The sequence below is a fragment of the Sus scrofa genome, chromosome 13 (assembly GCF_000003025.6).
Source record: "Sus scrofa isolate TJ Tabasco breed Duroc chromosome 13, Sscrofa11.1, whole genome shotgun sequence".
NCBI lineage: Eukaryota > Metazoa > Chordata > Mammalia > Artiodactyla > Suidae > Sus > Sus scrofa.
Window position 1 is genome coordinate 185,131,468 of NC_010455.5, and position 1,153,433 is coordinate 186,284,900.

Sequence of the window (1,153,433 nt, forward strand, 5' to 3'; positions counted from 1 at the left end):
TAGATAAATTCCCTTTATTTGTTCTAATTTTCAATCAGCTTGGGACAGGAAGTTTTTATCCTATTTTGAAATATGAAATATTGAAATAGAATTGTCTCTCGAAGTATATGTCTCATTTCCTCAGTTTCAGGGAATTTCTGATTGGAATTTCAAGATAGGATTTGCATCCAATTTCTAGAAGTTTGCCTTTTTCATAGTCTATAGGATTATTTATATTTTATTATTTTGGAAAAGGAAACAAGAAACCCAATTGCTTTAACTTTTACAAACAATAAAAATATGTGAGTCAGCATCTTTTGGCACAAAGGATTCTCCCTTTACTGAAACCTTTAGAGACATTTAAATTTATCACAAGGAAATAATATGTTTAATAAAAGATGAAGAAATAGGATATTTCCACTGTAAACTTGCAAATGTTTACAACAAAGTTAGGTTTTATTTATGTTCTAGAATGCAAAGCCATCCAAAGAAACACTCATTTTCTCTCTTCCTATATTTATCCTAATAAGACAGAAATAATAAGAAAAGTATAGAATACACTTATTGAGGGTATTTAATTAATTATTTCAAAAGAACTTTAAGAGTCTAGAATTGTAGCATTTTCTAACCACAATGCCCTTCTTTTGTTTGTTTATTTGTTTCACAAGCTAGGATGGGTATTGTTCTGTGTATTCATTAACTTAGGACATTTTATTATCTTGACTTAATAGAAATACAATCTGTCTGACCATGACTTGAGAACCACACATTAAGCTTCTGCTTTTATTTTGAAGTGATTTAGAAATTGATGGTATAATTTGAGGACTGAGCCTTAGATTCGCCAACCTAGGGTTGTCAAATTCCTTCTTTCTGGGATTCCACAAAAAAAAAAATCACTGTAATAGAAATGTTTCTGATGTCGCTTCTGAAGGAACCCACTCACATGTGTATGCTATTCAGTTACAGATCTGAATTTATTTTTCCAATTAGTAAAATCTCTCTCTCTTTCTCCCCTTACCTCACTCCCTCTCTCTCAGTCCCCTAATCCCTAATCCTGTTTTTTTTTTTTGGTTTTTTTTTTTTTTTCCCTTTTTTTTTTTCTTTATACTGACACACCTGTGGCATGGTGACATGGAAGTTCTCAGGCTAGGGGTTGAATCAGAGCTGCAGCTTACATTATAGCCATGGCAACACCGAATCTGAGCCATATCTGTGGGGTACTCTTTAGCTTTAGGCAACACTGGATCCTTAACCCACTGAGAGGCCAGGGATCAAACTTGCATCCTTACAGAGACTATGTGGGGTTCTTTAACCACTGAGCCACAATGGGAACTCCCCCACTGCTGTTTTCAAAATTATCTCTGCTTGTTCTTATTTTCCAATGTGGCATAAAATTCTGCGTTTAAAGTATGTGGACTACTCAGGGAAGATTTTGTTTGAATCCTGTTTCTCCAAGTAATTAGATAAGTATTCTTGAATAAGATCTGAACCTTTGTTTTTTCCATCAATAAAAGCAAGATACAGAATGTGACCTATAAGAGTATTTTGAGGGAGAGATGTCAAGAGTTTTTAGTATACTGTCCCTAGCATGTTGCCTAAAAATGAACAGTTCTTAACATTCATCCCTTACCTCTCTGTCTTATACTTCAACTATTTAAATTTTATCTCCTTTATCCCCTATATGTTATATAGTGTGAAAATTGTAATGAAATATAAAATATGTAACAGTGGATATTTTTTAAAAATTGGACAGTTGTTCTCTGGTAAAGTTTTTACATTCAGAGACTTAGTAACTAGGATTGTTCTGGGATGAACCATGGAGCTGTCAGTTAATTTCAGGAGCAGCAATTTAAGCCTATTAGCTGTGAAATACTCTTTAACCCTTTAGAACAGCACTTGGAAATTGAAGATCAGATTGTTGCTAGAACATGATTTTCCTGATTTTGTACAAGATGGAAACTGATATAAGACGAAGTCAAAGGATTCCACTACCTTCATTTTATCCTAGTAGGGTGTAGACAGCTGTGTGAAAAACTAGACAGATAAAGAATAAGAAGTCAATGGAAATAGCCTTCAAAGTAACAGGAAAATGCCTCAGTCAAATATAAATTTTAAAAGTGAGCAAAAGAGAGTCAAATACGAGGTCCTGGAGGAAATAAATTTGCTATCAACAACTTCTACCCTGTATTTTATACATGAACATACTGATGACTGGGGTGTTTAAATCATTTGCACAGGGTAATGATAGTAGATAATATCATAGTTAGATCTATAACTCAATTCTCTTAAGATGTTGTCTTTTTTCTTTGCTATCCCATCATGACGTTAACAGCAAAAGTCACTAAGCCATCCAATTATTGCCTTTAGTGCTAAAACTAGAGAACCCAAGTCTAAGAAATATGGACTGAAATGATGCTACATCAACTATTTCTCAATGTATGTTCCAAGTGACATCAAATCCTATGAGAGCTTTAATAAAAAACAGTGACAACACCTTTCCCAGCTAAAAGGTTTAGAAAACAGAAGTTATCTTTGACAAGATTTTCTCCTTGGCAAAATTTTGATCAAGATCTTCAAAGATTTCTTTTAGACTAGGCTCCTCTTTGGGCTTCTGTGTCTTTCCTTATAGATTCCAGTTCTAGCAAGAATCCTGCTGTCAATTTAACAAGAATTTCCACCTTCAGGATCTGATCAGATTTCTCATCCCTCACCCTTGGCATCTGATTACCCTGGCTTATTTTTAGCAAAATTCCTGGTAAATCAATATAGCCAGAATCCCTCCTGATCCCTAAAGTTTCCTCTTAGTAAGCTTTCCATCCACTGACCCACAATCTGCTTCTTGAGGACAAATTCCCACTTTCTTATGCTGTATTGGGAATGGAAACTAGTTCAATGCTGAGGTTGCTTTCCCCTATTGCAATAGTTTTTTCTGAGTAACATTTGCTTTGACCGCATTAACATATATCCTGTGGTTTTCTTTGACATCCCTCTTCATCCTTTGCATCTATTTTAAGGAACTAGAGATATTCTGAAGTAAATAATACCATTCAAATTGGTCTCATCCAGTGGTCATTATAATGAACAAATTTTTATTTATTTTAATGCAAAAAATAATGAACCTATTGTATTACAAAACACTCTTTGGGTAATGCTGCTCTACGCAAATTTTTAATGATCTGTGGTGGTGAAACAAGAGCTCAGATTCAGAAAAATTTACTATTTCTCCGATGTCTAATCCTGATGTCCTTAAAACATTTAGACTTTTCCTTGAACCCATAAATTGGAGGATTAAGGCCCTAGACTTTTAATTTTTATTTACGCAAATACTTTTATTGCAAACATTCATACAATTGATTATGAATAATATACACCATCTTGAAATCATTTAACAAGTCAACCTGAAAGCACTTGTAAGGTGATTTATATATTATATTTAGAAACAACATATGAAAACAAGTCTTTGAGGACTTGCAAATGTGTAGAACCTTCAGGTCAGCCCATAAAACTAATCCTCACTGATTTTAAAAATGTATTTTCCATTTGAACCATTAATATTTAAAGTTTATTTTCATGTGTCACACTTTATCTGAATATTTTTAACTGTCTCTGAGATGACGGTGTAATAATTTAACATCTCTCAAACATGGGCCCTCTAGTGCAGTGATGGTGCTCTTACCTCTGGGTTAACTGTATTTTGTGCAGTGGAATGAATTGCAGATTTCATGCTTAAGAGCTTTTGCACAGCAAAGGAAACCATTTTAAAAAAACAAAAACAAAAAGACAATCTATAGAATGGAAGAAAATAGTTTCAAACTATGTAACCAACAAGGACTTAAACTCCAAAGTACACAAATAATTCACACAACTCAACAGCCAAAAAAAAAAAAAAAAGACATAAGACCTAAATAGACTTTTCTTCAAAGAAGACATATGGATGGCCAACAGGCACATGAACAAATGCTCAACATCACTAATTATCACAGAAATGCAAATCAAAACTGCAGTGAGGTACCACCACCACCACTCAGAATGGCCATCATTAATAAATCTACAAATAACTAATGCTGGACAGGGTGTAGAGAAAAGGGAACCCTCCCACACTGTTGGTGGGAATGTAAATTGGCACAACCACTATGGAAACAGTATGGAGGTACCTCAGAAAACTAAATATAGAGCTACCATATGATCTGGCAATCCCTCTCCTGGGCATATATCCAGACAAGCTTCTATTGAAAAAGATATCTTCACTCATGTTCATTGTAGCACTATTCACAACAGCTGAGACATGGAAACAATCTAAATGTCTAATGGCAGATGAATGGATTAAGAAGATGTGGTACATATATACAATTGAATACTACTCAGCCATAAAAAGAACAAAATAATGCCATTTGCAGAAACATGGATGGAACTAAAGACTCATACTAAGTGAAATAAGTCAGGAAGAGAAAGGCAAACACCATATGATATCACTTATATCTGAAATCTAATATATGGCACAAATGAACCTAACTTCAGAAAAGAAACACAGTCATAGACATGAAGAACAGACTTGTGGTTGCCAATAGGGAAGGGGAGGGAGTGGGATGGACTGGGAGTTTGGGGTTAGTAGATGCAAACTATTGCCTTTGGAATGGGTAAGCAATGAGATCCTGCTGTATAGCACAGGGAAATATATCTAGTCACTTGTGATGGAATATGATGGAGGAAATATGAAAAAAAGAATGTATATAAATATATAACTGGGTTGCTTAGCTGTAGAGCAGAAATTGACAGCGCATTGCAAATCAACTGTAATAAAATTTTAAAAAATCTGGGCAAGGGTGTTCAAGTCATTGCTTAGTCAGTCATCAGTTAATTCCTTGGAGTCTCAGTTTTCTCACTGGTTAAGGTTTTACTTGAATCACTACATAATGAATTTCAAAGCAGGCTAAAAATGTAAATTTTTTTTCTAGATCCCCAAATATTCTACAAACTAAGTTGGCATTTTCATTATAGTTCTGTATTTACATGACCTGCTGCCTGTCCTGTGAATATCTTGAGAGAAGATAAGTTCCAACTATTTTGAGTACCACATATCCCACATTTAATTGCCAGAATCTAAAAGGTTACTAAAAATACTAACAAAAATGAGTTGGAAATGAAATAAGGAGAGTGGCTAAACTGTACTTCACAAGACATCCATGCTAGAAAGGAAGTATATCCCATTAAATTTGTATCTCTACCTAGAACTCAGCAAAATGATATCTATTGGAATATACTCAATGCATTCAAGCTGAGCTGAGCTACAGAAGGAAAACAAACAAGCTTGGCAAACAATGTGACATTAGCAATTTTCATGACCGTCTTTTCTTTCTGATATTTTGCACATTCTCTTTTTAAGCTCAGGTCATCTATTTTTTTTTTTTCATTTTTACAAGTCTAGTCAAAGGTGCTAATAAACATTTATAGAAATTAACATGAGTACAAGTATAAGAATTTGTGTAGAGGGTGCAGGGTTATTTTTGAGAACACATATTAAGGATCTTATCACTTCCTGGGTGTCATAAAATTATCCATGAGTGTTTATCTCCTCTCCATGTGGATAGTTTTATTAAACACAAAAAATATATATATCCTTATCTTGGGAAAAAATATAGTTGCCCAGATATGCTTTGTCCAGTATGGTAGCCACTAGTTACACGTGGTTATTTAAATTTTAAGCTTTGAAAATTAAGTGAAATGTAAAAACAAGTTCCTTGCTGCCCTGGCTACATTTTCAAATATTTAATAGCTGCTTGTGGCTAGTGTCTATGGTACTGGCACCAATTATAGAACATTTATATTATTGCAGGAAGTTCTGATAGACAGAACTGGTCTAGTTTTTTTTAAGAAAGAGGTATATAAACATGCAATGTATATCATTTTCATTCAGTTTTCATGTGACAAAACTGTAACAGTCTCATACAGATTCTTAGTTTTTAAAATCTTAGTCACTTAAATTTCTACTCTTTTAGTGGTACTTTACATTGTGCATTGTGCTTAAAAAAAAGTGAAAAAAAGTAGGAGATATTTATATTACTACATGTAAAATCATAGACTCCATTGTTCTCTAAGTGCATGAAATACAGTATAAATGGATTACCAACAGTATTTTCTAAAAACTGAGATTGATAGTTTACATAAAAAATGCCTAGAGGCATGATTAATAAAATGCCATCACTTAAGAATTATTTTATCTTTTTGAATTTTAAAGGAATCAAACAACTACAAAAACTCATGAAAATAATATTACATATATGGCCAGTTAAATGTCAAATATCCATTCTTTAAAAAAGACAGTTTTTTTTTTCTGTGCTTCACTGTATTTTCATAATATTCATGCATTAAACTTAGAAAAGCAAAACGATGTAAGTTAATTTGAAAGGATTATGTAATATTCTCCCTACAGTTTTTCCTTTTGCCACCATTTCCTCCTTATGGAATCAAAGAATAAAGATATTTTAATTCATTAGTTTTAGCATTTCTCTACAACTCTTCAATTATTGAACTGCTTCAAGTAGCATGATAATCGTCAAAGTAAATACATTTCCATACTCAGAAATTCTTTCTTCAAAACCCCAGACACTGAAGTTGCACAGCGATTTCAATGTGGCTTCTCATTGCTTCATTCATGATGATTTCAGCACTATTTTTTATTAATATGCCTAATATGCTAAGACGAATAGGCAACTTTTTCTTGAGATTCGAGATGATGATATGCTGTCAGCTCTTCTCACTTAGGTGAATAGCAAAGGGTACGAAAAACAGCATAATGACGACTTCCTTGCATAAAGAAAGGAATAAAGATTGTTTCCTTGCACAAGCAAGTATGTGCATGCACAGACAATACATGCTCAAGCAATTTTTCTTTTTATTTTAATATGTTATGACCTTGAAGAATTTAAAATTATCTACTCCTTCTTTGTCAGAGGCTTGATTGTCCTAGTCTTTCACAAGGACTAGATAACATTTAAGTCACTACATTGATGCTGTCTAACATAGTCTTGAAAAATCTTTAAAAGTTGGTGACCTTAATCCTTAAATAAATTCCTGACTTTAGACACAAAGTTGTTTCAAATGAACACTGTTTACATTGTTGAGTATTCTGCCTTTCACATCACTGGTATCTAACTTTCTACAATTGGAACTAATATGGGTCCTTGATACATCACCCTTGTCACTTCCATCCATACTGAGGTTTTTCTTATCTTGTTATCATTTGTCTTCATTCTTCAAGACAGTTCTTTATCCAAGTAGCTGTCTTCCACATCTCTCCATAACGGCTGACCTTGTAGATTTAGTTATCTATCTGGTCATTGAGGGAAAGAGTTGTACTGTAGGAAAATTATGTCCCCAATTTTCTCTGACAACTGTATTATTTTATCAAGCCAAATACCATCAGGTTTGTCAGGTGAGGCTGTCTTACTGCGATCCAAGCTGATTTTCTTTAAACAACTCATCACGCTCTGAAAGCCCTGTTTTCTCAACTCTGATCAGCTTTTTCTCTTATTTTCAGTGTATCTGAATTTATTCTGACAGAAAATAAAAACTTTCATTTCCTTTCTAGTGAAAATTCTAGATTTGTCTCCAATAATATATTTCTTATATCCCTCTAATTTTTGTTGTAATAAATTCTGTTATGACTTTAAAGTGTTTCAGAGTTGGAAAAGCATTTTAATGTTTATTATCTTATTTAAATTTACACTTTTTATATAGGTTGTAAGATAACAGTAAAGGAGGCCTTCAGTCACTTTTGTTAAAAGATAATTTCAGAAAAAGGTGGAATAATCTTCAGATTAAAATATATAAAAATGAGCAATTTAATGAAGGGCCCAGGCAATGTTAGGTTTGGTTCAAAAGAGAATACAAAATGTAGACATATTTATAGATCAGGGATAAATAATGTACATGGAAGCAAAGTTGGGTTTTTCCACCAGGTGGGAAAGAAAAGAAAGTCGATTAAAATTAAATGGAAAGGCTGGAACTTGCATGTTAATCCATTACCTATAAATTATAGTTGTATAGTACTCAAGGATAAAAAAAAGGACTAGAATCTAATAACTCAGGAGTATAGACAATGCATAGTTTTCCAATGGAGTTCAAAATTTTTTCTATCGTTTTCACAAATTAAATAGTAATGCCTGATAATAATATCAAGTTGAACACACATAGGTGTTACTTAAAAAAACTGCTAATACGTTATAAAATAAATTTTATCCTGTTTTATGCCACATCAGATATTAATTAGCCTGTATTCTTTACTGATTTTGGTTTTTCATTAAGAGAAGTCAGACTAACAAAGGGACTCTAGGAAATGCTCAAGGGAGGAACTTTCTAAATGATAGGCTTTGGAATTTTGATGTGACCTAACTGATATTAAGGGTGGAATTCATGAGAATTGATTCTTTCAGCTTATAGGACATCCCAGTGGAGCCTGGGGCAGCCAGGGATGATGGGTTTATTGATGCTAATCACACCTAATCTCATTTGAGTCTTAAAGAATGGTCCCTAAGGAGCAAGATCTGAGGTTGCACTTCTCCAGACCCTGAAGACAATACAAACTGTAGGAAAATCCAAAACCTGATGTTCTGTGTAGCTGTGGCTAAGAGAAGGCTCAATCCTGGCATCTTTTTAAGCAGCCAGTTGCAGCATTTGACTTTATCCTTTACAACCAAGAGCTTTGGGGAGATCTTGGGGTCCACACGCCCAGATATCACAGCATGTAACTGAGGGTACAGAGAGCAAGAATACAGGATGAGGTAGGAATTCAGCAGGGATAAAACCAGTGGTGACCTCAAATCTGCACCTTGATATATGGAATGCTTTATTTGCAACTATTATACTTTTAGGTGGTATACAATTCAGCCTGATGATAATTTGTTTAATATATTGTGCATAATGTTTCTTATTAATTTCAAATTCTTGGCTTATCAAAGTTTGATCTGACTTCAAAACAATTCACCTTATATAAAACTTTTAACATGTCCTTAGTATAGAAGAGAAAAGGAAAAGCTATAGATTGTGTAAATATAACTAACTTTTTTGTATTGTTCAAAAAAATTTATTGTCAACGAGGATTAAATCACTCCACTAATTCGTGTTCACTTGACATGAGCTATTAGATCTCATTCTTGGACTGATTTCAATATTGACATTCACCTGTTGTGAAAATCACCTACTAAATTTATTATTACACACTATGGAATTGTAGCGAAGAATACAGAGCAAAGAATCTTTTTCTTTTCTTTTCTTCTTACAGCTGCACCTGTGCAGCTCTGATTGGGTACCCAGGCTAGGTACCCAATCAGAGCTGCTCCTGCAGCTTACACCACAGCCATGGCAACACCAGATCAGAGCTGCATCTGAGACCCATGCCACAGCTTGTGGCAACATGAGATCCTTAACACAGTGAGCTAGACCAGGGATGGAACCAACATCGTCAAAGAGACAAAACTCTGGGTCCTTAACCCATTGAGCCACAACAGGAACTCCAGTCCATAGAATCTTGCTTCCACAATTTAATATATATGTGACTCTAGGAAAAACATTTAATATTTGTAATACTTAAATTCATCATCTATAAACAGGAATTAATACAGTACTTGCTTTAAAGATTTATTAGGACAATTGAATTAATTGAATGAGTAGTCCACATAAAGCACAAAAAGTGCCATGAAGTTAAAAAAACTTATTTTCTCTATAAATAAAGTATCATTTCATTTGCTTGTTTCCTAAATCTAGGCAGTTTCAAGCACTTTACAGAGAAGTTGACATTTTTAACATCCTTATGAAAGGGCACTGTTTAATCTCTGTGTTGATACCACTTTGTTATATTTATACAAATAGTTGATATGCATTTGACAATTTTTTTTGTCTTTTTGCCTTTTTTAGGGCCACTCCCGCGGCATATGGAGGTTCCCAGGCTAGGAGTCAGTCGGAGCTGTTGCTGCCAGCCTATGCCAGAGACACAGCAACGCAGGATCCGAGCCGCATCTGCAACCCACATCACAGCCCACGGCAACGCCGGATCTTCAACCCACTGAGCAAGGCCAGGGGTCGAACCCGCAACCTCACAGTTTCTAGTTAGATTCATTAACCACTGCGCCATGACAGGAACTCCGCATTTGACAAAATTAAGATTCAAAAATCTTTCAGCAGTTATCTGATAATCATAGATGTGCAGTACACTCACTACGGTAAAAAAAAAAAAAAAAAAAGAAAGAAAGAAAGAAAGAAAGAAAGAAAGAAAGAAAGAAAGAAAGAAAGAAAGAAAGAAAGAAAGAAAGAAAGAAAAGATATCATGGAATAAAACACCAAAATGTTTCCTAAAAATAAAAAAATGGAATGATGGAATAATCAATTCCTATTGCTACCAAGGTTTTATGAACAGGGAATTGACACATTTTTGAAATCCTGTCACTTCTAGTCTTTTAAAACTGTGGTTGGAAAGCATAAATTCTTCATGCCAAAACAATAATGGATACTGAACCCTCTGAATCACTTAAGAAGGATCCAAGCTAATTCTTATCTTCCATTCTTTTTTATAAGGTGAGTGGGGACCTGCTTGCCTGTCAAGCAAAGAATGTTTTCGGAAGGGCACTTGCCTTAGCATCTCCCTTTGATGCACTGAAGGATCCCCAAGTTCTTGGCCAAAGGCTAGAACAGAAAAGGATGTTACACAATGTTTCCCAGTATGAAATCATCTTCCAAATAAATGATTAAATGCCTGGGTGTCACAACTGATTAATTTTTAATGGTATATCTGAGCTCTGTGATGATCTGAATGAAAGTATAATATGTCCTAGAGATCCCACAGGCATGGGACCTCTGAGATCTACGTAGAGTTAATGAACAGAGGATGACTGCGGGTTTACAGAGACACCCGCCACAGCAAATAAGATTTGGTACCCAGTGTAATACTGAATCCTTTACAGATATAATTCAGTATGGCATGTTTCCCATTAGACCTGGATGCACATTTTTTAGAAAGTAGACTTTAGCATCAATAAACCTAACAGTCTTTAAATTTGTAATCCCGTTTTCCATATGAAACTCAGAGACTTTCTCACTCAGCAGAGAAATACACTTTTGCATAATCCTTTTATATTGGTTGACTTTTACTGCAAATGTTTTCATTTCTGTCATTAAAATTTTCATTATTCTATGCTGCACCATTTTGTTTTCAAATTTTATTTTTTAAAGAATCTTAACTGCTCTTAAAATAGTCTGAGTCTTTTTTTTTTTTTTTTTTGGGGGGGGGAGGTCTTTTCTAGGGCCGCTCCAACGCGGCATATGGAGGTTCCCAGGCTAGGGATCTAATCGGAGCCGTAGCCACCAGCCTACACCAGAGCCACAGCAATGTGGGATCCGAACCGCGTCTGCAACCTACACCACACCTCACGGCATTGCTGGATCCTTAACCCACTGAGCAAGGCCAGGGATGGAACCGGCAACCTCATGGTTCCTAGTCGGATTCGTTAACCACTGAGCCACGATGGGAACTCCAGTCTGAATCATTATTAAAAATTTTGACCTGCCTTCACTTATATACTGCTGCTTTTCAGATTTAATCTGTTTTCTAGATGGCAGTCATAACTCACACCACATACTTAATTCTTAATAAATTAATTCTTCTTAATATTTTCATCTTTGCTTTATTTTTGCAATCCACATGATCTTTTCTCTTTTCAGCAAATTCTCTACATTTTTGTTCTATGATTTTCTATGTGCTTTTGGTAAAGTTTAATTTTTTTGTATTCTTAATTTTGCTATTAATTTATATTTTAATCCAAGTATATCACAAAGGATTATGACCTCATATATTTGAATCTCCTCCACAATTTTTTTCTTCTAGAGTCTGTGCAACATAAAAACAAACTAAATTTCTTTATCTATGTGAGGAGACATTTAAAAAACATGTATAATTATCCCCCATGTTTGTTTGTAAACCAAAGAAGTTAGAACTCTCAGTGTGCGGGCTGTAATCGTCAAAAGATAAATTATATTAAGAAAATATACAAGCTTTAGATTTAAATTTATCCATTGGTACAGAAATTTTATAAGTAAAGATGATGATAGTAAACTCAAATTTGTTAAACTTTAATGTTTTATATATTTTTATCATTCTTTTTGATGTTCTCTAAACTCATGACTTTTTTTTGGATACGCATTTTTCAATTATGTCAAATGCCCACATGTCATCAGCTTCAGTCACTGGATTGTATGATGGAAAGCCTCAAAAGAAACCCCACAGATGCGACATATTTATGTTTGGGCCCATCGTTTGTTTCAAAGTGGAAAACATTTTAACTGGAAGCACATCAGATTCATTCACTAGTACTGGAAAATGTCTTACTTTAATATTAGCTAATAATTCTAAACAGATCTATGGCTGAGAGCACCTGGAGATTTGATGTGGATTCAAATATCATTTGAACACATAGCCTATATATTATATAATATATAACATACATTTTAGACATTATATAATATATAGTATTACTGTATGTAATACATAAAACAAAAATACTAATAATTATTCCAGGCTGTATTTGAGATACCTTCATCATCTTTTATAGTTTTGTTTCTTTATGTAATTTTTTTCCTACTAAATTAGAGTAGACATATAGTGAGGCATGGAAAGTATTTTTAAAATATTTCATGAAGCTTTCTTGTTGGGGTAGGTGGGACAAAAAGTGATTTTTAGGGGGAGGAAAAAGGATAAAAAAATGGCTTTATTGGTTTCCTAGGCAAAGGAAGCCATACGAGGCCAATGCCCTAAAGACTAAAAAGTGATTGAAGAAGGTTGTAATGTTGTTGGAAAATATTTTAGGAACATGCAAGTGAACGTGCATATGTGTATGTATATGTGTCTGAAATATTAAATGTGGTATAAAATTCATAATGTTTACAAAATTCAAAACAGTTGTTAAAATCACTTCATTTTATAAGATATAAATTACTAATAGTTAAATTATGCTAGGTTAGGGAGTTCCCATTGAAGCACAGTGGAAATGAATCCAACTAGTATCCATGAGGATTCAGGCTCCATCCCTGGCCTTGCTCAGTGGGTGGGGGATCTGGTGTTGCCTTGAGCTATGGTGTAGGTCGCAGACACAGCCTGGAAGTGGTGTTGCTGTGGCTGTGGTGTAGGCTAGCAGCTGTACCTGCGATTCGACCCCTAACCTGGGAACTTCCATATGCCAAGGGTGTGGCCCTAAAAAGAAAAAAAAAAAAAAAGGCTACATTATTTCTTCAATTGTAAATGCAAGGCTAAATTAAATTAAAAATAAAGATTTTTACATTATTCATCACTTTGGATTATCCATGTCCTGGTTGCACTCCATATTCCATTTCTTCTGCTAAGTAAAATTTTACTGAATATTTTACTGAATACTATTTTGGAGTCATTGTTTATCAGTCAAAACAATTGAAAAGAAATGCAATCTCTTACATGGAAAATTAAATTAGCTATTTTTTGACAAACTCTTTTATGTGAGTATACTGGAAAGCATAATAAAACTCACAAAATAAAGAGAGAAAGAAAACTCTTAGTGTCTATATCATGATTTCCCCTTACTAACATATTTGTTAATTCTGTGTTAATGAAAGCCTCCAAATGAGCTGTTATTCACTAACACCGAAGAAGGTGGCTAAAGTTTTCCAAGGTGGAAAAAAATGTTTTTAAAGAATTTTTTGGAAAGCGAGGCCTCTCCAGTTCAGGCATAAATAGTTCTAGAATTTTCATTCTGAAAGTAAACGCAGCAACTCAGGTCCTCAAGGACTGCAGTGGCTCACACAATCAGCAGTCACTAAATGATCTTGCTTCCCCTAATATTTTGCTGCCCGTGGAAACCACCTGCTCTGTCTGAATGATCGAGAGAACAGGAGCAGAGGAAACTCCTAGCACAACCTATGCAGAGGGAATTGGATATCCAGCTCCCTTCCATGTAATTGAATGTCCTGTCTCTAAATCAGTATGTAGCAGATGCACCACCTGAATGTCACGAAGACACAGAAATGCCTCTTTGCTTGGAGTTTGTCACACCTTTCGAAAAACAGTTGGAATGGACAAATAATTTTTCCATAGGATTTTTTAAATAGAGTATTATCAAATTCATTTTCAAATTATGATTATGTTCAAAACCGATTATTTGAAGTAAGCAGCTCTTTTCCCAAGTATGTACAATGGTTAATCTGAGGAAGCTAATGCATTTTAAAAATTAAAGATATACTTTTGTTCCTGCTGTCTTGTATCTGAGTTATGGTGAATAAGTATGAGTTTTTTCAGTATATTAAAACTAATATCAGTGATTTTCTGTATTTATTGCATACCCACTATGTGCCTAGAATTTTTTCCAGCTAATATTCAATGTTTTTCACTTTGGTTATATATTCAACACTCTTGGTGCTTAAAGGACATATTTATTCATCGAGTATTTAAACTAAGACATCTGCTGCCAACAGAAACTAGTAATCCTCTTTAACAATTCTATGACATATGTTTTTGAGCATTCCACTGAATATTTTTATGGATGTAGTTCTAAATCTCAAATAAGTTATCAGAAAATGCTTATGAATTTAGATTGGATATATTGGGAAAGGTGCTCTAAGCTGAAAAGGAGTGCTCAGATGCCAAACTGGCCATGTGCTATCTGTGCTAAAAATAAAAGCAGAACTAGGACCAAGTATGTCATTGTGGCTTCTGGATCTGAAGTCACACGTGAGGGCTTTTCTTTCCTACTCAAAGGGAGTGGAGTACAAAGGGAAGCACGTTTGATGCACTCCTGATTTTGGCTTTTGCTTAAAAAAAAAAAATTCAGTGTAAGAAACAGAAACTTCAGAATGTAGGTAAGACTGTTGTATGTGAAACACAGAGTAATGTAAGGAGAGAGGTCAGGGGAGGGGCGGGATATGACAGGTGGACTGTAGTCAGAGATACAAAATACAAACCCAGGATTTAATATTAAATGTATTTTTCAGACTATAAGTAGATTTAACATCTCTACTAAATTACAAAGGCATTTGCTCCCTATTCCTTTACTACCAAGGAAAAACAAAAATACGTGAAAGACTTTGGGGACAGTTCGCTCCATCCCCAAAAGTCTTTAATATACATTTCGGAACTGATTATATCTTCTTTGGTACATCACTGATTTCAATGTAATACCTCTAAGTATCTATCTATCCATCCATCATCTATTTTGGTAAAAGTTCAATACCATACACTGGAGGAAAAAAAATATGAAGGTGAAAATTTACTTCGAATATAACTTCAATATTACTTTGGAGAAAATTTATAAAGATATCTCGTATTTACTTGGGGGCTACTAATAAATATAGTATACTAAGTGTTTCATATAGATTACTCACTACATTCTGGTGATATTTTAATGAGATGCATATCATTTTCAGAACTTTACAAACGTGGAAACTAAGAATAAAAGGATCTAAGAAATGGGATCAGCCAACCCCCTGCAAGAACCCTACAGCCTAAAAACACCAGAGCAAGCTCTGCATGACCAAGTGAAATCTGCTACCATCGTGGTGTGGACCTCCCAGTCCTGTCTGCCCTCAGGAAGCCCTCCTTTGCTTCAAAGAAACACTGTTAGCCACATCAACACTCCAGAAAAGCCACACTGCCTCAAAAAAGACTGACCAACAACGCCAGCCCTCAGGAAATATTCCACGGCAGTGACAAGGCAAACACTGCCCGATAACGGAGAGTACAACTCCCTCGGGAGAAAGAAAACAACAAGCAAGATGAAGAAGCTGAGAAACCACCCCCAGTCAAACCAACAGGAGAACTCACCTAAAACAGTCAACAATGAAACAGATCTCTGCAGTCTGACAGACCTGGAGTTCAAAAGAGAAATACTGAAAATACTGAAGGAATTAAGAGAAGTAATGCAGATACCCTCAAAAAGGAACTAGAAAATATAAGGAGGAGCCAAGAAAAACTAGAACATTCATTTGCAGAGATGCAAACTGAACTAGGGGCAGTAAAAACCAGAATGAATAATGCAGAAGAACGAATCAGTGATATGCAAGATAGAATAATGGAAATCACCCAATCCGGTCAACAGACAGAAAACTGAATCAAAAAACTGGAAAGCAATATAAGAGACCTATGGGATAATATAAAACGGGCCAATCTACGCATAATAGGAATTCCAGAAGGAGTAGAAAAAGATAAGGGGATGGAAAATATATTTGAAGAAATTATTGCTGGAAACTTCCCAAATCTAAAGGATATTGGGTTCAAGACACAAGAAGCACAGAGGGCCCCAAACAAACTGAACCCAAACAGACCCACACCAAGACACATCATAATAAAAATGGCAAAAGTTAGTGATAAAGAGAGGATCCTAAAGGCAGCAAGAGAAAAGCAGAATGTTACCTACAAGGGAATCCCCATAAGAATATCAGCTGATTTCTCTACAGAAACACTACAGGCCAGGAGGGAATGGCAAGATTTAAAGTGCTAAAAGGAAAAAATATGCAACCTAGAATACGCTATCCAGCAAGAATATCATTTCAAATAGAAGGGGAAATAAAAATTTTTCCCAACAAACAAAAACTTAAAGAATACAGCAACACAAAACCCAGGTTAAAGGAAATATTGAAAGGGCTTCTCTAAACCAAAAAGAAAGGAAGAAAAGGGAAGAAAAAAGAAAAGAGAAAAAAAAAAAAAAAAGAAGAAGAAGAGGAAGAACTAGGACTGAGGAAACCGCAATCAGAGAGCAGTCACTCAAATAAGCCAGCATACAGATTTAATCATGAACATGCTTCAAACAAAATAAAATTAAAGAGAAAAAAATAAAAAAGAGTCATCAAAACCATAAAATGTGGGCAAGGGATGTTAGGAAGTAAATAACCCTTTTTGTTTGTTTGTATGTTTCTCTTCTTAATTTTAATATAGTAATGAAGTGTTTGAACTTACAGGACCATCAGGCTAAACACACAATTATGGGAAGGGGTTAGCATACTTAAAAAACAGGGCAACCACAAGCCAAAACCAAATATTGCATTTGCAAAAAAAAAAAAAAAAAAAAAAATACACTCAAGCAGATAATAACAGGAGACCATCCAATCAAAAAAAAAAAAAAAAAAAAAAAAAAAAAAGAAAGGAAGAATGGAGAACCATAGAATCAACTGGAACACGAGGTTCAAATGGCAATAAATAATCATCTATCAATTATCACCTTAAATGTCAATGGACTGAATGCCCCAATCAAAAGACACAGAGTGGCTGAGTGGATAAAAAGGCAAAAACCTTCAATATGCTGCCTACAAGAAACTCACCTTAGGACAAAAGATACATATAGGTTGAAAGTGAAAGGGTGGGGAAAAATATTTCACGTCAATAGACATGACAGAAAAGCAGGAGTCGCAACGCTCATATCAGACAAAATAGACTTTAAAACAAAAGACATAAAGAAAGACAAAGAAGGACACTATTTAATGATTAAGGGATCCATCCAAGGAGAGGATGTTACTATCATCAACATATATGCCCCAAATATAGGAGCACCCAGATACATACAACAAATATTAACAGACATAAAGGGAGATAATGATGAGAATACAATCATAGTAGGAACCTAAATACCCTCCTCACATCAATGGACAGATCCTCTAGACAGAAAACCAATAAAGCAACAGAGATCCTAAAGGAAACAATAGAAAAGTTAGACTTAATTGATATCTTCAGGACACTACATCCAAAAAAAGCAGGATACACATTCTTCTCAAATGCTCATGGAACATTCTCAAGAATCGACCACATGTTGGGACACAAAGCGAATCTCAATAAATTTAGGAGCGTAGAAATTATCTCAAGTATCTTCTCTGACCACAATGCCATGAAATTAGAAACCAACCATGGGAAAAGGAAAGAGAAAAAACCTCCTACATGGAGACTAAACAACATGCTACTAAAAAACCAATGGGTCAATGAGGAAATCAAAAAGGAAGTTAAAAACTACCTTGAAACAAATGATAATGAAGACACAAGCTCTCAAAATCTATGGGATGCTGCGAAAGCAGTGCTCAGAGGGAAATTTATAGCAATCCAGGCCTTTCTCAAAAAAGAAGAAAGATCCCAAATTGACAACTTAACCCTCCACCTAAACGAATTAGAAAAAGAAGAACAAAAAAGTCCTAAAGTTAGCAGAAGGAAGGAAATGATAAAGATCAAAGAAGAAATCAATAAAATAGAGACTCAAAAAACAATAGAGAAAATTAATAAAACCAAGAGCTGGTTCTTTGAAAAGGTGAACAAAATTGACAAACCCCTGGCCAGACTCACTAAAAAGAGGAGAGAAAGAACCCAAATAACCAAAATTATAAATGAAAAAGGAGAAATCACAATGGATACAGCAGAAATACAAAAAACCGTAAGAGAATACTATGAACAACTATACGGCAACAAGTTTGACAATCTGGAAGAAATGGACAATTTTCTAGAATCTTACAGCCTGCCAAAACTGAATCAAGTAGAAACAGACCAACTGAACAGACCAATCACTAGAAATGAAATTGAAGAGGTCATAAAATCACTCCCTACAAATAAAAGTCCAGGACCAGATGGCTTCACAGGTGAATTCTATCAAACATATAAAGAGGAATTGGTGCCCATCCTCCTGAAACTCTTTCAAAAGGTTGAAGAAGAAGGAATACTCCCAAAGACATTCTATGATGCCACCATCACCCTCATTCCAAAACCAGGCAGAGATACCACCAAAAAAGAAAACTATCGGCCAATATCATTGATGAATATAGATGCAAAAATTCTCAACAAAATCTTAGCCAACCGAATCCAACAACATATCAAAAAAATTATACACCATGACCAGGTTGGGTTCATCCCAGGTTCACAAGGATGATTCAACATATGCAAATCAATCAGCATCATACACCACATTAACAAAAAAAAAATCAAAAATCATATGATCATCTCAACAGACGCAGAAAAAGCATTTGACAAAGTTCAACATCCATTCATGATCAAGACCCTCGCCAAAGTGGGTATAGAGGGAACATTCCTGAATATAATCAAAGCCATTTGTGACAAACCCACAGCAAATATAATCCTCAATGGGGAAAAACTGAAAGCCTTCTCACTCAAATCTGGAACAAGACAGGGATGCGCACTCTCACCACTGCTCTTCAACATAGTTTTGGAAGTCCTAGCCACAGCAATTAGACAAACAAAAGAAATAAAAGGCATCCATATAGGAAGAGAAGAGATCAAACTGTCGCTATATGCAGATGACATGATACTATACGTAGAAAACCCTAAGGACTCACCCCCAAAACTACTTGAACTGATTATTAATTCAGCAAAGTAGCAGGATATAAGATTAACTTTCAGAAGTCAGTTGCATTTCTGTATACCAGCAATGAAATATTAGAAAAGGAATACAAAAATACGATACCTTTTAAAATTGCACCTCACAAAATCAAATACCTCAGAAAACACCTGACCAAGGAGGTAAAGGACCTACCTATATGCCGAGAACTATAAAACTTTAATCAAAGAAATCAAAGAAGATGTAAAGAAATGGAAAGATATTCCATGTTCCTGGATTGGGAAAATCAATATTGTGAAAATGGCCATACTACCCAAAGCAATCTACAGATTCAATGCAATCCCTATCAAATTACCCATGACATTTTTCACAGAACTAGAACAAACAATCCAAACATTTATATGGAACAACAAAAGACCCAGAATCGCCAAAGCAATCCTGAGGAACAAAAACCAAGCAGGAGGCATAACTCTCCCAGACTTCAAGAAATACTACAAAGCCACAGTCATCAAAACAGTGTGGTACTAGTATCAAAACAGACAGACAGACCAATGGAACAGAATAGAGAACCCAGAAATAAACCCTGACACCTATGGTCAATTAATCTTTGACAAGGGAGGCAAGAACATAAAATGGGAAAAAGAAAGTCTATTCAGCAAGCATTGCTGGGAAACCTGGACAGCTGCATGCAAAGCAATGAAACTAGAACACACCCTCACACCATGCACAAAAATAAACTCCAAATGGCTGAAAGACTTAAATATACGACAGGACACCATCAAACTCCTAGAAGAAAACATAGGCAAAACACTCTCTGACATCAACCTCATGAATATTTTCTCAGGTCAGTCTCCCAAAGCAATAGAAATTAGAGCAAAAATAAACCCATGGGACCTCATCAAACTGAAAAGCTTTTGCACAGCAAAGGAAACCAAAAAGAAAACAAAAAGACAACTTACAGAATGGGAGAAAATAGTTTCAAATGATGCAACTGACAAGGGCTTAATCTCTAGAATATATAAACAACTTATACAACCCAACAGCCAAAAAGCCAATCAATCAATGGAAAAATGGTCAAAAGACCCGAACTGACATTTCTCCAAAGAAGATATACAGATGGCCAGCAACCACATGAGAAAATGCTCAACATTGCTGATTATAAGAGAAATGCAAATCAAAACTCCCATGAGATACCACCTCACACCAGTCAGAATGGCCATCATTCATAAGTCCACAAATAACAAGTGCTGGAGGGACTGTGGAGAAAAGGGAACCCTCCTGCACTGCTGGTGGGAATGTAAACTTGTACAGCCACTATGGAGAACAGTTTGGAGATGCCTTAGAAATCTATACATAGACCTTCCATATGACCCCACAATCCCACTCTTGGGCATCTATCCGGACAACACTCTACTTAAAAGAGACACATGCACCCGCATGTTCATTGCAGCACTATTCACAATAGCCAGGACATGGAAACAACCCAAATGTCCATCAACAGAGGATTGGATTCAGAAGATGTGGTATATATACACAATGGAATACTACTCAGCCATAAAAAAGGATGACATAATGCCATTTGCAGCAACATGGATGGAACTAGAGAATCTCATACTGAGTGAAATGAGTCAGAAAGACAAAGACAAATACCATATGATATCACTTATAACTGGAATCTAATATCCAGCACAAATGAACATCTCCTCAGAAAAGAAAATCATGGACTTGGAGAAGAGACTTGTGGCTGCCTGATGGGCGGGGTAGGGAGTGGGAGGGATCGGGAGCTTGGGCTTATCAGACACAACCTAGAATAGATTTACAAAGAGATCCTGCTGAATAGCTTTGAGAACTTTATCTAGATACTCATGTTGCAACAGAAGAAAGGGTGGGGGAAAAAATGTAATTGTAATGTATACATGTAAGGATAACCTGACCCCCTTGCTGTACAGTGGGAAAATAAAAAAAAATATTAAAAAAAAAATAAATGGGATGAAGATCACATGGTTAAGAGTAAGTGGTGCCAGGATATATGATGATCTCTTTTTGTTTACAAATATCATCCCACTTGCCATTAGCCTAATAAAACTTCAAAGTTTTTGTATATTGCTGTAGCTCCTTAGTAAAAAAAAAAAAAAAGAAAAAAAAAAAAAGCCAGGCTGATTTTTATTTTGAAATTACACCTGCAGATATTTCCAAAATGAATAATTCTGAGAAGGCCATACAGATTTTTTTATATACACTAGCCATACTGATAGTGAGTGTACAAATTTTGGTGACAAAGTATTGCTCCTTCCAGGTGGACACATATTTGTCCAAAATAAAATTTCAAGTTCAGTCAAGAAGTAACATCTTCATGCAGAGATCCTTTCCTCCTATCTGATAATGGCTTAATCAGTTTTAAAATGTGACCTTTAGAGAAATGAAAATATTCCTTAGATTGCAAACACACTGATTTAATTTGCTATCCAGTGCAACAGCTGATATATATTCCTTTTATTCCAGGAGCTTCTTTATTTTATTGTATTTTTTTGTCTTTTCTAGAGCCCCACCCATGGCATATGGAGGTTCCCAGGCTAGGGATCTAATCAGAGCTGTAGCTGCCAGCCTACACCAGAGCCACACACTGTGGGATCCGAGCCGTGTCTGAGACCTAAACTACAGCTCATGGCAACGCCAGATCGTTAACCCACTGAGCAAGGGCAGGGACCGAACCCGAAACCTCATGGTTCCTAGTCGGATCCGTTAACCACTGAGCCACGACGGGAACTCCCCAGAAGCTTCTTTTCAGAGAGGAAGGACTGGTGTTACTGAGGAAGGTAAAGTAGAAAAAAACTCACCACATTACAAGGGGAAAACTGTGCAGTAAAAGGAGGATCTCAGTAATTAAGATACATTGTATCAGGGACAGAAATACCAGAAGGGAAAGTGGGTGAAATCAGAGATATGCGTTATAATTACTATGAAATTGATGTGTGGGAGTTCCTGGTGTCCTGGCAGTTAAGGATTCCGTGTTGTCACTGCTGTGGCTCTGGAACTTCTGCATGCTGCAGGCATGGCCAAAAAAATAAAATAAAGTAAATTGATTTTTGAAAGGTATTTTCAAACAATATACAATCACTCACAAAATATTTTTTAAATGAAGATTTAACAACAGTGATTAAAAGTTAAGAATGGAATGACCATTTTCAAAAAAGATTCTGAGAATTTCATGACTAGAATTTTTTTTCCTACACTGCTATGAAAAACACTGTCCATTTGTTCTGACAGAATACATCAAAAAAGCAAAACAAACACATAAAAAATAAACATTCGTGACAAATAGAATATTATTTTCATATGATGTGGCATTAGAATTATTTTAAATGGAATCAATAAACAGTTTTGAGAAGCTGTAAGAGGAAATTTAGCAATTATTTCTGCTGTTCAAAGACTGAAGGTAGCCCGCAAACATCAATCCAAACACAGGCTCTCCCTGTCTTTTGCTTGGTGTGCTTGTTTCAAAGAGCCTCTGTATCACTAAATTATGAGTATGATGAAATATTGCAATCTCTATTTTGTTATTGCCAAAGGCTCCGAGAAAAAGTGAATCGCCTTAGCGTTAGATATTGTTTTTTTTTGTTTGTTTGTTTGTTTTTAATGTACTCTTTTCAAGGGAAAAAATAAAGTCTGAGGAGTGAGGAGGCAGAAGTGGAAGACTCTTAAGAGCAGTTTCATCACCTATAAAGCAGTAAAGCAAAATGTTAGATTATGAATACTACACGTCTGTATGGTCTTACAGCTGCAGTGGGGAGATAGACCATGCATTCCAACCACACTAAACTTCAAATCCTAAAGGATTTTACATTACCCCTCACCTCACATCTCATTTTCTGGCTCTAGATTTCAACTTGTTTAAAATTTGCTCCTACTATTTTTCATTCTGTTAGAAATATTCAAAGTAGTTTAAAAAAACTGTTATTATTAAATGGTGACTATGTTGCAGTAATTTTTTAAATATATGAACCTCAATAAGTTAAGCTATTTGTTTTTCTTCTATTCTTAGGTGTGTTGAGTTAACTCTGAATATTAAATCTACTGCTTCTAAATAGGATGACAAATGATGTCACTTCAGCTCCTGCGAAAAGGGTTAGGTAACTTGGGCTCCCTCTGGTGTCTGCCTAGTCCCTTTTGCAGTAGCTAAAAGATTAAAAAAAGAAAAAAAAAAAAATCAAACCTTTAACATATCAATTTCTTTAATAAAAACTATCACAAAAATAGCAAGAATAACTTACATTTTATATAGCCTTCCATAAGATTTGAGAACAACTTTTAAATTAACTTGAAATGAGAAAATGGTCATTCTTATGATAGACATTTAATATTAAGACGGTTGTTTGCTGGAAACGAGATCATAAGACAAATACAATTTTGGAATGATCCTTAGAAATGTTGCCATTCAGTCTCTAAACTCTGCAGAAATATGTTATTGTTAAAAGAGTGCCAAAATTATTACTTAATAGTTAAGCTCATTAATGTTACTATCAATTGTATTAAATCAAAACTATTTGTACATAAAAAAAATCACACTATGTTGAACCATATTTGTGCCCCCCAAAGCCTACATTTAAGTATAAAGAAAATTTCAAGAAACTAAAAAATTCACAAGTTTTACAGGTTTTATAAACTTTGTAAAATGCTGTTATGTGATATAAGGAAGGTAATAAAGAAAATAGGTGACAGATCATAATTACATGCAAGACAGTCTATTTCCTGATATTTTACTTTGATTTCTTCATTAGCTCTGTGGGGTGAATGAGTACACTTAAATCTACTGACTCTGTTATATTAATGCTGTGGAATCAGTTATGAACATCTCAACAAGATTTGATAATCCAGGTCTTAGACACGGAAATACATTTTGCTCAATATTTATTTTTAAAAATTTTTGAAATTAAAATATGTACATAGGGAGTTCGTGGTGTGGCTCAGCAGTTACAAACCCAACTAGTGCTCATGAGAACTTGGGTTTGATCCCTGGCCTCACTCAGTAGGTTAAGGATCTGGCATTGCAATGAAGCTGTAGCATAGGTTGCAGATGCAGCTCGGATTCCGCATTGCTATAGCTGTGGTACCGTCAGTTGCAGCTCTGATTTGATCCCTAGCATGGGAACTTCCATATGTCACAGGTACAGCCCTAAAAAGCAAAAAAAAAGAAGTATCTAATCAGACTCCTGGTAGTAGATTATGAAGTTGCATCCCTTTCATTGTTTCCATAAAAACATACTCCCATACATTTAATCTTTAAGAAATGTTCAAAATCTTAATTTACCAGTTACACAGTGCTAGGACTTTCTGCTCCATTTGTATGTAGTATGTAATTATAAACACATATTTAATATAATTCATGTATTTATAGGATTATATATTTATATATAATAAGGTACCCTTATATAAGCAATTTTCCTACAAATTATACATAAAAATTATATGTAATATAAAAGTATCCACTAATTTTTCTTATATGTGATTATTGCCCATGCAGTGCTATTTTGAAAGTAAATAATTACAGCTGGAAAAAAATACAGAAAACAATGTATAATTTTCTGAATTCAAATATAATTTTCTAGTATTAAATATAACGCTCTTGTAAGAATCAGATCATCATTACTTACATGATAACCCAACCCCAAAGTAGAAAGTAAATAAAAGATAAAGATTAAAAAAAAAAACAGAAAGCACTGATTGAATGATGACTGTCTAGAGTTTAGCTAAGCTACTCCATGATACTGCTGTCTTGGTATTAATTTTGTTTTGCCAAGCGTCTTGCAGTGACCTTAAATTGACACTAGCCACTCATCCAAGCTCCTGTACTAGACAACAGCCTGCAGTCAGAGGCAAAGTTTTAGTTAATATGATATTGATAGGATATCAAGTTTAAGTTGATATAACATGATATAAAGGTTAAGTTAATATATCATGTGATATAATATGATGAGTTGATATAACCTCTTAACAAGCCCTCGTGATTAGCCATCTCCCCTGCCTCCCAGGACCATCTCCAAATATACTCCTGAGATAAGACACAGTATAATTTACCCCAACCCTGCCCTTTTGGCCTGAAATTTACCAGTCTGGTTCTGGGGGGAAACCACGAAGCACTCATGGACCCTAATAAAAGATATGAGTTTCACATATAAATGCATGCCTTCTACTAATATTTTGGAATTACATCACACGATGTTGGATAACTCACTTGGTTGCCATATTAAAAGTGTTAAACATATACAAAAACAGTTTCCTATAATAGAAATGATTCACAAATCCTCTAATTAAGGTTAAAGGAAATTTGTAATTTAAAAAAAGGTACAATCTGAGCTTATGCCAATTCTTGTAAAATGTAATATTCCTGGCCAAGACAGAAATTAAAAGCACCTTAGGGAAAAAAAAGGGGGGGGGTCCTTATTGTAGTTCTCTGCTGCCTTTTGGAAAACCTGCTTTAAAAAAAAGAAAAAAACACAAGAGCACTGTCTTTTCTTCTTTTGAGAGAATGTAATTATCTATGAAAAGAATACAAGTTTTCTTAGTAAAACATGTTTGCTTCTTAGGTCAACGAGCAAGAAAATCATCTCCAGATCTCTTAGTGGGAAGAATAAGTGAGTCCAACATCTCCTTTCCTAGGACTCCAGCCACCATCTCTCTCTAGGAATAGAAGCACATATTGAACAAAGAGGAGCTCTTTTTAGCTTCAGGAGGAAATCTGAGGTGCTCCACTTGACAGGGAGATTATACTGAGAGATTTGAAAAAAAAGAGAGATTTGGAAAGAGAGAGAGCCTAGCTGGTGAAGCAATCCTTTTTAAAAGCCTAGCTCTAAAAGTTTTACCCTTTTATGGTAAAAAGAATCTTCTTTGTTAGAGCTGCAAATTCTAATCTCGAATTTGCACACGTTCTTTGGCTCACTTGAAGTCTGAAGCTACAGTAAACAACTTTATGTACCTGGACTCAATTTTTTCATGTTTTTAAACTAGAGTATTTACATAGGGCATTGGGGTCTCAGGGAAGGGGAAGGAAGGGAAAGTAATTTACTCATCTTTCATGGACCACAGATAAATAATTTTTAATTTTCCTCTAGGTTACCATGCTGAATAACCAGAGGAAAGACAAGCGTGAAAGAGAACAACGTAACAATACTTCGCCCACATCCAGATGTGAGAGACAGGAATATGAATACAGAAATAGGTTTCCCTGACTATTAGCAAGAAACCACCATTTGGGCAGAAGTCAAAGGTGCTTCTCATGCTCTAGGCCATCTAGATTTTGACATAAATATAGCACTTATTTTTTACTTCTCTGAAAAAAACCATAAATTATGAATTTGAAATATACTATATTTAATTGATGTAAATAACTTATTTTTGTATTTTTTAATTTTTCTGCATTTTCTTAGGGCCACACCCATGGCATATGGAGGTTCCCAGGCTAGGGCTCCATTAGAACTATAGCTGCCGGCTTACACCACAGCCACAGCAACACAGGATCTGAGCCACATCTGCGACCTACACCACAGCTCAAGGCAATACCGAATCCTTAATCCACTGAGCGAGGCATGGATTGAACCATAACCCCATGGTGACTAGTTGGATTCATTTCCACTGCACCACAATGGGGAATCCAATTGTATGTATTATTTTTAGTAACTGTCATTATAATATTACTTCATGTTTCTAGTTTAATTTTTATTTTGTAATTCTATTCAGCCACAAACTAACTGCTTTTTATCAGGTATAAACACATTTCAAGGTAGAAGTAAGAATTTTAATATAAACTCTGTTGATGCATTTCCTCTAAGTTCAAGAAGAGAAAAAGTGCAAAATAAAGACAAAATAATGTTTGTTAAGTTTAATAAATCCTCTGGTATTAATACTCAATGGCATGTTCATTTAGAGGAAGATATGTATAACTCCATGGATATAGTAATAGAGGCCATGATTCAGGCACTGCTAACTATTTATTTTTATTTTGAAGTTACGTAAGAAAAGGTCCAGCAGTTGTGTAAGGCAAATGAGTGGTAAACCGTAATGCATTTTTATTTCTAAGTAGATAAACCCTCATCTCCACACAATCCTAAAAAGTCATATATGATCCCAAACTATAAAATCATGTTCAATTGTTTATTCTAAAGTGTTACCTATAATCTAGCAATCAGCACAGAAAATAACACAAAAGGAATGGCTTTCAGTGTGTATGATCATCAAGGTTTTAAAATGATATTATTTCATTTCTATCATGGTATTATTGAAAAATGAAGAAAAGATATATTGGCCATTATAATATTACAGAATAGACCAAAATACTCAGAGACAGACATGGTGAAATGCTGTTTTTTGTTTTTGTTTTTGTTTTTTTTGTTGTTTTTTTTTTTTTATTTTCCCACTGTACAGCAAGGGGGTCAGGTTATCCTTACATGTATACATTGCAGTTACAGTTTTTCCCCCACCCTTTCTTCTGTTGCAACATGAGTATTTAGACATAGTTCTCAATGCTACTCAGCAGGATCTCCTTGTAAATCTATTCTAGGTTGTGTCTGATAAGCCCAAGCTCCAGATCCCTCCCACTCCCTCCCCCGCCCATCAAGCAACCACAAGTCTCTTCTCCAAGTCCATGATTTTCTTTTCTGAGGAGATGTTCATTTGTGCTGGATATTAGATTCCAGTTATAAGTGATATCATATGGCATTTGTCTTTGTCTTTCTGGCTCATTTCCCTCAGGATGAGATTCTCTAGTTCCATCCATGTTGCTGCAAATGGCATTATGTCATTCTTTTTTATGGCTGAGTAGTATTCCATTGTGTATATATACCACCTCTTCCAAATCCAATCCTCTGTTGATGGACATTTGGGTTGTTTCCATGTCCTGGCTATTGTGAATAGTGCTGCAATGAACATGCGGGTGCATGTGTCTCTTTTAAGTAGAGCTTTGTCCGGATAGATACCCAAGAGTGGGATTGCAGGGTCATATGGAAGTTCTATGTATAGATTTCTAAGGTATCTCCAAACTGTTCTCCATAGTGGCTGTACAAGTTTACATTCCCACCAGCAGTGCAGGAGGGTTCCCTTTTCTCCACAGCCCCTCCAGCAATTGTTATTTGTGGATTTATTAATGATGGCCATTCTGACTGGTGTGAGGTGGTATCTCATGGTAGTTTTGATTTGCATGAAATGCTGTTTTTAGTGCATCCAATGATGCTATCTATCATCCTGATATTTCATATATCAGAGGAATGGGTCTAGAGAACTAAATCAATTAGGAGCTTGGATGGGCAATCAAAATCCCATTGGGAAGAATGGAGGATAGAAACTGCCTCAAACAAGTGTTCAAAAAAGCAAGGAAAAAAAAAATAGGTACATGGAAGTCACAACAAAATACCAGATTTTCTAACACACAATAGAATGGTATCCAGTAACTAATAGCACCATTCCATTAATTTCCACAGTTAACAGTGATGCACTCTGAGGAATATGGAATGACTGGGCAATGGAGACCTGCAGAAGAGCACAGAGAAGTCTACCCAGTATTCTGTAATAATCTATGAGGAAAAGAATCTGAGAGAGAATGGATATGTGTATATGTATATATGACTGGGTCACTTTGTTGTACAGCGGAAATTATCAGAGCCTTGTGAATTAACTATACTTCAGTAAAACTTAAAAAAAATGATGATGTAGGAGTTCCTGTTCTGGCACAGCAGAAACAAATCAGACTAATATCCATGAGGGTATGGGTTTGATCCCTGGCCTTGCTGGGTGAGTCAAGGATGCTGCATTGCCATGAGCTGTGGTGTGGATCACAGACCACAGCTTGGATCCAGCTTTGCTACAGCTGTGGTGTAGGACGGTAGCTACAGCTCTGATCTGACCTCTAGCCTGGGAACATCCATATGCTTCAGGTGGGGCCCTAAAAAGGCAAAAACAAACACACACACACAAGAAAAAAAACCCAGTGATGTAGCAGTATTTGTTTGATCTATCTCCTACCTCACTAAATATACATGTGGACAGAGATGAGCAATGTATAAAATATCACTTTATTTATTTATTTATTTTTGTCTTTTTGTCTTTCTAGGGCTGCACCACAGCATATTGAGCTTCCCAGGCTAGGGGTCCAATTGAAGCTGTAGCCACCAGCCTACACCACAGCCATAGCAATGCAGGATCCAAGCCAAATCTGCAACTTACACCACAACTCATAGCAAGGCCAGATCCCCAATCCACTGAGTGAGGCTAGGGATTGAACCCACATCCTCTTGGATGCTACTCGGGTTCGTTAACCACTGAACCATGATGGGAACTCCTAAAATATCACTTTAAGCACAGAGCTTTCTTTTTATGCTGGAGACAGAAATGTTTCTTTCTTTTTTTTTTTTTTTTTTTTTTTTTTTTGGTTTGGGTGAGGGTAGCATAGTGAAAAAGGCACAACTTAATTTATGCATGACTCCGAGTATGCCACTTAATATGTCTGGGCTTCAGTTTCAAGCTCACAGGCTTGGATCAGTTCTGCTGAAAGGGCTTGCAGCTTTAGAATCCTATGATCCTAGGGCATGCTCTTTATGTACTCGCATCAGCTGTGTGGTATAAAAGGCCAGCTCATGGCCCACGGATTGCCTGAAGGGCTGCATCTGCTTCCTAAACATCTATGCCAGCCTTTTCAGAGAACACACCAAAACAGTATGGCTCCTGGACCATGCTTTTTCCCTATTCTGTTTGCATTTCATTCATTCAGAGTTCACTGCTTTATTCTTGTCTACCACAAAAATGCACTCTGGAGACAAGCGGCATATTCCTGTAGGACACGGTGACCCCCAAGTATAGCCCATTCTTGCCTAAGCTAGAATTTTTTCCAATAATTCCTAGAGATTAAAAAAAAAAAAAAAAAAAAAAAAATCAGTGCAGGGAGTTCCCATTGTGGCTCAGTGGGTTAAGGACCCAGTGTAAACTCCATGAGGATTCAGATTCAATCCCTGGCCTTGCTCAATGGGTTAAGGATCCTGCATTTTCACAAGCCGCTGCTTAGTTTGCAGATGCAGCTCAGATCTATTGTTGCCATTGCTGTGGCACAGGCCAGCAGCTGCAGCTCCCATTTGACCCCTAGGCTGGGAAATTCCATATGCCACAGATGTGGCTCTAAAAAGAAAAAAAGGAAGAAAAATAACTGCATAAAGACATATTTTGCTATTATTAAATTGATTTCGGTGGATAACTATTCAACACAGTGAAAATCCAACGGAGTACCAGGTGCTGTTGGGACACAAAGCCTGTCACATTCCCCACCCAGTGGGCATAATTATGATCCAAATTAGACAGGTAAATCAAGCCAACACAAAAATAGACAGCTTTCCCAAACACAGCGGTCATCTAGGAGAATGAATCAAGCCTGAAGGTGGTACTATGTAGTAGCAGCACAGCTTCTGCTACTTTATTATCAGGACAAATTTCTCCTGAATGCAACTGCTTTTTAAAGATATTAGAACTAAAATAGTACCAATAATACATTCTGTGGCCATATTCAAGATTTCTTTACTAACTGAAAAAAAAAGTGGTACATGCTGGCATAATTTATGTTAGTGCCTCTTTAATTGTGTTTCCTAGTATTCACAAGGAAGCATTCTGTTTGGATAATTACTCATCTTCATGAAGATCAGTAATTTGGCTCATGAACACTTCAGAAAATTACTCAAAACGTTGCAAGAAGAGAATTTCCTACAAACACTCAGACCTACAGAGTATAAATAAGTGCTTCTTTCATCCTTCTTCCACCAGAATATTTTAAGAAACTCTTCTAAGCATTTTTATGCCTTTAAGTTGTTCATAAGAGCTTCTTTCTTGGTGAAGAAGGAGCCAGTTATTTTACTTTTTTTATGTGTACAATTTATCATGCCATACACTAAAAAAATTATAAATGTTATAACTTTGGGGCAATGAAATGCATGCTAAGATACTTATAAGTGATAAATAAATCCAAAAAGAACAAAATAAGAGCATTCAGAGTTCCGGTCATGGTGCAGGGGAAACAAATCCTACTAGGAACCATGAGGTTGTGGTTTCAATCCCTGGCCTCACTCATTGGGTTAAGGATCCTGCGTTGCTGTGACCTGTGTTATAGGTTGCAGACGTGGCTCGGATCTGGCATTGCTGTGGCTGTGGTGTAGCGCTGTGGCTTTGGTGTAGGCCAGCAGCTGTAGCTCAGATTAGACCCCTAGCCTGGGAACCTCCATACGCCACGGGTGCGGCCCTAAAAAGCAAATAAAATAAAATAAAAAATAAAATAAAAGCATTAAATGTCATCTTTCTATATATAAGGATATACTGCCATTAATACTTATTTAACAGTACTTTGGGTATTATCATTTATTTGTACATTCTTTTAATTCTTTCTAACTTACGACAACCAATTGTTGTGCCCGTGAAAGAATAGAGACCACTCCAACTGAGAAGAAATAAATTAGGAGTCTTGATTACTGGCCAGCGTCACACTCTGCCTAAAAGCGGCTTGAGTGTGAAGCCCCAAACAAAGAAACGGCGTATGTTTATAAAGGCAAACTTACATTCAGGTTGGGAGGGGGTGCGCATGCATAAGTAGGGGTGCAAAAAACAAACTGGTGGTTAAAATACTTTAAATCTTAACGAGTGAGAGTGTTTAGGTTTACAATAATGACTTATAGTAAGATTCATATCTTCTAACTTTAAGCAAGCAGCTTATGTCAGCACTAGGGAGGCAATTAGATGGGTAACCTTGTAGCATCTGCAGTTCCCCTTATCAGCTAACTTTGTTCTTCTAAGAAAAGGGGGCTGTGGCCGGAGACTTAGGTACGGGGCTGATTGCTTTACACCGGCTCTGTGGAATGTCAACAAGGCCCAGGCTTATGTCCTTCACAATAAGAGAAAAGTTTCTAAAATTGTGAATTTTACATAATTGGTTATGAAGTTACACATTGTATATACTTGTTTCAAAACTTGATAACTATCTGGGATCAACAGACTAGTATTGTGAACCTTTTAATATTAAGTTATCCATTTAAAATGTTAATTTAATTGACAGTTTTCTCATTTAGGTCATCTAAGAATATCAAAATTGTAAACTGTAGGGAAGTTTTTTCTAATTTTTCCCTTTTCCCTTTTAAAAACATCTTTGTTTCCCTAAGCCTTTAGTAAGTGGCTTTTTAAGTGCATTCATTATATGTAAAAGAGATGTTTTAAAGCGATTGACTTACCTGTGTTTGCAGTCAAGGATGCTTGTTCCAAAACACAGCTCTACTTGGAGGACCCAGGACTCTGTGACCTTATCCAGTTGCTAGAGCTCTTTGTCCTTGTGTTTCACATCTAAAACATGGGAATAACAATGTGTTTCATCAAATTCTCTGAAAAATAAATTGGATGATATGTACAAAGGACTTAGTACATAGCTTGCATTAGCTGTTAGAAATGTACCAAGTTGCTAATGAGCGTTGTTGGAGGAGGTCATCAAGAAGACAATACCGCTGGCTGACCCTGGAGCTGTAACCTGGGCAACTGAAGCCCCTCACCCCTCCTGACCTGGGAATGTACCTCAGTCCTCTGAGTTTACAGTGGGAGCCGTTTTGAAGGAATCAGCCTTGAGAGAGGAAGGTCTTGTTGAGACCATCTGTACTGTACTCCTGACCAAACCCAGTTACTGCCACTAAATGAACTTTTTAGGACTCTAGCTAGCTGGTGGAAACAGCTACTCCTCTGGCAGTTGCCCAAGGAAAAGTAAGTTTTCTTGTAAGTTTCATACGTAAGTTACTTTGCTTGTTAAACCTGGCATTTACCAGTCTGGACTGGTCTGCTACTTTCTTCAGACAATTGTCTCTTCTTATCTTCCGTGTATAGGCACTGGTTTCAGATCTCCTTAGATATGGCATATGCTTTATATTATATGATAAAACATGATTACATTTAACAGATATTTTCCATCAATAAATTTTCACCCCATATTGTTTTTATTTATTATATAATAGCCATCAAGGTAAGAGCCTAGTCATTTCCATTATGGGCTACAATAATTTAATTTTTCTTTTTTTTGTCTTTTTGCCTTTTCTAGGGCTCATGGTTCCTAGTCATATTTGTTAACCACAACGCCACGATGGGAACTCCTAATTTTTCTTTACAATAGACATCCAGTAAGCATCTACAACCAAGAAAGTAATTCCAGGAGTTTCCATCATGGCTCAGCAGTAACAAACCAGACTAGTATCCATGTGGATGTGGATTTGAAAGCCCTAGCTCAGGGGGTAAAGGATCCAGCATTGCTCTGAGCTGTGGTGTAAGTCACAGACATGGCTCAGATCCAGAGTTGCAGCTCTGATTCCACCCTTGGCCTAGGAACGTCCATATGCATGGCCCTAAAAAAAAAAAAGAAAGGAAAAGTAATTGCATATGTTACAAAAAACACAGAAAAAAAATAAATCTATTATAGAAAATTGGTAATATAATGCTTTCTGACTACCTAACTACATTAAATCTGACTCACTTATTTTTCTCTCTTTGCCTTATGCTTAAAGAGTTGATTAGAGCCAATTACTTGTTATTTATTGAGTGTCTATTTTGTTGATAAGACACATTTAGAAAAAATATATAAACTAGTTATTGGGAATTTTAGCCAATAAGCTGTCAGCCTGTGTTGATTTGGCTTGGTTTTGCACTTTTAAATCAGTTTTTGGCATTCTAGCTATAGTCACTTTGGTAATTAGAGATGAAAGCTGAATTAAGAAGATAGAAATCTATTAATATATAATAATGGCATTAGAGTCACCAATAAATAAAACCGCTCCTCTGAAATCATTCGAATAGAATTCAACTTTTAAAAAAATACCTTAACAGGCAATACTCTCACATTTCATTTAGGAAATAAATTATAGAATTATATTATGTAGTGATTAGGAAATTGATCTTGCATTTTTCCATTTTTAAGCATTCTGTAGCACCAGAACTATTACTCCAGATTCAGGTTGTAATTTTGGTCTTTTAGCTCACTGAAATAGGGCAGGTCATTTAATCTTTCTCAGCATCATTTTTTTTTTTTAATTTGCAAATATAGAGAGTAAGACTCGTATAGTTATATCTAAAACCTCTCATTCCTTTGACTATTGACTATGAATTATTGATGATGATGGACAGAGAACAAAATGTTTACTACTGGATATTTGATTTTAGGTACAAGGAGACCCAGGCTTAAGGGGCTAATAAGTAATTATGATTACTATGATTTTTGATTTCAAGAAAGAAAAAAGTTTTCCTGCAAATCTAACAAATAATATCTTCAAGTAAACAGAGTTAAGACAGAAACGTGAATTAGACAAACTTTGGCCTTTCTGATATTAAGTGAACTTAATGTTACTAGACTTAGGTGTTAATATGATACTTTCTTGAGTTACCACCTGTAATTAGAGGATGATATACTTAATGGTTAACTTTTCTGAACGTTGATTTTATTTCTTGTATGAAAATTATTTGTGTGTGTGTGTGTGTGTGTTTAGGGCTGCACCCGCTGCATGAGAGGTTCCAAGGGCAGGGGTCGAATCGGAGCTGTAGCCTCCAGCCTACACCACAGCCACAGCAATGCAGGATCCAAGCCACATCTGTAACCTACACCACAGCTCATGGCAATGCTGGATCCTTAACCCACTGAGAAAGGACAGGGATCGAACCCGCAACCTCATGGTTCCCAGTTGCATTCGTTAACCACTGCGCCAGGACGGGAACTCCAATACTCTATTTCAAAGATAAGTTAAAAACAGATCCTTAAAGTATTTAAGACAATGCTGCTTTAACTCTGATGAATTAAGTAGCTATACAATTCATTTCAGAATTACTCCCAGCTCTTCAGTGCTAGTTAGCAACATTACTAGGTTCACAATTCTGGGAGATGGTCTCAATGTTTACTTATTAGTGTTATTATGGAAACAGCTACAAGAGCAAGGGAGGGATCCAGTCCTAAATTGGTATAGGATGCAGGCAGAGGGCATTTGTCATGGGAGTAGGCATGAGGTCATTGTGAAATATCAGAAAACATCATCTGAAGTAGTTAGAAAGGTATGGGGTCAATATTGAAGCTGAGAAAGACAGTGCAAAACTGGCCTGCAAGTCTAACCTGCTGAAAGGAAATGGGTAACCAAGATATAAAGCCGAAAAACAGGGCACAGTGGATTAAGGATCCAACTGTAGAGGCTCGATCTCTACAGAGGGGCAGGTTTGATCCTTGTCCCTGTGCAGTGCTTAAGGAATCAGGAGTCAGCTGCAGCTCAGATTCAGTCCTTGACTGGGAACTTCCATATGTTGCAGGTTCAGCCATTAAAAGAAATAATAATGGGGTGGAGAAGCCAAGGAAGACAGAAATAATAAGGAAGACATTGAAGTTTAGGTGAATTTGGAAAAAATCCCATGGCTGGGTCAGAGATAGTCATGCATGCCCTCATTCTGACCTACCTGGGTACATTTTTGGTTTTGATTTTTTTTTTTTGGCCAACCTATAGAGGTCCCAGGCAAGGGATCAGATTCTAGCCCCTGTTGTGACCTATGCTGCAGCTGCATCAAGGCTGGATCTTTTAACCCACTGTGCCTGTGCTGGGCCAGGGATCAAACCTGTGTCCTGGAGCTACAGAGCTACTGCAGATCCCACTTTAACAGGAACTCTAAAACCTGGGTACATTTTTTTTTTTCCCTTAGGGCTTCACCATGGCATATGGAAATTCCCAGGCTAGAGGTCGAATTGGAGCTATAGCTCCAGGCCACAGCCACAGCCATAGCAACGTGGGGTCCAAGCCAAGTCTGTGACCTACATGACAGCTCACAGCAACGCTAGATCCCCGACCTAATGAGTGAGGCCGTGGATAGAACGTGCATCCTCATGGATAATAGTTGGATTCGTTTCCGCTGCTCCACAACAGGAACTCATTTTTAATGAGGACAGGATGGCTATAATTGCTGAAATTTCTTGCCTACAAGTCAGTATGGATAACATATCCTCTGTTTTATTAATTAGATAATAAAATATTAAGTATATTGAGACAGGGCACATATTATTTAATAGTAAAACACTATTTAAGCAACAATTCCTTGTAGAAAAATAGCATTTCTCCAAAAGATGATTTAAATAAATATTAATTTCTGGATTGATCTTAAAAGTGGATTTCAGTTAAAAGGCAAATAATATAAGAAACACTTATTTTCATTGTCCTTCCCTTAAGTTATCAGCCCTCTTCTGTGTTTTTAATTTTACACGTCATTCAACAGATATTTATTCAATCCTCATTATCCTTCAGGTGCTGTTGTAGGCATTGGAAATTTAGCAATGACGAAAATAAAGTATTTCCTCATCCTTTATATACACAGGTATGTCTCTTATTAGTCCTTCTGTAAATCTACCCAGGTTTTTATTCTTTCTTGGTGTTTTTTTTTTTTTCTTATTTATGAACTTTTGCTCAATGATTTAAAAGTTGAAGTAAAATACACTGATGAAATTAATTTAGCACTTTGGACATAGAGCAGTTTGCTGAATGGGTCTTAGTGTTTTATAAGCAGCCATTTGAGGAGACTGTTAAGAATTTCTGCAATTTTTGAGTTTGAATCAGTCATGCTTTTGTTCTTGGAAGGATTTGCCTGATAAGTCCATTTAATATGGAGATATGAGGCATATATTCACCCATTTTTTTTTCTGAGTTATCTTTGCCCTAATGAAGTCCTCTGTGTGTATCAGTTTGCACCTTAAATGTTAGACATCAGTTTGAACCATAAATTGTGTGTATGATTAGCAAGGCTATATCTTTCTAGATATACAACTTTTTTATTTAATGAAGATAGACTTACCGGCTTTAAAACAACAGCTGGTTCTTAAGGTTTGTCTTGTCTATCTCTTTCCCCAAACCATGCCATTCCCAAACACTTATTTATAAAGAGATATGTGATAGTTTGTCAGAGCAATGGGACCGGGGAGACTGATCTTCTCATAGGTTGTTCTACTTGTAGGTTTACACTTTATAAATACACTTTAGAGCTCTCTTGTGGTGCAGCAGGTTAAGGATCTGGCATCGTCACTATAGCAGCTTGGGTCACTGCTCTGGCATGGGTTTTGATCCCTGGCCCAGGAACCTCCGCATGCCACAGGGGCTGCCAAAAATATATACAGTAAAGGACATGGAAGTTCACTGGTCTTACATTTTTCATTTTGTCTGTTATCATTTAAATTGAGAAAACACACTTTAGAAAATTAATTTTCATGTCAGCATTGCCTTTTCTGGCCTGCAAGAGATCACACCATATACTTAGTAGTGTCAGATCTTATTCTGGAAGATGAGTGCAATTAAAAATACTTCTGAGAGGAATTCCTGTTTTGTGGCTCAGTGGTAATGAACCCAACTGGTATCCATGAGGATTCGGATTCAAACTCTGGCCTCACTTAGTGGGTTGGGGATCCAGCGTTGCTGCGAACTGTGGTATAGTTCGCAGAGGTGGCTCGGATCTGGCCTTGCTATGGCTGTGGCATAGGCCAGCAGCTGCAGCTAGCCTGGGAACTTCCATGTACTGTGGGTGTGGCCCCAAAAAGAAAAGAAAAAAAATATTTCTGAGAAAAATGGGGCAGTCTTTGCTTTTGAGAAGCAAACAAACTGCTCCTTTTCTAAGGACCTAGGGAGTGGTTCCTAGTCTTACAATGAGAAAAATAATTTAACACAGAATTTCTCCACCTGACATTCTGGATAAGTATTCACTGGGGAGAGCAGGCTGTGCAAAGTAGGAAGCTGAGTGGCATCTCTGCCCTCTCCTCACTGGAGGTCAGCAGCACCATCCTCCCAGTCATGGCAATCAAACCATGTCTCCAGACACGGTCTAATATTTTTTTTGGGGGGGACAAATTAGTCTTCAGCAGTGAATGACTGGATTTGAGAAATGCTTCTTGGGAAGGTCACTGGTACCTAAAAATTATGACACTTAGCTAGGAAATCCATTAAGAGGACTCTATGTTGAGGAGAAGGAGAAGTACCCAAGGTCTCTAAGTAAACTGGTATCTATATTTTCAGAGATTTCCTTTTTTAGAACAGTTTTAGTTTGACACCAAAATTGAGAGGAAGAGGTAAAGAGATTTTCCATACACCCCTGCCCCCATACATGCATAGTCTGTATAAATATTACTCATCAGAATGGCTCTTTTTTAGGAAGGGTGATCCTGCATTGACACGTCGTAATCACCAAAGTCCATAATTTACCTAAGGATTCACTCTTGAAGGTGTACTGTTAGTAGGTTAGACAAATGTATAATGACATATCTCCATCATTATAATATAATATAACATTGTTTCACTGCCCCCCAAATCTTCCTTCTTCACCTATCCATGGGTAGTCATTTATGAGATGGCAAAGAGTTAACCTTCAGGGAGTAGAACAGAGATGAGGTTGGAATGACAAGCACGTACTTGATCTGGTGTGAAACATGCCAGCTTTCCTCAGGTATCCTTAGATATCCCTAGTAGCAAATGCATTGGGATACTAAGACTACTGTTTATTTGTGTGGATATAGTGTGGAAATAAAAGGCAAAGTTTGATGCTGGTGAACTAGAGCAATTCAGAACATTTGGTCACTTACCATGGTTTTTCAACATCTTAATAAATATAATGACAATTTCTGGATCCTAGAGTAGAAGTATAGGCTTAAAAAGACCAAAGATATTAAGAAGCAAAACTATTTCAGTAAACCTAACATTTCACAAATATCAATACACACATTTTCTAGAGTCTGGCATTTCAGTTGAAGATGATTAAAGGAAAAAACCACAGAATAGGAACTCTCAGGAAATTCACACACAACATATAAAATAAAAATTCAATGCTAATGTGAGTGAAATGTTTTTATGTCTTCTGATTACAGGCTAAATTATACATTTTTTTTAAAAAATTAGGCATTTATGAACAATTTATGAATTCAGTACCTACAAATGGTCGTATTTTTAAACCACGTGTTTAACTTCTACTAGCCTAAGGATGCAATTTACAATATGTTCAAAGCTTTATGGACAAAGATATTCATATTGCAGTATTATTCATAACAATAAAAATTACATAAAATCACTTAGTATCTTAGCGTAGAAAAATGTTAAGTGTATTAGGGAGCGATCCATGTAATCACATAGTATTAAATTTATATTTTTAAATATTAGTGACAGAGTAAAATATTATTTTCCAATATAAAACAAGATAAATATGTTGAGTAGTATTATCTCAAACCATAGTAAGGAAAAAAATGTATGTGAAATATTGGAGAAAATATGCCAAAATATTCAAGGGATAGTCTCTGTCTGGTTGATAGAGTTTAGGTATTTCTATTCTTTTATTATTAGAATACAGGAATTTGAGAATAATAAATTATTTATAATAATATATGTATAGATATTTGGTTTCATGTAGCCATTTCAATACTGTTTAGATATACCAGCTGTTTAATAACTATTTTTCAGGTCAATTTTTTTCCGTAGATGTCAAGTTCCTTGGTTTTAGGAAGGTCGTCAAATCCAGTAACAGGTATTAAATGCATACTTATTTAAACATGAGGACTAATTTTAAAAAGTGGCAGGAAAAAATGTTTATTTTCCTTTAACTGAGTGAGGAGTATCTCATGCAAATGTGAACTATACAAGCTTTTTTAACCTAGGTAATGTACCTTCCAGAAATGACTGTGTAATATTCAATAATGTGTACTAGTTGATTATTAGACAAAATTGTTATGGTTTGTGGATATATGAGGGAAGCTCATTGTTACCACAAGTTTGCATATTAGTCATAGAATTGCTTGTCTAGTATGGAAATTAATAGTAACATAACTCTATTAAGGAAAGAAACAAATGATCTTATGTAATAAGGGATTTTTTAAATTTAATTACTGATTGTATTGTTCTGAAAAAATGCATTTCCTTAACATTTCCTCCCAAACCTGTACTTCTATGGGATCACTTGTCAGATAGGAAGGATGTGCTATTATCTAGTATGTAATAACTCCCTCCATATGATAGGATTTGTGTGGACATCACCTTGGTCAATACTATCCATGGACAAAAACATGATTTCTGAGTGCTGTGATCAATATTTGAGCAAACTGCACTTCACATCACGGTCCTTGTCATATCAAATAAGTTCATTGCTGGCCACTGCTTGACTCCTTTTTCTCATCTCATATTGTCCAAAATGTATTCTTAAAGTTGTGTCAATCACTGTTTAGTCAATGTGTTACAGGTTCGTTACCTTTTCTGCTCTGGCCATCCTACTTGCCAGCGAAGTCTTGGTGAAGAAAAATTAGTATCCTTTACAGTTAAGAAAATATTATTTCAGGCAAGTGGCAAATTATAGGCAGTTATTGCCTAATTTCAGAGCGAAGTGAGCAGTTATTTGCCCAGAGGGAACATGAAGTAGCCATGAAGGAAAATGACCCCATGTATCTTGAAAGAAATTAAAAAGTAAGAATCTGTGACAATTAGGGTGCTTCAGTACCGTAAATCTCTCTCTTCTGTTTCTTAATTTCTAGTAAAATGGCTAAGCAAGTAAAGCATTTACAAAGGAAGTTGTTAGAATCTAAATTCTACCACTAAGGCAGCTACTGTCAGATGCTCACAAATAGGCTGGTAAAACGTCTAAAGTGTTGTATCAAGAAAGTTGAAATTATTTTCAAAGACATGATCATTAGAGAGAGTGGCATTAATGGCGAAGGAAAGGCAGTAGTTGGATCATCTATTTATAGCGGTTTCAGGCTATCTGCCTATATATGCAGTGGATATTTTTCTTCCTTTGTGGTAATAAAAAAAGTCAAAACAGGCAATTTTCTAGACAAGTAAATGAATAGGTATAATGATTGGTGACATTTTAAAAAATATAAATGAACACATAGACTATCCTATTCCCTAATAGTCTGGTCTTAACACACAGGAATTCTGTCAAGAGAGACTAAACACAAAATAACATTGGAAATACAAAAAAATAAAAATAATGCTTAACTCCTGCCAACCACACACCATTCATGCCCGAGATGTATGTGTGGATTAGATACCCGCATGCTTTTTGCAAGAACGTTCTGCAGATGGGAGAGGCAGAATCTCTCTGAGAAGATAATTTCCACACATAATGCTCCTTATCGTTTTCCATCTCTCTGCTACTCCTTCATGTTCATTTTATTGATCCTTTTAAAACAAATTTATCTGCTTTCATTTAGCCATGCATCCAGTCCTGTTGGTGTTTCCTGCTACTCAGCTTTTCATAGATTCCTGGGTTCTATTCAACTTTCTTTTCTTTTTATAAATGAAAAACACTAAAGCTCCAACTAAGCCTTTGAAACACTTCCTCAGGTAGATGGAAATGATGATCAGTTGTCTTAAATGTAAATTATGAATTGCCTGTTACATGAGGGAGGATGCATTTTCTATATCTCTTTTATTCCATCCAGTGCACATGGCTTAGTTAGGTTCAGAGATTTGGCACACATTTGTTAATAGGACTCAGCGTCTGCACAACAGGAGGGAATGTGCTTTTGAAGTGGGGAGGGGAACTATGGCAAAGGCATTCTGTCTACATGGTGTCCTTATACCATCAATGTGCTGTGAAATGGAATTGACCAAGGCAAATGTCAGGCTTTGGATGGGGAAAGAATGTGCTTCTGATGGAGCCTTGGAGAGGCATGTCTACCTTTGGCTAAGAAGCAGTTTAGGAAAGTGGAGAAGGCTTTCTCTGAATATGTGCCACCCTGCTATTGAGACCTCAAAGCAAGATAAACTTAGGATAACTGGGAAACCTCTGTTGCTCACCTCCCCATGGGTTATAACTTGCAATCTGGCCGTAACCTCGGGAAAAGAGACATTTATTCTGGCTCTTCTTGAGTATGTACATTTAGACTTCTGTTCTCCGAGGAGGTAAATAGTAGCTCCTTTTTCTTTTTTGGGGGGGGGGGCAAAACCCCTTTTCCAACCCCATTCAGTCTTTATATTTTACACTCTGTACTTCTTTCAAATGTGACTTCTCTCTGTTCTCCACACAAGCTGTGTGCTTTCACGCCTCCAGGCTTTGCTTAAGCTCCTCGGTGCTTTGCCCACGTCTCTACCTATCTAATTTCTCCATTTTCTTTAAAGCTTCCTGAAGCCTTTCTTAATCCCCTGTTCAGAAATGATCCTTTCCTCTTCTGTCACTAGAGCAGTTTGTTTTCACTTTTCCTAGGACATTTTTACAACCTGATTGATAACATCAAATATATTATATTTATGCCTGATCTCTTCAACAATACTATCAGCAATTGGAAGGCAGGATCTGTAGCTGTAGCATCTTTGTATAGTCTTTGTATATACTTAAGTGAGAAGGCTCCGAGTTCCCAGTCGTGGCTCAGTGGTTAATGAACCCGACTGGGAACCATGAGGTTGTGGGTTTGATCCATGGTCTTGCTCAGTGGGTTAAGGATCCAACGTTGCTGTGAGCTGTGGTGTAGGCCGGCAGCTACAGCTCTGATTGGATCCCTAGCCTGGGAACCTTCATATGCAGCCAGTGCGGCCCTAAAAAGAAAGACAAAAAAAGTGCCAATGCTTTGTTCCTTTATTGTTTCCATACACTTGGGTTCTCTCCTTCTCTCTCTCACACACACACAAACACACACACACACACACACACACAGCGTGTACACAGTCTTATGATAGAAACCTCTTACCTGATAGACTCCTGCTACCCTTATTTCTCCTCCGATCCTACTGTAAGAAGAGTTAATGTCAAAATTACCTCAGAGGGAATGGGTCAAATTGTCCTCTGGCATAGTTCAACCCTTTGCTGAGATAAAAGTAATTTGATAAAGAGGAAAATCCAATTGCCAAGATTACCAGACTCTGTGGGGGGGGGGCGCATGTGAGATAGGCATTTGGCCACTCTTGGTGTCACGCTGAAAAAAAATGAAAACTTTGTGGTGAAAAGGCTATTTGGCATAGGTAGTATCTTTTTGACAGCTTTGTGATTTTGTGTGTGTGTAGCATTTTTTTGATTCCCTGGAGAAATGAAGAATTGGTGGAATAGAGGACTCATCTGCCTTTCACACGTGTAAATGTACTCTTTCCGTCCCCCCCCCCCCCCGCCCCGCCTCAGTCCTTGCAAAGAGCTGACTGTGAACTTACTCAGATACCCTTGGCACTTCCCAGCATGAGGAGAAAGTGTGGGCAGGGAGACTTGGCAAAACAGCTCCCTAAATATATTGTCCTAAATATGCCACTAGCTCATCAACGTGGAAGAAGTTCTCAAGCTGTGGGATGTTGAGAGGCGCAGGGGTTAGAGCATTCAGCCGAGGTCTGTGTGGCCAACAGTCTTTGCCCCTCCTCCACTCCCCGCAGTAACCCCAATCACTGGATGCCAAGGAAGTGAATCTTCTGTGTGAAGACTGTGTTAAAGTGTTCCGCCTGGGGAAAACCAATTGTGGGCGATAATCTCTCTTATCTTATGTTAGCTTATTTTCCCTCTTACCCCTTGCCTTCTCTGAAGCAAGGAAACCTCCATTTCAGCATCCTGAGGGGAGAGAGTGAGAGCTGGATTCTGATCTCTACACTCTTTCTAATCCCTTCTATGTCCGTGTCCTCGCTGATAAAGAAATAGCCAAGGGCCTTGCTGGGTCAGGGGTGAGGCTGCTGGGCACCGTAAGGGACCAGAAGGAATGTAGGGACAAAAAGGATCCATTGTCAGTTCCAGCTGGCTGCTCTGACCCTGGGAGACCTACAAGGGCCCTGGGGTAGGGTATTCTGCCTCTTGCTTGCTTTGCCGCAGGTCTGACATCAAAATGATACACCTTTTCCTGTCTTTCCAGAAGAAAGGAGGATGTATCCCAACCTTCAGAGGAGGAGGGTTAGTTCTGGATGCTTGCCACGGCCCCATCATTCGATTTAGGAGCGGGCACATGCCTGTGTGTATATGGGCGGAGGTGTCCTGGAGAAAGCCCCTCGCAACTCATCTTTGCACACTTCAACGACCTCCTGCATCTCAACCTTCGTGGGGAGCGCTGTGCGCTCCGGACCTAGGGCAGAGCCCTCTAAGTGTGTCTGTCTCTCGAGACTTTGGACTTTTCCAAGGACGCAGTAAATGCTGACAGCCGACTTTAACGCAGCCCCTTTAACATCTCGTGCCCTTCCCAGTCTCTTTTCCTTCGGGTATTTGTTGTTAACATCAGTGGGTAAGAAACACCGTGCACACCTTTTCGCCTTCCCTCTAGAGCCCGAGGAGACAGGCGGTGTATACACTAAAGGACGGCTGCTTTCCCTCTGCCACGGCAGGGTGGAAAGCGTGGGAAGCGGGCAGCCTCCTGAAGATTTGAGCGAATGGGAGCGCCTGGGAGAAGGAGAATCTCTCCACCCCATCCCACGCCCGTGGAGGAATGAGAGCTGCCGAATACATGGCCCGCCCCCAGATGTCCCGCTCGGGCTAAACCCAGAAGCGCTTGGAGCGCGGGGGCCCGCGACCGCCTGCAGCATCAGCACCATTTCCAGCAGTTCCGCTTCCGCGAACTGGCCGCTGCCTGAGAACCAGGCTGCACTCCCTTCTCCGCCCGGGGTTCTCCGTCAACGTGCAGATCGCCGTCAGACTGAGCGTGTGGCCGCCACTTGCGGACGTGCTCGTGCTGGCGGAATCTCCCCAGCCCCTCTAGCTGAAGGCATCGGGAACCGAACTCTCGTCTCCGAGCTCGACTGCGGACGAATCCTGGGGCAGCGCGCCTTCCGACAAGCGGCCGTCGTGCGGCGCGGAGGGATACGCCTCGGCCGTGCCTCCCCTCCCCTCCCCGCGCCCGCGCCTCCGCCCCCGTCTCCCTCCCCGCCCGGCTCTGCTGCCGCCGCGGCGGCCGCTGATGCTGCTGCTGCCGCCGCCGCCGCCGCCGCCGCTGCCTGGATATAGTGCGGCAAGGAGCGGAGCTTGCAGTCACTTTGCAAGGAGGAGCGCGCGGGCTGCGGGCGGCTGGGGCACCCCAGCAACGGCGGCGGCTCTAGCAGAGGCGGCCGTGACAGCGAAAGGTTCTCTCTCCGGGGCTGGACTTAATAACTTTGGAACTGTCCACCAGTGTCACGTCCTGAACATGAGCCTCCTCCTCTCCTTCTACCTGCTCGGGTTGCTTGTCAGTAGCGGGCAAGGTAGGAGTGTGGTGCTTTATTGCATTTACTTTCCCTCCCCCTTCTACCCAACCGAGAGAGGCAGAGGAGGCACAAGAAGACTTAAATGACATAACTAAAGTTATAGTTATTGTTGTTGTTATTGTTATTTCCCCTCTTTATTTTAGCTGCCGCTAAAAATTCTATCTGTTCTGTGGAGACCCTTAAGAGAAAAATACAGAATGGGAGACGGGCATCATTGAGCAGGAGATCGAGGCAAATTGCATCTTTTTCTGGGATCTTGGCTTTCTCTGATTTTCGTTATCAAAAATTGGATGAGTATGTTGATGTATGTTAACAGTTAAATATCTGAGGTTGCGGAAGGAAAGGGAAGCAGCAAAAACTATCAGCATTAAACTCGTTTGTGAAATGTCTCTGTTGTGTGCAAGAAATTTAGACTTTTTTTTTTTCCTTTTTCTTTCCCAAGACCCCAATTCCTGAGTGAAGTGAACGATGATGGCTTATTTCTGTTGAGAACTAAGAGGGGCCATGGATGTTGTGTGTAAGAAGGCAAATGGATAAAACTAGGGATGTGTTGCAGTCATTCATTTTCAGCCCCCCCGCCCTGTTAATATAGCAAGATTGAACATTTTTATAACATCAGATTGTAATTATACCTGTAGGCATGTTTTAGCTTGTGAAGAACTAGTGGGATTTTTTTTCCCTTAAGAAAAAAAGAAAAAATGAATAGCTTACGAGAATAACCTGAGAGAAAATTTGGGAAAGGTACCTCTGTTTACCTTTATAGAGATAAATGTGAATTTATCTTGCTTTATTTAGTTTACACTCACAGAAAATATATTGATAATAAATGGAGGCATTTTCAACTGTCCAGACAAGTTTGGACATTTAATTGGAGACAGAAAATGCTAAAACATGTATTGTTGGAAGTCTTCAAAGAAAAATAATATAGCAGTAATTTTTGTGATGTGTGATATTCGCAGAGAATCTTATATTATTAGTGTGGCATGAAATTGTTTTTTGAAAAAATGAATTACAGCACAAGTTAAAATATTTCCCCTATATTCAATTCTAAGCTTTTAGCCTCTTCTATGTTCCTCATTTGGTCCAGCAGGGGGTGGTAGAGCTCCATTTTTAGCCCAGAAATGGTGGTTGTGCTCTTCCACACTCACTAGGTCCTTCTATCATTCTTCAGCAGGGCTTGACATTTTGGATGTGAATCCTTCCTTTCTCTGCCCTTCTCCTCCCTAAAGCTATAGTGTTAGTGGGTGAAGACACACGATTGGATGCAGATTTTATGTTCAGTAATCAGAATGCAAACACTGGATGTTGCTATAGTTTGTGAAGTGTCTTGCTAAGATGCTCCTCATTTTTCCTTACTAACATAGAGTATGCAAAATTTTAGTCATAGCAAAATTGCAGATGTGTTTCTCTGAAGCTAATATTGCCCCAGCCAGTTAGCTGAATCATTATTATATCAAAGATCAACATACACTTTATGCCCTGCAGATATGCTGCTTTAATTTTTGGAGAGCTGCTGATTGTTTAACTGTTCATTTATAACATAGAGAGGTATTTCTGAATACTGAGAAGCAGAACCTGAAGACTGCAGTTAAAATATCACTGCAATTAACCAAGTGTAGAAAGTGTGGAGTAAGATGGGGGCACATTAGGAAGGAAGTTTATGCAGATTTAGGATTACATTGTGACTGGTTTGGAGAAGAAAAATGTCTTAGTTGTGGAGTCTGTGAATTTACCATTGTGGGCATTAAGTGTGTTGGAATTTGGGAGATACAAGGGAAGTCTAGGAACGTTGAAATAGTACATACAAATACATACAGTTGGAGTTTGTATATGTAACACGTCCCTGGAACTGCGATTCACATCATTTATAATTCAGGATGCGGGGTGGTTATAAAAAGGGGCTCTAAGACTGAAGCATGCCTGAAGGGGAGCCCATATTCACTGTAATGAAACAGGGAAGGAGGGGAGCATCGTTCTAAAGATCTATCTAGCAGAATTTAAAAATGCATGGCACTCACAGAGCAGAGATGCATAGCAGAGAGCCCTAGCTTTTGTGAAACAGAGCATGTGGTATTTCTGTGCCGTGTGTCCTAATGAAGTCAGATGCTTGGAAACAGCAATCCTGATCCTGGGGTCCAATTCCTCTCAGCCAGTGTTTTGTTCTCCAATTAAGGATGCAGCAGCAAATATCAGAAGCACCACTGGGAGCAGTTTGAAAAAAATGCATCTAGTGTAACTCATAATTTTGTTTATTCTTTTATAAATGGGGCCATGGAAAAGCCACCAATCAGTGATCCCTGGGCTTGCCTTAGAAATACTAAAATCCCAGCTTGCTGATTTATGTTTCCAACAATATACTTGCAGGGGATTTTATGAAGCATGATTGAAGCTATTGCTTTGGAAAGTGGTGTGCAGTTAGACTGGGGAAAGGCAACGATGATGTATTCCCTTTTAAGTAGTCAAAACGTTTTGAACTGCAGCAGTTGAACAGGAGGAAATGACGGAAGTGAAAAACTGACTACCTTAAGTGGATGCCAATACCATAATTAGGTAACAAGGCCTAATAGTTCTAGTTCTAACTTTCAACACAACGTTATTGTTCTACTGTAGCGAGAGCCTTTTTTTTTTTTTTTAATTGTAGCAGAAAAGCTCCTTTAAAAGCCTCTCATTTCCACTGCAAGATTCATATCTAATGAAGTGAGGTTGGGATTTAATTGTCAGGGAGTCTGAATTGAATTGTCAGTGGAACAGAGATTCCATAACTCTAACTTTTGCAATTATCTTTCCTTTGTATTTAAAACTTGGTCACAGCCTCTTCATTGTCAATCTCAAGTGGTAACTTGAGTCTGTGATTCACAGGACATGTGCTGTTTGAATCTGTGTAAATTTAGATTCCCAAATTGTAGTAAGTATGGGTGGCTTTCCTGAATCTTTTTTAATTTTTAAAATAGTTTTCTTCTTCTTATACAAATTACCTAAGTGTGATTCATAAACATCTATTACTCAGTGTTCACATACATAAATTAGAAGCATTGTTGTACGAAAATATAAAGCCAGAAGAGAGCTATTCATCTCTCTTATAATCCAGTACAAGATACATACATAGAACACTCACCTAAGCCAAAATCATGGGGAGAGGAGGGATGAATTGCCCAGTTAATTAGTTAAGCTCACAGGCATCTGCATATGATTACTCTTTCTGGGAAAGTGCTAGTAAGATATGGTTTGTAGAGAAGTGTATCTGTAAAAATAAAGCACAGGTGCATGGGTATCTGCTAACTTCAGGTCTACCGGGAGGTCTCCACAAACCTATCTTCTGGGTAGAGTGTTAAGCAGACACAGCCTCTCTTATCTTCTTGGCTCTAATTCTTTGATGTCAGCCTCTTTTTTGGTAAGGTTTCTAATTGAATCAACTCCATATTCATTTGCACTTAGAGAGGATAGGCTATGTAAATTAATATCGTTATTGTTCATGAATAACCAAAGGGTTTCTTTCCACTGCTTTATGTCAAAGGGATTACGCAGAGCCTTTGGTCTAGTTTGTAAAGCTGATTGGGAGTTCATAGAACAAGAAGGGAAGTTGGGTCCTGAGTGTTCCTGGAATCTTTTCAATGACACAGGGCTAATGGTCTGTCAGAGGTAACGCCCTATTAAAGAAGCGATTTGTGGAACAAAAGAACCTCGGGCTGACCAAGAAGAAATTCTCAACTTCATATTGTCCTGTAAATAAAATGGATTTTTTTTTTTTTCAAACAGGGATCTAATTTGTAATGAGACTGAGAAATGAGCTGCAGAGATTGAGGCTAGTAACTGAGCTGAACAGTCTCATTTGTTTTTTGCTTGTTTCCTTGTAAGGGAGCAATGAGAATGGAAATAGGGTGGTCAGTCCAGAAGACCCTGGAACTCCTCTTGCTGCTTTCTCTGGCTTTGACATGTGGGAAATGATTTTAATTCATTTATTTTCAGGGTCCTCTCTCACAGCAGCGAACTTTCAAGAGCATGAATAAAGTGCTCCATAAGTTGTAGAGCTAGTCTGACTTGCTTTTTTTTTTTTTGATCTAAAATAAAATTAATCCTCTAGGATTGGGTGTATGCAAAATTAATTTAGCAATTTATAATTTTAATATTCTGAATAAAAAGAATGTCTTTGTTTTTCAATGATTATTGATCTAGATTCTAAATTTCTTGTGCCCTTTTTACTATCCCAATTATATTGAAGCTAGGGCTATTTAAAAGATTATAAATTTGTTTTAATTTTCCAAACTGTGTGATATGAGAACACTTTAAGATGCAACCAGTGCTTTTATGCTTTTATGAAATGTAATATTCCTGCGCTTCAGAGAGCCAAGGTATCTTTAATTGTTCAGCAAATAAAAGTGGTTCTGTATGGCACTCTTTTAAATATTTTAATACCTTCTAGCTATTTACAATTATAATAATATTGCTGAACTCCAATAGCTATCAACATACTTCCTAGTTTCACTTATTCATTTGTGCCACTAACAATTCATCAAACATTATGAGAGATATTAGAAAGCTATGATGTAAGGAAATAAACTTGCCTGACTTTAAACAGTTAAGAGGCGAATGAGACAATTTTGAGAGTATTTATAAGCATATCAATCAGCAAATGATCCTTTGAAGAATTTCAGGGCAATTAATGAAAGTTTTCTGGGCAGAAATGGAGAAAAAACACTGGATTTGGAATCAGAAGACTTATGAAAAGTCTTTTTGACTTTGAAGAAGTAACTTCATCTCACAGAACCATTATTTATTTGAGAATCTGATAGAAAAATATCTGGCTAGTTAGCTTTGCTGTGCTGCTTGAGCAACTGTCATAAGAAGCATGGGTGGGCATCTTATAAAATGTCAGCCCTACTATACACACATTGTTTATATTTCTGTATAATATACATACATACATATATGTATATAAATCTGTCTATGGTTTAAAAACATTATTTTTTTAAAAATATCATAAGCTGCTCAGTGATTAGAAAAAGGTATTGAGTGGGCAGAGCTAAATTCATTGATGAGAATGGCTCATTCATCAAACATGCATTACATACAGTGTCTCAGACATCTTATTAGGCAGCATTCATCTGAATGATTATAAAAGCTGTGTGATGAACAACCTTAGGGGGCGCTAACATAGTCATCCTGGTAGAACACATATTTATTTTCACAGTTTTCCAGCAGAGGGCAGTAAATCGTCTTGAGGAATGTGTCTTTTTTTTGTATCCCAAATCTCTTCCATTGGTCAACACCAGGCTGTTATTATTCACCAGGAGGATTAGGATGGCATTCAATTAGGATAAGTGACATACTAAAGGTCAAAGAGAAAAGTAAGTGGGTTAATAACTAGAGCTCTGGTCTCTAAACTCTTAATTCAAACTTCTGCATAGATAAAATAAATTAATTAAAAGTTCTTCAGTTCAAAGTAATTACTTAAATTCTGTGCCATTTTGTCAGTAAATCAAATAACAATTACTTGTTGAGGCCATACAATGACTATAACCTCAGCATCTTATAACAGTACAAACCTCTTGTTCAAAGTGCTTTCAACCACCTATAGCTAAAGATCATCAAGAATCCAAGAGAATACTTATTTTATGAATGAACAGATTTAGAGGAACTATCTGATTTTCCTGTATCAATTATAGTTAGTAGTTATCTGGAATTAGGATTCGATTTTCCCACTTCTAGTTCAATGCCTGTATTTTTAAATGTCTTTAATTTGTATTTGTTTGAAAATTTGTGAGTGGAAAGGGAGTAGTGGTGTATAGAATTCAAGGTTTATAGTTGCGAAGACAAAACATATAGGTTCAAAAAGCCAAAGCAGCATATGAGAAATCAATAAACTGCTCAACTAAATGTTGCAAAATTACAATGGACACCATATAATTAATTACAAATTAAATGGCTTCAATAGTCCTTACAAATTCAGCACCTAGAGAGAGCTAAAACTTGTTCAGTGTTCATTACTTACCTGGCTTTACATGTACTAACTAGCATAATACAGACAAAAATCCTCTAATTATCATCGTATTGTATTCCCTTTTTACACTCGAGGTCCGTGAGTCATAGAAGTTTAAGGAACTAAGATTGCACAGATAGGAAACAAAGATTTGAACTCAAGACATGTACAAAGAGTTGCCTCTTTCTTGCCAAAACTCAGCCTCTGGACACTGGCACTGAATTGAATCATGGAGACAGAGTTTGAGGTAAAATAGAAAAGAGTAGCTTTATTGCTTTGCCAGGCAAAGGGGGCCACTGCAGACTAGTGCCCTCAAAACTTTGTGTCCTATCCTGGAGCAGGTATCGGGGAGCCTTATGGTGTTCAAAGGGTGGGGCTTGATCAGCTCATGGACATTCTTCTGATTGCTGGGTGGGGAGGTAATTGGGAACCAGCATCATCAAACTTCTGGTTCCAACCTGTCTGGGGTCTGCATGCTTAGGGGCAGCATACAGTTGACTTATTAGAACCTGTGGAGGCTTCAGCACCTGTAAAACAGCTCCAAGGACATATACTTTTATCTGTAGTCCTTGAAGAAGAACTAAAAGTCTTTGACTTTGTTGAATAGCTAAACTGTTATTATTTTGTGTTGCTTGACTGCTTTTTTTCTTTCTTTCTGCATTTTCTCACTTCTCTGATTAAATTGATTCTTTGACTAAAGTTTTTCTACAAAGAGGCAGACAGAGGAAATGGGTTGAGGGTCTATTCTGGGAAGGCCTCATCGTTACCAGGATATCACCTTGTCACTTATGAAGCAGAGGGGACATTGGCATGGTGAGACTAAGCAGGGAAAATAATACAAGGAGAAAAAAAAGTAGGGGAACCAAGTTGTAGGGAAGGAGACGAATGTTCAGAGGACAGAAATAATCCAGTTTAATTTTTTTAAGGGTTTGGAAAGGTGAGTTATGGGACTTAATTACGGGAAGTATTTGTGGGACTGGGAGGCAGTCAGGCCTTGAGGCCAAGCTGAGTTTGACTCTTGTGAAGATCTGTGGGGGCCATTGTTTGGACAGAAAAATAACATGATTAAAATTTTCAATTGTCTTTATGTCTACTGGCCACATGTCAGTGGACCAGAGGAAAATGAAAAAGGAGTGAATGGACATGACATGTTTCTGTGGAAGAATTAATGGATTTAAATGACACATTCAATCCGGGAAATTGGGAGGAAGGTGGCATCTGAAGTTTTAAGTCTGTTTGACAGAAAGAATGGTTCTATCTTATCAGAAATAGGAAAGCAAGTAAAGAAAATTGCTGATATTAAATTAGAGGTTTTTTTTTTTTTTTTGCTTCTTTGTAATTTTTAAAATTGTATGGTAAGTTCAGGAATTCATGGAACGCTTAGATAGAAATGTCAGTGTTAAATCGGGAAATACAGACTGCTGATCTTTGTCACTTCTTCAGACTTTTCTCTCCTTTCATTGACTTCTATCTTTATTCCTCTCTTCCATCACTGCTTGTACTCTAATATTATTTAGTATGCCTGGAATTTTGGATAAAATCTCACAAGCATCTAAGTCAAATTTGCTTTTCTTGTATATTCTTAATTCATTTTCCCTGTCTTTAGCCATATTTTTATTATTATTGTTAAACAAAACAACATGTGACAAAATAAAAGAAAAAGAAACCCAAGAAACTAAAGAAAGAAATTTTGATATTAATATGTAGAGCTGAATTCTATTCTATTAGTGTCCAAAAGAAATAATATACTCTATACTAGGGAGCTACAGCTGGTCATTTTCACTCATTATCTCATTTAATCCTGATAAAACCACTTTTGATAGATGATGTTTTGAAATTGGAAGTGTCTGATTTGCCTAGAGCTATTAAGTATGTTCTGTTTGCTAACACCAAATTTACAGCCAAGAGCATAAAATGCTTTTAAGGTAAAATTTAGCCTTTTCTGCTTCAGTGTGTGTTTCATGCATATTAACTCATACACAATTGGTAAATGGGGGATGCTGTAGAAATTGTGTTGATCCATATGATTTTTTCAGGTCGTTCATTTTTAAGTGACCAAGAGCAAACTTTCTCACAATTGCAGAGGAAGCCTTGGCCATCCTTGAAGATATTAAGAAAAAATTTGAAAAATATGAAATATGCAACTCTTAGTTTGTGTATTGAGTTTAAGTATCATTTTGATTTCCCCTACATTATATATCTGGTGACACTAAGTGTGCATTTGGAGAAACTGGAAAATCATTTTCCCCTGTATGAAAAAAATGTGTTTGTTTACTTGTTTGTTGTCTTTTTTGTAAACGACTATACCCTGGATCATACTTTTCATTTTAAAGCGAATGTCCTTCAGGCTTGCATCTTGAAAGAAGATACAAAAGCTAGATACAGTACTACTAGAGATTTGACTCTGCTGGGATTTTAATTAAGATAGTTACCGGTTTTGTTAGTGACTTGTTTTAAATTTCTGTAGGTTTCAAATGTTCTGACCTCTGATCCTGTCTTTTTCCATAAGCCTTGATATTTTTTACTGTGCAGTTTTGCAGACACCAGCATTTTTCAAGGATGCAAATATGGTGTTATAGCAGAAACACATGTCACTGCTTGTAAAGGAAACTAATGTAATATGACTAATACCTATATTATAATATAAAAGAATAGGTCCCAATTTAAGAAAATAAGCACATTGTACTTTGTTTTAAGTATTAATGAGAAACCTTGTGGACAATTTTTCTGTTATTCTAACTTATCCATTCTCAACCAGTTTTATAGTGATTTTAATAGAGATGTTCTGATTATACTTATATTTATTGTCCTACTTAATTTCTCTCTGATTATTATATTTTACTGATCATGGATGTTCAATATTGCCTGAGTAGAGAAGTTGCACTTTTATATTATAGCATTAACTGTGGGCATTTATGAGAGAAATGTTATACACAGATTATGTGAAGGTTAAAATGTATAACATGAGGAATGTGCCATAAATTTTATCAAAATACTGATCTGTGATATTTACTTGTTTCTGATTTAACTTTATTTACTTAGGTAAACTACTTCTAGCTTTCCAAAACCAACTGAAACTAAACACATTTTCAGTCTTGTTTACTTCTTTATCATCTTTTTTTCATAGAACAACTGGCTTCACACTTCCTATTCTAGATTTTATACTAATACTTCCTACCAAGTTAAACGTTTTAATTATCAAAGAGTTAGAGTTATGTTATTAAATTTAATATTTCAAAATCTATATAAGAACACACTCAGACACAGTAACTGATGAGAACTTTTGTGGTCAACTTTAACTTGCTTATTTGAAGTCCCACAGTTATCCTGAAAGGTAAATACTATTCCTGATTTAGAAAAATATGCAAATGAACCTCAAAGAGGTAAAATTAGTTACCCATGAAGAATGATTTAAAATATGGTAAGACCAGGGCTTGCTGTAAATATTTTACCCTAAATACAGAACATTTTCCTGTTGTAATATCTCTGTTTTTGCCTAAAGTATGCTTCACTGATACCTATGAAGCAGTTCTCAAAAATCCCTTCTTAATACAGTACATATTTTATACCACTGTGCTCTTTAAAGTTACTTTTGGACTATGTTTATGGGACATATGAAGTTAATTTTAATTAGAAGTTTATTTTTCAATTGACTTATTTGTTAGTTCCTGACTTAGAACTGTTAAGACTTCTGCCTTTTATTTATTTGCACAATCCTATTCTCTCAGCCCCATTGCTTGTTACTGTGCATGCTGCTCTTACACCATTCCTGGAATTCCCAGACTTGGTCCCTGTGTGTGTTTTACATATTTCCTGTAAATTGCCTGTGACTTACTAGTCAATGTGCAAGGCACGCTGAATTCTGCATGCCAGACTTTGCTATATTCTACTGTCACCTTCCATGTGAACTCCCTGAAAGCAAGAATACCCTTCTATGCTGGCTCTCCATAAATTAGAGAGTTGTAAATTCATGTGTTTTCCTGGAACATAATAGATGCTTAGCAAATATATGCTGAGTTAATATTTAAATATTACCCAGAAGAGAAACAACATGAGATTTATATTTATATATATATTTAAATATTACCCAGAAATATATATATATTTAAATATTACCCAGAAGTAAAACAACTTGATATAAATATATATATATTTTTTTTCCTTGATTTCAGATAATGATTTGGTTTGTTGGGAAGTATTAATGTTCTGGTATTTATATCATTGCCATGAGCGTGATAGGCTTTTAATAAATACATGAGCACCAATAAAATAATCAAGTTACAGTGATTATTTAATTCAGGAAGAACAGGAAAGATGGTCTGCCTTATCCCTGATCTTATCTCCTGTACTGAAAATTAATTAGACTGGGAGTAAAACAGACTTAAATCTTGCTGTAAGATTTGTTCTTCTGCAGCTTTATCTGAGGCATAGGACATAGTTATCTAGTTGGAGTTTCAGAGTCTTCAGTATATTGAAATAAATGTGGGAGATATAATATGTTGATAATGATATAATTAAATAGATTAGATATTGTCAATAGTAAATGTCTGATATGTCAATAGAGCAGGTATTTAAGTCCTGAAAACTAGAGATAATCCCCTGGGGTTAATTAAAAGTTGATTATTCAATCAATGATATTGGAAGCCGATTCTAAATTGTTTGTGTGGAAAGACAAGTAAGAGAAGAGTTATTTTTACCTAATTGTTTCATAAGCACTTGGATTTTTTTAAAATCTTTTTTTAATGAAATTCTGGTAGCCATGTTTTTTCATGATTTTATGATGTTCTCTAGGTATGACTTCAGTGATAAAAGTGCTTCAATTAATGGGACAATACATTTTCCGATACTCCAAAATGTCTTTATCACCTACTTATTTGTCTGTCTACCATTTATCCACTAATGTTACCATTATTGTGTAAGCCTGGAACTTGAAACACAGTTTGCAATTAAAGTTATTACTACTGCTTCCAATTCAACTATTTTTACTTCCCTTTCCCCCTCAAACTACATGATTTATAATCGCCTTAATTTGTTATCTACATGAAACATTTTATTTCAAAACCCACACAGAAGCCCCATGCTAATGCATTTTACCTTTATGGGGATTGCATGTGGTCTGCAATTTAGGAAGAAAACTCAGCATAGGTTATTAAATGATATTATCCTATCTTCTATGCTTTCCTGAAAACTTGCACAACCATATTCAAACCGAATATGAAATATTCAACTTTAGTATTCTCATGATATTAAGATAAAACTTAATACAGAATTCTGAGAAATTATGAACTACCCTAAGTTGCTAATATATTTTCTCTTTCAAGTCCCTGTTTTATTTCTCTTTTAATGAAACATTTTATTAAAAATACCCTTCTTCCTGCACTGTACATTAATAAACGGTTTGCTTGGTAAATGGTGACTTCTTTAAGTAGAATATGTCTCCTACTTGCTGGGAAAATCAAAGGATTTAATTTATAGGCTACAGTGGAGACAAGACTTTATTCAGTAGTGAACTTTCACTTGTCTCTTCCCGTTTGGCTGCCTCTAACTCCTATACCAGTTGAAAAGTCTCAGTATCTCAGGCTGTGTATATGGATGTGGATATGTGATGGGAGAGGAGAAGTTGTTCTAAGAAGTAAGGTGTCGGGAGTTCCCGTCGTGGCGCAGTGGTTAAGGAATCCGACTAGGAACCATGAGGTTGAGGGTTCGGTCCCTGCCCTTGCTCAGTGGGTTAACGATCCGGCGTTGCCGTGAGCTGTGGTGTAGATTGCAGACGTGGCTCGGATCCCTCGTTGCTGTGGCTGTGGTGTAGGCCGGTGGCTACAGCTCCGATTAGAATCCTAGCCTGGGAACCTCCATATGCCGCAGGAGCGGCCCAAGAAATAGCAAAAAGACAAAAAGAAAAAAAAAAAAAGAAGAAGAAGAAGTAAGGTGTCTTTTACTGATTGTGACTCTAGAATATATTCTAACTGAGCAGAAGCGAATGCAAGGGCCTTTGACTGAGAAAGGAAGTAAACACTCCTGGTACAGGTTAATCGCTGTTTTGTTTCAAGAAGGATAATTCATCAGCTGAAAGGGAATAGGGAAGTGTGTGGTGGGGTCAGACTTTGAAGAGCTGGGATAAAGTCTGACATAGTTATATACATATAATGGGAGAAGGAGATACGCAACAAAACATGGTAACTTTCTTTCCTCAGCAGTGCTATTTGTTAAGTATTTGATGAATTAACTGAGGAAGGAAGTGTCAGAGATAACCATATGCAGACAATAGTTACCGTGGTAGGGACAGATTTTAATCAATAATATACTATATTGGGAAGAGTGTATTGTTATATTCAATAGGATAAAGAGCCTAATGTGAACTGAACTCACCTTTTTTGTACAGAGGTGACTGGGAATTTTTGTGTAGAGAATGAGAGTGTAGGGAGGGGGTGAGTGGCAGCTCCAGAGGGGGAGGGATATAAAAAATTGTGAGAGCCAAAAAAGAGGCGGATTGGTGCCACTGCATCCCATCTGGGTTTGTTAACTGGTTCTTAGAAAACTGAGGCTTCCATCCTCCCAGGGGGGCTAGGAGACAGGGGTCCTATCTCCAGGTACTGGCTGGAACAAATAGTAAATTCTCTTTGGTAGTCATGTTTTCTCAGGTAGGCACTTTAAGGGGGATGAGAGACATCCTTAGGATGTGACCTTGAGTTGTGGTTGCCAAGGTGAAGGGGAAGGGAGTGGGATGGACTGGGGATCTGGGGTTAATAGATGCAAACTAGTGCATTTGGAATGGATAAGCAATGAGATCCTGCTGTATAGCACTGGGAACTGGATCTGGTCACTTGTGATGGAGCATGATGGAGGATAATGTGAGAAAAAGAATGTGTGTATGTGTGTGTGTGTGAGAGAGAGAGAGAGAGACTGGGTCACTTTGCTGTATAGTAGAAAATTGACAGAACACTATAAGCCATCATAATGGAAAATAAAAATCATTATAAAAATCATGATAGTGTTTTGATCAAATCATTAGGTTGGGGTCTCGTTGAGAAGAGGGCTCAGTGGAGCCTGGCTAGAGTTTGGTCAAGGAGAGAATCTTTCTCAGAAGAAGATGAGTCAGTCACCCTGCAGGGTAGTTTCATATGAGTTGCCTTGTTTTCACATTTGCACTATATCTAAGAGTTCTGAATGAATTTCATAACAGAGAAGTAGTATTTAATAAGTACAGGATTTCAAATTCAAATTCAGTTAATATTTGTTCCTAAAACTTTACTCATTCCGCTGAATGAAGCCGGGTTCTTTTTAAGTAGTGAAGAATTGCTGAAGGGAGAAAGAAAGCATTAGGTGTAGCTCTAGTTTCAGCTACATTCTTTCTGGCCATTTCTTTTGAATGGTTAAACTCTAAGTAAGTAACCACCAATCAGTAAATGAGTCAATCTTTCACTGACATAAAAGATTAATGGGCATGGAGAATCAACAGGATTTAGAATATTGGGGTCTGGGTGGTAGCAAGGTGGGGCAGTTCTATTGTTCGGGTTAGTATAATTCATTAAGGATTGTATGACATTAATATTTAAATATCAGCTGTATTTTTTAAATGGCTTCTCTTATTGTGAAACACTGTAATTATTAATAATTGAGTAAGTCATCAATTTGTGGTTGACTTATTGAGTACTTTCATAATGAAATTATAAGAGTTTAGGATGCTTTTAGAGGCAAAGAAGAAGAACGCATTAAAAATGTCTTAAAAATAAACACCTATTAAACCATAAAAAGAGCTATCTGGAAGTAAGTTTGGATTTCATGTTTCTCCTCCATTTTGGCTTTTCCCCTATGATTTCCTTGAAGAAACATCACTGCAACAGCTTTAGGCATCACATTCTTAGACATTGAAATCTGAACTTAGGAAAACAAAATAAACACTCATTTGAGAGGCCTTGTTTTAATAGTAAAAAAAAAATCCCCCCATGTCATTTGGCAGATTTCCTTCAATTCTCATTGGCTAACATTCTTTCATGTGAAATTCCCTAAACCAATCAGTGGTGAGAATGACACATTCCTGGTTTCCCTTGGCTAATCAACTCCTTTTTGTTGCTGAGGGGAGATCTGAAGAATGAGGGAGGGACATAGTGTATGGTAGTTAGTCAAATGTGTCTGCCATGGGGTTGTTGAAAAGTATTTTTTTCCTATTTTTTTTATTAAAGTATAGTTGATTTACAATGTTGTGTCTGCTGTACAGTAAAGTGACCCACACTTTAAACATACACACACACACACATTCTTTCTCTTATATTATCTTCCATCATGTTCTATCCCAAGAGATTAGATATAGTTCCCTGTGCTATACAATAGGATCTAATTGCTTATCCATTCTAAATGTAATAGTTTTCATCTGCTAGCCTGAAAGGGCCCTTTTTGATAAGGAATACAAACAGTATTAAAAGTCAGTATCTAGCACTTACAGTGTTCCATGTTTCTGTGCTTTGTGTGTGTGATCTAATTTAATTTTTCAGACTTTCTTAAGAGGTTGATTTTGTTTAGAGAAGGAGAGTTGCCAAGGGAGAGAGAGAGGGAGGAGTGGGTTGGACTGGGAGTCTGGGGTAAATAGATGTAAACGATTGCATTTGGAGTGTAAGAGCAATGAGCTCCCGCTGTATAGCACAGAGAACTATATCCAGTCACTAGTGATGGAACAGGATGGAGGATAATGTGAGAAAAAGAATGTGTATATATATACACAGATGGGTCACCTTGCTGTACAGTAGAAATTGACAGAATATTGTAAATAGACTATAATGTAAAAAATAAGTATCATAAAAATATATAGAGAAGGGGATGTGAGTAGATTTTTTTTTTTTTTTTTTTTTTTTTTTTTTGTCTTTTTGCTATTTCTTGGGCCGCTCCTGCGGCATATGGAGGTTCCCCGGCTAGGGGTCTAATCAGAGCTGTAGCCACCAGCCTACCCCAGAGCCACAGCAACGCAGGATCCGAGCCGCGCCTGCAACCTACACCACAGCTCACGGCAACGCCGGATCGTTAACCCACTGAGCAAGGGCAGGGACCGAACCCTCAACCTCATGGTTCCTAGTCGGATTCCTTAACCACTGCGCCACGACGGGAACTCTTTTTTTTTTTTTTTTTTTTTTGAGTAGATTTTGAAGTGTTTAAAGGACCCTTGTCAAACTCACAAAGCAGCTCACTGGCAAAGTTGGCATTGGAACCCAGGCTGGCTGGCAAGAGAGTAATCTTTTCTTACCAGGTTACCATACAAGGAAACTTAACATTGGTCATCCTTTTACGGAATTGTTAAATTTAAAGAATCTCAAAAAGAATGGATGTGTGTATATGTATAACTGAATCTCTTTGTTGTACAGTAGAAATTATCAGAAGTATAGTTGTAGATCAACTGTTTCAATAAAACTTAAAAAAAAATCTTTGCCTACTCTATAATTACTATTTCTTATGTAGCCATTCTTTTTTTTAATCTATACCAGGTACTCTCATCAAAACAGTGTTATACAGCTGTAAGGAGTGTGTGTGTGTGTGTGTGTGTGTGTGTGTGTGTGTGTGTACACACATATACATATATATATATAAAATTTTTGGAAAAGCATCCCATTATTTTATGCTGTGTCAAAATGTTTGCTATATTTCTTTCATTACTTTCATCATTGCTGAAATTCACAGATCTTTTAAACGATTTTTTCTTTGTTTTGTTTTTTTTTTTTTGCCTCAAAGGAGAAAATGTACTCTATGATAAAATATTGGACTTATTATTCACACTTTGTATAACTGAAGACTAATTAGCCACTATTTAATTTCTCAAGATTGCAAAGCAATATCTGTTGTCTTTCTGTTTCACAAAGTGAACAGCTAAACGGCTCTCTCACCTTATTTTTTTTTTTAAGAAAAGCAAACTCCCAGCACACGAGTATTCATAATTTATGATGTTTTTCATCAAAACATATTCCCTGAATATAGATAAAATTGGCATGGGAGCCCAGGGACTGTGATTGAAATGCATGCACAGACTTGAATGCTTCATTTTCATTTTCCCCAATTTGTAATAGAAGAGAGGATGGCCGCTAAGTTTCTAACAGCGTTATAACATCGCACAACTAAGTTAAAACATTTCATGTTACAAAACTGCTGGAAAAACAGCCTGCCTATGTTTGTAATACCACAGTAAGGATTAGATCATAAAATTGTAGCTACAAATTCTCTTGTATCTCAGTGGTTGATTGCTATGTCCCTTTTGAGGATTACTAAGTAGATAATCTGCTCTATTTTGATGACAGAACAAATTCATTTGTGTAAAAAGCTTTTGTTAGATATGTTGATAATGTTTTTCATATAAAGCATATGCATATTTGCACGTATTCAAGACAACTGAGCTCCCTTATTTGTAGTAGAGTAATAGTGTTCAAATTAGATGGTTTCCATTATTTTTATCATCGGCTGGCTTGTGGTTTTATGGAAATAAAAAGTATTTTGAGAGGAGCTTTCCTTTTTCTATAAATGATATTGAATGGCCTTGTTTTTAAAGATCTCTTTGACTTTTTTTTATTCCTTATGGTTTGGTTTGACACCAGTCAAAACTGTTTCTAGAGTGTTCAGAATTCACATCATGTGGCTGGCTGGTTGTTAAGTGTTCTAGCTGAATAGTTGGCTACTAAATGGATTCATGACAGCACATGGCAGTTCCAGGCATTGAGGCCAGGGGCTGCTGAGTGCTGGGGTGAAACTCTTTCCCTTGCACAAGTTCCTAGTGATTTCCTGTGAGGAAATTTGGATCCTGCGGTCCAAGTGGTGTCGTCAAGGAATAACCGAACATCTTTGTTTTATTTCCAACTCTGTTCCACACTCAGTGAAGCCCAGATCTCCACTTATAACTAAATATCTAAATATCTTTACATCCCCTTTGACTTCAGAGCAAATTTTTTCAATAGTTTTATTTGCAAAAATTTCTATTTTGGTGTGGGCATGCAAACACTTTGAACCTTTAAAATATGCTTCTGTGCTAGAGGCTGTATGATGGTTAAGAGCAGAGTCTGAAATCTGGCCGATTTGCATCTAAATCCTGCTCACCCACTTGTTTGATGAGCCATTGCTCATCTGGATCTTGAGCAAGTGATTAATTTCTCCATTCCTTAATATTCTCACCTGTAAAAGGGGGATAGCAGTGCTGCTCTTATAGTAACTGTTCACTTAATATTAGCTGTCATCATTAATATTGCGGTAGAGCTGATTTATAATTACAGAGTTTTGATAATTTATTAACTAAAGCTTCTTTGAAAAGTTTCCAAATGGAATTTAGCTTTATGAAAAACAATGCTCTGGTAAGGTGTGAGAATATTTATTTTGAGGTAGTTATTACTTTTGGAAAGCTGCATTGTCACATTGCCATTGATTACATTCTGTTAAGTTTTCCTACATTTTGCTTAGAGCACATGGCAGTTGGAAAGTCTGGCGTTTTAGGATGTGATGGTATTCGGGATTTGTGCTCTTCTTTCTGTTTGCCATCTTGAGTCAAGGCTTCAGAGCTGAGGCAGAATGAGGAATTAAGAGTAATTACTCAGTTTGAATCCTGAATCAGGTATAAATTCAGTCTCCCTCTCTGGGGTGTCCTCCATTCTTAAAGACTCCCCTCTCCTTCTCCCAACTCTACTCAGACTCTTGTTTGGGTTTAGGTTTCACCTTAAGTCCTTGTTGTTTTCCTCCATTCTTGTCAAGTTCTTGTTTCCACCTGGACTTTTCACAGTGTCTGTACTCTCAGCATTGCTATGGCCCATTTCCACAGTGTCATCAATGCATAGTGCTTCCCACACTACTGAATAAGTTTCCACCAAAGCTCTCACTGGCTCCAGTTATGCTCAGAGGATTAGCAGTTCCTCTTTCATGGGCTGACTGGTGATGTTCCCAATTTATAGCCCATGTTGCCAAGTTTCCTAGTTTAAGCTTTTAGTTCTGTAGCAAACTCTTCAAGGACCAAGGTGGTTCAGTGACGATTTATTCTTCTTTAATATCTATGTCATAATTATGGAATTGTAGGAGTACTTGTTAAATCACTACTATGTTGCAGTGGTCAGTGAAGACTTGGGGGACTGATATGACTTGGGTCCTTTGTGGTCAACTAGACTTTTTCTTTTAATTCAAATAGTTTATTTTTATTTATTTTTATTTTTTTCTTTATATAATAATTTTAATTTTTTCCCATTATAGTTGGTTTACAGCATTCTGTCAATTTTCTACTATACAGCATGGTGACCCAGTTACACATACATGTACACGTTCTTTTTTCTCACATTATCATGCTCCATCATAAGTGACCAGACGTAGTTCCCAGTGCAACACAGCAGGATCTCATAGCTAATCCATTCCAAAGGCAATAGTCTGCATCTTTTAACCCCAAGCTACCCATCCATCCCATTCCCTCCCCCTCCCCTTGGCATCACAGGTCTATTCTCCAAGTCCATGATTTTCTTTTCTGTGGAAAGATTCATTTGTGCCATATATTAGATTCCAGATATAAGTGATATCATACAGTATTTGTCTTTCTCTTTCTGACTTACTTCACTCGGTTGTGAGAGTCTCTAGTTCCATCCCTGCTGCTGCAAATGGCATTCTTTTGTTCTTTTTTATGGCTGAGTTGTATTCCATTGTGTATATATAACACATCTTCCTAATCCAATCATCTGTCAATGGATATTTGGGTTGATTCCATGTCTTGGCTATTGTGAATAGTGCTGCAATGAACATGTGGGTGCATGTGTTTTTTTCAAGGAAAGGTTTTTCCGGATATACCCCCAAGAGTGGGATTGCTGGGTCATATGGTACTTCTATGTATAGTTTTCTAAGGTACCTCCATACTGTCCTCCATAGTGGCTGTACCAGCTTACCTTTCTGCCAACAGTGCAGGAGGGTTCCCTTTTCTCCACACCCCCTCCAGCACTTTTTATTTGTCGACTTATTAATGATGGCCATTCTGACTGGTATTAAGTGGTATCTCATGGTAGTTTTGATTTGCATTTCTCTAATAATCACGGATGTTGAGCATTTTTTCATGTGCTTGTTGGCCATCTATATATCTTTCTTGGAGAAATGTCTATTCAGGTCTTTTGCCCATTTTTCCATTGGGTTGTTGGCTTTTTTGCTGTTGAGTTGTATAAGTTGTTTATATATTCTAGAGATTAAGCCCTTGTCGGTTGCATCATTTGAAACTATCTTCTCCCATTCTGTAAGTTGTCTTTTTGTTTTCTTTTTGGTTTCCTTTGCTGTGCAAAAGCTTGCTTGTTTGATTAGGTCCCATCAGTTTATTTTTGCTCTTATTTCTGTTGCTTGGGAGACTGACCTAAGAAAATATTTGTAAGATTGATGTCAGAGAATGTTTTGCCTATGTTCTCTTCCAGGAGTTTGATGGTTTTCTTGTCTTATATTTAAGTCTTTAAGCATTTTGAGTTTATTTTTGTTCATGGTGTGAAGGTGTGTTCTAGTTTCATTGATTTGCATGCAGCTGTCCAGGTTTCCCAGCAATACTTGCTGAAAACACTCTTTTTTCCATTTTATGTTCTTGCTTCCTTGTCAAAGATGAGTTGACCATAGGTGTCTGGGTTTATTTCTGGGTTCTTTATCCTGTTCCGTTGGTCTGTATGTCTGTTTTGGTACCAGTACCACACTCTCTTGATGACTGTGGCTTTTTAAAATTGCCTGAAGTCTGGGAGAGTTATGCCTCTTTGTTCGTTTTTGTTCCTCAGAATTGCTTTGGCAATTTTGTGGTTCCATATAAAATTTTGGATTGTTTGTTCTAGTTCTGTGAAAAATGTTCTGGGTAATCTGATAGAGATTGCATTGAATCTGCAGATTGCTTTGGGTAATATAGCCATTTTTACAATATTAATTTTTCCAACCCAGAAGCATGGAATATCTTTCCATTTTTTACGTCTTCTTTAATTTCCTTGTTTAATGTTTTATAGTTCTCAACATATATGTCCTTTACCTCCTTATTTGGGTGTATTCCCGGGTATTTGATTTTTGGGGGGTGCAATTTTAAAAGGTTTTGTATATTTGTATTCCTTTTCTAATATTTTGTTATTAGTATACAGAAATTCGACTGATTTCTGAATATTAATCTTGCATCTTCCTACTTTGCTGAATTTGTTGATCAGTTCAAGTAGTTTTTGGGTTGAGTCCTTAGGGTTTTCTATATATAGAATCATGTCATCTGCATATACTGACAGTTTTTCCTCTTTTCTTCTTATTTGGATGCCTTTGATTTCTTTTGTTTGTTTGATTGCCTGTGGCTAGGACTTCCAATACTATGGTGAATAACAGTGGTGAGGGTGGGCATCCTTGTCTTGTTCCAGATTTTAGTGGGGAGGCTATCAGATTTTCTCCATTGAGTATTATATTTGCTGTTGGTTTGTCATAAATGGCTTTAATTATGTTAAGGTATGGTCCCTCTATACCCACGTTGGTAAGAGTTTTGATTATGAATGGATATTGGACATTGTCAAATGTTTTTTCTGCATCTATTGAGATCATTGTGTGTTTTTTGACTTTTCTTTTCTTTTGTTAATGTGGTGTATGAGATTGATTGATTTGCATATGTTGAACCATCCTTGTGCACCTGGGATGAATCCCACCTGGTCTTCAGTGTATGATCTTTTTTATATGTTGTTGGATTCAGTTGGCTAAAATGTTGTTGACAATTTTTGTGTCTAAATTCATCAAAAAGATATTGGCCAATAGTTTTCTTTTTCAGTGGTATCTTTGGTTTTGGAATTAGGGTGATGGTGGCATCATAGAATGACTTTGGGAGTGTCCTTCTTCTTCTACCTTTTAAAAAGGTTTAAGGAGGATGGGTATAATTTCCTTTTTGTATGTTTAGTGGTATTCGAGAACTTTTGCTTCTTACTAGAGTCTGTCATTCTGATGTTCCTTCCATGCTTGTAGACAGTGCTCTCAAAGCTGTCTGTAGTGGTGGTAGTAGAGATTATGGTGGTCAGATGACAGGGCAAGATGCCCAACCGCCTTCTATGACTTCTAGGTCCTGCCAAGAACTATAACACAAAGAAGGAAAAGGGACCCCTCTATGAGATACTTAAGAATCTCCTGTTTTTATCCTTTCCAACAACTGGATGAATTTTCTCCTTTTTTGAAAATGAGAAACTATTCTTATAGCAGGTTCATCCTTTTTTCATTTTCCCTTAGTGATCATTTCTTATAAAGTCGTTGCTCTAAGTCACTAGTTAATATTTAAATATGTAGTTGTTATGAGAATTCTCCTTTTTTTCAAAGAGACTGAATTTTGACTATAAAATTTTAGGCATTCCAGACTATCCATTCTGCCATGCTCTATTTAAAAGTGCTGTTTGAAAAATCACAGCTGATGATGACTTTTGGATTCTCAACTCTTGCCATCCAGGCAAACAGTGGATGACTGGCTCAGCTCACTGGGTGGAAACTGACACACAGCAAGGTTTAGAGATCTGCAAGGTGATAAGGACTAAATGAGCAGACATATAAGAAAGAAATGGAAATACTCGTGAAAGAGGAGAAAAAATTGGGGTAGATAGTGATTACTATGTTTAAAACAAAGAACGATTGATTTGATACCCCACTTGAAATTCCAGACTAATTTTTAGAGGTAGCCTGCTAGACCCTTCACAAGCTGTCATTTTAAAATTCTCTCTGCTTAGTTGATCATATAAGATGAAGCTCAAACTCTATTTTTGAAATCTTTGTGTCTTTTTCCCCTGTAGCTTTAATGAGGTATCTTGACACAGACTATTATTTGAAACCTTTCATAATTACCCCAAATCATCTTTCTTGGTCTGGTATAAACCATCAGAATTTGGGTTAGTACTGCTTATTTTGACATGTAATCTCAAATAGTCCTGGGTTATTTTTAGTGTTTTAATTTCATCAATCTTGTCTTTTAAATCAGATTCTAATTAAAAAAATGTTTTATGGTATGTGGTGCTCATAGAGGTTGTTCAGTAAACAGTTACTGAAAAAAAAATGATGCTCTGATGTTGCTAAATGTATTTAGAATAGAAGCAGAATTTAAACCCAATGAAAGGAATTTGAGTTAAAAAAATAGATAAATATCTGGCTATGGGGGCTATTATAAAAAAGCTAATTATACTTATAAAAGTTATAGAATATTTACTCTTAAAATCTTGAAAATGAACATATACCTTCATCTGATTAGAACAGTTTTGGTGAAAATATAAACTAAATTATCAGATTTGCCTTCAACTTTGAAAATATATATCTAAAAATAAATTAAACTGTGTTTTTCTTTACTTTTCTTAGCTCAATAGTTTATTGGCAACTTAGTAAGGAATATTTACATTTCACCTTGTCAATAATCTTTCTTCAGAATTTTCAGATAAGATAGCAAAAAAAGGTAATAGTAAAAATCCCAGAAGTTGGTCCTTGCATATATAGGTTAGTTATATACATGTCCTGCCTACTTAAATTCATCCAGTTTTTCCTGACTCTAAATGCTCTGTAGCAAAATCAATTTCCGTTACAAAACTATGGACTGACTTTTCAAATGGCACTATCCAGATAAATGCTATTTGATTTATTTTGTTACTAAACTATTATATTAGTTGATAAATTAGCTTACCGCAGTTAATTTATTCTGAGAATTTTGTGTCTAAAAAATACTCTATTATATATATATATAATACAGTTTAAAACAATAGCAAAACTTAGCATCCTCTCTTTTAAATAGTGCATTTGTGTTCATGTGATATTATAGAGTATGAATACTTTATGAGTAATCCTTTATTGATTAATTTTAATGTTTCACCTGATGAAACAAATCCTACAACTCTCATCGATTATCAGTTTAACTAAAATAGCAATAACGGAAGTATATAAAAGTTAAAATAGAGGTCAACCATCATAAAATGTCTGTAATTTAAAATAAAATATAATTTCCTTTAGAAGGGGTTAAGATTTTTAGTCTGCAAATGTGAAAATTTATTTGTAATCATACTATGAAAGATATATATGTGTAGCAGTACCCTTAAAAATCTAAATAAGAATATGTAAGACAGAAAAGATAATGATATAAAAATCTAAACTAGCTATGTTTCTCCTTTTAAAGTTATATTTACTTCAGAGTTTACTGGATATAAGGAAAAAAGGGAAGATGGGATATATAATTTTTATTATCAAATGTGGAAACTATACTCTTCATTCAGAAGGAAGATTAAAATTAATTTATTTTGTGGCATTTCACATCACATTATGTTAAACAGCTTTAATAGGTGACGGCTTTCTCACTAGTTTTAGGAAAGATCCAGAACTTTTTTTGATAGGACTATTTCTTTCTTTCTTTCTTTCTTTTTTTTTTTTTTTTTTTTTTTTTGGTCTTTTTGCCATTTTTTGGGCCGCTTTGGTGGCATATGGAGGTTCCCAGGCTAGGGGTCTAATTGGAGCTGTAGCCGCTGGTCTACGCCAGGGCCACAGCAACACGGGATCCAAGCCACGTCTGCGACCTACACCACAACTCACGGCAAGGCCGGATCCTTAACCCACTGAGCAAGGCCAGGGATTGAACTCACAACCTCATGGTTCCTAGTCGGATTCATTAACCACTGAGCCACAACGGGAACTCCTTGATAGGTCTATTTCTTATAGCCATTTTTGGAAAGAGCCTGGTGCAAAGCATATTGTATTAATCTATAATATCATTTACATATATGTACATACACAAAAAAAAGAGATAAGTAATTTTTTTAGTGTTCATGATTTAGTGTATATATTTTAGATGGTTCAGTGACATATTTTACATTAAAACAAAATGTTAAAACATCATTTAAAAGTGTTGAATAAAAAAGAAAAATGCACAAAGTATCCTTGAAAATTTGGGCTTCCGTTTCATTCACTCATCCCTATTTGTCAAATCCTTGCTTTGTGCAGCCATTGAACCCCCTGAGTAATAAAATGATATAAACCCTAGATCATTTTCTCAAGGGATTTACCATCTACTATCAGCAGTAATACACTTACTCCCAAAGCAATATTACAAAGAATACGTGATATTTCCATATAAGTGATAAAATGTGATATCAGCCTGTGAATGCAAGTTGATTATATGGGTGTGCACGAAGTTCTGAGAATTCAATTGAAACAACACATTGAAAATGAAGCTCTGACTCAGGAAGAGCTAGAAAATCTACCAGTTTTGTTCACCATCTACAATATAACAGTTCCTTTATGATACCATGACTGCTGGGGTCAGACTCACACGCTTTTCCCCTGGAGCAAAGAAGGTGGTAGGGTTTTGTGTGATCCAAGAATCCCTTTAAAAAAAAAAAAGAAGAAGAACTTGGAATATATCTTTATAATCAAGATCCTAATTTAGAAAAAAGTCCCTTAAAATGATAAGTTGACTTGTTCAGTTATTCACAGCTAGCAAGTAACATGGCTTGGTCTAAATCAACTTTTTTGAAGTAGAAAAATCTTAAATAGTTCATGTTGGGGATGTAGTTTTGTGTTGGGTCAGAATTTCATGTGCTTTGAAAATTATTTTAAATCTGCCACATATTCTCTCCAATATTTTATCCAAATATCCATTATAGTTTTTTATTCCAAAGGGAAAGTATTAAAAAATTAGAGTAGAACTGTTTTAGTATGTTCTCTCTCTCCAGGAGTGACAATACATTTTATATCAGAGAGGATATTTCCGAGAAACTGAATGTGCCACTGTTTTTTTAATAATTTGTGATTGATTGAAGGAATTCTGTTGCTGTCTTCTTAAACACCGAACTCACTGTTATAAAGAAAAGGGTCTTTATTGCATCTGAAGTATGTATATTTTACTTGCAATCAAACTGATATGTTTTATTCTCCAGGAATTTGCTCTACAGTATGAATGTTTATTTTCCTATAAAGTGGGGCCATTTAAAAAAAGCAAAATAATAGAAATAACCTCCACACTTCCAGGACAAAGCATGCAGTGTTGATAGGTTGAAAGTAATGCACTGGGTATCCTGGAGGTATGAACTGTTATAAACCAGAATGAAAGCATGGGTCCAGGGGAACTGATTTGCAAAGTATATCCACAAGTGTATGCAAAGTCTTGGCCAAGAGTGTTGAGCAAGTTAATAACACCTTTGGGCAAATGAGGTGAAGATAAAGTTGAGTAAGTTGAAAGATTTTTTTTTTTTTTTTTTGAAGTTGTAGGTAATAGCAGCAGACAGCGAATAAGGAATTTTCTATCTAGAGTCATTTAAAAGATTGAAGTCCAGAAATCAGTTTGATGGGAGTACTGAGAAATTGGAAAGTGTTGGTCTAACAGTGGACTTATCCCAGAAGGATGGTGAGGGTGGTGAAGAGAGGAACTAACGTGATACTTAGAAGTGAGCAAGGTTCAGAGCGATTATTTTCTAACATTGTATTAAAGGTAAATGGAAGAAGAGTAATCTGGAGATAGCTAGGGTTTGTTTGAGAAAAGGAGGAGATCAGAGAAGAAGGTGTACAGGCATTTTAAAGTGTGAGATTAAATGCTCAGAATGGAAAAATCTCTTGAAATCTCAGAAAATCCAAGATCAGGGCACTATCAGATTCAGTGTCTGATGAAAACGTGCTTCCTGGTTCATAGACAGCTGTCTTCTTGGTGTGTCCTCATTGTTAGGGTCTAGGAAGCTCACTGGACCCTCTTTTATTAGGGACTAATCCCCTTAAGGAGGGCTGCACCCTCATGATCTAATCACCCTCAAAGTCTCACTTCCTGATGTTATCATATGGAGGATTAGGATTTTAACAAAAGAATTTAAGAGGGGAGGTCCAAGCATTCATTCTATGGCAATGTTTAGTCATGACAACTTTCGTATTTCTTAAGTTCTAATTTTTTTTTTTTTTTTTTTTTTTTTTTTTTTTGTTGTTGTTGTTGTTGCTATTTCTTGGGCCGCTCCCGCGGCATATGGAGGTTCCCAGGCTAGGGGTCCAATCGGAGCTGTAGCCGCCGGCCTACGCCAGAGCCACAGCAACGCGGGATCCGAGCCGCGTCTGCAACCTACGCCACAGCTCACGGCAACGCCGGATCGTTAACTCACTGAGCAAGGGCAGGGACCGAACCCGCGACCTCATGGTTCCTAGACGGATTCGTTAACCACTGCGCCACGACGGGAACTCCAAGTTCTAATTTTTGAAATGACCACAGGAAGCCTAGGGGAAGTATAGTTTATACTTCCCATTTTTAGATAAGGTGAGGGCACTTAAGTATTTACTTATTTTAAGACATCTTTGGAGAATCAATTGTTAACCAGTTATTTTGATAAGCCCTGTGCTATAAATCAGGTTCACATAGATAAACAATACTTCATCTTTTCCCTCAATGAACTTTGTGTCTTTGCTGGAGAAAACACTTAAGCAGACTCTTATAATAAAATACTGTAATTATAGCCAAACCTTATGATGGCCTTTTCTCCGGATTGTATTTATTTCTTAAGTTTTAGAGTGAACAAAGTCTTTGGCAAAATATTTCTTATTCTCACTGGCTTTTTGATTGCTTTACAATTTTGACATTTTTCACATGTATTGAATTCGTCATTCTGGCTCTCATTAGAAATGATGCAAATCTCCCAATTCCAATCACCTTGTTATTGAACAAATAACATTAAAATCATAATCCAGTTCAAAAATTTATTTTGTGTGAGACGTATTTACTTATCAGATTCTTTAATGAGGCCCAACCAGCTCTTTTGAGTGAAAACTAAACTCAGTGATTCACATTTCCCAGGCAGACCTTCAATCTAAATGATTTTGAGTCATATTTGAGGTCACTTTGTTGTTGCCATTGTACTTAATCTTCCCAGCATCTCATCGTTATTGCCAGAAAACTTTGGTGTGCAGCCTGCATGTAATCAGGGACAGACAACTGCAGCATAGACTACCTTAACTGAATTAAAATGAGGCAGTGCAATGCAATATGCAGACTTATGCATGACAGTCATACTCAACTTTACACAAAATGCCCAAATAGTCTTCTATATTTTGTGGTACAAATACATAACATATGCATGACATATCTGTACTTATCCTGTTGTACATAAATGAATGTTTTTGTATGTCTACCTAACTGTATTTAATATTCTGTTGAAGTGTAGGGAAACAAAACAAGTGTGTGTGTGTATGTGAGTGTGTGTGTGGAGAGGGTGGGGGGGGTGATGTTTAAGGTTACAATAAAATTTTTTAAATTATATAATATACCATAAGAGCTATATAATCCATATTTTTCATACATATGAGTGTTTAAAATTAGTCTCAGTATTAACATTCAGTTAGCATGAAATGAATTTCTGAGAGTATTCATTTGAATCAAAATATAGCTGTTGTTTGATTATCTTGAAGCGTGGACTTAGAACTACAGTGAAATAAGTAAAACGAAGCTTCTGTATAAAGGTTATATTCTAATCTATAAATTCAAATCTATACCCTTTCATGTAAAAAACATTTTTTTCATTAACAAAGGTGTGCTTTTACACACATATTTACAGTTTTCATTTTTCTTCTGTTTGACTTCCTACATTGCCCAAATTTTAATTGTTGTATTTTTCAAATGAAATGGTGACAGTGGTCAAAGTCTACTTTGATTTCACAAAATTTAATGCAATTCAGAGAACAATAGATTCTTTCTGATGTAAAATTCGTAGTTGTCATGTTGCTAGTGTGCTGTTTGTGACCAGAATGCAAAGTAGTTTTAATCCATACATCCTTTTTTCTGTGCTGGGATGCCTGCCAAAACTATGTCTGCGATTAACTTTTGAGGTTGTCAGCTCAAAACAAATGTAGGGGCAGAAGAATATAGGACAGTGGATTTGTATTTAATGCATTTTTAACAATAGTGCTAGCTTTCAGAATTAGAAAACAAATAATTATCTTCCTCAACTAAAACTTCCTGGCATCATGTTTGCGGTTTTAAACTGTCCTGTTTTTAATTGAAATCCTCAATAAATTTCATGTAAAACTGATGGTATTTTTTTAAAATCTGTTAGATGTTATGTTACATAATTATTCATGGTATTAGAATATGTAAAATGCTCCAGTTTTTAGCAGGAGGTAAAATTCAGCAACATTTACGAGCACTTGTTAACTGATTTCCCTTAATTCTTTGGATGATTAGTTAAAACAACTTTCGGATTGAAAATAGAATTAAAATCAATCATTGACTTTGTCTCTCTGGGTTTCAATATCTTCACCTATGTAATTTCAGTATACCTTGGTTCCTGCTTTGAGGTATTCAAATGAATATGCATGAATAAGAATGGAAGGTAAGAAAATTCACACTTGATGAGCACCACCAACTCTGTCCTACAAGCACCAGTTGTGTTAGACATTTTGAATGAAACCTAGTAGAAAATCTATGAAGGCTTTCGTTTCATATAAATCACCCATTAAGAAATTTACTCTCAGAGAAGGTAAATCATTTGACCAGGACTGTCCAATTGATGAGTGAAGAATCTGGAATTTAGAAACCATGATTTTCTACTTTTAAAATCCTTGTTCATAGGACTGCGCATAAACTTGACTCTTTGTACCAATGACTTCAACTCTCATGTCCTACCACCCTCATGATCATGGAGGCAAGGGTGTGAGTGATATTGAATATCTGGAAGAAAGTCCATGAAAATATTATCAAGTTTTTTGAACATTTACTATCCCAGACACTGTGCTAAGCATTCGGCATATATTATCTTGCTTGAGCCCAAGCATAACTTTATAAGGTAAATACTGTTATTCTGAGCCATGTTACAGATGATGAAAGCAATGCTCAGAAACTTTACCTCACTTTTCTAAGTTTCAGGACAAAGCAGCCTGACTTCAAAGGGCCTATCTTTGACCACTACTGTGTTATTATTCTATTGCTGCTGTAACAAATTAGTATAAAATTAGTGACATAAAAGATACTAGTTTATTATATCACTGTTCTAGAAGTTAGGAGTCTCACTGGGCTGAAATCAGGATGTTGATGGGGTGTGTTCTTTTTTTTAAAGAAATTTATTGGAGTATAGTTGACTTACAATGTTGTATTAGTTTCACGTGTACAATGTGAATCATTTATACATATACATATATCTGTCATTTTTTCTCATGTAGGTTATTATAGAATATTGAGTAGATTTCTTTGTGCTATACTGCAGGTCCTTGTTATTATCTATTTTATATGCAGTAGTATGTATGTGTTAATCCTATCCTCCTGAGTTATCTTTCCCCTCTACCTTTCCCCTCTAGTAACCATAAATTTGGTTTTAAAATCTATGAATTTTTTTTTTAATAAATAAGTTCTTTTATTTTTTTTTAGATTCCACATATAAGTGATGTCATATGATATTTGTCTTACTTCACATAGTGTGATAATCTCTAAATCCATCCATGTTGCTGCAAATGGCATTATTTTGTTCTTTTTTCAATTTTTTTTTTTTTTTTATGGCTGAGTACTGTCCCATTTTATGCATGTGTCACATCTTCTTTCTTGAGGGTCTAACTGAGAGTCCTTTCCCAGTTCCTAAAGGTCATCTACAGTTTCTTGGCTCACAGCTCTTCCTTCATCCTCAAAGCCAGCAGTGTGGGGTTTTCAATTATCTCTCTCTCTGTCATCTCATCTTCTATCACATCTCCATCTGAATCTGTCTACCTTTTCTCATCTTCTTCTATCACATCTCCATCTGAATCTGTCTACCTTTTCTCATCTTCTTCTATCACATCTCCATCTGAATCTGTCTACCTTTTCTTTATAAGGGCCCTTGCCATTGTAATGAGCCCGCAAAGCTCTCTCCTCATCTTAAGATTCTTGATCACTTCTGCAAAGTCTCCTTTGCCATGTCAAGGAACATTCACAGGTTCTGGGATTAAGATGTGGACATGTTCCAGGGGTGTCATTCTTTCTACCACAAGTATATTCCACCAACCAACTCTTGGCAATGCATTTTCTTTCAGCACGTGCGCTATTGAAAGAGATAAGTTGATGAATGTTTTATTCTTCTTTGTGAGGAACTCAAAAGGGATGATTCGTTATTAATTGCTTAGTCAGACAAATGGTAGTATGTTCAAACTCAGCAACTAACATTGTTTACAAGTTAAATAATACGGAAGTAAATTGATGTAGTGGACTTTAAAAGCTGTATAAATTGTATGACAAGGAACTCATCACAATATTTTTAATTTATATTAATACATTTATGAATTTGACAGTCTAAGAAGATAATGACCAAGATTAAAGTGGATAAAGTCTTTTTTTCAATGTTTCATGGAATGAAAAACACCTACATTAAGTAATATTTAACTGCCTAACTTATTCTTTGTAATTTTTTTTCAATCTGTGTTCCTATTTGATTCCACATTAATCTTGGAGGTAATAGAACTGATGCTTTTAAAACAGCTTGATAAACATAATTCTCTTTTTTAAGGCCTGGTAACTAAGATGTATCATTGATTTTGCAATTTTTTCTACCATTTTAAAATTTGAATTTGCCATTTGATGTTGAGTCAATTCATAACCTGCTGTAATAATTTTTAGAGATTGGCTAGTGTATTAATCCTCATAAACAAAATGTCATCCATGAGATGTGGGGAGTTTTGGTAAATTCCCTAAAGTCATACAACTGATTAGTAATAGAACCTGGCCTGCTTCCTGGGTCATGGGACTCCTGCTCCAAAGGAACTGTGTCTGGGTCCACAAAAGTATTGATGAGTTTGTGCCTCATAACCAATAACCATTCATTTACCTTATGAAAAATGTAGCATTGTATCTCGGACTAGTCTATTGTTTGAAGAACGCCAAGGCACATGTGGTTTGACAGACTTCAATATCGAAGAGATATTTTTAAGCTTAACAGAGATTGTCCCTCAGCGTCTTTGATGTGATATTGATGTGCTAGTGAACATACTAGGAAAAATACCTATCTTCTTTGAGTAAAATTTTAAAATTATTTCTTAAAAATCCAGTTCAATTCTGAATAACTCCATAGTTTTCCTGAGGAAGTGATTTCCGCATAGTAGCACCATGCTATAGTCAGTGATTATAGAAAAGAAAATAAAGCTACAGGGGTTAAAATAGTTTATTTATCATTTAGTAAATAAATGAAATTACAAGTTATGTTTACCTAAGCACAATATGTAAAATAGCTATTTTAAAGTTTTTAAGTTTTCCGTGAGATTTCCTTTGCCATGTGGGCTTTTCAGTCCCTATGCGTCCTTTTTTCAAAGAAAGCACTGGCATTTGTCTATAAATTATAGAGTGGCTATACATTAACACTAGAAAATGTATTGTAATTGCCCGAAACACCATCAGCAAATAATCCTAATGTCTATGTTAGCTCGGTTTGAAAAGAAAAATATGTGTTGACATACAGCAAATCAAAATAAGTGTCTCAGTGTTTTCCCATCTACATTCTTCATTTTGCTTTAATTCTAAAACATGGATTCATTCTCAGTGGTTTTTAAGGAAAATAATTATAGTGCGTTATGAATCTATAACAAACTGCTGTTTTGCGGAAGTGTTCAAGTACTAATTTACTCAAACAATAGACTAGCCAGAGACATAATGCTACCTTTTTCATAAGGTAAATTAATGGGTATTGGTTATGAGGCACAAACTTACCAGTACTTTTGTGTGACCTGAATCTCTTTTTCATAAAATGTATTTATAAATTTATGCAAACACCTTGGCGAAATGCTATTGGGTTTTGTTTCTGGTAGTAAGTCGAATTTCAAAGAGCACATCATTTCTGGTTTTTACACAAAATTCATATTGTTTTCACATTGTGTTCATGGACATGGGGTGATAAAGTGTTCAGTGACTGACTATTGCTGAAATCATGGTGTCTAAAAATGTTTGCTTTTCTTAGATAGGGAATGATATTGATTATAAAACATATTTTTCAGTGGTTGTCCTTTTTTTTTTTTCCTATCCTTTTGTATGTCGTTATTCTCCTAAAAGCTACTAATCCAGTTAAGGGTTTCCAAGAAGACGAAAGATTCTATGGATGTTATTTAAACTCTTCAATATGAGCGATACTGAATGATTTATAACTGATTATTAACTTAAAGTTGTTTCTATTTGATGTAATTCTTAAGAATGCAAGGCATTTATTGTATTTATAGGCTCTATATTAGACTACATGTTTAGTAAGTGACTACAGATAAGCAGTAATTTGCTTATTTTAAGCCTAAGACTAATTGTTAGGGTTCTATGCTTGCCATAAATGAAAGCATAATGTAACATTATGGAGATATTCCTGGAATTCAGATTTTGATAATTAAAATATCCAAAGCCTAAAAGTGGGATGGGTGGAGAAAAATAATTTTGGTTTGAATGGACTGATTCATTTTGACATATATTTCCTTTATACACCATATGTTTAAAGTTGATATTTTATATTTACTTGATTAAAATTGGAAACTATGGAGTAGAAGGATTCAATTTTTTTATAAATTTGATAGTGTGATAGCAGACATTTTCTGTTTCGGAGAGAATGCCCCTTTTAATTACATATTAATGCAGATAATATCATTTGCTTTGAAATATCTTATTAAATTACCTCTTCTGCTTCATCTGCTCAAGAGATTTTGAAAAATGGCAGAAAAATATATTGAAGATGTTCTCTTTTCTAGCCTTTATTTGTAGTTTACTCTGAGTGGCTTCAAACCTGTATCCACATGGATACTAGTTGGATTCATTTCTGCTGAGTGACGACAGAAACTCCCTCCTGCTGCTAGTTTTAAATTACCAATAGCCATGATCCAAATCTGAACATGTTTTAATGACTGGCAGTATTGATTCTTATTGAGATACAGAGATTAAGAAACAAATTACTAGACCTACTAAGAATGGTTTTGTCATATCTCCCCCAAAGAATATATTTAAATCTATAGAAATACTGTTTAGCTTAAACTTTCATATACAAAAGAAAAATCCATTGTTAATTAGCTATTTAATTGGTTTGATTCTCCAAAAGATATAAAAACTATAAATGATTCTTTGCTAAAAACCCAAATCCTGATTTTCTACTGTCACTCTGGAAATTTACTGATTTATTTCATCCCATTTTGACTGTCAACTGAATGCACAGTCAGTCTTCATGCTCTGCAGGTTTCAATTAGGATGGCTCCGCATAGGGAAAACTCCAAGGCAGAACCTCTTTCTTCTACCAGAAGACGTTCTTTCAATATACTTCATCTTGGAATGGAAATGGGACCATTCACCTTTGCAACCACACCACCCAGGGGTGCAGTTTTTGGTCAGAGAAACTAAGTCCTATAACTATGAAGTTTGTTCATCCCATTAATAATCTCCATAGATAAATACATATCCTTCACTTATCCTTTACAGTTTCCGACACTTCAGTTAATTAAGAAAGTAAAGGTGCATTAATATAAATTTGTTCTTTGACAATAGTGGATTAATAAGGGCTGTCTTTTTCAGAGGGAACAGCAAATCTTGTCAAAAAATAATGAAACTCGAGGGGGAAAAAGCAGGGCTATATTCAAATGTATGCATGTTTTAAATTAATATTTTAATAATCATTTTGATTTTTGATGTGTGAAAACATTAAAAATTAAAATGAGAACATTTTCTCAGCAATCCCATAAACTTGCTGCTTTGGACGTATGCAAATCACTGACGTTGCCAGAGGGTCACTTCTGTGATTCTCTCTCAAGTGCAGCACTAAAAACGTTAGGATTGCTTGTTGATATCTAATCCTCAGTTAACATCATAAATCAGCGCTTGTCAGATCAGGGAAGCATATTAACTAGAGTTATTATATTTCAAAACAGTTAGGAGTATTTTTTATTCTGACAGCTTCCTAGAGAGGGGACTCTGTGATGAGTGTCTGCAGATATTTCACACCGGTAAGGAGGCTACACATTGCCAGTTATTACTGTTAAGGGCAACCTTAGTGCGACATCGTAATTCTCTTGCAGTCCTGCATTTTAATTCTTGTCACACCACAATGTTATTTACTCCCTTTACCAAGCCAACAGCTGCCAGCCAAGTACATTTTTATAGACTTATAGAATTTAAGGAAGGGCGAGGGGGGGCTATGCAGGATATCTTATCTGAATCTTTATTTTCCTGGTGAAGATACTGATGCCTTTTTATCACAGGGGACTTACTATGCTCTGGCCCAGAGAAAGTGTTTAACTTGCTGATTTAAAATCATACAACTGATTTGTTTTACTCTGACATCCTGTTCATTCATTCTCCCTGTCTCTTTGTCTCTCTTTCTGTCTCGATGCACTGTGTTAGCTTCACACACACACAAATTTACTTTTCCGGTCTCAATGTATTGTTTTGCTTTAAACCAATGGAAGCATCTACTGTGGAAGTACTGCATGATTCTGCAGTATCTCACAAAGATAATGTAATTTTTTCAGGCTAAAAAAACCCCATAAAGATAAGAAACATGACATTTTCAATTGAAAATGGGTTTTCTGATAGGCTTACATTTACAAAGGGCCATAAGAGTAATAGAGAACCAATGAAGACCACAAAACAATGTTCTTTTTCTATAAGAATATTATAAAACTGTAACAGCCAAGAATAAGATGAGGCTTTTGGAAAATGTTGACAACAATAAAAAATAACACGGGGAAACCTTTGTGTAATGTGAAAACATGCTCTTACCCATGAATTTGGTAAATCTTTGAAAAAAAATAAACAACTCTATGGTTTGCTAATATCAAAGAGAAGGTGGGTCCATAATTCTTTTTCAATTCTATGAGAATAATTTTCAGATGAGACAGTTCAGGAGCACCGAAAGTAGAGTTAGTAAGGAGTCTTTAGGAAAATAACATTCTCTTCTAAGTAGTTTTCATCTTCCTTATTCCAAGTAGATTATATCACAAAGTACTACCTGAACCTAGGTAAGGACATTTCAGTATAAAATCTTTGAAGTGGCAAAAACAGATTGGTGTTGCTGTAAATATGTCAACTTTTAAGTTTTTCACAAAGTACATCCAGCATAGTATAGATATAGATTTGTGAACTTGACTGATCTTGAGAAAGGCTTCAGAATATATTAGAGAGTATACGTGTGTGTGTGTGTGTGTGTGTGTGTGTGTGTGTGTGTACTAATAAACACATAAGATGCAAGAGGACAAAGAAGTGATTGTTCAAATCTTGCTAAAATTTGTGGCTACTCATTGGAATAATCCATAGGGAAATTCAATAAACCTGGTATATCTGAATTTGAGCTCAGCATTTATTAGACACATTATGGGTAATGTGGAGGAATGTGTACAGGATAACAGGTTAAATGATTATATTAACTTTTACCAGTTTTACTAACAGTTCTACATTTTTCTTAAATAATACCACATACAAAAGGTAAAGATTATGCTACCTAAATAGAATTAAGAATATAAAATTTAGAGGGTTTCTAAAGATTGTTTGGTCTGACTGTACATAAATAGATTGCTGTGTGGATTAAAGAAATGTACATCTTTCCTCACTTTCTGGGGCAAGCAATTTATATTTCTAGGAATTGATCTAACAGAGAGGTAAGAGTCATTTTTCTAAAGTTAGAAAAGTGTTAATATGCAAAAATCTCAGGGATTCTTCTTTTCATGTATCTTAAATTCTTTGAGCTTGAATTTTCCATCTATAAATGAGGAATGTGCCAACTAAAAAATGAAGTGTGAATTACTCTGTTCATACCCTTCATTTCCCATAGCAACTGTTATACAAGGTTGATGTTAGGCATCTGAAATGGACTAGTGGTTCTAAAATAATGAAGAACAGAGTTGGCTAGGTAAACAAAAATGCAGGATTTAATAGAAATCTTATTTTCTGAAAGAGATGTCCTTGATCAGGAGGTTAAAATAACAACACACTTTTTTTAGAGGACACATTACTATATTTTATCTCTTTGAATGTGTTATTAAGATGTCCAGAGAAACAAAATACAATGCTTGAAATCCCAACATCAATGTCTATTTTCAATTTTATGGTAGCTTGTACTGTCAACATAATTTACCCATCATTTGGGCTTATTAAATCATTAGACTAAGACATGGGAGATGTTCTTTTTTGTTAAAAGATACTTGAGACACATTAAAAATTTTAAGAGTTGCATAGACATTGGTTTAAACAGGGCAGCAGCCAAAGCAAGAGTGGTTGGGAGCACTGCTAACCTAATAGGAACTAAAGGAGGGTTTTTTTGGTAGAGAAGATGCAGAAGCAAAGCAAGGAAATTATTTGATTGGCCATAGCTTGAACAGTTGCCTTCTTTGGGAAAGCCCTGTTGGCTGGTGTGATTGGTTGGTCTTATATTTCCTTTTCTGGGATTTGGGTTCATTGATTCTGGCTTTGGTTTTGGCTTGCTGAGCAGGCTACAAAACATGAGAGTTAACTTCAGTCTGCTGGCCTTCTTGTTTAATTATTTTAACAGTTAAAAAACACATCCATTTGGAACTAATTTATAAATGTGAACTGTAGCCGTGTAAACATTTGTATATAACAGTATAGACAGATGTAAGGGATCTTAAATTATTCCTTTCCCTGCTCCATGCACTCTGCAGAGGACTATGTTTAATCCCACGCTGTTATCACAAACAGTAATTGGGTCTGTATAGGAGATGTAGTTCCATGGTTAAGAACCGGAGCTCTGGACAATAAAGCTAATATAGAATTCTAGTAACATAGGGTAGAATCAAATCAAAGATGAATAATCATCTGTGAAATAAGGATAATTACAATATCTATCCCATGGGATATTTTCCACAGTTAATTGAGATAATATAGATAAATTGGATAGCACCATATCTGATACTTAGGTTTTCTACATCATATATAGTTATATCTCATGATACTATTCTATATGTCTGTCTTCTATAGGAAACTGAACTCCCTGGTGAGGAAAACGTCCTTGCATGTCTTTATACACTTTGGTGCTATCCTAATGTCTAGGGAATAGCGGAGGATTACTGTTTTGATTGTCGTTATATACATAGTTTATCTTTTTATTTTTTTTTAATCTTTTTATAGGCACACCCATGGCATATGGAAGTTCCCAGGCTAGGGGTTGAATCAGAGCTGTAGATGCTGGCCTTTGTCACAGCAACACCAGATCTGAGCCACGTCTACAACCTATACCACAGCTCACAGCAATGCCGGGTTCTTAACCCACAGAGTGAGGCCAGAGATGGAACCGGCACCCTCATGGATACTTGTCAGATTTGTTTCCACAGAGTCACTGACGGGAACTCCCATTATATACTAAATTTTAAAAGAGTTTTCTTGAATTTAGATGGCCTCTTTATAGGTGTTTATAATGCAATTGTAGTCTCTTTTCACAAATCCAAACATTAAATCTTGGATTTTCTCAAGGGAATTATATATAATTAATTATGCATTACATATATATAGATATAGATATATAGATTATATGTGAGAAAGCATATACATGATTGCACATATAAATACAAAAATATAATTATAAATTATGTATATATGATTAAATGGAGAAAATATATAAATAAATTTTCTCCTAAAGCAGCTTTTAAAATAACTTCTTATTCCTGTGAACCCTTATTAGCATACTGCCATTTGTTATTGCATAGATTTTTTTCTTAGCAACTATTTCTGCTTCATCTCCTGGTGTAGATTTTCTTTCTAGCACCTAAAAGTGCTTGTAGCTCATTTCTCAGTTGCATGTCTGCATTGACATTGCAGTTCAGGGAAACTTTATTTTTATTGATTTTTTTTTCCAGTTTGATTACAGGCAATATCTACAAGGGCATAAGCAAAGTAAAGATACTAAACTGTACAAGGAAGAATATATGAGGGAAAACTACAAGCAAAAAACAATAATTACACTTCTAAGAAAAATTAATAATTAGTTTGTTAGAGTGAAAACTTTTTCTCTAAGTGCTATTTATTTAGTGATTTTCCTCTTCCTAATTTATGCATCTGCTTTATTTTATGAAAGTAATCTGTAAAAGAATAAAGTTAGTATATGCTGCTAGCACATATTACAACTTCCTAAATACTATTTGAAAAGAAAAATATCTGCCTAAATTTATATAGACACATTATGAAACAACTTAAAGCCTTTCTTAGAAATGGTTTGTGATATGTGATTCTGTAGAGGTTAGAGAAGGTATGCAACTAATAATGAAATAGATTAGTTAGGTTTGCTTTAAATGATAATGGTTATATACTTTAAAATGCACTAAAGACATTTCAGTTTTTACTGGTGTATTGAAGACAATTCCTGTAATTCTTCAGTGATTTTTTTGACGTGATTAAGTGAATTTTGGCTAAATACATAGTTTTTGAAGTAATAATTATTGAAAAATAGAAAAATATGCTTGAAAACAGAATTAGTTTTGCTAATGTGTTGCCATTTGATTCTAAGTATTCATTAACCAGGAGGTGGCTAATGAGCAGATGTTTAATGAGCAACAAAAATGAGTAGACAGGATTGTTTGCTTGTTTATTTCATACTGACTAAAGGTATAGATGTGGTTGATGAGACAAAACAACTAAAAAGTATCTAATTTGATGGGACTTAATGGAAATACGTTATAATAATAGAATTGAATATGGTGAGGAAGCTTACATTAAATATTTTAGAAAAAAATTGTAATTTTGGAGTTCCCTCTGTGGTGCAGTGTATTAAGAATCTGACTATAGCAGCTCGGGTCACTGCAAAGTTGTGAATTTAATCCCTAGCTTGATGCAGTGAATTAAAGGATCTGGCATTGCCACCGTTGTGGCGTAGGTTGCAGCTACAGCTGGAATTGAATCCCTGGCCTGAGAACTTCCATGGGCCTCCAGTGTGGCCATAAAAAAATATATTTATACAAATGTAGAGATAAATCAGTGTGATAGACAAATAGCAGCAATAAAGTTATTGAAACAAATGCCATTAATATATTTAATATATTTTGCAATTTTTAATCCTCATTTGTACCTCATTACCATACTAATGGCTATTTTGCTGCTCATGTACTACTAGGTTAGGAAATTTTGTGGCTTTTTGTTTTGGTTTTCAATTTCTCTATAATCATGAATTCTTCCATCTTGGGTTCAATTTTACTGACCTGAGATTTCTTCTATACTGTACATCTCTCATGATCACAAAACATTAGACAATTTATATATATCTTTAATAATAAAACATTTGGAAATATTTTGAATGAGTTTGCTTTATATTAAGGGGGAAATGGCAGTTTTCAAATGCCTTTTCCATTTGAAAGTACTGTTTCTTCACTTTCTTTTTTTGACCTGTTGTTTAAAACTAATTTTCAGATAAGAGAATTCTTATATTTTGGTCTAAGTGAAAATTTTCAAAGAAGAAAGGTGTTTGGCTTCTACCTTAATAAAAGTTTTTACAAGTCCTCTTGTGCAAATGTATTCCATTTATGGGCTCTTAAGCACTACATTTTATTAATTATATGTTTTAATTTTACTTATTTCTCTGTGATTTTCACCAAAGTAGAAATCACAGCTTTTTTTCTGAATTTTACCTTACGTGAGCTAGTGAAATCAGATAGTTATCCTTTACCCCCCACCCCCCACATCTAAATACAGAACCCATATTGGGAGTAATGGAGTTGAATTAATCATAGTTTATTCCATAATTTATCTCTACAGTCATTGAGGAAATTGTACTGTATTGGGCTTATATTTTCCTTTATCTTTACATTTATATGCTGTTGCAGCTAAACTGTACAGATTAAATAGCCTATAATGATCGAATTTGAACGTAATTTTTCATGTCCATAAAATAGCACTACATTAGGCTTCTAATTACATGTTTGATTCTTTTTAATGGATTCCTAATTGATGGCAAAGACCCTTATGAATTGCCTAATAAAAAGAGCATGAGAATTGGAATCACCCACTGAGTGTCAGACCCACTTCTTTCTCTGCAGGTTATCATAAGGAATTTGTATGCTAAGGTTTTCATTTACTATTATTATTACTGTTACATAGATTAGTATATTTGTGGGCTTCTGAAAATGCACATAGTATGCAAGCAGAAATTTTATCATTGCGGTAGGGACATTTGAAGACAACGCGCTCCATCCACACAGTAATCCTACAGTGTGCCTCTGTTAAAGTAGCTGATCAAATGGCCACTAATTAGAACTTGTGAAATTTGGAAGTTCACATTAAGTATTCTAAAATGCAAAGGTGGCTTTATTCCTCGTGAATCCATTTTAATATGATCTACTCCTTAATTTGTATTTCACAAAAACTCTCCCAATTTATAAGAGATTTTAAAAAGTGAAAGGCATAAATTCCCTTAAGTATACACTGGAGAAACAATCATTTTAAAATCTATTTAGTGTAATTATAACAAAACTTCCTTTTAGCAGGAGTTAAGTCCAAGATTATATACCACTCATATGACATTTTTTGTTTGTTTTTTGTTTTGTTTTGTTTTTTTTAATTGGGGGGGGGTAAAGACATTATGAGTGTTGACAGAACTCTCATGTCTCAAGACCACCATTTTGGCCAAAACAAAGCTGATGCATTGGGTTCCATATTTCTTGCTGTTTTCTACATTGACCTCTTTTGATTCCTTATTTTTTTCTCAGCATTATGTAATGCCAACTCCATTTAGTATTGTTCTTCAGTTTTGAATGTATAACATTTTTGTTTGTCCTACCAGAATTAAAAATGTCAGAAGTCAGAAACTATGTCTTATTTGTTTTTGGATTTCCCAAAAGTCCCATCATTAGTTTAGCAAAGGGCCTGAACTTTTTGTGTTAGGGTTATTACCTTTTAGTCTCTTGGTCTGGGAAATGCAAAGGAATTTAGTGCCTAAATCTCTGTGTGACTGTGAGAGTTAAATGAATTAATGCTCCAAAGTCAGTTCTTGGCACTTACAGACATAAGAAGGCAAACTATTGTTAGTTATCATAAGTAGTCTTTTCCTGAGGTTTAGGAAACTTGATAGAGGTATAAAAATTAATTTATCTATGAAGATTGTTCAATATTTCCTTGGTAACATTTTGACAGTTTCTTTTCATGAAGATACTTTAAACTTGCCACTTTTAGACCAAGGAGCCTGGTTACTTGGTGTCCATTGTGATGTATGGCACAGATGAAAAGGGCATCTGTAGAGGCTTCAGAGAGGGCTGTTAATCACACATTTCAGTCTCTTCAGGAATCGCTTTAGTTCTAGATGGTCTCATGCATCTCAGAAAAATTCTAAAGCACCCTTCTAACTCCTGAGCTCCCTATGGGTTGGCTGAGGGTGTCATTGGATCTCTTGCGGTTCAGTTTCTCTGTCTTCCCAGTCCTACATCTTTCCATCCCCTTTCAAAGCATTGGGATCCTAAGAGTACTGCATAATAAATACCCTACATGCTAAATCACCTCAGAGGCTGTTTCCAGGAAACCCAGCCTGGGAGACTAATACACCCCTGTAGCTTTTCATATAGTGGGTGTTTGATAAATGGATATCATATTGAGCTGAAGAATGAACTAGAAGAACTCCATCTGACAATCCAAATTATTTGCAACTCAGGTTTCCTAGGCTGTATTAAGATGGGGATAAAATTCGTCATAATAGGTGTTTTGGCTCAGCATTATCGCTTTGGCACGGAGGCCATTGCTGTTGCGTGAAGGAGCAGGCAGAATGTTTCTGTAATTGCGTAACATTTGCTATTTCACACCTTCCGAGTTGTACACTCCTGTTCTTCCAAGCCAACTTTATGGATTCTCACAGCAGTGTGGGACTATCCTTACCTCGGTTACTGCAGAACAATTGCTAACTGGTTTCCAGTTTTGCTGCTCTCCATGGCTAAGGTCTCTAGGTAAAAGAAGTAGCAGCTCAGCTAATCAACTTGGAAGCAGTTGATTTGTCCATCACTATTACTGCTGATACCAGTTTAAATTCTCCAATGGAAGGACAGACTGTTTCAGCCATGATCTGAGTAAATCTGTAACTGGGGACTCAACTGCATGATGCCTTTTTCTTCAATGCATTCCAGAGATTTTAGCATAGGTTCTGTTTCAAGTGTGACTTGTAGCACATGGTAAAGATTCTATGGGGCTTATGATGGACAAGAGTGTAAGGCATTGTCCAAACACTGAGCATTGAAAATCATCCCTTCCCTTAAATCCAGAAACTCCATCTTCCTTAGAATGAATTCTTTCTCCAGAAGACTCTCAGTCCCTTAGGCATATAGACCTCTGGTGGCCCACACTGTAATCCTGCCAACCAGACAAGTTCAGACAGGTTAGAAACCTTATAAGGAACTCAGTTTAGGCTCCAGCTGGGTTTGCATTATAACTCTTGGCTTTTTAAGGAAATTTAGAGAAAATAAAGAGTTCATAAGCCTGAAAATAGTCAATTCTAAGGTTTTATTGTGTGTGCCTTTGTTTGTATTTTGACATGCTTTATTATTCTCATTACCACTTAAGGATTTGTATATATAATTTATTTTATGAAGAGCAGACTACTATTTACTAATAGTAGTAAAAATAGGATTTTTGTGTGTCTGCGTTCTATTGGGAAGGTGTTGGGAACCAATTATATTAATTCTATAAAATTAACAAATTATATTTATAGACTTCTTTAAAGTTTAAAAATTTATTTCTGAGTACTTATAGGATGACTATACATTTAAATGTTGAAAGGGAAAATGGGTTTGCAATTTAAAAGTTGAAGATAGGTATGGGAGTATGGTTGGTAACTTTTACTCATTCTTTCTTATTCTTCATTTCCAATAATATTTTATCTTGAAAATTTCCATGTATTTTATTACATGAATGTGGCATATTATTTTGTACTTATTTATATTAAAATACTTGCCTTTTTGTTAAAATTCTGATGAAACTCATCCATGAAGCATATGGACAAGATAGCATTTTAAATAGTTAACTTTTATTAATTTTAATTTTTTATATATTTTTACCTACTTAAATTTTCAGAAGCCTAGAGATCAACCTTGTAGATGACATTTATTTTCAAAAAATCTATTGTTTTTTCTAACTTCAATTTTTGTTATTTATTTGCGTGTTATATTATTTTATGAAATGTATTAATTTCCATATATATGCTTATGTTCCTTTATATCATTCCCGTGCTGTACATTTGTCTCTATTTTCATCATAAATATATTAATTTAAAAAATACCTAGCTTTTATTATTTAAAATTTTTATTGAAGAATAGTTGAGTTCCCATTGTAGATCGGCAGTAATGAACCCAACTAGTATCCATGAGGATATGGGTCTGATCCTTGGCCTCTCTCAGTGGGTTAAGGATCTGGCGTTGTCGTGAGCTGTGGTATAGGTCACAGATGCAGCTTGGATCTAGCATTGCTGTGGCTGCGGCATAGGCCAGCAGCTATAACTCCAATTTGACCCCATATGCTGCAGGTGTGGCCCTAAAAAAAAAAAAAAAAAAAAAGTAGATTTACAAAATTACACTATTTCAGGTATGGAATATGGTAATTCAATATTTTTATTGAATAATACATTTAAAGTCTTTATAAAGTAATGGCTATATTTATCCCCTTTCTATCTTTTTGTGATTTTGTTTTCTGTTTAATTTTTTCATAGTCCTCTCTTAAATTTGTTTAAATTTATTTCATTCCTCACTATCTTGTTATAAATGTTTATGAGTGTGTATATACACATATATGTATTCCTTTTTAATTATAAAACTTTTACTCTTGAAAATTCTTCTGAGTAAAATTATAGTTCTTCCCATGGGTCAGAACTATTCCTTTTTTTCACCTCTGTATTTTTGTATAATTTGATATCTTAGTTTTGATTTCCATGTAGGTTTAGAAAATGATTCCTGGAAATACCAGTTACTCAGCTTAACCAAATATCTAGAATGAAACTTTATATTTTCAATGGTTAGACCGAACAATTAGAAACTTAATTTTGATAAAATAAACACTATAAAGCACAGATTATTCCTACCTGGTCAAACGTCATTGCAGAACCTTTTACCATTTTGTGACATTGCAAATATGAATTAAAAATTTTGGGGTAATATACTAGGAGTCTAAGCATAAATACATAGTCATTGTTGAGTATACTTTCGTCAGCATTGCAATACTCTACAAGATGTATGGTATTCAGAGAGACAGTTTGCTTTAAAAATTTATTTCAACATGTTCACTTTAATTTGAAAATCCTACTAATAATTTAATCCTTTAGTCTAACTTTATAGATTAAATGGTTAAGGTTATAACTTTGATTCAATACATGAAGATATACTATGCGTACACTAGCTCACGGAGTTTATAATAAAATTTAGAGTCATGGTTTATAATCATAGACAGTACCTTTAAAGATATACTGCCAAGGAGTAATTGTCTAAATATTGGTATTACACACATCATATTGAAAGAAAATGCGTGTTAATACCTCAGATGTTCATTAATTATTTTAATGAATTAAGTATTAGACAATTTAACAGTTACACCTGCAAGTATGTGCATAAATGAAATAAATATTGATGCTAAGTTTCAAAATATGGGAGAAAGTACTGTTTCCAGGTTAGTTTATAGCTGGTGACTCTTATGGTAGTAATTTCAAAAGCAAATAAATTGGTTCCAAAAGAATCATATTCAGCTCTGCTCTAAATTGTTAGGAGAGAAAATTAATTGAAAAATTGACTTCATATATTTTTGTAACAATTAATACACCTCAGCCTGTTAAATTTATATTCTGAATGCTTTTCCTGAAGAGAACTGTGAGTGTGAGAAAAGCATGAAAAAAACCTAAAAGGTGAACCTTTAACTTCTCACATACATCTCTGCTAGTCCTGAGGAAATAACCCATGATATTGTTTCTTCCTCATAAATCTTTACTGTTAAACACTTCTCTTATAATGAAATTTCTTAAATGCAGAAATGAAATTTTTGCTTACGTCCTTAAGTGAGGACCATTTTATTTATTTTGATATTTACAGGAAAGAATGTATGTCACAAATACTTTACAGAAAATAATATATAATATTAGCTGGAGGAATGAAGTACGTGTATGGTATTTCTTTATCTAACATCTCTTAATTTTTGGACAACCAGTCTTTGCTTGTTGAGTATTGGTATATATTTGATATTGCTGGATAAACTGAGAAAGGAGGTAAAAACAGAGAAGCTGGTAAAATCAGTTAAATGACCTTCAGAGCGCTAGGCATTGATGATGTGATCATCCTTTGAAATCATTTGCCTCTGTGTGTGTGTGTGTGTGTGTGTGTGTGTGTGTGTGTGTATGATTATACCCATCAAACTACTTGGAAGGATAGTTTAAGAACAACTTTACCATCTGCCTCGATTGGGCAAGATAGTATCCAGTCATGAACAGGAAACCACATTGATGATTTCCTTTGCTAAAAATAATGATAGTTTTAATATATTAATAAGACACTTTTTAGATAGAGGGTAATGGAGAATCTGAAACACTTTGAGAGCAGTTCTGTCTGACCACTGTTCTCTTAGTCTGTGCTCATTTATTTGAGGTGTAATGAACTCCCAGAAGCATGTACAGTTCCTTAGTGATATATGAGTACAAAAGCATATCACATCTCAGAACAAAATGGAAAGCACTGGGGGAAGTGCTGGTAGAGGTTAATGGTTAGGAGAAGGCCCAGGAGCACCACACGCGGGACTAGACGAATAACCTCATCCCTCTGTAGCTATTATTTACACTTACTAAGCCTTGATCTCCTCATTTGTAAAATCATAACAATCATGGGGGCTAATTCACAGACTTGATGTAAGAATTGAAAGAGAAAATCCCTGGTAGTCCAATGCCTGGTACCTCCCAGTCTAGATAATAAATGGCTTGGGTCACCATTGTTATCACATTTACATATATAGTACACATTTCCATGGGACTAAAATCCATTAAGATGAATAAAGATAAAATAGTGTACCCGTCCTTCTTTTTTAAAAAACACCTGTTCTTAAAGTATCTCATTTTAGCAATAGCTTGCTATCCAATAAACTGTTTTCTCTCTGGGGATAGAAATTCTAGCTTAAGTGTTTTCTTTGCACGGAATCAACTATTGTCTGTGCACATAGTAACAAGTCATTTGAGAACAAAAGCCAATGTGCATTTGTATATTAGAAATGGTGCAGAGTATTGACGGGATTCATTTTAAGAACTAAACATGGACTCAGATTGTCATGTTTATTCATGAAACTTTTCAGTCATATACACCTTGATTAACAACCTGTGTGGAATATCATTTTGAGCAAAAATGGCAAGAATATTGTGGAATTCCAATGGAAATTAATGAGAGAATCTATTTTATTTGCCTTTTCTTTTTTCTCTTTTTTTCCCCCTATGGTGTAATTTTTATTTTACGTATGTTTAATTATGTATCCCATTCTTCTAGCTCATTTATCGAGTTGAAAAAATTCCTCAAGAGACATACTAAAATAAATGGATAATTGCCAGTGGAGGGCCAAGAGACAAAGAAATGTGTTGTTTTTTCACCAAAGACCTATTGTTATGTCTCCTAAAGGAAAAAAAAAAAAATCATCTGAAAGACAAGGAAGGGGTCAGTCCAGGTTACTTAATTTACTGAATCCTTACTGAAACTCTGAATGTAGTTGCAATTTAAACATTTTAAAAATGAGAACAGGAGTTCCCATCATGGCTAAGTGGTTAGCGAATCTGACTAGGAACCATGAGGTTGCGGGTTAGATCCCTGGCCTTGCCCAGTGGGTTAAGGATCTGGCGTTGCCGTGGTGTAGATTGCAGACACAGCTCGGATCCCGAATTGCTGTGGCTCTGGTAGGCCGGTGAAAACAGTTCCAATTAGACCCCTAGCCTGGGAACCTCCATTTGCCGTGGGTGCAGCTCTAGAAGAGACAAAATAAATAAATAAAAATAAATAAATCAAGAATAAACAGAGGCAGATAAATATATCATAATGAAAAGGTCAAGGGGAACCTGTGGATTTGGAAAGGATATCCTTCAATAGTTAGAGCTGAAATCACGTAGGAGAAAAGCAATGAAACTGTTAACTCTTTGTACTATTTCTTTCTCCCCCGTCTATTTTTGGGGCATTATATTACCTCTTTAATAATATATTGGAATGAATATTTTTTATGCATTAACCCAACTGCTGTTTAAAAATACCTTTTTAATGAGAATATATTCAAAGAGCAAAATTTATAATATTAAACTTTAGCTTATCGTATTGAAGGGGAGATCCAGGTGTCTAAATTCAGATTTAAAAGCATACTTCTAGAAGGAGTTAAAATGCTTCCTTTGTAAACACTGCAAATATTGCCTTTTAAACCTGATGAAACTATTATAAAGAATTCACAGCAGCAATTACATGAAAGTTGGAAGATTATCAGGAAGGAGAGAAAGTGATTGCAACAAGTACATTGAAACTACTGAGATGTAATAAAGAGATACAATTATTTTTCAATGAATGAGCCAGTTATATATTCTGCTTTCACAGCCTGAAATTATTTAACCATATAAGGCAAGTTGATGTTAAGATATCATGTATATAACTATTATTCTCAAGATTTCCAGGCTTCAGAGGAGTAACCCCCTGCTTTTATTGCCCAGTGTCTGTCTGAACACTTATGTTCTGCAAGTATAAGAGATTTCCATCAGGTTACATCCTTATACATTCTACAAATCCTTCCTGACTCTGGCTTGTCATCTCTCAACTGGTCTTTCCTATAATTTATACTCAAACATAACTGATCTTCCTGGGAACTTCTCCATGTAATTGAAACTCTCATATTTCACCAAAGCATTTTTAAAATAGTCAGTTTTAAAAGATACTTCATAAGGTCTGGAAAAAAATAATGATTATCTAACATTAATTATCATTGATTATCTAAAACTTGGTATCAGTTGCCTCTGCTCCTAGAGGCTTCAGGACCGGAGTCCTTTAATAGCCATTTCTCTCCTCAGATGCTCTCCTTCTTTATCAGATACCCCTCAGATGTTAACCTTTCCTTCCCAAGACCAGAAGGTCCAATTCCCAAGTCTTTCAGACACTCAGCCCTGGGGATAAAGAGCATGATATTCCTGCAGAGAATTTCTTGCTCCCAATCAAAATGACTTCTATGTAATTGGACATACTGCTTAACACTTCATCAAGAATCACCTGCACCGATGATCAGTAATGCTAGGAACTCTTGTGGATTGGTAGCATATACTTACCAAAAAGAATGTACAAAAAAATAGCTCTTACACTAAAAAACAAATGGGAAAAAAAAGGTTAAATAGCAGTTTATTCCCACTTCTCAGTAATTTTTCAAAAATACCGAGACAGTGGCTGAGTTCATGTGTGTGTGTACGCATGTGTGTTGTGTGATGTTATTTCGTTGTAGTCATGGATACCTAAGAGCATTTTTCACATTTACTATGATGGGATCACCTGAAATACACATCTGCTTTATAATATAACAACCAATACTTTATTGTCAATTTATGTTAAAGGCATCACCAAACGTTTGCTAATACACTCAAAGAAAAATAAAAAGGTCATACAGTGAATTGCTACAGAGTCAGAAGTATGTTATGTCAAGGATAAGATTTACAGGGATTTTGAAATACTTTGGTTAATCATACATTCAGGTATTTGTGGAAATAGCCTTACATTTAAATTCATACAGAAATTTTTTTCTCTTTTTCATTTCAGTTGTACATTGACCCATTGGGTCATGTTTTCCATGGGCCTAACAAAGAAAAAATATGTTTTTTTGTCCCCTCAGAGTCCACTTTTTCAGTATGTGAAAATAGTTTTTTACTCTTCAGTGCATTTCTTATTGCGGCCAAACAAATATAGTTGTCTCCACATTTATTTGCATTACACAGTTCTCAGACTTTTCTAGTGCCCTGTTAGAAGGGCCATCTATGGTCTTCAGTTTTCAATAGCTGCTTAAAACATGATACTTAGAACTGAGTTTAATATTTGTGGGTAGGAGTTTTTCTCTCTCCCTTCCTAAGATATGGACATTATTTCTTTTAAAGTAACTTTAGTTTTCCTTAGCAGTTTCATTTACTATGTCACATGTTTGATTTTTTTTTAATCTTTGAAATTAAATCCCTCCGTCTAGTATACATCATCTTCTTTGCATTTTTGTATTTTTGTCTAATGTATATTATTTTAAATATAAAATAAATATTGATGATGGGAGGGAAAACGCCAGGTTTAAACCAGGGAAAGATTCTTCCTTATACTGTGTCACTTGATCGTAAGAGAGTATTTAAAGAGAAGATATGAAGCTAAATAAGTCAGAGATTTGGGGGCATTAATGGGAAATGGTATTGGATGAAGACAGTGCAGGCAGAGAGAGAGTGTTTCACAATTTCAGAGGACATGATTTTAAACCACAATGGGATATCACTTCATATTTGTCAGGATGGCTATATTTTTTTAAAAAAAGATAATGATCTTTGGCAATGATGTGCAGAAATTGTAAGCCTTGTACACTGTTGGTGAGGATGAAAACTGTGCTGCTGCTATGGAAAACTATATGGAGGTTGCTCAAAAAATTAAATATGAAACCACCATTTGACCTAGCAATCTCACTTCTGGGTATTTATCCAAAAGACTTGCTATTAGGATCTCAAAAAGATATTAGCATTCACATATTCATTGTAGCATTATTCCCAAGATGTGGAAGCATCCTTAATGTCCCTTAACAGATGAATGGATAAAAAAGTGGTATATACATAAAATGGAATATTATCCACCCCTAAGGAAGCAAATGCTGTACAGTGAGTCAACAAGGATGAATTTGAAGGACCTTATGAAGTAAGCCAGTCACAGAAAGACAAATACTGTCATTCCAATTATATAAAGTATCTAAAATAGTCACATTCATAGAGTCAGAAAACAGAATGATAGTTCCAGGAGCGGAGGGTGGAGGGAAATGGGGAGTGGTTACTAATCACGGAGCATGAGGTTTCATTTATAGCTAATGAATTAAGTTTTAGAGATCTAATGTACAATACTGTACCTATAGTAAACAACACTGTATTGTAGACACAAACATTTTAAGAGGTTAGATATCATGTTCAGTGTTCTTAAAACAGTAAAATGAAAATTTTTAAAAGATTAATTTCAATGAAATGAGTGTTTTTTTCTAGACTCTATCCGTTAACGTTGTATACACCGGATGTTTTATAAATAGGAATGATGGGCTAAATTGCACTATTTAGGGACCATGTTAACCTAAGAACCTTTTCATATTTAGAATACAAAAGCCTGTTGTGTGTATTAATGTAGCCTTTATCTTTTACAGAGAATTTCTCTTAGAAGCCACATTTTATCGACAAGTTGAAAATGGTTCTGCACAGTGTGCTCTTTGATTTTAAATCAATATGTAGTCTCAGTCTCTAAAATAGTGGTTCTCAATGGTGATGTTTTATTCCATAGAAGATATTTGGGAGTGTCTGGGATATTTTTGGTTGTCACAACTATTCATGAGTGTGGGGGTGCTACACTCAGGGGGTAGAGACCAAGGATGCTGTTAACCTTCCTACATCACAACACCATGGCCATCAGTGGAGAATTATCTAGTACAGATTGTCAGTAGGACCTAAGCTGAGAAATTCTGCTGTAGAAGTAAAAAGGTTGTAATGGCTGAACAATTATTTTTATAATTGTTCTGATGTGAAAATACCCAACTACATGGATTCTGTACAATTAAAATTGTGTGAAATATGCCATTCACATGTCTGAATCAATCTAATCAGATTATCAATTATAGAATTAATTAAGTATAAGGTGAGGGTTGTGTTTGTACATGTTTGACATACGTTTGTAAATGAAGGCTACTGTGTATATGCTAGTAACAGTGGATTTATTCTATTGCTACTAAAGTTAACGTAATTTCTTATGTGTAGTACCCAGTTTAATATAGTGATATTTTGACACATTTCAACTTACTGTGTTATTGAAAAACAATACATCAGTGAAAGTAATCACCGATAGTTGAACCATCTTAATACCCATTCTAGCATTCAGTGATACGTAAATATGTTTATAAATGCATAATAATATCTGTATATTTTTGCCTGTGTTTTCGTAGTCTAAATTCTCAAGATTTTGGGATATTTTCTTTAAAACATATTTTATTTGATGAAAGAATTGTTAGTTGATATATATTTGTCCCTTTTAATTTTTTTATACAAATATTTAAATATATTCTTAAGCAATCAAGTTTAGGCATCAAAGAGTTATCAGAAATAAGAGTTTTAAGTCATATGGGGACATTAATACTATTACATGCTAATTAAAATTGTCTGTCATGACAAGGCATAAATCTGTCATACCATATTAAGCAGAAGTAGAAAAATGACAAAATTGAGATACTGATATATGTCTCTTTTTCAATAATCATGGCCTTATTGGGTATATATATGCATATGTATATATGTATATTATACATGTTTATATATGTGTGTTTATATCTATATATAACTGTATCTTTCTATCTATCTATCTACTTACTGGCAAGGAGAAGAAGGTTTTTTGCCTTTTTTCTTTTTTTGGTATATTTTAATGTGACAAGTTGGAACATCACAGCAAGTAGAGCAGAAGTAGTAGGTGATGAGGAACTGAATGGAGATGTCCATGAATGGAGAGCAAATTATACAGGACTGAAGTAAATAGATTTCTCATACATGCCGTATGCATGAAACCAGAAGTGCTAGAGGGGAAGGTAAGAATCCAAGGGAAGATGGGCCCCCAATTAAGTGTGTATATAGAGGATCTTCTCAGCTGGGATATTTCTCTTTCCACTGGGCGGACAGGAGTAAGGATCACACCAGCTTTGAAAAGATGTGAAGGTTCAGAGTCGCTATTAGAGCAAAGAAGCCGGCTGTAGACATCAGTTGGAATGCTAAAGAGTTCACCTGAATAGTACCAATCTACATAATCTGCAGGCACTTTGATATTTCTATTCTAAAAGAGAGTTAAAGGCCATATTAAATATTAAACAGTCTCTTTCAAAGTGTTCTTGAAAATATTGTTGAGGTGTCATTTCAAGTTATTGCTGAAGCTTGAGTTGGTTATTAGCTGGCTGCTGTTAACAACCACGGTTATAGATACTGAACACATTATTTTTTCTATTGTAAGGTGTGCTTTTACTTTTTTCCTACTTTAAAGATAAGGAACAAGACCACTTAGATTTAGAGGCATTTTATACTATACACTTGATAAGCATACATGATCGCTTTCTTGTATGAAAGGAGAGAGAGCGAGCTCTACATTAAAAAAGTGAACCTCTCAATAGATAATCTGAATGGAACATTTAATTCATTCATTCAGTGATGAGTTGGAGTTTAAGGCAGATGTTACCGCTTATTCTTGAATCATAAAATCTATTCTTTTAACTTCAATTTATTTTGAAATATGTACTGTGGCGTAGTAATAGAAATCAAATAGTTATTGAGATTCACTGGATGTCTAAAATGTAAATTTGGTTGGACATATGGTTGTGGCTTAAAGGTCATCTATTTACAGGGTTTGGACTGCTATTATTTAATTATATTAATTCCTCTGCTATTAAATATTAATGATGAATTTTTAAAATAATCATTATTTAAAGTGTTCTGATATTCTATTTTTGTCATATCACAGAAATATTACCAGTACTGTAATGCAACAATAGTATGCATTATGTATGTTATATTGGAAAGAAGGCACAACAGAATGGGTAGGGTAGAAGAAATTTTACAAAACATAGGTTGTCTGGGCACCTGTAATCCAGATAACAGTCCAGTTCTTCTGACTTAAATGATAAAGTGAAGTATCACTCCTCTGTTTACTTGGTTATTAGAAGTGGTTATGTGTAAAGTTATAGCATTTAATTTGGAAGAAGAAGGGCTTTAAGTGAATAAACTGTCTTAAAGGAGAAAAATATTTTGTTTTTACTTTCAGCGTATAGATAAGTGTCAACAAAGATGAAGGGTAGTAGTTGGGTCGACACAAAATGAGCTCCACCTGCAAAAAGCTGATTAATGGCAGCAACTCAAAGTATTTTGTTTGCTTTTTAGATCTTTCCTTTAAGTATACAGACATGGTCATCTCCATGCAGAACATCCTAGTCGCGGAACATATATTTTAACCACACTAATAAAATCATAAAAATATAACATTTGAATAGTAAATCACAACTTAAGCACACTTTTGTTATCCTGCTACAGTATATGCCCAGCAAATGTCAGTATCTGCTAAACACCGTGTCTTAGGCAATCAGGGGAATAGTCCACCTGTTCTTTCAGGATTCAGTAACTAAGGAAGAAGAAAAAGGAGACAAGTAAATACCTAAACGATTAGAACACTGTGGTGAATAGGAACAGTGATTATATTTTTCTTAGTTTATTTACGTGGAAATTGAGATTTGAGAAACTGGCTCCCATCTAGGTTGTTAGGCTCATAAAAAGTAGAATTGGCATTCAAAACTCTTTCGTTTCTGGATTTCCTGTTGTGGCACAGTGGAAACGAATCCGACTAGGAACCATGAGGTTGTGGGTTTGATCCCTGGCCTCACTCAGTGGGTTAAAGGAGCTGGTGTTGCCCTAAGCTGTGGTGTAGGTTGCAGACACGGCTCGGATCTGATATTGCTGTGGCTCTGGCATAGGCTGCCAGCAACAGCTCCAATTAGACCCCTAGCCTGGGAAACTCCACATGCCGTGGGTGCAGCCCTAAAAAAAAAAAGACAAAAAGACCGAAAAATAAACCCTCCCCAAACCCCAAAAACTCTTTCATTTCTGATTGCACAGCCAGTATCTTTTAGAGCTTTCATAGTATTTAAACATATGTAAATATATTTTAACATATTTTACCCAAGGAAGTGATATTTATTTTATAAGTATTATATAGGCCTATCAATTGAGAACAATTTTTTTTGAAATTCTTTGATAATGCTCTCATTTACTTTTCTCTAACATTAACTTGCAGTATCTTTAAAATGCATTGTTAATTAATTTACTTAGAACATTTTTCTTGATTGTTCTGCACATTCTGATAGATGGTCTGTAAAGTTATGTGATGTCTTGTAATGCAGCAGGATCTGTCGCTATCCCAACACTACTCTAGATTGATTTATATCTTCCAGTTTCATATGTTGAGGTCCTAACCACCAGTACCTCAGGATTTGACTTGATTTGGAGATAAGATGTTTACAGAGGTAATTAGGTAAAAATGAGGTTGTTAGAGTGGGCTCAATCCAATGTGAACGGTGTCCTTATAAAAGGGAGGAATTTAGAGACAGACTGGCACACAAGAAGAAAGCCACGTGGAGATGAAGGTAGAGATGGAGGATTTGGCAGCAGCCAATGGATGCCAAAGATGACGACAGCTAGCAGCCCACTGGAAGCTCGGGAACACACATGGAACAGACTCTCCCTTATAGCCCTGAAAAGAACCCAACCCTCCTGACACCTTGATCTCAGACTTCTAGCCTCCAGAACTAGGAGACAAGTTTTTGTTGTTCATGTCATCACATTTGTGGTATTGCAGAAAGACAGCCCTAGCAAACTAATGCATTAACTGTTAAGTGTTTTAAAATGCAAAAATGTATTGTTTGTTTTCAATTTTATACTGATAAAGAGGTCAATTATAGCTTGCCTCCAAAAGAAAACCCTCACATCTGTGACAGAAAATAATCATTTAATATAATCCTTTTTCCAAATAAATCTTCATAAATTTCTCAGCATTTTAAAAATGTGTTCTGTTAAACAATGAGAAAGATGATCATAAATAAAATACATGTGAAGAAATACATATGAACAAAGTAAGACATTGGTATGGGTTCTCAAAGTATGAAGCATTTGTATATCCAGAATTTTTGCAGTGAACATTAATCTTATATTTAATGTAATGAAACCTACACTGAAAAAAAGCTCCAAAAGGAAACATGAACAAAACTTAAAATAAAGAATTATAGTGCTTTTTTCTTAGTCCAAAGTTCACTTTGCTATTTTCTTTTATCTCGTGCCGGCAAAACCAGTACTGTAGTAGAGGTAGGTAGATTTAAAATCTGGAAATCAGTGTTGAATCTTACACTTGCTCCTCAAGTCAGAAATCTACTTATTTTTAGTCTTAGCACCATAGAAATAAAGTTTTAAAAATGTATACAAACTTAAGTATCATAGGAAAGAATAAAGCCCCCAGTTAAAAGAATACCTACCTTAATGTTCGTGAGATACTTTAAAGAAAAGGGAAAATACCTCTAAGAAACAAACATAAATCAAATCTCATTTAGTAAAATATGTGTTTGGTAAACAAATATCAATGGTTTTCATAGTATTTATTAGTGGCTTAATATTAAATTAGTATTAAGATTCTAATTAATATATACTTGTTTCTTTTTCTTTAGGTTTATTAAAAGCTTCATTTGAAGCACGTTGCTAAATTTGAGGGATAAAATAATAAAAAAGTAAGAGGCTTTTTACATCAGTGGAATTACCTGTTTGTTTATAGTCATGGGATATTTGCACAAATGATTGTATTTTGATGTCAGCCAGGAAGAAAGCAAAATGAAAGGGAATCAAGAGAGATGAAACAGGGGTAAATAATGTGGAGGGGTTTGGACATCCAGGAAGTGATATGTTCTCTGAGACCTGAAGGATGCTAGGAGATTGCTGGCAAAGAATTTGAGGGGACACAAATCTTAGTAGAAGGAATAGCACTGATGCAGGCCCCAAGTTCTGAAATTTTAGTACCTGCTGGAAATAAAATAATGTCAGTGTGATTACGGCATCACGAATGTGGAGTCTGGGAGGCTGGAGACACAGATGGGGTAAGACTGAACCTGCCCCTAAAGGGCATGTTAACAATTGGGAAGTTAATCGAGTACATAACCTTGAATTCTTAGTCTAATCACCAGGGTAATACAAGGAGATCCAGGAGTTTCCGTCGTGGCTCAGTGGTTAATAAATCCGACTAGGAACCATGAGGTTGCAGGTACGATCCCTGGCCTTGCTCAGTGGGTTAAGGATCTGGCATTACCATGAGCTGTGGTGTAGGTTGCAGACACGGTTCGGATCCCGCGTTGCTGTGGCCTGGTGTAGGCCGGCGGCTACACCTCCGATTAGACCCCTAGCCTGGGAACCTCCATATGCCCTGGGGAGCGGCCCTAGAAATGGCAAAAAGACAAAAATAAAATAAAATAAAAAGACAAAAAAAAAAAAAAAAAAAAAAAAGAGGAGATCCAGGCCAGATGTCTTGAAGAACAGTGGTAATCTTTATTCTGGATACTCTAAAAGACTGGCCCAGGATTTTATGGAATGTGCTACACAGAAAGCTTCTTGGATATCCTTTCTCCAAAGTTTCTCAATCACAGCACTCATTAAGAATTGCACTTATTTTACTTGATTGATGTGTTGATGCCACCCTCCCCCATCATAGTGTATTTTCATTTATTTCTTTTTTCTCCACCTGCCTCCCAGCTGTAAGTGACATCAACCATACCAGTCATTCTAGGAATTACTGTGGGTTCAGAATTGTCTGAGAAGCACAGTTTTCTGTCACTTTGATTGCTAGTTTCCTAGAAATTCTAACCAAGAGTTTCTGGTAATAACATCCTGCATTGGGTTCCACAAAACTGAGAAACATTAATCTCAGGTCTCCAGACATGGCTTTTAGCTTATTGGAACTTTGTGTAGTGGTGGGGCTCTTAGTGTATTTTCCCATATGTTAAACTAGACATCAGATCAGATAAGAATTTGGTCAGTGGATTCCTAATTACTCTACTGTCACCTCTTTTCTAGGGTGAAGTCTCACTTCCAAATAGAAAATCATAGAAATTGTAGCCCAACAGTGCTTCTGTTCCCTGAGTTCTGTTTAATGCAAATATTAACTTGAAAACCCCAAGTCATATTACCCTTGCTTTTTTTCAGTATAATCAGATGAACACCAGGCTTAAAGGATTCAAGGTTTACCGTTTCCATTTATATCTGATTGATCACAAAAGCCTTCTAAAAAGAAAAAAACCACAAATATTTTAACCAAAGTCCATAGTCAAAACATCATAAGCCTGATGGCATTGCATAAACTTTTAATTCTCATCATTTTTGAATAAGTGACTCTTCTTTACAGTGTTTCTACTCATGTAAACATCCCTTGTTATTAAAAATGATGGCTTGAAAGGTTGTTCCTATAATCAGTATACAGCAGGGTTTTCAGATTCCCAAATCACTAAGGATGGCTATTACTTGGCAATTCAGGATTCATACTTCAAAATCTATTGAGTTCTACTTATAATTCAAGGTCACAAAAGTGCTTGGTAATTTTATGGAAATGTTTACTAAGACTAATATATTTATTTAGCCATCTGAAAAATAGTTTATATATAGGGGTCACATGGCAATAAATTGGAGCAAATTAGACAAAGGAGTGTTCTCTTTCATTTCTAAGATAATTTTAATTCACTAACTCTTAGCTAGATTAATGCTACTAATAAAAATTAAGCGCTCCCCAATGCATGGCATGTGTACCAAATGACCTCATTAAATAGGTATATGGAGAACAGATGCCTCCACGACCTGCCTCCAGATTTACTGAGCAGGGAGTGTCCTTGTTTCAGTGTCCCTATGATCAGTGAATGAATTTCAGATTAGGGACACAAGGACGATATTACCTCATGGGATATTCTCTATGCAGTTACGCAAAATTCAAAATGTTAAAAAAGATTCGTTTTTTGTCTGATGAGTTTATCCTCTTCTTTATAAGTCAATAAATGCTTGTTTTTATAATCAAATTTCAACCTCTGATTATGTTATTTTCATTAGGATACACTTTACTGGAAAAGGGGTTTCTTTTTTTAGGTTCATTTTTGTAAATATTAGCACACTACATGACTCCGACTTGATTTATTCCATATGTAGTACTCATGACTTGGAAGACATTTTTCCCCCATAACATGTATGTGTTTTTAAGGTATCTAATTAAAAAAATTATTTGTTTATTGTTGCTGTTGTTGTTGCCTCTACTGTTGTTATTGACAGCATAGCTTTCTGTCAGCTAGGAAATAACGTAGCTGCTAAACCATTGTTTGATCTTTTGTCATGCTACTGAAGGTGCCTCTGTAGACAGAAAAATTCAATGAAGGTGGAAAGTAAACTATAAAATTAACTTTTAATGGTGTGTTTTATATTGTTGACTTTCCTATTCTGAGTCTTTTCCTTAAAATTACTTAGGAATTTAGCATGATTTAGAATCAGTTACATTTTAAAAATATTCAGTTGAAAGCTATAACAAATGGATGAAAAGGAAGGTAAAATTTGATAAATATTTAATGTACTCACTGCATTGTTGGGTGGTCTTAATATTTCTATGGAATCTCAGATTTGTATTGATTAGAAGTTCTCATTTGATCTAATCACTTTGAGAGAACTACGATATACGTGTAGCGTGTATTATAGATACCTTGTCTATTGAGACGTTATGTTAATGCTATCTAAATGTTTCCTTGAAAGTGGAAATCTTTAAAAAAATGTGTGCATTCAGTTAAGTAGGTTTATACACATTTTGAATATAAATTATCAAGAAAGGAGTTATCTGCACAAATTATTACATTTTATAATATATTTATTACATAAAGAATCATTTAAATATGGAACCTTACTGGGCAGTATGTATTTTACTAAGCAATATGAATATAAAACTTAATTATCAGATGTAATTATCTACCTTTAAAGCTGGCATGAGCGGGAAAATAATATTTAAAGTGCAACACAGAAAAATACTTTTATAGGAACAGAGAAACTCTTGATAAGCATATATCATAAGGGAAATGTGCACCATATTTACATATAAATATGAAAACTAAGTAAATGAATATTATAAGCTTTATATCATGTTTCTGACATGGACATTCGAATGATGGAGATTATTTTGAGAATGAGGATTTTCCAATACTATTTCACTCAAGTCTCAAAATGTATAGAAAATTTTAGGAAAATCCAAACCCTGATTTCATTCAAAAATTAAAATCCAAAACATTCTGTAATACTCCTTTTCATCATAATACCTTTCTGCAGGATACTTTTTTTCTATTTATTTTTCATGGTTCAGATATTTTAACCTACTTAAAGTAGGGTTGTTGTTTTTTTAAGTGTTACTGTTATCAATTGCCTTTTATTTTACTTGTTTCCTCTTTTTTAAATTGAATTACTGTTGCTTTGCAATGTTGTGTTAGTTTCTGGTGTAGAGCAAAGTGACTCAATTATACATATATGTGTGTGCATGTGTGTATTCTTTTTTCAGATTCTTAAAGATTATTACAAAATACTGAGTGTTTAGTCCCTGGTCCTTGTTGGTCATCTGTTTTATTTTTAGTAGTGTGTACATGTCAACCCCAAGTTCCTAAGTTATGCCTCCCCACCTTTCTGCTTGGTAACCATAAGGCTCTTTTTTCTGTCTCTGAGTTGATATCTGTTTTGTAAATAAGTTCAGTTGTGTCATTTTTTTAGATTCCACAAATAAGCAATATCATATGATATTTTTCTTTGGCTTATTTCACTTAGTATGATAATCTCTTGGTCCATCCATGTTGCTGCAAATGGCATTATTTCTTTCCTTTTATGGCTGAGTAATATTCCTTTAATATAATATGTACTACATCTTCCTTATTCATTCATCTGTCAATGGGCATTTAGTTTGCTCCCATGTCTTGGCTATTGTAAATAGTGCTGCAGTGAACTTTGAGGTGCAGTATTTGTTCAAATTTAAGTTTTCTCCAGACATATGCCCTGGAGTGGGATTTCTGGAACATATGGTAACTCTATTTTAGTTTTTTAAGGAACCTCCATACTGGTCTCTGTTGTGGCTGCACCAATTTGCATTCCCACCAACAGTGTAGGAGAGTTAAGATGGAAGAGTAGAAGGACCCTGAGCTCACTGCTGCTCACAGGCCACTTGTCAAATGCCAGTAAACCCTTTGTTTAAATCTCACCTTATTTTCCTACTGACATTAATTATATAAAATATCTTAAATTACTTGGAAGTAAAAAAAACAGACATCTGTAAGTTACTTGAGAAAATGATCATGATATAGGAGAAAAACAAGTGAAATTACTATATCTGCAAAATCTGTTTTGATAGACACAAAATTAGTATATGTATTTGTATTTGTTTTGTTTGCGTTTGTATGATCATGGGAATTATGGACTGTAACACGTCAGCTTGTTAATATTGGTTATAATAGGGTGCTAGGATTATGTATATTGGGTTGAAGAACTGTGTCATGTTGTAGGTACATAGGGGACAGATTAATTTCTTGTCTTTGAAAATATGGTATATTGGTGAAAATCATGTTCTGAAAAAAAAAAAAAAAACCTTCTAACTGAAGAACTTGATTTTCATGTATATGCTATCTTCCTCTAACTTTTCAGGATACAAACTTCTATAAAAATCTGCACAGGGAGTACCCATGGTGGCTCAGTGGGTTAAAAATCTAACTAGTATCCACTAGGATGCGGGTTCAATCCCTGTACTTTCTCAGTGGGTTAAAGGATCTGGCATTGTTGCAATGTGAGGCATAGGTCACAGATGTGGCTTGGATTTGGTGTTGCTATGGCTGTAGTGTAGGCTGCAGCCACAGCTCTGATTCAATCCTTAGCCTGGGAACTTCCGTATGCCTCAGGTGTGGCCCTAAAAAAAAAAAGAAAAAATATGTACACATATTCAGACTTCCCCTTCCCCATGGTAAAGAAAAAAAAAGTAGATTCTTAGTATAAATTTCTTGGCTAAATCCTAGGAAGAAGAAAATGTGTATTTCCATCATCCACACACTGTGCTTTACTTCCAAGATGGTTAAAGTGGGGTAAGAATTGTCATCAGGAGTTTACATAGGCAATATGTAAAGACATCTCTAAAAGTCATTGATTTGTTTCCCTTTGTTCAAGTAGAAGTTGATCTGTGATAACCTTCCCAAGGGGTCAACAACTATCTGAATTTTAAGGTCAATATGAGTAAATTCGACAACCTTTTCAATGACGTGTCCTCTTGTGTTGGCAATAGTAACTTTACTTTCCTTAATATGCATTATTAATTGAAGAATGAGATGTATAAATTATAATGGTACTTATATATAAATACCTAGATAAGTACTGATTTACCTTATTAATTTAAGTCCTTAACTTTAAGTAATGATGAAAATAATGTAGAAAAGGTTTTGCTGACACATTTCAAGAAATACACGAAAAATTTATATTTGACCTTTAGTGAAATCATGTTATGATATGTCCCAATATTAGAACATTTTATTTTATTAATGCCACACAGGGATGTTTTTATTAGGAAAACACTAAAAATTGTAAATCATCACAGACTTGGTTTGGACCAAGAACCTTAATATTTTGGTGAAGAAATAGGTGGAGAGGACATGAAAGGAAATATTTAGAATTTATAAGATCAATTTTTCCCTCTTGGGAGATGAGAATTGTGAATTCGTGATTGATTCTAAAGCACCTACTTCTCAAAAAATAAAGGAATATGATTGGTTGTAACAAATATGATTTATTTTTACAAATACCTTTATAGTTGATCCTGACAAAGGTAATCAATATGACTGCTTTCTTCTATTCAGTTAAAGGAGGTGATCAAAATAGGGCATTATGCAAAAGCAAGTAAACATGTGTATTATGTCATAATTATTTTTATGACATATGCTGGAAAATATATGCTCAGTTACATGTTGAATGAAAGGATCAGTGGTGCTGAGCTAGAATGGATGAAGAAACACCCAGGCAAATACATGAGATTGATTGATTGATTGATTTTCACTGTATCAATTTAAATGACCTTCGTTGTAAATGCTCATTCCTTTCAGCTATTTCATCCAGAAGCAGAACCCCTCCTATAAAATATTTATAGGATTGAAAATATTGTAATAGGTTTTGTGTACCAAATTTTTAAGTACAAATGTAAATATACATAGGAGTTGAACTAGTCCTAAAAATAAAGATGTTGGAAAAGTGGAAAGGGATTGAGTGGATTTAGTTATGATTTAAAGCTCAGTATTAGAAACTATTTTGAATATTTGACACATTTCACCTTGATATAATGGATATTGATTTGTTGCTTTTTTTATTTGGCAATCATGGTGCAGAGCAGAGTACTCAAAGGTGTAGATGCAATGAGGAAAAGGACATAGCTCATAGTTCACATCATAAAGGTACATAAACCAGAAGAAAATATACATGACCAAATAAAGATTAAGTCGTTATTTACTTTCAAAACAACAGAAGTGTCCTGTAATAGTCATGATATTTCATTTAATTTAATGAACAAATAACTTAGTTTTATTGCAGTCCTCTTTTGTGTCATCTGGGTAATTGGGGCTGCAAAACTTCTTAAAGTTTTGGTATTTAATTGTGTGAAGTAACTTAGCTTTATATATTTCTAAAACATTCATTTTCACACCATCATTCCTTTCATTGCTAGTTTAAACATGTAGTTATAATAAAAGTTAAAAGCACTATCATATTTTTGTGACCAAATACCAGCCCCAAATCACTCCACTAAATGGATACTTGTCATTTCAAAGGTGGGTGCACTTTTATCTGACTTTTTAAAAATTAGTTTCAGGTGATGACATACTCTAAATTGCATATGGTTAAAACACAGTTGCAACAACCTTAACTATGGAGAATGTTCAGAAACTCATTAAAACCCAGGAAAGTTTCTCACACTTTGAGTGATGTATCTCCCATGGAACAATTTCATCTGAAACCAGTTGAATTCACTCATTCACATCTAAGATAAGTTGGAGTGATTTATTACTACTTACTGATGTGTCTTTTAATTGTGAATTGTGTCAGATCACTTTCTGGGAACAAAGAGAATATACATTATAGATGCATAAAATATTTATTTAACCTTGACAATTATCAAAAGACGCTTATGGTTAAAGATCCTCTAGCTGTCAACATTATCTCCTTTCTTAAACACTTACCAGAGTAAAAGTTGCAAACCTAAAAGGGGTTTTAGTCTCTTCCTCCTCATAAAGAGAATGTTTCCTTTCTTAGTCTAGCTATAGTATAATGATTCCTCTTAGCGACAGGAATTTTTTTTACCTGTATACCCACTCGAACACTTCTCTACATATGCATCTTTTCAACAGTGTTTTAAGGAATTCTAGAAATTAAATATAAGAAACAAAAATTTGGAATTAGGTAAATCCCACATTTCTGCCTACTCTTGAAGGCAGGGAACTGATAGGTGAAAAGATAAGTGCTTCAGGAGTAGATAAAGAAGAAAATTTGGATCAAATTTTATTTTTCCTATTTTGAGCTCCTCTCTGTGACTACCTGTAGAATTTTCTGATCCCTATGGACCTTCTCTGCTATCCTAAGATGGAGTTGACCACTCTCTGTATTTATGGTATCCTGTACCTTCCTTATCTTTTTCATGTTGCTGTTAAAACACATTGTCCTGCAGTTACCTTTTTCACATACATTGTGAATTCTGGCCATTGCGTGTGGTGGGTAGGAGGGGGGTGAGTGTATGTGTTTGTGTGTGTGTGTGTGTGTGTGTGTGTGTGTGTGTGTGTGTGTATGAAGTGGCATAAAAAGATTCTTTTGGATATTAAAAATATCACAAAAGCACCACTGCCAAAGTGAACAGTAGAGTTGTTTTTCTGCTATAAGAAAATATGATGGCATTTAATTTCATGGAAACTGGGAGAATTAAAAAAAATCAAATCCCAAGCACATTCAAATATCAAATGTCAAACAATGAAAGAGAAAAAGAAAAACAGAGTTATAAAAATTTGGGGGAGAAAAATACTAAAAGTTACTTGATATGTATTCCTCTACATGAAAATGAGCTAGGAAAAGCATCCATTGGTTCATGAGATAGTTATCCAGGCTAAAAGAGAATTATTTTACCTCTTTATATGTGTTAGAGTCTAGTTACTCCTACAATCTTATTAATTTCAGTACCATTCCCCAAATCCTGAGTTTTAATTGTCTGAAAAAATAGCCATCCTATTGATAATTCATATCAATAATAATAATGAACAATAAAATGTCCTATTCTGAGAACAATACATATAGTCACATAAAATTCTGGTGAGAATAGGAGATATAAGCGAGTACAATGTTAAAGAACAAAGCAAAAATTTTTCCAGAAAAAAATTTCAAAGTACTATGAAATTGAATGGATAAATAAATATTAGAGACAGTAACTACTGAAGGATTAGTAGGCAGCAGTGATATATAGAGATAGGGATAAAGCAGTGGGATTTGGGACAGTAAAGTGGGTACAAAAAATGAGAAAATGTAATTATGTAGTGAATAGTTAAAGATGAATGGAGAAATACGTCCATATTTTGGTCTAAAATGTTGCAGTAATAAATATGGTCTTCATGTTGTATATAAAGAAGCCATTAAATATTTTTAAATTGTTGAATATTCATTACTACTAATTTAGGTTGCATAAAATTGACTTATATCATATTTATTTTACTATTCTGGCTTTTTATTTGGGTTTAGTAAATAAACTATTACATTGGGCGTAGATAAGCAATGAGGTCCTGCTGTGTGGCATAGGGAACTATATCTAATCACTATTGATGGAACATGATGGAAGATAATAGGGGTCACTTTGCTATATAGCAGAAATTGACAGAACATTGTAAATCTGCTATAGTAAAAAATTAAAGAAATATATATACTGCTTTTTATTTAATTTTAATAACTGTAAGACTATAGGTGCTTCTTAGATTTTATTTATGACCTTTTTATTATGGCAAATGTACCTAATATAAAATTTACCATTTTAACAATTTTTACTTGTATAGTTCAATGGCCTTATTCATTGGGCAATCACCATTTATCTCCAGAACTTTTTTTATCTTATCAAACTGAAATTATTTCTACATCAATCACTAACTTCCAGTTCTCTCCTGCCCCTGACCCCTGGCAACCATTGCTGTATCTTCTGTCTCTGAATTTGACTATTGTATGTACCTTATATAAGTGGAATCAGACAATATCTGTCCTTTGTGACTGGCTTATTTCCCTTCGCTCAATGTCTTCCAAGTTCATGTTGTAGCCCATGTCAGAATTCTCTTCATTTTTTTAAGACTAATATTTCAGGAGTTCCCATCGTGGCTCAGTGGTTAATGAAGCCAACTCATACCCATGAGGATGCAAGTTCAATCCCTGGCCTCGCTCAGTGGGTTAAGGAACCAGTGCTGCCATGGGCTGTGGTGTAAGTCGCAGACAATGCTTGGATCCTGCATTGCTGTGGCTGTGGCGTAGGCTGAAGGCTACAGCTTCTATTCGACCCGTAGTCTGGGAGCCTCCATGTGCCTCAAGTGCAGCCTTAAAAAGACAAAAAAAGACTAATATTTCATTGAATGTATGTTCAAATTTTATTTATAAATTCGTCTGTTGATGGATTTATTTTAAAATTTTATTCATCAAGACTTCCCTTTTAAATTACGCAAGGTTTTCATTTCTACCGCTTTTTAACCATTGTAACTGTAAAGGTGTTCATGTCATTAAACTTTATAGTTGATAATATACTATTATAAATCCATAGCTAAAAGGGAATTGAAAATAGTCTAAGACAGAGATGGCAATATTTAATCAGGTATTTTTTGCTTTTGTATATTTCTTGGAGATGGTCATTTATAAAGTCATAAGATGACTATAAAGTTGTAAAGTTTTATATTTGACATCATGTTATAGTATGTTACGTCCTGTATGTTGTTCCTCAGTTATAATGCATATCTCAGTATATCATGCAAAATCAGGATAAATATTATGCAGTGACCCAGCATTTCCATATGACTCTGTCCATGTCATCTCGTGTACCACTAACAGATAGTGACTGTGATTTTCACTGCACCTTCAGTATACCTGAGATGAAGTAATTAATGGGTTCATATTTGGGAACTTTCACAAATTTCACATTGTCCGGTCCAGTTCTGAAAATCATCCTGCAACAGTTCTCTCCTCCTCTGGCATAATGAAGTAGTGCATTATTTTGTTGGAACCACTCCAGATGACCTTCCCCTAGCTTGTCAAGTGCAGACATTTATAGGTCATTTAATATGATCATTAAGTCAAATATGTGCCTATATTTCTGGTCTGTGTGATCATGATGTATGTCATGCAGATTCATCTCTCACTTTATAGGAAAGGGATTTGAATCTCCTGATTGAGGATTTAAATGACTTGCTGAGTGTCAAAACTTTTGTGAGAGCCAGGACTAGAAATAAGATGTCCTGATTCTCTACCCCAACACTTTCGCATTACAGTGTTCTTGGTAGTTTCTAATGTATTACATTTATTACAAGTTTATTTCCTTAGCCTTGGTTTGATAAAACTACACTTCCATAGTTGTGTGTTGAAATTGTCACTATTAAAACCACGTTTAATACCTTATCTCCTTAGAAAAAAATCTCCAAGTATGCCATATTCCTGTCCAAGGTGTGATATATAAAGAAATGGAATTATATTAATTAACCAATTTGATTATAGAAAGATGCAATATATTATTTAAGCTATTGTAATGTATTTAAAATAAACTTAAGTGGATTCATATGATAAATGATAAATACAGTGATACTTTGAAGATGTGCTTTAATATTCAGTATCAGAAGGCTGATTTAATCTACATTATAATTAGTCAGATTTAATTTTAGAATCCAGGTCATTCAGAGAAACTACTAGAGTCATGTCTGTGTTGATGTTTTATGTGTAGATATTAACTTGTGTGTGAAACTCAATTTTCTTTTTAACAGTTGCTAACAGAGCTGCATTCTCTTACCTGAGTCAGGCTTCAGTGCCTGTATTAGGGACAGAGTCATTGTATGCTGAGGTGTGCTCTGAGAGATATTTAAAAGGTCAATTTCAGAAATGTTTGTTGAGATGGATATATTAGGGAACCCAGTAGCCGATGGATGGTATTCAGTTAATATAAGTGAATACTCATCAGGATTACATGGATAGGTTTAAAGCCTACGAGACACAATCATTTTGTATTAGCCATGATCACAAGAAAGTGAAAAAAAGCAAGGACTTATTCAAAGACAGATACTATTAATTCATAATCAGGTCTAAGTGCAGCTCCTTTGTATCCACCTGTGTTTGTTAATGCATAGATGAAATCAGGGGCTTAAAGATAACCCTGACTTCGCTACAGAGTAGAGAAATTTTAGTGGATGTTCATGGCAGTTCCTTGAATCTTCAGCATCCTATTCAAGTAAACTTCTAATTTGTCCTGAAGTCACAATAATTGGTCATATTTTAAATATTTGTTGACTGTATTTTAGTGGCATATTCAATCTTTAAATTCCATTTGAACCTGATTCAATACAGATATATAAAATGAAAAAAACTTGGTTTTGTTTTTTAAAAAAATGCAAACCTTCTGTAAAGAGAAACTGAGAACTTTTGTTTAAAAAAATGAAAAACTTTGTTGTTTACGATAATATAGTTTAATAACGTGATCACTAAGATTAGCATTTTCAAAAGAAATCTGATAAAAGTATAGCTTTTATTACAAGGGAAATGAATTGAAAACATTCTTCTATAGTGCTTTTATGGGATTTTTTAAAAGCTGACTTTGCATTTAATGTAGCACATAATGAAACTTGGACCCTTATAATTTACTAAAAAAATAAACTTAAACAAAAAGGATGTCTTTAGAGTCTGTTCTATTTGAATGCTTTGCTAAGTAATTATTTCAGGCTTATACTTGCAAAAAATTGTTAGAAAATTAGAGTCATTTAAAATTTTTTTTACTGTTTTCTTTTGTGCACATTTCGCTTTGTCTAGTTTTCTCTTTTAAAGATCTTTATAGCTCTGTCAGTTAAGTTTGAGACTTGTCATTCCCTCTTCCTTCCTTTGTTTCTTCCCTAACTATCATTTGTTTTAAAACTGGGTCAGTCTACTTTGATTTCATTTCCTTCCTTTTGGAAGATTATATTGAGTCCAAAATAAAGCTCCCCGACATTCGGTATTGCATATAATTCGCAAAATACAGTTCTTAGAGTTCTCACAGCAAAGTATATGTGTATGAAAAGCTGTATAGGTTTCTACTTGGTTATTTTTCTCTTGTCCAATGAAAAAAAACATAATTCTGCTCAAACTAGCCCTTTTTCCTGGAGCAAAATGAAAAGAATCCCATAAGGCAGCTTTCGTCCTTCGTCTGGCAGGGGCGGCTCAGAGAATTGAAAAACACTTTTTTTTTTCTATCTATCTTCCTTCCTTCCTTCCTTCCTTCCTTCCTTCCTTCCTTCCTTCCTTCCTTCCTTCCTTCCTTCCTTCCTTTCTTTCTTTCTTTCTTTCTTTCTTTCTTTCTTTCTTTCTTTCTTTCTTTCTTTCTTTCTAACAGACTGAGTACATTGACATAGAATGTGAGGTGATTGAAACCTTGGCCAAATTGCTGAGGTTGATTTCTTTCTATTATCAGAGATTGTTTATCAGTGAAAAGGAGACAGTCTGTTGAGTAGGGAGGTCAGGAAAATAAGATGGTGAATCATTTTCCACTGTATATAAGATTTGTTCTTTGTGGCAAGTTATTTAAATTCTCTTAGCTTCAGATTTTTATTTAGGAAAAAGGAGGATAACATTTGTTTTTCAAGAAAACTTTATGACAAGATATTTTGGATGAAGTGCTATTCATTGATTAGTGATGCTAGCTAGCATTTGCAACCCAGGTGATGATAATTGAAGGTAACATATGTAGCATCAGAATGACTGTTTTACTCTATCCCAGTATCCCCACATTAGATGATTAAACCTAGAAAAGAAAACATCCTTTCTTCTCTTGTAGATACTGGATTTGGATTGTTTTGTTTTGTTTTCTTTTTTTTTCCTTTTTGGCCTCAACCAAGGTATGTGGAAGTCCCTGAGCCAGGCATTGAACTCACGCCATAGCAGTGACCTGAGCCACAACAGTGACAATGCTGGGTCTTTCTATTTAAATTTTTTTTCTATTTCTTAATAGGTTAGATCCTCAATTCCCTTTGAAAGATAAATAAAAGATTATTGATAAAGAATTATCCATAGGCCATTGCACAAAAATAAAAACCAAAAATTCTTATTTCTCCATCTTCTTTCTCAATTTCGTATTCATGAGGCTCAAGGTGTAAATGATGATATACTAAAAAGTAACCCAGAACATTTACTTTCATATTTTAAATTCAAAATTTGTAAGTAAAAATTAAGAGAGGTACAGAATAAAAATTATATTTCTCCTATAAATATAAGAGGAAATAAAATAGTTCAAACATGTAAAAAAGCAGTAACTCAAAATATTAAGATGAATTTGAGATGAACTTTCACTGATTCCATTGCAAAGGAGTTACAGTTGTATTTTAAATAGTTTGTGAAAAAACCGACCATAGGTAAATATTTTATGGCACACTTTTGTTCATTTACTAGAATACCGTTTTACTCACTTGATTTAGTGAGAAAATTGTAATATGACTTTCATGGGCTCAGTTGCACCTATCCCTTTAAAATAAGGTATTGATAAGGTATGACAGTAAATGTTCATTTAGAGACTCCTCTAATCAAATTTTGGTTTTCTGAGTTCCCTGGCTAAGGTTATCCTGGTTAAGAATTCATTGTCACTGCTGTGGTTTGGGTTTGATCCCTGGCCTGGGAACTCCTGCATGCCACAGGCTGTGTCACGGCTTCAATCTCTGCCCTGGGAACCTCCGCATGCTGTAGGTGTTGCCAAAAAATATGTGGATCACCATCTGACCATTGAAACGTGGCACTTAATGTGTTGTGTCACAGAATAAGTAATCTTGCTACCTTGATGGCAATTAAATTTATTTTGAAAAGTTGCTAGCTTGCTGAAAGTCAGGTTTTATAAAGACTGTTAAAAGTGATACTAAATATTATTGCTATTTTTGCCCTTATAACCCCGGCTATTATACCTAATGGTATTACAACTAATAATAGCTAAAGTGCTTTATATTTTCCATGTACTGTAGGGAGTACTTTTAGATCTTATCTGAGTCTTTGATGTCAACTGAAGGCTTTACCAGATTAATTTGTTATGGTCATCCTTATGTCACGTGTGTCATTGTAGTAGAATTACAGCTTTTCCACACCTTGCTGTATATTAGAGTTGTATTAGATACCTTAGATTTTCACAAATTCACCAAGTTTCTTAAGTTTTTGAGCCTTTGCACCTTTGTACCTTCCACTTCTCTGAACCTCTGTGCAATTTGAGGATTGAGGGCAAATATCTAAACCTCCTGTCGAAATCTCTAGAAACTTGCCTAGCCTCTTCTGATAATCTAAGTTGGAGGGCTACTGTTTATCCTTTACAAATCTTTTCCTTCTACCAAAGCATTTGACAAAACAAAGTATCTCTTAATTTGGTACTCTTATGGCTTGTTTATTTGTTGAGGTCAAGAATTTCCATTATAATTAGTAGTAGTCAGTGTAGCAGTAGCAGAAGTAGTTGTAAAAATAACACTAGCAGTTGTAGTAGTACTAATAGTATAGCATTTGTATTCACAGCTCGTTAGTATAGCACTTGGAACTCAGTGCATGCCTGGCATTTGAATGGATAAATGAATGAATGAATGAATGAATAAAGTAATACCTTTGTATATTTATCATCTTTATTTTATAGAAAACCGAAGTTTAGATAGTTGAAAGTATTTCTCCACAGACATGTACACTGAGCTTGGAATTAACCCCAGTGAACACTGAGGTTCCTCTTATTTTTTTATTTAATTGAATTTTTTTATTAAGACAATTGTAGATTCACATGTAATATCAGTGAGGGTTTTCCAGAGAAGAGAAACCAATCGAAGATATGCATATAGATAGGCAGATAGATGAGAGATAGATAGATAGATAGGCAGAGAGGTAGATACATCCAGAAAGAGGTTTATTGTAAGCTGTTGGCTCACACAGTTTTGAGGCTGGAAAATCTCATGAACTGGGTACCGCCACCTGGAAACCTATGAAAACCAGTTGTATAATTTAAAATCCAGAGAGCTGGGGAGCCAATGGTGTTGATTCTAGTCCAAGTCGAAGAGCTAAGACCAGGAACCTGGGGGCAGAAGGAAATTGATGTCTCAGGCCAAACTGTAGAGAGTAAATCAAGCCTTTTTCTGCTCTCCTCCTATTCAGACACTGGAAGGATTGGGTGGTGCCCACCCTCACTGAGGAGGGGCCATTTGCTTTACTCAGTCCACCAATTCAAATGCTAATCTCCTCTAGAAACATCCTCGAAGACACACCTAGAAATAGTGTTTAACCAGCCATCTAGGCATCCCATAACCCATTCAAGTAAGACACATAAAATTAACCATCACTCATGTAGTTATAAGAAATTATTCAGAGAAATTCCTTGTACCCTTTACCTAGTTTCCCCCAGTGGTAAGATTTTGCAAAATTGTGGTAAAATAGCATTGTATGATATTGACATGGACACATTTATCTTTGTCAGATTTCTCCTATTTTTACTTTTGTCTCATTTGTGTTCATGTGTGTGTATTTGGGGTATCAATACTATACAGTTTTATTTCCTGATTAGGTTCCTGTATCAATCACCACAATTAGGACACTGAATAATAGTTCCATCACCAGGAGAATCCCTCATATTGACCTTTCATAACCAGGCCTACTTCCCTCCCTCCTCCCCTCAGTCCTACTTCCTGGCAGTCAGTAATCTGTCCTCCATTTCTAACATTTTATTACTCCAAAACTGCTATATAGGAGTTCCCACTTTGGTACAGTGTGTTAAGATTCTGGCTGCAGTGGCTAGGGTTGCTGCAGAGGCACGGGTTAGATCCTCAGTCCAGCAGAGTGAGTTAAAGGATCTGGCATTGCTACAGCTGCTGTGTAGGTCACAGCTATCACTCAGATTCAGTCCCTGGCCCAGAAACTTCCGTGGGTACAGCCATAAAACAAACAAAAAACTGCTGTATAAGTGAAATTATATACCATGTAATCTTTTAAATTTCTTCCAACTTAAAATATTGCAGTAACGCAATAAAGTAGTAGTAATAATAACATTATTAATAATAATAATTCACTTTCATTTGTGCATATCATACATATCATTCATTAGGAGACTCACATTTGGACACTTCCTTTCCCTGTCATGAAGGCAGGGTCTATGCCATTCTCTCCTGGTTCTGCTGTTTTCGGCTGTCTTTTCAGCACTGTTTATGTAGTTAGCACTCAATAATATTTGCCTAAATCAATAAATACATTACTTTTTGTATTTAAAATTATGGAGCTCCCTGGCCTCGCTCAGTGGGTTGAGGATCCAGCATTGCTGTGAGCTGTTGTGTAGGTCCCAGATGCAGCTTGGATCCAGTGCTGCTGTGCTGTGGTGTAGGCCTGCAGCTGCAGTTGCATTTCAGCTCCTAGCCTGGGAACCTCCATATGTCGTAGGTAAGGCCCTAAAAAAAAAAGAGAGAAAAAAAAAGTATAGAGCTCTATGCTCTGGATTTATAGTGAAAAAAAGTACCCTTTTTATGTTTGATAACCATCACTCATGTAAATAAAATATTTTTATATTGTGTTGCAATAGTTGGTCATTGTGCTGGTATGACTTCACAGGTGCTTGAGAAATTTATGCACCCTCCTCCTATTTCCACTTCTACTACTCAGTTACTGTCTTCTATCAATGGTTGAAATTCTTCTATTATTATAATAGATTCTGAAAGCCTAAAGGTGAGTTTCTCTATTTAAAATATATTGGGTTAAGTTAAGCCTATAAAATACATGTGCTATGTAATTTTTTAGTCAGCCATTTTGCTTGTTCTAACTGGAGGTCTTTTATTTACAAGGAATAGAGTCTCTTAATTTAACTTCATGCAAAAAGGGGTTTCTTGAATGACCACAAGTTTTCAGGAACCTGGGTTAAAGAGCTTACTAAAGGGCACTTTCAGATGTGGTCACTCTTTCCTTCCACCCTCTGTATGGACTTTCTCCCAAGCTTATGTTGGCTTCTCATTTGCCAGTTTCAGCCCGTATTCTATCTGGTTTCCATCTGCTTCACCTCTTCTACTTCTAACTGGGCTTATAAACAGGATGCTGGCCAATCACTAGATAGGATCTTTTCTCATCAGATTTTCACCACCACATGAGAATCATGGCTGGAGAGTTGGGATCCTCTGATGCACAACACAGATGTGCTTTTTCTGCTAAGGTGTGGGCGAGGATGTATTTCTAATGGTAGGATGGTAGGAACCTGAAGGAGGCTCTGAGGATTCCTAGCGTGATGAATAAAGGTTAGTTTCTAATTTTTTATGGCCATTTTCTTGTACGTTAGAGGCAGCTCATTGATTTAAATCTGGGAACAGATCTCTTAGTGTACACACTTCATTGTTGAAATTCATGTATCATGAAGTTTATGAAAACTATATGAAATAGGAAGTTCTCCAGTGGCCTACTGGGTTAAGGATCCAGCATTGTTGCTGCTGTGGCTCTGGTAACTCTTGTGGCACAGGTTCAATCCCTGGCCCCAGAACTTCCACATGTTGAGGGTATGGCTAAAAAGGAAAAAAAAAAAATTAATTAAAAAGTAAAAGTAACTCTGATTTCAAAAATACATATAAATATAAAATCTTCAGATTTAATTTAATGTGGCTAGGTTTATTTGAAGGAAAATATTAAGGGGGGTTAAATATTCTTTTGCAGAATGACCTCCTTATAGGAAAACACTGAAGCCTTTTTTATATGACCCAAAGATAAAAATGTGAGGACGAATTCTTTAAATGAAATAAAATGTTGTTTGTAGTCAATCAACATGTTTACTGTATAAATGAAATAAGAAGCGAATGAAGATATGGACATTGAAGTGACGCATGGTTTTACTGGTATTGCAGTATCAGAGGATGCTCTTCCATGACCATGGCATGTGAAAGAGAATATCAAAACATAATAAAAGAGGACTTCAGTGATAGAGAGGGAAAACAAAAGAAACATTTGCCGAAGCATGTTTCCTCTTTTGATTCAAAAACTCATTTTGCAGATATGAAGGTCTATTAAATCAGTAGATAAATACAATTACTCACTTTATATTCTACTTGTAAGGAAATGTATAGTCGGCAGAATTGCATGCACACAGTAGACAGATGTTCAAAATATATGCTTTATCTTATAAAGTCAGAGCAAGTTTATCTCCTCTCCCTACACCATTTAATTTGTGTATAAAACAGGATTGGCTACATAATGTTAATTTTGAGGTGCTGCAAGGAAAAGGACCATCAAAGAGCAATGAGGGTACTTCAGTGTAGCAAAATGTCACCACCTTAGAAACTATGTCATTGTACAAGTTGAAAGATTTTCAATAACAAGATGTGTAATAGTGGTTGTGGTGGTGCTTAAACGTGAGTCCTAAATAAAATGGACAGTTAATTTAACTAGAATATGTGAACAGAGCAGTTTTATTTGTGTTAAAACTTAACAGTTTATGTCTCAACAATTTCCCACTTCAAGTGTGTTCATGAGAGTGTATAATTTTCTTCCTATATTTAATCCTTAATAATTGAATTCAGGGTGTTGGTGTCTTATTTTATTTTTTTTCAGTTTAAATTATTTTTTTTCACATACAGAAGTAGTCCATCCTTTTAATAATGGCACTTACCATTTTGTGGACATAATGGTAACACTGTAACATGTCTTCCTTGAAAGATGACAAGAATTACCTGAGACTTTAGGTTGTCTCTAAGATTTAGTTCTGCCTTATTGCTTTTCTCCTTAAATCTTTTGCTGATAATTGCTCACATTGGAAAGGAAATTGCTGGTTTGAAAAGAATCAAAGCCTACTTTCCATATTCCATTGAGGGTTTATGTTGGATATCTTTCATTTGCCCTTTCAGATCCCCTCTGCTCTACTCTGCACTCCGCTTTTGTTCCAGAAGCTGACACATACTTTAGTCAGTTGGGAATCAGCGAGTGAGAAACTCTGGAGGTCTGATTATTTATTCCCCTGGCTTTTTCCTTGAGGCTGTATCCTGCCCTGATGCCACTGTTTCCAAAACTGTACCCCATAACCTCTCCTTCCATGGGTCCCTTGTTCCAACTGATGAAAACAGTTCAGCCCTGGTCCCTGAACTCTCCTTTGTGGTCCCCCTTTGCCTCACCCACAACTTTGTAATTAATCTCTTTGTAAATAAGGTGTTATCTTAATTTGAGTGTACCATCTGTATCTTCTGGGAACCACGGGGAGACACAGATTGTGCAGAGTGCAGACAGAACTGGGAATCTAGTTGGGAGGAGATGGTGAGATTATTACAAAAGGAGTACGAATTTGGATTCTGCCCTTAGAGTTCAGAGGAGAGGCATCAGTTTAGCTTTGGTTTTGACCTTTGCAAGGCTGAAATAACCTGCTTTGGCATCATTTCTGGCAAATCTGACCTTTTGTGTGATCAATAGTTGTGTGGTTACAGAGCTCAATCTTACTATATCAGAAATTAGTCATGTCATTAAATGTATTCTTACTATCTGAGTGTCACTTTTCAAATTTATGTAAGCGCTCTAAATTTATCTTGTAATAAATATCTCATTTGTTTTTTATGTTGAAATCTTGTAGAGTGATGTGGAACTGTAATGGTATTATAACAAGAATATGACACTATATTAAATAATAATGAAGTGCTTTTACATTATATGTGAAATTAATAGCTTTCGAATAGTTAAATTAGCAATCAATATAAATATTAAAAAAGTACGTTACCCAGATCACTTTAAGGGAAGCATTACATTCTTTTCAAGCCTCGGAAGTGTCAATAAAATTTTAAATAATGCAAAGCCAGAATAATATATATGAGATTATGCCAAAATTATTATTCATATTGAATCACTTAGTGTATTAATATCCATGATTTTAAGTGAGTTCACCTTCAAAGATTATTCTTTGAATACAGATTTTCTTTCTGTAAATAAAAAGTTTTGTCAGAATTCTTCACATTTTGAGAATGAATTAAAAACAGAATATCAATGTCGTTACCTCAAACTTTCACGAGAGGAAAACTCTTAATCAAATACAACAACCTCCATGATCAATTATGTTGTATGTAGGTGAATTTTGGTTAGTCCTATATCCCAGAGGTTCATTTTATGATTAGATTTTTCTTGAGTATCAGCTTTGAGGATATTTTTAATTGAGATTGAGTATCAGCTTTGAGGATATTTTTAGTTGAGATTTAATTAGTATCTGGTCAGTTTAAGGTGTACAATGTGCTGATTTGATGCATTTATAAACTGCAATATGATGATCACCGTGGTGTTAGTTGACACCTCTAGTCTATCGAAGAATTATCATTACTTTTTTCATGATGAGAACACTTATGATCTAATCTCTTAGAAACTTTGATTATAATATAATGTTGTGGACTTTAGTCACTACACTGCATTTGATCTCCAGGGCTTATTTATAATTTTAACAATCAGTGTTTGACAAAATTGTTTATTGAACACATTGTTAACAGCCAGAGACTTTCATTTATAGTGGTTTTTAGGCTTCAGGGATCATAAGTTTAGCTAGCCATATAATGATAGTCTTTGTGAGTTTTTGCTTTATTTTGCTTTTCAGCAAAAACCAGCCATTGCAAATCCTTTTTTTTTCCAAGGATTTTATTTATTTATTTTGGCCACACCTGTAGCACATGAAGTTCCCTGACCAGGGATCCATTCAGTGCTGCCTTGCAGCCTATGCCACAGCTTCAGCAATGCTGGATCCTTAACCCACTGTGCCACAGCAGGAACTCCAATACAAAGATTTTATAATTAGAGAAATTATGTTTTGTAAGAAAATACAATCTTTATTTGAAAATACGATTTAAAAATTACTCTAATAGAAGTATTTGGGAACAAATACTATTAGTAATGAAACCTCCCTTTTAAAATAATTTTGTTTGCTAAGAAACTTTCCGTACTAGAATTTTGCTATTCTCAAAGTTATGATGCAATTTAGAGTATAACTGCTTATTTTGGCCAGAAAACTTCTATGAGTTTTTTCTCTCCCTAAAGCATCTATCCCATCTGCTGGCTATTAGTGGCAATCAAACCCGTAATAAAGAATCACATTAAAAACCACCACATTTTTTCTGCTAGTTCCCTGAGTTGCTCTCTCTACAGATATTAATGCAGCAGGGCTGAATATTTCTGTAAACATCAATTTCTAACTGAAGCTAGAGGCCTCTGCCAGAAAGAATTGGTCTGAAACTGGAATTTAAGCATGGATGCCTATGACATCTAAAACAACTCTTTTCTACTTTCTTGTCTTTTTTTCCCCTGTGTTTATGTCCTTTAGTTATTGTGCCCTTATCCCTCCCCATCCCACCCTCTCCTGAGACCTATCACTGTTTTTTGCATAGTGTGTTTAAGATAGACCATGTATTTCTGAAAGCCCACTTACTATATTTGAATGGTAAAACATGATGACATTTCTTCTTTTGGATTTGTATGTAATCCCCTGTGTGCATTAAATTGCAACTCCTAGTTTAAAAATGTCTATCCTATTTACATATTTCAATCAAGAGACCATCTTTTGAAATAGAATAAACACAAGCCAGTAAAGGTCAATGCAATAAAAACAACATAAGCAACAACAATGAACTGGCAGAGGTGTGAAGATTGGAGGAAGGGGTGTAAATTGCTCCTGCTCCCCTAGCACTTTTCTGCTCAAGATCTCATCTGAGCACCTGCAGCCTCAGCAGCCACTGGAAGTTTGTCTGAAATGCAGAATCTCAGGTCATACTCCAAATCTACACAATTAGAATTTGCCATTCATTCGCAACTTCCTATGTGATATGTATACACATTAAAGGTTCAGAAGCACTGCTTTTCTTTTTTTATTTCTGTCTTCCCATCTATTCTCCAATCACTTGAATTTTTTGTTTCTTATTTAACTTTTTTTTTTTTTAATATATTTTCTGGAGCAACAATACCAACTGAAAATACCATTAGGTCTGGGAGGCTATCAGTTTGCAAACTATTCTAAAATATGTAGCCAGTGAATCTGGCAGCCTTAATCTTGTATTTTTCAGGAAACAGTGATATCTAAATATCTAAGCAGAACTACTCATGGTTAAAAAAAAAGTCAATTCTTATCATCAGTAAATATGCCCAGCCTGATTTAGTTCTTAATAAATGCCCCTAGTTCACTTTACGTATACTTCTGCCTGCTCTCTCCACTCCACCCCACTGTGTTATTTTTATGCAGCAGCTACAGTGACCCTTTCAGAGCCAAGCTATCAGTGTTTCCAAGGGCTCCTGTATTACTTAGGAATAAAAGCCAGCACCTTGCAAGTTTTTGAAAGGCTCCAGTTTCTCTCTTTAAAATTTATGTCCAGTTCTTATTGCTTTAACCAGCTAGAAAATGTCTTATGTTCTCAACTCAAATATGTGCATGGCTTCTTCTTCCTCTTCCCCAGGGCCAACCCAAATGTCATTTTTGCCATCAGGACTTCTCTGATGAAAACTGGAAGAAATCAGTAGGCCTGTTTCCTGTCTCTCATCACTAAAGTCTTAGTTCTGTGAAAGAAGGCACGTTTGGTCTTTTGTTCAAACTGTATCCCCAACCTGAGTAAAATACTTGGCAGATATATAGTAGGTCCTTAATAGTAGGTATGGCATGAATGGATTCATCATCGCTTAAAAGTTATGTGACACTACTGACTCATCTGGACGCTTTTGGCTTGTTTGGCAGTAGCATAAAATTGAGGGTGATTTTGTATATATGTGTGTATAATATAAGCTATAACTTATGAGTAGAGTCTTTTTTATTCTATAGGTTTTCAGATATACCATATATCTGTGGGCTATTTACTGCTCTGCCATCCTGAACATTTTACACCTATGTTACCTTACTTCCAAACGTGTCGGTAGTACCTTTCATCAAACATCTACTTGAATAAAATTATCTTAAATTGTGAATGCTAACCATTAATTATCAACAGCTATTCTAAACTAAATAATTGAACTGTACCTTATTTGATTTGAACATTGTATATCAACTATAATAATTTTTAAAAAAGAAAGCAAGAAATACAATTTAAAATAAACTAGAACAAGTTCTCCTTGTGCCTCAGTGGGTTAAGAACCCAATATAGTGTCCATGAGGATGTGGGTTAGATCCCTGCCCTCACTCAGTGGGTTATGAATCCAGTATTTACATGGCTGTGACATAGGCCTGCATCTGAGCTCCATTTGGACCCCTAGCCCTGGAACTTCCATATGCCGCAGGTGTGGCTATAAAAAGAACAAGAAAAAGAAAGAAAATGGAAAATCTCATACAGTATATTGTAAAAATTTCAGTTATCCTTAGGAAAGGACTTTTTTCCTAAATCAAAATGGCAATGCAAATGATTTTATATAACTGCTTCTTGAAACATTTTACTGAGAATAATAAATATGATTCCAAGTACTGCTCAGTTATCATTTTAAGAAAGAGATTTGAAGCTGTGTTTTTCCTCAAGAGCACTAGTTAGCCTCACAATTATCTGACACTGAAAAATCTTATTCTCGATGAATGTCTTAAAATAGAGAATGCAACTCATTACCATAATTAAGTCTCAGTGTTCAAGAATTTTTTTTTTTAAAAGAACCTTTACTGTTTTTTTTTTCTTTTCATAAAATGTTGTGAATAGATACACAGGAATATCTTAAAAATTAATATTCATTTATGTACTCTCCATTAATTAGAGAATTGGTTTTAGATACATAAATTGGTTTTTAATACATGAAAGAGGGCCTAACAAACTAGATGCTCAGTAAATATTTGGTAATTAATAAATGAATAAACTAAAATTGAATTTATCTTAGACATATTGGTTTGTGAATAAAATAAGTTCACTGATAGGTGAGGAGCCTGCCTGCAATGATAAGGGATGTTGATGCTTTCTATATAAAATGGAGTAGATAGTTGGTTAGGATGTCTCTTGACTAAAAGTTAACTAAAATGTACTCTTCAGAGCATTGTTAAATATTGCCATTGTTGTATACACACACACACACACACACACAAATATGACAGGGAGGAAAATTCTGGATTATCACTTGATGTACTTTAGTACATTAGGAAATGTAGTACTTAGGAAATTTCATAGGTTTTTTTTTTCTTAATGATAACTTCTTTTGAGTTGAATTTCAATTTAAATATTAGACACAATTTACATATCTATTTTACCCTTACATACTACAAAATATTTGATTAAACGTAGCATTTACTGAACTAACCATTTAATTAATTTTACCTTTCAATTTTAATAGAAATATCAATTAGTATGTATAGTTAAATATATTTTACAAATAATGACAACTCACAATAGCTGCCCACTTTGACACTAAAAGCATAACATTTCTCAGAATACTAACAGAGACATTAGGTTATCTTGGAATACTAATAGAGACATTAGGTCAAATGAACATCAGCCAGTTGACATAATATTTCTTTTATAAGTTAAAAAAAAATGAGGACAAGGGAATAATATAAATTGGGATAAGAATTTGAATTCCTTGATTTTTCGCCCAAGACTTGTATGTACATATTGTTTATAATTTATAATTATAATTTACATATTGTTGACATTCTTCTTTAAATTTATTGAACTGATACTTAACAGTGTATCATATAAATTTATAATTACATATTGTTGACATACTGATTCAAATTTATAATTTATAATTACATATTTATAATTACATGTAAATATATTTATAATTTATAATTACATATAATTTATAATTACATATTGTTGAAATGCTGCTTCAGATTTTATTGAACTGATACTTAAAAGTGTATCATATAAAATGATTATTTATATCCTTTATAAATATGTGGTTTTATTTAATATTTTTACAAAATGTTGAAACAAAAATAATGGTATTAGTTACCAGTATTCCACAGAATTTTTGTAGCAATGAGTGGAATATCAATGACTTTATATCACCTGTAGCTTTCATAACTTTTTAATAACTTTTCATAAGATTACAAGGCCCAGAGATATCAGGAATTATAGGAATTAAATCGAGGACAATTGGTCGTATCCAAGAAAAGGAATCAGTAGGGATAATTAATTGGGTCAAGGTTTAAATGGAGTGTTGTTTGAGTTCAGGCATAGGGTACAAATGAAAAGTAGGCTAAGATCCTCCCAACTGTCTCCTGATAGCATTTTGTCTCTTCACTCTCTCTTCCTCTGCAATAGCATATCTTTCTTTGGGGAACTGGCCCTCTACCTTCCCTAGTTGGGGATCTAAGTGACAGATGCTTTTGGACATTGTTAATGATTCCAGAAATGGGCATGTGCTATAAACTCATACAGTCATTGCTGAAGATATTTCCAAGTGGAGAGGACCCTGTACCTCTTGGATCATGGACTCATAAGGCTGTGAATGTGAAAGGCTCTGGAGATGACCTTTCAAGAGAAACAAACAAAAAGTATAATAAAATTCCTGATAGCATTCAGATTTCTGCCCCATTAATGCACAGTTTCACTCTTTCTTTCCTATGATGAGGTTACATGAGCCAATAATTCTTGTTTAGGATAAACAAGGTATAGTCTTCAATTCTCAGCCAGTCTTCTGACTAATGCATGTTCTGTGGCAAGAAAATATTTTACAAATGCTGTTTGAGGCCAGATTGTACATTAGGATGGGCTGTACTGAAACCACAGTTTAAGATACTGAGGAAACAGGAAACAAACATAATATAGGAAATTGAAATTTAAGGCCGAAAGGATGCTAGAAAGCATCAAGTTTAGTATCCACTATCAGGTATAATGAAACAAAAATGCCCACAGTATTTTATTTTCAATAAATCATGTCCCAGCTCATTCAGTTAATGAATCATCATATTAAGTTTCAGATCTGGAATCCCAACTTTTCAGAGGAAGTGGCTTCTTTCAGAACTCTCTCTTGGTTTAGCAGGACCTTGGAAGAAGATTAAAAGGAGACAGACATGATTGAAATTTGTCCTCTACTTAGGTCTTAATCCATCAAGGTTTTTAATGCTTATCTTTTGAACAGATCTAGTTTAGCTTCTAACCATGATTTAGGAATTGGTTGTTTAACATTTTGGTTCAATATGTGCCTCTTTCCTTCTAGGCTAGCAGTCAAACTCTCTTATTAATATTCTTTCCCCTTTGGCAGTGATATAGGCTGCATTTATGGATCTTTCTCTGAATCAGAAGGTATCCCAATGGTCGTGACTTTAGGGCCACCCCAAGGATGTGGAGGGAAAGGAAACCTGGGCAAATATTTTGCAGTGTCCTTGTCTATATGGATAATTTGAGTCACCCAAAATCAGCTCATCAGGGCAATTCTGGTGGACCAGTCTTTCACAATTTCACAAAAGAATCTCAACACTGGCCAGTGAGAGTGAGGAGCTCATTAAGCCATCCTCCTGAAGCCTTTCCTAATTCTGGGTGCCTAGAAGATCCCAGAGGCACATGTTTCAGAGATCTTCAGGGCATAAGACCAACCCCTTCCAACAGGTTGGAAGAGAGCATCATAATACAGAAAAAAATGTGTGAATGAGACTCACATTGAGTCTTGATCTTAGCTCAGGGGAGCTCATCCAAATGCATTCCTGGCTCTTCCCAGTCTTAGGAAACAAGGGAGAACTTGGAAAATTTCCAATAAGGCACTAGCAATCTTAGGGTCCTTGGGGTGCAGAACTTTTCAGGGGCCCCACTTTCACTATGGGGGAGGTATGCTTGGCTTGCTTGTCCCTTTTCTTTGGCTCCAATTGTGGTTGTTAATCAGATGGCTTTTTCTGAGTCAGAACTCATTATAATCCCATCCCCAAACCTCCCATCTTCTAATATTTTGTCTGTGAATAGCACTGTCATTTGTCCATTGCCCTAACAGGGATCTTGAAATCATCTCCTATTCATGTCCCCACCTAAACACAATCTATTGACAAATCATGCAGATTTGACCATTTGAATAAAATTATTTTGGATGTCCTCCACCACTTTTTGTCTTCACAACCTCCATCATGGATCAAGATATCATGCTGTAATCACATGATAATTATTCTCATTCATTCTAGTCCCTCTTCTAGAAAGAGCATCCTTTTAAAATTGGGCTTATGATTGTACCACCTTTTTGTTGCTTAGAATTAATTTAGTGACTTATTAATTTGGGGGTGAAATATAAACACTGTGATGGCAGTGATAATTCCTTTATTTTGATCTGCTTCTCCATGGCCTCATCTTTATCTCAACTCTCCACACAGCAGTACCTTCCTCTGTGACTGATGTTGGTCTCTAGGCTCACAATTGCTGTCTTTATTTCAGTTCTTTGTGATTTCACCATTTTCACTTTGCCTAGAATGTTCTTACCTTCCCTCTTTACATCTCCATTTTATTTGCAGTATAATTTCCTTAAGGAGACCTTTCTCTCAAGGACATTTCTCTAATTGGGTCAGAGACTTCTCTAAACTCTCATTCCATCCTGTACTTTTCCTTTGTGTCTCTATTTTCAGAGGTATGTTTACATTCCCGCTTATGTTTGTCAACTCTGAGAGCAGGATTCAGTGCCTCCTTTTTCCACATATACTTGACCCCTAGCATCGTGCCTGGCTGTGTAAGTTGACTAATGAAAAAAAATCACAACTTAAAAATTGAAATTTATTGAAAGATAACAATGAAATTGAAATATTCATTGTGAAACACATATGCAAATATACATTTGAAGGTAATTTATAGAGAAATTGAATGCTTTAAAAGCATGCAGACAACAAAGAAAATAAATCATCAACCAGATTGTTGGAAAAGAAATTGTATTCAGGAAGAATATGGAAATGGTATGCCTAAAAAGGCATTCAGGATGAGTAATATAAAGATAATTCTAAACCTAGGGCATATTTTGTTACCTGAAAGATAAAGAACATGCTCTGTCATTAAGTATAACTCTTCTAAATAAACTACTATTTAGAATTTCAAGTGTATTTTAAGAAATTGAGACTTGTATGGATAAAATAACATTTTAAGTTTTTTTACAAATTTCACTTATTTCAGAGTTTCTAAATATGGTGTCAGCATGAATGGATGTAGTTTTTTGTTTGGAACTTTAAAAATCATGCATATTACGGGGTAGATTTCTGCAAGAATACTAGGTATGGCATTATTTAAATGCTTATGTATAGATTTTACTGAACATGTTTAAAGACAATTCTCAAAGGGTGGATTAACTATAAAGACTTAAGAAAATTCATATTAAACACTTCTAATTGGCAAAATTTCCACAGGGACATTAATCTTAATCAGTGAATAATGAAGAATATTGGTACATATTAGAGGAATAATTGTTGACTTCTAAAAGAGTTTAAAGTTTCTCTGAGCACTGATATTCACTATTAAAAAGGAATTACTTCATTAGCTTTCTCTATATAGATTTATTAATTAATGGTTGATTAGTTAAATGCAATAACTTTCTTGAAGTAGTGCTATCGTCTTACATGTCTTGAAAAATATAAAGTTACTTCAATTCAGGTTATGTCTGTATTTCATTTTACATTATTATTATTATTGCTTTTTAGGGCTATACTTGTGGCATATGGAAGTTCCCAGGCTAGGGGTCAAATCAGAGCTGTAGCTGCTGACCTACACCACAGCCACAACTTTGGCAACACAGGATCCGAGCTACGTCTGAGACCTACACCACAGCTTGTAGCAACATGAGATTCTTAACCCACCAAGCAAGGCCAGGGTTGGAACCCACATCCTCATGGATATTAGTCGGGTTCGTTACTGCTGAGCCACAATGGGAATGTATTTTTAAAAGTAAAATATATACCAGTTCTAAAATGAAAGTGCAATTTCATTGTTAATAATTATACGTGTATGTCCCAATTTAATCTTTTCATTTGGAGGGGATACATTTTTGGTGTGCAAATCATGAGTGGCCCATTAGTCACAGTAAAAAAAGTGAATGAATACATAAATACATAAGACTGTTGCTCAATTGAAACATTAGTGTAACTAATTATTGATTATGTTGTAAATAAAATATTCTAAATATCTTTCAAAATCATGTATTTATCTGTTTCACAGCTAACTTCAACATTTAAAAAAATAAGAGGAGTAAATTTTGAAATATATGGATAAAGAGTTATGTTCAAAAACTAAACACAGAATTAAAAGTAGAGTGAAGCTAAATAAGTTTTTAAGGAAGAACGGCTGATAAGAAACTTTTCAAATATGCCTGTTTCTACAAAGAATGTATATAGTGTGTGCTTTTGAAAATATAAATAAAATAAATGTTATAAAGAAAAATATCAGTAAATAGGAAAACATTAAATACTTGAGTATTAAAGAAAATCATGTTAGGTTTTATTCTTTGTCTCAGATTTCATGCCAGTTTCAGCTTTCCTATAGTATCTTTCAGAGAGGTGTGATTTATTTAGCTTTACTTTGATTTAGAACAGTATCTGATGTATAGTGGAAATCATTAAGGGTTGACTGTTGAATAATACACTTTTCCATCAGAAATTCACAGATATACTTTTGTAAATAAATGGGAAGTGAGAGACAGAGAGAAGAAACTAATGAGGCAGATATGCAAAGGCAATAGGAACAGAACGTCTGTTTATGAGAAAGAGAAAAAAACCTTAACTATCCGTTGGGAATATCCCTGGGAGCTCTTCATTTCCCCTTGCACTTTGTCTTTGTCATACGGAAAACTCCTTACCTATTACTGTTAATTTTATTTAATACCTTCGAAAACAAGGCCACAAATTCTTTTCAACAAGGGTGCTTGCCAAGTTCCGATTCTATTCATCTCAGAATAAAGACGGTGACTTTAAATGTTTTAATTTACTTCTTATATTCCCAAGTGCTTAATGTGAATTTCTTTTTACCTTTTTCCCGAATCCAAAAGTAATGATCTTTTAAAGTACATTTATGCAGCCCTCATTTTGCTTGGTAGTGCAGGATCTTAAAAATGACAGCACATGCTGAAACTATGCAAGTAAGTCAATGGAAAACGTAGGATTGTTCTGTGACGTCTTAGTCAAATCACTGAACATCCCTTATCCTTGATCATAAGTGTGTAAAGATGTCAAATGGTAAAACATATTTATTTACTACACTGCAGTTTAACGCTTTAGGCAGATTGAAAATTAAAGTGATCTTTCTTTGGTAAAATACTTACCCAGAGTTGTTTAAGCAGTACTTGCCTTCTTGTATAATTTATGGTTAATATCATAAGAAAGCATCTTTTCTATCTCTTGGCAGATTGTCCTATTTCTTTCAAAGTTTGAATCAGTGCTTGACATTTTGTTCTTTGCTCTTTCAATATTATGAAATACCTCCAAGAGATTTTGTAAAATAAGTTTTTGTTGACATATTTCCTCTGGAATATCTTCATTCTTGTCATAAACAATTTCTTCATATGTGCTAATTTTTACCCAAACTGAGTTATTTTAGCTTTATATTTGGAGCCTCTTAAAGGGTGGCAGAGTCAACATTCTCAAGTCAGTTATTTCTTCTTTAACCCTTTGACTTGAATTTCACTTCTCAGCATTATCACTTTTAATGTCTTCCGTTAACCTGCATTTTTGTTATCTGTGTTTGTTAAACATCACGGAATTTATCACTGAGAGGCAGAGAGATGATATAATCATTGGTGTTACTCTTACTGCATAAACTAAACAGATTCCCAGTGACCAATCATTAAAAGACTATGAAAGAACTAATATTTCTGGCCACTCAGTGGTCATGATATACTTATGTTATTTACACAGTAACTTACATACATGCAAACTAGCACCCAAGTATGTACTTATGCAACAGCCAATATATCACAGTAGCAGTACACCCTGGACCATGGAGTTGGGGGTTGATATTATTTAATTAGCCATAGGTGACCAAATGCATACACCTTGTAACTGTGCAAAGACTACTTGCAGTGTATTTGGTGTGAATATTGATTATTTTATTATTTGTGTGGACACATATATAAAATTATCCATTTTTTTTAGCAATGAGATATCACTTGCAACCTCTTATATGGTTAATATTTTAAATATAGACCTTCTGTGTTTTAAATGACATGTAGATTTCAATAGATGGGCCTATTTATATTGTACTAACTTGGACCCAAAATATGTATCAGTTGAGTAAACAGAAAAAAAGTCTATCTGGCTGTTTCAAGCCAGCCACAATCACTGGCTGCCTTTTCAGGTCCAGAAACCGTGTTATACCAGAACTTTCATTGTTTACCAGACCTCTGGAGTTGAACCATCTAACCAAAGAACAAGGAAGCAATTAAAAAGTCAAATAAAGCATTTGAATTGATAATCATGAATATAACCATGAATTGGATGGAGATTGTCACAGCAGATTTATAATACCCTTTTTCCCAGATAGAAAGCTCAGCCCTGCTTTCACTTGATCGCTTAGTGGACTTGGACCAGGAACTAGAATTAGAGAAAGTGAGTACATATTCCCATTGACTAGAGCCCTTGAGAGGCACTATGCCTAATACGTGAAAGCACATATTCTAAAACAGTGCCTTCCAATATGGTAGCTGTTAGCTGCATATGGTTATTGAGCACTCGAATGTGGTTAGTCCAAATTAGGATCTGTTGTAGGTGTAAAACACATGCTGAATTTGGAAGACTGCAATGAAAATAATGTAAAAATTCCTTAGTAATGTTCGAATTGCTCTTATGTCAAAATGGTGCTGTTTGAATATATTGGTTTAAACAAAATATTAAAAGAAATTTCACCTGTTTCTTTTTACTTTTTCCAGTGTGGCTACAAAAAACTTAAGATTATGTCATGTGACCCACATCATGTTATTAGGCAGCACTGCTTCAGATCTGTAACTCCTAGGCGCAAATCCCAGTTCCAAAATGCACTGGGGTGACACTGGATCTGTCACTTAAAACCTCTGTTCCTCAGCTTCTGATCTGGCAGATGGAGAAAATAAGAGTAAAGGTAAATTTAAATAAGTTAGTAAGTATTAAACACTTAGATATTTGCCTGACATTTAGTTCAGCACTTTGTTAGTTATTATTGTTGTGTTGATTGATATAGGAAATACCTTAAACATATTCTATCTCTTGAACTCTTTTGCGTTTTTGTTTTCTTACAGTCAGGATCATTTATTCTTTCCAGACATGTTGCTGTATAATTAGTTCAGATTACTCTTTCTTTACATCAGCCAAATGAAGGCATGTTTTCCTAGGAATCCACATAGGACTGTTGACAGAGTTGAAACACAGCCCAGTTTCATCACCAACATATTTATATTTCATCATGAACATATTTACATACTGTATCTTTTTAGTTTACTTTTATAAGTGGCTAATTATATCCATTGTGTATGTCTTTGTGTGCTGTTTTAATTATTATTACTTTCTTTACTTTGGGAGGCTTTTTCTCACATTTTGGCAAAAAAATAGGAGCTGTTTTCTTAGCTAATAGATGATTAAACTATTGTATTGTTTTTAATTGATTTAGATGTAATAGAAAAGTAAATGATAATATGTGGATATTTAAATGGAATTTAATATATAATTATTAAGGTTTAATACAAGTATGTGTATCTGTATTCCCATTATGGTGCCAATTAACTACAGGTGTTCTATAAACCATAGAGTTTTATAGGTTATATGGATATAGGTTTATTGACTGATCAATTTTACTTTTAGATATGTATTTTAAAATATTTTAGTATGGAAATTATTTCTAAATATAATTGGATTAACTAGACTTCTGTGTAAATAAAAGAAAAATTAGGAGTTCCCATCGTGGCGCAGTGGTTAACGAATTCGACTAGAAACCATGAGGTTGCGGGTTCGGTCCCTGCCCTTGCTCAGTGGGTTGACGATCCGGTGTTGCCCGTGAGCTGTGGTGTAGGTTGCAGACGCGGCTCGGATCCCGCGTTGCTGTGGCTCTGGCATAGGCCAGTGGCTTCAGCTCCGATTCGACCCCTAGCCTGGGAACCTCCATATGCCGTGGGAACGGCCCAAGAAATAGCAAAAAAAAAAAAAGACAAAAATAAATAAATAAGTAAATAAAATTAATTATAAAAAAAAGAAAAATTACATTCATTTGTGCTTTATGTTAGTACTTCTTGATTATTAAGATATCTTGAGGAAACAAGTCTTTTAGATAGCTGTAATATAACTTTATATTTTTTCATCATAAGTGATGGGCCATATATCCATTTTTCTGTCTTTCCTTTGTTAAATGAGCAATACTCCTGCAAGTAGAATAATCATTATCCAAAATATCTATTCCTCAAAATATGGGCTTCTAATTATGTGATTCTAGTGTTTCTCTATCCTTTATTTTTCCCAATATCTGGTTTATAATTTAGTCATGGCAATATATTATTCCTAGTTAATCACATTCATCTTTCATCATGATCAATGAGAACATGAGAATTTGATAGAGTTTTTACCTCTGTTATGAATTTCTTTTTCAATGTGAAATATTTATATCTTGGTGTTATTGCTTTCTTTTGTAAATATATCTTCCTATTCTAGCTCATTCTACTTCCTATTCGATAGTTATTTGATTTATCTATTAATATCAGATGAGAAATTTCATCTATAGCTTTCTTAAAGTTTAACTATACTTTCTGAATTGAATTTGAATGTATTTTTCAGTGATAACTTCAAAGTATTGTAATAGGTTTGTTAAGCATGACCTCTCCTGACTGAATTCATGTTGGCTATAATTAATCAGATTATACTTTACCAAGTATGCATTTGCCATGCTCCCTAAATACGTTTCCATGAGTATAATTCTACAGCAGATGTTAACCTTTGTCACTCTTGATTCCTCTTCTGTTGTTCATCTTATAGTACATTCTTTCATTTAAATACCTAATCAATGAACTAATAATACTCATTAAATAGAATAGATTATTTATTCTAGTTGAATTTACTAGTTATTATAACTGGATATCCTGAAAGAATTTAATCTTAACTATACCCTAAACTCTAAATTCTTATAATCAGTAAGTATGTGAGAAATACTTATTATAAAATATAGTGTATTTCAAGTTTTATAAGGCCATTTTATAATTTTTTGACTTTCCTTTTGCTTTTAACCATAAGTACAAAAGAAATGAAAATCTCTGTAGTAAGATTTACCCAGATAGAGAAGTATTATAATCAGTCCCAGGAAGAAGATATTTTATTACTCTACTGTGCATTGAGATCTGAAAGTAATGGTGAATTTTCAGACATGCCTAATTCTAAAAGTAAGGGAAGTAATTTAAGATATTTATCATCTGCTAGACAGATGGCACTATGACAGATGCAATTAATCTTTAATATTGTTATAGATTATTTTTATTTGGCTTCTCAACATGGAAACAGTTAAGAGCACATAGAACAATATAACTTTTCTTGGTAATTTTAAACAATATACAAAGTATTTTTACTGCTTAAAACTATTATCTTTATACAGGTGCAAATGATGGAATATAGCCAATATATGGTCTTAAAATTTTTAAAAAGCCTACAAAATATTTGTGACATTAAGTTTATTTGTAAAATGAGAATTCTTATTGTCATTTTAATTTTATTTCATAAAGATTTAATTACCAAGATATTATCTAATTAAATGTTATATTTTAAATGTAAGCTAAAGAGAAATTCTTGATGAAAATGGTATTTATAGTCTCAGAATGTTCCTTTATATCCCTGAGCGTTATGAACTCTGGAATTTTTCTTATTTCACATATATTTACAGGGGGCAGTAAGTACTTTATCAGTCAAATGCAATATTAAACATTATTCAATAGATAGTTTTAATAAATAAAAATGGAATACAGTTTTCTTAATTGGAATCACAACAGTATTATGTTTTTCTGAGGCCAACATAAATCTTCTTGTATATGACATTGGCCTCACATAAACACACTCCAAACAAAATTCAAGTAATAATGGTTACATTATAATGTATATAAGTTTATACTCATTATTTCTACATTTATTGTAATTGTAACATTTTAAAAATTGATTTATTCAAATAACAAAGATAAAATAAATATTAAGCGAATTCTTAATGTTTCGTTCATACTATGGCAAAATGCAATGAAAAGACTGAGTTCAGGGAGTATAATATCTTTCAGCCATGCAAACATAAATTATTATGAATGTAGCAAAAATAGCTTGATATTTATATTATAGACCTTTAAATTTATAAAATAGAAGGTGCACATTGCATCAAGTAGTAATAAACTATCTTTGTTAGTTTCATATGAATAAAATTTTTCCTAAGCATTTTCATTTTGATATTTTGGGTTTTGTAGTTTTTTCGGCTTTTGCAATATTGAAGTCAGCTTTTGTAAATCTATTATTTTTAAAGATGTGCATTGATACAATTATTATGTAAATGCAAGTTTGAAGATATGTAATGTCATAATTTCAATAATATCACTATATTTTTAAACTATTGAGGCTTTTTAGCTTTTTCCTATATCTATCTTCATAATAGAACTGTTTGGTAATATGATGCATTTTTTGTGTATCTTTATAGAACAACTCTTATTGTTCTTAGAATATTTTATTAAAAGTACTCAAATGGATTCCAGAACAAAAGGAGCACCATCTATTTTTTACCATGTTACCATATGTTAGGTATTGCACTAAACACTTTAAATCTATTAGCACATTTATTGCTCATATTAGCTCTATCAGGGAGGTATTATCGTCCCATTTCATAGACATGTAAACTGAGACTCAGTGGATTGGACTGAGGAATTAGTTCCATTTAATTCCAAAGCAGAAATATTGTGTGCGACATGCACAGAGATATCAAGGAATGCACAGGTAACTTTCTCTGAATGTTCACTAACTATACTTGATTGGGATGTAAAGATCAACAGAAAGGAACATCTTTGCCATTCGCATCAGTAGTGAAAGCTTTTTTTTAATTGTGTTGCTCAGAGGCTAAAGTGTAACTCATCTAGGGCACTGATTTTAAGCAACCAATAATGAGAGGCTGTTGAAGGGATAATTTCCTGCCTGAAATGGCCAGTCCTTGGATGATCTAGGGGGTGGGGTTTGGGGAAATTCCTTAAGGAACTCTTAGACTCTAATTGGGGAACCCAAGCCAGGTGAGGTGACCACCAGAGGATTCATTTGTTCACTCGGTGTCAATAGATAAGTGTTGATGAGCTGCTATTTTTTAGACAACTTGTTAGGTAGTACCTGTTATTCTGAGAGCCATTGTTGAGGGTGGGGAGGGAACTGAAGCAAACAGTGAGTAAGAAAGAAGTCACCACACTCCAGGGTCAGTAATCAGAATCCTACTGCGTAGAAAAGGTAGATCCTGGCTGATGCCTTGAATGGTGGTAAATTATATATTTTGCTTTTAGTGATCCTTAGTTTGGGGTAACCTGGCACAGCCAAGCTACATTCATGGTATTAAGTGAAAACAATGAGGTGTGCCCTAAGAGAAACATGAAGGTTGCTAGATTGAGATTGTTTTCAAGTGCCAGAAGCGATCCTGGCAGTGCTTCCCCTCTTCTGTTTTTTCCATGAACCAACATTTGTAATAGCCCTCAAAGTTCAGCCAGCCACCCTGCCATACCATCTTTACTTTTATACATCTGGCTACCTTAGTCATGACACCTTTGCTTATCCTGCCACTTTTTTCCTCTTCTTTCCTCCCTTCCCCCTTTCCTTCTCTCCCTCCTCTCTTTCTTTCTTAAAAAAAAAAAAGTTTCTCTAGCCCCTAGCCACCTATATTCCAACTTCATCCTTTTGCTGTGGCTGTGACTTGCTTCTAGCATTCTGTGACTTGTAGCATGCTGTGCCTTCTGACAGCTAGCACAGATTAAGGAATTAAGCAATGCTTTATTATTTGATTTTTTTTTCCTTCCTTCCTTCCTTATACTTTCCTCTTTCTGTCATTTCTTCTTTCCTCCATTTTACCCTTTGAGCCTTTCTCATATCAAAACTGATCAATGGTTTTTGCCTCAGGGTTGGGCATCCACATCCAGATACAAAGAACAAAATAGTAAATGGTTAGCTTTCAAGTGTAAAAAAAGAATTTTTTAAAATTCATGGCGGAGACCGCATTTGAAAAGATTTTTTGAGTTATAAGGCCGTGCTTCTTAGAAAGGAAAAGTTTGTGTGTTTTATGTTTGATCAACAAAAAGAGAAGCCCCAAAGAAATCTAGACATTGAGTCAGGGAGAAAACACAGAGATCAGGAGTTTGCAGAATGTATTCACTGAAGAGCAGAAAGTATAATGGAGCTGTAGGTGTGGCAGCAGCAGCAGCAGCAGCAGCAAGGATAGATGTCTGTGACCTTCCAAGAGGTAAGACAAGGCATTTCTCAGTGGCTGCCAGCACTGAGTGACAAATCCAGAAGAAGGAGGTGTTTACCGCCAAAACCAGGATGCCATGTAGAAAAAGGAGGAGGAACATTCTGTATCAAACACAAGAACCTGGAGGTGACTGGGTTAACCTGTGTTTACCTCTATTAAGTTTGCTGTTCTCAGGCAGAATGGAATCTCACAAAAGAGAATATGTCTAGTTAATAGAAATTATTTTTCCAATTCTCAACTTTAGTTCCCCCGAGTATGGACTTTTGATATGCTTGGCCTTTCATTCTGCTTACACAGCCCTCTTTTCCGTTTCCTTGTTGGGTTTCTTGGCTTATGACTTCTCCCAGTACCTCTGCTCCTGTCCTCCTCCTCACTTATGCAAGGCCTGCACATTTTATACATGCAAATTCTTGGGAGCACATTTCTTTGAGGAATCTCTCTGCCTCTTCATCTGTCTTAATGTATCAGACATCTTTCCCTAGGAGCCAATTAGCTGGTCCCTTAGATTCTATGATTTTGATCTGTGACACTGACTTACTGACCTTGCCCTAAATATTCCTAATAGTAACCTTCAATGAAATCTGAATCACATGGTGGAATGTGAGGGCATGCTATGTGTATAATGTACAATACAGTCATTTTTTGAAGAAATAACAGAATAATGATAGTTATCTAATACGCATATATAGTATTTACCTTTAAAAATAACGTTTTCACACACATCTCATTTTAACCTTAGAATTATGAAGATAAACAGTGTTAGTTAGTTTTCCCTAAAATAGAACATACAGAAGAAAACATAGCAATAAGCTGTACAGATAATAGACAATAAGTATATGTTGATTGAACATGGGAAAATGTGTATGAAAAATGTAACAAACACATAATCCTATCTAATTATAAAATAGAAACTGTGCCTTATTTCCTTTGTGTTTTTCATTCTGTGATTACCATTACTTAGATACCACTTTTTTATTTTTGGAAGCATAAGCAATGCACACTACCCTACGTCTGTTGAAACATACATGTTCTCAGAAAAATCTAGATGAACTCAATGTAATTCCTGGTTTTCTAACTCTAGAGTAAGATTGCCCATGTATGAAAGCCATCTTCATTGTTTACCAGCTCTTTGACTCTAGGAAAGCTGCTTCCGCTCTCCATGCCTCGGTTTCTTAATCTGAAAAATGATGATAAAGTATATTATTTATAGTATTGTGAAGATTAAACAGGTAACATGAAACCCCTAGTAAGCATATAATTTAAGGTTTTTATGATTATTCTTGTTACAGATATTTACAATTTTACAAATGTCCTTTATTTCCAATCTGTAAATATGACTAAAATATGATGCTATTTTGGGGCAGGTCAAAGTTATCTATGGCGCACTAGTTAATGTTGACATGTAATATATTTCAATGTAATCATTTTCAAAAAAGTCAGAGTAGTGTTTTCTGAATTTTGATGTAACTAGAAGAATAAAAACAGCAGGAAATGAAGAATGAATTTAGTTTCTTACACAAATAATTGACTTAACGAAAGGGGAAATTTAAGATCCTTAGTTTTGTAATCACGTGTTTATTTCTGAGTTTACTGATACCATGGCTTCCACACTTTGAGAATTCTCTGTGGTATTAATAACCAAATATTTCTAGCTCTCATCTCTTTTGAATATGTGTGAGGGTTGTATTTGCTGGCCTTGGAAGGTAAGCCTGGCGTGTGACACATTTTGATCAATGAAATGTGAGGAGTGACAATTGCCTCCCTTTTTTACTTGCACTGCTTTGATTGTGGAAGCACTGGTCAAGGGGAACTTTCCACCATCCTGAGTCTCAGCGTGACTATGATGAGAGCGCCCTCTGCTGCCCTTCATTGGACAGGAAGCAAAAGCGAAACAAACCCTTGTGTTAGACTATGACACTCTGGGGTTGTAAGTAACTAAACTTGACTAGATCATCCTGACTGTCACAATATTTACTTAGAATTTGAATTGTTGTTTACATTTATTTTTACTTTTAAAATTATAAAAAAATAATGTATTAGAACACTTTTCATTAGATACACAATTTGCCTAAATTTTCAATTTAAAAGAACTTGACAATTTAATCTGATTTAATTTTTTAATTTCTCAAACTATAGTTAGTACTTCTCAGGCAGTAGTTTGTCTATGTCATGTCTCCAGTGCAGTACAGTAAGCTTTAAACAGAGCAGCCATGTTCAGGGGAGGTGAATTGGTCATTTAATAAGATTCTTTGGTACTTAGCTAATGACTTGTGAGTATGAAGCAAAACAATTAAAATATAAATTGATGAAATTCAGGAACATTTGTCAAGTGTCAAGCATGTATAAAGAACTGTGATAAATCTTTAAGGGAAAAATAAATGAAAACTCTTGAAATGAAATATTCATATGATTTTCTAACTTAGTGATGCTGCTTTACAAGATCTCCAATAGAAACTATCACTAATGAATTGTGAAACAGTTTGAAAAGGGCTTTCTGTGAATCAGCCTGTCTTTGGTTTGGGTATTTATTGAAAATGAGAAAATTAAAGAAAGAAAAAGAGGGAAAGGTTAAAAAGAGAAAGGGAAAGAATTGCACCATTCTATGTTGTTATTTTCCTGAAAGGTATTGATTAAGGAAAATTTAAAAATCTCATATATGGTTACATAATATATCCAAATGTCTTTTGTGATTTTTCACTATTCTATATAATTTCTGTCATAAATAATTTTAAGTCCCATCATCCAAGGAATGCATTCTTGTCTAGTCTTTTTATCAAAGGATTCATTCTTGTGAACCAACAAGGCATAGACCCAGACCAAAGAGAGCTTTCATCGTTAAGAAAGTGACGCTAGCTTACAGTCTCCTAGGAAACTCAAAAATTCAGCAGCTGTAGAAAGTCCAAGTTTTACAAAACAGCTATTATTGGGGGTAAAATCTTCCAAGGAACCATCACTCCTTACAATCTCACCTTATTTTAAAATTTAGTCTAAGAAATACTTGCACAGTATTTATGATTAGCCATTTTTTTACAAGAATAAAAAAAAATGAACAAAACCCAGATTTGGAGACTTTCCTTTGTCTGATCTGTGTGGAACTGCAAACAAACTCAGGAAACTTAATAAAAGGCTGATTCTTTGAAGGGAATGGTCATCAAACAAACACGGGAAAAAAATACAAATCCAGTAAACACAAAGAGAATAATAAGACAGTATAATAGCAATGTATGTGTATGTATCATACACAGTATAATAGCAATTTATGTGTATATATTATACACAGTATAATAGCAAGGTATGTGTATATATATATATATATATATATCCCAAAGAAATATGTATACACATATATATGTGTATATATATATATATCCCAAAGAAATATGTATGTCAAAGTATAAAATATGAAAATTAACAGTACATGAAATAATCACTTTCTCTCCATGAAATTAAGAGGTTGAGCTAAATGAGCTTCAAAATTTCTATCAAGAGAAAAATAATTCTATGTTACTTTTATACATTTGTCTAGCACACTCAGTTTGTTGGTTATGTCCTCTTTTAGATGCTAAGAGCAGCACACAATGGAACAGTGCTTGTAGAAATGTGTACCTGTGTCTCATGTTACCATGCTGTTGTAGAAGATGAATGTGCATTTTGCTTTCCTGGGAAAATTTAAGGTTTTTTTTAAATTAAATGAAGACTGCCTAATGTTAAGTCATTTTATTTTTGTGCATTAATGACTCCTTCATTATTAATAGATCTTGATGGGAAACAAGCTCAGTTTAAGAATAAAAAGTTAAATTTTAGAACTGTTCCCCTGACAGGAAAAATAGCAGCTGAGGAAATGAACATGCTTGCGGAATTTTTAGCATGTTGACCCATGCTTGCTAAAATGCAGTAAAACAACAAAGAGGAATGTCTTTGACATCCAGCAACTCTAAGTCAAAAATTGTTTTCAGTATTCTTTCTGGGACTTTGGGAAAGTTAATTAACTTCTCTGAAACTCAGTTTATTTATGTGAAACATACAGATATGATAAACCTCAGAAGGATTTAGGAAAGGTTTTTTGTTTTTTTTTTTTTAAAGCAGATGCTATCTTAAGTTTTCAGTAAATATTATCATCCATTCTCCCCATTTACATAGAGACTTAAGTAAGTCCTTTTCAAGCAGTAATTATAATGTGACATGTACAAACATATCTATTAGGTAGTTAATATTTTATGTATATCTGAATCTCAAATGCAAAATAAATAAGATGGAAAAATAAAAACAAGGAAACTATTTGACTTCATGTTACATGAAAAGATTTCGTATCATCTGTTTTTCTCATAGTGTGTGTGTGTGTGTACATAGATGTACTTTTATATATAAGAGGGTATGTATATATGCTTTTATAGAAATCCTTACTTTTTACCAACCATTTCTTTTAGACAGTAGTGCTCTCCTGAAACATATGTTCTAGTGAAGAAGAGATAATTAGAAGCTAATAAGTAAACAAAATTAGAGTGGTGAAAATATTTTTCAAGGAGGTTGCATTGGCACTAAGAACTGAGTGACACATTACAATCGACCATGCTATGTATGACCTGGGGAAAATTGTTTCAGGCAAAAGAACAGATAATTCCCAGTTCCTAAGAACAGACGGCGGTTGGGATACGTAGGGATAGAAAGAAGGTTCTGTGACTCTAATATAGTTAGCAAGGGGTGCTAACAAACCTCCATTGGGACTGTAATTTTCCCTGCTTGTGTCATCTGTTCCCCCATCATACAGGGATTGGCTCGTCTATTAGAATATGGCATGATTAAGGGTATATTACTTCTGAGATTAAGTTATAAAAGATGCTGTGACTTCTTTCTTGGTCACTGTTTTTTTCTTTCTCTTGGATCCTTTGTTCTGGGGGTAATAACTATTTTATGAGCAGCCAGAGGAGATGCTCATGTGGAGAGGAAGTAAAGACACCTACCAAAAACCATGTGAGGGAACTTTGAGTAGGCTCTCTACCCCCAAACCTCTTCTGAGATTGCAACCCTAGCCAACAGCTTGACTGAAACTTTATTAAAGACCCTGAGCTGGAGCTTCTTAGCCAAACTCCTCCCAGATTCCAACCTTCAGAAATAGAGTGAAATAAAAACTGTCTATTGTCTTTTGAGCCCACCTTTGAAAAATCAACTATACCCCACTTTAAAGTCAACAAGAATATAGAAAATTTGAAGGAAAAAAAAAGATCCCATGTTTGGGGATACTTTTTGATTAGCAATAAATAATGAATATACAAAATGAGAGTGGTTAGAAATAAAGTGATGCAATGTAGGACCTCACAGAGTTTGAAATTTGTCTGTTATTAAACAAACTTAAGTTACTGAGCGATTTGAAATTTTGAAATATATACACAAAGTGATTTGACTTTGCTCTAAATAAATAGTGACTCTTGGGAAACAGGAGTTTGGAAGTCCATACAATTTAATCAGGATGTTGAGATAATAGGAATAATCCAGTAATCAATGTGCATGAGACAGTGATTAGATTAGAACAGAAAAGACAGAGACAAGTAGAGCTACGTGCTCTACGGAAGGAGATAGAACAGGCAAGAAAGTCTAAATTTGGGGAATACCCTCAATATACATGAGTACTTAAAATCAATGAGAAGAATAAAAGTCAAATAACTAATGAATTAACAAATGACCAAAACACATCTAAAGAGACACTCAATCTCGTCACTGGTGGCAAAAGAAAAAAAAAATTCAAGAGTAATGACATATTTTTTTCATACTACAGATTTAAAAAGACCAATGAAACTCTTCATTGGCAAGACTGGAAAACTATCTACTCTCATTTATTGTAGCTATCAGTCTAAATTGGTATCAACTCCCTGGAGCTAGTCTTTGAAGTCCATACACTTTGTTCCAGGGATTCCACTTCTAGGAATTTATACCAAAGAAATATTTGCATTATTAGTGAACACTCATTGTTCATTGCAAAGTTATTTATATTGGTGAAAATTTGGAATTTATAGAGTCTCCATGTTATATGTCATGGATCATATTTATGGTATAATGAGTGAAAGGTTTCAACATGTTGTGTGTATTATGAATTCATGTATGTAAAACTATATGCATCCATGCCATATTCTCATGGCGGGGGTGTGTGTATGTGTATGTGTGAGCAAGTGTGAAAGAGAGAATTGGGGGGGAACCGTTTGGAAGGATGTTTAGCAATTACAAATAGTTCTAAATAGTGGATTTGGAAATGATTTTTATTTTCTTCAGTTTTTTTGCTTTTAGAACACACTTTTATGATAGCAGGTTAAGATGTGTTTTTAATAGGCATTATATTTTCAGAGAAATTTTAGGTTCACAGCAAAATTGAGCAGAAGGCGCCAAGGTTTCCCATATTCAGTATCCCTTGTCTCCACAATATACCGTCCTTCATTATCAACATCCCTCATCAGCATGGTGCACTAGTTCCAACTGAACCTACTACACTGAATTATCACCCAAAGTCGATTACCTTAGGAGTTCACTCTTGATTTTGTACATTCTGTGAGTTTGGAAAAATATGTAGTGACGTGTATCCACCGTAATAGTATCATACAAATCCTCTCTGCTCTATATACTCTTCTTTCCCTCCCCACTAAGCACTGGCAACCACCAAACTTTTTCTGGTCTCCATAGTTTTGCCTTTCCCAGAATATCATATTGTGGAATCATACAGTATGTAACCTCTTCAGATTGCCTTCTTTCACTTAAGAACATGTATTAAAGTTTCCTCTATGACTTTTCTTTACTTGTTAGCTCTCTTCTTTTTAGCACTGAATAATACTCCACATGCTGGATGTGCAATAGTTCATCCATTCACCAGATGAAGGACATGTTAGTTGCTTTCAAGTTTTGGTAATTATATGTAAAGCTACTGTAAATATTCTCATGCAACTTTTTGTGTGGTCACATGTTTTAAACTTCGTTGTATGAATATCAGGGATTTAATTGCTAGACCAAATGGTAAGAGTAAGTTTAATTCTTTAAAAAAATCCAAAATATCTTCCAAATTGGCTATACCCTGGAGTTCCCGTCGTGGCTCAGTGGCTAATGAATCCAACTAGGAACCATGAGGTTGCAGGTTCGATCCCTGGCCTTGCTCAGTGGGTTAAGGATCTGGCGTTGCTGTGGCTCTGGTGTAGGCTGGCAGCTACAGCTCCGATTCCACCCCTAGCCTGGGAACCTCCATATGCCACGGGAGCGGCCCAAGAAATGGCAAAAAGACAAAAAAAAAAAAAAAAAAAAAAGACAAAAAAAGTCTCCAAATTGGCTATACCCTTCTGCAATGCCACAAGCAATGAATTCCTATTGCTCCTTATTCATTCTCTCTAGCACTTGGTGTTGTCAATGTTTTGGATTTTGACCATTTTAATAGGTGTGTAGCAGTATCTCCTTGTTTTAATTTGCATTTCCCTGGAGACCTATAAGGTGGAGAACTTTTTATATGCTCATTTTCCATCTGCATATTTTCTTTGATGAGGCATTTGTTAAGGTGTTTGTCCCACATTTTAGTTGCGCTATTCACTTTCTTATTGAGTTTTAAGAGTTCAGTTAACAATCTTTTATCACATGTGTCTTTTGCAAATTATTTCTCTCAACCTCTGACTTTTCTGTTCATTCTTTTGACACTGGCTTCTGCAGAAAAGTTTTAATTTTAGCGAAGTCCATTTATCACTTCTTTCTTCTTTGATGGATTAAGCCTTTGGTCTGACATATTATTTTTAAAATAAAAAAATCCACAATGATTAAAAAATGTAAAAATTGAAAGAAAAAACTGAAGAAATATTTAACAATGTTACCTATATCATGATTTCCTATTATAATAAGTAACTACAAAGTAACTGTAATTTCAGTAAGTAGTGCTGGGAAATCTGGATAGAAACATGTAAAAGAATGAAATTAGGATACTTACTAACACCATATACAAAAATAAACTAAAAATGGATTAAATACCTAAATGTAAGACTGGATACTATAAAACTCTTAGAGTAAAACACAGACTGAACACTGTCTGACATAAACCACAGCAATATCTTCTCGGATCCTGCTCCTAGAATAAGGACAATAAAAGCAAAAATAAACAAATGGGACCTAATTAAACTTAAAAGTTTTCTGCAGTGAAGGAAACCCTACACAAAACAAGAAGAAAACCCACAGAATGAGAGAAAATATTTGCAAATGAAATGACTAACAAGGGATTAATCTCCAGAATTTATACATACCTTTTACAGCTCAATACCAAAAATACCAAGAAAAAAAAAAAAAATGGGCAGAAGAACTACATAGACAATTCTCCAAGGAAAACAAATAGATGGCCAAAAAACACATGAAAAGATGTTCTATATCACTAATTATATGAGAAATGCAAATCGAAACTACTGTAAGTACCACTTTATACCAGCTAGAATGGTTATCATCAAAAAGTCTACAAACAATAGATGGTGGGAAGGGTGTGGGGAAAAGGAACCCTATTACACTTTTGGTAGGAATGTAAAATGGTACAACCACTATGAAAAACAGTATGGAGATTCCTCAAAAAACTAAAAATAGAATAACCATTTGATCCAGCAATCCTACTCCTAGTCATCTATCCAGAGAAAACCATGACTTGAAAAGATTCATGTACCCCACTGTTCTTTGCAACACTATATACAATAGCCAAGACATGGAAACAACCTAAATGTCCATCGACAGAGAAGTAGATAAAGAAGATGTGGTACATATACACGATTTTACTCAGCCATAAAAATGAATGAAATAATGGCATTTGCAGCAACATGGGTGAACCTAGAAATTATCATGCTAAGTGAAGGTGGTCAGACAGCGAAACACCAATGTCATATGCTATCACTTATATGTGGAATCTAAAAAAAAGGATAAAATGAACTTCTTTGCAAAACAGAAACTGACTCACAGACTTTGAAAAACTTGTGGTTTCCAAAGGAGACCAGTTGGGGACTGAGAAGGATGGCCTGGGGGTTAGGGATGGAAATGCTATAAAATTGGGTTGTAATGATTGTAGTACAACTATAAATGTAATAAAATTCACGGAGTTAAAAAAAGTAACTGTATTGCACTAGCTATTTTATAGAAATATATTCCTCGTAATGATAATTTTGGATACTTAGTACTCTATTTCTGTTTACTTTTTTAGGTCTTTAGAAAACTTTCTTTCCTTTTATTGGTTTTAATTAGAACAGAAAAAATATAATAAGAATAATAAGAAAATAAGTAAAACAGGATTGACCATTAAAATAAAATATCAGGACATAGACAAAAGAATAATTATTTACTACAGATTTTTGTAGATATCAAATTCCCTGGTTTTCAAGTATATCATGGGCTTTTCACAAATATTCCATAGCAATTGCTAAAACGATGTTTTTGTTATGAGTCAATCTTTGCAAGGTAATTTTGTTGGATTAAAAACTCTTTCTCAAAAATTATTCTCACATTGAATTTTAGTTTATTCAAGCTCTGAGGTAGTATTTCTTACTATTAGTAAGAAAATCTTATCCATTAAAATACTGCTTTATAATTTTGGCTTTAGAAAGTTACTCAGGAAAAAATCTAATATTGGGAAGACATTTCTGCTCTCCATATTTATTTTATAGTAATCTATCTTGTTTAGGGGTTGTTGGAGGTCTTAAAATACCTGGCAAAAACAGTCCTATAATAGTGTATTACTTTTGTAGTTAGTAGTCTTATTTGTGCTTTGTTCACATGGGGTGTTTCTTTCTTTTTATCCTTACCACAATATGGCATAACTTTGATTAAAGGTTTTCACTTGAAAAATAAGACAGCTGAGGCTCAGAAATGTTAAATGACTTCTCCAGCATTAAAATCTAGTAACTAATGGAGCAAGAAAAAAAATCCAGAACCAACAATGAAATACTGTCTTTCAAAAGGGTATCAGATTTTTTTTTTTAATCATCCTAGGCTTGTATACTTATTTAAATCATTTCCAAAGTATCCCATTTGATTTCTTGGTTGAATAGGGACAGAAAATCCTGTCTTAAAGGGGCTTTCTACCCAAGTTTCTCAACCTACCTATTTCTCCCTATGTAATAATTATGTCAGTTGCCATATTTTCTATTTAGTTTTTGTTTTGCATCCATTTATTTCATTAGCTCAGTGTTAAAATAATTTTATAAAAGTCCCAATATATTGTATTTGCTTCATGTAAGCATTTAAGGCAGGACTGTATTCCTAAAGGAGGTTACAAAGGTGATTGGGGATATAAGGCACTTTACAGAAAATGCTGAGCAGAAAGACATATAAACTCTTAATCGAGTGCATTCATTATTGACATTTTGGTTCTTATCTCTTCTGAACTACCCAGTGGATATGATGTGAACTGACTTTGCTTCAACCTTGGTGTCTTTGCTAAGATTTAAATATATATTCATTGCAGTAAGAATTGTATATTTCTCTTCTTTAATCTGGTCACTTCAGAGGCTTATTCATTATGTACCACTTAGATATTATCTAGTATTGTTTTACTGTTCATTCATATTTTTAACAAACATTTGAATGCTTCCACTATGCATTATAGGGATGTATAATACCTAAATTGTACATAGTGAGTGGAAATATATGTTCACTAAATAAAGCACCTGCAGACTATGAATAAGCATGTAGCCTATTTGTCTTGTTTGTTTTGCTCATTGTTTTTGTGCATTATTCACAAAACACAGATTTATGTTTGAAATGCCAAATTGTTCAAATCATTCATAATCAAAAGCTTTTAAAATGTAATTTGGCTCATAAATTCTTGATTTTTTCAATGAACGCTATTAAAATATACTGTGTGCAAGCTTTAAGTTTCACTTAGGAATTCTGCAAAGTGAGGGCTTATTTTCAGACAACTGAATTACTTTCCCAGTTTAATTTCTCTTGTAAAACTTGAAAAACAGCAATCTAGAATACATTTGGCCATCAATGGCACTTTTAATTTTGAAGCTATACTGAAGCTGTCACACTGCCATCCAAATGGCTGTCAAAAATGAGTATGCTAATTGAAAAGCTCTGGCTAAGAAATTAAGTGTTGCAGTTTTTAGCAAGCAGAGATAAGAACTGTATAAAAAACATGAATTATAAGGTGACTTGAATTATCAAGTTGTAAGAATGGGCTAAAATTTGAAAGTCATACAGTAGACAGATTTTTCAGTTTCTAATTTGTTGTAAAGATGGCATAGAATTTGAAATAAGGACGTTTCTACCTGGATCTAAAATTTGTTACTGGCATAGCCCTTGAATTTTATTGTTTTCAGTTGGATTTGGAAAACTATCTAGTACACAAAATATTAAATTTCAGAAATTTTCAGTCAAACTCAGAAACTATATACTTTTGTTATCTAAATCAGATCACACATCAGCAAATACAGGATACATCAGTGTTATTAACAACTCTCAGATATCACCAAAAGTTGTGATAAGAACTGAGTGTCTTTGGCTATGGCTAGTTTTATTTGTAGTATATATTTCTGGTAACTAGATGATTGTGAAAATAACATATATGCAAAGGTTGTTTAGTTGCTAGGCTTACTGCCTATAAAAAGAATAATGCTGAGAGTTCCTGTTGTGTCTCAGAGGAAATGAAGTAGCATCCGTGAGTAGTATCCATGAAGATGCAGGTTTTTTAATCCCTGGCCTCTCTCAGTGGGTCTGGGATCTGACGTTGCCGTGAGATGTGGTGTAGGTCATAGATGCGGCATAGATCTGGCATTGCTGTGTCTTTGACCCTAGCCTGGGAACTTCCATACACTGCAAGTACGGCCCTAAAAATATAAAAAGACAAAAAAAAAAAAAAAGATAAAAATGCTTTTGCAATGGCTGGAATGTGTATTTAGATTTAATCAGAAAGAAAACATCTTGCCTTTAAATGGTTTTATAAGGATAAGCCTGATGTAGGATTATTCTACTGTTTATGATTAATGATTTAAATGGACAGTTAAATATGGTTCTAGTCTTGGAAACTCTTGAAAAAAGCAAGTCAAATGTTGGACAAGCATTGACATGCATTGATATATATATACACACACACATATAAATGTTATAAACATACATATATAAACATACATTATTAACAGATATTTGTAATTTAGAAGTTGCTAAATTAATGAATTAATTTTCATAGGATAAAAGTGAACTTTTTCCTACACAGAGGCAAATTATAGTAACTATTTTCTATCACTATTTCCAACGCTCTGTTCCATGTCCTTTTACTTTATTTTAGTGTTAGTTGAAATAGAATGATTAAGTTCAGTGAAAATACTTCTTCCACTGAATTATAGTTCATCTCATTTTTCACATTACTATAAGACTCAAACTTCTAAATATCTTACTTGAACTTCATGATAAATATATAGTCAATATTTTGATTCAACCATGTTATTATGTTTGTTTGCTATTTCTATTAACTTTTTGGGGACAGGGGAATTAATCTTTTTATTCTCCAACTGTTAACACAGTATTTAGCATGTGGTGGCATCTTGCTTAATATTCAAAGAGAAAAAACCTTAAACATCAAAGGCCAGTCAGGTTAGGTAAAGGAGAAATATAATATATATGTCCTGTCTAAAATTCAAATTAAGTGTGAAATAAACACACAATCACTCTGTGAAGTCAGGTATAATGAAAAATAATTTTCACTATGTTTTGCAAGTTGTGGTATGTCATATAAACACACCAAATTATTATGAATCTGGACTTTTCATGAAAGTATCAGAGAATGCCTTCTGAGAGGTATTTTTTGAAAATATTCTATCCTAAGATTTTATTAAGACATTTATTTGGAGACAGTGTTTTTCTACTACAAACTGTCATTGAACACTTTCCTTTGTGACTGATTACTTGCTCTATTGTTTATAGATGGAGCAAACTTCGTCCCTTAAACTAGTAGCCTCAGTTCCTATTTGAACACATACCACAGATATTCCAACAGTCACAGAACCGATGAGATTACCAAAGAGTTAGAAGAAAAAAATGTCTAAGTATAGTATATATTTAATAACAACAGCTGAATAAAGGGATATTTTGAAATACTACACAAAATTAAAATCACATGCAAATATTTGTTATTTCAGGAAACACTCTGTGTACTGTTCTTTCTGTAAAAGGCAACAAAATTAATTCTTCATAGAATACTGTTCCAGGCAAAGGATTATTCCCCAAACAAAAGAGTATGCTTAGTTTCATCTGAAAAAAGAAATTGTAATATGCATCATTTTTTCCTTCCTAGTGAATCTTTTTATATTTTGAAGTTCAAATCTAAATTAAATAATAAGTTGCTATGACTGTTTTTGCAAGTGTTTATTATTCTATTTTATTTTTCTTTTCATACATAACTGCTCTTTTAAAATACAAATCCATATTTCCATAGAGAAATCAGGACTAGATTGTGCACTGAGAATTAAAAGCACAGAGATGTTATTTAAAGCTATGGGTTTGGAGGTGATGCACTAGAGAAAGAAGTGGATGGCAGAAGTGGATCCCAGGCTAAATGTCAGAACATCCAAGGATTTGGAGGTCTGGAAGATGAGGATAATTTCACAAGGAGACTAAAGACTGAGATGGAGACACAAGAGAGGGTTGCTATAAAAGCCAAGAGCAAAAAGTGATTTTGGAGGGAAAATTTTGGAATTCCTGGATGGTTCGACAGGTTAAGGATCCAACATTGTCACTGCTATGGCTCAGGCCACTGCTATGGTGCAAGTTTAATCCCTGGCCCAGGAACTTCCACATCTTTTGCATGTCAAGGGCCTGGGGGGAAAAAAAAAAAGGAAGGAGAAATTAATTATTGGTTATGTTATAGATCAGTGTGGATCAGATCCCAAGCAGGAATATCCACTCACTGGAACAAGAAAACCAAAGTAGGTGGTTACAGAAATTAATGCAGAAGCCACGGACTTAGTGGATGGGGAAAGTGAAAGTTTTCTTCTGATTTTACTGTTTCTTTTTACAATATTAGAGGCCCATTCATCTGAAGATTGCAAGGAGATGGGAAGAGTTGCTTGAGTTCTGAGGAAGGTGTGGAGAAATCCATTCTGTTAGAAGACTTGGAGTTAAGGAGGTTCTCTGTCATCTCATTAGCCTGTGCATTTTCCAGAGCAAAACCTGAGCCTTGTAATCATTGGGTACAAAGTGGGATAGATGTCTTCTGGCTTAGTCAGTTAATGTGTATTTGTGAATTATTGAACTTTAATGAATCACATATTGTGCATTCAAGCCTGTTTTATTAATGTTTTAAATAGTTCAACAAAATTTTAGTTTAGTGGACATTCCATTATCATTTGATTTACCATAATACCATGTCATACAAAAAATTTTTTTTTAACTTTGTTAAAGCTAAATACTGCATTTTTAACATTTGAAGTTTCTTTGGCTTTTTTTGAGACATAATATTATGTAATGATTCCTTGTGTTTTATTTTTACATTGCCACACTTTTTCCCTTACTATCTTTATTTTCCTTTCTTTTTGCCCTAATGTATCTTTTGCTTTTTTTCCCCCTACATTTTGTTCTGTGTTTTTATATTTAGATTTTGTTTTGATTGTGGAGAATGAAGAAGCAGCTTGAGAAAAGTGACAGTTTCTTTGAAGGTCTGACCCATCCTTCTCATTTTTTCTCTTACTCAGTTGTTTCTATTACAGCTTCTAGCAGTAGTGTTCATTTCTTGTTTGAAATAAAATTGAACTATAACAGGCAGCCAGGGTGTACTTTAAATACATCTCAAAGGGAATTGAGATGTCTTAGTTGCTTCTCATACGTCAATGCCTGCAGTGCCTGATCTCTGGCAGTTATTTTTGTGACACTGATTGCCAGATGATATGGGTCCTGATAACTCCATGTAAGAAATGTATGAAGAGAAAACTTTATCAGTCTGTCACATCAGACCTTATCACCCACAAGCAAGTGGTCAAGCTAAACAAATAGCGAAGATCATAAAGAATGCCCCAAAGCAAATTATTATAGGAGATTGGCCAGAAAGATTGAACAGGTTGCCCAGGATTCATCTTTATCTCTAGAATCAATAAGAGGGTTTAGTAAAAATCTGTCTTCAGGCTTCTTTAAACTGCTTAGGCTGAGACTAGGCTTCACAGGATTAGCAAGAATTCAGTGTATTCTGTTTCTTTCCTACATGTGGTCCTGAACATGGGACACGTGTTGCTTCCCTGCACATGACCATTTTTCCACAAAACTTCTTTGCTAAAAGTTAGCAGAAGGTATTGGGGCTTTTAGAATTGAAGAGCTATACCAGTGGTTCTCCAAGTGAGAATATCCTCTAGATCCATGGGCTAAAACTTTCAGGGGATCTGTGAGTCAGGGAAGCTGTTTTTATGTAATGCTAAGACAGTAATTGGACCTTTTCAAGGTGTCGATTTTTGCACCAGTGGTGCAAAGCAGTGATGGGTAAAACCGGTGCCCCTTCGCAGAAATCCAACAGTGGCATGAGATGGTGCTGGGGATCACTTAGTTCTTCTCTGTCACATAATCTCAGGGAGAAGAAAGCCAATTTCATTAAAGAAGGTCCTTCAAGAAGCAGTAAAATACAGTGTTGTTTTGCATTTCAACACTTGACTACTCATCTTTTCAATATTCAGTATGACAAAGCTGAAACTGCATACAAAGCATTTCTGCTGCAAAGATATAATAATTATCTTGAGGAAGAAGGGTTGATTATTTGAGTTGGGGACAAAACTAGCTTTTTGGTTTTTAATATAGAACATTATTCCTACTTGGAAAATTACTGATATAATAATAATATTCAGATTCGGATCTTTAAGCAGACTCATTTTTTTTCCCAAAATGCACAAAGTACATGTCACTTCAAGGAAACTGCTGACAGTATTTTTATAATTTATGCAATTTGTGTTTTTAATCAATTGATCCAAAATAGTGAGAATTATACTGCACTATAAATATTTGAAGTGAATTTTTTTCTCCAATTATTAATCTAAGATCTTGGAACTTAATGCCTCTTTTACTTTGATTGAACTTCTGTCAATTCAATATTAGTGCTGGTTTTTACTATGGACAATAATATTATTAGATAGTCTTCATTTCAATTTATATGTCCTCAACTTCATACTGAGTGCCTTATTTTAGAGTTGAGATAGTATAAAGCTACCACATAATTCTCTGAGTTCACCATTTACTTATAATCACTCAGATAAGTTAGAGAACTTTACTAAGATTTTTTTAGCCCTCATTTCTCTTCCTCTTTGAATCTGTGCTTCTGTAATATATTCTAAGTATGTAGTCCATAAATATCTATAAACCAAAAGAGCTCCCAGTTTATATTCCATAATATTTATTAGAGAAATGAAAAATACTTTAAGTATGCCTTTTAGATTATACTTTATTCCCCAAGATCCTTATTCTCCACACAGGTTTTGGGAGAAGAGTGTGGCAAGTTTCCCTAGAGAATCTCCAGGCATATACAAACTGAAAGTAACAGAAAACATCTGGTCTCTTCTTCTTCTTTGGGTATTATTTTTTAAAAGTTCTCTATTCTGTATAAAACCTCATTCTTTAAACAGGATGTTGGCTATTATAAGCAATATATTATTTTACTACATGGTATGTTTAAAAATATCATTTGTAAATTGCAGTTGGCTTTGCATGGCTGTGTTTCTAAAATTGTTTGGGAATACAAGTATAATCATGTGCTAATGGATCTCTTGGGATATAACCCTTAGTTTACAAGGGTCGGTGTTAATGCTCTGTTGTAGGAACAGGTTAGTAACAAAAGTGGAGGTACCATGTGTGCCTGAAGCTGATTCTTAAATCTAGAAAGCATGGCAGAAGATGCAGCTTAGCCTATCTTAATGATGCCAACAAAACTGAAAAGTGATTTACCAAAAGCTGTCCTAATGAACCACAGAGTAGTGGCTTCTTAGGGGGAGGGTGGAACACTGTCAGACCAAACCTGAAGGCTTTCCAGGGCCTCCTCTCCTTCAACCAGAATACCCCAATACCTACTTTATGTATTTTGTCTGTTGTTTTCATCTGGAGACCAAACTATCTTGCAGGAAAAAATGTGAAAAAAAACTGTAAGGAAGTCTGAATTAATGAATACTCAGTCACCATGTGGCACCCTTATTGATTGTTTACTGTAAACTAGAGACCTGGGGTACAAATTCTTTAGGAATTACTTCACATTTATTTTCATTTCCTCTCTCCACGTAAATCTTCACTGCATCTCTCTTAGACGTGAGAGTATTAGGTTCGTTCTGGTCCGAATGGCCAGTGGTTAAAACTTCTATTCTCAGAAGTAACTAAGATCTGTACCAGCTTCTATGCGTAGGGCATGTAATGTCCCTGAATTAAATAATTCTGATGACAGAGTATTTTAAGATCTTCCCTAACATGACTTTTCCCAGATCACCTTTATCGTGGGTTCAAGAGTTCAACCATTTCCGACTTGGATGCAGCAATTCTAGGTATCATTTACAGACAATGGTCTGAGGGAAGAAATAATGGATTTCTTGCATTTTTTTTTACCTGAGTATCAATTCATCAATTTTCAGATGCTCCCAGCAAATATCTTAGTTGTCAGAAATGAGTCATATGCTCTGTATGAACGCAATGTCATCATGGCTTGGATGAATCATCTGGGGAACCCACTGACTTAGACAAGTATTGTATTAAAGGGAAGATAACTGTTTTCTTCACATTATTAGATTGTGTGAGAGATTATATATATATATGATGTGATATATTTATACACATATATTTGATATGTATACATAGCAAATGATCACTAGATGGGGCTGGTGAAGTTGTTCAGACAAACTTCATTTAATTCAGGCTTCATTCAGTTTCTTTTAACATTAAGAACCTTAAAAAATAAAATTAAAAAGAGAATTCCCATTGTGGCTCAGCAGTACCGAAACGGATGAGTATCCATGAGGGCGGGGATTTGATCCCTGGCCTTGCTCAGTGGGTTAAGGATCCGGCAATGCCATGAGTTGTAGTGTAGGTTGCACACATGGTTCAGATCTGTCATTGCTGTGGCTGTGGTGTGGGGCAGCAGGTATAGCTCCAATTCAACCCCCTAACCTGGGAACTTCCATATTCTGTGGATGTGGCCCTAAAAAGACAAACAACAACAACAAAAAAAAACTTTGCGATGTTGAGCCTACTTATCTGAGACACTCCTATTATGTGTCTATCCAACTTATCCTTCACTAGTCTTCTCAGATCATTTCTTCAAGGAATCTTGAAGAATCTTCCTAGATTTTCCTAACTGCTTCAAGTCCCTCTGTATGTTTTATTCTGTCACTTTTGGACCAATAGGGCAATTGTTGATTTGATGCCTTTCACATTTACGGGTCTATAAATTTTGCTTAGGGCCATGTCAGTTTAGTTCACTGTCTTTAGCACCTGTTTGACCCATTAGCATAGTGAGTGCTCAAGAAATAATACTTGTTCATTGATTGACTCAACAAATACATGAATAAATGAATCAATCACAGAAATAATTGAAAATTGCAAGGCAGTAGTCTTTGAAGGAAAAGTGAAAACTACCATTTACTGGTACTGTTTGTACACACTGTGCTCTATCATAACTTGATTCAGTCTGTGAAGACTTACTGAGGGTTAATGAAATTGGTCATTAGTCTTCCAAGAATGTGTCATATTTTGTGAGTATGCTTTGTGAGTCCTCATTTGTAAACCCATATTTATATGTGTTTCCATGATTAATGGTGGTTTTCCTCACTTGATTTCAAGTTCTAAGAAGATAAAACCTGTTATTCATTTAATTGACCGTTAAAATAAGGATATGGTTCAGCGTTAGGCACATCCAAAAACTAATTCCAATTCTGTTTTATGATTGGAATCATGAATAGATGAATGACATTATGTTGTATAGTATTCATGCATTTTTATTTCACTGATAGAAATAGAAATGACTGCATTTTTTTTTTAAGAGTAACTTTTCAAACTTAATGGAAAAAAATCTCTCAGAAATGCTCCACTGGAGAAAAATCCCCAGTTTTCTTTTGTTGAAGTGTGTACTTGTGAAAGTACCTACCAAGACTTTGAACAACAAATAAGCCAAAAAGTTCTTATGGTGATGCTGTTTGATACTCTGGGATGTTTTTCAAAATGAGGATCCATCACCTTCCTTCCACTTGCTCAATACCCTTGATTGGTGAAATGGATCACTCTTTCAGCGAGAATGGCGTTCAAATCATCATTGTATACACCTGACTATCTCTTCTAACACAGTATTTGTTACAACCACCAAGACATAATGGAGGGAAAAATAGGATTCAGTCTCACAATAAGTTGAAACCCAAGTGCCTGAAATGGTACAAGAATGGGAGAGGTCATCCTGTCTTCTTACAGAGTGGGTGATCTGAACCAAGTCTCGAAGGCTCAGCCAGTTCAGACAAGCTAAGGGGAAGGGGTGAGGGATATTGTATGTGGAACAAGGTCAATGAGGAAGAATACTCCCTTTTCTATTACTGTGTACAATCGGAACGGATCAGCAGCCATGCTCATTCGTGTAAAGGCTGGAACAAAGGCTTTTGCTTTATTTTTTCTTTATCTTTCTTGCCATCTTTCTTTTATTCATTCCCTCATCTCTTCATTCATCTTATTTCTTCTCTTTTTCTTCTTCCATCTCATCCTTCTCCTTCCCTTCCCCGCATTTTCACCGATTCATATCCTTTCTCCATCTACACCCCAACATCCAATCTCTTTTGCATCAGTGGGTTTAAGACGTTTGAGATAGCTCACTGGCACTTTCTCCACCCTTCCTAACTTCTAATATAAAGAAGTAAGAGTCCCTCCTCAATGCTTCTCTAAGACAGTATTGGCAAGAACACAATCATGTTTGTGGTGAAGATTCTACATTTTACGTCCATGCCTAGCTTTTTGGACACACAGGCACTAATGTAAGGTTGCTGTAGTCACTCTCATTTTTTTTTTTTCTATTTTGTTTCATGTTATGGTTTCTGTGTTTGTTTCCTTGTTTGTCATTTTATTTCATTGTGCGTACACTGGGGATTATTTTTTAGAAAGTTCAACTGTAATTTTTCATTTGGAAGATCATGGTATTGCATTTGAACTTCAGTCAGAGCAAGATAATTGGACATTATCCTTCAGTTCCAATTCTTTTTATATGTTCTCCTTAGCATAATGATTACTTCACAGTAATATTATAGCTCTTTCCTTACTTTAATTAATGTCACATCTCAATTCTTAGTGCTTGTGTTCAGCCCCAGGGTACTAATTTCATATCTTGTTTCTTAAATTAGCTGACTATAAGCTCAGATTTCTGGTGGTTATGATAGTCATACAGCCATTTTGTGCCTCCATCAATAAGAAGAAATTAGTGTTTTAATGAAGGATTTTCTGCTATTCTATTAGGTATTCGATTTTAAAAGAACTGTGGTATTGTTTCCTGGCCTTAAGTTGCATATTAAGCAATAATTGCTAAGCAGCTAATATATTTTTGATATTGCTAGAATCATTCATAGATTATAAAATGGTAGAAAATACACCAAAAACTAATCAGATGGGTTTTAAAATAACAGTTCTATTTTATTACTGTCCCGTTTAATAAGCCAATATAGAAAATAATGCAAGTTTCTTAGAAGCCTCAAGGAGATTTGTTTGTGCACTCAGTTTTTTCTTTCATAGTAATATCTATGAATCAAAGAAAAAGACTTTCCCTAGAGACATCTTATTAACACTATATCTAAACTTTTAGAAAGCATAAATAACTCTAAATGTAGCTTATGAATATATACATAATAATGTTTATATTTACTTCATTGAGAATTTTGGATCTCAAAACATTAATAGAGTTGGTTATTGAAAAGAAGTATTCCTGTGTTCAAGAACAATCTTTTTACTTTGACTTAACTTTTTGCAAAATCCCATTGTGACCTTAATCTGCTTTGGTCCCTAAGCACTGAGTTTTCTCTGTTACCTCAGTGTTTGATTTGTTGCCCAGTTAGTAGTGATGATTATTTTGGAGCTCCCTCATTGTTCTGATAGTTGCTTTAATATACTATCTTAAAGTTTTCTTTATGGGTTTGAAAAATGGGAGATACTTTCTTAGATGTCATCATTTTATTAGTGGGGGGATAATAATGCATTTTCTAAATACATGCATTTTGTTGAGATCAATAGCATTATCAATGCTTTGTAAGGATAATGACACAGATAAATTTAAGAATTCCTAGGATTTTATTTAAAATGGGAAGATGGAGGAGTTCCCATTGTGGCACAGCAGAAACACATCAAACTAGGAACCATGAGGTTGCAGGTTTGATGCCTGGCCTCACGCAGTGGGTTAAGGATCCACCGTTGCCATGAGCTGTGGCATAGGCCAGCAGCTGTGGCTCTGTTTAGACCCCTAGCCTGGGAACCTCCATATGCCATGGGTGTGGCTCTAAAAAGCAAAAAAAAAAAAAAAACAAAAAACAAAAAAAAAACAAACAAAAAAAACAATTACTAAAATGAGAAGATGGAAAAGAAAATGATGTCACTTGAATCTTGGCCATAATTATATGCTATATTCATTAAAAATTCAAAAATATTCAATGAAGAAGAAAATAATATTAATATGATGATAGAAAATGAATTTATGCAGTGGAATTCTGTGCAAGTGTGTATATGTGTGTGTGTCTGTGTGTATTTCCCTAGGACATGGTTTTAAGATGATATAGGAAGCATATGTAAGGGTAGGTGGCCTGTGATGTTGTGTATTTAGAATCAATGGAGGCTTCCTATTCAGAGTCCCTGCAATAACAAGGAGTGAGTTCTCCAAGATGGGGAAAAGTCCAGGTTGATCCAACATGAAGAGGAAACATAATGGCATTTTTAAGGCAATGAAAGTTTTAAAAGAAATTGATTATTCATATATATAAAGCATTTTACTGAGCTTCTATTTTTTCTTTTATATGCCTGATGGATTTCTCTGTAGTTCATTAATATTTCATGTGATCATTATTATGATATTATTTTTAATATTTCAGAAATTCCTCTGAAATATGGAAGTTTCTTCTTATAAAAGTATAACTGACTACATTCTGACAGTGTTAATTTCAACATCTCATGAGTGAACATCATAGATTCTTCCTCCTTTTCTCTGACCTGCACCCTTTTTTGTCTTTAAGCCCTTTATCAAGAATTATTCTTTAAATTTCCTTTAAGATAACACTATAAACTTCTGAGTACATTAATTGATATTAAGGAAAGGTTGGATGAAATTAGTAGTCCCACTTGATAGTTACTATTTGATATAAACACCAAATAATGGAAGAATTTTTTTGTTTCATAATTTTCCATTTGGTTGTATATATTATCACTAAATTTTTTAATAACTTTGAGTTGGGCTGTAATTATGAATAGTAAAGTTATGAGCATTTAATCTTCTATCTGTATTAAGAAATTTAATGTATCCAGATATTATCAAGGATACAAAGCACATTTGTTACCCATCTTTTATGTTCAGGGCTCTTAGTTAAAGAAAAGAGAATCCACTCTAACCAGTTTAAACAGAAAAAAAGAAAGATTTATCATGGATTATAGCTTGCTCACTGAAGTGTTTGGAGGGCTGATGGAAAAGGCTATATATAGGATGAGCCTTCAGGAATGCCTGCCAGAATCATCCTGTTCAAGTGACCCACCAATGGGTCTGCTGCCACTGTCATGATGAGAGTACATGATAAATCAGGAAGCTAATACCCAGCTTCAGGCCACAGATCCACATAGCTTCAGAAGAAGTGATGAGACACGTTGAAGGGAAAAAGATGGCTCATTGAACTGAATCCAAAAAATTATTCTACCTTTTCCAAAGAACAACTGTGAAATGTAAGGTCGTGGGCTGTAAAAAAGGAATAAACAGTACATTCTGATGAGGAATTGGCTGCCTGGAGTTTTAGAAGGAACTAAAATCAATTAATATTTTTAATGGAAATCTGGTAATGCTTAGAAGCTATGAAGTTATATACCAGAAGCATCAAACACTGTTAGGCTAGGAAAAGAAATTAGAGTCTATATTTTAGTCAGAGAAATTTTGTCCTCTGATTGTCCATGCATAATTTAATAAAAGTTTAATGCATGATGATGCATTTTATAATTAATTAACTTCTTAACATAATCTGATAAGATGATAATATGGAATTACACATAGTTCCATAAGGAAGAAAAAAAAAGACCCAGGTACTTTACATACTATATAAAGCCTGAGTTTCCTGAGACATGCAATCTAGAAACCGAATTTTAGTAACAGGCAGAAGGAAAATAGAGTTGAATACTTTTTCCCTCAATGCATTTCTCCTTGTATAAGTTGTGAATGTCCACAAGAATGCTAGGCAAAAAGCTATCCCAGTAATTACTGGAATACAACTGTTAACTTCTCACAATTTTGTAGATTGGCTGAGTGGTTTTGATCTGAGCCCCCAGTGGCTAATCTGGGCTGGGCTTGCCCAGGAATTTGTAGCTTAGTCAATAGGTTGACTGGAAGGTGGCTGGATCTTTATGTGAAGGAGTTGAAAATTTATGTCCACACAAAAACCTGCACGCATACATTTATAATAGATGTATTCACAGTTACCATTACTTGAAAGCAATCAAAATGTCCTTCAATGCTTAAGTGAGTAAATGGATAAAGTGTGACACATAGAGATAATAGAGTATTATTCAGCTTTAAAAAGGAAATGCACTGTCCTGCTATAAAAGTTATAAAGGGACTGTAAATGCATAACTGAGAGAATGCAATCTGCAAAGGCTACATACTGTATGAGTCCAAGTATATGACATTAAGGAAAAAGCAAGTTTTAATGCAGTAAAGATCAGTGGTTGACAGAGGTTGGAGTTCCCACCGTGGCATGGTGGGCTAAGAATCTGACCGCAATGGCTCGAGTCGCTGTGGAGGGGCAGGTTTAATCCCTGGCCCAGTGCGGTGGGTTAAAGGATCTGTCATTGCCACACCTGATGCACAAGTCATAGCTGCAGCTCAGATTCAGTCTTTGTCCCAGAAACTTCCATATGCCATCGGTACAACCATTAAAAATAAATAAGTAGTTGACAGAGGTTAGGAGGGAAGGGAGAATGAATAGGTGGAACACAGAGGAATTTTAGGGCAGTGAAACTGTTCTGTGTGATACTATGATGGTGGATATATGTCATTACATATCTGTTCTAACCCCAATTATGTATGACATGAAGAGTGAACCCTGAAGCAAACTAGAGACTTTGAATTGTAATGATGTGTCAATGTAGGTTCATTGATTTTTAGCAAGTATAGCACTCTGATGAAGGATGTCCATAACGGGGGAGTTATTGTATGTGTAGGGTTTGAGAATATATGAGATATCTCTCTATTCTGTCTGCTATTGCTTTGAACCTAAAATTGCTTTTAAAAATGTCTATTTGAAAAATAAATCATTTTTTCTCCTTTAACACATATTTTATTTCTCTTCCTCCTGTCTTCTCTCTAAATCCTACACTCCATGATCTGGTTAATAAATTTAACATGCATCCTATTGTAGAAGATGTTACAAAGTTTGACTAAACTTCATATTCAATTAATTTTCAGATTTAATGGAAATAAATAATAGAAGGGGACTTAATCCAATACCTCACTCCTTTCTTCACCGGTGTATCAAATTTACCCAACCCAATATCCTGTGTAAAGCTTTCACTTGAGCATATATTCTGTTTATGCCAGAGAATCCCTAAGCTGCTCGTAATGTTGTAATACTTATTTAACATGCTTTTGAAACTGGCTATATCCAATTATGTTTCCTAATAAGAATATTCCATTAGTTTCATTATAAAGGGTGTTTTTCTTAGCAAAACATAATAAAATAATTGCTTTTGACAGAGTTTAGTGAGGGAATTTTGAGTGGGATAAATGCTAAGAAGAATTGGGGCAGGACTTGAGTTCCATTTTTGGTGCTATCATGGGATGTTAAAACTATTTGTATAGAAAAATTTTATCTGAATTAAAATAACCTAGTGAAGGTATATTAGTATAGTTCCCTTCCCAGATTGTTTAAAATGTTAAATACATTAGTTAAGTTTATTCAGTAATCTAAGTAAACAAATAGATTAGTTTCTTCAGTAGGGCTAAACATACATATACACACATGCACACACATATATGCAAGTACTTTAAATAAAATGGATGAGGTGTTTTTCCCTATTCTTTGATGTATATGTTTACTTTCTGTCACAGTAATACAATAACTAAAACATCAACATATTTGTAAATATCTTCAATACCAATTCACATGCATGCTCCTGCGAGAGGTGTGTGTGTGTGTGTGTGTGTGTGTGTGTTTTGTGGTTGTGTGTATGTATAATTTACGGAAAATCATGTGTTTGGTATATTTGTTGAAGCACAAATAATACAACCTTACAAGTAAAGTGAAATTCCGGTGACAGCTTCCATGGAAAGAGGAGCTCTTCTTAATATGCAAAGCAATATAAATATTATAAACCTTATAAAATTAATGCTCTCATAATAGAAATAGTAGTAATTAGGTATCAATTTGCTTAGTAGTAATGTTGAAAAACGAACAAAAATATATTTTTTCATTCTCAAGGTTACTTTTTAAACTAACATGTATTTTATTTTTTAATGTAGATATAAATTTATTTATTTATTTATTTTAAATTATTTCCCCAATACACTTTTTTTTCCCTACTCTACAGCATGGTGACCCAGTTACACATACATGTACACATTCTATTTTCTCACATTATCATGCTCCATCAGAAATGACTAGACATAGTTCGCAGGGCTACATGTATTTTAAACAGTCCTTGTCATTGCTAGTTAAAAGAACATTTTAAACATAAATACAAATGCTTCATCATAGTAGTGATTTTGCCTTCTAGAAATAAAAAAAATACATAAAACAACATCTACATTTTACTCTTTGAAGTATTTTTATAATAATATATTTCAAAAATAATTGATTATACTTTATTGCATTATAATTTTATCATTATTAAAAGGTAATTAGAACCAGTCACAATATATTAACTTTATAATTTAACATGATTTTTATTTAGTTTTCTATATTAAGCGCAAGTATAAAATGTATGTTTTAATGTGTAATATATATAGAGAGAAATAAGTTTTAGTAAACAGATATCTTCAAACAGAAGATAAATGCTAAAATGAAACATTTGCAAGTATAGTCAGTAATTTGTGTTTTTATTTAATCATATTTAAATGGAAATATGTTAATAATATCTACATCTCTCTAAACATTTATTTTATGTGCTAAACTGTCGAACTTCCACTAGAGAGCACACGATGATATTCACACCTGGAGATGTGGCTGGCACCCAGCTCACTAATGGGATGGGTATTTTGTGATGACAAGTGTGGGATATTTGCCACTCCATCTTACTATTTATCATCGTCTCTTCAATGAAAAACAGGAACCGGGAGGGAAGTAGGCTGACCACCCTTCATATTACATCTGGGATATGAGCTTCAGAGATGGTGAAATCAGAGAGAAAATACACTGTGTATGGTTGACTGTGGTTAATATGGGTTGCTTATTTGTGGTTGCTTGTTTGTGCTGGTCAAAGAAGAAATACAAAATGAATTAGATTTCTTCTTCTTCTTTTTTTTTTTTTTTAATGTATCAAGGACAAGGCCACGAGAGTAAGATAAATCCTCTCTTTAGTTCAGAATTAAAATGCATGTGTACCTGGTATTAACAGGAAATTTATCTAAGTGTTACACACATCACCTTGCCTTCCAATTTAGCATCTGATGAGGAACTTCATCAGAATACAAATGGAGAGACAGTAATTGATACTGCAAACTTTCATATAACATGTACTGAAAAGATCAAGATTCCTTAATTGTTTATTAAGGCAAATGAAAAATTAAGATTGAAGGAAAATCAAAATTGAGCATTCTAAATCTTACCATATATAAAAATTGGAATTTATAAGAAATCCTTTAGAAACAGCAAACGTAGTGCATTACAATAATTTATATATCCTTTATAAACATCATTTGAGCTGATTCTGAATTAAATATAAAATAAAATTTAAGCTTAAAATACAAATATTTGGACTTTGTGAGGCAAAAAATAAAGATGAGTTGATGGAGTTCCCATTGTGGCTCAGCAGTAATGAACCTGACTAGTTTTCCTGAGGACATGGCCTTTCATGATCCCTGGCCTTGCTCAGTGGGTTAAACATGTGGTGTTGTCATGAGCTGTGGTGTAGGTCACAGCTGTGGCTTAGATCTGGTGTTGCATGGCTCTGGTGTAGGCCAGCAGCTACAGCTCCTATTCGACCCCTAGCCTGGGAACTTCCATGTGCTGTGGATGCAGTCCTAAAAAGACAAAAAAAAAAAAAAAAGTTGAAAAGTATATCTCAAGGAAAAATGTGGTTTGACATAACAAGATAATAATGAAATCAAAAACCAGTAGCTAAATTAAATCTACTTTTAAAGTTTTAAAGTAGTAAAGAACATCGTTATTGCTGTGCAAAAGCAAATCAGAATTGTATCAGAAATAACACAAGCGGTAAGAAAATTTTAGAAGGATTAGAGAAATGTTAGTAGCTGTTACATGTGCAAGACCAAAGTAAAGTAATCAAAGAAAAAATAATTGGTAGGAAAGATTTTAAAACAAATGTAACAAAGACCACAAACAAGTAACATATTAAAATGTAAAATGTTTTTAAAGCACTGATTGAATAACAATCATAAATTTTCTAGGTAAAGAAATTAACGTATATTAGTTTATGTATGCATGTTTAAGGAAATTTATTGTCATGTAAATATTTATATATTAATTTTAACAATCTCAAAATTAGCAGAATGAAAATAAATTAGCTTAGTTACTATACAGATTTTTTTCTTATCAAATGCCATATTAATTTAATTAGAGCAAAGAAGAAAGTAGGAATAATGATTTAACTAGTCCATCCAAATTTGAAGCTGCTTATACTCTGTAGGCAGTAGAAAGTAAAGTATAAGAAGTGATTTTAAGTTCGATTAATTCATTGTATGATGAATACATGTAATTTTATAAGAATCCAATGTGCCACTTCTAGTGGTAGTGATGTTGGGACATGCAAGGATTTTTACTTAGAAAATGCCATCATTACACAAGGATAAATGAGATTTTGCCTCAGATATTACTTGAAGAAACATCATTTTATTTAAATAGGACCGTGAAACCAATACCCTTAGAAGAATAAATAAGTCATGCTAGGTAGGGAGCTCTCTTCTTGTTCTTTTGCATATGCATACTTATAAGAACTTTAAGGAAGAATCAGAAAATAAAGAATAAAGTAAAAAAAAAAGATGGTTAATATGGTCCAAATACACAGTATTTTTAATTTTATTTTTTATAGTTGATTCACAGTGCTGAGTCAATTTCTGCTGCACAGCTTAATGACCCAGTCATGTATATATTTACATTGTTTTTCTCATGCTGTATTCCATCATATTCTATCCCAAGAGACTGGATATAGTTCCCTGTGCTGTGCCATAGGACCTTATTGCTTATCATTCTTAGTGTAATAATTTGCATCTACCAACCCCAAACACCCCACTTCATCTTCCCTCCCCCTTGGCAACCACAAGTCTCTTCTCTATGTTCACAGAGAACATCTATATTGTAGATAGATTCACTTGTTCCATACTTTAGATTCCACATATGAGTGATATCATATGGTATTTGTCTTTATCTTTCTGACTTATATTTTAAACAAGAAAATGTATATGAAATATCTTTTGGATTGTTTCTTATAATTTAGTGCTCCTTGGAATAATGCTGACGTTATAATTTGTCATTATTTAGCACCTTGTTAACTCAAGGCTTTGTACTGTTGGAAATCATGCAAAAGTTATCCTGTTCATTTTCAACAGGATTTTATTAAAAATGCTTAATAAAATATTTACTGAATGCTTCTTATGTTAAATGATTTTAGTCAATATTAGCAGCCCTCTAAAATGTGAATAAAGTATAAGTTTATGTGCCTTGGTGCCCCAAACTATTATTTGGTTGTATAATTGTCTCTTTTTAAATTTTCATCAATATAAAAGCCTCAATATAATGTATAAAAAAGAAGTATATGTAATTATATTTATAATTATAACTAATCCCAATTGTTTATTGATAATCTGCAGGGGATAATCCATAGAGATAAATTAATATGGTATATTAATTTGACATTTTAAGATATCATTGCCATTGAATATCATCATTATCTGAGGAAATACTTTAATTTTATTTGCTTACTATGTGCTGTAACTTTGCTTGCATGTGAATCACCAAATTGCTGTGGTATTTTTAAAAATATTACCTTATTAAATCAAAACCAGTTGAAAATGTGTTTTTTAAAGGCTTTACTTTTATAGAGCAGTTTCAGATTCATAGCAAAATTGAGAGGAAAAATTTAACAAAGTACAGAGATTTCTCATATCCCCTTTACCCCCATATGTGCATAGCCTCCCCCATTATCAACATCACTTATCAGACTGGTACATTTGTTACAATAGATGGACTTTCATTGATACAACATTTTCACCCAAAGATTGTAGTTTATTTTAGGGTTCTCGCTTGATGTTGCACATTCTGTGGGCTTGAACAAATGCGTAATGACATATCTTACGGTTATAATATCACACAGAGTAATTACACCACTGATCTTTTATTCTCTCCATATTTTTGCCTTTTCCAGAATGTGATATAGTTAGAATTGTACAGTATATAGGCTTTTCAGGTTGCCTTCTTTCACTTAGTAATATGTATTTTAGGTTCCTCCACATATTTTCATGGCTTGATAGCTCATTTCTTTTCAATGTTAAAAAATATTCTGTTGTCTGAATGTAACATTTTATTTATCTAATCACCTACTGAAGGGCATCTTGGTTGATTTCAAGTTAGAGCAATTAAAAAGCTGCTATGGATATTAGAGTGCAGGTTTTTGTGTGGATGTAAGATGTCAACTCCTTTGGATAATTATCAAGGAGCACGACTGCTGGATCTTTTGGTAATAGTATGTTTGGTATTATAAGAAACTACTAAACTTTCTTCCAAAGTAGTTATACTGTTTTTCATTCTCACCAGCAGTGTATGAAAAGTTCAGCTGGACTCTCTTCTTGCTAGTATCCCATGTTGTCAGTATTCTTGACTTTGGCCATTCTAATAGGTGTGTGTTGGTATTTCATTATCATATTAATTTGAATTTCCCTTATGACGTGTGTTGAGGAACATCTTTTCATATGCTTATCTGTCATCTGTGTATCTCTTAAGGTCTTTGGCCCATTTTTCAGTTGGGTTGTTTACATATTGTTGAATTTTAAGAGTTCTTTCTATGTTTTGGAACATAGTCCTAAGTTAATTGTTTCTTTGCAAGTAATTTCTCCCTGCATGTGGTTTGTCTTCTCATTCTTTTGACAGTTTCAGGCAGTGCAGTTGTTTTTTATTTTAATATTTTAATGAGATCTAGCTTGTGTGTTTTTCCTTTCTTAGATCGTGTTGTTGATGTTGTATCTAAAAAGGCACCACCATACTTAAGGTTATACAGGTTTTCTGCTATGTTACGTTTTCAGGATTTTGTAGTTTCGCATTTTACCTTTAGGTCTATGATCCATTGCCAGTTAATTTTTTAAAGGTATGTATCTATTTTTTTGGAGGGGCGAGTTGATATCCAGTTGTTTCAGCACCATTTGTTGAAAAGACTATCTTTGCTCCATAGTACTACCTTTGCTTCTGTGTCAAAGAATAGTCATCCCTACTTATGTGAATCTATTTCTAGGTTCTCTATGCTGTGTCAATGAGCTACTTATTTCTTCTTTTGCCAGTTCCACACTGAATGGATTATTGTGTCGTTATAGTAACCCCTTTTTTTTTTTTTTGTCTTTTTGCCATTTCTTGGGCCACTCCCGTGGCACATGGAGGTTCCCAGGCTATGGGTCTAATCGGAGCTGTAGCCACCGGCCCTACGCCTGAGCCACAGCAACGCGGGATCCGAGCTGCGTCTGCAACCTACACCACAACTCACGGCAACGCCGGCTCCTTAACCCACTGAGCAAGGGCAGGGATTGAACCCACAACCTCATGGTTCCTAGTCGGATTCGTTAACCACTGCGCCACGACGGGAACTCCTATAGTAACCCTTAAAGTAGGGTAGCATCAATCCTCCAACTTTGTCTTTCTCTTTTGAAATTGTACTGGCTATTCTGGGTCTCTTAATTCTCCATATAAACTGCAAAGTCAGTTTGTTGATATCCACATTATAACCTGCTGGGAGATTGATTGGAATTGCATTGAAACTATAAATCAGGTTGAGAACTCACATTTTAACAGCATAGAATCTTCCTATCCATGAACATGAAATATTTCTCCAGTTATTTAGTTATTCTTTGATTTAATTTATCATAATATTGTAGTTTTCCTCATATAGATTTTGTACATTTTTAATAGATTTGTACCTAAGTATTTTTGGTAAAATTGGTATCATATTTTTAATTTAAAATTCCAGTTGTTCATTGTTGACATATGGGAAAGCAGTTGACATTTGTATTCTAACCTGTGTCCTTCAACCTTACTGCCATAGCTTGGGTTGGTTAGAGCAGGGTTTTTTCCTTTGTTTTCGCTGATTTTTTTACATTTTCTACATGGATAATTATGTTATACAAGAGCAAATATATCTTGCTGTAATTTTTTCCTTCGTATTACAATGTTTCCTTAAACTCAGCTCACTCCAGGCACCAGCTTATTGCTTTCTCCTCTAGTGTTTATCCCCCTAGACAGAGAAACACATGTTTTGTCTCACTTCCAAGTCTGATCAAGGCCTTTCAAAAAGCAAGTCTTGCCACATGCTAAAACCCTGTCTTGGGAACAGCTGTATTTCATATTCCCTATGTGTACACAAGCACAGACTCCATTAATTGTTGGCCTCAAACATAGAAGCAAGATCTACTCTCCACCCCTATACCAGTATACCTTGACCTAGACACCCCACTTCTCTCCAGTCCACTTTGGTTTGATACTAGAAAAACAAAGCAAATCAAACAAAGGAAAAACCCCAAACAGGGGCCTTAGAACAAGACAGATGTGTTTGACCTATCTTTTCTACACCTCATTTTCATTATATGTAAATTGAAGATGATGATGATAATCGTAATCCCCAAATCTTAAGCTCTGTCTTCTGTTTAGTGTCTTCATTTGCCTAAAACGTGGCAGCAATCAATTTTTTAAAATCTGTTTATAGCAGTTGACTTGGTGCCTTCTTCACCATTTTGTAAATTGCATGAGAATAAGGATTGCATATTTTTCATGTCATCACCACCTAGATTTTCAGCAATGTTATAAACAGCAGGTGACCTGTCCACATGACCATTAGACTCCACCAGATAATTGATTTAGTAGTGACATAGACATATTAAATATTGGTAAACTTTTGATAATGTTTTAGTTTCAACATTTTGATATATTGAAAAATATTCTCAATAACTAAAGCACAATTTTATAACTAAGCATTTTAATGCCAAAAAGATGTTTCATGTTTCAGTGTTTGGCCATTGATTTGACATTGTAGTGATTGACCTAAGGTACATTAAATAACTTGGCATTTCCACTGCAGTCATTGTAGTAATTTTTTGGTCTTACTTATTCATTACTTTGTATGTGATAGGATATTTTCCCAATAAAGAATAGTTATATAACATGATGAGTTAGATTGTGGCTTTCTCCAGAACCTATGACAATTACCTTCTTTGGAAAAAGTTCTTTGCATATTTTTTTAATTTTCTGAGGCTGCCATGACAAAATATCACAGATTGGATGACTAAGAAGTTTATCTTCCCCTAGTTCTGCAGGCTAGAAATCCAAGATCAAGATACCATCCGTTGTGGTCTCTTCTGAGGTCATTCTTTTTGGTTTGATGATGAGAAGGCTTGTACCTTCTTTCATGAGGTTTTTCCTCTGTGCATGCACATCCCTGGTGTTTCTTTGTGTATACAGATTTCCTCTTCTTATAAGGGTATCAGTTAGGTTGTATCAGGATCCAATCTCATGGTCTTGTTTTACCTTCCTGTTTAAAGTTCCTATTTCCAAATGTAGTTACTTTCGGAGGTACCAAGGATTAGGCCTTCGACATAGGAATTTTGCAGGGACATATGGAGATTACCTGTGTGGGTCCTAAATCCAATGACACATGGATTTACTGTCCTTTTAGGAAATAAATAGAGAGGGAATTAAGACCCACAGAAAAGAAAGAGGCAGTAGACCACAGGGGCAGTTTGGAGTGGCGTAGCCACAAATCAAAGAATGCAAACAACCATCACAAGCTGGAAGAATCAAGGAATACATTTTACTGTAGAGTCTTAGAGGGAGTATGGTCCTGCCAAGTTTCAGATTTCTAGTCTTAAGAACTGTGAGAGAATACATTTCTGTTGTTTTAAGCCACCAAGTTGTTGGTAATTCATTATGGCAGCCTCAGAAAACTACTATAGATTAGTTAATTGTCTCTAGTTCTTGGCACCTGATCCTGAAGATCTAGAATGATTTTTCATAAACACCCTTGAGCCATTTAGTTTTGTCTGTAGAATATAAGAAGGAAATTAATATATAAGATAATGTGGTTTTATACACACACACACACATAATTGGAACAATCAATAAATGTTTTTATTTCATTTTCTGTTTACATTTGTTGTAGGATATATAGTCAAGTGGTTATATTAATTCCTATTTTTAGAATTTCAAGATATCAGACAAAATAAGAGGTTATTTTGAAAATATATATACAGAAAAGATGAATACACTATAAATTTACAAAGAGTTGTCAATAACACATAGATGCCTATATTGGAACAGCAAAATATTTAAAATGCCAAAGACATACGTGACTATTTGTTACTATGTGTGAAAACTACTAGGTACCCTTTTTTGTTAAACAGTTTGCTCAGATTGGTAATTATTAAAATTTAGTTATCTAACACAAATAAATCTAAAATTATATACAATCCCTATGTTATAAAGATTTGCTTTGTTGGAGATATACTGGTAACTTCCCCTATTAGAAAGTATTTCAGTGAACAATTTACTTACTGATGAAAATGGTATCTCTAAGAATTTAGGATCAGAAACAGTAATGATGGCTTCTAAGTTTTATCTAGAATTTCTATCTAGGGTACTTCCCTATGCCTAGAATAAGTCATCAGATTACTATTTAGAAAGTGATACAATGCTAAAGTCCACTTTTAAATCATTAGAATTAGTATAATATAATGGCTTTGTATTAATTTCAAAAGTCATAGGATAAGTATAAGAAAAAATATTTTGGGAGTTCCCATCGTGGCGCAGTGGTTAACGAATCCGACTAGGAACCATGAGGTCGCAGGTTCGATCCCTGCCCTTGCTCAGTGGGTTAACGATCCAGCGTTGCCGTGAGCTGTGGTGTAGGTTGCAGACGCGGCTCGGATCCAGCGTTGCTGTGGCTCTGGCGAAGGCCGGGGGCTGCAGCTCCAATTCGACCCCTAGCCTGGGAACCTCCATATGCCGCAGGAGCGGCCCAAAGAAATAGCAAAAAAAGAAAAAATATTTTGAAAAGTATGCAGTACTGAAAATTTAAACACAGTTTTGTGGGATATAAAGACAAATTATTGCTCACCCTTGGGCATTAAAGCTAAAAGTTTCTACTTCAGTAATGTTGGCTGGAGCATCTGAAAACTCGCATTTGGACCTCTGGGCACAGCAGACACTTCCAGTAAGCCATACTTTCAGTAAATAGTTCTTAGTGAAAATAAAACTGTTTTACAAAAATATGGTAATACTCATTCCACCATTAGTGTTATTTATCCTTTGGGACATCAGTAAATTATCCTACTTATGTTCACAAGCGAAGTATAACTTTGAAAATATAGAATAAAAATCACATGAGGTTGTCAGATTTTTCTTCAGTCTAAGTCTCATCAACGACTTTCTCTTAGTAGGATCTCTAGGATCTGGAATCTTATCCTCTGATTTACAGCTGTTATTTTACTCAGAGGAGCTCAGTAAGAGATTACATTATTCTCTAACATTCTTTTTTTTCCCTCCCTCTCACTTTTGTTCAAACTGCTGTGTAGAAAATCTTGGAAAAAATCACTTGATCTATTTTTCATTATCTTTAACAAGTTACAATCCTGAATTCACATATTGCTTTTCAAAAATGATCCCTAATGCAATTTTAAGGAGTCAACTTAGTTTGTTAATAATAATCTGTGCATATTGCTGGGCGGCTGGGCTTCGGAGGGTGCTCTGGGAAGGTTTATATCGAACAGCAAGAAAAGAGAGAAACTGATGTCTTAATTTAACCCTGCTCTGACATGTGCTTTGCCATGAAGGCCTCTATAGCTATCAAAATGAACTATGCACCTATAGCACCGGAGGCAGCAGATTCTTTCCATGGAGGGAGAGATTGTATCTTAAACAAGAAATATCTTCCCATATTTATACATTTTTGCAACTTTGTTTTTTTTTTTTCTGAAAAATTGGAATTTCAGAACTTAGGTAAAAATATTTTTCAGGCTTTATTACTAGATCTGTAGCGTGGCTACAAGTATGTGTACATAAAGATGGTATGGTAGGGAGTTCCCGTCGTGGCGCAGTGGTTAAAGAATCTGACTAGGAACCATGAGGTTGCGGGTTCGGTCCCTGCCCTTGCTCAGTGGGTTAACGATCCGGCGTTGCCGTGAGCTGTGGTGTAGGTTGCAGACGCGGCTCGGATCCCACGTTGCTGTGGCTCTGGCGTAGGCCAGTGGCTACAGCTCCGATTAGACCCTTAGCCTGGGAACCTCCATATGCCGCGGGAGCGGCCCAAAGAAATAGCAAAAAGACAAAAAGACAAAAAAAAAAAAAAAAAAAAAAAGATGGTATGGTAGAGTTGAACACTATCTTCTGTTTCCTGTAAATGTTTCTTCCACAGGGGGCGCAGGCATTCTGGTGTCTCTTTTCATGGCATTAGCAGCTGTTAGTGATCTTTGCCTAGATGCATTAATTCACCAGCAGTTAAAAATGGTACTATCTTGGAGTTCCCATTGTGGTTCAGTGGAAACGAATACGACCAGCATCCATGAGGATGCAGATTTAATCCCTGGCCTTGCTCAGTGGGTCAGGAATCCGGCATTGCTGTGAGCTGTAGTGTAAGTCACAGATGTGACTCACAGGGAAAGAAAAGAAAAAAATAAGGTACTATCTTAGTTCCATCATTCTTTCCTTACTTATTAGAAGTTTTTAAAGTAAAAGCATCCCCTCATCATCTTCATAGTTGCCACTGGTATCAAAAGGACAGGATAAATGCTTGATTCTTTTTCATCAATTACTGGTTTTCAAAATAAAGTTTCACTTCCCTGAATCTTCATCAATGACTAATTAATAATTTTATATAAACATCATTATTAACTCAGATATACATTAGTTGGATGGATTTCAACACACTCAAGTTATTCTTGCTCAAACGTTTTCAACTCTTACTTATCAGAGCCTCTTCAGTTTTACTAAGTCCTTTTAGCACAGCCCCAGGAGTCACTGGCAGTTTTCAGGTTTTCTGGCATATTATTATTCCAGGCTTAAGCATTGCTCTTCTGCCACAGACCAGAATCAAATCATTTCTCTCAAGGTAACTAATTACTTTTAGTAGCAAATTGTGTCTACATAGCATAATCTGGGTGCTAGTTATGCTTACTACTATTGCACTGAACCCTTTTTTCTATATAACATAGATGAAATACATCAAGAGGTGTTGTGAATTTTCTAATTTAGATTCAAACCCTGTTAAGGGTTTTTGCGTTATCTGTTCATTTTACATCTTTATTTATTTTTTTCTGATTTTCGACAACATTAGGAATCACTGACTTAGATTAACATTTGCTTTACTCCACAGTGCACACGAAAACAGTCTTAGATAGCAATATAAAATATTCTGTGTGGGTGTTTGGGTCAAAATTCCAGGTAAAGAAAATTGTGTATAGTATAGATAGATGTGTAGCATTGTATGTGTACATATGCATACATTTATAACACTTTTCTCCACTTTTTTCATTTATATGAGTATCAAATCATGGCTATATACCAGAGCCTTCATTATGCTTTTGTAGAGCTGTGATTATTCATCACGATCGTCATTGGGAGAATTTTGGACTTTCAAGTTTTTTTTTTAATTTTTTTTGGGGGGGGAAGAGGGGGTTCCCACACCTAATCACATAGAATGCTGCAATCATTTGCTTAGTTTTCAAAAATACTACTTTAAAAATATTTTTCCAGTGTATATTTTAGATATATTCCTAGATGTTATATTGCTGTGCCAGAGGGTGAATGATTAACAAAGTTTATCATATCTGCCAAATTACTATTCACAATGATTGTATCATATTTTCATCACACCAGCCAAAGTATGAAGGTTAATATTTAGCTGCTCCCCATTTAGCTAAATATGTTGCTAAATTTGGCTTTTTGCCAATGTGAGAGGTGAAAAAATGGTGTTTCAGGTTTTGGATTCTTTCCATTTCTTTTTCTATGAAATATGTGTTTGTTCTCTTATTTTCCATGGTCTTTATTTGGGATATTAATCCTTGGATATTTTAAGTTGAGGATTTTTTTTTTTTCAGTTTGACATTTGTCTCTTTCTTGGTGTTTTTCTTTTGTCATGAAACTTTTTCAATGTAATCAAATTTATCTAACACTTTTCTTCTTGCTTCTGGATTTTTGAATTATAGCTTAAAAATATTTTTCCTATCCCACTTTTAGAAAAGGAAACCAAGTTTTCTTCTCTTTTGCATATTGTTTTACCTTTTTATATTTAAGTCTCTAGTCATTTTGGGATTTATCCTCATGTAGCATGTGATGAACAGATACAATTTTATCTCTTTTCTAGGGTCTCCAGTTATCCTAACCACTTATTTAAAAATACATTTTTCCTTACTTTTCTAATATTCCATTTTTCTCTTTTGGCCCCTTAGTTTTTTTCATCTATTCTTTCACTCAAAACACATTTTTAATTGTTTAAAATGTTTGATGCCTTATAACTCTTCCTCTTTTTTGCTCATTTTGTTTTTCCTCAGGATATTTTGGCTAATTATTACTTGTACGTTTTCTTCCAAATGAACATTTTAATCATATTCTCATGCTTTAAGTAATAAAAAATAATCGTGATTTTACTGGCATTTCTATAAATATTTAAATGAGCTTATAGAGAAGCAACATCTTTATGAGTTGACGTCTTTCTTACCAAGAACATGCTATTTGTTTACTAATTCTCTATGTCTCTTCGTGTCTTTCTATGGTCGCTTTTTAATAATTTAAAATTGTTTTGTTATAAACCAGCATTATGCAGTTGAAAAGCAAAACAAATCAAAGTCAAAAAATTTGAAAAGGCATTTAAAATAATGTTTGAAAATGATATATTTGTGTTCCCTTCGTGGTGCAGTGGAAATGAATCTGACTAGGAAACATGAAGTTTCAGGTTCAATCTCTGGCCTCGCCCAGTGGGTTAAGGATCTGGCATTGCTGTGAGCTGTGGTGCAGGCTGGCAGCTGCAGCTCTAGTTCAACCACTAGCCTGGGTACCTCCGTGTGCTGGAGGTGCAGCCCCCCCCAAAATAAAAATGATATATTAATAAATAAATTCAAGACCTATACACGGCAAACCAAAGAACATTGATGAGAGAAATCAAGTATGATCCAAATGCATGGAGACACACACCCTGATCATGGTTGGAAGACAGAACAGGTGGCATTTCTTCCCAAAGTGATCTGTATCCCATTAAATCCCAATTTTCATTCATATACTTTTTAATTTAGGATTTCCATGCATGACACATCTTTGAACTTCTTTTGTCCCAGCATAGTGTAATGCAAGAAAAATCTTCCCCTGGTTAGATCAAACACCCCTGCTTCTAAATGCCCAACAAATGCCTAACACGTGCCTCCATCCTTTCTTCTTCCCTCTTTTTACATTCGTAGATTTAACTATAGACAAAAGAACCAAGACTAGCAAATCTAAGGCCTCTTGATTGATGAATTGATTAATCAATAAATAGAAAAACACAGGCAACATTAGTGGAATTTATCTTTAAAAAGTCAAGGATTGGAGTTCGCATTGTGGCTCAGTGGTAATTGAATCTGACTAGTATCCACGAGGATGCAGGTTTGATAAGGATCCAGTGACCTACACTGTGAGCTGTGGTGTAGGTCACCAATGTGGCTTTGATCCCACGTTGCTGTGGCTGTGGTGTAGGCCAGCAGCTGTAGCTTCACTTAGACCCCTAGCCTGGGAACCTCCATATGCTGCAGGTGTGACCATAAAAACAACAAGAAAAGCCAAGGGTCTTCATGCATATGAAAACCTAACCAATGTATGATAAGTTAAGGAATGATTGCTGAGGAGTGAATAACTTTATTGTCATTGATAAGAATATCCATCAAGCAATATTACTTTCTACGAGAATGAAATCCTAGCAGAGAATTCAAGGTGATAGCAAATGCACTTTGATACATCAGTCATTTTCGCTTTTTGATTACTCCACCAAATTTTTCCAAGTTTCTTCATCATTGAAAAACAATAAATCTTTTGATAATGAAGATGTGAAAGCAGAATGAAGTCTTTGAAGCTCATGCTAATATGAATTGCAAATTATTTTTACAATGGCTTCATTCAATATAACAAGAGAAACAACAATGGAAGTTTTTAATTGTATTTATTTGCTTTTGTTTTAGTATTTTCACCATCTTGACCATTACTTAGATATTTTTAAATTGAATAGTTAATATGAAATGAAATATAAATTATCAATTTACAGAAATTTATATGTACAATTACAATGATGAAAACAATTTTTATGAGCTTTTTTCCATGTAACAATGCAGTGCATTTTCTGCAGTATTGATGAAAACTGTTAGATGCTCATGACAAATGACCATGCATAATGATTTTGTTATGTAATATAATTTTAGTCTTGTTATTCTCTAGTTGTTTAGGGTAGTTGATAAATCTCTATGCTACAAACAAAGCAAACCAGAAAAGGGGTAAGAGGATTATTGCAAAAGGGAAGTATGGATAGTAAAATATGACTAATATAAGAGAAGTGATAAATTAAAGATTTCTCCGTAAGAGGTTTATGATCTCCAATATTCCTGGAGCTATTCAAGACACATAAGATTAAGAGATGAATAAGTAGGTTTTTTTTTAACCTAAGAATTTCATAGTTTAATAGGAAAGATAGGCAATGACTCAGGTGAAGTGTTACGTGTTTAACAATAGCAGTGTTCATAAGGAGTTTGTTCAAGTAGTGAGTGAAGAATGTGGTTATATTTGCCTGAGGGAAGCAAAACCAGTAAGTCTTCACAGAGGAGCTGGCTTGTAGACAGTGAAGATGGCAGTATCTTTAAATAGCAGTTGGGTCTGGAAATGTTTGCAAAGGCACTTTTTTTTCTACAGTTTTTGACAGTAATAATGAATAAACTGAAAATATGAGTTGAATAATTTCTATCACTGTATACTATTATAAAATTATTTTTAGATGCAGGAATTAGAATGTTATTATTTAAAACATTCATAATACTTTCACTGAATAAAATAGTTTTAATATTATTCTCCATTATTTTAGAAAGATAAGCTATATCTGCAGGTGATATCACAGCCTTACTTTACCTTTAGTTTATACTCAAGGTGGTTGTTTTGGTTTGCACTGACAAATGTTCTAAAAAGCTAATAGTCTCTCTGACAGGGATAGGATCTGATTCTTTTGTATAGATGTTTCAGTCTTCTTTGGTGATCCTAAGTACCCCATGTATATTGAAATTACTTAAAGAGTTTGTGTTTAAATACTACAACCACGAAAGTAGAGATTTTTTCTGTTTTCTGTATTGTTGGACAGAAACACTGTACATCATGGTTTGGCAAGAAGGCAGATTACCAAATAGCTTTCACTGGGAGATGCTTCTCTTTGCTTTGCTTTCTATTCAGATAGATGCTCTGGAAAAAATTCATTTCTGCTGTAAGCAGAGGATATTGTTTAAAATGGATATTTTTAACAAATTTAAAAGAAAGTAAATACGCAATATTTAATATGAAAAACTGTCTTTTTTGCCTTTTGGAATCTTTAAAAGTAAAAAATTCTGGCCTGCAGTTTTCTTAGTGGGAAGCTTTTTTGGTAACTGCAGTGAGAAGTATTCACATGTGCTTAAGTTGTCATAGTTATTAATAGTTCTGAGAATTTTCTTTACACTTCCCAGTATGTTCAGTTGATGTCTGAATCTTTGCATACAAGTGGCTTGAATTTATTTACTAATCTGCAAATAGTTAATGGAGTAGAGATAAAGGACCTGTGATTCTAAGTTATATAGCTTGTATAGTATTTACTATTTGTATTTATTTTACTAATAATGGATGAATAGCTAGCTATCCTTTCTTGTCTCAAATATGTATCCAGTTCTCACAGTAATATTTATTGAAAATATCTCTTTATGGATTTAACATCAAAGAGCCATTGTAGAAATCAGTTGACCATATATATGTGTGGTTATCTCTGGTCTCTATTATTTTTCGTTGATCTATATTTATATTACCATTATTCCAACACCAAACTGTCCATTTTCTATGTATTTATATAAATTCTTGAAATTAGTCAGTGCATATTGTCTTTGTTCTGTTTTCAAAATTGTTTTGGTTATTTTAGATCTCCCTTTTTCATATAAATTTGGAAATTTATTGGGAATTTAAAAAATGTGTGTAGGGAATTTGGGGAGGATTGCATTGAACGTATAGATCAACAATCTCTATTTATTTAGGTATTCTTTAATTCACCTAAGAAATTGTTCCCACTTTTTTGATATTCATGTCTCACATATGTTAATGTGAAACAAATATACTGCCAGATATTTCTCTATTAAAGATGAGATTATTCAGGAGTATCAAAGAATTGCAATTTGGGATGCGCAACCATGGCAAGCATAGTGTGAGTCCCCAGTGTCAAGTGAGAGAGAGGAGTTTTATAGAGAAGAAAAGGAAGTTCAGAGGGCAATAAAAACAACAAAGAGGACATGGCTTCTCATTGGCAGAGTCACTGCCTGGAACCAAGAGAAGTCTTCAGAGCTCTGCCTTCTGGTGTCCCAACTCTATCTGAGGTTTCTGTTTATTAAATTTTTACATATGTATTTTTTTTAACTTCTCCCTAAATACCTCATGTTTTTATTTTACCATAAAGGGTATTGTTTGTATACCAAAGGTCTATTCTTTACTGATACATAGACTTTTTTTTTTTTTTTGTATATTGACCTAAGCTCTTCAAACATATTTACTTATTCATTTTCATAGTTTTTATAGTTTCTATAAAATGGTTACAAATCATCTGTGAATTAGTTTTATTTCTTACTAATCTGTATAGTTTTCTCTTTGTGTTCTTCCCTGTTCCACTGCTCAGTAATGGTAATGCCAGAACAGTGTTGAATAGAAGTGGTGAGAATAGACATCCGTGTTCGTCCCTGATTTTATGGAGAAAGTGTTTAGGCTTTTACCATTAGCTGTAATGTTACATGTAGGTATTTTATAGATGTCCTCTGTTAGATTGTGGAAGTGTTCTTTTCTTCTTAGTTTGATGAGGTATTTTATCATTAATGAATGTTGAATTGTATCAAAATCTTTTTTGGCATCTACACAAATGATCATTTTCTCCTTTATTCTATGAATGTGTTTTATTTCCATTCTTGAGATAAATTTTACTTGGTCATGGTATATTATTCTCTTTAGTACATTGTTGTGTTTGACTTGTTAATGTTTTCTTTTTGATTGGCATGTCCACATTCATGACACTTCTATTGTTTTCTAGTATTATCTTTTTCTGCATTTGATATGAGTAACACTTTTTTATAAATTAATTGTGAAGTATTCTCTGTGTGTGTGTTTCCTGAAAGAGTTTATATGAATTCAATATTATTTCTTTCTTAAATAGTGGATAAAATTTATCGGCAAAGTCATCTTGATCTGGACCTTCCTTTGTGGGAAGTTTTGTTTTGTTGTTTAATACTGACAATATTCTCTGTATTATACAATATACTTGTAAATGTGGGGAGACTTTTAAAGTATTTGTATTTCTTTAGTAGTTACAAGTTTATTTAATTGATATTATTCTTGTGCCAATTTTGGTAGGCATACTCTTTCAAGGAACTAGGATAATTAAGTTTACGTCTTTATTTTCTAATATTATCACTTAAGCCAAATTTATTAAAAAAATTCTGCATCTGATAAATTTTGCTGTTCATTAACTCAAATATTTTCTAATTTTTTCTGATATATGGGTTATTTTGAGGTGGTTATTTAACTTTAAAATATTTAGAATATAAAAATATCTTTTTATTCATTTCTAATTTCATAACCTTATTTTTAGAGAATATACTTTTGATGATTTACTTATATTAAACTAAGATTTATTTTATGACCTAGAATGTCATATAGCTTAGAGAATATTCAATATGTACCTTAAAAGATATATTTAATGATGATTGTTTATAGAGTGCTGTTAATGTTTATTATATCAGCTTTATTAATAATGTCATTCACATCTTCCAAATCTTTTCCTATTTCGGTCTCCTTGTTTAAATTACTCAAAAAAGAAATGTTGAAATCTTTAATAATTGTGGATTTGTTCCTTTCAGTTCTGTCAGGCGTTTCCTTTCAGTTCTTCATTTTGTTGAAGCTCTGTTATGAGCGGCATACGCGAAAAGAATCTATATGTCCCTCCTGTGACATTACCCTTTTATTATATTGTAGCAACCTTGTACTAAACTTGGTTTTGCCTGATACTAACACAACCTTTCCTGCCATCTTCTAATTAATTGTTTTGTTTAGAAGAAAGTTGGTTACTTTTTCATTAGTCTCTTACCCTAAACACACACCCCATTTTTTTTTTTTTTTTTTTTGGCTAAATTCTTCACAAATAAGTGTTTCTTTGTCTAAAAATGATATATAAACAGCCTACTTGTCACTCTGGGGATCTCATTTCTATGAGACCTCTAGGTATTAAATTGTTTTTTTCCCTCATGTCAGTGTGTCTTGGGTCAATTTAATTATTAGACCAGCCAAAAGAACTCAAGCAGGAAGAGGGTAGAAGCTTCTTCTCCTCGACACATATTTTTGAATGTGTATTTCCACCATTTTCTTGTTTGTACTTTTTTCCTGAAGCAATATCACTGGTACTTTTATATTTGTTCCCTCATGCATAAAGTAATCTTTTTTACTTTAGCTGTTCTTATGGTCTTATCTTTATCATTTATTTTCAGCAATATTGTTACGATGTACCTCTGTGTAGTTTTTGAATGTATGTCCTACTTAGAGTTTGCGGAACTTTTTGAATTAGTTGAATTGTATAAAATTTGAAAAAAAAGAAAAGTACTATTTCAAATGTGCTGTGACCCCTTTTCTGGAACTTTAACTTCATGTATATTGGACTTCTTGATATTAACCCACAGAACACTTATACTTTATTTATTTATTTATTTTCTGTAATTCAGTTTAAATAATCTCTATTGCCATATCTTCCGTCTTGTTAATCTTTTTATTGTGTATTTTTCTGTAGTTTCTAATCTGATGTTAAGCTCACCCAGTGGATATTTAATTTTATATATTTTGCTTAGAGCTCTAAAGTTCCATTTGATTTCTTGATTTATTTTCCTATGATTCCAGTTATCTCTCTCTTTTTTTTTTCATTTTCATCTATTTTATTTTATTTTCCCACTGTACAGCAAGGGGATCAAGTTATCCTTACATGTATGCATTACAATTACATTTTTTTCCCCACCCTTTGTTCTGTTGCAACATGAATATCTAGACAAAGTTCTCAATGCTACTCAGCAGGATCTCCTTGTAAATCTATTCTAAGTTGCTTCTGATAAGCCCAAGCTCCCGATTCCTCCCACTCCCTCCCCCGCCCATCAGGCAGCCACAAGTCTCTTCTCCAAGTCTAAGATTTTCTTTTCTGTGGAGATGTTCATTTGTGCTGGATATTAGATTCCAGTTATAAGTGATATCATATGGTATTTGTCTTTGTCTTTCTGGCTCATTTCACTCAGTATGAGATTCTCTAGTTCCATCCATGTTGCTGCAAATGGCATTATGTCATTCTCTTTTATGGCTGAGTAGCATTCCATTGTGTATATATACCACATCTTCCGAATCCAATCCTCTGTTGATGGACATTTGGGTTGTTTTCACGTCCTGGCTATTGTGAATAGTGCTGCAATGAACATGCGGGTGCATGTGTCTCTTTTAAGTAGAGCTTTGTCCGGATAGATGCCCAAGAGTGGGATTGCAGGGTCATATGGAAGGTCTATGTATAGATTTCTAAGGTATCTCCAAACTGTTCTCCATAGTGGCTGTACCAGTTTACATTCCCACCAACAGTGCAGAAGAACTATAAAACTTTAATCAAAGAAATCAAAGAAGATGTAAAGAAATGGAAAGATATTACATGTTCCTGGATTGGAGAAATCAGTATTGTAAAAATGGCCATACTACCCAAAGCAATCTATCTATCAAATTACCCATGACATTTTTCACAGAACTGGAACAAACAATCCACAAATTTATATGGAACAACAAAAGACCCAGAATCACCAAAGCAATCCTGAGAGACAAAAACCAAGCAAGTGGCATAACTCTCCCAGACTTCAAGAAATACTACAAAGCCACAGTCATCAAAACAGTGTGGTACTGGTATCAAAACAGACAGACAGACCAATGGAACAGAATAGAGAACCCGGAAATACACCCAGTTATCTCTTTATTGCAGTTTATATTTCCCTTTAAATCCTTGAACATGTCTGCTAATTCCATTTTATTTGTCATTTGTATCTATTTTTATTGGTATATTTTTCTCCTGATTATGGGTCCATGATTCTTCCTTATTCTACTCTTCTTTTGTTGTCATTTTCATGGTCCTTGTGAATATCACATTGTTGAATTTCTAAATGTTAGTGTTTCTCTCTAAAGAAGATGGTGTTTTTTTGATGATAAGTAATTTATTTGAGGATTAAATTGATCTGTGTAAGCCCTATTTTAAAGAATTTTGGGGAGGGGATGTTGAGAGAGCAGGACTTTAGAACTAGCATAGCTCAACTTCAAAGTCTTGGCCTTTTCGAAGTCCCTACCAAACGCCCCATTTACTCAACGCATAACTCTATGCTGCCCCCCATTCGAACCTGGAAATCTCTCAGCTTTGTAAATTGTTGTTTTTAGGCTTAGCATTCCCTAGTGGTTGTTCTTTTCCTCTGAAAAATTAACTTAGTGTTTAATAAATGACTCAAACTGGCTTATGTAGTTTTCTAGAGTTCTTTATCTGTATAGCTTCCTCCTCACCAAAACTCTTACACAGATTTTAGCCAGCCTAACTCCTCTGAGCTTGACTTTGTCTCCATAGGTCATAGAAACCATTGTACTCTGCCCATACCCACTGTACTGGTGCCTAATAGATGCCTTCAGGCAGAAAATCAGAGTGATCTTAAGTCTCATCGAATTATTTCTCATTTCTCAAGGATAAATATTCTATATTGCCTGTTGCAAATTGAAAAGAATGTGTTTAAAAATATGGTTTTCTGTTTTTAAGTTATTAGATGAGAGGGCTTGTCTGGAGCCAATTATACCACCATGGCCAACAATGAAAAGTCTAATTTTTTTTTCTTTTTAACAGCATATTTCTTATTGGAAGCCTTTACAAAACCTTATTCTTTCAATCTGGAACACAATTCCCTTGTCGTTTTGTGTAACTCCTTCAGGTTTTAGTTTAAATGTCATTTTAATTGTTTTTTTCCTAGGGAGTCCCTGATATCTGCATGCCCATATATCCGTTATATTTGCTGCTGTAGTATTCTGAGCTTTCTCCATCTGTGCCTATACTATACTATCATGTTTATTTGCCATTGACTTGTTTATATGCATAATTGTTGAGTATGCTCAAAGTATTGTAATGGAAAGGTATGGAATATTTATCCCTAGAAATGTGAATAATTCAATTCAAGTTTAGAGGAAAAAGAAATCAATTTCAACTGAGAAGAAAACATCATGACCTTTATAAGGCATGCCTGTATGTGTGCAATATAGAATGGGAGGGAGACACATGCCTATAATAGGCATAAGGGACCCCATGAACAAAGGCACATAAATTTGAACATTTGAAAACATAGAAGTGAATATTAATATAATTTGGGGCTAAACATGAAGGATATTAAATAACACTATGATATTTCAAAAAAATATATTTAACTCATCAAAAATTTACCAGCAAGATACTGACAGGTTCTGATATTTCTGATAGTAGTGCAGATGGAGAAGAGGCAAGCTCAGTGAGAAGTTGGTCCAGTAGTGAGGTCAGGATACAGTGTTCAAAGAAATGGGAGGGAGTGAGGGAGGTGGAATGTTCAAAGTATATTCTCGGTTTTTATTTTGCTTTCCTGCATATCTGGATATGCTTTTAACTGAGATATAAACAACACAATGCAACAAAAGTTGGGGAAGAGGTTAAATAATTTTTAGCATGTTAAGTTTGGATATGCCAGCTTCCAGTTTGAGTAAATATGTCTTATTGCCGATTGGATTTGGGTTCTCCAGCTAAAAAAATATAGGGTATGGAACCAAAAGGTATGTAACAGTGTAAAGAAGCAATTATTCAATTTAACATGAGGGATTATATAAATCAAATGACTAATTTTACCTAGCATATCTATTATCTATCCGTCTAATACAGATAGTAAATATATATAATAGATATGTTATTGAACATAATTTTTATGCACTTTGACAACAATGCTATATATAATGTTATTTGATGATTTGCACAAACTGACTTTTAAAGATGTTTCTTGGGGAAATTGAATATCAATGGTGTTTTACATGATATGAAAGAGTATTTCAATGTAATTAGATATATGGCATAACTGGTTCCACTAGAAAAGACATATGTGTCAGTAGGTGATACATAATGAATTTATAGATCAAATTGTATAATATCTGAGATTTGCTTTAAAATACTATAGCATAAATCAATCAGGGAGGAAGATACAACAAAATTGGAAGATGAATGATTATTCTTGAAGTCACATTTTTTACCTTTGTTTATGCTTAACAATTTCTATGATATTAAAAATTTAAGTGTGCAATTTAAAGTAAAATTCTTGATTAAAAGTTAGATTTTGGAGAAATATATATATGTAGATGTACATACATGTATATATGTAGGTGTATGTGTGTGTGTGTATGATTCTTTTAGCTGTAAATTGTATAAAATTCCTGTAGGATGGAATATATAATTAGAAGACCAAAAACAGACATCTTGGAGCCAACAGTAATTTTTGTAGTTGGAAATAGATTATATATTAGATATAGAAGCCATACAAACTTCTGGAAATATATGGTGTGTGTGTGGGGGCTTTCATGATGATAATGAAAATAAAAATAATGAGGAAAGGAAATGTGCAGGATGCACCATTGTATTGGTAAAATCCATAGAACTGGGAATAGTTTTGAGTTTATAGAGTTAAGAGAGGGGAACAAATCAACTTTGAAATCAAGGTTTTATCAACCAAAATAGCAAACAGAAAGTGAAGGTAGCCTTAGGAGCAAATATGATGGATGTGATCTAATTGTAAGATAGTACATTAAAGAAAAGGAGCTTCAGAATTTATGATTTGTACCCTCAGAACAGTGAGTGACACCCATTATCTCTTCAACATGCTCTGCTTTTTGAGTCTGCTTAATACCAGTATTGCAGTGTTTTGACTTGAATATATTTAAAAATTGTATTCATTTAAATTTTGACATTTTAATAGCAACTCGTTAAAAGGTTAAAATTATTTGTTTGTCTGTGTCTTATGGATATTTTGTACTTTCTTTTCCCTTAAAAATATTATAAGGGCAGTCTAGTCTTGTGTTAGTTAACATAAATTATTCATCACATCAGTATGATTATCATACTGCATATTACTCTATTTTAAACTTCTTATTAAATAAATGATTCACTAATTATATGATGAAATCTGGGGGTTTGCTTTGGCTTTAATGTATGATATGAGATCCTTTTTTGAAATAAGATCTTTAAGTCAATAAAATTTTAGTAGAAATTATTGTAATACACAAAATATGCTGAACAATTGCAGATCATTTAAACAAAAGTTTTATGGTTACAACACAATTTAATTTAATATTCTTCCCAAATTAAGTCAGGAATTGATTCTATCTTTTACAAACATGGGGACATTTTTTTGTATAAGATTTTAATCCCAAGTAAAGATGCATGACCTACCAAGAAAGCTTTGATAAATACCCTTTAAAATATTAATTAGTTTAGTTTAATTTAATACGTGAAGTCACCATCTTAAACCCCCATTTCTGTCTGTAAAGAAGGTCCTTCTTGCTGGAGCTTGTAGTAATCGGTACGTTCTGCTTCTTGACTTCGACTTAATATCTGGAGACTTCAGTCCATACTCTGTCTCCTTAGATCTTCTCAGGCATTCATACACAAGAGTATCAAAATAAAAACAGACTTGCCACTACAGTCTGCTGGTTCTATATTATTTCTGTCTCTTATTATAAAGAATGAAGCATTTTTCTTCTGTTAAACACAGAAACAAACCAAAATAAGGTAAATTTCAAAACAGTATTTGAGTTCCATAGAGTAATTTTTTTTTCTTTTTTCTTTTCGTCTTTTTAGAGCCAAATCCATGGCATATGGAGGGTCCCAGCTTAGGGGTCAAATCGGAGTTGTAGCAGCCAGCCCACACCACAGCCACAGCAATGTGGGCTCTGAGCTGTGTCTGCAACCTGTGCCACAGCTCATGGCAACATCAGATCCTTAACACACTGAGTGAGGCCAGGGATTGAATCTATATCCTCATGAATACTAGTTAAGTTTGTTAACGGCTGAGCCACAATGGGAACTCCACACGCAAATATCTTCGATATTTGAATATATGAAAGGAATGTATTCATCAAGAACAACAATATTTTTAAATTAAGTTATTTTGTAATGAATATTTACAATCCAGAACAATCCATATTTGGTCTGGATATGTGGAGTATCTATGATGATACAAATGTAATAAAGCTAGTCAAGAACTGCTTAATAATCCTATGAAAGTGATTCTAGATCATTTAATGATGGAAATCTTTGCCTATAATAAAAACTAAGTCACAACTATGGAGTCAGCTGTTGTTATATAGATACATAGGTACATAAATTTAGGTATAAATATTGATAAGGCTATAGTTATAGATAAATTTTGTATTATCTAGATGATATTCATTCACTGGTATTTTCCAGAAACTGAGAAAATGAAGTAAGAATAACGGAACATTTACAAAGGAGAGAAACATTTCTTCCAGAAACCCCAACCATAACTGTATACCAAGCTATAAATATGATGCAGTTATAATTTATCTCCTGACAAAGATACTGGAGAAAATCTGATGTCAAGTTGGCTAAGAAAACTGCATCTGCTCTAATAAGGACTTCATTCATTGTCTAAACTCCACCTCTGACTTCACTCATAGTGGCCTAATATCTCTTGTTTGTATTGAAATTCAAATTATTACTGGTATTCCAAATTTCTACTCCCTCAGTTGTTGAATTTACTACAGAGGAGCCGATGTATCCCAACGTTTTTTAAAAACTTTTCTCTAATGGACTCTAATATGCCTGCCATGTGTTCTTTGTTCCCATGGAATGTCTTCAGTGTTCACCTGTGGACTCATGGCTGTATCTTTCATTCAATTAATGTGTTACTCACTGCTGCATTAATAGAAAGAAATTGTATCTTGCCCTGAATTTTGGCAAGGAGAGTAATTCACTGCTTGAATCCGTGCTGAAATTAGCATCCACTCTGGTAGGAAATATGAACACCTTGTTGTGTCTATGCAATCCCACTGACCATATTTCCCTGGCTGCCTCGTTGTAGGTTTTAATCTTAACTACATTTTACACTCAGTGTTATGGATGTCGGTAGTTTTAAGAATTGGTGAAAATGCCACTTTTTTTACCTTCACAAATTCTTTTGGACACGGGAGAGTCCTGAAAGTCTTTAGGATACCATGTAGGTTTATGATTGTTAAAGCAATTATATGTTTAAAAATTTAGAAAGTAATCACATTATCACCAATGTGTACTTTCATCATATTTGCACATTGTTAAGTAAATGAAGGGAGAGAACTAACTGCATTGCACTTTATGATGTGTGCCCTGTTATAAAATCTCGAGAGTGAAAACTTCCTTTATATGGAATCATCTGCGTTTTTAAAAAGGATCTTCATAAAACATGCAAAGAACAGCTGCCTGTACTTGCAGCTGCAAGACAGAAATATTTGAGTACACAGTTTCTATTTGTACCAAACCAGGTGAAGGACCCATTCTAGGAAAAACTATGAAGTCTGTGAAGTTTTGTTGTCATTCTTATTCCTTGATTTTGAACATCTTTTTAGCAACTTCTTTATCCAACTGCAGAAACATAGAACTTTGATGTGTTCCTCATTCTCTCTGACAAAGAAGATACTTGTATTTAATAGAAGGGAGACATTTAGAAGAAAGTTCTGGACTCTGAACTTAGGTTGATCGAGAGTTGAATCTCACCTTTAAAACTTATGAGCCATTGGAGTTCCCATTGTGGCTCAGTGGTTAACAAATCTGACTAGGAACCATGAGGTTGTGGGTTCGATCCCTGGCTTTGCTCAGTAGGTTAAGGATCCGTCGTTGCCATGAGCTGTGCTGTAGGTTGCAGACGCGGCTGGGATCCCGTGTTGCTGTGGCTCTGGCATAGGCCGGCGGCTACAGCTCCGATTGGACCCCTAGCATGGGAACCTCTATATGCCCTACATGCGGCCCTGGAAAAGACAACAAAATAAAACAAAACAAGAAAATACAACGTATTAGCCATCGAATCTTTGGAAAATTAACCTCAGTGATTTCTCATACATTAGTTTTGCTTAAAAAATAAACAAAGAAAAAGAAACTAACTGTTGAACTATGTTAGGCATAAGCATAAAATACAGGTAAGCCTACCTTCTTGGCTTATAAGAATTAAAATAATAATGCATTTAGAACAATCGATAAAATATATGGAATACATTGTATGCTGAATATAATTTGGATTTTCTTGTCTTTTGTGTTAATCTAAAATTAATTATATTTTAAAGCTCATTCACATCATTTTACATACACACTCAAAGCAAATATGTGTGCATATTGTGTCTGCATGTTGTATACATTTCTTATAATATCCTACTTAATTTTTACAATGCAAATATTTTATCATAAAGTAACATATATATACCATAATATTGACTCTAACGTTGGAGTTGAACTGGATGATTGAATGAGCTACATATTTAGGAGAAGAAAGAGCTTCTAAAGGCAGGCATTTATTGTTATTGAAGTAAGGAACAATTGAGAAAAGTCATTTTATGCTTATCATGTTCCCAAATATATTGTGCCTTCATATACCCTAGTTATACTACTGAGATTTTGCTTCACCATTTCTTATTAAGTTCCTTAACTATATGCATGGTGTAAATTTTCTATCAGATTAAATTGTTATTGTATTTTATTTAATTTTTACAATGTATTTGGTATCATCATGTGAAAGAAAAAAAAAAAAAAGACAGTGTATAAAAGTTAAAAATAAGCCTAGAGAGACAATAGCTTTTACTTAGTAATATCACTGATCCATCTACCTCCATAAATATAATTTCTTTTTTTTTTCTTTTATTTTCCCACTGTACAGCAAGGGGGTCAGGTTATCCTTACATTTTTTTAAATATAATTTCTATATAGCAAAAAATATATAAATACGTAAATCTATGGTTCTTATAGGCAAGATTTTTTTTTTTTTTTTTTTTTTTTGTCTTTTTGCTATTTCTTGGGCCGCTCCCGTGGCATATGGAGGTTCCCAGGCTAGAGGTCGAATCGGAGCTGTAGCCACCGGCCTACGCCAGAGCCACAGCAATGCGGAATCCCAGCCGCGTCTGCAATCTACACTACAGCTCAAGGCAACGCCAGATCCTTAACCTACTGAGCAAGGGCAGGGACCGAACCCACAACCTCATGGTTCCCAGTCGGATTCGTTAACCACTGCGCCACGACGGGAACTCCCTTATAGGCAAGATTTTACAAAATTTAGTTTCTGCTAAGTACTTTGTTATATAATGGCTGAAGTGTATTTCATGACTGATTAAATCATTGGCGATGGGACTGAATTCAATATTCACCCTCCCTCCCGTGAAGGCTGGCCTGGCTCAAAGCCCTCATCTTCTATTCACATGGTTGGTCTTTTTGACATCATCAGCCCCCATCCTGCACGTCTAGGGGCTTATCAGTGAACAATTTGTTAACATAAACTATCAGGTATGATCCAAGGAACTCATAAATAGTAAATACACCCTATTAATTGTGAAATAACAAGGAGTTACGATCCCAGTAACCACGGATGAGGCTAGTCAAATGTTTTATTATACAACATCTACCATTTGTATCATATATGAGATCAAAGCTGTATGTATGAGAATATGTATATGTGTGTATGGAGTGCTTGGGCACGGTTTAGACAGTTTTGGAATAAATTCGTGAGATATCATGATGTTCTATCATGAGTTAAAAATATTTCATTTCTCATTTGCTTCTCATTCACATTCTCCATTATATCTCTCAAAAATGAAGGAGATTTTGGCAGAAGGAATTCTATGACTATAAACACATTGTCTCACTGAAATTATGATAATGTATTTAGAGATACTTATTACATTATTCATATTTGCATCTTCAGATGCACCTTATACCACTTTAAGAAAACTCTATTATCCCACGTCCAATTCAGAAATAAATTCAGAAAAATGATTTATTCCACACAAATATTCATCTGTAACACATTTGAAATGTTATCATATTTTAACAAAATACAATTCTAGGACATGATTTCAGAATTATTACATATAATGAATGACAACTCTACACCTAAATTAAGAAGAATATTCCTCCTGCAAAATAGAAAAATAAAATGGGTCATGTGTCTTAAAAATATACATAAAACATAGAGATAAATGTTTGCTGATTCACCGGATTGTAAATTTTTATGAGCGGTTATGCTTAAAACTTTGTTTAAATACCAGTTTGGAAAATTAGTAGCATAAAATATCACAATTTACATATGACTATAGGCAGTTAAGGGGACTGGAATATATTTAGATCAGCAGGAACTCTGTATGAAATAGAAAGGTCCTCTCAAGTTCATATAATTTTGTCTCTTCACATTTGGTAAAAATGCCCCAATTTTGCATTACTCTATTCCAGTCTTACATTTGACATATGTACTTAAGTGATTATGGGCATAAAAAGCAGAAAAAAATTCTTGGTAATGATTGGCATGTACCAAGATACAGATGAAAGCCTGTAAAAATCCTGTCGGATTACCCAAAACCCAAGGAACCAAGTAATCATTATTCCTAAATGTTACCAGCATCAACACTGATTGGAAATATATCCTTTATTTGTTAAGAAACCAGGTTGACGTTTAATCTGTCAAAGAGTATCATGAATAAGTAGTTTAAGTTTGTCGCTTGGAAGAAATTTGGCAGTTCCTGTGAGGAGATTAAACTGCTTTTATGAATAGATAAAAAAGGGAAGTCCCAGTTGCTTACTCCGTCCTTGTGCTTAAAATAATGAAGTGTCCAATTAGCATTTTCTTTCATCCCCTTTCCTAAATAGTAATGTTGAAGCAAAAAGAGGCATTTATGTAATCATATATTTCTGTCCTTGAGGTATGGCATTGAATTTAATGATGTAAGACTGGGAAATAAACTCAGCCATTCCCCTGAAGAAGCTTACACTCCAATAAAAAATAAAGATAAATGCATTATTTTCAGTGGTGACAGCCAAAACCGAGGTCAGTGATTACCTGTAGGAGCGAGCATGATTGAAATACTTCAAAGGCAGCTTACTATAGAGTGGAAACTGGAGAGGGATATGAAGGGAGAAAGAATAAAGCTTCTTCATTGTTACAAATGCAGCCCATCTATCTGGCTCTCTTTACTATGCTGAATGTTTTGGGTTAATCAGCACTCTTCTCTCTTAAAGAAATTTTATCATGAGAAATGATACCTTAAGGTTTGAATGTCTTTCTCACAAACATACAATTCTCAAAAATATAACACACACATTCCACCTCAATGGCCTCACATATCATTAGTTTGCTTTTTTCTTTGCTTAGAATATTACTTATTCGTATATTCAAAACAATTCAAGTCATGCTCTATTTTCCTCTGTTGATACGTGTGTTTCTTTGTATAATATACATGTATTAAGTACTAGTATTTTTTTATAGGATCTATAGAGTTACCAACATGACATGTCAATAATAACTTCATTTTTGGTTTGTTAAGGGTCAGGAATGCTTATAAGGACTTAAATGGATCATCTAATCGTTTAACCTATAGAGGAATTAATACCATTACTACCACTTTATGAGATAAACTGAGGCCAAATAAATTTAGGTAAATAAAAGATTTCATACTTAATAAGTAGTAGGACTGAGATATGAACCTGACGTTCTGCTCCCAGCATTTTGTGATCTAGCTCTTCATTCTTGCAGTGGGACCAGATGGGGTCATGATGATCCCCGTGTTCTCCCGGTCCGATCTCCCTGGAATTGGACCAGTGAATAAACACAATAATTATTCCTGGAATAGCTGCAGGTGTACTCAAAGTTCAGCCTATACCCCATAATCCAGAGAAGTCTCTGTTTATGTTTAAGCAGCAGTGGACAGTTACCACCAGGTGGCACCAAATACAATCAGAAAGGGATAATCTTGCATCCCCGAGTCTCCAGGCCAGTTCAGCCTTATCATTTTTACAATCCTCCAGTTTACCATATTGGGATTTTTTTGAACTTCACATGTTATGATGGAGTATTGTATATTTTGATTTGAAATTGAACACTTGAAGGAGAATATTAACATTTTATGGATGACTACAAAGTTCTAGGGAAAACGATATTTGGCTTTTTGAAACAGAATCTGGGAGTTGCAAGGAAGTTTAATAGCTGTAATTCTAAATACATGGAATGATTAAATTCCCCTTACAATAAGCCCTGTGAAAACAAAGTAGAGATATTTTGTGGACCTCGCTAATGAGGGACACAAACCTTCAAAGACCACGTATCCATCTTTGGTCAGATGACAGAAAGTGCTTTTTAAAAATTAAGCCAAAATCTATATTTTTATAATTAAAAAAATATTTTCTAGTTCTAACTTGACAGGGTATTGTAAGATCAAATAAGGCCATTCTAATCCAACTTTTCTTCAGATATTTAAATAAAATATATGCTCTTTTAGAGTTATTTCCCAAGCTAATTTATCACAATTCCTTTGCTTTGTATTCATGCTTATATTTATTAATAAATATAGTTTTTGAAGAAATATTAATTGTTCCTTACACCTGGAACTATGTGAGATGTGAGGTATTAAATGTTGAGTCAAACAGACAAAACCCTGCCATTGTGTCCTTCCACTGTAATGGGGGGAACAGACAGTCCCAGATAAATAAACATTGTGATTATAGACTATGTTAAATCCTCGAAGTGCAAGAGAGAAAGATTTGAGATAGTAGTAGTTAAAGTAAAATCACTAAGTCTTTGTCATGTGACAGGCATTATTTTAAGTACTTTTTATGCACCATTTTATTTGATTCTTATAACAACCTCCTAGCTAGAGTGTGTTTCCCTTCAGTTACCCTCAGGCCTGATAATTCACTAGATGGACTCGGAGGGATCAGAAAAGCTGTTTTATTTGTGTTACAGTCCATTATAGTGAAAAGATATAGATAGAAGTTGGAAATGGGGAATGGTGCATTGGACAATGTCCAGGAGAAGCCAGGCGTAAGTTTCAAAATATCTCTTCTCATTGTCACATGGGGCAAACTTAATTCTTCCAGCAAGGGTGTGTGGCAGCACCTGCAAAGTGCTACTAATGTCGGAAGTTCATCCAAGCCTTGGTGTCCAGAAAGTTAACTGGGGCCACTCCGATAGGCATGCAGAACCCTCATACTGACCTCAGCTACTCAGACTCCAGACTCTTCCAAGAGCAAACACAGACATTCAGCATAAATCACATGCTTTGTCTAAACTGGTACCCCATGACTTAAGGCCTCAGATGTACTAAAACCCTCTTTCCAGGAAGATTATTCCAAAAGATAGATGGTTATCATTCAAGAATCAGTCATGCTCTTTCTCTGGAGTCTGAAGGGTTAGAATAACCTAGGCCTGTTGTAATAAAATTTTACATGTATGTACACCATCCCGGCCCTGGTTTAGGCTCTCTTACAGTAAAACAATCAAATTTTTCTAAGCATCTATGTTTAGTATTGTGTTTATATTTCCTTCGCACACAGAAAAATCAGTCCAAATTACAGAATATATTTGCTATGATTTCCCAACAGAACCATGTATATTATGGATAAGTATCATTAAGATTGGCCATGATTCAGTTGTTTCTGGGTTCCAAGTTAGTGGGGGAACAAAGCCAGTCACTCTGTCTTAGTCACAGGCAGGAGTTGAAATTTAAGAAATAGTCAGGGCCAGATTATGTGTAGCTTTCTAAATTTTTATGAGTAAGAAATTATAGAATGATGTGATGATATTTACTTTTCACAAAGAATACAACACTTTCTAAGTGTTAGATTATGGTTGGAAAGAAGAGACTATGCATGAAAGTAGGTATCATTATTCTGGGTAGGATAACAGTTACTACTGCAATAAGATGTGACTTTGAGTTAAATTTTGGAAGTAAAATTCAGAGCACATGGAGATGCTGGAGATATATCAGTGAAAAATCAAGCATGGAAAACTCTGTCCTTACAGCTTTTATATTCTATTTGTGAGACTGACAATAAATATAACAGGCAAGCAAATTATATATTATAGATGCAAGTAATGTGGAAATATAGCAGGGTAAAAGATATTAGGAGTTGAGGATAAGAAAGAGGTACTAAATTAACCTAAGTAGTCAGTGTACTCTCATTGAAAAAAATAGCTTTGGAGACACATAACTTGATCTTCTTTTAGTGATGTGTTTCAATGATCTTGTTAGTTTTTTTGTTTGTTTGTTTGTTTTGTTTTGTTTTGTCTTTTTGCCATTTCTTGGGCCGCTCCCGCAGCATATGGAGGTTCCCAGGCTAGGGGTCGAATCAGAGCCATAGCTGTTGGCCTACGCCAGAGCCACAGCAACGCGGGATCCAAGCCGTGTCTGCAACCTACACCACAGCTCACGGCAACGCCAGATCCTTAACCCACTGAGCAAGGCCAGGGATCGAACCGGCAACCTCATGGTTCCTAGTCGGATTTGTTAACCACTGCACCACGACGGGAACTCCGTTAGTTTTTTTTAAGTATCAAAATCCATACAACAAAGTCATTTTTTGTTGCTTTCCCTTAATGCTTTATTTTTTTCCAAGCAGTTGTTTATCCTTCACCGTACTACATCTCTTTCTCAGTGTTGTTTGGTGAAATAGAATCTTTCTGGTTATTTAAAATATTCATACTTGATTTCTATCTCATAAAATCGTATCCATACCTGTGTGAAATAATATTTACAACCTTTGTCATAACCTGTGAAGTACTCTGCTCTAATTATTGTTTTATTTTTCACTAGCATTCTAAGTTTTACTGTTCTTTTTTCTTCTTTCATATTCTTTTTTCATACCCAACTAATATCTACAGAAAGATTTTCATTTGGAGAGGGTGGGATATGGTGGGAAAGGAGACTTATGGATGGGATGAATGGAATTTAAGTGAATATTCTTTGCTAGTTTCCAGAGAGGCCTGCTAATTTTACCTACAACAGCCATAGTATTCTCTCTCTCTCTCATACTCTCCTCTATAAATCTGTTGTGCTTTATAACTGGATTATTTTTAAAAAACACCTTTAAGCGTGATTAAATATAGATTTTGAATTGGAGAAAAGGCATATCCCAAAGGATATAGGATTTAATTTCACATGACACATGAATCTTTGTTTTAAGTTCAATAATTTAAAAGAAAGATACAGCATTTTAAATATATGATCCTTAAAAATCTTATGAGCTTCCACTTTTGAAAACTAGAAAAAGAACAGATTAATCAAAAGTAAGCAGATGAAGAGAAATAATAAAAAAATAGATAAAAAATCAAGGAGATTAAAAGCAGAAAATCAATAGAGATGAGTAAGACCAAAAGCTGTGTTTTTTTTAAATCAAAAAAATTGATAAGCCTGTAGTCTAGCTGAGAAAAAAGAGAGAAAGCACAAATTAGTAAGAAATGAAAGAGTGATCCTCACTGTGAGATCCCACAGACATTAAAAAGGTAATAAAATAATACTATGAACAATTCTATAATCACAAGTTTAAAAGATGAAATGGACAAATTGCTTGAAAGACACAGTCTTTCCAAACTCACATAAGAAGAAATAGACAAACTGAATAGGCATGTATCTAGTGAAGACATTGAATCAATATTTAATAAAGTTATAGAACAGAAAGCACCAGGCCTAGATTAGTTCACTGGTGAATTCTAGCAAACATTTAAGGAAGCAAATATACGACTTCTCAACAATCTCCTCCAGAATATGGAATCTTAGGCAGTGCCTACTAACTCATACTATCGGTCCCATATTATTAAAACCAAAGTAATTGTAAGAAAATAAATTACAAACTAGTATATTTTGCTAATATAGATGTAAAAAATTCTCAAAAAAATACTAGCAAGTTGAATCCAACAATGTATAAGCAGACTTATATACCATGATTGATTGGTAGTTATCCTAGATATTCAAAATTTATTCAGGATTTTAAAATAAATCCCATCACTGTTGAAGTTGAAGATAGAAAAGAGTTAAATAAATGGAGATATTCTAGATTCATGAGTGGTAAGATTCAATTTTATCAAGATGCCATTTCTTCCCAGGTTGATCTGGAAGCGCCAACTAACTGCAGAAAAAGAACAAAGCTTGAGGACTGACACAACCCAACTTCTAATACTTACCGTAAAGCTACAGTAATCAAACAGTTTGGTATTGGTAGAAGGAGACACAAATAGACCGGTGGAGCAGAATAAAGAGACCAGAAATAGACCCACATGAATAGAGTCAGCTGTTCTTAGACATAGGAGCATGAGCAGTACAATTGAACAAATAGAGCCTTTCTCACAAATGTTGTAACAGCAACCAGACATCAGTATGCACAGATACATGCCCACAGAAAATGAATCTAGGCACAGACCTTATACCTTTCTAAAAATTAAAGCAAATGAATCATAGTCTTAAATGTGTAATGGAAAATGCAAAACTATAAAACTCCTAGAAGATAAAATAGAAAAAAAGCCTATATGACTTTGGGTATGACAATGCAATTTTAGATTCAATACCAAAGCACAATTCTTGAAGGAAAGAATTAATAAACTAAAATTCATTAAAATTTTAAGTTTTGATTTATGAACTACACCGTCAAAGAAATGAGAAGACAAGGAACAGATTGGGAGAATATATTTGCAAAGGACACAATTGGCAAAGGACTGTTATCCAAAATACCCAAAGAACTCTTAAAACTCAGTAATAAGAAAATGAGCAACCTGATTAAAAAAAAAAAAAAATGGACAGAGGACATAGAAAGAAACCTCACCAAAGAAGATATACAGATGCAAAGATATTCAACCTCATGTGTCATTAGGAAATTGCAAATTAAAAAAAAAAAAATGAGATACTACAATTCACCTATTACAGAGGCCAAATCCAAAATACTGACAAACACCAGATGCCGGCGAGGATGAGGAGCAACTGGAATTCTCATTTACATTCATTGCTGGTGGAAATACAGGATGGTACAGACACTTTGGAAGTCGGTTTGGCAGCTTTTTGCAAAACTAAACATAGCCTTGCCATATGATCCAGATATCACATTCCTTGATGCTTAGCCAAATGAATTGAAATTTATGTTCACACAGAAAATTGCACATGGGTTTTTATAGCAGCTTTATTCATGATTGCCCATTAGAAGCAACCAGTGTCCTTCAGTAGATGAATAGATGAGTAAAATGTCATACCTCCAGACAGTGGAATATAATTCAGTGCTAAAAATAAGTGAACTGTAAAACCATGGAAAGACATGGAAGAAATGCTAAATGTGAGTGAAAGAAAGAAATCTGAAAAGGCTAAATACTGTAATTATGCCAGTTTCATGATACTCTGGAAAAAAGAAAACTATGGATATTTTAGGAAAATCTGTGGTTTCCAGGGGTTAAGGGAAGAGGGGAAAAATAGGCATATCACTGAGAATTTTTAGGACACTTCAGTGAAATTATTCCATATAGTATTATAATGGTGGGTGCCTATCATTTGTCATTCACCAAGACATTGTCATTCACCAAAAGTGAATGCTAATGTAAACTGTGGACATTGTATGATGATGTGTCTATGTAGGTTCATTGATACAAACATATTCTGTGTTGGAAGATGTTGACTAACATCAGGGGAGGTTGTATGTGTTTCAGAACAAGGGTTATAAGGGAACTCCCCATACTTTCCACTCATTTTTGCTGTGAACCTAAAATTGTTCTAAAATAAAGTTTATGTGTTTAAAAATCTTATGAGATCAGTTTCATCCTTCTTTCTTTTAATTTAAGAGCAAATGGACACATATTTCAGCTTTAATCTTTGATATTATAATAGATTACATGGTCAATTAGATAAGGGTGTGGTAATACATTTATAATGTGACACTTTCAGCCCCTGGTGATTAATTACCATGCATTAAACATTGGCTGAGAAAGCACACTTAGTAATGATCATGGGATTATTACTGTTTGGAAGGGATTCTAAACTGGAGGAAGACAAAGACTCTAGTATGTTCTCTTAGGGGACTATTTCAAATTACAAATGCCCGTGCTGCCATGCCTGGTAAGTGGTGAGGCATTAGTAATAGTAAAATAGCAATAAAAATCAAACCGTAGTGAGCACACTGTGTAGCAGACACTGGTGCTAAGAGATATCATATTATCATATTAATAATCGTACTTTATCCACCAGTATTCCTGTTTGGTAGGGTATATTTTATCCCATTTTGGCATTAAGGAAATTGTGAGACACTCAGGGGTAAATTGCTCAAATCACACAGATAGAAATTGTTGGAAGTGGTCTTATTTCCGGAGAGCTGCCTTGTACCATGTTGTCTCCCACCTTCTGTTGCCTCTTATGATCACTCTTGACTTTTACTTGACTCACATCTTGAGTCTTAAAAGGGAATGTTTAATTGTACCATATTATAGGTCAGTAGCCATCTGAGAAGACTGATATGTAAAGAGGAACAAAACAAAACAAGGAATATCTCAGAAATATTTTCTATAGAGTTGATTGAATTAAACATGAGATAAACTATTTTACCTGAGAATGCTAATGTGGGTTGAAAGAAAGTTCAATCAGCACAATACTATTTTGATGGCTGTAGAATAAATGAGATTGTCCTAATTAGTGTACCAGTAGGTTTATACACTGTATTTCTATGTTTCAAGAAATTCTACTCATGTTTTAAAAAGCCTGATCGTTATAAGCAAGAGGATCGAATTTATGTCTTTTTATTCGCCAGTAATCTTAATAAACCAGCATAGCAAACACAGAATGTGGGTTTTTCACATTTTTATTTATTTTTTGGTTCACCAAATATAGATGATTTTTTCGCCCTAGCATAGTGCCCTATTTAAACTTTTTAGCAAGCTTGCATTTGTTTCCAATTGTTTTTGGACAGAATAGTGACAAAGTCATCAGTTTGGTAAATGAGGGAAAAATACAACAGATTTCCACATGCTGGAGCCTCAAGCTAAAGTTAAAAAAAATTATTAGACACCAAAAGACCCTTACTTAAGACTATCATAATAGTTTGCGATGTCTTAGAAATTGCTAAATAATAAAATCATTTTTTTCTTAGATATATATTTGTCATTTTGATCTAACCTGATTTTAATCTTTAGGAGAAATTTTTAAATAAATTGTTTTTAACTTTTTATTTCTAGTAATACCTTAATTGTCAGCATGGAAAATTCTCCCATAAAAAGGTACAAATAAAACCATTTCTTCTTAATATATATTTCCAGTGTTCATTCCATATTGCACACTTGTAGTTATATATAAATATATAATCAGTTTGTTGCCATTTATAATGTTTGGCATAATTATATAGGAGAAGAAAGTGTAATGGTTTAAAAGTATTTCAACATTTAAGTAGGCAAAGTATTTCCTCTCACTAACTAAATGACACTGTCAGTTTCATCTAAAGCTGCAGGCAATTCATTAATACTTTAGCAGGTGAATATGTGACAGTTAAAATATTTATCTAACTAAAAACTGAAGACATAAACTGTTTCAAACATGCTATTGGCAGAGATTTTTCTTAAAATTCACAGTCATTTGAAATCTCTTTTTTCATATATATATCTCATAGATTATTTTCCAAATGCATAGTTTGGAGAAGAAATAAAGAAATAGTCAAAATGAAATATATTTGCTTAATTCTGTTCTATTTGATCCTTGCTGCCTTCGATTTTTACCCTGTAATATTATTTATGAGACTCAATAATAGTGCACTTGACTAATGGTTACAGTGTAAAATGTATCTTCACTTTGCTTTCTTGCATGGGGATTTGAAAGTGCCGAGTAAGGTAAATAATTAATGTAGCACAAATGCCTGGAGCAGAGAGGGTCTTCAAAAGTTGTACAAATTATTTACAAAAATGATGCCATTTTTTGCATTTATTAACATACAAGAAAATTTCTCTCTTGATGTAGAAATATATCCCAGAGGAGAAATGTTTATACTCAGGTGCTAATTGTTTGCTATTCAGTGGAAAGAAAGTGGACAAAGTTCAATGAATTAAATATGACAATGTAATGTAGAGTTATACAGTAGCAACAAGGAGTAGCAACGAAGCAGGGTAACACTAACTTTCTCAGAAATGTATTAACAGAACCCATTTTCTTTCAATTTGCAAGGTTGTCAATGGCAATGAGCACGGTATTCATGGTATAGATGTGTGCCATGGCAGTGAGGTCAGAAATAATGCATTCTATAGATCTTTATGTAGTGAATATTGAGGGAATCAGTAGAGAGTGACCTGAAGAATATTACTGTGAACCATGCTGAGTTGGTTTTATTTGTTTCTTCAGGTTTCCTTAGAGGAATATATGGCCAAAGACAATGCCATGAAACTTTTGTAAGAAGCCAAGGCCATTTGACACAAATACATTAATATCCTTCCTGGAATATTTAATCCTTTATCTTTCTGCATCCTTATAATAGTGATTAGAAGAAATAAATACCACAGATACCTTTCAAATTATCTTTCATAAATTTCATTTTTATCAATCCAACTTCTGATGAAAATTATTTGTAATTTTATTGAAGTATAGTTGATTTACAATGTGGTTATGTTTCATTTGTATAGCAAAATGAATCATTCATACATATAAATATATCCATTCTTTTTTCCCATATGGGTTATTAAAAACTATTCAGTAGATTTTCCTGTGCTATGCAATATGTTCTCATAATCATCTATTTTATATAGCAGTGTGTATACGTTATCCCCACTCTCCCAATTCTTCCCTCCCCCTGATGGTTTCACCTATGGTAACCATAAGATTGGTTTTGAAATCTGTGAATTTGTAACTGCTTTTTAAATAAGTTCCTTTGTATGATTTTATTACATTCCACATAGCAGTGATAACATACGATATTTGTTCTCAGACTTCTTTCACTTAGTATGATACTCTCTAGGTCCAGGTTGCTGCAGATGGCATTATTTCATTCTTTTGTCTGTTAAGTGTTATATTCTTTAACAAGCCTAGATCATAAGGATACTTGTAGTTGATAAGTACCATATCTTTAGGCTTTAAAAGTCACCACACCTAGGGTTGACATATAATTTTGAAAATTAGAGGTTACAAGAAAGCTTATCCTTAAAGAGCCAGCCATCCACCCCCTGTATACAGTCTGTTCTGTCATTAGATTGCCAGATACAGCAAATGAAAATACTGAATGACTAATTAAATTTGATTTTCAGATAAACAATGAATATTCTCATACTATAGGTATCTCCTATGTAATATTTGGGACATAGTTATACTTTAAAAAATCAGTTTTTATCTAAAAGTTAAGTTTATCTGTGTGTTCTATATTTAACCTGGCAGCCCTATATTGGAGACATCTAGAGGCAGACAAGAATGGCCATCATTTATGCTACATGATCAGTACTGTCTAAGAGATAATGAACTTCCTACAAGACTATATTTCTGGAAGGAAACAAGCATGGATTTCATTTTTTACTTAATTTATTAAAGCATTTATTGAGTGTTTCTTGGATGTAAAGGATTCTGTATGATTCTTGGCAATGAAAAATAGAATATTGAATTTAGGGAGAGAACAGTTTAGCTAAGAGAGAGATAATAAACAAAATATATCAATAAAATAATTATGTGGAGAAATATGTTATGAAATAAATAAAACAGTAATGCATGAGAAAGGAAGGCTATCTTTAAACAGAGCAGCCAGGAAAGGGCTAGCTGAGGAGGCTGTCTTTTCACTGAGGCCTAAAGATTAAGAATGACCTAAATTAGTCATACCAAAACTTGATACAAGAAATACTAGGGAGAAGTTCCCATCATGGCACAGTGGTACCAAATCTGACTGGCCTTGCTCATTGGGTTTAAGATCCGGCATTGCTATGGCTGTGGTGTAGGCTGGCAGCTACAGCTCAGAAGACCCCTAGCCTGGGACCTTCCATAGTGGTAGTTCTATACATAGTGGTGTTCTAAATCCAGAAAAGACAATGTGGAATGTAAAGGAAATTTATTTCTGGAATGTAGTGAAAAGTTTTATAGAAAAATTAAAATAGGTACTTGCAAGATGTAATAAGAACTGGGATGCTTTTTTCCTTTACCTTTCTTTTTCTTTTTCTTTTCTTTCCTTTTCCTTTTTTCTTTCCTTGCCTTACCTTGCCTTTTCTATACTTGCTTTACAATGTTGTGCCAATTTCTGCTGTACAACAAAGTGACTAAATTATACATATATATATATACATCCTTTTTAAATACATTTTTCCATCATGGTCTATCCCAGGAGATTAGATGTAGTTCCCTGTGCTATGCAGTAGGACATTGTTGTTTATCCATCCTAAATGTAATAGTTTGCATCTACTAACCCCAAATTCTTTTTACCCCATTTCAAAAGCCATTGGATGGCTTAAAGCAGAAAAATAACACTTGGTTTATATTTACAAATGTCTTTGAGTAACACAGGGAGAATAAATCCGAGAGGAAAGAATAGAAACTGGGAGACAGTTTCAGATGCAGATGTAGACATACAAGTGTGGATTAGAGGGAGGTGATGGCAGACCTGAGAAACCAGAGTGGTAGTAATGAAGATGGCAAGAAATAGAGGAATTTAAAGTTTGCTTTGGGAGTAGCAATGAGGGAATGAAGGACCTGTTAAAGGCTTAGGTGTTGTAACTAACAGAAAATGAAAATAAAGTATAAGTCAGCAGTAATGAACTCAGATTTGGCTGCTTAATACCCAAAAGCCAAAACTCAAGAGACAGGTGTTGATAGAAAGGAAAGCTACTTTAATCAGAAGCCTGGCAAACTGGAGAGAAGGTGGACTCGTGTCCCAAAACCAACTCCAAAGATTCTGCTCAGCCCATGACAAATTTTAAAGGGAAATCTAGGAAGTAATCTAGTTAATCATTGAGGTGGGAAGTTAGGTACTATGTCATCTTCCATTGCTTGCAGGCTGGCTCACTCCTCATGATCTTCCTTCAGATGTTATCTTGCCTGTGTGGTCTGCCTGCAGGATTGATAAAGGGGACTGCTCAGGGTAGAGAGTCATGCTTTAACTAAATTCTTCATTCTTACTTCTTTTTAAATAGGAAAAGAATCCACAGGTTAAGTAAGGTATTTTGTGCATGTAGTAGAGCATAAGTCAGGAGTTAGGTTAAATGCTACCAAGTGGTCTCATTTTTTATAATTAAGGTTTGAGAGGACCAGAAATATGCAAGCAGGAATGGGGCAAAGAGCTGCTTACATCAGCACTCTAGCTAGGAATAGTAACAGTGTTTACTCAGAAAGGAAAAGTGCTTGGAAAGAAGAGGTTTGTGAAGTGCTGTGGTGTTGTAATAGGCATCCCAATTATTATTATTTTTTTTCCCACTGTACAGCAAGGGGATCAAGTTATCCTTACATGTATACATTACAATTACATTTTTTTCCCCACCCTTTCTTCTGCTGCAACATGACTGTCTGGACATAGTTCTCAATGCTATTCAGCAGATCTCCTTGTAAATCTATTCTAAATTGTGTCTGATAAGCCCAAGCTCCCGATTCCTCCCACTCCCTCCCCCTCCCATCAGACAGCCACAAGTCTTTTCTCCAAGTCCATGATTTTCTTTTCTGAGGAGATGTTCATTTGTGCTGGATATTAGATTCCAGTTATAAGTGATATCATATGGTATTTGTCTTTGTCTTTCTGGCTCATTTCGCTCAGTATGAGATTCTCTAGTTCCATCCATGTTGCTGCAAATGGCATGATGTCGTTCTTTTTTATGGCTGAGTAGTATTCCATTGTGTATATATACCACCTCTTCCGAATCCAATCCTCTGTAGATGGACATTTGGGTTGTTTTCACATCCTGGCTATTGTGAATAGTGCTGCAGTGAACATGCGGGTGCACGTGTCTCTTTTAAGTAGAGTTTTGTCCGGATAGATGCCCAAGAGTGGGATTGCAGGGTCATATGGAAGTTCTATGTATAGATTTCTAAGGTATCTCCAAACTGTTCTCCATAGTGGCTGTACCAGTTTACATTCCCACCAGCAGTGCAGGAGGGTTCCCTTTTCTCCACACCCCTTCCAGCACTTGTTATTTGTGGATTTATTAATGATGGCCATTCTGACTGGTGTGAGGTGGTATCTCATGGTAGTTTTGATTTGCATTTCTCTTCTAATCAGCGATGTTGAGCATTTTTTCATGTGTTTGTTGGCCATCTGTATATCTTCCTTGGAGAAATGTCTATTCAGGTCTTTCGCCCATTTTTCCATTGATTGATTGGCTTTTTTGCTGTTGGGTTGTATAAGTTGTTTATATATTCTAGAGATTAAGCCCTTGTCGGTTGCATCATTTGAAACTATCTTCTCCCAATCTGTAAGTTGTCTTTTTGTTTTCTTTTTGGTTTCCTTTGCTGTGCAAAAGCTTTTCAGTTTGGTTAGGTCCCATGGGTTTATTTTTGCTCTAATTTCTATTGCTTTGGGAGACTGACCTGAGAAAATATTCATGAGGTTGATGTCAGAGAGTGTTTTGCCTATGTTTTCTTCTAGGAGTTTGATGGTGTCCTGTCGTATATTTAAGTCTTTCAGCCATTTGGAGTTTATTTTTGTGCATGGTGTGAGGGTGTGTTCTAGTTTCATTGCTTTGCATGCAGCTGTCCAGGTTTCCCGGCAATGCTTGCTGAATAGACTTTCTTTTTCCCATTTTATGTTCTTGCCTCCCTCGTCAAAGATTGATTGACCATAGGTGTCAGGGTTTATTTCTGGGTTCTCTATTCTGTTCCATTGGTCTCTATTCTGTTCCATTGGTCTCCAATTATTTTTTGATTCATTCCTAGAATGGAATAGCCCAACGTTTCCACTTGACAAAGTAATGCATTTTACTTACTTAACTTTTTTGTTTTTATCTCTTATCTCCTAGAAGACTAATTTCTTATAAAAAGTTTGGTTTAAAACAGAAATATATAAAACTTAACTTCCCCTTAAATTTCAGTAGCATGCAACATGTTTAGACAGTACCCAACATTCTAAGAAAAGAGCATTAAAGTAACTGTGAACACATTTAGGAAAGCCTAGTTTTCTCACGTAAGAGATAACATCTGTGAATTATTTGATTTTGAAGAACTGGGCTGTTTGTGTTACTCTATTCCCTTTTTTTCTTATCATTTCACTAGAGCTCTTAGATCAGATTAATCATACTTTATGTCTTTATTGATGACTCCAGTGGCATTTCCAGTTTATTTGACTAAAAGTTATCATCAGAATAATTCAGAGAAACTTCTGTAACCATAAATATTGAGAAATGAGAGTGTCATTTCAAACATATATCTGTAGTTGAAATATCCTTCTAATGATGATGAATAACCATAATTGAATTTCATTATTAACCATCTGTCTTTCACATCCATTTGCTAATCTGATTTTCTAATAAATTCGTGAGAGATATCAATCTGGTCTTTAGAAAAATCGAATCTGGACTTTTTCTATGAAAATATAAATGGATACTTAATCCATTTTGATAATGGTTACATAGTGTTAAAAGATAAACTGAAATATATTAAAAATTTTAAGGATTAATTTGAGCAAAACTCCATTTGAATTGGGCAGCATCCAATCTAGTAGAAAGAAAGGAGCTCGGAGTTCTGAGGGGCTGTACAAAGTGAAAGATTTGTATAGGCAGAAAAGAGCAGAAACAGGAAATTATACTAAGCAAAAAAGTAAGTTGGTTATTGCAAGGTTACTTTAGGGGATGGAGGGAATCTATAAGACAAGTTACTTAACTAGTATTAATCAGGTAATTCCTGGTTTAAAATTACATTTCTGGGAGAGTCAAACTGCAGTTAAGATATTTGGTAATGTAGGGTTTAGCATAAACAACTCAGCTTGTGGCCTGTTGTCTTTTGTTAAACAATATAAAATTTTAAAATGACCAAAAATATAAGCAAACCTGTTTAGAGGAGGAAAATAATAATATATTTAAGATAGTTGTGAGAGATGTTTTTCAATTGAAAATTAAATGTCATTTTTTCAGAATTTTACTAACCGTGAAGAATGTTTGAAATTTTACATATAATGTATGTATTTATGAACTTTGTGATAATTTCTTTGCTAAATGAAAATATTAGATAATTTATCTTTTAGGTTTCATAAAATCATGAAATTATAGTAAACCACGGTTTTTGCTAAAACAGGCAGATTACCATTTTGTATTTTTCTTTGCATAATCAACTTCTATCTGTACTAGATAATTACTGTACTAGATATTTTGACTCAAGATTATAGAGCTGTTTGTTGATGGAATAATAAAAAGGTCAACAAAGAAGCCATAACAAATCTTAGCAATTAAAATCTTCTCAACATCTTCATCTATTACAACCAAAAATTACATGTAAATGGAATATCTAATCTGTGTTCTGTCATTGCCCATTTACTTAACATATTTCTAGTTATTGGCACAACTGTAATGTATTCTAGTAAGACAATGCTGACCGCATTAAGAGAGACAGACAGATGTAGAGAGCGATGGATTGGTTACATATTATAGGACTTATGATGAAAATTATCTTGTAAACAACTTTCTTTTTCTTTTCCCTTTTTTATCTTTAGCTTTATTAAGCATTAAGCCCTGTATATTTTTCCTTTGTATGCCTATAGCTACTTTTAAATATCAGTTATATGTTTGCTTAAAGGTTTCATCCATCATATATCTGATTCAAAACCTGTATTTATTCATGATGTCTAGGAATAACTTTATAGAATATTTAGAAATTTATTATTATATCCTTCAATGGATTTTCATAGACAGTTTTAAAAATATTTATTAATTAGGGTTACTAAATACCTTAAAATGCTTATTAGCATTTCACATGAGCAATAAATAATAACAATGATAGTAAGTGAATTGTGGAGTTTTTTATGTCATTTTTTATAGCAGTTATCTACCGTGTATATTAAATACGTATGTAAAGCCAATGAAATGAAAGGAAACCATATATTACTGTTTTTATGAAGAACGTATTTGGTGTAACATGTATTAACATAGCATATATTGATATAGCATATTAACCTGTATTCTTTTCTTTTTTCTTTCTCTTTCTCTCTCTTTATCCCTTTCTCTCTCTCTGTTTTTTTTTTTTCTCTCTCTCTTGCCTACCCATCCTCCTTTTCTTCCTTACTCTTTTCCTCGCTTCTTTCCTTTCTCCCTCCCTCCCTTTATTTCCTTCCTTTCAACAATGAAATGGGACATTTTCCCCTCAATGAAATGAATAATACTCCATCTTCCTTGTCGTTTTGATCATCACCGCTTTTGCCATGGGATAATATTACTGATAGGTAAGTTCGTAATTTAAAAACAGAAATTTTTCTTGATAATACCTGGCATACATTTGGGGAAAGCATGTTTTATGTGTTTATATTATATTTTGATAGATTAGAAATTGAGCTCTAACAATTTTAAGTCGTTGTTATGAACTTAATAGTTTAAGTTAAAAATCAATATTTTGATCTTATTAATTTGAACATAAGGATATTAGCAAATAAATTACATAATAAATTCATTTTATTGCTGCCTTCTTGTGCTGATAAATGATTCACATGAAGTTTTCTTTGCCAAAGCAAGTAATTATTTCTGGATGATTATTCCACCTTTTTTTTAATTTCTGGTGGAACAATTATAACCCTGAATGTGGTTAATGCCCCTGGATTTTTTTTTTTTTTTTTTTGAAAAAGTGAAACCAGGAATGTGGACAGATGGGATGCAGGAGGGCTAGTTCAGTTTATGGCAAGAGTCAAATATAGTAAACATTGTTTCCTTTTTACTTTAAAGATTTATATTTATTAAGTTAATTTATGTTTGTTCCATCATTCCCTATACAACTTCAACTCATATAATTTTATAAGTTTAGCAAGTTTAGCAAAACTTTAATTTTCTGATTTTTTGTTAGAGAGACATTGTCTATGAAAGAACTTTAACACATGATAATATTATATGAGCATGCATAGTTTAAAACAGTCACTGGGGCTTAAAAATATGGATGAGACATGTTTGCTGACCTCATACTCCAGGATTTCCAAGTGTGTATTTTTAAAGTGTGTTATGATTTGTAATTTACGTCTACCTGCATTATATCATGTAATTGCTTAAACTCTTAATCTGGACTTATGTAATTATTAGACAGTAGGAGAGTTCACTTAAAAAGAATAATATTTTAATCATATTGTTTCAAATAATGTATTTATAATATTTTAAATTTTCTTTATAAAGTTTTAGCTGTTGTCATTACCTGTGAAATAGCCTTCTTATGCTTAGAGCACAGGCTTAAGGAGAATAGACATTTTGGCTAAGGATCTGTGTCAGATATTTGCATAGAGCAGGATGAGAATTTGTCACCAAGGTAGTGTGTATATCATAAATATGTACTAGCAGTCTTGGAATTGGTGAGAGCAGACTCAGAGGTGAGGCACCACAATATTTGAACATCGTTCAATCTTGAGGGGCTCACGTGTGACTTGATGAGTGCTTCTCAAGGCTGCCTCTGAATTCTTATGAAATCTTTTAATGAAAGTATGGTTTGAAATGTCTTTTATAGAAACAGTCATTAACAGCTTTAACTTGATGTTTGTACATGGCTTCTTGCAAAATATGCTAACTACAGTTGCTGATTGCACTATTAAATTAATGTTTTCTGATAGTTTACCTGATATATTTCTTAGATTGTTATTTGAAAGCAGTGCAAAATCATGTACACCTGAAGAAGATTGGATGTGTCATGTAAATTCCTCTTTTCCTCCTTTCATGAATACCTTTGCCTTAAGAATTATTTTTTTTAGCAGGACAATCCTAATGAGAAATTTTAGTGAATTCAAAATGACATTCTCCCAACATGCTGTGGGTGTGAATTGTAATTAATCCCAACAGCTGTTGTCTTCTTTTATGTGTGACATTTGTCAAAAAGCCATCCTTATGGTTTCAGCTTATTATGGTGTATCTTGACTATATTATTAAAACCAGAATGTGTGTTTACTTCACTTTAGAAATAAGTAACTCTCGTTATTATACATGTCATTTTCATGAAGAATGTGTAATTGTTTTATACCCAGTCTGGCTTTGCAGTTGTAGGACATTATGGACTAAACGCCAGTATAAACTTCCATGTCAGACCTATCCCCAGAAAGCAGCAAATTACTGACTAGAGAGGGAACCATTCATCTGTTGTTTCAGCTATCTATTCATGTATTAAAATAAGACAAAAATTTCATAGCTAGTAAGAAAAACAGATTATTATTCATCATAAGTCTTTTGACTGATTGGCAGTCCTTCTCTTTCATTGTCAAAATGGGGCATGAGGAAACCTACAAGGTCCCAAATATTTCACTTAAATGCTTGACTGTTGGTACCACTGCTGAGAGATCAGCTGGAGCTTTGGGAAGGGACTTTATTTGTCCTCCATGTTGGCTTTCCCTCATCACTACTTGAGCTTCCTCTCAGTGTGATGGCTGGGTTCTACTAAGGAATAATCCAATGGGTAATGAAAAAAGCTGTGCACTTCTTAATACGCAGACCTCGAAGTTGCACAGTGTCACTCTTGACACATTAAATTTTTTGAAAGGTTTGTGAGATGAAATCGTGGTAAGAAAGATTTGCTTCCCCTTGACTATGAATAAATGAATACAATTTATTTATTGAACAAATTTCATTACTTGCTTGCTGAATTGAAAATCTTGTAGGTGTTGAATATTTAAGATGTATTTTTGCTCATTCATTTACTCATTTTCTTCCCTTGTCTTACCAAAGATTAACATGTTTTTGGAGCTTGTGATAAAAACACTCCAAAATAATGTCACAAACAGCAATACAAAGAAGGGAGCCATTATCCTAGGAAACAGAAAGCATGTCTCTTAGAGAAATTTATACATGGCTCAAGTCTCAAACTGTAGCAAAGCTGTGGATAACTCAGGAACACTTTCTTATTCTGATGTTATCTTCTCTGACGACCTGCTAAAACTTTAAATATGTCTTATCTCCTTCCGTAATTTTTTACACCATGTTTATCATCGTAAGACAGATTATATATACATTTATCAACGTGCTGTATTTATACACCAGTAGACGTAATCACTGTGACAATAGGAGATTTTATTAATTTTATTAAAATTCGTAACTGTATTCCCAGCACCTAGAATAGCTACTGATATGTAGTAGTCATGTATAGAAATCTTTTTGAATGAATGAGTGCAGCATTACTGAGGAAATGACAACTCAGCATGAATATTAATAAATATTTATTTGACAACTACATCTTAACTGGTATTGATATATACCTTCCCATGTTGGTTCTTTTAGAGGATTATTTAGTAACTTTATGACAAGTTGAGGTTCCCAACAACAATGGGAGATTTATATTAGTTTGTACTTTGACGCATCTCAATAAATAACAAGCGTCTTTAACATGATGTCTTTGAATGGTTTAAAAGCGTTTTAACATTTGATTAAGATTTAGTGTAATAATTATTTTCATAGTAAGCCCAGAACACATATTTTCAGATGACATAAATCCCCATAGTTTTACTCTGGTTTTGGATTGTAGACACAGTAGCTTCAATTTGGATATTCCTCCCCATTATATCAGTCATTGATGTGTTTCATGATCCTAAATAATATCTATAAATTGTGTTATGTGTCTGTTTTAAAATATTCATTAGTGCTTTGCTCATGTTGAATTGGCTTTGATGAAATTTATATTAGAGATCTTCACCAATCCAATTTTATTTTAGCTGTTCAATTTAGAATATTACTTCACACACAATTGCTATCATACTCCTAATGTGCTGGAAAGCCAGTATCTTTGTAAAAACATACTTATGATTTTGATAGAGATTGGCACTTGACAACTTGACAGGCTGGGGCAGTATTATTCCTATTAAGATGTATGTATGCCTTGTCCAAATCACTTTAGTCACTTGCTCAAAGTGTTTTACAGAACATTTGCTCTTCTGTGAAATAAAGGAAACAGTCTAGATGAAATAGATGACTTTTAAAATCATCTTTAAAATCAAATTTTAAAAATGTACTTTTATGGTATTTACATTAAATAGTGCAATATATAATTCATCCACCCAGCATTAACTGTGCATATATCCCATGATACACTCCGTGCTAACAATAGGACTATTAGATAGTAGTTCTTAAGAAGTTACTATATCTTAGGCACAGTGCTGTTACTTTATATATATTATTTTATGCTCCCTGTACTCCAGCCTTATGAGACAGGCACTAATTTATAATATCCAATTGCAGGGACCCCAAGGTTAAATAATTTGCCTGGGTCATGTAACTGATAAATAATGAAGCCAGGATGAAAATTCTTATGGCTTGTCTTCAGAAGTTAGTCTCCTACTCACTGTGTTGTGCTGCCTCCCACGTAACTGTCAGTAACAGAGCCACTGAAGTTATTGTCTATCAGAGAGAAAAACAAACATCTCTCTTTACCATGAAGTAACTTTTATGGGAAGGGTAAGTAGAGGATGCCATGAGGTGAACACACATTGGAACAGCCAGCTAAAGGAGCTTAGGTAAGAAAGAAATCCAGAAAACATGGTGAGAATAGACCTTATATTTTTACCATAATATTCCACAACTTGGGCCATGGCAAGACTTTGAAAGGGAAGACACTAAACAGATGTGACATCTAAGGAAAAGCTGAAAAGTTTGAAGTGTGGGATCTGGAGGATTCTTTTTTGAGAATTTTATGTGGATCAAATGTGGATGAGCTGAGAGTCCTTATTCTAGGCCCTGTCATATTCTTATTTTTTATATATAATAATTTTAATTTTTTTCCACTATAGGTGGTTTACAGTGTTCTGTCAATTATCTACTGTACAGCATGGTGACCCGGTCACACATACATGTATACATTCTTTTTCCTTACATTATCATGCTCCATCATAAGTGACCAGACATAGTTCCTAGTGCTATACAGCAGGATCTCATTACTAATCCATTCCAATAGCAATATTCTTAATCTGTTGTATCTAACACTTTACTGACTAAGAAGTCTGAGGTGTCAAAGTCCAGTTTACCATAATGAGACTAAATTGGAAAAGTAACAAGAGTAAAAACCAAAGTAAATCCTATGAACTCTGCAATCTCACATTTTCATTTATTTATTTATTTATTTAATTTTATTGGAATGTGGTTGATTTACAATGTTTTGTTAGTTTTAAGTGTAGAGCAAAGTGAATCAGTTTTATATATCCAAAAAAATATATATAATCCATATTTTTCAAATTCTTTTCCCATCTAGGTTATTACAGAATATTGAGTAGATTTCCCTGTGCTCTACAGTAGGTCCTTGTATGTAGAGTAGTATATATATGTTAATCCCAACCTACTAATGTATCCTTCCCTCCCACAATTTCCCTTTGGTAACCATACATTTGATTTCAAAAACTTTGAGTCTGTTTTGTAAAGAAGGTCTTTGGCATCAATTTTTTAGATTCCACAAATAGGTGACATCATATTATATTTGTTTTTCTCTGTCCAACTTACTTCACTTAGTATGATAACCTCAAGGTTCATTCATGTTGCTGCAGATGGCATTATTTCACTCTTCTTTTTAATTTATGACTGAGTAATATTCCATTCTGTGTATGTACCAAATCTTCTTTATCCATTCCTCTGTGGATGACTATTTAGATGGCTTCTGTGTCTTGGCTATTGTAAATAGAGTTGCAGTGGACAATTAGACGGCTTCTGTACCTTGACTATTGTAAATAGTGCTGCAGTGAACACTGGGGTGCATATATCTTTTCAAGTTATTGTTTTCTGTAGATATATGCCCAGAAGTGGGATTTCTGGATCACATAATAGTTCTATACTTAGTTTTTAAGGAACCTCTTTTTCCATATTTAGGAACCACATTTTCCATAGGGGTTGCACCAGTTTACATTCCCACCAACAGTATAGGAGGGTTCCATTTTTTCCACACCCTCTCCAGCATTTATTGTTTGTAGGAACTTTGATGATGGGTGTGAGGTGGAACCTCACTGTAGTTTTGATTTTCACTTCTCTAAAAATTAGTGATGTTGAGCATTTTTTTTCCTTGTGTTTTTGGCCTATCTGTCTGTCTTCTTTGGAGAAATGTCTATTTAGGTCTTCTGACTATTTTTGATTGGGTTGCTTGTTTTTTTAAGATGAAGCTGCATAAGATGTTTGCATATTTTGGAGATTAATTCCTTGTTGGTCACTTTGTTTGCAAAGATTTTGTTCCATTCTATGGACTGTCTTTTTGTTTTGTTTATCATTTCCTTTACTGTGCAAAAACTTTTCAGCTTAATTAGGTCCCATTTGTTGATTTTTGTTTTTATTTTTGTTACTCTAGGAGATAGATCAAAGAAGATATTGTTGCAGTTTATGTCAGTGTTCTGCTTATGTTTTTCCCTACAAGTTTTATAGTATCTGGCATAATGTTTAGGTCTTTAATCCCTTTTGAATTTATTTTGGTGTATGGTATTAAAGAATGTTCTAGTTTCATTCTTTTACATGTAGCTGTCAAGTTTTCCCAGTACCACATACTGAAGATATTGTCTTTTCTTCATTGCATAGTCTTGTGTCTTTTGTCATAGATTTACTAACTCATCAAGAAAAAAACAGACAGGGCTCAAATAATAAAATTAGAAATGAAAAAGAAGAAATTACAACAGACACCACAGAAATACAAAGGATCATTAGACTATCACATTTTCATTTTAATGATGCAAAAATTATTAGACATAAAATTGAATACTAATCACTAAATTTAAAATTTATAATCATATTAAGAATTTGCCACATATTAATTAGCTAAGATATTAAAATATGAGAAAGGAGAAAAATATTCAATGTCCAATATATACATAACCATAAAAATACTATAAAGAAAGGTGCGTCAGTATTTTCTTTTCAGTGCTCTGGAAGGATTTTGCTATCATTGGGCAATTATTGTCTCTTTTATTTACAATACTTTTAAGAGAGATAATTTAGTTTATTGGGGTAGCCCTGCTGGCAGGAACATACAGTCAAGGTTAGAGATTTGGGGAGAAAAGAATGAAACCAGGAAATGAGTTTCTATCTATGAGATATGGGAAATCATAATAGCTTTGTGTATCAAAGGAATGCTTTAAATTTGAATTTGTTAAAAAAAAAGAAAAGAACAACAAAGAAGTTGCTTTTATACTAACTTGAAAGAGTACCTAGTTATTCTCTGCTTTTACTGGAGGGTAGATCTTGGCACTTGAAAGGGTGACAGCATTCAAACTGGTTCTCAAATGGGCTGCTTCTTCAAATCACTGCAGGAATGCTTTAAAAACTGAACTTTCCTGTGAACAAAACTAGTTAGGGTGATTGTTTCTTACCAAACTTTTAGAACTAGGCAGAGAATAAGGTTTATGATCTATATCTTTTCCCATACATATATGGGGCATGAAGAGAAGTGGAAAACAGTTAAGTAGATGGTTAAGTTTCTGAGTAAGTAAGTGGATAGGTAAATATTCTACTAACTATGGAACCACTTTCTGTAGCAGACTTTGTTTCCTTTTTCTTTTTTTATTGAGGTATAATTGACATACAACAGTATATTAGTTTCAAGGGTAGAACATAACCATTCAAGATTTGTATATATCGTGAAATGATTAACACAGTAAGTCTAATTAACATCCTTAACCATACATAGTTACAGACAGTTTTTTTTTCTTGTTATGAGAACTTTTAAGATTTACTCTCTTAGAAACTTTCAAATATGTAATACAGTACAAGTATACCTTGGTACTATTTCAGGTTTGGCTCCAGACCATCTCAATAAAATGGATATTGCAATAAAGCAAAGCCAAACAAAACAAAACAGAACTGACGTCTGGGGCGCCTCCTTAAGATTAAGATTTAATTGGTCCTGGATGCAGACATGGGCATGAATGTATTTTTTACAAGTTCCCAGGTTGTTCTAATGCACAACCATTGCGGATAATAAATAATCCAGGGCTCTGTAACAACATACATCTAGGATGATTATGTTTGGAAAGAGTTAATATTGAAATAACAGCATCCCTGTCACGTCCCGATATTTTGCCAAATTTTCATTCTAGAAATACCTAGAGTGTTGATATTTAAAGAACTTTTTTCCTTTTCCCAAGGTACTTCTAATAAAATGAATCAATATTAAAAAGCCTAGGCTGTTTCTAGGAAGAGCAAATGAAATGTATTCTTTGGAAAACCTCACCAAATACTGTCATTTAGCACTTTTATAGCCTATTTTTACAAAAGGAGCTTATGATTTGCAGCAAGAGGGATAACTGTAAATAGACTACACTTACGGATTCATTTTTCAGAGGTGATAAAGGAGTCAGTACTAATTTAGTCAGTGTGGGCCAATGACACCATATTCTCAGTAGTAACATGCATAGGCAAAAGAATAATGCCTTTTCCAGAAATGTGATTCCCTGGAGCAAGTTAAAATGACAGCTTGAACTTCTACATTTGTGAAGCCTAACACTTAAACACTTACTTATACCAATATGCACCATCACTGTTTTGGTTTTAGGTTTATGCATATAACTCAGTAAGAATGCCTACCTAATATTCACATAGTAACCTCCATTCTTGACCAATTTGCCCCTTATATTAAATTGCAAGCATATCTTTTTGATTCTTAAAATTACTTTCTTCATTCCAGAATTTTTTCTACTTATAGAAAATCACATTTTCCTTTATATTCACTAACTCTTCATGGGAATGTGATTGTCAACCTTTATCATCTTATTTTCTCCTTAAAAGTTTGCCATACAGACAATTTGTTTGGCCTTATGTTCCAAGTCTTTACTTGTGTTGTACAATTATCCAATTTTTCTATTCTTACGTAAATATTGACAATAGAAATGAAAATGATATGTTCATAGCGCCACTATTCCAATTAGCACCAAGCTGGAAACTATGTTATCTACCAATTAGTATTTTTTTATTATTATTATTTGTTTTTATTATTATTAAATGGAAAAGAGCACTGTGGTATATTCACAATATAATTATAGCAATGAGATATAAAGATCTAGAGTCACAGGTGTAATATGGGTGAGTTTTCTACATATCCTATTGAGGAAAAGGAATGAGACAAAATAAAAAGTACATAATACACGATTATATTAATAAACAGTGAAAATACAACCAAAACTAAGATGTTATTTTAGAAGATCAGATCATGGTGGTCTCGGCAGTTTGCAATGATAGCGACTACCAGACAATACAAGAGGTCATCCTGGGGCACATCTATCATTGTCTTCCTTGACCTAGACTAGATATTTTCATTTGTGGAAATTCGTAAAGACATAGCTTTACAATGCATGTGTTTTTATCCATACCTATTATACTTTAATCAAATGTTAAAAAATCCAAAATTATACCAAATGTAATGGATAACTTATTTTCTTATTTTCCCTTTTTGCATTTTCTTAAAAATAATTGAGAATACACACAAAAAGGTGGAATCTGTAATTACCATGAGGGCAAAGTATATTTCTGGATGTTTTAAAACATCAATATTTTTATAAGTTAAAAAGCAACTACTCTCATTTTTTTTTTTATATTTGTGATATTTGAACTAATACTCTAATGGTCAATGGGAGTTTTAGCCATTTAGGTGTACTAGCAGGAGACTAAGATTTATTCTAGGTCTACAGTTATCCTGCCATTTCTTTCTGATAGGTTCCTTAAACTTTGCAGCTTATGTATCTTGTGTGTGTGTGTGTGTGTGTGTGTGTGTGTGTGTGTGTGTGTGTGGTTGGTAAATAGGAATACTTACTTGTTGGAATTGGTTATGAATTATGGAAAATAAGTTTTCTTTGAGAAAATATAGTGCTTATTTTTATTTCAATTTCAGTATCTTAGTAACTAATTCAGGTAGTTTGTACATTATGTAATCAAGAAATTATAAAAAGGAGTAAATGGAAATTAAGATTATTACAATCTTAAAACTCTTAGTATGAGAAAAATAAATGTGTTCCTGATTTTTAAATTCAGTCTTATTATCACTGTCCTTTAAAAGGGTAAATCATGCTAATTAATTCAAGTAGTAGAGTTATTACTTGCTTTTCATGCATCACAGAATTGCCCATTTGTTATTTATATATCTTGTCTAGAGAATTACCCAGAAATAGCTAATCCTAGCAAAACATATTGTCTTTATAAAGAGACATGTGACAGCCTTATAAAGGCATAGTGCCATTTAAATGTAATTTTTTTAAAAAAAATTGACAATTGAAGAGGTTCTTATGCATGGTAATTATGCACATAAATAATATTATGATTAGAAACTTCTGGTTTTAGCAACTTTCCTGGAAATTCAACTATTCCTATTGTCTCAAATATAAAATATGTCTTGTATTATTATTATTCCCAATATATTTTCAGGATTTCAGAGCATAACATTCTTAGGAAAATGTTTGTGTATGCATGTGTGTGTGACTGAGTTAAATGACAATTTCAAAATAAAATTTTAATATCATTAAAATATTTACATTTAAGATGCATGTAATTTATTTGAAACATTTATGACTTTTTGGTAATTGTTTTAAGTCATCATAATGAAAAGACAGTTGAGCTCCATCAATTCACCTTCTCATATTGCCTTATCTTATTTTCACTCATTCTTTTTCCATTTACCTGCTGTGCAAGAAATCCTTATATTTTGTATTTAATACTTATTGTAAAATGATGAGATTTGTTCTAGCTCTTACTCCTAAAATTGTCTCTAACAGATCGTCTACTTTAAGAAGAACTTTTACAATAATTTTGACAAAAGTTTATAGCTATTTAATGTTTTTAATATACTGGCAATATGTTTTTATAAGCAAAATTTTATGGACCCTATTTGAATATGATTTCTTCAGTATTAACCCCCTTCACTCTGAAACAGATCTGGTTACATAAGTAGGTGTGATAGGGTGGGAGGGACATGGTTTGTTATTAATAGCTGTAGAAATGAGGAAACATTGTTATTAGGCATTGTTAAACTTTAGTTATTATATAGTGTGTGTTTGTGTTTGTTAACACTGATTAAATGTTTGTAAAAGTCTACTAATGCTGCCCTTTTTAAGGACAGTCATGCAAGTCTATGGCCATACACCCTTTATATGCCTAATTTTATCTAATCTTCAAAGCTAAGCAGGGTTGGGCCTGGTTAGTACTTGGATGGGAGGACAGCTACATGAAACACTAGTAACATGTTCTATGAGGTTAAAAAATACATTTTTCTATATGTTCATCATTTTTTATTGTATTGCCTCAAATGTATTGGTTTTAGAGAAACTTTGAGGAGTATGCAAAATGAGTTATTATTAGTCCCACTGTAAAGTGAAGTGCATTAAAACCAAGTAGGGGAGTTTCCTGGCAGCTTAGTGGTATAGGATTCAGTATCATCACTGCTGTGGCTCTGGTTGGATCCCTGGCCTAGGAATTTGCAAATGCTGTTGGTGTGGCCAAATAAAGAAATATAAAATAAAACTCAAATGGGAGGATAAGTGACTTTCCAAGGGTCACAAGTGTAATAATTGTTTAAATAATGACCAGAATTTATGTCTTCTAATTTTTTTGTGTGTGTTTCCTGGTCTGATTAACTTGAAATTTGTGCCCAGATTGGCCAGGAGTTTATAGCACATGATGGCTATTAAAAATGTCAAGATTATGTTTGAATTTAGTACAATCCAACAAAATAAAAAGATAATAAAATTCTGAATTTTATGACACAGTATTTCACAATCTCAGGAATAACTTCAAATTTATAAATTAAAAACCACATAAAACCATGATATCTAACACTGCTAATATTTAAGAAACTATTCAGTTAGTGGAAATAATTCATTTCTCCTGTCTTTCATCTATACAAATCCTATAAATGTGAACTTCAAGAAATTACATTGCAAGGAGTTCCTGCTGTGGCTCAGCAGGATGATAAGAACCCAAAATAGTATCTGTGAGGATGTGGGTTCTGTCCCTGGCATCCCTCAGTGGGTTAAGGATGCTGCATTGCCAAAAGCTGAGGTATTGGTCACAGGTGCAGCTCAGATCCAACATTAGACCCCTAACCTGGGAACTTCCATATGCCGCAGGTACAGCAGTAAAAAGAAAAAAATAAAAAAAATTACATTGATGGTAAGAATTTTGAATATACTTTCATTTCTAATATAACATTATAATGTGAAAAAAGGATAACTTCTTGGAAAAAATATTGACATATGAATAGATGCTATACTTATTATTTCCTGTGTTTTGCATCCCTTCTTATATAAAATATTATCTTTGTGGTAATAGTTATGAATAAGGCTTATGATCTAGTGTATCTTTGTGAAGTAAGTCCAAAAAAAGGACAGAAATGTAATTTTCTTTAAAATGCCTGCCCAGAACAGAAATGTAGGTGAGATGACATTTTCATCCTAAATCTATAAATTGATTCATTTGGGTTTAAAAACTGATAAAAATTAAAATTCAGAAAGGAAAACAATTGTTATATCTCTTTTTCACATATAAATGTATACACCTATGACTATGTATTCATAATTGATTTAAGAGAACTCTATTTCATTTTGCCAGGTAACTGCATTTTAATACTATACTTAAGTAGTCATGCTGTATCTTTATAATATTTATTGCCCTGAGGAGACAAGATTTCCAACCTATATTGTACTCATCTGACAAAAAAAAAAAAAAAAAGGAACTTCTTTATCTACTGATTTTTGCAAACATCCATTTCCAGTAATATGTAGCCTATGGGTCATAGAAGGCTTTGAAAGGAGAAACCATCATTTATGCTCTCTTTTCTCTACTTTTTTGAAACAATGCTATGTTAAAGTGTTAAATAAATTATTTTGAGCCAAATATAACTATTATCTGACATAAACCAAGAAAATTGAAGGTCATGACAAAAGCGGCTCTAGTTACTAAAGTTTTTATTCCTTCCTTGGGATTATGCCATATGAGTTGGTGTAATTGCAGTGCCTTGGGGATTCATTAAATCTGACTCTCTTGTGAATGAGCACATTAGTGAGGTAACACCTCAAATTATCACGAGACTAGAAATCTACAGGGGAGATCCTGTTAGCAAGGTCAGAAGGGTAGTATTTCTGAACTTCTAGACCTCAAAGTTTATAAAAATGTATTTCTAGGCTATTTCATCATAACTTTAAACACATCTGATGCATGTAATTTTCACTATTATTAAGAATAAGGTACTTTTGCAAAAATGTAATTCATTTAGTTAACTAGTTTTGAGTGTCTTACAGGGTTAAAATGAAGTGATTATAACTTTACACAGCGTGGTTACAAGTGATTTAAGTTGCTTTCCCTCTTTTCTTCCTTTCTTCCTTTCTTTCTTCTTTCTTTTCAAATTTTCACATCATATGTTTGAAGTAGTTCAAGTCTCTTCCTCATAAAGAAGCACAAGTAAGGGACTTGAAAGTGAGCGCTAAACTTTCAATAGTAAAAAAAGCAAAACATGAAGGAAATATCTCTTCAAATATTGGCTAGTCTAGCTGTTAATATACAATAATTAGTTGTGGGTCTTAGAAATTTCAGTAGTGTATGGAAATCAGAACAAAGTTTGGAGATATTTATTCTTTATATTCAAAATAGTGCAAAGGTATAATTACTACTCATTTAAGTTCTTTAACAAATTTATTTTAAAATATGAAATATGTTATTTCATATAAGATTAAGCTTTTTCTACAACTGGGTATAGTTTATTTTAAAAAGGCAATCCAGCATTCTCATTTCATTGTGTCTGTCTCTAAAGGAAGCTTTTATTTTAAAGAAGCACGCTCTAATTCCCATTAGAGATGCCCCACTACTAATCTAATCAGGTAAAAGTTCGGATTAAAACAATTGTTTCACAAACAATTTCTAAATAGCCCTTGGATTTTCATTGTGAAGCAGTATCCACATTTAAGTAATTTGCCAATGGCAAAAGTAAATAAAGCCAGCGAATTGTAGGAAAGGGCAGACCTGATGATGCCATGTCTTATGGGGACCCGTGGGTCACAAGAGATACATGACAGCTGATGAAAGATTCCATCCAGCAGTGTATGGTTTTCTCCATTTGAAAAACAGCGTATAAAGAGCTAGATATGTCCCTTGTGCCATAGTTAAAAAAAAAAAAAAAAACTACCTTCAAACTACAGAACCATTTTGTCAAGTGCAATTTTATGTAGAGTCCCATGGTATACAAAGTATAAAAAGAAGGCTATTTAAACTGGGGCAGGTGTCTTGGAAGCTAGCCCGGAAACTTAAGAGTACCTCCAGGGATCCCAAGTATTTTGCAGAACACGTGCATTTTAGATTATACAGTGTTAGAACCAATACAACTTGAGCATTTATCTAGCCCCACTCCGTTACTGTATAAATGATATTTTACATTTTGGCAGGTTTGGGGGTTTGCTTTTAATCCCCCACGAAGCAGTCAGACCTATGTCTTCTTAACCAAAATCAAGGGTATTAAAACCACCTAGTTCTTAAAGGTTTGCTCAATTAGTCCCTATTTGAGTAGCATTTACTTTTAAGGGGAGTTTTAAATATGTGATAAAAATAAGAATAAATTGGGCCATCTCTTAAGAAGTAGCTTTGAAGTTAATAATGACTGAAAACATAAAACTTCTGTACTTTTGAGATAAGATTTAAAATTTGTGAAAATGTCGGTGTCAAGGCTGAGTATTAGATGTTGAAGTTTCCAGATTTGACTGAAGCCTTAAGATTTAGGGATGTCATAAACCAAAGTTAAGTAGGATTTGCATTTTCAAAACAATTATTTTAAACCCAGTTCCTTTTCAATTACTCTTGAATCCTTGCCCACTAGATGATATAAAAGTGATGAATCATTCAATGTTGTGGTGGAAGGGTATTTTCAAAGTAAATTTCCTTGGAGAAAACTGCTAGGAATTCACTCCTCTGTGAGCCAAAGCAAGGAGGTGGGCTGACATCCTGTCTTCTCTGATCAGCCTTTGCCTGAACCACGTTGGAGATGTACTCCCTGCAGTCAGAGGAACAAGTGAAATAGTGTCTGCCTACTTCCTGACTAGTCTACAGGCAGAAGGATGGGCAAGTTGGTTTTTTTTGGAGATGGAACAAAGGAAGTGGCTGCTAAAATGCAGTCATTCTTGATGCAAGCTATTATGTTTAGAATGGATAAGCAATGAGGTCCTGCTACGCAGCACAGGGAACAGTATCCAGTCTCTTCGGATGGATCATGATGGAGGATAATATAAGGAAAAGAATGTTTATATGTGTGTAACTGGGTCACTGTACTGTGCAGCAGAAATTGACACAGCCCTATAGATCATCTGTATTCTAATAAAAAATAAAATTTAAAAAATGTAGTGATTCTCAATTTCCAGAATTATCCAAAAGAATAATATCCACATACCCAGCATGCGTATGTGTTAATACTGACCAGATTTGGGTAATGCAGAAGACATGCACTGGGGAAAAGAAGGATTGATTTAGATTCTATTCAACTGAGCAATGAAAACTCACCAGACAGAAGCTAGAATGAGACTGTTGGATTCTCTGATATTAACTGAGTGGGCACCAGATGGAAAATGTACTGAAACTGAGAAGAGGTCTCCAAATAACTACAAGAGTGTGCTGTGAACAAATGTATTAGCTTGAAATATCTCCCCAGTTCCAGAAAGCACAGGACTGTCTTCAGAGACTATCAATCAAATGAAAGCATGGTTTACTTCTCATATCTACCCACCTATCTCCAAACCTCAAGGTTTAATCCAGGGACAAGAGAAGCAATTTCCTCCCTAAACAAATATGAAATGAGTCCATGGGAGAAAAATTAATTTTCTCTTATGATAGCGCCTGAATCCTGCTTCTTCATTATTCTGGTTATTTATATACAAATTTACCATTGATACTAACAAAACATTTGGGAGTAGAATTAAGTCTACATTCTTAGTTAACTTTATAAAGCTTCATGACTTTCTTCTACTGCCTAACTTCGGTGTGTGTGTGTCTTGGGACAGCTTAGAGCAGGAAGTTAAGAAGCCAGACTCTAACTCGAGACTGATTGGGATCCAGTTGTAGCTCTACTACTTACCAAAGCTGTGACTCTCTGGTGACTTATTTAACTTCTTGTTGATTAGTGTATTCATCTGTAAAATATATCTAACAGTAGTACTTACCTGAGGTGGGGGGGGCATTTAAGGAATAAATGAACAATTCTCAATACATTTGAATTTCCATAAAATTATTTATCATTCCTAATATTGTTATAAATGATAGTTCTGGTAAACTGGTTCTTATTACTGACAATGTTAGATCAAAGGTCATGCATATTTATAAATTTATTAGAAACTATCAAACTGTGCTCTAAAAACCCATTTACAAACAAGTCTCTAGATTTAAAAGAAAAAGCTACATATAAATGGAAGCCATGTGAAGGGAAATGTCAAGAGGTCCCTTTAACAATGAACTATAGTTTATAGAGAGTCAGCTGCTTTGAAAGTTATTTAGGAGAAATATACAGAACAGGTGGACTGTATGACCTGTTTGCCCTGTGAAAACTGGTATTTGAAATGACCCGATTCTCAACCTGAGAATTTTCAAAGTGACAAATTATGCTCATTTGGCTTGTAATGATGTTCTAATTACAGGTATAAGACCAATGATGGATTTCCTTAACTTCTTTACTGAAAGTTCTCTAATCCTGTTTTGACCTTTTCATATTCAAGCATGTAGAATTGTTTTCAGAAACAACTAAAAGTTTTATAGTGATATATTTAAATATATATTTCTTTTTTTTAGGATAAGCTTACATGTTTTACTTTGAATCAATCCTTTTAGTATGCTTCAGCCCTCATAGTACGCTCTTTATTTATTTAAACAAATGTACGATGAAAGCAGTTTTAAGAATTACCTAATTTCCTTGGTTTCGGTAGGATTTAGAAGCTCTGCATCAGGGCTTCTTTAGATGCACCTGTGTAAAGGATATTGGCATTTGTTTGTTTTCGTTATTTTAACATTTCTTATCTTAATAAGTAATTAAGTAATTCTCAAAATGTGTTGTGTGCATAAAACCAGGCACTGGAGATACAAATGTAAACAAATAGATCAGCAGGGTGTTCATGATGCTTACAACCTAGTTTGGGGACAGACCATCTACAGTCTTATACTTGAGACCTGTGGGCATTTAGAAGACACAGATTAGTTCACCTGGGGAAAGATGAATAGATGACTGATTGAGAAGAGAAGAAACAATGAGACTGAGAGAGAGAGAAACAAGTGAAATGGGATGGAAATCATGAGCTTTTTCTAAGACAGTGTAGCAGAGACTGTTTCCAAGAGGAAGTAGAGCTAATGGGTATAGAAAGGCACTGATATGTCGTGTATGTTGTAGAAACATGAAGGTTCTTGAAAAACTTGACAGATCCTGTTCATTACAATGAAGGAGGTTGAACCCAAATTGAATAGGATTTAGGAGTGAATCAAAAAAGAAAAATGGAAACTATGTTTGTTTTCTATGTCTGTGAGTCTGTTTCTGCTTTGTATCTAGATTCTTTTGTATTGTTTTTTATTTGCCACATATAATTGATATTATATAATCTTTGACTGACTTCTCTTAGTATGATAATCTCTCTAGGTTTGACTTGGCTTCAAATGGCAATGTTTTACTCTTTTTTTATAACTAATATCCCATATTTTTAAACCATTCATCTGTTTCTGGGCACTTGGGTTGTTCACATGTCTTGGCTATTGTAAATTGATCTGTAGTGAACATTGGAGTGCATGTATCTTTTCAAATTATAGTTTTCTCTGAAATGCGCCCAGAAGTGGATTGTAGGATCATATGTTAGCTCTATTTTCAGTTTTTTATTTTTTTTACTTTTTATTTATTTATTTTCTTTCTTTTTTTATTACTCAAATGAATTTATCACATCTGTAGTTGTATAATGATCATAACAATCTGATTTCACAGGATTTTCAGTTTTTTAAAGGAAATTTCATATTGTTCTCCACAGAATGTGGCTATACTGATTTACATTCCCACCAAAAGTATAGGAGGGTCCCCATTTCTCTACATCTTCTCCAGCATTTATTGTTTGTAGTTTTGATGATGGCCATTCTTATCAGTGTGAGATTGTACCTCATTGTGGCTTTGAGTTATGTTTCTGTAATAGTTAGTGATATTTAGCATCTTTTCATGTGCCTGTTGGTTATCTGTATGTCTTCTTTGTCGAAATGTCTATTTAGGTCTTCTGCCCATTTTGTGTGTGTGTGTGTGTGTGTGTGTGTCTTTTTAGGGCCACACCTGCGACGTATGGAAGTTCCCAGGCTAGGGGTTGAATTGAAGCTGTAGCTGCTGGCCTACACCACAGCCACAGCAACGCAAGATCTGAGCCACATCTGCAACCTACACCACAGCTCAGGGTAACGCTGGATTCCTGACCCATTGAGGGAGGCCAGGGATTGAACCTGTGTCCTCATGGATACTAGTTGGGATCATTATTGCTGAGCCACATGGGAACTCCCTTTGCCCATTTTTTGATCAAGTTTTTTATTTTCATTATTTTGCTATTGAGTTGTAGGATCTGTAAATTTCTGATAGTAACCTCTTGTTGGTTGAATCATTTGTAAATATTTTTTCCCATTCTGTAGGTTTTCTTTTTTAAGAAGGGAAGAAGAGAGGGATAAATTAGTATATAATATTAGCAGATATAAACTACTATACATAAAATAGATAAGTAGTAAGGATTTGCTGTATAGCACAGGAAACTATAATAAATAACTTGTAATGACCTATAATGGAAAGTAATCTGAAATATGTATAACTGAATCACGTTTCTGTACACCTGAAACTAACACAATATTGTCAAAAGATTGTAATTCAGTCAAGTGAGAGAGAGACATGGAGACAGTACATAAACCTACAAAAGTTTAGAAGACAGACGATATTAGAGCATGACAGAATGACACACAGAGGGATGAAATTACAGTTCAGGTGAGAAACCCCCATCATAAACAAGATACAGTTCTAGAATGGGAGGCGTACATAATGAAATAGCAGGTTTATATTAACAATAAAAATCTAATGAGAAGACTTGAAGTGGAAGAGTCCTCAAGAGCCAGAGCATCATCCTCAAGACTTTACGGGACATTTGGTTCTGTCCAGAATGTCCATGAGACTTTTTGTCTATAAGACATTTGATCCATGCCAAACATGTCTGTAAGCATATTTTGGCCATTCCACATGGTTTTGGAAAGGAATGAAAATCTAGGGCCTTTTGACATGGACAAAATATCTTCATGGACATTTCAGACAGGACCAAATGGTCCTGCAAATATCAAGGATGTTTTTGCATGGACCAGATATCTTATAGGGATTTTAGATAGACCAACTGTTTGCTAACTGCCTTAAAATTGTATCTGTACATCTTTTTTTTTTTCTTTTTATTGCCATGCCCATGGCATATGGAAATTCCCAGACAAGCGGTCAAATCAGAACTGCTGCTGTGGCCTGCACCACAGCTCATGGAAACTTGGGTCCCAAGCCCACTGAGCAAAGGCAGGGATCAAACCCACATCCTCACAAAGACAGTGTTAGGTGCCTAACTCACTGAGCCAAAGTAGAAACTCAGTGTATATATATATATATCGTAATGTTATGGGGCTAGTAGAGTAATGGACTAGACCAAGGTCATAGCTTTAAGGAATATACAATAAATGTTTTACATACTTATAAATAGGGATTATTTCTGTTTCTACTTCAGAAGAGTTTGTCTATTTAAAATATATAGTTTTGTATTAAATAGATATTGCCTTAAACTTAACTTCCTTTTCTTGATTACAAAAGGTAACTAAAATATTAATGCTATCCCCATCTCTCTCTTTCATTCTAGTCCATCCTAACAGAACTAGCTCTGTATCATTTATGACCAGGTTAGTCTGGGTCCATAATGATCACTTAAGTTTCAATTAGGAGTTCCCTTGTGGCTCAGCAAGTTAAGGATCTGAGATTGTCATTGCTGAAGCTTGGGTTATTGTTGTGGTATGGAACAGATCCCTGATCTGGGAACTACTACATACTGTGGGCATGACCAAAAAGAAAAAAAATCAATTAAATAAATGAATGGATTTTAGATAAATGAGTGACATTTTATTATGTCTTCCTTTCTTTATTATTTATAATAAGTTTTTCTGTAAAATCTAACCTAGCCTGTTTGAGCCATACTAAGAAGAAAAAGATAAAGCTTTTCTTTATTCACAACTGGCAGAATAATTAAGTAAGGTACAGTCTGTTCTGGGGATAACTATGGCCATGAAAATGAAGACAAAATAAGAAACTTCAAAGGGAGGCCTAAAATAAGTAGAAAAAATGACTATACTATTTATTTTCGTGACAATATCATAGTTCTATTTAGAAGTCCAGTATACTGAAATTCTTGAGTTATTATTTAAAATTTAAAGAAAAATAGAGTTTTCTCAATTAAATTGGAATTGAATTTAAAATGTCTTTATTTTTCCTAGTAATCATTTTGCAGTACATTATGTTACATATGAAGAAATACAGGTTTCTCTTTCAAATGAGAAGATCACAATTTTATAAAAACCTATTAAAAGAGAGATGATAATAATATATGACAACAAAAACAGCCCAAATTTAATTGCATCATTTGAGACAGTTTAGCATTATATAAATTTGTCCTATAAAAAGTCTAATTCTTACCTTCATGAATAACTCTAATTTATTTTTTATTAAAACCATAATTTTAATTAGAATATGGTTTTATTGTACATACCATATTGTTTGTTATTCTTGGCTAGAGTGACTTGGATGTGTGTGTATGGCCTTTATACATATGGTGCCATTTATAATCAGAGCTTTTAGGTTCTGATGATATACAAGGACTTGACTTAATCTCTTTACATCTATTAATTATTCATAATGAGTGGGTTTATTTCTCAATTTGGAGATAAAGCTGAGATAGAGAGACAAAGAGTTTAATTAACTTGTCCAAAGTAATTTAGATAATGAGTGGCAAACTCGGTATCATTCTAACTACTCTATTGTATAAGCCTATGTTTCTCCAGAGCGCAAGAGCCATAGTAAATCTTACTGGAAGTTATGGAGTTGAGAATTTACAAGGCTAAAATAAGAAATACAAGCTTATATACAATAGATTTCAATGTTATAGAAGGTTAATAATTAACTAGAACTGAACTCCATGTTGAAGATAAGAAAACTGAGACTCAATAAAAGGGATGATAATAAAAGGGAAAGAGATGATATTGCAAGTTTAGGGTGAGGGGATATGTTTTACAGCAACCACTTGGATAATGAAGAAATGGAAAACATCGGCAAATGATCTGCATTTTTATTGCCATATTTCAGTAAGAAAACAAATGAAAATAAAGAAACTACTTGTAGAATGTATATGTGATATATAGGAATGATAACACTTAACTTAGTGTCCTAAAGCATAGAATAAAAGAAAAATAATAAAAATGAATTAAAAAATATTCCATATGTATGTCTTTAAATGAAATTGTTCTACAGAAAAGGTTTCAGGTGGAGTTCCTATTGTGGCTCAGCGGTAACAAACCCAACTAGTATCCATGAGGACATGTGTTTGATCCCTGGCCCCACTCAGTGGGTTAAGGATTTGGCATTGCTGTGACTGTGGTGTAAGCTGGCAACTGCAGCTGTGATTCAGTCCTAGCCTGGGAACTTCCATATGCCATGGGTGTGGACCTAAAAAGACCCAAAAAAAAAAAAAAAAAAAATTCCTGGAAAAAAAGAGAAAAGGTTTCAATTAATTTATCTTTTTCTTAAAGGTCCATACAGAACTGCATGCAAAAGATCTTAACATATTCAGTTAAAAAAAACAAAGCCAAAAGGAAAAAGTAGACTAATTAGGTGACTATGCATATTTTCTTTTCAAAATACCTGTATTTTTCTTCTATTATGGCATGGGACGCTGTAGTAAATCATCTCAAAGGCATGGAATTATAAAAGTTAACATTAATAGAGCATCATTAGCAGGAACTAGATTTTTATAGATGACATAAAAAAGATCTAGAATCAACCTTGAAGGCACTTTGTGTTTCATAAAAAAATGATAAAAATTATTCTCATGTGTATTTGATCAACTAACTCTTCAACATGTATTTTTACCGTATGTGCGGTGTTGCAGATATTATTGCTATAACGGCAATACCAATTGAAAGTGTGATGGTGAAATACTACAGACTCCAGTAATATTTTCTCAGTTTTATACCACCAGATATGCCAAACCTATGAAGGAAGTGAATGTGAAATACAACTGCATAAGCTAAATTTACCTTCTATACTTAGGGTAGGGTTGAAGAGACTTTAAATTTTGATAGGATTGATTAATATCTAAGTTCAACATATTAAAATAATTTGACTTCTAAAATACCTGTTTAACATTCCCAAATAATCTTAAACTAGATGAGAATGTGAAGATTTTGTGAACCCGGTCAGTCTAGATTCTAACCAAACACATTGTGGCTTGAGTCAGGTCATGTTGTGTGATGAATGTGAAGAAACAACACTCAGATGCCCCTCAAGAAAGACCTGGTGCTCCTGCTTCTAGGGATTTGGTCAGGAGACAGGTGTCAGCTGTCAGCCCTCTGAGAGATTGCCTCAACTGCAGAGAGTCTCCTTACTTACTCAAGGACAGCCTGCATCTAATAACTGATTGGGATGGGAATAAGAAGGCTAAGCTTTCCAGCCTTCTACAAGCTAACTCTGATGGACCATTTCACTTCCATAGCTCCCTCTGAGGATTACTGAACTCATTGGGTCTTTGTTCTGCTTGCAGTTGATGTTTTTTCCCTCCACCTGAACCTGTATCCCTTATATCCCTTCCAAAGAGGTTGCTGCCTAAGCACTAAATATCTCTTGGAGTCTGCTTCACAGAGAATCCAAGTTATGATATCAGAAGTAGGGAGCTTGACAAATTTACCATCTAGGCCCTGGGGTCATGAGATCAAACTCGATAGGACTTGTTTCAGTCTGTTTAGGCTGCTATAACAAAATGCCACAGACTGGATGACTTACACAGCAGAAAGTCATTGCTTATAGTTATGGAAGCTGGAAGTCCAAGGTCAGGGTGACAGCACAGTGATATGAACAGACTAACATGGCAGGAGGGCAGGGGGCTCTGTGGGATCATGTTTACAAAGTATAAATTCATTCATGAGGGTTTCAGCCTCATAACCTAATCACCTCCCCAAAGTCTCACCATCTAACTCCATCAGATTGGGCACTAGAATTTCAATATATGCATTTTTGGGGAGCACAAATATTCAGTCCATAGCAGGAGAAAAGTGGGTGTCTTAATGAGTGGATCAATCTAAGTAGCAAATAATAGTGTGGCAGTGCTACTCTAGGGATGAAAAAGTGGCCAGCACAAGCCTCCTCTAAACAAATCAAATTCAATCAAAATAAAATGTGGTGAGACAAACTAAATATGTTTTAGAATCAAAAAGGAATTCTAATTTTTTTTTTTTGCCAAATCTTCAAATATAAAGCCATGTGTGGCAGAGGAAGGGGACTAGAAATCAAGCAATACTCAGGGCTTTCAAAACTTAAACTCTGATTAAAATATTATATTTTCTAACTTAAGTATGACCATACCAAGTCTAATGTAAATTATTTCTGCACTTTTCCACAGTGAGGAAACACATTTGCCAATTTCCTTCCAACTCCATGACAAAGCAGTTATCAGTATAGAAATGACTGTGGTCAATAGGAAACTCAAAGTAGCTTTAGCTGAGAAATTTTCCAGGAAAATGCTGAGGGGAAAATAAAAGCTCTCTTGAACTCACTTAACTTGGAACTAAAATACCAGTCAGTACGGTGAAGTGGAAAGCATTGCATAATCTGTGACAAAAGATGGGGTCCAAAGGTTGTCTTCACACTTCCTATGACTAGGATATAACTGGTACTTTCCATGCCATGGTCTTGTGCTCTGTTAAATGATGTTAACAGTAATACTTGCCACTTCTCCTGGTTTATATAATTCTTGTGAGGACTATGGGATGTAATATATAAGAAAAATTTTTATCGGTTATGTTTGTAACTTCTCATCTACCCAGAGAAATCTATTTAAAATTTTAATTATATATATCCCTTTGGGAGTCTGTTTTATTAATTTTCATTTTGGTTTATTCAAACTATTTGCATTTTAATAAATGAAAGTTAGGATAAGTTTATCTTTTTCATTTACTTTGATTTAGAATAACCATGCAGAATAGAAAAACATTTTTTTCCATTTGGCCAGAATATATTTTACTAGAAAGAAAACTATATCAAAAATGCATTGAATTAGCACCTTCATAACATGAAGAGGGAATGACCTTATAGAGGATGAATTAAAATGCTTTGAAAGTTGTGAGGAAACCTGCTGATTCACTTAATAAAATTAAATGTTGGGTATCCAAGGCTAGCAATGGAGGAAAAAATAATTTTTACCTCTCTGACTCTTGTCCTCAAGATTAACTTTCTTATCAAAGTCTGTTAATAATATCTACTGGTCTAGGGATATAGGAGCAGGAAAATGCATTATGTTCTTCAAGGTTCCTGCCCAATATAGGTATAAAACTTGCCTGTGCTTCTCGCTATATTAAAATACAATGTACCCAAAATCAACAGCACAGAGCTTGGCACAAAATAGATACCTGATACATAATTTCTTAGTGAATGTAAATGTCACAGACCAGAATGGAGCATTAAAAAGTGTTTTTGTTATCACCTCAGGATAAAACAAAAGAAATGCAAACATAAATAGAAAATTAACATTCTACCTCTAACCTTGAGCTGTGTGACTTCACTCAGAATATAGAGTTAACCAGCTGTGGATGAGCTTATTCATGACCTCAATAGAGAATAAGATAATAAAATAAAATTGCAAGAAATGCATATATACTACCACATAGAGATTTTTTTCCATATAATAGAATAAAGTATGTTTGTAAAAGCGTTATCAACTGGTTTCGTTTTATAAAATTGTCTAAAATTCCTATAAAATGATTATGTATGTGATCTTATGTCGTATGTCTCCTAGTAGACAAAAGACTTTAAGTGAGAGCCTGGAAGCTCTTATTTTGAATACCACATGCATTTATACAGTAACTTATACACTCTAACAAATGACCACTGAAAGAGAAAATCAAACCAGGATGATTCAGTTATTCATATCTTACTGGTGTATATATTAACTCAGTTTATTTCCCTGCTGCTACGTCAAGACTGCCCTCCAAACACTGCGGGGTTTGCAACAGAAAATGTCTCAATTTTTTATTTTACTTTTTTAACCTTCATGTAGGCAAACCTAAAAAGAAAGGGAAAAGAGGTACAAACCAAGGCAAAATTGAAACTAGTCTAACTTAGCTGACAGATCCACTATCCCCATGAAATCCTGACTTGACCCCTAGTTACAGTGCCATGAAAAGATGAATAGAAAATGTCCTGTGAAAAAGCATGCTGTACTGTGGATAATAATGAAATGACCTTATATTGAAGTCAACACTTACTTCATATCAGGAAACACTGCATAATTGTTCTCAGAAGTGGCATGAATCATGTAGCCAATCAACCCTCTAGAGTAGATTCTGAGAATTCCGCATAAGACAACACCATACCAGTAAGAACATCGAAATCTTCATTGTCTTTCATTAGTAGTTTTTGTGGCTATTGTGTTTTAAAGCCCTAAGAGATTAAAAACAAAACAAAACAAGATGGTGGCTAGATAAAGCTGTCAGGTATAATTTATAAAGCCCTGTAACTTCCTAGTCACTATGGAACAGGGACTCAAATGCATAGGAAATGCAGTTGACGTTTTTAAAATGTATTTTCTGTTTAACTTATAATGCTGTCTTCAATTTATCAGGTCATGATTTAGATAAATTAGTGACAAGACTAAATTTTTTTCTAATTAGTGTGTCCTTCACATCTTTGAACCTCAATACTTTCAACAACACTGGTTTCATCTCTGAGGAATGATATCAGTCTTTTAAGTGTGTGCGTGCATGTGTGTGTGTGTGTGTGTGTGTGTGTTATACTCGCCTAACCTCGGACTGTAATATCTTGGGTGCAGTAATAATTGTCTATAGGTAACTTTTTCTCTACCTGTATCAGATTGTCTAGTAATGAGTAAATGATTTAAGAATACATATTTATTATTTTAATGTGCACTTTCACCTTCTAAGCAGTTTTTTGGAATAACATAATGAATATGGAATAAAATGACAGAGACCTTACTGATACTTGCTTATACTATAAGGTGAAGAAAACCCCATCTCCATAGTAAAACAATTTTCCCATTTTTCATGCCATTTCTTTAACATGTATTTATAGTTCATCTTATGAGTTGATATTAAGAGATGTGAAAAGTAACGCTATGGATGTGATTATTGCTCCTGGTTCCAAGGAACTTGTTTTGGGGCTCAGTGAAATTGTTGATCAGTACCTAAAGACAAGACCCTTCCCAGCTTAATGATCTTGAGTGATGCTGTTCCCATTCCCTTTGTCTTGAATGATGCTGATTCTATCGTCTTTTCTTAAGAAACACCTCTTAATGACATAGGTGTGATCCCCAGTGATTAGTGGGTGAAGGACGGAATTATAGAACAGGACACTTATAAAACTAAGAATTCTAGCTCGGGTAATCTAATACACCTCAGTAATAATAAATGACCACATACCATTTTCTGACAGTAAAAATTCAATAGTGGTATCTTTCTACATTCAATTAATGCGAAGAAAAGCAACATTCAGGAGAAAGAGACAAGCTGGAAGACGCAGGAGTTTCAATATCTACTTAATGGATATCCGTGATCCTTAAGCTGCATACAATTATTGTCAGTTTACATTTTTAAAAATTCTTTCTAGAAATTACAATGAAGTAGTTGGTGTAAAGCAATTGTTCCCAACCCTGGATGCACATTTTAATCCCTTATGTACCTGACTTCAGATTGTCTGTTTCCATTGGTTGAGAGCAGCAGATCTCCATCAGTTTGAGAAAGATAGCTTTCTAAAATGTACATTTTCCCACCGTTTTATGAGAGTACGTTGGATTTAATTGTTTGCTTCTTTGATCATCATTATGCAAAGTACACACTTTACCACTGAACTACACCCCCTTGCTGGTCATTATAAAATGCCAGTGGGGTACAAGAACACCAATTATTTTATGGATTGAACTCTAACTTAAATATAACTGGAATTTTGAGACTCTTATTTTATATCGAATATTATATTTATTTACCTATTTTATTTTATATATATATATAAATACATATTTGTATAATGTAGCATTGTATTATACATATATTTATAGTTCCTACTTATATTTTATTTAAGATATAATTTTGAGACAGGTTATCAGACTCTCAAGTAAGTTATTGACAGAAAATTTTAAAATAAAGAAAATTGAAAAGATTAAGCACTCCTGTGTAAAGGTAATTTGATTTTTAAATTAATTGGCTTCTTAAAGATAGAGTCTTTTGTTTTGTTTTGTCTTATCTTTGTTTTCTTGTCTCTTCTTCATTAATAACTAGCTCTGGATCTGCTTATTTGTTTATTTACTTGTTCATGCATATTTCACCTAAGAATCTGAAAAAAATAACCTCTATATAATTTTTTGAAATCTCAGAAGAGCCAACTGCACAAACTTTTCACACATGGATTTAGTGACATGTATTTTGCCAGTCTCAAATTCTTTTAGGGTATCATTTCATACATAAAGTACTGACCATAGAGTAAGTTTTTGTTTCAAATTGACTGTAAACCTTCCCAGTCATGTGCTTTGCTATAGGGTACAAATTTTGTCTTAGTTATTCCAGAACTCACAGGTGTAGAGCACTTTTAGCACATGGGAGATGTGCAATTGATATTTGATGAATGAAGGAATAAAACACTTGAAGTGGTACTGTTTTTGGCATGGAAAGCCTGGGTTAAGTAATGGTGTGAAATTTCCACAGGTAACTACTGCTAAGCATAACTCTCAGAATTTAAGACAAATAGAATTTAAGGGTCTTATTGATTACTTCTGCATATATGTTGTTATTGAGAAATTGGTTATCGTTCTATCACTTTGATTAAGAATTGGTCAGTTTATAAATATAGAGGCTTATTGATAAATTAGCCCACTAAGCATTTATTTTGAGTTCTTCCTTTGGACTATACCAATTTAAAGTCAATTTACTCATACTTTTTAATTTTGTTTGTGTTTATTCTTCTTAATCCAAAAGAAGATTTTGATAGTATCACAAATTTTTTTCCATGCTTTAACACTAAAAGTCGTTCATTCATTCAATAAATGTCTATAAGTATCAGCAAGTATCTCCTGATATACTTGGTTACTTTAATTTCTCATTGCTACCTATACTCCATCTTCTGTTTTGAAATGGGTGTATTTATTGGGTCAGAACTGTCATAAGTGAGTCTACTCTTGTTTTCCTTGATTCTTACGATAATAGCTTTAAGCTCTGACGTTGGCATCTACTATTACTAACATTAAAGTATGCCAGGTATTTACAGAGGGCCATGCCAGCATAATGAAAATATAAAGTGGATATTTATGGTGCCCCAAAGAGTTGCTGCTGAAATTATTTTTATGGACATATTTTATCTTTGAGATGTCCAGTAGCTTTGTTATATTTCATAATAAACACATACTCTATAACCTTGTGCTACCTAATTTATATAAATCAATTAAGACAAAGATATTTATTTGGAGGCTAGTTTTCTTCATTTTTTTCTCTTTAAAACAGCATTTTCAAACCTAGGATAATTTTTATGGCTCAAAAGAAGGCCACACTGGCAAACACATCTGGATTGTAGCCAATACTCTGATAAAAACTTATCTACCCTTGGTAGTAAGGTTAAAATGGACCCCTTAGGTTCTGCCATGAATATTAGTGTAGACCAAAATTAAACTGTCCACTTTATTTGAAATAACCTTTGTCAAACTGGTAATACTTCTGAACTCTAACATACAGGAAAACATTTTAGAAAAATTGGCTTGTTGCCAGTTTATTCATAGCATTGCATATAGCCATCTGGCAGATATTTTTCTTAATTGCTTTTTGGGGTGTCATGCACAGCAAGGCACTGCTATAGCTCCCTGACTACAATTTCTACATTAATATGTAACTTGTTCTCTGATAATAGCTACTTCCACATTCCATCTTTTTTTATCCCCTTTGTTTAATTTTGACTGTCCTTTTCATAGGCATATGTATCATTTTTTGTAAGACGTGAGATATTTGAAGGCAGTTCCTACAAAAATTACATACTTATAGGTATACATATACATGTGTGTATATTCCTGTGTGTATATATATGTATGATATATGCACACACATACGCTAAAAATTACGATGGGCAAACATTTATTTATTTTTCACTTAAGCTACCATTAATTATGTGAATTTTATAATATTTTTCTTGCTGAAAAATGAATATATTTTAATATTAAAACCGAATATGAGTTTTTTTTCTGTATATACCTTTAGACTTTAAATTATAATTTTCTTATAAATCTGTATTCAGAGATTTACAACTGAGCATTGTAAATACCATGTCAGAATTAACTGCAGGCCTTTAAAATTACATTTTAATTTATATTAGTGCTTGGACCTCACTGCAGACCTGTGAATCAGAATATGTTGGAATATCATCTACACATGTGATTTCTTTTAATTTTCTCAGATTGTTCTGATATGCCTTAACTTTCTTGAAACCTACTGCTTTTTATGCAAGTTGTAAATATGTGCATTTTTTTAATCTTGTTTTAAGTTTAGATACTTTTGCATAAATAATAATGTGATAAGACCTACACTTTTTAAAAATTTAATAGAAAAAAATGAAATGTAATCAACACTATAATTACCTGTATTTATATTTTTAACTACTCAGAAGGAATTTCCAGGGTCCTTAGTTTTTATAGAAAGTTTGAAATTTTGTGTAACTTTAAGAGTACTCTTAGCCACTGATCCAATTTCATGTTGTTACCAAAAAGTAGATTCTTGTCTTATCATGGAAAGAATTCAGGGAGGAGCCGTGGAGGTCACGAAAACAAAGTGGGGATTTATTAAGTGACAGTAAACTTACAGGTGGATAGTGGGCAGGCTCAGATGAGTGCCTGCCCTGAGATTTTTGGCAAGCTGGTTATGTGAGGTGTGACAATGGTTGGGCAGAATATTCACTGAGGAGGGAGGAGATTTGAGTTCTGTTTCTCAATTTTCATCCCAGCTTCGCCTTCCTGAGGGGAGGAGGGATTTTTGTCCTTATTTAGTCTTGATCAGAAGTATCATGGTATTGGTTCATGATGAGTACTTATTATTGCAAGACTAATTTTTATCGTAATGAGGGCATAATGAGCAAAAGGTTACATTCCATTCAGATGCCAGAGATTCCCACCTTTCTCTGCCTCTAGGCCTGTCACCACAAGAAGTATGGCTGCTTGTCAGCCCAAAGGTTCCTCCTTTTTTTGTTTGCCCAAGGACCCCCATTGTTCACAAGACATATGGTTCCTGCCACCTGGCCCATGCCGTCTCTTTTCTCTTCTCACATCTAGCTATCTGCCTGCTTTAATAATGTCACCTAAAATACTTACTATGCTTTCTTTGACATGATAGATAACTAACAACTATTGATCGAATGAATGACTGTCTCAAAGAGATGATCTAGAATGACAGTTATATTTCACCTTTTAAATGATGTTTTAAATTGTGAGATTTTCTGCTCTGGCACAGAGGATTAAGGATCTGATTGTAACACCTCAGGTCTCTGCAGAGGTGCAGGTTCAATCCCTGACCTGGCTCATAGAGTTAAGGATCCAGCGTTCCTGCACCTGTGGCATAGATTGAAGCTGTTGCTCAGATTCAATCAGGAACTCCCATATGCCCTGATGTACCCCCCCCAATTTTTTATCCATGTAATTCTATATCATAGTTGTAAATTCTTATCTATGTATGAATAAAATCAATTTTATATCTTAGTAGGATATATTTTTCATAATATAAAGTTGACTTAGGTCTTGGAAACTTCTGTTGTTACTAAGCTCTTCAGTCAACAACTAGTTAAATTATAGTTATACAATGGAACAATATAAACAGCAGCCCACCTTGTGGTTGATTCACCTAATTATTCTATTCTAATTATGTTCCACAATGCTGCTATAAACTTACAGACAGACCCCTAAAGTATGATAAAATATCACATAAGCCTACTAAATTTGAACATTTAATGACATCAGAAATGCTATCTTCAGTAAACTTTTATGGCACAAAAATATTTTTAATAATCCGTTTCTAAAATACCGATTTTATAAATGACTTCATGTTATAGGAGTTGTTATATGCTTCTGCAACGTAAATATCATGCTTAATCACTTTTTTGATTTGGTCATAATTTGGAATTTGAGTTATTTAAAATTTATATCTGAGCTTCTCAGCACATAGATTGGAATAATATAATCATTTTTGAAACAATTATTAAATGAAAGGATAAAAGCACTGATACATTCAGTTGGAACCCATTGGACTAATATATAGAGTACTTCTTGGTTTACATTTATAGTTTAACATTTATAGCTAACACGTATTCATTATAGGTATTAAGTAATTTATATTAAAATTATGAGGGATTAATTTGTACATGGATGAGGAGAATATACAAGGTATTTATCTCTGTCGAAATAAGCCAAAATCATGTTAATAGACATCTCCCAGAATTTAAAAATTACCTTTAGAACACTGGGAAAAATGATGGGCCCTGTGATGGTTATTGATTATTAAAACAAGATAGGGGAGTTCCTGTCGTGGCTCAACAGAAACGAAGCTGAGTAGTATTGATGAGGACACAGGTTCAATCCCTGGCCTCACTAAGTGGGTTAAGGATCAGGCATTGCCATGAGCTGTGGTGTAGGTTGCAGACGTGGCTTGGATCTGGCATTGCTGTGACTGTGGTGTAGGTCAGCGGCTACAGCTCTGATACAACCCCTAGCCTGGGAACCTGTGTATGCTGTGGATGCGGCCCTAAAAAGATAAATAAATAAATAAATAAATAAATAAATAAATAAATAAATAAATAAATAAATAAAACAATATAGGGTCATTTAATACCAAATAAATTTCAATAATGTTATAGTATACTTAATGAAGCAAACTTGGTTTTAGCACTTTGACAAAGAAAAATTCTAGGATAATTGACTCTTCTTATGAGTCAAAGAAACCTGCAGGATGGTAGCAAGTACCCTGAGATCACTGTGAGCAGTGATTTAACTGCGTATTATATTACCACTGGTATTTGAATTTCATCCTATTTTGGTTTTCCTTGCATTTAATTTATAGACTCTCAAGTTAACATTGGTGTATTTTTAAGTACTGTAGTTTACTAACAAGGGACCTTGAAAGTATTTCCTTTATAGTCCTACTACATTATACTATCTAAACTCCAGATACAGACCCTGCAGTCATTAGGGTGAAGCGGTTAATTTTGCTCAGAGGAGTGTGGGAAAGTTTTGCCAAGATGCTGCCATTTGAGCTTCACCTTAGAAAATGAGCACATGTATATTAGGCAATGACAAGGCAAGGGAAAGGGTAATGACATCTAAAAAGGGAAAACAAACAAACAACAAACCAAAAACCAGCTTACTTCATGAAGCAGTGATAGAAATATAGGTAATTGTTAAGAATCTTTTGTGCTAATTAAGATGATTTAGATTTTATTATGCAGTCAGTAGGAATACAACAAAAGCAGAGTAAACGCAAACCAAACTTTAATAATTCAGTTGTGTACATACTGACTTTTGTAAATTACATCATGTCTTACAGAATATCAGAACCCCTATACGTTGAGGAACCCCTTGGAAGTGGAATGTAAATATTTTTGTAATGAAAGTAAATCACCCTATGAATTTTTTAAAAATAAAATCTGGGAAACAACTGGTATATATATCATATATCCATACTTGTTTGCATGTATGTATCATGTAGAATATTGTTGTATGTGAATAATATTGTTCACAAGTAAGTCAGATTATATGAGAATGTAATTTTCCTATTTATCTGGGAATGCTTCAGCAAAGTTGAGCTTTAATTTACAAAGTAGGAAGGAATGTGTTCAGGATGAATTTTGGCACTCAAGAAGTAGCAGAGTGTTATCTATTCCGGGGGTTTATCTATGTTTTGCCCAGTTTTCCTATGACGAGGCTCTAGGACAGTAGTTCAGAGATAGAACTACAATGCTGGTGAAAATTAAAGCCATTCTGTTGAATCTGTCATGCCAAGCAGGGTATCAGGGCTGGGGTTCTAGCACAAAGGAATGAAACCAGAACCAGTAATGTGAACTAGATTGTCAAGTAGGGCTTGCCCATAGGGAACTCAATAAAAAACCTGTTAATTAGAGCAGGACACAAAGTCATTAGGAATCCACAAATAACTCTAACCTGCAGTGTTCACTTGAGTGGCAGATTATGTAGGCTTATTCACTTTCCAGATTCCTATTCCAAAATCAAGGATAGCATGAGAATTTGCCAGCTGATAGGAGATTAAGGGCAGAAAGCTAATCCTATTAGTACAAGAAGACCCTCCCCAAATGATAAAAGATCAAACAACTCATGTGCATAGAAATTGGATGAAGGAAGAATTATTACAGTTAAAGTGCATATCATTAAGGAGATACACAGATTTAGTCTCTTCTTTTTCATATACTTTGCCAAGAAAAATTAAACCGAAAACCATAATACATCCAGTTAGTTGTACTATTTAATATGTTCCTTAAGAAAGACATGACTGCCATTTTTCCAAGTAAAATACCGTAAAACTGTGCCTCTGAATTATGAAATAACTCTATTTAATACATTATTAATCTTTCATGATAGCGAACTTGAATTACCAAATTGATGGAAATGCTGTGTTAGATCATAAGCTGACTTGAAGTTAATTACAATTAGTTGCTAGAAAGAATTTCCTGAGGTGTATTGAAAATATAATAAGCCATAAATATTTCCAAGGTACAAACTGGAGTAGAAGAGTATTTACAGTATGGAATGTAACACTGGACAGTGGCATGCGACCTTGAATCAGCTGAAAAGGAATAAAGTAGAACTTACTAAAGAAACATTTTAATTATCACTTCAAATCATTTCAATGTCTTTAGACTAATAAAATACAATCTGTACTAGGCAGCAGGGGAGGATAGAATTGACATCTCTGCTGTAATATTAATACCAATTAAAAGACTGCAATATTAAGAGCCCAGTCATGTAGAGGTCTATGAAATATCATTTTTTTTATTCCTAGTCCATTTTTTAATTAGGATGACCTCTAGTAAAATACTTAGCATCTTTTTTAAACTTTTTTTTATAAAAAGCATGTAAATTTCAGCTTTTTAAAAAATAGGTGCGTTTAACAATAGATCATATTTTGATGTAAAATAATATGAATGCTTTAAAAGTGGTGCTGCCTGCAGGGAGATTTTTATGGAAGAGGCCTTAAGGAAAAAAAAAAAAATCTTGAAATAGTCACGCTTTGTACTTACTTAGCTTATGGGCAAAGATAAACATAAAACAATAAGTGACTATTCAGGTTCTTAAAATTCCCAACATAGATTGCATCATTTTATCTCATGCCCAATAAATTTTATATTCAACTAAAATTATCTACTTACATTTTTTTGTCTTTTTTTTTTTTTTCAGGGCCACAACCCCACTGCATATGGAAGTTCCCAGGCTAGGGGTCGAATCGGAGCTACAGCTGCTGGCCTACACCATAGCCACAGCAACGCCAGATCCAAAGAGCATCTGGGACCCAAACCACAGCTCACTGCAACGCCAGATCCTTAATGCATTGAATGAGGCTAGGGATCGAACTTATGTTTTCATGAATGCTAGTCAGATTTGTTTCCACTGAGCCTTGATGGAAACTCCTCTGCTAACATTCATAAACATGTTTTCTTTCACTGTTGTGCATGTTTATTGAGGCAAATCCTGCTGAAATTAGACTATATGATATTTTACTCTTAAAAGCAGGAGCTGAACAATTTGTTTAAAAAGCCGTATTGATACACTGATGACTTGTCTATGTTGTGATTTAATATAAAAACATCTGACTCTCTGAAGTATTCTGATGTGGTACTTCTATGTGATTGCTTTATTGACACCTTGACGTTTCCTCTCTCAGTACCCGATTAGGAGGTACATTTGAGAACATGAAATGATAATGGGCAAGCATTAGGAATTGATTCCCATAATGGATTTGGCTTGGATTGTAAAGCATGGTGATATATCAGGTGATGGGGAAACTGGTCTTTGTCACGTGAAGCAGGCAGCCAGACATGGAAATGGTCCCATTTATAGATGTATGAGGTCATGGCAGAGGTTTTGTCTTTTTGTTCTGTTTTGTTGTAACCTGTTATCGTAAAAGCTCTGGATGTCTGTTCTGTGTTGAAAAAAATCAGTGAATGTGTATATATCACACAGGAGTTGAAACAGTGAGGGCTGAAGGGATCCCTTCGCTGGAAGATGGAGGAGAAGGAGCAGTGGCAGACGTAAGAGGCCAGCAGTACTCAAACAAAATAGGGCTTGCCACACTTCTGCTCCCTCATCATCCCTACCTCAAAAAAAGCAGTATTATATTATGGCAGAAAGGTGGAAGTAGAGAATCCTGAGAAACCATCCTCACAGAGACTGTGCCACAATGGGAGCTCCTGTAAAGTAGAATATTAAATGCTGTTTTTGAATGATATGGGGGGGTGGGTTTCAGCACCATATTTTCCCGAAACGTGCACTTAAAAGCTGATGGGTAATTTCATCCAAGATGCATGAAAACTTCTTATTTAACAATAGCACATCTGATTTCTTGAAAAGCATTTTTACTATTAAAAATCAGATTTTGTTACATTCAATAGGAATTGTGATAAATCACTTAGGAACAAGTTTCATTTAATCCTATAATAACTGTAGGTGAGTTTATATATATTAAGGACCACAATTTGAATCCAGTGCAAATCTGCCTGACCTAGAGTCCTTGGCACCTCGGCATCTATTAATGTTTTTCAGGAAATAGCTTTGATTTAGGTACCTTAATCCAGTTACATTCTTTGTTACCACTTAGTGTATTAGGAAGGAATATTTGTTTTGTTTTTAGCTATGGGCACTAACTAGGTAAAGAGGGGGAAATATACTGAAATATCTCATAGAATCCATATTACAGAAAGGGAAGGGCACATATTTTCAGAAAGAGTCCCTGGGTCCAAGAACAAAGTGTTGTTCATTTCTTTTCTACTGCTTCTTTCCTTATGTCTCCTTCATTGTCTCTCTAAAAATGGACTTCCTTTGCTCTTTCCACATAGTAGAATTACAACTGGAAAGATGCTGGTCTGGCTAGATTATAAGCCCCTGAGCATGGAGATCGTTAAGTTCTCTTCCCTTCTCAGTCTCCATTCCTTATACCAAATACTGGTGAAGATTCACGGAAACTAGAGCAACTGTACATAGTTGGTGGGAATATACCAATGATACAGCCATTCTCAAAATTAGTTTGGAGTATCTAAATAAATGGAACATGCAGTTACCCATGTGGCCCAACAGTTTCACTCTTGGGCATATATTCCAGAGAAATAAAAAGTTATATTCATATAAAACGTGTACCAGCATGTCCATAACAGCTTTATTTGTAATGGCCAATAACTGGAATCAGCTCAGCTATCTTTCAACAGGTGAATAGTTAAATAAGCTCTGTAACATACATGCTGTGGAATACTCCTTAGTAATAAAAAAGGAATGACTCAACTTGCAACAATTTGGATGAATTTTAAGAACTTGTGCAGAATGAAAAAAGCCAATCAAAAAAAAAATATCCTATGCTGTATAATGCCATTGATCTAAATTTTTTGCAATGGCAACATTTAGAAATGGAGAACAGACCATTGGTCATCAGAGTTAGGGAAGTTGTTGGGAGCAAGTGAGAGGAAAGTGTGTTTGAGCATAAAAGTCTCTTGCCTTTATGACAGATTCTTGTGTTGGAAGCACTCAGTGTTGTTATCCTGGTGTAGTGGTGGATATGTACATTTATACAGATGACTAAATTATAGTGAGCTTAATAAACACACATGCACAAATGAGTGTAAGCTAAATTGAGGAAGTCTGAATAAGACAGGTGGTTCATAGCAATGAAAATATCGTTATTGTAATAATTTTTAAACATGTTACATTGGGGAAAATTAAGCAATGCGTACATGGTATATCTGTGTATTACTTCCTACATTTTCATGTGGATCTTCAATAATCTCAATTAAAATCTCAACTTAAAAATGTAGATAACGAAACTGTCCCATGAATGAATAAACGGATAAATAAGTTTAAAATTTCTAGCTGCATGTTGATCTATCTTGCCTTCTTTTTAACTTGCTTATTCATGACTTTAGACTCCCTGTGTACTTTCATACATATAGCAAATAGAAAAACAAGCGTTCTTCTAATGTCAATGGCATGGGTTTAGTATATCTAACACATAACTTTCATACTAAATTTAAGTTGCCAATTACTGACAAAAGGTTAAACTAGAATTTTAACTACTTTAAAGCTAAAGTCACAATTTTTTGTAAACGCTTCCCTGACTTCAACTGATTAATAAATAAGATTTTAATACTGTTACCTCATTTAAAATATTGTATATACTACATGATCTCTTATGCAATATAGTAGGAAGCCATATTGCTCAATCTCTGAATACTGCATGCCTTATCAGGAACATTTAAGAGAAAAACATTGAGGCAATGTTATTAGCAACATCTTGACGTTGCTCACATGATGGAATATTTATACCTTTTACCTAAGAAGAGTCTTGTTCTTCTGTCTAAGGTTCTCCATGGGCTCATTTCCATTTGAAAAACATCCTGTGAAGCTTCAGGTTTCATATAAGCATGATGTTACATTATCACATCAGTGAACATATTTAACATAAACTGAAAACATAAAATAACAAGTTGAATTCTATGTAATCAAAGAGTGCATATTAAAGTGATAAAGTGAATGTAAAGTCATAAAGTTGAACTCTCTGCAGTCAGAGTGCATATTAAAGTGATATCCTTTATTTAAAAAATACCTAATGTAAACATACGCACAATACTGAGAGTGATTGCTTGAAGGACATTTCAGATATTCAGCAAATAAACCTCTTGATCAGTTCAGATCAACAAAACCGAATAATTAGCAATGACATTTTGAAAGCTGCCACTAAATACACATATGACCCTGAAATCTTTATGATTCATTTTTGAGGACAATATCTAAAAAAAAAGTTTCCACTAAAATTCTAAATGTTTGTTTTATTTTCCTTGCTTCTGTGAATGAATTTTACTTACACTAAAGATGCGTAGGAAAGGAAGATCATGGTGCCATGTGGGTGGTTTCCTTTGTGCTTTCCACTTATTTTTATGTACCTTTCCAATTTTTGAGAATTACAGTCTTTCCAAGTAAAGCATTTCATGAAAAATGTTTGTAGCATCCAGATTGTTGAAATAAGTATGGTAATTGACCATACTTTGCATTTTTTAGTAATTTCACTATTTCGGAGTATCCACCTCCAATTTTCTTTCTGTGATAGTTCATATCTGTTAAACAGTTATAAATTATGCAACATGTTGTATAAGGTTTATTTTTAATATGGATACTGGGATGACTGGTTATTTAACTACAATGTCTTAAAATTTGAGCTGCTTCTCTCCAGTGCAAAGGATTATTTTTAACTCCTGAGAAATTCCTAAGGAATATAATTATTTGAGAAAATGCAAGATATGCTATTGGGTTAAGGCATTCTGAGAAAAGAGAAATACTTACAATCAGGTTTTAGACCTTGACATATATTTGGATATGAGGATGAAAAGGGATCAACAAAATAATGACTGCCTCAAATAAAGAAAACAAACTTGTAAAGAGAAGAAAAAAATGAAATTAGGATTGGCTTATTGGAGGGGCTTAAACTCTGATATAATTAATTTTACCTTGAAGTAGCATTAAAAGAAACTCTTGGCACGAAGAGTAAATGCAATTCTCTAAACATGCTGATTTCAGAAGTCTTTTGAATACATTTAAACATAAAAAACATTTAAACATGAAAAACTGGTACTGAAGTTTTACTGATCATTGCATTCAATGATGATCAAAGCCCAAACAAACAATCAAACAAACCCAAAAAGTTGGATGATGGGGAGATGGTGGGTTGATAGGGGTGTTTGATAGAAACAGCCTCAAAAGTTAAGGATATACCAAAATAAACCTCATACATCTACTGAAGTTATATGCTTAGTATTCTTTATATGTTCATTTGTTCATTTTTCTACAAAGAGTAATGCATGCTGTATCAAGAACTTCCAAAATAAAATGATTTTGGCAGTGTCATATGGAATAGAGCCATAGAGATGCACTCACATTAAAGCAATATCACTCTAAGGAGGTATTTCAAGAACACACATAAAGATTACTTTTTAAAGCAGACAGTTCATTAAATAAAGTTAGTGTTTCTTAAATATTGCTCTAATAAATTAATATAATATATAGAGAGCAAGAGTTGTCAGATGTTTGAACTAAATTCCTGCCTCTTTTCACTTGTTCACCTGGATGGGAAGAAATTAAAATAGTTTTGCAAGAAGAGAACTAAAATTCAAACTATGTTGAGATAGAAGACTAATAAAATAATTCCTTTGGTAACATAAACAGATACTGTCCATTTCCCAGGCCAAACAACTTTAACTTGCAAATGTAATGGAGACAGTCAAGAAATATGTAGTGGATTTTGACTGTGTGCCAGGCACTGTGCTAAGCATCAGGAAAATATCAGGTGGTCAAAAAGGCAGACATTTCATTATCAGGTAGTAGGCATTTATAACACCTGGGAAAGAAAAAAAAAATAGCAGAAACACAAACTGAATAAATGGTATATGTGGGGGAATGTGGTGGATAAAAAACAGAGCATATGTAAATACTACTAGATTCCGAGAGGTCATAATTTATCACTGTTTTTCTTCCCCTGTTAGTTACTAACAAACTGAAAATAGGAACAGAATTAAGCAGATGGAGAAAAAAAAAAAAGCAAAAAACTTTAGTTCTATTACTGCTAAAACTCGTTTGGAGGACATGACCTCTACATGTGACCACAATCTGGCTTCCTAACACTTGTTCTCTGAGATAAACTTATTTATCCCAAGCTATAGGCTTGCCCTGGTAGGATTTCTGTAGGATTTGAAAACACAGCAGAATGTACTATTCTTCCCAGCTAGAGGTTTAGCCACACTTGCCCAGTTCCTTATCACTAGCTTATCAGTTTTATCCTGCCTGTCCTGTCTCGGTGAGGGTGTATGAGGGGGTTGAGAAGAAAGTTAAGCTGATCTTTTCAAGACATAACTTTTCTGAGGACTGGAATGGGAGTTCCTTTTCTCTGGAAATGTGAACAGGGTTGCTTTAGGCTTCTCTCTGCGAGGTACATCTAGGAAAAACGTGGATAACATGGGCCAGAGATACATGAGCCAAATTAGAAAAGAAATAAATTTGAAGGTATTCAGCAAGGACTTACTGGTCGAAGAGGCACTTCAAAAACCTTGGCTTAAGTTTGATCCATGAATGCAAGATAAACGATCATCTCAACAAGCAGAAATTCCCCAAATAATTAAAACTGTCACTTCAAAGAAGAATCATCAGTGTGACAATGGAAGATGTAAGAGGGTGTCCATAGTACAGGGTAAATGCTGAGGTTGCCCAGTGGTTTTCTTCTGGATAGAAAATACAGCATCTGCTGTCACAGGGTGGAGAATGTAAATACAGACAGACAAGAGTTAAAGGGGTGGAGAAGGATCTATCTGATACCCAGTGACCATAATAATAATGTAACCTGCCACCAGGATATTGAAAGCCCCATACAAGCAGCAGTTGGAGGAAAGTCAATGCTGAGGTAAATTATGTACAGTGGTCTAAGTCTGTGTACAAGCCCTAGAGCACAAAGTCTGAACACAGGAGTGTGGAAAACAACCATTTGGCTTTGGAGCATAAAAATAAAGATCCCCAACTGTGTCTATGCTACTGATGACAAATGAGTATTTAGGTGTACATTTTTATTTCTCTGATTTATTTTATCATTTCCCTGTTGCAGAAGCGAGTTTGTGAGGCACTGTAAAAATGAAAATAAAATCTTAAAATAAAATCTTAGCAGTATGTAGGAAGTCATATTTTCCTACAAATGGGAGGAAACATTCTAAAAATAATCCCCCAAGATGCCCATCTTATGGTTATTCATTCAAACCCAAGTCTATGTACTACTTGGAAGAGATTTTGTAGATGAAAGTAAGAATATGTATCAGCTGATCTTAAACAGGAAGATTATCCTGGATCTAATGTAATCATATCAACCTTTAAAAGCAGAAGACGATGGAAGTGTTGGTTAGAAAGATGCAACATGAAAAAAGAGACAGGAGTTCCCATCGTGGCTCAGTGGTTAACAAATCTGACTAGGAACCATGAGGTTGTGGGTTTGATCCCTGGCCTCGCTCAGTGTATTGGGGAATCTGTCATTACCATGTGTGAGCTGTGGTGCAGGTTTGCAAATGTGGCTCAGATCTCGCGTTGCCGTGGCTCTGGCATAGGCTGGCAGCTACAGCTCCGATTGGACCCCTATCCTGGGAACCTCCATATGCTGCAGGTGTGACCCTAGAAAAGACAAAAAGACGGAAAAAAAAAAAGAGAGAGAGAGAAACAGAGAAGAGATAGTGCAAAAGATGTCAGAGATTCAAGCATGAAGAGATTCAGCCATGTTTCCTGGCATGGAAGATGGAAGAAAGGAACTAAAGGCAAGGAACGCAGGCTTCCTCCAGAAGATGACAACAACCCTAGCCTTAAAGCCAGAGAGAAAATGGAAAACTCGGTTCTATAACCACATGGAACTGAATTCCATAAACAACCCTAGAATCTCAGAAAGGGCTGCTGCCTTGCTCATATCTTGACCTTGGATTCATGCAGAAAATCAGCTCTTGAATGTTTTGCTAATACTTCTGAAGCACAGAAAATGTGCGGTACTAAATGGGTGGTCATTTAATGTGCCCTTAAATTGGTGGTCATTTGTTATAGCTGCAATAGAAACTTAATACATTGCACAAATACATTTAGAATATTCTCTTATGTGGGACCTATGTGTGCTTATAAGCATGGCCAGTGTGCTGAACCAAGACAAATCCATGTACAGAAATTTAAATAGTAATAATTAGAGAATTATTCCTTATTTTAGAGGTCTGCAGCAAAGTACACTTTCAGAAAGCCCTTTTGGGGTTCTAGTTCATTGCTGTTTAGATTTTCAGATTGTGGATTTCCTCTTTGAAAGGATATTCAAGGGCTAGTTTTTGTATGTAAATCAACTGAATATGTGACTCCATCCTAGTCTGCAGGGTAGACTGGCTCAGGTGTGTGACCTCACTCACTGTTTAATTTGTGTTTAGAAGAAGGGTGCAAAGCTATCCTAATACTACCTAAAATATATAGTATGGTTTTGAAAGTAAAGATGTTTCCAGGGATTTAACAATTGAAAATTCAAAACAACAGTGGATGACATTAAGAATCATGTTGTGTGTTATTTCTGTGAACGAAGTTATAATTTGCTCTCCTTTCCCAAACATACACCAGCATGTCAGTATTTCAGATTATGGGCAAATTTTGGAAGCATTAGACTCATTGATATGTAAAGAAAGCTGAGAGGAAGATCTTTACAGGAAAACCATTGCGTTTGATACCACATGCCATAAGCTTTTAAAGAGGGGCGTTGAGGGGGACCTTTGAAGATTCTGTTATTAACTACCAGTTATAATTTCTGAGCCACTGAGGATCAAAAATTATAAGTGGCTCACCCAAGATCAGCATCATGAAGATTTCTTTTTGATGTTTTTGCCACTGTAATAGTCATTAAATTGGTCTACACACTATCTTAAAAAGAGGGAATAACAACATTTGCATGGATGGCTCATAAGCAAAAATATGTCTATTTGCAAATACTAGCTGTGATGATGATGATTTTTATGTAGTAGCTTGTAAATAGAATGCCCCTTAACAAATATGTGTAGGTTTTAATTCTATAACTTTGTCCTGCTGGAAATCAAGAGAAATGACTCCTGTAAAGGACACAGAGTCTTCTACTTTTTCTTCTGCACTAGGAGGTAGCAGAGGACAGTTTTTCATTGGGCAACATGGGTTGCACACTGGAAAGTGAACGGTTAAGTTAATGGTTGTATTGGGCAGACAAATGACACCCTCTTCCCCCCACGGAGATATCTCTGTCCCTGGAACTTGTGAATATGTTACGTTACATGGCAAAGGGGAAATAAAATTGCAGATGGAATTAAGGTTGCTGATCAGCTGACCTTAAAATAGACCAATTACCCTTGATGATAATTGGAAGGGCCTAATATAATCACCAGGAACCTTAAAATAGTCAGAGGGAGAAGTGCCCACGGAAGAAATGCAGGGAGAGATGCAGGTTGCCAGCTTTCAAGATGGGAGAAGACCTCTAGAAAGTGGGAAAGGCAAGGAAATGGATTCTCCCCAGAACTTTCATAAAGAAACAAAGTCCTACTGACACCTTACTTTTAGCCCAGGAAGACCTGTGTTTGAATTCTGACTTACCAACAGTAAATTTTTCTTGCTTAAAACCACCAAGCTTGTGATAATTTCTTATGGTAGCAAATAGAAAGCTAATATAGAAATGAATTGTTTCGTGTTATTAATTTGGCCCTACTCAATTTAAAGCATTTACTTTCTGAAGTCCCTTCAAACAATTTTATTTCCTATCATATCACTTCAACCTTTCTTTGATTCTATTCAGTTCTACCTCCCCAATCTATTTCCAATCAGTGATCCTTTGAAACCACTTCCTTGTGCCTCTCAAAATATATTGTGCACAGGAGTTGCCATCTCATCATGTTAAAATGTAGGTGCTGACACGGTCCAGGGTGATGCCTTCAGTTATGCATTTGTAACAAGCTGTCGGTCCACAGATAATTTTTTTGTTTCTCTGAATCATTGAGTCTGCCAATTGAGTCTTACAATTATCTCTCATATTTTTAAAGAACTGGATTCTCTCTACCTCCCTGTGTGTGTGTGTGTGTGTGTGTGTGTGTGTGTGTGTGTGTGTGTGTGTAATACTAATGTTCAAAGCTTAAAATTGGAAGATTCTTATTTAAGCTAGAAACACTCCCATTTTGAGAAGAAAAAAAATGTATTTTGAGATGTTAAGTAAATTGTCAGTTTTAGGTTGCTTATGGAAATCTCCAAAGCATTGTTCTACAAAGTACCAACAGTAGTAAGAGGAAGTGTGGTGGGGGGGGATACTTTTCTGAATTGTTTATAAAACAAACTTTTGATAACTGGTGATTGGTCTTTCGAGATATGTCCTGAAACGTGAAATTTCTCTTGGATTGTTCCTTTTTAATTGATGTGCTCACCAGAATTCAGTGCAGATTACAATTGAATGTGTTTGCTATAATGACTAAGTGCAAAGATCACCACTTCCCTTTGAAAGTCAGCATTCATCTTCACACATAGTCATTATATCTAAGAAGAGCTATAGTTAGATGGTGGTGAAAGAAACAGTAACTTCCCAGTGATTCCAAGAAATGATCTAAATAGACCAGTGTGCATCACACCATGGTTTCTGATCATCAAAGTGTCTTTTAAAAATCAATGTTTAAGCCTCCTCCCAGGCCAACTAAAGTGGACTCTCTGCTGGTAGGCTTAAAGCATTGATAATTTTTTAAAAGTTCTCCATGTAATCCTAGCACTCTGTCATGTCAAGGTTGAGGTTTGTTGGTCTAGAACTGCACTAACCACCAGCCACATGTGAATATTGAGCATTTGACATATGCGTAGTTAGAATTGAGATGTTCCGTAAATGTAAAAACACACCAAGTTACAAAGGCTTAATGTGGAAACACATTTAAAACAGTTCCTTTGCAATTTTACATTGATTACATATTGAAACGATAATAATTTGAATATATTGGGTCAAATAAAATATGTTCTTAAAACTATTTCTTTTTAAAAAATGTATTAATGTAGCTACTAGAAATTTTAAAATAATGTATATGGCTCACAGCTGTGGCTTGCCTAGTATTTCTATTCAGCACTTGTCTAGAAACTCATGTACTCTAATTTGTTAACTCACAGATCACTTCTCTTTCTGCTGGTACTTCACATTTCCTCTTAATGTATTTCAAATTGCTAGATGCTCAAACCATCCTCCTGCTATTTTAGTAGAGATTGAATAAAGTAAGCCAGCTATTACACACATATCCAGGCTTTTCTTTATAGAACTTCTTGTTTCTTTTCCTAAATTAATATATGAGCTCTAAAAATGATAAAAACATTATTTATTGGTTAAGATCATGAGAGTTTCATTGAATATCTGAGTATGATCTATAGAAATATCCTACAGAGGAATTTTCCAATGAAAAAACACTGATTACTAAGTATGGGTGAAATAAAATTGGAAAAATATAACCTGTTTTCTTTTGGAAAATTATTATAGCTTCATGTCTTCAGGAGGAATATGGTGACCTGGGATTATTTATATGTAACTACATGTGTTTTGTCCATTCTCCTCATTTTTGGCTTTCAATTCTTCTCTATTCTTAATTCCATTCATATTTGTAGAAGATTGGAAGAATATTAAGCTTTTAAGACTGTATTTTATCAGTGAGCTGGACAAATTGTATTCTTCCTCTACTGGAAGGAATTCCCCCCCAACCAATCCCCTTTCATTTTAGGAGAAAAAAACCAAAGAAAATATTATATACTCTTTAATTTGCTTTCTCACTTTTTCCACACTATTTCTTTGGGGGATACAATGCTTATTTATCCATGTGAAGCCTGGCTGTTTTCATTACTTCTATTTTTCATTACTTCTTTTCTTTCAGAAAAGTGATTATTTTTCAACTGGTACTTGAAACACTGGAGGTTTTTAATGTATGTATCTGGGGTTCCCACTGTGGCTCAACAGTAATGAATGCAACTAGTATCCCTGAGGTCACAGGTTTGATCCCTGCCCTCGCTCAGATCATTAAAGGATCTGTTGTTACTGTGAGCTATGATGTAGGTCATAGACACAGCTTGGATCCCATGTTGCTGTGTAGGCTGGCAGCTATAGCTTCAATTTGACCTCCTAGCCAGGTGTGGTCCTAAAATGACACACATATATATATATATTTTTTTTTTTCTACTGAGAACCAAAATTGTGAACATCTTAGGTACATACACACACATATACACATATTGTGTTAGTCATGGTTCCACAGACAGAATCAATAGGATGTATGTGTGTATAAATAAAAGAGATTTATTTTAAGGAATTAGCGCATATGATTATAGAGGCTGAAATCTGAAATTTATATGACAGGTTCTCAAGCTGGAAATTCAGACAAGGTTTCTTTTTTTTTTTTTGTCTTTTTGCCATTTCTTGGGCCGCTCCTGTGGCATATGGAGGTTCCCAGGCTAGGGGTCAAATCAGAGCTGTAGCCACTGGCCTATGCCAGAGCCGCAGCAACACGGGATCCAAGCCACATCTGCAACCTACACCACAGCTCATGGCAATCCTGGATCCTTAACCCACTGAGCAAGGCCAGGAATCGAACCCACAACCTCATGGTTCCAAGTTAGATTCATTAACCACTGAGCCATGATGGGAACTCCCAGACAAGATTTCTGTGTTATGGTCTTCAGGCAGAATTCTATCTTTTCAGAGAACTTCAGTTTTTACTCTTAAACCTCAACTGACTGGATGAGGCCCACCCACATCATGAAAGGTAATCTCCTTTACTTAAATCAACTAATTGTAAATTTTAATTAAATCTGAAAATTACCTTCACAGAAACATCAAGACTAGTGTCTTATCAAACAACTGGCACCAAAGCCTAGCCAAGTGTGCGTGTGGGGGTGGGTGGGTGTGTATATATATATATATATACAACTTTATGTATGCACTTGGAGAAGACATAATTCTATTCTCCCATTCTCTAAATCATTGAGCTAGTGTGATAATGAAATTAAACTCAATTATATTAACATATATTTTGGTAAATTAATACATGCTTTGGAAACAAACCTATTACAAATTTAATATTATTGGAGAATTATTGGTAAAAATCATATTTTTGGTAATTTATCAGTTAGGCAGTATAGAATAAAGAGAGATTCTAAAAAATATGTCACTTTGATATACTCCACAGTGTACATAAAGAAATCATAGTCCAGGTGAGAGGCACCCTCTCAGCTTAGAGGAGAATCACATAGTACAATTTCAGCTCACTAAACAAGTCTAAAACTTCTTGTCTCCTCATTTAAACATTTTGATTATAACATATAGTGTTCAGTGGACTATATAATACATTTATTTTTGATATAGTGTTACTATAGTTATCAACTAACTCTTCATATATTTGGTCTCCTATTAATATATTTAGTGTATTTGATTTTCAACTTTGTGTTGTTCTTTTATTACATTGGGGTGTTTCTACTCACTTTAGTTTTCTTATGTGTAACACTTTGACTTCACTAAAGTATGATTTTGTAGTAGTGAATCAGTTAATATGTATATATGAATAATTACATAATTTAATCCGCTAACACATTAAATTTCTTTATGTCCTGCTAATGCCTATTAGAATACATCATGAAACCCTTTTCATTAACACCAATTGCACAAAAACTAATTGAGTGAATACAGTACTAGGAAAATATAGTGAACTAATTGGTATGCAAATGATAAGCAAAATGAAGCTAAAATATTTTTAAATGGAAAAGCTTCAAAAATTTTTGAATCAAAACTTCATGTTAAACACATGCAGCCAGAATCCCATGCATTTTCAATATCATCATAAAGAAAAGTATGTTTTTAAGTTTCTGGACACTCTGAATATCTCTTTCTTATTCTTTTTGACCAAAATCTATTGACATTTAGCAATAAACTCTTTTTCCTCAATTGATTTGTGATGTCATTGCTGCAATAGTGAGGCAAGAAAAAAAGAAACGTGCTTGGCAAATGTGAATTTAAGTCCTTCTGGCAGTCAGTAACAATGACTTAATCTCTCAGACTTCCGGAAGGCTAATCTATAAAACAGGGAAAATAGTTCATTTTCCACATGGCTGTAATTAAAGACAATGACTTTATAATTGTTTTTATGTAATAAATAATCATTATTGTCAATACTAACACATATATGTGACGTGTTTGTATCCTATTGTTGATGTAATAAATACATTCATGCAGGTATACAAATGTATGTACATACATACATGTCTTTCTCTCAGATTATTAGTTTGAAGACTATTCCGTATATCCTGATGCCTAGTGATAACTGTGCCTAGTGATTCATAAGTTATCTCAATATATAAAACAACTCAGTGAGGTAGGTATTATTCGCCTCATTATTAATAAATTCACCGATGTTCAAAGCTGCTAAGCAACTCTAATTTCTTTAAATGTAGTCAGAATTCATATGCCAGACTGTCTGAATATAAAGCCTGCACTGCAGCATCCCACAGTACTTTTTCACATGACAGCTGTCTTTTCCTCTTCAATATGGCATTTGCTTCTACTATGCTACTGACATTATTCATTTAAATATTGCCAACATCTGAATATCACCAAATCCAAGTTATTTTTGTCTTTTTTTATCTTATTCTGGAATCCCTACTTCATTTTAAACATTCTGTGATCCTATATCCCCTTGGTTTCCCTCCCCCCTCCCCCCCGCCAATTTCATCATTTTGTAGTGTGTGTGATAGAATGGGAATGAATTATAGACATAGACCTGGATTAGAATCTTGTAATATTGGGCAAATAACCTCCTTCTGAACCATGTTTTCTCATCAGTGAATAATTATAGCCCCTCTCTTTCAGGGCTGTTACGAAGGTTAAATGGATAATGGATTTGTAAAGCACCCTGGTGTAGTTCATATCACCCTTCAAAATTCAGTTGCATTACCTTATTAATTTCTTTTTGAAATTGTGGCCACAGATGTGTGTTTTTTTCTGAAGTTCTGCCACTAAATCCATTTCTCCTTCCACGTTATTTCGGCTGTACATTTAATCCATACTAAATATTTTTGATGGAGTTCCCATTGTGGCACAGCGGAAATGAATCCGACTAGGAACCATGAGGTTGTGGGTTCGATCCCTGGCCTCACTCAGTGGGTTAAGGATCAGGCATTGCCATGAGCTGTGGTGTAGGCGCAGACACAGCTAGTGTCTGACATTGCTGTGGCTCTGGGGTAGGCCAGGGGCAACAGTTCCAATTAGATCCCTAGCCTGGGAACCTCCATATGCAGTGGGTTTGGCCCTAAAAAAACAATTTTTTTTTTGATGACCCATAACTATTTTGTTTTTATTCTCTAGGTACTCTTCTCCCTTCCTCACAGCTGCTGACTATTGTGTTCGTCTCTGCTCAGTTTCCTTCATTTTATGTCAACTCTAGACTCTGTTCTCAAAATTTCTTCTTAATGCATACGCCTTTTTTTCCTTTCTTTCTTTTTTTTTTTTTTTTTTTTTTTTTGTCTTTTTAGGGCCACACCCCCAGCATATGGAGGTTCTCAGGCTAGGAGTCCAATCTGAGCTGTAGCTGCAGGCCTACACCATAGCCACAGCAACATGGGATCCGAGCCATGTCTGCGACCTACACAACAGCTCACTGCAACACCAGATCCTTAACCCGCTGAGCAAGGCCAGGGATCAAACCCAAATCCTCATGGGTGATAGTTGGGTTCATTAACTGCTGACCCACAACAGGAACTCATATGTGCCTTATCTTAACACATAATTTCCAAAATGGTCAATGACTATTCCTTGCTATATGAAAAATCCTATAATTAACTATTAAGATGTTAGATTTATTTGAGAATCCTTCTGAAACTTATCTTCCAAGTAAACATTGTCTATTCTGTCTACTCTTGATATCAAACTCATTCTTCAAAGACTAAATAAATTTCTTCCTATAATTAAATTTATCGGTGATCCTTCTAGAGAGATTCTGTCTTCCATCATACATTTTATTTTTACATACTCTATTGGTAACTTTTCTAGAACTTATCTTAATTTTCCTTTCATCTTACAAACATGTATATATGCATTAACTATGTGTAATCTTAGTTCCTCTGCTATTCACTAAACTGCCTTAATTAGACCTTACTTGTATTTAATCACCTTTATGTAACCTAACCCACTGTTTATGATTATTATATAAATATGTAAAATTAGTCAGCAAATTTCTAAAATCATAAAAATACCTGAGCAGTAAAGACAGATTGAGTAACATTTACTAGTTCAAAAAATTCTTATTGTTCTTATTTTTTTTTCATTTTAGGTCAATGAAAACCATTAGGCATGATCAATATTGCACTTTTAAATGCAGTGATCATCAAACTATATTCTTTAAAAGAATATACTTATTTTCTCTGTCAACAAAGCTCACCATTTTAAGATATATAAAAGGAAATGGTGAAGAACTGGAGAGGAAAATATTGTCCTTCTCTTTCTCAAACCAAGTGTACTTGTCTTCAGATCAGTAATAGCCAGCCTGGAGAATGCTGGTATTAGATTTTTGTGAGCCATGCAGTACCGCTAAAGAATTTATAAAACAGGAAAACATAAAGCTTGAATTAATGTGCCATGTGGTGTTATATGATATACAGCAAATTTTGTCAGTGCCTTGGAAACGGTATTGCTTTGAAAGCTGCTTTCAGAGTAGAGTTTGAATGAGGCATTATGTTTGAAAGAGAAAATTGTTTTATTAATAAGATTCAGAAACCAATGCTTTATCTCAAAACACTGCCAAACTAAATACAATGTAAATAGAGATAAAGTGACAAGCTTAAGGAGAATGAAGCATGATCTAGAAAGAGAAAATAAAGCAGAAAAAGCATTTGCAATCATCACATTTCAAACAAAATTGGAGAGATCTGAAATATAATCCATAAGAATGAGAAAACAATCACTGAAACAGTGCATGACAGGGCCGGAGATGTGGGAAGTTCAGAGCTCTCTAGAACATTTAGTATCATAGTGGAGCTCTTTAAGTGCTTTCCTAGGAAGCCACTGACACTGAGTTCTCAGTTCAGCCACGTAAATGTGCAGCAATTGGAGAGTCAGCACAGAGTCAGACAAGACCCCCCCACCACCATGGGTGTCATCAAATACCGCAAAGCCTTACGACTTGAGGGTTTTACACATTTGTACTCGTCTATGAATAGAAAATGAATTTCTCCTAAAGAGAAAAGCATTCCAACTTATTCTAACTTGCAGAGATTGTCTCCTTCCTCTCTACATCAGATTTCACTGTATTTCCCTTGTGCTTAAGATAGTTTATTTGTACCTGCATATACAGGATATTTAAAGATAATCTAAGCAGACCATAAGCACATATTTAGATACTATTCTTTTATATAGAGTTCACATTTTTCAAATAGATGTCCTTCACCAAAGAAATATTTTAAATAATTTATTGTACAAATACTTGTGATATTTGAAGAAACACATATAAATATGTGCTAAATGTGTTTCAGAGATAATATATAACTTTAGCCATAGATTCTTCACTTTATATTTTAAACTTTAATTAAATCCAAAAGATAAAAATTTAAAGAAGTTTAGTATTTACACAGAAACAGCATTAGGATAAATCCCAATTTTAATATGTGATTAGTAGGGCAAAGACTGAACCTGTGCAGATGCCCTTATCTTGGGAAGCTTCTTAAAAAATTAATAGATTTTAATCCTATATATGAAATATTGTCAATAATATCATTTATTCAAGATATTTAAAGTGATTAAAACTGATGATTAATTAGAAAAGTTCCTTGCACATTATCTTTAAATTAAAATGATGAAAATTATCAACTACAATAGAAATATAAGAAGAACTCCGTTTCATTCTGAATTATAGTGGTATCAATGAAAGGCCAGCTCCTTTACACAGCAGGTCGAATAATTTTAAAAATTCTGGAAAGTACTTAGCATAATCTAGCATGTACTACCTACTTTGAAGGTGATGAAATTCACTTATAAGAAAGTTTATAGACTCACTCAAGCTCACATTATTAAAGTCATAGTTGGCCTTTTTCACCTTAGTGTATTAATTAAAATGATTTTAGCAATCTGTTACAGGTGTTAAAATATATAGGCATATTATAACACTAACGTTAGCTATAAGTCCATTTATTTTCTTTAAAATCCCTTTTCACAATATATTCTGTTTATTTTTTAAATCTTTACCATTAAACTTCATCTAAAATTAGAATTATAAAATATACAGGAAATGAAAATTGAATTGAACCTCAATGTTGTTAGTTTCCAATAACAATATTCCAATGTCGATTTCTAATAAGATCAAAACACTTAATAATTTATAAAGATATTTATCTACTGTGACCATAGTGACGTTTAAAGTACCTTGAGTCTAGGATTTCAGAATAGGCAACACACAGAGAAACTGAGAAACAGGCATCCATCAGATATGTTAATATTCATTGCCTCAGACTTAATTCTGACTAAATACAATTCCAAATTACACTTAGAAATTCCTGATGTATTTCTGACTGTAAAGTGTGAAAGATAAAAGAGCATGAGAATTATAGGACAGGTAGTTTTGCTGCACTAAATGCTACAAAGATTACTGTACATATCCCAGAAATAAAGATATATAAAGTTCCATTCTACCTTGAGAATAGCCAGAAGGAAATGTCGTGATGAAATTAACTGAATTTGCCTAAGACCATTGGGAGCTATCCATTTTTATAATTGAAAAATAAAAGCCTGCTCAAAAAAATATATATACATGCATATATATGTATGTGTGTATATATATATATATATGAAAATAATAAACAATAGTGTTTGGAACTCTGCAAAATATAGTGCAATTATTTTAGAAATAGCAATCTTATAATTCAGCAATTAAATTACACTTTTTTGTCAGATAGACTTGGACATTTTGATATGAATTTACAGATTCCAGAACGTTCTTCATCCATTTCAATGATATTTCTTAAGGCTAGCCTTATACTTTCCATCCAGTATAAGCTATCTCATGGTATCTTTATTTTCTAGCCTCAAATTTTTATAACATTTCCAAGTAATAACACAACCATGCTAGCCAGCCAGTGTCTGAAAGAGCTTTCTGCTTGGCTGCCAGTTGTATAAGTCGTGTCCTTACAACTCATCTTGGCAAGGGAAAGCCAGCAGGATGTAAAATCCAGACCTTCTTGTGCTCCCAAACTTAGGACCTGGTTCAGGGCCACATCAGCTAGTAAGATTGAGCAACTCTTTGTATTTTCACTTCCAAGAAGTTGAACCTATTTAAATTTTGTAAACCTTGAGTGATAGCTGCTGTTTTTGGATATGGTCACTTAACAATATTTACAAAGTGCAAAATTTACCTAATGGAATTTTGAGGGTATAGGGAGTTGATCTAACTAAGATAGTCTCTTTTATTGTCCTCTTATCATTTTTACCTCTCTACCAAAAAAATCAGAAGACCACTAGTTAAAATTACATGTGGTCATTATTTTATTCAACAGGTTTTCATTTAGGGCATATTACGCTGGATATATCTTGGTGAAAAACAGATAAAATACTTGTACTCATGGAGCATCTATTATGCTTAGAATAGTGAAAGGATGAGGATAAGCCAGTAAGTTGTACAATATGTGAAAAGCTGGTATGGTTATTGAAATAAAAGGGTCATTGAAAATTAAGCAAAATGGAGTGTGCTAGAGTGAGAGTCACCAAAGGAGATAAAGGGATGACTAGTCTTGCTACTGGACTGAGAGTAGTGCTTTGATCTTCATTCTAGTAAATAGTGGAGCCATTGACAAATTTTGATCAGATATATGATGAGATCTAACATGTTTTAAAGTGATCAATTTTAAATAAATATTTTTGCTGCTGTATTGATTGAATTTCTACTTTTAAATGACCCAACTTGCTTCTTTATTAAAAAGGAATCAAAGATTCAAATAAGAAAACCAATTAGGATATTATGGCAAATTCCCAGGAGTGAGAGAGAATTGGCTTATAAGCGTATGATAGCAGTGGACATGTTATGAAGTGGTCAGTTTCTAAATATCATTTCAAGGTAAACTCATTGGAATTTTATGATACTTTACATGTCCTTTGGGAAAGAAATAGAGGAATAAAGATCATGAAAATTATCAAACTATGTATTTCTCAAATAATTTCCCTAACCCTTATGGGACCAATACATATTTCACCATTCCATATACTCCATTCTACCACAATTTGTGCTGTCCATTTGTCCTGCTCCATTAGTTTATTGTAAAGAAAAAAAGAAACAAATGAAAAAGGAAGTACCAGATAACATGACCATAGAATGGCTATTATTTAGTGAATATTTTGAAAGATAATCAGCCTTGTCATGATCAGAGAAGTGCAGCTTACAACAGAGACATCATTTCAAGAGTTTATATATATATAGAAATGAGTATAAACCTGCAGTCAATGTGTTAGCCAGATCTGTTCTCCCATTTCAAGACTCATCTGGGTTGGGAATCTACTTCTAAGCTCACTCAAGTGTTGGTAAGTCTTTAAAGAAAGAGTCACTCTCACACGATTTGGATGGGAGTGCAAAACAGCAAAAGCAATTTGATTAGAAAAAAAAATTGAGTGTACCTTGTAAGGATGGAGTTGCACATTTACTTGAACCCAACAAATCTTCCCTTTGGAAAAAAATAAACACTACTGCATGTATTCTATTGCACATGCTCTCAAGGAAAGAGGAACGAGAATGTGCATCACATAATACTTTGTAATAGCCAAAAAAAAAAAAAAATGAGTAACACTGATACTTATCAAGAAGTGAGTCAGTACATTGTTTTACTCATACAGTAGAATTTCATTATTTATCTATTGCCGCCATGTAACAAATAACTTCAAATTCAGCAACTTAAGACAACACATATTTAACCATCTTACCGTTTGTGTGGGTCAGGAATGTGGGCATAATTTAGCCTAGTCCTCTGCCTCAGTCATTCAAAAGACTGCAGTCAAGGTGTTACCAGATCTGTTCTCTAATCTTAAGACTCACCTGGGGTAGGATCTGCTTCTAAGCTCAATCAAGTATTTGTTGACAAGATTCAGTTCCTCCTGAGCAGTTGGGCTAAGATCCTTTGATCCTCACCAGCTGTTGGTCAGAGGCGTCTCACACTTTCTTGTCACATGGGCTTCTTCATAAAGCATTTACAACATGACAGTTGGCTATGAATCTATAGGCAAGCTATTAAGGTTGGTAAAAGAGTTCAGCTAGATCTCTTAATATTTATTTCAAATACAGAAAGCATAGTTACTATACAGCCAAAAAAATTTTTTTAAGAAAGAAATTGTAATCTCAAATCAGAAGATATCCTTTGAAATAGTAAATATGAGATTTAGAAACACAAATGTGCAAGTGCTAAATAGAGATGTGTAAAACATAATTGGAGCCCCTAAGATTGGAATAGTAGAAAAATATATTCATTGAGATAAAGTTACTGTAACATAATGAAGAATTATTTCTTAAAATAATTTATCAATTCTGTGCAATTCCAAACAATTCAAAAATATTCTTCAATGAATATGAATTTCTGAACCTGAAATTCATTTGAAACTATAAACCTCAAGCACAGCAAAGATAATTTTAGAAAATAAAACAAAGTCAGGGACTTTCCCTAGTAGGTATTAAGACTGATTAATAGCTGTAGTAATTTGGTGTGCCATTCTAAATTAGGAGTAAATAATTCAGTTAATAGTTCCAAGAAAATTGGCTTTCTGAATGGAAAAACGAATGGTGTATTCCTGCCCCATATGATGCTTTAAAATGAAAAATCTGAGAGCAAGGCTTAAGATGGTGGAATAGAAGGACTGGAGCTCAACTTCTCTCCTAAAAACAATAAAATTCACAACTAAAAGCTGAGCAGTCTCCCCCCAAATGGACCAGAAACCTTAAAAAAGATACCCTAGTCCAGAAGAAAAAGAGGAGGCCACATCAAGAGGTAGGAGGGGCAATTTCACGATATAAACAACCCCATACCTCCCAGGTGGGAAACTCCACAGACTGAAAACTAACTGGCTCACAATGAGGAGATACTTAGCCTCCAGGAAAAAGACTTTAGATTGTTGAAGCTGAAGATGATGCAAGACATTGGAAATAAACTGGAGGCAAAGATGGATAACTTACAGGAAACACTGACCAAAGAGATACAAGATATAAAACTTAAACAAGGAGAGATGCAAAATACAATAACTGAAATAAAAAATTCACTAGAGGCAGATAACAGAATACAGGAGGCAGAAGAACGAATAAGCAAGGTGGAGGACAGATTAATGGAAATTATGGATGCAGAACAGAAAAGAGAAAAAAGATTGAAAACAAATGAAGAGAGTCTCAGAGAACTCTGGGACAACGTGAAACGCACCAACATCCGTATTATAGGGGTGCCAGAAGGAGAAGAGAGAGAGAAGGGGACAGAAAAATATTCCAAGAGGTAATAGCCGAAAACTTCCCTTACATGGGAAAGGAACCACTCACTCAAATCCAGGAAGCACAAGGAGTACCATATGAAATAAACCCAAGGAGGAATACACTGAGACACATATTAATCAAACTAACCAAGATTAAAGACAAAGAGAAAATCTTGAAAGCAGCTAGGGAAAAGAAACAAGTAACATACAAGGGAACCCCAATAAGGTTATCGGCAGATTTTTCAGTAGAACCTCTGCAGGCCAGAAGGGAGTGGCATGATATATACTTAACGTGATGAAAGGAAAAAACCTCCAACCAAAATTAATCTACCCAGCAAGGCTCTCATTCAGATTTGAAGGAGAAATCAAAACCTTCACAGATAAGCAAAAGTTGAGAGAATTCAGCAATACTAAACCAGCCTTACAACAAATATGAAAGGAACTTCTCTAGGCAAAAAAAAAAGACAGCAATAGGAAACAAAAATTCCACAAATAACAAGGCTCACCAGTAAAGGTATATATACAGTAAAGACACGAAATCATCCATGCACAATTATACCATCAAAATCAGAAATCATGAGAAGAGGTGGGTACAAATGCAGGACACTGGAGATGAACTTGCAATTAAGAGAACAACAACTTAAAACAATCTCATATACATATAGACTCATATCAAAACTTCAGAATAACTGCAAGCCAAAAATCTACAATTGATACACAAACAAGGAATCTCTGGAGAAGAAATATATCTCATAGTAAATAAGTGCATAATCCACCATGAAGGGAGTCATTTGACATCATTCTTGGAAGGCTGAAGTCTTCTTACATCTGATTCTGATTTCTTCTCCATCAAAGCATTTATGATAATTATAATTAAATAATGCAACTGTACAATTAAATAATACAGTTCTACCATTATATTATTAATAACCATTTCTCTCCATGGTACAATATAAGGTCTGTAATGTCTTGTTTATAACATCACCTAGAATGGTGTAATGCCTATATTGAAGAATCAATTAGATGTGACAAATTGTGAGGACATATTTATATAGTTACACTGGTTTTTAACCAATTTATGCATTTTATATTTTACTTATTTTCAGAGGGTGTATTATTTCTGTTATTCTTACCAGTTAAGTTATTCTTTTTATTATGCTATATAAAATATTTAATGGTATATAAGGCTTTCTTCTTTATAAATTTTAGTTGCATAATATACACAATTTTAATATAATGCTAATTTTTAAAGAAAAATTGAAATGTAATAGATAATACTAAATAGTAAAGATGAAAGCCGTACAAAATGGGATAAAGCATAGAATAAATTTCCTATTTGTCTCAGCATATTTTCCATTCCACTTCTCCAGAGGGAGACACTTAATCTGTTTCTTAAGATCCATGATATAATAATCTGTCTGCATGTAATTGTTTAAATATATGTATTTTATTCTGTAAAAAATAAAATTCTGTGATAATCTATGTGGGAAAAGAATATGAAAGAGAATGCATGTGTGTACATATATAACTGAATCTCTTTGTTGTACAGCAGACATTATCACAACCTTGTAAATCAACTATACTTCAATAAATCTTTTTTAAAAATGAAATAAAATAAATAAAAAGGAAAAATGAGGGATCTAAACAAATAAAATAAAATGAAAAATCTTCCCCAACAAATCAAATAAATAATGTGGATAGGAAAACTATAAAACTTAGAAAAATATATTATTTCTTTATATTTAGGTAAGAGAAAGATAACCAAGCTAAAACAATACAACCAAAGACTTACTAAATTAGATTTCCTAAGTTATAAAACTTATAATATTAAGGAAACTATAATAATTAAGAGTAAAGATGAATCATTTGCAAGGCGAGGATACATTGAAATGTTACTGATTAAGGACTGATAGAGTATATAAAAGCCACAAGTTAGTAACAAATGTAAAAAAATAATCTAATACAAAATTTTCAACTGAATTCAAAAGAGAATTCACTAGAAAAAGAAAACTAAATGAACAATTATTTTATCACCAGTAATGAAGCAAATGTACATTTTGACAATGATACTATTTTACACTAAGGAGACTGGCAAAAACATGTGAGTCTAATAGCATCCAATGCAGGAGGAAATGTCATAAAACAGGAATGGTGAGACATGACCAATATTAGTAAAAAGCCCTGCAATTTATTAAACCTAGAAAATTGACGATTCACATTTCCAATACCTCAACATTTCCTGGTTGATGTCTACTCTGCGGAAACTCTTGGATATATAGATTTTTGTTGATTGTAATTGCACTGCTTTTAATAGCAACAAAATGATATTAAATTAAGTATCCTTCAGGTAGGGAATAGGTAAATTATTGTGGTTTATTCCCATGAGGCAATACTATTTACCATTGAAAATGACTGAAGCATATCTTCATGAATCATGATATAAAGATTTCAGAATATGTGTGTGCAGTATTAGTGTGTGTGTTGTGAAAAGGCTTAGGTTAATTACAATGGTGTATTTTTACTTCTTTGATCACATTTTTTACAACTTGCTGTCCATAAATCATATTGAACCTGCTTAGAGGAATTAGTGTGATATTTGAGGGGATTTTAAAATGCAATTTAAACATATACTTTAATGCATTCTCAAATTCATTATTATTTTACTATCTTAATAACCTATGTTTGATTAGCTAGGTTGGTTACTATAAATCATCCTAATAATTTAAACTTATAGACACATTTTCAATGTAACTAATGATTTTGTTCATGTCAAAATTATGCCAGATATACCATTGGGTAATAGATAACAAACTATAAAAGTGTTTTAAGAAGCTATCCTTGGAGTTCCCACTGTGGCTCAGCGGGTTTATACCCAACATAGTCTCTGTGAGTATCTGGGTTCGACCGCTGGCCTCACTCAATGGACTAAGGAACTGGCATTGCCATACATGTTGCTGATCTTGACTAGATCAGGTGTTGCTGTGTCTGTGGCATAGGCCCTGGCTGTAGCTCCAATTCAAACTCCTATGTGTCACAGGTGGGGTCAAAAAAAAAAAAAAAAGAAAGAAGAAGCTATCCTTTTCACCAAAAAACATTGACTGCCTGACATTTTAGGCTTGAGAATACTAATATATACTTTTCTATTATATTTTTTTGTTCTATGGATATTTCTAAGTACTTTGCATTTATAAATTTATTTAACCCTCATAAAGCCCTGTGCCACAGCTCCTACAGATGAAAAAACGCTTAAGAGTGTCAAGGACACATAGCTGTGAAGTGGTACATCTAGCACTTGCACTCTTATAGTCTGTCTTCAGAGAAAAACTCTTACCTCATTTAATCTGCATATGAATCTCTTTGTTTATGTTATATATGAACTATTTCAGTAAATAGTGAATGCTTTCCTCTATCAGTCATTGTTCTTGTGCTGGGGATATGAAAGTGGTAAGTATTTTTAATGCCCTCCAAATAATAAAGTATCTCAGATGTTTTTATAAATCAAGGTATTTAAACTTAGCTGAATAATCACATGGTTGGGTTTTTGGAAATCCTATCAAATTGTGTATAACAACAACAAAAAGTGACATATCTTGTATTATCGAGCATAAAATATATGCCAGGGAACTGTTCTAAAATCGTTATCTCTATTAATTTAATTGAAACACATACATATACACAAGTATGACATAATTTTTATCTCCATTTATTAGTTAATTTGTCTAAGTGCTATGAAGTTCCAGATTTGAGTGAATAAATTGGGCTCTATTTGTAATCATCACATGTCATTATTTGCAAAATAACAATGATAATAATATATTATATTTCAGTTTTTTCTTATTAAGGTATAATTAATAACAAAAGAATATCCATTATGATTATGTCATCTATATATCTTTTAAAAGAGGTTTTAAAACAATTTCTCTCTCTCTTTCTGTTATTTATTCCCATTGTTTGATTCTACTAGTCCATGAAATCCAAGCCTGAGACCTAAAAATATCAAAGCACCACCAAATCACAATGTGCTTTGATCCTAAAATTAGTAATATTTCTTCTTTCCTATCTATTCCTTCCTTTCCCACTCTCACCTCATCTCACTCTTAAAAATTCCCAAGTTCATCTTATTCATCCTTGCATAATTTATTTGTGTGGCCAATAAGGTGTTTAGCCATAATATACCTTTAAGAATTATGCCAACCATGAGTTGTGTTATCCTCCAAAATGTCCCTGGTGATATTATAACCAGAAAATTGGAAAATCATAACTTTAATGAAATCTTTTGTTTTGGGGTTGTAATTTGAGTATAAATAGTACATTTAATGTACTTAGCTGTTGGTTCAGTGACATTCCTGATAAGACCTTATGAAGAGCAGAACCATGGACAGGGCCCGCATCCTCACTTTATGTACATAATTGTAGGTGAATGGAATATTTCATTACATCAAAAGAAATGAAAGATATGTGCAGTAATTATTTGTGTGATTATAAGAAATGTTGGAGACATTACTCCAATGTGTTCTGGATGTTAAAATTTTGACATACTCACAAAATTGGCAAGCAATTAAGAATAATGGCAAGAGTAGTGATTGAAAATTAATCACTGCTAAAAACCTAGAAGTAGTGTATTGATTTGCACTAAGAAACATTTAAAAGTACAATGCCAAAAGTACCTGGCTGCCTAACTTTTGAAGCAATTGAGCTGATTTAGTAGATGAGGGGGCAGTAAATTTAACAGAACTTTTCATAAAACAGAGATGTTCATGGAACATCCAAAATATTGCCTAATAAATTGAACTACTTTAGAATTTATAGGACAGTTCTCCCTTTTATAATTTAATGGGCAAAGTTCTGACAAAAAACTTACAGGGATATATGTATCATTATCATCTACTTCCTGCGAAAACAGTATGAGATACGGACTTTTGGAGAAAGTAGCAGACTATAAAATTCATTATAAGTGCAAAAGACTTGGATTATTTTAACTGCAATGTTATACTACAGCATGAATCCATATTATGAACTATTGCTAATTAGTAACTATCTACTTCACTTTATTTACAGATAGTTTTCAAGGCTTAACCATTGTTAGAAATCATTATAGGGACAACAAAATTTAGAGGAATATTTGTTTAACATATCGTGTTTCTGAAAACATCTCATTTATATGAGATTGTATATCTCATATACAATCGTTTTGCTTGATTTGTGGAGCTATCATGAGATAATATTACTTACTGATATTATTGGTTCATACTGTTTCAAACCAAAAAGATCTTGTCTTTATGTCTTTTCTATCTAGTAGAGGGTAAAGATTTACAAACAAACAAAAACACCTGATATCTGTCTAAGTGTCTAACTTTATTGGAAGAGTATATAAGCACTATTTTCATAAAAATTTTAAATGCATGTGTATGTATATGCCTACCTAAATGGCATAAACTGAATGTAGTCATCACTGTTCTTGTGGTCATTATGAAAACCAACTAAGTTCATTTCTTCTTTTAAACTTGACTGTGTTTCCCTCAGGACTCTCAGTTTTTTTAGCTTTTCACTGAGGAATATTGCTTTGCGTACCTACATCATTCTTATTATAAGCTTAATTTAAGAGATAATTGTAAGCTATTTCTCCCCACTCACCTTGCACTAGTGTGTAATTTCTGTGTTGCTACTTGATTCATACAGAGGTTTACAAGGAGTTTTTAAATGCTGAGGGTACTAGATTCCAATCATCCAAGTAATACTAGTGTTACTTAAATGTAAACCAGCCGTGTATATTTGAAATGTTTATTACATTCACATTATGTGACATAAATGTGAGAAAATAATTAATGAAAAGAAAACGTATGCAGATGTCATCACTGGAAAACAAGCTGAGATTAATGACTTAAGAACGATAAATGTATTCATTATAAAATTAATGTTAACAATCTAATTATAAAGTCTCTGAACTAAATACTTTTGTATCCCTGTTAAGAGAATCAGTAGGTAATTATTGCTGAGCATGAACTCTACAGAAATATTTGAATATTGCCTGAGTTGCCACTTGGTGGCAGTCATGTGTTGGTATCAGAAGGGCAGTTTTTTTGTTTTTTGTTTTGTTTCTGGTGAATGGGGTTTAGATTATTTATAAATAGTCAATGACCTTAGGCAAATGAAACTTGTTATGGGGAAAACATATCTATTGACAGGACTAATTATTGCTATATATGTAAGTACATATAATATGCATATTTTCTCCCAGCTTTAAGGAGGTATAATTGACGAAATTGTAAGATATTTAAAGTATACAAAGTGAGGACTTCCCGTCGTGGCTCAGTGGTTAACGAATCCGACTAGGAACCATGAGGTTGTGGGTTCGATCCCTGGCCTTGCTCAGTGGGTTAAGGATCCGGCGTTGTGTGGGCTGTGGTGTAGGTTGCAGACATGGCTTGGATCCCATGTTGCTGTGGCTCTGGTGTAGGCTGGCGGCTACAGTTCCGATTAGACCCCTAGCCTGAGAACCTCCATATGCCACAGGAGCAGCCCTAGAAAAGGCAAAAGGACAAAATAAATAAATAAATAAATAAAGTGTACAAACTGGTTATTTAGGTATACATTGTGAAAGGATTCTCTCCATTGAGTTAATTATCACCTCACATATTACCTTTTTGGGGAGAATATTTAAATTCTACTATCTTAACAAATTTCAAGAATATATTGAGTGTTAGCAAATATAGGCATTTATTATACATGAGATCTTCAGATTTTATTTATCTTAAAACTGAAAGTTTGTAGCTTTTACCAATCCCTCCCTATTTCTCCTATCTCTGGCCATTAACAACTACCATTCTGCTGATTCTATTTATGGTTACACATATAAATGCGATCACATAGTATTTGTCTTTTTCTGCCTGGTTTATTTCATTTAGCACAATGCACTCCAGGTTCATCTGTGTTGTAACAAATGACAGGCTTTCCTTCTCTTTAAAGGCTGAATAGTATTCCATTATGTATATATAGATATACACACAAGTATATATGTATTTTAATCTATATTGCACATTCTTCTTTTTCCATTTATCAATCCAGGGACACTTAGGTTGTTTCCATAACTTGGCTATTACAAATAATACTTCTACAAACAAGGAACTGCAGATATCTCTTTGAAATAATTATTTCATTTCCTTTTGGTATATGCCCAGAAGTGGAATTGCTGGATCATGTTACAGTTTTATTTTTAATCTCTTGAGGAACTTTTATTTTATTTTTTTATTTTTTGTCTTTTTTTTTTTTTTTTTTTTTTTTTGCTATTTCTTGGGCCGCTCCCGCGGCATATGGAGGTTCCCAGGCTAGGGGTCTAAACGAAGCTGTAGCCACTGGCCCTATGCCAGAGCCACAGCAATGCGGGATCCGAGCTGCATCTGCAACCTACACCACAGCTCACGGCAACGCCGGATCCTTAACCCACTGAGCAAGGGCAGGGATTGAACCCGCAACCTCATGGTTCCTAGTCGGATTCGTTAACCACTGCACCACGACAGGAACTCCTCTTGAGGAACTTTTATACTGTTTTCCATAGTGGCTATACAATTTACATCCCCACCAACAATATACACGTGTTTTCCACATCCTCACCAACATTTGTTATCTCTTATCTTTTTGATAATAGACATCTTTACAGATGGTGGTGATATTACATTTTGGTGTGATATGCATTTTTCTGGTGATTAGTGATGCTGAGAACTGTTTCATGTATTTGTTGGCCATATGTATGTCTTTGGAAAAATGCACATTTAGGTCTTTTGCCCACTTTTAATTGGATTATTAGTTCTGTGTGTGTGTGTGTGTGTGTGTGTGTATGTGTGTGTGTCTTTGCTAGTAAGTTGTATAAGATCCTTGTATATTTTGGGTATTAACCTTTTATCAGATATGTGGTTTAAAAATATTTACTCCCATGTCACAAGCTGAAGTTTTTTAATACAATGTTAGCATTATATTTAAAACAGATTTTAAAAGATTTTAGCTTTTAAAATCATTCATTAATGTTTGTTTCAATTTTACATATGATCCTTTTCATCATTAACGCTACAGCCAAGTTATTTATGTGCTGTAATTCAACTTAGACTTAAAACACTCAAGAAAGCTTTGGTATCTATGATGATATAATTGTTTCATGTATGTTAGTTCTTGGAGACCTGGAAACTTCCGTACTCTTAGGATTCCTGGAATTTCTTTGAAAATTCTTATATACCTACTTTTCTAATTAGGTTCAAAGACTTATTTAGGTGATAATCCTAAAATATTAACCAGTTTTGTTTTCTGGGAACTTTTTTTTTTTCCCTGGTTTCAGTTAAGTGTGAGAAGTAGTTGGTTTTTCCTGTGACTTCCTTCTAGACTTAGTTTTGATTTTAATCCCTTCTCCCTTATCATCTGTGCAGTCTCTATGACATATTGCTCAGTCAGGAAGAAAGCTGACTTTCATTACTATGGAAATTTTCTACCACTAGCTCCAATAACAAAAGGTGTTCTACCATTCTTCTATTTCCCATAAAATTCCAGTTTACATTCCTTTTCAGTTTAATATCATTCAAACCTGAGTTCCCAGGATATGGGTTCAGAATTTTTGTTAGTTAAAAATACCTTCTTTCTTATCTCCTTGGAATCAGTTTAAACTATTTTAACATGTTATATTCTTTCTTCATAGACATTTTAATCAAATTAATTCCTGAAATGATCAATTCATATAGGGTTACTAAAGTATTTATATTGTCTGGATAAAAATCAGCACATTAAGGTTTGGTTTTGGTTTGTTTGGTATTTATTTATTTATTTATTTATTGCTATCAGGGCACTGATATCAAGTGCACTTACACTGAAATTGGAATTGTTTTAATGTACTTTGTGCATGCAAAGGAAGTTTTGACATCATCAGCCAAGATAACAAGAATAAAATGTAGCACCACAAAAAACAATAGGTTTTACTTTTATCATGAAATTAGTAACTTGAGTCATGATACATATTCTCTTTGCTATGTGGGAATAGCTACTGAAAATAAGTTACTGGGGTTTTTTTTGATATTCAATAATAGAAGTTAAATCTGGTGATCATACTGAATATCATCATCAATATACATACCCACTTTCTAAAATATGGTATGATTTCTACATAGGATAGTGAAAAGTCTAAGCTATATCTAATAGCACACACATAGGTTCATAATTTTTACATACACTTTGAAAAAATATTAGAAATTCTGATTACATTATGTGTACGTTTATCATTGTAGAACATTATGTGTTCACTACTTCATTTTAAATTTAAAGTTTTGATGTTAATTATGTTCAACTGACATAGAGCCCTTAGTTATGAAAAGGAGTATTACATAATTTTATAAAATAGTCATGAAGGTATTACTAATATTAGCCCAAAGCAACCTTAATATTGGGAAAATTAACAATCACCAGTTGAGTAAAATGTATATTGGGCATTCCTAGAAAATTATCTGTGCATTTCTTAACATTCTACTGTATAGCAGAAAAACACCTTGCCCGGTAATTACAAGGAAGAGTGCAGGAATAAGGGAAGACCCCTTCCCTCAGGAAACTTGCAACCTAGGAGTTCCCATTATTGCTCAGCCGATCAAGAACCCTACACAGTGTCTGCGAGGATGCGGGTTTGATCTCTGGCCTTGCTCAGTGGGTTAAGGATCTGGCACTGCCACAAGCCACAAGCTGCAGTGTGGTTGCAGATGCTGCTCAGATCTGGTGTTGCTGTGGCTTTTGCTGGCCTGGAAACTTCCATATGCCCCAGGTGCAATCTTAAAATTTAAAGAGTGAATTAAAAAAATTCCAATTAAACGTGGATTGAGTAAAGAGTTTTTCAGTTTATTTGATAAATAAAACTATAGATGCAGTTTTGAATAGTGATCCATATGTCACAGGTGTGGCCCTAAAAAGGAAAAAAAAAACCTCAAAAAAAATCCTTGCAGTCTAACAGGGAAAACAAGCATAAAAAATGGGCTAAAAAGTGTAATGATAGGAAAAACAACAAGACACTATGTGAATACCTAATGGAAGTAGCAAACTTAGTTTGGAGGCAGGGAAGACTGCAAGAAAAAAATAATATGCAGAGACATCTTTTTTAAATGGGCATATGCATATGAAAGAAATTTAAATTTGAATTTGAATGAACTCTTTTTCTTAGGAAGTTTGAAGTATTGATTTTTCCCCCCCAAGGGGAACTTTTTCTGTTAAAACACTGTGTGAAGATGCTGACTTTCAATTTTAGAATAACTCTGTTCAGTGATGACATTTCTCATTTACACATTACCCATGGTGTGAACTATATGTGCACTTGTTTTCTGCAACATTAATGACCTCTTAGCCCAAGCTTTCCCTAATGGTTAATGAGTGTCTGGAGAAGTAGGAGCTTTTAAGCAGAGTTAAGAACCCTTGATCTTAAAGATCACTACCTTACAGGAAATGTCTGACCAAGAGGTCTTTTTGCTGTTATTGTGCTGAGAATTTAAATGAATGATAAATAAATAAACAGTTGAGCAGATTATTTTCCAATTCAAATAGATATTCAGCATTAAGTTAACTGCAGTTAATGGTATTTCAGTTCCATATTTTACTTCTATAATATCTACATTTATAATGACATAACATCCTCTTTAATATCTTCCAATTTTAAAAGTGAAGCATTATAGCAAAACAGTCTTTAGGTCGTTTCCACATACCCATCTGGTATCAAAATAAGACATCAAATCCAATTATTGAATCATCTTTAGTCTTAAATAATCTTATGACAAGTATACACAGGGAAAAAAAGAAGTATTGAAATACTTTGATAGCAGAGATAAAAATAGCTTTTTTATACCAATTTAAATATTTATTTTACTTAATACAATATGTTTCTGCATTTTATATTTTAGGTTCTGATGAGTAAGAAATACCTGGGATTGAAATATTCCAGAAGTTTTCAAGGAAATTAAATCCATAATTTAGTTTATTTCTTCTCTGATTGAATAATATTTAAAGTATATATTATTTTATATATAAATTAAATTGATGAGTATTGAAAAATAACATCAGTACATGCACCTAGGTCACTTTATTATTTCTAAAAGTGCTATTACATTAAATTTATTGATCATGAAACTCTCTAGAGAGATCTAAAATTATAAAATTTAAAGGAGTAAGTCTAGTGGTCAATACACTCTTTTATTTTTTTATTTTTACAGGATAACACTTTTGGAATATGGAAGTTCCCAGACTAAGACTCAAATCTGAGCTGCAGCAGCTGGACTACACCACAGCTCAAAGCAACACCTAATCCTTAACTCACTGTGTGAGGTCAGGGATCAAACCCACATCCTCATGGATACAAGTCATGTCCTTACCACTGAGCCACAACAGAGACTCTCCAATATGCCCTTTATAGCTAATGAAACAGAAAATTCAAATAAATCGGTTATGTAATGAATAGAATTGACTCACCTATTAAGTATAGCGATGTGATTGAGTGTAGATATAGCTTTAATCCAGTAGCTCAAACTCAGAAGAAAATTTACCCTTCCATCTGCCCACAGTTATTTTGCTTAGTTCATTTCTACTCTATATTCGGAACTCAGCTCAAAGGTACATACCACCGAAGACTATCCATCACCAAATTTTATCCTTACAAGACTAGATCTAGTACCCTTGTTATGTGTTCTCATAGCAGCCTCCATTGTTTTTTAAATTATGTTTGTTAGTAATAATAATGTACTTATTGTGAGGGTTTATAATTATTTTCTTGCTTGAGATATCATAGGCATGCAATCTGCACTTACTGAGTTAATGAACATTTAAATGAAATCAAGCATCTATCACTATGCTTAACACATAAGTGATCATGAACATAAATACTCTGTTACTTTCTCTTGGACTTTAGTGTTTCTTTGCATCTTCTCTGATGAAACTCTGTCCTTCTTCATAAAACGTCCCTGATTGTCCACACAAAAAAAAGTCTTCTCTGTGTTTGAACCTGGAAAAATATTGACAGAACAATGTAAATCAACTATAATAAATTGAAAAACAATTGCTAAGATTTAGTTGGAATTTACTGAAAATAAAGATATATCCCCTTCCCCTAACCCCCAGCCAAAAAAAAAAAAAAAAGGAAAACAATGAAAGAAACCTGGAAAGATATTTCTCTTTCTATTGGCATTGGTCATAGTCATATATAGTCTAGCTATTTGTGCACGTGTGTTGTATTCTCTGCCGAATCATTTAATTCAAAGAGCGTGAACTGTGTCCTCTGTCAGTTTTGCATGATGGCAAATACATGGCTATCAACAAATGTATTTGAATTAGTAAATGTATTAAATGAATTAATAAATACATAAATACAGCAAATAAATACATTATTGGAAGGTTTAAATTTTTCACTATTAATATTTCTTTGTAAATATGAAAGAGATTTGGGCAGTTGGCACTCTACAAAGTCATAATCAAATTTGTACAAATTAAACAATATAAAGAAGTGCTTGCTTTAAAAAAAAAATTATCCTCTAAAAGAATAAATCAATTTTTGTTACATAATGGTATCCTCATATCCACATGTAAATAAAATGGAGTTAGATGAGCTCAATTCTCATATTATTCCTAGTATTTCATGCAAAGATAGGTATTAGGCAACTTCATAAGTTCTCTTTTCCAAGAGATTGAATCTCAATAAAATCAGTAGATATGTAAGATCTAAAAATGAAGGTTTGGGTAGATAATAGATGCAAAACAAGTGGTTACTAAACCTAATAAGATACAAGAAAATGATTCTCTATGTTTTGACAGTGGTCCTTTATAAAAATATATTTTGTAGAAGATTTTTAATATCTAAAAATATGTGTCATTATTAATAGGTAAAAGTATTGATTTTAATAAATGAGAGAAAACTATTTTCAAAATAATTTATATCTTTTCACTTAATAGTTTTACCTTCACTTATGAAACTTGGGAATTTAATTATAACTTAAAGCATAATTTTATCTGCGTACTGTGGTCAGGAAGGTAGTTACTGATAGAAACTATTGAAAGATAAATTTTTTCTACTTTTGTAGGCATTTTCAAATTAAAATCTATTAAACTGGGTAACTTTGGATTTAATCTTATGTCACGGTAGTATTTATAAAACTGTTCAGTATTCCTTCAGTTACAGTGTATCAGATGACCTAAAGTGCATAATAGCAGACTCTCAGGTTCAAATAATATCCACAGGTATCACTCCATTTCTGCATCTGTTTGTGTGTGTGTGTGTTTGCATTTTACAAATCAAATGTGGAGCCTTTCATGTTTTCCGTATAAACCGTAATATTGGAACTACAACAGAATCTTTAATGTAGGTACTTTGTCAGATTTGCAGCTTTAGGATAGAAAATTAGAGTTAAACAAACAATCCTATTTTGACACAATTTCTCTGTCATATTTATCCATATTCAGTGATTCTGCCTTTCTTTTTTGTTTGGTTTGGTTTGGTTTGATTTCCTTAAGGCCAACCCTGTTATTATGAGGGTTATGCTCATCATTTATGCTTCTATCCCTGGTTTCTCTGCTTTCTGAGTCATTAATTACTGATTGGTATTTAATCTTATTCCTGGAGGCACATGGTTGCTATTTTCAGGAGAATGACGAGAAATAATAGAGCTGTAATGGGCATGATACCTAATTCCATAATCCTTTCATCAGCCAGGCATCCCATTTCATACAGAATTTAACCCTGCAGAGAGCCCTGAGGGATCAGCTCATACTGTCACTATGGTTTTGATTTTTTTAAAGTTTCATATTATTTTATCTTCTGAAGAAAAGTTCTATTTTCTATAATAAACTATGGTGATAGGTAAGGTGGAACATAAAACTCAGCATTGGAGTTCCTGTCGCAGCTCAGTGGAAATGAATCTGACTAGCGTCCATGAGGACACAAGTTCAATCCCTGGCCTCACAAAGTGGGTAAAGGATCATATTTAGTGTTGTTTGGAAGCTTTAGACAGTATTAAATGCTGAAGTACAGATACTAAGAGAATAGAATAGGGCCTTTGAAAAACCTTTCATCTCTTTAAAATAGTTTGAAATATTTATTCAATGCATTTTAATCCTTAAAACTAAAAACCACATCACCATAATAAATTTACAAAATGGTTATCAATTTCCTTCATTTGTTTAACAGTTTGCCATAAAAATTCATCGAGACAAAATGTTAAGAAAACCATTTGGATTTAAATCATTATTTTTTCTTCAAAATTATACTTAAGTTCATTTTTTCTTAGCCAAGAAGTATTCTTTTGACATCTTTCACTAGAAATTTTGCAAATTACCTTTTAATTATGGATTAAAATTTACTTTTGAATGTAAATATTATAAAAGAAGACTACATATGAGAAGATAATACATATATGAAAATAAGGGAGTTCCCATCGTGGCTCAGTGGTTAACAAACCTGACTGGCATCCATGAGGATATGGGTTCCATCCCTGGCCTTGCTCAGTGGGTTAAGTGTTCAGTGTTGCCATGAGCTGTGGTGTAGGTCACAGATGCAGCTTGGATCCCACTTCGTTGTTGCTGTGGAGTAGGCCAGCAGCTGCGGCTCGGATTCAACTCCTAGCCTGGGAACCTCCATATTCCACGGATGTAGCCCTAAAAAGACAAAAAAAAAAAAAAAAAAGAAAAAAGAAAAAAAGAAAGAAAAAAAAAAAGGCAGAGAAAATAAGAAAGCAGATCAAGGAGTTCCCTGGTGGTTCAGTGGGTTAAGGACCCAGCATCATCACTGCTGCAGCTCAGGTTACTGCTGTAGTTGGGTTTGATCCTGAAAAGAAAAAAAAAAAGCAGGTCAAGGTGAAATCATAAAAACATTTTAAAATATTTATAATCAGAAACATTTTCGTTTTGAGTTGTAGAGTTAATTTTAGAAGGAAATTTTTGTTTTTAATTAAATGAAATATGGGCATTTCACTATTTTTTCTCCTCAACATAAGCATTTGTTAACTCATGCTCACATCAAAGCACTTTTAAAGAGGGTAAAAACATGTAAAATTTGAACCTTTAGTCATTTGAGTACAAACATTAGGGCAATATTCTTTCTTGTAACAAGAGTTGTAATGACATAGCCATTTTCCCCTGACATAATCAACTGGAAGTTCAGAGAGTTGTTTACCTCAATTTCCTAGGGTTACAAAGTGGCAGATCTTCAGATATGTATTACAATACTGATAAAGGCTTCAATGGCATGGCGTAATCTTCTCAGAGCAATTCCCCTTGGTGAGTCATTACAGCAGATAATGGAAGCATTTGTAATCTCTAGATACAATTGGGCTAAATGAAATTAGATTCCCAATTTCCTTCATATGAGAATATTTCCTAATGTTGTCAGCATTTATTGACCAATAAACTGGGGGGGTTGACATTGTACAAAAGAGAGATACATAGAGCTTTCTCATTTCCTTTAGCTTTGCCTCGAGAATGTTTGTTCTTCAAATTAAACATTTGTGCAAACTGTAAATTCAGATGTTGGGCAAGCCCAATGCTAAAAGGGTTGCTGAGGATTTTTTCCCTGAGGCATTTGTAAACCATTTTCAAAAAAAAAAAAAAAATTAAAATCTTTCTGTACAAAAAGGAAGAGAGTGCACACCACCACAGCCATCTTCAAGGCGATGCTATTCCAAGAAGACATCTGGAGCAGAAAATTTTAAGAGGGGAAAAATGTGGTTGAGGAGGAAAACAGTAGGCAAACAGTCTGTTACTCATAATCCAGGGTATTATGCTTTGCAACCAGCTGGTGTTCATAAAAATTATGTCCCGTTGGAAGTTCCCAATGTGGCTCAGTGGAAACTAATCCAACTAGTAACCATGAGGTTGCAGATTCAATCCCTGGCCTCTCTCAGTGGGTTAAGGATCTGGCGTTGCCAGGAGCTGTTGTGAGCTGTCGTGTAGGTCACAGGCAAGGCTCAGGGCCTGCATTGCTGTGGCTGTGGCATAGGCTGGCGGCTGTAGCTTTATTTTGACCTCTAGCCTGGGAACCTCCATATGCCACGAGTGTGGCCCTAAAAAGCAAAAAAATTAAAAAAAATTAAAACACTTATCTCCCTTTGAAGAAATTACTGATATTCTTGGTAACAATCATTGTTGTGATTGTTCAGTGTTAGGGTGGTATGAGCAAAATGCAAAGCTTTCTGTTTTTAAGCATTGAATTTGCTGATATCACACAGATCATCTAATTTAATTTAAATACATTTTATGGGATAATATTTTAAAGATTAAAGTTGTAGATATTTTTAAATCATATACATGTATGATTTAAAATATATATACTTTTAAATCATTTGTATATATACACACACATGTATATGTGCTAATTACATTAGGCAAACTTACGTCTTTTTCCTTCCAAAGAGCAATTGTCTTAAGAAAAATCTATAGCTATTTTTCCCTCTTTCTGTCTGTCACACGGACACAAACAGCAACACACAAAAATGATACTATCACCTAAAAAATGATACCATAGCCTACATTCTGTTTCTTCTACAAGATACCATGTTTGAGCCAAATATATATTTTTAATGTTGCAAAATGCCTCTACTGAAGAAGGGTTAAAAGCAAAATTAAAATTAAAGCTGTTTTAAAAGGGACTACATCAAGAGCCTGACAGATTTATTTCAGCCATTTATGAATTGTAAACTATTCCCATTGGTGGTAGCATACATATGTAAAAAGTAACGTTCAAAAGTTTAACTGTCGTCTCCCAAGAGTTTAGGAATTTTTAACTGCTAAAATGATATTAGCCTAAAAAATATAATAAATTAATTTGCTAAAATATTCTCTAAAAAGTAAAACCTTGTCTTCTGCATGAATTCCTCCCCCAAAAGATTTTTATAGTATGCTATTGCATATCCAGCCATTGCAAAGGCTATCTTATTATCTTATTTTTCTTCTTTGCCTGAGAGCCAGACTGATGTGGTGGAAAGTACTTTATTTGGATTCTGTGTCAGGTTCTGTCACTAATTATCTAAATCACTGGGGTAATTCCCTAACTTATTTGCATAACAATGTATTCTTCTAGAAAATTGTGCTATTTATAACAATATATAAATTTATATCTATATATCTACCATTTCATATTTTCCCACCTCAATCCTGTGACATATCAGGAAATCCTCTTATCACTAAGGATCAGCTAATCCAGTAAAATATCATGACTTGTTAAGGGTTTATAGTGAATTGGGGCAAGTTATCTATCTTCAATGTCTCAGTTCTCATCTGAAAAGACGGGAATAATTGTATTTACTCAACCATGTTGTGAGGATGAGTTGAGTTAATATTTATAAAATTTTTATAACAGCCCTTGGCACAAATAAGTACCAAATAAATATCACAATTATTATTATTGCTACTGAATGCAAGCCCACATGCCTCACACAGTGAGGCCAAACAATACTAAAATGTTCGAGTTGAGAGCAGGAAAAGGAATATTGCAGGGCTGTACAAGGAGAGGGGTGGCTCATTCCTTAAAAACCTGAATTCCTCAAAGGATTTCAACAAAGGCCTTTTATGGGAAAGGTGAAGGAGGGGTGTGGTCAGTTGTTGCAAACTTCCTGCTGTTGGATCCTTTGTTCTTATTGCTGTCCGTGTAGGTCACAGTAAGGTCACAATGTTCCTGTAAACCTCCTTCAAAACAAATGTTATTCTCTGTTCTGCAATGGAGAATGTTGCAGAACAGAGAATAAATGTTGCTCTCTTTTCATCCCAGGGAGCCAGCATAAAGTGGCCTTTAAAGGAGAAGGAGGAACCATGAGGGTCAACCTTTGAGATCCCTCCTTAGGCAACGTACTGGTTAACTACTTCCCAGAAGTCACCATATTGATGCCCAACTTAGTGTGGACACTGGATGGGCATAGCACATGACAGGCCAGAACCCCTGGATTCAGATTATTCTCCTGCCTCAACCTCCGGAGTAGCTGGGACTACAGGGCAGGCCACCCCTCAGGCTCCAGCAGCAGAGAGCGAGGCTATGCAAATGGAAGCTGCCAATTTCCAGCCTTCCTCTCTCCACCCATCTACCTGCCACCTGAGGCCAGAGGGTCTGGAGGTTATGATTCACTCGATCCTCTCTGAATTCTGTCCCGAGAACCACTGCGGGCTGAGTGGGACCTCTAAGCGTCCCATGCTAAAAGTCACATGCTGACAGCTGTGCACTAGCAGCCATGCCCACCCTTATTAAATTATCATTTTTGTTATAAATGGCATTATTACTAGTATTATCATGATATAGTCAAATTTGCTGGGACTTGATCTCTTATATAACTGTATGATGGCAATGTGATGAAAACAAACTATAATAAAGGATATAGAAGTATTTTGATAACCACAATACCCTCTGTATTATAGTATTCTTAATCAATTCTAACTACATTTTGCAGTATTATGTGTCTCAAAAAACTTCAGTTAAAAAGAAAATGTCACCTGACTTTTAAAATGTCAGAAAGACAATGGTAACAACAAAAAATGACTTTTAAAAACTATATTGTGCTTTTGGAAATTATTTACAAAACAATTTATAAAATAGTCATAGGTTCTTCATGGCATTCCTGTGAGAGAAGACCTTAACTACAACTTTTGAAACAATGATAAAAAGTATTGTGCGGTTATTGTCACTGTTTATAGATGTTGGTCTTGTTTACTTAAACTATTAAGTTCTCCTATGAAGTGTAGAGCATATAGATGTGTCTTTTCATAGTTTGTAAATTACAGAATTAAAATGCATATATGCTAATTAATTTGGCCAAGTTCATGGAAGATGTGTGAGAGAGTTCAAGCTGAAACCCAGATTTATTCAGTCCAAGTTGCCTGTGCTTTACCCCACTGCACTAGGGCAGATGGTGGGTAGGCCTCTAAGGACAAGCTGTCTGGGAAATCTTGCCAGCTCCAATCATGTGAAGCGTGTGCCAGGTTGCAGAGCGTTTATTCCAGGTAATTTAAGGAACTGAAATAGAGGCTCTGATTTAATTTTTCAAACATAAACTATGTTTTGGTAGAAAAACTTACCTACTTTTTAGCATCCTGTTGATTAATATCTGCTTAGTGTGTGTTGTATTTGTGATCAACAAAGTTTGGCCCTGAGGGTTCAAAAACTTGACTTCATGACTTGGTTAGCATGTACATTAATTGATGTAGGAAGGAAGAATAAAAACTATTGCTAACTGTAAAACTAAAGTTCATCTAGGTATCTAGGTTGAAAACTTGAAGGCTAATATCATCAATTAAGATTCAGAAATTATTAAAATAATAGATCTCAGAAAAAGACTGTAGAAATTCATTCATTCACTCAGTCATTATACTACAACTGTTGTATACACATTGAATTCTGGAACTATATTGGGTGGTGGGAATCTAGAGACAAATTGTAAGAAGTGTATATTGATGAGTATATTGCTTGTCAAAGTATATTGCTTTGTTATTAATATTTAAGTAAGGGTTAAGCCTTTTGAAATCATCACCAAGGGAAAGATATATATATATATATATATATATATATATATATATATATATATATGAAGTATGTGATACTTCCCTAATTTCAGAGAAGAATAAGAGTAGCAGAAGAAATGATTGAAAACAAAATATATAGAAAGATAATTTTCTCTGTGTAGTTTTAATCCTCTTATTTAAATAAGTAAATAAATAAGGGAATAATATCAGATGAATTATCAGCTAAGATATTATAAATACCTAACTTATTACTTCATACACAGAAGTATATCTTCAAATACAGAGATAAAGCAGGGAATCTTAACAGAGATACAGAAAACCCATAAAACAGTTGCTTCCAAGATTTTAAAAACCAAAGGAAAAAAAATCTAATATCAGTGCAGGCCATGGTTTCATGAAACTCAGTATCCCAGAGGTTTAATATTTCTATTAATAAGGAGCAAAAGCTAAAGAACTACAGGAAGAAATAATTTAGAATGCATAGATATGTTCCAGGCCATCTGAGAAATACAGTTACACTTTAAAAAAATCATAAAATACTATTAATTCTTTGTAGGGGAAATATTATAGCTCATAAAGTTTAGAAGAGGTTCAAGTACTACTGATTGAAATGTGTTTGGTGCTGTATTATCCTTTTTTGAATTTTAAGAAGTACAGACATGCTTGAGCTAACCAATTTATGAAAATTTATTTCCCTGTTAAGGTAATTCTTCAAAGCTATTCTCCGTATTATGGTTGGCTAGCTTTGGCTTTGGTCCTGACACCTGGTCCTGACATTAATGGTCGCAGTGGTGCAGTCATAGGACCATCTAACTCAAGAAATACCTGAGACCATTTTTTTTAAGAAGTCTAGGCCCATTTGCCAGCCCTCAGATGCTGATTAGAGGATAGAAATATAAATAGCTGGCAAAAGACATTGCTTGTTCCCTAGAACGTAATAAAGCACAAGCATGTGTTTGGCAGGCTAGTAACAGAAGCATAGAGAAGAAGGGATAGTTTCTATTCAAAGTAAATAAGAGTTTACCATGTAAACAAAAGAGCATCAAGAAAGATACAGAGCAATGGTGGTACTAGTGAACCACCTGGGGAATCATTTTTAATGTATATATATACCCTCCCCAATTTCTGTCCTAGATGTTCTGAAATGAGACCTCAGTGCTGGTATATTTCAGAGAACAGAATTGTAGTTGCCAAGAAGGAGCAGGGAAGGAGTTGGATGGACTGGGAGTTACGGCTTAGTAGATGCAAACTGTTAAATTTAGAATGGATTAGCAATGAGGTCTACTGTAGAGCACAGGGAACCATATCCAGCCTCTTGAGATAGACCATGATGGAAGATAGTGTAAGAAAAAGAATGTATATCTGTGTGTGTGTGTATGTGTGTGTGTGTGTGTGTGTAAACTTTGCTGTACAACAGAAATTAGCACAACATTATAAATCTACTATACTTTAATATTTAAAAAAAGAATTTAGAGGCCACAGAATAACCTATTTTCTGCACTTTTAAAGGCTTTGGCTAGTCAATCAAAAAAATAAATAAATTCCTTTCAATATGAAAAGAACTTTTTATTTCTACTGGTAAGGAAATAAAAATGTTTTGAAAGGAATAGAAATACCAAAAAACATTGTGATTGGAAATATTTGGTTAATTTACATTGACAAATTGAAGTTAGAAAAATACACAATTTGTGCATATTCTAGTACCCCGCCGTAAACTCTCAAGCACTTTGCTGCTTTTACTTCTATGAAGAAGATGGGATTTTGTTATGAGCCATAAGAATTTTTGAGGGGAAAATATCTGAAGAAGAATATATATATTCATATATATATATGTATGACTGGGTCATTTTGCTGTACAATAGAAATTGACAGAATACTGTAAATCAACTATAATGGAAAAAATCATAAAATTAAAAAAAAATAAAATTTTGTTTTGAGTTCAATTACATATAACCTCTATATGAAATTCCAAAATTATATATAAATGTCACAAAAAAGGACATGCTCTATCACAGGATTTCATTATGATTATCTGTTTACTTTATTAATTACTTCTCTTTTGTATTTAATCCATGACAAGTAACATGTCTCTCAGTGACAGGCAGAGCCAGAAGAAGTCAAAATTCTTCAGTCACCATCTCAAATAAATTGAAAATACCAAGTATCTAAGGAAGGTACAGCTTGCAAAGACAATGACCTAGAGATGGAAAGAGTGTTGAGAAACATCTTAGACCACGTCTTAGCATGTCTATCCACTTTTCTATGTGCCAGCAATACCGTTCATCACCACCACATTCCATGGACATGCATGTCTCTCTGCTTTGATACTTTTTCCCTCCCTGTATCACCCATTCTTCATTCAGAGATCAAATATTAAAACCATATGACCCCTTCTCCGTATATTGCACTCCCCACTTTCATGGCCAAGATAATTGACTAACTCCTTTGTGCTTCCATGAACTTTCACAGTTTTTATCACACTTTGTTTATTTAAGAGTGATGGCATATATGTTAAGTGTCTGAACCTTCTTGTTTTTGTTATATTTTTGTAAGTTATTTGAGAACATGAATGCATCCTTTCCTTTGACATAATTGTATGTTTTTCTTTGTTGTTGGGTGTACGTGAGAATTTACTTCATCACCCAGAGAGACATATAAATGGCATAAAGCTCCAGTGGCCAAATATACCATCTCTTTAGTACAATTATTAGGAAGAGACATGAAAATAATATGGGTCAACTTACTTTTTCCCTTTGTCCCAAATGACCAGAAGTTCCCTCTTTAAACATGTGCCTAGATGTTTCACTTCACCACTTGCCCAAAATTAGGTTGCAAATATCAGAGATCATAGATTATTTATTTTATAGTTTTATTTCTCAGCTATTTTTCCTATGAAACCCTCAGTTGCATTCTTCCTTTCTCAGCTATTTTTCCTATGAAACCCTCAGTTGCATTCTTCCTTTCTCTTTTCAGGAAAGAGAGGGTGAGAGAGAGGAAGGCAGAGAGAGAGGAAGGCAGAGAGAGAGTAAGTTAAGGGGAATAGTAGGTGAGAGATAGTAAGATGGACAGAGAAGTAAAAGGTGATAGTTCTTGATACATAAGAAAGGAATGACTTCAAGTAGGTAGAGGGTAGGAGTAGATGATAGAGGTGAGGTAGAGGTGAGGCCTTTAAAACATACCTATACGTGTTTTTTTTGATATTCCAGTGACAGAGCCTCATTCTCTTTTTGAGTGGCTTGTACTTAATGACTCACTTATAGCAAACAAGATAGAGCTGAAAAGACAGTGTGTTTGTTTGAAAACTGGCGGCAGAAGGTGCTTAGACTTCCTCCTAACTTGCTCTTTCTGGGGGGAACTAGTTGCCACAACATTGGGGCACATAAGCAGCCTATGAAGGGCCTCATGTAATCAGTTCTTGCCTCCAGCCATGTAAGTAAATGCTCTTGGAGGTGACTTATCCAGGGTGACATCCTGAATACAACCTCATGAAAGATCTTGGCCAACATGACCCTGTAATCTTGAACCCAGAAACTGTTAGATAAACATCTGTGGTTTTAAGCTATTATGTTTGGTTTCTTTGATATGGAACAATAGCTAATACAGTAGGAGAGAGATAAATTGATGGATAATAGGTAAGTATGGTAGAAATAAAGATACAGCTTTGCAAATAGAAAGATACATTATTATAGAAGTATGCTTATAAATTTATAAATATATGTCATGATAGAACTGTAGCTATCTTTTTATACAAATTAGCTGTACTACAGGTGTAATTTTTTGCTAATAACCAATTTCATACACATCTGCAAGATTTTTCCTATTCTCACCTATTTTGTACTTCCTAACCCTATCTGGATTTTCACAATAATTAAACCAAATTAAAAGAAACAGAATGAATAAAAAGAATTAGTACAATGTAATTTCCTTATTCCATATTTGGTTCAATTTTTTTAATTTTAAAAATAAATTTTTTAAAACTTTTGGATGACTGGAAATATCACAGTATTTTTAACAGCTTGTACATTTAGTTATACCACCATTTTCAACCACGTGAGCCACTCTGCCTAATATTAGCATTTCTGTGACTGAATCATTCAGTCCCTCTATTTTATCATTCCCACTACATTCAGACGCTACAGCGTTTGTTAATGCCATTGATTTAAACATGAAATATGTGCATTAAAATTTTATATACTTGAAAGCTGTATGTCTTGACTACTATCTTTTTTTTTTTTTTTTTCCCACTGTACAGCAAGGGGTCAGGTTATCCTTACATGTATACATTACAATTGACTACTATCTTTTTTTTTTATTATTATTATTTAGGTTTTATTTTATTTTATTTTATTTTGCAATAGTTTGACTTTATTTATTTATTTATTTATTTTTTATTTTCCCACTGTACAGCAAGGGGGTCAGGTTATCCTTACATGTATACATTGCAATTACAGTTTTTCCCCCACCCTTTCTTCTGTTGCAACATGAGTATCTAGACATAGTTCTCAATGCTATTCAGCAGGATCTCCTTGTAAATCTATTCTAGGTTGTGTCTGATAAGCCCAAGCTCCCGATCCCTCCCACTCCCTCCCCCTCCCATCAGGCAACCGCAAGTCTCTTCTCCAAGTCCATGATTTTCTTTTCTAAGGAGATGTTCATTTGTGCTGGATATTAGATTCCAGTTATAAGTGATATCATATGGTATTTGCCTTTGTCTTTCTGGCTCATTTCACTCAGGATGAGATTCTCTAGTTCCATCCATGTTGCTGCAAATGGCATTATGTCATCCTTTTTTATGGCTGAGTAGTATTCCATTGTGTATATATACCACCTCTTCCGAATCCAATCATCTGTTGATGGACATTTGGATTGTTTCCATGTCCTGGCTATTGTGAATAGTGCTGCAATGAACATGCGGGTGCATGTGTCTCTTTTAAGTAGAGCTTTGTCCGGATAGATGCCCAAGTGTGGGATTGCAGGGTCATATGGAAGTTCTATGTATAGATTTCTAAGGTATCTCCAAACTTGACTACTATCTTTTTGAGTGCAATGAATGCAGACTTTATTCTTGGCTAGACTCTAAGACCGTGAAGCTAGTATATGACTAGTCTTTGAATAATGGGTCAGCTTTCCAGTGCGCTGTCACTATAGCAGAGTTCAATATGTTAAAGTATGTTAATTAAACAGAGAGACTTCAGTTGGTTGTTCAACTCTTTTAGAGAAATCCATTGCAGACAAGAAGAATATTCAAAATGAATCTTCTAATTTAATTTGAAAGTTAAAATCCATTTCATTCTGGAACATCTGCATTTCACTAACTGAGCTTTTGATGAATGAAAATCTATCTAGGTATTCCTAAAATAATTGCTGTGAAAGTGAACTATAACTACCCTGTAATTTATGATGAATTATTTTTTATCCCCTGAGGAACTCTGTGTTGAATGAAATGAGTAACCATATAATCATATTGTTTATCATAACCAATGCTTGCTCCATGTAGTTTCATACTGCCGTGTAATTACAGTATTAAAGTATAAAGTAGGATAAATGCAAATTCATTCATATTCACACCTGCTTTTCTTCAATTGTCCAGTTCAATTTTATTAACTTCAAGAAGAATTTTTTGCTACAAATGCTCATTACTGCACAATAGTTCCCCCCCTTTTTTTTCTTTTTCTTTTTTGTTACTATTAGTTTAAACTGCCTTTAAATTCCCAGAGTTGTGGGAGGAAAGGATAGACAGAGGGATGACAGAATGGGATAAAGAGAAGGAAAAGGCATGTGTGTATAAGAGAAAAGGGAGGGACATCTTAAGTTTTTGTGAATGCAACTGAATAGAAATTATTATTCCCTCATGTCTGTATGGATTTCCCTGAGGTAAAGAAAGGCATTATTATTTCCATTTTAGAGTATAAATCCTTAGGAGGTGAGAATCTAATTTACTTTCTAATCCATATGTAGTTCTTCCCTGAGCTTTTTGACTTCTAAATCTCATAAAACAGCAATCTTTCTTTTGACTAAGGGGATATGTAATGGTAGCCAAAATAATGATCTCTAAGTCATTTTTCCTTCTGCCCATTTAATGCATTAGTTGTTAATATCCCTTTACACTTAAAGAATATTATTTTGGTTTGAGTAACTTTACTTTTCCCTTTTATAATCTTTCATTGCTCTTTTAAAGGTTTCCTGATTCACAGGACAAATTGTCATGCTTAAGAGTCCTTGCTCACTTATGAATGTATAGCATCTGCTATGATTATGAAAGCTTTGCTCTTAAATTAGAAATATAAGATTTTGATTAAACTTGTACTTCTACTTGGGGGAGAAAAATGTTTTAGATACTAAAATAAATGTCTAGAGGTGGGATCAAGATGGTGAAGGAGAAAGACATGAAGCTATGAAGCTTACCTTCTTACACAAACACATCAAAAAAAAAAAAAAAACTACATGTAGAATGATTTGCACAGAACATCTACTGAATGCTGGAAGCTGGCAGACAACCTTAAATTTCCAAAAATGGCAAGAAACCCTCCACATAACTGGATTAAAAAAAAAGAGAGAGAGGGAGAGAAAGGAATCAGGATGAGACCAACAATCCTGTGAGGGAGCTGTGAAAGAGGAAAGGAACCCATGCCCTGGGAAGCCACCTAACTGACAGGGAGGTCAGCTGAGATGGAGGGACCAGAAAGCTTCAGAGAACAGAAGAGCAGCTGGATGAGGAGGGTATAGCAGAGAGAGCTGCACAGACCATCGGCACCACCTCCCAGCACACCAAAGCCCCAGACACTCGGAAGGGAGCTGGGTGCTGAGACTCAGGCTCCAGAAAATAAGAAAAATATATGCAATATGAAGCAGCTCAGTTTCATTCCCAGTTAAAAGAATATGAGAATTCACGAAAGAGCAAACAATGAAACAGACCTCTGCAGTCTAACAGACACAGAGTTCAAAAAGGATATAGTGAACATACCAAAGGAAGTAAGGGTGAATGTGAAAGAATTAAGAGTGGAAATGAACATTAATGCAGATTACCAGAACTAGAAAATATAAGGAGGAGCCAAGAAAAATTAGATAATTCATTTACGGAGTTGCAAACTGAGTTTAAGGAACTGAAGAAAACAATGAATAATGCAGGGGAAGAAATTAGTGACTTGGAAGATAGAATGATGTAAATAACCCAATCAGGACAGCAGACAGAATAACAAATGGAAAAAACATGAAAGCGATATGAGATCTATGGGATAATATAAAGTGGGCCAATCTACACATAATATAGATTCCAGAAGGAGGAAAAAAAAGAAAGAAAGAAACGGGGATTAAAGTATATTTGAAGAAATTATGGCTGAAAACATTTCAAATCTACAAGAAGCAGATATCAAGATACAGGAAGCATGGAAGACCCCAATCAAGTTGAACCTAAACAGGCCCACACCAAGACATATTATAATAAAAATGGCAAAAGGTAAGGAGAAAATTCTAAAGGCAACAAGAGAAAAATAAATAATTAATTATAAGGGAACCCCCATAAGGCTATCAGCTGATTTCTCTGCAAAAACACTACAGGCCAGAAGAGAGTGGCAAGATATATTCAAAGTTCTAAAAGGAAAACATTTGCAGCCTAGAATAATCTACCCAGCAAAATATCATTTGAAATAGGAGAAATAGAGTATTTCTCCAACAAACGAAATAATGAAAGGGATCTTCTAAATAAAAAAATTAAAAAGAAATAGAGTGTAGATAATCACAATTGGAAAGTAATCATTTAAAATAAGCCAGTATAGAGAACTAAAAGGAATACACACACACACACACACACACGCACACACACACACATACATAGTAAAAGCAATGATAAACACAAGGAACAGCAAAAGGGTAAACATGAGGATTTTAAAAAAGAGCATCAAAATTATAAAATGTAGGGAACAAAAGTAAGAAAATCTAGACTCTTTTTTTAATAGTGTGTTTCAGTCTATATGATTATCAGGCTCAATCAAGCAGATATAAGAAGGAGTTGACATACTTGAAAACAGGTCAACCACAAATGAAAACAAACAATACAGTCACAAAAACTAAAAAGAAGACAAAAATACAAAATAAAAAGAAATCATCCAACCAAAAAAAAAAACCAAAAAAAACAAAGGAGAAACATAGAATTAACTGGGAAAAAATGGCTTAAAATGGAAATAAATACATAATTGTCAGTAATTACCTTAAATGCCAATGGATGAATGCCTCAATCAAAAGACATTGAGTGGAAGCCTGGATAAAAAAACAAGAGCCTACAATATGATGGGTATAAGAGACTCACCTTAGGGCAAAGGACACATATATAAATTGAAAGTGAGGGAATAGAAAAAGTTACTTCATGCAAATGGAACAGACAGGAAAGCAGGAGTTGCAATATCATATCAGAAAAAATAGATTAAAACGAAGGCCGTAGAGAAAGACAAAGAAGGACACTATTTTATGATAAAAGGATCACTTCAAGAAAAGTATATTACACCAGTCAATATATATGCCCTTAATATAGGAGCACTCAGATACATACAACAAATATTAACAGACATAAAAGGAGAAATTGATGGGAATACAATAATAGTAGGAGACTTTAACACCCCACTCACATCAATGGACAGATTCTCTAGGCGGAAAATCAGTAAGGCAACAGAGATCCTAAATGACACAATAGAAAAGTTAGACTCCATTGATATCTTCAGGACATTACATCCAAAAAAATCATAATACACATTCTTTTCAAGTGCACATGGAACATTATCAAGGATTGACCACATATTGGGGCACAAGATTAACCTCAACAAATTTAAGAATATAGAAATTATATCAAGTATCTTCTCTGACCACAATGGCATGAAATTAGAAATCAACCATAGGAAAAGAAATGAGAAAAAACTAACTACATGGAGACTAAACAACATGCTACTAAAAAACCAATGGGTCAAAGAGGAAATCAAAATGCAAATTAAAAAATATCTTGAGACAAATGATAATGAAAACACAACCATTCAAAATCTATGGGATGCTGCAAGAGTAGTGCTTGCAGGGAAGTTCATAGCAATACAGGCCTTCCACAAAAAGGAAGAAAAAACTCAGATCGACAACTTAACCCACCACCAAAAAGAATTAGAAAAAGAAGAACCAAAAAACCCCTAAAGTCAGCAGAAGGAAGGAAGTCATAAAGATCAGAGAAGAAATCAATAAAATAGAGATTGAAAAAAATCAGTAAAACCAAGAGCTGGTTCTTTGAAGAGATAAACAGAATTGACAAACCTCTGACCAGACTCACCAAGAAAAGGAGAGAAAAAACCAAATAAAGAAAATTAAAAAATGAAAAAGGAAAACTCTCAACAGATGCTGCAGAATATACAGAAAATCATAAGAGAATACAATGAACAATTATATGCCAACAAATTTGACAATCTAGAAGAAATAGACAACTTTCTAGAGACATACAAGCCACCAAAACTGAATCAAGAAGAAATAGATCAATAGAACATACTGATAACTAGAAAGAAATTGAATATGTAATAAAAACACTCCCTACAGACAAAAGTCCAGGACCAGAGGGCTTCGCAGTGAAATTCTACCAATCATACAAAGAAGAGCTTATATCCATCCTTCTTGAACTTCTCCCAAAAGTTGAAAAGGAAGGAACACTCCTAAAGACATTCTATGACCCCACCATCACCCTAATACCAAAACAAAAGATACCACCAAAAAAGAAAATGATAGGCCAATATCTTTGATGAATATAGATGCAAAAAGCCTCAACAAATTTTAGCCAGCTGAACCCAACAACATATAAAAAAGATCATACACCACAAGGATCACAAGTGGAATTTATCCCAGGTTCGCAAGGATAATTCAACATACGCAAATCAATCAATGTCATACACCACATTAACAAGAAAAGTCAAAAACCTCATTATCATCTCAATTGATGCAGAAAAAGCATTTAACAAAATCCAACATCCATTCATGATAAAAACATAGGTACAAAATAGGTACAGAGGGAATATACCTTAACATAATAAAAGCTATGACAAACCCACAGCCAGTATAATACTCAATAGAGGAAAAGCTAAAAGCCTTTGTATAGGTACAAAATAGGTACAGAGGGAATATACCTTAACATAATAAAAGCTATGACAAACCCACAGCCAGTATAATACTCAATAGAGGAAAGCTAAAAGACTTCCCGCTAAAATCTGGAAGAAGACAAGGATGTCCACTCTCACCACTTTTATTCAACATAGTATTTGAAGTCCTAGACACAGCACTCAGACAAATGCAAGAAATAAATGATACCTGCACTGGAAGAGAAGTAGTGAAATTGTCACTCTGTGCAGATGACATTGTCACTCTGTGAAGATGACATTGATATATATTGATATATAGAAAACCCTAAGGATTCTATACAAAAACTACTTGATCAATGAATTCAGCAGATTAGCAGGATACAAGATTAACATTCAGAAATTTGTTGCATTTCTGTATACTAACAATGAAATATTAGAGAAGGAATTTAAAAATTCAATACCTTTTAAAATCACCCCTCCCCAAAAAAATAAATACCTAGGAATAAACCTGACCAAGGAGGTGACAGAAATATACTGAGAACTATAAAACATTAATCAAGGAAATTAAAGAGGATGCAAAGAAATCAAAGGATTTTCCATGCTCCTGGATTGGAAGAATTAATATTTTTAAAATGCACATACTACCCAAAGCAATCTACAGATTCAATGCAATTCCTATCAAATTACCCATGGTGTTTTTCACAGAACTAGAACAAATAATCCAAAAATTTATATGGAACCATAAAAGACTCAGAATTGCTAAAGCAATCCTGAGTGGGGGGAATAAAGCTGGAGGCATAACTCTCCCAGACTTCAGACAATATTATAGAGCTGCAGTAATCAAGACAGTTGGTACTTGTACAAAAACAGACATACAGACCAATGGAATGAAATAGAGAACCCAGGAATAAACCCAGGCACCTATGGTCAATTAATCTTTGACAAAGGAGGCAAGAATATAAAATGGGAAATAGTCTCTTCAGCAAGTGGTGCTGGGAAAATTGGACAGCCACATATAAATCAATGAAACTAGAATATACCATACATGAATATAAACTCAAAATGACTTAAAGACTTAAACATAAGACAAGACACCATAAAACTCCTAGAAAAGAATATAGGCAAAACAGTCTCTGACATCAACCATACACAAGTTTTCTTAGGTCAGTCTCACAAAGCAATAGGAATAAAAACAAAAATAAATCAATAGGACCTAGTCAAATTTACAAGCTTTTGCACAGCAAAGGAAGCCATAAAAAGAAAACAAAGCAAAAAGAGAACCTGCAAAATGGGAGAAAATAGTTTCAAACGATGCAAACAGCAAGGGCTTTATCTCCAAAATATACAAACAACTCATACAACTCAATATCCAAAAAAAAGAAAGAAAGAAAAAGAAAAATGGGCAGAACCCTGAATAGACATTTCTCCCAAGAAGACATAGGATGGGCAATAGGCTCATGAAAGAATGCTCAACATCACTAATTATTACAGAAATTCAAATCAAAACTGCAATGATGTACCACCTCACACCGGTCAAAATGGCATCAATAGTAGGTCTACAGATGACAAATGCTAGAGAGGGTGTGGAGAATTGTTGGTGGGAATGTGATTTGCTTCAACCACTGTGGAAAACAGAATGGAAGTACCTCAGAAAATTAAATAAAGACCTACCTTATGATCCAGCAGTCCCACTCCTGGGCGCATATCCGGACAAAACCTTCATTTAGAAGGATACATGCACCCATACGTTCATTCCAACACTATTCACAATAGCCAAGACGCTGAAACAACCTAAATGTCTATCTACAGATGAATGGATTAAGAAGATGTCGTACATATACGCAATGGAATACTACTCAGCCATAAAAAGAAAAAAATAATGCCATTTAAAGCAACATGGATGGAACTAGAGACTCTCACATTAAGTGAAGTAAGTCAGAAAGAGAAAGACAAATACCATATGACATCACATATCTGGAATCTAATATATGGCACAAATGAACCTTTCCTCAGAAAAGAAACTCATGGACATAGAGAATAGACTTGTGGCTGCCAAGGGGGAGGGGTGAGGGAGTGGGATGGATTGGGAGTTTGGGGTTAGTAGATGCAAACTATAGCATTTGGAGTGGATGAGCGATGAGATCCTGCTGCATAGCACAGGGAACTATATCTAATCACTTGTGATGGAACATGGTAGAAGATTATGTGAGAAAAAGAATATAAATATATGTATAACTCAGTTTGCTGTATAGCAGAAATTGACAGAACATCAATTTCTAATAATTGATTAGAAAGTATTCATAATCAAGTATAATAAAAAATAAAAATATAATATATTAAAAATAAATAAAATAAGGGAGTCCCCATTGTGGCGCAGCAGAAATGAATCCAGCTAGGACCATGAGGTTGTGTGTTTGATCTCTGGCCTCGCTCGTAAGGATCTGGCATTGCCATGAGCTGTGGTGTAGGTCGCAGATGCGGCTCGGATCTGGCATTGCTGTGGCTGTGGCCTAGGCCAGCAGCTACAGCTCCGATTAGACCCTTACCCTGGGAACCTCCATGTGCCGCAGGAGCAGCCTTAAAAAGACAAAAAAGACAAAAATAAATAAATTAATTAATTAAATTAAATAAATGCTCTAGATATCTACTGGGTTGGTTGAATGTGTGAATAGATATGTATCTAGAAGTTTAGATAAGGGCCATTTCAGAGAAAGCCTTTATTTTCTCACCATCTTCTAACTCCCTTTATCTTTCCCAATTACATGGTAAAGAATGGTAATAATAATAATGATGATGCAAACTGATAGTATTACCTAGGAGGTAACTGTTTTAAAATGCAGATTATTTTCTATACCTGGGGACAATTTTTCTTCAATAACCCAATGCTCCAACCTTTTCAGCTGGGATTTTACAAGAGAATTAAGTTTCATAGAACATTATTTGAGTAATTCTCTCAATTACTATGCTGTGTAGTTAATACCATTCTTGATGAATAAATGAGAAGTTAATACATTGCATGCAGTGCCTTAGGGTATGAGCTTAATTCTCCCTAGAACTATGTTTCAGAAGAGCTGCTCTACTCCCAAGATAATGAAAAAGTACCTGCCTTCCCCACCTCCCTTCTTATTTGTCCAACCAAAGCAAATAATTAGAACACCTCATTAATGGGAGTTCCCATCATAGCTCAGCAGTAACAAATGCAGCTGGTATCCATGAGGATGCAGGTTCCATCTCTGGCCTCTCTCAGTGGATTAAAGATCCAGGGTGTTGTTATGAGCTGTGGTGTAAGTCACAAACGTGGCTTGGATCTCGAGTTGCTGTGGCTGTGGTGTAGTCTGGCAGCTACAACTCTGATTTGACCCCTAGCCTGAGAACTTCCATATGCCACCACATTAAGAACTCTATCTTCAATTTTAAAATAAATATTTTTCACGCTTCTGATATTTGAATGTGCCTTACAGTCAATATGAACATTCAGTAAAGTAGTATTCTCGTTTCTTGATTAATTTTTACTAAGATGATATACTGTCTTACAAAAATGTTTTAGTAGAATCAAGAAAATTGAGTACTTTGGCAACTCATCAATGCCCCCTTACAGACTTAACCCCCCCATTCTTAAGGACTATCATAGAGTGTCCTTGAAAGAAATATGAATTTTTTTCTGTGGTTATAAATTATAACAGTTGTTCAAATTTAAATTGGGTGAGATAGTCATAATTGATATTTTTTTCTTCTATTAAATTCTTTAAGTCTATGATTTCTCCTACTGCATTGGACTACAGAATAAAGTGACATTGAATTTAACCATATATATTTATTGGTTGTAAGAGTTAGTGGATTAATATTACATGGTTTTATACCTAGTGTATCATGGGTCTCTGTGGTCTGGCCTTTGAATGATTTTAAGAACCAGTACTCTAAGGCCCTCTTTTGTGCTGGTTGATAATGTGCAGTAATAGGATCAGATAGACTAATTTGTGCCTAAGTGATAGCTAATATATCTTCCTCCCAGGTAGTATTTAACTTGATTAAAATGGACAGGTCAACATAAGGCATTTCAAGTGGGAATTTCAAGCACCATTGAAAGTTAATTGGGCAAGACAAAGCTTATAAGGAATAAGGTATACTTGGAGTTGCCAAAAGTCTAAATGGATGCTAGGAAAAATTATCTTTTCATCAAACTTGATATAAGCACTTTGGTTCTGATCAGTGCAGGCTGCCTAGAGAATTCTTTGCTTTACCTTGGAGTTTTACTGCCATTGCTTATTAGCAAACTGGGGGAAAAATTCAGTTGACTTTGTATATAGCATGACACCATAGGCTATATATTTTAAAGGTTTGTATTTAATGGAAACAATGATTTAAAAATGTAAAATAATGTTCAATCTTTTTCTTTTTTATATTTTTCCAACAAAAAGAAATAAGCAAACATATTATCAAAATATAAAACACTTGGGTCAGCAAGTTTGATATTTATACAGACCCTGGCAGGTAACTACAGTAGTGAAGAAAAAGAGAGACCCTCTGCAAACATGAATGCGAATGACTCCTCAGAAAACGTTCTAATTCAGTTTTTAAAATAATGGCCATGCTATATCCATAGAGTACCAGTTTATACTGAGCAAACAATAAACTACTGATATTTGCAGCAAAAAAAAAGAAAGAAAAGAAAAAGGAAAAGAAAATTTCAACCCCAGATTTTTATTATTTTGGGAATATGTTAAGTATATTAAATTTCATCCACCATAATTGTAGGGATTATCTTATATGCTATGTGAGTAACTAATAAAATCCCTTTCTGGTCAGGCTATATTTCATTCACAAAAAAATTTTCATAGATTTTTTTCTCAGTTGTCCTAGTAATACATGATTATAATTGGTTATTATTTATGAAATAATACATTCTTCATGAGAGCAGAACTAGATTAAACTAGGTGCATGATTCCTTTTAACACCTGACTCAGATATTCTATCTCATGGAAAATAATTTATTCAGTGTGATTTTTTTTTTTTGTTTTCATTATGTCATTTAAAAAAGTTAAGTGCTCTTTTTCTAATATACACTAGCTAGAAATATTCTTAACAATATAATTTTGTCTACTGCTGACTCTATCTTGGCTTTACCAGCTATCCAAATATGTTCTTTAGAGAAAACAAAGCAGAACAGAAAACTTATAGAAGATGCCAGAACAAACACAAGATAGCCACACAGGAAAATCCTTCAAAAATGACATCAAAATAAAACAAAGGAAGAGTGACATGAATAATCGCTTAAGTATGCAATTTCAATATCAAGCAATTAAACAAATTTCCATTCCCATACACTCTAATTGTATTCATAAACACTTGTGAAATTAAACTGGATAAACTAGTGGCCAAAATTAATTAAAGTGAAAATGAAGTCATCTTCTGTCAAACTCCCAAAACTTTTTCGTTTTTCTCTCCTTCCCAACCCCCCTCTCCTCTCTTTTCCCTCCTTATCTCTGTTGGAATATTATTTTCGTGACACGTGGCCAGGTCCAAGACTTCCACCTAAGCTCACACATGTTTATTGATACTCAGCCTATTGATGGCATTAGAAACATTGCCAGTCTGGCTCTAAACTGTCAAATCTCCCAGTTCCAAATTCCACTTGAAAACGGACTTTTTCCTACTCTTCCTTGCATTCTTGATTGTGTTTTTTCCATGTCCTAAAGGTATTTTTCCCTTCTCTCCAATGCTCATTGCTGAATAACTAGATTATTGGACTCCTTCGAAAGTTATTCCATAGTACTATCAGTATTGTTACCCTCTTTATACTATTTTCTACTTTGATTAGGCACTTATCTTACGATTATTTTTTTTTTTTTGCCATCTCCTCCTAAGTTTTTTCTTAAATATCAGTATCGGTAAGTATGTCTCATGTTCTCAGCTAAATTAGATTAAGCATTATCCTATCTTTTTAAATAACTTATTTTTGTTATCAGACAGAATGTCCAGAAACATTGAGTAGTAAAGAATCTATTTGTGGTATTGTTTTACAAAGGTTCCTAGTGGAGTGTAAATTTTTCATTCTGTGATGGTATCCTCTACTTATGAATGATGAGATTGGTGAACTAATGCCAGTTACGTAATTCACATTCAAGCTGGTTAACTTTTGTAATCCTAACAGTACCTAGGACAATTTAGTCTTTACATGGTAAGTCCTCAATAAATAAATTTAATATAATCGTCCTAAAATCAAACAGTCTTTAAAAAACTTCTGTGTTTTTACAGCAGAAAATTATTCAAAATTAAGGAGTTCCCTTATGGCACAGTGGGTTAAGGATCTGGCATTGTCATTGCAGCAGCTCAAGTCACTGCTATGGCAAAGGTTTGACTCCTTAACCAGGGAACTTCTACATAATTTCTATATACCACAGGCACATTCAAAAATAAAGAAAGAAAAATAAAAGAAAAACTTAAAACTAGTACATTTTTGAACTTATACATATTCGGGAATCAGTTTAAACACTGGGGTTCCGGGCCATTGGCTGAGACTTATGAGACAGTTATTAGTGATTATGAACTCAAGCTTTAACATCAGACCTCAGAGAGCTATCTTGGTTATCATCTGAAGATGTCAGAAATTTCAAAACAGGTATTATACAATCCAATACCTTTGCAGAATGCCCGAGTCTTAGAGTGAAAAAGAAGAATATAAAGATTAGCCACACCAAAAATTGTTGATCAGACGCAAGTACCAAAACAAGGGTTCAGCTGTAAGAGTTGTGAAACCAAAGCAGTCTAAATTTTCATTTCATATTATTTATTTGTGTTTATTTTTGCTGTTAGCTAGGAAGTCTTGTTCAAGTCTGATGCCAAGATCTAAACCCCCATCACTTGTAACTCTGCCTCAAGAATCTAGGCCAATTGCCTGATGTAATTGAAGCTGTCATTTGTGGCTTGGATTTTTATTTACCAGCTAGGTCATAGATGTTGATGATCAGAAAATGGCATGTTGACCAATATCCTTTTCCTAATGTTCCTTACTTTGGAGGATCTTTTGGAAAGAGTTTGGTTTTAAAGACTATGCCATAACCAGTCATCTGGACTATAACCCTCTTACCATGCCAATTGCTGAAGTTTGCCCTTTTCTACTATATACTATACTTCACGTCTTTAGTTGTTGAGTCTAAGTTTGGAGTTTAGAGCAAGATATCTATAAGGCAGGATAAACATGCATAAGTGTGTGCAGGGGTGTTGGAATGAGAGGACCCCTTCCAGGATTTCAGTGGACTTAGGGTTATCGATCTTCCATCTGTGATAAGGTTGGCTTTGTATATGTGCTATGAAAAGAGACGGATGTTATTCCCAACATTTGTGCCTTCACCCTTACCCTTGGTAGGAGCTAGCATACATATTAGGAGTTTCAAGAATGTTTTTACATCCAAAGTTTGGTTGCAAGTCAAATATTAGATAGAATAAACTCCACGCTATCAGAATGAAATCAACAACATGGAGAGGACATGTGGCTTATTTTGGAGGGTTAGGGTTAGAGGGTATCCTACAGTAATTTTAAGGTTGAGATGGTAACATCTTCTTATGCCTTTTGGAACTGGACTTGGTCTTAGCACTGGTATCAGACTATCAGATGCATTCCTATACTGCAACATGGTATAGCTTCTCAGTAGCTCCCAGGACTCCTTGTGAAGTATGCCCTAATTATTGAAGAGACGGAACCACAGTGTCTGGGGTTGCTCTTTATTAAAGACTTGTCCTCCCAATATCTAAAGCTGGCTGTTTTAATCAAGCAGGGATTCACTATGATATGAACCTTCTAAGCCATCTTCACTTACTTCCGCACCTTTAGCACTGTGGCCAGGAGGAAGTAATCTGATGCTAACATTATATTGTATCCTTCAGCTGATGGTGGGTCAGCTTATTGGATAGGATACCTTTTTGAAGCATTTGACTCTAAACATTCTGTCAAGGTATTTCTACTTTCTTTCTTTTTATACTGGGCATATAGCTGGTTCCCATAAATGCTTGCTGTGCCCATTATATTTGGCATAGGCTGAGCTCTGCCCTGCCTATTCCAGGCTGTAGAATGAAGCCTAAATATTCTAGGATGCCAGACTCCTTCAGCAGTTGTCTTTCCCTCAGAATATGGAAAAATGTGCTCTTAAACAAAGCCTTTGGTTGTGACTGACAGGGTAGCTAAGGAAGCACTAAGGTAACTGCTTGTTTAATGTAGGGATGCAGCCCTATCTATGCCTATGTTTGAAGCCAAATTTTCAATAATGTAGGTTCACTGGGCTGGGGTATGTCAGTGTTGGCCGCTATAACAAAATTACCATATATTGGATGGCTTGAACAGCAAATGTTTATTCCACACCATTGTGTAGGCCCAAAGTCCAAGATCAGGATGTCAGCATGGTCGGGTCTGATGAGCACAAACTACCAGACTGAAAACTTCCTGCCATTTATTGTATCTTCATGTGACAGAAAAAAAAGGGAAAAGAGCCCTTTGGGATCTATTTTATAAGGTCACTAATCTCTGTAAGGGTTCCACTCTTATGACCTAATACCTACCAAAAGCTCAACTTCCTACTACCACCATATTGGGAATCAGAATTTTAATACCTAAATATTGGCTGGGGAAGGGTGGGCATATATTCAGTCCATTGCCAAATAGACAAATATGGGGGCAGAAGTAATATTTTCAATTACTAGAATACCGTAGATATAACCGGGGACTAGACTAGTTCCTTTCCTGGCATATAGAGCTAAATTATTTTACCTGGATTGTGCAAAATTGGTGATGAACTGCTTTTATTGTCTTGCAAACACAATGAACTGTTGGATACCCTTGATGATTGGAGAGTCACCCACATTTGGACACTGAGATAGAATCCTTTCTTCATTTGTTGATAATATAGACACATCTATACAATCACAGGCCTTTCTTAAGGAGGGCCATAGTTCCAAATGCAGAGACCAGAGGCTAGCACAGATCCAAAATAAAGAAAAAAAGTATAATATTTCAAGTATATGTAATTACTCAGACTAGAGATTTGATATTAACTTGTTAAAAAAAAAAATCTAGAGGAAGTCATTTCTGTGTTTTGGAAGTACCTGCCATTACATCGAGAGGAGATATGAATACCCTGGAAATCCAATTTCATGAAACATTACAGAAAGGGTAGTGACCTTGAATGGTGTGTACTCATTAACACTAGAAAAGGAACAGTCCTCTTTTCTTTGCCAAGGCTAATCTTTGAAGAGGTCATTGTGCCTTCCCTCTTTTGGCCTTTCTGAATTGAACCTGCAACTATTCGTCTTTTTAATCAAGCTGCTAAAGGGAATGGAACTCTGCCATGATTTAGAATGTCCAGTCCTAGGAGTCGTTATTATAAGCATTCTGTATGTAAGAAGAGAACTTTGCACTCTTCCAGTATTACAGATCAACAAGTCATGAAAAAAAAAGAAACCGCTTGCTTTGGATTGCAATTAAACTGTGCAAACTTTGGCTTGTAAAACTAAGTGATAGATTAGGTTGGAATACAACCAAATTTCTCTGGAGGTTCGCAATAAAAGCTAGTCACTGGAGTAGTCACAGAACTGACAGCCAAGTACTCCCTTCTGCCAGTTAAGTGGAGAGTGAGGTAAACTGTTTACATGATTTTATCCCCTATTCTGTGTGGGCTTCTGAAACTTCAGGAACCTTGGAAACCAGAGAATATGCCCTGTGGAATCCACATGGTGCATGGTGTATTTATAGCAGATTGTTGGCCATCTGAGACTGTAAGGAGCCCAGAAATCTAGTGATGTCATATACACTTTTAACAAACCAAATAGTATGGTACAGAAAATTAAATCAAGAATCCAGGAACTGGAGATGTAACAGAAAGAACATGTAGCTCTTGCTTTTTATGAGCCCCCTACACTCACACATGTGTGGTGGGGAGAAGGAAGCCACTTATGTAAACTTCCAGTTATTTGGAAGGAGGTGGCATAGAAATATGAATCTTTCTCTGGCTTTTGATTTGGCTGCATGTTTGGGGCTCTGGTCAGTTTCCTACTCCTTGCACTGGTGTCTAAAGCAACTAATGGGTGGGTTTTAAAAGCACAATCATAAGGCATTTTCACATAATCGAATTATGTTGACAAGCAACTTAGGTAGTGAAAGTTGAACATTATTTATGAGTTATAGAATGTGTATTTCTTACTGTTAACATTCTATTTAAATATATATATTCAGTATATACTAATAGTGATCTTTCTTCACTTCTGATAAGGTGCTAAGCTAGGTCATAAAATATCAAAAAGAAAGATGTGTATCATTCACACAACTAACTAACTCTGTTGCTTGAGATGTAGTAGATTTGAATGAAGAGGATTAATAAATAGCGAAGGTGTTATTTTGGTTTTGATGTCTACCACAGAACTCACTGACACAGTAATGATCATCTTTCTTTGCAATCAACCAGCCAGTCAAATAGCATGTATTCTGTTTCATTCCTTTCTTTCATTATTTACTTGATATTTAAGTACAATTGTCTATTCTAGGAAATCTTTAAAACATATTAGCAAAATAAGTATCCTGTCCTTCCTGGGAACAGGAGTAAAGAATGGATTTGCATCTTTTTTTATTTGGAAAATTTAGTTTTAAATATAGTGATCTAAAAAAATTGTTGACAACTCATGTATTCATTCATTATTTTAGAAATGTAATAGACACCTGCAATAGTCCATGTGGGTTAATAAATTGAGTAAGGAATTGTTCTTTCTCAGCACAAATCATGTTCTAATTAGAGATGTGACTACATAAACAAGTAATTACCTTGCATACTTGGTAAATTAGAGCAGTATGCTCAAGGAGGAATGGATGCAAAGAAAGGGAAAGAAAGGAAAACAGCCTAATTCTGGAAGATCAAAGAGAAGGTAGGGAATAGTGGCTTGTCAGCTTACCATGTTGGAGAAGAAGGGCTGTGTGAAACAAGGTTTGAGATTACTTGTGTATAGATTACTGGTGTATAAATAACAGCTCTCCAGGGGGACCAGTTTGAGAAGGAGTCATACTTTATGTGACAGAATATAGTTTGACAGAAATGAATCACTTTGATATAACTTTTCTTAGCATTGATTTAGAAATTTGGATAGTTCAAGTGTATATTTATTATATTATAATAAGCTTTATCTAGTCCACAATTTTCTATAAATAGTGACTGAGGCAATAGCCTTTTTTTATGAAAATAAAACTTGAAAAATTTCACTGTTTCTTACCTCTCACCAGGGATATAGATTATGATCAAAATGAGCACGAGAAATTATTGTTTCGTTTGTCTAAAGCCTATTATACAAACTTCCCAGGTAGAGTTAGAAATTTCAGCACGTATGTCAGCATCATTGAGGGGAGGGTAATATTGTCTGAATGTTTGCCTCCCCCCCCAAAAAAATTCGCATGTTAGAATCCTAATACCCCTTTTGATGGGGTTAGAGAGTAGAGTCTTTGGGTCCCAACTGGGTACCAAAAAACCCCCCAAAAAACAAAAAAGCTCATAAAGGAGTTCCCATTGTGGTGCAGCAGAAACGAATCTGACTAGGAACCATGAAGTTGCGGGTTTGATCCCTAGCTTCACTTAAGGATCCGGTGTTGCCATCAGCTGTGGTGTAGGTCGCAGACGTGGCTCAGATCTGGAGTTGCTGTGGCTCTGGTGTAGGCCAGCAGCTGTAGCAACCTCCATATGCTTCAGGTACAGCCCTAAGAAGACAAAAGACAAAAAAAGGTCATTAAGACCTTTAGGTTATGAGAATGGAGCTCTCATGAGAATGACAGATCAGTGCCCTTATAAAAGGGACCTCAGGAATTCCTGTTGTGGTACAGTGGAAACAAATCCAACTAGTATCCATGAGGATGCGAGTTCGATCCCTGGCCTCACTCAGTGTGTAGGGGATCCAGCATTGCCATGAGCTGTATTGCAGGTTGCAGACGCAGCTCGGATCCAGTATTGCTCTGGTTGTGGTGTGGGCTAGAAGCTGTAGCTCTGATTTTACCCCTAGCCTGGAAACTTCCATATGCCACTTGTGTGGCCCTAAAAAAACAAACAAAAAAGAAAAATAAAAGAGCTCTCTCACTCTTTCTGCCATATAAAGATACAATAGGAGGTAGGCCATCTGTAGCCTGAGAGAGGGCCTTCACCTTATCGGACCATGCTGTTGTTCATGACCTTGGACTTTCAGGCTCCAGAACTAGGAAATAAATACTTGTTGTTTAGAAGCCACACAATTTATGGTATTTTATTTTAGCAGCCCACATGGACTAAGACAGAAGTGAACGACTTTTGCTTAAATATATTCCAGTTAAATTTGGGTTGAGTAGAGTTTTTCAGTTTATTTGATAATAAAACTATAAATACAGTTTTGAAAGGCAAACTTAACTCAGTGGTGTACTCAACATAGAGCTGTTCTTTTAAGTAAAAAACAGAGATAACAAATTTGTCTTTATGAGTACCTCTAGAGCTAATTCAGAAGAGGGATTACAATTACAATGGTTAATATTTACTATGTATTTACTTTGTATCGGACATTCATGTAACAAATGCTTCACACTTAATCCTCACAAATATAATGGAGCTACTATTATTATTATACCCCCATTATATATAAGAAAGTACCTGAGACAGAACCTTGGTTTATTCCAGTATATTAATTTATCACAGTAATTTATTATAGTAATAATTTATTACAGTAATTAATTACAGTTAATTCAATAATCTTTCAGGTAAGTTCTTAGTCTTTAATAATACCTTCCCCAGATAGCATCCATGTGTCTCATGGGAAAGGAAAGCAAACTTGTAGCTATCGTGGGGGGCTCTGACATACATGCTCATCCTCTGATACTCGTTTCAGCCACAATTCTTTTGTCTGGGGTTTTGTTTGGTTTTTTGGCAGTGTCTTTAGAGAAACTGCTAGTGACTCAGTGGTTTGTACTCTTCTCTTGGTCAGGAACAAGGGGGTCTCTCATGCGGCCTCAGCTCCATCTTCCTTGATGATGACTCTTCAGAGTTAACCTACATTTTTTGTCCTAGTCCTGGATTGACCTCTCAGCAAGGAGCCCCCACAGCAAACCTAATGGCTGTAGCTACATTTTGCTGATGAGTCATGTATGTGTCCAGGCATTACAACTCCCCACACCTCACAAGAATCAGGGACAATGGGGCAACAATAACTCTGGGTCTCTCGTACTGTGCCACATTGATTTTTTTTCTTTGCTACCTTTTTTCTTTGCTGCCTTAGGTTGATGCATCATCTTTACCTATAGAGTTGCTTGCCCATGTTCAGACAGAGGGCACATGTAATTGTGAGGTCTAATTTATCCAATTTTAGCCTTCCTTTCAACCTGTGGAAAACCTCTCACTCTATCATTAAATGAGTGAATAACTCAATTAATAAATAAACCATTGCATATATCTTTGAATCATAGATGTCAATGTTATTCTTATAATCATTTTTACCAAAAGCTACTGAATCTTAAAAAAAATGTGGTTCATTCCTTGAAATATTCTTCCAAACTAGGAACCCATGCTGCATAACTATGCATCCAGGCAACTCCATAATTTTCATCTCTCTTCTGATTTGCTCAGCAACATGGGAGGAGGAGTAGTTTATCTGCTGTCTTCCTATCTATGATTCCCCAAGTCAACTTTTCCTCCATTCTGAAGAGGTACCCACTCTACTCCATCATTCAAATCCTTCAAAAAAAAGTACTAAGAGTTTTGGAGATCTAAAGTTTGTTCAAACTCGGGATTAATAGTCTAAGCGTAGATCCACTTCTGCATTGTCATGAGGGCTTCAGAAACAGATAAACATTCTGGTCCTTTTTCTTATCTATAACCTGAGATTGCTGTACCAGAAGTCCAATAGACACCTTCAGGGTATAGCAATAGAAGATTCTAAGATGCCTAAAATGCTTTTACTTGGTGGGAGGGAAGCCTCTCTACATTTAACCATCAAAACTAATTTTCCTTTTTAAATTTTTCTGGCATTCCATCCATATTTTAATGAATGCATTTGAATAAATAATTTGTAAAATATGCTTTCTTTTAGTAATACTTAATATTACACATAAATGCACCTGGCCATAATATAAAGTTATCCACTAATTGACTTGGAAGCCTAAGAAATAGAACTGCTGTTGGCTTTTTAAAACATATAAATTTCATTAAAGTGGGAATTTTTCAACCTAGTGAAATATTTTTCCTGTAGTTACATAAGAGCAAACTTTGTATATGTGTTCAAGCAAACCTGTGATTTCATTCCTGGTTATTTGAGTGAATAACTAAATAAATAAATCTTTGCATATATCTTTGAATCCTAAATGTCAACATTATTCCTATAATCATTTTTACCAAAAGCTACTGAATCTTAAAAAAAATATGGTTCATGCCTTGAAATATTCTTTCAAAATTGTTTTTATTTTAAAGGAGTATTCCAATGAAATATTTTGGACTCTATTACATAATGTGCTCATGTTATAGAAGTTTTATAATTTGCACTGAGAGGAGGAAATTAGTAATTACTAAGGGTGACATATGTTGTTGGTTTCTCACTTTAGTGCTTCTACTTTAAAACATTTTTCTTCCTAAAGCTGGGGATGATGTGTTTCTTCTTTTCTGCACTATTACATAGTAGCATTTGCAATAGGCTGATTCGTTTCACATTTTCTGACAATGTATGCTGGTAAGCAATATAAGTGTTGAATAGCTAGCTATAATACCATTCAGGAAAGAAAGGAAGGCAAAGCATTCTGGCTGAACTGTTGTATGACAGATGTTTGAGTTCTGATTTGTCAAGCTTATAAATAAGGTTTAGGTTGGCCTTAGTCTGGAGAGAAACTCCACATGTTTGGAGTAGTCAAACCCCTTATACAGGCATCCAGAGACTTAGGAATTAAGCGCAATGCAAACACTCTCCCTTAATTTAATTTATCACTGCATAGTTTTGGGAGTGATTCAAAATTCACATGATGTTCTATGCTGGTTTCATCAGGCAGCTAATAACTTACATGTCTAAGTGGTGTCTGTTGAAATAAACTTGGATTGGATATAAAACATGGACTTCACTGCCACTTCACAATATTTTAGTTTTAATTAAGTGTCACACTCAAAATAAGTGATGAGTGAGCTGTTCCTGGTTTTCTAATGGACACCAGGCTCCACTGCTATGTGAGCCAGATTGCTTCACTCATCATTCAGAGGACATTCTCCAGCCTGATTGACATAAGGGAATTTTTTCTACTCTTATTTACTTTCAGTGAATTAATGAAAATGATTGACTTTAAAATATGAGGCAGATGGTCTTATTGCTTCCTGTTTTGTAAATATTCAAATACTGTGTATAATTATTCTGCTTTTATTAATAAACAATTTTGCTGAGCATTTCTATGCAATAGAAATTATTTAAATTAGTTTTGAGTTTCAAGTTCTACATTTTCTTCTTCAATTCATGGCATGTTATTTAATGTCAAACAATACATTTAAGAACAAAAATCATTTGTCTGCTTTCAAAACAAAATTATAGGCATTCCTGTCATGGCTCAGAGGAGACAAATCTGACTAGCATCCATGAGGATGCAAGTTCGATCCCTGGCCTTGCTCAGTGGGTTAAGGATCCAGCGTTGCCATGAGCTTCAGTCTAGGTTGCAGACTCGGCTCAGATCTGGCATTGCTGTGGCTGTGGTGTGGGCTGGCAGCTGCAGCTTTGATTCAACCTCTAGCCTGGGAACCTCCATATGCCACAAGTGCAGCCCTTAAAAGACAAAAAACAGGAGTTCCCGTCATGGCGCAGTGGTTAACGAATCCGACTAAGAACCATGAGGTTGCGGGTTCAGTCCCTGCCCTTGCTCAGTGGGTTAACGATCCAGCATTGCCGTGAGCTGTGCTGGAGGTTGCAGACGCGGCTCGGATCCCGCGTTGCTGTGGCTCTGGTGGAGGCTGGTGGCTACGGCTCCGATTAGACCCCTAGCCTGGGAATCTCCATATGCTGCAGGAGCGGCCCAAGAAATAGCAAAAAGACAAAAAAAAAAAAGGCAAAAAACAAACAAAATTATATTCAAATCAGCATGCTTCATAACCATTTCCTCTCCTTTCACTCATTTTGATTTATTAGTAAACCCAGGATTTTAGGTGCTTGATATGTGGGAGCATCTCAATGTGTAAGTGATTGATTTCTACCCATTGCTGTGGTTGAGTGACAGGTGATGGAGTAATGATCAGAAACTATATTGTCCCAACATTACGGTCTTCTCAAGCTCGTCATTTATTGACCTTTCCTTCTAAAACTTTTCACCTTCACTTTTAGTTTCCTCTTCTTTTTTTAACCTTATTTGCCCTTTATTTTCACTCACATGGCCTCTTTTGAATATCAGTTTTTGCATACCAATCATTTGGATGACATTATTATATATTTTATGTTCACATGTGAAATGCATATTTGAATTTCAAACACACACACAATTACTGAACAATCCATTGTAGCAAAAATTTTTACCCAGAAGTCACTTAATATGTTACTAATTTAATTTATTCTAATTTTTATAAATTTTGCACGATACACATTCTCAAAAATAGAATAGTCTACAGAGAATAAAACTGAGTTAAAAGTGCTTTTTATTAGCTGCAACCAACTGAAGCATTCATGGAGTGATATGAATGAGAAATTTTTCTCTCTCTTTTTTTTTTTTTGTTTGAGTTTACTATGGTATCACTTCATTTATATACACATATTTTAGCATGCACTCTCTTCCAGACCCTCTTCTGGGTGGACCAACTAAGATGGATAAGATATGCTCCCTTTTTCCAAGAGTATATATGTTATGGACCTTCCAAATTGGTGCTCAACAGGGTTTTTCCACCTGGTGTTGCTGGCAACAAAGCCAGTAGAAGAAAACAAAGTTTGGTTCAGAAGCAAAAGAGAGCCTTCTTCTCTGATCAGAGAACAGAGAGGCTGACAGTCCTGCCCTAAGAGGCATGCTGCATGCTCTCCCTGAATGGCTGTGGGTGGGGCTGCTTTATAGGACTTTCTGGGGAATATAGGGGGGTGTTTAATGGCTGATGCAGCTATACCACTCCGTCTCCAGGACACAGTACCATGTGCAGCTTCTCTGCACAGGCCCTGCCATCTTGGCTTGAGTATTCTGAATGGTGCTTCTGCACAGGGTCCCAAACTGAGGTGTCTATACAGCCATTTTACTGGAGGAATTCTGGTCTGAAGGGCTGAATTTGAGGCCTCTGCACGTGGCCCTTGTGAGCAAGGAAAACTAGACTAAGCCCAAAGGAAAGGTCAGACTTTATTTTTACTACCCAGATTCTCTTTTTATTCCCTTGGAATTGTTAATGGGCTCTGCTGATGAAAATTGCTGTCTCTGTCTTTTGTCCTGCTCCTCCTTCTTGTTTTCTGTCACTGCGTCCTCCTGATTCCAGGCATTGTCATAACCCCAGGCAGAGGAACAGACCTTCCCCCAGCTGCCTTTAGAGGCATTCGATGGTCATCAGGCCTCAACCCTAGCTGTTTCAATGCCTGAATGACCACCATGTGTCTAACCTTTTGGAGACGAAGGACACCAGATAATTTAGAATATGTGGCCCAAAAGTTAGCAAAAGTAATGGTCACATGTCAGTTTTTTCTAAAAAAGCAGATACCTAAGTCTTTTGTCCATAGGGAAGTATGCCCTGGTTGGAGGCTTACTGCCTCCCTGGTCATATTCTGCTTATTTTTAAGAAGAAAAGCTTCAAGTCAGAGAGATGGTCAGAGGAGTAGTCAAAGGCATCCATTGCCCCAGGCTGGCTTTCTGGAGTTTGGGGCTCGGAGACTGCTTCCTTCAATATTGATGTGCCCACAGAGCGATCTCCTACAACTTCAGGGAAGAATGAGTATTTAGGGTCACCAGGTGGGGTACTCTCTCTTCTGAGAGAGCTGATCCTGCAATGGCTGGCTTCTAGGTGCACTCAATCTCCTGGCAGGTAGGGGTTAGGTCAGTGGTTTCAGACAGCACCTGGTCACCGTATTCCTTGAGAGCCTTCATGGTCTCTCATAGCTGGAGGGCACATTTGAGTCGTTCCATTTCAAGGGCGCTAAGGCGTCCCTATTCTGGGGCCTGGGGAATGGGTCTACCATACCTAAGTTCAGATGCACTTAACTTTATCTCTTAGACCTAATCCCATATGGAACAGAGCAATTGAGAGTAAATTAATCCAATTTTCTCAAGTTTCCTGGCATAGCCTGGCTAAGATTTGTTTTAAGGTCTCATTGGATCTCTCTACTTTCTTCAATGACTGGGGTCCCCAGGCTGAGCACAAGATCTATTTTATGCCCAAGGAACTTTTCCCTTTTGTCACGTGAGACATGAGTGCTGGGCTGTTACTACTTTGTAGGGATCCTGGGAACGCAAACCTGGGGATTGCCTCTTTTAATAAACTCTAGCCACTCCGACGGCTGTTTCAGTTCTTATGGGGAATGCTTCTGTCCACCTTGAAAACGTGTTCACTAGCACCAAGAGATACCCGGAAAGTTGCCCAGTGTCCTCTACATGGCGGTGGAATCAGTCTGCCACTCTTCCCTAGGATATGTCTCTGTTCTGAATGAGACTTATCTGGGGGCTCTTGGACGGATCTGGTTTTGCGGGTGTTCACTGTGCTGCTGGGGCATCTCTCAACTATCCAGCTGCTTATACTTTTCATTCCAGGAGTTACCTTGCTCAATTGTATCAAGCTTCCCTCCCAGGGTGAGTTCCAGCCTCCCTGATGTCTTGACAAGTTGCACTTTGAGAAAAGAAATATTGTCCGCGTTAATTTACTAGGCACCCAAAGCCTCCTAGATCTTCTACTGAAGCCACATTTCTAGACTTTGTCTAATTCTTCTTTTCTATAGACTAGGGGGTGATTGGATGGATCTGGCTTCTTCGGTATGAGGAGTAGTTGCCAAGTTACCTTAGGCCACATTTTGGCAATTGTGTTCCCTTTGTACTTTCCTTTTATTACCTCTGTGTTCCCTTTTTTATGACCCTTGCAGTGAGTCACTCCCATGATTTTGGGAAGCTGCCCTGTTTCTAGGAGTCCCAGTATGTTTAAGCTGTGTTTCACCTGTGTTATTTTCTTTTTTTTTTTTTTTGTCTTTTGTCTTTTTGTTGTTGTTGTTGTTGTTGTTGTTGTTGCTACTTCTTTGGGCCGCTCCCACGGCATATGGAGGTTCCCAGGCTAGGGGTCGAATCGGAGCCACAGCCACCGGCCCACGCCAGAGCCACAGCAACGCGGGATCCGAGCCGCGTCTGCAACCTACACCACAGCTCACGGCAACGCCGGATCCTTAACCCACTGAGCAAGGGCAGGGACTGAACCCGCAACCTCATGGTTCCTAGTTGGATTCGTTAACCACTGCGCCACGACGGGAACTCCCACCTGTGTTATTTTCTGTGGTAACTATAATTCCTTGGTTCCAAATAGCCCCGTGTGTATGTAAGATGGCATACTCATGTCTGTATAGACATTTAAGACTTCCCTTGCCTCAAGCTTTAAGGCATTGGAGTGCCCATCATGGGTCAGCAGTAATGAAACCGACTAGTATCCATGAAGATGTGGGTTTGATTCCTGGCCTTGCTCATTGGGTTAAGGATCCGGCATTGCCATGAGCAGACATGGCTCGGATCCTGCCTGTAGCTCCAACTTGACCCCTAGCTTGGGAACCTCCATATGCCACGGGTGCTGCCCTAAAAAGACAAAACAAACAAACAAAAAATCTTTAAGGCTTGAGTAAGGGCTATAAGCTCTACCTTTGGGGCAGAAGTCCCTGGGGTAGGCTTTGTGCCTCCATGAAGTGGGTCTGGGAGGTTACTGTGTGTCCTCCCAGCCTTTTCTTTCTCTGGTAAAACTGCTCTTGTCTGTGAACCATACCTCTTCAGTATTTGGGAGAGGATCCCTTCCTAGGTTAGGGTAATTGGAATAGGTCCTTTCTATGATTTCATGCCCCATTTGTGTGAGTAGCAAGGTGGCAAGATTTAGCATGTGACATGTTCTTACTGTGACTACTACTGGGTTATCTAACAGCATAGCTTGAACTTGAATCAAACTTCTATGGGATAGCCATTTTGTTCCCTTAGAATTTACTAAAGCCTCCTGATATGGAGTCCATATAGTAACTGGCTGAACAAAGTTTAACTTTTCTTCCCCTTTAGCAGGCTTGTAGTAGTTCCTACTGCCTGCAGGTAAGGAGGCCATCCCTTAGCAGTTTGATCTAATTGTTTGGAGAAATAAGCAGCTCCCCATTTAGGGAGTTCTGGTTACCCCCAGAGCAAGTAATCTTCTCTCATGTATATAAAGGTCAAATAGTTTAGCTAAATCTGGAAAGGACAGGGCAGGGACTTGAAACCTACACCACAGCTGCTGCAATGCCATATCCTTCAACCCACTGTGCCGGGCTGGGGCTCAAATCCGTGCCTCTGTAGTGATCTAAGCCTGCTGCAGTCAGATTCCTAACTCACTGTGCCACAGCAGGACTCCCCCTTTTTTTTTAATTCTTGAAGGCCCCTTCACATTGTGAATTCCATTCAAAAGGATGATCATCCTTATTTTCTTTTTTTTTCAATCTGTTTATTATTATTATTTTAAATAGTTATTCCCCAATACAATTTTTTTTCTGCTATACAACATGGTGACCCAGTTACACATACATGTACACATTCTATTTTTGCACATTATCATGCTCCATCATAAGTGACTAGACATAGTTCCAAATGCTACACAGCAGGATCTCATTGCCAATCCATTCCAAAGGCAATAGTTTGTATCTATTAACCCCAAGCTCCCCAACCACCCCACTCCCTCCCTCTCCCCCTTTGCAACCACAAGTCTATTCTGCAAGCCCATGATTTTCTTTTCTGTGGAAAACTCCATTTGTGCCTTATATTAGATTGCATATTTAAGTGATATCATATAGTATCTGTCTTTCTCTTTCTGACTTACTTCACTCAGTATGAGAGTCTCTAGTTCCATCCAAGTTGCTGCAAATGGCATTATTTCATTCTTTTTTATAGCTGAGTAGTATTCATGTAGTATTGTGTATATATATCACATCTTCCTAATTCAATCATCTATTGATGAACATTTGGGTTGTTTCCATGTCTTAGCTATTGTGAATAATGTTGCAATGAACGTATGGGTACATGTGTCTTTTTTAAGGAAAGTTTTGTCTGGATATATGCCCAAGAATGGAATTGCTGGGTCATACAGTAGTTCTATGTATAGATTTCTAAGGTATCTCCATACTGATCTCCATAGTGGTTGTACCAGCTTACATTTCCAACAACAGTGCAGGAGGGTTCCCTTTTCTCCACACCCTCTCCAGCGTTTGTTGTTTGTGGACAGATTAGTGATGGCCATGCTGACAGGTGTGAGGTGGTATATCATGGTAGTTTTGATTTGCATTTCTCTAATAATCAGTGGTGTTGAGCATTTTTTCATGTGCTTGTTGGCCATCTGTATATCTTCCTTGGAGAAATGTCTATTCAGGTCTTTTGCCCATTTTTCCATTGAGTTGTTGGCTTTTTTGCTATTGAGTTGTATAAGTTGCTTATATATTCTAGGGATTAAGCCCTTGTCCATTGCATCGTTTGAAACTATTTTCTTCCATTCTGTAAGTTGTCTTTTTGGTTTCCTTTGCTGTGCAAAAGCTTGTCAGTTTGATTAGGTCCTATTGGTTTATTTTTGCTCATATTTCTGTTGCTTTGGGAGACTGACCTGAGAAAACGATCATAAGGTTATGTTGGAGAATGTTTTGCATATGTTCTCTTTCAGGAGTTTGATGGTGTCTTGTCTTTAAGTCTTTAAGCCATTTTGAGTTTATTTTAGTGCATATTGTGGTGGTGTGCTCCAGTTTCATTGCTTTGCATGCAGCTGTCCAGGTTTCCCAGCAATGCTTGCTGAAATGACTGTTTTTATCCCATTTTATGTTCTTGCCTCCTTTGTCAAAGATTAATTGACCATACATATCTGGGTTTATTTCTGGGTTCTCTATTCTGTTCCATTGATCTGTATGTCTGTTTTGGTACCAGTACCACACTGTCTTGATGACTGTGGCTTTGTAAGATTGCTTGAAATCTGCAAGATTTATGCCTCCTGCTTGGTTTTTGTTCCTCAGAATTGTTTTGGCAATTCTGGGTCTTTTGTGGTTCCATATACATTTTTTGATTGTTTGTTCTAGTTCTGTGAAAAATGTTCTGGGTAATTTGATAGGGATTGCATTGAATCTGTAGATAGCTTTGGATAGTATGGCCATTTTTATAATATTAATTTTTCCAACCCAGGAGCATGGAATATCTTTCCATTTCTTTACATCTCCTTTAATTTCCTTGATTAATGTTTTATAGTTCTCGGCATGTAAATCCTTTACCTCCTTGGTCAGGTGTATTCCCAGGTATTTGGTTTTTTGGGGTGCAATTTTAAAAGGTTTTGTATATTCGTATTTCTTTTCTAATATTTCATTGTTAGTATACAGAAATGCGACTGATTTATGAATGCTAATCTTATATCCTGCTACTTTGCTGAACTTGTTGATCAGTTCAAGTAGTTCTTGGGTTGTGTCCTTAGGGTATTCTAAATATAGTATGTCTTCTGCATACAGTGACAATTTTACCTCTTCTCTTCCTATTTGGATGCCTTTTATTTCTTTTGTTTGTCTGATTGCTGTGGCTAGGACTTCCAGTACTATGTTCAATAACAGAGGTGAGAGTAGATATCCTTGTCTTGTTCCAGATTTTGGCTGGAAGGCTTTCAGCTTTTCTCCATTGAGTATTATATTTGCTGTGGGTTTGTCATGAATGGTTTTGGTTATGTTAAGGTATGTTCCCTCTATACCCACTTTGGTAAGAGTTGATCATGAATGGATGTTGGACTTTGTCAAATGCTTTTTCTGCATCTATTGAGATGATCGTGTGGTTTTTGACTTTTCTTTTGTTAATGTGGTACATGACGTTGATTGATTTGCATGTGTTGAACCATCCTTGTGCACCTCGGATGAATCCCACCTTGTCGTGGTGTATGATCTTTTTTATATGTTGTTGGGTTCAACTGACTAAAATTTTTTTGAGAATTTTTGCATCTAAATTCATCAAAGTTATTGGCCTATAGTTTTCTTTTTTGGTGGTGTCTTTGGTTTTGAATTAGAGTGATGGTGGCATCATAGAATGTCTTTGGGAGTGTTTCTTCTTCTTCAACCTTTGGAAAAAGTTTAAGGAGATTGGGTATAAGTTCCTCTTTGTATGTTTGTTAGAAGTCACCTGTAAAGCCATCTGGTCTTGGACTTTTATTTGTAGGGAGTGTTTTTTATGACATATTAAATTTCATTTCAAGTGATCAGTCTGTTCAGTTGATCTACTTCTTCTTGATTCAGTTTTGGCAGGCTGTAAGTCTCTAGAAAGTTGTCCATTTCTTCCAGGTTGTCAAATTTGTTGGCATAGAAATGTTCCTAGTATTCTCTCATGTTTTTTTGTATTTCTGTAGTATCCGTTGTGACTTCTTTTTCATTTCTGATTTTGTTTATTTGGGTTTTTTCTCTCCTCTTCTTGGTGAGTCCAGCCAGAGGTTTGTCAATTTTGTTTACCTTTTCAAAGAACCAGCTCTTGGTTTTATTGATTTCTTCTCTTGTTTTTTCAATCTCTATTTTATTGATTTCCTCTTTGATCTTTATGATTTCCTTCTTTCTGCTGACTTTAGGTTTTTTTTGTTCTTCTTTTTCTAATTCATTTAGGCGGTGGGTTAAGTTATTGATTTGAGATTTTTCTTCTTTTTTGAGGAAGGCCTGTATTGCTATGAATTTCCCTCTGAGCACTGCTTTTGTGGCATCCCATAGATTTTGAGTGGTTGTGTCTTCATTATCATTTGTCTTGAGGTATTTTTTAATTTCCTCCTTGATTCCCCTTTCACCCATTGTTTTTTTTAGTAGCATGTTGTTTAGTCTCCATGTAGTAAGTTTTTTCTCATTTTTTTTTTTTCCTTTGGTTGATTTCTAGTTTCATACCATTGTGGTCAGAGAAGATTCTTGAAATAATTTCTGTATTCTTAAATTTGTTGAGGTTAGCTTTGTGCCCCAGTATGTGATCAATTCTTGAGAATGTTCCATGTGTACTTGAAAAGAATGTATATTCTGATTTTTTTGGATGTAATGTCCTGAAAATGTTAAGTCTAACTTTTCTATTGTGTCCTTTACGATCTCTGTTGCCTTATTGATTTTCTGTCTAGAGGATCTGTCCATTGATGTGAGTGGGGTGTCAAAGTCTCCTACTATGATTGTATTCCCATTGATTGCTCCTTTTATGTCTGTTAGTATTTGTTATAGGTATCTGGGTGCTCCTATATTAGGGGCGTATGTATTCACGATTATAATATCCTCTTCTTCAATGGATCCTTTTATCATTAAATAGTGTCCTTCTTTGTCTTTCTTTGTGGGCTTTCTTTTAAAGTCTATTTTGTTTGATATGAGTATTGCAGCTCCTGTTTTCTTGTCTTGTCCATTGGCATGAAATATCTTTTCTCATCCCCTCACTTTCAATCTATATGTGTCCTCTGCTCTAAGGTGAGTTTCTTGTAGGCAGCAGATTGAAGGTTTTTGCTTTTTTTATCCAAGCTTCTACTCTGTGACTTTTGATTGGAGCATTTAGTCCATTGACATTTAAGGTAATTATTGATAGATATGTATTTATTGCCATTTTAAACCTTGTTTTCCAGTTGATTCTATGTTTCTCTTTTCTTCTTTTCTTTTTTGGGTTGGATGGTTTCCATTTATTTTAGGCTTGAGTACTTTTCTTTTCACTTTTTGTGACTGTAACGTTTGGTTTTGATTTGTGGTTGCCTATTTTTTAAGCACGTTAAGCCCTTCCTATATCTGCTTTCTTTTGCCTGATAGTCATATAGGTTCAGACATTGTATGATTTTGATGCTTTTTTTTTTTTAACATCTTCATGTTTAGATCTGTATGCTGGCTTATTTAAGTGATTACTTTCTAGTTGTGGTTTCCTCCATCCTAATTCTTTTTTTTTCTCTTTTTCTCTCTCTCTCTCTCTTTTTTTTTCTTTTTTTAATTTAGAGAAGCCCTTTCAGTATTTCTTTTAGAATGGGTTTAGTATTGCTGTACTCTTTTAGCTTTTGTTTGTTGGAGAAATTCTTTATTTCCTCTTCTATTTTAAATGATATTCTTGCTGATAGAGTATTCTGGGTTGCAGATTTTTTTCCTTTCAGCACTTTAAATATATCTTGCCACTCCCTTCTGGCCTGTAGTGTTTCTGTAGAGAAATCAGCTGATAGCCTTATGCGGGGGGTTCCCTTATAATTAATGCTTTGCTTTTTTCTTGCTGCCTTTAGAATCCTCTCTTTATCTTTAACTTTTTCCATTTTATTGTAATATTTTTTGGTGTGGGCCTGTTTGGGTTCAGCTTGTTTGGGGCCCTCTGTGCCTCCTGTATCTTGATATCAGTAGATTTAGATTTGGAAAATTTTCAGCCATAATTTCTTCAAATATATTTTCAATTCCATTTTCTTCTTCTTTTCCTTCTGGAATTCCTATTATGCATTGATTGGCCTGCTTTATATTATCTCATAGTTCTCTTATATTGCTTTCATGTTTTTTCATTTGGTTTTCTGTCTGCTGTCCTGATTGGGTTATTTCCATTATTTTATCTTCTCCATCACTAATTTGTTCTTCTGCATTATTCATTCTGCTCTTTATTGTGTTAAGCTCAGTTTGTATCTCTGCAAATGAATTTTCTAGTTTTTCTTGGCTCCTCCTATATTTTCTAGTTCCTTTCTAAATGAATCTGCATTACTGTTGATATCCTCTCTTAATTCCTTCAGTATTTTCAATTCCTCCCTTTTGAACTCAATGTCTATCAGACTACAGAGGTTTGTTTCATTGTTGTCTGCTTTAGGTGAATTCTCCTGTTCCTTTAACTGGAAATGGTTTCTGTGCTTCTTCATCTTGCTTGTGTTTTTCTTTTTCTGTGAGTTCAGGAAAGCCAAACTGTGGTCTTGTAAAGCTACTTCTATGCAATAATACCCCTTTGCATTTTTTGGGTGGATTACTATTTATTTTTGGTGTGAGAGTTTGAATATTTGCTGTCTATTTCTTCAGTGTGAGCAGGCTGTTTTTCCCAGGATGCTCAGTGTGTTTTCAGGGAGTAGGAGGCAATGGGTGGGGCCAGCAGTCTTTGCCTGGTATTGGGCTCTCAACAGCAGCAAGGACCTGTAGGAAGGTAGCACAGGCTACTCCTAGTTGCAGGGCCCTGGTAAGTGGTAATAAGCTCTAGGCAGATCTTCAAGGTGACCAGAGCATTTGGCAGTAGCAAGAGCAGGGTGCGTGAGTTCCCAGGGGACTGAGAGCAACAACAGCTTGTGTTTGATTGCAGTGCCCGCCTCTGAGGTGATTGGAACTGCAGGTGGTGCCTGTGCAGGGACCCCTATTGGGAGCAGGCCATGACCATCTCTAGAGTCAGAGATAACTGTGTTGGTTTGCCCCTACCACCTGTAGACCATGCATGAAGCAACCCGTCTCACTTAGCCCATATATGAGGTGTTGTAAAGGGTGCTCCTAGTTGCAGGATCCTGGGAAGTGACAGAGATCAGGCATGTGGGTACTTCCTGGAACGTTTGGCAGTGGCAACAGCAGGGCAGGTGTGTTCCTGGGGGTGTGAGAGCACCAACAGTTGGTGTTCGGTCACAATGCTGTGGTTCCCTTTAGGTGAATGGGGCTGGAAGTGATTTTTATTCAGCTATCTCCAATGGCAGTGGGCCACACCCACCTCTGGAATCAGGGATACCTGTGGCAGTTTGTCCTGCCCCCTCCAGACCACGCAAGAAGCACCCTGTCCCACTTAGCCCACGCAGGAAGTTCTGCACCAGTTGCTCCTAGTTGTAGGGTCTTGGGAATGGACAGTGACCGAGTGTCTGGAGGTCACCCAGAGCGTTTGGCTGTGGCAGCTGCAGGATGGGTGTGTTCCCTCCGGAGTGAGAGCAACAGTGTATGGTGCTTTGTTGCAATGCCCTCCTTTTTTTCTTTTTTAGCAACCCCTGAGGTATCAATGGAGGAGCCCGATGGTGGAGCCCACTCACAGGCCCCCAGTGGTGGCAAGCCACACCTCCCTCTGGTCTCTGAGATGACTGCCGCAGTCTGTCCCTGCCACCTGTAGATCGTGCAAGAGACACCACATCACACTTAGCCCCCTTATGCCCTTGGCCCACACGATAGGTGCCTGGCCACCAGTAGCCTGCACAAGAAGCACCTAATCTCCCTTCTCGCTGCCTGTAGCCTCCGCAGAGCTGCACCACCCTCTAAGCCTGCAGGCGTGCATGTGCTCCAGCACAGGGAGTTTCCTATGGTGGCTGCCCCTCCTCCTCTCCCCTCCCCAGCAATGGCTCCTTGCCTCTCCTACCAGTCCGGACCTTCTCCCGGGTTTGGGTACCCTCTGCTGTGGTGTTCCCCTCCTTAGCCCGTGGCGAACTGCTCCTTAGACTCTCATGCCATCCCCATTCTCTCCCTGGGATTGACCTCTGGAACCTGAGTCTTAGCGCCCAGCCCCCGCCCAAGCATCTCTGGCTGTGGTGTCCAGGCCAATGGTTCAGATGATCTGTGCAGTTCTCACTTTGCTTTGCTGTTCTCAGTCCAGCTGCTTCATTTTTTCATCGACTTCCAGGTCCCGCCAACTCAGCCAATCTTTCATCAATTAGGTGGCTTCCCAGGAGGTGGGTTCCTTTTCTCCTTCATAGCTGCCTCTCGGGAATGCTAGTCCTGTCCTGATTCCTTTTCTCTCTCTCTTTTTTTCTTTTGTTCTAACCAGTTATGTCAAGAGTTTCTTGCCCTTTATGGAGGTTTAAGTTCTTCTGCCAGCATTCAGTCAATGTTCTGCATGAGTAGTATTACATGTAGATGTGTTTTTTAGATGTGTTTGTGGGAGAAGGAGTGTGTGACCTTTTACTCCTCTGCCATCTTGTTCCACCTCCCTCATCCTTATTTTCAACTTTTCATATAGCGGCCTAGCTATTAGATCATAGTTAGGGATCCAGATGCAGCAAAACTGGCCATCCCCAGGGAGTACATAAGCTGTATTCTACTTTAGGAGGGATAAGGCTGCAATATCTTCTTTCCTTTCCTGGTATAGATTTCTCTGAGCTTCTGTGAGAATGAAGCCTAGGTGAGTCACCCTAGTGTGTGGTATTTGGTCTTGTTCTTGGGCACCTTAAATCCTTTATCAGCCCAGTGGTTCAGAGCAGACTGTTCAGCAATATTGTTTTTGTTGCACGTTTGGCCACTCAAAAACAAACAAAAATTCTTTTCTCTCTGGAGTTAATGCAATATAGAAGAAAACATCTGTTAAATCTAATATAGAATGACAGGTCCTGGTGGACAGTAGAGTGACAAGCAGGATGTAGTGCAGGATTAGGGACTACTTAACATATATTTCAAGTGGTGACAATGGTGGCTTATTGATTGTCCTGAGGTCTTGTACCACCCAGTATTCCCCATTGAGTTTTTATGGGGAGAATGGGAGTATTACAGGATGATTGGTATGGTCCAATAAGGCCCTGGTCAATTAGGCCCTGTAGAACAGGGCAATGCCCAACATGGCCTGTCAATGGATAGTGTACTGTTTTCTACTGGGCCATGTATCTCCAGGTTTTAGATGGACTATCACAGGACAGGTTCCTAAAGTTCATCCCACCTGTCTCTGGGCCCAGACCTCATGATTTATATGTAGGAGATAAAATGAAATACAACCTCAGGATTCCATTCCTTTCCAGTGACTCATGGCCAGTGGTAGTATAGATCTAGAGGTATTCCCTGAGGCTCTCTAGGAATGCCGAAGAATTTTCTCTTGGCTTCTGATTTCCTCTTTCTTATTACAGTTGACAGATTTTTCTTCCTGCTGCCTAGATTCTGTTTAGGATCATATTTTTGTAATTGGTCAGTCTTTGTCTTCTACCACCTTCTTTATTATTTCAGTGGTCCCACTTGGGTTCATTGTCTGCAACTGCTTAATTTCCTGGTCTGAAAACAGCATGATCTGCATTGTTTCTACTCCCTTTTTCTACTTCCTCTTGGGCTTTTGAAAGATCATAGCCTTTTCTTCCCTCACTGGGAGTACATTGAGGAGGCTCTGGATCTCAGTCCAGGTAGGGTCCTAGGTCTGAAAGATTGCTTTAATCAGATTGAGGAACCCTTTGGATCTTCCCTCAGCCCCTTACTATGACTCTTCTAGTTATACAGATCAGAAATGGTCAGTAGGACCTGTACCTCGATGAGCCCTCCTTCTCCATCTGGGACCTGCTGGAATGGAGTATTCCCATTATATATATAAGGGGGTATTTTCTGGTAGGTTGTTGGACCCTGGCTGGTAATTAGTCCTGCTTCATGTACTTACTTGACTGGGTTCTAGGAGAGAGGGGTTAGTCTGGACAGGACCCCTTGGGCTGTGGCCAAAATCAGTAGGTATTGTGGAAGGGGTTATGAAAGGAGCAGTAGTAGGAGGGCTAGGGAGGAGATCCAGAAAGCCCTTAGGTGTGAGTCAAAGACTGGTAAAAGGCTTAGTCTCCCATGCTCTTATCAGTGAAGGCAAGCCCACATCTCTTTCAAAAGCCTGCATTCTGATTTAAGACTGTAAAAAAAACCCAAAAAACTAGATATAGATGCAAACTATTGCATTTGGAATGGATATGCAATGAGCTCCTGCTATATGGCACTGGGAACTATGTCTAGTCACTTGTGATGGAGCATGATGGAGAATAATGTGTAGAAAAGAATGAATATATGTATGTGTGTCTGGATCCCTTTGCTGTACAGTAGAAAATTGACAGACACTATAAATCAACTATAATGGAAAAAATAAAAATAATTAAAAAGAAAAACTAGACACAGGGCATTTCATCCTATTTATCATATCTCTGGCATAGCAAATCCACTTGTAAAATGATGTGGTTATTTAGAGATCCATTGATGGGCCAACTTTCCTCATCTCTGAGCAGGTATTTGGGCCAGGCTGTATTAAATAGAAAGATTAAATGTTTTGGGGTCAGATGATACCTGACAAACTTCCAGTTCTGCTGGATATGCCATAATAGGCTCTTCTTCAGAATGGTGGATATGTGGTTCCCTATTCCCTGGATGGTAGTTGGAAACAAATCCAAAATAGAACAGTTGGAGTGATTAGTAGGCACTCACACACTGCAAGACTTAATCCAAATAAGATTTCCAGTTTGGGAAATTTTGAACCAGAACTAAGCTCTTAATGAATTCCTCAAAGGACCAAACAGGGGGCACCCTAGTGCCATGGACTCCTCCTTGAATTTCTAACAGCCTGTGCTTGACATAGTTAGACCTTTATCAGTCAGAATATCCCACCACAGTTTAGATGGACCATTTCAGGGCAATCGCAGCTTAGCCACTCTAGTTACTTACCCCCTTGGTGTGTTAAGGGAGCCTCAGCCAAAACCTCAGCCAGGTTCTCACTGGAACCTGAGCAAGTCTGGAGCCTGGTGGGTGAGTGAAAGCATAAGGGCCACAGTAAGACCCACCTTGGTTGCCAAAAATGTGTTACCAACCCCCTCCACAAACCTCCAATGAGTCAGTTCCAACAAGAATCCTTCTTCTTGGTGTTGCTTGTGCCAGTAGAAGAGACCAAGTTCAGTTCAGAAGCAAAGGAAAGTTTCATTCTTTGATCAAAGTATCAAAGAGAGGCATGAGTTTGTGCTCTCGAGCACACACTCTCTCCAAAAGGCCATTGATAGGACTGCTTTATAGGATTCTTAGCTGGGGAGGAAATAGAGTTCTTGACTGTTGGGTTCAGTTGTGTTGTTCAGGACACTACAGATTTTTGGGTGCAGCATTTCTGCACAGGGTCAGCCAAACTGAAGTGTAAACTGCAGCAATTTCACACTAAGAATTCTGGCCAGGTGTAAGACCTCTGCACAGTGTACCCTATGAGCAGGTGAAACTAGACTAAGCAAAAAGGAAAAAAAAATAGAAAAAAAAAGATGTTATTGAATATATTCTGCATAAAACAATGGTCCACAAAGAGAAAATAGCATTATATATGTTTTCAGTAGAAGATATAAAGAATTCCAAGAAAATAAAATAGACATTACTGAGAAACACAAATATTTAAAGCATTTGTGGAAAAAGAGACTGAACTGAAAAGACCAAAATAGAAGTATAGAGAGTTATTTTGTGGAGCAGTGGGTTAAGGATCTGGCATTGTCACTGCAGCAACTTGAGTGGCTTCTGTGGTACAGGTTCAGTCTCTGGCCTGAGAACTTCCATATGCCATGGGCATGGCCAAAAAAAAAATAGAAACACAGTAATTAGAAAAATGAAATGAGAATAAATACGTAGGAGGTCAACAGTGTGATAAAGAACAGAAAAATCCCAGTATCTCATACTTCATTAAATTAAATAATAAAGAAAGCTGAGGAGTTCCCATGGTGACTCAGCAGTAACAAACCCAACTAGTATCTGTGAGGATGCAGGTTTGATCCCTGGCCTCGCTCAGTGAGTTAGGGATCTGGCATTGCCATGAGCTGTGGTGTAGGTCGCAGACGTGGCTGGGATCCCACATTGCTGTGGCTGTGGTGTAGGCAACATTCAACCTCTATCCTGAGAACTTCCATATGCTGCAGGTACAGCCCTAAAAAGAAAAAAAAAATGTTGGGGGACCTGGAGTGTATTTTTTTTCTTTTTCCTTTTTTTTGGAATAGTAATGTAATAAAGAAAAGTAGAATTACCAAAGTAGTAATTTGATAAACAAGAAGGGGAAGGATGATTTTTCTTTTCATATTATTTGGTTGTTTTGTTTTCTTTCTTGATTGTTTCATTTATTATTATTTGATTTGTTTTAGAATAGAAGCTGTTGTGTTTATAGATTGACAGAAAGGGGTCAAAAGAAAGAGAACATTAGGAGGTAGACCAGTTGTTCTTAAAAGGACCCAGGTGATCTAGCAACTGAGACACTTATTTTCCTAACTTAGAATGGGAAAACTGAAGAAGATTGAGTTCAAATAAATAAAGCTAAAAATTGAAAAGGAATTACACTAAAAAATTAACTTTTTCTTTTTAAACTTAGGTGAAACAATTTATTTAAAAAATAGTTTTGATCAAATGTTCACAGCCATCAGAATTCCTAAAATATTTGATGATGGAGTGTTTATCTCTTAAATGTTTGAAAAGTTAAGAATCCTCTCAAACATTGTAGAAATTAAAAAATCAATTATTGTTTTAATATTTAACTTGAAAATTTAATAGTAAAAATGAATAATCAAGTAAATCACATACACAATTCTCATACACAGTTTAAGAATTTATTTTCAATGAAAAAACTCAGGAAATCATATTCATTTAATTTAATCAGTAATTTTTAAGGATCTTCTATGAGTAAGACTTCTTGAGAGTTTTTATAATTATTATGTATCTCAGTTCTCTTCACTCCCTTAATGTGGACACCAAAGGAAGAAATTGCTTGCTTGAAAATATTGCAAGTTGTCATACCAAGATAAATCAATGTCTTAAGTTATCTGTTCATTTATGTTGGAATTTTAAGTGAACCCAACTCTGCTTTTTGTCATGCATGTAGTATACTAATTGAGTTGTCAGCTTTAAAATTTCTGCAGGTGATAAACTGGCCATTTTAAATGCCACTGTTAAATGTTGTATCAAATTGCAACAGGCTTTCTTGGTCCCCTGGTGGAATTTAGAAATGCCAATGACTTCATTATATTTATATTCTTGCAAATTAAGGAAGTCCCCATTGAATATATATGCTTTTTAATCTGTATGCTTACTTAAATTATAAATATTAATTTAAGCCTTGTTATGATAGCAGTTATCTTTGTTAAAATGCTGTCTGTGTTCTATCTTAAGAAGTAATTTGCATGTATGGTATAAATTATGGCCCCATATTTTTCCTTCCATTAGCAGTTCTCCTAAAGTTCTTTTTTATGTTGATGATGTTTCACTGATAAAGAAAATTCTAACATCTTCAACTTTTTACGATTTTCCGTAATGTTCTAATTGATCCAGAGATAGCTCCTATTTTGAATTGTCTTGTTCCATCTATTCTCACCTTTCCATATTCTTTGCCACCAGCCAACCCAGATACTCACCATAGCATACCCTAAAGCCCTTTCCCCCTAAATTTAATTTGTCAGTCATTCTATATTCTGCCTAATCTTTGCTAAATGCCAATTTTGTCATTTTAGTTTCTACTTAAAATAATTGGACAAAAATTTAAATCCAAAAATGTTACTGTGGTTTTGAGATCCTCCAGTGTATTTTCAAAACTATTTCTCCAATGATATTACCAATATTCGACATGAGATCTTTATTTATTTATTTATTTGTCTTTTTAAGGCCGCACCCTCTGCATATGGAGGTTCCCAGGCTAGGGGTCAAATCGGAGCTGTAGTTGCTAGCCTACAACATAGCCACAGCAACACAGAATCTGAGATACGTCTGCGACTGACACCACAGCTCACGGCCAGGGATCGAACCCTCATCCTTATGGATCCTAGTCAGATTTGTTAACCACTGAGCCATGAAGGGAACTCCAAGATGATCCTCATCTTTATTGATCTACTAATCATTCCCTGAATGGTCCTTCAATATTTTTGCCTTGCCTGGAAAGCCCACTAACATATATTCCTTACCTTAAGTATCTTCCCTCTCTCCTTTTATTGCAATATCTATCCCAAATTTGTTTTCTTTTCTTTCAAGATTTATTACCCTCTGTACCACCTTCATGGTCATAAATTTCATAATGGTCATTATTGATATACATCATCTTGTTTTATCATTCATTTTTTATGTAGGACTGTTGCCTCACCAAATAAATTAGAAATACTTTGACATTGGGAACTAGAACTTATTATTTTTATATACCATAGCATTGGGAAGAGTGATTTGCAAAACACGTATATTCAATAAATGCTTACCGATTTTTGTAAACATTTTATTTTTCCAGCTCTACATTTTAAGATTGCTACTACATGTATTTCTTTGAGACTAGTTCAGAAATGACATAGATTTATCATGGCTCCACTTTTCATTCTGCAGGTTTAAAATATTCTCTTACTTTGAATGAGAATCTCTTGTGAAGATATTTGCATTATTGACTATCCAACCCCAATTCTAATGCAAAAATTTATTTATTTATTATTTAATTTATTATTTATTTATTTATTTAATTTATTTATTGGCTTTAAGTAATGTCATCAATTAATCAATAATGTTGCTAATGTCAAGTGAATCAATCTATGTAACATTGTACCTTTGTCAAGTTCCTTCAAAGTTATTATATCTCTTCCAAACACCTGAGGAGTGTAAAAAAATCAAATTTATATTTCTCAGCATTAGTGAATGCTGTTTTATTTTTCAAATTCCATCCAATCCTAAGTAGAAATTTTATTAGAAGCATTTAATATCTTTTTTCCCTAAATGACATAAAAGTCCTCATATCACTATCCACTTTCATTTTTGTGCCTAAATTGAAACATTAGAAATGAAAGGGAGATTAACTGGATAGATATAAATATATCAGTCTGTCTAGCTTCTCTGACCACAACTTTGGAATTAGGAAACTATTTAATTTTCTTCTGACATTTGGATCCAAAATGTGTCCTTTGGAGGTGGTCACAGGTCAAGAATGACCATAAGAAACACTTAATGTTAAATCACTAGAGGAATGATTAAAGCATGACCTTAAATTTTGGTTCTTTAAGTTTTTCCTAATATGCACATGTTCTAATGTATCATAGGGGTCAAATTAAAACAAATTGAGCCTTGGGGGAATGTATTAAACTAGAGAATTATGCTTTTTCTTTTTATTATATACTTTTAATCCCTGATTTATATAGCCATGTGCCCAGTCACCAAAATGTCCATAAAATTATGGTCTTGATTAATGGGTGAATTGATAGTTTGTACTGAATAAAAAATTAACCAAGTATTTTAATATAAATTAAGTAATTAATTTCAAGCTTAATTTCATTTTATTACAATGAATGTAAGTTATTTATTACACCCATCAGCAAATCCGTGTAAAATTTTTCAGAACTTTATTTGACTTTGAAAGTACCTATATCTTTCACGTTTGCCTTTTCTATAAACTCCAAAGGTCAAAGGTGGGACTTAAGTAATAATTGGCAGATGTTTCTCAAAATATCTGATATCCTTAAATTCAATTTAAGCCAATAAAGTAATTCCAAAATTTTGTATTGTCAGTGTTGCCAATATTCTGTACCCAGTGTACAGTAAACTCTTGGTAAGTGTTTGATTACTACTCTGTCATGTATTTATATATTATCACTTTAGAAGAAACAAATGAGGGTGATGAGCTTTCACTTCCAGAAATGTACATTAAATATAGTAGGGAAGTGAATATCATTATAAACAACATATATATCATTTGTTTAGTGAGTGTCTCTGGATCAAAAATACTAAAATGAGGAACTGACAAGTTTTTCTGGATAAATATTTTCTTCCAGTCTCATGTTTTTGATTTCACATTTTATTTCCTGTATCTTGCCAACATGGATAGATACTTTACATTCTTAGTCTAATTCCATTTTTTGAAAGGGCGTGAGTCTGTTTCTCCTCTAGGTTATTTCAACTGATTCTTGGTCACGGTGTCTTATTTCAGCATGTGTTTTATAATGTTGGAATGTGAGTTGAGGTTAAAGAGAGGTTCCTTTATGTAAATCTTGGGAAGTCTGGGCAAACTAACTATGTAGCTCTTCTGAAGGGATTTTATGTTTGCATCTGCCGCTTAGCTGTGGGCCCTACATATGAAACTTTTTTTATTTTAGGGCCACACCTGTAACATATGGAAGTTCTCAGGCTAGGTGCTGAATCAGAACTATAGCGGCCACAGCCACAGCAATGTGGGATCCTAGCCTTGTCTGCAGCCTACACCACACTTCATGGCAACATCAGATCCTTAACCTACTGGAGCAGGGCCAGGGATTGAACCTGAGTTCTCATCGATACTTGCTGGGTTTGTTACCACTGGACACAGGAGAACTCCGAAACTGTTTTTTATACTTAATTTACAGATTGTGGTTTCCCAAAGAAAATGTATTTACAATTAATATCCCAAACCTGGATTTGGCAGAACCATGGTTAATTTGTTTAAGGAGAAACATTTTTCCCTTCCACAGGCCAGGAGCAACAATTCTCATTGTTGTTGGGCTGCTTTATTCTATTCCCTTCTTATATTAGGGTGAATCTTCTTCTGATCCAGTGTTATGTGGTCTTTCATTCCACCCCCTCTTCCAGCCAAGCTTGGATCCATTCTTTGAATTTGTGAGCCTTTTAGTTACTAGCATCCACAAATTCCCCATATAGACTTAGACTCTAGTTTTAAGGTTTTTCTGTTTTTGTTTGTTTGTTTTATTTTTTCCCTTGAGGCACCATTCCTTTCCTGAAAGATTAGAGATGCATTTCTGGGAGAATAGGATGGCAGGACAGGTTTTTGGGGAGTGGTCACACCATCTTGTCCACCATCTTATTAGAAATATAAATCTTTAATTTATGTTAAAACCTAATTTTAATTATCTTATGAAATTTAAGGATATTCAGCTGTTTTATTTCAAATTTGACAACAAACGTTTTGAACTTCCTCTCTGTCTTGTTGTTATTGCCCCGGTTATTTCACTTATTTTATCTTGAGAAAATAAATGCACATTCACCTTTCCTTAAGCACTGTTCCCTCTCTTCCCTGTGCATCTCTCCTTTCATGGAAGTATTTTAACAGGTAGTCAAAATGTGAACATATTTTTAATTGTTGTAATAATAGAATAGGACTTACTCTTTTTTAAGCAAGTTTCCAAATTTTGAACAAAAATTTTCTTTAGCTATTGCCCAATCTGGTAGCACACATAAGGCCTAGCCTATGAATATGAAACAGCTGCCTGAGTATGAATTTGCTCATTCTCTTAGCTTAAAATTTCAACATAGCTTGAATAAGTCTTTTATTTGGTCTAGTTATAAAGTGCATTATATAATAGATATGATATTATTAGATTGTACTTTACAAAACTTTGATTTCACAGGTAATTAAACCACAAGGGGGTAAATACTGTTTAGATCATGTGGTATAGACACCATGTATTAAAATCTTAGCATTCATGTTTAAAACTGTCATTAATTTTACTTAAATATGTTTTTCAGCTCTTCTTCAAGTGACAATTTCACTTAGCAAAGTAGAGCTTAGTGTGGGTGAATCTAAATTCTTCACATGTACAGGTATGTATTCCTACAAATATTTTCAGATAACTCATTTCATGCTTTAATTAGGAATATAATATGTCAGCTAAATTTAAGTAGTCAAAAAGTCAATTCTCTAAAAATAAAATTGTATTGGGTTTATGATAATTAGAACATTGTTAATAAATATGTTTTACATCAAACACTGTGGATTATATTTCTGTTACTTTCAAGTTACTAATTTTGACTGCCAAACTAGATCATTCATTTGGAAAATAACTTATCAAATATAATGTATGCAAGTAACTTTTAAATTAATTTAAACATTATTTCTCTCTAAATAGTAATATTAAGATGAATGTAAATATTATAACTGAACCATTTTTATAAATATGCAATGAATAAATTAGACATGGCATACCACATTATAGTTATACTTGAAAAAATTTTAGGACAAAGAAAATCAAATATATTCTCATGAAAAATTATTTAAATAGATATTTAATCAGAAAATGTTTTGCAAGATTTTGGTGATTAGTATCAGAAATATTATATATCATAAAGCCGTGGGAAATTATATAAACTTTATGTAGTTTATTCATACACATGTAGAATTCTTTCAGAAGATATTAACAACTTAAGTATCAAGTTGTTATTCAAAATATTCTGAAACTCACATATGAGCACATCTACTTCTATTAGGTATCATTGTGTTTATTTTTATGCATACAAGCCTTCGTATCTAAAGTTTTAAAAAGTATTCTTTCAGTGCCAAAATTGTTTTTTAATATATTTAAAATTGTTTCCATTCTTGATTGTACTTAAGCAATTCCAAACCATATTAAACAGGCATTTCTGACCTAAAACTCATTATAAAAGTTTTCTTGAGAATGGCATGCTTATTTAAATTATTATTAAAATTAATAGAAATAGAAGCTATAATAACATATCTGAAAAGCATATCAGAGTTTGCCTTCTGAAAGGTCTGAATTGATAGGTATATTGATACTTGGTTTTGTATATTGGCAAATGGAAAAGCCAAGAGTAGGAGAACAATTGGTTCAATGTAATGTATTATGTCAGCACAGCTTTGGCCTAAGAATATAGGTCATTGTTTCTAAATCTAATCCATATGTTATATGCACAAATGCTCAAATGTATACACAGCTCAATCTATTTATATAATCACAGAATAATGGAATAGTTTAAAAATGATATTAAAAATAAAAAGACATTGTAATATTTTCTTGGATTTACATATCTTTATGATATATATTATATGATATAATTGACTCTGTATGTAGTCCATAAGGTCAAATTAAGACATAATTTAAAAGTATGAACTCATTCAGTGCTGAATTTTCTCTTAAAAATAATTATTTTTCCTTTTATGTAAATACATATAGGGAATTCCCATTGTGGCACAGCAGAAATGAATCCAGCTAGTGCCCATGAGGATGTGGGTTCGATCCTTTTCCTCACTAAGTGCGTCAGGGATCCGGTGTTGCTGTGAGCTGTGCTGGAGGTTGAAGATACAGCTTGGATCAGGAGTTGCTGTACCTGTGGGATATACAGGCAGCTGTAGCTCCGATTCTTCCCTAGCCTGGGAACTTCCATATGCCCCGGGTGCAGTCCTAAAAAGCAATAAATAAATAAATAAATAAATAAATACCTATCACCAACAATTGACATGGCCTTATTTAAGTTAAATATAGTACTAAAATAAAATTCTAAAAATAAAGATGTGGGAAATCTATGCAAAAATGGTTGCAGGTATTTTTCTATTACAATGGTGCCTATGCTGATAGGATTCTAAAGTTTCCTGGACATAGACATCGAAAACGCAAAAAAAATAAGTGTGTCTTAAAATTAAGCTAGAAGGTAGTCAAGTTACCCACCTGGGATCTTGGATGCTTTAATCAATAGAAATTTTGAGAGGCCAGAAGAGGAATTCAGGCAATGCTTTATTTGGAACTCATGCAGCAGCATGAGTGAGTGCAAGCTGGAATAGGTGCCCTCGTTCACTTCCTGAGGGGCGAGTTGATCCCTTTGATGTGTTGGGGGTAGGGGGCAGATCCGTGGGTCAGGCCAGAAGGGTGACTTATGTTGTCCGTCCCACCACTTTGGTGGTGCTACTATATGCAAGGATCATGCATAGTACCCTGCTAGTGCTCCTAGAACCTCAGAAATGGCAGTTGGGTTTTGGCCTTTTTGTATCTTGTTGTTCATAATTTGCCCAAAAATGCACATGCATACAGTTATCCTTAGTCCCTTATAGTTTTTTGTATTCTGTTGCTCAAGGAGACTTTTGTTCAGGTGCAAGCACTGCAGGAAATTGTCACAGGTCCCAGCTCCCAGCCTATCTTAGTCAAAACCCCACAGAACTAAACAAGAATGTGTCATGTATAGTAAATAAATTTTTATACTATATTTTCAAGAAAATTAATTTACCGCTATTTATTAATTTATCCAATAGCTCAGTCTTATCAGTAAAATGACATGGAAAGTTTTATTGGAAATTGTTATTCGTTAGAATTGCCAGGAAAAAAAAAGAGAATTATGACTGCTCTATGAAAATCCAGAATAAACTGTCCATAGTGAAATTTTATTCCATATCATTAAGAATGAAAATGTCCATAATATTTCACAGAATATCCTATATAATATAAACTGTGGTTTTATATTGCTCAAATTTGAAGTCATGCACATTAAAATTTTTCTTTTGTGACTTCTTGATGGAGGAGGGAATTAAAACAAATAACTCCCCCAAATGAGTTACCCTGTCACAACTATGGTTTTATAGTTCTGTTCAGAAAGTCAGAAGATAACATAACTGAATCCACTTAAGATTTAACTGAACTTATTTCATACTTCTAATTTGAGATAGGAAGGAAGACAGTTTGTTCCTAAAGCCATCTATGGGGGAAAAAAAAAATGAGAAGGGACTATTTTCTTCAAAAAGGATTTGAAGATTTACTTAACTTTATGTATTTTCCTCCAATACTTTTGAGTCAATAGTGTATGCTGCTTCCACAAATTATCTCTCAAATAATCAGGTGAAATACATCCTTTTGGTAACTAAAAGCACACACAGGAAACTTGAGCTTTTACGAAGAGGATAATAACCTAGATTCTGAACTGGAACACTTAAATAAATGTTTACCTTGTAATGATTTGGTTGTAATTGCCTAGCACTATAAGTATCATTTCAATGTATTCTAATTATCATATGATTAAATAGTTAACACTGTTTTAGATTAAAATGATGAAACTACTCATTTTGGTTGAGAAAAGAGATTAGCTCCATTAAAAAAAAAAAAAAAAAAAAAAAATAGTCGGAGTTCCCGTCGTGGCACAGTGGTTAACGAATCCGACTAGGAACCATGAGGTTGCGGGTTCGGTCCCTTTCCTTGCTCAGTGGGTTAACGATCCGGTGTTGCCGTGAGCTGTGGTGTAGGTTGCAGACGCGGCTCGGATCCTGCGTTGCTGTGGCTCTGGCGTAGGCTGGTGGCTACAGCTCCGATTCGACCTCTAGCCTGGGAACCTCCATATGCCGCGGGAGCGGCCCAAACAAATAGCAAAAAGACCAAAAAAAAAAAAAAGTAATTGGCCTTATATATACAAGTTTAACAACTCAGGAAATTAATTCAGGTTTTTGTATTAGCAAAAACTAAAGTTTATTTTGTGAAAAATTTACATTTTTATGAGCTCTGCTGTATCAGGCAAGAAAGTGCTATCTCCTGACCCTAGCAAAAGGAGTTGAGCAGGTGAAATCATGTCAGCAATAGTGTTTCTGTTTAGATATGTCTGTTAAGTGGAATTTATGTTGGACACAGTTACCAGGGCACTCTGAATTCCTCAGTGTAGTAATAATCCATAGATTACCTTGGTAAAGTTTAAACTATCCTAGTTTAAATACCATACTGGAAATTTCCTATGAGTTTTGCTCACTCAAACAAGGCTGAATCCTCAATGTTGGATAAATAAGAGTGAACATGTGTGGAAGCATTTGTGTTTACTTTCAATTTTGTAAGATTTTCAGATTTCCAGTCTTCTGTTTACATTTTTTTCTAAATTGTTAACAATCTTACATAATAGTAAATGGCAATGTCAAAACAAACACTGGAAACATATTTTCAAACATTTCTTCCCATGCAGCAATTGGTGAACCTGAGAGTATAGATTGGTATAATCCTCAAGGAGAGAAGATAATTTCAACACAGAGGGTAGCAGTGCAAAAGGAAGGTATTAGGTCAAGATTAACCATCTACAACGCAAATATAGAAGATGCAGGGATATATCGTTGTCAAGCAACAGATGCCAAAGGACAGACACAAGAAGCGACAGTTGTTTTGGAAATATACCGTAAGTCGTGTACTTATAAGTTGTATTGATTGAAATTGTACATTTTTCTAAAAAATTCAAACAAATTAAAATATATTTAACAATAAAAACTAACATTCATTAAGACTGTACTAGACAATGTGCTAAAACCTTTACAGATATCAGCTTACTTTTATTTTCCATAGTGCATCTCTAAAATGAAATAATAGGTCATGACAGACTATAAATATATGGATGGTGCCAATTATGTTGGTTAACTAATACAGATAAAAATGTTTTAATTTTTTGAGGCCATGCAGAAACTATTAAGTAGAAAACAATAGTTCGTTTGATGATATAAAATTTGGGGAGTACTTTTTTCACTCTAAGGTAAAGGTCATGATTAGAACAAATCAAATTACATATGTGATAGCAATGACCAGTACAGAATGAAAATTGGGGAAGGATCCGTGAATAGTATTTAGACAGAGAAAAAGCTGAAAACTCATGTAGTGAAGAATAATATATATCCAGATTCTTCACCTCCAGACATTTGCAGTAACAAGGCTTTCTACACATACACTTTATTTTATGACTTGAGATTGATTGCTTCCTTCATGTCTTTCCCCTTCTTTTTAGGAATTGTTAATTTGTTTAGGAACACTGAAGTTCATTGACTCCCTGGGTTTGAAACCAGACTCTATCACTTACTCCTGTGGCCTTGAGCAATTGTGTAACTCTCTGTCTACAGTTTCCTCATCTGTAAAATGGGTATAATAATAGTACCCACATCATACATAGAGCTGCTTTGAGGACTACATTAATTCATACATAAAGTGCTTGGAATGGTGTCTTTCAATTAATTAGTGGTAGTTAGCATTCCTACTATTTAAAAGTTATGAAAAGTTTTAGAATACTGTCTCATAAGACATTTCTTCCTTATAGCTTTGTTTTTGTTATTTTAGAAGTGGGATGGGGGTAAAGGCAAAAATATAGCAAGACTTCCTCTTCAATGACCAGAACAATTTGTTGGAAAATTGTTGCTCTCATTTTTCCTAATTTGACCTATTTTTCCCTCATTAGTTGCTAAGATGCTCAAGGAAAGAGATTGTACTTATTTATATGACTATCTACTGTAGCAAAAAATTTAACTTAATGGTAATTTCATAGACATAGTATCTGGAAAGCTGTTTCATTTGAAATGATACAAAGGAAGACCCCTGGTGTTTTATTTGTGAAGGTGAACATTTTTTTTCTCTTAACAAGAACAATGAAATACTTTAAAAAAAATTTCTCAAGTATAAATATCCATGTTCATGCATTCATTCAGTACACATATTGGATGCTCACTATGTGACAGATGATATTCTAATTCCTAGAGATTCATCAGTGACTGAAAAAGAAAATGTCACTGGCTACTTGGTGCCAATATTTTAGTTGGTAGAGACATACAAAAAGTGAGCTGAAAGTAATGCATAAATGCTAGATACATATGACATAGGATTCTATAGGAAAGGGATTAAGTAGTTTAGAGGTATAGGGAGATGGTTATTTTCTATGTGGAGGTTGGGCAGAAATTGGAAGGAATTTAAAATTATGCAAATACCCCATAAGGAGAATGAATCTGGAGTGCTCAAGGAACTGCCCAGAGTAGAGACTAGGAGGAAGGAGAAAAAAATTGTATTAGAATATTGGGGCAGACTCCAGTTCAGATAGAATCTGGTATGGCATTATAAGGATTCTGGATTATATTCTCAGCGAGGTGAGCATTTATCAGGTAGGGGAATTCGATGAATTAGATGACCTGGTTTAAGGTTTTAAAGGACGTAGATTTACCTAATTATTTTATCATGGCATCTATAAGCACAGATTCTGAAATATGTTATTGGGAGAAGTAAGCAATAATACCTCTATGGTTTGTTTTACTTTCTTGATACAGAAAAACTCACTTTCAGAGAAGTGGTGTCTCCTCAAGAATTCAAACAAGGAGAGAATGCAGAAGTGGTTTGCCGAGTCAGCAGTTCACCTGCACCTGTCGTCAGCTGGTTGTATCATAATGAGGAAGTCACCGCTATTTCCGACAGTTAGTATTTTGGTAACTCTCTAAGTTATATGTTCTAACAATATTGCAATTTTTAAAAAGACTCAATCTACCTGGGCAAATATAGCAATTGGATTTTTTGACCTGAAGTGTCAAAAAACTGTCTTGAGAACCTCAAACTACAAACCAGGGGTTGGCAAACTGTGGCCTCAGGGTAAATTCAGCCGTTCCACTGTTTTTGTAAGGTGTTATGAGCCTACACCTAAACCTGTTCATTATGTATCACTTATGGCTGCTTTGGGAACAAAGTTGAGCAGCTGTGACACAAATGGTTTGGCCTACAAAGCCTACAGTCACTACTTAGATATTTACAGAAGAAGCTTGCTGAATCCTGTTCTAGTCAAGAGAAAACTGTATACTAATAGTTCAAGGATACTGAATAAATAAAGGAATCAATTCTGATCCTTTGAAATCCTGCATATTATAATTCAAACATGATCCCATGGGCTCACTATATGTAAACTTGAAATAATACCTATATGAATCCTGTTTATTATTCTAGCACTCATCTTTCAAAGACATCTATATGTTCTAAATATTATGGTAAGATGCATATGGATAAGAGAGAGAAAAGCATATTCATTCCAACTGTCTTCATGATTTTGATTCAGACTGAGCTAAAATTCCAGAATAATATGACATTTGGAATTGAATGCATAATTTGCTTACATTATGCTACTTCACCATTGTGAATTGGGAGCATTTTCAATTTAGAATATTTCATTGCACCTGCATTGCAGAGAGGTACAAAATAATTGAATCTTTTAAAATACTTTCTATATTGGATGATTTTTTTGTGTTTCTAGGAGATGAAACTTCTATAACATAAAAGAAAGAGTTTCTATTTTTAAATATGTACAAAGTATCATGATTGTGTTTAATAGCCATTTTTTAATTTTGAGAGAATTTCTCTGGACTTGGCATTTTCAGTGCTTGTCATTCATTGACTAAAACTCTTTTCTATAATAATAAATTAATGATACACTATACTTTATTTACTCTTATTTTATTTTTGGATAACTGATTTTAATTTTACTAATAAATTGCATGAGTAAATGGTAGTCTGCTTTCTTCCTTTCAGTAATGAAGAAAAGGCTACTACTTTTATAGTAGTTTAAATGACAATGTCTCAAATGTTTTCAAAAGGTTACTAATATTAGGCTTCAAGTGTACATCTGGTTTATTGTAAACCTTAATTGCAAGGTTTGGGAGTAAGTTATATTTTAAAAGAGACACATAGAAAAAAAGGCCTCAAAGCAAAGATTCATGGTCCAGTGGAGTGCTGAAGGAGGAGTGATGCTTCTATGCTACAATTTACACATTTTCCCTCAGTATTTCAAAATGAGATGGTGTGAAACTGGCTCTACTCATTTCCTTGGCCCTGAAGCTTTGAAAAAGTTTTCTCACTGCTCTGTACCCAATTCAGATTCTTCATCTGTAAATAACAAATTATCATCTGCATTTTAAAAGAGGGTTTGTGTTTTAAATAAGACAGGCCTATAATAATTGTGTATTAAGTGAATGAATACAATACTATGTTTTAGAGTCTCAGCATTTCCTTTTCTTATTCCTTCTTACTGAGCTTTCAATTTTTTGGATCAGTTAAACATAGAAACAACACTGAATTGCATGGCAGATGAAATAGACATTTTTAAAAGGACATAAAATTTGGTTTTGCTTTGGGATATGAAGGATGCAGGTTGGACAAACTTTTGTGCAGAAGGACAAGCTTTTCTGACCTTTAATATTTGAGAAAATTGCCATGTACTTCATTATTAAACAATTGGTGCATTCATAATGGATTTATAAGAAGTAATATTCTCCAAGTGATTATAACTTATATGATTCTCTTATTAAAACTAATGAAATAAGATTAGGTTTATAACCATGAAAAGAACATGTAAGGGGATTTAGAATAATACAGAGTGTCTAGGTAACTTTCTAAAGCCTTAATGGGGCACAGAAGTAAAGTTTAGAGGCTCCATATGAAACAAAGAACGTTTGGATATGACTGTCTTATTAGTCATGCTTTTGGTAGCAGCTGTGTGACAGATATTCAGAATTAATATTCCAACATACTACTTGAAGTGGAGGTTTTCCGTGTTGTTTGTTGAAAGGAGATTCGTATGTTAAAAAATCCAAGTATTTGAGGAGTAAAGGTGACACTTTTATTATAAAAATTGACTATCCTGACTGTTAAGCCCTGATGGAGGGATATGCTATTGCAGATGCCTGTTCAACCTCAGCCATGGAGAGAGGAACTAGGAAGGTGGGAATAATATATACACTCCATGGATGATGGATAAGAACCTACTGTGTAGCACAAGAATTACTACTCAATGTTTTTAATAATCTATATGGAAAAAAGAATGGATATATTTATATGTATAACTTATCCACTTTTCATTACACCTGAAACTAATAAAACATTGCAAGTCAACTATACTCCGAAAAAAAATAAAAAAAGGAAGTTATCTCAAAAAATCCCTAAATGCAGGAGTTCCTGCCATGGCTCAGGAGTAACAAACCTGACTAGTGTCCATGAGGATGCAGGTTTGATCCCTGGCCTCGCTCAGTGGATTAAGGGTCTGATATGGCCATGAGCTGTGCTGTAGGTCACAGATGTGACTCGAATCCCACGTTGCTATGGCTGTGATGTAGGCTGGCGGCTGCAGCTCCTATTTGACTCATGGCTTTGGAACTTCTATATGCTGCAAGTTATGGAACTGCATAACGGCCCAAAAAAAGCAAAAGCAAAAACAAACAACCAAAAAAACTCCCTAAATGCATTGAGCTTTTTCTAATGAACTACGCTTTCTGCGTCAAAAATCTATGGTTAAAATCATCTTGCTCAATAAAAAATGTTATGAAATATACTTCCAGTATAAAAATTCATTCAACAGTTATTGAACATCTAGTATATTTTATCTAGTGTGCTAGATGGTGGTGATTCATGGTTAAAGTGATAAACAAGTCCACTGCCTTCAAAATATTAATAATCTAGTGGGAACAATCAATACATAAATCAGTGAAAACAAGGTATTTTGAGGTCTGTGATAAGCAAAGTGCAGTGGTAGGGGGTGATTAAGAAAGAACATCTGTACTAATTAAGACAAAGGAGAGTGTTCACATGTCTGCTGATAGAGGAAAGTGACCTTTAAACATGAAAAGGGATTAGCTAGCTAGAGAGTGGTAGAGACATTTCAAGAGGAGAGAATACCATATGCAATGGCTCAGAAGCAAAATAATTTATTACCTTCCAGAAATTGAAATAAGTTTATTATCACTAGATTATAGGTAAAACTAGACTACTTATGATAACAGATAAACATATCTAGGATTTGGAAATAAAGGACTAATAGTAAAGGAATCTGGAAAAGAAGGTTGAGCCAAGTCAGCATGGCCTAGACATCTCTGTTGCATTTAGAATCTAGCCAAGGTGATGTCACTAAATGGTTTTAATTAAGGTAGTGACATGATCTAATACGTATCAAAAAAGATATAAATGCTTCAGTGAGGAGAGTGAATTGGATGGGAGTCGAGCAGTGAGAACAGTTTGAATCCTAATGAAGTAATTGCTGAGGGAAACGGAGATTTTGGACTAAGAATGATAAAGGGAGAAGTGATAGGGTATGGGTTTGATTGGATATGAGGGCTAAGGGAGATGGGGAAGTCAAAGATGACTCAAGAAGTTTGCCTTGAACAAATCATTCAATGTAAAGACCTGTGAGGGCAGAACTAGAGAGTACCATAGACATTTCAGGTGGAGATAGTGAGCTAAATTTTAAACATGTTGAGATTGGAGTATTTAAAACTCTTCCTAAGTACGTACATCTGGTTTACTCTTAAACAATTCCAGAATCACAGGAATCATTTGGTGTGAAGAAAAATTAAGAATCATCAAAATATGGATTGAAAATATAGGAGTAGATGAGGCAAACCATTCAGTGGCTGTGGAATAAGAAGAAAAAGGGATTTAGAAAAATTCCCTCTTAAAGAAGCTTAAAGCAGAAACCTTGTTGGGTATCATCTGATTGCATTTATTTTTCTTACAGCAATAATGAAAATTTGGATGTCTATAAATCTGAAATAGATTATCTCTAAGAGTTAAATAGTTCTTGTATTTATATTTATGTGGATTAATTGAAGTAGTGCTTTCTTCAAATATTTTTGTAAACATTAATAATGCTTTTTGGATTGATAGTTTGCTAACATCATTTCATGGACTTTACCCATATACTTAGAGTTTTAGAATTATAGTTAAAGGATGACAATAATTTGTTAAGTTGGAAAATGCAATATTACTAAGACTTAGGTATGATTTATTGCATCCTTCTCTAAATTTGAACTTTTATTTCTACAGTTGACCTATAAGCAACACAAAGTTTGGAGTGTTGAACTTGTCAAGCAGGCAAAAATTCAAGCATAATTTATAGTTGGTCCTCCTTATCCAAGGTTCCTCCTTATCTGTAGTCCAGTTCTGCATCCTAGGATTCAATCACTTGTAGATTCTATAGCACCATATTTATTAGTGAAAAAAATTCCTGTGTAAGTGGATCTGCACAGTTCACACCCATCTTGTTCAAGAGTCCACTGTAATTGCTTCTCATTCTAATTTCTAACAACACACTTGAATGAATTATTTTCACTTGTTTTGAAATACCTTGCATTTTTAGGAGTTCTGAGTTGTGAGTTATACTTTAAAATTTCTTGAAGATTGTCTTTTTTTTCTCTCCAGTCTCTTCTTTGGTGAGAAAATTTACCAAATTTACCAGGGGAAAGCATCTGCATAAATATTTTTGTATCTCTTCATGGGGTGAACCTAAAGAGGAAGTAAATATTTGGGGAAATTTTATACCTCCTGGGCTGCAAATTATGTATCTGTAGCTTTATAATCAGTATTTTCTCTCTGAGGTAGCCTCAGAATCTAGACATTTTCATCCCTTATAACAATCTTAGACAACCAATAACCACATGCTTACCTGTTTTAACGACCTTCTATGGTCTGATAACTTCAGTATTTGTATGTATGTATGTGTGTATTAATTTTCTATTTTTGGATGCCCCGTGGCATATGGAAATTCTCCTGCTAAGGATCAAATCCAAGCCAGAGTTGTGTGTGACCTAAGTCACAGCTGCAGCAATACCAGATCCTAACTCACTGTGACACAGTGGGAATTCCTGTGTATGTGTTTAAAACCAAAATTTCTACTTTGATTTAAGAAATTGCTATGACAAATGAACACCAAATATGGATGGCTGAAGGTGATAGCAAAGCAATGTATTTCTTTTTTTTTCTTTTTTTTTTTTTTTTTCTCATTTTGTATGAGCAATGTATTTCTCATTCCTGCAAAATCCAGTTGGGTGGTGCGGGTAGAGGCAGGATTCTATCCCTGCATCCATTTAGTGATCCATATTGAGGGAGGCTGGACCATTTTCCCATGAGGACTCTGTGTTTGTCCTTACCTCTCTATTAAGCCAGAGGAGAGGGGAAAATTAGTGAATATTGGAGTAGTTCCAGACAGTAGCCTTTAACGGTAGATATCCAGAAGTAGGTACCTTCAATTCAAAAGGTTTAAGGGGTCAAGAATGTGTTTCTCTTATTCTTCAGTGTATCCAAATATAGTACCTAGCAAATAGATGATGTTCAATGATATCTATGGATGAATTAATTAATGATATTTAGGATATTGCATTTATGACATGTTTCAAAAGAGTACTGGATGTAAGAGCATTCTTTACTTAATAAGGAAGGAAAAGGTCTTAACATTGCAACACAATTGTAATGATTAAAAACTAAGGGCATACATTATGGAAAATATCATCACGCTGAGATGCTGCTTAGGCTAGCCAGACTGTTTTAAACAATCAGCTAATGCATGCCCTATAACAGCTCATTTTTGTGTATATGGATGTGCATACACTCACACATAAAATAAAACCTTGAAATAAAATTAATGAAGTCTAAACTATTCTTTCCTAATGTGGATTATCTTGCATACTGAAAAAAAATCTTTCAAATATATTTGAGATATGACCAATTTCTATGTCCTCTATGTGACTCGAATATCATATTGTTTAGTGCTTCCTCGGGTTATGAGCAATTATTAATTTAATTATTGTGTGAAGAAGGATATTCAATTAATTTTCTAACCCTTTTCCATACCCAAGTCACTACATATTTGCAGTCAGTATGTCTTCATGTCTGTAATATCTCATCCCTCAGCTTTGTTCTTTTGCGTATCATTTCTGCATTCAAAGTACCAAGGGGAAAATAATAGCCTAACTATTTTATGTGGAAATAAAGTCTTGAATGTATTTTTGAAAAAAGATGTAACACGGCAGTGTGGAGTAGAAAAATTGAAGTCATGAAATTACATTTTACTTTCAAATTTGAATTTGTTTGTTGATGAAAAGTTTGATAGTGTCAGACAAGTGCCATATTTTAACTCATAGCAATTTAGAGCACGCTGGACCCTGCTTTCAATTACTGATATCATTTCCTTCTCTTTGCTTACTTTCCAGATCGGTTTGCTATGTTAGCCAACAATAATCTGCAGATTCTCAACATCAATAAAAGTGATGAAGGTATATACAGGTGTGAAGGAAGAGTAGAGGCTAGAGGAGAAATTGACTTCCGTGATATCATCGTTATTGTCAATGGTAAGCAGAGAATAATTTATACATATTGTTGCATCTCAGCCATATTTTTATTAAAAGGGCAACCATGTAAACTCAGCATTCAAAACTTCTCTAATAAGCCTCCTCTATACCTAGAGGAAATCTCACCTCTTCAACAGCATCAGTTACATTGTATTTCAGCCTCAAGGGCAGTTTCGCTGACTTATTTAACCTAGTCATCCTCTTTTAAAAAGAGTCTATAGAGGAGAAGTTGCCCTTTGCTGGCTTTGTAGTTGTTGAAAGAATGCCAAATAAAACATGACAGACCTAGAAATTATCATGCTAGAAGTGGACCTAGAAATTATCATGCTAGAAGTCAGCCATACAATGAGACACCATCATCAAATGCTTTCACTGACATGTGGAATCTGAAAAAAGGACAGACTGAACTTCTTTGCAGAACAGATGCTGACTCACAGACATTGAAAAACTTTTGGTCTCCGGAGGAGACAGTTTGGGGAGTGGGGGGATGTGCTTGGGTTGTGGGATGGAAATCCTGTGAAATTGGATTGTGATGATCATTATACAACTACAGATGTGAGAAATTCATTGAATAATAATAATAAAAAAGAACAGTACTCGTAAAAAAAGATACTAGATTTTACTTTTAAATTACATGAACTACTTGCTTAATCTAACAGTTTTTGCAGGTTTTCCCAAATTTAATAATTGAATATATTGCTATCATTTGGATCCAATTCGTGGATGCTAACACTAAGCTTATGACCTCAAGATGACATCTCTTTCTGCAAACTTGGATCCTTTTATGATATTTCCTGCCTGGATTAATATGATATTCTATGAGGCCATAAGATAAATTAAGCATATCCAAGTTATCTATACTTTGGTAATCTATTGTATTACTGAAATGACCTTTTTTTTTTTTTTTTTTTTTTTGTCTTTTTTGCTATTTAGGGCCGCACTCCAGCACATGTAGGTTCTCAGGCTAGGGGTCAAATAGGAGCTACAGCTGCTGGCCTATACCACAGCCACAGCAATGCAGGACCCAAGCGATCTCTGCAACCTATATCATAGCTCACAGCAACGCAGGATCCTTAACCCACTGAGCAAGGCCAGGATCGAACCCGCAACCTCATGGTTCCTAGTCGGATTTGTTTCCGCTGTGCCAAAACAGGAACTCTGACCATTGTGTTTCCTTTTTTTTTTTTTCTCTTTTGTATTTTAAAGGGCCTTACCCAACACACCCAAGGCATGTGGAGGTTCACCCAAGGCATGTGGAGGTTCACAGGCTAGTCTAATTGGAGCCACAGCAGCTAGCCTGTGCCACAGCAAGGTGGGATCTGAGCCATGTTTGCAACCTACACCACGGCTCATGGCAGTGCCAGATCCTTAACCCACTGAGCAAGCACAGGGATTGAACCCACGTCCTCATAGATACTAGCAGGGTTTGTTAACCACTGAGCCACGATGGTAACTCCGCATTTTATTTCTTTACATCTATCAAATATACTCATTTTCTCTGTCATACTCTCCATAAGAATGCTGTCCTTTCCAATTGTTTTCTTGTATTTTTCTTGAATAGCTATGAGTTGTTTACTCTCAATCTCACAATTCCAATTTTCTATCCACCAAGGCTTTCAAACTTTGAAATTGTCAATGTGTCCCATTATCTTCAAGACAAAATCAAAACCACTTTTTTATGGCATGGGATGACTTGTGTGATCACCAGCCATCTTCTCCAAGCATTCAGCCATGAGTAACCCATGCTGCAGCCATATGGAAACCTAGTAGTAATACTGTACAGATGTACTTTCTTTCTGTTTTAAAATAAGTTAGAAATAACTATAATCACAGGATTCTTTAAGCAGAATGTAACTTTTTTTTTCTTTTTGGATTAAGCAAAATATGAATTTAAATAGAAAGCTGTGCATTTTCTATGCGCTAGGGCTGGGGCAGGGAAAAAAATCAGTATCTTTTTCCATATCTTGAGCCCCTCCCACCAGGAGCAATGGCTGCAGTTTCTTGAAGAGACTGAAGAGCAGCACAAGGAACATCATATAGATCAAGAATTATTTGATTTTTCCTTTCCTGGAGCAGAGTTAGTTTAACCACAAAGTCCATGCAGAAAGAGAATATTAAATCACTGAGAATTTTTTTCTCTCCTTGTTTAAGTCAATAATTAATTGGTTTTTGTGGAAAATATAATGGAACAGAGCAGTATAAACTAGGCAGGCTGGTAGAAATTGCACTTGTTCATGGGGGAAGAAGCCAAACTGTCAGGTCTTCTGAGAGAAGATTTTTCAGAGAATTTCTTCTGTGTGCAGAGTCTGGTATTTACTAACAGTTCCATAGTCAGTGGAGATTTTTTTCCTTCAAGACAAGAGGAATGCTTTAGTGCATGAAGAATAGGTGCAATTATGGACACAAGTACTATGTATCTATATCTAGATAGCTGTATCTATTTTCCTATCTATAGCTATAGACAACTCTAATATCTTTCTCTAATATATAAAATAAATAAAGGTAACTTACAGTGGCTATTTAGTTTCTTAGTTATTATCAATTGTCCATGTTGTTTTGTTTCCAAAAGAATTTAAGGTAGGAAATATATGCGCATTTTATCATGGGCAAGGCCTTGTGCTCAGTATGCTGTTATGAAAATGGGAGTATAATATTTCTTAACACATGTAAAGTTTTTTTTAAAAAAGAAAGAAATTTATACCAAGTAGTATATAGATATATACACTTACTATATGTTATATGTATGTATGTAAAATTATGCATATATTTGGAAAACATTAAAAACATTCATTTGAGTCTGATATTATAAAGGAAATGCCATCTGGCAGATGTAGAATATTAAGCTTTTATTATCCATCCTTCTTTTGTAATTTCTACTCTAATACATTTGTAGCATGTTCTAATCTACTTCCACACTGGATCATCTATGAGTGTTTAAATGTGATTACATTTACTTCCAAGGAAGGATTATTTGGGTATGAATGTGCTCAATTAACGAAGTTTGAATCTACAAGTCCATCATGGTCTGCATTCACACTAAAATATTTACTTCCATATTTATACTTACTATTTCAAGGTTCTTAAGGGGCTAAACACTGGAATGTGTTCTTTTATGCAACTCGTAACCATCAAGTATTTAATGCCCTGTTGTGACTGAAGCTAACTGGCCTTCCTCAAAGCAAAGAAGCCTCTTTCCACTTCCCACTTTTCCTCCAAATGTACATCCTAAGCAACTACACATCCTACTCTGACCTTCTTTACTTGAACACTGCTTTATCTCCAGTTCAGCTTATTAGTCACATTTCCCTGATATGGTCACAAACTCTCACACCTTAGCATTGCTAACCAATTTTCTTCAAAATAGCAGTGTTCGCAAAATCAACCATTGATTTATTCCCCTTCTGGATGATGCAGTTGGACCCTGTCAAGGGGATGCATTGACTAATGCCACCAGACACCTGTGCTTTTTTTCTCACATTTTGGCTTTACTTTGGTCAGAAAAATCATTCTGCTACAGCCTTATTGACTCTTGCCCTGCTTACCAGCACTTTTTAAGTCTTGAACTCTCTCTAAAAGTAGCCTTTGTTATTTCTCTCTTACAAAACCTCTTGAAGATGGCTTAATGAAAACTCTGAGGTTGTAAAAGTTGACCTTAATTTTAAAAAATAAAATAATTTTATAACAAAATAAAATCACTGCTTTTATTCACATGATCTTATTTTTCTTTAAGTACAATATTTAACTTATATACTTTTCTTCCCCTTTTTATAGTGCACCCCTCTCTCTTATTTGCTACTACTCTTTAGTCTTACTAATGTGGACTTTATCTTGGACCTCTTTCAACTCCTTCCACCTCAAAGTGTATTGAAGTCCCAATCAAATATTCCAGTCAACTGTTTCTTCACATTCTCTGTTTTCTTGCCAAATCCCGGCTCTGAAAGAAGCTATTCTCCTTTGTCTATTGTTTGCTTTTTGAAGCTTTTCCCTCACATTTCCTTTCTTCCAATACATAGTCTATTTTTTCAGCAATTACTTGAAAGATATCCTTGTTAGTTTCCTCTATAGCATCAGTGATACTAAATGTTAAGGATCTCTTTTTCTTAACTCCCTCTATGACTTTCCTTCGATATTTCTCAATGCCTTGTATAATTTTTACACAAATATCTATCTCCACCCCCCTTAACGGGTTATGCATCACTGCTCATTACCACTTGGAATGCAGTGTTTCCAGTGGGAGGATTATGTATCCCCACCAATTGGAGATGTGATTTCCTCTGGCCATTGGCATATAAGAAAACATAATATATACTATGGGTGAAATCAAGCTTCAAGAAGAATCACATGTTACTTCTCTTGTGCTTTGCTGCTGCCATGAAGCCTGTATGATCCTAAGACAGACTTCTTTCCCTTGAGCATCAGGGCGATGACACGTGGACCAGAGTCTCAGTTGATCTGCAGGTGCAAACACATACCATAAATAAGAAGTAAAACCCTTTTTTAAGCCCTGAAATTTTTTTTTTCTTTTTGTCTTTGTCTTTTTAGGGCCATACCTGCGGCATATGGAGGTTCCCAGTCTAGGGGTCGAATAGGAGCTATTGCTGCGGGCTACGCCAGAGCCACAGAAACGCTGGATTCAAGCCATGTCTGTGACCTACCCCACAGCTCATGGCAACGCCAGATCCTTAACCCACTGAGCGAGGCCAGGGATCAAACCCGCAACCTCAAGGCTCTTAGTCGGATTCGTGTCTGCTGTGCCACAGTGGGAACTCCTAAGCCTTGAAATTTTAGGGTCATTTATTATCACAGAAAAGAAGACAAATGCCAGAACAGTGGCTTTTTCCTTCTTAAGCAATTTAAATACTGTCTGACTTAGGAGTATGTCTGAAATTACTTCCACGACTGTGCCTCAGACATCTTAGAATTCCACTTTCCTCTGATGGTGATCATTTCTTATAGAGTTTTTCTTACCGTCTCAGTATATTGGGAATTCAATTAAAGATTTTTGACAGAGTTTCAATATTATTTTGTATCACACTTATATATTTATTCAATAAGTAGGTGAGAAGTGCTGGCTGTATTTTTCACACTATGTTATGCTCAGAATACTAACAGGCCTAATAGAGCACTCTTTCCCTCAAAGGACTTATAGTTTTATCTCAAGCAACTTACAATAATCAACTTTACTAAAATCCCTTATTGTTTATGGAATAGCTGAGTACAAAAGCATGTAATTAATAAGGGTGATTTTTATAGATATTCATAGTCTATTTTATAATAAAAAGGAGCACCTAATGTGGCTGAAGAAGAGACTTGGTATTTGGGATAAATCTATTGATTAAAAAGTATGATTTGTAGAATAAAGAAAAGGGAAATATATTGCAGACAGAGAGATGGAACAGCATCTGCAGAAGCAAAAAGAGTTTAGGATATGAAAAAAGATCCAGTAATTTAACTCCTACTGGAATATGATATTTTCAGAGGGAGCAATGGTTGTATTTGTTGGTTTAGGAATTACATGAGATGCAGCTGCAAAGCAGGAGGGGCTGGCTCATGGAGAACTATGGACTTATTTCTGGGAGACAAAGACGAGCTATCATTGAGGAGCATGGTACCTAGAGAGAGAAGGATAGAAGCAAGGAGTGGAAACAAGTTCAAGTCAGAGATAAATAAGGCCACTGCTAATAGGCAAAGAAATGAAGAAGAAGGTATATAATCAGGTAGTGTTTGAAAGAAAGCCATGATGTTTACAAGTGTGTCACAGAGGCAAAAGCAATCAGGGATTAATTTCTAATGTGGGTTCTAGGCTTCCAGTATGGTAAATGCAAGTAAAAGTGACCAATAAGAAGGGAACTGAAATGTATCTGGCAAATTGGGCAATTCTGAGGGTACGAGAGGCATTAGGGTGAACAATATCATTTGCATGGCCTAGGTAACACCTAGAGTGCAATGACTTAAAGAATAAATGTCCATATACATTCAGTGAAGAAGAAAGGTATTGTAGGCACAGCACTTATTACCTCAGCTTGTGGAAAACGTTATAAAGTTGAGTTAAGGACTAGAGGAAATAACTGGCACATTAGTACATTTGTAAGGAAACGTTAACTTGGACATAAAGAGGATGTCGATGTGTATTTAGTGCGTGACTGGGTAGAACATGGAGGTCAAAATGGAATAAAAAAAAAAAAAAAAAAAAAAAAAAAAAAAAAAAAAAAAAAAAAAAAAAAAAAAAAAAAAAAAAATGTTTTATGCTGAACCTGGAAAAAATGAGTCAAAATGGATGAGGATGTGGGTTAATTTACAGGTATGTCTGACTGATAATTCGAAAGAATTATTGCCACACAACTTCAATATTCAATTTCCAATCACTGTCTTCTCTCAACTACCAATATTGAGGTACTTCAGATATTTCTCCAGTATTTTTCCACATATTTATATGTGTTTCTACTGGTTGTTTACTGGTTCTTCAGCTAAGTCTTCCAAATGCCTAAACTTTTATTTTCATTAACCTCTCAGTGGCTGCCTTTCTTTTATTATTATATCTTATTTCATTTTTATTATATATTTTTTGAATTTGCTGGCCACCTTTTTCCATACATTTTGAACTCCTTTTGTCAGATATCCTACAAACATACACACATACCCACATACACATTTATACACAAATTATGAGTATGTTCTTTAAAACATTAAAGATGAAAATTACTTCTCTTGTTTTAAGGCATACCTAGCCTCCCACCATCAGGTTCTTAGCCCTTTCTTAAATAAAATGCTCACCAAAACTACTCAGAAAGTGATGAAAGACCTGAAAATAACTTAAATTTAAAATATAGCCAACAGAGGGTTATTTTTATAAAATGTTCTTTTAAGGTGTAATGATTCATAATTTTCTGAATCTTTTGTAAATTCGTGAAGAATGATTTGCTAACTGCTGGTTCAAACTTGGGATAATGGAAGCAGGAACAATTGAGAGTGAATGAAAAACACATAGTAGTATAATTTTAAAGCAATTGTGTCCTTAGTCTTCCTTTGAACATTAAAATCAACAGTGATGACAATGACCAGAGACATTTGTGCAAGTAGTTATCTGAATGTATAGTGCACTTTGTTACTGCAGTGACCCTCAGGCAGTGATTTTGTATTCCTAACTATTTCTAGCTATTTCTTAAAGTTAAGAAAATTAGGAAAAATATTTTCGTAAAAAATGAAAAGTCAGAATTTTTCTCCTTAACTTTTATGAAATATTATATGATGCAAAACATAGCTAAAAGCATAAAAGACATAAAATTAGCTTCTTGAATATCAATAACATAATTGAATCAACCATGCAGAGATATAGTTTAAGTCAGTTTGGTTACAGCAAATTATGAGGGAATTTGTAATTTACTACACAATGAATTGTAATTTACTACTACCCTTTCACTGAAGGGTCAATAAGTAAGCATTTATTAACCACATTTTCTAATTTTATTAAATATTTTTTCTTCTGAATTATCCCATTAGATTTTAAAGATTAGCAGTCTGGGAATATAAGGAATACACACACACACACACACACACACACACACACACACACATACATATATATATATATCAGAATATAAAGAATATATATATTATATATATATTCTCCTTAATACTTATGCAACCATTATTTTGGCAATTTTCCAGTAATAGAAAATTAGATAGATTGATGGATCACCTGCAAAGATCTAGGCACACCTTTGTCTTTCTCAACATAATTAATTGGTGTAAATAATTAATATAGTTTGTTACCTTTTCTTCAACATGTATTTCTCTTCTACCCAGAAATTCCTAAGTATACTTAAAGGGGAATATTGCCATATTTTAAAGGCTATAGAGATGTATGTTTTTATTTTATAACATATTATTTTCAAATTCTGATTTTAAAAGGAGACACAATTTTCTCATTGTTTGAATCAGAGCCCCAGTCTGAATTTATCTGTCTCCTAGATTGCACTCCCCTCTTGGTCATATAGGTACCGTTCTTTGTATTAATGCAAATACATTTTTAAATACAATATAATTTTTTTCTTTATGTAGACATAGTCAGTTTACTAGGATGAAAGAGTGAAAATTTGCTATCTAAACTGTCCTCTCTGTCTCTGTCTTTGTCTTTTAACCTGACTGATTTCCAGTTGCCTAAAAGACTTTTTAGTTCAAGCATCATTTCTATCAAGCCGTTTCAATTTCACCTGCCTTATTACATGAGGTCCCCTCCTCCATGATATTTCGTAACTCTGGTTTCATCTCTATAAAATTCTCTCAAGTTCAGATGTTGAAAATGACTCACCAGATTCCACGGAGTATGCTCACGTACAGGTTTTATTTTAAAGAAAAATATATGGTGTAGCAAGAGTAAAGGAAGGCAAGCATGCATCAGGCTGTCAAGAGAAAATACTATGTGCAAGATTTCCAAGGGCCTTTCCCACACAAGACTGTTGCTGGGTCTTCCGCTTGAACCACCAAGGTCTGAGTGAGGAATCTCAAAGAGGCTCTCAGTAATTAAGAGCTTATGTTATCTTAAGTAATCAAAGCAGGTTTCACAAATTGGTTAATGCAGATGCAAACTATCAGCACAGAAAACGCCTGGGAGATTGCTAGGGGGAGTTTCTGGTTCATCATAAATTCCAAAGTCTTTATCTTGGCTGAAAGTTTTTGACAGACATCCAAGAATCCCCAGAGATATTTTAGAACTTTTCTAGCAGAGCTATAAAACATCTCCATCTATAAAACATCTATAGATCTATAGAGCTATAAAATATTTCCATCTGTCTGTGCCCCTTTCACACTGACTTGAAATTATACATCGATGTGTGAAATTATCTCACAGGCTAGACCATTAATGATTCAAGAACAAAGGTAATATTGTATAGACTCAAGGAATATCTTAGTTTTGTATATAGAAGACAGTCTATGACTTTTGGAATGATTTCTTCAGTTTTTAATAAAACAAAACCAAACAAAACAAAGCCACCAAATTGCTTTCCAAAATGGTTGTATTATTTTACATTTCCATTCAGTGTATAGGGATTCCACTTGCTCCACATCCTTATTAAGGCCTTGATATGGTCAGACATTTATGTTTAGACTTCTAATAAAGGCTTAGGGGGTTCAACGGAAGATTAATTTCCATTTCTCTAATGGCTATGGATGCTGAGCATCTTTTCAAATCCTTGTTTACTATTTTATCTTCTTTTTTTTGGCTAAGTCTTTTTTCAATCTCTTTTTTTTTTAACTGACTCCTTATTATTGAGATTTTGAAATTACATATTTTTATGTACAATTTTATATACAATTCCTTCATCATATAGGTGCTTTGGAAATATTTTCACCCAATTTGTGACTTGTCTTTTCATTATTTTCACACTGATTTTTAAGGAGCAAAATTTATTTTGATGAAGTCCAATTTTCTTTATCCTTCCCTCCCTTCCTCTTCCTTCCTTTCCTTTCCCTTCCTTCCTTCCCTCCTTCTTTCAATCATGCTAGTGTATGTAAAATCTAAAGAATCATTGTCTAACCTACATGTGGTTGGCCCGCCTTATCTGCAGATGTGAAACCTGTTGATAGGGAGGGGTGGCCTGTATTTGCTGTACTGCAGAAGTCATTTTATGTAAGGGACTTAATCATCCTTGGATTTTGGTTGTCTTGTGGTGTGGTATGTGCTCCTGGAACCACTGCCCTCCCCCAACCCCCATGATGCACATAAGGAGGGACGACTATACAGTAAGATTTTCCTAATCTTTTAGAAGTTTTATAATTTTCGGCTTTACATTTATACCCATGAGCCCTTTAGATTTATGCATCGTTGGTTGAAAGACTATACTTTATTAGCTGATTTGCCTTTGTATGATTCAAAATAAATTAATAATATACGTATTTCAGGACTTTATTCAGTTCCACCGATCTGGTTGTCCATACCAATATCAAACTGTCTTGATTTCTGTAGCTTTATAATAAATTGGAATAAAATATTTTGTTAAGTCATCCAGCTTCGCCCTTCTTTTTATAAAAGGGTAGTCTCGTAATAAAATATTCTATGGTCTTTTCATTTCCATATTAACTTTAGAGCCAAGCTATCAGTTTTCACATACATACTTGTGTGCCTGCTCACACATACACAGCCATAATTCCATGAAGAGTAGGTCTATATTTTGGTATTCTTTAGTTTCTGTCATCAGAATACTGAAGACTTGTGAGGAACCATAAATCTTTCTTCAAATTTATTTCTAAAAATTGTATTTGTATATGTATTTTGACGTTATTGTAAACCACATTATTTTTAAATTTTAATTTCTAATTTTTGTGGCTTGTTTTTCACAGTCTTTGTATATTTACATTATATTCTGAAACATGAAATTTACTTATTAGTTATGGTAGCTTATGTTATTAGAGTCTGTGGGATTCTCTACATACATAATAGTGTTACCAGTGAATTAGACAGTTTTACTTCTTCCTTTTTAATCTAGATGTCTGCCTTTTTTCCACTCCCTGCCTTACTATACTGACTAGAAGATCCAGTAAAATGTTGAATAAATGTGATGCTAGTGACCATCCTTGCCTTGACCCTAATCTTTGGGGAGGCAAATATTTATTCTTTTAATCATGTATGTTATTTTCTGTAGGCTTTTTGGAGATGTTCTTTATTGGGGACTTTATCAAATAGTCTTTTCCTAGATTATTAAAGAAATCTTAAGAATCAATTTTGGATTTTTTGAATACTTCAAATCTGCTGAGATTATAATGTGATTTACCTTTGTTAATCAATTGATTTATTGGAATATATTATCTAATTGTTTAATGTTAACCAACCTTTTATTCCTATTTGGCTATGATGTCTTACTCTTTAATATATTGTTGGATTTAATTTCCTAAAATTTTGAGAAATTTTGCATCTGTGTATTGGTCTGCAGCTTTTTTCTTTTATTTTGCCTTTGTCTGATATTGGTATCTAAGTGTTAATGCCCACATTGAATGAGATGAACATAACTCCCTTTTTTTATATTGGGAAATGTAGTGCTTAGTTTTGATTTTTTTTTTAATATTTAGTAGAATTCTTCATTATAACTCTGAGTCTAGAGTGTACATTGTGGGAAGATATTAAAGGACTTTTTTAATAGTCTTTAAATAGATGGCAGAAAGTCATCTATTTTTTACATGAAATTGCGAGTTTAAAACTTGAAATTAATATGTACATTTCATCTGTGTTGCTGACTTTGTTGGCATAAAATTATTTGCAGCATTTCCTTCTAATCCTGCTAATAGCTTGGAATGTGTAGTCATGTTGATTTTCTCACTTCCAGTTTGAGTAATGTGTATTCCTCCTGTCTCTGTTTCTCTCACTCTCACTCTCTCATCTCCCACTCTAACTCTCTTGCCCTCTTGGTCTATTAGGTTTTTGCTGTCCTTTACTCCCTATTTTCTGATCAGTATGGCCAGAGTTTTATCATTTATATTGGTCTTTCAAAGAAACAGATTTGTTGTCATTATTTATTTTATCAGAGTATAGTTGATTTACAGTGTTGTGTCAATTTCTGATGTTCAGTATAGCGACCCAGTCACTATGTGTGTCTGTCTATCTAGCCATTCTTTGTCTCATATTATCTTACACCATGGTCTATCTCAAGAGACTGGATATAGTTACCTGCACCATACAGTAGGGCCTCATTGCTTATTCTTTCTAAATATAATAGTTTGTACCTACCAACCCCAAAATCCCTATCCATCCCATTCCTTCCCCATCTCCTTGGCAACTGCAAATCTTTTTTCTATGTCTGTGAGCCTGTTTCTGTTTTGTAGATAGATTCATTTGTGCCATATTTTAGATTCCACATGTAATATCATATGGTACTTGCCTTTCTCTTTCTGACTTACTGCACTTAATTCGAGAGTTTCCAGTTGTGTCCATGTTGCTACAAATGGCATTATTTTGTCCTTTTTATGGCTGAGTAGTATTCCATTGTATATATGTACCACATCTTATTCCATTCAGCTGTCAATGGACATTTACATTGTTTCCATGTCTTGGCTATTGTGAATAGTGCTGCTATAAACAGAGGGGTGCATGAATCTTTTTCAATGAAAGTTTTATCCAGATATATGACCAGGAGTGGAATTGCTAGGTCTATATTTAGTTTTCTGAGGTACCTACATACTGTTTTCCATAGTGGTTGTACCAATTTACACTCCAACCAAGAGCGTAGGAAGGTGCCCTTTTCTCCACATCCTTTCCAGCATTTATCATTTGTAGACTTGTTAATGATGGTCATTCTGACTGGTGTGAAATGGTTCCTCATTGTATTTTTGATTCGCATTTCTCTAATAATTAGTAATGTTGAGCATTTTTTCATGTGCCTCCTGGCAATCTGCATGTCTTCTTTGGAAAAATATTAGGAAATCCACATGTCTTCTTTGGAAAAATATATTAAAAGAATTATATACCATGATCAAATGGGATTCATCCCAAGGATGCAAGGATTCTTCAGTGTCTGCAAATCCATCAGTGTGATACACCACATCAACAAACTGAAAAATTAAAACCATATGATCATCTCAATAGATGCCAAAAAAGCTTTTAACAAAATTCAACACCCATTTCTTTTTTTTTTTTTTTTTTTTTTTTTTTGTCTTTTTGCTATTTCTTGAGCCGCTCCCGTGGCATATGGAGGTTCCCAGGCTAGGGGTCGAATCGGAGCTGTACCCACTAGCCTAGGTCAGAGCCACAGCAATGCGGGATCCGAGCCGCATCTGCAACCTACACCACAGCTCACGGCAACACCGGATCGTTAACCCATTGAGCAAGGGCAGGGACCGAACCCGCAACCTCATGGTTCCTAGTCGGATTCGTTAACCACTGTGCCACGACGGGAACTCCAAACACCCATTTCTGATAAAAATTCTCCAAAAAGTCAGCATAGAGGGAATCTACCTCATATAATAAAAGCCATATATGACAAACCCACAACTAACATCATTTTTTTTTTTTTTGGTCTTTTTAGGGCTGCACCAGTAGCATATGGAAGTTCCCAGGCAATGGGTTGAATCCGAGCTGTAGCTGCTGGCCTCTGCCACAGCCACAGGAACACTGGATCCAAGCAGCATCTGCAACCTATACTATAGCTCACAGCAATGCTGATCCTTAACCCACTGTGCCAGGCCAGGTACCAAACCTGCATCCTCATGGATACTGGTTGGGTTCATTACCACTGAGCCATGAGGGGAACTCCTAACCCAGCTTTCTTTAAGTAGGTATTTGCATGGTATATATTTCACCTCCATTTTAACTTAACCTAATTGTTTCTCAAGGACAGTGTATCATTGGGTATTTTTGTTTTTATATATTAATTCTAACAGTTCGTACCTTTTTATTGGAATGTTCACGCAATTTACATTAAATAACTTATTGGTTTAGTTGGATTTACATTTTGCTATTTGTTTCCTGTTTTTTCTTATTGGTTTGTTGTTCTCTTTTTCTTCTATTTCTGCCTTACTTAGATTTGAGAGGTTTTTTGTTTGTTTGTTTGTTTTATTGTCTTTTCAGGGCTGCTCTCACAGCATATAGATGTTCCTAGGGTCGAAATGGAGCTGCAGTTTCTGGCCTTCACCATAGCCACTACAACATGGGATCTAAACTGAGTTTGCCATCTACACCACAGCTCATAACCAGGCCAGATTCTTAACCCACTGAGTGAGGCCAGGGATCAAATCCATATCCTCATGGATACTAGTTGGGTTCATTAACCACTGAGCCACAACAGGAACTCTGAGAGTATTTTTAATAAAACAATTGATTTTCCATTTTAGCGCATTAATTAAATTCATTGTTAGATTATTTTAGTAGTTGATTTTCACAATCATATTTCAAGTGATTATACTATTTCACATATTGAATAACAATACTCTATTCCATTCTTTGTGCTGTTGTCATCAAATATTTTATTTCCATATAAATTATAAGCCCTGCATTAGTTTTCCATTTTTATTGTAATAAATTACCACAAATTTGATGGCTTGAAACAACACAAATATATTATTTCCCAGTTTCTATAGGTCAGAAATCTAAGTAGTCTCAGCTGGAATCTGCTCAGGGTATTATAAAAATATAATAATGTTATAATTAATTTTATAATTTTTAGAAAATCAAGGTATTGGCGAGATTGTGTTCCTTGCTGTAGGCTCTGGGGAAGAAGTTCTTCTAATATAACTTAGGTTATTGGAAGAACTCTTCCTCTTCCACTGTAGAATGAGAGTCCTGTTTCCTTGCTGGTTATCATGTGGATGAGTGGATGAGCCTGCACTTAGCTTTCAGAGGCCTCTGGACTTCTTCTTTCAACAACAGTGCCTTAAATTCTTCTCAGTCTTTGAATATTTCTGACTTTTCCCTCTGCTGCATTTCCTGACTTCTTAAGTTGGAGTTGCCTGTTTTTAAGGGCTCACTGATTGCATTATACAGAATACTTTTCCATTTCACTGTCTATGATCTTAATTACATCTGCAAATTCCCCTTTGCTATGCAACTTAATGTGTTCATAGATGGCTGTGCTGAGGGCCTTGACATCCTTGCAGTGGATGGGGGCATTATTTTCTTTACCATATCTTCACACTGTATGGTTTTTTTTTTTTGTTTGTTTTTCTGCTTTAAATTGTCAATTAGCTCTTGATATGACTTAATTAGTAAAGAAAACAAGGCTTTTGTAACTATCCACATGGTATTTCCATGGCTCTTCATTTCTTTTGTATATCCAGATTTCCACCTGGTATTGGTTCCCAAATGACTGAATAACTTCCTTTAGCATTTCTTACAGTGCAGATCTTCTGGGGATGACAAACCTCACCTACTATAGTCTGAGAAAGTCTTTGTTTCTCCTTCATATTTGAAATGAATGTTTGCTAACTATAGAATTCTAAGTTGACAATTTTTTTTCTTTCAGTCCCTTAAAAATCCTGAGCCATTATTTTTTGCCCTGAATTATTTCAGGTGAAAAGTCTATTCTCATTCTTAAAATGTGCTCTATACATAAAGTGTACCACTCACTTTGTCCTCCCAGATTCTTCAGTATTCTTTATAACTTGTTTTAAGCAATTTGGATACATATACCTTGGTGTAATTTTCTTCATTATTCTCGTACTTGGATTTTGTTGGCAAACTCAAATTATAATTTTCACCAAATTTCATATTGTTTCAGTTGTTAGTTCTTCAAATATTGTTTTCTGCCATACATTCCTTTAGGACTCCATTTTCACATATATGAAGCCACTTGAACCTATTCCACGTTCTCCGATATTATTTTCTCTTAGTTTTTTTTTTTTTTTTCAACTTGTATTAATTTTTGGATAGTCTCTGTTCACTAACCTTTTGTCTTCTGCAATGTTTAATCTACTATTAATTTTAGCTCATGTATTTCTGATTTCTAACACCGTATTTTTAATATGCACAAATTTTGTTTTTAAAATATATTCTAAGTCTCTAAACATGATAATTTTTTCTATAAATTTTTAAACATATGGAATGCAGTTATAATAACTACTTGAAAGCTTTTGTCTTATTCTATCATCCATGTCATTTCTGGGTCAGTTTTGGTTGATTGTATCGCCCCACAATTATGTTTCACATTTCCTGCTTCTTTGCATAGTTAGTAATTTTAAATTGGATGCCAGATGTTGGATCTTAACATCTTTAATGTACTGAATATTTTTGTATTCCTTTAAATATTTTAGATCTTTGTCCAGGAATCCAGATAAGTTATTCGGAAATAGTTTAATTCTTTCAGTTAATGCCTTTACGGTTTGTTAGCTGGGATCAAAATAGTCCAGAGCTTATTTTACTTCACTTATGAGATAGAATCTTTTGGAATACTATATAATATGCATTATGAGTTTTTAAAATGATCGTTATTATGGATCATGGGAATAGAAAATGTCCTTTGCTCCATCTGAACATTAGAAAATATTTCCTCTAATTTGGGTAGTTCTTACCCTGGCTTCAATAATTTCCTCTCTTGGACACACTCATCTGTACTCATGTGGCCCTCAAGGGAACTCACTGCAGATTTCAGGAAGTCCTCATTGTGCACCCTTGTACTGTCTGGCACTCTACCCTGTGAATTACAACCACCTTTGCTTCCCTGGACTATCAGTCCTGCCTCCTCAACTCAGGGAGACTTTTAGAAATTAACTGGGCTTTTGCTCCCTATACAATGGTTTAGAAACCTTTCATATTTCAGGGATCACTGTTGATTTATTTCATTGACCTATTGATAATATCTTGAAAACTGTTCCTTTATACAATGTGTCTGACTTTTTAGTTGTTTTAGGTGGTAGGATAAATCAAGTAGCTATTTCTATTTCTTGCATGAAATTATTGTTATATATATATCATGTAGTAAACAATATTACAATAGTATTCTGAGGTTTTGAATAATTTATTATGCTAATATGTTTTGATTAATGTGATGTTGCTTACTTATACTCAAATCCTGACCCCAAAATATTTCCGACTATCATTCTATACCAAATTTAAATAATTTCTGATCTTTGTAATACATTTATGTCTAAATTTTTCTTTATGCCTATTTTGCCCACACATTTTGTTTTGCAATTAAATTCATTTATTTTTTATCAATTAATTAATCACATTCCAGTATTGACACTGGGTTATTGACAGCAGGGTATTACAAGGTTACCTTGAAAGAACTAAAGCAATGAACTAAAATATGGCCAATGTCCTAGGTGTCTTAGAAACATCAATATAGACTCAGTGGAATCTGCAATTCATGGTAGATAAAAACAGGCATCAAGAAGCAAAAGGATTTTCAAAATACATGGCTCAGATCAGAGCAGTGAGTTAAAGGCAGTAAATTTGATGAACTGAAGTAGAAAAAGACATTTTTTGAACATGAATCAAGACTCCCTCAGATAGGGAAATTTTGGAGATTTTTCTGCCTTAGAACTATGAGCATCTGACATCACTAGGAATTGTGCACTGTTTTAGTGTATCAGCTGAATGAATCTGATGCATAGCTATTATAAAACAATATAATTTTTTTGAATAAACTTCATAGGATATATATTTTGAGTTTGAATAAGTTTATTTTTAAATTAGCATACAGTAAAAGCCACTTTTAAAAATTTTACTAGACAGTTCTATGAATTTCCTATAACCACTACTGTAATCAGTATACAGAATTGTTTCATAACGCTGGAATATTCTTTTATGTTTTTCCTTTATAGTCCATCTTCCTGAAACCTCTATGTCATTAACAACCACCACTCCTTTTCCTGCCACTATAGTTTTGTCTTTTCAAGAATGTCTTATAGATGGAATCATCTAACATGTAACATTTTGAGAATGTCTTAATATAAATTTTGGAAAATTTGACCATTTATGTTAATTCGACAAGTACATGAATAGAGTATATCTCTCCATTTATGTATGTGTTCTTTTATTAAACTTCTTCAACTGGCTTTTTGTAGTTTTCAGCATTCAAATACCATATGTGATTTTTGTTTGATTAATATTTATCATTATCATTTTGGAGCTATTGATATTTTTTAAAAAATTTGGTTTGGAAGTTCCCGTTGTGGCTCAGTGGTTAACGAATCCAACTGGGAACCGTGAGGTTTGAGGTTCGATCCCTGGCCTCACTCAGTGGGTTAAGGATCCGGCATTGCTATGAGCTGTGGTGTGGGTTGCAGACGCGGCTCCGATCTCCGGTTACTGTGGCTCTGGCAGAGACTGGTGGCTATAGCTCCCATTGGATGCCTAGCCTGGGAACCTCCATATACCACGGGTGTGGCCCTAGAAAAGCCAAAAAAAAAAGTTTTGGTTTAATTTGTTTTTTGCAAGTATGTATATAGAAATATGATTTTTCTTATATCCTGTGACTATGTTGCATACATTTTTATAGGTCATCTTTGTAGATTCTTGTGTTTTCAATGAAGAAAACAATACATCTACAAATTGTATCATATTTATTTCTTCTTTTCCAGTTGTATGCTGTTTAGTCATATGTCTTGCTTAGTACTATGTGGCCTTCTAGTGTGATGCTAAATAGAAGTGTTTAGTGGGGCCTTCCTTACTTGTTCGCAGTGTTAGAAATAAAGTATTCATTCTTTTACCTGAATTTTGCCTGTTAGCTAGAAGATTTTGACAAGATATCTTTTATCAAGTTAAAGAAGTCTTTTGCTAAGAATTTTATCTTAATGGATGTTGAGTTTTGTCAAATGCTTATTAAGCATCAATTCACATTATTGAATAATTTTTCTTCTTTAAATTGTTAATAAGTTGGATTATATTAATTGATCTTTCAGTATTGTGCCAGTTTTACAATTCACAGAATAATCCTCACTTGATGGTAATATTTTTTTGAAATATGTATTGCTGGATTTTATTTTCTAAATTTTCATTGAATATATTTATGCTTATTTAAATGAGAGATACTAGTTTGTAGTTTTCTTCTTCTGTACAGTCTATGACCAGTTAAGTAATCATTGTAATGCTGGGACCATAAACTAAGTCAAGATATATTCCCTCTTTGCATTTTTTAAAGAGATTGTTTAGAAATTATATTTTTTCTTTTTAGTGAAGTTCACTAGATAAACCATCTGGTTCTAGAGATTTTTTTTTTCTGAAAGCTTTTAAGGACATATTCCTTTAACAGTTACAAAACTATTTGAGTTACTTGTTTCATATTGAGTCACTTTCAATGGTTTGTGATTTTTAAGGAATTGTTCCATCTCTTCAACAATTGTCGAATTTGTATGTCACTTTGTATTATTCTTTTTAAAAAATCCTTTCACCGTATGTGGAATCTGCAGTGAAATCCCTTCTTGATTCGTGATATTGGCAATCTGTTATCTCTTTTTATACTGGTGAGTTTTGCTAGATTTTATTAATTATATTGATCTTTTGAAAAAAAAAATCTTTGTTGGTTTCTCTGAATTTTTGGTTTGTTTCTGTTGTTTTGTTTTGGTTTGTTTTTGTTTTGTTTTCTGTTTTCTATTTCATTGATATATGTTCATATTTGTAGTATTTTTTCCTTCTGCTTGATAAGGATTTGGGTTTATTATACTCTTTTTCTAGTTTCTCACCTTTGAGGTCACAATGAGTAATTGTGAATCCATCTGATTCTTGTTTCCACTCTGTCAGTTTTTGTTCTGTATGTTTTGAAGCTTCTTTGTGAGGTGAATGTATATGTAAGATTATCATTTTCTTTTTGGGTAAATTGATTCTTGATCATTATGTAATGCTCCCCTTTATGTCTTGTAATTTTATTTGCTCTGAAATCTTTCTTTGATATTAACATAGCCAATCCAGCTTTCTTTGGATTAGTGTTTGCATGGTGTATATTTATCCATTTATTTTATTTTTAAGCTTTTTTTTCTTTTTCTTTTTAGGGCCCCACCTGAAGCATATGGAAGTCCCCAGGCTAGGGGGTTGAACCAGAGCTGCAGCTTCCAGCCTATGCCACAGTTACAGCAATGCCAGATCCAAGCAACATCTTTGGCCTACCGCAGCTTGCAGCAACCCAGATTCTTAACCCATTAAGTGAAGCCAGGAATCGAACCTGCATCCTCATGGATACTAGTCAGATTCTTAACTACTTAGCCACAACAGGAACTCCCCATTCTTTTATTTTTAATCTATCTATATTTTTTATATGTTAAGTAGCTTTCTTGTAGAGAACATATAGTTGAAATAGTTATTTTTATTCATTCTGAGAGTATACATGTTTTTAATTCATGAGATTAGACCATTTACACTAAATTTAGATCACCAATTTTTGTTTTGATTTGTTTTCACTTTGTTCTATTTTCTATCCTTCTATTTCCCTTTCTTGCCTTCTTCTGGGATAGATGAATATATTTTTTTGGTGTTCTATTTTACCTACTGTGTTTCTGACTGTACAGTTGTCTGCATTTTTTAAGATTGTGAATATGATGTGCCTATTTAAATTAGGACTGGTATTTTACCATTTTCATTAGACTGTAGAAACTGTAGCACCATATAGCCCCTAATATCCTTCTCGTTTTGATGTCTTAGTTGTCTTCTATGTTATATGTCTACAGTTATTGAAAACCCCATAGGCAGTGTTAAATATGTTATGTCAATTATTAAATATATTTTAAAGAACTCAAAAGGAGAATAGTCTATTATATTTACCCAGATACTTAACATTTCTCTTGCTCTTTCTTTGTCCCTAAAGTTTGATGTTTTTTCTGATAAAATTTCTCTCTTGCGTGAGTTTCTCCTTTGAAGAGATTCCTTTAGCAATTCTTTTACATCAGGTTTACTTGCTGAAATTGTATTATTTTTTCTTTATCTGAGAATGATAAGGTCTTTACCTTCATTTCTGAATGATATTTTTGCTGACCATAGAGCTTTATTTTGACATATCTTTTTGTGGCACTTCAAAAATACTATTTCACCTCCCTTTGGCCGCCATGGTTTCTGATAAGAAATCCACAGTTATTTGAATTATTGTTCTCCCACAAATAACACACATTTAGCAGTTTGATTATGATAGGCCTGCAACACGAGCTTCTTTGTGTTTATCCCATTTGGGTTTCAAAACTATAAATGGTTTTGAATCTGCAGTTTGCCAGTTTGGGAAGTTGTCAGATACTAATTCTATAGACACAACGATAAGTGTATAGGTATGTTTATGATGGTTATTCTCCTTTCCTTCCTAGTTTTTTTTTTTTTTTTTTTTTTTTTTGGTCTTTTTGTTCTTTAGGGCTGCAGCCACATAATATGGAGGTTTCCAGGCTAGGGGTCCAATCAGAGCTGTAGTCGCCTGCCTATGCTATGGCCACACAACGCTGGATCCAAGCTGTGTCTGTGACCTGCACCACAGCTCATGGAAATACCAGATCCTTAACTTACTGAGCGAGGCCAGGGATCGAATCTTCATCCTCACGGATTTTAGTCAGGTTTGCTAACAGCTGAGCCATAACGGGAACTCCTTCCTGCCTAGATATGATGATATTTTGATATTGTCTCACTGATAAAACTCTGTTAATTTTTTTATTTAATATTTTCTCCTTCTGTTTTAAACATTGAACAATTCTTCTTGGTAATTCTTCAAGTTCAGAAATTCCTCTGTCATATCCATTCAGCACATCCAGTAATCTCTTTGTTATTATAAAGTTAGTCCTAATATTTAGTCATTTATTTTTAATACATTGCAGTATTTTACAAAGATTATATTTCCATTTATTTCAAAAAGGATCTCTCTTATTCTTTAGAAAATGTTTAAAATAGTTGCTTGAAAATAATTTTTAGATAAAAAATATATCAACATATCACTGACATTTAACATTAACATAAGATTTTCCTAGTTCCTTATAGACCAAATATTTTTAGATTATATCTTGGATTTTGAATATTATGTTATGAGATTCTGAGTTTTATTTCAGTCCTTTGGAGAATGGTGATATTATTTTCAAAGGTAATCAATTTATTTACATTCAGGCCACTTATTTTGACCAGCCTTCTGTGTTTTGTAGATTAAAAATCAGTTTCACTTTCAAAGCTTTTGCAGTAATTTTCACATCTGACTCACATGTGAATTAGTGGCCGTAACAGGACCTGTGTAATAGGCTATCTCTTAGTTCAATTCTTTAAGTCTTAGAACTGTTTAAGATTATATCTGCAGCTTAGGGCTGAGCTCAGTATTTCATAAATAACTTGATGTGGTTCCTTTTCCAATCTCTTCCTACTTTTTGCTCTCTCACCTAATTGCCTGTTGTTCTTTGAGTCTTCACTTTTTAGTCTTCTAATCAGAAAGCTACGGTTTAATCCCCTCTCTGCCACACATATGACCTCATTCAGGGTCAACTAGCCAGAGGAAAGAAAAGGGGAAAAGCAGTAGGTTCTTGCTTTCTCTCTTGGGATCATAACACTTTCAAATAAACAAGAAGATTTTGCTCCCTCTCAGACACTTGCAAGCCTCCCACCTCCACCCCAATTATCATGGCCAGATAAACTCCTTCCTGCTTCTTTCACCTGAGCTAGATGACAAGACATCTCTTGGACCCCTTTCAGGGCATGTTGATTTCTACTTCTGTTTTTGAGCTGCCTTCAGTCCAGGGGGTTCTGAAGAAAAAAAAAGTTTTCTGATAGATTGTCTCCTAGTATTTCAAATTCTGATATTCTTCTTTTGTTAATGATTTTTATTTTTTCCATTATAGTTGTATTACAGTGTTCTGTCAATTTCTACTGTATGGCAAAGTGACTCCCCCACACATACACATGTACATTCTTTATATATATATATACATTCTTTTTCTCACATTATCCTTCGTCATGTTCCATCATAAGTGACTAGATATAATTCACTGTTTTTCCTACTATCAATATGCCTGCTACTATTTCTATTTCAGAATCCTCAAACCAATTATCCATATATTTTGCCTAAGTGTTATAGACAAACGTGTGACAGAGGCAAGAAACGAGGTTACTCCAGTTTACCCAGAGCTAAAACTCTGTAATATTGTCTTTATACTTGTTGACATGTATGAAATCAGAGGTTTGTTTCTCATTTTTTAACTCTAAAGAATTAATAGAGACATTAACTGAAAAGATGTGTAGCAGCTCATTTTTGATTATTACTCTATCACTCCAGAATGACTTTAGCTCACTTTGTAGGATAAGCTCAGTCTATTTATTGACTTTGACAGTAGTGTATTTAAGATAAAATATATCTAATTTAATTGATGGGGCAAAATTAAAAGATTTATAGGGAAAAAAAAAGAGACTGCAACTCTTCTTCCTTTTTGCTGTCACAGACGATCTAACAAAACATTATTATGTTGTCTTTCAAAAGGCATAATTCTCTAGTAATGTTCTGAAACTTTCATATTGTTAATCACAAGATGTGCTCTGCAAAAGGATAAAAATGGTTGACTCTAAAGTGAAATTTTCCCTCAAGATGTCTAAAAGCTTCAGAATTTTTTGACTTAATGGATCTTCCATACTGGCCTTTTATTTAATGTTGGCCTTTTACTTAATGATTTATCTCTTACTGGAGAAACAAAAGAAAATGAAAGCAATGTTTTCCATGCTTTCAACCTGTAATTTTTTACCTGAATTTTCTTAAAGAAGATTTTATTTGGGAATTATTTTTCTTGTAAGCATTCAGCTATAAATTAACTTCTATGAAAATGATTAATTTTAGTTTTCATTGCTTTATTTTCTTATTTGCTCATTTATTTATTTATTTTTTATAAAAATAATCCACTGTTGAAATAGAGGATTGCATAATTACCACCAAGGGCAATTTGGAATATCTAACTTAGTCTTCTTCAATCAAAATTATATATTTACCCTTGACATATCAGTTTCCATGATAATTGATTGTAGCATTGAATGCAGTAAAGATTGTCATAAATAACTATTTGACCATACATATGGGTGACCAATAGTTTATGTACAGGGCAGATGTCTGTGTAATTTGAACAAGAGTAGACATTTTCTACATAGTGACATGAATATATTCCTTACATGTATCATTAACTTGAGAATAAAAGTATGAAGGATATGGTTTGTAAAAAGAAGGAAACATAAAAAATGTGTGTTAATACTTTCATAAAGAAATAGAAGTAATTAATAAAGTGATTTATGAAGAAAAGGGTTAGGTCAAGAATTCTATTTCTATTTCACTGCACTTTTTAAGCTGTGATCTAGTTTAAAAGTCAAATGAAAAGAACACAAACATCAGATTTATTTGGTAAAAACTTGAAAAATAAAGAAAAACATTATGGCAAGAATGGAGCAAAATTTCAATTAATACTTTCTCATTCTTTTGTACTTATTGTTCACTGAAAGTAATATTTACTTGCCTGAATTTCTCAGGTCTTTTGTATTATGGTTCACTAAGAATTGAACTTGAAATGGCAATAGAAATTTTTCCCTTGAATGTTTTGAAAGCAACATAATAGGCCAGTTTGATCCTCACTGTTTTATAATCTGATGGTATCAAACAAAACTCTGCTTTCCTCAGATGGATATGATTTTAAAATTCAATGCTTATCAGATAATAGTAATCATGTTACCACTTTATTAGGAACAAATATGTGGAAAATGCCTACCAATTTGTTATTAATTCTTAATCAAGTACATAAAAAATATTGATTAAATTCTGTAGCAAGGCAGTGATACTAAGTAGGCTAACACTCAAGATTAGAAAAAGACTAATCATATTTACATGAAAAGAACTAATTATATGCATTTAGTTTACTTTAACCAATGAGCTATACTTTCTCTCAAAATGTAATTATATGGGAGTTCCTGTTCCTTGGCTAGGCAGAAACAAATCTGACTAGCATCCATGAGGACTCAGATTCGACCCTGGGCCTCACTCAGTGGGTTAAGCATTCAGCATTGTTGTGAGCTGTGGCATAGGTCACAGAAGCAGCTTGGATCTCGAGTTGCTGTGGCTGTGGCACAGGCAGCAGCTACAGCTGATTCAACCCCTAGCCTGGAAACCTCCCTATGCTGCTGGTGCGAGCCTAACGTATAAAAGACCAAAAAGAATAAATTATACAATTAATTTGTTTTTATGTCAATCATTTGATATCTTGCATGTGTTAAATTTTATGTGTTTTGAGTTCCAAAAAAAAACTATTCCTATTAAATAGTACTTTAAATTGACCAGCTCCATAAATGTGGAATGAAAGATTAATGCAAGTAACCAGAACAAATATTAATGAAAATTGAGGGAGGTTAGATGATGTAATAGTCTATGCAGCAGCAGTAAAGAGCTGCATAAATAAATGAAGAAAAAATGTACATGTGAAATCATTGATGCCTGATATGACCATTGGAAATAGAAAAACATCAAAATCATGATGGGAATTCATTTTTCATAATTTAAATATATTTTTGTATAAGCAGTGTCTATGTGATATTAGAACACCAATCTTTTTCAAAATGATATTATAAGCAATTGAGTATGTGAAAAATTGCTGAAGAGATAAGTCACAAAACAAAGATACTTACTTCCTTGTCAAAGGAGGAGTCTTAGAATTATTTTGAAAATACTGCAGTTTTCTAGCATCCTTGTATTATATGAATCAACTTTGCAAATGTGGTTTCCCAGTTGTTTAGTTCCCTCTTCATGTTTATATGCAAGGGAAATAGTAATAACTTCATTGATAAAGGTATGGAAAGAATTGAGGAAATAAACTAAGTTTATTGTTGTCCATATATACTTAGAATAACACTATAGAATGTTAAAGCAACAAGGTACTTTTGTGTTAACCTGGTTCATTTAAGTCTCTTGGCCAAGGACTGAGATATCTTACACTTTTTTCCTTTTTTAATCCTTCAATTTCGTGGTGAAATATTCATAACATAAAATTAACCACTTTAACAATTTTTTGGGCTTTGTTTTGTTTTTTTTTGTTTTTTTTTTAGGGCCACACCCAGGGCATATGGAGGTTTCCAGGCTAGGGGTCCAGTCAGAGCTCCAGCTTCTGGCCTAGGCCACAGCCACAGCCACACCAGATCCAAGCCTCATTGCAACCTACACCACAGCTTATGGCAATGCCAGATCCTTAACCTACTGAGCAAGACCAGGGATTGAACCCTCAACCTCATGGTTCCTACTTGGATTTGTTTCCTCTGTACCATGACGGGAACTCCCACTGTAACCATTTTAAGTGTACAGTTATGTGGTATTATATACTCTTACAACGTGCAACATTCACCACCACCTATCTCCTTAACTCTTTTAATCTTGCAAAACTGAAACACTATACACATTTGACAATAACTTCCATTCCTCTCTCCCTCCATTCTCTAGCAACCACCATTCCACTTTTTGTATCTATGATTTTGACTTCTCTAAGTGCATAAAAAACGGAATTATAGAGCATTCGTCTTTATGTAGCTGATTTATTTCACTTAGCATAGTGTCTTCAAGTTTCATTCATGTTGTAGCATATGTCAGAATTTTCCTTCTTTTTAAAGGCCGAATAATATTCCAGTTTATGGGCACATGAAAAATTGTGCTTATCTATTCATTAATCTATGGACATTTGAGTTTCTTCCACTTTTTAAATATTATGAATAATGCTGCCATGAACATGGATGTACAAATAGCTCTGAGACTTTGCTTGCAATTCTTTTAGCTATATACCCATAAGTGAAATTGCTGAATCACATGACAATTGTGTTTTTAAGTTTTTGAGAAACTACCATACTGTTTTCCATATTCCATTCTACCAACAATTCAAAAATTCCAATTTCTACATATCCGCACTAACATTTGCTATTTTATTATTAGTTTTTAAATGGTAGTCTTTTTAGTAGATGTGAGGTGGTATTTCATTGTAGTTTTCACTTGCAGTTCTCCAAGGATGATGTTGAGCATCTTTTATATGCTTATTGTCCATTTGTGCATCTACTTTAGAGAAATGTATACTTGAATCCTCTTGCTCATTTTTTAATTGAGTTGGTATTTTTTGTTGTTGAGTTTTAGGAGTTCTCATATTCTGGATATTAATCCATTATAAGATATGCAATTTATAAATATCTCCACCATACTGTGTGTTGCCTTTATTACTCTATTTTCACTTTTTTTTTTTTTTGCCTAAAACTTTGTATCATATTCAAGAAAGCTTTGCCAGATCCAGTATCCTGAAGCTCTTGCCCTGTATTTTTTTTTTCAAAGTGTTTTGTAGTTTTTAGATCTGATACCTTTTAAATTCATTTTTGTATATGGTGTTAGATAATGGTCCTACTTTCTTTTGCTTGTGGATTTCTAGTATTCCCAGAACCGTTTGTTGAAAAGACTTTTTTTCCCACATGCAATAATCTTGGCACCCTTGTCAAAAAACATTTGACAATACATATGAGTATTTATTTCTGGCATTTTTATTTATTTTATTCATCTATTATATCTTATTGATCTATATATCTGTCTTTATGTCAATACCACATTGTTTTGATCACTGTAGCTTTGTAATAAGTTCTAAAATCAGAAAGTCTAAGTCCTCCAGCTTTATACTTCTTTAAAAGATTGCTTTGACTAATTGAAGTCTCTTGAGATTTCATATGAAATTTAGAATGTTTTTTTCTATTTTCTCAAAAAATAACATTCAATTTGGATATGGATTGCACTGAATTTATAGATAACGTTGGGTAGTATTAACATCTTAATACTATTAAATCTTCCAATCAGTGAACATGGGATATATTTGTATGCTTTATGTCTTTAATTTCTTTCAGCAGTGTTTTTTAGTTTTCACTGTACAAGTTTAGCTTCCTTGGTTAATTCCCAAGTATATTATTCTTTTGGATGCTATTGTAAATGGAATTTTTTTGTATATTAAATTTCAGACTGCTCATTATAAATGTGTAGAAATGCAGTTAATTTTGTGTGGTTTAATCTTTTACTTTACTGAATTCATTTTTTATAATCTGCTTTACTGAAATAATTTTTATTTCTAAATTTTTTTTGTGGAATCCTCAGGTTTTTCTACATACAAGATTATATCATCTGTAAACAGATATAATTTTACTTCTTCCTTTCCAACATGGTTGTCTTTAATAGAATTTCTAGGACCATGTTGAGTAGAAATGATAAAGTGGGTATCATCTCCTTGTTCCCAATCTTAGAGGAAACACATTCAGGTTTTCAGCATTATCATGGTTTATTGTGGCCTTTTCATATATAGCTTTTACTATGTAGATATAATTTCGTTCTAATCCTATTTTTTTTAGTATTTTACATGCAAAGTATTGAATGTTGTCAAATACTTTTTCTGCATTGAGATTATCATAATTTTTCTTCTTTTTTCCCTCATTCTGTTAATGTGAGATATTACATTAGTTGATTTTTACATATTGAACTATCTTGGATTCCAGGATTAAATCCTTTTGATCATGCTGTAAAATCATTTTAATGTACTGCTGAATTCAGTTTGCTTATATTTTTGAAGGGTTTTTGTATCAATGTTTATAAAAGATACTGCTTGTAGTTTTATTTTTTGTGGTATCTTTTTTTCTGGTTTTGTCATCAGAATAATGCTGGCCTAAATAGAATGGCTTAGGGAGTATGTTCTCTTTAATTTTTGAAAAAGTTTGAGAAGGATTGGCATTAGTTCTTCTTTAAATGTTTGTTAGAATTCACAAATTAAGCCATTAGGTCTAGGGCTTTAATTTGTCAATTTTTGATTACTGATTCAGTCACCTTACTAGTTACATGTCTACTCTGAATTTTAATTTCTTCATGAATCATTTTTGATATGTTTTATGTTTCTAGGAATTTGTCCATTTCTTCTAGGGTATCCAATTATTAATAGTGTCTTCTTATAATCCTTTTTTTTAATTCCTTCAGAATTTTAAATAATATTATATTCATTTGTGATTTTAATAATTTGACTTTTCTCTTTTTTAATTTTAGTCTATCTAGCTAAATTCCGTCAATTGTGCTGAACTTTTTAATATACCATTTTTTTGTTTCATTATTATTATTATTATTATTTTTGTCTTTTTGCCTTTTCTAGGGCGCTTCCCGCAGCATATGGAGGTTCCCAGGCTAGGGGTCGAATCAGAGCTGTAGCCGCTGGCCTACGTCATAGCCACAGCAACACAGGATCCAAGCCATGTCTGTGACCTACACCACAGCTCACAGCAATGCCGGATCCTTAACCCACTGAGCAAGGCCAGGGATTGAACCTGCAACCTCGTGGTTCCTAGTCGGATTTGTTAACCACTGCACCACGATGGGAACTCCTGATTCATTACTTTTTTTTTTTGGTCTATTCTCATTTTTTTAAAAAATTGTTCTAATAGTTTAACTTCCTTCCGCTAGCTTTGATTGAGTTTACTCTTTAATTCTAGTTCCTTAGATTAAGTTTAATTTGTGGCATAATATATAGACTATCCTGGAAAATGTCTATATGCACTTGAAAAGAATGTGTTTCGGTAGAGTGTTCTAAAACTCGGGGTATTGTGTTATATGAGGCCTCTGTTTCCTTACTTATCTTCTATCTGCTCATTCAATCCATTATCAAGACTTCAGTATCTCCAATTGTAATTAGAACCATATCTTTCTTCAGTTCTGTCAATTTTTGCTTCATATATTTTTGGTCTATTTTTAAGAGCAGAACTGTTTAAAATTATATTTTTGTGATGTATTGAAACATTTATTAATATATAATGCTTTTTTTCCTCTTGTAAATTTTTTGTTTTAAAGTCTGTTTTGCCTACTTGTACAGTCACTCTTTTTTGGTTATTATAGCTTTCTTTTTAATTTTCAATCTATTTGCTTCTTTGTATCTACAGTGAGTCTCCTGCAAATAGGATATAAATTTGTCATGTATTTTTAGCCATTCTGTCAATCTCTTGTCTATTTATTGGAAAGTTTAATCTATTTAAAATAATTTTTTATAAGGAAGGACTTCTATCATTTCACTGTTTTCTAAATTTCTTACAGATTTTTTTGTCTCATTTTGTATATCACTATTCTTTTAGTTTAGTAGATTTTTTTATAATGAAACTTTAAAACTATTTTTCATTTCCTTTTTATGTCTATTCAATATCTGTTTTCCTTGTGTATATTGGTGGTACTGCACTTAACATCCTAAAGTTATAACAGTCTAATTTGAATTTATATCAGCTTAATTGTAATAGCATACATTTCATCTTGCAGGACTCCCTTGAGCATTTCTTGCAGAGTAGGTCTAGTGGTAACAAATTCCCTCAGCTTTTACTTATCTGGAATATCTTAATTTCTCACTCACTGTTTAAAGGCAATTTTTCTAGGATATAAGTTTCTTGGTTGAAAAGTTTTTGTTTTTCGTTTCTTTTTTTCTTTTAGCACTTTGAATATATTGACCTACTGCAATCTGTCCTCCAAAGTTTTTGATGCAACATCTGCTGATGATTATTGAGGATTCCTTGTATGTGCTGAATCATTCCTCTCTTGCTGCTTTCCAAGATTTTCTCTCTGCCTTTGGCTTTGAAAGTTTTCCCTTAATGTGTCTTGGCCCCATCCTCTTGGAATTCATATTATTTGTAGTTTTTTTAGTTTCTTGGGTGTTTATATTTGTGGATACAATTTTCAACCATAATTTATTCAGCTATGCACTCTATCCCTTTCTTTTTCACTTTTCTTCTGGGACTCCCACTATGTGAGTATTGGCCATCTTGATTGCATCCCACTGGTCTCTTAGGCTGTATTCATTTTTCTTGAATCTTTTGTCTCTCTGATCCTCATATTCAAGCATTTTCATTGCCTTATTTTGTGCTCAGTATTCTTCTGCTTGCTCAAATCTGCCTGTGAATCCCTATAATGAATTCTTTATTTCAGTTTTTGTACTTGTAAGTTCCAGTATTTCTTTTTGTCTTCTTTTTAGGTTTTCTAAATCTTTATAAATATTTACATTTTCTTCACACATTGTTTCCTTGAGTTTCTTCACTTCTTCTTTTGGTTCTTTGAACATCTTTAAGATAATTGTTTTAAAGTCTTTATCTAGCATATCTTTCCTAAGGTCTTTTTGAGGAACAGTTTCTGTTGATTTATTATTTTTTTCTTTTGAATGGGCCATACTCAATATTTTTTGTGTACCTTGTGACTTTTTGCTAAAAATTGGGCATTTGAACCTATTAAGTGGTTACTATGGAAATCAGATTTGCAATCCTAGGTTTTATTGCTATTGATTATTATTACTTTCTTTTATTGTAGTCTATCTCTGTGCCAAAGATCAATCTGAGGTGTAAACTTAAGTTATCCTCAGGTATTTTCTAAACCTGCACCTTTCTCTGCACATGCATGGTCACTTTCTAATATGTACAGTACATGTATTTTTTTTTTTAGGGCCACACCTGTGGTGAATGGAGGCTAGGGGTCCAATTGGAACTGCAGTTGCAGACTTACACTACAGCCACAGCAACACCAGATCTGAGATGCATTTGCAACCTACTCCACAGATTGCAGCAACACTGTGTCCTTAACCCACTGAGCAAGGTCAGGGATCAAAACCACCTCTCATGGACTCTAAGTCAGGTTCTTAACCTGCTGAGTCACAGTAGGAACTCATATGCTGTTGTTTTTTGAATATCCTGACCTTTAATGTCTGGCTCCCAAAATGGTGAAAAGAGAAAAATGAAAGTAGCAGCCTTTTAAAGCCCCTGGATCTCACAATTGAGGGGGTACAACATCAGTGGTACTATCTCTTCACCTGTACCCCTGTGATCAAAAACATCAATGCACAGATCCTTGATATCAGTATGACAAAGTCCTTTTTGCCTGTCCTGGCTTTCTGTGTGCAACCTACCCCAGTAATATGTGCATACCTGCCTGCCTCAGATGGGGAGGTGGATCGGTAGTTGCTACTGCACTAACAGGTGAAATTGACCACTATGAATCACAATTTATTGTCCATGTCTTTTCCTGGAAGTTTCAAGGATTCAATAGATTCCATAGTTCTAAGATAATTACTTGAGACAGGTTCTACCAGTGCAATTGTTGTGTAGGTATGGAGACAGATGCCTGGTGCTTCCTATTCTGCTGTCTCCTCTAAGTCCTCTCTCATGTGAATGTCTGTTATACAACCTTAAAAGTGAAAACAAGGGAAAGGTAAATGTGAATATATATGATGATTTATATTTAGGCCAGATCTGAATATGAATTACAGAAGAGTTGCTTTTCTAACATTAGTAGAGTGGATTTTGTTATCCTTATCTTGAATAAATTTGGAGAGATTGTTGGTATGGTTAACCAGAACCATACAAGTAATTCATGGTTTGTTCCATGTTCTTTATCCACCAAGAAATATTTCAAGAGAACAGGTAGAGGAAAAGACTGCATGATACAGAAGATACATAGAATTGCTGCATGCCACTATTGGTGAAGGAGAATTAAGATTTTAAATTAGTGATGTCTTTGGTGCCTAAACAGCCAATGAGGGAAATTATAACTTGAAGATGAACAAAAGCCACCATGTAAACTTCTTGAAGCAAAAGTGTGAAAACCAAAACCTACCAGAAAGCATTAACTACTTAACATATATAGAATATGAATCTTGGTACAATGAATAAAACTAGATGTTTCTGATATAGTCAATGCCAAAAAAATAGCATTTTAAGAAGTTAAAAGAGTAGAAGTTTTTCTTGCAAAAGAAAAATACATTTGAATAAAATAATTTAATAGCTTTTAACCATGGCTAACAAACTGAACATCTCGACATCTGAACTAGTGAAAACCTCTGCAGATTTTGATACTATTATTCTGTAGAATAGTTCTGGAATTACTCTTCAAAGTGTACCTCAAAGTAATCTACATATACAATATAAATATTTTTCTGCTAATCTACACTACAGATAAGATCATATATATCTTTAGTAGAGTTAACATCATAAAATGGATATTAAGCTTCATAGCTTAAGAATACTATTTTTATTATATCCAGATCTGGCTGGACTCACTACTGTGGTACAGATTTGATCTCTGATCCAGGAACTTCTGCCAAAAAAAACCCTCTTTATTGTTATAATAAAAATAGTATTCTTAAGATACATTTATAAATAATAAAAGAAAAAGCAATACATGTCATTTAAAATATTTTATTCCATAATTATAAGAGAAGGAAAATAGGATACAGAAAGTCAAGTTTCAATGACGTAAAATGCAGAGGTAATATCTGAAAGAAAAAACCCTGATGTCATACTAGTAATTATTATTTTACTTTGCAGATAACATATCAGGTCCTGTGCCTTTTGTCTAAATTCATAAAGGCAGAAACTTTATTGTGCTTAATTAATAAAACACATATCAGTTCCTGCCCCACCATCAATTGCAATAATGCGGCATTAATGCTGACCTGAATACTATTGTAGAGATATTTAATTGTAATCACACTTTAAAGTGCTGGTCTGGTCATGTTGTTTAGGGTATGTTAAAATCAAATATATTAAATAATTAATTGTATGAATATTGTTTTGTGCGATTCAAAATAATAAAATTGTACATTAAATAAAAATGTATTCTTTACTTTGAAACCTAGCTTCTGTTATGGATAGCATTGATTTGTTTATGCAAACAGTACATTTAAGTAACAGTTTCAACATGCTGAAAGAAAAAGTGCAGCATATACAGTTTTTGCAATGTAATTAGTTACAAATTGGGGAAGCCTAATTTTAAAATTGAATTGTTCATGAAAATCTATTGCATACTCTCAATTAAGCAGTTTCTCTTCATAAAATGTTCTGTAGTTGTTTGAAGAAATTAAATGTAGTTAATCAGAAAGAGCATTTTGGTTCGACACTTAATTTGAAAGCCCTGTCTTGAAGCAGTGAGTGATTACTTATAGAATTACATACAGCAATGAGAACTTAAATAGGAAATCCGCTTATGCTCCAAGTGGATCTCAGTATTGATTTAAGTCAGGGTGGTATTGTCTGTCTTTTTGTCAGAAATAGTTCATAAAGTATGTGTATATGTAAATATAAATGCACATATTGGATCCGTCGTGCGCAGTGGTTGACGAATCGACTAGAACATGAGTTGAGGTTCGTCCTGCCTTGCTCAGTGGTTAACGATCGCGTTGCATGAGCTTGATGTAGGTTGAGATGGCTCGGATCCTGCTTGCTGTGTCTGCATAGGTGCTACAGCTCGATTCAACCTAGCTGGAACTCATATGCCGGAGCGCCAAAATAGCAACAACAACAAAAAAAAAAAAAAAAAAAATGCACATATTTGCTAAAATATATAACTTATCATTTAGTTTAGTTTAATAGATTAAAAAAGTAAAATGACATTTATAGTAAATAATTGAATCATACAATAGAAGGCTGATCTATAATTTTAAAGTCGTTTTACTATGGAGTCAAATCAGTCCTAGATACAAGCATAGAAATTAACTATCAAGAGTTAAAGCTTAGCGTTAAAAAAAAAAAAGGTAAAATAACGTCTCAATGGTATTGATGAAATGGTTTTCGTCTCAGTTTCATCTATATTCGCCTGTTTTTCAGTGCCGCCAGCCATCACGATGCCTCAGAAATCCTTTAATGCCACAGCAGAGAGAGGAGAAGAGATGACATTTTTCTGCAGGGCCTCTGGCTCTCCTGAGCCCAGCATCTCCTGGTACAGGTAGGTTTCACACCTTCATCCCTCTGGCTTGTGTCCATGTTTAAGCTTCTGGAGAAATATTTACAATCTTATTATTTTGTCCAGAAGGAAACATTGTTTTTGAACTGCAGTGAAAAATGATGATACTTCTGTTTTCAGTTCAGTTAGTTAAATTAAATTTTTAAAGAGAGTTACAGAGTGATCGATCACAAATCAAAGCCTGCACACAGAGCCATGGTCATTCTGTCTAAAAAAAACATGTTGCTGGCCAAAATGGGTCCTGGGCCCAAACATTTTATTGTTACTGCTAGAGACTCTCTAGAAGTGGAAACTGTGGTGTGGATGAACCACCATTGTACATGTGCACAGCTATATTTTATTAAATATAATTTATATTTTATTATTTATGTACCATATTATTAAGAAAAAACTAATTGTTGAGTTAAATTCCAGTAAATCTAATGTTATATAAAAAGTTCAAAGAAATCAGTTCTCGGTTCTAAATCTATCATTTTATAGTTTACTTTTATATATTTTTTTGAGTTTTTAAATGCCATTCGATTGGTATTAACATCAAACAGGTATCAAAATATTCCATTCTTTTAAGCTGTGGCTCACACTGTTAAAAGGGAGACAAAGAATGTTTAAAAATGGACAATCTTTAAAATATGTATTAGTTTTCAGGTTGCTTAAGCAAAGCTACAAATATTTATAGAATCATTTTCATAACTTCATAAATCATATAGTATAAGGATAATAACAAGAAAACAGTTAAAAAATATATATTCAATTTGGCAAATGTGTAACTGACAGCATTAACAGCCTGAACCTAGCCAGAACACAGATTGGGATGTAAACCCACTGCTGGGACTCGAACCTGGTCAAAACCCAGACTGGGACTTGAACCCAAGTGCCGGAACTTGACCGCGTACAAAATCCAGCTTGAGACTTAAACCCACTTGCCGGGACTCAAACCCAGCCTAAACCTGATAGGGACTTGAAGCCACGTTTTAAATTAGCACTCACCCAATGTCTGGCCTTACTGATGTTCAGGTTCTTTATGCCTCTGCGCAGAAGGAATTCAGAGAGAGACAAGGTGATAGGCAAGAAATAAATTTATTACATTAGGAGTCTTGTTAGAGATGCAAGCAGGCAGGCAAGGAAGCTCTGCCTCTAGGATCAGGTGGGCTACAGTTTTATCCTTCAAAGGGAGTGGAGGTTGGAAAAGCCTGCCTCTTCCTTTCTGGTAGTAGCAGTTCCTCCTTGGTTTCCCAAAAGGTGTGTATTCAAATCAGCAGAAGGGCAAACTCTTACCCTAGGTCTGAATTCAGGCCAAATCCCATCCCCCACCCAATGACCTGAGGCAATTCTCACACTTGCACTTGTCAAGCAAGCCTGCCTTGTTCTGATGGCTTTTTTGAGCAATTTATTTACTTATGGTGATCTCCCAGTATCCCCTAAGTTTCTCTCATTATCTGTGGTTATTTATTAGGACTTCTAAATCTAACTGTGCCTACTCCATCCCTATCAAATGTGTCCATAATAAGGATTAGGTTTTTAGAAATGGATTTAAGGAAAATAATTGAAATTCAAAACTGCTTTTTATTACTTTCTGAGCATTTACTGATGTTATCTTTGAGTTTCAAATCTTGACTTATCCATTTAGCATAGCAGGTAGCAATAAACAAGATATTTCTTCAGACAGATTTTTTTCTTAGAAGTTCTTTGAAGACAATAATTCCTTTTTGATACATGTTGACTGAAAAAAAATCCACAGCCTGAAAGTGGAGACTTAAGTTATATTTGGGGTGAAATTAGGACTTAAGCCTGGGAGACCTCATCTGAGGCAGCCCCAATAAACTTCTCCAAGGCAGTAAGGGAAGAGCTAGGATATATAGGAGTTTTTGCAACAAAGGGCAGGAAGCAGGAAGAAAAGAGGGCTGGGCTCACTGAAATCATTCTTTTTATATGCACATCAGCTATAGGGGCCAGTATCCTGAGTATTCAGAGGCTGCAGGACTCACTGGCTCTCACTCTTGGAGGTGACTGCATTTACAGATGACCTTGACATTTTTTATCCTTAACTACAGACCAGGTTGAAATACCACCCAAGGAGGAAAATGCGGAATATCAGGATATGGTAAAGGTGAGGGGGAGGTGCATACAACACACACACATCTTACAAAAGTTTGTTCCTGATCTCCTGAAGGTTACTACCAGTCACAAGGAGCAGACATCACCATGAAGGATTTTAGTGTTTTTCTAGATATGAGGAGATGCAAGAATTGGGCATATAAAATCTCCTCCTAAAAATATCTGATCATCTGAAGCCCTGTTCCAGTTTTCCCAGAGCAGAGAGTGTCTCACTCCTGGTTTCCACCCTGAGCTGCATTCAGGGGGTGCCAAGAGTTTGTAGCTGCATTGGCTCATGTTTTACTCCATGTAGTGGCTGATGGCAAGTGCCAAACTTCAGTTCACATACACTATTGGTATTTTTAAAGGGATTATGCCTCAAGCATTAACGTATTCATCCAGATAATTATCATGTATCTCAGAGACTTCTGGCTTCTACTGTGTATCCTTAACAGTCAGTATTAGATCTAATCACATCACAAAATAAAGCTCCTCGATCTTTCATTACAATGCACAGATATTGTTCTGGAATCTTATTCTCATCATTTTATCTTTCCAGAGAGAATGGCTTTCAGTTTAGAATTCTTTCCTTAAAGTTTAATATTTGTTCAAAATTCTTATATGTCAGTGAAAGTATAATTATCATACAGACTAGAATAACTCAGATTTGTATGCTAATATAACTGAGTAATTTAAATACATAATTTTGCACCTCCCTTTTTTCATATAGAATTAGTTTCATCCTTTGTATGGAATAAAATAATGATTAGTCTAGTCGCTGGATATATAATATATAATGTGGGAGATTGGGAGTATATAATATTGACCTTGATAGAGATAAAACTGATATTATTACAAGGAAGTTTTTATTCTGACATATTTACTTGTAGATGTAGGCATGTTATCTTTGTGAAAAAAAATTCCAATAAGTATTAGGGCAGCAGCTCAAAGAGAAAGATCCAGACACTACCCATTGCATAGAAGTAATATCTCCAAGGGTTATGAGAGAAGCCAATAAAGAAGATGAAGACCAAACATTGAGAAAAAAATAAGAAATAGTCACAAAGAGAGCCAGGAGCACTTGCTGACATGGAAACAAAAATGGAAGTAAAAGCAGAAAGAGCCAAAAACCAGTCTAAGGTTAATTTGTCTTCCTTACTGAAGAAGTATTCTTATAAGGAAGTAATTTAATGCCTCGTGTTTTAGGATGTCTTTCTACTCTGGATGGTAGGGGTACAAATTATTCCTGGTCTTTTGTGAGTTCCTGGGATTGCTGTGCTTCATCTTTTCCAATGGTTCTTTCCTTAGTTTGGGAAAGCCTTACTGGTGTACAATTGCCGATTAGTACTCAATTAAAGATGGGTTGGAAAACCTCCGCAAATCTCTGTAATTCTTTTTCTTGTGCCTTCTTCTCACATTGTCTTATATGCAAATGTTAGCCACTTTAAATTTCCCCAACCAAGAATTCTGACTTCCAACACAGATCACTACCTGGTTCTGTTTGGGTTCTTCCTCTTAGAGCCTCAGCCTGATAACTGTCTTCACGTAGTGAGCAGTGGTGGTCCTCAGATATTACTGTGCCACCTGTTGACCATCGATTGAGAACTGTTATTTAACCTGTGTCCAGTGTTTGTGCTGTTTAAAGTGAGAGGTCAAAAGTGGATTTATTCTCCCTTTTATAATTGCTTATAATCAAAGTACAGATTGAGCAAAAATGTGTTTTCCTCAAAATAGTGGCAATATTTCAACACAGCTCAAATATTATCCTTGTCTCTAAAGTGAAAACAACTTTCAAGTCTATTTTACTGTTCATGCATTAAGTTTTATTGAGCTAATAAAAGTACACTTTTAATTGGGATATAGCCTTGTCTATCAATAACAATAGCCATGAAATGATTGACCATTACAGGTCAAAAAGTTGAGTATGATCTGCTCCTGAGCTATGAAGTTAGATTTTTAACTGTTTTCTTCTTCAGGAATGGCAAATCCATTGAAGAAAATGAAAAGTACGTATTGAAAGGGAGCAATACAGAACTCACTGTCAGGAACATAATCAATAGTGATGCAGGCCCTTATGTATGCAGAGCCACAAATAAGGCAGGAGAAGATGAAAAGCAGGCACTTCTCCAAGTCTTTGGTAAGTATTATAGCATAGTAGTTAAAACCATGAGGTCTAGAGCGAGGTCTGAATGAAATTCTGCTGTCACTTATATGAGCTGTTTAAATTTCCAAACTTAAATCTCATTTTTCTCATGTCTTAAATGTTTTAAAATTGAAGCTACAAGATAGAATTATTTTCATAATTACATAAAATTATACATGCAATTTTTTGTAAAATATTTGAGGCTGCTAGAATATTCATTTAAATTACACATACTGGTTTCTATTATATATATACATATTAATATGTATGAATAATTATATATGAGCTTATCTTCATAAATCTTTAAATGACATATGTTGGGGTCAGTTTTACTTTTAATATTCTTCAAAAAGAGTTTATCTATGAGGCTATGATTAGGAAACTTTGACCTTTAACCATAATTAAATATTCCCTTTTCATTTTATTAAAAGAAAATATTATATACATATCTTCCATATTTACCAAAAGCCATTATTGCCTTCTTTGGGGAACTTACAGAGAAAAGAAAAACTAGTTTTGTGTTTTTTTTTAATTATTGATTTAGCTTCCATTTTGCTTGTGACTATTTTTGGCTTTTTAGGGTCTCACCTGCAAGGCATATTCAGGTTCCCAAGCTAGGGGTCTAATTGGAGATACAGCTGCCAGTCTATGCCACAGCCACAGCAACATCAGATCCGAGCTGGGTCTGTGACCCATACCACAGTTCACAGGTAATGCCAGATCCTTAATCCACTGAGTGAGGTCAGGGATCCAACCTGCAACCTCATGTTTCCTAGTCAGGTTCGTTTCCGCCTCGCCACGACGGGAACTCCGCTGGTGACTATTTAGAATATAATTATTCTGTTTAAAAAAGTGGGAATTCCTGTCATGGCTCTGCGGAAACGAATCTGACTAGTATCCATGAGGACACAGGTTCGATCCCTGGCCTCGCTCAGTGGGTTAAGGATCCAGCACTGCTGTGAGCTGTGGTGTAGGTCGCAGAAGAGGGCTCGGATCCCAAGTTGCTGTAGCTGAGGTGTAAGTAAGCCAGCGGTAGTAGGTTAGTTTCAGTTCCTATCCTGGGAACCTCCATATGCTACAACCATAAAAAAAAGTAAACACTAAAAGTTATATGCACTACTAATATATAGTATGTTTTCTCCATTTTTAAAAACATTATTATCAAAACACGGTCACAACAAAGAGAGGAGGAGGAAGGAGGACAAACTCTGTAAGAGTCCGAAGGACCAGTGGTTGCAGGCTGTGGATGCAGCAGTACTACTTTATCCAAAACATAAACGGACACAAACTTTGCCAGCTCGTCTTACAGCAGCTGTAATAGAAATGTTTTCTGTACGAAGGCGATTCCCATAAAGCTTATATTCTAGCAGAGTAAGACAGATAATAGAGTATATCGAAGCATATTAAAATAAAGAAAATTGGTATAAGATGCTCTAAGAAGGAAGCGAAACTGGATCTCTCAGCTAGGGCTGGGTAAAAAGGGCAATTATTTTGGATAGTGTGGTGTTGGAAAATTACTCAGAAGAGTAATATTTAGATGTGCTTGCACAAAAAATCTTTAACCATGAGGAATCAACAAAGCTGTGAACCAATGGAAAATTGTTCACGTAGAGCAAAGAATAAACACACTTAAAATGATTAGAAAGTATAGAAAGCATCTAACTTGTCTCCCACTTTAACAAAATGTTCTATTTAAAATGTACAATGCTAAATATGACTTAGTATAAAAATAAATTAATAAAAATTAGAAATGTTAGTGTCTGGGATAATACCAAAGTGTAGATTATCTCAAGAGACTCAAATGAAATACTGCTTACTTTTTTTAAAAAAATTAAGGTGACAGTAATAACAAAGAGATCAATAAAAGGTTACTAATATTTTCATTTTTTTAAATAGAAAATAATGAATGAAATATGATAAGCTACATTATTGTCATAATCACTTTGTATAGTAACACTGAACAGATTTATATTGTGTTTGATACAAAATCATGTGTTTATAATGCAAATAAAGCTATATCCATTAAAGACAAAGGAATAAACACTGGATTGTTACAAAATATTTATACCATGTTTCTCATATAAGGAATATAATTTTCTAAGATTAAGAACACCTTATTTATATTTCATAATGATTTTTACAAAGCTATTACTTGTTCCGAAATAACAAGTGGCGACCTTTATCACTTTTATGTTCAAACAAGTAAAATTTTAGGAAATTCTGTAACACAGAGTTTTAAAATTTAAAGCTCTTTGGTATGTGTAAATTTGTAGAAGTTCATAATTTTTAACATTAAGTTAGTAGACATAATGTTTTGCTTTTTATAGATGTCATAAGGACAAGTAAATAATTAGCTGTAATTAATCTAATATTAAGATAATCTGAGGTCAAGATGTACCAACCTGAATAATAAAGGTTGAAAGAATTTACTTGATGAATATTTTAAATATTGTACAGAATTATACTTACTATATATTCACAGTCATGATTTTCCCTTTTTGGTGTAATTGTTTTAAAAGTTTAAAAGATAATCACTGCATAAGGGGATGCCATACACCAACATATAAGAACACATGTGGCTTTAAAAGAGGAATTTTAATTAAGTAGTTTAAGAGGAAAAAATGATAAAGTAACTTTTAATTGGTAAAATTTGGGGAGGAATTATAATTTTTATGTTGGTTTCTAAACAACTTCAAATTATTTATATAAAGATAATCAATGACATTATTTTTCTAAAGTTTCTTTCTCCTGTGCTTTGCAATTCTTCTGGCACTTTTGTAAAGTAGAACATGACACTGTAACTGATGCAAACTTAATAATTCCATGCTATGCTGATGTGTTCTTAAATGCTCACCTTGAATAGTAATATTTTCCTCCAGTAGAGATGAGTAATGTATATATTTTTTACAGTACAGCCTCACATAATACAGCTTAAAAATGAGACTACATATGAGAATGGTTATGTCACACTGATCTGTGAAGCAGAAGGAGAGCCTATTCCAGAAATCACTTGGAAAAGAGCAGTGGATGGCATCACTTTTTCCGAAGGCGATAAGGTAACAGTAATTTAATATATAGTGTTTTTCAAAACCATTGTATTTTCAGAATTTTGCATGTTAATTAAATCTCACATTGGACTCCAATTTACCAAATAATTTGTAGGAATGAAGTAAACGGTTTAATTATTAAAAAGGTAACTACCACAGACAGCCTAAAAATAAATTCAGAGGAGAAAAAAGTCAAATTGTAATATTTAAAGATGTCTTTCATTAAGCCACACAATCTTAGATTCTTGGCATTGTTTCTTATGTTTGTCTACGTGCAAACATTTCATAAACACTGAATCCGTAAAATATCTTACTGCAAATGCAACCCCTCTCCCAACTTGTGCTGTACAATGAAAATGATTTAAACTCACAAAATTCTAGCTGTCATTTAACTCTTAACTCTATAGAATTGTCTTTAGGCAATAGGACAGGAGATTTCTGCCTTTATATAATTTATAACTTAATAATTTGTAACGCAATAGGTTATAACGAAAGTACAAACACAACAAAATAAGAGCATTTTGGTAAATGTCACTCCCATGTAAATTGATGAACTTTCATCAGAATGCACTCAAGTTCCTAAGAAATCAAGTAAACATTATCATATCATACTCCATAGATTTACATTGTTATTTCTTGTAGCAATGTATATAAAACTCCAAGTACAGGCAAATTGAAACAGAAAGGAAAAGGTAGTGAATTAATGATATGAAGGAAATGGAATTCTCACACAAATAAAAATTATAAAATTAAAGTTAGATTTCTTTTCTCAGTGTTAAAGAGCAACCTCCTTTAAACCGCTTTCATTAATTTAAATCAATTACACTTTCTATCCCTCTACATTATCACATAACATGTTCCGTAGATTGACAAAACAGGCTTCTCCCTGGCCACTTACTATTTATCTTTTGAAAGAAAGTATTCCTGGATATCACCCTCTTGGCTCCATTTCTTCCTCATGATGGCGTTTTTAAGAGTGTATCTTTTTTGGCAATAAATTATAGTATTTTAATATACTATGTAAGTTGAAGCTCAAATTTGTATAATGTGAATGACGTTTGCATTCTTCTAGCAACCCAGATAAATGATATAGAGTCTGCTTTAAGATTTTCCTGACAGATAATCATAGATATTACTATGATACACCGCCAAATCTGAAAGGATTTATATTTCCATAAAATTATTTAAAATTGTCCAAAAGTAGATATATAAAAATATTTTTGTGTCAAGTAAGTATATTTCTTTTGACTAGGTCACTAAAGAATAATAATTTTCATGTTGGTAAGCCATAATTAATTATACCTTCATATTCCTAACTCATGCTTTTATTATTTTTTGTACTGTAAATTTCCCAAAAATTCTCTTCTCAAACATAGCTTTTACTCTTCATTTAATAGATGTTTTATTTTGTACATACCAATAATGAAAGATATATTGTTATTTTTCAATAAATAGTTATCAAGTAACCAGAAGACCATATTTTATTCTATGACCCAAGACATCTAAAACTACATACAGAAACATATTTTATAATAGTTGTGATAAATAATCACCTAGTTTTTGCTTGCTGAGGGCTATGTCTATTAAAGTGTATATCTTTTGTTTTCTTATTTGGTTCATTTTTAAATAAAGTCTGATACCTAAAATTGATTAAACACTGTCATAGAGTGTATTCTGATTATATCTCTCTTGCCATGAAGAGTAGCATGGTATCGTATTTGCCATAAGAATCAATTGAAAGCTTGTTAAAATTCAGATTCTAGAATCCCATTTCCTGAGGTTGATTTAGTATGTCTAGCACAGGACCTAGGAGTACATATTTAATAAACTCATCAGTTGGTGTCATATGGATGGTCTTCAAGCCATTCATACCTTGGAAAACAATTCTCAGCCTCTAAGGTAAATGACATTTAACGACTGATCCATTCAACAGAAAAACACTGTTGACAGATTACTTGGCACCTTGATGGGGACTTGGGAATTAGAGAATAAAATAAAATAACTTTTCATCACTGTCGATGAAAATGATAATTGCGTAAGTCACAGACAGTGGGATATCATCAATGCAATATACTTCAAACTAAGTACTCCATTCAACAATAAAAATAGATGTTCCCGTTGTGACTCAGCAGGCTAAGAACTCGACATAGTATCTATGAGGATGCGGGTTCAATTCCTGGCCTTGCTCAGTGATTTAAGGATCCAGTGTTGCTACAAGCTGTTGTGTAGGTCGCAGGTGTGGCTCAGATCTGACATTGCTGTGGCTGTGGCACAGGCCAGCAGCCACAGCTCTGATTCACCCCAGGCCCAGGAACTTCCACATGCCACAGGCGCAACCATAAAAAGAAAAAAAAAAGTGAAAATGTATTCAGTAAATATGTTTGTCACTGTAGATTTTTGAAGGAGGAGGTCTCACTTAATGTATTCACATGTAGATATGTTCTGCAGCTGTAGTTCTGGAGAACTACTGAACTGTGCATGTTAATGATGAACCTTAAAATATCCTTGCCTAATAGGTTATCTTCAGAAACAACAACAAAAAAAATGGTGCTTAAAAACGCTTTTAAGCTGATTAGTATTTTTTTCTATAATTTACTTTAATGCATCTTCCCTATATTTAAGATAATATATGTAATTTTGAAAACTCTTCTGAAAAATTCAAAACTACACATAATATGTAAGAAAATACAGTATTCACTTGCTTTAGAAATATTTTCTTAATATCCATTGTCGTTTCAGGATAACATTTTGTTGTTTATTTTATTGTTTTAAGTATTTCACAGTTTCTACTCATTAACTTTTTGTCATCCATGTATTGAAAAAATTGAGGTGATTTGTATTAGTGATAATTAAGATACTTTCCCATTATCCATTTCCATTTAGATTAGGGTTATCAAAAAATTTATTAAATCGATAGCTTAATTTTAGTACATTATTTTTTGAGGTTGTCTTAAAATGCTTTGGGTGCATAAACTAGAAACCCTTGGCCTCTTCATTAATAGATAATATATTCTTAACTGTAATAATAGTTAAATGTACACAGTAAAGTTTTAAGACAGAACTAAAGCTATTATTTTGAGATGAGTTTAATTCAGCTATGACACAAAAGTTGTGAATGTTTTGCAATTTAAAAACCAAGAAATCTGGAGTTCCCATCATGGCTCAGAGGAAACAATCTGATTAGCATCTATGAGGATGCAGATTTGATCCCTGGCCTCACTCAGTAGGTTAAGGATCTGGTATTGCCATGAACTGTGCTGTAGGTCACAGACACGGCTCGGATCTGGCATTGCTGTGGCTGTGGTGTAGGCCAGCTTCCATTTGACCACTAGCCTGGGAACCTCCATATGCCAGGGGTATGGCCCTAAAAAAGAAAAAAAGAAAAAAACCAAAAAACTAAGAAATCTAATTTTTAACATTGAAAATCTTTATATTTTAAATAAAACCATGCTTCTTGCACAGGCTGATTTGAGGATTATGTGAGATTGTATGACTAAAGTGTTTTCAAGTCCCTGGCATGAACACCTGTCATCTAGTTTGAATCATTTTCTTTAAATCATCTCTTACTATCATTCTTATTGATCAATAAATATTAGTAAATGTATGGTTATAGGTATTGATAAACTAGTATGGGAAGTCATGAAGTGTCACACGAATCAAAACTTAGTCCTAAATTTGTCTCTTTGGTGTATCATTTACCATGTTAATTCTCATGTCAATTTCTGCATGTCTATAAGGGTAATGATGATAAAACCTATCTGGAACAGTTTCTAAGATGAAATGAGAGCCTGCATAACAATATTCCAGACACAAATTGAACCTAAATGTGTTATTTTCTCTATTGCTTAGAGCTATTTAGTTTTTATATATTTTATACATGAGAAAATGATCATGTTAATTCTATCAACAACTACTGCCACAAAGAAAGCAGTTAAAAATGTGTATGAGCATAGTCCTATGTGTCGTGTGAATAATAACATCCACAAAACAATGGAACAATATATTTGTTGTGGATTGTGCTTCTTTTGATACAGCTATATATAGAAGTTTACTATAAAATAATCTTTAAGAGTATTATTTCAGTTACTCAGATATGAACTTGTCTTAGCACACTAAATTCCAAATCTTGTAACCCCATACTGCATTCCACTTTGAAACTGACAGTGTTGGGAATTTACATTTAAGTGTCATCTTAGTCACTGTATGTTTGGTGTCAGTCCCCACCCTGGCAGGGAAGTGCAAGTGAGGGCTCTAAGACTCTGGGTGATAAAGCGTTATCTTTACTCCTGTGAGACACAAAACCAGGACTATAAACACCACAGATTTCGTACCTTATCATCTTTTTCTCTCTCTTCAAGGTCTATCTTTTCCCATTCTCCTCCCATTTTTTTCCTCTCTAGAAAATCATCTTCCTTTTTCTTCCTTTTTGTCCTTTTTCCCCTCCCCATATTACATAGCAAAAAATATTGATTTGGAATAGACCCTTCCACATTCTAAATACTTAAAGAAGTCATGAAGGTAGGAAGAAAGAAATACTATGCTCCACAAAGCTAAGTTGCTTAAGAATGCCTATTCTTCATCAGTTTTCAAATATGATTTCATATTCATAGGAAAAAATTTTATTAAAGGCTTACTTTGAACCTTCTTAAAGAAATGTTATTGCTTGTCTTTTTAGGAATAAATGGAAGTAAAAGATCTATAGGGAGTGATTTGTATTTCTAAAGTTCTTACAAAAATGTAAATATAACAGTAAACGATCTCATCTATGTAAATAGATTGCTTTATATAATAATTCTAAATTGCTTATAATATCATTTGATGGGTGACATCTCACATGATGCATGTATCTACTCTTAAGATGTAGAATCTATAATGATTTTATTTCTGTTATACTTGTCCTACAGAGTAAATTATAGGCCTATCTCCACTAGAAATTAATCCCACTTACATTGAATAAGAAGTATTTGATGTGTATAGCAGTAAGTCCTAACTGTTTTAAACCAGAATTTCTCAAACTTGAGTCATCTGACCATCAGTTTCATTTCTTTTCCATGTTCATGTGCTGCCTGGACTGTTAATCCCTTATTTTTTTCTTTAAATTAAATTTATCTATTGTTTATTCTAATCTTACCCAAATATATCAGGTATGTTTTAAAATGCACATCAAAGTAAATGTAATACTACAAAATAAATTTTGTTTTTAAAGTAATATGTAAACTCAGCATGTGCACTATCACTGGTACATACACCATACTTTAAAAAACACAGCTTTTATTTATTTTCAGACGTAATTGAATTAACATGATACAGAGTTTAGCTACAAAATCTTGAGGACAGACTCCATTATCCTTTCTTCTATTTGTGGGGTTAAGCACTTCCCTCCAGTAAAGAAGGATGCTACATTATTAATTAATGAGTAGAAAGTTCACAAATCTTAGTTACCAAAAAAACCACTTAATTTCAATCTTTAACACTAAATGGTCCTTTTAATATGATTCTAATAAACTCAATAAATAAATCTTAGTGATTAACTTCAAAAACAATTTCTTCATATTTTGCTGAATTAAAATATAAAATGCTGGTCATGGTCTGAGGTTACATCAACTCAAACTTTATGATTAAAACAACAGGACTTTCTGTTCATTTACATTCATTTGGGAGAAAAAAAATGTGCTTTTATGTGTTAAAGAAAACAACCCTACTGATTCAACATTGACTTGACTACTGTAGCTCCATTTTGCTTCCTATTCCTTGAAATAAATAGATGTATTTAAATAGAAATTCGATTGAAAAAAAAAGTAGTACAAAGTATGAAGAATCTACTTTAACATTTAGTTTTGCATTTGTATACAGAACTCATAGTTCTTTCTATTTTAAATTGTATAGAAATGGCAAATACTTTTCTCCATGTATTGAGACACTATGATCTGGACAATACTTACTTCAAATGCTCTGACAGCATAAACTACCCAGACAAAAGAGACTTCTAGGAGTTCCCCTTGTGGCATAGCAAAAACAAATCCCACTAGTATCCATGAGGGTATGGCCTCCCTGGATTCCTGGCCTCCCTCAGTGGGTTAAGGATCCAGTGTTGCAGTGAGCTGTGGGTGTAGGTTACAGATGCAGCTTGGATCACACATGGCTGTAGCTGTGGTATAGACTGGCAAGTGCAGCTCTGGTTCTACCCCTAGCCTGGGAACTTCCATATGTCACAGGTGGGGCCCTAAAAAGCAAAAAAAAAAAAAAAAAAAAAAAAAAAGAGAGAGAGAGAGATGAATAAAGTTAGGCAGTTTTTTTGACACAACTACCTGAATAAAATAGGATGGTTTAAATTTAAATGTATGACAAATTAAATCCTTAGTATAAAAATATTTTATAGCTGTACTTCTATATTCATTATTAAACTTATTTTATGCTCTAGGATATTAATTTTTTGTGTAGGTACAGCTCTGGGCTTAAAGAAATTTCGTGCTTTAAAATAATTTATTTAAATCACTTTTAATGGAGAGAAGAGAATAAAGGAGTGAATTTTTCACATCACATGAAAATCTCCGCTAAAGCTTCTTAGATAATTTTGAGATATAAACTCTGATGATTGCATTAGCCTTTTTTGTATTTCCCTTTTTCAAAATAATTCTAAACCAAATACAAGTTATTAAAAATTAAATTAATAAAATATAAGCAGTAAAATAATTTTTAAAGTAACAGGAATTTTTGTGACTAATGTTTCCTTTATCATTTGCCCAAGTTTATTTAGCAACTATCAACAAATACTATTGAGGCCTTTTAGGTTTGCAGTACTATTCTATGTACAAAGAGTATAGCAGGGTAAAGAAAAGTTTCTGCTTTATTTTTCATAAACCTTAGGAAAGGAGATGAGATCAAAGCAAATTTAAAATCACTGGTATTTTTCCTTATGAATATGCAATTTTGAAATATAAAATTTAATATTCAAAATATCAAATGTTTTATTTTCAGGTATACAGCAAATAGATTCAGTTATTTTGTGTATACATCCATTCTTTTTAAGGTTATTTTCCCATGTAGTGTATTACAGAACATTGAATAGCATTTCCTGTGCTTATACAGTGGGTCCTTGTTGGTTAATTGTTTTATATATATGCTAATCCCCAAACCCTATTTCATCCCCCTCCACCTTTCCCCTTTGATTTTTTTGTGAGTTTGTTTTCAAAGTCTATGATTCCATTTCTGTTCTGCAAATAATTTAATTTGTTTCTTTTTAGATTCCACATATAAGTGAAATCATACAATAGTTATTTTTTCTGTCTGACCTACTTTGCTTAGTATGATATTCTCTAGGTCCAAACATATTGCTGCAAGTGGTGCATACCAACTTACATTCCTGTCAGTAATGTAAGAGGGTTCCCTTTCTTCACCCCCTATCTAGCATTTATTTGTCTTCTTCGGGGAAATGTCTCTTTAGATCTGCATACTTTTCCATAGGATTGTTTTTTGTTTGGTTGGTTTTTGATATTGAGCTATATTAGCTCTTTGTGTATTTTGGAGGTTAATCCCTCATTGGTTACTTTGCAAAGATTTTCTATGATTCTATGGATTGTTTTCATTTTGTCGATGTTTTCCTTTGCTGTGCAAAGCTTTTGAGTTTATTTAGGCCCCATTGTTTTATTTTTATTTTCACTGCTCCAGGACGTGAATCCAAAAAGATGTTGCTGTAGTTTACATCAAAGAATGTCTACCTATGTTTTCCTCTAAGAAATTTATACTATCCAGCCTATGTTTAGGTCTTTAATCCATTTTGAGTTTATTTTTGTGTATGGTGTTAAAGAATGTTCTAATTTCATTCTTTTACATGTATCTGTCCAGTTTTACCATAATGTATTATTGAAGAGGCTGTCTTTTCTGCGTTGTATTTTCTTGCCTCGTTGTCATAGATTACTTGACATAGGTGTGTGGGTTTATTTCTGGGCTTTCAATCCTCTTCCATTAATCAATATTTCTGTTTTGTGCCAGTACCATACCGTTTTGATGACTGCCACATTGTAGTATGGTCTGAAGTCAGAAAGCCTGATTCCTCCAGCTCTGTTTTTCTTTCTCAAGATTGTATTATATATTCTGGGTATTTTATGTTTTCACACAAATTTAAATATTTTTTGTCCTAGTTCTGTATAAATGCCATTGGTAATTTGATAGGGATTGCATTGAATCTATAGCTTGCCTTGGGTAGTATAGTCATTTATAAATAGTGATTCTTCCAACCCAAGAACATGGTATATCTTTCCATATGTTTGCATCATCTTTGATTTCTTTCATCAATGTCTCATAGTTTTAAGAGTATTGGTCTGTTTTCTCCTTAGGTAGGCTTATTCCTAGGTACTTTATTCTGTCTGATGCAATGGAAAATGAAATTGTTTCCCTGATTTCTCTTTCTGAACTTTTGCTGTTAGTGTATGGAAATGAAATAGATTTCTGTGTATTAATTTTGTATCCTGAAATTTTACCATATTTATTGATGAGTTCTCATAAATTTCTCATAGAATACTTAGGATTCTCAATGTATAGTATCATATTGTCTTCAAACAGAGTCACTTCTTTTCCAAATTGGCTTCCTTTTATTTTTCTTCTCTGATTGCCATGGCTATGTTGAATAAAAGCAAGATAGTAGACATTCTTTTTATGTTCCTGATCTTGGAGGAAAACTTTCATATTTTCACTATTGAGTTAAACCCACTATAAGCTGTGGGTTTGTCGTATATTGTCTTTATTATGTTGAGGTGGGTTCTCTCTGTGCTCACTTTCTGGAGAGTTTTTATCTCCAGATAAAGTTCTTAAATATTTCTTGTATCTTCTCAGTCGTTACTCCTTTTTTTTCCCCCAAGATCTTAGATCATCCTTACTGTTACTACTCTGAATTCTTTTTCAGGCAAATTGCCTATCTGCACTTGATCTAGTTGTTCAGGGATTTTATCTTGTTCCTTAGTCTGGAAAATATTTCTCCACCAGCTCATTTTATCTAAATTTCTGTGTTTATGTGGTCTGTTTCATAGGGTGCAGGATTGAATGTGGTCCCTCTTGCTTCTGGTGTCTGAACCCTGGTGGGAAAGCTTGGTACAGGGGCTGTACAGGTTTCCTGGTGGGAGAGACTGGTGCCTGCCCACTGGTAGGTGGATCTGGGTCTTGTCCCTCTGGTGGAAGAGTCATGTCAAGGGGTATGTTTAGAGGTGGCTGTGGGCTCAGGAAAACTTTAGACAGCCTCTCTGCTGATGGATGGGTATGAGTTTCAACCCTGTTGATTGCTTGGCCTGAGGCTTCCCAGCACTGGAACCTTCAGACTGTTGGGTAGGGGCATGTCTCAGAGCCAAACTCATGACTGTCAGGAGAGCTTTGATGAGTATTCCTTGGGGGTTCTGCTACCAGTGTCCTTGCACCCACAGTGAGCCACAGCCAACTCCACCTCCCTAGGAGACCCTCCAAGATACGCAGATAGTTGTGGCCCAGGCTTCTGTGGAGTCATTGCTTTGCCCTGGATCCTAGTAAATGTAAAACTTTGTATGTGCCTTCCAAAATTGGGTCTCTCTTTCATCCAATCCTGTAGAGTTCCTTCACTCAAGCACTACTGGCCTTCAAAGCTAAATGCCCTGGAGGCTCCTTCTCTTGGTGCCAGACTCCCAGGCTGGAGAACCTGACATGGGGCTCAAAACTCTCACTTCCTCTGGGAGAACTACTGTGATACAGTTATTTTCTAGTTTGTGAGTTGCCCACTTGGCAGGTTTAGAATTTAACTATACCACAAAAGCACCCCTTCTACCATTTTGTTGTGGCTTCTTCGTTGTCTTTATGTTTTTTGGTAGGTTCCACTCTTTTTTGTCAATGATTATTCAGCAGTTAGTTGTGATTTTGGTGTTTTCATGAGAGGCGCTTAAGTCCTCCTACTCTGCCATCTTGTCCCAAAAGCCCTTCTGTTAATGCTTCTTGGCTCAGTGGATTATTTGATGATATCAGTACATGCCTGCTGTGTTATTCCTTCTGTATTGTGTCACTTGCATCAGTAGAATAAGACTGAGAACCAAAAGAAAGCTTTACTCATGGATCAAAGAATGGAATAATACCAGCTCCTGCTGTAAAGTCCAGGCTCTCAAAAACCATTATTGGGTTCTCATCAGTGGGAGGAGTATGTAGAGCTTTTGTGGGTCAAGCATAGCTGTGCTGCTCAGGGCTCCACATTGCAGTGCTAGGCACAGCATCTCTGCATACCACCCGTTGTGGCTATCTTGAATTGTTTAGCTTTAGCATATTTTTCTGCACCATCACAGACCCAGTTCAACTTATTCTTCTCATAGACCTCCATGTTGGTGCATTTTGGAAAATGTATCTACTCTCATTAGAGTATCTCGTCTTAGTTTGCTCTTAGCTGATGAAAATTGATTAGATTCTGATTAAAAAACAGCTTAAAATATTTAGTGGTGTAATTGGCAATACCTTTTTTTATAGATGACATCTTAAGATTTTTCCGCTTCCTTTTTCTTTTTTAAATAGAAGTTACAAAATCAAATTAATAAATCCACAATTACTGATTTAAGAAAGAAAAACTACAGTATTTCAAATATCTTTATTATAAAAAATGCAGTAAAATGAAAAACTGAACTATGATGGCATATTTATAGCATCATCTTTAAGAATAAGTACTGTCTTTATGTACAGTCTTATATATACTTATGTATACTTATATATATATCTGTGTAAGTAGTTATTCTGCTGGGCAAAATTTTTACAGCCGTATTTTTGTACTTTTATAAGGAATCTTATTTATACCTCTTTACCAAACCCTGTAGGTACATTCTGGGATGCAAATATAAGCAATTCTTAGTGCCTGAGAGTAAGATTGATAAAAAAGGACAACAACAACAACTGGGAACAAATAAAACCAATTATAATATTTTAGTAAATAACCGAAGGAAAAATAATGTTTTTTCAAATATTTTAAAGAGAATCATATGTACAGTTAAAGTAGACATTGCTTACTGTGGGTGATAGTATTTCAAGGGTGGAAATTACAAAAATGCAGAGACTTCCAAGAATTAGGGATTATAAATAATGCAATATATTAAATTCTAAATGACAGAATGTCTACTCCTGTGACTATCTCCATCAAAATTTGTAAGCTAATCAGTGTCTAGAAGAAAATTATTTAATTTGATGTGATGTATATCAGAAAATCTCGAATAATCTTTGTTACTCTGATATTCCGCCTTGCTGTTAAGTTAAATCTTTGAGTTAATATTCAGGGAACAGAGTGAGTGGTGCTGAGACAATGTTGTGAATCAGACTCACATAAGAAGCTATGCACACATATACCTGACTGAGCCTTACTTCCTGGGAAATGATTGAGCCTCTCTTTCAGGGTTTTAACTGTGCCTCACTCCTAGATATTTGTAGCCAGTATCTTTGACAGGGATTGAAGAGCTATATTTTGGAAATCCCCCAAAATTGTTTTTGTGTGTATACCCTAGAGAGATTCTCTACATTTAAATTTACTGTGTGTCTTGGAGTTCCCATCATGGCTCAGCTGGTTAAGAACCCTGCTAGTATCCCTGAGGATGTGGGTTTGATCTCTGGCCTCACTCAGTGGGTTAAGGATCCGTCATTACTGTGAGCTGTGGTGTAGGGTGGCAGCTGCAGCTCTGATTTGACTCCTACCCCAGGAACTTCCATGTGCCGCAGATGTGGCCCCAAAAAGAAGAAAAAAAAAAAGATAGAGTGTGGGAAAATTACTATGTGTCTTTCATTACAAACCTTCCTACACATGCACATTAAAAATACACAACACTCCTTATGATCTCCATATCCAATATAGCTGTACATAGAATAAGATATGTTAAAGGAATTTGTTTATACAACTGATGGATTTCTAATCATATTAACATTGGTCTATCCAGTTCATATAAAACAGAGTTTAGTGAATTGAGGTTATGATATTGTATTAGTTGTAACAACAATTCTTTTTTTTTTTATTTTTGTCTGCTCTGTGATGTCAGGTAAGTTAATGTATTTTCTAGTTCCATCATTGATAAAATGAGTTGTCTTCAAACTCTTAACATTTCCTTATTCTATACAGCTTTTATTGGTTTAGTAGATTATCACATATTTTAAGATGCCATTTTTAGTCCCATGCTAACCTTTTTTTATATTCAGATATTTACTAATTTTCAGTTCATGATTTTCTGATAACTTCATATAGTAAGGCAGTATGTTTGTAATTTTCTTCTTCTATATAGCTTTTCTATATAACCCAATTATAAGAAAAAATAATATTACTTTGGTAATGTCTTACATTGGGAAAAAAAGTTAATTTCTGATTATAGAGACGAATGCTAAAGAGCATACTTCTGGAACCTGTAGAATTTAAAGCCTTATTTTTTTTTCTTTCCAGAAATAATGGCCTTTTCTGAAGAATTTTGTATTTGAATGATATTTTTAAGGTCTTCCTAATATATTTTTTCATACTAGTGTTCTGAGAGCAATATTATAGATCCCTGCTGGGCAATAGGCAGAATGGATACTTCTATTCTTCATCTGATGTAGGTGGTAAAATATAATTAGGCATGTTGGAAATCTTCCTGGATGCTTCTGAGCTTGCTGAGAGGTGGATTTTCAGTCATTTATAACTTTTTGAAATTCATTTTCCAGCCCAGAGCTCAAATAAAAATTATCAAAGAAGCATAGTCATACATTTAAAATGTAATTTTAAAAACATTTTTGAGAAAATTCTGAAAATGTTTTAAAAAGAAAAGTATTATTATTGTTTTTTAAAATTTCATTTATTGGGATTTCTCACTGTGACTAGACAGTAACGAACCTGCCTAGTATCCGTGATGGTGCAGGTTCGATCCTTGGCCCTGCTCAGTGGATTAAGGATTCAGCATTGCCATGAGCTGTGGTGTAGGTGACAGACATGGCTCAGATTTGGTGTTGCTATCACTGTAGTGTAGGCTGGCAGTTACAGCTCCAATTTGACCCCTAGCCTGGGAACTTCCATATGCTTCCATGTGGCCCTTAACAGGAAAGAATATATGTATAATTTATTATTGAACTACTAATTTTAAATATAAGTATTTCCAATGGAAAAAAAAAACTGTAATCTTATTCATAGAATGATATGATAGTAGTTCACAGTTTTCCCAGAATTGTAGGAAAAAAATATTATTTACATATTGAAAGTGATATTTTTTGGCTTTGTAGCAGAAAATATATTTTTTTTTCTTGGAATGCCATACTCTATAATAGGCTTCATATGATATTTACTTCTTCATATGAAGAAATCAACTACTACCCCTGAGAAAAATATAAAATCACATAGCTACAAAGAAATATTGAGATATCAGTGAATTTTAATAAACAAAAAATAACAAATTTTTTGGTAAATTTAATTTTGATTTATGTGATTTTATAGTGGAAAAGAGTAACTAAATTCAAGAAACAAAATGAAATAAATTTGAAAATGAAAACATAGCAATTCAAAATTCATGGGATGAAACAAAAGCAGTTTAAGAGAGAAGTTTATAACAATACAAGCCTACCTCAGGAAACAAGAAGAATCTCAAGTAAGAAACCTAACCTTTCTTTAATGAAAGTAGCAAAATAGGAAAAAACAAAACTGAATTCAGCAGAACAAAATAAATCATAAAGATCAGTAACAGGATTTACAAATATTGAATGTGGGTATGATAACATGTAAGAGTCAAAGATTATGACAGGAATTTTAGAAAATACTGTGGGAAGGAAGGAATCACCATTTAATGAGGTTGGAATGACTGAGGGAGAAGCAAAGGTAGAGATGATGTCCAGAGTTGGACTGGATAATTTCACTTTAAAATATTTATTTAATATTCAAAAGAAGTACCTGGTATACCTCTGGACGTAGACAACTAAGATTTAGTGAAGAGGCCCATGTTTAAAATCTGGATTTTACTGACTCTAATTGGTAATTAAATCCATGAGACTAGATGAATAAGTCAGGGAAGTAAAATTAGAAGGAAATCCAAGAATGGACCCCAAATGAGGGCCCTTGATTATTTAGAGGTCGATGAGGAGACAAAGACTGATAAGAGCAAAAAAAGGAAAGTATACAACAAGCCAAAGACCATGCAATAAGTAGAACATATTTAATTGGATCAATGCCTCTCTCAGGCAGAAAAGAAAAATTAGCATTGCGAATTTACCATTAAGTTCAGAAAAATGAATATTTTCAGTAAGTTTTCCAAAGAGTTTCAGTGGAGTGACATGGGCAAAGCCTAACTGGAGTATATTCAAGAGAAAATCTGAGGATGAAATTAGAGTGAACAATATTAAACAATATTTTCTAGGGATTTTGTTATGAATAAAGGATAAAGGTCAGATGCAATGTGGAATTTAAATGTGGTAGGTATCTATCTGTCTCCATATTTGCACAGGCATATATATATATGGATTTATAAAGGATATGTGGGTATAACTCTCTTCCCCACACTGTGTATTTCATACCCATGACTCATTTATTTTGGAACTGAAAGTTCTATATTTGTAAATCCTGTTAGATTTGTATTATATGTTATTTTATTTTCATTTTAAAACATTTTTATTAATGTATAGTTGATCTAAATAGTAGAAAGATATATCCATTGATAGAAAGTCACTGTAACATAATGATAAATGATTTTATAAAATAATTTATCAATACTACACATCTTTTTGCTTTTAGTAAAAAATAGTTCATCAACATTCCCAGTAAACTTTTAAATTTTTTTAAATTAAAAAAAAATTTTTAAACTAAAAAAAAAAATTTCCAACTCTCTTTATCCTATGGGTTATTTTCTTGTCTTAATAACTTTGCCAAGTAGTACTGTGATAACTCTGCAAAACAATGACACCAAAATCTCAGTGGCTTTCAATACATAAATCTGTGGGTTGGTAAGTAGGTTGCAGCAGCATGCTCTAGACTTTACTTTGGGTTCTGTTCTGCTCTATATATTCTAACAATTAAGAATCTGGAATAAAGGAACACCTCCAGTCTTGATTATGCTGTTTAAAAATTCCCATGATAAAATGCGTGATGTAAATTTAAAACAAAGACTAAAGAAAGGTATAATGATACCCCACATTCTATCCCTTACCTAAATCATTATCAATATTATGCCATTCCAATTCTATTATTTTTTTGTGTTGCACTTCCTCTGTTTTTCCAATAGGCTATGTTTATGTTTCTAGAGAAAAAGTTTTAAAATTTGGGTTTAGGCAGTTTCTTTCATGGCTGAGTGGTTGAGGAACCCAGCTAGGACCCATGAGGATATGGGTAAAAACCCTGGCTTCACTCAGTGTGTTAAGGATCTGGCATTTTCATGAGCTGTGGTATAGGTTGCAGACAAGGCTCAGATCCTGCATTGCTGTGGCTGTGGTGCAGGCCAGCAACTGAAGCTCAGATATGACCCCTAGCCTGGGAACTGCCATAGGTAGTAAGTGTGGCCCTAAAAAGGAAAAGGCGAAAAATAAATAGAGTAAAATAAAATAAAATGAAATAAAATTTGGATTTAAAAGAAAAAAACTTTAAATCAAACCTCTGACTTAGTCAAAGCCTTGAAACAATGGAGTTTATATTTTTAGTCATTACATTAATTTTAGAGCAGTGTGATGTAATAATGTGATATCAATATTCACAAGGTAAGTTCAAATATGTGCATAAATCACTGTACATCTAACACATAATTACACATACATCTTATGTTTAATAGGAGGGATCTCAGTGTATAATATCCCTCATTCTTTCAGATCTCTTCTATTTTCTCATTGTTGTGTGCCATGAAACTAAATTTTATCTCAAGGTAGGATTTAATTTTTAGATTTCAGTAACTTCTTGGATTCTTTATCCCTTAATGATTTTTTAATAAGCAGTTGTTCTTAATTTGCTTATGTTATATTATGAAGGATGTACAGGAACGTTGGAAATTCAAAAACAATAGTGATCATCCTATTTTTCATGGTTTCTTAACTTTGGAGAAAGCAATGACATTTTGAAATGGATTGCCAACTTGAATCCATGGGATTTTCCTATAGGTTTTTCTTCACTAACCCCATACATAGGGTGGCTTGAATTTCCAGATTCTGAATTTTCTGAACAACCCTAAGAGCAAATATTTTTTTTATTGTCTTTATGTTTGATTAAAATTGCACTTACACTCACAAACAAAAAAAAGTTATCATGTCATTCAGCGTCATTAACAGTCATGCCAAAATTATGATCAGCCATAATATAAGCACATCCCTCTCATTGTAACTTATTTGCTTATAAATTCAATCTCAATGAATGACCAGAATAAATACTAGTGATAGATATGGGGTTGGGATATTTAATATGGTTTAACTAATACATAAATTTTGAGAATATGGTGCATAATCATTACAATATACAATTTAAAACCATTGAAGAGTAACAAAGAGCTTAGGTCTGTATAAAGCCTACAAGATGAGACCTTTGACACCAAAGTCATGGCTTTGGAGCAGGGAAGGTCGTCCTGATAAAGAGTCAAGGATACAACCAAGCCATCCACAAATGTAATGGCAATTATTGATAAATTCACTATCTAGGGTTTTATTAGTAAAATTAAGGATGCAATAAAATATAAATCTCATTATTTGCCCATTTAATCATTTTATATGACATATTTTATCCTTTATTGTTTAGTGATTTTGCTGTCTTAGAGTGGTTTTTCATCCCAATTTCAATTTTGTCTTTTACTGAATATCTTACATATTTTTATTCACAAAATATTATAAATAATTGGCATGTGGTTTGTGGGATCATGAGAAAAGCACAGCAGCAATAATGCACTGTTGAGTAAGAAGAAGATAGAAGAGTTGTTACTTCCCTTTGGAATGGAATGCCTTTGGACATCATGATGAAATAGATATTGTATAAACTCATATATTTATCAACTTAGACCTGGTTTTCAACATTTTGCGCCAGTTTATTTATCAAGTACTTAACAGGTGCTGAGCTCTTTTCAAATATTTAAATCATTTAATATCCTTCACAATACTATAAAGCTATGTTTTTATACCCATTTTACAGAGAGGAAAACCAAGGTATAGTAAAGTAATTGGTTAACTCCAGGTCCCAAAGCATTAATTTGAAGAATGCAATAAGTGACTGATGGTTGACTAATCATTTTTCCAACACTTCTAGCAAAAACCTCTAGTTACTCTTAGGCAAACTGAACATGCAGGTGCAACAAAGGTGAGCCTAGAAAGGTTGTATCTGTTCTGTCTCCATTGTCCACTAGGACAATTCTTCTTAGAAGGGCTCACCCCTTTTATAGAACCATGTATGTGAGGGTCAAGGCAGGGCCAGCAGAGGAGGAACACTATGCAGCAATGCTTTGCTTATCATTCTGTACCACCTTTTTGGACCACTTAATGCAGTTAGTTCTATGGTCCTGCATTAGAGGAACTGATAAAGGCCCACTCTGATAATTTATTATTATTCTCTAATTTAGCTTCTTATAATGGGGACAAAAATCACATTTTTCACAACATGTTGAAATTCTGAATAAGTGTTATGAATTGTTTTAACTTAGAAATTGCCAATTCTATTATTCAACGTGTCATGATTTGTGGTAAAAATTTGAATTTTCAAAAGAAATTTGAATTAAATTTTAGTATGCAAGGTCAATTTCATGGATGGCTTCATGAATACATACAAAACATCTACATTTTATAGTATGACTTTCACACCTACTTATGAATAAAATATTATTAATAAATGAAAACCAAGCACACATTTGATAATATTCAGCCATCAAATGTAATATTTCAGTAATTTGTTTTCCAACACCAAAATTTTAAATACTGATATCCCCCCCCGGAATTAAACTTTGATGATTTTGCTACATTTTTAAAAGCTTTACTACAGATGGAAATTTTCTACTCCGTTAAAGTTGTTCTCAAGAAGAACAGGACAGTGAAAATGTCTTCTGAATCCTGTTTTATTAAAAGAAAAATAAAAGCACACTTTGAAGGAAAATGAAAATCCATTCACACAGGGTAACCACAGAAGGGTAAAATTACATAAGTTTCCTCTAGTTTTTCCACAGAGTTGTACAGTCATCAACACAATAAATTTTGGGACATTTTCATCACCTCAAAAAGAAATCCCACTCCTCTTGGTCATCACTCCCCAGTCCCCTTGGCACTATTCAAAATACGGATTTTGTTACCAGCACTTTTCCCTTAGAATGGTGTTTTCAGGGTACCTCTATGTTGTAGCTTATGTCAGTACTTCATATTTTTTATTAACAAATAAAAAGATAGCACTTTTTTAAATCCATGCATTAGTAGTTAGACATTTGTGTTGCTTTCACTTTTTGGATTTATCATGCTCTTATGGACATTTATGTATGAGTTGTTGTATGGACATAGATCTTTAATTCTCCTGGGAGTGTAATTGCTGAGTCCTAGTTTGTGTTTAACCTTTTGAGTTAACTTGTCAGACGTTTTATCAAAAGCACTGTAATGTTCTACATTCCTACTACGTGTGCGCTAGGGTTTCGTTTTCTCCACATCCTAGACAATGCTTGTTAGTAAGTGTGTTTTTGTTTCTAGTCATCCCAGAAGGCATGAAGTGGTATGCTGATGGCTCATGACAGCTAATGATGTGGTACATCCCTTCATGTTTTTATCAGTCTTCTCTTGACTTTTGAGGCTCTTTTTGGCTCTTTGTGTCTGTCGCTCCAGCCACTTCACATCTCGTCTTTCTCCACCTTATATGGGATATGCCAGCTTCAGCGAGTTTCTTTCAATTCTTTAAACATGCCATTTCTCCCTCTAACCCAGGCCCATGTAGTTCCCATTTCCTTCCTAACTCTCTCTCCTATTTGCTTAGCTAGAGATGATATCATGGGTGTGTCACATGCACAACTGCATAGAGCACAACACTCAGAAGGATTCTATGTTGAGTTTAAAGCTCTGTTGTGGTTGTTTAAAATTCATGGTAACTTTTGAACAAGAGACCTCACATCTCAGTTTCAGTGAGCCCTGCCAGTTATGCAGCCAGTTTGGTGCGTTACTCATCCTTTAGGTCCTAGTTTAGACAGACATATCTACAAGTAATTTTTCCTTACCTCTGTAGACTATTAGCTATTCTTTAATTTCATCTATACCCAATGAAATCTATGATTTGCCTCTAAGCCTTTTAACCTATGAGACTAATGGCTTTGTCTTTTGTACCATCTCTTTGTCCTCAGAACCCAGCATAGTGCTGGTCACATAGCTATGATACAATATATAGTTTAGACACATAGATATGGCTCAGATGGTAAGCCACATGGGAAAATTAATTCAGAACATGAACTCCAGGGCCAGACAGCTTGGACAATCCACTGCCATCACTCATAAACTGTGTGAGATTTGGACCATTTATATGTTTCTCATGAGCCTCAATTTTCTCATCTTTAAAATGTGGATGCTATAGTCCCAATCTCATAGCAGTGTTATTAAGATTAAGTGAACTAATAAGTATAAAATATTTAGAATAGAGTCTATTATTTATTTTATGTGTTAGCACTTAGCCAGTATTATATTCAGTTCTTATTTATTGAAGAGATTAGTGACTATATGTGGAAAGAAAAGAAAAGGGCTCTTAGAACCTAGTGAAGAAACTAAGTTAAAAAGTTTTATTATACATCCTACTCTTTATCCTATCAATTTACACTGTGAGGAGGAAGAGTAATTGTACAAAAATTCATTTCATGACCTCAAAAGAGGTAGAAAATTAGGAGGGTGAGATCAAACCCAGAGGAAAAAGACATTAATACTAAGAGTAAATTAAGAATCTTATAAAGAAGCAAGACAGTCTTTCTGTTTAAATATCTGCATAGATTAGTCAGTTTACCACAATGTTTACATGATTTTGAGAAGTCAGTTTGGGTAAATTAATACCATTAATCTTTGAAGAGAGTCTGTTTTCTTTTTATACACTTGGCAGTTATGACTTGATTTTACCTCTAAGTATTTGGAGCTGAGTGTAATTTATATTCAATAAAGAATTAATGCCATTATAAACAAGACAAAGAGAATATATAATAAAAAAATACCCTCTCAAAAAAACTGCTTAGCATACAATGAGAAAAAAAAAGAGGAGTTCCCGTCGTGGCGCAGTGGTTAATGAATCTGACTAGGAACCATGAGGTTGTGGGTTCGGTCCCTGGCCTTGCTCAGTGGGTTGATGATCCGGCGTTGCCGTGAGCTGTGGTGTAGGTTGCAGACATGGCTCAGATCCCACGTTGCTGTGGCTCTGGCGTAGGCCGGTGGCTACAGCTCCGATTCAACCCCTAGCCTGGGAACCTCCATATGCCGTGGGAGCGGCCCAAGAAATAGCAACAATAACAACAACAAAAGACAAAAGATAAAAAAGACAAAAAAGAAAAAAGAAAAAAAAAGAGTACACAATCCAGGGGTGCGGATTTGTTGTATGTCTGCATGTGTCTTGAGTTCTGCATGTGTCCTCTGTCCAGTATCAGGAGCTCCCATGTGACTTCAGTGTCTTCTCTGCATCTGCTAACTCTCTCAGTTCTTGCATAAGCCTCCTGGTGGCCTATAACCAGAGACTTCTCTACAACACTGCTCCTCTTTCACCATTTTCAGATCCCAGTCCACATTTCAGTTTATTAAAGCACAAACTTCTGACTTTTATGTACCCCTCCACTAACACCCCCAAAGTGAAACCGTGGTGTTCCTACATAGTATTTTTCAGTTTATTTGTATTATATTTTTAAAGTACTCTCTGTCTTTTATGTTAAACTTTACTTCCACTAAGAGTAGAAATTATTTATTTTGCCCAGCATGTATCTCCAGTGCCTGGATGCTTATTGTAGAACAACTGCACAAAAAACAATTCTCAAGTGGAGTTCCTGTGTGGTTTAGCAGGTTAAGGATCTGGTGGTGTTGTCACTGCTGTGGTATAGGTTTAATCCCTGGCCTGGAAACTTCCACATGTTATGGGTGTGGCAAAACAAACAAACAAACGAACAACAACAAACACACACACACACACACACAAAACAAAAAGCAAAAAACATAAAAACAATTCTCAAGTAAACATATGATGTGATCTGCAATTTTTTCAAAAGGCCGAAAGGGTCAATGATTCTAGGTTCAATGACATGAGTCATTGAAGAAAACTAGAGAATCCTGGCCACCTCAGATGTGTTGTCCACTGCAGCTGGATCCTAAACTTGGCAATAAGTCTCTTGTCAGGTAAAGCCATAAAAACACAAGTCCAAATGTACAACAATTAAAATTACAAAAAAATAGAACTCAAGAAGGTAGTTATCACATAGATATCTGATTAAGGTATTGTTGAAAGGACAAAAACCTCTATAAATAATCATTTTATAAAAATATTGAAATACTATTCAAATAAACAGTTCTTAAACCAACCTTCCAGAAACACGAAAGATACAGTATCAAGTCAAATTTCAGAGCGTGTCCTTCAGTAAAGGATTGAAATATGAATGTACAGTCAGATACTTTACTTTCGAATCATCTTAGTGCAGTGATAGAAATGGAAAATACTAGATAGACAACTAATATACCCATTAACCTGTCTCAATGAAATATTGGATGTCTTAAATGAATCATCGGTAGGTAGGAATCTAAGCCAAGATATAAATGAATTTTCTTTCAAAAGTGTTTAATGCCTTTTCGTAGCCCAAAAAAGATGTCCTTTGGAATGTCAGATATGAGAAGATATGACTTAGTTTTCTAGTCAAATGCATATCGTGCATTTTTAGAGAGCCAATGCCAACTCTGAAAATGACTTATAATTTGCCAGGGAAAGTTACACACCTTCCAGGAGATATTCTATTCTTCCAGAATTCCTTTTAATTTCAGATATATTGTTAGTAACTTTTAAATATGAACATTTTTGCTAATAGCATGCTAACTTTATGCATACCAATAGTTTTCTACAAGTCAAAAGCCATGTAATTTATAACAAGTAAAAACAAAAGGACCTGTTTATTTTTATTTTTATTTATTTATTTATTTATTTATTTATTTTAGGGTCACACCACGGCATATGGAAGTTCCCAGGCTAGGGGGTCATTGTCTATTTTTAAGGTGGGTAAATTTACATTTTATTATACAAGAGAACAATATTTTTCCCTAATGTAAGAAAGAATAATTTTCTTTGCATCATTAGTAATGCATCTTACTGCATTCTAATAAAGATATCAAAGCAAGATTTTAACCCATAGTAAATAATAGCGGAAGGACTACATTGCCTTAACTCAATTACATGTACATTTTACCATGATTTAATTTACTTTATGAAAATTTTAGACTGTAATGGTTCTGTTCTAGTTACTAGTCCAGGTAGCTTTCACATGAAGCACCATAAAAATATTCTCATTTTTGTTCAACCATAATATCAGTGTGTCCCACTGTGGTTCAGCAGGTTAAGGACCCAACATGGTCCCTGTGAGGATTCAGGTTTGATTCCTGACCTCACTAGTGGATTAAGGATGCAGCTTTTCTGCAAGCTGTGGTGTAGGTCGCAGATGCAGCTCAGATCTGGTGTTGCCCTGGCTGTAGTACAGGCCGCAGCTATAGCTCTGATTTCACCCCTGTTCTGGGAATTTCCATATGCACAGGTGCAGCTGTTAAAAAAAAAAAAAAAATCACCCTACAGGTAAATTCTGAAGTTCCAATGAAACTAGAAAAAGCAATGTGTCTTAAGAAAATCATGGAGTTCAAAGAATATAAATATAAATATATATATATATATATATGCTTATATATTTGTCAACCTGTGACTATTTTGAATATAAATTGATATTTGGCTAAGAAATTAAAAGAATGATGGTAGAATCTTGCCATGTAAATAATGAAGATAAAACGAGAAATATTTGAGACAGGTGAAGGCTGCTTAGAGAAAGCAGTGGATATTCATAATAGTACAATTAATTCAAATTAATTTGAATTCAAATTAATGGTGTCCAAATTGTAGAGCTTGCTTAACAAGAAAGGTAATGCCATATGGATGTCCTTAAACATCAGGCTGATAAATTGGGGTTTAATTTCAGAGGCAATACAATGTTATTTATAATTCCAGAGCATGAGAGATGTAAAACCTTCATAAAGTTGTTATGAGAATTTAAAGTTTGCATTTTAAAAAGAAAACTTATTCTTGGTTACAGAAGAAATAATATCTGCAGCTGGAATGCTTTTTTTTTTGTTGTTCTGGAGAAACATAGGAAATAACATAATGTTGAAGGATTTTGCAGAGTCAGGGTGTCTTTTTTGGTCATATTCAGCCTGAGTGTGATTGTTCTGCCTGAAATCCAGAGACGCCTGTCAATATCCTTCCAACTCAGCAGCACAACTAAGACTGTAAATGGAGAGGCAGAGAGCAGCTACGTATATGGAAGCACAGTGGCTGGAAAATGGAAACGATAATGTCGAGCAAGATGATAAGCTGAGACTTCTTATCATTTAGAATATAAATAGATAAAGATTCAGAAACAGTGGGTTAAGGATCTGGCCTGGGAACATCTGCATGCTTCAGGCACAGGCAAGATGAAAGAAAGAAAAAGAAAGGAAGTAAGGAAGAGTGGAAGGAAGGAAGAAAGAAAAAGTGGAAGGAAGGAAGAAAGAAACTGATCCAAGACTGAGGTTGTCATGCAGTATGGGGAATGGGCTTGAATTAGTATCATTCATGGAAAGAAAAACAAAAGACAACTAGGAGATGGGCAGATGATCCTGCATAAGGGTGTGTTGCATTTATCTCCATGTGCTGATTTGGACATCAAATGGACTTGCCCTGCATGTGATAGATCTAGTTCTGAACCTCTAGGGAAAGAGGCATCCTGGGTGGAGAAAGAGTGACTAGAGACCATCATGGAGATGTGGGCAGAGATAAGAGTGCCTACCTAAGAAAAAGAGGCTAGGGTCCAGGACTGAATATAGAGGCTTCCAGGGAGAGAAGAGGCTGCATCCAAAACCAGAGAGTAGTCATAGAGGTGACCCTGGGAGAAAAAATCAGAATCATGTGTGTCCTGAAAGCCAAGGGAGGTCAGCGCAAAAGAAGGAAAGAATCGTTCAGTAGGATTTAATCGTGAACAGAGGTGCAGTAAGGTAAGGAACAAAGAATACCCATTTAGTTATTGAACGACAGTTAGCTACCTTGTATAACAAACTGGCTGTTTTATTTTGGGGTTCTGATGTTAACTTCTGTGAATTTTTGCATCTTTTTTTCTTTTCTCTCAATTAAGTCAACAAGTTTGGCAGCTGAACAACTTAAAACTTAGCGGAAGAAAATGCCCTTCTGTTTGAAAATCTCACCTTTAGCAGTACTTAGGAGTTGGAAAACATATTTTTGACCTAGAAATCTTGATCTGAGTTGTATAATATACCCCTAACATGCTTTCATTTGTTTCTTTGTTTTTGGAGATTATTTTTTGGATAGTAAATAAATTATGAGTGACTGATAGGATTATATGATTGCATTTTTTTATAAAGTAAAAAGCAAAAAATGTTATCCTATTGTGTTCCAATCAACTACATGTTTGAAAAGGAGGTTTAAAAGGGACTTTTGATATTAATAAAGGAAAATAAACACCAAGCTTTAATAATACAAAGTACGCCTATGTATTGAAATTTATTTGAATCTCAGACATATAGAAAATTAAACATCCATTATATATTTATAACAGGCATATTTCATTTAAATGTATGACATGCCATATTTTATTGAACACTAAAACCTCAAAAATTAAAAAGAATCAATTCAATAATAATAGAGTACATGTTTCAATTGAGTTATAAAGTGCTAAATAAAGGTTCACTGTATTTCCTGATAGTACATAGTAAAAATCAATGAATAAACTATCTCTATTTTAATATGTGTGCTATAAAGTTATTTAAATTATTTAAGAAAACAATTCAAGGTATGCTAATTATGTTGCATACAATAATTCTTATTTGAAATATAATCTATAGACTATAGGAATATACACAAGTCCTTGATTTGAGTCCTCTTTGTGGAGTAAGTGATTAATCATTGCCGCATCGTTTCCAAGGACTTCCTAAGAATGACTTATGTAGTGCTGCGTTTTTAATAATGTATCTATGATGTATGTGGTACCAGTTATGCTAGTGCAAAATTATATTCACTCAAAAATGAAAACTATAAATTCTTCTTAAAGGATTTAATTGTCATACATCTTAATTTCCCTCATGTGTTGAAATGTGAAACTCAACTGCACCAGGAATAACATTTTCACTTGAAGATTTTAGCTGGAATTGATTAGGCATTGCCATTGTTTTGTTGTGTTTGCAAGGGACACTTAGAAAAACACACTGGCTTTATACAAAGCAAAGCACATGCTAAATAAAAGAGGCTGAGCAAACATATGTTTTAAGTTTTTACTACGTACTTAGAGTTTTCTGTAAGCAATTGGGCAAGCAAAATGGATAAGCTAAAAACAGTAAAGTGTACATATAGAAACACTCTTTTCTTGAAAAATAAATGAATACAAGTAAGAGTGTTTTCATTTATTGTTTCGTTTATTTATTCTGATAAATGCTGTATGTTTCACTATCATTTTATACAAAACAAGCATAAAATCTTTCTTTTTCCTGAATCAATGCAAACAGAGCCCAGATGGCCGTATTGAAGTCAAAGGGCAGCATGGAAGTTCATCACTGCATATTAAAGATGTGGTGTTGTCCGATTCAGGGAGATATGACTGTGAAGCTGCAAGTCGAATTGGAGGGCACCAAAAGAGCATGTACCTTGATATTGAATGTAAGTCATTTTCATTTTGTATTTTTATTGAAAACATTTTTCTGTTTTGAAAACCATGCTTTTTTTGTAGGAAAACTAAAGTACAGATGTAGTTCATGTTGCATTATTTAATGTATAACTTCAGAAAGAGTGTAACCAGAGTCACTTATTAGAGACCTCTAGTGAAGGTTATGGGAGATTTCATAGCGCTGTATACTTAATGGTTTTTAATATTGCTTATTCTGAAAATTATGACCTTTATTATGCAACATTTAATCAAAAAACATATAAACTGAACTATATTAGTTATCAATAATTGATCAACAACTCTTCTTATCTTTTTAAAATAATATTAATGTTTCACATATGTCATGAGGATTTCATTATTCATTCAGGTTGTTTTGTTGAATTATTTTATACCTTTATAAGTTATTATACAGCACTTTAAACATGGTACTTCATATACTCTATTTTTCAAGGACTGATTGTTAGAGTACAAGTTCATTTTGATAACAAACGAAGTCTTCCTTTGCTTTAAGCTTGGATAGGGGTTTATTCAACTTGTTTAATTTTTCTGAAATTTCTCTCTAAGCAGTACTTTAAATGCATGCTGCAAATAGTGATTTTTGTTTCTTTTAGCTTTCAGTTGAAAATATTTTCTATTTTCCCCTGAGATTTAATCATTAGTCTATAATTACTTTTAAGAATATATCTAACTTTCAGTGTTTTCCTAGATATTTTGCTGTTATTTCTAGTTTAATTCAGTTATGCTCAGAAAGTACCCTTTTTATAATTTTGATCATTTTTATAATTATTGAGGTTTGTCCTAGGTCCCAGCGTATGATCTATCTAGTAAACATATAATGAATACTTGAAAATGTATGTCTTCTGCAGTGATACGGTATTGTGTTCTATAAATATACATTAGATCAAGGTGGGTGAAAGCGTTGGTTAAATCTTCTATGTCTGCTTAATTTGTTATGTTCTATTAGAGTGAGGGTTGTTAAAATCCTCTACCATCATCATAAACTTTTTCCTCTCTTTAATCTGTTTGGTTTTGCCATCATGTATTTTGAAGCTCATTGACATAATACACATCTATAGTTTGTATCTTCTCTTAGTTTTCTATTGCTGCTGTAACCAATGACCACAAATTTAATTGCTGTAAACAACACAACTATATTGTTTTATAGTTCTTGAGGTCAAAATTTGGAAATGATTCTCACTGGGATCAAATCAGGTGTCCTTGGTGTTATGTTCCTTTGTGGAAACACTATGAAAGATTCCTTTTCTTGTCTTTTTCAGTTTCTAGAATCTGCCTGCCTTTCTTGGCTTGCAGTCTCTTTCCATCTTCAAAGCCAGCAATAGCAGATTGAATCTCTTTCACATCACATCACTGACTGCTTCCTTCCTCAGATTTTCTCCATATCTGACTCCCCTGCCGTTACGTTGGGCCTACACTGGATAATCCAGCGTAATCTTCTAAACATTCTTAATTTAGTCACAGATGCAAGTTGCTTTTCCCACGTGAAGTAACACGCTTGCATGTTCTGGAGATTGTAATGTGAATATCTTTGGGATTTATTGTTCTCTTTCCCATATGTGTCCTCCTCATAAATCATTCATTTTCTCCATTAATCTCTGACTTGATGTATTTTATATAATACTCAAATAGGTATTCAAGCTCTCCTGTGCTTAACTTTTAAAGAAATAAATTAGTAATGTTTTATTTTATCTTATTCTTTTTATGGTCACACCTGGGGCATATGGATGTTCCTGGGCCTGGGGCCAAATCCAAGCTATAGCTGTGGCCTATATCACAGCCACAGCAACATCAAATCTGAGCTGCATCTGCAGCTTACACCAGTTTGTGGTAATGCTGGATCCTTAACCCACTGAGAGAGGCCAGATATTGAACCTGCATCCTCATAGTGACATCGTTGGGACCTTAACTTGTTGAGCCACAACAGGAACTCCCTCATGTTCTTACTCTTTGTATACCTTTTTCCATTAATTTACTTTCTAACTAGTTGTATTTTTAACGCAAAATTAAAATGTATGTTTTTAGGCAGCATATGATAAAATGCTGCCTTTTTAATCCACTCTGTCAATCTCTCTCTCATAAAAATTGGAGTGTTTAGGAGTTTCCTGGTGGTGCAGTGGGTTAAGGACCCAGTACTGCAGTGGCTCAGGCCCTTGCTGTAGCATGGATTCAATCCCTTGTCCAGGAATTTCTACATGCCATGGGTGTAGCCAAAAAAATAAAAATAATAATTGGAGTTTTAAACCAGGGATCAGCAATAAATGGTTCAAGTAATACGTATTTTAGATTTTTATGGACCTTATTTGGTCTTTGTCACATACAAACCATTTAAAGCCTTGTTGATATGTTTCCTTTACAAAACATCAAAATTTTTAAAACCCAATAACAGGTTCTTTAGCTATATTTTGCCTATGGGCCACAGTTTGCCAACCATTTAGGTTTAGTCTATTAAGCTTAATGCAATTATTGATATAGTTTCATTTAGGTCCACAATTTTTTTTTTCTACTTTTACACACTGTTTTTCCCTATTGTCTTACTGTTTCCCTACCTTCTTTTACAATATTTGAAAATTTTAATGTTTTATTTTAATTTGTGTATTGATGATATCTTTACTTTTTGTTTTTATTTTGTTTTGCTTATGTGATTTTTTAGAGATTATAATATACAAACTTAACATTTCACAGTCTACATAGAGTTAATAATCTGACACTTTACACTAAATATAAAAACCTTGCAACCATATAGGTATCTTTATAAGTGTTCCACACTGATCTGTTTTTCTTATTGATGTCATATATATTATATCTACATTCATAGTCAATTAAAAATCTTACCAGAAATGATAATTTTTTATTTTAAAGAATTATAAATATAGTAAAGAACTGAAAATGAAAAACATGTTATTTTTTCCTATCTTTACCATTTTTTTCATCTCTTTCATCTTTAAAGATCCAGTTTTTCCTCTGATACTACTGTCTTCCAGCCTAAATAAATTTCTTTCCCATTTCATGTAGAGAATAGCTGTTGGGGATGGAGTCTACCCTTTTTTTTTTTTTTTTTTTTTACCCCCTGGAAATAATTCTGAGTTGACATTTCTTTAAAGATGTGGTTCCTTTGTCTTCTATCCTTCTTAGTTCCTGATTTTAAATCCATGGTAATTTGAACTGTTAATATCTTGTATGTCATGTGCCATTTTTCTAAAGCTGCTTTCAAGTATTTTCTATATCTTTGTTATTCATAGCTTTAACTAGGATTTGTCTAGGTGTAGTTTTCTTTGAGTTCATCCTGTTTGGAGTGTACCAGATTTCTTGAATTTGTAAATTTATATATGTCAGTATTTCTGGCAGTTTTTTTGGTAATAATTTATTTATTTTAATGGTTTTTATTTTTTCCATTGTAGTTGGTTTACAGTGTTCTGTCAATTTCTCCTATAAAGCAAAGTGACCCAGTCACACACATACATACACATTCTTTTTCTCACATTCTCTATCATGTTCCATCATAAGTGATTTTATATAGTCCCAGTACCATACAGCAGGATCTCCTTGCTTATCCACTCCAAATGCAATAGTTTGTATCCATTAACCCCAAACTCTCAATCCAGCCTACTCCTTTTCTCTCCCCCTTGTGTTCTTTAAGTCCTTGAGTTTCTTTTCTGTGGAAAAGTTCAGTAGTGCCATATGTTAGATTCCATATATAAGTGATATCATATGGTATTTGGCTTTCTCTTTCTTGCTTACTTCACTTGGTATGAGAGTCTTAGTTCCATCCATGTTGCTGTAAATGGCTTTATTTCCTTTTTATGGCTTAATAATATTCCTTTGTACATATTCATGTCTTCTTAATCCATTCATCTGTTGATGGACATTTAGGTTGTTTCCATGTCTTGGCTATTGTGATTAGTGCTACAGTGAACATATAGGTGCATATATCTTTTCAAGGAAATTTTTTCCTATATGCCCAAGAGTGGGATTGCTGGATTATTTGGTATTTCTATATTTAGTCTTCTGAGGTACTTCCATACTGTCTTCTTTAGTGGTTGTACCAATTTACATTCCTACCAACAGTATAGGAGGGTACCCCTTTCTCCACATCCTCTCCTGCATTTGTTATTTATTGACTTATTAATGATGGCCATTCCGACCAGTGTGAGGTGGGATGTCATAGTAGTTTTGCTTTGCATTTCTCTAATAATTAGTGATGCTGAGCATTTTTTTCATGTGCCTGTTGGCCATCTGGATATCTTCTTTGGAGAAATTGATAATGTTTCACCATGTTTCTTCAAATACTTGTCCTGTCCTAATCTCTTTCCCATATCTAGGACTCTATTTTCACACATGTGAGCCCTTTTGGCTCAAAGATCTCTGAGACACTGTTCAGTTTTATGTATCTTATTTATCACTCTTCTGCAGATTAAATTATTTCTGTGGTTTCTCTTCAAGTTAATTGATTCTTTGCTGCATCATCTTCTTTCTGCTACTGAGTCTATCCAGTGAGGTTTTGTCGTGTTTAAGATATTATCTTTTTTTTTAGATCTAAATTACTAATTGTGTTACATTTTATATTTTTTGTTTACTGACATTTCTTATATATTAATTCATTTTATGTATATTTTTATCTTATAGAATGTAGTTAAATAAACTGCTCTAAAATCTGTACCCAATGGATTCAACATCTGAGTCTTCTTAGCATGTGCATATGTTAATTGTCTTTTGCTTTAGAATTCGCCATATTCTCTTGGTGTATTGAATGTTGAGAAATATTGCATTGTGCCCTAGATACTGTAAATACCATATTGTGCAGACTCTGGGTCTTTTGACAACCATCTGGAAAAAGTGTTTTTAAGTATATAATCACCCCTAACTTCTGTATGGTCTCCTGTGACAGTGAGTGAAATCTTAGTTGATTTCTTAAAGCCTTTGATATACATGTTTTATTTGTTCTAGGCATGCAAAGTTCAGGGTTTAGGCTGAGATTTCTGTGGTTTTTATACACAGAATTATAGTATCTCTTCATCTGACTCCTGTCTGAGATTACTCCTATACTGTCCAACCTGTGTTGGCTGCTTTCCAGGGTACCTCTGTATTTGTCAATGAGTTTTATATTCAGAATTGCATTGAAGATCCTTTTCTAGTGCCTGTCCTCTAGACAAAGCAATGAAGAAAAAAAACCTGGAAACTAGTTTTCATTCCCTTCCACAAGCCCCAGTTTTGTTTATACAAGCTTTAAGTAGTTGGGTTTTTTGTTTGTTTGATTTCTAGTCCTTTTAATTGTTACCAGTAGGGGAGTTGGGCTATCACAGACTTACACTGCCATTATGGAAACAGGAAACTCTAAGTCATACAATTTTTGGTTTTCCTGGTTCCTAAACCAAGAGCATGAAGGTTTTAGTTTTGGTATTCATCAGTTTTAAATTTATTATTTCCCTACATTTTTTCCAATTTTATTTCTATTTTTCATAATAATATATCCTCAAATAAAACACTACCCTGATCAAAAGATCGTTCAAGTTTAAAGTCCTGAGAGGTTGAGCTTCTTTTTTCCTCTTCATTTTATCATCTTCTGTCAATTTTTATCTATACTCAAACTTAATCTTCCTGGAAAGTATAGTAAGTTGTAGATGTGTAAATCATTTCAAATTTCAAATTGAGAGATAAGAAGAATTTAGCTGAGGTTTAGAGTTAGATGTTCAGATTTTTACTGGTATCCTTTACCTATAAAGGGGATAATTTTCATGATATAAGCTGAGTTTCATGTAAAGCAAAGTATTTTATATTTTAAGATTAATAAACACACTATCAAACTTTAATCATACATTTTATTGATATAGTTCTCATCTTGGCTCAGCAGATTAAGAGCCCCACTAGAATCCGTGAGGATGTGGGTCTGATCCCTGATCAGTGGGTTAAGGATCTGGTGTTGCTGTGAGCTGTGATGTAGGTTCCAGACATGGCTCAGATCCCACATGGCTGTGGCTGTGATGTAGGCCAGCTGCTGCAGCTCTGATTCAGCTCCTAGCCTGGGAACTTTCATATGCCATAGGTGTGGCCCTAAAAAAAAAAAAATAATAAAAGCACTATCAAATTTTAATCATATTTTTTGATATATTTCCTTTAAAAAAAAAACTCCAAATAAAGGAATGTCTCTTGCGAATCTAACCTACATGTGAATCCTATATTTCATCTGTCAGCTCTTGCTTTCTCATCATGATGAATATTTTTAAAATGTCTATTACACGTGACTTGTAAGTCTCTGGAAGCCTAGCTTCCTTTTTGATTAACCCAGATTCGTACATATTTCTTCATATGCCTTAATTAAAATATTTTTCACATTAAAATTTACTCATGAATTCTAGGACAATACTAAATACTTTGGGAACCCAGCTCACCTTTCAAATCTTATACTATACTTAAGTGTAAATTTTAGCTTTTACAAGATATAAACCTGCCCATATGTGTACCTAACCTTCACTGCATTGTATGTATATGAGATTATTACCTTCTGGGTTCTTACTATAATTTAATAAAACTTAATCATGTAAAAAATGTTTAAAGTGGAAAAATACAATGGTAAAAACTTACTTATGGTAAGTTACATAAATATGCTAGTAAAAGATACATTTATATTTCAGTAGAAAATAAAATTGCCATTCATCTTAATATTACTAATTGCTAAAATTCAGATTTTTATTCATATGGTAAGAACAGAGAAAATGCCACTGTTATCATCTGTCTCTAGTAATTATTATTTTGGGGTATGAGGTTAAATATTCATTTGAAATATGTAACCATAGTCATAGTTTAAAATTTAGCCTGCTCTTCCTTTTTACTTGTAAGTAAACTTAAAAGTAATTTCACTTATAAGTAACTTCCTTGTAAGTTAGTGTCATTGTGTTATGAAAGTTGAAATACTTCTTTATACCCACAGTACAACTATTTGTAATAAATCTGATATTCTCATATGAGGATTGTAGAAATTTTGGTTGGATAGTGCAACAAAACACCCATGATAAGTGCAAAAGCTATCAAATAAGCTTTTTTCTTGGTAATTAAAGAAATGGAGTGGAATGCCATGAAAAATTATTGTTGTAAATTAATATTTGTATGTTAGAAATGGTAAGAATATTTTTATTCTCCACCTTTGATTCAAAATGGCATAGAAATTTTGAACATTACAAGGAAATTATACATCACAAACAATTTACCAGAATCATCTTTACTATGTGATTGAAGAAACTACAGTATAATATTGCTAAGAACGAGTTGAAAAGAATTGAGCCATTTGTAATTTGGTACTAACTACAAATTTGGTGCTTTATTATAATAGCACCAAACCTAAGGCGTTTAGGAGATTATGCCTTCTTTTTGCTCAAAACCTCTTTTGTATTTCAGTTTAAGCAGATCCCTTGGCATCTTGCCAGTTCATTTTCAACAATTCAAAGGCATTACCTTTTCTAAGGAGCATGAGTTGAACTAAAGTTCCAATTTATAAAACAAAGGCGATAACAGGCATGTCATATGTAGCTTAATGCAGTAAGCACCGATTACATAGTATGTTTGATTACAATTAGAATATCATTAAGTTTTATGACTAGGTAGTCATTACTACTACCTATTAATTAGACAATTATTTTATGTAATAAATTTAATTTAACAGTTACATGATAGCAATGCCTGTTAAGAAATATTGAAGTTTTCATTTGCATTTTTTCCCCATTGAGTTCTCTGCACCTGCCTTTCTCCCTTGTTAGAGATAATAGCAATATTAAAATGCATTTTCTACCGTGATATAAAAGTCGTTAGTAATATCAGAAACCTTTTAAGGATATAGAAATATTAATTACTCGTATAACATGGATTCATGTTACTTCCATACTTACATAGTCTCCATAGAATTAATACAATTTTTCTTTAACACATAATTATTTCCTCAATTTTTGCACTCTCTTGAAATAACTAATTTCAGTAACATGTTCTGCTGCTTGTACAGGATGAGTAGGTAGGATGTGACCATGATTTTAAAACTTAAAAAGAGTATCTCAATAAAGACTTAGAAGTTAGAAAAAACTCCTTATTCATAGCACAGACACTTTATATCTGCGATTAAAATCTTATCTTATGAACCTATCTTATACACTCACCATAATAGACTTCTCACTTTAAGGAAGATGGCTCATTTGCAGAAGTAAATTGGTTCTAATGCTAGCAACCATTTAGATTTTATATCCAGTATGATAGTTCCAAGGACAGTATCTGAAGGAAATATGAAGTTTATGTCTACATCCAGAAAATAGGAAGAGAATGTTAAAAGGAAAGATAAAAAAATCTTTCACTACTCAGCTGTATTTTTTTAACCCAACTTGACATGGACTCTCTGGAAAAATTTGAAATATATTCTTCATATGTGCAGATACTATCATTTTCTCTAGTTTGATAACATTTTCATCTACCTTTGTCAGATATCATTTGATTCAGATTAAGTCTTGTTGAAGTGTGCCTCAGAGAATATGATGATGAAAAGTTGTTGAGGAATTTTAGGAAATATGTAACTCTTGAGAGGATAAATATCAAATGAACAAATATCAAAGAAACACAGTAGTCATTTTATGTGGCTAGTGGATTTATCATGACCTCTTGGCATCTACTTAATTGTCCAGAAACAGCAAATTTTACCTCCAATTTGCCTCAGCTTTCTGCCCTTCCTGGAATGAAGACCTTGTCCCGGAGATCCCAGTTCTATCTAGTATATTGAATGTCGTACTTAGCATGGGCAGCTGTAACAAAATATTGCAGATTGGGTGGCTTAAACATAACAGTTATTTCTCATGGTTCTGGAGGCCGGAAGGCCAAGATCAGGACGCTCGACTGGTCAGGCTCTGGGTGAGGGCGCTTTTGTTGATATGTCTTCACATGGCCTTTTAGAGGCACCTCCTCTTCCTTCCTCTCTTTTTAAGGGCATTCATCTCACAATGGGGATTCCATCCTCATGACTTCATCTACAATTAATTCTTTCCAAAACCCCTGCTTCTAAAAGAACATCGAATTGAGGATTAGGGTTCAACATATCAATTTAGGGGAAATAACAAAATTTCTTCATAGGAATGAATGGACTTGGTGGAAAAGACCACTTCACAGATGGAACTAGTGAAGAACCTCACAGGGTGAGGCTGCGCATTGAGATCCCAGCATATCCTGCCTTCACTGACATCACAGTTTTGTCATTTGGAGGATCCTGAAAAACATACTCAGACCTTGTGGCAGACTGCTTACAGCCTGTCTTAGTATGTTTGGGCTGCCATAACAAAGTATCATAGACTAGGTGACTTATAAACAAGAAAATTTAATTTCTCACAGTTCTGGAGACTGGAAGTCTGAGATCAGGGAGCCAGCATGGTTGGGTTCTGATTAGGGACTTTTCCAGGTATAAACTGCCATCTCCTGGTTTTGTCTCATATGATGGAGAGGACAGCGGAGGAAAAAGCCTTCTCCTAACACATCAGGACACTGATCGCATTCATGGATCTCTGCCTTTTGACCTCACCTAATCCTAATCACCTCTCAAAATCCACACCTCCTAATACCATCACATTGCAACACATTCAGTCCATAACAGTGCTCATCCACCTGGTGCCAAGGTTTACCTTACTGGATTTTACCTGACACCTTAGTCCAGAATAGCATGAACATCAAAAGTTAATGTACTCAATTCTTGAAAAAGACTAATTCAATACCTTGAATCCAATCAGCCAGAACTTGGGGCCATAAATCCTCAAATACTCTGAATTTTGTTATCTGACTTCAGAGGAGCAAAGACAAGCACAAGCTTTTCCTAATATTTTCCATGTGTTGTTGATACCTATCCACAGATTTAAACCAGCTCACAATTTGTGATCATTTAAACTAGACAGGCAAGTTTTTTTTTTTTTATGTATTGGGCTTTACTAAAATAATATTTAAATGTCATTGTATTAGCAGCTATTCTTAGATTTTAATGAATGTGCTGGATCTAATCCTAGGTTGTTGGTCAAGCCATTTAAAATAACCAAGCTTCAGTTTCCTGATGTGTAAAGAGGAGGCGATGGATCTAAACTTATTTTTGAATTTATGCATACTGAAGTTAGTATATTAATTACTTCTTTTCATTCAATAATAATTTTTTTTGTCTTTTTTTTTTTTGGCATTTCTTGGGCCGCTCCCGCGGCATATGGAGGTTCCCAGGCTAGGGGTCTAATCGGAGCTGTAGCCACCAGCCTATGCCAGAGGCACAGCAACGCAGGATCCGAGCCACATCTGCAACCTACATCACAGTTCACAGCAATGCCGGATCCTTAACCCACTGAGCAAGGGCAGGGATCGAACCTGCAACCTCATGGTTCCTAGTCGGATTCGTTAACCACTGCGCCACGACGGGAACTCCCATTCAGTAATATTTTTTAGGCATGTAGGAAGTTAATATATTAATTACTTCTTTAATTCAACAATATTTATTAGGCATGTATTAGGTAATACACACCAAGCACTTTTCTGGGTATTGAGTATGTAGAACTATAATAAAGCAAGCAAAAACCTTGACTTTATGGACCTTACATTCTAATAAGAAAAACCAATAATAAAACAAAATAGCAAAATATATAATATGAGAATCAGTGAAATGGCTGAAGAGAAAAAAAAATAAAGCAGTGCAGTGAGATACATTATCAGCTAATGTCAATAAATATATATAGTAAACACTCCAAAACTCAGGACATACTAATACTTCTCATGCTCAACTAGAATCAGCTGATCCAGGCAGTCTCAGAATAGGGAGCTCCGCTTCATGCAGCTGCACTTAGCTCCATGTTATGGGTCCAGTAACACTTGGAACCAGGCTGAAGGAGCTATAACTACAAGAAGGAAGCTATATCATGGTAGTGTCAGAAGCACAAGAAAAAAACTCAGCAGTGAAAACAAATTTCACGTGTTTGATTATGTCATGTTCTAAAAGTCACATTCAAACCTGACATCAATCCAGCAGGGAAATGCACTCCTCTTCTGTTGCCAGGGCTTTGGGATGAATGTTTGCTGAATAAAATTAGCCATGTCTGTACATGTATCCTGTATTGAATACAAGTGTACTTGTATTCAGGTAGTTAATTTTAAAATAATAAGTAATGAAAATAGGTATATTTACATTTTTCTCTTAATTACTTTAGACTCACATAATCATCACATATTTGAATGAGAAAAACTGACGTGTTTTTCAATAAATTGTTTTAAAGACATTAAAGAAATGAATGATGCTTTTGTATTTTCATTTAAGAACCTTCATAATAATATCTTGGTTTCATAATATTTGTTGTATAACACCAGAAATAAAGTATTATTAGTGCTTTTCAAATATGCAAAAATGGAACAGCTTAGAAAGTATAAAATAACATATAATTTAACACATTTATAACTAAACATGTGTCATATAGATTATATAACTGAGCAGTAATAGAGAAAAAAAAATCTTCTCAAAAATGTAAAATTACATTATCTTCAAGAAATGGAACCTAAAAATCAGATAATATTGATTTAGTATCCATACAAGTTTAAAACCTGTGTATGGCCCATTTGTCTTAGTATATTTATTCAGCTAGGTCTTTCCTTTGTTATTGCTGACAAGATAAACCATTTCTATGCCTGTGATGAAGAGGAAGGCCGGATAAGAACAGTTTACCTCTTTAAATAATTATTTTTAGCACGATGTGTATCTTAAGATGCTTTGTAAGTAGCAGGAATTCGAATGGATACAAAACTCTTTGTTTAGGACATTTTCATTTTTCTTGGGCCTGCTAAAAAGTCTCCTAAGATAATAAGAAAAACTATCAATGCAGTCAGTCCAGGATAAAATATATACTATTTTTGATACTTTTTATATTTTTCTGTTATTTTCTCAGATTTCATAGTATGAATTTTTGTTCCCTGTACTCTTGAGTCATCAGTGCTAAAACAATTAATTTAAAACTTTTACTTGTTCTGAGCAATATTTCTCATTATGATTGCTTATTTAATTATTTTAAAAATACTTCATTTTAGATCTTTACACAATAATAAGTATTAGATATGTGAAAATTCAAGATCATATCCTAATAAACCAATATAACAATTTCACTTGAATATATATGCATTTATTTTAAAGTTTTGTTTAAAATGTTTTGATTTTGCACTATTAGATTCTCTTTCCTAGAACAAGTAAAAACTTTCCACTATGATGTAATGTCAACAGAAACAAACCTACTTTTTTCTAACATCCCTATTTTGCTAAAGAAAAAAAGAGAGACATATTTGTGATTTTTCAGAGACTCTCTGGGAAATCCCAAAATTATTTTTGCAGGTAATAGATTTCCTAAAATCTTTATTTTGTTTTCTAAATTCAGAGTTTTATTTTCAGAAAGCAAAATCAAAGCACTTTTACAATATTCATTCGCTAAATTAATATTGATTAATGCTTAAAATATGTGAGGCAGTATATTCATCCCAGGCAAACAAAAGTAAAGAGTACACATTATTTTTCCATTTTTAAAAGTTTTATTGAAGTGTAGTTGATTTACAATGTGTTAGAGTACACAGTTTTCAGTTCAAAAATACTATCTAAAAGGAGAAACTCATATCAACAAACTATTATTTTAGGAGAAGCTGTACATTTCTGGGGTTTGTTTACTATGATTCATGGCTTTGAATATGTATCACATATGATTCATTTCTAATCATAACTTGAATTGCTCTATTTATTCCATCTGGCTCAAATTATTTTGCTCTATTATGTAAAAAGAATTAAATTTTGATGATAGTTTATCACCTCTTTAAGCAAAAATTTGTTCTAATTAAGTACGCATCAAAATATAAAATATGTGTCAACATAAACAGTAGTTAAGCAGAAAGAAATTGTAATCTGTTTAATTAAATAATACTGCAGATCTTTGAAAGTTATAAATATGTAACAATTTGTTACCAGTTTTCAGTTTGCATTTAAAGGTTTAAAATGAGGTAGAAAATGATTATGTAATCCCTTACATTTTATTCTTTCAGTTAAAAAGGGATAAATATGTAAAGATGAAATGGTGTAATAATGACACTTAAAGTAAAGCAATAGAGATTAAATTTTCTAAGTATATAACATGCTTAAAATAATGACAGACAAGTCATAGGCACCATGTTAGCTATTATCATCATCAGTGTTTCCAGTGTTGTTTTATGATGATGATCATGATGGTGGCAGTAATATTGAGTTTTTCCTTTTTGTTTTGCATTATTTTGACCCAGTCATTCCATTATGCATAAAATTAGCAACATTCTGGAGTGCACAACCAAGGGCTTCAAGACATAGTAGTGGAAATGTTTTAATTTGCTTTTGACTTTTAAGTCATAGATCCGAGGAGTTTAGGAAATGAATTAAATTGTGTAGCTATTTTTTACCACATGTAAAATTAATGACCTAGACATCAAATTAAATCACTAGATGAGCAATTGACATTTTATTTGATAGTTTTCTTATGAATTTTAATAATTGTGACAAACTTTAAAGTTTTTTGACGAATTCCCATTGCTGCTTGTGGTAACAAATCGTACTAGGATCCATGAGATGTGGGTTCGATCCCTGGCCTCGCTCAGTGTGTTAAGGATCTGTGAGCTGTGGTGTAGATGGCAGGTGCGGCTCGGATCCTGCATTGCTATGGCTGTGGCTGTGGCCGGCCGGCAGCTACAGCTCTGATTCAACCCCTAGCCTGGGAACTTCCATATGCTATAGGTTCGGCCCTAAAAAGCAAGGAAAAAAAAAATCATATAAAAAATGTTGTTTGACATTAATAAGCACAAATTACACTCATTACAGAACACGCAACTGTTAAATCAGATTCTGAAGAAACTAATATTATTGTTTTTTGTCAAACAACTGTTAACACTGCTATATCTGTATGATCAATCATCCTTCATTCAATAGTCCAAGAATTTTTATGAAAGAGCTTTTTATCCTAAATTTATATGTGAATAATACTAGTAATACTATCATTGTCTTTAAAATATTGTAGGCTTTTCTGGAAAATTCAGTTATTAAGCAACAATAAAGACCAGAATAGCCATAGGTAGTACAATATTTTTATTAATATCTGTATGATTTAAGAGGAGAGAGATTAGGTGAAGAGAAAGAATAATAGTAGTAGGAAGAGGAATAATTCATTTTATATATAATCAAACTTTTCTTATGATCAATAATATTTGTCTCTAATAACAATCAAATTAAAGAGAAACACAGCATATGCTAAGAAGTCATATATAGGCATATCTTAGTATAAATCATTGCTTGTGACTGCAGGGTTCTAAAACCTGCTGAGATTTATGCATAACTTGGCTGTCCAAATTTAGTATAGAAAATGCACACCCACTGCTGTGATTAGTTGGCAATAAGCACACATCTAATTTAGTATTCTGTGTAGCCATTAGAATTCCCATGATACATGGACTGAATCCAGTTAATTTCCATAGCTGATTCTGCATCTGAGTGAACATACAGTAGAAATGGATCTATGAAATTATTAATTGAATTATAGTCCAAATGTGCCAAAGGATATATTAGTTTTTATTCCCTTGGTAGTTTCCCTCAGCCTAAATCAAATGAGAAAATTCAATGACTGAAAAAAAGTCAGTGTTTTAGATGCTTAAGAAAATGTGCAGTTAATTCTTAGCTAATTTAAAGGGCCGGCTTCTTTACAAAATAGGCAATATGAGTCTGTGTAAGACAATGTATTACTTTAGAATTAATACGAGATTGAAGTACTAAGTTCTGTGATTTTAGGAAAGTCAAGCAAACGCCAGTGTACTTTTCTTCCTCTGTTAAATGGAGTGATAGAATCTAGAAAATATACTTGCCCTGGGTTTTCATTCATTCAATCAACTATTAGTTACTGAGTACCTACTGAGTGTCAAATAAAAATTCGGTGCTGTACAGAACGGTGAGAAAAGTAACATCAATTTTGCTATCATTGAACTTATGTTTTAATTAAGGGGGATGGAACACACAAAACTACATTAAGGTAAAGTATATAAAAAAGTAATTAGACAGAGAGTTCCCATTTGGCTCAGAAGATTAAGAACCTGACTAGTATCCATGAGGACGTGGGTTCTATCCCTACCCTTGCTCAGTGGGTTGAGGAAACAGCATTGCTGCAAGCTCTAGTTAGGTCGAAGATGTGGCTTGGATCTAGTGCTACTGTGGCTTAGGCTGGCAGCTGCAGCTCCTATTCAACCCCTATTCTGGGAATTTCCATGTGCCTCAGGTGCATCTCTAAAAAGAAAAAAAAAAGTAATTAGACAGATGGGAAACATAGTGCAAAGGACTGCAAGCTGGGAAGAGTTAGGGATGGTTAAAGTTAAGGAACAAAGTTAACCTGGATGAAGACAAGGTCACAGAATTAGGAATATACCAGCTAATGTCGAACTTTATAAATCCCCATTAAAGTTTTTGATTTAAGAAGTGTGAAGAGGATCTTTTGGAAAATTCAAGGGCAGTAACATTATCTTAAAATAGAAACTGATAGGCCAGTATGACAGTAAGGAGGGAACTTTTAAAACTGACCAGGTAATGAGTACGGCAATGGGTGATCTAATTGGCAATGGAGAAAAGCAAAGGGCATCTTTATATACTGTGATTTATGGTGAGGAATGAATGTTAAATCTCTTAAAATAGAATATACTATTACATGATAAAATTGTTTTCTTAGTATCTGTGGTTTTTAAATCTAATATTAAAGAAAAATTTGAAAATTTTATGTCATGGAGTATGATGCCTAGAAGAGAATACAGTATTTCACCTCAATATAAATTATTTGGAGAGCATGCAAGGCAGATTTGCTATAATCCCAATACTGTTTTTCAAGGACAGTACATATTAGGTTATCAGTATGATTTTAAAGTCTTAAATTTATTTTCCATTGATTGTAAAGCTTACCTGAAGAATACTTTTCAATTTTATTTACAAAATGGATAGTACTGTATACAGTGAAGTTGTATAGTGAGATGCCTGATTTTATTAATCATGAACTTATAAAAATTCAAGTCAAAGATTTTTCTGTTTCAGTTTGTCAGTCTGTGTTGTATTTTGTGATCAGTTTCAGCATTCTCATTAGCAGGAAGAATTCAGGAATTCAGGCCACCACTCAGCAAGAAGTAAGACTATACTCAGGTCACATGTACTGACCACCATTAAACTAAGTTTAAAAAAAAAATAATCAAGTCAGGAATTCCTGTTCAGTGATAGGAATGCAGTGATGATTGCTGGTTACTTGTTTAGCTCGAAGTCTCAGTTATAAGGAAAAAAAAGAAAAGAAAAGAAAATGAAGGTGAAAGAAAGAAAGAAGGGAAGGAAGAAGGAAAGAGGTAGGGGTGAAGAAAGGAAGAGAGGAAAGGAAGAAAGGGAGGGAAAAGAGGTGAAAGGAAGGAAGAAAGATAAAGGAAAGGGAAGGAATAAAAAATATAATTAAAATAAAATAGAACATTTATCAAAATAGGAGTAACTTGGCACCAAACCTGGAGCCAGTATTAAAAGTTTAAATATCTCCTGATATGCATGGAATATGCTTTTCCTGATTCTGCTTTTGAGGAAGTGACAGATTTAGTTCCTGGAAAGTTTTGCTATTTCTTCTTAGGCTGGGAATTTTAAATCAGAGATTATTCTAGGTCATAGATAGAAGTACTGTCAAAATGTTCTAGCTCAGCCTTCTGACTGTACAGCTCCCATTTAATTAAATCTAAATAATGTCCCCATAGAGATCTTCCCATTGTGATAATATATAATAAAACATAGTTCTCTGATTTTTTTTTTTTTTTCTTTTCAGGGCCACAACTGCAGCAAATGGAAGGTCCCAGGCTAGGGGTCAATTGGAGCTGCAGCTGCCCACCTACACCACAGCCTCAGCATTGCAGGATTTGAGCCACATCTGTGACCCACACCACAGTTCACTGCAATGCCAGCTCCTTAACCCACTGAGCAAGGCCAGGGATTGAACCCGCATCCTCATGGAAACTAGTCGGGTTTGTTACCAGGAGCCACAAAGGGAACTCCCATAGTTCCTTGATTTTTAAAGTCTGTATTCACTTTGCATCCAGTTTTATAAAATCTCTTCTTATGGTCTATGTAGTTATATATATACACACACACATACATATACATTTTTATTAATCATATAACCATTAAATAGAATTATGAGAGCCTTAAGATAGTCTACTTTTCAGTATTTGCACCACCTAGGACCTCTTGTATTATTTTATTTTGTGGATACTATGATTTTAAAGATGCTAATTTGTTAAAAGGATATTTATTAAAGAGGGATTATTCTTCATTTTCATTATATATTAGTCAATATATATTCAATATACACGCATACATATATATGTATAAATATATATATATTCACCTGAGTACATATATGTGTGTATATAGTAAACTACTAACCAGAGGCTTTTAAAAACATGAAACAACTACCATTACATAAGAGTTATATAATTCTAGCCAAAAACAAATGTCACCTTTTATATGAATCATTGCCTCTTTATATGAGGTAAATATAACCTCTATCTTCTAAAAATTTGTTCCTGAAGCTATTTATAATACATTATATACTTACAAAGAGCAACTGCAAATTTCTGTTTTCCAGTGTAGTTCATCCACTATTGTGCGTGTGAGTGTTCACATTCTTATTGTAAAATTTGATTCTTTTCCCCTACAAACTCAAAATAGGATGTTTAGGAATAGCCAGGGTGGCAAAACTTTTATATTTAAACAATTATATCTAGCATTTGCTAATGGTTTAGTGTCAGTAGACATAAACTTTGATATTATTTTAGAGAAATGTAACCCATTCAACTATGAATGTTTAGAAAATTTTAATATTTTGTTTAGTAAGGCATCTTTGAAATGGATGATAAAGTAAATGAAAAAACATATAAACAGTTAAAATATCAAACCAAATGCAACCAAAAATATAAATGAACTGTTAATTATTCCCAATATTTCATAGAGTATACTTAGTTTTTAAGCAAGTTATTGTAGGACTAGGGTGTGTAGAAAAAACAGAATTCTATCCCTCTTTTCATGGTAACATGGATCCAACTTAGATCTTCAAATAAAAATAAGGCCACTGTTCGGGGGATCAAGTACAATATCTGATACCATTATATTGAAGATTTGAAAATGAATTTTGCTCTCTTGAGACCATAAGAAAAAATATATATATATATAATTTTTTAACTCCCAAAGATATTACTTCATGTGAAGTGACTTAAAATTTAAAAAAAAAGTAAAAATTAAGGTGCTTACAATTTAATTCTAAAGTATTAATATTGTTCAAACAGAACAGATAACTTGAAATTCCCCTGAAATTATGCATGTATGTGTTAACTATAGAATGAATTCATATATATGTGAAAGCATAAAAATTAGAATTTTGCAGTTGAGAAAGGTACAGAATGAGAACGATACAAATATTTATGTTTTCTATTTTTAGAAAATGGAAGATAATTTTGCAGTTATGTTTAATAATTTTCGCTATATCCTATGTATGGTATTTTTCTTAGCAAAATCCTTAGTCCTGATTATATTTTAGAGTATTTTTATTAGAGGTAGCATATACCCAAGAAAAATACAAGTGAAATATAATTTAATAAAATATCTATAAACTCTAATTTTCAGGTTCAAATATGAAGACATCTTACTAAAACTGTCGATTATGCAGCACATGTTAAACAATGATTCAAGCAATATAATATACTTTCATATCTTAATGTTTCAACAGTGATTTGGAGTCAGATAGCAACCTAATTAATTTATCAGTATTGTAATAGAAAGTTGAGTATTAAGCTTTACTTGGGAAATTCTAGTGAATTTTCCTGATATAAAAATTACATAGTAAATGCATTTTAAATAAAAATATAATTACAAAGTGTTTTAAAAAGCAATTTTATTTTAAGATATTAGTAAATATGCTCATTTGGGCATGATATTTATTCTTTATCATGATCAAGAGCAAAAGTACTATAAGTTAGCATATTCGTAATTTCTTAATCACAAAATGGCTAGACAGCACTATTTTAAAACTGTCTTTGAAATACAAATACTATAAGCAGTAACCAAATCAATTTTTTCTTTTTTTCTTTTTAGGGCTTCACCTGCTATGTATGGAAGTTCCCAGGCTAGGGGTATGATCGAGCTGCAGCTGCCAGCTTATTACCACAGCCACAGCAACAGGGGATCATTAACCCACTGAGGGAGGCCAGGGATTGAACCTGTGTCCTCATGGATACTAGTTGGGTCTGTTACATCTGAGCCACAATGGGAACTCCCAAACCAATTTTATATGCTACTTTATATTTCTTATTAATTTACAATAGGTGGTACATTAAAGTTCCCAAACTGTAATCCAAGAAATTGTCTTTGACTTCTTGATATAGAAACAGGATATTTATGTTATCTCTCTGTTGAAAATCTTGAACTTATGGTTTACTATTTCAGCTTTTTAGTCTCATTGCTGATATTGATATAAACATATCTATGAGTTGTCTCAAGTTATCTTCAATTATAAAATAAATAATCTTGAGAGAACATGCATAATAAGCAAAAACTCCAAGTTGGTGGGGGGATCTTGTCTTTCATATTCAGTGTTCAACCCCCAATACCCAGAAGAGAGAACACAGGATGAAATCCAGAAATTGTGTAAAAATATAAATTCTGTACAAAGTCAAATATATTTTGGGAGTTCCCGTTGTGGCACAGTGGAAATGAATCTGACTAGTACCACGAGGATGCAGGTTTGATCCCTGGCCTCACTCAGTGTGTCAGAGATCCAGTATTGCTGTGGCATATATAGTTGGCAGCTGTAACTCTGATTAGATCCCTAGCCTGGGAATTTCCATATGCGAAAAAAAAAAAAAAAAAAAGTCAAATATATTTTATTACCTTCTTGTTCTTGTTCTTTTCCTCACCCCGATTTTAGTTTATTTTTTGCATATGTAAAATTAATTTTCCTCAGTTTTATCTAAGCACTGTTTATTCAAGCGTAGGTTACTGAAACATGGTTCTAGCCATAAAAATCCATAGTGGGAAAATGATTGGAGTTCCCCAAAATAGATTTTTTCTTTGGCATCATCTGAAAATAAGTATACAAATATGCACTTTTTTTTTTTTTTCAACAAAATCATTCTAATCTACATTAACATTTATTTTATTAATTAAATAAATTTGTCCATGCCTGTCTTCCTATCATTTAACACATGTCATCAATTCTGGTCTTTCCAAATTTCTACTTATGGCATATCCCTCTTCTCACCTCTTTTTTTTAACTGCCAAAATTCACTTTCTCGCTACAACATTTGAAAACTTTCATGATGTGAAGGCCCTACTTTTCTGAACAGAGGTAACTTTCTGGAAATTACAGTTTTGGGTTTATGACCATGAGATACAGCTACCTTTTTCTTAGCCTGAAGCCTTCACATGTTGTCTCTGCCAGAGTGGCATCCTTTTTCAAACTGCAGCCCAATACAAATCGTTTGATTTCATTTAGCATAACAATCTTGTGCCAGTGAATATTGCTGCCTTGCCACTGTTTTTATATTTACAAAGTATAGAATGTACAGGATTTTAGTTTATGTGTTGTAGATGGGAGTTGATATTTTTGTGCCTCACATCACAAATATATTTTTTTAATGTGCCTTCAGTATAACACGTATTGCCTGTGGCACATTTGCATTCAGCATCCGTAATTCCAAATTAAATTCCCACTGAGATCATCAGGCAAGCAATTAGTGGCAATTGCTTGCTTTTATAGAAAAGCCAAATCATGCCCTAAGTTTATGGTTAAATTATAATAATATAATACACATACACACAGGTGCCATATTGTGGTCAGAATAGACTATGAGTCAGGTATTAATAGTTACATTAATATGTGATATTCATATCATGCTCTATTTACATGGAAATACAATATTCATAAATCTCTCCCTAGAATAGTATAATGCTAAAGAGATTATATTTAATATATATTAAACAGTAATAAAATATTTTACAGCTAGAACTAGAGTTAGAGATGGATTTATGTATAGCTTAGCTTTTGAATCTGAATATTGAAAAATTTGGCTTTTCTTACAGTTGTACCCCTAATTAATTATATGTTCTTAGATTTTTCACATGGTCTTCCCAGGCCTTGGAAAAGTTTGTTATTTTTTTCTCCTTGAAATTATCTTCAGTTCAATTTAACTGAACCATTGACTTAAAAATCGATAGTATTATGTCCACTAAATTTGATTTACAATTTTTGAGAACCAAGTAAGCATTTTACATTGTAGTAATCCATCAAATATGTATTGTAACCAAATCTTCTTTTATTTAATTGAAGTATCATTTGACTTTTAGTATTATATTAATTTCAGGTGTACAACATCATGATTTGATGTTTTTCTACATTATGAAGTGATCACCAGGATAAGTCTAGTTAGTCGTCAACCATACAAAGTTATCACTATATTACTGATATATATCTCAGGCCATCCATACATTGTATCCTTGAGACTTACTCATTTTATAACTGGAAGTTGGTACCTCTTAATCCCCTTCTCTTATTTTGCCCATCCCCTAACTCCCCCTGTGGCAGCTAGCAGTTTGTTCTCTGTGTCCAGGAGTCTGTTTCTGTTTTGTTATGTTTGCTTGTTTTTTAGATTTCACTTGTAAGTGAAAGCGTATGATAGTTTTCTTTCTCTATCTTATTTCACGAAGCATAATACCCTCTAGGCATTATGTTGTGCAAATGGCAAGATTTCATTCCTTTTTATGGCTGACTTATATTTCACCATATCTTTTATATTCATTAAACCCAAAATTCGGATCATTTTGTGGAGAAGCAGTCATATGGATCATTTCAATTTCTATGATCATGCTGAGAGAGAGCACAGACTCTGTGGGAAAGCAAAGTAGGGAGGCTCACCTGCAATTGAAGTTTGTGGAAAGGCTATATTACATTGGTGTGGAGGTTTGAAGGCAGCCAGGTGGAAGCATGGGCAGGCACACCACAAACTGAGGGAAAACCATAGCCAGATATGTCTGTGATATTTAGCATCCCTTAGTGCCAATATGTGCCACTATTTAGTCAATCCTCTTTTGTAGGGCCTTACTTTGTAGTTAAAATAACAATGCCCTAGAAGTCCTTTAAATTATCATTTGATAATATGTCCACTTATTTTCTCCAGAGAGATATCTAAGACTGGATTGCAGAATCGAAATTATAAAGTTTTATTTAAGGCTTTATGTTCCTGGGGAATTGTCCAGTTATATTCCCCTCAATAATCTATGATAAAAGTCTGTGTCACCAAAATGTTGCTAGTACTGAATATTACCATTTTGTTCCTGGGTTAAATAGAAATTCAGTGCACCCTGTTTAAAATTGCCCCAGAGTCACATCCCAGACCTGCAACTTGGTACAAGAATAAGCTTGATAGCTCTTACTCCTGGTTCCACATGTTTTTAATGGAGTAAAACCTTCCTCATGAGGAAGATTAAATGGAATATAGTGTATAAGCATAGTGTCATACAGAAAGCATTCAATAAACACTTCATACTTACATGAAATAGACACTCAAAACATAGTGTAAAACACATAGGACAAGAATATTTAATTTTTTATGCATTTATACTAGAGATTATGACTTTTGTATTACATATTCTATAAATATAACAAAATTGGGAGGAAGTCATTTTTAAGCAAAACAAACATTTAAACAATTTGAAGCTGATAATTTATGAGGTACCTTAAGTTCTAAATAGTTATTAGTATCAAACAATAACCACTAAAAATACCAGCAACATCTTAGCTACCACTTAATTTAGTATTGTGTTTTTATGTGAAAGTTTGTAAAATGAACCCTCTTAATTATACAGTCAAGATAATGAGACTCAGAGAAGTTACGGCTGATTGGCATTTGGGCTACATCATAGCTGTAGAATGGAACAAGACTAAGGACCATGTCGTGTCTTCGCAATTAGGTATTTTCAGTGGAACAATGTAATGTGTTTTTTCTATTTTCTCTTACCTATTATTATAGAGATCTGGTGTTGGGGCCTGAATATTGACATGGTATTATAGGAACTGATTAATGTTTAAATTAATTATTGTTGATTAAATTAAAATATACATGGTTATTAAAAACAGGAAATGATATTTCAGGAAAATGTGTTGTTTACTTGTGAAATGATATTGCCATTTCAAGTTACATTTTATACTTGCTTTAAAATATCTTATAGAAGAAATTATAGGACTAAGACAAGATTAAAAAATGACCCAAGACCACTGATTTTATTGTTTTATCCTAAACTCTCACTTTGTAATGTGGCTGTTTCAGAAATATACTTCACCTATGTAGAGAGCCATTAATTTACTAGATGGAAATTTTTTTCAGATTATTAAAAGCAAACAACTCTGAGGGTTAATATTTCATATTTTACTATTTGGAAAAATTTTAATATATGTATATGTATATTTCATTGAGTTTTGATATTACACATTAAATCTATGAAATTAGAATTGTGGCTTCCTATTGTAATCAATAACAATTACTATTATTTGTACTAATTAAATGACTGTTTTAAAGGAAAGGTCTGTAATGTTATATTATATTGCTTTACAGACGCTCCCAAGTTCGTATCAAACCAAACAATTTATTACTCTTGGGAAGGAAATCCAATCAATATAAGCTGTGATGTGAAATCTAATCCACCAGCATCAGTACATTGGAGAAGAGAGAAATTAGTCTTGCCAGCTAAAAACACCACTAATTTAAAGACATATAGTGCAGGGAGAAAAATGATATTAGAGGTAAGTCTGCATGTGCATATCAACAAATTGCATTACGCTACATTTGCTCTGCTGATTCAATATGCATAAATTTTAGAAATGCATGCTTTGGGATAACATTTGAATTAACTTAAAGGTATTCTCATTGGTGCTATATTAACTCTTCTACCCAGTAATTGTTCTTAGTAAAACATTTGGTTGATAGAACTATTTAGCTATCACTTTCCCCAAATTTTTGGATGTCTAACTCGTAATTATGCCAATTTGTCTAAATCTATTTCAATTTTAAAAAAATGGTATCTGTATTAGAAGAACTGTCTATTAGCAAATTGACAGGGAGATCAACTTAACAAAAACTTTTATCCACATTTAATCTAAATTTTAAGTATTTAACCATAGTGGAAAATTGAGGTTAAACATAACTTTCAGTTTGGGGTAGTATATTAGTGTACTAGGTCTTCCATAACAAAATACTGAAGACAAGGTGGCTTAAAAATGAGAAATCATTTTTTTTTTCTTTTTATGGCCTGTGGCATATTGAAGCTCCAGAGCTAGGGGTTGAATTGGAGCTGCAGCTGCTCGCCTACACCATAGCCTCAGCAACACCAGGTCTGATTTGCATCTATGACCTACACCACAGCTTGCAGCACTGTTGGATCCTTAACCTACTGAGCGGAGCCAGGGATCGAACGTGCATCCTCACAGAGACAAAGTCGGGTCATTAACCCACTGAGCTGCAATGCAAACTCCAGAACTTTTTTTTTTTTTTTACATACTTATGGAGGCTAGAAGTCCAATATAAAGCTGTCAGAGGGGTTGGTTTCTGGTGAAACTTCTCTCCTTGATTTGCACATGGTGACCTCTCGCTGTGTATTCACGTGACCTTTCCTCTGTGCCTTCAGAGGAAGAGTGACCTCTGGTGACTTTTCTTATAAGGACACCAGGCCCCAGTCTTATGATCTCATTTAACCTTAGTCACCGTCTTAAAGACCCTGTCTCCAGATACAGTCACATTAGACATTAGCTTCTCAACATTTGAATTTTGTGGGGGAACATGATTCAGTCCGTAACAGGTAGATTTAAGTTCTTGTTTAAATGACAGACTACTCTGTAATTTCTGCTTTACTTCATCTTGCCACTTTTCAGTTTCTGAAATAGCTCATAATTCTCCATAATCAATGTCAAGCAACATTTTATAAATTGACATTTAAGTACTTTATTCATATAAAGCTCTCCTGTCGTTTAACCTACCTAAATGGCATTCCTCCCCACCCTAAAGTGAAAACCAAGGAATTTCTGTTTGCTTTATACCTAGCCAGGTAATCTATTGGTTAAAGCATTGACCTTGAGCATTAACTTTGTATATGTATACCACTTTCAAAGATTAAATTTATATCCTGAATAAATAATATAGATGTATAACTAATACAACTTGACAAAACAAACAATATAACAACAATAAAAAGCAATAATAGTCATTACTAATTTTGAATTAGTTACATACATAGTTCTTTAGGATAGTACATTATAATTATTTTGTTTAGGAATTATTATAATAGTCATGTAATTGCTTATTCTTAAGAACATATAAAAACTATAAAAAAATCAGAGTTCCCATTGTGGCTCAGTGGTTAAAAAACCCAACTAGAATCCATGAGGACTCGGGTCTGATCTCTGGCCTCGCTCAGTGGGTTAAGGATCCTGCATTGCCATAAGCTGTGGTGTAGGTCGTAGATGCAGCTCAGATCACACATTGCTGTGGCTGTGATGTAGGCTGGAAGCTACAGCTCCAATTCTCTAAAAAGACAAACAAACAAACAAACAAAACCTATAAAAAAATCAAGTTCACAATTAATAACAAATCAGTCAATAATTTATTTCTTGAATTAATTTGTTTTCCTTTTTCTTGGATCAAATATATATTCATTTTTTTAATTTGTGAATTTTAAAACAAAATATTCTATAAATATTTTGGGTTACTGCCAATAAATGCATTTCTAAAAGTCAAGAGGTTTGCTTGTTCTTCCTGAACACGCCTATAAAGAAATAGGACACATTTCAATATAGGAGGAACATTTGATGCAAGAAGTATTTTGCAAGGTATTTTGCAAAATACTTATTGGAAAGATTTTTCTTTTAAATGGGTTCTTGTCCTTTGCCAATATTTTATGTTCAATAATAAGTTGATTGGAATGATATTCAGCTCTAGATCATTTGTATTGTTCTTCTTTGCCCCAAGAAAGCTAACTATTAAATAAATGATTTTATCACCCTAGAATATATAAAAAGAGGAAATCAGGTTTTTGGAAGTTTAGTAGAAAGACTTGCAAACTTCTTTATCAGCATTGATTGTACTTACATTTCGGTGTTCAAAACTACATTTGTTAATCTGTTATATTCTATCAAAGCCCAACAAGTTAAGTAAACTTGAAACTATTTTAGCTGCATATTGAAATATGAAGAAGTAGTGTCATAAGTAGATGTTTCTAGTTCTTCCTGGATAAATATTGACAATAATTTGCTTATTATAAACATTTAAATACTTTAAAAGTAAATTCTATCATGTATCTGTGTTGCATATATATTTTGTATTTTGAAAAATTATCTGTTATTTCACTGTGCTGGGATTGGGTATAAGGCCTCTATTGAACTTTACTGCAGTTATGCTTAAGGGCAAATGATTTCACCCAGTTGTCTAGATCTGTGGGGTTTTTTTTTACATTTATGCAACTAGTGGTAGTTTCTGTATTTGTTAATGGTACATTGTGATAAAGGAATTATTTATTTTAGATAGAACGATAAATATTTTCTTTTGATAGATGAATTCCCACAGACAGAAAAACAAAACAAAACCTAATTGAGCCCTTTAAAAATTGTTTCAGTGAAAATAGGTACATTTGAGGTACTTTATTAATCTTCAGGAGCTGTAAAATAGTAGGGATTCTCGTCATGGCCATCCTGTCTTGCAATGTATTGATTCAGTACACATTCTTCTGTATGACATATACAAGTGGCTTTCTCATAGCCTGTAGAATAGGCTTTTTTTTTTTTTTGTCAAATTCCTTTCTTATTAGTAAAATTATTTTATTAAATTAGCTTAATTTATTAAAGCCTGCATGTAAGAAAATGAATATTTAATCACTTAGGAAGTACTTATATAAGAGCTTTTAAGCTGCTATCCTTAAATCTATTCCTAGATGGACAGCTGACTAAAAGATGAATGGCACAGCTTTTTTGTACTCGTGCAGAATTATCATCTTCAATGGACCTCAAAATTGCACTTTTAGTTAATCGCCTCCCATTATCACAAAATCATTTTCCCCCTTATGGGATGGAGTTGAAATTAACAGCAACTCTTGTTGTAAGCATATTCCCTCTTAATAATAGTTACTGCGATTGAAAATTGTATCTATTACTACCATCAAATCTCCTTTCTGAATTGGTACTTCAGAATTCCAGTACATTAGAATTACAGGGTTGGTCCCATGGTTCAGCAATAGAATCCCAGAAGGTTAACTTAATTATGGATTTCAAATGTGTAAGGATTGAGGTCAGCTATTTTCTACCTAAAATGGAAGAGAATGACAGGAATTGAACAGAAACGGAGGCAAGATACTGTTATTAGATGTCAAGATAATATGCCTTTCTACAGGGATTGCTACACAAGGGCAATATTTCCTTGCAAAATATCTTCCTGAAAAGATTTTTCTTTTAAATGGGTTCCTGTCCTTTGCTAATATTTTATGTTCCATAAAATCATAAGAGGAAGAGAAAACTGACATAATTCGAGCCTTTCTTGAACTTTAAATCTGCCTGAGCTTAGGCTACAACATAGAAAACAAAGAATTGATGCTTTTGTATAAAATTCCTATTTTAAAGTCAAGTCTGCAATGATTGCAGAATGTATATTTTTCAAACTGTGTACTAATTTATGAACTTCACTATATAAATATCTAGTGATTTTTTCCTATTTATAGATATAACAAAATGGTGGCATTTATATACTTAATAAATTGATAGACAAATCATATTTTACCTGGTCCTATGGGTAATACAAGTCCAAAAGTTACATCTTAAAAGGAGGGAATGAATGTTCACTTGATACAGAAAAAGAGCTATGGCAAGGACCTGCGAATAACTATGTGTAAAGATAGTAAGCACACTAGAGGCTATTTTAAAACTCAGGATGTTTTAAAGTTTTTAAACTTTTTTTGTTATAATTATTTTAGATTGCACCCACATCTGACAATGACTTTGGACGATATAATTGCACAGCCACTAACCGTATAGGAACAAGATTTCAAGAATATATTCTTGCTTTGGCTGGTAAGTACAGCACAGTGATTTCTGAGATCTCATAATGTATTTCCAGAAGCAAATAGCTTTTACAATTTAATAAGTCTGATACAGATTATTATTATAAAGAAAGAACTGATGCTTAAAATTTTGGAACAGTTGTAGCTGACATATAGTAAGGAGTTAGACTGTATTCACTAATAAAGACAAACTTTGGAATTTCCATCATGGCTCAGCAGAACTGAATCTGACTAGCATCCATGAGGATGCATGTTTGAGCCCTGGCCTCGCTCAGTGGGTTAAGGATCTGGTGGTGCTGTGAGCTGTGGTATAGATTGCACATGCACGTGCCTTGGATCCCACAATGCTGTGGCTGTGGTGTAGCTGGCGGCTGTATCTCCGACTGGACTCCTAGCCTGGGTACTTCCATATGCCACGGGTACAACCCTAAAAAGACAAAACAAAACAAAGATGAATTTTAATCCTGATTCTGATTCTGCCGACTTTATATGTGACATATGTATGAAAGAATTAGGAAAGATATGCCTTAAGAAATCAAATTATATTTCATGTAAAATAAGAATCTTATCAAAACATAAAAATAAATCTTTAGAGAAAATGAAATTAATATATTTTTAAATTCTAAATTTGAAAGAATGGTAACCCTATTTTTAAGGTAAATAGAAAATTTAGAGTTATATAATTTTTGCTGAAATATGTTCAATTATGTGCATATAAAAACATTTTAGTTCTTCCTCTAAAGCTTAAAATATAGAAATAATATGTAGAATGAATTTCACTTTAACTAGAAATCCAGCTATGTTTTATTTATATTTATGTAGGTGTATATACACATGGATATAAATATATATATACACACATATAATCATAGAATTTGACATTATGTTTTACAAAACTGATTAGAAATCTGTAAATATCTGTTTTTCAAATGCTTTGCATAGCTCAGATGATACAAAAATGTGTTTTATTGCCTTCTAAGTCCAGGTAAAGAAATAAAATGATTGTCATATTATGTTTTAACAGAATAAATCGCTTTCATGAAAATATTTTGACTTTTGAGTTCAAATATGTAATTGTAATTTTATATTGTTATGAATGAAATTCATTTCTTTTTATATGTAAATATATCTCAAAATAAAGTCATTAGTTGTAAGGATCACAATTTAAAAGTTTATAAACCTAATAAGAATCAAATTATTATGTAACTATAAAACCTGCTATTCTCCAATTCAAGTTTTATTTTGCTACACTGGGGAAAAGGGAGAGAGGGAGTGTGTGAGAGGGCTTTAGGGAACTAAACAAGAAAGAAAAAGTTAAGATGAGATGGATTTAAGATAGAAGGGAAAGGATGCAGAAGGGATGAAATAAGGAAGGAAATAAACCAATATGTATTTTCTACCAGGAAATCATTAGAAAACTTATCTCCTGAAAATCATTGAAAGTAGACTCTATCCTTCAGGCATATGGATAAACCATTATACAAGCAAATTAAATTCTAGGAAAATGAAATGTACTAAGTCATATCAAATTCATTCATAATAAATTGTAGCATCAACTGTAATATTGAGAAGCATTCAGAACTCATATTAATCCTAAGCCTTAGGAAATTAGGCAAATGTCCTTGTAATTGGTAGAACTTGTAATAAATAATAACTAGACATGTAATTAGTATATGTGTTTAGATATTTATATTAATACTGATTTGCCACTAGGTATTGTCTTTTTAATAAGTGACCCATTTTCCTATAAAGTAAAACTGGATGAATAGGCTTTTTTTTTTTTTTTTTTTTTAGTTTTTAAGAGTTTGTAGTTCTAGAAAAATGTGAAAAATAGAACATTAAACTGATGAGGTTAAATAATCTGTTAAGTAGTTCCCTTTGTGGCTCAGCAGAAACGAACCCAACTAGTATCCATGAGGATGTGGGTTGATCCCTGACCTTGTTCAGTGAGTTAAGGATTGGGTTTTGCTGTGAGCTGTGGTGCAGGTCACAGATGTGACTCAGATCCCTCATTGCTGTGGCTGTGGCATAGGCTGGCAGCTGCAGCTCTGATTTGCCCCCTAGCCTGGGAACTTCCATATGCCACATGTGTGGGCCCCCTCCCCAAAAAATTTTTTAAAAAATCTTGTTATATCACAGGAAATTAATATCTATGTGCCCTCATATTTCACATTACTTGTAATATTTTTCATTAAAACATATTTTATACATATGCTTCTAATGGCGATATGAAATTAGTGAGTTTCTCTCTTTCCAACCATAATAAAAAGTAGAAAATATGCATTCAAGATAAGCATTAATATGTTATTGGAAATATTTCTCAAAGACTGCAGTTGCCCTCATATTCAAAATATTGTGACAAATAGAGGCAAAAACTTTGTTCTGGAAAAACATACATTCAACTGAAATTGTTACGAAGATCTAAAAAAAGAATTAGACACTGTGTCTTAGGTGGGAAAAATGCATTTAAATATAAATATTTATTAATATGATTCCTTCAATGAGACTCCTTTATTTATTGCTTATAAAATTCAATCTTTGGTACAGAATTCAAATGCTGAAAGTGTAATGTGATTTTTAAATAGAATAAGAAATGTTATATAAAAATTAAAATTTTCAAAACATATATTAATACCATAGTTCAATATTTCATAGACTATTTGACCTAATAAAAGGTCAAGATCATTTAACCTATGGTGTTTTACACTGCAACATATTACTTTGTTTCCAAAGAGTAATAAATTAATAAAAGTTTAGCATGAAATTTGTGCTATGTATACATTGGGAAAAAAAGAAAAGCTATTTTTTAATTTCGATTTCAAAATATTTCCTTTCTTCCTCTCTTTCCTCCTACTTTCTTTCATTTTTTTTTTCTTCCTGAATAATTAAGTCTTACATCTGAGCAAGGCAGGTGTTTGTATGTGGATAGGATGGGGCACAGCAGCCTGGCGTAGGGTGTTAGATCCTGAACAGAATGAATGGAATGAAAGGGTCTTCACGACATGTTGGGGCCCAAGATGAATGAAAAAGATGTCTATGTTTCAGAATACAAACAGCAACTCAGAGTGGAGTGTTGGAACCTGATCAGAGTAATAGGATTCCAAATACAGGAGTGGAAGCAGTGATGGATGATTCATTTCTGCAAACGTTTTAGGGTTAGCACAGCTAATATAGCTAATACAGTTATTTCTCATTTGGAGAAGAGAGTTATATATAGGGAAAGGGCAAACATTAGAACGATTCTGGGCTCATGATTGGGTATTGGGGGCACTAAGTTTTTATGTACATAGATAAAGAGAAAAGAAGCAAAGGTTCTGTGCGTGTGTGTATGTGTGTGTTCAACCACTTCTACAAGGTGCTTCCTTTTGCCATGATGTTATTTAGAAAACACTTTTGCTATAGCTCTACCCACTGAGAGGACTTGGGAGCTTCAATATCCCAATAACAGGAGTTCCCGCAGTGGGGCAGTCGTTAACGAATCTGACTAGGACCCATGAGGTTGTGGGTTCAATCCCTGGCCTTGCTCAGTGGGTTAAGGATCTGGCGTTGCTGTGAGCTGTGGTGTATGTAGGTTGCAGACACAGCTCGGATCCCACATTGCAGTGGCTCTGGCATAGGCCAGCAGCTACAGCTCTGATTAGACCCCTAGCCTGGGAACCTCCATATGCCACGGGAAGCAGCCCTAGAAAAGACAAAAAAAAAAAAATGCCAATAACAAAAAACACACTTGGAATTCGTGTCTTGCTTTCTAAGTACCACTCTTCACTGAGCAATCAAGACTCTTTGTGAAAATGACTGAACAGATAAAGTACAAGAGGGGTGGAATAGGTAAAATACAAGATAAGCCTGGAACAATATGGTGTACCATAAAGTAAAGAAAAATGTTTTAAAGGATGTATGTTATAAAATCCATTATCCAACATTAACAAATATCATAATATAAATTAATTTAACTTAGGAACATCAATGCTTGCTAAAGCAGATATGTAGGAGTTAGATGAGGAAAAATAAAATCAAAATAGTCTTAAAAAACCTACTTTCAAATTATTAATTACAAAAGGAAAAATAGTACCTTTACAGTTGATAAAACTAGCAGATCACACTTAACATGATCCAAGTTAATATACTAGAAATGAGAAAATTACACTTGTGTACTACCAGAAAGAGGCAATGGGAAGATCACAGAATGACAACTGTGATAGTCTTGCCAAAAATGCACAATCAGAATCTAGTATGAGTAAACATAAGACAAGTCCAAATTGAGGTACCCTCAACAAAATGACTAGCCTTCGAAGTGTCAAACCATGAAAAGCAAGGAATGATTAAGGAAACTTTACAGACTAAAGGATAGTAAAGACAAATAACAAATAAATTTTGTGCATGCATCTGATTGTTATAAAGGGCATTATTGAGATAAGGGTAAAATTTGGTTGTGGTCTTTGTGTTAGATGGCAATTTAATGGTTTCATAGATCTTATATAGGAGAATGTTGTGTTGTAAATAAACCCTAAAGCTAGCAGCATGTCAACTTATTCTATATGGTTCAGATCAAAAAGAAAATTTCCATGTGCTATTCTTGCAAATTTTTTATAAATATAAATTTATGTTAAAAGAAAAAAGAATAAAAAAGAAAGCAACTAGACCAATAAACAAATATATATGACAGACCCACTTTAGAAAAGCAATGTAACTTTTGATCTTAAATTACTACCTTAAAAAATATCATCCACATCTTCAGTGTGCGTGCATACATACTTTGATATATAATCCTGTAAATGGTTTTAAAATATTAAAAAGCACATTTTTATATCAAATATTTATTTACACACCACTAGTGTTTTCAAATATGCAGGTATAATTTTCACACTAAAATACAGCAATTTATTAAGACATCTCTTAAATATCTTAAGTATGATGATAGCGTTGTTCTTAGCAATGAAGATAGTAATAGTGAAATTACAGCAGGGTATAGAAGTAGGCATATGGGTGCTACTCATATTCATGAGCTGAATAGTCCACCTCCATGCTTTCCACTTATTTTGCCATTATCTCTGCTGGGAAAATATAGCTTGATAAAGTTCTAGTAAGAAGATAAAGAGTGATTACCTAAATTGAATCATGAGTACTCATCTTCATAAATCTCATAGTAGTTGAATGAGGTGCATAAAATATTATTTATACCTATTTTATAGAACAAAGTTACATTCACAAATTGGGAAGTAATATATAAAAACATAGTTTGTTGTTATTATATCTATTATTATAGTGATTTAAATAATGTGTAGGCATAAAATATTGGCTAGCTCAAAGTTCTCCAGAAGACAGCATTTTTTTTAGGGCAGCCTTTCCTACATAGGATCTTCATGGGTCAAGTTCTCATCTTTAGCCCGTTTTTATTTTTACAGTTTCACAACTAATATCAAGGAACCTATGATTGTTCATTTCTAGACTCTTTTTTTCTTAAATAAAATATATTTTAGTGTGCTTTGATTAAATCAGAGGAAAATATGGAAACAAAAAATGAGGGCAAGGTCTTTCTGTTAAACTGAATTCATATTCATGGGCAAGGGTTGGTCTAGTCCTCTTTAGTCTAGTTCCCATCTTCAGAAAACTAACATATATACTTTTTTATATAATTTTATGGGAAACAATATTTTCACATGTGTTTGATAACTAATTTTTTATATTAACTTTTTTTATCAAAATGCCAAGTACAAATAAAATTAGAGAGAGACCAAGACAGAACATTTTTTTTAAGCATCTCAACATGAATTTTTCAGAAAATGTACCTCCTGGTAACGATCTTACTTTCTAGCCATGAAGCATACTTTTTTTTTTTTTAATCTTTTCAGGGTCACACCCAGCACATATGGAGGTTCCCAGGCTAGGGGTGGAATCAGAGCTGTAGCTGCTGGCCACAGCAACACGGATTCCATGCCATGGCTAATGGCAACACCAGATCCTTAATTCACTGAGCAAGGCCAGGAAGTGAACCCACATCCTCATGGTATTAGTCAGGTTCCTTAACCACTAAGCCATGATGGAAACTCTAATGGACACATACCTTATTTATCGATTCAAACACCTATCTTGGAGCAAATAAAAATGTAGAACATGTAAGAGTTAATAAACTTGCAACCATATAATTAATAATTATCAGAGAGTTCCCATCCTGGCCCAGTGGAAACGAATCTGACTAGGAACCATGAAGTTGTGGGTTTGATCCCTGGCCTTGCTCAGTGGGTTAAGGATCCAGCATTGCCTTGTGTGGTGTAGGTCACAGACGCGGGTCAGATCTGATGTTGCTGTGGCTGTGGCATAGGCCAGCAGCTACTGCTCTGATTCAACCCCTAGCCTGGGAACCTCCATATGCTGCCAGTATGGCCCTAAAAAGACAATCAATCAATCAATCAATCACAATTATCATTCCTTTCTTATAGTTTTCTACTTCCAATAGAACAATAGAAACAAGTCATTCTGGAGTTCCTGTCTTGGTGCAGCGGAAACGAATCCGACTAGTATCCATGAGGTTGCCTTCCCTGGCCTTGCTCAGTGGGTTAAGAATCTGGCATTGCGTGAGCTGTGGTGTAGGTCGCAGATGTGGCTCAGATTTGGTGTTGCTGTAGCTCCGATTAGACCCCTAGCCTGGGAACCTCCATATGCCACAGGTGCAGCCCTAAAAAGACAAAAGACAAAAAAAAAAAGAAGCAATTCTGTATACTTATTTGTATATTTTTAAGAGTTTTTCTTGACTTTGACTTTTTAAAATTTCATCAAATGATTTTATTTGTAATTTTCATCACTGTAAAAATTAACTTTTAGCTGTAAACTTTTTGTATTAAACTGTAATATGATGATCTCACCATTGCTTCATTGATTGACATGCTTTTCTGATCAAGTAACCTTCTGGGCAGTTTTAGGGGAAGGACTCTTCTCTAAGCTTGAGCATTGGAGAGAGGGTGCCTCAATCCTGAAGGGGGTTTCAGTGTGCCACAGAGCCTTTCCAAAACTGACTTGATAAGACTATTGTGAGGACTAAGTGAGGAAATGCAGTGAAAACACCAGCATATAGTGTGTACTCAACAAATGTTGACCAGTTACCAAGTTAACATTATAGCCAAACATCATAGATCCAGACTTCATAGATGAAAGCACAGTAAAATCTGATGATAGGATAATGACCTTGTTTATTCTGGAGATTGTATTTATTAAAAAATACAAAATTTCATTTGATTTTGCCACTTTTTTCCTTCTAGTGTTTTTTCCTAGATCTTTTTCACACAAACTGCTATTAAGTGAGGTCTCCTGTGCTATGCTTCACAATTGATTTTTTTAACCTCAGTTCAGTACTCTATACTTACCCTATTAAGTCTCATCTTATCCATTTGAGCACATCATTTTAACCTGCTGAGACCCTGTCAAATTCAATATTTCTGCTCTCTTTCTAAGATTGATTTAAGTCATAAATATCATGAAGCAGTCATCTGTATTTTCACCCATGTCATGGGTAAGCCTATACAAGTCATTTTTGAGAATAGGGACCTGCTCATAGGTTAAGCTGGATCAATTGAACAGGGTTCTATAGATATGGAATTATAGCCAATCTCCTTGCCCTTGTACCTGGACCACATTTTATCCAGACCCTTATTCAGTAAAACTTGAAAGCAGATCAAAATTGGTTCCTTTGAAAACACACTTTCTTCAGCTGAATATAAAACTAGGTTTTTCTCACATGATCAGTTTTATTATCTAGCCTGGAAAATCTACATCATGCTCTTTTTTTCCAATAGTGCCTGTAAGGCCAAACTTTTATTTGCCTTCAAAACTATTTATGACATTTATTAATTTCTTTTTTCTTTAATTTTTGATTATAGTTTATTTACAGTGTCATGTTGTTCTCTTGAAATCAATTTGTATATTCTAGTTGTTTTGGTTTGTTTGGTTTGGTTTTGCTTTTAATGTAGATTTTTGCATACATTCTTAAACTGGCTTTCCTGTCTGTCCTATGACCCCCTAGATTGTAGCCTAAATAAAAGATCAAGAGGTGTTATTATTATTAAATAAGTAAATAAATAATTGTCTTCTGCTGAAAGCATTTCAGTGGCTTCCTGTGTTGTTTAGAGATAAAGCCATAGTGATTATAAAGACCTATCAGGCTTCACAAGCTTTCCCTCCATCCCACCCTCACTGGTCTTCTGTGAATTCCATCTCCTTTCCCCATACCTTGGTCATCCTGCTCTCCACAGACTACCCTCCTTCTTTAAACACTCAAGGCACATTTCATCTTTGTGCTGACAATTTTCTCTCCCTAGCATTTTCATGAGTAATTTTCTTATCCTTTAAGTCCTTGATCAAATATTACTTTTTTAACAAAGACATTTCAGTCCACACAATTTAAAGTTAGAACACTCACTCCAGTGATGCTCCCTAATCCCACCTGTAGTAGCTCCCTTGCCTGCTTAATTTTTGAAGATAGTATTTACAATAAACAATATGTTTGTATATGTTAATTATTTTTATATACTTAGCATATAATCTCTATAACAAGTGATGACTATCTCAATTTTTATCCCAAAATATAGAAAATTGCCTGGCTTATAATAGATTTAGGTGAATTACTGAATGTATAAAGAATTCAGTGTGTTTTATTTGATTTGCTTATGAGTCATAGTAGAAATGCCCAATTAATAATGGAATGTGGGGCTCCATGACTTGTGACAAGGGTCAAGACATTGGTATATTTGAGGAAATAATTTCCATTAATAACTTGGAAATAAATGGTGAATATAAGAGGGCATCCTTGAAGTACCTCAGTTTAGTTGATGCATTTAAAAGTATGTGGGTGTTCCTATCAGGGCTCAGTGGAAAGGAATCTGACTAGTATCCATGAGGACATAGGTTCAATCCCTGGCCTTACTCAGTGGGTTGGGGATCCGCCATTGCCATGAGCTGTGGTGTAGGTCGAAGATGTGGCTCAGATTTTGTGTTGCTATGGTTGTGGTGTAGGCTAGCAGCTACAGCTCTAATTAAACCTCTAGCCTGAGAACCTCCATATGCCACAGGTGGCCCTAAATAGACAATAAAGTAAAAATAAAAATAAAAAATAAAAGTATGTGAATAAATAAAATTGAAAATAATTATTAAGAGAGTTAGTGTAACTGTGACGAGAAATTTTTAAACATATGTGATCAAATTCTATGAAAAGATAAATAGGATAATGATTTGATTTGGCATGTGGGGAAAATCAGATGAGTAATGAAATGGCAAGGGATTTGCAGGGTTTTAGATATGTTACAGATTGGCTATAATGTTAGATTAAGCTCGCAACTGAAATAGGAAAATATATATGAAATTTATTGGATATAAAGTGGCCCTTCAGAGCAGAGGCAGATGGAACCCATCTCAGCATCATCCCTGAATTGCATGCAGTTGATAGCAGCAGTTTGCACATTAGGGTATTGCTAAATCTAGAAAGTTTAATTCTTTGCATGATAGTTCTCTTAATATTTAGGCCTTTTATCAGGTGGAAACTGATGAACAAACCAAGGAAAAAAGAATTTAATATAGAGAGTTGGCTGGTTCTAAAATAATTGGAGAGGTAAGATCTGAAATAGCCAACAATCTTCAAGCTCCAAGGTTATAATATACTTCGAGCAAGGTCCAAGATCAACTATGCACGTGCTAACCAGAGGTCAGGAAGCCCTGCAGCAAGCTACACCTCTGCTGATATCACAGCTCCCAGCACTGGGCAATGTTAAGAGACTATGGAATAGGGAGTCCAGCTACTTTCATCATCCACATCTGTAGATCCTCTTGTCCACATGCACCTCTACAGAAGAATGCAGATGGCACTCACACTTCTTCAGTGTGTTAAACCATTAAGACTTGCAGCTCATGCCATAGACAGCAGCAAGTGAGTCTGGGAAATAAATATTTTAGCCTTCCTTTCATACCTCATGATAAAGGAGAGTAGCACAGATGATAAAAATAGACATGGAGTATCATTAAAATATTTAAGATAATATTTCACATTCTTTTCTGGAAAATTATACACCTAAGTACTTTCACTTAAGGTAGTGGGCAGATATCAAACTCTTCCAATTACTCTAATCTCAGAAATTCCACATCCTCACCTGTAAGGAAAGAGCTAGCATCCCAGCCTTCTAGAAAATCAAATTTCCAGAAATAAAGATGTTGGGTCAGAAATTAGGAACAACCTATTCATACAGTATGACAAGGAAGCAAAAGAAAAGTTTGTTGCTTGAGAAGAGAGTAGAGCTGAAGAAAGTTTGTCATTTGTGAGATCTTTATATTTCATGGTAATAAGACAAAAAAGAAAGTCGAAAAGAGAAGAAAAAAGAAAAGAGCCACCTGATGATACGGCATTCTGCAGAAAATCAAAATAAATGTCTTTCAGAGATGGAGGTTTAGCCTTGGGAAAGAGGAAGACAGACTTCCCATTATAGATTAATCCAGAAGTGATAGGGTGCAATTTAAGTGAAATTGCTTGGTGAGTTCTATTTTTCACTTTTGATAATCGTGTCTGTTTATCTTCGGAGAAATGAAGATACAATTGAAGAAGAGAGTTTGAAGATCTAAAACAAACACACATGTACATACATCCACAGTTCATCTTATTTATTGCCGTGGTATTCAACATTTTTGACTCTTGTCTTTTGCTGAATACTGCGGAAATACTGTGTTGTAATCCCATGATTCATCTTCAATTTGAAAATATGTTTTAAAAGTTTACTCATCCAATATATCTTTGCAAATACATTATATTCTTCAACTGTCTTTTCTTCTACATGAGTATCTTTGGACATACGCTTTCAGATTTTTACTTTATACAGAATATCTTCATATTGGATGCTTTTTTTTTTGGTTATACAGGGGTACATAACTATTTGATGTATTATTTTGAATATGTTTCCAAACACCCATGTTATATCAGCTTATTGCCCTCTTCCTTTTTCATAAAGCTTCTTATACTTTCTTATACTTTCATAAAATTTCTTATACATACTTCTTAAGTATATTTCTATACTTCTCATACTGTTGTATACTTTATACAACATCATTTTACTTATTATTTTTTTTCTTTTTTTAATTGTATTCCTTTATCAGAATTCGAGTCAGAGGAGCAATTCTTATTATTCCTTTACGTGTTACAAGATAAGATAATCACTAAGGAAGACTTTTTAAAGGTTTTCACATTTATACTTTGATCGAACTATGACTTCAGGCATATGTTTAAATATTAAAATATTTATCAGTGTTATTTATACACTGAGAACTGTTCTAAAGAAAGGGTAAGAATAATATTTGTAAATGTCCTGTTATATATGTATGTATAAAAACTTACCCTCACAACAGTAAGTTTAATATTATTATTCTTATTAACATTTTACTTATAAGAAAACTGGTACTCAATAATAAGTTTAATTTGCCCAAAGTTGTACAGCAACTCCAGGGACTGTTCCTATCTGACTCCTAGCACCAACTCTGTACTATTATACACTGCAAACATTTCTAAGCCGAATCTCAATATTGTACCAATTTATCTACCATTTGACTAAAATATTGAAAGGTATCAATATATACAAAATAAATAATAGTAAGAGGATGGTTATCAGGGAATAATAGGAAAAACTATGATGACTAACATTTACTAATGCTTAGTATATTACTGGTTCTGTTTTAAGTATCCTACATTTCTTAATATTCATAGCAAACCTAGCAGTGGATATTATTCTAGTCTCTACTATAAAGAAGAAAATGCTGCATGTTGCAAAGATGAAGGCACATCTCCGAGATTATAGCTGGCAAAAGTAGTAAAGCAAGACTTTGGATCCATAGATTCTGATGATATACATTCAGGTTCTTCATTCAAGACTATATTGTTACTATTAGTGGTGAAAAGAAAGAGTAAATAAATATATGTTTGCAGTTGTTCTGTTTCTTCATTTTGTGATAGATGGCATTCATTAATTATTGAGATGTAAGTTGCTGAAAAGTAATTTAGAAAAATATGCTAACAATGATGGAAACATTGTGTATGGAATTCAACATCCACAAGACCCATTTTAAACATTGGGCTGTGTTTCGTAATCTTTTACAATATGATCTTCTGTTCTCATGTACTCAGTGAGTTTAGATAAGGATTTTGAAAGCTGGGCTGAAAACTCTTAGGTTTCCTGTTATAAAGATGAGGAAGCTCCTGAATATCCACCTCAGGGAAGTGATGTGATCATAGTGGTACTTTAGAAAGATTGATTTTTCATTTACATGCCATATAGATTGAAATTAGTAAGCCATCCAATAGAAAGGAAGCTGAAAGCCACTAATGACATTGCAGGCAGAAGCTGATAATGCCTGGGTTTGGAAGTTAACAGTGGAAACAGGAAGGTAAAAAGGGATATAGGAATTATGATGCAGGGAAGATGAAACTAACTTTGCAACTAATTTTGATGCTATCTCAGAGGTAGGATCAAGGATGAATGGGATTATAAGACAATTAAGAAAGCAAAGAAAGAATCAGAGATGTTGGTTCTGACATATCAGGCACTATTAACTTGGAGATATTCTTTATCTTTCTATATGATTTTTAATTACTGAAAATTTTTATCATGCATTTCCTAAGGAGTGGTTATATTCCGGTCACTTTTTTCAATGATGTATGTATATATGTGTGCATGTATGTATGCATGAATGTTATAATTGTGTATATCAAATATTTTGCCCCTTCCCTCAAGAAATTCATAATTTGGTAGTCAGTGGATGGTTGGACATAAAATCAGAATGTAAAAAAAAAATGTTTAGGAAGTTTCTAGAGCTGCAATTTATAAGCATACTTTTCTTTTTAGTCAGGTAACAGAAAGAAGAGGCCAACAAAAAAGTGAATATAAGTGAAAAATCATGGTAAGAGTCAGCAGGTCTGAAAATATATGGCTAGAAAAATGTGATGGTACTTTTGTACAAATAATAAAGGCTCCTATTTCTCAGATGATGTAGCATTTCGGGGAGTACAGCCTAGCAAGTGATGCATATTTATGCACCCAGGGTAAGAACCCAGAAGCCGTATGGTCAAACGTGGGAGCCCAGAAAAATCACATTTCTCCTTCCTTCCCTAGTACTTAAAACCTTTCCTTTTGAAACGTGCCCTCAAACTAAAGGTTATCATTGCTGCGATGTCCACCTTAGACCTAGTTGACATAAGCAAGTCACTCAGCATGAGGTGAAGAATTGGCAGTCTTATTTAGAACAATCAATGTGCGTGTGTTTGTTTCTCCTCTGCAAACTTTAGATCAAACCTACAGATGAAAAGAACCTACAATTATAATCCAGGGATTAAGAAACTTGTAAAACTATGATAATGATTATGTATGACAGCTTAAATAAATTGCAAAAATAATTTAAAATGTTTATTTCCAAATATGATTTTCATAGCAATATGACATGGAAATGCATCAGTATTCTGCACATTTATTTCTGAACCTTAGAGTTAAAGCATAATATACTTCATAGGCTCTCCAAATACTTTACAGTTACCAATTAGAGCTAAAATGTACAGTGTTGAATTTCTTTACAATATTCATTTCCCAAAGGCCATAAACCAGCTCTCTTGGCCCAGTACCATTTATAAGGACATTTTTATGTGATCTATAGTATTCTCTTTTAACTCTAGCAAATAAGGCACATTTGACTTTTGACAGCCATTAGAGATTTTCATCTCTAATGATAGTATGGAACAGAAATTTACATTTACTACATTATTTTCAATCCAGTGCTTTTCCTTTTTTTGGTTTCATAAAGTTAATTCCAGAGATGAAACTATATGTTTAGTTATATATTTACATAACACATGCATGTAATTTATGTAAATCATGTGTAAATTTTGAATCTTTGATTTTTTTTTCAAATTTCATACTGCAAAGAGAGATTGAAAAGCAGAAAGAACAGAGAGAAATTCCTTTACTGTTTAACAGGCCTCTGATTATTCATGTTTCTAGAACAGAGGTTTTATTGATTTCCTCATCAACACCTTTTTCTCTCTTATTTTCTCCTGTTGCCTGTTTGGCTTTTCAGATAATTCTCCCTTTGTGTACTAGAAAATAAAATGACGTTTCACCAAAGATATCTTCTTGAGTTTGAAATAATGTGAGTAATGGATTAATTAAAAAAAAAAACACTCAGAAAAAAAGATTTATAGCTATCGTTTTTAAGTACAGGGGTGAAAACAAGTATCTCAACTAAAGGATTAAAAATTTTAAATCCAATTTTATTTTAATTAAATAATTTATAAATTTTATTTTATTTTTAAGGGCTGCAGCAGCAGTATATGGACGTTCTCAGGCTAGGGGGTCAAAATCAGAGTTTCAGCTATGCCAGATTTGAGCCACATCTGTGACGTACACCACAGCTCTTGGCAACTCTGGAACCTTAACCTACTGATCAGGGCCAGGGATTGAACCCATGTCCTCATGGATACTAGTCGGGATCATTACCGCTGAGCCACAACAGGAACTCCATAATAAAATTTTAAAAGATATCTTACAGTTTTGTTTAGTTCATAATGACTATTTCTCTAAATTTAATGCTGTCCTCAAATTATTAATATAATTCAATGAACAAAAATAAAATAAATCTCACATTTTCATAAAATATATTTATGCTCATGTTCAACAAAGTTCTTATTTTTTCTTATATTTTATTTGTACCCACATTCTCTCTCACACGCCCAAACACACACACACACATTCATGCACTTATAAGCCTGTTTTTTTGAATGCAAATAAAATGCTTATATGCATAATAAATTCAGAAGTAAAATTATTCCCTGAATAAATGAAATTTGATACTGAATAGTTTACTGTCTTTCATTGTAAATGAAGAATGACTAATGTATATGTTCCAACATTTGAAGAGATCATTTGGCAATTTATGCAAGCTTTGTAGTTCAAATATATGAAATGATACAGGCATCAATTTTTTCTTTATTTCAGGGCACCAGAAGTCTTAATAATGGCCATCCACATTACCTGGTATATATCCTTTGTTTTCATTCCTTTGTAGATGTGCCATCCAGTCCCTATGGAGTGAAGATTATAGAGCTGTCGCAGACCACAGCCAAGGTTTCTTTCAGCAAGCCGGACTCCCATGGAGGTGTGCCTATTCATCACTATCAAGTGGACGTCAAAGAGGTGGCATCAGAAACCTGGAAAATAGTACGCTCCCATGGAGTTCAAAGTAAGTCAGTGATTTCAAAGAGTGTTGGTTAACTCCAGCTGATCTTCAATATACCTGTGTGATTAGCTTTTTATTTTCCTTCAAAGTGTGTTTTTTATTTTTCTTTTAATAAATAGGATTAGGAAGACATTTTCACTGTCTTTCTTGAGAATAGCTTTAATGGAGGAGAAAATTTCCATCTTTAGTAAAGATTTTTAAATGTAGCAACATATCAAGTTTATTTCAGGGAGAAAAAGCTAGGATTTAAAATTTTGGTGTTGGAAAACAAATTGCTGGCATGTTACATTTGATGGCTGAATATTATCAAATGTGTGCTTGGTTTTCATTTATTAATAATATTTTATTCATAAGTAGGTGTGAAAACCACGCTATAAATGTAGATGTCTTGTATGTATTCATGAAGCCATCTATGAAAACTGACCTTGCATACTAAAATGTACTTCAAGTTTCTTTTGAAAATTCAAGTTTTTACTGCAAATCATGGCACTTTGAATAACAGAAATGGCGATTTCTGAGAAGTTAAAACAATTTATAACACTTATTCAGAATTTCATCCTGTTGTGGAAATGTGGTTTTTTCCTCCATTATTAGAAGAAACTAAATTAGAGAATAATAATAAATTATCAGAGTGGGCCTTTATCAGTTCCTCTAATGCAGGACCATAGAACTAACTGCATTAAGTGGTCCAAAAAGGTGGTACAGAATGATAAGCAAAGCATTGCTGCATAGTGTTCCTCCTCTGCTGGCCCTGCCTTGACCCTCACATACATGGTTCTATAAAAGGAGTGAGCCTTCTAAGAATTGTCCTAGTGACAATGAGACAGAACAGATACAGTCCTTCTAGGCTCACCTTTGTTGGCACCTGAATGTTCAGTTTGCCTAAGAGTAACTAGAGGTTTTTGATAGAACTGTTGGAAATGTGTTTAGTCAATAATCAACCATTTATCACATTCTTCAGATTAATGCCCCCAAACAGGTCAGCTCTTCTCATTTCTTTTAATAATGAGAGATTTGGATAGTTAATATTTTTGCGCATGTGCTATGTGGTTCAGGAGAGAAGATGTATAAAGACCATGCACAAAAAGAATGAGTGAGTGAGTTCAAGGACGTATAAAATAAATAATTATTCTAAATGCAGGAATAATATTTTTAAGAGAGAGAAAACAAGAGAAGGTGAAAGGTAAGAGACATGAAGAGAAAATAAAGTATTTCTAACATTGCATAACGCTCAGAATGGGTACTCAAACACAAACATGAAGAAATGTGAGTCTGAAAATTATAGAATTTACACTTGGCAGAATGCTACTGCCTGCATTAGAGACAGAAGGTTAATAGATTTTCCCAAACTTCTTACAAAATACCACAGAGAATTTATAATGGCCTTGGAGTGTCCAAGTTATTCAAGTTCAAAACCTGATTTTGTACCCCATGCGTACATCTCTCAGAAACAAATTTTCATGCTTATAACAGTGATATATAATAATAAAGAACATTTTTTAATTTACAATGAGAAATCACTGTCCCAGAAATGAGGCTTTCAGAGTCTACATGTGATAAGTACATTCTTTACCTGTGTGCATTTTATGTAGGAAAGAAAATGTGAGTCAGAAAGGCGTTTGGTGAGTCTCTAATGTCAGTAAGTGAAGTTACTCGAATATGGCATTTAATAGCTTCAGACTGGGACAACTTAAAACTTGCGGATAAAACCAAACTACTTAATGTCCTGTGGCTGGTGCTTTCTCCCTTTTACATGAGGAAAATACCTGCACTAATAATTTTCTTTTTTCTTTTTCGTGGCTTACTCTTCTTTCACAGATATGTTAAAAAGTTCCTTGAATCAAGTTACAAACATGTAACAAAACCACTGCATAATCTCAACTCAGTATAGTACAAAGAATTTTTAATGCAATTTTTTGAACCTCATTTTCTGTTATATAACATCTTTAGCAGATACTATAGATTTGTGGTCATTTTCAAATACAAATACATTCAGCTAAATCCTACACAATTTAAAACTTAGGAAGTCCAATTTAGCACTCACATATTCTCTGAACCTCAAACAGCTGGATCTTATCCTTGGGAGCTAAGAGTGGGGAGGTGGCGTGAACTACATCTTCTCCTGGGAAGAGGAAAGGATTCAAATAGCTCTTATTTTTCTGGTTCTGTAATTCTTGTTGAGCTGTGCCTGCCATCTGTGTTCTCTGTGAGGCAGACATCTAAGTACTTCTCTCCTGGGGATGCATGGGTGGCATGCAAGCACACCAGAAAACTTTTTGGAGAGACAGTTTCCTCAGATAGAACATGGATCAGCTTGACCCCCTCACCCTTATCCTTGGTAGGTTTTGCTTTGAGTGTAACTATAGTCCACCAACTTTATGGATTATTCATCTGACCTGGGGAAAAGTTCTACATCTTTATTAAGCTGAAATATAAGAGCCTAAACTGCCTCACAGCTTTCCGCTTTCAGAAGACAGATTAATGTTCTATAAAAACAAGAATTCCAAATGGGAATGGAAAATCCAGAACCCCTCCACCCCCACCTTTTGCTGACACATCCAATGGATCTCTTCAGCATTTGCCCTATCCTCACCTGTCTCAGCAGGTGGAGGGCACATAACTCCAATGATAGGATATTTTTCTCCCTGTAGTCTTCTGCTTTTACAGAGTGGAAGGTGGTAAGCTGGGGATGGGAGTACTGCAATTGAGGTTCCAGAGCCAGTTCAGCCTCTTCTTATTCAGCTCTGCAGGGGATACCTAACGTTTTCTCATTTGTTTAGTATTTGCCAACGCTTTCTTCTCTTTATGAACTATCCCAGTTGGAAATTCCAAGACAACAGAAGCAAGGCCATTCATTTTCCACACAAATTCTTGTTGCTAGATTGGTGCTGTTCTTCCTCCTGGAGATTAAATGCACATCTGTAATCTGACTTGTTTAATGTTGAATTTATACTTTATATCTCAAATGACGAGGTGATCTCATTTCGTGTATAAAAACTCAAGTGTTCCATCAAGTAGCCCTGATGTTTGAATAATGCGCATGAACATAAATGTGGAACTAAGAAAAACATAAATGCCAGGACACAACCCCATTGGGACCAGTCCTAATAATCTAGAATATGTGTGTCTGGCATTTGCTCTATCCTTAGCAAAGAGATGTACTATTTTTGTAAAGACATAGTAAAGATATTTATCAGAATAACAAATGATTTATCCTGATAGAAATATGAAATGTGGAATGTATAATCATGGTTATATTTACTGTAAGATTTACAGTAATAATTTATTGTTTAGAGTATATAACATTGTTTAGACTTAAACTTCCTACCTTAAGCACATATATTTTCACTGAGTCACTACTTTCTTTTAAAAGTGATACTTTAACTTGGCTCATATTTTTCCCACTAGACAAGCTTAAGTCCTTTAAACAATGCCTAGAATTACTTTTTTACTCTGGCCAACATCTGGTGTGCTCTCACAGTCACTCCTTCCAGTTCTTTCACGCTAAAATTCTGTCTTCCCCCAGAATTAGTGGCCAGCAGGAAACAACTTATTTCTTATAATATTTTATATTTTAATATATCATATTTCTTCCTTGCTTTCTCCCTTTCTTTCTTTTTTTTTCTTTCTTCCTTCCTTCCTTTCTTTCTTTCCTTCCTTTTTTCTTTCTTTCTCTCTCTCTCCTTCCTTCCTTCCTTCCTTCCCTCCCTCCCTCCCTCCCTCCCTCTCTCTCTCTCTCTCTCTCTCTTTCTTTCTTTCTTTCTTCTTTTTAGGGCTGCCCCTGTGGCATGTGGAAGTTCTAGGCTAGGGGTCCAATTGGAGCTGCAGCTGCCAGCCTATTCTACAGCCATAGCAATGCTGTGGGATCCGAGCCACATCTGTGACTTACACCACAGCACGTGGCAACAGTAGATCCTTAACCCACTGAAAAAGGCCAGGGAGCGAACCCATGTCTAACTAGTCAAGTTCGTTACCACTGAGTCATGATGGAAACTCCTAATGTATCATATTTCTTATATTATAAATCTCTAACTCATTTTCTCTCTTAGCTTGTAAATTCCATGGGTGGAACTAGTATGCCCATTCATTTCAGTATTTCAAATGCCAAAGGTATATGAGAGTAGAGGGAATGATGAAATTTGGTACAAGTGGAAGAATGGAAAGGATTATTTTATAGCACCTTATGACTGAGTCTTTATAACGCAAATTTGTTTTATATCCCCCTTTCAATACATATGTGACCACAGAAACAACAAGGTGTTTTTTAGGGATGGACCTCTTTGAAAAGAGAGGGAAGAAACAAAATGGGGAAAATGGGTAAGTACACTGCAAAGCAGACTCCACAAAACCTCAGATCACAAAGCCCGACTGGATGAGGAACTCTCGATAGAACACTGTCCATTTCGGCTGGACCAACCCTTACAACAGATTGTTATTGTGCAGCATGACCTTATACGTTGTGGGTCAGTAACCAGGTCCTGATGGGCAGCTCCGTTACATGGCCACGTGGTCCGATCATGATCCTCTAGTCAGTCACTTCTTCTTACTCAGTGGCATGTCAGGAGTTATTTTTTTAAAGTATATAATTCTGCACTGAATATAGTATTATTTTCTCATGAAACCAGGGGACTTCATTATGATTCTCCCCTAGGGGTGACCACAAATTTCATACATTTCTTCCCATCTCTAATGTGTCAAACAGTATTAGGCTCACTGAATCAATCATAAAGCCAAGTGGCAAGGCTGCTTGAACCATACCCCTGCTTTCTCCTTTACTCAGTTGCAAGCTTCTCTGGGTACAAGCTTCTCAGAGTACAACTCTGTTAGAGACACCTTTCTGCACCTGAGGCTCACCCTAATCCTCTGCTGACTGAATTATTCCCAAATGGGATCTTAGCTGAAATCTCCATATTTATCATGTTTAGTATGTATCTATTTTAAATAAAATCCAATAAGCTGATCTAATCTTATAGACCTCAAAATCTTAGTAAAATTTGAATTGTGAGATATAATAAACTCAGCAATGCATGTATCTATGTATAGTTATGAATATGTATATACACAAACCTCAGAATTTGTGATCTTCACTCATTGGAGTTCCTGTTGTGGCTCAGTAGGCTAAGAATCCTTCATAGTGTCCGTGAGGATGCAGGTTCAATCCCTGGCCTCACTCAGTGGGTTCAGGATCCTGGCATTGCCACAAGCTGCAGCATATGTCACAGATGCAACTCAGGTCTGGTGTTGCTGTGGCTGTGGCATTGGCTGGCAGCTGCAGCTTCTATTTGACCACTAGCCCAGGAGCTTCTATAAGCTGCAGGTGCTGCTATAAAAAGAAAGGAAAAAAAAACTATTAAAAATTATCTTCATTTATTTAGCACTATTTTTCATTTTTTTGTTGCAACATCTGCTTATTAAATAAATCTTCAAAACCCATTTAAACATACTGTTTTTCTCCGCAAGATGTTTTACAGAATATTTTCCAAGCCATCTATTACCTGATTCAAAAAACAAAATAGTATACATGATGAATAAGTGAGCAAATCCCCATCTAGGACATGAAGATTTGTTGATTATGTATTATATTTTCAGTGAAACTACTCTTAAAATTTATTCATTTCACCTCACACTCCATGTAGATAGTCCTCTAGAATGGCAATGTTCTTCTTCCTTGCTGAGGCAAAATATCAGTGATCAGGCAGTTAAGATAACATTAAAGATAGCTAACATTTTTGTCTTAGCTACGGGTACTACAACAAAATGTCTTAGGTTGGGTGGCTTAAACAACAGGTACTGAAGACTGGGATATCCAAGATCAAGGTGCCATATGATTTAATTCCTGTGAGGACTCTATTTCTGGCCTGCCAGTGGCCTCTTTCTCACCATGTCCTGACAGGGGAGAGGCAGGGAGAGGGAGAAGGAGAGGGAAAGGAGAGATAGAGATGGGGTGTGGAGGGGTGGGTGGAAAGCATGCTGAGTACTGAAATTTCCAGTCCTCTTCCTATAAGAACACTAATCTCATCATGGGACTCCACCCTCATGACCTCATCTAAACCTTGTTATCTCCCAAAGGCTCCACCTCCAAAGGGGTGGAGTCACATTAGGGCTTCAACATATAAAGTTGGGGTGGGGTAGGGGTGGCACACAGTTCCATCCCAAAAATTCATTCTATCACAGCCACTGTGTTAAGAAATGAAAATAAATTTTGTCAATAGACTTTGAATAAAAACTGAAAACAAATTGGGAGGATCAATATCCTCTGTTTAGGAATTCCTGTCGTGACTCAGTGGTTAATGAATCCAACTAGGAACTATGAAGTTGCAGGTTCAATCCCTGGTCTCGCTCAGTGGGTTAAGGATCCAGCGTTGCCATGAGCTGTGGTGTAGGTCTCAGACACAGCTCGGATCTGGCATTGCTAGGGCCCTGGTGAAGGGCGGTAGCTACAGCTCCGATTAGACCCCTAGCCTGGGAACTTCCACATGCCATGGGTGTGGCCCTAGAAAATACAAAAAGACAAAAAGACAAAAAGACAAAAAAAAAAAAAAAAAAAACCCAAAAAACAAAATAAAAACAAAAACAAAAATCCTGTGTTTACAGAGGATGAAGCTGAGAGCAATCCATATAAAGAAAAAAAGTGAGACTAAAAAGTGTACTGTCTTTTCCCTAAGGTCATGTGGGTAAATAATAATGAAACAAAAAAATTCAAACCCAGATAGGAAATATGATTCCGTAGTCTATACTATTAACTGCTAAGGACATTTTTATTCAGTTAAGAGTTGAGAAAGTGGGTCACAAATTAATGCCTTTGGAGTATGAATAAGACCCAGATATATATGTGTATATACATACACAAACACTCACACATATTTATGAAGTGTATGTGTATGTGTAATTGTGTGTATGTATGCCACTGTTATAACGTGTTTTAGATAGCTAGTGGGAGGGAGTTGTGTAGAGAATTTGGGGGTAATTCACCTAAAAGAGTTAAATATGAATTAGAAAGGCAGATATTTTAAACATGTTTGTTTATTCCAACCCACATATTGATAGTTGACTAGAATTTTAGCATGACAGTAAAGTCCAGGAAATATATATGTTATGTGTATGTGAGTTGTGAGATTATATGATGTAGTTTTGAGATTATATGATGCATATGATTATATGATTTCAAAAGGATCTCAACTGACAGAAAAATAATTACATAGTAGCTTCTTTCTATAGGTCTTCAGTGCATTTCAAAGGCATAAGAATCAGGGTAATTTACCATAATGGAGCTAAAGAGTGAGGCTTAAGTACACACTTTCTGGTGTAGCTTGATTTAAGGGTGAAAGTTAGATAATGTGGAACAGCAAACAAACTTCAGAGACAGTGAGAATCTCAGAAATTGTTGCAACTTCATAATTGTCTGTATGTACCTATACTGGAGAGAAGATACATAGCTTTCATTCATTTCTCAGAAGATCGTCTTAAATGTTTTTATTTCAACTTTGTCTTCAAATTAGAGTTTAGCTGAGTGTACAATTCAAGCTGGATGGTTACTTTCCTTTGGTAACCTATTTTACCAAAATCTATTTTACTCTCTTCTGGTTTGCATTGTTATGTTTTGAAGTCTGCTGTTATAAATATTACATGTCTTAATGTAATGTAACTTATTATAAATATTACATGTCTTAATGTGGATTTCTGTGTTTGTTCTGCTTGGGGTTGATTTTGATTTCTGAATCTGAAAATCTGTATCTTTCATTAGTTTTGGAAAATGTTACATCATTCTTTTTTTGAATATTGTATCTTTTCCCATTCTCTCTATTCTTTTATTCTGAAAAATCTAAATTATATGCTAAACTTGTTACTTGGGATCTTAGAATATTATAGCTCTTTTATTATGTTTCATTATTTTATTATGTTATTTAGATCTGTCTACTACATCACTAATTCTTTGTTCACTTATGATTAATGTGCCATCCACTCTCTCTATTCAGTTTTTAATTCAATGATCATGTTTTTAATTTACATGAAATCTACTAGTTCATTGGATTGTTTCAGCAGATTCTTACTCATAATGGCCTATTTACTAGAATATTGTATGGCTTTAAGTTGTGATCTCATATCTTGCTTATTTTATTTACTGGAAATCATGCAAGGGCTTGGTTTGGGTATATCCTTCCACAGAAACTATTCCTTTGCCTCTGGTAGTTGCCCTTTTTAGCATTACAAAGCTGGAAGCACCAGAGCACCCTAAATCATTCCTTAAGTTGAGATATTCTATGAGAGTACTATGATAGCATGTTTGTAGATACTGATTTTCAAATTAATATTTGTTACCACGCTCCCCTACCTCTCCCTCCCCACCCCCCCACCTTCAAACTAGAATTTAGTTCAAGGCCAAATAAGATAATTTTTAGTTGCTTGTAGTCTTCTGCACGTGTGTGTTTTGTTGCTCGCACTTTTAGCTCTATCCAAGAACTTAAAGGTTGCAGGCTCCATGCAGCGATCTCAGCCTCCAATCACCCTCTTGTATCTTCTTTCCTTAGTGATGTCCAAACCCAGTCTGTGTAAAAATTCTCCGTTGTATGAGTACCAGTGATGTTTTCAATAAGACTGCAGTAATTGATAGAAATGCAGTTCCATGACTGTACCTCTAGCTTCATATGTCCACATCCACTTCATTTTTGAGGGTTTAGAGTTAATCTGTTTTCTCTGTGGAAAAATATGTACATTTAAACATATTTTTAAAATGGTATGTATAATCTGTAATTGTACATATAAAACTTGATTTTTCTGAGTATGTAGATAACCCTATACTGAAAATCTGGAAATATATTTTAAAGCATACATATATTTTTGAAGAGTAAAAAATTGTCTATTTTTTGTATTTGTTTATAATTTTGTGTTCATCTTAAAATTTAAGAGATTTTTATAAACATAATTATACTCAGTGCCTTTGAGGCATTTGTTAGATGATAGATTTGTGTTCCCCTATGAAAAGGCAGATGCATATGGTCATGAGTATTTCAGCTACAACTTTTTTTTTCTTGTTCTCAGGGTGACTTCATTTTTTCTAATTTATGTTAGTATAGTGGATGTTTAGTTACTTTTACTTGCTCATAAACATATATAATTTGTTATATACTATTCATGTATCTGCTTCTAATTGCTGATATCATGATCTGGAAATAAATATCAGCTCTTGCTTGACTATAAAGCCATTCAGCAGGAAAATTTTAGCATAGATTTTTCCTGTTACTAGATTCTGATTCTAAATGACTACTAATTATTTCCTATGAATTTCATTTGTTCACTCTGCACCTGGTCCTACACTTAGGGGGCAACTGAAGCCTAGACCTATGATTATGTTCTTTTTCAAGGCTTAGCTGAAGCCTTACTGTTCATCCTAAACACTGATGTGACATAAAAGTATTTTCAAGACATGGAACAAATCAGATATATCAAAAGCTGGAAATATTTGAATACAGAATATGAGTCACTCTGACATTTAATTTTGAGTGAAAACATGTATCACAGGTATAGCAAGACTTTTTGGGAGGGCTACATGACATATTCATTATCATATCATTTAACACTTTGTAAGTGTGTTCTATACACCTCATTGGGCACAAATCAAGAGAAAATAATAATCATGCAGGAAAGCTACTCATTTTTCAGTCTTCAAACTCAAAATGAAATTTAGTATTTTTAAATATCAAGTTCTTTTTAGCAGAGCATAAAAGAGTTTTCTCAAATAGCATAATCCATTTCTTATGATTTGTGAAATGTTTAGCCAGCTAGAATCATACATAGAAGTCCTTCCACTATCAACAAAAATTATTATATACTCTACTTTATTTGGGTCTAAGCTGATAATAGAATTTCCCTTTCTTGAAAATAAGGGAGATAATCTTTCTTTGAAAATAAGAACATTTTCTAAATAAAATGTCATTGGAAACTCTTATTTTAGCAAATTTTTGCCATTTTCACTAATTAAGTGATGTAATAATTGACTACAATTTGGGAATAAATATACAGTTGGATTTTTCAGTCCTTAATTGAATAGTTCCACTGAACCTTTGCTGTGATTTTGCAGGATGCAATTTCAGTATGTATATTTAAATTTATAGATGATAATTTTAACATTATAGTATTTAGTTTGTAAAAACTATGAAGTAAGATTATGTGCAGGCTTTGGTATTACATATAATTCAAAACTTTTCATCCAGATTTTAATTTTAGCAAAAGATCTCATTTAATTACAATTTGAAAGAAAAATCAATTTATATGGTAGCAAAGGCAATTTTCATTTTTTTTTTTAAAGTAACATTCAATAAGCAACTTTTACAAGATCACTTTGAAGTTTGTGTTTGGATTTATAAAATATATGTCTGTATCCAATAGATCAGCACACTAATTTTGAATAGAAGCATACATTGATATAGACTGAAGATTGCTACTATTTTGCCCTAATTTTTTCATTTAAACATTTATATTTTTCAATATGTCTATAAATTTTAAAATCTATAAAGCTTTCATTCTCTGATTGTTTCTTATTTCATGACTACATTATATTCTCTCTCTGATAATTATAATGACAGTCTGTTTTCAAAGTTTTTTCTGCTCTCCGATTTTTTTTCCCCTAGGTTTATTTTGTTACTGTTATTTTATTTATTTTATTCTCTGTCATTCTCATTGGAAATTTTCCTCAAGTATTTGGTGATCCTTATTTGGATGTGAGAAGAAAAGAGCACTGGGCTCTGTTTGCAAATGCAGGCTTCTCATGCCATGCGGTCAAATGGGTTTATAACTTCCCCGTCAACAATGGTTTGCAAAATGTCAGCAGTGTGTGGGTATCTTTTTGAAGCTTTTTAGTTATTTTCAACATACTAGGCTCTCAGGGCTCTGCGGAAAAGGAGTTTGTGTCAGATGGTACCCTGCAAATTTTTGTCCAGCTCATCAGCTCCACACTCTCTCACATTTATAACCTCACAGTCCAGTTTATCCAGATCATAGACTTTCCATATTCTATTTAGATGAGAGAGAGGAATTCATCTTCCCTTCAATCTGAGAAGAGAACAGGGGAGTACAGTTGTTTAATGTTTGTTGATTATCTTTTTTGTCGTTGTTGTTCCCATGTTTTGGACTTAGAATTTCTGAGATTTTCCTGAGTTCTGCAGGTCTAATCAATTTACCTCCACTTGCTACCTCATCATTGCATACAGATATTTATTAATTTTTATGTAATAACATATTTTTATATTTGAGCTTTTTCAATTTTTTGAAGCACAGACAATATTAAATAAAATAATATATTAATATATTGATGGCTATAATATTGACAGCTACTTTTAGAAAAATGAGCATGTCAGTATTTCTTAGTGAGTAATGATTAGTACCTAAGCTTAATTCCCTGCTTTGTTGTATGGCTTGTGAGGATAAAACATTCACATTTATCTTGGAAACTGGCTGAGCCCATATGCATGCTCATTGGAAATTATAAATGTGAATTTAAGCTTCAAAACTTGACAGTTTTTCCCAACAAAGGTGATTGAATATGGACATAGAGTAGGGTTGCTTATATTATATAATATGGAACTATAAGAATAGCTATTTGCATATATTATGAGGTACATGGTACCCATTGAAATTACTCATTAGGAGCTCTGCCAGTTGGGAGATTACCTTTGCATTACATAAAAGGACCATTTACAATCCACAGGGTAATTTAATCTAACCAGTTCTATACTGGGAAGCATGCTATTTGATATTTACCTCAAATTTTTATTGTTTAAAAATCAACTCATTATTGCAATAGATTTCAGTTTATTCAACAGCACCTGGATTCTTCATTGGAAATTGAGGAAGATATTTTATATGTACAGTGCTATGTCTATAAATAGAATACATAGCAATGTAAGAGGCCGTTTTTCTATTAAATTGTCAATTTTTAATGAATGTATACCAGATATATCTTCTTTTAATCTGAATTATAAAACTCAAGAAGAAAGTAATTATTAGTGGAAATATTTTCTTTTTCTTTTCTTTTTTTTTTTTTTTTTTTTTTGTCTTTTTAGGGCCGCACCCATGGCACATGGAGGTTCAAAGGCTAGGGTCGAATCAGAGCTATAGCAGCCTCCCTACACCACAGCTCACAGCAACACCAGATCAATGAGCGAGGCCAGGAACTCATGGATGCTAGTCACATTTGTTTCTGCTGAGCTACAACAGGGACTCCAGTGGAAACATTTTCTTAAAGTTTTTGCCTATAAATGTTTCTTCCACAATCATTGAGTATGAAACCTTTTTGCTTTTGCTAGTGTTTAAAAAGGAGTCCAGGGAGTTCCTATCGTGGCGCAGTGGTTAATAAATCCGACTGGGAACCATAAGGTTGCGGGTTCCGTCCCTGCCCTTGCTCAGTAGGTTAACGATCCGGCGTTGCCCTGAGCTGTGGTGTAGGTCGCAGACGCGGCTCGCATCCTGCGTTGCTGTGGCTCTGGTGTAGGCTGGCGGCTACAGCTCTGATTAGACCCCTAGCCTGGGAACTTCCGTATGCAGCAGGAGGGCTCAAGAAATAGCAAAAAAAAAAAAAAAAATAGGAGTCCAGTGATTATTTAAAATATGGAGTAAAAATAATGAAAATGAGCATCATGATTCTACTAAAGTTAGAGTAAACCCATACAAATATTTCTTCAAACACATTTTGTCATATAATGATTTTATACAAATTATGAGTTTGCTACATTTGTGGGAAAGTTTTATGTTGTTTTATAGTGTCAATAAAAATTAAATAATAATGTTTTATGCTATTTAAAAACTGCCTTTTAAATTTTTTTTGGAAATTCATTTCAGAAGATATCTCTGTATAATGTATAATATTATCAAATTTGAGGTCTTTTCTCTCTCCACTCCTTTCAGACCACACACACAATTGTTTAACTATAAAAACAAATATCCTTTTTTTCTCTTATTCTCTTACCTTTGCATTTATCCTTTTGTGTGTGTTCTCAAAGCACATATTGTATACATTTTATTTTGTTTTGTGATATATTAGCATGTGTATTTTGTAAACCATCAGTAAAGGAGTCATGTGGTCCGATGATATGAATCTGTGAGAGCTATTCCATGTTTGAAATGCTGTAATATACCATTTTCCAACAAATGTCTTTGGTTACCAATTGTGATGAAATGAGTCTAAAAGGGTCTTTTGGTTTGTATGCTTATTTTTAAAAATAATCTTGTAGTCTCCAAATAGCTAAAGTTATTGCAGCATCATTTCAAATTACATTTTTAAGATTTTTATTCCTGTGTTTCTTTTAATCCATGTTACTTACAGTTGCCTGAGTGAAACTGGATTTCCTTCTACATATCATACTAGTCATCTTCGCAATGTTAGAAACAATTTAAAATAATTATTATTGCCATGTCTTGGCTATTGCGAATAGTGCTGCAATGAACATGTGGATGTATATGTCTCTTTTAAGGAAAGTTTTGTCTGGATGTGTACATGTATGTTTGACTGGGTCACCATGCTGTATAGTAGGAAAAAAAAAATCATTATATAGCATTAGCTCTAAATTGCTACAAATTTTTAAAAATTTAATGTTCCAATTTTTTGAGATTAACTATGAGAAATTTTTTATGGTTATACTATTTCCAACATAAATATGGCTAAAGAAAAATAGCTACTATTTCTAAATTGCTATATTTCACATGGTGAAAGGTTAAAGAGAAACTGGCTGCAAAAGTAATTTGTCTATGTTAAATGGCAGTGAAATAAACTCTTATGAATTGCAAAAAAAAAAGAGATAAAAACATAACTCACATAATTTCATATTTAAGTTAAAGGAAATCTTCTAATTTGCATGTGGTGGAAAGAATGCTGTATCTTAAAAATTCAAAACAAGAATATCTTGGACTGTTTCCATCTTGTCCAAAAAAAGAACCTGAACTAAATTAGAAATTTATATATAATTATAATCTTAATGAATTTAAACTGTATAGAACAAAGTATACAGGAAACTAAATAAGCCAAGAGGAAAATTTCAAATAGCAGTCTTAAATTACTTGTCTGCTGGAAACTTCACCACATACATCAAGATGAAGACACAAATTCATCTAAAATTATGTATTCAACCACTCCTCTGATATAATGATAAAACTTTTATGCAAATAAGTTTTTTAATTTTTTCAGCAAAATTAGTGAGCTTTTCTGTGTAGTTGTAACTTTATGAGTCACAGAAATAAATGGTATGAAGTAATTAAATTAATTTATATAGGAAAGATGTTTATGAAGAGTGAGAAAATAAATATGAATATTTCATTAGTGTTTTATAGGAATTTAATCCTCAGGAGGAAGAAAGTATGCATAGTTCCTAGAAACTTAAAAAATAAAATTCTTGTAGTTCACTTGTGGCACAGCAGGTTAGGGGAATCCAGAGTTGTCACTGCAGCAGCTCTGGTTGCTGCAGGTTGGATCCCTGACCCCAGAAACTTCTGTGTGCTGTGGGCATGCCCTCCCCCCAGATAAGAACACATCTCACTGATCAAACATGCATTTTTCCAGATACTTTAAAAGTCAGTGTAAATATAGTTTTTGTGGGCTGACTGTCATTATTTGGATAGTGAATTTAACTGATAGGGAAATTGAGAAGACATATTTAAATTTTGTTTCCCTGAAATTTTGGAAACCATGATAATAATATTCACTGTATTAAAATTATTTGATTTTATGATTAAAGTTCATTATTATGAACATGATTTATCTATTATTATATGTATAAATATACTCCCAGCTTAAAGAGAGTATAAAGCTTCTCCTTTATACACTAAATGGCTCAAGATTCTCTCATGAGAAAGGTTTCAATGCCTTCTTCAATAATGCCATCCCATGAGGGGAGGTGAACACGTTGGACTGGCAAGAGGAGAAGTGACTTCGGAGACTGGCACCACTGTGGTTCAGAGCTCTTTAATATCATGTATGGACCATGGAGATAACTATTCTAACTTTTTCTGACCATTGCTATCTCATATGCTCCTTCTTTTTCTACACGTTAAGATCTGATTAACATTTTAAACTAATAGCATGTTGCTTTGATTTTTGTTACTTTCCTTTTAAAATCACTATGGCATACAGAAGTGATATTTTAAAAAGATTCTCATATTTCAAGAAGTAAAAGATCAGCCATTAAGGGGCGTAAAGGTAAGCTGAAAATAATTCCAATTCTCTAATCAAATGATATTAATTAGGATTCCAATAATCACATTTAACAAATAATTGATAATACTAAGTATGCGTATAGGTTTATGCAAATATATATTTATGTGTGTGTGCTTCATTTTCTTCTTCATCTCATAACATTCCCCTAAATAAACACTGGACATGTCAAAACCAGTCCAGTCAAATATACATTCTCCTGTCTTCTAGCCATGCTTGAGTTTTTGTTACTCCTTCCACTCCTTTTTATCCACCCTTCAAGACCCAATATAAATTTGAGCTTCTTTGTAAAAATTTATATGATTATATTTTAGTAGAAATATTTACATTATTCTGCAACTCTTTAGTAAATATTGCTTTTACTAGTCTTCACCAGCTTCTCATATCATAATATAAGTATTAAGAATGGGAGAATTCCCATCATGGCTCAGTGGGTTATGAACCCAAATATTATCCCTGAGGATGTGGGTTCAATCCATGGCCTCGCTCAGTGGGTTAAGGATCTAGCATTACTGTAAGCTGTGGTGTAGGTTGCAGACATGGCTGGGATCTGGTATTGCTGTGGTGTAGGCCAGCAGCTGTGGCGTAGGCCAGCAGCTGCAGTTCCAATTGGACCCCTAGCCTGGGAACTTCCATGTGCCACAAGTGCAGCCCTAAAAAGGCCAAAAAAAAATTATTAAGACCTGAGTCGTATCTCTCCATCTTTTCTGTACATCTGAGAATCTGTGTACCATACTGTATAGACCTGAGATAAATTAATGCATCACTTAATTAGTAAGTCTGTTTATGTTCAAATAAAATCGTGTTATTAACTATTTCCAAACATTTTTGAATTATCAGCTGAACAAGCTAAATTAAATAAAACTATCTAAGCAAGTTGGTCATTTTCTTCTTTCTTTGGAGTTTCCAGAGATTCCACAAGCTTTTCTGGGAACTAATGTAATGCAATTATCTGTCACATAAAACCAAATTCTATTTATATGAAAAAGCCTCCTATTAAGATATTTAAAATATATATTATAGCATTTAAAAGTATTATAAATCTAAACCTAAACAGACTATTTAGAAAATAGAGCTAGCTGTTTATCTTCCCCTAAAATAGTCTTAATCACTCTTATTTCCCCCCTACTCTTCATATTCAAAGGTATCATTCATCTACTGTATGACATGAGCTGCTGCTACTGGATCACTTAAAATTAAAGGATAAGAAGAAGCTCCTTAGGTGATAGATCAAGTCTGTGCAATTCTGGTGATTAGGATAGGTCAATGGACAGCTTATTTCTCACATGGCAGAAAAATGAATGTGCTTCATAAAGATGCTTCACTTTGCAATTTTCTGCCAGAGGTCTTAATCCCCACAACTAGGTATGACTGTGACACAAGAATACATAGAACATTTTTTTTAATTGAAGTAGGTATATGTACAGTATAAGTTATGTAAGTATAACTTACACATATAACTTATACTGCGTATATGTACATTATATAAATATATACAGTATAAGTTAAAGGTGTGCATTATAGTGATTCACAGATTTTAAAGGTTATACTCCATTTATATTTTTTATAAAACATTGGCTACATTCCCTGTAGTTTACAATATATTCTTATAGCTTGTTTTATATGTAGCAGTGTGTATGTCTTAATCCCCTACCTCTATATTTCCCCCTTCCGTCTAAACACTAATAACCACTAGTTTGTTCTCTATATCTGTAAGTCTGCTTCTTTTTTTCTTATATTCACTTGTTTCTTATATTTTTAGATTCCTCTTATAAGTAATATCCTACAATATACTTTCTCTGACTAATTCACTTATTATAATACCCTCCAAGTCTATTCATGTTGCTGCAAAAAATAATAATAATTTCAAAATTTTATTGATGTTTAGTTGACTTTCAATGTTGTGATAATTTCTTCTGTACAACAAAGTGATCAGTTATATATATACACCCATCCATTCTTTTCAAATTTTATTGATTTTTATGGCTGAGTAGTATTCTGTTGTGTGTATATATATATATATATATACGCTTAGGTTTCTTCCATATCTTTGTAATGTAATGCTGCTATGAGTTTGGGGGTGTATGTATCTTTTTAAAATTAGTGGGGTTTTTTTTGTTTTTTTTTCCCAGCTATAGATCCAGTATTGGAATTACTGGGTCCTATGGTAGTTCTATTTTTAGTTTTTGAGAAAAATCCAGTAATCAAAACACTGTCGTACTGACACAAAAAACAGACATATAGACCAACAGAACAGAATAGAAAACCTTGAAATAAGCTTACACACTTGCAGTAAACTAATCCATGACAAAGGAGGCAGGAATATACAATGGAGAAAAGATAGTCTCTTCAATAAGTGGCTCTGGGAAATTGGACAGCTACATGTAAAATAATAACATTAAAACGCTATCTAACATTATGTACAAAGATAAACTCAATATAGATTAAATACCTCAATGTAAAACCAAAATACTGTACAATTCCTAGAGGAAAACAGAGACAGAACAGTCTTTGACATAAACTTTAACAGCATTTTTTGGGATCTGTCTCATAAAGGAAATAAAAAAAAACAAATGAGACCTAATTAAACTGTAAAGCTTTTGCATAGAAAAAGAAACCATTCTGACTTACTTCACTCAGTATGAGAGTCTCTAGTTCCATCCATGCTGCTGTAAATGGCATTATTTTGTTCTTTTTTATGGCCGAGTAGTATTCCATTGTGTATATATACCACTTCTTCCTAATCCAATCATCTGTCAATGGACATTTGGGTTGTTTCCATGTCATGGCTATTGTGAATAGAGCTTCAATGAACATGTGGGTGCATTTGTCTCTTTTAAGGAAAGTTTTGTCCAGATATATGCCCAAGAGTATGTATAGATTTCTATGGTACCTCCATACTGTTCTATGTATAGATTTCTAAGGTGCCTCCATACTGTTCTCCATAGTGGTTGTACCAGCTTACATTCCCACCAACAGTGCAGGAGGGTTCCCTTTTCTTCACAGCCTCTCCAGCACTTGTTATTTGTGGACTTATTAATGATGGCCATTCTGACTGGTGTGAGGTGGTATCTTGTGGTAGTTTTGATTTGCATTTCTCAAATAATCAATGATGTTGAGCATTTTTTCATGTGCTTGTTGGCCATTTGCACATCCTCCTTGGAAAAATGTCTATTCAGGTATGAAAATAGAATGTGTACATGTATGTGTAACTGGATCACCATGCTGTACAGTAGGGAAAAAAATCGTATTGGGAAATAACAATTAAAAAATAAAAATTAAAAATAAATAGATAAATACAATGATAAAATTCAAAAAAAGAAAAACCATTGACAAAAAAAAAAAATGACGACATACTGAATGGGGGAAAATATTTGCGAATGACCTGATTGATGAGGAATTACTATCCAACATATAGAAATAGCTCATACAACTCAACATAAAAAGAACAAACAAGAATTCTGTGGTGGTTCAGTAGCTTAAGGATCTGGCATTGTCACTGCTCTGGCTCTGGTTATTGCTGTGGTGCAGGTTCGATCCCTGGCCTGGGAACATCCACATGCCATGGTCATGGCCAAACAAGCAACCTGATTAAAACATGTGCAAAATAATTGAATAGAAATTTTTCCAAAGAGAAAATGCACATGGCCAACAGGCATATGGAAAAATACTCAACAACACTAAACATCTGGGAAGTGCAAATCAGAACCACAAAGAGATAGCATCTCACATCTGTCAGAATGGCTTTCATCAGAAAGAACACAAATAAATAGATGTTTTTGAAGATGTAGTTAAAAGGGAACCCTCATATACTATCAATGGGAATGTAAATTGGTCCAGCTACTGTGGAAAGAACTTTACATTTGAGGTTCAAGGCATGTGATCCTCTGTCCAGGGTAGCACTGTCTGGTCCTCCCATCTATAGGTGGATCCACTCATCCTATATTCTGTATGTTTCACTCCTTGCCTCAACCAATGATTCTTACTTAATCTTACAAATATATGTTCTATATTCGCTGTTACTTAATGCTAAAATTATAAAAAAATAAATTAGTGAACACCTCACTCCCTTCATTTTATAAAATAGTAGCTTAGTAATGACTTCATCCATTATGACTTTATTATTTGGAGCAGGTTAATCATTCCCTCTGAAACATATATATACACACACATTCTAGTGAACATAAATGACTCGATACTTGATCATCTTAATTGAAATAAAAATGCCCATTCATTTAGTATGATAAAAAATTGAATATACCAACTATATCTAGGGAGTATTTAGGTGATAGACATACAGCAATGCTAGAGATTTTAGGTGCTAGAAATACTACAGTGAACAGAACAGTAGTCTTTGTCACCATGGAGTTTATATTCTAATGGCAAAAGCCATATTTAGTAAATAACATAGCATAGTATAGTATGGTATATTATATTGTATAACAGTTAATCTCTCTCTGTAGTATATTTGGTATAAAAAAAAGACAATGATATAAAGTACAAAGAAAAATAAAACGAAGCAAGAAAATGGAAGGTGACTAGAGGTGGAAGTCCAGGGCACTTTTTGAAAGAGTGGTCAGGGCTGAGCTCTGAAGAGTCATGAATGAAAGCAAGGAGCCCTTTGTGCAGAGCTCTAAAGGAAGCAGGGAGTGATAACACAAAAATCTGGTGATGTCTGGCCAGGGCAGAAGTTAGTTAAAAGGCCATACTGGCTGGAATGCATGATTAGACATTAGAATTAAATGAAGCCGTGATAGACAAATAGCCAAGGCCCAAATCCAGTGGGGCCCTGTAGACCTTGCATAGGATTTTGCATTTTATTCTTAATGATATGGGAAGTCTTTGAAAGTCCCATAAGTAATCTTTTTAAAGCAGTACTGGTGAGGTTATTTTTGGATTCTGGCATTACTAAAAGTCCTTGTGATTAAGGAAGAAACTTTCTCAAATTTTCCTTTATTACATGAAATAAAATTCTTGTGTTAAAAAGGTAAAACGTTTCCTTTTATTATATATTTTTAGCAAAGATATAGAACACTCAGTGTATTGTGCCACTTTATATAAATTTTGTTTTCTTTTTCTAGGATAATTGGATACTTTTGTTCTATTTTTAAATCCCCAATTTTCATTAGATCTTAACATATTAACATTTGTTTTTCTGTTCTATGTTTTCTCAAATTTTTCTTTAAAATATAAAGAGATACTTATTGTTAGATTTTCTCCCTTTTTGATGGATTTTTTTTTTTTTTTTAATTTTTAAATGGTATGATGAGGGGAGGTCTAACTTGCCATGATGTCTAAGTTTCTGTACCAACACACTGTGGAAATTCATTGATCTTATTTTGTACAAATAGGGCCAAATTCCCTTTTATGATACAAACACACAAACAGAAGTCATACTTTTGATGTGTTAATCCTCAAATTATAGAGTGACATTATTTTTTCTTATTTATTTATTAAATGACTAGTGGCAACGATAGGCCAATTACATTGTACAAAGTAGTGAGAGTAGGAGTTCCTGTGTGGAGCAGTGATTAACGAATCCGACTAGAAACCATGAGGTTGCAGGTTCAATCCCTGGCCTTGCTCAGTGGTTAAGGACCCGGCGTTGCCGTGACTTGTGGTGTAGGTTGCAGACGCGGCTAAAATCCTGCGTTGCTGTCGTTGTGGCCTAGGCTGGTGGCTATAGCTCTGATTGGACCCCTAGCCTGGGAACCTCCATACGCCCGCAGGAGCGGCCCTAGAAAACGCAAAAAGACAAAAAAGGATTTTATTTTCTGCCAGCTGAACTAAACCGGATAAATTCAATGACTACTTTTTGGATACCACATCCCATCAGCTATTTTCCCCATTTGCTTTTATTATTCTTTGTGATGAATTTAAGATATAATTTCATTCTTTAAGGTGTAATTATGTATTACATTTTGAATTTTGTTTTTAAAATCCTTGAATTTGGCCTTCTCTTAAAAAATAGTAATTTTATTAAAACTAAACTTTTGTAGGCCTAAGTTAAAAAATATATTCAAAGGGAATCACTTTACAATATAAAATCATTATGCTGTGTATTTTAAATTTATTGACTTCATTTGTCAATTATATATCAATAAATCTGGATGTTTAATTAAAAACTTAAGGGGAAAAAACATGTTCAAGATAGCTTCAAAAAAATGTAGGTATTCAGATGGATCTGTCTAAAATGGATTAGTCTATTCCATCTTCTAAACTCCAGCAGCTTTAAATCTTCACAGTTTTAAGAACACACCTGCACTTTTGCATAAATATCAAGTATTCAAATTCCTTTTAATAAAGAAATAGAAAAAAATTGTATAAAAGATACAGGTTCCACCTGCCTTTAATAATAAGCAGGTGGTTATTGCCATTATTTGCATTTTTAAAAGCTAATATACATTTTTTATCTCTAAATATGTAGGGAAATTATTACAAATTATCCTAAGTATATCAATCAAAATTAGCAATTCATTCCCCTTTATAATTTATCAAGCTTTACTAAACACAAATGAATTTTGCAAGAGAAGATTACGTATATTTTTTATTTCTGACTTTACATGTTAATACAACAAATTAGATTGCATTACTTCTTCCAGAAATTCCAACATGATCTTCCACCAGATCAGTGTTTTTTTAAAAGAAACATTTTATTTTTCCTCTGTTGATGACTTACTATAGCGAGAATCACCTAAATCAAGTTTTTGGGAAGGGAATATTTCATTATTTTTAAATTTTCTATCTGAAAATTTTTCACCTTTTCTATTTTACACATAACACACAATAAAAATAATACACACGGTATCAATTATACCATCTTAAAACTATTTTAAAATGTACAGTTCACTGTTCGGTTCATTGCGTATTTAAAAAAATATGTACATAGTGTTTTACAGCCATCAACACCAACCACCTCCCTAAGTTTTCAAATCATAAAACAGAAACTATCTGTGAATTATAGAATAACTCATTTACCCTTTCCCACAGCCCCTGGTATTCACCATTCTACTTTCTGTCTCTAAGATTTGGATACTCTAAGCACTTCATATTAAGAGTCCTTGTCATTAAGGACATATTAAGTATTTGTATTTTTGTGACTGGCTTGTTTCATTTAGTGTAATGTCCTTAAGGTTCATCCACAGTATAGCATATTGCAGAATTTCCTTAATTTTTAAGGCAAATATTTTTTTTTCATTGTATGTATTTATATTTGGCTTATCCATTCCTCTGTTGATGGACATTTGGGTTGCTTCCACATTTTAGCTACTATGAATAATGCTGCTATGAATACGAGCGAACCAATATCTCTTGGAGATCCTGCTTTCAGTTCTTTTGGGTGTATACCCAGAACTGGAATTATTGGATTAAACGGCAATTTTACAATCAATTTTTTGAGGAATCTCCATTCAGTTTCTCACAGAAGCTGTACCCTTTTACATTTCACCAGCAATGCTCAGGGATGAAATTTCTTCACATCCTCACTAATACTTGTTCATTTCTTTCCTTTTCTTTTTTAAGTAGCCATCCTAATGGCTATAAGGTGGTATTTCATTGTGTTTTTGACTCTCATTTTCCTAATGATTAGTGATGTTATGCATCTTTTAATATGCCTTATTGACCATTTGTGTATCTTTTTTGAGAAATGTCTATGCAAGTCCTTTGCCCATTTTTGAATTGTATTGTTTGAATTTAAATTTCTTTGTATTTAAGTGTTAGTTCTTTATGCATTCAATATTAATACATTATCAGACGCATGATTTGCAAATATTTTCTCCAGTTCTATGGTTGTCTTTTACTCTGTCAGTAGTGTCTTTTGCTAAATAAAAGTTGAAATTTTCACGAAGTTTTAAATTTTCTGTTTATCTATTCCTGTTTTATTACTTACACATTTTATGTCTTATCTAAGACTTTTGGTGGCAAACCTAATGTTATAAAAATTTTTCCCTGTTTTCTTCTAAAACTTTTATAGCTTTAGATTTTAAATTTAGGCCTTCAATACATTTTGAGTTAGTTTTTGCATATGGAGTTAGGTAAGCGAAGCCAGGGATCGAACCTGTGTCCTCACGGATACTGGTCAGATTTGTTTCTGCTGAGCCATGACGGGAAGTCCAAGAACAATTCTATTTTAATAGCATCAAGAGATTAAATATTTAGGAATTAACCAAGGAAATAAATATATGGCTGTTATTGGTTTGAGGTAGTTTCTATTTCTAATTTTTTGAGTGTTTCTGTTGAATTTTGAATGTTGAATTTTGTCAAATGCTTTTTCTGCATCAATTGAGATGATTATGTGTTTTTTTCTCTTCATTCTAAAATTGTGGCATATTATATTGATTAATTTTTGTGTGTGGAAACATTCTTGCATTCCAGAAATAAATTCTGCTGGGTCATTTTATACAGTCCTTTTAATGTGCTGCTGAATTTGATTTGCTAGCACTTTGTTGAGAATTTCTTCATTAATGTTTATAAAGAATAGTGGTCTGCAGTTTTATTTCGGTAGCATCTTTGTTTGATCTTGGCATCAGGTTAATACTGGCCTCAGAATGAGTTAGGAAGTGTTTCTTCCTCTCAATTTTTAAAGAAAATTTACCAAAAAAAATTTGGTATCTATCATTCTTTAAATATTTGATAGAATTTCAGTGATGCCATGGAGTCCAGGATTTTTCCTTTGACGTGAAATTTTTGATTTACTTACTCAACTATATCCCTAGCAATAGGTCTTTTTACATTTTCTATTACCTCATAATTTAGTCTTGGTAGATTTGGTGTTTCTAGGAATTTGTCCATCTCAACTAGGTTATCCAATTGGTTGGCATGTAGTTGTTCACAGTACTCTGTTATCATCATTATTATTTCTGTAGAATCAATCATAAGGTATCCATTTTAATTTTTTTTTTTTTTTTTGGTATTTTTAGGGCCACACCCATGGCATATGGAGGTTCCCATGCTAGGGGATGAATCAGAGCTGTAGCTGCTGGCCTACGTCACAGCCATGGGATCCGAGCCACGTCTGCAACCTACACCACAGCTCACAGCAATGCCGAATCCCTAACTCACTGAGCAAGGCCAAGGATCTAACCCACTAGTTCTCATGGATACTAGTCAGGTTCATTAACAACTGAGCCATGACGGGAACTCCCACTTTAATTTTTAATCTTAGTATTTGATTTTGTTTTGTTATGGTCTTTGTAGCTAAAGGTTTCTCAACTTTTGTTAATCTTTTTGAAGAACCAGTTTTTCATTGATTTTCTCTGTCATTTTTCTGTTCCATCTTTCTATTCTATTTCTCTTTTCTAATCTTTATTTTTTCCTTAATTCTGCTAGCTTCGTTTAGTCAGTTCTATTTTGTTTTTTGTTTATTTGTTACTTTGCTTTTTTTTTGGTGGGGGGGCACACCTGCAGCATATGGATGTTTCCTGACTAGGGGTCAAAAGGGAGCTGCAGCTGCCAACCTAAACCACAGCCATAGCAGTGCCAGATCCAAGCTGTGCCTGCAGTCTACACCACAGCTCATGGCAGTGCTAGATACTTAACCCACTGAGCCAGGCCAGAGATTGAACCCTTATCCTCATGGATACTAGTCAGGTTAGTAACCCACTGACCATAATGGGAACTTCCAGTTCCTTTTTGTTGTAAAGGTAGGTTGTTGATTTGAAATCTTTCTTGGTTTTGTTTTTGTTTGTTTTTAAGTAAACATTTATAGCTATAAGTTTCCTCCTTAGCTCTGCTTTTCCTGTGTTCCACAAGTTTTTGGTATATGGTGTTTTCATTTTCATTCATCTCTAAGTATTTTCTATTTTTATGATTTCTTCTTCATCAGCTGTTTCAGGACATGGTGTTTAATTTCCACTATTTTGTGTATTTTAGAGATTTTCTCTAAAATATAACATCATCTTGTTGTGGTCATAGAAAGTACTTTTTATCATGTTTATCTTTTTAAATTTATTGAGTCTTAATTTGTGGCCTGATGTATGATCTATTTTGAAAAATGCCCCTTGTGCTCTTAAGGATAATGTTTTGCTATTGTTTGGGGACAGTGTTCCATATCTGTCTGTTAGATCTAGTTGGTATTTTGTTAAGTCCTCTATTTCCTAACTTATCATCTGTCTGGTTATTTTATTATTGAATAGTATATTGATGTCTCCAACTGTTACTGTAAATGATTTCTCTCTTCATTTCTGTCAAGTTTTGTTCCACATATTATGGTCTTTCAGTGGTGTGTAAATGATAGTTATATCTTCTTGCTGAATTATAATTTTTATTAATGCACAATGTCCTTGTCTCTTATAACATTTTTTGGATTTAAAGTCTATATTTTCTGATATTAATATACCCATACCTGCTCTCTTTTAGTTATTATTTGCATGGAGCACCTTTTTCCATTCTTTCGTTTTCAACCCAGTCTCACTTTAGTCTTTGAATCTAAAATGAGTCTCTTATGTAGATAGCTTACAGTTGGATAATATGATTTCAGTTATTATGCCTACTCTGTCATTTGATTGGAGAGTTTGATCCACTAACATTTAAAATAATTACCAATAAAGAGGGAGTTTCATTTTGCTACTTTTTTCTATGTACCTTTTAGCTTTTTGGCCCTCATTTTCTGCATTGCTGTCTTCTTTTGTGCTTAGTCAAATTTTTTTTTTTTTTAGTGAGATGTTTAAATTCTTTTCTCATTTCCTTTTGTTTATATCCCATAGTAATTTTCTAATTGGTTATAGTGGAATTCATTTCATATTCTAAAATTGTAGCATTCTGGAGTTCCCGTCATGGTGCAGTGGTTAACGAATCCGACTAGGAACCATGAGGTTGCGGGTTCGGTCCCTGCCCTTGCTCAGTGGGTTAACGATCTGGCGTTGCCGTGAGCTGTGGTGTGGGTCACCGACACAGCTCGGATCTGGTGTTGTTGTGGCTCTGGCGTAGGCCAGTGGCGACAGCTCCGATTCGACCCCTAGCCTGGGAACCTCCATATGCCGCGGGAGCAGCCCAAGAAATAGCAAGAAGACAAAAAAATAAATAAATAAATAAAATAAAATAAAATTGTAGCATTCTGATTTGAATCCATACCACTCTAACCTCAATAACATACAAAAATCTGTTCCTTTACAGATCCATCCCTATTCTCTTGGTTGTTTATATCACAACTTTGCACCTTTATACACTGTGTTCCCAAACATGGATACATTAGTCTCTTAAATTACGTAGAAAACAAAATTTGGAGTATAGAACAAAGTTATAATAATGCTAGCTTTTAGAATAATATTTTTAATGTATTAGTCTTTTAATGTCAGAAAGAAACTGCACTTAAAAACCATTGCTACAGCAGGACTAGCTTTTATAATTGCCTATGTATTTATCTTTACTGAGATCTTTATTTGTTCATATGTCTGTAATTACTGTTTAGTGCCCTTTCATTTCACCTCACAGGACTCCCTTGAGCATTTTTGCAGGGTAAATTAAGTGGTAACAAACTTCCTCAGCATTTGTTTACATAGACTGTCTTAATTTCCCCCACTTTTTTGAAAGACACGTTTGCCAGATATAGGACAGATTTTTCCTTTAAGTGCTTTAAATAAATTGTTTCATTGTCTTTTGTTCTCTAGAGTTTGTGATGGGAAATATACTGATAAGTTTATTGAAGATCCTCTCTATGTGATGAGTCACTCCTTTCTTGCTGCTTTGATGATACTCTCCTTTCATTTTTCTCTTGAAAATTTGATTATAGGTGTCTTAGTATGGGATTCCTTGAGTTCATCTACCTTGATATTTATTGAGCTTCTTGAATGTTTACATTCAGAGCTTAAGTTTTCAGGTGTTATATCTTCAGTGTTCTCTCTGTCCCTGTCTCTCTCTTTTCTTTCTGGAACTCTTACAGTGTGCTGTTGGCCCAGCACTGATTGTGTCCTGTCCACTGGTCCCTTAGGCTTTGTTCAATCTTTTGTTTTTCTCTTCCTCAGATTAAAGAATTTCCATTGTCCTATCTTTAAATTTGTAGATTCTTTCATATCTGCTTGTGAATACCTCTAATGAATCTTTCATTGTGTTATTGCAGTTTTAAACTTCATAATTATGTCTTTATATCTTTTTAAGTTTTCTCTCTTTATTGGTATTTCCGTTTTGGTCTTACACTGTTTTTTTTTTTTTTTTTTTACTTTGTCCACATCTTTATTTAGTTATTTAAGCATCTTTAACACAGTTGTTGCAAAGTGTTTGTCTAGTATATCTATCATGAGGTCTTTTTCAGGGAAGTTTCTATTGATATCATTTTTTTTTCCTTTGGGCCATGATTTCCTGTTTCTTTATTTTTTTTAAATTACAAATTTAATTTTTTAATTACAATTTAGAAATTAAATTTTTTTTTAATTACAATGCCTTGTAACTTTATGTTAAAAACTGACATTTGAATCTAATCGTGTGGTAACTCTAGAAATCAGATTCTTCCTTTTCCCCTGGGTTAACCTAATAATTTTTAGTATCATTACTCTTTATTGTTTTGATTTTTTAAAAATTACTATTTTAGTTTGTGTCTCTGCCAAGGATCAGACTAAGATGTAAACATAAGATCTTCTCAGGGTGCCCAGTCTTTTAAATCCCCAGAAAGTCATTTCAGCCAGAGGAGGAGGAGCAGCAGTTATGAGGGAGGTGCAACAACTATGGCTACGCACCTCTTTGCACTCTGTGATCCAAAGCCACAATCAAAGACCAGAGCAAGAGCCCAGATATTTGGAAGATGTGCTGGTTTTTTACCCACCCTGGTTCCCACAAGCTCTGTGCAGGTTGCTCCAGGAATATGTGTAACGTGCCTACTACTTGGTTGAGGTGGATATGGTGGCTGCTAACAGCTGAAATGACTAAAATTTACCATAATGTACTGTCCACGTCTTCATTTGGAAGTTGCAAGCCTCTCATAGGCTCCAGAATTCTAAAATATTTACATCAAACAGATTCTTTCAGTACAGTTGTTGTCTAGGTGGGGAACCAGCTTCCTGGTGCTTCCTACTCTATCACCTTCCTAGACTCCTCCCTTAACATATGCATTTCTTAGTATTCGTTGAAATTTTCATTTGTAGACATTCTTTGTACTTTAAAGGTTAAGATTCAGAGTATTTTTAAAAAAATTATGAGGGATTCCAATGGAATTGTTCAAGTGAGCATCCTCAGTTTGTATGATGTACTCATAAGAAAACGAATTATGCAAATGAAAGCTTAACCATAGAATTATCTGCATTATAATTTAAATTTTCCAAAAACATATTTTTACATGGCCTAAGTCAACTAGTTTAATATGTTTTATTTATTATTTTATTTATTTATTTATTTATTTATTTTTTGGTCTTTTTGCTATTTCTTGGGCTGCTCCCACGGCATATGGAGGTTCCCAGGCTAGGGGTTGAATCGGAGCTGTAGCCACTGGCCTACCCCAGAGCCACAGCAACACGGGATCCGAGCCGCGTCTGTAACCTACACCACAGCTCACAGCAACGCCGGATCGTTAAACCCATTGAGCAGGGGCAGGGACCGAACCCGCAACCTCATGGTTCCTAGTTGGATTGTTAACCACTGCGCCACAACGGGAACTCCGTTTTTGTTGTTGTTGTTGTTGTCGTTGTTGTTTTGTTTTTGTTTTTTTGTAATATGTTTTAAAATAGCTATATAGAAAATGTAATATTTTTAGAAAAGGCTGAAAATATTATTGGTAGATGAATTTTTGTCACTAGGCTTTTAGGGGTATGAAAATCCCTAAAATATGAATGGCAATCATTCATATTAATTTGAAATGCTTAAACAAAAAGATACAGAAAGGAACACACATGTTCCCAAATACCTAGAGAAAATAGAATGTTTCTGTGTCCTGAAATTCACTGGAAATAGCAAACTGTTAGAACTAAAGCAGATATCTGAGTTCACTGTAGAGAAAATTGTGGCCCCTACAAGAAATTTTGACTACTAATGAGTTTAACAACATAGCATATACCATTCTTAAAAACGAGGAGAGAAAAAAAAATAGAGAAACTGAAAACTATGGGGAAAAAAAAAAAACAAACTGCCCAGCTTGCATTTGGTGCATTAGTTCAGAATCTTACTCATATTCTAAGGGAATTTCTGGGCTGTCTTTATGGTATGATGTGTTGCATAATAGAGAACATAAATGATAGAGCATGACAAATTCATTCCTTTTTATTTGGAAATGTGGCTAAGAACCTTGAATGGGATCTATAAAACAAAATGTTTGATTTAGTATTAAAATGACAGAATAAACTGGCCAAAATGCACTGCAGGCAAAAGTAGCTGGTAAATGCCTCTTTTCTACAACAAAAGTCTTAAGAATCAGAACTCTTGATAATCATATAGTTTAATCTGACTTTGCTCTGAATTTCTCATTGTTGCATCTTTCTGCAATTATGTGTCCCTATGAACTATAGGAAAAATTGCTGAGTTGTATCTATCTTATAGTGCTGGGAGTTTATGAAGATCATCAGCATGGATTCACATTGTTCATTCTAATGAGAATCCAGAAGCACACAATTAAGTAAAATATTCTGAAAAAAAGAGGCTGTGCCCTTTAATAGCTTGAATTAAATCTTGAAAAGCGTATACAGAATTATCATTTTTATTAATTTGACATTTTTCTTTTTCCATCTAATTAATGTCTTTGGGAAGAAAGAATACATTTTCCTTACATTCAGGACTCTTTAGAATCCTGTTTACAAATGATTTTCTGTACTAGGGTTTTACAGGCCAGGATACAATTGTGAGGCAATGCAAAGTTTAACTTTAAGACAGAATCCAAGCTTTGCTACTTCTTGACTAGTTGATTTTCTGAGCCTCCATTTATTTATCTATGAAATGGAGACTACATCCAAACTACTCTAAGTATTATGTGAAATACCATAAAATTGGATTTCAATATTAGATTTTTCGCACAACAAATAGTCCTACTGGGGGAAGTAAAATGTACTTTAAATGTTTGGCAACACAGGAATAGAGTCAATAAATTAATGATAAAGGATAACAACAATAGATTTAGCAAATGTCCTTTCTGGGACAGTATTTTGAAAGTCATGTTTTATTTGACATATTTTTTTTAAATGTCAACTCAAAAACTCTTTATTAAATTCTTATTCTGCATTGAAAATATGTAAGCTCTGTAAGGGCTGAAGACAGTATATATGTCATGTGTGATATATGTTCTGCTCATAAGATTCTTACGATTAAAAGCTTCTCGCAATAAAACATCCAAATACAAAAATTGGAGTCATAATCAATAACATAAAAAATATGTATAGGAGTTCCCTGGTGGTTCAGAGGGTTAAGGATCTGGTATTGTCACTGCCGTGGCTTGGGTCACTGTTGTGGAGCAGGTCCAATCCCTGGTCCCGGAACTGTCATAGGCACAGCCAAAAAGAAAAAAGAAAAAATATTTATAAGTGTTATTAGGAGGTTAAATAGCTAAGAAGAGGCTTGCAGTTTTTATTGCCATGGTGCAGGGAGAAGCAAGCATTCAATTACAAAAGCTTAACTTATGCTTCCAATTCCTGCCCCCCAAAAAGAAGGAAAAGTAGGTTTGTAACATGAAAAAAACAGTTAGTCAGTATAGACATTTTTGGAAATTAGCATATTTGTGAGTGAAAAATAATATTATGATCACTTTTAATCATCAAGTGATTTCCTGAGTAGTTTATAAAAATCTATTGTTTTAGACTACAGAAGAAAATTTGGGGAATTATATACCTATAATATTTTACATATTAAGTGGATCCTAAAAAAATCTGTTGAATTCTTTTTGGATGAATAATTTCTAAATGCTAAGAAACATTATATTGAAATGAAACAAGTATGAATAGTATATGAAAAAATTTTGGATGGAACATTTCTATTTTTAAATTAAGATTTTTACAAAGAGAGTATATTTCAAGGAGAACCCATTTAATTTCAAGTGACAAGTACTTCTTGAGTAAAATCTTACGTCAGTTAAAACTCAGTTTTTAAATTGTTTTATTGTTTTTGTGCATAGTTTATACTCATGATGATAAAAGAATATAAAAAGAGCACAGTAAAGAGAAAAGTTTGAAAATTCAGAAATGAGGAGCTGTGATTTTTATAAGGTGTCATCAATATACTATTTTGAGAAAAAGCCCCACATAAGCAGCACTTAATCGTTTAATTAATTTTTCTTCCTACTGTTTATTAAAATAAATATCTATATAAATTATTTATTACAAAGAATCTATCCATAAATTTAAAAGTCTGTAAGGTACTTTTGAAAATATAAGATCCTATTCTTCTGCAGCTAATAGAATCTTCATACACATTATTTGTACAAAAATACAAATTTATATTCTCAAAAGTAAATGAAAGTATAATTGAACCGAGGTGATTACTTACATAAACGTCCTAAGAAAACTTAAAGACACTTTGCATTAACAATGAAATTATTCCTGAAGTCACTCTTAAGGATGTAAAGGATAATTGGAGTACAAGTATTAAAAAGTGCTGCATTCTGGATAAGAAAAGTAAAAAAAAAATTTTTTTTTCAAGCTTATTGCAAACTTCTGCAGAAATGAGTCAGAGAATTATCTGTCAAAAAAAAACCCAAAACAAAACAAAGAGTTCCCATTATGTCTCAGCGGTAATGGACTCTACTATCTATAAGGATGTGGATTCGATTCCTAGCCTTGCTCGGTGGGTTAAGGGTCTGGTGTTGCTGTGCCCATGGCTGTGGCTGGCAGCTGCAGCTCCAATTGGACCCCTAGTCCCAGAACTTCCATATGCCATGGGTGTGGCCATAGAAAGACAAAAAAATAAACAAAAACTTCATTTTTGATTTATTTGTTTAGAGAACAAAAGCTGAATCTTAGGTGAGAAACTTCAGGGATTTCATTATCTTTTTAGATTCATCCGAGAAAGTCAACAGAAAGTGTAATTTTGAGTGATCAGTTCTATCCTAGCTAAGCTGTTTGATTTCTTCTAGCTCTCTGACCTGTTTCACAATTCTCTACAACCTGAGCAGTTCCATTTTGGGGGTTAATACAGCTCTTCTATATCATGGGAATGCTTATCTGCTTACACTGAATGACAGGAAAAACCCATAGAGAGATCTGGGTTTTAAGAGAGTGAAGACAGCATGGCTAAATTTAATCTCACTTTAGACCTTTGCTCAGCCTAATTAGTTGGCAAAATATGTAATTTATTTTGCTCCAAGGGTTGTAAATATTCTTTAGCCTCTGCTTGTCTTGACAGCCAAAGTAAGGAATTTACAATCCATTATTTAACAAACAAAACTCTTGTTCAACTTCTTTTAATAACGTCCAATGTCCTTCTTAAAGAGAGACTACAACTTCAGAGTTTTCTCTCTAGTAATATTATTTGCATATTTGTAAAAATAATGCTTAAAAAAGCTCGTGTTTTCCTTTCATTTGCCAGTTAAAAGGTCTTTTTTTTTTTGTATTTCAATATTTTGCTGTCCTATTTACATGTATTGCAAGGTGACAAAATGGTCATTTATGAAGCCCAGGTATATTTAAATCAGGCAGAAACATTAAATTAGGGAAACCAGATTCTTTTTAGAACCTATTCCTGTTGCCATGACAAAAATCCATGATTGTTTATAATTTTCAGAAGAATTACATTGTGGTTTCTAAATCATGCTGATTGAAAATAACTATAAAAGACCTTAATGTGTGCCATTTGTCCTCAGAGAACGTTTAGTGGCTTGTAATCTAGACCTACTTTCACCTAATTTTTGAGTTTGAATTTCCAATAAATTATAGAGAAAGAACTCATCCCACACCTTAGTTTGTGGTTCTGTTGTTCTATTGTATGGACACATTTGGAGAAAGAAAGTCTTTCATTAGCTAACTTCATAATTTGAGGTGCTCTATTATAGCATCCACAGCCTTCATATTTCAAGTGGTGGTTTGCTTTCAAGCCCTACCTCATCTATTCAGAAACCCTATGTTTGGTAATATGCCAGTAAATTATGGATATTTTAATGCATATATATTCTCATTTAAGAAAGGCAAGTCAAATTACAGATGCAGGCTCTGCCTCCCCTGATCTTTTCCTTTCCCACTCATTAAATTGGTCCTGATTTATAGAGTTCTTTCTATTTCACACAGTAATCTTTATGTTCACAGAATGTTAATAAGCTTCCTAATAAGGGTTATTGTACCAAAACCTTGAGCCTCAAAACTCAAAAACAGACCTACTGCTTGTATATAAGCTTTGTAAAACTGGCATTAATAGGTTTACTTCCATGCCTCTCCCCTATAATTTGAAAGCTCCTCTATAAGGCCTCCTCCATCGACTTTACCTCTGAGTGTTTTAGCCCAATGTTGTAATAACAGTTCAGCCATCATTTTATCCTCTTTTCTCCTCTCCTCCATAAACTTCTATGCTGTGAAATTCAATCTCTAAAGGGAAGAGTCTTGATACAGAACAGAAATATAAGAGCAAAGCGGGGAGGGGGATCAACTCTGAATTAATTGATCATAATGTAAAGAAATTTCCTCTTGGTAGAGGCAGAGGGACACACAAAGCTTCTTACCATCCCTACGAAATGTTAGAGAAAGAGGAATGCTGACAATCCAAGCCAGAAAGAGCTTTCACTAGAGTTACTCAGATAATTCAAGTAAAATGTGGAACTGCTATTCTTTATGTATGTGTATGGTGTGTGTGTGGGGGGGGAGTGTTGTTTTTTTTGTTTAATCCATTCCAAGTAATATCCTCAATTTTCCCTGATTTTATATGCTCTGATACTTTGATAGCTTTCTTGTTATCAATTTTTAACCTGAAAGGATGAAAAATCTGATCTCCAGACTTCTGATGAAATGAAGAATTTTATTTACGATTGGAATTGTGCGCTTCAAATTCCGTTGCTTTCCTTGTTTGATAGTATCAAGACAAACAGTTGAATATAAGCATTACCAGTTGCTCTCATCTACATAGCTGAGCGACAGTCTATCTCCAATCTTAAAACGATATTAGCAGCTGCATCTTTACATCATAAAATATGGAGAGCCATATCATATAGCAAAGTTGGCTGTAGGAATAAAAACATCTATGTCAGTCTCTCATAATTCTTGTGTAGCATACCCTCTATGTAGATTATCTGTGTACATGTTAATGACTAAAGTATCGCTCTTTTGCCTGTAAACATAAAGTATATTTCCACTAAAAAGAGACAAAGATGAATAAATTTTAGATTATCCTTATTCTGTATTATTTCACAATCTGGAAATATTCCCATTTGCATTGATAATTGATGTATATAACTTCAACTTAATTTTATACTTTTGTTGCTGTGACATTTAATAAAAGTGTCTTTATTTAAAAATTGAGAGACCAGCTCAGCCCAAGACTTGATTGAATCTCAGTCAATGGTGGAATCTGGCCCAGAGCAACATGACTGCTTTCTTGAGTCTTAAAGCACGCATCAATAAATGTCTTGTTACAAAGGTTGTTGCAGTCTGACTAGTCCTGCCAGAGTCTCTCATATGTCCCCATGCTGCATCACTTCATTCTTCATTAAAGAAGATGGTAATCAAACATAAACTACCACATGAAGGTATTTATTGTCCAAAGGCCCAAGCATTTTTGTTACAAGGCCTTAAGAATAAATACTTTTATACAGCATTAATCTCTCACTTCGGTTTTAAATGTGCTATATTTATTAACTGATTAAATGATAAAATGTGATAAATTTTTTATCTCTTGAATTCCTAACCTTGAGTAGAAGCTTTCTCTCCTAAGGTCAGTAAGATTTCAACTTCTTAACATTTTAACTGCCTAACTTAGTTTGATTTCTTCTCCCTTTCTGGACTCTTCATGACCAACTTTATCTGTGCACTAAGTGTCTCTCCATTGTAGTGGTAATTTATTTCTTGGGCTTATATTATATATCTCGCTAATTCCATCCAGGTCACTAGCCATCTGAGTTTGGGTTTCCTGAAAAATCTCACAGGTGGTTGGCCTATCAGAAATAATTGAACTCAAGTCTTGATTTTCTGATATATCCTTGCAGCTTCTAATCAGGTGGATTTCCCTGCTAATCAGTCTTTCCCAGTTGGCCTCCCTTAACTTTGAGACCATGTGTTTTCACCTGAGTCTTTTGACAAGACAATGAGCTCTCAAGAGCAAGTTCAGTCTTCTTTCAAAGTAGAAAGATGGAGAAATACAAATGTAAATTTCACTAATAGGAAATTTATCCTTTCTAATCATTTTGAATTATCCATACTGAATTAAAGACTGGTTGATATTTTTGGTATTAATATTTATCTAGTATATATGGCAATATTGAGGAGAAGAAGGGAGTGCAAGGAAATATCAAAACAAATTTATTAAGTATTTTCATGAAGGGAATAATAAATTTTACCTAGTGAATATATATTATAAAGGAATCAGAACTATGTTTATAAATTATATGGGATTTTATTAAACATGTACATTCTATAGTCATAATTCTTGTTAATAGCCCTACAAATATGATCCCGATTATGTATGATTTAATCTTTTATGATTGATTATATCTTCTATTATGAATTGATTATTTGACTTGAAGTTGTTATGTAAATGGGACATAATTTCCCTTTGTTCATCAAGGCCATTTATACTACTTAATTTTTTGCTCTGTTTAGCAAAAGCAGTAAGGGTAGAGCAACTATGGAATTTTGTTAGTTTCACCAAAGAAATTTGTAAAAATGCTAATTTTTGAAATCTGCAATTGTATTTTAAATTCTCTGGCAAATTAAAGGGGCTGGTATGACCCAGTAGATTTTTCTAAAATCTTTTATATCCCTGAACTTTTTCAGATTCTTTCTTTTCCTTTGTATCATGTTTAATCCAGGCTTGGTATGGTATATCTTTGAGAAGAAATTAAGAGAGAAAATATAAAAGATGACGTTTCAAGCTAGCTTGAAAAATAATTTCATTTGAGATTATTGAATAAATAATCCACTTTTGCAGTAGTCAACCCAGTGAAATGTCTTTGGCACAACTCAAGCACCTTATACTAGAGGCTAGAGTTCTAGATATTCAATTCCATATCTCCAGTAATTCTATAGAACAGTCAATTTAGAGAAGACAAAATGTTTGGGATTTCATTCAGTAAAGATGTTCATTTAAATCCTCCCTATTTCTTAAATATTAAAACGATGAAAAAATATTTTACTTTCTATTTTGTGAGTGTAAATATCACAAAATAAATTATTAATTTTCTTTGAAGGGTAATGCATGTGATTAGAAAGCTAAAATAGAGATGAAGTTCACAAATCATTCTCTTATGTATATTTCTTTTTTTTTTTAGATAGTTCATGGAAAGATTTACAGTGATATTATTCATTCAGCTTTAAAGTAGATTGCTTTTCTTTTTTTACTTATTAAAATGTATTAATCGTAGACATATTTTTTTCTTTTAGCAATGGTTGTTTTGAGCAACCTGGAACCAAATACGACGTATGAAATCAGGGTTGCAGCTGTAAATGGAAAAGGTCAAGGAGACTACAGTAAAATAGAAATTTTCCAAACATTGCCAGTTCGTAAGTAATCCTCTCTGTTTTGCTCTCTGTTGCTGTTCTCTTCACTTGCAAATTTAAATAGGATTTTAAAATGCAGGGAGACATTTCAACACTTTAAGGAAGTGAATTACCTTTGTAGAAGTGATTTCTGAAGACGACGGCATCTCGATTTTGTAAAAATAACTTTGTTCTGGAGCAAGAGAAAAGTAAAAATGCACTGAAATCTAAAAATTGTAAAATTCATCTAAGGAAATTGTTTCCATAAGGAAGATGTCCTACTTATTCATAGTCTTATTAATTAGATTGTAGTGCTCAGACTATATTCCATGAGTAGAAAAATATCTACATAGATAATTCCTTTGCTGAGGCATGATCATTGCTTTTATCCCATGAATTATATAGGCCTTAAGTGTGAGAAAAAGTCACCACTGAATTAATCTATTGCAAAGTGATTCCAGATGAAGAATAATTACAGCCTCCTCATTGCCATCATGCTTTGGTGTATTTTAAGTCAACTGCATTTGCATGAAATTAAGATACATTTAAAACAGTGTAAATTTCCTTTATGTTGAATAAAATGTTGAAAAATGTGAGAAAATTTGAGTATGACTAAACAAACACTATCATATAACCTATGCATAACCCTGTCTATTACGTAATTTTATTTAGGGAAGTCAAATTGACTGCAGTAATTAAACTAATTTGTGACCAGTTCTTTTCTGTTGGTTCTCATAAAATGTCAGGTGTATTCTCTTTTCTCCATTCTGGATGCCAGTGTATTTTTTAGTCTTTCTTTATTTTTTTCAACAGGATGACTGCAAGAACATATTGATTTATAATCCTACCTCCAGACTAAAATGATTCTACAATTACTTTGCTATAATTTAAATAGAGATGTGCCCTTTTCTGCTTATAATCCTTAACAACCCTTCATATTTAGTTTTTCCCATAATCTCTTATTGAATTCCTTTTAGATGTTACTGAACTGGTTTTTGCAGAAGTTTTAATTCGTTTATTGAAAATAGATTGTATTGCATATAGGTCATGTGAGTCATAATATCTGACACTAACTGAATTAAATTTTATGAACAATCTTTGTATACTTTCTCTATTTATTTATTTTTTAGGGCCACACCTATGGCATATGGAAGTTCCCAGGTTCAGGGTCTAATCGGAGCTGCAGCTGCCAGCCTACACCACAGCCACAGCAATGACAGATCTGAGCCACATCTGTGACCTTTTCTGCAGCTGTGGCAAAGCCAGATCCTTAACCCACTGAGCGAGGCCAGCAACTGAATCTGCATCCTCATGGATACTAGTCTGGTTCTTAACCTGCTGAGCCACAACGGGAACTCCATTTTCTTTATTTATTTCTTTATGGCTGTGCAATACACACAAGGTTATTTTACTATTTGCCAACATGCCCAATTGTCATATTTCTTTAATGATTTGCCTTTTCTCAGATAAAATACTGGCTTGATTAAAGTTATAAACCTGAGATTAGACATAAAGATTACCTGCAGAAAAAAGTCCAGCTTCTCTAGTTTGGGAAAGGTGCTAACCTCAGCACTGTATTCTGCTTGGATCATCTCGGCATTCCTCTGAGTTGCTGAGGTACTATAAGTTTGTAGAACCTTGCAAATGGAAGTGAGTCCCCTTAGAGTTTCTTAGTATGACCTTATCTGTCTCCATATCCATAGGGAATTGGAGGAAACAGAGGCAGAGGTCACCACTGCATGCCCATTGACATCACATAAGTGACACACAGCAGGGATTCCCATTCCAAGGGGCCCAGCAGTGATGGCATCCTTCACATAAAAAACCCTGACCCTTCAGTAGATCCCTGTTCATAGGAAAAATATTAGTATCTTTCTTATAAGACCAGCTCCATGTGAAGCATAACACCGAAGGAAGTATTTTCACGAAGCTAGAATTTATTAAAAAAAAAAAAATTAAACCCATCTATAACTTGGATACTACAAAATTTCTTTATTCAAATCTTCATCTACTTATAAATGCTCATTAAAGCAGATAACTAATTGCTAAGATATTTTCCCATATAGTTTGATGATTTACTAAAATATTATCTTCACATATAGTTTGATGACTTAATATGTTTCTATTATTACATATTTACAAAACATTTACAAAATGAATTGACATTAGTAAAATAAATGGTTGTACACTATTACTACAAGAAATAAAGTTGTATGCTTGTATAATGCAGTGAGTACTATTCTCGCAGAATTTGCACATCAATATAGACCATATATTTGGTCCTGAGGTTTCATAATTTTGGCATATGTCTAGTGTTCTGAATATTGCTGTTTCTCAGATGGAGAAAATGAGGATCAGAGATTATATCGCAATAAAGGGCAAATAGAAAGTAGTAAACCCAGAATAACATCATACATTTTGATTATATGTGGTGGTGTCTTTATAAAAATGCGGTTTCTTTATATATATGATGTATGTGCAAATCCCAAGAATGTTGTGTTGCATATTTAGGTGAACCAAGTCCTCCATCCATTCATGGACAGCCTAGCAGTGGGAAAAGCTTTAAACTCAGTATCACCAAACAGGATGATGGAGGGGCCCCTATTTTGGAATACATCGTGAAATATAGAAGTGTAAGTGCCCTGTTTATTACTGTTTTGTGCAGTGTTTTTAAGTTGCATTAAATTTGAATTGAATTCATAGAAATGTCAGAAGTGAATGCATAACTACAAATTAAATAACAATAATGATAAATGGTTCTCATAGGAATTCAAGTGACATTTTTCCGTTGCTGAAATTTATCATTATAAACTCTAAAATATGTGCTTGTTGGTTTGTTTTTGTAAAATTTAAACATAGATCATTAAAATGATGCCATAGTTTCTACCTGGTGATTTCTAAACTTGGCAACATTTCAGAAATGAAATGTCATTTTCCCTGTTTTTCTGATAAGTTTAGCAGGATATTTCACCTTCCATTCTGCTCAATTTTAGTAACTTTAAGCCTTCTCAATTTTAGTTACTGTAGGTAGGAGTAGCAAATCACACCTCAAAAATGACCTTATTATTTATTTTTATGAATTATTGTTATCAATGACTTGAAATAAATTTATTATTTAATATGACTTTATAAAAAGAAATCACTCGAATCAACATCTAACAAAAAATGGCCACATTGAACTTGAGAGAGAGAGAATAGATTTTTTCAAGCTTAATTAGCGCTAATATGGGATTTTGGACAGCCCAAAGCTGCTTTGAGACTTGTCAAAGCAGGGGATGAAGGATGTCCTCTGGTTACAGATGAAGAAAGTGACCTGAAAGACTTTACCTTCAGCTGAAAATGATGCCAACGTCCACTACAAATGATTTCTGTTAACAGCTCTGCCATAAGTACCAATGAGTATTTGTGTCTGCTGCAGGATATGTTAAAAGTGACACATAATTTTAAATCTAATTTTGAAAAGTTTATTTACTAATTATTATTATCCCCATAATACCATGTCAATTGGATTCATTTTAATTTTATTTTCCTTTTTCATATCTCAAGGATTCACCTTAATGCATATATTCCCTTAATGTGTTTCCTCAGCAAAAATACATGCCATTATCATCTTTCATTCGCATACACCCTTTTGTATTCTAACACTTAGTCATTTCTTACAACTTTTGAAATGGAACATCAACTTTTAAAATTTCTATGACTTCTAGTTATCATGATAACTTTGTGTGTGTGTGTGTTATCATGTCAATGTAATGGTGGCCTTAACCAAATTGAAAAATATTACTATTCTCTCCATATTGGTTAAACCTGTAACCCTGGGAAATTTAGGTGACTTTCTCATTTTTAATTTAAATATTTTTAACCTTTTGTTTTACTACTATTTATGATTATCCATGTAATAGTGTGTCAATTCCATACTTATGTTTCCTGAACATTTATGGATATTTTCCAAGTTTATTCTATTTAGAAAATAGTGAAATTGCTTCTTAATAGAATGTAAATGATTTTACCTATCTTGCCATAAATCTACAATTTTCTAAATTATAATGTTGATGCTTTTAAATTCAAATATCTAAATTTTGGAGGATGGTTTGAAAAAAGGGAGTTTAATTTTGAGCAGCAAACTTCAGTAATTAATTTTAGATACCAGTTTAGTCTTTTAAATTTAAGACTGATGTCCCCTTCCAAGGACCCCCCTTTGTTGCAGGTTTCATGCTGGAGATGATGGACAGCTGTGTGTCTTATGGCTAAACGTCTATGAAGGTTTCATACCTCCCTTCCAAAGCAACTCTGAAAGGCTCATTTGTCTCTCTGTGAATCTGATGGTGTCTTAGTGGTCAGGTCAAGTTTCTCGACCGTTCTTATTTGACCATTTGGAAACTCTTTCAATGGGAAAGGGTCTCTGTAAGGGTCGTAAACTTAATGCAAATTAATGGGAATGACCTGGGAGAAAAGAACTTGTATGCAGATTGCGGACCATGATTACACCTGGAAGAATTTATGATACAAAATACAAATGGATGGTAAGAATCTGTAGGTAATTCCAACAAAATTCCATAGTGAACACTGAACTTCAATGATGAATTGTAAAAATATATCTAACATTATACCCTTTATATGATAGTTTCTATCTAAAACTAAAAGCTATGTTTGACTTGACCTTCTAAAGAGTTGATATTGGAAATAATACAAATGTTATATTGAGTTTAACAAGAATCATTCGTTTCAATTGATAATGGAAAACATTTATTATTTCGTATTGTATCTTTACTTTATCCATCAGTGGTTTTTATTAATATAGCATGTATATTTTAGAAATGATGTGACTTTGTTCAGCTATAGAGTCAGGGATCCAAATTATTTTTCCTTATGTTCTTTCATCCTTAGCAAGTTGGCTTTTGTCTTCATATAGATTATCTCATGTTCCTAAGTTGTTGCCCTCACATCTACATTCAAAATGTAAGGAGAGTGAAAAGAACAAAAGAAACAATAGGCTGTTTAAGCTGAATTTGTCTATTTTTCCAGCAATGCTGTATACTTTTTTAAAAAGCCCCACCAAGCAGAATTTGAATTATGTCTCATTAGATAGAATATGTCTCATTTGACTACCATTAAATGAAAGGTCTTATAGTTGGGATTTGGGTCAGCTAAACAATGGGGTCTCCAACATATTGTTAAAGGAATTGCCTATGTTATTGTAAAGACTGACTTAGTTTGCTAGGACTGCCATAACAGAATACTACAGATGAAGTGTCTTAAACAACACAAATATGTTTCCGCACAGTTATGGAGGCTGGTAGACCAAGACAAAAGCGTCAGCAGGTTTGGTTTCTCCTACGGCCTCTCTCCTTGGCTTATAGATGGCTACCTTCTTGCTGTGTCCTCACATGGCCTTTTTATCTGTGCACACACATCTCTGGTGTTTCTTCTTCTTCTTGTGAAAATATAAGTATTATTTGACTAGGGCTCCATCTAAAGGATCTCCTGTAACCTTAGATACCTCCTTAAATATATCATACCTTCTAATAGAATTACATTGGAGGGGAGAACTTTAACATTAATCTGAGGGAGTGTACACAAATTAGTCCAGAATAATATTATCTGTTGTGAATCTTGTGTATCTATAAAGGCACATTTGGCATTTTGGGTGGTATAACAGTGGGCCAACCAGGAATCAGCCACTCAATACAGTACGTTTAGCATTTCTCACCCCCTACCTATATTACAAGTAGTGATTTCAGTCACTGTTGAAACCAGAAATGTTCACAAGCATATCAGTACATCTGTTTAGAGTGAAATAGATTCATAAAATGGAAATAGACATTCAAGGGGAAATTACATTTATATGTATATATTTGAAAACATAAACTGCATTTAAAATGCTGACCAAATTTATTTTGGTTTCTTTAATGTGGGTTAAAATTAATATTTTATGAGAAGTTATGTGTGAAACATAGAGACAAATAAAATGTTAAGTGTAATAAAATTAGAAAATTTTGTGGATTCAAATAATAGTAGTCATCAATATATTTTACCTCTATACTTAGTTAACATGTCTCAATTTCACATTAAAATTTAAACAAGGACAAGTTTTGTTTTCAGTAAATCTCTGGCTTCCATTGTTTTGCCTTTCTTCTCCCCGTCATAACCCCAATAAATCTAATGGTAGCAGTGCCCTAGTTTTGCGTATTTCCTCCTCATTTCATCTCATCTCATTTGTCTTGCCATACGTCTTCTTTTCATTCCAATATCCAGCTTTTTCTAACTGCAAAAATTACTAGAGAATCTCTTTTTAAATAGCATAATGAAAATGGTTGCATAATTCAAACATAGTTATAACTGACAGATAATAAATTACTGTGTTTCTATAAAGCCTACTGGCATTTTTACTTTTTTTGCTTTTTAGGGCCACACCTGCGGCATATGGATGTTCCCAGGCTAGGGGTTGAATCAGAGCTACAGCCTCTGGCCTACACCACAGCCACAGCAACATGGAATCCCAGCTGCATCTTGTGCCCTACACCACAGCTCATGGCAACACCAGATCCCCAACCCACCGGGCGAGGCCAGGGATCGAACCCTCATCCTGATGGATCCTAGTTGGGTTCCTTAACTGCTGAGCCACAAAGGGGACTCTCCCTACTGGCTATTAGTAGAACTTTAGGCTATGGTAAGAGCTGTAAAAGTAATTTCTTTCTTTTTTTTTTTTTTTTGTCTTTTTTGCTATTTCTTGGGCCGCTCCCGCGGCATATGGAGGTTCCCAGGCTAGGGGTCGAATCGGAGCTGTAGCCACCGGCCTACACCAGAGCCACAGCAACACGGGATCCAAGCCGCGTCTGCAACCTACACCACAGCTCATGGCAACACCGTATCTCTAGCCTATTGAACAAGGGCAGCGACCGAACCCGCAACCTCATGGTTCCTAGTCGGATGCATTAACCACTGTGCCACGACGGGAACTCCTGTAAAAGTAATTTCTTGCAGCCTTTGTATTTCAAGGGAGGTATTGCTCACTCTTGAAGGGAGAAAAAATGTACATGAAGTGTTATTTTCTCACTTTTTAATGGACAAACTGAACCAAACTGAGCCTTACACAGTTTGGGTGACTTGGTCATGGGTGGAGCTAGGGAACAGAAATAAGATTTTGTCATCTAAAAAAAAAATTTTTAGTGGTAAGGGCTGAAGTAAAATTTGCCTGCTGAGATTATAGTGACTCCTCAACCACTCTCCAAATATAGCTCCTGTGTCTCCAAATACAGCCATCATCCATCCACTTCCTTACCATATCATTTAATGAAATACCTTGTACTCCAACACACTAAAACAATCTCCATCTTCCTTTGTTTCCCTGTCCCTCCCTTTATTAACTCCTCCATCATGCAAACATCATGCTCTGCAGGTCCAACTGCAATTCCATGATTCAGTATAAGGTTATATTCATGTGATCAAACAATAAATAGCCCCTCTTAGGAGGGAATAATTTTCTCTACAGTTTCTTTCTTAACAAGTTACTAGTTCACATTAAAAAAAAAAAAAAACTTGCATACTCAAAATTTGGTGGCTAAATATTTATAATGGCATTTGCCTTCGTGTTTGCCCTTCTATTGAAATAATAAAAACTATTTCAAAAAATTCTTAATTATCTATTTTCTTTGTCTGACTCCAAGCCACTCCATCTATTATTCCTCAAATTGTATGAATTCCACAATGGACTAAAGTGTTATTGAATAACTTGAAAATTTATTTAGCTATATGCAACTCATTTTTTAATTGGATATCCTTTATGGGAATAAGATATGTAAATTCAGAAAGTAAGGAACAGCCTCATGAGATGTCCTACTTGATTCTTCTTCCACCCTATCTTTAGACTCCCCTGTGAACAGGACTATATGTTTTATAAGCTAGAAACAACAAAATTGAGATGATATATTCCTTATATGAGTATTGATTTGTAGAAGACATTGAATCTAAGTATTTAAACCAGGATTTCACTGGAAAAGAGACTAATCATATCATAATGTAGAGAACATATATCTTTCTATAGATTCTGAATCAGGAAACACATATTATTCTATGTTATCTTATAGTAAATAGAGCACACAACTTTGTTCAGTTGCCTATTAAGAAGATAGAATTTATGAGAACAGAACTGGAGTAATAAAAGCAGAATTAGATGGCACCATGGACCCTTTAGGAAAGTTAACATCTCTAATAAGTCATTGAGATTAAGCCATGTATTTGGAGAATAAAGACAAACATTAATCTCAGAATGCAAATGGAAAAATTAAAAGTTATTTTATGTACAGAATATTTTCACTGACTTTGTACTGTGGTGTCAATAGAATTATATATATTTTTACTAGAGTATAGTTGATTTACAGTGTTGTGACAATTTCGTCTGTGCAGCATGGTGACCCAATCATATACATTATTTGTCTCATACTATCTTTTATCATATTCTACCCCAAGAGATTGGATATAGTTTACTGTGATGTACAATAGGACCTCATTGCTTATGCATTCTAAGTGTAATAGTTTGCTTCTACCAACCCCAAACTCCCAGTCCATCCCACTCCCTCCCCGCTGGCAACCACAAGTTTGTTCTCCATGTCCATGATCTGTTTCTGTCTTGTAGATAGGACCATTTGTGTCATATTTTATATTCCACATATAACATTTTTTGATAATTTATTTTTTTAATTTTATTATATTTAATTTACAATGTCCCCTCAATTTCTGCTGTACAGCAAGGTGACCCAGTTATAAATATATATATATATATATATATATATATATATTCTTTTCTTCACATTATCCTCCATCATGTTCCATCACAAGTGATTAGATATAGTTCCATGTGCTATACAGCAGGATCTCATTGGCTTATCCACTCCAAGTGCAATAGTTTGCACCTACTAACCCCAAATTACAAATCTATTCCAATTCCTCCCCCTCCCCCTTGGCAACCACAAGTCTGTTCTCCCTGTCCATGAGTTTATTTTCTGTAGATAGGTTTATTTGTACCATATTAGATCCCAGATAGGTTTATTTGTACCATATTAGATCCCAGATGTAAGTGATACTGCCAAGACCAGCTCAGCAGGTGAGGGCTGAAGAACAGGTGCTGTGGAATTTAAGAAGAAGTTAACATAAAACAAGACACAGAGACATTTATCTTAATCAAAAGGGGGAACCAGGGGGCTCAAGGTCTCAGGGACCAAGAGCACCGCCTCAAGAAACCACACTGCTTTTATTGTGCTCTTTAGGATTATGTCAAGTGAGGAGGAGGCTATAGGTGCAGGATATAGTTTTTTCTTATTTTAAAAGTCACATAGCTGGTAGCTGGTTAAGCTTTTATTCTGACCTTTAGGCATTTAACAATAATTAACATTGAGGAAACTTGGCCTCAGGTATCTATGCATAGCATCTAGAGAATCACCACTGTGCTTCTGCAGACTGAGTGCCTATCTGCAGCAACCCAGCATGCCTAGGTTTGTACCTCGTTCTCTTTGCTGATGCATATCTTGCTAACGATCCCTCATAAACAGCATGTGGTATTTGTCTTTCTCTTTCTGACTTACTTCACTTTGTATGCGAGTCTCTAGTTCCATTCCTGCTAACAACCCCTCATAAACAGCATATGGTATTTGTTTTTCTCTTTCTGACTTACTTCACTTTGTATGAGAGTCTCTAGTTCCATTCATGTTGCTGCAAACGCATTATTCTTTTTATGGCTAAGCAGTATCCCATTGTGTAGATGTACCACTGCTTATTAATCCATTCATTTGTTGATGCACATTTAGGTTGTTTCTGTGTCTTGGCTATTTTGAATAGTTCTGCTATGAACATAGAGGTGTGTGAATCTTTTTCACTGACAGTTTTGTCTGGATATATATCCAGGGGATTTCTGGATCATATGTTAGTTCTGTAGTTAGTTTTCTGAGGTGCCTCTATACTGTTTTCCATAGTGGTTGTACCAGTTTATATTCCCACCAACAGTGTAGGAGGGTTCCCTTTGCTCCACACCTTCTCCAGCATTTGCTATTTGTAGACTTACTAATGATGGCCATTCTGACCAGTGTGAAGTGGTACCTCATTGTAGTTTTGATTTTCATTTCTCTGATAATTAGTGATGTTGATCATTTTTTTTATGTGCCTTTTGGCCATCTATATGTCTCCTTTGGAGAAATGTCTGTTCAGGTTTTCTGCCCATTTTTCAATTGGCTTGTTTGTTTTATGGCTGTTGAGTCGTATCAGCTGTTTTTATATTTTAGAGATTAAGCCCCTTCATCATTTGAATCTATTTTCTCCCATTCCATAGATTGTCTTTTTAAAAATGGTTTACTTTGCTATGCAAAAGCTTGTCAGTTTGATTAGGTCCCAATATTTAATTTTGTTTTCATTTCTATTGCCTTGGGAGACTGGCCTAAGAAAACATTTGTATGGTTGATGTCAGAAAATGTTTTACCTATGTTCTGTCCAAGGAGTTTTATGGTGTCTTGTTTTATGTTTAAGTCTTTAAACCATTTTGAGTTTTTTTTTTTTTTGTTGTTCATGGTAATTGGGTGTATTCCAGTTTCATTGATTCACTAGCTTCTGTCTAGTTTTCCCAGCACCACTTGCTGAAGAGACTGTCTTTTTCCCATTCTATATTCTTGGCTCCTTTGATGAAGATTAATTGACCATTGCAGTCTAGGTTTACATTTCTGCGTTCTTTATTTTGTTCCATTGGTCTGTATGTCTGCTTTTGTACCAGTACCAAACCGTCTCGATTACTGTAGCTTTGTGATATTGTCTGAAGTCTGGGAGAGTTCTGCCTCCTGTTTGTTTTTTTTTCCTCAGGATTGCTTTGGCAATTTTGAGTCTTTTATGGTTCAAGTTTTGAAATATGTTCCAACATTGGATAGTTATGATCCTTAAAGACTCCTAAACCTTTTGGTGTGTTTTCCTTGCTGCTAGTGAAAATGATGATTTTTATTCATTCTTGTTTTGATATCATAAAACATTCTAATTGTTGTCTGAATAAATAAATGTATAAATGACTTAATAAGTTTATCTATGTTGTGCAATTATAAATGGCCTGTAACTAGATTAATATATGTATATAAGGAATAATAAATACAAGGGAAAAAACTTGTACTGTGTTCATTTTTATAGGTTGTGAGAGCACAGAATGTGATAGATAGGAAAAATTAGCCCTTATTTTCCCCTAAAGAAGTACTTGGGTGTTGAAGACAAGGAATAGATAAAATAGAGTCCAGTGTAAAAATTTTTACCAGGCTTCAGGACCTAGAACAAAGGCACTTTGAATAGGCTATAATGATATAAAAAATGTACAGTGGAGAGTGGGTGTATGTGTATGTAAATTGTCTGGATTGCTAAATCACTCCCTCTCATACTCAGAGAAACAAACGGAGCTTTAGAGAATTCTGGGGATTTCTGTAAGTTCATGTAAGTAGTGAAACCCAGGAAACCCAGGAACCAGGAGCTGCCTTATATGGGAATACAAAATCTTATATCACAGCACACTGGATTCACAAGAACCTTAAAATTAATCAAGTTAGTACAAGCCCACCTCCTCTATTGTCTTCTCTTTTTATAATTATGTAGTTTTTATTTAAGATGATGTTGACCATATATACCCTGAGACTTTGTAAAGAAGGTTAGTGAATATCTTCTTATTTTGAATAAAAGCAGTGAAGGTGCCCTTTACATATGAGGAAACAAAAACCCTCTCCCTCCCTCCTCCACTCTTCTCCCTACAGATGATAGCAAACATTTCCTTATATGCTGATATGATTTACAATAACTTTTAAGGAGTCCTCTTGTCATATGGCCTTGCTACCAACATTTTGATGAAAAGAATTGCTTAAGAGAAACTGTATCAAAGCAAAATGACCTTTTTTTTTTCTTTTTTTTTTTTTGTCTGTGGCTGTCCTTTAACTTTTAATTGGCTTATTAATACTAGGGCTATTCAGCAAATCATCTCATTAAGTTACCTAAGGGAACATTTTGCAACCAGATTATCTTAAATTGTTCCCTTGGCATTTAAATTCTGTAAATTAGGCCCTCTACAAATGCATAATTGAGATTTTGATCCCTAAGGGAGCATTTGGTAACACCCACTTTATTTTTTTTTCTATACCCTAGAAATAGTAATTAAAGGATTCAAAATCCTCCTTGCCTAATGGTGAATGGAAAATCAAATTGATTTAAATTGGGGAAAATATTAGAATTCCCTTTGGTTCCTTATGCCATCAGTCCAACTGTCTGAAATTATGGAGAGGCTTTTTATTTATTGTGCTAAGATCTTCAACAATTAAGAATTAAGTGATTGGTAATTCAGAAGAGACTCTGCATGTCTTGGACTTGTCAGGACTTTGACCTTAAATATTCAATTTTCCTAAATAGTATTTTTGGAGGATTACCTGAAGGGTGTGAAGTCTTTTTGTACCTCCGAATAATACATTTCATCCTAGGGTAATTCAGGTATCAGCTGTTGGCTTATTTTCTGGCTCTTTCCCCCACATATCCACTCAGATACAAAGCAAAACTCAGCTCTGGATTTTCACACAAATATTCACTCTGCTCAAGAGTGGTAGTTAAGGAGTTTCCACTGTGATGCAGCGGAAACAAATCTGACTAGTGACCATGAGGTTGTGGGTTTGATCCCTGGCCTTGCTCAGAGGGTTAAGGATCCAGTGTTGCCATGAGCTGTGGTGTAGGTCACAGACATGGCCTGGATCTGGTGTTGCTGTGGCTGTGGTGTAGGCTGGCGGCTACAGCTCCAATTCGACCCCTAGCCTGGGCACCTCCATGTGCTGCAGGTGTGGCCCTAAAAAGCAAAAAAAAAAAAAGATTGGTAATTAAATAGAACTTACTGAATTATTGGGCACGAGGACAGCTACAAAGGCAACTACTGCTTTGTGTAGGCTTTGTCCTTATCTAACCTTTCAATCTTCCCGCCCTTCATCCCCATCTTTCTCTCTGTGTGTGTATTCCATTTTGTCTGTAGAAAAAATTATATATATATATACATATATATATATGTATAATATGTATGTTCATATATATGTACCATGTCATATATGATCTAAGATTATTTTTTAGTAGAGATTTTTTTAAGTTTTATTTTTTTTGGTTAACACCTGTAAAGTGTTTTTACATTTACTTAAAACAGTAAACAACAGTGTTTGTCATTACATCTTTTAGTGATTGTGTATCTTTCTGAAACTTTCAACCATTGTACCTATTTTTTTGGATTTAAACTTCTCAGAAGAATCACCTTCTTTTCATTAAGTAGGTGAGGACAAATATAAAGAAAAATGGAACTGGAGTTTCTTATTTCCAGTAAAGTTGACATTATTTCCCCAGAGGAAACTTCCCTGGCTCCAGGATTCTATTAGTTCTCCCTGTTGCATGTTCCCAAAGCATTCTTTTATTTCTCAAAGAGCTCATGTCTTTATTATGTGCTGATTTATAAACTCCGAAATGAGGTATTGTACATATCTTTTTCACTATTGTATTCAAAGTTCTAGAGAAGTCTCAGTACCCACTAAAGACTGAATAACTGAATGAATTGATGAAGAAAGAGGGTGTTGGGACAATTATAGCTAGTGATACTACTGTCCTAGGCATTTCAAAAGTCCACCTGGGTTCCTTTCTTAACTTTACTAGTCATTTAGTAATTTAGATAAGTTATAAGGTTTCTGGTTCATACCATTGTTTTCCAATGCCTTTTCCAGTAACTTCATAACACCTTAAATAATATTGTGCACAAGTCCAATATGATAAATAAGCCTATTTACAAGTTTCAAAAAGCAAGGGCATATACCTCTTATTTATACGATAACTTTAGGTGCTTGTCCAAAACCAATAGCTTCATTTAGAGGGGGTAGTAATATCTTCAGTTTTATATGAAACAGCAAAACAGGACAACATATTTCCTTTGTAATAAAATTGTATGAACCCAAAAATAATTAAGCAGAACCATAGGATAGTATCAAAACTAATGCCATCTTGTCTCCTTTTGAAGGACACTTCATATTTGTATAGCTTCAGTTTAATGCAATCATGAATTTAACTTCCACAATTTGACAATTTGACTTTAGATAATAAATCCTCAATTTTCACCATAAATGTAGAAAACAGTTACTCTTTCTAATCAAATAAATATTGTAAAATATTGGCTCAACATAAAGTAATTCTGGGCTGGGCACTGAGGTTAAACAGATTGATAAATCAATCAATTGATCATTCTGTCTGTTTACCCATCTGTCACTATGACTTGGTTACAATTTATTTATAATACACATCTGGGAAATTGAGATTTGTATTTGGAGTGATGGATTATTATATATGTGGTTTCAGAGAAAATATCATTTCATTTCTATATAGTTACTATGAAAATACTTTCTCTTTAATACCTATCACTCGTTAAGTGGTTATGATTCTTAATGCCCTGGAATAATCAGTTTACTTAGTTTTGCTCATTGCTCCCTCAGGAAAGCTAACAAAGGCAGCCACGACCATCACTTCTGCAATAGAGATGAGGCACAGAGAACTTGCCATTTAAACACTTACCTGTGCTTACATGGCTAACATAGGTGGAGCTGAATGTTCACATTGTTTAGTATAGTTACTGTCCATAAAATTATATCAATTATTTGTAACTGTACTCATAGTATTTTTTCAAATAAAGGATAATTCATATATAATGCTGTCCAAAACATTTATTTTAGAAAAAGAATCAGAATTTAAGTGCAGAATGTCCAAAGACAGGATAACATTTTTTAGTTTCTTATGCTAATAACCTATTTAACAGCTAATAATTTTTCTTCTATGTTGTTTCATTATAAGTCTAAAACATCATAGTAATTTAAATCTATTTAAAAAATCCAGAATTTATTTGCAAGAAACTTTACTACCTACCTCCCCTACCCCACTCCAAGCCTTAAACTACAGTCTCTGGCAGTTATTTTAATGGATATATTAGACTTTTTCTATATATGAGATTTTATTTTCATATTTACATGACTATTAATAGTCAACAAAGCGGATAGACAGAAGACTGATGTATGTGAAATTTAAAAAATCTTAATGGAGATAAATTGTCAGTTGCTGAATCATCAAGGATTAATTATGAAATCATTGCTCTTCAGCTAATTTTAAAAGCATTACATTTTTTGTGGAAAAATCTTAGAAATGACTTCATCTGTATACAGCTTCATTTATCCCAGTGGATGAGAAAATATTCTTTTTTGATTCACTAAACCCACTTGATCCAATTTCAAGATAAATTAATATTTTTAAAGATCACAAATTTAGTGCATGGATATTTAAAATGTATTTGTAATGCCTTAACAGAAAGATAAAGAAGACCAGTGGCTAGAGAAAAAAGTGCAAGGAAATAAAGACCATATTATTTTGGAGCATCTACAGTGGACAATGGGGTATGAAGTTCAAATTACAGCAGCCAATAGATTGGGATATTCAGAACCAACAGTCTATGAGTTCAACATGCCACCGAAGCCCAACATTATTAAAGGTAAGCAACGTATATGCTCTCTTAGGCTGAAAATAAATGTGGTATTATCTTTTATTACCCCTCTCGATTTTTCTTAATATTGAAAATATAATTTTATAAAAGTGTAAATTCTAGTGCTAATCCTGATCATTTACATGTCCTAATTGAGATTTCTCAATCTCTCTTGCTATGGAAGATTTGTTCATATGTAAATGCACTTTCACAACTTAAGTGGTTGAAATGGTCAGGAGAGAAGAGCAGAGGGGGAGGGTGGAGAGTAAGAAAGACTGTTGAAAATCAACTTGAAAAAATGTCATCCAGACTAGAAAAGACGTTTTCAAAGAGGACAACTTTTCTGACTAAGACATGGGAATTGGTTCTCCAATTCTGGGGAGATGTAGCCAGAGATAATAAACCTATTCATGCCTGACCAAGGATGTTGAGTTTGAAAAGATAAAGTCTGTCATACATCATCATAAACAACCATAAATATAGCCCCAGAAAGAACTATGATGAGAGTTTCAAAGAATCTCAAAAAGTTGTCATGACACTCATCATTGGCAGTCACATCATACTGGTGGCTTCTACCTTTGTTGGCCAATAGTGCTTACATCATTTTATGCTAGTAATACTACCAAAGTCCAAAGAAGGGATATTAAAATTATTTTCTGATACATGCTATAGAGGTAAAGATGCAAGAATTTTTCCTGATTCAGTCAGTTAAGTGTTAGTAAGGTGTCATACTGGTCAATTTTAACATTAATTTTCCTTGATGTATCATATTTACTATTAAATGGTAAATTTTATAATATGTGTATTATACACATATAATCTTTATATATATATATATATATGTATATGTGGAGAGAGCTATGCAAGCTACATATCCATAAACATGACTTGTCATATTGTAATAGCATATCAGTATTGTTACATAATATTTTTGAGACTAGAAAAAAATAAAATTTGTCAGTTCAGGAAGATTCCCTGTGGTGAACAGGTTAAGGATCCCAAGTTAACATAGCTATAGTGCAGATCACAACTGTGGTATGGGTTCAATTCCTGGCCCAGGAACTTCCAAATGCTGCAGTCATGGCCAAAAATGAGTAATAATAATAAAAGAAAAGAAAAAACCTGAGGAAAAAATAATTTCAGTTCAGTCATGCTAGTTAACCCTCTTTTAATTTCAAATTGATATTAATATCATCATTATGACTTTGTTATATCATCTATTCTTTTTTAAATTGAAAGCAAATTTATGCAATTAATATTTCTATTAAAAAGTAATTACTATTGATTATATGGTTTAAAATAATGGATATCATAACTTTGTATTGCTAGTATCAATTAATAAATGCTCCCAATTATAATTTTAAATTAGAAAGTTGGAAGTTTCTAAAATAATATGGATATCTGGATATAATATTGTGCTGGAACTTTTTAAAATTTACAAAGTACTTCTGTCTGCATTTATTATCTCATTTTATTCTTGGATCTGAGTCGAGTAAGGAAGAGTTATCCTCATTTTATGGATACAATTTTGAGCAATTAAATTATTTGTTCAAGGTTAGAACTACTTTAAATCATATGACAAACCCCATGCCCCTTACAAGATAATACATACACCTAAGTAAGAAGAATGGTTGAATAAGCCACTAAATTCATTGTTTCTAGAAGTTTTAAACATCAAGTGCTTCTACAATTATAATGCATTGTGTTTGTAGTAATTATCCTACATGCAGATATCAACAACATGATGTCAATATGATTCTTAATGAGCCAGAATCTTCAAAGGAGGACTGCAAGAGTAAACTTCATCCTTCTACATCTTTAATTTAGCTCATATACTTGGAAGGAATAATAATTTTTATCGAGATTAAAAATTAATATTTGTGAAGTAGAAGACAATATTTTGGTTATATTTTATTTTTTAAAATTTGATGAATTTTATTATATTTACAACATCATCACAACTTAATTTTAGAACATTTCCATCCCAAACCCCCAGCCCACTCCCCCAACCTGTACCCTTTGGTAACTCTTTTAGTTACACTTAATAGATAAGACACAAACTGTAAAAAAATAGATTTTAAGCAGGTTGCTTTATATTGTATTCCCAGAGCCCCTGCTGTGCTATTATTATTAGAAACTCTTGTTAGCAAAACCAATGATAGGTATAAACCAAAAGGTAAAATAAATACAGAAACATACGCACATATGAAGGCACAAAATAACTAAAATATGCTATGATGCATTTACTGTAAATATGCTTTGTTTCAATTTTGAAAAGTCAGCTTGTGTGTAGTAACTAGAAAAAAAATTTTTTTTCTTTAATTTCAGCTTTGTGCTTATCATTTAACTACTCTTGACCTGTATTTCCTAACATTTAAATTTGTTTCTTCTGGTTCTGCAAAGTTGTTTCATTCATTCCATTTATTTATTGGGGGCTTGATTTGTGAAAAGTACTGTGATAAATACAGAGGAATGATCTATGAAAAGTACAGAACTGGTTCCTGCACTTGAAGATTGTATAATCTAGTAGGGATTAAATGAGAGAATAACAACCAAGTAATTACAATTTAGAGATATGCTGGGGCAGTATGCTGCCATGAGACAATTTGGCACATGTATATAACTTATGGTGGTAGGTGGGCATTAAGAAAAGATTCCCTTGGAAAGTGATTTTCTAAAAGAAATCTGTAGGGAATGAGACTTCCAGGGAAAGTCTAATATGGAAGAAGTCATTGAGAGAAAAAGAATTTTGTTTGCTTTAGGAACAAGAAAAAGAAGGGCTGAAAGAGAAACTGGAGATGTATGAACAAAAATAAGGATAGAGAGGGAGCTGTGACCCATAGAATCCAAGGTCTTCTGGAAACTATGTAAATAATTTAAAAACAGAGCCTAAAAGTAATAAGAACTCTTTTGAAGTAGGGAAAATATATGAATAGATAGACATTGTAGACAGACTAATCTTGCTCGTCTGGGTAGAACCAAGAGATGGATGACCATGAATGCTTGAACAATGTGATAACAGTAGAAAACAAAAACAATGAATATATTCCCTACATGGTGTAGACTAACCTGCCTGCATAACCATTGGATTCAGTAGACATTGATGACTTTTGAGTTTCTTGCTTGGGCAGCTGGAACATTGTTGACATAATTCTTCAGGATAAATAATCTTATAAACAGCAGGATTTGGGGAAGGAGGATCAAATATAATATCAGTTTGGTATTTGCTAAGCTTAAAGTGTCAAATAGATGTTAGATATATGTGAGAAGAATGGATGAGAAGAGAGCCACAGCTTAGAAACATACATTAGGATGTTGTCAGCCTTAACGGGTGATTGGTATTTAAAGCCTGAGTGGGGATAAAACCACACAGTGAGTAATGACTAAGCTCTATGAAAAGAAGTTGATGAATGTGAAATTCAGAGATGTTTCCCACTACCTAGAAGGGTGACTGGCACAGCATCAGTGTTCAAGGGGTGCTTGTTGAGTTACTAAAGAGCATTAAAACTATGTCCCAAGGAACTGTAATATTATACAGAAAGAGGAAATCACCACCCCTCATGAGACTAAGATGTAGAGTTCCTGGAAAAACATAAGACTAATATCTTGAAAGTTGAGACAGTCATATTTCCAGAATAAAATTTGTCAACCACATTTGACCTTTCAGATGCTGCTAAGAAGTCAACGTAATTAAGTTAAAAAGAGATGAGAAGTGTGCCTATTACGTATGGCTTTGCTGAAGTGGTTGGGAGAGAAATTAGGTAGGAATAGGCTGAGGATTGTATGAGATGTTAGCAGGTTTAGACTCTATGTTAATTTAATGCTTCTAAGAAGCTTTACTATAAAGGTGAGCAGAGGGGGATAAAAAAAGTCAGTGTTAGGACTTTTATGATGAAAAAAACTAGAGCCTGTTTCAAAGCTGATGAAGCAGATCAAGCAGTCAAGGAAATGTCAGACACAAATGTCCAGACAAAGCTACCTGAGAAGGTAGGAAATAGAATTCATCCTCTCTAAACTGTATAGCTGATACAAAACCAGAGCAGCTTACTGGAAGAGGGGGAAAAATAAAAGATTTATTTTATCTATAAAAATATCACAAAATAATACCTAATTTACTGTAACCAAATCTACAACCTGCTAAGGTCTTATGGAAAAGCCAGGTCAAAGACAGGCCCTTATACTTCAAGAACTGTTTGATTTAAGTTCTAGGAGGTTCCTTGGGGGGCAATTCTAAAAGTTGTGACGAACCCAAATAGTAACCATGAAGACATGGGTTCGATTCCTGGCCTTGCTCTGTGGGTTAAGGATCCAGCATTGCTGTGAGCTGTGGTATGGGTTGCAGATGTGGTTCAGATCTGGCATTGCTGTGGCTGTGGCGTAGACCAGAAGCTACAGCTCCAGTTCGACCCTTAGCCTGGGAAGTTCCACATACCACAGGCACAGCCCTAAAAAGCAAAAAAACAAATGTCCTTCATATGCTTTCATCATAATTACTCTTGTAGTTATATAATCTATTACATTTTAAAATAAATATTATAAACAAACATATTTGAAATTAATTACATGTACATACGTATACACACATATATGTATATGTGCATGCATATACACATATAAGCTAGCAAATCTTAAGTCTCTAATTTGGAGAAGATATGGAATTTAAAAGTTAATTTTGTTTTGATTTAATTTTTAAATAGCATGCATTATAAACTGTCCAAATAAAGTTTACGGACTTTGAATTTAAAAATCAATTACTTATGTGCATTCAGATATAATTAATTTCTTGTAAGCAACAGGCTAAATCTAGGGAACATTTATTTGTTGGACTGAGGAACTATTTTTTAACTATAGGCTTACCTCACATTCGTATGTAATATATTCAATTGATAATGATAGCTTTTCTATGTATGTATCTTAGTTGATACCACATTCTCCATAGTTTATGATTCTAATTTAAAAGTATTTGGTGATTAATAATATTTTCTTATTTTCACTTATTAAATATGTATTTATTTGGAAAGCTATGTTTTTTGATTCACATAGAAATAGATTGTGCAAAAATCACAATCATGTTCCCTTTTGGGATATTCATACAGCATAATTCCATCCATTTTATTTTCTAAATAATAAATATGTTTCATGGTGATGACAAATTTATTCTTATGAAAATATTTATAAAACTATCCATGGAACTAGGGGCTGATAAAACACTTTTTATTGATTTGTTCTGTAATTTTAATGACTATTTCTAACATGGTGGAATGAACATAATTTATCGCTTTAAAAAATTCTTGTAGATAAACTTATTCTGAGAAAGAAATTCACTATTTCTTTTGGCTTACAACGTGTTCGATATTGTTGGTTTTAACCAAAAAAGGCTTGACTATCTTTTAGTAACCGCTTCCTTTTTTTCCTCTTATTACTGTGATTTGAAGACATTTAATTTTAACATTGACTCTCAATGTAATTTGGTGGCAAATAATTCCATCAGGTCTCAAGATCTGATAGTAAAATAATTCTGGCATCTGAAATCAAGCATGTACTACAACCATGAAAGTCCCTTCAAATTTAAAACTAACGAAGAAATGACACATATCACCACAAATAAATATATTGCTAAATTTTTTTGGTTAATTTGTATTTTCATGGGCTTTTGATTATACTTGTAATGAACTTCAGAATAAAATTATTTTGATGGAATTCATTCTAGTTCCAACAAAGCTAGTATACCTGTTCACCTCTAAATAATTCAACATGGACAGAAAATAAATCATTCAGGTGTATGGCAAATACTTAAATATTCTCTTAAGGTTAAATTTAAGATTATTTTAGAATACAAGTTGAAGAAATTCTAAAACATTGGTGAAATTGAAGTTCAATTAATGGGTAAATACTTCATTTTAATATTTGGAAATCACAGTCAAATCTAGATTTCAATGATACATTCAAAACAGTATTTATTTGATTTAGCATATAATGCAAAAGTCTATGAATTATTTTCATGATCCTAGCTTCCCAAATTTATTTTAAATGAGGAAAAATAACATATATGTAGAGGATACCTATGACCAGTTGAGTTAATCTTTCTTGCTTCTCATCTTATTGCAAATTTTCATTGTATAAACTTATAATTTATAATTACATTTCTTGGTACTTTACTCATATTAAAAATACAACTACTTTTATTAAATATGTTTTCTAAAAAATATGGTAGCAAAAATCTGTCACTAAACGTAGCAGAATATGATGCACTCATATTTAAGTAGCAATGTGAATTTACCAGTAACATAGTAGAATGATTAATGACCCTTCTCTAATACATTTTGTCTTAAGTAAATAATATTGAGTTTGCATTTAAGGAGTCAATAGTAGAACTAATGTCTGAGTTATGTGAAATAATCTTTATTACTATTGAGCCTCAATTATGTTTTTAATATGTGAAAATTATGTAGAAGTATTTTATAGTAGATTTTTTTATTTTTGTCTTGTATCAAAGTGATTTTTGCAGATAATTGGTGATGGCTTTATGTAAATCTTGTATTAATTATTTTCTCTTTTTTTTTCCTTTCCTACTGTCACTTTTTTCTTTTCCTTTATTTTCATATTTGTAATTCTACTCTTTTTTCCTTAATTATTTTATTCTTATTCTACTTTCAAAAATAATTTTCAACATGCAGATAAATGCTGTGAAGCGAATAAAGGCGAAAATGGAAGCCAGTCATGGCAGCTGAATGCTGCTGGGTTTTCTTTCATTATAGCCATAAGTTTGTCTTGCATGTTTTAATGTCATTATATCATATGATATTTCCTTTTATGCCCTGCAAATTTACAAGGCTGATCTAAAATTATAATAAAATATTTTCTAAGGTTCAACTAATTATGCATGTATCCTCACCCGTGAACAATTAGCCTTTTTTCATTCCCAATTTGTTGAATATTAGTGTAGATAATTTGCCAGAAAATTGCTGAAGGAAGCTGAACCAGGATTGTTTCTTCCAGGTACCAGTTCACAGTATAACTTGCTTCATTCTAAACTTTAATTTCTAAAATTTATGATATTAAGTATCATATCACCTTCACTTGGAACTTAAGCATTTACTACATCTAACTTTCATTTGATTATTTTGAATATATAACTCAGTATTCATGACCATACATTGTATAAATAGAAAATTTATTACGTAGAATTGTGGATCTTTTAATATTACTTCCAATTGTTATTCTTTTCAATGTATGTTTCCAACTTTATAAATGTTTATACTATTTCATAGTGTTTACCATTTATATAAATCATAAACCTAATGACTTTATTATATTAGTTGTGTATTCTATTGTGCTGCCTTATTTTCCTTTCATTGACCTAAAATGTCATAAGGAATAAAAGTAAAAGAGTTTCTTTTCTTCAATTCAAATACCAAGTTTTAGAAAAAAATCCACCTTTTTTTTATTAAGTGAAAATATCTTTCTGCAGTTGCCCCAAAGTAAATAATAAATTAAATGTTTAAAAACTTGCACCCTGTGCACTAGATTTGAATTGTGTTTTGAGGGGGCATCACATATTCCTAGTCTAACAACATAGGCTCTTTTTATTACTTTTTTCCTGGACACCTGAGTCAATTGCTTTGGAAGGATCAGAGAGATAAGTAAATATTTTAGCTACTACTTTTAAGACACTGAAATTGAGATGAGAAGGAGGTTACTAGATTCCAGCCTTCAGAGGAGGCTTGATTTGAGGGAGTAGCATGAGTAATGTTTTTTATATTCACATTTCCATTCATTACAAAATGAGAAAAGAGTGTTTTGTGGTTTTACCACCAATCACACCCTAGAAAGTGATTCTTTTTACTCATTGAGGACAATTAGGAAGCAATCAAATTTACATCTATTAACAAAAATGACCATAATTTACATGGTAAATCAAATTATTGAGTTCTGGGCTTTGAGATTCCTTCATCAAAACTATTTTGTTGCGTGAAAGTATTTTCTTTTTTAAAAGAAATACCTATACATTATTCATGTAAGGTCTAAAGGTAGACCTGCATTTGGTAGTCTGTTTTCTTAAATTTATCTTTTCCAAACTCTTTGCTATTGACTGCTGTACTTCAGTGCAGAGGTGACTCTTCCACAGGGTAAACATACTTATGCATGTCTTCTCTCTCCCCTGCTGAGACAAAGGGATTTCCCAATTCAATTCCTGCAGTATGGGAATTTAATCTATTTATTGGGAATGATTTAATTTTAAAATTAAAATAGTAAATAGTCAGTGTACTGTTGATTAAAGAACTAATTATAATTGCACATTACACTCCATGATTGCATATTACATTCCATGGGTTTGGATAAGACCTGTAGGTATGTTGATTACTAATATGTAACAAGTACTGGGAAAGAAAGAAGTTCCAAAAACACTTTTTAAACAATTAAATAGTTTTTCTCATTCATTATAACCTGACTGGATCTCTCCAATGAGTTGTAAATATTTCCATGAGAAACTCATAGAAATTGTCTTGATTTAGTATATAATTACATGATAATTTTGTTGAGAATGTAGACCATGTCTTTTTTTTTCTTTTTTGGTCTTTTTGCCTTTTCTAGGGCCACTCCCATGGCATATGGAGGTTCCCAGGCCAGGGGTTGAATCACAGCTGTAGCCACCGGCCTACGCCAGAGCCACAGCAACACGGGATCCGAGCTGCATCTGTGGCCTACACCACAGCTCACGGCAATGCCAGATCCTTAACCCACTGAGCAAGGCCAGGGATCAAACCCGCAACCTCATGGTTCCTAGTCGGATTCGTTAACCACTGCACCACGACGGGAACTCCTAGACCATGTCTTTAGTAAGATAATAGTGTTGATTTTTTTTTTTTGGAAATTATATGTTCTGTAAATGAAAGTCACCAAAAAATGTTGTGAAGAATATTCAGTCTGGTTTACATGATACCGAGACTTACTTTGGATAGTTCAGAAAAGAACTTAAAATTAAAATTCTAATATCTTAGAATTATTTACATTTAATGATTTTTTCATTTAGATTTTCTAAATATCTAAGTTCAAATCAAGATATTAATGCTAAAATTAATAAGCTGTCTATTTATCATTTGGCCAAATGTCCTTTCTTAGATGAATAGATTTTCATAGTTCTAAGATATACATAAACTAAAAAAAATTATTAAACATCTTAAAATAATAGACTCTCTGCTTTGCTTTACATTTATAAGGAAAGGAAAGCAGAAAACTGTAAACAATGGAGCTATTGCATTTCAAAACATGAGATATTAGAGATTGTAAATTACTTCTTGGATATTTATTTACATCTTAATAATATGTAAGTGTTGCTGAATTATCTTTTTCTTACCTGATCTTTACTTTTGTTATATGCAATCATAAAGTGTAACTGACAGTGCATTTTTGCCTAATTAGTATCTGCTGTAAGTCTAAATAAATATGATTATTGGTAAGTAAGTCATGAAAAATTTCCCTAGTGTCATCTAATGACTTTTTTTCATCCAGTGGATTTTGAAATAAAATTCTGTGTCTGAAATGTAGAAATATGAACTTGTGTGTAAGGTGAGTTTTATGTTATTCACTATATATAATCAGAAATATGTGCCCATGTTTATTTATGTATATATTTTATCATCAAATGTTAAATCATTCTAAAAGTTTGTCTTGACTGTTTTATAACATTTATAAAGTTAGGTTGATTTGCTTATACATATGTGCATATGGAGTACTAGGATTAGTTTTTAATGTAAACTTGAATGTGTCCTTTCTTCTTCCAATCCTTTTGCAGTTCTATCTTCTTTCTTGCATTTATCATCCTGTCTCTCTACCCCAATTCAAAGTCTGATTATTTCTCAGCTAGATATAAGGCCTTATCAGACCACATTTCAGATAGGCTAACAGATTATGCTTAGGAGGTAGCAATAAAAGCCTCTTTCCTATGAATTTTTTTCTCACAGGGAGAACCTTACATAAATTGTCATTTTTAATCCTCTCTGTCTTAATATTAATATTCATTGGGAATAAAGGCATTTTATAAACTCTACCCATATTCTTTCCCAAACCATTATGCAAGTGTCCAGATGTTCGTTCATTACTGGCAGAAATGATCAGCATTGAAATTCTTAATTATTTTGTTCATTTTTCTTAGTATTTTTTCTTTTTCTTAGCCTAAAGCATCTCAGGTGTTTAACAATTTTAAATAAATGAATGAATAAACAAATTCTAGACATTGGCTTATCATTGTATATGTCAATAACATGTATAAAACAAATAGTTGCACAACTTTATTGCAGATAATTTTGACTTTTTAAGTAGTCATCATTTCCTTTAAAATTAATAGTTAAAATTGGAGTTCTCTTGTGGGTGAGTAGGTTAAAGGTCCAGCACTGTCATTGTTGCAGCTTCGGTTGCTACTGTGGTTCGGGTTCAGACCCTGGCCTGGGAACTTCCACATGTCATAGGTGTGGCCAAAAAGAAAAAAAGAGAGAAGAGAATAAAAATAAAATTAATAGTTAAAATTACAAGTATGCATAGTAGTTCATAGCTTTTACAATTTGGGTTAATTTATAAATCATTATACCACCATTTTCTATATAAGAATTCCCATTAATTATATTTAATTAAAATTAAAATAATGAAAATTCCACAATATTTTTAAGTCTGGACAGCTGGATTCATGATTACTCAGTTATATTGAACAAAATAGAGTGTGCAAGGGAAAATTGGACCATGTATTTTGGATATTGATGAGTACTTTCAGATACATGGAAAGTATTTTATTTATTAACATAATATACCTACACTAAGAATGAAGAAATAAGATTACAAATGATTTTAGTAATTCAAGATGGATGCTTATACCACAAATATATTAGTTAAGTATATTTGGATTTAGCTTTCAGAAATAGCTAGTATCATATTTAATACTTCCAGTTCATAATAGTTAATTAAGAAATATCTCTAGTCATGTAAAATTATCTGAAAATTTCTGCCCATTTGTTTTTGATAATGATATTTGCAGGATTAAGAGCTTTAAATAAATAACCTCTTATGACACTACCTAAATTAAATATTATCTTACCTAAATCTGTAAGGCATTATGTAATATCCTTTAAACCACCTTTGACTAAGTACTATTTAAGTATGCTTTTTCTTATTTGGTTTTATTTCCTTTAATTCTTCCTTTTAATTTTTTTCTGTCTAATATTTTCTCTCTCCCTCCCTTCCTCTCTATTCTCCATCTCAAACTCTGGTCATGAATAAATAGTGTTAATTTATTCTGTACTTTTTTGTAAATCACTGTTAAATTTTAAAATTTTGGAATTTGTGGTGTGTGTGTATGTCATAAAGCCTTTAACAAGGCTAATGCATTGAATGGATAGCTTAAATTTATATATTTTAAATGATTGAAAACACAAATTTCTTCAAATAGCTCTGAAATTATTTCCATATAAGTCAAAATTGGTAAAAAGTCTGTATTTAAATAAGCTGATTTTGTCATTTAAAATGGGAGTATTATTTCATCCTATTAATACTTGATAGTTAATCTTAGAATTCAGAAAATATGAACAGTAAATTTTAGGTGCTAACTGAAGGAAAAAATCTTTCTAACATCTAATTAACATATTCTTTTCCAAGTTACCATATAAACAAGAGTATTTTCTAGAGTTAACATTTTTAATTTTTAATGTAAAGTTGTATATTATTTTTTTATTTCATGCTACTTAAAAATTTGATATAATGCATGAAAATTATTAAAGTGAAATTTTCCATCCAACATTTATATGAAGGAAAGGATTCAGTAAGTATAAATCTAATTTAATTGTTCTGAAATAAAATGGAGATGGGAGTTTAATATCAGTAATTTTTTTCCAAGTACCTCTGGTTTCCTTATTTTAAGATTATGAACTGGATAGACATCTCTGGTTGTAATCCACCCCTTCTTCATAGTTATTAACTAATTGAAAGCCTAAAATATCTGTCCCTAAATGTTACAGAAAAAGAGGGTTATCCTATAAAATGTTTAGAAAAATTGAAATACATACTAGCCAAGGAAAGCACATATATTCAAAATTCTATTAGTATATCTGAGGTGATCTGAACTGCAGCTGATGTCCTCATGTCTTTGTTGGTAGATAATTATTTGAGCTAGTTTTTAAAAGTATGCTCATACAAGTGTAATTAAATTTTAAGTGGAACTAGTCCAATGTTGTTTGTGTTAAGTCTAGATATTGCAAAATTTCTTAATTTGTGTAAGTTAAAGTTAAATTCAAGTATTCTTCATCACTCCACTTTAGGTAATAGGCATATAGTTACACATTGCATAATACTAAGAAGTAGCATAAGTTTTAAAATATACCATATTTATTTTATTTTATCTATTACTAAATGACACTATGAAATAAATCTCTAGAAAATCATTTTTTTTCTAAAGGCAAGCAATTAAAAATTACTGTTTAAAATAACATCCACAATTCATGAACTTCTTTCAAAAATATTTTTATCTCACATCTTACATTGATTCTGTGTATAACACTTCTGTTTTTAAAGTGACTATTTCTGATCATTTTAATTGCATTTGTTTTCATCATAACTTATTTTCTTGGGGAAAAATGTATGTTATATATGTATTGTCCTCAGTATCATTTCTTATTTAAAACCCCTGACATAATATCCAGCACTATGTGTAATCCTATGCATGAGTTTCATAGTATATTAAATGTCATTTTATTTTCTGTACCTCTGTGTCTCCATTGTTGTAATAAAGAAAACTGACGAAAAGCTTTGTTATATGTGTTTTCTTTATTACTGGTACAAACCTTTTCTGTCTTCGTTGTGTGTTTTCATTTCTAACTTGATCAAATTCAATATCCAAGTGTAATAAATGTATGATCATTGAGTGATTTCTCTTTGGGTATAAATAATACATCATCTGCAGACCCAAGTGGCAAAAATAATTTAGGAACAATATCATATACTGTTACTTTCATAGCTAGCTCTATGATCTTCTTAGAAACTTTTATTACTAGTGGGAGGCCAAAATAATCAGAGGGTATCTTAATGAAATACATGAATATGGTTATAATTTAAATAATATAATGATTGGAGAGTAGTGTCCATTGCCAGCAAAAATTTATAAAAGCAGACATAAATGCTTAAAGTGACTTTTCTCCATTTCCTTTGGTTAGTATAGTACTATAACTCAGTTTGAGCACCCTGAGAATAAAGTTATAGAAAATCATTAAAGTTCTTGATTCATCCACAGTCAAGGTATGAAACAAAAATCGCTTCAGAAGTTTTCAAATAACAGTAATAATACAAAACCAGAGCAGCTTCTCTTTTTTACCATGTACTTTGTTACACACTGCATGGGTAATGCCATAAGTGCCATATTTTGTTTATTCATAAGTACCATGTCTCTAATAGTTAAGATGAGAAGAGTGAGAACTAAAGAGATTGAGGAATTTATATAGTAAAGAGTCACAGTTAGAACCCAATTCCAGTGCTCTTTCTAAAACATTGTTACTTTTTGTTTGTTTGTTTTAGCACTGAACCTGGGTTCACATGATATTTTTTAATATGTAAATTATTCAATTAGTTTCTATAAAGTGGAAAAAATAACATCTGGTTTAGACATGAATATGTATTTCCCTTATTCAAACATAGTCAAGTGTTGCATTGCCAGATAAAAAACAAATAGTGTAGAAATTACAAAAGAGAAAATATTCATTTTCAAGATTTATATTATTTTAAGGTACACTTAGTCTTTTTTACTCTAGGATAGTCCACTCTCAGATGTCTATCTTAACATATACCACTTGTTAAAAATGTTTTCACACCATTTCAAAGTGAAAGTTTTTATATAATACTTAATTTTGTTGTAATATTGAACTTTTCAGTTGATACAATAGCCACAAAAGTTTTATATATTAGGAGAGACAGTTAAGTTGTTCTCAGTTCTCCTTTTCACTTTTCCTGACACCATTAACAATGAGATGGTATCAAGTGGGAAGTATCTGGGAGGTCTTGGATATTTTTTAGTGAGTTTCACAGTAATTTTATTTTAATTTATTAACATATCACCATACTGTTTTGAGCCACTGTGAGGAAACTAAAGAGATTTGAGAAAGTTTATTCTGATATTTTAATGAAACATCATTATTTTATTATATCAATAAGTATCAGAAGAATGACTAGTCATTGACATGGTGGAGCAACGTATATTCAATTTTCCTCTTAAGTTTATTAAATTATACAATCAAGGCATAGTTAAATCTCCCATATATCACTTATATGGTCTTATATCTTTGACTTAATTCCTTTGATTTCTTAATTGGACCATGTGGGGGTGGGGGGGTATTGTGACAAAGAAAAGGCTGTATATTAACCAACCATTATCCCAGTAACAATGGCACTTCTTTTAGGCAGCTGTTACCTTTCTCACTTAAACTGGTACATATAGTTGCATTCCCATGATCAGAATAAACTCATATTGAGTTTATAGTCTTAACAGAATATCAAGTTAAATTTTATCACTTTCTGATTTTGTACATTTCCTGAAAACATTTTACAAGATGACTTATTTACACTTTTGGTAGAAATAGTTCATTTTTCTATTAGTATAAAATACTATTTTTATTTACTGTCTAATCAAGATAGATATTTCCATTTCAGCAACTATTTTTTTTTTATTTTAGGAAATCAAACAACTCTAATATGTTATTTTATAGCTGAGCGTCTACCATATATTCATTCAGATGCACTGTGTAATAATACATAAGTGCCCCTACATGTTTAGAGTATTTAGTTTTAATAATATAATTTTATTTTTTAAAATAACCCTAATGCAGAAATTGAGAAACAATGAACTGAATGTGTAAAAATGGGAATTTGCAAACTTAATATAAATTCCTTGGAAAATAATAATACTATCCATATATTTGTTCACATTTTCCATTTATTTTCTCATACATTTAGAAAATTCAGAGGTATGTATATTTAAGATTTATAATAAAAAAGTTAAACTTTTGGGACTTTCAACAAGCCATTTGATAAATATTAATTGTAGTTTAATATTATATGGGTGTGATTCAATTTTGTAATATAGTCTTTAAGAAAATATATTTTCTGTTTGTACAAAAAAAATTTAATTTCCATTTTTCATATATGGAATAGCCTTTTAGTATTAGCAGAAAAAAAATGAAATAGGCCAATTAATGATTGAATCAGGAGATAAACAAATTAAAACATTCAATTTGTTTAACTCTAGCTGGTATCTATTTTGATCAAAATCATTTCAGTCTAAAAAGCTCCCTTTCCTAGTGTCCAATAAGACATTCATTATCTTATGGGAAATAACTAAATAAACTCCAACAAAGCAAACTGAACAGATACCATAAGTTTTAAACTGTATATGAAGAAATTATGGAGTAGTGGGGTAAAAATAAACTTGAAATGCAGAAGTTTGGGTGGGTAATTATGATATATAAAATTTTATATCTTTATTCCATTTTTAACAGAGTTTTGTTGCAAGAGGCCTACATTCCAATATACTTTGCAATTTGAAATATCAGTTTAGATAAGAGCATGGATATTCTATTGTACATTGACTTTAGAAATTTCACAATTTCTCATGATATATTGTTGCACCAGATTTGTAATGACAATTATTAAAAATACTTATTTCTAAAGTATTCAGCTATTTGAAACATTTATCAGAAAAGTGTTGTTATCTACTATTTCTTTTTAGGCAGATATTATTTTTTAAAATTAACACATTTTAGGAGTTCCCTTGTGATACAGTGGGTTAAGGATCTGGCCTTGTCACCACAGAAGCTGGGTCACTGCTGTGGCACAGGTTATATCCTTGGGCCAGGAACTTACACAACTTTTTTGGCTGAGGGTTGGCCAAAAAAAAAAAAAGAAAAAGAAAAAGAAAGAATGAAAAGAAAAATAAAATTAACACAGTTTATTTTATTTAATTATTTGATTCTCTTTCTTACATTAAAACTCATACTGAGAATTTGACAAGTTTCCATAACATTCCCATAGAAGAATAATAACTTTATATTTTAAATTATTCACTTTTTATAGAGAACTATCTTAAAAGGTAAATACTAAAACTTTAATGGGAACTGGGTAAATATTTTTTTAAAGGGCAAAAGTTATGCACTATTTGAAATGTCACTTCATTTAAAAGTATACAGAATAATTAAATATATAACTTTATATTTTTATTTAGTCTTTTACAGTGGCTATTTTTAAAATATATTAACAGAATTCCATTGTGATTCAGCAGAAATAAACCCAACTAGTACTCATGAGGATGCAGGTTCCATCCCTGGCCTCGCTCAGTGGATTAAGGATCTAGCATTGCCATGAGCTGTGGTATAGTTCACAGATGTGGCTCTGATACCACCTTGTTGTGGCTGTGGTGTAGGTCAGCAGCTGTAGCTCTGATTCTGACACCTAGCCTGAGAACTTCCATATGCCACAGGTGTCCCCCTTGTCCCAAAAAGTAAAATAAAATATATTAATAGACATAAATTGGAGTTCCCTTCTGGCTCAGCAGTAATGAACCCAGCTAGTAACCATTAGAACTCAGGTTTGATCCCTGGCCTTGCTCAGCTGGTTAAGGATCCGGCATTGCTGTGAGCTGTGGTGTAGGTTGCAGACGTGGCTTGGATCTGATGTTGCTGTGGCTGTGGTGTAGGTCAGCAGCTGCAGATCCAATTTTACCCCTAGCCTCGGAACTTCCATATGCCACAGGTGTGGCCCTAAAAATCAAAAAAACAAAAAAAAAAAACAAAAAAAAAAAAACAAAAAACAAACAAAACAATACACATAAATGAATGTTAATTCAATTGCTACTCACAAATTAAAAAAAACAGCTACTTCCTTGCTTCTTAAAGAGGGGTTGACATACTTATCTGTATTATGGCAACAGGTGTGGAATCATGGAATTGGAGAAGGGAAAACTGAACAGACATTTCATAGCCATAGACCAGGCATCTACTAGCTCCTGCCTAACCATTGCAACATGCTCTATTTCCCTGTCTGTGTATCTCTATCAACTCCCTACCATCTTTTATGAAAACATCACAGTTTTTGTTGGCAGTGATGTTTATTTATTTTGTTTTGGTTGATTTAATTTGTTTACCGATTGCAAGGTCCATTCTCTTTAACCTCATCAATTATCACTTAATCAGAGACATCTTCCTCCAATAACACCCAATATCATATCTCTAATATCCAGGCATATATGCTAATTTCAGAATATACTGTGTATTTTCATACATCTCCATCTTTGCTCACATCATGTTCTGACCAGAATGGCGCCTCTCAACATGCAGAAAAATTCTTCAACACCATCTCAAAAGTTATCTTCTCTCTCATGCTTTCCTTGACCAATAACATCCACTTACATCTATCTGCCCAGGTCACATTATTTTTCACCAATTACACTCTTTTTCAGTTTCTAAATTACATATCTCGCTCACTTCTCTCAATACATTAAGAACTCCCAGGGAATAGTGTCCTTTGCCTTTTCTTAAATTTTATTCCCACAACTGCTCGATAAAGTTGTTTAATAACATTGTGATAAATTAAAAGGTGATCCCCTGCCCATGATGAATTTATCCCTGGGCAAAAAGATCACTTTTGCAATATAAAGGAATAGATGCAATTTTGAAAAGATATTTAATTTATAATTCTGCATTTGTAAACTAACATGTATAGAAAAAGAAACATATATAGAAAAAGACAGACGTATAGAAAAAAGTGTAGTGTTTTACATTTATAAAGTCACTTATGTAATACACATATTTATAATTCCCTTCCTGTTATTAAGCCAAATAGCCTCAATTAGCTAATTTTTCTTGCCCCAAATCAGATACATTGTAAAAAAAATGGGGGGAGGGCTGAATTATCAGACTTCTTTCAAACAATACCTCTTAATAAGGAGAAATGACTTGAAGGGAAAATTTGGATTAATATTGAGTTCATATTTTAAAAACAGTTATACATGTAATATCAGTTTGACAGAAAAATCAAATTAACTAAACAGAGACAGAGTAATAGGGAATATGTAATGTGAAATACAATCTTTACCCCCCAAATAACAGGGTTGTATGAAAATAAATTTGATAGTAGGCATATGTCTACATCAACATTATTTAACTGAGTTCATTCAGAAAAGACATAACCATATTTTTAAGATGTAACAAAAATATTATTTTCCCAGAGTTCCTGTTGTGGCTCAGGTGGTTGGTTAACAAATCTGACTAGGAACCATGAGGTTGCGGGTTCAATCCCTGGCCTCGCTCAGTGGGTTAAGGATCCAGCGTTGCCGTGAGCTGTGGTGTAGGTTGCAGACATGGCTGGGATTCTGTCTTGCTGTGGCTCTGGCGTAAACCGGTGGCTACACTTCCGGTTATACCCCTATAGTATATATATATTATTTTCCCCAAATGCAATCTTTTCTAAAAGACTCTTTTTCATTTTCTCTTAAATGATGACAGTATTTTTTTCATAGCCATCACAGATTTATTAGCACTATGTATTTTTCCTTTAAATCATTGACAGAAAAATGCATGAGATTTCAAATTGTACTTACAGTTTTCACACAGCAAGTTCGGTGAGCAATTAAATATGTGAATAAAATGAACACAAGTGCAGTAAAAATTTGCTAATAATGAGTGCATTTTGTTGGGAAGCTGAATGATGTAAATGCTTTATCTCATAAATACCATGAGTTGTCCAAAAGGAAACTGATGACAAAATAAAAGATTAGAACACAAAGAAAGTACTAACTTAATTTACAAAGGAAACTTTCTGGAGTTCCTGTTGTGGCAAGCAGAAACGAATCTAACTAGCATGCATGAGGATGTGGGTTCAAGCCCTGGCCTCACTCAGTGAATCGGGATCCAGCATTGCCATGAGCTGTGTGTAGGTAGGTCACAGACAAGGGTTGGATCCTGTGTTGCTGTGGCAATGTTGTAGACCAGCAGCTACAGCTCTGATTTGACCCCTAGCTTGGGAGCTGCAGCTCTGATTCGACCCCTTGCCTGGGAATTTCCATATGCCTTGCAGGTGCCACCCTAAAATAAAAAAAAAAAAAGAAAGGAGACTTTGATTCACTTTGTAGTAAACTTTTGAGAGTTTTAATTTATTTTTTTATTTCAATGAATGAATATGTTTATAATATTGTACAAAATAATCATAACAATAGAAGCAATGATAAAGATAAGCCAAAAATCCAAAAGTAATGTTCAACTAAAGACGACAAAATGAATTACAGAAGAGAATGCAACAATAAAGAAAAGTAGATATTCTTGTCCTCAATCCAAGCAAATGTCATTGTCATCTGTCAGAGACAACAACATCATTATTGATAATTATCTTGCTTTCATTCATTTTAACATCAAAGATCAAGATTTTAATTTGACATACAGAAGTAAGGGGATGATCAAAAAGATAATTTACTATTGAATAATGAATAAATGAAAAAATAATTAAACTAAAAACTTCTTGAGTTCTGCTCATAGTGAGATGGATAATTCAAACTAGAAGAATGAAAATATACTTAAGCTTTAGGCCTTAAAAAAGAGTGCTTATCAATTTTTTAAAAACACATAAAATATAAATATGTAATATAATTTTATGTATCACAGCTCATGAACACTAGCAATATTCAAATCTTTATACTTGCTAAAATCTAGGAAAGTTTTGGGTAAAAGTAGGTAAGTTCTAATTTTAGAAAAAAGATATTATAAACAAATAATTAGTAATAAGAGGTTGCTATAAACAACCTGAGCACAAAGTAATAGTTATAGACGTGCAATGATAACATATTTGTTTAGTGTTTTGGAATTCCCAAAGTACCTTCACACATGATTCTCAGAGAATGTTTTAGCTAGGATACGTGGTGATTACTGTCCATATTTCATCAATAATGAAACAGAATACAATTATAATTATGATTTAGATATATCTAATTGTAGTGTGTAGGCCACAACATGAGTGAACAATACCATGGTGGATATAAAAAATATTAGCATTCTGATCAATATTTTGTATCATTTTAATTTCTTATTTTCGTTTTGTAATTGTACATTGCATTATTTTCAAAGGATAACTTATTATAAAATATTGCCCATTTAAAATTTAAAAGAAAAATACATATCTTTGGAAGACGTATTCATTTTTTTCTCTAGGTGTATCAGGAAGCAATAAAAAAGTAGCTTGGATTAGAGGAAGAATGTTAACTCGAGTCATAGTTGCTCTTGAGTTTGTTGTTTGAATTTTTAAAACATTTTGAATTAAGAACAAAGGGTGGGGGAAAAAAATGGAAATTGTATTTTTAATCATCCTTGCTGGTTCTATTTGCAACCATTTTCTGCTCTGCTGTTTGCAATGTGCTATTTGCAATGTTCTTCTCGATGTATTGACCGGACATTGAAAACCTCAGAAGTTCGAACATTTGTTTCAAACTGGCATGTTAAATATGAATCAAAGTTGAATGGATCCATCCACTCAAAGATAATAACTGTTACCATTAATTCAGGAGACCCATAGTCATGATTACGTGGAAGACAAATGTGTTATTTGGATAAATAGTTAATAGTGGGACATTGTGCCCAGATTGTTACTATCCATAATTTCAATGTTTCCCTCTTTAATAATGAATTTTATAACTTACATGAATCAAAATTCTTTTTTGTTTTTCCTATTTGTGATGGTATGTGCAAAGGTGATCTGAAAGTCATGTTGTTTCAAACATATAAAATAAGTAGATACTTGGCATCATTTTTCTAAATACCAAAAATACATAAATATGGCATTTCTATGAGTATGCCTAATTCCTTATTTAGAATAATTGAGAGAAGACTGTCAAACCTAAAGACAAATCAGAGCTAATTAAGGTTCAGTTTATCAGGTCAGGTATTCTCTGTAGGGAAGGGAAAATCTTAATAAATGCGGCATTTCTCTACACAGATCCTCAGCGTTGGAAAATATTATTTTCTGTCTTGACAAGTGAGTTATGTCAAGAAATACAAAGCCTGCAACATTGTCTATACTGGAGGAATAATGTGATTATACTTTATTTTCAATATCCTCACTGTTTTTAAAGCTGTAAAGCTTACCGATTTTTTTAAATTTTTAACTTTTAATTTTTTAAAAATACATTTTTTTCTGTGAACACAGTTTAGATCTTAGTTTCATTTCTACACTTCGGTTCTTTCTATTTTATTTTCTTTTTCTTTTTTTTTTTTTTTTTTTTTTTTTTTTTTGTCTTTTTGCCATTACTTGGGCTGATCCCGTGGCATATGGAGGTTACCAGGCTAGGGGTTGAATTGGAGGTGTAGCCGCCGGACTAGGCCAGAGCCACAGCAATGTGGGAGCCGAGCCACGTCTGCAACCTACACCACAGCTCATGGCAACGCCAGATCCTTAACACACTGAGCAAGGCCAGGGATCGAACCCACAACCTCATGGTTCCTAGTCAGATTTGTTAACCACTGAACCATGACGGGAAGGAACTCCATCTTATTCCTGTTGATTTGGGGAATATTAAGAAAAATATCACAGAACATTAATTTATTATTTTAAAATAATTCCCAAGCATGCAAGTGGCAGGTAGTTTGGGAAAACATCTCTTTAACAAGCACAAGAAGCTATGTGAAATCTTTAACGGTAGTAGTTGGATTATAAATTAGTGCAATATGTTTTCATTTAAAAGCATGCATTGGAGTTCCTGTTGTGGCTCAGCAGATTAAGAACCAACATAGTATCCATGAGGATGTGGGTTCCATCCCTGGCCCCCCTCAGTGGGTTAAGGCTCAGGCATTGCTATAAGCTGTGGTGTAGGTCATAGATGTGGCTCGGATCTGGAGTTATTGGGGCTTTGGCATAGGCCTGCAGCTGCAACTCAGATTTAGCCCCTAGCCTGGGAACTTCCGTATGCTGCAGGTGCGGCCCTAAAAAGACAAAAAGATAACAAAAATAAACGAAAGCATTCAATACCCAAGAGTATACCTTTTATAATGCAACAGAATTATGGTAATTCTAGAAAAAGCTCTTACTATTAACTGTATGCCCATCTTAATCTAAAAATCTTACCCTCTTGTTCCATTGTTGTGTTTTTTGGAATCCAATGAATGAAATTAAATTTGGGAAACTTACGTTTCATGCAAAAAAGGCACTTAAATAAATGTATAATAAGCCTAAAGATGTTTAATTTTTATTCTATCTTAGTACATATTAGGAAGCTCCTCTAACTCTGCACTAATTTTGTAGCACTCAATGAATGTTTGTGAAGTGTAAATGAATAAATGATCCTTTAAAAAAATTTTAAAAACTTTGTAGACACAAAAGTCTTTAAATAATCCAGATGTCCGTAAAGCTGAATAGCTAGCTGACCACTGTGGCTTAGATGAAGCTCAAATGTAGAACGCTGCCTGTTCTGTCTCCTTCCAAATAGGATCAAACATCTGCGTGTATAGATTTATACCTAGATTTTCCATAGATTACTTGATATTTGAAAGTGTGTTATACTAGGAAGAATGAAGGAAGAACATACAAACAGGAGACAAATAGACCTGCTTCTACTGTAGAAGGGTACAATATCCAGTGATGTCATGATGTACACCCAAAAGGGTTTTCTTGTTGACTTTTATATGCTTAAACTTACTATATTTAGCAACATTCCTTATGAAAATATTCGGGAACAACCACCAAATCTCCATTTTAGGACCCTTTAAATTAAAAAAAAAATTTTTTTCCATATCTCATTACAACTTTCCACATCTAAAAGTGATTCTCAATCTACAGAAAGAGTTAAATACCGAACTGTTTGAGTCAAAGGGCAATGACAAAAGATTGGACAACAACTGTACTTCGATGAAATAATTTTTTTAAAAAAGCAATGCCAGTTTTATAAATAAAGTATTCTGGTTTTTGAAAAACTAATATCAAATACATTAACTTTCATGGAAAATGAATTCCATGTTTTATCAGTGAGTTAGTTTTTACAATAGAAACATGAAAAGACATGCATAAAACACATTTGAAATGAAGTTTTTTTCTTTTTTCTTCATTTAGTGCTTCGATTTTATATTTTGATGTCAGTTAAACTGCAATTACATCAAGGTCTGGGGATATGTATTGGGTTAGCCAATTTTAGGCAATTTCTAAATGTTATGGTGTGAGAGATGCGGCTTGGAGGGAGATTGTAAAAACTCATTTAGACTGACTCGTATTTGCCGTCAATAATAAAATATGTACCTAAAAATAGATGTTTGAATTTTTTGTTCCTAAATTTTTTTTATTCAATTCTAATACAAAATCCCTTTTCGAAAGAGCAATACAAAAAGATCACTAAAAAGCTGAAAGCAAGAATTCAAGAATACATAATAGCAAGAAATACTAATACGCATAATTACGCCTCATCTAAATAGCAGTTTTTCTACCAGTAGTAGAGGAAAAAATAGATATTGACATTCTTACATAAGCAAATTATAAATTTTAATTTATTTACTATATTGTATTGCTGTTTTTTGATTATTTGATGCTGAATAATACAAAATGTTGACTTGAACATAAGTATAAAAATATAAAACTGAAACTACATAGTTTTCATTTTTCCAGAACTAATACTAAATTCTAATATTTAGATCTAATATTAAGGGCCATCCTGTGACTTAGTTCACTGTACTGCCTGGACTTCACTTTTCTTATCTAGAAGGTAGAATCCAAAACATATAATTTTTTTAGGTAATTGAGTTTAATAAAAATTATATCATAAGCACATGTGTAAGTATTCTGGGAAGCTACATAAGAGAAGATGGATTCAAAATCCTTTAAATAATTATTATGTTCAGTTTCAATTTGCTCAGTAATTAAACCATACTTAACATAAAGTTTTTGTATGTTGCTAAGAAAATAAATTATTGCTAGTCCCCAGATCCTAGTGATGCAATGTTACGTATCATTATGTCTTCATTTGTGAAACGTACACAGACAAAAGAGTGAACATTCACAATAGAGTAAATTGGTAGCAGAAGAAAAAAAAATATGAGAAAATTTAGCTTTTATAGTTATTATAGCCTAACTTCATAGAATATGAGAAAGTGTAAGCATTTAAATACATTCTTAAGCTGAATCTTTTTTAAAAAAAAACATAACTTTCAAAAAGACAACTTAAATATTTATAACATAAACCTATTTGATGCCTATCCTCTGCAAAGACAAAAAAATAAATTTGGTCTTTCCATAAAAATAACTTAAACTTCCAACATTGTAATCCTAAGTTTAAAAGGTGTAATTTTATTTCTAGGGAAAAAATAGCTATTTTAACATCAACATTACCTCACCATAAGATGCTTTACAAATATGTTTCTAAGAGCCTTTTCTAACTTAGGAATGAAGCCAATCAATATGCTGGTTTAATGCTAAAAGGTCACAAATAAAATATTTATCATTTAAAAGCTAAACTAGCTAAACCTAGGTCATTTTAAAAAAAAGTGTATTCTCAGGAGAATAATCAAGAAGAAATATATTTATTGCACTAATTTAACTTAAATATAAATATTTTTTTCACCAAACCCTCGTGTCCCTAGAATTTTGTAACAATAAAATATAAGAATAGTTCAAATACTTGTTAAATTTTTACTTAATACTGGGCAATAAATGTTCAAGGTGTTAAATACATTATTATATTCACAAAAAGCTTTCCAACGACTTCATGACTTACGTTGTAGTGGTTGTTTTCCTGGTTGTGCCTATTTCAATAAAGAGGCAGCTCAGCCTTAGAGAAGTTAAATGACTTAACCAAGGATTTTCTGACACCAAGTCACAGAACCAGGATTTTCTGACACCATGCATTTGAATAGAAAGCAAAACTCTTCACAATTGGAAAAGGTAAATGGGGATTTACGTAATGGACCAGATATTTCATCATTGACCTGTGGGGTTATTGTCTAGATGTATGTCTGCATTGAGTGGAACCTTAGAGAAGTAGAAAAGAAGTGATTAATTTAAAGCTTGAATGTTATTTGAGTTAATATATTCACAGGGGCTAAAACCCAATTGGATAGTATATTTCCACTATATTGTCTGAGATACATCCAAAATGATTACTTTTCGACTTCAAATTTTTTTTCTTTATATATAATCAAACATAGGTGAACTGTCCACATTATATTGTAATAGACTCAGAGGAGAATCATTTACATTTGAAAACAGAATAAGGAAGAAAATGTATAAAATTATTTTTTAAGTTGCTGAAAGAAATAATAGTTTGCTTGATGCAAACTATTATTTTGTAACATTAGGCATTAATTTTTAAGAAAATATTGCATATAGATATATCTTTGAAAAATGATGAATAATATTTGAAATCTCATTGTCCATTTGCGTATTGGAAATTTGCAAAAAAAAAAAAAAGACACTAAATTCTTATGTCTGAAAAAGTACTTTTGTTTACCCAATCTTTTCCTAATGTGTGTTCATGTGATAAGACAATAGTTCTGTGAAAGCTAATAATTGCTCTGGATATGAGCTAAGCAGTTTTTTCTACACTGAAAGCATTTAATAAAATGGTAAACTTTGATAAGAGGAGATTCTGAAAATGGAATGAAATTTTTTTTTCTTCCAACATTGTTGTGTGTTTATTACTTGCTTCTCATCATCCGGAACAAAATAAGTATAATCAAAATTTTCTTGGGCATATGAGTTCCAAGTTTGTTGATTCAGTGCTTAAAGAATTCTTATTTGCAGCATCCCAAGGACACTGTAGAAATCTGAATCCTAGCACAGGATTCAAAGTTGCTTGGGTAAGTGCCAGGCACCATGTCACAAGTGTTAAGAAATGTTAAGAGTGTTAAGAAATATAAATATCATGTATTTCCTGGAAAAAATAACATAAATTTAGACACGAAACTCAGAAATATAAACTAGGATTCATACAGTTGTGACATATTCAAGACTGGCCTTTTTGTAGAAAAATCAAAGAAAGAACAGTTATATTGATTCATTTGTATCAAAATTATTTCCTCTGTTATTATTAAAGTATATTAGACCTAATTTTTAAATTATGACTTAGAAAACCTTTGTTTTACATATATTTTTTTTCAGAAGTGATTTTCTCAAAACCCAAATTTGCATTTGTCCCTCTGTCACTTGCATTTCACATCATGCACAGATTGAACATGCTAATATGATGTTGAGTGATAAATGCACTTCATTATTAAAAAGAGCAATTATAGGAGTTTGCTTGTGGTGCAGCAGGTTAAGTATCCAGAGTTGTCACTGCAGCAGCCAGGGTCGCTGCTGTGGCTCAGATTTAATTCCTGGCCCAGGAACTTCGGCATGCTGCAGGCCCAGCCAAAAAAAATAATAATAATTAGAATTTTATAATGTTACGTAAACAAGTTTTAAAATAATCATGTTGAGTCATTTTGAATAATTCTATAAAATTATCTTATACAGTTCTCTTTTTTTTCCCTCTAGATCGAACAGTATCACCACTTTAATCCTGTGTTTCCCTTGTGCTCATTTTCCTGCCTACACTGTCGTAATTGCATAATCTACCCTCATATTCCAACTACAGACATATAGCATTTGATTATTTTTGCCATACTAGCCCTTTTCTTCTTTGTCAGTAAACATATTCTACCCTATTCTCAATCACCACTTTATGGATACCTTCTGTACGACTTCTGGAATATCCTGCAACCACATGCCAAGGAAAATTGACTCCCTTCTTCCCCTACTTTTTCATGATATGACCTCAGAAAGGTCATAAGTACCATATGACCCCTAAAGTTTGCCTGTAGTCTAATATGGTTTGCTAAAATAGTAACTGGAAAATACAACTAACTATTCTAAAATGAAGATTTTAAAAATATTTGTAGGAAGATATTTTAAAGTGTATTCTGTATTAAAGCAAAGTGCTAGAGCCATCATTTGCAATTCTAAGTCTTAAAGCTAAAAAATTCTTAATGCTTCTCTTACAGAAGTTTTGACTACATTTTTCCTTTTAACAAAGAGAGAAGCTGTTTATGGCTGTGACTTTCTGATAGAATACAGTTAGGGTTATGAGCATATTCATTATTTTCCCCAAAGGGAATCAAGAAATATATTGGAAAGAAGAGTTAATTACTTAGAGTGTTTTTCCTAAGAAAATTTGTAAGAAATAATTCAAATCTTTAACATGTCAGTTGCTTAAAACATTATTTGAAAACCAGAGAATAGCTGTCAACAATCTTGAAATCGAAGTCTGCCAGTGAAGATATTTCTTCCTGTCTCTCTAGTTGACTATTTCTACATAAGATGATTTCTTTCAAAAAATATAATCTTCAAAAATTTGTGTTTAATAATTTTTTTTTTTTATCTTTTAAGACACACTTTTTAATGGTCTTGGACTTGGAGCAGTCATTGGTCTGGGAGTTGCTGCACTCTTGCTAATCCTTGTGGTAACAGACGTCAGCTGCTTCTTTATTCGACAATGTGGGTTATTGATGTGCATCACCAGGAGAATATGTGGGAAGAAGAGTGGCTCCAGTGGTAAAAGTAAAGAACTTGAAGAAGGAAAAGCTGCATACCTGTGAGTATCAGACGTCTGCGTCACCATTATGGTATGCTTTCTGTATATCACCACAAAGAGTTCCAAATTTACTTATGTTTGCTTTAGGCAAAACTTAGAGTGAAACACAAAATGTATTTCATGATAACATCACCCTCAAATGTTCTCTCCTGTTCCTACCTAGTCAACCCACACTCCTCCAGGCAATTCCTCTTGCCCCAGGCAACAAATTTTTTTCATCATAGATAATTTTTAGCTATTAAAACTTGATATAAATAGTTTCCTACAATGTGTACTTTTTTACATTTGGCTTATTTCACTCATCCTAATATTTCAGAATTTGTTTATGGCATTCTGTGTATTAGCAATTCATTTCATTTTATTGTTGAGTCATATTCTAGAGTATTTTTCCCAAGAAAATTTGTAAAAAATGCATCCACTTTTTGATGCATTTAGGCATGCATGTTCTCATATACATTCTTTTCTAGGCTTAGGGATATATGAGAATCCATTTTGCATGACTTCATTGCTTTTTTGAAATTTTTGTTTGTTTATTTTTAATCTCCAAGCCTATTTCCATTGTACTAGGCAATTTGGTTATGGCCATTTCTCATGGATAGTCTGTAAGGAATATTTTCACTTCATAGGATGATAAATTAGGTAGCATACATTTTCATCTAAAAAAATTAGGTTAAATATCTCGTCAGAATATCACCTGCTTACTTGTTGGACATAACACATAGTAAAAAATGAATCGAAATCAGGATCTATATGCTTGAGAGAAATATTAATGTATGACATAGTAAGTATTGTGGGAATGATTCACTCTTCACTATTTCCTGCTTTCCTTAGAGGAACATATTGCGCTTCCTAATAACTTGCTGTACTTTTAAATCAATATAATTTTACATATATACATATGATGATACATATATGCACACATGATTCAAAACTGAATTTTATGTCTCTTCATTCTTGCTCAACTATTGACTAAAGAGAATAAATACTAGGTGACAGGCACTGCTATACAACCTAGGGATTAAGGTGGTGAACAAACAAAAATGAAATTTGTTCACAGGGAATTCATGCTTTAATGCAGCAAGGCAGATAATAAACACTAAAAGTCAAGATGTCTGGCAATGATAAGCACTAAGAAAAATGAAAAACGGAATGATAAATTATTACTAGGAGTTGGGTCATTAAAGATTTCTCAAGGGAGGTGAAACTTAAGCTGCAGAGTAAGTGACAAAGAACCAGATATACATCGATCAGGAGAGGAACATTCTAAGCACATGTAATAATAAATGAAAAGGCTATTAGGACAAGAATGAACTTACTATGTTAAATGGATCTGATTAGAGTGAGGCCAGGAAAGAAACTGATACCAGTTATCAGGTGGAAGAATTATCTAAGTACAAAAGCATTACATTGTCTTGGGTCAAAGTAAGGAAATACTTTTCAAATAGAAAGTGACTACAAGTTTTTAAGATTTTTTAGCTACTTGGGAAGAATGGATTACTGTAGGGTTGATATGTATAAAGAAAAGATTTAGAGTCAGGGGTATTGGATAGGGAGAATATTGGAATACTCCAGGTGGAGACTGATGGTCTTCTCTACCAAGCTAGTAGTGTTATAAGCATATAAAAATGTAGAGTATCCAGACAGAGTCAAGGTGGAGTGAACCACTGCTAAATGATTCACCTTTGGGGTAAAAGAGAAATCAAAAGGACCTTCACACTTTTGTCTTAATTTACCAGAGTGATGTTGGTGACCACGTGCAGAACAATGAGGTACATCCAAGTTCTATATTTGTTTTCACTTGACTTTATTAATTGGCAATTTATCCACCAACACTTATGCTTGTAACTCTTGCTAAGTTTAATTAACCTTAAAGATTTGGAAAGATGAAAACACATGGTTCATTCCACATTTTTATCCAATAGCTTTTTAAATCACAATTTCCCTTGCCTTAGAAAAACAGGTTTCAACTCTTTCAAACCTTCACTGTTCAAACTGCAAAGACAGATTATAGAAAATATCACTGAGGGAGTTCCTGCTGTGACTCAGTGGGTTAAGAACCTAACTAGTATGCATGAACAAGTGGGTTTGATCCCTGGCCTTACTCATTGGGTTAAGGATCTAGCATTGCTATGAGCTTGGATCCATTGCTTGGATCCTGCATTACTGTGGCCAGCAGTTGCAGCTCCATTTCTAACCGTAGCCTGGGAACTTCCACATGCCACAAATGTGGCCCTAAAAAGCCAAAAAAAAAAAAAAGAAAAGAAAAAAGAAAAAAGAAAGAAGAGAAAAAGTCTCAATGAGAAATAGGATATAACTAATTTGATTAATTGGATTTATACTAATTTCTAAACATGATTCCAAAACGTTCTGAGACTAGTCCTTTCACGTTCTTACTGTGTAGATTTGTTACAAAACACATTAACTACACACTTAAAGCATTTTTGTTTAAAAAAATATTATATTGTAGGAAAAAAATTATTAGAGTCAATGGTATAAGGATGGCATTTGTGTAAAGTCCTAGATTATTCGAGTATTGGGCTCAATACAAATTAAATTTTATCTAGAATTCTCACAGTTTATCTTATAAAATGATTAATGATTCCTATTTTATCAAATTATATATATATATATACATATATATACACATATATATATACTTGTATTTATCCCAGCATTAATTTGCAAGAGCAAATATTTATTGAACACCTAGATAACCAGGCACTATCTGAGCTCCAAAGATGTAACTATGAAGAAAAGCAAGTCAGTCCCTCCCATGATCTAGTTACTCTGATGGGAAACAATTTGGTTGGAAAACAATCAAATGGATAAATAAGAAGTTTCTGTTGTTATTTTTCAAACAACAAAGAATATTTTTTAAAGTGTATGTCTATTCAGGGGCAAAGAGCTACTTCATGCTATAACTTTTATTTAACAAAATATTTTTTTTATTTCCTGAAACTGCACAAATTTAAAATTTGAACTATTATTGTGAAATAACACAATGTTGATGAGAAAAAGAATTCTAGACAAAATGGAATTTCATCTTTCTATTTGTTCTGAGTGAACAATACATGACTAGATGAATTTAAATTAAAAAAAAAAAATCTTAATGGTACTCCTAGTCTGACTGTGCTGGATTTATTTGAGATATTGGATTGTGTGGAGATTTCTAACTATGCTCCATAATGAATCTATTTTTACATTTCAAAGGTAAGCTTTTTTTCTTTATTTTCCAGGAAGGATGGATCAAAAGAACCAATAGTGGAGATGAGAACAGAGGATGAAAGAATTACTAATCATGAAGATGGGAGCCCAGTAAATGAGCCGAATGAAACCACACCACTAACAGAGCCTGAGTATGTACCTTGAAATGCTTAATTATTTTTGGATAAGTATTTGTAAAGTGATTAACACATTATCATTATTTGTAGCAATATTGACAAATAACATCATTTGTAAAACAATGTTCCTTCTTCAATGAAAGAGAGTGTGAATATCTAAAATTCATTTTCTATTGAGATATTTCACATGAAGATTTTGTATCATTGTCAGAGAAAGTCTACTACCCAAACACACATTTATAACATTATGCAAAAATATTGAAATGATGGAAACATGTTACAAAGTTGGATTTTCCTACACTAATCTTACTGTTTAAAATAATGCTTTCAAAATGTGATTGATTCTTACTGAAATAAAAATGTGTCAGAAAATTAGTCATTGCTTTGAAAATGAATATGACAGGCAAAAAATAGTGTGAAATAAACACAAATCTATTTTTAAAATAAAATATATATGTATTTATCAAGAAGAAGAAATTTTGTTAAACTATCATTTTAACGTCTCTACAATTAATGTTTAGTCTTTATTCAAGATTTTGTTATTTACTTCTTTCTGCATCTATCAGAGCTCCAGTAAAACCATAAGTATGTCAACCAAACCTGCAAAGAAGATGTTTATGAATACGAAGATTTAAATGAGTAAAACCAAAGGCATTATTAGGAAATAATCATATAAGTATTCTGTAGCATCTATATTTGATAATAACAAAATATGACAATCACATTATTCTTTACTACTCACCAAAATGACTTTTAAATTATATTTTAAATTTTATTTAAATCAAGTTTTTCAAAAAAAAATTCGTTTTTCTTTATTATAGGATTCTCTTGCAGAGAAATTTGATTCAGGCATCCCATCCTAAATCAAAGACCGAGTGTAGTCACAGGTGAAGAAAATAGCTTGTTTCAGAAATCCCCTTCATCTGCTCTCAAGGGGTTGAAATGATTAATAATTAGACAAATACATAGCACACCTCTGTAGCTTAAATTTTGGTTTAAATTTCAGGCCCTTTTTATTGACTGCATTTAAAGATTATTACATTTTAGTTTGACGTTAACTCTTGTAAAGGCAGCTTTCACAAGGTGGATTCTATACATTCCCCTTCAGAAATCAGAAGCCTTTTCAATGAAGCAAAATACTACACAACAAAACAAATTCCTAGCTACGAATTAATACTTACTATGACATACTGGTGTGTATAAAAACTAGTTAAGAAAATGCCCTTACATAGAATGGGACTGTATATTTGAAAACAAGATGATTTTTCATTACCACGGTTTATAGAAATTCCCAGGCTAGGGGCCCAATCAGAGCTATAGTTGCCAGCCTACACCACAGCCTCAGCAATGCAGGATCCGAGTTATACCATAGCTCACAGCAACACTGGATCCTTAACCCACTGAGCGAGGCCAAGGATCAAACTCACATCCTCATGGAAACTAGTTGGGTTCATTTTTATGCTGAACCACCATGGGAACTCCCAAAACAAGATGATTTAATAACTTTTCTGGTTCTCAAAGAAAAGAAATACTCAACATAAAAATAGTAGAATTAACAGTAATCTTTTAAAATGTGATTTAATATAAACATAAGTAGAGAAAAAAAATATATGTGCAAAAATATACCATCTGAGTTGAAAACACTGGTTAATTACAAATTCAATACATAGTTCTGTGAGTTGGAAATATATTAAGCATTATCCTGACCTCCCATTCAATCTCTAAATTTCTGTACATTTTGATGCTAGAAATAACCCATTGTTTTATAATCCTTTACTATCAATGTTTTCAGCACTTGGGAATGGGAGAATAGAAAAACTGTGAATGCACTATTTATAATATGCATAAAAGGGAGCCTGCCCTAAGAGGTACAAAGTAGATGCTGCTTCATTCCCATCAATGAATTACTTACCACTGACTAGTTAGTTTTCACATAGTAGCTTTGATGTTCAGAACACAGTGGATTTCTCTTCTCATTCAGAAATACAAAAGAAATTACAAATAAATTCCAGAGGAACTAGCATAGTAGCATCCGCTACTCTATAAAATGGTTAGGTGTGAGGTTAAAGTCACAGAGTCCTACCAAAAAAAGTCACAGAGGTGAATTGGAATTTAAACTTAATTTTTTTTATGTAAAAGATTAAAAATTATTTTGTCAAGAAAGAAAATATTGTCTTCAAAGCCATATGAACAAACTGTAACAATAAATCAACGAATTAAAGACGTAGAAAAAACTCAAAAAATCTTGATATTTTTGTTATCATAGTATGTTTGCAAAGCTGTCTTAAGAAATAAAGATTGCTTTTGCTTCATAGGTTACAATTGAAAACAACTCTCAAAAATGTACTCATAGGAGTTCCCTGATGGCTCAATGAGTTGAGGATCAGCATTGTCACTGCCATGGCACAGATCCAATCCCTGGCCCCAGAACTTCCACATGCCTGCAGCTCAGCCAAAAATAAAAAAATAAATAAATGCATAATCATAAAAGAGAAAATAGACTAATTAAAGATAACATATATAGTAAATATAAAAAGGTTAGAAAGTCCTGAAATATATTTATTTGCATTAAATTCCAAAGGCTATTCCTAATTCTCTCAACTTTTGAAGTTTATGTAACAGAATATGGCAGCAACTATTGATTGTTTTTACCTGAAAAACTTAAGATGGAGTAAATCATCTAGTTAACATATAAAATTATTTTTGCTTTTTCACATTTCAAAATACTCCATTATATATTTTAATACATCAGTTGCTATTAAATCTAAGCTACCCTATAATGAACAATTTCATCCATCTAAATCTGCAGATATCTTGTTTCATTCATTCATTACACCATGTTTTTACAATAGACAATATTGTATTACTCTCTTTTAGTTTATTTTTCTTTCAATTTGATATCACTTTAGCAAATCTCACTTTTTCATTCTAATAAGTATTCCTTACTTCCCTCTAAAAACAATAACTTAAATGTCTCCTTAAAGTGCCTTAGCTAATGAAGTTTATATTTCATATTCTCTTCCAGAAAATTGCCTTTAAAAGAAGAAAATGGGAAAGAAGTCCTAAATCCAGAAACTATAGAAATTAAGGTTTCTAATGACATCATTCAATCAAAAGAAGATGACAGCAAAGCATAACACCAAGATTACAGAGTCTTGAACAACGCTACAAAGAGCATTTGGATTGCAGTGACCCTATGACCAAAACTATTCTATTGACCTTAATTTCTTGGGAAACTTCTAGCTTGGAATAGCTTGTACACATATACATATGATCAAATACTCCTGCCCATGATCCATTTCCTTTTGTTGTTGTTGTTGTTACTGTTGTTGTTCATTTTGTTATGAATTTCAATATAGAGACCTGACTGGCACCAACTCTTGGGTATCAATTTGACTCTGTGTTCGAAGTACTGCAATTTGTTATAAATATGGCTAAAGCGCTCTGTGTTTTAAGAACTGTATTTCATACCATAACCTCTCCATGAATAGGAATTTAAGCAAAGACAAAACAAAACAAGACAGAAGCTTTGTGAGCTAATGTATGTGGAAGCCCTGCATGTTTTTTCATCCAATCTTGGGCGGAGAGATTATTAAAGTGGATTTCAGTTAAAATGAAAACACTTAATGAAGGGTACACTTTTCATCCGGAGAATTTCAGGGAACCTAGGCTTGAAGGAGACAGTTATCTTTAGCAGTTCAATATTGAGAGAAACTTTGGAAAACTCTTTTTTAAGTTATAATTACAGTGCTAGTTCAATGTTGATCTTTGATAGATTGAAGTGCCAGGTCAAAATTGTTACCCATTTGAATGACTATTAGTTGCGTGTAAAATTAGATTAGAAAGATTCCATAAATCTCTATCTCTTTATATATGCCATATTCACTCACAATGGATTACACACAAAGAAAATGTACTGCAAGTAAAAATAATATTGACATCTGCCCTCAGCTTCAAATAAAGTAAATTGAAATGGGAACAATATCAATGTTGTCGATATATTTATAAATATATGATTATCTTTTCCTTTTAACAATTTTATCAAAAAACAGGTCTTTAGTGTTCAAATTCTTCAAATTATATCCTCAGATACATTTTTTCCCATTGCTTTAGATAACCTTTGTTTAAAAATTCACTTTCCCAGTATTATAGGTCAATCATTATATGTAATTGGCTAATAGAAATTAAAATCCTTGGTGATTAAATTATGAAGAAATTGATGTTTAAACATTGCCATAACAGTGTCAATGATTAACAATTGAATGGCCACTCTCTGTAGCTAGAAGTCATTTTAAGATTTTGATAAACAACTTTGGTTGAAGAAATTGCTGAACTATTCAACACAAACTTTCTATTATTACTTGTTAGTAATATATACCAGAATAAAATACTTATTAACTTTCCAAGCTATGCAAGCTCCCAGAGGTAAAAGGCTGAAACATGATATTCACTTATAAGTAAGATTTTGAAAAAAGGTATTTATGATGATAAATATACATACCAATTGGGAGCAGGTTTTAGATTATTTCTTACCCTAGAGAGCCAAAGGTTTCTTTAGGCCCCATCACATTCAAAACCTTTCATGTTTCAGGTGGCATCATAGCTCAAATACTGACTGGTTAGGAAATGCATACCAACAGAACATTAAAGTCTTAACAGTGCAGAATGACTTTCTCTAGGGTGTCTCTCTATGGAGATAATTTGATGAACATTAAATATAGTATTAATGTCACTCATGAACACTTTTATTTACAAAGTGCTTGAAACTGTCAGTCAAGGAGAGACAAGTAACAATTTCTCCCAAACTGGTTGTCAGAGGATAGATTGTGCCCAACTGCATGCTTGGGGACTAGATCTCCAGTGTCCTTGCCATAATTTACAGGGTTATATGATGCAGGAATCTCTCCTTGCTATCCTTTCAGGCGTATTCTGGGGGGAAAAAAAAATTCCTGTGCCTATGTAGGAATTTGAGTAGGAATTATCCAACTGGTCTTTTGATGGATTTGACTGTTGCTGTTTAAATTATGTTTGATCATTTGTTTGCTTTATTTTACTTACTGTATTTTTTCCCTTTGTACCAATGTGCTAAAACTAATCAAAATACTTGAATTTGTTTGCGCAGAGTAAATGGGCTTTGCAAAGTGTTCATGAAGCAATAGGTATGGATGCTATTTTTTTCCTGGATAAGGCTATGAGGATTTAATGTAATTATGATAAAGAATTAGCAAAACTGAGAAAGCAATTTAGCATGTTTACTACTGTTAAATCCATGACAAACTTCAAGAGCAGAGAAATCCTAGGAACAAAGAATTTTGTTTCTTCAGTTTGAAAGTTCTGCTTCTCTCATTTCTATGAACTTTCCATGTAAAACCGTTAAATATTACTTTTATGTCTCTCTTTCTATATATATACATATATATGCTGTTAAATTTCTTGCCACTAATGTGGAGTCAAGATCTGAAGTTCACAGATAATCCAGAACTAATTGTAAACACACTGTTTCAAGTGCATTGTTTCAATTGTCTGAGTGGTCCTTATCTCTTGTCCTTGAACTCTCTGCCCTAGAGTACTGTGATAAATTTTTTTTTTTTTTTTTTTAGCATTTCAATGGAATGCGCCAAATAACTCTACTTGTAAAAGTTTCCAAATAAGAGCTGGCTTGTAGTAAATTGTAAAATATGAGTAGAACTGAAATAATCTGTTTCTTATTTTTCATTATTATTCTAGACTAAACATATCCACACAACTGTATAAAGGTTATTTTTGCTGTCTAAGAGTACTCTTAAATCTTAATATAAAATGTCAAAAAAGTTGACTGAATATACTAGTGTTAAATAATCAGAACCCTATGTTACTTTAAACAAAGAAGGAATGACATCACTGAAAATATTGATATTTCTTGACAGGTTATGTGCAATTAGGCAATGACAATCTATATTCAATAATATATAAGAGGGAACAGTAATATCAGCATTGTAGCACGTTTTGTTTTTAAAACTGGCACAAATTGTGTCAACATATTTTAGGATGACCTGCAAAGAAATTTAAGACATTTGATTTCTAAAGATTTATTTATTATTTTTGTGGGTTGATGTATGGCCATTCTATTGATACAAATATCTAACATTAATGTAGTGTTTCTCAAATTTTCCTTTATTTTTTACTTTTAATATCTGTAAAAGCATTTTTCAAAGACTATTTGATCCAGCAAAGTTTACATGAATCTTAGTCTTTGAATTAAACATTTATATAAATAGAATGTTTTTATTAATCAAATTATTTATTTGAGTGCCAATAATTAATTGTAACTTTATAATCTTACCTTAATTTTATGCTTCTTCTTTTAAATAATTAAGATGCATTTGTGCCTTTGGATTAGCATGAAATTCTGCTTTATCAAAAGAAAAAATAAACAACATAACTGCAATCTTTATTGATATATTTTACTTGAATGACTATCTTATTTATATTTAGTGATTAAGCTCAGTTCAAACTACTTCAGCTTGAATACAAAATCTCAGTAAAAAAAATTATACTGTATAACTTATCTCCACTCATGACAAAGCAATTCTTTTAATGCCCACACAAAATATACTTAATTTTTTGTATATTGTTATTCTAGATAATAAATTCATTCTAGACATTGTTGAAATTGAGTTTTATTAGTTGTAAGACAAAGACAGACAACAGAAGCCTTTTTAAAAACTAGGTGAGCTACTATAGTGTCACTCGGGTTTACATTATTCCTATATTTGATTTGGGATCAAAAATCATCCTTCATTGTGGATGATTGGATAATTACTGATGAAAATATCTACAACTGAAGTGGTAAAAAGAAATATCTTCACTTCTCAATTGAAGAAATATTGAAATAGCATATTGAAAATATTCATTAAATGTCCAATGTTCTTTTTTCATGAAGAATAATGTAAATGCTCAATTTCAATCCCTCATTTTTTTACGTAATTATATCTAGAATGCTTACTCAACAGACTTCAAGAGTAGATGAATATATGTTTTTTAAATGAGATGGTTTGCATTATTTATCTTTAGGGAGAAAATATTTTCATCTTCTTTTTAACCCTTTGAAGAGTTATTACATTGCCTTTCACATTGAAATTGCATATGAATGTATTAGCATATGCCAAAATTCAACTGTGGAAGCTCATAGAAAAGAAGTACTTCAATCCTAAAATGAAAATATCTCCAAAAAGTATTCTACTCATAGACTTAATAATGTCCTGAGATGAAATGATTACATGTGTAACTGACAAAGTTATAGAAGAGTCTAGATGTAGTAGTTGCTGAACACATATAATTTCCTTCTAAGTCTCTTCTCTCCTTTTGTTACAAATTACAGTTTTCCATTTTAATGCAGCTATTTAACAACATGATTTGAATGCTAATAGATTAATTATTTCTCCTCATGGACTCATATTATATGAAATGCTTATATTTATTTGATAACATTTAATATTCTTAGAAAAATAGCTTATTATTCACTATAGAATTTTATCAGTAACTTAACAATCTTAGTTGTTGAGTACAACCTTGGTACCACCACTTTAATTTTTTTATAAAATTTTCAGGATGTTGACTACATGATGTTCATAATTAGTAAGTAATAATTATACTTAATATAAAATTGTTTGTACAATTTTAATTTCACCACTCATTTTGTTTTCCTAAAATTAAAACACCTATCTTTTAGTGTCTGGTTTTAGCCTTCCTTGGAAAAAAATTAGTAAAGCAATGTCTTTTGGAGCATTTCAAATCACAACCAGGCATAGGGGAAGAGAGGAATAAAGAACTGAAAGAATGCAGAAAGCTAAACTGAACCTGAAGTTTGGAATAGGTAAGAAGGACCTTAGTGTCAGAAGTGCTGTGGCAGGGACAAGGAAGTTTGCATAGATAAAAATAAATGCCAATTATGCTGATTCACAGGAGAAAACTTAGAGAAATCCAGAGGAGAAGGTTAACATAGAATTTATGATTCAGTTTTGCAAATAGGATTTTTTTAGAGAACAGCAAACAGTGTATAAGATAAGAGTACTGTTAAGAGGAAACATATCTGTTCCAGTTCTTAAAGGAATGTTCATGGTTTAGCATTTGCCTCTAAACTCTGTTAGGCGTATGTGAACTTAGAAATAAAGGTTAAAAAAAAAAATCTTATTTTTTGGTATGTGAATTCTATGCTGTGTTCAGTATGCATTAAAACATGCTGGTTTTTTTAATTTTCTTTAAATTATATATACCATTCAAATTCTATATTTCTTAAGTTAGCAACCACAAAGTTTTCTTATTGTTTCAATATAGTATGTCCCTATGAAATGCTGTATATATATGTCTAAACTGTAAAAATTATACTGCAAATGTTGAAGTTTTGTATTTATGAGAGACATTGAAAGTATGGCTTACAGTATATCAAAATTGTCACTCTTCACCATTTGTATATTAATAGTAAAAATACTTTTACTTTAATAAAGTGTTGCATTTATGTTTATTTTGAATAATATCTCTATAATGAGTGAGCTTATGTCTTGACAAATATTTTTTGTTTTTCTTTAAATTTCCAGAGGTGTTCCCTTTGTGGCTCACCCGGTTATGAACCTGACTAGTATCCATGGAGATGCAGGTTCAATCGCTGGCCCTGCTCAGTGGGTTAAGGATCCAGTGTTGCCATGAGCTGTGGTATATAGGTTACAGACTTGGCTTGGATCCTGTGTTATTGCGGCTGCAGCATAGGCTGGTGGCTGATGCTCAGATTCAGCCCTAGCCTGGGAACTTCCATATACCAAGGGTGTGGCCCTTAAAAAAAAAAAAAAAAAATTCCAAGTCTATCGCTATACATTTAAAAGAATAGAATGCTTCCTGTCATTTTGCCTCACTGGAGTCACGATCTTTTGGCTTTTACACTCTGCCCAGAGAATTTAATGAATAAACAGCTGGTAAGATCAGTGGTTCTCAATATCTGGTCCCTAGACCAGCAACAGCTGCACCACCAGAGAACTTTTTAGAAATGTAAAGTTTTGGACCCCACCACAGACCTAGTAAATCAGAGTAACCTGGGAGAGGGACCCAGGAGTCAGTCTTTGTGCAAGACTTTCTGGTAAATCTCATGCACGCAAAAATACGATGTATGCTGGGTGGGAGACCCACTTTAATGATGAGTTAGAACTCACTTCCAGTTCATATTGGAATTTTATTTCTCATTATTACATAGATTATCTTCTTTTAGGGTTGTGTGGGGAGCTGATCATTTCTCAAAAGCTTTTGCAAGGTGTTTTCATTTTTCATTCCTTTTATTTTTATCACCAGTGTAAATATAACTCATTCTTCAAATGGAAAAAAAAAAAAAGTTAAATTCTCACAAGGGGGCAATTTTCAATATAAGCTTTACAGATTCCACCAAATACATAGATAGATTAAAAATACTATTAAATAGGACACGAAGGATGGAAAAATGGGAACATTTATATATTTATTGTGTTTGTTCTCTTAATATATTTAATTAAAAGAATGATTATAGTGAAATGCAGAAAATGTCATGAAAAATAAGCCAAAACTAAGTAACTGATACATGAAGGACATTGACTAATTCATCCTGTTAATATTTTAGAATTTCTTCTATTCTTTCCTAACTGAAACCATTTTCTGCCATAAACCCTTTTCATTTGTCGTACAGGTCATGAATGTATCTCTCCTAAGATTCATTTCATATATGAAATCAGGATTTTAAACTTCTTTTTAAATTTATTTTTTTCTGAATGATTTTTCAAATCATAACTTAGAATGTTCTCAAAACAAAAAATAATATCCTCTATGTGAAGTGTCTTCTATATACCCTTATTCTCAGCATAATTTTGCTCTCCAAAACAAAATGCATACATTTGAGTATTGCAACTTTCCTGGATAATTTAACTCATCTTCCATACAAAGCATTTGTTTTTGGTTTTGTTTTATTTTGTTTTGTTTGGTATGGGAGAGAAAACTGTACTACTATGCTAAAATAATATTATGTCTAATCAAAATTTAATTTACTGTGAATTTTTATTAATCCAGCAGGCAATAAGGAAGATGTGTCTAGTATTAAGGCATTTTAGAATTTGGGGTAAAGATTAACTTGATAACTGTTCTCCTCAATGTCTCCTCCTCCATCTCCAATTTTCATATTCCCTACTGGACCTTCCTTTCACCTGTCATAAGCATGATCAATATCTGAAACAGACTGATAAGACTGAAGAAAGAATACATAGAAAAAGACATTGCCAAAATCAATAATCAATCCAAAATATTTGTATGCTATCACATCTGGAATCAAGTTATTGCAAATTCTCTTAGAAGAGAAGAGTTACTTATACATGGAGAGTTTTAGAGGAAACCTGCAGATTTCTTTATACTTGGAGTCATTGACTGGGAGAAGTAAATAGTCGTATTTTTTGTAATCAAGGACCCAAACATTGTAGAAGGGGATGAAATATATACTAAAGACCACTCAATGAAGGTTGCAGAAGTTTTATCATTAAGTCTAACTGTGTGAAGCTTCCCTACTAATTCTAATGGAGGAACATACTGGAGATCCTAAATGTAATTTTCACTAACTCAAAACCCAAAAAATTCATTTTTACTCACCAGAAAAAAAAAAAAAAAAACAAGAAGAAAGGAATTTCCCATAAGGTTGCAGTGAGAATAGAACTGTGATCACAGACAAGTATTAGTAAGAAAAAGGTAAGAGCCTCAATATTGGAATTAGAAGAGACCCAAGCTCTCATCTCAATTCCTACCACAAATTTCTAGCTCCAAAATTGAATAATTTATGTAAAATTTAAACCCCGACTTTCTCATCAATACAATAATAATTCTAAAGTTAATAATATCTATCTCCAAGAGTTTATGTAAAGATTTATTGAGATAATGTTTATGAAGTTTTCTAGGTAGTATCTGCCATACAAAATACCAAAAAAAATGGTGGCCATGATTATCTCTATACCCACTATATTTCAACACTGATTCTTTAAAATTGTTTTAGGTTGACATTGCAAATCCTTTAGAGACAAACTGTAAATAAAGTCAGTGGTTTCAGAGTTCTCATTGTGGCTCAGTGGAATAAGAACCCAAAAGAGTGCCAGTGAGGATATGGGTTTGAGCCCTGGCCTCATTCACTGGGTTAAGGATCCAGTATAGGCCAGAGCTGCAGCTCCAATTCAACCCCTAGCCTGGGAAATTTCATATGATGCAGGTGCATATGGAAAAAAAAAAAGTCAATGGTTTTTTAATACATAATTTCATAAATTATTTAATAGGCTAAATTTGAGTGTGGAAAAGTAGAAAGAATGGTTTTCCATTTTATTACTTCCATTTCTGTTTCAATTATCATTTGCTGAATAACAAATCAAATGAAAATCTGGTGGCTTAAAAGATCAACAATGTAATATTTTTCATGATTATTAGCTTGGCAATTATTTTGTTCCACATGGTGTAATTGAGCTAGTTTATGTGCCTACTGGCTTCAAAAACAGGCTCTTAAAAATGGAAGCCCCAATGTGTGCACTTACCAAGATTTTTTTCATCATGCTTGCAATGTCCAACTGATTAAAGTCATGTGAGTATACACATAATTAGAGTGTGAGCATAGAGGATGCAAACAAGGGTAGGATTTATTGAATTCCACCCATGTTATGTATTGTATGGCACCATCCTCATTTTGTCTTCGTTTTTTTTGGTTTGTTTGTTTTGTTTTTGTCTTTTTGCTATTTCTTTGGGCCGCTCCTGCGGCATATGGAGGTTCCCAGGCTAGGGGTCTAATCGGAGGTGTAGCCACTGGCTTACGCCAGAGCCACAGCAACGCCAGATCCGAGCCACGTCTGCAACCTACACCACAGCTCACGGCAACGCCGGATCGTTAACCCACTGAGCAAGGGCAGGGACTGAACCCGCAACCTCATGGTTCCTAGTCGGATTCGTTAACCACTGCGCCACGACGGGAACTCCCTCATTTTGTCTTCTAATATGTCACATCTTTTCCATGTGCAAGATTCATGCACCCCCTTCTAAGACTTCTAAAATCTTACTTCCTGATGTTATCAGGCTCAGATTTAAATTTCAAAATTTATTCAGTTAAATGAATTTCAGATGCTAATAATTCTCTTCCGGTTGTATACTTTGGGTGTACTTTTTTACTACAAAGTTCTGGGCACTAAAAAGATAATTCAACTGCTTCCAGAAACCCCTGCAAACCCTTTGTGAGATAGTGGCAGGAAAATAACAATGGACTAATTGACCATTCAAAAAAATAAGGAAGGAGGAGTTCCCCAATGGCTCAGCAGGTTATGGATCTGATGTTGTCACTGCTGTGGCTTGGTTCAATGCTGTGCATGGGTTCAATCCCTTGGCCAGAAACTTCCACCTGCTGTGGATGTATCCAAAAATTTTTAAAAAGTAAAAATAGGGAAGGAGGAAATGGGGGCATTTGACAATTACTTGTCTGTAGAAACTTTGAAACCCAACAAATCAAAAGTTACTATAGGCAGTCTCCACCTCATTACGGTTTGACTTAAGATTTTTTGACCTTATGTTTGTGCAAAAGAGGTAGAGATTCAGTATCTACCGTACATTCAGTTTTGAATATTGATCTTTTCCTAGGCTGGCAACATGCAGTGCAATACTTTTTCATGATCCTGGGCAGCTGCAAGAGGCACAGCTCACACTCGGCTGCATGATCACAAGAGTATACAACCAACACACTTACAATGGTTCTGCACCCACACAACCATTTTACTTAACTCTCAGTACAGTATTCAGTAAATGGCACAAAATACTCAAAACTTTATCACAAAATAGGCTGTATGTTGTATGACTTTGCCCAAGTGTAGGCTAATGTAAATAAATATTCTGAGCACATTTAAGGTAGGCTAGGCTAAGCTAGCTGTTTGGTGGTTTAGGTGTATTAAATGCACTTTCAACTTATGTTTTTGACTTACAATGAGTTATTAAGACCTAAGCTCATGAGAACTCCAAAAGGGTTTGTAGTTCCTTCATCCTCCACCATATGGGATTTTCCTTGATTTGGATCCGATTCCACTCTTTGGTAGTTGTTACTAAAATTCATTCTTCTTAGTGGCTCTTAAGGTGATTTTCTATAGGAAATGATGTGTGATTTTATTAGTAAATTTCTTGCCCTACTTCCTAATTAGATGTATTTATTAACTAGAAACTTATTTTCCTTTTTAATTTTTTTTTTCTTTTTATGGCCACACCTGCAGTATATGGAAGTTCCCAGTCTAAGGGCTGAATTAGAGCTGCAGCTTCTGGCCTATGCCACAGCCACAGAAATGCAAGGTGCAAGCCACATCTTTGAAATACATCACAGCTTGTAGCAATGCCAGAACTTTAACCTACTGAGTGAGGGCAAGGATCAAACCTGCATCCTCATGGATACTAGTTAGGTTCTCAATCCACGGAGTCACAATCAGAATTCTGAAACCTATTTTCTTTTTAACTCTCTGTGAATTGGAGTTTGACATCAGCCTCTACATGGATTAAATCATGAGCCACTGAAACTGCTGACTCATAGCACCACCAGAGTCAAGCTCAGGGTGGAGATCAAGAATGAGGCACTCTGTGCTCTGGGAAAACTGGAAGAACAGCTCTTCAGATAGATAGTTTTAGGAGAAGATTATATGAGCCCAATTCCTTCATCTCCTCATATCTAGAAAAACACTAAAATCCTTCCTGATAATGGATTTCTGTGACTAGTAAAATCTTCATGAGACCAGCATCAAAGATCTGTGAAATGTGTACATGGCTGCATCCACCTCCCCCTTCAGCTTTATCACATATATCCTGATATTCCCCCTTTCCTCAGAGCAGTCTGAAATCCTGCCACTGTAACTATTCTTCTATTCTTAAAAAAAAAAAAAAAAAAAAAAAAAGATGTCACAGTCATCTGTGAGTACAGCCATTCTCAAGGGTGAGCCAGCGAGCCCTGAAGGAACGCAGGAAAAAATCAGGAATAGTGGTCCCAATAGCTGAGGTACATATCAAAGGAGTGATTCCAGCAATCCCAGATCTTTTCATCTTCCCATAGAAATGCCCTGAATTCCTTAACTGTGTATATCTGGTTTTCTGTAAGTCTTTTGTTCCTACAAGTCTTTTGTTTTCCTCTATTACAAAAACTCATATATCCTAGCTCCCCCATCACCTCTTCAGAGCAGGTTTTCTCAGGGATACCTAAGATGCTGTCTCCCAGGCTTAAGTCCAAACTTTGCCTCAAATAAAATTTGACTCTCAACTTTCAGGTAGTGCTTATTTTTTTTTTTTTTTAAAGTCAACACACCTTAGCTTATTAAGTTCAAGCTGATACAAGTTTTTTAAAAACAGTGTGAGTTGTGTATGTATTAAATTGCAATCCACTGCATTAGACAGATTCACACTTTCAAATCTCTTTAATAGAGTCCTCTCTGGACTGGGATACAAAAAGAGATGAATTGCATAATTCCCTTAAGATTACTAAAAGTTCATCTGTCTAGTTAAGAAACTCTACAAGGCACTTCCTTAAATTTCTGTAACCTAAACCCAAAATACCCTTGATTTGATTTTTCATATCTGGACTGTGTTTTACTAGTAACACCCTGGCTTTGATCTTTGTCCTTAAGTCACTTTCGACAGCTTGAAAATGTGATAATGAGAGAAAAAACCTTGTGAAAGAAAAATATCCCTCTAAAATCTGCTTAAAAATCTCTTTAGCACATCTCTCTCTTGAAACACTTTATTATACCTGAGAAGAAAAAAGGATAGCACTCTTAATATGCTGCCTCCAAATCTGACTGATTCACAGTCACTTGTTATTTTTTCTGCTTTCCAATTTATCACATGCAACAGATTTCCTAATTGTTCTCCCATTTACAAAACATGGTTTTCTTTGTCTCTGGTCTCTGGTCTCTGCTAGCAATTTTCTCACTGTTCCAGCAGACTTCACCAGCAGCCTCCTTACCTCATTCAGGAACCCATCTCCTACCCAGTCTGAAAGCCAAAGACAGAAGTTTTAGGTTTTTGTTACAATGGCAGTTCACTTGTGGTATATCAGTTTCTGTTTCAGCTTTCTATGTTTTGTTAGTATTAATTTCTGATTGCTGCTGCAAGAAAGTACATGAGGTGAATGACTTAAAAAAAAATTTATTGTTTTATAGCTCTTAAAGTCAGTCTGATATGGACTTCACTGGGCTAAAATCAAGCTGTCAGCAAGACTGTGTTAGATAGAAGTCTTCTGGAGTGTCTTAGCTGAGACTACTATAAGAAGTTTCCAGAGTATAGTTGATGAAACTGAGCAGGACCCTAAATGCTAGAGTCCGCATTCAGTGTCTTGAGGGTAAGTCTCTCTAGCTTGTTCAAGCTGGAATTCTCTCCATTCTGTCCAGTTAGCCACTATAGGTTCACTCCCTTTAGGGAATTGAGACACTCCGGGCTCTGAGGGCCAAATCCGGGTTCATTGTGTGAACTGGAGTATGGCACTTGCCATCTGCCTTTACACAGATTGAATCTTGTGCCACTGCAGCTGCTGGGCCTCAACATCCCCTGAAAGGAGCTGAGGGTAGATATCAGGAGTGAGGCACTCAGTGCTCTGGGAAAACTGACAGAACAGGTCTCCAGACAGTTAGATATTTTCAGAAGACTATTGTATAAGCCCAATTCTTGTATCTCCTTGTATCTAGAAAACACTAAAATCCTTCATGTTTTTGACTGCCCCTCTTGAATAGCAGTAGCCTTCATGAGACTAGCAGCAAACTTCTGCAAAATGTGTGTTTGATTATATGTACCTCCCCTGTTTGGCCCTACCTCTTTGGAACAGTTTTTCAGAGCTATCTGATATGCTTCTTCCATAGCTATACTCCTCATTTTGCCCCAAATAACTTAACTCTCAAATTTTGGGTTGAGTATATTTTTTTTCTTTACAGAACTCTGCCAATCTGTTTGGAGGCTTCTGTCTGGAAATAGAAGTAGAATTTCTTTCTGTGTGACCATAACTTATGTGTTGTTTATGTTTCATGTGTCACTGGGTGAGCCGTTCCAGCCTGTGCAGGATGGGAAAATTCTGCCTACTTACTGTGAGCCACTTGGAGTCCTCCATCTGGGATTAGGAGTGGACTTTGGGGTTACACCTTGTCTACTTCAAACAAACAAACAAACAAAAGCAACCTTAAAGTTGAGAGTTAAGTCTCATTTGTGGAAAGATTAGGATGTAAGTCTGAAGACAGCATCTTAGGTAGCCCTGAGAAAAGCACTCTGAGGAGGTGAATGGTGAGGTGAGAACTAGGATGTATATGAGCTTTTTCAACAAAGGGCAAGGAATAGGAAAAAAAGATTTACAGAAAACCAGATGTCTCAAGTTAAGGAATTCAGTGCACTTCTATGGGAAGATGCAAAGGTCTGGGCTTACTGGAATCACTCCTTTGATATGTGCCTCAGCATTATGTGTCTCCTGAGTTCCCTCAAGTCTCACCAGCTCACCCTTGGAGTGGTTACACTCACAGATTACTGGGACATCTTTTGCATTTTAAAAAGAATAGAGTTGTCTGAAATACCACCCCAAAGAAGAAAAGGGGACTATCAGGATATCTGAAGGGGGAGGTGCATGCAGCCATGTACACATTTCACAGATCTTTGACGCTGGTCTCATGAAGATTTTACTAGTCACAGAAATCCATTATCAGGAAGGATTTTAGTGTTTTTCTAGATATGAGGAGATGAAGGAATTGGGCTCATATAATCTTCTCCTAAAACTATCTATCTGAAGAGCTGTTCTTCCAGTTTTCCCAGAGCACAGAGTGCCTCATTCTTCATCTCTACCCTGAGCTTGGCTCTGGGGGAGCTGTGAGTCAGCAGTTTCAGTGGCTCATGATTTAATCCATGTAGAGGCTGATGGCAAGTGCCAAACTCCAGGTCACAACCTTGTCAAATCTATTGTTTGCGGGACCATGTTTGTTGTTTATACATGTGCATATCAGTGTTTAGCTGAGACGTCTTAGTGAATAAGATGCCTCATATAGGACTACACCAGGGTATCTTTTCCTATTGCATTGACTCACCTGTTGTGGGGCATTGGTTGGGATTTCCCCTTTTGGACTAGTCTTGGTCATTCATTCAGCTTCTTCTCTGATGGAGCACTGGTTGGAAATTTCCCTTTCTGGGGCTGGGGAACTGCAACCCTGAGAGATCTTTCTGCATTGTATTGATTTGCTATTTGGCCATGAATAATTAAGTGTGGGTGACCAGAGCTCTGTTCCATCTTTTAGTCCCCTTAGGGTATTTTTGCAAAACTAGAAGATCTTCAGCCACCCTGGAAAAAATAATTGGTATTTCTCTTGCACTTTGCTTTGAGATGTTCTATTCCAGCTCTCAAAAACACTTAGCTTATCAATACCATGTCTAATTCCTGAGACTGAAGAAAAAAGAAGGGCAGGTGGAGGCTTTTTTTAAAAAAAATTCAGACTCTAAGATATCTTATTCTTTCAGTAAAAAATAACTTGTAAATGAGCTTTATTTAATTGACTTGAAAGAAGGTGCTTATGAATTAAATTTAAATATTTAGAAACCTGAACAAAATCAATTTTAGGTTTAGGTGGTCTGGGAAATATTCAATACCAGATATGGTGTTGAAAGTAGTTTAAGCTTGTTGGTTTGATTAACATAAACATGTCTTTAGAGTCATCAATGTTAAGTATAGTATTTCTGTTGTACCTAGATTTAATAGAAATCAGATTAGACCTTAGTATATATGTTACAAATTTGTCAGCAAGGAAAATAACTTCATATGATGACACTTTAAGTAAATGTTAATGAATAAGAGCTTTTAGCTAAACTCTATACGCATAGTTGTGTTTGGGGACTATCTATCTAAAACAGTCTCTATAGGAGTTCCCTGAGAAGTTCCCTCAACAATTAAGGACTGGCATTGTTACTGCTTGTGGTGTAGGTTCAGTCTCTGGCATAGAAACTTCTTCATGCCATAGGTGCAGCAAAAAAATAAATTAATTAAAAAATAAAATAGTGTCTATAGTCTAAGTTTAAACTCATTGTCTATCTGGGTTATTTCAAATAGGATAAAATACTGGAACATTAATTGCTGAGTGAGTCTAAGAAGGATGAAATACTTTTTCTTCATTTATAAATTTGGAAAATGTCAGAAATAAGATTTAATTTCACATCAATCAACTTTATTCAATTTTTTTCTTTTTATAGCCATACCTGTGGCATATGGAAGTCACGGGCTGGGGGGTGAATTGGAGCTGTAGCTGAGGCCTACAACACAGCCACAGCAATGCCTGATTTGAGCCACATCTGCAACCTACACTGTGGTTTGCAGCAACACTAGAACCTTAACCCATTGAGCAAGGCCAGGGATTGAATCCACATTCTCAGGGACACTGTGTTGGGTTCTTAACCCACTGAGTCACAATGGGAACTCAAAATGATCAATTATTATTATTATTATTATTATTTTCTGAGCCCATAGCATGTGGAAGTTCCCAGGCCAGGGATCAAACCCTTGTCATGGAAGTGAGAACAATAGTTCCTTAACCATTAGGCTACAAGGAAATTCCCCTTATTCATTATTTTTCATTAAGCATCACATATAAACAGACAATATAAATTAATAACACATTTAAAAGTAATCTCAGAATATAACTGGTTTAATATACTCTCCATACGTACATTGGACTTGGTGATAAAGAAATATTATTAGAATCACTACATCATTTAAAAATATACTTGATCATGATATATTTAATTGAGAAATAAAACTCAATTAAAAATGCATATATAATAAATATAGGGAACATTATAGAACATATATTAATTTATTATTATTTAAAAAGCAGATAAAAATTTATCAGCCTCAAGTAAAATCAATTGGAATAATCATTTATTTGTTTTCACTTCACAGTGGTAAGGAACATTCAAATTCTAAATCTTCAGTATAAGAATGTATGAAAACTTCATAACGTTTAAATATAAAACAGGTAACTTTTAAAGCAGTAGAATTGTCTGTTTTTACTATCTTTATTTGATGTCCTTTTACTAAAAGTCGTTATTCATAAATCACTGATCTAAAGACACAAGTTTATAAAAATCTGTTTCTCAGGAATTTCAAATTAGGCACTTTATCATTTATCCAGATGTTTAAATATCCTATGCCTTATAACTTATTATAACTTGTAATTTGTGATTTTAATTGTACATCAGCAGGTGAATGAATAAACAATTTATGTTAAAAAACTCATTTTGTATAACATGAACACTTTTCAATTTATTAAGATTTGCTGTATGAGCCAGAATATCTTCTATCTTGGCAAGTGTTCTATTTGAATTTTCAAAGAATGTGTTTTCTGCTGCAGTTTGTGGAGTGTTCTATGAATGCGAATTATGTCAATTTGGTTTATAATGCTATTTAAATGTTCTATATCTTTACTGATTTTCTGTCTCCTGAATCTATCAATTATTCAGAGAATAGTGTTAAAATCTGCAACTGTAGCTGTAAATTCATCTATTTATTCTTGAAATTCTATCAGTTTCTGCTGCTTTTGTTTTGAAGCTCATTATTAGATATAGAAATGTTTAGGATTATTATGTCTTCCAGATGAACTGCTCTCTTTATCACTATGAGAAGACCCTACTTCTCCTTGGTAAAACTCTGTTCTGAAATCTGCTTTGCCTGATATTAACACAGCCATTGCCATCACTACCAATAAAATAGATGAACTATGGTGAATAACGCTGCAATAAACATGGGAGTGCACATATATTTTCAATGCTATTTTAATTTCCTTTGGATATATGCCTAGATGTGGAACGGATGGATCATAAGGTAGTTTTATTTTTATTTTTTTGAGGAATCTTTAAATTTTCATAGCAGTTGTATCAATTTACATTCCCACCAATGAGTGCGCAAGGGTTTCTTATTCTCCATATTCTTACCAAAACCTGCTGTCTCTTCTCTTCTTGATGATAGCCATTCTAATAAGCGTGAGATGATATCACATTTTGGTTTTGATTTGCATTTCCCTGACTATAGGTGATGTTAGATATCTTTTCATGTACCTGTTGGCCATTTGCACATTTGTATGTTTTCATTGGAGAAAGGTGTGTTCAGTTCTATTGTCATTTTTAAATCAGATTTTTATTTTTGTCATTGAGTTATATGAGCCAATATATGGAAGCAACCTAAGTGTCTGTCAGTAGATGATTGGATAACAAAGATGAGTGTACAAACAGATGTACACACATGATGGAACATTATTCAACTATAAGAAAGAAAAATATTCTGCCATTTTCAACAACATGGATAAACCATGAGGGCATTACACTAAGTGAAATAAGTCAGACCTAGAAAGACAAATACTGCATGATATCATTTATAAACGGGATCTAAAAAAAGCTGAACTTTTAGAAACAGAAAGTAGAATAGTGTTACCAGGGGCTGGGGGGGAGGTGGGGAAATTGGGAATATGTTGTTCAAAACACAAACTTGCAGCTAGAATACGAATAAGTTCTGGGGAGCTAAGGCAGAGGATTACGGTCAGAGTCAACAGTACTGTATTATGTATGGCCTCAGTGCCAAGAAACTAGATCTTACATGTTCTCACCACAAAATGAAATAATAACTACATTAACTGAAGGAGGTGTTAACTAATGCTAAAGTGGTAATCACATTGCAATATATAAATGGGTCAAATCAGCACTCGGTATATTTTACAGTTAACACAATGTTATATATCATTTAATCTGAATTTTATAAAAAAGATTTATACAAAGATGATTCTTAAAATTATTTCTCTGAGTAAAATGATCCAGAAACAAAGGATCAAATTCTGTGACACCATTTATTTAAAAAAAGGAGGGGGGCAGTTTCCACTGTGGCTCAGCAGAAACGAATCTGAATAGCATCCAAGAGGACAAAGTTTCGATCCCTGGCCTGTCTCAGTGGATTAAGGATCCGGCATTGCCATGAGCTGTGGTGTAGGTCACAGATGAGGCTCGAATCTGACATTGCTGTGTCTGTGGTATAGGCCAGTAGCTATAGCTCAGATTCCACCTCTAAACTGGGAAACTTCATATGCCATGGGTGTGCCCCCCTCCAAAAAAAAGACATACAAAAAAGAATAAAATGAAATCTCAACATATTCCAGAGACAAGTTAGAGAGAAAGCAAAGTACAATTATATTAACTTTTCATAAACTCAAAAAATCACATTTTTTACAAAGAGATGTATATTTTCTTTATAAAAACTTAAATATAAAATCCAAAATTAAATTGCTTGTCTCAAAAGTAGAAAGTTTTTTTGTGGAGTTCCTGAGGTGGCACAGCAAAAACGAGTCCAACTAGGAACCATGATGTTGCAGGTTCGATTCCCTGGCCTTGCTCAGTGGATTAAGGATCTGGCATTGCTGTGAGCTGTGGTGTAGGCTGCAGAGGCAGCTTGAATCTGGCATTGCTATGGTTGTAGTGTAGGCTTGCCGCTGTAGCTCCTATTCAACCCCTGCCTGGGAAACTCCATATGTCGTGGGTCCACCCTAAGAAGAAAAATAAATAAATAAATAAATAATTTATTCATCATACATTGAAAAGTAATTCTGCAAATAGTAAACCTTACTACTTCAAACCCACAAGAAAGGTTACAATGAGAAAACTAACCAAAGCAAGTGTTAGTAAGAATACAGAGCTACTAATACTTTTGAAGCAGGAGAAAAGGGGGCAGGGCTCAACTTTTAAAAGAATGACATATCCCTTGAGGACACAGTAAAACTGCTTAGAACCAACTAGGTCAAGAGGAAGGATGACTTGACTTCCAATGGACTTTGAGCTTCATTATGCACTCACTGTAATACATTAGCATGCTGAATGACACACCCACAGGTGCCGTGACATTTCTGAGGCCAACTATAAAAGGACAAAAAGTGGGCAGTGACTCAGTTCTTGAAAGTCCCTACCTCTTCCCTGAAATGGATGGAAAAATCATTCTATTCATTAACCTTTGAAATTACCCAGCCCATTAAAAACTCACCACCCCATATTTTGGGGCGTCTCACCTTCTGAGATGGCCCACACTCCATCCCTCTCAAAAAATCTACTTCTTACCTATCACCTTGCCTCTTGCTGAATTCCTCCTGCACTGAGACATAAAGAACCCGAACTTCAGTAAGTCCTCAGACCAAGTGTATGGTAATTAAAAGACAGTGAATTCAAGTCCCAATCTGGGTTTTGGGTGGGTTCACATCCCTATCTGTGTTGTATGGTTCCCTTTTATACATTCTTTCTTGGAATTTAAAAATGCACTGTCAACTTAAAACATCATTTTTAAAGTATGACACAGCATTGCCCTCGTGGGAGAAAATGCACCCAAGAGAAATGAAAACATATGTCCATAAAAAGACTTGTACAAGAGTGTTTGTAGCAGCTTTATTTATATCAGCGAAAACCTAAAAATAACTCATATGTATGTGAATATGAAAATAGACAAAATATTTAGGTTATATTCAAATAGAATACATTCAGCAATACAACAAAATGAACTGCTAAGATACACAGAGAAATGAATGAATCTCACCCTTACTATTCTGAGTCAGAAAGATAGACACGAATGAGTACATAACGTACGATTTAATGTATGTGAAGTTTACAAGCCAAACAAGTAAATGGTGATAGAAGTGAATACAGACGTGGCTTTTTTTCCCGTCATTCCCAGGACATGTGGAAGTTTCCAAGCCAGGGACAAAACTCGAAAACTCACTCATGCCACAGCAGCAACCAGAGCCACAGCAGCGACAATGTCAGATCCTTTACCGGCTGAGCCACCAGCGAACTCAGCCTACTGAATTGGCAGAATGAAGGAATAAGAAAAATGATTCAAATGTTTCATTTGGATGATGTTAGATCCATTAATACCCAATTTTACTGTTAAGAGCTATGCATTCCTTGCTCTGTGTAAAAATTTTACCTTAATAAAAGTGAAAATACAGAGAGAACTTGAATAAAAATAAAAGTAAATAAATTATCCAAAAAATATATTATCAAAAGCAGAATTTGACAGATGCTCATCAAATGTTCAATGATTGTTAACACAAGTAGAAATGAGAGCACAAAGAAGAAATGGAAGGAATGCAGACAGTCATGGTCCAAAAGTATCACATATGTTTCTGATTCACTGGGATTTTTCTAAGTAATTTTATTTTTAAAGTTTATTTTAATGCTACAGATTAACTTGACACAACATTCAAGGTTAAGTCACAGATGGCTGAGAGGTCACAGCTGTTTGGGAAATGATTACCACAAAAGTTAAATCTCCAAAATTTAGAAATGACTATTCTTGAAATAAGTGATGATATGTCTTATTGATCACGTTTTCCTCAATCATTTTTTTTCTTATGTGTTTATACAGATAGCCTCCTCCAGTTCTAAGTGTCCATATGCTAAATCAACACTGAGAAGTTCTTCTACAAAAGATTACCAGCGTTTGTAAATAATCACTTAGATCACTGGTTCTCAGACTTGGCTAGGCTACACATTCGAAACTCTCAGAAAAAATTTAGCAGTTGTAATAATTGAATCTCACCTAAAATATCACCCACCAAAATTCTGACTTAGTTGGTATGGGATGTGACCTCCTCCAATTAAAAGCTATTTGTTTATTTTTATAATTATTTACTTATTTTTGCTTTTTAGGGCCACACCGACCCATATGGAAGTTTCCATGCTAGGGATTTAATCAGTCCTGCAGCTACTGGTCTGCACCACATCCACAGCAACACCAGATCCTAGCATTGTCTGTAACCTACACTGAAGTGTATGGCAGTGCCAGATCCTTATCCCAATGAGCAAAGCCAGGGATCAAACCCGCATCCTCATGGGTACTAGTTGGGTTTGTAACCTGCTGAATCATGACAGAATTTCCTAAAAGCTAAGTCATGCTGATAAACAATATTTGGAGATTACTGATTAAGAAAATCATGGACTTGGAGAATAGACGTGTGGTTGTCAAGGGGGACAGGGAGGGAGTGGGATGGATGGGGTTCTTGGGGTTTTAATTGACGCAGATTATTGCCCTTGGAATGCATTGGCAATGAGATCCTGCTGTGTAGCACTGGGAACTATGTCTAGTCACTTATGATGGAGCATGATAATCTGAGAAAAAAGATTGTATACATGTATGTGTAACTGGGTCACCATGCTGTATAGTAGGAAACTGACAGAATACTGTAAACAAGCTATAATGGAAAAAAAAATAAAAATCATTATATATTAAAAAAAAAAAAAGCTGTAGCGATGTTTGGAAAAGGAAAAGAAACATTTAGAGCTTCAAATACCTTATCACTGAGATAGGTAGGTTTTTGTTAATGAATTCTAACTCCCCTTAGTGGGACCTTGGGGTTTAAAAAGTTGATGTCAAAATGTGTGGAGGAAACAAGGGTAAAAATGCAGGGAGAGAGTATCAAAATTAAGACAAATTATTTTAGGGAGTTTCTGTTGTGGTCCAGTGGAAACAAATCTGACTAGTATCCCTGAGGGTTGGATACCTGCTCAGTGGGTTAAGGATCTGGCATTGCCGTGAGCTGTGATGCACATCACAAATGCTGCTCAGATCCCACATTGCTGTGGCTGTGGCATGGGTAGGCTGGCAGCTGTAGCTCTGATTCAACTCTATCCTGGGAAGTTCCACAGGTGGTGGGTACAGCCCTAAAAACCAAAAACAAACAAACAAACAAAATAGAAAAGAAAAGAAAAAAATATTTTAACTTGATTGCTTTGAAAGTAACTTTAAGGTCTTACTTTATTTACAGTGTTCTTGTACATGACATATAATATCAAAGGAAAATTAATCAGTCGATCTAAGAAACAAATGGAAACTTTTATTCAAGATAAAATTGAGAATTATAACTCAGAAAGAGCATCTCAGAAATCCTTGAGAACTGTACTACTCCTTGGAAGTCAAAGCAGTTATAGAAGTTTTGTGAGCTACAGGGTTGTACCTCAAATTATTAATATTTTTAAATTTTTTTCTCTTTTTAGGACCCCACCCACAGATTTGGAACTTATCAGGCTAGGGGTCAAATCAGAGCTACAGCTGCCAGCCTATACCAGAGCCACAGCAATGCAGGATCCAAGCTGCTTCTGCGACCTACACCACAGCTCACGGCAATGCTGGATCCCTGGCCCACTGAGCAAGACCTGGGATAGAACCTGCATCCTCATGGACACTAGGTGGATTTGTTTCTACTGTGCCACAATGGGAATTTGTACCTCAAATTATTATGGACAGTTTACATAATTCAGATCTAATAGTCATCATGGTGGGTCATATGACCCCATGCAAGATTAAGAAGAAAGGCTATATGAATAGAGGGTCTTTAGTATCTATTTAAATAATTTTAATAATTCATAAACAAATTTCTGAATGAGTGACAGAGTTCTTATTAAAAAACATCAGAGTGCATAATAAGTGATTTGCCCCCTAGGGAACTTTACCTGCATCTGAGGGTGGAAGATGAGAGCCACTGGGAATTTTTCTGACTTGAGTGCCTTAGATATGTCTGTCATAGGGGAAGAAGAAGGAGAACATTTTCTCCACTTATAAAAAAGGGGAAATAAGCCAACACCCCTATCTTCCTGAAAGAGTGTCCTTCTTCAAGATATTCCATACATATATAAATTGTTTGATTGGGACCAGCTAGCCCCCTGTCTCAGACACTAAAATCAAGAGCTCTTTCCATAGACTGGCAGCTGCAGCTCTGATTTGACCCTAGCCTGGGAACTTCCATATGCTATGGGTGTGGCCCTAAAAAGATGACCAAAAAAAAAAAAAAAAGTTGTCTAGATGAAAATATTAGTGAAAAAAATATATACCTTTATAAGATTTCTTTTTAAAAAATACATATGGTTTTATGATTATTATTTTTTTTGGCCATACCCATGGCATAAGGACGTTCCTGGGCCAGGGATTGACCCTGTGCCACAGCAGCGATCCAAGTTTCTGCAGTGACAACAGATCCTTAAACCCCTGTACCACAGAGTACTCCTGGTTTTATAACTTTTAAATGCATTTCCTTAGAGTCCCCTAGTGGCCTACTGGTTAAGGACTCTGTGTTTGCAGTGTTGCGGCTCAGGTTTGATCCCTGGCCTGGGAACTCCCCCATGCCTTGGGCATGGCCAAAAAATAAGTAACCAGATAAATGAAAGCATTGGCTTCTTAATTGACTCTGATGGCTAAACTCTCCACTACTGACATCAGTCACATCAGTGTTATGTTTTAACTGTATTTTATTATTGTTGTAATTGGTTGCTTTTTCTTACTCTGGTCGCTTTTCTATTTTCTCTTCTTTTAGCACATATGCAGCATGTGAGCCAGGAGAAAAAAAAAATAAAATCTGTTTTTACACTGCTGAGAACACTGCTCTATTTTCAAGGCCGAGCATGAGATAAAATTCTGCTCAGTGAGCTGTACTTGGATTTTGGTGGGGAATGTCAGACTAAGTACTCTCTCCTGTTAAATGTGGATGGAATCCCAAAAGTTGGGCATCAATCTTACAACCCCATGGAGTTTCCTCTCTGAAAAGGAAGTAACCCAGAGAAACAGAGTCAAGTGATGAAGACACAACAAAATCAACATTATTTGAACCTCTAAAGGAAACTGTATCAGAGCCATCTCCTTCTCTGGAATTTTCTATTACAGAAGTTAACACATTTCCTAAGGCATATAAGCCAGTTTGAGTGAGGGTTGTTTTTTTTTTATCATCCTTGTCGTAAATATTCCTAAGTAACACAATAATTTTGATGTGCTTTCACATTTATTTAACTCATTATTCGATGCATATTTTCCATGGTAGATTAAAGTTTAAAGAGTCTAGATTCATTTTAACTCCATAAGTTTCATTGTGAGGTGTGGTCTGTTGCTAGTAACTCTCCAAATGGAATTGTCTTTCCACTAGTTATTTATTTACAGATAGGGCACCCCAGGAGGACCCATAAAAATAACAATTCTTCATTAAGAGTAACAGAAGGACATGGGGCCATCTGTGATGTTCCCAATGGTAAATAATAATAAGCGGCTGTTAAACAAATAACAATGAGAAGCCCCAACAGGGTCTTTAATGTTCTGATAGTAACAGAAGCTGTGAGTGACCTATATTGTAATGGCCATAAATGATCATGAACATGAATGAGTCATTAAGGTTTTGCTATTTAAAATTTTACTCTAAATAAAGGACATCCTAAAATGGAATTCAGGTTAAAGGGGGATATACTTGCATGATGAACCATAAAAAGTTTTGCCTTGACATACACTGTATTAAAATCGAGGCATTTAAAAGATAATTATGCTATTTAAATTCTTACCCTTTCCAGATTTGCCATTCTAAAATAACTAAAAGATGTTTTAAAAACTCATATGGCTGCTTTCTGGCTGCCGTTATAAGTTTTTAAATGGATAGTGCTTGTAGATTATTAGATAGGTCACCAATAAAACCAAATACCTATGTGTTCTCACACTGCATGTGTCTCCATACTGTCACACAACCAGAGCAGCGTCAAACCTGGTGACAGGATTTTTTTTTCATGGAGGAACTGAATGATCACACACATTTCCCATGGTGGTTATCCTGCAGATGTGCTCAATAGCAAACCAAGCACATTATTTCTTTTGCCAGCAATGAGCTCACTTGGAAGAGATTCAGTTCCATGCCAAGGACAATAATCAGACTGTCCATTTCCATCCCTTTTTGTGGTGACCTCCTTGATGGGCTCCATTCACCACAAGCTGATACATACAAAGCTTTTAAATCCCCTCCTGTCCACTGTCCTAATTTCTGTGTGTTCCATTCATGAAGGACTCCTTTTTCTCACGGCCTGTAACCACTGACCCTCTTGCAAACCTGCTGTGGTCAAAATGTTTTCCCTCTCTTTTCTGTCTGTAAAGCTCCTTTCCTTTCTGGATGATCTGACTCATATTTTAGCTTCAGTCACTTCCTGTCTTGCCTCAGTCACTTCCTTCTACTCCCATAGTAACCCATCCACCCCTACCTTTATCTTATTTATTTGTCTCTGCTTCTATAACAAATGAAACTGGTAAAGAAGAGGAAGTTTTTTTTTTTTTTTTTTTTTAATCTTTTTATAGGGCCATATCTACGGCATATGGAGCTTCCCAGGCTAGGGGTCGAATTGGAGCTGTAGCTGCGGGCCTACGCCACAGCCACAGCAATGCCAGACCCAAGTCATGTCTGTTACCTACACCACAGCTCATGGCAAGGCTGGATCCTTAACCCACTGAGTGAGGCCAGGGATCCAATCTGCGTCCTCATGGATACTAGGCAGACTCGTTTCCACTGAGCCACCGTGGGAACTCTGAGTTGTTCATTTTGAATGGCATGGTTTGTTTGACAACTTGTTTAGTCTTTTTCCATAAGAAACATTTGTTATTTCTTTATTTTTGGCCACGCCTGCAGCATATGAATAATCCATGCCACAGCAGTGACCTGAGCTGCTGCAGTGAGATCCTTAATCTGTTGTACCAAGAAGGAACTCCAAGAAATCTCTCTTTAGTGATTCAATGAATTAAACATTGTTCTGAGGAAGTTCCTGTTGTGGCACTGCAGAAATGAATCCAGTTGATGGCCTGGGAACTTCCATATGCCTCAGGTGCAAAAAGCAAAACAAAAGCAAAAACGAAAAACCAAAACTGTTCTGAGATTATTCTGGGGGTAATCCCTTTCTGAGGCTCAAATATGTGCTAAAATTTGTCTATGAAACCTATGAAATTTTGCAAAATGCGGTGTATGTTTGCTTATATACCTAAAGAAAAACATCCTTGCCCCATATACAATGGAAGCTGAGAACCACAGCTCTGAGGGATTAGTAAAGAAAGCTGAAGATCAAGGAATCATAGGAAAATCCTGTTATATTTTCACATATTTCTTAGAATGTCTTTTTTTTTTCTTTTTTCTTTTGTGGTAAAATACATATAAAGTTAAATTTACCATTTTATCCATTTAAAGTGAAAGTTTCTGTGGCATTAAATACATTTATATTGTTGCACATCTTAAGTTTTTATTGGATAACATTTCTACAAAGATCAAAGTAGATTTTAATACTTTATTTAATTTGATAATAAAATGACCATAAAATTGTGTTATTACTAGTCCCAAATTTGACTTTCAAAAATGATAGCATGAATTAACACTCAAAGAAAAAAACTAAAACTGTAGTCCAACTATAAACTTTGCCATTTAAAATAAAATCAGCCATCCCATACCCTCTGCTTAATGCTTGGTATTGCAATTTGAAAGATTCAAAGGAAAATGCAGAAGAGTATCAGAATGTAAAATACATTTCATCGGCAATTAAGTGATTAATCCGTCTGTTTCCGTCACTAACTGAAAACAAACTAAAAAAAAAAAAAAAAAAAAAAAACTAACTCGGAGTTCCTGTCGTGGCTCAGTGGCTAACAAATCCGACTAGGAACCATGAGATTGCGGGTTCGATCCCTGTCCTTGCTCAGTGGGTTAAGGATCTGGCATTTCCATGAGCTGTAGTGTAGGTCACAGACGAGGCTCAGATCTGGCGTTGCTATGGCTGTGGTGTAGGCTGGCAGCTACAGCTCTGATTGAACCCCTAGCCTGGGAACCTCCATATGCCACGGAGCGGCCCTAGATAAAGGCAAAAAAAAAAAAAAAAAAAAAAAAATCTCAGGATGTAAGTGTAGAAAATAATAAACTGCTTTACTTGTGTGATTGCAGAATAAACTTCGACAAACTCTAAGGCATGGTTTTCTTCTATGCCTTCTCTTCTTACCTGATGATTCAAACTTAGCTGTAGTGAGCAGGTGTTATAAGAGTAGATGCCCCTCTTTTTTTTGTTTTCTTTTATAGTGATTTAAATTAATGATATATTTATTTGTTTTTTGTTCATTTGTTTATCTATCCTACTATTAGCAGTGTTCCATTTTTTTCCCTACTACATACCTAATATCTAACTCAGAGCTGCTACATAACCATAGTTCAATATGTTTATGTAAACTAGTGTATCTTATGAGACTACTGAGTGAATGAATGAAAGAAAAAATAAATGAATGGTTTTTTCTTTCCTTCTGGTCCTTCCTGGATTCCTTTCTCCCATAACCTTCTCTCTCTTCTCTAATTTCTTCTTACCCAACAAGTCTTGAAACATCCTCTGTGCTCTGTCCTGTTTCCAACATCTCTTTTTTAGCTCCCTAAGGGTCTTCTTTTCTTCCTGTCAGTGTGCATTTTTCCTAAATTGTAAGTGCATCTCACACTATAATTGTTGAAAAGGCCCTTCTGCTTCCTCTTCTTTTACAACCAGAAGATGCAATAAACATCTCATTACACAATATCATTTCGTCCCTCTACCAAATTATCCAAAAGGTAAGATAAATGTTATAAATCCTATTTTTTATCCCTAACAAGGGAAGTATGCTTCTTTTTCCTTTTTCCTTTTACTTAATCCTAGATTTTATCCCGTGGGTTTGGAAATCTGTGGCCAATAAATGAACTTTATGCCACAAAAATGCATGCTGAGAAAAACATTGTGACAGAGAGATGAATCTTATTAACCTAAACAAAACCCAACAAATATAAATGCTTAAAATTCTCACATTACATAGTTTTCCAATGTGCTACAACTCAATTATGGTGTTGTGTAGTTGCTTCAGTATCTTTGATTAAAAAGTGATTGTCTGTATACAAAAGTCTTGAAAATATTCAAGTTCATATTTTTATTTTTATTTTTTTGGCTGCACCCACGGCATATGGAAACCTGGGCCAGGGACTGAACCTGCACTGCAGCAGTGACCCAAGCCACTGCAGTGACAACACTGGATCCTTAACTTGCTCTGCCACAAGAGAACTCCAAGAGTTAATCTTTTTATGCAATGTTATTTTCATAGCCACAGAATACACGGAATAAAAATTTGATAGGTTTAAGGTTCCGATCCACATACACAGCCCAACAAATGCATTAATCACAAATAATATTACAATGTCAGTAAAATTTGACTGAATAAGATTATAATAAAGTGATAGATGGTGTTGACGTATTAAAACCTCACTGCTGATGTTGAGTTTGGCAGTGAGGAGCAGGTTTTGCATTTCACTTTCTTCCTTGGTCCTTGTTATTCAATATGTAATATATTCCTTCTTGAGATGCCTCTGTCATGGCTATGATTATATATCTTTTAAAGCAGCTAACTAATTTCTTTTTATCAGTTCCCAGTATTTTAAGGGAACAATCAATCAAATAATACACTAACCAAATGCAATGCTTATTCATTATTTACTACTTCCAAAGAACAGTTACAAGTTAGTGAGTAAGAGAACTATAGTCAGGTAATAGTCGACTTGAAATGCAAATGTTTTGTGGCCTGCTTTTTTGTTTTTTTTGTTTTGTTTTAGGTCATTATGTCTATACTTGCTTGTACTTCAAGATAACTTAAATCTCTTATGTGTTTCCCTTTTTTTTAAAAAAATATAAAACAAAGTGAAACATAATCTCATTTTACTTTTACTTGTTCCACACAGGCTCATACACAGCAGCATATAAATATAAAAATCAGGTTTGCTTATAGAGTTTATATCTAATCTAACAAAGAATATTTTGACACTCATTTTAAAAGATTACTGTGCAATTCAAAAACTGTAACTAAACATATGTTAGAAATTTATAGATTCCTAAAACATTTTAGAAATATGTCACTTTGGGAACATTAATAAGTTAAATGTTCAGTAAAATCCCATGAGACATAATGATATCTTCACATTACAGACTCTGAAATAAAGATTTGAAAGAGTCAAATAGGTAACAGCATCACAAAATAATAATCAGCAAAGCTAGGATTCAGAGTCAGTTCTATCTGACACTACGGCATTTATTCTCTCAGTCGCTGTTCTGCTGATCGTTTTCTCCTGTTATCTATTCTGATATATACTCAGGAATGCTTATTTCAGTACTTTAATAAACATTGCACTCAGCATTATCTATAAGCCACCAAATATTTGCAAATATTATACTAAATTCCTAAGATAAAATGGATCAAAATCTTTCCAAGAGCCCTTACTTATGTCTGCAACATCTCAAAAAAACAAAAACAAGAACCTCAGCAATTCTGTACATCTCAATTATTTACTTCTCTTTTTCCCCTACGATGCTCTAGTTTATAACATTTTTGTGTTGAACCTTAAAGAAAGGCCTGAGATAAATAATAAAGTTCCCTGAAATCAGTGTGCTTTATAGATGTGGTAATGAGTAAAAGGATTGTGTGTTTCCTGACAAAGAGTAGAAGTAAAGGGTGAGGAAAATTTGAAACTGGGAAGAAGATGATTGTGTACCATAAACTTATGATTATTCACCTGTTGAATAATCATCACACCTTGTGACTAATCACTGCACCAAACTTTTCTCTTTTCAAAGAGCACAACATTCTATGAGTTCTCTTTTATTCAATATTTGTCAGTCAGTCTATACCTCCATCTGTGTCTTTATTTTTTAATCTATTTTATTTATTTACTTATTATTTTTTGGCTGCCCTGCAGCATTTGGATTTCCCAGGCCAGAAATTAGATTCCAGATGAAATGGCAACCTACACTGAAGCTGCAGTAGCACCAGATCCTTAACCCACTGTGCAGGACCAGGATCCAACCTGTGTCCCAGCCCTACAGAGATGCTGCTGACCCTGTTGCGCCACAGAGGGGACTCTGCTGTCTTTGTTTTGACTGCATTTTTCTCTGTGTTTAGACTGTTAGAAAGAGAATTATAATGGTGAATTTCGAATAGCATGGCTGCAATGAGAAAGCTGTAATAAAGACAGGAAAAAAAATAGATGAGATAATATTTGATCTCATGGCATTCAATTTGATACCTCATATTTAATGTAAAATAACTGAACACTCCTACCTGTGACCTTTTCAATTTAAAGTGAATTACTGTTGTATATTTTTCCATCATTAGTTTTTCCTCTAATCTATTTTTCTCATTAAAAAAAAAATAATTGAAGTTCCTGTTGTGGTGCAGCCGAAAAGAATCTGGCTGCAAGTGGGGCCCTAAAAAAGACAAAAAGACAAAAAAAAAAAATGACCTAAATAAAATCCCATTTTTTTCTGAACTTCAGTATATGTTCTGTTGAAATAAAGATCATATTAACTACTTTTTTACCTATAATGATCTAAGATGATGTTTCTAGATAGCCTCAGGGTAAATATTAGTGTTTCAAAGGTTTTGGTTTATTTTGTTTTTATTTTTATTTTTTACTTTTTGCCTTTTAGGACTGTACCATGGCATATGGAGGTTCCCAGGCAAGGGGTCTAATAGGAGATGTAGCTGCTGGCCTATGCACCGCCACAATGATGTGGGATCCCAGCCACATCTGTGACCTACACCACAGCTCACAGCAACACCAAATCCTTAACCCAATGAGCGAGGCCAGGGATTGAACCCGAAACCTCATGGTTCCTGATTGGATTTATTTCCACTGAGCCACAACGGGAACTCTTGGTTTATTTTGTTTTTGTATCACCCTCAGCCTGAGCCATTTTATTTTTTAAGTTAGAAAATTCATTCCTTTAAAATGTATGGACACTGACTTATAACGTATCCTTACTTTGGTTGGCCTGATTTATACCAACAATCCCTGGAAAAATATTGGGCTAATCCAAAGTGATAAAATGAACAACAAAGTAGGTAAAGAATAGACATAAAAAACAAAAATATTTTATAGTATATTTGAGACTAAATTGGGAATTTAAAAAAATGGAAATAAATTTCATAATTTATAACTTGAGAAAAGAGGTATAATAGAAGACCACTGTTGACTTTTCATAGGATCAGGGTTTCACTACAGAAAAAGTAAATATTTGGCCTCCACTGACATTTTCTGACTTGTGTCACTAACATGTGCCTGAGTACAGTTTGAGAAGCTACCAAGATGTGGGTGGGTCAATGAGAATGATCTGCCTGTGGTGTAGGCAAGTAGGGGACAAGTTTTCCACTGGTAATGAAAAAAAACAGCCAACTAAAACATGTTCTAGGTGGCACAGCAGGTTAAGGATCTGGTGTTGCCACTGCTATGGCTCCGGTTGCTGCTGCGGCACCACTGTGACCCCTGGCCTGGGAGCTTCTTCATGCAGCTGGGGTGGCCAAAACAAAAAAACAAATAAAAATAAAACATGTTCTATTTTTTATCTTCATTATATATACTGACAATGCCAAACAATGTCAGTGATAAAATAGTCCTGGAGACAGGGCAGATGTTCCCATGGCCTTCCCTGCCTTGGCATGTCACTGATCAGAATCAAAAATGAAGCTGATTCTTGCTGGTGAAAGCATGCATTTGAGAGTTCCCGCTGTTGCTCAGTGGTAATGAACCTGACTACTATCCATGAGGATGCAAGTTTGATCCTTGGCCTTGCTCAGTGTGTGTTAAGTATCTGGTCTGTGGTGTAGGTCGCAGACATAGCTAAGATGCCACCCCTAGCCTGGGAACTTCCATATGCCGAGGGTTTGACCCTAAAAGACCAAAAAAAAAAAAAAAAAAAAAAGAATGTGCATTTGTTCATAGAACAAAAGGGGATCCTGTGGGCCCAATGTTAGTTCTTTCCTCCTTTCCACTCTCACGGGTTGAGGAGGAAAGAGTTGCTGGTATTTCCTGAGGTATTACTTCAATGGATTTCATAGTACTCCAGTTTTTCATGATAAAGATGGATAGTTGTGAAACTTGAAGCTGGAGCACTGAGAAAACTTTTCCAGGGAATTAAAAATCTTTTCTTTTTCTTTTTTCTTTTTTTCTTTTTTTTTTTTTTTTGCCAAGCCCATGGCATATGGAACTTCCACTGCCAGGAATTGAACCCATACCATGGCAGCCATCTGAGGACCTGCAGTGACACCTCTGGATCTTTAACCAGCTGTGTCATAAGCAAACTCCAAGATGATAATTTCTTACAGTTTCTTAGTTTGTTACTGAGATGGAGAGTTAGGTAAAAAAGAAAAGAAAAGATGCTTGATTCTTTGGTGAGATAGCGTCTCAAAGTGGCTCAATGATCCAAATTATTATTTTGGATTTGTTAGCTTTGTTTTGACTCAGAAAGTTTCTCATTCCCCATTTATGTTACCTCCTTTCTCGTTTTCAATTGTTTTCCCCCATTTTTCTTCACATGAGAAAAAGAGTCACTTAGATTTAGGAGCAGTAATAAGAAACAGATCTTTTGAGATTTTACTTTAATTAAAAATACCTATGTCTGCTTACTATTTTTCTTTCTACTGAAGTAAAATTCTATTATTGGAGATGCTGGTGGACATTTGAAGGCATGTGTACCACCAACTAGTAATTTAGTAGTTTGGTATTATTTGGGAGGCTCTATAAATTCTAGTTAGATTCATATCAGGATATTCAATTTATTTACCATAAACTTATGTTTTCAAAAAGGCAGGGGTTATTTGGAAAGAGAGTCCATGAGGCTTTTTATTTTTTTTTCCCCAAATAAATTTATTTTTTAATGTGGTATTTAGTTCTTTTTCAAAGAATTCATGATGAGAAAGAATTTCAGAAGCCATCTGTTTCAATGTCCACTTAATATTGGAGTCACTGCCTGTATCTAGAATGATATAGCAAATACAGTATCAGCTCCTATGATATTTTACTTTGTCAGTGATACTGGACCGTTCTATGCTCTCCAGTGGAGGAACCTCTAGCCAAGAGTGACTATTGAACACTTGTAATGTGACTCATGTGGCTACATAACATTTAAATTTTGTAATTTTAATTAATTCAACTTAAATTGTTATGGTAAGCAAGTTGCTACTCTGTTATTCAGTGCAGGGTGTGACGTTACATTTGAAATATACTTGCTCTGTAAGATGATCTTTCTTGTTATTTAATAATACCAGGAATAGGTACTGATTCCCTTTTTAACTCAAGACAGACAAGGCTGTTTGATTAACCAGGATGCTCTGAAGTTCCAGTGGCTCACAAAGCAGGTGTTCACATCCTCACTCGCTGCCGTGGCGTGGATGTCTATAGCAGTCTGTTATGTCTCGGGGTCGGAGGCCACTTTAGTCTTAAAGTGTTGCTGTGTCATCTTATGGCCTCAGTGGTGAATGAGAATGGGGGTAACTCACAAGGGCCACTAGAAGGGACACATATTAATTTGGCTACCGCCCTTTGGGATAGCCACATGATCCCAAGAACCTCCAGAAAGTCTTGGGAGTGATCCCAAAACCTAGAAGCAGAGAGAGCCGATATGGTGGGCAAAAGTAATTTAGCTGTGTGACCACAGACGCATCAGTTAGACTCTCCATGTTCCAGTTTCTTCAGCCCCTTAAAACAGGGTCATTAGAGTTGATCTCATAGAGTTCTGCCAAGATTAAATAGGATTATTTTATGGAAATTGTACAGCACAGAATCTGCTTCATAGTAAATGCTCAGTGAAAGTCGGTTCAATAGTTTTTCGGGTCATTGTTCATTTTTGATGCTGAATTTTTTCCTTTGGCAGTCAGTTTAAATGCCTACACCACAATATTACCCACTTTCAGTTTCACTCAGTGCTATATTTGAAAATTTTTCCACAAGTCTGGGAAGATTATTCACTGAAAAAAATTAAAGGAAAAATAAAATAAGTCTTTTAGACTACCTGTTGACATAAAGCATTTATTACTCAACTATAACACATGCATGCTTTTTTGAATTAACATAGACACTCATATGAAAATTGAAAATTCAAATGTTCAATCACTTAAAAGTAATTTTTTCCCTCTCCACTCTCTTTCAATAGTAAAATCTTCATAAATCTCACTCTTCGAAATAGTACCACTCAGTGTTTTCAGGCATGGTGTGCGACAATTTTTAAGGGAGGGGAGATTAAATGGGGGATTAACCATGTATAATGAATACTTACGTAAATATTAAAATGAAAATATGTTTATATAGCTAGAGGGCAAGTTCCAGCTGCTCCCAGGCAGATTTAAATTATGCATTCTTCTTTTGGAGGATATGTGACCTTTAAATGTGCTTTATCCTGGAAATGACTTCTTCTCATGATTTTGGAAGAAAAATGCCATGTGTGGTTGTATTTAATTGTGTATAATCAGGATTGAAACTAGTATTTGATATAATAAGGCTGCTTGATCAGTGTCCTTCATTTTAATGATGGTTCAACTGCAAGCTGGTTTAATTTGGAAAGAGTAGCTCATCTTAGTTCTTAAGACCACGATTGCTTCGCCAGTGTTATGTTTCATTAAGGCCTTCAGGGAGCTGAGAAGAATTTTTTTAGTCTCATTTTGATGAGGATATTCAGGGCTTTCTGATAAGTGAAGGCAGTAGCATATTGTGGAGTTACCTGGACATTCCTCCCTTTCCACTTGTCCATCCCACTCTCTTCACACCCATTGTCCAGTCTCTACCTACCCTCCTGCCCAAAGTACACACACCACACACCTATTCCTACTCCTTTCTATTTGAATATATTTAATTTATTTTTCTGACATGGTGCCTATGATGGAGACAATTGCAATCCCGGTTTGGCCATGGATGTGTTCCAAAAGGGCTTATGTTATTATGACATGACTCCAGCCACCAGCCTACACCACAGCCACAACAACACTAGATCCAAGCCACATCTATGACCTACACCACATCACAGCTCATCGGCAACACCAGATCCTTAACCCAGTGAGTGAGGCCAGGGATCAAACCCATATCTTCATAGTTACTAGTCAGATTTATTTCCGGTGCACCACAATGGGAGCTGCCAGCCACCATTCTTTTATTCATAAATAGTTTAAGCCTGAAACGGGGCGAAGAATAAGCAAGTCTATGCAGACAGATCACCTTTTAATTGAAGTATTTCGTTTTTAGCAATCCCATTCCCAAAAAGCAGCTTTTTACCTCCAGGTTTTTCCTCCCACATTTCATAGCTTTTACCGTACCCAAACTGGTGGAAGAAATAAACATTAAAAATATTAAGTGTGGCTCTGCTTATCTGACACAGATTTTTACAATGCCTTCGTCTACTAAGTTTTATGTCCCTTTGAGCACAAGCATTCTTTTTTGAAGCACCATTTCCCTAGCGTATATACTTTAAAATAGGAATTCATAAAACTTAGTGAATGTAGTTTTAATATAAAGGACTTAATTTTCATTTAGGTAGAAAACGGAGCCTCCTAGATGCTGTTTGCATTGTGTATACACATATTTCATCGATGCATCAGCACTAAATAGTCACCTTGTTATGCTAAACTTGAAACCGAAGCACTGAGTGCCAGAAATAATCATTAACAAGAATTAGCTTCCATTCCAAGCTCTTGCCAAATTCTTTATTATGTCTCCAATTCTGCTATTACAACTTCTGAAACTTGTTAGGATATGTTCTTGTGCCTACCTCAAAATTAATACTAAGTGAAATTATGTACAAACCTGGGAACCTCTCACGTGTTTCTTTTCCAGGTAGTAAGATTTTCATATTAAACGATATTCTCTAAATCCACATTTGATATTGGCAAAAGTAAGGGAAAACAAAATACACCATAGAGTAGGTGATGTTTTGTAAGAATGGTATTGATAGTGTCCAAGGAAACTTTTCAGCAAATTGCACCTTTCAAGCTATTTGACCTGAGTTTCTACACAGTATTACTGATTAGCATTTAATCAAGATGGTCATGGATCTTGCATATCCTCCAGAAACTGTCAAGATACTGTATTTAAGTGATGAATAATTTTCACAATGGGAACCTAGGTTCTTCATAGTCTAAAGGGTCAAATTTAAAACAGAGTATAAACTATTGGTCTCAGGTTGTGTGTACAAAAGTTGATATTTCCCGTCAAATTCTATCATAATTTCAACATTGATTTCATAGTGATAAATACATGGGACACATGTTTAAAAAATATTAAATCCATACCATGCAAAGAATGTAAAAAAATGTGTAATTGCTCATAGTAATATATGTGTATATATATATATTTTAGCTCTATATGTTTTATAATTATTAATAAAAGATGAATATTAATAGATAATATAGTCTACTGAATACAGGTATCTACTTTCCTACTCAAGGTCTCATTAAATGTCAGAATTCCTAAAGTTTCATGGAAATAGCAAAAAAATTGTACTAAATATTTTAAATATATATATATATGATATATTTATATTTTTTACTTCATTGAAAAAATACAGAATGTATGCCAGGCAAAGTTTATTTGCAGATCCCAAAAATCATATTGTGTACTTTAAGCAGAAAATATCTAATACAGAGAATTTGGTAACCAGAAAAATGTTGGAAGGTCTAGAAAATCAGGCTTCATATTGAGTCTCTAGTTAACTCCAAAACTGCAAAAATTCCATGTAACAACTATTGCCTATTGATCTCAGGCCCACACTCTCTTGCTATGATCCAGGGGTTCTGAGATTTCTACTAGAAACCGAGGGCTTCAGAGCACGTATGTCTATGCTACAGCTCTCACCAGCAAATGAATCCTTGACCACCCATCCTATCTTTCCTAATCAGCTCACATAGAAACATGATTTGTAGAAGCCAAATTACAAGGGAACTTAGAAAAGTGAGGTTTTTGTTAGTTTTGTTCTGTTTCTAACTTTCCTGCCTCTACAGCCCAATAAGGCACAGTAGAGAGTGTTGGCTTTTGCACTTAGTGCGACAATCTTACATGTCTGTTATAGGATGCTAAACCCAACATTTAGAAATTTTGAGGAAAATGGGAATTGAAAGAAATGATACTGTTAGATCAACTGTAGCACAGACAATGAAAGTAAGAGTAATTCTTTTCCAGGCAAAACTAGAAAACATGTCAATTCAGAGTAAATATATATATATATTTTTTTGTCTTTTTGCTATTTCTTTGGGCCGCTCCCGCGGCATATGGAGGTTCCCAGGCTAGGGGTCTAATCGGAGCTGTAGCCACCAGCCTACGCCAGAGCCACAGCGAACCGCGTCTGCAACCTACACCACAGCTCACGGCAACGCCGGATCGTTAACCCACCGAGCAAGGCCAGGGATCGAACCCGCAACCTCATGGTTCATGGTTCCTAGTCGGTTTCGATAACCACTGTGCCACGACGGGAACTCCCCCAGAGTAAATATTAAGAAGAAGAAGTGTGCTAAGGGAAAATAATAAGAATAATGAATTAAAAATAAAATTGACATTTCTGATTTGTGTCACTCTTCCATATCACATAAAATAAACTGACTCCATTTTAAATACATAAGAAATATTTTCCTCTATGTGACACTGATATAGGTTTAAAGTTTGCATTGCCTTTACTGTAGCTCTCATCCTACAGTTTGATTTTAAAATAATAAATATCTACATAACTCCAGTGTTGTAATGCCAGTGATATGTCTTTTGATGTTAGAAACAATCTACTGGTGAGAATAGACTCTTTGTGTGTGTGTGTGTGTTTGACTTTATTTACTTTCTTGGCTATGTTTGCAGCATGTGGAAGTTCCAGGGCTAGGGGTTGAACCTGAGCCACAGCAGTGACAATGCCGAATCCTTAACCCACTGAGCCACCAGGGAACTTGGCAAGTGGACTCTTATAGTTTTAGAATAGGATATAAAAACATTTTAGAACATAAAATATAAAAATTGGAAGTATAAGAACAGAAAAAAGAGACTCACGTGCTAATTCAGTCATCTTTTATAGGGGGATATTAGTGCATCCTGACTAAGGTTATATATTAACCTTTAAGAAATGGAAGAATAGTCATAAAAATTATCTGCTAGAGTTAATAAAAACCAATACCATTAACATAAATCACTGCTATGAATTTAGATTAAGATAGAATGAAGGACAAGGACTTTTTAATTTTCATGTATATATTATCTATTACTTCTAAACTATGATAATCCCAAACCCTCTTGTTGCCACTGAACTCTCAATTATGCCATGTTTTTTCACCACAAGTTTGACACCAGGCTTTCCTGTTTGTACTGACTTCCTCCATAAGGTGGAGCAGGACGGCTATTTCAACATCCTTATTCTTTGCTGTCTTTGCCTAATCACTTATGCTGGGTGACTGTACTTGTTGCTTTAATTAAGTAACTGCCTATAGGTGGGAGAGCTCCAAGACTCCTTGTCTAGCTCAGTAGTATCCCCACATGTCAGACGCAGATGCAGACCTTCCTACTGGCCCTCTCTACCTGGGTAATCCCCAGGCATCTCAAACTCATCATATCCAGTACTGGGTCAGTTTGTTAGAATCGCCAGTGACCTCCTAGAACGCATTGGTTTTAGTAGATACTTCTTACTCACTATAAAAACCTTTAACAAGTCCTTTTGATTATTTGTCATGTAGATATTTAATCTTTTCTCCTCTCTGTCCCTCTATTCATTATGATATTTTAGGCTTTTGTGGTTGCTGGTCTGGAACCCTACAGTAGCACCCTCTCCTATCCCCTATTTCCGTGTCTCACAGCGATTTGCGACATGGCCACCAGAGAGACCTATTTAAAAATCAAATCTGACTGTTCCTTTTCTTCTGTAAAGCGTCCAATGGCTCCCCTTCACCTTGAAAATATGGGCTAAAAGCCATAATAGAAGGACTATGTAACCCTCCACTTTATCTGTATCTTCAGGCACCTTTTAAACTCCCTCCATTGCAGTTTTTGTATCTACTCTTTCAGATAATTTGCTATATCCTCCATATATCCAAAATGTTTTCTCTCTCTTCTCCATCATTAGTTTGTTCTGTAACATTTCCTTTCACTGCTGACCTGCTCTTAAAAGGTCTCCCTGACTAGTGCTTCTCCCATGCTTGATAACAGATACTTTCTAAGTACTCACATCTGCAAATTACCCTGTATACTTAGCAGTCATTGAACTTCCCAGATTGTCTCAGAAGATTCCTTTTTGTAGGTCTGTTTTCCAAGTGGATTGCCTGATTCTTGGGGTCAGCTTCTGTGTCTTAATTACTTCTTATCCTGTAAGCACATCAAATCAACACTTACCAAACAAAGTAATTAGTGAACAAATGACCCATTGGTGATTCTTTTATCAGTGTGCAGCGCACATCTCTTACATGTCCGAAGAAATGTTGTTAAACTACCAGGGCTGCTAAGCACTTAAAGTGAACGTTTAAATTAATCATAATGAAGTATATTCTGAAGAAATCATTTTCTAAAAATTGAAAATGTTAACTGGTATATTTAGTGCAGAGGATGGTAAACATAAAACTTTTCTCTCATTTTGCATATTGCTCCAGCCCTAAGAAAGGTGTTTCTTTGAGCAGGTGCCTCCAGGTGTCAGCCTGCAGGAAGTCATTTAAAACTGGGGCACGCCAGGGTAGTTTCCATGGAAGCAGGTATTAACCCCCAGGAACCTCATATGCTTTAAGAACCTCCAGGAGCACATCTGGTGCAGCCTCTATCAGACAACAATTGAGGCAAATTCTTATCACAAAATACAACAAGAAGAAAGAGCAATCACTTTAATAATCATTTCCTCTGCTACTACAGATCTTCATTTTAGTTTTACATGGATGTTCAAGGTAAATTACCACAATTTAATTTGATTTTTAAAGTGTTCTTTTCCCAAATAAATTATCTTGATTTAAACTGTGAAATGCTAGTGATAGATGCTTACAATTGATAAACATCTCTGTCAAATACTTTATCAATGCTTCTGCTTTTGCACAAGTTTTTCTTTTTAATATTTGTAAACTTCTTTAGTCATATTTTCTCAGGAAAGACTTCAATCACACAAAAAAGATTGGACGATGATTGTATACTCATCATGAAGAAAAGTACAGTGGTCTAGTAATTTGCTTTAAGAATTCTTGAAGAACTGTATTAGATTTATTTAATAATCTGTGCTAGGCTCTTTTGTTAATCTGAAACTGTTGAAAATCCTTTTCAGCCTTTATTTCTATGACTTTCACTGGAATAATTAATATTGGATAGTGAACCTCTACAATATGAAAAGATGATTTTTCTTAATAAGCAGATCCACAGCAAAAGTTACCTCTTGCTTTCCCACGTCTATTTTATTTTATTTATTTATTTTTTTATTACAGTAGATGTGCTTTATCTACCAGCTGCTGAGATGTGGGGAAATCCCTGGATTTTTTTTTTCATTTTTTTTAATCATTCAAATGAATTTATTTTAAAATTGACTTTGAGGAGAAGTATAACTAAAGACTCAAGAATTTAAGCAGAATAATGTCCTTTTACTTTTATTATAAATGTCAATTTTACATTACAAGTTAAAATTAAATTAAAAATAATATTTTTCTAGGTATACCCCTTGAAAAGTTCCAGGAGCAATTTTAACCACAGATTCATCCAAACATACCAGATTCTTATTCTTCAATATTGTTTTTCTGCTAAATGGAATCATGGTCCCTTGCAGAAATGAATTCATCATGTTTGGAGTTTAAAGGTCCAAAGTAAGCTTAAAATGCATTTATATGTCAGAGAGCAAAATAACTTTCAAATTTAATTGGTTCCTATCAAACACCCAGACACTATGCCAACAAATGGTCATATTGGCTAAGTGGAGACTATTTCATTTTATTTTATATATTATTTATTTATTTATTTGCCTTTTAGGGCCACACGTGCAGCGTATGGAGGTTCCCAGGCTAGGGATCAAATCAGAGCTACAGCTACTGGCCTACACCACAGCCATAGCAACACCAGATCTGAGCCTCATCTGTGACCTGCACCAAAGCTCAGGGCAATACCGAATCCTTAATCCATTGAGCCAGGACACGGATTGAACTTGCAACCTCATGGTTCTTAGTCGGATTCGTTTCCACTGCACCACATTGGAAAATTTTAGATGAAAAGAATATTGACTGAATTTGTCTAAGTTACAGTGACAATGAAAAAAAATTGTGATTTCATAAGGAAACACACATAAAACTGTTAGCCAACATGTTCATGAAGATAATGGAATGAATCCAGTTGAGTCTTTCTCATCAGTTATTTTTTAAATCACTGACTAGTTTATTATACAAAAATGATCACAAAACTTAGTAAATGTAAATAAAAAAGAAAGCATTGTTCATATCTACTGATTTGGAACAAATTTATTGGACCATAAAAACAGTCAAGCTATCTGAAAGTCTTTTCTTTCTTTTTCTTCTTCTTCTTTTTTTTTTTTGATTTTTAGGGCCGCACCCATGGCATATGGAGTTTCCCAGCCTAGGGGTCAAATCTGAGCTGTAGCTGCTGGCCTATACCACAGCCACAGCAACACAGATCTGAACCGTATTTGTGACCTACACCACAGCTCATGGCGATGCCAGATCCTTAACCCAGTGAGCAAGGCCAGGGATCAAAATTGCATCCTTGTGGATGTTAGTCAGATTTCTTAACCACTGAGCCACAATGTGAACTCCAATATCCTGAAATCTAAAGGACATAATTTTAAGTATCTTTAAAAAATATTATGATCCTGGAGTTCCTGTTGGGCGCAGCAGTAATGAACCCGACCAGTAACCCTGAGGATGTGGGTTCAATCCCTGCCCTTGCTTCGATGGTTAAGGATCTGGTGCTGAAATGAGCTATGGTGTGGGTCTCAGATGTGTCTCGTGTACTACATTGCTGTGGCTGTGGTGTAGCTTAGCATCTGCAGCTCTGATTTGACCCTAGTCTGGCAACTTACATATGCTGTAGGTGCTGCCCTAAAAAGCAAATAAATAAATAAATAAATAATTTATGATCCTATAATTATAGAACAAGAGTGAAATTTTATCATGTTCAAAGACATTACATTTGTATTTTTTTAGGGGGCCAGAAGTTCCAGAATGGCAGAATAGCCCTATCGGGAGCTTAGTTGACATTCTCTAAGGTAAACAGTCATTTAACAGTGTAATATCTTGGGAACTATATCTAGTCATTTATGATGGAGCATGATAATGTGAGAAAAAGAATTTATGTATGTATGGGTGACTAGGTCAGCTTGATGTACAGTATAAAATTGACAAAACACTTTATACCAGATATGATGGAAAAAATAAAAATTATTTTAAAAAATAAACAACACTTTGAAGTCTCTAGAAATGTCACTTAGAATATACATCAAATGAAGAAACAGTTCATCAAGAAAATCTTCCTGGAGGGTTTCCTGGGGGTCTAGTGATTAGGAATCACACTTTCACTGCTGCATCCCAGGTTCGATCCCTGTTCTGGGAACTGAGATCCCACATCAAGCTGCTGCAAGCTGCAGCCCCCCCCCCCCAAAAAAAAAAAAATTTAAAAAGGAAAGAAAATCTATCATGTCATAGTAAAAACAGACAGTGTGTGTGTGGTGCTTGACCGCAATGTGACCCGTCCACCCAAAGCTTAGTGTGATGGAAGTTCTGGACCATGCTTCTGTAGCCAAGAAGATGAGGATTCTTTATCTACGTAGCTCCTAGGCTTAGGGCTACAGTGTTACCCTGGAAGAGACAGTATAGCAGCAACTCTTATACTAAGAAGCTCTGTTCCAGAAGATCTATGACAGCAAACTCAATTAAGAGGACCAGGGTTCACTTCCTCCACAAAGCCCACAAAAAATAGGGCAGGCCACAAATGTCTGGCTCCAATCACCCTGACAAAGCTCACACTTAGGGTGAAAGTTCCAAGACAGACTAGTTTCCTCCAAAGATCAGGAACAAGTCAAAGACATCTGCTCTCACCACTTTTATTCAACATTGTACTATTCTTCAATGAAATTAGGCAAGGTAGTGAAATAAAAGACGTTCGAATTGAAAAGAAAAAATTAAAACTATTTCTACTTGTATGTGACATGACCTTATACATTCTAAACAATAAACACTTGTAAACACACACACACATACATGCATGCACACAAATGAGAACATAAATAATCTCTGTGAGGTTACAGAATACAAGATTAATATACAAAATTAATTTTATTTATATAGACCAGCAATAAAATATTTACAAAGAAAGACAACAGCATCATGTTAAATAGCATGAAAAAGAATAAAATACTTATATTTAACAAAACAAGCTGAAGACTTGTGTGCTGGAAACTATAAATCATTACTTTATTTTTATTTTTGTCTTTTCTAGGGCTGCACCTGTGGTGGATAGAGGATCCCAGGCTAGGGGTTTAATCAGAGCTGTAGCCACCAGCCTACACCACAGCCATAGCAATTCGGGATCCAAGCCCCCATATGCGAATTACACCACAGCTCATGGCAATGCCAAATCCTTAACCCCCTGAGTGAGGCCAGGGATCAAACCTGCAACCTCATAGTTCCTAGTAGGATTCATTAACCATTGAGCCACTATGGGAACTCCTATAAATCATTGTTAAAAGAAATTATAGGTCGATCTAAATAAATGACAATATATCCTGTGCTTTGGATCATAAAACAATATTAAGATGTCAATATTCCGAGATTTATGTACAGATTCGACACAATCCATATCAAAATCCCAGGTGTCCTTTTATTTTGAGACAGATTGATCCTAAAATTCAAATGGTTATATAAGTGTTATGGAATAAATTACATCCCCCCTAAATTCATATGCTGGAGTCTTAGCCTCAGTATCTCAGAATGTGACTGTATTTAGAGAGAGGGTCTTTAAAGAGGTAATTTAGTTAAAATGAAATCATTAGGGTGGACACTGAATCAACATGAATGGAGTTTTTATGAGATGAAAAAATGTGACCACAAACAGACATCGAGAGAAGACCATGTGAAGCCACAGGGAGAAGATGGCCATCCACCAGCAAATGAGGAAGATTTCGAAAGGACCAAAAGCTGCTGACATCTTGATCTTAGAGTCTAGCATCTAGATTTTAGAACTTACTACAAAGCCTCAATATTCAAGAGAGTGTGGTACTAGTATGGAGTAAAGATGTACATCAATGAAATAGAATTGTACAGAAATGAGCCCTTATATTCCTGGTCATTTGATTGTTGACAAGGGTGCCAAGTCCTTCAACAGGGTGATTGCTGGGACCAGCTCAGCAGGATAGGGCTGAAGAACGGGTGCTGTGAAACTTAAGGAAAAAAGTTAACCTAAAACAAGACACAGAGACATTTATCTTAAGTAAAGTCGGGAACCGGGGGACTCAAGGTCTCAGGGACCAAGAGCACTGCCTCAAGAAACCACACTGTTTTTATTGTGCTCTTTAGGATTACATCAAGTGAGGAGGGGGGTGTAGGTGCAGGATATAGGTTTTTTTAAGTTATTTTAAGAGTCACATAGCTGGTTGCTGATTAAGATTTTATTCTTGCTTTTAGGCATTTAACAATCATTAGCATTTGAGGAAGTTTGGCTCAACTGTCTATACATAGCATCTAGAGAATCACCATTGTGCTTCTGCAGACTTTCTGCAGCAACCTAGGTTTGCACCTCAGTTCTTCTTGCTAATGCATATCCTGCTAATGACCCCTCATCAACCCCTTGGGGCCATGAGGCTCCTCTTTCTCTTATTCTTAAGAGGACATATCATGCTGTGTAAATGGAGGGCCAATCTGAACAGGTCTGGCGTGGCCAATCTGCACAGGTCTGGCGTGCCTAGACCAACGCATTATGTCCTCATTCAGCTGACCCTATGCCTTTAGGTCTTTGTGCCTAAGCTTAAGTCATTCACCAGCACTGCGACTGTTTTCCAAGCAGGAAGATGGGGTAGAGTAAAGCAGGACAAGATGGAGTTTTCAGCAAAGAGGCTAAGAAAATATTGTAGAAACATGTCTTGTGGCAGGTACTAATAGTCTTTTCAAAATATAATATTGAGGAATTCCCATACTAGCACAGCAGTAATGAACCCAACTAGTATCCATGAGGATGCAGGTTAGATCCCTGGCCTCGCTCAATGGGTTAAGGATTTGGCATTGCTGTGAGCTGTGGTGTAATTCGCATACAGGTCTGGGATCCTGCATTGCTGTGGCTGTAGTGTAGGCTGGCAACCACAGCTCTGTTTCCAGCCCTAGCCTAGGAACTTCCATATGCCATGGGTTCGGCCCTAAAAAGAAAAAAAAAAAAAAATGTTGTGACAACTGGATATATACACAGAAAATAAAGATATTGAAAATTTATTTTTTACACCTAAAATATGTTTCAGAATTAAATGTAAGAAGTTAAAATTACAGATATCTTAGGAAAAAACTTAGGAGTAAATATCCTTGACCTTGAGTTAAGCAATTGTTTCTTAGCTATGATACCAAAAGCACAAAGTGACAAAAGAAAAAAAAAGATAAACTATTCTTCATTGCAGTTATAAAATTTTGTGCTTCAAATGAATCTGTCAAAGAATTGAAAAAGCAACCCACAAAAGAGGAGAAATTCTTTAAAATTCATATATTTGAGAAGGAATTTGTATCCAGAATATAAAGAACGTATACAACTCAATAGTAGGAATATAAACCAATTAAAAATTGACAAAATATTTTAATAGAATTTTCCCCAAAGAAAGCATACAAATAGTCAATAAGCATATAAGAAACCATTCAATATTATTAATCAACAGGGAAATGTAAATCAAAACCTCTTTGAGATGGTATTTTATATTTTATGTATGCTAAGATGTTTATAATCAAAGACAGATAATAACAAGTATTGGTGAGTATGTGGAGAAATTGTTAGCCTCATTCATTCCTTGTGTGAATGTAAAAAAATCTTTGAGAATCAAAGGGTTTTAGAAAACATTTTGGCAGTTCTTCAAATGGTTAAATAGAGTTACACAAAAACCACACAAAACCTGTACATGAATTCATAATGGCCCAAAAGTGGAAACAACCCAGATTTGCATCAGTTTGTAAATGGATAAACTAAATCTGGTCTAGACATACAAAGGTATTATTTATCAATAAAAAGAAAGTACAGATAGAGGCTACAACAAGAATGAACCCTAAAACATTAGTAAAAGAATCTAGTCACAGAAGACCACTTATTGTATGATTTGACTTACTTGAAATGTTCGGAGTAGGCGAGTTTATAGAGATAGGAGGTAGACTGGTGATTTCCTAGGGCTAAGTATTTTCAGGGAACAGAGGGAAAACAGGGAACCACCGCTAATGAGTATGATGTTTCATGCTGTAGTGATAACTATATTCTAAAATTTGATTATTGGAGTTCCCTGGTGGTCCATTGGGTTAAGGAACTAGCATCATCACTACTGTGAATCTGGTCACTACAATTACAAGGCACTGATTCCTGGCCTTGGAATTTCCACATGCTGCAGACACAGAGAAAGAGGAAAAAAAAGCTTAAATTGTTGTGATGATTGTACAACTCTGTGACTATAGTATATCATGTGAAATATATCTAATTAAAACCTAAGAGTTCCTGTTGTAGCTCAGAGATAATGAACCCAATTAGAATCCATGAGGACTCGGGTTCCATCCCTGGCCTTGCTCAGTGGGTTAAGGATCCGGCAATGCTGTGAGCTGTGGTGTAAGTCGCAGACATGTCTCGGATCCCACGTTGCTGTGGCTGTGGCTGAGAATGGCAGCTGCAGCTCCGATTCAACCCCTAGGCTGGGAACTTCCATATGCCACAAGTGTGGCCCTAAAAAGCAAAAGAAAAAAAAAAAACAAAAAAACGCAAAACCACCAAAACCCCAAAAAACAGAAAAACTAAAATTATGTAAATATATCTAATTAATTAAAACCTAAAAAGACAATTTTAAGACCTTTAAGTGAAAATGTTTAGGGTTAAAGGGAAAAAATTAAAATATTAATGTAGGAGCTGTAGTCTTCTGTTAGATGAACTAGATGGAATAACCAGAATCAATGAAGGTGGTCTAATGATCAACCTCTGAATTACTCAGGGTTGTTTACAGAAACAGAACCAATAGGATATATATATATATATTTATATATATATGAAGAGATTTATTATAAGGAATTTATACACATTATGGAGGTTGAGAAATCTCAGGCTCTTCTGTCTGCAAGTTGAAGCTCCTGATAGGCAGTGTTGGAAGACAGTGTAATTCAGTCCAAATCCAGGGTTATTATAGCTTAATCAGAATGTGCTATAAATGTGTGGATTTACGTATACACAAAGAAAAGAATGATGAGGAATACTTAAATTCCTCAACAATCAGTAGACGCTTATGTTGCAGATTCTAACAATGTAAATTTCTGCTGGCAGATAGTCTGTTTTTCTCCCTTAATGTTAAACTCTCGTTTGTTCTTTTGAACAAATACCATGGATCTCCTTTTCACACACTTATGATTTTTTCTTTAATTAATGTAAGTTTTACAGTATTTAACTGCCTTGTTTTCAAAGCATGTCCTTCAATACACTTTAAAATGCATATTTGACCTTACTTATTCTGTCATCTTTGCAAAATGTATATATAAATGTATATATTAAATATCTTTAGAAAACCCATATGCATTCGATTTTATTTCCTGGTGCTTCTCATGTTGTTAAACTGTATCTACTTCAGTCATTTTTAAAGTATATATTATTGGCCAATCCTTTTAAATTTGTGTATTTATGAGTAATAATTCTTTCCCTGTGGACCCCAAAATGACTTAGCCGAGTAAGAAGTGATTAAAGTAGCTTGGCTTTTACCTATTTATAAAATGAAGGCCTGTAACAGTGCTGTGTTAAGAAAAGGTGTGAAGTAGCCTTCTGGTTTTATCCTTCTGCTTTTTAATGACTATCTTCTTCCTGAATGCAGGTTTTTTTGTTTGTTTGTTTGTTTGTTTTGTAGTTTTTGGCAAAAGCCCATATAGATATATGCATATATCTATAATACATATATAGATAGATAGAGAGATACAGATACTGAATATTTGTCTTCCCTGGGGAATTTACTTTTAAATTTTTTTGGCAATGCCCATGGCATACAGAGATTTCTGGGCCATAGATAGAACCCATGCCAAAGCAGTGACAATGCGAGATCCTTAACCACTAGTCTATCAAGGAACTCCTTCCTTGGGAGTTTTATGTCACTTACTTTTAAAAAGCTAGGGAAGTGTCATGGCTCTGAAGCAGACAAGCAGACAGATATATTGATGTCCTGTTTTAAGAAATTACATGCTCCTCCTTCTCCTGGTCATATAGGACAGAATATCAGATTATACTTATATATTCATTCCTATAATCATTTGTGAATATATTCAAAAGCATTTATTGACAATTAGTGAATAATGATTATTCTGTCAATTTGAAGTTAAGGAGACTTCATCTTGAAGTGAATGCCCAGTGGTTCGTTCTGTTATTTAATTATGTTAGCAAAACCATTTTATTGTTTTCATTTGTTTCAGTTATGGTTAACCCCTAATTTATGTTTAAATGCTTCATGTATCTTCTTACACATGCGCTACCTTGGATTTGACCCTATTCACTGCTACATCACTTTAACAATTATTACTTTTATTCTTTTTTGGCTGTGCCCACAGCATGTAGAAGTTCCTGGGCCAGCGATCGAACCTGAGCACAGCTGTGACAACATCAAATCCTTAACTCTCTGAGCCATAAGGGAATTCCACTTAAAAATTATTATTCAGAGAATGTATTACGCAGAAGAGTAAAGTCTATCTGCCTCTCCAACTAGAAAAGAGATCATGGGCTGTAACATAATAGATGTTTAAGAAACATTTTGTTTCTCTTCTTTATTCTTTTTTCTTTTGGCCATGTTGGTAGCATGTGGACATTCCCAGGCGACACAGCAGGTGACCCGAGCTGCAACAGTGACAAGACTGGATCCTTAACCCATTGAGCCACAAGTAAACTCCAAGAGACATTTTTTAAATAAATCATTGACTTAGCTGACTATGCATTCTTGTTGTAGTCAACTATTCTCCAAAGGAGCCTAAGCTTCTTTCCATGTACTTATATATTCAAATACTTATGTATGTTAGTCATGTTTCTTTAATTTGCTCCCTTCTTATTGAAATATATTTCACTTTCTTAAAGTTATTTGTAATCAATTCTCCTAATTTTTAATTATTCTTTGCCCAAAAGTAAGACTTAATTCTGAAAATGATGTATTATGCTTGAATATGCTTTAAAAAATGTATGCAAATTTAATTAAAGTAGAGAATTCTTGATAAGCTTTTTTTCAAAACAAGTTTATAAAACAGAGTGACATTTGGATCCACTGAAAAACAGATTTTTGTACAGGAATCCTTGATTCGAAGTAGTCTATTATTTTTAAGTCAGTGTATTTATTTTTGAAACACAGTTTGACTTAATATATTAATTACTATTAAAGGAAAACAATTATAAGTCTCCAGGATATTTTAAATATGTAATTTAAAATTTGTCATGATTATACTGCCCATTTTAATAATATTGTACTTGTTTTATGAATGTAATTTATTACAAATTATATTGCTTTTGTGACAATAAAATAAATTTTTTGGTGTTTGTATTAGTTTAAATTTTTCCTGATTTATAAACTATAAATTTCTGAAGTTTTGTATTTCTGAAGTTTTGTGTATAAAAATATTTATTGACTACTGTGGTTCACTACATAAGAATCACTTTTATTCATCAAATTTAAATTGACTAATTATAATATTGCAATATGTGGTAGGCAGATTAATCAGGATTTTTTAAAGAAGTCATAATGTTAATGTTAAATTGTATCATTGTTAATGTAATGTAATTAGATGGTTAGGTTTATTTTTATTTTTATTTTTTTTAGGACAGCACTCATGACATACGGAGGGTCCCAGGCTATGGGTTGAATCTGAGCTGTAGCCTCCAGCCTATGCCACAGCTTCAGGAACGCAGGATCCGAGTCACATCTGCGACTTACACCCACCTCATGGCAGTGCCAGATTCTTAACCCAGAGATGGAATCTGCATCCTCATGGATACTAGTTGGATTCGTTTCCACTGAGCCATGACGGGAACTCCCTAGATGGTTAGTTTTGATCCTTGATTATAGAAAACAAATGTGTAATATATAAAGTCAGAGGCAGTAAATGGAACTATTTTGTCATATCAGGTAAAAATTTTATTTGAATGACAACTTATGTAATGATAAACAATTTGCATAGGATGTAAATCATGAATCTAAGCTTTGTTGTCATCTTACATTTGACTGAAAATATCCAATGGAATATATTTTGGAAAGTTTTGATTTGATATAACAGCTTTTGATATACATAAAGTAAGCTAAAGCATACATATGTTATTTCAGTTTTATGAAGTTCCTTCATTTTACAAGAAACTAACAACAAACACTTATCTCTTTCCTTATTTCCATTTTCACTGTTTTATTTTACTTCTTGATCATCTTATCTCAGACTAGGATATCATCTACATTCTGGATGCCATCAGTCAACATTTCTAGTTATATCTTTGAAGCAAACTGACAGTTCTCTGCTGCTGCAATGTTTTTTTTTTTCTTCTTCTGACTTTCCAGTGATTGTAAATTTTATTCCACTGTCAGATCATATTTCCTCTTTGTATCCACATTAATAATAATGGTGCTAAAATCTCTTTCAGAAAGAGGTAAAAATTCCTTACAATGTTAAACAAGGCCTTTCACAAATTAGCTTGAATTTACTTTACTAATCCAATCTTGCTGATATTTCTTTCTAACTTACTTAGCATCCCTCTAATGCTAATACTACTAGGAGTGAGCTCTGAATTGTGTCTTGGGAAATCAATTCTAGGCTATATCAGAAGCTGAATTTCTGGGAGTTCCTGTCTGGCTCAGTGGTGATGAATCTGACTAGTATTCTTGAGGACACCGGGTAGATCCCTGGCCTTGCTCAGTGGGTTAAGGATCCAGCATTGCAATGAGCTGTGATATAAGTTGTAGATGTGGCTCAGATCTGAGTTGTTGTAGCTGTGTAGGCCAGCAGCTACAGCTCCCATTTGACCCCTAGCCTGGGAACCTCCATGTGCCCTGAGTGTGGCCCTAAAAAGACAAAAAAAAAAAAAAAAGTTGAATTTCTAGGAAGATATTGAGTAGGTTATCAAAGCCTTGAATAATGTAAATAAAAAAGCAATGACCCTGAATGAATTTGGGTCAGTAATAGATTAAATCAGAAGAGTCAAATTTTTTGGAAAGGAATACCATAGAAATAAAACAAGTGTTTTGTGGTGGTAGAGGTGGAGAATAGGAGATGGTAAAATAAACCTTGCAAGATCTAGGTCAGAAGATTTTTGGCTACAAGTAATAACAAACAGATAGTAACAATAATAACAAAACTGGACTAAACAATTTTTATTAAAAAAAAGTCTTCCTTTTGGAAATTCTGAGGAGAGGTTGAATGGAAGTGAGAGCAATTACTTAGTGATATCATAAAGGATCAGATTACTTTCATTCCTCTACCCATCCTACAAGGGAGCAATCATTTGTTGGGTTTCTCCTTTGTCACAAAATGAATGCTTGTTGCAATCATAACTACATGTCGTATGGCTCTACTAAACGGCAAGATTACAAATATCATGCCTTCAGCCAGATTCGTTCAGTTTAAGTCATGTGACTTCCCTTGAACCACAGAGTCATTATCAGAGCATCATGCATTGATTGGCTTAGAGAAAGCAAGATAAACCTTTGCAGCTAAAGATGGAGCCCCTGAGTCACATGAGATATGGGGTCACATGAGGAACAAATTATAGTTTCCTTCAGGAAGGAAAAAAAGTCTAGGAGGGCTGGTGACATTTTCTTGTACAATAAATACATATGCCATGTATATATAATAAACAAATATGCAAAGTGGACAAATAAAATGATGACTAAGTGGATAAATAACTAAAAATGCCTAAGAAGAAGAAAATTAATAAACACCCTCAAAAGGGGAGTTATCTTATGGCCCAGTGGGTTAAGGATCCAGTGTTGTCACTGCAGTTGTTTGGGTGGCCGCTGAGGTACAAGTTAAAAAAAAAAAAAAGAAGCAGGAAAGGAAGCTTTAGAATGAACAATATGGACCATATTACATTTGGGTATATTCTCTATAATGTTTGTAAAGAGATGGTGCAGTAAAGTTGAAATGGTATCAGTTTTGGAACAGTCATCCAACTTGTGTCAATTTACTATTCACAATTTCCTGTATGTACAGTTTCTCTTAAGTAACTTATTTTTTTCTGAGTTTCAGATTCTGTATCTGTACAGTCTTAATGGTGTGGGTGTGATGAAGGAAAGAAAGAATCTATAAAATATATTAAACTTATGATGGTCCCTATCCTTAGTAATATTAAGGCATATTCTAAGTTATAGACAAATTTCAAGATAGAGATCAAAATCACTTGTTATTTATTATCTGTTATAGCAGATTGTTTTCAAAAATGGCTATAATTTTCCTCCCCTGTATCCATGCTCATTTGCAACATGTGCACCTCTTCCCATCAAGAGATAGAGTCCTTTTTCCTACCCCTTCATGTCTGAGCTGGACCTCAAACATGCTTTTAAAATAGAGCAAGACCCTATGGTTCTTTCCCACCATGTCCTCCATCTACCTTTTGTCTGTAAAAAAAAAAAAAAAAAAAAAAAAAAAATTAGTCAAAGAAAAATTTAATCAGAGAAAATGCAGAAACAAAGGAAAACATTCTAACACAACCACATAATATTTTATTCATTAAAAAGGTCAAGGACTTTCAGTTCTTCTTTAAGGGTTGTAGATGATACTCTGAGCCATATCCTTTGAGCTGTTTTGTAGATACTGAAACCCCCATCAGGTGGAAGAAACTAATTTTGTGATGACCAGACTGTAGCTATGACATAGGCTGACACAATTTTGAGAAGTGGACACAAAGAAAAGGGAACAAACTGACCCTGGAAAAAAGGATTAACTATATTTAAGATAGTCAAGATGATGCTAATCAGACCACTGTATGACAATTTCAAGATCATTGTCAGAACTGACTCTGCTGTTTCGGCATGTAGCCCCCACCCTCTGCCTGTGCACCCCCTGAAACTTGCCTTTAAAAAACTCTTGCCCACTATTGTCAAGGAGGAGTCAGCCTTTGGACATGAGTCCACCCTCTCCCCTGCTTGCTGGCCTCTGAAACAAAGCGATTTTTCCTTTCCACCAACCTTGCCTCTCAAGTCTTGGCTTTTAAGCAGCCAGATACTACTTTGGGTAACAGTTTCACAAATAGGGTCTTGTGGACTTGACGCAATGCCAGCTCCACGTCTAGGTTTTAAGAGTCCTTTCACATTTCTGATTCTCCGTGTGCCCCCTTGTGGGACTGCCCTGTAAACAAGTCTGAGCTAACAGGCTGATGGATGAGGGACCACATGGACCAGACAGAATTGAGTCAACTCAGTTTCTCAACTGAGGCCCCCAGGTATGTGATAGACACATTAGCATTAGCACACCTCCTCCCAGACACCACAGCAAGGCCACTTGCCAGCTGTTTTGCAAATTTGAGAGCTAAATAAATCCTATTGATTTAAGCCACTAAATTTCGGAGTGATTCTTTTCACAGCAAGAGCTATTTAGTCCATGTCCTAATTCCTTAATGCAGATTTATTCCCTCTGCTGTGCCCAACAGCACATTGTATTCTTCCTTTGCCACTCATCACATTATTCTTTGACTTGATATTGTCGTTCTTCCTCTGTGGACCATATTTCCCATAGGGATGGGGATTTCCTGCTCATCTTTGTATCCTTATAACTAGGTTAAATGCCTGACACATGAAAGATCTGTATCCCATGCTGTTAACTGGTGAATTCAAAGTGCTCAGGCCATTTGTAACACATTGGCAAAATTTAAGATTCCTCTTGTTTCCTTAGCTTTTCCAGATAATGCAGCCATGACTTGCTTTATGTTTTCTCATAGCTGCAGAAGCTTAAGACATCCTGAGAGATTCAGTGACATTTGCTCTTCAAACATTTTTGTTCCAATTAATAGTGGTGCTTCTCAAGGGGAGTGCAGCTGGTCTCAGAGCCATGCTCTCTCTGGAAAACTGAAGTGGAAAATCAAAATATGCCATGATTTTAATGAAAAACAGTCTTTTATAACTCTCAGTAGAAGTGGAAAACTGGGAATTATATTGTGAAATAGAGCATGTAAAACACAATGTGGCCATTGCTTTCAGCTACTATCTCTGAAATAATTCGACAGCAGAATCGGTGAAATGGCCTATTTACCTCTTTAACAAACCTGTAAGATTTCCATTATTTGACAATGCTATTATTTTAAAAATCTCAATCTCTAAAGTCTTTCTTTAAGTTTCCTAGATGTTAGCCAAAAAGCAATTGTGATTTAAGTATGTAGTATATTACATTGTTATCATCCCATAGGAACTCAGCACTTAAACACATCCGCTCAGATATATTATCATAATATATTTGCAAAGCACTTTCAAGTGTGTAAAACGCTGTTTTTGTTTTAATGCTCAACAATCCAGGGAGATAACTCCAGCAAAAATTATAATTTCATTTAATATTTGAGACAGCAAAATCACAAAGAATTAATGTCTACTTTTACTATGGTTAAGAATCATATTTGAGGATTTCCTGTTGTGGCTCAGCTGAAACAAATCTGACTAGTACCCATGAGGATGAAGGTTCAATCCCTGACCTCACTCAGTGGGTTAAGAATACGGCGTTGCTGTGAGCTGTGGCACAGATCTGGAGTTGCTGTGGCCGTGACTGGTGTAGGCCAGCAGCTACAGCTCAGATTTGACCCCTAGCCTGGGAATCTCCATATGCCAAGGGTGCGGTCTTAAAATGACAAAAAAAAAAAAATCAGATTTGGGAGTTCCTGTTGTGGCTCAGTGGTGACAAACCCAACTAGTATCCATGAGGGTGTGAGTTTTATCCTTGGCCTCGCTCAGTGGGTTAAGGATCCAGCCTTTCTTATGAGCTGTGGTGAAGGTCATAAGACACAGGTCAGATCCTGTGTTGCTGTGGCTATGGTGTAGACCCAGAGCTGCAGCTCAGATTAGACCCCCAGCCTGGGAAGTTCTGTATGCTCTGGGAGCGGCCCTTAAAAAAAAAAAAATCATATTTGGAATTAAATTCTTACTTAAAAATCCTTGTCATTTCTTGACCAAAACAAATTTGACTTTATCAGATTTTTTTTTTTTTTAAGATATGAATCTTTTTACTATCCCCTTTCTTCTTCTGTCTATCAGTTAATACCAGGTAACTTATTTGACTCACGGTTTAACTTTATGGCATAAAAGAGAGTGATGGAAGCTTCTGAACCTGATTTCCAATGGTAGCAAATTTGTGGACAGTTAGGACATCTTCACCCAGGACTGAAAACAACGTTAAGGCCGGGATAACGGGAAATGCACACATCTTGATTTCTCAGATGAACAAGTTAAAGTGGTTTGCAGCCTGAGATGACTCAAAATTTCAGTAACTACATGAGATTTTCCTCACCAATTGTGAGATATGTGTGTAAGAGAAAAAATTTTTCTTCAACTCCATAGCATGACATTCTTCATTCATTTAACCAATATTCACAGAGCACCTGTCACCTTCCGGGTGCCATGCTAAGACCTGGCTATACAGTAGTAAACAAAACCGACATGGTGCCTGGCACATAGTTTTAAACGAACTAACTCACAAGTATGAAATGTGAAATTGCGATGAATGTTATCATGAAAAAGAACACCAGGTGCTGTGTAAGGGAAGAAAGAGGGGCATGGATTTAGATAGAATCTTGGGAAGAACATGCCAGAGAAATATAAGAGGTATGTCTGAGAGATGGGTGAGGGCTTACAGCCCTGAGGGGCTGTCAGAGGGAAGTGAATGAACCTGGAAGTGCCCAGAGATAAACATGGGGTGGGGAGAAGAAGCTAGGGCATAAAGAGCCTTGCAGACCAAGGTAAGGAGCTCTGTTTTATTCCTAGAGAATACAGAAAACTAGATTTAATTTGAGGATTAAGCAAATCCAATTTAAAAAAAAACTGAATAATAGTTGACATACAGGAGTGTGTTACTTTTAGGTGTACTACATGGTGATTTGATATTTGCATTCATTTTAAAATCATCACCACTATAAATCTAGTAACCATCTGTCCCCACACAGAGTTATTGCAATATTAGAGATGATATACTCTATGACAGATGTTAACTCCCTGTGGTTTATTTTATAACTGGAAGTTTCTACCTCTATATCCCTTTCAACTATTTCCTTCATCCCTACACCCTCCCCTTTGGTAACTACCAATTTCTTCTCTATATCTGTGAGTCTGTTATCATTCCGTTTTGTTTGTTTAGTATTTCCGCTCCAAATATAAGTGAGATCGTATGGTATTTGTATTTGTCTAATTTATTTCACTTAGCATAGTACCCATATTTTTTATGGCTGAGTAATATTCCATAGTATTTATACACCATGCCTTCTCTCTCCATTCACTTATCAGTGCCCACATAGGTAACTACCATATCTTTGCTATTTGAAATAGTGCTGCAGTGAACATTGGTGTGCACAACTTTTTGAATTTATGTTCTTATTTTCTTAGAGTAAATATCCAGAAGTGAAATTGCTGGATCATACAGTAGTTCTATTTTTAGTTTTTTGGGGGTTTTTTTTGGTTATTTTTTAAGTTTTACTGAAGTATATTTGATATACAAGTTTATGATAATTTCTGCTCTACAACAAAGTGATTCAGTCACACATATACACACATCCATTCTCTTTCAGATTCTTTTCCCACATAGGTTATCACAGAATATTGGGTAGAGTTTTCAGTGCTATACAGCAGTATCCCCATTTATTTTTAATTTTTTTGAGGAATTCCCCTACTGTTCTCCATAGAGGCTGTAATATAATCCAATTTATTTTTAAAAGATTGCTGTGGCTGCTTTGTGGAGATGACTGAGGAGATTAGAAAGGAAAAATGAAATTAAAATGTTATTGTAGAAGCAGAAATAAAAGATTTTGTTGATTAGTACTAATGTGGGACCAATGAAGATGAGATTAAAATTTTAATTATTGTTATTAATTACATATAATTTAAAATAATTTTTATTCTACACATGTCTAAATCATTTGATGAAATAAATTAATATATACACATTATTATACACAGTTTGTTATTTGAGTAGAATGATGCAAGGCAGTTGATTGCAAATAAGAATTCAAAAAGCATATATATGTCAAGCATGACTTGTAGCTTTGTTAAAAATGGAGCGTGTCTTTTATTTTGAATATACCCATGGCCCTAGGAAAATAAGAATAGATTCTGTTAGGGAGAATTCAACTCAGGACACATGCTACAACAGGGCTGAATCTTGAACACATTATGCCAAGTGGAATAAGCCAGTCAGGAAATGACTTGTATGATTCCATTTATATGAGATTATTTAAAGTACTCAAATTCATGAAGAAGGAGAGTACTATGGTGGTTGCCAGGCACTGGGGGGAAGAGGGAATGGGTATTAGTGTTTAATGCAGAGGTTTTCAATTGTGGAGGATAAAAAAGTTCTGGAGATGGATAGTGGTGATAGCTGCATAACAATATGAATGTACTTAATCCCCCTGCTTATACTTAAAATGGTCAGAATGGTAAATTTCATAAGTATTTTACTATAAAAAAAGTTAGAAAAATATTGAACTCAGCAATAGACAGTGAATCTTCTTACCTTTGTGAATATTGGCAGAGATATTTAGGAATGTATTACATATCAATCTAATATATAACATATTGATGTGCGTGTGTGAACTAAAATATAACATAAGAAGTTATGCATCATTTCTGTGACTGCATTTTAAATTTTATTCAGAAATTCTCAGAGAATGTTATGCATGCTCTGTGCATTAGGTTTTGGGCATTTTCTTGTCCTTGAGAAGATCTGGTATTCCACTTGTCCTCATTTTAAATAACTTTCACCTAACTTTCATTTCCATATCAATAAGTTCATTCTAGCAATAAAATTTTATTATCAGTCTTTCCAAGTTTTTATTTTCACCTTTTTATGAATACTATCAGGAGACAAGAAAGAGCTTTACCCTTATATACCAACTTGCCAGTCAAATTTATTTCCTAAAGTTAATCCAAAACTTTTGAAGGATTTATTTTCTCTTATGATTATCTAAATGCATCAATTCATTAACATATAGGTGTTCTAAAATTCAGCACCATGGAGACTGCATTAAAGCCTCTGCAATTATGGAACTGAGTGGATCCTGAGCCTTTGAATGTAAAGAGGATTCCTCTCATCTACCTCCAGTTTGGTGCAACATCTTACACATAATAGATGTGAAAAAATACTTGACTGATGCAGTAGATATATGCCATCAGCCTATCATCTTTTGATTAGCTTTTTTTTTTTTTTTTTTTTTTTTTTTGCTTTTTTCTAGGGCTGCACCTGTGGCAAATGGAAGTTCCCAGGCTAGGAGTCTAATGGTAGCTGCAGCTGCCAGCCTATGCCACAGCCGCATGGGATCTGAGCTGCGTCTGTTACCTATACCATACCTCAGAGCAACACTAGATCCTTAACCCTCTGAGCAGGGCCAGGGATCCAACCTAAGACCTCAAAGATACTAGTCAAGTTTGTTACTGCTGAGTCATGATGGGAACTCCTGATTAGCCTTCTTATCTTTGGTCCAAGTCCCTGCGTTATTCAACATGGAAGAGAAATAATTCAAAATTCCAGCCTTCGACACAGCCATGATGTGGGCATGCAACCTAAGTTCGCCCAGTCATGAGATTTCTGTTGAAGGGAGAAATTTGAAAACACAGATCTGCATAAGCCATCCTTTTTCTGGAGCAAGCCATGTAGAACTGTTAGGGAACAGCAGTGCTAAAGGTCAAGTTCTTGACACAGAAGTACCATCCCTGTGGGGCAGTTGTAGCTGCAGAGCAATGACGTTCTTTGCATTAAGTGCTGGGTTGTTGAAGGAGCAACATCAACAGTTTTTTCACAGAACTGTTTTTTCCACATCTTATTCCTAGATGAGCCTCAGCTCTGTTTTTCTAGATCTCATCATGATACTATATGATATCTAATATACTTTTAATTAATTATGTTTCTTCTTCAACCATTGTGTTGATTCTATAGTTTACAACAAAGAACCTGACTGATAGAATTGATAGAAACGTAGAGACCTTCATTCTTTTATTTAGCCAGCCATTTATCAATGATATTTGTAAATAATATTTATTAGTTATTTATCATCCATTATTTGTCATCTACTCTACCCCAAGAACTGAATTGACTGCTGGGTCATCAAAGACTAATAGCATAAATCTTTGCCTCACAGAATATTGAAACCTGATCAAGGGAGCTGATGAGTCAGTGGATAATCACAGTAATAGTGAGATGGGAATTAGCAATAAATAATACTCAGAGAGAGTGATATATGAAAATACAAAAGGGATGGCATTGCTAGGGTTAAGATATCAAAGAAGGCTCCTGATAAAAAGCAGTATTTTCCAAATTTGATTCATAGGTTATTCTGCGTTAGAGTTACCACCTGGTGATTGAACATGGTAAATTGTTGTCCTGTTCTATAGCTACTGGAAGAAAAAAGTGGCTTTTTATTCATCAATCTGCACATACAAACAACACTCTAAGAATATAAGTCAGATAAATGAAGAGAATGGATGTGGGAAGATGCTTGTTCAAAGTCCCAAACCTAAGAAATAGTCTCTAGACTGTGGACTCAAAGGCACAGAGAGCTTCCAGCATCTCTAGATTGATGTATTTTGACATTGATGTAAAGTGCCAAAGTTTTGAGTCAAAGAGATCTGGATTTGCATCCTCTACTAACTGCACAGGCTGTGTTGTTAGTTTTATAAGCTATAGTTTCTCTGCCTTGACACAAAGGAGAGTGGTGCTAAACACATCAGAAGTTGGTGAAAATTAAATTTAATTATTGTATAAAGACACTGACTTTCAATATAGCTTAATATCATTACCTTTATATACCTTTTTGCCAAGATGGACTGCCTCTTTTTTGGGGGGTTGTTTGTTTTATGGTTATTGATCTTCAGTTGTTAAACGTTAAAGGAGCTTAGTGCCAATTCATGCAGTGCACAGGAGAGAAGCCGTGTGGAGGGAAACTTAATAAATGGCTTTTAGCAATAGCCATGATAGTGATTTATACCTTCTTAAGTCATGTTTAATATTATTAAATTCAAATTACATTCTATTAAAGATACAGCACTTTGAAAAGCATATGGGAACATATTTGTTGATTATGTGAATATTGGCTCTGATCTAGCTTGCAAAAAATAGTAAATCAGAGAAAGACATATTTGGCTAAATGTCAAAGAAAATATTTTAAAACATATTGGGAATATGTTAGCAGATGTTTCTCGATGTTTAATACTGTTTTTGATGAAGTTTAGTGTTGGCATAATATTTCCACTCAGATCTAAACTACTTTGTTCCTAAGAAAATAGAAACTGTATCCACCTCTCTGATTATGACCCTTTTGTTTTTTGAATAAGAGAGAGAGGATGAGAACAATTATGTTGAACTCACTCTTTATTGAGGCTTTCATTTTGGTATTTCATGCTGCTGTTGTTTTCTTGATTTCCCATGAAATCAGATATTATTTTCTAATTATGGCAGCACAATAACAGCTGAGTTACAGCATGCTTTTCCTGTTACTGAGTTTAGGAAACAGGTATTTATGATTTCAGCAGATGTCTCTGATATGAGACCATTTACTTCTTTCTAAGCAGGAGATGCTCAAGCTAGAGAAACAAGTCTGTGACACAGGAGCAATATGCTAATTACAAGGTCAGAAGCCCCAGGATTTTAGCCATTATTCTCTGAGAGTTCATCTGCTCATCCACCAGCCTCACCATGTGCTCTTTAAAATTGTTTTAATTTCTTTTACTTTCTAGATCATTGCATAAAATTTGCAAATCATTTTGGTTGTCACAATACTAATTCCTTCTTGGTTTTGTACTGCTGATCTTAATGTGACACTAAATAGCAAAAGTACTTGTTCACTAGTATTTGTTATGGTTCTTCTTGCTTTAAGATGTGAATAGATATGTCTTCTTACTGTCTATGATTGTTTTTGGACTCACTGCTTTTATTATCCGTAGACAAAACATGTGATGCTATACAAAGCCTTCCAGTATTTGTTGTTAATCAGCCTTTTTAGAAACGTCACATATTAAGTCCTTAAACATCTCACATTCCAGCTGATGTAGATTCTTTCCAAGACATTCCTAATTTATGTATTTCCCTAATTTATGCGTTTGCTCACTTTATTTCTTCTCCCTGTGAGACATACCTTTTGGTGATATTTCCACCTTCAAATTCCATCTTTAAGACTATTGTAAAATGGAATTCTCTGTCAATAGACACTTAGAAGAGTTCTAAGAGTTTGCTGTAACAAACTGCAGTGGACAATTTTGTATATGTCTTCATGTGTGTATATGCAAGAGCCTAATTGGAAATATATATTATATATATGATAGATATGTGTATATATATGCACATACACACACACACTCATTCTGTGTTGCTCTGCTGTTGCCTAGCCCTGTCTGGCTTACTGGATGGAGCCTTGGTGGAGGATGTGATGGCTCCCACCAGGTCTGTCCTGTGCCCACTGGTGGAGGTGGCTGTTCTCTTAACTCCCTGTTCTCTACCTGTTCCAGTGGGAACACACTGCCCACTTCAGACACATCCACACTCTGTATGTACTCCACCATCAGGGAACTATAGGCTGAGTTCTGTCCCCATGAGAGGCTGCAAGAACTGGGACAGTGACTCCTGCAAATCTCTCTTTTCTTTCAAGGGAAATCTTTGTGAGCTGCTTCCCTGAGGACAGGAGCTGACACTGGCCTTGGTCAAGGTCTCTTGCTCCAGAGTTGACCAGTCATGAGGCTTGAAGAGAAGAACTCCTGCACAAACAAGAGTCTTTTTCCCCACCTCATTATGTTTGCAGAGAAGACCGCTGACATCCTGACATGACGGTATTGTGAGTTCTGCCCGGTAGCCAGTTTTAGAGAATGTACTTCAGGTCAATCCCCTTTGACCTGCACTGTCACCGTTTGTTTAGGGTATTTTAACTTGTCACAGTTTGAGGACAGTGGGATAATTTGAGTTTAAAAATGTTGGCATCACTTAAAACCAAATACACACACACACACACATATGTACATAAATATACACACAAATGTATAAGCAGATATGGAATTATGTAATATTCAAATCTTCAAGTTTATAGATTACGTCAAATGTTGTCTTAAGTAGCTGTAGCAATTTGTATTTCCACCCAATGGTAGTGATAGTCACCACAATTTAATACTCCATGTTTAGTATTGGTAGATTTTAACTCTTGCTAAATTTTTAACATCTTAATTTTAAAAACTTTTCACAAAATGCAATATGAGCACTCATTGTGGATTTTTATGGTTTTAATGTTAATTTCCCTTCATTCCAGTGATATTTTCTAGTTGATGATCACAAGAATAGTTGCATTTCATTCATACTATGGAAAAAAATAAAACAGTGTAAATAAAACAAAGGAACTAGATCTACATTATCTACATGGAGAATTCTTAAAAATTAAAATGTTGGTTGTCGCGAGACATGTTTCTACAATATTTTCTTAGCCTCTTTGCTGAAAACTCTTATCTTGTCCTGCTTTACTTTACACCATCTTCCTGCTTGAAAAACAGTCACAGTGCTGGTGAATGATTAAGCTTAGGCACAAAGACCTAAAGGCATAAGTTATTCATAGACTCAGCTGAATGAGGACTTAATGCATTGGTCTAGGCACTCTGACCTGTGAAGATTGGCACTCCGTTTGCACAGCATGATACGTCCTCTTAAGAATAAAAGAGGAGCCCTATGGCCCCAAGAGGTTTATGAGGGGTCTTTAGCTGGATATGCATTAGCAAAGAAGAACAGAGGTGCAAAACTAGGCACACAGGGTTGGTGCAGATAGGCACTCAGTCTGCAGAAGCACAATGGTGATTCTCTAGCTGCTATGCACAGATAGCTGACACCTAGCTTTCTCAAATGCTAATGATTGTTAAATGCCTAAAGGTCAGAATAAAAGCTTAATCAGCAACTGGCTATGTGACTTTTAAAATAACTTTAAAAACCCTATATCCTGCACCTATAACCCCCTTCTCACTGGATGGTCATAATCCTAAAAAACACAATAAAAGCAGTGTGGTTTCTTGAGGTAGGGCTCTTGGTCCCTGAGACCTTGAGTCCCTGGTTCCCACCTTTACTTAAGATAAATGTCTCTGTGTCTTGTTTTATGTTAACTTTTTTCCTTAAGTTTCACAGCACCTGTTCTTCAGCCCCATCCTGCTGAGCTGGTCTCGGCATTGGTTAAAAATGTATCTTATATTTACATGTCCTACTTGCTAGTTAGTGGGATACCGCTTATATAAAAATCTAAATATAGGCAAATCAAGCCTATGCATGGTGTACGGATTTATTTATTTATTTAGTCTTTTTAGGGCTGCAGCCAGGGTGTATGGACGTTCCCAGGCTGGGGGGCTTCAATGAGAGCTGCACCTGCCAGTCTATGCCACAGCCACAGTGACACCAGATCTGAGCCACATCCCTGAACTACCCTGCAGCTTGGAGTAACCCCGCATCCTCAACCCACTGAGCAAGGCCATGTATCGAACATGTACCCTCATGGATATAAGTCAAGTTCTTAACCTGCTGAGCTACAAGGGGAACTCCATAGATGCATTTATAAATAGCAAAAATGGTTACTTCTGGGAGCAGTGGTAGGTGTACAGAAGACTTCATAAGATTCTGGAATATTTTATCTCACAGATGGGCTCAGATGTATTTTATTTTTCTCTAAATACATTTTTCCAAAACATTTTTTCCAGCTCCAAAACATTTTTATAGTTAAAAATATGGATTGCATAGCAGTGATTGCTATTTTGTTTTCTATCTCTCACTTTTTCTTCCAAGGCAAAGAAGAAAGAAAGTGAGCCATGCCTAACTCCATTCCACCATTACCTCCCTGGTTGCAGCCACTGTAATCTCTTGCTTGTATTACTGCAATTGCTTGACAAATGGTCTCCCTGCTCTGACCTTTCCTTGTATAATCTATTTTATTTCAAATTGCCATTAGTTCTTCAAATATTTGTTCAATTCTGTCATTTTTCTGCTTAAAAGCTTGCAATCAATTCCAAATTCAGAGTAGCAAATACACTTCATATTAGGTCCTAAGACTCACTGTTAATTCTTTGGCCTTATCTACTGATCAGAAATGCAAGAGAATACTGTGGGGTGTTTGTTTTAGATACTGTTTCTCCATGGAACACTATCTGCAAAGACATGTTCTTACCTCTTTCATGTTTTTTCTCAGATTACTTCTCCAGAGTCAACCTAAACCACAGATTTAATGCTGCAACTTACTCTTCAACTATAGGATCATGCTCTTCTTTTCCCCTCATTCTGCTCCACTTTTCCTATTTTTCAATACCACTCATCAGTTTTAACATGCTACCTAATTTACTTATTTATTAGATTTACTATTTATTGTGTCTCCCTCAACTAGAATGTAAGCTCCCTGAGGCAGGGAATATTAATTTGGTACAGCAGTGATTTCGGCAAGCTAGGATATGTCCCACTTAATAAATATTTTGGAATTAATGAGTAAATAAATAACTGAAAGAAGAAGAAACCCCTCTTATTCTATTTCATATTCACTCTAGGAAACTTCTAATGCAGATCAATCCTTTCTCTGTAAGCAAATAGTCTGTATATTTTTCTGATTTCACATGGCTAATTTTGCCAAAGGTCAATATGTGCATAATAATTCAAATATACTAAGGTATTGCAGGCACTGTACCAGAGGTCTGAGGTCCAAGACTTTTGAACTTGCATAGAAAAGTTTTTTTCTCTAGAGAAGCCCTTAGTCACTATAAGCAGTAATGACAACAGAAAATATTAGCCTTGATTTATCACCTGTCGAGAGACACGTTTCTATAATATTTTCTTAGCCTCTTTGCTGAAAACTCTATCTTGTCCTGCTTTACTTTACACCATCTTCCTGCTTGAAAAAAAGTCGCAGTGCTGGTGAATGACTTAAGCTTAGGCACAAAGACCTAAAGGCACAAGTTATTCATAGGGTCAGCTGAATAAGGACATAATGTGTTGGTCTAGGCATGCCAGACCTGTGCAGATTGGCACTCCGTTTGCACAGCATGATACGTCCTCTTAAGAATAAGAGAAAGAGGAGCCTCATGGCCCCAAGGGGTTGATGAGGGGTCTTTAGCAGGATGTGCATCAGCCAAGAGAATGAGGTGCAAACCTAGGCATGCTGGGTTGCTGCAGATAGGCACTCAGTCTGCAGAAGCACAATGGTGATTCTCTAGCTGCTATGCACAGATAGCTGACACCTAGCTTTCTCAAATGCTAATGATTGTTAAATGCCTAAAGGTCAGAGTAAAAGATTAATCAGCAACTGGCTATGTGACTTTTAAAATAACTTTAAAAACCCTATATCCTGCACCTATAACCCCCTTCTCACTGGATGGTCATAATCCTAAAAAACACAATAAAAGCAGTGTGGTTTCTTGAGGCAGGGCTCTTGGTCCCTGAGACCTTGAGTCCCCTGGTTCCCACCTTTACTTAAGATAAATGTCTCTGTGTCTTGTTTTATGTTAACTTTTCTCCTTATGTTTCACAGCACCTATTCTTCAGCCCAATCCTGCTGAACTGGTCTCAGCAATCACCCCGTTTCTAATTAGAATTGAAACAAATAGTGACTCCTCAAATCAGCACAGGAAACACATACCCCCATGTGGGCACCACAATACACCATTTCCGATTACATTGTCTAAAGCAAATCATTTGGCCCTACCTAATTTCATGTAGAAAAAGCCTATCCTATTGTGTTCCAGAAGGAGAACCAGAAATATCTGAAGCCCTAATAGTGATCACCTACTTGGTCTCACATAATTACAGATATTCTTTTCTTCCTATCCCTCACCTCAGCGGTCTCTTCTATAAATAATGAGGAAGGGAAAAAGAATCAAGTTATGAGCATCTGGTGATAGCCCAGATCAATGCTGAAAATGTCTGAGAGCTTCACCCTTATTTACTAAAGACAAATATTGCTCCAAAATAAAATAGCATTGAGTACCCTGGAAATTATCTTTTTGTCATGATTATAGCTCAGGAGGCAATAAAAAAATGATTTGTATTTCTTACTTCCCCCTTGGAACTGTAACATTTGTTCAAGACAAATATTTGGTATCATTTTAGGAGGTGAAGATTGAGTGGATCTAAGGTGAATACCATAAATACATGTTTTAAATGGGCCTATCGTCTGATGGGACTATGATGTTGCCGTGTGGAGACTAGAATTTGTATCCAAAGAAAAAGTTAAGAGTCTCAAGATTTTCTGACTTCTAAAAGCATGTTTCAAATGTAGCCCTGGGTCAAGGAATCAGTATTTCTAACCAGTACCTTGAGTGATTCCGGTGATCTAACACCTTGATAATGGATAACTCAATCTATTTTTATAGAAGAAGAAACCAACAACTAAAAAGTGTTAGTATCTGAGGCTAGACAGCTATGTAGAGGCAGTGTTGGCACTAAAATTGAAGGACAATAGAGAATGTTCAAATTTTAAACATATAGAGAAAATTAGTCAGCCTCATTTAAAATGAGAAAATTGAGTTACAAAAAATTAAGTGGCTTACTTACCCATAGGGCCAAGAGTTTTTAACTCCTGACTTCAACTCAACTCTATGCCACAGGATCTTTATGACTAATTATGACACCGGTGTTACCTCTTTCTTTCTTGCGTTCTCCCTTCCTTCGGTAAAAATTAATGAAGAGAAACTTCAGTTAAAATAGATTCAAGAGGGCAGAAGAAAGAACGTACATATCCTAAGACAATAGTAGAGCCCAATGGAAAGAAGGAAGACTCTTCTTCCCTGGCAAGAGCTCAGCTGATGAGACCCACTCAACTCAGCCAATGAAAAGCCATCATACTTCAAACATTCAATTCTTCCAAAGAACTCTTCGTAGGCAATGACCTCCCAACCTCTTTTTCCCCTCTTTACAAGACTTCTCTTTATCTTATGGCAGAATTGCATGTGGCTTGCCATGGTTGCAGACTCTGAATTGCAATTCTTTACTGATCCTGAGCAAACCCATTTTTGCTGGAAAAATAACTGGCAGTCTGTTTAAAGTCAATCCTTCATTCTTTCCTCCCTTCCTTCTTTCCTTATAAGAGTCTTCTATACTATAAAACTCTCTCAATCATTTGCTTGTTAGATAGAAAGTGAAGGTGTTGAGCCCTAGAAAGAAAAATGCATGAACTGAGTGACAGAACATGTTCAAAGGACACTTTCTGCTCTTCACAGGCAGAATCAGTCTTGGGTTCAAATTGCTGCCCATACATTCTTATTTAAAAAAGAAAAAAGAAAAAAAAAAAAAGGACAAGAAATCACTATTTAATTAATTGACTTTTTGGCTGTACCTATAGCATGTGGAAATTCCTGGGCCAGGAATCAAACCTGTACCACAGCTGTAATCAGAGTCACAATAGTGACAATGCCAGATCATTAACCCTCTGAGCCATTGGAGAACAAATCCCTATAAATTCATTTTGTCTTTGCAGCAGGCCCCCAGGCCTCTGGTGTTTATCATTTTCTCTTCAAAACTGCTATTGCCCAATTCTTGGTGTTCTTTTATTTTTCTTATTTTTATTAATTTATTTTTTTACGGTTGCACCCATGGCATATGGAAGTTCCCAGTCCAGAGACTGAATCTGAGCCTTAGCTACAACCTATACTGCAGCTGTGGCAAGGCCTGATCCTTGAATGTACCGCTGGTCTGGGATGGCCTCTGCAGCACTGGGATTTTTAACCCACTCTGCCACGGTGGGAACTCCTCTTAGTGTTCTTTTAGACTTAAGACTTCTTGCTGCTATTTGCTGCCATTAAAGGAAGGAAGTCTCCAGGTCAATATTTTGAGAATATCTCTGCTAATCATTATGTAAAAGAATGAAATAAAAATAATTAACATGATGAAATTGAAAACATAAGAATTTCACACAATTGTTCAAGTCATCTCTCTGGTCTATAATTACTGATTTCCTAAAGAAATAAATTGAACTATCAATTATGTTCCAAACTGTTATTTACAATGAAGAGACATATAATCACCACCACATCCCCATTTTTCCAGTGAAACCAGAAGCCACCACATGTTTGATAATATGTATTGCTTACTCTCTTATCATTATATGTTTTTGAAAATGTAACATTTAGATTGCATTTACCTCAAATTTGTCAATTTCTGCTACATCCTAACACATACCCATTGTCATATAAGATAACAGCAAGATCTCTATAATGACAAATTTCAGTGCATTGCTCAGTTTTTACACTTTAGAAATCATGTGAAAACACTACAGTGAATATTAATGTGTCTTTTCAAAAAATAAATTACAGCAAAAGAAAAGAGATACTTGAAAAGTTACTAAACTTCTTTAGTTACATCTCAATTTTTTTTTTTTTTTTTTTTTTTTTTTTTTTTTTTTTTTTACTTACTATCTCTCATGTTTAGCTTCTGTAGAACAAGCAAAATATAAGTGAAACCAAATTTCCAGGTCACTGAGTTCTTTTCTGAAAGATCAGAGCTGTGCTATAACCTTAAACACATTCCCTGAGTTCCTTTGCCTTTATTTCTGCATTCACTGACAATCATATTTTGTTTCAGAATTTCAGTAGTCTCAGACTTGGACTTCAGTTCAGGAAAAAGGAAATTACTGAGGAAAGATAAAAGTTAATACCCATTCACATATCCATCATTCTACTACAATTTGTACCAGAAAGTAACCCCTTTAATTTTACATGCATTATTTGACAGCCTGTGGCATATGGAAGTTCCCAGGCTAAGGCTCAAATTGGCACTGCAGCTGCTGGCCTATGCCTTAGCCATGGGACCAGAGCTGCATTGGCAACCCCCACACAGTTCATGACATGGCCGGATCCCTAACCCACTGAGCAAGACCAGGGACCAAGCGCATGTCCTCACGGGTACTAACCTGGCTCGTTACCGCTGAACCATAATGGGAACTGCTGGATATTTTATTTCTTTAATTTAAAAATATTTTAGTTGATGTTTCTAATAGGAAGTGATTCAAACACATAATTTCCACAATGCAATAATAGTAGACCTAAAACCATCCATAGTAAAACTTTAATATCATCTGTGAAAATTATTAAAGATTTTCTGATAGCAAGTTTTTGCTGTTTCAAGTGAAAAAGAAAATAAGGAAAGTAATTAAGAGGAAAAGGATTATTCTTGATTTTCCTCTGAAAAGATGGTGAAAACAAAAACTGATGGTCATGTTTCACTGTAATTAACCAAATAGCGGAAACCATTATTTATAGTTGTCCCCAAGGCTATACTGTAGGTTAAACCCATTTTCTTAAGGTTTTCTTTAAACAATTGTTCTTAATCATTTTGCCATTATTGTGGAAATGACTAATCCATGTGTCCTAAATGGAAAAAGTATCAGCACCATTACTTACCTAACATTTTTAATATTACCTATTTTTCCAAATCAGAGTTGAACATGGATGCCTTTTCTGAATTAGTATTATAATTTTACATAAAATAACTATCACAGGTGCCAATTTAATTACTGAAAATCAGTAGTCTTTTTTCCCCCTTTTTAAAATTGCTATTGAGATGTTTTTCTCTATATAAAAAAGAAAAAATACTAAGATAAAAAGAGTATTTTTTCCTTTTTTTTTTTTTGGTCTCTTTTTAGGGATGCACCCATGACATATGGAGGTTCTCAGGCTAGGGGTCTAATCTGAGCTACATCTGCCAACCTACACCACAGCCACAGCAATGCCAGATCCAAGCCACATCTGCGAACTACACCACAGCTCACGGCAATGCCAGATCCTCAACCCACTGAGCAAGGCCAGGGATCAAACCCACAACCTCATGGTTCTTAGTCGGATTTGTTTCCACTGCGCCACAATAGGAACTCCCTTTTTGTTCTTATGTAGTTTTTAACATCTTTATGTTTTGGCCCAAACTTGGACTAGTTGCTCCCAGCTAAAGCAAAACTCCTCTGAATGACTGACAACTTTTGTAGACACAGCTGTAGTATATTATGATGATAGAATTGATTACTTAATTCTCATTTTATTCTTATTACAATTATAAATATATTTGGAGAAATATATTACAATTATAAATATAATTTTCATTCTTGCCTTGATTTAATCAGCATCTGTTTTATTTGAACACCAATGATGCATTTATTTCATCCAGCAAACATTGTAGCATTGAGAAAAAATACTTTGCATTACCAAGCTTCTAACATTAATTCAATTAAGAGTCACCAAAGTACTCATGAAAGTAAAGAACGCCCATTTTCACCATTAGAAATTCCTCTACCGGACCCTGGAGAAGAGAGCCATGTCCATAGCATGTGGAAGTTCCCCAGGCCAGGGATGGAACCCATGTCACAGCAGGACCTAAGCTGCTGCTGTGACAATGCCTGATCCTTACCCCAATGCACCACACAAGATCACCTGGGCATCTCTACTTTTAACAAATGCTCCAAGTTAATAGTTGGGGAATTTCATTTAAAGAAATGTAATTTTGAAATCCAGTGAATTAAAACAGAGCTTTACTTTTCAAAACCTGAAGAAGTAATCCTTGAATGGCTCAAAAACAAAGGCAGATTTTTTTCCCGATGCCAAATAACTCTGTTACATACAGTTCCTGAATAATTCTAATTGAGAGTGTTTATGACTTTGCACTTTCAAATACAAAGACTGAATTTCATAGACCTGTGACTACTGAGTGACATTTAAATAGATAGAACATTGAAATACATTTAACATAGAGGGAAAAATGAGACATTCAAAAAATGAATTTTTCCATGTATCCAATGACTGTGTTCTTACATCAAATCTGAGTATAATATAGAAAGTTGACTCTCAGAATGCAATCAATACTTGTTTGCCACTTGGAAAAATTTTAATGAAAAATAAATTTCCAAAGTGTAAATTTGGGAGTAACTGTTACAGTGGTCATATTAGGAAGTATTTATTTAGATGGTAAAAATTTCATTATGTCTTTATTTCCAATGGTGAAGATTATAATGAGATAGAGTCATTTATTCTTCAGTTTTTACTTATGTTTCAATGCTCATCGTCTCCTAACAAGAGGCCATAAGCCATTATGATCGCCTCTACACTCAAAGAGATATAAGGATGGGTGGAAGAGAACGCAAAAGCAGAAATTTCATATTTAATGAGTTCCAGGGAGTTCCCATCATGGTGCAGCAGAAACAAATCCAACTAGGAACAACGAGGTTGAGGTTTGATCCCTGGCCTCGCTCAGTGGGTTAAGGATTCAGCATTGCCATGAGCTGTAGGGTAGGTTGCAGATGTGTCTTAGATCTGACATTGCTGTGGATGTGGCGTGGGTGGCAGCTGTAGCTCCGATTAGACCCCTAGCCTGAGAACCTCCATATGCCACAGGTGCAGCCCTAAAAAGAAAAAAAAAAATGAGTTCCAATTGTGGCTCAGCAGGTTAAAGACCTGATGTTGTCTCTATGAGGATGCGGGTTCTATCCCTGGCCTTGCTTAGTGGGTTAAGAATCCAGCATTGCTGTAAGCTGCTACATAAGTCACAGATGCAGCTGGGATCTAGCGTTGCTGTGGCTGTGAGGTAGCCCTCAGCTGTAGCTCTAATTCAGCCCCTAGCCCAGGAACTTCCATGTGCTATGGATGCAGCCATAAAAAAATTAATAATAATAATTAATTAACAAAAGAAATTTAGTATTTAAAAAATCTATCAGATCTAGTCATTTTCTCTTTCATCTCTACTCTTCTTTCCTTCTGACACCCATTTTCTCCTCCCTCTATCTTATCTATAAATCTTTGCTTCTTTTGCACTTCTGCATCACCATGAAAAAGGATTGGGAGAATAACCTGTTGGTTCCCAGAGGAAGATGAAGGACCTAGGAACTTACCCACTGCAGTCAAAATCTGGGCTTCTCTATTCTATTCACAGAGTTGCAGTGAGAAGCAGAGACCAGGTGAAGTCTACTGAGCACCCAACCAAACTGCAGATGTGTGAATGATGACAAGTGAGTGCTGCTTTACCCACCCTGAGTTCTGTGTTAGTTATACAGCAGTAGCTAACACATACATCTGGTACTAAGAGTTTGAATACAAGTTTAGGGAGCTCTCTTGGCTATTCCCTTTTTATCTCTGTAATTGCGTAAGCTAAAAAATTATCTCTTTTGGCTCTTATTTCTTTTACTTTTTGCTGATTACACTTTCTCTGCGTTAACACAAGAGAGCTCCCTAAACTTGTATTCAAACTCTTAGTACCAGATGTGTGAATTTTTCAGACTTTTGGAAGTTATTGTTATTATTATTTAGGGAGTGTATATGGTATATTTTGTAGTTTTAGCAAGTTCTAGGGTGATACATTATTTTGAAACAAAACAAATAAATATTCACGTTAAGTACAATAAATTAAGACTTTAAAATTCATATCAGTTTAGGTCACGTTTGGCTCTAAATGAGGTATTAAAAATATTTTAGTGTTTAGAGCTTTGTGGATTTCAGAAATACAGGTGAAGGCCATATAATGTCAAAACTGTGGAATACAAGAATATAAAAAATTAGAACAATCATTGAATTGGATGTTAAGGCTGAAATCTTGTTAGACTATCCAAGGTAAGATAATAAAAGTAAAAAGAGTTATTGGTGGAAGTTCCCATTTTGGCTCAGTGGTAACGAACCTGGCTAGTATCCATGAGGATTCGGGTTGGATCAGTGGCCTCACTCAGTGGGTTAAAGGATCTTGCGGTGAACTGCGGTGTAGGTCACAGATGCAGCTCGGATCTGGCTTTGTGGTGTAGGCTGTCACAAAGCTCTGTTTCGACTCCTAGCCAGGGAACTTCCATTGCTGCAGGTGCAGATCTAAAAAGAAAAAAAAAAGTTACTGTTATTGAGAACTTGAAACTGTTAAAGAAATAGCTAAGAAAAATACCATCCCTCTCCTTCTGTAAGTAATTATTCTAGGAGTTTATCCTTCAACCTAATTTACACGTCTAGCATTGCTATTTTTAAAAAAATTATTTGGAAAAGATAATTTACTGCTTGTTCTCTGCACCTAGCAAAATGGGTCCATGGGGCCTGAGCCGAGTGTGAAGTAGAGTGGGGAGGACAAAGTGAAAGGCCAGCCTGAGTAATTCCACTCCAAACTCAAGTGTATGGCCATCGTCCCTGCAAAGCTTTTCAAAATGTGTTTTAAAGCAGTCTCTAGTTCATGAAAGACACAAAAGTGTCATTATCTCCAGAAAGGTAACTAGAACTGGCAGAAAACATAAAATTTTGCAGCAACCACAGACTCACAATAAAGACTCTTATTCCAGCCCAATTCAAATAGATCTGATAATTTAACAGCATGTTACAGGTTTAATTCACATCTTTACTGGTGATTTTATGCCAAAAAGAGTGGTTCAAAACCAGTTACCAGGCTCATATTTCATGGTCTCTAAAATCATATTTAAAACATCCTGTACATCTAATTCCCTTCTTATTAAAAAATGCATTATCTATTATTATTATTATTTACTTCACTAGTTAATTAAAAACTATAGAATTATTTCAAAATAGCATTGAATGTGATAGCATATGATTTTATTTTTTTAAATTATTATTATTTTTGCTTTTGAGGGCCACACTTGTGGCATATGGAAATTCCTAGGCTAGGGATAGAGTCAGAGCTGCAGCTGCTGGACTACTCCACACCACAGAAACACAGGATCCTTAACCCACTGAGTGAGGCCAGGGATCAAACCTGTATCCTCATGGGTACTAGTCAGATTCGTTTCCACTGTACCACATGGGAAATCCTAGCATATGATTTTAGTAATGTTAAGGTGCTATAAGTGGTAACTATTTTTCAGTGAATAAACAGATGTGAATATTATGTCGTATTTTACTGTTATTCATTTATTGGTTTAATGATGACATTTATTGATTAGACGAATGAGTAAACAATATATTTAAAATATATAACTACTCATATTGGACAACTGAAAATGCTTTCTTTATTATTTTAACAAGATATGTGTATATAAATACCCAGGTTTTTCTGTTCTTAATATATGGCTTTTAATATTTTTGTTGATATGGTTAGATTGTCAAATTTGTATAGATTAATGACATCACTAAGATGGAAATATAGGTTCCTGATTTTGCTCCCCTTTACAAGAAGAATAACTAACAATTCTTCAAGAACAAGACATTGATGAGATCCTAGAGTATGGGGGTGAGGGTGAGGTACCCCCCTACAACTCAGGAACCAAAACAGACTGCATTAGAAGGTAAGAGGAGTGGCTCCATGTCGGCCACATTGCCCCTCCCCCAGCCCAGCACAGCACCATTCAGAGACGTCTTCCTGGAGCCTCCTGTTCCTCCCGTGGTAGAAGAGAATTTGGGGTGGGACAACCAGATACCCCATCATGGTGGGTCAATTTGGGGGAGTTCCTATTCTGATCCCTCCCCACGGGAATTGCAGGGCAATCTTTGGGGCTCAACCACTAGGGATCTGACTATGAGTGAGAAAGAAGGGGCTTGTGAAAACAAGCACAGGAATCTCGGCAGACAGAGTTCATACCTGCAGTGCCCAAATCCCCACCCGTGGCTTTGTTCATCAGTGGAATCAAGTCAAGGGCCTACTCTGACCAGGGGATTTGTGGGGTGCCACTCTCTCTGATTCAGAACCTCAAGTGAGTTTTGTTGTCTCTAAAGCCTTGTTATCTCACACTCAGGCAAGGAATTGAATCACAGCTTCACTTGCTGTGGAGAGTGTTTTCCAGCTCTACCTGACCAGAAGGGCTGGAGACAACTCATGGGAGCTGTGCAGCCCCCAGTACTGAAGCAGACAGGTGCGCATGCAGGGATAGGTAGTCAGAGTAAAGTAAGTGATCCTGTTCAGTCAGGGAACAGGATGAGTTAAGACAACGAACAAAGAGCTTGACCAGCTATAGAGCTGCTTCTCCTACTGGGCCCAGGCAGGGAATTTAGTTCATAGCCCAGCTCATCACTGAGTGCAGCTTTCAGCCTGTCCAGCCAGGGAACCTAACTAGAGCACACAGAAAGCTACGTATCTCAATCAACAGCCCTACACACAGTGGCACTTGAACAGAAAGCACAGCCAGTAACTTCCCCATCTGTAGACAAAATCTGTGGTCTCTCCTGATCAGGGAATTCAGTGCACATTCTGCCTGATCTGGGTCCCCAAATAATGAGGTATCCAGACCCTGGGTCCGATCCTGCTGTCCTGTCAGGGCAGGGAAGTTAATTCACAGTTCCACCTATTAGTAAATAGAGTTTCCAGTCCTGACTATCCATAAGCCTGACCAGAGAATCCAGGCAACCACAGAGCCCATCACAGAGCATCACCCAGGTATGGAATCAAGCCAACAATTCTTTCTAACTCTTCTCAACCAGTGGTACAACCTCATCCTCAAATTCAGAGCTCAAATTGTTTTCTCACCCTAAAATAGAACATAACAGCTAGCCCCACCTCCATTAGGACATTACCTGTAGACATATCCAAAAATCCAAACTGAGCATATTGGAGAAAAACTATCCCTTCCAAAGCAAACCTGTAAAATCTAGAAATGGAGCCTGGTTCCTCAAATGCACAGATACCAATACAAGGAATCAAGCATCATAAAAAAATTGGCAAGTATGGCACCACCAAAAGAAATGAATACAATTCCAAAAATTGAACAAAATAATCAAAGAGAAAGGAACTCTCTCAAACTCATTTTATAAGGCAAGTATTATCTTAAAATTAAAACCAGAAAAGGAAACTACTAAAAGAGAAAACTACAGGCCAATATCCCTGATGAATATAGATGCGAAAAGTCTCAATAAAATACCAGCAACCTAAATCTAGCAGCACATTAAGAGGAACATGCATCATGACCACGTGGGATTTATCTGAGAGGCAAAGATGGCTCCACATATGAAATAAATCAATGTGATATATCACATTAATATAATGAAAAAAAGAATCTTATGATCATGTCCAAAAGTGCAGAAAAGCTTTTGATAAAATTCAAATCCATATATGATAAAAACGCTTAACCAATTAGGCTTAGAAGGAAATTTTCTCAACATAATAAAGACCATAAATGACAAGACCACAGTTAACATAAGACTTAGTGGTGAACAAATGAGGAACGAAAGAAGAGTGCCCACGCTTATCACTCCTGTTCAACAAAGTGCTAGAAGCCCTAGCTGGAGTGATTGGGTAAGAAAAAATATTAAAGTTTTAAAAATAGGAGTTCCCGTCGTGGCGTAGTGGTTAACGAATCCAACTAGGAACCATGAGGTTGCGGGTTCGGTCCCTGCCCTTGCTCAGTGGGTTAACGATCCAGCGTTGCCATGAGCTGTGGTGTAGGTTGCAGACACGGCTTGGATCCTGCGTTGCTGTGGCTCTGGCGTAGGCCAGTGGCTACAGCTCCGATTCAACCCCTAGCCTGGGAACCTCCATATGCCATGGGAGCGGCCCAAGAATAGCAAAAAAGACAAAATAAATAAATAAATAAAAAGAAAAAAAAGACACAAACTTATCTCGATTTTCAGAGAACATAATTTTCTACCAACCAAAAACTGTTAGATCTAATCAAGTAATTCAGTAAATCTGTAGAATACAAAATTAACATGCAAACATGTATATTGTTCTATACATTAACAATGAATTTTCTGAAAAAGAAATAAAGAAACTGATCCCATTTACAATGGCATCAAAAACAGTAAAATACCTAGGAATAAATTTAACTAAGGAGGGGAAAAAAACCTCTGTTCTAAAAACTATAAGACATTGATCAAATAAATTGAAGACAAAAATAAATGGAAAAATATTAGTATTCATGGTTTAAAATAATTAATGTTGGATTTCCTTAGTGGTGCAGTAGATTGGGTCACTTGTGTGGCACAGGTTCAATCCCTGGCCCAGGAATTTCTACATGCCATGGGTGCGGCTGAAAAAAATAATGCTGTTAAGATATCCTTATTATTAAAAGTCATCTGTAGATTAAAAGCAATCTCTATCAAGATTCCAACCACTACAGAAGACTGTATGGAGTTTCCTCAGAAAACTAAGTACAGAACTACCACATGATCCATCAGTCCCTCTCCTGGGCGTATATCTAGACAAAAATTTTATTCAAAAAGATACGTGTACCCATATATTCATTGCACCACTGTTCTTAGTAGCCAAGACATGGCAACAACCTAAATGTCCATTGACAAATGAATGGATTAAGAAGATGTGGTGGGAGTTCTTGTCACGGTTCAGCAGAAACAAATCCAACTAGTATCCATGAGGATGTGGGTTCGATACCTGGCCTCACTCATTGGGTTGGGGATCTGGCATTGCTATGAGCTGTGTTGTAGTTTGGTTTGCAGACATGGCTTGGATCCAGTGTTGCTGTGGCTGTGACTGTGGCTGGCAACTGTAGCTCCAACTTGACCCCTAGCCTGGGAACTTATGTGCAGTCCTAAAAAGCAAACAAACAGAAAAATAAATAAATTAAATTTAAAAAATTTAAAAGATAAGATGTGGTACACATACGATGGAATACTACTTAGCCATAAAAAAGACAAATAATGCCATTTGCAGCAACATGGATGCAATGAGAGATTCTCATACTAAGTGAAGTAAGTTAGAGAAAGACAAATACCAAATGATATCACTTAATTGTAGAATCTAAAATATGCACTAATGGAATTCCCACTGTGGCTCAGCGGTAACAAACCCAACAAGTATCCATGAGGACATAGGTTCAATCCCTGACCTTGCTCAAAGGGAAGATAGCATGAGCAAAAGAATATATATACACACACACACACATATGAAAATACACATGTATACAATATATACATACATATGAATATATACATATATATGGATATATATATACATATGACTGGGTCACTATGCTGTACAAAAGAAATTGACACACTGTAAATCAGTTATAATTTAAAAAAAATTACAATAGCATTTTTTACAGAATTACAAATTTAAAAAAAACTCCTAAAATATATGTAGAACCACAAGTGATCACTAATAGTCAAGAAAATCCTGAGAAAGGGCAGAACAAGAGGAATTACACTTTGATTTCAAGCTACAGTATAAATCTACCGTCATCAAAACTGTATGGTCCTAGCATAAAAACAAATAGACCAAAGGAATGGAATTGAGAGCTCAGAAATAAACCAAAGCCTACATGTTCAATTAATATTTGACAAGGGATCCAGGACTACTCAATTGAGAAAAGATAGTCTTTTTAATAAATTTTGCTGAGATAGATGGCTATTCACATGCAAAAGAATGAAACTGGACCCGCACTTTAAACCATGCACAAAAATTAACTCAAAATGCATGAAAGACTTCCTTGTAAACTTATAGCTCTAAAACTTCCAGAAGAATATGTGATTGAGAAATATAGTGGCAGTTTCCTTATGGCACAGGGAGTTAAGGATCTGGCATTGCCATGCAGGAGCTTGGATCACTGCTGTGGCATGGTCTGATCCCTGACCCAAGAACTTCCACCTGCCAAAGAGAGTATTCAACTGTCAATAGAATATATGAATATGTAACATATTTGATTAAAGCTCCTTGACATGGATCTTGGCAACGATGTTCTATATATGATATTTAAAGCACAAGAAATGAAATGAAAAATAAACAAGTGGGACCCCATCAAACTAAAAAGCTTCTGCATAAGCTTTTCACTTTTCAACAAAGTGAAGACAACCTATGGAGCAGGAAAACATATTGCAATCCATAAATTTGGTAAAGGGTTAATATACACAATATATAAAGAGCTCATTCAAGTCAATAGCAAAAAACAAAGAAACAAAAAAACCAAATAACCCAATCTGAAAAAGAGCAAATTAGCTGAATAAATATTTCTCCAAAGAAAATATAGGAAGGGCAACAGATACAAGAAAAGGTGCTCAACATCACTAGTAAAATGCAAATCAGAACCACAGTGGATATCACCTCATGCATGTTAGAATGGCCTTCATCAAAAAGACAAGACAAGACGAATGCTGATATAGATAATGGAGAAAATGGAACATTGTGCAGTGTTGGTCAAATTGCAAATTTGTCCAGCCCCTATGGAAACAGTATGAAGGAGACTCAAAAGATTAAAAATAGAATTATAATATTCATTATAATAGAATTATAATTCCATTTTTAGAAATTTATTCAAAGGAAACGAAAACTCAATAACTCAAAAATTTCTTCATCCTCTGTTCAAAGCAGCAATATATAGGCAGACAAGGCATGGAAACAACCTAAGTGTCCATTGATGGATGAGTATGTAAAGAAGGTGTGAGGCACACACACAATAAATATTATTCAGTTATAAAAAGTGAGGAAATCCTACCATTTGCAACAACATGGATATATCTTTAAGGCATTATGCTAAGTGAAATAAGCCAACCACACATAGTGTATGATATGAGTTATATGTGAAAATTAAAACAAACGGGCAGATGAACTCATAGGAAAAGATACTAGACTTGTGATTACCACAGACAGCGAGTAGGGGAAGGGGGAATTGGAAGAAGATGGTCAAAAGGTTCAGCCTTCCAGTTATAAGAAAAATACTAATGAAGTAGTCATATACAATATCATGACTCTAGCTACCTAGATATGATATATAGTAAAATTGTTAAGAGAGTGAATACTAAGAGTTCTTATCATAAGAAGAATTTTTCTTTTCTTTCCTTTTTAATGCATCTATATCAGAAGATGGATATTTCCTGAAACTATTGCGGTAATCATTTCACAATGCTTGTAAATCAAGCCACCATGCAGTATGCCTTAAACTTACACAGAGATGTAGGCCAATTATTGCTCAATAAAATTGGAAAAATGTTTATGGATTAGTAAAAATTTCCATGGAAACCAGTGCCTGGTTCATGTTTATTATTACATATATTTTCATCGAACCAGTATGAACACTTAACACTCTATATTTTCTTGATTTAAATATAATGTTTTCTGACAATTCATTTCTATGTACATTTTTTCCTTTAAAAATGCTCCATTGGGGTATGATATAAAAACAAAGAGTGTACATATTTAACATATGTACCTTGATGAGTTGGGAATAAGCGTACATCTGTGAAACCATCACTGCAATGAATGCCATAAACATATTCTTCACTTAAAAAGTCTCCTACCACTCTTTTTATTTTATTGTATTGTATTTTTTGTGATAAAAAAACGCTTAACATAGAGCTACTCTCTCAGAAAATTTATAAATATAGAATATTATATTGTTAACTGTAAATATTACACTGTACCATAGATTTCCAGTTTTTCATCTATATACATTCTTTTTAACATCTTCTCTATTCAATTGAAAGGAAATCAAAAGAGAAAACACACATAAAATCAGATAACCCTTGAAGGTCCACTGAACAATGTCTAGAACTATAGTAAATGGATATCTGGTAATCTTATTTGTCCATATTTATGGAAATAAATTAGATTTTTTTTTTTCCCAAGAGGATCTGGTTATGTCTAAGTCTGAGTTTTCTTGATCTGGTAATTCCAGTTTGGCTACCTTTGTGCTTTTTAATTCCCCAAACTCAGTAATCAACTAATAGTGATATTATTCTAGAATTTCCCTCTACAGAGATTTGGTATGTTTGATATGGTACAAAATAGGTACATGTTTATACCAAAGGTTTTGTGAAGAGGGAAGAAAAGAGGAAGTGTCAAAATCTGCACTCTTTGGGTCGTGGATTTAGGTTAGAAGAATTCTGAAAAAGGTCACACTATTACCTAATTGTACTGCTGCTCGTAAGTGTAAGGTTGCAGATCCCATTTGAAAATATCCTGGTTTTTTTTCAGTTCTATCTTAATTTCATGAAGGTATGTTCAAATCTTCAAGTCCTTAAAATCGCTTTCTTCAATCCTCACCCCTCACCTCAGATAATCTTAAAGACTACCTCACTAAGAAGAAAAACTCTTAGTTATGAAATGGCTCAGCTCCAACCGTCCCACCACCACTAACCTTTCAGCACCTACCAGCTCCAGAAAATTGGTGGAAAATAAATTTGTAGAAAATATTTTGGTTGAAAATAAATTGATGAAAATAACAAATTGGTCAAAATAGAATACTCCAAATGTGTGCCCTTTTATTTAATGGCACCTTTTAATTGACTGAAGAAATTAATGTCCTTTAATTTATCATAAGCTTTTTAAGTTATTTTTCTAATACAGTCAAATTTATCATTTAAAATTTTAAATATATTTTCAGTCAATTATGTCTCTATTTTATGGCAATATTTTCATAATATTTTAAATCCTACTTTCCACTCTAACTAGTTTTTAAAAAACAAGTTTGTTGAAAAGAATGTTCTAATTATCAAAATTGGTTTAAATAAATTTTGAACAACCAGAGTAATAAAAGATAAAAACACTAATAACTTTTTAGGTTACTACTTAATCATAAATTTTTTATTTCATGTAATCATATGAGGTCCACAGTTCCTATCTGGCCATGGTTGTACTCTTAAAAATTACTTTAAAATATCTGAACAGAGTTCCCGTCATGGCTCAGTGGTTAACGAATCCGACTAGGAACCATGAGGTTGCGGGTTCAATCCCTGACCTTGCTCAGTCGGTCAAGGATCCGATGTTGCCGTGAGCTGTGGTGCAGGTTGCATCAGCGGCTCGGATCCTGCTTTGCTGCGGTCCAGCTCTGCGTGGACCCCTAGCCTGGGAATCTCCGTATGCTGTGGGAGCGACCCTAGAAAAAACAAAAAAAGACAAAATATATATATATATGTGTATATATATATATATATATATATATATATATGTGTGTGTATATATATATATATATATATATGTGTATATATATATATATATATATATATATGTACAGTCTTCAATTAGCATAATTTGCTTTAGTTTGATATAACTATTAGTTGCATTTATAATACTGAAGGAATTTCCATTGTTAAGAAAATGTGTCCAGGATTTGGAAATACACTAAAGGTTAAAACATGCCAGATTTAAAAACAGAATAGTATTTCTAAGTTAAACTTAAAAATCTTTAGAATAAATCAAGTTTTTGTGCTTGGATAGTTCATGAATATTAATTTATAAAGCTAAAGGATAACATCTAAATAATATTTTCTATATCCAAAACTAGATTCAAGGGCAGTTTTTATTAAAAAAAAAAACAAAGCATTGATATACTCCCACACTTTCATTTTCTCTAATAGAATATATTGAGAGATGTTGAAATTCCTTTCAGCAAAAATAACTAATACCTACTCAGTGGATTCAAAATGATTGATGGCTTCTTTCCCTCTGGTTAATAATAGGTCTACAAGTTTAACTCCTATTATTCTATGAGGGAGCATTAACACCTTAAAAGAAAAAGTAGGCTAGGAAGATTTTTGCGTGATAAAATATACACAACCTAAAACTGACCATTTAAACACTTTCAGTATAAAATTGTCTTATTGAGTGCATTTACATTGTGGATTTATCTTACCACTGTCATCATCCCCAAACAGAAACCCTGTACCCATTAAACAAAAACTTTTCATTTCCTCCTCCCTCAGGTATTGGTAATCTCTATTATACTTTGGTTCTACAGATTTGACTGTTTTTGGTATCTCCTGTAAATGGAATCATAAAATATTTTGTGTATGGCTTATTTCACATTGAGTGAAATCCATGTGGCAGAATTATAATGCTGGAGTTCCTGTTGTGGTTCAGCAGGTTAAGAACCCAAAAAAGGAGTTCCCACTATGGTGTAATGGGATCACAGGTCTTTGGAGCCCTGGGACTAAGGTTCTACCCCCAGCCCAGCACAGTGGGCTAAGAATCTGGCATTGCCACAGCTGCATGTATGATCTGACCCCTGGCCCGGGAATATCATATGCCCCAGGGGTGGCCAAAAAAAAAAGCAGACATAGCATCCATGAGGATGCAGGTTTGATACTTGGGCTTCCTCATTGGGTTAAGGATGCTGCAGTTGCCACAAGTCGCAGCATAAGCCACAGACAAGGCTCAAGATTCCATGTTGCTGTCGCTGTGGCATAAGCCAGCAGCTGCAGCTCTGACTCAGTTACTAGACTGGGAATTCTTGTATGCCTTAGGCATGGCCTGCAAAAAGTTGGGGGTGGGAATTGTATTGCCTAATATTTGATTGTATATATGTACCACATTGTTTTATCTATTCATCTGCTTATGAGCATTAGGGTTGTTTCTACTTTTTGGCTCTTGTGAAAAATGTTACTTCGAATACCAATGTGCAAATATCTGTGGGGCAAGGTGGGTAAAAATGATATAAAATTTCCTTCTGTTTTGAAGGTGACTTTTTCTTGATTCAGCATTTGCTTAATTGCTGTAGAGACATTCAGCTGTTTTCCGGCGATCTTGTAAGTTTAGTACTGCTAATATATGGTTGTTTTTTGGATGTTTCTATGCAAGAGTCAGGGCTTGAATTTTCATATGTAATCTTTTTTGCTCTGCAAGAGAAACTTTTAATCAGAATTGTCTTGACATTTTTTTTTTTTTGCCTAAAAATGGTAAACTTGTTACATTGTCATACAGAAAATAAATTACCATGCACTTGAAAACCACTAAACTTTGAGGATATTCATGGTCCACAGATATAAATTTAACAGACTGCTCATACCCCAGAGAAGTTCCCAGTATGCTGAAATAATACACCACACATTTCACTTCTCAGCAGCTGTGTAAGGTTGGTGGGTAAGGTACTGTTATCCTTGTATCACATATAAGGGAATTTAGGCTTGGCAACAAAATTGATCTACATCACTCCTAAGTGGTGAACTGAAAACTTGAACAAATAATGTGTGATTTCTCCTTGTCAGCACATTTTCTAGAGCTGCCTCTAATTGGATTTGTCTGTTTGAATTTACAGACTCAATGTTTAGTCAAAACTTTCCTGGCAATTCTCATGACAGCAACCATAGGATAAATTTAAGGACCATAATCATTAATTATACAATTCTCTTAGTCTTCCTAGGTCCTTAATAAGTTGTGGAAACATAAATATTGCTGGTAGATAGCTTAAAACTAAGTTCCAGTTGCCTACATATGCTCAAAGTTAAGCATTTCTCTGTGTCTCTGCCTATTTATAAGTCAGCCCTCAGATTTGGACCAGGACGTGGGCCGTGGGCAGCTGGAATAGTAGGTTAGGTTTGGCTGGGAAAAGATGGACATGGATAGAGCAAGAGATGATTAGAGCAAATAAAACAGAAATGTCAAATAATAGGACATGTCATATACATCTTTTTTTTAAAACTTCACATCATGAATAAAAGTAAATATGTCTCAAAATAAAATGATTTTTTTTAAATTTCCAGTATTTTAAGGCTGAGATCAATTAGACATCTTATAAGGGTTGAACTCAGTGACTTTTATATTCTCATATTATTTGATGCCGCTCAGCTTCTGAACCATCCTTACTTTGATTGTCCTTCTTCCTTTCTGGCTATTCATTTTCAGGATCAATTGCTGACTCTGATTCCTCTTACACACCAGAATCTGCTGGTATCTTCAGATTTGATTTTGTTAGTCTTCTCATCTCTCTTCTCATCATCTGCCTGATAATCTAATCTTACAGTCTCAACCATGATCTTCATACTGAGGTCAAGGAGGTGTGTCCTGAGATCTAAAACTGTAGTTAATCATTTACTCATTTAGTCATATACATACTTATGTAAAAAGTATTAATCAAGCATCCTTTTCAGCTTTATCTCTTTAGTATTTTCAATTTGGTGTTTCCTCAAAAGCCTGAATACAATATACTGTCAATTCACTTCCCTTTCAGTTTCCCTTATCTCTATTAAAGATAGCCTCATGAATTGCTCAACCTAAAATTCTAAATTCCTCTTTTTTTCCAGCACTCATTGAATTAGTGGTGATAAAACTCAAGTTTCCGAGAAAACTAACAAAATAAAATTGATGAATACAAACAAACAAACAAAAACTCAGGTTTCCACATCCGGAACTTCATTCAAAACTGGCTTACTCAAAAAGGGCTTAATCTCTAGAATATACAAGCAACTTATACAACTCAACAGCAAAAAAGCCAATCAATCAATGGAAAAATGGGCAAAAGACCTGAATAGACATTTCTCCAAGGAAGATATACAGATGGCCAACAAACACATGAAAAAATGCTCAACATCGCTGATTATAAGAGAAATGCAAATCAAAACTACCATGAGATACCACCTCACACCAGTCAGATTGGCCATCATTAATAAATCCACAAATAACAAGTGCTGGAGGGGCTGTGGAGAAAAGGGAACCCTCCTGCACTGCTGGTGGGAATGTAAACTGGTACAGCCACTATGGAGAACAGTTTGGAGATACCTTAGAAATCTATACATAGAACTTCCATATGACCCTGCAATCCCACTCTTGGGCATCTATCCGGACAAAGCTCTACTTAAAAGAGACACATGCACGCGCATGTTCATTGCAGCCCTATTCACAATAGCCAGGACATGGAAACAATCCAAATGTCTATCGACAGATGATTGGATTCGGAAGATGTGGTATATATACACAATGGAATACTACTCAGCCATCAAAAAGGATGACATAACGCCATTTGCAGCAACATGGATGGAACTAGAGAATCTCATACTGAGTGAAATGAGCCAGAAAGACAAAGACAAATACCATATGATATCACTTATAACTGGAATCGAATATCCAGCATAAATGAACATCTCCTCAGAAAAGAAAATCATGGACTTGGAGAAGAGACTTGTGGCTGCCTGATGGGAGGGGGAGGGAGTGGGAGGGATCGGGAGCTTGGGCTTATCAGACACAACCTAGAATAGATTTATAAGGAGATCCTGCTGAATAGCATTGAGAACTATGTCTAGATACTCATGTCGCAACAGAAGAAAGGGTGGGGGAAAAAAACTGTAACTGCAATGTATACATCTAAGGATGACCTGACCCCCTTGCTGTACAGTGGGAAAATAATAAAAAAAAAAAAAAAAAAAAAAAAAAACAAACAAAAAAAAAACTGGCTTACAGAGTTCTCGCCATGGTGCAGTGGAAATTAATCTGACCAGGAACCATGAGATTGTGGGTTTGATCCCTAGCCTCACTCAGTGGGATAGGGATCCGGCGTTGCCGTGAGCTGTGGTGTAGGTCGCAGATGCGGCTTGGATCTGGTGTTGCTGTGGCTGTGGTGTAGGCCAGTGGCTGTAGCTCTGACTGGTCCCCTAGCCTGGGAACCTCCATATGCTGTGGGTGTGGCCATAAAAAGCAATAAAAGAAAAAAAAATGGCTTACTAGTCAAAAGAAGAAAGAAGTGATAATTCCCTTCATAGAAAAGATTTACTTACCATAAATAAACAACATTAATTTGATTCTCTAAGGCACAAACGAGTTGAAACTTAAAGATGTTACTAAAGATGTGTAAAATGAGAGTCCAAACTTTGCACTTGAATAAATAGGAGTTGGTTCACGTCCAAAAGTTTTATTAAGATTTTCAAATATCTTGGAGATCTCTGGTAACTCAGTGCATTGAGGATCTGGTGTTGTCAAGAGCTCTGGCTCTTATGATTTCTGTGGCACAGGTTTGATCCCTGGACCAGGAACTTCCAGCTGCCATGGGCATGGTCAAAAATAAAAGAAAAAACAAATATCTTAAATCTTAGAGCCTTTATTCATAAGTTCTTATAGAATATATGAGGATAACTAAGTACAAAAAAACGAATTAAATAAAACTCTACTCAGAGGCAGTGTGTTTGAACTTCTGGAACCAGTTCTTAAGTGATTCTTCCTGAGGTCCCTTTACATTGTTTTTAAATGGCCCTGGAGAATGAATAAATGGAAACAATAGATTTCACAAGAATGAAAGCATATAATTGTCAAAGAACATATTTTAAAGCATCTTAAATGGTTTGATTAATGAATAATTTAAAAAGTCATTGTAGCTAACTACTCTGTGTTAAGTGACCTTCACCCCTTGAGCATCTGATAAAGATGCTCAAAATCCAGCTTTAAACAATGTAAGCTGAATTAGATATTCACATGCTCATCCCAGAGCGATCCATTTCATCAACTGATTATTTTTTTGCCTTCTCCTTAGATTTCTTTATGTCTTTTTCATTCAGAATGAATCATACAATGACTGTGAGAAATTAAGGAAGGAGTAAGAGGAGAAGAGTCACAATAACCCATACATGCCTGTAGCAAAACTGCCATAGTCCTTAAATTTGTGTGTATAATTTCCATATGTGTCAAACATTTTCATATCTGTGCCATAAATCAGCTATTTTCTTTGTTTAGAATTTGTTTTCCTCTTTCCTTGTCTAAATTTTCGTTATCTTTCAACACCAAACTCATTGTGAGACTTACCCTGATTCTCTTATTCACAATGAATTCTGCATCACTTCTAGATGTTCTCTACCAGAACATTTTATCTGTGATTACTATTATGCATATCAATGTTAACATGCATTACAACTGGTTATATACATTGATATAAACCTCATATACTCACTTATATTCTCTTCCTCATCCAGTTAAGCATTCGTTCCTTGAGGTCAGAGACTATAACTTTAGCAGTTTTGTATCTTCTTGGAAAGAGCAAAATGTCTATAATAATTGCATAACGTTATCAAGTTAATTTAATGCAATGTTCCACAGTATTAATTTACTGCTCATGGAGACTGGTCTGAGGGTACAAATCTTTCATGATTTGAACACTGCTTAGTTATAACTATACTTTGATATTACTCTATAATGTATTATTTGATTTAATTTAAAAATAGCAGGAGTTCCTCTCGTGGTGCAGTGGAAACAAATTTGACTAGGAACCCGAGGTTCTGGGTTTGATCCCTGACTTTGCTCAGTGGGTTAAGGATCTGGCATTGCCATGAGCTGTGATGTAGGCTGGCAGCTGTAGCTCTGATTAGACCTCTAACCTGGGAACCTCCATATGCCACAGGTGCAGTCCTAAAAAGACAAAAGACTAAATAAAAAAAAAGAAAAGTTGTTAAGTAAGATTAACTATACTTACGTATATTTTCTATTCATTTTATAAAATCATATATTTATATACATAATTTATTATGGACACTATATTACCTACAAAAACAAGGAAAATAAGTGTTGAATACCACTTATCCAAGAACACAATAAAGATTTTTTTATACTCTTCCTGTATTAAGCACATGTAGAATCTTCTTGTGGCAATGCTCTCTCTAACTGGACATCTACTGGAAGAGAAATGACTTTAGATTAATTAAAGTCTCTATTGACACTGTTGCTTCCAAAATATACAATGACCCTGCTGGAACAAGCAGTGGTCATTCTACTCGTTTTAGTAGCCAGGGTTTTATTCCTGAGAGGGCTATCTACAATTTACCTTACTTTTAACAAAGAAATCACCTCCAGTGGGCTACAACTCTCTTTTACAGTTCCAGAGATGGAAAACCTGGCTATTTATTGCAGTTAAGGAACTAAGAATTTTAAAGAGGCAATTTGCCAAAGCTGGCTGATAAACGACCTCATTCTCCTTCAAGTTCATTGTCAACACCGTGCCGTGCCAGCTCCAAGATGCATGATATGGTTCATGTCTTTCTGCATGATTTTCAGGGACATGGCTCTCAATAAAGAAGTGTGCTTGAATGGTTGATTTTATTTGTTTACCAAAGACTCTTTTATATTTCATCCAAATAGGAAAATCCTATTTTAAATAGATTCAAATAACTATAATTTAAAATATTATACAAAACTTTCTCTGGTCAAAATGCATAGGCTTCATGATTTATAACCTGTGCAAACTTAGAGGGCCCTGTTCATGGTTTTATGCTGGGCTGTTGCTGTCTTGAAATTCTTAGTAATTTTTGAATGAGTCCCTTGTAATGTCATTTCATTTTGTAATGGCTGTGGTTTCTTGGCTTAGAATGAAATGAGTCAAGAGGTGTGGGCTCCTGATGGTGACACATATAAGCAAATTGGGCAAAGCTTTTATATTTCTAATTCCCTGAATTAGCAGTTGATATACCATCTTCCAGAAAATTGTATTGCAAACTTTATTTTAGCAGTAGAACACTGCAAGCTTTGTTTGTTTGGGATTTGGGGGGGGCGGTCATTTTAGGACTGCACCCATGGCATATAGAGGTTCCCAGGCTAGGGGTAGAATTGGAACCATAGCTGCCAGCCTATACCACAGCCACAGCAACTTGGGATCCAAACCATTTCTGCGACCTACACCACAGCTCATGGCAACACCAGATCCTTAACCCTATGAGCAAGGCCAGGTTTGGAACCCGCAACCTCAAGGATACTAGTCAGGTTCATTTCCACTGAGCCATGATGGGAACTCTCTAGTTAGTGTTAGAATTTTAAATCTCAGATAATCTTTATCTTTATCTGAGGTCATCAAGAGAGGCACAACAAACTTCAATCATGAACTGTCTTGGAATATTGGTACACTCACTCAGCATTCAAATTGAGCTTTAGATTCACCTTCTCATTATACCAAGTGCAAAGTGTGAGGTTTATGTACTGAGACCTCGTCAAACACTATTAAACTGACCATGGTATAGAGAAGGAACAACACTTCTTACAAACTCTCACTTCGTGCAAACTCTCACTATTGCTTTTGGTCAGGAGCCTAGAGGTGTGTAGTTTGAGCAGAGAGAGATGGAGACATTTTTACAAGCTGTTACTGATCGATATTCTAATGCACATTTTCTTTTTGTATTTTTGTCTTTTTAGGGCTGCACCCATGGCATATGGAGGTTCCCAGGCTAGGAGTCTAATCGGAGCTGTAGCCACTGGCCTATGCCAGAGCCACAGCAACACAGGATCTGAGCCACATCTGCAACCTACACCACAGCTCACAGCAACGCTGGATGCTTAACACACTGAGCAAGGCCAGAGATCAAACCTGCAACCTCATGGTTCCTAGCTGGATTCATTAGCCACTGAGCCACAATGGGAACTCCCTAAATGCACATTTTTAAAGAAAACACAGCACATAGCAATCCTTTTCCCATGTGCTTAACATCTTGGTTATCAAAGTCATATTTCAACTTTATACTCATTAAATTTATATACTGGAGTATAAATTTTGAATATGCCTTTCATGTAGAAAAATAGTCAAAAGAATCTAAAGTGAATTTAAGGATATGCTTCAAAGTTGATCGTTTACTAACCACAGGTATGATGTGTTGATGATCCCTCAAATCTCTTTCCTGGGACACCCATTGCCCTTTTAAAGTAGTGATGGATTCTAATGTCTCAGTCATATTGGGGCCACAGCAATGAAGAAGAGGATGGTATCGGTTTCCCTAAAAGCCACCATTAGAAACTTTGACGGCCTTTGCAACAATGGGAACGACACTGAGAAATTAGATGATTCTTTCCACAGGGGGAAAAATGTGCATCCTAGAAATGTTTAGAAAAACGCTATTTGACAATCAATGATTTAATTAGGGTTCTTACACTGAGAATTATTGGGCTTTGACATTAAGCTAACTTTTCATTCTAGGGTTTTCCAATTACATAGTTCAACATTTGCTGTTTACTTTTCCTTTCTCTTTAAATAAATAAATACTGGGAATTAAAGGCTATCTGGCCCACTAGGAGTGTTTAGAATCAGCATGTAGCAGAGGCCTAAATATTAGAAAAGTAAGCATGAGGAATATGTATCTCTACACATATTCAAAGCTGAATGAAGGCCACCAGGAGGCTGAATTTGATATCAGAGCGTATGTTGAAGGAAGGACAATATAGTGTAAAAGTAACACAAGCAGGACAGGGCTAACCTGGATTACTGTCATGACCCTGCAATTTACATACAACTTACAGACAATTACCACATTTGCTGATTTTACTCATTCAGAACAAGAGAGTGACAATATCTTCCTAGACAGTGGAATAGAAATTACATTATATCATCTCATGAAAGCATCTGGTAGAGAAACTGGTACATTGCAATGGCTCCTAAATTGTGGCTATTGCTACTGGCTTTTCAGTGGAAAAATATTCCTGATATGTCGAAATTAATGACTGTGCATAAGACATTATTATAAAAGCCTGTTTGAGAAAAATTTTATCATTAACTTTTTTTTTCTCATTCTGGGGCGAAACACTTTAATTTCATTTATTTTCTTTTCTGTGACAGACATTTTAGTATAGTGAGCAATAGCATAAATTGTGGTCCTACTCTGCATGTGTTCAAATCAACTGACTCTTTCTGTGTGACCTTGGGCAAGTTGCTTACCCTTTCTGGGTCTTGGTTTCTTTGCACATGATAAATAGTAGAGAATGAAGCTCTGAGGAAAAAATGATTTATAATAGTAATTGGCATATAGCCAGTCCTATGTAAATAATAGCTATATTTTTCAATAAAATATTTTGGTGTTACTGTGAGATATTCCTCTACGTTCAACACTGTATCCTCTCCTTATACATTTTTTGGCAGTCTTCCCAGTTTTAAAAATATTTTCTAAAACAAATTAATTTGCTAAAATATCAGCATTGTTGTGATGGCTTTAAATATTAGTTTCAATTTCTGAATATAATTTTTAGATTTGTTTGAAATCAGAAAATGTTCTGGGCTCGGGGATCAAACCCATGCCACTGAAGTGACAACACTGGATACTTAATCCACTGAGCCCCATGGGAACACCACCTTGAACTTTTTTGAGACATGAAAACTGAGAAATCAAATTTTCAGTTAACATTTGCATCAAGAGTATATGAATTACTCTATAAATGCTACATACTGCACTGTAGTATTTGCCACACTTGTTTCACATACAGCTAACCTGTAATTTGTCATGATTCTTACTGACCTCATTGATTGGTAGTCTGGCAGCTTGTCAATGTCTGGGCCATAAGCAACAGTACAACTAGCTGCTATACTAAGGGACCAGCAAGGGAAGTAGCAAAGCACACTTTTCCCTCTGCTAAGACAGAATAAAGGGCTTTAGCTATTCCTAGCCACTACTGTTTACAGGTATGTTTATTTTGAACAAAATGGCCCTTCAGTTTGCCTAAACTTGGGACAGGTTTTCTTCCTTACTTTAAGCCTCTGACCTACCTCTTTTTAGAGTATTTACTGGAGGAACATTTCTACTGTATTTTTATCCCTGTCCCTTTGAGATGTAAATCTGCTCCCAGCCTCTTGCCAGTTTTAACAACCCAGAAATATTTTTCTCAAAAACCTGGGAGCCATTCCTTTGAAATGGAACCATCAAGAATGATAGTGCCCCTAACTCAGTCTCTCTGGGAGAGTAGGATCTTAATTTATGATAAGGGACTATTAGCAAACACTGATGCCACCATTTCCCTAATTCCCTCCAGTACTTTTCCATTAGTTTACACCAGTGCCTAGAAAAGTTCTTTTTGGGCATTTTCTGGTGGCATAGTGGATTGAGGGTATGATGTTTTCACTGCTGTAGCTTGGGTTACTGTTGTGGTGCAGGAAATTTTGCATGCTATGGGGGTGGCCAAAAAATTAGAAAAAACAAAACAAAACAAAAGCAAAGAAAGTTTCCTGCTTTTTGCTTCAGTGGATTTATGTTCAACCTCTCTTCCCTCTTTCAATAGTCCTGAAAAAAGTCTTCCTTGCCTGTTTAAATTTGTCTGGTACTGTGTTTCTTGACAATTTATAAGCAATTGTACATTTCCCCACCTTAAAAAGGAAGCCTTAGATACTCTGCCACTGGAAACTTCTGGGAAAAAAGTGATAGGTTTTTGCTGATCATGATGAAATTCAACCACTGGTCAACTTTGTTCATTCACTGTACGTAACATAGCACTGAAGAAGACTTCGGCAGGAATTGGAATGCAAGTGAAACTCTATGAAAAGCTTCTAATTTATTTAATACAACCACTAATAAAACTGCTTCATTAAAAAGTGAAAAATAGAGAGTAAACTCTGAGGGAAAAGACAGAAGCCAGAAGTGGCCCAGGCAAACTTCCTAGGGTGAGAAAGAAATCTTGGGAATGAGGCATTATCTTTTACTTCCCAGGTCTTACAGAAAATGAGCAGCTGGTATAGCACTCAGTCATCCAGCACAAGCTGGAAAAGGCCATTAGATATCAACAATCATATTATATTAAATACGTTTTCAAAGAGTCATCCAAATTTTAATGCTTTTTCTGTGTTGGAATGGAGGGTGATTGATGAGTGGGGGAACAATGGGGCTACCTTTAAATGTATTGTTTCCTCAAACATCATAACAGAAATGCAGCTATTTTTTTTTCTCTTGCAGATTTTATTTATATGTTCATGTTGGGAGAGAGAAGAAAAGAGAGAAGACAAGAACCATTTGTATAGTTCTTTTCAATTGTCATGGAGTGAATATATTACCTACAAGTCAAAAACATAAAAATACAAAATGAACAAAATGAAAGTGAGCGAAAAGCTATATAAAATATTTATGTATAGTATATAGACTCAAAAATACTTTATGACATCTTATAAAATGCATAATTCTTACTTCATAGACCAAAGAGAGGCAGTCTGAATGTTGCCACTCACTCTCATTGCTTTCAATCTCTTTTTCATACAAAATCATGGATCATTGTTATGTATTTGAAGCTCTTCCTTTATTCTTTATTCAAATATAGTTGATGTACAGTGTTTCAGGTGTACAGCAAAGTGATTCAGCTTTTCATATATATATGTATATCTATGTATATACACACGCGTATACTTTTCCAGATTCTTTTCCATTGTAGGTTATTGCAAAATGTTGAATATAGCTCCCTGTGCTATACAGTATTTTTGATTATCTATTCTATATAAAGTAGTGTATCTATGTTAAGCCCAAATTCCTAAGTTATCTCTTCCTCCCTTTCCCCTTTGGTAATGACATATATGATATCATATGATATTTATCTTTCTCTGTCTAACTGACTTCATTTAATACGCTAATCTCTAAGTTCAACTATATTGCTGCAAATGGCATTATTTCATTCTTCTTTATGGCTGAGTAATATTCAATTTTGTATACACACACACAATGTCTTCTTTATATGTTCATCTATTAATGGAATCTATTAGGAAGCTCTTTCTTAAAGTTACTTTATGTCAACTTTCTCCTTGATTACTAATACAATCATATAAAATAAATCTATTTTATGTAATTAATGGAAATTTTGAAGCTGTGATCTTTTTTTTTCCTGGGTATTTGTAAATATATTGCACATGAAACTAAACAGATTGGTTTAGTGGCTTTTTCCAGGTAATATCTCTTACCCTGTTCCTGGTATATAATTACAGAGTGTTCTGGTATATTCTAACTGGGCAAAGCAGCAGTTTCAAAATTGTCAGAAAGCTCTGAAGCTCTGAGTATGAATCAGTTCTGCATTTATGTATGTGCATTGGGGGTTGGGGTGGGCACTAAGGGTATGTTTTTGTTTGTTTTTTTTCCCTTTAAAGTTTGAGGCCAATCAATCTACTAGATTCAAACCCTGCATCAGACACTTATTAGCTTGAAACACAGGACAACTTAAAAAGTTATTTAACAAAAACTGTTTTCATAGCTAGTGGGAATACACAATGGCACCACTACTTTGGAAGATGGTTTGGCAGTTTCTGACAAAGCTAAGTATACTCTTACCATATGATTCAGCCAGCAGTCAACCTCCTTGGTGTTTACCTACCCAAATGAATTGAAAACTTATGTCCACACAAAAACCTAAAGATGGATATTTATAGCAGCTTTACTCATAATTGTCAAAACTTGGAATCAGCAAGAGGACTTTCAGTGGGTGAGTTGACAAATACTCTGTAGCACATTCAGATAACAGAATTTTATTCAGTGTTGAAAAGAAATGAGCTATCAAGGCATAAAAAGATATAGAGGAAATGTAAATGAGTTTTACTAACTGGAAGAAGCCAGTCTGAAAAGGCTATATACTGTACAATTCCAGCTATATGACATTCTAAAAGGCCAAAACTGTGGAGGAGGTAAAAAGATTAGTGGTTTATAGGGACTAGAGGGGAGGAAGGGATGGATAGGCAGAACACAGAGGATTTTCAGTGTAGTGAAACTATACTATGTATTTCAGTGGTGGGTACATGTCCTTATACATCTGACAAAACCCTTAGAATGTACAACACCAGTGGCAAACCCAAATGTAAAACTATGGGCATTGGGTGATGATGTGCCAATTTAAGTTCATTTTTTTGAACAAAATATACCACTCTGATGGGGAATGTTGATAGTTGGGGTTGTTGGGGGTGGGTGCTGTGGGTATATGGGAACTCTCTATACTTTCTGGCAAATTTTTCTATGAATCTAAGATTGCTCTAAAATGTAAAGTTATTGATTTTTTAAAAAGTTACTTAGCCTCTTTCAATTGCAATTTTGTTAAATATGAAATGTGATTAATAATCATATATATTTGATAAAGTGAGGCTAAATCAATTAGTAGGCATCACTTGCTTAGAACTGTGCTTATCATGTAAGGAGTACCCACATGTTAGCTGTTTTTAGTGGTAGTTTATCATTAGGATTTACCCTTATTAACTTTTTTCCATTTCTATGATCTTAATGGTTCAACACCCATAATTAATCTATGAGATAGACTGAACAGAGATCCTTAGACCCTCTTTATGTCAGGAAACAAGAGAACATTCAAATAAATTTTGTAGGATCATAGAGTCACCCAGAACGATTCATTTTTTCATTACTGACTTTGTCTAAAGATGCCTTTACACTTTTAAAATTACAGGAAACTCTTACTTTGAACTCATGAATATCAGAACCATACAAGCAAAAAAATGCCTAGACTGAGGGACCCAAAGAGTTTTTGTTTATGTAGCTTACATCTCTAGCTGTTTGCTATATTAGATTTTTGAACTGAGAGATTTTAAAGCCCAAGACGCAGAAGCACACCATCCATTAGTCTCCCAATGAATGACAGCATCTCCATGAGGCTCAAGAAAACTGCTTTGTATATTCCAGAGAGATTAAGTGGGAAAAGGGCACACAATGACTTACTATTATTACAAAAATGCATAGGCTTGACCTCAGATGCCAATTCAAGGGGCGTGGAACAACCAAGGTTCCTAGTCCACACTTTGAGAACCTTGGCTTCATACTATATGCCATGAAGCTACTCCATGCATTGTTGTCCTAATTCTTCCGCTCAACTGCCTCACAGCCTCCCTTTGGTGGTGGCTTTCATACTTCCTCCCAATTATCTTTCAGCTGGATCATCAGTTCCTACTAGACCACTTCTGTACCTCTGTCTCCTCCAGGTACATTGATATCTTTCCTGCAGGCATATTCTGCCTTGGATTGAAATGGGAGAGACCAGGCCATAGAACCTAAGAGCTTTCTGCCCATACCACAGTCCCAGCTCATCTATATACAGCAGAACCTGAACGAGGTAACCTGAGTCTTAGCCAAAGGCAGAGCCAGAGCATTCTGAGCTGTGAGCAGGCTGAGGTGGTCCAGGTCAAGCTAGAGGATGAGGTCGGCCGCTTTGATATGACTAAGAGAGAGGAGGCTACTGGGCAGGGTGTGGAGTTGAGAAGGGCAGGGCAGTTTATGAGCCATCTGAGATCCATCCAGAGGCTTCATGAATAATCAGCAATGTAGTGAAACACGGGTTGGCTACTTAATGCAGTTTATACAGTGTAATTTCCTTTGTTTTTAGAACGTCATGAATGTCGATGAAATGCCCTTTCATTTCACATTTAAGCTACAAAATGTCACCACCGTTTCCAGTTTATTAGACAATGTGTTTCTTTAGAACTTTTTGGTTTCACAAATACCATTCGCTGTTGTTGCATAAGGTCAGAATTATTTTCTGCCTGTTTTCATGCAGTTTGACAAACTAAATCAATTTTTGGTCTTTAAGAGAATAGAGCCATAGCATAATAGGTTACACTTCCTGTACACAACATTTCTTCATGAGGGATTCTTATATTAAGTTATGTGATATGTATTAAATAACCTCCCTATCATAGGCTCTCATACACAGTTGGCATAGCATATGCTGATTAATTGCTAGACATCCTCCCTATAATTCTGCATTACCCACAAATGTTTTTTGAACTCTTATTGTGCACAGATCACTGGACTCTTGCTGGATATAAAAAATAACTCTAAAATATAGCTTACTGGTCTAGATGAGAAAACACATATGCATTCTTAAACACATATGGATGGGTACAGAGTAGTTATAGTGATATAAGGTAAACACTAACTATCAGATGCTATAGACCAGAAATATAGGAGGCTCAAGGACCTATGGTAAAAACCTCTTTTTTTTTCCAGCTCAGTTTTCCTTTGGGAATGTACTTCTTCCCCTTCAGCCCATATGGTTAAATAAGAGCCCAACAAACCCCCAAGTCCAGTGGTGTGTAATTGACTTCTGTCTGGTTAATTATCACATCCTTCTCCCAAGCCACACTGCTTCAAGCTGGCCCAATGAAAATCTGCTTCCTAATTTACTGGAACAATTATCATACTAAGTGAAGTTAGTCAGATGGTGAGAGACAAATATCATATGATGTAGGTGGAATCTAAAAAAAAAAAAAAAAAAAAAAAGGATACTATGTTAATGGAACTAGTTTTGTGCAGATTATATAAGTCCTTGTGCCCATCTTTGCCACTCAATAAAGAAGAGCCTTCTGAGAATAAAGTTAAGACTGAAGGAAGCAGGATTGAGAGGTGCAGAGAGAGGTATTCCTGGATCCAGCTATGCCAATAGTCTCTTCCACTATTGGACTTTTCCAGGGATGTTAGCTGATGAATCCCTTTTATCCTTAAACCTGTTTGAATTGGATTCATGATGTTAGCTACTTAAAGAATCCTGATCCATGCTGGAGGAGTAGTAACTTGAGGATTGAAATGGTGGAAGGGGGCTTCTTGGAATGATTTAAATAGGATCCTGAATGCTGTTTAAGATACAATTAAGAGAAAAAGATGGAAAAAATGTTCGAGATGGCACATTCAGAGGGAAGAATCCACATTGGAAAGTTTTAAATCCAATTTTGTATAATATAGACTTCATATAGGAAAATAGATGTAGTTTTTCAAAATGGAAGGGGCTTGATTTAGTTAGACGTAGCAGTTTGTAGATAGCTTTAGGAGCACTTATAGCTAAATAATGGAATACTGAATTGAAATTAATAAAAGAAGCCTAACGTGTGTGTGTACATATATATGAAGACTGGGTTTTGTCCTACCACTGGACCTATAAAATTATACCAATGATATCATGAAGGATTAACAGGCAATTGTTCAAATCCACGCCCCCCACCGGCCACCAACATCATTGTTTTTGTTTCATGTTTGTTTTAGCAAAGCAACACATGCAAGTGCATTTAAAAAAATTAAATGTTACTAGTCCTATAGTAAAGCACCTTACTTGTCCTATGGTAAAACACTGGCTTTTTCCGCATTTTCCACTTTTGTTTACCTCAGCCCCAGAATTCTAGCAGTAGAAAAAATTACTTTCTAATATTTCCACTTTTTCCTCATATATTATCCACATTTCTGAATGATATGTTTATGCCATCTCATTTTAAATGATCAATTTCATACATCTGTTGTCTTGCTGTCAGGTTACTTGAGGATCAATCCTTGCCACCTACCTCTACTTTTCCTCAAATCAAACCTTAAATTTTGGTCAAATTATGAGTCATTATTTACTTAGACTAGGTAAATAATTACACCATGCCAATGCTGTTCCCCAATAAGTCACATAGGACTTTAATTATGATTCATTTTCTTTTTCACTTATCTATTACATCAAGCCTGTCAAACACTTTTTAGGATTATTCTCCATATGCTCAAATATATCGGGTAACTATCAATTTCAATTTTCTTTCTTGAGCCTGCTAGATCCCTTCATCTTTTCTTTCCAATTTCATCTTCAGGTTCCCTGTTTTCAAGGTACCTGATGTCCACAAGCTTTGAACCTCTTTGGGCTTCGATGGGATCAGTTCGCACTTAAGGTGTTTCCTCCCTTCCTCTGCCAAGTCAGGTGACTTCAAAAAACATGTTGAAATCCCATTAGGATTTGTACATATCGACTTTCACTTTTTGAAAGCTTCTTTTCTATATTTCAGTGTGGAATTAGAGAGGAGAACACTGCATGTGGTCAAACTACCTTGATTATCTGGAAATTCCCCCATTCACTTTCATCTCCTTTGTTCCTGCCATTGTATCTCTGAATTTTATATTCCATATTCTCTTTGGAATATGAAAAGATATTTTTCTTCAAAGAATCTTTGAAACATTTTTTAAAAGGATTTTTTTTCTTTTACAGTCACTTCTTCGTTTTTAGTGTTATCCCCACATGGACTTATTTTTGCCCCTTTAATTCACCACTTACAATCCCCAGAGTCCCTGCATTTCCTAAATATTTATTAAGGATTATAAATAACCCAGAAATGATTTTCAGGTCCCCAGGCTTCTGCTAACAGGTTTTAGTAATGTCCCTGACTTGTTTTATAGTCACATATAAGGGTCCATCAATCACTTTGAAAACTGATTACAGAATGATGCTTACACTTTAAGAATCTCTTTTAAAACCAGTGGCCTGTGAATATACACAGGTAACTTAATAAGTTAATAGGCATATGCTCTTAGGAAACATTCACACTGGAAGACTATAAGCACATTACAACTTTAGCTGTTGCCACTTTGAGCAATGATAGGTTCCAAAGCATTTTTACAGTCTCCTTGATGGTCTCACTCTACCAAACAGCTTCACTATCCATCTGGTAGAGATGGTGGCCCCAATTCAGTACCATAGTTATTAATTTCACCCACAGATTACTATGGGCCAGCAATACAAGTCTTAGGTCAAGGCTTTCATAACCCTTCCATTTCCTGCCCCCCAACAAATGCAAAAACAAAAAAAGAAAAACACAACAACCAACTCATATCTAATTAGATAGGACATAAGCTTACAGATGTGTAGCTTAGTTTTAGTTGCTCATGACTTTTATATCTTTATTAATGACATAGCTCTCAGAAAGTTACTCTTAACCTGGATATATTTCATTTTTTAAAATTATAAGTTTTTCAAGTGCTTTTGACAAACTTATAAATTGTAACTGGCCATTCTCATTGTATAACTAAGAGGACCCTATGGTGCATTTTAGGAATAGACCCCCCTATGTACTCTGCCTGCCTCTTGCTTGTAGAAAAGCTTTATTCTCCCAGGCCTCTCCTGAGTCACAAATGATTGGAAGAATGTGAACATGTAGTAACAAAAGATAGTAGATGGGCCAAGAGAACTGGTAACAATTTCAACAATAGATCAGTCACATAGCAGAGTCACAAGCTCTTTAGTTCCTCTCTGTGGGACATAGATAACACTCCTGAGTTGTTTTACAGATGCTAAAACCTCCACCAGATAGAAGAAGCAACAGTATGATGACCATGTACATACAACCCCAGACTGTCTGGACACTGAAAATTTATGATGCTAATCCCTGTGATATCACTTGATTACCTCATCATCAACTGATCACAGTTGTGCTCAAGTAGATCACACACCCTGCAACTTTCTCCTTCACCTTACCTTTAAAACACTTTCCTTGAAATTCATCCAGGAGTTTGGATCTTTTGAGCATTAGCCATCCATGCTCCTTGCCTGGCCTTGCCATAAACACTGCACTTTCCTTTACCACAACCCTGGTCAGTAGGATGGCTTTACTGTGAGGGGGTGAGCAGACCCCAGGTTTGGTTTGGTGACTATCAGAGCTCTGTTATCAGGGACTGGCAGCATAGAGGGAAAGATACAGTCAAACTTTGTTATTCATAAATTTTGTGTTTACAATTTTGCCTACTTGCTAAAATGTATATGAAACCCTTAAATCCATATTCCCAGCATTTTCAAGGCCATTCACAGACATGCTCTGGGCAGTTAAAAAAAGAAAAAAATTTACAAGGAGATCCTGCTGAATAGCATTGAGAACTATGTCTAGATACTCATGTTGCAACAGAAGAAAGGGTGGGGGAAAAAACTGTAACTGCAATGTATACATCTAAGGATAACCTGACCCCCTTGCTGTACAGTGGGAAAATAAAAAAAAGAAAAAAAAAAGAAAAAAATTTGAGTTGTTTACCTGCACCTTCCCAGCTGACTTGGAACAAGGCCACATTCTGTCTTCTAGTTTTAGCTTTTAAACTGTAAACAAGTATTCTTTTTGAGGTCTACTTAGTGCCACATTTTCTGAATCTTTTGTTTTTTGTGTGTGTGTCATTGATTTCTCTGTTTAAAATCACCCCCGAGCAACATGTTAAAGTGCTGTCTAATTTTCCTAAGTTCGAGAAGACTGTGATGGGCCTTCCTGAGAAAATATGTGTATTAGATAAGCTCATTCGGGCATGAGATATATGGCTCTTGGCCGTGAGTTCAATATTAATGAATCAGCAATTTACATTAAATAAAGTGTCTTTAAACAGAAACACATAAAACAAGGTTATGTACAAGGTGGATGAAAATGTTGTGACCAGAGTCTTAAAGCAGCACAACTCTGCATTTTCTGCAGGAGCAATGTGCAACATTTGTTAAATCAGTGTTTAAAGTAACTTCATAAAACATACCTACCATGAATAAAGAGAATAATCTGTATTTACGTATTAACCCAAAGGATGCTTGTCATAATTTGAAAATCTTGGGGTAAAAGCTATTTTACAGATTCACTGTTTCAAATCAAGGAGAGAGAAATAGGTTTCCTTCATCTAATATTTATTGTTATCCTAAGATTCAAGGTAACTAGTATAATCATTCTATTTTCTTTTATATTTGTTCAGGTTTATGGACCATTAAAAAAAAAAAAACATGGAAAGACTCAGCATTTTTTGTTAAGCTTATATGTTGTTCTTATTTACAGTGTTAATGTATACATAATCTTAAAATCATCTTTATTAAGCGGCTTTAAAACAATGTTTTTCTTCTTTCCATGGATTTGTAAATATAGCAATATCTGAACTCCTAAACTCCAAATAGCACATTTTATATCTGCTTCAGTGAAGATTCTGCGTTTCATGCTTGGTAAAATCAGTTGAACCCTGATAACATTTATTTTCCTTGCAATTTTAAAAAAAATCTTAGTTTTAAGTATATAGAATAACATATTCAATGCAAAATACATTATTATTGACTCTAGTCCTTCACAAATCTGAATATGTTTCACTATCATAATTCATCTGCAATGTCCAAATGATCATTTCAGTTAAAATAAAACAGGTTATAACTTAATATTTTATATTATTTTGCTAACCTCTGATTTTTTTCTCACTATGAATTACAGTTTCAACAAAATAAAATACAAGCTAATACACAGATAATAAATTGGTGATTCAGACAATCATCTGGAATTTTTTATATTTAAGTTTAAATATATATTTCAACATATTCAAATGACAATCTCTCTCTCTTTTAACTTTACATGCTAATATTAATTAAATGACTCTTGCAAACTGTACAGGCCTTGGAAAGTTAACCTCTCGGGTCCATTATCAATAATTAAGATAAGACTGACTCTATCTTGCTGCCTCATTTCTACTTTGGTTGCAAAAATTACTCTTCCCTTCTTAAATAAAAATATTCCTAGTTGCTGAAGCAGAAAAATTACTTTATTTCCACCTCAGTGGAGCTTCTTTTTAGAGGCTGAAACACCTGCTATGCATACACTATGTAAAGAACATACCAATCATTTAGAATGAATGTTTGAATATAAATGTCACACGTTACTGAAACCTGTTTTTTAATGTGCTTATGTATCACTTTCATTGTTTTACTATTTTATTGCCCTAGAAGCAGGCAGGCACGTGTGTATGTGTGTATCTTTGAGTCTGTGTTATGTGCGTGTGTATGTAATTAATGAGCAAGAGTAAAAACCTGTGGTTAACATAAATATCTGAAGTTATTTAAGTTTCCTGTTATTTACCTGTGTTGACAATATAGATCTTCCTCGACTTATGAAAGGTTTAAGTCTTGATGAATCTACCACAATTTAAAATTATCAATAAGTTGAAAATGCCCTTAATACATCCAACTTACCCAACATCATAGCTTAGTCTAGTCTGCCTTATGTGTGCTGAGAACACTTACATTAGCCTAAATTTGGGCAAAATAATCTGACACAAAACATAAAGTGGTAGGTATCTCATGTAATGTATTAAATACTGTACTGAAAGTGAAAACCAGAGTGATTTTATGGGTGCAGAATGGTTAAGTGTATAGGTTGCTTATCCTCATGATCCAGTGGCTGAGTGTGAGCTGTGGCTTTTGTAGCTGCCCAGCATCACCATAGAGGATTGGACTGCATATAGCTAATCTGGGAAATGATTAAAATCCAAAAATTATAGTATAGTTCCTACTGAATCCATATCACTCTTGCACCACCATAAAGTTTATATATATATAGGTTGGGAAGGTTCTGTACTTGACAGTGATTCTACAAAAATGAAGCAAAATGTTTCCAATCTTTGTGTTGTGGCTACATTCTATTTGCTTTGAGGTATTTGCATTTACACGCCAATATTCATTAATGGCCTTTCCATCCTACAACAGGAGGCTGAGGGTACTCTACGCATTTTAAGGACATGCAGATGTATTTCATAAACTTCAACTAAAATTGAAAGGTGAGACTAGAAAGAAAATATAGGGAGAGTGAAATTTGATCTACTGTTGAAAGCTTGGTAATTACTTATTTCAATTTTGACCATGAGGACTCCAGCATCTTAACCAGCTCTTTATAACTGATAGTGACATATGCCCTGGTCCTTCTCATCTTCTTTACCTTCTCATTTTTAAAAACATCCTCCATTCTAACTATGCTCTTTTAGTCTGGATTACATTCTCATTAATCTGCAGAAAGGGCTATCACAGTTGGTAGCAATCACCGGAGATAGGATCTCATTTGGATCTTGGCTAAAATTCTCCTTGAAAACACTCTTTCTCTTGGCTTTTCTTACAACACATTTCTCCCAGTTTCCCTGCCATTACTCCACCTTCTCCTATCCGGTATCATTCACCTCTATGTGGACATCAACTATTCATGTTTCTTAAAGTACGGCCCTTTAATTTGTTAATTATGTACTATTTTCAAAGCAATTTTCCCATAGTGACAGTCTCCTTTTCATCCTCTACATCTGATTCCCAGCTTTGATTTCTCTTTGAATATCCATATTCACATGTTCAAATGCCCACTTTATATCTCCAGGTTTGTTTTCCAAAGTTAGTTCTTAGGCCAGGAGTCAAACATGTGCCATAGCAATGACCCAAGCTAGAGAAGTGACCATGCAGGATCCTTAACCATTAAGACATCAGGGAACTCCAAAGGCACCTTGAATTAGACTCTCACAAAAGTGACCTATAAGCCTCATCTACAATTTTTCCAGCACAGATTTCACATATTATCACTGATCTTCCAATGGCCCAGTTCAGAAAAGCCAGACTCTCCTAACCATTCTCTTCCTTACTTTCCATATAAACTTGATTATTCAGCCCTATTTATTTTATTCATTAAATATCTTTAGACCATGTTAAACATTTTCTGTATCTTTCACTTCTTTCCTGGTTCATGTTATTGCAACTTCTTACTAGACTGCAGCAGTCATCCATCAACTGGTTTCTCTAAATTCATTTTTGCTTCTTTCCTTCTAATTATTTTTCTATATTCTCATATGGAGTGAATGTTTAACAGTATGATGTCAATGACAATAGGTAGTGAATTAAAATGTAATGTTGAATGCTGTTATCATATTTATGCTAGAAAATTATCTGGCAAGCGTGAAAAGTCTGGGTAAGATCTGGCTTTAGGGGTGTTGAGATAATGTTAAGGCCCTGAGCTTAGTAAGCGGTGATAGAAATTAAAAGGGGGTTTGGATAGCAGATAATTTTCAGTATGGTGCTTGGTGGCTAATAGGATAAGTGGTGAGTAGGAGGGTAGGCATTTTGAGCAATTAGGAAGACCATTTGTCCTTTGCCAATGAAACTATTCCCAATTAGATTTAATGCATCTCTCTTTAGAGATGTTTAAGAAAATTATAGTACACTCTGTCATCAATTAGCCACTACGTGTTATGTGTGTGAAAGAGTGTGCATGTGTGTGTATATATATATACAGATAGGCACACTTAGATACACATACATGCACTTGCATATGTACACCTAATATACAGTGATCTAGAAATTATTCTCTTTAACAGACCAAAATTTATTAATTATTCTTTTTTTTTTGGCCTTTTTGCTATTTCTTGGGCCGCTCCCATGGCATATGGAGGTTCCCAGGCTAGGGGTCTAATCGGAGGTGTAGCCACCGGCCTACGCCAGAGCCACAGCAACACGGGATCCGAAGCTGTGTCTGCGACCTATACCACAGCTCACAGCAACGCAGGATCCTTAACCCACTGAGCAAGGCCAGGGATCGAACCCGCAACCTCACGGTTCCTAGTCGGATTCGTTAACCACTGCACCACGACGGGAACTCCCTATTCTATACTTTTTTCTTTTCTCTGATGATAGTTGAAATTACAAATGGTAAGGCAGAAATTGTGAGTCTATTTGCTAGATTCAAAAATTTCCAAGTCATCTTTAGTAAATTATTTGACCCAAATTAGCACTCCTAACATCCACATTTGTAAAAAAAACTGTTTGAGTATCTCATATTAAGAAAGCAAAATGAGGGAGTTCCCGTCGTGGCGCAGTGGTTAACGAATCCGACTAGGAACCAAGAGGTTGCGCGTTCGATCCCTGCCCTTACTCAGTGGGTTAAACATCCGGCATTGCTGTGAGCTGTGGTGTAGGTTGCAGACGCGGCTCGGATCCCGCCTTGCTGTGGCTCTGGCGTAGGCCGGTGGCTGCAGCTCCCATTAGACCCCTAGCCTGGGAACCTCCATATGGCGCGGGAGCAGCCCAAGAAATAGCAACAACAACAAGACAAAAGACAAAAAAAAAAAAAAAAAGAAAGAAAAATGAGAACAAACTAGAGTTCTATGACAAGGCAATTGTTAAACCAAAGACTGAAAATCACAAAAGTTTTGATTCTGTCTGTAATGTTTCTTTTTATATTAGTACTGTCTTAGTTCTGGCTGTTCTAACATAGCACCATAGGAGACTGAGTGAATTTCTAAATAACAGACATTTATTTCTCATGGTTCAAGAGGCTTGAAGTCAAGATCAGGGTGCCAGCATGGTCGGTTTGGATGAGAGTCCTCCCTCTTGCAGGTCGTAGAGTGTTACCTTCCCATTGTATCCTTAGAATGATGGAAAGCAGGTGAGAGAGCTCTCGAGTTTCTCTATGGGGTATTAATCCCATTCATAAAGGCTCTACTCTTATGATTTAGTTACCTCTGCCAGACCCTGTCTTCAATACAATCACAGTAGAGGTCAGGATTTCAACATGTGAATTTGGAGGGGGTGGGGAGGCATATCAGTCTTTTGTGCTGACAATTTGTAATGTTCGAAAGTTATCCCTGTGAACTCTGTTCAAATTTTTATCATTCATCAACAGGGTGCGTGATAAATTTAAACAAATGAAGTTACATATCACATTGTATTGGCATTTGTCTTCACAAAACAATTTTGTGAAAAGTAAGATCTTTGCAATATAATAAGGATTTCACAGAAATTTAATACAATTTCTCAATTCAATAACTATTTTAAATACTCTTCTTAAGAAAAATTTAAGTGAAAAATGAGTTCTTTTCTTAACATATAATTTCACTAGTTTTTTCACTCTAAATCATTTTTTATATATTTTTCTACTTATTAGAGATATAAGTAATCTGCACTTATCATAAAAGGACATATTTATATTATTTTTATTTAGAAGATAAATATTTTCCAATGTATCAAGCTACAAAATAAATGAGCATAATTTTCATCTAGACAATAGTTTTCCTTAAACATATAAGAAAATTATCGCAGCATAATGGAAGGATGACCAATTCTACCTTTTAATTGTATAGTCATTCTATTATATATTATTCATAAGTAGAAATGTCCAATAAAGATGGGTAGATCTTTTTTCTCTTCCTGTCTGAGAAACTGAGAAATTCTAAGACACAAAAACTAAAAGATATGAGCATAACTCCTGGTGACAATCAGTCCTTTGATTTGAATTTCAGCCCCTCCACTTCAGTCAGATGATCATGGAAACATCACTTTCCCACTCTAAATGTTAGTGTCTCCATGTCTAAACCAGAAATGAGTATAATGTTGTCATAGGGCTATTGAGAGTTTAAATGAGATAATCCATAAAAAATACCTGGTACTCAATAATTTTCTAAAAAGTAGCGTATTAAATAAATGAATACTGGAGCTCTAGTTGTGGCGCAGTGGAAATGAATCTGACTAGTATCCATTAGGTTTTGGGTTTGATCCCTGGCCTCGTTCGGTGAGCTGTAGATCCAGCGTTGTGGTGAGCTGTGGTGTGGGTCACAGATGTGACTCTGATCCTGTGTTGCTGTGGCTGTGGCTATGATGTAGGCTGGCAGCTGTAGCTTCGATTTTGAGCCCTAGACTGGGAACTTCCATATGCCTAAGGTGTGGCCCTAAAAATCTAAAAAAAAAAAAAAGTACAGTTTTTGACTTTGAATATTTTGCTGAAAGATGAGTTATAAAGATATTGAGCCAATGAAAAATCTATTTCATAATGGAGAAATAGACATTTTCAATGGTGAGCCCTTCCAAGCCTTCAAATTTCCATAGACATGCCCAAGACCCCCATCGATATTTAATCTGACTATTTAATTTACATAATAATTTATACAAATGATATGCATGGTAAACATATCTCTTTATGAAATGTACTGGACTTTTTTTTACTGTATTGAATATAATAGCTATAAACAGATTACTTATTATTGTAATGAGACAGATTTAGTATAAATTCTGTTTTTTTAGTTCATCTTTATTTTTTATATATTTATTTTTTGCGACCACACCTGCAGCATATGGAAGTTCCTGGGTCAGGTATGGAATCCAAGTTGCACCTGAGACCTACTCTGCAGCTGTGGCAATGCTGATCCTTTAACCTACTGTGCCAGGCTGGGCATCAAACCCATGCCTCCATAGCAACCTGAGTCACTGAACTCAAATTCTTCACCCACTGTGCCACAGTAGGAACTCCTTAGTTCACCTTTATACATATAGGTACTGAAATACTCTGCTCAAATAGGTAAGTAGATGGGGAATACGAATGTTATTCTAGCAATGTCATTGAATTATTTGAACTCCTTTTAGGATGTATGCAGAAGTCTTATTCTATCTCTTCAACAAATATCCTCTTTAAATGTCCTATCAGCTCACAATTCAAGTAGATAGTACAATTTTGCTGAAAACAGATAGTTGAAAACCATTGATTGTTCAATTCTATTTTTACTTTGTCATTACAATTCTTTATTTTCTCAAAACCAATAACTATATTTTGATTGATCTCTCTAGTCATGCCTCATAGATGAGTGATATTCTGGAACAATCAGAACTCTCAAGTTTAGTGCTGGGTGAGAAGGATTTTACTTTTAAAACCTGAAGTTTATTACACGGTGGTAGAAAATTAGGACCCAAAGCTCCATCAAAAGCTCCTAGCAAAGATTTAATACTAAACAAAAATAACTCTATTTGCTTTGAAAATTAATTCCCCTAAATTATCTGTATTCACATACCTTTGAAGGCCTCCAGATACCTCTATGGAACCCAGAAGCCAGGGGGCAGACCCCTGATGGGAGGAACAATAAGCTAGCAAACAACTTCACATTGGATCTCTTGGCTGTTTCTTCCAGATTGCCATTCCTAGGTTCTTTTTAAATAGAAATTCTGAAGATGCACTGGGGAACTTTTTTTTTTTAAAAAAGAGAAAATCTTTAAATGCAGCTGATATATAACATTTTTTTAAAAAGCTTATCTAAAATTTGTTAGGGCTGTTCTTTAACAAGACTGGTGTTTCTCCTGGGAACATAGCCTCTTTTGTGTACGGAACAGTTTCTTATTTTAATTTCCCTCATAATTCAAAACTTGATGAATTGATTTCATTAGCACATTAAATCTGCATAGCACTTACATTGCCCATTTCTCTTAACACAAACTAAAGTAAAAAAAAAAAAAAAATCCTCTGTTGTTGTTTGAGATTTCATTTGGGTAGATTGGGTTCTGACTGATTGCTTGCTCTTCATTACCTCATCACAAGTTGCATTGATTAAGATTAAAGTAGCTGCACTTCTTACATCTCCTCAACATCTTGTTTAAAGCTTATTTCAAACTTTTATTCATTTTAGAAATTGTGCATTATACATATTTAGAAATAGTTTCCAAAAATGCTTTCAGCCTATAATGTATTCATAAGCTCTTGATTTTCACCTTGCCCACCCTGATGCCTTTCATCTAGGGCAATTTTAAACATCAGCTGTGTGTTTTGTTGTTTTTTTTTTTTTAAACCGTCAAGTGATAGTTGCAAAGAGCTGATGAAAGCAAAGCTCCAAGGTCCATTTCTAAAGTAAAGAGTTTGTTTCCCTGTCCCATGACCTCGACCACACTTGAAGGCATATTAGATGACCATTTAATGGGTATCCATCGAAAAGGGCAGATAATAAAGGAATTACCACAGCCCTAGACCTCCTCTTAAAATACAAGTTAAGATATGCCCTCCTTACAGATTTGGGGGACTAGATTCTGATGCTTTTCATATACATTGCACTTTAAATATCTAAGAGATTGTGATATGCATTATTTTGTTGAAAAGAAAAGGAGAAATTTTAAGCAAAGGTATCATATCTATCTTAAACTCGTGATATATTTATCATGAAAAATCCAGGCCATGATATCACATGTTAAAGAAAACAGCCATGTGAGTGGCAATCTGAAAGAAATTAAACTTTCAATTTTCTATGTGTATTATGAACTAATACTTAACAGATTTACCTAGCATTTATTATATGCTGGGTTCTGGGCTAAGAACTTTTCCTACTTTATACTATTTAAACATCACAACTCCATGAGGCATGTATTTTTGACTGGCATTTGACAGAGGTGTTCTGGTAGCAGGGAAAAAGGGGTCTGGCAAGCAGAGCCTTCATCAAAAATTTGAGGTTGTGGGTGATGCAATGGGTTATTAGATTTTTGAAAGTTGAAATCAGTCTTGAGGAAAAAGGAAAACAAAAATGCATTACCTTTGGACAGAAACCCAGCAATTATCTCTTCCTTGAGAACTATCACCCACCATTCCCCAATGCTTTGTTGATTTCCAGCAGTGACAATTGTTTTAGATATTTTACTTGAAGATCAGTCAAATTTATCCACTCGTTTGGATTAGGGTTTTGGTGCTTCTCTGGTATTTAAGAAACCATAATCTTAACCAAGTTAGAATAAAGTTGATGAGTCAGTAGAATCATGATGGCTGCGAGTTCCAAGCTTGGGACTTTATGTTCACGTGAGAGAAGCTCTAGGCACAGGAAAGAGGAGTTTACAAGCCTTTAATACAATATTGTGTCTGTAAAAAAGGCTAGCAGAGATAGACGCTGTGGAAATTTATTAATACTGAAAACACAATCAGAAAAGCATTTTGCTAGAACTCTTTTGTCATCAAAAGCATCCATCTCAGGAGTTCCTATTGTGGAAACAGATCCGACTAGTATCCATGAGGATGTGGGTTGGATCCCTGACCCCGCTCAGTGGGCTAGGGATCTGGCATTGCCATGAGCTGTGGTGCTGGTTGCAGATGAGGCTTGGATTTTGTGTTATGTGACTAAGGCATAGGCTTGTAGCTGTAGCTCTGATTCGATCCCTAGCCTGGAACTTCCATATGCTGGGGGTATAGCCCCCCCCACCAAAAGCATTCATTATCAGCATTTTGGTTCTTGAACCAGATGGTCAATCAACATTTGCTGAGTATCATACCAGGAAATAAGCAAATCCTCTGCCCTCTTAAACATGTATCTACTTACTCTTAGAATGACATCTTTTTTATACATTGGTATTTTATTGTCCTTCAAAATATTTAAAAAATAAATGCCTGCATGACAATATTTAATACAAGCAGTGAGATACATATTTTTAGTTAAAAGATAGCCAGCCAATGTTATGTTGTTGTTGTTGTTGTTGTTGTTGTTTTCTAGAACTCCTTGCTTTTGGCTTGCTATCCCATTCCAGAGATGGTCAGATCACAAAATACTAACAACTGTTTTATTGTGAGCTTCAGGGCTAAAGAATGAGTCATGTTCATATTTAAAACCAGGCACACAGTAGGGACTGCTGATGTCCAGCATTGGAATGCACTTATAAGTCATTCAAAGGCAGATTCTCAGTAGGACTCTGCAACTGATTTTTGAGTGTATTATTAGCCTACCTGCTTCATTGGTAACTGGCAATTGTTATTCATCAAATGAGGGTTTAGCAGGAAATAGTTCATAATTTATACTGAAAACTTACCATTTCCAGAATGCATGTGAGTTATGTTTTAACTCTACCTGAGAAAGGTTAGTTCAAAGATGTTTAAGCTAAAGCAAAAATGCAAATTATATGCTATATAAAACACTAGTATTGATGAATCCAATAATCAAGACCATGTTTGACTTCAGAACCCATTCTCTTCTACTGATCTATAATTTGCTATACTATTAATTCATCTCTAATAGAGAAATGGGATATTAGAAATACTATTACATAAATATTTTCTCTGTATATTGATAAATAACAACATACATCCATGTAGGTTTGCTTCAATCCTATGCTCAATAATTTCACCAAACAACTTTTAAACAAAATCTACATTTGTTCATGTATCTCACCTTTCTCTTTTTTAAAATAAATATGGATATGTTAAGGTATTATTGAAAAGGAAAAAAGAAAAGTTATTTTAATTCGGGATGTTGCATTAACACAGCATGCCATCACATCTCCTGTAATCCTTTTTTGTGCACCCATATATATATCTTTTCTGAACTTTGAATATACATTGAAGTTAAAGAGTATTTCATGCATAAATGAGACGGATGCCTCCATGGAGAAGTTAAAAATGAGGGTGATTATTAATTTTGGCCTAAATTCTCACACTGTATTTCTAGGAGAAATCTGAGTCAATGCCATAGTTCTTATAAGGTTGAAGTTCAATCAGAGCAAGAAATTGATCACACACATGTTCAAACACTAAACCTACATTTTGACAGAATAATGATTTAAATTTCACATTTCAAAAACGGTATTGCATACCAAATGTAATTCTAAATTTATTTCGGAAACCTTGAGCTCCATAATTTAATAGCAGTGTTAGCTAGTAATTGGAACTAAAAAGATTTAACATGCTATCTTTTAGTTTTACTTTTGCAGGGCAAATTATTTACACCACTTGTCTCCAATTATGTAGGCTGACTTCTAAGGGCAGAGCAGTTTTTCATGAGCTGCCTCTGGGAAAAGAGAAGAAATGAGAAGATAAATTTGTTCTGGAAACTCTATCTTGTAGAAACACATGGCTGATACAAAAAGAAAAATCTGATTTTAATAAATATTTCATGTTATTAAGGAAAACAAAGATTTTGTGAAATCAAATGCTCTTATTAAGACCTAAAAGCCTTGTGTTTTACACTTCATTGTCATCTTGAACTTGTAGGAATCTGAGATTAAACATGTCTTACATAGCTATAAAGCAAACAGAATCCTTCTGGGTTGTTCTTCTACCCTTGAAGTCGGAAGCTGATTTTTCAAACAGTGCTGTGAAGAAATTAAACATGACCTAAAGCAGGAGAGAACAATGTTAGAAAGATAAACAAAATTCTTTCCGCTGTACCAATTTTGCTTTGAGTGATTCAAAGGCGGAAAGTTACAGAGCAGAACATGGTTGCTATGAAATTAGAAATCATTCCAGCAAGAGAGAAATGCTGTAAATTTAAAATTGTATTTGAAAAGACAACCTGAATGTTCTTTTACTGATGGGCTTAAGTCTTTACATAATTAAGATTAATGATGGTGTGATTTTCTTCCTTGAAAAAAATTTAAATGAAGGTGAATTATTAAGCATTTAGTAATTGTCTAAGAAATTTGTGTCAATTTGGTTTTGATGTATTAAAATATGTTTTTGGTTGTATCAACACATTTACTCAATCACCATTTTTTGTCCAATTGATGCAGCTACCGATGTTGCCAGCATAGCTGGGTTAAAAAGAAATGAGATGAAACAAGGGAGCTGGCACACTCGTATAAATGTTTTTTGGTCAAGAAGGTCATAAAAAGATAATTTTTAAACACTTACACATATAAAATATCTGCTTTCCACAGTGCATATTTGTTTCCACTGTCCAATAATGCTGAAATTCTAATCTTGCTGATAATTTTCCTCATCCATTGTTGAAATCCTATAAAATATTTCATATGAAGATAAAGAGTCTTCATATAATTTTTAAATAACATCAACACCTTCCAAGGAACTTAAGATAAATTTAAAGCCACCACTCTCTCCATTTGCTGTTTCCAGTATATGTGTGTCAGAGGAAAGTTCTAGCCTGACTAAAGCTGACTGGATGGTAGCAAAAATATATTAATATAATAAAGTGGGGACTGGAACCCAAAGGCATTTATACTTGGATAGAAATATGTTGGTAGAGAATGTGTGGAATGGACTAGAATAGAAAATGATGACAGTAGTGTCCAGGGAGACTAATGTTGGAACCTAGGAGCCTGTATAAGATAGGTAATGAACGCCCTACTTTTATATTCAATTTCCCTTGGTTTATTTTAGGGTGTGTCTATCTATACTCTTGTCTGATTGGTTATAGGCAAATGACCAAATATCCTTGATCTCTTTGTCAGCATCAGCTATGGTAAGTGGAATGTTGGGCCTGCTATGATAATCTATCTAGGCTTTTACCTACCAGAAAATTAGGCAAGCATAATTTATGAATGCAGGTAGATGTGGCAGCTCACCTAGGGATTATTAGTTAGAGCCAGAGTTGGAATTTAAGAATCATAAACCAACTTACACAGTCCATGGGCCAGGAGGTGAGAAGTGGGGAAAAAAAAAAAATTGGCAAAAGTGGGATTTTATTGTACTGTTTTTTTTTTTATCTTTTTGTCTTTTTGCCATTTCTTGGGCCGCTCCTGCGGCATATGGAGGTTCCCAGGCTAGGGGTCCAATCGGATCTGTAGCCACCAGCCTACACCAGAGCCACAGCAACATGGGATCCGAGCCGTGTCTGCAACCTGCACCACAGCTCACGGCAACGCCGGGTCCTTAACCCACTGAACAAGGCCAGGGATTGAACCCGCAACCTCATGGTTCCTAGTCAGATTCATTAACCACTGTGACACAGCAGGAACTCCAAGTTTATTGTACTTTCAATCCAGGCTGTTCTTTCTATTTAGGTATATGCTTAAGTATTTCACAAAAGAGTACGTGAAGAATCTTATTAGAAAAAAAACAAAATAAAGGATTAAAATATTATTCAAGTCTTATGTCTCTCTTTTTAATTATATAACAATAATTAAATGAACAGAAAGAAAAGGAAGAAAGCTAGGCAGCTAATGTGAGGATAGTTAATTTTATTTTACATTTATATGACATTGAAACAATATACACAACCTGAAGCAGCTGGGGGTATAAAATTTTTCAGGAGGAAGTAGTGATATAGATGTGGAGTTGGGTGTATATGGGCCAAGAAGTCAGAGCTAGAGACTGGAAAAATCTGTGTTCGCTCCTACACTGGGCATGGAGAGAAAGGAACAGAAGGCCAAGGACAGACAAGCCTTAATTTAGGCCTCACTGTGCATTTCCCTTACTCTGTGCAAGTTTCCAAAGTCCACATTCTTCTTCATCTTTTGCTAAATTAGTCTAAACTATGCATAGAGTCAGGGGTTTTGACATTCCATGAAGTAAAGCATTGAATGCAAACAGAATCAGAACATTGAAAGAGTTTTTGGAAAGATAAAATGGAAAAGCTTTAAGGTTGGATTCTCAGTGTTTATAGCAACTACAGCTAATCAAGCACTTAATATTACGATGGAAATGAAGAGAACCAGGCCTTGGATTTCAGGCATCCATGAGTTTTCAATATTTAGCATTCCATATTATACATGTTAACTACCAACACACATTGAAAATGACCTCTTCTTAGTGAATCTATTATTCTATTTGGAGGAGTAAGCATATATGATTCTAAAAATATGACACACAAAAACACATAATTTACACTCAGGGCTTAATAAGTGTTATAGGAGTTAAGAGGACTGATATTTGTGTATTAAAATCAGTGAGTGAGGTTTTACAGAGTAAAAGAGGAACAGGCCTTAAAACGTAGTGGTTTTTTTTTATTATTATTTGTTTTTTAAGGGATTATGATAGAGGAGAGAAAAGAAAGCATCAAAACAAAGTGTCAGAGTTCAGGATAAACTCATGATTTGATCAAGATGTCAAATACTCGGAGTTCCAGTCGTGGCACAGTGGTTAACGAATCTGACTAGGAACCATGGGGTTGTGGGTTCCATCCCTGGCCTTGCTCAGTAGATTGAGGATCTAGCATTGCTGTGGCTGTGGCGTAGGCTGGTGGCTACAGTTTCAATTAGATCCCTAGCCTGGGAACCTCCATATGCCATGGGAGCAGCACTAGAAAAGGCAAAAAGAAAAAACAAAACAAAAAAAAACAAACAAAAAAAGATGTCAAATATTCATCTACTAAAATATGAGAGAGGACCAAAGAGGCTGGTGTCAAAGAGCCCCCTTTCAACATTCATACCTTGCCCCGTCATTATTGATATACCTGGCTCCTCCTCTCCCTGGCTGGGCCTCCCATTCTCATCCAGTTTTAGCATTTCAACTTAACATGGGTCCAGGTATTCAGAATTACTCCTCTCTTGTTTCCAAGTTTGTAAACAATCTATATGTAGTGTTTCTAAAATGTTTATGTGGCAGCTCACTGCTGGCTTGGTCTTTTGCGAATTTCTTCTACACGTATGAAGAGGGATGCTCTTTCACCACCATTTTGATATCAGAGAGTTTCATAGAATATTTCTAGAATAAAAATGTGGTTTTTAAACATTCGTTTCTTAATAGTAAAACCAAGCTGAAGTACAAGAAGAGTCTATTTTAAATGACTTGATTATATCAATAATAAAAGCTTATACTGAAAGTGGTTATTCTCTCCCTGTAGTAAGATCATCCCAAGTAAGATATGTTATAGATTTCAATATGGAAGCAAGGGAAACAAGATATATGGTAGATTCACTACAATGTTTCTTAATCAGAACTAGCAAGTAGGCTAATTTTCAACAAGTAGTTCTCTGATTGGGGCACACTGGAAGGGAGGTAGCATAAATATTGAACACCCTGTTTTCAACAAAGCTCCTGCCGTTTGATATTAGAACTCTAAAAAAGTGCCAACAGGCTAAACAGTGGAGAAAGCAGTGGAGGACTTGAATGTATTTAGATAAGATTTGACTGAGCAGATAAAATGAAATAATCTTTGTATTCAGTGATTTTCAAGTTTGTTATTTGAGGCCCCAGGACAAGCCTTATTTTGCTTTAATTCAAAAACTACTCAGCGTCCACTCTCTGGAAATTGTGGCTTGCCTTCCCTCAGAAGGCATAATAAAAGCAAGGAGGAGCTAGATCTTTGTGTGGTGTATAAGTTTTCCATGCAATTGAGATAGGATCTCGTCTTTCAGGGAATATCACTGCAGAGAATCCAACTGTGAATGCTGGGCCCAAATGAAAACATCAGGGAGTTCCTGTCGTGGCGCAGTGGTTAACGAATCCAACTAGGAACCATGAGGTTGCGGGTTCGGAACCTGCCCTTGCTCAGTGGGTTAACGATCTGGCGTTGCCGTGAGCTGTGGTGTAGGTTGCAGACATGGCTAGGATCCCGTGTTGCTGTGGCTCTGGCGTAGGCCGGTGGCTACAGCTCCGATTCGACTCCTAGCCTGGGAACCTCCATATGCCGCGGAAGCGGCCCAAAGAAATAGCAAAAAGACAAAAAAAAGAAAACATCAGCCAAAATTTAAAATTTGTTTCTAAATCCTTAGATGACTAAGTCAGGATGTTGCACTGAAAACCTGCATTTATCTTCTTTTCCTAAGATTTATTAAAATGACAGCAAAGGAGTAAGCAAAATACAGCTATGGCATCAATACATGGCATAGGGAATAACATATAAGAGATTTTAAAGCAATAAAAGAAATTAAGAGGAGGCAGAAGAATGTCAACCGAAAATGAAGATGAAAGAGAAAATGAAGCTGTAGCTTGAATAGGCTCAGATATGGGGGGAGGTATGTTTGGAAGAGGGAAACTCTGCCAGCAAAATCTTGGGGACATTCTGGATGAAACGGAAGCAAATGCCATGCGTAGCAGTAGTGAGAAGGGAGGACAAAATCAGAGGAATTAATGGAAAAATTGTAAATGGAACATTTATCTCTATCTACTATTTCCTCCTTGAATCCTCCAGAAAAGTAAAGGTCCCTCAGAAAGATATTTAGCTCTCTATCCACTTACCTAACCTTCCACCAACAGCAGACCTTCTATAAACTTACTTTAAAATGTGAAGAGATAAACAGAAGGCATAAATATTTTACAACATGAAAGAGAAATACCAGAAAGAATAAAGAGGGGACATTGTACTTTAGTGTTATTTGAAAAATTGAAAAACAAAGGATACTAAGAAAAAGAAAACTTAATTCTACCATGAGAAAGGCTGAGGAAGATTGTGCATCCATGAATCGAAAACATCACTGTTCAACATAAGGACCAATGGCAGCAAAGGACATTTTCTTTTTTTCTTTTCTTTGCCTTGCCTGCAGCCTATGGAAGTTCCAGGGCCAGGAATCAAACCTGTGCCAAGGCAGCAATCCAAGCCCCTGCAGTGACAATGCCCATCCTTTAACCTGCTCTGCCACCAGGGCACACCAAAGGCCATTTTCATTTCACTAAAGTTAATAATAACAATAAACAAATGAGTTGGAAGAGAAAGCCAAGAAACTCTCCTAGATATAGGGGAAATAAAAGATGAAAAGTAGACGATAAAAGAACCGACACACAGAGATCAAATAAAGGGATTCCATATCAGACTTGGATTTCCTCAAATGAAAAATTAGAAAGCAGAGGATGGAAAATCACCAAGAATTAATAGAAGAGTTTTTTCCATGGCTGAATTAGGGTATAAGCCTCTGATGGAAATGGGCCATTGATTGTTCAAAAGTTACTGAAACAACAACAAAAACACCTAGTCAATGCATAACATTGTGAAATTTCCAACTACTTAATGATAGATAGATGACTTATATACAGCATGCAGAGGGTAAACCAAAGACCCGAAAATAATGAGAATAATCATATTGTTGTCACATATTTTATCAGCAACATCAGAGATTAGAAGAGAGTGGAGCAAAGCATCTCAAGATCCCTGGAAAAGTAATTTTTACCTACATTTCTCTATCCCTCCAAATGATCTAGTGAGAGACTAGATAGAGTTCATAAGAACCTACTGTACAGCACAGGGAATTATACGCAATATCTAATAATAATTACCAATAATGGAAAAGAATCCAGAGAAGAATACACATATATGTATAACTGAGTCACTTTGATAAACATCTGAAACTAACATAACATTGTAAATGAACTAAATTTCAATACAAATTAAAAAAAAAAAAACAAACTCATGCTTCGTTTTCAAAAGAAAAAGTTCATAAGAGAGGACTAAAGAATTTATAAAGGAAATAGAAATAATAAATAGAGGAAAAAGGGGAACAACCAGGAAAGTAGAGCAGAAATGATCCTGAATGTCTCAATTTGAACTAAGGTTTTTTGGTAAAAATAGAGTGTTGATGGAGATGATATATGGCTGAGTACCCTGAGAATTTTGAGGATTAATCACAGGAATGTGTGGGGTGTACAAAGCTGAGGTATAACTTAAACTTGGTGTCACAAACATTTTCCATGAGTAACACAGGCGCTGTGACATTGGACACAAAAGGTAACATGTAAAATTCACACTCGCCCTCTGATCAACTCAGGGATGTATTCATAGTCATAGGAAAAGTGTGTGTCTGTGGTTGGTATTCATTTTTCAGAATCACTTCATGTACACAATCCAGTAAACATAACTGTGGTTTTAGTATGCGATATAAACCTTAGCAAACTTGATGGGCTGGAAATGAGAGCACAGCCTGCTGAGTCTGAAAGCTGCAATTGGGAGAAGGCAGTCGAGGGTGGAGAAGACAGAAACACAAACATCTCCTTTTTATAAAATGAGATTTCAAGAGGCACTGCCTATGCTAGAGAGGATAAAACTGGGCATTTGGTTATAGTGACATAAAATACAAGGTCAAGGCCAGAAGTGCCATTGAAGTGCAGGAGTGAGGAAAGGGAGAAATACACACACACACACACACACACACACACACACACACACACACATATTTATTTATTTTTTTGTCTTTTTGCCTTTTTAGGGCTGCACCCATGCATGTGGAGGTTCCCAGGCTAAGGGTCTAATCAGAGCTGTAGCCTCTGGCCTACACCAGAGCCACAGCAATACGGGATCCGAGCCACGTCTTCAACCTACGCCACAGCTCATGGCAACGCGGATCCTTAACCCACTGAGCAAGATCAGGGATAGAATCTGCATGGTTCCTAGTCAGATTCCTTTCCACTCTGCCAGGACGGGAACTCCAAGAACTGTTTTTTGGGAGTCTGATCTTTTAGAAAGTTTTCCAGGTGAAGATGCAGAGCAACGATACACATAAAATATTAATCACTGTTTTGGAGAAAAATAACCAAGGTTCAAGGAGATGCAGTAACCTGCCAAGTTTATATAGCTATAAAGTGACATGACTTGGGTTTGAATGCATTCCTGCTGCCTGCACAGCCCTTGCTCAATTCACTGTCCCTTACTCCTTTCCCCATAGGTCACTTCTTCAGTAAAGAGTGCTGGAGCATAAATCAAGACCTTCTGATTCCAAAACTGGTTCACTTGCTGCTTCACAGTTCTCACTCTGAATCAAATGATGTTTTGTTATGTGAGAGTAAAAGAAGACAAGAATGCTTAAGAGTTTTTTCTTTAAAAAATCCTTTGCTGTTATCAACACTCTGGAGTGTAGCCTGAAAAAATATCATTGCTGTTACAACTATAGGAAATCACAAAAGGCAAAGACAACCATTAGCTACAGGAAAAGCCTGACCTACATAATGAATTTCCTAGGATATAAGACAATATAGATATAAGGTAGAAATATAAATATAGATAAATAAATATCGATATTTATATAAATATTTATATTTATATCAGAGGAATAAATGAGAGCATGTTTCTTTTTAAAAATGTATGTTGCATTATGTTGCATTAATGTAGATGTATAAGAAATATTATGCCTTTGTGTCCACACAAATTGTATGAAAATTATATATTTTGTATGAATTTGGGTAACTGCCTGCTTTCTCTTAATTATGAAAATATATTGAAATTATATATATTTAGTCTTTTTAGGGCCACATCCATGGCATATGGCAGTTCCCAGGCTAGGGGTCGAATCAGAGCTGTAGCCTCTGGCCTATACCATGGCCACAGCAATGCCAGATCCGAGCTGTGTCTGTGATCTACAGTACAGCTCACAGCAACGCCAGATACTTAACCCACTCAGCGAGGCCAAGGACCTGTGTTCTCATGGTTGCTAGTCAGATTCATTTCCACTGAGCCACAATGGGAACTACTGAAATGATATTTTTAGTAATTCCCAACTTACTATTTTAAAATTATATTTTTAGGAGTAAATATTTTAAAATACTGCCTATTATTTTTATATTAAAAATATCAAGAGTAAATTAAAAACTGAATTTTGGGGGGATTCCATATCCTGTGCCTAAACTCTTATACAGTCAGGGTTAGGGTTAGCGTTAGGGTTAGGGGTTGGGGTTAGGGGTTAGGGTTAGGGTTAGGGTTAGGGGTTAGGGTTAGGGTTAGCGTTAGGGTTAGGGAGAGAGAGCGAGCGCTGTTCTCTTGTTCTGTGTCCATCTCCTGCCTGCTTCACTTGCGCCCTACTCACAAAACTGTCCTTTGTATATACTTGCTCCAGGCCCCAGCCGATGATTGTCTTTTCAAAGGGGCTGTGAGGGGGATGGCCCTTCTGCTGGTTTCCCTGGTGACTAGAGAGCCAACCCGATGCCCCCCCCCATAACTGGCAGCATCCCCCATCTTGGAGGTGAAGATTGCCACCATGTCCTGCCTGCTGGCCATTGTCCCCTGCACAAGGGGGAATATTGCTCCAGGACCTTGCTTCATACCTGTAAGATCCCCCATCTATTAAACCATGGATGTCTCTGTTGCTGACAGCAGGCTCTTTCTTTGGTCTTGAAGCTGGGCAAGTACAGAACTTGTAGGCCTGCCGGACGAAGCCCAACTCTATATAGGAACTCTCCATTAACATTTAAAAGTCAGGATTTCTGTTATATTTCGACAATGAAAATTATTACAACCAATTTTTTAAGTAGCTAACCATTCGAAGGAATTCATATTGTTGGTTTGACTGTGGTTATTGTGTTTCAAGTACTTTTAAATCTCCACAAATCAGTTCTAGAAGGCAGTTTGCCTTGATAAAAGTACTCCTAGCATCTTACCTTCAGGTAACGGATATGCTATTTTGTAGAACTTCCTTGAGGGATATCTATATTCATCTAAGAGTTTATATGGATAATGTGTCAAAATATAGTCTTTTCTGTAACACGAAATAGAATGACTATTTTTATCTCATTGCAAAATAGTATCTATTATGGTCATTTTAAACTTCTGATCTACTTTCCCTTTAAATATATAATCAAGAGAAAAAAACCCACAATTTTTCCACTTAATGTGTAGCCTGCAAAAGTCAATTTTACGTTTGTATTTAAATATTAAGAGAAGTAAGGTTTGTTTTGTTTTGTTTTGTTTTTGCATTTTTAGGGTTGTACCTGCAGCATATGGAAGTTTTCAGCCTAGGGGTCAAATTGAAGTGGGCCGCATGACGGCCACAGCAATGCAGTATCTGAGCCTTGTTCTGTGGCTTACACCACAGCTCATAGCTTAACCCCCTGAGTGAAGCTAGAGATAGAACCCATGTCCTCATGGATACTAGTTGGGTTCGTTGCTGCTGAGCCATGACAGGAACTCCAACAACCTTCTTTTTTTTTTTTTTTTAAATGACACTCATGGCTTAGGGAAGTTCCTGGGCCAGGGATCCAACTTGTACCTCTGAAGAAACCCGGCCACTGTGGTCAGATTCTTAACCCAGGTTGCCATGGCGTGAACACTTAAGAAAAGTAGATTTTTATTTTATTATTTTTTTTTACTTTATTTATTTTTTGGCTGTGCCCGAGGCATACAAATTTCCTGGGCCTGGACCCAAACCCAGTTCTGCCACAGCATCAACCAGGGCCACAGCAGTGACAACATCAGATCCTTAAACCAACGAACGTCTAACTAGGGACCTCCAGAGAAATATTTTTTTTTTTTTTGTCTTTTTAGGGTTGCACCTGCAGCATATGGATGTTCCCAGGCTAAGGGTCGAGAGTAGTAGATTTTAAATAAAGTTTCATGGAGAGTTTTGATATTACATAAATTAGTCCAAATTTGGAGGGGACACTATTAATTTATTATTATTACATGTTATCTAATTTCAAGCTCCAATTTGAATAGGAAGTCTGGAATATGAAGATATTATTGTAGGGAAATCAAAATGCCTTTGATTAAATCAAAATCGCATTTCAGGTTTAGCTTATGGCTTACAGAATTAGGCAGAGAACTATGGAAATGGTTCATTGACAAATATTTTTGGAATGAATGGAATAGTTTTGTGGGGAGAGTGCTGTTAGTGACTCACGAGTTCCATTTGGGACATTTGAGTTTGAAATGCCTATTAGATCACCACGTGGCAATGTCTGAGTAATTCAAGTAATAAGTTAAAGAGGAGGTAAAGAGTCAGTGCGTCTCTGCCTCTCACTGGGATGGTAAAAAGGAGCTGCTACATGGCAGTTGAGGGCAATTTCACATAAAGACATACCAGGGGAAAAGACCTCTTTTTGACAATTCGGGAAGAGGAGGGAGTTCCAGTGTGAATATTCTGGATCCTATCAGTGTTAAGCTATCTGATTTTCTTCATTGCCAATGCCAGCCAGGTATATACATTAAAGATGAAACGAGATGAATATAATATCTCAACTAAATAATGTTAGCATGGATTGATCACACAGATATAAACAATTAATCATTAGAAAAACAAAAACAAACAAATAAAAAAAGAGACCTACTTTATTTCTTCCAGAAACCATATTAGGCAACAACAACAACAAAAGGCAGAAATTACAAAAGCAAAGCTTAATAGTTTGACTTTGTATAAATGTAAAACCTATGTAAAGTACTGTACTATAAAAAAAGTGGTAAACAGGAAGCAACAAATTCTTACAAATAATTGCAATGTATATACAATACAAAGAGTTAACCAAAATATTGAAAGACCTGTTATAAATCAATAAAAGACATCTTTCTAGTGGAAAAATTTGTCTATGATTAGGCCAGATAGTATATAATAGAAAAACTCATTATGACTAGTATATCAAATTCTTTTCTTTTCTTTTTTTTTTTTTTTTTTTAATTGGCCACCCTACAGCATATGGAGTTCCAAGGCCAGGGATCAAACTTGAGCAGCAATGCTGAATCATGTAACCCACTGTGCTAGGCCAAAGATTGAACCTTGGGATTAAACATAGGTCCTGGTGCTGTAGAAATGCCACTGAATCCATTGTGCCACAGCAGGAACCCCAGTATATCCACATTTTTGATCTAACTGGTGGTCCAAGAACTGCAAATTCAATAGTAATGAAGTAAAACAGGTGTCTAATATGTTTAGATAATGGATAATCTCTTGAACTACTGGTTGAAGTTTAAACTTTCTGATGAACCATTAGCTGAAAAAAATTTCCATTCTATTAAACCAGCACATTGGAGGTGTCTTCAAAAGCCTTAGCTACTAGTATGTCAATCACAATGCTTTACACCGTGACAGAAATTAGAAGGCAGTTAATGTCCAAAAATGTGATTGATTAAGTGATCTATTAAATGGAATACTACTAAGCCATTAAAATAACATTACAGATGTAGTGGATGTCTGTTGTAGACACTGGAACCACATCCATGTGATCTTTTTTTCTGGGTAGTCATACTAATTAGCCTTTGAGAATTATCATTGGCTTCACTGCCACACACGTAATGAACAGCATCCTGATGGGAAGTGTCAAGGCTCCCTGCCTTCTTCTGGATCTTGAGTGGAGCAACATGGACACATTTAGGTTAGAGCTGATTCATCTTAATAAAGCACCTAAAATTGACTGTCCTGAGGTCTCTGTCCTCAGACTTCATTCTGTTTCTGTTCTAAAAATGATATGGTTCTTAAGTTTTTCTATAAATTCTATAAGACAGTCCATATACATAAGATTGTTTGTGTGCTTAATGTATTCTACTTTGATTTCTATTGCTTGCCACCAGAGAGCTTGGTATAATTTATATCATCTCTCTCTCTCTCTCTCACTATCCATTGATCTGTATATATATCAAGGAAAGCTGGTCGCCAAATACTGGTGCTTATGAAAAGAAATCTCAGCATAACATATTCAGTGTTGTGTGAGTAGAGTTTTTAATTAATTTCTTTTCAGTGCGTTTACTCTCCAAATAAATAAGCCTATCTTTATTAATATTAAAACACTACAAAAACACTAATAAAACACCATAAAAATAAGAGCAACATAAAGCTATCATGTTTGGCTTGAAACATAAGTATTGGGCATCAAATGTCTGATAATTACCTTTGAATCTGCAAGTATGTCAGTACAAATTTCAATTAAAAGGCCTTATAATTATATAGAAGATGTCGAATCTCATTTATACATGGAGAAATGCAAATTAAAATAGAAAGACATCATATTATACATAATAGTTGGGTGAAATAAAAAATCTATAGTTGGTGAAGTTGTATAATTTCATAGCTTCTGTGTGTCAGTAGTCCAGGCATGGCATGGCTGAGTCCAGTCCCAAGCTCAGGGTTGATCTCACAATCAGGGTGTCAGTATGGATAAATTCCTTTCTGGAGGTAGGGATGTTCTTCCAAGTGGAGATTGGGATTATCTCTCGTGGTTGTATAATTATTGGTAGAGTTTATCTCCTTGCTGTATACCAGTGTGGTCCTGCTTTTCTTGATGGCTGTCCAGTAGGAGCTGCTTTTAGTGCCCAGAGACCACCCATGGTTTCCTGTCATGTGGCCCTCTCCCAGGCTCTTGCACGGACCTCAGACAGCATGACAGTTTACTTCTTCAACACTGGCAGACTGGGGTCTCCTGCTATGGCACAGTGGGTTAAGAATCTGACTCCAGCAGCTCCAGTCACTGTGGAGGCATGGGTTTGCTCTCTGGCCCTGTGCAGTGGGTCAAGCATTGCCACTGTAGCTTGGATTCAGTCCTTGACCACGGAACTTCCATATACTGTGGGTTCAGCCATTAAAAAAAAAAAAAGAAAGGAAAAAAAGACAAAAAGACTAGCAGACTCTGGCTCTGCTCTGCTAAGAAGGGGGTCTAATGTAACAGAATATAGTCATAGGCACGGCCATCCTTTCATGTTCACCACATTCTACTGGCAGCATCAAGTCAGAGGTTCCACCACACTCAAGATGAGGGAATTTTTCAAGGGCATAACGCATAGAGGTCACCACTATGAGTGACTTTATATTTCCTTGTTTCAAACTCTCATAAGCCCTGCTTTTAAAATAAGGGGAATAGGGTTAACAAAGTCCAATTTATTCATATTAGATTCAGTCTTGCAATTTGACCAAGCTGATCACAATGAGCAAATCAAACATTTTCAGGTCATTTGAACATGTCATTGTGGAAACACGCATGGGAAATTCAACTTAATATAAAATACTAAATTTAGAGAGTGGTTAGAAGTGTGAACCATCTTGATCAGATGATATTAACTTTACATGAGGTTCCGTAAGATGGGAAGAAAATTAAAAAAAAAAAAAAAACTCTTGAAATGTTCAGAAAGTACTTGTTTAAATGTGTAATAAAAACGTCCTTCAAAAAGAAAAAAAAAAAGAAAATTTGAGGTATTTTTGGAAGTTGATTTTAAAAAGACAAGATTTAGTCAGTCTAAATTGAGGTTAGAGGGAGATTTTAGTAAAAATAATACAGGATATTCATATCCATTCTATATTTATATTTCCCTGAGCTAAAAATCAATTTAGCCAAAATGATCATTTATTTATACATGAAGAAGAATGTGACATAAAGACGAATATAATTCCTAACCTCGAGTTTCACTTTTTCAAAGCGTAAGCATAAAATATACAAATAGAACAGAAATTTGAAAATGTTACTATTTAATAAGAAATGTAACTACTTTTGATGCATATATTCTGCCTTAAGGACTTTTGTGTAAAATACTGTTGAATATTGTGACCTAGCTGAAACACAATGGGGAAAGAATAGCTTAAGTTATACCCAAAGAAAATTGAAGCTCTAGTGTACTAATTTTGGTACCTATAGTTCCTCTAATCAAAGTTTTATTTGGTGGTTTTAGCAAAAACAACTTGACGTTCTAGTACTAGTTATCATCATTTCATTTTATTTTATTTTTTAATTTTCTTTTGCTTTTTAGGGCCACGCCCATGGTATATGGAAATTCCCAGGCTAGGGGTCAAATCCCCAGAGCTGCAGCTGCAGACCCATGCCACAGCCACAGCAAAGCGGGATCCGAACCATGTCTGTGACCTACACCACAGCTCATGGCAATGCCAGATTCATAACCCAATGAGCGAGGCCAGGGATCGAACCCGCATCCTTATGGATCCTAGTCAGGATCTTTAATCACTGAGCCACGAAGGGAACTCCTTATTATCATTTTAAAATGGAAGAATTCCAACAGTACACACTTGTAGACCTTACTTTTTAAAAATTTTATTTAGAGTATATAGTTCAACATCATCAATGTGATACATTAATTATATTGACACGATTTTTTTCGTCTGAATTTTGTTTCAGCATGTAAACATGTAAACTTTTAAATATATATATTTATCATTTTCATGCTAAGGATACATTTAGTGATATCAAGTTATTTTGAAGTACAATCTGTGTGTGTATGTGAGACCAAAAGCAAGGTGAGCTGGTATCTGTTTGTACCTAGAAGTTTTGGAAACAACTCCCATGCTTGTTTAGGTTGCGGGAGAATTCAATTCCTTGCAGATGTAGGACTGAGGTCCTTGCATCCTTGTGGATGGTAAACTATGGACTGTCCCCAGATCCTGGAGTCCACCCATATTCCCTGGTTTTTTACCCACTGACTCCAGTGTCAAAGGTCACCATGCTGGGCTGAATCCCTCTAATGAATCTCTCTGACTTACCCTCTGCCTCATCTCTCCTGCCTCTACTTCCACATCCCTCTGACTCTCCTCCTTCCTCTTCTAATCAGAAGGCCCATGTGATTACACTGGACTTACCTAGTTAATCCAAGGCCATCTCTTTATTTCAGGGTGAGTTAATCGGCAACCATAACTTCACCTACAAACTTACTTTTACAGCAGTACCAGATTAGTATTTGATTGAATAACCAAGGCACTGGAATTTTGCGTATTTTAAGAATTTTGTCTGCCTACTGTATTCAGCTTTAGGTTTTTCTGAGTAATTCTAATGTGCAGTTAGATTTGAAAAACGCTTGTAGAAATGCGTCCATCCTAATCCTAGACACTTTCCTTCCTCTATGAGAGCTAAGTGTACCCAACATGAAGAGAAATAAAACCCATTCTGGGACTTCTGGTTTTAGCTCTGAAACATGAAGAACTTAGAAGTTGTTTACTTTACTATTGCTGCTATAAGAAGTTTTCATGGATGTAGTGGCTTAAAACAACCCAAATTTATTATTTTACATTTCTGGAGGTCAGAAGTCCAAATTCAGTTTCACTGAACTAAAGCCAAAATGCATGGATTATCTGTTTGGTCCAGAAATTTTTACTCAAGAAAATAAGCAATAAACAAATGTACTTTTTTTCAGGAAATTCTTAACAAGCTGTATTTTCCCAAGCAAAAAGTTATCTCTTTTGGGCAAACAAGTCTCCGGTCAGACAACAGATTGCTAATCGGGTCAATGTTAAACTAGATTTTACTTATCAAGATCCCTATCTTGGAGTTCCCTTGTGGTGCAGTGGGTTAAGTATCTGGCATTGTTGCTGCAGTGGCCTGCATAGCTGCTGTGGAGTAGTTTCCATCTCTGGCTTGACAACTTCCATATGCTGCAGGAACTGCCAAAAAACCCAAAATGAAACAAAGTAAAACAAAACAAAACACCTCATCTCACTGTATCCATTGGTCTTAAATTATGTCACAATATTTTCCCAAACCCAATTAATTTCCCTCTTTGAGAGACCTGAAATAAACTGCTTTATGGCAGACCCCAAATCTTACCAATATCCTTCTCTGACCATCCCCTTCCGAGACACAGCAAAGACTGTTAAGACTCTTATTACAGTAGGAAGCAGTAAACTTTGCTTGATTGATAGATTATTCTGTTGCTCTTCTAATGGTGTTAGCAGCCAATACTTGTGTTATAGCTTGACAACTTTCATCTATTTTATACACTGCACGGGTATATATATTTCATATTACCACATCATAAAGAACTGGAGTCTCAGAGAACACAAGTGATTTGTACCATAACACGCAGGTGAAGGATGAAGAGCCAGGTTCTAATCCATTCTTTGACTCAAAATTCTCAAATATGTTGTCATCTCAATTCTCTACTAGTTTTTTTTTCCCCCTACATAGATGAGCTTCTTTAAAATCCACCAACTTCTATGCAACAGAAGAGTTCACCTTTATCTCTTGTTTTCACCATTCTCTGAGCATAGGTCCTGCATTTTCAACTGCCTGCAGGACTTTTCTATTTGAATGCATTTCCATCATCTGACATCATTTAACTGACACCATTTAAACTAAACTCATTGATACCAAAAATGTAATTCTCTGGAGTTTAATATTAGACAGAAATTTGACAGAGGTTTTTTTTTAAAAAAATCTTAAGCATACATTTCTTGTCTCCCTATTAACACTGTAAATGTCCCGAGGAAAAGAATCTCATATGAGGAGGATGATTTCAATATTGTCCTCCTCTCTGCTAAGCACAGTGCAGTGTGTAAGGCATTCAGTAAGAGCGAGAGTGAGGGAGGTATCTAAATTGAATAGTGAAAAATGATTGAGCTGTAAGTCATTTTAATTACCACATTAAATTAGGGTCTGTGTGACATTTCAAATTACAATTCAGTTTGATTCAATGGTCTTGAGCTAGCATCATCAGAGGTTCTCAGAAAAAAAAAAAAATCCCAGAGGTACAAATAAAGGATAATTATTATACCCTGACCCCTAGGCAGGCTGCTCTTAGGTTTCTGATGCCATAAAATGAGTCCTTGAGGTGAAATGAAGGAGGAAGCAAAAAAAGGGAGGGAGAGACAGAAATGGAGGAGCCTTTATTTATTTATTTTTTTCTGTCTCTCAACTGACATAGTCTTTAGAAGTGGAACGTTGCGGTTTTCAAGGAGATTTGGAGAGAAAGCACACTTTAAAGAGGGAAGAGAAAGTAGAGTGATTAAAAAGGGCTGGAGGGATTGAGGCCAATGGTGCAATCACAGGAAAAAAAAAAACCTCTGAAAAGAAATGCTTGATAATTGCTGAGCTTTCTTTCCTAGAATTGCCTCAGTTGACTCCCACCCCACAGAGGGGACTCAAGCTAGGACACGCCTCCATGACTCTAAGCTTGCAAATCCCTCCCTGAGACCTGGTAGCAACAAATACAAGAAAAATTATGTATCAGGGTGTGCAACGCGTGAAACATCAGGACTCAATCTAAGACGGCATCAGCGGTGAAAAGGAATCAAAGAATCAAATATAAAGACTTTTTCCCTATGATAAATGCATACTTCAGATAGAGACATCATATATTAAGTCAGGGATAAGTCACAATGATGCAACATTCATTTTCCTTTGGTTTTATTCAGTGAAATCTTAATAAATGTTATGCTCTAGACACTCTACCAAAGTTGTGTGTTCACAAAGGGTGTTAACAGATAATCTGTGTTCTCAGGGAGAGATGTGTATTTGTGGATTGGAGCACCTAAAGCTATGTGGGAATTCCACATCTCCCTATTCCCTTCTCTGGCCCATGCTGGTGGGTGATTTCTTACTTTGCCTGCTCTCCTCAAGCATTCTCCTAAGCTTCATCATCCTCCTTGCTTACAGAAAATGATTTTGCTTCCTATTTCACTGAATAGAGAGATCTAAAAGAGAACTTCCATGACTCTGAGCACCCACTTGCTCATAGGGTGAGTACACCAGCTTTAAATACCACCTGTTCCCTCTGCAGAGCACTCCCAAGCACTTAACTCTAGCCCTGAACTTTCTCCTGAACTCTAGGCTAATATATCTGGAAGCCTACTTGCAATATCCACTAGGATGTCCAAGAGGCATCTAAAAATTAGTGTGCCCAAAAAAGCTTTCTAATCCTTATGCTACAAGAAAAAATAAAAGTGGACAATGTTATTCTTCTAATTCCTTATGTTATAAATCTTGCATCCATCCAAGGCCCCTGTTTTTAACCTCATGTCAGGGATTTTGTCCATCATTAAATCCTATGGAATTTTAACATGTATTACTATTTATCAATATAACCAATCAGTATAACAGAATCTTAACATGTATTACTATTTATCAATATAACCAGGCCTGTAACATCAGTATCACAAGTGGATGGTTGCAGCAGGTCCTAACTGGTTGGTCTTCCTAGCAGGCTCTCTCTGTCTGTGCAAATGGCCTTGTTGGTTGTTGGTAAAATACATCTGTCAATGTAAGAAGTTATTCTTTAGAAGTTTGTGGGTTGATTGATATATCTACATATTTAGACATGAAATACTAGCTGCATTTGTATTCTTGTTCTGGGTCCCTTGAGATTAGAGGAAAGCCTGCCTAACTCCTCTGACCCCTACCCTCAGCCACTCTGATCCATCTTACTGGCCTCTGAATTTTTGCAACCATTCCAAACTTGTTCCCAGCTCAGAATCTTTGCTTTTGCTTTCCACCTGCTTGGATGAACTTGCACACACACTATACTGACATTTTTTACATGCTCCATTTTTTACCTTATTAAAAAGGCTTCCTCTCACGCCCATATCAAATAGTTACTGCACCTTCTGCCTCAACTCCCTATTGCCTTTCCTCCTATGCTCTTTTATTTATTCTCTACAAAACTGTCACCCGTAAACATTCTATTGATTTAGCTCATGTTTGTTGCCCCCCACCTCCCCCCTTGAATGTGGGTTCTAGAGGGCAGAGACTGATAATATTCTGCATGTGAAATCAGTGTGCATGGTGGAGAGGCACTTCAATAGATATGTGTTGGATAAATGAAGACTCAAAGGTGTGTATTTCTTCTCTCTCTTTGTCTGAAATTTCTATTTTCTCCTTAATGTAAATCTTCTCTGCCTCTCAGCAGACCACTAAAGATGTTCAATTGTTCTTGAGTTTAAAAGTAGACTAATTGGAGTTTTTGTTGTGGCTCAGAAGAAACGAATCCAAGTAGGACCCATGAGGATGCAGGTTTGATGCCTGGCCTCACTCAGTGGGTTAAGGATCTGGCATTGCCATGAGCTGTGGTGTAGTTCGCAGATATGACTCAGATCTGCAATTACTGTGGTGTAGGCCAGCAGCTGCAGCTCCACTTTGACCCCTAACCTGGGACCTTCCATAAGCTGAGGCTGCGGCAAACAAAACAAAACAAAACAAAACAAAACAAACAAACAAAAAAAACTAATACAAATGAGGAGCAGCAACAAAAGATGTGAAATTTTGTCTTTCATTGAAGGCCTCAGATTTGATACTGTGTGATTTTTAATCTTAGAACCATGTGCAAATATACAAACACCCATGGATATCCAGAATAGTATAAATTCATCTTAATCTTGTGAATCTCAAGTTCATTTACCCAACTACCTGATTTTTAAGTATAAATGTTCAGTTTTGTTGCCACCTCACAGAATTCTTTTAAATAGTCCACAGTCCTGGGACATATAATCTTTTAGCTCAAGTATGAGAATGGGAGCACACTGTAAAGAATCCTAAATCACAGATCTACTACTTCCTGTGTTAATGGGATATGCTTTCTCTCTCCTTCTCTTCTGCCTTGTTCAGAAGCACGCTGCTTAAAAAAATTTTAGGAGGTCCTGCTAAACTCCTATGCAGGTTCTATCCCTGGCCAGCACAGTGGGTTAAAGGGCCTAGAATTTCTATAGCTGTGACATAGGTTGCAACGGCAGTTGGATCTGATCCCTGGCCTAGAAGCTCCATATGTTTTGGGGCAGCTGAAAAAAACGAAAAAAAAAAAAAAAAAACATATTAATGCATACTCTATTAATTAGTCATTTAAAATGTGAAGTATCTTTTGGTTTATATCACTAATGGAATGCATTAATCTATTTTGAATTATAATTCATAGCGTAAATCATTTCTCAAAAGACACCATGTGCCATGGGATAGTATTTTGAGGTATTAACCAGTATTGTGTTTCACACATTTATTGTTCCCTTTCCCCCAGTCCTCATTTACTCCGCAAAGGTTTCCTTGCAAATCTAATATGGAGAATTTACACTTATACATGCTATATATGTGTGAAAGTTAAGCTTTAATTGTATAATGTGAAAAAAATCTCTGTAATATTACAATAGTATTGCCATTTTCAGCTTCGCAAATTTGATTAACTTTTGGCATTTCTATAATTAGAGAAAACTACTTTATCCTTAGAAATGTAGAGAGTAAGATTCATTTTAATTTTCCCAGTGAAAGCCTGATGTTCATTCCTCAGTGAGGTGAACATGTTTTCCAAGGTCCAGTGAAGCTGTGCTATTATTGATACACATAGAGATTTTAATATACTCATCTTGCTTAATTTATGTTAGCAGTTTCTTAAATGGTAGGAGATATCCTTTGCAAGATACCTGATTTTCCTTCATATTCACAAATTTAAATAAGGACTAAATCAGATGATCTAAACTGTGATTTAATTCCACCGCTAAACTAGAGATCAATTTTGGCCATCCATCTAATCTCACAGAAAAGTGAATTCCCCCCAATTAGGTTTAATAAACTCCTCATTTTTGTGTGTAAGTGTGTGTGTGTTTACCCAAGCTCAAATAATATTTATTATAAACTTTTGACTAAAGGAGGCGTTTTGATTGAATTATTTTATCATGATAAATATTTTCTTGTTCTCAACTTCCATTAATCAGTGGAACATCCAATTAAGCTTCTTTGTAAGTGTAATATATATGGTATCTATAAGCCAATATCTCTAGCATGAGTGCTGTATATTAAAATATGGCAGAATTACTTCCAAAACTCACCAGTTTTGGAGTTTTTTCCCACCACAGGATGGATGGTTGTTATGAAATCATTTATAAAATGCCTGCTTGACATTAGTGTGGCAGTTGGAGGACAGGATAGATTGAGGCTAATTGACCATCTGAGAATCAGACTCATAAACTTAGATGCAGTAGTGCCAAGGTGTCAGTTACTTCATTAATTAGTTATTCTGTTAATGTTATTCAAAATCTTCATGCATATCACAATTCAAATACTGTTTCATCCACTGTCGGCCTGCAACAGGATCATGTCTTTAAAAGGTATTTTAAGCTAATTTTTATAATGTATACTATTAAATAAATATAAATTACATGTCTTTAAATAAAATAAGTAAATAGCCCAAAGTACTTTTTCTACAACTTACGTGGTAAGAGCTCCAGAAGAAGCCCAATTTGCAGAACTTCTGTGATTTCAGCCATTTCTCCATAGGTCAATTAAAATCATCAACTTGCTTGAGAGGCTGATGAAACTCATGGAAAACATGTGACTCCACATGACAAGACTGACAGTAAACACTTAAATCCTAGAATACCAGGAAGACATGGACAACAAGGACCTTCTCTTAATACTGTGGACAGTACATTGAATGTGGAAGGAGTACCCCCACTCCCAACCCAGAAGAAAGCATCAAGGTGAATTGGGATACAGGCTGTTTATAAAGCCTGTTTATAAAGTTGTACTCAAAGGTGGACTTTGAGTACAACTCTCAGGAATATTACTTAAATGATTTTACAATCCAGCCCACTAATATAACTTTTAATATGTTCCTTAGGAGGAAGAATATGTAGACACAGAAATGGCAAATGAAATTTAACAATTGTAATGCTTGTGGGTAACCAAAAAAGACAAGAACAAAGTTCTCTCTCTGAATGTTTACACAGCATCCCCCCCCCAAACTACTGTTCATTTCATTGCTGACTCATTTTTACAGAAATATTGCCGTAATTCTAGTTACTCTTTCATATTAACTATCACAGAACATATGTAAATGATGAGCCTTTCTAATAACAAATGTGAATTTGAGCATGCAATGTGTTTTAATATACACTCTTTGTAACAGTTTGAGTATAAGACAGCTTTATTGTTGTGTAGGCAGAATTATATATGTGGTTGTGCACATATAGAGGTAGTAAATATAGCAGGGATTTAATAAACTGTAGATGATAATGGAATTAAAAACAAATGATTATTACTGACATGCATGAATTCTTGGGCCACTAAAAATCTAGGTAAAACTAATTAAACTCAAAATATTGGCAGATGATCCAGTTAGTACTACAATATGCTTTTACTTGTTAAAACTCAGATATAGGTATTTGAGTCAAGACAATTTTTTTTAAAAGACCATGTGGCATTAAGTTGAATCATGTTTTATTTAATTTATGAATTAATTTAATAATTATCTGAAAAAATGTTAATTTGTATCTTAAGTATCAAGTTAGTTTTTCCTATAAATGTGTCTATTAATATAAATAAAAATATATGACTGCAATTGGTGCAGATTTTGGTGAGCAGAACAAGAACATATTAAAAGTTATATTAGTGGGCTGGATTGTAAAATCATTTAAGTAATACTCCTGAGAGTTGTACTCAAAGTCCACTTCAGCCTTTATGAAAAGCCTGTATTCCAATTCACCTTGATGCTTTCTTCTGGGTTGGGAGTGGGGGTACTCCTTCCACATTCAATGTACTGGGATGTGAGCCACGTCTGCAGCCAACACCACAGCTCAAAGCAACGCCAGATCCTTAACCCACTGAGAGAGGCCAGGAATAGAACCCACAACTTCATGGTTCCTGGTCGATTCGTTAACCACTGAACCACCACTGGAACTCCCCAGCAGAACTTTTTAAAGGGACTTTAAAACATAGTCATAGTATTAATTCAGTTTTTTCCAGAGAGTTGTATTGGACACAGAACTGGAAGGAAAACCAACAACTGATTCCTGTCTTAAATTACTGTGACTTTAAGTAGTTCATTAAAATTCAATATTTCCTAGCTATTCTTTGTTCAATACGGAAAGCAATTTTCTACCATTCCTGCTTTCACATGATCATGATGGGTTTCAAATAGCATATTTAAATGTTAGCAAAATACCATGCAACCCAAACGTACGTCAAATACAATATTTATGATGTTTTTTTTTTTTTTTTTTTTTTGTCTTTTTTGCTATTTCTTGGGCCGCTCCCGCGGCATATGGAGTTTCCCAGGCTAGGGGTCGAATCGGAGCTGTAACTGCCAGCCTATGCCAGAGCCACAGCAACTCGGGATCCGAGCCATGTCTGCAACCTACACCACAGCTCACGGCAACGCCGGATCCTTAACCCACTGAGCAAGGGCAGGGATCGAACCCGCAACCTCATGGTTCCTAGTCGGATTCGTTAACCACTGCGCCACGACGGGAACTCCTATTTATGATGTTAAATATGCAATTTCCTGTATTTCAAACAAACAAATTTCAAATCTTGACCCAGGCAGAACTGAAGATTTGGTGATTATCTTCCCATCTTACTGGGTATAAAAGCATGTAAAAAATTTACTAGATAATTCTTGCTGTTGTTGGTTTCTTTTTTTTTTTTTTTTTTTTTTTGGTTGTACCTGTGGCACAGAGAAGTTAGAGAAGTTTCCCTGGCCAGGGATCAAACCCTCTCTATGGAATCAGTCTGAGCACTGCATTGACAAAGCTGGATCCTTAAGCCACTGAGCCACAAGAAATCCTGTGTTGTTTTGTTTGTTTGTTTAAGGCAAAATAATCTGCTTCACTTCTAAACAAGAGATGGCATCTCTTTCTTCACTGTTTGGACCTGGGCTTGGCTATGTGACTTGCTTTAGCCAGTGGGAGCAAAGGTAAGTTAACCCAAGTCTTGACAAATGCTTGCCCACTGGGACTTGCTCACTCTTGCCACTGTGTGAACAAGCCCAAGCTAGCATTTTAGAGCATGAGAGGCCACATGAAGACAAGACATGCCACAGACATGGGAATGAAGCTATCCTAGACCACCCAGCCTGGACCAAACAAGCCACTGGACCAAACAAAGAAATTGATTTTTTGAAAAGGTGCACACTGTGAAGGAGCAAAGGTTAACTGATATAAACACCATTCAAATTAATTTAGTAACAACATTAATAACATAATCTGAATAGTGACTAATTTTGGACTAAATCTCTGTTTTATTAGAAAAGACATGTTTTGAAACCAGCAAGACCTGGCTTTGTATCTGAACAAATACCATGACACATTCTGCTTATGTGACCTCGGTCTTACTAACTTTCCTGCTCCTTAGTTTGAATGTAAGAAAAAAGTGAGAATACAACTTTGTCCAATTGGAGATCATTATACATGATAGATAAAATATACTTAGCACATAGATGCTCAACAAACTATTATTTTTATTCATAACCTATATAAGCTTGATATAATTTATGTTCCTTAAATTTATAATATTATTTTCATTTTTAATATTTTACTGTCAAAGGTTTAGAGCTTATAACTGACCTTATGAACTATCACTAATTCTTTGGGGATTTTGACTAGTATGACTAAATGACCATTACAATTCATTGAAAATTTTATTTTCTTGCTACTTTCCCTTTTTGTTTACCCATAATTGATCTTTCCTCTTTGACAGCATTTTGGGGACACCGAGTGGCATTTGAAGGCACTCATGACAGCGTCTATAAGAGATTTACAGCACTTCACCTGTCAGAGATTCATCCTTAGAATTAAAAAGCAATAGGGTATCTTCAGACCTCAGGTATCATGCTTAGTTTCATTCAAAATATCTTGTAAAATTAGTTTCAATGTCAGCATACTAATGCCTATGTCAGCTTTTTTAAAATAATGGCAGTGATATATAGCCAGCTAAATTGACTGGAGACTATAAAATAGATGGAGTGGTCAGGTTTAGTCCTAAGTAACCTTTTATCCAATGACAGTAATTACTTATTTGAACCTTTAATTCATTTAAATTTGCTTGAACTTTCAAGTGACTACCCACTTATTTTCCATTTTGACAGATAAAATTAAATGACTAATATATAGAACAACCTACCCAATGCTGTGGTGTGATTGACAGTTAAAAAAAAAATCATAATGCACCTTTCACTTTTCCAACTTTGAAAAGTGCAATGTTTAATTAGATCAATTTATATTTGTTACCTTATTAAACGATGTTCACAGAAACATTCGATAAAGTAAAAATTCAGTATCCATGAATGAGATTCCAAGAGAGTCTGGAAAACATGGTAATGCTCGGTGTATGCACACTTTGCTTGTGAGTAGCCCAAATTTTATTTTATTTTATTTTATTTATTTTTTGTCTTTTTGCCATTTCTTGGGCCGCTCCCACAGCATATGGAGATTCCCAGGCTAGGGGTCTAATCGGAGCTGTAGCCCCCGGCCTACGCCAGAGCCACAGCAATGCAGGAATCCGAGCTGCGTCTGTGACCTACACCACAGCTCATGGCAACGCCGGATCCTTAACCCACTGAGCAAGGCCAGGGGTTGAACCCGCAACCTCATGGTTCCTAGTCAGATTCGCTAACCACTGAGCCACGACGGGAACTCCAGAGAAGTCCAAATTTTAATCATATTCTCAAGCTTTTGACTTTGCTAAAGATATAGTCACTATTTCAAATGACATTTGAAGCATTTGTGAAACAGTGACACCATCAAAAACGTTGTAAATGTATTGCTCCAATAAAAGAATAGTAATATTCTTCTCAATATTCCCCACCACCACCAAATAAAATTATCTAACTCACTTGTGTCTCTTCAAATTGTTGAGCGTGTTTATTGACATGAAATCTTTTGGACTAGTTTGCTTTAAATGGTGGCTGAACAAAAGTTGTTATAAGTTCTACATTTTGCATTTGTACTTTGTGTCACTTCTGCTTAAGGGGATAGTAAATCATCCTTTCATCAGACACTATGGGGCATTTGGAAATACCCATTTTGTCCTTTAAAACTTCTCTGGAAATGTGGTGGGGCAGCCATGCTTTCCCCCAAGTCAGTATATAGAAAGTCATCATAACTGCACTATCTTTGAGAATTTTATATCAGTTGCTATTTTAACGGTTATAACTTGTGGAGTTTCTTTAGATCCCTTTTAAACCACTGCTCTGCCATTGAGGGGCTAACATTGCCTAAAATCTAGCTCTCTATTACCCTGAACATCTCTCATTAACTTCACTCCTGTCATACTACTGCTGCATTCTTTCCAGAGTTATCAACTCACAATCCTATAACTTGGAATCAGTGGTCATCTAGATACAGAATAGCAGACTCAGCAGATTCACTAAAAAAAAGTATTAATTCAGATGTGATGAACTTATGGCAGATCCCAATAATGCTCATTTTTAATAAGTTTCTCCAGTTATTCTTATAACAGAAAATATCTGAAAATCACCAAGAATTAGAATTAGAAAAATAGGAGTTCCCATTGTGGCTCAGCAGAAATGATCAGACTAGGAACCATGAAGTTTTGGGTTCGATCCCTGGCCTCACTCAGTAGGTTAAGGATCTGGCGTTGCCCTGAGCTGTGGTGTAGGTTGCAGACGCGACTCTGATCTTGCATTGCTGTGGCTGTGGCATAGGCTGGCAGATGTAGCTCTGACTGGACACCTAACCTGGGAACATCCATGTGCCGAGGGTGTGTCCCTAAAAAGCAAAAACAAACAAAAAAAAGAATTAGAAAAATAGTAGCCAATAACAAGTGCAAAACAGAAGTAATAGGTTAATTGCATTATTAAAAATGTGCATTATTGGGATCTGCCATAAGTTTCTAATTCAATAGATCTAGGGTGCAGCCCAGGGATCTGCATGTTTAATAAACTCCTTCTAATTATTCTATTTCTAATTTTCCAAAGATCAAGGTTGAAGAAAAACAATTTTAGAATTTAAGTTGGATCCCTCACCTGAGAGATTCTCTTTGCTCTAGGGTCAAGTAAATTATAATTAGCAGACAATAAATTTTGTACAATCATGGAGAAAAATGAAGGCATACATTTAAATCTGAGGATCCTTGCTTTTGCATGTAAACTTTCATTAGTGACCATAATGCCATCAATTTATTTTGCATCCTCCCTACTCTAGTTTTCTCTCATGAATATCTGATTGATTATTGTTTAGAATCAGAGTGCATTACAAGTAGAAAGGACACTTATAATGAAGTAAATAAATGCCTCATTTTACACATGAAAAACCTGTCTAGGAAATACATTTTACACATGAAGAGACATGTCTAGAAAATATTTCAAAAGCAATTACTTGTTTAAGATTATTTAATTTAAAAATTAGTTATATATAATTTATCTCTCCCTCTATTACTTCTTTTGGTAGCCATTAATTGGTTTTCTATGTCTGTGAGTCTATTTCTGTTTTGTAAATAAGTTCATTATTTTAGTGTTTTTAACACCTTTTTTTTTAAAGGATTCTTTTGCCAAATAAGGACTTTCCTCAATGAAAATATTTAATTTTTTTATTATAAGGTAATATATGCTTGTTGTCAAAGTACAACAAATTCAAATATTCTCAGTGAGGAAAACAACATAAATAATTTCTGCCCTTTTTCAAATATTAGCACTCAAATGTAAAGGGTATTTCCTAGACTTATTAATGGAAGATAGATTATGTATATATATATTTATGTATAGACATGTAAATATCTGTACATATGTACATATATATATTAAATCACAGCACGCGTATTTATGTATTGTTGTCACATAACTTGCTTTATCTAACACTGTATCATTGGCATTAAGCCAATCAAGTTCTTGAAATTTAAATTGTTGGGCGTTCCTGTCGTGGCTCAGTGGTAAACAAATCCAACTAGAAACCATGAGGTTACGGGTGGATCCCTGGCCATGTCAGTGGGTTAAGGATCCAGTATTGCCGTGAGCTGTGGTGTAGGTCGCAGACATGGCTCGGATCCCGCGTTGCTGCGGCTGTGGTGTGGGCCAGCGGCTACAGCTCTGATCGGACCCCTAGCCTGGGAACCTCTATATGCCACAGGTGTGGCCCTAGAAAATACAAAAAATAGTAATAATAATTAAAAAATAAAATGAATTGTTTTCAATAGCATCTGGCACATGAAAAGCTTTAATATATATTGAAAAAATAATCAGTAGATGAATGTGTTTTGTCTGTTAGTTCCTCCTGCCCTATAGTACTTCACTCTTATTTATGGCTACACAAATTTTCAATTGATGTATATAACTAGTAAATAATGTTAAATAAGAAATAATTAGAACATATGTTCAAGGCACATTCTTTTTTTAAGGAAAATAATAAATTAATCTAATTTCTCCTTATTAAGAAAAAGGATTGGACATAGAAAATAATTTTATATCATCAGAATATGTATCCATGATCACACATTCTTTTGAATATCACAACATAAAATACGTGGTCATATGTTCACCTCGACACATGTATTCATATATACATAATAGATGGCTACAACAACAAAAACAGTGAAAAGTCATCACAGTGTGAAACTGGAGACATCATAGCATATTTATTTGCTCACCAAGTATCTATTAAATATATGTCAATCATCTATTATATGTGTGTGTGTGTTTAAAATAAGAATCTATAAGATAACATGATCTAAAAGCATAGATTTTTTAAGAGTGTTTGAGATTGGTTAGATTCTGCCAATTGTTAATTGTATAACTTTGGGTGATGCAAATAATTAAGATGCTTTCTGAAAAGCTTATGTTGCAAAAGTTGCAAGCATGGAGACTAAACGACCCATCGATCAATGCAATCCTTAGATCGTACTTATTTCCCATTGATTTACCCCTAGGGCATGTGCTCCTGAGAACTGTGCACTCATTTTGCCTTACCATCATCCCCCACCAAATCAAACTCTTGTTTTTCTATTCCCTTTCTCATGACCAACCTAAATGTGCATCATATATAAAATGTCTACTCATGGCCGGAAAAATAGATGCCATCTGACTTTCAGAATAATCTTTCTGCTGACAGTAATTAAAGTTTTATTTTTTTCTTATCTGTTTCTCTTTGGCCTTATTCTAGAATATGTGGTGGAAACTTACTGAACTCTTAAAAGCTTAATTTTCTCTTATTTGAAATTGTGAGAAATAACTATCCTGAGAACTAACACTACCCGCATACACATAGCCTGATGTTTAGAACTAAGAATTAGAGCTGACTGGATTTTTTCTATTTGTTCCAGGAAATTCTTTCTCTGGAAGACAAGTCTGTATATCAGTAAATAATTTCTTCTGGAACTTCTCAGGAATCAACTTATCTGAAGACTAACCTGTTCAAGCCACCCCCTTCTCAGGATAGGAGTTACCTCATATGAACCAAAAGCTCCCATTTCAGGAGAAAAAATCCTCTTATTTATTTATTTATTTATTTATTTATTTATTTATCTTGGCCACCTTCAAAGCATTCGAAAGTTACTGGGCTAGGGATTACCAGAGCCACAACAGAGACAATGTCAGATCCTTAACCTGTTGAGCCATGAGGGAACTCCAAAAACTCCCCTTGTTTAAATTGTCTCAGACCATGCACTTTAGAAACAACTTTCTATTTATTCACACTAATTTTCAAGACTCTCAGTGTGTCCTAATCCTAAAAAAAAAAAAAAATCAATTTTGCACATTTGCATCAGATCCCCACATTGAAAGGTGCACCTTAACCCCTCCCAACACTAAAAATCTGTTGCTACTTGTCCCATAGCTACACCACCAAAACTTAATCAAATGGATGTCTTGCTGTAGTGGATGATGAACTCAACTCTGATGAACTCTTGGATATCTATAACCAGCAGTCCTGGAAGTCCCAACAAGAGAGAAATGAGATCCTTTATGGTTTCTGTTCAATACTCCCTTTTCAGGCATAGCTTTTTCCCCTGAAATCCCTTGACACTTCACTCAGAAATCTCTCTAAATTTAATAGTGATTTAAGACTTTCATGGGGTTGAATTCTAATTTCCTTTCATCTGTTTATCAAATTCTGAGTTTATACATATTTTTTTCCTAGGAATGAAAAACACTTTCTAGCAATCATTTAATTATTTAGTAAGATTTTCACCTTTGTTTCCTAGGAAGAAATAAGTCCTATTGCTGAAGATTTTAAGATTTGTTCTATTTTCCCTTTTCCCAGGCAATACTGTAACTCTGTCAGAATGACAATTTCCCTTAACACAACAGGTAATAAACTTAGCTTTGATTGATCAATAGGCTCTTCTGATGGTCTCCCGGGAAGTCAAAAATCTATATTTTCTATGTCATATGCTTAAAAAAAAAACAAAAAAATAATAAACAAAAAACTTTGTAACTCAAATAACATACAGCTTTAAATTTTTCCCTACTTATGATCAAATCCTTCACCGGGTATATTATTTTCCCTTTTATTTTCTAGGATTTCTTCTTTTGGCCTCATTTTTAACAAGGCAAACTCTTTTTAGACAGATATTATTCGCAGTAGTCCACAATTAAATAGTAATTTATCTCTATCAGTAATTAAAGAGTGTTTGTCAGGATACCTTCTGAAGTTTCCAAGTTTCACTTCATAACCATCTTTTTCCCTCTCCTATGACACAGATTTAATTTTTTAAAATTTCATGTCATATATCCTAGGTTGTTAATTTCTAATTGTCCAATCCACACAAATACCTGAAGTTGAAATCTCTCAAATGAATGCTGTGTTCATGTACCTTAACAGATGGAATTGCCTTACCTATCTGTCAATACTTTTCACAGCTTTCAACTTAAGGATTTATTTTTCAACTATTTTTTGGCTAAGCATAAGAAAGATTATTGGTATAAAGTTTCATCACATTAGGCAGATTTCTTTTCTTTCCTCCTTCCTTCCTTTCTTTCTTTCTCTGTGTCACACCCTCAGCATGTGGAAGTTCCCAGGCTAGGGTTGAATGGGAACCGCATCTGCCACACAGCAAGGCAGGGTCCAAGCCGCATCTTTGACCTACTTCACAGCTCATGGCAATGCCGGATACTTAACCCACTGAGCAAGGCCAGAGATAGAATCCACATCCTCATGGGTAATAGTTGGGTTCATTACCACTGAGCCACAGTGGGAACTCCAAAGGCATATTTCAAAAGTGCCCCAGTTTTCTCTCTTCCCAATATCCATGGCCTTGAGTAATAACTTCCCCTTGAGATCCTTGTTTCTAGCCTACAGAACACGGCAGAGTTGAGGAGATGACACTTTTCAGATTATTTTGCAAAAGACTGACTTCTGTATTGCTAGCATGCTCTCCAAATTACTTTCCCAACTTGCATGCATTAATGAAGCAAGCTGCCATGAGAGAGACCCTCATGGTATGGACTTCAAGAAGCCTCAGGCCAACATCCTACAAAGAACTGAGGGCCGTAGGCCAACGCCCTGCAATTCTAACAAAATTTCAACAAAATTCCAACAGCAATTTTTTGCAAGGAACTGAATGTTCACTGATGAGCTTGTAAATGCTTTCTTCCTGAATTGAGAATTTTGGTGAGAGCATACAACCTGGATTTGCAACTTGATTACACCCTTTTGGGAGACTGTGAAATAGAGGGATCTGTTGGGACAATTCTGGATTGTCCCAACATACCTACAGAAACTGTAATATGAGAAGCATGTGTTGCATTAACTGCAAAATTTGGTGGCAATGTGTTATTCAGTCATTGATAACTGACACACAAGTTCTGATAGTATATCAACTAGAACTTCTTGCTTTTGTGGTGACTTCTTGGTGCTTCTCAACTTATGCTTCTCTGAATGCAAGGATAGTTTAAAAGATAAGCTTGCTGTGTCACAGAGGTTTTATGATTTAACCATTCAGAAGCCATTCATATAATAATCGATTTTGTTTGGAATGCATGCAATGCTTACTGATTAAGCAGAAAAAGAGGTTTTTATTTTTGTTTTTTGTTTTTGCTTGATAGTCTGTGGAGCTACTGAGAGGACTGGAGAGCCAGGCTTGAAACAAATCTTCCTGAAATGCATATCAGGCTGCTATGGAAACCACTCCAGCTCCTGCTGCCTCCACTAAGCTCTAGCGGAAGCTTCCAGAGTCACAGAAACTGATACAGGAAAGGACTCAATCTCACAATCACTACCACTTCTCAAAGTTGAACATATGCTTCTTTTTTTCCAAATCGAAGTATCTTGTAAGTTCATCTGATTGGTGGTAAACTGATGCTGTACATCTGACTCTTGACAGAGGCTGATATTAATTAGTTTTTTTTGTTTGTTTGTTTTGTTTTGTTTTGTTTTTTTAAATCAATCTTGAGTTGATGGAATTTAGGAGGCTGAAATTTCCCCTAATATAGTCAGGGCTTAAAGAAATAAAACTGAAGCTATGAAAGAAATGAGAGCTCATGTTCTGAAGCATATATTTTAGTGTTTAATGAGAATCTTCTGCAGGAAGGAATAAGGAACGTTGACCATCAGCCAGAAACAGATTAACATACTGGTTATAGCACATCAGTGTTATGAGGGTGATTCAAAATTGTTTCACATTTCCAATTATAATTTTGAGATTTGAAGGGGGAGGAAGAGCCCTGGCACACAAAAATAAAGGAAATTCCAATGCATAATAGTGTATACTTGAAATGCTTGGAAAGTGATTTAACTATATATTTTGGAAAGAGAGGAGGAAGAAAGAAACAGTAAATCTACACCTGAAAAAAAACCTTAAATATTTATTTTTTTAAAGGAGGAGATCGATAAAGTTTAAGTATACATCTGAGATTTAAACATATATTTGAAAACAAAGTGAGTCCCAGTGATTTATAAGAAGAAAATTTAAAAAAATCTACCATTGACGAAGTAAAAATTGTTAAGGATGTATTTTGATGATTTAGTTACAAGTATCACAATGTTCTGCTGATTATGGAGGAGAGGTTTTTCGTCATTACTGGGCGGACAGAAAATATTTCAGTTGTCCACAAAATAAACTCCCATATGGCACAATATGGTCAAAAGATATCTAGTTTCCTAGAAATTTTTTAAGGAGGAGTCTACTTTTCATCTCCAAGTCTTGGATAAGTGTTGCTCTTCCAGCTCTAAATATCAATTTTAATTGTTACACTTAGTAGACTGTATTATGCTTTCCTGTTTACCTTTCTGGAATTCTATTTGAGCGTGTTTCTTTAGGGCACAGAATGTGTTTCATTCCTACTTATATCCACACTGGTTTCCAAAGCCTCAATCTAAAAATTATGGATGCTACACAGTTTTCTGTGGGCAAAAGTGAGACTGGACATTTCACATACATTTGACAGACCAAATCATGTCAATCTGAAAAATAGGAACACTGGGATATTTTAAGTTAGAATGTCTACTGGAAGGAAAAATTAATATTGAAGAAGTGATATTTTGAAAGCTCTACATTTTAAGATGTTAATTACCATGACTTTAAATTAACAAGATGAAATTTAGAAATCATTTCTTAAAATAGCTTCAAAGAAGAAGAATCAGTTTGAAAATATTTGGTATGCATTAAAAGGGGCTTTTTATATTATGCAGTAAATAATCTTTTAAAAATTAATGTATACACTTTATCTGGGACTGACTTTTCTGTGGTTATTTGGCAGTAAATTTTTCAGAGTGCTTCTTTCCTTGTACCAGTGCTATTTTTACATATAGATTATGGAGAGAGAACTCACATAGAATACCTCCCTCATAAATAATGTCTTTAAAATGCAAAGACCCTTCATTAACTCATTTATGGTAATAAGTCTCTAATAAATATTGTAAAATATGGTTTAAATATATTATTAGTATGTCTTACAATTTTCTTCTTTCAAAGACGATAAATATTTCCTGAACTATTCATTCACATTTTTATTCAAGAATTTTAGCTATGAGCATATGTCAACAGCAGTTTTCCAAAGACACCACTAAAATCACCCCAAGTTTATTGCAGTAAGCAGTAAGAAGTGATACTACATTGCAGGGTTTTAATAGCATATGAGCAATAAAGGTCAAAAGCAGAATATTTATTAATTTGGGATTGGTTTAAAGTGGATTTTTCAAATTAGATTCCTAATCAGGGTTTGTTGAAAAAAGTTTATAGTGTTCAGAGTAAGTTGAGAGTTTTGAAGTGAATTTTAAACAGTATAACAATCAGTTGCTCTAAGAAGAGTTCTACTACCCTGAAAATTTAAATAGACTAATGTTGGGTAGAATGATATTTGGAAAATTCCTAAAATAATGCTATTTTGGAGTTCCCTTGTGGCCTAGAGCTTAAGGACTCAGCACTGTTACCACTATGGCTCAGGCCACTGCTGTGGCTCAGGTTTGATCTCTGGCCTGGGAATTTCCACATGCCATGAGTGTGGCCAAAAAAAAGTGTTATTTGCAACTTCATCTTTCTGGGTGAGAAATTTCCTGGAATAGTAAAAATTAACTTGACATAGGTTTTTAATTAGTCAATTAATTTAACTTAATGTAAACAGTGAGCTTTTGGCTAAAGATAGTGTTAGTTTGAACCTGATATCTTTTATTTTTACTATTGAAGTATAGTTGATTTACACTGTTGTGCCAGTTTCTGCTGCTGAACTTGCTGTGTTAATATTTTCCCTTATGGAGCTAACTGTCTATAAGAGTAGAAGACCACACCTGAAAGTAGGTCAAGGTCATATACAGTGTATACAGGGCAAGGGAAATATTTTATGGGCCCAATCTATACAAACAATTTGACTATAAAGTCTATTAAAAAATGCATGACCGGGTGTTTGTGCTGTGGTTCAAAAAGATCTGGGAAGTGTTGGGAGTGTCAGGACATAGGTTAGATACTTGGCCAGGCACAGTGGATTAAGGATCCAGCATAGCCACAGCATTGACTCAGATGGCAGCTGCCACTCAGATCTGGTTTAGGAATTCCATATACCACAGGGAGGCCAACAAACAAACAAACAAACAAAAAAAAAGTGTGACCAAAGTGAGTTATAGTGATTTATTAATGAAGAATTAAAATAATGAATAGGTGGAGTTCCTCTTGTGGCTCAGTCATAATGAACCCAACTAGAATCCATGAGGATATGGGTTTAATCCCTGGCCTCATTGAGTAGGTTAAGGATCTATTGTTGTCATGAGCTGTTGTGCAGATCTCAGATGCAGGTAGAATCCTGCATTGCTGTGGCTGTGGCATAGGCCAACAGCTGCGGCTCTGATTCAGCCCCTAGACCGTGAACTTCCATATGCCATTAACGACGCACACACACACACACACAAAATCCAAAAAAATATATATATAGTAAATAGAAAACAGGCCCTGGCTTCCTTGTTAATTTATTTATTCAGGGACTGTGAAGATTTCCAGTGTCCAGGTACTATCTTTTCCTATACTGGTATAGGGACTATCTGTGCGTGCATGCGTGCGTGCGTGCGTGCGTGTGTGTGTGTATTTTATTGTCAATCACGTAGTTGACAATACTAATTGGTTAATTAGTATTGGCTAATTTCATGTCATATACATTGAAAAAGGACAGTACAAAAGCAATGGATCTTCAGAGCATGTTTGCGTTAAAACTATATATATCGTCTTTCCTCCCAGTTCCTTGACACCATTTATTTAATTCTGGCTACATCATTACTCATGGAGGTGCGTCATCCATTGTGCCACCTGTGAGTGTTTGTTTCTAAAGACTCAGTTGATATTATCATGCTTCCTTGAGGAAGATGAATAATGTAAGTCCTACCCTTTGTACAAAAGAAAATATGCAAGATAATTTGTTTTCTACCCCAGGTTTCCTGGAACTAAGTATGGTAGTGAACCCAGTTATTCAGATACTACTGTTACAGACCTTTGGAAGATCAGTTTGAGTAAGGAATTTCTTCATCTTCATTGTCCTTGGAACTATATTTTTCTTTTATTCTAGTCCACAGATTTTGTAGATAAACCACACAAAAGGTCAAGTTGAGCATGTGATTCCTTTTTTTCCTGTTTATTAGATTCTTGAAGGTCCTTTAAACTGGATATAATGCTTGGGTAGAAACTAAGCCACTACCATTTTCATGTTTAAGAGTGGGAAGAGAGCTGTCTTTAACTGCTGGTCTCATAGCTGAATAACTTCATGGCTAGAGATTATAAGTTTTCTTTCTTCTCTTCCTGTTTTCTTCTTTCTTCTTCCATGACTAATATTATGATAAAATATGTCTGTAAGGCAATAAATATTTATTGAAGATATCTACACAGATCATTGGTCAAAAGAATATAGTATTAAGAAAGATTATCTAAAATTGAAATGAAGCAAAATCAACTATTGACTATAATGTCATTTTATAACATTTAAAAATTGGGTATTTTTTAACAGGTCTATCTAATGATGATGATAAGAAATGATTCTAATGAAAATAGTAAAATACACAAAATGAGTGATGAAAATTGTGAATGTATCAGAAATGAATTAAATTGCTATAACTCCTTTTCTTTCCTGCTTGTTTTTTGTTTTTTGTTTTTTTTTTTTAAAAAAAGAGTAGCTGTTTTTAAAAAAGGTCTTTAGGAGTTCTCGTCTCATCTTAGGAAGTGCCATGTGTGATCTGGCCATCTGAGGAATCTGAAAGATCTAGAGACAATCTTACAGAGAAATAATCTTTCAAGAAGTCCAATTGTATCAGCAGTATGTTCAGTTAGACCATCACAGTTTTTCTTTCTTTTTTTTTTTTGGTAGAATAAGACAATTTTTCATAACTTTTTTGGCATACATTTTTTCAAGGAAATATTTATTGTTTTTCAAAGTTACTTTTAATATAAAACTCATCTCTGTTCACTGGTGCCAAATAGAAACTTGAAGACATAGTTTGGGATGACCACAGTAGACGAATGCCCCAAAAATTGTCCTCTTTTGAGGAAGAATAGGAAGAGGGTCCTATAGTTTAGGAGTGGAAAATTGGGCCACAGACAAAGATCAGGGTAGGTGCAAGCTTGTATTCTTCTTCAAAGATGGCATCAGGTGGTCCCAGAATGGGTTCTGGTGTTCTTTGGGGTTATTGAACCATGACCTTTCTGGAATGAACACTACTTCATCAGGTAGTTAACATCTTCCATTTGTTGGGGGTTTCAGAGCTCAAAGATATTGTAATGTGTATCCCTTGAGGGGGAACCTGCCCCAAGGCTGCACTATTCTTTCTTGACTGTGCCTTCTTTCTGCATCCCCTCCCTTCCCTGATAAGCGGTTTGAACCTGCTCTTTGAAACTCAGGGAAGGGGGTGGAGGCTGAACGAAGTCTGTTTCCTACAAACAAGAAATGGGGGACACAAGAAGCCTTTTGTGCCAAGGAGCACCTTAGGGACATGCTTGATTTGATTTCATATGTATTTTTATCATTGTGGTTAAGATCTCTATTTATTTATTTATTTATTTATTTGGTCTTTTTGCCTTTTCTAGGGCCACTCCCGCAGCATATGGAGGTTCCCAGGCTAGGGGTCTAAACAGAGCTGTAGCCACCGGCCTACGCCAGAGCCACAGCAATGTGGGATCCGAGCCGAGTCTGCAACCTACACCACAGCTCACGGCAACGCCGGATCCTTGACCCACTGAGCAAGGCCAGGGATCGAACCCACAACCTCATGGTTCCTAGTTGGATTCGTTAACCACTGCACCATGATGGGAACTCCAAGGTCTCTATTTCTTATCTCACATGTTTTCTGAAGTGCTAGCATAGGATGGCAATGGTGGAAAAAGATTAACAAGGCCTATAGCCCTAGACTCTGGCATATCTAGGATATTCAGGGTAAAGGACAATCAGAAAAGTTTAATGGCAATGGCAGAATTACTGGCTATTGTAGGGAAACTGGGAAGAAAAATAAAAATTAAAATCTTTTTGAAGGAGTTCCCTGTGTGGTTCAGCAGGTTATGAACCAGACTAGTATCCATGAAGATGCAGGTTTGATCCTTGGCCTCCCTCTGTGGGTTAGGGATCTGGCATTGCTGTGAGCTGTGGTGTAGATTGCCGACAAGGCTCAGATCCCTTGTTGCTGTGGCCATGGTGTAGGCTGTCAGCTGCAGCTCCAATTAGACTCCATATGCTACAGGTGCAGCCCTAAAAAGCAAAGAAAAAATCTTTTTGAGACATTAGCAGGAGATCTGTAAGGAGATATGTGATAGGGTGAGACATGAGATGTAAAACAACATTTTAAGAGAAGACAAGGCCAAAGTACAGATTTATTTATCACAAATAAATTTAAAAACCATTTTTGATGTCACTAGAATAGGGATGGGTGCCTAAGGGAATGAATGTGTATAGGCATGAAAAAATGAGCTAAGGGTTAATCCCAGGATGCTCAACACTAGGAGAAAAAAAAATGGAAAGAGAGATTAATTGTCAAAGTATCCTAGAAGAAAACATAGGCAAAACACTCTCTGACATCAACATCATGAATATTTTCTCAGGTCAGTCTCCCAAAGCAATAGAAATTAGAGCAAAAATAAACCCATGGGACCTCATCAAACTGAAAAGCTTTTGCACAGCAAAGGAAACCCAAAAGAAAACAAAAAGACAACTTACAGAATGGGAGAAAATAGTTTCAAATGATGCAACTGACAAGGGCTTAATCTCTAGAATATATAAGCAACTTATACAACAAAGACAAATACCATATGATATCACTTATAACTAGAATCTAATATCCAGCACAAATGAACATCTCCTCAGAAAAGAAAATCATGGACTTGGAGAAGAGACTTGTGGTTGCTTGATGGGAGGGGGAGGGAGTGGGAGGGATCGGGAACTTGGGCTTATCAGACACAACCTAGAATAGATTTACAAGGAGATCCTGCTGAATAGCATTGAGAACTATGTCTAGATACTCATGTTGCAACAGAACAAAGGGTGGGGGAAAAACTGTAATTGCAATGTATACATGTAAGGATAACCTGACCCCCTTGCTGTACAGTGGGAAAATAAAAAAAAATAAAAAAAAAAGAGAGAATATAAAAATAAAAACTATTTTACCTTGAAAAAAATAAAATAAAATAAAATAGATTTTGGCCAGTAAAAAAAAAAAAAAAAGTATCCTTCAAGGCATTCACATTTTACTAAGCCTGGTCCTCACGTCTTGTTCAAGGAGATTGTGGTTCAAACTACCCAAAATGTGGAGCCAGAGACTGCATGTTAAATCCTTTTTTCTATCTTATCGGTTGTTTATTTTTGAGTATTATTTTATGACTCTTCTTTGACTTGAGTTTCCTTATTTGTAAAGTGAAAATAATTAGATCTGTGCTTCTCTGTTAACAGTAATTTAAAAATTAGGGTTGTACTTTTTGTAAGCACTTAATTCGGAGATATACAAATGCAAGTTTAATGGAGTGTCTTGACTAAAATTATATTTTCCTCTTATCTTGAAACTTAAGACAGTGTAGATAGGGAGAGTTGGGTCACTAATGAACTTCTCTCTCTCTCTCTCTCTCTCTCTCTTTTTTTTTTTTTTTTTTTTTTTTTTTTGGTCAACAGGAAACTCCTCAATACGTTTCTTAATAGACAAGGTTAGGAGCTAAAACAGTGAAGACAATTGTCAATGATCCTATATTCCTTAGACGAGGTATCATAAAGTTTCTACAAAAAGGAATTTAGCCATCTATCACACATCTGGAAATAATGGCTGAGAAAAAAGGAGATAACTCCTTTGAAGATGTAGAAAGGAACATTAGGTTGACTGATACACAATTTCCAGCTTAAAATAACAGTGCAGCAATTCAAAAACCAAATCTCCATATCTAAAAAGTAAATTAACGTTTTTTGAAGGGGATCTCTAAACAGCCTGAGTTTGGAAAAAATAATCTATCTTTCCCATTTTATAAGGCTTCCAGATAATGAAATGCAATACTCTTTAAAGGGAAATTCAGATTCGAGTTTCATCTCTTATAAACTAAATCTTTTATTCCAAAGTGAAAGTGTTGCATTTTTCAATGAAATGTGGCTTCTTCAATATTTAGAATTCAGTATCTGCAAGAGCTGAATGAAAAGGAGCTTAATTGCTAGAAGGGCAATGTACAAGTGAGAATGTGGAGGAATAAGATATTTGACTCATGCATTTTGCCCCAATTTCAATGGATCTCTTTTGTTATAATTATCCTTAAGCCTTGAGGTATTTTTTCTTGGATATCATAAAATCTTTAATTAATCATTTACTGGTACATATAAAAAAAGAGTTAAATTAGACTCGGCTCTGAGTTACCCATAGTAAGGGAAGAAATTAGCGACGTATAATTTAAAACTATAATATGGAGGGAATCAGTAAATATATATATACATATATATTTTTTTGCAGTAAAGTCCAATACAGAGACTCTGCTCAACATTCAATTGCCTATCCTGCACATGCACTTTCCACTAATAATTTCTTTGATTTTTGTACCTGACTCCTAATTGCCTTGAACCTCACTTCTTTAATTGAATTTTCCCAAATCAAGCCGTCGGAAAAGCAGCTTACCTCAAAAGCAATATAAGCTCATGGGATTTTCTAAAACACGATTCATCATCGTCTGTGCCATCTTTTGGTCTCTGATTGAAGATATCAATGTTTTGTAAAGATGGTTTAATTGAATGCAACGTGTAGCTCTGAGTTGAGGATAGACTACTCACTAGAGATAAATATTATCTGTATGTAAAGAAAAGCTGCATTTTGTATGCCTTTAATTTCTCTTTCAGAACATTCTTCTCTTCCACACTCTGATGCTCTGCTCATGCGTGCTCCTATCACAGGCATGAAACACTCCTGTGGTGAGAGTTTTCCTTTATTTTAACAGATATGTCTTGTTTGGATTCTTAAGTACAAAAATGCAAACAAAAGAGTATAAATTTGAGGGAGAATTGATTTATTAGGTATTTATTTTTAAAAAAGTATATTCTATTTTTTTTTTTTTTTATTTTCCCACTGTACAGCAAGGGGGTCAGGTCATCCTTAGATGTATACATTGCAGTTACAGTTTTTTCCCCCACCCTTTCTTCTGTTGCGACATGAGTATCTAGACATAGTTCTCAATGCTATTCAGCAGGATCTCCTTATAAATCTATTCTAGGTTGTGTCTGATTCTAGTTAGCTGGATATTTGATTTTTAAACATATATATTGCATGTATACAAGTAATCAAGCTATTTCTAACCTCATGATGAGTTATAACAAGAATTAGTGCTTTTTTATTTTTTTTTATATATTAATTTCAGTTGAAGCGAACACACTTAAAATTCCCACATGTGTATTCAAGGCGACATGAAAATTGTTTCCAGACATTTTGGACATACAAACTTTCACTGCAGAGGGTAAGTATGAACACCTGACAAAATTCTCTGATTGGAGCAAATCACATACTACCTCAGCCATCAACATCTTTTCTCTTTCTAAATTTAGAAGAGAAGACAAATGGAGAGAATTCAAAACTAGTTCTTTGGTAATTAGCCATGACTGGAGCAATTCAAAATCATAACTTAATAGCTGTTCTGAACGGGTTTACATTACTTAAAGAAAAATGTTCTCACTTAGATTTATTTATCATCCATTCAATGAGACATATTAATAAATACTACTTGAAAAAGCAGAGCTTAATTGAATGCAAGATACTCACAGATGATAGCTTCATTTTGCTGAAAATAATATTTACGGCCTACTGGGAAAGATATATTTTTAAACTCAAAAAATAAGAGGTTTTTAGAAACCATGCTCTATTTTCCAAAACAAAGCAGACCCAATGGCCATTTTCTTCCACCTCGAAGTGACAACCAACTATGACATATCTTTGTTCCCTTCTCTGCAAGACTGCTCTGAGTTCAAATATATACCCCAGTAAAAGTATATAATATATTTAAAAAATGTAGCATTCCTTGCATAAGGAGATGATAAAGATCTTATTTTTTTGAATCTGTGAAGTCTTTATTTCAGAAAGTTTACAATAGGCAATGCAAAATACAAAAGATAGTTTCTTACTCCATTTTACACAAAAAGTTATATTTTTTTCTTAAAACATTTCCAAATTAAAAAATCATACACTTCATGTCTATATATTGTTATGAAGTGATTTACACTATCAGTTTATCTAAGGAAGATGACAAAAAAAATCTGCTTGTAATAAACAAATCATGAGAGAATATTCAATGAAATAAAAATAAAGGTTATTTATAATTAAAGAAATAAGAGAGAGAGGACTGTCTTACCTTAAAAATTAGGCTTCTTTCAATAGTCTTTGTTTTGTATATTTTACTTTAGCTTTTACATGTAAATTTTACTATAGAACCATGAAAATATTTTATATAATTATTAAACAAAATTAATAATTTCTAAATTACTAAAAAATCCAAAACAATACAATCAAAAGTAAAATATAACAAATGCATATAAATATGAACACCATTGTTTATACACACACAGATAAAATTATGCCAAATGGATTTAAAACACAGTAATTTGACTATAAATTTATAGTGGAATGAAAATAAGTATTGCAAAAGTTTTGATTTAAAACAATTATATTGCTTTAAGTGGTGTATCATTTTAATTTTGGAGATGGCTGTATTTGTTGTAAGTATTAAAAACTGAGTAATTTTTTCATTCTCAGTGTTCTTGAGAAAAGAGCTTCTTGGCATGAGTAAAAGTGATACAAATAAAGGTAAAACAGATTAAGTAAAAATTCCATAATTTGCATTTTATTTTAAAAATATTATTGTGAACTCATTATGTGCATTATTTTGAAAATCTGCAAGCAGACAACAAAATTTTCCTAGCACTTTCTACTTAAAAAAACTCTCAAAATAATGGTCTGTCCTCTAGCCATAGCATCTCTAGTTAGTCACAGACAGGCCTTCCACAAAAATGATCCAGGATATGGAGGAGAAATGTCTCATTCTAGTTATGGACAAGGTAATGCTCAAGAAGAGTTTGCAATATCCTATATCAGAAAGCAAAAAGCTCTGAATAGTATAAGGATCCTGTTAAAAGGACAGAGGAAGCTATTAGAAAGAGCTTTCACTAGCCAAAAATGGCTTATGCTTGACATCATACACACACACACAAATTCATCAAATACACTTAAACCCATAAGTTAATTACATTTTTAAAATATTTTTCATGCTTGAGGAAAAATCTGTCGAAATCTAATAAAGACAAAAAAAAAAAAAAAAAAAAAGAAAACGAAAACAGAATTTAAGTCTTTCCCTTAGGAATTGTATGTACTGCTGGGTAATCATGCATGGAATGATAGGGAATTTCTTTTTATAGAAAATTTACAAGTAATACATGAAAAATGAACAATTGGATTCAAATTTTTCTTTTGCAGTTCTCAATGATGTAATATAGCTGCTAATATCATAAAAAGACAAATGGAAGATATGCATTGCCTGATGAGAATTATGTGTCTTCTATTGAAAAGACAGAACAGCACACAGAAATGCTATAAAAAATCTTGTCCAAAATAATCGAAACTGAATCTAGCTTATTCTACCAATACATAGGGTGAACAGAGAAAGCTGTTTCTTTACTCCACAACCATACTATCAGCAAATTCCAAAATGTGGGAAATGCTAAAGAAAGAAAAATTTTAAGATAAAACAAAATGGAAATAACACAAAAAATAAAAATAATTTATTCCACAAATGAATGAAAGGCAAGAATGAGGAAGAGGGGAAGAGACAGAAAGAAAAAAAGACAATGAATGAGTCTGTAGAGGAAAAGAAATACATGCACACACAAACTGACAAACATCATTTAAAGCATTGTTAAGAAATTATGAAATGTTTTGAACACTGACACCCAATATGGGATATTAAAGTATTAACACATATTTTAGGTATATTAATAATACCACAATTATCTTTTTAAAACCCTTACTTTTTATAAATACATACTTAATGATATGAATGAAGTGTTTTAAAATCTCTGATTTGTTTTATAATAAAAATAGGGAATGGGAGTGGGTGGAGATAAAGATACAATATGAATTGAGATGAAATAAGACCTTAAGTTGATAACTCTAGAAGCCAAGTGATGAACACAAGGGATCCATTATATCATTGGAATATACTTTTTAATTTGTTGGAACATTTTCCATAAGAACAATGTTAATATTTAGGCAAAGTAAGAGTACTTGAGCTTTTGGTTTTATTGTTAAGCAACTTTTTATGCATTTATTTGTAGCAATTTAAAGACACTACTTCTGCTCTCTAGAGTTGCCTGTCTAATATGACATCTGCTAGTCTTTTATGAACACTAGTCACTTGAAATGTGGTTAATTCAAATTGGGATATAAACACACAATGAATTTCATATACAGCAAAAAAAAATGTAAAATATCTATTTTATAATATACCAATTATATGTTGAAATAATATTTTAAATATACTGGTTTATATAAAATAACTGAGTAATTTTTCCTTATTATATATTTTTTAATATAGCTACTAGAAAACTTAAAATTACACATATCACTTGCATTATGTTTCTACTGTGTGGCACTGTTCGAGATAATAAGATAGCAAGTTAATGATACTACTAAAGGCTCTTTAAAAATTAGCTTTAACGTAAAACTATGGTTGATTTTAAATATACAAATGATTATAACTGGTTATAGTATCTAAGCTATCATGAAATTAGCAAATACAACAAATTACTTATTTAGCTAGCAGTGTGTACTACAGAGAGATTAAAAAAATAAATTCAAAAGTCCAAATACAACACTCTGAGCATAATTCCCTGAATGTTCTCATTTCATTGATTAGATTCAGTGCAATTAAAAAATACATTTGTTATGCCATGGGTGTGGCCCTAAAAAGAAAAACAAAACAAAACAAAAAAACTTTTGTTAAATATTACTTTTGGAATGATTGATGGTTATTATGCATAATCAAAATTTTTACTGGGAAAGTGTTATTGTATTTTAGGGAATCACTGTGAGTTATAATACCCTAATGCTACAAGATTATGCTTAAATATTTAATATTGGCTCATTTAAAAAATATCCCATGTTTAACATTTTCTCCTAAGTTTCATCTGACAGAAGTTCTGCATCATTTAAGAGGAGACTTTGTTAATCAGTAAATTATACTCTCATAAGAAAATCAAAGCTCAATTGGAAAAAAACAAAGCAACTTGTACAGGTTTAGAAAGGAAAATGCCTTGGTCATATTCATGCCTTTTATTGTCAAAAAAAAGGAAATTTCAAAAGTTTTTACTGTAAAATAATTAATGTATATGAAAGAAAATCCTTCAGTTGACTAAAACGGAGCAGCTCATCTTTAACCATATATCGTTTATTACATGTATCTACCTACATTAAAAATCAATTTTAACTCCCTTCTTTTGAAAAGGATAAAATTAATTTTCTTTTTATACTCTCTCTCCCTTTCTACTTCTCTGTGCATGGAGGCATATGGTTATGGCCTTGACTGAGCCTGAATCCCAATTCTCATATTTATCTGCTCTATGCAAATCCTCTCACCCTCTGGGCCCAGGTTCTGAGTAATTATAAAATGCTGGGATCATACTATCTACTGTGGTTTGTTGGGAATATGTGAATTTGAAAGAGTATATTACCAATGTGACATCCAACTCCATTCAACATTGAGATCTTTAAGACAGTGCTATCCTGTAACCCACTTCCAGACATTAATACCTTGGCTTTCCCCAAAGGGTCTGGAGTTTTACCTCTGGGTATGGCACTTCAGTGGTTGGCAAATTCACTGATAAAAAGTGACATGTAATAATTCTGCCTGTACGTAAACTGTGGTTATTCAACAAAGTGGAGATGATTTTATGTGAAGAATGGAGGTGAGCAGAATCCCCAAAGAGGTATTGTGTATTAAGTGATGGTTAAATAATTTTAAGTAGCAAAAGAAAACGCCGTAGGAATCCCAGTGACAGCCTCCATCTGCCTTGCTCTTGTCTGGATTATGGAATGGAGAACAATTATGGGTAGCAGATGTGACTCTTACTCAGAGGCAGAGAACCTCTATTTGAGCAATGTCCCAAACTTAGGAGAGTTTGTTGTTCAAATAGAAGCTCAATCACACTCAATGGACAAAAACTGGAATTTTAATGAATCAGTACAGGTCTGGGTGGTGGTATCCTTGAAATGGAAGGTAATCAGTATCGATGTGTATGTCCATCTATCTGTTTAAACTTTTTCAAAGTAGTTTACTAAGGAAGAAAGGAATGAAATGTCAAGCATCTCTGGTTTTACTACAATGCAGAGAGTATGGACTTGTTTTCTATCTGTGAATGAAACTCTTCATGAGTTCTAGGATAGAGAGCAGTACTGAAATCACAAAATAATGACTGTATGAGATCCTTGTTTTATGGAAAATATTACACAATAACAGTTGACTAAATAGGGCATTTGAAAATGAAGAGACCATGTATAAGTGGACTAGCTTAATTCCCAATTATAAAAAAAAAAAGTAAATCTGAATATCCATGGGACTGTGTTATAAAATGGAAGGGGATAAATTCCAGCAACTAAGCTACCTCAGAAGACAAAATGCCTTCCTTATATTTTATTCTTTCTTGGATATGTCTGCACTTCTTAGTGGAATGGCCAAACTAAAGAACTGCATAGGCTGCATGACTAAATAGGACAAGGAGGGTCACATATTTTTTGGCCAATGGGTACCTATGGTTCTACATACTTTTTTGAATGGCTGTGTTAAATTTTTTTCACTGAGTACTTGCCACTGCATATTATTGAAGAATACAGAAAATGAGTTTATGGCCAATTCAATTTTTAATTCATTTTTTAAAGTTAATGTAAAATGATTACTGCTGTGTGATTCTTGCATTCTTAGGAAAATCCTTTTTTCTAAGAATAAATAAAACTGGAAAGAACATTTCAACTTCACTTATATCAGCTTCTCACATCCATCCCCTTTGGCATAATCATTGTAAAGGAGTCTCATTCTATTTTGGTTTCCATTGGCATAAAAAAGGACCAGCCATTCCTCTCTGGCAGCCAGCAAAACAAAAAAAAGGGCAAATCAGTTATAAAAACTTAAAGTGCTCTCTTTTCTTGGCAGTTGTAACTGTGACTCACAGTGCAGGAGAGTAGTGAAAACATAGGTGTGACATATGTGTGACTTATCATTATAAAGTTGTTTGCTTAAGACTATCAATAATTTCATGTACCCAAGACTGCTCAAAAAATAAATAAATAAAAAAGCAAACCTGTAGAAACTTCTTTTATTGTTCCAGATTGTTTCTCTACTCTCTGATAAAGTCTTCAGGTATAATTCCAAGTAACACAATATAAAATGTGTTTCTTAAAATAAATAAATAAAACACTAAAAAAGAAATTCGTTCGGGTGAAAAATGCTGCTTAAGATGGCCTGCCTGCTATGTCAAGATTTTTAAATAAAATTCTAGATTTTAAATTATAAGCTGCGACTTGAGGAAGAACAGAAAAAATCCAGTGCCAAATCAGACGGCTGAAAAGCAAGCATCCTCCCAGGAATAATGATCTATAATTAATGCCAATCATTTGAGAAAGATTAGAAACTATATATAGCAGCCAAAAGAAAAAAAGTCTGGAATTTCCTCCCACTATTTTTATGGAGAGAAATAATGATCAGATTCAATGAAAGAGCATATTTTGGGGTGATAGGATAATGATGTTGATAACGATGATAGTGGAGATGCAGGGCGCTCCAAACAGCTTGAGGACAAATGGTAAAAAGAGTCACAGACAATGAAATATTTACTTTTGCATGAAATACTAATTTAAATAATTATTCATCATGATCTCCTACTCTCTTAATGGATTTTCATTTTCTTGAACCTGTCCTGGCTGAACCTTAACCTTAGGTTGAACACAAGTATTTTTCTTTATGGTCAGGGCTCCTACTTAGCTCATGACTGTTGCTGAATACAGTTACTCAACTGCACATAAGTTTACCAAAATAAGTTAATTTAAATACCTTATTTGGGCATTCAACACTGCTTGATATATCCTAATATATTGCTCTGATTAGCTTTGGCACTTGCCAAAACAACATGGTCGGCATTATTTTCCAATTGTCTGTTGCTCTGGAACAAACCACCGCACAACTTAAGGGTTTAAATCAATAAGGTATCATTCATAGGTCTCTAAATTTGTGGATTGCCTCTGCTCAGATAAGTAGTTGTCTCTTTTGGCTGCAGATAGATAATGTCTGAGGATAAAGCAGTCTGAATTCTTAAGAGTTTTGTGCATTCAAATTGGATGTCTTACCCAGATGTTTCTTTCCCTGTAGCTCCCTCCATGGTATCCCTTATGGCTCCTCCTCATGGTTTTGCCTTCTCAAGGGCATGATGGACTCAGGACAGCTATACTTCTTTTAAGGACAGAATCCGAAAAAGAAGAGAGAATGTAAAAGTGAACTTGCCTAATTCCCAATTATAAAAATAAAAAAAGCAAATCTGAATATCCATGGGACTGTGTTATAAAATGGAAGGGGATAAATTCTAGCAACTAAGCTACCTCAGAAGACAAAATGCTTTCCTTATATTTTAATAAAAATGCCTTTTTATATTTTAAAAAGCTATACTTCTTTTAAGGACAGAATCTGGAGCCCAGTGAAAGGCTATATCTGGAACTGGCACCAAATTGTTCCGGCTGCATGTTATTGGTGGAAGCAGTCACTAGATTCTGGAAGGTTGAGACATGGAGTTCAATTCTTGATGAGTGAGAAGGCCACAGTGTTAGAGACTGTGACACAGAAGATGCTGTTGTGTCTTCCAGACAATATTTTCCAACTATTCACTATTTCTTTCAAATTTATATGCCTCACCGTGCTTCCTTCCTCATGTGTACACCATAACTCTACTAAATGCACTCACTTCTTACTTTACAGAGAACATTCAACCTCAAATTTTGACAGCTCATTCTATAAAAATTTCTGCATCTGTAGTCATCAGTTTCTCCTTCTCTCCTGTCACATGCAGAAGGCTCTGTTCCTGACAAAAGCTAAATCTTCCACATCTGATATGTTTTTTATTCCTAGATTCCTTCCTGGCACTTCACTCTGCCATTTAACTGCTTCTCTACAAAATCTTTGACTTCCTTCTTTCTACTATTTAATTCTTTGTTTATTTAACATGGCTCAATTCCCACCCATTGTTGAAACAAGCAGGCACACATTCAACAAAACTTAGCAGAGATTTCTCTGTATTCAGTACCTCTGAGGATACAATTTCCTGTATTTTGCACAAAAATTTTTGAAAGAGTGTCACCATTTCCTTCCTCTGAATACTTGCTCTATTCTAAAGGGGTATATTTTAGGGTCAAAAATCTAAATCCAAAAATTACTTTTCTCTAAATCCAAAAATTACTTTTTAGTCTTTATCATGTTGGAAACCTCAGCTGCCTTTGACAAACTGGATCATTTATTCTGGCTTAAAATATACTGACGTAATGCTGTTTCAGCCTTAATATCTTAGAATAGTTTTAAAGAAATGGTTCTGAATTTAGTTAAATTTCCTCCAGGACTTAGAGAAGAACCTGAGAACAGAAACTATGACCATTTCTTCCAATGCCTTTGTCAGGGATGGCTCATTATATCCAGCTTTTTTATCTCTTACAATGAGTTTGTCCTAGGATTTTTATCATTCTCTTATCAGAAATTTAAATTTTCATCCTCCCCTCCCCATCAGATAGTTTTGAATCCCAGTTTAGGCTAGGCTTATACCAGTAATGTACCAGGGAATAAAAAAATATTACTTTCATAAAAACATATCAGAAAGTAGCAGCAATAAAGTCATCCTGATAAATAGATTTTTTTTTTATGTCTTTTTGCCTTTTCTAGGGCCGCTCCTGCAGCATATGGAGGTTCCCAGGCTAGGGGTTCAATCAGAGCTGCAGCCAGTGGCCTACGCCAGAGCCATAGCAATGCGGTATCCAAGCCGTGTCTGCAACCTACAACACAGCTCACGGCAACGCCGGATCCTTAACCCACTGAGCAAGGCCAGGGATCAAACCCACCACCTCATGGTTCCTAGTTGTATTTGTCAACTACTGAGCCATGACGGGAACTCCATCCTAATAAATATTAATGCAATTTTAATTTTTAGAACAGATACAGTTCCTAACAACTGTAGTTGACCTGATAAAAGACAGTAAAAAGTAATGTCAAATGTCTTAATCTTGAATGGGAAGATAAAAATACGTCAATGATGTGATGTGTATTTGTGAGTTGTTTAAAATTTAGCTAAGTAAATAAATCCATTAGCCTTTAAAAAATTTCTATAGCTATGTTTATAATGGATTGAAATTCAAAAGTGGACCAAATTATTCTTTTCCTATATAATTAACAAAACCCTATCTGTGGTAAACTGAATCACTCTAACCTGCATCAATCTTTAATTTAGTGCCCAGCTGCAATTTTAGCAGGTGGAAGTAGAAATCAGAATTGAAATTTAGGACATTATGTCCTATGTTTATAAGTCATTTTGTGGAATTTAGAAACTATGAGAAGAAGAAGAGGGGAAATAAAAACAAAAATAAAAACCAGGAGTCTAGAAGGCTGGCTATCTAGAAATAACAGATAGACCAAATATTTACAGTTCTCATTACGAACCAGAATTCTACTAAGTTCAAGTCTTCGCTGAATGACCTTGGGCTGATAAAGAAGGTTGATGGGACCTGTGATGATTAATTTTTTATGTCTAGTTGACTGGGCCACAGGACGCCTACATATGTGGTTAGTATTCCTGGGTGTGTCTGTGAGGGTGTTTCTGGGAGAGTTTAGCATTTGAGTTGGTGGATTGAGGGAAGCAGATGGCCCTCCCCAGTGTGGGTGCGAATTATCCCATCTGCTGAGGGCCTGGACAGGACAGAAAAGTGGAGGAAGGTTGAATTTGCTCTCTTCCTGAGTGAGCTTGGACATCGCTCTTCTCCTGCCCTCCAGGCTCTTGGGTCTCCAGTCTTCCAACCACAACTGGAATGTGAACCATCAGCTCCCTGGCTCTCAGACATTCACTATTAGACAGCCTGGGTCTCTAGCTAGCAGAAGGCTGACTGTGGGTTTTCTTAAGTTCTATAAACATGTGAGCCAATTTCTTATAATAGATCTTTCCTCTCACTCTAAGAATATATATTCTCCAGAGAAATGGAACTGAATGATACATATATATGTTTAATACATATATACATATGTGTGTATACATATATATGCTTATATGTGCATGTACATATTGGTTCCATTTCTCTGGAGAATATTATATAAATAACCCTTCTATTTTCTTATAACACTATATATCTAAAATGCTGCAGATATGAATCTTTAACAGGTCATGAAGACAAAATCGTTTGTAGTAAAATTTATCCAATTCTAGATCATTATTTGTGTGAGCCATACCACAGCTCCAATTTTGTTTAAAATGTAATGCCCCCATATATTTTCAGAGTCTTTGTGTTGAATATGGACAGAGGGCCCCCCAAATTAAATATTGAACATTGTAAAATCTCATTAATGAAAACAAAATTGAAAATGGTTTTCATGCAAAGGAAACTTGAACACTAAAGAAAATGATGGTGCATGATAATGTGAGAAAATAGAATGTGTACATGTATGTGTAATTGGGTCACCATGCTGTAGAGTAGAAAAAAATTGTATTGGGTAAATAACAATAAAAAAAGAAAAGGATACAAAAATAAGAAATACTAATTTATGTATGATGTTTTTACATTGTTTAAAGATACCTTCTTTAGGATATAATAATAGATTTATAAAATGTATGGTATATACCAAGAAAGTATTCTATAATATATGTGTACATGCTTAAAGATTTTCAAAAATTTCAAGGTCTTCAAAGAGTGTGAAGACTTTAAAGGTTATTTCCTAATATATTTTCTTAATGTATAAATGTAAACATTACACACACACACACACACACACACACACACACACACATATGTTCTATGGCCTGTCCTCAGGACAAATATAAATGCGGTAATATTTTAATAATCAATTATACAGTGAATTGTTTGAACCCTCTGGTAATTTTTCTTATAATATAGAGTAAAAAATATAAATAATACATACCTCAGCTACCAAAGAATTAATTTGGTAGGAAAAGGAAGAACGAAGTCAAAATAAAATTAGAGTTTTTGTCATCAATAAGAAAATATACATATAAAATATAGCATAATCATAGCATGGAAATATATACACCTTGGAAAATTATAATGCCATTAAAAAGAAGAAATCTATATTGTTTCAGTTTAGTTGAGAGAATTCTTTAAGTCATATTGCAGCATTCAGAAAAAAGTTGTATTTTTTTTTCAAGATTAAAAACAAAAAGGAGATTGAATATTAAGTGTGATGGTTAATTTTATATGTTAACTTGACTGAGGCCTGAGACGCCCAGACATTCGGTCAAACATTACTGTGTAGGTATAGATGAGATTAGTATTGGAATTGGTAGACTGAGTAAAGTAGATAGCCCTCCCCAAAGTGAATGGGGCTCCCCTAGTCAGTTGAAGGCCTTAATAGAACAAAAAGTCTGACCTTTCCAAGAGTGGGAGGGAACTCCCCTACCTGACTGCACTGAGCCAGGACATTGATTCTTTCCTGCAAGTGAACACAAATTAGGTCTTGAGCCCAGCTGGCATTCAGACTGGAAAGGACTCTGCAGCATAGATATCCTGGGTCCCAGCTTGCTGAGTGCAGATTTCAGAACTTATCAGCCTCCCTATGTAACTGCATTAGCCAATTCCTTATCATACTATATATCTTCCATTAGTTCTCTTTCTCTGGAGAACACTGCCTAATACAAATTGATGCAATAACCCAAAGCATCAGACTGTGAAATCAGGTTCACAAAATTAGAAACAACTCAAAATTATCGTTTTCTAATAATTACAAGGATACAACCAAGCACAAGGTGCAAACAATGCAGGGAGATACCAGGGATAGAAACATCACTCACCTAATGCTTTCTTATGGCCTCTAGTTTGTTGTGGCACAGTTAAAATGGGAAATTACCAAGCAATGACTGTGGCCACATAAATAATACCACAAAAATCCATCTCAGTCACAAACAAACTCCATGTCCTCAGATGGTCACAAGTTTACATGACATTTCCCAGAAAGCCATGTTTGGCAAAAGCCACTAACATGTTTGCCAGGAAGCCTACAGTAACCATGTGTGTGAGGAGTGTAGAGCAGCTCACCCGACTTTGTCTTTCCTGGGGATGCCATTGTCTTTTCAAAACTGAGACTAGATGCTGGATCTGCTGCTTCAGTATTTTCTTTCCAGGTGCTGATGTGGATTATGTAGCAATTGAAGCAGAGGCATGCAGAAAGAAAGGAAGAAAGAAAGAGAAAGAAAAAAAAAAAAACTTGACAAAAAGAAAAAGTGTATGTGTGTATATATATATATGTGTGTATGTATGATTTATTTAGGTAAAATAATTTTGCATTGGGTTATTCATGCATTTTTAAAAGTTCTTCCTTCAGGAATTCCTGTTGCAGCTCTGTGGGTTAAGAACCTACCATAGTGTCCATGAGGATATGGGTTTGATTCCTGGCCTTGTTCAGAGTGGGTTAAGTGAGATGCAGGTTCTACCCCTCACTGGGTTAAGGATCTGGCATTGCCACAAGCTATGGTGTAGGTTGCAGATGTGGCTGGGATCCTGAGTTGCTGTGGTTGTGGCTTAGGCCAGCAGCTGTAGATCTCATTGCATCCCTAGCCTGGGCACTTCATATGCTGAAAGGGCGGCCCTAAAAAGAAAAAAAAAATTCTTCCTTCATGGCACTTGTTAAAGTGCCCTTCAGGTTATGGGTATGCAATAAATATTTATTAAAAGAATACATAAGTCCAGCCTTCAAGTAATACCTCAAGCATTCAAAATTTTTCTTACATCACATATAATAAGATTATATTATTTTAAAATTAAATGTTGCCCTCATCCTCCAAACAAGTAATTCTGTTGAAAAAAATTTTGGTGGAATGAGATAGATTGAGAAGAATAAATTTCACTAGAGATTCTGTGGGTCCGATTTACACGCCAAATTCTCAACCCTCACTTCATAAATTGCCTTGGACATGTGCTATGACTGCTAAAACCATTAGTGTTGTCATTTTTCTAATTTTCCTAATGCACATGTAGATTTCATCTTTGATACACTTTGGAAATAATCATTGCTCTCAACCTGATTATCGCAAAGGGTAAAAGTCTAAAGGTCCAGATTTATGGCTAAAATATTGTGAGAAAATTGAAATACTTTTCATACTATCTGATATAAAATTTTTAGACTATGAAAATTTCAAGTTAAATAAAGAAGTGTTGCATCTTTCAAAATGAAGAGTGTATGTAGGAAGAAAGACAGTTTTTAACATTGGTTAGCAAAAGGGGGAGATGATGTTCAAGATTCTCTTTCTCTTCCTCTCTTTCCTGCTCCACTCCTTCACTTTTCCTCCCCTCCCCCTGTTCTTATCCTCCTTATCTTGTTTCCTCTTGCTTGTCATGCTGTTCTTCCTCTATTTCTTAGCATTCCTTATTTTCTATGATGGGGAGGAAAAGAAATCCTCTGAGATTTAATGGAAAATAATGGTAACATCTCGGATTTATTTCATATTTTTTTTACACTAGAAGAGCATTTGTTGGCAGATTTTTAGATCTCTTCGTTTTGAGCACTTATAATATGACATACAGTGAACTTACCTGGTTATTTGAACTGAAAATGCCATCAATGAGATACAATGAAAAGTTACCTTGACACTTTTTCATGAATTAGACATCATAAATCTAAATGTTCAACTATTTTCTAGATATATTATCGAAAATGTGTTCAATGAGCACTCTACCTATACTTTTTTAAGGAAAAGGCATGATTGAACTAAATCAAACAGTAGTTACCAATTTCTTGCTTATAAAACATTTATAATTTTTGACTTAAGTTATTAATATATATATGGATTTTTCTCCAAAAGCAAAAGCAAGTTAAATATATATGGAAAGAATGTTATAGAGGAATTTCCATTTTGACACTAGATCTCAGAAAACTTAAAAGCAAACTAAATTGAATATTTTATATATTCATATATATATATATTTCTTATATAAGAAATATGCTATGTAGTATCAACTATATTCTATGCAACCATTCCCTGTTCTTAGACTACAGTATTCTGTGTCCATTGCCCATCTCACAGTGTATACCCACAAGTACATGCAATTGGATTCTGCTCATCTAAAGCCTTCTTAAGAAATCTTGGAGAGAGTTCTTCCTTCCAGCAAATACCTTACATTACCTTAGTACTTTTTTTTTTTTTTTTTTTTTTTTTGTCTTTTTGCCATTTCTTGGGCCGCTCCTGAGGCATATGGAGGTTCCCCGGCTAGGGGTTGAATCGGAGCGGCAGCTGCCAGCCTACGCCAGAGCCACAGCAATGCAGGATCCAAGCCGTGTCTGCAACCTACACCACAGCTCACCGCAACACCAGAACCTTGACCCACTGAGCAAGGGCAGGGATGGAACCCGCAACCTCATGGTTCCTAGTCGGATTCGTTAACCACTGCGCCACGACGGGAACTCCAGTACTTTTGAAAAACGTAGTATTTTAGGATCATTCAATGACGTGTACATTTTCCCATAACATTTATTTCTAGTTGTTTGGCTGCAAATCTCTTATAATTCCAACACAATTTCCCTATATCATAAGAGATGTTTCTATAAGAATTACTTATATAATATTTATATTATCCCTATTGTAATTATTTGCCTGCAGTAGTTGATAAAAGATTGCCCAATGGCAATAATATGTAGTAGTCTATCTGATTTGATTTGGTTTTCACAAAACATTTTAAAATAACTTATTTTTTCTATTACAATATGAATATGTGATGTGGTCTCTGTTTGTAGATCTTCCCCATCCCCACCCATCAGCAAAATGCTGACAGTTTCTCCCATTTTAGAAAGTAAAGAGCACAATTTAGATTCATACATTCCTTATTTTCTCCATAGAATATCTTATAACGGTTGTTTTAAAAATCAAAAAAACTATTCTGCATATTTCACCTGGAAATTCAAAATTATCTGGCCTACTCAAAGCACATTTGTGTGTGGAAGTTTCTGTCGTAGCTCAGCAGTAACAAGCCTGACTAGTATCAAATGAGGGTTCAATCCCTGGTCTCGCTCAGTGGGATAAGGATCCAGGGTTGCTATGAGCTGTGGTGTAGGTCGCAGATGCAGGTTGGATACCATGTTGCTGTGGCTGTGGTGTAGACCTGCAGCTGTAGCTCTGATTTGACCCCTGGCCTGAGGACTTCCTTATGCCGAAGTTGCGGCCCTAAAAAGCATACATACTCTTCTGAAAATTAAGTAACTAGTATTTTCCTTCTAATTTTTTTGAACACACCCACGGCATGCAGAAGTTGCCAGGCTAGGAATCGAACCCAGTCCACAACAGAGACAATGATGAATCCTTGACTGCTGGGCCACTAGCGAATTCCTACTTTTCTTCTATTAAAATACTAAAAAGTAACTGATAACATACTTGTACCTGGATAAATTATTTTTATTAAAGAGCATTACAAACCAATACTTGTGACTGTTATAACCAAATACATTTTTGAGCCAATAGAAAAATCATCTTACTATGTGTAGTTTAAGTATGTTTCTGTGAATGTGCAGGTATACTTGTTCATAATTAATATGTTAATCAACGAACTTCTTAAATAACTTGATAATCAACAACCATAGAGGTGCCATACACCAAAACAACCAAAATATCTGGAATTATTTTTATATCTTCACATACCATTTTTAGTCTGTTTTTTTTTTTCCACATTAAGTCATGGAAAACTAAATATTTAGGATCTATACAACAGTCACCATGATTTAATCTTAACTTTTAATTTGTGAATATCCTTTAAGTTTGTTAAATTCACTGATGCAGACAAAGCACGCTAGGAAGTTATGTTATTGAAAATATCTTTTATCAGTAGAGATTCATTCAGGAAAACAGAAATCCCAAATTAGGTGTTTCAACAGAGGTAATTTCATGTAGAGTAGTTTGCTATACGGTTGTTGGAAGGTTGGCATATCAAACGAGGAAGACTCAGGTAGCATATATAGCATGTTGGAGGAAGCCGGAGTTAGGGAAACCTAGACAGGTGGAGAGGGAGCCCTTGGCAATAGGGCCGATACCACTCTGGAGAGAGTTTTCTCTGGCTGCAGCTGGTACCCCTGGGAGCAGAGCACATGAGGTTAGCCCTGGGAGGACTGAAAGAAGCTGGAGCTGGAACCAGCAACTGCTCTGCTATTGCCAGGCAGAATGTTAATTTGTGGGGAGAAGCTGTTCAAAACAGCATGCAAACGAAACAGATTATGTCCTTTTTTGACTCTCCTGTCTTCTCATCTCCATCTGGTCCTCTCTATAAGAGAATTATTAGAAAGTCAGAAAGAAAGGAAAGGACTTGCTGAGATGCCAGTCCCAATACCATAAAACAAAGGCCAGAAGAACGTCCTGTATTTGGAGTTAAAACAATGGCATCATCTTTTGGTGACTCAAACAATGAACCATAAAATTCCATTACTGAGATTAAAGGTAAAAATACTTCTTCCAAGATGAAGAATTATTAAAGCCTCAGAAGGCATGAAACTATTCATTATATTTTTCAAAACCTGTTTTTTTTGGGGCACATAAGCTATATATAAACTTAGATATTGTTTTTCTCCCTTCACAACTATAAAGATAGAATTATGTTAAAAGTGTGTTTTGTCCTTTTTGTATTTTCCAATACTTGTAAGTTATGACAGCGTTGCTCACCATGCAAAAATTTATATATTTTAATAGAGGCCACATTGATTGACCAGTTCTGATGTGCATATCAGGAGGATTTCTAATATCACCTCTATTTAATTCTTGATCCATTAGCATTGCACAAATAATTAAGTAAAGGATAAAGTCATATTTTTAGAGTTAAAAGTTATATCATCTGCTGCTCTCTAAAACTGATTTTGAACCTTATAGAAATACCAACAAAATCCCACCAATATAAACCACAATTTGACAAGTTTTTGTTTTTGAGAATTCTTCGCAGAAACAGGGAATTTCTGGAGAACATTTTAATTGCAAAACTGTTGAAATTGTTTTGAGTGCATACATTTTGCTTACTTAATGAAGCAACTGAGACATAAAAAATGACTCCCCCTTAATTACCATCCTGGAGGGAGGGAGCCCCTCTGCACCCCAGATTTTATGATGTCTAACTCCCAAACTAAGTTCTTTGTTCATGAAATTATTTCAGGGCAACAGATACTCAGTTCTGTATAGGAAATTTGTGATATAATATGTCAGTCTAAGTAAGGAGTTATGCTTTACAGATCAATTTTTAAATCTCATTATTAATTTAAACTTTTTTTCTGCTCTCATTTCATCTAACCTCTTTCAAAGTTCTCAATATATCAATTCTCTTATCCTCGCTGTGTGTAGAATAAGTGCAGTCAGTTGGTGATGCTGTTATTGCCAGTACAATTAATATTCCAACTTAAACTGAAGAAGCCTTCATTCAATTGCCTTCAAACTTTTGGCATAAGATGTGTTACATTTAATTTGATATACTCTATAGGAAAGGTAAAATCAAATGAATTGCAACCTAACAAATATAATTTCATGGTCTGCCCACACATTTTTCTTTATTTATAGGTGAATATAGACATTTTAACATGAGACATATTAACTTTTATTTAGGAAAACTGAATTTTGTATAGCCTTGCCAGTCTGTGAATATTGACTAGATTACATTAATGGTTAAAACCCAACTTCTCCTTAGCTCTTGCATGATATACGACCTGGGACCCCCTTTCTCATCAAATAAAAGCCTAGATAAGGAAGACAGTTCCTTATCTGTCTTGTTTCTAAAATTTTCCTCTTTGCCTGGAACAGTGCCTGGCTATAGTTATCCTAAAAAACATATAAGTTGAGGGAGTGAATAAATTAAGGAACAAATGTACTTCAAATTTATGAAACATGCTTTACATAAAAGAACATAAGAAGCACACTTCAAAGTCCATCATTTATTTGCATTTTATATTATTGAGCATTTAATTTACCAAGATTATGTTTTTATTAACATGGTTTTATAATATTTTTAAAATACAGTATTATGAGCTAGCCTATGGTAGCATATTTTTTTATGCCCCATATCCCATCATCTCTGCACACTTCTATTTTCATCCCAGCCTTGGTAGAAACACTTTGTAGGCTAACTGTTCCATCTGAAAAGTGCTGTGTGATATTTCTCTTTCTGCCTGATGCCTTTTTCTAAAGTTGAGCTGGGCCACTTAGCCCTCCTGAATGTGCCTCAAAGAAGTTCAAGGACATTAAGACTACTGGGAACAACTTTGTCTACTAGGGCTGGGAGTCAATGGATAAAATGTCCTAGCTTTCTTTCTTTTTCAGGACAATTCTAACGTCTATTCCACACAGTTCTTCAGAGGTTTTCTAGAAGGTTCTGTTTCCAGATGCTCATAGCAATAACAACATTAATTGTTCATCATGTGCTGTAACTTTCCTCCTTCCCTGTCTCAATCTAACTGCCCCCCCACTGCTGCTCTGTTGTTGTCCCAACACCTACTTACACTTAAGTCATTATTTTAAACTTTACTCTGGTTTTTCTCAGTGCAACACATTGCTCTTATGTGGCTGGATTTAATACACTTAAATGAATTTATCTCTAGTGATTTTTTAACCCATAGAAAGAATATTAATATTAGCACAAAACCACTAATTCAAAATCAAGATATGTCTCATTATAAGATTCAGACAAATCCAATTAATTTTAAATCCTTTATCAATATGACTCAAATAACATTTGCCTAAATTTTCAAGGATGTTATGAATTGTTGGCATGTAGAATTAAATAATTTTTCAGCTTGTAGTGAAAGTACAAATTAATGTACTACTACATCATCATCTATTTTAAAGATAGAAATTGCAACATTTTCAGAAATATAGCACATGGATTAATTGTTGGCAACATATCTGCTTAGACTAGTATCTTACTCTCATCAGAACAAGATTGTGAAAGCTTAGGTCATCTTTTATTTCTTTAAAGTCATTACCCATTTCTAACTACAGAGGCACTTTTCAGACTAAGAAAGAATTTCCCAGGCATGGCACACTTCCATAAGTATCCTTTCCACACCCCCACAAGGATCATTGGTCACTGCACTTAGTAGAATGCGATCCATCAATGACTTTTATATTGTTGTTGTCCCCTTTTCTCTGCTCATACAGTGGGAGAGTTGGCAGTGCCTCTCCAATCTCCATGAAGTCCCAGAACTACTTTCCACACTCATAAGCTTAACGTTTGAATATTTAAAATGATACACACAACAATTTTCATCCATCCATATATTCATTTATTCAACAGCTATATATTCAGTCCCTGCTACATGCCATGAATTGCAAATATTTGTAAGTTGATTGATTGTTGGGAACATTTTCCCAGGTTTTTAATGGGAAATTATGGAACACTCCTAGAAGAGGATGAAAAAAAGAAATTCATTAGTTTAATTCCCTCTTTTATGTTATTGCTATAGCAGGTGATATCACTGAAGCCCATACTAAGTAACTTGACCAAAGCCAGTCAATTACAAACTGAGCAATAAGCAGAACCCTAGATCTCCTATTCTTTATCCAGTGTTTTTTCTGAAAATCCAACAAGTTCCAAATTTAGAACTGGATTAAGCTAATGCCAATACCATATTTTAATCATCCATTCATTCATAGAACAAATATTTAGTGGATGTCTATTGTATAACAAAAATGATTATATTAATTTGGCACAATTTCCTATTATCATCGTGATGATTAAATAAATAAATTATATGGTGTGTAAAATGATTATATGTACTACAGAAAAAGAAATGAAGGAGTTCCCATCATGGCTTAGTGGAAACAAGTCTGACTAGTATCCATGAGAACACCTGTTTGATCCCTGACCTTGCTCAGTGGGTTAAGGATCTGGCGTTGCTGTGAGATGTGGTGTAGACCAGCGGCTACAGCTCCAATTTGACCCCAGCCTGGGAACATCCATATGCCATGGGTGTGGCCCTAAAAAGCCACCCCCTCCCCAAAAAAATAGAAAAGAAATGGAAAAGATTAAGAGGGATTTAGAGTTCAGAGAATGAATCTGGGGACTTTTGAAATTTGGCATGGGTAGCCAAAGCTTTCTTTTAAAAGCTGACATTTTAGCAAAGAGTTGAAAGAGGTGAGGAAATTCACCGGGTGAACATTTTGGGGAACAACACTGCAGGCAGAGGAAATAGTCAGAGCAAAATTCTTTAGCTATGTGAGAAAAGCAGCCCTTCAGAGGGCAGTGTGGCTGGAGCCTAGAGGATGAGGGAGTGAGTCACAGGAAAGGAGTCCTGAGGAGCGATGGGTGAATCAGTACAGAAAGTGCCTTTGAATCATCAGACAGAATTCACATTTTACTCTGGGTGGAAAGGAGAAACACCACAATGTTTTAAGCAAAAGAATGGCATGACTTACATCGACAGCTTTATTACGAAAAGAACATAAAGTCACAAAAGTTAAAGTTTGACCAGTCTGGTGGCTCCTGCAGTAACCCAAGTTCAGGTTAGGATGGCCAGAACAGGTACTGCATTTTATGGAGAGTTCTGACTATGGAGGCAAAGCAATTCTTCCTTCCAACAAATTACAGCAGAAGAGCTCATTTTTACAACAGGAATGACAGAATGTGAGGGCACTTAACATTCACTTATACAGAAGAGAGGGCACCGCTGACATCCTGGGTTCCAAATTTGGATAAGGACACAGCCAAAAAAGAGAAGAGGACTTCACTGCATACAATGAAATCCAAATAGATATGACTTCCCAGGAGGACAGTAGGAGTAGTAGTTGTAGTTGTGCTTGTCCAAAATCAGACGGGTTCTTCATATCTCTGATCTTGGTACAAAGAGCTCAGAATGGAGACCATAAGGAAAATTTTAGGCTCCTTTTATTCACTTACTCTAGAATAGTGTCCTTACAGATTTTTTTTTCTTTTTGAAGTATAATTGACAATTAAAAGTTTACATAAATGTATAAAGTATACCGCTTGATGATTGGGTAAGCATACAAATTGTGAAATAATCATCACAATCAAGCCAATTAACATAATATTATCTCACATATTCACTATTTTCATTTTGTAGTAAGAAAATGTAAGATATACTCACTTAGTAAATTTCAAGTATGCAACACAGTATGGTTAACTGTACTTACAGTGATCTTTAGAATGTATTCATTTGCTTAACTGAAAATTTATAGCCCTGGGCAACATTCCCCCCCTCTTCCCTAGAAATTACCATTCTACTCTGCATCTGTATTTTTGACTATTTTTATTACATATAAATGAGATCATGCAGTATTTGTCTTTTTGAATCTGATTTATTTCACTTAGTATAATACCTTCCGGGTTTATTATGTTTTTAGAAATGGCAAGATATCTTTCTTTTGTAAGGCTGAATAATATTCCTGTGTGTGTGTGTGTGTGTGTGTGTGTGTGTGTGTGTGTGTGTGTGTGATGTTTCAGAATTAAGAAGAAATGGAAAGCTTGAACAGACCAATAACAAATAAAGAGTTTAAATCAGTAATCAAAACACCCTACCAAAAAAAGCCCATGTGCCCATGGCTTCACTGGTGCATTCTACCCAACATTCAAAGAAGAATTAATGCCAATCCTTCTTAAACTCCTCAAAGAATAGAAGAAGAGGAAACCCTTCCTATTCATTTTATGAGGTTGGAATCACCATGACACCAGAATGAGATAAAGACACAATAAGTAAATAAAACTACAGGCCAATATCCCTGATGAACATAGGTGCAAAAATCCCCAATAAAATGCTTGCACACTGAATTCAATGGAACAATAAAAACATCATACACCATGACCAAATAGGATTTATCCCTGGATGCAAAGCTATTTTGAAATATGTAAATCAAAATGCCCTTCGATATTCATACACATCCATAGTCTCCTTTCTGAAAATCATGAAACCAGATATTTTGTAGGATTTAGAATTTTGGAGATATTTTGGAGAAAAATATGCACATATACTCTGTGTATAATACTCCTAGTGGTATATGAAATCAGACATAATTTTATGTTTACAGAAACATATCAATATTCTACTAAGTGGGAAAAAATAACTATAAGTAACCTTAAATTTATACATTTACTAAATGAATACAAAGAAGATCAAAAATTATTGCTCATTGAGTTATAAAAATATTTTCAAATTTCAGAGGTTTGTGTAATAACAGATAAATTATTATGAATCTTTATCATCTATTTTATTTTGGTTACCACAAATATAGTCACTTAATTTAAAAACAATTTAATAAAAGAATTAAAATGTGCTTTGTGGAGTAAGTCCTTAAATTAATGCCTAATACCTTTTTTCAAAATTTTTTTAAAATTAAAAAAAAATTTTAGTGATCATAACAATCTAATTTCACAGGAATATCTTGTGCTGACTTGATATCTGGTGAAGTCAGATTGCTTGATGAATTAGAAAGCAATTTAGTTTTTAGAATAAAAATACTTTGAAAATACTGGACAATTAGTTGTCAAGTCTAAAATGAGACTAACCATATACAAAACTTAAGTTTTTCAGAGTTTTATCTGATCTTAAGTTTTAAGATAGACATATTTGGGAAGAATATATTGACTATTCCTAATTTGTGTCTGAGCAACAGTTGAATAATGAAATGTACATAAAATATAAGACATGCTTAATTAAAACTTGTTCACATTTTGGTGATTTATAGTAGAAAGTGTTTCTGGCAGAATTAAGAACATAAAACACATACAGACATTTTGATGTATTTTTTTGTTGATGCCCAAGGATGACTGCACCATGTATTTTATGTTGCCATAACTTCATGGTACAGGAGATACTTGTTTTCCATGACTTTTCTGATGTATTATTCTGAATCTTCTGAAACAGAGACACTTCAGTTGCTTTCACAAAAACATAATTCACTTGCCATTAGGTTTATTGAGGAAAAGAACCTGCCTATTACATAAGTTCAGTTGTTTATGTTATGGGCTATATTGTAACTAAATTTAAATATTTGGAAGGTCGGAGTTCCCATCGTGGTAAACGAATGTGACTAGGAACCATGAGGTTGCAGGTTCGATCCCTGGCCTTGCTCAGTGGGTTAAGGAGCTGGTGTTGCCCTGAGCTGTGGTGTAGGTTGCAGACGCGGCTCCGATCCTGCGTTGCTGTGGCTCCGGCGTAGGCTGGTGGCTACAGCTCCGATTAGACCCCTAGCCTGGGAATCACCATATGCTGTGGGAGAGGCCCTAGAATAGGCAAAAAGACAAATAATAATAATAATAATAATAATAATAAAATAAAATAAAAATAAATATTTGGAAGGTAGACTTAAATGTGGTATGATAAAGCATTTACTCTATTAAGTTTTTTCCATCAGTTTGATTTGCTAAATGTTGAGTCATGTCAATTATATTTATTTTTTCAAATACATTATTTTTATTAATATTATAGCAGTGAAAACTTCCACCAAAAATTATCTTTTTTATAAAAAATACCTAAAGATGTCATTTTCTTACACAAGAGGAACTGTTAACAGATTTTTTTTTCTTCAAGTTACATAAACTTATTCCCCAGAGCCCTTTCAATTCAGCAAGAAAAATTCTCAGATTTAGTTATATTTAAAGCTCTCCTTAATATTCCTCAAGTTCTTGGAAAGAAAAGGCAGTGCAAAACTTTATCAAAGGTATGCATTAGCACATATTTTAAATCCATTTACCTCTGTTTGCCCAAAGTGTTTGTATTTATGCTAAACCTGACTTCATCCTTTAAACAGATATGCTCAATATGATTATCCACACATTCTGTCTATAGACATATTTACTAAGTGCTACTTCGTATTTTTCCTCAGTTTTTAAATATTTCCTTTTTTATTTAACATTTGCCCTCTCCATTGACACTGGTCTTAGAAAAGCCTGCATGAGACTATCAAGCCTATTTTTATATGAGTTCTGCCAGCTCCATTTTGTAGTCTAGAAGTTATATATCTGTTATTTTAAAGTGCTTGGAAACAGCTGATGCATCTTTTTTTGAAGATGATGCTAAAACTTCCATTTAATTTAATGGACAGAATGGTTCTTTACAAGTTATGTTGTAAAAATATTCATTAACATTGATGGAGAGTGTGACTCAAACAGCAAAAAAATGTGTCTGTAAAAGCTTATTAATTCAGAAACTCAAGTAACGCAACATAAGGGTTCCAAAACTTCAGAAAAATTCAACTGCAGGGGTTCTATCAGATGCACATTTCAAAAATGGAATTTGCTACAAATATGATTAGTTTCTGAGTAACAATTTGGCTGTTGTGGTTTGAAATTAGCAAAAAAATTTTCACTTTGAAAATGACATTTTTAAAACAGCTATCAATTTGCATAGGCTACATAGCTAATAAAAAATTAATATGGTCTTGCTTAGCCTATGAATGTAGCATAGTGTGCTACTTAAAATTATTTTACACTGATATCTTACTTGGACTCTAAAAATGATATTTTAGGCTTTATATGTCCCTAATAGTTTTCTGATAAAGTACAGAATCTCTGTATAATCCCTTATCCTAAAATGAAATTATTAAAATTTATCTCCATTTTTGAGAACATAATATAAATTTTATGGTTTAATGGATGTACTTTTGCATCTTAATCTTCAAATGCCCACTATTCTTTGAATATACTTGAAATATATTTGAAATATTTTAAACCAAATAAGCTGAAATGGAAATTAATGTTATATCTAAGGCTAAATAGCACATGTTTTATTACTCTTGAAGTGAAATTGCAAATATTGTGTAGCTATGTGTTGAAAACTTTGTTACGAATTAAAATATGTTCTTTTTATGAAGATTTTTATGTGTTTGAACAGAAGAAGAGCTTCGATGTCAGTTCTGTCTGCCTTATTGGTGCAAATTTTCTTTTCAAAATATAGATAAGGTAATTAGGTTTAAGGAAGCTTAACACTTAAAGTCAGAAAACAGTAAAATTTTTGAATATTATTAAATAACTAAGAATTAAATTAGAATGGTATTTGTAGGGGGAATTACATTTCAAAAAGTCATAATAAAAAATTCATAATCAAATATTCTTTGTTGTAGTTATAATTAGTAAAGCCTATATTCCCAGTGATTTAACAGCTTTTTCTCACCCTATTTCTGCAGGAAATGATGAAGAATACTTTTTAAAATATTAGATCATCATAATATAAAGCTTCTCCTTAGAAAATAAATCATGCATGAGGAACACAGATGATCAAGGAATAGATTAGAATGTAAGACTAAGTGTCAACAAAAGTTTATATTTTGGAGAGAGATTTTTTTAGGTAGTCCATGACCATGTTTTTTATCTCTAATCACTCCTAACCATTCAATGCCTTTTTAAAAAGAACTTCAATGTGATTTGTTTATTTAGGGCACTCATTCAAACTTTTTGCAACTGAAGGTGAGTAACTCAAAAGGCAAATCAAGGAAATTAAATTACAGTGTGTTTGTGTTTTCCAGTTTGCAGGTGAGTATAATTTTAATTAAACACAGCCAATTCATCTTTTAAAAAAATGTATTAATTGAATTCCATATTGAGCATTGAATCATAAAAAAAATAAGATGTCAGGTCTCTTAAAACTAAGAGCTTATGATATCAACTAAGGCCATTGGCTGAAATGATATAAGAAATGAAAAAAAATATTAAAACAATGACACCGAAAATATTTTGTAAGAGGATTTTCTTAGTGTTTCTACTCCAATAGATATTCTATTGCTCCCAATTCTAAGCTGTTTTTTCCTGCAAATATGCAATTATGATACATATTACATGAATATTGAAAAATCTGATCTGTTTAAAACCAGTGGAAGACAATGTATCCAAAATAAAAAGAAAGGAAATAATTCAGAATTATGCCTATCCCAGATTTAAACAAACAACAGCATAGCAGCTGTAATAATGGCAACAACAAATCTCTCTGTCTGGTCCTTTAACAGGAGAATACCAAAGTCATACTCTCTTGCAAACACCTGGTATCTGCATCACCCATTGTCTTACTTCATCCTTTATGGTGCCAAGCTCTGTACTTGAGCTCCAGCCTATTAACCTGACATTATAAACTATATGGTTTTTAGTACAGTCCTTTTAAATTAAAGCCATTGTCCTTGTCTTTTTGAGTTGCCATAATAAAATATGACTGACCATGTGACTTAAATAACAAAATTAAATTTTGCATAGTTTTAGAGGCTGGATAATCCAAGATCAACACTCTGGCAAAGTTCAGGTTCTGCTGAAAACTCTCTTCCTGGCTTGCAAGTGATCACCTCTTGGTATATCCTTGTATGACCTTTTTGCTCTGGGTTTATGGGGAGAGAAAGATCTCTGATGCCTCTACCTCTTCTTATAAGGGCACTAGTGCTATTGGATTAAGGTCCCAAATTTATGACCTCATTTAAATTATGCCCTGAAGGGTGCATCCCCATATATAATCACATTGAGGGTTAGATATTTAACATACACATCTTGGAGAAATACAATTCGGTTCACATACCACCCACTTACAATCACTGAGAAATGTGTTATAATCTTTATGTAGATTCTTTAGCATCTTCATTTTATCTCAGATTATATTCCCAAAATTTCCATTTATAACATTATTACAACCAAAATGTAAGTAAATACCATATGCCTCACACTGAGGATACACACACAAAAAAAATCTGACTCTTGTTTTCTTGAGACTAATACTTCAGTGTTATTTATGGTTAAGAACATATATTTTGGTGTCCAGCAAACATGGAATAGGATACATATTTATTCCAGTGCATGGGTGGGCTTAATCTAGTTAAACCTATTTCCCCTTTTTAAGTTGAGATTGATAATCATATCAATAATATCATGAGAATTCAGTGTGACTAATCCCAGAATGCAATCAGCATGGGTCCCCGCAGAGAAATCATGAATCAATGATAACACCCATCATCACTATTTTCAAGGTCACTTGTGAGACTAGCATTCATTCTACTGCGTCAGCCTCTGTATTAGTCTCTCTCTTTCTCCACACCACTGTCATTTTCTCTATTATAAATATATACACTGAATAATACTTTTTCATCCATGTACCCAACCGATAATAAGAATGATAGCATCAAAATGTCTATAATAGATAAAGGTTACTCAAAAAGATATTTAAGGCATCATGTCCTTTTCAGTAGAATTTTATTTAAAGGAATGTTGTAATCAATTTTTATTTTTGTCTTTATAGCAATTTATACTGTTATTTTTTGAGTATTAGGAAATCATCCTTCATATGAGGTTGGTCATGTTATTCTTAGCTCTCAATTCCTTTCAAACTATAAAGCTTGGTGGAAATGGCCTGGGAACCACCTTTCACAGAACGTAACTCATAGTCACCTTCAGTAGGTCCCTTGTAATTTCTTCTTCCTCTATTGAACTTATCATTTAACCATTTAACAGGTTATATTTCCTTTATGAGAATTTGCCCTACATTTTCACAAAGCCCCTTGATTGCAGTGTTAAAAAAAATTAAAAAAGAAAAAAACAGAGAAAACACTGAGAATGTGATTAGAGAATCAGTACCTATTCTCTGGGTGCACTGTTTCTACTTAGAATTCAGCACTGTATTTGCTTTCCGTGGAGCTGCATCACCCATTGTCATTAGTTTGTTATCTCCTATGACACGTAGTTATGTATCTGCCACATTTACACATCTTGTACTTTTGCATTTTAAAAATTATTTTCCCTCTCCAGGTATATTTCCCCCATCTTATTTTTAATGAATTTTTTCTGTGTATCTTTATACTCTTGGAGGTCCCTTTAAAACGATATCATAGTCCCTTAGTTTTAAACCGCTTTCTTTACCCCTCCTCCTCTTTAATGTTATCTGAAGAGATAATGAGTACAGTCAATATTCTACCATCTTGATTTCAGATTTCAGTCCGTTAAGTTATCCACAGCTTAACACTGACCATACACTTCTAGTAAGAATTCGATTAATGAAATGATCATTCTGGTTATCTTCAATTGACTAGAGCCCAGAATTTAAAACTCATGGTTTTGCCTGAAGACTTCTTAAAATTTTTCAGTGGCTCCGTACTGGTTAATAAATTAAGTCCAATTTACTTTTTCTTTATTTGTCATTGTCTGTTGTTTGATTTTAATATTTTTTCAAGTTTATTTTCATCACTATTATAATCTGTGAAAACTGGACTGTGATATGGAAAGGGGAGAAAAAACCAGGGTTTCTTTCATCCATGTATGCATTCACTCATCCATTCAGTATTAATACAGACCCACTGTGGGCCAGGCATTTTACAGGTGCTGGAGACACAATGATAAAATGTGATTATGATGTTCTATTTGGAGATATGTCACTACAAATACAGTTGATTTATAAACAGTTCATTGGAGGGAAGAAGGACATAAGAGTTTAGAAAGAGGAAACTGTGTGGACAAAGCGTTAGAGAATAAAGAGAAAATAGCCATGTGGTAAAGCTAAAGGGGTTTTGAATAGATGATGGGATGCCATAAGATGATATAAACAAATTAGCTCATGAATTTCTTCCTTAGCTAAGAATTTGGACTGTGAAATGAGAACATCTACATGGATTTTTGTGCCATATACTGAGACTGGTAGTGCAAAATAATTTTATTTGGTGAGGGGTGATGTTTACTTCAGTTTGGCCAAGTTGAAGTAAATATACAGTCATGTTCAATTGGAAAGGTTAATTAATTCATATACTGTATAATACTTGTACTTGATTTAGATTAGAGATAAATTTTGGGACGCCAAAGTCTTAGAGACAGTAATAAAAATCATGCTAGTGGAGCAGATACTGTAGTGAGTAAATTTGAATTTTTTCTCTCATTTCAAAGTCCAGAAGTTAACATTCCAAGACTAGAAAGTTCTGTCAGGACTCCAGGACTCATAATACTTCTTTATTTTATTACCTAATGGATATGGACACTGTGTTGAACAATACGATAAACCTTCAGACAGCCACCATTGAAGGATTTGGTTTCTCAATTGTGGGTGAGCTGTGAGCACACAGTTGTCAACTCCTGAAGAGTTGCTTTAGCTGCAAAGAAGTGCCTCACCCAAGGTTTTATGCCATCCCAGAGTTACCCACAGCCAGTGATTGATTAATACAGGAATATAAAGTCATGACCACTTTAACCCACCATAGGACTATTTTGAAGGCAATTCTAGCTCCAAAGTTTTCATGATTTTCTGGAAGTTATTGTGGACACTCCATCTGAGTTCAGTTTCTCCCTCTGTCTCCTGTTTCCTTCTCTTAACTTCTACTGTGGATGATCATAAACATCATGCATGGCAATCTCCATTTAAGTGTCTGCCTCACGGACTTAACCCATGATAGTTTCCATTCAGAAGGATTTCTTATGCTCCAGGATGGCCTCTCCAGCTATAATTGTTATGTACACACCCCAACCAACAAAAAGGAAGGGGGAAAAAAGAGGTGGGTTTGATCATTTCTTATACATTTGAGTGGTTGAAAGGTTATGCATACTTATGTTTCAGGCTTCTGAATTTAGTGTTAAAACTATACCTACCTAAAAACTAGACTAACCAATGTAATTTTTATTTTGGTTGGCCATGTGCCCAGCACAGTCTCTGTAATATCCACCATCCTTCCTTCATTGTGAGAAACTATTGTCAGCCCTGGTAAATCATCTGAGAAATGTCTATGAATTCAAGTCATTAATCTGAAGGCTAGAGGAGAAATGAGGAGGGTGTATTCTTCAAATCATGGCTGAATCTTATTATTTTTCCAAAGAAAAACATGACAATGTTTTATTTGGCTAAGAATTTCCTGATGCTTAGAACTACTTTTTTTTTTTTTGGCTCATTTTGAAAAAAAATTATTTAGCTGGGTATGGATTATTTTTTACAAGTTATACTAATGAGGTCTATTCAATATACATGAAAAACTTTGTAAGAGTGACTTAAGAACACAATTAACTTTGAACTCCTGGGTTTGTCATTGTCAAAAAGCAAACAATATTTTTCTTAGAATATTTTTTGCTAGGCATGCTTGTGTCTTCTGTCCAAACTATGCTCTATCCCATGATGGGTGGAAATTCCAGTTGCAGAGATATGATATAAACATATGAAGAGTTAACTAACAAATATAACAGCATTTAATAGCCCAATTAGTGGCCTCATGTTTTGATTAGGAACTTGTAAAATCTGAATTTGCACAGCTGTCATGCAACAATAAGCCATGTCAAAATATGTTCTCTGCTAACACACATTTGCCCTTTATCATTTGAAATTAAAGCTATGTATATGTCACCTGCTCTTAGTGATCTATGATTTTAACAAAATATTTAATGTAAACTGTATTTACATTTTTGTGCCATTGCTGTCTGCCAGATACCACTGTCAACACCATTAATCCACTCATGCAACACTTATTTGTAATGTGATCAATCACAATCATGTGTATACAAATATATAATTTGTGCATAAATTATATATATATATAAATTTCTACCAACTGTCTAAATGTGTACATATATATATGTATATATATATAAATTTTTCTCTACCAATTTCTAGTATTCTTCATTTATTTTTTCCAAATGTTATTCTCACTGCATTTTATATATACCTAGTACTGAGATTTTCATCTGATATCATGATATTCTGCCTTCATTGCTATATTTCTACTCTTTTGTCCATGGGGAAACAATTGCTTGGTAGAGTTTTTGACAGAACAGCATTGTGACTTGGAGATGTCTTCACAGTTATCAGTTCTTGTAGATTTGTGGGTGAGCTCTTACAGTTGGAACTCAGCCTTTGCTTTCCAAGGATTTATAGAAGCATGATTTTCTGACACCATATGCTCCTTTCTTTATGCACATTCTCCGTTATTAAAGGTTTTCCCCACAGTCTCCTTTTCATACATCAGATAAAGTGAAAACATATTAGAACCATATTATAGATTATTGTATGCCTTATGGTGTGATAGGTTGCATAATGGATCCCCCCAAAATATCCACATCCTAATCCATGGAACGTGTGAACATTACCATTTATGGCAACCGAGACCTTTCATGTATTATTAAGTTAATGATTTTGAGATAAGAATCTTATTTTAAATTATCTAGCTGGACTTTAAATTCTATTATGTATATCCTTATATAAGAGACATCTGACACAGATTACAGAAGAAAACTATGAGAATGAACTACAGGGAAGCAGAATAAGAGAGAAAAGGAACTATGCTACTGACTTTGATAATTCCTTGTCCATGAGTCAAAGAATACAGCTCTAGAAGCTGGAAAAGAAGAAGAAGCAAATTCTCCCTTAATTATTCCACAGAGAACTCAGCCAGGTGAACATCTTGTTTTCAGCCCAGTAAAATTGACTTTAAACACCTCTATTGTAAGACAATAAATTTCTATTGCATTAAGCCATGAAGTGTGTGATAATGTGTTATAGCAGACATAAGAAACTGTATAAAAGCTGCATCCTGTATAATTGACCACTGTGAACTTTGCCCTTGAGAGCCATATTATATTTAGAGAATTATTTTTTATTTTGATTTTAAAGAGTTCTTTTACTTTGTTACCTTAGTTTTTTAGATAATACTCAGGTAAACCTTTGATAAAGAATCCTCATGCGTATTCTGGGTAACTATCCAGTATATAGAATGATTCTATATTGAAGCAGTAACCAAAATGATTGTTGCTGCACAAGGATAATGCATCTGTGATTCTGGCACAAACAATTTAGGTGATATTCCTCTTCATCTCATCTCTTTGTTTCTTGTACAGGATTTGGATCTAGATGGTTCTAGAACATTTTAGGAGATTACAGAAACATGTTTTTATAAGCACTACAGAAAATCTAGACTCCATAGAAATTAAAAAGAAAATCACAGGCCTACATTTTTCTAGTACTTTTCATGAAATCCAGAATTCATAAAGAAATTAGATGTTACAGGGAAGTATTCAGTTGTTTTTCCTGATTATTTAATGATTTTCCTATTTTGTTTTCCCTCAAGATCTGTGTAGCATATTTGGACACTCAAGGAGGTAAAAAATAGCTTCACAAGCTGAAGAATAAAATAAAGAGAACTAAAATAATTAGCGAGATTAAATGAGATTTCTAAAAGTTAATTTGTTACACACATAGCTTTCAATATTTGATATAGTAACAGTGACATCCCTTTGGACACTGAAACATTAATTGGTGATAAATCATTTAGTGATTGACTTTACTGCCTTCTCCGAGCTCCAATGTAGATTATGGTAATTACTATTAAGAATCTTTTTCCATTTAACATTTTATTACGACAGAAATCCTTTATTGGCCCACCTGAGAATTCTTTCAGTCTTTCTTAGATTTTACTATTGACTCATACTTAGCACAACAATAAAAGGAACTTCTAATCATCATATTATGACAGTGAAATATGAGCTTTTTTAATTCAAAAAAATGGAAGTGATTAAGAACAGTATTCTTACTAAAAGTGCTTGAGATGAAAAGTTGACCAGTAGATGCCAGAGACTACTTTGAAAATGTTTCTCTTCTTGATCCCCTAACACATGTCCCTATGAGTCTAAGCCTTTTTTTCCCTCTCAATACTCTGTTCCCATTCCTTATTCTCAATGTAGTGATTTATTGACTACCTTTCTGAATCCATCCAGCTCAAAATGTTTAAGCTCCCTATCCTATATTTCCTTTGAAAACCTCCCTTATATACCGGAGTATCTGTGATCTCTAATGAAAAGATGGGGTTTCCTGATCTCATTCTCTAATGTCTCAACGAATACTATTTACTTACTATGACTTCCCTACCTTTTTTTTGTTTGTTTTTGTTTTATTTTTGTCGTTTTAGAGCTGCACCCGAGGCATATGGAGGTTTCCAGGCTAGAGGTCTAATCGGAGCTGTTGCTACTGGCCTACGCCAGAGCCACAGCATCAGGGATCTGAGCCGCATCTGCAACCTACATCACAACTCATGGCCACGCCCGATCCTTAACCCACTGAGCAAGGCCAGGAACAGAACCTGCAACCTCATGGTTCCTAGTCGGATTCATTTCCGCTGCGCCATAACGGGAACTCCCCTTCCCTACCTTTTTTTTTTTTTTTTTAACATCTCACCTGAAGCATATGGAAGTTCCCAGGCTAGGGGTTGAATCTGAGCTGCAGCGGCTGGCCTATTCCAAAGCCACAGCAACACGGGATCTAAGCTGTGGCTGCGACCTACTCCACAGCTCACCACAATGTCGGATCCATAACCCCCTAGAGATATCAGGGATCCAACCCCGCAACCTCATGGGTACTAGCCAAGTTCCTTACCACTGAGCCACAATGGGAACTCCCTCTTCCCTACTTCTGTACTTTCTTTTTCTCCATTAATTCTTTCGTCCCTGTATCTAAATAGGTTCTTGTTTGTCCTATCCTAAATTAACTAAAAGTAAGTTTTTTCTTTAGTTCTGACCAACACTTTAAACTCTCTCCTTTCTTCCTCTGAAAACCTCTTGAAAGTGCAGAACACCTTGTCACTTTCACCAGCTCCTCATCCACTCACCACTGAAACTGGAAATCTGGTTTATATCTGGATCACTTCTCATCTCGACAACCATTTGCCTTCCTTGACTGACATTTCTTCCTGAGTTGACTTGAAATTCTTCTCTGCTCTGTATGGAACTTTATCTCTGACATTAAATTTCATAATGCATGAGTTTAAATAAAGTAATATGTATGACAAGAACTCTAGCTGTAAACTACAACATGAATAAAAAATGAATTATTGTAATATATAATTGTGATAATTATTATCATTAACATTATTTCTACTCTCTCAGTTTAAATAACACCCATAGTATTTGATAATTTTCTCTTCAGATTTCTGGGCTAGGGTTTAGTCCCACATGTTATTTTTTTATTTCAGATGTATTTCCATTTGTAGAGCACACTTTTTCATAGTTCAAACAGAAAACATGAAACTTTTACTCATAGCCCTCATTTTTACGGGGAAAAATATGAGACAGAATTTGCTTTCTCTGCTCTCCTCATTTCTGCAATAGAAATCCTTCCAGAGGAGTTCCCATTGTGGTTTAGTGGGTTAAGAACCTGGCTAGTACCCACAAGGATGATGATGTGATCTCTGGCCTCACTCAGTGGGTTAAGGATCTGGCCTTGCCACATGCTGCAGTGTAGGTCGAAGATGCAGCTCAGACCTACAGCTGCTATGGCTGTGGTGTAAGCTGGCAGCTGCAGCTCTGATTCGGCTCCTAGTTTGGGAACTTACATTATGCCACACAGGTGATATCCTAAAAAGAAAAAAGAAAAAAATCCTTCCAGACATAAAACTGAAATGCAGGTTTTTAATTGCACGTAAAAGCAGGAACTCTGGATCCAAACTTCATGTGTTTGAATCCTGGATTTGCTAATGAACAGTTTTGTGACCTTTAGAAGTATATTTATTCTTTTTTGTACCTTAGTTTCTTCATTGCAAAAGTAAGACCAATAATAACTTATTTCACATGGTTATTCTGTGGATCATATATATTAAAATACATAGTACTTAGGAAAGTGGAGAACAGAAAATAAGCATTATTTATGAGTTTATTATTATACCTTTTCTCTTTTAATTTCATTGGTCAGAATTCTAATTATTTTGTCAGTAGGGTTTATGTTCTTACAAAAATACAACTGAATTTAATTTCAGAAAATCTGAATCTGTTAGCAATCCCAATTCTTTCTGGATTTTTTTGCCTATCACTTAAATTTAAAAGTTAGTATTACTTTCTCTAAGTTTCAAACAAAATATCTTCTGTTAAAATTTGTAAGCATTCCAATATTATAATTCGCATCTATCTCCTTCTGAAATATTTTTTTCTGAGCCTATTTTTAAGGGTTATTACTTCATGAATTAGAATAAGAGACTGTGGAATAATATCACCTATGTGGGACTTCAGCACCATCCTTCAAGATTAAATGACCACAGATGAAGTATTAACTTGAGCTTCAGTTTTCTCTTCTACAAAATGTGCCAGTAGTGGTATGTCTCTTGTAGGGTTGTTGGAAGGATCGATGGGTTAGTCAAACACAAGTGTGTCAGGGACATAGTAAATGTGCAGTGCAATTCTTCTTATTAACACACTTTGATGTTCCTCCAACTCCATTTTCAGTATATACTAGAAATAGAGTTTTCTCAAATCAATTAACATGTGCCAGACAGAAATTAAAACAAGTCTAAATGAATTTTTAATTTTTTTTCTTTATACATCAATTTGAAGACCACCTATGTTATTTGATCTTACATTTTAATGCATATAACATGTTTATGACTTTACCAGTAAAATCAGGATTAACTTTAAAAATAAAGAAAATGAAAAAATAAAGAACAGATAGACAGAACAGTAAATAAAATAAATAAAGAAAGAAAAGAAAAATAAATAAAGAAAAATAAATAAAGAAAATGCATGCATTTAATTTCTGGAGTCAATGCTGTTTTGATGATGACCCTCAACTATATATATCTATACTTTTTTTTTTTTTTTTTTACTTTTTAGGGGCACACCTGCAGCATATGAAAGTTCCTAAGCTAGGGGTTGAATTGGAGCTGCAGCTGCTGCCACAGCCACAGCCACAGCCACAGCAACGAGGGATCCAAGCCTCATCTGCCACCCACACCACAGCTCATGGCAATGCCAGATCCCCAACCTACTGAATAAGGCCGGGGATCAAACCGGCATCCTCGTGGATACTAGTTGGATTTGTTTCTTCTGTGCTACAATGGGAGCAACTCCCTCAACAATGTTTTTAAAGAGTCTTTCTTTTAAAAGGGAATATAAAACTTGGAAATAATGTAGAAAACTCTCATAGTAAATAATTATTTTAACATAAATGAAGTCAATTCCTTTAAGCCAATGAAATTATTGCAACCTCATTTCATAGCAACCCAATAATTTATTGCTTTAGCAGAATTTTTTTATGTGATTAGGAGGAATATTACATGAGTAATATTGATAGTCCAATATGTTCGAAATATATGATCTGTTTGATATAATGGATAAAAAGTCACATTTAAATTGCAAAATTATTTTAATGAGTTGCTCAATTTTTAGTTGATTTCTGAACTTTCTTCCAAGTAATGCTGTATTTTCCTCCCAAGGATATTAAATGTTATATATTATTTAAATTTTATCTCATTTATCAAAATACAAAAACGTTTATTGTTTAGGTCATCCTACATCATTCTTACACAGAGTAGTGAGAGAAATAAATTAATCTAGTTATTTTCTAATCTTTTGTTTTATATAAAAAATATTTTGTATCTTATTAAATCCAAGAGTCTCATTATGATTAATAGCAGTATTTTCTCTACCTGAAGTAGTTCAAAACGTTTACATATACTTTACTTTTTCCTTCTTTTGCATTTTTTTCCCACATCCAAAAATTTGAAAGAAAGTCTGATATTGTTATTTTTATTTACTACTATATTGCAAAAGATCCCTGGTAAGGAAACATCTGACTTAACAAAAATTGTCCCTTTCAATTCTTAACTGTTGTATTCTACCAAAGAATTTAATAATATTTATATATTTTTCCAGAAGGCAAAGATGTGTTCAAATTCTGTTGTGAATGTGAAAAGGACAAGAACCAGGTTGAAAGGTGTTCCCATGGGCCAAATTTGAGACAAATTGTGCATTAAAAAAGAAAGAAAAAAAAAGAAGAAAATGATTGACTGTAATATATTATACAAATTCAAATAAAAGTTTTTTGGGATCTACAATGATGTTTTAACAAAGAGGGGATGAGGGTAAAGAAAAAGTTCTTTGCTGAACAATGAGAGCTAATATGCAGAGAAAGAATGAGAGGATTGGAAAGATCACTATCTTGCTACCCTTGTTACCTCATCAATGAAGGTAAATGATTGGGCAAAATGTTGTTGGTGAAGAGAATATTTATAAGATATTTATAGCATCTCGAAGTATCACCTTACACATGATTTATTGATGGCAGAGTACAAGACTTTTTACAATCAGTAAATCTGTTTGACAGTACTGAAGCAGGAGATAGATGGGTCCCAGGCTGAGCAACAGTAATCTGTTCCATGTAAGACATAATTCAAGATAAAGATTATAGCAAGAGAAAAAAGGAGCTGCATCCTGCTTGGATAAAAGATAGAGACCACCTATTTATCATTCTTGAGGTTAAGTAGACCTCTGGAACAATGCACTCACAGAAAGCTTCCTCAAGGGGTCAGAGAAAGGAGGGGCACCAGACCATAGTACATCCCACCAACTTCCCAGAAACCCTGGCAATAGAATCCACCTAAAAGATGCCCACACACACAGGGGATGGTCCTGTGTAGAGCCAAATATGGGTTCAAAGCCAGATAAAGCAAGATGATTGGCCAAAGACAGCCTGGAAGGACCGCCCCCATACAAGAGATTTAAACTACCTCCAAAGCATGTGTCACTCTCTTTCTTCCTTTTTCTGTCTCTATCTCTGTCTCTGTCTCTGCCTCCCCTGCCCCCCAAAGCCTGCCTGTGCTTTCTCAGCACCTTTCTTCTCTCTTAATAAGCACTTAATTGCCTCACTAGTCTCAGGCTCTTTGCCAAATTCCTTCTCCAAATTGACAAGTACTAGGTACCTCTATCAAGTGGTTAGGGTTTAACGTTCTCACCCCACAACCACCCAAGAGCAATACCATCCCAAGTGTTTCAACCTGGCCCTCAAATAATGAGACATACTGACTTTATGTACCTATGTATACAGAGCCTTAAAAATACACATCCCTCTGTAATGTTTTTTGCAACAAAATTTCATCTAGTTTTAGTCATGAGGAAAGATTACACATATCCAGATTGCGTGATATTCCATTTTAGGGAGTAATTATATAAGTCAACCATGGTTAGACCTACAAACTAAAGAATGTCACTCACCATCTGTTTCTACAAGAAAGAAGTCACTAGCCACTGCAGTTGCCAACCTGTTACACACCCTAGAAGGGGTTCAGGGCAGAGATCAGGAATGAAGCACTCTGTGCTCCAGGAAAATCTGGCAGAATAGGCCTTTAGATAGTTGGATATTTTCAGGAGAAAATTTTATGAAACCAATTTCTTGCATCTTCTTATAACTAGAAAAGCAATAAAATCACTAATGGAGATATCTGCTCCTCATGACTAGCAGCAATCTTCAACCAAGATAGGTGCTTGATTGCAAGTACCCCCTTCACCAGAATCATGTATACTGACTCCCTCACCAGTCTCTTTAGAGCAGTTCCTCAGAGCTATTTCAGAGGCTGTCTTGGGCGATTGTCTTCAATAAGCCCCAAATAAAACTGAACTCACAGCTTTCACATTGTGCTTTTTTCTTTTTTTTCCAGTTCACAGACGAGACCATAATTAAAATTAGCGCCTTCACCCACAATCGGCAGCAACCAGCCCAGAAAATCAAATCGTTAACAACAGTATGACTTCCAGTCCAGAAAGTCAGTCTACTATCTCTCCACAAGACTTGTAATATATCAGAACATTTCTCTAGCAATTAATTTAGGAAGCCAAACAATAACCCCTGTAACAACTCCAAATGTCCAGGACTAGGTTAATAATGGCAGCTTCCACAATTTTTGCCTCCCCACTTAACATAGGGCCAAGTGGAGAAAGCCAAATATTTGCCTCCTCTAACAAAGCCCACAGGATATTCCGCTTACACTTAGCTCCCCTAACAGTTTCCCCAAGCTAACAGCCTCCAGTCAAGGCATATCTGAGCTCTCTCTCTTTGTACTATAAAGCTTTCTACTCCACTGTCTGCCTTTGACTCTGCCAATACACAAACAATGCAGACTCACTTCTTTGCATAAACAGACTTTGCTCATTCTAATTTTGTGGTCTTTATTTACTTCCACATGTAAGGTGTCTGGCCTGAACTCAAAAATATTAATATCTTTAAGAAATATGAAAACTTTGAATTTTAATTCATAGTGCATATATGAGTATTCTGGGAGAAATTCTATAAGTTATTTTCACATATTTCAATGTACTATGTATGCTACTGTGTGTGTTTAAAGTGTACATGTGCATCTGTGTATGTTCATTTAGATAAAGGGAGATAAATCAAATATTGCAAAAATTAAAAATGAGATGTTGGTAGGTGAAGGACAAGCATATATTTAATTTGTACTCATACATTTTAGATGAATATAAATAAAATTTTACAAAAAAAACCATTTTATGTCTATAATATAATTGTTTTTTATTAAGGGGCTAAAAAAATTAGAAATTTATGTTCATAAATAGATTACTTATTCTCATTCATCCAGGCCCTGTCTTTGATTCTAGATGAAGGAAGATTCTATCTGAGCTTTAGTCAGGTCATTTGATTTAAATAAAAATTTTCCTAATGTATACAAAGTACCAGAATATCAAGTGACAAATTTCATGAAAATTTTGAAATGTGTTTTTTTTACTTAGATATAAACAATTTTAATAAGCAAGGTTACTACAAATAATTAAAACTAAAAACACTATCTACATTTATATGTTTTATAACAATGAGTCCTCATTTATTTGTGTTTTCAAATGATGGCTAACCAAAATGCTTTCTGAGAATTTTTAAAATTTTATGCAGAATAATTTATAGTTTGTGGTAATTTATAAATTGCTTTTAAATAGCACCATGTGATCTGCATTAAACTTTATCCATAGAAAAAGGGAATTAATCTTCTGCTTTTTTCCCAAAATGTAAAATTGCAGTCCAATCAAAAAACAAATCTGCAGCCAAAACCCATCTAAGTCTCAGTCTAAGCCAAGAGCAATACGGTGGTGTATTATTTCTTTCTAAGACCAAACCACTCTGTTCAATGCACTATTTTATTATTGTTTTTGCTGTTTTTTAATGTATGTGTCACTATAATTCAGGTATGGTGAGGCCAACAGATCAGGAGAGAATTAATAATCATTAAAAAGATTGTCATGTGTTTCTGTTGTGGCACAGCAGAAATGAATCCAAGTAGTATGCATGAGGATATAGGTTTGATCCCTGGCCTTGCTCAGTGCTCAGTGGGCTGGGGGGTCTGCTATTGCCATGAGCTCTGGTGTAGGGCACAGATGTGGCTCAGATCCCATTTGCTATGGCTGTGATATAGGCCAGCAGCTGTAGTTCTGATTAGACCCCTAGCCTGGGAACTTCCATATGCTAAAAATATGAGATTGTCAAACACAGTTCCCAAAATGAGGAGAGGGGCATGAATAAAGGAAACGCCAAGTTCAGAAAGGAGGTGGGGGAGAGTTGGAGGGAGAACCTGGCCAGGTCCTTTACTGCAGTTTCCATGGGAAGGAATGGGCAAGGTGGGGTAAGCAGGTATAGGATTGGCTACTTTGAATAATTTCTGCAGGCTCTGGGGTTCTTGTCCCAAGAGCGATTAGGGCAGAGAGTGAGATCTAGATAGTGGATATGGGGGGAGAGGAGTGTGGGCTTTGGATTGGTTTGCATGAGAAGAGTGCACTCCTGGAAACTGATATTTCCAGGAAATAGCTAACCCTGGATAGTCAGTGCCAGAGCATCAGGAATATGGAAAATTAAAATATATATAATATATATACTTACATACAGAAATATATATTTATATATAGTTATGTATATTTATATATGTACAGTTAATACATGAGACAGTAAATTTGGAGATATTTTAAACTAAGTATAATTGTGATTAACAATTTCTTTAGAAACTTCCATTTGAAATACAAATATTTCAGTTTCCCGTTGCATTCAGCATACAGTTTAAATGTGAAAAAGTCTTTTATAACTTCCACACATTGTAGATTGGAGACAAATTTCAAGTCAGATATTGTCTCTTTAGGTATTGTCTATGCTATTTATTATTATACTACTTAAACATGAAGGAGAATGATGGAATTCTTATCCTAATCAAATTTTTAAAAATCATTGAGAAATGTATCCTTTAGTTATTAATCTAAATGAAAGGGAGAATAAAGATATTTTCTTTGGAAAGTAAACTATCTCTTTAGGGCAGTTAGAATCAAATGCATGATAAAACATAAGTATTTGTAAGTTATGCACTAGAAATTGTGTATCTTTATTCGATTTTTCATTAATTGCAAAATTAAGACACCAGCAGGATATGGAGAAGTTAAAATTGGAGCCAGATTGGAGTTCCCATTGTGGCTCAGTGTTAACAAACCTGACTAGTATCTATGAGGAGGCAGGTTCGATTCCTGGCCTCACTCAGTGAGTTAAGGGCTCAGTGTTGCCATGAACTGTGGTGTAGGCCAGCAGCTGCAGCTCCAATTTGATCCCTAGCCTGGGAACCTCCATATGCTGCAAGTGCTGCCCTAAAAAGCAAAAAAACCTTATTGTAATATATAATTGTAATTATTATTAATATTATTATTTTTACTCTCTTGGTTTAAATAACACCTGCAGTATTTGAATTATAATTTTCTCTTCTGATTTATGGGCTAGTGTGTAGTCCCACATATCATTTTTTAAATTTCAGATATACTTCCATTTGAATAGCGTAATTTTTGACAATTCAAACACAGCATATGCAAAACTTTTACTCATAGCCCCCATTTCTTGGGGGAAAAATATGAAGCAGCATTTGCTTTCTCTGCTTTCCTCATTTCTAGAAATCCTTCCAGACATAAAACTGAATAAGCAATAGTTTTGTTGATTAATATACCAATGAGGTAATGAGTCATCATAGTAAAAACATTTTTTTCGAAAACTTGGGAAGCAGCAGCCATGTTGCAGTGGTGTGAGGAAGAAAATGAGAATGGTTGCATATAGTAAGTTTTCAATTTGAAAGTATATCAAGAAGTTACGGGAGTTCCCATTGTGGCTCAGCGGTTTAAGAACCTGACTAGTATCCATGAGGAGACAGGTTCGATCCTTGGCCTCACTCAGTGAGTTAAAGAAGCCTGCGTTGCCACAAGCTGTGGCATAGGTCCCGGATGCAGCTCAGATCTGGTGTTGCTGTGGCTATGGCCTAGGCCAGCAGCTGCAACTCCAATTTGACCCCCATATGACTCAGGTGTGGCCCTAAAAAGGAAAAAAAAAAAAAATTGGAGCCAGATTGTTTGAAAAAAATGGAAGGATCATGATGACTGATAAAAAGATTTTAACAAATATATTTAGCTGAAAACAAATGCTGCTGAAAACAAATGTTTAAAGTATTTCAAAGGCCCAATGCATGCTAAAATCAGGGGAAAATGGTATGTAAAACCATTACTATTCCTTTGTGACAAGAAATAAAACAATATTGAACGACCAAAGAAAATGTAGTCTTTTTAAACATGTTTTGTAATTTTTGCAGTTGGTTTAGTAAAAGTTCTTTTTGAAATAGTTCAAACTATAATAATTTAGATAAAATATTACTTTCAAAGACAACAGATGTTATAAGTATTTTAAATCTTCTCAAATTATATACTGTGCTTTTCCACTTTATACACAAAATGGTCTCATTTCTTGAGGTTGTCTAGCTATATTTGAATAGTTTATATCTCTGAAGTTACATAACGGCAGAACAGTAATGATCACTGCATTTTGTAGACCTGATCTCACCTTGGATTTACACATAAACACAAGGATGCCTTCATAGAAAAGATGTTATACATAATGTACAAATAGCAGTGTACTTAGGATCACATTTTACTCTTGTCCCTCTTTACCCACAGAAAGCTTAGTCCAGTACCCATCAATATCTTTATCTGACAAATTCTGGAATTTTTTTTTTCTATAAAGCAAATTGCTGCTAGTTGTATATTTAACTTAGTTTTATGTTGCCTTGTAATCCAACTGTTTCAATGCACTTTATTACTTTACACTTCTACTTTAGAAAGAAATCAACATAGACAGAGATGAACATAATGCTGGGAGGATAACTAATCTTGAAAAGATCTGATAAACTGGAAACGACATAGTGGAGAGTCAGAGAAATAGTTAGTCTGACTTGGAAATAACTAGCCCTCAAACAATTGTTGGGCTATGGAAGTCAAACACTAGGAAGAGTCTTAAAATTTTTCTTCTACTATACTAAGTATTATTTACTAAAAGATGATAAAGTTGGTTAAAAAAAACAAAAAAAAATTGAGAACTGATGCCAAGTCTATGTAGCGTAGGGGCTACTAATGGAACTTGAAAGTGAGATGGAGATGGATTTGAATTTCACCCCTAACATTAGTGTGTCCTAGAAAATATTATTCACTTTCCTGGGTGTTTTTTTTCTTTTAAATAAAATGGGTTTATGAGTGTTAAAAGCCATAAAATGCTATTAAATACCTATATAAATGCTATTTGATATATATATATATATACATATATATATACACACATATGGTTTATATCATGCTTAATTTCTCAGAAAATGTGAATATTTTTCAAATAAGGATAATAACAATCATATATTATAGTAGTATTATAATAGTCAATCTTGATATATCATTTACTAGGACCCATCGCTGTTCAGAGCTTTATACATGTTAATACATTTACTCTTCACAACACAACTATCATGTCAATATGGCAACTATTCCATTTGACGGGTTAAGAAATTGAGACCCAGAGTTTCAAAATAAATTGCCCCTGACTGCAAGTGATGAACCAGAATCTGTACACTTCAGTCTGGTTTCAGTATCCATGCTCTCAACCACTGTACCATACTGCCTGTCTGCTAAACTTGTTTGCCACTGTCACCTAAAATAAGGATGGGATAGCTATCTTCTGGGAAATGTTAACTAAAAACACTGAACACTGGGTGACATGTGGTGGATAATTGTGCTGACAGTAGCTGTGGTCAGCACACAGGCAGCCCCATGGGGTTAGACTGGGTAAATAAAGCTTGTCACAGAAATGGAGATAATATTCATAAAGGGAAGGTGAGAGGAAAGGGTACCTGGACTATTCCATTTAGGGAACTTCTGAAACGAAGAAGGTAAAGTGGGAACACAAAAAAATTCTGTTATGGTTCAGCAGCTTGAGAACCCTACATTGTCCCCATGAGGATATGGGTTTATTCCCTGGCCTCACTCAGTGGGTTAAAGATCTGGCGTTGCCACAAGCTATGGTATATTTTGCACACATGCTCAGATCCCATGTTGCTGTGGTTGTGGTGTAGGCCAGCAGCTGCAGCTCTGTTTCAACCTCAAGCCTGGGAACTTCTATATGCTGCAGGTGTGGCTGTAAAAAAAAAAAAAAAAAAAAAAAAAAAAAGAAAGAAAAAAGGAAAAAGAGTTTAGGGGTCCACCGGGATAGAGACAAGGATTTTTAGGCCTAGGGATTGTGGGAGCTAGCTTTGGAAATGTAATTGAGAAGAAGATTGTGAAGGGTTTGTAGGTACAAATTTGAACATAATTTTGTAGAAAATGAAGAGCTGTTGAAAAGAGTAAGAGCAAACAGATAGCATTTAGGGAAATCAATCTTACGGTTTTTATATGCCTTTTGGGTTGGTCTACAGAATCTCATGTCTAGAAATCATTAAGGTTTGAGATAACAATCTAAATATGGTGGTAGAGTCAGACACAAAAGAATCATGGACGCTTTAGAAGAACGTATCAATTGTTCATAAGGGGCTATTGAAATGTATGTCAAAGATATATGACTTTTAAAAAATAGTTTCTGGGGGAGTTTCCCTGTGGCTCAGTGTGTTAAAGATCTGGCATTGTCCCTTCTGTGGCTCAGGTTGTGCCCCAGGTTCAATACCTGGCCCAAGAACTTCCACATGCCACGGGTGCTAGCAAATAAATAAATAAATAAATGAATAAATAAATGAATAAGTAAATAAATAAATAAATGAATAAGTAAATAAATAAATGAATGAATAAGTAAATAAAATAAAAATACTTTCTGGGACTAAACTAAATGGAAGAATATGGTAATATTGAAAAGAACAAGATTTTCCATCTCTACTGTGAATGACTGATACCACAGTACAAAGTTTTAAGTTGAAGGAAGAAATTACTAATTGTACTAATAAGGACAATATCAGAAGTAGTTTTGCATATTTATCACTGGATTTCCTGAAAATTCTTTTTCATTACTTCTTTATCTCCTTTTTTCCCTCCTTTCCAACTTTCCTCCCTGCCTCCCCCTCCCTTCCTTCATTTCCTTTGTTCCTTCTTCTCTCCCTTTCTTCTTTCCTCATTATTTTTACATTTACGCATTAAGAATAAATAGGCATTAAGTATCAATTCTGTGAAAGTATCTGTTTTCTTTCTGGGTCAATCAGTACAGTCTTATGAGTCAGCTTAACACTGGGATCAAATATTCGAGTTTCAGATCATGAAGTCGGTTTGTTCAATCTGATGAACTATCACTTCATTTACCCAGATGAGGAAAATATCAACTTCGTTATTGACATATTTGAAATAAAAGAATAAATTATTTGGAGCAATAAATTGAGCCTACATAATTAAAACTGGTCTTTGACTTAAATTTAGTTAAAATCATCTATCAAAAACTAAAGCATGTGTGCAGGGCTTTGTGTATGTGTATGTTTGGTGAGTGTGAGGGGACCCCAAGCCGATTATTATATTGTATTATAAGCCAGTTCTTCAGAACTAACAGCTGAGTCTTGGACTTGATGGCATTTTGAAGTTATTTCTGGCATTTGGGATATGTCTATAAATTTCAACTCACATTTTCTTGTTAAACCCATTTTTTCCATGTAATTCCTCCTGAATGTAAGAACCACTGGTGATGTTCTTTAATTCCATCTTGCAGGAATATTTAATGTTGCTTTTCTAAGAGTCTTGAGATTTAATCACTAACATTGTAAATACCATATGTTTCTTCTCATCTTTCTTCAGAGTAAAAAATTTAACGTCTGTGCTAGTGCATACAAACTTTTCTCATTGTTGCCAAACAACTTACAGATATTAAAACTGTGTGTAGTTCATGTCTCAGTGAACTGAATTAGGTTACAAGCTAAGTGGTTACTCATCCATTTGTTTTGCAAAGGAAAGCGTTTAGGTGACCACAAACTGGAGGTGAATTTAAGGACATGATTTAAGCCTTGCAATATTACAGAAAATAATCTATGCATAAAAACTGTGGCTAAAAGTTTTTTTTTTGCATGTGATAAATATTGATTTTGTTGTTGTTCTTCTTTCTGTAGTTCACTGTCATGCCAAAGTGTTTATGCTATTCTGTGTCCAGCGTAATTGGGAATGAAAGTTTTTAGCATTTAGCAGATAAGGATCAGGGTTTCTATTCCTTGGGGTGACAAAGAAGCCAGAGGAGGTGCATATGGCTTTTGGGTTGGTGTAAAAACAGCAGCAAGAACAATAGAATCTGAATAAAGTCAGCAGATGTGAAAGAAGAATATTTCAATGATGACCTGAATGAATGACTAAAGGACAGATGGGATGAAGAAAATCTCAGAATTCCCATATTGAGATATTACATCAAGGGTTAACTGATATCAACATCTCGGCACTGGGTAAAAACCCCAGATTGAGCTAAAGTCATCAACCTCAGTGCTATGGCCATTCAAAATAGAAATTAAGTTGAATCATCGGGAAAAACATCCTATTTCTTTTATACACTTGAATTTGTGGTGACATTCATACCTACAAACGTCGAAAGAAAAAAATCAACAGTCCTTTAAGGATTGTATGTCTTGCCATATTTTAACTGTGTTTCTACTTTGACATATCGAGTTACTACTTTTTGAAAAGCCACTTACCTGGCATTATTTAACAGGATCTGCAGGGTTGTGTTTTTTTAATTTGCTGCACCCATGGCATGAGGAAGTTCCCAGGCCAGGGATTTAACCTGCACCACAGCAGTGATAATGCTGGATCCTTAATCTACTGAGCCACCAGGGAACACCCAGGAACTGCAGTTTTTATCAAAATGATCAAACTTCATTTTCATTTAAGTACTAAACATTTATTAAAATAACTATTACATCCTCACTTGAAATGCAAATTAAGTAGTAATATTTACTATGAAAATTGTGTTCTTTCTTTTTGTCAGACCTAATTATTATTTAATCCTGGTTTCATACTGTAATTGCTGGGTGATTTTTACTAAACAACCCCTTATAGCCTGTTTCCACCTCTCTAGTATGAGACTAAGTATAACACCTCAAGGCTATTTTTTAAGAACTGTAAAACTAATAATTATGATAATATTGATATTAAAAATAAATAATACTATTGCAATAATAGTAATAGTAGAAATAGTAGCAATAATATCAAAAGAAAAAAAAAAAAACACCTAAAATTTCTGAGCAAGCATTGTGCTAAGCATTTTTTCCATGAAATGTGTTAGGTATTTTCTATGGGTTAGCTTATTTAATATTCAGAGCACCTCTAGAGGTAGGCAATATTTTACCCCATCACATAAATGAAAAAATTTAGGTCAAAAGATTAAGCCACTTCCTCATGCTACCTAAATGATGCATGCTAGCTACAATTCACATTTCGACCTTGCTTTTCCAATCACCATGCATGATGTAAAAGAATAAAAATAATTCAAGCAATGAACTCTAGCCCTTTCTCTGACCTGGATAGTGGTTCTCAAACTTTGGGATGTCAGAAATGGGACTCCTGAAAACATGAGTTGCTGGGCCCTCCCCAGAAGTTCTGATTAAGTAAGACCTGGGGAGAAGCCCCAATAAATTGTATGTCTAAACAAATTCCCAGGTGGAAGAGATGCTGCTGGTGGAGGGATCACACTTTGAGAATAGTGGTCTAAATCATATATGTGAAGGAACCCAAGAAGGTTATTACACAGACTTACTGAATGAAATATAGGTGCTATTTACACATGCATGAATGAGGACAAACTGTCATTTAATTTGAGGATGTCATTGATAAAATATTTCCTGATAGCTGAAATTTACTCATTAGAAAATCATTACTTTCTATTTTATTTTCTCTTCTTAAATGGGATTAATAATTTGGAGGGTATAGTGGCTATTCACACAATTATGACCATTTCAATGGACATAGCATAATACAAAGATGAATGATGGTCTATGGCTTTAGGGGGTTAAAATCTAGAGAATGAAATGAAACCTGTAGGCAAGTATTGCAAAAAAAACTTACAGATCTTATGCAAAAAAGGCAAGTATATTTATGGAAAAAAGCAGAGGATAACAGTTGTACTTCAGTTGAGTATGTAGTGGAAAGTTAAAAAGTTGAAAAATAGAATAACTGAATAGAAGAGCTTTTTTTAAAAAAAGCTAAATGTTAAAATCCAAGAATTTACACTTAGATAGAGCATAGGGATTAGGTTGACAAAGCAGGGGGTGGAGGGAATATGCCACAGCAGATGACTGAATAGCTAGGTAGGTACAAGATTAAGTAGAGTTTCAAATATCCTGCTAAACTATTTGTACTTCATGCTGAACATAAGAGTGAATTTCCAAATGTTTTTGGACCAGCTGTGAAATATCTGCATTGTGCTTTATAAAGAGTAGTTGGATGATAGTTTGCAGGGTTTACTGACAGAAAGCAGATCAAGATTAGTAAGATTAGTTTTATTAATAAAATAGTCTTTAGAAATGATGAGTTTCTCAAGTAAGCACATAGGAGCGTACATGTATAGAGGAAGTAACTGGAGTCAACAACTAAAATCAACAGCATTTTTTATTGTTGTTAATTGTATGTGAATGGTGTAGTTAGAGACTAAAGGATGAATCAGATTCTGCTAAGAAATCATAAAGATCAGTTTTTCTCAAACTTATGTTTATAGAAGCCATCTGGAAACCACTTTTAAGATTCTTGGTGTACAGTTACAACCATTCCAATTAATTCAGAATCTTTGATAGCAGCTGTAATCCCCAGGTTTGCGCAAAGTGCAGCACAGTTGGGTACTCACCCTTATAGATAAGAGTGTCATTTCCTAGATAGGGAACTGATATGTAATGTGGATAAAACTGTGCCAAAAAAGAATATAGAGAGAAAAAGAATTTGAAAATATAAGAAAAGGAATGATAACAGAATGAATGTCTTGAAGGCTATGAGAGATTTTAGGATGAAGAGTATAGATAGAGGAGTTCCCATCGTGGCGCAGTGGCTAACGAATCCGACTAGGAACCATAAGGTTATGGGTTCGGTTCATGGCCTTGCTCAGTGGGTTAACGACCCGGCGTTGCCATGAGCTGTGGTGTAGGTTGCAGACGCTGCTCAGATCCTGCGTAGCTGTGGCTCTGGCTTAGGCCAGAATCTACAGCTCCGATTGGACCCCTAGCCTGGGAACCTCCATATGCCAAGAGAGCAGCCCTAGAAAAGGCAAAAAGACAAAAAAAAAAAAAAAAAGAGTATAGATGGAGAGGTAAACTTAAGAATGAAACAATACCATTTGCCACAATGTGGATAGAATTACAGATGATCATAATAGGTGAAGTAAGTCAGACAGAGAAAGACAAACATCACATGAGATCACTAATATGTGGGATCTAATAAAAAATAGTACAAAAGAACTTATTCACAAAACAGAAACAGAATCAACTATTTTGAAAGCAAACTTATGGTTACCGAAGGGGAAAACACTGGGGGGAGGGATAAAATGGTAGGTTGAAATTGGCATATATACACTACTATATAAAAAATAGATAAGATAAAATAGATAGTAACAAGGACCTACCGTATAGCACAGGGAAATCTACTCAATATCCTATACCTATATGGAAATCTCAAAAACAATGGATATATGTATACTCACACATAATGACTCACTTTTCTCTACACCTGAAACTAACACAAAATTGTAAGTCAGCTATACTTCAGTGAAATTTTAAAAACAAACACACCCAAAGAAACTAAAAAACAAACAAAAAGATATACTTGTGCCAATTTGCATTCCCACCAACAGCATTTTCTCCACACCCTCTCCAGCATTTGCTATTTGTAGACTTTTTAATGATGGCCATTCTGATTGGTGTGCTGTCATACTTCACTTTAGTTTTGATTTGCATTTCTCTAATAATTAGTGATACTGAGCATCTTTTCATATGCCTGTTGGTCATCTATATTTCTTCTTTGGAGAAATGTCTATTTAGATCTTCTGCCCATTTTTTGGTTGGGTTCTTTGTTTTTTTGTTGTTGAGGTGTATGAGCTGTTTGTGTATTTTGGAAATACCTGGTAATTTTTAATTGAATACCAGGCACTGTACAGTTTATTTTCCTGGAAGCTATATTTTTCCTACTCCTTTAAGCAATTTTTTACTTTGTTTTGAGATTCATTCAAGTTAGTTGAAAACAGTCTGATCTTTTGGGGGTTTACTTTTCATTTCTTTTCTTTCTTTCTTTTTTATGGCTTGGACTGGAGCAGCATTCTTCTGAGATTTCAACCTGAAGCCACATCAATTATGATGATTTCATCTCTGGAGGGTGGAAACTGTCACTGTTCTGAAACAGATCACCATTTCCTCTGATTCTTTCAGTTTTTCCTTCTTGAGCCTCCTGCAGTTTTTTCACATGTCTGCGAAATACTCAATTGAGACCATCTGTGATTTTCTGGAGTTCTCTGTCCATGCGTACCTCTCCTCTCCGGTATTCTGCTTTCTCAATTCTAGCTGCCTCTGCTTCCCTGCATTCTCAACTCCACCTTCTCAAACTAGGGAAGCCACTAAATTCCATTAGGACCCCTCCATTTGTGCTGTAATACGGAAAGTCTGAAGCCTGAACCAGTGACCTAATTTGCAAGCCTCATGCAAAAGGAAGGTGCAAGAGCCCTCGCTCAAATATTACTAGGAATCTCAAGTCTGTGACAGTAGACATGCACCAAGTATCGTACTCTGTGCAACTGTGCTGTTTTCCTGGACTTGAAGAGAGTCCTGCTCAAGGTGGTGATTTAGGACAATAGCACTGCTCTTCTAGTTGTTTCTAAATCTCACATTTGCTGTCCTTCATTGCCTAATGTCCAGTGGTATTAAAAACACCTTTTCCTTAACCTTGTTCTGATTTTCATATTTTTCAGGTGAGAGCAAATCCTTCGTTGTTAATCTCCCATGGTCAGAAGTGTAAGTTTTCCTTCCTAATCAGCTGGCTAGACTTTCTCAGCTATTTAGGGGCCTTTCTACTATTAAATCACATTGGTGTAACAGTGATTTTTTTCTTAGAATTTATCAATTCAGTTTGTCAAATAATACTAGATGGTAAGTGACAGTGTTTGTTTAAGATCTGATACTTATAACTAGATTACTATTTTTTGCCCAACTATCACAATTATCTAGTAAGGGTTTTGTGTTTGGTTGGGATAAAATGGGAGATTTCTGGACCAATAGCTGTTAAAGTACCAGGATAAAGAGTAATTGCTGACTTTATATGAGCAGATATTCTGGGAGTTTGGTCGTGGAGGCAACCTCTAATTAAATTAATTAGAGCAGAAATTAAAAATTTCATTTTCTGCAGTAACTTGATAGATGGCACAATCAAATATTGATGGTTTCTATAAGATACTAGGTGCAGAGGACATATAAATGACTGAGGCGCATGCATGCACAGAATATATCATTTTTTAAAGAAGCTACAAATGTAGCTGTTGATGAAAAATAATCATGAAAATATTGTAGAGGCCCAAAGTATATGATATCCATGTTTCTCTCTGTTTATGCACTATGTTTTGTGATCAGTGCCTTAAAGCATTGTGATTTGAGATTTTTTTAATCAAGAAAAGTTTGTTTAAAAAGAATGACATAGAAACATAAGAAGACAAATTAGAATAAACTGGAATGACTCTAGTTGAAGCTGTGAAGCTGTGAAGGGAGGTCAGTAGCTCACAACTGTCAATATCTCCAACCACAGATTGATGGTCACTGTATGACAACATATCAAGTTATTTTCTGAGAAATCAAATGGATAAACCTTTGCACTGGATGGCCATTTTTAACCAATGATGGTAAAAGCATTGTATTTAGAAATCTTTCTAATAGATTAACCACTAGCCACATGTGGTTTAGGAACTTGAAATGTGGCTAGTTTAAAATGCATTCTGTAAACCATATTTTATGGACATGGTAAAAAGAAAAGGTAAAATACATTAATAGTAATTTTAATATTGATTCCATGTTGAAATAATATGTTGGATATATTAGATTAGCTGAAATATATTATTTGCATTAATTTTATCTTTTTTCCCTTTAATGCAGCTACTAGAAAATTTAAATTAAATACATATTTAATATTTTGTTCTCATAGAACATGCCAGTTTCAAAGCACTTGGGCATTAAAGAACATCAAAGAATAGTAATGCATACAGCATGATGGCCATTAATTGTTTTCAAACTCTCAACTTTTTTTTTAAAGATTGGACTAAAAACTTTTTTAAGAAGAAAGTGCTTTAAAGATATTTTTACTATTGAATCTTTTTAATTTTCTAATAAATTATCGTTAAAAAAGGAGATAATATTTTTTTCATCTCTGATTCTCTTTAGCAGCTTTGTTGTTTTTAATTAAGCCTTGTCTTTGCATATGTATTTATTTCAAACATTTTTTCTTTGTCTAGTTTTATCCTCATAATAAACCTTTGTAATAGGGCAGACATTGTCTCCATTTCATCTTTAACTTTCTTTGACTCATTTATCTCTAGTTAGGGAATGGGCAGCTTAGGGCAACATTTCTTCATTGCCTTACTCATAGTTCAGTCATTCATTCAACAGAGTCTAGAAATTTCTGTCTTATTTTCACAAAATCAAAATGCTTTTGAAAAACCTGCTGCCCTCAATATTGTTCTTTTGGAGCACCACATGCTACCTGTCTTTCTCCACGAATTCACTGTGCCTTTTTAAGCTATCATTTTACTTTCAATATTACATATGTGGCCCACTGGAGACAGGCCATTGCAAAGCTACTTCCTCGAAAAGTAAAAGACAAGAATTTAAGTCTGCAGTGGGCTAGGAAGGAGAGCAGTATTATGAAGTCCAAAATTTCTAATTTCCTCAAATCATGTCCCTTATCTCGAATATGTTGACGAAAGCTCTGAACTGAGATCTACTTTGTGAAAATAATATGGAATTTGTAGCTGTGCACAGTCACATGCTAAATCATCTGAATTATGCTCACAATTGCCTGCTGGGCGTAAACCATCACTGGTGTGACCAAACACTTTCTCAAGTGCTGGATGGCCTTATTTGAACTGTGCAAAGAAAGGAAGTTCTAGGTAAATATTAATATAAAAAATAAGTTTCCTATATTGCGCTAATAAGGTTCAACGTTGCAAAACATGGAAAAGATATTCAAAATCAACCCCGTGTTTCTTTATTTTGTATTGGAATTTTATGAATATGTTCTCACATCATAATTATTTTGGAAACGTCTCTATGATTTTCTAGCGCTGCCGCGATACATTTTTCCAAACTTGTTGGCGAAAAACAACACATGTTTCTTACCCTGCATTTCTGTAGAAGTCTGACCTGGGTCTCACTGTCCTAAAATTTAGGTGTCAGCACCTACTGTATTCTGTTCTGGAGGCTGTGGAGAGAATATGTTTATCTTTTCCAGCTTCTAGAAGCCACCCACATTCCTTGGCTCCTGGGCAACTTCTTCATCTTCAAAGCCAGTGCCTTTACATTTGCCTGATCATCCTTCCCTAGCATGTCTCCTGATCACAGATGGGAAATGGTCTTTATTTTTAAGGATTCATGTGACTAAATTGGGCCCAGCCTAATCTGAATATCTCAAAACCCCTAACTTAATCACATTTGCAACATCTTTTTTTTTCATAGAGAATAACATAATGACAAATTCTGGTGATTAGAATGTGAACATTTTTTTCAGCAGGGGTGGGGAACCAGGAGACTTTACTCCACACACTACAACTTCTACTGCTCTGAGTATTTCCACGGGACATGCATCTATTAAAAGAAATAATTATTTTCATGTCATAAAGGTAGCCTGCCAAAAAACAGGTAAAGTCATAATAAATTCCTGTCCATATATCAATCAAAAACCTTTTTTAAAGAAGATTATCTCATTATGACAGCCTTAAATCATTTAATCATCTGTCTAAATAAGGCTTAGATTTACACATTAACATAGATACATTAGGAAAGTTAAGATGTAAAATTTATCTTGGCTTTTTAGCTTTCCTCTTTTAACCGTGGCAAACTTTATAGATCTGACACTTTTTCTCACTTGTTTTCACTGACAATAGAATTTTTAAAAAATATTTCAAAGGCTAAATCCTATTTAAGATTCAAAACCTTATTTAAGATTCACAATAAAGCGATTAGGAAGGTTCCTTGACATTTCCTGTCGAGTTGACCATTTTTAAGTAAATAGTAAGTCATCATTAATAAAAAATTTATTCATTGTTAGAGTTCCACAGAGAAATAGAACTATTAAGAGAGATAGCTCTTCTCTCTGTCTATATATCTATTTGCCTATCTATATAGCCATCCATCTATCCACCTATCATCTGTATATCTATCTGAAGGAAGGTTTATTTTAAGCAATAGGCTCAAGTAATTTTGGGGGTTCGTATGTCTGAAGTTTGCAGTATTGGCTAGCAGGCTGGAAATTTATGTAAGAGTTGATGTTGCAGTCTTAAATCCAATATCTTTGGGTGCACCAGCAGTTTGGAAACTCAGGCAAGGTTTATATGTTGCAGTCTTGAGGAAGAATTGCTTCTTCTTCTTCAGGAAACTTCAGCCTTTTCTCTTAAGACCTACAACTAATTGGATGAGGCCCACCCATACTATGGAAGGTAATCTGCTTTACTTTAACTCAACCGAGTGTAAATTTTAATAGCATACCTAACTACCTATGTAAAAAAATCTAGACTAGTGTATAATTAAAGAACTTGGTATTATAGCTTATCCAAATTAATATGTAAAGTTAACCATCCCATTTATGGAACTTATTATGGAATAAAAACTTCATCAGAAGGACTCATTGTTTCCTGTAAAGATATTTTTAAGTTAAATCTATTGATGTACTCTATAGAGTACTTATTGCATATATACTTAATGTATAACTATATAGTATATACATTTAAAGCATTGTCTATTTAAAGATGAATGATTCATTGACCCTGAGATCAAAGACTTGTTGTCTAATGAAAAAGATAAACATACGTACAAATCATAGGATAATATTTTGGTTCTAAAAGAATTATGTATTCTGTAGCATGATTGAAGCATGAAAGGAGTTTTCGTTCATATGGGCCTAAGGAGTCATGCTGAAAGGAACTGAAAAAACTGGCTAGAGGACAAGGTAGGAAAGGGCATTACAGGTAGATCATAGACCAAATAACATTAGATTACATCACCTGATTAAAGAGCTGGTGTATCTGGAATGAAGGACAGGATGTTAGGATGGTAATTGGATTCCCTTTGTGAACAGCCTTGAATGTCAGATCGTATTTGTCTTGCAGAAACCAGAAGGCCATTAAAGTAGTGGTTGTTAATTAGGGGTGTACATCAGATTTGCCTTTATTGTCTTTAAAAATGCTACTCCCATTTGAGGAAAGATACCAGATCTTACTTTGCTAACTTGCCAATGTTTCTCAACTAGAGAACATGGAGATACCTGTTTAGTCATCTCAAATATTAAAGGGTTGAGAATCAGTTTTAATTATTATTGTAGCTTTTGAATAATTTTCACAGGTGATTCTGATTTACAAGACTGTTTTAGAGCTACAGCATTTGAGAACTCTTAAGTCAGAGGAGAATAGTTCTTTTTCTCCTGACTATGCTGGTGTTAGTTGTAATGGATTGAGGGCACACATTTAGAAATGAAATAATTTCCTTAGTAAATATTTCTCCTTAAAATGTTAAATAATTATTAAATTTGAAAGTTTTTTTAAAAATCATGGTGATTTGATATGGTTCAGATATACTATAGTATTCTACTGAAGCTGTAGGCACTTTAAAGTATGAGTGTATTAATAACTACACTGGATAACAGATTACCACAAACTTAGTGTTTTAAAACAACATTAAGTATCTCACAGTTTCTATAAATCAGAAATCCTGCTACAGAGAAACTGGATTTTCTATAATCAGGATCTCACCCAAGCCATACTCCAGGTGCATTTTCATCAGGGCTCTGCTAGGACAAGACGTCTCAGGTTGTTGGCAGGATATATCTCCTTGCAGTTGTAGGAGTGAACTTCCTGTTTTCTAGCTGGCTGCCAACTGGAGACTCCTCTCAGTTCCTAGATGCTGCCTTTATTTTCTTGCCACATGATCCTCTCCATAGGCTTTCTCAAAAATGGCAGCTTACTTTCAAATCCAGGAATGATCTTTCTCTTCAGCCCAATAAAAACATGGGAGCGCAATCATATCACCATTGCCATATTATGTAACTTTATCATGGGAATAGCATTCCTTGCCATATTCTACTTGCTAGAAGAAAGTCACAAGTCACATCCACATACAAAGAAAGGGGAGAATACACACAGGTGTGAACACCAGGAGATGGAAATTATTGAAAGTCCCCCACCCCAACCCTGGGACAATGAGATATAGCAATAGGTCATATCTAAATCTTTTTAAAGCCTCCACTTTGACACATTCTGGACCAACATGCATAATTTAGTTCTAGAAAACACTAATAGAGCAATGCTTTTAAAAATGTTCCAAATACTACATCCATCAAATTGCTAGGAAGAGAATGAGAATTCAACTTTCTATTATAAAAGATCATAAGAATTAATAATCAAGAGGGATTTCTAACAACAAACAGATAAACATCGTTCTTCCTGAGTCATATTTAGAGTATCTACATTAGATATGTTTTTTAATATATGCATACCTTAGTTGAATACCACATTGAAAGCTGCATTGGCTTTCAAGCTAAGCAACTAATGTAAAATATCCTAGGTAACACATACAAATTTTTAAAATACACACGTGTACATGTGTGTGTGTTTGTATGTGTATATATTTTCCCAGTGCTTGAAAGCACTGAGACAGAGACCTTATCTGGAAGTAAATAGGTATTTCTCTTTTGAATTGTTGACTATCACAGATTTGCATGAAACAAGAAAATTCCGAGCCAGGCTTATAATGATCTCACACATTGTGTTTTTGTTACAGTAAGTTTAATGGATTAATGTGAAATTCTCTGTAGGAAGGCAAGTGCTTCCATCTCTCCAAGTCTTTCCAGGGATGACTTAATTTCAGTAGAATGATCACATTCATGGGTACACCAGGTGACAAACATTTCTTGAGTGTCAATGCTTACAACACACTGTATCACTTGACAATGAGAAAAGCACAGGCTCTTTCTGCCTTTGGGATGGACAGTAGTTACGACTGCAATTAGATGACTTGGGGACTTACGAAGGTGTTGCACCAGTGGAAATACTGTGTTGCATAAGTTAAGTTTCACTGGAAGGTCAATATCTACAAAACTAAAACCATCAAGTTGAAGCTGTTCATGCCTTCTTTTAGAAGCACTAGTTCTACATTGTCTCTACAATTACAGTGTGGTGGGTCAGGATTTCTACTGCATGTCCACCATCCAGTTGCGTAAATCCAAATTTTGGACAGAATTCCAATCTTTATAAGAAACATTACTGCAAATTATAATTTATATTCAATGACTCTTTTGGTTCTACTTAGAGAAAGCTATTTACTGAAAAATAACAGAGAAAAAAATACATAATGTTTTGTGCATCATTTTTGTCAGAAAATTTTTGATTCTTAATATTCTAATATTGTGTATATTCCCTTTTAGATCTAACTACACAAAATAAATACTCCCCACAAAAACCGTATCACTTTGTCTCCATCAGCTTCTCCTGCCCTGCTTTTTTCATCCTCTGTGCTTCCAACTTCATATATAATTAAGAGAGCTATGTGATACATTTTAAAATGTTTAGAGTATGTACAAATTGAACAAAACATTTCCAAAATATTAATTTTTTGGAATTCACATATGAGTCTTTCAGTGTTTCATATAGGAGAATTAATATTATCCATTAATAAGCAAGCACTTACAAGCGTTATGTCTGGCTCCTGAGTAGATATTAAGCTTGAAATACTTTCTTTAGTAAGCAGGAGAGCACTCATATCACCCGATAATATGTATAATAGGATAGATTTAAATAATTGATTAACTGAACATAGGAGCAAATTGTTTCATAGATCATTTATTTTCCACTGTGTAGAAAGTGCCTGACTTTGTGCTTGAAAATCGTCCTACTTTTCACTCTATATAGAGTAGATTCATATTATTGTCAATAAGAGTTGACATGAACTCTATTTATAATAAACTTCCAGTGTCATAGTGGCCATAATAAAGAATATAAACTTTTGATTCCTTTATTCTGTCATATATATATATATAAACATTAGTAGAGTATTGCTATGTGGCAGCCCTGCTACTCAGTATAAATCAGCAGTGTACCCTGAATACAAAAGAGATACAATATAATAAACCAGACATTGCAAATGCAAATTTCATTATGTCATTCTGGGTATTTCAAACTTTATTAAAGATTCTGTATGCTCACCATATGCTTTTGCAACTGAATCTTCCTTTTTCTACCTCTTCTCTACCTTGTATTCCTTCCAGCTTCATCTGCCCCATTGGTCAAGCTTCATGCTATGTGACCCAGACTTTCCATTTCAGGGTCATGGTGATTCCATCAGGAAGTTGATACATCACTAAAGCACTCAATTTACATCACCCACAGTCTATGAAAAATGGGCTTATAATGATAAAATGATTATACTACCTAAAAACAATTTCTTTTCTTTTTTTCTTTTTTTTGGTTTTTAGACCTGCTCTTGCTGCATATGGAAGTTCCTGAGCTAGGGGTAGAATAGAAGCTGCAGCTGCTGGCCTATGCCACAGCCACAGCAATGCAGGATCTGGGCTGAGTCTGGGACCTATACCACAGCTCAAGGCAATACCACATCCTTAACCTGCTGAATGGGTCCAGGAATGGAACCTGAATCCTCATGGATACTAGTTGGATTCATTACCACTGAGGCACAATGGGAACTCCTTAGGACAATTTCTTGTATAGATACTTGAATTAAGACTATGTAGAGACCTTGAGTGGTGAAGTTTCTTAAAGGCAGTAAGATTGAATTAGGCTAGAGAAGGCATTATGGGCCATGTTTCCCTGCATTGAGAGAGCACAATACTTCCAACTAGTACCTGATGCATGTTGGATATGAGGACTGTGATGGGTGAACAGGGATTTGTTGCCCTGGGAAACTGTTAAGCAAGAGAATCCTCACTGATGCCATTATTCAAGTAAACAGGTCTGGGAAGACTGTATGATGTTGGTGAACATGGGCTTAGTTTGGGGAAAAGTTAAATTATCAAAACAATTTAAGCCTGATGATCATTCATAGGAGATATAAACTGAGTCTCTTCTCACCATGCCGTTTCTAGGCATGACTATAAATCACATCAGCTATAAATGAGGAAATAAATGAAGATGTTATTTATCATGTGATTAAACAGTTGATCAAATCCATTATCACTAACATATTGTTGGTTGCTTTAGAATAAAAGCCAGAAATTTCAGTGATGTATTTTGGAGTGTGAAGTATGTAGTCAAAACCCATTGTTGTATATTGAGTTTTCCTACGGTGAGTACAACAATATCTCCATTCTGTGGGTTCTTTCTACAGTGTGACTTATGTGAGGATCTGCGTTCTCCTTGAAAGTGAATGGCTCTTGATGACTGTCTCAAAATATTGCATAAACATGTCACACTCATTCACCATGGTCACTTGCAATGCTTGCTCTTGAAATTACATACAGACTCCATAGAAAGGCTCCATGCATGACTATTGGCTGACAGTATGAACGAGGTCCTAGTTGATAAACTATCACAAAATTGCCACCTATGTGAATTTGCCATTTTGAAAGCAGATCCTCCCGCTCTAGGAGAATTGCTTCGGTGGAAACTTGCTTCAGCTCCTTGCTGAACTTTTCCCAAATCCTTCCCAAACTAGATACATGAACAAAATGAATAAATCCTGTGCTCTTAGTCCACAAAGTTTTATGATATTTGTGTGCAACAATGGAAATAACCAACAACTATACATTGTGCTATCCTGGATCTTTTTTTATTCTTTTTATAAATGGGACTTGCAACTGCAGTTTTTCCATCTTTATCTCAATAGCATACTTAAGTTTGTGGTTGTAGTTACTGTTTATTCCATGTGATTCACAGGAAATAACATCAGGATGGGGTTGTGTATGAACTAGAAAATTAAGAGGAACACAGTTTGAAAATCCTGGATTCAGAGAATAGAATGTGCTTTTAAAAGTCTTTTTATCCCCTCAGCTCTAGGTTTAGTAACAGGTTATATTACTGATATTGTTTTTTGTGAGATGGCTATGAGGATGATTATGGTGGTTATGTTAAGACGACTAGGTCACATTTAGCAAAATCATTATAGCTGATGTTGTGAGTATCAGATAAATGGAGACATGCATAATAATTAGAGGATGACATATTTTGGGCTTCTGCTCATTTCATTCATACTTTCTTAACACCCAATTTTTTTGATTCACAGTGTATTTTACGTAGGTGGCCTTGATTTATTCCATGAACTTATAGACCCAGAATAAATAATGAAAAGCAAAGAATTTAGAAGTTTCTTTGTGACCCATATGGATTTTGTGACATGGTTCATACCAAGATTAGCTAGATTATTCAGACTGTCTTTCTAAAATTTGAACTAAAAATATGATTTTCTGATTGCACAAATAGAACTGGAATTGGAGAAGGACTTAATGAGTTTTACGTCTATCAAAGCTATCGGGGCTTTACCAAGAAGAGAAAGAAAAATTTTGAGAAAACCATAAAATAGAGAGTTTTAGAATGTTAATGAATCATATAGAGCAATGGAGAATGAACAGAAAAAAAATCATGTCGTTAAGTATGCCACAGTGCCTTGAATCCAGAACTAGCTATACAGCTAATCTCCATGAAAGCTCTGTGAATCATGTAAATCCCCATGAAAACTACCTTTTTATTGTACTGTCTGTATTCTTATAATACTCATCTCTGTCCCAATTGACCACAATTTCTTGCAATCAAAAAAGCTAAAGAGAAACAAGGGTATCATATGGCAAATGGGTTCACAAAGGAAACTGTGATCCATAAATAAGGGATTGGTGAAATTCATTATGATAATACTCTCAAAATGAGTCTTCAAAGGCAAATAAGTGTCCAATGACAGAGGATATTAAAGGAAAAACAGTGGAGAAAACACTTTGAAACATTCAGATTTAAAGGTCTACAGCCAGATTAGAATAGCTGAAGAATGATGTCTGATAGTGAAGGTGAGATTGGAGGTAAAAGCAAAAATCTTAAGATAGATGTATATATTTCTCACTATGAAGTTTAAATTTGATATCTAAGGTGGTAGAATGTTTCAAAAGACAATGCAGGACATGGCATAGGGGATTTGCATTTTAGAGAGAAAAAATTCATGGAAAGAAAGGTTATAAGCCAGCTGGTATGGAAAGTAGACAAAAAAAAACATTAAGGCCTTATAAGAAACTGAATGTGATTATTGATTAGATATGAAGAATGTTGGTAATAAAGTCTAAAAAGACTTCAAATAATTACTTTCCTGGTAATGGACAAAATGTTTCAGATTGGGAGGTCAATAATAGATTCAGCTTAGCTAGGTGATATTGCGTTACACTAAGCCTCTTAATCTAGTTTCTCAGACCAAGAATCTTGGGCACATACTCGATTTTTCTTTCTCTGTTGCAACTCTATGGAGTAGCAGATAAGATGATTACATCTCAAATATAACCATGTCTTGTCCCCTTTATCAATACATATCTTAGTGGTCAAAAAATATGTACTTGCAATCTATCCTTCACCAGCAAGTCAATATGGGTGAAACTTGTTGAGTTGAGAAGACCAATGGAAGATATTTTGCAGATAATCAGAATTCAGTTTGATATGGCTATGCAGGCTAGGTAAGCCATTCAGAATGGAATTTATTTTGCATTTGAAAAGAAACTACTGGGATTCTTTAATTAGACAAGTGAAGCATATGGTGAAGTTTTTAAACAAGCACTGCTATTTAGAGAACTGAAAGTAGGATGACCAAGATAGAAATAGAAAATCATTCCTGTAATGTAAACTAAAGATTGTAGGATTTCTTTTCCTTCGCTGAATCAAACATGTATCCAGTCTCAAGAAGGTATCCTTGTTATTTCTTTGCCTGGATGGTCTTTGCCCCAGATTTTTATGTGGCTTGTCAATAAGATTTCAGGAGCTGCCCCTACTTCAGAGTTTTTTTCTCAGCTTCTTACACAAGTAGCTTTGCCTCTTATCGTTCGCTGATCAATAATTCTGCTGTGGTTTTTCAAAGCACATAGTAATCTCTGAAATTATATTAGTTATATATTTGTTTATATTCTGTATTCCTCCACTAGAGTATAAGACCAATTAGGGCAGGAAATGTACTTTTACTGTTGACACTATGTTCTCCATATCCACCATAGTCTATGTCTGCTATACATGTTTGTGACTAAAGTGGAAAACGAAAAATGTATATATGTCATTTAAAATTTGTGAGCTATTTTCTTAGAGATGACAAGTGAATGAGACTGTCCAAGAATAAGGGATTTTTTAAACTTGAAGATAAGGGAGGAAATTTTGACTTGCACTGGCAATTTGTGGGACAGGAGATGAAAGTATTGTTTTTGAAGAATAGGATGTAAATTGTAAATTTAAATTAATAATAAAATGACAGAAATATTTCTATTGAGTCCAGGCACTTTGCTAGGTACTGCTATGTGTAAACATATATACACCTCCAAGAACGATCACATTTAAAAAAAAATTAATTCAGAATGATTTCAATAAAATACATACAAATATATATATGTAAATATATATACATAATCTTTTAAGCATGAAGTATATCATTAAAGTCAATGCACTTATGCGACAGTGAAAAAAATCACATGTAAAAGATAAAACACTTGTTAAATTCAATATTGACAAATATTTATATTTCTTTTGGCATAACAAACACAGAAGTTATTTGCATTTGGGAATTTTTTTAATACACTGGGCACTAAACTACGAAATAACATGACTTTGTTGTTTTATATATATCTGCCTTGCATAAGCCTAGATTTGACTAACAATAAAAAGTTCCACTGTTAAAATGCCTACAGAAACATTGTTCATGTTAAATTATAACCAGATACTCCTGCTTACAATGCCAGGCTATCAATAAAAAATTCAAAGTTTATAGCACAGTGGTACATTTTTCTCAGTGCTGTTATTGAGACATATTATGCTACCTTGTGCTATATCATACTGTAATTCATACATTAACTTAGGTGACTACTATTCTTTATCTAGAAAAGATAGTATTCTCATTTCCTGCAAAAGTTGTAATATGCATATTTCAGATTACAAAATATATCTATTTCCACACTAGTACTTTCAATTATTTATTTGGATTCTTCATAATATACTAGTAAACATATTTTAAATTAACTTGTGAAAACAAGAAAAATAAGCAATCAATAAATAAAAATAAGCAAAGAGTTGCAAGTTAATGGGATTCTGGAACATGTGAATATGTTATTTCCACAAAGCACAGACGGTACAAGTGTTCCAGTTCTTTATCATCTGTGTTCCTCAGGCCTGGGAAGAAGGATTCACAGTTATACAAGTGTAGAAAACCATTTTGCTTTCTCTTCCCCGAACTTTTAAAAAACTTATTCCTAAGAGATAAATTATTAGGCAAAGGAAATGGGATAATAAGGAGTTATGGGAACTGAAAATAACTTGTTATAGGGAGTAAATATTATCATTTGTGTATGCTAGGGTTGAAGATGGACACATAGCCACACACACAGACACACACAGACAGACACACACACACATACACACATGAACAAACACACTTTATATCTTAAAAAAATACAATATTGTACAAAATAAAATCTATCTTTAAGAGGGAGTTCAGACATAGTCCTCCTATAAAGAGTTATATCCCCAATAACTGTTTTGTAGAATAAATTCATTATGTGGAGGGTTATAGCAGTGGGCTGGGAAGGTAAAATGAGAAGATGAAATATTGAACTATCGACCCATGATTAATGATCAATGACATGATAAAAATGATGTTTATTTTACATTTTAGTCATCAGGTATTCCCCCTGAACCAGGAGTTTCACAGCTAAATAAGACTGAATAACACTGAAGTAATTTATTTGTGGAATTCAACACTAACATAAAAACTTAGCAAAAAAGAAAATGTAGGATGCCTAAAAAATGATAAAATAAATCTAAACACCAGTGTTGTGCCTTTGTTTGGTATAAATGAATAGCCTTGAATAAAAATACTAATACTTATTTCAAATGATACACTAAGTTTTAGTGAAAAAGTACAGTTTCCCAGAGAATTCCAGGAAATTTAAATCCATTACATTTAATTATTTAATATATTTAGTTTAAAAAATCTTCAATCTCTGTATCAATATCTTCATTTTAAGAATAATTTGTTGACTCATAGAACTAAATGATCAATGTTACACATTTAATTAATTGCTGGCAACACTGGATCCTTAACCCACTGGGCAAGGCCAGGGATCAAACCTGCAACCTCATGGATACCAGTCAGATTTGTTTTTGCTGAGCCATGACAGAAATTCCCAGCTTATTCTTTTTAACTATACCACACTGCTATAAAAATTCATAAAATTCACACAAACCTGTGTTAAATTCATAAAATTCACACAAACCTGTGTTAAATTCATAAAATTCACACAAACCTGTGTTAAAATATTTGGAGTATTGTATTCAGCTATATGAATATTTTCACATTTTTTTCAAGTTTAGAGACATTGAAGTAATCATTTGATTGAAATATCTACAGAAGTAGAGAATAAATAATAGAAAATGCTTCATGAATTCCCTATTTTAATAAAATGCTTACTTTGTCTTCTATTTTGTGATGATCTAACATAAAAATGCATAGAAGAGACTTGGAGAGTTTTCATAAGAGAGTAAATACAAGAATGATGGAAAATATGATATGTAAAGAAAGAGTAGAAGAATTGGGAATATCTTGCCTGAAAGGCCTGGACAGATTTAATAACCATACTCAAACATATAAAAGGTTATGCTTATTAGAATGGTTTCCAAACATCTTTACAGAGGAAGCAACAGAAAATAGAAGATTTAAGAGCTTGCAAAAGAAGATGTGACATTCCCCGTCTCTTGGTATAACTATATACAAATCATTAGAGTTGAAATTTCTTATAATTTCTAGAACTTTTTGGAGAATAGTATCAATACTAAAAATAATATATGGAAAAGAATAAAGGGCTATAGATGAGGAAACATTGTTCTGGTCTCAATTTTATAACTAATTACCTCTGAGACTTTGCGTAAAACATTTCATTGGTCTGCATTTCATATGCTTCACTTGAAAAAGGATATAACTGGACTCTAATGGTGACTTTTGATCTTTTGATTTAAAAATTTTATGAAAGGCCTATCGCCGCTCTTCAGAAAAAAGAAATAACTTGTACTTAGAATTTCAATTTCAGGATGAAAGTAACAAACTGCAGCTTATTCATGAATATCCTCTAGAAGTTCCTAATAATTAAATAATTTCAGAGCCAGGCTCTACATTTGCATGACATCCTAGAATCTCCCTTTTGTTTATATGGTATCACTATGTGGAGTGTAGATTCTTTTTTGCTTATATAGTTTATCTAAGAATAATCTAAGTTTCTTCTGTAAGTAGCAATAGTCAGAGAATTGCTAATAATTTCCTTGGAACAAAAGGGCATAAACTTTCTCTACTTTTACTGGCATTGGCTCTCTAAGTGTCTGGTGTATGGCTTTATAAAAACAAACAAAAATTCCTTCAAAAATACTTGGATCAATTTCATCTTGATCCAGAAAGTGGATCCTAAATAGGAGAGAGAAAAAAAAGAAAATTTAAACAATAGAACTAGAAGACAGATACATGATTTTGGTCTACATTCTACTGGCCATATCCTGATCATGCCATCTTACCTTTCTACAAGGTAGGGAGAGTGACAGGGGTAATTCAGCTTTGTGTGTCACAGATCAGTTCCTGAATAATTATATACAAAAGTATTTCCATCTTGTTTTCATGCTGTCATTGGCTCTTGTCCTTATGACTCAAATAGTTACTTCATTAAACTTAATTCCACATATTATCTATTTTAGGTTATTTTTGCTGCTTGACCTGATTTTTCTGTGGTGATGAATAAGGTGATTGGGTCCAGCTTCTTTATTTCAAGACACTCACTTTCTGTTTCCAAATCTATAGTCTCACTTTTTTTACAGAAGTTTTCATTCATGTTACAAACATATTGCTAACATTTTTGTGTCTACTTTCTTTAGATTAATGAAGTTTTACTTAAATTTTTTCATGAGCTAGAAATAGAAATGGAGTGCACAAATCAGCTGGTGGACATCCTGATTTACAGAAAGTAATAAATTGAGGGGGAGGGTCAAGATGGCAGAAGAATAAGATGTCACACTCATCTTCTCCCATGAACACATCAAAAAAACACATCTGCATGTAGAATGATTTGAACAGAACATTTATTGAACTCTGGCAGAAGAAATTAAACCTCCCAAAAGGGCAGGAAGTCCTCCACATTACTGGGTAGAAGAAAAGAGAAAAAAGAGAGAGAGAGAGAAAGAGAGTGAGAATGGGACTAGCATTCCTAAGAGGGAGCTGTGAAAGAGAAAAGGAACCCTGGGAAGACATCTAAGTGATGGGGAGATCAGCTGAGACAGAGGGACTGCAACATTATCCGGAAAAGCACAGCAGCTGGACTGAGGAGGGCAAAGCATAATGAGAGCTACACAGATCATCTGTACCATCACCCTGGACACCACAGCCTGCAGTGCTTACGCAGGGCTGGGCACTGAGACACATGCTCCAGAGGTCAGTCCAGGGAGAGGACTAAGATTAGCTGTGTGGAGACAGTCTGGGCCTGCAGGAGAAACACGGCACCATTGTTAGGTAGGGTGAGAGGAGGAGGGCTGGACTGCCATATGAATCACTTTCCCTGTACAGGTGCAGGTGGGACATCTCTGGCACAGGCTACAGCTGGTGAGAGGCCACTGCTCAGGCTATGGGAGCCTGGGTATTTCTTGTGCAGGCTACTGGTGGCTGAGCACCTCTTGTGTGGGCTAAGGGCAGTGGGGGGCTAAGTGTGATATGGTGCCTCTTGTGTGATATACAGGCTGCAGGGACAAACCACCGCAATCATCTCAGAAACCAGAAGGAGGTATGGACTGCCACCACTAGAAGTCTGTGAACAGTCTCCAATTGCAACCCCAGTCACCTCAAAAGTTGGCAAAAAAGAAGGCACTACAAGCTAGACCACCCTTTGTTGCTCTCACTCCCGTGGGAAAAAAACCTGCCCTGCGGCTGCCACTGCCAAACACTCCGGGCAGCACCCACACATGCTTACTCACTGTGATCATTGTCAATTCCCAGGACCCTGCAAATAGGAGCACACTGTGCAGCACCTCCTGCATAGGCTAAGCAGGACAGGGTGCTTCTTGCATGGTTTACAGGTGGTGGGGGCAAACAACCAGTTATCTGTGACCCCCATCACCACTAGGGTCCATGAACAGGCACCACTTTTGGCCCCAGTCACCTCAGAGGCCACCACAGAGGAGGGCATTGCAACCAAACAATACCTGTTTTTGCTCTTACTCCCCTGGGAACTCATATCCTTCCACTGCCACTGCCAAATGCTCTGATGCTCTGGGCACTTCCTAAATCTGCCTAAGTTTCATTACCACTTCCTAGGGCCCTGCAACTAGGAGTAGCCTGTGACACCTTCCTGCAGGTCCTTGCTACTGTCAAGATCTCAGCAACCAGGCACTGACTACTAGTCCTACCCATTGCCTCCTTCTCCCTAGAAACACACTCAGCATCCTGGGGATAACATCATGCTCACACTGAAGAAAGAGACAACAAATATCCAAACTCCCATGCCAAAAATAAGTAGTAACCCTCCACAAAATACAAAGGGGCATTATTGCATAGAAATAGCCCTACAAGACTACAGTTTGGTTTCCCTAAACTCACATAAAAAGAAAAATATAAGCAAGATGAAGATGCTCAGGAACCATTCCTAGTTAAAAGAACAGGAGAATTCACATCAAGCAGCAAATAATGAAACAGGCCTCTGCAGTCTAATAGACACCAAGTTCAACAGGGATATAGTGAAAATACTGAAGGAATGAGGGTGAATATAAGGAATTAAGAGCTGATATAAACAGTAATGCAGATTACTTTAGAAAGGAACTAGAAAATGTAAGGAGAAATCAAGAAAAATGAGAAAATTCATTTGCAGAGATGCAAACTGAGCTTAAGGCACTAAAGAGCAGAATTAATAATGCAGAGGAACAAATTAGTGACTTGGAAGATGGAATAATGCAAATCACCCAATCTGGACAGCAGACAGAAAACCAAATTAAAAAAAACATGAAAGTAATATGAGAGATCTATGGGATAGTATAAAGCAGGCCAATCTACATGTGATAGGAATTCCAGAAGGAGAAAAAGAAGAAAAGGGGATTGAAAATATGTTTGAAGAAATTATGTCAGAAAATGTTCCAAATTTAAAGAAAATAGATATCAACATACAGGAAGCACAGAGGGCCCCAAAAAGTTAAACCTTAACAGGCCCACATCAAGATATATTATAATAAAAATGGCAAAAGTTAAAGAGAGGATTCTAAAGGCAGCAAGAGAAACACAAAACATTAATTATAAGGGAAACTTTATAAGGAAGGTTATCAGCTGATTTCTCTACAAAAACACTACAGGCCAGAAGAAAGTGGCAAGATATATTCAAAGTTCCTAAAAAGGGAAAAAAAAAATGCAGCAAGTATATCATTTAAAATAGAAGGAGAAATAAAGATTTTTCCCCAAAAAACAAAAGCTAAAAGTATACAGCAATACTAAACCCATTCTACAAGAAATACTGGAAGGGCTTCTCTAAATAAAAAAGAAGAAATAGGTTAGAGGAAATCACAGTTGGAAAGCAATCAGTTAAATAAGCCAGTATACAGATCTAAAAGGAAAAACGAACAAACAAAAACCTACTGTAAAAGTGACGATAAACACAAGGAACAGAAAATGGACAAACATGAAGATGTTAAAAAAGCACTTCAAAATCACAGAATGTGGGGAAGGAAAGTATGAAAATCTAGGCTCTTTTTTAAATAATGTGTTTGAGCCTATATGACCATCAGGCTAAAGCAATCGGATATAGGGTGGGATCAACACACTTTAAAAAGAGGGCATCCACAAATAAAAACCAAATTTTACATTCACAAAAACCAAGAAGTAATTAGTTGAGGCTAGTCATATCTTTGATGGGATATTACTATATTGAATTGGATTCTTTGCTTACTTCCGTTGAGTATTTCATTGACTCTCTGACTTGATGAATAATAATTCATTCATAATTTTTATTTTGCCTTACAACCACCCTTACTGTATTTTTCCACTTTCAAATATGCTTATTTTTTACGTGCAATTTCTGAATGAAGGCAGAATAAGATATTGATGAGCAAGAGAGAAAAAGGGAGAGGCGGGAGGGACAGAGAGACAGAGAGGCAAAGACCAACAGAGCAAAGTTTGTATCCCTTTTCTGGAAAGATAACTACATAGTTTTGACCTTTGAAATAAGTATAACAAAGTAAAACTTTGTTCTTTTACTCAGTCATGCTGGAGGTCAGCTTCTCTCAGAACAATATAATTACATATGTGTCGATCCAAATCCATATATCAAGATGAACTCTTTCTTTGACTATTTTTTATTATGGACATTTCCATTAATTTTACAGGCAGAGAGAATAGAATAATAGACCTCTAAACATGCATCATTCAGTTTAACCTTAACAATTTAATTTTTTTTTCAATTTCTCCCTTTTCCCTCCTTTCCTTTTTCTTTTTAAATTAAGAATTATTTCTAAGCAAACATAGCTTTTTGCTCACTGTGTGACTATAAAAATTATGTTCATTTTCATAAATAATCTCAATGCCATTAGCATATCTTACAAAATTTATAATTCCTTAGTATGGATATATACAATAAATTCTTCATAGAATTTCTTTCAATTTCCCCAGACATCAGCACAAGATTATACTTAAAATGAGATTTTTGGGGGTCTCATGAAGGCGTTGGAATTCCTGGATTATTCAATAGCCAGAGTGAATCATTTTTTAATATCCACCTTATCTACATTATACAATTATTTTGGGGAACAATAATAAGATGAAACAAGTAGCAATAATGGCCAGAAAAAATGCAAAATGAGAATTTTGTCAAACTTCATATGTATGAAATTATGGCAGAAAATGTTTAAAGCAATTTAAAAGAGAAGGAAAATAGAGTAATAATTTTTAATTGCATTAAGTATAATTTTTGGAAAGAAGGGAAACCATATTCCTTTATATTGATCTTTGCATTAATTAATAACATTGAAATTTTTGTTTTTGAGCCTTAACTCATACAAATTTGTCACTGACTTGTTTAAAATTGATCTTCATGTCCAGTAGCTACTATAGGAAGATTTGTCAATCTATTTTCTCTCCTTATTGGTCAAGAGTGTGTTTTTATTATTAACTTTAATTTTGAAAAGCATTTATTTTTCAAATTATTCTTTCACGTGAATAACATATACAAATGGCTAAGAAAAGTCTTAAATATAAGTTTTATAAAAAATTATAAAAATCCTACTTGGGAATCTATTATCATGTTTTTTATTCCTGAAATATCTTTTTGTATTTTTATTTTTCAACCACCCCAGGGCCAGGGACTAAATCCAAGCAGGGTCTGCCCATTGCAGCCAGTCAGGGTTTGAACTGGCTCCTCCACAGAGAAAACCTGGATCCTTAACCCACTGTGCCACAGCAAGAACTCCAAAATATCTTAAAATACCAAAATACTTCCTCAATTTCAGTTGTGTTTATTACAAGCTTCCAAAGTTATTTTTCCTCTACAAAAATTATTAAAAATTCCTAAATGAAAGTGAACACTGACATTATTGGTTCTTTAATTCAGAATGAGTATACAGTTCTTGATGAAAATAGTCAAGGAAATAAAATATTTCCCTTTTGAAGTCTTTGGCAGTATAAGATGGACATCTTTTGTCAGTTCTCCAGGCATTCTTCTTTGAAATTTGAATCTACTTTTCTTTGGAGGCTTCCATTTCCTTACTTTTGTGGTTGCATAATTAATGGCCTCCTGCACAATTTCCCTGCACTGGTTTTCAAAGAATGATTTCAAAGCTTGGTATTTCACTGTGCATTTTTTAAGGCTGATTCTGGCTATTTGTGAATATATTTTGCTTCTGATTAACCTCATTTAAAACTTACATAGGGAGAAAAAAGATAACTGATAAAAAGAAAAATTGCATACAGCTCTTGCAAAAAGAATTATGTACATGCACTTGAAGTAAAATAATTGTGATTTTTACTAACTTACTCTCAGAATGAACTCATGTAGCTAAGTCTCAGTCCTTGGGCATGTCTGTAAAATTTCAATTTCTCAGTATTACCTTTCACGTAGAAATTCTTTGTATTAATGTTTATTATAGGATAAATAATACAAATGTAATAAGTTGAAGCTTAAAGATATATTACTGAAATTAACCTTAGTAGTTGTTTAGAACCCAGGCTAACAAAAAATAATTTCTGATATTGTTTAGCATAGTTGGGTCATGGTGATAAAACAAAACCGACTGACTTTGAGCCACTGTTGTTATTGTTTTCAATTTCCCCACAGTACCCACACTCTTACTGCCTTTATTCAAAGTAGACTGTTCTCACTATCCCCCTCTTGGCATGCAACTGAATGAGGATGTGCAAGACTGCTCTTGTTTTTAACTGTAGAATTTGGAAAGGCTAAATCAGGGCAGTCGCTATCTCTCTCATCAGCCCTTACAAAATCCCTGTTGTCTCCAGTCTCTTGTGTGCTGAGTCCACTTCTCACTCTAAACCCAGATTTTGTAAAACGATTCTGTGCACAAATCCTGTGGTTGTTTCCTTCTGCCTTTAGAATAATGCCTTCAGTTCCTTAATGGGGTACAAAAGCTCTCCTGACTCCCCCCCCACACCCCAAATCCCCACTCACTCCCCTTCACAATCTCTCTCACTGTCTGCAATGTCCCAGGGTCTCTCGCATCTATGGGCCCTTGCACATATTGCTCCTTTCTCTTAAATTTTTTATTTATTGATTGATTTTTTATTTTTAAGGACACACCTATGGCATATGGAAGTTCCCAGACTAGGGGGTCAAATCAGAGCTGCAGCCACCAGCCTGCAATACAGCCACAAGAATGCAGGATCCAAGCCATGTCTAAAACCTATGCCACAGCTCATGGCAACGCCAGATCCTTAACCCACTGAATGAGGCCAGGGATCGAACCCACATCTTCATGGATACTATTTGGTTCCATTAACGCTGAGCCACAATGAGAACTCTACTCCTATTTTTATTACTATTTTTTAACATTTTTTGAAGTATAGTTAATTTATAATGTTGTGTTAGTTTTAGGTGTACAGCAAAGGGATTGTTACATATATATGTTATGTGTATATATATATATGTAAACATATATATTTACCATATAACATATATATAGTACATGTATAATTATGTATAATATTTATATTCTTTTTCAGATTTTTTTACCCTTATAGGTTATTATGATCCTTGTGCTATGCAATAGGGCTTTGTTATTCATCTTCTTTATATACAGTAGTATGTATATGTTAATCCCAAACTCCCCTTCTTCATTATCCTCTTAGGTAATCATAAATTGATTATGTCCAAGTCTCTTTATGTTTTTTGGTTTTGTTTTTTTTTTGGCCATGCCTATGGCATGGAGAAGTTCCCAGACCAGGAATCAAACCTGCATGCACCACAGCAGTGACAACACCAGACCCTTAGCCGCTAGGCCTCTAGGGAACTCCCAGTCTTTTTCTATTTAACTAAGGTCATTTGTGTTAATTATTTTTACATTTCACACATAAATGACATCATATGATACTTGTTTTTCTCTGTCTGATTTAGTTCACATAATATGATAGTTTCTAGTTCCATCTGTGTTTCTGCAAATGGCATTTCATTCTTTTTTATGTCTGAGTAATATTACACACACACACACACACACACACACACATACACACACACACACATCTTTATCTGTTCATCTTTCAATGGACATTTATGTTATTTCTATATCTTGGCTATTGTGAATAGTGTTGCAGTGAACATAAGGGTGCATGTATCTTTTTTTGTTTTTTTTTTTTGTTTGTTTTTTTGCGTTTTCTAGGGCCACTCCTGTGGCATATGGAGATTCCCAGGCTAGGGGTCTAATGGGAGACGTAGCCGCTGGCCTACACCAGGGCCACAGCAACTCGGGATCCGAGCTGCATCTGCGACCTACACCACAGCCCATGGCAACGCTGGATCCTCAACCGACTGAGCAAGGCCAGGGATCAAACCCTCAACCTCATGATTCCTAGTCGGATTCGTTAACCACTGAGCCATGACAGGAACTCCACATGTATCTTTTTTAATTATAGTTTTCTCCAGATACTTGTCCAGAAATAGGATTGTTGGATCATATGGTAGTTTTACATTTAGTTTTTTGAGGAACCTCCCTACTATTTTCCATAGAGGTTGTATCAATTTACATTCCCACCAACAGTGTAGGAGGGTTTCCTCTCTCCACACCCTCTCTGGCATTTGTTTTTTGTAGACATTTTAATGATGGTCATTCTGACTGGTATGTGGTAGTATCTCATTGTAGATTTGATTGATTTGCATTTTTCTAACAATTAGTGATACTGAGCATTTTTTTCATGTGCCCATAGGTCATCTGTATGTCTTCTTTGGAGAAATGTTTATTTAGGTCTTCTGCCTATTTTTTGACTTGGTTCTTTATTTTTTTGATATCAAGCTGTATAAGCTGTTTGTATATTTTGAAAATTAATCCCTTGTTGGTTACATTGTTTGCAAATATTTTCTTCCAGTCCATAGGTTATCTTTTCATTTTGTTTATGTTTTCTTTTGCTGTACAAAAGCTTTTAAGATTAATTAGGTCCCATTTTTTAATTTTTATTTTTATTCCCATTACTCTAGGAGTTGGATCCAAAAATATACATTTCTGCTACTTTTGTAAGAAAGTGTTCTGCCTATGTTTTCCTCTAGGAGTTTTATAGTACCCAGTCTTATATTTAGATCTTTGTTCCATTTTGAGTTTATTTTCATATGCTATGTTAGAGAATCTTTGAATTTCATTCTTTTACATGTAGCTGTCCAGTTTTCTCAGCACCAGTTGGGACTCTATTTTTCCATTGTATATTCTTGCCTCTTTTGTCATAGATTGACAGCTTTCTACCCTGTTCTATTGATCCATATGTCTGTTTTTGTGTCAGTATCATACTTTTTAATTACTGTAGCTTTGTGGTATAGTCTGAAGTCAAGGTGCATGATTTCTCTAGTTCCATTCTTCTTTCTTAAAATTGTTTGGCTATTTGAAGTCTTTGTGTTTCCACACAAATTTAAACTTTTTTTGTTCTTGTTCTGGGGAAAATGTCATTGTTAATTTGATACTGATTGCATTGAATATATAGACTGCCTTGCGTATTTTGATCATTTTAACAATATTGCTTCTCCCAATCTAAGAACACAGTATATCTTTTCTTCTGTTCATACCATCTCCAAATTCTTTCATCAGCATCTTACAGTTTTCAGAGTACAGGTCTTTTGCTTTCTTAGATAGGTTTATTCCTAGTTATTACATTATTTTTGATGTGATAGTAAATGGGATTATTTCCTTAATTTCTCTTCGGTTAGCTTATTGTTAGTGTGTAGAAATGCAACATATTCTGTATATTAATTTTGTATCCTACAACTTTACTGAATTCATTGATGAACTCTAGTGATTTTCTGGTAGCATCTTCAGGATTTTCTATGTATAGCATCATGTCATCTGCAAAAAGTGACAGTTTTCTTTTTCAGCTTGGATTTCTTTTACTTCTTTTTCTTCTGATTGCTTTGACTAAGACATAAAAACATGTTGAGTAAAAATGGAGAAAGTGAAGCTCCTTGTTTTGTTATGGTTCTTAGAAGAAATGCTTTCAGCTTTTCACCATTGAGAATGATGTTAGCTGTGGGTTTGTCTTTACTATGTTGATGTTAGTTCCTCTATGCCCACTTTTTACAGAGTTTTTAATCATAAATCCATGTCAGATTTTATCTAAAGCATTTTCTACATCTACGGAGAATATCAAATGGTTTTTACTCTTCATTTTGTTAATGTGGTGTTTCACACTGATTTGTGGATATTGAAGAATCCTTGCATCCCTAGAATAAATCCCACTCCATCATGATATATGATCACTTTACTGTGATATGTTCCTTTTTTTTTAAGTTAGGCAAAAAATACCTGTTTATCTGAGAATACTCCTGATATCTTCTAGGTCCACAGCTTTAGGGCCATTCTTGTTTCTCTTCAAAATCTCTGGTGTGAAGAATGCATCCATCATTGTCAGTAAATACTTTTGATTTGTTTTTTAAGTATTAAATTGGGATTCTATTGGTGCAAAACACATTTATATTTGTTATAAAATATTTCAAATGGTTTAAGCATGAAATGTTTAATGACGTATTTAGATATGTTTTAAATACATAAGACTCACCTATCTTGAAATGCTTTTTGCTATATTCTGGTTATAGCCAGTAACTTGAGATCCCTTTCAACTTTCTATTTCTTGCTGTATTGTTTACACATTTTATGGTTTCCTCATCATTTTACATACATATAATATTCAGTGGCCAATATCTTAGAAATTTTAAAAATATTAATATATAATTTTCATTAATGTTAAATTTCTATCTTCAAATAATCCTTAAGTGAAGTCTAGTTTAAAAAATAAATTAGGCCTAAATGTGTTGAAAAATGATAAAATATTTCATACCTTAGCTATACTTACTCTCAAGTATTCATAAAAAACCCAATGTGTACAATGTACTTTGCCAAGGAATATATGCTGTATGATGTATGCCATGTGATATATTTACTGTGTATTAAATTCAGTTGTACAAGAAAATGTGACTGTGAACAAAGAGCTCACACAATAGTGAAATTAAAAATCAGTAAGCAACTGTTGACATTGTAGTGTTGCTGCCACTTTTCCTGAAAAATATTTCTAGCATCCCATTGCTCCTATCAGGAAAATATCACTTGATGTACTTTCACACTGCCTAGGGTATATCTTATCACTGTAGTGAACTCATTATATAATTCACCAGAGTATGAGTTTCTTGAAGATGGGCATAAAAGATAAACTGATAATTTTCCCTCTCTGATTCCTAGAATCCAGTGCATTGTATATTAATTATATGATTGATGAATGTATTTATAAATAAACAGAAAGCACCCTATATCACATGAATTTTCTTAAAGAAGGTGCACTGTGTGTATTTAAATTTCTTTATGCATTGCTTCTATTAGTGCTTTCACAAATTTTGGAAAATTTACCATAGTGTAAAGGATTATATTTTCCGAAAGAAATTTAAAAAAAAATTGCAAAAACTTTACCCTTTGGCTCTTAGAGTTTTGAGAACAATGATGAAGCTTTGTGACCAGGGCAGAAAAGAATCTGTTTTCCCTCTGATTGAATGTTGACATTCCTATCAAGTTAAAGGATTGTTTTATCTGCATTTCAATCAGGAGGTCCAGTATTAGTCTTTATTCTTTTAATTGCAAGTTTTCTCAAGTTTTCTCGAGGTATAAATGTGGGGAAAATATTAAACAAATATGAGAATAATTATTTTCAGTTATCTGTAGCAATTATTACAAAGAGTATGTTCAATTGCACACAATTTCTATGATTTAAAAATTTAAATTTTCATCACCTATGACATACAGTTGACAAATGCACTATATTGTAGCAGCAACTTCTCTACTTATAATAGTATAAAAATAATTTATAATTATGGAATAGAGAAAACATAGGCAAAACCATAAAAAGTTACTCATAAGTCAAAGGGTATATACTAACTTTTACATAGATAGACAATATAGAAGTATAGATGCATTTCTTCTTTTTATGCAATAGGTGTTTACTCTGAACACATCCAACACATTTCATGCAATGAGCATTAAGCTACAGATGTACAGTGTTGTTTCATTTTGATACTAAATCAATAGTTGATGTTTACTTTCAAAGTTTTGAGTGTAAATTGAGTATGCCACATTTATTTTCAGCAAATTGATTTTTATAATTATCCTTTAAATTTAAAATATTATTTCTACTTATCCTATATCACTTAATAATTTATAGATCATGATATCTCCTGAGATATCAAAAACTATTGATCTTTTCCTCATCAATTAGCAGAGAGGCACATAGATAAAAACTTTTGCATGCATTATCAAGATATAATGCAAACATTGATATCCACTAATGAAAACCTGAAAGTCTTTGGAAATGAAGGCAGGTTAAAAACTCTGATTTCATACTTCCATAATATCTTCAATTAAACACTAGGCAAATGTATTAACTACATAATTTATATGTAATGTCTTTCCTTTATTACTATTTAATTATTTTGGAGAGATAGGCAACAGCCCTTAAGTAGTATTAACTAACTCTTAATTGATTTTATATGTACCCCAAGACAGATATTGTTACATAATAGTTCCCATACTCCAATAGGTTTAAATTATCATCATATTATACATTCATTTATGTATATGTACAGACATGAACATAAACATGCACACTCTATATGCCATGCTATGTTCAGTGATGATGGTAATATCCCATTAAAATTATTATGACCTCCAATCTTGGTAACACATATTAACCGGAAACAATGAAACTTTCCTTATGAGATAGTTCGGTCTTATAAGTGTTTTAGAATACAAGTTAAGTGCAAAGTTTCACTTGGCCCCTCAAATAAAAATGATGTAAACCCACAGATGACAGTTTAATGGGTTTAGGCAGGAGGATGGGGCTATATAATATCTTGATAGATGGTGCTGGATCTCATGGATAGATTCAGTTACTGACTCTACAGATCAATAATGGCAATCATGATGATGATTTACTGTTAGGAAAACATATTTTGGTGGTATCTAGGGTTTGTCTGACAATGCATATTCAAAAGACAGATTGAATGCCCTGAAATGTTAACCTTGTCATTGATGACTTTAATATTTTTTTTGAAATTCATGGAAAAGTCTGGTTTTTATTTTTAAAATTACTGGGCTGAATAAAAAATATGTAGTTATATCAATTCTAGCTTAAGATTTTAGTATGTTTCAAAATATGACGCTAAAGTTAAACTGCATTTCAATCAGAAGGTCCAGTATTAGCCTTTATTCTTTTAATTGCAAACTCACTATAGATTAGGAGATAAAATAGTTTCTCTACTTAGCACATTACAGAAAGAAAAAAATATTGCAGGATTTTCGTTATAGTAAAATTTGAAAATGATATATTGTGTTTTAGTCAATGAGGGTGTTAGGACTGCATGAAGTTGGACACCATTGCATCTGTCAGGAAAGCAATTGATGACATCTTTGTTATAAGAAAATTATACTTTTCATTATGGAGATTGGCAAAAATGCAATTAATCAAATGTCAATTTCAAGGTGTTTGAGAGTTCCTCCTTCAACCAAAATAAGCAACAATAGTATATTCAGAATTTATCCCCTCAAGTTTCCTATGATTTATTTTTGGTATGTATCTAAATATTACATATAATTAATAGGTTATATGAATAATAGTTTAAATAAGCTGCATAGTTGCTCTTCTCAAACAGTGGTACAGAGATGTGATTGAACATGTCTATCAGGGAGGATTTATATTTTTTCTGAAAAGCACTATCAGGAGGCAATCTCTAAGTCCTGGGACCTCTATGAGCAAGCTATTTCTTTATTTGTGCCTTTGTTTCCATAGCTGCAAAATGCCAGCCAATATAAGTAAGGGAACCAAATGTAAACTTCCAATGTCATCACAGTGATGAATGTCAACCTGCAAACGATATACTAAGATGTTTACATCATGTGTTGGGTTCCATTTGACATGATTTTAATAATTTTATTTTTTCCTAATAAAAATACTCAACACTATTACGTTATTTTGTTACTGTTTTTGCTTCTTTTATAGAAATACAATTTTATGTTTTAGAATCTTTAGATAAGAATCTTTATTATGTTATACATAACCAATATCTGCAAGCTTAATTTCATGTAAAGATCCAGGTTTTGAATAAATCTTTTCTCTCTTATTCTCCTATTTAAGTCATTCTTTGACCCATCAAATATATATTTCATGGATTTTACACAATCTTTTTTTAAACTGTTCTTTACCACTTTGATGATTTCTCTGTCTTGCTTACTAGGTTTAATCATATCATCAGCCATGAAAATCATCCTTTGCCCATAGCCTTACATAATGTTCCCTTTGTAGTTTCACATACCAATTTTGAAAAGCCTGTTTAAATTTACCTCCCTGACTGTTCCATGTCTATACTGCATGCAGCTGACTGTGGTTGGAGAGTATATTCTCAATCCCCTTCATCTATGCATTCTCACTTTCTCTCCCATTCTTCTCTTTCTCTGTCTCTGTCTCTATTTTCCAAGCACCTATTTGCTTTTAAATTTATATAAAATTTTTATACTGTAACTACTGTTTATTTCTACCTTCTATCCTAGAATGTGCATCCTTACAGGAGCTGGGATCTTTGCTGTTTTGTTCACAGATACATGTCAGTCATCTAATATAGTAAACACTCAAAGTTATCTGTTGAAAGAATGAATACTATATGCCCTTCAAAATTTAGGTTCTTATCTTCAGATTCTCCACATAAGATGGGCTTTACAGAAAATTGTTTTACATTAGGCCTATAGAGACAGGCAAAATCACATCTATTTTGTGTGTTTATGTGCATGTGTGTACGTTTGTGTGTGTTTGGCAGATAAAATATTGATTCATTTTTCTCTCTTGTTCTCACTTTCCATCCTGGATGGATATATTGTCACCAAAAACTTTCACAGAATAATTAGAATGGATTCTGGACAGCTGTTTCCCTTTGACTTCTCCCTGCTTTTGGATCATATACTTTCCCAGAAACACATGGTTTCTGAGGGAATGGAAGAGGAGTTTCTCTAAGCATATGAAGGCAAATATAAATTTACTGTGTTTTAATTTTTACCTTAAAACACTTTTTAATTAAATTTCAGCTTTCAGTGTCAATGTAATATTGTAATTGCTTCAATCCCATTAATTTGATAAATCCCACTAAATTCTGTCCTACCTTAAAAATTGATTGTTTTCTGAACTTATAAAACTGTTATTTAATAAAGTAGTGAGGGAACATTTAGATCATAATTTTCACATTGGAGATGAGGAAACTGAGTCCCTGAAAGATTAGGTAACATGTCCAAGTTCACGAATATGAAGTACTTCATTTTTTGAAATGGTTCCTGAGACTTATATTTTCAGAAGCTAATATAAAATACTTCATGCATGCAGGAAATTATACCTTCATGTCTCTTTTGGGAAAGGAAAAATTACAATTGAAAATATTTCTCATTCAGATAGCCTTGATTCTATTTGACATTTTAACTATACTCTCCTTATCCCATATAATGAATGGATTAAGTAATTACATTACTGTATAGATTCTATTAGCATAGGCAGACATTTGAATTTGGGAAACCAATTTGGCTGGTAAATTAAAAGAAGAAGTTCGTTGAAATAGCCTGAGGAAAATGAAAAATAGGATTTCTTTTACACTAAAGTCACAAGTGACAAAATTAGAAGTCTACATTTTTCTCTGTTAAAAAAAATTATCTCATTCACATTGTAATATGTACTACTACATTTTATACAATTCACTGAAGAACATCATATTTTTCCTTCTTGTTACCTGATATTATAATTCTCTCTCTTTAATGTAGTTAATAAGAAGGAGATTTCATAGTTCTTTCTCATGTTCTTTATTAAAACACACCAGTACTTCGGAATGGAAGGTAGATGAATTACACCTTTTAGATTTTTTTTTTTCACCTATTACATGATAACAGAGTAGCCCAATGTGTCTGTTCACTCTGTCACCACAGATGTGATGATCTGGGTCTCTATGTGCTTATAAAATATATTGTTTATTTGATAAGATACTCATTTGTAAAATGGAAACTGAAGCAAAGAGAGGTTTTTTTTTTAGATGTTTTAAAGTACCTAAATAATTATAAATGATGCTTATATTCCCAGTAAGAGATAATCATTGTGTCCTTAAAATAACTTAATGTAACAGGCTTAAAACAGTCTCTTCTGTCCTTTGAAAAATCATTACATCTTCATCATTTTGGTTTCTTAGTACATCAAATGAAGGGAACACAGTCAATGAAAGCTCAGACATATGTGTGATGCACATGTAATGCCAAAGCTACAAGCATCCACATTAAAAATTACGTTTAGCTACTTTGGAATATATAAAGACTATAACTAAGAAAACACCTCCAGGGTCTAATAATAGCCATCATTTAGTATGCATTAACTCTGTTTCACTAATAACTTATTTTGTCCTCAAACCATCTGTATTAGGAATTGAGAATTACCAAAGTTTAATATTGTGACGTGGCTAGTCTGCATCCAGGAAGTCTGAATCCAAAACTTATTTCCTAATGGCTTGTGATGAAGGGCAACTAGAAACTGTAATGGGCTAAATAATTAACATTGCGGCTCAATAAACATTTTTATGTCTACTCTAATGTCTACTTTTTTCAAAGAATTTTGTCTGAGTTTCACAGGGGTAAAACCATTTCAGAAATAAAATGATGCTTGATTCAATTGTTCAGGGAGTTGTTGCAAGTACATTTTTTTAAATTGGTACAAAAAAGCATAAATAATTGTGTTAGTATATTCTGATTAACAGCATTATTCAGTAATGCCTTGACTAACACAATTTTTAACTAGTCAAGCATAAAACATTACAGATGATAACCAACATGGAAAAAAAAAACACTTTCTTTAGTTTATAAGATGCTTTCAAATGTTCAATTTTGTCTGAAATTATGTAAAAATTCTCTTGAAAAATACTGAATATTTGGTAATCTCAACAGATCAATTAACCTAATTACATTAAGAATTAGTTGTTTAGCCATTTTAGGAGTTACTTCAAGCACAGATTTGTTTAAAACAGATTTTTAATTAGATCTGTTTCTAAGACATGAAATCCAGGGTAGTAAATCAAGTCAAGATTTTGAAGCTAACCAAACACGCTAATAATAAGAACTCTCATATTAGGTAAACTGAATTATTCAGATGTAATCAATAGTGTCTGAAATTCCAAATTCCTTAGAGCAATAGCAATATGATATTATGTTCAAATGTCTGGAAGGCGTCACTGCATCTCTCTACTCTGGTTATTGCATTCTTGACACCTAGATGGCATTTTTCTTAGAGCAAGCAAATGGTCTACCTTGAAGGAAAGGATAGACTTGAGTTATTTATACAACATGTAAACAACTTCAAGTATACGTGTAATTGATGGTGGGCTACTTGCACCCTCTAGACATTTAAAAAATATTTCTCTTATGTACCTTTTACACTGCTTTTTTTAAAAAATGTGTCACTAAAAGAATTAAATACATTGCTTTTTAAAAACGCATTCATTTTTAAAGTGCATTCAGAATCAGATCCCTTTTCCTTTACCCTTGAGATTCTCCTTAAGTAGTTCTGGGGTGTGAGTCGGGGGTCTGCATTATTAAATCACAGGCAGGTGATTACAGGTGAATCAGGAATTGTACTCAAGAAACACTGATAGTATCTGTGATTTCCAACACACATAACTATAAATTTCTAGGATGCCTTGTTACTGAGAGTCACTTAGTTAGATTGGATGATATGCTAAAATACGTTTATGCTGATTTTTGGAGGGGTTGATTTGATTGAAGACTTAGTAATCTGTTGAGGAAAGTTCTTTGACTTGATCCTGATTTTCACCTTTGATATGTATCTATATGTTAAAAAATAAAAATATTTGGCAATTTGGGTCTATTTACTTTGTGTTCACAAATATTGGATTAATCAAAAAAGAGAGAAAGAGAATCTGACTTGCCTCAGGACTAAGTGAAGAAGGGGAAATTTATAGGAAAAAATGGAAGTGTTAGGCAAGGAAGATTGTCCCTAAGCTTTATTCACAAGGCTGAGCCTGGAAGGGAATAATTGAAACTGGGAAACTTAAAGGAAAATGAAACTCAGGACAGATTTATGCCCAAGGTGATATCATGATCCTAGAGATTTTGCTTACATAGTCCTGGCTCAAGTGAATAGGGTAGAAATTGTTACTCAGTTTCTTTAAAGTCCTTAGATAATTTTATAAATTTTCTGTACATCCCAGCAGCATGACCTCTTAGGAAGTAAAATAAGTTTCTCTGTAAAGCAAAGTAAAACTGGGGAGGGGATAAAGTCCAAGACAGCCCTGTCGAATTTTCTAACTTTCTGCAGTTCTAGCGTGTCTCAAAACAAGGCGAGATAGAAGAGAGGTAGAATGGGAGGAGGGAGGGAGATGTGGGGCAGAGAGAGAGAGAGAGCATTTAATGGCAGAAGCTGAAGGATGCTTCTGAGACTGACACTGATTTACATCCAAAGATTGGGTATAAAAAGGAACTCCTCAGATGATGCTTGAACAATGGAAGATAAATGAAAGGTAGTAAATATATCTTTTTAATACCTCATACTGCCCAAATATATATAGTCTCCTTTAGTCTTATTTAAAATGCAGAAGCTCAAGATGCTATAAATTAAAAGATCTGTAGTGTTCACTACATGGTAAAATTGAGCTTCAAACAAAAATGGATTAATCTTCCAAAGAATAAAGATGATAATATGTATCAAACACCTTAAATTATGTCTGGCAAGATTCACAATTGTTTCCAGAAAAATTCATAATGAGTGAGCAAATATGTTAAAGAATGGTATTGACAGTGAAGTTATGATTACAGATACACTTTTCATTTCTTTATTATTTCAAACAATATTCATTGAATTCTTATTATCTTCTAAAAGGTTATAGACTCTGGGGTATTGAGTGAAGGAGTCAGGTGAGACATGCTCTCTAAGAGATTACACCAGAGGGGAGGAAATGCAGAAAAAAAATAAAGAAGTAAAAATCAGATGGTTATAAAGGCAATGAAGCGAATTTAAAATGAAGTCATATTTTACAGAGTGAATGGGAGAGTATTCTAGTGAGATGGTAAAGGAAACACCTCTGATATAATTGTCAGATTTTGCTTCATAAAATACATCCCCAAATTTAGTGGATTAAAACCACAGCCTACCATTTTTCTCCCAAATTTGTGTGTCTGTCTGTTTTGTGTGTGTGTGTGTGTGTGTGTGTGTGTGTGTGTGTGTGTGTGTGTGTGGTCCATGCTTTCTCATGTATTTTCCATTGGCTAGAGCATTGGCTGGAGAATGGATTATCTTGAATGGTCTTTCTCATTTGTGTGGAGATTGGTGGGCTGTTAGTGAAGGTTACAGGGAAGACTGGTTCACAGGCTTCTCATTCTCTAATAAGCTATTCTGATTTTGTTTACACGTGATAGAATACTCAAAATTATTCTGTCTCAAGAGAGAGTTCCAAGAGCAATTAGAAAACTCTGCTTGTATCACATTTGTTACTACTTCATCAGCAAGTGTCATGGCCAAATCAAACACAGTGGGAAGGCACTCACAAAGGAAATGTGAAATTAGAGGGGAAGTTTTGTTTTGGGCGTGGTCCAACATGACAGAATAGGAGGTACCTAAATTTTCCTCTTCCTACAGATCTGCTGAACCTACAAGTACACGTCGATCAATCTCCCTGAGAGAAATCCGGAAAAGAACTGAATGGCTTTTACACATCAGTTGACAGAGAACATACCCACATTGAAGCAGATCAGGGCTGAGGTACAATCTGGTCATAAACCACACCTTGGGTGTAGACCCTTACAATTGGGAGGGAATCTAAAACTCCATTTCTCCCTGAAGAATAAAAAGTTTGGACAACACATGTAGAAACCAAACTTATTTTTATTACACCTTTAAAAAAAAACTTGATTCGAATATAGCTGACTTACCAAGTTGTATTAATTTCATGTGTATAGCAAAGTAAATCCATTCCTTTTTAGATTCTTTTCCCATATAGGTTACCACATAATGCTGAGTAAATTTCCACGTGCTATATGCATTGTAGTCCCCATTACTCATCTTTTCTATATATAGTAGTGTGTATATATCAATTCCAACCCCCTAATCTATCCCTCCCCCAAGTTTCCCCTTTGGTAAACATAAGTTTGGAAGCCAAAATTTTAAGGATCTCACTTGAGGTATAGGCTCCCAAAACACCCAGCTCTGAGAGCCAACAGTAAACAAAGAAGCAGATTTCAAGTGTGCACAGAAGCCATTCCAGCAACTATCCCCTCCAGGCTCAATGTGGAGAGAGGGAGAAAGCAAAAATGTCCATCTCCTAGTTTTCCCATGGAAGAAGTTGTTGGCAACTTTATGAGCACCTGCCTGAGGGTCCAGCTTCTAAATAGCCTACATCTGAGAGCTGGTTAGCATGTTCCTGGCAGACTGAAAGATAAATTGGTGAGTGCTTCCCTTGCCTTCTACCTATCTTGATATAACAATAAAACTAGGTAAGTAGTTTCTCCCTGGAAGGAACTTTCTCTCATATCTAGCATCCTAACTTACAAGGCCGCCACCAGAGGAATGTACTTCCATCTTACTTACCTCTAAGAGCCAATGGGTTTGGCACTCACAAGATCCACCAGGCCATGGTTAACAAAGAGGCAGTTTTTAAATGTGCGTGTGAGCACCTCAGGCAGCTATGTGTACATGTCCTACAAATGTACATGTAACACTCCATCCAACAGCAGCAGAATTTATACTGTTCTCAAGTACACATGGAATATTCTCCAGGATAGATCATATGTCAGGCCACAAAAGTATTAGAAAATTAAAGAAGACCAAAATCATATCAAATATCTTTTCCAATGATGATATTGTGAAACTAGAAATCAATAATAGGAAAAATGGAAAATCCACAAATATGCAGGCACTAAACAACATGCTCCTGAACAACCCAGTGATTCAAAGAGCAATCAAAAGTGGTAACAAAAAATAACTTTAGAGAAATTAAAATGGAAACACCATAGGCCAAACTTATGAGATGCAGCAAAAGCAATTCTAAGAGGAAAGTTTATAATGATAAACATACTCATAAAAGTCTCAGATAAATAATTTAACTTTGTACTTCAAGGAATTATAAAAAAAGAAGATCAATCTAGGTGAAAAGTATATAGAAGAAAGGAAGTTACAGACTTCAGAGAAGATATAAATGAAATAGAGATAAAACAATAGAAAATATCAGTGAAACTGACAGCTTAGTTTTTTTTTTTGGTCTTTTTGTCTTTTTGTTGTTGTTGTTGTTGTTGTTGCTATTTCTTGGGCCTCTCCCACGGCATATGGAGGTTCCCAGGCTAGGGGTTGAATTGGAGCTGTGGGCACCGGCCTACGCCAGAGCCACAGCAACATGGGATCCGAGCCGCGTCTGCAACCTACACCACAGCTCAGGGCAACGCCGGATCGTTAACCCACTAAGCAAGGGCAGGGACCGAACCCGTAACCCCATGGTTCCTAGTCAGATTCGTCAACCACTGTGCCACGACGGGAACTCCAGCTTAGTTTTTTTTTAAGGTAAAATGTATGACTCTTTAGTTAGACTAACAAGAACAAAATAGGGGAAAAAAAGCAAATAAATAAAATCAGAAATGAAAGATGGGATATTAACAATGATGCAAAAAAATACTAAGAATCGTAAGAAATTACTATGAACATTATACACTAACAAATTGGATAACCTAGAGGAAATGGATATACTCCTAGAAAAATACAACCTATAAAGACTGAATCGTGAAGAAACAGAAAATCTCCAAAGAGCTATTATGAGTAAGGAGATTGAATCAATAACCAAAAACTTCACAGGAAAGAGAATTTTAGGAACAAAAGGCTTTACAGGTGAATTCTATCAAACATTTCAAGAAAGACTAAAACAAATCCTTCTAAAAATCTTCCTTAAGATGCAAACTATTGCATTTGAAATGGATAAGCAATGAGATTCTGTTATATAGCAATGGAAACTATATCTAGTCACTTGTGAAGGAGCATTATGGAGGATAATGTGAGAAAAAGAATGTATATATGTATGTGTGACTGGGTCACTTTTCTGTATAGTAGAAAATTGACAGAATACTGTAAACCAACTATAATGGAAAAAATAAAAGTCATTTAAAAAAAACTTCCTGAAAAGAAGAGGGAACGCTTTCAAACACATTTTGCAGGGTCAGCATCACCCTGGTAATAAAGCCAGATAAAAGCACCACATGAAAAGAAAACTTCAGGCTAATTTCCCTGAGGAATATATATATATTATATATATATTAGCAAAGCAAATTCAACAGCACATCTAAAGGACCATTCATCATGATTAAAGGAAATTCATTTCCAAGATGCAAATATGCTTCAACAAATGCAACTCAATAAATATGATACACCACTTTAACAAATGAAAGATAAAAATTATATGACCATCTCAATAGATGCAGAAAGAGGCATCTGACAAAATTCAATATCTCATAAAAAGGCTCAACAAAGTGGGTATAGAGGAAATGTATCTCAACAAAAGAAAGTTTATATAAGACAAATTCACAGCTAATATCATAATCAATGATGAAAAGCTGCAAGATTTCCCCCTAAGATTGGAAACATGACAAGGATGCCCATTCTTCCAACTTCTACTCAACAGAGCTCTGAAAGTCCTAGCAGCACAATTAGGCAAGAAAAAGAAATAATATATATATATATATATATACATCACTTTTTCTTTATCTACTCCTCTGTCAATGGACCTTTAGATTGATTCTATGTTTTGGCTACTGTAAATAATGATGCAATAAATATTGGGGTGCACATATCTTTTGGAATTATGGTTTTCTCCAAATATATGTCCAGAAATGGGATTTCTAGGTCATATAGTAGTTTTATTTTTAGTTTTTTGAGGACCTTCCAAATTTTTTTCCATAGTGGTTGTACTAATTTACATTTCTGCCAATAATGTAGGAGGGTTTCTTTTTCTGTGCAGCCTCTCCAGCATTTATTGTTTGTAGATTTTTTGGATGATGGTCATTCTGACCAGTGTGAAGTGATACCTCATGGTAGCTTTGATTTGTACTTACTTAATAATTAATGATGTTGAGCATTTTTTCATACATTTTATGGCTGTCTGTCTTCATTTCAGAAATGTCTATTTAAATCTTCTCATTTTTTATTGCATTGCATTTTTTTTATGTTGAGCTGTATGAGTTGTTTGTATATTTAGGAAATTTACTCCTTGTCATTCAATTAATTTGCATATATTTTATCCCATTCTGTGGATTGTAAAGTGAAAATTTTAGGGGTGAACATTCCACATGATAATAAGATTTTAGCAGTGAAATGAGTTTTGGTCACTGACATAAAATTAAAGTCCTAATATTGGACAGACAGTCCACATGGAATTTGGTATTCCAGAATAAGGACAATTGAAGTGAGAAAGTCTTTCAAGTAAGTGTCCAAGTTCTCAGTGAATGAAGAAATAGGATCAAAAAGTTGATGTGTACTATATGTGTTTTTGAGTAACTATGCTCCTATTTCACCTTGTGGAAATAACATATTAGACATAATAGGATGACTTGGCACCTCTAATTTGTTTATTTTTTTCACTTGGTGAGAAATGTTTAAGGTACAATTCAGAACGCTGGAAACATAATGATAAGCCTTCTGCATCTTAAAGTTAGATGGCAAGAATTTTTCTATTTCATTATGTGATGTGCAGTAAAATTTTGCACAGTGTTTTAAGGGCAATTTGCATTAGAAAGGAAACAATGGGAATACGTTAATTGGTCTGAGAATTATTTCTCTAAGTAACCACATTCATTTCCATTTTAGAGCGAGGCTCCAAAACTAAAATTCAAGCTTACTATATTCAGTTATGTCCTAGGTGACCTTGTTTAATGCTTGGTTATAATTACACTGAATAATCAATGGGAAAACAGGAAACTTCAAAGGCTAATGAATAGAATACTCCATGGTATTTAAGGTAAAAAATGACTAGCTTTTCATTTTTTTTCTTCGTCCTTTTTGAAAAACTACTTCCCACCTTTTACCTTGCATGAACCCTTACTGGTATATGTGCTATTCTCTTGACCATCTAGGTTAGTTCCATTAAAAACTCCATTGTTCACAAAGATAGAATTGCACTTTTCATCCATCACTTATCACTATTGATTTTAAAATAACTTTGCTCTGATGCAGGATGTTTTTATGCTTCATCAAAACAGAAATCCAGGTCAAGATGATAGCTCATAGTATTTTCTGTTAGAACAATTAATGGCCTCTGATCATTTCTACTGGCCTCTTTTGCTAATCTAATATTAATGATAAAATTTTAAGAATTACCAGCTCTCATTTGTACTAAAAGTCTCCTTTGACAAACTGTGATATTTGGGCAATTTCTAAAAAAAAAAAAAAAAGATTTTAAAGAAAATATGGGCCAAAGAAAATTAAAGGTTTAACAACATACTCAAAATTCTCCATAAAATATATTTTCTTTGCTCTTAAAACAATAGAGCTAAAGGACAATTGCTTGCTTCATAATGTTTACGGAATAGAAAAAATTGAACATCTTGACTAATTCAAGTATTTCTGTGCAAATGAGTGACATAGAAAACAAAGACAAGAATTTTCCACTGTGTATTTCAGAAAACACTAAATCCACAGAACATTTTGTAACATCTCTGTTAATGTAACAATATAAAAGGAAGTTTAAAATGAACAACAAAAAAAACAATCTATTTGACATATTATAAGTACCATGTGAAAATCTGGAGTTTGATGCACGAGGTTTTTAACTATCACTTCAGAATATTTGGTTTTTAGACATTCTTTTGGTTCCCCATCAAGTTTCTGGCACCATGCACTCCTGCTCTCGTATCCATTAAGACTGTTTCTCAAAAAAAACAAAAAACAAAAGGCTGTTTCTCCTCCTTTCTCCATTTTCCCCAATCTAGTCATTCATTTAATATGTACTTACTGAGTGTCTGCTTTTTGGCATTGTGCTAAGCACCACACTAGATATTACTAATTCTGGTTACACATAATTTCTTTGAAAATGCAGTGTCTTCATTTGCCTGGACATGGTCAGCTTCTACTAAAGAAGTCGTGGAAAGACATCACTAATCTTCTTCCTCTGATAATCACGTAACACAGAACCTGAGAACTCAAGAGATTGAAAAAGAAAATGGCTTCGTGATGTATCAACTTGGCTATGATAAAGTACATTTTCAGTGATTTCCTTTCCTATATATTTCTGGTGAGGGTGGGCTACAGGAGAGACTCTTGTGAGAGATTTGGAGGATGGCAGTGAAGTGGCAGCTGCTGTGTAGTCCTCATATCTTGTTGCTGATCTTCTAACTCCTCTCTTTCATGTAAGGCCTTGGTCAAGCCTGCAGTGGCTTCATCTTCCCCTCATTCCTTCCCTGGTTTCACCAATTGCTAAGTGAGTGTGTTAGCTCTGTGATAGAGCCCAGCTTCTGTAGAAGATTCATGTCACTGAGGGCAGAGACAACAACAAATGATATAAATGTTAGCCTCTCCTCATGGGCTTGGGCCTTGCGTTCCATTTAGTTCTTGCTTTCACCCTGACATCTATCCTCCCCTCCCTGCTGCCTGCCCCTGTGTACCTCAAGATCCAGCATCAGACACACAGAAAACAGATTTATAGATATTGCTTAACTAGTTTTAGATAGGGTCTAAAATTAGTGCAGAGGTCAAATATCTGAAACAGATCTCTCTCTCCCTCTCTGAAACAAAATATTCAAACATTGCTGACAAGAATACAACATTTTAGAATTCCTACAAAATAAATGTTTTAATATAAATTAAAACAAATATCCACTTACATATGGATTCAGAAATTTCGTTATTTATTTATTTATTTATTTATTTATTCATTGTCTTTTGTCTTTTTAGGGTCACACCTGCAGGATATGGAGGTTCCCAGGCTGGGGGTCTAATCGGAGCTGTAGCTGCTGGCTTAGGCCACAGCCACAGCAATGCTAGATCTTAGCCGTGTCTGCAACCTCACCACAGCTCATGGCAATGCCAGATCCTCAAACCACTGAGCGAGGCCAGGGATGGAAACTGCAACCTTATGGTTCCTAGTTGGATTTGTTTCCACCATGCCATGACAGGAACTCCATAAATTTCTCTTTTTAGAACAAAAAAACTCAAACTATATGAAAATAAGCATGCACTAGATTATTGCTGCATTGTTTACAAGTGCAAGATACCAGAGGAAAACATTTTCACAAACATAGGACCGTGGCTGAATAAAGTATGGTATAATCACCCTTTGGACTCTATGCAGTTATTAGAAAAACTGAGGAAGATGTATATTAATTGATGTGAAAGGATTTCAACTAATAATATTAGGTGAGAAAAAATAAAACAGCAGAGTGTATACTGCATGCTATCATTTGCATAAGAAAGAAGAGGAAATAGGAAATTATTTACCTTTTAAAAATCAAAACCTAAGAATGGAGGTTCTAAAACGTCTCAACTTTCCCTTCTTTTGGTATAGTTTTTACATTTAGATGCACATTAAGGTTTTATATAGTCAATAAAATAAAATAAATGAGGTTGGAGAAAAATCTTTAAAATGGAAAACAAATTAACCTAACTCCTCTATTTCAAACAAATTGTACAACCAGAATGAAGAGTGGAACAAAGAAATAACCCAAGTAACTTGTAAATATGTTATCACAGTATTTTGTCTATCATGCCTTCAGTATAAAGACAAAAAATAATTTAAGGTTCTGAAATTTAGTTAGCAAGATTTCTGTATTGGTGTGACTTAGTAAAATTAAAACCATTTTTTATGTATTCCAAGACTGACAAATGAGATTATATATTGTGCACAATTGTAGCAAGGCGATTTGCTGATGGAAAAGGGAATAACAGTACAGAAAAGGATGGGGGTACTACAGTAGATCTTCCAGTGTGGAATTGGAAGTATCAACTTGTATAGCTAATTAGAGGATAATGTGTCTTAGATTTCCACCTAACAAAAGTCGTCCATCTTACCCTTACTTTTGAATAATTTGCTGATGAAATGTGCTGAACAATTCTGAAAACATTATAACTATTGGGATTCGTTTTTCTTTACTAGCATGTTCATCTCTCAAAGTAAAAATTGGAAATTCTATAAATAATGAACTAAGCTTTCTTAGTGTATGTGGACATTGGAAAGAGAAACTTCTTTGTGTTTGTGACCATTTTGTCTTTTATTAGGAGGAGAGTTATTATAGTGACATTTCCTTCCAATTTATTACCATCATCCTAGCAGACTGACAGCAAGGTGGCTGCTGAAGCCTTACCTTTGAGGGTTAATATTGAATCATCATTCTTATAGGCCTTATCCTCATTAGATCAATAATGCAAAAGGTCTAATGTAATGCCAAAGGACTTGAATTTATCAAACTGGAAATATCTTGTGGTTGCTTGTCAGAGTTCACCACCCTCATACCACAATTTAAAAAGTAATACTGAAAAAAGTTTATTGAATCAATCTATAGGAGATTTTATGAGCCAAGTTAGCTTATAGTTTGGGGGGGAATTTATAGATACTTGGTTAATAGAATAAAATATAATAAATATAAAATTATTGTGCTATTGATACTGTAAACGCCATAGATAAACCTCAAAATAATTTTGTTCAATTCAATATACCAGGCCTCTCCTCTTCCACAAAAGAATAGATTCTATTTATATCAAAATTTATTCCATTTATATAAAACCCAAGAAAGTGTAAAATAATCTCTGGTAATAGCAGATTAGCGGTTATTTGGGGATGGTAAGGTGGGGTGGAGATAAGAAGGAAGAAGGGATTTCAAAGTAGCAAGAGAAAATCTGGGGAGGTAATGACATGTTCACCATCTTAATTACTGTATGTTCTCACAGAGGCATGTATTCATCAAGCTTATTAAATTCTACACTTTTCACTCGGGCAGTTTATTTTACGCCAATTAAATATCAAGAAATCTCTTAAAGGAGATCTCTTGTGGTTAAGTGGGTTAATGATCCAGCTTTGCCACTGCAGTGGCTGGGGGGTTGCTATGGCATGGGTTTGATCCCTGGCCTTGGGACTTCCACAGAAAGAAAGGAAGGAAGGAAGGAAGAAAGAAAGAAAGGAGCAAGCAAGCAAGCTATTAAAAACAATGTTATTGGAGTTCCAGTTGTGGCGCAGTGGAAACGAGTCTGACTAGGAGTCATGAGGTTGTGGGTTTGATCCCTGGCCTCGCTCAGTGGGTTAAGGATGCGGCGTTACCGTGAGCGGTGGGGTAGGTCGCAGACGCAGCTTGGATCTGTAGTTGCTGTGGCTGTAGCATAGGCCAGCGGTTATAGCTCTGATTAGACCTCCATATGCCGAGGTGCAGCCCTAAAAAGCCAAAAAGACAAAAAACAAACAAACAAACAAAACGACTATTATGTTGTCTTCTCAACTTCTGCTGAGAACTGCTGCAGGTGAGAAGCTACATTTTTAAGATGTTTGTTGGGGGTTTTTCTGCACTTTTCTATCTCACCTTCTCTTCCCAAAACAAGATTCTTGGCCTTTCCAGAGATGGTCTTAGAGAAGAGAGGAAGGGAAAGAAAACTCAAAAGATTTTAGTGAACAGGTATCATCTTAAATCGTCTTTGGGCTTTTGTGGTCTGTGGTCCCATGTCCTATACCTGGCCCTTCAATCACAGTTCTCTCAATGCTTACTGTGCCCAGCTTTCACCTGCATACTTCCAAACCCCCTTCTACTTTGACATCTGAAGATAGACCCCATCTCCTTCTTCTGAGGACATCATGATCTCTGGCAGAATTCATCAGAAACTAGAAACCTTGTAGCATTCAAACATCTTTGACCAGCTTGAGAGAAGAGCAGTGGTTTATTCCCACAGTCCCACTCTTGTCAGGCCCTCACCCTCATATTTGTCAGGCATGGGTCAGACATCAGTTCCCAAAGTTTCCAATGGCAGGGGAATGATGGCAAACTTTCAAGTGTTGCAGCATCCTGAAGACGTGGAATAGTGGCCTGCGTTCTCCACCATGTTGCAGGTTGAAATTTTGGAACAGCTCTTTTCAATTACACCCTACTCATAAAATTTTACAGGCAAATCTGACCCATTTATCTGTTAGGTATGGGTGACTCCTCTAACCTGTTCTCAGTCACCTACTATAAAATGTCTCCTTGGAGGGATGTCTTTCAAGCTACTTTGGAATGTAATATCTATTAATTTTATTTCTCAGATAAAACTGAGTTAGGAAACTTTCTTTTAACAAGCTGTTGCAGATTTACTAGTCAGGAGATATTATTAAATATTTACATTGTACCAGATTCTACAGAATATAGATGATAACAAACATATTATATCCTGAAATACCATTTATAGACTCTAATATAGGGCAGCAGTATATGGATACATGAGTATAATTCAGATAGAAAGTGGTAAGCAACAAAATAGATGCAAGTAAAGTAGTTTGGAAAATTAAAGATGCAAACAACTCTATATCCTGCATTTGTAGGACTCAGGACACTGGAGATAGTGGGGAAAATCTATTTGAGGAAAAGATGATTGAAACTAGAGAGTCTGATACTTCATAAGAAAAATAGCCCTCCATCACTGGTTACTTAATATAATAATTCAATTTTAAAACCTCAGAACTCATGACTTATGGTTATTTGGTTATCCAAATATCTATTAGTATGTTTCTGAATATATTTGAAGTGAGAAAATTGAAATATTTATGTGCACATTAAATTCTAAAAATATAACAAATCACAGAGTTTCGTTTACAGATTATTAGAGAATAGATTACCTCCTATGCTTCCTGGCTACTTTTGTATTGATTAGAAATGTAATAGCCAGATAGAAATTACTTACACTTTGTAATTACCTTTAACAATAAGTTTTTTTTTTTTGTATTCTATGACCAACATAGCAATATCTAATTCTGATAAAAAATGTTTTTGTTATAAAAAGTAGACACTCTTCAGATGTTAAAAAACAAAAAAAGGAAAGGGCAACATAGTATAATGAATCTTATATATAATAAAATTTTCTCTTGTTTAGATAAGATTATTTGAGGAAGTTTATGAAATGGAAATGTGTAAATCAAGTTTGAGATACAAGATACTTTTAGGGTAAGACATTTTTTGGTAACATTTGCAAGCTGTGAAGGGTGGTGGTTAGTAGCAGGTGGCAGAGTAAATGATCTCTTTGGGCACTTGCTCAGAGTACAATAGAGTACATATTGCATATACGCATATTGCATACATGGGGAAAAGAAGCCATTGAGTGTGTGTGTGTGTGTGTGTGTGTGTGTGTGTGTGTGTGCTTGCTTATGTTCCTGTGTATCTGTGTAAACATATTCTTTCATGTCCCAACCAGAGGCAGTGGTGGTTTCCCTGGAGACTCACTACCTCTTTTTGAACCATTCAAACTGTCTTCCTATGGAACCCAGGCAAAGTTATTATGTAAATTTGATTTTGCTCTTTATGCCATTATCAAACACATTCTAATAGCTTTTTCCTCTATCAAGCCTCACACAGTCCTTTTGTTTCAAAGGAAGACATAGAGAAGCAGTAAAATTAAATTCACAGATTCAGTGGCAGTAAAAAGTGACGATGATGACTGTGTAAGTATCAGAAGTCGGATACTGCTTGTACAGCAAATTTACTTGAAAATAATTGTATCAAATCTATCGATAGAATTGCCATGCTAATTGAAGCACTTGAAAGTTTGTTTTTTTGTTTTGCTTTTCAGGGCCACATGTGTGGCATATGCAAGTTCTCAGGCTAGGGGTTGAATTGGTGCTAAAGCCTACGCCACTGCCACAGCAACTCAGGATCCGAGGCACATCTGTGACCTACACCAGCGTTCAATACAATGCTGGATCCCTAACACACTGAGTGAGGCCAGGGATCAAACCTGTAGACTCATGGATACTGGTTGGGTTTGTAACCCACTAAGCCACAACAGGATCTCCTGAAAGATTAATTATATTTTTAACAGGTAAACATATGATTAGTGAATTTGACAAACCTTTGACATTTGTGATAGTACACAAAATATGATGCAGCATTTTGCTTTAGAGTATTTATAAAGTGTTTTAAATTAGTGAGAATTTAAATTTTAAAATTTCTGATCTTTCCAAAAGATAATATATTTTTATTGTTCTTCACGGTTTAAAAACATTTTCACAAGTTTTTCTGGTTATTATTTTTTAAGAGAGTGCTAAAATATGCAGAAAAAAAGAGGTCATTATCTAATTGTCTTCTAACACATCCTTTTACTTTTTCTACAATATTTTATGCATATTATGATTATATTCAGATATGAGATAGAGCTACTTCGAATAAGTGGCCACATGATAAATCTTAAAAAACTGTAACTGCAATGTATACATCTAAGGATGACCTGACCCCCTTGCTGTACAGTGGGAAAATAAAAAAAAAAAAAAAAAAAAAAAAAAAAAAAAAAAAAAAAACAGGCAAAAATTAAATGAAAACCATAAATTTGTATAAACAACTATTGTACATTCATTAAAAGGAAATTCATTATTAGTAGGGAATTAAAATATATGGTAATAAAATAACCTCACAAAACTACAAATGAAATTATCCTGGAAGTTCCACCTTGACCATAAAATGAAAGAATGTACTCATTAATCAAATGTACTGCTTGACCTACTAGGATTTATTCAAGAAGTGTAAACATTGCCTACTTTCCCAAGAAATTCAAAATCTAATTGCTGAACACAGTCTAATAAATAAACATGAGCAATATAGATTCAATTAAGACCTAAATTGTGCAGATCCAAGATCCTAGCATAAGAGAGAGAAGAATGTGTGCTCAGATCTAGAAGGCAGAAGCTGACCTGGTTTTTAAAGATCAGTACTAGCAGGAAAAGAAAAAAAAATGAAGACGGTGAGGTGATTCATGAATAAATGCACAAAAATGGGAAACTATGCAACACAGACATCGATAGGCCTACAAAAAAATTATTTAGAGTGGTATATTAGTCTATTCAGTTTGCCATAACAAAATACTACAGGTCAGATGGCGTAGACACCAGAAATTAATTTTCTCATTGTTCTAGTAGCAAGAAGTTCAAGGTTAAGGTGCTGGAACATTTGGTTCCTAATGAGATCTCTCGAGCTGGCTAATAGACTGCCACCTCTTCCCTGTGTGCCCACATGACCCCTTCTCTGTGTGGAAGGGAAGAGTGTTTTGGTGTCTCTTGCTCTTTTTGTAAGGATGTCAGTGCTATTGGATTAAGGACTAACCCTTATCATCCCATTTAACCTTAATTACCTTCTTAAAAGCCCAACCTCCAAATACAGTTGCATTGGGAGTATGATCTCAACCTAGAATTTTTGGGAGGATACAATTCCACCCATAGTGGGGGGATATAGATATTAAGGCCAAGTGGATGAGAGACCTGCACCCCATAAATTTGAGCTGGAGTTTGTGGGAAGGTTTTACACCCTAACTTCATATGCAGCTTATTCAGAGTTTGTGAAGGGGCAAGAAATTCCCATATGTACACCCCAGTGACAATGGAGCAAATGGTCCTTCCATTTATCTATTATTGTGTAGAATCTCTTCATAGCACCCCTTCAGTACACTAGAAAAGACATTAGTGTTTCGTTTTGTTTTTGTCTTTTTGGCAAAGCCCACAGAAGGCCTGTGGGAGTTCCTGAGCCAGAGATCTGACCCTAGCCACAGCAGTAACCTGAGCCACAGCGTGATGATGCTGTATCATTAACCACAAGGCCACCAGGGAACTCCATTAGTGCTATTTGTTATGAGCCTTTTCATTAGGCACAAAAGTTTCCATTTCTGCTGAGGACAGTGGAACTTTAAACAATTGGAGTTAAAAGTTGAGACTCTTTTTTTTTAACAAATGTATTTATTAATTTTATCTGTTTACTTTTTTTATGATTTTAATTTTTTCCATTATCTTCATTTTAAAATAGTCTGCTTTAGCGAGATGCTCAGTCTTCCTCATCATGACAAGCTTGAGTGTAAGCTCTCTATGAGATACTTCTGTCTTCTGGGTTCTCATGCATTGATATTCTTTAACACTAGGTGTCCATTTATGATACAAACTGTGGCTGAGAAAACTCATCTGTGTCCTGGCCATTGTCAGAGCTTGCTGGGTCCTCCTTGTGGACACATCTCCACCTCTGCTCTTGCTGGCACTGTTGAACCCTGGGGCCTCCAACTTGTCCTTCATTCATTACTAGTCCTAGGCTCTTTAAGTGTAGCCTTTGCCATGGGGCCAGCATCCTCTCTCAATACAGCAGACATACTGGGTCTCAACCATCTCTCCATAGTACCCAAGAATTGACTTGGGTGCAAGAGGAATACTCAAACACCTCTCTAGCATTAAATAAATCAAATACCATTTCTCCTCTCCTAAAAGCATATATAGGGAACAGGGTTCTCTTCAAGGTGGTCCAGAATCCCTAAGGAGAAGATAAACAAAATGCCTGCTGGACTCAAAATTGTCCTTTATTTAGAAGAATTTTGTAGTTTTTTGGTACCTTCTCAATGAAGCTGTAACCCAAGTGAGTGCTCAGGAACCTCAAGTCCAACCTCCCTCCCCCTTCCTTCTTCTTCTCTATACCCAGGAGTTTCTTTACCCAGAAGCTACTGCTTTGTCTCAGGCTACTCCTAAGATGACATGCACCCTTGCCCTTTCTGTAGGATCACCAAGAATGTCACTTTGCTGTACAGTAAAAAATTGACAGAACACTGCAGACCAACTATAATGGAAAAAATAAAAATCATTATAATAAAAAAAGAATTTAGATTCAGACATGTCTAATGAGCTACAGAGAAATTATATACATGAAAGTATTTAAAAATACATTGATTTAATAATTTTGCAATGCTATATGTTTACTAATTCATTTATAAATTTATGCTGTAACAAAAATTGTAGGCTGTCTTAGTGTTGATAAAATACTAGGCTTAGGCTGTCAAGATAAATAGTGCATTACAAATTCAAAATTCTCAGTGAATTTAGACAGGGACGTAGGACAGTGAAGACAAATAATCAAATAGAAAACTACAAAAAAGTATTTATACATACTATGGTAGAGGAGGGAGATAGTGTTATAAAAGAAATTATCAGGGATAATTCTATAGCCTAGTATAGCCAGCCCACCTTCATGTCCAGGGATGTAATAAAGGATATCTTGAAAGTAGAGAGAAGGGTTAATGTGACAATTAATGGAGTGATTACCCATGGGGTGTAATGAAGCAATTTTACTTTAGGATGGTTAATCTGATGGCTTAAGACAGATGAATTGGAGAGGGTAGATACAGAGGTAGGTGACACAGTTAATGTATGAATGAATTGAGAAAAGAATTTCTGGGGGAAATGTTATAATATTTAGAAGAAAAAAAAGTTTGCTGAAGGGAGCATCTATGGTGATATCTACAGTGATATCTGCAGTGAAGTACTATGACAAAAATAATTCAATATGACACTAAGAAAAATTAAATGAAATAATTATAGAAGGAGTTTCCACTCTAGTGCAGTGGGTTAGGGGTCTGATTTCAGCTGCTTGAATCACTGTGAAGGTGCAGGTTTGATACCCATCCCAGAGCAGTGGGTTGAAGGATCTGGCATTGCTGCAGCTGTGGCATAGCTCGCAGCTGCAGCTCAGCTCGCAGCTGCAGCTCAGATGCAATTCCTGGCCTGAGAACTTCCATGTGCTATGGATGCATCCATTTAAAAAAAAAGAAAGAAAGAAGGAGAACTTTAGAAGTGAAAAATGGTCTTAACTGTTTTTCCTCAATCAGGATTCTATAACTGTGTCTAGGCTTAGATACTGAATTTTAAAAAGTTAAAAAAAAAATGGGAGAACAGCAGATAGAGAAGCAATGATAATTAACCTTTGGCAAATAGAAACTAAATGAATTAGATTTAGAGAATGTATAGCTTAGAGAAAAGAAGGACAAATTCTATCTGATTATATACATGATTCAAACATAGAGTAATTAGGAGGGAGATGCAGTTTTCTACATCCTCGATGACTACACTATAGGAAATAGACTTTGATACAGTTGTAGTTTTATTCGCAGATACAAATGGAGAAAAAAAAAACCTCTAGAATTTGATACAAAAATGCTATTATATAGCTTATGATACAGCATACTAGCTTGTATAACTTTCCACAGGACTGTCTTTTGGATCCATGAGCATCTGTATATGTTCCCCGGTTACTCATGAGGTTAGGGAGGGGAACTAGATGTGCTTATGGGTCTATGATTTAAACAAATTTGGAAGTTTCTTAACTTAATTTCATAGGTTTGTTCTGAAAATTAATGTAAAATAATGTGACTGTTTCTCCCACTATGCTTTTCAGAAAATTAATAGTCTCTCTATAAAGTATAATTTAAATTTGGGAGAAAAGAAAAATAAGTTTATTAATTGCTTTGCTTTTTTATCTTGCTGCAAATAAAAATTCAAAGTTCAGTCCTTAAAAATATATTATTAACCAAAAGCATTTTCAATAAATTTTACAGCTCACTTTATGATTTTATCTTTTATAAATTAAATAGGAAAACCTGAATTTACTCAAATCAAATAGACAGTTTTAGAACATTCTAGGAAGTCCAAGGTCTGGTGAAGGTTTTCTCTTCACAAATACTCCTGGACTTCCTGTAAATATCCAGAAGCTTCTAAATTTGTCTGTGCAAAAGCTGAATTCATCATTAAAGGTCATTGGGAAGAGAATTTAAGCTCCAGTTCCTAGGAGCAATATCAACAAACATGAAGACACAAGTTAAAACTACCACATGAATAGAAATATATTTTTTATGCACATATATTGGCTGTACCTGAAGCACGCGGAAGCTTCTGGGCGAGGGATCAAACCCACGCCACAGCAGCAACCCAAGATGCAACAGTGATGACACCGGATCCTTAACCTGCTGAGCCACCAGGAAACTCCATACCTTTTTAGATTGTATTAAAAAAATCTCTTTCTTGGATACTTCTTTAAGCTTTAAATCTATAAAGTTCAAGTGTATTGAACAGGTCAAATGTTTCTAGGAGTCACAATCAAAGAGTTTAGAGTAACACGATCATAGGATGCTCTGCGAGGAGAATGACCTTTGAGCATGATGAATCTTAAATAATTAGTCTTGGGGAAATTAGGTAGTACCTTTTGAAGAAATTTAAGGAGCCAGGATCATATGTTTATCTGGTAGGCAACAGGTAGCTAACAGAAGTTTACTTGGACATGTTTACCTGCTTGCTACTGGTGATTTTTCTTATTTGAAATAGAAAATGCCAGTAGCTTTTTTTGTTTGTTTGTTTTTAAGGAATAAAACTTAGTTTGCATCAGTGGTGGCAAATTAAACCCAAGATTAAAAATAAAGGGGATATTTTAAAAGAGAAGTTGAGAAATCTGATTTCACCTAATTGGAACCACAGTGTACTGCAGATGGGAAAGAAAGGCAAGATATGGAGACAGATGTTTTGGAGGTAAAACTGACCCCTTGAATTGGCATTTTAGGTGTGGGATGTGTTATGTCTTAGTACCCAAAGCACAGCATCTTCTTTTTGCTAAGTTTCCTCTCAGGGTCAAATGCTTATAACCATGTGAATTATAATTGCTCCTGATTATTAGATAATGCAAACATTTTTACAGGAGTGCTATTTGTGTCTCCAAGGTATTAAAAAATTTCACCCTACTTATATGTTACTTCAGTTGTTGAATTTCCCTTGAACATGATAAATATTAATGCCTAGACTGCTTTGCATTTGGGTTTGTCATCAGCTCACTTTATTGTCTGCACACTAAATTGAAGATGATTATATTAAGAGTACTTCATCTTTTCATTATCTTACATTTATTTGACTAGCCTACTTGACTACCTCATATTTAATTGAAATACCATTTGAGCTGGGAAGTTGGAAATAAAACTATTGTGTACGTCTCTATGTTTGAAGCAGTTTTTCTTTGAGACTAGAAGTTTCTTCCTTTTTGTTTCCTTCTTTACTCTTTAGTACCTATATTAAAGGGAAAAAATAAAGTGGACTTAATAAAATTCTACAATTTCTCAGAGAAAAATATTTTCCCCTAAAGTTTCTTTCCCAATATTCCCCACATATTAAAATAAAAATCAGCAAATAAAGAGTTCCCATTGTGATTCAGCTGGTTAAGAACCCAATATAGCATCCATGAGGATTTGGGTTCGATATCTGGCCTCACACAGTGGGTTAAGTATCCAGCATGCCACAAGCTGCAGTGTAGGTTACAGATGTGGCTCGGATCTCACTTTGCTGTGGCTGTAAAATTGGCCTGCTGCTACAGCTCCAATTCAACACTAAGCCTTCAATACTGGAAACTTCCATAGGCCATGGGTGCAGCCTTAAAAGGAAAAAAATGGCAAATAAAGCATAACATTATTATCCAAGTAAATAATTAAAATCGTAATTTAAGTATTATATGTTAGCCTGGTATGAGAATTTTTCTAAGACTTTTTTTAAAAGTTTGATATTTCTGAAGTACAATAGCTCTATTTTATTCTTTTCATTTAAAGGATATCAAAAATAACAATAAAGACTTTGATTCTAATTGAGGATTTAAATAATTTTTAGGCAAATACAATTTAGAATGTGTGATTGTATAATTTACTATCCATGTTGCTATTTTTTCAGTTCTTTTTAACATGCCATTAATATTTAAATAAGCATGTAAGAACAAATTATTTCTCAGAAAACCCATTTTAAAATCATTTTGAAAATTTAACTTCAAGTGGAATACAAAACCTAGCTAATTTTCTTGGAACTATTAACTAATCTTATATTTAAAAACCTGAACTATGAATATTTAGCATGTGTATAAATTTTAAATAACACACTATTATTTTATTTCAGGTTTATATATTTTATAATCAAGGAACAATATTATTAATAACAGATATACAATTGCATTTCTGTAAAACATGTTTGTATTTTCTATTAATTACAAACAATTCAAAGCATTTTTGTTTAAAATATTTAATATTTAGTTATATATAGTATCAACTACATAGTGTGTTTATGTTAAATATACCAATTTTTTATACAGAAAATGAGCTTTTTGAGTTGTAAGGCCATATAAATTCATTAATGCAGGCACAGCTCATTTTTTTTTAATTTGTTTTAACTACTGGTACACTTTTTTATTTTTATTTTTTTTATTTCTTATTTTTTGGAAGCCTTTTCTTCACATTGTATTTGGAAACCTATGCTCATGTCCACATAATGTGATGAACTAGCCTAATTTAACTATATGTTGTAAGAAAAACTAGCTGAAGTATTACTCAAATTCTCATTTTTTAATACAGGCCTTTTAGCATTAATGCAACATTTTATTTTTCTCTATGGTGACAGTCTGTTTAATGTATTTTAAATACTTATCAAATTAACCAGTTGCTTGAATAAACAAATTCCATTAGTGATTTTAGATTTGTATGAATACAATGGGCCATTCATATTTTAAGACAGTTATTGCCAAACCATTTTAAACATGCACGTCTATTATCACAATTTTTGAGTTTACTCCAAGTATACGATAATTATTTGTTTATAGTTTATATATTTATACTGATATTTATGTATATGTTTTATAAAATATCCACAAAGTAGAAATTTAAAAATAGAAAAAAGTTTAGAAATTAGAATACTAAATATGCAATAATTCTATGTGATTTAATATCTTATCAATTATTTGTTGACACAGAAAACTCTCAATGAAATAATTATTAATATTATTAATAAAAGTTGAAACTTTTATTTGCACTTAGTTCATAACAGTTTAGCTAACCGGGATGGCTTAACACTATCATTAACCATTACCTCCAGGCATAATACATATTTAGATGAGGATTAAATGCACTCTTCCAATTGTTTTCTGACTACTTTAATTTTTGTCATCTTCTCTTTAAATCTTATGTTGACATTGTTGTTATTCTGTAGTTGTTGATGAAGTGCTTATCCAAGTACTTTGCTAAGTAAGAAAAGTATACACTCTGCTATTTTTAGTTTGCTTGTGCAAAGTGAAAATATAATCCGTGGCTCTTTGCAGGGATATTTTTCAGCGGCCTGTCCATTTTATGACTTAGTTTTGTTTAAAATAGATAATGCTATCCAGAAATTCACTGACCCTGAAATAGGCACATCACAGCGCATGACATCCTGTTAGGGGATAAAACAAAGTGTGTCACTGTAAATCCATCCTTCTGGTTGAACTCCTGTCCTTCCCTGAAGGAACATTTTATGTCATGTGGGACAATCCTCCATCTGTTGTTGGAATGGAGTAAAAAGTTCAGTATTCACCTATATATTAGATATTAGTAGAATTTATTTCTTTATGCTTAAGCATAATTTACTATATTTTCTTCTTGCATCCCAACGGATTATTTGGCTCAAATCCTGTGATACTAAATACACCTCACTTTGAAGACAATTAAATTGGAGACTATAGATAAAAAATTTTCTACAACCAAGCCCTCCTTTGAGATGGTGTCATTTTTAGGTCAAGCCTTTTTTCTTAGGGCCGCACCTGTGGCATATGGAGGTTCCCAGGATAGGGGTCGAATCAGAGCTACAGCTGCCAGCCTATGCCACAGCCACAGCAATGCAGGATATGAGCTGCATCTGTGACCTACACCACAGCTCATGGCAACACCGGATCCTTAACCCACTGAGTGAGGCCAGGGATTGAACTTGCAACCTCATGTTTCTTAGTCAGATTTGCTTCCTTTGTGTCACAACAGTAACTCCAGGTCAAGCCTTTGAAATGGTGTCTGGAGACTTCCAAACTGTCTTAGAAGCAAATCAGCTTTTAGAAATTAGGACGCTGACTAATTCCAGAGTTGCCATGGATGTGGGCTAGTTATTCTGTTCTGCCTTTATCTTTGGAGAGCATATGGCAATCAAGTTCCAGAAGACTTCACATCAAAATATTCAGTAATGAGAGGCAATATTTTATCACTCAGATAAGCAGTTAATGTCAATTTCCATTCAAAATATACCGTGGGCAGTATGATTTTTGCTTAGCTTAAACTTTAGCTCAACTACTAAGGCATTTGGAAAAATTAGAAAGTTTTCATTATATGCATGGACTGTTTACTTTATTCAATAAATATTTAAGTATCTAGTAATATGTAGTACTGGTCTAGTAATTAAAAAAAAAAGAAAAAGTATTTTTTCCTCCTGGGAAAAAAAAGAAAAAGAAAAAAAAACCCAGCTCAGATTAAAACTCACCATGACCTAACAGAGCACTCAGCTACAAAGAAAACAAGGTCAAATAACAAGGAGAAAGATGGGTGTTATTTTCCACAAGGTGATCAGGGACATCTTTTCAACATTTGAACAGACCTGATGGAGGAGAGAGAGCAAGACAAGCAGGCTTCTAGGGAAAGGGCATTCACATCTGAAAAAAAAAAAAAAACAAAAAAAAAAACAGTAAATAGCAAATGCAAGGCAGGAGTGAACCTGGCAAGGATGCTTGGAGGCTGGAGAGAGTGTGAAGTCAGAAGGGAAAGAGAGGGTCTTTGGGGACAGATCCAGCAAAGCGTTCAGGCAAACTCCTGTGGTTTGCTTTTTTTTTTTTTTTGCGAGACAGAAATATGGGAAGTACATGAAAGGGTTTAAAAGATAGGGTACTATTTGGATATTTAAAAACAAAACAATGCACTTGGAATTTGAAATATAAAGGGTAAAATCTGGAGATTACTTCGCAGGAGGCTGCAGTGCTATAGCTAAGAAACAGTGATGGCTGAGGGTCACAGTCAGTAACCACGAAAGGCTTGAGAACTGATAGGAGTCAGATTATTTTCAAAGCGTATTTTGTACACTGGCATCGGATTACTTTGGTTTAAATCCCCAAACTGCCTGTTTGTTATACAGCCAGGTACTATTTAAACTTACTGTGAAACCTTATCTGTACAAAAATGAATCAGTGTATTACCCATCTTAATTATTGTAAACATCCATTGTTGATATGTGTGCAGATATGTGTGTACCAGCTAGGAGAGTATAATCACATAGTAATAATTATTAGTTTTTGCTATTAATAATGGAATGAAACTGAAAAATATGAGTTCATGATGAGTCCAAGATCTCAGAATGAGCAACAGGAAAATGGAGTTGTGAGTTACTGAAATAAACAGAACTGAAGAAGAAGTAAGTTTGGGAAAAGGTAAAATAATTCTGCAGATTTTGATATGCTATGTTTGTGATGACCCAGAGAGGCACAAAAGTGAATATTTTGAGTAGGTATATTTGAGATGAGAGATTCAGCTAAGGGAAAAAAACGAAGTTTTCAACTCTTATTTGATTTTTAAAGCTATGAAACTAGATGGCATCACTGGGAGAGTGATATAATTGGAGAAATGAAGACTGATTTGTGCCTTATTAAATGTAGAAAAGGAATCAGCAAAAGTAACTGAAAGATGGGCCGGGGTGAAAATTAGGAGGGCATGGGTCTTGGACAGAAAATAAAAAAAAAATCTGTTTCTATGAAGGAAGTGATTGGCAGTGACAGTCAAGCAAGATGAGGGCAAATAATTGTCCAGTTAATTTAACAATTAAATTTCATTGGGGACTTTAGCTATAATTGAGTTATCTAACATGGCTGAGTTTAAAAGAGAACAGAAGGTGATAAACTGGGTACGCAAAATACAGACAACTCTTGAGAGAGTTCTGCAAAGGGCAAGGGAGGGCAATGTTGTTGGCGATATCACAGAGAACATGTGGTCCTAACATTTCTGAATATACTGTATATTTAGCTTTTTAAACTAGCAGTGCATTTACATAGTAAAAATACAAAGAAAGTATGCAGCAACATGATTTGAGAGGGAATCACTACATTGCAGAAGTGTAGGATTTGGCTTTGGCTGTAGTTAGCTAAGAAGAACTTTAAACCAGGAGGAAAATTAGAATATGAGTGAATAGAGGTAGATGGTAGATTGATCAAAGAATTTTGTTGTATTAAAATACAATGTACTTTCCCAGTGATATCTGAGAAGAAAGGATGGTGTGATATAATCCTTGAGATTAGAATTGGAGAGTTAATAGGCAAGGAGCATTGAGAGGATCTCTGAGCAAGAAGGAAACTGAGGTTACTGGTCATGACTTAAAAGCGACATCAATCACTATGGGTGTGAGCTTCCCTCCAGCGACTTCGATTTGCTCAGTGCAGGCACAGAACAGGTAGAGAGTTAGATTTAATCAAGGTTGGGGTTTTTCAAAAGGAGTGGAATCCAGAAAGAAAGGGGAGAGGGAGAAATAAATTGTAAGGTAATGAAGGAAATAAAGACGTGCTGGGGGTGAAAAACAATAGTCGGTCAAAAGGTCAAAGGATTGAAGGAGGTTCAAGTGGAAAAAAATATATTTTTGGAATTGTCGTAATAAAGATTGTGGTTGAAAAGATAAGAGGTGGTGGCTAGAGAAAGGAATGGTTAAAGCTGATATTAAGGAAGAGTTGCGGTTGCTGGAAATAATAAACCTGGGACATTAAAACAGAATGAGTGACTGAAAGGCAAAACCATTGGAGGTTAAGCAATTAAAGAATTTCCAGGGTTTTAAGAAACTAAAGGGATCTTTGGGATCAAAACTGAAATAAGCAGAGATTTTAGCAAGAATTCTACTGGGGAGATAATGTGAGAGGTGCTGTATTAGAGGGGAGTATAAATGGTAAGTTCTGGTAAATTGTAACTTTGTTAACAATAATACCTTAATTTTTCTTTTTTTTAAATTTTAATTTTATTTAATTTTATTTTTTTAATTTATTTTTTTATTGTTTTTTCCCTCAACACACTTTTTTTTCCCCACTGTATGGCATGGGGACCCAGTTACACATACATGTATACATAATTTTTTCTCCCATTGTCGTGCTGCGTTGAAAATATCTAGACATAGTTCTCAGGGCTACACGCCAGGATCTCATTGTTAATCCATTCCAAGAGCAATAGTTTGCATCCGTTGACCCCAAGCTCCCAGTCCCTCCCACTCCCTTCCTCTCTCCCTGAGCGACCACAAGTCTAATTTTTCTTTATCTGCATAGCACTTGACAGTTTCTCCAACATTTTATCCTGATTTCCTTTGACCTTTGCAACAGCACTGAAGAATGTGGAGACAGTGTTATGCTCATAGTGGAAAAAAATACTGAGGCCTTGAGAGTTTAAAAGTCTAGTCCTAAATAAATGAAAAGCTCAAAGTTTTCTGAGTAAATGCATTGCTCTTTGCTCTGAAACATTATGCTTATTTCATGTTTTGTCAATATTTGTTTATAGTGCTTTGGCCTCAAGTTATATAGAGACGGTGGTGTTCAAATAAAGCATACCAGGGTGTTAGAAACATTTATCCCATTCCAACACAATTATACAGTTCAATTTATAAACACATGAAGATTTCATGATGAAGCAGAGTAAAATTTGGCAAATAGGTCGATAAATAGATATGAAAAATATATCCCAAATCGAGATTGACAGGGATATTTATGAGTCAATGAAGATAATCTCTGCTGAAATTTTATAGATGTTAAAGTTGAGATGCTTTTTAAAATTATAGTATCTTCTTTACAGAACTCTATCAATATAGAGCAACATGCTATGATTAGTATTAAATACTTGAAAACATATTTTTTTGCCTCAGGAAATAATTTCAACTGCATCCTCTTCCATTAAGCTTTAGTTTTCCTGCCATGAAAACCGTATGCTTTAGAATAACTTGGGCACTTTCTGTGGTTCTGTCAATATGCTGAATATATGGAGACCTCAGATTCCTTGTGTGTAACATAGAGATAACAATGTATATGCCCAAAGTCCTAATGAACGTAAACGAGGGAGTGGATGTAGAGTCCTGACCACTCTTGTTTTTGTTCGAGTAAGGACTTCATATGTGGCAATTGCTGCTATAGTAATACTTCTTCAATTTTATTATTTATTCCATGACAAAATAAATCTTTTGAGACATTAACTTTTTAAAAATGATTAAAGCACATGCCCAAACATAAAGTATTTCTCAGAAATTTATAATTATCTCCAAGTCTTTTGGTCAAATAATTTGAAATCATACTCTAGAATTAATTTTTTTAAAGTGCTTGATCCAGTTTAACATATACAGATTCTTTTTCATCTTTGTGTTAAAAATGCATTTTCTTACTGAAATGAACTTTAAACTTCTTCTGGAGTTTCTTTTCCCTCAAGTGCAATTAAATAAAGACAAAAGTAAATTCCAAAATGAAGCATCTTGTCGCTATGTGTATTCTAAAAGATAAAGAATGTTATAAATATGGGGCAAATCAAAAGACCAAGTAAGATGGTGAAAATAAACTCTAACATATTAAATAGTATAATATGCCATAAATGTAAATATGAATAAATTATCTATTTAACAAATGGAACTTGCTGAACATTATCATATTTTCATGTATATTTAGTTACTATTTTAATTGAGGATTTTCGTGCTGGAGAGGGGAAAAGTTTGTATTATGAATGAGAGGTGAGTGCCTGCACATTTAGATAAGCCCAGACATTGCCTTCTTTTAACCACCACATTTATTGAAGTGAAAATCTTTTCTCCAAATGTTTTTCACCCCAAACAGTCATCTCTCACAACCCTTAGGTGAGAACTGAGCTGCAGGTAGTTTGGGAAGACAAACTTCAACAATCTTCGGCCTCTGTCATGGAAGATTTGTTGTTGTTGTTGTTTGCTTTGTAAGAAGAAATAATGAGGAGAAAAATTGCTGCTAGAAGGACAGTATCTCCCATTATATGTTAATATACCATATTGTAAGGAGTCCTTTAGGTTAAGATGTTGAAAGAGCTATGGAGAGAGGTTTTAACGGAGGGCATAACCTCCTCATTTTCCTTGGATTATAAAAATGTAGCCCACGGAATCCTTGGGGCCGTGTTTCTTTACCTACCATTTGTATCTCTCATAAGCATCCCATCCTAATAAATTTATTTCTTGCCTATCAAAAAATAAATAAAATAAAGGAGGGCGATGGCTTCTCATCTTCTATAGTTTCCTTAAGTCTCCACCTCTCTACTTATAAATGGTTACATATTTGCATTTAGTATATGAAGACTATAGCCATTTAAAATATATATTTGTTCAACAGTGTACCTGTGAAGGTTTTTCTAAGAACCAGATGAGACAGTCAAATCAGGAGACCCTGAGTTATATTTATTTACTCGGATGTGGATGAAGTGACAATACAGTGACCTGGGCCTGGTAGCAATGGAGCAATCACCATGCCACAACCTTAAGGTAGAAAAAGAGAAAAGCCCTGACAAGAACTTGGTAGGTGAGGACTGTACCCTAGAGGCTCCCTTGAGAGGAACAGTGACATTCAATTAAGATACACAGCCCGTGATGAACATCTCCTTAGAAAAGAAAATCATGGACTTGGAGAAGAGACTTGTGGCTGCCTGATGGGAGGGGGAGGGAGTGGGAGGGATTGGGAGCTTGGGCTTATCAGACACAACTTAGAATAGATTTACAAGGAGATCCTGCTGAATAGCATTGAGAACTTTGTCTAGATACTCATGTTGCAACAGAAGAAAGGCTGGGGGAAAAATGTAATTGTAATGTATACATGTAAGGATAACCTGACCCCCTTGCTGTACAGTGGGAAAATAAAAAAAAATAAAAAAAAAATACACAGCCCGTTCAAAGCTAACTCAGAGGGAGGGACCAAAGGTGTGAATAGGCTGACTCCTCCCTACTGCCCCTCAGAGCACCTCACTCACTGAGCCCAACTAGGACAGCAGAGCACAAGGGAACCCACAGATAATGATAACTGAGTCAGCCCCACAGGCCAGATGACAGAGCAGATGAATGCAAAGTAGCAAACAGGAGGATCACTACATAGCAAGTAAAACATTCTCCTGGTAAGGAATTCAAAGGAAAATGTTTATGTTCTGTCCCCATTACCAGTATTCTAGTCACTGCTCTAGAGGTAGCCACTATCAGCAGCTTTTTTTTGTATTCTGACATGTAAACAGAAAGGTGATAAAATACCTGCGGAATTATGTTTTAAATGGTAAAAGCTGACTTTTCCAAGAAAATGAGCCTAGATTTAAATATATATTTCAAAAATTGTGTATATGTATAGACACACATGTGTGTAAGATAGTTAGATAAATGGTAGATGGAACTGGTTGTGTTGGGAGGATCACTAAGTATTTGAAATGATAAATATCAAGTATAAACCAATGGCAAAGCAGAGCTTAAGAGCCATATTCATTTGCCGATGTCTTTAATTTCTCCAAATTCCAGTGTAATTTTGGTGGGATTAATTTTGCTAATTTTTTAATTCATTATCTTCTTATCCTATGATATGTTTCTCTACCATCTCTCCTTATTATGCCAAACTCAGAACAATTGTTTCTTCTGATGGCTTCAAATTTAAGCATTGCATTTGCAATCTCTTAGTGGCTACCTATAAACTACATACTTAAGTAAATATTTTTTATAATTATCTCTAGCTTTGGGCTATAAAAAGAAAAAAACTTAGCAAAACTCCAAGAGGAAACAGGCAGCTTTTTCCACACTTTCTCTACTGGTTCTATTTAGAAATTAATTTCTGGTGTTTTAATGATAAACATGGGTCATGATTATTGTTTTTGCACATAGTAGTTAAATTTTTTATATGTTTGGGCTCCTTTTGTTTGTCTCTTCACTTTTTGGGCATCTCGCTCCTTTCATATGAGTTCACATCTGACACATCTATCCTTTAGCATATTTTAAGGTGAGAAGTACGTTGTATGGGAGCATTCTTCATAGTTATACATTCGAAAAATGTCTTTATTTTGCCCCCAATTCTGGTTGATATTGCCCCTGAATGGAAAATGTTTGGTAGTTTTTTTTTTTTTTGTCATAAGTTTAAAGATTTTACTCCACTGACTTCTGGCATATATTGATGAGGAAAAGCTTACTGTCAATCTAATTATCATTTCTTTCCCAGGATTTTCTTTCTTTTTATACTGTCAGTTCTTACACCTTTTCTCCTTATTGTTGATGGTCTTCAATTTGGCTGCAAAGGATCTTTGTCTATTTTACTTGTATTTGTCATGCTCAATACTCAATATATACTCTCAATCTGAGATTTCTTAGAATTTAAAATCAGAGAAAATTCTAGGTTCCTTATATCATCGCATACTGTTTCTTTGACATTTCCTCTATTTTCATCCTCTGAAAATCCTATTAGACATGTGTTGCTGTTTCTAAATCTTGATTACCCTTATTTATTCCTTTTTCTTTCAGGCCCTCTCATTCATTTGTTTTCTGGGCACATTCCTTAGAACTGTCTTATGCTACATTAATTTTTTAAAATTATTTGTGGCTTATAGTTGATTCTACTCACTCATTTTTTTAAAAATTTAATGGCCGTCTCTTCTTGTTTTCAAGATATCTAATAACTTAATTTGAAATCCACACATATATGTATAATTTACTTTCTCCTTTTTTATTATTTTTTCTCTTTACTGAGGCTCTTCTATTTTTATGCCTAAGATTGCCTAAAACATTTACATTATAAAATCATTTTCATTTTTCTCTATTATTTTAATTGTATGTAATGTAAATTTATCTTCCAATTATTCAGTTTACTAGCTTTCTTAGCATCATTTTGAATTTCCAAATTCTGGCTTGCAAGTTCATAGTATGTAGGGGTTGTTTTTATTTTTCTCTTTTCTGTGTGTGTACTCAGCCTTTTTTATAATGTGATTTTGTGTGTCATAATTATATTTCTCACAATGAGAAGCAGAACCATAGTGACTGGAGTTCCTGCCCCATGGCGATATCCCGATGGAACTTATCAAACATAGTTGCCTGCATGGCTGTATCTTCCTCATTCTTTCCACCTCCTTAGGTGCTAACTTATGTGGTAACACTAGGCAGATTTGTCACAACAGTTTTTTCCCATCTCCATTCAGAGTAGGAAACCAATATAATATTTATATTTCAAAGAGTAACCAGGTCTTGGTTTTCCTGTGGTGGTTCAGTGGAAACGAATCTGACTAGTATCCATGAGGATGCAGATTTGATCCCTGGCCTTACTCAGTGGGTTAAGGATCCAGTGTGGCTGTGACCTGTGGTGTAGGTTGCAGATATAGCTCAGACTTTGTGTTGCTATGGCTGTGGCATAGGCCAGCACTGCAGCTCTGATTTGACCCCTAGCCTGTTAACCTCCACATGCCACAGATGCAGCCCTAAGGACAAAAAAAAAAAAAAAAAAAAAAAAAAAAAAAAAAAAGAGTTACCAGGTCCAGCATCCAGCATTGAAGGGAACAATTTTAATTCTGATTACCCTCTAAGATACATGGCTTCCTTTTTCCTCTGTTTATTTCCTGGCTCTGAAACTAGCAGTCCTGCATATTTAAACCCACTTGTTGTACAATCTTAAAAAATGATACAAATAAATTTATTCGCAGAACAGAAATAGACTCACATACTTTGAAAAACTTACGGTTACCAAAGGGAACAGGTGAGGGGGTGAGAGATGGACTGAGGGTTTGGGATTGGCATATGTACACTGAGGTATATGGAATGACTGGCCAACAGGGGTCAGCTGTATTGCAAGGGAAATATTCTACCCAATATTCTATGATATTCTATATGGGTAAAGAATCTGAAAAAGAATGGATGTTGTGTACTTGTATAACTGCATCACTTTGTTGTACTGCAGAAATTATCGTGACATTGTAAATAAACTACAATAAAACTTTAAAAATGAAAAAAAAATAAATCTACTACTTGCTTTATATTTGTATTTTGTCTGGTCCTAAAAGATGTTTGTTTTGAACTTAGATTATTCCTTTGAATATTTTATAATTGTTCTAATATTATTATATGCTTAGAGTGAGACAGAATGGCTAAAGTCAAACTGTTATCCTTGGTTTATTGTTTATTGGCTACCACTTTCTAAGTAAAAATGTTGCTATTATAAACCTCCATATATGCATAAATGATGGCATTATGTTATTTTACTTATTGAGAGAAAACATTTCATAAGTAAAGATGTACAGTGCTGTTTTATAGATAGATGAAGCAATTATCCTTGAGAATTTTGCTACTTAATCCTTAGATGATATATGAGACATAGCTTCTGTAATGAATAGGATCTTAATTATGGAGATTTACAGATTAAATGGGAAAGAATGTATTGCATTTGGCAATGTGATGACTATAATAGATATTTCGGGTGATGGACTACATATTTTATTTGTGCTGATTATTTTTTTACGGTGCCGAAGAAATCACAGGTAGATTAAAACTATTGGGTCATCTAGATCATCACCTTGACATTCAGGGCATTCCCTACAGTATATTTTCAGGATTTTTCCCAGTTTTAAATGACATAATCTATAGCTCTGCATAAGTGGCTCCATGGCTAGAGTAAAGCATTTTTTTTTAAATATTTATAACCGGGTGTCAGGTAATGGTAAGAAATATGCAGATTTTACTTTATTCTCTCCAAGTTGCATAGATTAACACAGTATCTCTGGCTATCAGCATACATCCATCACTCATAACCTCAGAGTTGGAAGAAAGTCTTAAGTTTGGCAGTTGTGTTGCTTCCATGATTCTAGCACCCTTCATAAAATGTCTCCAGTGACTGATGATCCAAGTTTAACATTCACATTTTCTAATCAAATTATACCACAATGATTCATGAAGGAATGTGAGATAATTATTAGAAAGTGTTTTGTGCTGTGGTTATGAGTTCTGTCTTTTTTTTTTTTTTCCATGAATCTATGTAGAACACTTCCAGGAACTTGCTAAATGCCATCCCTTCAAATATGGGCCTACTGTAGTTAAGTGTCTCTTATGAAACATTTCACTACCCCCACAACTTGATACATTTCATGGCTTTACCTACATCTGTCTTATACTTCTAGAGATGAATTGCTGTAGGATGTCAGCATTTCTTAAATGTGTTTCATGGAGAATTTAACACATATTCCAAAGGAGTGTAATCAAAACAGAAAAGAGTGCACCTATTATCTCCCTTGTTTTTTTTTTTTTTTTTTTTTTTTTTAATTTTCCCACTGTACAGCAAGGGGGTCAGGTTATCCTTACATGTATACATTACAATTACATTTTTCCCCCACCCTTTCTTCTGTTGCAACATGAGTATCTAGACATAGTTCTCAATGCTATTCGGCAGGATCTCCCTTGTTTTATACACTGTAGTTTATTAAACTCAATCCATGATCTTTCCAAACATTTCCTATTTTATAGCCTTCTGGATTCTTGTCATTTCTTTTTCTAAGTTTCCCCAAATTAAGCAGCTGATGCTGGGTTCTTCTTTCTTGGACACAGTTAATAGCAAGCTCTATTTAGCCTGGAGTTTAGACTTAACTTTCTTCCTGAAACATTCAGTCTACTTTTTCCCATCTTCACCAACTCCTTGTTGTCCTATCATTCTCACAGATATTTGGCATTAATTTAATGAAATCATCAAGTTTCTTTGTTGCCTGGAGATGTATTTTGAGTCAAGAATCTTAAACTTAATTTAGTTAGCTAGGGACTCTCTTATGTTTCATTTTCTCAATGTTTTATTTTCTTAATTAAATTTATTATTATTATTACTATTACCACCCAGTTTTTTTTTTTTCTTTTTTGTCTTTTTAGGGCTGCACTGGTGGCATATGGAAATTTCCAGGCTAGGGGTTGAATTGGAGTTGTAGCTGCTGGCTGACACCACGGACATAGCAACGTGGGATCCGAGCCAAGTCTGCAACCTACACCACAGATCACAGCAACACCAGATCCTTAACCCGCTGAACGAGGCCAGGGATCAAACCCATGTCTTCACGTATACTAGCTGGGTTCATTAACCGCCCAACCATGAGGGGAACTCCACCAGTTTGGTTTTAATATCATTCTTAAATCACAGAGAAAATGGAGTCAAAATAACACTTGAGGAGTTCCTGTTTTGGCTCAGCAAGTTAACCTGGCATAGTGTCCATGAGGATGTGGGTTAAATCCCTGGCCTTGCTCAGTGGCTTAAGGATCTGGCATTGTGGCAAGTTCACAGGTTCAGCTCAGATCTAAAGTTGCTATGACTGTGGTCTAGGCTACAGCCTCGAATCCATCCTTAGCCTGGGAACTTCTACATGCCACAAGTGTGCCCCCACCCCAAAAGAGGACATTTTCTTGTTAGGTTTCAGTCATTTTTGACCGTTTTTTTCCAAGCATCACATCTATGTCTTCTCTGTTTGTTTTTTTCTTCTAAATATAGCCAAGACATTCTATGTCTGTCCTCTGCTTTTTTGCAAGTTATATTTTAAACTTTCGGTCCCCTAACACTGTATTTATGGATTCCTGACATTTGTACTTTTTCTTGGTTATGACCTGTCTTTCTGTTTTTCTAAAACTTTATATGTTAATTTTGAAAGTTTATTTTAAATATGCTAATTTCATGAAATAATTTCCACTTTCATTTTTATCTGGCCCATTCAAAATTATGATTTTATAGTTTAATTTTCATAGGCATTTAAAATTATTTTATGATTTTTAAAATTCAGACGTGGATTTAATATCTATTTTCTCTGGTTAAAGTTTGGGATACATGTCCAAATCTTTCAAAAATGTTGTTCCTCATTATCACTAATTGCATGTTTTTGTTTTGTCTTTTGTCCTTTTAGGGTGCACCTGTGGCATGTGGAGGTTTCCAGGCTTGGGGTCTAATCAGAGCTACAGCTGCTGGCCACACCACAGCAACTCCAGATCCAAGCCACATCTGTGACCTACACCACAGCTCACAGCAATGCCGGTTCCTTAACCCACTGAGCAAGGCCAGGGATCAAACCCACAACCTCATGGTTCCTAGTCAGATTTGTTTCCACTGTGCCACGATGAGAACTCCCACTAATTGCAGATTTTAATGCTTAGACTTTTCATTTAATTTAACCATACAGTTTATCTCTCTTACTCAAAATTAGTAACATCTCTTACTGCTTTTATATTGTTCTGGGAAATAAAATGATATAGAATATTCAGTATACATGAAACAATTTTTTTCAGATATACTTTATTTTTAAGTCTATTACTACCTCAGTGAACTTTGGTCCTTGTTTGTCACTCAAGGAATTTAAAATATTGAATTTCAAATTTATAAATAAAGTTTATTAGAATAAAGTCATTCATGATACTCCATAATTATCTAATAGCAGCCAGAGTTTTGTTATATTCCTGATTCCTTATAATGATCTGTGATTTCTTTGTTTCTTTTTTCTGAGTGGTCTGGCTAGAGATTTATTGATTGTAGTTGTTTTTTCATAGAACCAGTTTCATTTTATAGATATTTCTCCATTTGTGTCTTCTATTTATTGAATTCTATTGTAATCATTATTATTTCTATCCTATTACTTTTTATGGGAATTTCATGTATTCTTCTTATTCTGGTATATTGAAGTCAAGGTTGAATACACTGATTTAAGATTATTTTTCTTTATTGCCATAAATATTCTGTTTAGAATTGCTTTAACAGCATCCTGCTAATTAAGATAGATGTACTACTTTTATTTTCATCCTGTCAAAAATACCTTCTAATAATACCTCTGATTTCTTTGACATATAGGTTATTTAGAAGTGTTATTTTTCCCATATATTTTGAGTACTTTCCATAAATATTTACATCATTTGCTTTTAACTTAATTCCACTGTAGTCAGAAATAATACTTCATTTGATTTCAATCTCCTTCAATTTATTGAGTTGGACATTGATTTATGTCCAACTTGGTAAATGTTTCACATGTACTTAAAAACAATGTGTAGGTTCCTGTTGTTGGTTGGTATGTTCTTTGTCAACTAGGTCAGGTTGGTTGATAATGTTGTTCAAGCCTTTTATATCTTATTGATTTTTTGGTTTGTTCTCAGTTGTTGGAAAGAGGGGAATTGAAATTTCTAACTGTATTTGCAGAATTTTTTACTTCTCTTTGTACTATATTGGCTTTACTTTTATATTCTTTAAAGGTCTGTGTTTAGGTGCATAAACATTTATGACTACTATCTCTTTTTGATGAATTGACACTTTTATTATTATGCGATGGTCTTCCTCATGCTTAGTAATGTTCTTTGATCTGAATTTGATGTTGTTTACTAGTAATATAGTAATTCCACCTTCCTTTTGAATAGTGTTTGTGTGGTTTTCAATCTTTTTGCATTTAGTATACTTAGAGTTTTAGAGTTGCATTTTTTTTCTCATTAGCAGCATATATTTTGTTTTTATTCCAATCTGAAAATCTTTGCCTTTTAATTGAACTATTTAGACAATTAAATGTAATATGCTATTGATACATTAAGATTTATATCATATTACTCTGTTTTGTTTGCTTCATCTTTTATTTGTTGATCTTTTCCCTCTTCCTCTGCATTTTTCTTGATCGAGCATTGTTATATATGCATTTTATCTCTGTTGTATTTTAGCAACCACTTTAACTTATTACCATTTAATTTCAAGACATATGATACCCCTCTATATAGCTTATAAGAACAATAAAAGAGAATAATTTATTTTTCCTTTCTAGTGTTTATAAAAATGTTGTTATATATCTTTACATATCTGTATGTATTTTTATATTACACATCAGTTTATGCATTCATATGTATATATGTGTATGTATGAATGTTATATATTCTATGATACATTTTTATTTTAAGCAGCCAGTTAATTTTGAAGCAATCTAAATAAATATAAATGCATCTCATATATGTTCCCCTGCAGTTATAATTTCAAGTGCTCTACATTCCTTGGATGTAAGTCCATCTTTTCATCTGGTATCATCTTCTTTCTGCCTGACAAATTTTCTTTAATATCTTTTGTAATTCATATAGTGATAATAACTTATTTCAGCTTTTCTATGCTAGAAAAACACTTCATTTTTATTTATTTTCAAACAAATTTTACTTTTGAATAAATCAGGACCTTCTCACTCAATTGATTCTAAAATACTTTTCTGAAAAGAAATAGATTATAAACAAAAAGCAACTCATGGGCTTAAATATGCAGGATTGCTAGCTTCAGCATCAGAAAATAAGCAGAGAAGGAGAAATAGAAGATTCTTTTCAGAGTAATAGGAATGAAAGGGGAGGACCTGAGATGTGAGACCTTACTGACTACTTGAAATCAAGGTCTGAAATGTGTTTCCTATTCTGAATAGAGATTGGAAAAAAAAGTAGCGATGGCTTTTCTGGCTGGTGTTATGACTTGGATAAAATTGACATTTAATGAGCTGGAAAGAAGCAGATACAGCCACATATCCAACCAGGTTAAATATGTCATACATCTAGCACTGCAATTTTATGTACATTAGACATTTTCATTTAATATTATATATTTCTTAATTTCTATTTTAATTTCACATCTTTAGGTATCTATGCAGCATTTTGTGCAATTTAACTCATTCTTCCAGATCATTAATTTTCAATTCAGCTACATTTAATAAGCACTTTAAACAACCCATTGAGTTTTTAATATAGAACCTATAAATGTATTTATTAGTATATACATATAAATATATGTACTTGTATTTTCTACTCTCATAGAAATTCTAGTTTTAAGCTGACAACTTATTCACAGTGAATTATATATTATTCTTTACTCTTATTTTCAATAAAATAGGCACAACTTTTTAATAAGCATAAATTTAAAATTATTTTGTTGTATAAGTCACATTTGGGTAATGAAGTCAGTTATTTTACTTAGAGCTAATGTAAGACGTGTGACACAATGTGACTTTTGGTCCATAAATTTCATATTATATTTATTTACCTTGTAATTGTTGAATATATCTTGACTTTGAAATTGCTTTACATGTGACAGAGGGAATAAATATATATCTTAAAAGTATAATGATATGACCACAAGTTTTAATTCTTGGGAGATACAATTAGGCACTATTCAACCCAAAAACTTGAGTTGAGGAACATAAGCTTTTATGATGCATAATGTTTCCGACATTTTTTAAAAAATAAAATGCTTCTCAAACCTGCACAAAAGTAGTTAAGACCTGGTTTGATACACTAGCACAGAGGAACAGAAAGCAAAACTAAGTAAATAATATGCTTGATTATGCACCCTTTGAAGATGGAAACAAAAGAAGCATAGGAGAATGTAAGTATTCATTTCTGGTAGACAATAATTTTTCATCAAATATTCACTACCTCCTTGCCCTCTGGGGAAAGAGTATACTTTCCCACTTACAAATGTTGAGTTTGACAATGTAGCCTGCCTTGACCAACAATATGTGAACAAGAATAACACACTTTACATCCAAATATATGATGTAAATGGTTTTCAGTGCTTGACTTTGTCTCTTGAATCTCTTCCCTCTACCATAAGAAGAAAATAGTTCAAGTATCACTGTGTCAATATCCCAAGATTTGAAATGAGAGAACAAGAGAATTAGGTCCATATTCACCTCATATCTGAATAAGAACCTCCACAGCCAACCTACAGGTATGTGAGTGTGAAATAAATGATGGCAATTGTAAGCCACTGAAACTTGTGTCACAATGTTGCATTAATACAGCAAAATTGGATTAAAACCCATCCAAACACTACTCAGAAGACTTGAAACAAGAGACTTCAATTATTCCGCTGTCCTTTTTAAGGCAGATAAGGAAACATCCAGTTCTCCTCTATCGTTTTTCCTTAATATTTAATTTGTTTACACTTCTTTGTTTTATGATCACCAATAACCTACTGAGCGTGATCTGATTATCCACATATACTGTAAAAACTAATGAGCTGGTTAATGCCACGTATGCATGTATACTTGCACATGAAAAACTTTTCTCGGGAATTACCATTATGGCTCAGTGGTATGAACCCAAATAGTATCAATGAGGACGCGGATTTGATCCCTGGCCTCGCTAAGTGGGTTAAGGATCCGGCATCGCCATGAGCTATGGTGTAGGTCATAGAATTTGCTTGGATCCTGTGATGCTGTAGTTGTAGCTCTGATTGGACCCCTAGCCTGGGAACTTCCATATGCCACAGTTGTGGCCCTAAAAAACAACAAACAAACAAACAAAAAACTTTTCTTGTTCATTTTAAGTAAAATGACATCATTGCTTTATTATAGGCTCTATACTTGAAAAAAATCATTTTCCCTGAGATGTGCATCTCCTCTTAGTGGGCTGAAATTATCTTGTAAGTCACTATATGTCAGTTAAAAATATAATTCAAGATTTATAAGATGGAACTGTAAATATTATAAAAATAAATTCTATTTGATCATGATTACAATGCTTTTAACATATTGTTGGATTTGGTTTGCTAGTATTTTGTAGAGGATTTTTGCATCAATGTTCATCAGTGAAACTGGCCTGTAGCTTTCTTTTTTCGTGGCATCTTTGTCTGGTTTTGGTATCGGGGTGAAGGTGGCCTCATAGAATGAGTTTGGGAGTGTTTCTTCGTCTGCAATTTTTTGGAATAGTTTCAGAAGGATAGGAATTGGCTCTTCTCTAAATGTTTGATTAAATTCACCTGTGAAGCCATCTGGTCCTGGAGTTTTGTTTGTTGGAAGTTTTCTAACCACAATTTCAACTTCAGTACTTGTGATTGATCCATTCATTTTTTTCTATTCATCTTGGTTTAATCTTGGAAGATTGTACTTTTCTAAGAATTTGTCCATTTCTTCTAGGTTTTCCATTTTATTGGCATATAGTTGTATGTAGTTGTCTTTTATGGTCCTTTGTCTTTCTGTGATGTCTGTTGTAACTTCTCCGTTTTCATTTCTAATTTTGTTGATTTGAGTCCGCACACTTTTTTTCTTGATAAGTCTGGCTAAGGGTTTATCAATTTTGTCAGTCTTTTCAAAGAACCAGCTTTTAATTTCATTGATATTTTCTATGGTTTTCTTCATTTCTATTTCATTGATTTCTGCTCTGATCTTTATGATTTCTTTCCTTCTGCTAACTTTAGGTCTTGTCGTTTCTTCCCTCTCTAGCTGCTTTAGATGTAAAGTTAGGTTGTTTATTTGAACTTTTATCCAAGCTTAAATTTATCCCAGGGATGCAAGGATTCTTCAGTATCCACAAATCAATAAGTGTGATACACCACATTAACAAACTGAAGAATTAAAAACATAGGATCTTCTCAATAGATGCAGAAAAAGCCTTTGACAAACTCCAATACCTATTTCTGATAAAAAGCCCTTCAGAAAGTGGGCATAGAGACAATCTACCTCAACATAGACCATATATGACAAACCCAGAGCTAACATCATTCTCAACAGTGAAAAGCTGAAATAATTCATGCTGAGATCAGGAATAAGACAAGGATATTGACTCTTGCCACTACTATTCAACATAGTTTTGGAAGTCCTAGTCATGACAATCAGAGACGAAAAAAAAATAAATGGAATCCAAATTGGAAAAGGAGTAAAACTATCACTGTTTGCAGATTATGTGACACTATACCTAGAAAATCCTAAAGATGCTACCAGAAAACTATTGGTGCCATCAATGAATTTTGCAAAGTCATAGGATGCAAAATTAATACACAGAAATTGACTGCATTTCTATATACTAACAACAAAAGATCAGAAAGATAACTTAGGAAAACGATCCCATTTACCATCACATCAAAAAGAATAAAATACTGAGGAATAAACCTACCTAAAGAGACAAAAGACCTGTACTCTGAAAACTATAAGATGCTAATGAAAGAAATCAAAGATAACACAAACAAATAGAAAGACACACCATGGTCTTGGATTGGAAGAATCAATATTATCAAAATGACTCTACTACCCAAGGCAATCTACAGATTCAATGCAATCCCTATCAAATTACTGAGGACATTTTTCACAGAACTAGAACAAAATATTTTAAAGTTTTTTTGGAAGCAAAAAAGACCCAGAATAGCCAGAGCCATCCTGAGAAATAAAATGGAGCTGGAGGAATCAGGCCCCCTGACTTCAGACTATACTTACAAAGCTACAGGTCATCAAAACTGTATGGTATTGGCACAAAGACAGAAATATAGATCAGTGGAACAGTATAGAAAGCCCAGAATTAAAACAATGCAACTACAATCATATAATCTATGACAAAGAAGTGGAGAAAAGACAGCCCCTTCCATAAGTGGTGCTGGGAAAACTGGACAGCCACATGTAAAAGAATGAAATTAGAACACTTCCTAACACCATACATAAATATAAACTCAAAATAGATTAAAGACCTGAATATAAGACCAGAAACTATAAAAATCTTAGAGGAAAACAGGGCAAACACTCTCAAACATAAACCACAGCAATATCTTCCCAGAGCCACCTCTTACAGTAATGACAATAAAAACAAAAATAAAAAAATGGGAGTTAATTAAAGTTAAACTTGAAAGTTTCTGCACAGCAAAGGAAACCCTAAACAAAACAAAAAGACACCCCATAGAATGGAGAAAATATTTGTAAATGAAGCGACTGAAAAGGGATTAATCTCCAAATTTATAAACACCTCCTGCAGCTCAAACCAAAAAAACAGACAACAAAATGGGCAGAAGATATAAACAGACAATTCTCTGAAGAAGACATACAGTTGGCTAAAAAACACATGAAAAGATGTTCAACATCACTAATTATTAGAGAAATACAAATCAAAACCACTATGAGGTACCACCTTACACTGGCCAGAATGGCCATCATCAAAAAGTCTACAAACAGTAAGTGCTGGAGAGGGTGTGGAGAAAAAGGAACCCTATTACACTGTTGGTGGGATTTTAAATTGGTGCAACCACTGTGGAAAACAGTATGGAGATTCCTCAAAAAAACTGAAAATAGAACTACCATTTGATCCAGCAATCCCACTCCTGGGCACCTATCCAGAGAAAACCACGACTCAAAAAGATACATGTGCTCCAATGTTCATTGCAGCACTATATTCAATAGCCAAGACATGGAAACAACTTAAATGTCCATTGACAGAGGTGTGGATAAAGAAGATGTAGTACATGTACAGAATGGAATATTACTTAGTATTAAAAGGAAAGAAATAATGGCATTTCCAGGAACATGGATGGACTTAGAAATTATCATGCTAAGTAAAGTTAGTCAAAGAGTGAGACACCAACATCATATGCTATCACTTACATGTGTAATCTAAGAAAAGGACAGAAAGAACTTCTTTACAGAACAGCTGTTGACTCACATACCTTACAAAACTTTATGTTTCCAAATGAGACAGGTTGTAGGGTGGGGGATACGCTGGGGGTTTGGGATAGAAATGCTATAAAATTTGGTTGCGATGATTGTTGTACAACTATAAATGTAATAAAATTCACTGAGTAATTTAAAAAAATAATAAATAAACAAATTCTATTAACATTATCAGTGGTAAATCATGTTCGTACCATAAATACTTGAAATTATGTAATGAAAATGGCAGTTTACCTCTATGGCTTTCTCCTCCAAACCTGCAAGTCCAGTCTAACTGTAAGGAGGATATCAGACAAAAAAAAAAAAAAAAAAATGATGGACAGTCTAGCAAATACCACATAGGTCTGCTCAAAACTGCCAAAGTCATTAAAAAAAACAAGGAAGAGAAGTAGGCAAGAGGATTCTAAAGACACATGACAACTAAATATAATGTGGTATCCTGTATGAGATCCTGGATCAGAAAAAGGACATGAGGTACAAAATAAGATAATAGAATAACTATGTACTTTAGTTAATACAATGTATTCATATTGGTTTATAAGTTGTGACTAATTTAACTTATTAAGATACTAGCAATGAGATAAGTGGGGTGCAAGAGATTGGGGAACACTATGCTTTTTTGATGCTTTTCTGTAAATATGATACTATCTAAATAAAGCATTACTAAAAATTGAAAAAAATTTATTCCTATAGGAAATAGATGTTTATTTTCTTTTATAGAAAAAGAGACTATATCTCACCCAAATAATGTTCATAAAAAAGAAAAAATAAGGAGACAAATTATGAAAGAGATTTTCAATAGGAATTTGACATTCTTCCAAGATCAGGTACCTTTCCACGATTAGACAGATCCTTATAAAATCAGACACATTTGTCTCAGTTTCTTTCTTTATAAGACTTGTACACCTAGATATCAATTATTCAAAAGAGGAAGGTCTGATAACTAGTACCAGTCAATAAACATGTTTTATTTGACGCTGTATTATATCTAGTTTTAGGTATATGCAATTTTTCATTATAATTTATGTTTTTATAAATGCATTAACCTAGGAGATAGGAGATTCAAAAAAAAAAGCTGAATAAGGCAGAGTACCATATGTTAACATTCTTACAAAAACAACAGACTTTATTATATGTCAGAGAGAAAAATCAATTTTGGAAAAATGTATTATAATGCATTTTACATAGAAAATGTTGAAGTCTTATAAAACACCCATAAGAAACATTATGTAATAAGATATATTATTTGGGATAATTAAAAATATTTAGAACTAAGGTAGGGCTTATTATTTATTACTATAGGATGAAATACCAACTATTTTTAAGGTTCTACAAAAGTAATTAGAAGAAAAGAAACTATCAGGTAAATAAAGTACTTACAGGTTATTGATTGACGCATATGTAGTCAACTTTCAATTTTATGCCATATTGTTTCCCCAGAAATTGTATGAAAAGTAGATTATTACATGCTAGCTTGTTTTCTCTGATATATAATGGTTTTAATTTAAAGTCAGAATACTTAAGTGAAATTCAACAAATGCTTTTGATTGTATGAAAGCATATACACCAAATAAAATTGCAGATTATTTTAAGTCTAAAAATTGCAGAACTATGATAAAGATCTTATAAAGTTGACTTTTTAGTTTGCTGAAGTTTTCAGTGACTGGAAATTCATGATAATTTTGGAATAGTTAAATATTAAGTTATGCCCCAAGTCTAAAATCTCTCCTCTTAGCATTCAATCAAGGATTACATGTCTCTCTATATTATAATATTTATTAAAGGCACAGCACAATTTTATGAAGAAAAATGCATATCTTTCAACAACATATAAAGTTAAAGTTGACCAAACATCATATTTTGGTTTCTTTCTCTCAAAAACACATCTTGAATAGCTAGATGAGCTGGTATTTTATTTTAATACATTAACTAATTCTGCATTTGGCCACTGCATTAGGCAGTTTTGCAAAAGAGTCTCTAGCAAACCTTATGTTACACGGCTGAAGCTGATGTAAATATTATGTTTCATAAATTAACACCAAGTTTAAAATAAGGGGGCATGCTACATATTGTAGTTTTGGTATTCTGCTTTCTTATCATATAACAAATTCACTACAAATTATTAAATGATATTTTAAGACATCATATTTGTGTTTCAGGCCATGAGTGCTGAATGAAATCATTATAATTTAATATGTTATTTTCTTTGAGCTTTGAAATGGACTTGAAATGATCATGCAAAAAAAATGAATTTTTTAATTCTCATAACCTCTCGTGTGATTGGAAGGAACACTTGAAGGCATTCATTTCTTCACCTGTGGGATTGTACAGGTATCAGGCAATTATGCTGCATCCTACACATCTGGGATCCCTCTCAGAGGACAAATCTCACTTGCCTGATTTATACATTAAATCAAATAGCTGCCAAAAACATTTTGGAAGTTCATATTCTTCTACCCTAATCTATCATTAACGAAGCTCCAATTGAAATATCTTTTTTTGTGGGTAAACTCTTACTAGAAAGCTATCATTCTGTCCCCCATTAAGCCAACAGCAGGAAAAGTGTATCCAGCAAAGCCGGGTAATGTTTTGTTCACACACTTTTCCCCTGTTCCTCCTTCTGAATTTCCTGACTGGTACCCTCAAGTTACCAAAGACAGAAAGTTGGATATTATCCCCTTCATTTCTTTCTCCATCCCCTCTAAGTTTTGGGACCATCACGCATAAACGTATTTCAATTAATATCCATTGAAATAATGAATAAATATAAACCCAGATTTCATACTATATGTCCTGATGTCTAGACTTTCCACTTGTCAACAACGTGAAATAATTTGTGTTCATATTCCTTAGCATTTACCATTTTCCATCTGCCATCCTGCTTGGCTGATATCAATTGTTGTCAATTCCAGAGTGTGATGTAACCAGTTTTAATGAGTGACATCTTCCAAATCATGTACTAATGTATTAACTTGGTGACTAGTCCCTTCCAAAATATTATGACAATTCCCTCCTTGCATAATTATAATAACTCTACATATTCTGTATGAGAAGCAGGAAGGACTCAGGCATACCATTTCCATCAATGATTTGTGTTATATACTCTGTCACATTGTGTGAAGGTTCTGAAGACAACATAATTTTTGGTAGCATTATTGGGCCTTTATCTGCATAGTATTAAGTTGCCCTGAAAACTCTGCCTGTGACAGACACTGTCATATGTCAAAACGTACCCCTTATATGTCACTGCTTTTATGTCCTGTCATTGGAGAGGACTTTCTGTCTTTGTCCTTTGAAAATACATATTCCCCCATGCCCCACCATTTTCTGTTACTACCTTTAATTTTTTAAAATAACACTTGTTAAATTAGAAGCACATCTTTTTTACTAATTTATATTTGGTCTCACCACCAAAATGTAAAATCCATGAAGACATAAACTCTTCTATTTTTTGCGTTTACATTAATGCACTGACATGGTATTTCTTAAGCCACTCAGGCTGCTATAACAAAATACCACAGATCTAGTAGCTTATATAAAAAAAAATATTTCTCACAATTCTGGAGGCTGGGAAGTCCAAGATCAAGATTTCTGCATGGCCTTGTTCTGGTGAGAGCTCACCTTCTCCCTTTGCTCTGTGTCCTCCCATGTTGGAAGGGGTTAGACACATCTGAAAAACATATTTTTTTTCCTTTTCTTTTTTCCTCTTTAGGGCTGCACCTGTGGTACATGGAACCTCCAGGTTGGTGCCTGAGATCTCCTGGGCTAGGGTTTGAGTCAGAGCTGGAGTGCTGGCCTATGCCACAGCCACACCAATGCCAGATCTGAGCCAATCCTCAACCTACACCGCAGCTTTCAGCAATGTCAGTTACTTAACCAATTGAATGAGGCCAGGGAGAGAACCCACATCCTCTCAGAGACTATGTTTAGTCCTTAGCCTGCTGAGCCGCAATAGGAACTCCTAGAAATATCTCTGGAGCCTCTTTTACAAGGTACTAATCTCATTTATGACAGGTTCCTCATGACTTAAGTACCTTCCAAAGGCATCTCCTCCTAATACCATCATCTTTGGATTTTAGGATTTTAATTTATAAATTTGGGGGTAACACAAACTTTCAGATCACAGCAGAGTTATATTTAGTTATGAGAGGAATCAGTCTGTCTTAAGAAACCTGTATTCCAATTTCAAAGACTGGCAACCCAGAATGGAGATCATCTGCTCCTTTATCCACTTAAGCTATTTGATAATGTGGATAAGTTATTTGACTGAATGAATAAGCTCAAATTTGTGCTTCCTCATCTTATCCAAAAGTTAAAAAAAAAGAAAATGTATAAGAGCAATTTTGAAAAATAAAAAGCCAAAACCTTCCTCTTACACCACTAAAGCATTTCCATAGATAAAGTGAGGAAACTTTACCTTCAGTTTCTGCAAGATTCCAACAGGAAAGCAGGCAGAGTGTAAGACCATTTTATGAAACACAAACTGGATAATTTATTTAAAGAAATAGCAGGTACTTCAGGAAGTTGCTAGGAAGAAATGAATACTAGGTGCTATCATATCTTCCATTTTTATTAAAAGAAGTTTGAAATCTTTTAGAAAAAAGACATTAAGTTAATGTCCCTAGAGATTCAAGTTTTGGAGGTTAATTCTAAACCTTTTAAATAAGTCAAAAAAGTTTCAAGAGGACTATGACCCACAGGTCCTCAATTTTTAGCCACAGAGCTCTGTACACTCGTTCAGAGTAAGATCCTTTTGGAATCCTTTTCACTCAAATGTGTAGTATGTTCAGCTACATCATAAGAATTCACATATGAAATTCACCGTTGTAATTTTTTAAAATTAATTTGCTGCCTAGCACACCTCTAAAATGATTCGCCCTGAGTTTCTTTTTTACACCTTTTTTTTCTTTTTCTTTTTCTTTTTTTTGGCCATGCCTGCAGTATGTAGAAGTTTCCAGGCCAGGGATCAAACCCTCACCAAGGCAGTGACAAAGCTGGATGCTTAACCCACTGAACCATCAGGAAACACCTTACTGGCATAATTTAAAGGTATTGCTTATAACATTAATATGCAAACTTAGGAAAATTTAACTAAGTCCTAGGTATTTTCTCCTCAAACATAAGGGTGTTTTCATTTTACAAACACTGTGAATTAAGTAATGAGTATTCCATTTTTGTGGTGGCTATGGAAAAACCATCACCACCCAATTCAAACAAATACATGGGTATCATGACATGGATTTTGGATGACTTTAATTTATTGCATTGCTAAATTCTAATCAAAATTGAAATATACTCCAAATAGGCCTCTAAGACTATATTGTATTTTTATGATATTCCTGTCTCCAATTCATACCTCATGTAAGGTGTGAAATACAACTACGAGGTATAGGTATATTTTGTCCTTGTTGCATGTTACTTGTGCCCAGAAAAATACCTGGTACATGGCAAGTGCTCAATAAGTATTTTTTGAATGAATTAATTAATGAATCCATTAAGCTGTAAATTGGATGCCTCCTAGTGTTAAAAGCTATACTAAATACTTTACGTGAAGTAGTTATTTGAAAAAAAAAGCCATTTTTTTATGTGTGTCTTAATTCTCATCTTACAAATTATAGAATTAAAAGTAAAAAAAAATCTTGGAGTTCCCGTCGTGGTGCAGTGGTTAACGAATCTGACTAGGAACCATGAGGTTGCGGGTTCGGTCCCTGCCCTTGCTCAGTGGGTCAAGGTTCCGGTGTTGCCGTGAGCTGTGGTGTAGGTCCCAGATGCGGCTTGGATCCTACATTGCTGTGGCTCTGGCGTAGGCTGGCGAATACAGCTCCGATTGGACCCCTAGCCTGGGAACCTCCATATGCCACGGGAGTGGTCCAAGAAATGGCAAAAAGACCAAAAATAATAATAATAATAATAATAATAATAATGATAATAAAATAAAAATAAAAATAAATAAAATAATGCCATTTGTCACAACATGGATGGACTTTTCCTCAACATTAACCTATCAACCTAAACTTAGCACTAGCAATTTTTTTCACTCATCAAGTTATCAAGTATGTAATTTTTTAATTATATAAGCCAATGTTGTATACGCCTTAATTTATTTAAAACACATATAAATAAAACATTTTAGAGGAATATGTTTCTAAAGCATAAAATTCCTTTGGTGCAAAGCAGGACAAATTAACTTCTTAATTATTTGGATGAATTAATTTCTTACCACAATTCTATCAATTGGATCCATTTATCTTAAAAAATAAACACTCTAATTACAATAAAACACATATTTACCTTGAAAAGATTACAAAAGCCAACATGCTGGGCTACAAATAAACATTCAATTTAGTGAAAAAGTAAAACAGAAATCATCTTTACCAACAATTACTGCAATTTTCATTGTAATGTTGGAAAAGTATCTTGAAAATTTTTTTTTAAATACTAAAAATACTTACCCCTGCTGAGGTTAGGCAGTGCAATGGACTGTTATACAGAGAAAATCTTTTGGCCTTTTAGCCATGGAAGTGGGCTCTATACTCTTGAGAAATGCATCTCAAAATACTAAGAGTACATTGAGCTAAAGAAATTTCTTTTCACTACCTGGAGTACCCATTGTGACTCAGTGGTTCGTGAATCTGACTAGGAACCACGAGGTTGTGGGTTTGATCCCTGGCCTCACTCAGTGGGTTAAGGATCTGCCGTTGCCATGAGCAGTGGTGTAGGACGAAGACACGGAGCTCAGATCCCGTGTTGCTGTGGCTGCGCTGAAGGCCTGCGGCTACAGCTCTGATTAGACCCCTAACCTGGGAATCTCCATATGCCATGGGTGTGGCCCTAGAAAAGACAAAAAAAAAAAATTTCTTTTCACTATCTATGTCAAATAAGTTAGAGGCACATTCAATTGCTGTTTTTAATCATTTACAATTGGCGATTGTCATGATGTAATGTGTCCTTTGCAATTACAGTCAGCTTTTTTCATTACATTTCCAGATTTAATTTCAGGAAATGCATTCATATGTAAAGCTCAGAGCACCTGGTTTATGACTAAGCCATGAATCGGTATAAACAATTGTAGTATTTAAGGAGAGGAACCTGATTCTGGATTCAGTTGGCAGTTTGTAACTATGAGTGCTAATTGTTTCTTTCTTTCTTTTTTTTCTTTGTCTTTTTGCCATTTCTTGGGCCGCTCCTGTGGCATATGGAGTTTCCCAGGCTAGGGGTCTAATCGGAGCTGTAGCCGCCAGCCTACGCCAGAGCCACAGCAATGCGGAATCCCAGCCGCGTCTGCGACCTACACCACAGCTCACGGCAACGCCGGATCCTTAACCCACTGAGCAAGGGCAGGGACCGAACCGGCAACCTCATGGTTCCTAGTCGGATTCGTTAACCACTGCCGCACGACGGGAACTCCTATGAGTGCTAATTGTAAAATGGCTTGGCTAGTTTGACACACTGACAATGCTTCCACGTAGATAGAAATCCTCTTTTTAGCTGCAAGTATCTTACTCTGTATTGAGTGTGAGTTTCCTAAGTTTTTCCAAAGCTTAAATAAAATAGAAATTTATAGAATAATTTAAAATAGTTTAGGAACTATATGTTCAGGATCCACAGTTCTAAGCAGATTCAATCATATCTTTGTAGGGACTTCAGATGCGAAAAATTGAATCAAAAAGTCAAAGTAGAAAAATCTTTAGGGGTTTTTTCAACTAATAGTAGAATATCATTTTTAAATGGTTACAATTAAATATATATGTGATTTATCAACTTCCATATTTACTTTTTAAATATATGTAATTTCAGTTCTCTGAAGAAAATATATACCTATTTCAACACTGATATGTGAGTAAAGGAATAATGCAATGTTTCTAAAACATTTTCTTAGCTATAATTTAATTCAACACCTGATCAATAGCTCAAAACACTATTTTTATTAGTGTACCATTTATAACCGTGTAGATTTCGACACACACACACACACACACACACACACACACACACACACACATAATCTTTCAATTGTTCCTCACCTGAAGTGTTCCTTTTTTTATTGCTCTTGCTATTCAGTATGTTTAGAGGGCCTGCAGAATCCCCATTGCAGGGAAGCTTGTAAGAAATGCAGAATCTTGGGCCCTGACAAAGATTACTGAATTAGAATCCATGTTTTAAATAAAATTCCCAAAGGACTCATATGGACTTTAAAGCTGGAATAACACGGATGTCTATGTTCATGTTGTAGCAGAGGTAATCTTCTAGTCTGAAGATAAATATTGGCCTCTGATATTGAAGTTGGCTCCTGTGAACATTTCAGGGACATGTTTCACAATACAGAAATGTCTGTATATTTTGTGGGCATATATGTGAGTCATATTTCTATATTTCTAGACTTTAATTAGTATTAATAATAAATACTTATTCTGAAATATACCATCCAGAAGAAAGTATAAAACTATATCTAATCACTTGAATAATAGGAACACTAAGTTAAATGCCTTAAAACAGATTTTAAAAAAATCAAATAACTACTAACCTCCAAAATCTTTTTTAAAAATTACAATGACATGGAAAATAAACATAATTATGGGGAAAATTTATCTGAACCTGAGTTGAAGAAGAATAAAATCTCAACAGATATAGCTAGGAACTTGTTTCCCAGGTAAAAGGTTACAGTATGAGTATTAGTCAAGATGTGGGAGAAAGACATTTTTCAGTGAATGAATCATCAGCTTTGTTACTTGAAATGTATCACATGACCAGAGGTTAAAGATTAAGACAGGCAAAGTGAAATAGGGTGATATTATGAAAAGGTTAGAAACCTAGCTTGAGATGATTTTACTTTATTAGGTATTGTGATTCTTGAATGACTTTCTTTACGGAACCAATGTGATTGTCATAAGGAGTGAAGGTTAATTTTATGTATAATCTTGACCGGGCCAAAGAAGCCCAGATTAAAGATTTTTTGGGTATGTCTGTGAGGGTATTTCTGGAGGATGAGATTAGTATTTGAATGGATGGACTGAGTAATGTAGATGGTTCTACCCACTGTGGGTGGGCATTGGCCAGTCTGTTGAGTTCTTGAACAGAAAGAAAGGGGAAGGAGAAAAAATCTTGCCCCCTTTTGTTTCATGCTTGCCTGCTTGACCTGGAACATTGATCTTCTGTCCTTGACTGAGATTTGCACCATCTGTTCCCCCAGCTCTCAGGCCTTCAGACTCTGGGGGAACTACACCTCTGGCTCTCCTGGGTCTTCTGCTTTCAGATGACATAGATAGATAGATAGATAGATAGATAGATAGATAGATAGATAGATAGATAGATAAATGATATTAGCTGTTTTTCTGGGGAACCCTGACTAATGCACAAGTTTTTGAAACATATGTCCATTTGTTGTAGAAAAGAAAGAGAAAAAAGCTGGTAAAATAGGTTGCTCTTGATAAATCCAGGATGAGAATGAAGATGATGTCAGTAAGGACAGATAGAGGGGTTATTTAAAGAAATTTAGGGATATGACCTATAGGGCTGGGAGCTAATTGTATGAGATAAGTGAAAGGCAATACATAATAAAAGTTAACTGTAGAGTTTTAATCTTGCTTGAGTGACAATGGTCAAGTCATTAACAGAAGTTAGGAAATCAGAAAAAAAAAAAAAAAAAAAAAACAGGTTCAGTTTGGAACACCTTGATTTAAAATTAGTTAGCAGTAAGGTATTTAGGTATCTTTGTCCATAAGATAATGGATGAAGAGAAGGAAAATTTTGATGTGCATATTTGAGAGTTATCAGTGCTGAGGAAAAAAAATAGATGAAACTATGGAACTATATGAGGTTCTAGTGGAGGAGAGACTGGGAGGTGTTTTCCACTCCTTCCTCCTTTTCTGGCTATAATTTTATCAGGATCCCAGACAAACTCTGCTTGATTCTAACCTTTATTTTTTCTGTGTAATTCCTTTTTGAACAGCTAAGCAAGTTGCTAAAAGCATGCCTCTCTCGCTCTGATAAATGTGACAAACAGCTAGTTTCTCCACATTATCCATTCTCTCCTCTCTTCTAATTATAGAACCTACTTTAGTTGTAGGTTAACTTCCTCCAACCTCGTCCCCCTAAACTTTCTCCAACTTCCTTTGCAGTTCTTGTTGTCAGGTAATATAGTTACTATTAATGTGACAAAAGCAGACGTTACTGGGAAGACATTAAGGGTTAATTCAATGTAAACTTCCCTTATGTTTTCCCTTTTGTGTGTGTGTGTTTTGCCTTTTTTTTTTTTTTTTTGTCTTTTGTTGTTGTTGTTGTTGCTATTTCTTAGGCCGCTCCTGCGGCATATGGAGGTTCCCAGGCTAGGGATTGAATCGGAGCTGTAGCCACCGGCCTACGCCAGAGCCACAGCAACGCGGGATCCGAGCCACGTCTGCAACCTACACCACAGCTCACGGCAACGCCGGATCGTTAACCCACTGAGCAAGGGCAGGGACCGAACCCGCGACCTCATGGTTCCTAGTCGGATTCGTTAACCACTGCGCCACGACGGGAACTCCTGTTTTGCCTTCTTACTTCAGGAAATACCAGTTTAATGGCTGGATCTCTGGCAGCCATCTTGCAAATGTAAAAATGGGGCTCAAACAAAAGGATGGAAACAAATGATTTCAGAAGGGACTGGTTTGCTTTGAAAACATGTTGAAGCCACATTTGTCCCAGATTTTTTTTTTAATTTCCTATAAAAATTCAAAAACCATATTTTGGAGCTCCTTGGTACTCTTACCCAAATGGTATTCTTAACAGATAAAATTAATTCAATGTGTCCTTGACCCAATCTTAGTTAATCTAAACACGCAGATTAAGAGAAATCTTAGTGTACCATGCTGACCCTCATAATCACTGTGACTTAACAATGTGTATTAAACTAGGAATAGATTTTAGAGAAAGGTGTAGTTTTCGGATGACAGGCTTATTTACCACTCTAATATTCCTTCAGTTTTCTGTTCCAGTTGCCTTATGTTAATGGGAGCAAGAATGACTTCCATGTTAGCAACCACAGCATCAGTCATGGGTATTAGGTGACAAAGCATACCATCCAAAGGTTCCTTGATTCCACGTTATTATCACGCAGTGCAGGTCCAGTGCAGTGTGAAATTCATGCTGATTTTTTCAGGGGTGACAAGAGGCAATGTGATGAACTAGTGTTTTATATCCTTGGAGACTAATGGCATAAAGACAATACTGATATATGGGGCAACTAGTGGGACTAAGAAATATTATATTAAAAATAGAAAGCCTTATTACTTTGTCTTATATAATGCATCATTCTTGCCTTCGTCAGTTATTTCCCCTTCTCCCAGCACAGTAACAGTGATGCAGGAAAAACAAAAAGTGCATTCTGGACTCACATTACATACTCTTAGGACAAATGCAAGTTTTTCTCTTAAAGAACATAAAAATCCCTCAAACTAGACTTTACAAATAATGATATAACAAAAATAGTCCAACTGAATACAGGAACTGTACTCATACTCTAAGCATATCTGCCTTATTCCTCCAAAAACCCAAGCAGAACAAAATGGACAGGTGGTTTATTAACGCTTGAAAGGACCAAGGTGTAAAGAGATACAATTTTTAGAAATTGAAGAAAAGCTTGATAACCACTAGTGGAAACTTTTGGTTGCCTGACCACACATATTTACTTCTTTTCTGGCTATATCAAAATTTTGTATTCATCCTTCACCACCTCAACAGTCACCTATCCCCAGGTTCTGGTTTCATACTTGATCTGTTTGAACCAGCTATTCAGACCCTATTCTTATTCCCAATGATGGATTTACGCATTGACTTGTGAAGCAATTCTTGCCAAATAGATAAAGTCTGTTTCCCAGGAATCTCTAGGATAGGTTTCTATCATCTTTAAGGAAAAAAATCTTTCCTTCACATACACTGGCCTGTTTCATTTCTGGATGTGTTGGCTGGGATCACTGCAGATTTCCTTTGGCCTGAAAAAAACTGGCTTCTGAACAAGCCAACATGCTAAGGGTGGCAGCACAGATTTTTAAAGGTCCATTAGTTCTTAATGAAATATGACGGTAGCTAAATTTATATCCTGGAGCCTTCTATCCCTAGCCTCTTGTTTGATTGCAGGATATTTTATTTCTTATGTTTTAAGCCAGACAAGTAGGGTTTTCTGCTACTTGCAGCCAAAAGTGTGCTGACAAAAAAACATGTGAGCAAATACATACCAATTGATGCCTATCCTGGACATGCCTCGTAGGATTATAATCTTCCTGTTTATGTTTGTCTAATTTTTAACGTAAAAAAATATATTATATATTTATACATTGTACATTTTCCAGTTTCTATTAACTTAAGGGAGAATAGAATGTTCTGTAGTATACTCCTCATTGGAGTTTTTAATTTGTGAGCACCTGGATACTAATTCACTGAGGTTAAAAATTCAGACTCCAGAGTTCCCATTATGGTGCAGCGGAAACAAATCCGACTAGGAACTATGAGGTTTGGGGTTTGATCCCTGGCCTCACTCAGTGTGCTAAGGATCGGGCATTGCCATGAGCTGTGGTGTAGGGCACAGACATGGCTTGGATCTGGCGTTGCTGGGGCTCTGGTGTAGGTCAGTAGCAACATATCCAATTAGATCCCTACTCTGGGAACCTCCATGTACTGTGGGTGCAGCCCTAAAAAAAAGGATAAAAGACAAAAAAAAAAAATTCAGATTCCTAGATACTATGCTTATATTTGAATGTGATGACTAAGATGTCTAAACTAAAAGAAAATCTCTTCCTGTCGACCTTAGTTATTTGAGAAACAAGGATAGATACATAATAAGCTTTTTAGTACTTCAAGATCTGGGCACTTTTGTATCTTCATTAAAATAAAAATCCATATCTCAATATTGTATGAAGGCTATTTTGAAAATGTCAAAATATTTATTTATTTATTCATTTATTTAGTGCCACACCTGTGGCATATGGAGGTTCCCAGGCTAGGGGTCGAATCAAAGATGTAGCCACTGGCCTATGCCACAGCCACAGCATTGAGGAATCTTGGCTGCATCTTTGACTACACCACAACTCATGGCAACCCTGGATCCTTAACCCACTGAGCAAGGGCAGGGATCAAACCTGCTTCCTCACGGATGCCAGTCGGATTCATTTCCACTGAGCCATGATGGGAACTCCCAAGATCTTATTTTAAAATTAAGTAATTCTGCAAAAGATAGTTCTCTTCAGTCCCCAAAATGTGTACCTCAATCATTAAAACTCAAACATAACTAGTATCAGCACCAGAGTTTTCTAAGAATTTCTTAAACTTACTTTTAACCAACTTAATCAGATCATCATATCCTCTTCAAAAATTCCATAACAGTTGGAATGTGCACTATCTTCCTGATAGATAAAAGGCATTCACAATTTTAAGGTAGTATTTATATTGTGAGATATGCAATCAATATTGCAATTCCCGAAAGATGCAGAATCCCATTATGTAACCATGAATGAAGCTATTTAAGGATGGTTAATTTATAGAGGATGTAGAATGATTGCAACTGTGTTGTTGCCTCTGCTGGATTCCCAAACTAACTGCAGAAGGAAATCAACTGTGTGTGTGTGTGTGTGTGTGTGTGTGTGTGTGTGTGTGTGTGTGTGTGTATTTCATAGAAAATACTTGTCATACTCAGTAATGTCCAAAGAAATGTTCTTTCTGCTTGGGTGTCAGGCCCTAGAGTGAGCTTCATCACCTACCTGCTGTCATGGGAACTGACAAGAGGTAGGCAAAGAAAATAACTCACTGTCCTCACGGTAAACATGAGAATGTGTGTGCATTCCTCAGAGATACACCTGCGGAGAGGATCTGAACAATTGCCATCATAGCATGCTATGGTTTGTACTGATGAACAAACTAGTTTAGTTGCTGAAGAGTAAGACCACAAAGAATCAAATAAAAAGAAATTTAGAGTGTCAGCAATACTCTCTGTCAAGGAATTCTATGGTAATGTGATTTGTGGTGTTAGAGCAACTGCTGCATCACATCCTGTGATGTCTTTGTGAACTAGTTCTAAGAAGAATTTAATATGCAAATATGCCTGCAGAATTGAGGAGACAGTGCATACCTAGTGCTTAATGTTAAATATGCAGGAGCATAATGCCTTCATGTTTAATTCTATTATCATTTTGAGAGTTATAGTTGCACATTCAAATTTTACATTTCTACTTTTTATTATTAATATACAGATGTGAGAGCAGTTTTCTTCAGGTATAATAACCTAGGGTTTCAAGGCTTCTTCCCTGACTTAGATAAAATTACTATTGTGGGACAAGACTTAAGTAAGTAACCAGCTTTTGTTCAATCACAAGCACACAATGTGAGTTCCTCATAAAATTTTTATCAAGATTATTTGTGTGCAATATATGTTTAACAATCCATAGAGATAAGTAAAAATACAAAAGGGCATTTCATCATAAACATGTAAAGGGGTTCAACTTATTTCAAGGTATATTAATAATGTATTTAAGACAATATTCATAAAGTTAGGAAACTAGCTCTTATTTCTATTGTTTTGTAAGATGGGTTTTCCAATTTTTAGCATTTTTAAATGTGATAGTATTGTTGATAAAATATAAAACTTAAGGGGCTATATTTATTTTTAACTAGCGTACTTGTTTTTCTCATGTACTAAGCTAGAAAGAGTCTTTCTCTTATAGAAAACTGGTGTATGATTCCCAGGTAAACCTACAGAGATTAATTACATTTCAGCATATATTACTATATAGGGACATTAAAAAGAAAACATTCTTGTTCAACTGATTATTTTGTGAATGATCACAAATGACCATTAATTTTGGCTCCTCAGTATGAGCTAATGATACTTAGAGATTGCTTTTGTTACTTCAATTCGGAAGCGAGTTTTATAAGCAGAAAAAAATGTAAAGTAAATCCCATCATATAAACAATAACAACAACACTTTAGTGCTACTGGTGATTGCAGTTGAGATTAAATCATAACTTTTACACATCAAAAGTCTGACATAAGATGCATATTAACTGCTAGCCAGTCTCAGCACACAGATCCTTGTGAATCAACAAGGACTCTTTTTACCAGCATCACTAATATTGTTGGGGCTGTGAACTTAACATTGATTTACTGATTTTTTGTTTGTTTGTTTCAAATATGACAACTGCAAACACTTGGGTTTTCAATTTATGAGGCAGTTGAACATAGTCGCCAGATATTCAGAGCAAATGCATCAAAGTTCTAGGTCCACCCCAAACACATTTTTCTTTCTTTTGTGACTGTACATTTTACAGAAACTAGCCCAGTCCTCTTAATCCCCATTCCTCTCCATTGAAACCCAAACTCCTCCCTTCCTATCTGGCTTATCAGTGACAATGCCCTATCTTTCTCCATTAAACCTCTCCCATGCTCTTGCTAGCTAATGCCACTATATTTTTTCTCAACTGTAGTACATACTGTTTGTACTTCTCTTTTTGGCAAAAAAGCTGGGTAGTATTAACAGCTTTCTCAGAAATAGAATTAAAGCACCTTCTGTAAGTCAGAGATTGCATATCATTTTCCATCCCTGCTAGTGCTTTAGCCTGGGGATGGGGAAATGGAACAATAGGCATGGTTAGCTTCTGACCTCCATCCTAGATATACTAGCCCTACTCACCAAAACAGCATGCGTGCGCGCACAAACACACACACACACACACACACACACACACAAATTTACCAGTGTTCCCACTTCTCCAAATGCTGGGTCCATGGACAGAGCATGAGAAGAAATTACACGTTTACATGGCAGGTGCTGTAGGAGCTGGCCTTGGCTTAGTGGGTAATTACATCTGGTTCTTTCTCTTATATTGCCTTTCATGGCTTTCTCGAATCCCTCATCCCCTGAAATTCCAACTAATAACCTCTCAATAAGGAAGCTATTTTTCCCAAAGCTAGGTGTTTACAATCTTCCTTCTGCCAAGGTTTTCTGATCTAGCACATTGATAGAGCCCTTCCCCCACACCACCCTCCCTCCTTCTGTAAGCCTCTTGCTCCTTATTTATTTTTACTTTCATGATGGTCTTAAGGGTGAGAACACAATTTCTTAGTATTTTTTGGCAAATCCTATATAGGATTTTGGCTTCATCCTTTAGGCAATTAATTATTATTATTATTTTTGAGTTCCTGATACCTGTAGGCACTGGGAATATACTTGAAAATAAAAGATAAATCAAATTGTTCCCTCTTTGAGCTTAGAGAGGACAAAACTAAAAATTAAATAATATTGTGTTACATGCTGATGAGTGCTGAGGAGGAGAAATAAGCAGGAAAGATGATATGAAGTATATTTGCATGAGTAGGGGGAGTTGAAATTTTAGATAGGTGTGTCCAGGGCAGGACTCCACCCTAAAAGCATTACTTTTGACTACCTGTGACTACTTTTGACCTAATAAGGAGAGTAAATGAGCCTGGGTGATAAGGGAGAAGATTTTTCTGGCCGGAATGATCAGCATGTTTAAAGTGCCCTGAGGTGCGAACATCCTTGGAAGTTCAAGGAATTTTGCACAAGACAGGGTCAAGGTATAGAATGAGGTGGGTTAAGAAGATAGAGAGGAGAGTGGTGAGGGTACATATGTACCCTCCCTATGCCATTAGGAGGCCTCATGGGCTCTAAGAAAGACTCAGATTTTTACCCTGAATGAGACATGAGGCTACTGGGGCATTTTGAGTAAAAGTTGGAAATGATTCTGTTTATGTTTTACTATGGTGACTACAATTACTGTGTTGTAACTACTCTAAAGAGGGCAAGAGCCAGAATAGAGACAACAGTTATCAGACCCCTGTAATAATCTTAGTGAGAGATAATGTCACTTGTACGGAGATGGTGACAACTGAGCTGATGAGCTGTTATCAAGTTTAGAGTATTTTTTGAGGATAAAGTCAAACTGATTCACTGAAAACTGGACATGTGTGAGAAAAAGAAGAGTCAAGGATGGCACCAAAGTCTGCACCTTCAGCAAATATAATAGTGGAGTAAGCAATAGTTGAGATGTTACAGACTGTACGAGTGGGCTTCCTGGATAAGAGTCATGAGGAACACATGATGTTTGAGATTCAGATTATGTATGTATCTACAAGTGTCAAGTAAAATGTTAAATATATGACTATGAAAATCAGGGAGTAATTCAGAACCTCAAATGCTCTCTACCAATATTACTTTTTTGGATTATTATCAAAACAGAATAGTGATTGGAAATGGTCCATTATAACCTTGCTCCAGGTACATTTTCTCATTTGATCCTAAACTAAAAGAAATTCTAAGACCAATAGTATTTCCCCAATTTAACAGTTTAGGAAGAGGAGACTCTAAAATTTTACAGTTATTTAGTCCTTTCAAGTAACAGATTAAATTACTTAATATTTGTCTCCTATTGACAGGATAAATGGTTAAAATCAAGGTGGTAGAGCAAGCACATCATTTTGTGGGTCAAAAAAAACTTTCGAAAAGCAAAATTCAGGTTCAAGTTTCTCCCTTTACTAAGATATTTTTTCTTTATCTAGATCACAAGTGCTTCTAAAATAGCTAATGTTTCAGTAGCTGCTCTCAATTGTCAAAGATGTTTTAAAATTTTTGTGTGTTTTCCCTGTGATTTACATTTCTAAAATTTTCTTTTTATGGACAAGACAAACATCTAAGGAGATATTCACTACTTTATATCCTATAGTAATAAGCTTTTGGTTCAACAATAAAGAACCTTTAAAACTCAGTAGATGTCATTATATTCTTATTCATATTAAGTTAGAGAAATGTTTCATCTGCAGCTTTGTGTGGGGCCGGGCCAAGGTATTTTTATCTTTTCTTTCTAGAACCTTAGATGAAGGAGCAGCTTCTATATTGAGAGCGTTATTGTGATTGACAGCAGAAGCTGGAAGGGTAGGGGTGGGGGAAGCAGACCTGAACCATACAAATACACTTACAGCTCTAATTAGAATGTAACTTATGTCATGTATAGCCACATACCATTGAGCAAATCAAGTTATTTGACCAAATCCAAACTCAATGGGGCAGAGAAAATACTCCTTCAATGAAGCATGCCAAGAGTAAGGTAGAAATAAACAAATGTGAACCAATAACACATTTTATTTTCTCATATTCTATTTTTTCTAGGCTAGTAATTTTTCCCCTTAATAAAATAACCCCAAGAAGTCAAAATCAATAATACTGATCTCCTTCATTGCAAATGCACTTCCATATCATAATTGTCTTAGTCTAAAACCCAAATTAACTAATTAAAACTAATTATATTTTAATCATACATTTTCTGTTCAGACTGAATGAGCTGGTTGAGGTTTAGTCTGTGTTTTCTTTAATTTTTTTTCCTTCAGTGGCTGCTGTTGTTATTTTGATGATTGTAACTGGTATTTACATTCCATCAGACAGCATCTTTTCTAGATATGAAGATCCTTGGCACTTGGTCTGCAGGAAATATTGTCACGTAGTCATGGTTGTCAAGAAACTTTTTCACAAACAGAAAGAACCACAGAGCCCAACAAATGAAAGAAACTATTGAATTTTATAAAATGAAATCATTCAAACAAGTTGGATATGACCTTTTCATGGAAGGAATCTCTTGATACTTTTATATAATGATATACAACATTTTCTTATCATTCCGAGAGAGAATTCTAAAAACTTCCTACCTTGAGATAAAGTAAAAGCAAAGATCATGCCGGGAGATGAAACCATGGTTTTAGAATAAACACAATTACATATTTTTAGGTACTACTGTAAAGAGGAAAAGTCATTATTACAATAGGAAGAATGGAATTACTTGGATATGGGGCATAGTGATATATTTTGTTTTAAAGCTAAAATCTGCAATGATTTGCTAAGAATGCTTTGTTTTGCTCTGTAATTTAGGTATGGCCATATGTCACTTGAGGCAGAGATAAAGATATGAAGGTTTCATCTGGAGATTATTATATAACAATTGCATAATACTTCATTTCAAAATTCCTTTATACCACCCGAAATGTTCATCCAAAATATATTTTTCCAGTGGCCATTCTTCCCCCTCAAGTTCAGTAAAAAATATTTTACTTGAGATCTAGGACATATAAAATGGAGGTGTGTCTGAATATATATACAAATACATACATATATTAATGAATATATGCGTTCCCATATATTCATATTCATATATAAAATCTATATTGTACATAAACTGGTATACATGAAATAAATGCTTCATGAAATTATATTATGATTACATATGACTCTGTTTCTGTTCTATTTTACTGAAAATAAATCTAGCCATGACTTCATAAATTGATTTCATGAGCCATCAGTTTGAAAAACTCTGTTGTAAGTCTGTTTAAACGCTATTTTATTTCACTTTTTGGTAATTAAAAAAATTAAAACAACAAAAACTTGGCTTAGAGAGAGCATAAATGTATGGAAAAATATTTGATTTCTCATCTCAAAAAGAATAATTTTTTGGAATTTATACAACCAGAGGTTACACTCAAACCATATGGCAGAACCATTTTTCAAATCCATCACTTCTGATGCTACTGGCCAGAAACACCTCAGTTTTTGTCACAGACACTATTCAGAGTATGTAGCCTTTGGAAGCTCTGTTTTTGTTTCCACTGACCCTGAAGAGGCATAGCTGGAAGGGCTGCCATTTCTTTTTTCATTCTTTCTTTCTTTCTTTTTTTTTTTTTTTTTTTTTTTTTTTTTTTGCTCTTAGGGCCACACTGGCAGCATATGGAAGTTCTCTAATCCGAGCTTCAGCTGCTGGTTTACGCCACCACCATCACAGTGACACTGATCTGATGTTCATCTGTGACCTACAGCACAGCACACAGCAATGCCAGATCCTTATCCCGCTGAACAAGGCCAGGAATAAACATTGAGTCCTCATGGATACGTGGATAGTCGGATTTGTTACCACTGAGCCACAATAGGAACTCTAGCACTGCCATTATTTGGTGTCTCTAGCAAATATAAGGCTCAAGTTACATTTCTAATTGCTGGGGCTCATGTCACATAGCCGAATACATCCTAACAGAAGGCCCCTGCTAGATTCTGGGGAGCAGCAGACTCTCAATGTGGTCAACGATATTTCACCAACCCAGGAAGCAGTTCTAAATGTTTTGGACCACCAAAAAGAATGATAAATGATGTTTTTACTGTCCACACTGAATATCTGCGTGTGTTTTTAGACCTTTACAATGAGACTGCTCTATATAGATAGCTACAACGAGAAAACCATACAATTAGCTAAAAACAAATGTAATACAACAAAATACAGTAATTTGGCTGAAAGATTTAATCCTGTGTACACTGTAACATAATTTCCTTATGTATTTTCAATAATTGATTCTAGTTAATGCTGTCTCCAAACAATGGGAGACAATGTAATTAAATGTGATAAATATATTTCCCTGATGATATGTATTATGTCATCCTAAATTACATAATGCATCTGACAAGTCAGGGATAATTCAGTTTACCTTAGAAATGCATAACAAATGAAAAACAATTATAGACTTGAAAATCATGTTTACTCCTGTTCCATTTTATAAATAACCCCATAGAAGTCTCTGTTAGACATTTATCAAATGTTGAAAGTTTTAATACAAATCGTTTTAAAAAATAACATGATAATGATGGTAACCAAGTACCATGGTAAGAGGGAAATAATTGTAAATAATCATATAACACCAAACTAAGTTCCATATGATATTATTAGAGAGCTTCAACATTGTTTTGGAATATGTAAATTGACCAAGTTTTATCATTATGTCAAAGATAAGTTATATCTGATAAAAACTTTCAGCAATCCATGCCATACTGATGTTTAGATTTCCCCATAGAGTAAGTTGGCCTAATCAAAGAAAGCAATTTTTTCATTCTAAGTTTTAAAAACAAAGAGGATTCATACTTTGCTGGGGTTTTTTTATAATTACAATAAATAAGTAAATAACCCTTGATTTTCAATGATACAAAAAAAGGAATATTCTTTACCTCTAACATTACAGGACTTAGAAAATATCTTCAAATACTTTCTGACTTAATAAACTACCTTTGGAAATTAATTTTATTCAGAATTCTACCAAATACCCTGCAGAAGAGGCACTTAAGGGGCATGTGCCATTCTCTTAACCTCTGGAAAATAATATCTAGAAATTGATATGATTTTTAATGGAGATAATTATAAAATAATCTCTAGTGAACAAAGCCTAAGTGTTAGCTTTGAGAGTGCAAAGGAAGAAATCTAATGAATAGGATCCAGCCTATTTCTTGAGGTTTCCCAGTTCAGACACACAAGCGGTTTTCCTGACACACCTGAACCTTTCCCTTATCCACAAGCATGATTTTATGAAGCAATTAATCATAAATGCATCCATTCAATACATGTATACATATATGTGTGTGTGTGTATATATATATGTGTGTGTGTGTGTGTATATGTGTACACACTACAATTTCATTATCCTTTCTTCCCATGGGCACATAGGTAATTTTGATGTTTACTATCATAAATAATTCTGCAATGAACATGGGGGTGCATATACTTATTGAGTTAGTGTTTGTTTGTGTTTTTTAAATAAATACCCTAAAGTGGAATTGCTGGATCATTTGGTAGCTCTATTTTTAATTTTTTGGGAAACTCCGTCTTGTTTTCCATAGTGGCTGCACACATTTATGTCCCCACCAAGAGTGCACAGAGGTCTCCCACATGTTCACCATTATTTGTTATTTCTTTTATTTTTGATAATGGCCATCCTAAACAGGTGTGAAGCAATTTCTCACTGTGGTTTTAATTTACATTTCCCTGATGATTAACAATGTCAAGCATCTTTTCATGTATCTGCTGGCCATTAATGGGTCTTCTTTGGAAAAATGTCTTTACACCTGCTCACTTTTTAATTGGATTTTTTGTTTGTTTGTTTTGCTATTGAGTTGTATAAGTCTTTTACATACATTGGATATTAGCTTCTTACCATATATATGTTTTGCAAATTTTTTTTGCCATTCATTTGTTGATGGTTTCCTTTTCTATGAAAAAGCTTTCTAGTATGTAGTCCCATTTATTTATTTTTGCTATTTGTTGCCTTTTAATGTCAGGTTCAAAAAAATCATTGCCAAGACCTATATCGAGGAACAACACTGCCTATATTTTCTCCGAGGAGTTTTATTGTTTCAGGTCTTATGTTCAAGTTTTAATACATTTTGAGTTTATTTTGTATATTATGTAATAGAGTGTTCAAGTTTCATTCTTTCTCAAGTGCCTATCCAGTTTTTCCAACACTATTTATTGAAGACATTGTCTTTTCTCCATTGTATATTCTTGTCTCTTTTGTAATAAGTTAATTGAACATAAGTGTCTGGTTTTTTTCTGGGCTATTACATTCCAGTGATCTATGTGTTTGTTTTTATGCCAATGCCATACTATTTTAATTACTATGATTTATAATACAGTTTGAAATCAGGGAACATGATGTCCCCAGTTTTGTTTTTTTATCAAGAAGAAGAAAGAGAATGAACATTTTTCTTAGATAGTAAATAAAATAAGTAAACTTATGTTCCTTCCCCAAATATATACTCATTACTAGGAAAATAAATTTTAGCTCAGAGTTTTATTGGATGGTAAATTTTTTGTTAAAAAACAAAACAAACCAAACAAATCCCTAGAGAATGAAGATTTTAGGGAACATTTTTTTTCTCATATTTATAACTATTTCTGGGGCCCCACGATTTATTGAAGAGGGAAAAATTATAGGAATGTTAATTTTTATTTGGTTCATTTTAAATAATCATCAGCTACTTGCCAGTACTTGCCTAAGCTTCATGGTATGACAAGAGATGTTTGTGGTCTTGGTATCCCTCTTTCTGCCGTAATTTTTGGTCTTAATATTAAATTTTTTCCGTCAAAGATATGGGTTAGTAATAATTCAGATCCTTGCTCTAATTCTACGCAGAAATTTGGATCATCTGTAAATTCAATGACCAAAAGATATTGGGATTTATTTGCTTTTCCTCTTGTAATTAATTGTCCCATAAGCAGAAACTCAATATTCCTTGATCTTAACCCAGCCATGGATGTCCTGGTCCTCGCTGGCACTGAATTTCTAGAGCTAATCATTCAATTTTCAAGAATTTTACAAGCCCTTCGATGTCCACTGATAACTTAAACTAGCTGTGGTAGGATGACTGGCATGATGGAAGTTGGCAGACATTACAAAGCGAGTTCACCAAGGATTGTTAAGCTTTTAGAAGTATACACAGGGTGGTGTTAATTATCGGGGAAACAGGGACTAGTAAAATACCACTCCGGCCCTTAAGGACCTATTCATTTCTTTGGGTGGAAGAAATGAAATTGAAAATCAATGTAAGTGCTATTTAATAGTACTAATGATTTCACTACTGTTCTACCTCAGCCCGCTCCAGCATTCACCTTTTCCATTGGATAATCTACAGAGATCCATTGTGGACATTCTAGAGTACAGGAATTTTTATAGGTTAGCAAAAATAGGCCCTAGACTTTGGTCTCTCCAAAAGATCTTCAGTGACTTATTTTATACTGATTCCCTCTTGTAAATTCTCCACAGTATTGACAGCATGTTCTCTGACTAAAAGTAGATGTTATTAGGCTCTAAATGGTAAAACAGACTTTGCTTTTTTGCATATATCGCTGTAAACAAGTTTCTTTTTGATATGCTTTCTTCATGTAATAAATCAATAAAATCACCAGGTTTTTTAACAAAAGCTAAAAACCACAAAAATAATGGTATTTTTATATAAACAAAATAGAAATTAAAATTGTGACAATAAATTTCCCAACTGCTGTATCCCCTTCTAGATATTGACTAAAGAATTATACTTCTTAACCTTGTGTCTGTGTAGGGAAGATGCTTTTTTAAAATATTTTCCTCAGTTCTAGAATAAAAATAAGAATCATAAACTACAGCCAAGGACAGACTTTACATTTTAATTAGTATCCAAAGCATATCGCATTCTTAAGTTTTTGAGCATAGCAATAGCATCAGATGACTTCTTCATTATCTATATTGTACCCTCAAATAACAAACTTGTATTCAAGTCAGGACATTTTCTCAGTTCTTATTCCTGAGTATATCTATTATACTTTCTATACAACAATTATTGCTCATGAATTTTTATGAAAGCCACTTAACAATATATTATAACTTAGTCTACATGCACACAGTGAATTGGAGAATTGTCACACTCAGAGATATAATACAAATTGCATAGTCCTTCCAACTAAGATACCTGCCTATTTTAGGCCAATAGTCTTTTGGCTTGAATTGCAAAGAATTTTCTGACACACTCTTTGTCACGTATGCACATGATCTTAATCAGTCTTATCATATCTGGTTTCAAAATGGCAATGCTTTTAAGCACTTAAGAATTAAATATGGATGATAAAACATTCCCTGGCATTAAAATGGTACTCTGGACTGTAAAATTCACAATAGAGACACTAAAAATTAAGGTGACAGTCAATAGCCAGATGGTTTCTCTGATGTTCTAAAATACACATGAAAGATTTTATTAATTTAACCACATCTGGGATATAGTTGAAAATTAGCATCCATGGACAGTTAAATCCAGATATAATCTGGATTTCACAACATGTTCTCCTCCAACTTTTGCTATTTTTCTCTTTGGTGACACTGCATGGAATCCTTTTAGTTCTTTCTCATGCATGCAGAAAAAATCTACCTCCCTTCTGTCAGGATGATATTGTTAAAAACACTTGAAATTGGAATGAGAAAACACTTTTGTATATATTCAAATGTGGCAATTGACTCGTATACAAATCTTAGATTACTGCCTTATGAAATCTATTGTTATATTCTTGCAACAATTGATATTAATTTGATCTCATTTTCTCTGGTTCCTGAATTTTTTTATTTCAAATATAATTTTCAAATTAAAAAATTGTTTTCTAAAATAAGTGTTCACCCAGAGAAATGGATTAGACCTGGTCTTTGAAATGATATTTTGCCCTTGGATAAGCAGGTCAGCCTTGCTTATGTATAATGTAATTTCTTTCCTGTAAATTTAAGGTGGTGAAGCTCCAAATGGCATTAGCTCTGCTAGACAAGGGATTGGCAAACTATGGCCCCAGGTCAAATCCAGCTCACTTGCTCTTTAACTGCACTTGCACTAAAGTTGTTCTGTTTTGTTATCTTAAATAGCTGTAAAAAATAAATGAGGAGTTTCTGTTGTGGCACAGAGAAAAAGAATCTGACTAGGAACCATGAGGTTGCAGGTTCAATCCCTGGCCTTGCTCAGTTGGTTAAGGATCGAGCGTTGCCGTGAGCTGTGGTGTAGGTCGTAGCCATGGCTCGGATCTGACATTGCTGTGGCTCTGGCGTAGGCTGGTGGCTACAGCTCCGATTAGACACCTAGCCTGGGAACCTCCATATGCTACAGTTGCAGCCCTGAAAAGACAAATAAAATAAAATAAGATAAAATAAAATAAAATAAAATAAAATAAAATAAATGAGCAAACACATAAATATTAAGAAGACTATGTGATAGAAACTATAAGCTAGCAAAGATATTTACTATCTTTGCATATATTAGGTAGATTCTTTGCAACTTAAGGAATTTACTCTTTGGCCCTTGACAGAAAGTTTTCCAACCCTTACAACTAGATTAAAAATTATTATAAACATTTGGGTTTGTTGGTCTCAGCATTGACACTGGATTGCAATAATTGCACAAATAAAAAAGTATACACCAGAAATCATCCTTCATAAATTTGGCAGAGTTCTTGGTTGAGTAGTGCTTAAAAATCAAAGTCTAATTGACTAATACATCAAAGCACTGAGAGTACTTAGGGTAGATGTGTTGGGAATTTAAGTTAATTGTTAAAATTATACCATTTTAATTAGCTTTTTTTTATAACCCTAAAACAAGTACATTTCTTTCTGAATTTAATAACAAAAATTTTGTAATGGCTTTTAATTTTATAAATTATATTCATCTACATTATTTATTTAACATTCAGTAAGATCCCATATTTGCCTGTTTTGTTTACATGATTTGCATAAAGCCACACAATTACTTAGTAATAAATATTGAGTTTAATTAACTCAACTTTTTTGTCCCCAAGACCCATGTTCTTTCTTCTACATAGGGCTGCATTTCATCAAGTGAAAAACTAATAAAAAATAAACAAAGAGAAATTTCTAAAATAATTTTATTAAGAGAAAGAAAAGAGAATTTTCTTATGCCTGTAAAAATGAGTAAGAACATACCATCTTCCACCAAGTTGGTTACAAGTTTAAATAAATCATTAAAATAATAAATCATTTAATTCATTATTTTTTTCTGTAAGAGTTAATTTTGAAGGTAATACAAATAGTAAAGAAAATAGAGTAAACATTTACTAGCACTCAATTATAAAATAACTTGTTTTTAAATTATAGTAGTTTTAAATGGCTATTAGAAAACTGTGTCCTGCGTATTTCTACTCAGGCGGAACAGATCAAAATCATCAGATGTTGTCATATCCTCTGATAAATTCAAGATGGCTGTGAAAGTATACAATAAAGAAAAATCACAGAATTCCTCTGATGTCTTATAAAGCAAAAATAATACAGTGTAAAAATACTGGTGGTATAACATTCACATCTTTCCTTCAATTTCCAATTTTTGGCTAAATATCTTGTTTGACACTAACCAAGTATAAATGTTTCATTTAATTAAAGTCATCAATATATTTCAGTAAGTGGTAAAAGATACATTTCCTCATTGATATTCATTAACTTAACAAAGTAAAAGTTACAGTATTTCTGAGTCATGTAGACATCCTTTTACCACAACCATTAGTGTTGGTTTGTAAAACTATAACTTTATTACTCTACTAAAATCTTTTGTACTGCATTGTATAATATGGAGCACTGTAGTTTTTCCTGTGGTATAGAATCTTTCACACTTTTAGGTTTTTATAACCTCACTGAGTAAAGCACTCTCTGAGTTACTGATTTTTTTTTAAATATAAAATTTAAATCTCAATAATAACTATTCTTGATGAAATAACCAGACTTTTTAATAGGCTATTATAATGCAATATTAATATTTATTGACCAAAAATTGCATTGCTCTAACCACAATTTTCAAACTTAAGGTGAGTTTTGTCTTATAGACCTGCAATCAAGAAGATCAGATCTCTGAAAATAGTTTTTAATCTGCTGTCTGAGTATATTCATTGTGAGTCCCCTACAAAAGGAATTTATGATCTTAGTCTCAATTTTATACTAAGAGAAAAATTCCAAAATTATATTTCACAAACATAATCACACTGCATTTGCCATATAATCAAATATTCTACATATACATCCTAAAAAAACTTTTCAAATATTAATTTTAAAACCAAAGGAGAAAGTGCTAGTCAATGTCCAAAGAAGTTCAAGTGCACCTATTAATTTTTATAACTTATTCATCTGTAAAGACCTTCCAACTTGAGCACAGCAGAAGCATTACTGTGAGGTTCTTATCTCAGTGGAGAATTAAATGACTTGATTCTATAATCATAGCAATAACAGAGGGTCAACTTTGGTGGGGATATTTTGGTAACTATTCAATCTTTCTAAGAATAACAGTTCTGTCATTGCATATGGCCTTGGCTTAATTTTCTCAATTATAAATCAAAATAGAAAGTTATGACCTAAATAATTAAGTAAAATCTCTAAAGGACTTACCTCCTCAGGGAAAACATAAAGCAGAATAAATGCATTTAATTATAATTTGATCATGCCTAAACTATCATAGCCTGCTTATACATTTTTTATTTAACTGTATCTTGCACAGCATTATGGCAAATAAACACGATGATGTTTCTAATTCTTCCTAGTATACAAAATGATACATTATCTGGAGAGATTAGAAATTTAGCAATTTAGAAATATTGCAATCTTCTTCTTCATATCAATTTCTTCTTTTCCTACGTATTGATTTTCTTCTTTTCCTTCTTTTTATGCAGACTTGTAAAACTGAGGGAAGTTAAACAAACATCAACTTCCCTCATTTCCATAACTAAGAAGTGTAAGAACTGAGGTTTGCACACTTGGATGGTTAAGTCTGTGTTCAAATTTGTGGGGATGTAAAAGGAAAATTCCGTAAAGATTAGAGAAAGAAGTTATAGCAATTGTCACTTGATTCAATTGAAGAGGAGTAATTGCCTTGGTCACCAGAGACTGAACATTTGAGGAGCATGTGACATAATCATTCACTCTTAAGGTTAGACAGCGGTGGTGAACCTCATTTTGGCCAAGGTATTAATAGCCCACTATGATCCAGGTTTTAATTAAACCAAGAGATACAGATTATTGCTCCATTAAAAACTATAATTAAAAAAAAACAATGACAACTGGTTTTTATGGAGCAAGAACCTGTATTCTACATACATTCTACATTCTACATAGCAGAACTCTGGAAAAGGATTTAAGGAAACTCATACATTTATGTACGAATTATATTATAATGAAGATAACGTCTTCAGGATATAATGGGAAAAAGTGAACTCAAGAATATCCAGTTCTGCTAAGTGCATGCTTTCTCAAGGAAAATATAATATCTTAAGCTGTAAGGGTTGGTTCAGATAAGTTCTAATATATTGCTTTTTCTACCTTCATGTAAATATATTTTTAAGTCCTTAAAAAGACCAAAAAAAAAAATTAAAGACTCAAGGCTTATTTTAATACATCATTTAATACGTGAATAAAATATTCTACCCCTAAGAGTTAGAGATTTTTAGAGATTTATATACCACCATTATATTAGATGTTTGAGAATGTTTTTCTATGAAAATAATCATATTCCCCATATTCTCTTAATTTTGTGATTGACATGTCATTTTTACTGTAACACGTGTTAAAATTTGTTTAAAAAAAAGACACCACCTATTTACGAACCAAGTGAAAGAACATTCTTCCTTTGTTAACATAACATCTGTAAATAAATTACAAGGCTCTTAAAATACCTTATGCTCTAATTCCATGTGGGTGAAGAAACATAAGGGATTCAACCTGGTGGTATAGAAATAAAGAAAGGTTGACTTAAATGTTAAAACTTCTAAAGTTGAAAACATGCCAGGGGACTTTTCCGTTCACTGTACTTTTATTTCCCCAAGCTTATATTCATCAACCTTCTAATAAATCAGAAGGCAGAGGAAATATAAAGCTTCTCTGTTCTTTGGTATTTGGGGAGCAGGGCGGCAAAATTAAAACATACATATATATATATATGTGATATATATATATATATATATATCACAAAAAGTTGAAAATTGCAGTCACAGAGCAGATGTAGAGTATAGTATCACAGGACTCGCATGTAAGTTAATCATGAGTCACAGAGAACTTTTGTTTCAACTAGGAAACTAAGTTCCATTTTAATCAAGTGTTAGGAGATTTTGATTTTCCATGTTACAAATGTAGAATATAGCAAGAGTGAAGAGATCTGCATTTTCAAAGAAATCGCTAGCTTTGCCTTAATCATGTGGTGGGTCTTAGTGGTAGCCAAAATAGCTATGCCCCTTCACTTTCTTTGTGATGGGGTCCCAACAAACAGGAATTACTGAGAATGGGAAAGGGCTTCACTATAGTGTGAAAACCATGAGGACACGATAACAGAAATCAAGGCAAACAAGGTAAGGGGTCAAGATAGAAAAGGAATTAGTAAATCAAGAAGTGGGAAAAAGAAGTGGGGAAAAAAAAGTAGGAAAATGGAGTCTTGAACAATGAGTCGCTCCTGAAGTAAGCGTAAAACAGAATGGAACAAATAAAATCTTACGATGCTTCTCTTAGGATACACAATTTTTGAAGAGAAAGTGATCATCACATAGCCTTTGTACATCTCTTGAAGGAGGAAATTAACTAAAAACCTTTGGAATTGAATGTGTATATTAGAGAAGGAAGTAGGGATTCTGCAGCTATGTTATTAACATGATCAATACCCATAACCAAACAGACCATTTAGCACCGCCTTCATCCTCAATTCACTTTAATGCTTGTATTCTATCGATTGTCAGCTAACCAAGTAATTTCAAGCTCTACTTTTCTATCTGTTGAGTAAACATATTCTTAGTGGCAACCCTTGACTCATTTAAAATGAACAAATGATCTACCTAAGAAATTGAAAATAGACAGAGTATAATCAGTTTAAAAATTCAGATTATCTCTTTGATTATTTAAATAGAATTATACCATAAAGACTAACCATCAAAACAATGAAATCAGTAAATATCTAAAATAGCAATATTTACTGTGTCATGGTCAATTCATATTAGGATGTTTCTGTAGATATGAATAACATCAAATTACTATTAAATCTGAAATATTTGTAAAGACTTCAAATACTGTAAAAAATGTGTTCACATGTAAATAAGATAGAGTTTAAAATACATGTTTAATATAGCATTTTATATTAATAAATTTGTCAATATACTTTAAAAACTAAAACATATAAAAATACTTACTATAACATAAACAATGTGCCAGATTCTTAATAATCTGTTTTTATGATATAATATAAAACTTGCTAGAATAAATGTGGGGCCATTAAGTATAATTATTGCAGCTTAATGTCTATGCTTTTTCCTCCATAGGCTATAAAAAAAGAATAAACAATAGGGTGAATACTCAGGAAAAAGAAACCCAGACAGACTGCTTGCCAGGCTGTCTTTGCTTGAAGAACTAGAAAAAAAAAAAGATCTACACAGGTAGGTAGAGTCACCCAGCTTGGAGTGCAATTAACCTAGAACATTTTTTCCTTTGATTTAGTATTTTGAGGAAAACATACACATTTCCTTTCAGTCTCAAGTGTATACCAGATTCATGCCAGGTTTCTAGGGACAAACTCTGACTAATTTCTGGATGAGTTTGTTTATGATTAGCAATTCTATGAACATTAAGTAAAACTCTGGTGCAAAAACGTCAGACTGAATGTGGTGGGTTTTGTTTGTTTATTTGTTTGTTTCCCCTAATGGAATATTTGAAATCAGCTTTAGTACCTCTAAATTATCAAAAATTTTTACGCTATTTAATTCATATTGAGTCTGATTTTGGTAGTTTTCATTTTCTAAGAATCTATGTATTTCAACACTTTTCAAATTTCTTTGCATAAAATTTATGTCATGTACACTTTTTAAAATCTCTTCTGCATATATTACTTTTAACATATATGTATCATTTTCTTAATAATTTATCTAGAGATTAATCTTTGTTCATTTTTTCAAACAATTGAATTCTAATGTTTTATACTTCTCTGGTTTCTTTTAATGCGTTTGTGTTTTCTCTCTTAATATCCCCCCTTTTTTTAGGTTTTTAGTTGGCTATTCCTTTTTTTCTTTCTTCTTTTGAGTATTTACTTTGATCCTTTTCTAAGCTTTTAATTATTCTGTGAATTAATTTTGAGTCATTCTTCTCTAAATTAAATCTTAAAGTGAAATTTTCTGCTAAGTACACATTGGTTCCAACTCCTATGATTTGACATGATAAATTTTGAATGCCAGTTCTAAGTAATGTCTAATTTCCATTGTGAATTTTTCTTTAAACCATAAATGAGTTGAAGCGCATTAAAAAAAAAATTAACCTACTCAGTATAGTTAATTATATTTTTTGTACATTTCTAAATTTATTATAGACTTGTAGACAGCATTATTTGAACTCTGTTTAGGTTTGCTTCATGGCCTCACATATGTGAATTTTGGGTAAATATTTCATGTTTTCTGTTTAAGAATGTAAATGTTTCCACGTTCTACAAATGTCTGAACAAATGAGGAATACAAATATTTCATTATTTTTTTCTGTTGGATCTAACAATTACTTAGAGAATATGTTAAAATGTCTGCACACAATGGAGAACTTATTGGTTTTCTCTTGTAGGTGCTTTATATAACTGCCGTAGATTGGATGCATTATAACACTGAATCTTCATCTCTCCCTGAGTCCACACTCTTTGTTGTGTACCTTATAATACCTCACAGTGCCCTCCCATTTGAATTTGACCTTTGTCTTCTTTGATCAATGGACTTTTAGCAAACATGACATGAACTTGGACAGTGCTTCATCAGTTGTGCTTGCTGTTCGCCATCTACTGAGATAATGCCCTGGCTAGTCTTTTGGAAACATTTTAGTAAGACTACTCAGACCAGCTGGCAGTTAGCTGATGATGAGTTATAAGAGCAAACAAATTTGAGATCAGAAATTCTACATGATCAAGCCAAATTAAATAACTGACATATAGACTCATGAGCTAAATATATATGTACTATTGAATGCTTTTGACATTGTGTTTGGGTGTGCTGTCATTGAAAGATTTTCTAAAGAGAAACAGTAAAATATTTTAAGGTCTAAAAGGTACAAACACACATTATTTCAGTGGTGATTGGTAACACTTTATTATCATCTTTAAGAAAAGTGGTATGTTTATTCTTGCTTTTATGTTGGTAATTGCTCACTAAAATCTTCTTTAGTCTTTTATATCTAACTTTTCTTTGTTCCGTGTTTTGTGTGGCTCTTTTATACAGTATATAGTAGAGAGGACAGGAGTCTCATAGTCAGTAGGTATTCTTATGTCTTATGTTGCCTTGCTTGTGCTATTTTCAATATGAAGAAATCTGTGCAAGTAACAGAGTAAAACTGAATTTGGAGGCCTCTTAACCCACTTCAGTTTAAGTTTATATCTTATTGTCAAGAAATCACAAAATACCAAAATCCTTTTAGCACACTTCCTGTCTGATACATTAACACTGTACTCCACCTTAACACTAATCATTATGGCTGGAGGACTGAATTCATGTAAAGGAATTACATACACAAAATACAGTAAACTCCTTGCCCACAGGTGGGCTAGACCCTTTGGCATTCCTTCATGCATCCCCATGGCAGAATAGAGCAGTGAAATATATTGGATACTCATATAAGTCTGCCCTGCACCCTGAATCAGGAGGAGTATCAACAACAACCATATTAGACCCACCATCAGCAAAAAAACTTGCTTAGCTCTTCATCACGTCAATGATATTTACTACCTGAGACTGTGAAAGTTTTGAAAGCCATTCATATGTCACAATCACTACCATTTGTGGTAGCTTTAGCCTAGAGATTAAGAGTGGGCTCGCTGTGTCCAGAAACCAGGCAGGGGGTAGGGTGGGACAAGTGTGGTCTGAGTGTTGGGTGCAAAATTTAAGAGAATGCCTAAAAGTTTAGATACATTATTTAACTAGGTAAATAACATTTGAATGCCATATATTTTTAAAAATGAAGAGTAATACAAAAATCTATCACGAAGAAAATATCCAATTGTAAATAAAAACAGGATCTAATAATGTGTTGAATTCCCAGAATTCTCACCTTTCCTGCCTAAATATCACAAGATCCTTCCTCAGCTGTTGCCTAAAGGACATTTTTGGAGAGAGTATTAGGTTGTTCTCATGTATAAATAAGACCCTGAAATTTTTATGTTCAGAATGGAAAGTTTGATATTCCCTAGTTTCTGGGAGTGAGGTTGGACTTCAAGAATACCTTGAAAACTTGCTTTAAAATTCTTTAACTCAGGAATGTTTCCTTCGCAAGCTTAGCTTAATTTTCTTTTTGTTTACATTCTGAAAATCTTTGGCTTTTGTGTGTAGTTTATTTATTATGATTTATGATTTTTTAATGTTTAATCTAATAACTTTTATTGCAATTACTTATCTATCGGGGCTTATTTCTAATATTGTATTTGTCTTCTTGTGTCTTTTATTTGTCATATATATGACGAATACATACATTTGCTTTTTTAGGGCTGCACCCATGGCATATGGAAGTTCCCAGGCTAGGGGTCAAATCAGAGCTGCAGCTGCTGGCCACAGCTATAGCTGCAGCCACAGCAATGCAGGATCTGAGCCACGTCTGTGACCTACACTACAGCTCATGTCAATGCCGGATCACCAACCCACTAAGCGAGGCCAGGTATCGATCCCACATTCTCATGGATTCTAGTTAGATTTCTTTCTGCTGTGCCGAAACAGGAACTCTATTCTTTGTCTTATATTTTAATGTACCTAATTAACACAGTCTATATTTATTCACTTTCACTAACCCACAACCAATAACATGGTTTTAATAGTTACTTGTCTACAAATTTCCTTGTAATTAATTTTATCTTTTTTACATAAGCAGAATAGATTGTATGTCCTTTTTGAAGTACAAATGTACTATCTTTAAGGTCAGTAATTTCTTCAATAATATTTAACATGCTGATTAACCAGTTCACTATATCTTGGATTTTTAATTTTGCAATTATTCTTTCAAAATTGCATTATTTATTTTTAAAATTGTTGTTTTATTTTTTGTAGATAATAGTTCTTTCTCCATATGTTCAAAGCTAATAATTATCCTTTAAAATGGATTAAATTTTTATTTTACATTTTATTTCTAATAAACCTGAATTCTGAAAACTTCGTGGGTTTAATAATGATGTCTGTTGTATCCCTTGGTAATTAAGATTCTTAACATCTTTATATTTTGTTATTTGGTAATTTTTAAACTCATGTTGATTTTTTTTTTTCTAGAGCCACTGCTTTTGTCAGTTACTTAAGGTGTGAATTAAAACAGTGTCCCTCAAAATAGAATATCCTTTTCTGCCTCTTGCCAGAAGTGTTATCAACCACCCAACATTTTAGTTCTTCACTTTATATTTTCAGATCTGTAAGTAGAATGAATTCAGTTCAAAATCCATGTAGGGCTAACTTGTTATAGTTTCTAAGACAATTTTTTTTTTCTTTCAGCCGAGTGCTAAAGTCAAGATATTCTCCTGCTCTTTTTTGTTTCATGGATACAGTCACACAAACTGAAGGTATATTTCTTTGCTGCCCAACTCTATGTGAGTTGCTTTTTAGAGTTCTTAACTTTGACATTTTCTTAGCCTTTTTTTTTTTTTTTTTTTTTCTGTTTGTTTGTTTTTCTTTCTTGCCCTGCATAGGCTCAACTTCACCAGGCTTTTCTAAAAGCCATAAAGAGAACATTTCCTTTAGGGTTCCTTACCGTCCATGCGTCTTTCTTTTACTTTATTATTGGCCTCAGAGATAAGCTTACATTAAAAAAAAAAAAAAAGTTTGGTAGTTTATTTTAAATATTCTTAAATATTTTAACTGACAATTTATTTTTTGCTTTCTTTTTTTTTTTTTTTTTTTCTTTCTTTCCTTTTTTAAGGCTGCACCTGTAGCATATGGAAGTTCCCAGGATAGAGGCTGAATCAGACCTGCTTCTATAGGTCTAGGACATAGCCACAGCAACGTGGGATGAGAGCCTCATCTGCGACCTACACCTCAGCTTGCAGCAATGCTGGATCCTTAACTCACTGAGTGAGGACAGGGATGGAACCACATTTTCATGGATATTAGTCAGATTCTTAACCCACTGAGCCAAAATGGGAACTCCTGAGAGTTTAGTTTTTTAATTGTTGCTCTTATTAAAGTGCTTCTCAAATATTTCACATCATGATGTGCATAGAAAATGCTAAAATATTATGACATACTGAAAAAAAAATGAGAAAGTTATTGATGTTGTAGGCAGCTGGACTAATATTTCAAGTCTTGTTCAGCTAAATTGGTGTTGGTAGGAGGATAAATATTTTTGCAGACTCTTAACCCTTTGGGCATACTTGTAATTCATTTGTGGAAAAACAAAGTTGCAGTAGCAACACATGGATTATGAAGATTTTGGAGGTGGGGGGTTAGTACATTTTTTCACCTCGTTGTTGTAACTTGTAAAAGTATTTTTTAATTGGGAAAATTCTTGCAGCTAAAAGTATTTCTTTTGAAAAATTCTCAACCTGTTCCAAAATTTGTACTCAGAAACTAATATAATTAATTACACAATGTCACAAAAGGTTAAAAAAAAGTTCATATGACATACTAAATATACAAAAACAAATGAAAAACCTCTTGCAAAAAGTGATATATGAATTCTATGGTACATGAGCTCTGCCCCATTCCATTTATCAAAGTCTACTTGTTTTCTAGGTACAAAAAGATAACTCTGTTGTTTCCCAAGGGTATATAAGCAGAGCAGTATCTAACACCAGATGAAAAATAAATGTACCTATTCAGGTGAAAAACTATGGCAAGTGCATCTGTTATTTATGGCACCAATTATTTCATGAATTTGCCGCTTTGTTTTCAATATAAAAATGACAAACAAGGGTCATAGTGCATTTCTATATAAGCCATGTCTATGAATGTAAATCATAATAGAAATTGGAGATTCAGGTGGATAATTCAGGGCAAAAGTGCTCTTTCACCTGAAATGAGGGTGAATAAAAGATAAGAAAACAGGTTTTTATTTTCATATAACTTATTATTATATTAGTTTTTGAATGTATAAAAATATGTATCCAACTGAAAAAATTTTGTCATATGTTCTTTCAGAAATGTTGTATAATTTAACCTTCTACCTCTCATTCACACACACACACACACACATATGCACACATGCATGCAAGCATGCATATACACTTGGAGTTCATGTCTCTATGAGAACAATGAGACTCAAAAGATAACTGTATGAAGTCACATGGCTAAAATACGCTGCTGAGTTTTATGACAATTTCCGTTGTGTTACAGGGACATATCCATCTTACCAGGCCATGTTATACCATTAAAGTGGAAATATTATACTGGGTTATGGTATATCACAATGTAATGCAAGGAGCTCTCAGAATGAAATGTATTTGATGCTGTGTAGAAATAATTATGAAGAAAATTTTTCTTAATACATTTTTAATATTTAGGTATTAGTACAAGATTTACACAATGCTATACTTACTAAAGCTTTCATGTTTAAATTTTTCATGCTATCCTTTATGTTTCATTAACTTCTATATATATAAATTTTATTATCGTATTAGTTAACTGACTGACTCACTGTAAGAAATTTCGCTATGTGATAGGAGTTAATTTACACGGAGAATGTTTTCATTTATAATTAAAATATTTTATCTTTAAAATTATTTCCTAAAAATATCATTAAAATTAATTGGAAATACTGAATTATCAAAAATGGATCCCTCATAAATTATGGTCGTGGTATTCTCTATGAATAATCAAACTTTTTAAAAAGTTTTTAAAGGATTGCCAACTTGTTTTTGTAAAATACATGACAGGAGCCAGAAAGAATATTCAATTATCTTATGTAATAATTAATTGTTTAAGTAGCAAAATAATATATTAAATAGGCTAATATGTTCAATATTATTATTGGCACTTATTCGTAAGTTAATTTGGTCAAAACTATTTGAAATAAAATTCATTTTCTTGTCTACCTTTTCTTATCCTGATGCTTCACCTCACTCCTTACTGCTCTGTCTCCCAAATTTTAAAGTGAATTTGGCCTCTGACATATTTTTTTCCACAAGGAACATGGTGTTTCCCGAATGGACACTCCTTATTTTTGTATAAAAGTCAGGGTTTCACAGATAAAGGCAGTGGCTATTGTATATGCAGATTTGGAGCTGAGGATCAAAAATATTACTCATGGTCACCACTGCTTTATATACAGTCAGATGCCTTAAGTGTATGCACATAGACCAAGTATTGTTAGGAAATTTTTCATATTTGATGTTCTACTCAATGCCTCAATATATCATTAATAGGAAAGGGAGAGTTTGGTTGGACTTCCTGACAAAGTCTATAAAAGTCTTAATAGAGAGACAGAATAAAGAACAAAGGGGAAACGTGTGGGGGTGGGGTGGAGGCATGGACTAGGGATTTGGGATGGGCACATGCACACTGAGGCATATGGAATGACTGGCCAGTGGTGACCTACTGTATAGCCCAGAAAACTCTACCCAATATTCTGTGATTGTCTGTGTGGGAAAAGAATCCCAAAGAGAATGGATGTGTGTACATGTATAAATGAATCGCTTTGTTGTGCAGCAGAAATTACAACAGTGTGAATTAACTATACTTCAATAAAACTTTAAAAAATGAAAAAAAAAAAGAAAAACCAACAATGAGAATGACTCCAGAGCCACGCCTAGTAAGAGAAAAGCAGAGTTTGTCAGAAAAGGACAAAAACATGAGAAAAGACAGAAAGGGGTGTGGCTGCCGCCCAGGATGTTCCTCTTTTCCTTAAGCTGCAGCATTTAGGGTCTCTATCCCTTTAAGTTTTGCCTGCTAGTTGTTTTAATGGGCATTTATTTTTTTTTTTCCAACCTAAGTAGATTCTTTCTCCAGTTTCTTCTAAGCACACTTTTCCTTATTCAGAGCATAAGTGAAAAACGAATATGTGACCTGAATTCTTAGCAGGATGGCAGAAAAAAAATATATATATATATATATATATATGGTTCTTCAGAGCTTCCAATATGCAGTGGGACTATGCATTTTTGAAATACCAGTTTCTTTTTGGTCAATATGTGGGTACAACCTACTTTACTTTCCAGCATGATTGGTATATCTCTCTGCTGTTAGAAAGAAATAACCCCTAGATCCCTTTTACATTTCAGTGGAGATAATGATGCACTGAAATAGCTCTCAGCTGTACCTGAAACCTCGACACTTCAAGCAAGTTTATATTTTAAAGCAAAGAAGTTACATCCCATTAGGTGTTAGTATCTAATAAATATGCAGTGCACTGAACGACTTCCAAGAAAGATGGAGAGTTGATACATATTTCCAAATTGTTTGACAGACATTAAAAGTGATATAAATCACAATAAAATTGAGATGAAAACTTCATCTACAGGAAAACTAGACAAGTTCCCAACATCATCCCATACATTCTGAAATATCAACCATCAGATACAATGAAATATAGATGAAGCTGAGAGAAGATACCAGGAGCTAATACTCAATTTTCCAGCAAGTGAGGAAGGTGCAATTCTAACACGATGTACAAGGTATTTTTTTTTTTTTTAAAAAAACACAGTCATATTTCTTTTCTTGAAAAAGTAAGAGCTGTAGCCATGGATAGAATATCAAGAGCATATGGAGTTAACTAAGTGGAAATCAGACTTGCAAGTGGGTTGGGGAAGAATTCCATCATGGAAAGCAACATTTCTCAGATTTTAGCATGCATCAGAAAGATAAGGAAGGCTTTTTAAATTCTCACTCTCAGAATTTCTGATTCAGTAAGACTAGAGTGGTTCCTGAGAATTTACTTCTCTAAAAAGGTCCCAGGCAATACCAAAGCTGCTGGTCTGAGAGAAAGAGAACCTCTGGTATAAATGACTTGGATGTTGTAGTCCATGTTGTTATTATTTAAAAGACTTAATTTTTAAAAGCATTTTAGAATCACAAAAAATGAGAGGGAGGTACAGGTTTTCCCACACAGGCTATGCACGCATGCATGCATGTATAGCCTCCCCCATTATCAATGTTCCCCATTGGAGTGGTGAATTTGTTATAACTAATTAACTTACATGGACACATCATTATCACCCAAAGTCCATAGTTTATATTAGGGCTCACTCTTGATGTTGTACTTCTATGGGTTTGGAAAAATGTATTATAATACTTATCTATCACATTGGTATCATACATAGTAGTTTCACTGCCATAAAAATCCTTTTTGTTCCTACTATTTATTGGTCCCTCTCTCTAGCCCCTGGCAACAACTGAACTTTGTATTGTCTCCTCCATACTTTTCTCTTTTCCAGAATGTCATATAGTTGGAATCATAGAGTAGGTAGCCTTTTTAGGTTGCTTTATTTCACTTAGTAACATGCCTTTAAATTTCTTCCATGTCTTTTCATGGCTTCATAGCTCATTTCTTTTTAGCACCAACTAATATTCCATTGTCTGGAAGTTTATTTATCCATTCACCTATTGAAGGGCATCTTGGTTGCTGTATAAATGACTTTTTAAAATGTGTTTTATTTTTATCTTCTACTTAACTTCCCAAGGAGAAAGAAAATAGTTTGAAGATGAGGAAACACTTACTCTAATAGCTGTGGGATAGACTGAGGACAACCACTGAAAAACCTACAGTGCTACAGAAAAAAAAAAAAAAAGGCTGGTATCATATGCAGAATTAGCTCATTAGGCTAATGACATTCCCAAGAATTCCCTTTTTAGTATGTTTCCAGTTAGGGCAGTCTACAAAAATAGATACATCAACATACCTATTATAAGATTTAACCTAAATTCAAACAGAACCAACTGGACTATTAGATACTTAAACCTATTCTAAATTTGGCAAATTATAAGGGAGCAATATTCCACAACAGTAATCATAATTTGTTATTTAAAACTATGCAGTAAACTTTCACAATTTAAAAGGGTAGTCACTGCAAAGTATTAGTGAAAAGGAAGAGAAAAAAGAAATTTAAAAATTATTATAATTTTCTCATACTTTTTAAAGTAAAACTTGAGGGCAATAAATTGATTTTGTAGATAAAAAATAGTTTTCTCTGAAGGTTAGAATTAAAAATTTCCACACAGTAAATAGACCACATTAACTATTATAAAGAATTAATATTGAACAACTAAGAAATGAAGTAGTAAAGACCACATGTCCCTTACAGTCTTGATCACTTGAAGGCGTGAAAGGAAACAAAACAAAATAAAATAAAATGGAGCTTTGTCCTAGCTTTAGACTGGAATTAAGTTTTAGTCAAATTTAAAAAAAAAAAAATTATAGGGAGTTCCCACTGTGGTGCAGTGGAAACGAATCCAACTAGGAGCCAGGAGGTTGTGGGTATGATCCCTGGCCTTGCTCAGTGGGTTAAGGATCTGACATCGCCATGAGCTCTGGTGTAGGTTGCAGACGCAGCTTGGATGTGATGTTGCTGTGGCTGTGGCAGCTGTAGCTCCGATTTGACCCCTAGCCTGGGAACCTCCATATGCCATAAATGCGGCACTAAAAAGCAAAAAAAAAAAAAAAAAAAAAAAAAAAAGAGGAAAAGATAAATTAAGTCATGATATAGCATGGATGTAAATTAATTTTTTAATTTAATAATAACTTTAAAATCTTACTTTATAATAGAAAAAAATGAATAAAATTATGTTTTAACATGCTTTTTTTTTTTGATACTTCTCTCTTTAAATTTGGGCCCAAAAAAACCCTAAAGTAATAGGTACATTTTAAAAATGCATTAATTCAATAAGATGTTTCATAGCTTTTCTGAATTCTCAGGTAATTTTCCCAATTACATTTTTTCCCCCTTCTTTCTATGTGTGTGTGTTTGTGAATATATATGTATATATACACATATGTATATGTATATGATCTAAATGCTATGAAGTAACTTTGGGGGGGTCATTACTTAACTGATCATATAAGACTAAAATTTATAGCAGAACTGATATAGAAAGATTTTAGGGAGGTTAACAAAAAATCTAAAACAAACTGAAAAATACAGTGATGTTTAAGACAGAGTTCAAATGAAATAGGATGAAGCTAAGGTAAAGATCAAGATTAATTCTGATTCCAGATGCTTTTACTTTTTTGGAGGGTAAATTGCTAGAATATTAAAGAGTTTGAAAATACAATCATTTGCAAACATTAAAATAACAACTGGTAACAGATATATACAAATAAATACTTCATTTAGGTAGTCTTGAATAACTGCTTTTGTTTTGTTTGTCTGTTTGGCCATGCCCTCCACATGTAGAAGTTCCCAGACTAGGAATCAAACCCCAGCCACAGCAGTGACAACACCCAGTCCTTAACCACTGGGCCTATCAAATTACCCATGATATTTTTCACCAGGGAACTTCTTGAACTGTTTTATGTTTGACAAAATTCTATCATTTTGGTAATGATTTGTGAGACATTGCAAGAACAAAGAGATCATGCCTGTGATCTTTGTTTTCAGGTTGTAAGTCTTGGTGTAGCTACCTGTCTATTATTTCTCTGCCCCAAACATCTCTGACAAAGGAAGATACAGCAATTACAGGAGTGATGTTTGGTTACACATTTGTAACAATTTGTGACAGTTTTTAAATCCTTGTCCATCACAATACTAGAATAATTTGTCTTGGACAGGGGGGTGTGGTGGTTTTAGAAGAATTATTTCTAGAACAGAGGAAGAAACAGCAGATTGTTTCAATATATGTATTTTACTTTAATAGTTTTAGTCAACTGAAAGCCAAATGATTTATGGCCCTTCACTGTCTCATTTGTGACTCTTCTCAAATTTTATGTAAGCTCTGTGTGATTCTCTGACAATTTAAATTGCTTTGAGAACAAAAACTATTTAAAATAAAAGTGTATTATGACTGATTTGACAGAGGCATGTGAATGTGACAGGGACATCAATAGAAACTGGGCTTTACTGAAAAAAGTCTCACATTGTAAATTACAGAAGGCATGGAGAACAGCCTAGTTTGATCAAAACTTTGTCAAAACTATAACTGTTCAACCCATGTTCATGCCTTCACCAGTACTGGATATGCTCTTTAGTGTGGTGATAAGTACATATCTTTTTCTGCATTAGAAATTGAAATGAAACCTTTTGTAACATGCTAACAGTGATGCTCCATATTTTGTAACAGTAGGTAGGCATTTGGTTGAAGAGGTAGTTGATCATAATCAAGTCAGCATTACTGAATAAAGGTATGAAGATTCTCCTGGAAAAAAAAATCTGCTCTCATATGTAAATAAGAGAGATCTTTATATTCATTTTCCGGGAAAATGGTCATCCTGGTGACATTTGTACTGAAAAAATGCTTGTTGTTCCAATCTATGCACAGTCCTAGTAGAAGGAGTAATCTAAATCCTAAGAGATACTCACAATAAATCTTAATATAATAAGGACCCTCCCATCTCATCCTCTTTATATGATTGAACTACAGACTGAACATTGAAATATGTGATATCAGTCATTTTAGAATTGAAACTTATCTTACAGAAAAAATAAAATAATCTGATAAATATACATATATACACAAAACCCTCACAATAAATGTACATGGATCTAGACACATGTCTAGAGTAGTGTGTATATCATAACATGTGCTTTTTGTTTAAAGTTATCTTTTTTCCTAGCCTGGGAAATTAACTACAATTTAGATCACATCATATGGGAAAATGTATGAAATATAAAAACAACCTATCTACAGAGAGCTTTTTTTTTTCATTTCTCTCTCGTTTTGAACATAACCTGTGTTTATTTTGGAGGTTACCAACATTCAATTAGCCAACCAATCTCAATAAACTTTCTGCTATGTCTTCTATCTCTGCATGTTCTATGAATACTTTCAAAAGGAATTTGGCACTGTTGATGCCTTTGATAGACTCATTCAACCGGTTTGCATTTAAAACCACCATGATGGTTTTCTTAGGGATTATACTTAATAAGTTATATGCATATGATCCTTTCCTCTGAATCTTAGTCTAATGACAGAGTTGGGAGTTCAAATAATGAGTCATGATAAACCTCGGTATGCAAGGAAAAGAATACTATGCCAACCATGCTACAATGCACATCAATACAAGTGCTTTTAAGGAGGAAGATGCTTTAAATCTTCCTGAGTTACAAAGAAATGAGTCGAATCAGATACCTGCTTCTTTTCCCACCCAGATAAGTATTTTAACTTTGCTTTTCTCCTCTTTCAAATGGAAATAAACCTATGCTTCCTTTCTACCTCACAGGCTTGTTGTATATTGGGTATTTTTAATTGGTGTTGGATAATAATAGTAGTGCTAATAGAACTAATACTATAAGTAGTAGAAGCAATAATAATATTACTGTGAGCTAGGTGTGTTTTAAACACCTGGAAGTTTTTTTAAAACATTATTCCACTCTTTAATCTACCTTAATCCACAAATATTCCAATGAAAAAGGAATGGAAAAAACAGTGAGAGAGAGAGATGGCGAATCAAACAGTCAAAAGACTGAACACACAAGTTCTGAACAAAAGGCAGTACCAGGAGCATGGAAAGGTGACAAAGTTTCCAGAGACACCCTGTTTCTTCAACTAGTTTCTTTCTTTCTAGTTCGTCTAATTGGGATACTGTCAGCAAGAATCATTCTCACTGGATTTTTATAATGCACGAAGTGTGCATTTGAATGAAGGATGATTATCTCTAAGTGGATAGGTAGCAAAGCTAGAAATCACAGAGCGCAGCATTTATAAACCACTCATCACAGGGAAAAGCAGGCACCCTGGAAGACAGAAACAATTGCTTCTGACCCTGATAACTGAATGGGTTACGTGCACCCAAACCTTGCTCTTTAAAACAAAATAATAAAAGCATGCTTCAGAGGAGATAAATGACTCCCCAGAGAGGGGCAAAAGACATATTGCTCTGTGAGTTCTAAAGCATTAGTTATAAGGGAGAAAGATTCTTATCCCTATAATCCCCTGAGGAGGAAAGGCACCGGGGAGAAGAGAAAACAGGCACAACATGAATTCAGGGAACATTTTCATTTCGGTGAGCATCTGCTGATAGACAGTAAATCCAGTGGTAACTGTCATGCAGTGTGGGGGTCTTTCTTTTGAGTAAGCATGGTGAGAATACCTTATCCCTCCTGGCATAATTGTTCTTTGTTCCAGTGAAACATGAGGGGGATTTTAAAACTGTAAGAGAAGCTAAAAGGCAAAGCAAAATGTGACTCTACCGAAAATGAAAATCTATTGCTAACAAACCTATTTTCTTTTGATGCAACTAACCCCTAGAATTTTGCAGTTTCACAAGGTTGTATAGTATATTTTATCAATGATTATGAAAGTTTGTACCATACATCCTTTTGTGTGCGTACTGTTACTTTCAAAAGGGAGATGGAGGCACCTAGGAAGCACGAGTGACAATAAAGATGTTGCTTTGGCTTCCAAAACTTCATGGACAAGAATTGCTTCAAGAAAAATGTAATTGCTTGTTTCTACCTGCATGTGTAAAGGAAGGTCATAGACATTTTAGATTTACAGTTAGATGAAGGCTCTTTCTGAAGAACTAAATAACAATGTCCTTTCTTCCTGAATGTATTTATTATGTTTGCTCCTAAAGGTGAATAGAATTTTGGATTGCATCAAATATTTTTGTATATTTAATATAATAAATTGTATTGAATAAATGAATTATATCAAGTATACTTAATTAATGGAGAAGATACTGATAATAATAATGAAATAAATATAAATATTTATACCTAGGGCATTTCCAAAGCAATCCAAATGTACAATAAAAGCAATGAAATTTGATACTGGATTGTGGGATCTTTTTTTTAATAACTGAGATCTGTCCAAAATTTATTTATTGGGACGCCTCTGGGAGCTCATAAAAATAACATTATCCCAACATGTATACAATTATTACATAATTATTCTCTGCCAAGGACTCTTCTAAGTGCAAGATGGTCTGACAATGTGTCTGAGGAAATACCTTTATCTAAACTCCAGCATGACGTAAGTTCCCCATCTGGTAGAGGTAGTTCTAGTTTATTGATTCTAGCGTGACTTCAAAAAACCTGGAATGACTAAGGGTTGCCAAGGTCAAGAAGTATTTTTTTGCTGAAGATTGCATGTATACTACAGAGATTTGCTGTCAAAGTTAATTTTTCTCACTGAATAGCCATAAGAAATCATTTAAATATTTGACTTTGTCGTGACCATGCTGCATAGCATCATACAGAACTCACAGCAGACCCTACTTTTGGATATTTCCCAGAGCATGAATACCAACGCTCGTCATCGATAAATAACACTTGTTAACTAATCACACACTGTCAGGTCATGTGTCTGAATAATTTGCTGTGTAATTTTCTCCCATTAGTCAAATTAAAACATGGAAATGCATATACTATTCTAGCCAGTTAACTTAATGATAGGTGATATGTTAAAATTAATCATCTGCTGTGTCGTATTATTCCAAACACGAATGAGGTTCCCATTTGACCCAAAGATTTGCAAACATTATATAAATATGGCTGGCTGACTAATTTATTCCATACATGTTAACACGTACTCAATGGAATGCAATGCCCTTGAAAAGTAGGCATATTAGTTTGCATATTTTTGTGCAAGGGGTTGAGATGTACAAAGACAACTAGGACAGCATGATGAAGATGTGACCTAGGGCTCACTGGGGAAATGTACTGGTAGAGAAGCATCAGAATGGATGCTGTCTACGAAACTCTCATTCTACAGCCTAGGTTGTATGCCAAGAGGCACAGGGTAACACTTTTTTTTTTTTTTTTTTTTCTTCTCAAGAAACAAGAAATATATCAAGGGAACCTAGGCTCAAGTATATAGGGAATGCGCATAGCAAAGACCATGTTTACACACTGGGAACAGTGAAGAAATTTGCAAGGCAGGAACACTGAGATCAGACAAGGTTTTGTCTCTACGCACAATGCTTTATCCAGCTGAGGCATCTCTCTGCTTAACTAGCAACATGGGAAGGAAATTTTCCTCCAGGGCCATTAAGATTGATTTCTCATCATGTATCTATTTTTCTCCTGCATTTCTTGTTATGACCCACAATAAAATCTTGGTTAAAAATATATTTTAAGTATTGATTCACTTCTAGTATATTAAAAAGGATTTTATATTGTGTTTGACTTCAATATTAGGGTTTTTTTGGTATATGAATAAGGCTCTTTCCATCTTTTCTTTATTCTTATACTAGCTTCAGTTCATCTTTTATGTGTCAGACCATTTTGCAAGGTGTCGGAGAATAAAATAAGTAAAACTGAGTTCTGCACTTTGAGAATTTTAGAATAATGTGGGACTCAGTCTGCAAGAAGACAAGAATCACAAACTATATAAGGAATATAGATAAAAATTATACGAATAAATACAAGACCTTATAATAGTAATGTCTATAGAATGCAGTTTGTAATAAAGGAGAAAGTGAAAGACTTCTTGAGGGAGAAAGGAGGTGTCAATAAAGTCTTAAAAGACAACAATTTCTAAAAAAGTAATACGAAAGGAAGTCATTTGTTGGGGCTGTTTTAACAAAATACTACAGGCTGGTGGCTTATGAACATAAAGAGCAGGAATTTATTTCCTACAATTCTGGATGTCACAAGTTCAAGATCAGGGTGCCAACATGACAGCGTCCTGGCAAGACCCTCTTCTGGGTCACAGAAGGAACTAGAGAGCTCTCTGGGCCCTCTTTTATGGGCAGAACTCCCAGTTGTGAAGGGCTCTCTCTCCTCTTTTGACCTAATCTAATCACCTCCCAATGTTAAGCTTTCTAATAACATGGCTTGGGGATTAGAATTTCAACATACAAATTTCAGAAGGACCCAAATTTTCAGATCATAACAGGCATGTTACAGAAGGATACGACTGGAGGTAGAATTTCAAGCTGAGGGGCACTATGAATAAAAACTGGAGTCATGAATAAACAGATCTTTGGGGGATTTTCTCAACTTCATAGAATGCCTGGGGCATAGGGTGTGCAAAGAAGAGGGTTAGAGATGAGATGCTTGGACGCAGAGGTGACTCATTACACCTCCCTAATTCCTTCGACTTTGAATTTTATAGCCAAGGCCAGTAACTGACAGATTTAATGCAAAGAGGGAACTAAATAGGATTACATTTAGAAACAACAAAAAAAAAAGAAATACAGAAGATGGATTAAAAAGAGGTAAAAATACCATAGTGGAGATGGGTTAGGAACTGACTGCAGGAAGCCTAATAAGTTAGTTTCTACTCAGATTCTAACCATTTATCTTCACTTCTGTTCACAATCAACTTCAACTTCAATCAATAGATTCCATAGCCAGAGTTTAGCAGCGAGATAAAGACAAGTAACTGAAATACAAACTAAATAAATGTATAAATCAATGGGAAGGGTGGCATCAAAAAGAAAATATGGAAAGTGGATTAGAGCTTTCAAAAATCAGAGTGAAATCTGGTCAATGTAAATAAACACCCAAAGAATTATGACCAAATATTCTTAACTTAAAGAAATTATACTGTATGAAATACATACCCACCACATTCACTACCTGCTTATCCTTTTATTTTAGCAGTCATTAGAATGAAACAATTAGGATGATTGCCATAGTTTGATTATTAGAACCTATCAAATAATGAGCGTGCAAAATTCCTTCGGAGGACTTGAATCTCCTCTGAAGCTACAAGATGTGGTTTTGTTACGCTAGCCATTTTTGTGAGAGGATATTCCTGTAAGAAATGTGTGTCCACATTTAGGTGAGGATATCCAATGTGATTAAAAAGAAAAAAAAAAAATCAGTGTATTTCTTAGTAAGATCTTCCTTTAAAATCTCTTCACTCTCAGCAGGACCTCAGTAATCCAGGTGCTGGCTACCTGCAGACTAATGTTCTGGCTCCCCCTGGAGGATATTAAGGTGTCACAGGATTTATAAAGCTGTCAAGTCAAAGTCAGTTTTCCGCAAGTAATATCAGGTGGAAAAGATGAAATTTGAAACAACAACCAAAGTCAGGGACTTCTGCTTCTCACTATGATAGAATAACTCGTACTGGACTTGTCACCTGAAAGTAAACAACTACAAAGCTGAACAGAACATATGAAACATCTGTCTTCAGTCAAAAGAAAACAGGTAACAAAAGCCTGATTGCAGAGGGAAGGGAAACTCAGGAGGTGAACAAGATCATCATGGCCCCTGGCTTCTTGCCTGTTGGAAATTTCACCAGCAGAGCAGGCTGGAGTCTTAGTAGAGGACACTGGTGCTACTGAACAAAATCAACCTAGATTCTGCAAGGGCAGGGCTCTGGAAAGTAGCTGCAAAGGGTCAAAGAATGAAGAGGCAAATATCTATATGCATTCTGCAAATCACTGATAAATGCTTGGCTGAGAAGGTGCAGGGCAAGATGGTATTAAGTTTACAACAGAGGGAATTCCTGTCGTGGCACAGTGGTTAACGAATCCGACTAGGAACCATGAGGTTGCGGGTTCGATTCCTGCCCCTGCTCAGTGGGTCAAGGTTCCGGCATTGCCGTGAGCTGTGGTGTAGGTCACAGATGTGGCTCGTTGCTGTGGCTCTGGCATAGGCTGGCAGCTACAACTCCAATTCGACCCCTAGCCCGGGAACCTCCATATGCCGCAGGAGCAGCCCAAGAAATGGCAAAAAGACAAAAAAAAAAAAAAAAAAAAAAAAAAAGAGCAGTTGTTACAAAATTGAGAACAAAAGAGCAGGAATAAGAGAGGTCAAACTGTGCCTAGGGGCCTTCTAGAATTAGCCAGAGAGTTCATTCCTCACTCCTTCATCCTTAGGGACTGAAGCCAGAGACAATGTGAAGGCTTTGATTTGGATGGAGAGACAATGACCAAAAGATATACATTAAAATAAAGATGTAATTAGGATGGAAGTAAATGAATACATCACCAGACAGTAAGCATGAGAAAGTCCCACGACCATATTCTTAGCAGACAACATAGACTTCACAATGAAGAGTGAACAATCAAAGACGTAACAGTTCTACATATGTCTGTAGCCAACAACAGAATTTCAAAATAGAGGAGGGAAAAACCTAACAAGATTAAAGAAAAAATAGACAAATTCTCCAACTTTGAGAGTTCACCATACCTTTCTGAGTAATGATAGAACAAACAGATGAAAATCTGGTATGCATGTAGGAGATCAGAGCAATATTATCAATCAAATTGACCTAATCATCATTTATAGAAAACTGCAACCAGCTTTGCAACTGCAAAATCCAAACATGCTTCCCAAATACACACAGAAAGAAAGGAGAAAAAAAAAAAATCCTGGTCTATAAAATAAGATTAAATAAATTTCAAAACATGCAATTTATATACTATATTTTACCTGACTCAAACTATGTTATATTAGATATCTACAAAATAAGAAGCAGAAAATTCTCAAATATTCAATAATCAGATGTCACATTTTGAAGCAACCCATGAGTCAAAGGAAACATCCAATGGGATATTTTTTAAATATTGCAAAATAAACAAGGAAAATTCCAAATAAAATATTTGTAAAACATTGTATAAGTAATTCTCAGATGCAAGGTTGTAACTATAAATGTTTATATTTTTAAAGGAATAAATGTCCAAAATTATTACGTAACTTCTTACCTAATTAACTCAAAAAATAAGAGCAAATTATATAATAGGCAGAAATGAATAAAGGTGGAAGCAGAAAACAATGAAATAGAGCACAAAAATAAAAATACAAAAGAAAAACGTGGATCTTTAGAAATTTTAATCAAAATGATAAACCAATGACAAAAGTAATCAGGGAGTTAAAAAGACAATAAACACAAATTATTAACAAAAGGAATAAAAGAGTATATCATTACTGATTACACAGATATTAAAAGGAAGTGGAAACCTTTATAATAATGTTGCTTACTTAAATGAAATGGAAAAAGTCCTTGAAAAACATAACTTAGCAAAACCGAGAATCAATATGGAATCTGAAGACCTTATTAAAGAATCAATTAAATAAATTTAATTCATAATCAAAATCTTCCCACCAAAAATTAAAAAAAAAAAGCATCAAGCCTAGAGGGTTTCTTTATGATGTTTAATACTCAGAGTATAGAGTCTTTAATTCCATTTAGTACTTACCTTTCACCACTTTTAAATTCTATTGCCTGGAGTATTAGATGGTGCAATAATTTTTGTTTCAATCATCAAATATGATTTATAATGTCATGAGAAGGATAGTATACTGAGTTCAGTAGTGGCTCCCAGAGACACCGAGCTATAGAAGGTGACCATACTTGGAAAATGGATCTTTGCTGATGTGATTAATGCTAAAGTAAGATGAGATCATACTAGATTAAAATGGGCCCTAGTCCAAAGACTGGTGTCCTTATAAGAAAAGAAAACAGAGATGCAGACATAGAGAGAATACCTTGTGACTATCTAGGCAGAGTCTTATGTGATGTGTCTATGAGCCAAGAAATACCAAGGACTGTTAGCCACTACCAGAAGCTAGCGAGAGGAAAAGAAGGACAGGAGACAAGAAAGCCCTAGTGACACCTTAATTTAAGAATCCTAACCTCCAGGACTGTGATAACATGCATTTCTTTTTTAAAATTTTATTTTATTTTTATTAAAGTATAGTTAACTTACAGAGTGTCAATTTCTGCTGTACAGCATAGTGACATGTACATATGTATGTGTGTGTGTGTGTGTGTGTGTGTGTGTATATATATACATTTTTTTTTTTCTCATTCTATCCTCCAAAATGCGATGGATGAGGAGTTTGGGTTGGTAGATGTAAACTACCGTATTTACAATGGATAAGCAATGAGAACATATATTTCTGTTGCTTTAACCCTCCAATTCTGTGTGGTACTCTGTCATGTCAGCCTTAGCAAGCTAATGTAAATTTTTGTACAGGAAAGTGGGGTGATACTGTAATAAATACCTAAACATGTGGTCATGGCTTTGAAATAGGGTAATGGATAGAGGCTAGTAAATGTTTTGAGAGGCTACCTTGAAAAAGTTTAGGCTACCTTGAAAGAACTTTTGCCAGAAATATACATGTTAAAGGTAGTCTTGTGAATACACAGTTCAGGTATTCTCCTGAAGACAGGAGGAGAGCTGCAGAGAACACTCCATCATTTTGAAGAATGCCTGCATCACCATGAACAGAATTCTGGTAGAGATATAAAAATTAAAGGTGTTTCTGTTGATGCATTGGGGGGGGGGAAGGAGAAATGTATTATTGGATGTTGTAGGAATTAGTACTGTAAAGTGACAAGAAACTTGTCTGACTTGTGCTGTTTGGTGGAAAGTGATGAACTTGGATATTTAGATGAGATTTCTAAGCAAAAAAATGTAGAAGGTGCCACATGCACCTTGCTGCTTATAGTAAAATGTGAGAGGAAAGAGATGTTGAAGTGGAAACTTCTAAGAGAAGCAAGCACTTGATAATTTAGAAAATTATCCACTTAATCCAGATAGCATCCTTGGAGATGGACCAAGGGAAAATTATTTGCTAAACAAGTCAGTTATGTGGTTTATATGCCCAGTCATCCATGTTAATCTCTTCAGGTAGGATTCTCATAAGAATATCCCAAAGGAATATTGGATCTTAAGTTATTTTTCTACAGGTCCTTAATGCTCTCTTCGTTTTTTGCAAATCTTTTTACTCTCTGTTGTCCAGATTGGGAAGATTCTATTAATCTATCCCCAAATTCAGTGAGTGTATCCTGTATTATCTCCCTGTATATTGAATCTGTCCAGAAAGTTTTCTTTCTCTGTTACATATTTTTCATAATTCCCATTTGGTTCTTTTTGACACTTCCTACTTCTTTGCTGATGTTTTCCATTTTTCACCAGTTTCAAGAGAATGTGTAAGTGATTGTTGAGGCATTTTTATCAATGCTGTTTGAAAATCCTTGGCAGATAATTCCAACATTTGATTCATGTTGATGTTGGTGTCTGGTGAACATATTTTCTCTTGTGGTTTTCCTTGATTTTGGTATGATGAGTGATGTTTATTGTATCCTGGTAATTTTGACTATTACGTTAGAAGACTTGAATCCTAATTAATCTTTTATATTAGGAGACTGCCACCCTGCTTAGGTTTACCACACAGGTTCTGGACTATATTTATGGGCTGTGGGTCCAAAGACCATTTCTATAGTCTTTAGGTGGCTAGGTTTGCCTGCTTGTTTCATCTGCATCCATTAGGGATTCTACTGGTTGCCACTGGCGGTGCCTGATTGAACAAAAGGCATTTAACCAGATTGGACCACATGGGGGAAGTGACTCTCTGATCTGTGGGGTTGAAAGATGTCTCTTGTACTGGACTACTTTTGTGGGGAGATTCTCTTTGCTGTTGCCTACTGGCTGCTAGGTATCTCTGTGTGGGAGAGGGGAGACTCGGGCTCATAAGGAAAATGTTTTCATGGGTGGGGTTTCCTTTTGTGATAGAATCCTCCTTGCTTTTAGGAGACAGATACCTCTTTCCTGGCTTGTTTTGGTAGATTTCCACTTGCCAGTGATACCAACTGCCTGGTGTTTCCCATGTGGTTCAGAAGAGACAAGTCACATGGGAAAAGACAGCACATTTTCTGGTTGATCTTTGACAGCAGAGTTTCTATCAATCCCTCTCTCCAGTGCTGCTAGGCTCACCTGGTACTGTTGGTGTTACCTGCACTTGATCTAGATGAGTGATGAGCATCCCTGGCCACTTCCCCTTGCTATATCAGAAAATGCGAAACAGCTGGCCTGAGTCATACTCTTCTTTTGGGTGAGGTTTCACAATGCTATGTCACTCTTTCTGTCTTAGAATTTTTAACCAGTCTATCTTCTTTTATTCTAATTTCAAGAATTCTCCTTTTGTTACCCATTACATTATTTCTGGGGTTTAAGGTTGTACTAAGCAGAAAGGAGCAGGAAGAAATAAGTTTATACCATCTTATCTGGATCGTAACTTTGTATTTATATTTTTGTATCATTTAAAAAGGAAATAATGTCAACATTTTGCAAAATTTTTCAGAAAGTAGAGAAAGAGGAAACACTTTCAACTTATTTTTTACAAAGCGATATGACCTTGAAAACAAACCTAAAAAAAAATATTTAACTTAAAAATATTTAAAAGATTCTATAGACGTAGATGCAGAAATCCTCAAGTCCTAGCAAGTAAAACCCAGTAACATATGAGAATTTTAATAAATTGCCTTTAAGAATTTTTACAAGAAATTTCTAAGATCAATAACTTTATTTGAATACATTACTAGAATTTAAAAATGAATTATAATATTTCAATAAATACAGAGATAGAAAAAAAAATCACAAATGGATATAGTATTGAAGATGAAAATTATATGATGGAAATATTTTACCAATTGTCTTTTATGTAATTGGGTGCTTGTTGTCTATGAAAAGATAGAAATTAGGTCTTTTTCATTGAGATGGTTAAAAACTTTAGACATGGATTTAGTGAAAGCCAGACTTCAATTCTCCTGATTCTGTTACTTAGGAGGTCTGCAATCCTGACATATTACTTAAGCTTTCTTAATTTCAACTTCTGTAAAATCACCATAATTACTATTCCATTCCTTACAGGATTTTGTAAGAATTAGCACAAAATGCATGCAAAAGTCTTAGTACCTAAAAAGCACTTTTTCAATAGTTTACTGCTGTTGTTTGCTATTTTTGTCATTAATGTCAAACTTATAGTAAGTGATTATTTATGTTTACAGAATGGTTTTATGCCTGAACAATTACTGTGCAGATGATGTAATACAATCTCAATACTATTGTTCCTTTTTAATTTTTTTGTTGGGGGGATTGTTGATTAACAGTGCTGTCTTTGCTTCAGGTTTATAGCAAAGACAATACATTATGTATAATACATATATATTGAATGCCTACTATATGCCAGTCTTTGCTTTAGATGCTGGGGATACATAAGCATCTCCCATCTTTGTTCCTAAAATGTGTCTAGACATGAAAAATCATAGTTAAACAAAAAACATTCATAAAGTACAAAAAATACTGTGGTAAAGTGGTGGCATCTAATCCAGTCTGAAGTTTCCAAAATCATTTTCTGAAAGATATGGGAAAGATGGAGTCTGAAGAAGGACAGTAGAACACTGGTGGCCAGGAAGTCTTCTTCCACTGCCAATGTTCTCCTGGGTCTCTGTGCTTGAGCAAATGTCTTGAAACAAGAGAGACAATGACAAAATGCAAAGAATTAAATGAAGCTTAGTGGCTGATGGATAATCTATGGCAAGAGAAGAAGCGTGAGAGTTTTCTATGTGGGACAAGGACCAGGAAAGAAAGTGCAAAAGTTGTCAATGACCTAATCTCCTCAAAGCATTAGAAATATGACAGATGTATGGGCTTAGAAAATGAATAGGAAATTCATACATTACTATGAAATTTGTTCCTTATTGAAGAAATGAAAAACAAACTACTAATATGATAGTTGATATAATCTGATATTATATCTTATACATGTATTTTATAAATATGCAATACGATTGGATAAATAATTATCACATGTAATGTTTTAAAGATGATTAAATACTGTGTTATCATTAAGAAAACAAAATTTTATGTTCACTTTGGAATGATCTTCAAGATATATGACTGACTGAAAAAAAATCCTAAGTATGTATGTAAATAACATTATATAGACACACACATATATTACACATAACATATGTGTGCATTTATACACACATATGTATATTTCTGCACATATAATTATAGAGAGATATTCAAGGAAATTTTTAAGAATACTTTTAGTGGCGTCAGTGTGATATATTTATGGTAAAGTTTACTTTTCATTTTAAAATATGTTTTTATTATGTTTATGCTCTACTTTTTAAAGGAAAATTTTGTTTTAAAGATGGAAAAGAAAGCTGAAGAAATTAGGAAATACAAGTACACTTGTGAGTAGTTCTGCTAAAAAAAAAATTGAATATAACCCCCAATATGAAATTTGATTCTACCTGGTTATAATGGCTTCTTAGAAGAATATTGGAGAATTTGATTATATTCAACCTTTTCCCTGTAATTAATATTCAGAAAAGATTTCACCTAATTTGGAGGAAAATAATATATGGGACCTTGAATATAATTACATAATTATGGCTCTGATAGTTTATTGGATTCCCAAATTGTTTACTTATTCCTTAGTGATCATAGAAAATCATATAACTCTTATGGATTTTTGATTGCTCATGTGTAAAATAGGGACAATAACCTATTACACTTCAAATTGTGGAGGGTCACTTATATAAACTTGAATTTTAAAATTGATCTAAAAAACTGACTACACATTTCAACTAATCTGAGAAAGTAAACTGATAGCCTCTCTACCTGGAACTCTTTGCAGGAGTTTTTTGAGCTATTTTGCTTGGGACAATGAATACTATCGATACTAGTTAATTGAATATTTTTTTTTTTTTTTGTCTTTTGTTGTTGTTGTTGTTGCTATTTCTTGGGCCGCTCCCGCGGCATATGGAGGTTCCCAGGCTAGGGGTTGAATCGGAGCTGTAGCCACCGGCCTACGCCAGAGCCACAGCAACTTGGGATCCGAGCCGCGTCTGCAACCTACACCACAGCTCAGGGCAACGCTGGATCGTTAACCCACTGAGCAAGGGCAGGGACCGAACCCGCAACCTCATGATTCCTAGTCGGATTCGTTAACCACTGCGCCACGACGGGAACTCCTAGTTAATTGAACATTAATGGTGATAAAGATCCCAAGCATGTTGTTTGCACTTTATTGTTTTTAAAAATAAAAAAAAAAATCCTTCAGACCATTTAAATATTATGCAAATATATACTATTATTTTTTGTCTTTTTTTTAGGACTGTACTTGCGGCATATGGACGTTCCCAGGCTAGGGGTTGAAATGGAGCTACAGCTGCTGGCCTACACCACAGCCACAGAAACACCAGATCCAAGCCACATCTGCGACCTACACCACAGTTAATGGCAATACAGGACCCTTAACACACTGAGCAAGGACGAGGATCGAACCTGAGTCCTCATGGATGATAGTAAGATTCATCTCTGCTGAACCACAATGGGAACTCTGCAAATATATACTATTTTTCATAACTAAACCAAAGTATTACTATAAAATTAGTATATGTAAACCTAATTAAATAAATTAATGAATGAATTAAATGAAGTTGTAAAAATTTATGTCATCAGTATTTGTGTTCAATGATCATTAGGAAATATTAATTTTACATGCAATGGATGCCTGGCTTTTGACAGCACAGGTCTTGGTTCTTTCTGCTTCTGCAGGATTAAAATGCCTCCTGCAAAATGACCTTACCCCCTTTCCTCCATACTTCCCTTGGGAGTTCTCTGCAGAGTATGAGAAGAGATGGATATTTACTGCCTCATTGAGCAGAACCCGTTTTGAATGGCACTTAGACTCAAACTGATCCATATAAAGGTGACAGATTATTGCAGAATGGGCATATGTAAACATTAAGGAGGAGAGAATCAACATTTTTGGGAGGGAAGATCAAAAAAAGGTACTAAAGAAGTGAAGTCCTTGTCATTCTTGAAGAGAGTAATCAAAGTAATGTATAAAAATTGCATTATTTGTTTAAAGAGATTGAAGAAAAGTTAATCACTCAGTGAAAGTCACAAATAATAGTAACTAGGCAGGTGAAAGTTGGATAAGATTAGAGTGACAAATTTCAGGGGCTTTTCATCCTTTGTTTTATAGAAAGTAAAGATAAATAAAAATAAAGTATAAACAATGTAATCCCTTCTTGAAAATACCGTAAGATATTCACAGTTATTTTGAAACACCTGCCGTCCCGATAGAACTTTACAAAAGTCTATAAGCTTCAAGAGAGTTGCTATGACTTTGTTTTGAGCTCTGGACTTGCTGACCTGAAACAGAACAAAGATGTAGAAATGACATTCAAACCTCTTAATTGGTATCATTAAGAGATTTTTTTTTTTTTTCATGCCAGAGGACAAAGTGAGAGACCTCCTTGAGATTACTGTGCCCTTGGGAAAACTGAAACTGTCTTCAAATGAGAACACAATGCTTGTAGCTCTTAAAAAGGTACCAGTTAGCATTTGGTATATACTTTAAAACAGAGATCCTGCTCTGAAAGTATACTAACTGGATTACATGTCCCAGAAGGGTAAAAGAAAGAGCTTGAGAGAGTGGTTGAAATAGTGCATGCTAATTGAAGAAATGACAGAAACTCCGAGGGGGAAAATGCTATTTCCTATGTGAGAGCCTGCACACTTGTGTTGTGTACATGAATATGTGTCTGTATATGGGAGTTAGAGAAACATTTAATAAAAGCCCTGTGATTTATTTTAATTCACGTCACACTAGAAACCGTCAGCTACTAAAAATTTGGTCTGAAAATAATGGGATGGTAAATGTCAGAAGTGTAAATTTGTTTTTTCTTGGAGAATGTGTTGACGTAAAAATGGCTTTATTGTATCTTCAAATATCTTAATAAGATATTGAAAGGGAATATGTGCATTTTGGTCGAACATTACCACTGTGACTATTATTGTCCAGCCTATTCAAGAGTCCCTGATTGGGTGTGTGTGCATGTGTGTGCGTGTGTGTGTGTGTGCGTGTGTGTGTGTGTGTGTGTGTGTGTGTGTGTGTATAAAACAGAGCATCATTCTCCTTACCCACCCCCAAGTAATTATGTTATATCAGAGGCATTTGTACACTTGACGTGTTTGTTGTCATTATGTTCAATATACTAGTGAGGATTTCTTTCATCTCTGGCATTCACTTTTCCATGGTATGACCATAGTGCTTGCTCAACATAGTTAAGGACTTAGGGAGTCCATGGAATTCTGGAGAGGTAACCCATCTGCCTCATATGTATTTCCCTCGTCTCAATTTTCAAACAATAAAAGTTCATGAAGTGCTTTTTCTGGATTTGAAAGTAATAAATACTTTTATATATGAGCGATAAATTTGGAAGCAAAATCCGATTCACTCTTGCAGTTGAAAAATGTTTATAATACAGGACATCTAACATGACCCTTATACACTAGAATGGGATCTTGCATAGATAAATAAAGCATATATCTTTACTTCAACTGTTTACCAGTCTCCTGGAAGAGATTATGATGTAAGTTGATAATTAGAACATAGCAAATGCTAAAATTTTAGCCATAAATAGAGGTGCATAGGAGCAGGGAGGCAGCACATACTTCTGCCCAGAGAGAAAACTGGAGAAAGTGTCACTGTTTGTATACATCTTGGTTTGATTTTGACAATATGAATCAGACAGTAGACTACATGGAGAAAGGTGATTCCAGGTATAATATTTTCAAGGACTTTGATATAGGATGTTTACATGGAGTAATATGAAAATGATGGGAGATGAGTGTTGAAAGCTTCTTGAGGGTCCTCAAATATAACTATATGAGGTTTGGACTTTATGCAGATAGTACAGGGGTGAGAAAGGATTTTAAGTAGGAAAGTGGCATAATTACTTTGGGGTTTTTTAATATTTTGTAAGCTGTGTGGATAAGAGAAAGACTAGAAACAGGAAAGCAATTTCAATATTCTGAGAAGACATAATGACAACTAAATGCAAATAATAGCAGTAGGATGGAGAAAATGTAAAATATGTATATATAGATTGATTTTTGTCTTTTTTAGGGCCATTCCTGTGGCATATAGAGCTAGGGGTTGAACTGGAGCTGAGGATTCTGGCCTGTACCACAGCCACAGCAACAGTGGATCTGAGCTGCATCTGTGACCTACATCATAGTTCATGGCAATGCTGGATCCTTAACCCACTGAGAGAGGCTAGGGATTGAACCCACATCCTCATGGATACCAGTCAGGTTCATTAACCACTGATCCATGATGGGAACTCATGAAAAAAAATGTTTAAATCTATTTTGAAGGTCAAATCAATACAAATCGGTGACTGAATAATGAGTTTTATCAGTCTGAATATGAGAATTCTAGGAAAACAATCAGATTTCTGATTTAATAAATATCCGGATTTTGTTAGGTATATGCATATGCTTTTGAAATACTAGAGGGGAGATAAAACACACCCTTCTTTACTGCACAAGTTAAGGATCTATTGAGATAATGACCCGAGAATCAGGAAAATGAAAATCAAAATGTATTTTCATTACTAATTAAAATGCAAAGTTAGTATGAGACCAAGGGAATCTTCTGATACCCCTGCCTTAGAATGATGCAGCTTTACATCTAGTCTTAGGTCCAGTTGAACAAGAACAAACTTCTTTTGTCTCCCCTCAAGCAGGTGCCTTTTTGCATATCAGAAAAACATCCCTTCTCTACCAGCAAGCAGAATTCTCAAAGAAGCAGCTCGATATTTGTTAAAGTAGTCACACACACACACACACACATGCACACAGAATGTTCATATGTATATATGCAATAATATGCAAATAAAATTTTATATAGAAATATGGATTAATAAAAATATGCTAAAATAACAATACATATGTTTCTACATAGGTACATTTTTATTTAGCTTTATTTTCATTAGGGAATACAAGAATCATCATTTTATTAATTTGGTATGAGTGGTCTGATATAGGGAAAATTTTATTATAATAATTCACTTAAAATTTAACATATATTTATATAACATGTATTTGTTTTCAGAATCTTTAATTTTGAATAATGGTATCGTGTTTTACAATACCAGTGTAGTCTGAGATAACTTTTAAAAGGTGTATCTCACTGAGTTCTGTATTTACATATAGATTAACCTACTGAATACGTACAGTATACTTTTCATATATCATATTGATAGTAAAATTGAAGCCTTCTTTATAAAAAAATAAATAAGTTGCATTGGATTCTAGCAAGCTCCTACATTAACTTTTATGTTTTATATTTGTTACCTTACTTTTCTGATTGGTATTGACACCACAAAAGAAGGAGTGAAATATTCATTGTATGCAAACACTACCACCTTATTAGCTGTCTTTGTACTAGACTAACTTAACTGAACTGAATTAACATAGCTGTATAATAAAAGGGTGAGCCATGGACCATACATGCTCTCTTAGAAGTCTTTAAATATAAGAGGCACAATTAACTTTGCAACAGAAAATATTTTGGTGACATTTCTTGTAAGTTAAATATATTTTTAAAAAAAGAACCCCTTGATTTTAGCTGTAATTAGAAAAGGTCAGGTTCCTAAGATTCCAGTTAATAGAAGTGGGAACATACATCTGGACAAAGATGCAGAAAACTTCTTTATGGCTTTTCAGTTTCAATTATTGTGTATAAATAAAGATGCATTTATTTTTCCATACTTCTGTTATTTGTCTTGATATATATGAAATACATAGATCTTAAGATTATCATCTTCATCTTGGCTTTTTTTTTTTTCTTTCAAATTTTCCTGGAATATCCATCTCTTTCCTATTTTTCCACTTTCCTCTTCTGTTTTCATACTCTCAGTTCTTCCTACAATGTAATTTTTAGCACTTTTCTCTATTTTATTCATTCTTATCTAGCTTACTTGTTGCTGTGCATTGAATTTTTGTCTCCAGAAAAGATATGGTTAAGTCCTAACCCTAGGTGCCTGTGAATGTGGCCTTATTTAGAAATAGTCTTTCCAGATGTGATCAATTTAGGATTAAGTCATAATGTAATAGAGTAAGTTTGAACCCAATGACTAATGCCCTTATAAGAAGAGGAAAACTGGGAGTTCCTGTCATGGATCAGTGGTTAACGACTCTGACTAGGAACCATGAGATTTCGGGTTCGATCCCTGGCCTTGCTCAGTGGGTCAAGAATCCAGCATTGCCGTGAGCTGTGGTGTAGTTTGCAGACGCGGCTCGGATCCCGCGTTGCTGTGGCTCTGGCGTAGGCCAGCAGCTGCAGTTCCAATTCGACCCCTAGCCTGGGAACCTCTATATGCCATGGGAGCGGCTCAAAAAATGGCAAAAAGCCAAAAAAAAGGGAGGAAAATTGGTACACAGAGACACAGAAGAAAGTCATGTGAGATAGAAACTGGAGTGATGCGTCTAGAAAGCAACGAAAGCCAAGCTTTACCAGCAAAGAACTGAAGCTAAGCAGAGGCAAGGAAGGATCTTCCCTTAGGGACTTCAAAGACAGCATGACCATGCCTATATCTTGATTTCACACTTCTAGCTTCAGAACTTCTTGAGAGAATAAATTTCTGTTGTTCTAAGCCACCCAGTTGGTGGAGTTCCCATTGTGGCTCAGCGGAAACAATTCGACTAGTAACCATGAGGCTGCAGGTTCGATCTCTGGCCTCACTCAGTGCGTTAAGTATCTGGTGTTGCCATGAGCTGTGGCAAGGGTTGCAGATCCTGCATTGCTATGGCTGTGGTGTAGGCTGACGGCTGTAGCTCTAACTTGACCCCTAGCCTAGAAACCTCCACATGCCACGGGTGCAGCCCTAAAAAGCAAAAAAAAAAATAAATAAATAAAAAAAAATAAGCCACCCAGGTTGTGATCATTTGTTACGGCAGCCCTAGGAAACTAATACAGTTATTAAATCAAACATATGAAGTTTTGGAGATGAAGAGTTTTCAATTATGTTAAATAAACTACAATGCGAAATAGACAAAATTAACATTACTGTACTATTTTTTATTTTTCCTTTAATAAACTTCAATTATATTCAAAAATATAAAAAAATAGATAATCATTTTTGTTTGTTTTTATTGATATGTCAGTCTCACAGTAATAGACACTTTGTTATAAGGCTATTTTGGAGCCAAGAAAGTATGGAGACATAGGATTGGGTCAAGGTCAGGAGTAACAGGGTCTTCATTGTCAGTTGCTTTGGACTTGGAGGCAGGAGTGGAGCTCTACTAAAGATTATCCGAATCAAAGTGGCAGAAGAAATGGCTGCATCTTGGGAGAGTTTGAGCAAAGTTTTCACCCCCCCCTCTCTTGAGTACTAACCCAAAGTGATTGCTCAAGGAAGTCTGATCATTGGACTCAGTCCAGAGTGGAAGCCTGCTCTCCTCTTCTGATTCTGGACTCACAAACTACACTCAAACTTAATGTACAAATTCTTTTTTACAGGAGCTGAGATACTTGGCAAACTCGCAAAAAATTCTGCCAGAAGATTTGCTTTATTCTACTTGACAATATTACTATTCCAGTCTAAATATTTTAAGTAGGTCATTTGTCTTTATTCACAGTACCATTTTTCAAGAAACAGTTTTTCAGACAATTATTTTTCTCAAATAATTTATCTCTATTACTTGAGTACATTGCTACATAAAGATGTTTTAAAAATTCTTAATTTCATTTCATTACAATAGAGACTGTAAATTATTCCAGATATTCCAGACAAAAATATGAGCTCCAGTCAATGATTCTTCCAACAGATCTAGATAATAATTTTTGTTTGCTTTTATAGATATGTTTGAGGGGTTTTATTTGCAATTATTATTTTCAGAAGTTGAATTTTTCTAACAGTTTCAAAAGTGGAAGTTTTGAGGTGTTACACTTATTGAATATTTTGATTAAACATTCACTATTGCAGCTTCTGTGGTGGCTCAGAGGTAATGAAACTGACTAGTATGCAAGATAATGTAGGTTCAATCCCTGGCCTCACTCAGTGTGATAAGGATCTGGCGTTGCCATGAGCTATGGCATAGGCCACAGATGTGGCTTGAATCTGGCATTGCTGTGGCTGAGGTGTAGGCCAGCAGCTACAGCTCCAATTCAGCCCTTAGCCTAGGAACTGTGGGTGTGGCCCTAAAAAGACCAAAAAAAAAAAAAAAAAAAAAAAAAAGATTCACAACCAATTTACAAAAATTAAATGAAACAATTTTGAAGACACATTGGCAATGTTAAAAAAACATTAATGAAACTTGTAGGTTGATTTATAAAGAAATATTTCAAAGATTTTCTTTTTTTTTTTTTGCCTTTTTGCTATTTCTTGGGCCGCTCCCGCGGCATATGGAGGTTCCCAGGCTAGGGGTCTAATCGGAGCTGTAGCCACCGGCCTATGCCAGAGCCACAGCAACTCGGGATCCGAGCTGAGTCTGTGACCTACAGCTCACAGCAACACCAGATCCCCAACCCACTGAGCAAGGGCAGGGACTGAACCCGCAACCTCATGGTTCCTAGTCGGACTCGTCAACCACTGCACCACGACAGGAACTCCTCAAAGATTTTCTTAAGTTTGCTGCTTAATGAACAGTAAAGAAGGTATATTTGCACTGCTGAAGACTTTTTTGCTTTCCTCCTCAGCTTCATCACAAAAATTTTGTAGTTCAATACTTTATGTATTTTTTTAAAGTTATAAATTTTGACAACTACAGCTTTTATTTTCATTAGCAAAATATTGATGCTTGTTTGGAAACAATATAAACAATGTGTTCATTAGATCAATTTGAAGTACTTTCCCCCTGCACAGATTTCCTAGTCTAGTATTTGTAATATTAATGCAAAAACTAATCATTTTAACGTCAATCTTGAAATTTAACTTTGTTTACCATTCAATTTACCATAGCATTCTATACAATGTCACACAGTTTATCTGTTTTCATTTGCTTGTTTTGTTTCTTTGATTTTTTGGCCATGCCTGTGGCATGTGGAAATTCCTAGGCCAGGGATCAAACCCATGCCACAGTGGTAACTGGAGCCACAGCATTGAAAATTCTAGATTCTCAAATGTCTGAGCCATGCGGGAACCCCAAACATTTCATCTTTAAGAGAATAAATTCCAAAATTTTTACTTTGGTTCACTGAATTGAATTAAAAAAAATCAAACCATTATTGGAATAACTTAATTGATTTACCTAATGATGGTGAGGGGTTCATTTAACCCTGAAGTTCTTCTGCTAAAGAAGCTAGTGTATTAATATATATCACTTCAATTCTCTGTGTGCAACAGAGTAGTAGATTAAAGAAGTGAGAAGAATTAATTTATGGAATCAATCATTTTATCTAAATGAATATTTTTGCTTCACAGGATAATATGCAAATGTATCTTCTGTGGCTAGAGTTTTAAAAATTGTCCCTTTTAAGGATAAACTTTTAAAATACTTAATTTTAAAGTAGAAACTAATGTATCTTGTTTCCTTTGGCTTTCATGTTGTTGTGGTATCAATATGTCACCTCAGGTTTATGCTTAATATCAATAAAGACATTATGTAGATTAAAAACTGAGCTTCCTTAGAAACAAGTTTAATATTTAATTTTCTATTTAATTTACACTTTCACTTTTTTGGATTAACTTCTGCCTAAGGATTCTTGGAAAAAAAGTTTAAGGTATTACCTAATAGTAAAATACTAAAAGTTTAGAATGTACAAAAACAAAGCAATGCAATAAGAGTATTTAGACTATTCTCTCTATATCCCACAGGAACAAAACATCCCCTATTTCTGGCACATATGTTATGTTTATATAATTGATAATTTTTCCATTTCTCACTGGCTTTCAGCAACTGGCAACCTGAAAACTTGCAGAGCGCTGAACAAACTGTGGCATATAGGTTTGGACAAGCAACGAGCAAGAACATTTATGGCATAATTCTCTCTCTACCACCAGAAGTTTGAAGGTCTTGGCTGCTTCTTTCTACTTGAACCTAAGAGCTTCTTGTTTTATCAGTGAGCATCCTATGCGATAGTTGGAAAAAGAAATGTTCATTGTGATTAGTCAGGAAGGCTCTGAGAAAAAGAGAAAGATCATTACGACATACCTTTTCCAACACATGCTCCGTGGAGAACCGTGTTCATTGCAAGTGCATCTCTATCACTAATAGAGGACATCATGGCAGAATGTATGAACTAACAGACGGAACAAAATCTACCTTGCCTCAATTTAATGAAACTGTCAGTAGTATTGTTTCACTAAAATAAAATATTACTGAAAAGCTACATTGAAAAATATACTGAGGAAACAGAACAAAACCAATCACGCCCCAGAGAAGCTGGTTTGCATGGTTATAGTAGGTGTGAAACAAAGAAACAGGTCAGAGGAGATTTCAAGATTTTCATTCTCTGTTAGGAAAAAAAAAAAAAAAGATTCAATGGGTGCTAAGAATAAAGATAGACCATGATTTTTGTCAATCAAAGAGCCTCAGTTGATTAACTCATTTGAGGAAGAAACAATACTGTAACCAAATAGACCAACATCTGTGAGGCAAAGATAGAGATGTGGGGGTCTCCTCTGGCCCAGAAAATTAAACACTTTGTATCTATATTTTGAGTGAAGTTATGGAATAGAGTTCAGTACTTCCTCACACAATAAAAGGGGGAAAAAAAGAACAAAACAATGACTCTGATAGGCAGCAGCTGTCCTGAGAAGCATCCACAAAGCAGATGGTAGTGATGTATGAAGAACAGGATTTTGAGATGGAAAGAACAAGAAGTATATTATTTGGAAAAATTTTTGGAGGTATTTCACACTAAAAAACTTTAATATCTGTGTCATTGTCTGGGAAGCTTACAGGTATAGTAGAGAAATATTAGGAAAATAAGAGATAGAGAAATGGATAGAGAGTTAATGATAGAGACAGAGAAAGAGACACCTATCATTGGGAGGAATAAAAAAACAAAATTCCATTTGAGATGTTGCAATGCTCAGCATCTCAATAACCAGGATTTAATCTATAATTTCTACAGCAATGAGGTGAAATATTTTCATATGGTACATAGTGTTACAAAAAGATTATATTGATATACAGATATATTTTAGCAAAACAAACACCAGATTCCACTTGTTAACAAACTACATTGCATAAAACACATTGTGTAAAAATATGTCCTGTGGTCCATGCCTGTATAATATCTCTCCCTCCTCGTAGCCTCTAGCTCATATTTGCAAAGAATCTAAAACTCTTCTGAATTTGTTTTAATTTCTCATTAATAAAAGTGGGCTTTTGAACTAGGAAACTTTTTTATTTATAAATTCAAAAATTCATATGTTGGAGTTCCCGCCATGGATTCGTGGTTAACAAATCCGACTAGGAACCATGAGGTTTCAGGTTTGATCCCTGGCCTTGCTCAGTGGGTTAAGGATCCAGCGTTGCCGTGAGCTGTGGTGTAGGTCACAGACTCGGCTCAGATCCTGGGTTGCTGTGGCTCTGGTGTAGGCCAGCAGCTATAGCTCCGATTGGACCCCTAGTCTGGGAACCTCCATATGCCATGGGAGTGGCCCCACAAGAGGCAAGAAGACAAAAAGAAAAAATCATATGTTGAATATAGCTTGAAACAAATCTACCTGCTTGAAAGAGTAAGAAATATTTATTTAAATATTGAAAATTAGGTGATGAACAATAGACAACAGAACATTTTGATTAGACATTGGAGAATGTCTAGAATAGCTGATTCATCATTTAGCACCTAAGCGGCATTCAAGAAATATCTTGTTTGTCTTGACACAAATGTAGTTGCCTTTTAAATGATTTTACAAGTTTTTACTGGAAATACGTTATGCTCATTAACAATCCTAATTCCCTTTTTCCATTTAAATACCTTGAGTATAACTCACAGACAAGCATCACTGCAATTATTAAAGTTGCACCCTTATCCAAAATGCCACTAACTTCAACGTGCAAAATTATGAAGGAGCATGATATCCACATTATAAATGAAATTACGACATTTTGTATTAAAATATCACTGGAGAAGTTGTATAAAGACTGAATTGCTCACCATAAAGATTAAATCTTCATTGCAATGTGGTGCTTGCTTTCTTCAAATATCAGAATTTATTACCACAGAAAATAGGACCTGCTAATTTTCCAGGCAACTATCTGTAAAGTACAATTCATTGAACAGACAACATGATTTTTTTTTCTTTGCATTGCTCTTTAGTTACCTTCATTATCTCTATTTGAAAGAAAGCATATTTCAAAAGCTGGACAATTATATGGTTCTATCCATTGTACTACTTGCTAAAAATAGTAATTTGTTGACATAAAATTAATTTTGTGTTCAATTTACAGATATAATCTACTGTAATGTATTTATATGTTTAACAGATTTACATTTTGGGTATCTGCTTGAGTAGTTCGTAGCTAATTATATAATGTTTAATTATATACTTAAAAATAATTCACAGTGTATTTACCAGTAAGCCATATTATATTCTAATTATCTATCCTGAGAAGTGCCAGTAATTATTTTGAATATTTTTGATATGCACATTTTTCAACTAAATAAAAAGTCTATTTAAATAATTTTTGGTATTAGATTATCAACCTAGGAACTTTCTCTAGGATTGAAAAATATTATTTAAAATATGTTATTAAAATGCGAACTAACAGGACCATGAGGATAAGGACAAGACCAGATGTCAGTTATCACTTTCATTTTATTGTGTCAGTGTGAATTTGGTGTTGTTTTGACTAGTGGAAAAGCTCTGAATATTAGTGACTTAAAGTCAAGTTTATTTTCTCATAAGCAAGTCTACTATGGTACAGCAGTTCTATAAACCTTCAAAACTCTCCTATTTTGTTTTTTTTTCTGCTATCCACAGAATGCAGCTTCCATCTTGTGGTGAAAGACAATTGCTGTAACTGGAGCTGTCATTTCAGTATTTCCTTCAGCAATAGGGAGAAAAAGAGAAGAAAAATCTAAGCCCTATCTCTTCCTCTGACACTTCAGAGAACTTAGTATACTACAGTTTTTACACTGACATCTTGCAGGTCAAAACTGACTCAATGGCCAGAGCTAGCTGCAGAGAAAGGTGGGAAATGTAACCTTAATTTTGTTACCCAAATCTCCAACCAAAACCAGAACCAATATTATATTGGGAATATTGGCAACATTAGCTGTTTCTGATACTATGATTATGGGTGCATTCTCAGCACCTAAGATGACAATATTAATAGCAAAAACACACATGAACTGAATAAATATATTGACTAGAACAGATATGTTTAAATTAATATGTCTAACACTCTCTGTAATCTTATTCTATGATTTGAAGTACCTAGGATTTTTTGTTTGTTTGTTTGATTTTCCGGTCGCACCCATGGCATATGGAAGTTCCCAGGCCGGGGATCAAATTTAAGCTACAGCTGTGACCTACATCTTAGCTGAAGCAATATGGTATCCTTAATCAACTGTGCCATAGTGGGAACTCCTAAAAATACCTAGTTTTTATGTGAATATATCACTTCTCCAAAACTTTAGCCTATTTTTTCTCAAATTCTTTTTTTTTAAATTTCATTTTATCAAAAAATAAAATTCCTGGATCCAGCATTGCAGTGAGCTGTGGTGTAGGTCGCAGACGTGGTTCGGATCTGGCATTGCTGTGGCTCTGGCAGAGGCTGGCAGCTACAGCTCTGATTAGACGTGTAGCCTGGAACCTCCATATTGCAGGTGCATCCATAAAAATAAATAAATAAATAAATAAAATTCAATTCCTAAAGCTTTCAGGTCAACCTTTACCTAAAAGGGGGTCTAATTAGTATATGGTAGTTATAAAGGGACTAGGATTTGGATGCAGACTGCCACACGTCCAACATGACAAATGGTATGAGATTGGGCTAGCTATTTACACTCTCTGAAGTTGGGTTTGCTTATTTTTAAGTGGGGATAAAACTCAAGTTAATATAATTAAATTGCTTAGAATAGTATTAGAGCAGACAGACCCTATGGTGACTCCTTTCCATCCTGCCATTACCATTGTTTAAGAAGTTCACAGATAACAAGTACCAAATGTCTGCCTTGTGCCTGTTATTTCTATCTCGAAGTATACATAGGTGGTTGATGGTAAATGTTTCTCTGGGAGCCCGCCTGTCTCCTGCCTCAGGAAATATAAACAAGAGATTAGTTGTGAATGTCTATCCTGATGCTCACCTATCTCCTGCTTCACATTGACTCCCCTAGGCTCTGATCAGGAATTCCATTTTTTAATTTGAGTAAAAAACAAATGTTTATTGTGTAAATACATAGATATTCCCAAACTTTATCATTTTTAGCCCTTGCGTTACTTACACGGTCTCTTAATATGTGATTCTACGATGCCTTATGAACATTTCACATTTTGTATTCAAATTGTTAGTTTATGACTCTGTCACAGCCTTAAGGTTGTGAGATACTGATGAACGGGATGGTGACTGAGATTAGTCTGGAAGTATCCATTGATCAATAAAACGTAAGTTTTGAGTAATATCGCAGAGTGAAAATATGAGGCTAAAGTATTATGCCTGCTTATATCAAATGGGTCAGTACAAACAATCAGGCTGCAGAGTGTAAAAATCTTTAGATTTTTGAAATGGAAATAATTTATTCATCAATGAAGAATATAACTTGTTTTATTTTTTAATTCACGTGAAGCACTTGAAAATATTACTGTAATGCAACTGCTTATTCAGAAAAAGCCATTCCTTTAAAAACTATTGAAAATTACATGTTTTATTTTGTAATTTTAAAAGAAGCTTGGAATGATACAGAAGGTTATACTTATATTTTTAAGATGCAATTATGTCTTGCACTTCTCTTGGTTTCTTTAGGTGGTTAAAAGTATATCTACGTGAGATGAATTAACCAAAGCAGCAATTAGTGTACTGCAAGTTGTCATTTGTTAAATGGGTGAGCAATCACACGGACAAACACTTTACTCTCAAAACCCAATTTACTTACAGAAATCAATACCTACATTTTTTCGGCTCTAAGTGGTTTATGGAACAAGGCGTCAACAAATTGTAGAAACACAATCACCATGGCCTATCATGGCTGTCTTTAATAAAAGTAATACTGAGATGATGAAAGTAAGTTTTTATTGAATGATATTCACTTATAAATTGTTAAGTATTACTAATTTAAGAATTACTAGGAGGAAATAGAAATTAAGCTTTTTAAAATGAGCTGATACCTTAATTTTCATTAATTGACTATTATAAAAAATCATAAATTTAACACCAGGAGAGGTATCTTTTAGGTAAGAGATTAATTGAGGCACTTACTGCTATTTAATAGGCTAGGACCACAGCCTAGGTACTTTGATTCCCATTACAATGCTCACTACCATTGGTTTTTAGGGGGTGTAATTGAAAAATAAAATATCCTTATCAGTAAACAAAGGATGCTGCAGTCATCAGTGATTGCAGCCACCTACAATGGTGAGACAGTGAGCTATGAGGAAACTAAGGAAGGAAATAAAGAATGCCTGCCATCTATCAGCCATCAGACTGCACCTGACTATGAGCCCTGAGGAAACTCTGGCTGTGAAAACATAGGATACTGGCCCCAGATAGCTGAGGTGCATATCAAAGGAATGATTTCAGTGGGTCCAGACCCTTGAATCTTGCCACACATAGAAAAGCTCTACATTCTTTAACTTGAGATATTTAGTTTTCCATCATTACTCTCTCATTATTCTTTCATTTCTCTTTTTTTTTCCTATTACCTGTCCTTTGTTACAAAACTCCAATAAATCCTAAATGCCCACTCACCTCCTCAGAGCAATTTCCTCAGGGTTACTTGAGGTGCTGCCTCTTGGGCTTAAGTCCTCAATTTTGTTCACTAAAATATAACTCTCAACTTTTAGGTTGTGCATATTTTTGTAGGTGACATATTACTACTAGTAGGAGATAGTGTCCAAATTTTAGAGTTGTCTCCACTTGTCCCAAATATTGGAAAGCATCACTGTTGTTTAGTATGCAGTGGATAAGAAGGACAGAAGACAGTTCTGCCTTATATTCCACTTACATTTCAAATGACCACTGGATCATCAAGAAAGGAAGGACCTGATTATAATTATCTGACTTATAACCCATGTAAAACAGATACGAACACAAAGTATTTTTGAAGTCCTGGTATAGACAGCATTTTCCACAAATTAAAACCCCCTTTAAATCAAGAGACGGTTCAAATTTTTACCAAGAGTGTTTTATCATCTTGGAAACTCTTAACCCAGTGCTTGTGGTATTTGAATAACCGATAATACCTGTAATCCATCTATGGAGCAGTAGCCTTCTTGATGATTCTCCATATAACTACAAGCACTTGGGCATCCTCATCACATCTTGTGATGATTTATTCCTGTCCTTTACAAGCTGAATGATCCTTAGATTGTAGATCACTTTTCTTATAATTTGTACATTGTTACAGCACTTCATTAATTTTTTTTAAATGTATGTTTAGGTAAGTTTAATAGCGAAATATTTTATTTCAGGATAGTAAAGGAAATATTATTCATATTTAAGTCAGAATTTTATATTTGAATATGAAATAAATGTACTATAAATTGAAGTGTTTCATCTGAATTCTTTTTATATACTTATTTCCTCATCACAGAATGTCTTAAATGGAAGTACATATAGAAAGCTCTTTCTGAGTATCTGTTTAGGCAATATGGTTAATTTGCCAAAGTCAAATGAGACCAAATAACTTCATGGTTATTCTATGATCTGGAGAGGCTAAATGTATATTTTACTCTTATTTTCAAGAGTCTGTGCTTTTGTACCTCTGCAATCCTCACTTGTGTATGTTTTTTTCCTAACATACACTAAACACTTATGAGTTTTTTTTTTTAATCAGACTAACCTATTATATGGGGGATATCTGAGTTTTATTATAATTTAACAGAACTAATTTGTGGAAATTTCCGGAAGAGAAAATTTATTGATTGTAAAATAAAATATATATGAATATTATATATTATTTTGTTTTCCTTACATCATTATTTTTAAACATGAGTTATCATATTTTCCTTTCCTGCCATATAATTATATACTGGACAGATACCCCTGGTTTTCTTACGATTTGTACACAAAGTAATCCATTCCATTCCAATTCTTTATCTCACCTTGTTGTCCATCACTAGCCCGATTTGAGGGATTTTAATAGATAGGAGAACAATCTGGTCTTTCACTCTGTTCCCTTCTCTTTCTTTGTGTGTCTCTCTCTTTAACTGTATTGGAATCTGGAAATGTCTCCATTTGCTCAGGATGCTATAACAAAAATTCCATAAACCTAGTGGTTATAAACAACAGAAATTAATTTTCTCACCTTACTGGAGGCTGCAAGTCCAAGATGAAGGTGCAGGCAGATTCAGTGTCAGGTGAGAGCCTGCTTCCTAGTTCATAAATGGCCTATTCATAAATCTTCTCTCTGTGTCCTTACATACCAAAAAGGACAAAGGAGCTCTCTGAAGGGCTCTTCTATAAGAGCAATTACCCCCTCATGACCTAATTACCCCCCAAAGTCCCTATCTTTAAATACTATCTCACTGGGAGTTAAGAGTTCAACATTTGAATATGAGGGGGACAAAAACAATCATTCCATAGCAGAGAGGAAAGATGGCAGTGGGACAAAGGCTATGGTTTTGCGTAATTAACACTCCTGCAATTACCTCCCTGGTGTGGGGGAAAAATGATTTCTTTTCTATGCCTTGAACGCAAGAGATTGTGGAAATAGGAGTTCTTGCAATAATGGGATGCTGGAAAATTATTCCCATGTTTGACATCTGCCTCTACAACGGTCTGCCTACATATCAATTAGTTCAAGTGCAAAAGTAAATTAGTGAGAGGTAGCTGAGTTTGTAGGAGAGCTGGTACTGCATTACTTAGATTTACCCCTCTTAACACTGATCGTGACTTCCTCTATTTTCTTCCTGCATAATAGGTGAGTATTAGTTTCACAAAGCAGCAAGAGGATTCTATAAACTCTTAAAGTAATTGTATGTGCCTGGGAGTTCTCTTTAAGCTAAAGAGAAGGGCCAATATATGTTTGGATTATTATTATTATTATTATTATTATTATTATTATATTTTACTATAACTCTTCTCATTAAAAATGTTTTTTAATTGGGATTGTCATATGCACACTGAGGTATGTGGAATGGTAGGCCACTGGGGATCTGCTGTATAGCACAGAAAACTCTATCCAATATTCTGCGGTAATCTATATAGGAAAAGAATCTGAAAGAGAATGGATACATGTACATGTATAATTGAATCACTTTGTTACACAGCAGAAAAGATCACAACATTGTAAATCATCTATACTTTGAAAAAACTTTAAAAAATGTTTAATTATATTCTATTGCATTTAGATGGTCTAAGGTGTGTTAAAAAAACTTTTACTATGGGATCAGAATTGATTATTAAATTTCCAAGAAATTTTCAAACTGGTTGTTAAGCACAGATATTATTAAAAATTAGACAAGAGGAGCTCCATTGTACAGTGGAGACAAATCTAACTAGTACTAAAGAGGATATGGTTCCAACCCTGGACTTGCTCAGTGGTTTGGGGATCCAGCATTGCTGTGAGCTGTGTTGTAGGTCACAGACGTGGCTCAGATTCTATGTTGCTGTAGCTGTGGCTCTGTTGTAGGCCAGCAGCTGTAGCTCTGATTTGACCCCTAGCCTGGGGACCTCCATACACCCCAGGTGTGGACCTAAAACCTAAAAACCAAAAATTAAATAAATCTTAAAGGCAGAGATAATCAGATAGATAAAGCAAACATGATAACAAAACTTTTATTTCCTCTTTGTCAAATGACATCTGAAGAAAAAAATGAATGACTATACACACAATGACTACAATATTGAAATGTATATGATCTGATGATTATGAATAGAGAGAGCTCATAAGTATACTTCATAGGTTAAAAGAAAACCATGTGAAAATATTACTTTGTATTCTTGACTTGCATTATCTAAATAATAAACTTAGGTAGGGAAAATGTATTGGTAAGGATACATTTTGAATTCCTATTATAGTCTTTCAGAAGTGAAGGGCCTTTTTTAAATCATCAAAGGATGTCCTCTGGGAATATTCATTGATGTGTTTTCCCAACTGAACAGTTAATGTCATTGATGTTCTTTTGTTTAGCAGAAGCAAAACTTTATGGCCTTAACTCATCTACTCTAGAATAGAGTAGATGTACTGTGATATCCTGGGACAGTTTGTCATTTCTATCTGAAAAACTCTCTTTCATATTATAACAGCATCATCAGGATAACAGTTTCAGTCACAATAGGAAAATGAGAAGCAGCGATTAAAGTTGCTGGGGTGAAGAGAGAATTCAATGTGCAGTGTATTAACAGTACATCAGTGCAACACTGAGAGTGTAGCCAATGTATTTGACAATGTAATTTCTTTTCAAAAGACAGTTTAGAAAGATTAATGATTCATCAATATTCATCTTATCGTCAAGAGGAAAGGATTTGACTTGTCTTTGCCTATTTTCTTTATTCTGATATTTTGGTGTATTTCTCTTGATAAAAATGTCACATTAAAACTCTTTCTACTTTGAATAGCTCATCATCTAAATTCTATTTTTTTAAAAGATGACTAGTGTTACAGTATAGCTGCTACTTTGCTGAATGTTTTCCTTTTTATAAAGTGAAATTTTCCTTTGGAGAAACACTATTTATAAATCCACTCAGCACTCCTGAAAGTCTTTATTTGATGTTAGTAAAAGTTTCCCTGATGGAGCCATGTTTACAAAGAAGGTTTCTAACTGAAGTGACATTTTCCTCAACAAAGATTCAATAACAACGTTGTGTTGGTTAATGGCTTGATTTATTTTACCACTTACATAGTAAAAGCTTTGATTTAGAAAGTGCCTCTTTGCTATATTGTGGTATAGAAGATAGGGAATTTATTACTGCTCTCTCGATTTACACAATACACAATATTTAATTTTAAACAAGCTTCTTTTATTTTCTTGTAACCAAGATTACACTTTGGCAGTTCAATGAGGCACTAGGAAGTCATAACTTATTTATTATGCCATAGCAAAAGAACTGCTTTAGCCAGATAATATGTTTTTCAATAAGTTCTTTAAACATATTTTATTCAGTTAACTAATATTAAATTTGTCTTGGCATATTGATCTGAACAAAGGCAGAGTGATTCCTTGTATTTAGAGAGAATACGAAATAAAATGCAATTTATTTCATGCAATCATTCCATAGATATTAAAAGCCTCATGTGTCAGACACTGTTCTGAGCATTGAAGAAACATTAGATATTCAAAATAACAGTGTTTTATAACTGGCTTATATTTTTGTGGGTTAGATAAATGAAGTAAAAGGAATACAATATGACAAGTTGTGAACATTGCTCCAAATAAACAAGACAGTCCTGATGGGTTAGGAGAAAGGAATTCTAGTTTAAACAGGGTAATCAGAAGATCTGAGTTAAAGTAAAATTTAATTAGAAAACTAAAGAATGCCAAGACATAAATCACAGATACCAAACAGTAAAGCATCCCATGTAAAGGAATCATTAAGCACAAAGACCCTGAGATAGTGTGAGCTTAGTAGGAAAGCAGGGTGACAGGAGCAGAATGAGAAAGTCATAGGTTTTAGATGTTGTTGTGTTAGGCCAGAGCAAGATGATTAAGGCTTTTGAGACGGGGTAAAGACTTCAGATTTTAAATGAAGTGAGACATAAAGCTGTTGAAGGTATTGAGCACAGTTCTGTTTTTTTTTTCCCCCTTAAAATTCATTCCTTGTGCAGGACATTTCCAGTGAAATGTATGGTAAACATATTTCAGTGTATAAATTATATGCCTCAGCTCATTATAATATTAATATGATGTTTAAAAAGCTATCAAAATCATTGAAAACCCTTGATAAATGCTACTGAGACTTTACAGTAAAAGTGACTTGAACATAAAAGGTATATCCAACATCCTAAAATACATAAAAACGATGGAGAATAAATTAAATTCACTTTTGGAAACAGTAAAAATAGATTTAATTTTATGACAGTAATGCAATCATATTTTTTTAAAAAGTCAAAAAATTATCCTAAGAACTTAAAGGGAAAAGTAAAATTAAAAGGTAAGGAAAACTGATGGTTTCCAAACGAGATAGTTTGGGGAATGGGGGGATGTGCTGGGGTTGTGGGATGGAAATCCTATAAAATTGGATTGTGATGATCATTGTACAACTATAAATGTAATAAATTCATTGGATAATAAAAAAAACTTTAAAAGTAAGGAAAACTAGATGAAAAAGTAATATGAATATGTGAGCGAATGAAAATAATCTGAGATTTATCTTATGAAAAATGTAAATTCTGAGGTATAAGAACAGAGACTCTATAACAGAAAATGTTCCTACTACAAACAAAAGAATTTTTAAAAAGCCCTATTATAATTTTTAACCATAACAAATAAAGACTCCTACAAATATTCAGATAAAAAATATAGGTTCTGAAAAAGGAAGAAAATTAGATAGGCCTAAAATTTTTCTTCATGTCATAAATGCTAATAGACAAAAAGACTTCTGTAGAAATCTGAAGAAAATAATCACATGTTGTGAACAAAAGTGCTGCAGCCAGCCAAATGTCTTGTCGTCAATGAAAGCAACAGAGAAACTTTCACAGATCCAGAAGGACTCAGGAAGATAGCAAAATAAACTCTTCCAGAATAAACTACTAGAAGTTCTGGACTAAAATAGTAAAAGACACATAAGAATAAAAATATATTAGAAGAAAATCCTGCTTTTGAGCTTTCAAGCTATAAGCACATAGATACAAACCTAAATATATTTACAGAATTGATTTCATCTTTTTACTTTGGAAATGTTTGAATGAATTCTTTTAAATGAACGTTTTGAGAAGCCTTCAACGACTCACAAGCTTTGGGTCAAATTTCCTGCATATCAGCATATACAGCTCACTGAACTTTCTTGTATCATAGCCATTACACAGAATTGCACCAATATGTTTGATCACTGGATGATAAGAACAGTCTCTCTCCTTGGTATCTATCCTCATTTAACACCATATATGCCACAAAGCCATCAATACATGATTATTTTTAGTTTTGTTTTGTAGTGTTTTTTTTTTTTTTGTCTTTTTTGCCATTTCTGGGGCTGCTCCATGGGCATATGGAGGTTCCCAGGCTAGGGGTCCAATCGAAGCTGTGGCAGCCGATCTACACCACAACCACAGCAACATGAGATCCGAACCACGTCTGCAACCTACACCACAGCTCATGGCAATGCCGGGTCCCCAACCCACTAGCGAGGCCAGGGATCGAACCCACAACCTCATGGTGCCTAGTCAGATTCGTTAACCACTGAGCCATGATGGGAACTCCAATACATGGCTATTGAAATAATTTTTGAACAAATGAATTACAGCCTGACAAGAAGATACCCATCTCATATTTTATTTTAAAACTAGAGAGGTACAACTGGCAGATTATGTACTTTTACTCTTGCACTCATAAATGTTTACCTCTCTTGTTGGCCCATTGTCACTGCTTAATTCTGCCCCTTTAAAGACAGTGTAAAACTCATATGTTTCATTTTTTAATTTCCAGAAGCATGTGGACAGAACAGTCTCTGCCTGCCCTCAAATAATAGTTTACATATTTCTAAAATACATACACAAAAATCATTTACCTTGTGGTATTTTTCAACAGCTTGATCCCTTTTTCTATTTGTAAATATATTTTTTATTTTAATTTATAATATCTAAAGACTACAGTATTAAAAAAATGAATGCACAAAACCCTATGGAATAAAAAAATATTATTTCTTTTTTAATGCAAAATCTTTAAGGAATCTGGAGCTCAAGAAAGATAATAGGAAATATTAGTTTTACTTCTAGTCATCTCCTCATTAGTGTGACTCAACAAGTGTGTAATCACACATGCTGATATGCCTCTATTTGTATTATATGTATATGTTCACAAGGAATTATACTCCATTTTGGCTTATGCATCATAAGGATTCTCAAGAGGAACAAAACCAATAGGTTCTCATATACATACATATACATATGAGATTTATTATAAAGAAAACACTCTTAAAATTATGGAGCCCAAGATGAAGGATCTCATAATAATAAAGCAAAATATTAATGTCAGAAATACCAGAGAAATTAAAATATAAAATTCATACATTGTGTTTGTATTCTTTGAGTCATTTTTGTTTATTTATTTATTTATTTATTTATTTATTTATTTATTTATTGTCTTTTTGCCTTTTCTAGGTCCACTCCAGCAGCATATGGAGATTCCCAGGCTAGGGGTCTAATCGGAGCCATAGCCACCAGCCTGCGCCAGAGCCACAGCAACTTGGGATCTGAGCCGCATCTGCAACCTACACCAGAGCTCATGGCAATGCTGGATCCTTAACCCACTGAGCAAGGCCAGGGACCAAACCCGCAACCTCATGGTTCCTAGTTGGATTGGTTAACCACTGAGCCAAGACGGGAGCTCCTCTTTGAGTCATTTTTTAATTCAAATATTTTTATTGGATCCTTATGGCACTTCATTTAAATTCAAATTTTTCACCTTGTCCTTCCTGTTTCTTCTTCCTCTATCTCCTGTCTTTCTACTTCCTGTCTTACTATCTTATTTTTAACTATTTCCTAAAAGCCTGATATTTACATAATTTATTTCTACATCAACAAATTTTCTTAGTTGAAGTTCACCACTTCACAGGGCCTCTGACATGTTTTGAAGCTCATTGATTTATCCATTTATTTATCTAAGAAGTTTCTGTGGAAAACAAAAAAAAAAAAAAAAAAAAGAAAAGGAGTTTCATTGTGGCTCAGCAATAATGAACCCAACTGGTGTCCATGAGGACCAAGGTTTATCCCTGGCCTCACTCAGTTCATTAAGGATCTGGCGTTGCCATAAGCCATGGTGTAGGTCACAGACGCAGCTCAGATCCCGCATTGCTGTGGTTGTGATGTAGACTGGCAGCTGTGGCTCCAATTCAGCCCCTAGTCTGGGAACATATATGCCATGGGTGTGAGCCTAAAAGACAAAAAAAAAAAAAAAAAAAAAAAAAAGAAAGAAAGAAAAAGAAGTTTCTGTGATTAAAACTTTAAAATTTGAAAATATTAGAGCAAGAGGCAAGATGGTGGAAGAGTAGGTGGATGCCCTCACCCTCTCCCACAAACACAATAAAAAAAACACATCTACACGTAAAATCATTTGCACAGAACAGCAACTGAATACTGCTAGAAGAACTTAAACCTCCAGAAAGGGCAAGAATCTCTTGACATAACTGGGTGAAACAACAGAAAAGAGGAGAGAGAAGGGGAATCAGGACTGGACTAGCATTCCCGAGAGGAAGCTGTGAAGGAGAAAGGGAACCCACACCCTGGAAAGTCACCTAACTGATGGAAAGATCAACCAAGTCAGAGGGATCCCCAAGACTCTGAGAAAAGTGCAGTAGCAGGTCTGAGAACTGAAAAGCAGAATGAGAGCTGCACAGATCATCTGAACCACTGGCACAGACACCAAAGACTGGGATGCTCAGGTGGAGGCTGGGCCCCAGGGACCTAGGTTCCAGAGGTCAGTCCCTGGAAGCAGGCTGGGGTTGGCAGTGTGGAGACCGCCTAAGGGACTGGGAAGTGGTGTCTCATGGGGGGAGGGAACAATATGCTAAGGACTGGGGAGTGGAAAGCCACAACAGAGGGAACCCGGGAGAAGGTCCAGACCCACAGGAGAGACAAGGCACCATTGCTGGGAAGGGGAGGTGGGCCGGGCCACCACAGGATACTGCTTGAACCTCAGCGAGAGTGCTTGCGTGCCAGCTAGCAGAGCTTTCCCAGTGCATCCCATCTCCTCCTCCCCATGTTCCTGGCCAGAAGCTGCCTACCATCCACGGCGGACTGGCCCCACCACCCGCAGGAAGGCAACCACCCCGTGGAATTCTCTGGCCAGGCCTGCCTGCCAGGGAAACATCCCACTGCCCCAGCCGGCTCCGGCAAGCCCCTGCCCTCATTGGTCAGTGCACCACTACTGCTAAGGTAACTGGCAAGCCTCACTCGGGAAGCCCCGGTTGCCAGGAGCAACTGGACCAGCCCACCCACCCTTGGGAGGTGCTCCACTGGCACTGCATGCCCCAGCAAACCCTGCCCGGCTGTGGGACATGCACCTCCACCGCGGTGTGCACCTGCCAGCTCTGCCAGCCCCCAGGAAGCGCTCTGCTGAAACCACGCAACCAGCCAGCACGACCCACCCTCGAGAAGTGCCCCTCCCCCACGGAGTGACCGGGCTAGACCCACCACCCTCACAAAGCGCCCTGCTGCAGTGGGGAGCCAAGGCAAGCCCTGCCTGGCGCAGGGAGTGCACCTAATCCGCAGTTCACCCCAGGAAGCCCTGCCCACCCTCAGGAAGTGCCCCGATGCCTCCCTGCCCTTGGGAAGTGCTCTAGTGCTGCGCTGTGCCCCGGCAAGCCCTGCTCAGCTGTGGGAAGTGCATCTCTACCTAGGTGAGCAAGTGCCAGCTCCTGCCTCCTTCGGGAAGCACCGCTCTGCCACATAGTGACCCAGGAAGCCCTGCTTACCCACAGGAGGTGCCCTGCTGCCCCGAGTAACCAGGCCAGCCCGCACACCCTTGGGAAGTGCCTCGCTGCCGCACCTGCGAGCCCTGGCCAGCCCTGCTCACCCTGGGTAAGCACCCCGCTGCCACAGAGCTCCCGGGCAAGCCCCGCCCAGCCTGGGGAAGCACCCCACTGCAGCAGCATGTCCCACCAACACGGAAAGTGCCTAGCTGTAGCAGCATGGCCCAGCAAGCCCTGCGTGCCCTCGGGAAGCACCTCATTGCCACCGCCGGCCCTGGACTGTGCCAAACTACTGTTTTGGCTTCCCCAAATTCACAGAAAAAGAAAAACAGGAGCAAGATGAAAAAGCTCAGAAACTGTTACCATTTAAAACAACAGGAGAATTCGCCCAAAGCAGTCAACAATGAAACAGACCTCTGCAGTCTGACAGACATTGAGTTCAGGAGGGAGATAGTGAAAATACTGAAGGAAATAAGAGAAGATATGAACCAGTAATGCAGATTCCCTCAGAAAGGAACTAGAAAATATAAGGAGCCAAGAAACACTAGAAAATTCATTTGCAGAGATACAGATTGAACTAAGGGCAGTAAAAACCAGAATGAATAATGCAGTGGAACGAAATTGGTGACGTAGAAGATAGAATAATGGAAATCACCCAAACAGGACAGCAGACAGAAAACCAAATGAAAAAACATGAAAGCAATATGAGACCTATGGGATAATAGAAAGCAGGGCAAACTATGCATCACAGGAATTCCAGAAGGAAAAGAAAAAGAAAAGAGGATTGAAAATATAGTTGAAGAAATTATCACTGGAAACTTTCCAAATCTAAAGGATACTGATTTCAAGGTACAGGAAGCACAGAGGGCCCCAAACAAGTTGAACCCAAATAGACCCATACCAAGACATATTATAACAAAAACGGCAAAAGATAAAGAGAGGATTTTAAAGGCAGCAAGAGAAAAGAAAGTGTCAATTAAAAGGGAACCCCCATGAGGCTATCAGCTGATTTCTATACAGAAACTCTACAGGCCAGGAGGGAATGGCAAGAGATATTTAAAGTGTTGAAAGGAAAAAAATCTGCAACCTAGAATACTCTAGCCAGCAAGAATATCATTTAAAATAGAAGGGGAAATAAATAATTTCTCCAACAAACAAAAGCTAAAAGAGTACAGCAATACAAAACCCATTCTAAAAGAAATACTGAAAGGGCTTCTCTAAATTAAAAAAAAGAAAAAAAAAAAAGAGGAAGAACTAGGATGGAGGAAACCACAATCAGACAGCAGTCACTTAAATAAGCCAGCATACAGATCTAATCATGAAGATGTTTAAAATAAAAAAAAAGATATCAAAATTATACAATATGGGTAAGGGAAGTAAGGAAATAAATAGATTCTCTTATTTATAATTTTATTATAATGAAGTGTTTGAGCCTACATGTCTATCAGGCTAATGCACACAGTTATAGGAAGGGGTTAACATAATTAGAAAACAGGGCAACCACAAATCAAAACCAAACATTACATTCATAAAAATGAAAAGAAAAATACTCAAGCATAAAGTAAATGGAGACCATTCAACCAAAAAAAAAAAAAAAAGGAAGAATTGAGAATCATAGAATCAACTGGAAAATGGAGTTTAAAATGGCAATAAATAAACATATATCAATTCTCACCTTAAATGTCAATGGACTCAATGCTCCAATCAAAAGACGCACAGTGGCAGATTGGATAAAAAAGCAAAAACCTTCAATCTGCTGTCTACAAGAAACTCTCCATAGGGCAAAGGACACATAGATTGACAGTGAGGTGTGGGAAAAGATATTTCATGCCAATGGACAAGAGAGGAAAGCAGGAGTTACAATACTCATGTCAGACAAAATAGAATTTAAAATGGAGGCCAGGAGTTCCCGTCGTGGCGCAGTGGTTAACAAATCCGACTAGGAACCATGAGGTTGCGGGTTCGATCCCTGCCCTTGCTCAGTGGGTTAACGATCCAGCGTTGCCGTGAGCTGTGGTGTAGGTTGCAGACGCGGCTCGGATCCCGCGTTGCTGTGGCTCAGGCGTAGGCCGGTGGCTACAGATCCGATTCAACCCCTAGCCTGGGAACCTCCATATGCCGCAGGAGCGACCCAAGAAATAGCAACAATAACAACAACAACAACAACAAAAAAGACAAAAGACCAAAAAAAATAAATAAATAAATAAATAAAAATAAATAAATAAATAAAATGGAGGCCATAAAGAAAGACAAAGGAAGACAATATTTAATGGTTAAAGGATCCATTCAAGAAGAGGATATTAAAATCGTAAACATATATGCCCCAAATATAGGAGCACCCAGATACCTACAATAAATATTAAGAAACCTAAAAGGAGAAATCGATGGGAATACAATCATAGTAGGAGACTTTAACACCCCACTCACATCAATGGACAGATTCTCTAGACAGAAAACCAATAAGGCAACAAAGATCCTAAAGGATACAATAGAAAATGTAGAGTTAATTGACATTTTCAGGATATTACATACAAAAATATCAGAATATACATTCTTCTCAAGTGCTCATGGAACATTCTCAAGAGTTGATCACATTAGGGCACATATTAGGGCACAAGGCTAACCTCAACAAATTTAAGAGTATAGAAATTAATTCAAGTGTCTTCTCTGACCACAATGGCATGAAATTAGAAATCAAGCACAGGAAAAGAAATGAGAAAAAAAAAACCTACTACATGGAAACTAAACAACATGCTACTGAAAAACCAATGGGTCAATGAGGAAATCAAGGAGGAAATTAAAAAGTACCTCGAGACAAATGATAATGAAGACACAATCACTCATCATCGATGGGATGCCACAAAAGCAGTGCTCAGAGGGAAGTTCATAGCAATACAGGCCTTCCTCAAAAAAGAAAGATATCAAATTGACAAATTAACCCACCACCTAAATGAATTATAAAAAGAAGGCCAAACAAAACCTAAAGTAAGCAGAAGGAAGGCAGTCATAAAAATCAAAGAGGAAATCAAGAAAATAGAGACTAAACAAAACAATAGAAAAAAAATCAATGAAACCAAGAGCTATTCTTTGAAAAGGCAAACAAAATTGACAAACCTCTGGCTAGACTAACCATGAAGAGGAGAGAAAAAAACCCAAATAAACAAAATCAGAAATGAAAAAGGAGAAATCACAATGGATGCTACAGAAACACGAAAAACCATGAGAGAATACTATGAACAATTGCACACTAATAAATTCGGCAACCTGGAAGAAATGGACAGCTTTCTAGAGACTTACAGCCAGCCAAAACTGAATCAAGAAATAGATCAACTGAAGACACCAATCACTAAAAACAAAAATGAATATGTCATAAAAACACTCCCTACAAATAAAAGTCCAGGACCAGATGGCTTTGCAGGTGAATTCTACCACACATAAAAGAGGAGCTTATGCCCACCCTCCTTAAACTTTTTCAAAAGGTTGAAGAAGAAGGAAAACTCCCAAAGACATTCTATGAAGCCACCATCACCCTAATTCCAAAACCAGACAAGGACACCACCAAAAAAGAAAACTATCAGCCAACATTTTTGATGAATTTAGATGCAAAAATTCTCAACAACATTTTAGCCACCTGAATCCAACAACACATCAAAAAGATCATACACCACGACCAGGTGGGATTCATCCCAGGTGCACAAGGATGGTTCCACATACGCAAATCAATCAACATCATACACCACATTAACAAAAGAAAATCAAAAACCACACGATCATCTCAATAGATGCAGAAAAAGCATTTGACACAGTCCAACATCCATTCATGATCAAAACTCTCACCAAAGTGGGTACAGAGGGAACATACCTTAACATAATCAGAGCCATTTTTGACAAACCCACAGCAAATAGAATACTCAATGGAGAGAAGCTGAAAGCCTTTCCACTAAAATCTGGAACAAGACAAGGAAGCGACTCTCACCACTGTTATTCAACATAGTACTGGAAGGCCTAGCCACAGCAATCAGACAAACCAAAGAAATGAAAGCCATCCAAATAGGAAGAGAAAAGAGAAAACTGTCACTGTATGCAGATGACATAATACTATATATAGAAAACCCTAAGGACTCCATCTAAAAACTACTTGAACTGGTCAACAAATTCAGCATAGTAGCAGGGTATAAGATTAACATTCAGATATCAGTGGTATTTCTGTACACTAACAATGAAACTTTGGAAAAGGATTACAAAAACACAGTATCTTTTAAAACTGCACCCCCAAAAATCAAATACCTGGGAATACACCTGACCAAGGATCCAAAAGACTATATGCTGAGAACTATAAAACATTAATCAAGGAAATTAAAGAAGATGTAAAGAATTGGAAAGATATTCCATGCTTCACAGTTGGAAAAATTAATGTTGAGAAAATGGCCGTACTACCCGAAGCGATCTACAGATTCAGTGCAATCCCTATCAGATTACCCATGACATTTTTCACAGAACTAGAGAAAACAATCCAAAAATTTAGATAGAAGCACAAAAGACCCAGAATTGCCAAAGCAATTCTGAGGAACAAAAACCAAGCAGGAAGCACAACTCTCCCAGACTTCAGGCAATATTACAAAGCCACAGTCATCAAGAGAGTGTGGCACTGGTACCAAAACAGACAGACAGACCAATGGAACAGAATAGAGAACCCAGAAAGAAACCCAGACACCTATGGTCAATTACTCTTGGACAAAGGAGGCAAGATCATAAAATGGAAAAAAGACAGTCTTTTCAGGAAATGGTGCTGGGAAACCTGGACAGCCACATGTAAATCAATGAAACTAGAACACACCCTCACACCAGGCACAAAAATAAACTCAAAATGGCTGAAAGACTTAAACATAAGACAAGACACCATCAAACTCCTGGAAGAGAACAGAGGCAAAACATTCTCTGACAGCAACCTTACCAATGTTTTCTCAGGTCAGTCTTCCAAAGCAACAGAAATCAAAACAAAAATGAACCAATGGGACCTAATCAAATGGACAAGTTTTGCACAGCAAAGGAAACCCAAAAGAAAACAAAAAGACAACTTACAGAATGGGAGAAAATAGTTTCAAATGATGCAACTGACAGGGGCTTAATCTCTAAAATATCCAAGCAACTTGTACTAACTCAACAGCAAAAATCCAACAACCCAATGGAAAAATGGGCAAAAGACCTCAATAGACATTTCTTCAAGGAAGATACACAGATGGTCAACAAGCACATGAAACCATGCTCACCATCCCTGATTATTAGAGAAATGACAATCAAAAGTACCATGAGATACTACCTTACACCAGTCAGAATGGCCATAATTAATAAGTCCACAAATAGCAAGTGCTGGAGGGGGTGTGGAGAAAAGGGAACCCTCCTGCACTGATGGTGGGAATATAAGCTGATACGACCACTATGGAGAACAGTATGGAAGTACCTTATAAATCTATACATAGAACTACCAAATGACCCAGTAATCCCACTCTTGGGCATACATCTGGACAAAACTTTCTTTAAAAACTACTCATTCACCCGCATGTTCATTGCAGCACTATTCGCAATAGACAAGACATGGAAACAACCCAAATGTCCATTGTTAGATGATTGGATTAGGAAGATGTGGTATATATACACACAATGGAATATTACTTAGCAATAAAAATAACAAAATAATGCCACTTGCAGCAACGTGGATAGAACTAGACTCTCATCCTGAGTGAAGTAAGTCAGAAATAGAAAACAAATACCATATGATATCACCTATATCGGGAATCTAACATATGGCACAAATGAATCTTTACACAGAAAACAAAATCATGGACTTGGAGAATAGACTTCCAGGGGAAGGGTGAGGGAGTGGGATGGATTGCGAGCTTAGGGTTAATGGATGCAAACTACTGCTTTTGGAATGGATTAACAACGAGATCCTGCTGTGTAGCACTGAGAACTATTTCTAGATACTTACAATGGAGCATGATAATGGGAGAAAAAAGTATGTATACATGTATGTGTAACTGGGTCCCCATGTTATACAGAGGGAAAAAAAAGAAAATATTAGAGCATATGATGGAAATTGAAAAATAAGTTAGACTTACATCATTTCTGTCCTTAAGAAATGAATGACTCTGTAGATATACATACAAAAAGGCCTAGTTGTAGTTGTAATAAACACCATGGGATTACACAATAGAGGGACTTATGTTTTGGGGAGCTAAGGAGAGTTTTCTAAAGAGGTGATTTATCAGCTGAGAATGGAAATGTAAGTAGGAATTAGTTACATAAAAGACAGGTGGTGGATAGAACTACATTGAAATTAAGGTATACTTGGTTTGTATATTGTGGATTGAATGAGTATGATAAATTTTAGAAGCTGACAGAAAATGGGATAGCTTTATCACAAAGAGCTTACAGAGAGTAGCTCATTAGGGCCAAAGAGGTGGTCAGAGGAAAAAGCCTATAAAACGTATCCTGAGATCAACTGAATGTCAGTAGGGAGTTTTTATCAAGGGTATTACCTGATCAAAATTCTTATTTTTTAAGATGTTTTGTGGACTTTGAACAATGAGAAGCACAGGAGTGAACTCACTTGCATCCTTGAGTAGCCTCTTGTATCATTGTCAGGAATTTGAAGCCCTTCCAAATGTTACAGACATGAAAGACTTGAATATAGGTTATTGGGACAAAGAGCAGCACAGCCATCATCCATGTTCTCCATCTGCTAATACCAAAGTTGTTATTCCAGTGGTCCTAAGAAATGATGACAAAACTTAAAACATTTTCAGAGCTGCAGTTATGTAAATCCAAAGCACCAACATGAATTCTCTCAAGAAGTGAAACAAGAGGTTGTGGTGAACCTGACATCTGAAATTGCCTCCAGAAAATGATGATCTCTCTCTCTTCTGATTTCCAAACCTTGTCTGAGGACAGCCCATTGATTGCCCTTGTCAAAAACCATATGAGGCAAGGTCTTTGGAAAATGAAGTTCCCAGCTTTGTCCATCAAAGTTAGAAGATAACTTGGAGAAGGGATTGAAGTGATACTGACTTGACAACACACTCAAAAGGAAAATCCACTCCTTTGTCAATTGAGGATCCATACACACCACTTTTGCCAATTTAAACAATTTTAATAAAGACAGTCATAGCATTATTCTTCAGCCTAACCTAAGGCAACTGCTTCCTCTCTATGATATGGGATGTATTTTCTTGTCCATGATAAAGATTTAATCAGTGATTCTTCTGAAGGCCATGGTGAGTACAGGTGTGGGTCAAAAGTTAGACAAGTATCCTCTTTCAAAGGAAGGCTTCAAGAGATGTTTCTCTAACAGGCAGGGAGGCTGCTGTTTTTAGCAATGACGTGTGTGCTGCTTGTGCCAGCCCTGAGCATTTAGGGGAATCTATGTATTCAAGTGTCCACATACAGCCATACAAGTGTCTTACTCATTCTCTACCAGACACTGGGTTTATCATAGGAAATCTAGCAAATCTCTACATTTTTTTATCTACTATTCTTTAATTTTTATGGTTAAATACATGGCCTGGTTTGTAGCAGACAGTGGTTATAAAAGTTAAGGGCCTCGATAAATGATGCCACATAGGTCTTCTGACTTCCATTGCATGCATGCTCTTTGATTTATGGTCCCCAAGGACTGCAGTTGAAAGCAATCAACTTCTAAAGCATCATTACTATGCCTTCACTTTGATTAAATGCTAGAACAAGAATATAACTCAATCATTCTCCTTCTACCTGGGTCTCATTTCGGTCCCTTAACAGTGATCATCTCAGGACCACAATCTTATGACACTCTAGGGTATCAGCCCCACTTCCCACTGGCAATGGGATCCTGTTGTCAATGGACCCATAAGTGTCCCAAAGGAGGATCTGCTTGTAAGGGTCACTTCTGCTACAGTTCAGCCAATTTAGGAACCTCCTGAAAATTGAAACTTTCTTTCCGTCTGGAGAAGTTTGTTTTCTCCAAAAGGAATTGCTTGAACTAGAAGTGTTACTAATGCTACTCATTGAAATGTGCATGTTTGTATTTATTAGCTCAATGTCCTGTTGTCTTTTAAACTCATAGACTTTTCTCTATGGTGTCTTAACTGCTATCAGCATTTAATTGCCCTTGGTTGGGTAATCACATCATCATCTTATTTGATTATTTTTCATTTCGTGAATTTTCTAAACCTTATATGTATATTTTTCTTTTTCTTTTTTAGAATAAGGGCTATATTCTGGAGTAGCAGGTTTATTAACAGATTTCTCATTAATAAAAAGTCACATTGCATTCAATAATATTGAATGTATTCAATAATAATAATACAATTGCAGTAAATATTTAATATTTATTTAATATTTATTTTATAATCTAAGTGCATATTTATTCTTCATTCAGATTTATCAATGTCTTGAATGTAAGGTAAACATAAATATATTTTGGGTTGTGATGGATGAAGGCATATATTATTTATTTATTTATTTATTTATTTATTGTCTTTTTGGCTTTTCTAGGGCTGCTCCTGCGGCATATGGAGGTTCCCAGCCTAGGGGTCTAATCAGAGCTGTAGCCTCCAGCCTACACCAGGGCCATTGCAACGTGGGATCCAAGCCACGTATGCAACCTACACCACAGTTCATGGCAATACCAGATCCTTAACCCACTGGGCAAGGCCAGGGATCAAACCCACAACCTCATTGTTCCTGGTCAGATTCGTTAACCACTGAGCCACAACGGGAACTCTAAGGCATACATCTTTTAATATATGTATGTTTGCTTACTTTTTAATAGAATTAAGAAGTCCAAAATAGGTTTTCTGTTTTTTATGATTTCGATGCAAAATGGTTGTATCTCACTCTCTAGAACTGTCTTAAATAAATAAAAGTATATTCCTTTTGAATAAAATCAACTTTACAACAAGGAAAAGATGTACATCAAGACATCTCCTTATACCAACAGCAATACAGTGAGTATTTTATGAAAACACTAAATGATATGATATATATTTTGCTAAATTTCTCAAGCATATACTTATGAATATCACATGAATATGAATCCCTCTGTTAAACCTGCTACTATGTTGGATCTAAAATCTATAGAAACTATAATTTAGTATAAAACATTTTTCATGACAAATACATAGATTTTAATACATATGAATAGAACACTTTAAACCTCACGTGAAATTTTGTACCTTTTTCTAAAATTTTTTCTGATGTCTTATGCATCTATATGCAAATTGAACAAAAATAGCAAATAATATCGGGCTAGTTTTATTACATAAAACTGTAAAAATTCAGACTCCTTAGGAGAAATTAGCCAGTATTAAAAAATTCTCTTTGTTCAGCCTTACCATTCCAATTCACATTTAATTCAGTGCATAATAATTGGAGCTGAGAAAGGGATATACCATTCTGTTGGAATAACATCTAATTCGGTGTGTTCCCAAGGATGTATATCCATAAAATTATACTGTTTGCACTGTCATTTCTTCAGAAGGGACCACTTAGCTTTGCCTTAGTCTGATGTGACACTTTTAGAGAGGGTACTTCCTCACATAGAATCTGATCTACTTGTTAGAAGATCAGCAAGGGAGTGTATGATGTCTCAAAGGTCGTCAGATATCATTAGAGGCTCCAACAAGTCATAATTAACTTTGTGTTTAGAGAAGAGAACAACAGGGTCACCAATAACACATTCTGGGCAGACAGCCAGGACACTACCATGGGAGTCATGATGTCTAAACGTAAATTGAGGAGGCTGGATCTGCAGTGTGTACTTATCAGAAGAAAGGCGACTATTAACATGGCAAGGGAAAAGAAATGTTTAATAAGGTGAGCAGATGTCTTGGACATCCTGGAACATTAGCCTTCAACTTAATGGCTAAAATCTGTATATTCTCAAATAGACATGACCATCTTTGAGAATCGGCTGCTACCATAAGCCAATAACGAGTTTGAGCCTGAGGGTGAATAGGGAGTCAGTTTCCCCTGGGGCCAGCATGACAGGATAGTGAGAGTTAGAGACAAAAACAATAAGATTTTGTCATTCTTTTTTTCTTTTTCTTTTTTTGTCTTTTCTAGGGCCACTCCCCTGGCATATGGAGGTTCCCAGGCTAGGGGTCGAATCAGAGCTGTAGCCACCTGGCCTATGCCAGAGCCACAGCAATGCAGGATCGGAGCTGCGTCTGCAACCTACACCACAGCTCATGGCAACGCCAGATCCTTAACCCACTGAGCAAGGCCAGGGATCAAACCAGCAACCTCATGGTTCCTAGTCGGATTCGTTAACCACTGCGCCACGACGGGAACTCCTGAAACTCTTATTCTTTACACCAAATTCTTTGGGACAATGAGGGTCAAAATTTTTAAAAGTCCCTCCCAAGCAGATGATATTTTACTCCATTTAAACTGTTACTAGGAATAAGCTATACTTTAAGAGACCCTTAAAAAAAACTCTACCTAAATAATGTAAGCTATCATTTTTTCCCGCAAGACTACTCTGTACAGTCTCTGGTATATCTTATCAAACTTTATTTGCAAGTCTTCAAAAAAGGTAGAATGGAGCCAGTTGTTACTACTCAAAAAGCTTAGACAAGTAGAAATTCGTCCAATTTTATTCTTCCCCACATTTTGCAATTTTTGAAGTAGTTTTTCCTTTGTATTTTTCTTGCACACCTTTCATCTAACTCTGCACTTGGCTCTTTGTCTACTGTTCCTCTCCCTCCTGATCTTTCAATGAATAACTTGATGTTGTATTACTATCATGGGGGATAGGTAATGCACAGGTTCCAGTTCTTTATTTTAGCAAAATGTCCATGTCAGCAGCATTGAAAGACAAAGATACTTATTTTGAGAATAATTGTTGTATTTTGCGTTAGCAGGGAAAACAATGCCTTGGACTCAAGTTTGTATCAAAAAATCCAAGTATCTTTTATACAGTTTTTCACCGGATAAAAGATCTCTTCTTCACTAAGCGCATCTCTGTCCCTCTTTCTCTAACTATCTCTTGCTCCTTTAACCTGTTATCTCTTAATGCAAAAATCTCAGACATATACAAATGTAGAAAAAAAAATCTACATGAATCATTGCATACTTATTATCCAGATTCAGCAATCTTTAACACAAAGTCAATCTAGTTTCATCCTCATCACTACCTACCCCTCTCCAACATTTTTTTAAATCCCAGATATCAAATCATGTTTTTCATAAATATCTTGACAGAATAATTTCTATTAATATCAAGATAACATGTGCTGTTTAACCACAGGTTACCTATGTTATCTCCTGCCGTTTCGAAAAATAATTAATTTTAATTACCTGCAAACACACACACAGATATCTTCCTCAATGAATAACATATAGGTCATATAAAAGAGTCAAGTATGTTTACAGGTTAAATGACAGACCTGCCTTAAAAAGGACTGTCATTAGTGTGTAAATTGAGGAGATCTGCTATTTATCTGCCTGCACTTTTGCTTACTTTCTGATGCTCACAACAGGAAATATGTAGTTTGTATTAAAATTGGGGGGGAAATCATTCAATGAAGAAAGGATTTAATGGTATATTGAAAATATAGTCCATATTTTGGCTTAACACAAAATCTGTAATTCAAATGATCAGAAAATAAAGAGTTTACAGTTAAGTTCACATAAATTAAGTGTAGAAAACTCAAACATATTCTATTAAATAGTCAATGTTATTGTGAAGAGTTTTCCCCCTTCTAGAGAATTATAATGTCATTATGTTTATTCTACTTATGACAGAGTGTTCACATGAATTTTCATTAGGGGATTCAAATTTGTTTTTGCTCTCTGGAACATTAGTTTGGAATCAGAAATAATAAAAAAAAAACAACAACAAATGTGCAACAAAGATCCTTATATGCAAAGAGAAAACAATTATGAAGAAACACGATGAGTGATGTCTCAGAAAAATGCTAATAAAAACAGAATGAAGGCAAAAACCTATCATAGTTACAGTAGTTTGACTCAAACATACCCTAAAAACTCCTGTTTCATCACATTATAATTAGGTATTATCAGAAAATAATAAAGACTTCCATTGTTCTTGTGAAAGAATAGAGTCAGTACCACTGGGAACAACAAACAATATGAATGACACAAAGATAAAAATAATTAAAAGATTATATTTTACAGTAATTATTTTAATATTAAACATGTTAAAATTTTGTAAGATATTTGGTTAAAAATATATTAAAGCCTTTAAAAAAAAATGCCCACTCTTCCTGCTCTGACTGTTTTGGTGATGTGGTTTTAGGTTTTCTAATCTTTTCTGACATAACTGGATCTGAACATTTAAATGATGAAAAAAGAACTTGTGCCAAGACAGGGAACAGGACAACAGGAGAACTCTTGATGACAAACAGGGACTTAACTTAGCAGACACCATGCTGGAAGGTGTCAAGTTGCAGTGAATCCCATTTTTTTTTTTTTTCCATCTTCCCTTATTCTTAGAGAGATTAAGGACTACATTTCAGGAGGAACAGTTACTTTGGTAAGGGACTCCTCCTTAAAGAAATGACTTGGATTTCAGAGGACACTATGTTTTTCCTTTTGTTTTGTCTCATTTTTTTTTCATCAAGTACGCTGGACACACATTGCAAAAAACAGTAAAAGAAATCAGAGGCAGCATTCTAGATTACAGAGAATTGAATAACCTTGGCATTTAATTGTAAGGTAACATCTTCATTTATATCCTTCCTATCCAAAAATAAAAACAGAGAACAAGGAATAAAACAACAATGATAACAATAACAAAACTATGAAGAAAAAAATAACAAAGCTGAATAATTTGAGGAATTTGGATATAGACATATTAGATAAAAATTCTGTAAAACTTCAACATTTTGTGTTGTGATAACGTTGTTACAATTGTGTAGGAGACTTTATGTCCCCTTTCAGGAGAAACATGTTAAAGTATTTAGGTTAAAATAGAATGAAGTCTACCACACGTAATTAAATTCTTTAGCAAAATAAAACAGACATATATATGAAAAAGAGAAAGCAGAAAAATGTAGCAAATATTAGTTGCAACTTTTCTGTAAACTTGAAATTCTTAAAATTGAGGAAAAAATAAGGTATATATGGCAACTTTATTGACTGATTATAATTAATAATATAATTGCAATCAGTCGATAAGCTTATAATTATATACAATTTTTATAATTATATATACATTCAAATATATTAATAATTGAAATAAAAATAATTATTTCTAAACTTTATTCCACCTAATGCCATATATAAATAAGAGAAAATCATTTCACTACATGAAAGCAGACATACATGCATGCACACACACACCTACAGTTATTAAATCTTATGCAAATGAATTTGCACAAGAAAAGCCACATATTTAATGTACACACCATATGATTTCAGTTATATATATTTCTAAAATAGACAAAGCTATTTTGTAAAGGGTAATCAGTTTGCGGGTAACTTTAGGATGTAAATATTGGTAAAAATAAACATATACCTAGTTTTGGAACTGAAAAACATTACTTTAGCAACAAAATTAACTATGTTCCAAGTAAAAGTCAGTAATAGGGATTTTAATTAAGAAGTATGGTGGGGGAGTTCCTGTTGTGACTCATGGGAAATGAAACCACTAGTATTCACGAGGATGCAAGTTCAATCCCTGGCTTCACTCAGGGTGGGTTAAGGATCCAGTGTCGCTGTGAGCTGTGGTTTAGGCCACAGACAGTGCTTGTATCTGGTGTTGCTGTGGCTTTGGCATAGGCCAGCAACTGCAGTTCCTTTTTGATCCCCAGCCTGGGAAGTTCCATATGCTGCAATTGGAACTTGCCTAAAATTGCGCCCCCTGCCTAAAAACAAAAGTATGGTGGGGAGTATGCAGAATTAAATAGTATGAGAAATATAAAAAATGATCTCATGCAGTGACTTCAGTATTTATGAGCATGAAGAAGAAAGATTATATAATTTTCATATAGAATTTTGGGAAGATAAGATCAAATATGGAGAGGATGCTGAGAAAAACTAAGCATTTAGGAGAGAAATAGAATTCCTAAAGCTATACTTCTAAAATTTGTATCAGATTTATACATTTTCTCTCAAGTATTATTTCCAGTTTGTTTCCTCCCTCAACTATTTAAATGTCATAAAATATTTCCAAGGGAGTGTCTACTTTTTTTTCCTAGAGTGTGTTTATTTTTCATGCTTCATTGTCCTTTGAATGTTTGCTTATGCTCTTTTAAAGGATAATTAAAAGAATTATGTAGGGGGAAAGGAAAGAATGTTTATGAATGCTTTAACATGATTAATAAATATAAAATGCTAACAAACTATGCAATCATGCTAGGCTAATATGGAAATTTATTTTATAAAAGTTGAAAAACCAGTAACGCTAACCAATATTCCAAGAAAGATTGACTAAAAGTTAAATGTCAAGATTGAATTGCTAAGTCTATCTACTCTCTATGCACATTTCTATAATGAAAGAGTTTTGAGACATTATTTGGTGTATAAAAGAATACTTCTCTTTGTTACGTGGTATTTTTCTTGATTAAACACTCCTCCATACATTTGATGAAGAACATAGGGAATCTCTATTACTTAGGTGTCTTTCATTTGTCCTGTACTAGAGGCTTATTCCTTCTAGGAAGATTAGCTTTGCTTGGTTTGGTTCACTTCCACAGTGGGAGCCATAAATCCATCAAAACACATAAAAGAGACTTATGGCCTCCTAATTAAAGCTAGAATTTATGGCCGGGATAGTCTTCTCAAGAAAATTCTTCCTGAAGCAATAGAGTCAGAAATGCTCATTTTTATCTATTAAGAGGCTGTTACGTTTATTTTGAAGGCATAAAATGAAGATTTAAGGAACATGAATGTAGTTACGATATTAACACTTTTTACAAGCTGGTAACAAATATGTGACTTTTGGCACCAAAAAGTGGGTCATTAAACAACTATAAGAATTGTTGTTTATAAAAAATGTTGGTACAAAGATGATTCAAATGATGAATGGGCATGGGGGGATTACTACTGAGAGAACATTGATGTCAATTTCAACACATGTGGAATATCCTGGGAACTTCCAGTTACTGTCAGAACTCCTGACCATTGAGGCTCTTTTTCAAAGAATAAAATGTTTACTTGTTTTAAACAGAGACAAAGGTAGGTTATTCACAGTGATATTTTTACCTTTTGCCTCACTTTTATTTTTATTACCAGATCTATTCTCAAATAGACTCATTTTAATTTCCCTCTTTCTTAAAGACTAATACAGCAATCAACAAAATAATTAAAAATGGAAAATAAGAAAATTGGGTCCTGTGTAAATCAAAGTTGGCTGTAAAATCCTACATCCAAGGTTAAATATCAGTTCTCAGATGTTTGATTATCTGAAATTGTGGTTTGTGAAGTGTCATAGAATGAAAATCTTAAATAGGCATATATTATTTCAATTAAAAAAAAAGGTAAAAAATATCCACGGGTATAGATATTTTTAAAAAATTTGATTTTGTACTATTTTACCAATTGATTCGTAACAACTATTATCAAACACCCTGTATATTCTCCCACCAAAAGTTTTTACGAAAGCGTCAACAGAGAGAGAAAAACAAGTTAGGTTCAAATTAGCAACAGAGAAAATTATTAAACTGTTATTCTTTTTTAAAATATTATTTTTCTAACACAAAATTCCTGTTTGTTACTGAACTATTATTGAATTTTAAAAAATTTGAACTATTTGTAAAAACTTTAGTAGTCTACATTTGTAAGTTTCAGTTTATTCTGAAAAAATGTGTTAAATGCATTTTTAAATGATACAAACAAATTTTGTAAAAGTTGCTCATTATAGCAATAACTTTAAAACTAATATCAACTTACTTGGCAAGAGAACATAGCAACACGATTAAAGGAAAACAGTGGTGCTTCTTTATGAATTCCAGACAAATGAGCTATCAAATTATATTCCTTAAATATATACATTTTTGACTGTAAATTATACCTCAGTAAAGCTGGGGGGGGGGATTTCCCCCCATCCCTCCTCCCTCTTTTCTCTTTCTCTCTCAACCTGCTTCCCACCAAAAGAGGATTTAAGGAGAAGGCCACCTGCAAACCAGACAAGTTCCTTCACCAAACACCCGATCAGCTAGTGCCTTGATCCTGGATTTCCCAGCCTTCAGAGCTGTGAGAAATAAGTGTTTGTCCTTTGAGCAAAAATAGATAAGTATATGGTAGATAGATAGATAGATAGATAGATAGATAGATAGATAGATAGGTAGGTAGATAGATGACAGGAAGGTAGTTAGATACCTGCTAATAAAATAAGCATGAGCAAAACCACTACAGAAGATTAGGGAGGGTGGTTGTCAGGGATGGGGCCAGTGGGGAATGGAGAGTTATTATTAATGGGTGCAGTATCAGTTTTTAAAAATGGAAACATTTCTGGGGGTAGCTGGTGGTGATGGTTACCCAACAATGTGAATGCATGTAATGCTGTTGAACTCTATGTTGAAAATAGTGAAGTTGATAAATTTTACTACAACTGAAAAGGAAAAAAGAGGAGTTTCCTCTCTGGTGCAATGGGATCAACCAGTGTCTCTGCAACCAGGAAGCCGGTTCAATCCCTGGCCCAGCACAGTAGGTTAAAAGATCCAGCTTCGCAGCAGCTGAGGCCTAGGTCTCAACTGTGGCTCAGATCTGATCCCTGGCCCAGGATCTCCAAATGCCACAAGGTGAACAAAAAAGAATAAAAGGAAAAAAGAAAGTCAATTTGTTCAAAATACATTTTTTTTTTTTCTGGTTACCATGTAAAAATAAATCATGTTACCTACTTCAGTTTTTCATGAAATGACAATATCAGTGTCAGTGATAAATAAATATAAATAATGTGAGGTTCAATTAAAAGTGGTTTGAATCTCAGACACCAATTTGAATCAGTTATTCATGTGTCTGATGCTTGATAGTTTATGGTCAATTCTTTTATTTAGTTAAAGGACACAGTGCCCTACATAAAACATTTCTACATTTTGTTGTGTTCTAAGCTCTAAAGGATAAACATATTTTTGAAGCCACTTATATAGCGCATGCTTAAGAAAGGCCATGCAACCTAATTGCTCTCATTATAGTACTGATTATTTGAAAGAGATGCATATGTTCAAATTCTTTAAAAGTGAAAGCACATCTGGCAAGTTCAACACATATTTTTAAAAATAATAGAAATAGTATATATTTAAAAAGATCAATTACATCTGTTAGTGGCTAAATTATCCATTTTATTACTATGAATCTGGCCAAATAGCTTGTTGTAAAGTGGAACATGACAGTTATATTATGGGGGTAAGTAAATCTTTTGAATATTTGTTTACTTCTAAAACCAAACTCATATTTTCATTTTCATAATTTCAACATAAGACACGACCCAGAAATATTTTGTAACTGAAGAGGATAATTTACGTCAACCTTTCAATATTTTATACTTGATCTCATGTAAACAGCTCTCATGTAAATCGCATTTAGTGTAATTTATTTACACTTGTTTTTGATGTCTTGTTAGTATTAACTGATATTGGGTGTATATATGTGTGTGTCTGTGGTCTGTATGTATGTGTATTTGGGAGGTATCCTTGTCCATGGAAAAGAATTTATCATAATTCTTGAATCAAGACATAATCATCAAATATCTATGCATGATTAGCTTTATTGTTAACTATTTTAATGAAAAAAGAAGAACCTATAAAATGACTGCCCCCCCAACTCCACACAAAAGAGGTATTTCCTGTTTCCTCATCCCATCCAACTTTATAAGATGATTTTCTGAAAGATAATACTAATAATTATTTTATTTTGCATTTAAAGATATAGTATAGCATCCACATACATACTCACAAAGTATATTTATATTTTTCTCAATTTCACTTGCTTTATAAACAAGAGATGATTATAGAGATTATGGTGAAACTCTAAAACGCTTTGATATAATTTATTCATTTTAACTATTATATAATGCAGCATGGCAAGACTAAACTCTGGTATAAACATCCACTGTTCCATTTATGAGTATCTAGGTTATTTTCAGATTTTACCTATTCTAAAAATTGTTCCCTTGAACATTCTTGTATGCTTCCTTTTAAACTTGGGAATAAATTTCCTTTAGGCATGCTTAAAATAGCATTGAGATATGCAGTATGTGATTTTTCTATTTTAGAAGTCATTGCCAATCTATTTCTATAAGCAATGTATAAAATAGGTCACTTGATGATTGTTAGGTAGGTAGGTAGATAGATCATAGATTTACAGATAGATAGATAGATCAAAAGAAAGAAAATACGGTGACTATATAATTTATTGTCTATACAGGAATAGTTTTGTAAGTGGAAGTGGTTCTGTCACTGATCAGATTATAAGAAACAGTAATTATTTTTATTAATGTTCCACCCCAACTTTTATAAACCTAGGCTCTCCTAAGAAAACAAATAATAAAACCTATAACAAAACAAATAAATAACAACAACAAAAAACTCAGTCTGTGGTTAAGATAATTTTGGAATTGTCTCCACCATATTAGTATAAATATCTAACACATAAGCTTTATATGATGTCAATGTTTTCAAGACTTTAGGATAATAGTAACTCAAATTTCAAAAGAAGAAATTTGGATTATGTTATATAAATGCATCACCAGACCTTGCATTGTTTTTAAGTTGAGTCTAAATGATTTATAGTGTTATATCAATTTATGCTATACAACATAGTGACCCAGTCATATATATATATATATATATATATATATATATTCTTTCACTAATTGGTTTATCTTATATTATTTGAAGTGATTAAGTACTACTTTGATCATCATAATCAATTATTCTTACAAAGTTCCTCTAGAATAAAATTCCATGAGAATATTCAGTATAGGGGAAAATATAAAATATAAATGAAAGTTTATTCTTATTTATTCCCATTGGCGTATTAAGATCTAAATGTAATCAATTGGAACCCGATCTTCAATTCTCTTGATTTCAATCATTTCTGAATCCTCACAGGGTCAAATTCTTACCTGAACTGAAACGTTAGTGCCATTATTTAATTCTAAGGATATAGATACAATCATCTTTTATATTTTCTTCTACAGACCATTCAGAATCCTTTGCTTTTAATTCTTTTGTTGATTTTCAGAAGTGTGTCCTTGGAAAAAAGTTATTTGTATTAATCTAGAGCCATGATCACAAGTAACTTAATCGTGATATTGGTCTATCTCCAGTTACCCTTCACCAAATAATCAAAAAAGTCACACAAAGTTTGAGCTATAAAGGGAAGGCAATAAGATTGTTAGGGCTATGAGGAATACTCCGCAATTTTTAGCGATGGTGAAAATATTCTCTTCAGGAATGTGGAAATATGCTTTTTTATGTAATGTCTTAAAATCTATAGGGAGAAGACTAGAGAGACTTCTAGTTCCAGAAATTAGGGTGAATTCTCCAGCACTGTTCTCCTTTCCACATTTGCCCTTGTTCTGCTACTCTGGTTTTGTACTTGTCTGGATGCTATATCATTATCTATCAATCTATCATCTATCTATTGATCAATGAATATATTTATCATCTAATCTTTATAAGCTTTCAAAATAACAGACAGTATGGAAATGTTTTAAATAAACAAAAAAGGAGTTCCCGTCATGGTGCAGTGGTTAATGAATCCGACTAGGAACCATGAGGTTGCGGTTCAGTCCCTGCCCTTGCTCAGTGGGTTAACCATCCCGCGTTGCCCTGAGCTGTGGTGTAGGTTGCAGACGCGGCTCGGATCCCGGGTTGCTGTGGCTCTGGCCTAGGCTGGTGGCTACGGCTCCGATTAGACCCCTAGCCTGGGAATCTCCATATGCTGCGGAAGCGGCCCAAGAAATAGCAAAAAAAGACAAAAAAATAAAAACAAAACAAAACAAAACAAAAAACCAATAAATAAATAAATAAAAAACATTAAAAAAAAGGATTTCCCATCATGGCTCAGTGGTGATGAACCCGACTAGTATCCATGAGGATGCAGGTTTGATCCCTCGTCTCAGAGTTCAGTGGGTTAAGGATCTCGAGCTGCAGTGAGCTGTGGTGTATGTTGCAGTCGCAGCTTGGATCCAGCGTCGCTGCGGCTGTGGTATAGGTCAGTAGCTGCAGCTCAAATTCAACCCCTAGCCTGGGAACTTTCGTATGCTGAGGGTATGGCCTTAAAAAGTCAAAAAAAATATATACATATACAGAGAGAGAGACTCAAGCTCTGAGTCCACATTCTAGCTTTGTCATTTTCAATCTAGGTGAGTTGAAGAAGTCTCATGAACCCTTTCTAACTCAGATTCCTTGAATTCCTGTAATATCAATGGACATTGTAACAATGCTTACCCTTCAAGGTTTGGGAGAGGGTTTTGTAAACTGTATCCTGTAAAAGTACCAGCACAATAGTGAGTAAATTTAGCTATACATATATGGACAAGAAGTGTTCAGAATTTATAATGTTGTTTTAAGCACTCTACATGGCTTATTTAATTTTCACAATCGCACTAGCATTTAAGAAGAACAAAGAAGGTAAGTGACTTTTGCAAGATCACACAAGGTAAGTAAGAGTTTCAGAGCAGACTGACTTCAAAGCCAGGGCTCCTAGCATTTTTTCTACACAGAACTGTAGATTAAGTTATTACGTCAATTTACATGTCTATGTTAAAATCATGATAGCAATGTTAAAATAAGTAATTTTATATCCTTAAACTAATATGATTTTACCATCGTTCTGACTCAGTCTGGTTTTCTATCCTTAACTTTCAAAGTGTTCTCAATCTTTGCCCATTAAATCCAAGACCCACAATACCCAATGTTCAAGAGGGATATGTAATTATTGCTTTTATAATTATTCTTTGGAACTAGTGTTCCAGGTCTTTCTCATCCTGATGCTTTGTAAAGAAGGAACGTAAATATCTTTGTCCAGGGAGGAACATTCCCTGCTTGGAGACAGTGTTGGGATGTGATTGTCTTTTTTACAGTGTTAGGTCAATTTCTGTTAAATCATTTAGTATTGTCTTTGGAGCAGGATCTCTATTTAATATAGCTCATTGACCTATAACCAAGGTATAGTAACCTTGCCTGCATCGTTGCAGATGTCACCAATTAGTCAAGTTCAAATGCAGTAACTATGCTACATTTCCCAATGATGCTTGTTTCTTCTCATATTAAAATTCCTTTTCAATGAAGAACATATGGATGAGAAATATCATCATTAGGTTAGAGAATACTAGCTCTTAGGATATTGATCAAAGTTTATCCCTCTTCAGTTTTCCTCATGCCCACTTCTTAACCACCAGCTTACACCCACATACCCACACACACCCACACCCCCCCCCACACACACCATAAGGAATTAAAAATTAAAGTTTCTCCTTTGGTGGGATAACTTGGTATAAAGCAGAAGCTGCAGTAAAAAAAGGAAATTTTTTTTTTCATGATTTTTCTAGAAATCAGATAATAAAGGATCAGAATGCTTATCAGCAATGCATCTATGAATTAGACCTTTGATAGCAAGACGAAAAAAAGTCAGTTCCTTTAAAATTATTTAAAATGGTTGATTTTATATTATTTAAAGAATCCACAGAAATTTCAAATATAATACTTGTGTAAATGTATTTTTTTAAATATACAAATGTACTATCACAGAACAGAGAAAGTGGGGGCAATTCACTTTTAGAATATTTAATAATGCATTTTGCTCAGCAGGTTTACTAGTTTATTTTTTGCCTTTTGACAGACAATAATGATTAATAAGTATTTAAATAAAAGGTTGTAATTAAATGTCTTTAATGTCTAAAACAAATTTACATTCTAGAATTATAAATACATATGGAAAAATGGCTTATTTCACATGCAGGAAAGCACCAAAACACTGATTTGAAAACCTGTTTTTATAGTTGCACTAGGGCTAGAAAAGAAAGGTGTGAGTATAAACTACATATTCATGATATTTGTTGTAAAACATCCTTTTTACTATGAGAAAACAAGTCGCAAATCGGATAACAATATGATACCTTTGAAAGTCTTGACAACTATCACTAATGACTCAAGAATTTAACAGTCATAAAACTTCCTATGCATGACAGGAGGAAGAAAAATGTGATCAGTAATAATCATAGTTCATTCTGGAATTCCAAAAAATCCCCAGGTATGCACCATGAGACTAAATCAATCTTTCCAAGTTTCATCAATAACATAAACAAGTTTTTATATCATATGAAGCACTTTAGAACTGTATATATATTTTTTCCTTTATGGCCTCACTCATGGCATATGGAAGTTCCCAAGGCCAGGGGTCGAATCTGAGCTGCAGCTGCAACCTATGCCACAATCCTGGATCGTTAACCCACTGTGCCACAGTTGGAATTCTAGAACTATGTATTTTGACCAGGGAAACAAATACTAGTGTTTTAGTTCCTGTTATTATAGTTCTAGGAAAAAATAGGCAAGGCCATATGGAATGAAGATGCAATATCTTTCTTGGTTTTCTTGCTTTCTGAATAAGTTACAATTTTTCACTTTATGTCTGTTTGAAATAATGAAAATGAACTCAACAAATGCAGTACATTTGGAATTTTTTGTTAAATTTCCATACATCTACTGTGTATTTGGGAAAAAATTCCTTTGACATATTTAACCTTACCATAGAAATTGCATATCTCATATACATAACACTCATATATATATACATAATTTAAGAAGATTTAAATGAAGACTACTACTGTTTTCTAAGAACATTCGCTAAGCTGTCAGAGCAGAGCTATCACTGTTTTATTTTTTATTATTTTTAATTATTTCCCTCCTCTAAACTGCCATTAATTACAATATTGGCTTCTTAATTTTAGTTATTATGTTTTCTCTTTCAAATAGTCATATTTATTTTTAATCTGCTATAAGTTTTTTTCCACAGCATCTTCTTTCCTGAAGATAGGTCTACTCTTTCATTTCTTCATGCATTATAAACATAGCTCTCTCATATTCTATATATAATAATTCTAAATTGGAACCCACTGTAGCACTGTTTCTGCTGATTCTTGCTCATTTTTCTCCCTTGTGTTTCTGCATAGTTATGATCTTACTCCATCCATTTATTTGAAAAGTTATTTGTAGAAATAATTTGAAATTTGATGTGAATGTTTCTTGTTCTGAAGAGAATTTCCATTTGCTATTGACCAAAAGTCCAGAATCTACCAGGAATCCATATCCTATTAGACAAGAATAATTTAGTTCAAGTTTAAGAATTTAAGTCACTGCTGTGGCTCAGGTTTAATCCCTGGCCCAGGAAATTCCACATGCTGTGGGAGGCAGCCAAGAGAAAAAAAAAATTCCCTTAGGGAAATATTAATTTTTAATACTAGTCATTTTCCAAGGCTATCATATTTTCCTATAGTTTAGGTTGATAAAAATATCCTTGGCAGTCTTTTAAAATTGTAAATATTATTCTCACTTATTTTAATTCATTAAATATAGCACTCCAGTTTTCATATCAACACTTTCAATGAATTACAACTGCCCACATTTTAACTTTGATTACTATAAATGCTTCCAGTTAACATGCTTACACAGAACTAGTAGAACTTTCCTGCATGGGTACTTCCTGTTCTTATTTTAATTTGCTCATATAGGTATTTGTACCTTGTATTATTATTCTTCTATCTTTCCTTGTTTACTTTTAATTATTTAGAATATTTTGTGTAAATTGATTACTTTCCTTGTCTGTTTATATTTGGAATTTAAATTCTTTTCTTTGTAATTTATAGAAAATTTAAGTGAAATGTTGATATTAAAATATTTTTTCAATTGCAGCAAACATATTCTATCAGTCAAATTTTGCCTACATCTGTGCTTTTTATTAAACACGTGGTGGTTAATTTTATTAAATCAAAACTTAGAATGCTATCAGTTTTATTTACAACTTACAAATTTGGTATAAGAAAATGAACATATTTTTGACATATAGTTTTCTAGTGATCTGAATATTTCTACAATATGATTTTCAGTGCAAACATTATATGGTTTATTTCTAAATGAGTCTCCAATGACCAGCTGATGTCCCATATGAATGTTTGTATTATTCTTTTTTTTTTTTGGTCTTTTCTAGGGCTGGCCCCACCTGCGGCATATGGAGATTCCCAGGCTAGGGTTCTAATCAGAGCTATAGCTGCCTGCCTATACCAGAGCCACAGCAATTCAGGATCTGAGCTGCATCTGTGACCTACACCACAGCTCACAGCAACGCCAGATCCATAACCCACTGATCAAGGCCAGGGATCAAACCCGCAACCTCGTGGTTCCTAGTCAGATTCGTTAACCACTGGGCCACGACGGGAACTCCTATATTATTCTTTATCATTCCTCCATAACATATATTTTCTAATATATTCTAGTCTTAACTTTTAAAATCTTTCTTTGATCTAATATTTATTGAGTCATAAATGAGGAATATCCAGTAGGAAGTAGACACTTAATAATAACATTATGTACTTATTAATGGATTTACTCATTTTAAAGATTCCATGTTATTGTTTCACTTACTTCTACCAATAGTCTCATAATTTAAGTAAAAAAAAATTTATTCTATTCATTTATAACCCCAAATTTAAGCTCAAATGATTTAAGTCCACTGCTTTGAAATTGATATTTTGTGAGTTTTATACCAGGAGTCAAGCACTATGGCTTTCACTGGGGTCTGATCCATTCTATTTTTGACTTTCCTGCTACCTGTATAAAAAGAGACTTGTAAATATATTTATTTGATCAAAAAATAATATAGGGGGAGTGGAGCAAGATGTCAGAGGAGTAAGAGGTTGTGCTTACCTTCTCCCACAAACACATCAAAAAAACCCACTTCTACATGTAAAATGACTCACATGGAACATCAACTGAATGCTGGCAGAAGAACTTAAACCTCCAAAAAGGGCAAGAAACTCTTGACATAACTGGATAGAATAAAAGAAAAAAAGGCAAAAGGAAATAGGATGGGACTGGCATTCCTGAGAGGGAGCGGTGAAGGAGAAAAGGAACCTAAATTCTGGGAAGCCACCTAACTGATGGAAAGGTCAGCTGAGTCAGAGGGACCTCAAGGTCACTGAGAAAAGCTCAGCAGCTGGACTGAGAACAGCAAAGCAGAGTGAGAGCTGCACAGATCATCTGAACCACCGGCCTGGACACCACAGCCTGAGATGTTTGGGAGGGGTCTGGACCCTGAGCCTTAGGCTCTGGAGGTCAGTCCTGGGGAGACGGCTGGAGTTGGCAGTGTGGAGACAGCCTGAGGGGCTAAATAGCAGTGAACCATGTATAGGGGAGTGGTACACCATGGACTGAGGAGGGGAATGCCATGGCAGAGGGAACCCAGGAGAAGCTCTGGACCCACAGGAGAGGAAAGGCACCATTTTTGAGGAGGGCAAGAGGAGGAGGGGTGGACCACCATAGGAAACTCCCTGTACCGGAGCAAGCACATGCATATGGACTCTCAGAGGATGGGCGGCTCTGGTGTAGGCTATGGGTAGCAAGAAGCCTCTTGGTCCTTTAGGGGAGACTGGGAGCTTCCTGTGCAGGTGGCCAGGAACCTCGTGTGGGCTAAGGGCATCAGGGGGCTAAGTGTGACGTAGTGCCTCTTGCATGATCTACAGGTGGCAGTCATCTCAGATGCCAGAGGGAGGCCACCACTGGGGACTAGTGAGTGGGCTCTACCTGCAACCCCAGTCACCTCAGGGTTTAGAAAAAAAGAAAAAAAGAGGGCACTGCAACCAAGCACCATATGCTGTTTCTCTCCTGGGAACACAACTGCTCTGCAGCTGCCACTGCCAAATGCTCTGGGTAGCACCCAGACACTTGATCACTGTTCCTTCCCAGGAATCTGCAACTAGGAGCAGCTTGTGCAGTACCTCTTATGGGGGCTAAGCAGGATGAGGTGCTTCTGGCATGGTCTATAGCAGGTGGAGGCAAACCATTGCAGTTATCTCTGGCTCCAGAGGTGGGAGTAGCTTGCTACCACTAGGGGTCCATGAACAGACACCACGTGCAGCCCTATTCACCTCAAGGGCACCACAGAGGAGGGCATTGTGACCGAACACCACCTGTTGTTGCTCTCGCACCCCTGGGAACACAGCCACCCTGATGCTACAAATGTCAAATGCTCTGGGTAGTACCCACATGACTGATCTCTGTCACTTCCCAGGATCCTGCAACTAGGAGCAGCCTGTCCAGTACCTCCTATAGGGGATAAGTGAGACAGGTTGCTTCATACATGGTCTAAAGGTTACAGGGGCAAACCACCACAGTTATCACTCACTCTAGAGATGGTCATGGTCTTCTCTCATTAGTGGTTCCTGAACAGGCACCACTTGCAGTTCCAATCAGCTCAGAGGAGGGCATTGTATTCAAACACAAGCTATTGTTGCTCTCACTTCCCTGGGAATTCATGCACCCAGCTATTGCTACTCCCAAGTGCTCTGGTCACATTGTAGATCTGTCCAGAGCTCATTAGTACTTGCCAGAGCCCTGCAACTAGAAGTAGCCTGTGCCACCTTCCTGCAGTTCCTTGCTGCTGTTGAGAGCCCAATGACCAGGCACTGACTGCTGGCCCTATGCATTTGCCTCCTTCTCCCTGAAAACACAGTAAGCATCCTGGGGATACCAGCCTGCTCACACTGAAGAGACAGCAAATATTCAAACTCCCACACCAAAAATAAATAGTAATCCCCTACAAAAATACAAAGGGGTATTCTTGTATAGAAGGAGCCTCATAAGACTATAGTTTGGCTTCCCCAAATTCACAGAAAAACAAAAACACAAGCAAGATGAATAAGCTCAGAAACCATTCCCAGTTAAAGCAACAAGAGAATTCACCTAAAGCAGTCAACAATGAAACAGACCTCTGCAGTCTGATGGACACTGAGTTCAGAAGGGAGGTAGTGAAAATACTGAAGGAAATAAGAGAGGATATGAACAGTAATGCAGATTCATTTAGAAAGGAAATAGAAAATATAAGGAGGAGCCAAGAAAAAACTAGAAAATTCATTTGCAGAGATATATACTGAGCTAAAGGCAATAAAGACCAGAATGAATAATCCAGAGGAACAAATTAGTGACATGGAAGATAAAATAATGGAAATCACCCAAACAGGACAGCAGACAGAAAACCAAATCAAAAAACATGAAAGCAATATAAGAGACCTATGGGATAATAGAAAGGGGGTCAATCTACACATAATATGAACTCCAGAAAGAGAAGAAAAAGAAAAGGGGATTGAAAATACATTTGAGGAAATTATGGCTGAAAACTTTCCAAATCTAAAGGATACTGATTTCAGGGTAGAGGAACCACAGAGGGCCCCCAAATAAGTTAAACTCAAACAAACCCACACCAAGACATATAATAAATATGGAAAAAGTTAAAGAAAGGATTATAAAGGCAGCAAGAGAAAAAAAAGCATTAATTACAAGGGTACTCCCATAAGGCTATCAGCTGATTTCTCTACAGAAACACTACAGGCCAGAAGAGAGAGGCAAGAGATATTTAAAGTGCTGAAAGGAAAGAAATCTGCAAACAGAATACTCTAGCCAGCAAGAATATCATTTAAAATAGAAGGGGAAATAAAGAAATTCTCCAACAATCAAAAGCTAAAAGAGCACAGCAATACTAAACCCATTCTAAAAGAAATACTGAAAGGGCTTCTCTAAATTAAAAAAAAAAAGAGAGAGAGAGTGAGAAGAAGAATTAGGATGGAGGAAACCATAATTGGAAAGCAATGACTTAAATAAGCCAGCACACAGATCTAAACATGAAGATGCTAAAAAAAAAAAAAAAAAAAAAAAAAAAAAAAGACATCAAAATCATAGAATGTGGGGAAGAAAGAAAGGAAATATAGATTCTTTTTTTATTTTAATGATGTGTATGAGCCTATATGATTATCAGGCTAAAGCAAGCAGATATAGGAAGGGGTTAACATAGTTAAAAAATAGGGCAACCAGAAATCAAAACCAAACATTATATTCACAAAAACTGATAAGTACTCAAGCATAAAATAAGTGGAAACCATCCAACCAAAAAAAGAAAAGAAGAAAAGACAAACATAGAATCAACTAGAAAACAAGGCTTAAAATGGCAATAAGTACATATCTATCAATAATCACTTAAATGTCATGAACTGAATGCATCAATCAAAAGACACAGAGTGGCAGATTATATAAAAAAGCAAAAACCTTCAATCTGCTGTCTACAAGAAACTCACCTTAGGGCAAAGGACACATATAGATAGAAAGTGAGGGGATGGGAAAAGATAATTCATGCCAATGGACAAGACAGGAAAGCAGGAGTTACAATACTCATATCAGATGAAATAGAATTTAAAACAAGGCCATAAAGACAAAGAAGGACACTATTTATTAATTAAAGGATCCATTCAAGAAGAGGGTATCCAATCATCAATATGTATGCCTCTAATATAAGAACACCCAGATACTTCCAACAAATACTAACAAACATAAACGGAGAAACTGATGAGAATACAAACATAGTAGGAGACTTTAACACCCCACTCACATCAATGGACAGATTCTCTAGACAGCAAATCATTAAGGCAACAGAGATCCTAAAGGACACAATAGAAAATGTAGAGTTAATTGACATTTTCAGGATGTTACATACAAAAAAAAATCAGAATATACATTCTTCTCAAGTGCTCATGGAACATTCTCAAGAATTAATCACATACTGGGGCACAAAGTTAACCTCAACAAATTTAAGAGTATAGAAATTAATGCAAGTGTCTTCTCTGACCACAATGGCATGAAACTAGAACTCAACCACAGGAAAAGAAATGAGAAAAAACTTAGTACATTGAGACTAAAAAAAATGCTACTAAATAAACCAATGAGTCAATGAGGAAATCAAGAAGGAAATTAAAAAGTACCTCGAGACAAATGATAATGAAGACACAATCACTCATCATCGATGGGATGCCACAAAAGCAGTGCTCAGAGGGAAGTTCATAGCAATACAGGCCTTCCTCAAAAAAGAAAGATACCAAATTGACAAATTAACCTACCAACTAAATGAATTATAAAAAGAAGGCCAAACAAAACCTAAAGTAAGCAGAAGGAAGGCAGTCATAAAAATCAAAGAGGAAATCAAGAAAATAGAGAGTAAACAAAACAATAGAAAAAAAAATCAATGAAACCAAGAGCTGGTCTTTGAAAAGGCAAACAAAATTGACAAACCTCTGGCTAGACTCACCATGAAGAGGAGAGAAAAAAACCCAAATAAACAAAATCAGAAATGAAAAAGGAGAAATCACAATGGATGCTACAGAAATACGAAAAACCATGAGAGAATACTATGAACAATTGCACACTAATAAATTTGACAACCTGGAAGAAATGGACAGCTTTCTAGAGACTTACAGCCAGCTAAAACTGAATCAAGAAATAGATCAACTGAAGAGACCAATCACTAAAAACAAAAATGAATATGTCATAAAAACATTCCCTACAAATAAAAGTCCAGGACCAGATGGCTTTGCAGACAAATTCTACCACACATAAAAGAGGAGCTTATGCCCATCCTCCTTAAACTTTTTCAAAAGGTTGAAGAAGAAGGAACACTCCCAAAGACATTCTATGATGCCATCATCACCCTAATTCCAAAACCAGACAAAGACACCACCAAAAAAGAAAACTATCGGCCAACATCTTTGATGAATTTAGATGCAAAAATTCTCAACAACATTTTAGCCACCTGAATCCAACAACACATCAAAAAGATCACACACCACGACCAGGTGGGATTCATCCCAGGTGCACAAGGATAGTTCCACATACGCAAATCAATCAATATCATACACCACATTAACAAAAGAAAAGTCAAAAACCACACGATCATCTCAATAGATGAAGAAAAAGCATTTGACGCAGTCCAACATCCATTCATGATCAAAACTCTCACCAAAGTGGGTACAGAGGGAACATACCTTAACATAATCAGAGCCATTTTTGACAAACCCACAGCAAATAGAATACTCAATGGAGAAAAGCTGAAAGCCTTTCCACTAAAATCTGGAACAAGACAAGGATGTCCACTCTCACCACTGCTCTTCAACATAGTACTGGAAGGCCTAGCCACAGCAATCAGACAAACCAAAGAAATGAAAGGCATCCAAATAGGAAGAGAAAAGATAAAACTGTCACTGTATGCAGATGACATAATACTATATATAGAAAACCCTAAGGACTCTACCCAAAAACTACTTGAACATGGATGGACCAAGAGACTCTCATACTGAGTGAAGTAAGTCAGAAAGAGAAAGACAAATACCATATGATATCACTTATATATGGAATCTAATATATGGCATAAAGGAAACTTTCCACAAAAAAGAAAATCATGGACTTGGAGAATAGACTTTTGTTGCCAAGGGGGGGGGAGGGAGTGGGATGGATGGGGACCTTGGGGTTAATAGATGTAGACTTGCCTTTATAATGAATTAGCAATGAGATCCTGCTGTGTAGCACTGAGAACTATATCTAGTCACTTATGATGGAGCATGATAATGTGAGAAAAAAGAATGTATACATGTATGTTTAACTGGGTCACATTGCTGTACAGCAGAAAATTGACAGAACCCTGTAAACCAGCTAAAATGGAAGAAATTAAAAATCATTATATAAACTAGATAATAATAATAATATAGAATGTTTCTATCTCCACTAGCTAAATACTAATGTAATAAATAACAAAATTCTTAACAGTTTAATTTTTTTCTGTCTTATTATAATATATAGTCCTTATACATTTGTATACCAGAGCTCATTGTTTATCAGTTTTGAGTAAAGTTACTAGAATGTGACTTTTCTTCCACAGAAGGACAATACATATATAATGTCCATGCATCATGTGATTAACAATGTTGATTTTGAAAAAATTGTTAACTTATTATGATAAACCCTGAGTTGTTGTGGAGTAGTAGGAACAGGATTCAATAGAGTAAGTTTTTCCAATTTTCCCTAATTATAGTAAAACTTATGTTTAATTTGGTCTAACTACATTATTAATCTTCTTTTATAGCTTTTAATTTTCTGTAAAAATGTCCACTTAGTTTTTTGTATTCTCCTTTGAAAGGTGATCTTACTTTTTAGTATTTCCATTTCATATAAATAATTCATGTCACTAGAAGGAAATAACTTATTTATATCTTTACATTTTCCTAGTAAATGCCACCTATTTATGTCTGGCAAGATTTTGGGTAATGTCAAATATTAATTTCAAATATTAATTTTACTATTTTTAAAAACTTTACTCTTTTTGATGATAGATATTCAAACTGGTGAAATATAATATCTGTGAAAACATTGCTTCTTCCATGGGAGTACTATGCATTCAAATTATTTCTAAAGATAAAAATACAAAGTAAGCCCATCTTTCAAGATGCAACTATGAACTATGATACTTATATATATATATATATTTTTTTTTTTTTTTGGTCATTTGGAAGTATACTCATTTGGGAAATTAAAGAACCTTAAGATGTATGTAGCACCAGCAGTTTTCCTTTCTAGTTGCGTTAGTGCCTTTCTATTTGCATTCAGTTCATTAGTTATCCTTTTCTCAATGGTGAGAATTGCACTTAAGGAATTTAAAAGAATCTTCTGTGATCACCTAATCAAACACTCAGAGAAAGATCCCTCCACTTCTGTGATGTTAGCCTCTTAGGGAAGGAAAATGTATTAGTTCATTACATTTTAAAAGGCACTTACTGCTAGAGTACTTTTCTTCCATAGTTAATTTTCATCCATTCTTCTGTTGTAATAGCCTTTCCACATCTCAGTCCACTAGTAGAACTGGAAAATAGCTGATTAGGATGATGTTGCCTTTTTAATAAATTTGCATGTGTAAGGACAGACATGTCATGATATCCATGGCTATCTCCTTTGCAGACTTAATAGTAGTAACATGATTCTCTAATAGAATCTTTTAAATCTTAATGCTCATCTAATGACACATTCCAAAGCCCATCTGGAAATTGTGATAACAAAATGCACTAAGGCTCTGTGAGTTTTAAAGTAGGTTTTTAAACCAGGCCTTTATACATGGAAGCAATGTAGCACATGACAGCTACCAATCACACATCTTCAGTTTTTAGCAGTGCCCAGAAATTCTTTCAGGATGGAATTAAAGGTTAGGAATAAGGTTTGATTTCAGGCAGCACGTCCGTGGGTCTTGATCAGAGGCAGAACATTCCTGTAAGTCTCAAAAATATTTTGTGTTTAAATTAAACATGTAGCCACCTAGATGGGGCTGGATCCTATGGTTGGGTTACTGAGGCTGGTTCAGTAATATGGGTGCATTTCATTGTGCTCAACCCTCATTCTGTGTGGGTTGCTGGATCCTCTTTTCCATTGGATCTTAGTTGTCTCAGTTGGGCTTGACCTCTGCTCTAACTAGAGTTGGAATTTTTGCTGGATTCCTCTAATCTCCTATGCTATTTCAGATTTTGATCTTTACTTTACTTGGTCTGTGGAAAGATACCAGATGGTTATGTGCAAAAATAGCTGTGCATTCAAAACCAATCAGAAATGACATAAGCAATTTGGTGAAGAGATGCCAGGGGCCAGGGGAGCCGGCATGCTATTATTAAACAATAGCAATTTCATAAGAAATAGGAAGCCATCCCATTGACATTCTCTTCCCCACAAAGTTATTTCTTATTCTTCATACTTGAGAAACTGCATACGCAATTTCTCAATAAACCTCACCCTAACTCATCTGAAGTGCTAACCTGTTACAACTTATGTATTAGTCAGAATTCATGTGTTCAAGAGGCAGAAACCATGCAAGCACCAGAAGCAAAAGCAAAGCAAAGGTGCTAATAATTATATAAAAACTCAGATTTTAAAAATTAGAAAAGGAACTTAAAACTGAGGAAATTTACTTCTCAAGAAAGAGAGTATTGTTCTCTTTTTGCTGAGTTCTGATCAAAATCTGTGGGTAAAATAAGTACATTGAAGTAAACCTTACAACTAATAGCTCACCTGAGGAGCAGGTTGTGGAGTCTAAAGTCAATAGTCAATGTTAAATTTTCCTCTTTGATAATATTTTACCTTTTATCCTAGATTTCAGGAATGCCAAAAAATGATTTCTGACATTTTAACCAAAGATAGAACATTGTGGATTGTTTTTAAAAATTCCCCACTCACAAGCATGTATCTATGACACTTAAACTGATTTACTGCAAATACTTTTTATAGGACTTTCATTATTCATCCTTGCATTCTTCTGTTTATTCAATAATTATTTTATGATCCTTCTCTATATTTTAGAGGTTATAAATATAAAAATAAAATAGACTGTGATGCATAGTAGATAGATATAGAAAGATACAGAGGCAGATACCTAGATTTTAAAAAAGTGATGGATAGATGATATGGTATGTTAGATACCATACACACAAGAATATAGGTATCAACAGCCAATTCTCATAACAAAGAAAATGCACAATCTGTTTGAATATTCAACTTATTTGCATAGGATCAGGGAATGTAACTCAGAAATGCACTTTAAAGTGGGACTTGAGAACTTCCACTTATGGTTAGGTCTAGATGGTTGTGAATAACCATTACTACCACAGAAATAACGAGAAATCACAATATTAAAAATAAAGTATATGGTTTTCTCTAAAGCCATAAAGTAATCTAAAAGAATTAACTATTGGAAGATACCCTTCATAGGTGAACGAGGGACAAAAAGCACTTTATTTTATTTTTTTTAGCCAGCCCCGGCATGTGGAAGTTCCCAGGCCAGGGACAGAACTTATACCGTAGCAGTGAATCGAGTCACAGCAGTGACAATGTGGGATCCTTGACACACACCAAAGAACTCTAAGAAGCACTTTTATAACATGAATCCTGTTGCTGAGGTTGAGATCAGAGCAGATGGGGAGACTTTTTCTGCAGTCTGAGGAAAATAGCATTTGGAAAAATAGCCACATTTTGACCAACTCTGGGTTGGTGTGTTAGATTTTTATCTGAAAGAACCCCAAATACACAGTTAATCCTCTTTGACAAGTAATTCTCTTTTATGGGAACTCTCTGTAAGTAGAAATTGGGATTAGCATTGGAAAATCAAAAATGATGATGTGTCCTTATAGCCTAACACTATGAGAGACTCCTGAACTTGACTACTTCTGGTATTAGAGGGCACTAAATTTATCATCTTGCAATGCATTGTTCCTTAATATCATGTTCAGTAATCTTACAGCCTTACAGTCTTGAAGTCCCACATACTCACAATGTAACAGTCTCAAAAACTTGTAGCATTGTGGATTCCCAAGTGTTTGAGACAGCAACTCAGAGATATAAAAAAGTGAGTAAATGCAAAGAAGATACACTAATTTAGGGGTAAATATAAAGACAACGGATGAAAGGAAAAAAAGAAAACGTGAACTCAGAAATATTTATCCAAGAAAAAATATTTTTTTCAACAACAAAGTTTGAACAAACATTTTCAGATTTAAAACTAAAATAATCTATTGCCAGTATACCCATATTATAAGAAAAGCTAAAGGAAACACTCTAGGCTAAGAAAATATACCAGATGGAACAAGACAGAATGAATACCAGAAAGCATAAATGTGTGGACATAAATAAAAGCTCATTTTATCACATATTTATCTTTATTTTACTTAAAGGATAATTTATCTTTTCAAGCAAGATAATAACAATGTATTATGAAGTTTATAACATGTAGAATTACAATATGTGAAAGGAGCTCCCCTGTGGTACAGTGGGTTAAGGGCCCAGCGTTGTCACCGCAGCAACTTGCTGCTGTGGCATGGGTTTGATCCCTGGTCCAGGAACTTCCACATGCTGTGGATATGGCCAAAAAATGTGACAGCAGGAGCATCAAGGGTGAGTGGGACCCTTAGACCTTGTTCATGAAATAGTATGAGATTATTTGAAAGCATACATTGATTTCTTTCAAGTAAATGATATAATCTCCAGAGAATCAAACAAAACACTCACACATGAGAAAAAATGTTGCTATTAAGTTACAAGAGTTTCTCCCTCACCCACATTCTCTTCCCTTCTCTTAATGAATAATTCAGTTTTAAAGCTATTAGCTGGATGAGAGCTCATCAGGTATCCATTTCTGTGTTGAAGAATGCTGTTGTAGCCAAGAGCAGAGCGTTAGGACCCAAGGAGAAGGAACGGGGAATGTCCATGGCTGGCCTGATGAGCCAGACCCAGGCAGGATGCAGAGGGGTGATTTTGAGAGTGTTAAAGGAACTCCAGAAAAATGGAAGGGTTTTCTATGCAGGAGTATTTCTCCTGTTGAGGTGTGTAGCTTACATGGATGGGTAAGGCATCCTGAATGAGAAACCTAACATGGCAAATCAAAGCAAAAAAAGAGATTGAGGAATGCCTCCACCCAGGGAATAATCCAGCATGAGGAGGCAGAGGGCAAGTGTTGGGAAGCAGACATCCATGATTGGGGATTCTGGGATGTAGTGTGTCACAGAGGAGTAGTTGGAGAAGGACAGCCCCATGGAGGTGGACTGTTAGAGCCAGTGCAGTGTGCAGAGGTATTCATGAGTAAGGAGAGCATCAGTATGACAGCAACGTCAGGGGATGACTTGCCCAACATGTCAGATCTGGAGCAAGATGCAAGAGCATCCATACAGACAGATTGATTCCATATATATAATTTTATTTTTAAGGCCACACCTGCAGCATATGGAAGTTCCCAGGCTAGGGATTGAATCAGAGCTACAGCGGCTGGCCTATGCCACAGACACAGCAAGACCAGAGAGGAGACTCATCTGAGATTTATGATGCAGTTTGTGGCAACACTGGTTCCTTAACCCGATGAATGAGGCAAGGGATTGAACCCACATTCTTATGGATACAAGTCAGATTCTTACCCACTAAGCCACGATGAGAACTCCAATAGACTGACAATTTTAAGTGAAGAGTTAATGCCTCAATGGGATGAGGTGGGAGTATTCATGGGAGGTCTGGTGTGGGGTCTTAGAAAGTGAGCAGAGCAAGTAGGGGGCCAGAGCATGAGCTGGGTGATAAAGTAATCTGCAGAGGGAGAAGGGTGGTTGTAGAGATAGTGTATCGATTGATATACTATCAGTTGAGGGATTGATAAAATAATTAAATGTATTAAGAACAACAGGATCCTAGTTCTCACTGGAAATATGAAGAAAAAATAGAAAACACTTTGACTTTAGGATTAACAGGACTGATGTGAATTTATGCTTTTTTAAATTAAAGATACTGCTTCTTAGAGAAGTTTTAGATTCACAGCAAAAGTGAATGGAAGATACAGAGAATTCCCATATACCTCTGCCTTCGCACAGGCATGGTTTCCCTAATTATTAACACCCCCTTCCCAGAGTGATACAATTATAACAATTGATGGACCTACATTGATATATTATAACATTATAATTATCAAAGGTTCATTATTTTAGGTTTAACTCTTGGTGTTCTATGTTAAAGGGGTTTGGACAAATGTATGGCAGATGTCCATTATTGCCCTAAAACAAGTTAGTGTTCTATTTATTCATTCCTTCCCTAATCCCTGCCAACTACTAACTACTGCTGATTTACTGTTTTCATTATTTTACATTTTTCTAAATGCTCCACAAAAATTAACTCATCATTTAAGGTGTGTGTCTAGTTTATTTTTTGCATGTGGCTGTTTATTTGTTCCAACATCTTTTGTTGAAGAGATAATCTTTGCCCTGTTGTATTGCCTATTTTTTTTCCTTGTTGGATATCAGTTGACTATATTAGTGTGGATCTATTTCTGGGCCATCTATTCTTTTCCATTGATCTATTTGTGTCTTGATTATTGTCTTGATTACTGTAGCTTTATAGTAAGTCTTGAAGTAGAGTAGTGTCAGTACCCCAACTTTGTTATTCTTCAACATTCTGTTCGCTATCCTGGATTTTTCCTCCCGATATAGATTTCAGAATTAGGTGGTTGGTAATCACAAAATAGCTTGCTGGGGTTTTGATCCTAACTGCATTAAATTTATAGATCAAGTTAGGAAAACATCATGAAAATATTGAGTCTTCTTACCCAAGAACATGGACTGCCTCTCCATTTTTTGAGCTCTTTGATTTCTTTCACTAGAGTTTTGTAGGTCTTTTTTTTTTTTTTATATCAATCTTGTACAACATATTTTGTTATTGTTCTACCAAAGTATTTCATTTTTTGGATGCCATTGTAAGTGGCATTGTGCTTTTAATTTCAAATTTCACTTGTTCATTCCTGGTGTGTGGAAAACTAATTGACTTTTGTATGTTCAACTTGTATCCTGCAACTTTGCTTTAATTGTGTATTAGGTCTAGGAATATTTCTATTTTTCTCTTATTTTCTAAACAGATGATCTTGTAATCTGCTAACGCAGACAGTTTTATTACTTCCTTCTCAATCTGTACATTTGTTTTCCTCTTGTCCTGTCTTATTGAATTCCAAGGACTTAGAATACATTGTTTCATGTTATCATGAAATATGATGTTAACTGTAGTTTTTTTGTAGATATTCTTCAAGTTGATGAAGAAGTCTTATTTTACTTAGTTTGTATCACAAATATGTATTGGTTTATTCATACTTTCAATATACACTTTGAACTAATCACTGGGTGTAAAGTGTGAGCAAACATATATATCACATATGCAAGCATGTATACTTATATATTTAGGAAATATATATCATACATATTATACATATGCATATATGGATATTTCTCTGTATATACATTTATATAGCACTGAAAAGGCCCGACATAGTGACACCTCAACAGCAACGAGCACACTTGTGAGATTCTAAAAGTTCTTCTACACTTAAAGAATGCACACTCCCTTGGAATAATGGCTGATTCCAGGTCTGAGACTGTGAAGGTAAAAGATGAAGTTGAGCATATTTTTCTAGTTTCTAAGTATTCAATTTTTTGTTAGTATAAAATGGAAAACTGCAGCATTATGAGGAAGACAGTTTGTAGAAAACACCTTAAACCATTTATTAAATTAAAAATAATCACTGATATAGTGGCTTTCAACCAAAGGCAATTTTCTTTCCCTGAACTGTTGGCTTCTGTTGGGTGGAGGAGAAGGATGTTGCTGACCAACACAAGATGCACCAGAATATCACACACGACGGAAATTATCCAGCCCCAAAGGCCAATTGATCAGACGTGAGAAACCCTACAATAATGGGGCAAATAGAAATCATATGCAACCTGATGGGATGGAGTGAAAAGAACACAATATTTATTATATAATATATATGGCAAAAGTGTATAACATGAAGCCAACCTTCAGGAAACAGGCAACAAACAAAAACCAAAGCACTGTCTAAAAATAGCTTGCCTGTTTTAAAATGCCTCAAGATTGTGAGAGTCAAATAAAGACTGAAAAATTCTTCCAGACAGAAGGACACTAAAGTGACATGCCCACTAAATGCAACTTTTTATTCTAAACTAGTTCTTTTTGATATATATCATTATTAAACATTTTTGGTTGATGAATGCAAACTGTTACATTTGAGATGGATAGGCAATGGAGTCCTACTGTACAACACAGGGAACTGTGTATGACTAGGTGATGCTGCTGTACAATAGAAATTGAAAAGATTGTAAATCAACTATAATTAAAAAAAAATAACTGAAGAAAGTGGAGTCTGAAAAGTGGAAGGTAGTAATACAGTGATGTTAATTTCTTAATCTTGATGTTGGAAATAAACACTAAGGCATTTGGTAAAAGTCATTACTTTTGATGGTTCCTTTGAGTCAATTGTCAAAGCTAAACAAACCACTAAGATAGAAGGGAGGGCTGCAGTCATGAAAGTCAATGACTTCTCCCAGTTATTCAATCAAAATTAATCTGGATGCTGATGAAGAATTCTGAAACATAATTAAAGCCCATAATCAATTGATTTTAATCTGGGGAGCTATCTTTCTCTATGGATAAAATCTTGAGGTCCAGCCCATGGAATTCTAGCTTGCCTATGATTTTCCCTTCCTGATGGCCTGCCTTGTGGATCCCAGGCTTCTTTGGGCAGAACCCAAAATCACATAGCCAATTCCTAACAATACACATTCTAATAGCTTTACCCTCTATTGTTTCTGGTTCTTTGGTTGATCTCTGAGGGATACACTACTGGTTCAAAGGTTTGGGAAAAAATTTTAATGTATTTGCGGGTTTTCTGTAAATTTTGATTACTTAAAAATTAGAAAGAAAAGCCAATAGGAAGACAAAATGGAATAGTAAAGAGAAAAATGGAGAAGTTTGTTGGTTGAAGAATGCAGAAAGGCCATTTCAGGAAAAGGAGAACACAGGTGGAAAGAGACAATAATAGAGTCCATCACTGAAACACTATTCAACCAATAACAGGTGAGAAGTTTATTAGAACAATAATGTAGTTCTCGTGAGACATGTGGGCAAAGCAGAAGATAAAACATGAGTACATTTTTGAAACCAGATTATGATGAACAATTTATGCCATGCTAAGGTATTTGCAATGAAATTTGGAGCAATAAAAATTTAAAGAAGGTAGGTAATTACTATTGTATCACAGTTTATTTGCAAAAAATATATCCGAAATTGGATGCGATGGTGGGTAGGAATACATGATAGGGTCTTTGAGCACAGGTGAAAGAAATTTAATCTTGCTAACAAAGTAACACACAATCCTAATCAGGGATAGATGAAGAGTGACCTTAGTAGCAGAGGAGTTATAGAAAGGCTCACTGGAAATGGAATCTGCAAAATGTAATGACTGATGCATGAGGAAGTAATGGAATTGAATGAATCAATAGTGTTGCTAAGGGCTTTGATTTGAAAGGAAATGATCATGTCATAGATGGATTACTGAACTCCTGGCAGGAGGAATAAAAAGTTCAGTCTGAGCTATACTGGGCTTGTGTTCCAAGTAGGGTGATAATTTAGCAATGTATAGTGTTTTAATAGACATTAGTGTGTATGTTAGAGGGCCTTAAAATTTAGGTATCATCAGAAGAGTTGCATAACTCTACTGGAAGGTATAAAAATGGTTGAGATCACAGGAAAAAAAGGTGGTGTACTGGGAAGGGGGAAGGGCTCTCCCAGAACAAAAGGAAGGCAACATGCAACATCAGCACCTGTACACACATGCATAGTTCTGTAACAATGTAACATAACCTGAATCCATGGGCAAGCATATCTACACTGTCCACTCAGAAATTACAGATTGTATGTTACCTTATAAGGGGGACAAAGGGACCCAAGTGTAAAAGAAACACTAATGGAGGGCATATAAGACAGCACCCCGCTGTGTTTGGGGCTCAGCTTTTGAATATTAATCTGCTGAGCCAGTGCTGGCACGAATAAATGCTGCTTCCTGGAAAAAAGACTTGATGTCCTGTTTCTCCGTGTGTAAGTCCTACAACAGTGGTATTTTTAAACTAGAAGAGGAAAGAAATTTGCTAAATATTCCTCCTCAAATCAATCTGATTATAACTTTGGGCCAAATCAGTCATCATCATCTATCTTAATAGATATAGGGGTGGAAGGATGAAGAAGAAAACCTTGGAAACAATGCTCATTGTAACTATCCCATTTAGGATAGAATTTCTAAATATTTCCTATCATAAATATGCTTAACACTCTATGTGCAGGTTATCAAGAGGTAATCATTTCCTATTTAATATATCCATAAATGAAATATTTATGTATATTTTAGGCAAAAGTTACTTGAAAGCCTTGGAAATATTATTCTCTTCTCTCCTTTGTAATTAAATATGCAAAACATGTTTCTCTTGGTCTCTAGGTTTCTTTACTCTTTGCTATTTTGTGACATTTTGAAAATAGTGTACCAAGTAGAAAAGGCACAATCTGCCCTTTAGAATACAATGGCATGAAAATGCTTATATTTTCAAAGATGAACAAATGACTTGAAATGAATAGTATCTCTTATAAAAGAAGCCAATATATCATCAGTCACAAAACACTAATCTAAATGGTTTGGGGATGGTTTGTTTGCACTGAATATTTTTTCATAAATGCTATTTTTTCTAGAATATGGTAAATGCAAATATTTTAAGAAATATGTACATTACCCAGAGCTAATGCAGACTATTATCTTTGTTTCAAAGAGTCAAAATATATGACAGGATTCTCCAATGTAAATTTTAATTGACATTTCCCTTTATAATTCAAAAGAAATAATTTACCAATAAGAATGTGAGAATCCAGGGAAGAAAGAAATTCACGAGGGGCTTATTTTGATTTAGGGTAATCACAGGGTTTATTTTGACCTGATTTTTCTTCTGTGCACTGTGGATCTTGGTGTTAAGTATTCCATGTTACAAACTGCAACATGATTGTTGTATTAGGGTAAAATTAGATAATGTATGTAAAACACTAGGATATAGATGTTGTTTTTATTATTGTCACAGCTTCCACATTTTGGAAAACAGGCTGGTTGATGTCAACATCAATCACAGTGTTATCTGATTTAATCTCTTAACTGCTCAATTGTAATGTTCAGACCATAATCCGATTTACTTCACAGCAGTGTTGTAGTAGTAAATTGTAGTATTAGATATGAGAGTTCTTAAGATATATTCAGTGTATGACACACACTATATTTTTATTCATTTCTAAGCACCCTGATGTTGGATTATTTTGTAAGTGCCTAGGTGCTAGAGTTAAGGAAAACAAGTATTTTTGAAACACCTGATAATTTAATTCAAAAAGTCTTTTCTATGTGAATGGTTATTTAGGCATAATGTACTCTTTTTATTAAGGGTAGGTTGATATAGAATTAGATACTAATTTCCCACTTTTTTATCATAATTCATAAGTTATAAGATGTTTTTTCATCATTGATAGGATTTTGATCATAGGACAAATCTCTTTCACTACAGTATAAAAAACGTGTGAAAAGCCTGTACAATTACGTTTTTCTCTAGATTAATTTTAAGACATATTTTAAAATATAACTCTTACAGTATGTTATATATAATTTGAATTATATATAAAATTTTTTCTAACCATATCCATAATTGACAACCCAGCTGTATTCCCAATATTTCCATGATGAAAAAATACTTTATGTTGTTTAGACTTTAAATTAAATGCTATCAAATCATACCTAGTAAATCTCTCCATATTTTATTTTTCATGTTAGTCATACATGAATAATACATTCAAATTTTAATGAATTCCAATAAACTGGCATTATTAATTACTTAACATTATATAAAATTTTGTCATTTACATAATATTTTCAAATGGATTAGTGCAATACTCAAAAATTATTTTTAAATGTATATTATACTTCAGTCATTATGAGAGATTTATTTGAATATCGATTTTGTTGTACAGATAGGTTGGTAAAGAATTATTGTTCTATGCTGTAGATAGGTCTTGAGACACTAAATAGATAACAATTTACAAATAATTAAGTGGAAGATTTAAGTTATAACTTACTCATAATGCTGAATCAATTAATTCTCAAGAATATGAAAAAAAGATAATTTTTCAGTACTACAATCTACTTCCCTTAAAAAAGCCTATATTTTGTGAGATAAATATTAATTTTAAGTGCATCAACTCTAAAAGAATTTAAAATAGAATGTGAGACTACCAATGAATTTTTTTCACAGTAAAAAATAAGTGGCTTATTAATCTTAGTATTAACTTATATTTAATCAAGAAGACATGACCTATGATTGTAATTGTGTACTTGAATCAGAAAAGAGTTAAGACCTGTGATTTGATGAAAGCTATTCAAAAACTTTTTGATAGAAGTAGCTTTTATTTCATCAAGGGAATACATAAGTACTTCTTATTAGAAATAATAGCTTCTCCTCCCAGTCCATACCTACCCTCAGGACTGTTACATCTATAATTTTCATGATAAACTTGAAGATCTATGTCTTAATGTTTCAGATTAGCACACATCTACTCACTCTCTGCTGTGAAAGCTAATGATGTATCTGACTTAAATCTCCATTGTTTCTCTCCTATCCCCATGCTAAAAATTTGTGTTTATGTAATTAAATTTAGGTTTCCAGTTGCATGCTTTTATTACTTAGATCAAAATTTATTACATATGTATTTAATTATGAATTTTACGTAATGATTTGTTTTAGTAAAGCACCCATCCCCCCATGTTGTCATTCTCTCTCTCCTCTCTTTCTGTAAGTTTTCATGTTTAGTTACATTCTGTTCTCTAGCTATATTTTTTTCTGAGTCTTGGCAATGGTTGATTCTAAAAAATATATATATACATACAATGAAAAGCCCTGAAATTAATGTATATAATTCCATATATACCTAAAGGTAAATTATTGTACTATTGTAATGCCTGATTCGCTCAAAAGAAAATGTGTAAAGCCATAACAAATACATTGGTCAGATTCTAGCATTTTGGAGGTTGTATTTTTTTTTTCTCTGAAAGTTTGTTTATGCATTTTTTAACTTGGTGATCTAAAATTTTACATGGAAATATGTTGGAATGGTTTATAATTTACCCATTTCAATGCTTATCTGTCAACTGCTTTGACTTCAAATCTATGAAATTTTTTTCAGAAAATTATTCTTAGCTGTGTTCTATTTAAGAATTCAAATTTAGGTACTAGTTGGAATGTTGGTGGTAGTGGTAGACCATAGTATTGAAACAACAAAGTGAAAATGTGGATAAATTACAAACAGTATTGTTTTGCTTATATTAGAAAACCATAGAATGAGTTATACAAATGAAAATCCTAGCTGGAGGTAAGACTCACTCCCAAGTAGCTGATTGCATTAGTTTTCTATGGCTGTGTAACAAGAAAATCACAAACTTCACTGCTTAAAACAACAGTTATTTACTAGCTCACAGAATTATATTGTTGAAGTCCAGGCTGGATTTGTTTATCTGTTTAGTGTCTTGGGCAGGGTTGAAAACCAGGTGTAGCCTTATTTAAGCTCTTTCCAGAGACTCTGGGGATTAAACTACAGATAAACTCATTCAGTTTGTTAATGGAATTCAGTTTCAGCTATAGGGATGAGGTCCTGGTTTTCTGATTGGTTGTGAGTCATTGGCCCATTTCATTTTCTAGAGGATGCTCTCAGGTCATTTATCTCGGCATCACAAATACATGTGATCCCTCCATCTCAGCAATGAAAAGCCATCTCATATCAAATTCCTTTCATTTTTTGAATAATTCTGACTTCTTCTGCTACTAGCTGATGAAAACGGTTTTTAAAGATTCACCTGGTTCCTGATTGGATTAAACTCACACAGTATTTTAAGTCAACTCTAGTATTTTAAGTCAACTGACTTGAGACTCTAAAGATATTTGCAAAATCCCTTCACAGTTTTACCTAGAAAACATCTTGGAGAATGTTCCAGATCAGCTTAAGAATAATGTATATTCTGCTGTTGTTGGGAGGAATGTTCTGTATAGCTAGCCCTCTGACATATCCACATAATCTGCATCTGCAGATTCAAACAGCTATGGATCTAAAATACTGGGGCAGGGGGCTACAGAAAGTTCCCAAAGGTAAAACCTGAATTTTCTATGTTCCAGCAACTATTTATATAACATTTATTATAAGTAATCTAGAAATGCTTTATTGGATAGAAGAGAATGCATTTAGGTTATATGCAAATAATATGTCATTTCATGTAAGAGACTTGAGCATCTGAGGATTTTGGTATCCTGAAAGCAATTCCCCCACAGATACCAAGGAACAACTAGATATTTCCTTTAAATATATTTGGTTAAGCCTGGTGTTTCTTTATTGATTTTTTCTTTGTTTGTTTAAACAATCTACTTATTGTTTGAAAGTGGGCTATGGAAGTCTCTCCTAAGCTACTACTCTTGTATTCTTCTCTATTTCTCTCTTCATATCTGTTATTACCTGTTTAATATATTTAGCCACACCAGTGTTGGAGAAATGTGTATGTGTGTGTGTGTGTGTGTGTGTGTGTGTGTGTGTATTCCATATATAATGTATACTTATATATGTATACAATTAATATATTGTCATGATGAATTTTAATGATTATAGGATATAATGACCCTAATTCTTGTTATATTTTTTGACTTAAAATCTATTTCTTATGATTTACCCTGCTCTATTTTGGATTTTATTTGCATAGAATATTTTTTTCCATCCCTCCACTTTGAGCCCTATATGTGTCCTTAATTTTTAAGTCTCTTGTAGGCAGTGTATTATTGGTCTTGTTATTTTATCCCTTTTGCCACTCTGTGTGTTTTGGAGAAAATAATCCATTTATATTTAAAGTAATTATTGAATAAACCCATGGGACCTAATCAAACTGAAAAGCTTTTGCACAGCAAAGGAAACCAAAAAGAAAGCAAAAAGACAACTTACAGAATGGGAGAAAATAGTTTCAAATGATGCAACCGACAAGGGCTTAATCTCTAGAATATATAAACAACTTATACAACCCAACAGCAAAAAAACCAATCAATCAATGGAAAAATGGGCAAAAGACCTGAATAGACATTTCTCCAAAGAAGATATACAGATGGCCAACAAACACATGAAAAAATGCTCAACATCGCTGATTATAAGAGAAATGCAAATCAAAACTACCATGAGATATCACCTCACACCAGTCAGAATGGCCATCATTAATAAATTGACAAATAACAAGTGCTGGAGGGGGTGTGGAGAAAAGGGAACCCTCCTGCACTACTGTTGGGAATGTAAACTGGCACAGCCACTATGGAGAACAGTTTGGAGATACCTTAGAAATCTATACATAGAACTTCCATATGACCCCGCAATCCCACTCTTGGGCATCTATCCAGACAAAACTCTACTTAAAAGAGACACGTGCACCCGCATGTTCATTGCAGCACTATTCACAATAGCCAGGACATGGAAACAACCCAAATGTCCATCGACAGATGATTGGATTCGGAAGATGTGGGTATATATACACAATGGAATACTACTCAGCCATAAAAAAGGATGACATAATGCCATTTGCAGCAACATGGATGGAACTAGAGAATCTCATACTGAGTAAAATGAGCCAGAAAGACAAAGCCAAATACCATATGATATCACTTATAACTGGAATCTAATATCCAGCACAAATGAACATCTCCTCAGAAAAGAAAATCATGGACTTGGAGAAAAGACTTGTGGCTGCCTGATGGGAGGGGGAGGGAGTGGGAGGGATGGGGAGCTTGGGCTTATCAGACACAACTTAGAATAGATTTACAAGGAGATCCTACTGAATAGCATCGAGAACTATGTCTAGATACTCATGTTGCAACAGAAGAAAGGGTGGGGGAAAAAATGTAATTGTAATGTATACATGTAAGGATAGCCTGACCCCCTTGCTGTACAATGGGAAAATAAAAAAAAATATTAAAATAAAAATTAAAAAAATGAAAATAAAAAAATAAAGTAATTATTGATAGGTAAGGATTTACTAATGTTGTCTTATTAATTGTTATCTGGTTGTTTTATAATACAATTATTTCTTAAGCATTTGTTCTAACGTTTTGCTGAAATTTCTATGTTGAACCCCCAGACTTCCCCAGAAGCACTCTCAAATGTAGGTGATTGTATAAATCTTTGTTCTTGGAGGAGGGTGATTGTATAAAATTTCTATTTAACCATTTTGGTAATACTACCCAAATCTCAACTAAACTTGATTATCACACCTCTTGGGACAGAAATTCTCTCCATTTCCAGACCAGAAAAACAAAAGAGATTAAGTTATCAGCCTTCCATATCCCTAAAACAAGATGGTAGGACAGGTATAAAGTAGTGGCTAAAGACATCTTTTCTCTTTCTGGCTTCTGAGTAGATGGCTCAGGGATAACACTCTTTGGCTTTTTGATACCTTATTTTTTTTTTTTTCTTTTGTCTTTTTAGGGCTGCACCTGTGGTATACGGAAGTTCCCAGGCTAGGAGTCAAATCAGAGCTGACGCCGTCAGCTTATGCCGCAATCACAGCCATACCAGATCCTTAACCCACTGAGTGAGGCCAGGGATCAAACCTGTGTCTTCATGGATACTAGTCAGATTCCTTTCTGCTGAGTCACGATGGGAACTCCAATACCTTCTGGTTTGACTGAGCAAATCCATAAGTCACATTCTTTTTTTTTTATTTTTTAATTTTTTTATTATTAAAGTGTAGTTGATTTATAATATTTCATCAAGTTCTGTTGTACAACAAAGTGACCCAATTACACACATTTCCCTGTGCTATACAGTAGGATCCCACTGCCAATCCATTCCAGATATAATAGTTTGCATCCCCAAAACTGCCAAAATGCCCATCCCTCCCACTCCCTCTCCTTCCTCCCAGAACCCCAAGTCTGCTCTTCTTGGCCATGCTCTATTTGGTTTTTTTGTTGTTGTTGTTGTTGTTTGTTATTTTTAGATACTCTCATACTAAGAGAAATAAGTCAGAAAGAAAAAGACAAATACCATATGATATCATTTATTTGTGGAATCTAAAATATGGAATAGATGATCCTATCTAAAAGTATAAGACACATTCTTAATCTAAAGTGATCTAATACTCTGATCTTCAATACTTTTGAGTTTTCAACAATATATTGTATACCCTCAGCCTTTTCTCTATGTCACCTTTTTGGTAGCCACTTAATAATTGTAGTATTTTTGCCATCTGGATAGGCTCAGATTTTCCCAAATAGAAATTCCACATTCATTTTGCTTAAGAGTTCTTCTTTCAGTGAATCTCATACCTAACATTTTGCTCTAAGAAGCAACAGTAAACAAGTCAATGCCTTCAACATTTTCCTTGCAAGTAAACTCAATAAAATAAACCCATTTATTGCTTAGGGGCTCTGCATTTTGCCTAATTTCAGGATTTGATTTTGCTAAGATAAGATCACTACCTTCCTACAATTACCTTCCCACATTTTCCAATAAGATAATTTTCACTTTCTTCTGAGCTCTCAGTGGATTCTTAGATTCAGATATCTGCTAAATTATTTTTTCTTTGATAATTAGGCTTTATAAAATATGATTTATATTTCTCTAATATGCTCCTCACTTTCATCTGAACCCTCAGAGGTAGTGTCTTTAATACTCATATTTCTATTCAAGGAAACCTAGGTTTTTTTATTTTGTTCTGTTTTGTTTTATTTGTTCACTTTTTCTTTTTCTTATCCAGTGTCTCGAAAATTTTTTCAGCTTCTGGCCACTTTCTGAAATCTGAGGTCTAGCCACTGTGTCTCAGTACTCATAAGACTCCACAAGATTGAAATAAAGTATCATTTAGGCAGAGTTCTCATCTAGGGATGAGAGCTCTTGGAAAATCCACTTCAAAAATCACATTATTGGAAGGACTAAGTTTCTTAGGGTTGTAGATCTTAAGATCCCTGTTTCTATATTGAATGTCATCTAGAGGCTGCTTTCATCTCCCACATGTTACCTGCTGTCCATGTGGCTCCTCCAACTTTAAGCAAACATTGTTTCAAATTCTTTTTATGGTTAGAATCTCTAGCTTCCACTTCTACAATCAATGGGAGAATTATCCTGTCTTTAAAGGACACTTGTGCTTAGCTCAGGACCACCCATATGATTTTTCTATTAAGAAAAATAAAATCCATCTGACTGACTCTAACATCTAACTCTCAGTCTTATACCTGGCATGTATACCAGAAAGGAAATCCTGAAGTGATTTCAGCCTTCTGTCTACTACCCTGATATTGCCATGTTTTCCCTTCCAAGGATTATTTGCAGAGTCAGGTCACAGACTAAATCAGGATTAATAAAGGCAGAAAAAAATATATGGGGAAGGATCATGACCTAGACTGAGTCCTGCTCTGGATTTACACAGACAAGCCTAAAACCAAATAGAAAACAAAGGATCACAAAACATTTAAGAAAATCCAATAGGAACATTACAGAAAATAAAACAAACAAAACTACAATCATGAATAACTGTTGAAAATTCATGGAAAATAAATTAAACCCTAAAAAATCTAAGGTATGTCTTCTTAAAGATTTTAAATAATATTGAATTTATATAAGGGGAAAATCTCTTATGTTAGGAATAAAATGGAAGAATTAAAAAAACTAATAATTTCACTGCAGTTGAAATATTATATTTTAAAAATTAATGCAATATTTAAAAAAATCAATACAAGTTTCTAGAAAAAAGGAAGAAATTCTTCCAGAATAAGGAAACAGAAGACAGAAGATGAGTACGTGTATAAAGACACAAAAGACCAGTCTAAGTGGTATGCATTCACCTATTATACTAGCACACACACAAAAAAAGAAAAAAAATAGAGGAAGATAAAATCAAAGACTTTAAAAAATTCTCAGATGTGAAGAGCTATTTTTCAACAGAAAAAAATCCAAGCAAATGCTCAGAAACTGAATTACAATTTATTTACAATTAGATATATCCCTTAAAAATTTAATAGCACCCAAAATTATGAAAATTTTCAAAATAAATGTACAGGTTATCCCCTAAGGAAAAGACATCATTCTAGGATTCTTCCAGAGACAGAATATTGGAAGATAATTGTGTGACAGTTCCCCCAATGATCTAAGAAAAAATAATTTGGGAACATTTTGGATCTATAGGTTGGCTGTCTTTACCATAGATAGTAGGGGAAATATACATTTGATATGTTAGTCTGCCCTGTAAGCTCAGGGTAGATTATGTAGGAACATGTGAGTTAGATCCCACCAATGAAGCCAAGCACGGCAAGAAGGCTTTTCTTTGCCTTTTCCTGTCTAGGACATGAGCAGGACAGTTAGAGGGCCATCTTCTTCTTGAGGACATGAAAATCAAAACTGCAAACACAGGATATAGATTCTGGAAGATAGGCAATATCTGTTTCTTTGATGATATTCCTAAACTGCCAGATCTTCAGACTTCCTGGTACATGGTCAAAAAAATCTTCTATTTTTTAAAACATTTTGGGGGGATTTCTAAATCTCAACTGAATTAATTTGATATAAAAACCTCAGTTACAAACCTGAACTATAAGCCAAGTGCCAAAGCTAAATAAAGTTATTAAAGTTTAAGTTTATATTAACGTAATTACACGTTATTTTATCTAAAAGAATCATTCAAGAATATACTCATCAGAATTTGAACACAATTAATAAAATGGATATGAGTTTTACAAGTGTCGACTTAATTGAAAATGGCCATGAAATGAATTAAGAGGTTGAAATACTCCTGGAAAGATTAGAAAGTCATCTGTTCAAATCAGAAAGAGTGAACGTCTTCCAAAAAAAAATGTTCAGTAAAAAGAGTGATTAAATAGAAAAAGTAGGATTAAAAATATGATTAATCATGATGATAAAGTACAGTTGTATTACTATCAATAAAAAATTTAATATGTGTATGTACATGTATATATATAACATAATTTTTATGTATGTATGTATACACAAATTTTAGATGTACTTGTAGAATTAAAATTTTAATTACTTATACTTAAAAAATATATATATATACCCTTCTACGGGAATTAAAAGTACTCTATACTGAACTAGCACATAAATGAATGGTAAATAAATTATAACTACATATATTCAGTTCAAACAACAGCTCAAGGATAGTGCAAAAACAGTAATGGTAATAATGTAGATCAGTATGTGATATTTACAGAGTAGGAGTATGGACAGGTGTGTACAACTGATGTTAAGTGGAGTCAGAAGGAAAATATCATTAAGTATGAATCCTGATCATTATCGTATAACTGAAATATGTGTGTTTTAGTCAACAGTTTGTGACAGTGAAAATGACAACTTTTACTACAAAAATGATAAATTTTCTTTTCATACTTTGAACCTTCCAGGGGGAAGGAGAACAATATATTTAACAGAGTACATTAATAATACATTACACAGCTATAATTAATGGATGTCAAAAAAACACTGCCACTGGATAAAATTGTTAAAAAGTCAAAATTTGTCTTCAGTGCACTAGCATTTTAATTCCTCTGCTATAAACGCAAATTTTCAGCTCAGAATCAACTGCATTTTGACTTTCTTATTCTCTCTACCTCCTATTTTCTATTTCTTCATAAAAATCTTTCAGAAAATAATTTCCTTGTTAGTTATATGTTATTGTTACAATTTAAATCACTACAGTTCACTATTGTTACATTCAATCCACTATTGTTATGTTCAATCCACTATTGTTGGATTTGAATGGGCATTAAAAATGGTTGGTAAAAAAGGTCTTAAGTTAGAGAAATTAAACAACAATTATAGAAATTCAAGTGTCATGAAACTGCGTAGCTGAAATGGGGTGAGTGCAAGGTGAAGTTCATTTCTTCAATCATAACAGCAAGTCAATTAAATGGTTATACAATTCATGTATAAGAAATACAGCTTTTGGGAGTTCCCGTCGTGGCGCAGTGGTTAACGAATCCGACTAGGAACCATGAGGTTGAGGTTCGAGGTTCGGTCCCTGCCCTTGCTCAGTGGGTTAACGATCCAGCGTTGCCGTGAGCTGTGGTGTAGGTTGCAGACGCGGCTCGGATCCCAAGTTGCTGTGGCTCTGGCTTAGGCCGGTGGCTACAGCTCCGATTCAACCCCTAGCCTGGGAACCTCCATATGCCGTGGGAGCGGCCCAAGAAATAGCAACAACAACAACAACAAAAAAAAAAGACAAAAAGACAAAAAAAAAAAAAAAAAGAAATACAGCTTTTTAGTTAAAAGATACATATTATTTTCTATATATTTTCAACTAATTAATGAGTTCACATAGTATCTTTAAAATATAGTATTTCAATCCATGATTGATATTATTTATACAGGTCTTATTTAACCTCTCAACATAATGTTTATATTTTTCAGTGTACATATTTTGTACATACTTCATTACGTATATTTTATCATCAGATGTTTATTTGGTGCTGTTAAATAATACATATATATTTTGTTTGTTTTGTTTTTTAGGGCTGCACCCAGGGCATAGGGAAGTTCCCAGAGTAGGGGTCAAATATAGTTGCCGGCCTATGCCTCAGCCAAAGCAACAAGGAATCCAAGCTGCACCTGCGACCTACACCACAGCTCATGTCAATGCTGGATCCCCAACCCACTGAGCGGGGCCAGGGATCCAACCTACCTCCTCATGGATACTAATTCGGTACTAATTCGGTTCCTTAACCACTAAGCCACAGCAGGAATTCCCAAGTAATATATTTTTATTTTAGGTTCTGTTTATTTTGCTAAGTGAAGGTAATACCATTGATTTTTAAAAATTTATTGATATAAAGTATATTAAGAGAAATGACCAAATCATAACTCAGTGAATTTTTTCAAAGTGTATCCATCTTAATATCCAGTGTTTAATTCCTAGCAGATTATTCTGATTATCTCAATAAATTAATATTAAATATTCTTTGTGTAAGTAAGCTGTACTCTTCTGTTGTTTATGTAGACGTAAAATAAACACTGAGAAAATACATTTTTTTTAACTTTAGTAATAGAAGCATGGAGTATATCTGAAAGTGGAAGGTAGTAATAATAGAAAGTGTATTTTACAAAGTGCTGAACAGGCTAAAAGGTAATGTTTAGTCCCAAAGCAATATTTTCTCTGTTTGATGCCATCTAAAACTAATCTTACTTTAAAGACAGATGTTTAGGAAATGGTGTTTGCTAAGTATGCTTTCATTGGACAAATATATACTTTATGGGTTTCTTAAAGTTTTTAAATAGCTAATTAAATCTCAGGTAACAAAGCAGTACAAACACTTTAGATTTCACGTGTCTATAAGCCAGACTTTTTAAAAATTTTATTTTGAGGCTGGACTTCGAACAATTAACGACATAAACTTACACTTCTGCTATAAGACAGTGAATAAGACATAAGCTTCATGCTATAAAACAAATTATTTTGCTAGAAAGAAGAAAAGATATACTCTAGCAACTCTTGGATATGTCCTCAGCACATTACTAATCTTGATATTATTTTCACGCAACCATAAGAAAACAGATTAATTTCCTAAAATTGTTTGGAGTTGTAGAATTTAGGTATGCACATACATAAATTTTAAAAAATATATTAAACTTTATAATTAACAATGAGGAAATATGTTATTTTTTATTTTTTATTCTTATACCATATTTTTATTCCTTTACCTTTCTATATATTGGTACAAACAAAATAATCAAGCAGAAAATTCAATAATTTAGTGAACACTATTTCCAACTTATCTATTTTATATATTGTGCTAAACTGTTTATTAACAATATTCACTCATTAATATTATGTAATGTAATCCATGACATAAACCCTAAAATAGAAAAAAATCCATATATAAGATGATTCAAATTAGTTTATATATTTACCTGAGGTTCTGTATAAATTACTTAAACCAATTATAAACAAATGCTGATACCAAACTTCCCACAGTTGGCACAATTTATAATTTCTCAATGTAAGGCATTCTGTAATGTTGTAACTCCAATATCCAGATGAATCTCTTGCTTTAAAAATTGTTAAGTACCATTGAAAATAGAGGAAACCAAAATACCTATATTTATGTAATAATTATTTTCAAGGAACTTAAGACCAGAGGTTCCAAAGTACATGAACTGAAAATAGATTTAGCATGACAATTTTGAAAATTAAAATACAGTATAGTAGATTTTCTGTCATATCATAAGAAGAAAAGGAAGATGCTCGCAGCACTGATACAAAACTCCTTATTTTCCAGAGATCAATCAAAACTTGAAAAGTCAATTAGGATTTTTTCCCCACCAAAACCAAACCTATAGAGACATTTTTTTGCCCTGTTTTGGTATCATGCTATCTGACCAAGCACTTAGATCAAAATGACTATAAAAGAGAACAATGTTGTCCAACTATTCTGCATATCAGGAGGTCTGAGATAATGTTTTTTCAATGTATTTTTATGTGAAATAACCAGATAATAGCCTTAAAAAGCTAAAGAGTATTGGCAAAACCACTAACTTGTTGATCTGTTCAATAGATTTAAAACCGTCTTGCCACCAACCTCCTTCCTCTCAATATGCAGACAAGTAATGACATGGAGCACAGTAAGGTTGTGCCAAGTTAGTCTAGGCTTAACATATAGAACACTTCTGCACTACCAGGAAGGGAGAATGAATGACGAGCAACACCGAATCAATGTCAAGTTTCAACAGCATTGCATTGGAAGGAGTAGGACACTGAGAATGGGAGATTTATACGCACCAAATAGTGCTGTTCAATAAAATATAATGAAAACAACATTTGCAAGTTTAAATGTCCCGGGGCATCACTAAAAACATAAAAATAAGCAGCTGAAATTAATTTAAATAGTATATTTTATTTAACCAATATATCTAAAATGTTATCATCTCAACATGAAATCAATATAAAATTATTATAATACTTTATATTCTTTCCTTCATGCTAGGTCTTCCAAATCAAGTGTATATTTTATATTTAATTAGGTATATTTTAATTCTGGCTAGCAACATTTCAGTTGTTCACTAGCTACATATGTCTAGTGCCCACAGTATTGGACAGCACAGCTATCTACCAGTGGAGGTCATCAGTAATTGCCTAAGACATAATGGAGCAGGATTTTAACAGTATTCTCTTCACCATTGTACCCCAGTGAAATCATTATTGACATTAATCTGTCTAAATTACCCAACATGATAGGAACATATTCATGTTTTTAAATATTAAAATAGATTTATCTCTCCTGATTTAAAAATTATATAGCTGTTCAATGGAAAAAAATCAAACTACAAAATTTAAAAATAAAAGTGAATATCCATAAATCAAAGAGAACAAGTTAACTACTGCTAATGTTCTTATTACTATTCTTTCTGGCATTTCTTCTGGGCCAAAAACACTATTCATGTATTTAATCCCCAATAATATGTGTAAACTATACAAATTTATGAATATTTGCATCTTTTCACATTTTTCCAAGGACAATTTCTAGAACAGAGAATATTTTAAATGATTTAAAATAAGTGTCATCAGTAATGGAGAGGAATACAGTGATCTGTCTAATTTCATAATTTGTTGCTCATTCTATTAATTAGGAAAAAAAATGTCATTGAAATAACAAGTGCTTAAATCAAAGCAGTAAAGGATAACTTCTCGGTAAAATCCCTCACAGTGGATATTTCACTTGGTGTCTTGAAATGTTTGACCTTTCCCAAATCTGTCCCTATCCACATACATCCAACTCAGGTTACTGTACTTAAAATTAATAGGAGTTAACTCCATCAAAATGCAAGTCCCATGGGGCCTGTATTTCATCTCTTTTGTCCTGTGTTATATCCTTATGCAGATATTGCTTAGCCATAAGATAGAAGGGGCTACATTAAAAAAAAAGCACATACCCTATAATTAAAGTTATTTTTTATCAGTCTACAGATATGAATTTTCTAAAACATTTACAAAGCTGCAATTTTGGTGACAATTTAGGGACCAAACCTAAGGAAATTCGTTTACAATGAAAATGTAGATACAGCTTGCATCTAATAGAATGAGATGAAGTTACCACTTTTCTAGAAAACGTAAATTGCCAAGTATGAACTTGTTGCATAGTACCACCCCAGGTTTTCTACGAATGTGTTTTGACTAATGTATTTTCTTTTCTTTTCTTTTTTTTTATAGGGCTGCCCTCATGGGATATGGAAGTTCCCAGGGTAGTGGTCAAATTGGAGCTACAGATGCCAGCATATTCCACAGCCATAGTAAGGTGGGATCCAAGCTGATTCTGTGACCTACATCACAGCTCACAGCATCACCGGATCCTTAACCCACTGAGAAAGGCCAGGAACTGAACCTGTGTCCTCATGAATCATAGTGATTTTATTACTCCTGAGCCACAGTGGGAACTCCTTGCCTAATGTATTTTCAATTTGACTGGATAAACAGTAGAGTTAATGAGATCAAGTTGTATCTGCATCTTGTAAGACAACATGCAACTTCATCACACCAGAGATTCTGCCTACATGCCATTCGTCATGTATCTGGCCCACAGTCACACACATACATGTCTTTGGTTACCAAGTTGACAATAAGAAGGGGAACTGGAAAGAGAGCAGGGTAACATTTGACTGGTTAATAAATGTCTTTCCCTAGACTGTTAGGTTTATAGAGACTTCAAAATAGAACTAAACAACCACCAAAGCAAAGTGCCATGATTAATAAAGTGCCTGTTCTGTGAATATAACATTCTGTTAGATTCTCTATTCACATGCAATTCCTCACTGCCTGGTCTAGCTCTGTGCCAATCCTAGTATGGTTGGTTGACTGAGTCCATTCTCCATCCATTATCAATCTGTGACAGAATAAGGACAGAAACTAGGGATACTAGGTAAATATTTAGAACATTTTTAGCAATAGGATGTAGTAATTTTATGGCTATAGAATCCAATAATTTTTAATGTATCTGCATTATACATGATGTTTTTATTTAATTTTTCTAGTTAATTGTTATTATTATATTTTCCACAAGTGATAGCCCATGTGGAATTGGAAATTAAGGATATTTGGTTTTCATCACAAATAGCACTTGTTTAGGCCACTGCCTTGAAAAACATGTGTTAATTGACAGACTTGGTCAAGACCTCAAATTTGTCAAGATGCCAATGTGTCAGCAGATAAGAGGTGTCTCAAGGAAAGGGAAATGTTGCCTTAAAGTCAGGAATGATGGTTTAATCAATTGAGTCATTCTTTAACTTCCTTTCTTCACTTTGGAGTTTCATATTTAGTACAAACTAAAGGAGAACCTCTCACTATTTACTATGTAGGCCTATATAAGGATATGATTTGCACATAAATTTTATAAGTACATGTAAGTTTCAATATTTCTTTTTCTTGATCCTCTACATATTTTATGAGAATATTTGATCCACAAATGAAATTATTTGGACTCTACATTTTAATGTTGCAGAACTAACACTAATGATATGGATCCCATTCTTAATTTCACATTTACTATGCAGTTGGTTTGCTCATAGACACACAGAGCAAGGGAAAGCACATTTTATTTGGTACTAACAAGGCGTTCTAGAATAATTCATAAGTATATCATCACAGGGGTCTCTTTTGTCAACTGGTAACACAGACAATATTTTTTTAAAGAAATTATAGGAAAGAAAATTATTCCTTAATATTTGTTTACTATTACTCTGTGATAGTGAGCCACTGAAAAATTACTTTAAATTATCTTGCTTATTTGGGATTCCAACACCACTGATGTAGTCAATAAAATAATATGTATATATTCATAATATTAGATATATATTTATTTTAAGATAACTTAATTATCACATTTTTCAGATATAGCATTGAAATTTAGGGATATTATGCAAGTAAAATATTGAGAAATACATGCACTAAAAGGAAACAGTTCTAAAAAACAATTTAAACTCATGCATTTTTGATGTTTCTCAGTAATGTAACAAGATAATCTAAGTAAAGATACGTAGATTAATGTATAAACTTTTTCAGAAATAAGATATTCATATGTTAAGATATTAATAGACTATTTTCATCATCAGTTTTATTATTAATATAATCATAGTTGTTTAGAACATAGAGTGGAAATTTCCAAGTAATTTTACAATTAAATAAATTTTGTAATTAGTAACTGCGACATAAAATTTATTTTTTTAACTCAATAAATTTTATTATATTTAAAGTTGTACAACCATCATCCCAGCCCAGTTTTATAACATTTCCTTCCGAAACCCCAGTTCACCCCCTGCCCAAACTGGCTGCTTTGGTAACCTTAGGTTTTTCAAAGTCTGTGAGTTAGTTTCTGTTGTGTAAATAAGTTCATTGTGAAGACAGACAGTGAGACACAAGCAGCATATGCTATCCCTTATATGTGGAATCTAAGAAAAGGATACAATGAACTTCTTTGCAAAAAAAATCTACTCTTTTTGTTTACATTTCTTCCATTGCAGAGTCTATCCCTGATACAGGAAAACATATTTGATACTTAATTTTATATGTCATATTTTTGTATGAATTTTCTTAATAATCAGAGTTATTTATAATTAGCTCTTTTTCTATTTTTAGCTGTAGATAATTTTACATATTTTTAAAACTAAAAAATGAAGAATAAATATCAAGAATTCCTATCATCATAAACTAAGTTATATGCTGTGAAAAAAATAACATTTTTAAAAGTACAATATAATAGTACCTGAGGATTTCCTAAAATTGGCAAAATGTTTGAAACCTACAATATTTTTGTTCTTGAATCAGTAAAAAAAAAACATGTATTTATCAGTAAAATAAATGTATTTATATCTAATATATTGAGGATCCAGCCAAAATAGCATTCTTAATCTTTCTTAGTCTAGAAAGAACCTATCACTCCCAAAAAATCAACATAGGGAACTTTGCTGGAGGTGAGAGACAATGCCAAGAAAACTTCCTTTGTCTCTAAACTACAGCAGTATTTCCTTTGAAAGTTTGAATTGAAGGTATTTTATCTTTGGAGTATTATGGATATATGTATAAAATATATGATATCTATCAAACTTTATACCACAGTTTTGCATTAGAAATATTTAAGTTTATTATTTACGTCTCAGAGTTTAATTTTATTAGAAATGCCATCAGTACTGCTAGTAAAATAGTCATAATAGGATGGTATCAATATTGATAAAAACATTAGTAATAATAATAGCTAAGGTTTATAGGGTGGTTACTCTGTGATTGGAACCACAGTAAGCTTTTTTAAATTGATTATCACTTTTTATCCAACCACAATGTGTGAGACACATTACCATTTATGGGGAGCTATAATATATTTGAAGGGATGCATCTAGAATGAATATTAAGGAATACTGGCAACATTATACAGAAGAGAATCTGTTTTGGGTAGATATAGAGAGTGTGGTTAAGACTGTGGAGACTCAGAAATGTTATACAAATAAGGAATGACAGTGCTAGTGTGAGAATTCCAGTCTCATGATCAAAGGTCAGTGAGCTTAAATCTCAGCATCTTGTCATTGGTGCTGATAGATGGGAGCATGGCCAGTGGCTAAAAATCTTAATTCTGGAGTCACACTGTTTGAATTTTGCTTACACTATTTTATAATCACTAAAATGATGTTGGATAGATTACTTACTCCCTCCGTGCCTTAGTTTTCTCATATGTAAAGTGGAGATAATAATAAAAGGCCTTCTTGATAAGATAGTCACAAAAATGGCAAATGTTAACAGACAATATATACTTCAAGGTTTCAAACTTGCCTCGCACATAGCAAGAACTCACTCTCATTTCCTAAGGCCGTGGTTCCTCATCATGTTGAAAGCTTTGAGCAGTTTTGTAGTTTATATGAATGTCTGGCTTATTTAGCAGCTTACTTTATTAGTGAAATAATTGCATTTGTTTAGACATAGATAATTAATATTTGAGGCCATATAAGTACATTTTAGCCAGGTGGAAAAATAAACATATAATCATTCCATTTTAATGCTGCTAGCAAATAAAGGTAAAATACAAGTACAATCATAAAGTGATGTGTCTAGACACTTATATCACATTCTTCTAGCCAGATGTTGATGTAAGATTTTAGTAGCATTTATATTACCTAGCATAGGTGATTTTGCAAAAAGCAGTTGTCAGTACTTGTCAAATTATTAGTTGCTAATATGCAAAATAAAGTATCCTCAAGAATGAAGATGAGCGGCATAGACTTTCTCTACAGGCAACAGAACTGGCAGCCTTACTGTGAATATTTACCACCCAAAGTGAGTGTATTTCTAAAATGTTGCATATGGTGTTCCACATGAATAAATAAAAATGTGATGTTATAAGGTGACAGCTATAAGCTTTTGCATTTCTAATACAGCTATTGAAAAAAAATTCTAAAATATTTTTGTATAGCTGTGAAATCTGTAGGGAAAGGGACACTTTTTTTTTTTAACATTCGGCTAGTAAAATTGAGGCTGTGTTGTCAGAGAGGAGAAAATCTTCAGCAATTTTGGGATAATTTTAGCCATTATAAGGCAATATATGTTCCTCAAAAAAATTCTTATATATTGAAGTCCTAGCTCTCCCCACCACCAGTGACTCAGATGTGTAAAAATTTATAAACAGAAACTTCAATTAAAATAGAGTCAGGATAACAAATGGGGGGACTCTTATGACCTAGAATATTAGCAGAACCCAAGAAAGAAAAAGACCTCCTTTTCTTACCTGACAAGAGCTCAGGCAGTGAGAGACTGTCACAACTCAATGAAAAGCCATGATATCTTAAACTCTCAATTCCTCCAATGAACTCTTTGTTGACTATAGACTTCCTGTTTCACTCTTTAAAAGAGTTTTCTTCTTCTCCTTGGCTGTGGGGGGATGTGCACATGACTTGCCCTTGTTGCAGACCTCAAATTACAATTCTTTGTTGATCCTTAAAAAACCTGTATATTATTGGGGAAGTAATGGTCAGTCTACTTGTTGTAGGTCACCAGATGTGATTGTTTTGGGAGGTACAGTCTTTACAGAGATAATTAAAATTAAGTCTTTAGGGTAAGTCCTAATCTCATAAGGCAGCTGTCATTATAAAGGAGTATATTTGGAAAGATATTCTGAGGGAAGATGCTGTGAAGGCATATATACAAACTAAGGAGAGAGGCCAGGAAAAGGTCCTTCCTTCAAGGCCTTCAGAACAAAGAAATCCTGCAGACACCTTGATCTTGGACAAAGATCTCCCTCTAGAACTCTGAAAAATAAATGTCAGTTGTTTAAGCCACCCAGAGTGTAATGCTTTATTACAGCAGTGCTAGCAAATTAGTAAAGCCCGATTACACTTTCATTGACATTTAGATGACAATTTTCTACTTTACTCTTTAGTGTGAGCTTTTTATATTTCCATTACAGGAATAAAGTAATTTTAGTGTCAACATTTCAATGTATCTACTAGTTTCTTTGCATTTCAGTGGAGGATATTGATGTACAGTACACAAAAATTAAAATCAGTATTGATATTCATCTTCTCAGGAGAGATTAGGAGCAGTTATTTTGAAAAACGGAACTTCTAACTTTATATTCTAACTTTCCAAAAATTGTGGATCTGGAGATGTGTTAAAAACCCTGCTAACAGGTTTATCTTGAGCTACTTCAACTGGAATGACTGTTCTTAGCCCTGAGCTTGGGAGGGTAGGCTCTATGTCTTTGCTCATAATTCCAAAATTTCTTTCTCTAATTACATCCAAGAGGCCCAGTGAACTTGCCACCACTGCCTGGTTTCTTTCAAATACAATTTTCTTAGGCCAGTTCAAATGGGTTGAGTAGCTCCAGGGCCCCTCACTCTTTCAATTACGGCCCAGATATAATTTACTAGGACAAATTAGTATACTAGGAGTAATTAGGACTAATCTTACCTTATATAATTTATAATTTAGTTAAGAAGATAAAAAAGTAAGCAAATAGGTTATAATACATCATGAGAAATGAAATAATAGCTGTACAATATTGTAGTAGCACAGAGGAAGATGGAGGATGAGAAGTATGAAAGCAGAGAAGTGAGAAATGATGAATTGCCTCTGGCTTATTAAACCAAGCCCCAGGCCCATTTGCTAGGTTAAAGGCCAGATGTGAAAGAAACTGCTGGTTGTTTCCCATTGTCTGGACTCCTCAAAAGATTTTTTTAATCTTTGTTCCAAGTTAATTTGGACTCTTCAAAGAAGTCATGATTTCCTGGCCTAACAGTTGGGGTGGTGTGGAAAGCAACTGAATACTTTCCACGTTTATGCATGTTACAGACATTTATTCTACAGCATGATTTTTAAAATAATTGAATATGAATGATTGATTAGATATCACAAATTATATATTTCAAACTGCTACTGGTTGTAAAACCTAACAAAAGGAAACTACATCTTACCAGTTCAGAAAAGTCAGAGGAATTCACATCTCCATCATTGACCCAGGCATTCTTACAGGTTTTTTTTTTGGAAATTGTAAAATAGGCTGCAATAAAAATAGGTAAGGTCAGGTCCAAGTGTATTGGAGATGTTTTTACATTTGAATGGAAAAAAAGAAAGTGATGTTTTAATTTTTTCAGTTTTGTCTTTGTAATTTGAATTTTTTTGTAATAATGAAATAATTATTACCAAAATTATTGAATAAAAATTACCTATTACAAGTTCTGGCTGCTCAATTACTCACTGAAACAAAAATTCTAAGATCTTTCTAGGTCATACAAGTTTTCCCAAGAATACAGCTGGGATATTATCAGAAAGAATGTATTTTCTTTTGTGCAACACAGCAAACATTCAGATAGATATAAGACTATAAAACTTGAAATGTCCATAATTATATAACATATACAATCAATTTTGTAAACTGCTGATTCATGAATGATGTAACATAATTATAAAAAAAAATTAGGTACATTAGATCCTATGTATTTTTATGTCACATAATATATTGCAAAATATTTTTACTTTGAACTGTTTGGCTTCAATATAGATAAACTTATATTTGTATGTATGTATGTATGTATTTTGTATTTTGTCTTTTTAGGGCCACACCTGTAGCATATGCAGGTTCCCAGGCTAGGGGTCTAATTGGAGCTGTTGCTGCTGGCCTATGCCACAACCACTAAGCAAGGGCAGGGATCGAACCGTCAACCTCATGGTTCCTAGTTGGATTTATTTCTGCTGCACCATGACAGGAACTCCACATTTGTATTTATTTTAATGTTAAACTTTGGTATTTTCTATTCTGTAATAAAAAGCATTCTTTCTAATTCAATTATTTTAAAAATTGAGGTTATGTAGCCTGCATAATTTTATATAAATAAACTGAGTTTGTGGGTATATATTCTTGCAGTATATTCACTATATTTTAGAATTGTTTCTATAAGTATCTTCTAACATAATTACCTTACAATAAATCAAAATTCTCTTAAAAAGCCTATTGTATATTTGACTAGAATGTTAACAAAATTGCAACTTTTTCTTATAAATCAGATCAATGCCAAACTTACACTGGTAATGTGGAGTGAAACATTAATCCATTTAGATTATGCAGATCAAAACATAAATTATTATCATTATTTTTTAATTTTATGGTCACACCTGAGGCATATGGAAGTTCTCAGGCTAGGGACTGAATCAGAACTATAGCTGTTGGCCTATGCCACAGCCAAAGAGATGCAGGATTGATCCAAGCCACATCTGTGACCTACCTCAGCCTTTGGCAATACTGGATCCTTAACCCACTGAGCAAGGCCAGGGATCAAACCCCTGTCCTCATAGACACTATATCAGGTTGTTAACCTGCTGAGTCACAACAGGAACCCCCAAATATTTTATTTTTAACATATATTACCTAAACATTAATTTAGATAAAAACTCTAATTCATCACAGAAATTAAAAGATTTTCAGAGAGAAAAATGTCTTAAGAATTTTGAAGTGTCTGTGATTTTGACCTACTTGCAAACTAGCAATCTAGTTTGCCACAGTTCCATAGATGGCAGAAGAATACAAGAGTTTATTGGTTCAGAGAAAAAAAAAATTAGTTACGGCAGAGTAGGAATTATGAGCATCACATTTGTGTCAATTCCAGTTGCCCCACAAGTTGCACTAGGGTGATACAGACCTTGGCCCAGATGAATTCTGAAATCCAGTGGCCTTGGGGCTCCATCAAGAAAAGTCTAAGCTTAAGAAATGCCAGTTACTATAAAGGAGCTGTGAGAAAACCCACCAAGCTTTACAAAAGAGGAAAATATCAGCTTTCTTATCTTGGACAGCAAAAAAAAAAAAAAAAAAAAAAAAAAAAAAAAAAAAAAATCAGTGCTCTGTTCTGGGGAGAGAATTTCTATTTTCCACAGGATTTTGCTATGCAAGCAGCCTTGAAAAGGTAGTCCAGAACAAAACTCTACTCTTTAAATAAGAACTATGGAGTCTTGCCCACAATTTTCTCTCTCTCTTTTTTTTTTTTTGTAAAACTATCTGAGAATTATGCTTTCTGCATCTTTTCCTCTTTTTCTTTATGTCTCCTTTTTCTATCCCTTCAATCCTTTTCATTTTGAATACAAGAAGATTAATTCATCTTTGATTCAGTTATTCAAGAATCTACTCCAAGGGATACATTAATTGTTTTGTTAAAATTTCTGTTTCAGGGTGGAACTAAATCCCCAGCTAATAAGAAACTTTTCCCTAGACTATTTCCATAATGAATTTGCCAAATCTAGAGATCACAAATGCTCTAAATGCTATTTTTATCTGTATAATTTCAAGGGAAGACACATATACATCCATGGAGAATCTTCTCTTACTATTATGTAGGCCAAATAAATTTGAGTGTAAATTAAAGCTGGAGGCCTTTAGCTCCAGAAAAGACTGTGCTACATCATAACTCTAGAGTCAAGCTGCAATTCACTTTACAAAAGGCATTTGGCTGTGCAGGAAGGATTAATAAGTGAAGGAAAAAAGGAAGGGAGCATGAGTCTGGATCCCAAAATTGCCTAAGTTGGAAAGAAAAAGGGCTCCCTTAAACAACTGGAGTAACTTGTGTCAAGAAGTGGATATCTAAATAATTAAAGAGAAAAAAAACTAAAATATAAATAAATATATATATGTGTACATAATATATATTATACATACACATGCACAAATACATACACTCTCAGAGACTCCAGTTCCTGAGTACTAATGGGAAGTACATCCTGGGAGAATATATTTTACATATGAAGAGAAAATATGAAAGAAAATGAATAAGTAGGTTTTGGTTTCTATAATTTTAAATCCTTAGTGATTTTTCAAAGTGCCAATATATAAAAATACTGCTATAATAATAAAAATTTAAAAATTTAGTTGTTCTTTGATACTTCTGACAAAGTTCTACATAACATATATTTAAAATATGTTTTAATGATATAAATATATTTTAAAAGCTAATTACATAAAAAGGCCTGAATTACCTCTAAGTAATTTACTGTTTCTTCTATTTAATGGATTTAAAAATATGTCTATTTAAAGATCTTTTCAAATTGTCAGTGGCGTAATAGCTATATATGAAAGTGTCTTCTTAGGGTCTACATTTGTATAATGTAAATATTACCTTTAATCACTAAAAAATATATATGAGCAAACAATTGGTATATCAGAATTTCTGGATTCATAATAAGGAAGTCTCTTATTCTTAGTTCTTAATTTAATGGATGAGTCACATGTTAATGAAAAGTTCTGTGATCTTGGTCAAGATTATTTCTTCATTTTTTTTCCATAGTTCCAAAGTAAGCATGTTGGTAAAGATGATGACCAAATTACATTTAGGTTTTAAAATTTGATGTTGACACTTAGGTTGCTTCCATATCTTGGATGTTGTAAGTAGCAGTACAGTGAATAAGGGGGTACAGAAATTTTTGAATTAGTGTTTTTATTTTGTTCAGATAAATACCCAGAAGTGGAACTGCTGGATTATACAGGAAGTTCTATTTTTAGTTTTTGGTGAACCTCCATACTGTTTTCTATTGTTACTTCATCATTTTACAAGAGAGATTAAGAGGTACATATTTTAGCTACAAAATAGTCACAGAGATGTAATAGATACATAGAGAATACAGTTAACAATTTTGTAACAACTTTGTATAGTGATGGTTGATAAAGGTCTTATTGAAATGATCAGTTCGTGATGTATAAAAATATCAAATCACTATGTTGTACACTTGAAACTAATATTGAATGTTAATTATAACAAAAATTAAATAAATTAAAAAGTACTCTTTGTTGATAACAGAAGTCAGAGCTATCTGCTCTCCAAAACAAATATTGCTTAATACTCCATTTCAGTCTCATTGTCATGTGAAGTGACCTATTCTGCATCACCTAGAGGAAGCCTCTTATTCTTAGTTCTTAATTTAATGGACGAGTCGCATTTCACCACAGGAGACAATATTGCAATATCATTCATTAAAGTCACCTGGGCATGTTATGGCATCAGGTAATAGTCTACTTTGATAACTTTCAAAAGGAAAATATAAGCAGAGGAAGAACAGAGAACAGAATGATTTTACATAAGTGATTGAAGCATGAAATCACTATAAAAGAAGAGCCTAAAAGAGAATAGCTACATAAACAGTTATCTTTGTTTCTCTGGGAATATTAACATTTCATTTGCAGATGTAATTTATTATATTTTTTTGTTCAATATATTTTTCATGCTATGCCATTTTTTATGAGGATTATTTCTGAAACATCTAATAATTTCCTAAGACTGAGGAATCTGAAAATAACCCTACAAAATGTAAATTTCTTATTAAAAATTTGCAAAAGCTTCAACCAAATGCAATTGTTAAGATAACACATGATATACAGAAAATCTTAGAAAACAGTTATTAAAAAAAAGCAAAACAGAAAAATAAAGGACATTTTAATTTATTATAGAACAAGATAGTTAGGATATCATTAAAAATAATTAATGTCCACATCTGCAGCATATGGCAGTTTCCAGGCTGGGTTTCTAATTGGAGCTGCAGCTTCTGGCCTATACCACAGCCACAGCAACACCAGATCCGAGCTGCATCCGCAACCCATACTTCAGCTTGTGGCAAGACTGATCCTTAACCCACTGAGGAAGACCAGGGATGGAACCCACATTCTCACAGAAACAACGGAGCTACAACGAGAAATCCTGAAAAATTTTAAATGACCTAATAATATCAAGTAGTATTTTCCTTGTGTTTGGGAGATCCATTTAGTATTCAACTAACATACGCAACTCCTAAAGGTATTCTTGAGAATGCTGAGATAATAGAGACCTGGACGTGAACCCTGAAAGGACCAATATCTGCAACATCTAATATTTTGTTCAGCTCCATTTCATCTAATAAACATCAGAGTGTGTACAACCCCCCACTTCCATCCCCAAAAAGCTTAAGAAATTTCTAGAGCCAGGGAAAATATCCATCAAATTCTATACATATATATATGTGTGTGTGTTTATACATATATATGTACATATATGTATATACATACTTAATTTCACAATAAAATCAATATTGAAAAGTTCACTTAGAACATTTACGTGTAACTGAACTTGCAATCAAGTATCAGCACTAAACAGAAAATTTAGAGAACATTCTAGGTGGCTTTTCAGCATTTCCAAAAATTAAGACCATAATAATTCTGGAGACTTCATACTTCTTCCTTTATACTTCTTAAAGTAAGGAATCATGTCACAATTCTTTATGTTCTTAGAAACTAGGAGTTCAAGGACCATATTAGTGCCAATGATCAAAGTTGCTTGAAAAGGACAAGATGTTAGTTTCTTTCCAAATGACATAATTTGATCAAATTAGAATATACAATTCTTTGTGTTGTCTTTTCCAAAAGGATACATTAAAGCTTTCTTAATTGAGGAAATACATTTACTATGTTTTATCTTCTAAAATGTTTTGCTGAAATAATTTCCTGGGTTTTTTTTAGTAGCTTAAAGTATTTTGGTTAAAGATAGTGACTTTAACACATTATTTTCCTTAATACCTTTTCAATTTCCAAAAAAAGACAATAAAATATATGAAAAAAGATGAAGCATAAATCACAAGGAAATGAGTGATATTTTTCATGAAACTTGAAAAGCAAATAGATCAGTGATAACTGATTGAGACTGAGAACACAAAGAGAAAAATCAATAGGAAACTCAGATGTCCTCTGAATACCCAACAGAACTAAAGGTAGGGTCAAGTTTTCATAAAGCAGGGTACTCCTTATAGATGCTGTAGGATTCAAAAGAGGAGGAAGTTTTGAAAGATAGAGATAGAATTCTAGAAAATTATCCATTAAAAAAATACAACCTTAGGAAAACCAGGCACAACTGTGGAGGGAGTATCATATAGAAAAGAGTAAGATTAAATGAAAATGTATTAATTGAGTGATATCATCATTCTCCCAGCCCTATTCTTTTGCCATCAACCTGGCATTCTGACACTCATGCTTCCACCTCCTATTAATACACTGAATACTCGTAATAACCTATTTATGAAAAGAATCTGAAAAGGAATGGACCTATGAACATGTATAACTAGTTTTACTTTGTTGTACACCTGAAACCAACACAGCAATGAAAGTGAACTATACTCCAATAAAATTTAATAAAAAAGAATAATGGTGGGTTTCTCTAATAAGGAAAATAATAAAACCAAGAAAAACATTTGAGTAATGATATTTAATTGTTTGCAAAGGGAAAACCCAGTAATATCACCCTTAGACTAAAGACCTCTTTAATAAACCTCACGCTGAAAGTAAAAGTGCAGTTTAGTCTCATTTAGTGTCTTACTTATGAACTGACAGTTAAGATCACTAGAAATTAGGAAAAAGATCATACATTGTAGAAGAAAAAAAAATTAAGCTAAATCACAAGCGACTTCCAGCAGATAGTCCAAATAAAAAGCAGGAAATGTAGTACAACTCAATGTCTTCATAAAGATTAAAAAATATAAGGCGCCCATGCTTTTGGAACAGTGCACCATAGAAAAAACACAAACACAATTGATTTAGGTTAAAATTATGTTTGAATTATTCCAAAAGTATGTATATGAAATAGTATTTTTCCCAAACACAAACATTACTGGTTTCCACCATAACTCAATCTCATTTATTAAAGTTCTAAGTAGAAGTAAGGCACACAATATAGCTAAAACTTTTTAACAAATTACATTCTAGAAAAGCAATTCACTCCCTCTTCTTTGTTATATCATTCAATACATATTTGAAATTAAGTTCTTAAAACCGTACATTGGTCTTATTAAAAGCTTATAATGGAGCTAGAAGTCTATAAACTCAAAAATGAAAGGCATCAGAGAACTAAATAATAAGCACAATATTACTATGGGGCTTATAATTAACAAAAGGTAAAATTGAAGGTATGAATTAGACAGTTAAGTAGTTTTGTGTAGTTAGAGTTATGCAAAATTGCATAAATATATCATCAGTGGCAAATAGCATGATTTGTTTTGCCTAAGAAAATAATGGAAGCTCTAACTTGGTTAATTTAAATTATGCACTCAAATCATTATAAAAGTATACAATATAAGCTAACTCTAAAATATTTCTAAGCTCCTATATCCTTACATTACACATTGATATATTTCAATTCAGTGAGGAAGTTAGTTATATTAATAAACACCAAAGCAAATTTACATTTATTCAAACAATGCTTTTCTCTTTCCAGTAACAGTTTAAAAGTGTCTTTTTGGAAAACACAGGCAATTTAATTATTATTGGACAAAGCTAGAAGGATTAGTTAGTAGAGAATATAAATCAGTAATTTTATTAGAGCATGAAATTAAGTACCTCATATAGAAGATGGAAGCCCCAAGAGTTTAAAGATGATGCTATTGACATATCAGCTCATTCTAATATAAGTGATTAGTAGTTGCATTTATATAAATGGATGGAAGGGTCTTTTGGTATTAAGTGCATACACCAAATAATTCTATTAAAAGTTTTAAATGGCTTGAGCTTACATTCACTTAACAGCTCAATTGCATATTCTTGTTCATATAAAACTCTCAGGTTGAATTTTCATAACCATAGGAAATGAGGAATTGAGATAATTATCCCAATTACTTAGACTCAAAGTCACACTTGGGGTTCCAAGGAATTGGAAAGCAGGAACAATTTATACTTTGACTCAGAGAAGTACTATTACATGCTAGTTTTTAAATTAATATGATCAACTTTTTTGGCTCAAATGTTTTTTCAGAAACCTCAAGAGAGGGAAGAAGAACAGTAATCTCTGGGGCAGGCATGACCAGAAGAATGAAAACTATTAAATACATGAATGTGCTCTTTAGCCCTGTCTCATACTAAAAGATTGCATTTTAAAATTTTCATTTTTAAAAAAGTTTTTTACTCTTTATGATTTTTTTTAAAAGTTTAATCACATTTAGCTGACCAAGACATCAGATTCCCTACAAAAGTCACAACATAAATTCTAGAATTTTTTTTTAAATCTAATATCCCCACATTGAAGAGAATAAAATTGATATTTAAAGGCAGTTTTCTCAGAAGATTATAACATGTTTCACACTGCATACATCAAAGTAACTTTTTTTTTTAACTTCCTTAATATCATTGTCTTACCATTCATAGCAGGTTGTTCCACACCTGCCAAATTGAGGAGGGCAGGATGGTGGCAACAGAAGATGGGGGATGAGGAAGAGGAGCTAGAAGAGATGGATAATAGAGGAGAGGGAGAGGGAGAAGAAAAAAATAAAGCTTTTTGTATGCATCTAGTAATTTGTGCTGAGACAATGTAAAGCTTTTGTATTATCCGTATAGATTGGCAATCATTGCAATATAAACATAGGCTCAGTAGCGTTTGTATACTATTTGAGCATGCTGTTTCTAAATTCCTCATTGAATTAACATTTTCAATAGTGTAAATACACTTTTAAGGGTTGTTTTTTTTTTTTTTGGCAATTATGTTTACATATGTCTGATAAGGTGCTCGTGTACTCAGAAATCACTTAAACTACAGAGGTAATAGCCGAAGGACTATTAGTTCAAATTAACCTCTCAAAACTTGTTGGGAGCACTACTTACTAATTTAAATCTTTGTAAGGTATACAAAGAGAGAAAGAAGCATGTAACTTTGAGAACCAAGCTTCAATTGTCAAATCTCAAATTATAGAAAAAAATAGAAAAACTGGTTGCTTATATTCAAAAGGAAAGATAAATTGTAGTATTATACATTAGGTAATATGTTACAAAACTTACCATGTTATATGTCACATAATTTAAATGTAATGTTACATTAATTGTAACATTTAAAATATGACATCCATTTGCAAAATTTAAAAATCCATTTGTATTACACTAAATACTTTCTCAGATCTTTAAAGCAATGACCTTCTTAACCATGTATTATACTTAATGGGCAATGTGTTATTCTATTTGTAGACATTTTTATGAATAAATTAGTTCAAAATTTACGCCTAATTCAATACTGATTAATTTGTTTGCTAATTGTGATTTATATTTTCCAGACACTAAGGGAACATCAAAACATTGGTCATAATGAACATCAGAGATATTAGTGAAAAGTTTGACAAATCCCAGTTGAAACCAGTCTAGGGAACTGAACAGGATTTAGGCAATAGCATTTCTCCATTTAAGTTTTCTGGACTTTTTGAATGTCTGCTATTGACAAGCTATTCACATGTTCAAAATATAACATGATGCATGTTAACTGGTATACTGCACTTTCATTTAAATATCATGGAATATTTTGCATTTTTATATTTATTAATTTTATGAATAATAAAACAGAACAAAAATCTAAACATTTATGGATATTTCAAATAAAAGTCCATCATCACTGCCTCCATGAAGATCCTATGCCCAGATCAAAATCTAATCACATTCCCTAAAATTCCTTATATCACTATTCACTTTTCTGATTAACAACATAATTCTTAATATACTTCACTGACATTTCATGACATCAACTTTTCAAATCATTCACTGATACTCCACTCTAAACGATAAGGAGACCACTTCACATAGGCTAGTTGCCTGGAAATTTTACCACATCGTTTCGTAGGGCTAGCTCACTGCCATTCTTAAGATCTCCTCAGAAAAGAAAATCATGGACTTGGAGAAGAGACTTGTGGTTGCCTGATGGGAGGGGGAGGGAGTGGGAGGGATCGGGAGCTTGGGCTTATCAGACACAACCTAGAATAGATTTACAAGGAGATTCTGCTGAATAGCATTGAGAACTATGTCTAGATACTCATGTTGCAACAGAAGAAAGGGTGGGGGAAAAAACTGTAATTGCAATGTATACATCTAAGGATAACCTGACCCCCTTGCTGTACAGTGGGAAAATAAAATAAAATAAAAAAAAAAGATCTCTGGTAAGAGAGGCTCTCTGCTACCATAGCTGAAATAATTACCCCATATTTACTGTCCAACCTGCCTGTCTCTATACCACTTAGCATCCAGCAGCATCATCATAATAGTGTAGTTTTTATTAACTTGTGACATGACTCCTGCTCTGATTAAAATGAGTTTTCTTTAAGTACATACAACCTTCCAAGACTGAACCAGGAAGAAATAGAAAATATGAATAGACTAATCACAAGTATTGAAATTGCAACAGTAATATAAAAACTTCCAAGAAGCAAAAATCCAGGACCAGATGGCTTCACAGGTGAAATCTAACAGTTAGAAAAGAGTTAACATGTATCCTTCTGAAACTCTTCCAAAAACTTGCAAAGGAAGCAACTGAACACTCCCAAGCTCATTCTATGAGGCCACCATCACCCTGACACCAAAATCAGACAAAGATACCACACACAAAAAAAGAAAATTTAAGGCCAATATATTTTATGAACATAGATGCAAAAGTCCACAACATAATACTAGTAAAGCAAATCCAACAATATATGAAAAGGATCATACCAAGATCAAGTGTGATTTATCCCAAGGATTCAAGGACTATTCAATATCCATAAATCTATCAGTGTGATACACCACATTGACAAACCGAGGAATAAAACCATATGGCCATCTTGATAGATGCAGAAAAAGATTTTGACAAAATTTAAACCCATTTATGATAAAAAAAAAAACTTTCCAGAAAGTGGGCATAAAGGAAGACTACCTCAACATAATAAAGGCTATATAGGACAAACCCACAGCTAACATCATTCTCAATGGAGAAAAGCTAAAAAATATTTCCAGTAACATCAGGAACAAGATAAAGATGTCCACTATTGGAACTTTTATTCAACCAACATAGTTTTTGGAAGTCCTACCCATGGCAATAAGAGATAAAAAATAAATAAATAAAAGGAATCCAAGTTGGCAAAGAAGAAGTAAAACTATCTCTACTTATAGATGACATGATAATACAAATAGAAAATCTTAAAAGTGCTACCAGAAAAGCACTATGGTTCATTAATGAATTCAGTAAAGCTGCATGATAAAAATTTAATATGCAGAAATCTCTTGCATTCCTATACACTAACAATGAAAGATTAGAAAGAGAAATTAAAGAAATAATTCTATTTAACAATGCATCAAAGACCATAAAATATGTAGGGACAAACCTACATAAAGAGGCAAAAAACCTATACTTTGAAAACACTAAGACACTGAATAAGGGAATAAAAAATGACACAAACAGATGGAAAGATATATCAAGGTCTTAAATTGGAAGAATCAATATTGGCAAAATGACTGTATCACCCAAGGCATCTACAGATTCAATGTAATCCTTCTTAAATTTCCAATGGAATTTTTCACAAAACTAGAGGAAATAATTTTAAAATTTGTATGGAAACACAAAAGACCCCAAATAGCCAAAGAAATCATGAGCAAGAAAATTGGAACTGGAGAAATTAGGCTCTCTGACCTCAGACTGTACCACAAAGTTACAGTCATCAAAACAGTATGATGCTGGAACAAAAACAGAAATAAAGATCAGTGGGACAGTATAGAAAGCCTAGAGATAAACCCACACACCTATAGTCAATTAATCTATGACAAAGGAGCAAATATACAATGGAGAAAAGAGTCTCTTCAATAAGTGGTGCTGAGAAAACTGAACAGCTACATGTAAAACAATGAATTTAGGACTTTCTCTAACACCATACACTACAATAAACTCAAAATAGATTAAGGACCCAAATGTAAGGCCAAATACTATAAAACTCAGAAGAAAACATAAGCAGAACACTCTTTTATATAAATCACATCAATATCTTTTCAGACCCACCTCCTAGAGTAATAAAAATAAACAATTGGGATCTCATTAAACTTAAAAAGGTCTGTATAGCAAAGGAAACCTTAAAAAAAGAAAGAAAATATACAGAGAGAAAATATTTGCAAATGAAGTAACCAACAATACAACATCTCATGAAGCTTTATTAAACAAAGAAACATAGGGAGTTCCCACTGTGGCTCAGCAGTAACAAACCTGACTAGTATCCATGAGGGTATGGGTTTGATTCCTGGCCTCTAGCAGTGAGTTAAAGGTGCCAGTGTTGCCAAAAGCTGTGATGTAGGTTGAAGATGAAGCTCAGAAATGGCATTTCTGTGGCTGTGGTGTAGGCTGGCAGCTGCAGCTCTGATTTGACCACTAGCCTGGGAATTTCCATATACCATGGGTCCAGCCCTAAAAAAAAAAGAAAAAGAAAAACATATAACCTAATCAAAAATGTCAGAATATCTAAATAGACATGCTTCCAGAGAAAATATATAGTGATTAAAAAGCACATGAAAAGATGCTCAACATCACTAATTATTAAATAAGTGCAATCAAAACTGCTATGAGGTGACACATTACACCAGCCTGAATGGCTGTTCTCAAAAAATCTACAAACAATAAATGCTGAAAAGGTTGTGGAGGAAAGGAAACCCTCTTACCCTGGTGGTAGTAATGTAAATTGGTGCAATCACTATGGAAAACAGTATGGAAGCTCCTCAAAAATTAAAAAAAATAGAGCTACCATATGATCCAGCATTCCCACCACTGAAGAAAACCATAATTCAAAAAGATCCATGAACCACTATCTAGAATATCCAAGACATGAAAGCAACATAAATGTCCATAGACAGAGGAATTTGTAATGATATGGTACATATATACAATGGAGTATTAATTGGCAATAAAAGAGAATTAAATAACCCATTTGTGGCAACATTGATGGTCCTAAGATTGTCACATTAAGTGAAGTTAGTGAAAGACAAACTTCATGTGCCATCACTTATATGTGGGATCTAAAATAAGGATATAAATGAACTTATTTGCAGAATAGAAACAGACTCACAGACTTTGAAAAACTTAAAGTTACCAAAGGGAACAGGTGTGGGGAAGGGAGGGATGGACTGGAGGTTTGGGACTGGCATAGGCACACTGAGGTATATGGAATGATTGGCTAATGAGAACTTTCTGTATAGCCCAGAGAGCTATACCCAATATTCTATGATAATCTGTATGAGCAAATAATCTGAAAGAGAATGGATGTGCGTACATTTATAACTAAATCACATTGTGGTACAGCAGAATGATCACAACATTGTAAATCAACTACAATAAAATTTAAAAAATGAAGAAAAAAAAAAAGAACTGCTATATGACCAACTATCCTACTCCTGGGCATATATCTGGAGAAAACCATCATTTGAAAAGGTACATGCACCTGAATATTCACCACAGCACTATTTACAATAGTCAAGACATGTACACAACCTAAGTGCCCAGCAACACAGGAATGGATAAAGAAGATGTGATATATATATATCACATATACATAACGGTGAAATATTAGTCAGCCATGGAAAGAATGAAATAATCCATTTTTATCAACATGGATGGACCTAGAGATGATCATACCTAGTGAAGTAAGTCAGATAAAGACAAATATCATGAGATCAATAATATGTGGAATCTAATAAAAATGATAGAAATGAATTTATTCACAAAACAGAAACAAACTCAAATATTTCAAAACCAAACTTAGGGGTACCAAAGGGGCAATGTGGAGAGGAGGGTTAAATTAGGATGCTTTAATTGACATAGACAAACTATTATGTACAGAATCAATAAGTTAACAAGGACCTACTCTATACCACAATGATATCTACTCAATAATCTGTGATCGACTATATGGGAAAAGAATATGAAAAAGAATACATATATATATGTAGAAATGATTCACTTTGCTGTACACTTGAAGCTAACACAACATTGTGAGTCAAATATACTCCAATATAATTTAAAAATTTTAAACAATGGGCTTTCTTTAAAAGAAATATTCTGCTCCCCTTATTCACTATTATTATTCCAGCACTCAGTATTGTGCCTGCCACCTGGTAACAGTCAGCAAGTATTTATTACATAAATGAGGAGTTCCCGTTTTGGCTCAGTGGTTAACAAATCTGACTAGCATCCATGAGGATGCAGGTTCAATCCCTGGCCTCACTCAGTGGGTTAAGGATCTAGCATTGCCATGAGCCATGGTGTAATTTGAAGACATGGGTCAGATCCTGCATTGCTATGGCTATGGTATAGGCCGGCAGCTACAGCTCTGATTCAACCCCTAGCCTGAGAACCTCCATAGGCCATAGGTGCGGCCCAAAAAAGCAAAAACAAAAAACAACGGCAAAACCTATTTATTAAATAAAAAAAATTACAAGGTGTCAGTTTCTCCAATGAAATTCTGTTACTTTATGTTTATTGTCATATATTAAGAGGATATATAAGTGTATATGCAATTTAAAGTGATAAATATTTTAGTAAACATGGTTTCATTTAATAAAATAAAACCAAGATATTTTAAATCTACTGCATCTCCCTTTCAAATCACAACTCCTTTTTTCTCAGATGTGATCAACTTCTACTCCATGTATTGATAATTACTCTCTTATTTTTCTTTGAAGTTTTTGCTTGTTTTCTTAGTTTTTTTTTTCTATTTTTTGACTCTATGTTTGAAACAACTTCTATGACTTGATTTCTTCCCCAACATTATAGTATTTCCATTCTAATAGATGCATCTGTTCCTTGTTTTTCTTCATTATGGTGTATAAATAAAGTCTATAAATATATTTCAATTTAATTATAATTTTACCATTGATATATATTTATTATTTCTAGCAATTACAAAACCTGTTGTTTTGAACAGCATGTTGTCTTATACCTCTGATTAATGTGACCTGGATTAACACCTATGAGTTGAAATTCTGTGAATATGTGTATGTGTATATTTACCTTTACAATGTATGAGAACTGAATAAAGAAATAATACTTTAGTTTGATAGTATTTAAAATAAGAAAAGGACAAAGATAGAAAAAAAGTGCAGTTTAAATAATGTCATTACCTGGTCAAAACTAAATGAAAATTAAAAAAAAATTGCTACTTTTTTGAAATTTGTGGAAGAGAAAAAAAGGAATTCCCATCGTGGTGCAGCTGTTAAGGAACCTGACTCGTATCCATGAGGACGAGGCCAAGGATCCCACTGAGAAAGGCCAAGGATCGAACCTGCATCCTCATGGATGCAGTTGGGTTCATTAACAATATGTTCGGATTCACAAAGAGCCGTCCAACAGATTCTTCTGCCCATCTAGGACTCATGACATCCAAACATTTGCTTTCAGGTCCCTGACCGACCATCTGCAATTTTCCACCCTTCACTGGTTTATTTATTACCTTGAGCCACTTATCTGTTCATTAATCTAAAAATGTGTGCTGCCTCAATCTCTGCTTTGGGGGAGAATTTTCCCAGATATCAGACTATGAAACAAGAGTGCTTGAGATTATTTGGAGAGCTCTTCACTACTTATGTCAGGGTTTAAGGGACACAGAAATGGAAAAACAGAAATGTTGAACTAAGGTGCAGTTTACAAAGAAGAGTCATAATCCTACAGAAATAATTGGAATTGGGATATGACTTCAGAATTTTCCTCACAGGGGAAATGGGCTTGGAGTTTTTAATCCTAAATGGATCTCTATATGGATGTAAACTGCCCCTATGAAGGTGCATAATGCTTGTCCCTAGACTATATTTCCCTGTGAGTTTTCAGCACCAGATACTGTCATTGTGTGGGAATAGCATAGCTGTATAATGGAGGAAGGACATGAGAGGCACAGTACAGCATCAGCATTAAAAAGAGCATTTCTGTAAACAGGGATGATATGAAATACACTATGTAAATGGAAATAGTTTTGAATATTGCTGACTTTTTGAAATATTCTTTTTGTAATTAAATGAAAGAATGAATGGAAAGCACTTTGGATATCACAGGCAACATACCAATAAAAGTGACATTATTATTAAAATAAAACCTTCAGGGCAATATCTATCTTGTTTAACTGCTGCACTATTGAAAAAAAAGTCACTGTCAGCAAGCATGTGAGTCTTTTGAATAATTTAAAGCTTTGCTAAAGCGACAAATAAAAATCAAATAGGAAGTCCCTTCTTTGCCTGCTTAAAAGGTGTCAATCCTCCTTTAAGATTCTGAATAAACCAGCTACAAATAAAGTTTCAGGAGTTCCCTTACGGCACGGTGAGTTAAAGGATCCTATGTTGTCACTGCAGCAGTTCATGTCTCTGTTGCGGTGTGGGTTTGATTCCTGGCCCAGGAACTTCCACATGCTGCAGGTACGGCCAAAAAAAAAAAAGTTTTCAGGTTTAACACAAAACTTGACAGTAAAGGAGAACTTTACCTAAATTTTTTAGGCTATCTTATACTAGTATGGAACATTGTTAGATTAATGAACAAACATTGATGCATTATTAACTAATATCCCCTGCTTCATTCAGATTCCTTAGTTGTTACCTAATGTCATTTTTTCTGTTCTAGATCCCATTCGGGATGACACATTACATTCAAATGTCATGTTCCTTAAGCTTCTCTTGGCCGCGACTATTTCTCATCTTGTTTTTGATACCTTGACAGTTTTGAACAGTACAGGTGAGTTATCCTGTAGGATGCCTCTCAACTGGGAGTATTCTGTTTTTTCTCATGATTAGCCATTGGTTGTGAGTTTTTAGTAGGAAGATGACAGAGGCAAAGTGACATTATTCATGGTATTTATCAAGGGTACATATTATCAATATGATTTATCACTAGTTTTCTAGTGATATTCATCTTTTTTTTTTTTAATTTTAGGGCCACACCCATGGCATATGGAGGTTCCCAGGCTAGGGGTCGAATCGGAGTTGTAGCCACTGGCCTACACCACAGCCACAGCAATGCCAGAACCGAGCCACATCTGTTACCTACACCACAGCTCAAAGCAACGCCAGATCCTTAACCCATTTATTAAGGCCGGGGATAGAACCCACTACCTCATGGTTACTAGTTAGATTCACTTCCACTGTGCCACAAGGGGAACTCCAATAGTGATATTAATCTTGACCACCAGACTGAGGTATGGTGTGTCAGGTTTCTCCACTGGAAAGCTCCTCTTCCCCATTATCCCTTTCCACAGCGTACTCTGTGTAAAGAAGTCACTCCACACAACACACACTGAAGGGTAGAGTACTTAATTATTAGATATTCTTTCTCATCAACTATTCGGCTGTCTTCTTCCAATGACATATTACTTATTGGATCATTTATTTATATTCATATGGAGTCATCCATATTTATTTTTTACTTTTGAACCATAATCCAATATTACCTAATTTCTGGTCAAATTGTTAAAAATTTGTCCAGGGGGTCTTTCTGTTGACTCTTGTGACCCTTTGACAGATATTTATCATTGCATGTATATGTGTGTGTGTGAGAGAGAGAGAGAGAGTGTGTGTGCATGTTTTAAGAACTACAATATTTGCTGGCACTACAAGACACTCCAGGCCTATTTTGTCTATTTCTTGCCCAGTCCTCGAAAAAGGCATTTCTCCAAAGAGCTTAGGTCCTTTTATTAGAGAATGACTTTAGAAATTAAGATTTGACTTCTAAGTGTGCTCATTACTCCTGGAGTATCATTGCTTCTATGCCCTATCAGCTGAGAGAACCAGAAATATATATGTATGAATACTAGACCATTATATACAACTATCTATATTTAAATATATAAATATGTTGTATATACATGAGTTAATACTGGTAGTCTAATACAAATTCATAACCATGTGGATTATTCTTCCTCCCCTAACTTATTTGTAAACTTCCTCTCCAACTGTGAGAAACTTGCGTAGTACCATCTTCTACTCATCTACTTAATTGTTCAATTCCACTGTGTATGGATATCAGTATCAGAACTGTTAACTCATATAGCCTCATGGACAGATCTTTATCAAATAAAATGTAATGTTTACTTATAGTTCCTTTAACTTTTAGGCTAGCAGACTACTCATTTATTACGTTATTTAGCACTTCGTTCTCACTTTTAATGACTGTTTTGTACATTTGTAATATAATTAGTTTTATGACATCACCACTCCATCCCAGGACCCCTTGTTATCCTAAATTATTTTTTTTTCAATTTGACTATATTAGGTCAATCTATGTGCAGTTAAAATTTTATGAGTATCATGTATCCATCATTATGGTATCATACAGAATAGTTTCACCACTCTAAAGAAAAAAAAAAATCAGTGTTTCACCTATAACACACACCCTTATCTGAAACCCTGACAACTGCTATCTCTACAAATTTGTCTCTTCCAGAGCGTCATATAATTGGAATTATACACTATGCAACCTTTTCAGACTGGCTTCTTTCACTCAGCAATATGCATTAACAATTCAATCATGTCTTTCTCCGGTATGCCAGTTCATTTCTTTTAACTGCTGAATAATATGTATTGGATAGATGTACCACAACTTCTTTCTTTATTCCCCTGTTGAAGAACATCTTTGTTGCTTCTGGTTTTAAGCTACTATGAATAAAATTGCTCCAAATATTCACATGCAAATTTTCATGTGAGGATAAGCTTTCAAATCAGTTAAATAAATAGTTTGAAGCACAATTTTTGTATTGGAAAGTAAGAGTATTCTCAAGAAAATCCCAAAGTTCTTCCCAAGTGGGCTGCCGTTTTGCATTTCAACTACCAACAAATGAGAGTTCCTATAGATTTACTTCCTTGATGGCAATTAGTGTTGTCAGGGTTTTGGATTTTGGTCGTCTTAATAGTTGTATAGGACTTATTATTTTAATTAGCAATAAACTAATAATAATATCTTATTTTAATGATATTATTTGCATATCTTATTTAATTAGCAATAAACTAATAATAAATGATGATCATTTTCCCATGTGCATATTTGCCTTCTTCATATTTTCATTGATGAGAAGATTTTTGCCTATATCTTAATTGAATTGTGTATTAGATTGCTAGAGCTACTGTGAAAATAGACCATAGACTGAGTGACTTAAACTGTAGTTATTTATTTCCTCACAGTTCTGAAGACTAGAAACCTGATATCAAGGGGTTGGCAGGGTTACTTTGCTTCTGAGGCCTCTCTCTTTGGTTTGTAGAGGACTATCTTCACCCTTCGCATGATCTTCATCTGTGTGTCCGCGTGGTAATTTACTTTTCTTATAAGGACACATTTCATATTGGATTAGGTTCACCCAAATGAACTTATTTTAACTCAATTATCTTTTTAATGACCCCCATCTCCATATTCAGTCACACTGAAAGGTACTGGGAGTTAGGACTTTAACATATAAAGGGGGGGGTGTCCTTAAATTATGTATTTCCTTTTTCTTTGCTTTTTAGAGCTGTACCTTGGCATATGGAAGTTCCCAGGCTAGGGGTCAAATCGGAGCTACAGTTGTCAGCCACAGCAACACCAGATCTGAGCCACATCTGCAACCTATACCACAGCTCACAGCAATGCAGGATCCTTAACCCACTAAGTGAGGCCAACTATCAAACCCAAGTCCTGATGGATACTAGTTGGGTTCTTGACTGCTGAGCCACGATGGGAACTCTGAATGTAAGATAGTTTTTTTTTCCATGGTGTCTTTCAAAGTTTTCTCTTTCTCAACTGTGTTTACTTCAGTTTGAATATGATATTTCTAGGACTTGTTTGTTTATTTGGTTGATTAGTTGTTTTGGTTTGGTTTTGTTATTTATCCTATTTGGTATTTTCTGAATTTGTGGATCTCTGGTTCTATATCCATGAATAATTTTGGAAGGTTCTAAATCATTATACTTCAAATACATTTTTCTGCTCCATTCTTTTTCTTCTGGTATTCCAATTATTCATATATTACACATTTTGAAATTATCCCACAGTTCTTGGGTGTTTTGTTCTGTTTTTCTTTTCCTTACTTTTCTCTCTGAATTTAAATTTGGGAAGTTTTTATAAACATATCTTTAGTACTACTAGTGTTACTTATTATCTCTTTGGACATTCTAAATGCATTCCTATTTTTTTCACAATGCTTTTGGTTTCCAGCATTTAACTCTGCTAGAGTTTCCATTTCTCTTTTTATATTACCTATCATTTATATTTTCATCCTTTCATTTTGTCTACTTTTTCCTTTGAAGACTCTCTCTCTCATTTATATATACATATAAATATACACAATTATTTAATATATTTATATAATTATTTTAAATTTTGACAACTCCAGCATCAGGGTCATATTTGAGTCTAGTCCTGATGCTTGCACTCACTCTTTAAACAGTATTCTTCCTGCCTTACTACCTTGTAAGTTTTTGTTTAAAGCTAGGCATGCTGTATAAGATAGTAGGAACTGAGATAAATAAGCTTTCATATTACTGTAAGGAGGTGAGTAATGACGTCCAAGCTCTTTACATATTGGGCCTAGAACCAGAAGTCTTAGATACTGAGCACATAGTAGTGAAAAGAATAGAAAAGAATTTCTGACCTTTAGGTATGCAAGGGTAAAGCATACAAAGAACAGCAAAACCTGAACAACAACAAATTCTATTGCTGTCAGTCAAACATTGTTGTCAGTAAATAAGGTGAATTTGCCTAATTTTGTAATATGTCTAACCCAGTTATTCTTAAAAAGTAAACTTCCCCAGGTTTTTTCTACATGTGTGTGGGAATGTATAATCTGACGCTTATTTGTGTATTTCTAAAGAGCAGCATTATTTTGCCATCATGATATGTTTGATAACAATATAATGCTAATAATTTTCTATTCAATGTGTATCATCTCTAACCTCTAAAATTCTTGAATGTGACTATTTCATAGACATCATCTGAAACAAAGTAATGGCATCTCATTAGTATGAAATAAAGAGCAAGTCAAGAGTGAATAAAAGTAATTTATTACATTCAAGGAGGGAGGGAAATATTTCTATGAGCAGGGTGGTACAATAAGTCTTTGAGAAACTGACTACCAAAAAATGATACAGATATAAGAGATTTTTCCATCAGAATATGAAATTTGCAGAGATTTTTCCACATGCAGAAGTTGCAAGGCCAGAGTTGAATCTGTGCTACAGCTGTGACCCAGGCCACAGTAGTGACAATGCTGGATCATTAACCTGCTTATCCACCAAGGGACTCCCCAAAATTGCAGCAGTTTTAATTTTATTCAATAATTCTATAGATATTTATCAAGCATTGTCTGTATCTGCCCCTTTATTGACACTTCAAGTAATGTCATATTAGTAAAAACCTATCCAGCTGATTATATTCTGATGTCACAAGATAAGCTGACCCTTGTTTTCCCTGCTCTGTGATTCACTGTGAAATAAAGTACAGATTGTAAGTATTAATTATGAATTAAAATATATGTTATATTCATGGGATATTACTTTGTATAATATATGACAAACCTGTGGCTATACTAATTTTCTTGTAAATCATTTAAGATATGATATGAAACACTTACATATAAACCTTATGACCCTGTTTATTACTATATCACTGAATCTTTGACAGCATTTGCTATTCGTCAGTGAAATGGGAATATAGATGCCTGCCTCAAAATTAACAATAATCAAAATAAATATTAAACTTAGGACCATCTCTTTACCAATGAAGCTTATAACCAATGTCACATGCTATATTCACCAATAAACATTTATTGAGTACTTTAGAGATGAAATGCACCATTTCATTAGCTTTGGGAAATTGTGCAAATAAAACAGATGTGATGCCTAATCTCATGATTACACATTTATAGGGAAGACAAAGCATGCACATAAAACAACTTTAGTGTAAGGAAAGGAAGGAAAACAATCTTATTTATTTACTTATTTCTAAAACAATAAATCAGAACCTATATTAGGAAAGATGTACATGGTATCTTATTTAATCCACTCAAAAACCCTGTGAGAGAAGAGTTTTAAAAAGAATTTAAAAAGCAGAATTCTAGAGAAAAATGTCTTAGCTTCTGGTGAAACAAACTATATATCTAAAATCATAACACTCTTTAATGTGCTTCTCCAATTTCAATTTGACATTGAAAAGTATTTCTTATTAGATGATCACCATCAGGTGAACTTTCAATTTATTTTCTAGAGAACAGTTGGAGGAAAGATATGTCTGAAAAGCAAAATGTTTCCAAAGGTCATGAAAGGGAAAATGCTGACAAAAGATAACAGGACATTCTCCTAGGGAGCACCTTACAGAATAAATTAATTTCTTAAAATACTCAGATGAAAAGGAGTTCTTAGGGCCGAGCTTTTTCAGTAGGTAGTCAAACAAGGAAACATTTAAAATTGTGGAAACTGTTGTTTTGTCCTATATTTTGCTACTATTTTCCTATTAATTTACCAAACCTTTAATCTAACTACCTCAATACTACAGCCCAGGCACAGCTGGCATTATAGATACTTCATTTTTCTTGCATGTTTGAATCCCTGCTTAGTACTGGAGGGTATTTTAAGATAAATAAATATATCAATACACCGAGACAAAAGAACAAGGCAATAATAAACTACAAAATGATTCAAATCTATCAGATTTGAGCACAGTATTTTTCAAAAAAAAAAAAAATTGACTGTAATTAAGAGGGGAACATTTTCCATTAGAAACCTTTGTGTTTCTAGGTGACATAATAATATTAATATAAGTTAATTAGTGCAGGGTTATTTTTAACACTTGTTGGTTTATATTCTACATTATGTCTGACAATGCACAAGGCTTTGATGAAAAATAACGCCATTTTTTTTTTATAATACCTGAGCTTCTGTCTTTTCCTAGATGTAGTTACAACTGTTTCTTTGATGTGGAACAAGTAGCCACTTATGTAGATGTTTTAAATTTACAGAGAAAGCCCACAATTTAAGTGGTATATCAGACAGTATCTCAAATTCTGATGAAATGAGAGCACATTACCTTGACAGCATCTCTTGATTCATTAGTTCAATTAGTCCATGCACTAAAGCACAAGGATAGAAAAAAGTGGTAAGGAAAAAAACTCATCAATTCAGTAAAGTGAATTCTTTTTCCTGTATGTATATGTGTATATATATATGTGTGTGTGTGTATGTACAAGTATACATAAATAAATATAATAAATATAAATATATAACTATATATAGTACTCTACATTTTTTTAACATTTATAACTACACAACATAAATTATCTCTGAGAAATTTCTGTACAAGCAATTTATTTTGAAGGAAAAGATAATGCTCATAATTCTGTAACAATTACAATGAGATAATAAATTTAGAGGGAGAAAATAATAATGAAAATACCTTGATGAGCCTATTGGCTGTTAAAATTGAATGGAAGCATTAGGAAATTATAGCACAATAATGAGAAAGATTAGGTAGTATTTTCCAAAGATTTTTTTTTTTTTTTTTTGTCTTTTTGCATCTTCTAGGGCCACTTCACGGCATATGGAGATTTCCAGGCTAGGGGTCTAATCAGAGCTATAGCTGCTGGCCTACGCCAGAGCCACAGCAATGCGGGATCTGAGCCACGTCTGCAACCTACACCACAGCTCAGGGCAACGCTGGATCCTTAACCCACTGAGCATGGCCAGGGATCAAACCCACAACCTCATAGTTCCCAGTCGGATTCATTAACCACTGAGCCATGATGGGAAAGATTTCCAAAGATTTGAAGTGATATTTGAATATGATTTTCAATACAAAAGATGATGGCACATGCCATTCTATTTTGTAGATTACATACATCTGAGACCTTCTTCATTTTTGTTTTCCAGTTTCACAACTTGTCTTTTTTGGTTTGTTTGTTTTGTTTTTGCTTTTGAGGACCTCACCCACAGCATATGGAGGTTCCCAGGCTAGGGGTCGAATCAGAGCTACAGCAGCTGGTCTATGCCACAGACACAGCAACCCCAAATCAGAGCTGCATCTGTGACCTACACCTACACCACAGCTCACGGCAATGCCATATCCTTAACCTACTGAGCAATGCCAGGGATGGAACCCACAACCTCATGGTTCCTAGTTGGATTTGTTTCTGCTGCACCATGATGGGAACTCTTCAACTTGTCTTCTAACTGTAGTGTTTATAACATGTATATTTAATAGGATTAAAATATATCTGGCCATCAATATACCATCTTGTAATTTGTTTTTGGTAAAGGGAGGGCCCTGTATGGATTACTATAGCCATTTTTCTGCCTGTCAGCTTATTTTCAATTCCCTGCCCTGCTACTTCCTATAGTCTTAGCCTCCCTAAACCCTGGAATTTTTCTTTTCTATACAAAAATTCTGCTAGCCTCAATTTGGTTTTTCCTTCCTAAGTCAGTGTTCTGGAAAAATGACTCTAAGCAGATGTCTAGGGCAATGAGAGAGTTCATAACATACATTTCTCTTATCCCAGGGAATTGCAATCCCATGAAATCTGTTACCTTAGGTCTAACAATAGTTACTTTATAAATATTCTTAAGTTGTAGTTTTTTTTGTTTGTTTGTTTGTTTGTCTTTTTGTCTTTTTAGGGCCGCACCTGAGGCACATGGAGGTTCCTAGACTACGGGTCTAATCGGAGCTGTAGCTGCTGGCCTACACCACAGCCACAGCAACACCAGATCCTTAACCCAGTGAGCAAGGCCAGGGATCAAACCCGTAACCTCATGGTCCCTGGCATTTCCACTGCACCATGATAGGAACCACTTTTCTTTTTTAATGGAAGGAGGTCATGGTTCAAAATTTAAGTCCTGGGAGTTCCCATCGTGGCTCAGTGGTTAATGAATCCGACTAGGAACCATGAGGTTGTGGGTTCGATCCCTGGCCTTTCTCGGAGGGTTAAGGATCCGGCATTGCTGTGAGCTGTGGTGTTGGTTGCAGGTGTGGTTTGGATCCCACGTTGCTGTGGCTCTGGCGTAGGTGTGGCAGCTATAGCTCTGATCGGACCCCTAGCCTGGGAACCTCCATATACCGTGGAGTGGCCCTAGAAAAGGCAAAAAAACAAACAAACAAAAAAATTAAGTCCTTGGATCATTCTATTTCAATATCAGGTGATGCTCTAAAATGTCACAATACAAGCACAACCCAAAGTTAGACATCCAAGTCATGAAAAGAAGTTAAATAATCTGGAATTTATTCTTCCCCTATACAATTTATATACAAAAATACATCTTTGAAATTGAGCAGACAGTATAAAGGCTAAATAAGTCATTGAAATTCTGCCATGTCCATACCAGTGGTTGAGGGGATAACTGGCATCCTCACTGCTGTGCAACACAAGACTGAGAATAGCAGAGCTTATGTTTTTAGGCAATATCAAATTTTGTCACTATATTGACCTTTTTGCATATATAGCTCTGACTCTCTTCAAGCAAACAATGAGTGCTGAAGCTATTTCCTCAGTCTTAGCTATTTGTTCAGTAGACCTGAAAGACAAGATTAACAGTCTTAAGGCAATTTTTAGTTTTATGTATGTTACAACAATAAACTAACCACCTTATAAGAATATTTATAGCAGGTCCCATCTTTAGGTGGAAAAAAAATTCCTATGGAGAAGGAGGAAGGTTCTAATATATTCACCCACTCACAGATAATGACTATAAGTTCTGGGAAAAGAAAAAAAAAAAGACCTCCCCCCAAAATAAAAATAAAATTACCTGTGTGTGACCCAGGGGAGCAAGTGGAAGGTCCCTATCCCTCACCTAAACTGTCTCTATTAAATAAGCACACCTATCCTAGGCGAGGAAGCAAGGAAGCCCCACACCATTTCAAATAAAAAAAAACCTCCAGCTGGGCAAGCATGCAGAAACTGTATCTTCTAGCAAGATTTCCATGACAGGAGCAAGAGAAGCAAGAGCAAGCTATATTTCCATGATAGGAGCAATTTCAAAATTGGGACTTCACCATCTCATTGCGACAATAAGTCTCTGCCCATGAGGCCCAATTGGTTCTAGCTGCTTCTGACCCAGACACGACAAGGCCTGACAAGGGTCACAGAGAAGCATTCCTTGGAATCACCACTCATGTCCATAAATCAGGATGATGAAAGACCACTGCCCTCTATAACCTCCTTAATCCTCTTCTATGAAAAGCTTGTTCCTGCTTATAATCAGGGAGAAAGTACCATTGGAGCACGAGCAACCCTTCTCCCTTCTTTGGCCATCAAATAAAAGCCTGCCTTGCTTGCACCAAACTCAGTTTCCTGAAAGGCAGCACAAATCCTAGCAGGAAAGAACTCTCAGAGAGAAGGGGAGGGAAGTGGTGGGAGTGGGCTTCAGCTCAGTTAGGGGTCTTGCATCTAATTTGGTAAGAGCAGTCTGAAGAGTGAATAACAACAGGTAGAATATCACAGAGAGATTCACATTTCACAGGGACACAGGGAGAGTTTCACATTTCTTGGCTTTGCCTTGTCAGCAGCATCTCAGTATGACACAGTTCAGCTAAAACACCTATCAAAACTCCATGGTGTTTTGGTCATAGAACCAGGGGAAAAGAACCTGCAGCAACAAGTGATGCTGGAATATGAGAGGGTTACCCCAGAAAGGAGATTGTCTTAAAGGTGGATCTCAAATTCTGTGCATTAGAAACACCTTAGTCTCTGTGGTGACCTCTGAACCATAGGCATATACATATTCTTGGTAAGCTAAAAGTTGGCTGGACTGAGCTCTGAGTTGTCACCAACCACACACAAGACAGATGTGTTAAATCTAGGTGATTTAATTACATACTAAAACAAATACATCCACTTTCTTCAGAGAATGTAAAAGAACCTAGTTGGCATGGCATAATATTCACAAGGTATAGAATGTAATCTAAAGTTATTCAAGGTGCTCAAAATCTCATAAGGATCAAAATCATTAGGTATTATGGAAACTCAAATGTAAAATCACAGTAAAATATCAATACACATCCATCAGAATGGCTAAAATTTATAAAACTCATCCTGTGATGATGATAAGAATACTACAGGCAGAGTTTCCATTGTGGCAAGCGGTAATGAATCTGATCAGTATCCAAGAGAATGCAGGTTTGATCCCTGGCCTCACTCAGTGATTTAATGTTGCTGCAAGCTGTGGTGTAGGTCACAGATGTAGCTTACACCTGGCTTTGCTGTGGCTGTGGTATAGACCAACAGCTCTGGCTCCTATTCAGCCCCTAGCCTGGAACCTCCATATGCCACATTTGTGGCCCTAAACATACCGGAAAAAAAAAAAAAAGCACTGGCTAGTGTGTAAAATATTTCATTTGGGGAAACTATTTTAGAAATTATTTCCTAAAGTTATAAACTACACAGTGTTTTCTTTCCACTAGATTTTTAACCAAGAAAACTGATTGTATGTTTACATGCAAAAACTTATATGCAATCTTCATGGGACTTTCTTTTGTAAATAATAAAAGACTGGAGCCCCCCCACATGACCATTAACACATATGAAAATAAATCCTGTGCTGAGTCCAAAGTCAAGGGTAGGAATTAGGTGCAAAAAACACAAGGGTCTTTTGGGAATCATGACAATGTTCTGAATCTTTTTTTTTTTTTTTTCCCCACTGTACAGCAAGGGGATCAAGTTATCCTTACATGGATACATTACATTTACATTTTTTTCCCCCACCATTTGTTCTGTTGCAACATGAGTATCTAGACATAGTTCTCAATGCTATTCAGCAGGATCTCCTTGTAAATCTATTCTAAGTTGTATCTGATAACCCCAAGCTCCTGATCCCTCCCACTCCCTCCCCCTCCCATCAGGCAGCCACAAGTCTTTTCTCCAAGTCCATGATTTTCTTTTCTGAGGAGATGTTCATTTGTGCTGGATATTAGATTCCAGTTATAAGTGATATCATATGGTATTTGCCTTTGTCTTTCTGGCTCATTTCACTCAGGATGAGATTCTCTAGTTCCATCCATGTTGCTGCAAATGGCATTATGTCATTCTTTTTTTATGGCTGAGTAGTATTCCATTGTGTATATATACCACCTCTTACGAATCCAATCATCTGTTGATGGACATTTGGGTTGTTTCCATGTCCTGGCTATTGTGAACAGTGCTGCAATGAACATGCGGGTGCATGTGTCTCTTTTAAGTAGAGTTTTGTCCGGATAGATGCCCAAGAGTGGGATTGCGGGGTCATATGGAAGTTCTATGTATAGATTTCTAAGGTATCTCCAAACTGTTCTCCACAGTGGCTGTACCAGTTTACATTCCCACCAGCAGTGCAGGAGGGTTCCCTTTTCTCCACAACCCCTCCAGCCCTTGTTATTTGTGGATATATTAATGATGGCCATTCTGACTGGTGTGAGGTGGTATCTCATGGTAGTTTTGATTTGCATTTCTCTTATAATCAAATGTTCTGAATCTTAACAATGGCACAGCCTGCCTGTGTATACGTGTCAACACTAAACAAAGTGTATGCATTGAATGGGAACAATTTATTAAACTTCACTTAATAAAATAATGTGTGAATAATAAAACAACCAGGTTAATTTAAATTGCTATTTATTCCATTGTTTCAATTCAGAAACGATTTAGAGGGATAATGTTATCAGAACCTTGTAAAGCGACTTTTGTGTATCTTTTGTGTGACTTTGTCATTTTATCTCTCCTAAGCCTCATACAATGTTATTATAAGTATATGAGGGGAAAATTATATACTTGTTTCTTTAAAAGTTTCTAAAAGTTCACAGTATAAAATTAGGGGAAAATTAATTATATACCTTAAATCTAGTCCTGAATAAATGTCAGAAAAAAAAAAATTGAGATCTGCCAGTAACTAAAATTAAATCATTTAGGATAAAAAAAAAGGTGATTTGCACTATTTTATTTTTCTGTATGTTTGAAATATTTAAAAATAAAAAGAATATAAATAAGAGAAAAAATAAATCATATTAGGAATAAGAATCATAATTTTTAGATTATGAGCCTATTAGAGTACGAAATTTTTGTTTTTTAAATGTGTTTTTTTGTTTTATAAATGTGTTTTATATTTGGCAGAAAAAGAATAAACTCTTGGTATAAAACTAGAGTAATCATTCTTACTTTTTTGGAATCAATTTTACCTGGTATCAGTTTAAAAAATTTACAATGAAACTTTCATTTTAATTGTCAATTGTCTTCTAAATACGTAGGTTATAAAAGAATAAGTATATTCTTTTAAAGTATAATTTTCATAAAATTTCATTTTTTAGGAATTTTATGTATTATTTTACATATCTCTATTATTTTCTCCTCTCTAATTTTTATGGAGTCAGATTTTACAGAGAGAAAACTGACTCCTGGCTATTTTGTTTCCATATAGTATAGAATAGAATATCAATAACAAGCATCTCTAATATATATTTGAGATGATTGCTCCAATGTGTGCTCTTTTAAAAAATGTTATGTCTTTTTATGATTTTCATTGGTCATCAGAATTTGAATATTTGATCATGATCCTTTCTGTTTTGATTATTTCTTATTATATTTAATATAATCTAATAAATACATATATATATATAAACACATAAAAAATTTTATTGACTATATGTCTTTAAATAAAAACATCATTGAACAGGAAAGCATATCAACTAAATACATAAATATTAGGAAGAGGGCCTCTGATCTAAATGGTATGTATTAGGACATGAGGTGATAGATGGGGTGGTAGAGAGCAAAGTGGGCCAACATTCAAATCCAGCCTTGGAAATTACTACTCAAGAGATATTGGACAAATAACCCTAATTTCCTTCATCTTTTGTTGATCTGTTAAAGTGGATAATGTGGAATGTGAGGACTTGTGGTAAGTACTAAAGTTAACATACGCAAAACTGAGTTGAAGAACTGTAATTTTCACCACTTAGACTTCTATGAATGGGGAGAAATACTCCAGACTCTTTACCCTTCAATTCTTCTGTGATTGTGGTTTTCATGAGAGGATCACTGCAGCTGTGCCCCAGGCTGAGGAAAGGTCAATGACACACCCTCAACATCCTTGCAGTGTTCTCAACCAAGAAGCTAAAGAAGAGGAGAGAATAATCTACAAACTACACTGTCAGACTGGACTAGCCCCTTTCGTTCCAAATTGTTCCATATTTCCATGTTTTTGTTCCTGTTTATAATTTTTTTTAATAATAGTGTATAATAGCATACTTACCTTGTTCAAGTGAGAGTATCCTTTTTAGCAATATGAATATTTGGTATTATTATCAAAGTAGACATGTTCAACAGAAACAATACTACAACATAATGAGATGACAATTGAACTTTACAAATAGTATAAAATAATAAGTTAAAGTTCTGTAAATTATAGAAGAAAAATTCCACCACTGAAATTCAAAATGTCTTCTTTTTCATTGATACTAAAAGTGCAATTTACCTAAATTTATTTGGAAGTTTAAATTAAAAGAAACACTTGAAGCTTCTAGAGATTCAAAATCTCATTGACTACTCAAATAAATTATTTTATATTAGACAAGGGAATAAGAAGAAACATGGTTTTAACAATGAAGGTGTAATCAACAGTATTTTTAAAATTAGAAACATTCATTAAATCTACAATTTTGGATAAATTTAATATGTTTTTGAGTGTGTTACTAATTAAGCACAGGATATTTGAGATTTTTGATGCAGGGATATTTTAGTATAACAAAACAAGACATAGTTCTTAAAAAGGACATTGAAAATTACCCCTTGGTATTTAAATCTAAGATTCTGGATCTCCAGCTGATTAGAATCTAATGCAAAATGCATTAATGTGTAGTGGCAGGCATTTCAGAGTGCTTTTATCAAGAGGTCCAAACAATTGCAATGGTTCATAATGTCAAATCAGTGGAATAATTCATGCATCAACTCATCCTCTAACTTATTTTCACTTGTTAAACAATTGGCCCTAACCCCTGATAAGCCTATGTTAAAAATTAGAGATTTGCAAAGGTAAAAACTTTGTTGCTTTTAAAAGACCATGAAGACATTAGAGGATAATTTTTTCTCATTTTTTTTTTCTTATTTTTGAAGACTGGCTCCTATGGGAAATTTTTCTCTCCCTCCTCTCCCCTCTCTTTTTCTCTTTCTCTCCCTCCCAATATATACATATACTCCAGAGATATTGTGAGCTTAGTTCCAGACCACTGCACTAAAGTGAACATCACAATAGATTAAGTTATAAAAATTTTTAAATTTTCCATTGAATATGTTATGTTTACACTACGCTGTAGTCTATTAAGGGTATAACAGCATTATGTCTGAAAAATAATGCATATAGTCTTTTGATTTAAAAAAGATGTTAGGAGTTCCCATCGTGGCTCAGTGGTTAATGAACCCAACTAGTATCCATGAGGACGCAGGTTCAATCCCTGGCCTGGCTTAGTGGGTTAAGGATCTGGCATTGCTGTGAGCTGTGGTGTAGGTCACAGACGCCTCTCAGATCCTGCATTGCTGTGGCTGTGGCATAGGGCAGCAGCTATAGCTCCAATTAACCCCTAGCCTGGGAACTTACATATGTCACAGATGTGGCCCTAAAAGACAAAAAAAAAAAAAAAAAAAAAAAAAAGATTTTATTGCTTAAAAAGGCTAACGGTTATTGGCAACTCAGTGTTGCCACAAACCTTCAATTTATAAAGACATAATACCTGTGAAGTGCAATAAAGCAAAATACAATGAAATGAGGTATGCCTATAAAATATGTAGAGCCTTTTTTCTTGCTTAGGGTTTCATGTCAAACTAAAATATACATAATTTTACAAAGTAAAACAATATAATGTAATTTACAATATAAAGCCAAAGTGGCTATTAAGTTCAGTGGTTATGACAATAAAACACAATAAGTTTCTCTCTGTATTGATCACGTACCAGTATGATGCAGAGTCATAGATTACACATAAAGATCAGTTTTTCAATAAGTTCGATTACTACAAGTGAGTAATAAGGTAGTAAAAAACAGGTAGCCGATGAAATATATTAATACTAATGGCAAGAAACCTCAATGTACTTAAAAATTTTCATGGAGTACAGCTGACAGTCCATATTTGCAAGTCTGCATCCTTGGATTTAACAAACTATGGATAGAAAAATATTCCAAAAAATTCAAAGAAAATTCCAGAAAATTCCAAAACACAAAACATGAATGTGCATAATATTTACATTGCCTTTTCAACTATTTTACATAACAATTACATTGTATTAATCATTACAAGTAATGTAATTACAAGGATGGGTAATTACAAGGATGGGTAAATGCTACATCATTTTTATACAGTTAAGCATCTGCCAATTTTACTATTTTAGCAAGGTACTGAAATCTTGCTATCTGTTGGATAACAAGTAATGATTCTATCCTGAAATTCTATGTATGTTATTAGGTAGAAATGTTGGATTTTTCCCTAATTGTAACCTCACTGCTTAGCAACGTGAATAAATACCTCTCTTAAAACCTGGCAGTAGAAGGGATTAGAAAACAAAACCAAATAAATGAAGAAGAAAATCCACATCTTGCTAAATTACTCTATTACTTGAGAATATGGGGCCAAAAATCAAAGTAAATCCCTCTTGCCAGATCTACTTAATTATAATTTATTAGAAATTAATTTATAAATTAGTGATAAAGCTTTAGAACTCTAAGGAACTAAGTATTAGTAGGACTTTTTCAGATATTTTCTTATATCACTAATTAAGATAATAAGAACTAGATATTATTAGACTATTGCAAGACTTCTGCAGGTAAAGTTACCTTTTTCCAATTGCTACCAAGAACCCAGGAGAACTGGATACATCCTTATTTCAAAAAGTCTTATAAATGACAGGCAGATCCTCAAAGATCAAGCACCACTTATATAAATTTGTTGATTTCTTCTCCCATTTGTTATACAAAGAAGGCTGGCAGTGATGATACATAAATAGCATATTTACATTTTTACATTGTAGAGAGATTTTTTTTTTCTATTCCTCCATTATGGTTATTACTAAGTAACAAACATGTTAATATTTGAATGGTAAGTGGCAATTTGAAAAGATTGAAAACAATAAATTCTTTGGTATTATCTCATTGTTATAACATGTAATATGCCTGATACTATAATGCCCTAAGGCTTGCAAAGACCTGCTCTTCTAGATACAAGAGAGTAATATTTGCTCATCATGTAAAAGATGTATTAGTTCATGGTAAAGAATGGTCATATACTGCAGACATATACTACATATCCATGGATCATTACCTAAAGCAAGAAGATTGGAAAACTTGGCTTCAACTACTAAATAATTAACAAAGTTTTCAATATCTTATTATTGAGTGATATTAATGTAATGATTTACATATTTTATTTCTAATACCAAAAATAAAACCCTATAACATGTAAGGAATCTACATACAATATGGTGTTATTTTGTTGTAAAACTTACTTGTTTTTAAATTTCTCTGCTGCTGTTTGTCTTTCCTTTAGAGTCTCACATCCTAGAGAGATTGGCCTCATCTGAGGGCCCAGTTTAAAGCCAGCAACAAAAACGAAATTCAACAGATTTGAATTGAAAGAATTAACATCTATATTTTAATGATTTTTGTTCAATTTGACTACTTACATTATTAATTAATTCATTAATTCTCTTTTAATAATCATAATCATTGCTACTCATAAGACCAACAAGTACTGGATATTATTGCCCAGATATAAAATTAATTTATAAAGAAAGTACTTGGATTTGCAGAAATATTTTCAATACAGTTATGGTATGAGCGGCACCATCTTTAAAACACAAAGACAAAATTAAAAATAAAACTAAAGGAATTATATATAAAAATAAATCTCTCTAGAAAAATTCAAAGAGGAGAAATATAATTAGATATTATCTGAATATAAAAGTAATATACTCAATTTCAGTGAGTATATTATGCTGAGATCCATAAAGTTTTATAAATTAAATGTTCACTCCAAAATGGAACAATTAAATAGTTAAATATTTAACTAAATTGAATATTTAAAAAATAAATATGAAAGAAAGAAAATGTGGGAGGCTGTTAAACAGCACAATGATCATTATCAGCAATTCAAGTTATGAGGAAAAACATGTCAATGTCAATACAAATCTAAAACCAGCAAAGAGAGTAAAAGGTTGTAAACAATTATATACAAAGCTAGGAAAACGACTGAAAGATCATCTACACCCACAATAAGTGGTCAAGGGGTACACACAAAAAATAAGTATGATATCAAAAGCAGTAAATATGGCAGGTAGTAACAATGTAAGGTTATTAAAATGTGTACACACAAAAGAGGTCAGCAACTTAAAATATTTGGCTATAAATAGAGCTTGGTATTTATAATCTCATGGTAACCACAAACCAAAAATCTGTAAACAGGTACACAGGCACACAAAGAGAAAAATTCTGAAGTAACACTAAAGGTAATCATCAAATCTCAAGAGATGAGAGCAAAAGAAAGAAAAAAGGAACAAGACTGAATTACAAAACAACCCTCAAATAATTAACAGAATGGTGATAAGTACATAACAATCAATAAGCATTTTTAAATGCCAACAGACTAAATGCTCTAATCAGAAGACATAAAAATAGCTGAATAGGGAGTTCCCTTCATGGCTCAGCCGTTAATGATCTGGACTAAGATCCCTGAGGATGTGGGTTCAGTTCCTGGCCTAAGTGGGTTAAGGATCCAGTGTTGCCATGAGGTTTGGTGTAGGTCACAGACGTGGCTCAGATCCCATGTATGTAGCTATGGCTGTAGCATAGGCTCACAGACATAGCTCCAATTCAATTCAATTCCTAGCCCTGGAATTTCCATATGCTGAGAGTGCAGCCCTAAAAAAAAAAAAAAAAAAGCTTAATGGAGACAAAAACATGACCTATATGTAGGTGCATATAAGAGACTTACTTCAGATATAAAGACACACAAACTGAGTAGGCAGATAGAAAAAGGGACTCCATGAAAGTGGAAATAAAAAGAAAGCCAGAGTAGCAATACTTATGTATCAGTTAAAATCGGCTTAAAAAATTTAAAACAAAGATGCAAAGAGGGACATCATATAATAATAAAGGGATCATTCCATTTCAATAAGAATATATAACAATTGTAATTATAGATCAACTTTGGATCACCTAAACATAAAGCAAATATTTACACAATAATAGTAGGGGATTATAACACCCCATTTACATCAAAAGATATATCATTCAGATAGAAAATCAATAATGAAACACTAGCCTAAATGACACATTAGACTGAATTGATTTAATAGATATATAGAAAGCAGCAGAATACACATACTTTTCAAGTGCACATTGAACTAGGATACATCACAGGCTAGGGCATAAAACAAAGCTTAATAAATTTAAGAAAATTGAAATCATGCCAAGGAAGTTTTCCTAAAGTGCTGTCTATTTGATTAGTAATCATCTACAAGGGGGAAAAAACAAAACAAAACAAAACAAACAAAAACCTTCAAAAAACACAAAAAGGTGGAGCCTAAATTTATTCACAAGTGAATTCTGCCAAACATTTAGAGAAGAGTTAACACTGAATCTTTCTCAAACAGTTTAAAAAACAGCAGAGGAAGAAAAGTTTTAGAACTTATTCTATTCTTCAGGGCAAGCATCATCTTGTTATTAAAACCAGAGAAAAACATCCAAAAAGGAAAATTAATGACAATTCAATGCTAAACATAGATGCAAAAAATCCTAAACAAAAATCAAATTCAGGAGTTTTCTTGTGGCACAGAAGGTTAAGGATTTAGCATGGTCAATGTAGAGGCTTGGATCACCACTGTGGCGCAGGTTTGATCTCTGGCCCAGGAACTTCCACATGACATGAGTGAGGCAAACACAACAACAACAAAAACAATGCATTAAAAAGATAATACACTATGATCAAGTGGGATTTATCCCAGGGATTCAAGTATGTTTCATTATTCCCAAACTGATCAGTGTGATATACCATAATAATTAAATGAAGATTAAAAACTATATGATCAAATCAATAGATGCAAACAAAGCATTATATAAAATTCAACATCCATCTATTAAAAAAAAAAACCTCTCAACAAAGGGTGTATAGAGGGACGTAATTCAAAAAAATAAAGGTCATGTGTGAAGAGTCCCCTGTTAACATACTCTATGTTAATTCAATGTTAACATCTCAATGATCAAACACTGAAAGCATTTTTTTCTAAGATAAAAAACAAAAGGATGCCCACTCTTGCCACTTTTATTCAGTATTGGAAGTCCTAGCCATAGAAAGCAGTCAAGAAAAATAAAAGGAATCCAAATTGGAAAGGAAGTAAAAGTGTCAATGTGTGGATGACACGGCAGTATACATAGAAAATCCTAAAATCACCACTAGTAAACTACTAGAACTCATCAATGAATTTGGTAAAGTTGTAGGATACAGAAGTAATATACAGAGGTATGTTGCATTTCTATACACTAACAATAAACTATCAGAAGACATCCCATTTAAAATAGCATCAAAAAGAAAAAAATACCTAGGAATAAATCTAACTAAAAAGGTACAAAACATGTACTCAGAAGTCTCTAAGACACTGATGAGAGATGTTGAGATGACACAACAGATGGAAAGATAACTTCACAAACTGGAATAATTAGTATTGTTAAAAAGATCTTACTATTACATATTTGATGCACTCTCTATCAGAATACCAATGGCCTTTGTATACAGACCCAGAACAAATAACTAAAATTTGTATGGAAACACACAAATGACCTCAAATAGCCAAAACAATCTTGAGAGAGAACAAAGTTGGAAGCATCACATTCTCTGATTTCAAGTCACAATACAAAGCTACAGTAATCAAAACAATATAGGCAAACATTGTAAATTAACTACACTTTAATTAAAAAAAAACAGTATGATACTGGCACAAAAACATTCATCAATGAAATAGAATAGAGAACTCAGAAATAAACCCACACTTATATGGTCAATTAATCTATGACAAAAGAGGCAAGGATGTATAATGGGGAAAAGATAGTCTCTTCAATAAATGGTGTTGGGAAAACTGAACAGCTACATACAAACTGCACTACTCTTCCACACCAAGCACATGTGCACACACACACACACACACAATCAAAATGGATTAGACTTAAATACAAGCCCTAAACCCATAAAACTTCTAGAAGAAAACATCAGCAGTATGATCTCCACATCAGCCTCGGTAATATTTTTTGAGTATGTCTCCTCAGTGAAGGGAAACAAAGGCAGAAATAAACAAATGGGGCTACACTGAAATAAAATGCGTTAGTCCAGTGATGAGCATTATTGCCAAAATTAAAAGATATATATTGAGTAGGAGAAAATACTTGCAAACTATATCTGATAAGTGGATGATATCCAAAATATACACAGAACTCATATGAACAAGTAAGCATCAGAAAAATGACCTGATTAGAAAATGTGTTGATGATCTGAGAAATATTTTTTTTTTCTGAAGAAGACATACAGATAGCCACAGGCACATGAAAAGATGCTTAACATCACTGATCATCAGAAAATTACAAATCAAAATCACAATGAGATATCACCTCAAAACTCTGAGAATGGCTATTATCAATGACAACAAACAATGGTTAGAGAGAATATGAAGAAAAGTGAATTCTCCTGGAGTGTTGGTAGGAAGTTAAATTGGGGCATCCATAGTGGGAAATATTATGGAAATTCCTCAGAAAATCAAAAATAGAACTATCATATGATCCAGCAATTCTGCTCTTGTGTATTTACTCAAAGAAAGCAAAAACATTAATTAAAAAATATATGCACCCCCATTTTCACTGCAACATTAATATGGAAGCATCCTGTGTCCATCAACAGATGAATGGATAAAAATGAATGGATGCATATACACACAAGCAATGTAATATTACTTAGCCATAATAAAGAACAAATGTTTTGCCATTTGTAACAATGTGGATAGACCTAGAGGGTTTTAGGTTTAGGGAAATTACTCAGACAGAGAAAGACAAATACTATATAATTTCACCTATATGTGACATCTAGAAAAAAAATGAACAAGCATAGCAAAAGATACAAAGAACAGACAGTTGCCAGAGGGGAAGGGGTAGGGGAAGGAAAGAAATACATAAGCAGCTTAGATATAAGCTCCTATTACAAAATAAGTAAGTCACATGTATAAAATGTACACTGTGGGGAAGACAGTCAACTATTATGTAACATATTTGTATATTGACAGATGGTAACTAGATTTATGCGGGTTATCGTTTTGAAAAATACAGAAATTTCAAATGCCTATGTGTTACCAGGAAGTAACACAGTATGGTAGGTAAATTATACTTTAAGAACAAATGAACAAACAAGCAAACTCACAGAAAAAGACATCAGATTTGTATTTTTCAGAATCAGAAAAGTGGAATTTGATGAAGGCAATCAAAACATACAAACTTTAAGTCATAAAAAAATATGTACTAGGGACGGAATGTATACGATGATAAATATCACGAATGCTGCTGAATGTTATATATGGAAGTTGTTAAGAAAATAAGTCCCAGGAGTTCTAATCACAGTGAAAAATACTTCTATTTTTTCTTTAATTTTGTATCTATATGAGTATCACCAAAATTATTTTGGTAATTATTTCGTGATGTATGTACTTCAAGTCTTTGTGTTCTATTCCTTTAACTTGTACAGTGCCATATGTCAATTATATCTCAATGAAACTGGAAGGATAAAAAAAAACAAAACAAAAAAAACAAAAAAAAACCAGTTTGGGTTCAAGATGAAGTTATTCATGCTCAGCCCTACCTGAGCAAACTAAAACTTAACTAAATTTCTAATCTCAGCTCCCCAGAAAAGGAAAGCCTCTGACCCAGCTCCCAGACTTCCTTTTACTCCATATATGGAAAGTAACCCTACTTTAACTAATCAGTAAACATTCAGTATAACGTCCTTGGCAGTGCTCACTTGGTCTTGGAAAATCTCTTAACCTTGTACAGTTCTTCCAAGCTTCTTTCTATCTGTAGGGTGTCTGCTGCTAGATTCATATCACTGAATAAATCCAATGAGATCTTTAAAAATTACTCAGTTGAATTTTGTTCTTTAATGGGTTCCAACCCTCATTAGCATTAGATGAAACTCATTCCAGACATCTCCTACACCTATGCATACAGAATTATGGGTAGGAAAATTAAAATGATGAGTTTAATTTAAATGGGTTGTTACTATTAATTTTCCAATATAGTTATTATATTTCTTTGATTTTAACAAAAAATTGAAGTCAAAATGAAACAAATATGTCTTTGATAATGTATAATCACTAAAAGAGTTATTAAAAACTCTTTTTAAAAACCTTAAAAATTAAAAGATATTGTGAAAAACTTAGGTTAAACAGATTCAGTACTGGCTATTTCTTGCATTCTCCTCTTCATATGGACTTAGACTTCCAATAACTCTGATGTGTAGTACTCTGAGGCACTGACATTGAAATGATAGTGGCACTGGAGCTGGTGAGGGTTCAGGGAGTACTGCCTTTGGATGTTCAAACTGTCTCCACTTTTTCCTGTATCAGACGTAGAGAAGTAATTTGAATATTTTGAGCCACAGTTGGCTTACCATTTCTGATACAGGGGAATGGATTACAAACATATTTGAAAGCAAAACAAACAAACAAACAAACAAAACAAATAAAAGCAAAAAACTCGATTCATTAACATTTTAATATAACAACAACCAAATAAATACCTAAATATAGAAGTAGAGCTTGAGACTCTCAGGAAAAGAACACTTCTGAATCTAGACCTCATGAATTTATACTGATTTCCTTAATGAAAATTGAGTGATAGAATCAGGATATGATATTGTATGATATATGTCACATATCTATTCTTTAATCAATTATTAGCCTAATTACCTTTGGTATTTTTAATAATTGAGCTATTTGTAAATTTGGGCAGCAAAAAACAAGTTCAACTGAATCCATACATATTAAGAGTTTAAAACAAGCAAATGAAAAGAAATAAAACACACTTATACAATAAATTAAATAAATATGAAATACAGTTTCCGGATAATGCGGGAAACCTTATGTAAGCTTTCTAAAATAAACACAAAAAGACATCATTCAGCAGGGAGTCAGAATTTCACGGGAAACAACTATCACACTGTTAACTTATTCAGTAACATCAGGCAATATATGAGATAATGTTCTCAAAATGACATCTTGAATAACAATTCAAAGCAGTTTAAAAAATCACTTTTTTGATGAAAGAAAATGCATTTCATAATTATCTAATATTTATTTGAAGAAAATTCAGATGAAAAATTCTGTGATGAATTTTATGACTGATAGGGTCAGATCCAATACAGAGAACGAATTTCATTACAGAAACAGCTAATTCTTAATAGACTACAACAGCTTTATTTTATCCTTTCTTTTTGCTAGACTAAAAATAAGTACTATATATATATATTTTTTTATATTAACAAATAGTATTGCCAACGTCATGCAAGTATCAGGGCAGCAAATACTGTAGCATAAAAACCATTTGGTTTATAGTTTTAACTATTATAAAACACTATTTCCTACATTGATTTTATTAATTTCTTCTATTTAATAATGATTATAACCCTTAGGCAATTATGAACATAATCCCCTTGAGGCAAGTGATTTTTGGGCAGACTGATCCCTCTTCCTGATTAGTGGCTATGTTAAAATGCATTTATTTTGGTTCAGAAAATGACTGGCCTCTGATCCCACATATCCTGAAAGATGTGATGTCTGACTCTCCTTTTGAAATTCCTAGGGCTTCATTCATTAGAAAGTTCAGAGATAACTTGATTGTTAGAATTACAAAATTCTAACATAGCTGAGTTCAACTATACTTTCTTCCATCAATTATTATGTGAAATCTTTTTTTTTTTTTTTTCTTTTTAGGGCCATATCAGAAGCATATGGAAGTTCCCAGGCTAGGGGTCAAATTGGAGCTGTAGCCATGGGCCTACACCGCAGCCACAGCAACCCAGGATCCAAGCCATGTCTGCAACCCACAGCACAGCTCATGGCAAGGCTGGATCCTTAATCCATTGAACAAGGCCATGGTTGGAAATCACATCCTCATGGATACTTAGTCAGGCTCATTTCCACTGAGCCTGAATGGGAATTCCATTGAAATAAATCTTGAAGTACCAAGTATCATCAATAAAAACAACATATAAAACCATTTCAGACATTGCCCCATTATTTAGAAAACACATGTTAAAGGGCATAAACTTTCTACTAGGAGATGAATAAATCTTGCAGATCTAGTGAAAAGCTTAGTAAGTATAGTCAATAATACTGTATGATATACTGCAACATTGCTAAGATACTGATGTCCTCATCACAAAAAAAGAAATGATAATGGTTTGATGTGCAAGATAGAGGTGCTGCATAAAGCTATGTGTGGTAATCATATCACAATATAGAAATGTATTAAATCTACACCTTGTACATCTTAAGTTTACACAATGTTATATATCAATAATATCTCAACTGAAAAAAAAAAAAAGACAGGGTGGACTGGGCGTTTGGAATTGGCATATGCAACCAGCTGTATGTATAGCGCAGAGAACTTTACCCTGTATTCTGTGATAATCTATGTGGGAAAAGAATCTGAAAGAAAGTGGATGTGTGTACATGTATAACTGACAATATTAGTATTACAATATCTAAAATGGCAACACCCACTGACATAAAAAACAAAGTTGTATTACCAAAGGGGAAGGGGAGGAAGGTTAAATTATGAGTTTGGAATTAACGTATATATACTACTATATATATAATAGATAACCAACAAGGATTTACTCTGTAGCATAGGAAAGTATACTCAATATTTTATAATTACGTATAAGGGAAAATAATCTGAAAAATAATATATATATATCTGATACATAACTGATTTCTCTCCCTCTGTATGAGAGCTCAAATACATACCTAAGTAATACAAAATAAAATGGGAACTTTTTAGTGATTATCTAAATATTTAGTGATTATCTAAGAACACATTTAATGTATGAAATTAAAGTATCATACCTAGGTCTGCATGAAAGCTCTGCCTTAGAATACTAGCATATATTAATAAAAATACGATTTTTATTATCCTAAAATTATAATAAAAATGTTATTTTTATCTGTGTTCTGTCTTTTCAGTTATATAGCACAAAAACTGAAATGATTTTAGAATATTCAAATAAAATAAAACAAAAATCCCATGACCATTTTTTTGAGGGGAACAGGGGAAGAATGCAACTATCAGGTTGATTGGTTACAGACTTTTTCTATGCATGTATACATTCATATAGATATACAAAGTATAATGTAACCTCCCTAAGGGAAGACATTTACACCTACTTTATTCACTGTGGCATTCCTAATTCCTAGATGCATATTTAGCAGAAAATATGTTCAGTGAATAAATGAATACATAGAAAAAGTGCAGAGGGGCCATTGGTGATGGGATACATGGAAAATCTCCCCAGATACAGAAGATCCTGCCGTAAGTAGGAAAAACTAAGAAGTTTGTGATCTAATGAGTCAGGGCCCATATTTTTTTTAAAGAAATGGCCTCAAAAATATGTGGGGTAAGGAGTTCCCGTTGTGGCGCAGTGGTTAACGAATCCGACTAGGAACCATGAGGTTGCGGGTTCGGTCCCTGCCCTTGCTCAGTGGGTCAAGGTTCCGGCGTTGCCGTGAGCTGCGGTGTAGGTTGCAGACACGGCTCGGATCCCGTGTTGCTGTGGTTCTGGCGTAGGCCTGGGAACCTCCATATGCCGCGGGAGCGGCCCAAGAAATAGCAAAAAGCCAAAAAAAAAAAAAAAATATGTGGGGTAAGAGACAACAATATTGGGAGGGTATAGCTTCTTGTCAAAAAGAAGTCCACCTGGAAACACAAGGCATCCTTTGTACACATGTTACTGAAGGGAAAGAAAGTAGTTGATCAAAAATAGGGACATAAAGCACGATTAAATGAAAGCAAAGCACCCCCCTCCAAACCATCAGTTGACGACACTGCAATGCAACTCAGTAAAAGAAAAATGTATTTTATATAATAAAACTATAAATAAAAATAATGAAAACAATTAAAAATAAGTTACTATATACAATTGAATACATAAATGATCGCCATGTACATGGCTTTTGAATTGGCAATAGAACCAACACAACAACTAAATCCCATCAAGTAACTTTTAGATAGGGTGCTTTGACTATATTTCCTAGTAGGTGATAATTAAGGAAAAAAGAAGGATCTTAAATCTCAAGTGGTAGAGTTGTTTGTAATGTTACTTTCAACTGGGCTCTCATAAAATAGAAATTGTGATAAGCTTATATATAACATATATGATGTATACATATTGCAAATACATATACATACATGCTTATTTAGACATTTATGTGTGTATAAAACATGACTATGAAACTACTCTATTGAAAATTGCTAAGGATTATAAAAAAAATGAGGAAATTAAAGATCTGGGATGAGGCTCTAAGTTACTATGCTGCAAACATTTTATTTTATACCATAAAATTGAGACCTAGGGATTTTAAGTGACTGTATTCCAGTCACACAGCTAGTTAGTAACTGGGTTGAGGTCTCATTTTTTGTTGTATAATCTTTCTGGCTACTTCACAGAGATGATTCAAAAGATAAATTGCAAATATAGGAGGGTTTCTAAAATACTAAGGGGAAAATAAAACCCCGCAAAATTTTATTTACAAGATTAAAGCATTATGTCTAATCATCTCTGGGGTTAAGCTCTTGTAAAATTGTTAATAAATTCTACCCTATACATACTGATGGGAGTTTTCTACTTCAAAAGATGCAGGGATAGAACGGTCACTCTAACAGAACATAAACTTATTCCTAAGATGAAGAGGAAAAAAAATGACCATAGAAGGAAAACATCACTTTACTGTACAAAACATACTGGTTTGAAACAAGCCTTTTGATGAGATGCTTTGAAGAGCCAGCCACATTATTCTCTTTTAAGAAATGTCTATTCATGGTCTCATGTACTAACTTATTTCTTCAGAATTGTTAATTTGGCATTGTGATGAGACAAGCTGTGAGATTCAACACATTTAAAATTAAACAACAGAAACGGGGATGATTGTGCAGTGGATTTCTGACTGAGGGGTTAAATAAAAAATGCTGAAAAGTTTTCACTGAACATTTTGTTGAGTACCATTGGACAGAGCTGTAGAAATTACAGAAACTCACTTTTGCTCTGATTTTTAAAAGAATGTTAAATACAACCATATTTTTCCTTATTTTAAACTTTATGTTGTCCCTATCATATTGTTTTAAAGAACACAGAATTATTAAGGTAAAGTAGATACAGTATTCTAAATCATGTTACGAATGGGGCTTATTTTACCAATTGTAACAATGTAAACGTGAATGTCAGAAAAAAATATGCATCAAATCTACTCTTGGTGCCTTTCATACTAAAGTCTGATAGAATTTTATTATCTTCATAAGGATAAAGGAAGAAAGAAGGGAAAATTGTCCGTAAAAAAAGGAATGGAGATGCTTGATAAAACAGAATGGAAAGAGAAAAAATAGGTTTGGTGAAGAAGTAGATGGCTTAAGTGAATGTTGGGGGAATGTGTTCACATTGTCCTTTAAATTAGACTATCCCTGGAACCAGTTTGACCTTAAAGCCCACTCTATGCTCTGCTATTGTTTCTATTTGTACAATTACACACAGATTAATTCAGTACTTAATAAATGTCTAATATTTAATTCTAGTTGGTTGTTATTGAATATTTTGCTGGAAGACTGGATATGATTCAGTCTTTTGGACTAGATCATTACAGCACAGAAACTGACCGAAAAAACATTGTTGAAAATTTCCAAAAGAAAATTGCCCAGCCAAGTGCTATAGCCATAGCATGTTAAAAATGTCCATGCCATTTAAAGAAAGGGTCAATAGTTTCCTTTTTTTAGCCATCTTCTAGAATTTGGTGAAAGGCATAAATCAGGATAAGGGAGCAAAATTCAACTGAATGCCAGGAATAAGATTATACTACATCTATTTCTTGTATCATTTTATTTTCTTTACTCTCATGATACCGTTTTTTTTAGATTTTCTGTGAACTATCTGGTAATTAATATTCTCATGTTAACGTTTCCTGATACATCTGAATATTAGAATATATTGAGATTCCTCCTGAGCCATTTCCTTTCTTCCTCTAATAATAGATTCATGTACCTTTAAATCGTAAGTACTGAATATGCACATATTTACATAAGGTATCTAATACCACCTCAAATTTAGTATTCTCAAACTTAGTTCTTAATCCAGCCTCCAAACATGTCCTTTGTAGGCTTCCAAAAATGGCATCCTGCTCCAGTTAGAGCATCAAATAGCATCTTTACATATATTCTGATTTCATTCCTTACCCCCTTATACCTGTTCTGTCATCTACAGATATCCTTAATAACTTAACTGAGTCATTGCCATTGTGCTGAATAAAATCCTGTGAAAGCTTTCCATTGACTTCAAATGAAATCTAACCTCACTACTGTGATCTAGAAGCTGTGTTTGAGCCAGAACCTCTACAGTTTTCAAAACATATGTTGTTCTCCTCTCCCCTGCTCTCACACATTTACACCCAACAGCTCACCCAATAACTTCCTTTCATTTTCTAAAACAGGCTAAGAACTTTCCCTGTTTCAGAGTTTTTACCTGTGCCTTTTCCTTTTCCTGGTGTACCTGACACAAGTCTTCACAATTTAGATTTGTTATCTTTTACAGTTATATACATATACTGCCTTGTCAGAGAAATTTCCTTTTAAATTGTGATCATTCAAGAACCATCATTACTGTCTACCTCTGTACTCTATTCATGTTTTTGTGGAACTTACTGCAATTTGTGGAGCTTCCTAAGTTCTGTGAGGGTAGGGACTAGAACCTTGATTCTCTGGTGCAATTCTAGTGCTTAATATGGTTTCTCATACATTGAAAGAACTTATAATGGAAATCTGCTAATTTTTGTTGCATATTCTCTATTCTACTATCTTTAATAATATTTTCCTTTATTAAAGAAATTATTACTTTTCTTTTAGATAAAATTTTTTGATTAGATTATTTTTATTTCTACAACCAAAAGATAAACATATAATAGAAGGGAGTGTAATCAAATTTTCCCTCTCTGGAATCTTTATCATCAGCAAAATGACAAAGAGAAAATAAACGTATTCCTCTTTATTGAGGTAAGTTTATGAAATTGTTCAGTGTTTCCTCCTTTTTAGGTAATATAGTTACTCTGGCTTCTCCTCATGTTCTAGTGGCTTTCTCCTTGAATTCTGAGATCAATGTAGGGTGCTACATTTACTTTCCTTTTCAGGTTTTAGTAAGTAGGGTCAAATGAGACAATTTTGTTTACAACAGAAAACACTACCGAAATGGCTTTCAGAGAAAGAAGCATTTTTTACCTCACTGTAAATCAAGTTCTGAAATAATAAATCCCAGGTTTGGTTAGTTGGGCAGCTCAGGGCTACCAACCATCAAAGACCAAGTTTCAGAAATTTGTGTACGAAGATATATTTGTTACTCCTGCATACATCTTGTAACATTGAGGAAAACCAAACAGCATAATGAGGCATATTTCTTTTCTGTCATCCTCATTATGTTGTTCAGTTTTCCTCAGTGTTACAAGATGTTTGCAGGAGTAACAAATATATCTTCGTACACGCATTTCCAAAATCAAAAACAACAACAACAATAATAAAGACCAGACCTTCTCAACGGCAAGGAAAATTTCCTCAAATCCCACAATAGCAGACTCCCCCTCATATTTACTTGGCCAGCATTGGGTAATCATTCTTTTCTAAGAAAGCCACTTGAAGAGAAAGTATATATGTCTTTACTGATTTAAAATAATCAAGCTTATACAATGCTCTAAAACTACTCATTTGGCTCAAGGAAGAATGTGAATAGATGAAAAATCAACCTCTTGAAAAGGCATCTCACCATGTATTTAAAAACACCATTTCTTTAAACTATTTAATATCAAAATCAAAATAAACTATACTCTCAGTTTACTGGGTTGGCAATATTACTTTGTTTTGTCTGATGTGGAAAGGCCATGGATAAACCAGGTGATATGGTGAGCATCTTTCAGATGTAACATTCTCTAAATCTACAGCTTAGTCCCTGTACTGAACTACAAAGTCCATTTATAATTTCTGTATTCATCCTGTTATTCCTTCTCATTTGACTCCTAATATTACATTAAATTAAACTTTGAAAGTCCTTTTGTTCATTCGGAGCAATAGATCTCATGGCGACTTATCCCAACTCACTCTTTTATAAGCAAATAAACTGAATAGAGTAAAAAATGAAAAATAACTTGATCAACATACAGGTACTTCAAAATTAGTATTTATAAGGCAAGAAGTCTAAAAATCACTGATTTGCTGCACCTGGAGAAAATCCTTTTATTGTAGAAGGCAAAATATGTTGCTTTATTTACTCTAACAAAAATGATTTTTACAACTTTGGAAGATGAATCAGCAGAATAAAAACATACTGCTTATTTACAAGGATATCTCAATGAGTTTACTCCCAGGAAGCTTTCTCTAGTTATTCAGATAGAACTTGTTATCTGACTCTGTCTTATGGCTGATTAGATACCTTAATACCGACCCTGGAAATTGAAGACTGAGTTTATTTTTTCTTTTCATTAATATAATTGTGTCAAATATTTGACTATGTTTCACAATCCCTTGGGTCAGGATATGAGTAGATATTGAATAATGTAGTTCAGATTGTTTGGTACTTTATAAAGTAATTATTTTGCCTTAATTTAAAGCAAAAACCCTTTGAAACTGTGCTCAGATATATGATGAGGTACAGTTTTTAATCAATAGTTTGATTAGTTAAATTAAAGATGCATAAAAATAGAGTAGCCATAGCTTTACAGATTTTTCAATCCAACCAGGGAGTTAATTGAAAATATGATAAGAAAAGGCATCAGCTGATTAAGTAGCCAAATTTCTTGAGCAAAATGAGAGGTGATACCAGAGATCCCAAGGAGGATTTTCAGGATGTTTGTCATTGTTAATGGTAGAGTTACGTAAGTAGATTATGTAAATAAAGTTAGAGATTCAGTAAAAAATAGAAGTGTTGGGAGATGAATTTATGAAAGTCTATTCACATTACCAGTACTATCTGACTTTAACCTCTCAAGTCTATGAGTTAATGTTGGTCAGAGGAAAATGAGAGTTTATCCAGTTAATACATGATGAAACAGAAGTTTACACCCAGTTCTACCTATGTGATGTGTAATTGGTCTGATAATCTGTTGAATGGTAGCAATAAGAATGCAAAGGATTGGACCTCTAGAAAGAGAAAGAAGTTATTTCTAAAGTATTTGTCTAGATCTGCACAGTCAACTCTCTCAGGTTACATGTCACCACATCATTTTAGATTGTCACAGTTATCAGGAAAAGACTCAGATTGTCAAAACTATCTGGGGAAGTTATGGTTTGAAATTGTTCTCCTAGAGTGGAGAAAAGGTGAAGTGTAGTGTCCTAAGAAATGATTATTAGGTGAGCAATTCCAAGAACACTGGTTATTTTCAACATAGTTTTTTGAGAAAGTACTAGTTGAGACTAAAATTTTCATGAAATAGTTGAAGAGAAATACCAACTGGAGAGAAAGAGAACAAAATACAGTTTAAATGAAAGTAATTATACCAATGAAATTGTTGAATTAGCATTTTCTTTCAGCCAAGAAAGATAAAATGAAAATTGAGTGACTCAAGATGCATGCAAGCTGAAAAAGGGCTAAGGAGGACCTGCTAATAGACAGTAGGAAGGGAGAGGTCCTTGGGGAGTGGAGATGAAATAATCCCACTTTAAATGTGGAAGAAAATTTTTGGTGATAACTAAGAAAAAAATTAAAGAAAATTTGAAAAAATTGTCCTGTCGGATCAAAACCACACAGTTAGGTAGACAGTATAGTTACCAGCCAAATGAAAGGGAGAAAGAAGTGAGAGACTATTTGGGGTAGACTAGAGGAAGTCCAAGAATTATTATAGAGCAGTCAGGAGTGAATTAATTAAAGGTGAGAAAAGCATTGCTAAGCAGTTTTAGCAACCGATTTAACATATGAACTTGTCAAGTTCCCCAAAAAGTAATACTAAAATTTCTTTTGATTTCATTATAAACTGTTAAAATTTAATTCTATAAGAATGTGGAGAACAAGAGAATTTACCATATAATTCAGCTTCAGATGTGCAACCCTCCACAGAGAACTTAAGGCAAAGGTATTTCCAGATGAAAATAAAATTCCTTCTTTCATATCTTCTTTGGATTGATAAATGTGTGACTTAATGATATTCTTCAAGGCAATCTGTGGTTTATTTCCATAAACCTGACCTGTCTTTGTTCATGTTATACTCTTCCAGGTATTAAGCTCCAGTTAGCTTAAACTACCTGAGGTCAGCTAATAATGCTCCATGAAAGCATGCATTTGCTTCTGCCACCACATCATCCAGAAGCCTCCATCCATTAAAACCACATAATAATCTTTCAAGAATCATCTCAGACAACTCTATTTTATTAGTGTTCGTTGATTTTCTAACCATAAATAAACTCACTTTTGAATATTCATACCACTTTAGTCTTTGTTTACGGCAATTGTCACTCTAAACTATGGGGTTTAGTGATCTGTGACTCCATCTATACTTTTTCACCATTTAGTCTTCCATGTGGCTCAACATCTGAACTATAAAATGTCTTGATCATTTCTGAAATTTAACTAAATATTTTTTAAATTATTTTGGCTATATAGCTCAGTATTCACCTTGAGCTATGGTTCACTTCTCTATCATTTGTGTTCTGTCTCCCTAAGTACTTTTTTCCAATTACTCATTTTTTTTTCATCCTATATTTTACATCCCCAGGAATTATTTATTTTATAACTGGACAACTTCATCCAAATAAGGGTTTTTTAAATTTGTTTGTTTGGTTTGTTTGGGCTTTTTTGGCTGCGCCTGCAGCATGTGGAAGTTCCTAGGCCAGAGATCCAGCACACGCCACAGGAGCAACTGAAGCCACTGCAGTGACAACACAGGATTCTTAACCCACTGCACCGTAAGAGAAATCTCCCAAATAAGGGTTTTTAATTACAATTACACATTTAGTAAAACAATGCATTGTAAATATCAAAATAAAATAAATGGCGTTTGTCATTATACCACATGAGGAATCAGTAAGAGACATGCTTAGATGTACTTAATTAAACTGTTAAATATTTGAGAATACTTGATAATTCTGTATTTGCAAAAATGCCTGGAAGAGCTGTCAATTCAAGGACACGCTAATAAGATTACCTAAGTGACTGGCCTATATTTTCTAACTTGTACCAATTTGGGAATTTGCATATATAGTATGCATATCCTGCCGGCTCATCAAATTAACAGGAAAATGCTCAGGCAAATTCAAGTGATTTTTCATTTCAGAACAATGATAAAATAATACTTTCTAATATAAGTGTTCAATGAATCATTCATTAATTCAGTTTTTCCTTTGTTTTATAAATGCTTACTCTCAACTAGACACTGGAATATGTGATATAAAATGCAATTATGAACAAAGCCACTAAAGATGAACAGGGATCTTTTCACTACCCCAATATTCACTCCATTGGGTATAAAATAGAAGGGGAGTATGAGTCTGAAGAATAGAATTCAAGTTCACTGTCTTGTATGACTCTGAGGAACCCTACTGTCATTTTTACTATTTGATTTAAGTCATTTAAGTTTTAAGGAAAACTTAAATTTTATTAAACAGAAATCCTTGACACATATAAAAATCATTTTGAAATGTGTGGTCTCTATTACAGATAGGTAGTTACAGGATATTATTCTATATTTGTTTTCCATGACTAGTTAATTAATTGTGATGATTGCGACTCAGTAAAAGAGTCAGACAATGGCTGTTCATTGCATTATCTGCTTTACTAAAACAGATTTTAACACCCATTCCTCAAGACATGGAAAAATTAAATGTTAACCACTTTGATGTTACCACCATATTACAATTCTCTGAAAATTTCCCAAGTACCCTATGAAAGGCCAAAGCTTCAGAGTGCGTAAAAATGCCTTCCACATCTGAAGATGAATTCAGTGCTGGAATAAGTGGTGTTGAGCCAGATTATGAGTAAGACTTGTTGCCTGAAATTAAGTTGGATGTGAATCAAAAAAAAAAAGCTGTGTGGCTGGTATAATTTTATTCAATATTGATATTAATTATAATAAAATGCCACAACAAAGATTAATCATATAATAAATACTTGCCTACCTTTTAGTAATAAAATATAAATTTTTCTATTAAAAACATTTAAATATTTTAAATATTATATCTTACTGCATAAAGGGATTAGGAAGATCTCCCTCACAATACTAAGCATCAAAATGATTAACCACAGAACAACTTACTAACTATACTTAACTAACATAACTGGCATTTGAATAACAACACTAATTTTTTATTTTTAACACACTGAGTATTAACTGATCATTAATAATCTTAAGAGAATAATTTATAAAACCAAGAAGAAAAGAAAAAGGATATTGAAGAGTATTTCTTAACTAACATGAAGGATACTTAATATTTTAAATATTTAATAATAATTAAAATCATACAGTAAGAAAATATGGAGTTTTTTCATAATTGAACCATTACAGTTATTAATTTGAAAACTATTTAGGTAGTGTCATGATTCATTCTCCATTTTTGAACTTTTAAAAATCTCTAAATATATATAAATATTGTAATATATAGTTATAAAAATGTTAATTTTATAGTTATTGACAATTAGAAAATGTTTTGCATATATTTATCTATTCAAGATCAGTGATTAAGCAAAATTAAAATTTTAATAATCTTTTACTCCTAAGGGTATAAGTACATGGTATATGCTTTTATCTATGCAAGATGTATCAATTAATGAAACAAAATAAATTCTGTTTGCTATATAAACTTTTTTATGTTTTTCATCTAACTGGCAGTTTGAGAGAAGGTATAATGGCTCCACTAAGTAATTCTAATTTATTTCTGTCCTGGTATATGCAAAATGTTAAAAACAACTTAAAACCTATTTTTGTAGAAAATCTACTTATAGCTTTTACTTAAAATTTACTTATAAGGCAGTTATAGATCATGACAAAAGTGGATGACTTTCCCATTTCCCAGCCAAGGCTAAACATGCAGTAGCGAAAGATGATTTTATTCTGAAAACTAATTAGAAGGAATCTCATCAAACTCCTCTTTTTTTTTTTTTTAACTCTCTGAGCTGGTAATTATTCTTTAATCAAGTTGACAATACTAGATGCTATAATAAAGATCAAAGTGTCACATTTTTTATTTTAATGTTACTTTTTTCCTTTTAATTTTATAATTGGACAAGTCATTTAAAAGTAATAAATTTTCTTTATATTTAAAAGCTAATAAAACTGGAGAGAGAATGTTATTATCATGGTTTATAAACATTTTTTGTAGTTAATATAATAAGAAAATAATATTCATATTATATGTAATATAAAGTGATATATACATATGTGTATGTCCAATAACAAAAGTAAAAATTAAATGCTTTAAATAATGGACATATTTACAAGTTTTCTTTATTCATTTTCTCCCATTGAATACCTTTAACATTCCATGTATCTTTTTTTGAATGTTTCACCTGTAATAATAAATGAGACAGACAAGTCATAGCTCTTTTAGGACTTATACAACAAATGAATAAATCTTAAGAGTAATAAGAATTAATATTACTCTTAATTCTTAAGAGTAATGAGAATTAATATATTCTTATCCTTAAGATATCCATGGGATTTTAATATTTAAATTAAATATTAGAGACATGTGATAGAGACATGGTGGGTAATTTAAATATTAAAATCTCATGGATATCTTAAGGATAAGAATATATTGAGGTTGTGTAGCTATGCATTCCAGGAATATATATATATATAGAACTAAGACACTAAAGAAGAAATTAGATTGGCAGTTTTCAAGATTCTGTCACAGTGGTAGTATGGCAGAGCATGTAGTTTTTAATCTCAGTGTACATTTTAGTCCATGTACAATGTGAAGCCAACTGAGAGTTTTAGATAATGAAATGATACCTCTGATTGTATGGAGACTGGATTTTAGTACATTAAAAAAATTACAAAAAATAAAACAGGAGGAAAAATTGAGCTTACTGCAATAGTTCTCTTGACAGGTGTAACAGGCTTGATTTTGGATTCTAGTAGTGGAGGTAGAAGTGGATGGATTTACCATGTGTTTTGCTTGTGAAATTATCAAGACATTGCCAGATTAACATTAGGAGTAGAAAAAAAGTGTTTTCTAGGTTTAGGTCTTTGGTAGAAACATTTAAAAAAATGTTTTGCCTTGTTTTGTTTTATTTTCAGCACAAGTTTGAAATGATTCTGAGGTTGTCAAAGGAGATAAGGATTAGGAACGTAACGGAAATAGGTGATGACAGAAGCTATTGTAACTGGCAGATAGGTGGTTATCAAAAACATGGTGATGTTTTTACTTCTTATAATGCTTCTTAGTATTTCTATTAAGGATATTTTAAACTTTTTTTTTTCTTTTTTTGGCTTTTTAGGGCCACATCCCTGGCATATGGAAGTTCCCAGGCTAGGGGTCCAATCGGAGCTACAGCTGCTGGCCTACACCATAGCCACAGCACCATCAGATCTGAGCTGCTGGCCTACACCACAGCCAAAGCACCATCAGATCTGAGTTGCATCTGCAACTTACACCATAGCTCACAGAAACGCCTGAACCTTAACCCACTGAGCGAGGCCAGGGATCGAACCAACAACCTCATGGTTCCTAGTCAGATTCATTTCCACTGCACCATGATGGGAACTCCTAAACTTTTATTTATGTATTAGAATTTTCCAGAGAAACAGAATCAATAGGGAAAAAATTATATATATATATATACACACACAGACACACACATATATATACATATATATATATATAGAGAGAGAGAGAGTTATATTAAAAAATGACTCATGCAATTGTGGAGGCTGAAAAGTCCTACTATCTGCCATTTGTAAGCTAGAAACACAGGAGAGCCAAGTGGTATAATTCAGTCCAAGTCCTAAGGCCTGAGGACCAGAGAGGCTGAGGGCATAAATTCCAGCCTGGGTCTGAAAGCCCAAGGACCAGAAGTGATAGGGCAAGAGAGAATCCACCACAAGCAATCAGGCAAAAAGGAAAGACTTCTTCCTTTTTCTGCCTTTTGCTTATTCAGGCCCTCAGCTTGGACTGAGTAATACTTTCCCACATTCAGAAGTCAAGCCACTTTATGAATCTACTGATGCAAATACTAATATCACCCAGAAACACCCTTAAGACACATCCAGGTATGATGGTTCCTCAAATATCTGGGCCTCCTTATGATCCAGTTCAAATTGACATAAAATTAACCATCACAATGTGTAACATATATACAGAAAAGTTTACATATTAATGATGTTTTTCACAAATTAGGCACTTCTTTCCAATATACAAATTAAGAAATAGAATATTACCAGGATTCAAAATCTTCCCTCCTGTTCTCTTCCACTCCTTACCTGTTTCTCACTTCCCAGCTAAGGCTAAACATTATTTTCACCTCTAAAAACATATAGTAGTTTTGCCTGGTTTTGAACTTTATGCAATTGGAATTGTACTTTGTGTACTCTTCTGTGTTCTATTGTGTTATTCACTTTATGCTTAGGATATGTACCTATACTGAGAACGTAATTATTGAGTTGAAAAAACAAGTAATTTTTTTAAGTTAGTTAATGCTGTTTAAATTTCCCACTTTTATTTCAAAATGGGTACATTTATACCCCCAAAAAACTCCAATAACTAGCATAACCATTAATCCAGTAGATATGCCCATTATAAAAAATTCAGAGATAAATTTATAAATGCAAAACAGAAAACCACAAAATATTGTTTATTACAGTTAATTTCTTTGTCTTAAATTTATGCCAAAATATAATTCAAAGTATAAACTCATCTTTAAGTTTTCTGAGGCGAATGAATTACTTCCAGCATCAGTTATCATTTATAGCTACTCTATATCTATCTTTACATTTAGCATATGAGGAACCATTTGGAATTCCATTTGTCTTTTTCTCTTTATCTTTATAGAAAATATTGGATATAGAGGCTGGTTTATTATTACATATGAAACTAATGATCATAGTTATAACATCTATTTCTTAAGCCATATAAAGGCCTGGTTCTTAACATTCCTTATTTTTTTAATGGCAGTTCAAAGATCTTCTGAAATCATGTGTTCTATTCTGATTATACAGAATAAACACAAGCTCTATTGCTCCTAAATCAACAATTTCAGTCATAGCCCCTTTTTATTACATATCTAATTGGCTACCTATGAGGTATCTCAAAGGATAAGCAGGGGAAAAACAGAGCTTTTTACTTATGGAAATATAGATCTATACTAAGGTATGTAGAACACTGGAAATGATAGATATATAAGACATATATGCACATAATTATATATATGATATTTTCCTACAAAAGTGTTTTCAAAATAATAAGCTATTTAAATAAAGATAAAAAAATATCCGTAAGTAAAATATAAGACAATGATAGCATGAGGTGTAAGGGGGAAAAACTGAAGTACTTAAATGTGAAGTCATAGAATACCAATTAAAAGTAGACTGTGAGAAGTTTAGATGTATCCTGCAAACCCTTAAACAATCACTGAAATAGCAAAATAAAGAGTTACAGGTAATAAGGAGAGGAAAAAACTGATTCAACAAAAATATTCAATTGATTCAAAGAAGGAAAAAAATAGAGAAAAGGGGAATAAAGGCCAGATAGGACTAATACAAAAATAAAAAATAAAAAGGATGATAGATTTAAACCCAATCATATCAATAACTAATATATTGTAAATAGTATAAATAACCCATTTAAAAGTCATGTTGTCATATTAAGTAAAAATGGAAAACTACGCAACAAGAAAAACACTTTAAAATAGTGAAAAATAACATACACATTCTAACATAAATTATGTGTAATCAAACATAGAATATATAAATTGCTGTTTATCTGAAATTCAAGTATAATCAGCTGTCCCATTTTTAATTTTTAATACATCTGAGAACATACATTTTAGACATCCTGATTTTCTATAACAATAAAGAGAAAAATAAATGGAATTCGAAATGGATAATTTTAAAATGCTCACAGGGTATTCAGTGATATTCTATACTTTATTCTACAGAATTGTCTAATCCTTGGTTAGTATAGGGACTTCAGGGGAAAACAAATAAGCCAAATGAGTATTATGTAACTTAATTTTCAAGTTATTTACAAAGATAGTATCCAAATAAAGACATCAATACATATAGGTTTCTTTTAAATTTCCAGTCACTCTGTCATTCTGAATAAACAATGGGCTAATGTAGTTGGTAAGACACAGAAATCTATTAAAAAATATTCTTTAAAGGTAGAGCTTTCTGTCAAATTGTTAGTAAATTAGGAAAAGGTCCCATCAAGTTAGCAAGATCCCCAATAATGTGATCCTTGCTTGGCGGCAAAATCGAGATATGTTTAAGTGACCATAAAACACAGGAGAAGGGCCATGATACCGAATTGAGAAGGCCGTTTATGAGCTTCCAGTGACATATAAGGTGAGTTTTAAAGAATAAGAAGAATTTAGAAAATCTTGAAAGAGGAGAAGTAGCAGATAGCATAAAGGGCTTTTGCCAGATATTGGATGTGCAAAAGGGCAGAGTCTGCAAGTCAGGAGAGTTGGGAATTTTTCAGTACAAGTGGAGGAAAGTGTCATTTACAAGGTTGTGGATTCAGTAACCAGATGATGGTCTTTTGTGTGCCATGTGTCTTTTTCATGTCTTCTCTTCATTTGTATCTTTCCTATTTTGCATTTTATTTAGTCAGACACCTCACATTATTTTTACAGGTGTCAATGGAGAAAATATTGTGACCTATTTTGTTCCAGCTTACCCACTTTCTCACAGGGCAATCCTGGCAAAGTCACCTAACTTCTCTGATAGGTTCATCTGCTAAGTGAACATAATTATGTATGTACATCTGCCAGTAATACAGAAAAATCACTAACTGCTGTGTGCAAAAGTACTCTGGAGAAATCACCATGCTGCATAGGCTTAAATGAGTATTATTAACCACTGTGAACATTTTCAGTACGTAATTACATATTTTTGACAAACTAGAAATGTTATTGATTGAAATTAATAAGGAAAAGAACAAGGAAAAAGTTTTCCAGTCTCCTAAAATAGTATCTATGCAGTACTTGTATTTCCCAAACAATGCCACTTTTATAAAAGTTAAAGAGCATTTTAAGGTGGCTACTATGCTGTTTTAAATTATCCGTTGTCAAGGTAACCTGTTCCTTGGGATTTGTGGAAGAAAATATCGTTCTACATCACAGTCTCCATAGGTGTTAGTCAGCTAACCACCTGCTACATTATAGATCTGTTTTCATGATTTTGCTCTCAAAAGAAATAGTTACTGTTTAAATAGTATGTATACATACATATATACTATATATAGTGTGTGTGCATGTGTGTGTGTGTACACATATATGGTATCTCCAAGATAGAGTTATGAGATATAGGATATCTCTAAGATAAAGTTATGAGATAGGTTTTAAATGACTTTATGTATAGAAACACATATATTTAGATTGATGTGATTAAAAACATATAATTTCAATTTAAATATCTTTGAACAGAAATTTGCCTTTGCTGCAGAACAAATGTACAAAAACAAAGAAAGGCTAAAAGAAATGATGTACAAGAAGCGATGTTATAGTTGTTACGAACTATACATCACTACATTGGTAGGGTTATAAATTCAGTTAATTCAGTAGTGAATGTTCATGGGGTGTATATATATGAAAATTGACTTTTCAATAATTTCATGCAAACTTTGTGTTTTTTGTTTTAGAAGGAAAGAAGGTATTACTTTTTGAAGTAGCATTTCAAACAATTTGTAATTACATATCTACCTTATTGGGAGGAGTTTTGAAACATGTTCGTAATGTATCTGCGAAGAATTAAGAGGCAGGTTCTTATTAGAAGAACTTATTCTGATTCCAGACCTCTTCAATCTGAGAATTTTTGTGAATGTTCCCACCAATAGATTATGACTCTGTGTGATTCCTGAGGTTATATCATAAGGCTTCCACATGGTGCTTTTTGGGTATTCAGTTTTGGGATCTGGAACAATCACATAAATCTGACCACCATAAGGTCACCCAGCTGTAATGAAGCACAGTACCACAGGTTTTTAAATTGGCTATTTATGTGATGATGCAGAAAACATGTTCATTTGCAAGTGTTTTTAAATTATCAGTGAAGATATTTCCCATAAGAATAATTAAACCATTGTGATATTTACCATTTTTATTGCTAGGAAACCATATTTAAAAATAATATATTGTAGTCTACCTCTCTTATGGTAGTCTGCTGAAAGGTAGGCAAGAATTCTTGAGATTAAGTAATGTGCAAATTCCACTGATAGATTTGGAAGATGTTGTGTACCAAGTTCAGGGGTATCTAGAAAGCAAGAGATAGCATCGTCAGAAAAGGAAATGGTAAGACATTGAGAAATTATATGAGATCTCAGGAGCAAGTATAGCCCTTGCATTGCCCAACACATGGCTGACAGTGACTCTTGACAGAGCATACCACATATCAACAGCACAGATATATCAAGTTGGCACCACTGAGATGGATTCTCAGAAGTTATATAAGAAAGGGAGGAGGAATGAAGTGCTTGCTATTAATAGACATATTATCTTAACATTAAAACATATAGTAATAACATTTGAGTTTCTTAGACTAAACTCCTAGAACTGAGTTTTGCAAATGAATAGGGAGTTTGACAAATGAATCATGTACATTGGATGTTAGCAATGGAAGAAACTAGATAAGGGGTAGATAGTATCTCTCTGTACTATCTTTGTAACTCTAAGTCTAAAAATAGTCTAAATTAAAAAAAAGTTAAAAATGTAGGGAAAATGTGCTGAGATAAACTAAATTTTCTATCTCTTTCTTATTCCATTCCTTTGGTCATGAGAAAAATTTAGGAAATTACAGAGATTTATTTGGACAGGATTCCATAGCATCATTTTATATGAAGAAGCTTAATAATTAAATCTAAAGCTGGAAAGACACTTTTAGGATCTAAGGGCAAGATTATTACCTTGCAACCCATGTTACTAAATGAAATATATGTGTTAGTTGTATAAGCAAGGTGTTCTTTCATAGATGTAGAAAAATCATTTAACAGAATTCAGTGTCCATTCATGATTTTAAAACATCTAAGCAAATTAAGAGTTAGAGCAATTGTTCCAAAGTTAGAAGAGCAGCTATAAAAACTTACTGCTAACAATATATTTTGCGGTTTTTAATAATTTCAAGGTGACTATTGAAGCAGATTTTTAAAAAAGAAAAACAGTAATTTAAAATTTACACATTTGTTTTTACTTTAATCACATCATTTCTAGCTAAGATGTTCCTTTTATAAAAGCAAACTATCCAGGTAATTTCCCTTCCAATTTTGCATTTTAAAAAATCCTTGCAGAATAGAGTTTTATTCAGGCAATAATAGTTAGTTCTTTTCTTCCTAAAAAATACCACGTTCTGTTTATTCAGTTTCTTCAACAACAAAAATCATGTGAAATAATCATCTAAGTATGCACCATGCAGTTTTAATTAAAGGTTGTGGTTGCTTAATGATACCTCATTAGTTGTATTTGGGGGTGGTGATACTTTGTTCATTGATACAATGTTTATTGCATATGTCTTCATTCTCAATATCGTTTCTTTAATAACTTTTGCTGTTTTCAGGATGTTTGGATTTTTCTCATTTAAATATTTATTTTTATAAGTTTCCATAAGTTGCTTCAGACGTCTGGCTTTAAGCCCCTAATTAAATTTTCATTTAAAAAGGTCAATTTAATACAGTAGGGTTAAATTATATATTTACGAAAATTACGCTAAAATTACAAAACCAAAAAAAAGTTCTGTAATCTTATGAGATATCATTCAGAGTACAAGTGGAATTATACCCAGTCCGTAGTTGCAAACAATACCTTAATTGGCTCAAAAGCAGTTGTTAGTAGAAAGCTGATTAAACATAAGAGTTTTTGTGTAATCAATGGAGATATTTCAGATATTAATGATGTCATAAATTCTTTTTCAAAAAAACTGTGTTTCTTTTATATCCTTCCTTCTACCTCATCATCTATGTATCCTATATTTTTAATAAGTAACTTTGTAGTTACATCCAATTAAACCATGTCACAAAATCATATTATATTAATAATTGGTAAAGGAAAGTTATAGGAGAAATGATTCCAATATAGAAGTCTGAAATTTGGATTTGGCTACTATGACTGATCAGACTTTGGGCTTCCTTTTGGAGTAAATGTGTTTGAGTTAGACAAGGGTCACTTTTAATTGGTTTGCAAGGGAGAAGTATGCACATCAAGCATTGTTTCCTTTGATACCATATAGCCAAAGTAGGAGACTAAAGTACCTATTTGTCTAGAATTTGAACTCTTTATATTTTTGAGGAATCCTCATTAACAGAAAAAGAATGAGCAAATCAGTCCTCCACAGATTCTGGGAGCTAGATCAAGTTCAGAAGACATAATCTCCATCAATCACACCTTCCTGCACAGGACTTTGAGTCAGCAGATGTGATTAGGAACACAGGAGTCTTATGTTCTGTATTATCTAGACTTGCCCTCAGGTCTTCCCTATTTCTCAAGTTTTCTTCTTAGCCTTTCTCATTTGGAGAATTATCTTCCGGACTTCTAATATTTTCTCACCAAATTAAGTTATCTGGAAGAGTTTTCTATTTTTGTAACAAGGAACTCTTAATTTAAGCAAAAAAAAAAAAACAAGGAAAAAAACTGAAAATGAAAAGTTTTAAATGAGAGGAAAATTGGGAATTCCCATTGTGGCTCAGCAGCAATGAATCTGACTAGTATCCATGAAGATGTGGGTTTGATCCTGGCCTTCCTCAGTGGGTTAAGGATCCGGTGTTGCTGTGAAGTGTGGTGTAGTCCCAGACGTGACTCAGATCTGGCATTGCTGTAGCTGTTGCATAAGCTCGCAGCTACAGCTCCAATTTGCCACCTCACCCCAGCCTGGGAACTTCCATATGCCTCCATATGCCTCCAGTGCAATCCTATTTAAAAAAAAAAAAAAAAAAAAGAAGGGAGGGAAGGAGGGAAATGTTTTCCTTTTCTCTTAACTGACAACAATTAGCATTTAGAACCAGACGTTTTCATGATTCTAATCCATCTTCAAAAGTAAAACGATTCAGAAATATTTTTAAGTTTGAGCAAATCATTGCAAATTGACCAATCCAAGTGTGTATTTTTCAAATAAATTTTTATGAACAAGTAAAATGAGTAAAATGTAACTAGAAAAGATTCATAATGGATCCAACAGGGTATTTGTGAAAACTTTGGTATGGAAAAAACATTTCGGCAGGGAGTTTCCTCTGATGGTTGCAAAATACACTAGTTTAAGCAATGTTTTTACTGAAATACTCCCTCACTGTTAGACACCTCCTATGAATATTTGCACAAGTTATTCTCTGTCAATTTATATCCTCTTTGTAAAAATGGATAAAGCTCACTGTGGACATTTGAAATGAGATGGTAGTCCTGAGATCAAAGTCACATTGACAGAATAATATTAGCATAAATAGCCACAAGGCAAAGAAGCAAATTCCATATGAATGTGTTGAAAAGGAATTCAATTTCATGCTAATTTATATATTGGTTACCTTTATTTAATACTGAATCAAAATAAAAGGCTTGTTAATCATAACTTGGAAAATGTTTTATAAAATTATTAATATATTCCTGTTTAAATCATATTAGTGAAGGTAGAGTTTCAGCTCAGATTCTAATAAATTCTCTTAGACATAATTTTATCATTAATAATTTATTGTCATTCATAGTTTCATTGATGTCTTAAAGAAATCAGGTGGTAGAAACCTTTGACATTTAAACTTAAAAATTCTTACTATCAGTTTGAGTGTTAGGTTCTCTGTTGATGAAATAATGGGGTTAGAGTAATTTATCTTGTAAAGTAACTTCTAGCATTAAAAAAAAGTACATGTTTAAGAATGATTTCTTGTATCTTCTTTGACTAGAAATATTTCCAGGAGGATATCCAATTCAAACTATTGCTCTGATACTTGCAGGACCCTAATATATTTTTTTCCTTTTGGATATTCTACATTTTTACATTATAAGTTACATGATACAAATTTGCTATTTTATATTAGGACAATATGTAAAACAAAATTGATGAGGATCAAGTATTAAGGAAATAAAGCTGTGCAATAAATGTTTTCTGGTAAGAATACCCAGCCTTTTAAAGCACATGGACATATATCAGTGGCTTTCAGCTTTTGCTCAGTTTTAACACAGCCAAACCAATTTTCTTATCGAGGCAGCAGAATGGCTAGAGCATTTGCTCTGCTGTGTGGTTTAAAAAATGACAATATATTAGTATCTTACTTAGCATAACATGCTATTAAAAGTAATTTTTGACTCCGAGTCTTATTTTTCCGGAAAATTTAAATCAGCAATTCCACTTAAAAAAATATCACTTATTATTTTAAAAAATCACTCACCAGATACAGTTATTTGTAAAGGGAATAAAATTTACTATATTCCCTCAAAAGCTGATATTCATGTGCTTATTTAAGTACTCAAAAGTAAAATAAATACATACATATTAAATGTATGACATTGTTCCCAGAGAAGTAAAATATATACAAAAAGTAAATAAAAATAATTTAAGATGATGAGGGAAGATATCAGTGACCTATGTATTTGCTACAGCTCTCACTGTGGAACTTATAATTTTTATATTCATTGAAGAATAAAGGAATCTGAAATAAAAATGGGGAAAAAAAGAAAAAATAAGAAAGTGGAGTCCACGCATCCATGTAACTAAAGCCTAATTATTTATGTTTATATCCTATCTCCACAACTGTCTTAACTTGGTATATATACCTTTACGAAATTTCACTTAAAATTAAGGGAATTTGCAAGCATTTAAAAATTATTTTAATTCTTTCAACATAATTACTTTTCAAAGATGAATATTTTTTATACCAACATTTCCCAGTTTTCTCTCATGAATATGAGGGAAAAAAATAAAATATATTTCATAATAAAGAATAGCTTCCTGGAGTTTTCTTAATGTAGAGCAGCTTAAGAAGACAGGCTAACACAATTTACACATTGGCATGGGTTTGACACCAGCCAGTTCCTCATCTGTTTGATAACAAATCAGAGAATTTGATCCTCTGTGCAGAAGTAACCTTTTGGGGGCTCATAGCTTGACTCAGAGAGCATCCACTGGATTTCAGTCTCAATCGCCTGCTTATTTGAGTCCTCTCTTGCTTAAATAACTTGAATAACCTAAAAATTATCTCTGTGAAGAACAAAAGGTCAGAGAACAGATTCAAAGGCCAGTTCTTGATTCATGGTATAGCCTCTGCACCTCTGAAACTCTGTGAATATTATAAGTTTTCAAAATCTCAGTAAAACTCAGATAACGAATTTGTGTAAAAATTATATGTTTTAAAAGAATTCCTGAATATAAATTGATGCACATACATTACTGTTCATTGAATGTGACTGAGTATAGTAATATATGTATTGTAAAATCAAACTGAGAAAAAAAAAGCTATGATTTACTAAGCATAATAAAATGCAATTAAAACATGAAATATATGACCTTTTCTTCCATTTGAGTGATATTATGATATTGGAAGATAGAATACTCTAACTATAATTACAAAGTATTTGGAATTGTGCTGCAAATTATAGGTGCTGTTATCTTTCATTAAAGAAAAAAAAAATCCATCAATTAAAGGAGTAATTAGGTTTACTTATATTCTAGGAGTACAAAAACAAAAAAGTACCTAAAATTTGTAAATATAAATTTTTCAAAAAAATTTTTTTTTGTCTTTTTGCCTTTTCTTGGGCCGCTCCCACGACATATGGAGGTTCCCAGGCTAGGGGTCCAATTAAAGCTGTAGCCACTGGCCTACGCCACAGCAACAGCAACTCGGGGATCTGAGCTGCGTCTGCAGCCTACGCCACAGCTCACAGCAACTCTGGATCCTTAACCCACTGAGCAAGGCCAGGGATCAAACCCGCAACCTCATGGTTCCTAGTTAGATTCGTTAACCACTGAGCCACGACGGGAACTCCCCAAAAATACTGTTGAGTAAACTCTATAAAAGAATATTACAGTCAGTTTAATTTGGTTTTATTTCTTTCCCTCATACCACTAAAAGATTAGGACTTCCAAATTATCCTTAATATTTCACTTTCCCACCTCAACATAAGCTTCTGTCCTTATTAATTCAGCAGTTAAGAACTGAAAAAAATCTGCAAATGTAAGTAACAATATGATTTAAACTTTACTTAAGAAAAGGAGAAAAATTGGTATAAAAACACAGTATATAGTTATAAAAGTTATACAACAAAAACATGATCATTCCTTTGTTATTTTAACATAATATTATAGTAAAAAAAGTTAACATTAGGTTAAAGTGCAAAATATGCAGAATTTTGAAACTGTGAAAGGCAAGTTTTTCATGCTCTAAATCAGATCTTGTATAGTGGGTGTGTGTATGTGTGTGTGCATGTATGTGCATGCACATGCATGTGTGCAGAAAGCATTTCAGACAAAGCTGTAAATGAGATATCTCCATGGTTAGGAAAAAAAGACTACAGACTACAATCTGAAGAGTGAGCAGGAAACACTAGCTATGGGAGGATATTCCCTGAGGGCAAGTACTAATATTTAAATTAATGAATGTAATACCAGAAGCTAACAAAGAGGATTATATTCTGGATTAAGTAGAACAAGTAAGGGCCGCAGGATGGTCCTAAATCTAGATTTTTTTTCCCTGGCTCTAGGAAAGGAAAGCACAAATCTTCTTTGGAAGAAACATTATTTGATTTATGCTCCCAGACTAAGATAAATAAAACATGAGCTAAAAAACAGGCAAATCAAAAAACAACCTAACTAGCAACTTTAATAAAACACAACAAAAAAAGGCAGGATAACCAAGACAGGAACTCAGGTAGACTGGTTCCAGCATGTGCTCTTAACCTGAAAATGGCCAATTGTATTGGTCAGCAAGAGATGCTGTAACAAAATACAATGAACTGGGTGGCTTAAACAACAGACATTATTTTTCACAGTTCTGGAGGCTGGGAAGTTCGAGATCAAGATAACAGAATGATCAGCTTCTGGTGAGAGCCCTCCTCTTGGTTTTCAGAGGAGTGCTCTATTGCTGTATGCAGATGTGGCAGAAGGAAAGTAGGGGGAGGATAGAGGGAAGGGGAGAGAGCGAGAGAGCGAGAGAGCGAGAGCGCGAGAGCGAGAGCGAGCATAAGAGCACATGCAAGAGAGAGAATTAATCACATATCTCTTCTCCTAACATTTATCCCTTTCATTAGGGACATAAGCCTTCATCCTCCTAATGTAATTTCTCCCCCAAAGACCACACCTCTAAATACCTTCACACTGGGGATTGGGGCTTCAGTGTATAAATTGTGGGGGATACAAAACATTCAGCACTAGTTTTTCTGCACAGGGTCAAGGAGTAAAAATTTTTGGCTTTGCAGGCCACAAACTATATAACTACAAAGTTCTGCTGTTGTAGCATGAAAGAAGCTATAGACAATATTTAAGTAGATGAGGGTGGTTGTACTCCAATAAAATATTATTGAAAAACCCAGGCAAAAGGGCAATTTGAACTGTGGTATAGATTTCTGAACTCTACTTTTACTTATTTTAATGGTATATATATATATATATTTTTTTTTTTTGTCTTTTTTTTTTTTTGCTATTTCTTGGGCCGCTCCCGCGGCATATGGAGGTTCCCAGGCTAGGGGTCGAATCGGAGCTGGAGCCACCGGCCTACTCCAGAGCCACAGCAACGCGGGATCCGAGCCGCGTCTGCAACCTACACCACAGCTCAAGGCAACGCCGGAACCTTGACCCACTGAGCAAGGGCAGGGACCGAACCCGCAACCTCATGGTTCCCAGTCGGATTCGTTAACCACTGCACCACGATGGGAACTCCAATGGTATATTTTTTAAAAAGTGTATCATCTAATCCAAAAGGTGTTTATTTGAAAAGAAAATGTACAATTCTCTAGGCAGATTAAGCAAGGGAAAAAAAAAGGCACAGGTAAATAATAAAACACAAAGTTAAAGCAATGAAGTGAAATGAAATCTGAGATAGTGTTAGTGCACACCCCCTTCTCCCAGTCCCTTTGTGATAAGTCCAGGTGTGAGCAGAACTTTTACCCTCACATGGCAGTGGTATGAAATGGTGAAATTTAGAACCATCAATCCACCCCACCCCACCACCAAATTAATATCAGAGGGATGCAGTGGGAATGTCTCACAAAATAACATCCAAAATGTTCAGAGTATAATTGAAAATTACTCATCATATCAAGAATTAATAAAATCAGAATTTGTATGATAAAAGATATTAATAGTCACCAACACGGAGATAATATTATGGATAATAGAATAATATGGCAAAGATTAAAGGCAGCCATCATAAAAATGCTTTGAAAGCAAATAAAAACATATTTGAAACAAATGGAAAAAAATTAGAAAATCTCAGTGAAGAACTATAACATAAAAGGAATAGCTAAACAGAATTTTTACAATAAAAAATAGCTAAAATTAAAAAGACTTACTTTTGAAATGCTGATACTTTTTAGACATAACTAAAGGCACAATTAATGGGAGAAAATTGAAAATCTGAACTTTATAAATATTAAAAAATTTTTGTCTGAGAAAGACAATGTCAAGAAAATGAGAATTCAAAACATAGCATGAAAACACTTGTAAAAGACTCATTTGATAAAGGCAAGTTATTCAAAATATACAAATTTATGATTCAATTAAAAAAAAGACACAGCAAAAAAAAAAAAAAAAATGGACCAAAGACTTTGATAGCTCACCAAGAACGATATATAGATTCAAATAATTGTGTAAAAATGCTCCACATCACATCATCAGGGAAATGCCAATTAAAACAATAACGAGACACAGATACACATCTACTAAAAAGGCCAAAATTGGGAACACGGGCAACGCCAAATGCTGGCGAGGATGTGGAGCAATAGGAATTCGCATTCACTGCTAGTGGGAATGAAAAACTTCACAACTCCTTTAGAAGGTAGTCTGTAGTTTCTTACAAAACTAAAAATAGTCTTGTAATATGATCCAACAATGCTACTCCTTGGTATTTACCCAAACAAGGTGAAAACTTATGTTCATACAGAAAATTGAACATGGATGTTTTACAATTCATAATTGCCAAAACTTCGAAGCAACCAAGATGTCTTTCAGTATTTTAAAAAACAAAAAACAAAACAAAAACAAACTTCAGTATTATGAGTATTATGCAGATGGACTATCATGCAGTGCTAAAAATAAATGAACTGTCAAGAGAACATACAGAGAGGCTTTAAATGAATATTAGTAAGAGAAATAAGTTAATCTGAAAAGGCAACATGGTGTATGACTGATATTCTGGAAAAGGCAAATTATGGAGACAGTAAAATGATCAGTAGTTATCAGGGAGTGGGGAATGGTGTGGGGGGGAATAGAATGAATAGATGCAGCATAGAGGATTTTTAGGGCAGTGAAATTATTTTGTATAATGGTGGACACCTAGCAGTGTACATTTGTCCAAATTCATAGAATGAACCTTAAACTATGAACTTTGGGTAAATAAAATAGGTTCATCAATCGTAAAAAATGTAGATGAAGGATGTTACAAAGGGAGGGGCTATATATGTGTGGGGATGAGGTATATGGGAATGTGAAATCTCCATACCTTCCCCTCGATTTTTCTGTGAATGTAAAACTGCTCTAAAAATAAACTTGAAATGAAAATTGAATAGATTATCTCAAGAATGGAATATTGTAACAAAAGAATTAGCAAACTTGAATATAGAATATTAGAAATCAATTGATCTGAAAAGAATGTATGTATATGTATGACTGGGTCACTATGCTGTATAGGAGAAATTGATAATACAGTAAATCAACTATACTCTAACAAAAAAGAATGCATCAACTGATCTGAATAGCTGAAAAAAGGAATAAACAGGGTTTTAGACTCCTAGGGACAAGAGCATAAAATATCTATGTTCACATCAGACTTTTAGAAAATGAGGAGACTCTGTGGTGCTCCATTCAGAGAAACAATGACAGAAAATCTCCCAAATTGGGTAAAATAGATAAATCTACCTTTTTGAGAAGTTCTGTGCCTCAAATAGTATAAACCTAAAAAATTAATGCCGTGGCACATCATAATCAAATTTTAGAAATTTAAAGAAAATGAAAAAAGTCTTAAAAGCAGCTGCAGAGAAATGAAACATTATCTACGAGTGAAGAATTATTGTAAATTCCACGTATTTCTCATCAGAAATAATGGAAACCATGGGAAATGACACATCTTCAAGTCCTGAAAGGAAAAGAAAAATCAAAACTAAAAACAAACCATCAACTAAAAAACCTATATCCATTGAAAATAATCTTCAGTAATAAAGGCGAGCTCAAGGGCATTCTAAAATTGAAGAAAACTAAGGTTATTTGTCCCTGGCATACCTACCCTAAAAGAATAGCTAAAGGAAGTTCTCTAACCATAAAATAAATGATAATAGAAGAAGACTTCAAACAGTAGGAAAGAAGAAAGAAAAAAAGAAAATAAATTTAGGTAAATATATGATCTATACCACTCTTTAAAAATTATGTGAGCTGAATTAATTAAAAATTACTACACTGTCTAATGTGACTCTCAGTGTATTTAAAGAAAATATTTAAAGGAGTACATTACAAAGGGAGTTCTCTCATGGCTCAGTGGGATAATAATTCAGCATTGTCACTGCTGTGGCTCTGGTTACAGCTGTAGTTTGGGTTTGACTCCTAGCCTGGGAACAGTCTCATGCTGCAGGTATGGTCAAAAAAATTAAAATAAAATAAATTTTAAAAATAATTCATAGAGGAGGATTGTAAAGGAACTTAAATGGTAGTAATATTCTTACACTTTACTTGAACTAATAAAATGTTGGCACCAGTATTATACATGCCTGTTATATATTTAGTATGTATTTATAATGTGACATATAAACAAACCAGTAAAAGTCTACACTGAGATGCATTCACAAACCCCATAGATAAATCAAAATACATGCATCTCCATGGAATTATGCTGAGTGGAAAAATTCAATCTCCAAAACTTACATACTATGATTCTATTTATATAAGGTTCTTGAAATGACAAAATTACAGAGATGGAACATATAATAGTGGTTGATAAGTGTTAAGGAGAAAGAAGGAAGGGGCACAGATGTGCCTCTAAAAAGGTGAACAAAGAATTCCTGTAGTGATGGAAAAATTATTTGAGTGTGGAAGTAGTTACACAAACATACACATATGATGAAACTTCATAAAATATAAACACACACACAAAACAAGTACATGTAAAACTTGTGAAATCTGAATAAATTCTTTGGATTGTACCAAGGCTTACTTCCTGAAATTGATATTGTGCTATTGTCCCATAACATGTTATTATTAAACAGAATGAACTGATGGTTGTCCAACTGTATACTTTCTTATATCTTCTATGAATATGTATTTGTTTCAAAATAAGTAAAGACAAAAGAAATGGCTATAGAGTTTTCTATTTATAAATTATAAATAGTAAGATAGTGATAAATTAAAATTTTAAAAGATGTTCAAGAAAATTATAAAGTTTATTGAAAGGCATTATTAAATTGCATGTTAAATAAAAGGAAAGGATGATGAAATAAATAGCACAATGCTATCAAATTTAAGCAAATTATTATTTCGCACAATGACTATAAAAATCCCATAGGACTCTGTGAAAATATACATAAAAGAGTTAAAGGCCAAGATTAGCCAAAACCCTCCTGATGAAGAATATGCTGGGTGATTTGCTGTTCCAAAAAGCTACGCAAATAAAACAAGGTATCATTGAACAGACACACACAAGTTGATCAATTTATACATATGTATACAAACTATGTATGGCATATATGGGATTACAGGCCAGGATCTTCTGTAAATGGTGCTGAAATAACTGGCTATGCTTATGGAAAATAAATTGGTTTCCAACTTCACAGACGGAGCTATTATATTTGAAAGTGTGGTCCCTGACGGAGCTATTATATTTGAAAGTGTGGTTCCTGGTAACATGTTAGAACATATAGTCTTGGGTTTCACCCAAGACCAAATCAAAAACTCCTGGGGTTTCTCCCACAGTTTGTGTTCTAATAAATCATCCAAGCGATACTGATACATATTCAGACATGAGGACAAACTTCACACCACCCTCTCTGAGGGATCAAACACCTTGAAGTCAAAAGGATATTTCGAAATATTTTCAAAGACAATAAGATGCTTTTCTGAGTTTAGCATGGGAGAGAATTTATTGAACATGACACCAATTCTGTTAACCCTATAATAAGATAATATCAAATTTAACCACACTGGTTCTAAGAATTTATTTTTATCAAACTAAAATTAAACAACGAGCCTAAACCTTAACAAATATTTTCTTAGTTGCCAAAGGACTTGTGCTCATAATATATAAAGGACTTCTAAAATTCAATACGGACACTACAATAAAAAGGGGAAAAGATGTGGCAGAAGGAAATTTTCAACAAGTATAACCCAATGCTCAACCTTATTCATACCCAGGAAAATGCAAATTAAACCACAATGTGATACTACTTTATACCTACTTGATTTGAACAACTATAAGATATAGTTGAACAAATGTAATGATATTAGATAATGACTTGAATTTAAGGGGATTCATACATACTCTTAGTAGTATATACTCTCTTTAATCCAAGTCATTACTTGGCATTATAATATTTTTTAATAGAGATCAGAGTGTCATTTTTTACATTTTTATAGTGTCTTAGATAAGGTAGAAATTTACTCTTCTTTTATGTAAAATGTAAGAGATCCAGGCCAGATATGATGTCGCTGGTCACATTGTAAATGAAGAATCACTCTATACTTTGCTTCCACATTTTTTTTTTTTTTTGTCTTTTTGCTATTTCTTGGGCGGCTCCAGCAACATATGGAGGTTCCCAGGCCAGGGGTCGAATCGGAGCTGTAGCCACTGTCCTATGCCAGAGCCACAGCAACGTGGGATCCGAGCCGCATCTGCAACCTACACTGCAGCTCACAGCAATGCTGGATCCTCAACCCACTGAGCAAGGGCAGGGACCGAACCCGCAACTTCATGGTTCCTAGTTGGATTCATTAACCACTGCGCCACCATGGGAACTCCCTGCCTCCACATTTCTAAGCAATACCTACCATAGGGTCCAGGATGTTTTCTACTCATCTGTGATGATAAAAGAGCAATTTTGAGTTGCTGCTTAAGCATTTTACACTTATACCCAGAGTCTAGACAAGGACTGGACTCTTAAATAAGGACCTGAGTTTAGGATTCCCGCTATGATTTGCCAATTTGCACTTCCTGGGGCAACTTTTTGGTAGTTCTATTCTTAACTTTTTGAAGAACCCCCATACTCTTTTTCATAGTAGTTACACCAATTTACTTTTCCACCAAGAGTGTATGAAGGTTCCTTGTTCTTCACATTCTCACCTATGGAGCTATTATAATGGTGTGAGGTGATAGCTCTTTGTGGTTTTGATTTGTACTGCCCTAGTAATCAGTAATGGTAAACATCTTTTCATGAAATTTTGGCCATCTGTATGACTTCTTTGGGCAAATGCCTATTCAACTCCTTTGCCAATTTTTCTAATTGGGTTATTTTTTTTCAGTTGAATGCATTCTTTTTATGTTTTGAGTATTAACTCCTTATCTGAAATATCACTTGCAAATATCTTCTCCCATTTAGTTGGATGCTTTTTTGTTTACTTGATGATTTCCTTTGCTATGCTATCCCACTTTTGAGTATTTATCCTGAAAATATAAAAAACATAAATTTGAGGAGTTCCCTGGTGATGCAGCAGGTTAAGGACCTGGCATTGTCATTGTTGTGGTGAAGCTTTGATCCCTAGCTCAGGAACTTCCACAAGTCATGGTCATGGCCAAAAAATAAATACATTTGAAGAGATATAGGTACCCCTATGTTCACTGCAGCATTATTACTATTATTATTATTATTATTTTAGGGCCATACCCAGAGCAAATGGAAGTGCCCAGGCTAGGAGTCGAATCAGAGCTGTGGCTGCTGCCAGCCTACGCACAGCCACAAAAATGCCAAATCTGAGCTGCATTTGTGACCTATACCACAGCTCATGGCAACCCTGGATCTTTAACCTACTGATCAAGTCCAGGGATCGAATAAGCATCCTCACGAATACTAGTCAGATTCATCACCACTGTACCACAGTGGGAACTCCTGCAGTATTATTTACAATAGCCAAGATATGGTAACAACCTAAGTGCTCATCAGTGGATGAAATGATAAAGAAAACACAGTATAAATATGCAATAGAATATTACTCAGCCATAAAAAGATAAACTCTTACTCCCTGTGATGACATGAATGAAATTTAAGGGCATTATTCTTAGTGAAATAAGTCAGAGGGAAAAAGATGATTACCAATTGATTTCACTCATATATGGAATATAAAAACAAACAAAAAACAAAATAAATGAAAAAAACCAAACCAAATAGAAACAAACAATTAAATACAGAGAACAGAGTGGTAGTTACCTAAGAGGAAGTGGTGGGGGGAGTGGGGAGGAAGAAATGGGTCCAGAAGGTCAACTGAAATGTGTTTTATGAAAAATAAAAACTAAATAAAACTAAAATTTAAAAATAAAAACTAAATTTTAGTTGTGAGCTATTTGTAGTATATACAGAAGTAGAAATATAATGTTTTATGTATGAAATGTACATAATGTTATAAACCAATATTGCCACAATAAAAAATATTTTGTTAAAAAAACCCCAACCATTTAGAATTGAGTGTGTGAAAATTTAGTGACCTCCACCCCAACCACCTTATAAATAATGCATGCTTACTTCTCTGCTATCTCTTGCTTGGAAGAGTGAAAGGAAGTAAGATTGAGGCCCTTCCCTCCCTTGATCATTGTGCCCCTCCCATTTCTAAGATCCATAAGTAATAAATCTTGCAATTCTACTTCCTTTGTGTGAGTGTATTCAACACTGTGCCTTCAATTAAAACCACCCCAGTAATCTCACTTCTGCAAAACTGGTGCTCAGATGCTGAGGCAGCTGCCTGCCAATTCCATGTGGATGGATTGTGGCTTCTCATTCAGCAGGTAATAACCCCCATAATCTTAATTTAATACACAAGCTCCCTTTCTGCCCACCACCACATCATCTCCTCAGCATTCTGGCCAACAATAAATGAGATTAGGAGAAATCTTTTTCTTTTTCTTTTTAACATGGTAATGTCTCTTTATTAATTTTTTAATAGTTATTTCCCCAATACAATTTTTTTCTACTGTACAGCATGGTGACCCAGTCCCACATACATGTACACATTCTGTTTTCACACATTATCATGCTCCATAAGTGACTAGACAAATTTCCCAGTGCTGCACAGCGGGATCTCATTGCTAATCCATTCCAAAGGCAATAGTTTGTATCTATTAACTCCAAGCTTGCCAACCATCCCACTCCCTCCTTCTCCCCCTTGGCAACCACAAGTCTGTTCTCCAAGTCCATGATTTTCTTTTCTGTGGAAAGACTCATTTGAGTCTTATATTAGATTCCAGATATAGGTGATATCATATGGTATTTTTCTTTCTCTTTCTGACTTACTTCAGTCAGGATGAGAGTCTTTAGTTCCATCCATGTTGCTGCAAATGGCATTATTTCGTTCTTTTTATGGCTGAGTAATATTCCATTGTATATATATACCACTTCTTCCAAATCCAATCATCTGTCGATGGACATTGGGTTGTTTCCATGTCTTGGCTATTGTGAATAGTGCTGCAATGAATATGCAGGTGCATGTGTCTTTTTTAAGTAGAGTTTTGTCTAGATATATGCCCAAGAGTGGGATTGCTGGGTCATATGGTAGTTCTAGGTATGGATTTCTAAGGTATCTCTATACCTATCTCCATAGTGGTTGTACCATTTTACATTCCCACCAACAGTGCAGGAGGGTTCCCTTTTCTCCACAACCCTTCCAGCATTTGTTTTTTTGTGGACTTATTAATGATGGCCATCCTGACTGGTGTGAGGTAGTTTTGATTTTCATTTCTCTAATAATCAGGGATGTTGAACATTGTTTCATGTGCTTTTGGCCATCTGTACATCTTCCTTGGAAAAATGTCTATTCAGGTCTTTTGCCCATTTTTCCATTGGGTTGCTGGCTTTTTTGTGGTTGAGTTGTATAAGTTGCTTATATATTCTAGTGATTAAGCCCTTGTCAGTTGCATCATTTGAAACTATTTTATCCCATTCTGTAAGTTGTCTTTTTGTTTTCTTTTGGGTTTCCTTTGCTGTGCAAAAGCTTCTCTGTTTAATTAGGTCCCATTGGTTTATTTTTGCTTTTATTTCTGTTGCTTTGGGAGACTGACCTGAGAAAATATTCATAAGGTTGATGTCAGAGAATATTTTGCCTATGTTCTCTTCTAGGAGTTTGATGGTGTCTTGTCTTGTATTTAAGTCTTTAAGCCATTTTGAATTTATTTTCATGCATGGTATGAGGGTGTGTTCTAGTTTCATTGATTTACATGCAGTTGTCCAGGTTTCCCAGCAATACTTGCTGAAAAGACTTTCTTTTTCCCATTTTATGTTCTTGCCTCCCTTGTCAAAGAATAATTGACCATAGGTGTCTAGAATAGAATAGAAATCTTTTTCTTTGATGACATTTTCATTATGTTGTACATGAAACACTAACAGCCTTTGTTCAGAGTTTTATTTACATGGCTACCTCTAAGTTTAAGGGAGTTTGGGAAAAGTAATTAATACCCCAGTTAACTTTGTGCTTAGCTTAAAACCAAGAAGATATCAGACACTAAGGGATGACTAGCAGTCTCTATACATGCACATCAAAAAAAATGAGAGTACATCTGAGCAGTATTCAATATTTTATTTCTTTTCTTAAAATTAAATCTTTATCTATCTTTGCTCTTCTATATTTTAAATTATTTTTCTTTTGTATTTGTAAAAGGTTTCAATGTGTTTTAAAAATATTGGACTTTTTTTATCATGTTCACTGCAGGTATTACTTTTTTCATCATTAAAAACTCCCTCCATACCCAAAAGTTAGCTTGTTTCTGTTGGAGAAGGTCATTAAAAGGACTTGACTGTTAATTGATCCCTAAGCTAGACCCAGTCAACAGTAAGCTCCTCCCCTTCTTCTCTGCCCTGGGAATGTGTTTTCTGTCCACCATTCTCACAGTAGGAACTATTTTCAAGGACACATCCTTGAAAAATTAAGGTGTTGTTGAGACCACCCAGACTGTGTAAGTGAGAACCTCCTTAAGTTCTCTCATACATAAAATGATTTTAATTTTTTTCCATTATAGCTGGTTTACAGTATTCTGTCAATTTTTACTGTACAGCATGCTGACCCAGTTATACATACATATATACATTATTTTTTTCTCACATTATCATGCTCCATCAGCACTATTCACAATAGCCAAGACATGGAAACAACTCAAATGATGGCAACAGACGATTGGGTTAGGAAGATGTGGTATATATACAAAATGGAATATTACTCAGCCATAAAAAGAATTAAATAACGTCATTTGCAGCAACATGGATGGAACTAGAGACTCTCACACCAAGTGAAGTCAGAAAGAGAAAGACAAATAACATATGATATCTCTATATATTTTTAAGATTCTGGCAGGTGAGTGTGAAGATCTACTCCACTTGTGGCTGCCCAGGAAAGCCTCACACATAAGTTCCTTTGCTTATTGAAAATGCCACCTACTAATCTAGATTGGTCTTCCTCTTTGCTTTCTCTATGCCTTGTATGTACAGGGGCCAATTTATGACTCAACAATTCCTAAATAATATTTACTGAAAAAAATCACACATTACCCAGTAATTGAAATGATACATTTAGTAAATTTTTAATTTTTCAGTTGGGCTCCTTTTTGCATATTAATTCATTTTTCTTTTTTTCTTTTGCCATGCCTGAAGCTTGCCAAAATTCTTGGGCCAGGGATTGAACCTGCACCATAGCAGTGACAATGTTTGGTCCTTAACTGCTATGCTACCAAGGAGTGCTTTATTTTTTTTTTAAATAAATTAGCCTATTATTTTCATTACCTTCTTTAAACTAGAATGCTTGAAAATGTGCTACAGTCTTCTAACATTATTTCCTTTTTAAAATCTTTTTTGATGTGTTTTTTCTACATTTTATGATCACTTTGTCAATAATTTCTTCCCATATTTTGCTCGAGTTTATATGTCAATGGAAAGAGCATTGACTCCTTCATTGAAATATTAGCTTAGTGAAAAATAATTATTTTATTCAAATTTTCTTATTAGTTTCAAAATTTTCAAAAATACAACCTTTCTTAGAATTATTCATGCAGACTTGATATTTTGTTTGATATTTTAAATGTGATTTTCTTATATTATTATCATATATTTAGGAATAACATTGAATTTCTATTTTTATTGTATATCTAAGCTTATTGAATGTACATGTTGTAGATAATAATTTTTGGTTATTTTTGTTGGTGATTTCAGGTATCAGGCATTTCCTGTACAAATGATTATTTTTCTTTGTATTTCAAATTTGAATGCCTATTATTTTTTTACTCTTGTTCGGTACATCAGTTAGCAATTAAAGAGCCACCCGAAGATATCAGGTAAGGCGATCATCTTCCAGGGGTGGAAGGATAATATACCTCTTATCCTTCCCTCTTTTTATAACTCTGACTTCCTTTTTTCTCCTGTTCTGGATTTTCCTTGGATTAATTTTGTTTAGTTATGTTTTCCTCAAAACTAGTAGAATCCATGAAAACTTTCAGATGCAGTTTTATTTTTAATTCAACAAATTTAGTTAACATTTAACTTTATAAATTTATTGTGTTTGTAGTTATTTTTTTGGTTATAATTTGTACATCTTTACTTTTTTGCTATCTTAAAATGTTTTCATTTTTATTGTTCTTTATTTATATTTACATAATTTTATAGATTTTAATTTTTACATGTTACTCCCAAATCAAGGGTTGTCTTTTTATTTCCTTAATTTTACTCTTAAAAAACAAATTTACTTTTTAAAAATTGTAGGATTCAATTTTTCATTTTCACATTATTTCTCACTCTCTTTGCTCTCCTCTATTAGTAATATTCTTTTAAAAGAGACCTTTCTCTCCTGAATTTTATTTTAATGATACTGAATAGATTCTAAAATTTAATACTTAATAATCAGTATTCTTGTATACACACTGTGGTTTTGATGTCAATGTCTTTTTGTATAATAAAGTGCCTAAAATATTATAGATGATTGATTTTTTAGATTAATCACTTTTTTAATTTTTAATTTGTCTAAAATCACTCAGCTAGGATACAGTAGAAGTAGTATTTTAATCCAGAGTTGAACTCCAGAAGTCATTTGCTTAACTATGACAACACATTCCTTGTGAATACCATTTAATTGTGCTTAACTGAACCTCCATGGGCTTCATTATATCTAAAATGTGATGCTCTAAAAAAAAAAAGTCGCTATATCTGTCTTACTATGAAATATTAAACTAAAACTATCAGTTTCTCTTTATTTATTTTAAATATTTTTCATATAAATATTAACAGTGTCATCTTTTCTATATTCCACATTTTCATTGTGCAACACATTGTAATGCTGTTCAGAAATAGTTTTTGCAATTCACTAAAAACTAGCTTGCCACAAAGAAAAATGGGATTTTATTGCTCTTTTAATGAGTAGAACAAATTTATAATTGGCCTATCCCTATAGGAATTATAAACAAAAACAAGAAAATGAGACTCTTGGTGGGAGCTCATTAAAGTTCCATATACACTAAAAGAAGAATCAGTTGTTTTCCAGTTTCTGAAAATTAACCTAGTGCTTTGCTAACTAGAACCTGCACATACCTAGTTTGAAGGATGGGAAGACTCATTCCTACAAGTTAAAACTTGAAGAAAAGTTGAAGTCACAGTTGCTCTTTCTGACAGCCCCATCCTTCTGAGCTCTCCACAGAGAAAAAGAGGATGCAGAGTGGGGAGCTAGGATGGGGGACATATTAGAGAAATATTCTTAGGATAATATAAAGATGCACCAACACAGACAAAGAGTAACTGGTCCCAGGGAAAGAAACAAGACTTCATAGGACTTCTTTTTTTTCCTCTCAGAATCCAAGTTGAAAGAATTACTCTGCTAAGACAGCCTTTACATCTTTTCTTCAGCATTCTTTCTGACTGACATCTACCTAAGAAGTATCATCTGTGTAGCACAAAATGTTCTGCCTGTGACCTTACGGTTTCACAGGATAGAGTGGAGTTGTTTTGAGAACCTCTCCTTGTCCTGTGATTTGTTCCTGTCTCAAGTTTAAAAGACGTGGTTCTTTCTCTGACTTTTTTCTTCTGAAATGCATTTTATGGAAAGAATAGAAGCTTGTTTAATTGACATGGAACCAAAAAATTTCATTTTTGTTTTAACGTCTGAATGTTTAGCTGCTCGAAGATAAGAATTAAAAAAAAATAACATGAGCATCATATCATTTTACAAGCTGCACATTAAATTCAAGGAATGCAATTAAGTTGCAGCTGTTATGCTTTTAAAAAAGAACATTCTAAGTCATCGTTGTTCATATTTAGAAAAATGGTTATTAGCTGAGAAATCATGTAATTTTGTCTACTTCTTTACCTCTTCAGCTGAATTCCAGAATGGACTGCTGGGTGAGGTGGATCTATTTTTTATTATTTGTTCATCTGATTATTAATGAAAAGAATTCACACTGGTCTATATGAAAAATATTTTTCAAAAATGTAACTGTTACCTTAAAATGATTACTGATGAAAATTGCATAGCTTAAAAATCAGTAAATAATAATTGACATGTTGCAAATATTTATTAGACATAATGTAAATATTTAAAGCAGAGACCAAGCCAAAAACAAAAAAAAAGGAATACAACATTTTACAGTCATTGTGTAAAAAATGACCGGAATAATGTATTATTTCTTAATAAGGGTTGTTTTTTCTTATAGGAATGAAAGAAGCACAGGGACTGAAAAAGAACATGGGCTTTGAAATAACTTAGGTTTTGGCTGAACTTAAGACTGAGTATTTAAAGTCCCTATAATGGAGAAAATACAAGTAGTAGTAGATATTACGTAAGTTTAAAAAAATATGGAAAAAAATATCAAAACATGTTAAATAATCATGTGATCATTAGTACTTAAGTTCTGAGCTGGCTTCCCTGCATTAAAAATGGGTAACATTAATGAGATAATCATACTTATTAAGTTGTTTTTTATAAAGTAAATATAACATGCTCTGGCACATAGTAGCTTCTATATTCATGTTCATCTTACTACTGTTTACGGAATTTTTAAATGTATGTTAAATAGCCTAAAAACATCATAGTTATACAAAAAATGTTTGTGGTTTTATTCACAAAAATGAGAATGGTTTCTGACTATAAAGAAATTTAACAGCAAGTAGTTGGGGTTGCAAGCATTTCCCACTTTCCTTTTCTTCATATATCATAGAGTTCTTACACAAAATCGAAATTATTTGCAACAAAGACTAAACCAGAGAGAAAAAAATGTAGTAGTACCGCAATCCTCCCCTAAAGCTGGAATGATAGCAAATTCCCTAAAATTCAGATTAATGCAGCAGAAAATAAAAGGAAAGGGAATATTGGAGAAACACTGACAGGTTTGGTCCAGGTTCACAATTTTGTGCCCACAGTTTCAATAGGAAAAGCTCTCAATATAATTTGATGATAGTGAAATCACTGCAGGTCATTACTGATTTAACTTCATATGAATTGTCACAGATTCTTCATATGAATTGGCAGAAACATGAATGTGTTTGACTCTGGTCCACCATTCAAGTGCCCAATAGATATTTCAGAAAAAATATGATTTACCTTCTCTAAACTCTGACAAAATCATCATTTCATATTCACATTTTGCCTCAGAATCACAAGGAATATGAATCCACATGAGGAATATGAACCAATATTTATTTCAAATGGATTATTTTAAATGATAAAATTTGAGTTACCACTTAGAGCAATATTGCTTTTTCCAACCAACAAGAGGAAATAGGAACTAGTTATCAGTTATAAGAATTCAAAAGTAATTCCATTTCTCCGCTAAACAGAGGCTTTTATTTTTTAATTATTTTATTAAAGTATAGTTGATTTACAGTGTTGTACCATTCTCTGCTGTACAGCAAAGTGATTCATTAATACATATAAGATTATAATTTTTATATTATTTTCCATCATGGTCTATCCCAGGAGATTGTATATAGTTTCCCATGCTATATGATAGGGCTTTATTATTTATCTCTTCTAAATAGATGCTTTAAAACAATATTTTATTTTGGTAAGGATTTTTTTTGTTTTGTTTTGTTTGCTTTTTAGAGCCATGCCTATGGCATATGGATGTTCCCAGGCTAGGGGTCGAATCAATTGGAGCTGCAGCTGCCAGCCTACACACAGTCACAGCAGTGCAGGATCTGCTGAACCTATACCACAGCTCAAGGCAATGCCAGAGCCTTAACCCACTGAGCAAGGCTGGGGATCAAACTCAAATCCTTGTAGATCCCAGTCAGGTTTGTAACCTGCTGATCCATTATGGGAACTCCATTTTTGTTAATTTTGGCAAGAATGCTTATGAAATCTACATTTGATCAAATTTTATGTGTGCAAAACAATATCATTAGCTATAGGTGCACTTTTGTAAGGAATTTCTAGAGTTTATTCATCTTGCTTAACTGAAATTTTATGTCTGTTGATTAGTAATACCCTGTTCACCTTTTCACCCAGCTCCCAGCAAAAATCATTCTACCATTAGATTCTAAGAATTTGACTATTTTAGGTACCTTATTATAAGTGGGATTATGCATCCTCTGTCTTTCTGTGATTGGCTTATTTCAGTTAATATTATGTTCTCAAGTTAATCCATCTTGTTGCCTTTGTCATAGTTTTCTTCATTTTTAAGTGAAAATGTTATTCCAATATATACCACATTGTATATACCACATTTTATTTACATCAAGGTGTCAATGGACATTTAGGCTGTTTCTACATCTTGGCTATTGCAAATAAATATGGGAGCGCTAATATCTTTTGAGGTCTTGATTTCAATTCTTTTGACTAAAACCTGCAAAAGCAACTGCTGGATCACACCATAGTCCTATTATTATTTTCTTTTTTGAGGAGACTCCATATTGTTCTCCATAGCAGCTCTACAATTTTGTATTTCCTCCAGCAGTGTGCAAGTGTTCCAATCTTGCCAACATCTGTCGTTTTGTTTTTTTTTTTTCCTAATAACACCCATTCTGACAGGTGAGAGGTGATATGATATTATGGTTTTATTCCCTGATTATCAGTGAAGTAGACTTTTCAAATATACCAAAAGCACAGGTAAATAGAGCAAAAACAGACAAGGGGGATGACATCAAACTAAAAAATTCTTTACAAAAAAGGAAAACAATAAACAGAATAAATGAGCCAATTAAAAAGAGAAAATATTTGCAAAACATATATTTGAGAAGTTAATCTTGAAAATATAAAGGAACTCCTACAATTCAACAGCAAAAAAGACAAAAAAAAAAAACTAATAACATGATTTTTTAAAATGAGCTAAGGACTTGAGTAGACATTTATCAAAAGAGAGCATAACTATATGACCAATGGATATATGAAAAAATGAGTAGATGCTTTTGAAATGGCTTCATTTTTGATATAAAAGTATTCTTAATGCTTCCCCATTAAGTCAGTATTTATATTTTTAAAACAAAAATATTTTCTTATAAAATTTATTTTTAGAAATTTAGTTACACATAAATATATTTTCCCCCTTCAACACTTCCACTGGCTTTAAAGTTTATGTGAAATGAAATGGGAACAAGAAAGATCATCTTATTCAAAAAGGAAATTGCATTTCAGGAAAAGTGGAGGAACCAAATAGAATGAATTAAGTAGATTAATATGGCATCATCCTATCAGCCCAAGATGTTTTATGCTAAAAATATATTAGGAGAGAATAAAGTTCTGTTTAATTTCAGCCACATAAATTTTGCTCTGCCAAAGCAGCCAACTCAGTTTCCCAAGTAATATAAATGTTTACTAAATGTTATTTATCAATTATAAAACATCAATTATAAGGCATTATTGATTTCATATAGCTTTTATACAAATATGTCCCACTTATTGTTTCAAATTGTTCAGACGCCTATTTTAAGATTTTTAAAATATGTAAACTCATGTTTTATAATCAAAATAATACTTTTTAATTTTATTTTATTTTTTGTCTTTTTAGGGCCACACCCATGGCATATAAATGTTCCCAGGCTAGGGGTTGAATTGGAGCTGTAGCAACTGGACTACACTGCAGCCACAGCAATGACGATCTGAGCCACATCTGCAGTCTACACCATAGCTCACAGCAATGATGGATCCTTAACCCACTGAGAGAGGCCAGGAAATGAACATGGGTCCTCATGGATGCTAGTCAGATTCATTTCTGCTAAGCTACGACAGGAACTCCTAAAATAATACTCTTGTCAATATTTTATATACACTAATTTTTTTTTCTGAATTCTTGATCCATCAGAGTGAGAAAGATAACTTTTTTTTCCTGTTTCTCTGGGTATTTCAAATAAGCTTTGTTTTTACATATCTTGGATACTTAAGATCAAGATTGAGTTGTTGCAGATTTATTCTGTTGAACTATTTAATGGTAGAAATTTACCCTCTTTGCTGTAGGTCATGCCTTATGTCTTGGAATTTGCATATGTTGATATATTTAATGCTATCTATGCTTTATTTTTGCCTCTGTTTTAAGTATCTTTTTGTAGGCCTTCATTTTTTTTTCCACTTTGGTGAGTTGCTTTATGTAAAGAAACATGCGTTTATTTTTGAAAAAAATGTTTAAAATACCTCATGTTAAGCTTTCAATTTGTGAAAGTTGAACCTCTTCTGAAGTTGTGGAATATTTGACATAATTCTTTCATCTTTTTATGATTACTTAAAACATGTCTTTAGTGTTCCATTGCCAAATAGATTTGCTATAACTTCTCCTTTTAAATAGTGTTTCACAAATTTGTCCTAGTTAGAAATCTCTCACTACTTACATTCAGTTAAAAAACAAACATTGTTAAATTGCTGTGTATTTTGAAATGTTAAGCTTTATTCTTGACACAATTTCTACTTCAATTTAATTTGAGAAACCCAGTATATTTCTTCCCTTATCCCCAAATTTTTACAGGAATACTTAAATATAATATGGAATTTTTAACCCAGATTACAAGTTGAAAATGATTATTTTTACATTATATTTTTCGTCCTTCAAGTAGATATTTCAGTCTATGTTTTTATCTCAGTTTTATGTCACATGTTTTCAGTTAACTCTATATTTTAATCTTTTTAGAATTTATCAGTAACTTCCCAGCATGACCCAGTGGGTTAGCTCTCAGTTTCCCATGACCCATTTAGCTGTAAAGATTTTACTTGAAGGCAGGACCTAACAGAGCTCAGACCCTTCAGGGATAAGGTTCTTGTCTGTTTATCCCATCAGGAAAGCCACCACCTAGTGGGTCTGCAGTGATTTCAGGAGAATGGTTTTGTGCATGGAAAGGGACTCTAGATTCCAGGAAAATAAGGAAGATGGCATATACCACGTATAGCCTCAGGAGCAGCTGAAGCCACAGAAATTCTGTTTGATCATACTAATGTTTCTTTCATTACTTCTCACAGAAATTGTGAACAACTTTGTTATGGATAAACAAGTTAATCTGAGCTTTGTAAAGGAGAAAATGTAAGGATGCCTTGGGGCCCCAAGTAGGGCCCCTTCGCAGAGCTGCTGCATCTATTTCCTGGCTGTGTTGACTGTTGACTGCTAATGGCTTCGAGCTGTCTCCATCAGAGTTTGGCCCTCTGATAAGGGGAGGTGCCTCACCCAGGAAGTTATGCTACCACTCTTTGCAGGACAGCCAACCATTCGTTGTCTCTCTGATTGAAACAGTGGTACAAAAGGTGAGAGATGTGCTCTCAAAGTGAGTCCAGTTCCATGGTGCAGTTCATGCTCCAGATTGCTCCATGAAGCCAGGCTAATGCTGGTTTCCAGTTGAGATCTCAGTCTTGATGAATTGTCTGGCCTGCCTTGCTCAGCTTCTCTACCCCCCATCCAAGGCCCCTACTTCAAGAATTAAAGAAACAGTCTCTGCAGTAACAAGGATGGAGCTAGAGATTATCATACTAAGTGAAGTAGGTCAGACAAAAACAAATATCATATGATAGCACTTATATGTGGACTCTAATAAAAATGATACAAAATAACATATTTATAAAACAGAAACACACTCACAAATTAAAATTGTGGTTACCAAAGGAGAAAATGTGAGTGGGAGGGATTAATTAGGAGGATGAGATTAACATATACGCACTACTGCATATAAATAGATGACTCACAAGGCCCTACTCTATAACAACAGGGAAATCTCCTCAATATTCTGTGATAAACTACATGGGAAAAAAGAATGGATGTATGTGTATGTATAACTAATTCCCTTTGGTGTACACCTGAAACTAACACAAAATCATAAGTCAACTATACTCCAATTAAAAACAAAAACAACAGTGGGAAAATAAAAGAAAATTAAAAAATTAAAAAAAAATATTCAAAATGACAAAAAAAAAAACAACAACAACAAAAAACAGGTTTACAGATATAGAGAACAAACTAGTAGGGAAAGGGATTACTAGTAGGGGGAGGGATTACCAGTGGGAAGGGATAAAGCAGGAGTAAGGAACTAAGAGGTACAAACACTTATGTAAAAATAAGCTACAAGGATATATTGTGCAACCCAGGAAGTACAGTCCATATTTATAATAACTATAAATGGAATATAACCTTTAAAATTGTGAATCACTATGTTATACACCTATAATTTATAAAATATTTTACCACTACACTTCAATTTAAAAAACAGATAAAAAAATAATTCCCTTCACAAGAATCCCTATCTCAGTGTGCCTAAATTAAGTCAATATTCCCTAGACTCTCTGAGATGCTGTATAGCTGATATTATTTGAAGAGATGTAGAAGACAACTTTACCTCAAGATTACCATTTTGGGGCCAAAACTTTTATGCTAAAATTTTAATTGGATTAATCTTGTACTCCAATGCTATTTCCTCTTAATTTTTTCTCTTTTCTGCCTTCTCAAATCTTTTTTCTTTTTTCTGGCCATACCCACAGCATGCAGAAGTTCCTGGGTCGAGGACTGAACCCTCGTCACAGCAGTAACCAGAGCCACAGCAGTGACAATGACAGATCTTTAACCTGATAATTAATGCACTAGGGAACTCTCAACTTTTCAAATCTTAGCCACATCTCAAAATCTGTAATTTTACTTTTTGGCCTTTAATTCCCCCTAAGGAGTTCATGAAAATCTCCAATATTTAGTTGTAACACTTCAATATGTGATCTCCTGTATATGGCATTGATCCATTTGTGTTAATCATAACAATATGAATAAATCATAAGTTTAAAAAAAATTTAATGTTGATCTGGTTTTCAACTGTTTTTTTTTTTCTGCAACAAAAAAATCTTAGGTTAATCTTTTATTATTCCATATTTTTTTTATTTCTCTATGTGCTTCCTAAATTCAAATTTGCCAGTGTTGGCAAGGTATAGAAATTGCATTGAAAAGACAAAATAAATAAATAAATAAATAAAATAAAATAAATAAAAAAATAAAAAAAAAAGGGAGTTCCCGTCGTGGCGCAGTGGTTAACGAATCCGACTAGGAACCATGAGGTTGCGGGTTCGATCCCTGCCCTTGCTCAGTGGGTTAACTATCCAGCGTTGCCGTGAGCTGTGGTGTAGGTTGCAGACTCGGCTCGGATCCTGAGTTGCTGTGGCTCTGGCGTAGGCTGGTGGCTACAGCTCCGATTAGACCCCTAGCCTGAGAACCTCCATATGCCACGGGAGTGGCCCAAGAAATGGCAAAAAGACAAAATAAATAAATAAATAAATAAATAAATAAAAGAAATTGCATTGGTTTTCACTTTGTATTTTATTTAGAATTTGTTTTTAAATATGCAGCTTTCTGCATAAACAGGTTTTTCCACTTCATAATTTTTTTGTTTTAATTAGTGCAGAGTTAATGCTTACTATCTAAATAATCTTATCAAAGTTATTTATTAATAAAATAGTAGGTTGGCATTATCTTTCCATCACATCATTTCGTATTTTTTGTTTACATATTCTCTAAAAGCAATGAAAACATGATTTCAAGCTTTATTGTTCTTTAAAAATTCCATTCTATGTAACTTCCATATTACTTTAAATCGAGTGTTTATCACTTTCTAATTTTCATGACAAAAATTCTGTGTTCCACTCATCTTACTTCACATCACAGGTACTGTAATCAAGTAGTTATCTCTGTGTGATTTGTTTTATCTTATGTCATAAACATGGCTTAAAATAATGTACTTTTCTTCACCTCCAAAGTCGGGGCAAACCTGAGAAATAAGGTGTAAGGGAATGTCATAAATAATTAAAATATCACCTTTACTATAGAAAAACAAATTTGGGGGAGTTCCCATTGCGGTGCAGAGGAAATGAATCCAACTGGGGCCCATGTGGTTGCAGATTTGATCACTGGCCTCATTCAGTGGGTTGAGGATCCGGCATTGCCATGAGCTGTGGTGTAGATCTCAGGCATGGCTGGGATCTGGTGTTGCTGTGGCTGTGGCGTGGGCTGGCAGCTACAGCTCCAATTGGATTCCTAGCCTGGGAAACTCCATGTGCCGCGGTGCAGCCCTGAAGGGACAAAGAGACAAAAACGAAAAACAGAAAAACAAATTTCCTGAAGTGTATTTATATCTGTGCCCAAAGTGCTTTTTTTTTTTTTTTTTTTTTTTTTAAATCACACTCCCCATAACTTTCTAGACTCCAGGATATCTCAGCTTGAGGAAGTGGGTTTCTCCAAGGTGTGCATTTAGCCAGATTTACTAATATGGAGCAAAAAACAATAACACGTGTTGCACGAATGTTTGTGCTTTTAATAAATTTCCTCCACCCAGTTGAGAAATGTGAACCAAAAGATTCTATTCAACTCTCTAACAAGCACAGCAAGAAGATAGAAATGTGCTTCTAGATGAATTTCCTCCACGTGGAAAGAGGCGCCCATGTAAATGGAGGTTCCCCTTGTAGGAGTATTTACCAAGAACTTTCTAGAAGTGTTCATAGAATATTCTCTATATTATTTCCGGACAATAAGTTTAACCTTGCATTTTTCCTAATTTTCCCTCACAGAAAACCCATAATTGAATATTTACATACACTTATCTTTGAAGGAAGTTAATTTTTCAGAACTTATTACCCACAAATGTATATTTTCCTGTTCTATCCCTGTTTACCCCTTTGACATATCATGTTGAGAACAGGTGGCATGCAATTAACTCTTGATATGCACCAGCTCCAGTATTATTCCTCTCCTTCAAATACTCTCTTCTTTCCCAACCCACTTTCACTGACCAAGACTACATGTTTCTGCTGTCATTATTCAAAATGGAAGGCCTCCTGACACTGTATTTTCACGGATATGTTGTTGTTGAGCCACTGCAGAAAGCAAGCATTCTAACAAAATTAGGAAAGCCTCAAAAAGCACATAACCATCTCTTCCCCATTTTTTCTGGAAACCTTTCTTTCTTAGTTTTAGTAATCAGTACTGTGAGTTTTAGTGAACATTTGAGTCACTACAAGTAGGTAGTGACAATTTTAAGCCCAGATATATAACAACTGTTTTTAAAGATATTTATGTATCTGGCTAGGTTGGTTTTCTTATTTTTGTTTGTAATTATTAGGATTTTTTGAGAAGAAAATGAGAATTAGAACATATTTAATGACTCCCCTATAGTTCATTAAGAGGTCAAACTAGGGCTTTGACTGAGGCAATCTGAATCTAGAGACCTGATTTTAGAAAGCTGTTTTAAAATGCTTTGTTCCTCTCTTACACTCTCTCTCACTCTCCCTCTTTCTCCCTTACCCATATTTCTATCATCTATCTTTCCACTGATAAAACTATCTACATAGTATTCTATCAGTCTGATCAACTGAAACATCTAATTTTCGTATATACATGTATCTCCCCCCATGATTGACTGATAAAATTGATGGAACAGTTATAATTAAAGTAAAATGTTCTTACATATTAACTGAATAGATACTATTTCATGAGAACTGCCAGGTAATCAAAAAGGCAATACACAAAATCAAGATAGGCAGTCTATATTTTAAAAAAAAAATCCCTCATAAAAGTGACTATAAGGAAGTTTTCACCTGCACACATACACACACTTAAGAGCAAACACTCATCCACCCAATGTATATGAAATAGAAACATAGAGATGTTACCTATGTGACACATGGTTCTGCCCAGGAGAAGCTCTGCCTGTGTATCTGATATATTACTCAGTATGTGCTTTACATAACTATTACGTACGGGAATTACCACTCACAGGAAGTAAATATACTACAACCTAGGGTTAATAAAATAAATGTTACCCACAAAAGTTACATTGAAGGGACTGGTCTGAATAATTTATATATGACTGTTTAAAGTATGTTTGTTTCCAATGGAGAATCCCCAGATAAACGGGCCTATTACCAATTTTCTCTGTGGAAATTGAAAAGTACATATCTTAAGGACATTAAAAACACTCTTTAGCAGTACCTTATTCTTACTGTGAAGTTGTATTAACTTGTGAGAACTTGATACCATGAAAGGTAAGATTGTAATGAATGGAGTTTTTAAAATTAAACATATATATTTACACAGGTTTTATATATGTGTGTATATATATATATACATGTCATAGATATTCTTATGCAAATATATAGATAGTGCTAACTATAGCATTATGGACCCTTTTCATTTACATGTCAAATAAAAATCATAAAGCTTAACTTTCTTTCGCCATATTATTTCAGAAAAAAAAATCTGGGAAAAGAAGGAAATCTCTAAAAGAGAATTCAAGGGAATCTCAATTGCTAAAGTAGGTCAAGAACAATTAAATTGACTTCTTAACATATCTACTCATAATTCAATTATTCCTGCAAGTTATATTTTTGACAAAGTTCCTTTGAAAACATTGTTCTTTTGTTTTATAAGCTTTTAAAACACATTCACACACATTTACTACTGCCTGTCAACAATTTTCTTTCATTATAAAACTCATTTTGTTACGGTATTGATTTAATTAATAGACTATATTCATTCGGGCAACTGACCAACTGAAGAACTCATGCTGTTTTATTCAACAGAAGTAGCTCCTGGAGTTTTCTGTTTAATTCACTTCATTTTCCCTGGTTCATAAACCATGAAAACTTTGATTTTATTGAGTATTTTTCTTGGCTCTCTGACTAAATCAGTTTCCCAGGAATGAAACATATGAATGAATAATATCTCCTCCATCAGTATCCTTTCTTGCAAGTTCTTTATTTTTAATTGCCAATAAGACAATATCCTAGCCTAAGCATTAATGTATGCCAATTGTGCAAACATGTTACACTGAATGGCCTTAAATCTTCATGCTTCTTTTATCAAAATATATGAGAAAAAGAATATTAGCAAAAGTCTTTTAAAATTTTAAAATATGTGTATTTGTAAGTTTAACTGAAATTTACCCTTAGATATACACAGTGACAAGTAGCATTGGAGTGCCTATAACTCATCACTAATTAAAATGGGATACATATTTATAAAGCATTGCAGTTGTCTCAGATAACTATGAAACAAGTGTACAGTTACCATTATTATTATTATTATACATATATTTATATTATAATGTTTTGTATATTATTTAATATATTTATATTAATTTATTATTGTGTTATAATTTACTGTATCATAATAGTTTGTCTGGTTATTTATATTATTTCAGTATTTTAATATTTTATATTATTCATCCTGCCATGAGAAGTAATCATTTTATGAATCAACATAAACATATATATAACTGCATTTTTAATAATTTTGACATTTTGATTAATATATTTCAATATTATTGTATTATTTATAATGCTAAGTATTTGATGAAATTATAAGAATTATAGTACACAGGAACCAAAAGTAAAAGTAAACAAAGGAGAGTTTATCAAATTTAAAATGTTTCATTCATCAAAAGATATAGTCAACAGAGTGCAACCTATAGAACAGGAGGAAATAATTACAAATCATGTATTTGATAAGAGGTTAATACCCAGAATATATTAAGAACACCTACAGTTCAATAGCAAAAAAATCAAATAATCAGATGAAAAAACGGGCAAGGGACTTGAATAGACATTTCTCCAAAGATGATATACAAATGGATAAGTATATGAAAAGGTGCTCAACATTACTAATCATTAAAAAATGTAAATGAATACCACAATAGGATGACATCTCACACCCATTAGGATGGCTACTATTAAGAAAACATTGCACAGCAAAGGAAACCAAAAAGAAAAAAAAAGACAACTTTCAGAATGGGAGAAAACAGTTTCAGATGATGCAACCAACAAGGGCTTAATCTCTAGAATATATGAATAACTTATACAACCCAAGAGCAAAAAAGCCAATCAATCAATGGAAAAATGGGCAAAAGACCTGAATAGACATTTCTCCAAGGAAGATATACAGATGGCCAGTGAACACATGAAAAAATGCTCAACATCGTTGATTATAAGAGAAAATGCAAATCAAAACTACCATGAGATACCACCTCACATCAGTCAGAATAGCCATCATTAATAAATCCACAAATAACAAGGGCTGGAGGGGTTGTGGAGAAAAGGGAACCCTCCTGCACTACTGTTGGGAATGTAAACTGGTACAACGACTATGGAGAACAGTTTGGAGATACCTTAGAAATCTATACATAGAACTTCCATATGACCCGCAATCCCACTCTTGGGCATCTATCTGGACAAAACTCTACTTAAAAGAGACACATGCACCCGCATGTTCATTGCAGCACTATTCACAATAGCCAGGACATGGAAACAACCCAAATGTCCATCGACAGATGATTGGATTCGGAAGAGGTGGTATATATACACAATGGAATACTACTCAGCCATAAAAAAGAACGACATAATGCCATTTGCAGCAACATGGATGGAACTAGAGACTCTCATACTGAGTGAAATGAGCCAGAAAGACAAAGACAAATACCATATGATATCACTTATAACTGGAATCTAATATCCAGCACAAATGAACATCTCCTCAGAAAGGAAAATCATGGACTTGGAGAAAAGACTTGTGGTTGCCTGATGGGAGGGGGAGGGAGTGGGAGGGATCGGGAGCTTGGGCTTATCAGACACAACTTAGAATGGATTTACAAGGAGATCCTGCTGAATAGCATTGAGAACTTTGTCTAGATACTCATGTTGCAACAGAACAAAGGGTGGGGAAAAAAATGTAATTGTAATGTATACATGTAAGGATAACTTGATCCCCTTGCTGTACAGTGAGAAAATAAAATAAATAACGATAAAAAAGAAAACAAATAACAAGTATCAATCATGATACAGAGCTGGTGATTGCAGGAAGGACTGTAATAAAAATAGGGCAACCACTGTGGGAAACAGTATGGAAATGCCTCAAAAAATTAAATACAGAATTACTACATAATCCAGCAACTCCATTTCTAGGCATATATTCAAAAGAGCTGAAATCAGAACATCAAAGATATTTTTACACACATCACATCAGTTTGCCCAATAGCCGAGAAGTAAAAGCAACAAAAATGTCTATCAGTGGATAAAAGAACAAATAAATGTGGCATATACATACTCTGGAGTACTATGCTGTCTTGAAAAGGAAGGATAGTCTGTCATAAATTACAACATGGATGGATCCTGAAAACATTATGCTAAGTGAAATAAACCAGTCACAAAAGGACTAATAAATATGATTGAAATTATATGAGTTAGTAAAATGTGTAGATATGGAGTGGATTGATGGTTACCAGGGGTGAGGGGAAAGGGGCAAAGGGGACTTGTTTAATAGGCATAGGGATGAAATGGTTCTGGAAATCTGTTCTATAATAGTGTAAATATACTTAACACTATTGAAATATACACAAAAATGATTAAGATGGTAAATTTTACATGTATATCTCACCACAATATGTATGTGTAAAGAGAAAGTTTGTGGGCTTGCCAATTCTCTTGGTTTGGCCTGAAAACGGTTACAAATCCCTGTACTTGAGAAATACTGAACATGTCAGATCTGTCTCCCCATACAGATTCTCTCATCTATCAATCTCCTCAGATGAATCATCCATAACCCATCAGTTTAAAATAATATATTTGAACACTCTAGAAATTTTTTTTCTAGAAATTTTAAATGGTTTAAAGAACAATTTTAATAGTATTTGATTTTACCTACAAAATAAGCTAGATTTAAGACTATACATCTATATATATTTGAAATCACTCAGAAAGAAATCATTTTTTCTCAATAATAATGTACTGCTTGTTCTTATAATTTTCCTAATATTTTCCAAATTTAAATAGAAATTAAAAATTCTTGTTAGCACTTCAAACAGAATATGATTACCTTTTAGACAATTTATGCCAAGTGGAAAATTAAATAACATGATTATTAGATTAGAGCTGGGCTTTTGTAGCTGAGCATTTAAATAAACCAAGACTTACCATATTTCTATACTCTAACACCTTTTATCTACTGATCCTTCTCTGCTTCTGCAAAAGGCACAATTGAAAGGGAATTTGTATTTCCATCTCAGATACCAGTAATAACTTGCAATACAGGCCAGATTGATAGTAATCATTTCCAGATCCCTAAAGTACTGTTATTAATTATAATGGTGATTCAAATTGGAAGTTCTTCAGATAGAATTAATTGGTTGTAAAAACTGAAATTTCAACCTGATGTATTTGCATGTAATCACTTATATTTATAGAACGTCCCAAAAGTATAGAACTAGCAATAGCAGTAAATGTATTCAATTGGATCTAGGCTTTCGATTTTATATTGTGGACCTATTTTTATATAGCAGTGTTCATTAAAAGAAACAGTTCACAGAATCAAATACTTGGATTATTTTTGAAAAGGGGATGATCAAGCATAAATTGCCTCAACCCTTGCTACTAATTATGTAGTTAATGATGAAATGTCATCTCTTTATTTCATCGATTTTGTCCCTACTCAAAGTAGAAATTTAGGCAGGGCTTGAATGTTGTCAGCTTTTTTGGGTGGCATTCTCAGAAGGCAAAAGTGGGATACAGGCTGAGTGAGAAAGGAGGTGGTAAAAGCCAAAATAAGTATCTGTTATCGAAACCAATGCCTGTGCAGCTGGAACTTATGTCTACTGGGACATTCTAAGTGGTATATAGCCTATCTTCTTAAATTATAAGCTGAAACAAAGAAGTAAAATGCTTATTTACTATCTTCTATCCCATTGGTTGATATTTGTGAAATATTAACTGTTTCATAAAATTCACTTAGGCTCATAATGAGTGGACTTCTATACTGATAAAGAAGCACCATGGCAAAAATGAAAAAGAGTGGTATATTAATGAAGTGGTATTTTGTCAGCCTGAGGAGAGTCTAAACTGTGCAGAGACACCTGCTAAAATATGAGGCACACAAGGAGGAGGTGATATGGGCACCATAAATTTCTATTAGAGGCCAGGCCTTTCACCACTCAAATCAACCAAGTTTCTACATTAAGTCTGTTCCTTAGCGCGTCTATAAGAAGGTGATGAGCTGAAAATTCTTCAAGACACTTAATACATGGTGATTGCTAAAACTGTTAATGATGCTGTAATAGATCCTGAGCCATAGCTGATACTAACTCTGTTCTCCAAGAAACTGTAGATTTCCCATATTGGCTATTTCGATGATAGGAACTAGACTTTTGTGTAGGCCATATTTGTCAAAATTATTAATAGTTTTTCAGAGCCTTGAAGCAGTGAGAGGAAATATTTTCCTTTCTCACACTTTTTACACATAACCATATATTTTCTCTATGGGAGCCAGGATCTCTAATCTAGCTGAGCTCATGACTTCAAGGACAGGGAAATTACATTCAACTATTGGGATACAGGAATGGTGAGAAGAGCCAATCCTGTTTTCATGCACTTATTCTGCTATTAGATGCATACCTCATGATTACTGGTTACATAAATATCTGAATTGTAGAGCCTCAATTGTCCCTGAGCTGAGCTGAGCAGTTAACTTTGTCTATGAAAGGATGTATTATTATTTTATTAATCTGATTGCCCCCTAATGATGAGGCATGTGCTTGTATTAGTGGCCACCATGGTCATGTGTCAAATATTGCAATTTTTTCAAACAAACATTACCCTAGGTCAAAGCAATGTTGTACAGGATCCCTTATTGTTAAGTTAAGCATTCTGTAAATACATGAGCAGTGCTCATGGATTCAATTTCCATACAGAGAGATTACTTCTGCTATATTGTAAGGTAGAGTGAATTGAAAACTGTCCCCCCAAAACTCACACCTACCAGGAATTATCTAGAGTGTGATCTTGTTTAGAAACAGAATCTTTGTAGGTGTAACTAGTTAAGGATCTGAATGAGATCACACTGGATTTTGATAGACCCTAAATTCAATAGCCAGTGTCCTTATAAGAAGAGGAGAAAACACAAAGAGAGAAGAGACAGACAGAGAAGACCATGTGAAGAGAGAGGGAGGAGGTGGAATTGTGTAGCCACGTACCAAGGAATGCCTTGGACCATGAGAAGCTGGAAAAGGCCATGAGGAACACTTCCCTAGAAACTTCAGAGAGTGTGTGCCCCTGTTGACATCTTGATTTTGAAATTTTGGGCTTCAGAACTGGGATAGAATTTTTTTAAACTCCCCAGTTCATGGTAATTTATAACAGCAGTCCTGGGAAGCTAATAGGCAAGCATCTTGATGTGACTAACTTGTTATCAAGTGTATGGTTGGTACATTCAAAGGGTGACATTATACAAATCCACTCTGTAATATTTTCTGCTGTGGGTCAGATTAGGCATTAGAAGCAGTAGAAGCTAGATGTTTTTTCCAGTAGTGCTCTTTTGCTTACTGTACCCTTCTTCTGCATCTTATCATTTTCAATTGAATATTCAGGCATGGAATTACTGGGTCACAGGATATCGTTATATTTAACATTTTGAGAAACTTCCAAATACACTTCCAAAGTGGCTCTGCCATTTTATATTTCCACCAACAATAGAGCAGGACTCCAATTCTACCATATCCTTGACAACATTTTCTATCACCTGGCATTGCAGTATAGCCATTCTATTTAGAGGAAAGTGATATATATGGCTTTCATAAACCTTTCAAAATATATGCTGACATTAGGCATCTTTTCATGTGTTTATTGGTCATTCATAATTGATGATAATGATGGCTATCCAGGTGGTCATCTCTATATCTCCATAGCTTACAGATCAGTCAGTGATTCATCAGAAGTTGAGCTCAAACACTGAGCTGGTGAGACTTGTACCCTTTGTTAAAGATCTATGTCCAGGAATTCCTATCATGGCTCAGTGGTTAATGAATCCGGTTGCGGATTCGATCCCTGGCCTTGCTCAGTGGGTTAAGGATCCAGCATTGCCATGAGCTGTGGTGTAGGTCACAGATGTGGCTCAGATCTGGTGTTGCTGTGGCTGTGGTGTAGGCTGGCGGCTACAGCTCCAATTCAACCCCTAGCCTGGGAAACTCCATATGCCACAGGTGCAGCCCTAGAAAAGGCAAAAAAGGAAAAAAAAAAAAAAAGATCTATGTTCAAGTTGCAGAGCAGTTTTAAATTTCAGGTCACTTTCTTTTTTTATTATTTTTGAATGTAAGTTTTTTTTCCCTTTTAAATGATTTTTATTTTTTTCCATTATAGCTGGTTTACAATGTTGTCAATTTTCTACTGTACAGCAAAGTGACTAAGTCACACACACACACATACACACATATATATATACATTCATTCTTTCAAGGAAAGACAAAACTTGCCTTGAAAAAGACACATGCACCCGTATCTTCATTGCAGCACTATTAGCAATAGCCAAGACATGGAAACAACCTAAATGTCTATCGACAAATGAATGAATCAAGAATATGTGGTGTATATATACATATGAATAGTATGCAGCCATAAAAAAGAACAAAATAATGTCATTTGCAGCAACATGGATGGATCTATAGACTCTCATAATAAGTGAAGTAACTTGGGTCATTTTTAAGTCTCCTGGCTTTTCCTTTTCATTTTCTCTCTACGTGTGCATAGAGTCACACTGATGCACAGTGATGTGCCCAAACTGTTGAAAACTGTGTCCCTTCTAGGCTCTCCTGGGCCTACATCTCTGGCAAGTTCAGTCAGTCACTGATGCCTGTTAAGCTTAGCAAATCTTCTATCTCTCATGTTTTCTGGATCTCCCTGGAAAATAAGACATTAGTTGTTTGCCCTAATCAGAATCAAATTTCAGGCTCTCCAGGTCTTTCATGTTTCTCATTATTTGCCAGTGAGGGTACCATTATCACTAATAACTCCTCTGGATGTGGAGTGTTTCGCACTCTGTTCTAAGTGATAAGTCACTTTTAATGAAGATGTAGACTTTTATGACCAGACATTTCTGGTTAAACCACCCTACTACAGAGCCAGGTAGGCAATAACATGACAGGTTGTAGTCATTCTTAGCCAAAATTTAGTAATTTTCATAAATACTTCCTAATTTGTTGAAGTAGTAGTCATTCTTAGCCAAAATTTAGTAATTTTCATAAATAACTACTTCCTAATTTGTTGAATGACTTTTCTTGATTTTCATAGTCCTGAAATTGTTATTTTAAATATTTTTTTCCGGTTTTATTATTGCACATATTTTTTTAATTTATAGATTTTCAAGTTTTTCATTGGGTAACATTGTAATATATCTTGAAAATTGGGAACATTTGGAATAAAAATTTGTGTTTATGTTTAAATTGTGTGTAAAATTTCTAACAATCTTCCTTTTCAATATCTATTTTAATATTTATTCCTCTTTTTGGATATATTCCTAAAGTAACCATATTTTAAAAGAAGGGCTTATTGAACTTAAATGGAATAGAGGTAAGCATCCTGGATTCCGAACTTTAGTTAAAGTTTCAGATTAAGATATATTAATGCCATAACCACAAATGTGTGCTAGAACGGTGCTATTGTCAATAAGTACCTCTATTTCCAATACTGTTTTAAACACTCAATTTAGCAAGATTTGCTGTTTACTCTAGTGACACTGATTCTGTTCTCTTTTTGAAGTATTTGAAGAAAAAGGGTATTGATTCCTAACTTCATCCCCAGGTGTTCACTTCTCCATAGAAGATTTCCACCCATGATATAGAGCCATGGGTGACTAACCTGAAGAGCTAAGAAAACAAAGGTGAAAGCCTTTGATTCAACCAAGCTCAAGGTTATTTGCTAGTGCCATGTGTTAGGAAAGAAATTAGCCCGGTTGAGAAAAAAATGCCAATCTGTTTTCAAAAACATAGAGTGTGAGTTATTTTAGTGATGCTTGTTGTGCAAAAAATGCTTAGTAACATGAATACTTAGTAGTGCATTCTCTGCAATGTATTGTGCTATTAAATGTAACAGATTAGAATCATAAGTTCTACATATGATTAAAAAGCAGCTGTTGTATTTATTCTTCTATACCAAACTCCTTTCACAAACGCATAGCATTTATTTAAAAATCTGGCATATTTGGAGTTCCCTTCATGGCCCAGCAGATAACAAACTCTATTAGTATCCATGATGATGTGAGTTCGATCCCTGACCTTGCTTGGTGGGCTAAGGATCCAACATTGCTGTGAACTGTGGTGTAGGTTGCAGACATGGCTTGGATCTGGCATGGCTGTGGCTGTGGCGTAGGCCAGCAGCTACAGCTCTGACTCAACCCCTAGACTGGGAACCTCCATATGCCACAAGTGTGGCCCTAAAATGCAATATATACCTGGCATACTCATTCAGGAAATATTCTTTGCATCATTAATTTTCAAACTGTGACTGCATTTATCAAGCTGGTTACTTCTCATAATTATCAAAGTTAATGCTAAGTTCAGAAAAGTCATATGTCAAAAATGCTTTGCAAAACTAACATCCAGTCAATGTCCCAAGATTATAAGAAAGTATCGGTAGTGAAATTTAAGTATCTATAGAACCTCTTTTACTAGCATCTTGTGACTTTAAAAAATAGCACATAAATTACATTAGAAGATAAATATATATCTTCTGATTATCTTATTTGGCATATAGTAACAAGAATTATTTTCAAAATGAAGTAAATAATGGCTAGACAGCAGATTGTATTATCTCTTGCAGGAATCATCTCTAGAGGTTAAAAAGTGATCAGGGGTAGCCTTCCATATACAGTAGCCACAAAAGGAAAGCAAAACATTAAAATAACAACATGTATACATGCTAATAGCAGTATATATATTATTTTACATATGTATAAACATATATAAAATATGTTTATTTATATATAAACATACATCACAAAAATATATATGTTTATGTTAAGGTTGCATCTGTGGCATACAGTTGTTCCTGAGCTAGGGGTTGAATTGGAGCTTCTGCTGCAGGCCAATGCCACAGCCACAGTAAATCTGAGTTGCATCTGTGACCTACACTGTACCTTACAGCAATGCTGGATCCTTAATCCACTGCATGAGGCCAGGGATCTAATCTGCATCCTCCTGAATCCTAATTAGTTTCTTAACCTGCTGAGATACAATTGGAACTCCACAATATATTTTTTATATTAAATGATTGAAACAATAGCATTTCAACATTCAGCCCAGAGTTTGAATCTAAAATAAGTATGATCAAAATGTATTAGATGATTGTTATATTTATTTATTTTTATTTTATTTTTTGTCTTTTAGCTATAAAAGGGCCGCTCCCCACGGCATATGGAGGTTCCCAGGCTAGGGGTCTAATCGGAGCTGCAGCCGCTGGCCTACGCCAGAGCCACAGCAACTCAGAATCCGAGCCGTGTCTGCAACCTACACCACAGCTCACGGCAACGCCGGATTGTTAACCCACTGAGCAAGGGCAGGGAGCAAACCCGCAACCTCTTGGTTCCTAGTCGGATTCGTTAACCACTGCGCCACGACGGGAACTCCAGATGATTGTTATAAAATAAGTTTGAGAAATAGAAATTAGAGTGCTGAGCTAGAGGTGATGCCAAAAGTACACAAATAGCCTGATCATATCAAGATGTATAAACCAGAGTAAGTTTTCTACTTGGAAAACATATAATAGTTTTCTCTGATTTCCAATTTTTGGAGGCTGAGTCCTGTCAACTCTGCGGACATTGATGGGAAAGGAGTTAGTAGTAGAATTTGGTGGGAACAGATGGTCTCCACTGCAATAGGCAAGTTTGTTTAGAGTTAGACTACATTGAGAGTATCTGAAATGTGAAAATTTTTTGGATTGGAGAGATGATTTTTGAGGTTAGAGCAGAAAAGCTTTCTGATGGATTGTGTATGGAAATATAGACCATAGAATGAGGGGAAAAGGGATGTTAACCCTGATGCTTAGATTTTTAGTTTGAACCAATGGGTTGAATTGGTGAAATGGGAAATACAGGAGGAAAATATTTGGAGAGGTATATATCCAAATAGTTATAGGCAAATTAATTTTGAGACGCTTCTTGAAATGAAAACATGTTGATTACTGTTTTAGGTACTTCAGCCTTGAGTTTAGAGAGGAGATAGGGACTAAATAAAATATTGCAGGCATCATGAGTTTGGCATGGCTTTTAAAGACGAGGGAAAGATAAAGTCACATTGGGAATGAATGCAATTAGAGAAGCACAGAGAGTAAAGAATTGAGTTTTGTACTGAATCACTCACCTAAACAGAATAAGAGATTGAAGTAGAAAAGATAATCCATTGATATTCACTCAGGGAAAGCATGTTTACAAGGATAAATACATATTTTCATTACTATAGGAAGGGAAATTTTTAATAAATATATTAGTTTTTGGATATGAAATTTTGCGTTTCAGAAGAGAAAGAGAATACTTCTTATGGGAGAAAATTTTAGAGTTTTCTGGAAGTGTCTGCTGTGCTTTTTCTCTTCTTTCAAATCTGTTTTCATCCAAAAATTATAAATTAAATAAATGGTCAATGCACCAGTTTCCCCCCGAGATTCTCCTTACTCCATATAGCACTGCAGATGCTAGGGTCATGCTTATGCTCTCATGCTATTGTTTCCGGGAGTACTGTGATTCCTACTCTATCTCTGTGTGGCTTTTCACCTCTTCCCTTAGTTATAGCACATCTCTCAGGCTCCTTGTGATTTCCTTTTTGTCAGCTAATTTGATGTTCTACGCCAGTCACATACAACTGAACTCAGTTATGAACAGAGATCAATGAAGTTCTCATGAAAGAGGAATCATTTGAGCTTAGACATGAAGGTTGAATAGATTTTTAACATGTAAAGATGCTGTTATATAAATGGGTTCATTCTGTCTCATGACAACAACTTGAATTTGCATTTTATTTTACCTCTGGCAGAGGAAGATTAGAAAATCATTTAAGTCAGATGGCCATTTCCTAGTTAAGATACCCAGGTGATAATAAACCCCCTCTTCTCAACTGAGTAAATCAGACTTAAAATGTCAGGATACATTTTGCTCCTAATCAAGTGTTTCAATCATCCCTGCTCATCACAACTACCACTATGCAAATGAGCATTTCATTTCTCTGCTTGAGTAAGCTCCTTATATAAAAATCACTTTTGTTTATCTCATCCTTTTTTTCTAAAAATTGTTCACCTCTTCTGCCTGTAAGTACTTGCACCATAAACCATGGTGATACTACTCAGTATTTCAGCAGATATTGGATAAGAGATATTTCTCTTTCAGACACTACCCTGTTGCTTCTTCTGTGGGGCCTGCTTTTCTACCTTCTTGGACTTTTCATGGCAAGAACATTGACGGTGTTCTTGCCTGAGTGTGCCATTTCCAGATCATTGGTCCATGTTTCTCTTGACTAATGAACATCTGAACTCCAGACCCTGTAACTCCTACCCTTTTCAATTATTCTGAAAGCCTATTCGCTTGTACAACTCTGTTAAAATGCATATGGTTGTAGAATCTTTTCCCTCATACAGGCTCTGACAACCATCTCTAGCTGTTAACATCTAATTGCGAACCCTTCTGAGTATTTGATTTTAAGATTGCTCAAACTCCTTAAGACAATAACAGTTTAACTTCCTTTTAGATCACCATGAACTTAATTATTGAAAAGCATAGAATTTAAGTTTCAGTCTTTTTTTTTTCCTATTATAGTATCACTACTTGTCATCTCTCTTATTCTAACTCCCATCTGTACAATTTACATTTGTTTTTAAAATGGTTCACTAAGTAATCAATGCCTTCATTTCCTGAACTGAATTGGCATTAAAACCTAAATTCAAGTAAAAGAGTTCAAAAGAGAGAAAAAACAAAAACAAAACCTCAGTGGGAGAGGAGAATTGTCATAATATACCTAAACCTGTGCTTTTCCAGTGTAAGAGGTCTTCCCCAAATAAGCACCTGAGACATGTTTTAGCTCATTGATTTTTATAACGAGAATATATCAAAGAAGTTGATAGAAAAAATTCTCAAAGAGTAATCTGAAGAAAGAACATCATAGAGTTGGAAGTTATTTTAGCCTTCCTACATACTTAACCAAAAGTACAGGGGTATCCAAGAGATGAGAGGAGCTTCTTTAACATGATGCATGATTATCTAACATGTGCAAAGTCAAATGCCAAGGGGACGCCCAGTTTTGCACTTGTGGCAGATAATTTTCTTATCTATGTCTATATTACTATTGAGCAACTTGCAAAAATACATTTATTCTATGCTTGCACCACACCAGGGTAGCCACCAGGCCCATGTGAGTACTGGGTTCATAAAACATGGCTAGGTCAATGGAATTTTTACCTCTAATTAATATAAATATAAATTTGCATAGCCATGTGTTACACCATTAAATAGCAAAACTCTATAGGTATATGCTTGCTATTTTGTAACATAAACTAATTCAGGATTTGAAGGGCACAGTGAGTGTCACTAAAACATTCTTTTCTTTTCCTTCGTTCCATCCTTCCTTCCTTCCTTTCTTCTTTTTTTTTTTTTTTATTTTTTTATTTTCCCACTGTACAGCAAGGGGGTCAGGTTCTTCCTTCCTTTCTTAGGGCTGCACATGCAGCATGTGGAAATTCCCAGGCTAGGAGTCAAAACGAAGCTGTAGCTGAGGCCTAAACCACAGCCACCACAATACCAGAAACGAGCCACATCTGTGACTTAGACCACAGCTTGCTGCAGTGCTGGATCCTTAACCTGCTGAGTAAGGCCAGGGATTGAACCCGATCCTCAGGGATACTATGTCAGGTTCCTAACCCACTGAGCCACCATGGGAACTCGAAAATGTTATTTTCTTTGCCAAGAATCTTTTATCGTCACCATATATGTGGCTTTTTCTATTTTCTAATAAGTTCAGTTCTCTAACGAAAGCAAGCAAAAATCAAGAACAAACACAAAACCAAAATTTTACCATGAATCAGCTCTTAGCAGTCTTATTTTCTGACCTAACTTTATTCAAATTTACTTACTTACAAAGTCCTCAACCTGGTGCAATCTGGAATCCACACACACTATTGTCTCAAAAATACTTTTTAAGAGACTATTTGCATTTTTTTGGCACTCTAGATGAATAAGCGTCTGCATTTAGAAAGGAGGAAGAAATCTGATGATATTTAAAGAGCTAAAGATCAATTTCCTTGGGATTCCATCTATTATATTTTGAGCATCTGATAGTATCACCTTTCTGTGAACTATTGAAAGTCTTAGTGTTGGATATGTGTCAGCTTCTGAATATTGAATGTGTTTCTGTTTGTTACAAATCATAAAACTACTTTGCAAGGTGTTAAAAAACCAAAGAATTGGAGTTCCTGTCATGGCTCAGTGGTTAACAAATCTTACTAGGATCCATGAGGTTGCAGGTTTGATCCCTGGTCTCGCCCAGTGGATTAAGGATCTGGCATTGCCGTGAGCTGTGGTATAGGTCACAGACATGGTTTGGATCCTGAATTGCTGTGGCCCTGGCATAGGCCAATGGCTACAGCTCCAATTAGACCCCAGGCCTGGGAACCTCCATGTGCCATGGGTGCAGCCCTAGAAAACACAAAAAAAGTAAAAAATAAATAAAACAAAATAAATATCAAAGAGTTGCAGTTATCACTGTAATGATTATCAGTAATATTGATTATGGAGAACAAGAAGAGTGGTGTTGAGCTTAGTATTTTGCTTCAAATTTCTTCAAATTCATGACATCATGAAGTCTTAATTATAATATATGAGATGAATATAGGACTCTAGGAACCAGTGTTTAATTCTTAACATGTTACTATTTTTATAATAGGCATCTTACAATTTGAAATTAATCTTGCAGGAATAACACCATATTAGTTAAAGCAGGGCATTCCAGGCTAAGTAAACTGCATGGAGATAAATAAAGTATATATACCTATTGCGCTAGTGTTGCAGTTCATGCAAATGAAAAGGAAGATGGAAAATTTAGGCTGGAATGATATTTTTGCAAATCTAAGAACAAATTGGCAATTTTTAAATTTCCTAAATTTTCTGGTATTAAAATGAATAATTCAGTTATTCTGTGTGCTATATGGTATATGAGGTAGATTTTAAATCTGTAGGCCTGGGTGTGAGTCTTACTTAAATCTGTTTTGGTTAGTTATATTGCTTCCATTTCTTCATCAGCAGGAGATAAATTATAATAATGTCTGACATACTAAAATTATAATCTGATTTTATAGTCTTGTTTCCTAGGTTTCACTGCTGAGGTTGGAGGTTAAGACTTTTTTTAACTCAATGAATTTTATTATTTACAGTTGTACAACAATTATCAAAATCCAATTTTATAACATTTCCACCCCAATCTCCAGCCTATCCCCCACCCCCAAACCTGTCTCCTTTGGAAACCATAAGTTTTTCAAAGTCTGTGAATCAGTATCTATTTTGCAAAGAAGTCCATTTTGTCCCTTTTTTTTTAGATTTCACATGTAAATGATAGCATATCATGTTGGTTTCTTACTGTCTAACTTCACTTAGCATGATAATTTCAAGGTCCATCCACGTTGCTGCAAATGCCATTATTTCTTTCCTTTTAATGGCTGAGTAATATTCCATTGTGCATATGTACCGCATTTTCTTTATCCACTTCTCTGAGGATGGACATTTAGGTTGTTTCCATGTTGAGGTTAAGTCTTACATTGCCTCTGCTTTGTTTTTGTTTTTTACACTAATAATACAGATCCAAGCATCTCTAATTAATTTAGAAAGGCAGTAAAACTCCACTTAAAAGGTACTGCTTCTTATAACTCCTAAAATGTTTCCAAGATACTTTTTGAAGCAAGGAAATAGGCTTGAGGCTGAAAAACAACTTCCTTTAAGGCACTGAAATTCATCTGAACAGCTGAATAAATGAAGTCCATAAAGCCTGTATGTGCAGCGCAAACTGCTCCTTTGTGCTTCTTGCATGACATCAGGAAATGGGAAAAGAAGAGAAAGACAAAGGCAGGGACCAAGTCTTTAAGTCAGGGTTTTCTCCCATAGTGCAGTGAATATGGTCTGTTAAGTATTAAGCTCTTTATTCACACATCCTTCCTATCTATGGAGAGAGTGGAAACAGGAAGATTTCAAGAGCAAAAGTGTCTTCCAACATATGGAAAGAAGGTGGATGTCTTATCCACTAGTGTATTAAACAGGAATATGAGAGAAAGAGGGACAACATTGCCTAATATAGATGAAATAATATAAAATTCTAAAAAAGTTAAAATTACTACAAATTATTAGTAATGTTTATTCTTGACAATAACATAAATTATAAACATAATAAATTATATTTACAACTTAAAAGAAATATTAGAGAATATCCTGCAAAATAGGCAAAGTTGCATTGCAGGCACATAAATATGAAAATATGAATTGAAAACACTCTCTTGAGATAGCTCAAGTACTCACTTTTTTCCCTAAATATCTGGATGATATTTGATAAGTTAATCAGTGTCCTGGATCTTCTTTTTTCATTTGTAAAATAAAAGGATTGCACTTGAAGATATCTAGGTATTGATGTATTTTTTGCACTTAACATTTAAGCTTGCAGCTGTTTTAATAGCTAAAAAGTTTTTACAAGTACCCTAGGGTCAAGGTCAATACTTGGTTAAGTAGCAGACATCACACTTCATTTTCTTTTCTTTGCTTTCCACAATGAGGGCATTTTTGTTACACATTATGGACAATTTTGAAGAGAAAAGAAGTTATTAGAAGAACTGTAAGAGTCAGAAAGCAAAATGTACAAGAAATCCGTATCATGTCCACTTATTTATTGTTCAGTGGTTAAAGAAATATGATCATATTTTTTCATGCCACCAGTTAACAGCCCATATCCTGCTATCCACTATTGCTTTAGGAATGACTAAATTAATATCTAGCTATAGTCATTTTGGGGAAATCTGTGTGTTAACTTTATTTGGAGTTAGACTGTCCTATATTCCTATAGTCTGAGGACAAATATTGAAGTGGAGGGATTGAGAATTATACAAAACTAGTAATACAAGGGTTATAAATGAAGAAAGAATAAGAAAGAGAGAAAAGAAAGAGAAAAAGAAAGAAGGAAAGAAGGAAGGAAGGAAGGAAGGAAGGAAGGAAGAAAGAAAGAAAGAAAGAAAGAAAGAAAGAAAGAAAGAAAGAAAGAAAGAAAGAAAGAAAGAAAAAGAAAAATTTTATCCTATGTAAATTTGCAAGTCATTTGCTGATTTGTTCTATAATTTGTTATAAATCATACAAAACCATGACAGATATGTTTGCCAGATTGGAGTTCCTGGACATTTCCTTGTAAATATTCCGAAAGAATTTATTTATTTATTCACTATTGTGCAATTCATTCAACTTATTCAAGTTTCACGTTTCAGGTCTTTTCTAGGTACTAAAGATACATTAGATACTTAAGAACATAGAAAAATAGACTTTAATAGTGTCAAAAAGAAGAATAAAAAAAGCAAAACTTAAAAAATTAGAAAACCCAGATTATAATTTTGGTCATTACTAGTCCAAAAATGAAATCTGTTTGAAGTTTTCATTATATAGAATCTTATATTAATTAAATGTGAAGAAGTAGGTAATTGTAGAAAATACGATTTTTGGAAAGACTTGGCCATACTGCTAAACTTATTTTTGTCACCTGAGTTAGATTTGTATAGATATGGTTGGAGGGCCCAACATCATAACTCAGTGAACTAAAAACTTCTTATTGTGTCTGAGAATGTTATGATTTTACCTCATGCAGGTGCTTCCTCTTCTTTTTAAGGCTTTGCTGACCTTTATTCCCTTTTTTCACTTAAATGTTCTATCAACATTAGTCTCTCCTTCTAATTAATCAGAATTCAAACCCCAGCACCTGTTTAGATCTATTAGAATAACAAAACGCCTGCTTTTTTCCTTAATTTAGTGAACTAGTTCAGAGAAATTTGTTCTCATTTTTCCACTGACTGATTGCTTAAATCAAATGACAGTTTTACCATTATGTCGCATTGTAAAGGCATATTCAAACTCCCTAATTAACATATTAAATACATAGCCATTATGAAATATTTCCCTTTCTTATCTGTGACATCACATTTTGTGACAGATCAAAGGGCAGAAATAAATTACGGGATCATAATCCTTGCTAAGCTGAAGAGCCAGTTGAGTATCTCTGTTCCTCATCATACCAACTGGCCGATCTCATCTGAAAATAGAGATAATCTTATTTTAAATGTTTTTGCACACAGCATTTCTGTTCATAAATAGAAGGGGCTCTTGAAGGGCATAGCTATATGCAATTAGCAGGCAATTTAATCATTTCTTGATACAAAAATTGCAATCAATTGAACAAAACCACTTCTGTGTAGTAGGGTGAGAATTTACTTGTCAGTTATACAGGAAAGAGTCTGTAATATTGCAGGATAGATGTGTACACAGTCTCTGGCATCCTTTGGGCCAAGAACACTTGGTCATTGAAGGACTCTGCTACTTGACTGATTACCTGGTAGGTCTGCAAGCAAAGCAAGCATAAAGCACAGCTACTTTTGGGACTTCTGAGATTTCCTTTAACGGAAATAGATTTCTCATTTCCCATACACATCCTTTGCATGACTATCATATTTAACTGTTTATAGTTCATAAAATAATATCTCACAACATCACTTGAACTAGATTTTTAAAATAATCTATCTCACAGAATCCCCTACTCTCATGACTTCAATAAATACCATTCAAATCAAAAAAGACTCAGCTTTCCAATTAAGCCTCCTACATTTTTCTGCCTTACTCATTTTGTACTAATTGTATCATAAAAATCTTCAATAATCCTCAAAACTTCAAAAGGTGAAACTTTTAAATTGGTGTATCTGGTAAACAATCATCTGATACCCTCCTAACTCTTTAGCATAAATTGTACTCTTTTATTTTCTTATCATCCACCATCTACCTCTTGTTCTAAGGAAATCATTCAACTCGAGTTTACCTGAATGTAAATGGTCACTGGCATTTACCCCAGGTTTATCTATCCTTTGTCGTAACTCTTTCTTCTGCCTCCCGTCTTAGTGTAGCATATAATTCTCATTCTTCAATTATCATTTTTGGAGTTACCGTTGTGGCTCAGTGAAAAAAATCTGACTGGTATCCATGAGGAGGCAGGTTCAATACCTGGCCTTGTTCAGCGGGTTAAAGATCCAGTGTTTCCATGAGCTGTGGTGTAGGTTGCAGATGTGTCTTGGATCTGGTGTTGCTGTGGCTGTGGATGTGGTGTAGGCTAGCAGCTATAGATCTGATTTGACCCCTAGTCTGGGAACCTCCATATGCCGTGGGTGTGACCCTAAAAAATATTGTTTTCATTTATCTTTTCATGCCCTCAGTCCTGATTTAGAAAGAATTTTTCTTTCCTTCTTAACATATGCATCTGTCCCAGGCCTTATCACTATACTCTTGCTATTATTGAAATAAGCATTATGAGCCACTCAGCAGTAATTACTCAGAATGAATCTGGAATACAACCCATTTCTAATGAAAGTCGGTTTCTGACTCAAACTACTTATTGCATAATGTAGGTAAATAGTACATGTATTATAAAAACATATATGGATTGATATATATGTGTAATTAAATACCTATAAATACAATTAATACATTACCTTTCCAATGCTACTATGACAAATTATCACAAAGGTAGTGGGTAATGACCTAAGACAACACAGATTTTTATCTTATAGATTTGGAGGTCATAAATACTAAAGTCAAAAGCATTAGTAGGGCTGCATCCCTTTTACAGAGTCCAGAGGAGAATCTGCTCCTCTGCCTTTTCTGACTTCTAATGGCTTCTGGTATTCCATGGGTTGTGGCTCTATTTTTCTATCTTCAAAGCCAGCAATATATCATCAGACCTCTTTTTGACTCTCACCCCACTGATTTCCTTTTATAGAGATCCTTGTGATTACAAAACCCATCTGGATAATCCAAGAAGTCACTTCATCTTAATATATTTAACTTAGATCTGCAATGTCCTTTTACCATGTAAAGTAATATATTCAGTGGTTGAGGGGATTAAAGTATGGACATCTTTGAGGGGGCATAGTTTAGCCTGTTAATAACCTGTTAATATCTGTTGATATACATGAATACATGTCCTAGATATTGTGCAAATGGAAATATAGTAATATATGGATTCTTATATCTAAGATCTTTGAGCTTAGTATTGGAGATCAAATATACGTATGAATATGTGTAACAAAATACAAATGCTATTGTATGAAAATAGTAAATGTAAAGTGCTATAAGGAGTTCTGAGAATAGATAGAATAATTATAATGAGGCAAAAAGGACTACTTCGTAAACTTGTGCTACAAGTGAAGAACAGTTAGACTATGGACTCAAAGAAATGGAGAAATTGCTAAGTCTGATTAAAAAAAAACAAAAACACATTAACTATTTCCACTACTGCTAAGATCACAAAGATTATATTTCTGGCCTTTTGGAAATTGTACTTCTTTTGATCTGGAAAATTCATTTAAAGTAAATTTCTAATAGTTGTGCATCCATTTCCTATAAACGACACTGTATGTGATTTGTGGCACTATTTAATCTTTGTTCCCAAGCATGTTTTAAATCAAAACTATCAGATCAATTAAAGGAAATTACAGTTCTTTTGGTTTACATTTACAGCCTTAATATCATCTACTCTTTAACCTTTAACTGTATGATCTTCAAATAAAGGACTACTTCTTATGTTTATTTAATATACCAATTATGGAAGTGCTGAAAGAGTTGATTGTTTTCAATATTAATTAACAGTAATGCTCCAAGATCATTACCTCAGTCTTTTTCTGATTGTTTCAGCCCTTTTTAAAGGACACATCTATCCTCAAGAAAACCCAGATATACACGTAATGTATATTATTAAAAAATTCAAAACATGACTAAACAACAAAGAGGCTACAGCATGATTATTTCGCTGTATTAAAAGCCATTTCAATTTATGATGTCTTACAGTTAAAAGAAAATCAATCTTCTAGGGGAGGGATTTAAGTTATATGGATTCAGTATATAACTTATTATTCAATGATCATTAATTCTATAAACAATGTTTATATTAAAATATAGGCTATGGTTTTTAATACTTAGTAAGAGAAAGAGCTAAGTCAATTAAGTCACATATTTGATAATGTAAGCTGTTGACCAATAAAATCTGTGCTTCATCAGGAATTGGTCAATTTTTCAGAAGAAAAAAGTGGCTATTTTTTCAAGAAATATTAAGAGTATACAGGCAGTGAAATCAGATGTCGACCTTGTTTTTCCTAACACCATGAAATATATGGCATTGTTGGTTTCAGCTTTTTTTTTTTTTTTTGTCTTTTTTGACATTTCTTGGGCCGCTCCCGCGGCATATGGAGGTTCCCAGGCTAGGGGTCGAATTGGAGCTGTAGCCACCGGCCTACGCCAGAGCCACAGCAACACAGGATCCGAGCCGCGTCTGCAACCTGCACCACAGCTCACGGCAACGCCGGATCGTTAACCCACTGAGCAAGGGCATGGATTGAACCCACAACCTCAAGGTTCCTAGTCGGATTCCTTAACCACTTCGCCACGACGGGAACTCCGGTTTCAGTTTTCTATTTGTGCTATATGGAGTTATCTTTATAGTCTTTTATTTCTATTTTTTTATTTTGAAGTTTTAATGATAGTGTTTCTACAGTAATAATTAAAAAATAAATCATATTTAAATTATTGTATATAATACTTCATATATGATATATGTGATATAAATTTCTACCTTACAGTATCAATTGTTTCATAGGTAAAATATTTTCCATGACCACATAATATGAGAATGCATGGATGATTTTTCACTAAATGGAAAAGTAATGTTTTTAGAGATCTATTGTTACTCAAGACTAAATTCATATTTCATAGAGTTGCCCTTTTTAAAGTGAACAATTAATCTTGAAGTTCATGGTTAATGATGCTACTTCCAGAGTGAATAGAGTAAAATGAATGAACACAACACTAATTAATGATTCCCTAAAGCAGGACTAGCATGGGCCAAATCATACCTGCCACCTGTTTTTGTAAATAACATTTTACTGGAACACAATCACACTCATTTTTTCCCCTTATTGTCTAAGATGTCTTTCTTACTACAGTGACAGAGTTGAGACCATATTGCCTGGAAAGCCCTGTAGGGGGAAAATAAAGCCAATCTCTCCTTTCAGAAGAGTAAAACATTCAATAAACAGCAACATTGAAAAACATAAAGCAAAATGCTAGGGAGAGCATGAGTAACAAATGGAACTTGAAAAATGAGTAAGAATGTATATTTTGCACAAGGCATTTTTATGAATTGAGTAATTTGGGTAAATTTTAATGCACAGAGTTGCATAAATTAAAATTATTTTTAAGTGGATGTATATAACATTAATTAAAAAAAAAATCTGGGCTCATTTTCAAACAAACCAGACTCTCTTACTTAAACAAACCAGAGACTTTCCTATTGTTGGGGAGGTGGTACTTCTTAAAGCGGTAGCATCAAACAAAAAAAAAATCATTGGTGATAAAAACATCAAAATTAACCAAAGGAGTTCTAAACTTTAAAGTCTGACATAGTACTTCTGAAATCAGTGAGTTTTTCAATATGACAAAATAGTCAAAGACTTTATAACTGTAAATGTCAAAAGAGGTTTTTGGAAATAGTCATGGGTTTTGGAGGACATCTCATCACTTTACATAGAGTAGTACGAGCTTAACAAGTAAAGTGCCTCTTGCTTTAATAGCAGTGTAAGTAAGGAGTTTTGCAGGGTCCTACCCTTGAGGACTCAGCGTCTATCTACACTACAGAATTTCTTTCGTTAAGTGTAAGAAATTTGAAGCTAATGCAATCCAATGAAACATCCTTTGGTCCATTGGTACTATTTTCAGAGAAGCAGAATAACCACACACACATACAGAGAATTCAGACCAGATATCTATAGGATTTATTTAATTAACTGTACATAAATTCTGGTATAGTACTTACATGGTTTTAGGCACATTAAGCAGGAGCAGACCTCCTTTTGATAAATATCTTAGAAAATACATTCGTGAAAAAACATGAAGTCCTCCTAAAAGTCCTGTAATCCCTTGACTGATACATTATTTGTATATCTATCTTTCAGGCCCTCCCACACAATCTAAAGCATATAAACACTGCTCTAAAAAAAAAAAAGTCAATACTTACTAATTACTTCCTGAGTAGGTTTTGATGTTATTTCAGTGAAAGGTATAATTTAGCAAACATATTTAGCAAGCAGCAGATAAAACAATTAGTACAAAGATCTTTTGTGGAAGAAGTGGCTGGCAGTACACCTGCAGTGAAGGCTGAATTTGTAATTTAGAAAACAGATTTAGCAAGTGGCAGATACAACAATTAGTCTAAAAATCTTTTCATGAGAGAAATAACTCACAAAATCAGAAGAGGAAAGATATTTGCATAAAAATAATATGTCAGTTTCACTGAAAAGCAAATAATTTTCCATCTCCACCTCTTAACATTTTTTCTATCCTTAGATTTTATTTCTCTTTGTATAGTACATATGGTCAAGGCACTAGGATATTTCAAAAGTCACAACATAAGCAATGTTGTCTCAGTAGAACCACTGAATTTTTAACAAATAATAACCACATTCACTGAGTCACAATATCTATTGGATTGTGGAAGGATATGAACCTCTTTCTCTTTCATCTAATGAATCTTTGCTTCCTTGATATAACTGTGACTTCACAAATAGAATTTGACATATTAGTTACAGTTAAAAATTCTAGAAAGCCAGACCAACATGGACTTACAGTAAGAGTCTTTAGGGTATCAGTCATTATCAGGATCCTGATATAGATGCAGATAAAGCATGAAAATAGACCAAAGGATGGATACACAGTGTTTCATTGGATTGCATTAGCTTCAAATGTTATGTATATGTAACTTCCCACCTAATTGTCACTTTTTTTTACTACAATACAAATAAAATTTTTAAAAATGAGAATTTCCACAAAAAATGTTAATTCAAAAGTTAAAGTGAATAGTTTAATTCAATAGTTAAATTGAAATGTAGCTTAAACATGTGAAACAAAAATTAAACAAATATTATTAGTAAAATGTTATATTTCTTTTTACTGGATATGTAATAATACAGCTCATATATTCATATAAACACTCAGGTTTACATAGCATCCTATGATTCATTTGCTGGTTTGTTTGTTTTTTTTTTTTTTTTTTTTTGGCTGCACCCATGGCATACAGAAGTTCCTAGGCTGGGGACCAAATCCCAGACACAGTAATGTCAATGCCAAAACCTTAAGTGCTAGGTCACCAGGAAATTCCATTCTTTTGCTGTTTTTATTCATATATTTTATTGAATAGAGGTTTATTTTTATATAAAATGATAGCACTAGAATTCCAGAATTTAATTGTCACACTTTTTTCTAAATTACAAAAGTTTTATCCCAAATCTGTTGCTCTTTGGTTTTTATTTTTATTAATATAAACATATAACCTATAAACTGAAGTGAATTCAATTATAAAGGGTATATAATTATAAAAAGATTCTTAATTATTTTAAGTAATTTTCTAATCTATTCAACTACTCAAAAAGAGTATCTCTCAACTTTTTACTAAAAAAAAAAAAAAGTTTTAACTTTGACCTACTCTACTACCATTTTACTAAACCTACTCTCTAGAAGGTCACAGGGTAAGAAAGAAAACTGAGATGCTTAACCACTGAATATTATTCCCCATCATCATTTGAGCAGTGCTTCTTTGGTCTTACATTTACAAGAATTCTCTGCTTTATGACTCTTATGTCTGGTTTTCCTGAAAAAATTAACAGTATATATACATGCATGAAAGAGTTGCACAGAGTAGTATTTACATTTGATTGCATTTCAAAAGATCCAAAAGTACAAGATTTCATTACAAAGCAATTCTATCATTTTTTTTTCTTGCGTTAATATCAGGAAGGCTTTGTAGAATGAATGAACTATGAAAGACAAAATTCTAATGTAAAAATGAGTCAAATTATGAATTCAATTGAAACTTCATTCATATAAACACTCATTTAAATACAAGTATTTCTTCTGATTTTCAAGTTAAAAAAATAGAAATTCGAGAAATGGCTACCAGAAGGCAGACTTTAAACACTTGTTACTTGCTACATTTTAGCAATGCTCAAATATTTCTGGGTTTTCAATCTGAAACAATTTATTTCTAAGGTTATTCTGACAAGTAAATTATTTATTAGAAAGTGAAGATTTACCATTTATTCTTCTGAGTCTGATGATTTCAATACTTTGTTCCACTTTTTTCTTCAAAATTGTTATGTTTTTATAGTTACAGTTAATCTAAATGTATTTTAAAGTATTTCTGCTGGGATTTTTTTTTCAGAAATGTATTTTATTTTAATAAGTTTATGTCAAATTTATTTTGGACTACATATAAGTACTATGGGATTAATGATTATTTAATTTTTATGATCGTTTCATAAAATTCTGGAAATAAGGGGTCTGGTGGTAGTTTACATATTTCTGTTAATTTGTTGCCTGTGTATATCAGCCCCTAGAATAAAACAGAAATGTCTCTCTGTGCTCAACAGAGTTTATAGTTATAATTTAATCTACTCATTGCCAACTGCAATGAATGACCATGACCTGAAAGGTGACAACTGGTAAACAATAGGAAAAAGAGGGCTGTGTCTGCTGATCCTATTGCAGCTTCATCTTTATAAGAATCTATGTCACACTCAACTCCATCTCCAGGTATGATCTTCATTATATCAACATAGCATAGTATATATGATCTTCTGGAGGTTAGAACATTCAAATGATTCAATGAGTGATTTCTTTTCTTTTTCTTTTTTTAACAGCCACACTTGCAGCATATGGAAGTTCCTAGGTAGGGGTTGAATCAGAGCTGCAGTTGCAGGGCTACATCACAGCCTCAGCAAGTCCAGATCCGAGCCACATCTGTGACCTACACTGCAGCTTGTGGCAATGCCAGATACTTAACCCACTGAGCAAGGCCAGAGATCAAACCTGCATCCACACAGACACAATGGCAAGTTCTTAACACGCTGAGCCACAATAGGAACTCCTAAATGAGTAATTTCAATCAGGAGTTATCATAGAGACCAATAGTAAAGAGAGTTTGATAACAAGATATCAAGTGTCTATATGCAATGTATCATGATCCCAGTAAAGGAACTACTGCAATTGTCAATATAGTGCTAAACCCAAAACAGTTTCTATGCAGTTTTGGAGGGGTAGAAACATAATTACAGGATTTCAGGAGAGCATCTGAAATAAGTCATGTAATAGTAACAGTCTTTTTGTTTGTTTTCTTGAAACTTGCAAAGACAAATGGAATAGTAGCTTTTTGTGGGGTATTCTTGTGTGGTTTGTTTGCATTTTGTTTAGGAACACTAGAGCATTTTCACATGCTAATAGGAATTAGCCAGTGAAAATAGGCCATTGGTGCTGTAAGTCAGTGATAGGTGTAAGTGCTGGAAAGGGTATGGGGTATCTGGACTGGAAAATTATTGATGAAGTGGTTGTCCTTGTGTAGAAGCAGGAAGACCATAATAGTTGAGGTATATTACCATGTGTAAAATCTGGAAAGGAAGACATTATCACTAATGTATCTAAATATCGGTGCTTATGATTTGGTGTGAGATGATGAACATGTGTGTTGGACAGCTTCTACTTTCTCAGTGAAGTAAGAGCCATTGAGAGTAATGGATGTGTAGTATTAGCATATTCAAAATATTATTTCTAAATAAAACCATTCTACTTTAAGTATTAGTTCCATACATGATCAGAACTTGAAAGTAGGCAAATATTTAACTAAATATTATTAAATTTCACTCTCTGAAATCATTTTCTATATGCTCTAAAATAGACAATTATATCCAGTACAAAAGGAATCTTTGATCCCATAAAAACATGAATAAGATTTCTAGGGCTTTGGTGTATTACTTGTTTTCTCTTAAAAAGAACAAAATGATGACGTTTTCAGCAACATGGATACAGCTAGATATTCATACTAATTGAAGTAAGTCAGAAAAGAAAGAAAAATATCATATGATATAACATATATGAAATCTAAAGTATGGCACAAAAGGGGAGTTCCTAGTGGAACTGAACTCAGTGGAAATGAACTCAATGAACTAGTTTCCATGAGGATGTGGGTTCAATCCCTGGACCCTGCTCAGTGGGTTAATGACCTGGCATTGCTGTGAGCTGTTGTGTAGGTCGCAGATGCAGCTCTGATTAGACCCCTAGCCTGGGAACTTCACCTGTTGCAGCTACAGAGCTAACAAGCAAAATAAGTAAATAAATAATAAAATATGGCATAAATGACTCTACCTACAAACAGAAACAGATCACAGACATGGAAAGTAGACTTGTGGTTGCCTAGTCATGGTGGGGAGGGGAGGAAGTGAGATGGTCCGGGATTTTGTGTTTGGTAATGCAAACTATTGCATTTAGAGTGGATAAGCAATGAGGTCCTACTGTATAGCACAGGGAATTATATCCAGTCTCTTGGGATAGACCGTGATGGAAAATATTATGAGAAAAGAATGTATATATGTGCATAACTGGGTCACTTAGCTGAACAGCAGAAATTGACACAACAATGTAAATCAACTATGCCCTAATAAAAATATAACATAAAAATATAAAGGTAAAAAATAAAATATACAGCAATATTTTCTGTGTCCTTTCTACTAATGTATAGTCCCAGACTCTTGATTATAAAAAGTAGATAATTGAGACAGCAGACACTTAAAACAGCTTCATTGCTTATAGTCATGAACTATCCAGAACATGTTCATAAACTCTAAAGTGGCAAGCATGTCACATAGGAAGTGAAGATGAGAAAGCAGGAAAAAAATTTCAATTAAAATGTCATGTAATATAAAGGGTTTTGAGTAATTATCAGAGACTGACACTAGGAAGTATTCTCCTAATCAGAGAATTGTGATTAATCAAATCACTCCTTCACTGTGCCTATGCAAATAATGTCTCCATTAGTGTTCTAATTTGAAACAACAGTTTTTTTTTTTTTAAATTAATGAATAAAAGGAAGCTACAGTGATACTGAGAGTATTATGGCTAATATTAAAATCTAAAAAGTAATATGATGGAAGTAATAAAGTTGATTACTAAAAGAGAAAACTAGAAGTTCATTGAAAATATTTACTCAGGTAAAATTATAGTCATCACGGCCAGGGTCATACAGATAATGAAGACAGACATTCTCTGTAAATATGCTATTCTGGTTTAAGTATTTTAGGTACTAATTATTTTTTATCCTTTTTGTAAATAAATCACAGGTCAGTACATAAATAATCTATTTTAAAATCCTTTAAAATTATAATTAAATATATATTGTTATTACTACATACACTATCAACTTGGTGCCCTTCCCAACTCACAGCTGAAATTTATCTTATGTCCATGCTATATTGTTAAGTACAAAAGTGATTGGAAAAATTGTTTTAAAAAGATAATTACAGCTGTATGACTTCCTTTTTAATCTAGAAAACACGTTGATGCACTTTAGAAAGTACAATAGTTTATATACACTAAGAAATTAAGTAGAAGCTTGAAAAGTAAAAGCAAATTCAAGGCATGCCAAATTCAAAGTGTTGAGATGCTATATACCATTTAAGAGTTCCAGTTGCTCCACTCATGGCCACTAGCTGAATATCGATATTGAGAACATATTAACTAAAGCTAAGATGAATATGAATTAGGAGAGATCCACAGGAACCAGGAGGCAATACAGGAAGAATTTACCTCCCAGAATCTCTAAATTGGCATCTTCCCTGACACTCACATGATCCATTTTGTTCCATTCCATTTAGCGCTGTGAATGGTGACTCTACGACCTGAGATGGGGATACAGCAACAGAAGTAGCCGTCCCTACATTATCCATGAATGCTCAGGTTCCCTGGCAATGGCTTCCAAATCAAATACCCGCCCACACCCCAGGTTCATTCCATGCAGTCTACTTTGTCCATGCTACAGCATCAACAGATTTCTTGCTGCTTTTAGGACCTCTAAGTCCATCTAGCCAGCAGTTAAGCTACAGAACACAGGTGTTTGATGATTTCAATTCTCATCAAACTTGTGAGCAATTAGAGAATCAGCAATGCATTCTTCACATAATCTTTTCATTTTTAGACTTTATCTGCCCCTTCATATATGCATGAAGTATAAACCCCTATGTTATTGAACACCCATAGGAATGTAGACTCATTTTATTTCTAATAACCACATCTTTGATTTTATCATTATATTGTCAATCCACTGGCTTCTGTCTACAGATTTGGGTACATTAAACAAAATGGTGCATTTGTGTATTTGTTGCTAAAACTTAATCGAGTTTCAGCTTTATCTTGGAACAGAAATGGCATGGTAATAAATATGTAGTAAATGAGAAAAAATTTCAAAAGCTTAGATATATAAACCAACTGGGAGTGGTGTGTGTGTGTGAGACTTTTGATACAAACTATTTTAAAATATTGTGATAAAATATGGTCACATATCTGGAAGCTGGAAGCATTTCTACATATTGATTGAACTGACACAGGACACTGTTGACCATTTCAAAAATATGTTTTAAAATAAGGAGGACAGAATTCCAATTAAAGATGAACCGAGCAGGAGGTCCTGTCATGGCATAGCAGAAATGGATCTGACTAGGAACAATGAGGTTGCAGGTTTGAACCCTGGCCTTGCTCAGTGGGTTAAGGATCTGCCAATGCCATGTGCTGTGGTGTGGGTTGCAGATGCAGCTCAGATCTGATTTGCTGTGGCTGTGGTGTAGGCCAGCAGCTGTAGCTCTGACTGGACCCCTAGCCTGTGAACCTCCATATGCTGTGGGTGCTGCTCTAAAAGCCAAAAAAAAAAGATGAACTGAGCAAGTGGATTTACTTTCTAGCTGTGTCAAAATATTAGCAATATGGTGATTACACACAATGAGATAAACATTAAAAAGGAACAGCATGTGGGTGAAAAGAGTTGCCCAGAAACATGAATTTTTGGAAAACAGGAGATATGGAATGCTGTGATCAAGAAACTAAAGTTGAGAAAGCCTCATTATTACAGAACATGTACAGGACAACCTGCATTGACACTTAGAAAAGCAAGAGTTGGAGTAATCACAATTGACTCAAGGACTGCTAATTATTTTGTGTTAGCCATTGGTATAGACTGAAAAATAACTGTAACCATTACCAAGAGATCTAACTTGGATTGGCATATTTCTGCTGGAAAGCTGATACCTGAGCTATATTCTAATTTCGACACACTAAGTTTGCTTATGTCCCAATTTACACCCTTCAATGACTCATGAAAAATTTCCTAGGCACAACACACACTGAAAGTAAAATGTATTAGGTGGAGAGAATTAGTAGAGGAATGTAAGCAATGTCCAGAACTTCTATTAATCAACATAGTTTTAAATACAAATAAAAATAGACCTAAATTTCCTAAATTTTACAAGATATTTTTTAATAAGCAACAAAATAGGGAAAGGACAAAAAGAAATAAACAGGAAAACATGGCCTTAAAATATTGATATAATTAAAAAGCAAGCTATTAATTTAAATTTAAATATGAAAGCTATCAGCAAACCTAACCAAATATGACTAAAAGTAGATCTTTTCAAAGTAAGAAAGTATTCTAGAAGTTTTGAGAAAATAAACTTCACGGCAATGTATTTACATTTTAGGACTAAAATTCTGGGAGAGTTGTGCCTCCTGCTTGGCTTTTGTTCCTCAGAATTGCTCTGGCAATTCTGGGTCTTTTGTGGTTCCATATGAATTTTTGATGGTTGCTCTAGTTCTGTAAAAAATGTCATGGGTAATTTGATAGGGATTGCACTGAATCTGTAGATTGCTTTGGGTAATATGGCCACTTTTACAATATTAATTTTTCCAATCCAGGAGCATGGAGTATCTTTCCATTTCTTTACATCTTTAATTTTCTTGATTAATGTTTTTTAATTCTCAGCATATAGGTCCTTTGCCTCCTTGGTCAGGTGTATTCCCAGATATTTGATTTTTTGGTATTTGATTTAAAAGGTATTGTATTTTTGCATTCCTTTTCTAATATTTCATTGTCAGTATACGGAAATGTGACTGATTTCTGAATGCTAATCTTATATCCTGCTACTTTGCTGAATTTGTTGATCAGTTCAAATAGTTTTTGGGTTGAGTCCTTAGGGTTTTCTATATACAGTATCACGTCATCTGCATACAGTGACAGTTTTATCTCTTCCTTCCTATTTAGCTGCATTTTATTTCTTTTGTTTACCTGATTGCTGTGGCTAGGATTTCCAATACTATGTTGAAGAGCAGTGGTGAGAGTGTGCATCCTTGTCTTATTCCAGATTTGAGTGAGAAGGCTTACAGCTTTTCTCCATTGGGTATTTATATTTGCTGTTGGTTTGTCATAAATGGCTTTGATTATGTTAAGGAATGTTCTCTCTATACCCACATTGGTGAGAGTTTTTATCATAAATGGATGTTGGACTTTGTCAAATGCTTTTTCTGCATCTATTGAGGTGATCATAGGCATAACTCTCCCAGACCTCAAGCGATATTACAAAGCCACAGTCATCAAGAGAGTGTGGTACTGGTACCAAAACAGACAGACAGACCAATGGAACAGAATAGAGAACCCAGAAAGAAACCCAGACACCTATGGTCAATTACTCTTGGACAAAGGAGGCAAGAACATAAAATGGGAAAAAGACAGTCTATTCAGCAAGTATTGCTGGGAAACCTGAACAGCTGCATGTAAATCAATGAAACTAGAAAACACCCTCATACCAGGCACAAAAATAAACTCAAAATGGCTGAAAGACTTAAATATAAGACAAGACACAATCAAATTCCTGGAAGAGAACAGAGGCAAAACATTCTCTGACATCAACCTTACCAATGTTTTCTCAGGTCAGTCTCCCAAAGCAACAGAAATAAAAGCAAAAATAAACCAATGGGACCTAATCAAACTGACAAGCTTTAACACAACAAAGGAAACCCAAAAGAAAACAAAAAGACAACTTACAGAATGGGAGAAAATAGTTTCAAGTGATGCAACTAACAAGGTCTTAATCTCTAAAATACACAAACAACTTATACAACTCAACAGCAAAAAAGCCAATAACCCAAGGGAAAAATGGGCCAAACACCTGAATAGACATTTCTCCAAGGAAGATACACAGATGGCCAACAAGCACATAAAAAAATGCTCAACATCCCTGATTATTAGAGAAATGAAAATCAAAACTACCATGAGATACCACCTCACACCAGTCAGGATGGCCATCATTAATAAGTCCACAAATAAAAAATGCTGGAGGGGGTGTGGAGAAAAGGGAACCTTCCTGCACTGTTGGTGGGAATGTAAGCTGGTAAAACCACTATTGAAAACAGTATGGTGGTACCTTAGAAATCTATACATAGAACTACCATATGATCCAGCAATCCCATTCTTGGGCATATATGTGGACAAAACTGTACTTAAAAAAAACACATGCACCCACAGTTTCATTGCAGCACTATCACAATGGCCAAGACATGGAAACAATACAAATGTCCATCACAGATGATTGGATTAGGAAGATGTGGTATATATATACAATGGGCTACTACTCAGCCATAAAAAAAGAATGAAATAATGCCATTTGCAGCAACATGGATGGAACTAGAGACTCTCATACTTAGTGAAGTAAGTCAGAAAGAGGAAGACAAATACCATATGATATCACTCATATCTGGTATCTAATATACAGCACAAATGAATCTTTCCACAGAAAAGAAAATCATGGACTTGGAGACTAGACTTATGATTGCCCGGGGGGACAGGTGGTAGTGGGATGGATTGGGAGCTTGGGGTTAATGGATGCAAACTATTGCTTTTGGAATATATTAGCAATGAGATCCTGCTGTGTAGCACTGAGAACAATGTCTAGATACTTACAAAGGAGCATGACAATGGGAGAAAACTTATGTATACATGTATGTGTAACTGGGTCTCCATGCTGTACGCTGGGAAAAAAATACATTGTGTTAGGGTAATAACTAACTAACTAACTAAATAAATAAATAAATTCTGTGAGTAAATTAAAAATAAATAAATTTTAGGACTAAAAAACAAAATATATTTGTGACATACACCTTATGGGAAAAAATTAATTTTATATGTAGTCTAGCAAACCCAGGAAGGACTCTAAGATAGAAAAAGTCATAAGACACACTAAAAATTAGATATGAAATAGGAGAGAGAAATAAATTGAATATATCAGCTGTGAAAAAAGTCAGCGCAACAGTCATCTGTGTTAGAAGGTCTAGCAAATAATATGATTAAAACTTTGTACAGAAAATATGCAAAGCCAAATGTGTCTTCTGTGATAATTACAAAGGAGAGAGGCATTGATGGTTGTGGGTGAGGGTGGGAGGAGAAAGATTATTAAAAAATCTCACAAATACTAATTTGATTTCAGACAAATAAAGATGATGTATGACAAGGTATTTGAAACATTCAGTTTTAAACTCCATTTTGGGTTGGAGAATAGCCTCTTTTCTTGAAATCAACAAGGCCTTGAAGAAAATCTGACAACACTAACAAGAAGTAGAAAAATTACATGTATGACGGAGTGTCAATGCATAAGGTCTAATGCCATTTAAAGAAGGTATAAACATATAAGGACATCATTTAGAAATAATAAAATTACCATTAGTAGACCCAAGCATGTAAATATACATATAAATTGGAGGAGCTTAAAACTGCTGTTTAGGTGTTTTCTTGTGGTGTAGCAGGCTAAGGATCTGGTATTGTCACCAGAGTGGTTCAGATTAATGTCATGATGTAGGTTTGACCCCCGGTCTGGGAATTTTCAAATGTTGTGGGTGTAGTCAAAACAAAAAACCAAACAAAACAACTATTTAAATAAGTGAATTATTCACCTTAAAGATGAGGTATAAAATAGCTAGTTTAAACTGGATAAATCAATAAATGTAGTGAAAAGATATTTATTCATGTCTAGTTATTCATGTGATATAATAAAAATATAAAGAATATTTTTCCTTCGTGGTTTGGAAGAAAAAGGACTTAGACATTTAACAAAATATTTTATGGTCTTTGATTAGTTCACTTTACTCAGTAAAATATAGAAAACAGTTGGATACTAATTTGTGCGTAAAATCTGTCTAGATAATGAATGGCTAACATAAATGAGAAATATAAAGTTGATACTTCAGAGGATAAGCCAGGCATAGAGGATTTTTCATTTTCATTTAGTTTTCATTTTCATTTATCACCTATTTTTTTCATCCCTTCATAAAATTGAGGAGATAATAAAATTTTAAAAATAATATTAAATATGGATTTATGTTAAAAATAATCTAGGCGATTATAATGACATATAATAACAAAAATTAATAATTAGGAGTTCTAATTATTTTTTATGAATAAAAAGGCATGGTAACAATTTTATACTATTACAAACCTGAGGCAGATTTCCATACCTGCCCCATCTCTTATTACCTTTTTTTTAAATCTCGTTTCATTTTATTTTTCCAAACAAAGCCCAATTATTTTTTCAGGATTCTTTTTAAATTGAATATGTATATAAAGTGAAAGAAACTTTCAATAGTGTATTCATTTATCAGAAAGTTAATTTATAATTCTTTTTAAAATGTCTATGTATTTAAAATGAAAAAGTTCAGAAATACATAAACAGTAGTATCCAATCATATAATATTTTTGTAGATTTAACAAAATGTAATATTAGATGACATTTTCTTCTATTGAAATATAGTCATTGTCGTGTATTTATTGAGTACCTGTTCACCTATGCTGTTACACCTTTTTAGTTTTTTTCCATTTATAACATTTTATTACCTCTAAAAATCATTTTGCTGTACACATCATTTTACAATTTGCTTTTTTACTTATTTTTTATGATTCAACTATTTTTGTTCACTGAAACCTAGTTCTCACTTGTTTCTTAATTCTGCATAATACTGTGATGGTAGTTACATTCATATAATATTGAAATGGTATGCATATTCCTCAATCTATCCATTCCTTTCCCAGCATGATTTTAATTGCTTCTCTTTTAATTCTTATTTTTTTATTAAAGTATAGTTGATTTACAATGTTTATTCAAGTTTTGTTGTACAGCAATATCAAAGTGACCCAATCACACATATAGAGTTGGGCATCATTACTCATACATTCCAAATATAATATTTTACATCCAAAAAACTTCCAAAATGCCCATCCATCCCACTGCCTATGTTGCTTCTCTTTTTTGCTATTTCCAGGCTTACAATATGCTGTTAATGTATATCTCTATCTGGGCCTTGGTAGGAAATCAGAATTGAAAGTTATAAGATATCCCAAATTGCTTTTCTAAGTTGCTGTAATAATTCACACTCCTACAGTTCATGAGAATTCACATTTGCCACATGTATGCTATAAAAGAGGTAACATCAGATGAAATGGTATTTCTGTTGTATTTTTCATTCTCCTGATTTGCAATTATGTGCAAATTTTGATATACATGGCCATTTTTTCTCTTTTTTTTTCTTTTTTGTATTTTTAGGGCTGCACCTGTGGCATATGGAGGTTCCCAGGTTAGGGGTCCAATTGGAGCAACTGCTGCCAGCCTATGCCACAGCAAAGCAGGATACAAGCTGCATTTGTGGCCTACACTGCAGCTCACAGCAAAGCCAGATCCTTAACCCACTGAGCAAGGACAGGGATTGAACCTGTGTCCTCATGGATACTAGTTGGGTTACTACTGAGTCACAATGTGTATTCCTGATTTTTTCTTTTGTTTCACTCTTTTACTTCATATTTCATAGGGTTAACTTATTTATGGCATTAATAGTTTTTGAACTGTTTCATGGAAAATGATTTTTGCAGTCTTCAGTGTGTCTTTAGAATTAGTTCATTATTGTACTCCAAAATTTTTTTGTCTTCTTTTTTTTTTGTATTTTCTAGGGCTGCACCCATGGGATATGGAGGTTCCCAGGCTAGGGGTCCAATTGGCACTGTAGCCGCCAGCTTACGCCAGAGCCACAGCAATGTGGGATCCAAGCCACATATGCAACCTACACCACAGCTCACAGCAATGCCAGATCCTTAACCCACTGAGCAAGGCCAGGGATCAAACCCCACATGGTTCTTAGTCAGATTCATTAACCACTGAGTCATGACGGGAACTCCCAACATTTTTATTTAAATATTTTAACATATAAATAACTACCTTTATTATACGATCTTTTTGCTTTATAAATACAGCAATATCCTGGTACTAAAAGCATATATTTTTATCCACAAACTTTTGCTTCTCTCATTTTAGTCTTTAACCTACTTGGAATTGATGCCTAGTATGATTTCTGTAACACTTTTTGCCATATAAATTTTTCACTTGTCCTAAAATTATTTATTCTATCCCTCAATCCACACACACACACACACACAAAATTACTAGTCAATATCCTTAATGAACATAGATGAAAGATCTTCAACAGAAGGTTACCAAAATGCATTTAACAATACATTAAAAGCATCATACACTATCATCAAAAGGGTTCATTCTAGGGAAGCAAGGATGGTTTATCATCCAAAAATCAAATAATGTGATAACCTGCATTAACAAAACAAAGGATATAATTCATAGAATCATCTCAATAGATGCAGAAAAAAATCATTTGAAAAAATTCAGCATCCATTTATGGTAATAAATAAATAAATAAAAATTTTAAAATATTACAAAAAAACCTCTCATCAAAGTGCATACAAAGGGAACATACTTCAACATATTCTTCAAAATAATAAAGGTGATTTTAAACAAACCCACAACTAACATCATACTCAACAGTAAAATCTGAAAGACATTCTGCTAAGCTCAGTGCCAAGACTGGAAACTCATTCTCACCACTCTTATTCAACATAATATTAGAAGTCTTAACCAAACCAATTAGGAAAGGAAAAAAATAAAATGTATCTAAACTGAAAAAGAAAAAGCAAAACTGTGACTATTGCAGATGACATAATACTACATATAGAAAATCCTAAACATACCACAACAAAGCTGTTAAAACTAAAAAATTCAGTAAATTTGAAGAATACAAAAATTAGTGCTCAGAAATGTTACATTTCTAATAACAAAGTATCAGGTAGAAGTAAAGAAAATGATCTTTTATAATTGCACCAAAAATATCTACGAATAAATTTAACCAAAGAGGTGAAAGATGCGTGGTTTTAAAACTACAAGAACTACTGAACTATGAAAGACCTGTACCAAGAAAATTACTGATGAAAGAAATTAAAGACAAAGCAAATAAGCTGAAATATACACTGTGCTCATGGAATGTATTCTTAAAATGTCCATGCTACTCAAGGCAATCCAGGTTTAATGCAATTTCTATCAAAATGCCAACTAATACAACTAGAAAAATAATTCTAAAACTTTTATGGATCTACAAAAGACCCCAAATATCAAAAGCAATCTTGAGAAAGAAGAATGAAGCTGGATGTTCTCATTTGCAGAGCTGAAACCGTACTACAAAGTTAAAATAATCAATAAAAACAAAAGCTGATTTATTGATAAGATAAAACGAAGTTAATAAGCTTTTAGCCAATCTTACCAAGAAGTAAAGCAAATGGACCTAAATGAGCAAAATAAGAAATGAATGGGGAGAAATAACAACCAACACCAAAGAGATTAAAAAATCATAAGAGAATGTTATGAACGGTTATATGCCAACAAATTGGACAACCTAGAAGAAATCAACAAATTTCTAGAAATATACAGCCTGCGGAGACTGAATCAAGAGGAAATAGATAATGTGAATAGGTTGATCACCAGAAATAACATTGAGTTTGTAATTTAAAAAACGGCCAACAGGCAGAAGTCCAAGATGGCTTTACGGGTGAGTTCTACCAAACATATAAAGAAGAACAAATAGCTATCCTCTAACTATTCCAAAAAATTGAAGAGGAGGGAACACTCCCAAATTCATTCAATGAGGCCACTGTTACTCTGCTGTCAAAATTAGACAAACACACAACAGAGAAAGAAAATTTACAGGCCAATATCTTTGATGCATCTAGAGGCACAAATCTTCAACAAAATTTAATAAAGTGAATTCAATGATATAAAAAATAGGAGGATAGTATGAGAAAAATAATTTATATATATATATACATGTGTGTGTGACTGGGTCAGTTTGTTTCACAGTAGAAAATGACAGAACACTGTAAACCAACTATAATGGAAAACACAAAAAAGGATCATGCACCAAGTTAGATTTATTCAGGGTCACAGGATGACTTAGTATTTGTAAATCAATGAATGTGATACACCATATTAGCAAAAGGAAGGATAAAAATCATAGGATCATCTCAAGAGTTGCATAAAGGGCATATGACAAAACTCAACATCCATTCATGATAAAAACCCTCATCAAGGTGGGTACAGAGGGAACATATTTCAACATGAAGAAGGCCATTTATGACACACCCACAGCAAATACTGCATTCAATGGTGAAAAAAATGAAAACCTTCTCATTAAATTTAGAGACAAGATAGGGATACCCACTCTTGCCACTTTTATTGAATGTAGTATCAGAAGTCCTAGCCACAGAAATAATACAAAAAATAAAAGGTGTCCAAACTGGAAGGGAAGATTACATGGTACTTTATAAACAAAACCCTTAGGTCTCCTCCCTAAAATTACCAGAATAAAAGTGTTCAGCAAGGTTGCAGAATACAAGAATAATACACAGAAGTCTATTGTATTTCTATATGCTAATAATGAACTATCTGAAAGAGAATGTAAAATTTAAAACTCCCATTTAAAATCACATCAAAATAATAAAATAGGAATAAACTTAACTAAGGAGGTGATAGACTTATGCTCTGAAAATTATAAAACAAGATGAAGGAAATTGAAGATGACACAAAGAAATAGAAAGATATCCTGTGCCCTGGACTCAGAGAGCTAACCTTGCTAAAATGGCCAAACTATCCAAAGTAATCTACAGATTTAATGCAATCCTTATCAAAATACCCATGATGTTTTTCACAGAATTAGAACAAACAGTTGTTTTGTTTTGTTTTGTTTTGTCTTTTTACCATTTCTTGGGCTGTTCCCACGACATATGGAGGTTCCCAGGCTAGGGGTCGAATTGGAGCTGTAGCCACCAGCCTACGCCAGAGCCACAGCAATGTGGGATCCGAGCCGCATCTGACACCTACACCACAGCTCATGGCAATGCCAGATCCTTAACCCACTGAGCAAGGCCAGGGATTGAACCCACAACCTCATGGTTCCTAGTCTGATTCATTAACCACTGAGCCATGACGGGAACTCCTAGAACAAATAGTTTTAAATTCATATGTAATAACAAAATATTTCAGGTTTCTAAAGCAATCTTGAGAAAAAAGAACAAAGATAGTAGTAAAAACTTTCCAGACTTCAGAGTATACTACAGAGCTACAGTAATCAAAATGTATGGTACTGGCACACACACACACACACACACACACACACACAGACACATGGATCAATACAACAGAACAGACAGCACAGAAATAAATCTGCACACTATGAGCAATTAATCTATGACAAAAAATGCAGGAATATTCAACAAAGACAAGACAGTCTCTTCAAGTATGCTGGCTAAACTGTACAGCCACATATAAAAGAATGAGAATATAGCAATGCTTCACACAATCTATACAATTAAACTCAAAATGGTTTAAGGACAGAATGTAAGAATGAAAACTATAAATCTCCTACAAGAAAATATAGGCAGAACACTCTTTTAAAATACAAATAAATGTATAAGCAAAACACAAAGAGACTCAAAGAAAACAAATATTGGTTACCAAAGGGGAGAATAAGTGGGGAGGGATAAATTAGGGGTATAGGATTTACAAATACAAACTACTATATATAAAGTAAGTCGGTCAAAAGAATGCACCATAAAGTTCACGGAATTATGCCCATTATCTTGTAATAATCTGTAACGGAGTATATCTGCAAAACACTGCATCACTATGCTGTAAATCTGAAACTAATTATAGTACTGTAAATCAACAATACAGCACTAGAAAAAGGAGAGTGTGGCACTTGTACAAAAAGAGATACATTGATCAATGGAACCTAATAGAATCCAGAAATAAACCAGTGTACATTTGTGTATAATAAGTGAGGTCAGGATATACAATGGTGAAAAGACTATTTTCAATAAATGTGTTGGGAAAACTGGGCAGTTACATGTAAAAGAATGAGCCAGACTGCTTTATGATACCATATACAAAAATCAAATATAAATGGATTAAAGGCTTAAATGTAAGATGTGAAACTGTAAATCTCATAAAAGAAAACATAGGCAGTAAGCTCTTTGACATTGGTCTTATCAATTATTTTTTTCATTTTTCTCTACAGGCAAGGGTAACAAGCAAAGATAAATAAATTGGACTATATTAAACTAAAAAGCTTTTTTAACATGGAAAGAAAATACCCACAAAATGAAAAGGAAGCCTACTAAATGGGGGAATATATTTACAAATGAAAGATCGGCTAAGGACTTGATATTCAGAATATATAAACACTAAAATCAATAAAAAAATCAGAATAAAAATAGTCAGTGCACCTTAATAAATATGTCTCCAAAGATGACTTGAGGATGGCCACAGACATGTGAAAAGATACTTAGTATCAACAATCACCAGGAATCTGCAAATCAATATCACAAGACATAACCTTACACCGGTCAGAATGGGTATCATCGAAAATATACGAAACAAGTGTTGGTGAGCAGGGGGGACAAAAACAGGACTCTGGTGCACTGTAGGTGAGAATGTAAATTGGTTCAGTAGCTAGGGAAAATAATATGGATCTTTTTCAAAATAATATAGTAGAATTATCATATGATCCAACAATTTCACTTTTGAATATTTATCAAATATAGAAACAGGAATTCAAAGAGATATATACACCTATGTCATTATAGCACTATTTACAATAGCCAAGATATGGAATCAACCTAAGTTTCCAAGGACAGACAAATGTGTAAAGAGGATGTGATGTGATGTGTGTGTGTAATAAATACCAAATAAAAGGCATAAAACAGGAATGGAATCTTGCCCATTTGTAGCAACATGGATGGACCTAAAGGGTATTATGCTAGATGGCAAAACTCAAGATGGAGAAAAGCAAGTGCAGTATGGTTTTACTTATATCTGGGATCTAAAAAACAAAATAAAAAGAGAAACTGACTGATAGATACTGGTGATTGACAAGATGGAAGGAGATGGGAGATGGATTAAATAGATGAAGGTAATAGAGAGGTAGAAATATTTAGCTATAAAATAAGTCACAGGGATGGAATATCACATAGTGAATATAGCAAATAATGTTTAACAACTTTGTACAGTGAAAGATGGTAACTGGTATTAATGAAGTGATCATTTCAAAATGTATAAAAATATTGAATCGAATCACAAAGCTGTACACCTGAAACTAATATAATATTGTATGTTAAAGTTAACTCAATAAGGAATAAATTAAAAATTTAACAATATAAATCCTTCTAAAGAGATTGTGCTTTATGTTCAAAATATTGAATAAATTGCCACAATTTTAGTATATAAATCTGTGCTACACTGTTAGAGATTCCTTCATGCATTCAGCAAACACTTATTGAAATTTCCTTTCTCAATGTGCCAGAAAATAGTAAAATACTGCTGAAAATGCGGCTCTTTGCCGTCAAGAGCCATAGGTCACTGAGGAAAATATGAAATGCCCAGAGAAATGTGTAATTACATTTATGAATAATAGGGGATTTATTTTTAAGGTGATATTTCTCAAATACAGATAGACGTGGGGTTAGAATTCCTGGATTTTAGTTCAATTTTTGATTATTTGAATCATAGCTACCTTTAATTTTGAGATTTTTAGGGAGTTCCTGTCATGGCTCAGTGGTTAACGAATCCGACTAGGAACCATGAGGTTGCGGGTTTAATCCCTGGCCTTGCTCAGTGGGTTAAGGATCTGGCACTGCTCTGAGCTGTGGAGCTGTGGTGTGGGTCGCAGACACAGCTTGGATCCTGTGTTTCTGTGGCTCTGGCGTAGGCTGGCAGCTACAGCTCGGATTAGACCCCTAGCCTGGGAACATCCATATGCCGTGGGAGTGGCCCTAGAAAAGGCAAAAACACACAAAAAAAAGAGAAAATTTTGAGATTTTAAATATCAAAGACAACAAATAGAAACACTAGAAGCCTTTTGCCGGTTGATATCAACTCCATCATCATCATCATCATCATCTTAGCTATCATTTTGGTATATTTGAAATCCCTTGTAATAAAGTACGCCACAGTTCAGTGCCAACTGACTAAACATCTTGTAAGTTTAACCTTATAAAGTAAGATAGCCTCACTGGAAATTCTATCAGAAGAAAAATAAGTAAATTTTATGAATTTTCTTTAAATATTTCTATCATTGCCTGAAAGCCATCTGTCTAATTAAAAATAAATTACAATCATTTCCCTTTTTAAAGAAACTAAGGGTATTTGGTTTTTCAAAATCCAAGAGCCAGTTTTCTCTGACAAAGCAAAACAAGGCAATACCTAACTGCTGCACTTTTTAAGCATGCAAACATAAGCCATTTAGAGATAACTTACAAGTCTACTGGAAATTTTCATTTTTAAGAAAAGTTTTGTCTTGTCTTCTAAAGAGGAGAAAATTGAAGCTCCTATGTCAATCCAAACAATATAAAATAACAGCATAAAAAAGCACACAGATGTAAGAAGGAATGCAAATCACCATACTAAGAAGCTGAGAAAATTACTCAGCAGGATCCAAAAATAATTAGGAACTGAGCGAGCATATTGGTAAAATATTAAAAATACTTTGAAAACTTTTAAATGACAATACATTTAGCAGATTTTTTTTCTTCTTGGACATTATGATGAGCTGCTTCTGAAAATATATTACCAGTGGGGGGTGACAGTTGCTGCAATATTTCTTTCTAATTAAAACAGAACCAAAGGGTGGGGTTTAAGTGAAACTAAGTCCCAATACCTAACAAATGTCTCAATAAGTTTGAGTACTATCTACACTAGAATTTGGGGACAAGGAACACCAGACATTTTAGACGAAAATATGCTTGATTTATCTAGATTTTGAGACCTAAAACAGAAAAAGAAAATGAGTAATGCTAAACAAAACCCCTCGAAATAAGAATTCTTATAAGTAGAGTTCTAAAACTGCGTTCCTGCCTCCATTTTTATAGAATTATGAATTTTATTAAGCCCTTTTACTTGATGGCTTACAAAAACAAACAGTATTTCTTATCCAAGTATGTAAACAACACAAAGATGTCAGCTATAATAAATCCTTCCAATTATAGTGGAGGACTAAATTTTCAATTTTATTGCTGGGTTAAAATTTGGAATGATGTTAGAACCTGAACTGTTTTTGTTTGTTTGCTTGCTTTGGCTGTGCCTGTTGCATATGGAAGTTCCTAGGCCAGGGAATGAACCCATAGCACACTTTTTTTTTTTTTTTTCCCCATTTCTTCTCAGGACATGTTTATTGATATTGTCAGGAATAAATAGCGTCACTTCTGGCATCCTATCAACTCCTGTCCAAATAGCATTTTGTCAGTGATATTTTGAGCTAAAACCACACTGCTAAGGTATAGAGAATCTTTTTTCAGTATACTATACTTATTCAAAGCATATGTATGTGTTTAAAGTCAATCTGCATAGTTAAATCAAAGAAATGGTGGCCTGAAATTTCATATATCTTTTGGTGAAGACTTTTTCTATTTCTGATTGTAACTGCAGATTATCTAAGATTTAGACGGGCATCATATTGGGTGGTTAGCGGACCAATTTCTTAAATTCTCTCTAGCCAGAAAATTCCTCTTACCTGGTTTGTGGACAGTTTGGCAGGAACTTGGATTCCTTCCTGCCAATGAATCTCTTCTTAAGTCCCATGCATTCATATACTTTTGTGCATGGTATAATTAGTTGACTGGTACAAGACGTGTATTTTTGAACCTTGATTACATTAGGTTAATTGACCTTGCTTGATGCTGCTTAACAGCCTTTTTAAATTTTTTATTATACTTAATTTACGATGTTCTGTCAATTTCTGCTGTACAGCAATGTGACCCAATTTTATACATATGTATGTATTCACATTCTTTTTTTGACATTATCTTCCATCATGTTCCATCACAAGTGATCAGATATAGTTCCTTGGGCTATATAGCAGAATTTCATTGCTTATCCATTCCAAATGCACTAGTTTGCATCTACCAACCCCCAAACTACCAGGCGCTCCCACTCCCTCCTTATCTCTCTTGGCAACCTCAAGACTGTTGTCCATGTCCATGAGTTTATTTCTTTTCTGTGGATAGATTCATTTGTGCCATATATTGGATTCCATATTAAGTGATACCATATGGTATTTGTCTTTCTCCTTCCGACTTCTCTCAGTATGAGAGTCTCTAGTTCCATTCATCTTGCTGCAAATGGAATTATTTTGTTCTATTTATGGCTGAGGAGTACTCTATTATGCATATGTCCCACATCTTCTTAATCCATTTGTCTATCCTTGGACATTTAGGTTGTTTCCACTTCTTAGCTATTGTGAATAGTTCTGCAATGAACATAGGGGTGCATGTATCTTTTTCAATGAAAGGTTTGTCTGGATATATGCCCAGGAGTGGGATTGCTGGATCATAGGTAACAGCCAATTGTTTTTAAAACATAAGCTAAATAGTTGAAAAATATGTCTTCCTTTTTGGTTGCAACACTTGAAAAACTGATTGCAATGCCTGAACTACAATCACTAGGCAGTATGGTTCAACTTCATTCAATGACCAGACATATCTAAAACGAAAATATCAATTTTTGGACTTGCTATCACACCTCAAATATATATACAAAAAAGACAGCTTTGCAGCACAAGTCAGTATGAATATTTTGAAGCTGTATACATATATAAAAACTAAATTAACTGCTCATTTTTGTGAATTTTGAGTGTGTTAACATTTTTATACCACTTCTTATCTGTAATATTCTACAGGGCAGTCATAATATCATCAGTTTCATAATTGTACATTTCAGGAAATCTTGTCACAAGACAGTGCAAATAATATTTTAAATCTATTTTTTTTTTACTACTAGTAATTGTTTTAATAAATCTTTACCAATGAGTTGATATTAGTTTGGTATGGATTTCAGCAAACTATGGCCAGTGGACCAAATTCAACAACTCACTGGCTATGGATTTATTTCTTCAACACACACAAGATTAGAGGGAACAGAATAATGGATCCCATCATCTGGCTTCAGTAATTGTCAGCATGTTAGAATCTGGTTTTATATTTCCAACTCCCTTTCAAAGCAAAATCTATTATTTCTATTTCACCTTTAACTCTTCAGTGATGCTAAAAGAATTATTATAAACATAAAATATATAATAAAAGTAAAATATTTTCTTAGTTTTATTGGACAATCTTACCTAATTGTCCATGGTAAAGTATTCCTTTTATTTCTTTTTTTTTTCTTGGCTTTTTAGGGCTGCACCTGCAGTATATGGAGGTTCCCAGGCAGGCTAATGGTCAAATTGGAGCTACAGCTGCTGGCCTATGCCATAGCCATGGCCATGCAGGATCTGAGCCACATCTGGAACCTGCATCAAAGCTCACAGCAATACCAGATCCCTGACTCACTGAGCCAGGTCAGTGATCAGACCCACATCCTCATAGATTCTGGTTGGCTTCATTTATGCTGTGCCACAATGGGAGCTCCCATGGCCAAATTTTTCTAATTATCTCACGGATATATTTTATGTTTGGGTTTTGAATCAGGATCTGGACTAACCTGCATATTGCTTTTGGTTACTGTGTATTTTAAATCTCTTCCATTTGGTAGGAACTCCAATTTCTTTAATTTTCTGACACTCTTTTTGGAAGAAGTTAGTCATATGTTCTGTGGACTATCTCATGGTCTTAATTTGGTTATTTAAACACTATTGTGCTCCCCATATTTTTAATCCCCATAATTTCATAAAATAGCATTTAGACAAAGAGGCTAGATTACAGTCAGGTCTAATTCATTGGGAAAAGCACATGTGTAGAACATTTGTGGGGTTTTGTTTTGTTTTTCTTAAGCAGTATTTTTTTAAATGATGATTTTTATTTTTTCCATTATAGCGGATTTACAGTGTTCTGTCGATTTTCTGCTGTACAGAAAAGGTGACCCAATCACACATACATATATACATTATTTTTTCTCACACCGTTATGCTCCATCACAAGTGACCGGACATAGTTTCCAGTGCTATACAGCAGGATCCCATTGCTTATCCATTCCAAAGGCTATAGTTTGTATCAATTAACCCCAAATTCCCAATCCATCTCCCTCCCTCTTGGCAACCACAAGTCTGTTCTCCATGTCCATGATTTTCTTCTCTGTGGAAAGGTTCCTTTGTGCCCTATATCAGATTCCAGATATAAGTGAAACATATGGTATTTGTCTTTCTCTTTCCGACTTACTTCACTCAGGATGAGAGTCTCTAGTTCCATGTATGCTGCTGTAAATGGCATTATGTTGTTCTTTTTTATACCTGAGTTGTTTTCCATTATGTACATATATACCACAACTTCTCTAATCCACTCATCTGTTGATGGACCTTTAGGTTGTTTCCATGTCTTGGCTATTGTGAATAGTGCTGCAATGAACATGTGGGTGCATGTGTCTTTTTTAAGGAAAGTTTTGTCTGGTAATATGCCCAGAGTGGGATTGCTGGGTCGTATGGTAGTTCTATTTATAGTTTTCTAAGGTACCTGCATACTGTTTTCCATAGTGGTTGTACCAATTTACATTCCCACCATCAGTGCAGGAGGGTTCCCTTTCCTTCACACCCTCTCCAGCATTTGTTATTTGTGGACTTTTTCACGATAGCCATTCTGACTGGTGTGAGGTGGTACCTCATGGTAGTTTTGATTTACATTTCTCTAATAATCAGTGATGTTAAGCATTTTTACATGTGTAGAATATTTGTAAACTTCCTATTGCATCATTCAGGATACATACTGTCTGGTCATCCGGATTTTAGTGTTAACGTGGATCAGTGAGTTTAGGTGTTGTCAGCTTTATCTATTGACAATTTCTCCATCAATCTTTCACCAACTAACAGTGATTAATGACAGTTTCCTAGATCCATTATTTTATTAATGTTTATAAAAAGGTAACTCTGATGCTATCTCATTCTTTCTGAATTTATTACTTGGAATTTTTCAATAAAGAATTTTCTCCAAGTTCCCATCATGGCTCAGTGGTTAACAAACCCAATTAGCAACCATGAGGATTCAGATTCGAACCCTGGCCTCTCTCAGTGGGTTAAGGATCTGGAGTTTCCATGTGCTGTGGTATAGGTCACAGACACGGCTCAGATCCCACATTGCTGTGGCTCTGGCATAGGCCAGCGGCTACAGTTCAGATTGGACAGCTAGCCTTGGAAGCTCCATATGCCGCTAATGTGGCCCTAAAAAAGACCAAAAAAAAAAAAAAAGAATTTTCTTATATAACTGAATCACTTTGTTCAGCAGAAGTTATCACACCATTGTAAATCAACTATAATAAAACTTTTAAAAATAAAAAAAAGAATTTTCTGTCATTAGCTAGATATTTTGAAATCAATTGTATAAGGAAAGCAAAATAAATATTATTTAAGCTCAATTGTTTCTCACTATTCATTAATAATAATTTATCAATATCTCAAAGAATTCATTGAACACCTAGGAATCTCCAAAAATGACCATTTAGTCTTTTTTTTTTTTTTTTTTTGCCATTTCTTGGGCCACTCCTGTGGCATGTGGAGATTCCCAGGCTAGGGGTCGAATTGGAGCTGTAGCCGCCAGCCTACACCAGAGCCACAGCAACACGGGATCCCAGCCACGTCTGTGACCTACACCACAGCTCACGGCAACACCAGATCCTTAACCCACTGAGCAAGGCCAGAGATCAAACCCACAACCTCATGGTTCCACAACCTCATGGTTCAGATTCATTAACCACTGCGCCACGACTGGTACTTCGACCACTTAATCTTTTGAGGACCATTATGCTCTCTTGATTTTCATATGCATATTTGATATATGTCAATCCATTAGAGTCTTTAATTTTTCTGCTCAAATTCTGGCAGGCAGATTTCTTTTCTCAATCAGAAATTCCCATAGCTTGGTATACATGCCCTGCATAAACTTTTCTTAAATGTGGGTAAGGCCTGTAAACATGACGGGATATCAAACACAATATAGTAAATGGGATTTTGCAGATTTAATGAGGTCCATAATTAGTTGACTGAATTAATAAAAACAGAAGTCATGCCTGGTAAGTCAAACCTTAAAAGAGACAGCAAACAGCAGCAGACACCACTCGGCTGGGCTGGAAGGATGCGAAGATCAACTATGGGATGTCTTTAACTAGGACACATAGTAAGAAGCTAATGGGAGCTTTTCGGACCTGAGTGCAGTTCCTCACAAACAGTCAGCAATAAAACAGAAACAGGGACATCCATCCTATAATGAGGAAAAGCAGTGAACTTAGAAGAAACCCCTAAGTCTCAGTGTGATTTCAGAGCCAATCAGCACCTGCATTTCAGAGAATTGAGAACTCTGAATATGAAACATGGATCCCATAGAAACCAAGATTTTTTTTTAATGTTTTAGTCATTAAATTTACAGTAATTTGCCATTTGACAGAATTTCACACCATTTTATAATAAACACTCTCAAAAAAAAAAAAAAAAAAACCAGCAATCCAAAGAAACTATCTCAGTATAAGTCATATGGGGGAAAAAAAAAAAAAAAACACATCAAGCATCATATTCAGTAGTAAAAGGCTAAAGGCTTTTTTTTTTCCCTTAAGAGCAGAAATGAGCAAGGATGCCTTCTCCTAGCACGCCTATTCAGCGAGTAGCTAAGTGAAATAAGCCAGACACAAAAAGGCAAATTCTCTACACTTCCACTTAAATGAGCTACTTAGAATAGTGAAAATCATAGTAATACAAAGCAGAATGGTGTTTGGCAGGGGCCTGGAAAGACAAAAAAGGAGAATTATTGCTTAATAGGTAGAATTTGAGTTTTGCAAGATGAAAATAGTTCTGGAGATGGATCGTAGTGATGGTTGCACAACAACATGAATGTGCTTTATATAACTGAACCGTATATTTAAAAATGATATGTGTATTATATCACTATAATAAGAAAACTAAGGGAGTTCCCACTGTGGCTCAGTGGAAACAAATCCAACTAGTATCCATGAAGATGCAGGTTTGAGTCCTGGGTTGGGGAATCTGGCATTGCCGTGGGTTGTGGTGTAGGTCACAGATGAGGCTTGGATCATGCATTGCTGTGGCTGTGGTGTAGGCTTGCAGCTATAGCTCCTTTTTGACCCCTAGCCTGGACACTTCCATATGCTGTGGGTACAACCCTAAAAAGCAAAGTAAATATATCAGAAAAATTTAAAAAAATAAAAGATATTGTAGTGTTTATTATCAACTGTTTTTTCCATTATTATATTATTACAAATCATTCTGTTTTGTGAAGGAATATATTTTCAGAACGTGTTAAAAAATATAGACAAATGATTCAAAAATTGAGCAAAATAGCCAGAAGAGCCTTATGGAAAATACTACCATGTAGAAGTTAAAGAGAGAGCTGTCCTTTTCTTGTTACTAGTATTTTAGTTCTTAAAGAAATAAAATAACTGTTAACACAAATGCTTCCTGTTAAAACTCGTAAAATAATTTCACAAATTTATTTAAAATAATGCCACAAGTTTTGGGGTTTCAGTTTTTTGCTTTGTTTTGTTTTTGAGGGGGGCACACATGGCATGCAGAAATTCCCAGGTCAGGAATCAAACTCTTGCCATTGCCACAGAAGCAACCTGAGCCACTGCATTGACAATATCAGATACCTAACCTAATGAGCCACACAGCAACTCCAAAATAACACCACAAATTAATGGAAAAAAAAAGGGAGGGAAAACATCTCAGTACTCTTTGAAGATAGTCATTTTAATTTTATTTTGGCTTTAAAATTACTATAAATCTAAGTGACAAGAACAGTTTTTAAAAATGTCGTCATTTAAATGTTTTAGAGATCATGCTATATACTATTTTATGAGGCATGAAAATATTTGTAAGCAAATACATGCCAGAATTACATCTGTGACATTTAACTATCTCCATGTGAAGTAACCCATAGCAATTATTTCATCGTAACATTAAATAACCACAGTAAAATAATAAAGGTCATGTATGGTTAACTAACCACTAAATTTGTAACAGCCTTTGTCAAAAACTGCAAACCTTGCTAAGCTAATAAAATGTAAATAATACAAAATTTCCCCAATTTTCCCAATAAAAGTATGCTCTGAATTTCTATAACTAAACCTAAAATCTACATTGGACTTTAAGTTTTGCATTGCATGTGTTTTGTTATATTATTCCTGCAATTGTGCAATCATCATAGTTGTGATTTTTTTTTTTTATTTTTAAAGACTTATTCATGATTCTCAATTACTTTTGGTTGTTAGAACATTTCCCCTAAAGAGTGGGCACATAATCAAGAAAAGCTGAATTGTGATATAAATGTGAAATGTGATAAATATGTGACTCAGCATTTTAAACCTTGTTATTTGCCATCAAAAAGCCAAAATTAATAAGGATAGCATGATACAGATATAAGCAGGGTAAGATAAATCATATAAATTACTAAATCTCTAGCCTACTCCATTGTCCTATATTAAATAGTATATTACTTTTATGCTTCTGAATTTGATGGGATGGTATTTCTCAATCTATATTTCACTTAACCTATTCACAGTATCTATAAAACTTGGGTCCTTCCATTATCTTTCACTTTCTTCATTTAGCTTTCAAAGACCATACACTTTTGCTTATCCTTAACTTTCACTACCCACTCCTTCCCTTATCTCCACCCCTTCTGATGGTTCCTAATATTAAATTGTATTGTTAAATTAATATCAGTAATTCCACATGCAATAACTAACCTCATTTTGTCTTATACCTTTATAAACAGTATAAATGATGATTTTTTTAAATATAATTCTTCTTGAATACTTTCACTTTTTTCAGTCTGGGCTTTTTAACAAACTTGGTTTAAAGATGAATGGATAGCAAATATGCCACGTGTGATAAGCAGAATAAGGGCTTTCAAAAACGTTCATTTCTTCATCCCTATAATTTGTGAATATGTTATATGACATGGCAAATGGGAATTAAAGATGAAGTGGAGGTTTTTAATCAGACCATCTCTCAAAACAGAGATTATCTCATATAATTTGGTTGGGCTCTTTTAATCTTGAGCATCCTTAAATGTACAGGAGTAAGAGAGAAAAATCAAGGGCAGAATAGTGCAGTAAGCAAAAGACTGGACCACACATTTATTTGAAGATAGAAGGGAGCCATGAGCCAAGGGATGTGGACAGACTCTAATAACAAGAAAAGGACATCGGTTCCTGTCTAGAATATCCATAAAGAAATGCAATCTTGTTGATACCTTGATTTTAGCCTAGTTGTGTCTGTGTTAGAATTGGACCTACAAAACTATGAGCAACTTTATACATGGCAATTAGTTATAGAAGAAAGGGAAAACTAATATACCTCAGACTCTAGAGATAATGACTTCAGAGAAATTTAAAGAATATATGCCACCACAGCTAGTATATTACATTCAATGTTGGACAAGCTAGAGGTCATTGAAGCCTCCCCTCCTAGGGAAGATTTATTTACTGTCCAGAGCAAAATGTTCAATATCTGGCTCTCTCTTAAAAGAAGGAAGAAAAGTTGTGCAATGTCAGAGGGTTGTGTTATAATTTTGGAGCTACATCTTTGTGGTATGACCTCACTTCACGCAGAAGGTAACATCATGCATTCATTACATTACCCTATAGGGGATTGGATCTCAAGGAACCCATATCAAAATGCTATTTAATAGATGGCATGTTTTCTGATCCAGAGACCTTGTATCTCCTGTCAGAAGGAAAAAGTCAAGTAGGGGAGAAGAAGAAGTCATTACCTTTATCCTGAAGATCCCAATGGAATTATTATTTTTTAATTTTATTCTACTTTTTAAAATTGAAATATATTTAAAATATTGTGTTCCAGGTGTACAGCAAAGTGTTTCAGTTATATCCATATTTCCTTTTTAGATTCTTTTTCATTATAGATTATCATAATATATTGAATATAGCTCCCTTTGCTATAGAGTAAGAACTTGGTGTTTATACATTTTATATATAATAGTATATATCTCTTAATCTGGTACTCCTAATTTGTCCTCCCTCCATTCCCTTCAGGTAACCACAAGTTTGATTCATGTCTGTGGTTATGTTTGTTTTTAAGATAAGTTCATTTGTATTTTTTTTAATTCCTCATATAAGTGATACCATATATTACTGGTCTTTCTGTGTCTTACTTCTTTCACTTAGTATAATAACCTCTAGGTCCATCCCTATTGCTGCAAATGTCAATATTTCATTATTTTTTATGGCCAGTAAAATTATTTCTATCATATAACCAGAAAATTAGATGCTGATGACTCAACATGCTAACACTCTGATGATCTCAAGTTCCTAGTTTTCCTCTATTTTCCATTCATAATCCATGTGGCTTTTTTCTCAGTGTTCTCAAGTTGGTTGTGCTAACTCTATTTTAAGGAACTAAGAAAGAAGTACGAGGAGCAACATTTTTAGGTAGATGACTTTGGTCTTTTTTATTGGTAATACAATAACTTTTTTTTTTCTTTGTATTTAAATCCCCATCTAGAACATGTCTTGTTATAATCATTGACTAGAATCTCATTAAACAGTTATTGACATTTGGAGGGAAGAACCAGTTCTTCTCTCTTATATACATATATATTTTTAACCTGGAAAATTTACTCTTCAAATGAAAGGTTATTTTAGAAAGAAAATGGAAAGAATTAGAAAGCAAGGCGTATATGCCACATAGAATGTGTTAGCCTAGCTCTGCTTTTTTTTTTTTTTTTTGCCTTAATCACCCTCATTAATCAACTAATCACTAACTTTTTTGAGTCAGCTTAGAATATGAAGTACATTAGTCCCTTATTGGAACATCCTCTAGTGATATCGATTTATAATTATCTATTGTTTATTGATACAAAAAAAATATGAGCAGGTACTTCAAACTCAACGTGGTAAGATTTCACAACATTCCCATTCTTCTTGTGGTTCTCTTGTCACATAAAGTGATAACCTCATTTCAGATTTCCATGTGGTTTTAGTCACACCATTGTCTCCTCAAGTATTGAAACAAGAAATCTGGGGAGGAAATTTTGGCCCCATTTTTTTAAACCCCTATCATGTAATCAGAGAGAAAATTTATCAGCTTTACATGTGAAACACCTGTTGATCACAGGCGTTTCTTATAAATACTGAGGATCCAGTTCTACACCACTTCAAGAAAGCAAATATTACAATAAAGCAAGTCATGTGATTTTTTTTCCTTTCCCAGTGCATATACAAGTTATGTTTACATTATACTGTAGACTAAGTGTGCAATAGTGTCATGTCTACAAAATAATGCACATAAATTAAAATATTTGATTGCTAAAAATGCTAACCATCATCTGTGTCTTCTACAAGTTGTAATCATTTGCTGATAGAAGCTGTGAAATATTGTGAGAATTACCAAAACATGACACAAAGACATGAAGTATGCAAACGCCCTTAGAAGATGGCACTGAAAGACTTGCCTGATGGAGAACAGTCACCAACCTTCAATCTGTAAAATACTCATCTCCAAAGAGCAATAAACCAAAGGGTAGTCAAGTGAGATATGCCTGATGTTATTTCCATTTCCTTCTGTTAATGGTATTATCTTTTAATGATATGAAGGCAACCAATAGCTTTCTCATTCATCACTGATTTTATATTTTTGTCTAATTCTTCATCAATACTCCTTCCAAAGTTAATTTTTCTAGATGATTTATTGTCTCTCTGTGTCAGGTCTAACAAAGGACCTCATTGTTGGGCTTTATAATGTCCTTTCTCTTTAGCATAAAGAATAAGGCTCATCATTTTTGCTCCATCTCATGCTTTCAGTCTCTTCTGTTTCTGTCTTCTCCCAACCACAACTGTATTGCACACAAAGTACATTGCACTCCAACTTTACACTCCATGCTCTTCTTAGCCCATATTCTGAGATTCTGAGCCCCGCTTTTTCTACCCATGTGCTTTTAGTTAGCTGATACTTCTTTCATAAAGCATAAAGTTCATTTTATTAGGTCATTTGTGCAACCCCAGATTTAATAGACTTCTTTTTAGCACTCTTACCAACATTTTGTAATCAGTCTTATCATTATGATAGCTGGCTGTCTCTCTTCCAAATCTTGTCATTTCTTAATCAAAGCAAATCAGATTCAAATCCCCTTCATCTTTGTATCAAAAGTGCCCTGGTGCATAACCTGGCAAAGAATAAATGGTCCATAAAATATGGATTCATGAAAGGTGATAACAGAAATACAGGAGTTATCTGAGCTCAAAGGACAATTATTTCCAGTTAATGGTGATCAAGAATATGGCATTTTTTCTTGCCTCTCTGATATTAGAAATATTTAACAGATAAATACATAACCCAATATAGATCAGTGAAACAGGATTAAAAAAAAAACTATAAATAAATCCACTTATCAGACCTGTGGTCAACAAATCTTACCACAAGGAGGCAAGAACATACAGTGGGTAGTTCCCATTGCGGCTCAGTGGGTTAAGAACCTGCCAGTGTCTTTGTGAAAATGTAGGCTTGATCTCTGACCTCCTCAGCGGCCAGCTGTGGCCAGAGGCCTCAGTTGCAGCTCTGATTCAATCCCTGGCCCATGAACTTTCATATACTGTAGGTGTGGCCATTAAAAAAAAGAAGAAGAAACGAAAGTCTCTTCAATAACTGGTGCTGGTAAAATTGGACAGCTACATGTAAAAGAATGAAATTAGAACACTCTGTAACACTACACAAAAATAAACTCAAAATGGATTAAAAACCTAAATAAAACACCAGATACTATAAAACTTTTAGAGGAAAACACAGGCAGAACACTCTCTGACATAAACCACAACAAGAGTTTCTCAGTTCCATCTCCTAAAATAATAAAAACAAAAATAAACCAATAGGTCCTAATTAAACTTAAGTTTTTGCACAGCAAAGAAATCATAAACAAAACAAAAAGACACCCACAGAACAGGGGAAAATATTTGCAGATTATGAGACTGACAAGGGATTAATCTTCAAAATATGCAAAGAACTCATGCAGCTCGATATAAAAAAAAAAAAACCCATCAAAAAAATGGGCAAACGATCTAAATAGGTATTTCTCCAAATAAGACATAAGAATGGCCAAAAAGCGCGTGAAAAGACACTCAACATTGCTAATTATTAGAGAAATGCAAATCAAAACGATGAGGTACCATGTTAAACCCGTCAGAATGGCCATCATCAAAAAGTCTACAGAGAGTGGGCTAAGAAAAGGGAACTCTCTTAAACTGTTGGTGGGAATGTAAACTGGTACAACCACTATGGAAGACAGTACAGAGGTTCCTCAAAACACTGAAAATAGGACTATCATACATGATCCAGCAATCCCACTTCTGGGCATCTATCAGATGAAAACCATAATTCAAAAAGATACATGCACATCAATGTTAACTGCAGCACTATTTACAATAGCCAAGACATGGAAGCAACCTAATTGTCCATCAGCAAAAGACTGGATGGAGATGTGGTACATATACAATGGAATATTATTCGCGCATTAAACAGAATGAAATAACGCCATTTGCAGCAACATGGATGGACCTAGAAATTATCATACTAAGTCAGTGAAAGACAAATATCGTATGATATCACTTACATGTGGAATCTAATAAAAATGATATAAATGAACTTATTTACAGAACAGAAACAGACTCACAGACTTTGAAAACATACAATTACCATAGTGGACAGGAGGAGGGGAGGGATGGACCGAGGTGTGGAATTGGCATATGTACACTGTGTATACGGAATGACTGGCCAGTGGGGACCTGCTATACAGCACAGGAAACTCTGCTTAATATTCTGTGATAATCTACATGGAAAAAGAATCTGAAGAAAATTGGGTGTAAAATAAAAATAAAGGCACAAAACACTGTAAATCAATTACACTTCAATAAAAAATTTAAATTTTTAAAAAGAAAAAAAATACATAACCCAATTAAGCAAGTTAACTAAAGGTAAAGGATTTATGGTATAAGTCTAAAGGAGGAAAAATATCTAGCTGGGAGAAAGCTAAAATGAATGAAGGATATTTATGGACACTAAGACAATATTTTTATAAATACACATACACACATTACTTAATTTAGATATAGCAGTTATTTGAAGTTTTTCTACAGAGAATAATGTGATCAATAATGTTTTTAAGAAGGCTAAAGTTTGAAAGAAGAAAATAAACATAAGTATATGAAATTTTGAATTAATAGGAAGGCATATTTATTTATTTTTACTTATTTTATATTAAAAATTATTTATTTCATTAGAAAATGTGGATATATATGGTTAAGGAGGCAGCGTGTTTTTATTTTATAAACAATATATTATTTCCTTTCTTGAAAGCTTTACCATAAAGTGTTCTTCTTATACAATACTCTTTATTGGGAATAATTTGTATTTTAAATGTCATTTATAAGAATATGTGCAGGTTAAAAAGAATGTTGGGTAGAAGCAACCAAGGTCATGCACATGACCCCACTCTTTTATTTTATTTTACTTTTTAGTGCCATGGTGATTGATAGCTATAAAAATGAATAGTAATATTCCTTTTGATAATGAAATCAAGGCAGTTTGATAAGAATATGGAAATGCATGACATTTTGTGACAGACATTTGATCTAAGAGCCTTTATCCTTTCCTCTTTACATGAGTGTATTGTATTATTTGCATATTTAGTATAAAGATAATAGGTTTTCTCTATGGCAAAACTCTTTTGGTAATCTCCCCATAATTGAATTGGTCTCTTAGTTGGTCTTGAGTGTGTGTGAGCTTATGTATTTTAGCATCTCTGTATTATATTGCATGGGTTACTGCTTTAAAAAATTATGCACCAAGGAGATAAATGTCAAGCTCAAGAAGTTCAGATTCATAATTAAACCACCTGCCTTTCTTTTCATATATGACACATAAGAAATAGCCCTTTCGTTTTTAACTAACACAGGGTTATTCTATTAAATCTGATTAGATTTCTCTTAGCTTTGACGTTACTTACCTGATTAGTAGTTCTTAGTCTTAAAAAATAACAGAAATGTATTGTATAATATGCTTATTTTTGGAGGATGTGATAATTTTCAGGTCTATGCTATTTTTCAGGTTGCTGAAAGTATTGTATATTAAAATGATTGAACCCTTCAATCTAATGCCTCATTGCCATTTAAAAAAGACTTGAGAATGGGGGAATTATTATAAATTGATACATACAAATAATTTAGACAAGCCACCAAAAGCTGCTCCATGTGTTTTATATAAATCTTAAGATACCTCTCCAGGTTCCATATGAGCTTAACTGAATGACTGAAATAATGTTACCCTTATATATTTTAATCACATTGGATTCTGGAATAAGATAAATATAACATTATTTCCCATGTGCTAGAAGGTTAAACCTTTTAGAGAATGAATAATAAGTTATATTTAGTGTGGCCCTCATCAAACCTGGGTCATTGAGTGCATTAAAATTATTAACCTACCAATTTATCAATGTTATCCAAGATATGAAATTGGGAAATAAATACATTAAGTGTATATTGTCTATGTTTTGGTTTCCTGTATCCTCTGAAGAACTACTTCTCCATTAATCCAGGCAATTAATATAGCGCTACCAATATTATGATCCTGCCTTTCATGGCATAAAGATGCATATGAGACCCAAGCTGGCCTGTGTACACCTCATCTCCTTGGATACAGTCATTTTACCAGGGTGGCTAAGTTAATCAAGTATGCCACCATTCTTTTTTCTGATGGAGAGTGATAAAGATGCCATATGCCTAAAGTCTCAAAGGACACTTTTACAAATGATGTGGAATAAATTGCATGAGAGATATTAGTCTAGAAAAAAGGAGAGCTAATTGAGATACAGGTTTGAGAGGGTACCTCTGTGAGAATGTGTATGCAGTCATGTGTGTGCATATGTGCATAAATATATATAAAACTTGAGCTAAAGGGCAAACAGAATAAAGACTCTTTGACTTTCCTTCATGAAACAAGTTTTTTTTTTAATCGTAGAAGCTGGTTTGAGTTACTCTATATTACTACCAACCTTCACTAATGGCAGATAATAGTCTTAGATCAATATAATGTTTTAAATAATATCTGAAAATTAAATAGCTAAGACAATAGTATTTTTATGTAAAGTGAAACTACACTACAAAAGTATTGATTTAGTTTGTGTTCTATGTCATTGGAAGAAATAATATTTTTGCTCCAGAATATGTAATTGAATGTTTCTTCCTTTTAATGCCAATTTAGAATTATCAAATGTGCCTTAATTTTATTATATATATCCATATATAATAAAATATATACATGCATATATGAAATGTATATATTTATATCTATATATTGATTAGATACAAAAATCAATGTAATATACAATTGGCCCTCCATATCTTCAGCTTCTGTATCCATGGATTCAATCAATCATGGCTGAAAATACTCAAAAATAAAAATTTCAGAAAGTTTCAAAAAGCAAAACTTGAATTTTCTGCAGGCTGGCTGGCAACTATATACATAGTATTTACATCACATTTACAACTATTCACATAGTATTTTAATTTTATTAGGTATCACAAAGAATCTAAAAATAATCTGAAATACACAGGAAGATGGAATCCTTGAGTGTTACTGGAACTCACCATGGATAATAACTGTATATTAATGTATCTAACTAGAGATCTAATATAACAATATATAGTTAGATATAAATATAGATCCACTTATAAATACAGATATCTAAATATAGATACAGATGTACAAGGTTTCTTTCATTGACGAAGACCTAGTCAGGGTCTCTTGAATCCTCTTCCTAGCTACCCTCGACTTTTGAGTTTCCACATTCATCTCCACGTTGTCCAATTTATCACAAATCCTGCCAAGTCATTTAAGCCAGAATCTCCCACCCTCAATATCGGATCTGTCTTCATGTCTGATCATTTCCCTTATCCTCCTTCATCCTCATGGTTAGTTCCAGTAACACTCAAGGATTCCAAAACCTACAAACGCGTTAAGTCCCTTATATAAATTGCTATAGATAAACTGATAGAACATTGCATCCACTTATAAAAATGATCAGCTCATCTTTATAACTGGAAGAAAAGAGATTTCATTTTTTTTCCTGTTTTTTGGCTGCACCCATGACATGCAGAAGTTCCTGGGCCAAGGATTGAACCTATGCCAGGGCAGTGATCCTGAGCCACAGAAGTGACAATGCAGAATCCTTAACCCCTAGGAACTCTAGGAAAAGGGAGTTTGAGAAGAATCCTAGCAAACAGACCTTGCTAAACCTCCCCCAGTTTACCACACTTACCCCATGCTCTTTAATCTATGATATTTATCTACAACTGTTCAATCTTTATCAAACCTCACATAACCATATTCAAGTTTATCTGTTTCTTTGGGTCTTCATTTCCTTATAGAGAGTTCTTTGTCACTTAAAACTTGTATCAAATGTAGCTATATGCTTTCTCCTATTAATCTATCTTTGTCAATTTATTTTTCAGACCCAGCCAAGGACCTTAAGAGTGTCTGGTAAAAGATTTTCCTCTACAATCAGCATTGTTAACTACTGAGAATAAGCAATCATTTTATTGATAAATGTAGTACACCAATGAGGTAATGAGTCATCTTCGTAACAGCATTTTTTTTTTGGAAACTTGGGACGTGAGAGCCATATTGCAGTGGGATGAGGAGGAAAATAAATATGGTTCCATATAGTGAATTTTCAGTGTGAAGGCACATCGAGAAAGTTGCCCCTGGAGATATTATGCACCTGTTGTGGGGGGTGAAGGAAATAAGGAATACATCCTTCCTGTGCACCTGTGGAGTAGTGGAGAGAATCAGGCCAAAAAAATAAGAACAACTCAACACACTAAAGATTCCATGAAAATGAAAAAATAGGTTGTGCTTAAAGATGCTCTAAAAAATTTTGAACACGTTTGAGCACTTTGAGGAAGAAGCCTTTTATATGAAAGTATTGTGACACAGCCTTTGTTGTGACAGTGTTTTCATATCAGCGTATACTATAAAGTGATTAAATATGGAAAAGCTTCACAAGCTATCCTTTTTTTCCAGGAAAAAAAAATATTTTGGTAGATATTATCACTGGATCTTATACTGATTTGGGAAAAATGTACAGAATGATTACAATTGTTAGAAACCTGATTTTTTTTCTATAATAAAGTAGAGTCATCATGAAAAGAAACAAACCAAAGTCCCAAGAAGATCTAAGTGCCTAGTTGATGTCATCTGTGTTTGTGGTAGAGGTACAAGAAAGGCAGATCAATGGCTTATTCATTTTGCCTGTAAAGTTCAAGCAGATAAATAAGAACTTTTGCAAAATGCCATTTGAGAGCCAAGATATATTTTTTCCCAGATCAGTAAGAGAAATGAAAGAGTATCTCCTTACATTTCAAGCAAAATTCATTAAATTTAAAAACATAGCTATAGGAAAAATGAGTCAGTCCAAAGTACTACAATGATCTTGTCACAAACTTTTTTCCTCCTGTCTCCACTTAGCAGGAAAAAACGGCACTGTTTTCCCTCTGAAGTAAATATATATATATTTTTATATTATGTATATATATGTATATTCATTTCAGGAAGAAGTTATTGGATTACTAGAGTCTCCAAAGCTACTTGTGACTCATACAGGTGGCCTTCTGTTATGTGTTTCAACGCATGCTCATTTGTCCCTTCATATGAAAATTAATATTTGAGTGTCTGATACAGATTGGATTCTTTTCTAAGCATTTAAGGCCATGTAGTGTGTGTGTGTGTGTGTGTGTGTGTGTGTGTGTGTGTGTGTATGCCCTCATTAAAGACATTCTTTAGTAATAATATAATGAGTATAATAACCAATGCTTTAATACATATAATAAAAGTAATATGACAATGATTTCCCTTATCATTCTTTTCATTTTACTAACTTCTTTTTCTAGGTTCTGTTAACATATGTATTGCTATTAAAGAGTAGTTCTATATCCTAGGTAATGCAAAGGAATTATAGTATGATAAATATGGAAATATTTTTAAAGAAATAAATTTCGCTAGACAAATATATTAACTGCTATTCAGTGACATTGAGAAAACTCAACTGACAATTTTTTTTTCTTATTCAATTTGGTTGAGTGCATTTTAAGACCAGGTGTAAGACCAGGTGTCTGCTTGGCCTCCATTAATTGTCTACTTGTTTTTTCCACATGAAAGATTTTCCTTCAGATGCTTTGCCAAGACCCAGTGTATTTTCTACTTATAGTCAGCTCTTGATTATCTCCTAGGATTACTCATGATAGATTACCTGTAGTGAACCTTCCCTCTCAGAACTCATCGACATTGCTATCTTCTCTGTTTACAATTAAGCCATTCCCTGACATTCAGGAGGTTTCTTTAGCTGGAAAGTTTTGTTTTAAAAGTCAAACTATTTCTTGACTGCATTTAACATTTTAAATAACAGCCAGTCAATATATTTTAACAAATTTTTCAATGTAAAAATATATCAGGTGATATAGTCATCTATCCAAGAAGATAACACGGAGTTCCTATCATGGCTCAGAGAAAACAAATCTGACTAGTATCCATGAGGACGCAGGTTTGATCCCTGAACTCATTCAGGGGTTAAGTAACCAGCATTACCGTGAGCTGTAGTGTAGGTTGCAGATGTGGGTCAGATCCCATGTGGCTATGGTTATGCTGTAGGCCGGCAGCTACAGCTGTGATGTGACCCCCTAGCCTGGGGAACACCATATGCCATGGGTGTGGTCCTAAAAAGACTCCCCCAAAAAAAGATAACACATCAAAATATTTAATTTCTATATTCAATCATAAATCATTATAAACCAGAATGATGACATCACTGAAAGATGGAAGATCATAGGAGAGAGATATGTAAATAGTCATCTTTTCCTTCGTTTATGAGAGGGACACAAAGGTACAGGTGTAGCCATTTTGATTCTTCACTCAAAACGTCTTTTCCACCAACTGCCAAATTTTAAAATTTAGTAAGAAATAAAGCATTTCATTCCTCACATATATAACACTTTAAAACAAATTATCTGATATCAAGAAATGTTCATCTCCAATATCAAACAAAATTCCAAGCTCCTTAAGCTATCACTCTGGTGAGGAAAATAACCACACAATCCTCTGGTCTTCATAAGCCTGTGGTTACAAATGAGCTCACCCAACATTTGCAGCCATAGCTGCTGTCTTAAGAATAATCTTATCTTTATCACTATGGACATGATACTCTTGTAACACACCCACAGCCTATTGTTCTATTTCCTAGCATCTCTAGAGTTGCCCGTATTTGTTCTCATTCCCTTTTGTTCTTTCTGTTCTTTTGAAATGAATCCCCTCAATATCAAAACAAACGTTGCAAAAAAACTCCCAAATAATTTAGCTTGTTACTATTTCTTTGAGATAAAATAGTATTTATAATACCTATGCCCTTCTTATAGAGAGTTATCTAAACTTTTCCTGCTTTCACTCCTCATTCGCTGCTTTTTGAATTATTACACTATGGTTAAACATTTCTTCGCAGTGTTTCTAGTGATGCCTTAAACCTACATGGTCAATAGGTAGATAAACAAAAGGATATGATTTATCTATGTGTCAAAATTATCTTAATTTTCCATAAATGTTTAACTAGGTTAATGAGATAGAGAATGATAGAGGCTTATATTTCATGTGGTAGTTGGAAGAGATCTTCACAGTCGTGAAGGTTTGGGAAAAGATATTCCACTAAGGAAGAAGAAAAAAATGAAAATGCCAGAATATTGTTAGTATGACTGTATTAAATCAGTTGATATGATTGAAGAAATAAATCAGCGGGGACAGAATGCAATGGTGGAGGGAATTCGCAGAGGAGGAAACTGAGTAGCAGGTAGTGACTTCATCCTGAGGCGGTGCTTAACTATGGAAAGGATTTTAAATTATAGTAAATAGGTAAAGATGCAGGGATATTGACAGAGAATGACAAAAAGTGATTTATATTTAAAAAGATAGCACTTGCTTCTATGTAGAGATTGCTGAGAAGGAATAATAGAACCATAAAGACCAATCTGATGCTGATGCAGTGGAATGCATTGGATTGAATTGGTTAAATGGTGGGTAGAAAATAGAAACACATATTTTCCCCCAAATAAGACACACTTCTTGCAAGAGATAAACTATAACTTTTAAAAAGTAAAGAAAAAATGTGCATTCTTCGGAATTCATGACTTTGAAGAAATACAGACCAAACAATACTGAGCATAGTGTTTTAAAATGAATGATAATGGATGAAGAATTCAAGATGTACAGACATTTTTCTAACTCCAAAACAAGGTTTGCTAAGCTGATTCTATTACTAGATTTAACCCTCTGCCCTTTTCTGAATCTACACCTTTTAGCATGTAACCTGAAAATCTCTATACTGGGCGGAGTTCCTGTTGTGGCTCAGTGGTTAACGAATCTGACTAGTAACAAGAGGTTGCAAGTTCCATCCCTGGCCTTGCTCAGCAAGTTAAGGATCTGGCGTTGCCATGAGCTGTGGTGTAGGTTGCAGACACGGCTCAGATCCCGCGTTGCTGTGGTGGAGGCCAGCGGCTACAGCTGCAATTCGACCCCTATCCTTGGAACATCCATATGCCATGGGAGCGGCCCTAGAAACAACAAAGAGACACACAAAAATATCTCTATACTGGGAAGAGTCTTCTGGTTCATCATGTGTCTCACTTTGAAATGTGAATTAACATAACAGAGACAAGAAAAAGCCCTTGAGTATTCCTGCTCCTGCTCTTGCCCTCTGCTATAAACTTTAGGAAGACATACCCAGGCTAGTCCTGAGTAAAGTATGAGAAATATATGAACCAGAATCACGAGGCTTCACGTCTTAGTTAATCACCATAGAGCAATAAAAATACTACCAATACTCAAGCAGCAGAGCCTTCTCAACATCAAACTCTTAGATTCCTGAGCTAAGCAAATGTATGGCTCTGAAGTTGCATATTTTTTGTAATGCAACATTATTGTGGCAATATACAATTGACATAGATAAGGAAACAGCCATGTGAGTTTGTAAAATAAGTAAATGAATGTAGTTCCAGAAATAGTATTATCTAAATTTTGAATTGAGATTTATGAGTGAAGGTATTAACGAATCTAATGCCCTTAATTGTGAGAGTAGCATGTGTGTTGCTACACTGAAATGGAATTGGTCTATACCCTAAAACAATCCTCTGATATATCGATCATTTTTCCTTTCCGGTTGAATCTTTTTGGAATATATCGATTGGTATTTATAGCTAAAACATGAATAACTAAAATAATTAAAATCTCTCTTTTAGGTACAGTGAATCTATTGCTGTTGATGAGATTGTTCTGGTCCAATTAACTACTTAATTGTATCTAGCTGGGGAAACATGACTGGGGGAAAGAAGCCCATGTAGCAGGTGAACCCTTGCTGCTAAGCCAGTTAGAAGAAGCACATCTGGGCTCCTATTTCCCCTTTCCTGGGCATGGATAGGTGGACAACTTTTACTTACAGTCTTCGACTTTGTTTAAGCTAACCCCAAATTCCTTTTCTTCCCCAATAGCCAAGATATATTTAATTTCTTCAAGTTTACAGAGTTTATATTCAGTAGAATATAAAGCGGGATTGTTAAATGAACAATAAAGCTTTTCCATGAATCAGATTCAATAGAAAATGAAGTCTACTATAAAATTGTGCTCTGTTACTCAAGATTGAAGGATAGTTAAGGGTTATAATGCTAGCTTTCTGTCCTCTGTTCTAGAATCTAGGAGAATACTTCTTTGTAGTAACTTTTACTTAGTAGAGTGGGAATAAAATGATGTTGTAGAATATAAGTATTACTTAAGAAAATACATTTTCATGCCAACATGTTTCTCTTTTTAGCTTGCCTTCCAGTTTTCACCCCACCACCACCTGCCGCAGTTCTCATGGCTCTCACTCTATTCTGTCCCCATGGGGCTCTGTGCTCTGGGACCATCATATTCCACCAATGCTCCCTTGGCTCTATATTCTGGTTTGATAGAGCCATGATGGTGACTATTAGGACACTGGTGGAATAGGCAATGGAGGATGATTATTCAGTGTCTGATACATTGCTGAGGGGCTAGGGTAGACAGAGTATGGGTTTTGTGTTTGTTTTTGATTTCCATTGGCCACATCCACCGAATATGGACGTTCCTAGGCCAGGAATTGAATCCCAGCCGCAACCATAACCTATGCCACAGCTGTGGCAAGGCTGGATCCTTTAACTCACTACACCTGGCTGGAGATTAAAATGAAGCCTCTGCAGTCTCATTTTTAACCTGCAGAGCTACAGTGGGAATTCCAGCATCCAGATCTTTAAATGGAAGCTGCAGCATCTTTGGAGAAGTTATTTTTTACAGTAGCATCTCTCTCTACTTCAAGCTCACTCTGAGAAAGCCTTCCCCAAATGGATCTGAGGTATAGGTGTTTAGAAGCTAAAGATTCAAGGAAGTAGAGAAGTAGGAGTGATATGATTATTTCTCCTAAGTCTCAGCTTCAGCAAAAAAACAGTCCCTGCCTCCTCAAGTAGAGGGTACTTCTGAACATTTCATGATCCTCTTACACTGTGAAAGATGTAAAACTCTGGATCCACCACAAGATATGAACATAAGAGTTGTAGAAAAACAAGAAACTACTTTGAAAATAGAATAAGAAAGAGCCTGGAAAAAAACTGGTTAAATTATTTTCACTGATCATCATTTTCATCATCATTATAGAGTAGAAGCCTAACACAAACTTATTTTTAAAGCCTCTTTGCTTTTTTTCACAAAATTTTACTGACTGGTGGCGTATTCTAATTTACAAAGTATGCATTATATGACATAATCTTTTTTAAATAAACAAAGTCTAAAAGGTAATTGAATAAGTGGTGATGATGATAATTCTGTGATGATTTTAATAATCTATCACCAAAATTAGATGTACTTCAATTATTGGCTGAGGGAATTAATGACAAAATGGTTATTCCAGCCGCAACCATAAAATTAAGAATGGAAGAAATTGAGTATGGTATAAAGAGGCAGAAATGACGATAAGATTGAGATGAATTACTAAGTATGGCAGTTTTTAAAATGCTGTTTTGATTTCTTTGTTATCACAAACAAAAACAAGCTGGTTTTTATATTTTGAAAGAAAAGATCTAAATTTCAAGACTTGTCCGAGATGGTATTTTTAAAGATCTAACATTAATTATTGTTATATGTTATCTTTTTTAAAAAAGTAACATTTGTTTACATTGCATGTTTCATGTGTATAACATTATATTTCTACTTCTGTATAAACTACCCCGTCCTCACCATCAAAAATTTAGTTTCCATCCATCATCCACAGGGCAGATCCCCTTTACCCATTTCATCCTCCTTCCATCCCTCCCACTATGGTAACCACTACTGTGTTCTCTGTTTCAAGTGCTTGTTTTTGTTTGGTATGGTATGTTCATGCATTTTGTTTGCTTATTTGTTTTTTTATATTCCACATATGAGTGAAATCATATGGTATTTGCCTTTCTTTGTCTGAGTTATTTCACTCAGCATTATAGCCTCAAGGACCATCTGGTTGTTGCAATTTGGCGATTTCAACTTTTTCAAAGTCATTTTTTTTTTTTTTTATTTTCCCACTGTACAGCAAGGGGGTCAGGTTATCCTTACATGTATACATTACAATTACATTTTTTCCCCCACCCTTTGTTCTGTTGCAACATGAGTATCTAGACATAGTTCTCAATGCTATTCAGCAGGATCTCCTTGTAAATCTATTCTAATTGTGTCTGATAAGCCCAAGCTCCCGATCCCTCCCACTCCCTCCCCCTCCCATCAGGCAGCCACAAGTCTCTTCTCCAAGTCTATGACTTTTTATAGTCAAATAGTATTCTGTTGTGAGTGTGTGTGTGTGTGTGTGTGTGTGTACTACTTCTTATTAGTTTACCTACTGACGGGTATTTAGTTTGTTCTCATGTTAGTTTACTGTAAATAACACTGTGAGGGGAGTTCCTGTCGTGGCGCAGTGGTTAACGAATCCGACTAGGCACCATGAGGTTGCGGGTTCGGACCCTGCCCTTGCTCAGTGGGTTAACATCCAGCGTTGCTGTGAGCTGTGGTGTAGGTTGCAGACGCGGCTCGGATCCAGTGTTGCTGTGGCTCTGGCGTAGGCCAGTGGCTACAGCTCCGATTAGACCCCTAGCCTGGGAACCTCCATATGCCGCGGAAGCCGCCCAAAGAAATAGCAAAAAAAAGGACCAAAAAAAAAAAAATAATAACACTTTGAGGAACACAGGGGTACATATATCCTTTTGAGTTACTGTTTTCATATACTTTAGATAAATATCCAGAACTGGGATAGTTGGAGTATATAGTATAGTTCTGTTCTTAAACTTCTTAGTAATCTCTATAGCATTTTGCATAGTGGCTGCACCAATTGACATTTCTACCAATAGTATATGAGGGTTGGTTCCTTTCACCACACCTTAGCCAACAACATTTGTTATTTATTGTCTTTTTGATACTCACCACTCTAAAAATGTAAGGTAATAACTCATGGTTTGATTTGCATTTCCCTAATAATAAGAGATGTTGAACATCTTTTCATGAGCCTATTGGCTATGTGTATGCTTTTTTTGGAAAATGTCTGTTCATTTCTTATGACTAATGTTAATGGTTTTGTTGTTGTTATGTTGTATGGGTTCTTTGCATATTTTGGATACTGACCCCTTATTGGTATATAGTTTGCAAATATCTTCTCCCATTCAGTACCTTTTCTTTCATTTCGTTAATGGTTTCCTTTGCTGTGCAAAGGCTTTTAAGTTGCATCATGTCCCATTGTTATTTTTTGCTATTGTTTTCTTTACCCAAATTTGGAGACAGAGCCAAAAAAGCATTACTATGATTTATGTCAAAGACTGTTTTCTTCTAGTTTTATGGTTTGCATTCCTACATTTATATATTCAATCCATTTTCAGTTTATTTTTGTAAATGTTGTGAGAGAATGTCCTAATTTCATTCTTTTACATGTAGGTGTCAAGCTTATCCAGCATAACTTATTGAAGAGGGTGTCTTTTCTCCATTATATATACTTATCTTCTTTGTTGTAGAATGACCATCATTATGTGGGTTTATTTCTGGGTTCTCCCAAAATGCAAATGAAAACTTCAATGAGATATCATCTCATATCTGTCAGAATGGCTATTATCAAAAATTCTGCAAATAACAAATATTTGCAAGGATGTGGAGAAAAGGGAACTCTAGAACAATGATTGGTAGAATTGTAAATTGTTTTGTTTGTTTGTTTTGCTTTTTTAGGGCCATACTTGCAGTATAAGAAGGTTCCAAGGCTAGGGATTGAATCGGAGCTATAGCCATTGGCCTATGCCACAGCAACGCAGGATCTGAGGTGCATTTGTGATCTACATCACAGCTCACACCAATGTCAGATCCTTAACCCACTGAGCAGGGCCAGGGATCGAACCTGTGTCCTCATGGATGCTAGTCAGCTTCATTAATCACTGAGAAATGACAGGAACTCCCAGAACTGTAAATTGGTACAGCCACTGCGGAACACATTATGTAAGTGCATGGCTGTTGGCATAACTGATGCTATTGTGGGCTTTTACAGTTTTTCTTATCTTTCTGCTGATTCTACTTGGTTGTACTATGTAGTAAATCACTCCTCTGTCATCATGGATTTGAAGTTAATAGATTTTTTTTTTTTAATAATCATCAGGACCAGGTACCTTCTATGCTCTGTTAGTCCCCAAACAATGGTGAGAACCTTCAATAATGTAGCAGAAAGATACAGATACAGAGAACAAACTAGTGGTTACCAGTGGGGAGAGGAAAGAGGGAAAGGAAGAGAGGCAAGGGAGGAGTAGCCTATTAAAAGGTACAAACTTCTATGTATATAATACATAAGCTATAAATACACATTGTTCAGAACAGGTAATATAGCCAATATTTTATAATTTTTAAATGGAATGTAATCTATGATAATACTAATGTTATATATTTGAAACTAACACTGATAAATACTAATACTAATAAATCAGTTATACTTCCATTTAAAAAGTTAAAAAATTAAATATTAAAAATTGTAAAAAACTTACTACCTATGTTTTCTTCTAGGAATTTTATGACTTCAAGTATTAAATTTAAGTCTTTAAATTGTTTTGAATTGGTTTTTCTGTATGGTGTGACACAGGGATCTAGTTTCTTTATTTTTGCAAGTGGCTGTCCAGTTTTCTCAACATCAAATATTCAAGGAATTGTCTTTTCTCAATTGCATGTTCTTTGCTCTTTTGTCAGCATGATACCATGCTTTGTTCTTTTTCCTCAGTGTCGCTTTGCTTATTTGGGGTCTTTTGTTGTTCTATATTTGTGAATTATGTCCTTGGGATTTTGATAGAGGTAATATTGAAGCCATAGATTGCTTTAGGTAATATGGACATCTTAACAGTGTTAATTCTTTGAATACATGAGGAAAGAATATCTTTCCATTTGCTTGTGTGTTCTTCAGTTTCTTCCAATGTCTTAGGGTTTACAGTGTACACAGCTTTTATCCTTAGTGAATTTATTCCTAGGTATGTCATTCTTGTTGTTGCAATTATAAATGGGATTGTTTTCTTATCTTTATCCTAGACCATTGTTAATACATGGAACACGTTGTGTTTTATATTAATTTTGTACCCTTTGACGTTGCTGTATTTGCTTATTATTTCTAATAGCTTTTTGGTGGAGTCTTAAGGGTTTTCTATATATGATGTCACATCATCTGTGGACGGTGACAGTTTTACTTCTTCCTTTCAATTTGAATGCCTTTTATTTATTTTTGTCCAATTTCTCTGGCCTGGACTTCCAATACTATTTTGAATAAAATCATGAGAATGAGACTCTCTCTAGTTCCTGATCTTAGAGGGATTAGCTCTCGTATAGTCACCCTTGATTTTCACCCTATGATGTTTGCTGCAGGTTTGTCACATCTTGTCTTATTATATTGAGGTATGTTCCTTCTATTTATCTAAGAAGTGTGCTAAGTTTCCACACTATTATGTTGCTCCCAACTTCTCCCTAATTTATAACAGTAATTATCTTAACAGCAGATTATACATGGAGAGATTCACCGTATGATTAAATAGGTAGACTGTAACGAAAACATAAATGAATTCATATATTTAATATATACATTAATATTTATATGGATGCATTTTATGAAAAGATGTCTGTATTTGTCTTTTTGGATGTCTTTAAAATGTTATAAATTATTTACTTTGAAAACTTTGTGATAAATTCTTAAACAAAAATGTTGATGAATTTTAAACATTGTAATTACAGATGGTCTCCTTACCTTTAAAGTTTTACAAGTATTGGAACTAAAAATGTTTCATAGAAAATGCAATTATACATTTAATTTCTTATTTGATAATATACCCTATCAAGAGCTATACATTTTTTGCAAAATCTATAATAAAGCAATGGATATGGACTTTATTGCCAACACACAACACTAACACCTTTTTCATCTGCAGTCTTGGGCGCAACCCTGACATGAAATCCTCAATGAATGATTTTATGCTTTAATAAATATCCCTCTTCCCATACATGTTTTTGCAAAGAAATGTGAAGATATACAATATGTGGGGGTCTTTTTGAAGAATTTTGTGGATTTGCAAATTAATTAAAATATAATCACTTTTCCCCAATAAATCATTTGAAAAGAGTGATTTTTTTTGAGAAAACTGTCATTGTTTTGTGGGAATAAGAAAAATATATGCTTTAGAATGCATATGGTTACCAGAAACACTCTCTTCCCATGCATGAGTTGCTGAAGTTTTCATAGATGCAATAATTATTCGATCTTTAAGCCCTCACACATATCCATTTTATTTCTCCCATTTCTTAAATCTCTTGGGTTAAACAAAACATGGAAAGAAACATGGAAATGCTATTCCCTGAGTTACATTACAATAATATGCACAGAAGAAAGCAGTTTGCTTACCAAGCCATGAAAACTGCTTCTCAGCTAGAAATACAAATGTTCTTCTTGATTGAGTTTTAATGAAGATAGATATATACATATACATCTGCAAATGCATAGAGAGAAAGGGAGAAGAGGAGAAGGCAGAAAATGAATCCAAGTGAACGCATTTATGAGCAAGTAGAACCTGCGGGCGTTTTTTGTCTGATAGTATTGTTTCCTAGGAGTTTGGATATAAGTGCAGAGCTAGACTTGTAGAGCAACTTTTCCTGCCACTCCAATTTCCTATCTTGTCTTCTTTTCAGCCTAGCGTTAAGCTTTTCAAATCAAACCCCTCTTCTTCTGATTTTCCGATCTAATTATAACCACCTTTTCTCAGCAATCAAAATCAATGTTACATTCCATGAAATTGCCTTGTATTTTAAAGAGTGGTATTTGTCACCCATATTCACTTTCTCTTTTTCACTTAGTCACGTACAGCTGCTATTTTCAGTCCTTACAGATCATCTACATCCCTCTGACCATGACAGGATAGGTTTAGATCTACAGTTTTTTCATCATAGCAATTGTGCCTTCTTCTCTGCACATTTACATTTGAATCATTGTGGAGCTCCTCTTGTGACTCTGCGGTAACAAACCTGACTAGTAACCATGAGGATGTGTGTTCCATCCCTGGCCTCCCTCAGTGGGTTAAGGATCCGGGGCTGCTGGGAGCTGTGGTGTAGGCCGGCGGCTGCAGCTCTGATTTGACTCCTAGCCTGAGAACTTCCATATGCCACAGGTGTGGCCCTAAAAAGACAAAAAAGAAAAATCGAATCATTATTTTGAGAATATTGCACAAGCCTGACAACCAAATAGAAAGTAAACTCTATCCTATAAAGTGCTTTTTCTTTACACACGTGCATCTAAACACACACATACATATATGCAGCATATAATTCACCAGCTTAAATCACAATAGAATGATGTTTGTTTAAAATCTGTCCCAAAATATGACCACCAAAATTGTTAATGGTCCTTAACCTTAGTGAGTAAAATAAGACAATTTAACACTTACAGAGGACAACTTTAATCTTTAGCATTTTGTGATTTTTTTTTTCCTCCCTTTGCAATCTAACTTCTTTCCCACAGTTCACTGAGGCTGTAAACTCTAAGTGGAGTGGAAGGGCAGGGCAATCAAAATGCAGAATATTGAAAAGGTTGAAGCAGTAAAGCACCTTTCCCAGGATATTTGACATTAAGATTTTGATATTTTATATTAGTGCAGAGATTACAGTGAGAAAGGAAAATGGCACAACGAAAAGTAATTATTTTTAAATTATTATTTCATTTAGATTCTATAGTAGAAAATTGATTTTTAGTCTCAAATGTTAACACTGCCGTCATAATTTTAAATTTATTTAACCTCATTTAACTTACATATATATATATAATATATAAATTACATATACATGTATATGTAATATATAAATATACATAAAAGAATGGTAGTTTCTGTGTGAGGGTTCTGTCTATTTATTGTGTATTATGTTACTTCAAACTTTAATGATACCTAATGGTATGTTCTGTAATATACACATTGTAGATGGCAAAAAAATATTACTTATATATTGAAATAAACCTTATCCTAACTATGAGGGTTATATCCTGTAGGCTAGAATCCTAACTAGTTTTACTATTAAGAGTCTAATTTTTTTTTTTTTTTTGAGCTGAGTGACATTACTTCCTGTGTATTTATCTTGAAGTTTTAATCTCACTTAATATTTCCTTCAGTCTTTTTCTCTTACCCTAAGATTCAGGTCATTGAAAGAAAGACTAGTCAATTCCCTCAAGAATTCTGAGCCTGAAGCGTTTTGATGAGCGTGGCAATCTGAACCCAGGGACTTTTTCTCATTTATTATTTCCCAATATGCAGTTAATGCAATTTCAGGATGAACTTTTATGGCAAGTTGCAGCTCAGGTGCAAACTCATTCTTTCAAAAGCATTATATAAACATTTACTCTCTGCCAGGATATTGTTCCAGCAGTTCTCAGTGTGAACTCTGCTACAATTCAGGGGTCCAGGAGGTGAAAAATTTCCATAGTAATACTAAGATGGTATCTGTCTTCTGCTTTTTCAATCTCTCAGGTGAGTACATGAAGACTATCAGGAGCTATGTGGTATATGATATCACAGAAGACTGGATATAGAAACAGATATGAGAATTTGGACATTTTGCACTGGCAGCCATTAAAGAGATGGGCAAAAATGTATACCTTTCTCATGAAACATTTTTATTGTGTAAAAACATGGTTTTAAAAGTTTTTTTTAATCATGTTTATTGGAGTTACCTAAAGTGAATTAACAATAACTACAGAATAACTAGGCTTCAATATTTCTAAATTTTAACACCTAATGTCATACATTTTTACTGATATACACAAAAAAAATGTTTGGAGACCTTAATAATATTTAAAGATATACAAGGATATATGCTGGATATATATCCAGAAGGTTTGTAATCTGTTTGTTTAGATTCTAGAATCCAGAGTGTTAATCAGTTTTCCTTATTTATTCCCCAAAATTTATGTGGCAGTAAAAAAAGCCTACAGTGTGATGAGTAGTAGCTGTCTTACTATTGTTTATTATTCTAACTTCTTGTTAAAGTTGTGGCCAGTCCTCCAGCAGCTTAGGCCACTTCTGATGAAGAGAGAACCTGGGAGAGACGCCTGATAAATAGTGATGTTGTATTGCCCTGGTTCTCTCATTTCCATTTTTTTCCCCTTAGAGATGCAAAAGACAGACTTCAGATTATAGTATTTTCACTTTTTCTTATTCTCTTCTACTGAGCTGCTTTGTGACCTTCCTTAGGTAAAACCTTAGCTCCAGATAGAGTACTTTGTATCAAACTTTGTATGATTAATTTTACAAACTTTCCTCATCTAGCTTGCTCAGCTGTGCAATTAAGAATGATTCCATATTCATATCTAAGACCCTTAAAACAAATCTAAGTATGTGTATTCTAATTTCTTCTGCAGATTTTTTTTTTCCTAGCTACTGACCCACAAGACAATCTGTAAACATACTGCACTAGACAGATTACATCATTCTAGGTGTCCCTTTTTTTTTTTTTAACTGTGTTTTCTAGCTCTAAAACTGCCAGTTGTATACATGCTTTTTAAAACAGAGATTTTCTCATTTAGCATCTCATCCAGCAAGGATAACTCTTCCCCATAAACTTTAAATACAGACTATGTTGGTTGGCAGCCCATCTCTGCCATGCAGAGTTTATATCATGGTGGGAAAATTATTTACATCACTAAAGCTCTATTTGTTCAACAATAAAATGGAAAATTAACATTTCCTATCTCATGAAGTTTGGGAACTATATGGGTTAAAACATGAAAAGTTTTTAAAAAATATGCTGACACATGGAAAATTGTGAAGAAATGCTTACTGGTATGATTTTCTGATTTTATTGGTTTTTTTTTCTGATTTTATTGTTAAGCACCAACTCTTGATGACCTTTATTCCTTCCCCTTCATTTTTCTGTATTCTGACATAATCTTTCAGTCCAATACATACATTAGTCTTTTCTCTACAAATATTTACAAATTAATTGAGAAACAGAAGCAGACTAAATTTAATCTGTATTGAGTGTCTTTTTAAATGAAAACTACAAGTTCTATAAATATACATATATAGAGATTTTAAATTTTTAGGTTTTAATTTTATTCTTTGAAGCCAACATTCAAGTGATATCTGCTACATTTTTCAGTTTTATTGAGACATGAGCGACATAAAACTTTGTATTAGTTTTAGGTGGAAAACATGACGACTTGATATACATGTATAATGATAAATGATTATATAGTAAATTTAGTTAGCAACTATCACCTCACACAGTTAAACTTTTTTTTTGTATATAAGTGTTTGTTTTTTTTGTTTGTTTGTTTTCCCACTGTACAGCATGGGGATCAAGTTATCCTTACGTGTATACATTTTTTTTTCCCCACCCTTTGTTCTGTTGCAATATGAGTATCTAGACATAGTTCTCAATGCTACTCAGCAGGATCTCCTTGCAAATCTATAAAATTTTTTAAGATTATTTTTTTAATCTTAAAAGTTATCTTCACAAGGAAAATATTTGTAACTTAGTTTTTTTAACTTGAAAGCTGAAATTTATAACCAAGTTATTTTTGCAGAAAATAAAACAAAGACAGGCCATCAATGAATAAAAATGAAACGTGCTATTCTATCTGAAACAATGTAATGCTAGGAGTTCCCGTCGTGGCGCAGTGGTTAACAAATCCGACTAGGAACCATGAGGTTGCGGGTTCCATCCCTTCCCTTGCTCAGTGGGTTAACGATCCGGCGTTGCCGTGAGCTGTGGTGTAAGTTGCAGACGCGGCTCGGATCCCGCGTTGCTGTGGCTCTGGCATAGGCTGGCAGCTACAGCTCCGATTGGACCCCTAGCCTGGGAAACTCCATATGCCGCGGGAGCGGCCCAAGAAATAGCAAAAAGACGAAAAAAAAAAAAAAAATGTAATGCGAAAACCCTAATTCTGATTTTGTTGTAAACCTGAGATATCTATTGCTAACATGGAATTCTATTAAAACATAAATTAACTTATAACTGGAAGTAATCCAAACTCAGGGGAAAAAAAAAAAACAGCTTTAAAAAGAACAGAAATTGGTATATTTCCTTTATTGACAACAATGGCATTAAGCACTCATGATTCCAACACTAAAAAAAAAAAAAAGAAAAAAAATGAACCAGCATCATGCATTTAGTTTTATGTTTGTATATTTACATTAAATTTAATTGGATAGGAAGGTAGTTTTAGCAGTAAGAATCTTTGTCTAAAACCTGATCTATCGGTCCTTGAGCCTAAGTCCTTGTACAGTCAAATATTAAACACATCAAATTTTAAGTCTATATATCAGAAGAAAACAGTAAGTCAGTATAATGTATAGGTTCAGTTAGACAGTTAAGGCACTCGATTGCACATGGTAAGTTTCACATATGTAATTTCCTTTTAAAATATCATATCCTTGAGAAAACTTAACCACCTTGCCTATTTATAATAGTATCTGCCTCACACGCTCCACCTCTTACACTGATTCTTTACATAGCAATTTCAATTCCTGAAAATTGTATTTCTTAATCTGTTTATTGTTAGTCTTCATTAGAATTAAGTTAGTGAAACAAAGGACTTGTTCCTATTCTCTGACGAATATATTTCCAGTTTATAGAAGCATTCTTGGTATATACTAGGTTCCTAATAAATATTTAACCAATGAATAAACGTATTTAGAAGCAGTATTTTGTAAAAACTTCTTCAGAAGCATTGAATCTCTTTTTAATTATACTTGACATTATTATATTAATTGAACTTGAAAGAGTACACAAATAAATGAAAGCAATGAATGTATTTTTAATTGACAGAAGCACAAATCTATTTCAGAGCACCTCAATATTTAAAAGTTTTCACCAGATGTTCCCATTGTGGTTCAGATGTAAAGAACCTGACTCATATCTATGAGGATACAGGTTAGATCCCTGGCTCTGCTCAGTGGGTTAAGGATACAGCATTGTTATGAACTGCAGTGTATGCCACAGATGTGGCTCAGATCTGGCATTGCTGTGGCTCTGGCATAGGCCAGCAGCTGCGGTTCTGATTTGACCCCTAGCCTGGTGACTTCCATATGCCACAGGTGTGGCCCTAAGAAGAAAAAAAAAAAAAGTTTTCAGGATAAAATACAATGAGATTATAAACCTTATAAGTCTATTTTGCGGCAAATCAAGAAATTCGTCTCATTTATCCTTTAATTTTTTTTTAAATCCAAATAATTATGTCCCAGAGTTCCCATCATGGCTTAGTGGTTAACGAATCCAACTAGCATCCATGAGGACTCAGGTCAATCCCTGACCTCTCTCAGTGGGTTAAGGATCTGGCTTGCTGTGTGAGATGTGGTGTAGGTGGCAGACAGCTATAACTCTGATTTGATCCCTAGTCTGGGAACCTTCATATACTGTGGGTGCAGTCCTGAAAACAAATAAATATGTCCCACTTGAATAAATATGAGTGTTAATGATTTATACAACATGAAATCACTGATAAGTATAGGTAAAAAATGTTAATAGGCTTAATTTTGGATGGCTTGTTCATACCACCAAATTGCATTCATAAGCTAAATGAAATATTTAATCTTAAGTGAACAAAGAAGAGAGGGCATTTTTTTTTTTCCAGGGCTGTGGGTACAGCATATGAAAGTTCCCAAGCTAGGGATCAAATCAGAGCTGCAGCTGCTGGCCTGCGCCACAGACACTGCAAAGCAGGATCTGAGTCATGTCTGCAAACTACACCACAGCTCATGGCAAGGCCAGGGATTGAACCCATATCCTCATTGATACTAGTCCGGTTCATAACCCACTGAGCCACAATGGGAACTCCTAGGAGGGCATTATCGTATGAGCAGTCACTTTCCAAAACAGCAGAAACCATAGTGTGGTGTAACTACTAGATTGCAAACAATCAAAAGAAATGTCATAAAGATACCTAAAGAAGAGAAATCAAGGAGGAGTTACAAATATGATATGTGACAAAATTACTACTTGATACAATATGTTAGTTTACTTCTTCTTCTATAAAAATATAACTTTTACCTAGGGCCAGTTAAATATAGCTAAATACTACCTTATCTAGACATCTTTTCAATTTAATGAGACCTTTTGTGTATGTGCTGGCTGATTGGACTGGAGGGAAACAGTGTGAAATTTAAGAATCATGCTTTTAGAGAGAACAGACGTCTTCCTTTTTCACTTTACTACTTCCTACTATATGGGGAAAAAGTCATTGTGTAAGTAGCTAGAATATCCATCTTAGATTACAAGTTGTAAATCATGGGGTAATGATAACAGAACACAAAGAAAGCAGAGTCTTGGTCACTGCTTATTATCATTGAGCATTTTGTTCTACTAGATCTCAATAGCCAATCTCTAATCATGAGAAGACAGGAAAATAAACCCTCATCCTTTTGCATTCATTATCTTTCATAGATTCCTTGTTAAAATATCTTGAGCTATATATATTAATATACATTTCAAACTAAAATTTATAAGGAGAGATAATACTGAGAAATCCTTTTTCTTATGTAATTCACTTAAGTGTAAGTAGCAACAGGATACTATTTTCATGTATCCTTCATATGTAACCACATATGTAGAGATTTTTATACTTTTTATATATGGATTTTTTAATACATGGATTTTTTTTATCCCCCATAGCCTGAGATTTTTATACTTATATACAGGAAGTGTATTGAGGAATGCTCTGGTCACAGTGCTTTTAGAGAATCTGAACAGAATGAGAAGCTAAAGTGGATGCAGTTAAGAAAGAGGCTTCAGTAAATCTCACAGAGAGCTCTGGCTCTATTACAAATTGAGGTGAGGGAGCCAGATATTCACGCTATAATATCAACCACTTAGTGGCTATAGGTTGTCTCCAGTGAGCAATTTCCAAAGAGGGATTCAACTGTAAGACGTTGCCAGCCAATTTTCCTGGCAACTAGGGATATAAGTACCAATACTCTGAGGAGCATATTTGGATGGTGCAGAATTCATAGAGTCCTCCACCTGAACCAATAATATCCTCCACTTTCAATTAGTATCAACATTCTACCTAAGAACAGTTCCTCCAGGATTGTCACTCCTCACTTTTCCAGGAGAAGCTAAAAAGAGAAAGATTAACTGCAGCCCCATCTTCTGTTGCTTGGTCTTGAAATCACAACTGATATTCATAATCTCAGATTTTCCTCATCTTTAGCTAATGCTGCTTATGATCCAGGAGGGGCATTTGGTGGAGTGAGCCAAGTTTTTCTCCATGAGGGTTCTAAGACCTTGTTCCACCTGCCCTTTTCAGGTGGTCACTCTTGCATTTCTCCATCAACCATGAAAATAAAAGAGTACCGAGAGACTCCAGTGAGTTAACTCAGTGAAAACATATTCTCCCCATTACCAATTTTACAGTAGCAATTCTACTTTCTCATAATTAATCATAATAGATAAATCAGAATCAATTATCCCTGCCAGGAATATGACTCCTGTCCTTGTCTATTAGTCTATTAAAAATAAGGAGTTTGAAAAAACTGAGTGGTAGGTTAATATTTAGGGAAACTCTTACTCTGTTCCCTGATAGGAGTCTCCCTGTGTTAGAAGCTGAATCTTAAGACCTCTCAGGCTGAAAGTTCCAAGAATGGAGAACACAGATTCTCCAAGTGGAGAACTACGAATTATGGTTAAATGGGGCCACCTCTACTCGGACTCCTTGATTTCCATATAATTCACCTACTGGGTATACAGATCAGTATCAGGGGAAGTCAACATGTGTACTAAGTTTCTGGTTAAATCGCTAGATAGGTGGTGCTACCATGGGATATACTATTATTCCCTGAGAAGAACAATGAGAGAGAGCAGGTTTAGGGATTAGGAAATGTTAAATTTAGCATGACTGGAAGATCTACATTCAGCTAGAGATTAGCAGTAAGATACATGTGCCCAAACCTCAGGAGACATGTGTGTGTGTTATGAGTATTTATCTGTACTCATGGTTATATTTATGAGCATATCCATGTACTCAAACCAATGCTAAGGCTAACTGCTAACATGTTGCCATATTTCATTTATTTTCTGTATATTTTGTATTCTTATTCTGCATTATAATTATTATTCAATCAACCTGCCCCATTTTATATATGAGCTACCTATTTTCTTTTTTTAAAACTTCTTTTCTGACATTTTAAATAATTATTTATCATTTAAAATGGTGTATTTCTATTTATTTACATTCTAGGAGTTATTGTGGAAGCTGTAAAAGATAATAATACTCAATCTTTCTCTACTGCATTTTTAAGGAACTCTATTTTAGCGAACTATGTGACTTTCCTTAAGTTTCTCAACTTTTTTCTCACAACTATATTATATGAAATTACTATCACTCTATTTCCCATCCTCTTATCCAACACCATATCCAATTAAAGTCTTAACTACAAATGCTTGTAATTTATTTTTTAGAATTATAATAACAATTTCCTTCCCATTATACATTCAATATTTTAAAATTATTTTTGTTGTTGTTATTTATGGCTGCACCTGCAGCATATGGGAAGTTCCTGGGCCAGGGGTTGAATCTGAGCCACAGCTGCAGCAACATAGGATCCTTTAACCCACTGCACTGGGCTAGGAATCAAATCCATACCTCCACAACAACTCGAGACACTGCAGTCAGATTCCTAACCCAGTGTGCCACAGCTGGAACTCCAAACATTTTTAAATTCTTTAAGGTTTTTGCTTTAAAATATTTTTATAACTTTGAAGTATTTGAATACTAAAAATAGATTTATAGTAGTTCCCATGTGGCTTCATGAATTAAGGATCCTATGTTGTTTTCAGGATGATTCAGGTTCAATCCCTGGCCTCACTCCCTGGGTTAAGTACCGGCATTGCTGCAAGATGCAGAATAGGTTGCAGATGCAACTCCCAGATCTAGTGTTGCTCTGGGTATGGCATAGGCCCCAGGTGCAGCTCTGATTCAACCCCTGACTGGGGAACTTCCAGATGCCATGGGTGCAGCCATACAAAGAAAAAAAAAACATAATGATAGTTATATTTAGATTTAAAAACTTTTATATTCCAATGAAAACATTCTTTTACATTATTGTTCTTTGATTTAATCAACTCTTATGATTGTATAAATGCTATTATTTTTTAGACAATATGCTATACATTACAAATGCAAAATTGATTGATACAGGAGCCCAGAATCTCATCACAGAAATATCTGGATTATTTTTGTCCAAGTTTCTATTCACTTAGGTTATAGGCAAAAATGGTGATCTTAATTCATCTGAATTCTCTGTATATATCTTGGACATTCTTTTCTAAAGCTGCTGTTGATGTCCAAAGAAAAATCATGTAGTTTTCTACTCTCTGTGCTATGTGTACAATTAATGCGTTTATTTAATCCAGAGTTATGACCCAAATTTTGTGTAAAATCTTCGCAAATTTCTACTGTGTTCAGGTTTTGAAGCACATCAAGTATTCAGTCAGGGAGTTCCCGTTGTGGCGCGGTGGTTAACGAATCCGACTAGGAACCATGAGGTTGCGGGTTCGGCCCCTGCCCTTGCTCAGTGGGTTAACAATCCGGTGTTGCCATGAGCTGTGGTGCAGGTCGCAGACGCGGCTCGAATCCTGCGTTGCTGTGGCTCTGGCGTAGGCCAGTGGCTACAGCTCTGATTGGACCCCTAGCCTGGGAACCTCCATATGACGCGGGAGCGGCCCAAGAAATGGCAAGAAGATAAAAAATATATATATGCAATCAGTACTTTTGGAAATGAATGAAGAAAGGATCTAGGAACAATTAAACATGTTTTCATAACTGGGGTATGTTGACTATTTACTATGTTCAAGACTCAATTCTAATCCCTGAGAACAGTTCACCTCAGACCGAAACTTTACTGCTTTGCTGGAGCTCATGTTTTAGAAGGCCTTTGCATATGCTTTTCTTTCTGCCTGAAATGTTATTCCTATACTGTCAAATGACTTGCCTCTTCTTTTCATATCTTTTCAAGTCACTGATAGAGCCACCATATATAAAATAACTCTCTGCTGTCATGTTTAGCCCCCACACTAGATCTCCTTTGCTTTGTGTCATTTATTGCTGTTTGTACAATTATTTATTTTTGTTCATTCTCCTTCTAAAACATATTCTATGTTATTTCATACAAAACAGACTGCCTCCTGTTGGGGAAATATAGTTAAAAACAAAATCCTCCAACACAAAAAGGCTTTCCACAAATGTAGTAAATAGAATTAAAAAAAGTTGTAGTATTGAGTAATCATTAAGCCACACTATTGTAATCATCTCATGCAATTCACTAAGAGATTGTAAAGAGAGATTTGAACTCTATCTCAAGTAAGGACTTTAGCCCCATTTACACACATTGCTCATGCCAAATATACATGGAAATTGGTGACCAAATGTGCTAGTTAATTGACCAAATTAAAAATAAATTTCTCCCATCTTTATGACAAGAGGAAGTTTCGCAGTTTGGGAGAGGTGCCAGATGAAGTTAGGCTCTGACCCATGCAGAAAAACCGGGATATTGAGTTGATTTTTTTCTTTCATAATTAAATTTCAAAGAGCTGGTTCCCAGGTCTTTGAAAAAGACATTTCTGGGTGCTGAGCTGGCAGGACTTTTATTTAGCTTTTAAAAAGATTTACATACATCTCAAAGAGATGGATAAAGAACTTACACATTTTCTAAAGTAAATGCTTTAAGAAAGAAATGTAGGAAAATGTTTATTTCTTTCTTTCTTTTTTTTCCAACAGAGCCTCTGATTTTCAATATGTTTTGTCCTTACACCACTTAATCCCTATGAGAGGATTCTCGGATACTTCCATGGACCACCAACAAGTACTTTGCCTTAAACCTACATTCTACTTAAACATATAAATACCATTATTCAAGCCATATGTTAATTTATGACATGATTATAGATTTTAGTTTTGAGGGAAAACATTCAAAATATGAGTCATTTATATACTTAAATATGATTAGAGATTGTCACCTCAAAAGTGGAATATTCACAGATATAGATCTCTGTTTTCTGAAAAAATAGCATATAGACATTAAGGAAGATGAAGAGTAAGGTTATCTGGAAAATTTTCTTGTGTTTCCTTTAAGAATCTATAAAGTAAATGAAAAGAAACCATTTATATTCAAAAATTATAATGATGAAAATAGATATATTTGAAAGTTTGTTAGGGAAATGGTAATTTAAGCTGGTGATTCTGAGTTATGCGTAAGTGTGTGTGATGGTGAAACCAAGAAAAACATATAAACAAATATGTCAAACTTAATATATATGCCCTATTCCAAAATGATGCTGTCATTCATTTAATAAGCTGACATTAGATGGCTGGCATGTGTTCTTACTATCAGTCTTATAGAGAACGAAAAATGTACTGAAAATAATTGATTTAGTTGGGTAGTGTTTCAGACAAAAGTAATTATTTTTGTTGGGCTAAAAAAATAAATCTGGAAAGAAACCAGGAAGAAAATCAGAAACATCTAAAAAAAATGGTATTTTTTAACATCTAGCCTAGAAACTTCAGAATTTAGAAGAAATAAAATCATCCACAAAGGAATTAAAAACTCAGATTTATAGAAATGTAAAACTTCCAAATTTCAAATGGTGTAAGAAAATAGTAGTGAATAAAACAGACATTGGATTAATCTTTAAAAGGTGGTATTATGGTTGAACCAAAGGAACTTGGGTGTTTACTACTCCCTTTACTTGTACTTATGTCTTTCTTTGGTCATATTGTCATCTCTGTTGCTGTATTAATATCAGCAACTCAGGACCCTGTGAAGGCACTTTATTGAAAGCATAAAGCTGCCAGCTTTCAGGAAGGTTAGCCTCATTTGATAAAGCACCAAAGTTGAGAAAACTAGTCAGTGTCACAATGATGTTGCTATCTTCTCCAAGGGCACTGCTGAGAATGGAGAAAAAATTAATGGCGAACATTGGCAGAAAACTTACTGTATTCACTGTGTATCACTCACTCACTGTGCTCAACACTTTGCCAGAATCTCTGAACAGCCATCCTGGGATACAGAGCCTATCATCAATTTGGCATCAATGTATAGATGAAGAAATTGGGGCTTATCCAAGATCATACTGATAACAAATGGCAGATCTGGGATATGGGTCCAATTGATACTGGGCTAAACCCGTGCCCTGTGCTGCTTTCACAGCTGCTATACCTGCCAAATCACTCCGCCACTATATGTATGTATATCTTGATAATTGATGAAGCTACCACTGCTTCCGCTGACACTTCACTTCAGCTATGCTCTCATTTGAGCCACCCTCCTTTCCAATTGTCTGAGTCTCAGTACATTCAACCTTAACATTCTCCTCATCCAAAAACTTTTACCATATGCCATTAATGAAACATCTCCTTTTGTTGGACTTTAATTTGCAGTATTTAGTCTTAAAACTTACACATAATAAAGGAACCTAAGCTAATAACAAACATGAGAGAGAGCCACCATGTTTTTCTCAAAATTTCCTTTCTCTATTTTCCTCTTCCAAGAAAATCTGTGAGTCCTCCATTAAAAGAGACAGGAGGACCATTAACTCCCAGATATTTCTAGAACCTAAATTGAATTCAAGGTTCATTTAAGTTAAATCACCAAAATTGCAAGAGGACTTCCCCTAAAATATACCATAGTGTTAATAGAGTATTTACACTATATTAAACACTATAGCTTAATATAACATTAAGTAGTCTAATGTTCAGATATTAGTATAATTTCATATAGTACACATACCAGCTGATATATAAATGCTTACTTATTTGGGAATTGTGACTAATTGCCTTATTATCTTGATCACTGACTTTTTACCTCACAGCTAAATATATTTCTAATTTTTTTACTATTTTGCCCAATATTTGAAAAAATTATAGATTTTTATAGAATATATTTGTAACTAACATATTTCTAAAACTTAGCTACATGACATAGTATTTTAGATAAAAATATGAAAGTTATACTACCCAGTGTTCTTGTTTAAAGCATGAGTTAAAAAACCTCTGGAAATGCAAATATTTAAACTAATAAGTAAATTGTTATATCCATAAACTTTTAATTGAACTCTGGCTCTGCACATGATGTTCTTTTAAAAACCCATTTACTATATTTCTCAAAGTTTACTTGAATTTTATTGTTCCTGAAAATGATCTTGTGATTTTTTGGGGGTGCCGTTCTTGATATACTGCTTCACAGATGTGGAGTTTGCATGGAAAATAGTCACAATAGAACAAAATGGTTGTTATTATCTAATACTGGAAGAAAGATTATGTAAAGGATAAAAAAACCTTTTTTTTCCCTGTAACAAAAAAGAATAACCTGTGGATTCTTACCTAAGATTTTTTAAATGTTAAGTTGTCCAGACTTTAGAAAATGCTTTGCTTGATTCCTTTTATTTGAGTCATGGAAACAGACTATATTCTTCTAGATAAAGCAGACTATTTTACCCCAAGGGAATAAACCTTCCAATGTACAGTCACATATGGAACAGGAAATTTTAGGACCTAAAATCCTATTTTCTGAGAGAGAGCACAGAGAGAGGAAAGAGGAAAAAAAAATATCATCTTCCTTCTACTGTAGAGAGTTAGTTTGGCTCATATGCTAAGAGATGGCCATGCCAAGACCTGAGACATTTCCATGATTGTGGCACAAGGTACAGAAGTTGCACTTCTTTGACAGGTAGAAAGAAAAGTCAGGTAAGGATGTGATCTGGAAAGATACCTGTGTTAGCTTCACACTATGCAGTACATGCATGTTCTTTATTACTGTAATTCCTTTCTGCTATGGGCAAGTCTTTATTATTAGTCCTTGAAATGAATTAACTTTTTCTGATCTTTTTCTGAAAGAAATTAGGGATACTCTTGTGCCTAACTTTGAAGTGTATCAAGATTCCTATATTCTTTCTCTATTTATTTATTTATTTTTATTTATTTATTTATTTATTTATTTATTTTTTGCACTACACCTGCAAGCTAGGGGTCAATTGGAGCTAAGGCTAATGGCCTATGCCACAGCAGGATCTGAGCTGCATCCTTAGCCCACTGAACAAGGCCAGGGATTGAACCCACGTGCTCATGGATACTGGTTGGGTTCTTACCCCACTGAGCCACAACAGGACCTCCAGATTCCTATATTGTGCATAACCCTGGACCACTCTTCGGGCATGGTAACTTGTAAATCTCATAAAGGCCATAGACAAAAACAGCTGTAGAAGAAAGAATAGGAAATAGAATTTAAAAAAAAAATCACAGGACATGTTTTGAGCATGCATAAATCAGGATTCTCGTAAATTTCAGAACTAGTTGACAGGTAAAACTAAGGGAGCCTAATTTCCTCAGATGATAATGGGATTGGTACAGTAGAACCATGAGTTCATGATTTGAAGCACAGACATCTAAATTTTGCTCTAGCAAAGAGGCCCAAATGAAAATTACATGTGATTGCTTTCTATTAGTAATTTTCCTCTATCTTCACTGTTCTGAAAAGAAACTAATATGATGAAGTGGCTGAATAAAAGCAGCATGAAGAGATGCTAAAGAATGGAATTGTAATAAGATAGTTTTACCTCTATGTAAAGTAAGTTGGGTAATAAAGTTATCTAGGGAAAAATAGCATAAGTCTAGTGACTAAGAAGGAAGGAAATACACAGGAAAAAAATTCATTTTTGGCAAGTAGAAATGTTAGGATTATATAACAAGAGTTTTGCAGGGAACAGTTCACCATAATTTATTGACTTTTTCCATGGTCTAAAAATAGCTCAAGATAAAGAAGGGGGAGGGGAAGAACAAGGTTACTAAAGGCTGAAGAGTGAAAAATAAAAGGCAATATCAAGTTTGAAGGATATTCAACATCTATTTAAGTGGTTAAGCAGGGAACTCATATTGTATGAATAAAACAAGTCTGAAATGCACCCCTAGTGAATTCATACTATGTAGTTCTTCTATTCTTTAGTACTACTCTTTTAAGAAATGTCTGCACTCCCACTCCATTTGATTTGTTTGAGACAATCAGTCAAGACATTGAACTTTCTTTCAACCCAAATGCATACAAAGTAACAGAAGCATGGTTGTTACGGTTTCCATAATGTCCATGCTCACCTATTGAATATTTTTACCTTAGTATAGAATTTTGATTAAAGATACATGCGATCTTCAATGTCTCTTTATAAGTAATTTAATGACAGTGCTTCGAAAGGGATTTGATAAGCTCTTTCATTTTCTGAGTTATTAAATATCTATAAAATACTTAATAACTGCCTATTGTTTTATTTTGCTAGAATTTACCAAGGACTAGTAAAATTGCTCAAAATCAAATAACCTTTCCTAATAGATAAGAAAATGATACAAATTCAAAAATTTGCAAGGATGACCAGAGGGTGAAGATCAAGGTGGTGAAACAGGAGAACATGCAGCTCATATCCTCCCACAAATAAAGATACATCTATATATGGAACAGTTCTCACTGAATATCATACAAAGTTGCAAGAAAGATCACCTCATAACTAGGTATCACAAAAGAAAAAAAAAAAAAAAGACTTATGATGGGACTAGAGAGGAGCTATGTCTATCACAGCTCCCTCCCCCTGAGAACCTCCTTCACTGGCTAGGAGGTAAGCCAGAACAGACAGGGACTTCCAGAAGCTCAGAGGAGAACACAGTCACCAGCCTGCAGAAGGCAGGACAGAGAGAGACCAGCACAGATTGATCTCCCAGCCCAAGACTTCTGCCTGTGGGTATGCACAGCAGCTGGGGGATAAAACTTGGGCACCAGCAGACAGACTCAGGGTGAGAAATCAGTTTATCTGCAATGAGACAGTCCAAAAAGCCTGGAGGTTGGTCCAGACTGCAAATGGAGGTGCAGAAGGGAGCTAGGTTAGCCACAGATGCCCAGTTATCAACATATATGTGAATGGAAGATGTGGCCCTTCCATAGCAGCCTCATTCTCAGCATGTACAGCTCCACCACTGTGAATGTAGGCTCATGAAAGTGTTGATGTGTTGACTATATGCAACCATTCCCAACTGGAACCATTCCCAATTAAAACTATAAGAGAAATTCTCTCAGATAGGAAACAATGAAACAGACCGATCCAGTCTACCAGACACTGTGTTGAAAAAGGAGCTAACAAGGAACTAGAAACTGTGAAGAGCAAATCAAAATTAGACAATTCGATTGTCAAGATGAAAACCAAGCTAAATGCAATAAATACCAAAATAAATAGTGCAGAGTAATAAATAAGTGACTAGGAAGACAGAATAATGAAAATCATCTTATCAGAACATCAGACAGAAAGACAAATAAAAAAAAGTGAAAGCAACATATGAGATCCATGCGATAATATAAATAATGCCAATCATTGCACAATAAGGATCACAGAAGGAGAAGAAAGAGAAAAGGGGACCTAAAAGGTATCTCAAAAGCTCATGGCTGAAAAATTTCCCAAACCTAAGGATTGAAACAGATATCCATATACAGGAAGCACAGCAAGTCCAAAACAAGATGGAACCAACCAGACTTACACTAAGACATATCACAATTAAAATGCAAAGTCAAAGATAAACAGAGTATTCTAAAATCAGCAAGAGAAAAAGAAAGTGTTAGTTACAAGTAAATGCAAATAAGGTTATCAGATGTTTTCTCTACAAAAATTTTGCAGGCCAGAAAGGAGTGGCAAGATATATTCAAAGTCCTGGAAGGGAAAAACTGTAGTCTAGGATACTTTATCCAGCAAGCCTATAATTTAGAATTGAAGAAGATGCAAAGAATTTCTCAGAGAAGTAAAAACTAAAATAATACAACAATACTATATTTACCCTAAAAAATATTGAAAGGTCATCTCTAAATAGACACTAATTATTAAAGAAATGCAAATCATAACCAAAATGAGTTATCACCCTGTGCTTGTCAGAATGCCCATCTTTAAAAAGCCTACATATAAGTCCTGTGGAGGGTATGGAGAAAAGAGAACTATCCTACACTGTTGATGGAAATGTAAATTAGTGCAGCCACTATGGAGAACAGGATAGAGGTCCCTTAAAAACTAAAAATTTTACCATATGAGCCAGCAATCCCACTTCTGGAAATATATGAGGAAAAGACAAAAACTCTTCTCAAAAAGATACACATACCCAATGTTCAACTCAGAACTACTTACAATAGCCAAGGGAAGGAAATAACTTAAGTGACCACTGACAAATGAATGGATAAAAAATTGTGGTATATATGCAATGGAATATTATTCAGCCATGCAAGTTTATATTTTCATTGGATGTTCAAAAGCATTTAACTTGGTATAGTTTGGCTTCTGCGCTTTTGCTTTCAGTGTCATATCCAAAAATTCGTCATCAGCATCAATGTCATGGAGTTTACCTAGTTTTCATCTAGGGGTTTTACAGTTTCAGGTCTTAGGTTCAAATCTTTATTCCATCATGCATTGATATTTATATGGTATAAGTTAACGGTCTGGTTTCATTCTTTTGCGTGTGCCTGCCGAGTTTTTCCAACACTGTTTATTGAAGACATTGTCTTCTCCCCATTGTATATTCTTGACTCCTCTATCCAAAATTACTTGACCATATATGTGATGGTTTATTTCTGGACTTGCTATTCTGTTCCACTCAACAAGATGATATTTTAAAGCTCCTCTTTCAGAAGTCCATCTAGAAGTTTACTAATTTTGTGGTGCATTCTTTATTAGAAACTGAGAAATTAGATCTCAATGAGTTACCATAAGAATTCAAAAATTATTTTACATTTCATCACAAAGAATAACGTTTTAATCCACATGCATCTTCTCCTAAACCATATTTTTGTGTTTAAAAAAAAAAGACAATTTACATACATAATAGATTCAAAAGCATGTAAATTTAAATAATACCAATTGTTTTCATTTTTTGTTTACTGCTGTAACATATTACTATGAACTTAAGACAACACAAATATATTATTTATAGTTCTTGAAGTCAGAATTCTAAAATGAGCCTTATGGACTGAACTGAATTTCTTCTGGAGGTTGTTAAGAAAAATACATTTCTTTGCATTTTTCAGTTTCTAGAGGGTACTCAAATTCCATGTTTTGAGGATCCCTTTTCAACTCCAAAGTCTGTTACCTCTGTTCTTTTTGGCTCTGATATTCTTGTCTACTTTTTATAAGGTCCCAGGTGATTATATGGGCCAACCAGGTTAATTCAAATTATCAATCTCAAGATCCTTAATATAATCACATCCAGAGAGTCTGTTTTAGCAAGAAGAGTGAGGCATTCACAGGTTGTGGGGTTGAGGACAATCTTTGGAAAGCCATTATTCAGCCTATTATATATATTCCTTCTAATCTTAAAAAGTGTGCCAAACAAATTATCAGAGCAAAAATGAATTTTAAAATATCACCACGGTTTAGAATACTGTCAACACAATTCCTGTTATATTTCTATTTAAAATTTTTATAATAAACCAAATTATATAGGACAGAATGCCATTAGGTCCAAAGCAATTTGGTGGAGGGGGCAACAGCATAAAAAGGGTATGGACTTAACTAATAGTAAGAACACGGGACAGATAATTTTAAATTAATTGCACATTAATGAAATTACAGACATTAGGAATAGAACTTAAAAATAGTAAATAATGGAGTTCCTATTGTGGTGCAATGGAAACCAATCAGACTAGGAACCATGAGGTTGCAGGTTCAATCCCTAGTTTTGCTCAGTGGGTTAAGGGTCCAGCATTGCCATGAGGTATGGTATAGGTTGCAGACACAGCTAAGATCCTGTGTTGCTATGGCTGTGGCGTCAGCTGGCATATGCACTCCAATATGACCCCTAGTCTCGGGACCTCTATATACCATGGGTGTGGCCCTAAAAAAAAAAAAGAAAAGAAAGAAAGTTTAGGTAGATGGTAATATTGCAAAATAATGAACAAAGAAAGAGATGATTGGAATGATACTGAAATTAAAGAATAGTGACTGCAAAAAGATAATACAAAATCTGAAATGAACATATTTTTAATAATTGGAAATAGCTTTTTGCCTTCATTTTTAGGTATGTATACTAAATTATAATTTATATAAATCAAACTAAGTGAAAATATATTAAAATGAAATCTTTTCTGAAAATGGCACTAAGTGAAAATAGAAATGTATAAAAATATACAAAAATATACAAAATATCCATAATATCTAATCAGTATTCCTCAAAATGGTTAAGGCTATATATAACAAGGGAAGTATAAGAAATTGCCACAATTTAAAGATCTCTAAGAGATATGATGATTAAATATAATGTGGTATTCTGGATGAGATACTGGGAAGGAAAAGGGCATTGGGTGAAATATAAGTAAAACAAGGACCTTAATAATAATGATATGTTAATATGGGTTCATTGGTTGTAAAGAACATATCATACTATCACAAAATGTATTTAATAGGGGTAACTAGGTTGGCATATGTTACAACTGCCTGCATTATCTTAGCAACTGCAGATAAATTTAAAACTATTCTAAAATAAAAATTAAATTAATTAGCCTTGAAAACTCTTTGGACATGTCTCTCATCGCTTTTTGATTATGTTGTCTAGGAAATTCAAATTATTTAATGAGAAAATGTTTTTTTTCATTATGGTAAAATATACACAGCAAAAATTTACCACTTTAACAATGCAAAGTTCTCTGGCACTAAGTACATTCATACTGATATGCAAAAATCAATATTCATATACAAAACTTTTTATATTCCCCAAACCAAAATTCTGTACCCATTAAAAAATAATGTTCCCTTCCTCTATCCTTCAAGTCCCTGAAAGCACCACTATAATTTCTGTTTTTCATATAAATGGAAGCCTTATTTATCTTAGCAAATGCCTTCAAGTTTCATACATGCTATAGCATGCATCAGAATTCCCATTTTTAAAGCAGAATAATATTCCATTGAGTATGTACATCACATGTATTTATCCATTTATCTTTTAGGAGACACTGGTATTATTTCCATCTTTAGTCTGTTGTGCATAATGCTACCCAAAACATTGATGTATAAATATCTCTCAAATCCCAGAAGTGGAAATGCTGAATGATATGGTAATTATGTGTTTTAAGTTTTCAAGGGTTTGAAACATTGGTATAGAAATATCTCTTGAATCCTTCTTTGCAAGTCTTTTGAGTATAAACCCAAAAGTGAAAATGCTGAATTCTATGGTAATTATGTGTTTATGTTTTCAAGGCCTTAGCATAGACTATTACATTATTTTTAAAGTGTTAACCCACCTGAGAAACACAGATATTTTCAGAAGAGGCTAAGAGAAAGAGAATGGAAAACATTCCCCCAAAAAAGTGCTGCTGTAAACTAAAGAAAATTTGTGGCTAAATATTACAGAATAAGTTTTAAAAGATGGAAAGATCACTTTAATGAAGAAAGATTGCAGAGCAGACATGAAGGAACACAGAGAAGGAATGACAAAGGTGGAAATAAGACATGAGATTGCAGGCCTGACTTGATTAATTGAAAGAGAATATCTTATTCCAAGAATTACTGACTTTAGCTGAAAAAAGAGAAACAAGTTCTATTAATTCTTGGAAATAAAGAGACTACATCATTTGTTACTTTTTCTATGTTAAAAAGTCTAAGGAACTTAAAGTACAATAATCATATGTCAAAAAAGCAAGAGACAGCTCTAGTTCATAAATATTTTTCAGATTAGTGGAAATCATGGATGTGGAACAGAAAAGAGAAAAAAGATTGAAAAGAAATGAAGAGTCAGAGAACTCTGGGGCAATGTTAAATGCACCAACATTCATATTATAGGGGTGCCAGAAGGAGAAGAGAGAGAGAAAGGGACAGAACAAATATTCAAAGAAATAATAGCCAAAAACTTCCCTAACATGGGGAAGGAATGACTCACTCAAATCCAGGAAGTGCAACAAGTACTATATAAAATAAATCCAAGGAGGAGTACACCGAGACACATACTAATCAAACTGACCAAAATTAAAGACAAAGAGAAAATACAGAACACAAGTAGGGAAAATAAACAAATAACATACAAGGGAACCCCAATAAGGTGATAGGCATATTTTTCAGTAGAAACTCTGCAGGCCAAAAGGGAGTGGCACAATATACTCAACATGATGAAAGGAAAAAACCTCCAACCAAGATTACTTTACCCAGCAAGGCTTTCATTCAGATTTGAAGGGGAAATCAAAAGCTTCATAGACAAGCAAAAGCTAAGCGAATTCAGCAACACTAAACCAGTTTTACAACAAATGGTAAAGGAAATTCTCTAGGCAGAAAAGAAAAATCTAGAAACAAAAATCCCACAAATGACAAGGCTCATCAGTAAGGGTATATCCACAGTTAAGATACAAAATCATTCATGCACAATTATGCCACCAAAATCAGAAATCATGAGAAGAGGAGGGTACAAATGCAGGACACTGGAGATGAACCTGCAATTAAGAGACCAACAACTTAAAACAATATATATATATGTATATATGTATATACATATATACATATATATATTTAGAGAGAGAGACTGACTCATATCAAAACTTTGGAATAACTGCAAACCAAAAATCTACAATTGATACACAAACAATTAAGAAAAATCAACTCAAATACAACACTAAAGATAGTCATCAAACAACTAGAGGAGAGAACAAGAGAAGAAGGGAAGAAAAAAGAGCAACAAAAACAAATCTAAAGCAATTAATAAAATGGCAATAAGAACATACATATCAATAATTACCTTCAATGTTAATGGACTAAATGCCCCAACCAAAAAACATAGACGCCCTGAATGGATACAAAACCAACACCCATATATATATATGCTGTCTTCAAGAGACCCACTTCACTTCTAGGGACACACATAGCAATTGAAAATCAACAAAGTGTGTGTGTGTGTGTGTGTGTGTGTGTGTGTGAATTTAATTCTTTTAATTCTGTAACACACTGCTGCTTTTTTCCCTTTCAATCCACTCTGTATTATAATTGGTCTTTTCCTCTTTGTAAAATATATATTTCTAAGAACAGGAAATGTATCTCATTCCTGCTACTACCTATCAGTATACAACACATGCTATCAGTAATTGATATGTATTAACAGTGAACATAATAATCTAGCCAAAATAATAGGAAAGAAAAAAATGTATATCTTCCATCTACCCATCAGAATTGATATTTGACTATAAGTTTACTTTAGGCGAAGTCCATCAAACCTAAATGTCTTACATTGCCTAGAAAGTGCCATTAGCTTTTAGAACATTTTGCACCATACTGAAACAGCAAATGTGATGATCATTTTAATCAGAGACATGAAATTCAGTTGACTTTGAACTAAGACCCCAAAATAACTGTGAGGATAATGTTAGTACTGTTTTCATAGGAGTTTGATTCTTACAGTATGAGTCAAAATATATATATATATATGATATTGCATTATATATCACACAGTAATAAATGCATGATAATAATAAATTAATAATACTCCATCAGCATTAGCTATTATTATTATATGAGCCACATTCAATGACTATTTATTAAAGATCCTCTGTGGCAGGTAAAGTTTTCAGCACTATATACCAGTGAAAAAACTCTTATTGTGGAGTTTTTCTAGTGGGATGTGTTGAAGAATACAGGCAATAAAATATTAAGTAACTAAATAATATCTTATTTTGTAAGTGCTAAGAACAACTAAAATTCAGCAATATATATCTAAATGTTTATGTACCAGTTTTGCAATTTCTTCTTAGCCGTTATTTAAAAATAAAAAGTTAAAATGTGTAGCTGTGGTATGTAGAGTTGAAAGAAGAGTTAGAATAAAACTCACTGATATCACAATGTTGACATACATAGAACAATAGAAAGCTGATGAGTTAGTGAACTAGAGAACATTTTTATTCTAAAAAAAAAATTTATCCATTTATTTATTTGTTTTGGTGGTATGCAAGCCCTCCCCCCCAAAAAAAACACCTGTAGGCTGTGTTCTGTCTATGCACCATTGTGTTTGATCTCTACTTTAAAATAGGAAAAACCTCAGAGCAACTTCATTCTAAATTTAGTCTAATAGCTTTCAAAACTTTTGTCAGTGAATAAACAGTTACAGGTGAAAATAACACTTGAGGTTAATTTTTACATAGAGTCTGCTCTTGATTCAATCTAATCATCTACATGCAAAACTTTTTTCAAGTTCACATAAATGTGTTTGAAATATATGTAGCTTTTCCTTGAGCTATTAAACAGACCTCTTAACTAATCCTTTTGCCTCCAGACTCTCTCTCTCTCCATCTCATTACCAGATAAACATTTTTAGACTAAATATATGTTTGGTTTACTCACTTGATCACAAACTTTCAGTCATTTCCCTGTGGTCTACTGAACTGAATCCAATGCCTCTACCTCCACCATTTGGTATCTCTTTTCCTATATTTTTCTGCAGCTACACTTTCACATGACATGCCATTCCTTACCCATCACATAGGGTCAAGTTGGAGCTTCAGCCACAACAATGCCAGATCCAAGCCACATCTGTGACTCACACTGCAGCTTGTAGCAGTGCCTCAACTCACAGAGCAAGGCCCAGGATCCAACCTGTATCCTCATAGACACTAGGGGTTCTTAACTCCCTGAAACAATGGGAACTCCAATACAGTTTTTAAGCCCTCCTTAATGTCTTGTATGTGATATGCCCTCACCCTGAAATCCAGTGAAATAAAAGTTTTAAAAGTGTTAAAACTACATGTGAAGGAGAGTCATTTGCAACTCCAAAGGCATCAGCTGGGGTAGGGGGTGAGTTGGAAATACTCCCAAATATAGAGGTGTTGGCAGACAATTTCTGTTCACCTGCTTGCACAGATGGGAGAGTGACAATAACATTATCCCCCCACATTGCTAAAGCTGAAGAACTTGAGGGGGTGCAGCACTTCCCAATCTTAGGCTGGGGCAGGCATTTGATGATCTCAATGTTTGCCTGCTCCCTAGCTACAATCTAGGCTGCAACAACTCCTGCTCTCTTCTGGGGCTGGTGAGCATATCCAGGCCTGTTTTCTTCCCACCCCCACCCTAAAGCTAATCCTGTTCCAGAGAAGGAACTCTCAGGCTGCATTGCTGAAATGTAGGCATGCACAACCAAGTCATATTCCCTACTGATTTTCTGATTTGGGGGGAGATCAAGTCCAGGCCCCATACATTCTCCATCTACATAGCTACAGCCAGGGGGCATGCACCATCCACATAGGAGACACCCCCTGGTGGCCTGGGAGCTGACATTCCAGAGCTCTGTGGGATGGTAACAATTGAAAACAGTTCTTGACATGCCACCACCTCTAGGGTACAACAGAGAGCAGACTGGAACACAACCCTGGTCTTCCTGAGAATAAAGCTGATTTACTTAGACTGAAGCTTCACCCTGAAAGACAGGATTCAGGTTTCTCACACATTTAGGTGATGAAGAAGCATTTCCAGGAACAGGAAGTAGAGAGACAGCATCCTTGCACACTATCTTTACTTCTTACTGTTAGACAAGATGTCCCAGAAAGGAGCTGGTAAAACTGTAAGGAGCCTGATCTTTGTTACAGCCACCCAGGGACACCTCCAGATCTCCTGGTCTGGAAGTCAGCAGGGATTATGGCTAGAGCCCCACATGACTGTACATATATTTTACAAGCTGCTGCTGGGATCTGGTGTCCAATCAGCCTATTGCAGGTGCTAAACAAAGCTCTTTCCCTTAAAACACTGACAGGACTTGGTACATTCTCAATCATAGGGGCATATCAAGAATAAATCAGACTTCATTCCTTGCAGAGCAAATATTGTTGAGTTCTCTGAGCCCTGCCATCCCCACACACTAGCCAAGCTATAACTGGCCTAGATGGGTGCCTTGAGCCCTACACACTACCACAGAGATTAGGCTGAAACCAAGACAGATGAGCGTCCCAAATTCTGCTCCTCCCCACCCCATACCCCATGCAGGAGCTGAAGAGCAACCTAGCCAGGAGAGCAAGCAAAGACAGGCAATCCCCATGCAGTAGCTGACCTGATACTAGGGTGGAAAAGCACCCTGAGCCCCACTCTTTCTGAACAGTAGCCAAACCACAACCAGGATGGGACTTGGTCAGTACCCCAAGTCCTGCCCACACCATGCAACTGGGACAGTCAAGCAAGTCAAAACCCGTATTTCCCATGCTGAGATAATCCACAACCTGGCCAGCTGAGTGCCCCGAGCACACCCTTAATACACAGCAGCAAAGCCCTATCCGAGGCAGTGGACACATGCAGCCCAAAAGAAAGAGGCCAGAAAAGTGTCTGGCTTTGGTAGCCCAGAGAGGTTGTGCTTCTGGGCCACACAGAGCAGCACCTATGCAAGACCCACTCCAAGACTGAGGGAGATAGCCATTTGCTTAATATATATAGAAAAACACAGAGAAAAATACAAAATGAGGAGATAGCAGACTAAGTTTTGAAAAGGATGATATAGATATAAGCAACCTATCTGATAAAGAATTTAAATTAATACATAAATATACTCACTTATCTCAGAAGAGGAAGGGTCAAGTACACTAAGAATATCAACAAAGAGATAGAAAATACAGGAATATACCAAACAGAGGTTATAAATGAATTGAAAAAATATACTAGAGGGGTTCACCAATAGAAAGGATAAAACAGAAACACAAATCAGCCATCTGGAAGATAAGCAATGGCAAATACACAGAGAGAGCAGCAAAATGAAAACAAAATTTAAAAAGTGAGGATAACTTAAAGGACCTCAGGCAGCATAATATTTGCATTACAGGGAGCCCCAGGAGAAGGAGTGAGAGAACGGACCAGAGGGAAAAAAAAAAAAAAAGAAATAATGGCTGAAAATGTGCCTGATCTGTGGAAGAAAATAGATACTTAGTCCAAGAAGCCCAGAGAGTTCCAAATATGGAGAAAGAGTGTCTAAAAATTATCAAGAAAAAAGTAACTTATTATTTACAAAGGAAAACTCACAAAGAAGTTATCAGCAAATTTTTTAGCAGAAAATTTACAGACCAGATGGGAGCGGCATGAAATATTCAAAGCATTGAAAGTTAAAAAGCAAAAAAAACAAAACAAAACAAAACAAAATGACAAACAAGGATTCTCTATCTACCAACATTATCATTCAGAATTGAAGGGGAGATTAAGAGTTGTACAGATAAGCAAAAGCTAAAGGATTTCACCGCTAATAAACCAGCTTCACATGAAATGGTAAAGAGACTTCTAAACTAAAAAGAAAAAAAAGAAAGAAAGAAAGAAAAGAAAAGGCATTAATTAATAATATGAAACATACAAAAGTAAAAATCTCACCTGATAGGTAAATAAATAAAATAGCATTGATCACTTATAAAGCAAGTACAAAGAGTAAAAAACTATTAAAATTAATTAAAAATAAAACATTAGTCCTAGGGATACATAAAATAAAAAGATGTAAAATGCAATTAAAAATATAAAACATGGGGGGAAGGAGAAAAAAATAAACCTTTGGAAAGTGTCCAAATAAGTTATTATCAATTTTAAAAAGACTATTAAATACATATGATGTTGTATATGATCATCACAGCAAATAAAAAGATAAAACTTGTAATAAATATTCAAAGTAAAATGAGAATGTAATCTAAACATAACACTGAAAAAAAAAAAAATCAAACCCCAAGGGAAGAAAGAGAGAGAGAAGAGATATCAGAGGAATTGCAAAATTGCCACAATTAACACAATGGCAATAAAAAAAATTATCAATGATTTCTTTAAACATAAATTATCTAAATTCTCCATCAAAAGACATAGGATGGCTTGATGGATTTTTAAAAATTAAAAGTAAGCATGACCTTGTATATCCTACCTACAAGAAACTCACTTCAAACATAAAGATATTCAAAGACTGAAAGTTAAAGTATTAAAGATGATACATGAGGAAAATCATAGATTCAGAGAAGAAAGTGCTGATTGCCAGGGGGTGGGGTGGTGGGGGGGTAGGGGGAATTAGAGAAGATGCTTAAGGGATAAAAAATGTCAGCTATAAAATAAGTAAGTCATGAGGATGTAATTAATGTATAGCTAGGGAATATAGTCAATAACATTATAATGAATCTGTGTAGACACACAGTAACTATAGGGAATACAGCCAATAATTACATAATATCTTCATAAACAACACAGTGTAACTAGATTTATCCTTGTGGTAACTTTGAAATGTATAGAAATACCAAATCAGTATGTTGTGTAACACAGTGTCCTAGGTCAATTATCCTCAAAATAAACTCCTAGCAAAAGAGACCAGATTTGTGGTCATCAGAGGCAAGGTCAGAGGGAGTGGGGGTTGGATGAAGGCAGTCAAAAGGTACAAGCTTCCAGTTGTAAGATAAATAAGTACAGTGGATATAATTTACAACATGATAAATATAATTAATACTTCTATATATAATGAAAGTTAAGTTCTCAAAGTTTTATCACAAGAAAACTTTTCTATTTATTTTGCATCTATATGAGATGATGGATACTCACAAAACTTGTAATAAATATTTCATTATGTGAGTCAAATCATTATGCCGTATAGCTTAAATTTATCCAGTGTTTTATGTCAATTATATCTCAATAACTGTGGAGGGAATTCCCATTGTGGCTCAGCAGTAGTGAACCCAACTAGTATCCAGGAGGATACAGATTTGATCCCTGGCCTCATGCAGTGGGTTAAGGACTCAGCATTTCTGTGAGCTGTGGTGTAAATTGCAGATGTAGCTCAGATCTATGTGAAATTAGAATCTAATCCAAATTATTAATTTCAAGTGGGCTGGCAGCTGCAGCTCCTATTCGACTGCTGCCTGGGAACTTCCATGTGCTGTAGGTATAGCTCTAAAATGCAAAAAAAAATTTTAAAAAATGTGGAAGAAAAAAGATTCTCCCTTTCTTCTGTCCATCACTTTATAATTGGTTTTAAAACAAATAAAATTATTTCTTTATAGTGATGCATTATCTTTACATTGAGAACTTTTCATGATGGAAGTAGTTCTGATTTATACCATTAGTAAAGGGATGAGAGACTAAAGTAAAATAATGTAGCTATTACTATATAAATAATTATTGTTGTTTATAGTTACTGTCAGTTATAGCTGGAAGAATTCTTGTAATTCATTATGATATTTAGTTGAGAGAGAAAGGAGGGAGGAGGGAAAGAGGAAAGAAAAGAGAAAAAGGAGGAAGGTAATAGGTGTAAAGAGAGAGAACTGAGATGTGCTGCCCAATATCACATCATTAAAAAGTAAAAACAAACAAACCAAACAACCTACAAACACTACAACTTCTGGTTCCAAGACTATTATTCTCAGGGATTTTCTCTTCAAAATATATTTTTCTATAGCCTATCCAATACCAACTTTATATAAATAAAACTAAAAAATTTGATTCTATAGTTCATTATTAATTACATAGTAAACATTAGATCTTATATTTCAAGTTTTTAGTCATCATTTTCCAAAATATCGTTAAATTTTTAAGTCATAGCTAGGCAATTGTTGAAACTGGACATTTAGAAATAAGATACTTTATTTCAGAGAAATGTTCATTAATTTATTTTCTATTTCTACATTTGTTTTAGAGGGATTTTTGTTTCCTCTCACTAAGCAAAATAGGGTAACCCACCAACTCAAGAATCTCACCAAAGCCAAAACTGCATGAATAAATGACACTTAGAAATTTAATAATAAAACTTCAGAAAATCAAAGACAAAGACATTACCTTAAAAACAGCCAAATGTGGGATATGAGCAAAGACAGATTAGCTTCAGTGAGTGATAATTATTCCAATGACTGATTTAACAACAGAATCAGTGAAAGAAATCAATGGCTCTTGTTAGTTCTATGTACTAAATGACAACAACTCTCCATCTAGCTATGAAAAATATCTTTCAAGAATGAGAGCAAATAAAGACAATTTAGATGAACAAACCAAATTACAGTCACCAAAAAAATAGGTAATAAATTTGAAGACTATTGCATAGATAGAAGGAAATGAGTACTATATAGAAGTTCGCATTGAAACAGATAATGAAGAGTAAATAAATGAGTAGGTTTAAAAATAAATTAAATATGTAAGGAAATCTGAATATTCTTTGCATAAAGCAAAGACTTTTTTGGGATTTAATATATACTGTACTCGATATAATTGGCATATAAATGGGAAGGGTATAAATTGAGTCAGAGTCTTCTAAACTATTTGCAGCTTTGGAAAGCAAGGTTCTACCAAAATTCTAAAGACACCATTTTGGGTAATGAAACAAGGAAAGCTTTCACCTGAGATTCAGGAAAAAAGCAATCAATACCCTCTCTCTCCATTTCTACTCAACATGATACCAGACAACCTAGTTGGAA

General features: G+C 34.5%; 1 protein-coding gene across 2 annotated transcripts; it reads left to right on the forward strand.

Annotated features, from left to right (window-relative positions):
- On the forward strand, positions 44,815-548,424 carry NCAM2 (neural cell adhesion molecule 2). Of its 2 annotated transcripts, XM_021070858.1 has the most exons (18): positions 45,145-45,472; positions 332,911-332,985; positions 337,105-337,311; positions 339,209-339,352; positions 345,896-346,033; positions 380,034-380,151; positions 384,240-384,400; positions 387,317-387,462; positions 413,116-413,266; positions 436,977-437,164; positions 441,373-441,469; positions 456,535-456,708; positions 493,324-493,443; positions 495,931-496,052; positions 508,786-508,966; positions 536,366-536,570; positions 539,807-539,926; positions 542,937-548,424. In XM_021070858.1, exons 1-18 carry the CDS (start codon positions 45,193-45,195, stop codon positions 543,046-543,048), a joined length of 2,739 nt encoding a protein of 912 aa, XP_020926517.1. In that variant the 5' UTR covers positions 45,145-45,192; the 3' UTR covers positions 543,049-548,424. The 2 variants fall into 2 exon arrangements, with proteins under 2 accessions (XP_020926518.1, XP_020926517.1); XM_021070859.1 differs by lacking the exons at positions 536,366-536,570; positions 539,807-539,926; positions 542,937-548,424 and adding an exon at positions 515,635-521,746 and having other exon boundaries at positions 44,815-45,472.

What these genes read in the sequence shown, in the direction of transcription:
- NCAM2 (XM_021070858.1), top strand. Translation starts at nt 45,193, where the DNA reads ATGCTGCTGCTGCCGCCGCCGCCGCCGCCGCCGCTGCCTGGATATAGT. An exon ending in GGCACTTCTCCAAGTCTTTG is followed by an intron (nt 384,401 to 387,316) that starts GTAAGTATTATA and finishes TATTTTTTACAG; the next exon opens with TACAGCCTCACATAATACAG. An exon ending in ATATATTCTTGCTTTGGCTG is followed by an intron (nt 441,470 to 456,534) that starts GTAAGTACAGCA and finishes ATTCCTTTGTAG; the next exon opens with ATGTGCCATCCAGTCCCTAT.